This window comes from Lissotriton vulgaris, chromosome 11 (genome assembly GCF_964263255.1).
Source record: "Lissotriton vulgaris chromosome 11, aLisVul1.2, whole genome shotgun sequence".
In the NCBI taxonomy this organism is placed as follows: domain Eukaryota; kingdom Metazoa; phylum Chordata; class Amphibia; order Caudata; family Salamandridae; genus Lissotriton; species Lissotriton vulgaris.
In genome coordinates this window covers 145,279,170-146,391,856 of record NC_141699.1, presented here as the reverse complement: position 1 = coordinate 146,391,856, position 1,112,687 = coordinate 145,279,170, and the positions used below count along the sequence as shown (strand labels likewise).

At 45.9% G+C, this 1,112,687-nt stretch overlaps 2 protein-coding genes across 14 annotated transcripts in view; both read right to left on the bottom strand.

Annotated features, from left to right (window-relative positions):
- VPS33A (VPS33A core subunit of CORVET and HOPS complexes) overlaps positions 1 to 93,736 on the bottom strand; it is a 164,549-nt gene extending 70,813 nt beyond the window's left edge. Inside the window, exons 1-4 of the mRNA XM_086942966.1 lie at positions 93,613 to 93,736; positions 59,399 to 59,464; positions 57,841 to 57,968; positions 57,403 to 57,592 (exon numbers count right to left, since the gene is read on the bottom strand). Of these exons, the coding sequence (XP_086799092.1) occupies positions 57,403 to 57,592; positions 57,841 to 57,968; positions 59,399 to 59,464; positions 93,613 to 93,714 (486 nt within the window). The 5' untranslated portion in view covers positions 93,715 to 93,736. The remainder of the gene's footprint in view (positions 1 to 57,402; positions 57,593 to 57,840; positions 57,969 to 59,398; positions 59,465 to 93,612) is intronic.
- Positions 93,737 to 137,735: 43,999 nt separating this feature from the next.
- Positions 137,736 to 941,963, bottom strand: CLIP1 (CAP-Gly domain containing linker protein 1). Of its 13 annotated transcripts, none has more exons than XM_086942954.1 (27): positions 941,830 to 941,904; positions 836,459 to 836,632; positions 805,109 to 805,298; positions 777,750 to 778,315; positions 696,941 to 697,065; positions 693,324 to 693,549; positions 656,736 to 656,933; positions 648,665 to 648,768; positions 639,860 to 639,920; positions 627,429 to 627,533; positions 598,775 to 599,719; positions 593,378 to 593,494; positions 585,714 to 585,771; positions 576,193 to 576,276; positions 573,452 to 573,608; positions 498,090 to 498,252; positions 497,751 to 497,966; positions 454,714 to 457,032; positions 450,613 to 450,750; positions 369,861 to 369,967; positions 328,246 to 328,366; positions 300,526 to 300,578; positions 242,800 to 242,917; positions 240,254 to 240,413; positions 195,353 to 195,408; positions 141,472 to 141,590; positions 137,736 to 139,522 (listed from the first exon to the last, which is right to left on the bottom strand). In XM_086942954.1, the coding sequence occupies exons 3-27, from the start codon at positions 805,200 to 805,202 to the stop codon at positions 139,294 to 139,296; spliced, it is 6,639 nt and encodes a 2,212-aa protein (XP_086799080.1). In that variant the 5' UTR covers positions 805,203 to 805,298; positions 836,459 to 836,632; positions 941,830 to 941,904; the 3' UTR covers positions 137,736 to 139,293. The 13 variants fall into 13 exon arrangements, with proteins under 13 accessions (XP_086799080.1, XP_086799079.1, XP_086799084.1 ...); XM_086942965.1 differs by lacking the exon at positions 836,459 to 836,632 and adding an exon at positions 620,171 to 620,197 and having other exon boundaries at positions 137,980 to 139,522; positions 941,830 to 941,940; XM_086942953.1 differs by lacking the exon at positions 836,459 to 836,632 and having other exon boundaries at positions 941,830 to 941,940.
- Between the last annotated feature and the right edge of the window lie 170,724 nt (positions 941,964 to 1,112,687).

Sequence of the window (1,112,687 nt, the reverse complement as noted above, 5' to 3'; positions counted from 1 at the left end):
CCTAATTCCTTAATGATTTCTGCTTTTTGCTACAGCAAAACTGGGGAGGGAATTAAAACCAAAATTGGAACGAAGTTAACTATGAAACCATGCTTTCTTTGTGCAAATTGAGACATTAATTGAGCCGCTATTGAGAGGGTTATCATTGCATTTGAAGAGACCACCCTTGCATGAACAGAAGGACTCCCGCAATCAATAGCTTAAAGAATTTTAGTACACAAAACATTGTTCAAAGCCATAATGATTGAGAAAACAATATATATATATATATACACACACACACACATATGTGTGTGTGAGTGTATATATATGTGTTTGTGCATATACATATGTGTGTGTGTGGGTGTGTGTGTGTACACACACACAGAATCACATGTGATAGACTACAAAAACAACTGTGCTGTTATGAGACAGTTTACATTCTGTAGGAAATGCCCTCTTTCATTATGTTATAAACTATTACATTGTTTCATAAAGTGCAAAATATTTGCCACTGACTGGCCTCCCATTTCTTCATTTCAAATTTTGTGCAGATCACTGAAGCAGACCCTGTTAATAGAGACGAAATAAAAGTAGAATTGCCCAGCTTAATTCCTTAATGATTTCTGCTTTTTGCTACAGCAAAACTGGGGAGGGAATTAAAACCAAAATTGGAACGAAGTTAACTATGAAACCATGCTTTGTTTGTGTAGATCCATTCAGTTGTTTTTTTAGATTTCTGCACTTTAAAAACGTGCTGCGCGGAATTCAAAGGATCAGTGATCCAGGCAGCCTTCAGAGAGAGCAATTCCAACTTCAATGAATCAGATTAGCTAGAAGAGCTACTTATCCTACCAAATATTTTGAGCGCATAGACTGGAGATGAGTATAAAGGTGAGTATAATTTGCTTGGATGATGTGCCTTAAATGTTTTGCAACAAGGCACCCTTGGTGGCTCATGCGGCATTAAGGAGGAAAGAGTAGCACATTCTGGGTCCAAAGACTGTGGGCAGAAGGCAGAAGGGTAAAATGTGTCCTCAGAATAAATAAACATTTCTCGTAGAAGCATTCATAGACCTTATAAGTAGGACAGCAAGCCCCACTATGCACTTTTGTGGCTATATAAGAATGACCGCAAAGATCATGAAATGATGACAATTACAGGATGTACTCTTGGGAAGTGGACCTGGAAGTATGCCTGTTAAACAAGCCCCAAGTGTCTCTAGTTAGGGAGTGTTTCCTGGAAATCTTCTGCGAAGCCAGCAATTCCTGGAATAACTTCTAGGAAGCAGGCTGCTTCCCTGAAGTGATCACAATAGTTTTACAAATGATATAGTAGTGCATAGCCGCCATCTAGCAATGGGGTTTGGTCAGTCACAGATGGCATGGGTTGGGCTGCAAACAATATATTACAAGCAGGTACTGAACACAGGAAATAACAAGCATTTACAATGCAATGGTCTCAGCATTATTAAAGGTAGAGCTATTGGCATTGCTCATGACTTTTTTTTTTTTAAATCATAAATAAATGGCATTGTCATTTACATTGCCAATAGCTTAATCGTTAAATAAATGGCATAGCTTAATCGCTCGTAAATGCATGACCTATTGCATTTACACCCACAGAGCCACACACACAAAGCCACCCACACACACATACAAAGCCCCCTACACAGAGCCACCCTCACACAGACCGAGCCCCCCACACAGAGCCGCCTACAAAAAAAGCTATCCACACAGAGCCAAAAACACACAAAGAGCCACAGAGACACACAGCCACACACACACACAGAGCCCCACACACACCACACAGAACCCCCCCACACAGAGCCCCCCCTACACGCAGAGCCCCCCCACACACAGAGCCCCCCCACACACAGAGCCCCCCCACACACAGAGCCCCCAACACACAGAGCTCAACACACACAGAGCCCCCCCACACACACAGAGCCCCCCACACATACAGAGCCCCCCACACATACAGAGCCCCCCACACACAGCCCCTCCCACACACAGCCCCCCCCACACACAGCCCACACACACCCAGAGCCACACACACACACCCAGAGCCACACACACACACCCAGAGCCACACACACACACCCAGAGCCACACACACCCAGAGCCACACAGACCCAGAGCCACACACACCCAGAGCCACACACACCCAGAGCCACACACACCCAGAGCCACACCCACACCCACACCCAGAGCCACACACACACCCAGAGCCACACACACACACCCAGAGCCACACACACACACCCAGAGCCACACACACACACACCCAGAGCCACACACACACCCAGAGCCACACACAGAGCCACACACACAGAGCCACACACACATAGAGCCACACACACACGCGAGAGCAAGCACAGCGAGGGGGCAGGAGAGCAAGCACAGCCAGGGGGCAGGGGAGCAAGCACATAACAGATGCTGAATCCGCAGCTATTCAGTGGAAGAGCGCAACATACAACAAGCAGGGAAACAGAGGCGCGAAAACGGCGGGCACAATCACCGGGTCACGAGCAGGGAAACAGAGGCACGAAAACGGCGGGCACAATCACCGGGTCACGAGCAGGGAAACAGAGGCACGAAAACAGCGGGCACAATCACCGGATCACAATTTGGCTCAGGAACCAAAAATCTCAAAATAAAAAACAGACAAGTCTCTAACACAGATTAGATTGAATTTGACGTATGACATGCACAAAAACTCAAGACCAGTCACCTATTAAGCGATCCATCAGAATTCCAAAACGACAAAAAAAGCAGGTACAACTCAAACGTTTTGGATGAAAACAAAAAGGCCCTATATCACCCCCAGTGTAGCAACCAGAATTGGTAACAGATAATGCAGCTCACACTCAGTTGAGATGACCAGTAAGTTTGCAACATCTGACCATTTATCCCACTCAATACACTGCACCAGTCCTAGCAGCACAACAGAACATGACTACCACATTCTTTACTTCTTCAGGCCGGGGAAAGGTTGCTGACCCACACCACATCCACCCAAAATTATCAGTCCTGCAAACCCTCAATCACGTTTATTAATGTACCGAGATTCTACAAAAAGACAGGAAGCAGAGTATGCTGTAATACATAAAACGGAGTCCTGCAAGACACTGGTTTACAGTATTGAAAATCAATGTATCAGTAAGGACAGTCACTGCATCTACCAGTACCTTCTACTGCAAAACCACAGAAAAACATAGCGTGACAGTAAACAAGCATTTATGCATACTTCACACCATGGTAAGAAAGCATGCATTCACACATACACTCGTGCACACACACAGCCGTCCATGCAGTTATGCAGACACACACAAACACCATAGTTAGAAAACACGCATTCACACAGACACCCATGGACACACACACACAGCCGTCCATGCGTTTATGCAAACTCACGTCATGGTAAGAAAGCATGCATTCACACTTGCACCCATGCGCACACACATACAGCGGCATGCACGCACTTACACACACACACATACACATCCATCTGTTTCTGCATACACACACACCATGGTAAGAGAGCATGCATTCACACATGTACCCGTGCATACACACATACAGCGGCACACACGCACTTACACACACACATTCATCCGTTTCTACATACACACATACCCCATACGCATGCAGGTCTGCCGCGGCGAAGAGCCAGCGAGAGAGCCACAGTCCAATCACTTGAAGTCCCCAGAGAGCGAACCAGGGGAGTATTGTAGTCCAATCCAGGTGCAGCGTGGGTGAGACAGGGCACCTCACAGGGCGGTACCTGAAGCCGACGGCCCCTGCACGAAATCAGCAGGCAAGCAGGTCCTCTCAGCAGGGAGACCACAGTGTGCCCTCGTGGCGTGTTGCCGCAGGTCAGGTTGCCGTTCTGCCACATCCGGTGGGTGCCCTCCAACTCCACCCCCGCCGCAGCAATGTTCACAGCTCCTGTGTATTCCGCTATCAATCTGGGCCGCCTTCAGGACTGAGGTTGTGTGTCCCCGGGGTCATGCAGGGCGCAGGTCATTGAACCACAGCAGCATCGCAATCCACTCGCCGCAGCCGCCTGTGACCTTCCACCGCTCTGACCACCAGCCACCTTCAGTTGGGCCTACGGGGGCCCGCCATCAGTCCAGGGGGGCACCCAGGTCCGGCGTGGAGCCCCCGCAACACCACAGCGCCAGAAGGCGAGACTCCGGCCTTGTCCCGTCTCCCGACACCCAGTCAGCAGAGCGCCAGCTCCTACACTTGTGGTCAGGCAAGTGCAGCAAGCTGCATAGGTCCAGGCCTCCCCGCTGCGCATCCGCACCCTGACCGCAGGGGGAACAACTCCTCTGGGTCCTGACTCCGGGGGGGCGGGATCCCAACACCAGGACGGCCTTGCCTTCCCTCCAAGCTCCACTGGCAACATCCGTGCGCCACTCGCTGCTCGGCCGCAGGCCCACTTCAATGCTCCCCGCCATCTGCAGGGAGATCATCATCACAGCAGCAGCTGGAGCGTGCCTCCCTCAAGTCCATCCTGCATCGGGGTGCGCAAGGGTAGCGGGCACAGCCACCGGGTTCTTTCAATAAGCGGATAAAGACCGGATTACTGGAGATGAGAAGCAGAGTGCTAGGGAGTCGCGTCCATCATGTCTAGCTTAGCCACGGCCCCCCTTGATTCTTGTACTTTTTTCCATTGAAAGGCTTATTTTGTTTCATCTTGTCCTCTTTTCTGTTTACATTTACATGAAGCTCTGTATATTTCTATCTTCCGTCCATGTTCGCCTCGGACTCTCTCGATGCTCTTCTTTTTTCCAGCTGGCTGTGTCATCCCGTGGTGCAAGGCCGGACGCGGTCGGGCAGAAATGGCTGTCGCAAAGCTCCGAAATTTTCGGAATCGGGGGCGTGTTTTTAGGTTTGAGTGACGGATGACTACACAGATAAAAAGAACCTAAAAAACACGCCCTGAATTAGAAAAAGACTGGGCTTAAAGGGAGTGACGCCCCTCTCCTCCAATGGCTGGCTAGCATTTACGAGGCCAGCCAATGGAGAAGAGGGGCGGGTTCAAGCCCCCTACACCAAGAAACATAAAATCTTCGGAGCTCCGCCCACTGCTTACGCAGTGCGACGGAGTCCTCGACCTAAAAAACACTGTGGCAAAATGGGCAATGGTAGAACGAGTTGAAGGCCTATTCAGGTGGCTTGCCTTTCGCCCTTTTGCTACCTCCGCACAGCAGGCGACAGTGGGTTCTAGGCTTCGGGGGTGCTGATCCAATTATCTTTGAAATAGACGGTCACAAAACATCTGCATGAAAACAAACTTCTACTTTAGAATAAACTGTTCTACTTGAAGCAGTGAAGGTGTAATAATATAGCATAATAATAGAGTTTGGGGATGTTAACACGAGGCTGACTTGAGACAACTCATGTGCAAGGAAACAAAGCTGGAAGACAAGATTTGAGGAAGGGACTACAAGTGCCAACGTTTTAGAAAAATATTAACAGGTACGTTCAGGGAAGTTCATAGTGGAATTGTACTGAACATAGTTTAAAACCTATAAACGGACGTGTAAACAGGATTCTTCTAGAAGTTGCCTCGGTATAAGGTTGCGAGTCTGAAGTGGTGAAAAGAATAGATAGCAGCCACAACATGGCGGTTTGCCTGTTGAGCCTCCAAGACCATCATGATAGAATAGATTCTGGCAGAAATATATGCGAACAAACAGTCTAGTCATTGAGCTACGATGAATGTAAGACTGTCTATACAAATTCAAATAAGAGTTAAGCCAGGATATTAGTTTGAACACCATCATTTACCTCAAAATCATGCTTGGGGTAAAGTTGGAAATTATACCATACATGACACCACCTACAAAATGGTGGAAAACTCCCTCAGAAAGTAAAACCAAATAAGCATATTGTAAAAGGAAGAGGATTTCTCAATAGGTAATAAAACGTAGGGTGATAGCAAGAGGTCTAAAATAAGTCAATTAAGCAGGGAGAGATTAGGTGGGCAATTGACAACGTAAGAAATGCTTTCAGATAATCTACTGTACAGAAACAGTAGAGCCAGATTTAAATTTCGGAAAACTCGATTGAAGCAGCAGGAGAGATACAATAAAATTGATTCATAGCGAATAGGGGTTCCGGTTATTCCGTGAGGAATGTGTCTCCACCAATGCACATAGACTCCTTTTGAATGTACATATAAAAGCCCAAATCAAGCGTGGTAGAGACAGTCAAAATGTCATAGAATTATATTAAATAAATAGCTACTTAACTTACTTATATCCATTATGCTATTGCTCCCTCATAGCCATAAAAAGAAGGCAAGGCCATCGGTTCAGACCAGATTATCCCAGACATAGTGAAAGCAGAGAAGGTCATGGTGACATCACTGTCAACCCCCCTTCATGAAAGAAAGCCATTTTAAAAACACTCTTCAAAAAGAATGCTGCTCCTATGAGTATAATAAAGGGATGAAGTGTGATTGAAAGAACACATGCACTTAAAATCTATTTATTGTGGTGTCAGTTTGAGAGGGTGTGGGGAATGAGTGTCGTCTATGTGGGAAGGGGTTTGGTGGTGTGCTTAAGGAGTACTGGAATGTATTTCTTGTGCTGCTTTGTGAAGTAGAATGAAGTACAGTTATACCTAGGCATGCATGCGGGCTTGCCTACTATCCCAGAGATGTTAATCTTTCGGTCTTGCTTGGATTTGAGTGGCGGGGTGCAACAAAAATGATATTTCATTGAGGTGTTGTCAGAAAAGATTTGTTGTTTACCTTCCTCTATTCTAGTTTGTAGCAGCCACCTAGCAATGTATTTGAGAAAATTGCAGTACACAACTTGCTCAATTCTTCTGTCCACTGTACTTGGTTTGTTTCAGTTCGCTACTTTATCGTATTTTTGTTTAAATGAGGGCAAACCAGCCATCAAAAATGAGTGCTCCTGAGAATCGACCTACATGTGACAAAGGGAAAACCCTACGACTCTTGTGGATGTCAGCAAACACCATAGAGGTTCTGAGGGGTCCTCTCCGGATTAACAGTGGGAAAAGAAAACACAGGAGCATGCACTGGATACATGCTGTTAATATATTAATTCACAAGGATGTCATTTTGTTTATATGTTTATTTGCTAGAAAATGTTGTATTAATGAATGAATCACTATTATGCTTTACGATAGGATGTTTATCGTTTTTAAGCTATTTATGTGTGTATTTTATTCGATCTAATTTTATTGTATATTTTTATAGCACTAGTTGACGTAATAAAGTTATTTTGAATTGACACTGGATACATGCAACCATGGCAGCTGATGTACATAGTCCATCCAGTAAAGAGATGATCAACCCTGCCCTAGATGCAGGCACCCATCGTCAACCATCTGAAGAGGCCGCCGGAGAGACATGGAAGAGTAACACAGAGGCATGCACAGAAGAAACACAGCCATTGCAATGGTCTGGAGAGACTATCCAGGAGCCACTGAGTGTGTGGGCATGCATGTGCCACAGACTCTGGAGTAACAGAGGGTGAATAGACAGGCATGCACTGCTTACAAGCAGCCCCGGCAGTGTTAAAGCGGATTTATTAATAAAGATTCATGTTCATTTTTCTATGTTTAAGTTAGCACCAGTAGGACGGGAAACCAGTTAACCGGGTCCCTGCTCTGGTTGCAATGACAGCTAAAGAAAGGTGGCTTTTTGAAAACTGCACTGCATACATGACTTTCTCTCTCTTTCTGTGCATTTACTTTTTTCATGAAGTAGACTAAATGTCATCTATTCCATTGTGTTGTTTATTTCCAATGTGTCAAATAACGTGCTTCGAAGGAAGCCTGCCCGAGAGGTTGATGTAATGTTGTACAGGTTCAAGGCAGATGCTGCTTGCTGGTTTAACTGTGCTTCTATTCATTTTTAAAAGTTCATTTTTCAATCATGTAATATCATTTTCCCTTGTATGTAAGATAAAGGTGACAACTTGTAATTCAGAATTTGGGTGCTTTGGGAGTAACACGACCTCGATCCACTTAATTGGCCATTTGAGTAGAACACGCAGACAGACTCTGGTAGCAGAGCATGAATACAGTTACTGGCAAAGAGGATGGTCTGCAAAGTACACCGAATTTGGTGCAACTTTCAACTGAAATCTGCGAAACCAAAATGGTCAGAATTGGGGCATCATGGATTTGTGTGGAGCCAGCAGTACCCAACACATAGAGACTGTGGGAAGTTGCATTATGGAGATATCAATAGGGCTTTTGTGAGTTGCATTGTTTTCCGCGAGTGAGGTGGATTGTGACAGGGTACCTGGGTGGATTGGAGCGAGTTATTTGTTATGTGGCACGTGTAAATCTTGGTGTTATGTCAATGGTGTTTTGTATGGCGCATGTGTTAAAATCGGACTTGAAATTTCTGCATTATAATGATTTGCGTAAATTGATGAAGTTGTTTTAAATTGTGCTTTTGATGAAAATACTGTTACTTTATGCGAATTACATTCAAAAGGTTTGGATTTATATACAAGGTTAACCGATTTATGGAAATCCAAGCTCAAGGTAAAATATTAAGGTTGTCTGTTGAAAAGGTGTGTGGTGTCACGTCAAGTAATAGGTTAAAGACTGATAGATTAAAGTTCTATGAAGTCCTTAATAGTATAGCTGCGTTTCAACTAATCAGGGTAGGTGTAGTTAATTTCTGTGTGAACAGGAAATAGACACGCTGACCCAAAGGGCGGTTACTGCTAGTTGTGAACCTATCTTTGAGTGATGGAAAGCACCTTAAGTGCTGAGATATTCCGGTATTTAATGGTGAATTTGATTTTCAAGCTCGAATCCTGATAGGCAAAAAGGTAAAAAGGTATTTGTTTTTGTGTTTTGATGTTCAAGTCTCGGTTTGCAATTATATTGCAAATGGTTGAATTAGTATTGTGAGGTAGGTTGAATGGGTTCCTTTATATGGATATAGTAATCATTTGAAGTGAAAATAATTGATAATTTGAGGGATGCTATGTTTGAGATAAAGCTGCAGCCTAGTCTTGCACAGTTTGAAGCCTTGAATGAGTGGGCTTGCATGGCAATGGAGAGAGCACATAAGACAATGCTAAAAGAACAGACAAGAAAGGCTGTCAACCATTCGATGGAAGTAAAATTGTGTTTATGGAAAAAAGCATGAACACTGGAACTTTTATAAACATTAGGTGCCTTCCCAGTGATTACTGAAGAATAGGACAAAAGAAAACTAAAGATGACAATAATAAAGACAGAAAAGAATTAGAGCGATTCCGAGGGAGAGAATGAGATGATGGACATATTGACTAACACGAGACCACCTCCGTATAATGATGCTCATCTTCAAGAACAGGTGCAGGATATAGGAGTAGGGGAGCAGAGTATTGAGAAGTACGAGGCTGTGCCTAGTTTGTCTTCACATACTGAAACAATAAAGGTAGTGAGAAACAACACTTTTCACCTCTAAGGAAATTCGGTAATAATGGCAGAAACAGGAGTTGATAGAGACACATTTTTAAAAGAATAATAAAGATGAAATGACTTATTTGAGTGCAGAAGCAGAAAAAATGTATTCATCAAGCACTTTGAAACTTCAGGAATTGGCTAAAGGATTGAGTAGAGACCCAGCAAAAGTGAATTAATGAGTTATATAAGATAGTAATGGATGAAAGTAAATTAATGAACCATAATCCCAAAACATTGCAAGATACTCTCATGGAATTATTAGAGACAATTATAACATGGGAGGATATAACAAATATTTAACAGGAATGGATAAAGCCACTTGATAAGCCGAAGGTATCAAAAAAGAGTAGAACAATTAAAAAATGAGACATTGATGGTGGCTCTGGCTCAAAGTTTTTCCAAAAAAGTAGTCATGGTCAAGGTGATTTTCAGGCCTCTGGACCTGGTTTTGGTATTGGTTCTGGACCTGGTTTTGGATCTGATCGTGGTGTTGATGCTTGTGCTAGTGTTGGTGTGCAATGTGTCAATGCACAAGTCAATGGTGAGCAAGTTTCAAATGGTGGTCCTTATGGTAGAGGTAAAGGGTTTTGTTAAGAACATGCCTATCTGTGGAAAGACTAGCAACTGGAAACGAAATTGCAGGTTTAATCGAAATAAGTTTCGGAATATATTTCAAATGACTGCTCAAATGCAGCAGTGCATGAATAAGATGTCACAGAATGGGATGGTACAATCAGCTCCGCCCCCCCCCCCCCCCCACTTGCTGACTTGTATGCAGAATCCATCGCAGCTCAATGAGAATATGCCTTTATCTCTATTTATGCTGAGTAATATGCAAGGTTTCCAACACAGTTTCAGATTTCAGCAAAGACCTTCAGTGATTAATGAGGATGTTCCACATTTTGTAGTGTTACTTGTAGTTTATACCGGACCGAGTTCAGCAGAATTACTTTGACGGGGGCTGGGGTAGATGAGCAGGACTGAATGTTTTGTGCAGTCTTAGACGGATACCAGAATGGCCCTTTTGTCGAAGGTAAAGTGAATGGCCATCCAGTATAATTTCTGATTGGAACATGTGCCACCTGCTCCATATTTAAACCTGTAGAGGTTCCTAACCTATTGAAGTGAAGACTAAGTTGTAAGAATGGCAAATAAACAACTGACTAATAGGTAGCCTGCTAATGTCCCTGTAAAAATGGATCCAATCACAAATAATCATTAGTTTATAAATCTGTCAGACAAGTCCAGTTACTCTTTTGTGACAGAACTTGCTATGCAAATTTAAGTGTGTCATTTACTGCACACCATATAGAGTCATGAGTGAGACAAAGAATGAGGACTCACATTTTGAAGTAAAATCAGAAGAGTCAAGAGTTAAATGTTCTTTGTCTTTACAGTGGAAGACTTACCTCCAGGATTAAGACATACTGTGAACAAGGAGGTTTGGGATCTTTCAGGACAAGAGAATGGATTGAACAAAAATGCAGGGCCAGTGCAAAGTACTGTGAAACCGGTTGCAGAATATCCCCCTACTCCTCAGAACGAGCTTACTTGTGAAGCAGAGGAGAGGATTGCACCGGCTATTGATAATATGATTGAACAGGGCATTTTAAAACAAGGGTTAGGGATCCCACGTAACCTTCCGATCATGGGAATAAAGAAGCCTAGAGGAAAATGGGTGACAGTACAGGAACTATGCAAAATTACCGACATAGTGATTCCTTACTGTCCCATTGTACAGAATCGTGCAGAGATACTGATCCACATTTCAGTAGAGGCTCAGTGGTTTACTGTGATAGACGTGTGTTAAGCATTTTACTCAGTTCATCTTTGTGAGGGTAGTCAATAGCGCTTTGCATTCAGATTCAGTTTTGGTTTGGTGGAGGATCCAACAGCGCTATAAGGAAAATCAGTCAGTGTTCTCCACACTCTTGAAGCATATGGACATTCTAAATTTGCACTGTGACTCAGTGCTAGTTCAGTACACAGGCGATATGCTAGTTGCAGCTAAAATAAAAGATTGCTGTAAACTTGAAACAGTCGCTTTGCTAAATCACTTGGCCGAAATAGGTATAAAGTGCCCCCAGCTAAATTACAGTACTGTCAGGAAGAAGTTATTTGGGATACCACATTGAGAAAACAGTACAGAAGGTGTCCAAAGAACGTATTTCTGCAATTCTTAAAATGAACCCACCAAGAACGTAGAGAGGAGTGAGGATGTTTTTAGGGATGATGGACTACTGTCGTCAGTGGATTCTAAACTTTTTCCTGATTGTAAAGCCTTTACAGAGACTGACTAGCAGTGATGTGAGGTGCCTTGGGACAAAGAATGTTCCTGGCGCACAAACACAGTTTCTGTAGTGTTACTGTTCTAGGAATGTCAAAATACAAGAAATATTTTATTGATTCGGTTATGGAAGAGAAGAATGTACACTTAGAATTATAGAGAGGGAAAGCAGTCACTAGCGTAATTTTTGCTACACCAGTTGCAGTGGCCACTGCACTTCCTGGGTGCATGAAAAGTGTCGCAGCTGCTTCCCTAGCAATTGTGCAGAGTGGAACGATTATGGTGGGACACACACTTATTGTGCTAGTTCCATATTCAGTTGAGATCTTGCGTGCTCATACTTATAATCTTACAAATAGTAGTTTGACTAACTATGAGCCAGTAATACTGGCAGCAGAAGACATTTCAATTAAACACTGGAATACCCAAAACCCTGCAACACCTATGTCATTGCCAAGGAGGAAGTTGACAAAAAGACTGATAAAGGGACCATGATTGTATTGATGTGACAGGGTTGCGTACCAAACCAAGACAAGATATTGAAGATGTACCACTTGAATTGGCCGATTGGATTCTCTTGTGAAAGCATCGTACTTGTGTAAGGTAACTTCAGTACAAGGGCAGAATTAATTACAATAACAAGAACATGCTGCATAGGCAATGAACCAAATCTTACAATCCATACAGGTAGCCAGTACATGATTTGGGGCAGTAATGGTCACAAATCGGTTTCTTGTCATCCTCTGGTAGAAGTGAGCTACGAATTCTAGCTTTGTTAGAAGCATTGCAGATTCCAAAGAAAGTTGTTGAATGTACTGCATAAGAGCGGAGATGACGGTTTCAGCAGGAAACAATTTTGCTGATCAAGTAGCAAAGTACTGTGGTCTTGTGTCTGGAACATTGGGAATAAATTAAACATCAGAACGTGAAACGGAAAATATCAAATCGTTTTTTGTCTATGTCAGCTCAGTCACTTTATGAGCTGAGCAAATCGGCAGACCGAGGTGCCAAAGGATGAAAAGATGACAAAAAGCAGGTCATTCAAAAGATGTAAATTAAGTCTGGATATCCTCAGACAAAAGATTTCTTTTGCTTGATTCACTGTTGTTAAGAAGGGTAAGGCATCTTCATAACCCTACACGTGGGACGTGATGATATGTAGTCATTGTTTAAAAAAATATTGGTTCAACCTAAATTTTAGGAAAGTCTAAGACACATGATGTCAAAGATCTGTTATTTGTCAACAACCTAACATTGGGAAAGGTGAAAACATCTTTTTGAGTCATACAGGGAATTCAGAAGGACCTTTCAAAAGATTAAAAATAGATTTTGTAGAAATGCCATCATGTAATAATTTGAGATATATTTTGATAGTTGTTTGTCTGTTTAGTAGGTAGGTTTAAGCCTAACCAACCAGGAGATGCGATTCACTCGCTGTAGCCAAGTTGGGGGAGTTAATTACTTGATTCGGTCTTCCAACTTCTATCGAATCATATAGGGTAATTAATATTAAGAATGAGATTTGGAAAATTCTTCGCATGGCACTGAAGATGGAGCTAAAGTTCCATAGTGGATATTACCCAGAAGCATCAGGAGTTGTAGAAAGAGCCAGTAGTACCCAAAAACCAAAGCTGCAAAGGAGTGCACATCACTGAAATGGCCAGATGCAATTCCCTTTGTTTATTAAGTATGAGAAGCACGCCAACAAGACTGCAGGCTGGGGTCCTCATGAGGTTCTGATGGGCAGAGCCATGAGGATTCTTGTTATTCCTAGATCTAATATGCTCCATCTTTCACCAGGTGAATTTGGCTACATCTTCAGCAAGTGAAGAACCATGCCAAGACAGAGAGCCTGGAGACTGGGTGAAAGTGAGAAAGCATATCAGGAAGAACTCACTCTAACCTCAATGGAAGGGGTCTTAGAAAACACTTTTAGTGAAGAACACTGCTGTGAAGTGTGGCAGTTTGCCACAGTAGGTCTACACAGCTCACACAAAGAGTGAAGCCTGCAGACATGGTGACACAAACCACACATTTACAAAGTCAGGTTAAAGTTTGCTATATGGATCTATCGAGGAGGAGAACAGAGTTTAAGAACAAGAAAAAGTACAAAAACTGAAAAAACTATTTTCAAAAAATTCAAACTTTGAAAATCCTTAGAGCACTTCAAGCTGTTTCAGTAGCAATCTGTGCAAAAAATGAGGCAGATGAAAAGCCATATGAAATTAATCTAGCTGAAGCCGATTGGCCTGAAGGTGTGAGAGAAGGAGTGATGCCAACAGCAACATATCTGAAAGGTGAAGATTCGGAAACTAACAAGATCGGATGATCAACCAGTGTAAAAGTGACAAACAAGAAGTACACAGCAGCTGAATGGATATATTTTCCAAAGACTGAAACAGAAGAAAGGGACACAGACCCGAGAGATTATCTATTTCTGATGAAAAAAACATCCATGAATAGTCTTGAATTGAGAAGGATGGTCCTTTACACTCAATAAGTTCCTGACTAAGTAATAAACCAATTTTTAAACCTCCGAAAAGATTTTTTATTTTTTTGTAAACATGCCTGTATATCTCTTGGAATAGATTTTTCATTTTTGATTGAATTTTGAAGAATATATGGAAGATAGCTTTTTTTTTTTTTTTTTTTTGGTAGACCTTTATTGCACATTATGAATAAACACAGCGGAGCGCCTACAACCCACTGGCAGGGCCGGCCGCAATCAGTGCACCATACAGTCACAGTGGATCTCAGTAATACAGATCTTTGGTACAATTGCAGTCCCAGACTGAGCTCCTGTAGGCACCATATATGTTCCAATTGCAGTGGTCAGAGCACACGTTGATGTCGGCCGTTCAGCCCTCATGTGATCTCGGTCTCATTTTCTGATTTTGTAGAACAAAGTCAACTGACTAACAATCCCAACACCCTCCCACCCCTCCCACTCCTGGTCTTAGTGAGCCTTACTATGTGGACATATACAACTCTCAAGGTTGAGCTGGTGCAGACAACGGCCCAGGGGGCGTGGCCATCGTAGGTAGCTTATTGCAAGTCTTACATCGTATACTCGGATCACAGCTGGGCAGCATAAGACGGTCTGGCCTGTTCTATCTATCATAGCAAATGTCCAGTACACCTAAAGCTCTACAGCACGAGCACAGTGCACAACGCAGCCATCTCCACCGCTTTCAAACAACATTCAATCCGATACATGATCATGTTCCTGCAATTCAACAATCGTATTCCTTTCGCTATCTGAGTCTTCTAGAGATAAGACATACAGTGTGAATGGAGCCCATATGTCTCGCGGGCGAGACCTCTCCGGCAGATCCTCATAATAACAGTGCAGTTGGTCTCTGCAGTAAGCCATATCCTTCAGCCATAGTTGCACGTCTGGTGCCCTCCTTCCCCCCCATCCCATAGCGACTCTCCTCTTGGCTAATTGGAGCGCCAGTACCACTAGTCGTCGTGATTGTGCTGCCACCCCAGAGGCTATACCCAACAGACAGAGCCGCACATCAAGGTTAACCTCAACTGAAGTCATAACCGTCAGACACTCAGTAACCGCCTTCCAAAAAGCATACACTCGCGGGCAACCCCAGGCAAGATGTACAAAGTCAGCATCCTCCACACCGCATCTCACGCAACGCGCAGCAGTACGAAGCCCATACCTCACTAGTTGTATCGGTGTGTAGTACCATTGATGCAGAAATTTATAATGCAAGAGACGGAAGTTTCCATTTATCACATATCCTCCCGTCATGTTGCAACACTCATGCCATTCGTCATCAGTAAGAGGGTCAGGAAGACTTCTATCCCATCGTGCTCTGGCCTGGTCCGCCCCCCCTCCTTCATCCTCCTGCGCAGCCTTGTATAATTTAGAGACCAATTTAGCCCTGTCCTTAGCTGTGTAGAGCAACTGCAATGCCCCAAGTGTCGGAGGCTCCTCTGGGTATGTTGGATACAAATCCTTTATCGCAGCCCTCAGTCGGGCATAAATAAAAGTAGGCATGCACGTGTTAGTCGATCCAGCCGTCATAGCCTGCAAAGAAAGAAACGACGCCCCAGGAAAAAGGTCCCCCATGGATTGCAATCCGGCTTCCCTCAAGACTTGCAACCCTCCGATCTCACCAGTGACGGAAATATCAGAGTGGTAGAGTAACGGCATAGCCGGCGCATATAACGGCAGGCGAGCCGCCCTTCGACCAAGGTGTTCCCAAGCTGTCGCCGTAATCCTCACTGTGTCTATCTCTCCCTTCTCAAAAACCGAGTGTTTGTTAACGACCATGGCCCTCAGCGGATACGGCAGAACCGCACTCGCCTCAAGTGCCACGTGCGGGGTGTATGGCGGTGCATTCAACCAATAACTCGCAAAATGCGCCTGTGCGCAGAGATAATACAGCCTCATGTCCGGCAGGGCGAACCCCCCCAGCGCATACGGCTTGGTCAGCACCTCCCAAGTCACTCTTGGTTTCTTGCCAGCCCACGTGAGAGTTATCAGGAGCGATCTGATCCTCGCAAAAAAATGTGACTTCAATAGAATAGGAATATTAATGAAAAGGTAGAGAAATTTGGGTAACACCACCATTTTGATTAAGGATATGCGGTCCGCTAGAGTTAACGGGAGTCGAGTCCAGCGCGCTACCTGATCCTCTAGGCTAGAGACGGCAACGCCATAGTTGGCCCGGATAACCTCCCGGCAGTCCCTGTGCACCCAGACCCCCAGATACCGAACTGACTCTGTTGCCCACTCCAGGGGGAATTCCAGCTGGGTCTGGCGGGTTGCCTCCGTGAGTGGCAGCACCACAGATTTGTCCCAATTTATAGTGAGACCAGAGTGTCTACCAAACTTAATGAATTCGCGTAGGATGTTCTCCAGGTGGAGAGCCGGTTCTCTAACATACAGGACCATGTCATCCGCGTACATTGACACCGCCAGAGCTCGAAGCGGGAACTTCAATGCAGCATCAGCATACCGTTGACGCAAAATACAGGCCAGTGGTTCCATCATGATGGCAAACAGTAACGGAGACAGAGGGCACCCCTGTCTCGTACCCCTCTGTATCTGGAACGAGGAAGATACGTGGCCGTTGACCCTGACTCTTGCCGTGGGCGCAGTATATAAGAGGGCGATGAGTGATGTGAAAAAGAACGGTACCCCCATACGGTGCAGGACAGCCATCATGTATTTCCAAGCCACCGAATCGAAGGCCTTAGCCGCGTCGAGCATGACCGCAGCTGCAGGCAGTTCTGGTTTAAGCAGGTGCAGTACGGCGAAAAGTGTCCTCAAATTATGTGTAGTGGATCTGAGTGGAATGAAACCCGATTGGTCCGGTAAGACCATGACAGGCAGCAGCAACCGTAACCGTGTGGCCAGTACTTTTGCAATAATCTTCACATCAGTGTTCATAAGTGAAAGGGGGCGATATGAGTCACACTTATCTGGCGGCTTACCCGGTTTAGGTAGCGCTACCAGCAGTGCCTCCCTCATGGTTGCCGGCAATTGTCCGCAGTCAAACGCTTCCTCCAACACCTGTGCTAGGTGCGGGATCAGTAAATCCGCATATGTTTTATAAAATTCGGAGGGTAAGCCATCCGTACCAGCCGCTTTACCACTAGGGAGGGCCGCTATCGCATCCCTGAATTCGGCCTCAGTGACGTGATGCATAAGGAACTCCTGCTGCCCCCTAGACAGCCACACCAAGGCTACATCTTCCAAATATTGATTCACTTCTTCCTCATCTGCTGTGTCCCTACGTGCATAGAGCTGCTCGTAATGTTTGGCGAAGCAGGTCAGTATACCCTCCGTGCTAGTAACCACATTCCCCTGATCCACAATTTCCTGCACTGTGCAGTGCCGCGCCCATGGCTCCCTGATCCGATCTGCCAGGCCCTTGCCTGGTCTGCCCCCTTCGCCATAATACCTAGCTGTGACTTTCTTAGAGAGGAATTTTACCTCCTGCTCTGCCAGATCGTTATATTCGTCCACCTTCGTTCGAATGTCAGCAAGGACCGTGCCATCCACCCCCTCCTCTAACTGCCGCTCCAGAATCCGTAACTCTCTTTCTAACCTGTTCATGGAGCCCCTAATGGACGTGAGGACCCCTGACCTCAGCCCAATGCACGCGCCCCTCACCGTCACCTTGAAGGCCTCCCAGACCGTACCCATTTTGTCTACAGACCCCACGTTGTCAGTAAAAAACTCCTCAATTATCTGCCTCAGTCTCTCAGACAGCACCTGATCCGTCAGCACCCCAGAGGAAAGTCGCCAGGCGAAAGGGGGGGGGACATGAAATGGGAGCTGCAGCACCAGTGTGACGGGCGCATGATCAGAGATAGTACGAGGTAGATGGTCAGCACTCACCACCCACCCACTGACATCTCGTGTCGTAAGCCAGTAGTCCAATCGCGACCATGTATCGTGTGCCGAGGTGTAGCAGGTGCCCTCCCGCTTATTCGGGTTACGTAGTCTCCATACATCCAGCAGACGCAACCCATCCATGCCCTCGCACACCGCATCCACCGCCTTCTTACGCACAGGAGTCCTGTCTTGTTTCCTATCTAGGTCTGGATCCAGAGTGACGTTCCAATCCCCCCCACAAATGATAGCTGAAGGTGCAAGTGAATATATCTTGTTCCAGAGAGTTACATAAAACTCAGGGTCATCCACATTTGGTCCATAAACATTGAGCAGAGTTATCAGCGTGCCACATAATTTACCCTGTACTATGATGTATCTACCGTTCAGGTCAATGTCTTCATGCATAAGTTCAAATGGAACATTTCTCTTTATCAGGATCATCACCCCTCTTGCATAGGAAGAGTAGCTCGTAGCCAGCCTCACCCCCGCCCATTGTTTGCCCACCTTTTCGGCCGCCTTACCCTGAAGGTGCGTTTCCTGTAGGAATGCCACCTGTACGCCATGTCTATTCAGAAAGGCAAGCATCTGTCTAGTCTTTTGCGGCCTATTGAGTCCCCGCACATTCCAAGTAATGCATTTAATCTTACCCCCCCTCTCCATAACACCAATCCCTCAATCCACCCTCCACGCAATAGGCTTTCCCCGGCGTCCATATCAGAGGCCCATCCACAGACACCATCAGCACATAAAGGACGTAGGACCTTCCACTACAGAAACCGCTCCAGTACCAGAACATCCAAGCATAGTCCAATAGCAACACAGAGCTCACTTCCCTGACCAGGAAAAAGAACATTCCCCCAACATCCCCCAGAAACCCAACCCCCATCCCTCCACCCACTTCAGCGTACCCAAAATGCCAAAGCAATCCCATTGTCCCCCCTACCCCAAACCCCAACAATACCAACAGCTGCGTGTGGGGATCTCCCGTCCTGGGGGGCGTAGTGGCACTCCACTCACGCCAGGTATGGACGAGAGCGTAGACCTAACATTCAGAACTACATCCCCATACCTGCAATCCTATTCCGTGAATAAAACAGTATCAGACAATCGAGTATCCCCCGGCACAATGTTAGAGTTGCTCCAGCACGGGCCCTCAGCAAACATATCAGAACTCTTAGGCAAAGGGGGGCGCCGCATGCGCACCGCAGCACGTGCACCCCACTCACAACCCCAGTGGTCCGCAGCCCGGCCTAGCCGTGCTCACACAGGTGAAATGACCTATAACGGGTCAGTGCCGCACAATCCACAGAGTCCCCAGCAGTTAGCATGCCCCCCCATCCACATTGTACGCAGCCGCTGAGCAGGGCAAAGCAGACCCCAGTGGACCCCAAGCCCTAGCAGCTATAACAGCCCAAGCGAAAGTGGAGGTGGCAGATCGCAGTGACTCGCAGCAAGGCCCCCACCACAGGCAACTGTACAGTTTCAGATCAGGCGGCTTCTTCCTGCCCGCCATCATCGCCGTCCCGACGGTCCCTCGGCCCTTTAGCTCTCCTTTTCAGTTGCTTGGCGTAGTCCATGGCCGCCTTCGGGGAGGAAAATATCTTGTTGTCCGCAGGGGGCCCGATCCGCAGGCGTGCCGGGTAGAGCATGGCATATGCTACGTCCTCAGTTCGCAGCATCTGCTTCACCGCAGTAAATTCTTTTCGAGCCGTCTGCACCGCCATGGTGAAGTCAGGGTAGAACTCGAGTTTGTTGCCCTGGTACTCGATAGCCCCTTTTTCCCTCGCAAGCCGAAGAATGGTATCACGGTCTCTATAGTTGAGTATCCTGGCTACTATCGGGCGCGGTGGTGCTCCAGGCGGAGGCCGCTTGGCTAGAGAGCGATGGGCCCGCTCCACTATAAAGACTCTGGACAGCTGATCAGCCCCGAATATATCAATAATCATACGTTCCATGAAGTCTTCCATGCGCCCCACATTCGTGGATTCCGGCAGGCCCGTGACCCTTACATTGTTCCTTCTGGACCTCCCTTCCAACTCCTCGTTCTTGGCCTGTATGACCGCCAATACCCTCTCCATGCTGAACACCTTAGAAGAGACTGTGGCCAGACCATCTTCCGTGGCAGAAACTCTCTGTTCTACCTCCCCCATGCGTTCGTTTTGGCGGTCGAATTGCGCCGCCATGTGATCGAGGCGGTGGTTGACAGATTCCATGGTTCCTTCAATTGATTGCAAGGTCTTTTGCATGGCAACCAGGGTGGATTCCAAGTTTGGGGTGCCCCCCACAGCTCCCCCCTGATCAGGGTCAGCAGGAGCCTGTGAAGATGTGTGCGCAGTTTTTTTATTCGCTTCAAATGTTATTTTTGGCTGATTCCTGTCCGGCCTGCCCATGGTGGCGGGTAGCTCAGCTCAAGAAGAGATTCCAATCAGAGACGCAGCAACGTCAGGCTATGCTCACAGGTCGGGTCCAGAGCACTACCCCGTGCTATTTCCAGCCTCGTCCCGTGCACTTCAGTGTAGCACTAGCAGGCCAACCGCCCGCCGTGTAAGGAATCAGATGCACACCTCGTCGCAATTTCAGGCTCTCCGCAGTTTTATTAGTTACACCCAGCACAGTTGCGGATGGAGTTTAGCAGAGTCCCACTATCGCGTGTACACACTGTACAGTCCGTGGCTTCGTTGCATAAGGCTCCCCCTTAAAGCCAAAGACCTCCGATCTGGATGTCCGCTTCTTGCAATGGCGGACGCACTGTAGGTCACCAGTCCGTCAATGCAGCTCGGGGTCCCAACGGTTCCGATTTTACCAGGGACTCTCCACCGCTACATCCCAGGGCAATAAGCGCACCCTCAGGGTCGCAGTCCTGCCAGGTCCGCTCAACGCAGCTCCTCCGCCCCTCCCCCGCCAGCCCTAGGTCGCGCGGCGCGGCCTAACCATGCCCGGCGCCACCTCCGCAGCCCCGGGCTTGCGTAGTGCCCCGCCCCACTCACCAGCGCCGGCAGGCCGGGTCCAGGCCGCTCCGCAGCTGCTCTGGCGTCTCTCCGCTACCTGGCACCTCCTCCGACTCGTCTCCGCAGGCCGCCGACTCCACGCCTCCGGGACAGCTCAAGCAGGAGGCAACGGTGTCCTCAAGTCGGGCGGCAGCAGGGCATCTCCTCCACGAGGTCGCCAGACCGCACTGGCGCGATCGCGGTGCAGAGCGTCCCGGCTCCCAGGGGCTCAAACAGTTACCACTGGCTCCGGAAAAAAGCGTCGCAGTCGACCCCCGATGTCAGCGGGGTACTCTCGGCGTCTTTGCAGGGTGCAGGCATGTGGAATGAAAGGATAAATGGGCGAATATTGCTAGGTCTGGACAGAGCCTCACGCAAGTGCGGCCATCTTGTCCGGCGCCCTCTAGCGCCCCCATGGAAGATAGCTTTGTGTTTACGTTGAACTTATGAACTGAACTCCTAAATTATATTCCTGTGTCTACATATACAGATTAATTTTAAGAACGTAAGATACATTTTTTAAGAGCTTGTTTTGAATTTTCCATCTTAAGAGATTTAGGGTCATATGTATCAAAAAGTATTTTTCGCGATTCTCAAATAGCGATTTTTTGCGAATCGCTATTTGAGAATCGCAAAATGCTATGTATGTAGGATTTGCAATACATTTTGCGAATCCTACAGATTCCTTAATTGCGAATCTCAAATTGCGATTCGCAATTAAGGAATACCTCTCCATTCGTTCCTATGGGCCTAAAGGCCCATGGGAATGAATGGGAAGACATTCTCAATTTGCGATTAGCAATTAGCGAATCGCAAATTGAGAATGCAATTTCAAGGGTGCAGGGGTGTCAAAAGGACACCCTGTTGCACCCCTGACATAAGCATCGGTGCACATGTGGCGCACATACATGCCCTAAGGGCATGTGTGTGCTTCACATAGCACTTTGAAAAATGCTTAAAAGTTCATTTTTCAAAGAAATCGCAAATTCCCACCAACTTGAAGTTGGTGGTCATTTGCAATTCCTTAAGGCCAAATTGCACTTTTTGGTGCTTCTTACATTGCATTTAAGGAATCGCAAAATTTGCGATTCCTTAAATGCAATTGCAAAATAAGGAATCACAAATTTTACAATTCCTTATTTTGCACGCAGATTTGCCTCATACATACCATTTGGCAAAATTGCGATTGCAAACGTCGAAATTCTGCGAATTTGGGCGTTTGCGAATGCAATTCTGCTGGATACATATGGCCCTTAGTGCCCGATTTATATGTTGGCAGAAAAGGTACACTATTGTTGTTCCGCCAACATGAAGGTCCACTCGCCTCGTCCAACATGAAGGTCCACTCGCCTCGTTTAGAGGAGGAAGGACCTTCAGTGTACAGATGGAAGAAACTAAACCATCTCCGTTGCCTGCACCCACCTCCAACTACCCGACAGAGTAACGGCCGGAGATTTAGCCATGTGTCCATCTGCTGTATTTATATTGGGCAGATACAAGGCCCAGTTTACACTACCCGTCACTGCCAGGTACAATGTTCCCATGGCAAGGGAGTAATAATGTTTTTTAAAGAAAATCCCTTTGGAATTTTCTTTCATACAACAAAATAAAGAGTTACAAGCTTGAGGTACAGGACTGTCATGTTAATGGAGCTGTCCGTCAAACTTACAAAGCAATTCGAGGAACAGTCATGACTGAGTCCTAGACTTAGAATGAATCAAAAGAAGAAAGGAGAGATTGTATGATGTGTAAGAAACATGATGAATGGGAAATGTGTGAGATGATTAGAATGAATGAGTGTAGGTATACTTAGCAGAGATTATATGTTGGGCAATTCCTCCTAATGGTGTGGCTTTGAATGATGTGAAAATTAGAAAGTTGTTTAAGTTAGTGGATCAGTAAGCTGCTAATAACTGAAGGGGCTGTAACTAGAATTAATGAAGAGATGATAGCAATTCATGCAATGGTTATCCAAAATAGTATGGCTTTGTAGATTTTGGCTTGCAAAAGAAGGAGGTGTGTGACGTGTATTAATAGGTTCAGCAGTAGGGTTATGGACGTCACTTGCGGGTCTAACCGCTGTGACCACTGTCACTTTGCTTTTGACCCCTGGCTGTCAGCAAATCACATTTGTTGGTTTAGCCTGTTCGTTTCCTCTTGCATTCTGAGAGTTAGATAGGCTGCACTGTGCACTTCCATTGTTGGCATGCCAACAGGTCACAGGTTCATAAACTATGCTTGATTTGGAAAATCTTGTGCTGGGGGGCGAGCTGCGCTACTTTGCTTCTCTATAAAGTTCACATGGGGGCGTGGCCAGGATGAGCTGCGTCCATTGGCACTGCATGCAGTCACACAGCTTTCACAGTGACTGCCAGTCCACACAGGCTCATCTTTCATTGGATCATCTGAGGAGAACCATGGCCAGCCTGAGAGTTGGAACAGCATGTCCTCTCTGCACTCTACCACAGTGGCCCACGCGGACCAGCATAGGCTTTCCTTTTAAAAAGCAGGAAGGCCGTGGGGTTGAAACAGAGGGGGGCGACTCGCATTTACATTTAAAATATACTGTGACCTCAGCTGAATTCACATCTAATGAAGTAACCATATTTTCCCACTAAAATGCTGAAAACAAACATTTTTTTTAAAAAAGGACTCCTGTTCTATCCGTCTTTAGACCATCTAAAATATGTCCTTTAAAGCTCTTACACTGATTCCATTCCTCAACAATCTTACTACATTTAGAATAATGCAAATTTTTCTTTTTGTTCGAGTGCATCTCTAGCTACAACATAATTGTCTTGAAATGTACACATTTTTCCTTCTATTCCTTCTAAATGGCTTCTAGGTTTCCTCTTTTTGATATTTTATGGTTACTTTAGTCAAGCATTTCAATGGTTCTCTAATGTTGGATGTTCAACGGAATATCACATGAGCACAGTATCACAGAACAGAGTGCAGCAAAAATGCTCCATTATTAAACACTACTCTACAAATTGCAATGTACAATTCTTGGAAATATATGCCAGATCCCCAAAGTACAATTTTAAAACATTGCCAAAGAACTAAAACCCCCACTTCTACATTTCAGCATTAGCACACTCTGCGAATGCATGCCAAGTGAAAGGGTGCATGAACTGTGTGCACCTTTTGGGAGCTTTGCCAACAAGTGGTCTGTAAATACTGTAAAGGAAGTCCAGTTAGTGTAATTTAAATCAATTCCACGGAAATGTTGCTAAAAAGAATAGTACTTTGCAAATCGACCTCAGAAAGAGGATAACGTGCCATATTTACACGGGAATGTAAACCGTAATGTGCAAGATGTACAATAAACTCTGCAGCACGGGATTAACCCGCAGAGCAATCTCAAGAATGCTGCTTCAAAGCACTGTAATTAGCAGGACGATTATCACAACTCATTGTTGGTACTCTCGACTTCAGAATCATCATGGGCTTAGCTAAGCTTCATTTGGGACAGCTGCAGATTGTAAAATAATCTCCACAGATATGCAAATCTGCAGCAGTTGATTAACCCACTGAACAAGGTTATCAGCTTAGATGGAATAATAAAAGAAATGTAAAGGATGTGTTTTAGGAACCCCAAACCTGTGCCATGTAATGTTAAAACAGCGAGAACCAATGAAGGCAACATACTTCAAAACATAGGACTTCAAATAGTGCACAGCCCTTTATCAATCAGCCAGTGCCCAATTCCATCCAACATTCTCCAAAACCAAAACTGTAGCCCGACAGCACTGCTTCATGAAATAGCAGATCACAATGGATAAACGCGTTCTTAGTTTGCTGAGCAGTGTAGCACTGCTGGAAAATGTAAGAATCTGGCCCATGTTCTTCAAAGTGTGCCCAACACAAAGCGATCTTAAATTGGGTACATACCTATTTTGTATCATCTGTACTTTGGGGGCCACCAGTCTCTGCAAAGCATTTCTATAATGCTAAGTGTAAATACGTGAAATGTGCATAGGGATATAGAGTCCCCTGGAAGAGTTAATTTGCATGAAAGTGAGCCTAGTACAAAGGACCGCCAGGGCATGCATGTGTGATGCACTCACCTGTGTGCAACAATAGGCATTAGAGCACAGCTATAAGACCATGAAGGAGATGAAATGATGCTTCATCTCCCTGATGGGGTTTTTCATCAGGAAACAGAGAGCACCCCCTGTTCAAAAGCTATGCGCTGGATTAAACCATTGTACATTATCACTTTAGACCACAAGCTACTGCGGAAAAGGCAGTGTATGCGTAGAAGCATCTACATGCCATAGTTTGCACCACATGCACCTACACTTGTAATAAGGCCCTGCATTTTCAATGGAAGCATTGCCATTAATTGTTCTTAAGCCTTTTACTATGGGGAATTTTAAATGTTTATGAAAAATGGAAGAGAAAAAGAAATACTCCGTGACTGAATTGCACAACATACAACTAGGAAAACAGGGATCAACACCAGCTTCCACACTTGACCAAGTTTGTGTAATTCTAGGCAAATAACCTTGTTTTTCCGAGTCTTCTTTTCTCTTTCTCATTTGAGAACGTTCAACGTGCACTGTACAAAAATATTTCTTGTAACATACCTTAACATTTAACATTGCTCCAGTATACCCGCATAGGCCATATATACGAGTATGCATGACAGCTGGCCGTTGGCAGTGGTGAAAGGGACAGGCATTTTCCTATATATATACTAAATGACACAATACATTTTGTAATCAAATTGAGGAAGGACTTTTCATGTTTTAAAGCCACTAATTAGCATATTTATGAAATCTCAGACAATGACACCGCAACACCTTAGGGCAAATGTCACAGGAAATCGCATTACATGTAATGGTGCCTGGATCACAGGAAAGATCCATTTTGTATTAGGACACAGTTATCATTATGTTATACGAATGTAATGACATAAATGAATTTGATGTGTTGGGATATGAAACCAGCAATGCTAGGAAGCACGGTTAGTCTCCAAGTAGTATTTCCTAATACTCCAAGCAGCAACGTGCTGTATAGTGCAGTCTCAACCCTTCAGGACGGACAAGCAGTATCAGTACACTAGATGGTAAATTGCAGCAGAACACGTGTCAACACTTTGGATACAACTTGCAGGGCCGTTTGCCTCCTCTTGGTTTTGGCCTGGCCAATCACCAACTTGCTCCCCAGTCCGCCTCTTAATATGATGACCAATCATCAGCAGTACCACAGCTCGTTGTGGAAGAGGCCAGCATCCGGTCTATGGACATGTAAATAAGATGTACTGCTTGCAGAGCACTGCCATTCTCCTTGGATTCCTGGTAGTCCCACAAAAAATTGTCCCTCCGCACTGCACAGAGCCCTGTATCCACAACCCAGGGACATGCAAACAACATCTATCATGCTGCCTAGCACGAGAGGCCACCTCCTGAATTCATGTCGACAAGCAAAACTTCCTATGTACAGAGTCTTTTACTCTTCAATACTGTCAAGCAACATAGGTACAACAACCATTTATTGTGGCTGTGAGTTTCCTGTTAAGAGAGATGTGAACAGTGCCATCTGCACCGTCAGTTAGTTTCCTTTTTGACTTCATACCTGTGACAGACACACATATACTATGCCAGGGATGCACACTTCTATCTGTAGAACAAATGAATCATGGTAAACCTCAGAACTAAGGAGCAGTGGCTCCTGGGCTGGGGAAGGATGTAGGGCAGGTCATGCAAAATAAGGCTGCTGGGCGAACATGGCCTGCATTAAGCAGAAACGTGACCTGCATCCCAAGACTGAGCCTTCATTACATGACACACTTAGTTTCTAAAACAATAGCACAGTGAACTCGTGCCGAGTATTCTATGGCCTAGACCTTTCCGTTATATAGCACCTGTATTTGATATTGCGCGATTTCAACTTCGCTATTTTCATTTGTTGAACCCTATTTAAAAGGTTCCTACAGCGCGCTACATTATCTCAGACTTGTATCTAAAGATCCTGTTAGGTACTTACACTATATGTGGGAGCATTTCAATAGGAATTTAAATAAAGTACGTTTGTGTATAGATTTTTTCATTTGTATCTGCTAGAGATTTGCCATCCACTTTGTGTGAAGTAACTAGCCAAAGGTCAAACGTGTCACTTCCATTGATGGCACAAGGGCAAAGGTCAAGTGACGTCACGTCCGGTGATGCAACTAGAAGAGGTTTCAAGGTCACATCATATTACTTCCTGTGATGTCACCAGGAAACGTTCAGTGACATCAACGGGATGGGGGCGGGGGTCAAAGGGCATGTGACATCACTTCCGCTATCCCTGTCATTGTGGGGAATCAGTATCCAGGAGTATTGTACATATGTTTCTGATAACAACACACTAATTCTTGATTATATTAATAATAGAACTAATATTTAGCATGAAGCTAAAACTTTGGCGGAGACCAGTACTTGGGAAGTGATTGGTTCATGGTTTTGTACGATTGGAAACGGAATTGCAAGTATTGGGGCACAGTTTGGTGATGTGGATGGTGGTTTATTTAAAAGAATACGAACCACAATTATTAAAACTATTCTAAGTCTAATTGGTGCATTTCTTCAATCAAATCTCCTTTTTTTGTTCGTTGAATGTGACCAGAAAAAGGAAAAGAGAAGATTAAGAACCAGACGAGATCCTACGAAGAATAAAGAAGATGCAAAAAGAAATGAGTGACATATTGTAAAGTAGTGTAGAGTGGTTAGTGATGATTAAAAAAATCATTAGGAAATGTTGGAGTAGATTTATTAATGACGAATGATGTTCATTTTTGTGTTTTTAAGTAGGCTTTAAAACTAATTTACTCTTCTTTTCCGATTGCTCTGACAGTTCAAAAGAAAAGTCATGGCTTTTGAAAAGTTGCGATACAAATGGGGATGATGGACGGAGCGTTTGAGCAAATCAAACACTCACCCCCAGTCAACTGATCTGGGTTTAATCCATCACCATTCTTTAGCTCACTCAGCCACTCAAGTCCATATGCAAATCAGTCTGACCCTGTGCCTCATGAGAACAGTCCAGCTCGAACTGCCAAGCCATGTCTTCCCTGGACCGGAAACAAGCATCCTGGGACCTGTTTCGGATTCATAATCCTCATCAGCCAGGCTAGCTTGAATCCAGTGGCCAAGTGAGCAAGGGACTCACGTCTGAGCATACCCTGGCAACTTAGGGCGAACAAAGCAATACCAAAGGGGATGATGGACTGAGCGTTTGAGCAAATCAAACACTCACCCCCAGTCAACTGATCTGGGTTTAATCCATCACCATTCTTTAGCTCACTCAGCCACCCCAGTTCAGACATGGCCATATGCAAATCAGTCTGACCCTGTGCCTCATGGGAACAGTCCAGCCCGAACTGCCAAGCGATGCCTTCCCTGGACCGGAAACAAGCATCCTGGGACCGGTTTCGGATTCATAATCCACATCAGCCAGGCTATCTTGAATCCAGTGGCCAAGTGAGCAAGGGACTCACGTCTGAGCATACCCTGCCAACTTAGGGCGAACAAAGCAATACCAAAGGGGATGATGGACTGAGCGTTTGAGCAAATCAAACACTCACCCCCAGTCAACTGATCTGGGTTTAATCCATCACCATTCTTTAGCTCACTCAGCCACCCAAGTTCAGACATGGCCATATGCAAAACAGTCTGACCCTGTGCCTCATGGGAACAGTCCAGCCCGAACTGCCAAGCCATGTCTTCCCTGGACCGGAAACAAGCATCCTGGGACCGGTTTCAGATTCATAATCCTCATCAGCCAGGCTATCTTGAATCCAGTGGCCAAGGTCCTAGGATGCTTGTTTCCGTTCCAGGGAAGACATGGCTTGGCAGTTCGGGCTGGACTGTTCCCATAAGGCAGAGGGGCAAATGATTTGCATATGGCCATGTCTGAACTGGGGTGGTGGAGTGTGCTAAAGAATGGTGGTGGATTAAACCCAGATCAGTTGACTGGGGGTGAGTGTTTGATTTGCTCAAACGCTCCATCCATCATCCCCTTTGGTATCGTTTTGAAAAGTTGCATCACATGCATGATTTTCTCTCTCCTTTTGTGGGTTTTCTCTTTTCATTAATTAGATGAAAATGTGATCCGTTCTGTGGTGGAAGCCTGCAGGAGACTTTCATGTAATGTTGCAAACTTTCAAGGCTGCTACTATCTGCTGGTTTAACTGTAATACTATGAATTTGTAACAGTTCATTGTTCAATCACGTAATGTTTTTTCCGCCTGTATGTAGGGTAAAGGGGACGACCTATTATTCATAATGTGGGTGGCCTTTAGAGTAGCCTGTTTTACATAACATCATTTCTGCAATACTGATTGGTTTAGTGTCATGTAACTTTATTAGTCCATGCTACCACCTCATGTTATGTTGAGGGCATGAGTCTTTGGTCTTGTGAACTAAGAAAAGTGTCTTTATTCTTACTTAGTAGACTCAATGAGGGATTGTGATACGATTTATACTGGTGGTTGACTTTGTTATCCTCATGCTTAATATGAATTATTGAAATGCCAGATTAATCTTTTTGCTTTTGGTAGGGATTCTTAATTCTAACTTGACCATCGTGGTTTGGACCTTAAATCTTGACTTGTATTGGTTGTCTTTATTTGCCTAGGGCCCTCTTCCTTTGAGACTCACATATACTGGATATTTCTAATCAGCTTTCTGAATAGAAGGTGCAAGCAGCAGTCAGAGCCAATCAATCAGCATTTGTAAAGTGCAACACGGTCAACCTGGGGGTATCTGGGCGCCGGATCCACCCAGGAAAAAGCAGCCTTGGCCTGGATAGAGGCAGCCATTGTAAATGACCTGAAGAGTCCACTGGGATGTGGTGAAAGAGTTACCCACAGGCACGCACAGAAGAATCCGAGTCAACGTAAACTGTATTTAAAGACTGACTGTCCAGAAGCCAAAGATAAGCAACTAACAAACATGCACTGGATACAGACATTTCGCCCCCAAAAGTCACTATCAACCATGCAGGCCCACTAACAAATTAAAAGACACAAACCAACGAAGGAAGGAGACAGACAAATTAAGTGGTTCAGAAATCAACAAGACTATGCCCTAAAGCTCAGCTCCTGCAAGTCACACTGAGGGGTTTATCATATCCAATTAAGAGTGACAGGGAGAATGCAGCAATTGCTTTATAGAATAAGCCCTCAACTGAGTCCACCCAGAATCAGGGCAACCTCTTTTTTTTTTTTTTTTTTAAATTTTTATTGGAGTTCATGGTGCAATGAAAAAGTACATAATTAACCACAAGCAAGGTATGATAACATCTGATACAATTACATGATCACTCGAATAAAGCATCCAGAAACACATTATTTGTCGTGGGGATAAAATGAAGATCTATCAATAAATATAACAATATAACAATACAATACTTTTCAAGTTCTTATTCTGTCCTCCAGCCATTTCTTAACCGGGGCCCATAATCGTCTTCCCATCTCTCGTTTTTTAACACCTTTAAATTCATAGAGACACGACTCAATATTATAAATACCCAAAAATCTGGACACCCACATTTGAAAAGAGGGGGCTGTAACATCCTTCCATCCGGCCGAGATTAAGATTCTAAGCACAGCGACCGACATAAAATCCAAAGCAGCCTCATCCTCTGTTGAAACCAGTTTTGAATCTGAGCCAAATAACATCAGTGTTGGGGATAGATCGATCTTATGACCTAGCAGCCCCTCCCAAAATATTGTTATTCCATCCAGGACAGGGGCCAATCGCACACATGTAAAAAACATATGTAATAAATCTGCTTGCCCTTTATTGCATCTCGGGCAACAATCATCATTCCTAACACCCCATGCAAATAGTTTGGCCGGTGTATAATACAGATTAAAAACTGTTTTAAAATGTTGTGCCCGTAGGTTGGACGCCCGAAAGATCTTTTTATTTAACGATAATGCTAGGTCCAAATTTACGTCCGGGTTTCCCAGTTTAATTGCCCAGTCACTTTCTACTTTTCCTACATCATCTTGTAATCTGGATGCCAGCATATTATAGACCTCTTTTATCTTCCTACCTCCTCTTCCAATGCCCTCAACCACAGGGAAGTCTACCAGGGGTTTAAGTTTTGGCCTACAAGCCTGTATGATACCCGAGATTTGGCTATGTATAAGCCACTGATTTTCAGGTAGGCCATATCTTCTTTGCATGTCCTCGAACCCACCTATCTTGTCTCCTATCATTAGGTCTCCAATAATCTTCACCCCTAAACCCTTCCAAATTTGTAGGTTCCCATCATTCTTTAACTGAGGAAAAAGACTCGAATTTTCCAAAAGAAGAGAAGGATTAATTTTAGGTACATGAAAGAATTTTAAGATTGATTTCCATACGTGCCATGCCCCCAGTGGAGTCTTAAATCGTGCCTTCCTATGGAACCTATATTCCAATTCCGTCAACAATAGGCCTGTTGCTTTCTCCCCCATCAGTAATTTAAAGATTGGAGGGGGACCCTGGCTATCTGCGATAATCGCGCCAGTGTTGCGTTGAAACAGAATTGACATATGGATCAGGAGACAAGCCCAGTGGTACAATCTCAAGTTCGGGAGTGCCATCCCACCCCTTTCCAACAGGAGGGACATGAGGGTCGTTGATCGTCTAACCTTACCATACTGCCATATAAACCTAATAAAGGTAGACTCTAATTTCTTCAAAATTTTCTCCCCAATATATAGGGGAATGGCTCTAAATAAATACAACACCCTAGGAAACATCGACATTTTTAATACATTTACCCTCCCAACCAGAGAGAGATGAAGAACGTCCATCCTTTTCAGATCTGTCTCTATGGATTTAATAAGGGGGGGGGTAGTTTTCCTCCACTATCTTACACACTAAAGCATTAATCTTTACCCCTAGATATATGGCAGAATCGACATACCTTAAGTCGGGTCTTGGTATATTCCTGGAACAGATTATCTGTGTTTTGGATTCATTCAAAAGATATCCAGAGCCTTGACCAAAAACTTTAGCCATCTGTACAGAATCAGGGCAACCTCAATGTACAGTGCTAGCCTAATATATGGGGTCCATCCAGAAGGGGCGGATAGTAACTTGGAGGCATTCTCTGTATAAAAATAGTCAGAAGCAACCTGGTGGGAATCAACATAGCAGGTATCTGGCCCATTAGATTATTAGTGTAGTTTCTTTTCTTTTTCCTTCAGGTAGATGAGGCTTCCCCAAGCCTATCTGGTTTATTGGGGTGGAATTATTATTTTATTTATTGAGCATTTCCATATCACATATCATATACATCAGCATATATCCACCAGGAATTGGAAAGTAGCACTCATTAAACTATCAAACAGTGCAAAAAAACCATAGCAAAAAGTCCCCTCATCCTCTCTAAGAACACTGGAACAAAAAAAATAAACCACAGGTACCCTTGTGATCAGTGGCTAACATACATATCTAAAGCTCTACCCCCACCCCGTTCCCCCCATGCATAGTCAGTCTGCAATTATGCACAGTCGACCCTTTTCAACTGCCAGATTACTCATCCGTTTGTTCGACATTGGCCAATAGGTATTCCCGTAGAGGAGCCCAGATGTCTTTGGGGCGAGAGGACACAGGCAGTTCTTCGGCATATAGTTGCAATTGCTCCCGGCAGTAAACCAGGTCCTTAATCCACAGGTCAGGCTTTGGGTGTATCTTACTATCCCATGTAAACACCTTCCCTACCTCAGCTGGGAAGACCCTGGTCTCTACCCTAGTGTTTTCTAAAATTGACTACGGGAATGCTCTTTTTCTTAACTCTCAGAAACTCGTTTTATCTAAGCTGCAGTCCATACAGAATGCGGCTGCTAGAATTCTTCTTGACATCCCTCGCCGCCAGCCTACTACTCCTGCCATTCGTCATCTTCATTGGCTAAGAGTAGAGGGCCGCATTAAATTCAAGCCCCTCTGCATTGCCTATAAGGCAGTGCATGGCGTTGGACCCAAGTTTCTGACCGAAGCATTTCAGTTGTACACCCCTAAAAGGCAGTTGAGATCTGCCAACATCTGCCTCCTGCCGGTACCTCACACAAGAACAGCAACCTGGGGAGACAGACGTTTCCTGGTTGCTGCGCCTAAGCTTTGGAACCTTTTACCACTCACTATCAAAACTGCCCCCAATTTGATGAGCTTCTGTAGGCTCCTAAAGACATGGTTGTTCAACCAGTGAGCTTGCTGTTCGGTCCCTCTGGCCTCCACATGCGCCGAGACACCTTCGGGTATTTGTATGCGCAATAAAAATATCGTAAATAAATAATCCGCCGTTTCGCCAATAACAAAGCTACCCTCACAAAATGCCCCACTATCCCTTTTAAACCCGGTACATAGCCCAATAGACATTCTAAGGGCATACAATGAACTGTCTGCCCTGTCATTATGTGTATTCGATTGACAACCTCCTCCCAGTATTGGTTCACCTTTCTGCAGCTCCATGCCAAGTGAAGAAAGTCAGCATCTTCCTGGCCACACCTTCTACAACGACTCGACTCCCGCATTCCCATTTTGTGGAGCTTAGCTGGTGTGTGATAAACCTGATGTATGAATTTTATATGAATGATTCGTAAATTGCTGTTGGATGTCAGCCTACCCGTTAACATACAAATATGTCCCCAAATTTCGTCTGTGATCAGGGGTCCAACACCTCATTCCAGTGATCCATGCTTCTGTCTGCCCCATAAACCGTGTCCCCCTGCACTGTCTTATATAATTTCATAAGCAGCTTCTTTCTAGAGGGAGCCACCAACACCATCTGCAGCGCTTGTAGCGTTTCTGGTTCATCAGGAAAGCAGGGGTAGCGATCCTTCACAGCTCGTTTAAGCCTGTAGCAGGTGAATAGAAAGAGCGGCGTGGGATTTTGTATATAATTCAAGTCGGTCCCTGAAATATATTTATCCTCCACGTACAGATCACCCATGAGCAGGAGGCCAGCCCCCCTAAGGGCCGTAGTAGCACCCGATTCACTCGCCACCGAGAACGCAGTTTGCCCCTCAATGGGTAAGCAAGGAGCATATAGAGGGAGTTTATGAGCTCGCCTCCCAATCTCTTGCCATGCCTGTATAGTAACGTCCAGGGGATTGATCTCCGATTTGTGAGTATGTCTATTTGAATGCGTGATTATGCTTTTCTGCTGAACAGGGTGTGCATCACCCTCCTCCACCGCCACATGGGGGATAAAGTTATGGGATCGAAACCAGAAATAAGCATATTGCGCCTATCTGCACAAATAATGAACATAAAGGTAAGGTGCATTAACCCCCCCTTCTCATAGGTCAACGTCGCCCAGCTAATCCGCTGCTGTTTATTCCCCCAAACTAGCCGTAGGAGTTGCGACTGGACTGTCTTTAAGAAGTGTTTTGACAATTTGATGGGAATGTTACAAAAAAAGTATAAACATTTTGTGAGGATGATCATCTTTATGACCGCAATGCGATCTGCTAACGAAAGGGGCAGGCAGGCCCAGCGATCAATCTGCTGTACCAGTGCCGTATATGCACGCCCGTAATTTTCTCTAATCACGACCTCGGGATCCCGATGTATCCAGACCCCAAGATACTTAACCGGGTCCGCTGCCCACACCAGCGGATACTCCACCAGAGGTGGGGACGTAGCAGTTGTCAAGGGGACAAGCACAGATTTTTACCAATTTATCTGAAGGCCGGAGAATAGACCGAATGTAATGTATTCCCGTATGATCGGGGATAAGAAACGTTATGGTTCGCGGATATAAAGGACCATGTCGTCCGCGTAGAGAGAGTTTCCGACCGGCCTATTAAAATTCAGCGCTGCTGCTATGTGAGACTGTCTGATCTTGCATGCTAAGGGCTCCAGCACTATAGCGAAAAGAAAAGGGGACAGGGGGCAACCCTGTTGAGTCCCCCGTGCGATAGCGATCGGATCTCAAGTAAGTAAACCCCCCCCACCCGCACCCTCGCAGAAGTATCCGTATATAGGACCTGAATCCAGCAAATAAAAACCAGGGGGAACCACATTCTTGCTAGAATGTAAAACATGTACTTCAATTCTATAGAATCGAGCGCTTTTGCAGCGTCTAAAGGAACCGCTGTGGCCTGTAGTGTTGGGTTAAGCACGTGGAACATTGCAAATATTGTGCGAAGATTAAGGGAGGTAGACCGCTCCTGAATAAAGCCAGATTGATCTGGAAGCCTGAGATGTGGCATCAACGGCTGTAGTTTAGTGGCAAGGATTTTCACTAGGATTTTCGTATCCAAGTTAATCAAAGACAACAGGCGGTAAGAATCGCACCGAGTCGGGGGTTTGTCGCTTTTCAATAAGGTGATGATCAGCGCTTGTCGCAGGGATGGAGGAAGATAACCCGTATCGTGGGCCTCCGCACACATTTCCAACATATCTGGTATCAGAATGTCGGCAAACGATTTATAAAAACTCCACCGTCAGACCATCAGGGCCCAGAGCTTTATTATTCAGGAGCGAAAAAATAGCCTCCTTAACGTCCTCTTCCTCTATGGGCAGACTCAGGTATTTCCTATGCACATCCGACAACCACGCACAAGCGGTGTCCCCCAGATACTCATCCATAACCGCCTCAGGCATACCCCCGAGACGTATATATAGACTCATAGAATGATCGAAACTGTTCCACAATATCATGCTGCATAAGGTGCACCTCCACAGAGTCATCCACTATCTGGTCAACCGGAGGGTTATCCGCTCTATCTTGCAACCTAGCAGCCAGAAACTTGCCCAATCTACCACCCTCTCCATAGGCCCTGGCCACATAACACCCAGACAAATATTTCACCTCTGAGGCCGCTACAGTTTTGTATTCTGTCACATACTCCTGAATGCGTGCCAGCGTGGCAAACAATGGCGCCCTTTCATATTGAGTCTCTAAGTCCCGTATCCGCTCTGTAAGTTTACTCAACAGTCCTCTAAGATCTCGAAGTATGCCCGCAGAAGTACTGATGCACACCCCCCTGATCGTTGCCTTAAAAGGCTTCCCAAAGGGTCACCTGGCTGTCAACTGAGCCCTTATTCAAGTCAAAAAATTGGTCAATGGCGGTACGAATAGTCTCGACATAGACTGGATCAGTCAAGGCATCTGCCCTAAAGCGCCACGTGAACGGGCGGTGTGGGTTGGCAGGTATAACCATGTCAAGGACCACCAGATTATGGTCCGATAAGGTTCTCTGGAGCATTTGCACTCTCTGCACCCACCCGTTTGCTTCTCTACTTAATAACCAGTAGTCCAACCTTGACCAGCTATTAAAGGCAGGTGTAATGTGTGTACCCTCCCTGAAACCTACATCACGGCTCATCGATCAAATCCATCTCATTCATGAAATCTCGGATGCACTGCGCAACCTTAACCATGAGCCCCGCAGCAGGGTTCGATTTATCCACAAGTGGGTTAAGGTGTGTATTTAGGTCGCCCCACATATGATCTCCGCCTCAGGCCATGCGCGCAACATCCCAAATAACTTCAAATAGGGCGTCGTATAGTCGACCACAGGCCCATATATATTTATGATTGTGACCCGCACCATTCCTAGCTTGCCATGTACCATGGCCCAGCTACCTTCTGTATCCACACGTCTCTATAGGCTGAAAGGAAACCCCCTTCTTGATAAGGATAAGGACCCCCCTCGAATAGGTAGAGTTGGAGGAGGCTAACCTGTACGTTGCCCATCGACGCGCTAAGTTACCCTCCATGAGTTTACTCAGATGAGTCACTTGCAGGAGAGCAATCTGCACCCCATGTCGATCTAGCTGAGCCAGCACCTGCCTTGTCTTTTTAGGCGTGTTCAAGCCACGCACATTTCAAGTTATGCATTTGTATAGTGTTCCCTTCATTTATAGAGAGAGCAATAAGTACAGCACATTATCTTAATGCAGCAAGACATGCATAAAAGCCACTGTAATAAAACATTACACCGCCAATCGTAATACCTGTGCCTGAACTAAAAAGAAAAACATCCCCGGCCTCCCCCCTCCCAATTCAGCAGCCCAAGATTGCCTAAGACCTGACCCACAAACATTACCCTTCCCAACAAGAACATCTTAGTAAAATACAAGTGGTGGGGATCACCCATCGGGAAACATAGTGGCAGAATCCACTCCCAGTTCACATAGGGAGGGGGCCGCCAACAAATCCAATCATCCCATCACTTAGGCCATCCAGTGTTTTCCACAAATGAAATAAACGGCCAAAACATTAAAGCTGGTCAAGTAAGATATGAAATAAGGAGGTCTCGTCCACCACAACCACATGGCTATTTATGATCCACTGACCATCATGTATAGCAATGCCCCTCAGCATGCGTCCAAGGTCAGCAAGTCTAGTTGTCCCAGTCTTAAGAGCATGCGACGCTAGTGGGCATAGGCACACACCTATGAAACCTCCCTATCTCCCTGCCAGACCCACCAAGCAACACCATGCAGGAACACACACAAGTATGCGTCCCAGACCCTCTTACTGCTCAATCCTCAAAGTCAGAGGTGTGGTCTGGTGGTTTCCGTCGCCGACTCAGAGTCTTGACATGCTCCATTGCCTGTTTTGGTGTCGTGAATATTTTGCCGCCATCCGCCTCGCAGATGCGCAGCCAAGCAGGATACAACATGGCATAAGGAATTTGTTCCTTGATCAGTGCCTTCTTAACATTCTGGAACTCCTTTCAGGCCGCCTGAACACCTGCCGTAAAATCCGGTTAGAACGACAACAAGTTGTTTTGATAGGTTATCAGACCCTTTTGTCGAGTAACTCTCAGGATAGTGTCCCGATCTCTAAAATGTAGCAATTGTGCAATGATAGGCCTCGGTGGGGCGCCAAGCGGTGGTCTTGCTGCCAAAGACCGGTGCGCTCTCTCAACTGCAAAGAGAGGTGAGAGCCCGTCAGGGCCACAGATGTCCCGTATCATTGCCTCCATGTGGTCCTCTAGGCGTCCCACATTTATCGATTCAGGAAGGCCCAAAACGCGAATCTTGTTGCGTCTTGAGTGCGCTTCGATATCCTCATTTTTAGCCTGTATCACTGCCAATATCTTCGTGATGTCTGACGTCTTCGTTGCGACCTGCTGCAACCCCTCCTCTGTGTCTGCAATGCGCTGCTCTGCCTCTCTGAGTCTCGCGGCTTGCTTATCAAGCTTTGCAGAGAAATGATCCATCCTGTCATTCAGAGCTTCTATCTTCCCATCAATAGCCTGTAAACTGGCCTGTATGGCAGCCAACGATTTTTCCACTGCCGTGGGACCCTGTGATGCCACCTCTAGCTCCGAATCTGATGCTGCATTTTGCGAAGACTTGCTCCCTTTACGCAATTCAAAATTGAGGCGCGGTTGGTTATTCTCCGGCTTACCCATAGTGCACCTCCTACAGCACAGGTACGGATCACCGGAGATCAGACTGCAGCGAGCGTATGTCTCCCCTCCTTAACAGATGTAGCTTTACAAAGTCCCAGTGCACCGTTGCGCCGAATGTCGTGTTCCTCAATGTCGTGATCAGTCATACAACTCAGCCAGACAGCAGGCAACCCCTCCCAAAAACAGCCACTGAGCTACTCACGATAGTACTGTACCAGAGTCCTCCAGAACAGACAAAGCCAGCAGCCTCTCCTTCCAGGACAGTAATCGCTTAAATTCCAAGCCGGTCTGGTACCCAATGCAGACAGTATATCAAACAAGCATAGTATTTCGGTGATTCAGGTCCCAGGGGTCGCAAGCAAGAAGCGCGTCCCTTCCTCAGAACAACGCACCTCTTTACATCAGGCTGTCAGTAGGGACCTCAGCCCCCTCATCCTCCCGCTGCACAACCCTCAGTCCCCGCAGCAATGCCGATCGCGGGAGTGCCAGCCGGCCACTCAGCCCGGCGACCAATCCCCGCTAGGAGAAGTAAGTGCAGACAGGCACTCGGCGCCCCCCAAGCGCGCTCCAACACTGTTCACAGGGAGGGCGGGGTGGAATCATGGGCAGCCGCAATCCACAGCATACCGATCCAGCGCTGATGCAGTGCCCAGTCCCGCGGACCTTCACACGGCCTGCACTGAAGCACGGAGCCAGGCGCTCAAGTGGCCTCAGAGCCCGCAGCCACCTTGTAGGTCTCACGCACCACCTTCCGCTGTAATCTGCGTTACAGACCTCAATTCGGACACAGCATGGCACAGTCTTTCCGCGAGGGAGTTCCTCCGTGTCCAGGATCGTCCAGGGACCAGCTGCGACAAGTCCTCAGCTGTGTAGAAGGCCTACACCCATAGGCTGCTTCTAGTCACACCGCCGCTATTTTGTCAGCATTGGAACGCATCTCTTCTTCCCGGGCAGTTCCCAGCCGCCGTTCTGCTTGCAAAACACTTCATTCAAACGGCCATATTACTGAGAGCACAATCCCACCAGTGGCTATAACGGATTGCCCAGTGGGGACAGGATTACTGCAGGATTTCGTTCACCGGCCGGCAGAGCAGCACTACAGTGCAACCATCTTGCCGAGCACCAAGCCACGCCCCAGATTATTAGTGTAGTTAGTTGGATTTTCTTTTGAAAGGAAGGAAGGAACAGCTGGTCCTTGCCAAAAGAGGCTCCGTCGCTGCGGGACGTCTCGTATGCTTTTAATGTCGCTCCGGCGCTTCTGCAATGCGTCACAGCCCTTCCCTGGGCTGGCAAGGAAGGAACAGTTGGTCTGGGCTGAAAGAGGCTGCATACAATATCGCTATATGCGGATGATGCACTCCTATACTTTACACAGACAGAGAAGTCTGTGCCGAGGCTGCCGCCAGAGAACTTTGGGTTTGAAAGTAAACCCGGACAGGTCCTTAGCTTTCCCACTTGCCATGGTGATTTCCTAAGAATTAGGGCCGAGTTATAGTAAGTCCCTGCGGAGATGGTCAGACTGAGTTACGAGTGCCAAGATGCCTGTTAGGTGATAGTGGGCTTTAGGAATACAATAAATAAATAAATAAATAAATAAATAAATAAATAATGATCGCTAGCAGGCCAGGGGACTGACTGAGATGGGAGCTAGACAAGTTCCGCTATTTGGGAATACAGATTGAGAAAACAGAAGAGAAACAATACATCTATACCATGAGGCGGGCGCTGGCAGGCCCGCTGGCTTCGGTGGAGTTTTGGAATAAGCTGCCACTGACTGTAGTCGGTAGGATCATGACTGCAAAAATGGTGGTTCTTCCTAGGTGCCTCTATGTACTGCAGAACAAGCAATGTGAGATAAGACGAGACACGTTCAAACAGCTGAATAGGGTGCTAATCACCCTCATATGGGCTGGAAAACTAGCAGACTTAGGCTTAGTGTACTTAAACTGGACATGGGTGAGGAAGGGCTGGGCCTCCCATATATGGAATTGTATTACTTGGTGGCACAGCTTCAGCACGCAGCTAACTGGTGCGCTGGGGGGCAAAAACTGGGAGAAGCAGTTACGAGCAGGGGACAGGCTGGAACAGCAGCTGCTGAAGTGCCTAATGGCGGTTCACGGCTTGACGACTGTAGCCGTTATGTGGTTCAGCAAGTAGAGCAGACTTAGGAGATAGCTATAAAACTTGTGATACATACACTATACTTTTCTAGGCAGCTGCCGCTCCAGTGGCTAAGACCCTTCATTAATATACATACCAGCATGGCTATGGCGGCATGGAGGGAGGGAGGTTACGACACACTTAGGGATTTGTACTAGGGGGGACCACTGTATTACGTTGCAAGAAGCTCAAGAGTGTTTTGGAGTGCGTCCAGGGCAGTTTATGCAATTTAGTAAGCTCATAAAAACAGCTAGTGAAATCTGGAGAAGTTTTCCTGATACACCGAAAATGTTGCACAGGTTAGGTGTGATTTTGGATATGGCGGTCCTCCAGACATCTGGTGTCCTGTTGCACACATCTCTAAAGTAGGATAGGTAGAGTAGGGAGTTTCCAGTGAGGCAAAAGTGGGAGGTCACTCAGAGACTTTGACATACAAGGAGTGGGGTGAAGCGTGCACTGGTGCAGAGAGTGTCCAGTAATTCCCGCTTTAAAGTAGCGCACTTCTGTGTGACACGCCGTGCATGCCTCTAGCCAGAGCGACTGAGTGCCATATACCCGGAGAGGTCCGATTCATGTCCCAGGTGTGGAATGGGGGTGGGGATGTTGACTTTTTACATCTACTATGGGGTTGTGTAAATACAGAAGCATGCTAGAGACAGTGAGCTGCCTCAGGACAATCACACGCATACACATAGAGGTCAGCGCTAAACGTATTTCTATATCCTAAGAACGTAAAGATACTGCGTGCTGGCATTACTCAGTTTTGGTCCTGGCAAAGAGGAGGGTAGCTATTTGATGGTTCTCTCCTGCGGGCCCCATCCAGCACATGTGGACTGCAGATAGAGTCGAATGGGCTATAGAACAGGAGAGGCAAATGAGAGTGGTCAGGCCTGACGATAAGCTAGAAGAGGACTGTCAGGCATGGGCTGAAATGATACATGAACTGTCTACACTAAGGAGATCCAGACCTCACTGGCCATGCCCGCAGCCACACCCCCAGACGCTGCTGGGGGTGAGGGAGAACCCAGATAAATTGAAGACACCCTAGGACAAATGTGGAAAGGGGAGCCCTCGCCCTAACCCCTCTGCAGGTGTACATGCTAAACCATTGCATTGTACAAATTGGAAACGTGATTACCCTAATTGCATATGTATAATGTTAACTTGTGTACTGAAAAAGTGAAAAATAAATATGGTTTACAAAAAATGTTGATGTGCTGAATTTAGGGGATGTGGGGGCAGCAGTACACAAGTAGCCAAACAGACATTGCGCACCAAACTAATTTAACACAATACAAGTAACAATGACTAGTGGAGTCCTGAATAAAACATGAATAGCTACGTGAAAGTCTTATAAAATCAGTGTTCGAAGTGCATTAAAAGAAGCATGGGAACTATGAGGATGCATGCAATGGGAGCAGGGTCAGTGAGCGTGAGGTCAAAGATGTGGCTAAGAAACCAAAATATTCTGTACTTTTTTTGGTCTTTCGCCGTTGGGTAGCTAAATATAAAATAACGCGCAGCTTAAAAAATACATTTAGAAAGTTGGTACTCAGTGGGAAATGCACTACATTAAGAATGTTTAACAATGATTCTGGTGCTGTTAGACCTGTCGGCAGACTTCGACACGGTATCACATGATATTCTTCTCGGTCGTCTGCAGGAGGTGGGGATATGTAAATGTGTACAGGAATTTATATAGCGCAAATCACCGAGCGGTTTCTAAGCGCTTGCTTAGGGAACCCGTCCTGGTATTCCCCTGTGAGATAACCCCAGCAGGGTATCCGCAAGGTGAAAGCCAGGCATCCCGCCGCGAGGGGCCGTTGTGGAGATTAAGCAAGCTATTGCCCAGAGTCGCAGAGTGTGAACCCGTGAATCGAGTAGGCACCGGAGCGAGAATTGTCGAGTCCATGGACATTTTAGGACTCAAGACCCCGCCGAGCCGGGAATTAAACCCTGGTCCCGGGCTGACCTCTGCTTCCAGGTCTGCCTCCTCTAATCAGTGAGCCACACTTCTCTGGGCTCTGTCCTTGTTTAAGAGTTTTCGCTCAGGCCGCTCACAAAGTGTCAGTTTGGGCTCCCATCGTTCCATCTCTAGGGAACTCACCAAGGGGGTTCCACAGGACTCATGCCTAAGCCCCACATTATTTAATGTGTATGTGGCCCCCTTGGCTGACATTGTGAGAGCATATGGATTCATTCCAGTGTCGCATGCTGACGACACTCAGCTGCTGTTTCCATTCCAGACCCTTACTCCTGCTACCAAACACGCTTTTGCTGAAGGAATGAGAGCAGTGTCTGAATGGATGGCCTCCAATTGGCTACAATGTAATGTGGGCAAGACCGAGGTCATGCCTTTTGGGGAGGCCCCCCTCCTATGGTCACCGGGCTGGTGGCCTTTGGACTTGGGACCAGTGCCCTGTCCTAAACAGGCAGTGAAGAATCTATGTATGCGACTGGACCAGGGATTATTGCTTAAAGAACACGCGAATCAGGTGACAGGATCCTTTTTCGGGTAATTGGACTCCTGAAACGCGTATTTCCGTTCTTGACAGACATTTACAGAAAGACCATTGTCCCGGCCCTTGTAGTCAGTCGGTTAGACTATTGTAATGGTCTTTTTTTATCTGCTAATGAGGACGTGCTTAGCAGTCTGCAAGTTGCCCAAAATACTGCGGGAAGGCTGGTCCTTAATGTCCCGCCTAGAACTCCCTCTCGCCCTCTTCTGGAAAAACTCCACTGGCTGCCCATCCACCAGCGGGTTAAATTCAAAATTTGTTGTGTCATACATAAAAGCCTCTCTGGCATAGGCCCTCAATATCTGGTCGAAAAATTCAGCACATATAAACCTGGACGGCTCCTTCGATCCAGCAACCAATTATTGCTACAGGTTCCCTTAATCAGAAAGGCAAGGCAGGGTGGCCGTGCACTTTCGTATATGGGCCCTACCCTCTGGAACAAACTTCCCTTCAGTCTGAGACAAACTGCTAACCATTCTGTCTTTAGGAAAACACTAAAAACACACTTGTTTCTGACGGCATAAACCGTCGTGCCTCCCTAAAGCCCTTTTTATGAAGTTATGGAGAACCAAGCGCGGAGATACCCCTCAGGGGGTCGAATCCTGCGCTATATAAGCATATAAATAAATAAATAAAACCTCTACTAGTTAATACACTGAAGAGGTCTGTGTGCAACAGTCACATATTTGAATCATGGTGGTTGCATTGGAGAACAGTGACAGCCTGTGACAAAGCACTATGGATAAGTAAGCCATTATTTTTGACTTGCCTTACACACAAAAATAAGGAAGACTGCCACAAAATTAGCAAAAAGGTTTACAATAAAATGATGCTTCCAAAAAATAGATTTATGTAATACTCAGATTGTTCTTAATGCAGTTGTTTTACATGAATGTCCCTTCAACATCTCATCGGGGTAGAAGGCGCTATATAAATACAATTAAAAGCACGCACTTCACAGCTCAGTTGTTAACTCTTTGTACTACTACTCAACTAAAGAACAAATAACTTGATTTAATCAATTAAATCCAGCATAGGCTCTCATGCATCCTTTACATTTGCAGATCATTGCTTGCATTTGCAGACTAACTAGAAGGGCACATTTACATTTCTTTCAAGCACCCTGGCGAGAAGGTCTGTTTAGCTGTCGGCTACGATTTCATAGCACAGGAGACTCACTGAATGACACTTCAGCTAAAGCATTTTAAACTATTGGAAGTCAAATTCCGGGACAGTTGTAATTTTACAAAAATTAGGGGGAACAGTTTCTCGTAAAAAAAACAAGTATGGGCACATCGTGCCAATCCGATCCCACCCACTTCAACCTCTGCATAAATAATGGTAATTTCTGCTGACCCACAGCGATTTCTCATGGACAAAACAGCAGGTGCACATACAATCAGCATCATACAACGTGGTCTAGTGTTACCACTTGACCTTAATATCTGGCAAGTAGAGACTGTGGCCCTTTAGAGAAAACAGAAGATTTCATAACATGCAAGTAAACCAGTACAGCCAGTCATGTCATGTCAGAGTAAATTTACCCCAGTCCTGCTGACATTTTTGCATGGTCCCTGTCTGACTCTGCCTAAAAAACTGAAAACCAGTGGAACATTTCTGAGCAAATGTTTTTATGCATTTTATGTATGATTTATATAGTGTCACCATTCTACACCAGGCTAGTTCGCATTAATACAACAAGGAGAGCATATGCTAAAATCATATATCAAAACTACACTTCGATGGTTTACTTGAAGCAGCTTTAGTTCAATTTCGTTCCTTTTGGTTTTGTCGCCCTGAGTGGGAAGGGTATGCCCAGACGTGGGTCCCATGCTCACTGCGCCACGGGACTCAAGCTAGCCTAGCTGATGAGGAGTGATGCCCCGAAACCGGTCCAAGGATGCTTGTTTCCGGTACAGGGAGGACCTGGCTTGGTTGTTCCCAAGAGGATCAGGGTTAAGACTGATCTGAATATGACTGGGTCCAAACTGGGGTGGTGTGGTGATCAAAAGAACGATGGATTAAACCCAGATCTTTGTGACTGGGGAGTGAATGAATGTATTGTTCAGCATTCCGTCCATCATTTGTTCTTTTTGCTTTTGTCGCCCTAAGTGGGAAGGGTATGCCCAAATGTGGGTCCCGTGCTCACTGCACAACTGGATTCAAGCTAGCCTGGCTGATGAGGGGCGATGCCCTGAAACCCGTCCTGGGATGCCTGTTTGCAGTCCAGGGAGGACCTGGCTTGACAGTTAAATCTGGAATGTTCCCATGAGGAACAGGGTTGAGACTGATTTGCATATGGCTGGGTCCAACCTGGGGTGGCGTGGTGTGAAAAAGAACGATGGATTAACCCAGATCTTTGTGACTAGGGGTGAATTTTTGCATTGTTCAGCATTCCATCCATCATTTGTTCCTTTTGCTTCCGGTTCATTTAACCGTCATTTGTTTTATGGTGCATTTAGCCAATACCTAGGTTCTCCTAATTTTGGCAGATCAGGAAACCAGGACACACAAAGGTAAAGGGATTTACTCCCGACTTCATAAAGTGGTGGAAAATGGCATAAACTCAAGCCAGGTCACAGGCACCCACTTAAGTCACTCAACCACATCACCTACCAAGTAGAGAGGCTTGGGTTGCCTATCAACAAAGAAAATGGAAGTCTCTACACCCAGTCAACTAATAATTAATATGCTATACATGTGAGAGACATGCAGTGCTTTATATCTTTTACAGATATTGGACTAAATGCAACTGTGATTCACAATGTAGAAATGGAATGCGGCCCCCTACGCAAAGAGCCAAACTCACTCTGCACCTACGGAACACCATGATAAGCAATGAGGCAGGAATGAATAAACACGATTGAAGCATGAGCAGGCCAAGGATCCTCCTGAGAAGACACGGTCCCGGAGGACTTCAGAAGTGGTACATGTTTCAGAAAAAATGCACCCCTTTCCTGAACATTGTGCCTTGAAGCACAATCTGTAAACGTTACTTCCTGCTTCTCTCTTCTGCAGACGTCTGACAACATTGTAACCCTACTGCTCCCCTTGGTGTGGTTTAGTAACTACTGAAGAGTTTTCAAAGTTGCAGTGAGGGGAGCCTTGCCTTTCCCTTGCACCTGTGGCTCTACACCAAAGGGCGGGGTATGTGTTCCTTTTCTACGTTAGCTCTTTTGTATCCTCTTATCGGGGTTCCATTAGTCCCTTTTAAGTTCAGCCATGGGAAAATGCAGTCAGCCTTATTGCCAAGGGAAATGACGGGGTCCACATTCTTCTCGGCGGGGTTCCTTTCACTCCTTCTCCAACACAGCCCAGTGCCCATGAAAGGCTGACAGGGCTGAGGCAGAGCCAGTAACACATTCTTGTCTGACAAGTAGCCATATCAGCCTTTCCATATAATTCCGATCAGCCTCTGCATAAAAGGCGAGTGAGCATATCTAGGTTGGGCTTTTATCATTTTACTCAGTTCTACATAGTGGCGTGTCAGCATGCAGCATCAGGAGGCTCTACATGAAGAGCATGGGCTAAGAGGAATGATAGATCAGAGGCAGCTTTGAATCACGGCAGGGCACTCACAACTGTACAGCCTTCCAAGTTGGGGGAAAACAGTACAATTAATTAGGTAACAATAAAACTCTTCTTTCCAGCGTAAAGTACAGCTGGAATAGCACTCAGCAAAGATCATTAGTACTTCGCTCATTTACAAATACAAACCTCAATGTCTGAATCATAAGAAACAGCTTTGATTTTACCATAGTGCAGGTGTTATTTTCTGTTGAATTATGTTTATATATTTTGTGTGAATGTCTGCATAAAAACAGACTTACGGTTTGAAAAGTATGGTTGTGCTTGCATGTGACTATATATTTGTAATGGTCTTTATTTAAACGTAATATGCCAATCTGGTATACTCTTAAGGTAACAAATGATTTGCTGTTAACCGTGGGCAGAAAAGCTTCTGAGCAAGGTAGACTGTTCATAGATCCGATATTTTTATATCGAGTGTCTTTTCGAGTGGAGATGAAGAAATGTTCACGGTTGTGGTCCTCAGACTAGCTGTCCAGCCCTAAAGGGGTGAATTCAAGAATATGGTCACTTCCATTTCTTGCACCTGGGAGAGAACCATTCCCCCTCTTCACATTAGCTTTGCAGGTCCATCACCGCCGTCTGTAGACTAAGACTGCGTCGCTTGCCAGTTCCCTGTTACTAAATGCCATTGATCGTTGTGGTATTCTTGAAGGGCTGCAAACTGAAATCTGGTGTGTGGAAGATACAATGCTCCAGTGCCAGTCAAGGGATGCACACTATTTGCCAGCACGGTAAGCTTATTGCAGAATAGTGGACATCTTAGAATAAGGTATGAGAATCTCATGTGCAAACATACTAATTACCTGCCTATGTCCAATCCGGTCACCAGAAAACGCAGTCTTTTAAAGGAAATCAGGAGAGATTTTTCCCAATACTGATAAATGCTAAAAATTATAAATGCTAAAAATTCTGGGGAAAGATATCCTGTATGCAGAGAGAATTTCTGGCACTTTCGAGGGTATCTATTCTTGCATACAACTACAGAAGTGGAAGGTGCGTTGGTTTTCCTAAACTGCCGCAGCATTAAGAGAAGGCACTTGAACAGAATTTCAGGTCTTAAGAATTTCCAGTGTGTACACGTCATGCTAGCAGATATAAATATAACCCCCCCAGAGATGCAACGTTCATAGATCTTAAGCCTGCTGTCAGGATTGGTTTATGAACAGGAATTATCCAGAATAAATACACCTTCCAAGTACTTTCCTGGGAGATCTCTCCATTCTTGTATTGCTGCACAAGTGGACAGCTTTCTATTGTACTACATATAGGTGATGATAATAAAGTTTAAAACACAGTACTTAAGGTAGCAAGGCGCAAGTTCTCCTTTATGCCTAGTAAATAAGCATCCATTGTTAAGCTCCTCCAAACCTGAAGGAACAATGGCATTCTCCATCCTACGGGGGTGCAGAACTGCTGGTATAGGAATGGAACCCAGAGTGACCTGGATGCATTCACAGAGGCAAACACCACGTGCAGAAGCATTAAAATAGGCTCCAGCATGGCAGGCGAAATGAGAAACAGAATATGAAGCCAGTAAAAAGGCCTGTTCTGTAGAAAACAGGCATTGGCAAAGCAGATATATCAGGTCTTGGGTGGCAGCCTATTGACTTCGTCAAAGCTTGTTTTGTAATATTTTCTAAATCTTTGTTATAAAACCATTAAATAAACAGCCACCATAGAATGCATACATGTGTGTAATGCGCAGGCGGCTGTCGTTGAATGTTTTTGTAATAAAGCTTTACAGTTAAACAACAATCAAAGATGGCCATTGTGTGTTGCACATGGATGGGCACCCCCAAGGCAGATGTTTTTTTTTGGTCAAAATCTGTTTATTGAATGTTATTTCACAGATTACAAACATTGTATAAACAGACTCAAGAACCATAGTGCGTTCAGGCTTTCTCGTCGGGTGCACGTACCAGTCCTTAGATAGCTAAAAAAAAAATCACACACTTTCATATTACATTGGTGAACAGCTCCTGTATCGTACAAGGCAGATGTTTTTGACTGTTTTTATAATAAAGTTTTATAAAACACATTCAAAGATGGCAGTCATTGTCAAAATGAAAAAAATGTTCTTCTAAAAGCACATAATGTCCCACAAGTCCCTGGCATTAAAGTGGGCGTTCCGTGTAGGTGCCAACATTGTACTTTGACAGAATGCAGTCACTTCACACAGAACTCAACAATTGCTGAAGTGGGCTGTATGCTGTGGTGGGTAGGAGCAAAATGTGAATGACAGTAAGGCACACCAAAAGTTTGAAAAGTGTTTGTTAAAAGTCTGTATATATTTCCTACTGGAGCGCCAGTATGCAGTTATCGTTAGGACCTAGTTTCCATAGGAAAAGCCTTTTTAGTTTTGCTAATAACTTAGGCACCTTTTGACAATTGTCATGAAATGTTAAAAACTAATACACCTATTACTTCAGCTGCTGTCTGGAAAGTGTTGGGGTGATTTGTCAAGTGGGGGCCAAGAAAACGTGGGGTCCCAAAATGCTTTTCCCCCATGCAATTTCTCATAGGAATTTTGAACATGACTACAGCCCGAACCGAATGGAATGATAACGAATTTGGCAGAAAGCTAGTTCTTGGTTGCAGAAGGAGTGCTCTTGGTTTTTTGTAATTTGGTGCAAATCCGTTCAGTAGTTTTTGGTTATTAAAGGAAAAAGTAATACAGCTATCTAGGGACGCAAACCCTCCGTGGATCCAACAGGTCTCAAAATGAGATCTGATTGGCTGCCACCACTTCAACCAGGAAGTGGTGGATGTCATCTTAGGACTCGGCTGAGTCCCAAGAAAAGAAAATGCACAAAAAAAAAAAAACAACATAAGATGGCAGGGTAGGAATACCCTGGCCCCTAGGCCTGGTGATGGGGTCCCACAGGGACTCTGCCAGGGGCCCAATTCTTTTTTTCTTCTTCAATTTTGATTCTAACTCGGAGGATCTGCAAATCTGTGGAAAAATGTAGAGAGAAAAAAACCCAAGTATGGTCTACTGCACTTGCTTTTCTCCAGAAATTAAACAATAGGTTACTGGGTCGTTCAAGTTATGTTCAGCACTTATAGTTAGAATTATGTTAAAAAACTGTAATTCATGCCTTAAGGTAACTATAACTCACACCCTTGCCATGCACTGCTAATTACCCCACATATGATATCACTTATGACATCACAGATAACATCAGTGCAACATGTGCTGTAAAATTATTGAGGAGATAACGGTGCATTGTGGGGGCGCGACTTACAGTTATATTAAGGCACGAGTTAAAGTTTCTTGACATAATTCTAACTAGAAATGCTGAATTTCTATTGTTTTGTGCGTGTAAATTCTGAACTGAAGTACAGCGTACCTGACACCCTTTTTTTTTTGGGTGAATATAGATGTACACACCTACACATTAAAATCAGATAGTCTTGGCTAATGCCAGACCTAAAAGCCAACACATCACTACTAGTACAAATAAAAGGGAAGATAAACATGGCAAGTAGGAGCTAACAACTTGAATTACTGACAAGAATCAAAAGAATGCTCGCTAAAGGAAGATGAATAACTTGACACGAGTTTACCCTTTGAAAGATAGATAGACAGGAAGACAGATACAGTGAGAATATATGAAGAGAGATAGGCAGAAAGAGGGGCAAAATGCTAGGCAGATAGAAAAAGTTAGATGAAAAGATAAAAGGTGTAGTTATAAGCTAGGTAGACAGACAGGCAAGTGGACATAAGTGTTTTGTTAGAATAAAATACATGTAACTGCACATGCAAAACCACTAGAAGTACATTTTAAACATTCGTAAGGCAGTCTTAAGGAAAGGTGAGGTAGATTGCAAATGCCTGTATTACCAAGTTAGATACCATTCATAAACATTAGCCTTCAGCACATTTATAAAGAAATTAGTTTAATAAAGAATCAAGTAGGAACCACCACATAGTGTGTAGAGAAACATGAGTGCATATATCATAAGTAAAAAAGAAAAAGCCTGTCACCATGGACCCAATGGAGTTTGTTCGGAAAAATTTGACACCACCCATGGAGCGGCTTAAGCAGGATGTTAAATTCTGGGCGGGGCTACCCTTAACGTTGCTGGGCAAGGCAGCACTTTATAAAATGATGTCGCTGCCGCGTTTCCTGTACGTCCTGGAAAATACGCCATACCCGGTGGCACCAGGATACTACAAGCAAGTGTCGGCGTTGGTGGCTGGCCTCCTGTGGAGTAACCACCCGGCATGCATTGCACAGGCTAAAATGCACAGGGGATGGTATGATGGGGGGATTGTGTTGCCGAATTTGAAACTATATTATTGGGCGGTGCAGTTGAAACCCATAAACCAATGGATTCATGCTCCCCAAGATGACCCAGCATTTAGGTCGGATAGAGCGCAACTGGGCACCAACAGTTTACTGGCTCCTCTATACGACCAGAGCGTAGTGCGCAAACTGGTGGGGCCCACGAGACTTACCGCAGCACTGTGGCACACGACGCTGGCGGCACTAGGATGGAAAGGACGAATAACCAAACTCACTCCATTATTGGACTCACGGGCCCTAGGAAGCCTAAGACATAGCAAAGGCTTCTCCCGCTGGGACAACATAGGTATATCCAGGGTGGGAGACTAATGGGAAAAAGGCACGGTAATCCCCTTTGCCCAGCTACGACAGCAATACGAGCTGGGATCCAGGGAATCGTTCCGTTATGTTCAGATTCAACACGCTCTGGTTAAGGCCATCCCTCCTGAGGCAGAGGTACCAGAGGCTTCCCCGCTTGAGGATCGCCTCCTTACGGACTTCATGCCGGAAAGTGCAACCTCCCTCACATTCCGTAAGCTGATTAACAACTTGCCAGACCCCACAGTAAAATTGAAAGACAAAAAATGGGAGGGAGACATAGGAGCAATGGATGAAAACGAGTGGAATGAGGCACTGGCATCGCCCAAGGAGGTAGGCATCTCGGATAAATTCCGGCTCGTACAGCTTAAAATTATACACAGAGTATACTATACGAGAACGACACTGCACCTAATACAACGTGCACAACACCCATACTGTCTTCGTGGCTGTGGGGAGGAGGGAACATTCTTCCACATTATATGGGACTGCCCACGCATTCAAGAATATGGGAGGCAAATAATGCGCACAGTATCTCAGACTGTGGGGACTTTCCTGGTCCCTGAGCCACGAAAGTGCCTGTTAAATGTATGGGAACACAACGATTTGTCCAGATATGGCCAACAATGGTCTACACTGGGAATGATGATAGCCAAACGTGATATAGCGCAGAAATGGGGGGCGGTGGAGGGGCCAACGCTGACACAATGGTGTATGAACATGGACAGGGTGATAACGGAAAGAGCAGTGTACACTAGTAGGGCATGTCCGAGAAAATGGAATAAGATTTGGACCCCATGGAATGTGTTCAGGGGGGAGATTTGTGAACCCTTACAGGAAGAAGACCCAATGACATCAGATGAAGAGGGAGAGGACGAATAGCAGGAGTTCGGAGGTGGGAAGGAGGGGGAAGCGTACCGGACAAAACACACACCAAAAGAAATGGTGAAGATGCTTACCAGAGGGAACACAAAATGTTGAAAGAAACACACTTCAATGTAAAAAGAACTCCCTGGGTTTCAAAGGCAACTCCGAATACTCAGTGCCGCGTCTGCCAGTGTGCTTTTAATTTTTGGGAATGTGTTGTGATCTTACCCTCAACCTTTGCAACTATCCGAACAGTTATGAACAATTATGAAGATGAGATGATGCACAACATTCTATTTACGCTTTGTCCCACCTATGCCTTTCAATTACCGTGCCAAGGAACACTTCAGATCTTATAAGGGAGCCGTTTATTTATAGAGATGGTCCTACCAGAAGCAGTGGCTCAGACTGCGGCAGCAATCTTCTTTTGTGGTCCCTTTCACTGGCTCTCTATTATTTCCCTTTTTTGTAACAGAGTAACTCGTCTGAGCCACGTGGTTAAACCGACCACAAAAGGCACAAACAAGCCAATTAAACTGAGTCACAGATGAGTGGCAGAGTGGGCTAAAGAACGGTGATGGATTAAATCCAGATCTGTTGACTGGGTGTGAGTGTTTGATTGGTTCAGATGCATCGTCCATCACCACCCCCTTTTGTACTACAGATGTATAGATGGGCTGTAGAACACTAACATGCATTCTGTTGTGCAAAACCAAAATCACAATGCAAACAAATGATGGACGGAATGCTTAATAAATCATACATTCACTCCCATTCAAGAGATCTAGGTTAATTCCATCGGGTTGGACTGTTCACAGAGGGGGCAGGGTCAAGACTGATTTTCATGTGGCTGGGTTTAAATTGAAATTGCATGGGGAACAAAAAAACGATGGATTTAGGTCTAGATGTCTGAACTGGGGTGAATGTTTGACATTGTTCAACATTCTGTCCATTAATTGGTCTTATTGCATTTGTCACCCATAGTGGGACGGGTATGCCTAGACAAGGGCCCTGTGCTCTCCATGCCACTGGAGTCAAGCTAGCCTGGCTGATGAGGGGTGAAACTCCGAAATCGGTCCCAACATGCTGGTTTCCGGTCCAGGGAGGCCCTAGCCTGGCAGTTCAGGCTGATCTGTTACCAGGGGGAGCAGGGTCAAGACTGATTTGCATATGGCTGGGTTTAAACTGGAATAACATGGGAAGCAAAAAATGACGGAATGTTCGACATTGTTCAATATTTCATTTTTTCCATCAATTGCTCTTGTTGCATTTGTCAAAAATAGGCACAGTGTTATATTTATTTGTATAAACCACTAATCACATGTGAGGGTATCCAGGTGCTTTGCAGGTGGGTAGGCAGATGTCTCCCTAGTGAGTTACTTCGAAGAGCCTGGTCTTCAGCTTTTTGTTGAACTTAAGAAGTGATGAGGAGCCTCTGATGTGATGTCGGAGGTCATTCCAGGCTTTGGGGGGAGATGTAAGAGAAAGTGCAGCCTCTGGCTTTGGTTTTGTGGATGCCGGGTATGTGTAATAGTGAGACTCAGATTGAGAGGTGACTAGGAGGTAGGTGGGAGAGTACGCATCTTTTGAGGTATGCTGGACCAACGTCATAGTGCTTTGTATGTTTGAGTGAGACGTTTCAAGTGAGCATGTTTGTGTATGGGGAGTCAGTTAAGTTCTCTGAGGTGTCGGGTGATGTGTGTGAGGTGAGGAACGTTGAGGAGGAGTCTTGCTGTGTCTTGTGTTTGCTGGTAATCAGGGCCTGTGTAACCATTTTCCAGGTATTCTCTGGTAGCCACTTGAATGCCTTTCGCAGCATCCTCAGGGTGTAGAAGCAGATGTAGGTCACCGAGTTTACCTGGGATGTCATATCGAGCCCGTTGTTGAGGATAATTTCTAAATTTCTATCGTGGGTGGGGGTAGGTCTGTGGCCATGGTCTCCTGACCACTTGGTAGAGGCCCGAGCTGAGGTTTTTCCTTCCGAAGATCACCACTTTTGTTTTGTATGTACGGAGTTTGAGGCAGTTGGATTTCATTCAGGTGCCTAAGAGGATGTGCAAGTGGCAAAGTTGTTTTTTGTTGTGAGGGTCCTGTCTGGCAGGGAGAGTACCAGTCTAGTGTCCTTTGCATAGGAAAGTATGTTGCTGCTGTGTGATCTGATGAGGTCAGCCTGCGGGGTCATGTAGCCATTGAATAAGGTCAGGCTGAAGAAGGATCCTTGGGAGACACTACAGATGAGGTTCTTGGCTTCCGACGTGCAAGATGGCATATTTCATTTTTGTACACTCTACCTATAAAGATGGAGCACATCCAGTTGAAGGTGGATCCTTGGATGCCAGTTTCATATAGTCTTCTGATCAGAGTGGAGTAGAAGAAAATGTGGTAAAGGCCACTTAAAGATCGAGTTGTATGACCGCTGCTCTTTTTCCATGGTCGAGGATCAACCTGATGTCTTCTATTGCTGCAATGATGGCTGTCTTGGTGCTGAGGTTGGGCTGGAAACCTTATTACATGGTGTCTAGGTGTTGGTGTGTGTTTAGGTAGTGAGTGAGTTACTTGGTGATGGCTTTCTCCACAACCTTGGCTGGGTAGGGTAGAAGGGAGATCAAAATGTAGTTTGCTAGAAGAGTGGGGTCTGTTGAAGGTTTCTTTAGCAGTGTGTTGATCATTGTGTGTTTCCAGACATCCAGGAATGTTGCAGTGGTGATGGAATCGTTAAGGATGTGGGTGATTGGGGAGGCACCCATAAAGTAGATGTGTGGAGAGCAGGAGTCTGTGACCCAGAGTGGATGATCCTCATGATGTTGGTCGTTTCTTCGGTGGTGATTATTTCCCAGGGAGTTTCCATGGTTATTTGAGGGTAGGCTGGAGGTGAGGGTGCAAGAGCTTGGTTGAAGGTCTACATTTTTGTAGATGGTTTTGATTTTGATTGCTGAAGAATTCCGAGAGGTTGGCGCAAAGTTTGAGGTGAAAGCTGGGGAGTCTTTGATGATCATGAGAATTTCTTTACAGTTGTTGGGGCTGTCGCCTCTGCTAGGGCCGCTTTCTTGGTTTTTCTGATGAGCTGATACTAGCATATAAGTGCTGCTTTGTAAGCCTCCTTATTGTTTTCATGGTAGTTTGTTTTCCATCTTCTTTTCAACAGTTTACAGTGATGTTTGGTTGCACGGAGTTCCTCAGTCTACCAACTAACCTGCTTCTTGGTCCTTCTTTGTGTATTGTCTTTTTGGGAGGTGGGTAGGGTGGTGAGTCGGCGCATTTTGTGATCCACTCATCGAGCTGTTTGATGTCGCTGTTTAGGTTGTCTGTGGAGCTGGGCTGGGTTTGGCACAGGGCATTTGGCCAGTTGAATTCCAAGATACTGCTCCAACTGCGTCTGGCCAAGCTTGTGGTGGTGGGTTTTGATTGACGAGGTATGCCGATTTGGAAGTGGATGATGGCATGATCAGTCCAGGCGAGAGGTGTGGTTGGGGTGTTTAGGATGTTGTTGAAAGTAGCAAAAATAGGGTCGAGGGTGTATCCGGCTCAGTGTGTGAGACAGTGAATGTGTCAGTCCAAGGTTTAGTAGGCTTTCAAGGAATGCAGTAGAGTTGGCGTTTTTGCTGTTTTGGAAGACAGTGGAACTTGAAGTCTTCTAGTAGAATGTAGTAGTGAGTCGATGTGGGGGGGGGGATGAACTCTGAGATCTTGTTGGTGAAAATAGCCCATTGTCCTGGTAGTCGGCAGACAAAGATTTCGTTCAGGGTATAGATTTCGCAGATTCGTAATCTGAAATGTAGGTGCGCCATGTAAGGGGTTGGGTTTTCTGAGGTTGTGGTGCAGTTGATGGTTTCTATAAACATAATCGCAATTCCTTCTCTTGGTTTTTATAGGTTGTCCTCCCGCACAAACTTGTATCCTGTGTATCCTGTCGGGCTGGCTCGGGCGATGTTGGTTTCCTACTCAGTGGTCAGCCATGTTTCTGTAAGGAAGAGGAGGACATGGGAGTCGTTGTCCAGGATGTACAACATTTCCATGGCAAGTTTGGTGAGTGAGTGGGTGTTGAGGAGCATGTCTGATAGTTTGTATTGGGGTTTGTGTTTATAGGTGGGAGCAAGAGATTTGCTGTTTGTAGTTTGTGTGGAAGGTGTGGTTGTGGTGGGTGGGATGCTGCACACAAAGTGGCAGTGGGTACAAGTGAAAGTTCCTTCTGTGTAGTGCGGTGCAGCTGCAGCATGGGGATGGGCGTCCCGGGTCAGGAGATCGGAGGAAAGTCGCAGAATAGCTTGGGGAAGTTATAAAATACAAACTTCAAATTTACAAAAACATGAAAGAAAATAAAATAAAAAATTGTAGATCTGCCAGTGGTACATGGAGACAGTTTTGGGAGCACACTCAGCAGGTTTAAAATGATCTGCTAATTATAAATCCGAAATGACAAACAGATCTGCTGTAAAAATTATACTTTGAGCCCTTTTTCGAAAAGAAGATGGAAGACAGATGGCCTTTATGCTCACTTCAGAATAAGCAGTGTGATACTGTAAAAACTAAGAAGGAATACGATCCTCTTCACCCCCTTTGAACACTAGAAGTAGGCAACCGCAACAACAGCTGAGGCAAAGTACTCAAAATATGCACGTTTAAGATTAAAGCATTATACAGTTTTAGTCTGAAACTCTACATCTTTGTAATAAAGATATACATTTGGTTTAAACAAGCCCTCGCCCACATTGACTTATTTTTGATTACTGAAAAACGGACTAATTTCAGATAGTAAAACCAAAAAATAGATGAACTAAGTTTGCCTAAACACACATGCTCTATATTATTTTCCATAGACAGATCATGTACGTTTTACTTGTCTGTTTCTGAGGACTGAGCGACTAAGACTATTCCTGTTAAAGACACAAATACTGCCAAAATGAATCATTTGCAAAGAAAACATTTAAGTGAAAGGAGCTGAAACCCCAAAACACTCATTACAATGAAAATGGGCATTTCAAGACCAAATGAGGATAACAAGTAGTGAGAAAAGAAAACCTTTTCCCAGCACAAAGTTTCAAAGAAAATCCTGGAAGCTTCCTGTGGAAAATAACTCAATATTCGGAGTACAGTCTCTATTTCAAAATGCATAGCTCAGAATGAGGAGGTAACCACGCACACAACATCAGTATTAACCACATACAACATTACTGCCCATCTCTCAGTAATTTCAAGAAGTGCGATAACAGCACCTACCTTGAAAGCATTTTCTGACTCCATGGATAAGAGGTCTCCATCAAATGGAATTAAATCAAGACTGTACTCCTCTCTATGAGTGAAGGAACTCAAGACCCCTCTATCGTCGAGTCTTTGCTCACAGAGCAAGCTTCGGCGTGGCACAAACAAGATGTGGAACTCCCTTGGAGGAGAACGACTACGATCCTCGCTGCAAAATGAGTAATGCATAATATTGAATACAGTTCATAGGGCTTTGTTTAACTCAATGAACCACTGATTCACTCAATGGCAAGCATGCAAAATTACAATAGGGTTGTAGTGCATGCAAATCATGGGTCACACAATATGTGGTGTAACTCAAGATTCAGCAGTTTGAGCTGAGGGCTACCTGCACACATAAAAGGATCCATAGTAAGTACAAAAAAGCAGAGGGATACAAAGAAGCACAGACCCTACCTCAGCACATTTTCGGCAATGATATCCATTAAGTCCAATCTCGGCCTGACAAAAAATATGATGTTTTTGATATCAGCGGCAGGCAGCCGACCAGCCTTAAGGGTGAACATCTTTTCCACTTCATGTTCCTTGGAGAGAAATGAAACAGTGAAACACAAACATGTGTACTAATGGATTGAGGTAGATATGGCAGCATCTTGAAAAGCCAACAACTCAACTATTCTACTCCAAGCAATGCTCTGCTTTGTAAGCCTTTTAGCAGGGGGACAAGTAAAAACAAAACATCAATCCAAAAAAGTGTTGACTCGCCCATTAAACTTTGTGCAAGGCATTCCATACCTAAAGTTAAAAAAATTACTCTATAAGTTACATACTCAAATCCCTGTGCTGTCAGTTCTTGGGACCATGGGTTCAGCAACATTGTATACAGCATGGGCCAGAGGAAAAACATACATGTTTGCAATCATAAAGATTGTTCCTACTAGATTATCAGAAAATTACATGTTAGCAATTTACTGCATACATTTTTAAGTGTAAAGACGAGTTTAGTTTTTTTAACCACAACTTATATTAATTGGGAGTATGGGCCTCATAGTTAAGAGGCACCTTTTTTGTTGGCATGAGTTGGTATTTTGATGGTGAAAACTACTCCTCTATGCCTATATAATGACTGGAAACTAGCGTGTCACAAGGTTTTACTAGCAAAACAATGTGCAGAGCCTACAGATTCAGGCAATTTTTAAATGAGAAGGGCCTAATGACAATTACATCAAATGGGAGGTATCATATCAGAATCAGGGCTAGCTTCCAATAAGGGATTTGGGCAAGGCATGAGGCAGAGTCTGCTATGGTAGATATTTGTGAAGAGTTGCCATCTACTCAAATAAGGGGTAGTTAGATTATTTGTTTCTTTTAAATCTACAAGCAGCATTTGAGACAGTTTACTATAAAGTCTGAAGAAGCACGAATCAAGCGTAGCCATCTTATAGCTGACCCATTTTAGGTCTTTACAGTAAGTTCATGCAAATTTACATCAAAGAGTGGAGCTGACATATGTTTCCATGGGAACCCACACAATCACTAGTCATTAGCCCACTTGAAAGCAAACCTATTCTTCAACCTGGATGTTTTGGCTTAGGAATGTGTGTATTCCAGTCCCTGCATATGAGAAGACAAAACAAAACTTGGAGACCCTTATCCTGAAATAGACTCTAAGATCTTACTACATGTAATGAGAGGGTACCCTTGACAGATCCAAATACAAATGTGAGAATGTAGGGCATTTTATTGTCAACAGGACAATTGTGACTTATTGAAAGTACAGACACTTAGCCAATATGATTCTCTTTACGTTTATGATCCTGTTTTCCTGGCTCTCCTAAAGGGGTGTGGTAGAGAGAGTTCATCAGTAGTGATGGAAGCATATCGCTACCAAATTAACTTTCACACCTGCAATAGCATGAAGTCTGTACTATAAAAGAAAACAAACGTTAAATTATAACACATTAGTCTTATCGCCTGAAGCAAAATAAAATACATCAATTAAGTGATTTATTACCTTCAAAAGTGAATACTGAGCAATTAATCCAAATGGTCCGGTCAAGTACTCATCCCAAACTATTGCCTGCAGAAGGAAATAAAGACAGTCCATGTCACAAGCCAATCATCAGAGCTGGATACAGCACAGAAAATACATGACAAATCAAAGTTTAAGGAGACATTGCCCCAAAAGAGTGACACTGTGTGTATTTGTTTTCGTTGGTACACTCTAAATTTAGCAAAATCAATTAACAGCAGCGTAAATAAAATAACAAATATGGCATCATTTTGCCAAAACGGGTTAAGAAGGTGGATAGGAATGCAAAGCAAGTACGAGCTAGTAGCAATGGGAGGTACATATAATTTAACTAGAAAGCTACCCAATGCCCTTGGCACTTGTTGGCACCTTATGATATTGAAAAAATAAATACAAAAGACGCAGCCAAGCAATGAGATGACTATAAATAGATACAGACGATCAAGAGTAGCAATGAGATATCCATTTAAACACAGAAATCAATGCGAAGCTATGCAATATCCCGACCTAAATACACTCAAGATGGTACAGGAATAACGTGTACATGCAGATATACATAGTGATACCTAAATACTGATGTTACAGCTCCCTACTGAATTGTCCATATGTATACATAGGAACATCAAAGATACACCTCTTGATATCCAAATAGGAAGTTACGGATGTGATCACAAGAATAGAAAGCAAACAGGATTCCAAATTTCCTTCACAGTAGTAGAATTGTGTGCTTCCTTTATCTCCTCAGTCTCTTCTGAGAAGGATGTAGGTGTAGGACATTAAAATGCTTCCAAATACCACACCATTTTTACCACGCACATTTTTACTGCGCATAGAATGTCTATTAATGGTAAGTATAATTAAGGTTAGTGTTAAAAATATATATTTCATATTTTTGGGAGAGACCCTACAACCCCCCCTTTTTTAATTATCCTTAACACCCAATACCTTTACCATCCCTAAACCCTAAAAAGGCACTTACCACCCAATACCCTTACCCACCCCTAAGCCCTAAAATACATTCACCTCCCTATACCCCTCCCCATACCTAAACCCCTCCCCAAACATAAACTTTAAAACCCCTACCCAAACCTAAGGTAGCTAGTTATAGTTCGGGCCTTGTTTCCATTAGAAAGCGTTTTTTGTTTTGATAACACCTTTGGCACTGTTTGAGGAATCTTCCAGAAATTTTCAAACCTAGTTTGCCACTCACTTCAGCTGCTGTTTGAAACATTTTGGGGTGATTCATCAAGCTGGGGCCAAGAAAAATGAGGGTCCCAAAATTAGTTTTACCCATGCAATTTCCTATTGGGATTCTGCACACTACTACAGTCTGAACCACTGAATGGAATTATACAAAATTTGGTAGAAAGGCAGCTCTTGGTCTTTTGAAATTTGGTGTAAATCCTTTCAGTAGTTTTGGAGTTATTTAAGAAAAAAGAAATATAGACCTCTAGGGACGCGAATCTTCCATGGAGCCAACAGATCTTATGATGAGATGATGAATGGCTGAAAACACTTCAACCAGCAAGTGTTGGCAGCTATTTTAGGACTCGGACTAAGCCAAGTCCCAAAAAAAAGTGAAAAACAAAAAGAAGAGAAGGGGACAAGTTAGGAATACACTGACACCCTAGTCCTGGTGGTGGGGTCCCACATGTACTCATTTGGAGCCAGAAACATTTTCTTTAAAAAATTTTGCAGCAAAAATCGCAGCGATTCCGCAAATCTGTCAGATAAAAAATAAAAAAAACAATTGCGGTCTCCTGCGCTGGTTTATACTTCAGCCCCCAGGTGGGCCAGGTCCGGTGGGCAAATGTAAAGATGTATACTGGGGAGTGGGGATCACGCGTACCCCTGCCCCTGGCCATTTACAGCCCGGACACCACCACCTCCCCGGGGCAAGGTCTATTTACAAAGGGGCGGGGAGCCGCAAGGCCCCCTCCCACAAAGTTTTCGGTCCCGGGGTCAACCTGCGCAATTTCTATAGAGGGGGGCCTCTCATGGTGGCATTAGTGGCCCTGGGGACCGTCACCCATCAGGGTGGCCTCCCTATGTCCTGAGGGGCCCACCCTCGGGACACATATGATTGCGATGGTGGGTACCAGGGGGTTGGCTGCAGGGCATGGCCAGAAGCCAGGTCCAGCAGATGACCCACCTCTGCGCACGGCCTAAGGCTACTATAACTCCATAGAAGGTAACTATAACTCTCACCCTCGCCATACACTGCTACTGACCTCAAATATTACATCAGTAATGACATCTTCTATGAAATCATTCAGAATATAACTGCCACATTTGCAACACAATTATTGATGAGAAAACTGTGCATGGTGGGGGTGTGACTTATATTTACCTTAGGGCACGAGTTATAGTTTCTTTACTGTGCATGGAAAATGTATTTACTATACTATAAGCATAAATGTGTGTGAACACACACACACACACACACACACACACACACACACACACGACCCCTCCCCCCATGCATGGTAAAGGATATGCGTGGTGAAAAATGCATGGTAAAGGTAACTGCATGGTAATTTCTGCTTTGGTAAAGGCAGCTTCTCTTCGGAGTCATAATACGGTAATGTTGTGATCACAAGAAATCCCACTTGGCCTGGGGGTTAACACAGCCCTCTGATGCCAGTGGGGGTTCCTCAACCATTCAAGCGGACCCCATTTAGCTCAAGGCCAATGAATACCTGTGAGATACAGGAGACCCAGAGGCCTTTATTTACGTTCTAGAGGGGACCAAATCATTTTGTGTTACAGCACTTGCCTTGTATGGGAAGCTACTGACCTGCCCTCTATCTTGTCTGAAATTTACAAGGTAATATAACCTGTGCCTGAAGCCTTTTTAGAGACAACTGACCACACAATTTGGTTTGCTTCACCTTAGCATGGGTATATGTGTGGCACCTGACCCAATCAAAACACCTAAACCCTCGAATGGAGAGCAAATTAATTTTGGGCTCATGGTTCAATGGGAGTGCAGCTGAGGGGGGAGCTCTTCAAGGTAGATAAGAACAAGCAGAAGGTGGGCTCTGAGTGGACGGGAGGGGGTTATGGTTTCCACAAACAAAAAACTATTCAACTCTGATCAGAAGAAAAAGTGTTGGGATTTACAATTATATAACCTACTAGGAGCTGTCAAAACTAAATATCAACAGTCATTCGAAAAGACATACTAATTGGCTTGGGCTTCGAAAAATAATCTAGAGGGTCAATTAACAGAGGGACAATAGTTGTTTTATTTTTCAGCCCAAATGAAGACCTTGTGTGTCTTTCTGATAATAAAGCCTATCACTGAAAAAACACAGGTTTCAGGAATGTTATAGTTAGAAATTAGCAAATTAGCAATTAAAAAACTTTAGAAAAAACAAAAGGTTAGAGAGACGTTACAGTTAGTCTGACATTTCACTAGTACAAAACCACAGAAATTCATCTGTTAGAGTTAGCTGAGCTAACTGCAACTCGCGCCCCCGCAATGCACTGCTTATGCCCACACAAATTACATCACTCAGTTTTGTCCTCGGGGACCCCATCCCTCGGGATGTCTTGGAGGGGCACCGCGTGGCCCCCGTCCTGAGGCCGATACAGCCCCGGGATCCCATCCCCCGGGGCATGGCCACATCCTTAGGGACCGCGGGGGAGCCCCAAGGCTCCCCCGGTCCCTACCGGCTCCCCGCCTCCTGCTTGAGCCGGCATTGCTTTTGGGCAGAGGGAGCTGCAAACATGCAGCTACATTTGCCCAAAAGCAATTCTGCTTCGCTTCATTGAAGTGAGAGCCTTTTTCATGCTCTCGCTTCCATAAAGCGAAGCAGAGTTTTCTATGGCATGGCAGGAGGAGTGCTCCCACCAAGCAATAGCAAACAGCAATGTCCTGGGGTGGGGGGGGTGGCGGGGGGGGAGGGGCCTGACACCCTGGGACATTGCTGGAGCCGGCCTGGGGGGAATTGGGGTCCACAGGGCCATTTATGGCTATAGGAGGGGGGCCACGCGGCCCCCATCTCTTCTTGGAAATAGCCAGGAGGTGGTGGTCCCCTGAGGTTGTGTGGGAGGTTAGAGCCCCTCCACCATTTATTTTTTAAGATAGCCCCGGGGAGGTGGTGGTCCCTTAGGTAGCGGGGTGCCGCATGGCCCCCCACATTTAACAACATTAGCCCCAAGGAGGTGGGGGTCCCTGGGGCTGCATGGTGGGGCAGGAGCTCCCCTCCCACACATTAATTTAAAATAATAAAGCCTCGAGGAGGTGGAGAAAACATAAAATGCTTTTTTGGCCATGGGTGTCCCTGTGGGGCCCCTTGAGCAGGACTAGGGGTCAGGGTGTTTCTAAAATGCCACCTTTTCTTAAATTCTTACGTTTTTTTACCTTTTTTCTTGTGACTCGGTTCAATTGAGTCACAAAATGGCTGCCAACACTTTCTGCTTTGAAGTGTAGACAGCCAATAAGATCACAGGCTCGAGATCGGGAGGGTTCGCTGATCCTCCTAAGCCAGTGGTTCCCAATCTGTGCGCCGCGGCACCCCAGTGCGCCGTCAAAGCTAGTCTGGGGTGCCGCACACCAAGTACACAGTTTGGGAATGTACATGAATTTGGCTGTTAATCATGTCTTTCTAAAGCACAGAGCTCTAGTTTCACTCCCTCAGCTGAAAAACATTTCAGTCCTCAGTTTGCAGTTAAAATGTCAAAGCCAAGTTATTTACGATGCTCATGGCGTAATTGCCTCCAGTTATCCCTGAAAAAAATTAATTAATGCACAAATACAGGTTTCATGACAAGTTATTTACATAGGCTATCTGAAGTGTTCATAATTCATAAAAGGGAGGCATGATATCAGCAGTATTCAATGAAGGTTGATGTTCGAGTTCATTGATATTGCAGAAAAAGTAGTGAATATTCTGATGTTTATTTCTCAAAAACGAAATTAACATTTCCATAAGCAACTGTCACAGATCAGAAGTAGAAGACCGAAAGCAAATGGAATTGGTTAGAAGTAGAAGTTCAAACTCAAAGGTCAGAAACTAAAGTGCAAAAACATAGGACAAAGGTCAGAACAAATGCCCATAAATAAACTAATGTTAAAGATGAAACAGAACGTGCAGTCCTAAACCAAAAGAATCAAATTCCAAAAATGTGGCCAAACCAAGGTGACAGGAAAAACAGTGGTAAAGACTGTGTGTGGTGGGACAGACCTGGGAGGGACGCATCTGGGAGCCCAGGGAGGAGCTGGCACAGCACTGATGTCATTGTCATCATGGAGCTGAGAGAGAGGCTCGGGCAGCATGCTCCCGTCATCTCAGAGCCCAGAAAGATGCTGAGAGTACATTGTTCAGAACTAGGAGCAGCTGGTGGTGCATCAATGGGAGCCCTCAGCTCTGAGCCCCGAGCTCTCCTGACAGGTACCGGCCCTCCCCATGGGGCATGCACAAACCGTCAGAAGGCATGATGACACTCACAGGAGGCCAGAATACATTGTCAGGAGGCAACGACACACAGGCAGTAGGCAAAAACAGACTGAGGCAGGGCTCGACAAATCCACGCGCCCCCTCGTATTTGCGAGGGAGAATTGAGGAGGACATGCTATTTTTAGGTCCTACTCGCCCTTTCTGGCGAGTAGGAAGACAAACTAACTTTTGTCCTCTGTCTTTGAAAACGGAGCAAAAGTGACAAGATAAGATTTAAAGGAATTTTTATTGCTCACAAAGGCAATGAGCAATAAAGATGCCTTTAAATCGTGTTATCTTGTCACTTTTGCTCCGTTTTCAGAGACGGGGGTCAAGTGGGTTGCAGTTAGGCCAAGGGGATTTTTCAAGGTACTAGACCTACAGGACTAGTACCATTTTTCGGATTTTTCAAGCCCTGTGATGGCATGAGGACAGAGATAAGATGCAAGAACACACAGACAGAAGACATGAGACAGACAGCATGCATGAGAATGCAAAGTCTGGAGGTAGGAAGGAGCAGACAGGAGATGTCCACAAAACACACTCCTAAAGAGGACAGAGTGAAAACGGAGAAAGCCAGACAAGGGTTTACCTGGGGTCATCAGACTGGAGGCAATAATGTGCAAAAAAAAAAAAAATAGACAGCAGATGCAGTCTTCTCTATCAATGCACTGAGGGTCTGAAATAACATTCCTGTATCTGTCAGGGTCCCACAAACCCTGCTAAGGAATGACCTGTCCTAAAGACACACCTCTTCAAAGAGCACTACATAACAATGCAGTAACAGTTCACTTCTCCAACAACCCAGTGTCCCTCCAATCAGTTGTTGATACTGCATGGGGCTCGGTAGTGGAGTGGATAGGATTGCATCCATGATTCTAATACCTTTATCGGCTTCATCCCAATTATTTTCAGGGAGAAAATGAAAATACTCCTAAGGTTTGGCTTATATCCCCCAACCGTCGCACAAAAAAGTAACAGAATTGGGAGCCGCGGACAATGCCCAATAGGTCAAGGGAGCCGCAGGTCGAAAAAGTTTGAGAACCAATATCCTAAGCCGTATTTGTATATCTGAGAAATGTTTACATTGTTTGGGGGTGGAGCTTGCCCTGCTGGAAAATGGACGCTCCGATCTAGACCTCCGCCACATACTACACTAATTCGACATGAACCCTGTTACTCCCTGCCTAAGAACTCACTCCGTCCGGGGCTGTAATTCTATGGCAGGACCGGAGGCTTCTGATTATGCTTTCTCATTTCTTTACTGCACAAAACAGCAGCCAATGAAAATGAAACTACAAATGTAAAAAACAACATTTCCCATGAGGCTTTGAACCACGCCTCTAAGTAACCAATCACAATGGCAATAAGCATATAAAGTATAGAGACACTAATCTGGCCTCCTCTTTCTTTGCTGCTCCGCAGCCCAAATAAGTGCTCTACACTTTATATGCTTATTCTAACTGACTCATGGCCTATGCCTAATGGATCGCCTTAGCGCGTTGTACTGTTGTAATACGCTATGATTGCCTGTTTTATGCTTTGATATCTGCATTGCTTTGTGACTGTTCACTACATTGTGCCTACGATCGCGAGCTGTTTGCCGATTTATTTTGTGCCTTTATTGCCCCGTTCTGACCTTAGATTGGGACCGGAGCTTCCCGCTCCGCGTCCCGACTCCTTCTGTGGCGCGTGTTGCGTCCGTAGGCCCCCCACTCTCTTCCTTCTCTCGCTGCTTCAGCGGCTGCTTGGTTCGCGGTCCGCGATAGTGAGGGGTTTAGCCCCCCCCCTCGGGGAAGGAGACGCACGCCGGAGCCCGGTAAGGCCCTGCGTGCGCCTCTCACGTCTTGCGCGCGTCGGTGTGCGCGCGCAGATCTCGGAAGGTGCCTGCTTGACGCTCTGCCCCCGGCTGAAGTGGGGATCTACGCAGCATTGGCCAGGAGCCGAGGGCGATTTATAGAAGTTATTAGCAGCGTTTTTTCACTGCTTTGTGCACCGGAGCTTCCCTGCAATTAACCTATGCCTCCCAGTGAGTGAGGAGGCATAACATAATTTTTGGAAACCCTTTCTATTCTCCGGACAGGGTTACTCCCTCCATTAGTCCTAGATTCGGACTTTATACTTCATTCTACCTAGTATTTCCGGCTCCTGCGCCTGGCACTCCCCAGTATTGACGCCCTCGCCTGGGCTAGTACCTGAGCTTCCCTCTGGGGACTGGAGTGGGAATTGCAGATTCCTTTGTAAATATGGCAGACAATGAATACTGCGATGAGGAGGGTAGAAGAATCCATGGAAGATATTATTGATAAAAAGTTGGATGCTAAATTGGACAAAGCCCTTTCGTCGGCCCTCCTTCCCTTGGCCAAGAAATTGGAATTATTAGTCCCTGGTAAGCCTCTTTCCCTTCCTAACAAGGAATCCTCTCGCCCCCCCCCCCCCTTAGAAGGTGGCCCTTGACCCGGCCTGGCCCCATGCCCAGTCTTATGAAAAGATTTATAAATCTAAAGAATCCCTTTCTGCTGACAAGGTTCTGACCTCCTGCCGCCCCCCCCCCTCTCCCCCTCCCAATGACACCACTACTGATACTGGCACCGATACAGATTCTTCGGATGCCGCTCCCCGCAAACGTACTAAGAAGCGTAAACATTCCTCCCCGGTCACTCCCTCTCCCTTCTCTTTTGACCCGACAGACATTGTCCACCCCAGGTCCTCAGATTGGGTCCCTCCCCCTGCTGTGGCGGAATACCTGGAGGCCCACCTCCGGAAAGGTTTTGATAAAGAAGTAAGATCCCGCCTTAAGTCCGAGTGCCCCCGCCCCGATATACCTCACAAAGTGGCAGTTACCCCGGACATCGACCCCTCCATGACCACTTTTCTAAAGAAATATAAAAAAGACCCCAAGAAAGGGATTGATCGCGCGCTCAGAGCGTGCCAAGATAAGGTTCTTGACCTTTCGGGGCCTTTGGCCAAGATCCTGGAGTTGGCTCTGCAGGCCCAAGAGACTGGTGATGCCATTCACCCGGAAGTTTTAGCGGGTTGGGCTCAACGAGCCATTTGCATGCTGGGAAACGCAAACTGCGCTCTTGCCTCGGAAAGACGGAAATCGGTCCTGCTACAGATCGATCCTCAACTGGTGGAGTTGGCTTCTTCTGAGCCTGGTCCTTTGGCGAAAGGACAGTTGTTTGGGGACAACTTTGTTAAAGACATTGCAAAATTTGTCAATACTTTTGCTTCACTGGATAAGTCTCAAGCCTCCTTGAAGAGGGTGTTACATCAGGTCTCTAATAGGGCCGGACGTGGCAGAGGACGCTCGACCGGCCGCTATTCAAATTCCAGTCCTCAAAGAGGGTACACCGCTAGACGTGGCAGAGGGTACACGCAGGAACCGGACCAAGCCGGTTTTTACCCGTCAAGATCCCGCGGCTTCAGGGTCAACAGAGGCTACAAAAACTTCGATAATCAATCCTCTGGTAAGTCTCTCGTTTCCTTTGGTCCCGCTAGGGGGAAGGTTGCGTCATTTTGTCATGAATTGGACGAGCCTCACTGCAGATGCTTGGGTCCTTCAGACCGTCCAGGGCTACGAGATAGAGATGGTGGACTGCCCCTTGCAGCCTTTTCCCCCTCAACCTCTCCTTTTTCCCCGTCTCGAGCAGAGTTTTATAGACTCAGAACTAGACGAACTTTTGGCAAAACAGGCCATTGCTGTAGGACCCTTCATTCCAGAGGGCTTCTGCAGCAACGTCTTTCTTGTGCAAAAGAAGGGAGGCGGTCAACGCCTTGTCTTAAATCTGAGGGATTTCAACCCCTTTGTTACTTATCGCCACTTCAAGATGGAGGGTATCCATCTCTTACGAGACCTTCTGTTGGAAAACGACTGGCTGGTCCGATTGGATCTCAAAGATGCCTATCTGACAGTCCCCATCTCATCAAAGATTTTTGCAATTCCCTTGGAAAGGGCGTTGGTTTCGTTACAAAGTACTTCCCTTCGGTCTGTCTTCAGCCCCCTGGGTATACACCAAACTGCTCCAGCCTGTGATCTCTCGCCTTCGAGAGATGGGAGTGCGTCTTATTGTCTACCTAGACGACATGCTACTCCTGGCCCAGGACCAGTCCATCCTTCTCACTCACCTGGAATGGACAACGTCCTTGCTGCAGAATTTGGGATTCGTGATCAATACCAAGAAATCGGTGATGATACCGAGTCAGCAGATGGAATTCCTGGGCTTCCTGATAGACTCTGTTTCAGCTCAACTACTCCTTCCCCTTCAAAAGATCAGGTCCATCAAGAGAGATATCATCCACCTTGACCAAGGAGAAGATTTCCTTGCGGGTGCTGGCGCGGATTGTGGGCCTTCTGGCCTCGTCGATCCAAGCCATCTTTCCCGGTCCCTTGCACTACAGTGCCCTGCAGAGATTAAAAATCTTTTATCTTCAGAGGAATTTTCACTACGATCATTTAATTCCTCTTTCCCCCAAGGCTCGGGAGGAACTTCAGTGGTGGCTGGATCACATGTCTGCCTGGAATGGCCGAGCTATCTTCGGCGCGGCCCCAGATGTGGTGGTCGAATCGGACGCCAGGCAATGGGGCTGGGGCGCTCGCTGTGGAGAATATACCACAGGAGGACGGTGGTCAGCAGACGAACTCTCACTTCACATCAACTGTCTAGAGTTGTTGGCAGGGTCTTTTGCCATCAGGTCTATCTCACTGCTGAAGAGCAACTGTTGTATACTCCTTCGGATGGACAATGTCTCCGCGGTGAGATACATCAACCGATTAGGAGGGACGAGATCCCGAATGCTGGTCCACATTGCGAGGGAATTTTGGCACTTCTGCCTGGATCACAAGATCTCTGTGGTGGAGGAATACCTTCCGGGGAAATTCAATTTATTTATTTATTTATTTATAAAATTTCTAAAGCGCACAAATACCTTCCGGTGTCTCGGCGCTAGAGTTCGCTAAGATTGCAAAGGGTTCCTACAAAACTTACTGGTTAAAGAGCCACGTTTTAAGATGTTTCCGAAATATAAGTAAGGAGGAGCTTAATTTAATATGAGGGGGAAGCTTGTTCCACAATTTGGAAGCAGCAACTACGAAGCGTTTGTCTCCCCATGTTGCTTTCATAGTGCGTGGGATGTTAAGCAGCTGAGATGCCGCAGAGCGTAAGGATCGAGTGGGTTTGTAGACACTAATGGATTTTTTTAAGAAGTCTGGTCCAGTATTGTTCAGTGTTTTGTAAATAATGCACAAGGCCTTGAACTTTGTGCGGCATCTGATCGGCAACCAGTGTAGTTGGCGAATGCTGGGAGATATGGATGAGAATTTGGGTGTGCAGGTTAGGATTCTTGCAGCAGCGTTTTGCACCAGCTGTAGTTTGTTCAGGACTTGCTCCTGTGCATTCAGCAATAGGCCGTTGCAATAATCAACCTTTGACAGGACTAGCGTGGACATTAAGGTTTTACCTGCGTTTGGGGGTAGGAAAGGAAGTAATTTCTTTACCATTCTCAAGGTGTAAAAGGACGCTGAGACTACTGCGTTAGCATGGCTGACAAAGGTTAGCCTATTGTCAAATAGGACTCCAAGATTCCTAACTTTTGACACCGGAAGGGGAGGATCGCCCAGCTCTGATGGCCACCAGACTGGGGACCAAGACGGGGTCAGTTCACCAAATAGCATGACCTCCGTCTTGTCGGAGTTTAGTTTTAAGCAATTCTGGTCCATCCAGGTGCTGATCGCTCTCATTCCTTCCTGAAAGTTAGCGGCCACTGCTGCTCCGTTTTTATGAATAGCCAGGACTAATTGAGTGTCATCGGCGTATGATGTTAATCCAATGCCAAATGACTTAATCACCCTCGCTAAGTCCGACACATAGATGTTAAAAAGCGTCGGACTTAGCGAGGAGCCCTGAGGAACTCCACAAGGCAAAGTGAAATCAGGCGAGTAATAACTCCCCATTTTCACAGACTGTTCTCTGTCCGATAGAAAGGATGCCAGAAGAGCCTTGGCTTTGCCTTGGATGCCCATGGCAGCGACACGGTCGATCAAGATGTTGTGATCGACCGTGTCGAAAGCTGCAGACAGATCTAAAAGTATGAGGATCGCTGTACCGCCTTGGTCCATAATTATTCTGACCTCCTCGGCTGCTTTTATCAAGGCGGTCTCGGTACCGTCACCCTTTCTAAACCCAAATTGGGTATCATCTAGCAGCTCGTTTTTGTAAATAAAGCTTGATAGTTGTAAATTAATTGCCTTCTCGAAAACCTTAGATGGATAGGGGAGCGAGGCAATAGGTCGATAGCTTTTTAACTCTGCAGATTTTAGGGTAGTCACCTGTCAGGAACATCGCATTGCAGATATTAGTAAGCACCGGGGCTGTCTGATCGGATACTAGTTTAAGGATGCGCGGGGGCATGGGTCCGTGGGTGATCCTGATTTGACAGTGTTCATAATTTCCTCCATGGAGGCCTGAGAGAGTGAAGAGAATGCTTCCAGAGTTGGCCCGGTGGATATATGGGGAGCAACTGGGCCAGCTGTGGCAGCAGAGGTTTTTTTAGTGAAATTATCAAAAATATCTGTAACCTTTCCTTTGAAAAATTCCGCAACTTCGTTGCAGAAAGCTTGAGATGGTTCTATGGAATCGGGAACCGGAGGGTTCGATAATTTTTTTACCACCTGGAATAGCTGTTTGCTCGAGTTTTGAGCGGATTCTATTTGTGTGGTGTAGAAATTACATTTTTCCTTAATGATAAGTTTTTTGTAGCTATGCAAAGCTATCTTGTATCTCTCTCTATCGTTATTGTCGTAATTCCTACGCCAACGCCTCTCTAGGTTACGGCATCGTTGTCTCTCGAGCCTTAGTAGTTCTGAGAACCATGGAGCAGAAGGTTTATTACGGTTAGGCTGCAGTTTTTTGACAGGTGCCACATAATCTACTGCATTATTCAACCAGCGCACATAGTTATTAGATGCTTCATATGGGTCATTTGAGTCTTTGAGTTTTGTGGATTTAAGTATATTTTTAAAAACAGGGTAGTCAATATTTTTCCAGTCACGACATTTGATCGGAGAGCGTAAAATGGGCATACAGTTTTTGCGGTTCCTAACTAGTATAGAAAATTTCACTGCCGAGTGGTCAGTCCATGTGAGTGGAATCACAGTAGGTTGATTCATGAGTGAATTGTTTGTAAATAGCCCGTCCAAGGTGTGACCAGCTTGATGAGGGGCTGAGGAGACTCGTTGTTCTAGACCCGCAGCCAGAAAATCAGAGATAATCCTAATGGAATCTTTGTCTGCATGATTTTCTAGATGAAAGTTAAAATCACCCAGTATTGTATATTCTGTATTAGCGGCTACTGGTTCTAACAGAAGATTAAGTGCTTCCAAAAAAGATGTTCGCGAGGTGGGTGGTCGGTAAAGTAGGGTTCCTTTAAAGGTTTGAGTAGGAGAAAGAATGAAGGTGAAACCTAAGGCTTCCATAGAATCATGATTCAATGGTTCAGTTTTAAAACTAAGCTGGCGCGATGTAGAATAGCTAGACCACCTCCTCTTTTTCCAGAGGATCTATCTAATCGGGTCACATGATAGCCATCCGGGGTGGCTATATTGAAATCTGGGCCAGATGCTAAATCTGCCCAGGTCTCTGTAATGAACAGGATGTCTAGGTTTTGAATAGCTATAAGTTCGGCCACCTCTTCCCTGTGTTTTACGAGGGAGCGGGCATTTATAAGGGCACAGTGTATATGTTTTTCTGCAATTAACGGAATCATAGGGGCAGCTAGATTAGAGTGAGGTGAAGTTGTTTTAAAAGCGCAGTTTGGACATGGGTTAGTAGGCAAATTGCGCAATGAGTCTGCATTAAAAAGGGAGCATCGTTTGTCATTGAATGCCTTACCTATGCTCAGAAGCTGTGCTCGAGAGTACGTAATTACCTTCAGTGTATAGTGGGAGTTATAAGGGTCGGGGTATCTGGCGCACAGCGCGGTCCCAGCGCGGACTGGCGCAGACTGGCACCCCTTTGGCACGGCTTTGGCGCGGTGTCGGCGCTCCCGCTGCGCTCGACCGCTGCGCTTCCAAGTGGCCATTTTTATACTCTAAGCCCCGCCCCCAGCTGGAACGCTAACTCCGTTCTGCTCGGGGAGGCGGCTCTGGAATTCTAAAGCTCACCCTGCCCTCCACACAAACGGCACGAATCCGCGATGGAACGGGGCTAGGGATACAGATACAGAATGACGGTAATTTTCTACATGTAATGTTAAAAAACGTTAAGGAAACAATTATTATTCAATTGTGTCCGAGGCTAAAATACAGAAATGCAAAATGCAATTTTAAAATAGCGATACACAGTGCTTCACAGCGTGCAGAGGAGGAGCCCCTCGCAATCTGCACGAGCTCGATAAACAGGTGGCGGATTGGAATTCCCGATTTCTTCGAGACTTCAGCGATTGGAGACTCCATCCATCGCTGTTCTCTCAGATAATGACTATGCGAGGCCCATGCCAGATAGACCTGTTTGCCTCTCGCCTCAATGCCCATCTTCCCCTATTTTACAGTTGGAGACCGGACCCAATGGCGATGGGGACAGACGCTTTCCTTCACCATTGGGGCAACAGAGGAATTATGCGTTTCCACCATTTGTGCTGATTCCGAGAGTGCCGGCGTTGATACGCCGACAGAGGGCGACAGTTGTGTTGGTGACCCCATTCTGGTCGACTCAGTCGTGGTTTCCCACGCTGTTGGAGTTGTTAGTAGATCTCCCCTTCCGGCTCCCAGTCTTCCCGACGCTTCTGCAGGACCCAGTGGGAGCTTGCCACCCATTGGTCCTGCAGAACCAATTGACCTTGATGGTGTGGACGCTCTCCGGAGACATGAATGCCTTGCTGGCCTTTCACAAGAGGCTTCCGGCTTTATGCAGCAAGCGTGGGCTCCTTCCACCCGGAAACGATACTCTGCATCTTGGAAGAAGTGGGTGGGTTGGTGCCTTTCAAAACAGGTGGATCCCGTGGGATCAAATGTGACAGATGTACTTAGTTTCCTATCTGAACGTGCAACCTCAGGCCTGGCTTACAGGTCGGTTAATAATTTCAGGTCTGCAATCTCTGCTGGTCATGACCACATTGACGGTAAGCCTGTGGGGATGCATCCCCTGGTTTGTAAGTTGCTTAAAGGTGTACGCGTGGCCAACCCTCCTCGGCCCAGGTATTCCACAATGTGGGATGTTACTAAGGTGCTTAATTTGTTGGAATCCTGGCCCAATAATGGTGATTTGTCTTTAAAACAGCTCTCTGCCAAGCTTACCATGCTGTTATGCCTCATTTCATGTCGTAGGGTTTCAGATGTTAGGGCTTTAGATTTGGCTGGTAGGATGTCTTCTCCTCAAGGTGTCTCCTTTGTCATTACACGGCGTACTAAGACCATGTCACGCTCAGTAGAGTACCCTGCCTTTCCACATAACAGCAAGCTATGTGTTTTGCAGTGTCTCAAATGTTATGAAGAACGTACTATGGCACACAGGATTGATCCGTTGGGGCAGTTGTTGATCTCTGTTCAAAAGCCCTTCAGGCCAGTCGCTGCAGCTACCTTAGCCAGATGGGTTAGATGGATCATGTCGGAAGCCGGCATTGATGTTTCTGCTTATGGTGCTCATTCAGCTAGAGGTGCGATGGCTTCTAAAGCCTATTTACTGGGTTCCCGCTTGGAGGATATCCTGAAAGCGGCTGATCGGTCTTCAGATTTGATGTTTAAAGTGTTTTATTATAAACCTATTCCTCATGTTTCTGATGCTGTGATTGATGAGCTTTAATTGTTGAGCTTTGAACCAGCATAATCAGAAGCCTCCGGTCCTGCCACAGAATACAAACTTTTCTAGCTATCGCGACAAGAATTTTAGATTCTATTAAGGACACGGAGGTGAGGATTATCCCACCCGTTGGGACAGTTATATAACTGTTTTGTTGTTATTACGTGATATTGTTTAACAACTTTGTACCCACCCTCTGAGAAATGTTGGTTGTGGGTGTTTTTTCTCAAACTTTCTTTTCTGTTTCAGGAAATGACTCCAACAAGAGTTAATTGCCTCCTGTGGATTTGGCTGCTATCCCTTCCTGTTGGAGGATGATGCCTTATAGTTCTGGATTTCTCCGTTGAGAATTGCTGATGGAACTGTTTCTCTCCGTTGAGAGCTAAGACTTTTGTTCACTGTAACAAGACTGTTCGCGCAAAGAAAGAGGAGGCCAGATTAGTGTCTCTATACTTTATATGCTTATTGCCATTGTGATTGGTTACTGTAAGAGAGGCGTGGTTCAAAGCCTCATGGGAAATGTTGTTTTTTACATTTGTAGTTTCATTTTCATTGGCTGCTGTTTTGTGCAGTAAAGAAATGAGAAAGCATAATCCTCGCCTCCGTGTCCTTAATAGAATCTAAAATTCTTGTTGCGATAGCTAGAAAATTTTGTATTCTCTCCACTACTTTCTGCTGCGTCACTGAAACACGCGAGCGACACGGTGCGGCCTACTGCCCGGGCACTCGTGGGAGGAGACTGCTGACTGTCCTGTCCCCTGTGCTGTGACTGAGGTGCTGTGGCCGGCGGCTTCGGTCTGACCCGTGACTGCTGGCTGCCCCATTGATCTGGCTGCCGATCCGTGCTGGTCCCCCCCCCCCCCCCCCCCCCCGGGGATTTGAGGATTGTGGCGCTCCTATCTGGGAGTAGGCTGAGGCGATCTGGTTGTCGGCCGCGTCAGCACCTGGGGAACGGCGCGGCCGCTGCTGCTCTGCCGCGACCTGGTGTGCCCGGAATTGTAGGCGGCGGGGGCCGTTGCAGAGGTAGGGCGTCCTGCGCTGGGCTGCAGGGGAATCAACCTAGTGCCTGCTCCCCGTGATGCTGTACATCTCATCCTGCAACTAGACTCCTTTTCTACAGCTCGCTTTGGCCTTGATTCGGGGGGCTGCCAGAAGCGTGGACTCTCTTTCTCTTGCGGGCGCGGCCCGGCCCTGCATCTGTGCCCCCCCGAGACTGGGGTGTGTATCACTCTGTTCCAGGAGCTTCCTTCATGCCTGGCACTGGGACGGTTGGTGGGTGCCACATTTCCTAGTTTGGCGATTGCTGTCCCCTGGTGCTGCTGACTGCATAATAATATCTACCTTCACATCTGCATGGCCCATGCCCTACATTGCCCTCCCACCCTGGTTAGATCACCGGAGAGTTTGCTACTGATCCTCCTCTCCTCGTTGTGGATTCCCCATCATCACTACCGACCTAGTTCTGTGGCCTCCTCCGGTCGCCGCCATGTGGCCGGGCCCAGTGTGCTCTTCTGGAGTGCGGATATAGTGATGGGGAAGCCTGACAAGTCCCAACCTAAGCTCACCTTTGAGCACCATAAGTCCCGGCGCCTTGAAGATGCAGCAGATAATATGCTTCCCACCTCGGTGGCCCCTGCTGACGATCCAGTGAGTGATATCAAGCAGATCATTGCGACCATGCAGAAGGGGCTCACAGCCATTGACTCTAAGATCGATACGCTGGCCTACAGAAAGGACAGGATGTCCGAAAGGGTCGATAAACATTCAGAACGTATAAACATGGCGGAGCGCCGCATAGCGGAAGTGGAGGAGGCCCAGACAAACGCTGATAGCATACGCAAGTGGGTTGAGCGCACATTGGCTGTACTGCAGGATCTGGCTGAGGACTTGGAGGCCCGCTCGCGTCACAGTAATCTCCGCATTACAGGCCTGGCGGAATCTACGGCGACCGGAAACATGGAAATATTTGTTGAAAAGCTCTTGACCACCCATCGAGGAGCAGACACCTTTTCCCACTTTTTTGTCGTTGAGAGCACATCGATCGCTTGGCCCTCACCCTCAGCCGGGTGCCCCGCCTCGGTCTATAATAGCTAAACTGCTAAACTATCGGGACAGGGATGCTGCACTGCGTAAGGCACGAGAACTGGGTACTTGGCAATATGAAGGCTTTTCTCCCTGTTCCCGGACTGCACCCTCAGGGTACGGGAAGCCAGGTGGCAATTCATCCCCTTGAAGTACGGGACCAGCACATTGAGTACGCTATGCTATATACAGCGCGTCTCAAGGTTTTATTTGATGGTAAGCCCAGGGTATATTTCACCCACAGTATTTGCAGAAAGCGTTCCAAGACTGGGAGAAAGCTGGCAAACGTGCGAAGGGCAGGACTGACTCTCCCATATTGCATGAGGCACCTGGCAGTCTCAACGGCAATAACAAATACTGTTGTCATTCTCTAAATGCAAGACTGCTTTGTAGGTTCCTTTGAAATAGCTCTGCACAGTCCTAATGTTATCAATGCATCCCCTTTATGGCTTGCGAGTTGGCCACTATGTCTTGTTATCAAAGATGTTGCGTGCTCACTCTAGGTCAGTTTACTTTTAACAATTCCATTTCCTGCCTTTGGTCCGGCCCCTGGACTGAGGGGTCAGGAGTTTGATATTATATTTTGCAGAGGTGTATGCTTAGTATGCTACAGATGACAACATGGCACAGTTTTTTAAAATTTTTTTATGTGCTATTGACATACTGTCTTTGTCAGGCAACTAGGAAGCTTCCCTATATTCTGCATGCGGTGCTATGGCGGGGGCTTTGTACTGCTGGGTAACATCTGCCCCACTGCGTCAACTGCTGTTTCACTTCTTGTTTGTGACATTTTAGATGCATCATGGTCCTTTTGTTCCTCAAGGTTCTTGGGTGGGTGGCTTGCCACTGCAAAGTTGGGGAGTGCAGGGCGTGGATGGGGGGAGGCCCTGTTTCAGGGACTTATTTTATTATTTTTTTGCCTTTTTTTATGAGTCACGCAAACAAATGGTGTCTCTATGGTCGGAGCAGTGATTGGTGGGGCGGCGGGTGTGGAATACATTGTGTGCAATTGTTGTAGACATGAATGAACCTTGAACTGGGACCAGATTGCCCATAAGTGAGACCCTTATGACATGGAATGTCCGAGGTTTAAATGACCATCGCAAGGTGAGGTAAATGATCGCTTATCTGAAGCGTAAGGAGGTTGATGTGGCACTGCTTCAAGAGACGCACCTGCGCCCGGGCTCTGCGCTCCTCACTGGTAGAAGGTTAGCAGGGGTTTAACATGCAGCTTGTTTCACTTTCCATTCTAGGGGTGTTTTGACTTGGCTAAACCCTAAGGCAGGTTTCAAATTAGAACCATTAATGGCAGACTCGGCAGGCTGATGTGTTATGTCCCGATGTCTTAGTCCAAGGTGGGAATTCTTGGTTGTTAACTCATACGGTCCAAACTATGATGATCCAGGGTTTTATCGCTCCCTCTTTGCACTGTTAAAAGTTCACTGTGCTCTCCCGATATGTGTGATTTTCAAGCTAATCAGTAATTAAATAAAACAATTGTATTTATCCTGGAGGAAAACAAGAACAAATACATACATACATACATACAAAGCTAGGAATTACATAACTACACATACAAATGTGACAAAACACAGCCGTACAAATATCTAGAGATACATAACACAGTCCAACTATAAATAGACTGTGAGCTTTTTATTTCTTATTAGTTGACAATCAAAGTTGGATGCGTAACTAAAAAGAAAAGAAAACGTGCAGAAGCATTTTCTAAAAGCAAAATGCAAGGGGGTTGGGGTAAAAAAAGCAACAGGACAGCAGAAGCAACATAGGATGGATTATGAAAACAAAACAGGGAGGGCGATAGGCGTAAGCAACACCATGATAGGTGGGAGGGAGGCAAAAGCAACATGGAGGGTGGGAGGAACAGGGAAGTGATAAAGGGGCTAGGGAAAGCCTTAGAGAGAGCACGGGTGGGGATAATGAACAACACGGACAGTGAAGGAGGACACGGGTAGGGGAAAGCAGCATGGAGGTCGTGGGGAGGCGCACATGACGTACGTAACAAAGAGGTGTAGGAAGGGAGAAACACTGGTGTGACAGAAAGCAGCACCAGAGTAAGGAGAAAGAAGTACACTAGGGAGACAGCTTAAAAACACATGCACTCTCATGGATTTCTTAACATAAAAGAAAACAAGCATTTGCAATGCAATAGGTCTCACATTTGCAAGTGTTTGAGCTATGGAAATTGTAAATGACAATGTCTTATTTATGTGTTTAGAAAACCTGCACACGGTGTGTAAACGCACACTTTGAACTTATAGTCCTTGCTTACGAGAAGCAAGGTTGGCAGTAAAGCAGGTGCAAATGCGAAACCTATTGCATGTGAGAGCACTTTGAAATATGTGAGGTTCGGTTTGTGCTATACAAGCACGCTTCTTGTGTCTGACTTAGACTATAATGTTGCTTCATGTAAGAATATAGGCCACATAGAGGTGCACAATGACAACTGACTTGTCTCTTAACTCACTAATGGCATTGTCAAGTATTGGGGAGGGGGCATGAGTATTTTTAGGTTCATGCAAAAAAACATTTAATAATTGCCTCACCAATGCAATAATAAGATCTGATGTTCTAAGTTAAAACGCTCACTTTTTTAAAACTTGAGTCATCATATTTTTATATGCGGTTGGCTGCACAGTTTATGTGCAAACATTTTCATGGCTCAGCTTGCGCACAGATACTAGAGCCAAGCCAGTCCCTCAGCTCGTCCCTCGTTAATTTGTTGGTTCGCCCACCTCTTGAATCCAAAGCCTCCTATGCTTGATATGTGTATAGCAATGTGGATGCTGTGGTTGCATGCAAGTGTACGTGCACAGTGCCAGCATTACCACAGTCCCACCCCCCCCAGCCTCCCCAAGTTTTACCACTCGCCCTCCACCTCCTCAATCTCCTTGTGTGTGTGTCTTCTCAGCCTGTTGAGTTAACTCAATAAAACCAGCGACCGCTTAATTGAAACCAGCGGCAAAATATCATATGATTCTTTTCCAATGGGTTCCACAAGATAAATCTGAACTGGGGAACTGAAATTTACACAAGCAATGGGTAAAAACATTGCATAGTTCTTGCGAAGAAAACTGTGAACACCGCGAAACAGACAAATAAAGGCTAACTCGCTCTTAAAGACAGATACTAATGCATTTCGACATTCATATTGAAAAGCCATCCTGTGCCTTACATCCCAGGATGAGGAAATACAGTGCGGTTTTGAAATATTTGCTGCAGGAGGGTGATACATTGGGGTAAAGGTATGATAACTGCTTTGGGAGTTAAACAGCAGTCCCAGAGCATAGTAACTAGAGATTTGTATATTATGTCCTGCCAATAAACTGTTCTTCACATTATGCAGTTTCTTCTATTCAAAGTAGCATTTTAAAAGGAAAAGAACACTTGCTGTTTTATGCAAAGTCTGCTTAGCCTTACGGATATGTCAAATGTAAATCGTTCTAAAATGTCAGATTTTTCTTGTGTGCATAGCAAAGCGAAAAAAATCACAATATCTGTGAAATTGTAATTTCTTGCCATATAATTTTTAGAAGAAAGAAAAATATTGCTCACTTCTATGAGCAACAGCTTTTTTACACTTACTTTTTGTGTGTCTTCAGTTTTTTTAACAGAAAAATATGCAGTCAATGAGCCTGTTTTAACCTCCAGAAACTACACTTAGCCTGTCTATGGTGTGGTCAAGTGCCAGGTGCTGGCTTCAATTTGTTACAGCTTACTAAGTTCACACAAATGAAATCAGCAGGGGGGGAAGGCAACGGCGATTAGAATATCCAAGACTGCGCCCTGGAATTCCAGGCTAGAAAAGAAATTAAAAAGATGCAAAAGTTTAAAATAATACATTATGAAGATTACAGCAGAAATTCCGTACACACATGCATAGAAGAAGGGAGGAGTGAGGAGAATGAAAAAGTACTTTTGTCCATGTGGTCAACAAGGCTGGCTGCTTGCAAGAGGTCCTATGCATGGTGCCTCCTCGCCTTGCATGCCGCCTGCTGTGAATGCCCCCTGAGTTGTTATTCCCAAAGTTTCTGCCCCCGCTCTGGGTTCAGATGCCTGCCGTATTTACATCCTGATGCTACATTAGCATGACAAAAGTTTCAGATGAAGTGAGAAGGATCAAGTAAAGTAAACAAACCTGCAGCTGCTGTCTACGCTGGTAAAAAAAATAAAAAATAAATAAAGCAGTTGTGGGAGAGCATGTCCTGCCTGCCAGAAGTCATTTAAGAAAATACTGCCAAAGACTGTAAATAAAACATACTGAGTTACAACACTAGCAAGAGGGCCAGTTCCCATGGGAGGTAACAACTGTAGACAGGAAGGGACTAAGGAGGGACGAACAAGCCAGTTAGCAAAACAAAGGCCAGCGTTTACAAAGGACAGTGACAGTAGCCAATTAAAAGGCTGGGCAGAGAGTAGGTGGAGTTTACAGTCCATACCTGAAAACAGCAGATCTCAAAGAGACAGCGCAAGCGCTGCTTTAGCGAGACCTAAAAAGTAGTGCTTGAAAAGCAAGCAATGGAATCCTCGATGGCAGTCAAACAGGTAAAGTCGCCTACATGAAGGGACAAACAAAAGATTGACAAGCTGCAACATGAATAAGAAACTGGCATGAGAGTGATAGAAAACTAACCAATAGCATGCAAAGATCGGGCTCCAAGTCATGGGCCTAGGAACTGTGGGGGACGTGGGGGACATATCCCCCCCAGATTTTGCAGTGGGGGGGGGGACAAGGGTGGGGGTGACGAGGGGACAAAAGAATTTCCCCTCTCCCTTCTGTTATGCACAGGGCCATTAGCGCGCGAAAGCGCTACCTAATGGCCCTGTACTTGACGTGTGATTCACCTGCCTGCAGTCAAAGAGGCCACCCGCCCTCTGCCCATTGTTATTCTGCAGTAAGGCTTGGCCAGTCTGGGAAGGGCAGAGAAGGAAAAAAACTCGTCTCTTTTCAGTCATTCCCAGAGAAGGCAAGGGCAGTGTCCGCTTCTCCTGCTCAGCCTCTGGTAGCTTCCCCCCCCCCTCTCTCTCCTTATTCCTCCATCTCTTTCTGTTGCTGTCTCTGACTGTGTGCGGATTTCAAAAGAAAGCTGTTACATACGCTCTCTTGCCTCTCATTTTCTTTATTTGTTCCCCCGTGAAATGGATCCAAAAATGAGCAGAACACTTTAGCTGGAAATGTCCTAATTTTCTGACAGGGTTCTATTCCAAAGTACAACCTTGGGACGGAGAGAACAAAGTATAAAAATAAGAAAAATTATAACTAAATAAAGCAATACAGAGTGGTCCGCAGACAGGCCAGATTGTTATTTACACCCATGCACCTTAGCGCTGCTTTAAAGAGTTTTCCAGTGAAGCTCTACTTTCTATTTATCTTCTTTCTTTGTACAACATTGTTTTCCCAGGGTGGGGAAGTGCACCATTCATAAAGGGACTGCAATACCTGGTTGAGGGGTGGACTGGAAAATGCTTAATATGAGCGTTTTCAACTGTTTTAATTATTTAGCCTATCAAATGTGTACCACAGCTCAGTGGCGTAACGAAACATGAGGGGGCCCCCCTGCAAAATACATGGAGTGGGGCCCCCCACTCTCCGAACCCAGTATGGAGCTTGCAGGCCAGGTGTCCACCGCCTGTGCACAGTGCCGGAGGCCCCCCTGGAGCTCCCCCACCCACACTGTGGAGGCTACAGGGGCTATTGTTACCCCACTGCTTATTGCCAAGGTTTCTAGAAAACCGAACTCTGTGTTCCAGAGTTATCTAGAAAATGCTAATTTGCATAGTAAAAAAGAGCCTAATCGGAGTGTAGTAACCCTTATGACCCTGGGTACTGGTGCCACTGTTCCTGCTGCTCTAATGATAGCTATGTCCTCTATTTTAGATGACTGAAGTGATGTGGCATAGGTTATTAAACTGGGAATGTAGAGGGTTGCTTTTGCAGGTTTACAAGTGCAAATCTGAGAAACGTTTGCTTGAGAGGTGCCTTCTTAACTTGCTGATTGTTTACCCTTTTACAATTTTGGATCCCAAACCTTTGTGTATTTTCTGCTTTGTTCCAAGTACTCGCGAAGGAAAGTGCCCATGAGCTGAAAGCACTCCTACCGGTTGCATCCAACCTGACTCTCCTGGATTCTTTCTTGTTCTGGGCTACCTTAGCAGTCAGACACTTACAACCCAGTTAATGTTTGTCAGCAGTGCATTGCAATTCCATCACCTGACTTTAAAGATCCAGTCTTTCTTTGAAGAAGAAGGTAGCTGAGCAGGATATCTAAATACCCACAAAACTTTATGTCACAACTACATTCCCACAATCCTTTCTTCTATTGCTGCAATCTTTAAATGTGATTTTTAATAATTAGGCTGACTTTTACTTACATTGTAACATATTCCACGTGTTTTGTTTATATTTAAAATAAGCACTGTACCTTTCAAAGGTTTATCTTTTTTCCTGGGATGACAAGCACTAACCTTCTTTTGTAAAATAAAGAAATAATAAGAATACAACATTTATAAAGCGCCTGGTTACTCCATTTGGAGTATTCCTGCGCTAGAAATTAATTCTCCAGTATAGAGCCAAAATGCATAGTCTACCCACCCTAAATTTGGTTAAAAAGCCAAGTCTTAAGTTTTTACGAAAGACTAATCCTGAGCATTCCTGTCTCAGATCCAGAGGCATGGTGTTCCACATTTTTGAAGCCAAAAAACTAAAGGAACATCCTTCCATGGGCGTTTTTTTCACGATGGGGATTATGGTGAACGCGGCTCCTGCAGACTCAAGACTTCTTCTGGATCGATAAGTCTTCCCCAGAGAATATAGGTAATAAGGTCCTTTATAATTCAAGATTGTATGGCAGAAGCACGTGGCTTTAAAGGACACTCTGTTGCTTAGTGGGATCTAGTGTAGTTTAGCAAGGGTTGGTCTCATGGAGAAGCGTCTCATGATGTTCAGCAGCAAACTTGCTGCTGAATTCTGCACCACCTGGAGCTTTTTCAACCTCCCTTGTGTGGCTCCGAGATATAACACATTACATTAGTCCAGTCTGGACATGGCCAGGACTACTGTTTTCCTGGTAGCTTCACACGGAGAAGGCCCCTGATCTTCTTCAATGTTTTTAGGATATCAACACATTTCACCGCGAGGCTGGCTCTCTGGCTGTCAAATGATAGATTTTGTCAAACCATACGCCTAGGTCCTTCATTTTCGGCTAGGGAACCGGTACTGGTCCAAGTGTGTCTGGCCAAAGACTGTCAAAACTCTGAATCTGACATATGTTTACAGTTTCTGTGTCAGTGAAATGCCCTGCATGCCCTCCTCAGCAGCCTGGAGAAGCACAGCCTGGAAAGAACATCCCAGATGCTGCAAGGAGTACACACTGTTTGGCTCCAGCACACCTCAAAGACTAGCTCCTGGAGTGGTGTGATAAGTGAACCATGCCACCTCCATGTAAGTTGACAACAAAACCCCAGCACAGTTGGAAGGAGCACCTCTGTCTGGTGTGTTTGGGCAGTGGTGGTACCGATGGAGAGGTACTACGCCTCCTGGAGCTTGCCCATCCCTGATGACATGCTATCAATTATGGCGACAGAAAATCCAGCCACCAATTGACTGCACTTTGGGCTGTGAATGACATTTCCAACTAACCAATGACTGTAGGTGGCAAGTCAATTGCCCCAGTGGGCACCATTGCACCAAGAGTGCTTACAGTATTTTAAGATTTGCTTCCATTATACCACAGAAAGCATTAGGGAGGAGACCATAGTGCCAGTATCCTCACATAATGTTCAGAATTGCCATCAATATGCATAATTAGATTTGCCCCCATCATTCATTATTTGTATATGTTTGAATATGCACATCCCTCAATAATCCTTAATGCGAGCTCAGAGTTTCATCATCACTCAGTAATCCTAACTGCATACCCATATTTGCACCATCGCCCAGTAGTAATCAGTACATACTGATGTTATCACAGTCATTTAGAAATGTCGACTGAATGGCCTCATTTTTAATATCACTCCAATTCTATTTTATGCATGGATTTAAATTATCACTTAGAAAGCTTGTGCGTGATCAGTTTTGCAGTTTCGCTGAGAAATATTGACTGAATGCACACTTTTCAGGGAACTGAGATCTTTACTCACTGCCATAAGCATTCAGCTCAAGCCTGGGCTTCAGCCGTCTGATTCTACCAGTGCAAGTTACTAAGGGACCATTTAAGTGTCACTCGTAACCCCCTAACACCTCTGCATCCAGAGTTACTGGTATCCTGGGTATTGGTAGCTTGGGAGAGGGATAGAGGGTGGGATTTATGTATTATGCTTTATTTCTTAATCGTCTGAGCTCCGACACACAGTTAAATCTTAAAACATATAAATGAAAACATTTACACATCACCTTGACCACTTTTCTTGTCTGTTTCTAATTGGCAGCAATCTGTACATTACTGTTGCACGTTACTCTGCTTGCGCCGTGTTAGTCTTGGTAAATGAATGCTTTTAAATTGAATGTACCCTTTCATTGTTCTCTTTCCAATGTGTTTTCATTATCATGATTATGAATTATGGAAAGTTATTTTGTCTATTCGTCATCCTTCAAGGGTTCTGTCGACATATACTATTCCTACAACAAAGTGATGGTGTTTAAATCGAATCATTTATCCTGGTGAAATATATGCAATGTACATTTCACAACTGAAACAGTAATACCTGATGCAGTGTGAAACTATATGTTACTTCAAAAGGAGTACTAAAGTGGTGCATAGGTATGTAGTGAGCTGAGTTGAGATAGAGTTGGGTGAGCCATTGAAAGCTTCAGCCTGCCTCGAGCTTGAAGCCTGGATCTGGCTCAACTTGAGATCCCTTTGCAACCTTGAGCCCATAACGAGCCGAGCCTTCATGTGCCTTCTGCCTGCCACCATCGCTCTACCTTTATGGACAAAAAGGTGAAAATAGAACCTTAACGTTTGATAAAAAGGAGAGACAAGTAGATACCCATTCAGTGAATGATTTGTACAAAGTGGAACCGGAACACTTGGATTCATTGCGGCTTTCCCGTAACTAAATTGTGTGATCTTAGGCAGATATTTCTTTTTACTTGCTTTTTCCTCACTATTGCATATATAAAAACGTGAAAACTGTCTTGCCTCTTAGTTCATTAATAGCACTATTGCCAGGGTGGGGGCGGGGGCAGAAATGGGTATAAATTCAAGTTAAAAGCTATCATTTTGATAAGTACGTCTCAGACAGTGTTTTCATGTGATTTATAATGTTGCAGCTTCCACTTGTTCAAGAAGTATGATTTACTTGGCAAATGGGTTTGTGTCTCGGCTCGTGCACGGGCTCTAAGAACCACCCAGACCCTTGGCTCGTCTGTGTCTTGGCTCGCACTGTTAATTTGTTGGATCACTCACCTCTTAGTCGTGGATTTGTCTACCTACCTTCCATGAGATCATTCATAAGTTATTGTCCGTTTACTCCCTCCAAGTTCCATGTTTAACTTTCCAATGATGTGTTCCAAGGGAATAGTCCCGTTGTTTCCCAATGCCAAAGGACTGGGCGTGCGCTCCAGCCTTTCGTGGGTGACCTTAGGCCCGACTGACGTGAGCAGTGGTTGTCTGTTCCATGCCCTGAATACATTCTATGACGTTTATCACAAACAACATTGTTTCTTTAATTATGGACATAATGAAACTTCGAGTAGGAGAAAGGTAACGGATATATTTATATGTAGAATGTGTAGAACTCTGTCATGGAGGGCCACCTCTCATAGCTGCCAAGGTTTCGAGTTGCTATGTGTGACATTTTCTGAATTTCAGTGTGATTAGGAGTGACATTTCAATGACTATGAGTAATACTATCTCGAGAGCAAAATAAAGCAATAAATAAGATGGAAATATATAAATATCTGAATTTACAGCTATTTGAACAACAAGAAAAAGATTTTTAAACTGCTGCAAAGCACCACTAGAAATTAGAGGGCACTAGTGCCCTTGTAATCTGATCGTACTGTAAAGCTGGGCAGGACGGCTCCCCAGCTGTAGAGATCTTGTTTTATTTGGCTCCAGGCGCCAGCCATGGCGCTATAATGAGGCAAATTGCATGCAGCCTAGTCGATTAGTAAGGCACCCCCTCCCTCCCGATGCTGTTACACTACTGCAGTATTGTGTACTTACGTGTCATTGCTGAAGGAGAGAGACACTGCTTGGTTCCCAATATTTCCTAGAATTTATGAGATTGTAGGCAGCCCAGAATTAATCCAATTTTATAGGTGCAAGCGTAACTATATACCTGGCAGACATGGACGTGAGAGAGCCGTCTATGCTGAAATAAGTGTAAAGGCGTGCAGCGGTAAAAATCAAGTCATTTAAGGCGCTTGTACTGCAACTCCTGCTGCTTGCGACGGCGCTCAGTTGGACAGTCTAGCCATTGATGGGCGATAACCTAAGTGACCCTGAGTGAGTGTGGGGCTCTCACCAAGCAAGCTAATTCTGGCACCCATCTGATACCTTTGAAATTCCCGCCTATCCGGACCTGCAACCTGGCTACATAGAGATGCTAATAAATAATTGGACTCTGCAAGGATTGTGTTAATTCAAGGTGATGTGGAGGGTAATTTTTAACAACGTCTTGCTAGGGTGGACACTTTAAACTTCAAGAAACCCTTTGTTGCCTGTCCCACAGCATGGCCGTGTGAACCCAGCACGTCCCCAGAGTGACTAAATTAAGTAATCACTTACTGCGCCCGGGCACTGCTTCAAAAGTGCTCACCAGCTGCACAGTCCGTGAGTGGTGTGCTCGCCTGCTCTCCACTCCATCGCAGCTGCCACGGTCCCGTGAGTCGAGAGCCCGGCCCCAGTCGTCGGTAATCGCAATGTTGATTCATTTCATTTCAATTTTAACCATGGTGGTGCGAGCGGAACTACCATTTGCAGCACGGAAACTTTGCTGCCTGACTCCTGCTGCGCCACCAGCGCCAGCAGGACGTGACGTATCACGGCTATCCAAAGTCGGCTGCTGACACTGGGACCGGGTGCAAATCAAACATTGTAGCACAATCACTGCTCAGACAGCCAGCCACAGCATGCCTGAGCAGCGCTTTTCCACACTACAGCTTTACGTTACAGGCTAGCGTTGGAATTAGCAACGCTATGTTTTCCGGGGACAGGCAAAAATGCCAATGCATTTCAGTTAGAATTCCTCATTTGCTGTCAGGCCAGGGTAAAGTGTTGAGGGGGCCCCCTGGAGCTCGGGCCCCCCCGCACTGCGTGGGCTGCGGGGGCCTTTCTTACGCCCCTGCCACAGCTCTGTGTTGAGGGATTTGGTCTTTTTTAAACCAAGCTGCTTATATTTTATAATGATATAAGCAATGGAGATTGAAACAGCCCTTCCTAGTCCTGTAGTCATGTCCAGAACTTTTCAGGCAAAATCACTTACTGATTTCTGAATAATGAGTTTAACCACATCCGTGCGGGTAAGATTTACCGCCGGTGCTGAGCCCTAACGAAAACGGGCGTGGTCATGACGGAACGGTTCCGTCATGAGCACAGCTCAACCGATGCTCATGACGGAACCGTTCTGTCATGAGCATCGAAGGGGTTAAAACATTTAAGGTAACCTTGTTGATCCTGCTTACATTTCACATGCTTTGCTCAACCTTGCATTCAGTGTTTGCTTTTTATAGGGTGTTGTTACTTTTTTTCAGGCAGCATTTTACTCTTGTCCAATGCATAATTTGAATTGAGTCTCAACACAATTCGGTTGTAGCTGAAGGCAGTGCCAGTTTAACCCAGTGGGGCAGTATGGTGTTCAGTGGGGGACAGGATGTGGCACTCTGGCCAGAGCTGCCAAATTTGGAGCCCCATTTTCAGCCTTCATACCAGTCCACCTGTCCACACTCTTGACAGAGCTCATTCCGATGCTACACCTTAGAAGGCCCGATAGACCTTAGAAGCCCTGGTGTCTTAGCTCCAGCAGGTTGACCCTAACGGTGGCAAGTGTGGGTTAACCTTGAAGGCCTGTCCACCACAATCCATGCAGCTCATCTCCAGTCTTGCTAGCAGGCATACGAAGAAGCACACACTAGAGCCACAGTGACTCTGTCACTGAGGTCATAAGACCCTTGAGGCCAGTCCACCTTGTCATTGGTACCTCCATTGGACTTTTTCAGCACTAGTAGTGCAACTTACCAGGGGTTGGTAATGTTGGATTTGCATGCACATTAAACTCAGGGGGTGATTATAATGGTGGTGGGACTGCCACATCACCGCATCGTTGACAGTCCCACCACCATTGATGACTGTATTACTGCCCGCCATATTCCAATGGCGGGCGGTTCCCTGGCACTCGGAGAGACCGATCGCCACGCACACTTCTCTCTTCCATAGGGAAGGGAGAAGGCTAGGATCCTTGTGTCTTGCAGAAAGGAGAGAAAAGGGTGTATCTGCTCTTCAGGAAGGATATACAATGCAGAAAGGGCTGGAATAGCCACTCTGGCATTTACTTTGTGGGCTGCAAGCTAATGATGCCTAATTTAAGTTGGTGTCTGCAGGTGAGGTGAACTGTATTCTTTGTTAGAGACCGGTACATTATTTAAACCATCAGACTGTAAAACTGAACAAGAGAAAGGCATCAAGAGTTGTTGGCAGGAGGAGGAAGGGAAATTTGGAAAACAGAGAATAAGGAGAAAGCAAAGATGAGAAAGAACCTGGAAGAGTGAGATAATGTGGAGGGAGAGTATGTTGGTGGATAAAGGAGGCAAGAGATGAAATCAGACAGACTGCCTTGGTATTCAACAACCCAGCTCCGACACAGATTCCCTCACTCAGAAGCATTCAATTAGTTATATAGCGCCACTCATACCAGTGCAGGGTATCAACACTTTACATCATTCACTCTACACAGAGGCAGTCAATCATAGGTGTGTAAATCTGAGTATAGGAAATGTTAAATAAAACTGCAGGGTGTAGAAGTCACATGTGAGCCATACTTGTAGACAGTATTGTTTAAGAGTGCTTGGTCTGGATGTTGGAAAGTGGGTTAATAGTAGGGCCAAATGTATATCTGTCCCCGGCAATAAGGACACTACCTCAATATATAGCTCCATACCAGTCTTTGAAAATTATTCTCATGCTCAACCCTTGCTAGCTTGGCTGTTAGCAGGTATGTAAAGCATTTAAAAACACCAATTCAGTAAATACTTAAGACAACACAATAAAAATCCAACACCAATTTATAAAATTAAAAAATATTTTTTTCTTTAAAATGAAAAAAATCCAATGCAGGTAAACGGGAATATGATTTATAACATTTATTGCACGATATAGCACATAGAAACATATATCCCCTTTTGGTACATCTAGTTTCAGACAGACCACGATGAAGCCCTGCAGGGGCTACTCCTTGCGGTAGGTCTCGGTCAAAGTTTTTACCTTCTGACTTAGAAACTTTTCTGGAGCTTTTCTTCACGGGGTACGTCGAAGCTTTCAGCCACCACTGATTCGGTGAGGGTTCGCCAGCTTACCTTGCAACAAACTCCCGGTCAAACTTATGGAAGTCCAACCTGCGGAGCTTTCCAGAAGTACGAGTTACGGATGCAGGCTGGCACACAGTTGATGGTGGGTGGCTTGGCTCTCCTGGTTGGCCAGGTCACCTTTTCTAAGTTCAGAATTAGAAATGTTTGCAGAGCTTTTTCTTGCAGGGTCCCTCAATGCTTTTCACTAGGCCAGATTCGGTGAGGGTTCGCCAGCTTGGGTTTCTACCTACGCCAGATCAAACTCTGGAAGTCGGACCCCTGGAGCTTTTCAGCCGGAAGAACCTGGGCGGCAGGCCAACTCATGGTTGATGGTTGTCGGCTTGGCTGGTCAGAGTGAGTCGGTCCACTTATAGAGCTTTTTACCAAAGTTGCTCCAAACCTCTGGAACTTCTTCCTGAAGTTTTCCAAAGGGTCTCAAAGTGTCCAAAACTTACTGCACGGGTCTGGAATCTCCAAGATGGTCCTTGAAATGGACTTCAGTTACCACAATCCACTTGGACAAAACCCTTTCAAATTCACTGGTAGTTCTCCAGGCTGGGGATTCTTGGTGGGCCAGGTTAGTTCTGTTAACCTTCAGCTTGCAGGGAGTCCACTCTTTAGTCCTTTTGAAGCAAGGTAGTCCATAGGACTGTAATTCCAGATTGTGCAACAGGCATAATCTTCAGTCCAGAGCCTGGTTGGTTTAAATCAAACTCCTCAGCAGGGACCCTTCTTCTCCCAAGTTTGAAGCAGCATCATCTGGGAGGCTTTGCCCCTTTCAGATACTTATTCCAAGTTCTCTGGGTCAAGAAGGAGGACACTCCTGTCCAATGAGGTGCAGGGCAATGCTCCAGGGTATGACCACATCCTCTAAAGTGGAGCATTATTTTCCCAAAGAGAGCATCATTTCTCCAAAATTTATAATGGCTGATTTTCCAGCAGAGGGAGCAGAACTAATTCAACCAGCCTACAGGATTGCTTCATATACCTAGGTCCACTCCCCTTACATCTGGGAATTCCTCCTTAATCCCCCCATCCGGCTGTGGGAGAGGTGTAAATGAAAGTGATTTTTCCAGCTTGTCTCCTTCTCTTGAAGAGCATTGTTTACTACCACTCCCCCTGGCTCTGGCGTTCCTATGCCCAGCAACCTCTACTCTCAGACAGGCCACCTAACTCCAGGGGTCATTTATCACCTCTTCAAACAGCCAGTCCAATCCATTTACCTCTGACAAATCAAGGCAAGGCACTAGAGGGCTGAATTGTGGCTTGCAGACAAGAAAATCTTATAACTTCTTGTCTGTAAATTTTAGAATAAATTCAACAATATCACATTGTTGCATTTATCATTAACATTCTTCTGAGTCCTTTAATCCTAGTTGTATGGCTTTCCTTTCTCCAGTTATTAACTAATAACCTCTTGCAATGTTAACCTATGGGCTGGGGATCTGCAATGGAAAAATTAACTGGCCAATTTCTCCAATACCAGGGCCTGTATAAGGATCCTCCTTATACCTACAGGACCCCCACCCCTAGAATACATAGGAAAGACTTTAGGGGTTCTGATTATATCAAAATATTGCAGATCCTCACTTCACAGTGCTACTAGCACAAAAGCCGATTTTGGGAAGCACTATACTACAATGTAGGCAGTGAAATGTGCAATTTCACTAAACCCAGGGCATATAACATTCATTTTATAAGGGCCCTCCTTGTAGATACCTGACCTCTAACCCCTAGGACACCTAGGGGAACCCCTGGGGATACCTAGAATGCCCCAACATTGTAGTTTATCAATTTGTAAGTGCCCTAAACCCAAAAGTCAAGATTGGGCACAATTTGCATTTTAAAAGCAGTCCTCCAACACGGGTCTGCTTTTAAACTGACCTCAGGCTACAGCAGTGCACACATGCAAGAGCAGGAAGGGGTGCTGGCCTCTAAACCACTATGCCCTAATATATACTAGGGACTTAAAGGTAGTTTCAATCCCCATGCCCTATTATGTACTAGGGCCATATAGGAGAGGTCATGTCAATCATGGAGGTACCCTAACCCATAGTGCACCCTAGTGTATGTAGGTGTTTTTACTGTATTTGTAAGTGTCTCTTTCAACATAGCACTGGCCCTGGGCCTGGTTAGTCAGAGGCTAGGGTCAGTCGTAGTCAGGTACCACCAGTACCAGTCAGCAAAAAGTTGGTGAGTGCCCAGGGCACAGATGGCTTTGCAACACTAGAGAAGCACAAACCCAGAATTTAAAACATAACACCATGGTTGGGGGTTCTCTTTAATAATCAGAATTGATTTCCATCCTAATGAACCCATTTTCAAACTTTAGGATAATGAAAGACTGGGTAAAAATCATAACGTTCTAATCTATACCTTGCAGTTTTCACGCAGCTCTTTGATGAAACTGTTCACTGTTCAGTGTTAGGATTTTAACTTATAAACTGCAAATAGAAAAAGAATCTCTCAGACAAAAGCAGTAACTCACTGACCTATTTACATCATATGCATTTTGTGATCTGCGTGGTACACGATCTTTGTAGCTGGCATATTACCCCACTGTGGCTACCTTACCACGAGTCAAAACTTCCAGTACTCAGACCTCTGATCTCTCTCAATAATGATCAATAATCACCGAAGTTATCTTCACATTTTTATTGTTGCCTGAAATTTTCTGGAGACCAGGAATGCAGCAGCAGGTACTTTTCAAGCCATAATGCACTTGCAACCATGACGCCCTCACCCGAAGTCAGCATCCTTTTTTGCTTGGTGCATGAAGATGCAAGATTCATATACATTTTTTTAAACATTTGGTCTGATTACTATGTGAATATAAACAACAATAAAGCATACATGCAAACTGTGACTACATGCCTGCTTTTTTCAATATTGCACTTCAAAACGATGCGAATGTATTTGTTTAACGGGTGGTGATTTGTATAGGGTCAATGGAGAATCCACAAGGTTGTCCCCCCCCCCCCCCGAATTTTAGTGTCTCCTACGCCCCTGCTCCAAGTCCCACTAAGTTCTTGGCAAGCCACAATGTGCTTCGCAGTAGGCATAACCTACAGATACACCGAACTCATACCAGGAAGGTGTTACGCTATAACTCACAAAAACTAAAGACTGAGCCCAGAATGGCCAAATACACACAAGCAAAGCAAAAATACAGAAAAACTAACACAAATCATACTTATAAGGATATAAAGAATGCACCCCCAAAGTGAGATATCCACAATTCACAAAACACATGGCAATGCAACAAATAGCCTGTCACAGGCAGTCCAAACTATATCTACATTAGAAGTGTTGTCAAATAGGGGGAGGAGTTTAGTGCCCGCCGCCCCTTACCTTTGTCCCCGCGCACTTGTCTAGAAACTCCCTCAGCTCTCTGCGCACAGCCTCCCGAAGAACATTGAGATTCACTCTACCGTTGGACAGATGAACCGCCATCTCCCACAGACCAAGGAAATGACAGGTCAGGTGACCCGAACGTCACATGACTCTTCTGGGCGAACTGGTGCGCTGGGAAGAAGTAGCGTGTAGATAATGGCCCAACGCGGCGGCCATGTTAGACCGCCACGGGATGGGTAAAATATATCTTCAAACACTAAAAAAGCTTTCAACAGCTTTTGTTTTTCGTTAATGTACGTAAATATTTTCATTCATGTATGCATGTTACAGATACCAATGTCTTTTTAGTTTCCTATTTCTGCTTCACTTTGAAAGTCTGTGATGCTTTGTCTTGTTTTGCTTTAGGAGAATTAAGGTGTGATTTCCTAATTATCGCTTTGAAAATGTCACCATTTGTTGATGACTACCTACGTATTGTTCAAGGAGAAGTGGTGCGTGTTTGTTAACAAGCTCTTATTTTAATTCAAGCTATTTTCAAAGAGAGGGAAGAGTAACAACCACTAACAAGGCAAATGGATGGGTGGCATTTAATATTTTCAGCTCAATCGCAGCTAATAATAGACAAACGTAGGGATGGTTCATAAATTAAGCATCTGCTAATATTATTGTTGCGTAGGAGGAGCAGTACACCCTGATAAGGTTAAGAGTTTATTTCAGATGGTTGACATCATACTTTTCAGCCTCGTTGACGGTGTGTTTGTGTGATTTTGGTGGGTGATCCCTGGGCTCCCGGCTCAGATGGATTGACGGCTGCGTTCTACAATACCTATGCCGATTTACTAGTCCCCCAATTCCTGTCCTTATATGAGGAAGCTCAGGAGTCCAGGATATTTCGTCCCACAATGAGAGAAGCAATAATATTGTCATTGCTTTAATCTGGGAAACCTCAGAATAAAGAGACTCGTACCGCCCCCTCTCACTGCTAAACATTGACACCAAAATCTATGCTAAACTCCTTGCTAACAGACTGCAACCCCTGCTCCCTGTGATCGCCAGGCCTGACCAATCTTGTTTTATTCTTGGGAGGTCCACGGCACACAACCTATGCACCATTTTTTTGGCAGTGCTTCACTACCTCAATCCTCAATTCCCAGCTTTGGCAGCACTTCTGGGACGCCACCAAGGCTTTCGATTCACTCGAATGGAAATACTTATTCATTATACTAGCAAGACTGGAATTTAGCCCGACCTACATAAACCAGATAAAACTACTCCATTCATCTCCCACTGCCAAACTTAGATAAAATGGCTTGCTCTCCCCAACTATCTATCACCCGAGGGACGAGACAGGGATGCCCTCTGTCCCCCTTCCTTTTTGCTATTGCCATGGAGCTGCTGGCTCCGACACTTAGACAACACCATGCGGCCAGGGGACTAGGATTCACTACCCGAGATATCATTGTCTTGCTTTACGCGAATGACATAACTCTATATATTAACAACTCTGTGGACAACTTGAACCTAGTGCTGCGTGAGATACTAAGATTTGGGGGACTGTCTGGCATACAGATTAACTGGGCAAAATCGTTCCTGTTCCCATTAACGTCATGTGCCCGGCCTCATCAACTAGATTACCCCCTTCAATGGGCTGCCAGTCCTGTGAGGTATTTGGGGATATGGCTGAGCCAGAATCTGCAAGAACTCTGGGATGAAAATGATGGCAAAGTAGTGACAAGTGACATGGTTACAGAACAAAACCAGACATGGTCTAGACTACTGCTCTCACTGGCAGGGTGTATAGCAATTGCCAAAATGATAGTCCTGCCTAAATTTTTATATCTGTTCATAAATCTCCCCCTCCCACTTACACAGGCCTTTTTCAAAACAATGCGTTCCCTAATGGTATCCTTGGTGGGGGCCGGAAAACAAGCTAGAGTGTCGTGGGAACTTATGACCCTCCACTTGACGCAAGGAGGCTTAAGTGCGCCAGATACCCCTCTGTATGCCTACTGCGCGCAAGCATAATTTTTACATCACTGGGTTCACCCCACTCCATTCCAGCCGCATGAGGTGGTGGAGGCTGAGGAGGCACTGGAAAGAGGGATCTGCGGAGCCCAAAACAACAATGGCATGCCAATACGTGGTGATGACGGCGGGGACCTTTAAGGCGGTCACATGCCTCTATTCCAGAATGCTAAATGAGGGACTACAACCGCTGGACATGTTGCGACTAAAATGGGAGGCAGGCATAGGGAAGCCCTTGCCCGAGATTACATGGGGGCAAATTCTTTGCAGAGCGTGGAAAGGGACTAGGAATGCACAGTTCCAGCTAGTACACTTCTTCATATTACACAGGTCATACTTAACACCGGGTAAGATACTGAAATATTTCAAGTACAAGATGCAGCGTGTCCTAGATGTGCAAAGGAGGGAGTGGAGCTGGAACAGATGCTATGGGAATGTCCAAAATAAGCGAATTATTGGGAGGAAGTGGGAGACCTGTTGACTGCAGTTACGGGCCGGCAACTAGAGTTTGATATAACCACGTGCCTGCTGCATTGGTTTCCCCCACACATCCAAAATGAAGGTGACCAGTAAATTCTTGGACTTGGGGTTATTATTAGTGAAAAGGGAAATAACAGTGCACTGGAAGTCGAAGGAGGGCCCCAACAGTAAGAGGTGGCAGGCGGAACTCAGTAAATGGGCCAGTAGTGAGAGTGCTATTAGATTCCAACAGGCACGACGCTCGAACAATGAGAAAGCACTAGACACGGCGAGGGCATGGGAGATGATGGTACAGGCACTGCTTGCTCAGCGGATGGAGGAAGGCGAATAGAGAGCGTTGTTAATGAAGGAGACCCTGTACATGACAGACCTGGTAGCGATTGAGCTGCGGATGGGTGTTGAGAAGTGGCTTGTATTCTGCACGGCATGTAACACACACCAGTGGCGGGGGAGGGGGGCAGAATTAGGCGGGGTTAAGAGATGTTAGTAAGTGGTTGGATCTGCACAGTGACGAGAGTGAGAAGTATGAGTAGTTGTCAGTGCCAACATTGAGTTGAAGAACTGATGCAATAGCTAAGTACGTATATGATGATATACAGGAAAGTTCTGGATATTGACTTGAGATATACTGACAATGTTTGCACTGTATTTTGCACTATGTTGCATTGTAACCAATAAAATATGTTTACAAAAATAAAAATGAGGTGGTGGAGGCTGATAGAGCTGTGCCAACTCCGCTCCCTGTGGCGTTATAACAAACATACAAACGCCCCAGAGACGAAATAGATACAGTTGAGACGTTGCAATGGGGTTGGGAAAGCTTGTGGAAAATAGCGAAGCTGGAGATTTTGTATGCCCCCTCGATGGCATTGGCCCCCAGCTACCACAGTTAAGAGGACAAAGGGAACATAACTCTGGCTAATAGACTAGATATGAATATATTTGCAGAGCTGTATCCAGGTGACAACTTTCGACCCCCTCCCACTGTGGAACAGGGCGCAATATCTAATTTCCCTGAACTGTTTTTATATTACCGTGTGAGAGCATCATGTCGCCGGCTACATGCCATATTTCCCAACCCGCCACCCACAGTGCACGCCCTTGAGCAAATACTGGCTGTGCAATCTCATCACACGGTTATACAGTGCTACATTTCCAGTGGCAGAACCCAAAGCACTACAGGTCTGTAACGCTGAAATAAACCACCACTCTCAGATGAGCAATGGAAATTCTGTCGTGGCCAACGAAGGATGTTATCCCTAATAACAAATTACGCTTGATACATTCCAAATACTTGCATAGATTTTACAGAACCCCTTCCCAGCTGCACCGCATGGGCCTGAGGCCAAATGCTGACTGCTGGAGATGTGGGGCGGAGTCAGCAAATTTCTTGCATGTAGCTTGGGAATGACCCCCTAGGGAAATACTGGGTAGACATATTTAATGCTTTAGAGGCTGTCCTGGGTGTATCAACGGTACCCACCCTGTTGATAGGGCTATTGGGGTATGGGAGTTGATGAGGATTATGAATCCGAAACCAGTCCCAGGATTCTTGTTTCCGGTCCAGGGAAGACATGGCTTGGCAGTTTGGGCTGGACTTTTCCCATGAGGCACAGGGTCAGACTGATTTCAATATGGCCATGTCTGAACTGGGGTGGTGGAGTGATCTAAAGAATGGTGATGGATTAAACCCAGATCAGTTGACTGGGGGTGAGTGTTTGATTTGCTCAAACGCTCCGTCCATCATCCCCTTTGGTATCGCTCTCTTCCTCATGCCCCTCATCAGTGGCCATGAGCAAGCTCATGTCAGCCCTGTTAACAAAAGGCTTTCTGCGGTTCACATTAAGTATCCTGTAGGGACTTCTAGGAGTACCTAGGTCAACTAAGTAGGTGACCTCACCTTTTTTCTCAAGGATGGTATAGGTGCCACTCCACTTGTCTTGGAGAGCTGCTGGATCCACAGGCTTCAACACCCCACAGTTTCTATCCTGGCTGGAAAACAGTCAGTATAGCCTTTTGTTCAAGCCAGGCTTTCTGAAGCTCCTGGCTGGCCTCAAGGTTTTTGCTGGCCTTCTCCATGTACTCGACCATACATGAATTCAGGCTAAAGACATATCAACAATATCTTGATTAGGATGTTTGAGAGGCTGCTCCCAGCCTTCCTTACCCAGACACAATGGACCGCTAACTGGATCTCCAAACTGAAGTTCAAATGGGCTGTAGTCCACCCCCTTCTGAGGAACCTCTCTGCAGGCAAAGAGAAGGCAGGGTAGTAAGAAATCCCATTTTCGCCTAAGCTTTTCTGGGAGTCCCATAATCATACCCCTGAGGTTTTGTTGAACCTTTCAACAAGCCCACTGCACTGTGGATGGTAGGGTGTGGTAAACTTGCAGTTTACTCCACACTCTTTCCACATGACAGTAATATGACTAGACATGAAGTTTATACATCTGCCTGTCAAGACCTCCTGAGGAAACCCCACTCTGGAAAAGACTCCCAAAAGGGCCCTAGCCACTACAGGAGCTGTAGTGGTCCTACGTGGAATAGCCTATGGATACCTAGTAGCAGGGTCCACCACCACTAGGATGTAACTGTGTCGGATGCTGTTGATGGGGGGGTTAAAGGACCAACAATGTCTATCCCTACCCCCTCAAAGGGGACCCCAACCACTGGAAGTGGATTTCAAGGGGGTTTGTAGTGCCACCTGACTTACCACTAGCTTGGCAAGTGACACAGGAGCAACAACACTCCTTTGGGTCTTCAGACATGTGGGGCCAGTGAAAATAAGGGACAAGCCTGTCCCAAGTCTTGCTTTGCCCATGATTTCCTGCAAGGGGAATGTCCTGTGCTATGGATGAGCTTCTGAGGTATTACTAACCTCATGGTGGCACCAGGCTTGGGGTCTCTACACTCAGAGAACAGAAGCCCATCTTCACAATAGATCCTATGGGACCCACTGACATTCTGTGCTTCCTCAGCAGCAGCTTGCTGTCTGAGCTGTTGGAGAGGGGCCAGATTACTGCTCCAAACTCATATCTGCCCTGGAAGGGCCCTCTGGCCCCAAGAACTCTGCCTAGTCAGGCCTAAGTCCCCCTGGGACAGTTCCTTCACAGGAGCTGAAGTCATCTTCCTCAGGAGACTGACTCTCACTGGGAATTTGGGAGGAGGATATTTCCTTACCCTTCCTGCTCCTTCTCTTCGGAGCCAGCTTGTCCATTTCTCCAGGATCCAGTACTCCCTCAGTAACTAGTTGTTTAGCATTGTGACACTGGCCCCTGTCTCCCTGTAAGCCATAGCTTCTTGACCATTGATCAAAGGCTGTTATCTGTACTTGCCAAAGTTATTGGGACTTAGAAGTAAAGTGGCAAGGTTCCCGCTACTGTCACAAGCAAGGACAGCCTGAGTGGGTGTTCTGACTAGGCTAGAACCCAGTTCAAAACTCAAGGTTAACCCTACTAATCCCTTGGGGGTTGTACTACTACTTGTACTGGTGCTAGGGGGGTTAGTTGCCTTAGGCGCAGTAGTAGTGCCTTGGAGTTAACTTTAGTACAATTGGCATCCCTTGGCCTATGGCCTTTCTTCTTACACAGGTAACACCAAGGTGCAGGTTTTGTGGACCTTGTGAAGACTCCTTTTTGTCTTTACCATTCCCCCCTTCTCTTGGGCTTTCCCATGAGCTCTCTGCTTAACCCTGGTTTGGCCTAATTTATCTGCCTTCTTTCCCAATTCTTGGGGAGAGGTCAGATCAGAGTCCACCAGGTACTAGTGCAGTTGCTGTATTTGACAATTATTAAGGATGTGCTCCTTCATCAACAAATTGTACAATCTCTTATAGTCTTGCACCTTGCTTCCATGAAGCCAGCCTTCCAGAGGCCTTACTAGCATTGTCTATAAAATCAACCCAGTCTTGGGTGTGTGCCTTCTGTGTGTCCCTAAACCTATCCCTGTTCTGTTCAGTGGTTAAACCAAACCCAAGAGTAATTATCTGTATCTTCCCCCCTATCAGTGAGGAGTTTGTCTCTACCTTTGTTAGCAAAGGAGAGACACAGGATAGCTGCCCACTGCCCTTGGGGACCTTCTGAACCTTACAGGCCCTCTCCAAGGCAGTGATCCATTCATGGATATAATCCCCCTCAGGAGTGACTATCCTGCTCAGGTTCCTAGTATCAAAGGAAGTTTCCCTGACTGAAGGTACACTAGTGATGCCACCGTGGGACTCTAATCCCAAATTCTTCCTAGCCCTCTGGACTTCAAGGGCCAATTGCTCTTGCTTGAGCTTGAACTTGGCTCTCTCAAGTTTGAGTTGGTAGTACTCTCCCCCCTACAAGGAGTCCTCCCTCTTTCTAGAAATGGAGGTCCCTATGGAAGTGTCTGAGGTGTTGGAATTGACAGAGGAGGACCTAGCCCTCCCCTGTACTCTTTGCACCCTCCCAGGAAGAATAAAGGGTGACCTACTTCTAGGGACTACCTCTGTACCATCTGTACTCTTCCCTGGGGGATCAGACTTCACCAGTGTGGAGCCATCAGACTCCTCCTGGTCATGGTCAGAATTAAGGTCACGAGTGGGAACGAACCCCTCCTGACCCATCTTCTGGAGTATCCCCAACTACTTTGTCCTGCCCTTCTATCAGAGCCACTCTTCTGAACTCTAGGGCTTTCTTTAGGGAGATGTCTGGCCCAAAGTCCCCTGAAACTCTTTTCAGCTACAATGCTTTCCATAACAATTGAGCTGTTAAGGGCGTCAAGGGGAAGAGGGAATGGGAAGAGAGAAAGAAACAAAAAGAACACTGCAAGGGTCCTCAGTACAACGCGTGCCTTCTGGATAAACTAGGACACTCGGTACAGGTTCTCTGCCTGTGGCATTGAAATATAAGGGTACACACCTTTTAGATAGATGGAATAATATCAATAACAATTATGTCACTTTGATTGCTTTACAAAAAAACTATTCCGATAAATCTTTCAGAAACAGAGAAAACAATAACTAAGATACATGCCTAATTCCTTGTTCTTTAAATATTGAAATATTCACAGGAGAAGTCTTTTGGGAAAACAGATTTTTGTTTATTTTCCCAAGCTTTTTAGTGCACTGTGTTAAAGCAAGAACAACATAAATTACCAAACAGTACTTGTAATTCTCTATGACATTTTGTTATTTGCATTCTGAACTAGTTTTATCTTAAAGGAGATTTATACGAGGAAAAATGTTCCAAACAAATGAATTCTAAATGAAGCTTTTTATAATTCGTAGTCCAAGATTTATGCACTTGCAGGCACATGCATCAACCATTTTCACAAGCGCAAACAGTGTGATTCACAAAAAACGTCAATGCAAGAACCAATTTAGAATCGCGATTTCGCTACTAGGAGGCGCAAATTACCATCAAGTTGAACTTGATGGTAATTTGCAAAAACTTTGAAAAGTGTTTAGTAGAGTCTAAAAGGAGGGACTGTTGAACGGTAAAAAAATGTATTACAATAAGTTAGCCTCTACTCCTGTTCCATTTTGCCTACCAGCCCCCATTTTGTTTCTGTGGGGCCTCGTTTTGCAAAGTCAGAAGTTACGTGTTCACTGAAAGCTGGTTCAATCAATCAATTATATCATTTGTAAAGCGCACTAATCCGTGAGGGTCTCAAGGCGCTGGGGTGGGGAATGCTGCCACTGCTCGAAAAACCGGTCTTGAGGAGTTTTTTGAAGGTCAACAGGTCTTGGGTCTGCCGTAGGTGGGTGGGGAGGGTGTTCCAGGTTGTACTGATAATACTTGCGTGCTACAGTAAGGAGCCCTGCCCTGCGAAGGGCCAAAGTGAACAGATGCTTTATCTGTTAGCCCACTAATACCTGTAAGCTCACTTGCCTATCTACAAAAATGACGTGGGTAGGGGTTTATCAGGATTCAACAGTTTAGCATGTAAGCATTATACAAAGGGGCTGTGTAAGCATTATGTAACAATGACAAATGGGTTTCAGTGCTGGTCTTACTGTTCCAAAAATGTATAAATACTAGGTTTGAAACCATGCTAGTCATCATCATCATCATCATCATCATCTTTATTCGATCATATTAGAAATGACCATAAAAGCACATGTAATAAATACATTATTAAAAATGTTGTTACAAGAAAATTATCATTAAGATTCCAAAATTTTTCTTCATGATCCTAGAATAAGATGAGAATACATTAAAAAACATAATAAAAGAGGCAATTCGTTTCTCGAATATTAATTCATTAAAATTTACAATCAGCTTAATGGGCTAAATGTCAACCCCTTCCTTTTCTTTATACAGGCCCATAAGAATGTTGGTACAGAGTAGCAAACGACGGGGTTGGGTAGTGTTTTTAGATAAAATAAAGCTACCCGGCACTGCTTATGTCCCATTTTCTTTACAATTGGCTTTAAGTATGCCTTCCTTTCGCTCTTATAGAGCCCACAAAATAGGACTATATGCAATTTGGATTGTGGTGATAAATTATCACACGGGTACATGATTAAGTTGGAATGGTTATATGTTTTTTCTGGATAACCAAGCATTAAGGGAATTAAATAAGTGCGGAATCTTACCAGTATAAATCTATGGCGTGCACTGTTTATGTTGGCTAAATAGGAAAAGTCTCCCACCATAGGCTGTGGGTTACAGTGATAAACCTGTACTGTGGATTTCTCCTGATGATATTCCCTGTGCTTGTGTTCAGCCTTTAACATAAACATGCAGATAACTTTCGGTTTAGACACCTTCTTACATGCCAGGGGGTCTTTAAAAAGTTTGTGGTGCCCTACCTCTTTTAAGACTGACTGCACGTAACTTAGCCACTTTGACCTTTTACAGTTATCCATCGCTATACAGTTCCTTATTACCATTTGAGCCAATGGTACTTTATCTCTCCTCCATATAGAGTGCCATAGGAGGAGCGGGGCTAGATGTATATATTCTGATATATAGGGGAGGGCCAATTCCGTATGTAAAATACCATTTGCAAAAGAAGGGGGGAGACCCACTACTGATTTCAAAAATGTATTTTCTATAATTTTCAGTGGTGTATATGTAACTGTGCCCCATACCCCAGCACCGTAGGTCACTGCTGCTTTTACTCTGGCCTGGTATATGCTTTTTAATGGCAATAGGGGTTTGGCACCCAATTTCTTTGTAAAGGTTTTTATGGCTCTACTACCTACCACACTGCTGCGCTCGCGCTGTACCAGCGCTGTGTTTTTTAAAGCTCTCCTCGTTTTGTATTTCGGTTTGTATTTCGTTTAACTTACCCTTGCTTTTAAATCTGTTGCCTGTAGCTCACGCCCCTCTCTCCCCTCACAGCATTTAAAAAGTGCACTTTGTGCCTTCAAAGCACCACCACTTTGGTGGGTCCGGGTCCTGGGGGTCAACTTTGGGCGCCATATTTGATTGGGGCATCTCATCCGGCGGCCGGCGCCATCTTTGAGCGGACTCGCGTGCTAAGGGATGACTGGAGCGCCTATTTAAGGCGGTCCTTTGTGTGGCGGTGGTCTCTACTACCTACCACACTGCTGCGCTCGCACTATACCAGCGCTGTGTTTTTTAAAGCTCTCCTCGTTTTGTATTTCGGTTTGTATTTCGTTTAACTTACCCTTGCTTTTAAATCTGTTGCCTGTAGCTCGCGCCCCTCTCTCCCCTCACAGCATTTAAAAAGTGCACTTTGTGCCTTCAAAGCACCACCACTTTGGTGGGTCCGGGTCCTGGGGGTCAACTTTGGGCGCCATATTTGATTGGGGCATCTCATCCGGCGGCGGGCGCCATCTTTGAGCGGACTCGCGCGCTAAGGGATGACTGGAGCGCCTATTTAAGGTGGTCCTTTGTGTGGCGGTGGTCTCTACTACCTACCACACTGCTGCGCTCGCGCTGTACCAGCGCTGTGTTTTTTAAAGCTCTCCTCGTTTTGTATTTCGGTTTGTATTTCGTTTAACTTACCCTTGCTTTTAAATCTGTTGCCTGTAGCTCGCGCCCCTCTCTCCCCTCACAGCATTTAAAAAGTGCACTTTGTGCCTTCAAAGCACCACCACTTTGGTGGGTCCGGGTCCTGGGGGTCAACTTTGGGCGCCATATTTGATTGGGGCATCTCATCCGGCGGCGGCCATCTTTGAGCGGACTCGCGCGCTAAGGGTTGACTGGAGCGCCTATTTAAAGTCGCTCCCCTACGCGCAGCGGGACGCGCAGGTGGACGCCTTCGCTTAGCCTGAGTCGTGCCGGAGTCCTGCCCGTCAGCGTCCCGGAGGCGCCGGGGCGGCGGTGGACGACAGCCCGGTCAGGCAAGGGTGAGGGCGAGGGTGAGGATGATCAGTTACACCTCGGCGACGCTGCGTGCTATGCAGACTTATTCCTGCTCTTGTCGCTCGGTCTTTCCGGGGCGTTTCAAGGGTAAACGGCGCTGCCCGGGCTGCGGCTGGTCGCCCATTTGGACACCGGTCAACGTCCATAGGCCTGCCGAGGCTCGTGCTAAACATCTATGCCTGCTGCTCAATACGAGGTCACTAGGCTGCCATGCCCTGCACTTATATGATCTTCTTGTGAGGGAAAATCCCTTGTGTCTTCTCCTAACCGAAACCTGGCTGGGAGAAGCGTCTAATCAGGACATTTTCTCTGCCATTCCTCCGGCCTACAACATCTTCCGGCAGGACAGAGTGAAGGGTAGGGGTGGTGGAGTAGCTGTGGTGGTGAAGAAGAACGTTTCCTGCTCAGTTCTCCCTCTGAATCCCATTGGGGGCTCGGAGTCCCTTGCTTTTACGCTCAGACTGTCCCCGGTCCAAGCGCTCAAGGGGCTGCTGGTCTACAGGTCGTCAGGACCTTTGGGTTCCTTCTTGGAGGACCTGCAGATAGCGATCTCCGAGTTGGCGCTGACTACACAGCATTGTGTAGTGGCAGGCGACTTCAATTTCCATCTTGACGTGACAGGGGACCCGGACGCTATTAAACTGCTGGACATTACATCTCCGCTGGGCCTCGCACCGTTTGTGTCGGGTCCTACGCATGAGAAAGGGCACACCCTTGATCAAGTGTTCTCGTCAGTCCCGATTGCTGATGTCGAAACCATGCCGGTGCTCTGGACGGATCATAGGCTGATTAGGTTTTCCGTGTTGGAGAATGGGTGGCCGGATAACAGCGCCCCCATGTTGCCTAGACCAGCCTCGAGAGCGTTGCACAGAGTGACGCCTGATATGTTGGAGCAGGCGCTTACGGAACATCCTTGCCACCTCTCGGGGGATCCGGAAAGAGACACTGAGGCTCTGCAGCTGTGGCTGACTGAAAGGCTGGACGATCTTGCCCCAAAGGCAGCTCCTCGGTCCACGGTATTACGGCAATCTGCGCCGTGGTTTACGGAGGCGCTGCGTGTGGCTCGCAGCCAATGCAAGGTTGCTGAGCGGGCCTGGCGCCTTCAGTACGATGGGGAGGCCAAACTTGCCTACAGGGCGGCTGTGAAGGCCTATCACCGGGACATCCTAGGTGCCAAGAAAGAATACCTTGCTAGGAGGATTGAGGCGGCGGCAAACTCCTGTAAGGAGATCTTCTCCGTGCTGAAGGAGTTCACGACCCCCAGCTCCCACTCACCCCCGCCAGTATCATCGGATGCGTGGGCGTGTGATCTAGCCAGTTTTTTTACCAACAAGATCAAGGCGATTCAAGTCTCCTTCTTGGAGAGCTCGGAGGAGGATGGCTGCGGCCCCGAGGCCGGACATGGGTCATCGTCCACGCCTGTCTCAGTACTGTCAGATTTTCCTGCCGTCTCTAGCGAGGCATCTCGGGTGCTGCTGGCCAGCCTCAAATCAAGCTCGCCACTTGACCCCTGCCCTGCCAAATTTTTGGCTGGGATGGCGGCGGTGGTGAATCCCCTGGTTAATCCCATCCTCAATGCCTCCTTGAGGGAGGGGAGTGTCCCTCGCACCTGGAAAAGGGCGATGGTAATCCCCCTCCTGAAAAAGCCTGGTCTTGATGCCGAGGTTTTGGCCAACTATAGGCCAATTTCACTTCTCCCAGCTCTGGCCAAGATCACTGAGAAACATGTCCATGGCGTCTTGTCGAGCTTTTTGAAACCAACAATTTGCTCCATCCTTCCCAATCCGGATTCCGTCCTAATTTTAGCACGGAAACGGCGTTGTTGGAGGTCTCGGAGATCATCAGGGAGACCCTGGATGTTGGTGGCAAGGCCATGTTAGTCATGTTGGACCTGTCGGCGGCCTTTGACACCGTCCCCCATGAGGCGCTCCTCGCCAGGCTCTATGACATCGGCATTAGGGGGACGGTGCTCAAATGGTTTACATCTTTCCTTGAAGGCCGCCGCCAGACGATCTGGGTTTCCCAGAGCTCCGCCGAGATGCCGCCATTGGGAGTCGGGGTTCCACAGGGTTCTGTGTTGAGCTCGTCGCTGTTTAACATCTTTATGTCCCCTTTGGCGGCGGCGGTGGAGGCTTATGGGGCCCAGATCGTGTCCTACGCCGACGACACGCAACTCCTCTTCACATGCGGTAAAGACCAGGCATTAGATGGAGAGAGTATCCGGGGCTGTCTGGGAATGGTCTTCGACTGGTTCCAGCGGAACAGTCAGAAAGCCAATTCCAGTAAGTCAGAGGTCCTATTCTTTGGCTGTGTCACCGACCCCGAGTGGCGGCAATGGTGGCCGTCTGACATGTGTCCTCCCGCACAGTCATCATTGGTCGCCAAAAATCTTGGTGTCAAGCTGGACAACAAGCTTTCATTGAGAGCGCATGTCCTTGGTCTGGCCGGCACCTGTTTCGGCATTTTGAAGATGCTCCGCAAGTTCCTTCCATTGCTGTCTGCGGAGCATAGGCGGATTACTGTGCAGGCGCTCATTGGATCCAGGTTGGATTACGCCAACGCCCTCTTTCTTGGCCTCCCTGATTATCTGGTCCAGCGCCTGCAGGTGGCACAAAACTCTGCTGCCCGTGCCATTTTTGGCCTGCATAGGCGAGCACGAGCTTCTGGGCTGCTGCAGACGCTCCACTGGTTGCCCATCGGAAGCGGATTATGTTTAAATCCCTGATGTTGATGCACAAAGCATTGTTTGGCTCAGGGGCTGGGTACCTACAGCGCAGGTTGGCCTTTTATCGCCCAGCCCGCTCACTGCGGTCCGAATCTCTCTTCACTGCCGTGGCTCCGCGTGTGAGGAAGGCCCGCACGGGGGGGGCGCTCTTTCAGCTTCAAGGCACCCCAGTTGTGGAATTCTCTTCCACTGGCGCTACGCAGCACCTCCAATCTGCTTCAGTTCAGGAAGAGCCTGAAGACTTGGCTTTTTAATCTCTAGTTTCTTTCTGGTGGGCTTTTTTCTTTTTCTTGTATCTGTTTTTTCTTGTTATGTTATTCTACACTGAGCTGCCTGTGGAAAGCGCCGGGACACTCTTTTAGAGTAGCCGTGCGCTATATAAACTTATTATAACATAACATAACATAACCCCTCTCCATCACCAACCTCCTTCCTTCCATCAATTTGCCCATGACAAGTCTTGGTGGAAAAGAATACCCAGGTAGGGAAAAGAGTCTACAACCTCAATTTTCCCTGTGTCTGCGCTAAAATGTGGGACTTTGTCTCTTTTAGCGCTACCAGCTATGATTATAAAGGACTTTGCTTGATTTACTTTTAGGCTTAATATATACTACTATTATAAAGAGAGAGCTGAAACCTTTGAGGCGGGTAAACTCAAGAAGTACAGCACCAATCACAACACCGAATACAGCATTGGAAAGGGGAGTTGCAGCAGATGGACAAAGGCTATACAGGTGGCCACCATATACATTAGAAACGTCAAAGAACCTTAGGGGTAAAGTAGTCCCTTGTGGGCGTGGGCGTTGGCGTGTCGGGGACGTGTTCGTGGGCGTGTCAAACTACACACATTTTACTTTGTGGCCGTAACCGTTGTCAGAGGGGCGTGGGCGCGTCAAACTACACACTCATAGGGCCGTGGGCGTGTCGGGGGCGTGGTCGTAGCCGTGTCAAAGTACACACATTATACTTTGTGAGAGGGGCCTACCTCAACAGCGTTCTCAGAGGGGCGTGCCACAAATTTTATAACAAAAAAATGGCTGCGTCATTCAGTAGCGCGCCTTTCCAGTCACGAGTTATAATCACTTCTGACACGTCCGTATAGAAGACACAAGGTGCGCTGCATTCATGCACATTGCCATTCAGGCGGCGTTAATAACATATGTTGCGAAGCAATCTTTGTGAGCATAAGCGTTACCGATCTCAATGGGATAAACGCAGGCGTCTCAGAATGCACACGCCCACACCTCTCAGAATGCACACGCCCACACACAACGCTGAACAGCACGCACACCTCACGACGTGCACGAACGCTAATCTCACTGTGATGAGATTAGCGTTCGTGCACGTCGTGAGGTGTGCTTGCCCTTCAGCGTTGTTGTGTGTGGGCGTGTGCATTCTAAGACGCCTGCTGCATTGGAAAGCGGTGGGGTAGCGTTCGGTAAGGTTTGCCATCTTTCGGGTAAATCTTTTTTATACCCAGACAACGTCAGGACGGGCAGCTAATGAGTCCATAAAAGACACACACTGTTATAAGCTTTTGTAGCCCAACCCCTGTTCTTGCAATTAAAATAGCGTTGTCTGCATAAGTATTGGTAAAATTTGGTTTTCGAAGATGGGAACGTCCCTAGTGGCCACTGTAAGTGCCTTCTCAACTCCATTTGTGTATACGGAGAAGACGAAGGGGGCCAATACACAGCCCTGTCTTACTCCTTTGGAAATTTTGAAATGGCGTGTACAGTCACCAGTTTTAGTATAGTGCACTGACGCTGTAGCATTTACATAAGATTGCCCTATATAATTTAAAATAGCCCGTTCAACCCTCATCGACTCCATTATGTCCCATAATTTATCATGGACCATTCAGTTGAACGCCGCGCTGAGGTCCATGAATGCCATATATAGTTTGCCATCTTTCATCCTTGTATATTTTTCAATCGTCAATGCTAAATTCAGGCATTGGTTTATGGTACCCCTTCCCTGCTGAATGCCATTCTGGGCCTGCATCAAGATCTTATTATCTCTAGCCCAACTCTCTAAATTAGAGAGGAGGAGGCGGCCAATAAGCTTTGATGTTGTGTCCAGTAGGGATATTGGTCTATAGTTTTTTGGGGCAGCTCTATCCCCTTTTTTATAGATGGGCACTATAACCCCCGAAGAACACGAGGGGAGAGGGGCTGTTTGGGCTATGCTATTTAGGGCATTGGTTAGGAGTGGTATCCACAGGTCAGGGTTAGTTTGAAAGAAGTCGATTGGGACCCCATCTGGACCTGGGGCCTTGCCCGAGCTACATGAACTCAGCGCCACCTGTACTTCATTAAGTGATAAGAATATTGGTGTATGATGCGTTTCCAATGTTGTCGCTTTATGATTATTAGTATTGGGATTTAATGCAAAAATGTTCTCATAATGAGTTAACCATGACTCCTCATCAACATTGACATCCGTTGTGGGATCGTTTGGGGTTTTAAAATATGGTGTGTTAACTAACTTCCAAAATTCGCAGCTGTTACCAGAACAGGCTGCTTTTTCCAGGTCAGCCCATAGGGCATCTCTGAGTTCTTTACCTCTTGCTTTCCTTGCAGAATTATATGAAGCCTGGAGCATTCTCATTTGAGCAGGGTTCCTGGGGTTAACTTTCAAGGCTAACGTCAGGGCCTTTCTAGTTTTTTTGCATGGTGAGTTAAACCATTCCTTGCCATCTCCACTCTTTTTGGTTTTTATTTTTGTTAGGGCTAGTTTTATTTTTATTAGGATATTACAAAAGGCAGGCACGACTGTCCCTGCTTCTAATTCTGAATCTAGGCATAGTTGGATATCTTCTTGTGCGTTTGATATGAGTTCAGGGACCAGCTTAGTTACGTCAATGTTGGCCCATTTGAGCTAAATCCCGTTTTTCCTAGAAACATTTGGCGTTCCAATATTTCTGCAAGGTTGACCCCCGGATATGCGTACCTTCAACTCCATTGAGACCATAGCATAGTCACTAAAAATCGTAAAAGAATTACAAATCCTCTTGTCTCTCTCTGCTAAAGGAGCAGTCTTTAGTATATAGTCTATCGTAGACTCCACCCCATTTCTTAGGAAGGAGCCCAGCAAGGGGTTTGGGTCTGAAATTATTTCTAGGTTTAACGAGCTCATTAACTTGTTTAATCCATTTCCATATTCGCTATGTGTAAAGTGATGAATGGGGTTTCCGCTCATATCCTCTAAGCTGCACACTGGCAAATTTTCATAATTGCAAGGGTGTATATTGAAATCACCTAACCATATGATGTCAATGTTAGGGTTCTTATTCTAAGTTACAATTTCTTTAAACATTTTTTAACTTCCCCCACAATCATGTGCATCGATGGGCCAAATCTATTATTATAGACGTTTATCAGGACCCATACCCCTTCCTGATATATCTCCAAAATCAAAACGTTTAAATTTATGTTGGGCTGTAGATTCATCTTTACCTTTATTGGTACGTCCTTTTTAATCAGAGTCAAAATACCCCCTCTGCCCTTCCTGCTAGTCTGTTCCCTCTCAGACACTTGCTTGTAGTGTCTGTTCGACAGACTCTCTCATGAGATGTAATAAACTTGTGTTTTGTTCCACTCCAGGGTCGATCCTCATTTTGTGAACCCGTAGACAAACGGTGTCCCTGCACCAGTGAGACTGATAGGAATCTCACTTCTACAGTTGGTGCCGGCAACGTGGGACCCCATTGAAGGACACAGCTGGACCAGAAAGGAGGTTGTTTTGACAGGACACAAACACTAAGGGGCGCCCCGCAGACTGAGACTTGCTCTCCCAGCCAAGTTGATTTTTAGCTTATCAACCTGACCTTCGTGGTGGCTGTGAGTCTCAACTGTGGCTCTTTGGTTCGCATTTTGGAGGTGATCTATTGATCAGAGAATCGGCAGGTGGGAGTTGGAGTACTGCGATTAGGTAGGATCAAATTGGTTGTCTTTTTTGGGTCTTATGTTAGTAAAAAGGTCACTTGCAAATGTTTTTGACCGGTAGTGTGAGAATTTCTTTTCAACTTTTGGTTTTGGTACTCTTAACACTATTGTTAAGAAGTATCTGGTAAACATGCCTGTTTTGAGCACTATGTAGTTGTTGCTACAGAAATAGTATTTTGGAAGAAAGACAACCAGTGCCTCTAGAAGGCACTCTGAATTATGAAATGTACATTAAATACAGTATTTCTTCCATACTGTTTAGCACACTGTGGAACAAATATACGAAGCGAGATGCCAGTTTACAGTGGCCACTTAAATGGTACCTTTGATTTAAAGAAACTGCAATATGTAGAAGAGCAGCTCTTTAAGAGAAAAAGTAGGCAGAGTATGTTTGATGCCGTAGGGTTATGGGGAAAACAAATTAAACAGAAACAGATTAAAGAAGAAAAGGATAGGAAGAAATTTGAAGAACGACTATTGTATAGAACATTAAAGAATTACAAATAAAAGCACAAGAAGAGAGTATAGAAAGTGATGAGAGAAGGGTTAGACTTTAAATGCAAAAAGTATATATGGCCAGGTCACTCCTTGGTTGCCTGAAGGCCAGCAACTGCCATTTCAATCAGACAATCAGCAGGACTTGCACTGGATCATAAATTGACGGTTTTTGTTCCCCATTCAGTTGATGTATTATTGAATCAGACTAAGCACTTTGTTAGCACTACACATTACACTGAAACGCTGCCTGACCTTCAATCCAGCTACTTTGTTGCCATTGCCCTCTGAGCAGTTTAGTGATATACATGACTGTATTTTTACCACTGAAGAACAAACAAAGACCCATCTACATACAATTCACCCTGAACACCAGGCAGGGGCATGTCAGTCATGTCCACTGGACATGACTGACATGCCCCTGCCTGATGTTCAGGGTGAATTGTATGTAGATGGGTCTTGTTTTAAGCTACCCGATGGCACCACGACTGCAGCTTATGCTACTACCACACTGCATACAATTGTGGAGACAGCATGGAGAGTTAGTTCAAAATTTGCTGACTGCATTAACACTACCAAAGCGAGTGACTATTGTTAAGTGTAGTGCACACCAGAAAGTAGTAGATGATGTTAATTATCAGATTCATGATGAAGATGTACATTTTAAAATGACCCAACAAGAGGCAGAAATGACAGTTGAAAAACTACATTATGATTTGAAAGAAATAATAAACAAAGAAGTATGGGAGTTCACAGAGAAAGATGTCAGATTAATAAAACACGCAGAACATGTCTTATTCAAATAAGAACCAGATGACGTGTTCAAGAACACCATCAGTTGCAGACATTTTACTAATAATTGCAGTAAAGGATTTTTGATGGAATTGATTGGAAATTTATGTAACTTTCTGATCACAGGTTCACAGAAACTAAACGAAAAGAACAGAATAATGCAGGAGAGTAGCAGTATAACTTTTCTAGGTTGTCTTATGGTACCGAATCCAGCCAATATATTTTTTCACATTCCATGTGCTGAAGAATGACTTATTGTTATTGATTTTTGTCAAGTTCATGCCACAGTGCTATTGCATGAGAATAGTCAGGAATACTGTCAAAAAGAAGATGAATGTCTGGGACACATAATTTGAAAAGGAGCTAGAAAGGTGTCACCAGAGAGAGGGAAAATAATTCACCAGATGAATCCACCTCAAATTCAGAAAGAAGTCAGGATGTTTTTAGGAAATGGTTGGCTGCTGTAGTGAGTGGTTACCAAACCTTTCCCTAGTGGCTAAGCCTTTATTGAAGCTGACACACAACGATGTGTCTGATCTGCTTCCATTGGACAACAATTGCACAAAATAATTCCTATAGTTGAAAGAGAAAAAGTGTCGCACCCCGGCACTAGGAGTGCAAGTTTATTTGAAAGAAAATACACCAATTTGCAGTGAGAGGGAGGGCTGCGCTCTCTCGGTCCCTGTTCATAAACATGAATGTGTTCAAAAGTCTGACCTATTTCCCCATGACCCTTGACCCCAATGTCACAGAAATGCCCAGCTGCCTGAATTTAGTAGCTATGGTAAATGTCAGTCACAAGAAATGTCTGAATTCAAATGTATTGAGCTTACAGCCAACAAATGGAATTGTTCGTAATGAAACTGAATGTCTAGATGTCATGAATCTATGCGTAAAGCCAAGGTTAGATTTTAAGCATGAACGTCTGATTGAGCCCAACAATGTCCATAACTGCTCAAATGGGAGTCATTATTGTCATGGGAGAGACAAATGCTAAGTCAATTGTACAATATTGTGTCCTGTTAGCATATACATTCAATGGAATTTTCACAGGTGACTATAAAAAGGATACTGTTTATTAAATGCTGATGTTAATGTCTTATAGAACTAAGGACAGATGCAGGTGGCCTATTACGGTCGGTAACGGCCTAAATCGGGCATTACGACCGGTAATAGACTTATCTTATGTAGGGGCATCTTTACCGATTCGGTAAATAACGAATCAGTATTTTCCGATTTGGTATTTACCGAATCGGTAAATAAAATGTAGGAAGCACTTCAAACAGTGCTTCTGGGCTTAAAGGATTCGTTATTTACCATCAACTATTAGTTGGTGGTAAATCATGAATTCCTATGTAAATGCAAATATGTGCATTTACACCTGTGCCATGTGACAGACATACATGTCCTTAGGGCATGTATGTGTGCATAGCACGAAAAAATACTCCAGTGGACCACCTGGTGGTCAGTTGAGTAATATATAAAAACTGTACCTGTGATCTAGAGAATAATAGGTAGGAGGGACACGACTAGTGTTACTATAAGGATGTGTCTAGCACAACCATGTATGTGGAGGAAAGAACTAGCTTGTTTATATTACCCTCACACACCCTAGTGGTGTCATGCTTCATCATCGGGTCACCCCGACCCCTACAAGTCGGGGTGGGCTCGACCACAGTGTTGGGAAGCTCTTCTGATATATTCAAGGAGGGGGCTTTACATAAGATAAAATCACCCAGATAGATCCCCGGTGTCCCTTTATTATGGGGTCTATCTGAGAAGTTAAAAATACTGTATAAAGATTATTTATACAATTGGGTCATATCAGGGTATTATGGTCCTAAGACCCTAGTGCCATGTATGTGTGCCACATGTGCACACAAGCCTTAATCAGGGGTGCAACAGGGTGTCAAAGTGACACCCTGCCACTCTTGACTTTTTCCCAATTTTACCGATTCATTAGTTACAGATTCGGTAAATACCGAATCTTAACGATTCAGTATTTTTTACAGATTTTTTTAGCTACAAAGCATTTACCGATTCGTAAATACTGAATCGGTAAAATTCGGTATTTACGAATCGGTAAATACTATTTACCTACATGAGGCCCTAAAAGAGGTACAAGAAATGTTTTAGAATCAGAACAGAATATGAGAAAAATGACAACTGTATAGTAGCAAATGTGTTACTGCAAAAACTGATGCCAAGGTATAGATTGCCAGTTTCTCTGAAATCAAATCATAAGGAGGTCTGAAGGATGATGTGCGCAGAACCACAGATTGGACAAAGATTTGATTGTACGTATCTGCCTGAAGTTTCAAGCACAATAAAGCAACACAAAGACAGCACAGAGTTACACTTTGCAAAAGACTGTGTTTCAGCATCACTGAAGTGGCTTGAATATGTATATGCAAATGCACTACTGAAAAACCCTGATGAAAAGACTAGCCGTTGCTGTGAAGGTCTGGCTGATGTGGAGCGTGCAGTTTCTCACCGGATTGCAGCGACTACACAAGATCTGCATAATGGCTGGTGCCAAAACTTTGATCTGAAGGATGTTGTGAAATAGAAAGGCCTGTTCCAAATGATCCTGGCAAAGACTGCTGTGAAATGTGGTGGCCTTCCAAATTGGGTGTATGCCTCTCACACACTATGGTCCCGTGTCCCCTTGATAAAACAGCTCCTCTTCAAGAAAAGATGACTGCAGTGGTCAAAAGCTAACAGAAGAGGGTCAGTCAAGTTGTAAGGGAACAGACACAGTCTGAAGCAGTACTAGAGCAAACTGCACTGGAAAAGCAAAAAGTGAAAACTGATTTAGATGAAAGCAGTGTTAAAGAGGTGAATGAGTCAGGTGCAGCCTCTGAATGAAAAATTTATGCTGTGGGCCTACGGGTGGAGGAAGAAAGAAGCTGGCTGAAAGGGTATCCAAAATGTCTGCAGTGGTCCCTTGAAAAATCATTTGCGCCTATAGCTGAAACGCCTGAAATTGATCAAAGTGAAAATAAAAATGAAACGCTTGGATTGGAAAAGTGAAAAGGATTTATGGTGCTCTGTCAGAGTTTCTCAGCACCTGAGTGGTCTAATTGCATGGAAAAAGTACAGGATGCCACATTGAATGAACTGTGTAATGCAAAGTGTGAACTGTATGAGCCACCCTGATGGCAAGCTGATAACAAAGAGTCAAGAAATGCTGAAATAAATAACAGAACTGTCAAGAGCTGAAGAGAAAAGAATCTTTGAATGGAAATAAGATTTGTGGTGCAGAAAACTGCTGATTCTATCCGTGTACATTACTTTGCTTTGCCCAGGGTTGGAAATAGAATCTGAACTTTGCACCAGTTGGCCCAGAAATAGTTCTTGAAAAAAAAGCAACATATTTAACGATCCTTCAGGGGATGAACTTGTGGACGATCTTTTCTTGAATACTTGCTATATTGACTTTCTTTTTCATTACTACGGTTTTATTGAACTGCAAGTTTTCAACAATTTTATTTTTGTTATAGCTTGGATTTTGATTGAGGTGAAAATTAGTTTAGTTTAGTTTTTAAATTTATAATGTGCAACAGCAACCCAACAAGGGTTTCCCGGCGCGAAGGCAGGTCAAGGCGTGATAGACAGAGCGTGTTCTATTTATCAAACAACCAAGTTTTTAGCGACTTGCGGAAATTGATATAGTTTGTCTCATTGCGGAGAGCGATGGGAAGGGAATTCCAAAGTGAGGGCCCTAAGTGTGAGAAGGATTTGCCGCCCATCCGGGCTAATTTAAATTTCGGGATGACAAACCTTCCTTGAGTGGCTGATCGAAGATTGCGAGAAGGAATATATGGCTTAGCCAGGGCAAGCAGGTAGCTGGGAGCACTTCTGGATTTAATTTTGTGCATATAGGTAAGAGGTTTGAATTTTATTCGACTCTCGATTTTCAGCTAGTGTAATTTGCGTCGATGAGTTGAGATAGGCAAGGTCTTGGGGAATCCACATAGGAGCCTAACTGCGGCATTCTGAGCCATCTGCAGTCTGTGAATTATCGATTTGTTTGATCCCACATAGAGCACATTTCAGTAGTCAAGCCTTGATGTAATTAAGGCATTGACTACGTTTTTTTCTGGTCGCTTCTGGTAGCATCCAACACATTTTTCGCCGCCATTTAATGATGGTGAAGCAGATGGCTGCGACTTTGATTGATTGGGGATGCATACTAAGGTCTTTCTGTTTTCCTAACACCAGTACCTCTGTTTTCTCTCCATTTAATTTCAGAAAAATATTTTGCATCCATGATACTATGTTATTTAGGTCAGTCTTCTTTAGAGTAGAGGGGGTGGCTGTGTTATGAGCAGATAGGGAAAAAATTATTTGAGAATCATCGGCATAGGAAAACATGGATAATCCAGATTTCTCAGACAATCAAAATGCTATTTGATTGTTTCAAATGTTTGCTTTCTTTCTGAAATCCCCCATTGACTGATATATGCATTTGACATAAACTATAGACATTTTTGAAAAAGAACAATTGTGTGCAGCGTTTTTAGGAGACAATATAGTTAAAGACATTGTTGATTTTTGAATGCCAAACATGGAGGAAGAACGCCCGGATATTCAACACCCTGTGTCGAGAGAGACTAAACATAAATGGACATTAATTTATTTGGCAGCAAGTTTATCTAGTGTTATTGAGTATTTGCGTAATAGCTTGGTTCCTACATGTGAAATGTCCTATGCATACACCTGTATGCCCAATACCTACACTTGAACATTATTTTACTCTTTCACTGTTAGATGAAAAACATAGGTTTTCTTACCAGAACAATTCATGTATTCAAATGTTGCATTATACGCATAGTATTGCTAATATTTTTGATTGTTGGGTTTGTGGATTGTTACCTGCACACCAGGAAAAAGGGAGAATGCCTCTCATACAACTCCCATTCTTGGTTTGGAGTTTTATGGGCAGCACATGTAATAAGATTTTTACCTTTGATATAGGAGGTCTTAATAAAGAGCTAAATATAGCATGTTATCCAGATGATGATGGAAAATACTCAGATTTAGAAGTGGAGGAATATGATGGTCATGGCGATATCATAAAGTATGTTTTTTTTTGTATCATAAAGTATGTTAATTTGTTCTCTTTAATGCTTTCTGTACTCATGAAGTTTTATGTATCTGGAATATATATTTTTTATTATTTAATTAGACAAAAAGTGTTTAGTAGAGTCTAAAAGGAGGGTCTGTTGAACAGTAAAAAATGTATTCTGTTAAGTTAGCCTCTACTCCTCTTCCATTTTGTCTACCAGACGCCATTTTGTATTTCGGTGGGGCCTCTTTTTGCAAAGTCAGAAGTTACGTGTTCACTGAAAGCTGGTTGTACTGATAATACTTGCATGCCACAGTAAGGAGTCCTGCCCTTCCGAAGGGCCAAAGTGAACAGATGCTTTATCTGTTAGTCCATCAACGCCTGTAACCTCCCTTTCCTATCTACAAAAATGACGTGGGTAAGGGTTTATCAGGATTCAACCGTTTAGCATGTAAGCATTATACAAAGGGGTTGTATAAGGGGTTGTGTACGCATTATGTAACATTGACAAATGGGTTTCAGTGCTGGTCTTCCTGTAACATAAATTTATAAATACTAATTTTGAAACTATGCTAGTCAGTTCCCTCAGACACTTGTAGTGTCTGTATGACAGACTCTCTCAAGAGATGTAATAAACCTGTGTTTTGTTCCACTCCAGTGTCGATCCTCATTTTGTGAACCCATAGGGTGTCCCTGCACCAGTGAGACTGATACGAATCTCACTTCTACACATTTTTCAAAGTTGCAGGTTACACACACACATGCCCTTGGGGCATGTGTCTGCACAAAATGTGTGCACAGAGCAATTTCAGTGGTGCAACAGGGTGTCCTTTTGACACCCTTGAAATTGCATGCGCAATTTGCGAGTACCTATTGGTACTCTCAAATTGCGCATGCAATCTCCCATTCATTCCAAGATCAATTCAAATGCTGTAGAAAATGGCACGCTGATTTTCTATATTTGGAAGGGGTGCTTGACCGTTTCCACATAATGACGCGCACTATGATCCCTTGTACATCTCTTGCATGTTTACTAAACTATGTCCCCCCCAACTGAAAGATACTCTGTGCAGGTTTGTGAGAGTTGCCCTCTTACTCGCCAGATGCCGCACTTTGTTCACGTGGGACAGTACATTTGCTCCAAAGTTGGAAGGGTGGATGAAGGACATGGTATATTGTAAGGAAAATTTGGAAATGTATGCGGAAGAACTGCCTATAACCTCCAGACCGAAAGATATTTGGGGACCGCTCAAACAATTCCTAGCAATTCCAACCCCTGCTGCTGATGATTGACTTTATAAACCAACAATGCTGCTATGAACAATGTTGTATGATTGCACTCGCTGTGTTATGATTGTAAGGCTTATGCATTGTCTGTGTTGTACACTCTGATCACCGATGATTCACTCAATACCATATGGGGGGTATTGTGGTGTAACGTTTTATGAGTGATGCAGGCCATTTTAAGTGAATTCTAGCTTTGTAGGGTAGCCAGTTGAGCGCCTTCAGGTGTGGCGAGATATGGTAAAATTTCCTAAATCCTGCTAGGAGTCTTGCTGCTGCGTTGAGACCGGCTTTTAAAGGGGCTGTTGAGATTTTGGGAAGCCCCGAGAGGGTGGTACACCCGTACTTCAACCTCAATATGAATAAAACCAGAACTGCAGTTTTGAGGTCAGGGTTCTCAATAAATGGTTTAATTTTTCTGAGATAGCGGAGGTGGAAGTGGGCATTTTCCGCCAACAGGTTGATGTGTGTTTGCATATTAAGGTTCTTATCCAGTGTGATTTCAAGCGATTTGGCGGAGTCTACCAGAATCGGAGTGCAATTTAGAGCAATGATCATCTTGGTTCATTCCTTTATCACTGGGGAGTTTTTTGGAGGGGAGATTAACAGAAATTTTGTTTTTTGCAAGTTTAGCTTGAGGAAGTTGGTCGTTAGCCAGTGGACAGTCTTTTCAAGAGCTTGATTCATCATCTTGATCTCTGCGATGGAAGTGACCTTGATATAAAGTTGAGTGTCATCCGCGTACATGTGGAAGGTGATATTCGCTTGCTGTAGTAGTTTGGTTAGTGGTTCGACATAAAGGTTGAATAGTGCGGCGGATAAAGTTGAGCCTTGTGGTACTCCAAGTAGGTTAGGGGAAGAGGGAGAGAGCTTTTTATTCACCATGAACGTTTGCCTTCTGTTTTCCAGAAAGGAATTGAACCCTTGAAGGACTGTGCCAGATAGTCCCATCCTGATTTCCAGTCTTTATAGAATTTTGTCGCGATTGATAGTGTTGAAAGCTAAGGAGAGGTCGAGCAAGACTAGTAGACAGGTTTCATTACGGTCGAGAGCGAGTAGGGTGTCATCGACAATATGAAGGAAGAATTGCTGTTTCTGTGCTATGACAGGGTCTGAAACCCGATTGGTAGTCGTTCAGTAGTTTGAAATTTGTGATGTGTTGGTTTAATTGTTGCTGAATAAATTTTTCCAAGATCTTGGCTAGCATGGGAATGTTGGTTATAGGTCAGTAAGTTATTAGGGTTGGTAGGGTTTTCGGGTTTTTTTTCAGTATAGGGGTGACGTGACCAATTTTTAGGCAATCCGGGATGTGACCTTGCGAGAGCGAAGCGTTGATGATTTTGGTCCATAGAGGGCAGACGATATGGTAGATGTGGGGTATGCAGTTTGGAAGGAGAGGGTCATTGAAATGATTATTGGGTTTGGCGGTTGCTAAGGTTTTAGGAATATCACTTACATTGTAAAGTTTGAAGGTAGACCAGTGAGGGTTATTTTTAGGCAAAGGTAGATCAAGTTGGATAGGATTTTCCACTTGTGAGTTCATTAGGGTAGCTGAGTTGATTGCTGCCGTCTTGAGCTTGTGTTGGAGGGAATTTGTTTTAGCTGTGAAGAATGAAGAGAATTCCTCACTACTTAGCTGTGATTTTGAGTTCATGAGTGTGGTTTTGGCCAATTTGTCGATTGTTGTTTTAGCATTTCGAAGAGTTTCTTCTGTCTATATTTGGCATAGTCTAGTTCCGATTTGAAGAAGTCTTTTTTGATTGTAGAATACTTTTGTTATAGGAGTTACTAGAATTTCTTAGGAGTTTTAGTTAGAGGTAGTAGCGATGTTGTCTTCATTTCCGTTCAGTTAGTCTCAGTTTACGTCTCTCTTCATTCAGGGCTCCGTTGAACCAAGGGTTTTTGTCTTTGACCGGTATTCTTTTGAGTTTTGGTGGGGCTTCTTGGTCAAATAATTTGGTCATCGTGGAGTTGTAGTGATCAGTGAGGTCACTGATGTCTGACATGTTATTGGGAGGAGTTCATACTTTCTCACAGTGGGGAGCTAGATTGTTCCAGTTGAGGTTTTTTGTTTCTCTTATCCAGTGTCTGGGCTTGATTTGCTGCGAGTAAGTTTTCATTTTAGCGGAGGGAATTTGGAAGGTGAGAATGTTGTCTGACCAGTCACAAGGGGTGATTGAGATAGATTCCACCATTTTTCCTTTGGGGATGACTCAGTCAAGTGTAGCACCTTTGGAATGGGTGGGCTTTGAGACAGCTTGGATCAGGGTGTGGTCTACTAGGAAGATTTTGATACCGTTTACCTGCTTGTCCAAGAGGTCTTCCCAGTGGAGATTGAAGTCGCCAAGGAATATGTCATTGGAGCGAGGGGTCAAGTTAGTTGTAATGATTTCCATAAGTTGGTCTGTGAATACAGCGTTCTTCCCTAGGGTATGATAAAGTATATGTTGCTTGTATGGATGGTTATCAGGAGATTTTATGGCGATCCCGAGGTATTCACACAAATCCTGGGTAGCGATGTAGTATCATTGTATGCAGGTGATGCCTCTGCCCTTTTTGTGAGGACTGTCTAGTCTAATGATGTTGTAGTTAAGGGGGACTAGAAGGTCTAGGCATGGGGAGGGTGATTCCATGAGCCAAGTTTCCGTTAGGATGGTTACGTTAACTTTCAGGTTCAGAATGAGGTCGGCGATGACGGAGGCATGTTTTAAGGCTGAGCAGCAGTTTAATAGGAGGCAGGATATCTGGTTTGATGCATTCTCTAATGAAGGGTCTAGATTATCAGCAGATGGGGTTATTCTTTGAAGGTTAATAGGGTTTTTCTTTCTCTGATTTGGTGAGGATGTTCTGTTGGGTTGATGGGGACTGGGTGAATAGAGAATTCTTCCTTATTGGTGAGGGGACAAGTGGAGGATTTGTGGTTGTTGCTTCTTGTGATGGTGCTAGGTAAGGGTGTCTGTGGGTTGAGTTCTAAGACAGGTGAGTTGTTGTTGCTTCTTTCGAGGGTTGTAGGTAAAGGTGTCGGTCTCTGAGATGCCGGAGAGATAGAGATAGAGGAAGTAGTTTGGTCCAGGTGGACAATGGATGGAGTGTCGCTTGGGTTTTTAATGTGGAAAAGTATTTGTCGAATTGTTCTAGGTCCTTATTGGCTACTTGTATAAGAACAGTGCCATTTTTGTAGGAAGTTATGTTCAGGGTGGCTTTAAGGTTTTGTGAGCGTGAGTTGTAATCCTGGTTCCGTAGGGAATATTTTTCTTGTCATGGATGATTAATAGCTTGGAAAAGGAAGTTTGCCATTTAGCCATTATTCTGGTAAAAAATATAAGGTAATTGAATATTATACCTTTCTTTGCGTTGAAGGAGGGGTCAATGAATATAGTTTTTTTTTTCCTAAGGAGGTTGTGTTTGAAGGTTTTGGACGCTTTTGTAGAAAGATTGGGGGTATAGAATAGAATAGGCGTAGTTTCCTGCGTGTTTTTCATAGACGGTCCAGCCATGATGTGGTTTTCTTTGTTCTGGGTGGAGGGACCGGTTCATACTCCTTTTGAAGAAGAGCTGCAAATATGTGTTTCAAAGGGAGAGATATGGGAACAAAGGGAGAGATATGGGAACAAAGCAGACCAGTGTAGGAGAGAATGTATTTTAGAGGGATTTAGAGAAGAAGAGGAAAGCTACATAGACTAGCTGCATGGTCCAAGTATGGAAAAGACGTTTCAAGATGGCTGCCATTTTGCATGTTGCAACCGAGGATTGTAGGTCTTTATAGACTCAGGGGAGTAGTCCTCTGTTTCTTTTTACTACTGTTGGCTTGGGCTTTTGTACCATAAGGCAGGGGGGAAATGGCCCAGGCTGATTTAAGATGGCTGCCTGTTTGTAGGCGACCCCCAGGTGGTTATTCTACTTTTTGTTTGCTTAACTGTTTTTTGTAAGCTCCTAGCATTTTAGGTTTGTTTGATCTGGCAGGATCAGAAAGGCCCTCTGGCGTCATCCCTAACCGCAATCCCTTATTTTCAGTCTCAGACTGCAGTTACTTCTAGCTGCAACAGCGCCAGTCTAGGGAGGGATCGACGCGCTCCCGCAGCCGTGGATGCAACCACCGGCTGACCAGGACCTTGCAGGAGGAGAGCGGGCAATTCCAACAAAGCCTCTAGAGGGCTCTGCGGCTCGGATGTGGCCGGCCCGTCGATAAGAAGAGCTCCGCGGCAAGCGTGCGTTGCCGCCAGTCAAAGTGAGGAGAGAGGACGGAAAGAAAGAGGGGGAGCACTGGGCCTGGTGATTTTGACAGCCGACTGCCCCCAATTCGGCTCCCTCTTGAAGGACAATGGCAGCACAGCAAGAGGTGCAAACAGTCTCCCTAGCTCAGCAGCAACGTGTGCAGCTGCCAGGCCCCTCGAATCTGCGCAGGGAAACGGGGACTCACCGCACATCCATGGCTGTTTCTTCGGACTTGTATTTCTTGTCTCCGCGCCCGTGCCCGTGTTGAGAGTGCGGCCGTCCGGTCCCCCGTGCACTCCTGCAGGTGGGAAAACAGTCAGCAGCTCCCAGCAGCGGCGGTGCCCTCCGGAACAGGAGGAAGGTAGTAGCGGCGGTGCCTTCCGGGGCGGGTGCTGGTGGGGCGGTGAGGAGCTGCACAGGGTCACGCCCGAGTCCAGTGTCGTCCTCGGAGAGAGATCGTCGAGCTGGGTGTCGGATCGCTCTACGTGACCATCGGTCGGGATAGGAGAGTTGGGGTCCGGATGTGAGTTAGTTGGGGACTAGTGCGGTGGAAGAGAGTTTGGGATTCTGAGTTAAAGGACATTTAAGCTCTTTAAAGCAATCTCCAACCTCGGGAAATCCATCTTCGAGCTCCTATTCCTCCAGCGGCCACCTTGATGTGCCTTGAGTCCCTGCCAATCAGGTTCCCAGGGCCTGTGTTCTTCCCCAAGACTGTACCTTTGTACCCACAATTGACATTTCTCTGGACTCAGGTAATCTTGTAAAAGGTACCAAGGGCACTGTGATCAGGGAAGGCCTCTAAGGGCTGCAGCACCTATTCTGGCACCCTTTCAGGTCTTGTACCTTAACACCCACCCACTGCCATTGCAGGCTGCATGTTTCGGTGCAGAGAAAAGTGAAGAGTCGCCTGCAACCCACTGCCTAAGGCCTAGGTAAGTCACCCCTCTAGCAGGGTGCCTAGCCCTAAGGTAAGGGTACAGTGGCCTGAGCCCTGTACCCCTAAATTGTCTAAGCCCATTCTTAGAAACTGTAAGTGTAGTAAATCTATAGAGTATATGGTCTGGCAGTTGGTCTTTACAAACTGCACAGCTCCATAATGGCTTTACTAAAAACTGGGAAGTTTGGTAGCCACCTTCTCAGCACATTAAACCCACATTGATGCCAGTGTCAGATTGAATGTAAAATGCACCCAGAGGGATCTTAGAGATGCCTGCTGAACATCGACCAGACCATGTGTGGTTCCTGAATGGCTTCCCACCATTTGCCACCACCAGACAGGATTCTGGACCCCTTGGTAGAGCCTCCGCTCTCTGGGTCCAGAAACAAAGGCCATCCTGGGCAGAGGTGTCATGCCTCCTCCCTCAGGATGGGCTGGGTCCACGAAAGGGGAAGCTTCAAAGGCCTGCCACCTTTGGAAGCTGACCCTGCCTTTGGCTGCCCCCAGCAACTGGCTCCCACTGGTTCTAGCCCCCCAGATTCGGTAGAAGAATCGGAAGGAAAAGCAAGCTGGGAAGAGCGGTTTGTCCACCTTTGCCAACCCCATCCCTCAGGAGGGGGAGGAGAGGTGAAACACACATCTACATCTCCTCCATCTTGAATATGGAAGAACTCAGCCAATTAGGGAGAAGCTCATGGCCCCACCCACTGGAGGGTGGCATAACAGGGGGGTGTACCCACCACAAGGAAGGGATCCATTTTTCCCGACCAGCACACCCCTTAAACACCCTAAATTTAGTATTTAGGGGCAACCCTGAACCTTGCCTCCTCTAATTCGAGGAAGAAAGAAGAAGGACTGAAGAGCCGTGCTGACTCAGGAAGAAGAAGAGGACACCAACTGCTTAGGCCCCAGTCCTACCGGTCAGTCCCATCTACGACCTGCCTACAGCAAGAACCCTGGCGAGTCCAGCAGCCAGAAACCTCCAGAGCGCGGAGGACCTGCCCTGCAACCCTCTTACAGACTCTGTCTCCCGTGAGCACCGGATTTGCTCAAGCAAAACATTTGGATTCCAGCAACTCAGCTATTCATCACCATTCTGCACCCAATGAGTTTGAGTCACCCAACACTACAAGGAGGTCTCCCCAACGATCCTGACCTGGGATCTGGGGATCACCGACCTCCCTCTAGCTTTGAGGCAACGCTTGAAGCCTCAACCTGAAGAGTTCCCCCGATTGGGATCGGAGCTGGTAAGAAAACACCTCTGCACCTGATGCCCCACGGCTGTGGGTGGCACTACCAACGATGCACAGGCATCCCCCAAGAACCCAATTTGCCTCTCCAGCCAGTAGTTGCTTTCAGGAAGTCTCTCTGCCCGAGCCTACAGCCACTTCGCACAACCAAAGGTCTCCATTTAAACACACAGGGTCCAGACGTCCTTTTTGCACCCTGCACCCAGCCGTCCCATTGCCGCTGGTGGTGTGGCTCCAGTGTTGGTTATTGGCCCCTGCAGTGCTGACCTTATTCCCAGGAGCATTGCATTCCCAATCGAGTGGCCTGCTCATCAACAGTCCCTAACCGAAGGCCCCCTTAGCCCCATTGGCTAACACTGGGCCCTTGCACTCTGCACCCGGCCGCCCCAGTGCAGCTGGTGGTGCAACTTGAGCGCCCATCTAGACCTTGGTCCTAACCCCCCAAAACTCCTGCTCGTAAGTTGTGTACTTACCTGTGAAACCACTAACACTTTTCTCCTATAGGAACCCATGTTAAGAGATTTTGGGCCTAAAATGTTGTAAGTGTTGAACTGATGTTTGTATGGAGAAAAGAGAATTAAACAGTAAATGTATGAAACTTCTTACTTACCTTGTATTTTGAAATCCTAAGGTGTGGTATTTAGGCATACAACCCCCAGTACTCAAAGTAATCCTAAAGTAACTAAAAGTAATCTAAAAGTAATTACTGTGTAATTTAGACTGTTCTCAAAGCATATACAAACCTGTGACGATTACAACTTTAATCACAACTACATTTCCTTGAACAGCCTTGCATTTGAGAGTATATTTTGCTTACCTGTGCCAAGTCCTGCTTGGCTCTAAAATAAGGTGTATAACAAGGAAATACCCGCACTATTGTCGTTGGTTCTAAAATAAAACATAAGTATACATTTTTTTTGTGTGTAATCAGTCCTTGATTGAGCGAATACAATAACTGCTTAACACACGCTCTGGATAAGCCTAAATGCTCCCCCACACTACCACAAAGAAAGCTGTTAGTACTTAACTAATTTAGCCTCTGCTAAACCTCTGGGGACTCCCTGGACTCAGTGCATACTATACCTCATTTTGGTATTGTATATACAGAGCAAGCTTCCTACTTTGGTGGCAGCGTTGGAATGTAAACCCTTGCAATTATTGGACTAATAGTCAACCTCTGATCACATGACAAGAATCAAAAAAATGTCTTTAGTACAACTAATTTTTTTGAATTGACTAATTTTTCCACATTTCTAATAGTCTTCTTAGGGCCTTGTGTTAAGTCCCTGAAGCATTTTCTTTAGAGAAAGTAAGTCACTGAAGTTAAGGGGGGAAGTATCTAGAACTGCCAGTGTAGGTCTTCCAAAAAGAAACCCACTTTATAAATATAATGAGCAATCCAAGGAATATGGCTGAGTAGCTCGGTCTCACCCCTTACTCCAATCTACAGGTTAGAGAGTTAAGGCTTCTCTGTAAAGATAAACAAATAAGAACTGGGTCCAACCCTACCAGGGTACAACTCCAGGAGTTCCTGGCAAGGCCTGTAAGGGACCACCCCAAAGAAGGTGAAGACCTTCAAGAGAAGGGGGGAAGTAGTGAGGATGATGAAGTCCTAGACCAACCTCCTCAACTACTTAGGGAGGAAAGGAACCTTGTGTCCTACCCTCCACATCCAAGAGGTACATAGTCTAGCTCTTACAGAGGTAGGGCCAACTCCTTACCAGACAGTGAGGACAACTTTACTGAGGAGGATCTCCTTTTTAGTAAGGATGACCAAAAGACTAGACCTAGGGACTAGGCTCCTAGCTCTAACTAAAGAGAGAAAGCTGAGATGGGCCTATGACCCATCAATGGTAGCAGCTATTTAAAAAGTTTAGAAAAAGACGGATCCTATGATCCTAAAATCCCCAAAGGGATTGTCCCTAAATTTGAGGATAGTGATGACATCACCAAGTGGTTCACAGCCTTTGAGAGGCTTGTGATGCCAGAAAAATTAGGAAATCTCACTGGGGAGTACTCCTGTGGGAACTGTTCTCTGGTAAGCGCAGAGACCGACTTATAACCCTTAGTGGGGCAGAAGCAGAGTCCTATAAACTCATGAAGGGCACCCTGATTGAGGGATTTGGACTCCCTACTGAGGAGTACATAATTAAATTCAGGGGGGGGATCAAACATCTCAGAGTCAGTCCTGGGTGGATGTTTGTAGACTGCTCAGTAAAAACATTAGGTGGCTGGTTGACTGGAAGTAAAGTGCAGGAATATGAAGGACTTTATTTTTTTTTTAAAAAAGGAACGAAAAGTTGCATCCGCATCTGGTAGACCTATGTCCAATTTCTCCCCAAGAATTGGGAAAGAAGGCAAACCACTGGGTCAAGACAAGGGTAACCAAGACAACCACTGGGAGTGACCAAAAGAAAGGGGTCACGAAGTGTCCCCAGGGGAAAGAGGGTGAGAAACCCAAAGATAAAATACAAGAGTCTTCTAAAGGCCCCCAAAATCCTGCTCAGGGGGGTGGGTCAAATAACTCTTCCCAGCCCACTAGTGAGTACAAGGGGAACATTTGTGATCCTGCAAAGGCCTGGTGTTTTACTGTGACAAGAAGGGACACTGAACTGGAGATGTTGCCTGTCCCAACAAACCAGCTCCTTGTCCCGCAACAGTTCCTACTGGTATGTAAATTCTCCAGATGGGATCAATAGTGTGCCCAGAGCAAATCATGGTTCACACTGAGGCTATTTTAGTCTCTGAAGGGGAAGGAGAGTTAGCCACTTTGGCTGTCCAGCCCCCTAATTTTAAGAAGTGCCTGCAGTGCTCCTTAGTGAATGCGACTTGATAGAAGCCCTGAGGGATACAGGGGCCAGTGTCTCTATGGTGAGCAATACACTGGTTTCCCCAGAGTAATACCTAACTGGAAAAACCTATCCAGTTACCAATGCTGACAGGGTCACCACTAACAATGCCATGGCTATTGTGATATTAGACTGGGGAGAAGGGGTGGGGGCGGGGATGTTTCTTGACCTGATACAGGTCTCTCCAAAGCTCACAGCCACCTATTTGCTTGGAAATGATCTGGAAACCTCACCACGGGCTGAGATAGAAAGAAAGACACATACAGCCATGCTGCAGATCCCGGAGACAGTGTGTGTAAAGACAAGAGCACAATGCCTAGCACAGGGTGTAAAAAGGATTGGAGCCTGAAATGATTGCCCCAACCTCCCTAGAGGAAAGGTAGGAAGACTGGTGATACAGCTTCTGCACAGCAAAAAGATCAAGACCTATCTCCTCAGGGAGAGGACTTGCCAGCCCCAGAGGGCACTGAGCCCATGGAGCCTGAACCTTATGAGATAGAGCTCTTGGGCCCAGGGGGACCATCTAGGGAACAGCTGTGCCTTGGGCAGCAGGTATGCCCCACTCTTGAGGCCTGAGGCAGCGAGCTGCTGCACAGGAGCAGGGAGATGTCAGCTCCTCCCACAAAGTCTATTGGGAGGAAGGACTCTGTACACAGAAGCCAGAGCCCCCAAACCTGGAACCACTAGGAGAGTTGTAATGCTTCAGTTGTATAGGGAGTTCCTACTCACTTTAGAATATGGCATCCCCCTAGCTGGGCATATGGGCCAGACCGAAATTTGGGAAAGATTGGTCACCCACTTTTATTGGCCCCAGATGTCCCAAAAAGTTAAGGAGTTTGTAAGCTCCTGTGTAACCTGTCAAGCCAGTGACAAAACAGGAAGACACCCAAAGGCCCCCCCCACTTCTACTACCAGTGGTTGGGGGACCCTTTGAGAGGGTAGGAGTGGATATAGCGGGTCTACCTGAACCTCTCCCGGCCACAGAGAACACATTAATACCAGTATTAGTGGATTATGCTACTAGGTATCCTGAAGCTATTCCTTTTAGGACTACTAAAGCCCCTGGGTAGCCAAGGCCCTCATTGGTGTCTTCATCAGGGTAGGGTTTCCCAAGGAGGTAGTATTAGACAGAGGTACCAACTTCATGTCTGCATACTTAAAGCACATGTGTGATGAGTGTGGAGTGATCTATAGGTTCACAAAACCTTACCACCAACAAACCATTGGGCTTGTTGAAAGATTTAACAAGACATTGAAAGGCATGATAATAAGACTCCCTGAAAAACTCAAAAGGAGATGGGATGGTCTGTCGCTCTGCCTGCTTTCGCCTATAGAGAGTTGCCTCAGAAGGCAGTTGGGTTTTCACACTTTGAACTTGTTTGGCCACCCTGTAAGGGGACCACTCTCACTTGTGAGGGAAGGATGGGAAAGACCCTATCATGTACCAAAGCAAGATGTGGTGGACTATGTACTAGGCCTTTGTTCCAGGATGGCAGAGTACATGCACAAAGCATCCAAACACCTCGAGGACTGCTAGGAGCTCCAGAAGCTCGGTTATGCCCTAAAAGTTGCACGGGTAGAATTCCAACCAGGGCAACCAGTGTGGGGTTTGGAGCCAGTGGCACCAAGGGCCCTCTAGGACAAATGGCCTATACCCTATCCTGGGTAGAAAAGTGGGGTCACCTACTTGGTAGACCTGGGCACTAACATATCCCCCCAAAAGGGTGATACATGTGAACCACCTCAAACTCTATCGTGACAGAGCTGATGTAACGCTTCTGATGGTTACTGATTAGGATCAGGAGACAGAGTGAATCTCTTCCCGACCACCTCTCTTACAGCCCCCAAGATGAGTCAATGTATGGAGTTGTCTACTCAGACACCCTCTCTGCCCAACAGCAAGCTGATTGCAGACAGGTTCTGCAACAGTATGCACAGCTCTGTTCCTTGATCCCTGGTCAGATACCCTGGTGTACCCATGATTTGGACACTGGAGACAGCTTTGCTGCCTGTAAAAACAAAAATCTATCACCAGTCTGACCAAGTCAAGGAAAACATCAAAGCTGAAGTCAACAAGTTGCTAGAGTTGGGGATGATTGAGGCTTCTGAGAGTACCTAGTCCCCAAACCTCATTCACTGGGTGGAAAGAGATAATTGAGGCTTTTTGTGGACTACAGAGGCCTCAATACTGACACCAAGACAGATGCACACCCCATCTCCAGGGTTGATGAATTTATAGATAAGTGGGGTCTGCCAAATACTTAAGTACCTTTGACTTAACTGCAGAGTACTGGCAGGTTGGCATGCCTTCCTGGAGCAAAAGAAAAGACAGCATTCTCCACACCTGATGGGCACTTCCAGTTTACTGGGATGGCCTTTATGTCTAAAGAAGCCCCTGCCACCTTTCAAAGGTTGGCAAATCAAGTGCTTGCTGGGTTAACAGGCTGGACCAAATGAGACTCAGCAGGATCTCAAAGAATTGCTTTACAACACATGAAGTCTGCCCCAGCCCTCCTGAAGTGCAAGGAACAGGAAAAACATTCAGGATGATAGAACATTTGTGTGAGCGACCTGAAGGTCAGTGCAGATGCCCTTACTAGGCATTTTTCACTGTGTACATGAGCTCCACTTAGTTGGGGTAAGAGCATGCTTAGGTAAAACATGACTGGGTGCACCGAGTTGGCACGAAATAACCCATACATGACGAAAAGGCAGAAATGTCCATGCTAAATGTTCTATTTTACAGAGAAGAAGGAAGCACTCAGGGCAGCTTGTGCAGTGAATGATTCCATCTTCCAAGACTATTTGTGTACTTCTTCAGGACATCTCAACAGCCACACTCCAGATGAAATTATTATTTAAAATAACAGACAAGCTTCAGGAAGAGCAGATTCTGTATAGATTGACATTCCCTTTTTGTATAACATTTGAAAAAGATGATAAAGCCGACCTTTTATGCAGACATGTGGGAGTTGCCGGTATTTCTGAATATTCAACTGGAGGAGAGTGCTGAGGAACAGGAGTACGAAGAAATGAGTGCCACAGTGTCTGGGGAAGCTGGCCTGAGTCTAGTGAGGATTTGGGAGAAGTTGCACTGAGAAAGGATGAGAGTATCAAAGAGGTGGCCAGATCAATGAGTGAATAATGTGCCATATGATATTCTACTCCTATAGTTTGGGAAATAGAGAATATCTGAGAGGCTGTTACAATTTTGAAAGACAGGTGGCTGATGAGGGGTGTGGGGCTATTACACAGCTATGAAATGTAGCTTTGAATAAGATAAACACTGGGTGTGGACAGGAACATCACATCCCCATGATTAGCCTGAGGTGTGGAGGTGTTGTATTTCTATCTAGGACCCTAATTCGATATTCCCGATTCATGCCCTTATGTGGTTATAATTAATAATATCCTTATAAAGGCATAAGAATCATATCCATATTTACTAATAGCCCATGCAGACCAAAGCACGGCAAAGGCTACTCCCATAGACTCCTAGAAAGCACAACACGTTCTTAAAACAAACCAAGCCTCCAGCAGCCCGGGAAAAACCCCTGCTCTTGTTTTGATTTGCACAAGAACTCCTAGAGTCCAGAAAGAACTGTTAGTTCTTAGTGACGTCTTATATCCAACCTTACGTCAAACCCGGCACCTTTCAGGTATAAATATACCAATGTTGGCTTAAGGAAACGCACGGTGGTTGGGAGCAGAGCGACGTTCTACTTGCCCGGCAGCCCAGCTGTTATGAGAGCCGACGGAAACCGCCCCTCCCCTTGACGCACTGAGAGAGACGCTGTCTTTTTCTCCAGCCGAGAAAATCCAGCTCCGGTGTTCCCAAGTCACCCTCGCGGGTTGCTGGGAGATCGAGTCCTGAGAAGCGAGATACAAGACCTCCTTCATTCTATACCCAAGGTACGGAGCTGATTACAACCTTAGAGAGAATTCTTGATTCCGATACTTGGCAAAACTTAACTTAAAACTGCAACTTACTTACTCCTTCCAACGTATTAGGCTTAGGTCAGGTACACCGGAGTAGGCGTATCTTAGAAGCACCGGTTGAGTCAGTCAATGTTTTTATGTATGTATATATTTTATCCATTTTAAAGTATCATATGGCTAAGAAACCGTATCAATGCTTTTACAGTATTATTTCATAATACTACTTTTACTGTACGCACTTTACTTTACAATAAGTATTGCAATTGTGGCAATTCATTTCTCTTGCATGAGAAAGAAGACTGCTCAATAAAATAACACCTTTTATTGAAAACACCCGTCTCTCTATTTCTCTGCAATCTGGTGGATCTAACATTGCACGACTGACTGAGTGAAATGGCTGTCTATTGTTTCACACGACTCTGAAGATACACTTTTTATTCTGGGGGAGCAAAGTTGTCATGTTCATGCGGTTGTCAGAAGCTAATCCTTTCTTGTCTAAATCAGGACGGGTAATCCTTTCCTGAACATTCGAGAAAGTTTCTAGTGACCTCTGAGCTAGCTGGCAACACTAATTAAGTCTAACATAGTCAGTAGAGACCTAGATGACCTCAGTCCTACGTCTACACTGCTGTTTATGTTATTCCAATGCACAGAGCCTGTTGGAAATATAGGAACTACACTACAGAGGTCCCATTAAAGGGTTCAGCTATCGCTCTGGGAGCATCCTGCAGCTATGCTCTGAGTATACACCATACTGAAATTATTTTGCATGTTTCCAGTACCTTTCTTTGTTGTAGTTTTTGTTTTGGAGGTTGGAGAGGCATGGGTGCACGAGGGGTGCTTTGGTTGGCTCCAAAGGGGGGTAAAAGTGTTGGGAGGTATATTTTAGGAAAAGCACACTAGATGCAGGTAGTAGACGGTAGGGCTAGAAATCCCATTATTAGTTCTTTCTTATGGTTAATTTGTTCTCGGTGAATATAAAAGGTCTTAACTCGCTCTCAAAAAGAACACTAAAATGAAAATATGTTGAAGAGAATAGGCCCAAAATACTTCGGCTACAGTAAACATAACTGAGACCCTTGTAGATCAGGATAGAATGCATTTTACTCATCATCTATCACTAAAAACAATGGAGAGACCATCTTTCTTCAACATGGTTTCAACGTTATTTAAAATGTTAGATGCTAGGAGAGACAAGGAAATTAGGGCTATGATGTTAGGAGGTAATCTGTTGGGCTCTCATTGATTATGACCACATTGTAGTCCCAAATACGGAATGGGAGACCTGCCTACTTGTTTTTTGTTGAGGAAAACAGTGCTACAGGGGAGTCCAAAGATTGATAGATAGGTTGACTCCAAGGGGTCTAGCAAACCTCAAGGCTACACTAGGATATTTGGATTTAAGGGGCATCCTAAGAGACCACAACATTGAGGGAAAGAAATTCATTATCTGTTCACATAGCCACGGGGCATTTACACAGACTACATCCTGCTTAGAAACAGTTTAGTCTGGCAAGTTATCAACTACTATTCCTCAAAAAGTGATAATTAAAGACCACTATATGTATAAATAGTATTAGTAGGGGGAGATTTAAAAGTTTTCTGGGATGGGAGCATAATAAATAGATTGTACTTCACAGAGCAGTCAACTGTCAGCAAGTAAAAACTGAGAATGGTGGAGGATTTGGGACTGGTCAACGTGTGTAGGCACCTGCATATTGAAAAGATAATACTCTTACTCCATAGTTCACAGGACTTATACAAGGATAGATTACATATTTGTTGCTTACAAGTTATTGGGGAGGTTTCTGAAAGTACAAATAGTAGATATGACAATTATTATTAAAGTGGAGATACTGGAGGACCCAAAAGGTCTATAAGGAGGTAGAGGCTTCGGGGGTATTTTCTTAGAGATCCTGGGTATATGGTCAGAATAAAGACCAAATAAGGGAATTCTTAGATTTGCAAAAAGTAAATGACACCCATTTAGCCCCTAAATAGAAGGCAATAAAGCACATGTTAGGGGCACATTGACTGTACTGGAAGCCTTTACTAATACATTGTTGAATCGAGACCAACAAGATACTGAGTTGAGGGAGTCACAAGAAATAAACACCATGTGCACCTCAGTGGCGAGAGCACAGAATATTAACCAACTAATGGGCCTATTGACCATTCTGCAAACTAACTAGTGGAACACCCTTATTCGAAGCTAAAACAAACACTATACCAAAAATAATACAGCAGAAAAAGGTTTAGCCTTACAGTTAAAAGACAAAGTAGGTCATACATTAGGAGACAGTGACTGACGAGAGGGGAACACTAGAGGCCTTCAGAAACCTTTACCTGTTGCTATGCAGTAGGGGACAAGACTGTAAAGTTGAGGGAGAACCTTTTCTTTACAAACCACTACAGTAGATCAGAAAGAATGTATTGATAGTCCTATTGAATCTACGGAGGTAGGGAAGCTCTGTGAACGCTGTTTAGAGAAATGCTGATCTCCCTATGTATAGCACTCTTTATAATACCTTTAGGAACAAGGGATGACTCCTTCCATGGCAGAGCCGACCATTAGACTTATCCGAAAACCATGGCAAGATCAAAAGGAATGCAAATCCAACTGACCAATTGTCTTTATCTTTGGCACCTAGGAATATTCTGCAGTTGAGGGGTCTCTGGTTATCACTATCCATCAGAAAGCGGGCCTGACATACCAGGTATTTGGCGTGTCCCCAAGAGGCTGGAAGGGTGGGGGCCGGTTTGCAGTGCCGGGGGCCGGTTTTGCAGCAGTGCTGCGATATCAGCCCCCAGTAACAAAAGCAGCAGTGCTTCCCACTTTTGCTCCCCCCTCACCCGGGGGCTGGTCTCACAAAATTGCCAGGGTGCTTTGAGTTCCCAGTCCAGCCCTGATTTGAAAGAAAACAGCGTCAAACCTTGTGCGACTGTCTTCCTGCAAAGTCTTGCAAGAGACAAGTTCTTGCAACTGAGTTCCTGCACAAGCCCAGAAAAATGGTCATGGAGCACAAGGAAGCATACTTCTTGTAGCATCCTGTAATATCTTCTCCTAAACTCATTTACTCACTTAGATGTCCTTAAGAGACAAGATGGATTAGACTTTATCAAGAGTATTCTTTGGGGTCAGAGATGAGACAGCCCTTCAAGGGTCTGATATTCAGAAGGATGTCAGGATGGGTTACAGGAAGGGGAGTTGGTTTCGATCTTTATAACCATGAGGTGCTTTTTATGAGAAATTGGCAATAATATGTGCACTAATGGTGTATTATGGTATCCTGAATAATTTTTTGAAATATGTGCCGGAAATAATAATTGTACAAAACAAAAAAGTCAAGAAAGCAGCAAAAACTCTATAAAAAAATGTAAACAAATTCAAATTTAGTGTAAAAAAGATAATAGGACATTTGAAACTGCTAAATCATTAAGAGTTTAAGAAAGGTAATGTCCCTGAAGCCGAAAAATAGAAATTTAGTTTGAGGCATCTAGAGGATTCAACTGTTAATTTAGCTTTTGTATAGTGCATGCTCGTGGTAGCCATTTCAAAGGTCAACAAACAAATGCATCCAGACACTAAGACCAACAAACATATAACCTTCACTGCACAAAGACCAACAATAAGTCGTACCTATGTACAGTAATGGGAATTGGGTGTCGTGCATCAGAGAAGGTAACAATCAAAATGTCCACCATCCTTTACAGGTAAAAAACTAGAGGAACACCTCCTCTTACAGTTAAAGCACCTTAGCGAGTGCTGCACATAGGAACGGATATACATCATATGTAGCTCCTTTTTAAATCACATTTCACACATAGGTCCTGAAGAAAGTCAGATTTAATACGAGGCCTGGCTGAAACTAGTTGACCACACGGGATGTGGGAGACCATAAGTCTCACCAACCACATCCACTAGCCTTACTTTTAATACTGCCAAGTGTCCACAAATAAATTACCCTCGGGATACAGGGACTCTTAGGACAGTTTTTAAACCTCACTCTGAACACCATCACTGCACACTCACTAAACACCAACTGCTCCGCTGTAAAAAGTCGTCGCAGCACACCTGAGGCACACTCGTTGCCTCGGGTGGGGCTCGATGATGAAGCATGCCACCAACTAGGTTGGTGGATGAGGGCCTTCATATAAACTAATATGTTTTTCTGACACACACTACATGAGCAGCACCAGTATAGCTAGTTCTTTTGATTGTTATCTATAGCCCACGGGGAAGTGAACTAGCTACCTTAGTTCCTCTCTCTCCCTCTTGATATTTATCGTGCATCAGAGAAGCACAGGATGATTTGTAACCAAAATGATGAGTGTAATACAGTAAAGGAGCAGAAGGTGATGTGTACAAGGCAGTGTGCATTTTGGACACACATGGTGTTGTGAATCAGTAAGAAGGAAGTAATGTACAAAGCAGGCACACTATGTGTAGCAGACGCCAGTTCTGTTTATTTTGGCCTGAAGCATTTTGGAGGCTATTTTCAGGCCATACGCATTATTGATAGTATTTTCCAAGACCTGGGCAACATAGTAGGCAGGGTGGCTGGAAATGTACTTTTTATGACAGTTTGACTTGTTTTGGCAGCTTGAAAGCTGTCTTGGTCTTTGCTGTGTCCGGCATAGTGAACAAAAAGATTTGTGCCCTAAGAAACATTTTCTGCATTTTCATTTACTGTGACTATTTGAAATGTTTATAAACTTCTAAAGTGGTAGATATCCCATCGAATATCTCTTGTGGCCACTATAAAGCACAGTCACTCCTTGACCTGTTCTGCTGGCTCTGAAGTGCAAGTTTATGAACAGAAAAACAGGTTTAAATTTAAGAGAGAATAAAGAGAAAAACATATGGTAAATTTTTCTCTGAACAAAATGAGATGAGAGATACCTGAGAGGAGCCCAGGCGAAAGAAGCAGCATCACAAAAATACTATTGTATTATTTTACACATTATCCACTGATACGTTCCAAATGCAAAATTACAATGATCTTTTATTTCCCATTCAGATCACAGGAGGGCATTTAGTTTAGAGGTCTAGTTGCTTTCTTTGCAACAAAAGGGATCCTAATCTTTATGTTTGTGCTGGACCAAAAAGACTTGGTATTCAATGTGTGTCACCGTCTTTTTGAGCATCATATTTTAATTACACATAATTAAAATGTTTCAATGTAAATATCTAATACAAACACAATAATCTTATCTATTTAATCAAAGGGGCATTTCCTGTACTCAATAAAACACTAGTAAATCACTTTAAAGCTGTGAAGAAATACAACTGTCTTTCTATCCCATGACTCAATAAGATACGTTCACTTATGTTTCAAAATAGCTTTACATCCTGGGATTTTGGCTATTTTAATGTTGATCAAATGCATACAGAAACTGCCCAAAAAAAATACAACATAGCCAACTTTTTTTTCTTCAAGAGTTGCATTAAAGAACACACATTTTCAGAGGAGGTATGTTCTTCTGACATGCACTCAAAGTTGATACACAGGATTAAAAAACCGCTGTTACATCCATAACCAGAGATACAGAAACAATGAGGTTTCCATGACCAGGGATACAGAAAGAGGTTTATGTGACATTTTCCTTTCTTCTGCACAGTTCAATTCTTTTCCCAGAAAAGGATAACAGCAAATGTGATGGAGCCTTTCATAATTATTGTCCTACTGAAGTAAATACTAAAAGTGATCCCCATTGCAAAAACTGCCCCAACCTAAATTGCAAAAACTGTAAAACAAATCTCAACATCACCATGTTTGCCGCCATGAAAATACCAAAAACAAATGCTCAAAGATAATAATTTATTAAAGTAGATACAATACACTCATTTGACCAAATAATACTGCTTTCCAAGTTATCCTTCCCACAACAGGTCTATAACTATAATACATTCATTCCCAAAATTTAGAATTATTACAAGAAGAAAATCTTCAGGTTCAAGTACTCAATTTTCTTGAGAAAAATACATCAAAGACATATATACAGTTTTATGTATGAGTTGGACTCACAAACTTTGTACAAGAAACATGGAAATAATACAATATTTTAATTGCTAGTTTGTACATATGCTAGAACACATTTGAATAAACGCTTTAAACCATCAGAAATACACCTTTTGTTTGGTTTCTTCTATTTTAGGCTTATCAAATGCTCCAGCTTAGAAAATCTACAATTACAACTGCAGTATTTTCTGACATTCAAATAGAACATTCGCAAGGGGGAAAGGGTATCAACGAAAAAACTGCTTGAATACCACTTTCTTCAATTCAGTTATGAATACCTGCTACAGGATACATTGATGGTGGGAGAATTTTTTTACAGAAAACAAACTGGGAAAAATCTCCCAACATTGAGGTTTTAAAAAGTTGACTTGCTGAATAGAAAACAACACACGTTGTTGTTCTGGGTATATAGTGGTTCTCCACATTCAGGATAATGTTTAAAATTGTTTATTACATTTAAAAACTCGAAAGTGAAGACTTCTATCACCTCTTTTCCAAAATATAACTTTATTTATATAAACACTACATAGAAACCAAAATAACGCAGAGAGGGATATCACATAAATGGTAGTTAGTGTATGCAGCACCCAGATATTAAAAAAGCCCCCTCAAACATACTATTGCACTTGCTTGTATTTGAACCTGTTTTGCAACTCTCCAATGTGTGTTGATGTCATGTTATTACACATTAACACCAAACCTGAACAGAAAAAACACATTTGTGTGGTTTATCACTCTTTCTGTGCCAAATGTGAAAACCCTTAGTGAATGGGGGACCAGTGGGATATTTAAGTAGTGCACAATTTGTGCTTGGTAAAATAAAACAAATCTAGTGAATAATGAATGTGCAACATTTCTCTATTCCTTCCAGTGTCAAAAGCTTAAGAACGTTTAATGTACAAATGAAGTTATTAAATACTGTAGTGCAAATATGAAAATAATTAACAGCATCATTTTTAAGAGCTTAAATTAGATAAAAATGAAACCGGGTTCCATCTGGCAAAGTCCTGTTGTCCTGTAGGCAAACGCGGTTATAAGAGGGTAATTGATTACCCTGATGGTTAGATTTCAGAAAGCAGCAGGGACGAAAGGAGTAACCCGTCACCTAATATAATAAGTAATTTCTTCTGGTAGCCATATTTTAATGTCAAGTATTTCAAGCACAGATTACATCAATGTATTTATTCTTTTTTTTCATGGAAATATTATTACAATCCCTAAGTATATATGAAGGATTTTAAAAATATAGCAGTTGCTGTTCCTGCAGGCTGCACACTCCATCACTGGTGTTTCCCGTCCAAAGTGCTGAAAATAGCTTCCTTTTTTAAAGATATTATACTGTATTAGAAGGTCTCATCATCATTGCAGTTGCTTGACCAGTGCCCAAACACCTCACATATGTCACAATAGGGGCGCTCTTCGTTTTTACTGCCATGATATGTAGTATGGGGAGGAGAATCAGGCGTTTGTGTCTGCGTTGGACAATCCTCTGTGTCGTGGAGATCAAAACAGTCACAGATATCACAGAAAAGGCGCGGCGGTGGTTTCTTCTTTGTCTGGGTTCCATTTACGCTAGAACAAAAAGTAAATTTGAATAAGTCCTACACAGCTTAAACTGAGTAGAAAGTATCTTCAGCCATCATTTCAGGTAAGTTGCTTTCCTTCAATGTCCGATGATACAGTTCTAACCTGTTGCCTTACAACAACTCCTTCTTAGAATTCGATAAGTGTGTGAATGGAGCTCTCTAGTCTCTGAAGCTAACTGAGCAGCACATTACTTGAAGGTTCACCATATAGTGCTAAATTCTCACTCAGCCAGATCTTTGCATGACACATTGGCAACCTATTCTTTTGTTTCCCTTACCTCTGGCCTTTACCACTCTAAGTTTGGGTTCTTATGATCATGATACCCTCATGTGATTTTGCTATTAGTACAGTTCATTAAAACTAGAGTGCTGCTGTGTGAACCACATTTGTATAATAAAGCACCCTGCAGAGAGAAATGTTCTATTTTACTTAAGTTGCTATACTTTTGTAAATATATGGCCTCTTAACATCTTTTATTTTACATACAGGTGCAACGCTAGTCACTAGAACTATGCAGCTTGGTTTATGCAATTACTTATTTAAACAATTATTTATTGATTGTCATCATTCAGACTACAAGGTTTTTGATTTCACAGACCTTTGGAAATATAGCTGCAACAACTGTGAAGGAGTTCTGTAACCAAAAGTTTTCAGCACTACTACCATCTTGGGAAAGTGATTTTAGAATATGTAGAATATACTGGATTCACCAACGGAGGTGAAATTAAGAACAGGAGAGGTTGGACTATTTACAAATGCACAGGCATATAGAACTATCAGCTTCACCTACAGAACATATGCCATAATGAGAATTCACTATCAACTAGGGCCAGCCATTTTAAGCCCCTTCACTTTATTGGGTTCAACCTGACTATATCGAATGCAATTTATGAAAATAGGGCATGTGGGCCTTACAGCTCCTTGATAACCCAGTCTAGCTCCCACATGTTATTTACTGTAGGAAATACACACAGGGTAAGGGGCAGCTCATACCGCGCTTCACTCCCATTGTGCCCTCGTCCTCCAAAGCTGTTTGAAGATCTCTCATGATTCCAGACCAAATTAAGAATCTTGGGGTAACTTAGGATGGAGGCAGGAACATAAACTCCATATTGATAAAAATCAATGATTTCTTGTTGAATATTGACAACTGCAACGGATATCATGCTTTCTAGCCGCAGAAACTCAAACTACCAGAAAAAGTGCTTCCTAATTTTGAATGAGATAAGAGAAATGTCCTACTTTGTGACCGTCCTCAAACACAATTACCCTGATTACAATGGGTATAAATTGCTGCAGTTTGCCTGGTATATGGGCTCCATAGGATGTACTATGTTTCCCACTTTCTGAAACAAGCTACCATTGTCTGGTTATCAGAAGGGGTTCCTGCGTGCCTTTTAGAAAGCCTCTAATAGTTGTGTTTCATTTAAATCAACTCTTCGTGTGGCTGCCCCTATGGTCATCATTTATGCCATTGCCTAGAATATTTTTTTTGTAGGCAATGAGCATATAGCCCTTTCTGTGATCTGTTACAGTACAACACTGTTCAAATATGTGACAGAAAAATACATTCAATCAGGCATCTTGCATTGCAAATATTTTGTAGCTAATTTCCGTGCAAGTGTGGTACATCCTTACATTATACACATGATGAATCCCATACCACAGCTATATTGAGAACCTTTCTCAAACATAAATCAAATGCACTTGTATTAAATCCAGCTCAAAGCAGCACCAGTTCAGTGATTCAAACACATTAGCTTGTTATCAGTTTAATTTCTTTACATGTATTCATGCTGTTTCCAAAGTAGTCTTGGACTTGACTTTATCACTATCATGCAGTTTTCTTTCTAGCTATGAATATGAAACATATTACTAGGAATCAGCTTGTCTATGAAAACAGGTAAAGCAGAGTGTTGTTTCTAATTAAATACCTGTCATAGTTATCCACGTCGTTGCCATTCAGAGAGGCTTCAGCTATTGCTTCAAGCTTCTTTTTCAGGTCATCATTCTTCTGTTGGAGATCAACTATTACAGAATTGAGGAACTCAATCTAAAAAAGGGAACGAAAAGAAGTCATTTAGACCGTACACTAAGGTTTGTATATGTGCAAACAGCAAAACACACAAGATGATATGTGCAAACTCTAGCAATCCAAGAGAGTATGTCATGAGTGAAGTGTGCATTCAAGATACTTGGGAAAATGTAGTCACAAATTTCACACCTGGGAGTTTTGAGGTCACTTGCTACTCCCACTAACAGAAAATAGCGTTTTAGCTTGCAAATTGTGTGGAGAAACTGGCAGAACAAACCTTACCCTAGCCCCCGGAGACACATTTTGCAAGTGAAAAGCATGTGTAATTTCTTCAGGGAAAAGTGCTCAGACTGAAGGAAAACATTCAGAAATTAGTTTGCAACCACCCATTATTTACAATTATTACCCCACTGTTATTCCCAACATCATGGTGCTCTATCACCACAGTCAGTATGTTTTGCACCTTGTGCTACTGTTAATTCTGGGTATAGTATTACCCCACCATTTTAACACTAGACTGCCTCCTCTAGGTATCCATACTGCCAGATCTAGTTTGGAGGTGCAAACCAATATCATACTAGGACATCTCAAGAGCAAGATGAATAACAAGGCTTTTTGACTATTAGAGGATTTCAGTGAATTCAAGCAAAAAACGCATAAGATTTCAGATTGTTTCTTAATGTTAGTTCAATGGAATAATCTTCAAGCAGCAACATTTGAATCTAGCTGCATAGTTCAATACCACCTGCACTAGCAATGTCACCCAGCTCTATTCATCATTTTATCAAAAAGGAGCACCAGAAATAAAAGTACTCCTCTTCTAGAGAAACGGGGAACCCGATTCGTCCCGCTTGTTTTCCCGTACTGCTGTATTTTGTCACAAACTGAGATCAGAAGCTTCTACCACCAGTCCCATCCTTAGCTTTACAAGTCATAGTTGATCCAAAATGGACATACGGCTTATGTGGGTTCTCAAATACCACCATGTGTTTAAAAAAAGCATATACCTTGTAACAGAATAGATTTGCCTGGCTTTTGTCACACAAAGAAACAGGAAGGGAAACACACATACCCACTCAAGCCTTCCAATACATTATGCCACTGTCCAATCCCTCTTTTTCAGCAACAGGGACGTAGTTCCTTTGGGTGAAAGAGGTTTACATGTGCGTATTTCCTCACTTATCTTTATGTTCAGAGTTTCAAGTTGTGTAGAAACGGAGAAAGGATACTATAATAACTTCATAATAGGAGAAAAAAACAATGCCATGTACCTCAGGAAGTAAAGATATTAGTTTATTAGAATGGCTTCATTCATTTAGGCTGCTCATAGATTCCTGTGAATTGTTAGTCCATGGCGTATGTTTAAATGTAAATGTAAATGTAGTATACTTGTAAAGCGCACAGCTGCCCCAGCAACGGGGCGTCCCGGCGCTGTATAACGCTGTGGAACCCTTCCTGGCTCTCCCTGTGAGATTCCCCTCCTGGGCACCCACAAGGTGAAGCCAGGCATCCCAGTGTTGTAGGGGACGTTGTGGAGATTAAGCAAGCTATTGCCCAGAGTTGCAGAGTGGGACCCATGATTAGAGTAGGCGCCGAGGCGAGAATTATCGAGTCCGCGGACATTGAGCCCAAGACACTGCCGCGTCGGGACTTGAACCCTGGTCCCAGGCCTGATCTCTGCTTCAGAGTCTGCCGCTCTAACCAGTGAGCCACACTTCTCAATAAATGTTACTAATGTTGAAGTCTAAGAACACTTTCTCTGTCCTGTTTTTAAAAACGGTTTAATAATTATATGTCACCAAAGTAAGTGTACGGATGTCAAAACAATAAAAATGGCAAATATAGATAACACAGATTAATACCGACAAACACTTCGAGCCTGATTTAGATTTTGGCGGACGGGTTAAAGCGTCACAACGGTGATGGATATCCCATCCGCCGAAATATAAATTCCATTATATTCTATAGGATTTATATTTCGGCGGACGAGATAGCAGTCACCATTGTGACGGAGTAACCCGTCCACCAAGATCTAAATCAGGCCCTTAGTCTGCAATTGTGGCTTAAACCGGTCAGTTACATTTGCAGGTTTAGTAGCATATCTCCTGTGCATCCACCTGTTACTGGCTTTATGGACAGTACAGTTCAACTATACCAAAGAAACAGTAGCACTTCCTAGAAGGAAATCACTCAAACCAGAGAAATTGAGTCAAATGTCTGCGGACCCTGTGTAAACTCTCCACTCAAGTAATCAAGGAACAAGTTACATATGTAGTTGTCAAAAATATTACAAACTGACACTTTGATTCTTTCTTGTCAATACTTTCATATATGTTGGGCCATTAAAAAACAATTGAGATTTTAATGCAGGTGCTCCAATAAGTACCCAAGCTGCTGTTTACCAGTTGGTAATAAATGGGTTATTTGATTTCTTATTCAAAATGACATAGTGCAGCTGCTAATAGCACCCATATCCATGGACTGACCACTTAGCCACTTCCATTTTACTGCTTACCGGCCTATCGCTAACATAATATAACACGTGTATTCAACGAACCAAGGTCAACTCAAAGGAAAAGAACAAACCTTCTGGTGCTTCAAAGATTTCTCCATAGGCAACCAAATGCTTGAACTCATTTCTCACCCTATCAATTCCAACGCCAACACCCTTCTAGACAACTTACAACAATTGTTTGGAATCCTATGCGAACACCCATGCCCCAATTACAACACACATTTGCAAACCAAAGCCTTTAGTACATTGGTACGCTAAAGACCTTGATAACAATAGACAATCCATCAGCAGGCAGGAAAGAAAGTGGGAGAAAAACAGAACTCCCAAGGACCACAAGATACTGAAGTTCCTCTGCTTATCAAATCAGTCAAAAAATGCACAATACCAACACCATCACTTAACCCCTTCCCTGCTCATGACGAGCTCAGCTCGTCATGCAGTACACTGGTCGTGTGCTTATGACGAGCTGAGCTCGTCATGAACAATGGGAAAAGAGTAGACTCAGCACAGGAGGAAAATCTCCCTAGCAGCGATGGTGTTAAGCCACCAACAGAAGCAAAATACTGTTAAAGACAGTCAAGCACTGCATTAATCTGCTGCCGGACCCACCTATTCCGTACTGCACAGAAACGTGCAATGCCACCAACCTCTTCTTCTGTGTAAAAAATACAGAAGATCCAAAAACATCAAACCTGCTTCATCTCTTACACCCGCCACTTCCCAACGAATCTCGCAAAGGCCAGCTTTCAAAGCCCTATCTCTCCCAGAGTTCGCCGACATACTCAACTCCCGCAAAGCCACTTCTTATAAAGATGATGTTTCACCATTATCCTTCATCAAAGTCTCTCTGGTGCTGCTCTCTCATCCCAACTTAACAATGTCAGTGTCTTCCATCACATAAGGCATCTTGCAAGAAGCTTTCAACACGGGCTAGATTTCCCAACTACTAAAGAAACCTAGAGTAGACCCTGATGACCTCATCAACTACAGGTCCATGATGTCTCACCATTATCCTTCATCAAAGTCTCTCTGGTGCTGCTCTTTCATCCCAACTTAACAATGTCAGTGCCTTCCATCACATAAGGCACTTTGCCAGAAGCTTTCAACACAGGCTAGATTTTCCCACTACTAAAGAAACCTAGAGTAGACCCCGATGACCTCATCAACTACCGGTCCATCATTCACCTTTCATTCATTGGCAAGATAATTGAAAAAGCAGCCTATGTTCTGCTACAAGATCAGATCAATGCTTACAATCTCCACCACTACTACTACCAGTCTGGCTTGAGAATGGAAACATGGAAACCTCTACCTTACACATCGTAGACTATGCTCCCTTGACCACTGATGAAGATGACTCATGAAGCTGCTAGACCAATTGGCTGCCTTTGACTCAGTTGACCATCCCACCCTCAAACGGACCATGGAGTCTCGAATGGAATTCACTAATAATGTCTTTCACTGGTTTTCCTCCTACCTTCCCAACTGACGCATGTTTATTTACATGGCGACCTCCAGGTCGCAAAAGCACCCTATTAGATTTGGAGTCCCCAAGTTCAATAATGAACCCTGTCATCTTCAAACTTGGTGCTTGACTCACCGATAGCAGCATCAATATTCACCAATATGCAGAGGATACACAACTCTATTAGAAAGTCTCCTCTGCTTCAAACACCTAACTGCTCTAACACTACTTGCCAATAAAAACAGAATAAATAGTGCATCTTCCTAAGACTCAAGATGGCGCTGGTGTGAGCCAGGGCAGCCTAGAATCTGGTCTGATTGTAGCAGCTCCCCCTAGGAAAGCATAATAAAGTAGGTTACAATATCTTCCTGTGTGCTAAGAATGTCAAGGGGAAGGGTTGGGAGGAAGAATATTCAACCTGGGCTTTTTGCCACTACGCCTCCCAGACTTTAGAAATAGAAAGAAGCCCGGGGTACAGGGCAAGAATTCCCTTTACATCACTTTACCATAAAGAAACCAGATGATCCCTGCATATTGGAGAGGATAAAGCACAGTCTGCATTGACAGCCAGTGTGTTCTGAGAGACTGTGCTCGGCATGCTGCTAAGCACCTTAACCACCCTATTGTCTCTGTACTCACAGTAGCCCAGAGGGGTGCTCTATGAACTAGTCAGGGAACTGGGCAAAGATGGTAGTGACGGGACCACCATATTTAACTTTGGTCAAGAGATGTCAAAAGCAGGCTTCTTATTCAATTTTTTGGTGAATGCCATGATTTCCAGAACGCAGAAGTAGCGAAGCTGTATGACCAGGCATCTCCAAGATGGTGAGTTGTCTATATAATGTTAACAAGGATGAAATGGACAGGGTTTTTTCCTGTGATGTGAATTCCTGTTGCTGCACTATAAATGGATTCATTTCCAAGTGCTGAATGTGTCACTATACATTTATATGATTATTTTTGTCCATGTTCTTTGACTCTTGTTACTATTTTAGCCTCTACTGTTTGTTTCTGGCTGTTTTGACCATATTCCAGATTTCTATACTGGGATTCTGCTAGGCTCTATTCTCCTTCTTTATGTCAGGAGGAGTTTGGTGGCTTGCCGATTTCTCCAGCACTAAACTCCATCTTCAATTCAAAGCTACAAGATTGCCAAAGAGTGTTTTCCTCTTTATGAGGGCTTTCTCTTAGCTGGGACACACTTGAAGCAACAGTTTACATCTTTTAAGCATATTCTGTACAGGGAGTCACCAAAGCTACTGGGAGAAGTCACCCTTTTTGGGGCAATCATGAAGAAAACTGTCAGAAGCTGGCCTGGTATATGGTGTCCACTAATGTAAGTGGGGACTTTGCAGTAGTCCAGATAACCCTTATGGTGATTTAAGAGGTCTTAGACACTCTTAGAAAGCTCTCCAAGTGGTCACTGTGGACAGCAGCCTCCAGGCTTAGTTCAGAAGGAGTGTAAAGCAGCTTGTTTAACCAGAATGCAATCTTATAGTTTATATTAAGTGAATGAGGATCACACAAGGTATTTATAAAAATAGGAATTTATTATAATATACTCTCTCATGGTTATATATCTCCTACCCGGAGATAATCACAATGCACACAATACTTTGCAAAGAAGCACAGTAAATAGCATGGAATACACAGAGGACCCCTGGGAGGGACCAAACCATATACTAAGAAAGTGGTACAAGAACCACGACACGGGTCAAGACAAGGCGAGAGGACGTAGAAGTGCTGGGGACCCTACAAACCACCCAAGGTGAGGAGATAGGGACCGCACAGAGAGGGTGTGTAGTGTGGTAACAACTGTGTGCTCCGTACAATTCTATGTTCAAATCGCGGTTGGATTCTTAAAGATTAAGGCCCCTTCCTAGTGGAACCTTAAGAAAACCTGTGGAAGACAGAAGGTTAGAGCGCCACCCCACCCGTGAATACCCTAATACCCATGTTACCTACACCAGGGAAGCCTGGTGCATATGTGTGAAGTGGTGTCGGAAACGGCAGTCGAACCCAGTGGAGGACTTCAGGAAAGTGTCGCTACTGAAGTGTCTGGTGATATCCGAAGGTGGATTCTAGGTGAGAGGTACCTGCAAGCAGAGGGGACAGAGTCTATGCCACTCAGGAGTGACTAGGAGACTTGGAAGACGAATGCCCTCCGATGTTGGGTGTTGTAGGATGGATGGCGATGACCTTGACTCTGCAGTTGGGAGGGCCCAGGCGACACTGAGGTAGACCAGGAGCCGTGCACAAGCTGTCCCATGTCGGATGTCGATTGCTGAGGGGTCGATGTCCGGCAGGAGCACCAACAAGGCTTGACCAATGCAACCCACACAGATGTTAAAGAAGGTGTAAGTCGGGACCAGCAAGGTCCAGGGGTTACACAAAAAGCAGGGGAGTCAGGACAGGCCCGATCAATTAGGGGAGCTCAAAAGAAACAAAGGTGACCCTCAAATGGACCCACAGGCCAGAGGCACTGAAGTCGCGAGAGGACCTCAAGCAACTAACCAAAAGATGCAGGCCACGATGCACAACTACCTCTGGAGATGCTCGAGGCTGGGGCTACTTGGAGCCCAAAGACCTTCTTGGAAGGAAGCCAACACGCCTTTGCAACTGCAAGTTGACAAGGTGCACAGGGGTTCGGTTATTGCAACGCCCCCTAGGGATACTGGCCTCAAACTTAGTGAGAGGGTAGGGCAGGCCTCTGGAGCTGTGGAAAACCACCACCTGTGTGGGGAACCTTATGGAGTTAGGATCAGCAGACCGGTCAACTTAGTTGCAGTGCCTGCGAATGCAGGGGAGTGACTCCTTCACTCTAAGGGAGATTCCTTTAGGTGTCTTTGATGCCCACAGGTCTTGGAAGGTTCCTGTATGGTGCACAGGCACTGACGATGCAGCAGACAGGAAGGGAGACGAAGTTGAGCCCAAACGAAGTCCAGAGTACCCAGATGGTAAAAGTTGATGTGGTGGCTGATCTGACTCTTGTCCCATGACGAATCTGGGGATCCACCCACAGGTAAGCCCTTAAGTACCCTTAGGAAAGGATTGGGACAATTGGGGGATCCTCCCAGCGGAGGGTCTGGACAGGGGGGAGGTTAATCCTAAGTCCTTTGTCCAGTTTCGCACCAGAGCAGGAGCCAACGGGTCCCAGGACTGGTTTGAAATGGACTATGCACAGGAACACTAAATGTGCCCTTCATGCTGACTTAATGGCGCTGGCATGCTCACCCACCCGGTCCAATACACAAAATCCTGTCTGGGAGGTGGTCACACCTCCCTGTGACAGGAAGCCTATTGTTCTGCCTTCCCCTGCTCGAGCTTGGCTCAGCAGCAGGAGGGCAGAAATGTGTCTCTGGTCGGCAGCAACCATTTTCTGCTGTCTGGGTCAAGAAGGCTGGTACAGGGAGCACTAAGAGCCTAACAGAGGGCTCTTCTAGTGCTTGAATTCATACCTCCTACATCAGTTACGGTGTGGAGGAATGATTCCAACATGTCTGATACCAAATATGATAGGATTCGTTGCAGCAGTTTTCGAGATGGTCATTGCGTAATTACATGGTGCCCCCCTATCCCCCTATTTAGTATATGGCTGCTTCCCTTACAACCTGGGAGAATGGACTCCGTAGGCTGTAGGGGTGTCCTGCTCATGCAGGGGGACTTCACACTAAGAAGCAAGCACCCTGCCTTCAGGATTGATAAAGCCTACTATAGGGGTGAATCATAGGTTTTAAGTGCAGTGACCCTAGATATAAGAATCCTTTATCTTTAGTAAGTGGTGCTAGCACCAACTTACACAGGCTGCAATGTTCCATTTTGAATAGTCTCCTATAGGTGGCATAATGCAAGCTTCAGCTCATGGGGGACCTCTGCTTTTCCCTTTGCTCTGGGTACCTTAGTACCATATACTAGGGACTAATAAGGGAACCCCAGTATCCAATTTGGGATGTAACTAAGTACTGAACATACACATTTAAGAGAGAAAGCAGATAAGAGTGGGGTCCTGGCCTACTTTGACAGGGTGAGACTCTTCCGGATGGGGAGGGTCGCCGACACTAATTGCTTACGATGCCAGCACCAGACAGGCGATTTCTTCCACATCATTTGGGGGTGCACAGTGATACAGGAATATTGGGACGAGGTCTTCAGTGAATTGGGTGCGATACTGGAGGTGGAGGTGCCTAAGGACCCCAAACTGGCGCTTTTGGGCATGTCAACGGAGGTGGACATCCCACGTCACCTACTCCTTTTCCTGCTGTTGGCTCTGGTAGTCGCAAAAAGAGACATAGCGAGATTAGGGGGGGCGCCTGGGAAACCTAACCTGGAGGACTGGAGAAGGGGATTAGATATGTACATGGCAGCTGAACGAGTTACCTATAAAGCTAGATGGTGCCCACAAAAATTCAGAAAAATATGGGCCAAATGGAGGCACTACCATGGGTTGGAATAGGAGGTCAAGACCGATCAGGATTGGAGGGCGGGATGTCGGGTGGGTCATCGGGGTGGTGCGTCTGTTGCTGATACCAGTATAGCTACTTCCAGAGGGTCCGGGCCACGGGATTGATTATATCCAATGTCGCACAACTTAGAGGGCCGAGGGGGACTCGGGGGTCGGGGGGGTGGTGGAGAAGGGGTCACGCTGCTTGGGGGGGGAGGAGGAGGGCGGGAAGGGGGGCTTCACAATGAGGTCTCTCAGTTGATGACTTTACTTGCAGTTGATGGGGGGTGGGGGGAGTTTGGGGTGAAAATGCAAAATAAGTTCACCATGATGAATATGATGTATCTGAATATTAAAAAGTTGCGTAATGACGGGGAGAGCGGAATGTTGACGCTCCCCCGCCATGTCTTGTTTCTTGCACTTATGATTCGTCCGATGCAACAATAAAAAGAATTTTCAAAAAAAAAAAAAGAGTGGGGTCCTGGTTAGCAGGATCCCAGTCAGACTAGTCAGTAACAGCTTAGCAACAGGCAAATAGTCGGGGTAACCACGCAGAAGGGCTCTACCTTCCTACAATGACTCAACAGATCTTTTCAGCATCCAGCCCATAACGGGTAGCAAAGCTGGGGACGTGGATGCAGGAACATAAAGATGAGTTGCAAGCCCAGGCAGAATGTATACATTGCACTGAGCCATCCATATTCCACCTGGAAAAACAAGTAAAGCAGCTGGAGAATATGGAGGGTGGGGGTGGGAGAAGCAGAAAGCTCAGAATCATATGAAGTCCAAAACCTCTGAGGAAGTCAAGTGCAGATTCAATCCTAGTGTAGTACTTTCAGTAACAATTACTACTGGTGTGTAAAAAAGCAAAAAAGGTTGAGCTGCTTGCTTCGCATATCAGATGAAAAGAATCCCAGTGTCTTGTTTACTTTAACTGCCATGACTTGGATGTTTTAATGTGACAAGTACTGTCAGCCTACAGCCACGCCCCATTAGACTAGTGGCACCGAAAGGACTTTAACTGTATTTCAGATGAGGCTGAATGATCTTCTTCTCCTCCTTGAATCAGTTACTGAATGCCACTTGCTGAGCTGTCACTAGAAGCATGCCTCCATGAATGCACATTAATACTACAGCCAAGCACTCAGAACGTGTAACCCACCAACTGTTTCCAATGTAGTCTGCACTGTTTGTTTAGTTTAACAAAATATTTCAACAATTCTTTAAACTGGTCATATATGTGATCACAGAAAGAAGGTACAGTCATAGAAGAAGGCTCCCATAGAGTGAGAGTGTGCCACAAGACACTTGGCACTGCGTGATCTTAACGCCAATCTTACAGATGCATAGACCTTCTTTCCTAAAGTATCCAACCTCTTCGACTTTCAGTCAATCAGTACTATAGGTAAAGTGCTCTAATTCACTTCTGTTGATGAAGACTGAACCACTAAGTTCTTTGGTGTTGGATGTGCTGACAGTGGGCCAAATGAAGCCGGACTTTTCTGAGGAGCAGCATGTTTTGCCACTGCTACAATCTACTGCAGGTTATTCACACTGCCATCACTGTTTCTAACTATGCCTCATTAACCCGTTGACCGCGGCTGGAATTCCGCTGCGGTGCGGGTGATTTATGACTGGGTGTGGTCAAGACGGCCCCCGGCCGTCCTCTGTACACGCCTACCGTGAAGGGGTTAAAGGGCAAAAGAGTTTCCATAACTTACTTGCCTGCTAAATGTATGTAAACAAATTAAACCTGTGCTACTCTTAATAATAGCTAATATTCTGTACCACAGCTATTTTCCGAACTGGCGAAGAAGACACATTATCAGAAGTCATATAGTTCCCAGTAACTGTAAAGTTCTGGTGCTGTATCGAGACCACTGGCATGTCCACAAATATGCCTTCATTCATATGAGGAGGGAACAAATTCTCTGCCACTCTATAACCATCATTTTGGTCTGAATTTGGCTATCTGAACCCTAAAGTATCAGAATCAAAAATGTCAGAGAATTTGTAAACTTCTTGAGACATCAAACTAGGCCTTTCAGAAAACTCAAACTCCACATGGCTCCTGGAGTTGATCTCAGCTTCACTCCCAATACTGGGTTCACAGAATCCGAAGAATAACACTTAACTTACTTTATACTTAGATGGCAACAACGCCTCGTTTCAACTTTCATTTAAGAACTGCCCGCATTTGACGATTGCACATAGATGGATGGTAGCTCACTCAATTTGATTTCAGACAAAACAGAGTTGTTGGTATTTGTGAACTCATTTACCTGTAACACAATTGGTTATCTACTGCATTAGGCCCTCAATTTGTTCCTGTGACTTTGGCTTTGAACTTGGGCATTATCTTGGACTCCCAGCTTTCCTTAGGGGAACATATCTATAAGTTCAGTACCATCTGCTTTTTGGAGCTTCACTGATTTCTGATAGTTACACCCAACTCACACAAACAGTGTTACAGGCTCTGAAACTAACTCAACTGGAATACTACAATTCGCTATATTTAAGTTTCAGTGTTTATCTCATGACAAATCTGAATTCAGAATGTAATGCAGCGACCTTGGACTAAGTAGGCATGCAAGGATCTACACTCATATTCAGTAACTCAACTGGAATACTACAATTCGCTATATTTAAGTTACAGTGTTTATCTCCTGACAAATCTGAATTCAGAATGTAATGCAGCGACCTTGGACTAAGTAGGCATGCAAGGATCTACACTCATGTTAACTTTCTTCACTAGCTACCAATGTTCACTTTAATCAGCTGTACATCATTGGTCAGTTCCAGTGTCAGGACACACCGTACATGGCTTAATAGTGCACTGTATAGACTTAAATTAGTTAACCAGTCTCTAACCAGCAGCTGGTCGGTGAAGAGTGACTTGATGCCCTGATTTTGGGCAGATTCACCTTTATTTTTCAGCTACTTCTTTTATCCCCGGGTTCTCCAGAAGCTGAGATCAAAAGAGTGTCAAAATATTCTAGTGGCCCCTCACTGGACTAGTGGGGCCTGATCCATTGATATGTTACAGCCGGCAGTGGCACCTCACGTTTTCTTCCTTCCATTTTGGGACAACATGTTGCAAAGAAGCAGTGACAGGTTCAACATCCTTGAGCTCAGACCTGCTTCATCAGCAGTAAGCTTACTGACACCTGAAGTTATCCCCCTTGAAAACTCTATAAACATTTCTCAAGTGTCTCTCCAGGCGCTGGCCTAATTGCTAAAGTTTTGCCAGAGGCACATTGCTAAGAAGTTTAGTCCCATGTCTTGCTACTGGCACAATATATTCTGTTTCCCACATCCAAAATCATCTACTATCTAGATGGGTGCCTATTGTTCCCATTTATCTGCTATTGCATAGACATTCCAGAACTGTGTGGTACTTTGAAGGGATTTTTTAAGAGCTTTAAATGTGCCAGCTTGAAAATTGAATTTAGTGTTATCTATTTCACATTTTGATTCTGTTGCTGCCAGTGACTTTCAACTGGTGTCTTGCATTAGTCACTTCTACGAGCTTGTGTTTATTTTCGGTTTGCCGATGTACAGACCTACAGTGAGACTGTTGTCTGTTAGACACTTCCTCCTTTCTTTTTGATATCTAATACCATCATGTTATGAGGACTCTCACACTTCATTTGGATTGAACAAAAAATGTTTACAAAATCAAGACCGGCCCATTGTCGCTTGTTTTGATTCACCTCTCTAGGGCCATCCATGCCGATTTGTTTTTCTCATATTTCTTGCAATAGTGCAAGGTTATAGGTATTATGTGTATGCCAAAGTATTACGGGTCATTGCAGCTTTAGTGTTCATCCATTTACCACTTTATTTGCAAACCTACCTATTGAGTGAAAAATGTAATATAAGTTGTGGGCCCAAGGTAAAAGGTGATTGGATGGACATTTCATGTCTAAGTGCCCAGCAAATGAAAATAGAAATAGAAAGCAGCCATGAGAAATGAACTGTATACCATTAACAAGAATCAAGTCATGGATGTTATGTTATGTTAAAAAGATTTCTACCGCGCACGGTCACCAGTCGGTTTCATGGCGCTCATAGACAAAAGCAGGGAGGATAGGCAGTGAGGATTATTCGTAAGCTAGCGGGAAGAGATGCGTTTTAAGAAGTTTACGAAAGCAGGTGTAATTGGGGCAAAGTCGTATAGTTGTGGGGAGGGAGTTCCAGGTTGAGGGGGCAAGAAAGGAGAAGCAGGAGCCACCATGTTTTTTCCGTTTGAACCTGGGGACGGTTAGAAGGTTGTGGGTAGAAGACTGGAGATTCCTCGGAGGAATGTGACGCTTGAGGCTGAGGGAAGTGAAGGCTGGGGTAAGGGCAAGGAGTGACTTAAAAACAGCACAGCCCAGTTTAAAAATGCATCGAGAGGTACTGGGAGCCAATGCAGTCTCCTCAGCAGGGGCGAGACGTGTTGGTGCTTAGGCTGTTGAAAGACCAGTCTGGCCGCCTGGTTTTGTACCAGCTGAAGCCGATGAAGATGGTAGGCAGGGATCCCCACATACAGGTGATATCAGATCATGGTTGGATACACAGTTATGTAACTTTGCTACAGTATCCTTTTGGCTGCACCTCACCATGTCTCCTTTATCAGTTCTGGATGTTCATAAATGATCAATGGAGTCTGGAAGCAGGGGATCATCCCAGTGACTTTATACTCCTAGTCCCAAATTGCTCCTTTCCCGTATGACTCTACCACCAGTCCAACTGTCTGTGTCAGTTACATATGGTGAAAAAAGGGACTGAGGAGGGATCCTGCAATTGTGTGCATCAACTGCAAGTAAGAAGATGCTTAGCTCCAGCAAGTGTGTGCCTTGGCTGCAGGACAACAGATGCTTAAACTGTCAGTTGCAAGGTAAGGGGAGGGAGATTAGGGATAACTGTACTACTATTTTCGGAGCTGCTGGTTCGTTTATCCTACAAAATCCTCAGCAATGGAGAATATGTACTGCTGAACGGTAGAGTAAACTATAGAGAGCATAATTTGTTAACTAGCACATTCAAAATATTTAGTCTGTTGAAATAAAGGCAGAGACCCAAGGTCGGTTGGTTTTAACTCTGGCTCCTACTGCCCCAATTTGCTTTTTAAATTACAAATGGAAGTAAACACATGAAAAGCAAGAAATCATTGTGCTGATGTTTACAGTGTCCTTTTGTTCACATGAAGACTAGTAGTCCATCTCTCTCCCTTGATCTCTGACCACAATCGATGGAAGTTTGTTAAAAGATTTTAATAGGAACAGATAATAGGCTATACTTAACTAAAAATGTTTCTGAAAGTGAAGATTTCGGGAACTCTGCATTCAGGTTCACCCCTTCTTGGTGTCACCTTTGTCTGCTTCCATTGCGCTGCCCCATCATTGCCTTACCATGGGTAGCAAATTGAAGTAATGAATAATCTAGTTTTTAGGTACTCCATACTTCCTCACAGATGCACAACGTGTTTGAACACGTTGCTATAGTTAGGCCATAATTACTAATCATACTTTCCAGTGCACAATCCTCCCACAGCTTTTTTTGCCATTTGCTAGACAGAAGAGAACCAATTCCAGTTCTAGAGAAGCTGCAGCTGACTAATAAACCTTCTCTTGGAGCTGCAGTGGATCAGGTACACGCCTCTAAAGAGGCTATGGCGGCTAGGTTTGCCAAGCAGCAGCCCTCTGGCATGCCTTTAGGAGCTGATCTTGCTTAGAACACATATTCGGCCTTGGTCGTATTCAGCATAAAGTCAACTGCTTCAGTCTGGACTTCGGGTCTAAAGAACATGTTGGTGTTTACCACTTGGGATTCAGTGACACCAATTTCTGGAGTTTAGTTGAAATAGACTTCTGGAGCGATGTTGAGGTTTCTGAAATGATGCCTAGTTTGATGTGTGAAGAAGCTTACAAATTCTCTTACAACAACTGTGGATCAGATTCTGATACTTTAGGGTTCAGTTAGCCAAATGTTGACCAAACCGATAGTTATAGGTAAAGAATTTGTAGCATTCTCCTCATATGGATGAAGGTGTATTTTTGACATGGCAGTGGTCTAGATACATCACTAAAACTTTACAGTTACTGAGGACGGTGTGACATCTGATAACGATAGAATGGAAAAGCAACTGTACCTAAAGAACCAGTAACAGAATTGCAGGCACTGGAAATTGCTTGAAACGTTGTAAGTGTCTGGGAAAGCTGTGTCAATGACTATTTAAACTTTGATTAGGGAGGACAGGCATTGTTTGGCGACGTTTGTCCATTTCCTCCATGACATGGCTAAATCCACCGTTTCTTGAGGCTCACCAGGTCTGCGGTGCAGGTGTATACAATAGTAAACAGTTTTAGCCTGTATATGCATCTCAGACGTCAGTGGTTAACTTTGTCGATGGGCCAGGTTTCATTAGGCCTGCCAATCACTTTTGAACGCATTTTGATCAGAGGCCAGACCCTCAGACGTAGACCCACTTAAGACCTCAGAAAGAGCAAATGATTTACCACTTCAGAAACGTCATAGTACTAAAGTGTGCATTGTATCATATTAAGCACTATCATCTTTATACCAAGGGAACCCAAAGGGGGTGCTAGTTAAAATGAGGCTGCTTTGGCACCTCATTGACTAAGCGGATCACATAATCACAAACTGAAGAGCCACCCAAGTTTCCTTTTAACTGGGAGTTCTAGACCAATTAAAAAGATGTTGCTTTACTTACTTTACTTTGCGTCCCAACAACAAAGTCAAGGAGAGACTGTGGTGGTTAAAACTGAAAAGAAAGAGCCCCTGACAATGCGATTCTCCAGAACCGAAGCAAAAAGGTCATTGCTCTAGGAATGTGGGTGGAGTGGACTGATAGTCCAAACTTAGCAAATAGATATCTGGGAGGGTAACTCTAGCATGCATAGTTGTCCTGCGAGCTTGTAACCAAGTCCCACTGAAAAACCTTTGATGCTGAATGAAGGCTATAAATGAGTGGGTTCATAAAAAAATACACTGTACCGGAAAAAATGAACAAGATGTCAATACTCATGGGGACAGAAAGAATTAACTAGAGAGGGCAGCTAGCAGCAGTTTGAAAAGGTGGGGTGGTGGGTGCTGGTAGACACGGACAAAGATAGACACAGGCTTTGGTTCTGTTCCCTGCTTTTACTTGACACCTCAGGACACTGGACATGGGACAACACTGAACATAGGGGATGTTCTAATGTTATACATATCTTTCCTCACACCTCAGTTTAAAGTTCTAAGCAGAATCTCACATAGTAGGGGGCGTGGCTTGCGCGCCGGCGATAGAGGACGTCTCTCCCGTGAGCTCCGTCTCGGACAACCCGCGGATGCCGTGAGAAATCGTCAAACCGCCTTTCGGACGGTTTTTCTTACCAGATTTCAGTGTCGGAAGGTGGGGGCTCCATTATGCAGCGCTTTCCCGACCGACAAGAGTGCATTTTCAAGGACTAATTTCGATGGTAATTATCTCTTCACTTCGCACTACGAACGGCCGCCATTTTGTATGCCGCCGGTTCGTATGTTCTATCAGCGCTGTTACTGCTCTCTCCCCTTTCGCTCTGGCGCTAGCTTGGCTCTGTTACCACGTATGATCCTACGACTTTGATGAGTTGCTGTGGACTCTTTTTTTTTCACTTTTGATGATGTTCCCGCTTTCAAGTTAAATGCGCAGTTCTTTTTATGTGGTGGAACGACCGCCATTTTGTGCCTCTGGATGCCTAGCTTTCTACTATTGATATGCTCAAGGAATGTGATGGATACCTCAACGCTACTTCAAGTTTCTTGTTCTTCTGACCTCTAATGACCATCGGTCTCCTCCATTGCCTTAATGCACTATCTATACTTACCTGTGAATGTTTTGGCGCTTTCTTCCCTCTAATCTGACATTCCATACTGCCTTGTTGGTCTATCATAGTGTCAAGACTTTGATTTAGTGGATGCCTCTTGTTTGTCCTCGTGTGGCTGTCACCTCATCCTCGCACTGATTAATAGTGTGTCACTGGACAACTCCTTTCTTTTCCTCAGTATCCCATTTTTTGCCACAGGGTGTGCTCCTATCACATTTGGGCATCCACATTCTACTTCATATTCTACAGCATTATTGGGCATAGCTCCCTTTTGTCATCCTGCATCATGGCAAATGTCTCTACTTCGCCGAAGTTATCGCAAACAGGAACAAAACCTAAAAGACCAAAAAATGACCCACCCTCCCCCATTAACTCTTCAACTAATCCTGTTCTGGACTCCATCCTTGAGGAGGTGCGTGGTCTCCAACCCTTTATGACTGCTACCAACGCTAAACTTCAGCAGATCGAGGAGCGCTGGGTGGTTATGGAAAATAAGGTTTTGAACTTAGAACAACGTGTCAGCGATGTCCAAGATCTCTCAACTCGAATTCCACTTTTGGAACAAGAAATCCACAAACTCAAATTACACACCGAAGATTTGGAAAATAGAAATAGACGCAACAACCTACGCGTTTATGGTGTTCCGGAAAATTTGGAGGGGTCCGATATGGTCTCTTTTATGAGGAAACTTCTTCAGGAACTTTTGGAACTCTCCCCATCGACTCATCCTCTCAATATCCAGAGAGCGCATCGTCTTGGTCGTCTCAATTCCAACGCAACCAAACCACGTGGAATCATCATGTTATTCTTGGAGTTCACAGAGCTCATGGCTGTTCTGAAAGCCGCCAGGGCCAAACGTCGTCTCCAGTGGTCTGGTCACAACATCTTCATTTCCCAAGACCTCTCTTCTGCTACCAATGCTAGACGTAAGGAATTCCTGAACCTTCGTCCCACGATGAGACAACTCAACATTCAGTATGGAATTCTTCATCCCTGCTTCTGCAAGATCACACACAATGGGCGTACCAAGTCTTATGATGACCCCCAGAAACTTCGAGACTTTTTGATGAGTGTCTCACCTTCCACCATGGACACTGCCAGCTAATGCCTTTTCGTCTTTCAATGTTTTTCCTTTTCTAAATTACTACTCCACTCCATCTAATTTCTCTTAACTTATCTCCCTTTTCTATTTTGTTTTTGACTCTTTTCTCACATCCTTGTGCTTATCTTCTCTCATATGTCCGTATCTGGTTTGCTCGTGGGTCATGTCCTCTCTCTGGTGTACCCGCGTCTCACATGTTTTGGTTACTGCTCTCTTCTCAGGTCAAGCCTTTGTGCCTTGCCCTGTTCTCTAATTCTATCTCCTTCTTTATGTATCTTTCCTCTGTCTTTCTCTTCTCTCTCTTTCCTCGCTTCCTTCTTCTCAAGCTCCCTCTGCTGTTTTCTTTACTTCTCCGTTTCTTCTTTTCTTGCTGCTTGACTCTTCTTTCCCTTCTTGAAATGAGCGTTCTCCTACTCCAAGGTTTAACTGTTATTTTTTGTCTTCCCTTATGTAGTGATCTCCTTGCTGTGTGTTGCCTCAACTCTTCGCCCATTCTTCCCTCCTTCCGACATGTGTAATTTTGTCTCTTGGAATGTTCGTGGTCTTGGTCATCCTGTCAAGCGTCAGAAGGTATTGTCTCACTTAACCAAATTTCATTCACAGGTTGTCTTTCTTCAGGAAACTCATTGCTCGGACATTGACTCCCTTAAACTAAAGAGACAATGGGTGGGTCAGGTTGTGTTTTCTCCTGCGGTCAACAAAAAAGGAGGGGTCGCTATATTATTTCACAAGGCTTTAAATGCACAAATTATCTCCTCTCAAAATGATGATGAAGGTCGTTGGGCAATGGCAAAGCTTGTTATTCACAACAAGACGATGGTCCTATTGAATATTTATGGCCCTGTTCGTCCAGACCCCAAATTTTGGAAAGACATTAAATTGCTTATTGCATCCATTGACTGTCCTAACTTTATCGTTGCTGGTGATTTTAACCAATGGTTGGACCCTTTTTCAGATCGCTTGTCTTCGAGTAAATTTCAACCTGATAAAACCCATAAGGCTTTTCAATCTGCCATTGCCTCTCGTCCTCTATATGACTCGTGGAAAGTGTGTAATCCTGATTTACTGGAATATACTTTTTTTTCTAATGTCCACCATACACGTTCAAGGATTGATTATATTATGATTAGTAAGTCTCTTCTTCCCTCCCTTCAAAAATCTGTTATTGGCTCTATTTTTATTTCTGATCATGCACCAGTTTATACTACCCTGGATCTATCCATTAGTCCCTCTAATTTTAGTCGTTGGAAATTTAACTCTTTTCTTTTATCTGATGCCACTTTTATGAAAAAATTTACTGAGTTTTTTAATGAATATTTTTCCTTAAATGACCCTGCTGATACCTCCATTCCTAATACTTGGGATGCTTTTAAGGCTTCTTTTCGTGCTTTTACGATTTCCTATGTTTCTGCCAAAAAGAAGCTTAACAAGCAAAAATATGAAGACCAACTTAAACATATTAAAACACTTGAACATACTTATTTCTCTTCCAAATCCCCATCTGCCCTTCAGGACTTGATTCATGCCAAAACAGATCTTAATAAAATTATAACTAATGAAGCTTGTCATACCCTCCTTAAAATAAAATCTAAATATCATGGGGGTCAGAACAAAGCAGGTAAAATGTTGGCCAATTACTTGAAAATCAAATCTGAACGCAAAGCTGTCGGTCCAATTTTTAATGACTCACTCAACAAGCTGGTCACCTCTGATGAAGACATTGCTGAAGTTTTTCACAACTACTATCAAGCCTTATATACAGATGACACTCATCCTTCTGACGCTAACTTAACAACTTTTTTTGAAGGCCTTCCCTCCCCCCCAGCCCTTCCTGTTGAATTTTCACACCTAGAACGTGAAATTACTCTTCAAGAGATTACCTCAGCTATTCATTCCCTTAAGAAATCAAAAGCTCCTGGTCCTGATGGCCTACCAATTGAATTTTACTCCTCCTTTCATTCGTTTTTTGCTCCCAAACTCCTTCAATTATTTAATTCTTTTATTTTTGAGGCTAAGGCCTCTGGGTCATTTTTGGATGCCCTCATTGTCATCATCCCGAAACCCGATAAGGATCATTCCCAATGTAAAAATTTCCGCCCCATATCCTTAATTAATTATGACTGTAAAATTTTTGCTAAAATTCTTGCCTCTCGCCTTGATTCCATTATCCCTCGCTTAATCAACACAGACCAGGTGGGGTTTGTTAAGGGCAGACTTGCTGCAGATAATGCCCGTCTTTTTTCCAATGTCCTCTCTCACAGTAAAAATGTCAAAACCCCATTAGCAGCCCTATCCCTAGATGCTGAAAAAGCTTTTGATCGTATTAATTGGCAGTACATGTTTCGAACCCTTTCTTGGTTTGGTTTTGGTCCAAATTTTATAGCGTTAGTCAAACTCCTTTATTCCTCCCCTCGTGCCAGCATTTTTGTTAACAATCAATTTTCCAGATTCTTTTCTTTAACAAGAGGCACAAGACAAGGCTGTCCCCTTTCTCCTTTATTGTTTATCTTATGCCTTGAACCCTTTTTACAACGTATTCGTTCCAACCCCCATATTACTGGTTTAAAATTCTCCTCTGTCGAAACTAAACTCTCAGCGTACGCTGATGATGTCCTCATCTACATGTCCAATCCCGAATCATCCCTCCCACCCTTTTTAGATGAAGTTCAGTTATATTCCTCAATATCAGGTTATAAGCTCAATTTATCCAAAACAGAAGTGCTTCCCCTTAACTCTTTGTGTTTTCAATATATGTTTAATAATACTGACTTTGCATGGTGTCCTTCTACAATTAAGTACCTCGGCATATGGTTTTCTTCCTCCCTAAAAGATACCCTTAAAATAACTTTTGACTCGTTAATTAAGAAAATTCAATCCCTTCTGCAGATTTGGTCTCCCCTATTTCTTTCTTGGTGGGGTAGATTAGACACCATCAAAATGATGATTACCCCTCATGTTTTATATACAGTCTCTATGCTCCCCTTCAAAATCCCTAAATCCTATTTTTCTCGTATCAATTCTATATGCACAAAATTTTTGTGGAATAATAAACATCCCCGCATTGGGTTACATAAGCTGGTTCGTCCTAAAAATGAAGGTGGTGTTCGTTTCCCTGATTTTGGCTCTTATCATTCTGCCTTCCTTATCAAACAATCCTTCTCCTTGGCATATGATTTCCTTGATACTCCTGTTCCTAAGTGGGTGCTCCTGGAACGCTCTTTTTTAAAAGATTTCTCATTTCAACATGTTCCTTTCATGTCAAATTGTACCTTTATATCCAAATATCCTATTCTGAAATACTGCCAATCTACCTTACAAAATATTTTTTCCTCTTCCCTTTCCCCTCTACAATGTTTTTTATCATCTGTAGTTTGGTACAACAAATTTCTTAGATATAAAGGTAAATCATTCTACTTTAAACACTGGAAAGAAAAGGATATAATGTTTGTACATCAATTTTTTCTTGACTCTACTCTTCTTTCTTTTGTAGATTTACAAACTAGATTTAACTTACCCTCTTCTTTTCTTGCTGAATATTCTATTATAATCTCTGCTATTCAATCTTACTTATCCTCTTTATCTTCTTCCTCTGCTTCTTTTTCCTCTTTCACTCCTGTCACTCCACTTTACCCTCTCTTTTCTACCCAACAACCTAAAGCTGCTCTTGTATATTCACTTTTACTATCTAATTGTTCTGCTCGATCTAAGTCTACAGTAGAGACTGCTTGGGAAACTGATCTTGATGTCTCTTTTGACACTGCATTGTGGGATCGTTTATGGTCTAGACTTTTCAAAGTTTCTGTTGCTGCACGCATTACCCAATCCTTACTTTTTATGTACCACAGAGTTGTTATTACCCCGGTTACTATACATAAATTTTCTCCAACCTCCTCTCCTTTATGTTGGTCCTGTTCCAAAGTTCCTGGTACTCTACATCACCAACTTTACCATTGTTCCCCAGTTTTATCTTTTTGGACTGATGTTTGGAATATATGTATGAAAATGTTATCTCTTTCTTCACAATTGTCTTTTATACACATATTTTTAGGTTCTTTATCTGATGATATTGATATTGATACACCCTCTTCTGCTAAGTTGTTAGACCTTTTTATTGCACTTGCATTTAAAGTTATTTTATCGTGTTGGAAAGATAATTCGAAACTCTCGGTCCACACATGGTGGAATTATATATGTGACGAACATAGAATTTCTATAGCCTCTTCTACCTCTATTCCTTTGAAAATTAAATCTGACTTATTATGGCTTCCCTTTACTTCCTATCTCTCTTCCAATCCTTCTCCCTTACCGCGTGCTCCTTGTCCCTCATGATCCCTTATTTCTACTTCCTTTTTCCCCTCTCTCTCTCCTCTTTCCCTGTCTTCTGCTTTCCTCCTTTTCTTTTTTCCTTTACACTCCTTTCCTTTCTTCTTTCTCCTTTCTATCTTTTCATACCTTTCTTTTCTCTATATAAATTCCTATAGATTGATGTCTTTTAATTATTATTATATTCATATGTACTTTTTCCTAATTTTTCATGACATGTTTCTTGTATCACTTTTTAATGCTTAATAAAAATTTCTTAAACAAAAAAAAAAAGAATCTCACATAGTAGTCCAATTAATGATCTATTAAATGTAATTCAGGACTGATGGCTAAAGTGTAAGACTAAGTGAGTAGAAATAGGTTACGTACAAAGAAAAATTCAAGGTGTGCAAGCAAAGTTGAATACGAGTTCAAGCTGTCCTCCCCTTCGGATTATAGCGATTATAGTGCACATTAATCAGATTTTGTTTAGAAATACATTAGGTGCACTAGATCCCAATAAATAAGCAGCAGAATGGGATGCTTCAAAGAGAAATTGACAGTCTGTACAACATTTTTAAATTTAGTCAGAGTGGGAGTATTAATAAAAATCTCAGAGCTCAGGATCAAAAGATTCCGCTACAGTTTTATGGAAGACGATGGCTGAAGTGTATGTGACAAAGGTTCATTCCATTGCAACTAAAGCAAGTTGGAAAGGATCCACTGAAAAATCAGGTCATAGTCTTCTCTCAATATGCCATCTTTGTTACTTTAATAGAATATACAAAACCTTTAAAACAAGTATATAGTCTAGCAATAGCATTTATAATAACAGCTTCACAAACTGAAATTACGGTTGTACAGCTGTCAGATTTTCCTCATTTTATAAAGAATGCGATATAATACTGAAAAATATGTATTGCTGGAAGAATTGTTTTTTGGCCAGCTATACTGAATTGAACATGTTCTTAATAGAAATGTGTTAAATTATTTCTAAATTATAATTCAAATGCAAATATTTAACCTTAAGGAAGTTTAATATGGAGAAAAATCCTTCTGTGCTTCTCTCACATTTATTTTTAATATAAATGTGGTAACACACTGACATTTGCTTTTCCAATTTGAATGTTACCCAAGATGCATTATGACAAGCTGACATCCGTAATTATTATATTAAGCATTTAACAATAAAGAATAAAAGATTAGGAAGCAGACACAAACCATATCCTGATTGGAAGATAAAATTGCCCGGAGCAGGTATGAAAAGAGCGAAAGGAAAAAGAAATAAAGTTAGTTAAGAGGCTGTAGCAATAAAAGCATGCTCTATATATGAATAATTTACATTCAGATAAGACTAATAACAAAGCAAAACAATCCACATCACAAATAATTAATAGGTATATATATTGTGTGATACACTAATGTCATGGCACAATGCTGTTTGATGTGTTTGCCACATAAATCATGTACATAATAATGACAGCATAATCCTTTAGGGTCGATTAGTTAAAGAAACGCTTCAATTGAAACATTTTAAATATTGGGACTTATACGGTCTTTGTTGATGTCCTCTTTCTGAAGCTGTGAACATCACTCAAGGTTTGTACCGTCTTTGCTTCACTGTCAAGCCACAGTTTTGTTGTATTTTAAGAAGGACAAAGCATGAACTATGTAGGGTACAACCCCATGGTAGATTGCCCTGTTTCTTTGAGGGCACAATTTAGGGAATTCTATTTTAGGTATGCTGTTTTGGGTCTTACTTTTACCAGCTCTAGTTTCCCTGCAGAACAGTCTTCTGCAACAACTCACTTGTATCCAAGGTATCCTCCTGTAATGTTCCTAAGTGTTGTGTTAATTGTTTTATTGATAATTGCTGGCATAGCTTAAGAATCAACTTTTACCACTGATGCATGGTTTAGTATGAAATGCATTATGAACTACACTTATTTATTTATTATTGGTTTAGGTTAGGCAATGTCGGACAAGTCAAACCTCAAGCTGCAAAGGCATCTAATGAAGTTGTCATAGTTTTTTTTAACTAAACAAATCCCATTACTGCTTTTAAAGTAATGTCCCTAAACATAATAGCATTGTGTGAATGTCAATAATTCTAACACGGGTGTTAGGGCACAGGGTAGTTTGTCCAGCAATTTGGGAGGGATGGGGAGTGGGGGTGGGGGAGGGGGGGACAAAACAAGCAGAACTTTCATGTTTATTTGTACAAAACACACACACTCGCTTCAAAAAGATGACCTCTTGAGAATGTATAAACATGTGAGGCAACAAGTAAGTGACACCCAGTGTAGTTCATTCCAGTTCCAATTGCTCATGGCTAAGAAATCCCAACACCCTGAGTAAGTTAATTAGCCAATTACAAGAACAAGAATCTCTTGATAAATTACTATATGATATCTGACCCCCTCCCCCAACTCACCGTGCGTCACTCAAAGCTCATCATTGTGGATCACTGTAGATTTCCACACTTGCTGAAAATGTTTGAGGGCTTTTTTGCCAGTCACATGGGTATTGGGCAGTACTTCGTTTGTATAAAAAAAATGATGAGCCAGGGCCATTACAGCTTGCACCACCCATTTCCCCCCACTAACTAGTGCTGCACATTGACGGTACCCTCAAAACTAACCATCAAACTCATATAAGTGTGACAATTCAGACTTTAAATATACATTAAAAATGACTAATTCATGCCCCCCAAGCTATTCTTATAGCTTTGGGTGGCAGTTATTACTGATTCTTATGTATATCTGATTATAAAACAACTGTTATTGTGCTTCTCTCAAAAAAGAGAAAAACAGCGCCACCGTGTGATAGTTGTTATAAGAGCCGATGTTGACAATGTGCCGGTGCTGAGCAATGGGAAACACCGACTCAAATTAAGCAGTAAGGGCAATGTGAAGGGGGGGCTGTTCCTTTTGTACTTTTAGGTCTGATGTGAGAGCAATCAGTTTTAATGGAGTGGGGCATACTTACATGACCAGGATTAAGTGGAATGCACATTCACAGCTGACCAGTCATGCACCTTAGGGAGCGTGCAACTCTGCAACACATACACAGAGAAGTTTCTGGGGCTGTGCGGGGCAGGCAAAGTGAACTATGGTGACAGTGCCTTGTCACTTCACTAAGGAGACAGGAAAATGTTTTAAATTCAACCAATCAATCATTTGTAAAGCACAATACATACCCGCAAGGGTCTCAAGGCGCTGGGGGGGCGCTACTGATCGAACAGCCAGGTCTTGATCCTCCTGAAAGTCAGCAGGTCTTGGGTCTGTTGAAGGCTCAGTGGGAGGGTGTTCCAAGTCTTGGCGGCGAGGTGGGAGAAGGATCTCCCACCGGTGGTTTTCTTCAGATTCGTGGGACGGTGGCGAGTGTGAGGTCGGCGGAGCGTAGCTGGCGGTTGGGGATGTAGAAGGAGGGCCGTCTGTTGAGGTAGGCTGGGCCGGTCTTGTGGATTGCCTTGTGTGCATGGGTGAGGAGCTTGAAGGATATCCTCTTGTTGACGGGGAGCCAGTGCAGGTTTCTCAGGTGGGGGGTGATGTGGCTGTGGCGTGGTACGTCGAGGATCAGTCGTGCTGAGGCGTTTTGGATGCGTTGTAGTCGTTTGATGAGCTTGGTCGGGGCTCCCGTGTAGAGGGTGTTTCCGTAGTCGAGTCTGCTGCTGACGAGGGCCTGGGTGACTGTCTTTCTTGTATCTGTCGGGATCCATCTGTAGATCTTGCAGAGCATGCGGAGGGTGTTGAAGCAGGAGGAGGAGACGGCGTTGACTTACTTGGTCATTGAGAGCGTTGAGTCGAGGATGATTCCGAGGTTGCGTGCATGATCGGTAGGTGTACGGGCTGACCCCAGTGCCGTCGGCCACCAGGAGTCGTCCCAGGCTGAAGGGTTGGAGCCGAGGATGAGGACCTATGTCTTGTCAAGATGGATCTGTAGATACGTTTGTATGTTGACGCTACGGTGGATTTCTGGTCCTAGGATTAATGAATCCACAAATATGTGGATGGCAATGGACTCAGATGCAAGCATCAGCCTAAGATTAAGGATGCTAGTTATCATGAGGACTCAATCTGATGATACCACAGAGGTCATGTCAGAGAAAAACAAAAAAATTATGGATGGAGTGCTAGAATTAAATTCAGCAACATACAGTTTACTTGTATTCGGTAATGCTCTTTCTAATGATTGCTCTATCTAAATGCAGATTCCTCACCTTTACAATATTACCCAGGCATTAGACTGGATCTGGAAACTTTTCAGCAATAAACCTGCATACTGTTTGGTGGCGCTGTGCATCTCTGCACCACCACGAAAATGACAGAGCACATAAGCGCCATTGTTGCTTGTTGACGCCAGTTCCTTTCTTTCTTCTCCTTCTGACTTGGATCCAGAGCTTTGCGCCAAATTTCACCAGTTTTCCGACAACTACTGAGGAAGGAAATCATCTGTCCCCTACTAAACTGCAGCTTTCAAACCATGCTGTGACGTTTCAAAATAGATGTCCATCACAGACTCGCACAAGGGGCGTCTCTGATGTTTGGGCTCGGAGCACCTCTCTTAAGCCGTGTGACAAGTGTGCCTCATGAACCTGAAGGGGATTCCGGGACTGAGAAGCGAAGCTGTATGTCGCTGAATACTAGAAGTAGTCGCGGACCTCGTGTAAGCCCCCCAGCAAGAGAAGAGTGTGGACCGCTTTAGTGAATGGTCAACTTCACAGCAGGGGAGGAAGAGTTAGAGGAGAGCTGTGTCTTCAGATGTGAATTCCCACTGCCACTGCCATGACCTCTTCCCTGAAAGATCTGGGTCTGCTGTTGCAGCACAGATTGCGGACAGATTTTCTGTGCTGTTGGTGCACCTGGTTGGCAGGAATTAAGAATCCCAAGGATTGTACTGTGATTAGACTGTCTTTCAATTGTTTAAGCATCAAATCAGCCTCCACATAATCATAAGTTATCAAAGAGCATGTCCATCAAGATTCTTGGACATCTCCTGAAAGCCAGGTGATCTGATCCAGGAGTGAGGGGCCTTCTAAGCACTTCACTGTTGCCATTAGTTCTACTGAAACATGCTGCATTGGAGTCTAATGCCGAATGCAAGACATAATTCACCAAATCTTGGCCATCATGCATTCTTTGAGCCAGTGAGGCTCTGATGTCTTTCAAACAGCTGACAAGATCTTTCTGGCCATGTCCCAACAAGAATGAGTGTACCTGCCCAGAAGGCAAACTGTGTTCAAGGATCGTAAGGCTAAACTGTCTGAGGAGAACATTCTGTTTCCAAAGGCATGAATATGTTTCAACTCCTATCCGAAGAGTTGGTTGGAGAGGCAATAGGAGTGACTTTGCCCGTCAATGCCTATACCACCAGGAGCGGCTCATCTCAGGGAAAAGAGGCTGGGGGGTTGGGGAGGGGGCTGAAAGGGGGGACGAGGGAGACAAATGTAAAAAATAAAACAGAACTTACCTGCTGCCCTCCACCATCGCTTCGTGCTCGTCTGCGCCTCTCCTCCAAAGGCACAGACTCCCAGCCTGCCCTGTGGCCGATCCTGAAGCAGCTTCAGAATTGGCCTGAGCGCCCTCGATTTTCGCTCCAGGACAGACTGGGAGTCTGAGCCTGGTTTCTCAAACTTTTACTGCGCATGACGTTTGGCCAGCCTATGTGCAGTGAAGGGAGTGCACATACCATTCCCCTCAGTGCCTGTTGTCACTGAGGCCCTGCCCCCAAGACTCAGCACAAGGAAAATAAAAAGGGCTAAAACCCGTTTTATTATCGTTTAATGTCAGAAGTATACAATAACAGCACAACTTCACCCTCTTAATTCTGAAGCATGCGAGCTTCCATCCCAAACCTCCACAGCAGCATTTACATCTCAATAGTTGGCCATCACACCACAGTGATCCTAACTAGCCGATATCTGCATCATTCGCAGGGGCAGCATTTGCCCAATTGTCTTCATATCCATTGTCTTCAGACATACGGATCAAGTATGCCTGGTATGGTCCCCATATGTCACGTGGCCGGTTGCATGTTGGCATGAGGGCATTGTAAGCATCCGATTGAGTGTTGCAATAAGCCATGTCAGAATGCTAGTCCAGCCTCGTCGGTAAAGGGCCTTTCATCCATCGTATAGCAATTCTTTGTCTCACCAGTAAGAGACTCAGCGCTACTAGTCGCCAAGACTACTTCGGCACATCACAGTCATAACCCAACAGCACCCCCAGGGGCGTCTCAGGTAATGAAGCCAAGGATTAGAGTCCTGTTGCATATTGACTAGCTACGTTTTTATAATTTTCAGTGCGATGAAAGCAGGGAGCATGCCATTGATTTTTCAGAGATTGGAGTCAGGTCGGTGGCTGACATTGATGCTGTTAAAGAAGTTACTGGTGTGAAACCAGGGAGGAAATGTGCATCAGTACAGTCCAGGAACGAGTCAAGGAGGATGAGTTGGAGCCAAGGGAAGGAAGTCTTTCAGAACAAGCTGGCGTGCCAGAGGCAATAGTTTGCTGAAAATGGTGATGCATCCACTGGCAAGGAACAAGCAGAAGTTGAAATTCCAACTAGAGGAGAGGGATGCATTAAATCCAGCAGGCGTCTGTTGAAGGCCTTGTTCTACAAGTAGAAAGACATCCCATGCTTTTTCAGCAACACCCTCAAAGCCTTGTAGGTCTCCTCCTGCACTCTCATCTCAGCCACATAGCGTGAAAAAGACATGGAATCATCAACGTAGCATGCAAATGAATTGATGTTTTTTGAGAATGCAGAGTACAGGAATTTCAATCATTTGATCTTGCTCAAGCTTCTGATAAAGAACTTCTTGGGAGCCAGGACTCCAAGGAGAGAGAACGGTGTGCAAAAGGCAGCTCCCCAGCAACCAGTTTCATAGGACAGGAGGTCTTTCCATTTGAGAGACAGACTTTCCCCTTCTAAAGTAGATGGAGTAGTTTTGAGAACCAGACCGCGAAAGGGAGGCCTGATCCATGAGCACCCCAGATCCCTGACCTTCTGAAGGAGGCCCAAGATTAGAAGAGCTGGAGGGAAGGCATAAAAGGACTACATCATCCAATTCAACAACAGATCACCCCCGTGACTCGGGCTCTGCCTTCAAACAAGAGGCAAACTAGTCCTACAGGTGCGCTGAATAGGGTGATGGCACCAGCCCTTAAAGATAGGGGTTGAAAACCTCCTGGAAAATTTGCAACTTATATTTTCAGTGGCAATGCCTGATGTAAAGCTATAATCAATCCCCAGAAAGTGGATGACTGTAATATACATGCTATATTGTAAGGCCCATTGCCACAGGCTCTCTATCAGCAGGTAGATCTATGGTGATTTTGGTGCTCTCATGTTTCCTTATACAGAAGAGGTCTAAGTTAATTATTCCTAATCAGACCTGTCCTACAAGGGAATAGTGAAGTTGCCCACTGTGCATCTTCTTAGGAGTGAGTACATGGTAACCATGAGCTCAAGTCCGAGCAGGCAGAAGGGGTATTTCACCAAATGGTATGGCGCATGTGCCCCCTACTGGAGGCTGAAATAAGGGATGCGCTTAGACAGGCATGCTAATGAGGACCAATGACTCGAGGTCGAAACACAGTCAACTACAGATGTATATGGACCCCACCTTTTGACTCCAAGCTTAAGAAATAATTGAAGGAGTCACAAGTCATACATCTTTTTATTCTCGTATGTGATGAACTTGTCACTTACATGCACCTCTTTTCACATATATATATATATATATATATATATATATATATATATATACACACTTTTAGCAAAATAATCTCTTACGATTGGATCCCCGGATTGCTTGAGATGTGGCAGAGAAGTAGGCACTTTCCTTCATACTGTATGGGCGTGTGCTGGGCTGCAGAGGTTTTGGTCTGGTGTGTGGGACTGCCTGTCTGAGGTTCTGGGTTGGGAGCTCCCCCGCTCGTCCCCACTGGGTCTTCTTCATGTTATGGAACAGGTAGGGGGAAACATTTATAAAAGGCATCTGCTATTACTGGGTCTTATTGTGGCCAAGAGAGACATTGCCCGTGCCTGGAAGGACCCTAGGGCCCCTCTGGTAGGAGTGTGGAAAAGGGGGTTAGACTTTTACATGGGCCTGGAACGCCCGATCTTCGCAGCTAGGGGCTGCCCCCGGAAACATTATAAAATCTGGAAGCGATGGGCGGATTATCGTGGACTATGGCTGGAGCCGCCGCCACCTGATCGGCCTGTGGAGGAACTCTTGGATGCTGGGCCCGGGCCATAAGGCATACACACAAAACGCTTCTTCTTGCCTTTGTACTTGAATGTTGTTTTGACGCTGTGCCAGGGGTGGGGGGGGGGGGGGGGGGGGGGGGTTCTGGGCTGGGGTTGTGGGAGGGCGGAGGAAGGGGGGGAGTTGGTTGCATTTCTTTATATTGAACTGTTGACCGTATTGCTTTCCTGTGATTGCCAATATGATGCTCACAGCTCCTCTGATTTCCGGGGTGCTGTGCTTGTTATGCAATTTGTCAACACCAAAATAAGAATCTGTTCTGAAAAAAAAATAATAATCTCTTACAAGAAATTATATATACACACACGATTGCATTGAAGATCATTCTCCGACAAATCACAATTCATAAATAGAATTTGTTACTGATCATCTGAAAAAAATATATATATATATCGCATATATATAGGTGTGATTTGTACATCTATTTGTGGATTAACACTATCTTCCCCCAAAAATATATGTTCTGGTTACAGACAAGAAACTACAGTGAACCATTTTTCTTTTGATATACTGTAGTGCCCGAGGTTCCTGGAATAACAGATTGGGTTCACCCTTGATTTTTTGTATAATAGACAAGGGCTCCAGCTTGGTAATCTGTGGGATATCCCATCCTAGGACCTCTGATAGGCAAGTGGTCACACGCCTCCAAAACCTCAGTAAAGACGTACACTGCCATACGTATGAAGGTGCCCTCAGCAGCCCCACAACGCAAGCAATGGGGAGAGGCAATACGCCCAGCAAGCCAAAGCCTATACCTTGTGAAGTAGATCTGATGAAGATATTTAAATTGAATAAGTCTCAAGCGTGCCGTGAACACCGCACGGCGTGGGGACTCCAACGCTTTCACCCAATTATCCTCATCCAATGGGCCAAGAGCCATCGGCCACGCTACTCTAGTTTATTTAGTGTATTGGGGCTGTTATTCTGAATTTTGTGATATATTTTAGGTATTTTATGGTCTCCCAACTCCCCCATAAAGACCTTAGATTCCACTGGGTTGAAGTTGGGTATGTCTGCATGCTGTGTTAGATATGGAGAGAAGGCATGCCGGAACTGGCTGTACCAGGTATAACATTCTTATCCACACTCCACCTTAACTAGCACAGATCTGCTGTGATAAGTGAGCAATATCATTTTCTCCTCCCATTCACTGTCAACATAGGACAGAGGGCATATACCTAAATGCTGACCCTTGTTGGAGTGATCCACAGTGAGAATGTTCACTAGTATCCAGATGACTAGCTGATCCTCTGGATGACTGACTTATTCATCACATCAGTTATTTCTAGATGTTCAATGGATGTACATGGTTCCATAAAAATAAATGTTCTTTATAAATTATGAGGTCTCCTTAAACACTGGTATAGAGACTGCTTATCAAGTGGGTGAAGCATCACAAGTTTATCTGCTATTATCCAGTTTCGGCACCCACAGTCAATTGGCTGAGGCTATATGCATGTGGAATGCATGGTGGTTGTCCTTGAGGGTGTTTGTGCATCAAAGCTGATAAATCACCATCTCTGAGACAGAGTGTCATCTTCAGAGAATTACCCGTGTTCGGTCTCAATGGTGGAGGAAACAAAATAAAACTTGTCAAAAACAGTTCTCTTGGACCATAGACCAAAAATCTCTCCAGGTTTGGCAAACAGATGCCAATTTGAATAGTTCAAATATTGGATCTTCAAGTGACTCAGTTTGAGGGTCACTAATGCAAGTTGTCCAATCAATCAATTTAAGAAAAACAGTGTTCATTGCGATAGGTCTTTGCCAGATCATGCAGACTGACAAAGAAACCCTGAGAGACACTGGGTAAACACTGAAGGGCGTAAAAAATTTACAGGGGAAAACCACGTGTTGGTAAACTGGAGGATCTGGAGCAGGTCATGTGTGTAGGGTAGAAATAGCATCTCGTATTATGAAGGGAACAAAACGTATTGACAAGAAAAATGTTGCAGCAGCCTATCTGTGCAGAAAGTTCCCATCATCTATGCAAAACTATTTGAGTGGATCATGGCCAAACTGTTAACAAACGGGTCCATCCAGTTTAGGGCTTAACCTTATCACTTTCCAGGAGAAAATGTAGATACCACTGTTTTACTCCCTTTGATTTTCCTTCTTGCTTTTGAGAAGGAGCAGAGGTTCGATTTTCTATTGTTGCCACACCCTTCAGGACTCTACCAGATTCTCCCTCAAATGTATATGACAATTTGGGTTTTGGCCTCTGTATAGAAGAAAAAGATGTCTGTTGTTTTGGTGTTTATGCACTGCTGGCCATGCATGCTTTTTTTCCGATTTCATTTCGTTCTTCTCCAACTCACATGCCTCCATTGTTAGACCATCTAGAGGTCATGTAAGACCATGATAGTATCAATGTACACCATATTTTGAGGACAAGATGGATGGTATGCCAGAGTATGCCCTGCCTTAATGATTCCTGCTTTTTGAGGAAAGAAAGATTTTGGGACAACACTCTGGGAAGCTTCTATGCAATGACTATAGGTTGTGGTTAAGGCTTTTAAGGACATATTGGCATGACATATCGATCGCTCAGCCCCTGAGGCAGGATTTACTGCATAGTTGTGAGATTGCCCAGTTCCTTCCTTCAAGAATCTTTCACTGGCTCTGCATGTGTTGCAAGGTCCACCTTTTGAACCTCTGTAGTCGGTAAACTTGATGTTTTCACCTGAATAAACTATTTCCCTATTCATCATTACATCAGCAGAGAAATGGAGCTCTCCTGTTGGTGTCCCAAAGTATTCACCTGACCAGCTCATTTCGGGCCCGAGTCGCCTTTTATTTCAAAGCCATCAACTGAGTGTTGTGCCACAAGTTAGATGTTAATTGCGTTTGGGCTAGTATGTGCAATGATCAGGACAATTCTTGAAATCAAATTTGTTTTTCTATGTGGAGCCAGAGAGGCCTGAAACGCAATCAAAGCTGTGTTGTGCAGATGAGCGTGTCTTGAGACTGCCAATGCACAACTGTCCAGAAGACAATCTCCTGAAGGTGTTCTGTGGGTGGGCCATAAAAAAAATATGAGTCAGCCCTGAGGTAAAGGTCTGCTTCTGAACAGCAAGTACTGGATCTGCCCAACATCTATAATGCTGCTATATGGGCATTTCTCCACATGTTGTTGCAGCATTATAGGATAATGTTGGGGATAGGAGAGGCTGTTACACCACAATCCTCTGTGACAGAATGGATAATATTTATGTTATTAAGAAATATTAGTGTATCAGAATTATTGCATAACCATATGCTTTGTTTTTTGGGGTTAAGTATTTTGACTATTCTCATTTGATTACAGACTGTGACAAGGGAAAATCGTGTTCTAACTACTTATAAGTAATCTTCAATATAATGAGTTTTTAATCACAATGCTTGTGTTCCTTAGTTAAAACTCGCTTCACCCCATTCCCAAAGCCCCTACTTCTGGCATCCAATTGCTATTAACCGAGTGGTTTGGCTTGTAACTGGATAGAGAGTTTGATGGGTTGATGGTGAGGCAACAGTGAAATTGATTGTATGACTTAACAACTACTGCCTGAACCACGACTTCTGGAACAACGAAGGCTAAACCATGACCATTACTTAACCACTACATTTTAAACCACTACTCCCTAAACCACGAAAAAATTTGATTTAATGCCATTTTGTTTAAATCAAAGCAACACTTCCATCTCCTGTCAAACTGGTAATTTTAATGTAAACTAATTTCTTCAACAACCTTTGCTGTTTTTTTTAAACTATTTTGTTTTTAATCTTTATGTATATTTCTATCTTTATATATATTTTTTAATCGTATTAGTGAGGGAAGTCCCCCCCCCCCCCCATCTACCCTTTTAAACGTTTTCCTAGCATGCTCCGGTGTTCTAAAAGTCGTGGTTCCATCCTTCGTTGTTCCGTCGTTCGTGGATGTTACCTTCGTGGTTCAGCCCTCTTCGTTGTTCCAGTAAGTCGTTGTTTATACATCGTGGTTAAGGATGTTTTCCAGTGAAATTATATCCCCAGAAAAGAAGGAGCTCTATACCGCCATACTCTTTAAGGGCTTTGTTGCGGAATAGTAGGCATTGAAATTATTAGCATCTAATGGGGCATTACGGACAAGACGGAAGTCCTCATCCTCGGCCCATCCATCTCCGCCTGGGACGACTCCTGAGGGCCCCCTGCCCTGGGCCCCCCACCCAAGCCCACGGACCACGCACGCAACCTGGGCTTCATCCTTGACTCCTCCCTCACGATGGCCAGACAAGTCAACGCTGTGACTTCCTCCTGCTTCAACACCCTCCGCATGCACTGTAAAATCTTCCGCTGGATCCCCACTAGAACCAGGAAAACGGTCACCCAGGCCCTGGTCACCAGCTGTCTGGACTACGGGAACGCCCTCTACGCTGGGACTACTGCCAAACTACAGAAAAGACTCCAGCGCATCTAGAACGCATCAGCACGACTCGTCCGGGACATCCCCCGACACAGCCGCATCTCCCCCCACCTGAGAGACCTGCACTGGCTTCCAGTCAGCAAAAGGATCACGTTCAGACTCCTCACCCACGCACACAAGGCTCTCCACGACTCAGGCCCCGAATACCTCAACAACCGCCTCTCGTTCTGAACGCCAACCAGCCAGCTCCGCTCGCCCTCGCCACTGTCCCACGGACCCGCAGAGTCACCACTGGAGGAAGATCCTTCTCCTACCTGGCGGCAAAGACTTGGAACACCCTCCCCACCCACCTGCGACTCACCCAGGACCATCTCTTCTTCAGGCAGCACCTCAAGACCTGGCTTTCCGAGCAGTAGCGCCCCCCTACCCCCCTTCCCAGCGCCTTGAGACCCTAGCCGGTGAGTAGCGCGCTCTATAAATGTTATTGATTGATTACACAGTATCTAAGAGTAATCTCAAAATTCTTCCCTATTTTGTTTCATACAATAGACAAACTGCATTGATAGCTGCGTAGGCACTAAATGTCACTGCAGAGACAACTGACACTCAATCCTCCTGGAGAGGTTGGAGAGAATAGGTGTGAAGTGACGGGCATTACAGTGGCTACAGTCCTACCTTACAGGGAGAGAACAGACAGTCACCATGGCACCTTTCACATCCTGTAAATCACCTATCGCCTACGGAGTCCCTAAGGGTTCTGCCATCAGCCCGTCCTTTTTAATGTCTATCTGCAGCCGCTTTTCCCCATTATCAAGTCGTTCAGGGTTGACTTGGTCAACTACGCAGACGATACGCAGCTGTCTTTCTCCTTGGAAAGAAAACAGGCAGTCTCCATGGATCGCTTCCAAAAGTGTATGCGCCAGACTGCAATTTGACTGCAGAGGAACTCTTTGCAGTTCAACGGAGGGAAGACGGAGGTGCTATACTCTGCAGCGGCGAGGCTGTCCTCATATATCCCGACGGAGTTTAGGCTTACCCCCCAGGAGGATCCACTGATTCCGGCCAATACGGTACGGAATCTTGAGGTTCTAATAGACAAGAACCTACAGATGGAGTCTCAGGCAACTAAGACAGCTAGCGTGTGTTTTGGCCTGCTGCGTCTGCCTCGCCGGATAGTACCAATGCTACCAAAGGATATGCGCTCCTTGGTAGTAAGCAGCACAGTGATGAGCAGGCTGGACTATTGCAACTCCTTGTATCTAGGGGCTCCTCAGTACATCTTTCAGTGGCTGCAAAGAGTCCAGTCTGCTGCAGCAAAACTAGTGCTGAACCTGTGGCGTAGCGCGTCATCTACGCGTGCTTTGAGAGAGCTCCATTGGTTACCAATCAAGGAAAGGGTCCTCTTTAAATCACTCTGTCAGGTGTAAGAGCAGCACACGGAACAAGCTCAATCCCTTTACAAGAAAGGTTCTCTTGGTACCTTCTGTCAGGCTCCATGCTGCAGGATCCGTTTCATAAGCTCCTCGACGAGCATTAACAAAAGAACACAGGTAACGCGTTTTAATCCCGCGCTCCCTGTAACTTACAGAGAATTGAATTATGTCCCAAAAGTCCGCTCACTCACTGAAGCTGCCTCCAGCCGGTACCATCGAGAATCCCAGAACGCTGGTTTCAGTCCCCGCCACAGAGACGCCCTGGAATCCAATCGCTACCCGGGAAACTCCGAGTCAGCCGGCAGCAGTCTGAAAGGCGGGCTGATTATCAAAACAAAGGCGTGGCTTCCTCACACACCGATAGCACACAGAATGAGCAACTATCGTTCCCCCAGGAAACGAACAGGGAAAACGCATGCAGAAAACCAGAGACTAGGATTCAAAACGACTGTTAGCACAAAATCACGAACATTGGTAGATGGTCCCGCCCCTCCATAAATAGTGCCACTCCCACCTCCAGGACTTCTGGGTGATGTAGTCATTAACTTTTTAGGTAGGCGCCTTGGCAATTCCTGACAGTATGTCCCCGTCCCTAGTGCCTCCTAGGACCGGGCTTTGCAGGATACCGCCTGTGGAAAGTCCGCACAGCTCCAGGAGCATGCACATCAGAACAAACCTCCCAAGAATCGTCCTCAGCGGTGTAACCTTTCCACTACACCAAGTACATAAGCACACCCCTGCGCCACTTAGAGTCACGGATGCACTTGACCTCATATTCCATTCCCCCATCACATAACACCGGAGGAGGGGCCGCCCTGCGAGATGTAAGAGCGGGTTTCAACAACTGCACATGAAACACAGGGTGTATCCGCAGCGAACCCGGCAGCCTCAGTTTGTACGTCACGGGATTCACCTGTTTCACTACGGGATAAGGGCCAATGTACCTGGGGTGGAAAACACTGCGCAGCTTAAACCGAATGTTCTTGGTTGACAGCCACACCTTGTCACCCACCACATACTGACGACTCTCCACCCTGCGACGATCCTCCCACTTCTTGTATACCTCCTTGGCTTTGTTCAAATGCACTTGCACCCCCTTGTGAACCTTCCTCAGCAATAAGACCTTTTCCTTAACAGAAGGTTGATTGTGGAGATCGGCAGGAATATCAACAGGCAATGTGTTTGCATCATATCCAAAATTAGCTTTGAAGGGAGACATCCCAGTGGAGCTATGCCACGCATTATTATAGGCCAGCTCAGCCATCCACAACAGTTCCATCCAGGACTCATGAGCTTCCTTAGAGAAACATCTCAAGTACTTCTTCAAAGTTTGATTCAGACGTTCTGTCTGCCCGGTTTGTGGGTGGAAACTGGTGGACAGATTAGATTCAATGTTCAGGGCTCGACACCACATGCGCCAGAATCGAGCAATGAATTGAGGCCCCCTATCTGAAACAATAACTCTTGGTAGCCCATGCAAACGAACAATGTTACTGGCCAGCAGTTGAGCAGTTTGGCTCGCATTGGGAAGGTTTTTACAAGGGATGAAGTGTCCCATTTTGGTGAGGCTGTCCACTACCACCAAAACTGCCGAGAAACCCTGATCAAGCGGAAGACCTGACACAAAGTCCAAACTAATGTTCTGCCAAGGTTGATTGGGAGTAGGCATAGGAATAAGCTTCCCCGCTTTTCTTGTGGTTACTCCTTTGGCTCTCGCACAGATTTCACACCGAGCCACCCACAAAGTAACATCCTTGATCAGAGTAGCCCACCAAAAATGTCTTTGGACGATATCGATGGTCTTACGGATACCAGGATGTCCTGCTAGAACCCCCTCATGACACCAGCTGAACGCCTTTTTCTGCAAAGGGACAGAGGGCAAGAACAACATATCTTGAAAGAATGGCAGCCCGTCTCTCACCTTCCTATCAATGGTGCCATGCGCCCAGGTCCTCCAGCCTCCAGGATATTGATGACTCTTTACGTCATCCAAGAAAGTTTCAGCCCTCACCACACATAGAACTTTCCCTGTAGGAATGATGGCCAGTTTATCTTCCTCTCCCGCCGTAATTGGCAGTGTCTGTCGGGACAAGGCATCAGCCTTTCGGTTTTCAGACCCAGGGCGGAAAGTGACCACAAAGTTGTACTCAGCAAAAAAGAGCATCCATCTCATTTGCCGTTGAGTTAGGTGCCTTGCCGAGGACATATATTGCAGGTTTCTATGATCCGTGTATATCGTGATGGTATGAAGAGCACCCCAAAGATATTGCCTCCACTCTTGAAATGCCCTCTTTATAGACAAAAGTTCCTTTTCTGCTACAGTGTAGTTGAGTTCAGCCGAACTCAACTTCTTTGACAGATAGGCCACGGGGTGCAATTGCCCCGTACTGACATCCCTCTGAGACAACACCGCCCCTATTGCTTCATCCGAAGCATCAGCCTCTATCACAAAGGGATGTTCCAAATTAGGATGTGACAGAACCGGGGCAGTAGTGAATGAATTCTTGAGAGTTTGGAAAGCCTCTCCGGCCTCCAGTGTCCACCCAAAAGGTGTTCCCTTCCTCAAGAGCCTCGTAATGGGCACTGCAATTTGTGAAAAATGCAAGATAAAGCGACGATAGTAGTTCACGCAGCCCAAAAAACTCTGGACTTCTCCCACATTTTTCGGAACTGGCCAGTCCCAAACTGCTTTTACCTTGCGCTCTGACATTTGCAGACCCTGTGGGCTGAGCATCACTCCCAAAAACTCCACACTGTACACCCCAAACTCGCATTTGCTGAGTTTCACAAACAAACTGTGCTCTTTCAATTTAGCCAGTACTTTGCATACTTGTTCCACATGTTTGTCTTCCTCCATAGAGTACACCAAGATGTCGTCAATGTAGACAACTACAAACAGATCAATATATTCCTTCAAGACATAATTAATAAGGAACTGAAAAGCCGCAGGGGCGTTACACAGCCCAAACGGCATGACCAGATATTCATACAGTCCGTACCGCGTCTTGAATGCCGTCTTCCACTCATCCCCCTCACGAACCCTGACCAAGTGATAGGCACCTCGCAAGTCCAAGCGAGTATAGATCACAGCTTCCCTCACTTGGTCAATCAAAACTGTAATGAGGGTGAGAGGGTATCGGTTACGAATGGTGTTTTTATTCAAGACGCGGTAGTCCACACAGGCTCTCAGGTCACCATGGGCTTTCGCTATAAAGAAAAGGGGAGATGCTGCAGGGGAACGGGATGGTCTTATAAACCCTATGCTTACATAATGGTCGATATATTCCTTTAAGTGTGTGGTTTCAGGTACCGACAAGGCATACACTCTACATGTTGGAATAGTAGCACCTTCAACCAAGTCTATCGGGCAGTCATATTCTCTATGTGGTGGTAGTATTTCTGCTCTACTTTCGCTAAACACATCCTGAAAAGCTTCATATTGTTTCGGAAGAGCCACCTCTTTCTCTGCTGCTGTAGCCACCATGAACTGACACGCTAACACCGCTACAGGTGAAGATGCATAAGGCACCAGATGTTCCTGACAATACCCAGACAAAAAATGCACCGTTCGGGTTTTCCAGTCAATAGAAGGGTTGTGGTACGTAAACCAAGGCATCCCCAATATGATCTCATATTTAGGAGCATCTATAATGTTCAACTCTATCTTTTCCACATGTCTCCCTTCTGACACTTCTATAGATAACACCACCTCGGCTGTTTTCTCAGTTATTAGACCTGATTTTATGGACTGTCCATCAACTGCCAAAACCTCCTCTGGATTGTCTCTAGGTACTCTAGGTATAGCCAAACGAGACACCAACCCATTGTTGATAAAATTACCTGTAGCTCCTGAGTCCAACATAACCATTACTTGATGGATTTTCTGCTCACACTCTAAGGACATAGTAAGAACCAAGTGTGACTCAGTCTCTCCTATCCCATGTGAAGATAGGGAAGTGAGTTTCCAATCAGGTGTCTCTATCTCTCTAGGTGAGGGCACCAACGAGTTGTCTGTCTCCCTAGCTGTAGTGGAAACAGCCACTCTCTTATTCTTGTTCCAACTAGTGGCAGTCTTGGGCTTGGAAGGGCACTCTCGTACATAGTGCCCTTTTTTACCACAGTACATACAAAGGCCTTGTACTCTTCTACTTTCTCTTTCATCTTTAGACATAGGGGGTCTGATAGCTCCTATCTCCATCGGTTCCGAACCAGCCTCCGCTGTACCCATAGCCCTAGGAGGGAAACTCACAGTACGGTTATAACCCTTGTCCCATTTTCTCCTGTCTCCACTCCGCTCAGTCAGTCTACCATCCAGCCTTAAAACCAGATTCACCATGTCTACACACGTAGTGGGTTGGGGGTCTATCTGCACCACCACATCTTTTAGTTCATCCCTTAACCCCTGATAAAACAAAGACATTCTCTTTCCTTCTGGCCACTCTGCTTCAGCCACCATACGATTAAACGTTGTTAGATATGTTATCAAGTCACTTCTGCCTTGGCGCAAGGTTAACAACTCTTTATCTGTGCTAAAGTTAGTGGCCCTTCGATCAAACACTTTTTCAAATTCATCCCTGAATGCTGTCCAATTAGACAATATAGCATCATCTCTCTTTATCAGGGGTACCGCCCAATTGGCAGCGTCCCCAGTGCCTAATTTGTAAAATATGAAGTGCAGGTGCTCAAATCTTTGTCGGAGGCCACACCCACTTTTTCTGGCCCCACCCACTTCCTTCATTGGCTCCACCCACTTTCTCTATTAGCTCCAACCACTTCCTCAACTGGCACTGCAAAAAGACAGATGAATTTCAGCAAGGGAGCCTTATTCATAGTAAGGTTTGATAGGAGGTTCCCCTACTACTTCTACTTCTACTTCTAGGTACATCCAGGTTAGTGTCCGGCACTCAATATTTTATCAGCCTCAAATCACACATGCAGTCTGTCTCAAAAAAACATTACTGTCTAGCTGTAGGCAGGCTAGACAAGCACAATGTTCGGATAATACAGCGCTCTAAATGGGATTTTACAGCCACAAGAAACTCACTAAAAGAGATATCACAGAAGTATTCCTCCTTAGTCCTGAAGCAGCACCCAGGCGGTGTAAAATGCACTGAGTGCATTTGGCTCAAGTAATTAACTCTACATCATGAGAAACTGCAGTTAAACATACCTAATGAAGAATTTGCACAAGTCATCCACAGCCACAGCCTGTGCCTGTCCCTCCCTGAGCTGAAGATTCTTAAGATAAGAACCTCTCTCCCAGTACTGCTCTCTCCACAAGCCCAGGCTGTCCCGGAATATTCCTAGCATAGGAGCATCTTTCCATAGCCCCAGCCTGTCGCCTGCTGTCCCTGTTCTAGGAACCTCTCTCCACAGTCCCATGCTGCCTCTTTTGTTGAAGCATTGTCTGCTAAGAGCCTCTCTTCTACTTTAGACCCTCTGGAGCCTTCTGCACCCCTCCGAGGACCCTCCTGCTCGCTGCCAGAAGTTTGAGGCAAACCTCTATGGCCAGGGCCGGTGCCAGCACTTCTTCCCTTGGCCTGCTGCCTGAGTTACCACCAGCTGGGCCACGGGGCTCAGCCTGGTAAGGGCTGGCCTCAGCCGCCATGAATCTTTCAACAGGAGCCTGGGAAGTGGGAACAGACACCGCTGCAGGGAGCGCGTTCTCTCCAACTACGCCACCGCTCTCTGACCCCGGAGTCTCTTACTGTCTGTGACTGTGACCTAAGACCCCTCTGTGGCACCTTAGCTGCCCTCACCCACACACTGTGGCTTGGGCGGTCCGGCCGGCCGGCAGGAACACACACCGGCTGGACTGGCTGGCTGTACTGTCTTTGCTCAGTGAACTGGTTTTATAAGATTAGGCAGCCTGGTGCACTGCTGCTGTTTGCTACCACACTCATTGCTGCCAATGTTTCAGATTGATATGTGTGACATTTTCGTAATTTCTGTGCAATTATGAGTATCATTTCAAGGACTATGAGTGACACTTTCTCATGAGCAAAATCAAGCAATGAAGACGAGGGAATCATATAGATAGCAGAAATTACACCCATTTGAGTATAGCTGGTAATGTTTCAGATTGCTTATGTGTGACATTTTCATACATTCAGTGGATTTATGAGTCATTCAATGACTAAATGTGTGGCACTTTCTTGCGACCAAAATCATGCAATGAAGTCAATAGAAATAAACAAATATCAGAAATCCCACTCATTTGAGCAACAAGAAATTCGAACTCTGCAGCAGGTGCTTTTAAAGCGATTATTTAATTTCTAAAAATCAGCACCCTCCACCACAAACTCTGCTTCAGTTGCGGCTGAACCACATGTAACAAAGGGATCTCTGTGACAAAAGCTGCAACCCACTGAGCTATCCTAATATAATACAGTTCAATACAATATGCTAGTAGACTTTCTTTGCTGTAAGCATATTAACCCTCTGGGCTACCTAATGGTTAAAGTAAAAACTGAAACTGCCACTAGATAAAACTCTGACCTCTCTCCAGCAGGAACAACATTAATGACCAGTCTGCCTCATCTCTGACATAGCAAGTCTCTCTGCACTGGGAAGATAAAGGTTGTACCATATGTCATTAGTAGCAGATTAATGTCTCTGCAGTGCAAAGAGCAATTATAGACGAGCTTGCAGCGTTCTCAATAGTATTGTCCGGACACCGATCCTCCTGCAAGGAGAAAGTACTAACAAAGTATGAATCCTCTACCCTTGCTTGCCCCTGACAACATTTCGATAATGAAAGCAATACATACCATACGCTGCGCACTATAGCAGGCACAATTAATCTCACCAGAGGAGCAGTAATAAGGATCACTATTTTTGAATAGTAGCTTGCTGCTCACTAGTCACGGCATGATGTTACTTATTTATGTTGCAGAGCGTGAATTTCTGTAACACTTTAACAGCTTATAGCTGCAGACTCGCTCCAATCCGTGCCTGAAGCAAGTCAGTCAGTGAAAAATAATTATTCACACTCTGGCCTGGGCCTCGGCTCCCCACAGGTCTGGCAACGTGAATGAGGCCCTGCTCACCACAGACAGTCAGCAGTGCACACGAGGACTATTCAACACAGACTGAGTCCCACGCCGCTTCTGCCTCACCTTCTCTTCTCCGGACGTGACAGCAGCACTAACGATCCGGATTATCCCAGGCCCCCAAGGTGTGCTACAAACAGTACTGCTGATGATTGATGCCTATGCCTGCCTGCAGTGCACACAGCGGCAGCTTCAGGGCAGGGCACACAGCGCTAGCGACGCGCCTGCGGCTGGCCTCCAGCTTCATCTCCCACCTGGGCTCCCACCTATCATTCCCAGGCCAATCTTCATGATAACCAACCAATCAACAATGAATTAATTTTTAAAAAACGTAATCCTGTGCCTGCGGCCCCCGCCGCCCCCAGCCAGGTCCTGCCCAGTGCCAGCCCTGCCTGCCTCGCCTCACCTGCCTGCGGAAGCGCAGCTCTGCTCATCATGAGGATTATTTATTTCGGCCGCCGCCGGCCTACCCCCAGGGCAGCAGGCCATCTTGTCCAGGCACTGCTCGTAGCAGTGGTAGGTAGACCAATCAGGATGATTTTAAAAACCTGACTGGCCACCACCAGAAAATTAATTAATCACTGTAAGGGCGCCAGGCCCTGCCTCGCGAGTCGCGCCTCGCCCTCACCTGCTGAGCGCTCCCAACTCCGAGTCCAGCAACTTTGGGCGGCGAATACCAGATACTGGGCGAGGGCCAGGGAGAGGTGCGGGTATGCTGGGGCGGGCAGAGAAAATGCGCGTGCAATGCATTCAATTGCATGCAATCTGCGCAGTGCGCACGCGTCGCTTCCTCTGGCGCGCACAGCCCCAACCCCCGCAGCAAAGCCCTGCCCAGTGCCCTGCCCTGGCCCCTGCAACAACACTAAACAGTGTCCCGCCCACTGGGGCCCTGATCCGCGCCGCGGCCGGGAACTCTTGAAGAGAGAGACTGAGAGTAAACTGGGAGCAGCAGGCACGTGACGTCACCGACACAGCAGTAAGTACTGCCAGTGCATGCATCATCGAAGTGAATCAACAAGTTTGGCACAACACTGACAGCAGTAGCACAGCAGCGCCACGCTCTCTGTCCAAGATCAACCAAGATGGCCGCCTGGTAGGAGCTCCTCGAAGGAGCTCCCCGTGCTTGGGATCCCTTAAGTGGGTATATCCCTGTTAGCAGCAGCCATCGACCTCCCCAGGAACAGGAATCTTGTTCTGGACACCGCTGCGACCCGCCAGCTTCACAACGTCCGTGGAGGAACGCGCTGGGATAGCGGAACAACAACAAGGCGGAGTGAGGCTCGGGTCGGTCGCAAGAGACACCCGATTTCCTCCACAGCCGGGGACAGAACAGAACGCGCACACCGGAGTGTCCCCTCCCTCCTCCGAACGGAAGGCAGACACGGAGATCGGGAGCCAGGGAGACACCTCAGCGGACACCCCAGGACCGAAGAGGGCAACAACAACAACCTCGGAACATCCCCCTGCCTGCTGCTGAGGACGCCGGTCGGTGCACTTGCACCGGCATCGACAAGAGATCACCGAGAGCAGCGAGGAGCCAGCCGACAACGGAGCCCCCCCCACCCCCTCTGCAACACCGCCGCAGCAGAGGAATCACACCGGGGCAGAGGGCACCAGGAACAAAGCGGAGCATCGGACCCCAGGACGCAGCCAGGAACAGAACACACACCGGAGTGTCTCCTCCCACCCCCGAACTGAACTGAAGCGGGGTTCGGGAACCAAGGATACACCTCAGAGGACACCCCAGGACCGAAGGGGCTGAGGCAACAACATCAACAACATCGGATCAAGACAACGGAGCCCCCTCACCCCTTGCACCACCGCCACAGTAGAGGAATGAGAGCGGGGCAGCGGACACCAGGGCGAAGGCAGGAGAAGCACCGGACACGGCCCCGACGGCAGAAAAGGCAGCACCGGGTCACGGCGACCCCCCCCCCCCCCCCCCCCCCCCCCCCTCTCACACCGCAGCAGAGGAGCACGAGCGGTCGGGAGAGCAGGGAGGGACGTTGATGGCACACACGACGGGGGTCACTAGATCACGAAGCGGAGCCGTGAGAGCTAACACAGCTCACAATCATAAGGAGCAAACTAGGACCAGTCACATACACCCACGAAGGGGTAGGAAGTCAACCATGGATTTCTTTAATGCTTCTGTCTAACTCTGCTGGTAAGAGGGATTGAATCACAAAACTCAGGTATTTACTTTTCCCTCCCACCGACTCTCTTTTTGAAAAGCCTAACTCACTGAAAAACTCTATTCCTCTGTACAAAATGGCGGGGGCCATAAAACTGTAACAATAAATCCCCCATACCTTCTATCTTCCACGCGCCCCTTCAGCTCAACTCCCCCACATAGAGATAAGACTCCCAGCCAGACTTGAGCTCTGGTTGCTTGAACAGGAAGTGGAATCTCTTCCCCGGTGCTCAGAGCATAGCAGCAAAAAGAGGACTATTCTCTCTTACTCCCAGCCTGCTCAGCAACAAACAAAGGACTACTTGCCTGATCTGAACTATTTGGCGGCCATCTTAGTCTAGTCTCCAGCCTCTATGGGATTATAGTATTGTAGACTAGTATAACAGAATGCCGGCCTATGCCTATATATTATTATACTCTCACTATAGTTTTATTACTTGTTTAGACCTGATTACTACCTCATATATGAAAGAATGCCTACCTATTATTATATTGGTGCAATATTGCCATTTTAGCCTTATCTGAATGTATGTACTACACAGATTGCTACCTCATACAGGAAAGTGCGTTTGCCAACACTGCATTAGTACGCTCTAGCTCTACTCTAAACATCTGTATTACTCAGATTACTACCTTACTTAGGCAAGAGTGTTTACACATCATTGCAGTACCACACCTATATCGGTGTTTTGAACACCTGTACGCACAGACTATTACCTCGTATCTTGGAGCCCTCACGAGTACCACTTTCACTTGTATTCTGAACATTGGTAAATGCACAGATCTCTACCTCACACTAGTTGAACCGACAATCAGTGTCACCCTCGATTTTTGAATTTAGAGTTTTGTAAATTGTGTATCTGGATCCTCTCCAATATCAATATTATCAACTATAGTGTAGTGCACTCACCCATTGTACCCCACCCTTATATTTTATCAGTATTATGCCTATTATTACACCTTGTACCTTACTAATTACCGTATGTATTTGCCCTACTGCTCACTCTCATAGCCGGGAAAGGCTGGCTGAGTACTAGTGTCACTTTTTATAACATCTTGCTTACTGTGACTTATCATTGTGTTTCCAACTGTTTGCGCCCGTTTCTGCAAGCTTGTCTTTCTGCACTTTGGTACTATTATAGGCCACTACTGCATCCTCCCATACCCACCTAATCCTGCAACGCATCATGGACCCCATCGGCAAACATACATACAAAATCATTTATCCACCATCACTCACCAAAAAAGCCGCCAAACGCTTTAAACACAACTTCCTTAGGTCACACTCGGAAAAGCCCTTCGCTGACACCTACTTCTCACCGGTTAATGGATCCCTGCACACCGATATCATCTTCCACACCACACGCAGAGCTCAATGGAGAAAAGCGTTCTTCACCCTACTCACCGTCTCCTCGACTAGAAAATCCGCACACAGCCAAACTCTCTCCATCTCCCCGTCCCGGGTCTTTCCAGGCAGAGCCACCATCACTATTTACAATACCGGGATTGTCCTATTACAATCCACAGACAAGAACCTGGAACTGCTAGACAACATGTTCCCCACCTTCAAAGAACACCTCTCCAAGTCACGGACAAACACGCATATCTACCCCAATTCCACCAACCATGACCTCTCAGCTGCATACTTCTCAATCAGGGACACACCTACCACCCCTGACCTCCCATCCCCCACCCACAACCACACTAACCCAACTCAGCACCCCATCTCAGACATAGATCGCTCCCCCTCATACGCCGCCCGTTCCACCAACGTCCGGACCTCCACACATACCCTCAACACACCTTCCACACCTACAGCGGGCATTAACACCTCGCTCGGCGCGGACAGCACAATCCCCACACTTAACACTCCCAACTTATTCCAGCACCAGAATCACACGCATTCTGACAATTCCCCCCTTTTATCCCCCCCCATTCTCAGTCCTCACTACCCACCAATCTACTGCGCAGAACGTACTCCCTCTCTTAATTTAACGCCCCTTCCCATTAACAGGATCATCTCCACTCACACTCCCCCTCCTACTCTCAGCCCCTACTATCCTCCTTCCAACACAGCTACCAGTCTCCCAGCCTACACGCTGTCCCCCACGCCTACCACCAATGCCCCCGCCCATAACATCAATTTCCTCCCTATCCCATCCACTCCCCAACAGTCCAGAACCTCTCACCTCCCTAACCCTATCCCACGCTCCAACACAACGCAGACCTGCCTGAACACCAGCCCTCCCCCTCGCCTGCACACGAGCTCCCTGGCCAGCCAATCACCCCTGACTGCCACCCTCACCCCCACCACCTACCTTACGATGGAACTCATCATGGCCACCCTCACTCAGATCAAAGAAGACATCCAGGACATCAAAGAACGACTCTCCACATGTCCTACACACCACCCAGCCACCTCCACCCCCCATCCCAGCCTACCTCCTTCCCCCCCGGCGGTCCCCCACCCTCACCACGCCCCACACCAGGCTTCAAACCCTGCTCATAGGCGCAGCAATTCCCGTAGTCCTCAGCATCGCCCCTGCAACGCCTCACACGTCCACACCTCCCCGCCAAATGTGTCCCCCACCTCTCAGGCCAACTCTCGCACTCAGCTATGCCCCAAGCTGACATCAATCCCAGCTCTTAATCGCAACAATCGCCCTCGCCGCACCCACAACTCTTCTTCTGACCTCGACACACTCACCCTTCTCCGCTCCTATGAACCAGCCCCCCAAACTCACACAAGCACCCCACACCGCAACATTCCCACGATACACCCAAATCCCCTTAGACCACCCACATCAAACAGCAGAGCCTCCATCCCCACTAACCTTAGAGAAGTCCCTCTCTCGCTAGAACAATCTAACACCCTCTACACACCCCGCATCAAATGCGCGCTTCTCAACTGCAGATCGGCGACGAAACACTCAGCAGCCATTGCTGAACTCCTCTTATCGCAGGACCTAGACCTAATCATCTTGACTGAAACGTGGCTAACTGAATCCTCGACACCCATAATGGACATTCTGGTTCCTCCCAACTTCCACATTATTAGGCACGACAGAACAGGCCAAATAGGTGGCGGAATCGCATGCATATACAAAAACAACCTCTCTGTTCAGAAAGTCAATTCCACATCCTTGCCATCCCCAACATCCTGTGAATACATCTGCCTCAACATCATCAGTGAGGGCAAACCGATATGCACCCTGCACAGCATATACCACCCACCCAGGGACAACCTCACCTTCTCCCAACAAATCATGGATATGATCTCAACCAATTCCGGTCGCCAGCTCACCCAAATATACCTTGGTGACTTCAACCTCCACTGGAATGACAGCAGCGACGCAGTGGTAAACAGTCTAAAAAATTTCCTCGATGCCCTGAACCTCACCCAAATATGCAACAGTCCGACCCATGAGAAAGGCTCCATCATCGACCTGATCATCTCCAAGGAGCAATCTATCCAACTTGAATCCATCCAACCTTGTGACTGGTCGGATCACCACATTATCACATTCTTTATCAACGAAAAAATCAAAGTCAACCCGGTGCAGCTCTCCAAGCCCAAGGTCTGGAAAAGAAACACGAAAAAGCTCAACCCTGGCTCTCTGCCCCCTAACAGCTGCAATCTCCTACTCCCTCCTGCAAGCGCCTCGGACGTCCAAACCTTGACTGACCACTATCTCAACACTATGACTTCGATAATCAATGAGGCTGCACCTATGCAACTAAAAAGAGTCGCCACTAAAATCTCCAAACCATGGTACGACGGGAGTCTCAACGAAGATAGAAGAGACATGCGAATGGCAGAACGGGCCTGGAGATCAGCCCCCTCTGCAGTGCACCTAAAAGAGTTGAAGAAGAAGAGAAACGCCTACTTCAGGAAAATAAAACGCTCAAAATCGGACTTCTTCCGCCTCCAACTTAACCAAGCAAAGAACCGCCCGAGAAAACTGTTTGAGCTAATCAAATCACAATCCAAAGAGCCACCACAACCACTCAACACTGGGAGTGTGGTACCCTCATGTGAAGACTTCGCTGCCTTCTTTACCCAAAAAACCGACAAAATAAAAAGCGATCTCCTCACTGACGCAAGCCTCTACTCCAAACCCAAATGCCCAGCACCCGTTGAACCAAAAAACAATGCGACATGGTCAACCTTTGACACATATTCGGAAGAAGAAATTGGCAAATTACTTAGCACCCTGAAACCTTCCAATCACCTCACGGACCCCCTCCCTGCCTTCGCAGTAAAAGACTTTGCCCCACTGATTCTCCCTCTCTGGACTAAAATCATCAACAGCTCTCTCCAACAAGGAAGCATACCTGACTCCCTCAAAGTTGGTCAGGTCACACCTCTACTAAAGAAACCAACAGCCGACCCCGCGGATCTCAACAACTACCGTCCCATCACCAATATCCCCACTCTCGCCAAACTGCTGGAAAAATGTGCACAACTACAATTGACTAAACACATTGAACAATTCGATCTCCTCAACCCTCACCAATCAGGTTTCCGAGCAGGACACAGCACAGAAACGGCTATGACTCACATAATTGACGACGCACTTCAAATGCTAGACCAAAATGATACCTGCCTCCTCATCCTTCTCGATCTCTCCTCCGCATTCGACACCGTTAAACATGAGAATCTAACAGAACTACTAAACAAAAGAATGGGCTTATCTGGAACTGTCCTCAAATGGTTCACTTCCTTTCTCCGCAACAGGACGCAGAAATTCAAGAGCAACAACCTGATGTCCACGCCAGTACCTGTAACGCTAGGCGTCCCCCAAGGATCTTCTCTATCCCCAACCTTGTTCAACCTAGTCATGGAACCGCTCACCACTCTGCTACAAGAATCCAATGTACACTTTCACATGTATGCCGATGACACCCAACTCTACCTCAAACTGCAATCTCCCAATGACATCCTGCTCCTGAACTCAACGATCAGATGCACCCAATCCTGGCTTGCCGACAATCACCTCAAACTCAATGCCCTGAAAACAGAGTTCCTTCTGATCGCACCTCCATCGAAGATAACCACCACTCAACATTGGCTTAAACTCCTAACCGCACTCAATGTCCAACCCACCATCGTGGAATCAGCAAAATCTTTAGGCATAACACTCGACACCAATCTCAACATGCAGCAACATGTCAGCAAAGCTACTAAGGGAGCGAACTTCCAGATCAATACTTTGAGGAAACTTAAACCCTACCTCCCAGCCAAAGACTTCCAAACAGCGGTGCAAACACTAGTCATCCCACGAATTGAATACGGCATCACCTCCCTCTGCGGACTCCCACTAACTACAACTGCACCACTAAAAGCATCTCTAAATGCTGCAGCGAGACTTATCACGGGGTCAAAAAAGCACTCCCACATCACCCCTGACTTGAAATCCTTGAATTGGTTGCCGTTTGAAGCCAGAATACATTTGAAAATAGCCTGCATGACACACAAGGCTGTACACCTAAACTCACCCGGCTACCTTGCTCAGAAATTGACAATCTCTGGGGGAACCAGAAACACGAGAGGCGCAAACAATCTTCTGTTGAAACCTCGAAGATTCCGGAAGGAGAAAACATACAAGCGCTCTTTCTCAGGAATGGCGCCTAGGATTTGGAACTCACTCCCTCCCGAAACCAGGCTTCTCTCTTCCACTACACTCTTCAAAAAAGAAGTAAAAGCTATCCTCATGGCTAAATTCACCTGTACTACTATCTCGAACCCTATCAACACCCTGCGATGATCTTTATTACTTGCTTGACCACTTATCTATTTGTACGAGCTGTCTTATCACCCACTTGACTGCTTTGCAGCCACCCAATTGTATTATTTGTATTGTATGATCTACTGATTTACGTATTTGACTTTGTTCCCTCATGTTCCCTTCTGTACTCTGTGAACTATCGACCTACCTATTTGACTGTGTTCCCTCATGTGCTCTTCTATGTAAAGCGCTCTGATATCTGCAAAGATCTTGTTCGCGCTATATAAAACTCTGAAAATAAATAAATAAATAAATAAAGTGTGTGCCAGAGTCACCAGTCAGTGCGCAGTGACACGCACGAGTCACGACTTTAAAAAAATTAAATTCTAAGGCAGGAGGACAGGTGCACTTAATGCCGTGTGATAGACCCGGCCCCCATAATTAAGTGCCGGTGCTGAGCACCGGCAGGCTCCGGCTCAAATTAAGCCCTGAGCGTCCCCCACTAAATAGGAGATAGCAAACGCCACCCTTGAGTGGTTAGTGGGGAAAGAAGCTGGTTTGCATGAGAAGTGAAGCATCACCTGAGTCAAGAACACCTGTGTTTTACGCGGATCACCCGCATACCTTTCTGGGGTAGCCAAAGGAATAGGGGGGGGGAACAGTGACCTGTATTTGAGATGGACTTGCGGAAAAAGGATTCTTTGATAACTGCTCTACCTTATCCTTGAGCGCCGCTGTTTCTGCCTTAGAAGACGCCAGCTCCTGTTGAACTAGAACCAGAGCATGCAACACATCCTCCAAGGTGGCCTTATGTACAACAACCGGACCAGGCAGAATGCAATTCGTGGGTTCGTGATTCTGTCAGGCTCCACGCTGCAGGATCCGTTTCATAAGCTCCTCGAAGAGCATTAACAAAAGAACACAGGTAATGCGTTTTAATCCCACGCTCCCTGTAACTTACAGAGAATTGAATTATGTCCCAAAAGTCCGCTCACTCACTGAAGCTGCCTCCAGCCGGTACCATCGAGAAGCCCAGAACGCTGGTTTCAGTCCCCGCCACAGAGACGCCCTGGAATCCAATCGCTACCCGGGAAACTCCGAGTCAGCCGGCAGCAGTCTGAAAGGCGGGCTGATTATCAAAACAAAGGCACGGCTTCCTCACACGCCGATAGCACACAGAATGAGCAACTATCGTTCCCCCAGGAAACGAACAGGGAAAACGCATGCAGAAAACCAGAGACTAGGATTCAAAACGACTGTTAGCACAAAATCACGAACATTGGTAGATGGTCCCGCCCCTCCATAAATAGTGCCACTCCCACCTCCAGGACTTCTGGGTGATGTAGTCATTAACTTTTTAGGTAGGCGCCTTGGCAATTCCTGACACCTTCTGCGGAGACAGCTTCGGTCTTCTGGTGCTAGCTTATTAGCAACCACGAAATTTAAATGCTCGCAGATGGGAGTGAGGGCCTTCAGTGTGGTAGGAGCTCAGCTGTGGAATGAGCTGCTGCAGAGGATCAGACAGGCTACCTCGCTTATTGAATTCAGGAAGGCGCCTGAAAACCTGGCTTTTCCCGAAAGTCTTATCAGTACGCTTCTACCTCTGACTAGTACGCTCCGTGCTCTCTCATCATCACGCTGATTGAGTGTTATTATATCTGAGCGCCAGGATACCCGTAGGGTGGCAGCCGCGCTTTATAAGCACAGATGCAATACAAAACAATACTGTGATATAGGTATCATTTTCCACTTTGATAATCACACCAGGTATCATCTCATCAGCAGCACCAGCATCCAAGCAATTAATTCTGTACGGGTAAATTCTAAGCACATATGGCAGCCTTGTCCAATACCATAGTTATTCTGGAAAAAGGTGTTCAATAGCATCAAAAACATTCTATGGTATACATTATCAAGGAATGACTAACTGATAATGCTGCAGTGAATGAATAAATATCCGAAGCAAATGAGATGTAACAATGGTCATTTGTCATGGCACTGAACTACTACAGCATAATTTGTGATAGCTGCTCTGTAGAAATAACCTGCTAAGGTAGCAACAGAAAGTATGAGAGACGTGTTCTCAAACTGTGAAACAGACCACACATTCAGTCCAAAACAAGCACAGACCATTTGTCTTAACATAACAACCAGTAATTGCTTCTGCATTGCAAGGAAATGCAGAAATATCATGCCCCATCAGACGATGAGAGCTAAACCCTTTGAACTGAAGAAGTTTTCTTATTTATTCACAAATGGATGGTGTTAGGGGCTAACTGATACCAAGGAATGGGGAGGAAAGTTCACTGATTTTTTAAATACACACTCTTTTCCAAAGTGCGAGGACTCAAATGTTGACACCTATCATTTGCAGGTAGAGCTAATAAATTATTGACCAGACTTGTCTGAATGGGGGATTTTGTTTGTAAAATGTAGGCATTTTTATGTGAAAATACTAATGCAAGTATTGTACAATTCAAGCTCTTCTTTGCTGCCCTTTTCTGAATTCCATTTGATGCTATGTAATTGAATTGTGGTCATTATAAATATATCAAAGAATATGTAATTTGCGGTTGTGAATATTAACAATAAACAATCAATTTTAAACACAAGTAAAAAAATGCAAAAACAATACAATCAATATAGCAACAACGTAGTAACAGCAGTTTCCTAGGGTGCTTTAAAAGCATAAATCATTAGGCATGTTGCATTTATAGGCTTAGCCTTATGTTAATTACTAAACAAGGAGCACATCATGTCTCCAGATTTTAAGAGTCCAATCGGTTGAGGTCTATTCCAGAGCCAAACAATGGATTCTGTTGCTTTCTCCTGTGCCATAACGAACTTGTAAGGATAAGGTTCTCTCACTTAACAAAACCTTTTGATCATCGTGAGGCAACTAGCTATGGTTATCTATTCGCCCCTTGATGACTCTTCTTCACTACATTCATACAACTACAGCAGTAGAGGTGTAGGTTATAAAAAAATTCTAATTCAATCGAGGATCATCTCAAAAGACATTTTAAATTATGTACCTGACTATCCACTGATGACTTCTCTTCTTGTAGCTGGCTATTGAAAACAGCATCACCTATAAAAAAAGGTGCAACATATTAGGACATGCACATATGTGAGCATTCAAAACATATTTGAAGGCACAATGTGGTCTCATATTGCTTATTCAATGATCCAATAATACTTCTCCTTAAACTGGGCTACCATATTCTATCACAGCAATTTATAACAATGCATTTGGTTGGTCATAAGCAACAAATAAAGAGACATACCACAATATCTAGTATTCAATAATGGTGCTATGAGATCCAACAACAAAGCTAAACCACAGCATGGTCATATCATGCAGATTATACATTAAACTCCTAGTTTATGGCATTTACTTTTAACCTGTTTCCATTTACTAACATTTACTTTTACTCATCTTATCCCCAATCATCTATAATAGGAAAATAAATTACTTACCTGTAACTGTAGTTCTCCAGTATTGGTATCTTTCATAGATTCACATGCTTGAATCATTCTCCGTCGTCGAAGTGAGAGTCTCGCGGTATTATAGCAAAGCAATGATATTAGTAGCATAGGCCACAATGGCACTATGCCAATTAATTTTTAAAAAAGGACCAAACTTAATCTACAACCAATCAGGCGACAGCACTCTCAAGAACCTTCCCAACAGAGGCTAGCTCCCTCAGATTTTCAAGCACAAGAAGGAATAAATATAATCCCAAAAGTAAAAGGGAGCCTCTAGGAGAGGAGGTTGGGTCGCATGTGAATCTAAAATATTGGAGAACTACAGTTACAGGAAAGTAACTTCTTTTCTTTTCCAGTATTGGATCTTTCATAGATTCACTTGTTTGAATCAGAGTAGCTAGCAGTAACAAATACATATTCGCATATCATAACAATGCAAATATAGCCAGTACTTGTACAAGCATAATAAAAGTAATACCATAACCATAGCGGATGGTGGAGAAGTGTGGCTCAATGGTTAGAGCTGCAGACCCTGATGCAGAGGTCTAGCCGGGGACCAGGGTTCAATTCCCGCCTCGGCGGATCTTGGGCTCAAAAATTCCACGGACCTGATAATTCTCGCCTTGGTGCCTATTCCAATCATGGAGTCCCACTCTGCAACTCTGGGCAATAGCTTGCTTAATCTCCACAATGGCCCCCACAATGCTAAGGATGCCTGGCCTCCACCTTGGGGGTGCCCAGGAGTGGACGCCTCACAGGGAAAGCCAGGATGGGTTCCACAGTGGTATTCGTACAAGCGCCTTGAGACCCTTGCGGGTGAGTAGTGCGCTATACAAGTATCAATTTACATTTCCAATTCCAAAAATTCTTTATTTCGGTCGTATAGACCATAAAAGATGCAGTGCAACATTACAGACATTAAAATACATTATTTATAAAATACATTTGAATAAAATCCGCTCTCCCTGCGAGGGGTAATTTAAAATTACATAAAACAAAGTTCAGGGGGCTTCAGTGGATCTTTTCTTTCTGATCAACCATATGGCCATAAGAAATTTTGAAACAGCAAATACAATGTGACCCAGGGTGCTAGTTTTCAAAATCCTGTATGCCTGTGCATACTCTCTGAACCCCAAGTTCTTACATAGCGGCGCTATCCAATATTTTCTGGGCCTTTGGTATGCAGGGCACACAAACAAGATGTGGGGGTCATCTTCCACATGGTTGTTACAGCAGGGACATAATTTATTGCCCCCATTTTTTCCACTTGCACGTGTATGAGTTAATAGGGAGCGTGCCAAGCCTCCATTGAACGTACAGTTTCCTTGCCAGGATGGGAAAGATAAAATCCATAAAAGGTTCAAAAACATATGAATTTTTGGATTCTAAGAAACGCAAAGTTAAGGTGCCGCTATTTTGAGCGTCCATCAGGTGAGCAAGGGACCTGGCTTTATAGATTTGTGCCAGGGCTTTGCGCGAGATTGATTGACAGCCTCGCGCGGGGTCCTCCCACAGGTCACGGAGATTGATGGCAGACAGTTCATTTTCCACAAAAGTGAGCCAGGGGATTTTGCCACTGCGGTTTAGGCTCATGACATGGGTAAGATCCTCCCTATAATGATGAAGTCCGTCCGTAGACCAGAGCCTGTGCCAGAACTTCACTGGTTTTGACACAAGCTCCTCTGCAATAGGGGGGAGACCCATGTCCATTCTCAGAGGCTGGAGTGGCGTGGAGCTTGGAAGGGCTAGAAGGCGCCGTAGAAAACTGTTTTCAACCATTGATAAGTCCTTCACCGCTTTATGCCCCCATAATTCGCTGCCATACATGGCCGCAGCCTTGGCCTGGGTCTTGTAAGTTTCGAGGGCCGGGCTTATAGGCTTGAAGGAAGAAGAATTAGCCACTTTCAGGATTGCACCCGACAGTTGGGACAATTTGGCCCTGGATCGTACTATCTGGCGGTCCCATGACAGATTTTCCTGCAATGTTACCCCCAGATATACGAAGGTAGACACCCTCTCAAGGGTGGCGGTCCCCAAGGTGGGATTGGGCCTGGTTTTGGTTGGGGGGTTGAAGATCATGAACTTGGTCTTTTCTGTGTTCACTTCCAACCCATGCTGGTGACAGAAAAGACCAAATCCATCCAAGATCCTCTGAATCCCCATGGGGGATTTTGAAAGGAGGAGGGTGTCGTCGGCAAACATAATTGCCGGTACCCTCCTACCTGCCAGACAGGGGGCATCGTTATCCTTAACGTTTTCCAGGTGTGAGATGACGTTATTGATGAATAAACAAAACAGGGTCGGAGCCAGGACACAACCCTGCCTCACGCCTCGACGGACTGGAAACCTGGATGAAAGTTTGCCATCTCTCCCACACCTGACTTGTGCATAGTTGTTTTCATGCAGCCTGGCTAGGATGTTAAGTAACTGGGGGGGAATTCCTAGCTTTTCCAACACCTCCCACAGTTTCCTGCGCGGGACTAGGTCAAAGGTTGACCTCAGATCCACGAAGACCATGTACAATCTCCCCCCCTCGATCCTCACCGTCTTCCAGTAGAGGAGAACGAGGCAGAAGATCTGGTCCATGGTCGACGTGTTTTTCCTGAAGCCAGCCTGCAGGGGACTCATGATGTCTTTTTCCTCCACCCAGTCCAACAGGTGGTTCAAAATGAGGCGCGCAAAAAGCTTTTGGGGGACATCTATCAGGCTAATAGGCCTATAGTTTGCCGGGCTCAAAGGGGACCCCTTCTTGTAAATCGGAACTATTTCAGCCCCTAGCCAAGAGGAGGGGACCGCCATACCTCCCAATATAGCATTAAAAAGAACAAGAAGGTACGGGCCCCAGATGTCAGGGTGGTATCTGAACAAATCGCCAGGCAACTTATCCAGCCCTGGTGCCTTCCCCAGCGCTAAGCGTTCCAGAGCTAACTTCACCTCCCCCAAGGAGAATTCCAGGGACACATTCGGGGGGCAGGGGAACTCCAGCACCATCCCTTCAGGCCAAAGAGTAGATTCTTCATATAATGTCCCAAAATGGGCCTCCCAAACAGAAGGGGCAATGTTGGGTTCTACTGCAGGTAACAGATCCCCTGTCCCGTTATTTACCAGTGCCCAAAATTTTCTGGAGTATTTGGCTTCGAGGGCTTCAGTGAGTTCGTGCCAGTGGTTCCAGTCCCACTCTGCCCTTGCGTTGGCCAATGCTAGCTTGTACCCCTTCCTGAGGGCTGCAACCTTCCCCTTATCGCTGCCCTCTTTAATTGCGGCAAGTAGCTCAGACTTGGTTTTCCTACAGGTAGAGGTGTACCAAGTCGGGGCGCGAGTCTTTTTCCTTCTGTTTGGCAGCGCCAGATTGAAGACATCTGCGAGGTCCCTCACTAAAGCCTGGTGAATACCATATAGTCTCTCATTATAATCAGAAGGTCTTGGTTGATTAATGAGAGCGTCCACCTCCTCGAACCTGGGGAGTGCTATGCCATAGAGGTTATTTATAGCTTCTTCTTTGTCGACTAGCTTCCCCCATTTCACCCGGCGCCTACTTGTAGTGAGTAGTAAGTCTTCCTGATCGGCTCCCGAATCGATGGTTGGCCGCCCTACAGCTGGGGCAGGGTGATGAATCTCCAACAGAAGGGAATTATGGCCACTGTCTGTCCTCGGGATCACTCTAAAATCTTGAACTTTGGGCCACAGGGAAATATCTATAAATATGTAGTCCAACCTTGACTCCTGGCCCTTTCTGTTAAAAGTGCACACCGAAGGAGTGTCAGAAGGGGTACGTCCGTTACACGCCCTCTTACATTTACATTACATGGTGGGCGAAAAATGCATTAAAAAAAAGGTTTACCTTTCTGAAATGGATGTCGCAAGACAGCCTGTCCCACTTCCATATCAGCTTTGTCTGTAGCATCCATGCAATAATGCTGGGTAAAGGTATGCATGGTGGAACATGTGGCTGCTCTGCAGGTTTGCTGAATTGGAACACCAGCAAATAACGCTGTGGACATAGAAACAGCTCTTGTTGAATGAGCCTTCACTCTAGTAGAATAGGTTCGTCCTGCAGCGTTATGGCAGAATTGAATGGTTGTTGCAATCCGTCTTGCAATAGAAGATTTAGAGACTGGTAGTCCTTTATTCAAATTGCCAGATTTTTGAAAATGTTTTGTTCTGTGTAAATAAAACTTAATGCACTTTTTAACATCCACATTATATAGAGATCTCTCCGCAATAGTTTGTGGGTTTGGAAAGAATGTCCTTAGTACAATAGGTTCGTTGAGATGGAAATCCGAAGGTACTTTAGGTATAAATTTAGGGTTAGTCCTTACTATAAATTTGTCTTTTTTTGAATTGCTTAAACGGTTGGTTTATAGCGAATGCTTGCAATTCATTAACTCTTCTTGCTGATGTTAGTGCTAGTAACAGAGCAGTCGTCCATAACAAATATTTCAACTGTGTTTTGTGTATTGGTTCAAAAGGGCCTTTCATTAACTGCATCAACTGACTTAATACCATGTTTAGATGCCAAGATGGAAGAGGCTCTTTCACCGGCAGAAAAACTCTAAAGAGTCCCTTGAGGAGCTGTTAAATTAATCTTGCAGACTATAGAGATGATGAATTCCTCGATATACTAAAGCGAGAAATTACTGCCAAGTGCACTTTTATTGATGAATGTGAAAGGCCAACCTTGGCTAACTGAAGAAGATAAGGTAAAATCTGTACTGGCGTTGCGAGAAATGGATATAATTCTTTTTCTTGAACCAAAATACAGAAGTACTTCTACTTAAATTGGTATGACTTATTTGTGGATTCTGTTTGCTCTTTAGAGAGTATTTCTCTGCAGTCTTTGGGAATAACTAATGGTCCGAGCTGATGGTAGTCAGGATCCAGACCAACAAGTGAAGAGAAGTTGGGTTGGGATGAAGTATTTGGCCCTTGGAGCCTGATACTTCTTTTTCTCTCAGAACAACAACAACATTCCTCTGATATCTACCCAGACATTAAATTCTGAGAGAAAAAGAAGCACCAGAATTGCCGGGGATAATATGGAGCAATTAGGATTTCTCTACATGGTTCTCTCTTCATTTTCTTGAGAACCCTTGGTAACTGACCAATTGCGGGAAAAGTGTAAGCACATTTTCGACCAACCGATCAAAAAGGCATTTCCCCAGGATCCTCTCTAGGGATGCCAGCTTGCGTAATATTGTAATTTCTTGTTTGTCTTGGTCGCAAAAAGATAGAGTTTCGGTGTGCCCCTCCGACGGAAAATGTCCTGGAGAAACTGAGAATCGAGTTCCCACTCATGACAAGTTTGTTTAGGTAGTGCATGCTGGTGGTATTGTCCGTACGTATGGATAAGGACATACGAGGCTGCAATTTTGGAGAGGAATGACAACAGCGCCAGAGCTATGGCCTTCAGTTCTAGACGATTTATTTGCATTATTTTTTCAGAGGTTGTCCATTTGTCACTGACTGATAGCTCTTAAAGGTGAGTGTCCCATGCCTACAGGGACACATCTGTGGTGATAACAAGACCTGTTGCTTGAGAGAGAAACGTAATACCTTGAGAAATATTGGGTGATAACCCCAACAATGATAAAAGCTATATAGAGTTGGATGGTATCAGTATCACATCGTCGAATAAGCCCAGAACTGGAAGCCACAGTTTGTCTAACTGCTCCTGTAGGGGACACATATAAAGTTTGCTTGTTGGTATCAGAGGAATGCAGGAGGAGCACATTTCCAGAAATTACTTGTATAGTAGGACAGAAACTGACTTTCCTTTGCAAAGTCTTTGGGCCAGTATCCTGTCCTGCCGTTCTGGAGAGACAAAAGCCTTGTTTGACCGGGTGTCTAAGACTGCTCCTAGAAACATTAATGATGTTCTTGGTTCGAGAGTTGATTTCTGCAGATTTGGTTTGAGACCCAATTGTTTGAATAACGAAAGGCATAGAGCAGTGCTTGCTGTGGCTTGTTGGAATGCTGGAGATTTTATTCGCCAATTGTCTAAATACAGAAAGACCTCAATTCCGTTTAGTCTCAGACGTGCTGTCACCGGGGCCATGCACTTGGTGAATATTCTTGGAGCTGATCGTAGTCCAAAGGGGAGCACTCTGAACTGAAAGTGAGTGCCAGCTACCTCAAAATGAAGGTATCTCCGATGGCTGTGATACATTGGGACGTGAAAGTATGCGTCTTGAAGGTCAAAAGCGGTCATGTAATCCCCATGGTTAAGAAGGTGTAAGATATCTTGCAGGATGACCATCCAGAAAGACAATTTTTTGGGGTATTTGTTCAACTTACGAAGATCCAAGACTGGGCGCCAGTCTCTTGATTTGTTCCTGATAAGTGATAAACAGGAATAGAAGCCAGTGCCCTGCTGAGGCTTTGGAACCTTCTCCATCACCTCTTTCTGCAACATGATAGCGACTTCTTTCAATAGTTGTTTCAGATGGCGAGCAAACGTCTGTCTTGAAGGCACATTCTGTGGTTTGCTGATGAATTCGAAGGTATGCCTTTGATCTATGATGTCTAGGACCCACTTGTCTGGTGTTATGCTGGACCACTGGTGAATATAATGAGGAGTACGCCCTCCTAGTTGATTCTTGGAATTTGGGGAAGGTAGCCGGCGGAAAGATCATTGTATTCTGTTAACATCTTGTCCCATGGTAGGCTGTTTTCCTCTGGCTGGTTGATTGTAAACCGCTGCAAATGGCTGCCTGCACTGCTGCACATATTCCTGCCTATATAGCCCTTGGTAAGGCTGATATTGTTGCCTAAAATTCTGGAATCCTCCTCTGTAAGAGTAGGAACCTTTTCCTCTGGCTCCTCAAAAGGGTTGTTTGCAAAACTGCAATGTTCACAAGGCCTTGGCAGTGTCAGTATCCGCCTTAATGGATTGCAGAGCTTCATTAATATGTTATCAAATCAATGCTTCTCCGTCATATGGCATATCCAGGATTTTCATCTGGACTTCTGGTCTAAATGTCGCTTTCAGCCAGCCCTGCCCAGAGAGAACAGCTGCTCCAGATAGTTGCCAGAAACTTGTAGAAGATATATTAGTGTTTTATCCAGACAAAAACAGTGTTTCTGGTTGAAGTGCCATCCAAAAAGTTGTCTTCGACTATATCGTCGACAGTGTTGTCATCAACAGGAGCTCCGTCGACACTAGTTTCTTTCAGTCTACATGTAACAATGGTCGTCCACGCTGTCGGGGATAACGTTATTATCAATGGCGATGACGCCGTAGTGATTGTAGATGTCAACGTCGTCTATGTAGTCGACAAGAGCATCGTCGAAGGAATAAAAGATATAGAAATCTTTATTTTTTCAACAAGAGTAGATCCTGTTGTCAACAAGAGGGATTTTTGAAGACCTTTTGCCAGGTATACATTTTTCAGATGGCTTAGAAGGCTCAGAAGAAACCTTTAAGTTAGGTCTACAATGAGATTTCTCCTGATATTCCTTAGAATCACCAGGTGTCTCATGGTGTATTTTCTTGAGGGCCTTTTTAGGGTTTTCAGAAGGCTCTTTATCAGAGGACCTACCCCTTTTTAGCGATTTGCCAGATGTAAGAGAATCATCACTATCTGCCTAAGACACAAGTATGTCTTTAGATTTAATCCTCTGTAGCCACAACAGAAGTCTTCCCTCTCTCTACTTGAGGGTCTTCTGTGAGAAAGTGCGTCATATTTTACAGCCTTTGACTGTGTGATCAGGATAGATGCATTAAATGAGCTTTTTATGAGGATCATCAATATAAAGTCTCTTTTTGCAACAGGTGTTGCGTGGCCTGAATAATCCCTTCTTAGAATGGTCTGACATGGTTAGAATGTCCCAAAGAAATATAGAAAGATGTATATATCTGACCTGAAGAGAAGTTTCTTGAAATCAGAAGGTTTGAAGAATAACTGAGCAGAGCTCACGGAGACTCCCTTCAAACGATATGCGGTAGAAAATCCAAGGGAGCTAGCCTCTGTGGGGAAGGTCCTGGAGAGTGCTGTTGCCTGATAGTTGTAGATTAAGTCTGGTCTTTTTTTTTTTTGTTTAAAAGGTCACATATAGGCTAATAAATTCATTGCCTAGTGCCATTGTGGCCTATGCTACTAATATGATTGATTTGATATAATACCGTGGGACTCCCACTTCGACGACGAAGAATGATTCAAGCATGTGAATCTATGATATATCCAATATTCGAGAATCTTGAATTCTGTAAAATGCAACTAGTATATTTAGACATTATTCAAACTATAAATATGCACACTTATGCAGATGCCTGTTGGTTTTAGTACAAAATACAACTAAAACAATGCACAACTAAAAGCATTGTCGAACACCCGTACACAAACACAGCTATTTAAGGACATTTCTTTCCTTTCCTTAAATCCCCTTGCTGCTTATTTTCACACATTTTGACCTGGTAGTTATGACTGAAATCATATGAAGTCACCCTAAAGAAGACCGATTTCTTGTATATTTCCATTTAAAAAATACTTACACAGAAAACATGCATAAACATAAGTAAAAACGGAAATCTGGGAGCTTTTCTGGTAATCAAGAAAAGGTGCGTTGTTAAGTCCGCCGGTAAATTCCCATTTTAGAAAGTCCCAATTTGGCTAGATGATGATCACATGCATTCAAAGGATCTGAGAACTAACACTACTGTTAAATATTTCTTCTTGTATGTTTAAGCCTCAATATATCTCACAATTACGAATTATACTAAAGCAGTAACCTATGAAGAGAGGGAGAATGCTTGCAAAATTTGATTATAGCCTCAAATAGCTATAGATTCTGAAGCTTGCTCTTGAAATACATGAAAAAACGTTAGGTACATGCTTTGCTGCTTAACACTACAAAAGTGTGACTGAGGAAGGCAAAGTAGCATCTTTCGGTTGGCAGTATCCACTCCAAGTCCTTCACTTCTGACGCCCTAACTAATGGTAAGAAAGAGCAGCATGTATATTAGGTAAAGTTTAATATATTGAAAGAAAATTAGGTAAATCAGTTTTTCACTGTTAACACAGGGTGTGTGACAGAGAGCACAGCAAAATAAAAGCTCCTGACTTTAGCCCTAGACAAAAATGGTGCAAACTGATTGAGTTTTCAGAGAAGCGTGGACTGTATGTTGAACAAGTTTTGGAGCTGCTCGCAGATGCAGAACGGGCTTGCATGCCCACTATTCACCAAGGGTGCTATTTACAGTGCACATACAAACTCGGTAATACTGGAAGTTAGTACATTAGCTGCAGACAAGACATATCAGAAACATGGAGCTGTGAAGTTACGAGCTCCTATCCTAACTCAGAGGGTCTAGTTCAGTGGAAGTTTGCAAAAGAATGAGTGATGGTGCCCAAAGTTACGCTCAAAAGTCCGCGGCCGACGGCACTATTCCATTTCGGTGCTACAAATACCAAAGCTGCATAGTAATTAATTCCCCTCATGCCTCTTTAATCCACTTCCCGCACTGCTGCCCCATTATCTCTCTCTTACCGGTCCCTGCATTCTCCATTTGTGATGGTTTTCGGTCTTTCTCTTCCACCTTTCCTGTGCGGGTTTTTCCCCCTCTTGCTCAATATCCGATGAGGAAAAATAGGAGCCGGTTCCCCAAAAATTATAGCACTGGCCTCATTATGAGTTCCAAGTTAATCTCCATCGTGCTGGTATAGGAGTTAAAGTCCTCGTTGGGATTACAATTAACGTGAGAACACCACACTTTCTGAGATTTTCATTCAGACTCCTGCATGTTGTTCCCCATGAGACCATAATCAGCGTATCACTCTTCTCCCTGAAATCCCCCCTGACCACAGTATCAGTGAAGAGGGGCGGTGATTCAAGAGGGGAAAACAAACTTGGGCCAGATGCCAACCACTCATAATAGGCCAAACAGTCATGGAATTAGTACATGCACAGTAAATAGCATGGACAGACAGCTCAGCATGCACACAAATGGTCATGTACAGGGCCAATGAATGACTTATTAATAATGCAGCAAACCGACTGTGGGATAAAACTGCAGAATAACCTATTAGAAGTTCAGTGAAACCCATGATGTCCCAAACAATTTATTTATTTACATTTTTTTATACAGCACGAACATGAACCCTGGGCTTATCATAGAGCTTTACAATTTAGTGATCATGAAAAGTACATGAAGTAGTAACAATAAACCAACAGATCAAAATACAATCATAACAGACTAATAGTAAAGAAGGGTGAGGAGAGTGTCCTAGAGAGTGCCTGGAAAATGGGGTAATACAGCAGACATTTATCAGTAGCTCTTTAACTTCCTTTTGTCTGTTGACTGTTTGTCGAGCCATGTGGTGATTAATTCCTGCAGAATATAGATAGAATCGTACAAGACTTTTGTTCTAATGGTGCCAATCTTATCTGTTCATGAGATTCATGGTGCAACATACCGTCCGAAAGATGGTCTAGTGGACTTTTGTGGCCGTTCAGAGACCGAAACATTGACGCAATAACATCCTCTTTGGTATACATTGAGTGATTTCATGAACAAAATAATTAATGCAAATGTTTAATTATTTATAATGTATGGCTCAAGTGATGTACAATCCATACTAAGTGTCTAACAAAAGGATGTCGCAAAGCTACTATTAGTTTCACAACTGATGTAGTAGTGTTTTTGTTGCTGTACATGGAAACAATGTGAATGTATTGTCATGGTTTTAAGAGATTTTTGTATGACTTTTGTGATTAATTCAAACTATAAATATGAAAAGTGATAATATATACCTTTTTTAAGAATTACCCTGATTGGTGAATAATTTGTTCGCATATGTGAAAGTTGGATATTGAATTGATTACGTGACTGAACCCTCAAGGAACACTGTTTAATTGTTATTGATGATACCCAGTCCCTTGGGGAATATTGGGTTCCCCTATTTGTGTTACAAATTATTAATAATGCAGCAAACCGACTGTGGGATAAAACTGCAGTATAACCAATTAGAAATTCAGTGAAACCCATGATGTCTCAAACAACGTACTTATTTAAAATAAATTATGTAGCACGAACATGAACCCTGGGGGTATCAGAGAGCTTTACAATTTAGTGATCACGAAAAGTACATGAAGTAGTAACAACAAACCAACAGATCAAAATACAATCATAACAGTCAACTAGTAAAGAAGAGTTAGGACAGTGTCCTTGTGTGCCTGGAAAGTGGGGTAATACAGCAGACATTTGTTTATCAGTAGCTCTTTAACTTCCTTTTGAAAGATGTCGCTGAGGTATTCAGTCTGATTTCACAGGGCTGGGAGTTGCAGATTCTCGTGGCAATACCTGAGAAAGCTCGATTGTAAGTTTCCTTTTTAAGGAATATCTGTGGCTTCATCAGTAAGGTGCTGACACTTCTAGAGGATCTAGAGTCACCAGAGAGCTCAAGTTTTTGTGTGCGGTATATCAGGGTGTTGAAGCGGTAATGCTTTATGGGTCATGCAGGAAATTCTTTGTTGTGTCCTTGTTTCAAGTGGAAGCCAGTGTAGGCGTTATAAGGTTGTTTCTTTTAGAACCTATGATGAGCTTTGTGACAGAGTTAATGAAATCATTTACTTGACTGTAAAATATAGATTGTTCCATTTACCCTAGCAGAACCACAGGAAAAAAAACCTCAGGTGGTTGCATTTTCTTCCCAATGGAAAACTTACAACGTTGCTTGCAGAATTTTGGAGCAAACTTCTTTGCTCTATTCTTTCCACTGCCACTTAAGAACAACAAACTAAGGATCAGACAGAAACAGACTAGAGTTGGTGAGGACAAACTTTCCCGGTTCAGGCCCATCTTGAATACTTCGTGTGAGAAAGCACAAATACAGTGTTTCTTGTAGCAGTCCACCATGCCTTACTTTTCTGTATTTGAATGGACCACTCTAGAATAATGCCTTCCTGAGGCAGTATTATACCTGAGAGGCGCATCCTCCTTCATTTCGCCAGGTGCACCTTTTAAAAGGTGCGCCTGGCGCAATGAAAGAAAAGGCGCCCTATTATGATGAATGTGCAGCCCCCAGGGCAGCGCATTTATGTAAACAAGCATTGGCATAGCCAATAGGTCTCGCCTTTGGGGTTTTATAAGTGTTTAGGCAGAGCTATTGACTTTGCCAATGTGTTTAAGCTGTGCTCTAGAAGTGTGGCTGCTGAGCAGCATGCTGAAAAGTTGTAATAAAAAAGTGCCAGAAGCATTTTTGTTACCTTTTATATGACCAAGAAGGCATTATGTCCAACAGAACTACCATATTAAAAAATGTATGTACAATAAAAACTTTCCTCATTTTTCTTTTGCTCTTGCAATGCTGGCAACTTGTTTTGTCTATTCGAATGGGTGTTTGTTAAAGTTTTTTTGAGGGGGCATAAACAATTGGAGGTCGAAGGTTGTGAACTAGTACCTGTATTATAACACTAGCAGCGGCCAGACGCTAGGGGAGAATCAACAGATGGCAGATTCCGAGAGCAGGCTGAGGTGGTAGTGGTGGTGGTGACTGGTGCTGAGACGATGCTGAGGTGTTTTGAATGAAACTTAGGTCTTGCTGAGTGATGATGATGTGGTGGTGTACTATTGCAAAGGCAATGCTGAGTGTTACTGATGTGGTGTTGAGTGATGCTGTGATGGTGCTGCTGAGTGATGCTGTGATGGTGCTGCTGAGTGATGCTGTGATGGTGCTGCTGAGTGATGCTGTGATGGTGCTGCTGAGTGATGCTGTGATGGTGCTGCTGAGTGATGCTGTGATGGTGCTGCTGAGTGATGCTGTGATGGTGCTGCATGATGCTGTGATGGTGCTGCTGAGTGATGCTGTGATGGTGCTGCTGAGTGATGCTGTGATGGTGCTGCTGAGTGATGCTGTGATGGTGCTGCTGCGTGATGCTGTGATGGTGCTGCTGCGTGATGCTGTGATGGTGCTGCTGAGTGATGCTGTGATGGTGCTGCTGAGTGATGCTGTGATGGTGCTGCTGTGATGGTGCTGCTGTGATGGTGGTGCTGTGTTGGCCGTGAGTGGTGCTGTGTTGGCCGTGAGTGGTGCTGTGTTGGCCGTGAGTGGTGCTGTGTTGGCCGTGAGTGGTGCTGTGTTGGCCGTGAGTGGTGCTGTGTTGGCCGTGAGTGGTGCTGTGTTGGCCGTGAGTGGTGCTGTGTTGGCCGTGAGTGGTGCTGTGTTGGCCGTGAGTGGTGCTGTGTTGGCCGTGAGTGGTGCTGTGTTGGCCGTGAGTGGTGCTGTGTTGGCCGTGAGTGGTGCTGTGTTGGCCGTGAGTGGTGCTGTGTTGGCCGTGAGTGGTGCTGTGTTGGCCGTGAGTGGTGCTGTGTTGGCCGTGAGTGGTGCTGTGTTGGCCGTGAGTGGTGCTGTGTTGGCCGTGAGTGGTGCTGTGTTGGCCGTGAGTGGTGCTGTGTTGGCCGTGAGTGATGCTGTGTAGGCCGTGAGTGATGCTGTGTAGGCCGTGAGTGATGCTGTGTAGGCCGTGAGTGATGCTGTGTAGGCCGTGAGTGATGCTGTGTAGGTCGTGAGTGATGCTGTGCTGGCCCGAGTGATGCTGTGGTGGCCCGAGTGATGCTGTGGTGGCCCTTGAGTGATGCTGTGTTGGCCCTTGAGTGATGCTGTACTGGCCCTTGAGTGATGCTGTACTGGCCCTTGAGTGATGCTGTACTGGCCCTTGAGTGATGCTGTGTTGGCCCTTGAGTGATGCTGTGTTGGCCCTTGAGTGATGCTGTGTTGGCCCTTGAGTGATGTTGTGTTGGCCCGTGAGTGATGCTGTGTTGGCCCGTGATTGATGCTGTGTTGGTCGTGATTGATGCTGTGTTGGCCGTGAGTGAGGCTGTGTTGGCACCGAGTGATGCTTTGGTGGCACCGAGTGATGCTGTGGTGGCACCGAGTGATGCTGTGGTGGCACCGAGTGATGCTGTGGTGGCCCCGAGTGATGCTGTCGTGGCCCCGAGTGATGCTGTCGTGGCCCCGAGTGATGCGGTCGTGGCCCCGAGTGATGCGGTCGTGGCCCCGAGTGATGCGGTCGTGGCCCCGAGTGATGCGGTCGTGGCCCCGAGTGATGCGGTCGTGGCCCCGAGTGATGCGGTCGTGGCCCCGAGTGATGCGGTCGTGGCCCCGAGTGATGCGGTCGTGGCCCCGAGTGATGCGGTCGTGGCCCCGAGTGATGCGGTCGTGGCCCCGAGTGATGCGGTCGTGGCCCCGAGTGATGCGGTCGTGGCCCCGAGTGATGCGGTCGTGGCCCCGAGTGATGCGGTCGTGTCCCCGAGTGATGCTGTGCTGGTCCCGAGTGATGCTGTGCTGGTCCCGAGTGATGCTGTGCGTGGTGCTGTGTTGGCCGTGAGTGGTGCTGTGTTGGCCGTGAGTGGTGCTGTGTTGGCCGTGAGTGGTGCTGTGTTGGCCGTGAGTGGTGCTGTGTTGGCCGTGAGTGGTGCTGTGTTGGCCGTGAGTGATGCTGTGTAGGCCGTGAGTGATGCTGTGTAGGCCGTGAGTGATGCTGTGTAGGCCGTGAGTGATGCTGTGTTGGCCGTGATTGATGCTGTGTTGGCCGTGAGTGATGCTGTGTTGGCCGTGAGTGATGCTGTGTTGGCCGTGAGTGATGCTGTGTTGGCCCTTGAGTGATGCTGTGTTGGCCCTTGAGGGATACTGGGTTGGCCCTTGAGGGATACTGGGTTGGCCCTTGAGTGATGCTGTGCTGGCTCAGAGTGATGCTGTGCTGGCTCAGAGTAATGCTGTGCTGGCTCAGAGTGATGCTGTGCTGGCTCAGAGTGATGCTGTGCTGGCTCAGAGTGATGCTGTGCTGGCTCAGAGTGATGCTGTGCTGGCTCAGAGTGATGCTGTGCTGGCTCAGAGTGATGCTGTGCTGGCTCAGAGTGATGCTGTGCTGGCTCAGAGTGATGCTGTGCTGGCTCAGAGTGATGCTGTGCTGGCTCAGAGTGATGCTGTGCTGGCCCCGAGTGATGCTGTGGTGGCCCGAGTGATGCTGTGGTGGCCCTTGAGTGATGCTGTGTTGGCCCTTGAGTGATGCTGTGTTGGCCCTTGAGTGATGCTGTGTTGGCCCTTGAGTGATGCTGTGTTGGCCCTTGAGTGATGCTGTGTTGGCCCTTGAGTGATGCTGTACTGGCCTCCAGTGATGCTGTGCTGGCCTCCAGTGATGCTGTGCTGGCCCCCAGTGATGCTGTGCTGGCCCCCAGTGATGCTGTGCTGGCCCCGAGTGATGCTGTGCTGGCCCCGAGTGATGCTGTGCTGGCCCCGAGTGATGCTGTGCTGGCCCCGAGGGATGCTGTGCTGGCCCCGAGGGATGCTGTGCTGGCCCCGAGGGATGCTGTGCTGGCCCCGAGGGATGCTGTGCTGGCCCCGAGGGATGCTGTGCTGGCCCCGAGGGATGCTTTGCTGGCCCCGAGGGATGCTTTGCTGGCCCGAGTGATGCTTTGCTGGCCCCGAGTGATGATGTGCTGGCCCCGAGTGATGATGTGCTGGCCCCGAGTGATGCTGTGCTGGCCCGAGTGATGCTGTGCTGGCCCCGAGTGATGCTGTGCTGGCCCCGAGTGATGCTGTGCTGGCCCCGAGTGATGCTGTGCTGGCCCCGAGTGATGCTGTGCTGGCCCCGAGTGATGCTGTGCTGGCCCCGAGTGATGCTGTGCTGGCCCCGAGTGATGCTGTGCTAGCCCCGAGTGATGCTGTGCTAGCCCCGAGTGATGCTGTGCTAGCCCCGAGTGATGCTGTGCTAGCCCCGAGTGATGCTGTGCTGGTCCCGAGTGATGCTGTGCTGGCCCGAGTGATGGTGTGGTGGTGGTGTGGTGGTAGAGGGGTAGAGGGGGTAGAGGGGTGGTAGAAGGGTAGAAGAGGGGTAGTAGAAGGGTAGAAGAGGTGTAGTAGAAGGGTAGAGGGGTAGTAGAAGGGTAGTAGAAGGGCAGAGGGGTAATAGAAGGGTATAGGAGAAGTAGAGAGGTAGGGGGTTAGTAGAGGGGTAGAAGAGGGATAACAATGATAAAAGAGGGGTAGAAAAGGGTTAGTAGCGGTGTGGAAGGGTAGAAGAGGGGTAGAAGGGGGTAGAGGGGTAGAAGAGGGGTAGAAGGGTTAAGGGGTAGAAGAGAGGTAGAGGGGTAGAAGAGAGGTAGAGTAGAGGTAGGGGGGTAGAAGAGAGGAAGAGGGGTAGAAGAGAGGTAGTGTAGAGGTAGAGGGGTAGAAGAAAGGTAAAGGAGAAGAGAGGTAGAAGAATAGAAGAGTGGTAGGGTGGTAGAAGAGAGGTAGAGGGGTAGAAGAGAGGTAGAGTAGAGGTAGAGGGGTAGAAGCGTGGTAGAGGGGTAGAAAAGTAGAAGCGAGGTAGAGGGGTAGAAGAGTGGTAGCGGGGTAGAAGAGAGAGGGGTAGAAGAGAGGTAGGTAGAGTAGAGGTAGAGGGGTAGAAGAGAGGTAGAGGGGTAGAAGAGAGTTAGGGATATATAGGCAAATGACAAGGAAGCTAACAACTTCAGGAATGTGAAAAAAAAACTCGTGTATCTTGAAAGCTGATGAAGAGGGGTAGAAGAGGGGTAGAGGGGGGTACAGGGGTAGAAGAGGGGTAGAAGAGAGGTAGAGGGGTAGAAGAGAGGTAGAGTAGAGGTATGTTATGTTATGTTAAAGATTTCTTGTGGTTTCAAGGCGCTTCTCCGAGGGGACTGGGTCAGGTGTCAAAATGTTACTAGTATGCCTGTTGGAATAGCCAAGTTTTCAGCAGTTTACGGAAACTCATGAGATTTGGGCAGGATCTGATCTCCAGAGGCAGATAGTTCCAGAATTTGGGGCCTAAGACGGCGAACCTAACCCCTCCAGTGCGTTTGAGTCTGAAGGAAGGAGTATTCAGAAGGTGCATGTGGGCGGAGCATAGATTATGGGTGGGAACGTATCTGTTGATCTTGCTGTTGATGAATTTTGAACCCTTGGTGCTTAGGGATTTGAATATCATGCAGCCTACCTTGAACGCGCTTCTCTTGGCCACTGGGAGCCAGTGTAGTTTCTTGAGGAGGGGGGTAATATGTTGACGCTCGTTTTCTTGATAGATCAGTCTAGCCGCCTGGTTTTGAACCATTTGGAGGCGGTGAGTAAGATAGGCCGGGATGCCAAGGTAGATGGAGTTGACGTAATCAATGTGTGATAACCATGGCAATTACTGCATGTGTTTTTGCTTTCTGGCTGAGGAATCTACTGATTTTTCTTATTTTCCTGAGTTGAAAGCAGCAAGTGGAAATTACAGAACCGATTTGATTTTTCAGGGTGAGTTAGTTATTAATTATGATTCCTAGAGTTTTAGCAGATTCAGAGGGGGTGGGTGGCTGACCAAGCTCTTTAGGCCAGAAGATAGATCTCCAAGCGTTCTGTGCGCCTCCTGTGAGGATCACTTCCGTTTTATCCGGGTTCAGTTTGAGGTGGTTGTTGTTCGTCTAGTCGCGGATGAACAGCATGGTTTCCCGGAAATTCCGGATGGTCTCAGGGGAGTCGTTGATTGGTAGTATTAGTTGGAAGTCATCTGCATAGTTGAAGGTTTGGACTTTCCTTTCTTTTAGTGCATGAACTAGGGGGAGAAGGTATAGATTGAACAGGTGTGGGGAAAGGGACGAGCCCTGGGGAACGCCACACGTGTTCTTAATCTTAGTGGTTGTAAAGTTTCCCAGGCGGACAGCTTGATAACGGTTGGTGAGAAAGGAGTTAATCCATTCCAGGGCCGAGCCTTGGAATCCTGCGTCTCTGACACAGTGGATCAAGATGTTATAGTCGACCGTGTCAAACGCGGCAGAGAGATCCAATAGTACCAGCGCCTGAGGGGTGTCTCCATCTGCTTCCTGTCTCAGGGAATCCAGAACTGCCAATACCACTGATTCGGTGGAATGGGCTGGACGGAAACCTGCTTGGTGAGGATCCAAGTAGTCTGATTGTTCAAGAAATGTGGAGAGGCTTTTTGCTACGTGGGCTTCAAGAATTTTGGCTAGATAGGGGAGCAGTGAGATGGGGCGGTAATTGGAAAGAGTCCCTGGATCTGCTCCTGGTTTCTTCAGGAGGGGGATGACCTACGCCTCTTTGAAGGCTTCCGGTACGTAGCCCTGAATTAATGATTTGTTAAGGAGGGTTATGGCTGGTTCAGGGCAGGCCGTAAAAGCTTCTTTTAGGATCCACGGGGGGCAGCAGTCTCTGGGTGAGCCAGATTTTACTTTAAGAGTTCAGAGAGGGACTCTTGATTTATCATTGGGAATTGATCTAGTTTTTGTTCATTTCTGGGTTTGTTGTGGCAGTTGAGCTTTGTGCCCATGGGGATGCTAGCTTTTATAATACTGATTTTCTCAATAAAGAAGTTGTTCAGGGAGTCACATAGGGATTGCGATGGTTTGATTTTTAATGTGACTCGATCGGGATTGGATAAGTTGTTGATTATAGAGAAAATATCTTTAGATTGGTTTTTGGAAGTGATGATTTTGTGTGAGAAGTATTCAGCCTTTGTGGCCAAGATCAACCTTTTATAAGTTATACCGGTAGTTAGGTAACTGGTTTTATTGTCAGGCGAGTATTTATTTCTCCATTTCCTTTCTGCTTGACGCACTGTCAGTTTTGCTTTTTTAAGTTGATCGGAGAACCATTTCTGGGCTTCGTGACGCCGTGCTCGTTGTATTGTCCTTAGCGGGGCATGTTTATTACTGGCTGCTAAGAGCCAGTCCGTCAAGGTTTCCTCATTTTCGTGTATGGAGGGTTGGTCACTGGGGATTGAATTGGCCAGGGTTTCAATGAATTGGGCTTTATCAATGGTGTTCCAGCTCCTGACGTATCTAGATTTAGGAAGGGGTATATTGTGTTTCGTGAGGTTATATATGTGAAATTTTATGAGGTAGTGGTCGGACCAGATGCAATGGGAGACATCTGGATCTGTCAGCGTTAGATTAGATGACCACAACTGGTCTAGAGTATGTCCTTTGATGTGAGTGGCGGAGGTTATGTGCTGATGGAGGTTTAATCCGGTAAGGAGGTCAGTTAATTCTACTGAGTGTGGCCCCCCTGCTGGGTCATTAGCCCAGTAGTTGAAGTCACCAATGAGTAGTATCTTGGCGTGATTAGTTGTGACGTGTGTCATCTGTTCACTAAGAAGCTGTGCAAAGTGAGGCATGCTCTGAGGTGGCCTGTAGAGTATGACACAGACTAATGGGGCGGAGGCGGATTCTAGTTTGTTCACTAGATTGTCTACTTGCAGTAGGTCAAGGGGGGTAAGAGCAGAGAATTTGTGGTCTTGATGTATTATGGCTGCTACTCCTCCTCCAATTTTTCCCTGGGGGCGATTTGCTTGGAGGATGCAGTAGCCGCTCGGTAAGGCAGCTAAGATATCAGGGGCGGAATCTTGTGTTAGCCAGGTTTCTGGAAGCAGAAGGATATCTGGCTTTTCGGTCGATAGTAGGTTGTGTATTTCCAATTGGTGTTTGACCATGGATCGGGTATTTAAATAGATGACTGTTAGGGGTTGTTCCTTCCTTGTAGCTTACCTGTTTGGTCTTTTCTGCAAGTGCGTGTCGTAATGAACTTCAGGGAAGGAAGATCTTTCTGCCAATAAATTGTTTGTGGTTATATTGGCTAAACAGCCCTGGTCTATTTGTAATTCTTTAGAGTAGAGTAATTTTAGATCATCTGTGGAGTAGGTGATGAATTGGGTATATTGGCGTGCCCCTTGCCCCGATCAGCCGCGGACAGGCGCAGACAGGCCACAGACGGGCCATCGGCGCGCCCGCTGCGCTCCCGCGTTGTTGGTAGCATTTATATCCTTTAGTCAGCTCCAGCCCCTCCCACTCTCCGCTGATTGGCGCTCGTGGCGTTTCGACCAGGAACAGAGTGAGCCGGTTTGACGGAGGTGTCGGCGCTGAGATTTTCCTCAAATTTAAAACAAGTGAGTGCAACAGAGTAAATTGTGACTTAGCAATTCAAGGCAACAATTTTAAAAATATCAGGCTTCGCGATATGGGCAGGCAGTAGCCCTTTCAGAGTGGCTGTCCCTGCGCTGCTAGCGATATTTATGTCCTTTAGTCAGCCCCAGCCCCTCCCACTCTCCGCTGATTGGCGCTCGTGGCGTTTCGACCAGGAAGCGAGTGAGCCGGTTTGACGGCGGTGTCGGCGCTGAGATTTTCCTCAATTTTAAAACAAGTGTGTGCAACAGAGTAAATTGTGACGCAGCAATTCAAGGCAACAATTTTAAAAATATCAGGCATCGCGATATGGGCAGGCAGTAGCCCTTTCAGAGTGGCTGTCCCTGCGCTGCTAGCGATATTTATGTCCTTTAGTCAGCCCCAGCCCCTCCCACTCTCCGCTGATTGGCGCTCGCGACGTTTCGACCAGGAAGCGAGTGAGCCTGTTTGACGGCAGTGTCGGCGCTGAGATTTTCCTCAATTTTAAAACAAGTGAGTGCAACAGAGTAAATTGTGACTTAGCAATTCAAGGCAACAATTTTAAAAATATCAGGCTTCGCCATAAGGGCAGGCAGTAGCCCTTTCAGAGGGGTAGATGTTGTGGTGGCGCAGATTGTTGTGGCGGTAGATGTTGTGGTGGCGCAGAGTGATGCTGTGGTGGTGCAGAGTGATGCTGTGGTGGTGCAGAGTGATGCTGTGGTGGCGCTGGTGTGATGCTGTGGTGGAGCTGGGGTGATGCTGTGGTGGCGCTGGGGTGATGCTGTGGTGGCGCTGGTGTGATGCTGTGGTGGCGCTGGTGTGATGCTGCGGTAGCCCTGGTGAGATGCTGCGGTGGCGCAGAGTGATGCTGTGGTGGTGCAGAGTGATGCTGTGGTGCTGCTGAGTGATGCTGCCGTGACACAGTGCCTTTGCTAGTTACAGTGGGTAGAAGAGGGGTAGAAGGGGTAGAAGAGGGATAGAGGGGTATAAGAGGGGTAGAGGGGCAGTAGAAGGGTAGAAGGGGGTAGAGTAGAGGGGTAGTAGAGTGGTAGAAGGGTATAAGAGGGATAGAGGGGTAGAAGGGGGTAGAGGGGTAGAAGGGGGGTAGAGGGGTATAAGAGGGTAGAGGAGAAGAGGAGGGGTAGAGGGGTAGAAGAGGGGTAGAGGAGGAGGGGTAGAAGAGGATAGAGGGGGTGAAGAAGAGGGGTAGAGGAGTAGAAGAGGGGTAGAGGGTTAGTAGAAGGGTAGAGGGATAGTAGAAGGGCAGAGGGGTGGTAGAGGGGTAGAAGAGGGATAAAAGGATAGAAGAGGGGTAGAGGGCAGTAGCAGTGTAGAAGGGTAGAAGAGGGGTAGAAGAATAGAAGAGGGGTAGAAGGGTTGAGGGGTGGTAGAGGGGTAGAAGAGAGGTAGAGGGGTAGAAGAGAGGTAGAGTAGAGGTAGAGGGGTAGAAGAGAGGTAGAGGGGTAGAAGAGAGGAAAAGGGGCAGAAGAGAGGTAGTGTAGAGGTAGAGGGGTGGAAGAGAGGTAGAAGAGTGGTAGAAGAGTAGAAGAGTGGTAGAGGGGTAGAAGAGAGGTAGAGGGGTAGAAGAGAGGTAGAGGGGTAGAAGAGACGTAGAGTAGAGGTAGAGGGGTGGTAGAGGGGTAGAAGAGGAGAAGCGAGGTAGAGGGGTAGAAGAGCAGAAGAGAGGTAGAGGGGTAGAAGAGAGGTAGGGATATATAGGCAAATGACAAGGAAGCTATCAACTTCAGGAATGTGAAAGAAAACTCTTGTATCTTGAAAGCTGATGACCCATGACGAGAGAGGAAAGCCAGATGGCGCCTCTGCTCGTAAGCGCGTGCCCGCGCGCGTAACCGCAAGCTCTAGGCCACAGCGGAAGCACTTTCTGAAGCCCACTTACTAAAAGTCTCGCCAGAGCGACGCATGAGCTGGCTCCGGCGAGACCTAAAGAACGGAGCAGCTGCTTTGCATCCACTCCGTTTTTTACAATGTAGGTGGCAACCCGCCTGCACTTTTAGAGGGGATTAGAGATCCATTTGCAAGGGGACATCTGTGGGTGTCCATGGGATCCCCTTTTCCCCTCTCCAGAGAGCTACCATCAGAGGGCACACTAATAGTGCACCTCCTGAGAGCTTCTTTGCCTCTGCGTCCTCATCTGTAATACGGCCATGGCACAGAGGCAAAGGGATTCCTTCATTTGTATGGGGCCACACCCCCATGCAAATGAGGGAAAGCCCTATTGAGGAAGTGATGGAGCTAAATGTGCACCAGCGTTGTCAGTATTACAGAAAAGGACGTACAAGCGCCAGTGGCCCCTTCTGTAAAACCCGAATGCTCCGGGGCGACGAAAGCGGGGCGCAAATGCCCGATGTGCCCCTGGGGCACTTGCATAATACTGCCCCTGGTGTCCAATATGCATTATGTACAAGATAATTCTATTGACTTGGACAAGAAGGATCCGTCTTAGTTATCCAGTAACCTATGACCCTCCAAAAAGGCCAACATTAAGTGCAAGATAGTGAGGCCTTCTCATTTTCTACCCCTGGGGAAGTATTATACAAGTGCCCCGGGGGCGCAACGGGCGTCTGCAACCGTTTTGCGAGCCCCAGTGGCACTTTGTTATTACAGAAAGGGGCCACAGACGCTTGTGCGACCTCTTTCTATAATACAGATATCTTCAGAGGGGGTTACCTCATTTGCATGGGGGCTTGCCCCATGCAAATGAGGGAATTCCTTTGCCTCTTTGCCCGCGTTGTATTAAAGACATGGGCACACAGGCAAAGACGCTCTCAGGAGGTGCACTGTCAATACACTACCAGGTTGGTGCCCAATGGAGGGGGGAAAGGGGTTCCATGGACCTCCCCAGACATCCACTTGCAGGCGGGTGTAGTCACTAACTGCACCCGCCTGCAAGGAGATCTCTAATCCGCCTACATAGAGTTGCCGCCTGCACTGTGAATACATGGAGCGGCTTTAAATCAGCCACTCTGACTGAGCCTTATGTGTAATAAGGCCCCTGATCTGCTTTGGTGCTCCAGGCTGTAGCACTATGCACATTTCAAGTCTGCAAGCAGAAGAATTACTTGTGCAGAGAGTTTATATCAGTAAACTTTACAAGGTAAGACTGTCATGATTGGGATGGTGGCAGAACAGGTACTAAGATCGCCAAATGAATTTATGTAATGTGAGAATACAGTATCATCATAGATTGGGTGCAAATCTACAGATTTATATGGGGCAAGACGTTATTTTTTTTCCACTGCTGTCATGCTCGTGGGGTGGAGGAGAGGGAAGGGAAGGGAGGCTATTCCCCTGCCTAGTGTGTGCAGTGTCCTTGGAAGTGGCTGAGAATGATGCCTTTGTCTCCTTTTCTTTCTACTACTTTCTAATGTGCACCCATCTATAATGGGGTGCAATGCCATCACTCAAGTTGACTACTAATGACTGGCTACTGAAAAAAACCATGTGGGCTCATCCAGAATAAGACTGACATTTCCAACTCAGCAATAGCTGAATGGGGCTGACCTCCTCTTCCACTTTATGTATGCAAACTGGGAGCTGAACCAGAATGTGAATAGTAAATGTGTTTATTGTGACAAGTCTAAATAACATAAAAAGCACTAAAGCATCCAGTTGTGATCAATTAAAACCATTTTTCCTCAATAGCCTTGATAAAAGTTCCAACAGGCATGCACACTCTAAAAGTGACGGAACGCTTATGACAATATTATAATAATTATTCTTATTCAACAGTTGTTTTAAGGGTTTTTTATGTTGTTGAAACAATTGACAGAGCAAAAAAGTGTCTGAGTTAACACATCTGTTCTTCTCAGTGCAGGCATATGTTAGCCTTTCAGGCTTGTTAGGACATTTCTCTCTCTTTAACTGATAGCTTAACTGCCTCAACTACATTAACAAAATAATGGGGTTTATGAATGTAAAGTATAGCCTGATACGCCATGGGAAATTCTGTTTCTGACCAAAGATTTTTGTGGCTGAAGCATTATCTGGTAAAATATCAAATCTGCCCTTGCTTATTATTTTTTACCAATATGAAGTAATTTACAGGAAATCTCTGAACGAAAGTATATCTTTTTTAATTTGTTTTATTAGGTTTTCATAGGACAGACATACACCATATACATTCCTTTTGATAGTAGCCATTTGGTGGGTACATGAACTTTGAGCTGTGTCACTGCCCTAGGGGACATTTTGCTTAGACCTTAGCATCTTTTTAAACATTTTAAAACTTTTACTCACATTTGTATATATTTGAATTTGTTTGCACTTTTAATTGCAGATTCCGCTTGTGGCTTGATCTCTGGGCCAGCTGCTTCCTGGTGTGACGCTGTCTGGTGGCCAATGACAGCAGAGGGGAAGGAGTCAAGGCTGATATCGGCTATTAAATTCCGGCTGCAGCGCTGGAGCACGCAGTTGGTGCGCCAAAGCCAAGCCCGTCTGCAACTATCCGCAGAAGTCAGGGGCCAGTTATTATGCCCATAAAATCTCCTACTCCCCGGAGGAGATAAAACAGCTTCACTCATATAAATACATACCCAATCCCTCTACCCTGCTCCAGCCTGGTCACACACGGGATCATGGCTACTAGAACATCCTTTCCGGAACTAGTGTGCCCTATTCATGGGGCAGGACCTCTCCAACTACTAGAAGGAAATGGAGCCCGAAAGATATCAGTTCAGATCTAAACATCCGCTCCATGATAAAAACTCAGCTAGATATAATCCAGCTATTAAAGCTTGAGCAGCCTGATATCCTGCTCTCTCAGGATTCCTCACCTGACATTTTGGCCGCCCTACCTGGGGACTATCACATTCTCCAAGCCAACCACCCCTAGGGGAAAGTGGGTGCAGGAGTAGCCGTTATAATACGCCATGATTGGAAATGCTCTACTTTAATGCCATTGGACCTACCATCAGTAAAAATTGAACTTAATGCCCCCTGATTCTTGTTCTACTTTACAGGCCCGCTCATATCATGCCCTCATTTCCACAGATATACTGGGTGAGCAGGTATCTCATTTAACAACTAGTCACGCTAAAATTATGCTGATTGGCGATTTCAACTACTGGGCCGACACCTCTGGCAGCCCTCAATCTACCGAACTAGCCGAGCTACTTATAGGGCTAAATTTTATTCAACAGGTGTCCTCTGCCACTCACATCAAAGGGCACACACTCGATCAGGTCTGGACAACTAATCTCACCACGTCTGCCATGTTGGTCACACCCTGTACCTGGTCAGATCACTATCTAATTAAATTCACTATCAACAATATTACCATGACCAAAACCCCAAGCCCTGTTGGGGGAACTACAAGGAACTGGAATAAAGTTGATAAAACGCAACTCCACACTCAAGCCAACTCAGTGGCACCTAATCTCCCCTCTATCAACCACAGCGCTGGAAGCCTTACTACATGGCTTTTAGATGCCAGCAACAAGCATGCTCCCCTTAGGAAAACTCACCTTATCCGTCGCCACGAAGCCCATGGATGGTTCTCTGCTGCCTTAAAAGCCCAAAAATTAGCGCTTAGGCAACTTGAGAGAAAGTGGAGACACAATTACCTATCTGAGGACAAACAGTCCTACGTAGACGCTATGAAAACCTACAAAAAACTATTTTGACGAACAAAGCTGCCTACTTCTCCTCTGAAAACCTGATCGCTACTAACAGGTCTAAGGAGATTTTTTCAATTGTCAATGAGCTATCTAATCCTGACCGAGTCACAATCAAACCTACTCCTTACCAAATCCTTTGTAACTCCCTGAACTCATTTTTTATTGACAAAATTGCAAAAATCAAGGCTAGCATTCCGGCATTCTCTATGTCAGAGGCTGGCCCTATTACAGCAAAAAATCCCAGTACCTTTAATCATTTTCTGACTATTAGCAACCAGACCCTCGTGGATATCCTCTCTAAAGTCAGATCAGGTTCACCAAGTGACTGCTGCCCTCCCAGCATTTTAAGAGATATTCACTGCTTTGCCCAGTCCTGCTATATCTCTCCTAAATGAATCACTGTCCTAGGGCCTTGCCCCTGAAACCTTCAAGGAGGCAATTGTTGTCCCTCGTCTGAAGAAACCAGGGGCAGACCCTCAAACTATGACAAATTATCGTCCAATTTCTCTTCTCCCATACATGGCCAAAGTCTTGGAAGCATACGCCATTAGATGCCTCTCTGGATTCTTAGAAGAGTCTGGATATCTTGATCCTCATCAAGCAGGGTTTCGCCCTGCACACTCCACTGAGACCGTAATACTAACAGTATTGGACACCCTCCGCAGGGATGCCGATTAAGGACTCCCCGCAGGCCCTTATCCACCTTGATAGCTCCGCGGCCTTTAACACAGTTGAACACGGTATACAGGTAGACCGTGTAGTAGACGCAGGGATCCAGGTGTCTGCCCTGGGCTGGATCCGCTACTTCTTGGGAAATCGCTCCCAGTCGGTTTGCATTGCCCAGCATACAGTGCCCAAAATAAGAACCACATGTGGTGTTCCGCAGGGTTCCTCACTTCCCCCTTCTATTTAACATATACCTCCTTTACCCTGGCTGATCCCTTGCACTCGCTTCCAGCAGTACATACTTTGCTCCAGTTCTATGAGCAAGCTTCGGGGCTTAAAATTAACCACACAAAATCTTGAGCCCTTAACCTTAAAACTCCGGTTGATGAGATTGCGACCCTGCTAGCCCTTGTCCCCTATCAATGGGCGACCAGTTCTGTACGCTACCTCGGCCTTAATTTAACGCCAGATCTAGCTACCTGGACCCAAGCTAATTGGCAAGAATATAAAAACTCAGTTATCGCTGATCTGCGGGCGTGGAAAGCCCTGTCACTCTCTTGGTTAATGCTCCCGAGGGAAAAGGGGGACTCGCCAGCCCTAATCTGCTGGAGTACTATTGGGCGTCTCACCTTCGCTTTATACCGGAATGGATGGCGTGGGAAAGAGATTAAGTGTGGTCCCACATGGACAGAGCGGCCACTTGTCGCCCTCTCTCGGATCATGCATGGTTGCCCCGGGAAGCGCGTCATCGTAGCGCATACATGGCAGTTCCTACTAAAACGGTGCTTGAGGTATGGGATTAAGTGGCGGTCCGTAGAGGCCTCACTACCTTCCCGTCTCCGCATACTCCAATCGCTCACAACCCGAAGTTCCCTCCTGCATATCGCCCGTCCTACTTTGCGAACTGGACAGATAAGGACTGCAGACGATACGCGACTTAATCGGGTAAAACCTTAAAACGTTTGCCCAGTGTAAACAAGAATTTCGGCTAACTGAAAAGGATAGGTTTCAATATATTCAACTTCTGCATTGGTTACAGGGGTCTTCTCTATCGCAGGCGGCTACGCGACCTTTTACGCCGTTTGAACGACTAGCACACACCTTTAGCTCCTCCAAGGGGTTAATATCTCCTATATACCAGCTCCTCCAACACTCGCACCGTTTGGACCTCCATCCATACCAGACAGTGGCAATCCATATCGGATGCTGACATCACTGCCTCCCAGTGGGCACGCACTTGGCGTGGCATTCCAAAAACTTTCCATAGCATCCCCCAACAGGAATCCGCTTACAAGGTGATGACTCAGTGGTACTACACTCCATCTCGACTTCAAAAGATGTTTCCCAATGCATCTTCCCTGTGTTGTTGCTGTACACAAGCGGTCAGGGATTTCCTTCCCCCTCTCCTTGCTACGTACTGGAAAGAAGTCCTTAGCCATATTAAGCGGGTGTTAAGATACCCGTTACCTGAGAGTCCGCTCATTCTCATTCTGGGTCTTAAGTCAGTGAACCTGCGAGCAATGACCTGCGAGATCGGCACCTCAGTCTCCACATGCTGGGAGCTGCGAAGCAGACTGTCGCATTATACTGGAAGAAACCAGAAACGCCTTCCATTAATGTATGGTTCACTCGCTTGTGGCACACAGTGGCAATGGAGCGACTCATGGCGCACCTACAGCTGCGGGAAACCAAATTCACAAAGCTGTGGAAGCCGCTGGTTGATCACTTGGGACGTCTGGAAAATGCTAGACTGCAACCGCCAAGACTTTGAGCCCTACAGCTCTTTGACGACGCAGTACTCCCCACCGACCCGGAGGGTTTTTGGAACCCCGCTGGCTAGTCACACCCCGCAATGCCCCAAGGTATGCCTCAAAATTTAGACACCTCCCTTCTTGGCGCGCTGGTCAATGCTGTCATCCTTGACCCACCTCCCCAAGTGCTCTCAGAGCTAATGTTGGCTATTGCTAGAGTAGTGGTCCCCAGTGGTGTGAGCAGACTCGTAAGATATTTCAAGGCATTCCTTATCCCCCCACCATCCACTGTCCCATCTTTCCCATCCCTCTCTTTGTCTATGCATCCTGGTTATGTCCTTGTTCACCTTTTTCTTTTTTTTCTTCTCATATCTTTTATTCATAATTTCAAGCATATGAATACATTACTGCATCGTATCTCAATCTAGGCATGTCTAATAGAAAAAGAATGCTAAATTGCTAGATGGTGTTTTTGCCCTGTAGCATCATGCCACCAATACTCAACAATGGAGGCTCTACGGTGCCAGTCATAGACGTGAGTGCAGCTGTTGCAGTTGTATACCACTGGTAAGGTAAGACAAGAATATGCAAGGGGGGGGCCCACAGACAGCCTAGGCTTGCCACGCTAACACTGATTGGGACAGTAAGGGGCGCATGAGCTCTTGCTATCATTTCCCTCTTTGTGATGCATTGAAATGTCTGCACAGTATTGCACTAAATATCATGATGTATTTACGTTTTTTGCTCTTCCCTGTGAATATCAATAAAATCTTTTGAAATACAAAAACTCAATAAAAAACAAATCACAGTAACTTATACCTCCTCCCACTGATCCGGGCTCTGAGAGAGAAGGAAGTCTGCACCTTCAATTATGCTGATGACTTCCAGCTAATTTTCTCCATCAGCAACTTCCCCGACTCGGCCAGCCATTTTCAGACAACTATGCTATTCATCCGCGGGTGGATGAATAGTAATCACCTAAAACTCAACCCGGATGAAACAGAGTTAGTCCTAACCGGGGGCACTTACAACCCATGGGGCTCACACTTTTGGCCAAAGGAGCTGGGCCAACCCACCACATCTGCCTCGGCTAAAAGCCTCGGGTGACAATAAATCAAGATTTCACTATGAAGTCCCAAATCGGGTCAGTGATATCCACATGTTTCTTCAAGTTGAGGAAAATAAAAAACATTAGAAGATATCTTACCCAGGATGCCTTGATCCAGGTGGTGCTTGCCATGGTTATGTCCCATGTTGACTATGCCAACCCGCTATATTATGGCATCCCACTTTATCTGATCAAACGTTTGCAATTGGTTCAGAGCCAGCAGCAAGACTGATCTTGCAACAGCCTAGACATCATCATTTCACCCCCTGATGAGGAAACTGCACTGGCTCCCCATCTCACAGCGCTGTGCCTTCAAGGTATGCGGTCTCAACTTCAAATCCCTGAATGGGAGGAGCCCGAAATTCCTGGACAGCCTTCTCCGTAGGCACATACCCAAGCGCAACTTGCACCCGGCCCATAAGCACCTCGTGTCTGTCCCCGACTTCAAACTAAAGCGCCTGGTTTGCTGTTCCAGCTCCCAGACTGTGGAACTCTCTCCTCCACACCCACGAAATCCGATCTTGCAACAACCTCCTAAGCTTCAGGAGGCTCCTCAATACCTGGCTATTTAGACAAACTTATGAGTAACTTCCTAGGATCAGGCATCTCTCAGAGTAGCGCCATGAAACCAGCCCGGTGTACGCACGCTTTACAAAACCATTTAACACAACATTGAGTGTACAGTAAAGCAGAATTAATTGGAATAGATCCACATTTCCGTCTGCAGCATACATATATTGCTACTGTGTGTATTTGTGTCTTGGACATTAATCACTGGTGCTCATGGAAGCTCTGCGGCACCCGAGTTCATGTAACATGTCAGCCCTGTTAACTCTCACTGTAGTGGTCTGTGAACAGTGGAGGTGGGTAATATAATAGGGACAAATAAAAACATAACAGGTGATTATGTGATAATAAACCGGAGTGTTCCCTGGTCCCCCTACCTAGTGTGTCCTCTGCACTGTCGCACATAAAAGTGGAGTCTGATATGTGTCTGAGGGGCAGTACTGGGTAACGCACATTAATGTCCGCCTCTTACTTTCTTGAATCTGCACTCTTTGCAGCCACTGCCCTCCTCATCTGATGTGTACTCCTATGCAGTGCCGTTAGTCGAAGGTGAAGCCTCTGTGTTGGTATTGTGTATGTTTTGCAGCTCGGCTAACACCAGGACCCAGCTTGCGGCGATGAAATACGGTAGATCTTAATTGGTAAACAGTTGAAATAGGTTTAACCTTTTTTTCTGAAACACCTTCATTTCAGATTGAAGCAAATCATTCCAACACAGTTGAGCAATTGAGTAAGACCCACTGTTGGATAGTTTATTAGTAAACTTAACTCTTGACATGTACGCTTCCACATTAAGTATTCTGACCTCAAACTCGAATAAAAGCCTCTGCTGAAATAGCCTTTTGGCATAGTTAACAGCTTTTTAAAAATATCTTGTGTAATTTTTTGTTGAAATGAATGTTAGATTCTGTGATTAAGGTTGATGTTTCATAAAATAGGACTAGAGAGATTTTTGTCAGAGATGGTAGATTAAATCAGCACAACCCATTGGTGGTAATTAAGGGGCTCCTTGTAGAGTGGAACAAAATTTGAGCTCTAGATATTTTTTACTTTTATGTACCTTTTTACTGCCCAGGACACATGGGTAACCAATCTTTTTTCTTTTTTAAACAAAACGGCATGATTTGAGTTGTGGTCAAATTGTATCTACATTTTCCAGCTATAATAGACTGCTAAGGCTTTTAAGTGGTGATGTAGACCAATAAGGTCCATCATGACCAACTTAACAGGGAATCCGGCAATCGCTGGAGGTTTTCCTTTGACTTTGAAAATGATGAGTAGAAATAAGTCTAAAAGTTGGGGGGCTAAAACACAACTTTGTCTTAAACCATTTTTAATTTCAACCTTCTCAGAACCCTCTCCCAAAGGGTCTAACTGTACTTCAACCGTCTCAGAAACATTTCCCAAAGGCTCTAGCTGTTCCAGAGCTATGATTTACTGTGCAGACATGAAATAGCCAACAGCCCAGCTGGAATTCCAAAGCAATGAAGCTACTCCTCCAGTAATTTTTGGTCTACACGATCAAAACATGCATGGATATCCACAAAACATGCTAACACATTTCCTTCAGAATAGAAATTTAGGTGCAATGTAGCTCAAGGCAAAATTTGACCAGCTCTAAAATTGACTGGTTCCAAAGGGATAAGGTTGTGCTAAGTTCCCATGTCGCTCCGGTATAATCTTTGCAAATATCTGAGAAGTACAATTCAAAAGTGAATTACGCCTTCAAGATTGCAGATCATCTGGGCTACCCTTCCTTTTATAGATGGGTTAGATCAGAGTTCCTTTTCAACTGTGGGCAGTTCCCTTGTAGCAATCACATGTAAAAGTACTGGTTAGCTGTAAATACAATGTATGGGATGCCTCCTGGGCGCAGAACTTTGCTCCAGCAACTGTGGTTATTAAGACATCTTATTCAATGTGATTTTATGTTCATACTTAAATATTTATGACGAAAGGTCCGCGAGATAACTAAAGCTTTAATTAGCCCAGAGACAAAAAAATACAAAAAAAGGCGTTCTAGCCTTCTTACTTGAGTAGGTTTAGTTTTTCATTTCAGAAATCTTTAAAAACCTAGAAAATGTTTCATTTAGATGAGCATTTGTTTACATGATTTTTCTGATACTTACCAAAAGTTATTCCAGCATCTTGCACATAAATGTAAAGATATTAGTTGTCAGCACCTCTATCACAGGGCGGCCAGGCAGGAGTTAAAGGGCCCAACTGTGCTGGTTGAGGTCTTTTACTTCTGATGTTACAGGGCCCGACCTACTGTGGGTCCCGAGTAACTAAAGTACTGCCCATTTAAGGACTTGACTCACAGTGGTAGCATTGATTGAGCAGTCCAGGGCATTTCCAGAGGGAGATAGATGTGAGGCATAGACAGGTACCAGATTCAAAGAAGAAAAAGTAACCATAATAAAAAGATTTTCCAGTCAAATGCTTGCTTTTATGAAAAAGAAAGTAGTATTTTAATATAAACATACAATGCAGAGACGCAATGCATGAATAATAACCGCATTCTCGTAACATCGCCCAGCGCGGTATTCCTGTGTCGATCCATAACTTTCTAGCTAGGCTGGTTATTCCCCATTTGATACTGGAGATGACTCCAAGATGCAGGCTACACTAAATCCCATGCATCAAAGTCTAAGTTTGGACTTAAGAATTAACTTCAACAGTACTGTGCACTAATGATAAATTCTTTTATTTTATAGTTAATAAAAACCGTTACAATGTGAAATGCAATCTTGTTTTAAAATATTTAGAAAAAAACATTATTATACAGGTGTTAAAAACAGCCGTCGATTAAAATTGTAAAAAAACTGTGATACTGTTAGTTTAGAAAAATTGATTCACTAATCGGAGATACAGTTTTGAGAATCCTAAACATTCAAGGTGCTATTAGATCATTACAAACATTTTTGTTTGTTTTTTTCGAAATTAATAACATATTTAATCATTCGACAAATAAATTGTGGGTCTACTGAGTCCATCACTTGTAGAATCGCTGAGCGGCATGTACGGATTCCTTTTTCTTTAAATTTTGCCTTTAGTAAGCTCCGACGTTCACTGTCCATTGCAGGGCAAATGCAGATCAAGTGAATAAAGTCTAGTATAGCAGCACCACATAGATCACACTCCTTGGGGCCCAGTTGCTTCCAGCCGGGTTGATCGGCGTTTGTTGGTAGTTTACTCATACGTAGTTTTAAATATTTTTGTTTAAGGTGTGATGGAAAGGTGAGACCTAGATAGGTTGCAGGTGCCGGCTTTTTATAAGATTGCAGTATCATCCAAGCGTGTGAGCGTTGTCTCAGAGTTAGTTTGTCGTCAATCAACGAGTGCATGTTGGCTGCCTTTTTTACTGCCTGCTTAAATATGGAAGCAGGTAGCTTCTTTTGCCATAGCGGTGCCAATTCAGTAATTTTCAAAGAAGAGTTTAGATACTTCGCATACTGGGAACTAGGATTCCTTTGCATGGCTTCCCAGATTGCAAGGTTGATTTCTATCTCGCGGTTCAACCAGATGCTATACCAAAATTTTACTGTCTCGTATTTTTTGTGCAATATTTGAGTCTGCAGGCCGAATTCAAGTGGAACTTGTGCTGGTGAAGCGTCACATGGTAAGCTAAATACCCGTTTATACACTCTTGTTTGAATTCTATCCAAAAGCAGAGCGCTTCGTCCGCAATGTACCACACTGCCGTAAGCTATTGTTGGAAGTAGCTTGGCTTTGATGACCATTAAGAGAGGAGTAAACAACGGACCGTTCAGCTGTTTAGATAGGCTGCTGAATGCGTGTAATAGGGCTGCTCCTTTCTTCTCAATGGCTTCAAAGTGCGCGGAAAAGGTGAGCCGTCTGTCCAGGTATATTCCCAGGTATTTATAGCTTTCCACTGTTTCCAAATTCTTATTATCGAGCGTGAAGTTAGTTGGTTTTATACGGCCATGGGTTATAGACATGACCTTTGTTTTTTTAATATTTATTTCCATGAGATTCTGTCTGGTGTATTCGGCTAGCTCTTGAATAAGGTGTTGCAGTCCTATTTTAGTCTGGCTAAGGAGAACAACGTCGTCGGCATAGGAGAGGTGCGTGACTGGCAGTGGTCCTAGCCGTGGGGGGGTGTGAGTTTATCCTGTCTAGCCTTGGTGTTAGATCGGCCATGAATAAATTAAACAGATATGGGGCCAAGACGCAGCCTTGCTTTAATCCTTCGTACGTACTGATCCTTCGCGCTAGCCGATGGTCGTTCGCAATCTTGACCTGCATCCAGGTGTTGCTGTATAGTTCCATTATTGGATTCAAGATTCCATCCGGCAGGCCCTGTTCCTTAAGTTTAGACCAAAGTAGTTGCCGGCTAACACAGTTGAAGGCCGCCTTGAAATCCACGAAACATAGGTACAACGCTTGATGATTTTGCAGGCTTTTTTCAGCTAACAGGCTTACGGCTACGGCATTTGCCATGGTGCCTATGCCACGGCGAAACCCTGACTGGTTTACTGGGATTTTGTTGTTATCATCAGACCATTTAGTAAGGTCAGTTAACATCAGGGAGGCATAGTACTTAGCTTCTGCGTCGATGAGCACTATCAGGCGGTAGTTTGCTGGATTTTTTCGATCGCCGCCTTTATATATTGCGTTGATAATCACCCCTCTCCAGCTTTCCGGAATCCGACAGGAAATATTTATCGTCAGGAACAGTTTGTTAAGGGCAGTAGCCCAGAAATGGGGGTCTTCCTTATAGATTGCCTGGGGGACGCCATTCGAACATGGTGCACTATCTTGTCTGCTTTTCTTTATTATTTGTAGTATTTCTACTTCCTCGTATGTTCGTGGCATGTGGTCTAATCCCTTCTGTTTATTATTCGAGAATGTGCACTAAGTTCTTGCAAGTCCTCAACATGCCCAACATGCCCACTAGCCTCGAAAAATCTTACCTGATGTTTGCTGTGAAGTGCGGGAGGACCAAGACACTTCCCAGAGGGCTCTCGTCTCCTGATGCAGAGTATCTGCACCTCTTGTGGTCTCTCCCCAATGATGCGTTTGGCCTCCTTTAGTCGAGCGGCATCAGTCGGATGTCCTCCTATGCGGCTTCTCACAATCAGTAAGGATTCCTCATTGCAGCCTGGACACGATATTCCAGGGGATGGCCTTGCCTTTATGATGATCCCCTCCTGGTGCATGGGGATCACCCATTTCCTTCATTTAAGGTTGGCAGCTCATGGTGGAGACCCCTCATGGCTTACAGCGGTTGCCGATTGGATCTGTACAAGGGCAACAGCCCTTACTTCACATTGGCCCCCAACTGGCACATGGGGGTTGCTGGCTGGCTCTGCACAAGTGAGACAGCCTTTACTTTGTGGTGGCCCCCACTTGTCATACAGTTTGACAAATGGTTCTGCACAAGGACGACAGCCTTTATTTCCTAGTGGTCCCCAGCTGGCACATGTGGGCAGTTCACTGGTTCGGCACAAAGACTATGTCCTTACTTGATGTTGGCCCCCTCTTGGCACACAGGGGTCACATGTTATCTCAACCGGACCGAGCTCCTCAAACTTCACTCACCAAGATCCAGCCAAAATTATCCTCACTGGGCCTTCCTCCGTTCAGGCACTCTTCTGAGGGTCCACTGGTCTTGAAAGGCAGGCAGAAGACTGGTGCTCCAGGCTCAGGGCAAGTGGTCTTGACTTCCTAGGTGATGTCCTCCCACCAAACAGGGTAGACTAATAGAACTTGGTGCCAGCAGCTAGCAGTCCTAGCGATCTCTGTGGTTGAAAAGTGCTGTTAAACGAAGTGTGGGATTCATGCTCCCATCTTTATATGCCAAATCTAGACACAAAAGAAAACATGTTACTTACCTGTAACTGTAGTTCTCCAGTATTGGAAGCTTTCATAGATTCACATGCCTGAATCATTCCCCGTCGTCGAGGCGGGAGTCTCCGGTACATAAAAATGCTTAGTAGTATAGCAAACTGAAAAGAGGCCTAGGCCCATTTTCCTTTTGCAACCCATAGCCTTTGTTATGTAAAAAGGCCCAACCTTTTCCCTGAACCAATCAGAGCTCCTCACCCTCTAGAACACTCCTGAGAGAATCTTTTGCCTCTCATATTTTCGCGCACTTGTGCATAAACAACACTTTTTGTGCTAAATCCAAGGTGAGCCTCTCAGGGGAGGAGGGTGGGTGCATGTGAATCTATGAAAGCTTCCAATACTGGAGAACTACAGTTACAGGTAAGTAACTTGTTTTCTTACTCCAGTATTGGAAATTTCATAGATTCACATGCCTGAATCAGAATAGCGAGCAGTGATATCACAAGGCACATTTGTCTCTTACATTTTCTCATTATGCAACGTATTAAGAATATAATCAAGCATAGCAAAATACAATAAATGTGTCTTTGCAAACAAGAGAAAAGGATGGAGGAATGAAAAGAAAAAATTCTCACCGTCACTGGATGATATTTATCAGCACAGCTTCCCCCACCGCCGCCTCCAAGCAGTAGTGCCTGGAGAAGGTGTGTGTAGATGCCCAGGTCGCTGCTCTGCAGATATCCTGGATTGGCACTCCTCCAAATAACGCAGTGGATGTGGACATTGCTCTCGTCGAATGGGCATGAACTCGTGTGCCTAGAGGTTTTCCAGCAACATGATGACAGTAGACAATCGCACTAAAAATCCACCTGGCAATCCCTCGTTTTGATAAAGGGAAACCTTTCCTGGATGCACTGAAAACGCCGAAGAGCTGTGAAGATTTGCGAAAAGTCTTAGTCTCTTTTAAATAGAATTTGAGGCATCTTTGAACGTCTAGCGAATGCAAAACTCTGTCCGCTGGGGTTGTTGGTTGAGGAAAGACACGTTTTAAACCAATGGTTCATTCAAATTAAAGTCAGTTGGCACTTTAGGAATAAATTTAGGATTAGTCCTAAGAATCCGTCTGTCTTCTTTAAACTGTAGAAAAGGATCTTGAATCGTTAGAGCTTGCAGCTCTCCTACTCTTCTCGCTTAAGTTAGAACAATGAGAAACGCCACCTTCCATGATAGGAACTTAAGGTCCGCCCTGTGGATAGGCTCGAAAGGATGCTTCATCAATTGTGACAACACTATGTTGAGATTCCAGAGCGGTGGAGGAGGCTTTATTGGAGGAAAAACTCTCAATAATCCCTTCATAAACTGTTTGATGATCCTTGATGACCATAAGGAGGGACCTGAGGCAGACCTCCTCTAACGGGATATTGCAGCTAAATGCACCTTTAGAGATGCATGAGCTAATCCAGACTTAGCTAACAGTAAGATGTATGTTATAATTTCATGAGGTGCCGCAGTCATAGGATGGATCTTATTCCGTTGACACCAGAGACAAAATCTCTTCCACTTCATCTTGTAGGTTTTGTTTGTGCTATCCGCCCTAGCCTTAGAGAGGATGTTTCTACATTCTGTTGAAATATTCAGGTGTCGAAACTCACAGTGCTCAGGAGAAAGGCTTCAAAGCGCAAGGATTTCGGGTCCGGATGGAGCACTTGTACCTGGGACATAGTCAGAAGTGATGGCATCGATTGGAGGCGGATTGTTTGACTCTCCGACAGTAGCAGAAGCTCCGTGAACCAGTGTTGCCTGGGCCACCATGTGGCTATCAGGATGAGCCTGCATGGTTCTTTCTTGATCTTCGCAATCACTCGCTGCAGGAGGGGAATCAGAGGAAAAGCGTAGGCAAAGACGCCGGACCATGCCATCGAAAAAGCATTCCCCGAAGACCTCCACTGGGGGAGCCAGCTTGCAAAGAACCGGCATTTCTTGTTCTCCCTTGTGGCAAAAAGGTCCACTGTTGGTTTCCCCCATGTTCTGAAAACATTGTCCAGGACTCCTAGGGACAACTCCCACTCGTGGCAGGATGATTTGAGCCTGCTGAGGGTATCTGCTTTGGTGTTCTGATGTCCTGGGAGATGTTCTGCTGACATGGATATCCCTTGCTGTAGAGCCCATTCTCATATTTTTTGGGCTTCCTGATCGATCTTGTTCCTCCCTGTTTGTTAAGGTAGTGCATCGCAGTAGTGTTGTCCGTTCTTATCAACACCGACAAACCTTTTATCCTTGGCAGGAAAGCCAGCAATACAAAGCGTCCTGCGCTGAGTTCTAGCAGGTTTTTGTGTAATTGCGGTTTGTGTAACTTCCAACGACCGCTGACTTGAAGGTCCTGAAGAAATGCTCCCCACCCTTCTAGGGACGCATCTGTTGTCACTACCAATGGGGCTGGGGCTGGTGCTGCGAGGAACGAGAGCCCTTGAGAGACATTTAGTTGTTGTGTCCACCATGTTGCTGCCTTTCTCATGACCGGTGTCACTTGGATCACATCTTCGAAGGATCCCTACGCTTGAAGCCATTGAAGGTCGAGTTGCTCTTGCAACAGGCGCATTCTGAGTCTGCAGTGAGGTACGAGGGGAATGCAAGATGACATTATCCCCAGTAATGATTTGTACCTGCGTACTGAAAGATACTTTCTTTTTTGAAACTCCTGGAAGTGAGACACAATCTTTAGCTGTCTTCCTTTGGAGGGAAATGCCTTGTTTCTCTCTGTGTCCTAAATTGCTCCCAGAAAAGTGATTAGTTTATTTGGATGAAAGGAGAATTTCTCCTTGTGTAGAGTCAATCACAGCCTGGTTAACACATCTATGCAAGCCCTTGTTAACGCTCTGGCTAGTGCTTCCGATGGTGCCTTTACTAACCAGTCGTCTAGGTAAGGAAAAACTTGATGTTTCTGTTTCCTTAAGACAGCCGCAACTTGAGCCAGGCATTTTGTGAACACTCTTGGGGCTGATTTCAGGCCGAATGGCAGGACCTTGAATTGGTAATGTTCTCCGGCTACCATGAACCGAAGGTACTGCCTGTGGGAAGGATGGATGGGGACGTGAAAGTACGCATCCTGCAGGTCTAAGGTAGTCATATGATCCCCCGGGTTCAATAGTAGAAGTATGTCCTGAAGAGAAACCATCCTGAAAGATTGCTTCTTGAGATAGGTGTTCAGTGATCTGAGATCCATAATAGGACCCCATTTGAGGATGTTTTTTCTGACTTATTGCTCCCTTTCGGAGCATTGTCCGAATCTCCCTCCGGATTTGATGCAAATGGTTGACCTTGTGATGCATTGGTGGCCTACAAGGGGGTGTTTGTAAAAATTCTAGAGTGTGGCCTTATTGAATAATGTTGAGGATCCACTGGTCCGTAGTTAATTCCTGTCAATTTTGAAGAAAATGAGCGATCTTTCCCCCAGGGGAACATATGATCCCAGTAGAATCGGTGTAGCCGGAACTTGAAGGTTGTCATTGTCGTCGGGCGTTGTCGCTCCCCTGGCGACCTCCTCTACCTCTTGGAGTGGATTTGGTATAACCTCCAGATTGTCGCTGTGTGTACTGCTGATGGTAGGGCTGAGAAGAGGTGGTATAAGAGGAATATCTCCGCTTCTGGCACACGGTCAATATATGGTGACAGGTCGCACCACATTTGCCTGTCGTATCTTCCTAGGATGGCAAGGGCATTCGCAGCCTTCACTAGCAGAGCTGACATCGAGGAGAATCTTTTACCCACATTGTCCAGCCTCCTTCCCTCTCTGTCTGGGGGCGCCGTGATCGGAGCCGACAGATTTCTCGACTTCTGCAGCACCGCTTGTGTAATAACCGGGTCCGGTTTGGGGTGACCCAAAAGAGAAGCCGGAGCATCTGCAGGCGCTTTATATTTTTTATCCAGTCTTGCAAGCACTGGAGTTACTGTAGCCGGTGATTCCATCACCTTTAGGCCTTCTTCCTAAATATGACTTACGATTGGCAAGGACCGAACAGACCTACGATGTGCTTCTTTAAAATCATATAGGAAACACTCAGCTTTATCCTCCACCATGGAAAGTGCAAATCTTTTAGTGGCCTTTTCCATCAGGTTATGAAAACCACCAATGTTCTCTGGTGGGGAATCCATAGGTTTTGGTGAGGGTGACGAAGGTGGAGGAATGAGGTAATTGTCCCACTCCTTACTAGGATAAGTAATCTCCCCCTCTTCCTGATCATCATCAGTAGTGTCAGGATCCTGCTGAGGTCTTGGTGGCGGAGATTTAGGGAGAGGTTCTGGCAAGTTCTCCCGCCTACGCACTGGCGTACTCGTTACGGAGCGTGATCGAGGTGTAATCTCAGGAATTTCCTTAGAGGCGTGAGGTGTAGGATATCTTTTCTTATAATCCTCAAGCATGAATTGAAGATCCTTTAATAAAGAAGATGGTACACTTGTCATCTCCTCACGTTGTTCCTGGTGGTGGTGTTGGGGATGATCCTGAAATTCTTCATACTCATCCTGCGAGTCCTCTTCCTGGTATTTTACCCTTAGCTGGGATGAGCTACTAGCGTATCCAAAAGGACCACCATCATCTTCATTCTCTGAATCTTCCTCCTCTAGAAGATGAGATGGAACTAATGGCGACACCTTGCTTGGAGATGTAATTTCCGGCGTAATTGTTGTTTTCCAAGCCAAAAAATGCTTTCCAGGGGTTTTTTCCCTAGTCAACGAGATCGTCGTCGCCGCAATCATAATTGTCGATGCTACCGTCGACGTTGCAGTCACCGTCATAGTCGTGGACGGTCCCGTGGTTGTCGCAGTCATCAACGTTCCCGTCGGCAATGCAAGTGTAGTCCAGGTCGTCGTCAGTGCCATCGTCGTCGAATGACTGGTCGTCGACACCTTCGTCAACGGTGGAAGTGTTGACGGCGATACAGCTTTAGATACAGCTTTTTCCACAGATGCCGTCTTCATCGACGATGATGATGTAATTTTCCTTGTCGACGACACAGATTTTTTCTCCTTCTCCTCAGAAGGTGTAGAAGATAATTTCTTGATGGTAATTTTGACTCTGGGAGGAGATTTTGAAGGTTCTGAGGTAACCTTCTTCACTTGTTTCGCCTCTGAAACAGAACCCTTCTTCTCCTTAGTTTTGTCTGAAGGAGATTTTGAGGGACTGCATCCTGAAGACCCTGGAGTGATCTTCTTTGGGGCCTTCTAAGGTCTCTCACCTGAGGTATGAGCCTGAGGAGATCCGCTCCTTTTTGAGATCTCCTAGACGAAGAGGACTCCTCCTCACTAACACTTAAGAGGATCTTCTTCCCGGATTTAACCTTCTGAAGCCCGAGTAGTAGTCTTCCCTCACGATCTCTCAAGGTGTTATTTGAGAAGGTTCGACATACCTTACAATCCTGTGCTTGATGGTCTGGATAGAGGCAGTATATGCAGTCTTTATGAGGGTCATCTGTATAAAGCCTGATCTCAGAGCAGGTGGCACAAGCTCTAAATAATCCTTTTTCCCCTTGTCAGCCATGGTAGGAGAATAAGGAACTTCAAATATGGAAAAACTGGAAAAAGAGAGAACTCAAATCCCAGTCAAAGAGAGTATAATTGAAGAGTTTGAGCAAAGCTCAAAGGAGACTCCCTAGCACAACATGCAGTAGAAATTCTGAGGGTCAAAATGTTCTCTCAGAAATGTTCTAGAGGTTGAGGAGCTCTGATTGGTTCAGGGAAAAGTTTGCGCCTTTTTACATAACAAAGGCTATGGGTTGCAAAAGGAAAATAGGCCTAGGCCTCTTTTCAGTTTGCTATACTACTAAGCATGGCTTTTTTATGTACCGGAGACTCCCGTCTCGATGACGGGGAATGATTCAGGCATGTGAATCTATGAAAGTTCCAATACTGAAGTAAGTTAGTGTTTCCTTTGAAATTAGGGTTGAAGGGGTCAGCTCCTTTAAGTGCTCTATCATATGTACTGTCCTTTGTCAAAGGACAGTCTGCTACAGCACGAGTGGCTCCAATTCTGACTGAACCACAATACAGTCAAAGGGATTAACTCGGGATTAAACTTGGCTGTCAGCCTCCACTGAAATGTGCCTCATTAAGTTCAAAGGCCTAAGCCTTCCTCGCTATCAAGACTCCTTGGTCCACTAGAATCAAAGAGACCTTTTATGATGTTCTGCGCCTGTTCCTCCAGTGTGTGTTCCCACCCCATCCCTCAGGAATGTCAGCAATACACATCTGTCTGGGCATTGTAGTCATCATCTCTCCTACCCCCTGCATTCCTTGCATTTCGATAATGGAACTCTCATGTCTCCATGTTATGTATCATGCACAGGCATCACGAGCTGTCCAGCATTGCACACATTCCAGGCAGGCCAAGGGTGAGCTAAGTACACACAATTGAACCTTAATTGGGAGGGCCAGTAGGCACTACTCCTGTGATGCATATAAAAAGTCCTGTTCACACTACTGATCACTATGAAACCTAAAATGGATATGCTGCTACCTCCGTGCTCATGCCACATAACTCCAGGTGTGGGTAGCAGCCCTCTACCTCTCAGAGGGTAGCATTGGTGATCTTTTCTCAGTCTAAAATGGCTACCTTACCATGAGACAAGCCTAATCCATGGCACATATGATATTGAAAAGGACACTTCCAAGGGTCCCTTTGCACCACAGGTCTCCCAAGCCCCCCCGAAATCCACCATTTCTAGGTTTCCAGCCATGGATTCTACAACCCTTGGGCAGCTTATAAATAAAACCAAGTCAGGCTCCCCTGCAGACCCGTGCCCCCCCTCGGAATTTTTAGTTTGGCGCTCCCTGTTCTAGAGGATCATATCATCTCCCTCTTAAACAACTCGCTAGACACCAGCCCTTTACCAGCTAGTTTTAATGAGGCGCGTGTCAAGCCCCTGATAAAAAAGCCGGGGGCGGACCCGGCTATTCTGAAAAACTATAGGCCAATATCCCAGCTGCCTTTTCTGTCCAAGATTTTGGAACAACATGTGCTAAAGTCCCTGTCTTCGTTCCTGGAGTCACACCATCTACTCCAGGAGCGTCAAGCGGGGTTCCGCGCACATCACAGCACCGAGTTAGTAATGCTCTCGGTGCTGGATGAGCTCAGAGGCATGGCTGACAGTAAAAAAACAAGTGCCCTGTTACTTTTAGATCTTTCAGCGGCGTTTGATACTGTCAGCCATACCCTGCTTCTGGACAGACTGGCCGCTTTCGGGATAAAGGATCTAGCATTTCAATGGCTAAAATCCTTTCTGTCGGGGAGGACACAGAGGATTCAACTAGTGGATTGTATATCTGAGGTGGGTGTTCTTGAGTGCGGAGTCCCGCAGGGCTCTGCATTATCACCACTCTTATTCAACCTTTATTTACAACCACTGATAGACTCCCTGGCAAGCATGGGCTGCAGAATTTTTAACTATGCCGATGATACTCAGCTGTTGCGGAGTATTGAGAACACAGCATCTGCTCAGACCCAGGCCCAGAACATACTTAGATATACGGTGAGCTGGATGACGGCAAACTTGCTGAAAATAAATCACGAAAAAACGGAGGTCCTGGTGGTTTCAACTGCTGCCTCGCCCTGGGGTGATTTGTTTTGGCCCCAAGAGCTTGGCCCCACCCCGAAACCATGCTCCAATGTAAAAAGCCTTGGTATTAAGATCGACCATGAGCTGACAATGGCTAGCCAGATATCCTCTGTTGTCGGGACCTGTACTAACCTAATCAGGCAGCTGCGCAAGCTTGTACCCCTACTTTCCCTAAATATGCTCCGGACCATTGTCTCGGCAACAATAATTTCAAGGATTGATTATGGGAACGCGCTCTACCTAGGTTTGCCAAAAACTTTGATCAACCGCCTACAGGTTATTTTGAACGATGCAGCGCGATTAATCTTTAGATCACCTAGACAGACCAATGCCACCCCATTACTGCACAGGCTACATTGGCTCCCCATAAAGCAAAGGGTGGAATTTAAAAGTCTATGCATCGCCCATAAGGAAATCTATGGGCATGCGCCTGCCTATATAAAAGAACGGCTTGAGGTCTATAACCCCAAACGAGCGCTGAGGTCTTCCAACTCCCAATTGCTGTCTTGTCCGCATTTCAAAATGGCAACTAAGGGAGGGAGATCCTTTTCTGTCCAAGTCCCACAGATGTGGAACAAACCTTCGGAGCTCCTCCGCAAAGAAAATAATCTTCTCCACTTTAGATAGTCACTGAAAAGGCTTTTGTTTAGGGAAGCTTTCTGTTCCATTTGAGTAATGTTGTTATATCTGTACCTTCTGTTCACTTACTCAGCTGTTGTTACTGCTTCTGTCATGAGCGCCTAGAGACCTGACTGTGATTTGACGCTATACAAACCTCAGATAACAATAACAATAACAACGCACACATGATCTGTGTCTGCCCATTACCAAAAAGCATTACCAGGACTCCATATATATATGTGGCCAGGCACTCAGGGCAGGGGTGAATGTCTGTCACCAAGCAGAGGACGTCTTTGTCCCTACATTCGTGATTTATTAATATTAAAATAGATTTTATACTAGAAACATATTAGATGCATAGAAATTTTATAGAATGATAAAGATCTACTATGTCTCCCGGAGATGATCTAGTAAGTTCTGAGAGTGGGTGGGATTCTTCACGGGCTACCCCATTTAAAATCCTTTGAACCATTCACACTTTAATTGTGGTTTTTAGTGCTCTCTGTCTTGTATGATTTTAAACATATGCTTTCACAGGAAAAGGATTTATTACTGACACTCGGAATGGTTCTCTTCATGCTCTGTATTACTTCTAAGCAAGTCCCATTCTCAGTATCTGCACAGTGCCATAGTTGGCTACAGGTGTATTTTCCTTCTGGAAACTAAACCACTGTGATATTGAACATGAACGGTTACTGTGCTTCCTTAAATGACTGCTTCAAAACAGAAAACCATCAACACTTTTCTGAGTTTGAAGTTCACTTTTGCTGGTTAAGTGCAATGTCAAACAAACATTATGTTTACCTGAGGAATTTGTTACATTGTAAAGCTGTCGCTTAAGTTCATTAAGTTCCTGCTCCAAACTCAGCACCTTCTTCTGCAACTTCATCTTATCAGACTCCAACGATTCAACGACAGACTGCAAAGATTTAGCTGAGGCATTTTCTCCCCGGAGCTCTGCGATCTGAAATCATTTCAAGCAAAGTCATACTCTGGTCTTTAAGCATCACAATCTTATCGAGGAGAATCACCACCATAAACCCCCATCTCATTTATTTGCAAGCATATTGAATTTACAACCACCAATGCTGGATTTATTAGGCATTTGCATCTGCTGAAGTTCACATTCGGATTAGTTGCTCTCTGTTCAGCACAGTTTCAAATACTCTCAAAGTTTAAAATGTGGGTCCTGGTGGGATTTAGGGCCTTCAGCAGTTTGTGATGGGCAAAAGAACCTTACAATCTAAAGGTTGTTTGTTTGAATTTGATCCCAGACAATAATAGTAGAATGACATCACCTATTTATATGTCTTCTCTGACATGTGAGATCAGTTGGCAAACTCAGTAGTTCCCAGGGGAAGGGATCCACTTTACCAGAATCACAACTAGCACGCTAGTTGATGGTGGAGTCGAGAACAAACAAGGCTGAAAACTAAAATTCCTCTCCTACACTGAGCCTGGACAAAGTTTGTTAGCAACAATCAGCAACATGCATGGCACTGGACATATCATTCTACAGAGCAACACTATTTCTTCCCATGTTTTGTATTCTCGACTGATTTTCATGTAATATTAGTAACACACTACAAATTGAATAACCTTTAGATGCCTGTGTGATTTTACATTCTTTTACAGTTAATTCTAATCATCAAAAAAAGCTCAAGGTGAAATAGCTGTTGTTGACAACATTATGCCTGAATCAAAAAACGTTTACCAACTACAATTCACAATGACACTCGGCCAAAAAGGCGTACCTTTACTATGGTTGCATTGTACATGATTCACAAAAGTGGCGTTGAACGTTATGCATGTAAGCATCTGTGGAAGATGTATGCAATGCACATGCTGAAGGACATTCATAGCTTATTTTCATTGAGTGAGAGTCATAGAACTCCAGACACAATAATCCTGGAGTAAGCCTCACTCACTAACATAAACAAATATATATTTTTGGTTGCCACACTTACTAATATTATAGGAATATTTTAAGATGGATGACAACAATGGGAGTTCCCAAGGAAGTCAGGTGAGTAGTCAGGGAAGTGCAATACAAATTAGATTACCAACCACACAGTATTTTCAGCCGTAAACCTATATTCGAAACACCCGAATACCTGATTTACACATGCAAGGAATTCATTAAAAAAACCTTGCCAAGTGTAAACTGACTTACTACTGTGAATTTTTCCTCAAGTACCGAAAATCCCGAGAGGTAACTCCCTTGCAAGGGGTGGGACATAAGCTTTACAATGTGGTGTTTGCCTTCTAAGTTTGTGAACACCCACAAACATGTACGTTTGTTAAAATTCACAAACTCCTATCAGACTCCTTCCAATCAAGAGCTGGAGTAACTCACCTTCCAGGATTGGAAAGGGAACAGATCATCCTCACATTTAGAGTGAGTGTAGGGGAGGGGCTTTCTCCCACAGGGAAACGTTTTCCCCATGGAGGGGAAAAAGAAAAAGAATGCACATTTGCACAACGGACTTGTACTGAAATCATCACTCTGTAAATGTAATCACAGGGGTAATAGGAGAAGTCACATGATATTCCTAGTAGTGTGCCTGGAAACCTGTGCCTTCCAGAGCTGTACGGGGGTACTTCTGGGAGGGTTTGTTAATTGGACGGGGGCATGAACTCCCCACACATGTACTTTTTACATGAATCGTTCCCAAAGTTTTTTAGGGATTCAAAAATATTATACAATGCACACCCCATCTTCAGTCACACCTCTATATGTTCAGGGTAGGATGGTAAAAAAACAACGGTATTCAAGGTGGAGGAAAAAAATCAAGTGCTTTTAAAATGGTAACAGACTGGCATGATTTTCCTAACCCTACGCCTACAACAATGTATGTGATGCATTTAGTATTCAGCAACTGGTTTAGAGAAACAGAGCAAAACAGTGATGTGCATGTCTTCTATAAGCAAATGGGAAAACATTTAACCTAGAGGATGAAGGGAATGTATGGGAAAATCTTATATATTGCAAGCTATGCAAATGTACTGCTATAAAGTAGGCAAGGCTTTTAATGTTTGACCTTTGTGAACGTGCAGCATAAATATGTCTGTAGAGAACACACACTCCTTTTCAGAGAGGCATGCTAATATATTTAGCTGGAGAGGGAATGGAGTCTCAAAGAAACATTCTACATTTTCAATAAGATCAAACATTCCTCTACCTTTTGCTTCCTAGATTCCTGAACCTAGTCTGTGAGTTTCAGTTTTAGTGTTCTTGATAGTCAATTCTCCTTTTAACAGAAACCGCATTACTTTCTAAGACATTTGCACCGCCCCATTATGCTACAAAAATACAATAAACAAAAAAATCAAGGAATACAAATCTTTACCTCATTTCTGAGTTTGTCAAGCTCTTGATCTTTTTCTGTGATTAAGGCACTAGTGAGACTAATGGATTTCTGCAAAGAAAGTTTTTCTTCATCAAACTGTTTTTGCAAGTCCGATTCTCTGTATGAAAAAATACCAAGTTTGAAAAATCAAAACAAGTATCTGAGAAAAGATCCTAAACATGTGCAAAAGGTAAGCCGAAAATATTTTGGGTTAAAAACTGCAATGCACATATTTTTATCATAATTAAGTGCTCAGTATTTAATTTGAAATGTATTATAAATTCAATGTTTAACTTCAACAAAAACAAAAAAAGAAAAGTTTACCTACGTATACACATGCCAGAATCTGCATACCATTGTATCCATTTGAACTTAAAGAAATATGTTAATATCTTTAGAGGATGCAGAAGTAGAAAACATGTTGCACAGAATGATCTGAAAAGCTTCACATCAGTTTGAATTAGTTACGTTCTCTAAAGCGACATAAAGTGCATGCAAAGCTTTCAAATACCACTGGCATGCAAAGTATTGTTCACATTGCTGGAAATATCAGGTGGCTCTCTTGAAATTCATTGGAAAAGTTATTATCAACTTCATAACAACCACAACTGTAAAAGTTTTGGAGAAAGGTCATTCATTTGACCAATATATGTGCTTAAATCATCTCTGTGAATATAAACATTCTAGAGGCATCCAGTTACTCAATTGCAGTCAAGAGCTTCATGCAATCAACCAAAATATGTCTTGAGAATTAAGATCCAGGATAACAGAGACTAATATTTTTTCTACGGAACACTTTGGCTAGTCCTCACTGTGAAGACTGGCAACTCGCGTGCCTCCCCCTTATTGAAAGAAAATCTGTTTTGTCAAAAATCTAAGTGTTGCCAAAATATATTGAAATAAGTCCATGCCTTTCTGACTCGGATTCCTAGAGCAATCCATAGGATGCAAAATAATTTAATTTTATTAGTCTTTGTTGAGCACAAGTCTTGAAACTTTTTATTTCATTTTCTCAGTATGCAATTTTCTGCCTACTGAAAGCTGTTTTTATGTCATGCTGCGTTTTCCTAGTCTTATTTAGGGATTTTTTAAAACTTTATTTTAGTTATATATATATATATATATATATATATATATATATATATATATATATATATATATATATATATATATATATATATATAACCATGATATATATCATGGTTACAACAATATGGGCTTACTTTAAATAGTCCCCAAGTCTTACTATGCAAGGATTCTTGGGGTAATTTAGCACAGACCTCTGACTTCCTCATGGTTGAGGCTGCTGGCATAACCCTGAGTTGTTTCGAACAACAGGCAGGTCTTGCCTTGGGTGAGCCAGTTCCCGATGTGCATATTCCACTCCTCAGGTAACAAGACGGGACCAACATGGGTGGTGGCAATAGCACTGGTTAGGTGGGGGGTGATGGTGAAAGCACCAGTTTGTCCCCAAGACACTAGTAATCATGGTGGTGTTAGCTCAGTGCTTGCTTCTGACAGCAGAATGAGCTACCAAAGCTATGTGCTTTAAACTCACATGTTCTCTTGTTGGTCCGCAGCTTGTCTTTAGTACTCTTCAACTTGAGTGGCTCTTATGGTTTGACATCATCTAAATGAGTTTTCCTTGGTGATGGGGTGGACTACAAGGCTTTTTGAGAGCAAATCACCTCCTCAGATTCTCGCTGTGGGTTTTTGAATTTTAGTTGGATACTGAAGTTTGTGGAACGTCATAAGCACCATTCCTAAGCACAGGTAAACTGGCAAAATATGTCAAAGCAGTACCTCCAGGTGATTGGAGAAAACTGGTCTGAAGTGCCTGCCTTAGAAAAAGTCACAACAAACAGCAGAGCAGGCTCAACATTTTATGGTCTTAAAAAACATAAGCACAGATCGTGTTAAATGGTATCAATTACATTATGAATAGTCATTGTTCAAGTTTTTTTGTATTTGCTTGCTGATGTCTAGCCTATGCACTTGGCTCACAAATGATTGCTTGCCCCACTAGATCTGCTAGGTTAGATATGGACAAAGAGTTCCATAAAGGTTTGCTGTGGCTTATTGCTGCAGTGGTCAGAGGGAGCAGTATCTTTCTGGAGTTTTGCCATTCCTTACAAGAATAGACAGATAACGATCATTAAGTAAGAGAGTTGGAGGATGCAGACGTTTAACACAATACTAATTATTTTTAAAATACACCTATTACTATTTTGTAGTCTTGTATTAGGCAACAAGATTGTTAAGATTTTGACCTTGCCCACATACACTGAGCACACGCCTTCCCAAGGAGGAGGTTGATATTGACAGAAGGTAAGTGAAAATAATAACTTTACAAAATCTTATGTAGATGCACAGCACACCACCTTTCTGGAAGCTAGAATTAATTTAATTTAACTAAATTATTGGTGCAGAAAGAAAGAGAGCTAATATATCCAGCACATGAGAGACAATACTTGAATAAATGAATTCCAGCATGGATAACACAACTGCAAAAAAGTGATCTTCAAGCTTAGCATGATATGGCAATCTGGAATCGAAAGTAATAAGTGGAGAAACTGGGTTTCAATTAACTAGCTTTGAACCATCGTACAGATTTCTTTTGTAAGTTTAAATCATTTTCTTCTAATCATGAGCTACTGAATATAAAATATTTTTAAAAGTTGTGTTATGTGCAAATGATACATTTTTCGCACCCTATTGCTATCTTAGCTTAACCTTTAAACAGGTTTAATGTAAAGTACATTATTTAGATCAACAAACAAACTACACAATGTATTTCAAATGTTAATTCAACTAACCAGCCACAGCCGAGGGTGGCCCTGCTAGCCAACATCGTCAGATCCCATGGTATCAATATAATTTCCTACACAGATGATGCCACACTCATCCTCTCACTCACCGACGACCCCACCATCACTAGAACCAACTTTCACAGATGCATGACAAATGTTGCTGACTGGATGAAGAACTGCCTGCAGCTGAACACAAACAAGATGGAAGTACTGATTTTTGACAACAGCAACACCTGGAACGACTCCTGGTGGCCATCAGACCTAGGATCCACAACCACTCGCTTCAACGACGCCGGAAACCTCAGACTCATCATTGACAACAAAACGCCGCTGTCTCCTCTGCCTGCTCCCTCACTCTGCCGATTCTATGTCAGATCTTTAAGAGGCTATCCATACACACGAGATGCACCATGACACAAGCCTTCATCACCAGCCAAATGGACTACGGCAATGCTCTCGAAGTAGGAATCGCTGCACACCTCCTACAGAGACTTCCGACCATACAGAACGCCGCAGCCAGACTTCTCCTCTGGCTTCCTCGATGAATCCACAACACACCCCATCTCAGGAAACTCTACCAGCTCCCCATACAAAAGAGATGCCAATTCAAGCTGCAGACCTGCACACTCAAGGCTTTACACAATCAAGGACCCGCCTACATTAACCACCACCTGAACTTCCACCAAACATCGAGAAGACTTTGCTCCACCCCACCTTTCACTTGCCGATACTCGCAGCATATACCAGATCAGAATTGGAGGATACTCCCTCTCCCACATTGCAGCAAAGTCTTGGAACAGCCTCCCCATGCACTTCCGGACCATCACCTCACTTCTAAAATTCTTGAATGGGCCTCGAAACGTGGCTGTTTGAATCAGCCTCCAGGACCAGCAAGCGCCTAGATACCCTATCAGGTGATTAGCAGCGCTTTATAAATCCTGCTTGATTGATACTAGGATGTTTTAATGTTCTCAAATTTCCCATAGTTTTATTACAAGTCAGCATCATTTTTTCTTTGACTAAAAATAAAAGAGACTAAAACACTGGTTACAAAGTACACACTCCAGTAAAATACTTGTGAACAATTAATGTTTTTCAGTCTGTTGTGAATGACTTTATGGGAGCGGTGTGACAATTAGACTGTTGTAGCCTCACTCAGTAGGTCTTTTACAACAATTTTAGTGACTGAGAGCATTAAAGTAGCTAACAAGATCAAAGACTCTAGGGTGTCCATCCAACCATGCTTAAACACATGCATAAAGGACATGCACAACTCTTGCCTCCGAAATCACAGATATGCTAAATGTGTCCCTCCACAGGATAAATCTTCTGAAACAGGCAACTATACCCACACTCTGGAAAAAGCTAATGGCATGCTTTGAGTTATTAGTTGTTTTTGGTCATTTTCAAGTCCTTCTAGGCCATCTTACTGTGCAGGAATTCAAGACAACTACAGCGGTACGTGAGGCACACCTTCTGCACCATCATTAATCGGAGATTAGGTCTGTGAAAGGTACCAACACTATATTATGTTATATTTATATGTAAAGTGCACCATCACCTGGGAGGATATCCTGGGTCTGAGCAGGTGTGTGTGTGTGTGTGTGTCTAGCCCTGCCTATGGTAGGTTGGTTAACTGAAAAAACAGGTCTGAAATTTCTTGCAGAATTCAAGGAGAGAAGAGAAGAGGAGGCTCTGATGTGGAGTGGGAGATCGTTCCACACTTTAGAAGTGATATAAGCCAACACCTGTTCTTCTGAAGTCGCTCGCTGTATGCGTGGAATGTGTGCAAATAAGGGTTCTGAAAAGTGGGATTGTATGGTGGAATTTGATGCGACTGTTCAGGTAGGTTGGACCTGAGTTGTGTGGTTCCTTGAATGTGTGTATGAGGAGATTGAATTGGGCGTGTTTGTGTATCAGGAGCCATTGTAGTTCCCTGAGGTGTGGTGTGATATGAGTTCTGTGTGAGGGCTTGAGGTTGAGTCTGGCTGTCGAGTTCTGGATGGTTTCTGGTCTTCTTGGTGATTAGCAGCTTAGAGGGTCTTCCCATAGTCCAACCTTTGGTGACTAGGTCATGAGTGGCAGTTTTTCTAGTGTTGCTTGGGAGCCATTTGATGATCATCCTCTGCATCTTTAGGGTGTGGGAGCAGGGAGCAGTGACAGTGTTGACTTGTTTGGTCATGTCCAGTTTGTTGTTGAAGATTATTCTGAGGTTCTGTGTGTACTGTGGGTCCGAGGTCTCTGGCCACCAGCTGGAGTCCCATCATCAGGTGTTTTTGATGATGATAACTATGTCTGTTTTATCGATGTTGAGACCCTGCCATAAGCTGCAGAGAGGTCCATGAGAATGAGGACTTTAGTATCTCATCTATCAAGTCATGCGGGTGTTGTGTGTGGCAGCGATGAGTGCTGTCCCTTCTCTGTAGTTGGGCCTAAATCAGAACATCGTGGTGTTAAGAAACTGGTGGTTGCTGAGGTGGTTGGTGAGGCATAGGTTGATTTGTTTCTCCAAGACCTTTGCAGGTATGGTAGAAATTAGATGGGTCTGTGGTTAAAAACTATGGCTGGTTTCTTGAGCAGTGGCAGGACGTTGCCATGATTTCATGTGACCGGGTATGTGGCTGCATCAAAGGAGGAATTGAGGATGGGTATTAGTGCTTCGCTGATTGGTAGGAGTCCTTTAATGAAGGCGTGTTGGGGCATGGGTCGAATGAAGCCCCCAAATGCATGGCCTTCATGGTAGCAGTGATTTAGATGGTGATGATGGCAGGCCTCGAGGTCAGCGTTCATTCATCAGCCGTGATTAGACAGGTGCAAATGTGATGGGGTCCAGCTGAGGGTCGAAGAAGCCCTACATGGAGGTGATTTTGTTGCAGAAGATTTCTGAGAGCTTATTGCAAGGGCCTGGTGAGGGGATGATGTTGGTAAAGGCGGCTGGAGGCGTTGTAAAATCTTTGATGCTGGTGAAGATATCATTGGTGCTGTTTAGAGCAGGAGTTGTTGTGATCTGCAAGAGTTGTGTGCTTGGTGTTCCATATCTGCTGGTCATATAATCTTAGGGCTTATTAGAATATGTCTTTATCTGCGGTGTCTTCACTTGTTCTCCATATGTGCTCTAGCTGATTGCAGGGGTGTTACGTCAGCCTGAAATCCGCTGTGTACCAGCTGGCCTGTTTCCCTTGGGTTTCGATTTAAGGGAGCAAGGGTGTCATCACATGGGGTGGTCCAGCTATTGAGCATTTTGATGCTCAGAGAGGGCAGAAGCTCACTTCTCTTGTGAGATTCTTTTCCAGCTGTGGTAGGTGTTTGTGGTGGAAGGTTTGTAGTGGTGTGGGATGGGCATGCTGAAACTGACAAGGGTGTGGTCAGCTTAGGTCACAGTTGCTGCTTGTTGACTGTGATGTTGCTGATGGAGGAGAAAATCGGGTCCGATAGGTGTGTGGATGTTATCAGTAACGTGCTGGGAAGACTACGTTTTCCGCGGTTGTTTAGAAGAGTAGAGTATGGGTCAGTGGGGTCTCTAGGTGAAGCTTTAGGTCTGCGAGAATGATAATGATGAAGGTACTAGTGGTGATAATGTGTATATAAGTCTGTGATGCTGCTGATGAAATTGGTGTGGGGTCCTGGTGATCTGTATACGAGGGTTCCGCCCAGGGAGAAGTTGGCTGTTACGCGAATCTTCAACATGAGGCATTCCATATAGTAGGTGGGGAAATCTGTGGTGCAGCTGATGGCATCTTTGAATATGATGGTGACTCCACCTATGGGCTTGTGCTGACAGTCTTCTCTAATAATCTTGTAGCCGATTGGGATGAATGAAGTGCTGTCTCGTGATCAGGTTGGGTTTAGTCATGTTTCCATGAAAAAGAACAGGTCTGGAACGTAGTCAGATCTCCGTGGCATGTTTGGCGAACCAGCGGGCGTCAATTATCATGCATGTTAGTGTGGTGTGTTGTTTGGGTTGTGCTTGGTCTGTGTGAGCATAAGCGGTTGCTGGTTTGTGTGAGCGAGTGGGGTGCTAGATGCTGTTGCAGTGGGGTGGTGGTTGTAGCGTGTGGAAGAGTGCATACAAACTTACAGGAGGGGAGCGTGAACTATAATTATGAATTTTAGCGATAACCACCTATTACAAGACTTCAGAGACCAAGGTGTTAAAACATGCCTTTCTTATATCCATAAAATCCTAGCACCACACATATGCCATTACAAATGTAGTGGTTGCTCTGCCTGCTCCCAAACGTCAAACATCAAAGTATTTACACATGGCATTAATAAACAAACATTGAGAACCTTCCCCAATTGTAAAGTCCACAAAATGTGCTAGGGCACACCACATGCCTAAGTGACTTGCTCTACGCAGGACAACCCAGAGCTGAACACACAGGATCACACAACACAAAAATATTGACATCACATGGATCGTCACTGAGAAAGTTCCTCTGCAAGAGGTGAGGCCTCATCTAGAAAGAACACAGACGTAACTGCAACTTAAACTTAGTAAACAAGAGACTGAAAAATATGATAAATTGACAGGCGTGCGACTACTTTATAACACATACATTTTATTTCATCCTACTGCACCCGCACACAGCATACATCCTCTCATAGACCGATTACTGAGAGACAAACATACAGATGACACAGACGTGCTGCAAACAGCTACCCCTATTGCATAGACTGGTATGAGGGAATCATTAATGAAGAGATAAACTGCTGTTCATGCATACCTTATATCATATATGCCTTAGTTTTCTCATGGATAACTTTTCCAAATAATTTCATACATATATACATTTGAGTGTTTTGGATTGTGACCAAACAATTGGAAAGTCGTGTGTGAAACTATGACAGTTACTACATGTACCCATTGATAGATTAGCTATTTACTATGACAGTTACTACATGTACCCATTGATAGATTAGCTATTTACTATGTGCACTGAAGAATTTAATCCATGCGCTAATTTTCTTGAAATTATTTGTTCTTCTGACCCTGCTCTAACCTGTCTACGCCTAATCAGGCTGTATTATTCTTTTTACATTCTTGCAGACTGGCTAGTTGATTTGACAGCAATCGCTTCCTCTGATTCCAGCCTTAACTAATCATTTTTCTAGAAAATTAATTACATCCATTCTCCTAGAATTCCATGGAGCCTTCCCTTTATTTTATGTCATTTTTTAGTTTGTGTAAGATATCCTTCCTCTTTTTGTATTTGTGTCTCTCATTAAGCATGACAATATGAATGAGCGGGTGCTGCACTCTGAATAGTCCAACTCAAACCTTATAAACCAATATGTGTGCTGTGTCTGGATTAGTGCCTGCACACTATGACTATAGACTGTATGTGGCCTGGTGCCAAAAGGCCACCAGGGCTCCAACACGCACAACAAAAATTAAGTACTCCTTTTGTCAACATATATGAAAATCACTTCATCCAGTATTTGTCATGTGAAATTTATAGCATCACAGTTATCATATGCAATTGATCAATGAATCATTAAACATCCTCAAGATTTATATTTCCATCAAAAAAATGTACACATATATATACAAAATTATTAGAAACAGTACAATAACACCCAATGCATTTCGGGGCGAAGCCCCTTCGTCAGGGGTCTGTTAAAGAAAAGAAAAGAGAGGAAAAGAAAACGTATTACTCTTGATGCCAGGGAGAACGAATTTAAGTGTGTTGAGGATCTTAGTAACGCAAGGCTTACCTTGTTATTGTAATTTATCTAATGTCACTAAATGATATAGGACATTTATCTGATCTGCATCTGTGAAAGGTAATGAATAATCACTAGCTTGTAGGTTGTCAAATGGTTACAAAAGAATGCTGTTTCGCTTCAACCTAGTTGATATAAGAGGCTCACCTGATACTTGCTGTCAGTAGCCTTAATCCGGTAAATCTAGAATATGCAAATAGGTGAACTTCTTAGTGTCTCATAACGAAAGGAATTATTCAAACAGTGCTCACAACTAATAAGTTTTTTGAAGTAAAAAATAATGATTTACCTGTAGGGTACTTTGTTTATACTCGACTCCACTCCTACACTCTTTAAATTGAAGTTGCCTGTAAAACAGTAAAGCCGATGTATGGGCTTTAGATTTCTATAAGGGAAAGCATTTTCTTTGCGTTACTTAGTCTGGGTTAAGCGCAACCGCTTACCTGCGGGTTCGAAAGTTGAGCTAATCCCGCTAGGATTTGTAAATTGAATTCGGCGACCCTGCGTGAAAAGAAGGTTACACGCTGAGGTTACTCAAGCTGTCGTGCGGGCAAGATGTCCAGCCATTGAGTATTTGTAACGGTAATTAAAACTCTTACCAGTTTCAAGCTTTGCAGTTCAGAAAAAGAGTTCCCGCGTCCGCGTTTCGTTCGAAACAGCGTAATACAAACAAAGTCCCTTTATGATGTTCTGTCGCGAATCCGACATAGAAATAAGACTTTAAGGAAATATGTCGGCCATTTATAAATGGTGTTTGCCGAAGTGGCAGAAAAGAAACGTAAATAACCTTACTAGTCCGGGGTCTCTCATACGGACCAAAACAAAATCATGCCAAAGCTGGCGAGTTTACAAAGTGTGAAAGAAAGAAGATGAAAATGAACAATGTAGTTTACATTAAGCAGTGAATGCATAACATTGGCTACCTATTTACAATCTAAGTAGGTAGAAGGTAGAATGAAGAAACTTTTTTTTAAACGTTACGATAAACATGAAAACATTATCTGCCTATTTTATAATATACGCTTTTGAGTGCTAGTACTATTGTGGTACTAAGCTAAGATTGTGCCTCACTTTTCAGTGTGATTAGCGTGGATGCATGTAAACGCTGGTTTAATTCACGTCTAACCAAATACTCTAATTGTTTAAGTTGTTGTGTAGTTGATCCCCCTTGAACATCAAAAGTTTTTGTCTCCTTTTGGCACCAGGCCACATACAGTCTATAGTCATAGTGTGCAGGCACTAATCCAGACACAGCACACATATTGGTTTATAAGGTTTGAGTTGGACTATTCAGAGTGCAGCACCCGCTCATTCATATTGTCATGCTTAATGAGAGACACAAATACAAAAAGAGGAAGGATATCTTACACAAACTAAAAAATGACATAAAATAAAGTAAAGAGTGCAGCACCCGCTCATTCATATTGTCATTTTTGTACACTGCAACACGGGAGCTAGCACCATCTCACAATGTCATTTGAATCCATAGCCGGAATCACGGACAACAGAGCTAACACTAAAGGATATTCAGCGGAAGAAGCCACACAAATATACAAACTAATCAAGGAGACAAAAACTTTTGATGTTCAAGGGGGATCAACTACACAACAACTTAAACAATTAGAGTATTTGGTTAGACGTGAATTAAACCAGCGTTTACATGCATCCACGCTAATCACACTGAAAAGTGAGGCACAATCTTAGCTTAGTACCACAATAGTACTAGCACTCAAAAGCGTATATTATAAAATAGGCAGATAATGTTTTCATGTTTATCGTAACGTTTAAAAAAAAGTTTCTTCATTCTACCTTCTACCTACTTAGATTGTAAATAGGTAGCCAATGTTATGCATTCACTGCTTAATGTAAACTACATTGTTCATTTTCATCTTCTTTCTTTCACACTTTGTAAACTCGCCAGCTTTGGCATGATTTTGTTTTGGTCCGTATGAGAGACCCCGGACTAGTAAGGTTATTTACGTTTCTTTTCTGCCACTTCGGCAAACACCATTTATAAATGGCCGACATATTTCCTTAAAGTCTTATTTCTATGTCGGATTCGCGACAGAACATCATAAAGGGACTTTGTTTGTATTACGCTGTTTCGAACGAAACGCGGACGCGGGAACTCTTTTTCTGAACTGCAAAGCTTGAAACTGGTAAGAGTTTTAATTACCGTTACAAATACTCAATGGCTGGACATCTTGCCCGCACGACAGCTTGAGTAACCTCAGCGTGTAACCTTCTTTTCACGCAGGGTCGCCGAATTCAATTTACAAATCCTAGCGGGATTAGCTCAACTTTCGAACCTGCAGGTAAGCGGTTGCGCTTAACCCAGACTAAGTAACGCAAAGAAAATGCTTTCCCTTATAGAAATCTAAAGCCCATACATCGGCTTTACTGTTTTACAGGCAACTTCAATTTAAAGAGTGTAGGAGTGGGGTCGAGTATAAACAAAGTACCCTACAGGTAAATCATTATTTTTTACTTCAAAAAACTTATTAGTTGTGAGCACTGTTTGAATAATTCCTTTCGTTATGAGACACTAAGAAGTTCACCTATTTGCATATTCTAGATTTACCGGATTAAGGCTACTGACAGCAAGTATCAGGTGAGCCTCTTATATCAACTAGGTTGAAGCGAAACAGCATTCTTTTGTAACCATTTGACAACCTACAAGCTAGTGATTATTCATTACCTTTCACAGATGCAGATCAGATAAATGTCCTATATCATTTAGTGACATTAGATAAATTACAATAACAAGGTAAGCCTTGCGTTACTAAGATCCTCAACACACTTAAATTCGTTCTCCCTGGCATCAAGAGTAATACGTTTTCTTTTCCTCTCTTTTCTTTTCTTTAACAGACCCCTGACGAAGGGGCTTCGCCCCGAAATGCATTGGGTGTTATTGTACTGTTTCTAATAATTTTGTATATATATGTGTACATTTTTTTGATGGAAATATAAATCTTGAGGATGTTTAATGATTCATTGATCAATTGCATATGATAACTGTGATGCTATAAATTTCACATGACAAATACTGGATGAAGTGATTTTCATATATGTTGACAAAAGGAGTACTTAATTTTTGTTGTGCGTGTTGGAGCCCTGGTGGCCTTTTGGCACCAGGCCACATACAGTCTCATTAAGCATGGCCTTATTATTTGAGTCAGTCTTCTGCTTGTTTTTCAGGCACTACTTATTTCTTTTTGGTTGAGCATGCGTTTTCCAGCTGTCTTTCTTGTGTACTTCTCTTCCCCCTTTTGCCGGACTCTACATATATTCATACAAATACATATACACATGGTGCTTCTCCCCTTCCCGTTGTGTATTTCTTGCCCCAACCGCCATGTTGCTTCCACCTTCCATGTTGCTTCCATCAACCTGCACTCTCTTTGGGGGTTCTGCTCCACCCGTACCACGTTATTTTTCCCATTTGCTTTGTTTGTTAAAAAATACATTTTAAAAGCTTTTGTGCTTTTTAAAATGTATTTACCGATTTAAATGTTTCACTATTTTCATTAAAAAAATTAAAAGCACCAGCGTTAAAATTACATAGCTGCAGTGTCAAAGCGCATTTTTCTTTGGGTTCCGTTTTAGGCATGCTGCACGGAATCTCTAAAAACCTCTGGCAAAGCCAGAAGACCCAAACGAGAAACCTACTGGCTTGGCTAATGCTATTCTGTCACTGTTCGGGCCCAGCTCGAGCACACCGATATTTCTTGTTGTAGTTTGCACACATATACGGATTATTATTTACAGAGGGCTTGCATATAATACCACCATTGTGAACTTGATGTATGTGCTGCTGACTCAGCCTGAGAAGTCCAAGGCCCATGTACGGTCAATATGCATTTTCATTCGGTGGAAGAGGGAAAATGTTCTAGAGAAAAGAATCTTCCTCTGAGCATGTGTAGCCTTTCATAGTAATCTTTGCGAATCAAGGTTCTTTTGCCGCTAGATCTAGACCGAGCATGATATTTGAATTATATTTGTGGAAGGAACTGGGCAAACATAAAGGGCACAACCTACGCTAGGCTGTAATGCATATAGTCCTAATGAGAGATTTTAACTTGAACAACAGGTCTTAACGGGGAAAGAAGAGATTATTACAACGTCTTTACTGCATTCCCTGGAAAGTAACTGCAATTTGCACTTACTGGAGCCAGCTGTCTAGATAGAAAGCCTGAATACAGGAGCAAGAATGACAGATATTTAAAAAACACATTTTGAAAGCGAGAATGCTTCTTGTTGTGATGGAAAACCACACAGACTAAAATTAAAATAATTGGGCAAGCAATGACCGCAACTCCTACGGATGTGCTAGTTCTCAGCAGAACGGTGCTGTAGAAACCCTCACTGGAAGTAACAATCCAACAGGAATACTATTCTCTTAGATATGCGTTTATTTCCCCTTTTTTTCTGAGGTGTACAATTCTACAAATCTGATAAATCCTATGACATATCAGACTATGGATTTGGATGTCATTTGGGTTGGTATTATTGACGATGACCAGGGAAGATAAGGATGGGGAAAAACATAGGAGTGGAGAGGAAGGTTACATGGGTCTGGCAACCATTCGTGAGTTCAATCTCCTTCTAAACTAAAAGACCATAGGGCTCTGCTTCAGGTCACAAGAAAAATAATGCACTCCTACAAACTGGGATTATTTATGGCACTACTGCAACTGAAATGTACAAGGACTTGTGGGGGAAGTGAGGTGGTCAAACCACGAACTGGACAAAAAGATTAAGGGCCTGATTACAAGTTTGGTGGATGAGATACTCCGTCAAAAACGTGACAGATATTCTGTCCGCCTTATTACAAGTTCCAAAGGATATAAAGGAATTGTAATTTGGTGGACGCGATATCCGTCATGTTTGTGATGGAGTAACCCTGTCTACCAAACTTGTAACCAGGCCCTAAGTCACTAAGACAGAGGGGCCTTCTATTGTCACATCCAAGTGGAAGTGGCTACTGAAGAACAACCCTTAGGTAATGATGGTCTAAAGCACAAAATACTATGAGTCTCAAGAGAAGGCTTTTATAAAAGTAAAATACGTTGTCACCAAAGTGAAGGAGGAGGAAGTGACAACAGATGCCAGAAGCTACTGCTGCTGTTGTTTGTGGCACAGTGCTCTCCCGTGAGTTCCCGTGACCTGCGCCTCCCAACGCGACAGGACCCGCGAGTTTCTTCTAGTGCGGCTGGAGCCGCGAATTGCTTACCAATGCGGCAGGACCCGCAGGGCATTACTGAGCGTGGCAGAGAGCAGCGAGTTCCCTCCCAGTGCGGCGGGAGCCGCGAATTGCTTTCTTGTGCGGCAGGAGCTGGGAGAGCCTTCCAACGCAGCAGGACCCGCAGGGCATTGCTGAGCGCGGCGGAGACCCGCGAGTTGCCTTACAGGGTGGCGGGAGCCGCAAATTGCTTTCCTGTGCGGCAGGAGCCGAGAGTTACCTTCCTGCTTGGTGCAGATTCCTTGACAGGTGCCGCAGAGACCGAGTGGGCCGTGTGGGCTTCTCATTGCGGCTAGGCCGTAAAAAGATTGCCGAGTGTGGCAGAAAACCATGAGTTGCCTTCTTACCCGGCAGGAGTTGCAATTCATTTTGACAGCAGCAGAGCAGAGCAAGGATGTTGTGAAGACGCTGTGAGGAGCTGCTCGGGCTGCGAGGAGAGACTGAGTACAGCAGAGCAGAGCAAGGATGTCGTGAAGACGCTGTGAGGAGCTGCTCGGGCTGCGAGGAGAGACTGTGAGTACAGGAGACGGTGATCTATGTGAACAAGGGAGTGGCAGTGGATGAAGTCTGGCATCTGCCTCTAATCATATCTAAGTGGCCATCTGTATTTACTATAGTGCCTATCAAGGCCCCAGTTGTGGCTTAAGCCTAATCTGGAAACAGGCTTTAATTACCAGGATGCTTGAGCAGCAGGAATAACCAGCGATAATAGCAGTTCAGTAATCAACTAACTAATGATTAATGACTAGTATCTGTGAAGATTGTATAACTGCATAAGAAGCTGTGAGTTAGGGAGTGGAAACTTTGCGCTAGGTTCGATGTTGCATGAGTGGCGCATTGGTGCTTTGGAACTAAACCTCCCTGGCTGTGTTGGCTGTTATTGGCCAAGGGTATTTTTCTAACGTTGGATCTTGTCGGCTCAGCAAGGAGTGGAAAAAATGGGGACCCCTACATTCTATTCAGTTTGCTATTCGTAGGGAATACATAAACACATTTAGGGAAAAAGACAATATATAGCAAACCAATGATAACTATATCGCCCTTATATCGACCTCATTTCAAATGCTATGTAGTGAATGATAATAATTCGCTGAGACAGTAATGTATCAAAATTATTTGATTATTTTATTTCTATTTGTTTACTTTTTGTATTTTTTTGGAAAAACTCTTTATCATTTTTATCTCACTTCGTTTATAAAAAACATATGTAATTCGTATAAGTTAACATTCAATAACATATAATACACATACTGACAAAAACAAAACAATATCAAAAAAGGTGCAAAAAGCGTGCTATACGATATGCTCAGTCGGTGGAAAATTTTGAAGAAGGCAATACGGTAGAATGGAACACAACGCGTTTCGGCCAAAGGGCCTTCGTCAGGTGACCGTCATTCGTATATTACATATAGACTGGTGTACAACATAAACTTCAACTTATTTTGATGAAGCGTATGGTATAATTTTCCCTAACTCAATTCGATTCTCTTTAGTATCTGTAGAGTATTGTCGAAATATATACAAAACACTGATATTCTTTCTTTTAGTACCCCTTGTTGTCTATGGATATGCACATAATTGATTTAAAAGGGGTTGAAGGTCATAGGGAATTCAGTATGTATTCTTCTCAGGTATGCATCCATGTGCTGACCTCAGTTCAAGTGCCGGAAAGCAAATCTTTTGCGCAGTGAATCTATCATCCTTTGTTTACCCTTTTTATTTAAGACTTCTATTTTACATCGTCATTTGGGAGGATCCATGTATATCTTTTATTTCCTTAAACTAGTAGAGAAAGTCGTGGCCTTTCTTGTTAATCTGGCATGGAAGTGTAACCCAGCAGACCCCATCATACGAAGAATCGACATCGGATTGAAGAATCTATATCCATGCCAGAATTCCCTATGACCGTCAACCCCTTTTAAATCAATTATGTGCATATCAATAGACAACAGGGGGTACTAAAAGAAAGAATATCAGTGTTTTGTATATATTTCGACAATACTCTACAGATACTAAAGAGAATCGAATTGAGTTTGGGAAAATTATACCATACGCTTCATCAAAATAAGTTGAAGTTTATGTTGTACACCAGTCTATTTGTAATATACGAATGACGGTCACCTGACGAAGGCCCTTTGGCCGAAACGCGTTGTGTTCCATTCTACCGCATTGCCTTCTTCAAAATTTTCCACCGACTGAACATATCGTATAGCACGCTTTTTGCACCTTTTTTGATATTGTTTTGTTTTTGTCAGTATGTGTATTATATGTTATTGAATGTTAACTTATACGAATTACATATGTTTTTTATAAACTAAGTGAGATAAAAATGATAAAGAGTTTTTCCAAAAAAATACAAAAAGTAAACAAATAGAAATAAAATAATCAAATAATTTTGATACATTACTGTCTCAGCGAATTATTATCATTCACTACATAGCATTTGAAATGAGGTCGATATAAGGGCGATATAATTATCATTGGTTTGCTATATATTGTCTTTTTCCCTAAATCGGCTCAGCAAGGAGTGCACTACTGTCTAGTGCTACGACCCAGCTGGATCAAAAAAGCTGTCACCAAAGTGCACAAAATGATGCACAAGCGTCTGGAGGTTTGTAAACTGCGGTTTTGCTTGATTCAAGCAAAATGAGGAAACCCTATAAATTTATTGTTGCATGCAAAACGATTTAGTACCCTTAGCAGGTAGTTTTCTAGTAGGGTTTTGTCACACATCAAGATCTTTTCATGTATGTTCTTTCAATCTTTGGTTTTCGGGCAATTACTCAACTCTACATGCTATGAAGAGACCGTCGCGTCTTCATGTGCCAGTCTTCGGGATAGTACATTTACTGTGGTTTTTGTATCCTGGAATCACCCACTGTGATGTCATCCATGCTTCTTGTAGTGCCAAAATGTCAACTTCTTTTAAATAGTTAATTACCTCAGTGTCCCCTAATGTTTGGGATATGCTAGTGACATTCAATGATAATTTTGAGTTTTTGTTCCCCAGTCATGACAGGAATTGCTTCTCTCTTCTGGGATCTTTTCTAGTCAGTCTTTCTGGGGGTTTGTTGTGCTTATGAGCTTAGTTGTTCTGGGTTGGAGAGGGGAGTTCCGTCATTTGAAGGTACAGAAGAGATTTTTTCTTGGGAACTGTCATGGTGTTTTTCTTTGGCTGTCTCTTGCATATCATTTCCTTTTGCTTTGATGCGCTGGACTTTGGGAGTATAATTACAAAAATCAGGCACAGCTGAGGGATTTACTTAACTGCTGTATGAGGAGCCTGGTTTACAGGATTTTAACTTGGATGGTGTTATTTCCGATCTTTGCTGGTGTAAGCTAGTTTTGATTGTTAGATCACTAATATAGTTTTAAGTTTGACTTCACTCCAGGGGCCAGTTTAACACTTGGTCCTATTTCCCCGCTGCTTCAAGTCTGAGATGAACCAATTATTATTCTACATTCTGAAAAGGGATAGTCAAGGGATCAGATTTTCGTGTGCATACTATTAGGCTTGAGGTTCCTGTGATGACAAAAATTGAATCATAACTGGTCTCTGGGGTGGTAGCATATCACTTGAGGTGGTGAAGGTCTTCCTTTTTCACAGTTTGTTAGTTAACCATTTACATGCTTTGGTTTTTATAGAAATTCTTCCTTTACTTCAGCTAAGTCTAAGGACCTTATGAAATATTAGGTTCTTTTCATCACTAGTAACTTTGTAATAGAATACTATGTAAGGTTTGCAGACATATGAGATTCTTTGTTTCAAAAAGCGGCATTCCCTTTGCCATTCATGGTTGCTTGTTAAATGTTTCTGGCTGTCTCGAGACGAAGTTGTGGAATTATATTCATCCTGGTAGATATTTTGGAAATCTGTTGAAGGGATGTCACTCCTGATCATAGAATTGCTGACTCATTATGTTCAACATATTTGTCAATTCTGTGTAAGGACAGGTCTTGGAACTCTGTTCCTGAAGGAAGAGTAGGATTTATAGCGCACTAGAAGTCATTCAGAGTGATTTTTGGGGTGTTTCTTTGTGGTGTGGTTTTTGGGATTAATTGATTTTCGTTTTGATTTACATTTTCTTGCTATGCCATTAGTTCCCTTTTCCTAGTTTGCTTCTCAAGTGCAGTTAGTTTGGGGAGCGATTGTCTATTAGGGACGGTTTCTCTTTTACTGTATTAGCCTTGCCTCCTTCTTTGTAATGGAGATTATACTTAGGCCTCCACTTTGTTATTAAGGTGCTTAGTGTAGAGAGAAAGACTCATTTAGAAATTATTTTTATTTGTAAAAGAGATGAGAAAATACTGCGAAGAATTCTGGGATGTTGTTTTATAGAACTAGCTACACTTTTCTGTCAGTAGTAGAATAGTGAATGTGCATCAAAAAGTAAAACCTTTATAAGACCACTGAGTTCAGCAGACAGCTCAAGTGCTAAGTGTTTTTCAAGGAAAATAAAATAAAGTTTAACAATCAAACTAATAAATGGTAGGGTTAAATGCTACCAGCAGATCAGCAATAGTAGTTTTAAGATCTAATAAATAGGGTCATGTTATGGAATTACCCACTGGTGAAACCAATAGCGAGTAAGGTTTGAAAAGAAAACACAAAGCTGTAAAAGGTTTTGCATGAGAGGCAATTCACGTCTCTTTTTGGTATAAAAAGCAAAAGATTCAGACGCGCATGGAGACCATGTTCAGTTGATGTGCATTATTAAAATTGTTCATTCCTAAACAAACTACACTTCGTTTGATCTGTTTTTCCATATTACCCAGATTCTTCACTTATCACAAAAGAGAGATTCATTAATGAAGCAAGTACCTTAAAGTGCTACTTGGCAAGCTTTAAAAAATGCAAGATAACAAGAACCACGTTAGAACCATGAAAGAGAAATGCAAAATACAATACGGAAGGGAACTGTATCAAAAGTTGTTTGTATCAAAAAAAAAAAAAAAAGGAAACTTCTTGTGAAAACTACAAAACAAAAGCAGGACACTGAGGGAACAAATGCAGCCAAAATATGTACAATGCTGTACTAACAAAAATAGTTATTTATTGTAACGTGGATAGACTTTTTTTAGTCTTACCATTAAGACACACAGATATAGAAAAGGAAGCAAGAGTGGAAAGGGAAAGAAAGGGGTGAAATGAGCATTGATAAGCAGCGCAAGCTCAAAGACAGTCAGACAGTTAGCATCCACAAGACTCAATGCATAAAAGATGAAGGGAATAACCCAGCTAGGCGGCTACTCTCAATATGTCACTTTCACTGTACTTGCCAATAGGAACTCTGGTTATTTGACATATTTAGTGAAAAGTCTTTAAAATGCCTTGATCAGATTTATTGTACATTTATTTTCAAGACTTTTCACGTGTACATCTCATACAGAAATTTTACATAAAGCATCCTAAGATTTTTGAAAACTTTAGCAATTTTTAAATTTGTCATGCGGTTGACTTCGCAGAAACAAGCACTGGATTAACAACGGTATTAGTCACACCTCATTGCTATGCCACAAAACAATTTTAAATAGATTTCTTTTCTTTAAATATTTTGTGCATGCAAAAAGCCCACCAGGGTGAACATGAAGACTGGAAACTGCCTTGAAAGTTTTAATGTTCAGGTGACAGTATGACGCCCATCCATGAGTACCCTGGCTCTGTCTCTGTCAGTAGTTCCTGGGGATCACTCTTCAGTTCACATACTGAAAGTTACCAACATGTACCACTGCTGACAGCAGTTGAGTTGGAAAGGTTGGGGATGAGGGGTCTATCTCAATAAAAGGATTGGGAGTACAGTAGTTGGTATATAGGTGGGCTTCTCTTTAATACATCTTGCATCCAGCTCTCCTCTTTTCCCATTTGAGAGAGCAGGTTCTCCATCAGGGAACAGGATATGTGCAGTTTCATACCTAAACTAAGGGGCAACGTGTAAATCACCTGTATGTCGGTATCTTATAGGAAGAATCAGATTTCGAACAGTATCCTGCAAATCACAGACTATCAAAGATGTGAACATTTCATGGCAGTCAGTCAGATTTGTTCAAACGTGGTCCAAATACCAAGGTATAGAAATGTGTAAAGATCAAGAGTAGAACACACAAATCCTTCTCCCAGATGGCTAAAAGCTTTCTCAAGCAAAACAAACCTTCATCTGAGGAGATACTTGAGGGAGAGCAAGTGCAGAGGAAAATGCTTGAAACAAGGATAACTTCTGCACACAGTATGTGCATGAAACCACGATATGCAACAAAAAAAACCACATACAGCACACAGTGCTGCTTACAAATTAAATGTGGTAAAAAAAACCATCAGGAACGTAAAACAAAACAGAAAAGCTTGTGTAAAATAGCTGGCAGCCATTGACTTCACAAACCTAAATTAGAGCTTCAAAACTTGGCACAAAATGAACCTAAAGAGAGACGTCATCATGGCTAAGTGGTATTAAGGCATAAAAAGTCATACAGGAAAAGCATTTATCCTGGCTTGAATATAAAAGATGGTACATAATTTTCATTGTGAGCAAAAGTCAAAAATCCCAGTGGCAAATACAACGTGTTACAGAAACAGGAAAAGGAGAAAAGAAGTCCTCCAACTAATGGCGTCTCCATGGTTTTGAGCAAACTTGTTCTTCAGAGCCTGGAAAAATGTCAGTGGTAAAAATCTGAGAAAGAACACAAAAGTATAGTCCTCAGGCATCCTTACATGTTTTTATTGCGTTCTACCAAAAGCTTGACGAGAATAGCACAGTTCCGGAGAGGCCTAATTGGAGGTTGGCGGACAAAGCTTGTCATCAAAGCGTATCTGGAGTACCACTGACTATAAAATGCACTTGTAATACGGCAGACGGGACATCACGTTTCCGACAGACTACCCTGACTGACAAACTCAAAGTAAGCTCCACAGTGTTCCTCACGTGACTGTGAATTATGAGATGAAAACTAAGGAACTAGCTATCAGTGCACAGACTATGTATTAGTACACTATCACCTGATTATAATCACGGTGTATGATCATCCTAATAAATGTGCTGTACTTAATTTACCTTGAGAAGGAAAGTGCCACAACACAAGATGACGTAACCATATGCAAAGTCTGCACTCTTGAGTTTTCATTAGCGCCTGTTACTTCCAACCCCTGAAAGGCTGGCTTACTTGAAACTATATATATTAGAAAAGATTTTAGGCCTGACCGCATACTTTACAGTATGCCTTAAATGTGTTAATTACGTTATTTTCCAATTTAGTTTGGAAAAGGTGTTGCACCCCTAAAGGGTTGGGCCAATTCCTCCTCATATGTACTAATAGTAAAAGTGCTTGAAACTATGGTCATGCCAGGGGTCATTGGACTTCTTTTCCTGTTCCAGACATTCTGTTGGATCACAGGTATGTCATAGTTTTATGTGCACTTAACCGAGAATTCAAACGCGGTTTTCATAAGTTAAGTTCTACACAGTGAAATAATGTATATTCATGCAACACATCTTTTCGTGGCAGGACACCATCTCTTTTCAAGCATTCAAAATAATTTGCTTGTATGGCGACCTCACTTTGTTCCTCAACTGAGCGTGTGAAAGTAAGCACCACACTTCTCGGAAAAGAAAAGTAAAAACTGCAAATGAGCTACGAAAAAGTGAATGGCAGGCAGGATGCACAAACATAGTCAGCAGAGGGACTTGGCCAACCATCATGGCAATGCTGACATGTTCCGGCTCTGCTCCGTGCCCCGCAATCAAGGGCTCCACGGTAAGCCAAATGTCACCAGACACGTTTGCTACTTAGGCGTGAGGTGTGCAGTAGCCTGAGGACACCTTCCAGACCGAGATGACAGGCTAGACGAGCGGCACTCCAGATGAAATCTGGGTCGCAAAGAAGACTACATGGAGCTGACAAGATGGTAGACGAGCCAGCTGCGGCTTGATCAGTCCGGACGGCTCAAGCCTTCTCTGATCGTTGGTGATGGCAAGCGCTTGCTTCTGGACACGCTGTGTCGTCCAGCCTCTGAGTGGCAACGGATCTAGAGGAGAACCGGACCTGGGATTCTTCTGGCCCTGAGCTCCATCTGCAGGTGAGCTGCCCAATCTGGCGTGGCCACAGCAGAAAGAAGCCCTCCGCTGGCACCACAATCCAGGTGGGATTGTGCACACAAACTTGCGTGGGTGGGAGACCCTGGGATCCCCTCTCTGACTCATCATTGGGCCTTGCGAGTGGCGCACCGGGGTGGCGGGGGGGGGGTGAATTCATCAGTTACCTGAAGCTGCCTGACTTTAAGTTGGCACCCAGTGAGCCCGCAACAAGCCAAGTTGCCCCCACATGTGGCTGATTCTGTGGAGGGAGATGACCTGAGGGGTTCTGGCACCGGAATGGACGTTGCCATGCCCCGAGATTGATTTGGATGTATAATAGAAGGTGGAAGGGTGTCAGAGTAGGGGTGCTTTGAATATTGTCACATCGATCTTATCAGATGGGTCTTTGAGGCCCTGTTACAAGCTCCTGGCTGATCATTTGCAGCTCCCCCTGGTCCAGATTGCGACAACCTAGCTGAGTGCCTCTGCTGACCGGGGGCTGCGCTGACCGAGGCCCCCAGCATATGCCTCCGAAAAAGGCTCGGAACAACAGTCTCCAGTTATTTTCCACCAACTGACTCCCAGGAGGAGAGGGAGGTGGAAGCCCACACAGAGGGTACTATGACGCTTACCAGGGAGGCCCTTCTGGTGACACTGCGGGAGTTTAAGGAGCTTAGGGAGGACATCAAGGCGGACATTGGCCCCTCATTCGCGGAATTCCGAACGGAGGTAGGGTCGAATCTAGTCTCGATTCAGGCTGATATGGACTTGGTGAGTACTGGCACTCTGGATCTGGAAACTAAATGCCAGGAACTCCAAGGGCAATTGAAGCCCCTGGAAGAGGGATCTTCCAACCTGATCATCCAGCTGCAACCTGCCTTACTAAAATGCAAAGACTTGGAGAATCGCTCCTGCAGAGACAACATAAGAGTGAGGGGCCTGGAAGAGGGCAGCGAGGGACCAGATTTGGAGACTTTCATGGCGAGCCTCTGCTCCAGTGTCCTGGGAGATGATTGCTCAGAGGTTAGGCTGGAACGGGTCCAGAGGGTGGGCCAGCGTCTTCCAGGTGAAATCAAGCATCCAAGAGACAGCCTAGCCAAATGCAGCTTTTTTAAAACGAAGGAAATTGTTCTATGGAAAGCTAGAAACAGTGACTTCTTTCCTTTCGGGGGCTACGTGCTTGCTTTTCCAGGATGTAGCTCAAGCCACATTGGCCCGCAGGGAAGAGTTTCGACCGGTCACAGTGGCGCTGAAGGAGCGCCAGGTCAAATATAGATGGACCTAACCTTTTGGCTTTCCTTCCCGTTCGGCAACAAACAATGTCACTTCACTGACGTAGCGGGAGCAGCAGCTTTGATCGGCTTAGAAATGCGTCTATCACAACATACCACAACTTCTGTGCGGGAGCATGAGGGTAAGCCGTTAGGGCAGTGCTCGCCATGACCCTGGCAGACACCCAATAAGGGAGGCAAGACGTCTAAATGCTAAAGGACACTGGCTCTCTGCTTTAAGACTCTTTGTCAGTGTGGTTGGTCTCCCCATGCCTTCTGGACATTCAGGGATTTCGCCCTTGTGTGGGTGCCATACTACAGTTGGATTTCTGCCCCAGAGTCATGGGGTATAAGACAGTGATACACTGGGGACCTCCTTTTTCATGTGCCCTTGATCTCGCCGCCCACTCTAGTCCGGGTGAAGAAAGTCATATGAAGACTGGTGTCCAGCTATTCATCCACTCAGGGACCCAGGCGCGGTTCTGGATTCACCCCTGGAGTCACCAATAGTGCAGTTTTTACATTGCTTTGGGGACTTCATAGTTGGAAGTGTTTTTCATGTTTCGTTGTTTTGTTCTTACCATGATGCTTGTCAAGTAGCTCTGCAGACCAGTTTGGGGGGAGGCGGAAAGGGACGGCGGGTTGGGCACAGGGGTGGGGGTGCCAGGATATGATCTGGGATATCCCTATTCTCATATGCAGACGATTCTCAGATTATTTTTTCTCTTTCCTCACAAAACACAAATGTTCCTTCCGCTCTCCAAATGGGTCTAAATAAAATCGCATCATGGATGCAACTTAATTTCCTCAAATAAATGGAGAGAAAACTGAGGTCCTTGTATTTGGCAAAAACAAGGATCTTTGGGGCCCCCAACATTGGCCCTGTGAAATGGGCGCTCTCCCCCTACCTTCCCCTCAAGTCCAAAACCTGGGAATTACTATAGACGGCTCACTTAACATGCATTCGCAAACAGTTAAAGTAGCTGCGACATGTTTCGCCATCCTCAAATGGTAAAAAAAAAATCTGCTCGATGTTACCCGAGTCCCCCCAGAAAACCGTGGTAAATGCCTTAATCACATCAAGGCTGGACTATGGAAATGTGTTGTACTTGGGCTCTAACAAAGCCGTAGTCCATAGACTACAGATGGTGCAAAATTCAGCGGTCAGGTTCCTATGTGGGGTTCCGAGGGTCACCTCCATTTCCGCCCATCAATGAAAATTGCACTGGCTCAGGGTGGAAAACCGAGTAAAGTTCAAAGCCCTGAGCTATATGCACAAAATCAAAACAGGTCATGCTCCACAATATCTTCAATCCCTGGTCTGTCCCTACTTTCACTCTCGAAACTTTCGCTCCTCCACTCAGGGGGGTTCATCATTCCTAAAATCAAATTAGCTCGGATGGGAGGAAGGTCCTTTTCCTATCTTGGTCCCTTATTATGGAATGCACTGCCCACAGCATTACGTAACAAAACTGACTATGTTCAATTCCGCAAATACTTAAAGACGTGGCTCTTTGACAAATAACTTGCCAACAGGTCTTCATCTACATCTTGAATCTACTTTTTGTGCTGGAAAACCCTTTTTGGGTAGCCGTTGCGCATTTATAAATTCAAATATTAAATAAATAAATATGATGGGAGATATATGAACCAGGAGATGGAATCCCCTCAATCGATCTAATGTCACTCAACGGTATATCTTGGAACGTTACAAGAGAATGCTTATGGAAATTCTTAGGGGACCATCAGGTCCGTATAGTGGCATTGAAGGAAACTCACCTAAACATAGGCGAGGACCTCCGACTGCGACACAAATCCTATCCACTGAAATTCTGGTCCTCTGCTACTACCAAACAAAACGGAGTCGCTCTCCTATTCCACTTCTCGACACAGGACAAAAATGGGAGATTCCTTGTGGTTAAAAGGGTTCCGCTCGGTCGCCCATGCACTATTGCCACGATATATGCACCTAACTCTGGACAGTCAGAATTTCTCCTCACTTTTCTTACAAATTTAATGAGGGATTTCAGTCTCATTTGGGATCCTACTGTGGACACTACCCATCTACATAGATCAGTGGCAGGAGTCTTTACTAAGACTCTCAAATCTTCACTAGAGCGGCTGGGGTTGACAGACATATGGAGGGCCCTAAACCCCTCGACACATGATTTTTCCTTTTTTTCCCACTCCCCTACTCCAGGATTGACCACATATTTCTTAGCCAGGTATTCCCTCAGGCGATACAGAGTGCTCACTTGCATCGCATATGCCTTTCAGATCACGCACCCCTGGAAATTTTGGTAAACCTCCCCTGCACCTCACTCTAAACTTATGAGATAGTACTTCCCCAATATACTCATTAGGGATCGGCTTCTACTTGATGAACTGAGGAAGACGATCAAAGACTTCCTCGCCAACAATGACCCTGCAGACACTTCCCACCTGATTAACTAGGATGCTTTTAACGCGATTATACTGGGCAAATGTATTGCCCTAGCTACCACTTTGCGGAAGCAACAACATATGGAGTGGTTGTCTATGGAGAGGGAATTGAGGGATGATGAGCAATCACACAAGGATGCCCATCTGTAAAGACTTTAAGGAAAGTAACATTACTAAAAGGGAGGCTCCAGGCAATCTATACTAACAGGGCAGAAAAGAACCTTTTGCACCTCCAGGCTATGATGGCACCGATAAAATTGGGTCCTGGCTTGTGTGACAGCTTCGAGCCAAACAGGTGAAGCAGTACATAAGAGATAGTCAACGAGTTGGGCACCACACACCATAGTGAGAAGGGGAAAGTGTGTGTCTTCTGCAAATTCTGTAACGCACTTTATACAGCAGACCCCCTTGTAGAGAAGGTCCAAGTCCACTATTTGGAATCACTGGACCTCCTGCAGGTCTCCCCCACCACCAATGAAGAGCTAAGTCAGCCTATCTCGAGGGAAGAGGTCCAGAAGGTGATAGAAGGCCCCGGACCCTGATGGCTTCAGCGCCCAGTTCTAGCGAACGTTTGCCGCCGAGCTGACTCCCGATTTAACGGCTCTCTTTAATGAGATAGCGACCTCTCATCAGGTATCCCAGTCAATGGGGGAAGAGTTAATTACTTTGATCCCAAAGCAGGGAAAAGTCCCCAATTGTGTACTTCGTATAGGCCTATTGCGCTTTTGAACCTAGACGCTAAATTTTATTACAAGATACTGGCCAGCAGATTGGAATAGATTCTTCCAGACTTGATCCATCAGACAAATCTAGTTTCATCAAGGGCCGCCAGACTTTGATAACTTGCGTAGGATAGTACACCTAATTGACAAAGTTAAGCAGATGCATATCCCGGCGGCCTTGCTCTCATGGACACAGAAGTCCTTTGACCGGGTTGACTGGCCCTTCTTGATGAGCACTCCAAGGTGTTTGGTGTTTCGCGATACCTTCCTGGGCATTGTCAACAGCCTAAACTCAGAATCTTTCAATTTATCAAGAGGCACATGACATGGTTGCACCCCTTCACCCCTGCTACTTGTGCTCTGCATTAAACCACTTGCTGTGCTTATCAGGGCCAACAGAGGAATCCATGGGGTTAGGTTTGGTCCAGATGAGCACAAAATTTCCTTGTTTGAGGGTGATTTTTAGCTGCCCATAACAGATCTTAGCTCCTCGCTGCCGGCTATACAAGCCAAACTCAATAGCTTTAAGGAAGTGGCGGGTTTCAAGGTCAACCTTTCAAAAGCCTTCCTCTGAACCTCTCAATGCCCGCAGAGATGATAGCCGGCATCACGGAGGTCACACCTTTCAGTTGTGTCCACAAAGAAATCACTTCCATGGGCAGTAAAATTAACCCTAATCCTGCAGATCTCTATAAAGCAAACTCCCCAACCTTCCTACAGCAACTTAAATCAGACTTTAAAAAATGGGGTTCCGCGTACTTTACCTGGATCTGTGGAATAAACGCGATGAAGATGAATGTGTTGCCACTGCTTCTTTACTTATTTGAAGGCCTACCGATTACGGTAGATGGGGAGCTGTACGCCGAGTTAAAGGGGTTGATGACAAAATGTATCTGGCAGGGTCGCAGGGCCCACTTATCTCAACAACTACTGACCAGACCGTCCCTTCCAGATTTCCTTCTCTAATATAGAGCAGCCCAGCTCAGTGTCCTGGTTGAACGGTTCCTTAAAGCCTCAGACAAACACTGGCTCCACATGGAAAGGTTAGTAGTGGGTAGAGCCATACGGGACCTGCCTTGGAAACCGAAACAAGATAGGACAAGGAATGTCTACCTCAGCATCCCTACAGCCACTACCCTTAAAGCATGGGAGATAGTGACTAAATCTCTGCCCCTGTCGACCTTCCCTTCCCCATACACCCCTATTCATTTAAATCCCCCCCGTGGTGCTGGAGGGTCCCTTTGACAGATGGAGGGAGGGTGGTTGCCTGATGTTGCATGAGATGTTTGTGAGAAGGGAACTACGCTCCATTGCAAACTGTGCCACTATTTTTAAACTACCACCCAAAGAGAAATACCATTACTTCCAGCTAAAACATAGGGTGCAGCAACCTCAGATTTGTGTAGTCCGAAGGCACAGATAAGGGCTGCATCTTGTTTTTCTACTCTCTCCTTCTCACGGGGGTCCCTCCTGAGAAAGGTTTTGGGAAGCCCTCCTGCAGACCCCTTTAACAGAAATAATGGAGTTCTCTATATTAAGATTTCGCCAAATTCTATGTTCCTAAGGGAAACCCACTACAAGATCATGTACGACACCACCAAAATCTACAGACTCTTTTTCTGAACACTTCAGACAGATATTGGCGGGGATGTGGGCTCCTACGCGACTTATGCCATATATGGTGGGACTGCCCCGCCATTCAACCTTTCTGGAAGGAAATTCTCTCCCAGATCAAAAGGATTCTGGGATACCCAATACCAGACTCCCCAGAACATGTCCTTTTGGGGGTACATGACCCCAGTTTGAAACATCAGGCCCAGGGGGACAGTTCCATCCTGTGACTATGCCTGGGGGTAGCCAAAATGGCAGTAGCAGCAGCATGGAAGAAACAGGAGGCCCCCTCTCTTTCTCAATGGCATACCCGGCTGTGGCGAGCTCTGACCCTTAAGCATAAGACTGCTCATATGGCGGACTTCCACAAAGGGTTTGATTATATTTGGAGTCTGTTGGCTGAATACCTTTCAAAAGGGTTGCCACTCTTAACCTATGGCCCTAGAGTGCAGTCCCTTCATATCTTTCAAAAATAGTTAGCTTGGACCCAGCTATGATCCCCCCAGGGGCCATCGTCATCTAGGCCTCCGCAACCCCTCCTACTGTGCTATTCTCCCATCTTCCCTTGTCCGGATGCAGTGGGCCCCTCCGGCCTTCCCTTGCATGGGCCCACCGGCTTCACAATCTCCTCAATACTCTATGGTCATATGCAATAAGTACCACAGGATTGTTCAGTTGTTTTTCATTTTGTTTATTTCATTGTTTCTCACTTATACTGTATAGGTACATCAAGAGATATGTAGACTGTGCGACGTATGCAATTTGATAATGGGGAAGTTGTACCTGAATATATAAAGGGTAATGCTGCGAACTTGTGGGAAAGGTGTGTTTTCTCTTTAGATATCTAACGGTCTTGGCTTGAGGGAGAGCTTTGTTGAGCCTCATAAGTTGTCAGTTTTTGAAAAAAAACCAAACAGATTTTGACCAACAAATAGTCAGCACTCTAAAGAAGTAAAGTGCAGATGCATAAACTAGAACAAGGAACACACTACACTTCTACCAGAGTCCCCTACCTTTCCAAAGAAAGGACCCTCATAGTCATGGTGTTCTAGCTTTAAAAAAAAAGAAGAGAACCACTAACGATTGAAAAGGAATTGCCTAAGTTCAATTGCAATTTAAAAGGTAAAAAAGAAAATGTAAAAATTTAATTGAAAATTAAGTTGAGCCAATTTAGATACTTCTAGCCAATCTTGGGTGCGCTGGGTTGGAATGGGTGTCTTGTGTTAACTGCTATATGATAAAGGGTAAGGACGCAGGTGTCAGGCTACAGTGTTGAAAAACTTTGCCTACAGGGACTACAGCAGACTTGTTGATTTGTGGAGTATTCAAAATGGTGGGACCAGATAGACAATGAACTAATGTTGATGAGGAAGACTCGATCCCTTGTAAAATACGAGATTGAGATCCAATAACCAAATTTGACAAGCTATGGAAGAACTACCAAAACTAGAGAGTACTAGGAAACATCATCCATTGTTACAGCATTTTCGAACAAGTATGGGTCACAGGCAGAGAAGAAAATACATATACAGCAACATCCCCTACCAGTGAGCGTGAACAGCCTGCCTGCAAAGCTTAATCATTCCAATTTAATAGTAGCTTTGGTGCCTGGGGTTTCCACCTGCAAAAACATCTGTTTTTTCTGCTCTTATTGTTCCCTCCATTCGTCCTTATTCTGTGCTTCCCTGACGTAGATACCAGGTACATGAATGCAGACTTCATTGCAGACTATTTGTCACTAACTTTCTTTCTGATTATTTCCTGCTGGAATCATACCCAGTTTTCAGTTTCAATGATCTCCTTTCATTTCTGTTTTGTTGAACTAATTGATCAATGTGCTATGAGCTGTCGCCCTGCCTTTCTGACTGACAAGCATCATTCCTGAGAGACCTACCTCAGCCACTATAGCTCCATCACGTGATAGCAGATATTGGATTCTGCCATCCCCTCTACTGCCTATTGGTCCCTTCCACATCTATAGTGCCCTACCCTTACCAACATGCCGGATCCAGGCATGTCCGCAACTGGGGAAAATTCCTACACCCTAAACTACCCCCCTAAACTCTCCAAAACCGCCGCTAAATCATTCAAGCACGCCACCCTAAAAAGACACCCTAAGACGCGGATATCTGACCTGCACTAAAGCGCTGACATCGGCACACTCATTAATGACCTCAACTTCTATTCTAGAAGAAACGCCTCCTGGCGCAAAACCCTTGCGCACCTTCTCAATATTCGTTAATCACGAACATTCCTTATGGCACCAAGCTCACAATAGCACCCTCCCCTACCTTGTAAGCTGACCTCACCATCACCCTCTATAAAAACTGCATCGTTCTACTCCAAGCCTCTACCAATAACATCAACAAATTCGCAGACCTTTTCCCCTCCTCAGAAATCATGTCCATGACTCTGTTTGGGTAACTAACACCCGCTCCAAAGACCCGCCGTCCTACCAGCCTAACATACCTAGCCACTCACATACCAACCTCCCGAGGGCCTCTTTCTCTGGTGATCCTATCCCCCCAACACGTCTCCTGTCCCTGGCTACAGAATCTCCCCTACACCTTTGATCTCCCCCCACCTAGCGTCACCCACTGACGAGGAGTCTGATACACTCCCAAAGACCACTGTATCCGATAGAGCTAGCCCTTAACGTTATAGTTCGTCCTCCAGCACCACTAACAAAACCGCCCCTAGACCTCCGACTTCCTCCCCGCCAGTCATCCACCACAACAGCGAGCTTGGTACTCCTTCAAAGACCCTGGAGTCTGCTCAAGCCAATCTATCTCCCCTTCCACCACTACATGCCCCCCGGACTGCTCCTGAACCTTGGAACCCCTGCCTTCTAGCAACCCCCGCTTATAGTGATCTCAAAACTCTGCACTCCAGAGCGGTTAAACTCACCCAGAGCATTCATAGTTCCATTCAGTACCTCATGAACCTCCTTCACTTTGCCAGGCTCTCCCTTGCTAGCTTCAAGCCACCTCATACCTCCCCCCAACCAATCACCGAAACTCCCAAGCAACCACTCCTTCTACCTCTGAGACATCTTCGTCCGCACAAACAACCTTGCCTCCTCTCAGAGGAGGATTCCCAAGCTCTCGCACTCTCTTACAACTCTCCCACCGCCACCTCTAACCCCCCTAGACCTCACGGGTAACAAAATCCTAGCCATCCTCCAAGACCACAGCTCCGTCCACTAGATATAAATCCTAAACACCCCATCAGCAAGGTCACCATCTACCCCAACAGGCCAGCTACCCTCCATAACAGAAGTGTGGTAAAAAGCAACCTCGCGCCTGTATCTCTGTCCATCCAGACTCCTGACACTCGGCAAGACCCCCACCTAGCTGGTCTCTTAATCAACTGCCGTTCAGCAGTCAAGCATGCCTCTGATATCGCTGACCTCATCCTGAACAAAAACCTAGACCTAGCTATACTAACTGAATCCTGGCTCAATGAATACTCTTCTCCCTGCCTGGACTTATTAGTCCCTCCCAACTACACCATCGCCAGGCTGGACAGACATTCCAACAAGAAAGGAGGAGGCATTGCCTGCATCTACCGATCCTCCCTGCTTGTCACAGAACTCTTGGCGAACTCCACTGACTCCTGCGAATACCTCGCACTCTCCATTTACAGCAACTCATTACACCTTTGTAACTTGCATATTTTTTACCACCCTCCAGGTTCTAACGACTCTTTCACTGATCCCCTCTTGGAAATCATCACAACTAAAATTTCCTCCAATGCCACAGAGATTTTCCTGGGTGATTTCAACCTGCACTGGAATGACACCAAAGATCCCCATGTCAACGCCATCTAAGACCTCATAACGGACCAAGCCCTAACTCCAGCATGCTCTCTACCAACCCACTCTAAAGGGGCCATCCTTGACTGGATCATTTCTAAGGAATCCTCAGTCAAGCTCATCTCCATAGACCCATCTGACTGGTCTGACCATCACTCCATCTCTTTTACTTTAACCGGGGCCCACAAGACAAAGACGTTGCAACTGGTAATTCTCAAACGCAGGACCAGAGACACCAAGAACCTTGACCTTATGGAACTAGAGGCTCACTGCAAATCTGACCCCCCCCCCCTCGCACATTTCCTCGGTCAGCGACCTCAGTGAACATTACGTTTCACCCATCTCAAACATTCTGGACGACCTTGCCCCTCTAAAACTAAAAAGAACACAAATCAAGGACAGAAACAACCCCTGGTTCACTAGCTCCCTCAACATGGAGAGAAGATCCCTACGGCAATCGGAAAGACTCTGGAGACAACACCCCTCGGCAACGCATCTAAAACTTCTCCGCCAGGTGAGAAACACCTACAACAAGCACATCCTCAATTCAAAAAAAGAATACTTCAGAACGGAAATGGGGAACGCCAAGAATAGACCTCGCAAGCTCTTTGAACTGGTCAAACTCTAATCTAATAAACTGGCTAAAACACCAAAAGAATTCCCTAAATCCCTAATATCGTCAGAGGAATTCTCCTCTTTCTTCGCTGATAAAACCACGGCATTAGGAATTGAACTAAGTACCGCCACTTACACCCATCCCCCTCCTGACCTGCCCCCTTTTTCTGCACCATCCCCACTGGCCCCACCTAAAAACCAAGCCCGTTGGACTGACTTCGAATTCTATAACGAAGATTCCATCTCCAAAATCCTTTCTACCTTAAACCCAAATAACCACTTTAATGACCCGCTACCCTCAAACTTCTTCGCTGCCGCCTCCCAATCCATCGTACCCTGATGGACTGCAATAACCATTGCCTCTCTCCAGCAGGGTTCGATTCCAGACCCTTTGAAAGCCGGCCAAGTCCTCCCTATTCTGAAAAAAACATCACTGGATCCAGCCTCCCCTGACAGTTTCAGACCTATCTCCAATATCCCGCTGTTAGCCAAAGTACTGGAGAAGTGTGTACAACAGCAACTAAGTCAGCACATCAACAACTTCCACCTACTTGACGACTTCCAATCAGGATTCAGACCAGGGCACAGCACTGAAACTACTATGCTCCACATTGTGGAAGATGCCCCTCAAGCCCTAGACCAAGGCAAAACCTGCCTTCTAATCCCCCTTGATCTATCCTCCGCCTTTGACACGGTCAACCATGAAAAACTACTTGAACGTCTCAAACTCAGGATGGGTCTGGATGGCGTGGTCCTAGAATGGTTCAGGTCCTTCCTTCACAACAGCTCCCAGAGATTCCTGATCAACAGCAATCTATCTGCACCCTTCCCGGTCACGGTTGGAGTCCCCCAAGGTGCAACCCTGTCCCCCCACCCTCTTTAATCTTTACTTAGAGCCACTCACTGAAGTTCTTCATACCGCCAACATCTCCTACCATATGTATGCGGACGATACCCAAATTTACATCAATATCTCTTTGCTCAAGGAGATCCTCTCCCTAAATGAGACCCTGAAACTGACTGTCCAATGGCTTGCCAATAACCAACTCAAACTTAACGCAAAGAAAACTGAATTTCTCCTAATCTCCCCTTCAAAAGCCAATCCGGAGATTCAGATGTGGATCAAGGCCATCACAGCCCTGAACTGCCCACCGACTGTTGTGGACTCTGCCAAATCCCTGGGCATAACCCACGACTGTAACCTGAACATGCGAGATCACATTAACTCAATGGCTAAATCTGCCAGATTGCACCTGAGCTACCTTTGGAGGCGGAAACCTTTCATAGACGCTCCAGACTTAAAAATGGCAGTACAAGAACTAGTCATCTCCAGACTGGAACATGGTTGTTCCACCCTTACAGGATTACCCAAGATCTCCTTAGCACCCCTAAAAGCTTGTCTCAACACTGCTGCAAGACTATTCACAGGTACCAGGAAATTTGACCACATCTCCCGGCACATGAAAGCGCTGAACTGGCTCCCTTTAGAGGCCAGAATCCAGCTGAAACTGGCATGCACTACACATAATGCTCTTTACACAAACCCCCCTGCTTATCTAGCACGGAAACTAGTGGTATCTGGAGGAAGCAGGAACTCCCGATCCGCTAGCAACTTCTTACTCCAACCTGCCTTCTTTCAGTAAAAAAAGAACCTACAATAGGCCCTTCACCGCAGCAGTACCAAGAATATGTAACTCTTTCCCATCCGATATCAGAAGAATCCCTTCTCTAGCACGTTCAAAAAAGAGGCCAAAACCTTTCTCATGGGTAAATTTCTCATCTAAGGCCTGCCCTCATCCACCACTTTGGAACAGATGAATCTAAGTCTATTGCTTCTCACCCAGATCACCATTCTCTCCCCCGAGAATTCTTGGGACCTTTGTTTTTACTGTCACTAACAGTGATTTGAACCTTTTCCTGAATCCCCCTCTCTCCCTTTGTTCTTAGCCCCACACCACTATCCATCCTATCTGTTGATTATGTATTTTTCTGCACTTTAAACTTTTGTTTACCATTGTACCTTGTAAAGCGCTCTGATACCCTCACGGGTCAAGTTTGTGCTGTATAAAACACAAAAATAAAATAATAAATAAAATAAGCGTCCCTTGCAGACTATGGAGGGTACCAAACGCCTGCTGTAAACATAATGTTGACTAAAAGTGGTTTTCAAGGGTCCTGCTCCTATTCACATGGGTCTTGGTGGACGTCTCCAGAGAGTCTGTCTAAATTTACTTCAGTCCCAAGAGATGGGAAACAAGAAAGATCAAGTCATGGTAGACAAGAGTCCCAGAATTACCATGGATAACCAGGAATATAGTATTGTCTGCGCACACCAGGACAAATGAAAGTAATTACATTGAGGCATACAACAGTACACTTTTTGGAGATGGGTGGATGTGTAAAGCTGTTCTCAAATGGTACATTGCTTAAACTGTTTTAAGGCACATTTAAGTTGCTTTTACATGTAACAATGGTAGAATGGTGTTTCTTTTTAATAAAGATAACGATAATTGGATTGATGATTCGATAGTCAGGAAGGTAGATTTGTATTTCCCTTGTGAAGTCTGGCAGGAGGATGGGCATGCATGCACAAGGCCAACAATCAACCTCTAATGGCTTACTTGCAGCTTATTTTGATTTAACATTCTCTCTTCAAGGAGAAGAGAAATTCTGTTTATTTCTGCTGCAGTTGATTATAAGGCGAGTCTTCATATTATCTTCTTTTGTAAATAAAAGACATTGATTCTAAAATGCTGAAAGTGTTATTCTCCAAGAGTGTTCATAGAGTATGATTAATAGCCTGGGCGATCTTCAACCAGGACATATAGAGAAGAACATTTGGTCAGGTGATTTAAATAACTGGAAACTTGAAAAGGAGCAACATTTAACGGGCTGGTCTACAAAGCCCACAAAAGACTTGAGATCAAGCTCCTAAAGTTCTCATACTCTCAAATAAATCCACTGGTTCCTGCTGTGTTCATGACATACAAGACCTGGCAGTTGAGACCAGGACCCCACCGTGCCTGGTGGCCAAGATAAAGACCTTTAGGAAATTCAAGAAAAAGATGATGTGGTGGCAAACATTCTCTGGCAATTCCATTACAGATCTGCAAGGATCTATCTCTTCTCCAATTCCAAGAAAGAGCTCAAGACCCATCTCTTCAAGCGATATCGTGTTACAGTATGGACCTTAGTTTGGCCTTTTGTCAGCCCTATGCAAAAAAAAAACTTCTTGCTTAGTATCTCCCCCAGTTTCACACTCAGTTCCTCCTCTTCCACATATTTTATCAGAACTTCCACACCCAGATTTTGACATTTCGAGCACATTCTACAAAAAGAATGGATATTACGTCATCCCTTTTTGCAGTAGTCTTCTTAAAGGAGATATGTAAAGCAGCAACGTGGAGATCCACATGTGTGCATGAAGAACAAGGTACTTACCTTTGGCAACCCCTTATCAAGTAAAGACACTATTTAGTAGCAGATTCCTTACCTTAGCATTATCCCCAGGGGTCAGACTGAATCTGGAAAATCTTGAAGCAGTACCGCTGCGTGCTGGTCGATGGCATCGAATGGTTCTGTGTTGGTGTTGCAGGCGTTATCATTGCCAGATGATGGTCGCGGTACATGGGTATTTGTCACCCCAGCACATTGAAATCAGTTTCTTTTTGGGACTATTTCTACAGCAGAAACATGTAATCATGCCAGACAGCTGATTTAACCAGTGTACAGTTACTAAGGGCTTGCGAGGACCTTTTTGGTTAAAAACACCAGTTTGAAGAACAGCGAGGATGGGCCGGTCAGTAAGGAGTCTGCGGCTAGCTAGTGTCTCTACCATATAAGGCGTTACAGAAGGTAAGTAACATGTTCATCAGATGGAGACGTCTAGCCGCAGATGCCTTACTTTAGAATAGACACCAAAGCAATACCATGGTGGAGGTGGGTCTGCAAACTGGGTCAGATCAAAAAGTCCAGGTGTACCGAACGGGCAAAGTGTCCGGACCTTACTGTCTAGGTAGTTGTGTTTTGTAATGTTGTGACAAGGATGCCCACATAGCAGCCTCACAGATATACAGGAGAAAGACTTGGTGAGCTAATGCAGTAGACACAGCTTTGGCGTGGGTGGAGTGAGCCCGCAAACCCTCCGTGGATTGTTTCCTATTGAATGTGTCACAGATATTAATTCAGAGCACTATCCTTCTGGAGATTACCAGTTTCTGCACTGCCTTCCCTTTCTTTGTTCCAGTAAACCTTACTAAGATTGGATTGTCCACCCTATGTTCTTTGCTAGATCTACACAGAAGGACAGTGCCCTCTTAGGGTCCAGGCGGTGGAGTCGCTCTTCCTCCTGGGAGGGATGAGGTAGTGCAAAGAAAGTCAGCAATGTGATGTTTTGGCTGTCGTGAAAGGGTGTCACAACCTTCAGTAGAAAATAGGCACAGGTTTGGAGAATCAGTTTGTTCAGGAAAAAGCTGGTGTATGGAGGTTGAACAACTCGCTTACCCTTTTGGACGATGTTGTGGTAACAAAGAAAACGGTCATGAGTGTCAGGAATCTGAGAGAACAATTATGAATGGGTTCAAAAGGGGGACACAGCAGGTAGGTCAAAACCAATTTAAGGTTCCATTGGGGCATAATGAGTGGTGCGGGAAGAAATATATGCTGCTCACCTTTATAATAAAAAAAAAAACATATGACTTAAACAGGGAGGGTAGATCCGGCAACTGCAAAAAAGCTGATGGCTGAACGATACCTATTTACAGTGCCCAGAACAAGGTCTTGTTGGGCTAAGTACAAAGCAAACTACAACACTATGCTATGGACTGGGGCAAAGAAAGTGGGTTGTGTTTCCGAATGCACCAAAACACAAATGTGTTCCAATGGCAGACTTATACAGTTTTTGTTAATGGGCACCTAGCTGCAGTTGGAATAGGCTCTAGAGTCATGGTCTGGTTCCAGGCACCCTCAGCAAACCAGGTAGGGGTCATCAGAGAAATTGGTCTATGGCATGCTGCACAGGGTTTATTACTCACAGGTTTGTTAAGGGACATCATAAGAACACCGGGGGCAAAAACATCGAACAAAGTTGACAAAATGTTGTAACAAAGTGGTAAAAAAACAACGGGTCACTCTTCAGGATCCGCGCTGTCGGCGCAGGAAGAAAGGAACTGATGTCAGTAAACTTGTGTGGAACCTAAGTAGGTACCGAGCACGTTGCATCCATCGCAGTAATGCCTACAATGCGGAGCCTTTCAACGCCAGCTACTGGAGCGCAGGGGTGCTGCTCAAGATTTTTGGGATTCAGTCGTATAATTACAGAATATTCTAAGTTAAGGAATCTGCAGCTAGAGTCTCTATTAGACTGTATTGAAATGAAGTTCAGGATGCAAACAGAGGTTGGAATGACTGCTTCGGAGTCTCTTTGCACAATTTCTGATTTACCTGCTTACTACTGCTTTGATAGTATGCATTCAAATATATTAATCTATGAAAAACACAATGCTAAAGAAGAAAAAGTTACCTATTACAGCAGTCCTTCAGGATGGGTATTTTTCACAGATTCATATATGACCCACCCTGTATCCTTTTCTAATGTGACTTTTATACTTAGATATCGATACTGACATATTCGGAAAATCTGGCAATTCAGGCCTCTGGTGAGTAGAAACGTGAGAATATTCCCTCTGACTGTCCAAAGCTTGAGCCATGTAATGAGGTTGATAGGATATATATGGTCTATGGAGGTTTCCAATGTTCATTAGCGTTTAGGTACACTGCTCTAATAATATCGCATACAGAGGCTTTGCTATTCGACAAAAGGAAATATTCATGAAGTATTTAGGCACCAAGAACTGAAAGCTACGTCTACTAACTCGATCTCTAAGATGATGGATTTGACCAAAGAAAATGTCATTTGGTATAAGAGAATGGTGCTTTGACGCCAAGGATTACTTATAAGTGTGTGTGCGCGCAGAGAGAAGTGTCCCTAATAAAAGAGGAAACGTGTGGAAATAGAAGCGCTGGCCTTCAGACTGGTTGGGAAAAGCTTGGTGACCGCTCCCTGTATGAAAACTCTTTTCACTAGATGCAGAGAGTTGTGTGAAGAAATAAATCCCTGAGTCTCCTTTGGTACTTATATAGTGACAGTTTCCCAGTGATCTTAGATTCATTCCATTGCATAGCTTTATGGATCTCATTTCTGTGGGTTGGATTAGCACAACACATGCTGTCTATTCACCAAGGAACACAATAAAATGCCAATCCATATCCCATCGCTCTGCGCTTCAACAGATTTATATGACGTTGCTTGCTTTTGAATGCTCACAGCAGCTATCTCATGTGATTCAGATGGTGACTAATGCACAGACGACACACTAACAACCTCTCAAAGCAAATTACTGTACTTTAAACAGCAATTCCTTATTCTGAGTCCATTAGACCTCGTCCTGATATATGGCTTCGGGCACAAAGATCAAGTCTATCCACTCGTAAGCACTGTGCCTATTGAGAGGGGGCAAAAGGGTGTAGTCCCACCTGAAAAAGACCTTCATTAGATCAAACAAGACAACTGCATTAAAGGTGCTTGTATAATGTAACACTTCTGCGATTGGAGCCAGCACTCCTCATAATCCAAAATAAATGTCATATTTGTCAATGGCTTAGAATTGAAATTATAGTTGTATATACACACGATTTTCACTTCAGAAAGGAGGATTCGCAACGTTGATTTAAATATACTAAAGGTGTGGGCTGTGGTTATCTATTAGGCAAAACCCCTAAATAGCCCTATGAATACATCAGCAGCGCTTGCCTTTTCATGTATGGGTTTTAGTTCATGCAGCAATCACATGGCTGAGATCCTTAAGGCTTATATCCTGCTCTTCTTAAGAAACGTTTTAGGTTTACCTTTTTTAAGGCTTGCTTTTCATGATGTACGTTGCATCAATTATTAGTGTCATTATATATTTATTTGGTGGCCGGGCATTGCAATCCATCTGCAGTGACCAAGGGTGGGCGTTTCAAAACTAAAACCAGATTCCGAAATAAACCCTTTGGTATAAATACAGCCCCAAGTCAAGCTGCATCCCTGAGGGCAGTGATACTGTTTAGCTCAATTTCAGTCCAATTACAACTAATTACTCGCTCAGCAGGGCAATTCCTTTGACCTTTATTGAGTCTGCGGGAGGGTGCTAGTGACTGCGTCATTCCGGCAGGTTGGAAATGCTTTACCACTGACAACAGACACGGCTGTGTTCACATAAAAGATATTTTCTTTGAATTTGTTGAATGCTGAGGTACTATAGGAATGTGTACCTTAAAGCTACCGCAGCTACAGCCTGAACAACGTGCATAGGTTGAACAAGAAAAAGCAAAACTAACTTTAGAAAAATAAGTTTTAATATTAGTGTTATGAAAAAATACAAGAAATGCATATTCAAGACTGATATCAAAAGGCTTTTCTTAGGCTCTCATCTACCTACACTTGTGTTAAGCTTTATTTTTCAATTACTTAAAATCGATACAATATACTATTTTTACAATAAAATACCTACAATCTCGTTGTCTGTTTGATCTGCTAACAAATTCATTAAAATGGCAGTCGCTAAACTGGCAGTCTTTCCTCAAAGAAGAAAGGAAAGTTCAGCAGACATTTCTACAGCCACTTTGGAAGTTAATGATTTGCAAACACAAGGTTGCCCTTCTACAGCGATGAATGATCTCTGCACACTATATATACACAATGCACAGTAATGCTTTGATAGGAATATTGGTTATGTTGTATTCACCACCAATAAAGAAAAAATAGACCACATACTCGAGAATGGAGGTGATTGTTATGTCGGGATAATAGAGACAGTGGTGATGCTTATCCGCCAAAATGAACCGCATTACTAGTGATGTAGGACTGCTGTGGAATCACAGAACATGTATACTGTTTATGGAACTTTAACCGCATCGCTGCGGCGGTTATTTTTACGCTACGCAGCTTTTTTCTAAAAGCCGCGTTAGATGACGAGCTCAGCTCGTCATCCGCACACGCCCCCGTGGCTGATGACGAGCTGAGCTCGTCATCAGCATCGAAGGGGTTAAAGAAGTTGGGATGGACCTGCTGGAGGGAGGAATGCAAAGAGATGGAAGGGAGATTCGAAGATCTGACGAGTGATAGTATGGACACATTAGTATAGCTGATCTTGGAGCCGATCAAGAACTACTCTCTAGAGCAGAGACCACAGGGTGGGAGAAAAACTTAATTTCTAAGCACTACATCTTTATAAGTAGGTCTCAAGTTACTCAAGCTAGGCGTGGTATAAGACAGGAGCTGCCAACCTTCCACAAATAAAGATATGAATGTTAGAGGTTTGATGGATGCACAGGCACCTCCGTATGGCATCATGGGGAATGTTAGGATACTTTATCACTCTGTAAACGTGTTGTAGGTGTGTTTATGTTTGATACTGTACAGTATTAACATGTATATTTAAGAGTATGTAAGCACTGGTGCCAAAGCAAACTAGCTCGTCTGGTAATTCACTAATGCATGCCAATCCCCCTCCATTTTCCGTACATATAACGATTCTCACAGCATTATACACAAACTGTGTGAACCCTTCACTCACAGCAACATTAAGATACCATAACCGTCATTACGATTTAAGCGATCAAGCTCTGATCATCTATGTGGCAATACTCCATGGCTCCTCTTCCACATATCCTCTAACAGCCATCCTCACTCGCACTACCCCTTCCAGCTCTAAAGATTCTGCCTCATTTCCTTTCTTCTTCTGGACGAACCACAGGGGAGTAGAAGGGAAGTCACCAGCTTTTGGAGACAGGCTGAAACCTCATCATTCTAATACATTATTTGAGTTAAAGTTGGAATCCATACTCTCCACAAGTATGAATTAAAATGATCTGATACATTTTTTATTTATTTATTTGAGTTTTATATAGCGCTGGCGAGACCCGGAAGTGTCAGAGCGCTTTACATAAGGTTCCACAAAATTACATCAATTACAAGATTACATCAGTTACAAGAGAACATTTTAAGAGCTTAGAAGGGTGAGGAGGTGGGGTAGGGTGTAGGAGGGAGAGAGGAAGGAGATAGGATGGATGGAGAGACTAAGGAAGAGTCTGTCCAAAGTCTGACTGGATAGGTGACAGCCGAGGGGGGAAGTGCACAGCCCATCTCCTCTATAGCTAACAGGTAGCTCCATCGGGCTTCAGTTAAGCGGCTAGGTCGGAGAAAACAATTAGAGAGCAAAGAGGAGGGATAACGGGAGCATAAAGTAGAAAGTGGGTGAAGTAAAGGGGAATGAGGGAAAGTATGACAGAGAGACGAAGTAAGGTCTGCCCAAAGTCCGGCTGGGTAGGTGATGGGCGAAGGGGTAGTCCGCAGCCCATCTCCTCTATAGCTATCAAGTAGCTCCACCGGGCTTCGGTCAAAAAGCTAGGTCTCCACAGTCAGAGCCAGGTTCACAGATTCGGTGTCCTGAAGGGTAGGCCGGATGGGGGATGTATACGAGGTCTGGACGACGTTTGTTTTTTTCTCAAGGAGTAGCACAACGTGGTAGGGAACACTGTGGCAGTCATCTTGGGGTCAGGCAGTCCCTATGATTTTAAAGAAGTGATCCAAGTTCCCACAGGAAGGAGATCAGCTCCGCTACTGCCCGCGAGGATAGCACCTCAATTAGAGATGCGCCCCCAGCCATCAGCTAATCCAGGCTGTTGGTAAAGGATCACCTTTTTTGGGTGGCATAAGGGCACCTCAAAGGACTCCCCCCAGCCAACACAGGTTGATTCCCCTCAATGAATTGCTGCAATGCGCGGAGTCGTTTTATGTTGCCGACCATCCCCTGACCTAAGGTTTGGGCTATAGAGTCCTGTAATGACTGCAGGCTGTGCACATCATCGAGTTGGTACACTCACTGGAGGGGGAGGGGTAGTGTGCTCACTTAGCCAAGAGATAGTGTGGAAGTTAAGGACACTATAGGACTATATGGTTGTGCGTCCACCTTCATTCCCAGTATTTTGCAGTGCACCTTCAACTGGTTCTCCACTGTATCTCGTGTTACTTCCCAGACGCCATCTTGGAGTCAGGCAAAGGTTCCCATCAGACTGTCACTGCTCCCCCAACTTTGCATGCACTGCTCCAAAGTAGAATGCCATCTGGGCGCCTATATGGAGGGATTAAAGCACAAGTTACTACTTGTGTAACGATATATCTGTAAGAGACATTAGTTAGTGATAGATTCCTTACCGTAGAATAGCCCCAGGCGTCAGACTGGATCCGGAATTTTTTGCGTAGCAATACCCCTGCGCGTCGGTAGGCGTCGTCCGCGGCTCCGCGTCCGTCGTCGGCGCCGGAATGGCGTCGTCAGAGTACTTAGACGCCGCCCATGCGCGCTGACGTCAGTTCTGATACACAGCTTTTCCGCGCCAGATACCCAGAGCCATGATAGAACCAACACTGGTGCCATGAAACTAGGGCCCTGAAAGGGGATGACCGTAACCCTAGATATTGGTTCGCAGAACGGGGAGGATGGGTGGGTCGGAAAGGAATCTATCACTAACTAATGTCTCTTACAGATATATCGTTACACAAGTAGTAACTTGTGCATCTGAAAGAGACACGTTAGTGATAGATTCCTTACCTTAGAATAGATACCCCAGCAATACCAACCCCGGTGGTGGGTCTGCGAACCAATAATCACACCAGAAAGTCCTGGAGGACGGAACGGCCAAAGAAGCCATCCCTCCGGACTTGGCTGTCCAGGCAGTAGTGTTGTGCAAACGTGTGCAGCGAGGCCCACGTAGCTGCCTGGCAAATGTCCTGCAAGGGCACTCCTCGGCCCAGGGCAGTTGTAGTCGCCGTGGCCCGAGTAGAATGAGCCTGCAATCCAACAGGGGGCTCCTTTTTGGCCAAGGAGTAACATGCCTGGATACACAAGATGATCCACTGCGAGATGGTCCGCTTGTGCACTGCCTTTCCCTTCTTAGCGCCCACGTAACCAACAAAGAGTTGGTCATCCACCCGGAAGTGGCATGTGCGATCCAGATAAAAAGAGAGCGCACGTTTTGGGTCCAAACGTTACAGCCTCTCTTCCTCTTTCGAGGGATGCGGAGGCGGAAAAAAGGTGGGCAAGGTAATGGACTGCACGATGTGGAAGGCCGTGACAACCTTGGGCAGGAAAGAGGGTCTCGTCCGCAACATAACCTTGTCCGGATGGACAGAGAGGAAAGGAGGTGCCGAAGAAAGAGCCTGGAGCTCATTCACTCTCCTGGCAGAGGTGATGGCCACCAGGAAAGAAGTCTTCAAAGTAAGAAGACGGAGAGGACAGTTATGTAGCGGCTCAAAGGGAGCACACATAAGATAAGTAAGTACAAGATTCAAGTCCCACTGGGGCATCACAAAGGGAACAGGAGGGAACATGTGTGTGATGCCCTTCAAAAACCTATTTACAATGGGGGACTTGAACAAGGAAGGCTGATCAGGTAGCCGTAAGAAGGCGGAAAGGGCAGAAAGGTACCCCTTGATAGTGCCCAGAGCAGAGTCCTGCTGGGCAAGAGAAAGAAGAAAGAGGAGAACTTTAGAAAGGGGTGCAGAGAGAGGGTCCACAGCCTTTGCTGTGCACCATGCCACAAATCTGTTTCACCTGCAGGCCTATACCGACTTTGTGGAGAGACGCCTGGCTGCCAGAATGACATCACAGACTTCGGGAGGCAAGTCAAATGGCCACACCTGCCGCCGCTCAATCTCCAAGCTTGTAGGTGGAGACTGGACAGGTTCGGGTGCAGAACCGTCCCCTGCTGCTGCGACAGAAGGTCCTCCTGAAGAGGCAGACGAATCGGGGGATCGACTGACATGCTGAGTAGCTCGGGATACCAGTATCTTCGTGCCCAGTCCGGAGCCGCAAGAATAACCTGGGCCCGGTCGCGCCTGATCTTCTTCAGCACTCTGGGCAGAAGTGGTATAGGCGGAAAGGTGTACAATAGACCGCAGCTCCACTCGCGCCGAAAAGCGTCTCCGAGCGAGTGCCGCCTTGGAAATTCCAACGCGCAGAACTGATGACATTGCGCGTTCTCTTCTGTGGCGAATAGATCTAACCAAGGCTCTCCCCCCTGCTGAAAGAGGCCTTGCGCCACGTCCAAGTTCAGACGCCATTCGTGATCCATCATGCAACGACGGCTGAGTTCGCCGCCCTGGCGTTCAGAGAACCTGCCAGGTGTTGAACCACCAGGGTCACGCCCTGACGTTCCAGCCACTGCCAGAGGCGGAGAGCCTCCTGGCATAGGGTCCATGACTCCACCCTGCCCTGTTTGTTGCAGTACCACATGGCGGAGGTGTTGTCCGTGAACACCTGCACTACACTCCCCCGGACAGAGGGGAGGAATGCCTTCAGTCCTAGACGAATCACCCGCAGCTCCAAAAGGTTGATATGGAGCCGGGACTCCGCTGGAGACCAGAGGCCTCTGATCTCCGCCTCTCCCATGCGGCCTCCCCAGCCCTGGAGGGACGGGTCCGTCACAACCACGTGCTCTGGGTGGGGTAGGGAGAGGGATCTGCCACTGACCCAATCGCGGTCCGTGAGCCACCACTGCAACTGTCTTGCAGTGCCCTCCGAGATCAAGACATGATCGGACAAGTTGCCCTGATGCTGGGCCCACTGAAACTTTAGGTCCCACTGCAGAGCCTGCATCCGCCACCGGGCGTGATGCACCAGAAGGATGCAGGAGGCCAACAGCCCCAGAAGCCGCAGCGTCAACCTGACCGAGACTCGGGATAAAGGCTGAAAGATTGGAATCAAAGCCTAAATATCCCGAACCCGCTGTTTGGGTGGATAAACCCGGAACTGCGCCGAGTCTAGAACCGCTCCGATGAAGAGGAGCTGGTAACGCCGGTGGGCCGGCAGGACGGGGATGTGAAAATAAGCGTCCTGCAAGTCCAACGCTACCAGCCAGTCTCCAGGGTCCAGGGCAGCAAAGACCTGAGCGAAGTCAGCATCTTGAACTTCTCCTTCCGGAGGAAGCCGTTGACGTTCCGTAGGTCCAAGATAGGGCGTAGGCCCCCTTTGCCCTTCTTGGGTACCAGAAAGTAGTGGGAGTAACAACCACACCCTACTTCTGGCCCAGGAACGCGCTCGATGGCCCCTTGGCCAAGAGGGCCCTGACTTCCTCTTGCAGAAGTTGCAAGTGAACCCCCGACACGCGGTGGAATTGCGGTGGCATGGCTGGAGGGGTCGCCTCGAAGGGGAGGGAGTAGCCCCTTCGGACGATCTGCAGCACCCACCTGTCCGACGTGACAGTGCGCCAGTGTAAGAGGTGATGGCGAACCCTGCCTCCCACTGGCGTCACATGGGCCTGAAAACTCGGACTAGGAAGGTTTTGAGGCAGGTGCTGCGGAGGGAGGTGAGGACTGGCCTCGCCGTTGTCCCCGACCGCCGCCACGGCGGTTTCCACGGCCGCCACCGCGCTATTGAACATTCTGCGGTGCGTGGCTGGCAGCACGTGTGGGGGCGCCCCTTCCGTGGCCACGAAAGGAGGGAAAGGCACCAGATTGCTGGCGTGTGGCCGAGAGGCCCAAGGACTTGGCCGTAGCCCTGGAGTCCTTAAAACGCTCAAGCCCATGGTCTGCCTTGTCGCCAAAGAGGCGACGGCCATCGAACGGCATGTCCAGAAGTGTGGCCTGGACATCGGCCGAAAAGTTGGCGGACCTCAACCAGGCGTGACGTCGAACCTCCACTGTTGTTGCCATCGCCCTGCCCAGTGAGTCCATGGTATCTAGCCCACACCGAATGGAATATCGCGCTGCATCTCGGCCCTCCACAAGGGTTTGGGCGAGTTTAGCCCGGACCTCCTCCGGACATTGTGGTAGCACGTCCGCGTCCCACAGGGTGTGGGTGTAGCGGCCCAAGAGACAGGCGGTACTGACAGACCGCAGCCCCAAACTCAGGGACGAGAACACTTTCTTCCCGAATTGTTCATATCTCGGAGCCGTCGGGAATGCGGTCTGGGAAGTGGAGGCCTGGATAACCAGGCTCTCGGGGGTGGGATGGGTGGACAAAAAGCAAGGGTCGCCCGGGGCCGGGCGGTAGCATCTGGCCACGTTCCTATCAACAGGCGGACCTGTGGCGGGCTTGGACTAAGTGCCCACAAGAACGTCACACAAGGCCTCATTGAACGGCAGCAGGGGCTCACTGGAGCTTGTCTGCGGTTTGAGGACCTCAGTGAGGAGGTTAGTCCTCACGGCCGCGACGGGGAGCTCAAGGTGTAAGGCCTTGGCTGCCCTCGTCAACACTACACTGTAAGTAGACCCCTCCTCCGTAGCCACGGTGGGAGGGGAGAAGAATCCAGTGTCTGGCGAAGTGTCAATACCACTCGCCTCCCCAAACTCATATGCCCAGTCCCCTTGAGACTGGCACTCCAATGCCAGAAGGTCTTCAGACCCCTCCCAGTCACCCTCGTCACCAGTCTCCTGTAAAACAGGGGCAACAGACGGGGCTTCCTCATGGAAATAAAAATCTCCAAAGGCCGTCGGAAGCGGCGCCGTTCCGGTGCCAGAGTCGGACCGAAAGGAAGATTGTAGACAGCGTCCACAGCGGGCGCCGGGGATGACACCCGCGGGGCCGGCCCCGGTGAGGTCGTGAGGTCGACCGGCGACGACCCGGATCCGGAAGCGGATCGGGTGAGGTCCTGCGGCGCCGGGACCGAAGTCGCCGGCGACGCCGGGGGCCGAAGCACCAGACGGCGTCGGGCCGAAGCACCCGACCCGCTAGGGTCTCCAGCCGGGACCGTTGGGCCCGGAGGCGCCACGGAACGCAGCTGAGGAGGGAGGGACCTCATGGCCATGAGATACTGCTCGATCTCCTCCGGCGACGCGCCGTTTGCGACTCCGTCAGAGCCTCGTGGGTGGTGTCACCCAAACCCCCGGCCGCATTGTGCGAGCGTCGGGTTGGGTCGGAGGAACAATGACGTCTCTCCGACCTCTCATGCCTCTTACCTGAGGACTTGGATCCTGACGACCGATGTCCACTCCCGGAGCTGCGATGACTCCGACCCCACGACCGGTCCCTCGACCTCCCGTGGGACCGGGACCTGGAACGGCGCTGGCCGACTGCCGGAGCTCGAGCCGCTTGCGGGACCGCTCCCGCCTAGCTTTAGACGTTAGGGCCCAGCAGTCGGAGCAGGTGCCGTCGTGGTGGTCGAGGCCTAAACACTTCAGGCACTGGCGATGGGGGTCGGTAACCGACATCAGTCGGTCGCACTTCGAGCAGGGTTTAAACCCGGGTATCCCTACCGGCACCGATAGAGTCAAAGACTCGAGTAAAGAAATGATCAAAAAGATCAGTTTAGTCAAAAAATTACTAGGGGTAATGCTTCTCCGGATCTGCGCTAGCTGGCGCAGAAAAAAGAAGAACTGACGTCAGCGCGCATGGTTGGCGTCTAAGTACTCCGACGACGTCATTCCGGCGCTAACGACGCCGATGACGGACGCCGAGCCGCGGACGAGGCCTACCGACGCGCAGGGTGTGACGAGGGGGACCCGGACTCGGGTCCTCCAGGCTTGCCTATTCATGTGTCCCCTCTCTTTGAACAGCACACAGACTCCTGGAAGACCACAGACGGGGACGGCTACCAACCCTTGCTGATCTCGGAGGACCCGTGTTTCTTTAATTTGGCGGACCCGGACCTGGGACCCGCCCTCCGGACATCGGTAAAACCCAGCCCTGCATACACACAGGTGTGTGTTGTACCCGGAGGTGGAGGAGAGTGGCGACAGGAGAGCGAGGACGGAGCGGAGTGGAGGAAGAGCAAGGACGGAGCGGAATGGAGGAAGAGCGAGGACGGAGCGGAGTGGAGGAAGAGCGAGGACGGAGCAGAGTGGAGAAAGAGCGTGGACGGAGCGGAGCGGAGGAAGAGCGAGGACGGAGAGGAGTGGAGGGAGATCGAGGAGCGGAAATCAAAGGGGAGAGACCAGGCGGACGAGGAGCCGAGAACTCCGGAGAAAGACCTGAGGAGGAGCGAGACTGCAGAGACACGCCAGGAGGCCGACGTGAAGGCGCATCGCCCAGCCACGCTTCCCGGGAAGTGTGGCTAGGACAGGTACGGTCTCGTTTCCTGGGTTGGGCGGGACGTAAGCGGGACAAGCCCCCTTGACCGGTTTGGTCATACTGTGCACGAATCACCCCCCCCTCCCCTCACTTCACCTCACAAGTAGCGGGGTAGTTAGAGTGCACGTGTGCCTCCTCACCCCCCCTTCCCTACCTCAGTTATACAGGACAGCCGACTAATACTGGTTTCCGTTTTCTTTTCTTTCTGCTGTCATATACCGGCCCTCGCGCAACAACGGCGGAAGCCCGGACCACACCTCCCAGACGACACCGGGAGTTGAGACGGGGGGAATCATACGAGAGGCAACGCAGGACGCTGCCAATCCTCTACCATACTATCGAGTTCTTGTTCAGAAAAGAAGGCTTTACAAATCAATAAAACCTGCCCTACCTACAACCCCGTTGTCCGTGGATTTATTCGGCAATCCCCCTGAATCCCCACAAGTGGTGGAGAATGCGGGCATAACGGAGGGAGCCATCAGGGACACAACGATGGAGGAAATGTTACAGGCTCTCGTTAAAGGTCAGGAGCAGTTGGGATGGGCCGTAGAACAGCAGCTCGCCGCCGCCCAGCTAGACAGAGACACATTTAGGAAAACCGTGGTGGCACAGCTCGAGGGGATGCACCACACAGTCGACCCAGCCAGTAATCCAGTGAGGGAGAGTCGACCACCAGCCACCCCAGCTGGTATTTCCCTACAGAAATACGTTACCGGGGAAGATCCAGACGCATTTCTAAAAAACTTTGAGAGGGTGGCGCTGGCTTGTGGATGGCCCCTGAAGAAATGGCCGTTTTTTCTTGCTCCCCTGTTAACCGGAGAGGCACAGGCTGCCTACCAGGTCGCCAATGGTAACGGACAGACCCCCTATGGACAGATAAAAGTAATCATCCTAGACCACTTGGGATTGGACGCGGAGGCATACAGGGTGCGCTTCCGCAAAGAAAGAGGTCAAGCCGGGGATAACCCGAAAACGTTGTTTTTTCGATTAAAGACAGCCGCAGACAAGTGGCTCACCCCTACATCCAGTACGAAAGAGGAGATCATGGACAAAATCTATTTGGAGCAGTTTCTCGAGGCCCTACCCTATGGGACCCAGAGGTGGCTCAGACAGCACTCCAACCTGTCGACCACCCAAGCCATGGAAATGGCTGCCACATTTGTCCGAGCGCAACCCCGCCTACACACAACCAAACATGAGAAACCGGCCAGGCCCGCGTTCAGACCTGATCGCAGACCGCGAGCCCCCCCTGGGCTACCCGTTCCACGACCAGTGACGTCAGAAACACCCCCATTCCGTGGTCCTCAGTGCTTCGACTGAGGAATGTGGGGACACATCGCACGCCTCTGCCCCCAAAAACGCTCCCAAGAAGAACCCATGGACGTCAGCTATTTACCCAAGGCCGTCATGTATTCCACGGAGCTCGGCGGAGCCTATCACGTGAGTGTTACGGTCAACGGTACTGTGGTCAGGGCCCTCCTGGACTCGGGCTGTAAACAGTCAGTAATACAGGGTTGTTTTGTGGAGCCCCTTCAGGTAATGCCAGACTCCCTAGTGTTTATTAAATGTGTGCATGGGGACGTCAAGGGTTATCCAGTTGCGTATATCCCCATTGAAGTGGAGGGAAGAAGTACTTTGGTTGTGAAGGTGGGGGTCCTGAACACCCTTCCCGAGAATCTTATATTAGGGACTGACAACCCCCACTTCCTTGATCTATTTGAGGGGCGGCTTCAACAGAATAGGGTAAACGACGCTACAGCTATCCCTGCCCTGACCTCCCCTGATCCCTGGGAGGGAGATAGGAGTTTTCGGTTCGCCCAGGCCAACAACGCCACCTTATTCAATGCCTGGGAACAAGCCCACAGCGATCAGGACAATCCACAACCCCGATATCCCCGCTTCCTGATTAAAGAAGACCTCCTGTATAGACAAGCAAAACAGGATGATCCTATGCAGCTGATTGTGCCATCGTGTTTCCGTGAACAAATCATGTTTTACGCACACACCCACTTGTTGGCGGGCCATATCGGGAGCGAAAAGACCACCCAGAACGTGCTAAGAAACTTCTATTGGCCTGGAATGTACCAGGATATCAAATCCTACTGTCAGACATGCGACCTATGTCAAAGAAAAAACACCCAGAGACTCCCAGCAGTTCCTCTACAACCTCTCCCCGTAATTGGAACCCCCTTTAAGAGGGTCGGAATGGACCTCATCGGCCCTCTACCACAGACAAGGAAGGGATACCAATACGCTTTGGTAATCGTGGATTACGCCACACGCTTCCCAGAGGCGTTCCCCCTGAAAGCCCCCACCTCCAGGAACATTGCGGATAAGTTCCTGTAACTATTCTCAAAGGTGGGGTTTCCCAAAGAAATCCTTACTGACCAGGGGACCCTGTTCATGTCGAGGGTCATGAAATAAGTGTGCCTCCTACTCGGACTCCACCAGATAAAAACGTCGGTATACCATCCCCAGACCGATGGCCTTGTGGAGCGCTATAACGGGACCCTGAAGTCCGTGCTGAAGAAGATGCTAACCGTGAACGGAAGCGATTGGGACCTATTACTTCCCTTGGCCCTATACGTGATCCGAGGCCAAAAGCAAAGCAGTTTAGGCTGCTCATCATTTGAGATGTTGTACGGGAGACAACCCCGGAGCCTCTTGGACATGACCAAAGAGGTGTGGGAGGCAGAAACAACTGGAGAAACACGATCCCTGTTAGAATACAGCCAAAACTTGAAGAACAAACTGGGGAAGATACGCGAGCTGGCCTTTGCTCATCTGGAAGACAGTCAAAGAAAGCAACAAACCCATTACGACAAGGGGAAAAAGTGGAGACATCTCCTCATTGGCGATTGGGCTCTCGTACTACTACCCTCCCCCACTAAGAAATTCCAGAATGAGTGGCAAGGCCCGTACAAAGTCATAGAAACGATAGGGAAGACCACTTATCGATTGCAACTGGGCGGGAGGAAATCCCAGATCTTTCATATCAACCTTCTAAAGAAGTGGTTGGGAACACCACCCGTGTCATCCAACCTCACTATTCCTGTGGGAAACATCCCGGAGACCACACTGGGTGAATTGGTGGTCAATGACAAGTTGTATCGGAGCGAGCAAGAGGGACAACAAAAGATTCTAGGACCATTCGAGCCAATCTTTTCCAACCTTCCGGGTATAACCCGTCTGGCCGAACACCGGATAGAGACCCCTGCGGGCGTCACCATCAAGCAACGTCCATACCAGATCCCGGCAGCCAAGAGGGAAGCCATAAGGAAAGAAGTGGACGAAATGATTAGACTGGGAGTGATCCGCCCATCTAGAAGCGAGTGGTCCTCGCCCATAGTGATGGTGCCCAAACTGACGGAAGCAGCAGATTCTGTATGGACTTCAGGGCGTTAAACACAGTATCCTCCTTTGACGCGTATCCTATTCCCCGGATTGATGAGCTCATCGAGAAACTAGGGGACGCAAAATATATCAGTACCCTAGACCTGACCAAGGGATACTGGCAGGTACCGTTAAGGGAGGAGGATCGAAAGAAGACAGCCTTCGCTACCCCAGACGGACTTTATGAGTTCAACCTTCCAGAGGCTGATGAATGAGGTTTAACGGGGACACCAGGGATATAGCTCGGCTTATCTCGACAATATCATTATCTTCAGTCCGTCCTGGGAGGAACACCTTTACCACCTGCAGGTCATCCTACAACAACTACGGGGTGCCGGACTACATGTCAATGCCAAGAAATCCAGGATTGGGTTCCAAAAAGTCAAGTATCTTGCTGGGACACGGAGCCTTAGAACCCCAGATCGAGAAAGTGAGAGCCATCGCCGACACCATTTCCCAAAAACACGAAAGACATGAGAGCTTTCTTGGGGCTAGTAGGCTACTATCGGAGATTTATCCCCTCGTTTTCGGATGTGGCAGCCCCCTTGACGGATACTTTGAAGAAGCATCCCAAGAGACACGACTTTCTCAAACCATCGCTGGCAATGTGGAAGGCCTTCCAGACGTTTAAGAAAGCCATCACGACAAGCCCAGTGCTTACGTCCCCGGATTTCACGAAACCCTTTATACTGCACACAGACGCCTCCGACTTTGGGATTGGGGCCGTATTGTCACAGGACACTGGGGTAGGGGGTGAAAGACCCATCCTCTACATCAGCCGCAAGTTGTTCCCCAGGGAGGTGAAATATGCTACAATTGAAAAAGAGTGTCTCGCCATACGGTGGGCTGTAGACAAACTGCGCTATTACCTGGAGGGGCATCTGTTTATTCTGTATACTGACCACGCCCCTCTGTTATGGATGAGTAGGAACATCTCTAACAACCCCAGGGTTATGAGATGGTTCCTTGCCCTGTAGCCCTTTAGATTCCAAGTCCGCCACAGAAAAGGGAAGGACAATGTCAACGCGGACTTTCTGTCCAGGTTCCCTCTCCCCGATCGGGAGAATCCTAGGGGGGAGGTGTGTGACGAGGGGGACCCGAACTCGGGTCCTCCAGGCTTGCCTATTCATGTGTCCCCTCTCTTTGAACAGCACACAGACTCCTGGAAGACCACAGACTGGGACGGCTACCAACCCTTGCTGATCTCGTAGGACCCGTATTTCTTTAATTGGGCGGACCCGGACCTGGGACCCGCCCTCCGGACATCGGTAAAACCCAGCCCTGCATACACACAGGTGTGTGTTACACCCGGAGGTGGAGGAGAGTGGCGACAGGAGAGCGAGGACGGAGCGGAGTGGAGGAAGAGCGAGGACGGAGCGGAGTGGAGGAAGAGCGAGGACGGAGCGGAGTGGAGGAAGAGCGAGGACGGAGCGGAGTGGAAAAAGAGCGAGGACGGAGCTGAGTGGAGGAAGAGCGAGGACGGAGCAGAGTGGAGGAAGAGCGTGGACGGAGCGGAGTGGAGGAAGAGCGAGGACGGAGAGGAGTGGAGGGAGATCGAGGAGCGGAAATCAAAGGGGAGAGACCAGGCGGACCGAGGAGCCGAGAACACCGGAGAAAGACCTGAAGAGGAGCGAGACTGCAGCGACACGCCAGGAGGCCGACGTGAAGGCGCATCGCCCAGCCACGCTTCCCGGGAAGTGTGGCTAGGACAGGTACGGTCTCATTTCCTGGGTTGGGCGGGACGTAAGCGGGACAAGCCCCCTTGACCGGTTTGGTCATACTGTGCACGAATCACCCCCCCCCCCCCTCCCCTCACAAGTAGCGGGTAGTTAGAGTGCACGTGTGCCTCCTCACCCCCCCTTCCCTACCTCAGTTATACAGGACAGCCGACTAATACAGGTTTCCGTTTTCTTTCCTTTCTGCTGTCATATACCGGCCCTCGCGCAACAACGGCGGAAGCCCGGACCACACCTCCCAGACGACACCGGGAGTTGAGACGGCGGGGAATCATACGAGAGGCAACGGAGGATGCTGCCAATCCTCTACCATAATATCGAGTCCCTGTTCAGAAAAGGAGGCTTTACAAATCAATAAAACCTGCCCTACCTACAACCCCGTTATCCGTGGATTTATTCGGCAATCCCCCTGAATCCCCACACAGGGGTATTGCTACGCAAAAATTTCCAGATCCAGTCTGACGCCTGGGGATATTCAAAGGTAAGGAATCTATCACTAACGTGTCTCTTTCAGATATGATCTGATACATGGAGGAATTAAAAGAAATGTGACCATGAGCTATACTGGGACATGGTGTCAAAGACAGGACATGTCCAGGTGGCTGCACCCATATGCAAAACCTTTCTAGGTTTTTTCAAGTATGATATTTTAAACCGTTGGGAGGCATATGAGAGAGTAAGTAAGTGTAATCAGAGCCAACGAATGCCAGCTCTAACCTTAGTTTGACCATTCTTTAATCACACTCTTTTGAAATGTGAGATATAAGTCTTTTCCTAGATCCAATCATTATGAATGTTAAGGCTGCTCTTCTAGTGCTGCACAATTTGACTTGATGCTTTCTAGCCTTTCAAGAATGACCTTCATGGAGTCCACTACGGACTTCTCACCCTTTATCAGGCTTAATGTATTCGTTGGTCAGTATTCCTAGAAGCTTCCTCTTCTGCACTGACTAACAGGATTGAGAAATGTCAACATTTTATTTCCTTCTTTTAATAATCTGTGAAGAACCACAGGTGTTGGCTCTCTGGAATTCTGGCACACTGTTAAAGCTTTATTTTCCACAGTACTCCCAGCTTTGCATATTTTGTGTGTCATAACCTTCTGTTTGGCACAGTCTCTTCCTCTCTTTTCCAACATTAAACAATGTGCTATCCCTGGGATGGATGAGTACTGCCGGTATCTCATCAGACTGGGTGCAGGGGATAGTGTTGCAATGTTGCAGATTATCCCTTTGCATGTAAAAACATTCTGCTATGCTCTTGAAGTGGCGCATTCACTTTCTTCCACGGAAATTGGCAGACAGATGTTCTTCAAATGACTGTGACGTTAATTACTGATTTGTCAGAGAAGGCTAGAAACTGCTGTGGCACCAGACCACCCTCCCAAATCAGCCAGCCCCATGGACACCCGCCTCCCAAATTTAGAGTTCCCTGGACACACCACACTGGTGTTGCATTTACATCAAAAAGTTTCCATCAACACAACAGGAGTACCTTTGGCAAAAACGTAATGCCAGATGAGCACCTGGTCATGTCAGCCACAAAGCCATGATTTTTTATTACATAAACAAACCCACCAGTTGTCATGACATGATTGCATGGTAGATCCGGGCAGGAAAGATCCACATCGGGTGACTGCTCTCAATAAAGTATGCCTTATGAAGCCTTAAAGCTAGCGGATGGGTGGCCGGCTAAGGGTTTGCGTGATGGAGCTGGCACAGGGAACTGTGAGTGTGGTGGAATGTTGATTTATGGCAGTTGTCCCTTTCTGTCATAATCCTAATGAGTCCCTGTGTTAGGTCACAGAGTTACTGTCAGTCTGCCTAAAGACCTCAGAAGGCTACATCCATCTTGGGGTTTAGCAGATTCTCCCTCCCCTCTTAGCATGATCCCTTACAATGCAAGAGAATTTCTAATATAAGTTCACCATTAAGCTACTTTATAGTGTGGTTAAGTGCATTCTTTGGGTTTATGAAACAGCATGCACCGCTGGGAATGAAATCTGGGGATGAGAAGGAACTAGGTCATGGGAAGGAACAGAAGCCCACGGAGTCTCAAAATACTTACTTGTTTAGCTCCTTATTATTATGGCAGTGTCAATTTCCCTGTTGCAGCTTAAGAAACCCGATCTACTCATACAGCTTCTCATGCACTCTCGCATGAAAAGGATTTTTTTTTTATTTCTGTTTATTGGCATAAACATCAAAACAAAGCAACAAAGAAAAAAAATGAGTGCCATACACTTCCATATATTGATAGATATAGTTAGATATAATGAGCCATCATCCCGCAACGTTGTGTATACCTCCTGTCCTGTACCCCTCCCCACACCCCCATCCAACAATTACTGGTAAAACTGGTTGATCAACAGACAATAAATCAAAGGAAAATGAAGGGGAAACTTGATTTCAGAAATAAAACAGGTTGGCATTATATCACATGGGTGGGACAAAGTCCCAACACATGACTGTTTAAAGCGGGGGTGGTGAACATGATCATCCCTATCAATTCCATATCCAAATAACTATTCCTTGCTTTGCGCACTCTCGTCTCCTCTTGACCCCACTGTATCACAGAACCAGACGAGTCTTTGTTATGGATGTCCTCTATTTCAAGGGGAAAAGAACTACAGTGATGTAAAGGAGATCGGATTCCAGCACAACTGCTTGCTAACTCTCAGTCGGATTAACCTTCCTCTGACATGGGGAGCAGACATTGTGTTTCAAAAATCTAAAAGTTTTTCAGTACAATACTTTGTGAGAAATGTTCTTCGCAGATGGCTTTTAACAATTTATATTACATTACTGTTTAAGTAAGCATCTAAACATCAATCAGAAAAAAATGTAGTAATAATAAACATAGGCCAGTAGGGAAAAATTGCAACTAGGGTAAACAATCACCAAAAAGGAGGGTGCTGCACTGGTTAAAAAATATGTTACCTATCCGTAGCTACATGTTTTTTTTAGCATTGGTATCTTTCCCATGTTTGAATGAACCCTTAACGTCAGGATGGGAACCTTTGGTGATCAATGTCAACACAGCAGTATTCCAAAAGAACCAACCCACATTGGAAAAGCCATCTCTCTTTATGACCTGAAGTCCAGCCAATCAGGTGAATGGACTCAGTGCTGTGCTCCTATCCCCCTTAAGGTACTTCTTTGCCAAATGTCTTTGCAGTTGAAATATTTCTTCTTGGAAGATTTGGCCCTACTGAAGGAAAAACACAAAGTATCTGGACCAGACACCCAACCTCAAAAGGAAGCACAAGACCCATCTTCTTCAGAATAGGGAGTTAGATGTACCACCAGAGACAGAAAATAGTGGGCAGTATACTGAAATAAAACTCTGAAGAAGAACAGAGATAATTCCCACCCATTGGGCAGACATGTGGAAGAAAATCTGACAGTTGGTACCTCTGTTGAAGGTCGGATCTCTTGGAGGCATTTTGTCTGATTGGCTAGGCTTTAGGTCATTAAATGAAGTGAATGGACTACTGGTAGTCTATAGGTTTCTTTCAATTGGTTTTTAATGTTGGTGTCTCTACTGGGACATCTCTGGTTTAATACTGATTACTAAGCCTCATGTCAGGGAATAAGTCAAGCATGTGAATCTATGAACGATCAAATACTGGAGAAATAAACAAACAGAAAAACAATGCAAAACTACCAATGGATCAGAAGGCAAATGTATGGTAGAACACAAATCCATACTTTCATAAACAGAGAGGTAGACAAGCCTACAGATGGATAGACACACTGATAAATTAATGAGATACTACAGCCCTAGAAATATAGCACTCCACATAAGGGTTTGCTTTGAGTGGATGATACATAAATACCTTTGGTACAAGAATAAAAACAAATATAGCAACTACACACAGTGGAATACATAAGTGTTTCAGGTTAGAATCGGTAACAAACAAATAGTTCACCACCTGTCTGAATAGTAGAGAAAATACTGTGCCACCTTTTTTTGCAATGTATGATTAATCATTCTTTATTGTTTGTGTATTGGAAACATAATATGCAAACTGAAACAAGTTCTAATAAATATTAGACGTAAAACATTTTGGGACCTTGCCACTCATTATCTTCTGATTGTGCCCAGCTCGCCTAGTCATTATGTATTGTGCAAGTTTTAAAAAAACGGTTGGTTAAAATAAACTTACCTCTTTTTCATTTCTAGCAGCTGATTGTTGAGTACAGATCGTTCTCCTTCAAGCTAAGTGTAAAATGAAAAGATTGCATAATTATCTAAAGGGTAAATTAAACCACAGATTTGCTCATTTCAATATGTGAAGAACCATTGTACAGTACACTTTTAAAAACTCAACTTTTAAAATAAAACAATAGGGAAATGCCCTGTATTATAACAGCACAACAAAAGACATTATCTGCCTATCTTTTCATGGCCATCAACATTTTTGTGAGTTTTGAAAATATAATTTGTAAATTTAGCAAGAATAATTACCACAAATTCTTCAAAGTGCGGACTTAGATTTTGAAAGGCAGCCTACATGAATAAATCTGTTTTTTCACACGTGAGATGGTCTAACTCCAACATTCCTGCAAGTGTACGCGGCCTGGAAAAACGTACGAAAATGGACCAATGCAAGATCAAAATAAAAGTAAATATCCCTGTTCTTTGCAATAGAGATTTTTTTTTTTCATCATCCATTTTTCTCATTTTAAATACACTGAATTCATCAACGCTTTAGCACTGTATTCACATTCACTAAAGGACACACTTTGCAGATCACCTCTCTGAGGTGCTATTTAAAAGCACAAAAGGTCTCCAAATAGGAAGTCTTCAAAAGCATACCTGGAGAATAAAGGAATGTTCACAATGATGTTTTAACTACAGAAGTTATCTTCAATTGCACAGAGCAAATTGCAAACATCTGTCAGCTAGCAAATGTTGTAACTGATAGTGAAAATCCTACCAAAAGCAGAAAGTAGAGTGGTAGTGAAGGAAAAGTAGCTAAGGATAGTGTGGGCCACCAGCTCTTCAATGAACGTGAAATGTGATCAACCTCCCTCCATGAAAGGTGAAGGCTGTAATCAACTAAAACATTCAAATAGACAGTGGCAGGGTACATAAGCAGGGGAGGGATGCTAAGAAGTCTTGGTACAAGAGGTCATTGTGCCAGGTTCAAATAAACTAGTTCTTAATATCGTAAGGCTTTGTGACCATTGAAAAGAGGTAGATGTGGCCTTTTCTTTGAAACATTTCTGCATTCCCTTTTAGTACTGTTGTTTTGCATGCTATCTCAGCTAGCATAACAAGTGTCTTCAATGGAAAAGAACATTACAGTACTAGATGCTGAAAAGAACTGCAGGTAAAAATGGAAGTTCTCTGCGGACCTGAAAAACTGACTGTATTCGGTGGAATGATGAGACAGCCTTCTCATGGTGACCCATAAGGGATTCATGATGGAGCTACCCAGGAATCAATGTGAAGGCGGCAGCCCATCTGATGGGAGCTGTTGGACAAGACACTGGCTGGGCAGAAAAGAAGTATCAAGGTAAAGCACACTTCATATGTTTTAAGGCATGGGTAGTTGAAGTAATAAGCCCAGAATCACAGGATGTTTAGCGGAGGCTGGGATTTAAACTTGGTTCTCCAGTTCCAAGGTCAGCAGCTCTAGCCGCATCACCTCCCCTTTAACATAGCACATAGAGAACAATACAAAATCAGAAGACTTACAAAAAAAGTCACAAAATGTGCACGAAAGGCCCTGCTGCCAAGAACCAATCCATCAATGGTGTGGCAGGTGCAGTGACCCTGGGGCCCAGTAGTCTGAGAGGCCCACTGTGCCCTAATAATTGCTGTATTTTACTCCAAACTGGAACAGAGGGCTAATTTTTTTCCTTGCACGTCAAGCTTCTAACCCCTTCTGCCCCACCACTAAAATGAGGTTTCAAGGGGGGGGATGTTTGGCAAACGTGGCTGGCCGGTGGGAACCAGAACTGGAGAGCCCATAGACAAGCGTTCACTGAGTCAATGAGACACAGGAAAATGGGATGCAAACACCAGAAACACTGCCCTGTTAGCAACTGAAAGTGCTACACACTCTACATTTAAGAGTCACTTGCAATAATGACTTACTATATAAATGTTGCTTCCCTATCCAACACTGTTCTCCCGCAACCAGTGGCTGTGCCACATGGAGACCAAAGAAAAAATTATGCGGTTTTAGGCAAGGAGGGAAGGCAATGTTCATACTCTTTAATCTGTGATTTCTCTCTTGACGGGGAAGTAATTAGTGTTTGTTTCCTCTCCCTCCCTTCCTTCCTTCCTTGCTCACGCCGTCTATTCCCATCCTAATTTGCATCTGGGGTAACAGAGATAATTAGAAGCCAGTTAATTATAGATTTCTGTACTACAAATAGGGAACCTGATACCAAGGCACAGCTACTTTCAAATGTTAAATGGTTATACATGTATTTGGGAATTCTATGGAATATACAATTGTGCTTTAAGTGGTATATAAATTGATCCAAAAGCAGTAACAAGTGTTCGCATTACACCAAGTTGGTCACAATAACTACTAATTTCTATCAAGAAAGCGATCGGTCTTTGAAAAGACCTTTTGTGAATGAGAGGAAAGGTGGCAATGGTTGAAAAGGTTTCATCCTTTCTGTCCATTTTATTGTAGTTCAAAGCTCTTGATTTCCTTGGTTGCGACTCCTGCTTGCGGTTTTGGCATTGGTAAATCTGCAGTTTGTCTAGCTGTATGTGTTTGGTAAGGAAACCCTTTAGTAATGTTTAGTAATGTTTACTTCATTTGAGTATCGCTAGCCTGCTTGAATGTGTTTTTTTAACGGTTGTAATAATTGTACCATATTTAGCGTATCTATTCTTGTATTTCAAATTCATGTTTGGATTTGTGCAAGATCTGTACTGTGTTATCTTGTCTGCGACTGATTTTGTTTTTACAGTCTAGTGGGATATCTTTGGTGCGTTGTGTGTCTGCGCAGAGTAGGTGCAGTTGATCCTCCATCTAGCTTTCTGTGGCAAGTGACAGGTATCTTTTTGGAATATAAAGTTAACTCTGAGGCTTGTATTGATAGTTTTTTCCAGATCATTACGTCAGTAGTTCTATTTACTGTTTGATACGTCTACAGTTTGTTGAGTTCTAAATAGACACGCTGTTGTTTATTGTTGTCTTATTTGTTGTGTTAAGTTTCATTAGAAAGCAGTATGGCTGCCTGCAGACTGACTGCCCAGCATGTTGTTAGTTTGCTATTTGAATGCACCTCTAACATGGCTCTGACTCTGCATCTGAGGCAGAGGACCAAGTTGAAGATTCTGGCAGTGAATGTTCTATCCGAGAGGAATCATCTGATGATGAATCCACTATTAGTGCTGATGAGGTGCCTCATTTGAAGGAGAACACTGCCATTAGTGCAGCAAGAGCAAGCTGGATTGCAGCAAGGGACTGGAAGGCTTCCCATTGGAAATGCTGAAGCCCGGGTTGCCCCTAACATGGTCCCGCCTGTTTTATATGTCTTTAGTGGTGTTACAGAGTTTAGAGTAAAAACAGAGAACTTTTTGCCCATCAATTTCTTCCAACTTTTACTGGTGATGTGTTTTAGACACTAATATTTAGCAGACTAATTTGTATGCAGAACAGTTTTTGAGGGATTACAGTACAGACTTAAGACCCGCTCTAAAGCTATCCAGTGGACTCCCACATATCTCCATGAGATTAAGATGCTCTGAGGTTTAACAATGATGAGAAAATTACTCCACACTCAACTTATTCAAATGTACAAGCTAAAAATAAACACATGGTACAGATCAGTGTCGGAGGATAAGCAAAAAGAATAGACTTTAATGCAGAATGTGACCAAATCTTTTATTATTTTATTCTTCTGGTGATAAATCCATTTAGTTGTAGCCACAAGAGCTATCTAAATAGAAAGCCAACACGTTTCATCCCCTTGGGACTACTTCAGGGCTAGCAACTTAGCGATGTTGCAGAATTTTGTACATGTTTTGTCTATTACCACGACTATAGCATATTAATATCGGACAGGTCTTCCATAAAGGAGAATAGTTGTGAAGAAAAGGTCTTTGAGCTCTAGATGCCGCCCCATCGTAATCAATCTGTTTCCCTGCAGTAAACTATCACGTTTTCCCAGACCGCGTAGTCTTCAGAGCACTCTTGGCAATAATGCTGTCAAGTATTATTATACCAGAGCCTTGGGAATAGACAAGAAATATACAAAATTCAAACATACAAATTTCAGTCAAGACTCAGAGGATTGCAGTACTGAAATTGTATTACTCCATTTAGAGATGACGCACTTTGCATTCCTGGCTCACTTGTAGAACTATGGGCTAGGGTTCCCACTACCTCAATCTACATTGAAAAGATAACAACATAAAGCACTCAGAGGCACAATTCTCACAGCTGTAAATTATAATCAGTAGCAGGTGTAATAGGTCTGCAGGAGCACCAGCCAGTTAGTTATGAGAAAAGTCCTGCAATGGGCTAACTAGAGAAGCTCTCTAGTGGGAGCCTTCCATCCCTCCCTCCTTTCCTCCTCCCCCTTTTTTTGGTGTCTGCTTCCTTTCTCCCCCATTGAGTTGGTTAGTGAGGCAATCACCTAAGTCCACCCAGTGTCATTCGCTCCTTCCTAGTAGTCAACGTTCTCTAAGGAAGCAATGGGGGCGACAGTCAGTGCAGGTGCAGCACTTCTTTCCATCACCCGGTGCCCCCCACCCCCTCTGCACCCAGGCACCATCACCTCTGGCCTCACCCCTGTGCAGGTCAGGCAGTATTGTGTCCCAAGTACATGCGTTCTCTAGGGGCCTCTTGCCCTGACACGTCTACCTGAGTGTTGCACTTCCCTCCCAGTCCGCCCAGCGCAGAAAATCCACCCTCATGAAGGCAACCCATGGTACCACAGCATATTTTTAGTGCACCGTAATTTGGCAAGTATTGGGGCCAATTTGATGAAACTGGTTGTGATTTTGTGTTCAACATGCTGGGGATAAAGGCCCAGTAAACAGAACCAGGGTGAGGGGATCAGGGGACGGTTGGTAGCCTCTGCCAAGAGGCGCACCATCTCATGAGCACAATTCCACATTATATGGAGGAGCTCACCATTAACAGCATGACAGCGCTGTCACGCAGGTGAAGCTAGTGGAAAATAGATGCTAAGTTTCTGGGGCGTGAGGAATGCACAGTGTAAAACATGATATTGTATGAGTTTGACAGGCATTGAGGGAGATTTTGGGTGCAACCTCCTATATTTTAGTTCAGACACAGTCAGTCATAGTTAAGTTCAAATCCGCTTACCACCTTTCGCGCAGCGTTGTAAGGGGGGAATGGACATCCACACACAGTTCCCCATACATCTTTGAAACCAGACTTCTTGCATTAGTGGCATCACATAGGAATTGACAGCTGTGAAGCAGCTCCAGTTCTGTCTCTTGCTTACCCCAAATCCTACATGCTGTTGCAGCTAGGGTTTCGTACAATAGAAACTGCCCCACAGAGAGGTTGAATTCTACGCATAAATCTTCAAAGGGTCACAACACGCCATCCTCATAAAGTGCGCCAACTGTACCTAAGCCTGCTACCGCCCATTTCGGCAGGAGACCCCCAATCTCCTATCTGATCTGCGTGATGAGAGCTTGAAGCTGGAGACCCAGGGAATAAGGGCCCAGCTGCCGCGACCGACGGAGCACCCTCGTCCAGCAGGTGCGATGTAACAATAGGTCATGTTGTCCTGCAGAGAGCGCCTGCCTGGGATTAAGCAAAAGGTTCAACAACAGGGTCTGGTCAGGGGATTCCGTAACCTTAGCATCCCCGAGCCACCCCCCCCCCCCCCGAACCTAACCCATACATCACTGAAATTGCAGCGCCAAAAGAGTAGGATTCAAAGTTGGGTTTAGTTTCCCCCATCTGTGGTTTCCCGCTGCAACTTAGCCAATGCCATACGGTGCCAGCCCATGTTCCATATCAAGTCGATCAGAATCGAGTCTATTTCCCAAAACGTAGATTGCGGTTCCATTATTGGGACAACTGCAATAATTGTACAAGAGGAGAGGCAATGCCACCGATAGGGGCAAAGTCTTCAAAATACCCACACTCACCTCAAAAGCCGTCACCACCATACCCACATTGCCCTCCAGGAGTTCAGGGAGTGTCTGATAGAGATTGCATCGATGTTTGCTACCAACGCATGTCACCCAGAGGTTCGCTTCTGACCCCAAGTATTGGAAACAGACTAGTTTTGAGACAGTTCACGCAAAGGCCAGAAGCCGCCTCAAACTCCAAGAGACGCACATAAAGACAAAGTATCATGTCACCAGCACAGAGCGAGACGTAATGGGGCGACTCCACGAGTCTAAACCCCAGCATTGGGGGTGCCGCTAAGGGCACTGCATACCAGAGGCTTGACTGCAATAGCAAAAAGCAGGGAAGACGATGCCTGATGGGTGGCCCTTCCCACTCTACATTGTCAGGAGATCGTTCGTCCTGTTTGAATCCAAGCCACAGGGCTCTCGTATAGAAAAAAAGTCTAGTCTACAAAGCAGTGTCCCAGCCCCATATGGGGCATAACAGTATGTAGGAAATCCCAGTCCAGACTATCAACAGCTTTTTCAATATACCACAAACATGAAAGTCATCAAACCAGTAAGGTCGGCCTGTCTTTCAAAATCATGATAGTCGGACGAGAGAAGGCATATGGCGGGGTGATGATGGTGCTCACTGCAAAGCAGCAGGTGGTTCCGGGAGTACCCAGCCGTCGGAAGTGAAAGAACACACCAGGATGGGACGGATGTGGAATACCTGCTGGGAGGTCCTGCAATCTGCAGTCTTACTTCATCGGCATTAGGCCACACACCTAATGTCTAAAGGTTCTTATGAGAAGCTATCCCTCGTGAAGAACAAGAGAACCACCATGAACGGAAGTGGAAGCTACAACACAGATACAACAGTAACAAATCAGAGTTCCAAACCCTATCCATCTGATTCATCCATAATAATGTTACTTCCCCCAGCCTGATAAGACTTGCTCTGAACACTGGAAGCTAGACAATGTCCTAGCACAATAAGCACAATACAGGTTCTAGTCACCTCAATTTTTACCACACCTGGTAATTGAGGGAAACTATGCAGGCTGGTGCCCCTTGCATAATGGCATGGAGCAAACTGGGTTAAAAAGTGCACCCGGGCCTGTTTCACTCACCAGAACTCCTATTACGGAACCATTCCTAGCTTACTCTGACCTGTAAAGAGAAATCATTACATACTTTAAGAAAGCTTAATCTGAGAAAACTAAGGGATTGGTTCCCTGGAGGCAGTTTCATACGAATTTTGGCAGCAATGAATATGATTTTTCTATTCTATACTCTCGCAAGGCATGCAGAGCTGCATTCAATACCTTCAATTTAAAACCTTCTTAATACTCACTGCCACGTCCCACAAATGGTTGGTCTCACATAAATATATAATACCATGCAGAGAGAGGCATCGATTCTTATGCCAACCTTGTGTGCCAGATGGAACAATGAGGCAAATGGTCAAGACTGATTTGCATATAGCTGGGTCTGAACTGATGTGGCGATGTGAGCTAAAGAATGATGATGGATTCAACCTAGATCTGTGACTGGGGGTGAGTGTCTGAAAGGTGTCAGCGCTCCGTCCATCATCTCCTTGTGTTTGCTTTGTTTGCCCTAAGTTGGCAGGATATGCCCAGATGTGTCCCTTGCTCACTTTGCCACTCGATTCAAGCTAGCCTGGCTGATGAGGGTGTTACCCCGAAACCGGTCCCAGGATGCTTGTTTCCGGTTTAGGGAAGACCTGGCTTGGCAGTTAGGGCTGGATTCTTCCCATGAGGCACAGGGTCAAGTCTGATTTGGATATAGCTGAGTCTGAACTGAGGTGGCGAAGTGAGCTAAAGAATGATGATAGATTCAAACCAGATCTGTGACTGGGGGTGGGTGTCTGAAAAGTTTCAGCACTCAGTCTATCATCTCCTTGAGTTTGCTCAGATGGAACAGACACATTCTGAAGCAGAATGGTAATTTTGTTGATAGCAGACTGTCATCATTAACTTCAAGTTCTTGCAAAGGATTTACCATACATTGTCTAGTCTGATGAAGTGCAGTCTTAGACAAAATGTGTCATGACTAAAATGTAAGCCCTGGTCGCTGACTTCTTGCATCTAGCATGGAGTTGACCTGGGATCCAAACTTACAGGCAAACAATCAGTTTGTTGATAACTAGCATGCTGGAACATCACAATAACCTAGATCCACACATTTCTACTGGGGCAGCTCAGGGATGCCCCTGCTTTTATCAAAGTAAAGCACTGGGTTGGATACTCAGTATTGTGTTGCTAGGGGATTGGCCTATGCAGAGTTTTCTCAATCCCACACTAACCTACCAGGGAAGCCTGTGACTGCTCACCATTGATACTACTGAGAGTCAATTACTAAACGGCTTGTACTTGACACAGTTTGCAGAGAAATAACAGAATGGGCCTTGGGGCATCCAATGCAAACAACCTATCCTCACGGTTGAGGCCCAGTAGTCCCTGCTTGCCCCATGGGCCCCCCAAAAGGAGTCTGAAAATGCATGTTTTATTCCTTTGTTACCTATCATTTGTTTTGATGCAGTTGATTAGACTTGTTAAATTCAGGCAAAAAAAAAGAAAAAAAGGTAAGACTATAGTCTTTCGTCCAACAGGCAAGTCCATGTCAATATAAGTAACTTACCTCTGTCTGAGACTGGAGTGTTTATATCTGCAGAAAGGATATTGAAGCAGGAGCATGCACCACTTTTCTCTGCTTTGGTCCAACAATTATAGTTAAAGTAAAACAGTTTGATTAGCGCGATATGAAACACGCATACAGCTGCCTATAGGAAGGGAAAAGGAGGGGGATTCCTCGTCTCTTGACAGGCCCTCCATGATCACTGGAGGGTAGGGGTAGGCAGGGAGAGGTCATTTTTAGGTCTCGTGTGGGCGGAACAGCAAAGCTGCCACACCTCTGCAAGAGACATTGTTAGAAAAAGGGTACTGTAAGCCCCGCCCCTCCTTTTCATTGGGTAGCGTCAGCATTTATGGTAAACGCTGGCTTCCCAATGGCCGCCCTTCCGCTTTTCGTACTGCCCCATTGGACACGATAGCCTGCTTTGTGGCTGCCGTAAAGACTTTTCTTATCTGCTTGCTTATTTTAACAAGCAGATAAGAAAATTCTTCGGTACAGCCCTGAAGTAGGCACGGAGCGCGGAGGCGCACGGGGCCATGGGGAGGACATAGGGATCGGCAGACTCTGTGTTTTTCTGCCGAGGAAGCAGCTTGTTCATTTTCGCATCCCGCTTTCACTTTAAGGCGCGATGCAAAAATAAACACGTTGCTGTTTGTGTCTCGGCTGCGCTTGTTTTTTTTAGTATCCAAATGTACAGAGCATGAAATAACATCTTGCAAGTAGTGAATGGAAAATCTGGGATTTCCCAGGTGTGATTAAATACTTAGTTTTTCTCTGTGCGGTGCCAGCTGCCTGCCGTTCTCACGGGTTCCCCAGAGTCCACCCACAGGCCTAGATCGCCATTGGGGGTCCTGCGCCTTCCAGGCCAGGCGACGTCTCCAGAGAGACTCAATTTAATGCCCGGCCCGGTGCCCCGTGCCAGCAGGCGATGACTGTTGCTGCCACTCTCGTTCACGCTGCAAGGCTTGGGGAGCAGGGATTAACCCTTGCCTTCTTGGTCCAGGTGCATTGAACACACTCGCTGCTGTGGCTTTCAGCTCCGCCTGGAGGAATTGATTTGAGGTTCAAGAGGGACAATGCGGAGTCTGGGGTTTAACCCCCTTACTGCTGAGAGCCCTGTGCCCTGTTATGCGGGTGACTGTGCTCACAGCAAGTTGGCACAAAGTTCTACCTGCTCGGTCGCTTATATTCGCCTGGAGTTAAAATTTGTTATTGACAAAGGTGATTGTGCTTGACCAAGGCATATTTAACCCTACCTCCCACTGCTTGGGGCTCTGCTCCCTAGCCCTCGTGTTCCCTGTGCCTCCCCCCGTTCCTGTAGCTTTTCTGTTACAAGTCACTCGTTCAGTGGGTGCCTAGATTGTCAACACTTAAAGAAATCTGAAATGACAAAACAAACAAGTACGAACAGTATTTTTGCATGTTTCGAGAGACTGATCTGGGCCCGGTAAAGGGTGGGTCAGAGCAACCTCCTTGCCTGGATCTGTTTAAATATAGCACAGTGTTGTGCAATGTGCCGGGGGTGGGGTTGCTGTTCGGAGGCAGATATAGGCTAGGTGCTTGGCTGGCCCTGTCACTTTGAGATTACTGCTGGGGCCTGGAGTGAGGGCTTCACCATCTCTAAGGGTCCATTTTCTGGTGATTGTTTTTAACTGAGGCAGGTCTGTGTGTTTTCTAACTGAGGCATTTCTGTGTGTTTTTTTAACTGAGGCAGGTCTGTGTGTTTTTTAACAGAGGCAGGTCTGTGTGTTTTTTAACTGAGGCAGGTCTGTGTGTATTTTAACTGAGGTTGGTCTGTGCCTCCCATAATGAACCCTCTGAATGAACAGGACAATACACCTAACAGCAAAGTACAGATGAGTACAGAGTATCCTGCACATTGTAGCCATAGGGGGTTTCTGTTGGGTACAGAACAACAACGTACTGCAAGTGATTTGGGAGTTGAATCCTTTGTACCCCGTGCAACTTCGCCCCAGTGCAACTATACCTTGCTGCACTAATTCAGACTTGGTGGGGAAGGGCTTCTCAGGGCTATAGCTTGCATATCACTCACATTTTCAAACAAGTTAGCTGTCTCTATCAGAAAAAAGTTCCTACAGCTTCTCCCTTCCTCCTTTGTTTTCTAATTATTTTTTTGCAGCAACTATGCCTCCAGCCTAAAAAACAGCAAAGAACATGAGCCCCCAATGTCCTTTTTTAAAGTCGGGCATAATTGTGATGCAGTGGGCCCTTCAAACCTCCCCACCCTAGTTTTGCTGATAGCTTCTGTCTTGGGAAACTGCTGTCCCTCTGCCTTTGTTGAAAGCTTGGGCTCCCATCTTGACGCATCCCCCTCCCTGCTATTCTCTAACTCCCACACTAGGGTGTTGCCTCAGCTTTAGTTTTCCCCTCACATTGACAGTTGATCCATGGCACAGACCTACACTGGCACTGCAAGTGTGCAGTGAGCCATTATGCAAGCAAGGAAGGACAGTAAAAAAGCCATACTTGGGTTTTAGTTAACCTCTCATTGCACTGGGCCCTGGGGTCACTGCACCTCCAAGATACCTGCAACTCTTCGAAGCACGCTGTCTGCTCTGCCTTGTCCACGGGATATCACACCCAGACCTGAGGCACAAAGCAGGTTTTTTGCCTGTCTGTGTAAGAAAAACATACCCACACATCTCACTTCCCAGATGCTTGGGCCCTGTTCCGTACACAGTCAAGCTGATCTGGGCCCCAATACAAGTAAGGAAAATGCCCACCACCCCCTTACCCTTTTTGGTAGTAAGAGAGACAGGAAAAGTGCAGAGCATTGATCAGTGACCTTTTTATTCACCTTACTGCTTATCAATTAGATTCTCAGAGGACCCAGTAAGGAATCCTCCAATTAACAGGACAGTAGCCATCGCACATGATAAAAATGCACATAAATGGACCTTGGGATGAGGCAGGGCGCTACATTGGGACCCTGTCACTCTCATCCATTAGATAGCAGTGATGTTCTGCCAGTTGATTACTGGTTGCAGTATGTATTAGACCAGGATGAATTGCTGTGCTTAGGAACTGGCAATTATGAATGTTATGAATGTGCCATCAGGAAACTACCAATATGTGCACTAGATGACAATCTGGTAGCAATCTGTGGTTACTGATGGAAGGGGCCAGTGGCACAGTGGAGGAAGATGAGGCAACCAGGCACAGGACACGAGGCTAAAAGGTATGCAGTTCAAGCACAGAGGGGTTTGTTTAATGAAGGGGCACTGTTTATGTGCAGGTTGGGCCAGAACTCATGTGCACATCTATGCAAGTTATTAGTTTATACACCTAAGAGAAATCCCAAAAATCTACATTTACCTTGATATTTCAGGAGTTAATATTATGGACACATACCTGTAGGTCGATATTCATGAGCTTAATATTGTAACAAACCATCGAAAGATTAAGGATGCCAGCCAGCTAAGAGCATGCATAGGTGTTTTAGTCTCTCGTTGGAAATAAACAATCCTAACTCCTAATTTTTTGGTGTAGATATTTAAGCCCTTACGTGCGCCGGACGGCCAGGAGCCGTCTGACGTCACGGTGGGCGTGTGCGCAGGACAGCTCCCGGCCATCCTAGCAACCACCCACGGAAGGAAGCGCTGGCGCTCCCCCTTGGGACGCCCATGTACTTGCCCCCACCGGACAAGGCAGGGGAATCCCTTCCCCAGCCTCCCCCTGCTACGTCATCAATGACGTCAGAGGGGCGCTGACGTCATTAGAGGATTCCAGACGTGCTGGAAGCCATTGCTTCCAGCGCGCTGGAGCGAAGAGGAGGTGAGTTTCTCCTCGTGGGAGGGAGGGATTTAAACGAAAGCGACATTGGGGGAAAGGAAAGGGTTTTCCTTTCCCCGATGCCTCTTTTGTGCATTCCTGCAGCACGATCGAGCGATCGTGCAACAGGAGTGCCCACTAGACCCAGGGATTTAATTTTTTTTAAATGGGCAATTGATTTACTGTTTGGTTGATCGGCCCCTTAGGCAAGGGTCGCTCCCTTTATGGAGGCATTATTTATTTGAAGATTTCGCCATCATTTTTTTTTTAAAGTGACCCACTGGACCACCAGGGAATACTCTGTGGGGAGTGGTGGCCCTTGGGCAAGGGTCACTCCCCGTTGGGGGCTATGTGTTTGGTTGTCTGCCCCCATGGAGGGGGACTGATCTCGCTTTTTTTTTAAATCTAGGGCCCACTATGCCACCAGGGATTTTTTGGGGGGAGGGTTTCCCCTTGGGCAAGGGTCGCTTGCCTTTGGGGGCTGTTTCTCGCCATATTTGGTCTTCTAGAGCACCAGGGATTCGTTTGTGGGGAGTGGCCCCTTGGGCAAGGGTCGCTGCCCTTTGGGGAGCATTCATTTGCCCGTTTCTGCACCCCTGGGGGGCAGCTCAGCATTTTTTTTTGTATGGCCACTAGGCCACCAGGGATATATTTGTGGGGAGAGGGACCCTGGACAAGGGTCGCTTCCCTTTGGGGAGCCTTAATTTGGCTGTTTCGGCCCCCATGAGGGGCAGATTGGCAGATTTATTTTTTTGCATGGTCACTATGCCACCAGGGTTATTTTTAGGTTTCGCCTGGCATCCACTGCAGAGCAGTGACCGCGCAGGCGAAATCTTATGTTTAGCAGTACGGGGCTTTGTCCCGCCTCTCTCTTCCGTTGGCTAGCTCCATAAATGGAGGCTAGCCATTGGAAGAGAGATCTGTCAGTTATTCTCCGAGCAGATTCGTGGGCGTTCCGTAGATTTTTTCTCTCTCCGCTCCTCTTAGAACGTCATGCGGCAGTGGGCGGATGTTTTTTTTCCCCGTCATGTTTTGGTCTTTTTCGAAGTGTCTTTTGCAGGAGTGGGCTGCGAGATTTAAGTTGCCAGGAAGTACTTTCCATTTGCGATCAGGTAAGCAGCATTTTGTTATAATTTTCTTATCACTTTGTACGTCTACCCCGTCTCATGTCGTCTCCCTGTTTGTTTTACATCTTTGCGTGTCTCGTTGCTTTCGTCTCTGTTTTTTTTTCTAGGTCTGGTGTCTCCGTGTATTGTTGTCCGTGGCTCGTGGCTGTCGTCTTTGTTTTCTGTCTGTTTTCCGTTTCCCGCTGTCCGCGGGACCGTACCCCCCGCCCGTCCATGTGCCTGTGCCCGCCGTCTTCCCTTTTTGGAGCCCCAAGCTCGCATCCAGCTCGCTCTCTGAGATCATGGTTCCATTGCAGGCTGGGAGAAGCCCCTCCGGATTTTGGGGGGCCCGTGGGCTATGAAGGAGCTGCCTTAACCGAGTTGCTTCGCTCCTTTTTTTTCTTGCTTTCTGCCTTTTGATTGTGCCCATTCCCGCCCCCTCTCCTGCTGTCCGTGTGCCCGTTCCCGCCCCCCTCCCGCTGTCCGTGTGCCCGTTAACCCGCCCCCCTCCCGTTGTCCGTGTGCCTGTTCCCATAGGACTTTTTAAAAAAATTATTTGTGTTGTAATTTGGTTCCCTAAGGCTGCTTCCTTAGCACCTTAGCTACTTCGCAAATATCCCTCCCCAGTGCTGCGCTGTCCATTGGAACTAGTGCTGAATGGACGTCCAATGGTCGTGCGCAGCACTGGGGAGGTAGCGCTCGTGACGACCGTTGGCTCTCAGCAGAGCTTAAGAGGTTAAGTCGCTTCTTGAAAGCTCCGACGTTACCGCCCCCACTCCCGCTGTCCGTGTGCCCGTTCCCATAGGACTTTAAAAAAAATTATTTGTGTTGCAATTTGGTTCCCTAAGGCTGCTTCCTTAAGTCGAATTATTTGTGTTGTAATTTGGTTCCCTAAGGCTGCTTCCTTAAGTCGCCTTGTGAAAGCTCCAACGTTCCCGCCCCCCTCCCGCTGTCCGTGTGCCCGTCAACCCACCCCCCCTCCCGCTGTCCGTGTGCCCGTTCCCATAGGACTTTTAAAAAAAATTATTTGTGTTGTAATTTGGTTCCCTGAGGCTGCTTCCTTAAGTCGCCTCGTGAAAGCTCCAAACCTGGTGGCTTAGGAAAGGCATTGAAGCAGTGGGTGGCCAGGATACCTCCATTGCCTGGCTCCAGCTTCTTTTAGGTAATCTTGATAGATTTACCTGAAATCAGGTCAGAAATCTTTCAGACTGACCTCAGCACATGGACAATGAGCGAGCAGACCAGGGTGTGAGGCCGGTGGGAGAGCTCACCTGGCAGAGAAAGTAGAGATGCATTAGACAAGGTGAATGGGTTGATGAATCCCTGCCCCCGGCGTCCTTCGGGTGGAACGGTATGTAATTAGCCGGTGTCGGCTCTGAACATGAGGTGGTGTGTATAGGCTGCGAGGTTGAAATAGGCGCCGCTCTTGTTTCTGCTGGTTTGTCCATTCGAGCAGGAAAATTAGTCTTAGTTGGATACACGGTTCACTTTCAGATCTCTTTCGGAATTCTGTTTTTTTAAACAACGATAACTTTGTTGAAATCTGAAAGGTAGGGGTAACACTATCTCACTTAAACTCACCTTCATTAACTAGAACAGTAATTGCGTGCAATTGTAGGTTAGTTAGCACTTTCTTTTGTATAGTTTTGCACTTTTTAAATGTAGCGCCTGGATACCCTCACGGGTGACGATAAGCGCTTTACAAACATACAGATTGATTGATTGTGCTTTATGTGGCTGCGGGCACCAGTGTATTACCCAGTCTCTAGTGTGAGAAGGTGGGAGAGGCCCCTGTTGGTAAGAAGCTTCCCTTCCATCACGTGCTCTGGCTGTATATGACCCATTCGAAGGGTGGCCTCGCATGATCTCACTTGCTGGTCGCATTCCTCAAACAGGAAGGGTGAAGTGCAGTGCAGGTGAAACATTAACTCTGTACCTTCCACCCAGGGAGGCGGAGACGGGTGTGATGTCTCTTGCACTTACACAATGTGATAAACATCTGGTGATCTGATTGCGGTCATGGCGTCAGTGCTATGGAGGTTTGAAATGGTGCAATAGAGTTTTGCACAACATACGTCATGAGTGCAATTTTCGCACCGGAAGGTAGTGTGAATATCATTCTCATACTCGCTGGCCGCTACTAATGTCTGTGCACAATTACCCAGCACCGGAACCATTTACCAGATTTGACCCCTGCTAGGCATACTGTGAAGGACGAGCAAATTCCACCTGAGCAATATGAGTCATAAAGTATTCAGATAAGATAATTTAGTAAATATGAGCGCAGGTAAAGGTGCTTTACCGCGTTGCTCTCTGCCCTCGCAGGTGCCCTCAGCTCTAAATCCTCTGCCATCTGATCTCACCCCGGGCCCTCACTCACTTCTTACCCCTGTACTCTCAGCTCTTACCTGTGCCCTCAGCTCTTACCCCTGTGCCTTCAGCTCTTACCCCTGTGCCCTCAGCTCTTACCCCTGAGCCCTCAGCAATTACCCCTGTGCCCTCAGCAATTACCCCTGTGCCCTCAGCTCTTACATCTCTGCCCTCAGCTCTTACCCTGCCCTGTGCCCTCAGCTCTTCCTAGGCCCTCACTTCTGACTCCTGTGCCCTCAGCTCTTACCTGTGCCCTCAGCTCTTACCCCTCTGCCCTCAGCTCTTACCCTGCCCTGTGCCCTCCGCTCTTCCTAGGCCCTCGCTTCTGACTCCTGTACCCTCAGCTCTTACCTGTGCCCTCAGCTCTTACCCCTGTGCCCTCAGCTCTCACCCCTCTGCCCTCAGCTCTTACCCCTGTGCCCTCTGCCCTCACCCGTGCCCTCAGCTATGACACCTGTGCCCTGTGTCCCTCGCCGGTGACCATGTCCAGCATGGCGGGGGAGATCGTGGGCTTCCTGCTGGCCCTGTCGGGCTGGGTGCTGGTCTGCTCCACGCTGCCCACCGACTACTAGAAGGTGTCGAGCATCGACGGCACGGTCATCACCATGGCCACCTTCTGGTCCAACTTGTGGAAGACCTGCATCACCGACTCCACCGGCATCTCAAACTGCAAGGACTTCCCGTCCATGCTGGCCCTGGAGGGTGCGTCCCGACGGGGGAGGGGGGCTATGTGTGTCTGTGTATGTGGCTCTGTGTATGTGTGTGTGTGGCTCTGTGTGTGTGTGTGTGGCTCTTTGTGTGGCTCTGTAGGTATGTATGTGTGTGGGACTCTGTGTGGGTCTGTGTGTTTGTGTGTGGCATTTGCGAGAGATTAAGCTATTGGCATTGTAAATGACAGTGCCATTTATTTATCTGTTTTCAAAACCAACACATAACATTTTTTAAAAAACAAAACAAAACAACACATACATAAAAATGATGTCATTTACAATGCCAATAGCTTTAACTTTTTCAAAGGCGAAACTGTTGCATTGTAAATACTTGTTTTGTTATGTTGGGGAGCGGCCCCTTGGACAAGGGAAGTTTCCTTTATAGGAGGATGATTGTGGACATTTCATTTGGGTGGCAAATTAGCAGTATGTTTTTGAGGCCCATCTGTCTATTACATTTTTGTGTTGGGGGTGAACATTTTATTTATACTCTTAGGCCCACCTACCCCTTTGCTTAGCTGGTGGATTGTGTGTGGACTGGTGCATTATTTGCATATGTGATTGTAATATTTTTTTCTCCTTTTTATTCTAGTGTAAAGATTCTGATTCCTGTTTGCAGTTTTCAGCAGTGGTTGTTCTGCAGTTTTGCGTATTTGCATTTTTTGGGTAAGAATTATTTTTTTGTATTTACCCCAAATTAGTATTATTGTCATGCATGAATGAATTTTTTTGTTAGTGATGTCATAATGGAAGCATATTTAGTTAGTGGTTTGAGCATGAAATTCTTTGCGATGTGTTTTGCATGGTCTTATGTGTAATTTTCTTTTCTTTTTCGTGGGATATTCTCGATCCTTAGTGTGTCTGTGCGGCGTAGGTGGTGGCGAGTCTAGCTGCTTCTGGCAAGTGAGTGGTATAGTGTTGGAGTATAAAGGTCTTAGTGATAAAGCTACATTTTGTTTATTTCTTTTTTTACAAAGGGTTTGTTGTTGTTAACTTGTTTGACAAGTTACCTTTATTAATAAGCATTATGGCTAGCCGTAGAATTACTGCTCAGCATGTGGTTGGTATGCTTCTTGAATCTTCCTCTGAGCAGGATTATGACACTGACAGTGCGTCTGAGGGAGAGGAGGGAGGGGAATATTCAGGCAGTGAGTTTTCTCTCCACATGGAATCATCTCAGTGCAGATGAAGCTACTCTCAGTGCGGATGAAGTGCCTGTTTTAGAGGGGGGACATTGATGTGCCGATGGTGCAACAAGAGACATCGGTATTGCAGCCTGAGGCTGCAAGGCTTCCTACTGGAAGTGCTGGACTCTGGGTTGATCCAAACATGGTGCAGCCGGTGTAGCCTGCCTATAGTGTGGATGCAGAGTGTAGAGTGGATGGTGATTTTTTTTTGCCTATACAGTTTTTTCAGTTGTTTATGGATGATGTATTTTTGGCTGAGATTGTTGAGCAGACTAATTTGTATGCTGAACAGTTTTTGAGGGACAACAGTGCCAGACTTAGGCCCCACTCTAGAGCTGGACCTAAGGTGAGGTCTAGAGGTGGACTTCTGGAAGAGATGAAGAAGTTTTTGGGTTTTACTTTTTTGATGGGCTTGACAAGGAAGCCATCCATGGCTTCATATTAGTCTACCAGTCCCTTGATGGCAACGGCCATATTTCCTGCAATTATGAGTCATGATCGGTATTTACTTTTGCTTCGGATGCTGGATTTTGTTGATAACACTATGGCATTGCCACAAGATAACCCTGACTGTGACTATCTTTTTAAGATTCGGCTTGTTCTTGATCACTTTGTAGATCGATTTCCAAAGATGTATACTCCAGGGAAAGAAATAGCTCTTGAGGAGTCTTTGGGGCTGTTCAAGGGCCGTTTGGTTTTTAGGCAGTACATTCCCAGCAAGAGGGCACATTATGGAATTAAGCTGTATATGTTGTCTGAGAGTAGGACAGGATATGTCTGTAATTTCCAGGTGTACACTGGTAGGAATTCCACTATTGAACCTCCTGTTTGTCCGTCCACTTTTGGAGATTCAGAGAAAATTGTGTGAGATCTTGCTAGAGGACTGTTTAACAGAGGCCACCATTTGTACCTTGATAATTTCTACACTGCTGAGCAATTGTTTAAGGAATTGTTCAAAGTGGACACTTTTGCTTGTGGCACAACCCGCTCCAACCGTAAAGGTTATCCAAAAGAGCTTGTTTGCAAAAAACTTCAGAGGGGACAGTGCAGTTCCTTGCGTGGTGATGAACTACTAGCTGTGAAATTTCTGGACAGCAGGGATGTGTACATGCTGACTACCATCCATGATGAGAGTACTTCACCAGTGGCTGTTTGGGGTCAGATTGCTGAAGTGCGCAAACCTGTGTGCATTTTAGACTACAATTAGTACATGTGTGGTGTTGAAAGAGTAGATCAGAGGTTGGAACCTTACAATGCTATTCGTATGTCTTACATTTGGTATTAGAAGTTGTCCATCCCTCTCTTCAATTTAGCACCTTTCAATGCTTTTGTTGTGTACAAGGAGTGCTCTCCAGCGTCACAGTTGACTTTTGATCAGTTTCAGGAGTCTGTGATAGGCATCCTTGTTGTTGTGGAATAGGCAAGTGTTCCTGGAGTTGGAATGGTGGAGGATGTGGCTAGATTGAAAGATCGCCACTTTGCTGATTTAATTCGTCCCACCCCCAAAAAAACCAATCCCTGTAAGAGATGTAGAGTTTGCTTGCGAAGAGGTGTGCGGAAGGAGAGTCGTATGCACTGTGCCAATTGTCCTAATCCTGGCTGTGTGTGCCCACATGTTTTAGATTGTATCACACTCAAACGAGGTTTTGGGACCAACGGTGAGTCTAATAGTGTACTGCCTGGTCTGTATGCTTTTATATAGTTGTTCAGTTTAATGTTTGGCAATAGATTTATGTCTTTAGTTACTGCTGTTTTTTTGTAGTAATAGCTCTGTATTTAGTTGAAATTTGGTTGTGTTTTCTTTCTTGTTTAAAAAAAAATTATGATTGTGTGTGTGGAGTGGTGCTTGGCTGGTGGTTTGCATGGACTGGCGCTTGGCTGGAGGTGAGTGGACTGGCGCTTGGCTGGCGGTGTGTGTGGATTGGGGCTTGGCTGGCGGTGTGTGTGATTGGTGCTTGGATGGCGGTGTGTGTGGTTTGGCGCTTGGCTGGCAGTGTGCCTGGACTGGCGCTTGGCTCGCGGTGTGCGTGGACTTGTGCTTGGCTGGTGGTGAGTGGACTGGCGCTTGGCTGGCGGTGTGCGTGGATTGGAGCTTGGCTGGCGGTGTGCGTCGATTGGAGCTTGGCTGGCGGTGTGCATGGACTGGCGCTTGGCTGGTGGTGTGCGTGGACCGGCACTTGGCTGGCGGTGTGCGTGGACTGGCACTTGGCTGACGGTGTGCGTGGACTGGCACTTGGCTGACGGTGTGTGAGTAGTAGCTTGCTGCTAGTCACTACACACACTGCTAGCTAAACGCCACTCCACATAATCTGTGAGCTGGTGTGGTTGCTGGGTCAGGAATGTGGGGATGTGCAAGTGATGGGCCGTAGAATGGCACTGTCTGCTGGTGTGAGTGTTGTAATGTGCTGGGCCCGCAGCTGGCGGTGTGAATAGTTTAGTATGTGTCACATGTATGAAAGGTGTATGAATGGCCTGTAAAGCGATTGGCGCCTTGCCGTGGCGTTACAGCTCACGAGCTGTGAGTCAATGGTTCAGTTTCTCGTCCTTTCAATTATTAACAGTGCATTTCATTTTTGTGAAATCTCTGATTAATACAACTGTATATACTGAACCATCACTCACTGTCGTGCAAAATCCAACCAGTATGTCTGTGTGCTTGAAGAATAGGAGGTTGTTCAGAAATATTTGGCTTTTCTTTCTTTCTCAAGCAGGGTGTATCTTGTCCCTTTTTGTGACTTTGTAATGTGTTGGTTTCGTGCCTGGTAGTGTGAATGGTCTTATGTGTATCACGTATGAAAGGTGCATGAATGGCCTGTAAAGCGGTTAAGGCCTTGGGGTAGCTTTACAGCTCACGATCTGCGAGTAACTGTTTCACTTTTTTGACCTTTCAATTATTGACAATGCATTATATTTTTGTGAAATCTCTTGTTAATAAAATTTTATATACTGAACAATCACTCGCCCTCGTGCCAAATCCAACCAGTATGTGTGTGTGCTTGAGGTATAGATGGCTATGCAGTAATCTTTGTCTTTTTAGTCTCTCTGCCAAGGTGTACATTTAAATTTGCAGGTTTCTAACGCGCTAGAATCGACTCTCGAAGGAGTATCTCTGCGCAATAGACCGCTGGGGAACCCGTCCTGGCTTTCCCTGTGAGATGGTCCCTACTGGGTATCTCCAAGGTGAAACCAGGCATCCCCTGCGTATGTGGGGGGCCGTTGTGGAGATGATTCAGAAAAGGGGGTGGTGATGGACATAGTATCTGAATTAAGCAGAACACTCGTACCCAGTCAACAGATCAGGGCTTGATCCATCACCGTTTTTTAGCTCACTGCACCATCCCAGCTCAGAACCTGGCTATATGCAAATTACTCTGTCCCTGGCCCAGTGCGTCATGGGAACAGGGCAGACCAAACTACCAAGCCAATTCTTTTACTGGAAAGTAAACAAGCTTCCGGGGACCGGTTTCTGGCATTACAGCCGTCTTCGGCCCGGCTTGCTTGAATCCTGATGGTGCAGTGAGCAAGGGACTCATGTCTGAGCATACCCTTCCACGCTTGTGGTGGACAAAACGATTCAGAAAAGGGGGTGGTGATGGACAGAGTATCTGAATTAAGCAGAACACTCGTACCCAGTCAACAGATCAGGGCTTGATCCATCACCGTTTTTTAGCTCACTGCACCATCCCAGCTCAGTCTGTCCTGTTCCCATGATGCACTGGGCCAGGGACAGACTAATTTGCATGTAGCCAGGTTCTGAGCTGGGATGGTGCAGTGAGCTAAAAAACGGTGATGGATCAAGCCCTGATCTGTTGACTGGGTAGGAGTATTCTGCTTAGTTCAGATGCTCTGTCCATCACCACCCACTTTTCTGAATCGTTTTGTCCACCACAAGCGTGGAAGGGTATGCTCAGATGTGAGTCCCTTGCTCACTGCACCATCAGGATTCAAGCAAGCCGGGCCGAAGACGGCTGTAATGCCAGAAACCGGCCCCCGGAAGCTTGTTTCCTTTCCAGTAAAAGAATTGGCTTGGTAGTTTGGTCTGCCCTGTTCCCATGATGCACTGGGCCAGGGACAGACTAATTTGCATGTAGCCAGGTTCTGAGCTGGGATAGTGCAGTGAGCTAAAAAACGGTGATGGATCAAGCCCTGATCTGTTGACTGGGTAGGAGTATTCTGCTTAGTTCAGATGCTCTGTCCATCACCAGCCCCTTTTCTGAATCGTTGTGGAGATGAGGCAAGCTAATGCCCAGAGTTGCCGAGTGTGATCTCTGGTTAGAGTAGGCACCCAGGTGAGAATTATCGAGTCCGCTGACCCTGGTCCACGACCCTGCCGCGTCAGGAATTGAACCCTGGTCCTGGGCCGTCCTCTGCTCTCGGGTCTGCTGCCTCTAACCAGTGAGCCACACCACTCCACATTCCATCTAAGAATAACCTACCAACTGTAGTTATTGTGGTAAACTAAACACCCATGGGAGTACATGGTGAGGTCTCTCTTGTGGATCCCAACAAGTTATCTTACCCACAATGCCCTGTAAACGTCAAAATGTGTGTCACATTTTCCTTGCATTATTGTGCCAAAATGTTCACACTGCAAAAAGAAACAACAAACTTCCAACCACCCAGCGTTCCCCCGGGCCTCCCGCTAAAAATGGTGCCTCACTTGTGTAGGAGGCCCAAGTACCTGCGACAGGCAAGGGCCCAAAACGTATTGAGGCAACATTAAAATTGCCTATCACAAAATGACCTGGTTTTGCAAGGGGGTCACCTGGTTTTGTGCCCCCCTGCTCGGTAGCCATCTAGAGAAACCTACCAAACCCACACATTTCTGAAAAATAGACACCCGGGGGATTCCAGAGAGGTATGGCTTGCATGGATCCGCTAACGTTTTCTTACCCAGAATCCCCTGCAAACCTCAAATTTAGCTGGAAAAAAAATCACTTTTTTCACACATTTTTGTGTGGGAAAGTTGTGGCATCACTGGGCTGACACAAATGTCCTACCACCCAGCGTTCTCCCAGGTCTCCTGATAATAATGGTGCCTCACTCGTGTGGGAGGCCCAAGTACCCATGAGAGGCCAATTTCTCCTATATTGAACTGTTAGTTTCTATGAAAAAACCTTGAAGGATGTACACAAATGACCCCTTGTTGAATTCAGAATTTTGCCTACTTTTCTAAAATGTATGGCAGGATCCATTATTGCTCTCATACCCATTTCTACCATTAACTGGAAGGAGGTTGAAAGCACAAAAATAGCAAAAAATAGGCTTTGTCCCAGAAAATTCCCAAAACTGTGTAAAAAATGTTGTTTTTCTGACAACAGTCTGCTTGTCCCTGAAGGCTTGGAAATGGTGATTTCAGCACCACAACCCCTTTTTTTATACCATTTTCAGGGAAAAAAACTGAAGCTTTCATCTGGAGCCCTTTTTCCAAGTTTTCAACAAAGAAAAAGCTGTATTTTGGCTAATTTATTGCTCCCCTCCAAGGGAATCCACAAACCCTGGGTACCTTTAGAATCCCCATGATGTTGGAAAAAAGGACGCAAATTTGGCGTGGATACCTTATGTGGTTAAAAAGTTACAGAGGCCTAAGCGCAAACTACCCCAAATAGCCAAAAAAAGCCTTAGCACAGGGGGGAGGAGGGAGTGGGGGAGGGGTGGGGGAGGCCTATCAGCAAAGGGGTTAACACTCTATAAAAACATATATCTGATTCTGTCTAGCCTAAGGAGTGCAGTAACTGATTGTGGATCTTGTTACTACTGAGTGACCGATAAGGAGATCGACCAAGTGATTGTCCATAGATTTTATCTTTCTCTTGGGCTTCTTTGTAAAGAAAAGTGTTAGCAAGACCAGAATATTTCGGTGCAGGGCCATTGGATATGGATAGGTCTGTCCTAACAACGGTGCCTTCCTTTGGCAAGAATCTATTGAGTTCCCAGTACTCCATTCTTTGAGATAACAATGCAGTGACCATAGAGAAACCTTTCGAAAAATATATTTTCTGAGTCTGCACACTCGAAGATTCGATCTGCATGCAATGAGCCACATTTCTCCAGACTATCTGGCCTGGTGTTTTTTGGGTAACATGGAGTTTCTTTGCTTTCAAAATTCAGAAAACTCAATAATTCCACGAGTCTGGGGGCAAGCAGGTCACTATTCACTGCTAGATAGATCTGGAAAGGCAAGTTAAGGATATGTATGTTTTTCCTCTTATATGTCTATATGTTGTTGAAATAAAAGGGACTGAAGCTTTAAATGTGTCTAAAGGATAATATGGGGGTGCCGTGATTATGCACAGTTGGTAACCAGTACTATGTTTACTCATGCTCGTCTGGAATCCCCATACTCCGTGGACACAAGTAGAAAATTTTAAAAAGTTACCCTTTTCCACAGTCAAGCACTAATTCAATGGAGGCTGAGAGGAAATGTAAACTTTTTCGAAAATCAATAAAATTCTAACAAAGCATTCTCATGCTGAATATTATGCACCAGCTTCCAGACAGGCAATCATAGCAACTGAGATCCAAAACCGAACCGAAGAGCCAGGTCTCGATGGGGTTTATATGTACAGAATTAGAAAATACACAACTTGTCTAGCTTCTTCAATGGTCACATTATTCTCCAAAGAAAAAGAGAACTAGAGCAAGCAGAGTGTTCAAAAGCATAGCTTGATGCTGAGAGTGGGAAGCAGCTATTATTTATACGTGGAAGCCAAAACCCTTCTTACAAATAAGTGTGCCTGGCATCCACATATTCAGGTGAACGTACAAGTGGGTTGCCCCTTAGCCACAGCATTAAAAAAAACAAAAAACAAAAAAAACGAATTTTATAGTTTGGCAAAAATTCTGAAACTTGTTTTTCTGTGGGGTCTACTAGCACGCTAATTATTGGCATAGGTGGGTTTTTCAACCCACCAATTCCTTCGAGCTTTCAGCTGTTGAAAATATGTTTTGGGGAGAATGCAGTTTTTGTGATTTAATTACGCTGGAACCAATATATACCAGTTTCTGCATAAGAAGTTTGGTATGATGGCAACCTGTAACTGGTGAAAAGCAATTTACAATAATGCATTTTTTTATTACATGATTTTTATTCAGTCCACAGTTCGGCTACAGTAGCTTATTTCCCAAGCCTTTCCATCAGAATTGGAAACTGTAGTTAAGGAGTTCTGACCCTGCAGCCAATTAAAATGGCTGGCTTCCCCCACACCTTTCTACAAAGCTTTGAATTGGAGATCTGGTATCCAAACTCAGGAGAAGTGTGACATTTCAGAACCAGAATTATCCACAGAATTAACTGCACTCTCTGTCCTCACAGTGGGACGAGCAACACCCCCCCCCCCCCCCCCCCCATCAATTCCAAGTCTGCATATGTGAATCGGCAGATGCAATGCGATCAGCATCCGAAATCCAAATAGTCTCATTTTGGACGCGCACAATCTAAAGTACTGCGCTTCCAAGCCTTCAGCATGTCACCCTTTAGGGGCTGAATCAAATGTATTGGGAAGGACGCGAGGCTCTGAAATGACGCCCAAGAAAAACAAATCATTTTTGCTCATGTACAGGGGAAATGTACTTTTACAAAGTACCACGGAAGAGTATCGAGACAAGTTGGGTAACAAAAGCTTTCCAGTTTCAATCATTGGTGGGATTTGCTTCCCCATCAAGTAATTCATAAGGAAATGAATAGGAGTTGTTTTTTTTGTTTTGCAAATGCTTGATGTTTGTGAAAAATCCATTGCTTTTCTTATTTCATGTTTTCAGTTTCTTGTGGTTAAGTATGTCACGTGCATATTTTCCGGAGTATTTTTCTCTATTCCGAGTGACTGGAAATCAGTGTATGCACTTTTTCCTCATGTACAACTTCATTAATTTTGTAAAGCTCTTTAGAAAAAAGCGCAATTGAGTCTTTATTAAATGAATAAATGCCTAACGCTACATCTCACAACGCCCTCCAGAAATGTTTTACATAATATAGTGTGAAGTAATAAGGATTACGGGACATTGATTTGTGTTAACATTCTTTGAAAGGTATCCCCTACGGGCCACCAGAAATGCTTTGTTTGAGCACGATATTTTATGTTTCATATATTTTTCTTAAAAATGAATCAAAGTAATTTAAGTGTGCAATTGTATCCACATTTCTGTACATAATATAACGTAAAATCCACTGTAGATGTTTTTTGCTTCCAAAATGTTCTATTTTATGAGAGAAAATATAAAGTTTGTCAATTGAAGTCAGTGCCAGATTAAATAAGACTGTCAATCAAAGAAACACTCTCTTCGACAGTCACCGACCACTGGTGCATTTCTTCTCACCAGAGCAGTGCACGAGGGAGTTATGATCCCATGCAACCTCGAGGATATGGGCACCGAGAAAGGCTGAAAACCTATTGAACAAAAGCCCGTGGCACGTGACGTTAAGGGTCGATCCCACCGGCTCCGCTCCAGCGAGCAGCTGGAAGCAGACCTGTCACTCCTGGCAGGTAAGTGCACACCCCCTCTGAGAGCTTTTGTTCCTTCCGCCCACGCACACGTCTCCGCACAGAGCAGCATGAATGTAGCAGGCCGACAACGCCGCTAACAGAGCACCCGCTACGCCGCGGAGCCGATGACTTTCATTCAGAAGCAAGCGCTCGTGAAATGGAGGCGCTCATTCCACAACCCGGGCGCCAATTACTCACTCAAGTGGATGCGTGGTTTGTTTGAAGCCTCACATCGTCTACATCCATACCCGCCACCCCATGAAATGGCTCCTTACGGCTCTCCACAAAAAAAGGTGTATTCCGGATCACTTCCTAAAATACACCGCGAAACCACAACAAAAACACTGGCTGCAATGACTGAGCTCTTCTTTAAAAGCTCGCAGGGCCGTTTGAATGTACCAGAGTGAGACCCTCATCAAGGTCACAGAAAGAGTTGTCACCGAATTTTGCGGAAATAGATGGGGTTGCCATAGAGACCGCCCGGTACAGCAGGAGCACACATTTCAAACTGTATCAGAAAAGCATCGCCACTTAAAGGGGAAACAAGCATCTCGAAAGCAATCTCCACGCAGGGCTATTTTTAGCTCCACCGAGTGTAAGCCGGGGCCCATCGAGGCTCTGTGACACCTGCCCGGGCTGGCGACCTGCGCTCCCCTCCAGATAAAACCCGTACACTTTATTCTAGGACTGTTTAATCCCCAAAAGAACCAGACGGGTTACAAAGGAAAAGCTTTCACGCCACAACCAACAACACAATTTAATCTGTACAGTACAGCAATAAAAGATGCCGTACAAACTAATAACATTAAATGAACTCCTGAAAAGTGTGGGCTGTCTATATACAGATAATAAAAAGTACATAACTGAATTTACTCGCATATGCTTTAGGAAGGATATTTTGAAATGATGAAAAAATGCATGTATATATCTTTAAAAAATGATAACTGCGAAAGGTAATGAAGTGTGCTCCACTTTGCAAATACATCAGCTGCGGGTGTTTTTTTTATTTCACTCATTAACAGCAGGCAGGGTAGCCACTGCTGGCGAGGCTTTCACAGACACGTTATTTGAGATCAACCCCACATGGTGGCTATCCTCGCTGCCACATATGCATGCAAGGACACACACTCAAACAACCTGTACAGAGTGCAATGAAAAGGTTGTATAAATGCTCAACTAAATGCTCGCAGCTGTACTGTTTTTTCTGGAAAACAACTAGTTACGGGTGATTCATCTCCGTCCCACATGAGATTGTCTTCCACCACACACCCAGCATCCTGCTCTCCACAGGCTGACCATGCAGTAGTTCTGAGAGCTATTTTAAATCATCCTCCCAGTATTTTAAACTTCTGATATTGCCACACACAAGACAGGATCGATTCATAAGAATTATTGTCAAATCACATCTCCAATCCTGGTTTCCATTCCAAGTACATGGATGGCTGTAGGAGCACACATGTTGCTTCCAGCATCCTAACTCGCCAGAGCGCGCCGCAGACACCCACCTTTTGGTTACTCGCGACTTCGTCCCTGCTGCGACCCAGCTCGTCAGCAAGTTTCACGTTCTCCTCTTGAAGTGCTGCGAGCTCCTGGGATTTCTGAGCAGCTGCCAGCATCAGGTCTTCCCTGCGAATACAGTGAGTGCATGGTTACTATAGAAACACGACAGGGAAGAAAAACTGGGGGAGAGAATTAGCTTCACAGCTCAAGAAAAGATATCTAGGCCATGTGATTAATATGTTCCACGGTGTAGTGAGGAAAACTTGGCAAAAAGATGAAAATGGACAAAAGTGAACAATTAATGTGTCTAAAAAGGTATCATGCCTTCCCTTGTGTACTCATGGTGAATGCCTAAGAGGAATTACGTCTTCTGATGATGGAAACAAACCTTATTTTTGACCAGAAGCAACAAAACAAAAAAATGTAAACTCAATGTTAAGTTAAATCTAACTCACAATGCTCACGAGGGTTACTGAGTTTTTCTGGATGGCAAACTGGATTATGATCAAAATTGAGGTCTTGATGTTGGGGGACTCTTCCTGCTTGTCCCCCCTTCTTGGTGGCCTCAACTGTAAGGCACTTGCCACTTGCCCAATTCTACCAATACGCGCTCGCATCCTGGGAGTCAGTCTGCCAGCAGCAGTCTGAGCAGCAGGGACACTTAGATGCATGGGCAGTGCTGGATCCTTGACACCAGTCTGACTACAGCATGGCACCATGCGTCAGACACACATGACCGATAGACAACCCAGAAACAGGGTACCCTCCATTAACGGAATAGCGATTCAGATTATAGCCTTAGGCCTCACGTATCTGCATGGAATGGATGCATAGTTAGGCAAGGATACGTAACTTAACCATTGTAAATACCACAGACCCAGTTGGTCTCAAGCATTAGCCAAAACATGTTGGCTCAGACACACTAGGGTTAATAGAGACTAAAAGTCCATAAAAACCATATAACACTTTTTATCCATACCGTAGTACCCTATATGCCGTGCGGTATTTTTAACTTGTCCCTGTTTGCCTGGTTCCCTGCTTATCCGGTAAGGCATTATCTAATAACTCCCATCTTTTTGGTAGAGTCCGGCATAGTGGTACCAACCTACTAGGGTGTAGATAGGCGGCAATGATGAAGCATGTCACGATAAAGTGAGTGTGGCGTCTATTTCAATATGTTTGGATATCTTGGCAGGCATAGAAAGCAAAGTCCACTTCGAACTTCATCCAACTCCTTTTTCTTCTTCCTCGCCCAGCTGTCTGACTGCGAGAATAGTGATTATTTGGGAGCATGCAACTGGGTATGTAATCTCTTGCTTTCCTTTTGTGAGAATAATGAGGAAAAATAAGTGCCAGTCCCAAACAATGGGTGTTGGTGGGTTCCACCGGCCGGAAAAATTAGTGCCTGTGGACCCCATAGGCAATATCAGACCCAAATTAGAAATGTCTCGCTCTATAAATTAAATTAAAATAGAATAGGTAGAGTATCACAGCACAGACTTAAAGGTTTAAAAAAAGCACACAACACTTTGAGCTTGTATTTGTAGGGACGCCTAACGTTTCGAGGTAGCGTGTCTATCAAAAGATTCTCCAGTCGTCGTTAGGACACCCTCTTTGTAATGGAGAGGGAAGGTTGAAGGCCCAGTCAAAGTTCTGTATATTGAACATCAGACATCTTGTAACAGTAACCCACAGACCGGTTCAGTACTGAGCTCTCTTTTCTAATATGTATTTTGATTTCCATGCCAGCACACAGCCATGTGCTGAACTCGGCATGGCAGGTGACTAGAAGGTTAGAGACAATGTTCCATTTTTAAGTAATGTGTGTCCATAAACGCACTGGTGTACCGGTCTCAGATGCAGCTTGAATGGGGTATGGACAGGGAAACTGGAATTTTGCGATTGTGCAACTTGTGGTGTTTTTCACACAATTATGGATTTTCAGCATTTGCCACACAATCCATCCTCTGCTGCATAATGTGCAGATTCTAACTAAAAACATTGCTTCTATCTCAAGAGGTCCAAAAGTTCCTAAAAATGCAGCGATACGTGTTGCTGTGCAGTGGAAGGGCCTTCACAAAGATTTACTGGCCACCTTTCTGTATTTTATTGCTACCTTTGGGTGCTAAACTGGTTCTGATAAGGTGCAACATATGCCCTAACAGTTTTGACAAGTGTAAAAATGAGAAAATAATATAGTACTACAATAACAAAATTTGCCTCGTGCCGCATAATTTGTCTTTTCTTGTCACACAATTTAGTCAACCTTGCGTCATAATTTGGCCCTCCCTGGCCGCATAATTCCAGTGTCCTGGGCACAGCTTGGAGTTGAATGTGTTGTATTAAGGAAAGGAAATACACTTCAATGACTCTCTAATGCCTCTAAGTACTTTATAATCGTACTGACCCAACATCAATTGCAGTAAATCAAGGGATTTAGCTTTGTCACTTAAGCCAAGACCAAAGACAAACTTTTCATGGTAAGGCAGTTAACTAGATAAACGAATACATTTTGATATTCACAGCCTTGCATTTTCTACTGCCCATTGTAAAGGGAGGGAGAGAAGCACAAATAAACAAGGATTGAACCCCACTGCCCTTTTAACCCAGGTGTTTAGGATCTTTCAATTCTGGCTAAAACAGACACCTTACGGGAAGGCTGTTCTGACACTGGCATACACCAGTGGGAAGTGGGGGACTTCCTTATTATAAATATAGCAACAGCAAAAATAGTCTTAAACAAATATTTTTCTTTTGATTGTATAACTCATATTGCATAAACACGAGGATATTAATCATATTGCAGGAGCAAGGGTGCGTTTCGGTTCACGAGGGGAGTGCTCGCCAAGATTTTCTATCAAGAGGGGGGTGAGAAGGGGGCATTTTAGCCCCCCTACTCTTCTCCCTCTACATAAATGCGATTGGCGACCACCTTAAGAGCTTTCAATATGATTACCTCTTAGTCCAGGGCCGCCCCGTCCCCATCCTTTTATATGCGGACGATGCCGCGATTATGTCCCGGACCAGCTTGGGCCTACAAAGGGCTGTCTCAAAGTTTACACTTTTTATGAGGGAAAAGGGACTTCAGGTTAATATTTCAAAAACCTTTTCCATGTCTTGTCGACAAGGCACAAAGAAAATACCCTGCCCTATTTTTATAGAAGGCAGAAAGATAGAGACAATAGATCAATTTCCCTATCTTGGAATCTCTTTTCACAGGAAATGCTCCTGGCAAACTGCAATCAAAGCCAGAAGATTAGCATTTTCTAAAGCGATTGGAGCATTGCAGAATTTTGCCATTAAAATTGGGGGTAGACCCGTTAAGGAGTTGATTGTTATTTATAAGGCAAAATGTGTTGCAACGGCCATCTATGGTTCCGGTATCTGGGGGATTGATTCACCAACTTCTATTCAACAAACTGAAAATCGCTTCCTCCGATACCTCCTGGGGGTTCCTAAATCAACACCTAACTACTTTATACACATTGAACTAGGCCTCTCCTATATCTCTGACATTATACTGACTGAGCCCATTCTGTTATGGCATAAGCTATGGCTAACCCCAGAGACAATAGTATTAGAACAGAGCCACCCAATAATCCCACCGGGACTGGGTAATGTAAATTATATAAGCTAAATGTCCAAGTAGGAATCATTCACAATATAAATTTATACTTTCAACAGTGTCATAACAATGATCACTAAATTGAAGAGGGTAACCAAAGGGTTTCAGCAACAGCAGACAATAAATAGTATCAAAAATATATATTTATTATTTGCTTTTCAATTATAAACTTTTTTTGTTTTACAGTTTTTCAAGAAAAGAGTCCGGCAACATTAAACCACCAAAATATTATCTCAAGAATCATATGGTGGCATATAAACACCTTTACCACATAGTGTGGACACACTGAAGGACCACATGCACGTTATTATATATGCAGCCTAATTCACAAATTATATATTCAAGTGAATTATACAGTATCGTCGTTATCTGGCAGCCGCCACAAGTTCAAAAGGCGGCCTAGATAATCCATGGAACTGACGTCCTGGCGCCTAACGTTATATACGTCAGACGCGGAAATGGAAGGCTTCCGCGTTCACTCACGGAGAAGACACACGGACTCTTGAGAGCCGGCGTCTTTTGAACTTGTGGCGGCTGCCAGATAACGACCTGTGAGGCGTTTTTGTTGACTTTGCAAGCACTATTTAATACACAGATACCCCTGTGCAACTTCTTTTGTCCTGAAGATGGTCCTCCGGATCTTTATGGCCTACTTGGACCGAAACGTCGACGCCTAACACCTTTTATACAACCATACTGTATAATTCACTTGAATTTATAATTTGTGAATTAGGCTGCATATATAATAACGTGCATGTGGTCCTTCAGTGTGTCCACACTATGTGGTAAAGGTGTTTATATGCCACCATATGATTCTTGAGATAATATTTTGGTGGTTTAATGTTGCCGGACTCTTTTCTTGAAAAACTGTAAAACAAAAAAAGTTTATAATTGAAAAGCAAATAATAAATATATATTTTTGATACTATTTATTGTCTGCTGTTGCTGAAACCCTTTGGTTACCCTCTTCAATTTAGTGATCATTGTTATGACACTGTTGAAAGTATAAATTTATATTGTGAATGATTCCTACTTGGACATTTAGCTTATATAACCCCAGAGACAGCCTTTAATCGTAATACCATATCTGACTGTCTACAACTTGATGGTGTAAAGCGTATTAAATGGCAGCGCGTGGTGGAAAAAATGCTGAACGATATTGGTCACCCTGAGTTTTTAAAAAATCCAACTAGCATGGAAACAATATCAAGGAAAGTGTTACCTAAAATGGCTATGGACCATCTTGCGAACAAAAGATGGACTACTGAAAAAGTGAAAAAATCAGTCCTAGCCTACCAACAAATTATAACGGAACAAGGTCTGCAACTGTACCTAGTTAGTGACACTAATTCCTACGCCAGAATACTTCTCTCAAGGTTCAGATTAGGCTCTTTTTTTCCGTTTAATTACATTTCCAAATTGTAATGACTGGTCGAGAGAAATGCTTCCATGTCCCTGTGATGATCTTGTTCCTCAATCTAATCTGCACTGCACTTTATTTTGTAAGTTTTATCAGGTTCCTAGAAAGATCCTTCTTAAACCAATTCTTAGGGAGTGGGGTCTCCAATCATGTAGAGATGCGTTCATTAGACTACAAAGGTTGGAAACCTTGGAAGTGATCTATATTTTAGCTAAATTTCTGAAACTTTTGGTAAAAATTAGGAATTCGATGTAAATATATAAACTGTTTATATGGTTTATGGTTTTTTAAGAAACTTTTAAAACTCACAAGATTTTAAGGATAAAATGTTTATAACTTTGATTGAATATATATGTGTAAATGAACTTTTGACATCTCCCCTGTTTCTTCTAAAAGGATAATGTACTGGCTTTTTCTGACTAATATTTGTTTTGTGCATCTATTCCTTTTTTTAACGAATGTATGCTTTTATGATATCAAAGTTTGTATCGAAAAAAGCTTTTTTTGAATTTGAATTTAATCATATTGTAGGTTACACAGTGTTTACGGCCAGTCTTAATACCTGCTTCAAATTTAGTCAGGCTTCAAGTCTTTTCTTCAGTCCTTTATATTTGGAGGAAGGGGAATTCAATCTCTGGGAGCGTTTCTCCTCTCACATCTTCCTTAATCTGTAGGATTATAATACGTTCCTACCCCTATTTATTTTTTCTAGACTGGATTCTCCTTTCAAATTCCTGACATTTTATTAGAATTTTGTGAGTATGCTTTCTTCATAAGAAAATAAGTTACTTAGCTGTAACTATAGTTATCCTGTATTGGTATCTTTCATAGATTCACATGCTTGAATCATTCCCCGTCGTCGAGGTGGGAGTCCCACAGTACCATAATGAAGCAGTGCATAACATTATCTTAGCCTATAATAGGAATGAAAAAATCACTTTAATAACCTATCCATATCCTTTAAAAGGAATCAAACAGGCAGCAGCACCCCCTAGAACACTCCCTACAAAGGTTAAGTCCCTCAGCTTTTCAAGCACTAGTGTGAAAAGTAATCCCATTGCAATAAGGGGAGCCTCTAAGGGGAGGCGGGTGGGTTGCATGTGAATCGAAGAAAGATAACAATACTGGAGAACTACAGTTACAGGTAAGTAATTTCTTTTCTTCTCCAGTATTGGTTCTTTCATAGATTCACTTGGATGTATGACATCACAACGCATGCTTTTACCACGCATGCTTTTACATCACAAGTTTTACAACGCATGCCTTTACAACGATTAGTGTTGAGGGGTGCTGGATAGTGAATAGTTTAATTTACTATTCCAACTCCAGTCCCCGTGGATAGTAGGGAAGGTGTTTGATAGTAAATTAAATCTATTCCCTATCCTAGAGCGCCCCCAGCGCAATGCAATGTAATGGTTTGCGATGTAAAAGCACTGCGTGGTAAAAGTTGCGTTGTAAAGGATGTTTCCCATTCACGTGCTTGAATCAGAATAACAAGCACTTACAATATTTGTACAATCTTTATGCTAATAGCGCGAATGGCGGGTATTATTCATATATATCCACAAAAAATGCCATTGCCCAAATCTGGAAATAGTAGCACTTATTGTAAATTCACACAGGATGCAGAAGCTCGCTGTTCCCCCGACACGTTTCGGTGGAATGCCTTGTTCACAGGTACGTTACAACTAAGCCAAGTCCCAGGTGTTTAAATACTAATATGACACGCTTGTGTGCTCTTGTACTACCTTTCCTAACATGCAGTTAATCTTAGCAGTTGTTATGTTTCATATAGGGACCCCAATATAGGCACAAGTAGCAACTCAACCTTTATCCTATTTCTCCCCTACCATTACACTACATAACAGTTCCTGGGATTGACCTTTTACCTAGTTACAGTTCTTCTTCCAGGATGTGGGGTTTTCCCTGAAAAACTAGCCTCATCCATTATGCCTGAGGATTTTTGGAAACTCAGCAGGACTATCATCTCCTGCATGATTATGTATAAGGGTCATTCCTTCCATCATCCTAAGTCCGACATGACACAGCAAGATAGAACCCAGAGGGTATCACTTTGGGTATATAAACACCATATCTTGCTGAGAGAGGCAGGCAGAGGAGAAAAGGACTTCCATGCTGACACAAGATGCTGAGGTTCCTGCACACAGACCCTTCAGCTCACCGTGGTCTGACATCCCTCGCCGGGTGTCCATCTCGAGACCAAGGCAGGGTCCTACAGTCTCTCACTTCTGTTAATGAGGTTGATTTTATCCTAGATGGATTCTTGGCTCTACACCTACATACATGCTAGGTACACTTAGGTATCTAGTTGGGATCGCATCGTAGGAGTATGCATTTTACGGTCATGTATTTTTACCTGCATGTATTCATTGTTTTAGCACTGAGGTAGAAATGTACCATCCTTTCACTCTGTTGATGCTTATAAGCATTTATATGTTACTGTCTTATGGTTGTTTCAGCACACCTATTTTACTGTAGAATGAAGCAGGTTCAATAAATGCTTATTGAGAAATGTCCCCACTGTTTATTCTGTGCATCTCTCTGTGACAAAGTGAGCACGAGTGACTGAGCGAAACATAATGCATGGTTTCCACGATCCCTGATGGGACAGAGTTGTCATGTTCGATAGTTGTCAAGAACTATTCTCTCCTTGGTAAGAGGGGTTTCTAGTGGCACTGTGAGCTAGCTGGTATACAGGCTAACATACCTGGTGGGGGTGTCTAGAATCAGTCTGGACACCAATCCTACAGTGCACGCTGTCTAAACGTGCATATCTTATACAGCTTTAAAGGAACTACACGGCATGGCACTGCCAGCGTTGGTTTGGTACTTTTTTAACGGTCAAATCTGAGTAGTTCAGTCGTGCGATTCTCAGAGACCCCTACTCACATTTCCCCAGAGAGGTCTGGAGTGGGATGGGAACTATCCACCACAGCTGAGTCTGCATATCCTACGTATTGGCTGTACATTTATCAAGCTTGAAGGACAAACAGTTCCTATTTTGCATTAAACCTTATCTCAGTTTCCTTAACATTTTTTCCTTCTTCAAAATAATGGCGAACGAAGGCGCTGCTGTGCAAGCATAACGCGCTGCAGCTAGGGAGGAAGAATAAGGAGGGGAAATCAAACATTTCAGAAAATGTTAGAATTGCCCTTAATCCAAAACCAGCAGACTATGGAGTCACAGCTAGGGGTGGGACAGTAACATTCGTGACTGAGGCACACAAATCATATAGAACAGAGGTATTCTATTCATGAGTTAAATTCCCACAAGCAGACGCACAATCACATACATTTCATTCTTACTTTGAAGATGAAACATCAAATGAATACTGTCCGTATGAGGACATTGAAGTTCTGCTCACCTACCAGGAGCACATAAACTGGTTCAAAGGCGCCCTCCCACATACAAAAGAAAAAGTGAGACTCTGTTTGGTCAGAAGAGATGGAGCAACTTGGCGATTCCTAACTGCCTACCCGGCACATCCAGGGATCTACAAATAAAATAACACCATAAACGCTACACATAATTATGAGTATAATGACCACTAAACGTGAGCAAATGCCATTCTGGATAGCTCAGAAAACAACACAGCTAGAGGCAGTATTTCCTCAGACAAGCCCTCAAGCAAAACACATAATACTACCAATCTGCTTGCCAATGGGGATAGCTCCCCAGATAGAGGATTCTACCACTTGGGGCACAGTTTTCACTGCCATATATACCAGAAATCATGGTATCCTTTGTTAGCAGTAATACCAGATGTATTAAGACAAATACAGAATGAGTATGTAGCAGAACCTGCTCTGAACTTAGGGATGAAATTATTAGGTAATTTTGTCCAAGTATCAGCGATCATACTAGCTAACATTAAGAGGAATGCTGCAGCAGCAGTGGCAATACGCCAACGCCTAAGGGATTTTCCTCCTTTACAACAGGAACGTGAATTACCTAAATTTATTAAAGACACCTGTGCTTAGGTAGAAATAGTTTGGGAGCTAGAGCAACAAAACGTCAAATGAACGGTGGTCCTAAAAAGAATAACAAAAAGCAGGCACCTGATTCTACCAAGAAGAAATGGGATAATAACAATATAAATCAAAAGTATAGAGAGAATAGCTCATAATCCAGGGTGCATCTCGTCAAGAGGAGCCCTCTGAAAGGAGGTACAACCTTAGGAATCGTGATAACATTAAAAAACCTGACAGGTATCAGGCTACTGATACACAATCCTCTCATTCCTTTCACGGTTCATCAAAAAACTCCGAGAGGAAAGGACGGTCAGAACACAGACAAGAAAAGCGTACGAAGTACAGAGACACGCCACGCACTTCAGACTATACTTCCAAAAAAGAAGAGAAGCTAAAATAAAAACCTCAATTTAAAAAGAAGGAAGTAGCAGGTCTCAAAGTAAGACATGCCCAGAATTCTGAAGACTCAACTTCTGAACAGGGAATGGTCTCTAACGATGCTAGACAGCACAGCAGACTTAACAATAGCCCGCCAGAACCTGATGGAATTTCTGCTGACAGCGGAGTTGAATGAGCATATTACAGTGAAAACACCTGATACAAGGGTAAGTGTCCCACATAGGTCACATGAAATAACACTCCAAATGGAGGGGGGACAACCCAAGAAAAATTAACGTCTGACTTTTGGCTATGACATTCTTTTAGTTGTAAAAAATTGGCCGCCTGAAATTGTTATGGAATGCCCAAAGGGAGAAACAGTAATTTTACCGGCTTTTTCCGACCTTGTTCCAATATACTTAAAACACACATTCGCGCAGTAGTGGGCGGTAGCACTTGCTCAAACCTATTTCTCAACCATATTAGGTGGGATGCGGAGTCACATCACCATGTAATCCCAGTAAAAACAACTCCACAGAGACAGTACCCAATAAAATAAGAAGAAAAAAAACAGGTCAGGGAGATCTTAGATCAACTTGAATTCCAAGGTGTGATTGAAACTTGCACCCCTTCAATGAATAATCCTTTGTTACCCGTAATGAAACCCGATAATTCATACTGTCTAGTTTTAGACATCAGACATCTGAACACACGCACAAAAACATTTGCAGTACAAAAAATGCACAGTGCCGCATTAATGAATAACATTGTGTGGAAAAAAATACAAAACACTAGATATCTCAAATGGAGTTTTCTGCCAAAATATAGTACCTGAAAGCAGGTTTTTCACAGCATTTACAGCTGTAGGTTCGCAGAGTCAATTTGGTCATTCCCCCAAGGTTATACTATAGCCCTGGGTTGTTTTCCGCTACGGTAAAGGAGTTACTTCAGAATTTGGATAAGAAGCATTGTCCTAGGTAGATATTTATGTGATGGATGATGATTTACAGGATCACTTACCAGAGTGAGCAACATCATTTTGGGGTTCGCCTCTTAGGGCTTCAAATGTAACTTTAAAAAATCTAAAATAGCGCACCTCAAGGGCCTATCTTTGGGATGTGAGTTATCAAGTGAAGAGAAAAGCCTTGCAGCTAACTTTTTAGAAAAAGGAGTGCTGCTTCCACCCCCAAAATCCTTGAAAAACTTGCAATCCATATTGTAATTCCTAAATTTTAGATTACACAGGAAAAGTAAAACCTTTCTACGATTTAATAGTGAGAGAAACAGCACTGGCTCAGGGAAAACAAATCATTGTCGTAACTCCGGTACAAGACTTAGAGGCTGCTACAAAGTCAAGCGTTCCTAATGCTAAAGCCTTACACCGAGATGGAAACAATGGGCTAATTCTCTCACTGAAACGGATGTAGAATACAGATACAACCCTAGTCTAAAAACACAAGCATTTCTGCAATATGAACAATAATATGCTCTCCCAAATGAAATAATGCCTCTAGATCAGTATGAATATATTATTCACACAGACAGATCTGCTCAATCAGCCAAAGGAAGTAAACAACTATACAGCGCCGCATGTGCAATTGTAAAAGGTCATATGCAGGACGGTAAGTTCCATTCTAGCGATACGAAGACAGTCTTTAGGAGACTGCACGGCACAGCTGGCAGAACTAAAAGCCCTATTATTGGCACTTATAAATACGGATCGAGAATTCCCCAAACTGATAGTGTGCGATTCTTTTTACTGTGTCCAGTCTTACAATGAATATCTTCACTACTGGAGTCAAAATGGATTTAAAGACTCGAAAGGTTGCACAATTAAGCATAAAATGCTATGGGAACAGGCAGCCGAGTTGAAGAACGAACTACCAGGAGCTCATCTGATACACATGCTGAGTCATCAATGTGATGGCGTTCACGTTGAAGGGAATTCATTGGCCAATGAAGCCGCAAAAGGGGCAGTATGTACTGCTTCCGTAGCTGCAATCGCTTGTTCGAAAACGAGAATAGACGGACAGGTAATGGTAGCTGTCATTGCTTCACGCCAAGACAGCACAGCCTTACTGAAATGTTTTCCACTCAAGTACTCCTACAAGTTAGATGCCAATAACATTCCGTATGCTCAAATTCCAGGAGTGGGGGATAGAGTAATACCAAACATGGATCGCAGATTAGGTTTAATACTAGCTGCACACTAAGGTCTCGGTTCTGCACACGCAGGAGTTACAGCCACAGTTTAATTTCTGAAAGAGCGCTATGGGTGGGCCGGTTTAACTAAACAGACAAAATATTTTGTTTTAAAATGCGCATCTGTCCGCAACCGTGGCACGTCCAGCACACACACCACTATTAATATCAGACAGACAACTCACTTGTGTCTATTTGGACCACTGCGGCCCCCTACAATCAGATGGGGCTTACAAGTACTTCTTGGTGGCAGTGGATTCATGCTCTAGATTACTATGGGTATGGCCTCAGCACACGGCTGACGCTCGAACTGCTTGAAAAGATTTGGGAGTCTTTATAGGGACATACGCAGTTGGCACATTAGACTCCGACGTGGCCCAGTGTTTAGCTCCAGGTCTTACAAGGATGCAATGGGAAGTCTGGATGTTGCACTGCGGTACTCCTCTCCGTACCATTCAGAGGGCAATTCGGTTGTGGAGAGGAAAAACTGGGACCTAAAGCAATCTTTAACAGCGAGAGTATTAGGTTCGGGTGGTAGTTGGGCCAATCACTTATACGGGGTCCAACAAGCACTTAATAACGTGACAAAAATTTATCTAGGAGGTGTCACTCCTTACGAGGTCCTTTTTGGGACAAGAATGTGGGTACCTGATCTCGATAATGAAAGCACAGTACCGGATGAAAAACCATTTGACATCAATAAACGTTTGGCAGTTTTACAAGATCTCAATGAATTCCGGGCACTGCAAAGCAACGTGCAAGTAAAACGCACCACCACTGGGGATGTCAAATGAGTCACAGCAAGACCTGCCTGGATCCCTAAAGTTGGGGATCTGGTCAGAGAAAAGATTAAAGACAAGAAAGAATATGGGCCATCATACAGAAAGTATCCTATCCCCTGGGATCCAAGATAGACAGGTGCTACAATTCATTTAGCTATACACATGGGAATGGTAAATCTCATATCAACCCAGACCCAAGACAAACAAGGGGAAGACAATAAATATCTTAATACTGCCCTCACACACGTTGCAATGTCATGCTTCATCATAGGGCCGCATCATACATCCAGGTGCAGACCAACACTTTGGATGGAGCGCAATGAGTTTTCTTTAATGAAGAACAGTGGTGAGGGTAGGAAAAGCGAGAAAAAGTGACAGCACACACAAAAAAACACATAGAAAAACATGACAACTTAGAGAAGGGAAATGTGTTCCCCATAAAGACGAGCTATGAGATTTACCCTTCCCATGTGTATAGCTACATGAATTGTAGCGCCTGTCTATCTTGGATCCCAGGGGATAGGATACTGTTTGTAATACTTCTCTGTCGAGTGAGATTTATATTGTGGGAAAGGAATCAGAGTAGTCTTAGTCCCTGGTCACTTCCAAATTGTGATTTCCATCATACAGAAAGCCTATACCTGTCCTGGTTGTCGAAGGAACAAGAACAGTACTTCTTCAGCCTCTTGCCGGAAAAAAAGAAAAGAGATTTGTCTCCAATGATCTGATCAAACTACACTATGTGGCTGATGATGAATAGTAGGCCTCCTGGGCTCCTGGGTAGCCCACGCTCTCCTCTCGCTACCTTTAAGGAAGTTTAGACAGAAACACTCATAACATTTGAAGAGTCACCAATACAAAATGGTGGAATTTCCAATAATGAAATGGAATTCGTTCCTCTTGAAACAGAACTTCAAAACACAAATGAAAGACACATTTCAATTCGGCCTAACACCGATGTCTACATCAATATGCCTCTACAAGAGACATCTGCTAGTACAACAAAACTAAAATAGTTCGAACTGCATCTGGCTACTTCATCGACTTTGATACATTCTCTCTGGATCCCAGTGAACCGAAAATAACATCAACTCCAGTTTCCTGTAAGCAACAAATTCGTGACTTGTACTTTTTTCTGACCAAGACTTTCTTAGTATCAACTTGGCTCCTGCTCTGGATAAAACCTGGAATACAGTTTTTTTCAGTACTGGATTGGCCTAGTGATTGTCTTTTGGTTACTAATAAATGGAAACTCCAAAAATGCTCTGCAGTATCAAAAGAGAACTTGATCCTGAAACCTCATACATCATCTCATGGTGAACAGAGGGAAATATACAATGCTGCGTATTGAAAAACAGGGCCAATGACCTTTTACTGTGGCAGAGTTACCATCCACAGAATGATTAATCCATGGCCATAAGACATTACCAGTCACAACTTTCTAGTTTCAGTATTGCCTAGAACAAGGCGGGCAGATATTAGGCGATGGGTAGGGAATTCATCAAGGAATCTTAGGATTGGATTTACAGATTTTGATGCAGGAGTGGGGATATGGAAGTGTTTCTAAGCAGTACAAACTGCGAGAACTCCTTAAGTGGATCTCTCATATGCCAGGACATCATGCTTCAAGGGCCTGTAATGGGTCTGTTGCAAACTTATCCTGTCACTTGAAAGGGTCCCCAGCTGCCGTGATTAATCCGGTGTTCAGGTCGCTATCAAATGGGAAATACTTGATGCTGAATGATCAAGGTTGTTGTGGGATGCTCCCAGGCATCACATATCTTGTCACTGTAAGCTCCAGGGTTACTTGCTGTATGCAAGTATTGTTTCCACCATCCCATACAGTCAGGGAGGCGCCGTTATGGGCTTAGTTGAATGTTTCCTCTATACAGTTTGATGCTCTGAGCCGAATGAAAGACATGCTTTTACAGAAAACCGTGCCCCTGAGATACTGGCACTTGTACGAAATGGTACAACATATCTTTAACATGTCTGATACGATGGGTATAGTACACCTATTTAAGACCATAGGTTCTGGACTGTAAAGCACCTTTCAGACAGTCTTCGGAGTTCTTCCCAACTTCATACACTCCGTATTCGGAAGCATTTAAAACAAAAAAAATCATATCACATGCTTGTGTGCCCTTGTATTACCTTTCCCAACATGCGGTGAAAGATGCTATTGTGGCATAACAGACATAACACTGCTAAGATGAAATATTTAGCACCAGCAGAAAATGAAATGGCATGCACAAGTTGCTTCTGATGAATATTTAGAAAAAAGCTTGTGTATGAATTTGGATATCAAGATTATTTTAGCAGTGAAAGACCCTATTGAGGCATAACAGACATTACACTGCTAAAATTAACTGCATGTTGGGAAAGGTGGTACAAGAGCATACAAGCACGTGATATGATTAGTATTTAAACGCCTGGGACTTGGCTTCGTTGTAACGTACCTGTTAACAAGGCATTCCGCCGAAACGCGTCAGGGGAACAATGTGCTGCTGCAGCCTGTGGGAATTTTCAATAAATGCTACTATTTACCAATCTGGGCTATGGCATTTCTTTTAGTTGATTTAATTACGGGAATCTGTCTACCGTAGCCATGGCCGCCCTGCAGGGTTGGGGGCCTCAGGCGATGGGAGTTTTTGTGAGATATATATATATATATATCTACACACCCACATGCAGTAAGCAAACACATGTAACCAATAAAGGTTCTCCTTATTGAAATAAATAATATAGCAAAGTCTGTCCAAAAACCACATCACTGTGCAGTGCGGATTCCAGGCAATAATGCTATGTGAATGTATGCACATTCTTCCGTGTTACAGCACAACATATCTTCTCCAGTGGCACTCCAAGAAACAATGCAGTGGAGGTATAGACTGCTCTAGTGGAATGCACCTTGACATTAGCTGCCAATCGTTTGTCAACTCTGGAATTAGAGAACTGGATAGCAGCTGCGATCCATCGAGCAACGGTTGCCTTTGTGACTGGGGCACCTTACGATTATTTCCATATGTTACCAACAGTTGATCTGTTTTCCTTAACGGTTTGGTGCGATGCAAATAACATTTCAAACATATTTTGACGTATGTAGGTTTCTTTCCCCTGTTGACTGAGGATTTGGAAAGAAATTCCTTAGTATCACAATCTTAGTAAGATGAAAATTTGAAGGGACCTTGGGAATACATTTCGGATTGGTTCTGAGCATCACAGTCGTTTGTTTGGGTGACATTCAAAGCCCCAGAAATATTGTACTTTTTGATGGAAGAATCGACTATTTCTCGTCATTGACAGTTAGACCTAACTGTTGAACAATGTTAGGCAAGCTTCCATGTCTCTTGACATTTGAAAGGCCGTTGGTGCTTTTATCAGCCAATCGTCAAGCTATGGGAATACCCGATAACCATTTTCTAAGGGAAGCTGCTGCAGGAGCAAGGCATTTTGTAAAGATGCGGAGAGCCGATTTGAAGCCAAATGGGAGACCTTTGAATTGATCGTGGGTCCTGGCTATAGTGAATCTTAGAAACTTGCAATGTTTTGGATGTATGGGGATATGAAAATATGCATCCTGAAAATTCAGGGTTGTCATGTAGTCTCCATGTTTGAGGAGATGCAGGATATCTAGAAGGGTTATCATGCCAAAATATTGCTTCCGTAGATATTTGTTCACTAATGTCAGACCACATTTGCTGGTCGTACTGGCCCAATATGGCCAAAGAATTGGCAGCACGTACTGTGATTCCTGACATTGTGGAGATTCTGTTGCAGAAATTATCCAGGGGTCTCCCATCTCTATGTAGGGAGCGTAGATGGACGTGGAGGAATTTTTGGACCGGCGCTGACAGCCAGGGATATCACTTTAATCTGGCTTTGGCTGCCCTATTAGACAGGCAGGCGAGTCCACTAGCGCCTTATATTTTTTGTCTATTTGCACTAAGATGGCAGCAACAGTCGCTGGATTCTTCTTATTTTTGTTACTTCCTCCGAGATGTAATCCATTATAGGGATTGCTTACACATCTTTTGGCAGACTCTTTGAAATCACAAACAATAGTCAGATTACTTAACTGTCATTGGAGGTTGATACGTTTGCCGCTCCTTCCATCAGGTAATGGAAACCCCAAATGTCTTCTGGTGGACAGTCCACCGGTTGTGCCGCAGGTAGAGATTGAGTGGGATTAAGTAATCTATGTTTTCTATACTGCTCAATATCTATTTCAAACAAGGATAGATAGAACAATATATTTCAACTCACCTTCAGTTCTTGAGCGGGGACTGAAGCCCATTTCAACTGATCAAAAGCAAGCTCAGGCAAACGTTAGAGAGGGGCAAAGTCATTGGTGTAAAATGTAACAAAGGTAAAATCTTGAGAAATATAACAGCGTCAGAGTAGAATAGAATTACAGTGTTGTCATTTGTTACAGGTGCTTCCAGGAGAAATAATAAAAGAAAGAAGATTCCTGGCAAGTAACCACCACCAGTGAAGTCTCTCTTGTTTGTCTTCCACTTCCCCTTTCCCTTCTGGCTGAATTCAGGAGACAGGTGTTTAAGCCACCATCTCAGGTTTTTGGTTAGGGGTGTTGGGGACTAGCGTCTGTTCCTGGAGAGATCGCAATTGGTGTTCTGACAGATTGAAGTGCCAAGAGGCCTCTTTCTGAGGTGCGCAGACATGGCAGAGGGCTTAGATGTTAAAGCATTGGCCACAATCCTAGATAGCATGCAAAAACAATTAAATAATTAATTGGAAGATAATAAGAATCTCAGGCAAGAGATGGAAAGGACAAGTCAAGAAAATTTACAGATAAGATTAAGATTAGATGAGTTGTTAGAAGCAGTTTTAAGTCCTCAACGGGTCAAATTAGTAGTTCTTCTCCCTCTGATATCTCTACCCAAGTAATTCATGCAGTCTCACCCATCATTCCGTTCGCCCCTCCTGAGAGATTTAGTGGGGATCCTAAGAAAGCCCAAATCTTTCTCACGCAATGTTCTTTGCACTTTTTGTGTAGGCCCGTTATATTTGCTAAAGATCAATCAAAGGTGGCTTTCATTCTGTCGTATCTGACTGGTGACGCAGCTGCTTGGTCAATGTCTCTGGTCACGAAGGATGACCCAATTCTGTACAAGTTCGATGAATTTAAAGTGGAGTTTTTGAGAATTTTCGACAGACGTTCAGCATCACAAGCCACAGACAATGAATTATTGGACCTAAAACAGGGCAATCGGGACTTAGTGGCGTATTTGGCCCAATTTAATAAATTGATTGTTGAAACTCAATGGCCGGAAGCAAAAAGAGCTGCCATCTTTTATCGTGGATTAAAAGATGAGCTGAAAGACGCCCTGGCGCAAATACCGAAAAGACCCACAGAGGTATCTGAGCTTATTGACCTGGTATTGCAAATGGATCATAGATTCAATGAACGAAAGAGTGAAAAGAGAAGAGATTTTCGTCCGCTTCAACCTCGTTTAGATCGTATGAAAATTGAAAGTCAAAAGGTATCCGAAAATTCTCAGTCGGAGGAGCCCATGCAGATTGGGTCGATAAGAGGGCCCTTATCTAAAGAAGAAAAAGAGAGGAGAAGACTGGGACATTTGTGTTTGTACTGTGGACAATCGGGCCACTTTGTAAAGGAATGTCCTAAGAAGCCAAAAATGTCACAGCAGGGAAAAGATCGGCTTCACCTGTAGTGGAAGCTGCACAGGTGGAAGCAGAATCAAAGTCAGCTTCAAGTTCTCAACAGATAGTTAATACCCTTCAATCGTCTGCTCCTCATTTAGTAGACTCATTCACCATAGAGTTTCGGAATTATAAATTCAGTGAAGTCACCGTGATGATAGACTCAGGAGCCACGGGCAATTTTTGTGACATCAAGTATGCCCAACGGATTGGAATACAATTCATGCGAAAACCTGTGGTGGAACCTGTGAGAGCGGTGGACGGAACTAATCTGTCATCTGGTCCTATCACTCATGAAATGGAGAAAATTCAATTGACTGGGTTGAGAGGTCATACAGAAATTTTAGTTTTTAACCTCATTTAAGCCCCTCAGTTCCAGCTAATATTAGGACTTCAGTGGTTAACGGAGCACAACCCACGCATTGATTGGGAGAAGAGAACTGTCACAATGGACTCTATTTTTTGTAAAGAAAATTGTTTTTGTGATCTCCTTTCTTCGGTGGAAGACTCTCCAGCTCGAAAGTTGGCCGATCATCCAGCTCTGATATGCTCAATTGAAACTCAGGAGATTCCAGTAGAATATCGAGATCTATCTGCAGTATTTGATAAAAAAGAGGCTGAAAAACTTCCACCACATCGCCCGTACGACTGCAAGATTGATATTGAGCCAGGAGCTGTGCTACCGTGTAGCCGCATCTATGCTCTGACTGAAAATGAGAACAAGTATTTAAAGACTTATCTTGAGCAATATTTGGAGAATGGTTTCATTCGTCCTTCCAAGTCTCCTGTTTCTTCGCCCTTGTTTTTCATCCCAAAAAAGAATGGTGAATTGAGAATCTGTATTGATTATAGGGCTCTCAATCAGGTGACTGTGAAAAATAGATATCCTCTTCCTCTTATTTCAGTACTCTTGGACCAAGTGAAAGATGCCAAAATATATACCAAACTAGATTTGCGAGGGGCTTATCATTTGATTAGAGTACCTGCTGGAGATGAATGGAAGACGGCCTTCCGAACTCGTCATGGATTATTTGAGTATCAAGTGATGCCTTATGGCTTGTGTAATGCCCCTGCAGCATTTCAACATTTTGTAAATGACATCCTACGGGAATTTTTGGACAGAATAGCGGTGGTCTACATTGACGACATTTTAATCTTTTCCAAAAATGTAAAGGAACACATCTCCCATGTAAGATCTGTTTTAATTCGATTGCTGGAGAATCACCTCTATGTTAAATTGGAGAAATGTGCATTCCATGTGGAAGAGGTGGAGTTTCTTGGATTCGTATTATCTCCCAAGGGAGTCAGCATGGATATTTCAAAGGTCAAAGCTGTGCAAGATTGGCCTTCACCTTCGAGTGTGAAAGAAATTCAGAGTTTCATTGGTTTCTCCAATTTCTATCGGAGGTTCATCCCAGACTTTTCTCATAAGGTCAGTCCCATCACTCGATTATTGAGAAAAGGAGTCAAGTTTGTGTGGGACGGGGAAGCGGAAACAGCTTTCCAATTTTTGAAAAAATCCTTCACTCAAGCTCCAATTCTGTTGCATCGAAGACCGGAGGAACCGTTTTTTGTGGAAGCTGACGCTTCAGATGTAGCCATTGGAGGGATTTTATCTCAGCTTCATCCTAACACCGGACAGTTGCACCCAGTGGCTTTTTACTCTCGGAAATTAACTCCTCCGGAATGCAACTATTCCATCTCAGATAAAGAATTGTTAGCAGTGAAAGCAGCCTTTCTTGAGTGGAGACATTATTTGCTTGGCACAGCTCATAAAGTCACTGTATATACTGATCACCGAAATCTACAGTTCTTAAAGTCAGCACGGACATTGACGGCTCGTCAGCTTCGTTGGTCCCTGTTTTTCGCAGATTATAACTTTGTAATCACGTTCCGGCCAGGCATCAGTAATGTGAAAGCTGACGCGCTCTCTAGAATCAATTCCAATTCAGTAGATGTCAATCCAAAAGATCAGACGATAATTCCAAAAGAGAAGATCGTAGCAATTCGATCACTACAGATTTGTCAGAAGGAATTCAGAAGGCTCTATCACAGGAAGAGATGAAGTTGTGGTCAGAAGAAGACTCTGCCAGAGAAATCAGGAAGGGCCTGCCTTATCATCAAAATAGTCTGTATCTTCCCACAAAAGTATTACAGGAAAAAGCTTTGAAATCTTGCCATGATGGAGCTTTAGCTGGTCATAAAGGAATTAAGAAAACCACGGAGTTGGTTGAAAGAAATTTTTGGTGGCCGGAAATGAGATCACAGATACGACAGTATGTTACCACCTGCGAGCGATGCTTGAGAGGCAAATCTGATCGAAGGGTTCCCCAGGGACTATTAATGCCTATAACTACCCCCCCCCCCCTCATCCTTGGCATACAGTGTCCATGGACCTGATAGTGGACCTTCCAGTTAGTCAAGGGTTGAACACTATATTGGTGATGGTGGACACTTTCTCTAAAATGGCCCATTTTGTAGCTTTAAAAGGTATACCTTCAGCTTCTCAGTTAGCTCAAATATTTACCCAGCACATAGTCAGGCTGCATTGCATTCCTCAAGTCCTAGTCACAGACCGAGGGGATCAATTTGTTTCCCACTTTTGAAAGGCCTTCACCAAAAGGTTGGGAATTGATGCTCGTTTCTCCACCAGTTTCCATCCGGAGACTGATGGGCAAACCGAGAGAGTCAACCAAGAGCTTGAACAATATCTACGACTTTATTTAATGAATCAGGAGGAGGGATGGTCAGATTTAGTTTGGTCAGCTGAATTCGCCTATAACAATGCTCAACATTCTTCTACAGGTTTCTCGCCCTTTTATTTAAATTATGGGAGACATCCTAGTTTAACTTTAAGTAGAGAGGAGGCTCCAGTCCCAGCAGTTGAAGAATTTGTAGCAAAGGTGCAAGAATCCTTAAGTCAAGCTAAGGGGAACCTTGAAAAGGCTAAGAAAAGTTATAAGGTTCAGGCTGATAAGAAAAGAAGAGAGAATTCACCCTTCAAATCTGGAGATAGAGTTTGGTTGTCCACTAAACATCTTAGGTTAAAGGAAAACCGTAAGTTTCAACCTAGATTCACTGGGCCCTTTAAGGTAGATAAGATGATCAACCCTGTCTCAGTTAGGATTCATTTGCCATCGTATTTGAGAGTCCATCTGGTCTTTCATGTATCCTTAATTAAAAAAGGTCCACTCCAGTTGAGAATGAAATCCACACCTAAACCCATAGAAGTTGATTCAGTGGACGAGTTTGAGGTACATAGGATTTTAGATTCTAAAATCAGGAAAGGCAAACTACATTATTTGATCAGTTGGAAGGGTTTGGGCTCTGAAGAGAACTCTTGGGAGCCATTTGACAATGTTCATGCTCCTAAACTTATTCGAAAATTTCATCAGTCAAATCCAAACAAACCAAGAATGAAGGGGCGCCTTTTGGTGGGGGGAACTGCCATGACCCCTTCGCTTAGTCCTATATTCAGCAAGGTCAAGAGACGATTCTTCAAAGACAAGATTTCATCCTGTAAATATCCACATTGGTTGCGGCTGATTCCCACCTGGATGACCACTTTGAAGTCCATTCTCAGGGGATTGAGTCTGTCTTCATTCGCCCATGCAGTGTGATTGCGAGAAGACGTGGGTTCTCGTTCTAGTCTTTTTGGTGCGAGACCTTTAACGTCTATCCAGCGCACGTGCGCCCTGGTAACTGCACACTTCAACGGAAAGAAACGGCGGAGAGAGTAGCGATTCCTCAGCGCGCATAAGTTTTAGCGTTTTACACTTAGTGCGCGTCTTCAGAGTTTCAGAGCAGCAGTATCCTAGGAAAGTATTCAGAGTTTTTCTTGCGTTTCCACCGGGAGCGTGTGGTAACTTATTTTTTCCCCAATTCTTCTTCAGTGTTCATTCGGCTTCGTGAAGAAGCTACTAGAAGACTTTGTGAAGAAGGAGTTGGGTATTTGAGAGACTCGAGTGTTATTTGGAGGAACGCCCTCTGCGAAGAGAGGGTTTCCATTCTTCAGAACCAAGTAAGGATTTAAGTTACATGTTCGAAGCCAGCGCTACCTCATTAATTCTGTTAGGAGACTTCCAGTGTTGGCAGAAGTCGGTGCGCTTCACAACCTTCAAAAGACTGTATGTGAACTTGTTGGACCTAGATTACCCAAGCCTACATATGGTAGCTTGGCACAGTAGTGGTCTACAGCTAACTCAAGGCGTTGGCTAAGTACTTACAAGTCTCACTCACAGTAACACAGTGATGAACCACTAAAATAAAGACACAACACCTCTGTTTGGAAAAATACCGTTACCTTTTATAAAAATAATATGTCTCTTTGGATTCAAGTTATACAAGATACAACATTAGTTTCTTTCAGGAGTAACCATTACACTTTTGCTTTGAGAAATTACTTTTCACTCTTCCTGCTGTGGAAAAAGGTCAGTAAACCACATTCTTTTGTCAAAGATTCAGTAATGAATAAAGGTAACTCTTTGGATGGTTAAGAGAATCTCATTAGCTTCACACTCTGTGGGGTTACTTTACATTAATTCACAATGTCACAATACTTCACCAATAAAGCTTACAGAAAGGAAGATGCAGTCTGACAGTGCAACACGTTTTTAAAGGATCATTAACAGGTACATTACCCCACAGCTCTTAAGCACTGCTCAACTCAACAGCAAGACCTGGTTATAGATCTTCACAGCACTACCAACCCGTAATGTGACTAAAAGGGGAGACACAACAATATTAGCCAGGTTCCTCTCGCTCTAATTTAAAGGCACAAATGACTAATAGGAGATCTACTTCTCCAATTTACCAAGAAACTGCAAGGGTTTTTCCCCAGGAACCCTGTAGTTCCCTACACCGCTTCCTCCTCTTTCCTTCAGTTACTTATGGGATACTTTAGTTAGGATTAGGCTGGACACTAGCCCGTTTTCTCCACTTAGGCTTCCTTGTGCAGTTCAGTCTATGTCCTAGTTGCAGCCCCAACGACTTGTCTCCTTCCCCCGGTGCTGCTGCCTCCCGTCCCCACACTACCCGGCTTACTTGTAGGATTCTGGGTGTGATGCGAGTGCTCTCCCCACTCGCGCTGAAGCCTGGCAGCAGTCGGCGGTTGGGAAAGGTCGAGGGAGGTTTCCCTGGCCCCCAGGCTCCTTACTGTGACGTCCGCTGTGGCGCTTCTGCCTCCTCAGGATGGGGGAACGGCTACCTGAAGCTCCGACGCGATCGGCTCTCCTCAGTCGGCACTGCTCAGCTGGGCATGCGCGGTCGCGCTCACTCTCCTTCCGCTTCTGCGCGCTGGCTCCCAGGGAGGACGTCGTTCTCCACGGAGACGCTGCTCTGTCTTCTCTGGGCCTGCTCGATCCTAGGCCCCTCCTGCCTCCACAGAAGCGTTTACACGCTGGACATGCGCGGAAGCGCCTACCTCCTCACTTGACGCGGCTGGTGCCCCCGGGGTCCCGATGCCGATCGGAGCAGCGCCGCTGCTTCCCCCCAGACACTTCTCACTTTGGCCTCACAGGAAGGATGTCCACACACGGCGCCCTCGCTCCTCAGGTCGCCAGGGTGCCACAGACACCCGCCTTCACTTCAGCTGCTCCACAACACCGGTAAGCACAGCGCTGGATAGGGGCAGCCAGGAATATCTTCAGTTAAGGGTATCCTGAGAGGATTTAATGGGGTTCCAAGATAGGAGAGACTGCTTCCTCAAGTAGCACGATTTCTTTGTCAGCAGTTGTTGTCTTGAGAGAGGGATCGGTCAAAGGCTGAAGGGGGAACAATCTTCTGAAGTAACTGTCAGCCTCAGTAACCAACTAGCTGCTCTCAGTGTGTCCACCTCCTCTCACCACTGCCTCACTCCTCTACTCTGGGGTCAGCACCAAAATGGCTGCTGGTCACTGGCCTTATATAGGGTGGCCTGAGACCTGCAGAAGTCTCTAGTTAATTCCAGAAAGTTCCCTAATGTTACCCTATGGACCTGTCCTCCAGTAGTGTCCGTTATGGCAGTTGGTGGACACCATTTTAGATCTCTGGAGATCCCTAGATTTTCAAGGGGGATGACTAGGCCTCACAAGTTATGAGGGAAAAATGGCGTCATCGCCAAGGAACACCTAACCCCCTGACAGCATTAAAAATTCCTGATGGACATATGTAAAAATAAAAATAGAAACTCTGGGAGGCTATGGGGGACAAAAATAAATCATGGTGGTTAGAGTCTTCCCAGAAGCGGACAGGTCTAACACGCGTCCCCCCCAGCTGAAAGTGGGGAGAACTACCCAACCCCTTGGGAGTCCTCGTCACTAAGGCGGAAATACCTGGATAGACCGTCTGCGTTGGCATGGTCCGCCCCAGGTCGGTGTTCCACCCTAAAGTCCATTCCCTGTAGGGAGATGGACCACCTTAGCAACTTGGGATTCTCCCCCTTCATTTGCATCAGCCAACGAAGGGGGCGATGGTCAGTCTGAACTAGGAAGTGCGAACCAAACAGGTATGGTCGCAGCTTCATCAGAGCCCAAACCACCGCAAAGGCTTCTCTCTCAATTGTACTCCACCTCCTTTCCCTGGGGAGTAGTCTCCTGGACAGGAAGACCACGGGTTGATCCAAGCCCTCATCATTTAGCTGCGATAACACTGCCCCAATGCCATGTTCTGACGCATCTGTTTGGACAATGAATTCTCTAGCAAAATCAGGGGCCTTGAGAATGGGAGCGGAAAACAATGCTTGTTTCAAGGTCATGAAGGCTCGCTGGCAAGCCTCCGTCCAGACTACCCGTCGGGGTTGCTTCTTGGAAGTAAGCTCAGTGAGGGGGGCCACGATAGTGCCATACCCCTTCACGAAGCGACAGTAGTATCCAGTGAGGCCCAGGAAGGCTCGGACCTCTGTTTGAGTCTTGGGGGGCTCCCAGGCGATGATAGCCTCAATCTTTGCCTGGAGGGGCTGCACCGTCCCTCTGCCCACCAAGTGACCTAGGTACACCACCGACCCCTGTCCGATCTGACACTTGCTGGCCTTGATTGTCAATCCAGCCTGTTGCAGGGCATGAAGAACAGCTTGCAGATGCTGCAAATGGTCCTCCCAGCTGCTACTGAAGACAGCAATGTCGTCCAGGTATGCAGCAGAAAAAGCTTCCATTCCAGAAAGGACCCTGTTCACCAGCCGCTGAAAAGTGGCAGGGGCATTCTTGAGCCCAAAGGGCATCACACGAAATTGGTAGTGTCCCTCAGGTGTAGAGAAGGCTGACCTTTCCTTCGCCTCCTCGGTAAGGGAAATCTGCCAGTACCCTGAAGTTAGGTCAAAGGTACTTAAGTATTGAGCAGCTCCCAGCCGGTTAATAAGCTCATCCGCCCGTGGGATAGGATGTGCATCAGTTTTGGTCACTGAGTTCAAGCCTCGGTAGTCCACACAGAATCTCAATTCAGGTGTGGTGCCTGGTGGGGCAGCCTTTGGTACCAAAACCACCGGGCTAGACCAAGGGCTTCCAGAAGGTTCAATCACTCCCAGCTCCAGCATCTTGGCGACTTCACTCTTGATGCTAGCCTTCACCTTGTCCGACAGCCGGTAGATTTTAGACTTCACAGGTGGGCTGTCTCCTGTGTCCACGCCATGGGTACACAGGTGGGTCCTACCCGGGACAAGGGAGAACAGAGAAGAGAATTGCTCCAGTATCTGGCGGCAATCACTCTGCTGTTCAGGAGTTAGGGATGGCGAGAGAATTACTCCCTCCACCGACCCATCCTTTTCTTGGGACGAGAGAAGATCAGGGAGAAGTTCGCTTTCTTCTTCCTCTGCTCCATCGGTTACCATCATTAAGACAACCGCGGGCCTCTCATGATGTGGCTTGAGGCGATTGGCATGCAGCACCCTGTGGGGCTGCCTCGGGGCCTTAAGATCCACCAAGTAGGTGGACTTCCCCTTCTTTTCCAACACCTCAAAGGGGCCTGTCCAACGGTCCTGGAGGGCATTTAGCTCTCCAGGTTCCATCACCCACACCTTCTGTCCAGGCTCCAGTTCCACTGGGTGAGCGTTGTGGTCATACCACTCTTTCATAACTGCTTGGCTGGCCTCCAAGTTGTCTGAAGCTTGCTTCCACAACTTAGCCATTTGGCTTCGGAAGGCCAGCATGTAGCTCACCACGTCCTGGGGAAGCTTCCTGGGAGTCCGTTCCCATCCATCTTTCACCAGGCTGAGAGGTCCTCGTACAGGGTGCCCGTACAAAAGTTCAAAGGGGCTGAAGCCCACTCCCTTTTGTGGCACTTCCCTGTAAGAAAACAAGAGACAGGGTAGGAGGATGTCCCATTTCCTCCGCAGGCTCTCAGGTAGACTCCGTATCATACCTTTCAAGGTTTTGTTAAACCTTTCCACAAGACCATTGGTTTGTGGGTGATAAGGAGTGGTAAACCGATAGGTAACTCCGCACTCCTTCCACATAGCCCGCATGTAGGCTGAAAGGAAGTTAGTCCCCCTGTCGGACACAACCTCCTTGGGGAAACCCACTCGGGTAAAGATCCCCATCAGGGCCCTTGCCACCACAGGTGCAGTGATGGTCCTCAGAGGTATTGCCTCTGGGTACCGTGTGGCATGATCCACCAAAACCAGTATGAACCGGTGACCAGCTGAAGTTGGTGGATCCAATGGCCCTACAATGTCGATGCCCACCCTCTCAAAGGGGGTGCTAACGACAGGTAGTGGTTCCAGGGGAGCTTTAAGCTTCACTCCTGTTTTCCCACTAGCTTGGCAGGACACACACGTCCGACAATATGTATCAGACGCCACTTTCATTCGAGGCCAGTAGAAGTGGGGGACAAGCCGGGCAAAGGTCTTGTCCTGTCCTAGATGTCCTGCCAATGGTATCTCATGAGCCAGTTCCAGTAGAAAGGCTCTAAAGCATTGAGGGACCACCAAGGCTCTGGCTGAACCGTGGCCAGGTGCCTTGGGCTCACTGTAGAGGAGTCCATCCTCCCAGTAAATCCGGTAGCTCCCTTCAATGTTTCCCGCTGCCTGGGCGTTGGCCTGTTGCCGCAGCCCCTCGAGAGTAGGACACTCTTTCTGAGCTTCACAGAATTCTTCCCGGGAAGGACCTCCCTCCACATGCCATTCAGTTGGGATGGGTAGGTTTTCCAGGGAAGCAACATTCTCCCCTGTGGACTCCAGATCCACCTCCGCAGGTGGTCCAGCTGTCTCACGAGGTGGAGACGTCGAGGCAGGGTCCTCCGGCCTCTTGTCCTTTTCCTCTCTGGCAGCCGGCTGGGCCATTGTTCCAGGCTCCAGCGTAAGCAAACTTCCCCTTCGGGCAGTCGCCGACCTTGTGCTGACACAAGTCCAGTCAGGGGGTCCCAGCATCGCAGAGTGAGTCTGGTACTCCACCCTCCTCCAAGCATTGTGCTCCATATCATTCCCTAACAGGCAGTCAACAGGCACGGCAGGGCTTACGGCAACTCGAAGTGGACCTGCAACCCCTCCCCACTCAAAGGGAACCTCAGCCACGGGGTAGTGGCCCAATCTGCCGTCAGCCATTACGGCGGGATGGAGTACATCTGGGATGACCTGCTCTGGAGACACCAGCTGACTCCTTACCATAGTCATGCTGGCTCCTGTGTCTCTCAGAGCCTCCCCTCTACGGCCATTGATGGTGACCCACTGCTCATACTTAGTAGTGTTAGAGGGCAGCTGGGTCTTGGGAACCATCTCTTTATCTCCCAGGGACACTAAGGTGACACCCGCCCGCTTCCCCCCATTAACCAAAGGCATCTCCTCCCCGAGCACTACACTAGTGATTCCCGGGGCTTTTCCTCCAGTGGGAGGGGGTGGTCTTTTTGGGCATCTCACATCTCCTTTATAGTGTCCCACACCACCACACTCAAAACAATGAACAACCCTTGGCTGCTGGCTTTGGCCAGGGGTAGGGTTGCGAGGGGGGTTACTCTTGGGGATGAATCCTCTGCCCCTTCCTTGCGAAGTATTTTGTGGCCCTTTTGAGAACTCCCTCTTAGTTTCCCCTCCCTCTTTCTTCTGGGGGGCGCCCTGTCCTTGCTTCTGGGAATTCCCTCCAGTCCCCTTAGTCGACACCCGGGTACTAACCCAGATGTCCGCCTCCTCAGCAAGCTTCCTGGGGCTGGTCAGCTTGCTGTCCACCAGATGCTGTCTTAGTTCGGGAAGACACTTCTCGAGTAGGTGTTCCTTGAGTATGAGGTCATATAGTCCCTCATAGTCTCCTACTTCGCTGCCTCTTACCCAACCCTCCAGGGCCTTCCTGGAGTAGTCCAAGAAATCTACCCAGTTTTGTGTGCCCAGCTTGTAGCTGCCCCGGAACTTTTGCCTATATTTCTCAGGGGTCAACCCAAACTTCTTGAGCAGCGCTGATTTCATAGCCGGATAGTAGGTCTGTTCACTCTGGTCAAGGGCCAACAAAGTATCCCTGCCAGTGGGGGGCATGTATTTGTATAACCCACCTCCCCAGTGGACTTCCAGAATCCCATGGGCCCTCAGCGAGACCTCGTAGGCGGCTAGCCATTTAGCAATGTCGTCACTGGGTACATAACAAGCCATAATATCTTTTGGTAGGTACGGTCTAGGTTCCCTGGTGTTGGTCTGGATATCGCTGCCACCATTCTCTGGTTTGGGGGTACGTAAGTTTAGGGCTTGCAAATCCATCTCCTTGATGGTCCGCTCATGCTCCAACCTCTTTTCCTCCCTCACCATGTCCATCCTGGCTAGTTCTATTCTCATCCTCCTCTCCTCCCTCCTATCTTCTAACTCGGCGTCGGTCAGGCCCCTCTCTGAGACACTACTGCCCACTCTGGAAGGCGTCCTAGGGCCTGTTAAAAGGTTCCCCCCTCCCGCCTGGTACAGTGTTGCGGTCTCTAGGACAGTGTCCTTGTCACTCTCTTCAGGATCTACCTCCTCCCCGGAATGAGCCTCTACCCATGCCCGGATACTGGTCAGCAGCTCAACTTTTCTGGCGCCTTTCTTGAAAAACACCCCCTGCTGCTGACACCATTCCTTCAATTGGGTCACAGTATAATTGTCTAGCTCTTCCACATTTATCTCCATTTCTATTTGAAGTATACAATGCTACACAGGAGAAATCCACAAAGTGACCTGAGGTCAACCTCCACCCACCGCCAGAAGTAAATTTAGAAAAATCAAAAATGTAAATTAGGAGGGCCGCAGGGAGAAAACTCCAGGTGAGGTCTCGTGGTTGGCACTGCGTTACTAATAAGTGAGTGTAAGTACAAATCCGCTATCCCACCGCTGAAACACCAATTATGTTGGACCTAGATTACCCAAGCCTACATATGGTAGCTTGGCACAGTAGTGGTCTACAGCTAACTCAAGGCGTTGGCTAAGTACTTACAAGTCTCACTCACAGTAACACAGTGATGAACCACTAAAATAAAGACACAACACCTCTGTTTGGAAAAATACCGTTACCTTTTATAAAAATAATATGTCTCTTTGGATTCAAGTTATACAAGATACAACATTAGTTTCTTTCAGGAGTAACCATTACACTTTTGCTTTGAGAAATTACTTTTCACTCTTCCTGCTGTGGAAAAAGGTCAGTAAACCACATTCTTTTGTCAAAGATTCAGTAATGAATAAAGGTAACTCTTTGGATGGTTAAGAGAATCTCATTAGCTTCACACTCTGTGGGGTTACTTTACATTACTTCACAATGTCACAATACTTCACCAATAAAGCTTACAGAAAGGAAGATGCAGTCTGACAGTGCAACACGTTTTTAAAGGATCATTAACAGGTACATTACCCCACAGCTCTTAAGCACTGCTCAACTCAACAGCAAGACCTGGTTATAGATCTTCACAGCACTACCAACCCGTAATGTGACTAAAAGGGGAGACACAACAATATTAGCCAGGTTCCTCTCGCTCTAATTTAAAGGCACAAATGACTAATAGGAGATCTACTTCTCCAATTTACCAAGAAACTGCAAGGGTTTTTCCCCAGGAACCCTGTAGTTCCCTACACCGCTTCCTCCTCTTTCCTCCAGTTACTTATGGGATACTTTAGTTAGGATTAGGCTGGACACTAGCCCGTTTTCTCCACTTAGGCTTCCTTGTGCAGTTCAGTCTATGTCCTAGTTGCAGCCCCACCGACTTGTCTCCTTCCCCCGGTGCTGCTGCCTCCCGTCCCCACACTACCCGGCTTACTTGTAGGATTCTGGGTGTGATGCGAGTGCTCTCCCCACTCGCGCTGAAGCCTGGCAGCAGTCGGCGGTTGGGAAAGGTCGAGGGAGGTTTCCCTGGCCCCCAGGCTCCTTACTGTGACGTCCGCTGTGGCGCTTCTGCCTCCTCAGGATGGGGGAACGGCTACCTGAAGCTCCGACGCGATCGGCTCTCCTCAGTCGGCACTGCTCAGCTGGGCATGCGCGGTCGCGCTCACTCTCCTTCCGCTTCTGCGCGCTGGCTCCCAGGGAGGACGTCGTTCTCCACGGAGACGCTGCTCTGTCTTCTCTGGGCCTGCTCGATCCTAGGCCCCTCCTGCCTCCACAGAAGCGTTTACACGCTGGACATGCGCGGAAGCGCCTACCTCCTCACTTGACGCGGCCGGTGCCCCCGGGGTCCCGATGCCAATCGGAGCAGCGCCGCTGCTTCCCCCCACACACTTCTCACTTTGGCCTCACAGGAAGGATGTCCACACACGGCGCCCTCGCTCCTCAGGTCGCCAGGGTGCCACAGACACCCGCCTTCACTTCAGCTGCTCCACAACACCGGTAAGCACAGCGCTGGATAGGGGCAGCCAGGAATATCTTCAGTTAAGGGTATCCTGAGAGGATTTAATGGGGTTCCAAGATAGGAGAGACTGCTTCCTCAAGTAGCACGATTTCTTTGTCAGCAGTTGTTGTCTTGAGAGAGGGATCGGTCAAAGGCTGAAGGGGGAACAATCTTCTGAAGTAACTGTCAGCCTCAGTGACCAACTAGCTGCTCTCAGTGTGTCCACCTCCTCTCACCACTGCCTCACTCCTCTACTCTGGGGTCAGCACCAAAATGGCTGCTGGTCACTGGCCTTATATAGGGTGGCCTGAGACCTGCAGAAGTCTCTAGTTAATTCCAGAAAGTTCCCTAATGTTACCCTATGGACCTGTCCTCCAGTAGTGTCCGTTATGGCAGTTGGTGGACACCATTTTAGATCTCTGGAGATCCCTAGATTTTCAAGGGGGATGACTAGGCCTCACAAGTTATGAGGGAAAAATGGCGTCATCGCCAAGGAACACCTAACCCCCTGACAGCATTAAAAATTCCTGATGGACATATGTAAAAATAAAAATAGAAACTCTGGGAGGCTAAGGGGGACAAAAATAAATCATGGTGGTTAGAGTCTTCCCAGAAGCGGACAGGTCTAACAGAACTGTTTAAAGACTATACTTCTAAAAGCTACTAGTGCACAGGAAGCACTTAAAAGACTTTTGTGTGAGAATTAGAGACTGAATCTAGTTTATGAGAGACTTGTTTTCTATACTGCTCAATATCTATTTCAAACAAGGATAGAAAGAACAATATATTTCAACTCACCTTCAGTTCTTGAGCGGGGACTGAAGCCCATTTCAACTGATCAAAAGCAAGCTCAGGCAAACGTTAGAGAGGGGCAAAGTCATTGGTGTAAAAGGTAACGAAGGTAAAATCTTGAGAAATATAACAGTGTCAGAGTAGAATAGAATTACAGTGTTGTCATTTGTTACAGGTGCTTCCAGGAGAAATAATAGAAGAAAGAAGATTCCTGGCAAGTAACCACCACCAGTGAAGTCTCTCTTGTTTGTCTTCCACTTCCCCTTTCCCTTCTGGCTGAATTCAGGAGACAGGTGTTTAAGCCACCGTCTCAGGTTTTTGGTTAGGGGGTGTTGGGGACTAGCGTCTGTTCCTGGAGAGATCGCAATTGGTGTTCTGACAGTCGCTGAAGAGGGTATTTTCAACGGCAAGGTCATCATCGTCAAGACTTTTAAAGCAATTTTTGGTTTGGTCATCGACGGTTATGAGGAAGACTTCTCTGGGCATACTCCAGACATGGAAGGAGTGATGGGTTCAGACCTTGCAGTTTGAGAATAATTTTTCTCTTTTCTCCATTTGGGAACTGTCTCTGACAGACTCTTGGTGAATCTTCTTTATTGCCTTTCTAGACTCCTCTGATGTCCCCTGGTCACACGACCTTTCCCTTTTGTGTGACCTTTTCTGAGCGGTGGAAGAGGTGTCACTCACTGTCTTCTTCCTCAGAAAGAGGAGCGCTTTTTGATTTTGGTAGTCAAATAAGAAACCTCCCCTCCCTATCTTTGAGGGTCCTGGTTGAAAAGGTACAACAAATGTTGTAGTATTTTCCCTTTTGTGTAGGGTAGAGGCAGTAGATATACTGCCTGTGTTGGTCTTCAGAATGAAGGTTATTGTTGCCACAGGGCCAGAAAAACCCTTTCTTCTTTTTTTTCTTTTAGCGCGTACTCAACGATAAGAAATCAGGTATCAGAGCACTTTAAATAAGCACCAGTTTCATTACAGATGGACACATTCATTTTTGTTAGGCATGGGGATATTAAGTGAATTGCCCAGAATCACAGGATGTTGAGCGTCGTTGCAGAGACTCTAACCCCGTTCCCCAGCTTCGAGGTCGACCGCTGTAGCCATAAAGCTACATCCTCTCCCCGTTCTTTGATGACTCTGACATGGTAATAGGTATGTTTTTCCAAACTGGTTGAAGGCAACAGAGCAGGATTCAGGGAGACACCCCTCACATGACGTGCAGTAGAAAATCTCAGGGACTCACACTCTGTGGGAAGTGTTTTAGAGGGTGCTGCCGTCTGATTGGCTGGAGTTTGGTTCCTTTTAAAGGATATGGCTAGGTTCTTAAAGTGATTGTTTCTTTGCCATTAAATGCAATAGTAATGTTATGTGCTATGTTAGGAATTAGGCAGTCTTTTCTTTGTTTCCTGTTGTCTGTTTGCCTGACTGCACCAGTGTCCTCTTTCTGTGTTTACCTTTCGGTAGCCTCCGCCCCCTTTTTCTCCTCTCTCCATAACTAGGTGCCCGTGCCATTGATCGGGGCTTGGTTTCTTTCCTGGTTGGAGTTCGTTTGTACACAGAACGCGTTGTGGGGATTTCTCAGTAATCCCGTTGGGTGCGTTCTTTCTTTCCCGGCGTTGCTCCGCGGAGAGCAGAGCTGTGCAGAACGAGGCTTCGTTCTGCGGTCCGGATACCCGTTGCCTGGATCACCCTCCCGTTAATTGGGAGCAACGAGAGACTTGCTCTGCACTTCTGGTCTTGGAGGGTTTACCAAGACTTGGGACATATCATTGATATCTTGTGAGAGATTTTGGAGCTCTTCCTTTATTCCGTGAGAGCTACGGCGGTGCCGATTTCCGGGGTCTTAAGTACCCGTTTTGCATCGTTATGTCAAGTTGGGACATTTTCACGAAGCGTTTGCTTCTAGTGTTTTATTAAGAACGCGCTTTAGTTTTGTGGCCACAAATAGGATCTAGTTAATGCAATATCGGCAATATAAGCTGGCATTACTTATTTTTGGGGTTTTTTGTGTCAGAATCATGACTTTTTCCCCTATTTTGAATTAAACGCTCACTGTTGGGAGTTTGATTGCCAATTCCTGTGGAACTACACTTCATCCATCTCCCTTTTGGAAGTGCCGTCTATGTCACACAGGTAAGGAGAAAGAGGGGATGTGTTGGGCAGTATTAAGGGTAGTGGAGGGGGATACAGGTAGGAGGACACTGGGATTGTGAATGACCTCATGTACTCTTCTCTGTTTCTTGTCTTGTTTATGCTGCAGGTTAGAAGACTTGTCCTAGATTCCAGTACAGAGTGTATCTAGCTGTGACATAGAAAGAGCCTGGGCGTTTCTCTTTCTTTGTTTTGTTTTTCCTACCTTCTTCCTTTGTTCGGTCCGCTGCCACGCTGTTTATCAAGGGCGTGTGGCGTTCCGAGTAGGGGTAGAGGAGTGGTGCCATCCTCGCTTCCGTGGTGTGGGTCCAGTTGGGGAGAAATCCAACAGAAAACCAAGCCCACGAACTTTACGCCACCTGAGCGAGAATGGATGAGGATGGGAATGTTTTAGAGGAGAGGGCCCCTACGATGCAGGAATTGATGGGGGCTGTTAATGCTCTTCAAATCAAAGTGCAGGAACTACAACAGGAGAATCAAGGGCTACGACAGGAAATGAGTGTAGGAAAGAGTAAGGATCCGGTTTGGGGAATGGGAAAATCCTCTGTAGTTCAGCCTGCTACTTTTCATTTCGATAGGAGTACGAGTGCTAGTACTAGTAATCCCCCTTTAACTGTGAACGTGACTACTCCTACCCCTGTCCCGTTGGCCGTCCCGGAGAGGTTTTCTGGCGATTCTAGTAAATACAGTGTGTTTATGAATCAGTGTCATTTACACTTTATGTGTCGTCCTGCTTCATTCCCAAACGACTCCTCTAAAATGGCTTTTGTTATTTCTTATTTGGCGGGAACGGCTGCCTCTTGGGCGGTACCTTTGGTGGACAATGATGATCCGGTTCTGTATAATTATGGAGCTTTCAAGGAGCAGATGCGTTGTTTGTTTGCGAAACATGCGTTTATGCAAGCCAGTGATGCTGAGTTGTTAAAATTGAGACAGGGGAAACAGGATTTATTGACCTATGTGTCTACATTTAATCGTTTAGTATCAGAGACCCACTGGCCCGTTGATAAAAGAACCTCTTTGTTCTATCAAGGGTTGTCAGAAGACTTGAAGGACATTGTTTCGCAGGTGGTGAATCCCCCTGAGGACTGTGTGGAGTTCATTGATCTCGTAGTAAAATTAAACCACCGACTACTGGAAAGGAGAGGTGAGAAAAGCCGCTTTCAGTTATCCAGGGTTGTTCCTGTTAGAAGCGAAGCTAAGAGTACAGGAGAGGGCCGAACACTCCAGAACCTATGGAGATAGGTGGAGTGAGGGGTCCCCTGTCTGCCGAAGAAAAGAGTAGAAGACGTTCAAAGAATCTGTGTCTTTATTGTGGGCAAGGTGGCCACTACGCCAGGGATTGTTCTGTAAAACCATCCTCAATTCCTTCTAAGAAAGTGGTAGCTTGTGTACAACCCCCTGAGGACTCGGTGATAGACAAACTTAATCCATCTTATCAGATTACTGGTATTGTAAAGAGAGTCCTAAACATTTTATGATTACTGTCTGTTTGGTTATATCCAACAGTCATAGGGCTCCTGTATCGGCATTATTGGATTCTGGTGCCACAGGTAATTTCATGGATATTCGGTTAGCTGAACAATTAAAGGTGCCTTGGATCCTGAAGGACCAACCCGAGCCTGTGAGGGCCATAGATGGAACTGAGTTGTCTTCTGGTACTATCACTAAACAGACTGAACCCTTGTGTATGATATGTGACAATGGCCATTCGGAATACCTCGGATTTGATTTGATTGATGCCCCTTCTTTTGGTATTGTGTTGGGGGTGCCTTGGTTGCAGTCACACAATCCTAGGATTGATTGGTTTCGAAGAACTGTGACTCTAGATTCAGTCTATTGTCTGAAAGGTTGTTATAAGGTAGCTACGGATTGGGTTACTCCTTTAACCTGTGCTGTGGGTGATGGGTTGAGGTGTGACGTGCAAAAGATTCCAGAGGCTTATGTAGAGTTTGCCGAGGTGTTTGACAAAGGACGGGCTAGGGATTTGCCTCCACATCGTTCGTTCGATTGTAGAATAGATTTGGTTCCCGGGGCTACTCTGCCATGTTGTCGCATCTATGCCTTGTCCGAACCAGAAGAACTTCATTTGAAGGAGTACATAGATGAGATGTTAGCTAAGGGGTTTATTCGTCCTTCTTCCTCTCCTGCTTCCTCAGCTATCTTCTTCATCCCTAAACGTGAAGGTGGCCTCCGCGCTTGTGTAGATTATAGGGCGCTCAACAAGGGTACAATTAAGAACAAGTATCCTCTTCCCTTAATACCTGTGTTGCTAGATCAACTGAAGCATGCGACGGTTTTTACCAAATTGGATCTCCGAGGGGCATACCATCTCATACGAGTCCGTGAAGGTGATGAATGGAAGACTGCCTTCCGGACTAAGTTCGGTCTGTATGAGTATTGTGTTATGCCCTTCGGATTATGTAATGCTCCGGCTGCTTTTCAGTTCTTCATCAACGAAGTTCTAAGGGAATATTTGGATTTGAGCGTGATCGTCTATATAGACGATATATTGATTTTTTCCTGCACGGAGAAAGAACATGAGATCCACGTGCGCCAGGTCTTACAAACCTTGAAAGATCACCAGTTGTTTGTGAGGCCGGAGAAATGCAGTTTCCATACAGACAAAGTGGAGTTTTTGGGATTTCTGGTGTCTGCTGAGGGTATCAGAATGGATCCACGCAAGATCGAGGCTATAACTTCTTGGCCACCGCCTAAATGTGTAAAAGAGGTGCAGGTATTGCTTGGATTCGCTAATTTCTATCGGAGGTTTATCTCCCATTTCTCCGAGATTGTTGCCCCTATGACTGTCTTATTGAGAAAGGGAGTTCCTTTTGTGTGGTCCTATGTGGCGCAAATGTCGTTAGATCAATTGATCGAACGGTTCACTTCAGCCCCTGTTCTTGTCCATCCTGACCCAGCGTTGCCCTTTTTTGTTGAAGCGGATGCTTCCTTGGGAGCCGTAGGGGGCGTCTTGTCTCAGCGAGATGTAGAGACGGGGTTTATGCATCCTGTAGCTTTCTTTTCAAAGACCTTGTTACCCGCCGAAAGAAACTATACGGTGGCAGAACGTGAACTGTTGGCCATCAAGCTTTCCTTTGAGGAGTGGAGACACCACTTGTGGGGAGCTCGCCATTCTATTACCATTTACACGGACCATAACAATCTGGAATTCTTTAGGTCCGCGCGGGCTTTGACCCCTAGGCAGATGAGGTGGGTTTCATTCTTCAATGAATACGATTTCATGATTACTTACCGGCCTGCCGCTCAGCAGTTGAAATCAGATGCCTTGTCTAGAATACATGTGAAACAGAACGAGTGGGGGACCGATAAAGACATGGGTTCTTTCATTGCACCAGAAAAGATTGTAGGCAGCGTTTCTTTGGATGATTTTTTGACTACAGTAAAAGATAGGTTGAAAAGCATGGATTTGACTCCATGGGATTCTCTTCCTTCCTTTTCCATGAGAGACGGATTGTTGTATCACGATACACAGTTGTTCATTCCTCCTGCATTGAGGGATACCGTGTTGAAATGGTGTCATTCATCGGCTTTAGTAGGTCATCCCGGAATAAATAAAACCAGAGAATTCTGTTTACGTTGGTTTTGGTGGGAGTCATTGCCACATGATGTGCAACAATTCGTGGCGTCTTGCCCTGTATGTGCTGTGAGTAAACCATCCCACTCCAGTCCTTCTGGCCTGTTACAACCTTTACCAGTACCCCCTGCACCTTGGCATACGATTAGTATGGATTTTGTTACAGATTTACCGGAGGAGTCAGGGTGTACTGTGATTTTTGTTGTAGTTGATTCCTTCACAAAAATGGCCCACTTCATCCCTTTACCTAAGCTGCCTACTGCGAAGGAAATGGCTTTAGTCTTTGTGTCATCTATAGTGAGACTGCACGGTTTACCATCTGCCATCGTGTCCGATAGGGGAGCGCAGTTTGTGTCCCGTTTCTGGACCGAGTTATGTGAGGCTTTACAAATGAAAATCTGCTTGTCTTCTGCCTATCATCCTCAGTCCGATGGCCAGACTGAGAGAATCAACCAAACAATGGAACAGTATCTACGTTGTTTGTTAACTTCTTTGACATGTAATTGGGTGATAGCCCTTCCTCTTGCGGAATTAGCATATAATAACAGCGTTCATTCCGCCGTGGGTATGTCCCCCTTTTACTGTTCTATGGGTTTTCATCCCAAGGCCATCCCTATCCAACCTACGGGTCTAGTGCCTGCGGTCGATTCCTTAGGAATAGCTTTGGGCAAGATTTGGGGCATAGCACAGGAACATCTGAAGAAGGCAAAGGAGGACATGAAAAGACAAGCCGACAAACACAGGGTACCTTCCCCCTCTTATGTAGTGGGTGATAGGGTTTGGTTGTCAACAAGGAACTTGAGATTGGAAGGTTCCAGGAAATTACAACCAAGATATGTGGGTCCTTTTCCTATAGCACGAGTGATTAATCCTGTGGCTATGAGGCTGGAGTTGCCTGATGAATATGGTATTCATCCGGTTTTCCACACTTCATTGTTGAAGCCATATAAACACACCGATCAGACCTTGCCCCCTCCCCCTTCAGTGCTAGTGGATGGTGAAGAGGAATACGAGGTTAATGCTATTCTCGATGCTAGGAGGAAAAGGGGGAAGTTGATGTACTTGATTGATTGGAAAGGGTACCCTCCTGAGGAACGGTCCTGGGAACCAGCTACGGGAGTGCATGCCCCTCGTTTAATTAGATTGTTCCACCTCCGTCACCCGACTAAACCCCGTCCTGTTGGGAGGCCTTTGAGGGGAGGTACTGTTAGGAATTAGGCAGTCTTTTCTTTGTTTCCTGTTGTCTGTTTGCCTGACTGCACCAGTGTCCTCTTTCTGTGTTTACCTTTCGGTAGCCTCCGCCCCCTTTTTCTCCTCTCTCCATAACTAGGTGCCCGTGCCATTGATCGGGGCTTGGTTTCTTTCCTGGTTGGAGTTCGTTTGTACACAGAACGCGTTGTGGGGATTTCTCAGTAATCCCGTTGGGTGCGTTCTTTCTTTCCCGGCGTTGCTCCGCGGAGAGCAGAGCTGTGCAGAACGAGGCTTCGTTCTGCGGTCCGGATACCCGTTGCCTGGATCACCCTCCCGCTAATTGGGAGCAACGAGAGACTTGCGCTGCACTTCTGGTCTTGGAGGGTTTACCAAGACTTGGGACATATCATTGATATCTTGTGAAAGATTTTGGAGCTCTTCCTTTATTCCGTGAGAGCTACGGCGGTGCCGATTTCCGGGGTCTTAAGTACCCGTTTTGCATCGTTATGTCAAGTTGGGACATTTTCACGAAGCGTTTGCTTCTAGCGTTTTATTAAGAACGCGCTTTAGTTTTGTGGCCACAAATAGGATCTAGTTAATGCAATATCGGCAATATAAGCTGGCATTACTTATTTTTGGGGTTTTTTGTGTCAGAATCATGACTTTTTCCCCTATTTTGAATTAAACGCTCACTGTTGGGAGTTTGATTGCCAATTCCTGTGGAACTACACTTCATCCATCTCCCTTTTGGAAGTGCCGTCTATGTCACACAGGTAAGGAGAAAGAGGGGATGTGTTGGGCAGTATTAAGGGTAGTGGAGGGGGATACAGGTAGGAGGACACTGGGATTGTGAATGACCTCATGTACTCTTCTCTGTTTCTTGTCTTGTTTATGCTGCAGGTTAGAAGACTTTTCCTAGATTCCAGTACAGAGTGTATCTAGCTGTGACATAGAAAGAGCCTGGGCGTTTCTCTTTCTTTGTTTTGTTTTTCCTACCTTCTTCCTTTGTTCGGTCCGCTGCCACGCTGTTTATCAAGGGCGTGTGGCGTTCCGAGTAGGGGTAGAGGAGTGGGGCCATCCTCGCTTCCGTGGTGTGGGTCCAGTTGGGGAGAAATCCAACATGCTACTTGATTATGGTACAGTGGGACTCCCACTTCGACAACGGTGAATGATTCATGCACATGAATCTATAAAAGAGCCAATACTGGAGCAATAACCTTACCTGCCATCAATCATACATCAACCCATAGTCATACCACAAGTCAAAGCCTAGCGAGGTTTGTGCTCCCAAAAATGCTGCATTCCACATAACACACCTGCCACTTAGTGTATGTGTGTCTGACTTTGGATTGATTCTGTCAAGTGTTCCCTATTGGTCGTTTGCTTCCTCGCAGTGCAGCCCAGTTTATGGAAGATGAGACTCTGTACAGTGTATGGTGGACTTTTGCACAATTTGGTATTGACTTCAGTTAATGTGTTTACAGGATTGATGATTTAACATTTAGAGTGCTGCGAGACCCTGTATGAAAAGGTAAGACTCCTTGTCTTGATGGCACTTTTAAAGTGGCTTTTCGGATACCCTAACCCGTGTATGACAAAATGAGTGATTATTATCTTGCTTACTACAGGATTATTTCCTATCCACTATTGGCACTCTGGTAAGATGGATATATTGCCCCGTAAGCGATGGTGACAACAATTGATGTCTAGGTTTTCCTTGTGCTGTGAAGCTGGTGGTTAGATTACCCGATTCTGCTGATTGCTGTACAGTGTGCCTTGCATATTTTGACACAAACTTTAGCATACTTTTGGATTGTGCTTCTTTATGTTCTTTTGATAAATGTACATAATATATGTATATATATTCATTTATATCTATTAAGAGGACTCCTTAAATTTTTTTTGAGCTTGGTGACTTCCCCACAAGGGGCAGAGGCAACACCAAACATTTTTTATGTTGTAGGGCTGCAAAGAGTGTAGCTGCCCCCCAGCACCATAAAAAAACAAAAAAACAGTAAGCCTCCTGGGTCCTTAAATCCATTAACCCAGGAGAGCTGGAGCTCTATGCTCTGCATGGCATGGGGTCAGGTGCTCATGAGGGGTTGGATGCTGGGCCTAGCCATAGGCTGGGCCCTGTTGCCTACCCCACACAGCATACTGCCAAAGGCATAGTGGAGGCTGTCCGCGGGACCAAAGGCCTTGTGCGGTGTTGGGTTTGTATTCCGTATGGCAATAAAATATTCTTTTACATTAAAAAAAACCTAGAAATTCCATGAATAAAAACAAAGATTAAAGTGAAACTATAGTTAGGAATTGTACTTGTATCTTAGATTAATAAAAACCTTAAAAACGTACTAAGAAAAAAACACAAAGGTTAAAGAAACTTTGTAGTTAGGTGAAAACTTTTGTGACAACGTAACGTTTAAAAAAACCAATGAGATTTACCAGTTATAGTTATTTCACGTAACTATTACTCATGACCTAAGGTAACTATAGCTTTCTCCTTCACCATGCACTGCTAATTACCCCACATATTACATCACTCATGACACGGTCTTTGACATCATTGATAACATGAAATGACAAGACTGTGCTTGTTATTGAAATTAGGTTTTGGTAATGGCAACGGTAAGTACAGCAAGCTGCAACACATTGATGACTTTAAAAAAAACTGAACTGAAAACAAGTTAATGTTTAAGACTTTGTGAACTATGAAGAGTTTGGATGTCTAACGCACCTAACAGTGAACCATTAGACTATCAGATAATAGGAGTTTGGAGTGAGAAAGCAAAACTAGCAACAGGATTATAACTGATTTTGCAGAGCGGGCAGGCAGGCTTTGAGATCTCTCTTAGCTCGATTTACAAAAAAAAGATACATCAAATTGAAAATATATGGAGCCACAGCTAAAGTAAGAAAAATAGATAACACTGTTTACCTAATAACTCCAGAGTGAATAAGAGGACTTTGTAAAGAGCTAAGTTAACTTGCCATATTGGTTGTTGTGTCTATTATTTGAAGAATTATTTACCATTTTACTATTATACTGTACAACCAATATTTCCACTTACATTTCTTTCTTAAACTCCTCTAGTTTCACAGCTTCTAATGCAAGAGACTCTTTTGAGTGGGCCAGGTCTTCTTCATTTTTAGTTCTTTGTTCTCGGAGAGAATCCAACTGAAAAAAAGAACACTGATGTGAGATGTGTGTAATGTGCTCCTTTTATCATAAAGTGCTTTTCGGAAAAACTTTTAGTAAACAGAGTAGTAAATTGAAAAACTTGACACTTCAGTACACCTTTACTGTCTGTTATGAAAATGCAATACCCGCTGTTATCGATTTTTAGGTTGAGCCTAGCAGCGCGCATGAGCTGCTCTGTGAGGTATGTAGTATTTGAACATGGGCTTGGAGCACCAGCTCATGTTAGTGCCCGTTGTAAAGGGTTGCTTTTGTTTGGTGGATATGTTTAGTTAGTCACCGTTTGGTGTTTCAGACCCTCCTAGGCGACTGCCTGTTCCGTTGGTCTCAATTAAAAAAAAAATGTGTTTATTGTCCTTTGTGCACTCTTTTCTTGTTTGCCTCGGCTGCGTAGAAGCTCAGGGACCGCGCGCTTTGTTTCGGATGTGTGAGAAAAGGGATTCCTCTGCAGGGAGCAGCCATGAATGTGGACAACGAGGCTGTCCTGGTGGAACTGGATGAGGTGTCTGAGGACGGGGAAGAGGATGTGGTGGGGGAGTTCGATGAGTTTACATTAGCTATACTGGTGTCTTCAACGATGCACTTTAGCTGAAGAAGGACGTCAGTAGAACTTGGAAAAAGCTGTATATTGTAGCACGCTGCTCTATCATCCCCAGTAGATGTAATTGGAAGTAGTAGCCTGCATGTAGTGTTTGGATTTCTACAGTGACACTAACAGTGTGCCAAACTTTCCAAACCAAAGCAGACACGAGCACTTTAGAATATTCCACAGAGCAGATTATTTTTGTTTCTGTTTTAGTTTTGTTTCTGCGGTATGGTGGAAATGCCGAATGATTTATGGACATGCGCTTCCAGAACACTCATTATGAGAGGTATGGCTTCTAAGGAACAGCCATGGTTTTCACATTTTATCTGCAATGTCTCCTTAGAAAAAATAAAACCATCCATGTAATAGATCAGGGTGTGATACGCCCACTGCAGAGATCTATTTATAATCAAAGATTCATGTCTTTGTTAAAGCTTTCTGCCACATGTTCCAACATAGGTAAAACATCTGAGTGGCTAACTCTCCAAATGGGGCAGAACAATAGCGTGTTACAATGCTGGTTACCATGCTCAGACTTTCATCTTTTCTCAACTGGTAAAATGAGCACGAATGAGTTGATTGTTAGAACAGGTGGCTATTTACAAAGGCACGAAATAGCGAAATCTGCTGCAATTGCACATGCAAAACCAGCTATTGAGGTGTGTTTATAATATTTTGATAACGTTTGTTGATTCCAAATTAAACACTTATTCCTGTAAGTGCATTTCTACCTACAAGCAAGCCGTTGTTTTTTAATCTGTCAACATTTTCATACATGGCAGTCATAATATATGTAAGACCATTGATCTTTATAAACCAAAAGTAAATAATTACAAATCGAGAATACTGTGCCTCAGCCCCGCAGATGGCTGTGTTACCCTGCTATGGAACGTTTGAAGACCATATTTTGGGCTTGAAGCTGGGTTTCTGTTGCAGTGACCCCCTCCCCCACTTTGTGCCAGACTACTGATGCTCTTTGACTTGACATGCCCTGGAGCCCGTATTCTGCCACTCTTAAGAGGCCCTGTACATACATGGGCCTCTTAAGGGTCTCGGTCCCTCTCTGTGTGTGTGTACATATATATATATATATATATATATATAACAGCTAGCCTTTCTCCAGGTAAGGACAAAAGAACGAGATGTCTCCGGGATAAACTGTTGCTGACTTTTATTAGTTCCAGCGCTCTGTGTACAGCAACCTTGAAACGCAAGGCAGACGCGGTTCGCATAAATAGCTTCCTCAGTGCCCGTTTCAAAGTTAAAACAATGTCCTGGGGGTCTGCTGATGTTTAAGCTGATATTGTGGCCACGCCCAGTCAGGTGGTTACTTGCCCCTCCTCCACCTACGGGGTTGCAGAAAGACTAGCTGTCGTGTTTTGCCAGCTTGCAGGTGCTGGCTTTAGCGAGACGCCCTCTCGTTCTGGCAGTATCGTGGAGATATATATATATATATATATATATATATATATATATAACGCGCTCCTGGACGACGTCAGCACACAGGTTGCAGCCGGCGCTACTTCGAGGGGACTACTTATTTTTAAATGTACATTTTTTAAATATAACTGATTTTTTAAATTTATATAGCCTATGTCCATCTGCACACCCTGAGGATTCCAACGATGTATCGGGTGTGTGGATTGGAGCTGTGGTTCCCGAGTTTACCCGCCTCAAAGCCTCAAAGTTCTTTCCTTATAATAGTAGTATAGATATATATATACGCACACCATAATGGCTTTACTGAAAAATGTGAAGTTTGGTATCAAACTTCTCAGCACACTCTGACTGGTATTTGCTATACTCAAGTAATTCAACCTGAAAGCTGTGTGAACTGTACATATAGGTATTTAATTAAGCACTTTTACTGCTATCTCAATATATTTCTTTTCGTTATTTATTTTCACTTTTTACCATGCTTCATAGTTGTATCATTCATTCAGTTTTCATGAGTACATATTGTATTGATTATGATATATACAAATGATTCTCTGACGTATGCAAAGTGAAATTAAATGAACATGTTATACCTACATGACATTTATCATGACCAATGCATTTTGGGACTTTGGGTCCCTTCCCCAGGGGCAATTTATACAGAAACCACAAACTGCTGCCGCATCACGTGTATCGACACACGCGGTGCAGCAGCAGCCACGTTATAAGGTGGAGTGTAAGTGATGTGAAACGGTCACAACAGTATTTTCTGCAGTACGCTTTGGCGTCAAGAAGCGTATTCAGAGAGTCCAGTTGGAGATATTACAGTTAATGTGGTTTTTCAGAAAAAGCAGTTCAAAAGAAAGTCCCAAGACAGACTCTAGCCTGCTGAGGACAAAGAAACCAGACGCCTGGAACCGCCACTGCACCCGATGCCTACGGCCGAAATTCCGGGTGGCCCACCAGTCCCAGCGAGGTCTCCCAGCACTCCAGAGTCCGAGACCACCATGGGTTGACCCCTCCAGGTCTTCCTGACGATGTGTGCAGCCTCAGCAAGGAGACCCCACCTTCCCCCCCCCCCCAAACCGGTAGTGGTCCAGTAAGGTGAAATTCGACCTCAAGACACCCCTGCATCCAGCCGCCCTGCACCCTGAAGAAGAGAACCTGAGGTGTACCTATGCTCCGAGCCCTCCAACTTACCTGCCCAGCTGTTGGTTCCTCCCAGAAGTCCTCCTGGACTGAGCCTTCAGCCAAAATCCCAAACCGGCAACTCCCATCGAAAACAACAGGGCTCCCGACGCCAAAAAACACTCTGCACCAGGCCGCCTCTATGCTGTTGTGGGTGCACCTTGTATGCTAAACTGGATCCCCCCTTGCTCTGAGCTTACGTCCAGGAGTTTTCTCCCACAACCTTGTGGCTTGCTCGTGAGCGGCCACCAACCAGAGGCCCCCTACTCCCTATTGGATAACATTGGGCCTCAGCACTCTGCACCTGGCAGCCCTAGTGCCGCTGAGGGTGTCCTGAGAGTGCATCCTCGACCCTGGTTCTACCCCAGAATACCAAATCCCATAAGCAAGTACTTACCGGTAAACCGATAATGCAATATCATGGGAGGAAATTAAGTTAACTGCTTTTCTTTCTGGGGGAACCCCAGTTCTACCCCAGAATACCAAATCCCATAAGCAAGTATTTACCGGTAAACCGATAATTTCATTTACTCCCATAGGATTGCATTAACTGCATTTCTTGGAGTTGGTTTGTATGGAAACTTGAAAAACTGCAAATGTGCCAAAAGTGAATTACTTACCTTTTGTCTAGGAAATGTCTCATTGTGATATCTAGGCATATCACGCTGATTAGCAAAAGTAACTTAAAAAGTAATTCAGTTATAATCTACAAAGTAACTGAAAAGTAATTCTGGTTGACTTACCTGTAAATCAATTTACTGCATTTGAACCTGCATTCAACTGTAATTAATTGCATAAGTATTGCAAAGTATTATTCACTTACATGCACCAGGCCTGGCTTGGTTCTAGAAATAAAATTACTAAATACTATTTTTATACAAATTTGTCTGAGTTCAGTGTGCGACTTCAATTCCTGCCTGAGTATGTACAATAAATCGTTAACACTACCCTCTGATAAAACCTTACTGCTCGCCCGCATTACCACAAAGAGAGTAAGGTGCTGTCTGCTTTTACCTCTGCCTACCTTTGGGGTTCCACTGGACTCTGTGCACACTATACCTCATTAGGGTATAGTATATACAGTTCCCTCGTCACATATAAACAGAGACCCGTGTAGTGGAAAGAGATGAGGCTACAGAATGTGTCTTGTGAACTTAGAACTGGATATAAAGTGGATTAAAGCACTTTCAAGTTGTTTATAATCATGTGAGTGCCATAATAAATCTAGCTGCTATGAAGAGCAGCTGGAATTTATGCTGAATTAACCAGGGCCTTACACACATTGATGGACTGATCTCCTCAAAAGTGCGGCACAGAGTTTACTATAGTGCTGTAGACACTCCACCAGCATCTGGAGGCGAAAGCAACTGACACTCATTACCATTAAGACAGCCGACTTTTGAGTTGCTCCTCCTGATGGCCTTTATGAAGTAAGCCTCAAATTGAAGGTGATATTAAACTCACTGTTAAAGCAGTCTTTTGAGACAATCTAATGTTGTCTTATGATATTTTGCTGGCGGAGGTTAATTGGCCACCCCCGTTTGTCCTTGCTTCCTCTAGGGGTGAGGATGTGATTCGCCCATGTTTTTCAGAATATGTCCCAGAGGAGGCTAAAAATGCTTACGCTTCAAAGTGGGCCCTAGTATTAGCTCCCACTTTAAATTGCAATCAGCCTGGTTAGGACATGGACTCACAGGTACATGTGATTCCTTTGCATTCTACACCACAGCCCCAACTGCACTATCCAATTAAACATGATGCTAGAGCTTCCATGGGTGATATCTTGACTCAATTGGAAAATCAGGGTGTAATTAAGCCCTGTGTTTCGTCCATAAATAATCCTCTCTTTTCGATATTGAAACTGGACGGTTCCTATCGTATAATAGTCTTAGGCTACAGACACTTGAACAGTCATGTTCGTACCTTTGGGGTACAGAACACACATAGCTCTGCGCTATTAACAATGTTTGAAAGAAATATAAAACTATGTTGGACATATGTTTATTTCAGTCACACATTGGCTCCTGAAATCCACGAGTTGACTGCATTCAGCGCTCTCGGCAATCAAAAAAGATATACACAAATACCTATGGGATATAACCCAGGAGAGTTTGCAGCACACATTGTGTTGATCTTACATGACATTGATCCTGATGGCTTTTCATACATCGATGATCTATACTTGATGGATGATGAAATTAATCTGCCTCTTAACAATGTGGATTGCATTATCACACATTTTGCAACGTTCGGTTACAAATTGAACTTTGCAAAGTTGCATATTACCTTTTTGGCAGTCCTTTTTTTAGGTTATGAGCTCAATAATGAAGGTAGGGGGTTAGCCCCCCACTTTTTGGAGAAATGTGCTCAATTGCAACCTCCATCTATTCTCGAAAAATTGCAATCATTGCTGGGTTTCCTGAATTTTGCCAGGACTTACATTACTGATTATGCCCAGTGTATCAAACCGCTCGCTGAATGTGTTGATACAACCTTCTTTTTCCTGTACCAGTTGGCTTACGGAACATACAGCAGTGCTTGGGTCTTTCCAGTCTGATCTGCTCGCGACTCAATTCTTGTTAACTAAAGACAATGCCACTAATTTGGTCAAAAGGATTTTACCAGGCGCGTTAGGATTCACCTACGTGACTTTCAATGAAGGAGACACAGTTCCCATAGCTTGCAAATCACATTTGTATAACCCTTCTGAAAAGCGTTTTTCTCCGTCGGAAAAAATCATAACAACAGTACAGATGGCGATTCTTAAAGAACGCTCTCTTGCGCAGGGAAAACGCATTTTCATGATTTTGCCGGTTTCCAATTTAGAAGCTTTCACGAAGGCGAGTGTACCAAATTCTAAAGCCTTTCATCCACGTTTGATACAATGAGCTAGTTCTTTGACATCAGCTTATGTAAATTTCATCTTTGATACTTCTTTGTAAACACTGTAGTTTTTACAATATGAATATGTTAATCCTCCTTTATCACTACTCTCTCTTGATGGGTCAGTACAGCCTGCCATTGGTTCTAAACATGCTTATACCGCAGCCTGCGCAATTGTTGCGGGCACAATTGAAGACAGTGATTTTAAATCCTCCTTGGTTTACACACAATCCCTTGGGGATTGCATGTCACAATTGGCTGAGTTACTTGCTTTGGTCCTGGCTCGGGAGTTTGACGATCCTGTGGTGCCTACGCTTTAGTGTGCGATTCCTCTTACTGTGTCCAAACCTTTAATGACACCTTGTTCTTTTGGCAAAAAAATGATTTTTGTGATTCAAAAGGTAACACAATAAAGCATAAAACACTTTTGGTCAGGTTGGCCGTTCTTAAGGAGCATTTACCACTCACACATATTATCCATACATTGGGCCATCAGCGTGTGGGGTGGTAATTCCTTGGCTGATGAGGGGCTAAATCCGAAGTAGCCACATGCTCAGTAGCAGTAGATCTATGACTAAATTTGATGACATTTGGTGGTCAATACCGCTAAAAAGGAGGTAGAGCAGTTTCCTCATGATTCCCTTCACATTACACTTATCACTTAATGCCTGATCAGATTCCATGTGTAACTATTCCCTCAGTTGGTGATTATTTTGAGTCCCAGTGAGGACCGCAGACTTTCTTTAATTGTGGTTGCTCGTGAAGGCATGGCTTCTGCACATGAGGAGTGTCAGCGACATTTTCGCTTTTACAGCAATGTTTTTGGTGGCGTGGCTTATACCAGCAAAAGCGCAAATATGCTTTTTCCTGTGAAATTTATCAACAGATTAAACCTTCTACTGTCCACCACATTCTCAACTTTTCATTTCAAATAAACCATTTGGTTGTATTTATCTTGATCACTGCAGTACTGTAATATCAGATAATGCTTTTTAATATATTTTGTTTGCGCAGGATTCGTGCACTTGTTTCCTTTTGGTTTGGCCGCAATGCAGTGCTGACGTTCGAACTGTTATAAAAGATTTGCATGTCTTTGTAGGGACATTTGCCTGTGGCACCTTCCATTCAGACCAAGGACCAGCTTTTGCCTCTCAGACTTACCGGGATGCGATGTAGTCTGAGGGTGTAGGTGCAATTCTCGTCTCCATATTAGCCTGAGGGAAATTCTGTTGTGGAGCGGATGCATGTTATGTTACGTTATGTCATGTTAAGGTGAGCTTATAGAGCGCTCTGTCACCGTGGGTTTCCTGGCGCTGATCTGGTGCTGGGGGTGGACAGGGGAAGTTAGCCAGATTGTGGGAAGAGCCATGTTTTCAGAGATCTGCGGAGTTGGAAAAGCGAATTGGAGGATTTAAGTGAGGGTGGGAGAGAATTCCAGAATTTAGGGGCCAAATGTGCAAATCTCCGACCTCCGATTCTGCAGAGTTTGAAAGAGGGGACAACCAGGAGGCGGAGGTGAGAGGATCTGAGGTTGCGTGAGGGACAATAGGGACTGATAAGGGATTTCAGGAATGCGGGGCAGGGACCAGTTAGAGATTTGAAGGCAAGGCAGCCGATCTTAAAGGCTACCTTCGAAATGACAGGAAGCCAATGCAAGTTGGTAAGAAGAGGTTTAGTGGATTGCCATTTCGGGATCCCGAAGGCCAATCTCTCCGCTTGGTTCTGGACGATCTGCAGCCTAGAAAGAAGGGCCTTGGGCAGACCGTGATAGAGGGAATTCGAGAAATCCAAGCGGGAGAGGACAAGAGCCATGATGACTTGAATCAGAACTTCGGGAGTCAGGAGATAGGCCACCTTCCTGATCCTGCGCAGCTGGTACATGCAGGAGGAAACCACCGCCCCTATTTGGGATAGCTCGGAGTCAATAATGACCCCGAGACTCTTCACCGAGGCCACAGGGGTGGGAGGAGGGCCTAGCTCTACCGGCCAGAAGTGCGGGCCCCAGTGGATAGAGCTCTTACCAGGGAGAAGGAGCTCTGTCTTCCCGGGATTCAGTTTGAGTTGATTCTGGCTCATCCACTGGAGAGTGTGGGACATAACCGCCTGAAAATTACTGATAGCAGAAGAAGAATTGAGAGGAAAGATGAGTTGCAGGTCGTCAGCGTAGTTAAAGACGGTGACGTCCCACTGCCTCAGAGAAAAGAGAAGAGGTCGAAGATACAGGTTAAAAAGAAGGGGAGATAAAGTATGACTTAAAGTAATCTTTAACTTCGAGGGTATATGGTCCTGATAGGGGCTGGTCGACTCATCTATATGGAGTCCAACATGCACTTAAACATCTCCCTATAAGATCTCTGGGTGGGAGACCACATACAAAATGCTCTTTGGCATTAAAATATTTGTGCCAGACCTTGATGGTCTAGATGTTGTGGCGGCTGCCCCAACGTTTGATGTAGATAATCATTGTGCTATGTTACAGGATCTACAAAAGAATTGTGACACTCTTGCTAAAGCTCAGTTGCCATCATCCATGGATGCAGCAGTGCTGATCCCGGTTTTTGGCTGGCTTCCTAAATTTGGTGATCTGATCCGAGGGAAGGAGGAGAACAAGAAAGGATTTGGTTCATCGTACCGTCCACCGGTTCCATTCCTTGGTTTAAAAGGCAACCGTACTGTGATCTTGCCTCCGCTACCTGGTTAGAAGGAGAATAGTTTTGTTTTCATTGAACATGTCAAGTTACACCTTCTGGCTGATACTCAATAGTGTGCCTACAAGCATTCCGCTGAGGGATGTTTCCCTTCATCCAATAAATTCTGTTTCCCCGGATCCTCCCCAAGTACAGGAAGTGGATATGGAGACTACAATGGATTTATTGCCGGTTTTGCCTTCTACATCTGCAACGGTGGAAAATGAGTATGCTTCTCCATCAGTTGAAATCATAGTTGATATTCCTGAAAGGACCATTTATTCGCCTTCCAATGAAGAGCAGCCCCTATTGTTTCAACTAGGTTCCAGTGGTTACTATATGGACCGTGATAACTTTTCGTCCGATACGTCTTCATTTTCCTCGTCTGTGGCTGAGCCCCCTACACGGATTTATGTTTTCATATCCTGGTTAAAAAGAACTTTCCTGGTCCTGCCATGAACATCGTGTTGTTGATAATGTGAATTGGTTTCATGACAGTTTTTTTCTTTCGCTTCATGGCCACTACTTACCTGAACACTCTGCTGCTGACTTGGTTGACAGAGTTCGGGCCACACATACTTTGTCTCATAAAATGAAAAGAGATGAAGCACTAGTTAACACTTCAGCCTTCCCAGTCGTTGATGGCATCGTTTGGGATAAAGTAGCATTTGATGTACATGGTCCCACAGAAACTTTGCAATTTCCATACGTATTCCGAGTTTCTGTGGGGGATGTCGTGTTACCTGGCATGCACTCCGACAATTGGGATGTCAACGCTGTTTACTCACCGTTTTCTGATTTACAATAATACACTGTGTTGGATACTGAGGATTTACATTTAAATCCCGCAAATTATGCAGAACTATTTTGTTACCAACATTATGACCATCATTTTTTGCACAGGACCAATACTCGGAGACCGTAATTTAGTTGCACTCAATGGGAGCATTGCCCAACACCATTTAAGGGGAGTTCTCTTATACAGAAAAGAAAGTCTACATATTTTACTGGTAATAATATATCAGACCCGAGGTCCTATGTTTACAAATTAAATTTGACCACCCGCAACAAATATATGCTAACCTAAACTAAATTTGTTTATTTGCCATCCTTCGTAACCGAGTTGTCAGCTGAAAGCGTATGATTTTTGGAAGGACGCGATTGATTTAAACTCTATTTGGGGAACGAAGAGTTGGCAGGTCCAGGGTATTCAGTCCTTGCATTTTGCATGTTTAATACCATCTCAGCTAATATTTTTAAATCATACTGTTCAGCAGACTTGCTAAAAATGTAAATACTCCTTCAATTCCGTCCTTGGCTAACTATGGCATGCACATACCAACTATACGCCTGAGGAGTTAACTGCTATGTTTCAAAACGGTACTCTTAATTCATCTAGTATTGACCCTATGGGTGGTTGCAGTGGCCCACGGACACCAATGCTTGCCATTTGCACTTTACCAATACCAGGACAGGGTTCACTCAAAATAGACCTGACCCTCGTTATTCCCAGTCTCATACAGTTACAGCATATTCTGTTGGGAGATTTTGTCAACAATGTTTGGAACACTCTACACTGTCTTCTGTGAAGCAACATCTCTCCTTTTTGTCAGGTGACATTGATCTAGCTGATTTTCTTTTAGCTTCAAAATCCCTTCGCAACATTTTGTATATGATGCATATAATAAATGTTGGCAATTTTCCCAAATGGAAGCCGCAGTTCGCTTACGTCAAATTGATCAGGATAATTTAGAAAAAGTTCTTGCCGTGGTTGATGACAGTATAAACTCTCTGGCTTCTCCTATATATACTTTGGATAATATTGTATCATCTGTTATTGACATTGTTCAAACTGAAGTGTCCACTTTGTATCATAGTCAGAATCAGTTGAATTCTGTTATGCAATTTGGTTTGACATTACACACACTTAAAAATGGGAGAGTTCCATGGGATTACCTTAACGCTTTAGAACTGTTTTTACCAGTTAATTTGACGGATAAACAAAAACGTATGTCAATGAAAGATGTAACATACACTATGTTACACATTGAGAAACTGGAACAGTTAACATTTTCTGTGGCAGAAACTGATTCAGCTGTGTTGTTAATACATGGGGTTATTTCCTTGCCCATCTCACTTTTCCAATTTACGGTTTGTATGAAACACTATCCTGTAAGTAGATATGAACCACTTGGGAGCAGTTTCATTCATGAATTAATGGTCATTACAGTTCGCATTTTGTAGCCAACATGCGGACAAGGATGTTTTCCTTACAGGGGAGGATTGTGATTCTACAGTGGGACACTCCCTTGTCACTAAACAAGTAAAACTTCACAGCATCTGTAATGTTTCATCCCCTAATTAGGCTTGTTTTTTAAAGGGGACACCGGTCCCTGCTATTATTCCCACACTCACTTTGTTTTCTAACTGCAGTTATCTTATCCTAAATACCAATACTGCTACGGCTTACGGGCCAGCATCCCGTATATAGTAACAGTTTCCGAACGTGTTCCATGTTGCAGTAACGCCCTGTTTCCACCCCCACACAAGATTGTAGATAGTTCGCTGTGGCCTTCCATTCCGACTTTGAAAACAGATTTCAATAAGCTAAGCAGACTCAAAGCGCTATTGTGTAAACAAGAAGTAGCTCTCACATCAGCTCGTGAGAACTTTGGGTTGTATGTTGCGAGATTCAGTCACTGCTAAACACAAATCTCCCCCTACATTTTGGAGAATTAATTCACCAAATATTGAATGCGTCTGATACAGGTGGCTTGTCCCACTTTTTTTGAGGTGGTGTGCTCCGGCCTGGTCACCACGTTTCAGACTATTTTTGGAGTAATCCCAGCTTTTACTCATTCTATTTTTTCAGCGTATTCGGAGGGTTTCTCTTGCTGCTCAATAATGGCTGCTCGACCTGTGCTATTACCAAGCAAGGACCAGTTGCACCTGTACCGTGATCAGATGCAGCAGCTTTTTGGTTTGAGGCCATTGGAAGCTCTTAACATCAACTATTGTCTGACTTTCAGTTATGCCTACTTTACCTGTGTGCAACTTTTGTTCTACTGCCTCCGGTGCCCCTTTGAATGGGCCCCGGATGTCTGCCCCTCCGATACGTCACATGCTGCCCTGGATTGTGAACTGTTGATGGGTCTGTTGATGGCCCGTGACCAGGACTGTTCCGTGGGTAGGCGTTTTGTGTACGATCCTACACTTGGACCATCGGCAGGCTTGAGTACCTGTGCTTGCGCACAGCGCCTCTTGGATCGGAGTTTCATCGAAGTTAACGCAGGTTGCTCTGAAATGCTCCTGACTGCCTCTGGATACGAGGAGCATGTTTGCTCATTTGAATTGCTTAATTGCATGGCATACATTTTTAATACTGAAGGTTCTGACAGGTTGTTGGAACTTATGGCATTCCACTGATCCTACATGTTTTTGGCCCAGACGATACGCTGTGAATGGATATCTATTTGAATACGGAGGAACCAATTTCATTTCTCTTTTTTCATTCCTCATTCGGCTTTGATTGGTCAGTCCACCAAGTTTCTAGTTTGGATTTTGACTGGCTCTTTGGCCTTTCACCGAGACGCCTTGCCTATGCTTACCTTTGGTTTTTATTTTAGTCCAGGGCTACCGACCTGACCAAGGGGAGGGTGTTACATGGCCCATGGGGACATTGTTGTCTTGCACACATTACTACACAAATTTATTTTGCAAATGCCTCTTTTGCCCTTTTCACATGAGAACCTATCGCTGTGTTCGTACTCTGCAGGTTCTTGGTCTGTGAGCAAGGTCGATCAACAATGTCCCTTGTTATTCTGCTCTGGTACAGCCCTAGCACTTAGACAAAACGTACTGATGGAGCTGTTGATTGGGAATACGTACTTTGGTCTTATTGTACTACACAAATAGGTAGCACACACTTGGAGAGGGACCATTCCAGGGAGAAGAGCAAGACGGCACCTATGATGATCTACCATCTATAGACTGAGGTAAGGGGTCTGCAAATAACGCCCAGAGATCTTCTACTATATAATCATTATGCTTCAGTCCAAGGGGAGAGAGGTAAGTCTAGGCTACACTGTCTTTTTATAATGACAGTTCCTTTCATGATTTACCGACTAATTGATATGCGTACCATATTTGTGTTATGCATTTTCCTGCTTATTGTGGCACATATACTGCATATTAGAGCAAGTTAGTTAAAATAAATATTTTAAACTTGCTTGTGTCTCTGTCAGATCTTATTGTGGACAAGTACAAGAGTGCGAGGGAAATGGTGTGTCTTGCAAACGCGATTCCTGAGAGAGTCAGGAGGGTTGTGTTCTGGGGGAAAGAAGCTGTGCCCTCTAGCACTCCACTTGGTGACATTCGTGATAATTTTCCAGCGCGGAACAAGCTCCCGGTGCTAAAAATCAGCGTGAAGTACAGAATTCTGCCCCTTTGCGGAACTCTGTGGAATCTCACTGAGTTTTTATGTAACTCTGCAGAGTAAAACTCTGCGAGGTTCGCCAACACGTAATCTTTGTGAGACTACTTGCCGTTCTGTACAGTGTCAGACAAATTTTGGGGTTCCCATGTTTACGTGAATGTAAGAGGATTAAGTTAGAGTTGGCTGCCAACCGTGGAGTGGTATGGTATTAGTATTGGCCAGAAAGGTAATATGCGAATTGATATCACTACGTAATACTTAGGTTAACCATAGGTCCATCCTTCTTAACCTACCTGGATGTAAAAAGCTGTGTGTTGGATGGGTTGGTGCGTATTTGCGGGATGTAAACCATGGATTATACTTAAAAGTGTAATTCTCTTTTGGGGATTCAAAGTGGACAATTACCTTTGTCGCCCCGCAGGGCAGTCTGTGGCTAGCAAATCAACAAACCATAACATTACATTCACTGTGATTGACATTGCATTTGGTGTTCTTGAACTTGGATAATGCAACATTTCTCGCAAACATACTCATGCTCATATCATTCTTCTTCAGTATCAGGGCCCGTTTCATCTTGAGTTTGCGCCAGGAGATACTGACGTAAGGGTTCCCATAAGTCCTTTGGTTTAGATGCTGCAGGGAGCTCCTCAGCATATAATTCGAGATTGTCTTTACAATATACCATGTCCCGGACCCAGTGTTTAAGACGTGGGGTCAGCTTACTTTCCCATGTGATTGCCGTGTGTCGCTTTGCTAATAGCAGAGCAAGCCCCACAAATTTGCCCATTGCTCCCTTCAGATGAGGTACATAGGCTAACAACCAAACTATGGGCGTGCAACCTATTACAGCTCCTGACGTGTTGAATGCAGTCCAGTACATCCTCCCAATATTGAGCCACTGGCGGGCAATACCATGCAAGATGCCAGAAATCTGCGTCTGAGTGACCACATCTCTTACAGGTACTCACGTCCCAAAGACCATATGTATATAGTTTGAGATGTGTGTGGTATACCTGATGAATATATTTGAAGTGTACGAGTCTATAATGGCCATTGGAAGTGAGTTTGCCCGTAAGGGCACAAGATATGTTCCCATTCCAGTGGCGTCAGTGGGGGGTCAGGTCTTTCATTCCAGCGGCTCATACTTCTATCAGTGCCTCTCACTTTCTCCTCTCTCACTGCTCTGTATAGTTTGGTAACCATCTGGCGCCTTGTGGGTGCTACTAGGAGAAGCTGTAGGGCTTTGGATGGAAATGGTTCAGCAGGGAATGCCGCATAATGCATTTTCAAGCGATGCACAGTGATCTGAAATAGCAGGGATTGGTTAGTAATGTGTTGTACATCCTCAGCTGTTATAAAATACCCATAAGGATAAAGGTCCTGGATTCGATACAAGCCAGCCTCTGTGAGTAACATCATCGAGCCCCGTTCCTGTGTCACTGTAAGCGCTGCGTGATGTGCCAATGGCAAAGCCGGGGCATATAGGGGAAGCCTATCTGTGATTCTCCCAATTGCTTGCCAGGCACCTATGGTGACATCTAAGGTGTTAATTTCCAACCTGGGCGTGCCTCGACGTGTGTGTGTTAGCATTCCGACCAGTGGGATGGGGTGTGCATCCCTGTCTTCCACTGCAACGTGGGGTGTAAAAGCATGTGGATGATACCAGTGGTACGCATACTGAGCTTGGGCGCACAGGTAATGTAGGTAAAAATCTGGAGCATTAAATCCCCCTCTGGGGTAATCCAATGTAAGCCTGTTCCAGCCCACTCAAGCTTGTCTACCCCTCCAGATCAGTCTGAGCAACAGGGTTCGCACATTCTTGAAAAATTGGGCAGTCAGCTTGATAGGAATATTACTGAAAAGAACAAAAGAAGCGTGGTAAAATTACCATTTTTATCAGAGCAATACGGTCCGTCAAGGACAGTGGTAGTGCCGACCATCTATCTACTTGTTGCTCTAGATCCAAGCATGCTTTACCATAATTCTCTCTTATGACCACTTCGGGATCCAGATGTACCCACACACCCAAGTATTTGACCAGCTCTGTTGACCACACAAAGGGATATTCCATAGTCGGGGGAGCGGTTATTGCCGTTAATGGTATTACTACCGATTTGTCCAAGTTTATAGTGAGACTGGAGAACAAGCAGAATGTATTCCCGTATCACAGGGGCAAGATACTGCTGCAGTTCTCGAATAAAGAAAAACCAAAGGAAATGATGGACGGAGCATTGACAATACAAGCACTCATCCACAGTCAACTGATCTGGATTTAATCCATCATCGTTCTTTAGCCCACTCTGCCACCCCAGTTCAGACATGGCCATATGCAAATCAGTCTGACCCTGTGCCTCATGGGAACAGTCCAGCCCGAACTGCCAAGCCATGCCTTCCATGGACCGGAAATAAGCTACCGAGGACCGGTTTCTGGCATTTCAGCCGTCTTCAGCCCGGCTTGCTTGAATCCAGTGGCAAAGTGAGCAAGGGACTCACGTCTGAGTATACCCTGCCAACTTATGGCGAACAAAGAAAAACCGAAGGAAATGATGGACGGAGCGTTGACAATACAAGACCTCACCCCCAGTCAACTGATCTGACTGTTCCCATGAGGCACAGGGCCAGACTGATTTGCATATGGCCATGTCTGAACTGGGGTGGCAGAGTGGGTGTGAGAAGTTGGCCTGATAGGTAGTGTTTCCAATTCTGGAACCACTGGTTATCAGTCCAAACAAACCCCAAAGATGTCAGGTTGTAAGTCAACCTTGTAGACAAGCTATCCTAGTGGTAGCATGGACTAAGCAGCCTTAAAGGCTTAACTTAAGAGGTCGTGTTAAGCGAGCTGTTTTACCACATACAATCCTGTAATCAAATGAAAGGACACCACACAAGTATATATTATAAAAATATATGTATTTATTTCTAAATTACTCCCCAGTACTCTTTATGAGGAAAGGGGCACAAGCGTTAAATCAAAAGCACTGTTACACATATAAAGTTGCACGTTTATGGATGAGGGCGGGTGGCCACTCAGACCATATATCAAAAAAGTGGTATAAGTAACACTTTACGAACAATGGTTAGGCCTAGGGCCTAGAGATTCGCTGGGAGCAGTCAGGACAAGCAATGAAGAAGTCGGGAGTAGCCCACAGGAGACGGGTGCAGCACGGAAAGTGCAGCGCGCACCAATGCACTGTCAATGGTGCGTAAAAGTCAATTAAAGTGAATAAAAAGATACTTCCGCTGAACCTAGGAACACAAAACTTTAGACACAGACCCTAGAGGTGTGTACCAGTGTAAAGACACCGGCGTTGCAAAGTTACCTCACCCACAGGCCGTGGGTGCACAGGGTCGAAGTGGCGTCGGGTTCTGTCACGCAGGTTCTGGGTGCTTGGAGCTGTTGCAGCTGCAGGCGCTGTGAAGCAGAAGTGTCCGGTGCGATCCAAGGGTGGATCGATGTAGAAAAGTACCTGAAAGCAGAGGGGACAGAGTCTGGGTCACTCAGCAGTGACCAGGGTGGAACCAGGACGGAACCAGGCAATGTCGGGCGCAATCAGGCGGTTGTCGATAGGCTTCTCTCCGCTGTCACGTGGGCTCTGGGGCATCTGCGACGTCCAGGAGCAGGTCACGATCTGTCCCACGTAGGCTCTCGCCGTCAGCACCGTCGGCTTGAAGATTGTAGCAAACAGCACTTGGCAAAAGCAATCCACGCGGAACCGGGAGATTGCTTATCACTCGAACCAGGAGGGTCAGAGTGGGTGCTCCTTTTCACAGGAGCTGGTGCAGATCTGGAGCAACCAGAAAAGCAAGTCGGATTTCAAAGTTCGTCGGCACAGGGGCCACAAGCCAGCTGGCAAGTGACCGGGCCAACGCGTCGAGCGCACACAAGCAGAAGGGCCCCACGCAGCACTCAGCGAGTGTGGAGGGGTGAGCTTTGGTGCAAGTGGAGCTCGGGGCTGGGGCTTCTCAAACCCCGGTGTACAGCTTCGAGGGTCACTCGTGGGCCGCACGGTCAGCGTCTCGTGGCCTTTTCAAGATGGCGTGCCCCACGCTTCCGGTCGCCTCCACGGGTCTCAGCTCTGCAGGGACTGTGGATCGGGCAGGTAGAAGGCAGGCAAGCTTGATCTCGTCGATCTCTGTCGCTCGAGTTCCGGCGGGAACTGCAACAAAGCAAGGGTCGAGGGCTGGATGGTGCCTGTTTGCACAGGGTGGTCACTCCTTGACCACAAGGGAGATTCTTCAGTCTTCTCACGTCGTGTAGAAAGTCGAAGGGTCCAGATTTCGTTTCTTATGTTTCTTCAGGATGATCTGAGGTCCGTTGGGACTGCTCCCCCTCTTATTCGAATCTAGGGGGTTGGACATCCTGCTAGGTCCCCTCCTATGGGTGGGACCCAGGAAGGGGGTGGTTACACCCCTCTCCTTTGATCCTGGCCGCGCTGGGACAGGGGCTGGGAGGCCCCAGAACCGGTTTGGCCGGATCCTGCAAGGGGCAGCCTTGTGCTCCCCAGGCAGTGTCTGGTTTCATTGAAACCTCCCTACTCCAATCCACTATCTCCTGTCTGGGGTGGTTTGACACCGCCCTGTGACAGGAAACTCTTTGTCCAGGCCTCCTCTGCCGGGTTTCGGTCAGCAGCAGGAGGTCAGACCCGTGTCTGTGGCAGGGGCATCCATTTTGTGGATCTGAGGCTCATTTTAAATCAACCGCGTTTCAGTAAAGTAACATGTCTTCTCCCTCTAGAAGGGTGGAATGCTATCCCCGTCGCCAGAACTGGCGAGGGGATAGTATTCCAATTCGTATGACACCTTACACGACATGTTTTGATAAAGCCAAACCAAAGTTGCTATATAACCGCGAGGATTATAATGCGCTTAAGAGTATATGGTATGGCATTATCCCGGATCAGCTTAGGGAGTTGTTCCCGACAGCTGCAGACAGGCTCAGCTCATGCCAGAGCACCATCTCACATAAAACCACGCACTCTGCCTCCAGGATTGATGAGGCCTTCCATAGGAGTGGCTTACAGGCTATATATGTGTCCAGATATAGGTTTAGATATAGGTATACTATATCTAAGCAAGGGGTGATTACACCCACTTGCCCCAGCTGAGTGTTCAGCCAGTTGTGTCAATTTAAGAACCAGCCAGGGGTGGCAAAAGCTATGCTTCAGCCCCTGGTAGGCCTTGGTGGCACCTATGCCCTGGGCACCTATAGTGCATGGTACAGGGGCTGACAAGGAGTCCATTTCCAATTGTGGTATGTACCTATAGCACATGTATTATGAATTTAGAGAGAGAACAGCAGGCTGGGGGTCTGATTAGCAGGCCCACAGCCTCAGTAAGTCGAAAACCAGTGAAGCAAAAAGCAAAAATTGGGGTGACCATAGGATAGCAGACCCTACTCTCCTACATAACCCCCCCCCAAACGCAGGGACATTAAACTTAACCTTGACCAGATAAGTCTTCATGTTCTAAGTGGAAGTACCTGGAGAGACCATCTGCATTACCATGGTCAGTCCCTGGGCGGTGCTCCACTGTAAAGTCCATCCCCTGTAGGGAAATGGACCACCTGAGCAGTTTGGGATTTTCACCCTTCATCTGATTTAGCCACAAGAGGGGCTTATGGTCTGTCTGAATTAGGAAGTGAGTACCAAACAAGTATGGCCTCAGCTTCTTCAGGGCCCAAACCACAGCAAAGGCCTCCCTCTCAATAGCTGACCAACGTTTCTCCCTGGGGGTCAGCCTTCTGCTAATAAAAGCAATGGGCTGGTCTTGACCATCTTGATTAAGTTGTGAAAGCACAGCTCCCACCCCCAACTCAGAAGCATCTGTCTGTACAATGAACTGTTTGGAGTAGTCAGGACTCTTCAGGATAGGTGCAGAGCACATGGCCTTCTTCAGGTCATCAAATGCCTTTTGACAGCTAACTGTCCACTGAACCTTTTTGGGCATCTTCTTGGATGTCAAGTCATTCAATGGTGTCACAATGGACCCATAGTTCTTTACAAATTTTCTGTAATACCCAGTCAGGCCCAAGAAGGCTCTGACTTGTGTCTGGGTAGTTGGAGGAGTCCAGTCCTGTATGGTCTGGATCTTGCTCTCCAGTGGTTGAACTTGACCCCCACCTACTAGGTGGCCCAAGTACACAACCTTGCTCTGCCCTATCTGGCACTTAGTAGCCTTGATAGTCAGGCCTGCCTTTTGCAGGGCCTCCAGAACCTTCTTCAGGTGGATCAGGTGATCCTCCCAGGTGGAGCTAAAGACAGCAATATCATCTAGATATGCTGCGCAAAAGTCATCCAACCCAGCAAGGACTTGGTTCACCAACCTTTGGAAAGTGGCAGGTGCATTCTTCAAACCAAAGGGCATTACCACAAACTGATAATGTCCACTAGGGGTAGAGAATGCTGTTTTGGCTTTTGACTCTTCAGCTAGTCTGATTTGCCAGTAGCCAGCTGTCAAATCAAATGTGCTCAGAAACTTGGCAGAAGCCAATTTATCAATGAGCTCATCTGCTCTTGGAATGGGATGAGCATCTGTCCTAGTGACAGCATTGAGACCTCTGTAGTCCACACAAAACCTCATTTCTCTCTTCCCATCTTTGGTATGAGGTTTTGGCACAAGGACCACTGGGCTAGCCCATGGGCTCTCTGATGGCTCAATCACTCCAAGCTCCAACATCTTTTGCACCTCAGCCTTTATACAATCCCTGACATGGTCAGGTTGCCTGTAGATCTTATTCTTCACAGGCAGATTGTCACCAGTATCCACCTCATGGGTGCACCAGTTAGTCTGACTGGGTGTGAGTGAAAACAAGTGTCTGTGGGCCTGCAACACCTGTCTGCAGTCCACCTGTTGCTGCTCAGTGAGGCTGCCTGCCAAGGCTACTCCATCAACTGAACCATCATCAGGGTTCTGGGAAAGCAGGTCTGGGAGAGGGTCACTCTCTTCCTCCTGTTCCCCATCTGTGGCCATGAGGAGACTCATGTCCTCCCTGTCAACAAATGCTTTCAAACGATTGACATGGAGCACCCTGTGGGGGCTCCTAGGGGTGCCAAAGTCAACCAGGTAGGTGACTTCTCCCTTCTTTTCAATGATAGGGTAGGGTCCAGTCCATTGGTCCTGGAGAGCTGCTGGCCCCACTGGGTCCAACACCCACACCTTCTGCCCTGGCTGGTACTCAACCAGAACAGCCTTTTGGTCATGCCAGGCTTTCTGTAATTCCTGACTGGCCTCAAGGTTTTTGGATGCTCTCTCCATGTATTCAGCCATCCTGGAGCGGAGACCAAGTACATAGTCCACAATGTCTAGTTTAGGCTTTTTGAGAGGTAACTCCCATCCTTCCTTCACCAAACTCAATGGACCCCTTACAGGGTGGCCAAACAAAAGTTCAAAAGGGCTGTAGCCAACCCCCTTCTGTGGGACCTCTCTGTAAGCAAAGAGCAAGCAGGGTAAAAGGATGTCCCATTTCCGCCTAAGCTTCTCTGGTAACCCTTTTATCATTCCCTTTAGGGTCTTGTTGAACCTTTCCACAAGCCCATTGCACTGTGGATGGTAGGGTGTGGTAAACTTATAGTTTACTCCACACTCTTTCCACATTGCTTTTAAGTATCCAGACATAAAGTTGGTACCTCTGTCTGAAAGAACCTCCTTTGGAAAGCCCACTCTTGAGAAAACTGCAATGAGGGCTTTTGCCACCACAGGAGCTGTGGTGGTCCTCAGGGGAATTGCTTCTGGGTACCTGGTGGCATGATCCACTACCACCAGTATAAATCTGTGCCCAGATGCTGTTTGAGGATCCATGGGACCCACAATGTCTATTCCAACTCTTTCAAAGGGTACCCCCACCACAGGTAGTGGTATCAGGGGGGCCTTTGTTGTGCCACCTGACTTACCACTGGCTTGGCAAGTGACACAGGAGCGACAAAACTCCTTGACATTTTCTGACATGTGAGGCCAGTGAAAGTGTGGAACAAGCCTGTCCCAAGTCTTATTCTGGCCTAAGTGTCCTGCAAGGGGAATATCATGGGCCAAGGTAAGAAGGAAGCCCCTAAACTTCAAAGGTATAACCAACCTCCTGGTTGTGCCAGGCTTGGGGTCTCTAGCCTCTGAATAAAGGAGTCCTTCATCCCAATACACTTTATGGGTACCTTGAGCATTCCCTGCAGCCTCAGCAGCAGCTTGCTGTCTGAGGGGTTCAAGTGAAGGGCAATCTAATTGGGCCTGCCCCAGGTCTGCCCTTGAGGGTCCCCCTGTCCCCAGAAACTCAACCTGATCAGGTTCAAGCTCCTCTGAGACAGTCTCCTCTTGGACTGCAGAATCAGTTTCCTGTGAAACCTGATCCTCAACCTGGGGCAAGTGGGAAGGCACAGCCTTAACCCTCTTGCTCCTTCTCTTGGGTTGTGGTTGGTCTATTGTTTCAAGATCCACCACTGGTTCAGGAAGGCACTTCTTAGCCTGAGACCTTGTCACTGCAAGGACATGAGCTGAAATCCCTAGCATTTCTGCATGAGTCCTGTACTCCACTTCTGACCAAACTGAGCTTTCAAGATCATTGCCTAACAGACAGTCTACTGGGAGGTCTGCACTCACAACAACTTTCTTTAGGCCATCTACCCCTCCCCAGGAGAAGTTCACAACAGCCACACTATGGGAAGTAGTGGAGTTGCTTGCATTGGTCACTAGGTAACTTTCACCTAGTACAATTTGTCCAGGGTCCACAAAGCCAGGTGCCACCATTGTGACACTGGCACAAGTGTCCCTGTAGGCCTGAGCCAGTTTCTCATTAATTAAGGGAGTCTGCCTATATTTGCCCAGGTTACTGGGGCTTACTGCAGTGGGCAATGATATGTCCACATCATATAGGAGAACTGCCTGTGTGGGGATTCTGACTAGGCCAGATTCCACCTCAGTACCCAGGGTCAACCCTACTAAACCCTTTGGCTGTGTACCACCACTGCTGACTGTACTAGGGGGTGCAGTTGCTTTAGGAGCTGCAGTGGTGGGGACTGGATTTTTCTTAGTGCATTCACTGCCCCAGTGTGAAACTGATTTGCAGGTATTACACCAAGGTTTCTTTGGGCCATCATTCTTCTTTTTCTTGTTTCCATTTTGGGAACCCCCCTCCTTATTGCTAGTTTGGGGGCCTGAAGACTTCTGGTCCTTTTCTTTATCTTTCTGATTCCCACCCTTCTGGTCTGTTTTCTTCTGGTCACCTTGGTTCTGGTTTTTCTGCTTAATCCTTGTTCTGACCCATTTGTCTGCCTTCTTTCCCAATTCTTGGGGAGAGGTCAAATCAGAGTCAACAAGGTATTGATGCAACAGCTGGTTCTGACAGTTATTAAGGATCTGTTCTCTCATCATAAGATTGTACAATCCTGTATAGTCTGAAACTTTACTTCCCTGCAGCCAACCCTCCAGAGCCTTAGTGGCACAATCTACAAAATCAGTCCAGTCCTGAGTCTGTGCTTTTTGGGTGTCTCTGAACAACAACCTGTATTGCTCAGTGGTTAGGCCAAACCCTTCAATAAGAGCACTCTTCAGAACAGAGTAGTTTTTGGCATCCTCAGGTCTAACAGTGAGGAGCCTGTCCCTCCCTTTCTCAGAAAAGGAGTACCATAAAATTGCTGCCCACTGATCCTCAGGGACCTGCTGTACCATGCAGGCCCTCTCAAGAGCAGTCATCCATTTGTGGATATCATCCCCTTCCTTGTAGGGGGGCACAATTTTTGTCAGGTTTCTATTGTCATAGGCCCTGTCTTTTTCTTTAGGAACTTTGCTGCCACCAGTGGCATCTAAGCCACTTATTTTCTGTTCCCTAGCCAAGGTAAGTTTAGCTTGAGCTAAGGTCAGTTTAGCTTGAGCCAGAGCTACCTCCTCCCTCTCTATCTGGAGTTGGACAGCCCTCATCCTGGCCCTATGCTCTTTTCTCTGGGAGGAAGTCATTCCTCTTTGAGATTCTCTTGAGGCACTAGAAAGGTGAGAGTCCCTTGACAGAGATCTCTCCCTTCTATTACCTGGGAGAATGTGGTTATGAGATCTGGAGTGGTGCTGGCCCCCTCCATTCCCATGTAGGTCCAAGTTGGCCTGGTTAAGCCTGGCAACCTGTACCTGGTTTCCCCCCTGATCCTGATCTTCAGGCTCATCTATATCAGAGCCGTCTTCTGGGTCTTCCTCTTCCTCCTCTATTCCTTCTTGAAGATCCTCATTCTCAGGGGAGTTTATCCCTTCCTCTGTTTCTAAGGGAGTCTGACTCACCTTGTCTAGGTCATCCTTTTCTAGGAGAGCTATTAGGGAAGGAATGGTAGGGCCTCTGCCCTTTTTTAGCCCCCTGGCTGTGCACAAGGCACTCAGGTCTTTGTGGCTAAGGTTGTCATATCTGGATGTTGTCCCTATAGGATCAACTATTACAGGGGCAGAGCCTGAGGCTCTATCTGTATCAGACATGACTGCTAGTGAGGTGTAAGTGGTGCACTTACCTACACTAAGTGGTTTCCTACTGTACCTTGCTAGTGAGTTGTAGTCAGGGTGTGCTAATCCCTTTAATCTACAACTACTAAGTTCAGTAGAACTTAATATGCTAAGCTTTTGATTTATATGTACCTATAGGTACTTGATGTGATCTTTCAATTTGATAAAGATTGCAATGGTAAAACAAACAGCAAGCTCAAATCCGCACCGCTGCACACCAATGTGAGAAGTTGGCCTGATAGGTAGTGTTTCCAATTCTGGAACCACTGGTTATCAGTCCAAACAAACCCCAAAGATGTCAGGTTGTAAGTCAACCTTGTAGACAAGCTATCCTAGTGGTAGCATGGACTAAGCAGCCTTAAAGGCTTAACTTAAGAGGTCGTGTTAAGCGAGCTGTTTTACCACATACAATCCTGTAATCAAATGAAAGGACACCACACAAGTATATATTATAAAAATATATGTATTTATTTCTAAATTACTCCCCAGTACTCTTTATGAGGAAAGGGGCACAAGCGTTAAATCAAAAGCACTGTTACACATATAAAGTTGCACGTTTATGGATGAGGGCGGGTGGCCACTCAGACCATATATCAAAAAAGTGGTATAAGTAACACTTTACGAACAATGGTTAGGCCTAGGGCCTAGAGATTCGCTGGGAGCAGTCAGGACAAGCAATGAAGAAGTCGGGAGTAGCCCACAGGAGACGGGTGCAGCACGGAAAGTGCAGCGCGCACCAATGCACTGTCAATGGTGCGTAAAAGTCAATTAAAGTGAATAAAAAGATACTTCCGCTGAACCTAGGAACACAAAACTTTAGACACAGACCCTAGAGGTGTGTACCAGTGTAAAGACACCGGCGTTGCAAAGTTACCTCACCCACAGGCCGTGGGTGCACAGGGTCGAAGTGGCGTCGGGTTCTGTCACGCAGGTTCTGGGTGCTTGGAGCTGTTGCAGCTGCAGGCGCTGTGAAGCAGAAGTGTCCGGTGCGATCCAAGGGTGGATCGATGTAGAAAAGTACCTGAAAGCAGAGGGGACAGAGTCTGGGTCACTCAGCAGTGACCAGGGTGGAACCAGGACGGAACCAGGCAATGTCGGGCGCAATCAGGCGGTTGTCGATAGGCTTCTCTCCGCTGTCACGTGGGCTCTGGGGCATCTGCGACGTCCAGGAGCAGGTCACGATCTGTCCCACGTAGGCTCTCGCCGTCAGCACCGTCGGCTTGAAGATTGTAGCAAACAGCACTTGGCAAAAGCAATCCACGCGGAACCGGGAGATTGCTTATCACTCGAACCAGGAGGGTCAGAGTGGGTGCTCCTTTTCACAGGAGCTGGTGCAGATCTGGAGCAACCAGAAAAGCAAGTCGGATTTCAAAGTTCGTCGGCACAGGGGCCACAAGCCAGCTGGCAAGTGACCGGGCCAACGCGTCGAGCGCACACAAGCAGAAGGGCCCCACGCAGCACTCAGCGAGTGTGGAGGGGTGAGCTTTGGTGCAAGTGGAGCTCGGGGCTGGGGCTTCTCAAACCCCGGTGTACAGCTTCGAGGGTCACTCGTGGGCCGCACGGTCAGCGTCTCGTGGCCTTTTCAAGATGGCGTGCCCCACGCTTCCGGTCGCCTCCACGGGTCTCAGCTCTGCAGGGACTGTGGATCGGGCAGGTAGAAGGCAGGCAAGCTTGATCTCGTCGATCTCTGTCGCTCGAGTTCCGGCGGGAACTGCAACAAAGCAAGGGTCGAGGGCTGGATGGTGCCTGTTTGCACAGGGTGGTCACTCCTTGACCACAAGGGAGATTCTTCAGTCTTCTCACGTCGTGTAGAAAGTCGAAGGGTCCAGATTTCGTTTCTTATGTTTCTTCAGGATGATCTGAGGTCCGTTGGGACTGCTCCCCCTCTTATTCGAATCTAGGGGGTTGGACATCCTGCTAGGTCCCCTCCTATGGGTGGGACCCAGGAAGGGGGTGGTTACACCCCTCTCCTTTGATCCTGGCCGCGCTGGGACAGGGGCTGGGAGGCCCCAGAACCGGTTTGGCCGGATCCTGCAAGGGGCAGCCTTGTGCTCCCCAGGCAGTGTCTGGTTTCATTGAAACCTCCCTACTCCAATCCACTATCTCCTGTCTGGGGTGGTTTGACACCGCCCTGTGACAGGAAACTCTTTGTCCAGGCCTCCTCTGCCGGGTTTCGGTCAGCAGCAGGAGGTCAGACCCGTGTCTGTGGCAGGGGCATCCATTTTGTGGATCTGAGGCTCATTTTAAATCAACCGCGTTTCAGTAAAGTAACATGTCTTCTCCCTCTAGAAGGGTGGAATGCTATCCCCGTCGCCAGAACTGGCGAGGGGATAGTATTCCAATTCGTATGACACCTTACACGACATGTTTTGATAAAGCCAAACCAAAGTTGCTATATAACCGCGAGGATTATAATGCGCTTAAGAGTATATGGTATGGCATTATCCCGGATCAGCTTAGGGAGTTGTTCCAGACAGCTGCAGACAGGCTCAGCTCATGCCAGAGCACCATCTCACATAAAACCACGCACTCTGCCTCCAGGATTGATGAGGCCTTCCATAGGAGTGGCTTACAGGCTATATATGTGTCCAGATATAGGTTTAGATATAGGTATACTATATCTAAGCAAGGGGTGATTACACCCACTTGCCCCAGCTGAGTGTTCAGCCAGTTGTGTCAATTTAAGAACCAGCCAGGGGTGGCAAAAGCTATGCTTCAGCCCCTGGTAGGCCTTGGTGGCACCTATGCCCTGGGCACCTATAGTGCATGGTACAGGGGCTGACAAGGAGTCCATTTCCAATTGTGGTATGTACCTATAGCACATGTATTATGAATTTAGAGAGAGAACAGCAGGCTGGGGGTCTGATTAGCAGGCCCACAGCCTCAGTAAGTCGAAAACCAGTGAAGCAAAAAGCAAAAATTGGGGTGACCATAGGATAGCAGACCCTACTCTCCTACAGTGGGCTAAAGAACGGTGATGGATTAAACCCAGATCTGTTGACTGGGTGTGAGTGTTTGATTGGTTCAGATGCTCCGTCCATCACCACCTCCTTTTGTACCACGCGGTTCTCGAATAAACAGCACCATGTCATCAGCGTATAGAGATATGCCAACCGAGCGTTGATGAAAATTTAACGCTGCTTCTCTATGGCACTGTCTGATCACACAAGCCAAGGGTTCGAGTATGATGGCAAATAATAGTGGTGTTAGAGGACATCTTTGTCTAGTGCCTCTTTCAATATGAAAAGGCTTGGAAGTGAGCCCTCCAACTCGCACCCTTGCTGACGGGTACGAATATAGCAGTCGCACCCATCCCAAGAAGACGGGAGGAAGCCCCATTCGAGTAAAAATGCAGAACATGTATGACCATTCAATCAAGTCGAATGCTTTATTCCCGTCAAACATGATTGCCGCAGCGGGGAGGTCCGGGTTCAACACAAGAAACATAGCAAAGATGGTTCTCAAGTTGTAGGACGTGGACCTTTCGGGTATGAAACCAGATTGATCCAGTAGAATCAATTGTGGCATTAACGGCTGGAGTTTGGTAGCAAAGATTTTGGCAAGAATTTTCGCATCCAGGTTAATCAATGAGAGAGGACAATATGAATCACATGTGGATGGAGGTGTGTCTTTTTTGAGCAGAGCTATAACTAGGGCCTGCCGAAGGGAGGGCGGCAGTTTACCAGTCTTGTGCGCCTCCGCATACACTTCGAGCAGGTAAGGTGCCAGCAGAACTACATATACGCTTTATAAAATTCCGCTGACAGGCCATCTGGTCCCGTCGCTTTTTTGTTCGGTAAGGAGAGAATTGTCGCTCTCACATCGGCCTATTCCACAAGTAGGCTAAGATATTCACGCTTGCCCTCTCCCAGCCACGCACGGGCTATGTCAGAGAGATAGTCCTCTAAGGCGTCCTCGTCGAGACTCCCGCGAGAGGTATACATAGATGTGTAGCAGTCCCTAAACTTGTCCACTATGTCCTGGGGCGCAAAATGCTTGCCTCCCTGAGCATCCACTATTTTAGCAATGTGGTGGTGATCAGCCTGAAACTTAAGCTTAAAGGCCAGTTGCCTACCCGGTCTGCCCCCTTCCCCGCATGTCCTGGCGATGTGTCGACGTGATATATAGTTCACCTCCTCCTGTGCCAGCGAGTCATATTCCAGAATCTGCTTGTGTAAGCGGGCTAATGTGGATGCGCATGGTCGGGACGTGTACTCTTTTTCCAAATCCCCCAGTAAGGACTCCAGTTTATATAATTGACCTCTTATATCGCGCAGTATTCCCGCTGTGGTGCTAATGCAGACCCCTTGCACGGTTACTTTAAAGGTCTCCTACAGGGTAGCTGCACGATCAACAGATCCTACATTCAATTCAAAGTATTGCACTATAGTTTTCAGGACAGTGTCTTCATATATAGGGTCCAAGAGGGACTCCGCCGAGAAACGCCAGGTGAATGGACAGCGTGGATTAGTGGGAATGATGAGCGCCAAGCGCGCCCGGTTGTGATCAGACAGTGTGCGAGGCAGAGTCCCAACCTCTGCAACCCAGTCATTGGTTCTTTCGCTCAGTAGCCAATAGTCTAGACGGGACCAGCTGTTGGGGCGTGTCATGTGTACCTTTGCGTGTCTTGGCGTTACGAATGCGGCAGGCACCGAGCAGTCCAAACTCCACCATGGCATCCCTGATACATTGGGCGATTTTTAGTGTGCGAGATGTGTGAGTACTAGATTTATCTTTCGCAGGGTCCAAATGTCTGTTGAGATCACCCCCCAAAGAATGGCCGAATCTGGACAAGTAAATAGCTCAGTGAGCATGCGGTGAAAAACCTGTGGATCATCCGCAACAGGGCCGTATATATTGACAATAGTAATCAATGTCATACCCAGTTTGTCGTGTACCATAGCACACCGTCCCACGTCATCAGTATATATTTTTAGAGGTGTGAAGGGTATACCTTTTTTAACCAGGATTTGAAACCCTCTAGCGTATGGTGAATAAGACGACGCAAGCTTGTACCCAGCCCATATGCGTGTTATCTCAGACTCAATCCTTTTGGTTAGGTGCGTTTCTTGTAGAAGAGCAATTTGAATTCCCTGTCTGTCTAGATAGGCAAACACACGTCTAATCTTTTGAGGGGAGTGGAATCCACGAACATTCTATGTTAGGCATGTACATCTATCACCCATAGCCATATCGATACTGGGTGTGTAGAATGCACTCGGTCATCACAGTGCATGCAAGCCGAGTCCCAGCGAACAATGCAATCACAGAAAAACAATACCAAGGTGAAACTAAAATCCCCCCATCACCCATCCCCCCCTAACCGCATCAATTGAATCCCCTATTACTACCCGTTGTGCCAATCTTAGTTCATCGACCCCCACATCCCCCCCACCCACTTCAGTAACCCCAACCTGCCAAAGCCATTGTGTGCCCCTTCCAAAATTACCAAAAAACAGAACACATTAAACCAACAGTGTTGGGGATCACCCATTGAGGAGCGTAGAGGCACAGTTCCCCTCCCGAGATGTGCGGGAGGTGGGCGGAGACTGAATAAGCAAAGTTCCCGCCCTTAACTTTGGACATTCACTAACTGGCATGTTAGGCACTTCCCCTGGACAATAAGAAAATCTTATCTGCATGGCCGATGTTCAGTTCATCAGTTCAGAAGATGTCAGTTACCAAGGGACAGATCGCAACTCTAGAGCCCAATTCGCCAATGAATGACATGCAGTACATTTGGTTAAGTAACCTCGAGTCCCAGACAAGCGTTGTCAGTGGTCATTCAGATCCTTGTTGTAGTGTAGCAGCATCATCGCTTCCGGGTTGATTGGAGGTATTTCAATGTTTACGTTTGATTGTTTTCGCATAGTCCAGTGCCGATTTTGGAGTTTGAAAGATCTTCCTTTATCCGCCAATGTCAATACACAGCTGCGCAGGATATAACATCGCGTAAGGAATCTTCTCTGCGATGAAGATCTTTTTGGTTGGGAGATATTCCTTTCTCGCCGCCTGCACTGCTGCGGTAAAATCCGGATAAAAGGCAAGGTGATTCCCTTCGTGAACTATATTACCTTTCACCCTAGCCAGACATAAGACTGTGTCGCGATCTCTATAATTAAGCAAGCGTGCTATTATAGGCTGCGGGGAGCTCCCGGCGGCAGCCGAGCGACAAATGTTCTATGTGTTTGTTCCACTATTAGCATCCTTGATAGATTCTCCGCAACAAATATCGACTGTAGTAAAGTTTCAATGTAGAGCTCTAGGCAACCAGTATTGGTGGATTCTGGCAGCCCCGCTATGCTTATGTTGTTACACCTGGATCTGGCCTCCAAATCTTCGTTCTTTGCCTGTATTATGACTAACACCTTTTCCATGGCTAGTGCTTTTTCTGCCATCTGCAGCAGTCCATCTTCAACTTCAGAAATACGGGTTTCCGCTTCCCCTAGTCGCAGCGCAATTTAGTAGACATGTGATCCATTCACGGGTTAAGATTGTCTATTTTGCCGTCAATCGTCTGCAGACTGTTTTGTACAGCTAGTAGCGTTTTCTCGATGGCAGTGAGACTGTCCGAGGGAACAACGACCTCCGAATCCGAGCCCGCCTGTTGTCTGGACTTGCGAGGCTCGAATGTTAATCGGGACTGGTTGAGCTTTGTTTTCCCAATGTTGGTAACGCCAGCCGGCGTGCAACCTCTACTCGTGGGACAAGGTGCGTAAGCAGCTCTTGCACTCAATATCACGGCCTTCGCGGCAATGTATTCCTCCAGTCAGCAGCAGCACGGTCTCAGTGTCACCCCCTGAGCAGAGCCTTGGTATCACTCCACCGGCTGGGCTTCCGTCGCACTTACCGAGGTATTAGATTGGGGTGACCTCCCTGGTCAATACCGTATGTAGTCAGGCCCCCCATAAAGTTACGCAACCATTAGGGGCAAAATCAGGCATCAGTACAGTGTATAAAAGGGCAGGTGGGCTCGTACAGTCCCTGTGACAGTCACACCCAGCACTGGTTCAATTTGCAACGTCAGCCCCGGGCCACGTGCCAACGCTCAAATTAGCTATAGCCTGCCGGGCCTGTGATCGCCATGCATTTAAATTCCATGCACTCCACGCTGTGATTCAAGCGTGGACGTCGGTCTCCCAGCCAGTACACCAGGGTGCCATTAGAATCACCCCCGAACACCCCACCGTAGCTGTGCAGCCGCCCAGCCGGTCGATGAAGGCACTCGTGGTGACAGGGCGTACCCAGGTGCACACCTTGCATCACAATGCGCTGAATTCAGGGCCTCATGAATCTTGAGAGGCACCCCCACCGGGGAGGCCCCTGTTGCAGTAAATATCAGTACGATCTCCTCCGCGAGCTCCTCTAACTGCAGGGACACGCTTGTCGCGCATATAGCAGGCTCTCACCCTCAGGCTGAATGGATCCGGCAGCTACTCACTGCACCGTCTCAAATACTGGCAGGCAGCCAGTATCGTCCGCCAGGGGCACGCAGATGCCAGCGTGGGGCACAATCGCTACATGTAGGCCTCAGCGCAGGGCTCTAGCCAATCTTCGCGCCATCTTGCGAACGCCGGTCCGTGTGTTTTGGCTCCCAAAAAACGATGAAATCCGGCAGCTACAAGGAATCCTCTCTTCTCCTCGTGCGCTGGGGGCCTCACGCAGCACAGTTCCGTTATTTTTGTATACTTTCTGGTACGGGAGCAGCAGAATATTAGGCGAGATTTGCTCCGTCCGGCGGAGCTGCGTTACAACGCGGTCATCTCGCTGTGCGCCCTCTAGCACCGCTCTCTATCCAAGGGTTGTGAGATGATGTAGTTAGTTGAAAACATGGCTGTTTATAAGGTGTCTTCTGAATGATTAAAACCTTGGATGCTAGTGAGTTCCAGGGCTTGGAGGATTTTACTGAGAAAGCAATGCCTCCTATGGATTTCTTCTGGTAAGATGTTAAGATAAACCATGGTGCAAGCCGGGAGCATGGTGTACTGTTTAGTTTGTATTGCAATAATTTAAATTGCAGGTACAGTGGAATTTTTTCTTGAGAATCGCAGTCATGAGTCCTTTTGGGTGAAGTCAGAGAAGAAGTCTTGCAGAGGCATTTTGGAATAGTTGTATCTTATGGATGATGAGTCTTGGTGTGTCAATATACAGGCTGTTGGTACAGTTAAGTCTGGAGATTATGAGGGTGAGGATAGCTTGTAGTTTTTGTAGTATCCAAGGTACAGGAAGATGAGATGCAGTGTTTTCATTGTGTAAAAGGCTCGCTTTGTGACATTGTTGACATGTGGTGTCAACAATAGATCGGAATCTATGGTTACCCATAGGTTTCAATATTCTCTTGATGATGATGATGTAGGGGCCTTGAGTTCCTTGCACCATATTGTGGAAGTTTGGTATTTTGCCGCTGTCCACAGGTCAATCTCTTTGTTTTTGTATTAGTTTCTTACTCATTATTATGTTTATGGCGCAAAGGCCGTTGTCAAGCTTCAAGTTTTAGAGGTCTTCCAGGCCACCCATTTTAGAGTGATCTGCATCTCATCTACACAGTTGTAACTGGTGAAGTTTAATGATTTAATCAAATTTAGAAAAAAAGATTAACTACAGGTTGAATAATAGAGGGGGTGTGATAGGTCCTCGAGGGTGTGGGGAGCAGATGTGAAAGGGGGTAGGTAAACAACACTTTGTCTCTGACATAAGATGCAATACATTTTAGAACATTTTCCCATAGAGATGATGGAGTCTTTGTAGTAGTGTGAAGTGATGGACAGTGTCAAATTCAGTGGATAAATCCAAATAAGATATGGTGGTCACCCGTTCTTGCCCATTGTGAGTTTTAAGGCACGCCAAATGAATATGATGGCTGACTCATTACCTCTGCCTGTTCTGAAGCTGGAGGTTGAGCAATTCTGATCTTTTTAATATTTTTCCTATAAATTATCCACTCGATATAGCCCTGTAGTGTGCTGGGTTAGATGGGTCAATGTTTTTTGGCGCGAAGGAAGGGGTCTATGTAGAAGGCTTTTATCTCAAGTGGGAATAAACCTATTTTCAGGGGTTGTTGAGTAACCTTAAAGATACCTCCCCTACACAGGTTGCAGGATGAAAATCTTGAAAGATATTTGGATGTCCTGGGACTGAAGGTGATCCTGATGGTCTGTTTGTGATGATAATGTTGAGTAAATCTTTTTGAGACGGTTCTGAAAGTATGTAGTGTGGAATATTACTTTTGCTCTAATGTGCTTGGGTTACATGTTTGGGGGTTGGTTCCTTTGTTCTTAAGGTAATTTTCTGTCTTTCCAATTTTTTTGCTCAATTCCATAGGAATTTTGTTACAGAAGGCTTGTGATTGTGTTTTGCTTTGTTTTAGCACTCTCGACTGCGGAATGCTGAGAATCTTGTGGTGTTTATTAGAAGGGCAGTTGGCTTCAGTTACATGTGGGGAGTAATGTTGCATTTTCATGATTCTAATGGCTCTTCTGTAGGCTTTGCTGTAGTGGCATAGTGTGATACGGTTCTTTTCATCTATTGATTTTTTACATGTGCCTTGTAGTATATTTGAATTGTACTTTCATTCTTTTGATATTGTCATTAATTCATGTGGTGTTCTTTTTGTGTTTAATTCTGGTGTAGTCTTTATTGGTACCGATTTTCCAGTGCATTGGAGATGCAGTTGTACAAGGTGCCTATGTCTTGACGTTGCATAATTGGGTCTTTCAAGATGGGAGTTGAGTTGTTTGGAGGTCTAGTTGTTCCCATTGCCTGCATTAGCATTTGTGTTGTCATGGATTGGTATGTTGAGCTTGAAGGTGATGTTGTGCTCACTCCGGCTTGGGAGGGGGGGGTTCTGTAACTGTGGTCTGTCCCAAATGGGCAAATATGACATCCAAAGTATAGCCAGTAGAGCTATTTGGGCCGCAAAAACATTATTGGTGGTTGAAGGCCTCAAGGTTGGTTTATAGCTGTGCTTAGATTCTTCTTGTCAAACCATAGGTTTCAGATACCTAGAATGTATATGTTTGGGTGGGTCAGACTGTACTCTATTCTTAAAATCTAGCAAGGCATCTTTAAAATATGGGTGCACTATATATTAAGAGGAAGGAGTAAGTGATAGTTGGTGTGAGATAACATTTAATCATCAAGGATTTACAGGCATCCATGGTGTAGTTACTGATGTGTTATTTTTTGTGAATTGTTTTGTGGATGACAGCCAGGCGCTTTCTATTTTTGCAAGCATCAATTTTTGTTGATGATGGGAAATTTAGGAGTGATGGCTGTGCAGCATGTGACTGCAAAGTCTTAACTGAACAGTGTTTTTGTAATGAAGGCGAACTTTGTGGTTTCTGAGAGTAGATCAAAAATGTTGAAGCAATTTTAGTTAATGGATCTTTGGTTAAATAGCAAGCACTTTAGTGGCTGTTTATTTCCTCTTGATGTCATGGTGCTTTGAGGGGTATGCATGGTCTAATTATGGGGAGAGAAGCGCACAGAGGATTTTAGTGAGAATGGGTCAGTGGGAGTCAGTGGAGGGAAGGTTGTTTAATCAGTGGACATTTAGGTTTGAGAGGTGTGTGGAGGGGCTTTTGGGAAGGTAGTGGTGCTGTTGTTGCGGTCTTGTCTGCTATTTTAAATGGGGTGTGGAAGGTTCTGGGGAGAAGGTATGATCATGGAACCTGGTGATCATACGTTAGTGCATTCCCTTTATTTTTTTGTTTCTTTTTGGCAAGGGACATTGTGTTTGTCAGGTATTTGGATTATGATTTTACAGTCAATGTTGAGAACCTGCTTCTAGCGTGACTCCAAACATATTATTAGGAAGCATTTGTAATGCCAATAGGTCTGGATTATAAATAAAAGTGCCTCCTCAGTTAATGATTGCTTCAGGCACTCAACATTCACTCTGTCACTCATCCTTGCACTTGTGCATCAATGTATCCAGCCACTGACTCATTATTGTATTCATCCATTAACACAACCACAATAAAACACACACAAACACAACAATGCATGCTGGATAAATTAAAAGAATAAAAATACAAAAAAAATACTGCTGCCTAAACATGGTGGCCACATACTTCCAATAACAAAATTCATTAAATATATCAGTGGGTGTCTTGCAGTGGTGTTGTACACAATGTACCGTGGTTTTGAAATTCCGGCACGGCTACCAAATTAGTGCCAGTGTGTTGGCTAGTGTGAAATTCTTAAAACAATGATTCTGTAGAGCCAATAACATTTGATGAAAATTGCCTGCAAATCTTTTACCCATGGGTTTTTTAAAGAGGGTGAGATTTAATATTACAAAATACAGGTCTGCAGGCTTTAGCACTGGCCAATAACATTCACCCTAAAGGGCAATTGGGATTAACGTGTATTTCATAATGAAATAAATTGGGCATACTGCATTTGTCGTACCTTTTCACTATGTTATTTTAATTTATTACTGCTCCAACCCCAAAGGCTATCTTAGCGCAATACACAGATCAGACCCATTTAATCTGAACTAGTGTTTCCAGTTGAACCAATCTGGAATGTGGCTGATCTCTTTTCTTCGCACAAGGTGAATACTAGGCGTATTAGAATGAAAGTGCTAATATGTTGAGTACTACAGGTATCAGGACAATATAAATTTGCTCCTCAAAGAGCCCAATAATGATTATCAGAGTGCACATCATCTATTTCAACGGTTTACAGAGTCAGTCACCAGCACCAAAACCCTAGCCTACAATGGTAATCCATGGGATTCCATGGAACAAAATACCTGCCTAGAGGTGTTAGTGCAGTGTTAAAACAATTCACCCTTAAAGTCCAATGGCTTTAACATCCGTTTCACGATAATGAATTCAGGCCTAATGGCCTTGCACTGAATTCCATACATTTGAGTAGTAAACAGAACACACCTACTAACCAATACAGGCCTGCCGAAGTGTGCATATGCTGGCAACCATCAAGCATACAGTTATAAAGTTACAAATATCTACAAAATTACAGTTGGCAAAACAATATCCAGCCCTTCTCTACAACAGCCCAGCAATGATTGTCATATACAAAATCATTCACTCGCAAGCATTGCCAGAGGGGGTGACCAACACCAAAACCATTCTTAAGTACCTATTGACTTAACATTGCTTTTCACAACAAGTACGTAAGACCTACGATCTTTTGTTTAACTTATCACTATCAACAGAACAGACCTATTGCCTTAATTAGGGACTTGCCACCATAACCACACAGCCTTGCTATACTGAACATAACATTCAGACAAAGCAAAAAGAGCAAAAGAAGTATTTTTTTCAGTATAAGGTCACCACTCCCGCCCACTCAAATCCTGTAGTCCAGGTAATCAGCATATGGATGGAGCTCAAGCCCTTCTTTCAGTAGTACTATTGAAAGCTCATTTGCTGTTGATTAGTTAAGGTTGGACAACAGCTTTAACATAATGTTTTTTTTAATCTAGTGCTTTGTAGCACACCAATATTTTCCTTAAGTACAATAGGTAAAAATGTTATCAGTAGTCATTGAATGGTACTTAATTTACCAGCCTACAGGATGGAATGACGATTCACCTGGTGTGTCCACCTCATAAAATGTAATCAAGGAACTGGTTTCAAGTCCTAGGTTTTTAACAATTTGTAGCTGGAGTGTTAGTTTACTTAACCCATTGGAAGCATGCTAAAATGACACAGTCTGATTGCATTATCATATGACATGAACGTCCAGGTCTCAAAATAATGTCTGTAATAACAATAAGAGTGAGATGGGAAGCCTAGTATCAGTCCTTGTGGGCTTCAAACTTGTGAAGTCTAGCACTGTGCAATTTGTTAGCAGCAACTATTTTGATTTTTGAGTCATTCTGCTAGTAATAGAATCACATGCTTTCCGAAGTTTATAATTACTGTTTCAGACTTTAACGGTGCACATTTTACCATCCCACATTTAAAGTCCTGTACATAATTAACAAAACATGAAAAATCATATTAAATAGAGTAGAGGCCAAACATACTGACTTGCCAATGCTTGTTTCATTTATGATTTATGTGAAAACTATTAAGGACATTCTAGGAGGAACAGCCAAATGACCCTTTCCTAAATCAGGGTAACCTTAGAACAGTATAGTTTGTAGGTATCCATATTTTTGTTTTGTATCTTGTTCACCAATTAACTGCAATAAAAAATGTTATTGACCTTTTGTTGTTAAAAACAACTCATCGAGAAAATCAAAGACATTCTGACCCCAAGAAACAAAAGGCTATTATAGGAATGAACTAAAAAAAAAGTTTTTTCACAAGTTTGTCAACTTTAAAAAAGAATAATCCGATGTCATATTTTGGCAGTCGCTGGAAAACAGTCAATAAGCAACCACTGGCCCTCTGTGCCTTTAAAATCAACAGCCTTTTAAAGGAAAAACTGAATACAGATTTGAATTAGAAACATTTAAAAGGGCCTGGAGCTAGGGATGCAACTCTGAGTTCAAAACATGCGTTGTGGGTTTATTTTTTCCTCACTTCATCTCTTCTCAATATTCCCAATTCAGGGTGTGATGTCGGTAGGGTCACAACTCCCTAACACATTGAGTCCATTAAAGAGTGAATTCTAACGTACTCTGCTACTCACAGTTCAAACCCTCATCAATCATGCCTCTTCATCTGCGCATTGTCAGAACACGACAATCCTAGATTAACACCTCCGCCTCTACACACTCCGACCGACACAGTCGGACTGAGGCACCCACATGCAACTGCTCAAACCAGTCAAGACTTAGAAGAAAACTGCGCCAAAGCGCTTTACTTCAGTCACTATTAACCCCTCAAGTGGAAAGCTAACCAGATTAAGATTAAATCCCCCCAGTAAGAATGCAATACAAGTTAGGAAGCACATCATAGTTATCCTAAAAGCCCAAATTTAGAATCATATATTGGAATCTCCAAACAAGTCTCACTAGCCAACCCACAAAAAGTGAAGGGAGTAATGTTTGCAATAAGTTTAACCACTAACATTCCAACCCATCATTCTTTAGTCCAGCATGCCAACTCAGTTTGGACCCAGCCATATACTAATCAGTCATGTGTCTACTCCAATAGGGGCAGTCCGGCTCGAACTGCCAGGCTTTTCTTGATCCGGAATACAAGCAACCCAGGACAGAGTTTTTATTTTTTTGGGTCAAAAACTTTTATTAAGTCTCTAAAAGTTTGTGATACATAGTTTTTAAGGGAGTGGTACCTCTCCTCTTAGGGAGAGCAGTCAATTTTAACTATATTCAAATGCACTTCAACATAAACATTCCAAGGGGTAGATATTCAGTATTACTTGCTATGCATGGGTTAGTCAGAGTTTTAAAGGGCCATTAAAAAGAGTACAGTTGAGAAGGAGGGGTTTGTTTACAGTTCTTCCTCCTCCTCACTTTCCTTTTTGTCAATGGCTGTGTAGTCCTTTAGCAGGCTGTGCATCATTCTGCTGCACGCTTCCCTGCACACCACCTCTTCGTTGGTCACTAGGTAGGTCCTGGCGTACAGGAGAATGTCCTTCACACAACAGAGGAGTCTGAAGCAATCCTGGATAGCTCCAACCGTGGGTGTGTCTGTGGAAACAGACCATACAGCATGGACTGGTGCGTTATGTTCTTGTAGGGGATGTGGGCTTCCAGCTCTTGTCTTAAGGCAGCCCGTAGTCTCTGGGTAAAGGGGCAGGCCCAGAAAAGATGGTGTGCCGTTTCCTCTGAGGGACATCCCCTTGGGCAGTTCCTGTGCGTGCATAGCCCCCTGCTGTGCATGAATGACCTCACTGGCAGACCCCCCCTTCACGGCCATCCATGCAATGTCTCTGTTGGTCAAAGTTGGGGAGGATACATTTCCCCACACGTGCGTTGCCGTAGGCAGGTCGCTCACTGGTTCTGTGGTGTCCCGGGTCCTGATGAGTTTGTGGATTGTCGTGTGCTTCCGAAGGCCAAGAGCAACACAGTTCATCCCAAATTCCTCCACAAACTTTTCTACCTCCCTGCAGCACCATGGGTGGTTCCAGTTAAATGTCGCATCGTTCTCCCACTTATCCCACCCCAGGCGTCTCCACACCGGGAGGAGGAAAAAGCGGAACACCTTGTAGGCGGAGTGGTCCTTCTTCACAATGGATAAAGTTATTCAGATGCAGCCACACACAAAGAAGGCCCTGAGTATTGTCGAGATGTCAGGGACTGCCGTCCCCCCTTTGCGGTGCTCCTTGTGCATGACTCTCCTTTTAACCCTGTCCATCTTCGAGTGCCAGACAAAATGGAACACCATGCTGTTTATAGCCTGTGCTAAGTTGGCCAGGAGTGGCCAGGCCTGCGTCACATACTGCAGAACAGGTAGTGCGTCGTTCTTGAGCACCAGAGCCTTACCTTCAATGCTCATGTTCATCAGACTCCAGAGGCCCAGTTTTTGCTTCACCTTGGCCAGGCGTTCATTCCAGCTCTTCGCAACTGCCCCAGGACAGGTATCACCCCGATTTTGGCTTATCAACCAGGTGTAGCCTGGTTCCAATGGCACAGTGAGCACCGGACCCACACCTGGGCATACCATTGCTACTTACGTTGTTACATCAAATGCACAAAAAGGTAGTTGGAGGAATGCTTGCAGTATATCTAATCAGTAGCAATCGCTCGTGGTAGCATTCCAACCCATCGTTTTTTTGCCCACCACCTCATCTCAGTTAGGACCCAGCCTTATGCAAATCCGTCTCAACCCTGCTCCAATAGGATCAGTCCAGCAGGGTCAAGACTGATTTGCATATGGCTGGGTCCAAACTGAGATGGCATAGTGGGCAAATGAACAATGGATTGGAATGCTACCCCGAGAGTTTAGTCAATAGCCTATGTCATCAGGTTCACCCCCTAAAACAGTAGCAGTACTCAAACTATCAAAAATGCCAGTGGGCTCTGTTGATGACACCAATTTCCATTCCATCTTGGTTCCTTTGTAGTTTGAAAAGCTATTGGAATAGGAAGCAACTGCTCAACTGTACCTCTTTGCGGAGATCCTCTTTTGACCAGACTCCAGCAGATAACAGAGACTCCCCATATCTACTAGATGACCCCACCCTGGAAATGCGCGGCTCAGGTATTGTCTCCACCATCCTTCAGTCTCTAACTGTGGCATTCAAAGAACGCTGACAGCACAGGCACGGACGACTAACCGCAGTAACTAGAGACATGCGCCTGCTTCAATCAGTTTGGCAACCAACTGTGTAAATCCAATAGGGCTGCAAAAAAAAACAGCACAGGAACGGACGACTAACTGCAGTAACTAGAGACATGCGCCTGCTTCAATCAGTTCGGCAACCAACTTTGTAAAGCCAATAGGGCTGCAAAAAAAGCTTCTGACAACTTAGAACGATTTAACATTGCCTGCACTAATGTTGCCGTACCTAATACTGCCTTTCACTGAACCCAAACCTATTGACAAACAGGAGCAATTTGGCACGGTCTGCACAAAGGTCGAACTTGTCTACCCAAGGACAGGTTAACATCACGCTCAGGCTTTCTCCAAAAGACCAAGATCCCTGACAATGCTATAACAGACACTTTACAACACCAACCAGCACCTGAGATGGAACAGAACTAGTACCTTGACAATTAAGGTTGGTCTAATACGCACTATTTCAGTATTTAAACATTTACTTCGGGTAAATGCCATCAATGTATTATACAGGTCCCACCTACAAGACCTCAGAGAGATACTGTTTACAGACACATGTAAGGCCATCACAGATTAGCTGCTCTCTTTATGGCACAAAATAAACTTGAAGCACAGCTAGTGTTGAAAAAGGTGGTGTGTTAGCAACAAAGCTCATAGGACAAGCACCACTACAAGCACACCAGGTACCTCAAATCAATAAATTACCTCAAGTAGCTCATTAAAACAACTAGTATGCCAACACCCATAGTTCAATGAAGGCTAGGGTAAGAAACCACCTTCACTGAGGAATTACTTGGTTTGTCTGAGATATTCCAAATGATAGATCAGAGTGTCTTTGTTGTGGGAGACTTCAACCTGTGGGTTGACAATGGCAAAAAGAAACGTGCTCAGCCCATTAGAGAAAATTGTGCTTTTGGGGTTTCAACAAAATGTCAAAGGGGACAGGCACAGCGCAGGATATATATTAGCCTAAATCACCCCCTGATATTCTAATGTGCAATTCAGAAATTAAACCACTAGCGTGGATCTACCACTTTCTAATATCTACCCATGACCTTCAGGAAATTCCACCCACTGATTAAGACAAATCACACAATCTATTTCAGAGATTTGACAAGGGTTACAGAGATAATATGGAACAATGCGCCTTCGTAGACTAACACCACCTTAGTCCAACTCCTGACCTCGCTAAAGAAACCTTTTCAGTGAGATTCACTCTAGCTGCACCATTTTGTAAAGGAGATAGAACATGTTTTAAATGGGCCCGCACATGGTTCAATGCAGAATTGGCAATTTCGAAAAATGCAGGTCATAAGCTAAAAAGTATCTGGCAGAACTAAATCCAGTGTCAACTAAAAGTCCTGAAAGATTTGCATAAGACAAAGAGAAAAAGCAAAGAGAACAGTCAAAAAGAGCCGACAAAACGTGGCCATTTTCTGTGTAAAGGGATAGCAAGGCCAAGCTGTTCTGAGAAGAGAGAGTTTTAGCTATTGAGCAGCCCATTCAACACTTGCCACTTGTGCTGCAGTGTTGGTGCCATGGTTTAAGAGACTTCTTGACCCGATGGTATCCCGGTTTTATACTTTGGCAGGGTTCAAAATAATAACGCTTCAGGAGCCCCTGGCTCTAAATTGGGATGAGTCCCTGTACAAAGAAGATTGTGCTAATCAGTCAGATACTACGGTTTTGGTGAATTTCTTTCAGTCGCCTGAATCGCTACAGTTTTGGTTATCAGTATCCAATGTCGCCGAGTCTGGTATTGACAAAGGTTGCAGCCTCGAGTTCTCCATTTCCTTTGTAGACCAAATGTAGAATGCAAAGTTTTTAGGCAGCTTGTTACAGCCGCACCAAGACAATGGTAATACTGAACTCGTACCATTATCCGGGAGACAGTCTGACAGTCTCCGATTGGAAGAATTGAGCCAAAGGCCTAGCAACGTCCAGACATAAAAAAAAATCTTTTTAAAGAAGCATATGGCAGATATTTAAGACCACATGAAGCAGTGATCGGTGACTGGCCGTCAACGATGAACACTGCCTACCCTTAAATACAGACCTGAATATTCCAGCTGTCCTCGCCGATGCCATGCTTTGTACCATACAAAGTAAAGTGCCAGTACGAGGAGGCACCCTGAAATGGCGGAGAGGCAACATCTGCTGGTGCTGTGGATCACACCATAAAACTTGAACCTATAAAGACCAATGTGTCAAGGATGTAGATAGTAGAGCAAAGCAGCAGAAGCCCATTCATTTATTTATTCAACTTAGTCATACGAATTTCCGATGTTAACTTTAGAAACAATGACTATATCCAAGTTCAAAATCAATCTAGTCGATCTCTTTTTCATTCTGAATTTTACATAAAACTATAAACCACATTTAACAGTAATATACAGCTTTACTTACCTCAGCCTTTGGTTTCTTTCCTAACGCTGCGCAGTCCATTCATTCAATGCTCCCTCCTGCTGCATTAACCACATGCCCTTCATACCATAAATAAGCACTTCCAGTGGGACCGAAGCCTCCAGCCCAGGCGAAGGCTCCGGGAGGCCGCCTGCGTCACATTACGCAACAGATAATCCTTAACCACTTTAATACTATTACAGACCACTAGAGCTTAATCTTAGAACAATCTAGCGAATCAACAGCCTGCTTCACGGGCGGCACTGGGGCCCGCGCGGAGCAGCAGACGCGAGTTCGCATCAAGTGCAGCTGCCTGTTCAGAGCTAAACCATTTGCGGCCTTCATTACGGTCGGTACGAATGTCTCTGAAATTAGACTACACATGGGACGGCAGCAGATTATCCTGGCTCAGGGTTCTCTCTTCTTGGCTGGCTCAGGGTCTCTAAGTAGCACATTTTTACAAAACATAAGCCATGCTGCGACCGGACGACAACAAAAGAATGAACCGGAAACGGAAAATCTGGATTTGCACTTCACCTCGGCCGTCACCATTCTGCGCGTGCACCTACATCTGTGGCGAACGAGATGGGAATGAGCTCACTTAGTAACACTAGTTCTCCCTGAGCTCTTCCCTCAAGAGATCCTCACTCTATAGATGCTAGACAAGTAGTGGCAGCGGCCAGAAGCAGTTAAGTACAAGCATTTGCTATGCAATAGCTGTCAGCTTTTGGCGATGTAAATGACAAGTAGCCCAATTGCGATCACAAATGCAATTTAGGCAGTGTGCTCTGTAGCACACAAAAACCCACACGCAAAATAAGGAATCGCAAAATTTGCAATTCCTTTTTTTGCAAATGCATTTAAGGAATCCCAAATTGCGATTCCTTAAATGCAATGTAGGAAGCACCCAAGTTGGGCCGTTTTGGCTTAAGGAATCGCAAATTACCACCAACTTCAGGTTTATGGTAATTTGCAATTTCTTTGAAAAATGCACTTTTTTGCATTTTTCAAAGTGCCATGTGGCGCACATACATGCCCTTAGCGCATGTATGTGTGCCACATGTGCACACATGTTTATTTCAGAGGTGCAAAAGGGTGTCCTATTGACACCCTTGCAACCTTCAAATTGCATTCTCAATTTGCGATTCTCTAATTGGGAATCGCAAATTGAGAATGTCTTCCCATTCATTCCTATGGGCCTTCTAGCCCATAGGAATGAATGGGAAGGTATTCCTTATTTGCGAATCTCAATTTGCGATTCGCAAATAAGGATTACGTGGGATTCACAAAATATTTTGCTAATCCTACCTACATTGTGTTTTGCGATTCTCTAATTGCGACTCCCTAAAAATCGCAATTTGAGAATTGCAAAACTTATATTACCTAAATATGGCCCCAAGTCTTTTACCTAGAAGTATTGGTTTGGAGTGTAGTGGGTGTATGGGCAGATGCAGCTGCAACACTGTCTAGAGGACTAAGAATGGGGAATTACCGCTAAGAACAGAGACATAGCTACTGCACTGCTTGGAGAACTTAGAGTGGGGGAGACAGGAACCAGGAATGTAAATGTAAATGTATGTATACTTGTAAAGCGCACTATCACCTGACAGGCATCTTGGCGCTGTATACCACTGTGGAACCCGTCCTGGCTTTCCCTGTGAGATGCTCCCTACTGGGGACCCCCAAGGTGAAACCAGGCATCCCAGTGCTTTTGGGCCGTTGTGGAGATTAAGCAAGCTATTGCCCAGAGTTGCAGAGTGGGGACCCATGATTAGAGTAGGCACCGAGGCGAGAATTATCGAGTCCGTGGACAATTGAGCCCAAGACCCTGCCGCGTCGGGAATTGAACCCTGGTCCCGGCCAGACCTCTGCATCAGGGTCTGCCGCTCTAATCATTGAGCCACACTTCTCCACGGGAAGCAATTAGCAGTACTGTCTAGAGGACTAAGAATGAGGAATTACCACGGTAACCAGAGATTTGGCTGTAGCACTGTGTGAAGGACCTAGAATGAGGAATTACTACTGGGGCCAGAGAAGCAGCACTGTCATGAGGATTTGGAAAGGGGTGTTACCACTAGGACTAGAGATGCAGCTGCAGTACTGTCTAGAGGACTTAGAATGAGGAATTACCACAGGGACTGGGAGGCAGCTGCAGCACTGTCTAGAGGACTTGAAATAAGGACTTACCAATGGGACCACAGTAGCAGCTAGCAGCATTGTCTGGAAGACTTAGAATGAGGAATTACAGAAGGGAACAGAGTAGCAGCTAGCAGCACTGTCTAGAGAACTTACAATAAGAAATTACTACTGGGACCAGTGAAGCAGCTAACAGCACTGCCTAAAGGACTTAGAACAAGGAATTACTGACAGGACCAGGGAAGTACCTAGCGGCACTGAGTAAAGGACTGAGAATGAGGAATTTCCACTGTGACCAGAGACACAGCAGCAGCACTGTCTAGAGGACTTAGAATGAGGAATTACCACCAGACCAGAGAAGCACCTAGCAGCACTGCCTAGAGGACTTTCTTATCTTATCTTATGTGAAATTCGTAAAGCGCACTAACGCCGAAGCTTCCTGGCGCTGGTAGACAGAATGAGTAAATGAGGAGGGGGCGAGAGCAGTGGAATTCTAACTAAGGGAGGGGAAGAGGTGAGTTTTTAACAGTTTCCTGAAGATCAGGAGGGAAGAGGAGGATTTGATTGAAAGAGGAAAAAGGTTCCAAAGGACGGGGGCTAGATAGGAAAAACGGTGGCCGCCGAATTTCTTAGTTTTGTTTTTAGGAGAAATTAGCAGATGACGGTGGGCTGAACGGAGGTTGCGTGTTGGGCAGTAAGGGTGGATGAGAGATTTCAGGAACGCTGGGCCAGGGCAGCGAAGGGCTTTAAAGGTGAGGCAAGCCACCTTGAAGGCTGCCCTTTGGTCCACTGGAAGCCAATGAAGGCGGTGGAGCAGAGGCTTGGCCGATTGCCATCTGGGGATTCCATGAATCAGGCGGGCCGCTTGATTCTGGACGATTTGGAGACGGTGTGACAGGAACTGTGGGAGACCATGGTAAATGGAATTAGAAAAGTCCCGGCGGGAGAGCACGAGTGAAATGACAGCTTGGGTGAGTGCCGCACGGGGTAGCAAGTGACGAATTTTACGGATCCTCCGAAGCTGGTACATACAGGAAGAAACCACCGCTCCCACTTGGGCTCTGAGAGATAATTCGGCGTCAATGATTACACCCAAGCTCTTTACTGTTTTTGCAGGGACTGGGGGAGATCCCAACTCTGGAGGCCAGAACTGCGGGCACCAGGGAGCATGACTGAGTCCAGGGAGGAGGAGCTCAGTTTTCTCGGGGTTCAGGTTTAGTTGGTTCTAGTTCATCCAAAGTTGGATGTGAATCATGACTGCGTGGAACGTTGTGACGGCGTGAGGTGAATTGAGTGGGAGAATGATTTGTAAATCGTCGGCGTAGTTGTAAACGGTAATGTCCCATTTCTGCAGAGAGTGGATCAAAGGCCGGAGGTATAGGTTAAATAGAAGCGGTGAAAGGGAGGAACCTTGAGAGACTCCGCAGGACGTGGGGTTTTTTTTTGCAGTGAAGGGTCCCAGGCGGACTGCCTGTGTTCTTCCAGTGAGAAAGGACTTAACCCACTCAAGAGCAGTACCCTGGATGCCTGCCTGTTCGACACGGTGGAGGAGGATGTTATGGTCCACTGTGTCAAACGCGGCCGACAGATCCAGGAGAACGAGGGCCTGGGAGGATCCAACGTCCGCGTTGCTCCTGAGTGTGTCCAGAACTGCCAAGATGACGGCCTCAGTAGAGTGGGCAGGTCTGAAGCCGGCCTGATTAGACACGAGATGACAGAAGGATTCAATAAAATTTGACAGGCACCGGGTGACATGGGCCTCCATTAGTTTTGAGAGGTACGGAAGGAGGGAAATGGGACGATAGTTCGACGGCTCCGCGGGGTCAGCGGCGGGTTTTTTGAGGAGGGGCACGAGAATGGCCTCCTTGAAGGAAGTGGGGAAAATGCCACTGCTAAGTGACCCATTAAGTAGAGGTAGGATGCAGTTAGGCAGATTGAGACATATACTCCGTAGCACTGATGGTGGACAGCAGTCGTTTGGGGAGCCAGATTTCACGCGGGTGGCGAGTTCTGTTAGGGAGATGGGGTCTAAGGCAGCGAAGGTGGTGAAAGTCGAGGGGTTGTTGAGGGAGCTGTCTGGTAAATGTGATAGGGGGAGGGGAGGGATAGACTTTTTAATTTTTGTGATTTTTTCCAGGAAGAAAGAATTGAGGGAGTCGCATGCCTCCTGAGTGGGGGTCTGGGCTGGGAGGGTCCTGTCGTCTGTAGTAAGCTCGTTTAGGACTCTGAACACTTCCTTCGATTTGTTCGCCGCCGACGAGATCCTGTTAGAGAAATGTTCTCTTTTGGCTAGGTTGATGGCTGCTTTATATTCTATACGCGCAGCCAGATAGAGCTGTCTGGCTGAGTCGAAATAATCGCGTCTCCAGGTGCGTTCTGACTGGCGCGTTTTTAATTTCTGAGCCCTGAGGTCGTCAGAGAACCACCTATGGGAGTTACGATGCCTGGTGCGGGGGAATTTAACTAAGGGAGCAAACTGGTCACTGGCCGATTCTAACCATGAACCAATGTCGTGTTCTAGTCCATCGATGTCGTTAGAGGGGTGAAGGGCAGGGCGGGTATCAGCCAGGGCAGTGAGGAAGCCCTGAGAATCGTATGTACTCCATTACCGTGAGAGGCCACCAGCCATCAAGGGGGCAGAAGTCCGACCGGCGACGGTGATGGTGGTGTCAACTAGATTGTGGTCGGACCAGACACAAGGGAGTATGTTAGGCGGAGACGAAGCCAGATTGTAAATCCAGATCTGGTCCAAGATGTGGCCCTTTATGTGGGTGGGTTGAGTGACTTGTTGAATAAGATTCAGACTATTAAGGGTCTCAAAGAGCTCTATAGCATGGGGGCCGGCATTGGTGTCATTGAACCAATAATTTAGGTCGCCAAAAATGGCGAAACTAGGGTGTAGCGTTAGCAGATTAGATAGCTGTTCATTCAGGATAGCGGAGAAGGATGGCATAGGATGAGGAGGCCGGTATAAGAGGAGGAAAGTGAGGGTGCCGGAGTCAGTTTGTACACTGATAAGTAAGTTCTCCACCTCGGGGAGGGGGAGGGAATACGAAGAGATGGAGCTCAGGCGTTTAGATATGATGGCTGCCACCCCGCCCCCGTCAGTAATGAGGAATTACTGACGGGACTAGAGAAGCAGGTAACAGCACAGCCTAGAAGACTAAGAATGAGGAATTACCACTGGGACCAGAGAAACAGCTAGCAGAATGGCCAGGAGGACTTAGACTGAGGAATTACTGACAGGACCAGAAAAGCACCACTGCCTAGAGAACTAAGAATGAGGAATTACCACTGGGAACAGAGACGCAGCTGCAGCACTGCCTAGAGGACTTAAAATGGGGAATTATCACTGTGAGCAGAGACACAGCTGCTACAGCACTGCCTAGAGGACTTAGAATAAGGAATTACAAATGGGAAATTAGTTAGCAGCACTGACTAGAGTACTTAGAACGAGGAATTACCACTGGAACCAGAGAAGCAGCTAGCAGCACTACGTAGAGGACTTAGAATGAGGAATTATCAACGGGACTAGGGAAGCAGCTAGCAACACTGCACAAAAGGTACCATAACAAAGGGAGCAGCCGTTGGAGCCAGGACTGGGAAAAGCCAGCTATGGCAGGCAATGCGATTCAGGTCTGGCAAGAAGACATAGAGGAACTGGAAAAGCTAGGACCCAGGATGGTCAGCAACAGAGGTCAACATTTTAGAGGCCCAGGACTCTAACGAAGAAGAAACTTGGAGGCAGAAGAGGCGGGGACCAGCAGCTTGCTGTTGACGTCATCAGAGTCCTGTGGGTAGAGATGTAAGAGGCTTCCCCTGTCCAAGCTACTGTGACGTTCTGGGCACCCTAGACAAGATTAAGGATAGGGTAGCTTTGCGAACAGAAAGGAACATCAGCTGCATGATACAATTAAAACTTCCCTCCATCTTCAATGCATTAGCACAACTTTTCGGGAATAAACAGCTTGTTTGAGGCATAAGTGCGCTTCACAGCAAAGCTGCAGGGGCTGCGCACCGCTGAGCAGGAAATTAACAAAACAAGTACTGTGCGACTAACCTATGTGGCCCACCGTGAGATAATGCATGTAATCGGGGCAGTCTCCAGGGCGTGACCAAACCAGCTAAAGGAGGGGCAAATGTAAGCTATAAACCAATAAAAATAAAGGACTTTTGAAAAGCACATGAATGAGCCAATCAAAAGCGTTGGGTGTGCTGAATGCCCATAACTAGATACAGTATGCCTCGCAGAACAGTGCATGTGCGCTACTAGGCTCGACCTAAAATGGCCATGGGAACAGACACTCCCTCTATGATCAATTCACACTGTCTTCACAGTGAACACTGGCTAACAGCAGGAGTGGGCAAAGCTTCATGTTGCTGCTGTCTTGTAATTGCAAAGGGGGGACCTCTCGACAAGACTCGTTTGTCCCGCCAGTATGACAAAAATAACTATTGAGCACTAAATAGATATTCCACAGCTCGTGCACTAAATAAAACTGCACTGATACAGACTTACACAGGTGGCACTATGGTGACACACCAGCCTGCACACTGTAAAGTACAATAATCATTCATACATAGCCACCCAGCCCTCGTTCTGTGGCACCCATTCATTATACTTCCTTCATAGCGCTCAAAGGTGACAGGCTTCTTGGTGCTTTCTCCTTATCTGAAGATTATACTAAAGAACAGCAATTGTCATTCTCAGCAGAAACAGCATGTTTTGAGGTATTAGCGGAAAGAACATAAATCGGATACCTAATCAAGAGAACGGCAGGCCTGATATTTCATAGAGCGGTTGGAATTGACTACCAAAGCTTGTCCCAAGAAAAACCTGACCATGCTGACAGCAAAGGAGACAAGGGGTTTCATTTGTGGATAGTGCATTACTCAAAACTATTTACGGTAAAAACAGACTGTAATTTGCCTTGTGAGCTATACAAACCATTTGGATCTTATGCCTTAGCTTTGAGGGAACCAATGCAGATATTTAAGGATGTGGAGATGTGCATTTAATCAATCAATAATCATTTTATCACTAAAAAGCATACAATACATACACACAGATAAACCATAAATACAATATGAAAAATCAAAATGTCAGAGTACAAATATGTTACCAATCATAAAACCAGAAGTTCCTTTGAAAAACCATTAAATTACGCGATCTTATTGCACATGTTAAGAAGGAGGCCACAGCTAGCCATACATAAAGGAAATCCAACTGTTGCAAATAAAGCAGTGCTTCTCTGCACCTACAAAATTTGTGCCTGCGTAAAAGAGGCAATAAATATTGTTGGGTAAAAGGAAAATAACATTTACAAAAGAAAACAAAGTGCAACAAAGTATGCGTAGACACCTCATCAGACGGGCAGATACATACAGCAGAGGAGCCAAATTGACCATGTCGGAAACATAAAACCCATCTGATGAAGCCCAATCTAAACCAGGAAAACAACATAGGCTCCCAGGATCCTGGGACCAAGTTCAAAGATCGAGCTATCCCCAGCGTGGTTTGTACAAGGCAGTATTCCTTAATGGATGGCTTCATTAAGTCTCTGCTCTGGCTTTGGGTCCTTCTATTGGACAGAAAACAATCCGGTATCCACCCATTGTCCTTCTTGCATATGTCGGTGGGATTCCCAAAAATAGAAAGGCAACTTAGAGCAGCACTTGTGACCGTGATATATTTATGCCACATAATTCTACTCCCATAAGAGAAAGAGAGACAGTCTAAAATGATCTCCTTGTTTAGGCTACCCTACTTGAAAGACAATCTTAAGCACAAAAGCAGCAGTGGGGCACGCTTGATCAAATCCTCCACATAGTGTATAACCAATTCTTTGTCGCAAGCATTGTGCGAAGTTCTCAAGGGGAACCCCCAGCATATGCTAGCAAACTTTATTTTCCTCTGTTTGGATACAACCCACATCTCTATAACTCCATACCCCTGCTCCATAAAATAAAATGGGAGGGAATACATTTCCTTTTATGGATCTCGATTATGGGTTTAATGGGCTTTTTTCCTATAGGGGAAATCAGGGAGAAGATCGTACCAATTGCATGTAAAAAAAGGTTTTCCTGTTGGTAACGCATGGTGACCATGTACAAGAACTATCAAACATCAAATCAAGATATAGGAACCGACTCACTTTCTCAATAAACATATCGTTGATGCTCATACAACAAGTTTTTGGTGCCACAGACCATAATAAATGAATAGCGAAAGTGCCAAGCACATCGGAATCCAAGGAAATGCCCTCAAGTGGATCGCCTTCTTCCTCACTGGAAGAACCCAGAGACTACAGCTGCCACCTTTCACCTCGGAACCCAAGGACATCATCTACAAGGCTTGTCCTTCAGCCCCACACTTTTCAACATCTACATGACTCCCTTGGCCAAAATAGTCCGATCCCACTGAATGAACACCATATGCTACGCAGACAACACATAGCTGATCCTCTATCTGAAGACTCCTCTACCACGAAAGCCAAGTTCTGCAGCTGCATGACAGCCATCGCCAACTGGATGACAGACAACTGTTGAAAGCTCAATGCAGACAAAATGGAAGTGCTGATCTTTGGGAACAACACCACTCTGTGGAACAACAGCTGGTTGCCTCCAGAACTCAGACCGACACCCACACCGACAGACCACACATACTAACTTGACATCATCCTGGTCAGCAAACTCACCATGAAAAACCAGATACACACAGTTTCTTCCTCCTGCTTCTTAACTCTTCGCATCCTCCATACGATCTTCAAATGGCCCCCTATGAACACCAGACAAACCTTCACTCATGCCCTAGTCACCAGTTGGCTGGACTACGACAATGCACTCTACACAGAAATCATCACACACCTCCCAAAGAGACTGCAGACAATATAACTTTATGGCCAGACTCATCCTTGACCTCCCCAAAAGGACCACCATCATCCCCACTTATAGAAGCTCCACTCGTTCCCCATTCAGAAGAGATGTGAATTCAAGAGGCTGATTCATACCTACAAAGCCCTTCACAATCAAGGACCAGCATACCTCAACCACTGAATGAAATTCCATCAACACTCCAGGCTCATGTGCTCCACCTCCATCACTCCCACATCCTTGGAACAGCAGTAGAGGACGTATCTTTCTCCTACCTCATGGTGACATCCTGGAACGACCTCCCCCTTCATCTGCGGACCTCATCCTCTCTGCTGGAATTGAGCAAAGGACTCAAGACTTGGCTGTTTGACTGAACCCCTTAGCAGTTATGCTCTCAGTGCCTGAATGCTCCTACGGGTGATTAGCCTCGCTATATAAATCCGTTTTTTGGTTTGATTTGGAGCAGCAAGCTAAGGCCATCAGCAGTCCTGACTAGCAACATAGCATCATCTGCATACTGAAGCGCTGGAATTGATTTTTATTTTCCATTGGTACATCTAACCTAAGGTTCACAAGAGAGGATACAAAGCCATTTACATAGAGCAAAAACAAGATAGGTGCCAACACACAACCCTGTCGGACACCCCACTTTACTGAGAAGAAACGGTACACACTGCCCTTGTTCTTCGTATCTCACTGAGGAAACCAAGTTTGAATGCAGGGATCTCATAAAGGTCACCATGTACCCTTCAAGACCAACTGTAGTTACAATATCGCACAGTTTTGATCTATTTAGACAATCGAAAACACTGGGTTTCTTCCTTCAATGGTAGACGGAGGGAACTGTGTTTAGCAAACTTAAATTTAGACATTGCGCTATTGTTCGGAGCCCTTTCCTGAACCCATTCTGGGCCTGTGAGAAAATGTTATTTTGAGTGGACCAGTGAAGCAGTTGATCCAGAACAATTCTCCCAATAATCTTAACAATTGCGTCTAGAAGGGATATTGGGCAGTAGCATTTTGGATGAGTTTCCCTTTTTAAAAACAAGCACAATTATGGATGAGCGCCAAGAGGTTGGTATGCCAACCTTACATGCCAAGTTAATAACATTTGTGAGCAGAAGGGCCCAGAACCCAGTGTCTTCCTTATATAGGTCCATGGGGATCCTATCAGGCCCAGGGCTTTTTCACAAGGGCTGTTGAAGATGGCTTCAAACACCTCCCCAGAGGAGTATGAAATATTTAGTGCAAGACAATCACCGTTTTGTCATCCCGGATTATAATCATGGATACAATACATTTTACGAAAGTGATGCATCCACTCCTCAGGGCCACTATGCACACGGATTCTGTTAGATGTACTACATGAAGGTAGGCCAGCATCTACTGCCTTCCAAAAGGCTTCTTGAGCATCTTTAGTTTGACAGACATACACCAATAATTTCCATTATTTAAACTGCAAGTCAATCTTTCTCTTTTTTAGCAACAGTGTGTAGTCCTTCCTGCAGGCTCTTATTGCTTCCTTATCTCTGGGGCTGTGCTTCAATTCCCTTCTAAGAGTATTATTAGCTACTTTATATGCCTTGTCGAACCAGAACTTGTCATGATCCAGCTTATTGCCTACAGGTCTGGTGAGCAGGGCCCCAATATTAGAATTTAGCTCCCCAAAACTACAACATGGCCATTTTCCTCATGGACCAGAATTAATCTGACCCTCGCATACAGCCATGTTTTAGACAGGATTTGTGGCATGTTTACAGAATACCAAACTAGCCTGCGCCCAGTGGCTTTAGTAGAAATGGGCTGCTTGTGGTCAGCTACAGGCTTCAGACCTTTCTTGGGGATTCTTATCACAATTGTTATGGAGTTATGATCACTACATAGACTGGGAAGGATTCCCCCATTACAAACAAAGGTATGCATGCTTCTAGACATATAAATATAGTTGATTAAAGCACAAAACCCCCTACGAGTTTATCTTGGAACTCCATAAAGCCTTGTGTTTTTCATGGCATTCTTTAGATCATATGGCGCTAAATAAATAAGCAAAACGCACTCCCTGGAGACCATATAAGAGTCAAGCATATATTCACATTAGAAAGAAGAAAAAATAGAGGGCAACAAAGATGGCAAAGTCCCAGTTTAGCATTAAAGTCATGAGCCAGTAAATGGTAAATCAAAACATGTGCTTCTATTGACCCCTTTGTTTATAAAAAATCAAATAAACAATAAATGTTTTGATTATTCTTAGCAGGAAAGTAATTATGATAAAACGTAATTACTTAATTAAGACCAAACCAAATGGCTAACTGCCAATCATACAGATTGCCAGCCACACACTTACTTAAATCCTCTATTTTTGAGGGAACAAACCATAAGAGACTTCCTGGTTCGTACGGGTATATCACTCAAACCCTTTTATTATTTATTTGTTTTTTGTCTTTTTTTTAAGTATTGATGTATGAAAGGGACACCTTATCGTTTTGTACACCTTATATAGAATTATTTACAATTCGCGATTATTTACAACACAAACACATACACATAACTAGTTGTATTATACAAAGTGAATTGCTCTGATATATATACACTCAAATATTCATACTACGAAGAAAAAATCATCCGTAATTCCATAAAGACCAGAGTCAAAAGTATAAACTTGATGACAATCATAAATTAAAGAACAACAGTTGAATGTAAGCAGTTCAAAAAAGGAAAAATAGACTTCAAATTAATTCATTCAGTCCATTCAACCAATAAATGGCTAATCTTTTTACGCCAACGCGTTTCGAATCCAGTATGTCAACTCTACGGATTCTCATCAGGGCTCTGTCTTAATACGGGATATCTGTTGAACCAGCAGCCGCCGGTCAAGGGTAGGGTATTAGTTCTGACTGAGTTTCTTTTCTTTTCGGGATCTTACTGGATCATGCTCGAGATCCTACGTTTCCACCAAATGGGAGTTAATTTTCAGTCTTGTATTACAGCCTGCTCTGAGGGATTCCTCGCTTGGGCTGTTCGTGTTCTAATCGGTTGCAGCGGTAAACGCTTTCTAACCATGTAGGCACCGCTTCCCTCAGTCCTTATTATTTGCGCTCGCTTTCCTTGAACAAGCTGTGACTCGGCATCTAGCTCTCATTCACTTAGTTTGGCAGCCAATCCCGAAAAGAAAAGAAACTGAATGACTGAATGAATTAATTTGAAGTCTATTTTTCCTTTTGTTCCCTCAAAAATAGAGGATTTAAGTAAGTGTGTGGCTGGCAATCTGTGTCCTTAGTTATATTAATGGTCCAGCTAGCCCCACGTCCCAGGACCTGACTCCCCCATTCTTTAACTGCCAATCATGGCGGCCGCACTATAGAGGAGATCTACGACCTGACCCAATTATCTAGCAAAAATCTGCGAAGCTGGGGGGCATCCAGTACGCAAACCTCCCCCACCGTGCATAAAAATAGAAGAGGCATGGAACAAGCAGTGCAAAATCGTACGGCGCCATTAGAGACAAGAGAACAGCCGAAATGCTAGGGGCGATAACAACGCACACTCTCGGCCCCGGCGCACTAACTGAGAGGCCTACGCTGTCCCGTGGGGCTGAGAGCTGCTGCCCCGACGGGCTTGGAAGTGCATGGCAATAACACTGGAGACCTGTGCAGCCATACTGCCTGATCGCCCGTGAGGTACGAAACACGACCCGCACCAACAAACGCAGCAGCTTCTCTGACTGTAGCAGCCTACCAACCCCCACCCGGCTGGCTGTGTTGTGGATTCTGCATTGGGGCCAAGGATGATTTATAGGGGACCGCGGCTTTGAATTGCTGCACTGGAGCGGCTTTCCTGCCCACGCTGTGCTCAGTCTGCGGGAATGTGCCAGTGGTCCCCGTCTGACATGCCCGCTGATCTGTGATACCGAGCAGAGAAAAATATACCCCCCTCTGATCTGCCGGGGGGCTCCTGGCTGGACAGTGGATCCTGGGGCACTGACCTGCTTGGTGGTGAGTCAAATGCACAGAAGTGCTTGCTGTTCTGTGCAGAGCTCCTGCGATTGAGCCTCCCTTGGCCCTTGGGCGGCCTTTCCCTCAACCCAGGTCATGCCATTGAACTGCCTCGGCGGCATGACGCACAGGCTGCCTGGAGGCCTAGTGACTCACAAAAATACATTCCTTCCACAACAGCCTGATGCAAGGGGTCCCCTCCCTCCACAACTAGCCGTGGTGATGGATACCCTGAAAGGCCGTGCCCGGACCCTTCGGCCCACCAGTGCATCTGCCTTAGCCAGCTGCTTAACGCCCATGCACTTGATCCTGACCTTGCCACCCCCAGAAACTGTAAACAGAGTCTGGCACGGCCAGCAGCTGGGCCGTGACTAGATCTGGTGGCGGCCTTCAGGGTCCCCTCATCCAATGGTACTATAACCTCTGATCTTTCTATTGTGTGAGGAAGGACTGGGCCCATCCGGTATCGTAACATGGGACCCACAAAGGGAAGGACACCAGAGATGGCTTCTGCTGGCACGCAGTTGCAGGAGGACATGGACAATACCATTCAAACACCCTCAATGAGCTGCATTCCACCAACCAACATGGAAACTGCTCCGGACAAGTTGGACCTCATCTTGCAAGAGGTGAGGGAGTCCCAGAAGGTAACTGAGCAACCAATAGGTTCTCTGACCACCAGCTTTACGTTCCTCAAGGCTGATCATGATAAGCTGGCCTCTACAGTGAAGAACAATAAACTACCCCTGACTGAACTGCTGCTGCAACACAAGGACCATGCAGAGCAACTATCACAGCTGCAGTGGCAGGTGGCCAGCCTTCAGGACAGGGTAGATGACGCCGAAGGCAGGGCACGGAGGAATGATGTTCGAATAATAGGTGTGCCAGAGCGCTCCGAGGGACCTAACGCCACCCGATTTGTAGAACAATGGCTGCTAGAGCATGTAGCTCCTGAGGGCCTGTCCGATTTCTTCTGCGTTGAGCGGGCACACAGAATCTCTACAGGAAGACCCATGGTGGGCGCTCCTCCGCACCGAATGATAGCCCGTATATTCAACTATAGGGACCGTGACACTCTGCTCCAAATGGCCAGGAAGAAATCCCCTATACAATACCAAAATCACCGGATTTCACTATACCTGGACTATACAGTCCTGGTTCAGCACCAAAGAGCCTCTTACCAAACACTTAAAAAGAAACTCAGAGCCCTGGACCTCAAATACACTCTATTATTCCCGGCCCGAAGATCATACACGATCAAAAGACACACTTCTTTGACAGCTCGGAGGCCGCAGGAGACTGGCTGGAGGATACTTTACACGCTCAATTACTGGAGAGTTCGTCGCAGACCACAAGCCGGGAACTACGGACGACAGCAGAGAAAGGAACACAGCGCACCAAATCAACTCACAAAACCAACACAGAGCCCTTTGCAAGAGCAAGCCTTGTAGGGCAGAGAGTCGGCACTAGCAGCGGCGATTGCCTATCAGAGACTGTGAACCCACCCTCATCGCCGGAGTCCTCAGAGGACACTACTATGCACTCAGACTAAGAGAACAGTCTTGCTTTGTTTCCCTCTATCACTCCACAGACGTAAATGACCTACTGGGTTGATGAGGGCCTTCTCCGGGGGTGCCCAATTGATATAGATTTGTCTTAAAATTCACGTGGAGATGCAAGGTACTGTATATATCTTCACCTTCCCCCCAGCTTCTCTAAACCCTTAGTAAAGGATCATGGTCCAGTCACTCATGTAGTTGCACACAACCCTGTGCGTTATGCAAGGCGTAGGAAGCACCCCCCTGTAGCGAAAGCATACCTCAATCAAAAGAATGTTCAAACAAATGTGTATATTGTTTGGACCTGCATAGTTTTTGGGCTGGACCGAGTATTGGGTGTTAAAATGGGTCTTTGGGTTTCTGGCTTACCCCCCACTGCACTTCACACATTACCTGTCTCACAACTCTGGGCATATTTAAGAGCTGAAAATATAAACATATGGCCATGCTGGGAAAGTATGTTATAGTCACCTGGAACATCAGATGGACGTGATCAGTACACAAGCGCCACAGGATTCATGCCCAATTGAATAGGTGAAAGGCACAGTTCGTCCTGCTACAGGGGTCCCACCTCAAAGGATCCGAGGCGGTTAAACACTGCAAAAAATGGAGAGGCCAGGTGTTCGCCACATCATATTCAGCATTTGCGAGGGGAGCAGCTATATGGGTCAGACACAGGGTCCAGTTTGTGGCCCTAGAGCATCGCACTGATGCACAGAGCTGTTAGGTCATGTTTCTTGGCACACTAGACGGGGCACACATAGTGATAGGCAGCATATATGCTCCGAACTACGATCAGGACACATTTTTAACAAGCCTCAACTCAGTGCTGGCAGACTGGATGGGGTACCCATGGGTAATGGGGGGAGATTATAACACAGTCTTAGATGTTCAGATGGAACACTCTCATCCCTGGCCAGAGAGCAGTCTCTATAAGGCATGCAGAGGCCTTATACGGGAGGGCGGCAGGCTGATCGTTGGGAGATGTCTGGCACCTGAAAAATCCAAATAGCTGCAAATATTCCTTCTACTCCCTGCCCCACCAACAACACATGGATAGATATGATACTCTAATCCCTCCCCATTGCAGCCCAAGTGTCCCACACCACATATCTGGGGAAGACCTTCTCCGATCACAACCTGCTAGAGACCACGTTATCCTGGGGAAGAATCCCACATCTGCCCCTACCTGGAGATTGTGACCGCAGAAGCTGGAAGATGCTGTTTTTAATGACACTATGGCGTCGGCTATCCCTAATTACTTCAATGAGAATGCTAATTCGGCATCCTCATGCCTCAGAGTGGGACGCATTCGAAACAGTGATTAGGGGCGTTGCTATCGGTGCCACAGTGGTGGCCAGACAGGAGATCCACAATAATCTTAAAATGGTAAAAGGCACTCTAAACAAACTAGAGCAGGAAGCGGTCAGTGATCCCTTGAAAAAAGAGGCAATGAAGGAGGTGTGTATAAAACACGCTGAACTCCGGGAGCGACTCCAAGCAATAGATTATCAATCATTTACCCAGCACAAACACGTGGAGGCAGATAAATCTGTAGCACTTCTGGCACGATTATTGCGAGATACACCCCCTCCCACCCCTATTCACGAGGTAGCCCTGTTGGATGGAACCACAGTGACCAAATCTGGCCTTTTGTGAATATTACGAGGTACTATACCGTGCCCCTAGTGACTCAGCGGAGGAGCCCATGGCAGCCTTCCTGAGCAGCCTAGACTACTCCAACCTCACACGTGCAGCCCAGAAAGACCTGTCCAGTCCTATTACCAAGGATGAAATTAAGGCAGCCATCTGAGAACTTCCACGTAATAAGGCTCCAGGTCTTGATGGCCTGACAGCGAAGTTCTTTGATACCTTCTCGGATAAACTAATCCCCACCTGGAACGCCTATACCAAATAGCTCAGGATACCGGTAATCTCCCTCTCTCCACCTCTTGTCATCTTCCTCCCTAAGCCGAGTGGAGATCCAATGGATATGTCGGGCTACCGCCCACTATCGCTTTTAGCTACAGAAAACGAATCTTAAGCAAAATCTTGGCCCGCCGGCTGCTCCCCTACTTGCCACAACTGATCCACAATGATAAGTGTGGCTCCATCCCAGCCCGTAGTAGCTACCTGAACATCAGACGCCTCCACTATGTTATGGAGGCTACCCCATATCACTTTCAAGGTGCTGGATGCATCTCTCTTAATTTGCGCCAGGCTTTCAATACCCTTAATTGGGAGTACATGATAAAGGCTATGGACAAGTTTGGTGTCCCACCGGGATACATGAGCTTGGTCAAGCTGCTATACAAGGTCCCTACGGCACGAGTCTGCTCTGGATCCCATATCTCACGACCCTATCCAGTGGGCAGAGGCACACAACAGGGCTGCCCCCTGTCACCACTGTTGTTCGTGCTGGCACTCAAACCCCTGGCAATCAGACTCCGGAGGGAAGCAAAAACAAGAGGGATCCGGTTAGGCAACTCAATGCACGTCTTGTCAGCATATGCAGATGATCTTATCTTATACACTCATCACTTGACAGGTGATTTAGAGGCCATGCCTCATATTTTTAAACAGTTCAAACGTATTTCGGGCCTAAGTATAAATGAGAAGAAATCCCATACGTTCTTTCACCCTGGAGAGCGCCCTGAACCGTTACGTTTGGACAGCTCTCCCTCTTAGTTGCTCCAAACCATTTCAAATACCTGGGTATCAAAATATATAGGACTCCACAGGATTTATTAGAGGGCAATTTGATGTGGGCAGATATCCTTCAGGGTCTCGTTGCCCCTCTCAGGGATGGGCAGAATAGCCATCTCTAAGATGGTCGTACTCCTGCGCCTGTTGTACTTTTTCACAAATTTTCCATTACTATTTCCTGCCTCCATTTTTTAAAACACTGGATTCACTCCTGTTGGATCTCATCTGGGGAACAGGAAGCAGAAGGGTGGGACTACCTAAACTGCAGCTGAGGCCAGACAAAGTGCCGGATTTTCACGCCTCCTGCTTTGCAAGTCAGGTGCAATGGTTGTCTTATTAGCTTGCGGGGCACAATTGGCACGAACTTTGCTATATGCTCCAATCCCTGAATCGGGGCACCCTGAACACCTTGCTACTACCGCAGAGCAGGATACCTCCTGACTCCCCCCTGTTGTTACAAATAGCGCTTACTTATTGGAAAAAGGCCTTAAAATACACCAAGCAATGCCTCCGTAAGCCCCTAACACTCCCTTACTTGGAATTCCCACTACAACTCTGAAGTATTCTTTGTTGGTCTCGGGAAAGGGTTTCCAGAGGGGGGGGAGCTGTTTGCGGACAGCGCCTTGATGGATCACGAAAATTGTACTCAGGAACAAGGAGTCATTATGGCCTGGACAGAAGTGATTATACTGTCTGGCTCACAGTGCCTGGGTTTCTGGGTTAGTTTGTTTCACTTAAGTGCAGGACCTACTCCAAGAATCTCTGTACAGTTTCCACATTGATAATATTCTCCCACACTGCCGCTGAAGCGTCCGCTAAAGCGGTGTCTATACTGGAGAGAACATGACCTTTAGGTAGGGTCTCTCTCTGTAACTAGGCACCCATAGATAATTCATTCTTATCAGCAGACAGCAAGAGTATCAAGGAGAGATAATACAAGCCAGAGCATACAAAGTAGCTGAAAAGGGGGATCCACAGGGCAAAAAGGAAAAATAATAAAAAAATCGTATGAGGTGGCCCAGTCCAGCCTCTTCCTGGCGATGACAGGCGAAGAGAGACCCGCCCCATGTCAGCGTGGAGCCCTGCTCCTTTCCCCGCATCCACCGGCAGGGATCCTTGGAACTTGGGAGTATACATCAACAGAGTTTGCTTCCTCTGTGCATTCATCAAGATGATCCTGCCACCAGCCCAGCTGCAGAACCGTGATGCATGGAAATTGCAGGATTTTAATGAAGATCTGAAGGTTTTGACCGTCTGGACCAGTAGTAATATACACTGAATACGATCCTCACAGCTCTTATTTAATGATGTATCATAGCATTCACGTAAATTGTCAGGGTCTGCAATTCAAAAGCAACGGCTGCCTTTAAATAGTATCTTGTTTGGAAAGGGCACAGTTCTGCAGAATCATGTTTATCTGTAGCGCTGGATAATATCTTGTTGTACTTCGTGCTTATGTGACAAATCCTCTATGGGGGTTCTGTTTCATCAGCCGTGCCAAAAGCTTCGTCCGAGTACGAAAAAAAAAAAAACCCTGACAATTTACGTGAATGCTATGATACATCATTAAATAAGAGCTGTGAGGATCGTATTCAGTGTATATTTTGTTACATGTATGTGCGAAAGACGGTCACCTTATGAAGGCAGATTGCCGAAACGCGCGTAGTCAAAACCACTGCTTTGCCTACTTTAAAAGAATATTGACCGGTTTTAGTGTGATTTCTTTAGGTCTATGTGTTGTGTATATATATGTGTTTTTCTATACGTGATCTCTGAACTAATAATATTTGGATGATGAGCTAAAAACCAAAAAAAGGAAAAAATGTCTATAAAAGAAATCTGAAACAAAATATCATTATGAAATAAAAAATGTTTTTTATATACAACTAAACTCTGATCTCATATGTAATTCATAGTCGCAATTTTTTGGTTTACTTTCAAAGGAGAGATTTGTCAGTTATTAATTGAGTGTTTTGCTATAGTTTTTCATTTTTCCAGTCATTGTCAAGGTAAACAACAGAAAAGGATTCCTGTTATTGAGCCATATCAAGAATTCCTCAGCGGAGGCCTTGTCTCCTTTTGCAAATCACAATCACAACACCGATGTATCTCCTCGGAATTCTGATGTGACTGAAAAACAGATTCTCCCGTGTGTAGATGTTTTCCTCCTCAAAAGAGGACAAATACAGGTATTCCAAACTAGGGGCAAAAGAACTCCCAATGGACGTACCATGGACCAGCAGGTAAAAGGTGTTGTACTGGAAGTAGTCCTTGGTCAGGGCTATTTCTGCTAGGCACATAATGAATGATCTCGGTGTTTGATTACTCCAATCCTCCGCAAAGAGGATATTCTCCACCACTCTAAGGGTTTCCCTCGGAGGTATATTTGTGCATAGTGACTCAATATAGAGTCTGATCATATTTCATTGTCTGGATCGAATTGAGTATCCTTGATCAAATTCCAATACTTCTCTGGTGTCCTACAGGTACGCTGGCATTCTCTCAAAAATAGGGTGATGGCAGAAGTCACAAAATTGCAAGGGGGGTTCCAACATGGAGTCTATTCCCAAGACGATGGGTTGTCCAGGAGGTCGTCTGGTCTGCTTATGTACTTTTGGCAAAGTGTAAAAGTACAGGATCTTCAGTGTCTGTTTACACAGGAAGGCTGCCTTTTTTGGCTGATCCAGTTGTTTGTGATGGCTTCTTGTACATGGATTCTGATTTCTTTCATCAGATCTTCTGTGGGATCCATCGCTAGTACAACATAATTCCTTCTCTCATTTAAAAGGCGTAGGCATTCTATGTTGTAAGCCTTCTTTCCCTGAATAACAATTGCCCCGCCTTTATCAGCAGGTTTTATTACTATTCGGGGATGGTCTCTTAGTTCCTCAACGTTTTCTTTTCAGAGGACGTCAGGTTGCTAAAATTCCTATTCTCGTTATTCTTTGTGATTGATCAATATCCCTCAGTAATGCTTGTTCAAAGACCTCAACTTCCGGGGTAACTGGCCCAATGGACTTTGGCCTAAATCTTTTGTCCCCCTGTGTGGTCCTTCCTTCTTCCTTCCCCTGTCTCTGGTTAGTACCTTGCATTAGTAAAGATACTCACACTTAGAGAGGGTTTTATAACTTTATTTAAATGTTGCCTGTTGAACTTCAGTGGGGTGCTTATTTAATTTCAATAGAAGCTGTAGATTTAAGATCACTTTAAAATGGCTTGGGTCTTGGCTGTGAATCATGTAAGTAACCATTCTCCCCATGGTACGCCAGAAAAACTTACGATGCACCGTTTTGGGTAAAGCTAAATTGATCATTTTGTTGAACTGTATGCAACAAAGTACACAATGCCGTCCAGCTTTTTAACCATCTGTAATAATTTGCTTTAACTAGCAAAGAAGACATGCAGTATATTTATTTTTCAGTCTCTGCTGTAGCCACTGCTAGGAGCTGACCACAGACACCAAAAACAATCTTAAGTTTGTGGGTGTTTATACATTTCTTTAAAACCATTTCTAACTGTACAAAAGATGAACAGTTGTCTTGGTAATTATCACTAACTAACACAGGATGTACAATGACTGACATTGGTTTAAAAGGTACCTTACACCTGATGTACGATTGAGAAAACCCTGGTAAAAGTAACATGGTGATGGAAGGATTCAGTCACAAAAAGGTAACTAACTGCAAATGTAACTCACATTTCCAAGTAGAAAATAAAATGGCAAAAAGTAGGCAGCAATTTTTGTCTCGTAACACGTCTTCTTATATTATAGATGGACATGAGTATCAAATTGATAGTTACATTCACAATTGTTCATAATTCCTTTCAAAAAGTGAGATTTGTTACATTATATAAAAGTAGACTTTTACAATGTAGGCTGGTTTTTAAAAAACACACGCCAAAAGAATATGGCTTATAGTCAAGCATCGCAAAGCTCTTTTCTTCGGGATGATTCTTCCATTTAACATAATTAACCTGTGGAGACAAACCACAGCGAAGGGACAAACGTCTCTCCAGCAGGCAGCCATTCAGTAAAAGTAGATCTCCCAGATATGAGATGTCAAAGAAGTGCTTAATTTGGAACAGAATAAGCTCCAAGCTCAGCAGTCCGCAGTCGGCACTAACAAAGGACCGGGTGCCGAGTATCAAGTCTGTGTAGCCTTGCTTCCACATCATTTCTCTTCAGTGCCCCTTTAAGCTCATTTGTGCAGGTTCTTTTTCACCCCACTCTCCCCCTTTGTCACGGTTTGTCCTTCTTTACCCTTTTTGGGATTTTCCTCTCTCTTGCTCTGGGTCAAAGTCTGTACAGAAAAAATAAATGCTGGTTCCCATAAATGAGTACAGGTGAGCCCCACCTGCAACCACCGGCTCAAATTAAGCACTGCAATCTCCTAAAACAAAGGCTCTTTGGTCACACCTACTAGACGGCTCTTAGTCAAGAAGACACTGCGAGCTCAGTCTGAGGGACCAGGAAATATCTGCATCATTGGTTTGGGTAAGGTACATTCCTCCTGGCCTCAATGTTGCTTTGATCAGGTTGAAGGTTTTACTGCTATCAAGAAGTTCTCAATTAAGAGCTCTTGCTAAGCTCATCCCACCTAGCGATCCCTGCTATCATTAACTGTTCAAAAATCTGCTGCAGAAACAAACCACCCTCTGCTACTGAAAACTGCCCAGGGGAAGTCGCTGAAGTAGTCTCACACTGATGAATGAGCCATTGAAGACACCATTTCCAACCTCCACATTTCCATCCCTTTCAAGTGTTTTTCATTCAGAAGTCATGGAACTCCACCCAGCCAGTGCCTGCACCCTCCACTAACTTAAAAGGTTTTTGGGGTAGGTATTTCTTTTTTTTTACCTGGTCCCTAAATCCTCCACACCCTTCTCTGTCACGACTGTCTTTCCTTATACTTGGTAACTAAACTTTGTGGGAAAGGGTGGTGAAAAGTGCTTTACCTTGATCCTGACATCTCCAGAGGATAAAAAGGTGCACCATGTGAAGCGGAAGAAGCCCTGTGGGGAAACTAGGAAACTTATTTAAAGTGTTAATCACTAAACATCACTTGTGGTTACAGTGGCAGTAGCGAATATAAACCTGAGGTCCTGAAGAAAGCTGGGGAATTGCCCCGTAAGCAGAAACATGTCGACCGATTCTCACAAACGCCATAGGGTAGTACAATTTTCTTACCCGGCGTTGTTTTTAACTATTGACACACTGACTCCAGTATGCACCTTCTCTCTGGGGCAGCGTAGCCATTTTTAATTCACCACAATATCTTAGAGCACTGCACTTTACTCAGTCCACTTCATGACAAACTATCATGGCTGGATCATTGACATTCGTTTCCACTACAGCACTATATGGCTGAGTGTGGGAATGACTGATCAATAAGCCCCACATGACGTAAAATCCACCGACAGGGTGGTCTGATGGGACTTTATCCTAGCCTTGTGTGTCTAACAACTTCCAACAACATTCATACACATGCGCATCTTACTGTTTCAGAGTTAGTGTCATAGTGACACACCATCCCAAGACCTGGTCTGCTCTTGTTGTTGTTTCGTACTTGAGTAAGGGAATGAGTTGACAGGTCTATAAATATTCCCTTTGACCCTCCCCCCAATTGTGTTTTTTGATTATTATGAGCAACTGCGTAGTTGCGGGTCTATTAATTGATGGCAAACATTGTTTGTATCGTCCCTTAGCTCACCCAACCTAATTGAGTGTGGTGTTTCTCTGCCCTGCTAGCCGCATCCATATCCTCTCTCCATTGTAACCTGAACTGGTGCACATCCCATGGATATGTGCCATAATTTTATGATAACAACTCAGTAGACACAAATAGCTGATACTAGGCTCAGTGTCCTCATACCACTGAGTGACTTCGAATAACCTCATTCCTTTAGTCTACTCTGATCTTGACTCTTGTAATTGAGCCACTGATTCATTCAGGGTTCCCCCACTTTGAGCACCCGGTTACGTCGGGTTTGTGGATAAGATGCCCATTGTACATTTAATTAGAGTGCAGATACTGTTGATCTCCTCGATCGAGTGCGCACCTCTTCACGGTGATAAGAAATCAGATTAGATATAATAGACCATTCAGATCACTTGACTGAGGATGTGTCTTATGGCCGGCTATATACGCCAGACACATGTTTGATATTCAATTACAGAACCCTTCCTTATGGTTTCGGTATTGGGCGCAAGACACAGGGAATAGTGTTCCCCGCTCTGGCTATGCGCGCTAGCTCTGGGCAAGACAGTAAACTGTGCGCATCATTCCGTCTGATTTTTGATGCACACAGGATCCAATATTTTTTACATCCACTTGTTCCCACTAGATTTCAAAGAAGAATATCTAGGATGTAATCAACGTTTAACTAACATTCGCCAGCAGTTCAGGACCTGTCTGCGCATGCGCCGCGGGACAGTGTTTTCTTTCCGCGCATGCCCTGTTCTTTTCCGTGTTAATCACCACTCGTTGGTGGTTATTTAAAGGCTCTAAACGCGCCTAGGAGCACCTCCACATCCGCTTGGTGTCTTGACAGGGGTACCGACGGACAGGTGAGCGTCCTTCCAGACCGACTGCATCACAGTTAGCTTCTTTGGAATAAGCAAGAAGTTTGAGTCTAGACTTTCTTTTTAAGTATCTATCTGGCATATTTTCTAACTACTCATTAGTAGTAGGTTAGGAAACCTATCTCAGCCATCATGGGAACCGGTGCATTTGGTTCACCGAGTTGGTCCCTTCTGGGCCAATATTTTGTTCCCTAGGTTTAAATTTAGAATAGAGGTTACAAATAAGCATCTAACTAAGCATTTAGAGAGGTCACTAACAAGTATTTATATTAAGCCTTGTCTTACTATGGAACCCATAAACCAACTCTTTAATACCTAGGGGTGTCTTTGAGGGTTCACATAGGGTTATGTGACACTGCGTATTTTGCAGCATGTGCATTATGTAAGGGTGCATCGAGGTGGATGTGTGTGGGCTTGTGTTTGGCATGTGGGCACCTATCACACGTTCGTTGGGTTAATAGTGTAGTAGCAATTGGCTAAGATACAGTAGAGTTGTGTACTCACTTTATCTCTTTTCTACACTGCAGAGCGGGGCCTCATGCTCCCGAGCGGGTGCCGGGTGAGGTGAGGCCTTCACCCACATAAAGCTGGGTGAGTATCACCGGGAGGAAATGCCTCCTAGTGATTGAGCTAGTATGCTCGAGTTTATATATGCAGAATGTAAAATTAATTCATGCTTGTGTTGTCCTATGCGCATACCCTGCATTCAGGCAGCTGTGTGTCTGTTATTTAATGTTGTTGTGCAACAACGAAAATTCTTTTCTGTTTTGATAGGAAGAAGATATATTTTTCCTCCGCCAGTGGACGTTTAAGCGTTTCAGTTCCTGGTAGATATGTATTTGTTCTGTCTACTAGGAAACTTATTTAAAGTGTTAATCACTAAACATCACTTGTGGTTACAGTGGCAGTAGCGAATATAAACCTGAGGTCCTGAAGAAAGCTGGGGAATTGCCCCGTAAGCAGAAACATGTCGACCGATTCTCACAAACGCCATAGGGTAGTACAATTTTCTTACCCGGCGTTGTTTTTAACTATTGACACACTGACTCCAGTATGCACCTTCTCTCTGGGGCAGCGTAGCCATTTTTAATTCACCACAATATCTTAGAGCACTGCACTTTACTCAGTCCACTTCATGACAAACTATCATGGCTGGATCATTGACATTCGTTTCCACTACAGCACTATATGGCTGAGTGTGGGAATGACTGATCAATAAGCCCCACATGACGTAAAATCCACCGACAGGGTGGTCTGATGGGACTTTATCCTAGCCTTGTGTGTCTAACAACTTCCAACAACATTCATACACATGCGCATCTTACTGTTTCAGAGTTAGTGTCATAGTGACACACCATCCCAAGACCTGGTCTGCTCTTGTTGTTGTTTCGTACTTGAGTAAGGGAATGAGTTGACAGGTCTATAAATATTCCCTTTGACCCTCCCCCCAATTGTTTTTTGATTATTATGAGCAACTGCGTAGTTGCGGGTCTATTAATTGATGGCAAACATTGTTTGTATCGTCCCTTAGCTCACCCAACCTAATTGAGTGTGGTGTTTCTCTGCCCTGCTAGCCGCATCCATATCCTCTCTCCATTGTAACCTGAACTGGTGCACATCCCATGGATATGTGCCATAATTTTATGATAACAACTCAGTAGACACAAATAGCTGATACTAGGCTCAGTGTCCTCATACCACTGAGTGACTTCGAATAACCTCATTCCTTTAGTCTACTCTGATCTTGACTCTTGTAATTGAGCCACTGATTCATTCAGGGTTCCCCCACTTTGAGCACCCGGTTACGTCGGGTTTGTGGATAAGATGCCCATTGTACATTTAATTAGAGTGCAGATACTGTTGATCTCCTCGATCGAGTGCGCACCTCTTCACGGTGATAAGAAATCAGATTAGATATAATAGACCATTCAGATCACTTGACTGAGGATGTGTCTTATGGCCGGCTATATACGCCAGACACATGTTTGATATTCAATTACAGAACCCTTCCTTATGGTTTCGGTATTGGGCGCAAGACACAGGGAATAGTGTTCCCCGCTCTGGCTATGCGCGCTAGCTCTGGGCAAGACAGTAAACTGTGCGCATCATTCCGTCTGATTTTTGATGCACACAGGATCCAATATTTTTTACATCCACTTGTTCCCACTAGATTTCAAAGAAGAATATCTAGGATGTAATCAACGTTTAACTAACATTCGCCAGCAGTTCAGGACCTGTCTGCGCATGCGCCGCGGGACAGTGTTTTCTTTCCGCGCATGCCCTGTTCTTTTCCGTGTTAATCACCACTCGTTGGTGGTTATTTAAAGGCTCTAAACGCGCCTAGGAGCACCTCCACATCCGCTTGGTGTCTTGACAGGGGTACCGACGGACAGGTGAGCGTCCTTCCAGACCGACTGCATCACAGTTAGCTTCTTTGGAATAAGCAAGAAGTTTGAGTCTAGACTTTCTTTTTAAGTATCTATCTGGCATATTTTCTAACTACTCATTAGTAGTAGGTTAGGAAACCTATCTCAGCCATCATGGGAACCGGTGCATTTGGTTCACCGAGTTGGTCCCTTCTGGGCCAATATTTTGTTCCCTAGGTTTAAATTTAGAATAGAGGTTACAAATAAGCATCTAACTAAGCATTTAGAGAGGTCACTAACAAGTATTTATATTAAGCCTTGTCTTACTATGGAACCCATAAACCAACTCTTTAATACCTAGGGGTGTCTTTGAGGGTTCACATAGGGTTATGTGACACTGCGTATTTTGCAGCATGTGCATTATGTAAGGGTGCATCGAGGTGGATGTGTGTGGGCTTGTGTTTGGCATGTGGGCACCTATCACACGTTCGTTGGGTTAATAGTGTAGTAGCAATTGGCTAAGATACAGTAGAGTTGTGTACTCACTTTATCTCTTTTCTACACTGCAGAGCGGGGCCTCATGCTCCCGAGCGGGTGCCGGGTGAGGTGAGGCCTTCACCCACATAAAGCTGGGTGAGTATCACCGGGAGGAAATGCCTCCTAGTGATTGAGCTAGTATGCTCGAGTTTATATATGCAGAATGTAAAATTAATTCATGCTTGTGTTGTCCTATGCGCATACCCTGCATTCAGGCAGCTGTGTGTCTGTTATTTAATGTTGTTGTGCAACAACGAAAATTCTTTTCTGTTTTGATAGGAAGAAGATATATTTTTCCTCCGCCAGTGGACGTTTAAGCGTTTCAGTTCCTGGTAGATATGTATTTGTTCTGTCTACTAGGAAACTTATTTAAAGTGTTAATCACTAAACATCACTTGTGGTTACAGTGGCAGTAGCGAATATAAACCTGAGGTCCTGAAGAAAGCTGGGGAATTGCCCCGTAAGCAGAAACATGTCGACCGATTCTCACAAACGCCATAGGGTAGTACAATTTTCTTACCCGGCGTTGTTTTTAACTATTGACACACTGACTCCAGTATGCACCTTCTCTCTGGGGCAGCGTAGCCATTTTTAATTCACCACAATATCTTAGAGCACTGCACTTTACTCAGTCCACTTCATGACAAACTATCATGGCTGGATCATTGACATTCGTTTCCACTACAGCACTATATGGCTGAGTGTGGGAATGACTGATCAATAAGCCCCACATGACGTAAAATCCACCGACAGGGTGGTCTGATGGGACTTTATCCTAGCCTTGTGTGTCTAACAACTTCCAACAACATTCATACACATGCGCATCTTACTGTTTCAGAGTTAGTGTCATAGTGACACACCATCCCAAGACCTGGTCTGCTCTTGTTGTTGTTTCGTACTTGAGTAAGGGAATGAGTTGACAGGTCTATAAATATTCCCTTTGACCCTCCCCCCAATTGTGTTTTTTGATTATTATGAGCAACTGCGTAGTTGCGGGTCTATTAATTGATGGCAAACATTGTTTGTATCGTCCCTTAGCTCACCCAACCTAATTGAGTGTGGTGTTTCTCTGCCCTGCTAGCCGCATCCATATCCTCTCTCCATTGTAACCTGAACTGGTGCACATCCCATGGATATGTGCCATAATTTTATGATAACAACTCAGTAGACACAAATAGCTGATACTAGGCTCAGTGTCCTCATACCACTGAGTGACTTCGAATAACCTCATTCCTTTAGTCTACTCTGATCTTGACTCTTGTAATTGAGCCACTGATTCATTCAGGGTTCCCCCACTTTGAGCACCCGGTTACGTCGGGTTTGTGGATAAGATGCCCATTGTACATTTAATTAGAGTGCAGATACTGTTGATCTCCTCGATCGAGTGCGCACCTCTTCACGGTGATAAGAAATCAGATTAGATATAATAGACCATTCAGATCACTTGACTGAGGATGTGTCTTATGGCCGGCTATATACGCCAGACACATGTTTGATATTCAATTACAGAACCCTTCCTTATGGTTTCGGTATTGGGCGCAAGACACAGGGAATAGTGTTCCCCGCTCTGGCTATGCGCGCTAGCTCTGGGCAAGACAGTAAACTGTGCGCATCATTCCGTCTGATTTTTGATGCACACAGGATCCAATATTTTTTACATCCACTTGTTCCCACTAGATTTCAAAGAAGAATATCTAGGATGTAATCAACGTTTAACTAACATTCGCCAGCAGTTCAGGACCTGTCTGCGCATGCGCCGCGGGACAGTGTTTTCTTTCCGCGCATGCCCTGTTCTTTTCCGTGTTAATCACCACTCGTTGGTGGTTATTTAAAGGCTCTAAACGCGCCTAGGAGCACCTCCACATCCGCTTGGTGTCTTGACAGGGGTACCGACGGACAGGTGAGCGTCCTTCCAGACCGACTGCATCACAGTTAGCTTCTTTGGAATAAGCAAGAAGTTTGAGTCTAGACTTTCTTTTTAAGTATCTATCTGGCATATTTTCTAACTACTCATTAGTAGTAGGTTAGGAAACCTATCTCAGCCATCATGGGAACCGGTGCATTTGGTTCACCGAGTTGGTCCCTTCTGGGCCAATATTTTGTTCCCTAGGTTTAAATTTAGAATAGAGGTTACAAATAAGCATCTAACTAAGCATTTAGAGAGGTCACTAACAAGTATTTATATTAAGCCTTGTCTTACTATGGAACCCATAAACCAACTCTTTAATACCTAGGGGTGTCTTTGAGGGTTCACATAGGGTTATGTGACACTGCGTATTTTGCAGCATGTGCATTATGTAAGGGTGCATCGAGGTGGATGTGTGTGGGCTTGTGTTTGGCATGTGGGCACCTATCACACGTTCGTTGGGTTAATAGTGTAGTAGCAATTGGCTAAGATACAGTAGAGTTGTGTACTCACTTTATCTCTTTTCTACACTGCAGAGCGGGGCCTCATGCTCCCGAGCGGGTGCCGGGTGAGGTGAGGCCTTCACCCACATAAAGCTGGGTGAGTATCACCGGGAGGAAATGCCTCCTAGTGATTGAGCTAGTATGCTCGAGTTTATATATGCAGAATGTAAAATTAATTCATGCTTGTGTTGTCCTATGCGCATACCCTGCATTCAGGCAGCTGTGTGTCTGTTATTTAATGTTGTTGTGCAACAACGAAAATTCTTTTCTGTTTTGATAGGAAGAAGATATATTTTTCCTCCGCCAGTGGACGTTTAAGCGTTTCAGTTCCTGGTAGATATGTATTTGTTCTGTCTACTAGGAAACTTATTTAAAGTGTTAATCACTAAACATCACTTGTGGTTACAGTGGCAGTAGCGAATATAAACCTGAGGTCCTGAAGAAAGCTGGGGAATTGCCCCGTAAGCAGAAACATGTCGACCGATTCTCACAAACGCCATAGGGTAGTACAATTTTCTTACCCGGCGTTGTTTTTAACTATTGACACACTGACTCCAGTATGCACCTTCTCTCTGGGGCAGCGTAGCCATTTTTAATTCACCACAATATCTTAGAGCACTGCACTTTACTCAGTCCACTTCATGACAAACTATCATGGCTGGATCATTGACATTCGTTTCCACTACAGCACTATATGGCTGAGTGTGGGAATGACTGATCAATAAGCCCCACATGACGTAAAATCCACCGACAGGGTGGTCTGATGGGACTTTATCCTAGCCTTGTGTGTCTAACAACTTCCAACAACATTCATACACATGCGCATCTTACTGTTTCAGAGTTAGTGTCATAGTGACACACCATCCCAAGACCTGGTCTGCTCTTGTTGTTGTTTCGTACTTGAGTAAGGGAATGAGTTGACAGGTCTATAAATATTCCCTTTGACCCTCCCCCCAATTGTGTTTTTTGATTATTATGAGCAACTGCGTAGTTGCGGGTCTATTAATTGATGGCAAACATTGTTTGTATCGTCCCTTAGCTCACCCAACCTAATTGAGTGTGGTGTTTCTCTGCCCTGCTAGCCGCATCCATATCCTCTCTCCATTGTAACCTGAACTGGTGCACATCCCATGGATATGTGCCATAATTTTATGATAACAACTCAGTAGACACAAATAGCTGATACTAGGCTCAGTGTCCTCATACCACTGAGTGACTTCGAATAACCTCATTCCTTTAGTCTACTCTGATCTTGACTCTTGTAATTGAGCCACTGATTCATTCAGGGTTCCCCCACTTTGAGCACCCGGTTACGTCGGGTTTGTGGATAAGATGCCCATTGTACATTTAATTAGAGTGCAGATACTGTTGATCTCCTCGATCGAGTGCGCACCTCTTCACGGTGATAAGAAATCAGATTAGATATAATAGACCATTCAGATCACTTGACTGAGGATGTGTCTTATGGCCGGCTATATACGCCAGACACATGTTTGATATTCAATTACAGAACCCTTCCTTATGGTTTCGGTATTGGGCGCAAGACACAGGGAATAGTGTTCCCCGCTCTGGCTATGCGCGCTAGCTCTGGGCAAGACAGTAAACTGTGCGCATCATTCCGTCTGATTTTTGATGCACACAGGATCCAATATTTTTTACATCCACTTGTTCCCACTAGATTTCAAAGAAGAATATCTAGGATGTAATCAACGTTTAACTAACATTCGCCAGCAGTTCAGGACCTGTCTGCGCATGCGCCGCGGGACAGTGTTTTCTTTCCGCGCATGCCCTGTTCTTTTCCGTGTTAATCACCACTCGTTGGTGGTTATTTAAAGGCTCTAAACGCGCCTAGGAGCACCTCCACATCCGCTTGGTGTCTTGACAGGGGTACCGACGGACAGGTGAGCGTCCTTCCAGACCGACTGCATCACAGTTAGCTTCTTTGGAATAAGCAAGAAGTTTGAGTCTAGACTTTCTTTTTAAGTATCTATCTGGCATATTTTCTAACTACTCATTAGTAGTAGGTTAGGAAACCTATCTCAGCCATCATGGGAACCGGTGCATTTGGTTCACCGAGTTGGTCCCTTCTGGGCCAATATTTTGTTCCCTAGGTTTAAATTTAGAATAGAGGTTACAAATAAGCATCTAACTAAGCATTTAGAGAGGTCACTAACAAGTATTTATATTAAGCCTTGTCTTACTATGGAACCCATAAACCAACTCTTTAATACCTAGGGGTGTCTTTGAGGGTTCACATAGGGTTATGTGACACTGCGTATTTTGCAGCATGTGCATTATGTAAGGGTGCATCGAGGTGGATGTGTGTGGGCTTGTGTTTGGCATGTGGGCACCTATCACACGTTCGTTGGGTTAATAGTGTAGTAGCAATTGGCTAAGATACAGTAGAGTTGTGTACTCACTTTATCTCTTTTCTACACTGCAGAGCGGGGCCTCATGCTCCCGAGCGGGTGCCGGGTGAGGTGAGGCCTTCACCCACATAAAGCTGGGTGAGTATCACCGGGAGGAAATGCCTCCTAGTGATTGAGCTAGTATGCTCGAGTTTATATATGCAGAATGTAAAATTAATTCATGCTTGTGTTGTCCTATGCGCATACCCTGCATTCAGGCAGCTGTGTGTCTGTTATTTAATGTTGTTGTGCAACAACGAAAATTCTTTTCTGTTTTGATAGGAAGAAGATATATTTTTCCTCCGCCAGTGGACGTTTAAGCGTTTCAGTTCCTGGTAGATATGTATTTGTTCTGTCTACTAGGAAACTTATTTAAAGTGTTAATCACTAAACATCACTTGTGGTTACAGTGGCAGTAGCGAATATAAACCTGAGGTCCTGAAGAAAGCTGGGGAATTGCCCCGTAAGCAGAAACATGTCGACCGATTCTCACAAACGCCATAGGGTAGTACAATTTTCTTACCCGGCGTTGTTTTTAACTATTGACACACTGACTCCAGTATGCACCTTCTCTCTGGGGCAGCGTAGCCATTTTTAATTCACCACAATATCTTAGAGCACTGCACTTTACTCAGTCCACTTCATGACAAACTATCATGGCTGGATCATTGACATTCGTTTCCACTACAGCACTATATGGCTGAGTGTGGGAATGACTGATCAATAAGCCCCACATGACGTAAAATCCACCGACAGGGTGGTCTGATGGGACTTTATCCTAGCCTTGTGTGTCTAACAACTTCCAACAACATTCATACACATGCGCATCTTACTGTTTCAGAGTTAGTGTCATAGTGACACACCATCCCAAGACCTGGTCTGCTCTTGTTGTTGTTTCGAAACTAGGAGACAGCCATCAAGCATGTAAAGGTCTCCAGGCTTTTACAAGATTTGGCAGGTGAGGGAAGGGTTCTGAAATGTGACTTTCCGTCTAATCATGAAGATGCATCAAGAAGCTCACACAAGAAGAATTGCAGAGATCCCAAACGCAATCAGATAATAAAGTGTTTTAGATGTAAGGCAGCTACATGGTCTACAGCACACACATTTACCAAACATCATTATGTGGATTTTTTAGCACTTTAACAAGCTAATTTAGGACAAGCAGTGCTAAAAACACCTTATCAAACTACAGCAACACCCACTTGTTAGCCACCACTTTGGGTTAATACTGCTATACAATCTATGAAAAGCATGTATATATAGAGCACAAATGCCTCGAACAGATGATGTTACTTACCCTGTAAGCATCTGTTCTTGGCATGTAGATTCACTTGAACCCTCCCTCCTCCCCACACTATCACCGAAAGAAGGAGTCACCTTACCTTGTGACTAGGAAAGACTTCTTCAAAGAAAAAAACCTCTGGACCCAACACTAGATGGCAGGAGTATGCGAAGCATGTGTATCTACAGCACACATGCATGAACATATTGCTGCATACAGGGATGACGCATATAAACTGTGACACAATGGCCTTACCAAGCTGTTTCCTTGCTCTTCAAGCAGAAAGAAATTATTGTTGTATGTGCGCAGAAGACCCACTGCTGTGATACTAAAAAATAGGACTGAGTTATCCTGGGTCAACCAAAAGTTCAAGTTGAAAACCATTTTCAGAATAAAGTGCAGGAGAGTGCCATCCCTGGTTAACTACTGTGTGTCACTACTTGCTCAGATAGGGACAGATATTTTATAGACTGTACAGCATCGGGGTCTCCAATGAGTAGCTTATGAGCTACCAGCAACAAGTTCCAGAAAGGAGCCCAACGAAAACCGATTGAGCCCAGTCGAAACCAAGTGAGCCCAACCCTGCATTTAATTCAGAAGTTGTGGAGCTGAGCACCATCACCTCCTGCACATTGCAGAAGGAAGGACCACTAGGCTTGAGGCAGGCTGACTGGCAACCAGCCAGAGAGTGAGTGAGTGAGAAATGAGAAAGAGACAACTCGGGAACTCCGACCCAACATATCCAAATGCTATACAGAAGGAACCAAATCCTCAAACAGTCACATTGTGTGAGTACAGAATAGAAACAGAAAAAAGCGAGTGATAGCGGTATGGAGCAGCTCTAATATGCATCTGCTAGATCAGAGTGCCAAGGTGCCAAGTAGAGATGAAGCATAGACAAGCAACTGTCCACCTTCCTGCAGAAGGATGAGTCTGAGGAATGCCCACATACAGCTATGTGCGTGTATACATTCATTACTTATGTGTGAATAATCAGTGTGGTGAATTCTCCCTGAAAGGCAGTGCCTACACCCCCTGGCAGCAATACGTGGAACTAATAGTGGCATCTAGTGGCCCTCCTGGCATACAAGAGTCACTTCTGGCACAATAGTGGATATTGCTGACATCGTATTGGCCACAAGAGGCATAAAAGTGACCATGGTACACTAATGTTTACCCTTGACATATTTAGGCTATTGTTGGCTTAACTGTGGCTACTGCTGACATAATAGTGCTATCTTTGATGTATTGTGATAATCCTTGACCTGAGCATGTCCACCCCCGACCTAGGCCTTCCACCCAACATAATGATGGCCATTTTTCACATACAGTGGCCATCCCTTTCAATGTGGTGTCAGGTACTGGAATGAAGGCAACCATTAATCACATCCCATAGGAATAACTGCGAGCACTCCTGGCCTAATGTTGGCTATCATACACATACTGTGGTCATCTGTGGCCTAATCATGGCCACCCTAAGCTCTATGATACCCATTTTTATGACTGTGGGCATTCTTACCATTAAGGTGACCTTCGCTTGCATAATGCTGACCTTGATATAATAATATCAAGGTCAGCATTGTGAGTGTACCCTTACAAGTAAGTTTACCCTTACATTAAGTTTACATTGTAAGTGTACCCTTACAAGCAAACACCACAACAAGCGATATTCCACACTGTGAAGACTTCTCTGCTTTCTTCAAGCTAAAGACCGATAACTTAAGAAGTGATCTACTCATTGATGTAAGCCGATACTCCAGCCACATCAGCATGACCACCACTCAACCTAAAAACAACGCATCATGGTCGTCCTTTCACACCTACTCTGAAGAAACAATCCACAAACTGCTCGGCACCTTGAAGCCCTCTAATCACTTCACAGACCCCCTACCTGCCAATGCTGTAAAAGACTTCACCCCCTGCTCCTCCCACTCGGGACTAAAATCATTAACAGCTCCCTTCAGCAAGGACTCATCCCAGACTCCCTCAAGGTGGGGCAAGTCACGCCTATACTCAAGAAACCTACAGCTGACCCGGCTGATCTACACAATTACCGCCCTATCACTAATATCCCCACCCTGGCCAAACTGCTGGAAAAATGCGTACAACTCCAGCTGACAAAACACATTGATCAGTTTGACCTCCTCAACCCTCATCAATCAGGCTTCCGAGCGAAACACAGCACGGAAACGGCTATGACGCACATAATTGATGACGCCCTCCAAATCCTTGATCGCAATGATTCCTGCCTCCTCATCCTTCTTGATCTCTCCTCAGCATTTGATACTGTCAAACATGAGAACCTACTGGAGCTGTTAAATACCAGAATGGGTGTATCTGGGACTGTTCTCAAATGGTTCACTTCCTTCCTACATAACCGGTCTCAGAAGTTCAAGATCAACAACGTGCTGTCCTCAGCTGTACCTGCAACTTTAGGCGTCCCACAAGGATCTTCCCTATCCCCCACATTGTTCAACCTCGTCATGGAACCACTCACCACCGTGCTGCAAGCATCTAATGTACACTTCCATATGTACGCCGATGACACTCAACTGTACCTCAAACTACAATCCCCGGAAGACATCAAACTTCTGAATTCCACACTCAGAAACACACAATCATGGTTGGCCGATAATCACCTCAAACTAAACGCTCTGAAGACTGAGTTCCTTCTGATCTCACCTCCTGCGAAAATCGCCATCACCCAAACCTGGCTCAATCACCTAACTGCCCTCAATGTCCAACCCACTATTGTGGAATCCGCGAAATCCTTAGGCATCACGCTTGACGCCAACCTCAATATGCAGCAGCACATTAGCAAAGCAACTAAAGGAGCTAATTTCCAAATCAACACTCTGAGGAAACCTAAACCCTTCTTCCCAGCTAAGGACTGACAAACTGCTGTACAAGCCCTAGTCATCCCTCGCATAGACTACGGAATCGTGGCCCTCAGCGGACTCCCCCTTTCAACAACCGCTCCCCTAAGAGCCTCCTTGAACACTGCCGCGAGACTCATCACTGGTTCTAGAAAACATTCGCATATATCCCCTGACTTGAGATCCCTGAACTGGCTGCCTGTTGAAGCCAGAATACAGCTGAAAATTGCCTGTATGACACACTCGGCCGTACACCACAAGTCACCCAAGTACCTCACTCAAAAGCTGACTATATCTGGAGGCTCGAGATCCAATAGAAGCACAAAAAATCTCCTCCTGAAACCTCGAAGATTCCGGAAGGAAAAAACATGCAAACGCTCCTTCTCAGGAATGGCACCCAGGATCTGGAATGCACTCCCTCCTGAAACAAGACTTATATCCTCCACTGCATTTTTTAAGAAGGAGGTCAAAGCCATCCTTATGGCCAAGTTCACCTGAACTCTATAATTGCTGGATCAAAGACTTTGCACCGTTTGTGTATTATTGGTTACCTGATCGTTTATTGGTATTATATTGTTACATGTTTGCTATCCTATTTTTGCTACTCACTCACTATCGACTACTATATTGTACCCAATAGTTGGTTTTATCACCCTTCTGTTGCCCCTACCTCTTGTTTATGTAAAGCGCTCCGATATCTGCAAAGATCTTGTTCGCGCTATATAAAACTTTGAATAAATAAATAAATAAATAAATAGCTAACCTTGGTGTACACTGGGCAACTTTGGCATTATGGTGGCCAATCCCAGCATGGACATGTGAGGTAGAATTTGTCTATGTGAGGCAAACGTATATGTGAGTACTTGATGAAAATAACACAGTAATATTTGAGGACCAAATTCATATTTAGCAAAAATAAAAACTGGTATGTTGAAGTGAAAAAGTGTTTCTTACAGAAAAGGTGTTTTTTTTCTGGGAAATTCGGAAGGTTTCCCTAGAATTAAAGACCTGTATTTGATAGATACATTTATGTTTTCAGCTGCGTATACGCTGATGTTGTTCGACAAAAAGCTTGCATGTCCAAAACGCACTTAAAGGGGACACTTAAATGACAACTTATACTAATCTCAGCAGGGCCGGACTGGGAACACAACGCAGCCCCGCCAATTTTACAGGGTCAGACACCCAGGGGACAGTGTGAAGCACTGCTGCTTTTGTTACTGGGGACTGATATTGCAACACTGCTGCAAAACCAGCCCCCAATAACAAAACCGGCCCCCCACCACAGCAAAACCAACCCACACCCTTCCAGCCTCTTGGGGAAACGCCTGATGCCCGCTATGGCAGTCCAGCCCTGGAGCTGGGGAGACTAGCTGGCGATGTTATTCCATTGATGCAAGAGGGCACTTGCTAAAATGACATTTAATTACTCGTGTTATGGCATTTCCTGCTCAGAATGTTTTTTTTTAATACCATGAATGCTTGCAATCATGTGTGGGAAGTCACTATCGGTAATCCTGAAGGAAGGCCATTGCTATAGTAATGTTGTTTGATGTAGTAACGACTGTCCTATTGATTATATTTGTTAGCAGGTGAAGGTATGTTGGTACGAAGTTGTTCATTACAGGAGAATTCATGGCTTGGGCTCATGTCACTCAATGACTGCTTCAGTTTTAATGACGAAGAATACACAGATGCTATGCCCTTTGTGAATGGCCTAGAGTCCAAGTAAAGATACCCTGGAAGAGTCTTGACCGAGCAGTGAAATAGTCTAACCAGATATCTTAGGTGGTGCTTGTGACAGGGATAGATAGGGACAAGAAATAATTTACTGTTGATATGAAAATACCAGGTCAATTCCAGGCATACACAATGGCAATTCAAAAATAAATTGGGATTCCTGTTTGCACATAATATAACGACAGACATTGTAGATGTTTTTGTAACATTGTCTAAAACACAATGGCAAAAACGTATCAACCTTCATAGATTCATATTCTAAATTGCAGGAGTTCTTTTTGAGGTAGAGGAGTTAAAACATTGGATTAGCCTTGACTATGATCGGGTCAGTGTTTTCTGACCCTTGAGCAAACTTCTGTTTTTGCATTGTATTGAAAATAAGTGAGGCCAGCGACCTTGTAGCAAAGATTGGTTAAGATCAACTGTCCCGTTCAGCTAGTGCCGCACTGCCCCTGTGTGGACAGACAACGAAACAGGATGTTTTCACATGTTTCACACTATTTACTTGCTGCCTGCATTTTTAATGGTTAAATATAATTAAATGGTAATGGCATCTGGATTACTATGATACACTTGGGACACACAGGAATTTGCTAACTGGAGATTGGGGCGTTATATATCTCCATCACACGTACATTATGTCTTTGCTTAATCGTTTTGTTTGAAATAATCAAGACTCACTGGTCTTTTTCTTGGGCTCTGTAATAAACTATTTCATGGTATGGCAAGCAATACATTGGTTGAAAGCATCCATTGTGAGGTGGATTAGAAAAGGCAGCCTTCAATCATCTTCTACTCTACCCCTAGCAGCACCTCCATCAACGTTTTTCACTGCATCCGGTGATAAAAGCAATGCTCATGGTTTACCCATAAAAATGAAAACAAAACAAATGATTTCCACTTACTTCATTCTGCAGCTTTTGGTTTAACTTTCTTGAGACCTCCAGCGAGGCAAGGGTTTCAGATTTTTCTTTCAGAAGGTCCTCTTTCTCCCTGGACACCAGTTCCGCCAACTGCATGGCATCTTCTGCTGTCTTAAAAGCCTAAATGGAAAACAAGGCTTCAAAATGCGTCCATTCGTCATATTACATATTAGCAGCATGTCAAGTGTTGTGCTGGTTCCCATAATCAGATTGTGTGTCTTACTGACTTTGTTCGAGCAACTTCGACAAAGTGAAGCAGCTCAGTGTATGCAGAGATCTCCACACTAGGAAATACCCCATTTCTGCTTTAAAAAGAAACAGCTGTTTTGCGTGTGACATCAACTCAGAATCCGCAGAATGAATATACAACACAAAAACACAGTGCCCAAATACCCCTAAGGGTGACAGAGTTGCGCTTTATAAATGCTGATTGATTGTATGAAATTGTGCAGAAGTTAGAAATAAGGCGCATTAATTATGCCCTTTCAATGCTGTCACTTGGTACTTTTCTTGAAAAATCTTTGCCCATGTTGCCTGGGAATAGAACAATTAAAACTGCAAGAAACACCTGTAAAAAGCAGACATTTTAGAAAAACAATCATCACATTTTAAAAAGACAGTGAATGGCCTACAACAGACTTGACCCGAGGACAAAGACATTTTGAACATTCATTCTGATTAGGTGCAAAAGAGAATTATATAGAGTTAAAATGCAACAAAAACGTGGTGTAAACAAATATTCAGTGGGAATAAAATGGAAGCAAACTTTGCAAAGACGGTATTGCCACATAGCCAGTACAATGTGCACAACCAGGGTGCTCTGTGTATTAATATCACATTTAGAAATTAATGTAAAAAATTATTGTGTAACCTCAAAAGTGTAATGTGTTGCCCTGATAACAAAGTCAGTGAGGTAGTACCTAAATTCTCTGTTCATATCAGGACATGTACTCAGACGATACTAGCTACGCGCTACGCACCCCCACCCTCTTTTCGCCAGGAGTTGTACCGTGTGGTTGTTGCACTGCCCTACTAATACAGGAGCACAGCATGTGAACTGCTGGTGACTGAAAGGGGACACCAAAGATCACAGTGAGATGGTCAAGATATGTAGTTGGTCACAGATGTAACAGGCTCTACTCGATTAGCATTTTTTGCCTTCAGATTGCCTCAAGACATTTTCCAGAAAACGAAAGGTGGACAAGGCCCGAGTCAAGCAAATAGAATTTTTTGTTCACGGTAATTATTGTCTTTTGAACTGATAGAGACAAGTCTTACCATAAATATGTGCACCCTGCTAACCTTTGGGAAATGGGTGACCTGTATGAAGAAATACATAAGAAGACACCTACACTATAGTCAAAAAGTGGTGCTGTGTGAAAAGAAAAGGATCTTTGAATAGGCAGCCAGCGAATTTTTTTTACTGACCATGCTGCACAGAAGTGTTAGGAAAAACAGAGATCATGTAAAAAGAAAAGGATCTTTGACAAGGCAGCCTGCACATTTTTTTACTGACCATGCTGCCCAGGAGTGTTAGGAAAAACAGAGATCAGGGGGAACTTCACCATTATGTTAGGCAACAATAGAGGTAAAATATTCATTCGACATCCTGAGAACAAAGTAAGGGACGTACAATACATAAATAAAACTACTCAAAGAAACAGATTAAGGCCAAGAAAAACAAATTGTTCTACTAGTAACATACTCAATGTTGCAACTTCTCAACAGAGATAAAAGAGTAACTGCCTGACGTTACCGGAGACAAAATCATTTGATTGAGGTGCTCACCCTTAAAGTGCTAACATGTCATTGGAAGTAGTCATTTCAGACATCGCCATCAAAATAAAAGCGGATACACAACCAGAGGGGCAGTGCTAAGGTTCCAGCTCAGAAGGAATTATTCGGTGAAGGTTTGCCTGGCCATCAAGTAAACACTTCACTTATCTTTGTTTAAACTTCATATACGACAATTAGATGGCAAGTCAAGCTTAAAGTGAGGTTAGAACCAAACATATATATCATTACTCAATAAGGTATCCAATTTTCCATGTCAGTGGGCCAGCTTGGTATTTGGCAAATTCATTTTTGGAAACTGGAGTTCCTTCCGTCAAACAGTTATGTATCCTAGACAATGTGTCTCCTTTTAACTAATACAGCAAAAAAAGAAAGGAACATAACTGCTCTCTGCAGTAAGATGCATATTGCCAAAGAAATATAGCAACACAGACACTATATGGGCTAAATGAGAAAAGCAAAGCAAAAGCAGCCCCTTCAAATCTAGTCCAGCATGCAGGTTGGTTAATCAAAATCGTTTTAGACAAATGGACCTCGAATGAGCTCAAAGATGGATGGACATACAGCGTACCAGAGTCACAACTATTCAGAAAGATTAAGTTAAGCTAAAGGTACTGACAATTAAAAGATTTCAGACTTATACAGAGACAAGTTTGACAGTCGTATGCGAAGCATCCTGGCAAGGTCTAAGAATATTCTTCTCTTTGATGATAGGGTTGTTTGAAATTCACATCCAGCTAAATGAAGGGGGGAGTGTCAATCAGCAAAAGCTTAGGTAAACACCTAGGTACAAATGTTAGCAAAAGTACCTGCTGAGTTCAACACAAACTAGATAAGGTGGGTGGTCCTTCTAAAAATATGGGAGGCATTCTGGAAAACCTACATGGTTGTCTACAGTAGGATAGTAGTATTTTGATTTCTGTTACAGAACACATCTGGAGTGAAATCTCTTTTTGTCTCTGAAATGTACACCATGTAGAACACAAGATGCCATATTAATATGGGCTGATGCCAACAGTAAGGTGCTCACTGACAGTAAATGGATGATTCTAGTAAAACTGTATTTTCACAATTCCGGCAAAGGCACTGGTCAATCTTTGCCATCCTATCGATGGAAAACATAATTTAGCAAAAGCTTTCAAATGAAGACTGTACAACCAAAAAATCAGACAACAAATCACACATTCTTCTTAAAGTCTAAAATGAAAAAGCAGTGGTGGAATCTAAGAACAATGTTTAAAAAGAGAAAACAAAACCTAAACAAACCTAAACAATGAAAAACATCTACTGATCCACTCAAGTTAATAAAGCACCTGGAGTTTTTTGTTCTTAGAGAATTTACATCCGACACCAGTAGAAACAAAATGTTTTAATCACAAACCTTTGCTCAACCTACAAAAAGAACTCAGTGATACGTTTGAAATCAACTACTAAATTTTAAGTCATGATAACAAAGCATGCCAGCATTCTTTGTCTTTAAAACAGTTACAAAAAAGAACTGGTCTTGCAAAAATGAAGGTTTTTATAAACGATTTAAGAACTGAGGTATGTACAGGACAAGACGAAAAAAGAACATTTACCGAAGTATTTTTGCTTGTAGTTAAACATAAAAGGGGGGGGGGACAACAGTACATAGAAGAATACTATTATGGGACTGTAACAAGTAACTTATTTCAGAATAGCACAAAGGAAAAAAAAATGCTTGTTTTGAGACAGAGCCTCTGAGCAGATATATGCTTTGGCACATCAGGCCAGGTGCGATCCCGCAGAGAATGTTTGGAGGCTCTTGGTTCTACTACTAGAAAAGAGAGACTCTGCTTTTCATGGAGGTTGACATAAATGGTCCTAACCATATGGAAGGAATGAATAGGTTTAGCCAGTAACAGATTAACTTGTTCTTTTATGAGTACATGTTTCCTGAGTTCTTCTCATGATAGAGAATTTAGGTAGCAGAGGTTTGCAAATTCAATAGATATTAACAGTTACAATTTACAATAAATTAACAGTTTAAGACTATACTTCAATCGAAAATGCTTTGCAAAGTGCTTGCTTCCAATTATTTCAAAGACAGGGTCTCGATATACCAATGATTAAAAATATAACCAACACTAAAAGTGAACAGAAAATGTGTTAGTGTCAACGTCATTCCAATGCATAACTTAGTAGCTGAGAAATTGAAAAGCACTACAAAGGGCTAATTGTGCAAATTAAAGTGCAGGTACCAAAATTATGTGGAAGTTAGTGTTCAGTGTTAGTAACTAAACTTGGTTCACTTAAAATTTTCAATACCTCAATCCTTTTGGTTGATGTAGAGGTTTGAAGAGCCTCAAGTTCTTTCAAGTTCAACGTAAGTTCTTCCTTTTCTTTCCGTAATCCCTGATGCACTTTCTGCAACTCAAACAGTTCTGCTGAGATTTCATTTCGGTTTCTAGTAACAAGATTTACGTCTATTAAGAGCTTAGCATTATTTTCTGAAAGCACTGACTTTTCAACCCGAATCTCTTCATTTTCACGCACTAAATCCTCCCTAGCAGTGAGTAAATCTTCTTTTTCTTTAAGTAAAATATTTCTCTCTTCTGCAGTCACCTCATGTTTTCTACGGAGATCCTCAAGGATCTTGGATAGAGAATAGTGACTATCCTGAAGTTCTGAATTCAATTGGATCAATGAAGCAGTCTCGCATTTCGTTTCCTCAATACTGGATGTTAGGACACTGTTTTCACCCAATATTATCTGCTTTTCTTTGACTATGTTTTCCAGCTCACATTCTTGTTTTTCTTTTTCCAATAACAGTGTTTTTCTTTCTGTAAGTAGGTTTTGATTTTGTTCTGTTAGTTCTTTAATTTGTTCTTCAAGTTCTTTAGCTTGTGCTGCCAGCTGTTCCTTTTCTTTAACTGCAAGATCAAATAGATTTTGGAGGTCTGTGTACTTCTGCAACAGACTACTATGTTCGCTTTGAAGACCTTGTGTTTGTTTAACAAGATTTTGCTGCAAGGTTTGAAAATGGTCATTTAGATTTATATACTTTTCTTGTAAATTGACATAGTCTTTGGTCATTAGTTCTTTTTCGGAACAGTATTTCAATGAATCACTAATCAATGTTTCATTTTCTCTTAATAAAGTACTATGTTCTAACTCTAAAGATGCTTTGGCACTTTGAATATCACCTAGAAGGACAGAAAGACTCTGCTTGGAAGCAAGCAATCTGTCATGTTCTTTAGTGGTCTCTTCTAGTTCACAAGTTAGGTCTTGAATATTCTTTAAAAGCTCATCCTTCTCCTGAGCCAAGACTGACTTTGTTGAGATTTCCTGCAAGTTTTGTGCTTTAAGATCATTTATTTCATTTAAAAGAAAATCTTTATCAGCAATGAGCTCAGCACATTTTGCTTCAAAATGTTCCTTCTCTTTGAAGACAGCTTCACATTCCTTTTCTAGATCTGATAACTTCCGACTTGCTATTTTTTTCAATTCTATGAGAGAATTTATTTCATCCTTTAATATGTTCTGAGCAAGGGCTGCCTCTTCAAAAGACAGTTGAAGTTTTTCTGTAATATTTTTATTTTCTTTGAGAAGATCTTCTTTTTCAACCAAAAGCTTTCGCTCAGACGAGAGAAGTATTTCTTTCTCCTCGACCAGCTGAACCCGTTCAAGATCTGTTAGTGTTCTACTTGCCTTAATTTCTTCAAGAAGTTGAGAAAGACTATTCTTAGAAGTTTGAAGCTCCACATTATCCTGTATGGACCGTTCAAGTTTATTCTTAATAGCATCAAATTCTGAATGTAAAGCACAGTTTTTTATATTTAATGCTTGTATCTCATTTTGAGATGTTTCTAGTTCATCTTTTAAATCTGCCTGTTTCAAAAACATTTCATTCTCTAGGTCCACATGTTTTTGTAGCAGGTCATCTCTTTCACCTCTTAGAGCTGCAGCTTTACTGTCAAGCTCAAGGTGCTTTTCAAGCAGGGCTTTTTTCTCTTCTGTAAGAGCAGCTATTTCATTGACAAGTTTGTTTTGGTTATTTGCTAATTCCTCAGAAGAAGAGGTCAGCATTTGAATAATTTCATCTTTTTCTTTAGCTAGGGTATGTTTTTCATCAGCAATCTTTGCCTGATAAACCAGTAGTTCCTGCTTCTCCTTTTGGTATTTTGCACATTCAGCAGCCAAAGCACTATTACTATTTTGAATTTCTTCTGAGCTTGCATTCAAAGTTGTCAGGGAAGTTTGTAAGTCTTCATTCTCCCAGTTAACTTTTAACAGTTCTTGTTTTGTATTTTCGATTTCAAGGAGCAGTTTTTCTTTCTCAGCAATTAATGCCTCTTTATCGATCTTTACTTGTTGTATTTCATTGTCAGAGACGAGTTTTGATTTTAAAATGTTCTCATTCTGTGAAATGAGTTCCTCATTGATCGACTGCAGCTGAGTCTTTTCTTGGTGTAACAAAGTAATCTGTGATTCCACCTCTGTAATTTTTGACAACATTGAATCTTTTTCTAATTTTAAAGCATGTCCCTCTTCTGCCAAAAGTTCTTTCTCAGATTTCAAACCCCTCATCTCTTCTGATATTAGCTCAATCTCTTTTGTGGCTGATGCTAACACACAGGTTAAAGACTAAAGAAAAGTTGGGAAGAATGGAACAAAATGAAGTCAAGCAGGCAAATGAAATAGTGTGGATTAAGCATAAGTGTGCTAAAGCTTTTAAATAAAACATGTATATATTGACACACAAGTTTATGACTATTCAAAACTCAACCAAATGTAATGAGTAATCTACTATTACAAACAAATAGATGTAAAATCATATTTATGAATATTTTCAATAATTAAAATATTGCACATGGTCTTTTAGCTTGCTTCAAGACAAAGATCCATTGTATACCTGATCCCTTAGGTAAATTATTGTATTTTTCATTACCAAAAATTAAATTGGTGCACATAATGGAAATCGCAGGACAGCCAAATGTAAACCCAAATTTTTATATGGTCTCTTCTGTAGTTCTGTAAAGAAACCACTGTCTCTCCACCCTCTTCAATCCACTCCTGAACGAGGATAACCTGTTTATTAAACCTCTGAAGATGTAATTGACATTAGTTATGGGAAAGGAGAATTAACACAACAGTGTTTTTTCCTTAACTGGAATCTTACGCTTCACTCTTACTCAGACACTCACCTGGTGCCAGCCACACAAACTCCCTGGTAGGTCACCATTGCACATCATACATAGATGTACCACCATTAGTATACCTGCCCATTCGACAGGCCAACATGTATACCTGCCCATTCGACAGGCCAACATTCTTGAGCTGGTAAAGTGCAAATCCTGATGATTGACCAGGCACCAATATATTTCGGTCTCGCTGATCATCTGGGATCTTCAACCAGTTTTCCCCAATTAGCAAAAAAGCTCTTTGAGTATTCTGCTGTCTTGTAGACTAGTTTCACTGTTATGAAGTGGGCCCTTAATGGGGTGAAAGTTTCTTCTACATGCTGTCCCAATTTTTCAAGCGAGACTCATCTTCCTTGAATTCCTGTAATTTCACTTCTGACACCAAATGAAAATTGCACCAAACTCATTGCCAACACAACTACAAAGGAAGAAAAGGTGCACAATCCAAGGAGGGAGTAAACGCTTCTGCCTTTAAATGTTTCTTTGTGACTGCTAGAAAAACTGAGATATAAACAGAAGAGTGGCGATAATGGGCTTCAAGCCTCCTTATGAGGCCCCTCAGCAGGAAATGTTTACTAAACAAAACCTACTTTCCATCCACAATTTCCACTGTGAAATACACCCCATAACTTGGACAAGGCAAATATGTGCAGCTTTCTACTCTTTCAATCCTAAGCGTGTGAAATACCTCATTTATGAAAATATTTGTCATAGTGCATAATTTCAGTGTGTCAATTTATACAAGGAACATACTGCATAAAATTGAAGCTAAATATTAAGCATAAGTCAAAGGCATAAGAATTTTCAGCAGGCAACATAAAAGTAAGAAACTAAATTATTTTAAGTAGATGTGAAATATGTTCTTATCAAGCAAAACTCCTTTGCAATAGAACAGCAGGAAGAGCTGATGTTCCTGTCTTTTTCGTAGGTCAGTACTGCTGAATACACTTTATTTCCATTAAAGAATTATTTATTTGATTTTAAAAGTTTTATAGAGCGCCAACATGACCCCTGGGGGTATCAGAGCGCTTTACAATTTAGCGATCATGAAAGGTACAGGAAGTAGTAACAATTAGCCAACAAACCAAAATACAATCATAACAGTCAAATAGTAAACAAGGGTGAGGAAAGCGTGTCCTAGAGTGCTTGGGATGCGGGGGTTACGTGGCAGAAATTTGTTTATAAGTAGCACTTTACTTCCTTTTGAAAGATCTTGTTGAGGAATTCAGTCTGATGCCACGGGGCAGGGAATATCAAATTCTTGTGGCGATACCCGAGAAAGCTTGATTGTAAGTTTTCTTTTCATGGAATTTCTGTGGCTTCATCAGTAAGGTGCTGGCACTTCTAGAGGATCTAGAGCCACCACAGAGCTCAAGTTTTTGTGCATGGTATATTGGGGTGTTGAAGTGTAAGGCTTTATGGGTCATGCAGGCAACTGTTTGCTGCATCCTTGCTTCATATGGGAGCCAGTTTAGGAATTTCAGCTCAGGCGTGATATGGGTGTTTCTTTTAGAACCTATGATGAGCCTTGCACGAGAGTTAAGAGAAGCTTTAGTAGAGCCATGTTAGATCTAGGCAGGCCACAGAGGGTTGAACTACACACCAGTTGTACATTTGAAAGGATAATAACCTGCCTGAGTATACAACTGACCCATATACGTGTGTAACAGAAACTCAAAAGCAAACATCTTTATTACATTTTTTGCATTTAGTTTGGATACAAATAGAAACATCACATATGACACTTTGCCTTTGGAGAAAGAGCACACTTTCCACATGTTCTATAATGCAAAACCTATTTTCATGCCACAAATTTTCATGATCCTCTGATTTAATCTTTTGTCTGCGGATATCAAAAAAACTATTTATAGAGAAGCTATATTTTGAAAAACCCTCTAGCCTTCATTGAAGCCTTCAGGCATTGCTAGCCCCAATGTGTATTTTTACTTCAAAACATTTTCACCCAGAAAATTCTGTTAGTGCATCAAAACACTAACCATTGATTGCATTCCCTCTCTCATGTGGATCCAGAAAGACCAGAGTGGGTCATCTTCATTACTATGCCTCATATAAAAGTTACAACACTGATTAGCACTCGACCCACAAATGACTACTTTAGAAGTTGTACCACGGATCATTTTAGCATCAAAATATACAATTTGCAATGAAATTTGCACTGGTTAATATTAAGACACTTCAGAAAAAAATGTTATTCATCTCTTTCTGACTTAACATTTTCAATTGTCAAATTAAGAGACAAATTGTCTGTATTAGATATGTTGTATGACTTATAAATCAAGAAATACTAACTAAAAGTGCATAATAAAATAAACAGATGAAACAAGAGCCTACAAGTAACTGGTGCATCTTTCCTAAAGTAAATGTTACTTACCTTTGGTAACAAATCTTTCTGGAGGATAAATCATCTAGCTGCAGATTCCTCACCTTTTGAACCTTCTCCAGGCTTTAGACTGGATCTGAAAAGTTGAAACAGCCTTCCTGCACCACTATGCGACACCTTAACTTTGGGAACCACCCCAGATATAATATCATAAAGCCATTCATGGCACCATCCAGGCGCACCAATAAGTAATTTGTTCTTCTGAGGGGTATTTTTACCTGCAAATTCCTCATCCCTTAAATAAATACCCAAACAGCACCATCCAGGCGATTGGTATGAGAAGATGGTCAAACCAAGAACTGCAACACTGTATGACAAAATGGCCTTCTCTGCAGAATTTGGAGTCAAGCCAGTAACGCCTTTAGAAAGCTAGGAACAAGCCTTAAGCTGAAGCATAGCAAATGTCCAACATTTGAAAGCATCGAGACAGCACTGGAGAGGTAGCCTTAGTGGTGGAACAGACCGTGACGATTTTGAATGCTTCTTTTGGGCAATGGCATAACAGATCTTGCTGCACAGGATAATCAAGTGGGAAATGTTTCACTATATCAAAACTGAAAGCCTAAGAGAATCCAGACAGTGTCACCTTTCCTCCTTCTTTGTGGGATGCAGACGCAGGTAGAAGATGGGCAGGGTGATCAACTGACATTCAGGAAGAAGAAAGCCTTCAATAGCAGAAACAGGTAATGAAACAATTAAGTGAAGAGACTATCGGTAGACAATGCGTGAAACTCACAGACACACAGAGTCTAGGCAATGGTGATCAGAAAGACAGTTTTCATAGTGAGCAAACTCAAAATGCAACTATGAATGGGGTCAGAAGGGTGAATATATATTGTCAGTAAGCACCACAATAAGTTCTCACTGTGGTATCAAGAAACAAATAGATCAATCATATCAGAAATCTTCTAATAGGAGACTTAAAAGCAAAAGGTGACCGGGCAGCCAAAGAAAGGCAGAAATAGTTGACAAATATTCTTTTTAAAAAAGCTCAGATTGCCCTACTCAACCTCAGACATGAGCGGAGGCGCTGGAGGTTTAGATGTAGCATGTGCGCCTGCCCCTGCAAGAGGAATGGAATAGAAGAGCACAGAGACAGGCAAAGCAGATCTGAGGAACCCAACCATTATGACCAGTTTGGCACAGCCAAGATCATCTGTGTATAATCCTGACGTAGCTTCCTTAAATGGTTAGGTGTAAATGCATAGTGGAGATGGAAGTACCAGCTCAGACAGAATACATCTCCTAGAGCTACCTGCAGTGGGAACTGTAGCACACAGTCCTGTGAGAAACGAGTTTTCTTGAGAGTGGCACACAGATCCACCAGAGAACTGCACCATAGGGTGAAGATGGACTGAACTAGCTCTGTGTGGAGACACCACTTTTGGTTGCCGACTGAAATTGTTGGTGCACCACATTCAGGGAGCCCACCAAAAGGTTGATGTTCCGCTAATTGTGAGCTTAGGCCTAAAGCCACAGCTTCAGGGCCTCAATGCATGGTTGTGTGAGCAAATGCCACACTGCTTTTTGGCATACCACATTGTGGTTGTGTTGTCGTTAAGACCTGAACAGACCAACTGCTGATGGAGGGCAGGAAAACCTTGAGGGCCAGGCAGATCACACAAAACTTAGTATGTTTGTATGAGACTTTTGCTCCGGGAGGACAACCAATGGAAGAGGCATCAGTACCAATGCAGTTAAGGGAAGTAGTGTGGCTCACTGGTTAGAGGCGGCAGACCCGAGAGCAGAGGACGGCCCGGGACCAGGGTTCGATTCCCGGTGCGGCAGGTTTCTGGACCAGGGTCAGCGGACTCGATAATTCTCTCGCCTCGGTGCCCACTCTGATCAGCGATCACACTCGGCAACTCTGGGCATTAGCTTGCCTCATCTTCACTAACGGCCCCACCAGACAGCCGGGGATGCCTGGTCTCACCCTGGAGATACCCATTAAGGGACCATCTCTCAGGGAAGCCAGGAAGGGTTTCGCAGCGGTCGAAGCGCCTTGGGACCCTACGGGTAAGTAGTGCGCTATATAAATGCCAATACATACATACATACATACAAGGGCAGAAGGGGTTCTGCATACAAGATGTTCTATCACCATCCTTCACAGCTAGTCTGGAGCCGTCTTTGGAGAAATCCGAGCTGAGCTCGTCATGAGCATAAGAAGGGGTTAATGAAGACAGTTCATTCTCAATGTGTTTTTGACAAAATGAAATCAAAAGTAAATCATTGTTAAAATTACAGAATCGTTTTGAATGCCAAGCTCCTGGTCAATTTGGACAACAGTTTATGAATAACATACAGAATTTAAGAGCAAACTTTCCCTCTTCGAAACAGATATGAATGGAAATAACAATGACACATGCACCCAAAACAATTTACAGCCCTCCAGTCAAGTAACTTTCAGGACACGAAAACAGTTTTTTTAAAGTTACTCATACCAAAAGTAACATTTACTGAATCCCTCTCAAATTTCTAGACCCTCTAATACATATATAGATTTGTGAATAATTTGAGGATACTCCGTTTAAGTTATGCTATTCGGTTTGTTAAATGCTCACTACCTACTTAATTCAAGAAAAACACTTCCAGCTGGTGCCTTTGGTGTGGAATACAGACAATTAAATGGATCATCTTTATCTCTGTCCAAAGTGGGTTAAAGTGCCTTTGAATCTAAGCACCATCAATGCTCTTGTGGCATCAGATCTTCTACATAAACAGACATATATATCACACACAGCTAAAGTAAAAATGGTGCATGCTCCCATACTGAGGTCAGTTGTCGGTATGATAAAGTCAAGTATGGACATAGAAGAAATAATGAAATCAGTGTTGTGCAAAGCACAAGTGTTTTAGGACAAATAATTAACCCTCTATTTGCTAAGTATTCTTGTTTTATTAAATGACCTATGTCCACAACAGAATGATACAATAGGTGTAAGCATAGTGGGACTCTGCTTCACCTTGTTACAGTCCTCCTCTATGAGTTGATCTGATCAGTCTCACTGGGCCCAACATAATAATATCAGGTTCCAGGCTTTGGCAAGTAGCTGGTCCTTCTCGGTGTGACTTCCATATTTTGGTCTCCCAAGAGCAAACGCATAGTTTGTTGGCCTCTTAAGTCAGAGTGTTTCTGACTGGCACAGACTGCTTGCACATTAGCCTAAAGTTGGAAAATGTCTCAGCTTAAAACCCATAGAAACAATTGTTTTGGTCATATATGATGTGTGTCTTTTAACTGTTCTTGACTACAAAAAGGAGACTCCTTTCTTCAAAAGATATTAAGTCTACGAGGTAAAGTTGCATATGGCCATCATAGCAACAAATGTGCTTTCTTGAAAGGATTTCACTTCCTTCAGCATATTTGCGATACTATCTTGCTTCAGAACACTCTGCTTATGTTTCACATTTGTCTTCAAATCATCTCTAGAGGGGGTCAGATAGTCAGGAGGTGGCCACATTTAATCTAAAACTACGGCTGTTGCCAACTTCTGAAGCAATTTACTCAACTTAACAAGGACAGACTCAATGCTTTTCAACACTTAAGCATTCAGACACCTAATAAAATTTAGGAGGGACTTAAGTACCCTTTTAGCACCTGAAATATTTATACCTCACAGGTGCTTTCATCGTGACATCTGAGTGTCCTTGGTGCTGTATAGTAATTCTTACACAGTGTTTTTTCAAACCTACGAATCTGTTCTGCAGCTTCCCCCAACTGCCAAATCTCGGCACCATAAGCATAAGACTACATCATAGACATTTTTCAATCACTGACTTGTTTTAAAATATTGGAATACTCCTGCTTCTTTAGAATTTTCTGAAGCATGAACAGTTCCAGGTTGATTGCCCAAAAGCTAATGACGCTTATAGGTCAACATAAATATAAATATGCCTTTACATCAACATCACCCTTTGATGTGAAATGGGCCTCCTATGGTGAAGTTCAATGAGAATTACTGTTGTCTTGTTCTCAAATATTTTAAGGCTGATGGTAAACTTCCAATCAAAACAATCATCATGATATGATGAGCTTGGAATCTTTCTGCCATCTGCTATAGGGACATAATCAGTCCTGAGCTTAAAGTGGACTAAATACATTAGTATAGACTTTTAAGATAGCCCGGGCAAGCAAACAACTTTGCTTCATCCCTCCACTGATTTTTCCACCCAGTCCCATAATCAGTGCATTCCATCATATCTAATGTCTTGATGTGGGCTATGTAGCTCAGCTAGAGCACTATTTGTTTCTGAAGTATCACGTTCCATACAATCTTGCATGGTATTTGGAAATAAATCTTCAGCTATAGGTCTAGCAACCTGATGGCATGGGACGAGACAATTCCTACCTCCTTTTTGCATATATGAACTAGCACTAGGGGACGCTTCGTAATTTCCTTTGTGCTCACGCAGGGATCTGGTGCTGCTGACTACTCTTCCTGATTGAACGCTACAGCTTGCGGAACCCGCTTCGCGGGTCCCGCTTTGTGGGGGGCCTTGATTGTCATCAGCGAAGCCTGGCCGGGTCTTTAACGCCCTTTGACTCTGGCTGTGACTGTGGGTGATTGTTTGTGCAGGGCTGCGAGCGAGTCGCGGGCGCAGGACTCCAAGTCCCAAGAGCGCCCGCCTGACCCAATTGGCAGCACCTGGGCCGCTCTCCCTGCATGCTCCTCCCCTCTCACACTGACCACATAAATATAGCCTAGAAGTCCCACTGCGCGGGAGCGACCGGGAGAAGACCGGGACAAGGGCGGGACCGTCTGTGGCCGTCAGGGGCTGAAGGAGGCTGGGCTGGGCCCGGTCTCTAACATCTACTCCCTGCTTTATTGTCTCTGCTGTACTGTTTTATTGGTGTAGTAAGTTCTGAGGTACTTTATTTACCTCGACCAGCCATTGACATGTCTAGCTCATTACCTCCTTGCGTTGGAGTTTCGTTCCTTGGGCCTCTCGATAAATATTTCGAGAAGGCAAATAAGGAGATAGATAAAGAACTCCTATTAGCGGAGAAACGTGCGGAGCGTCGTCGCTCTATAGAACATCTAAAAAAAAGCCCTGTCTACCCAACTTGATTTAAATAATACACAAGAAACGGGCAGTACCGGGGGTACGGCCAGAGAGGCAGATATATTTAGTACTGACCAAATTCCTAGTATTTTTCGGGTCCCCAATACTTCCCCCACTCATTCTGCAAACAATAGTGAGGGTAATATTAATAGCCCCCCCATTGCCTCCATCAGTCTTATTGACCTTAACACTCCTGTTGCCCCGAATATAGCCCCTAACCTGCATTCAACCCTTACCAACCGCTCTTTAGACAGCGTTGTTCCATGCGAGAATACCCAGTCACATACTAACTGCGAGACTGGAACTAAGCCTACGAACCCTCAAAGGGCTGTGTGTTCCCCACCAAGGAAAAAAAGGAAAAAGGGTGGTGTTAAAAGAAAAGGCACCAGTCATCAGGTTTCCCCTCCTTCTATAGCAAATCCTACTACCGATCTTGTGGTGCCCCTAGTGACTGAGGTCCCTTTAGGTACTCCTCACTTACCTCCCCTTCCCCAAGATAGCAGTTTTGGGCTCAATAATGTGTATCGAAATTTTCCAGAAACTCCTAAAATCATACATGCTCCCTCTTTTGGAGAGAGTTAGGATCCTGGGGGATAAAATGGATCGCTTTTTGGCAACAGCCGCTACACCACATTCAACGATTCCTAATGTTCAGCTTATTCCACTGCCACAGCCTAGTGCTAATACTGCTGTTCCTAGTAATCCCCACATTAACAACAGTAACACCATTGGTAACACTAACTCTAGTGCTCCCCAAATGCTATCTAAACCCGCCTGCTCCTTAAACCCTGTTAAAGAGAAGCCCATGATGGCTTCAAACAAACCAATCCCACCGGGAAAAAAGCCATCTGTAAATTTCGGGCTTGAAAAGCCTAATAATTCCACCCATAGACTCTCTTTAAATCGTAGGAACACAGTAGACCTCCCTCCTGACTCGGCAAATTTTGTTATCATACTAACGGGTGTGCCCCTGATTTCGGCCCGGGAAGCACTTGCAGTCGTCTGTTAAGGCTCGTGAGGAATCAGCCCATTGTTGGCGCCTCAACCACTCCACGGGGAGATTGATCTCCGTGGCATACCTGCCTGAAACCCAACCCTGCCAGAAACGTAATCACCGTTTAAGCTGCCCATTTAAATTGGGACTATCCGGTTCCTCCGCGGATAACGAATGCCCCCTACTCCCTGCCACCGGCCGGCACCCACTGTGTGCGCCTCGCCCAATGCGGCTATCATGGCTAGGAATGATTAGGCTTTACTCAGTCCTGATGATGATCCCTGTAACTATGTAATGGGATCGAAACGCCGTCGACAACTTCTACACCACATACTCTGTTGTGTATCTGTTACTATATTTCAAGTAATGGTGTAAATGTGAATTCTGTTATTGCTATATGCACAGAAAACAATAGCTTTTGCCTAAAAACCTTTCTCTACCTTCTATCCACTCCGCTAACCATGACAATTTGTAAACGTCTGGGCACAGGCTTGTGCCCATCTCCAAGAAATTTTTGAAGGTATCTCCTAATATTGTGGTTCTAAATTAAATATTAGACCTCTGCCCGGCTGGGCAAGTCAATTTACAATATAGTTTCCATTGTGTCTATATTTACCTTTTGACTATATCCCTCCTTGCATAGGACCGCTGTTGTCTTTACTCATATGTTCCCCGAGGTCCTGTGCTGACTCGATTGGGTGCCCTTGTTGTTTTTTATAACCAGATTTCAAAAGGGAACTTGGAAAATAATGCAAACTTGAAAAATAAAGTAATCTTTTGGCTGAAAACCAATAGACCTCTTCCTGCCCACCTAAATGGGGACATCATCTCAGTTAGAAGATGAAAGTGGGTGGGTCTTCGTCCAAAGGATATAGAGGGTGGCATTGTGATCATAAATTTTAAGGATCACAGAGTTGTTTCTCACATCAGTGATTGGTACTTGGGAAACAATGAGGGAGTTATCTCTACACGGAATCTCAGTTACTTTTACCCTGAGATATTGCTTAGATCCCATGCCCATCCCCGTTCTAAAAAAGAACCTCATTTTCTGAATTGGGCCAACTTCACTCCTTGTTTCCAAGGTCTACCTACAAACCCTGAGACCTTGTTTAGACCTCATGCCCAATCCAGCTATAAAAGTATCACTCACACTCCGAACTGGGCTAACTTTAATCCTCGTTTTTGTGGCCCCCCTATTACACCAAATTTTCCATTTAGTCGCCAGCCCCATAGTTTACATCATAACTCAAACAACCCAGGTAACTACACCCAACCCAATGAGTATTGGAACATCCCGCTGCGTAATCTTTATGAACCCCACTCGGGATTGGGTAATAATGATTGACCGGCTATCCAACCTTTGGTTCTAGAGGCTAATATAGATTGTACGGGTACTACTGTTACCCCAGTTAATGCTCTATGTTATGTTGAAGTTCCAAAGGATAAGTCATCGCTAAGCGAAAATGGGAGTCCTGATTTCCTGAGCGGGACTGGGGACACGAAATTGGTATTAGAATTGGTGTTACAAGCTGATTTAAACACAGAGAATGCTGAAATGGTGATTGGCTCTAAGGGAGGGCTTTCTATCAATATTGATACAAGGAGTGATGATGTTCCCACACATGAAGGACCGAGTTATAGGAGGTCTTTTTATGACAACATAGTCCCTCCTTCACATGATGTAGTTTATTCTTCCCCCAAGGATAACTCTAGAGTTCTGGCGGTCCCATGTGGTACCAAGCTTGGATGTTGGAACATAGCTGGGCTTGAGTCCCGTATGTGTATTCCAGATTGGGTGTATTTTATACAGCAAGGCGATGTATGGTCCTTTCAAGAAACTTGGGCTCTTTCACCAATGTTCCTTGCTGGCTACCTGAATTTCAGTAAACCAGCTATTAAAGGTCCTAAAGGACGAGCTATGGGTGGCCTGACTGTTTGGGTTCGACAGTACGAGGGTGTGATAGTGGAGGAAGTTTCCATTGACAGCCCCGACATACTAATGGTTAGTATTAAATCTACCAGTGGTTTGAATATTCTATTGATTAACATATACGCCAGGGGCATCCAGGGCGGTAGGGTCTCTCCAACCCTCCTCCTTTTGGATGATTTCCTAAGCGGTGCATCTATAGTAGGACACAAGGTTGTTATGAGGGATCTAAATACTTGTTTTGAACCACTGAGTCAGGATGACGGCTTACTCACCGAGGCCGAAGATTTGGTTTGGGGGATTCCCCAGCTTGAGCTAGCCCCGATAAGAAAATGGTCACAAGCTGCTACATTTATTAAAGGGCTGTGCCTGGATCAGGGCTTGCGTGCTCTAAATGGTAGAGTGCGCTCAGATAGGTCGGGGAGACATACCTTTAGTAATGGTAGATTCAGTAGCCGTATTGATTACATATTACTGGACGTTAAGCTGTGGTCTGCTGTAGAGGATATGGAGGTTAAGCCTCGCCCGGAAAGTGATCATGATCCATTGGTGGTGGAACTAAGGGATTCCAGTTTTTCTGGGCCAGTAAAATGTATGACTAATTTAGTTCAGGACGAAGTCGTACTGACCAATGACATAAGAAGGGTACGTTGGCCAAAAATCTCTGATGATGTTGATGCACGCAAAGTGATCAGATCCTTGGTTTCTAACTCACTGGCAGAAATTTCCAAATGTGACTCACAGGAGGTTATTAATGCAACCATTACTGATATTCACACCAGTTTATTTACAGCTTTAAAAAAATTGTTCATAAAGTCTATCTCCAAGCGGGGTAATAGAGGGAAACCGAAAACTTCAAATTGGTTCAATGAAGAGTGTCGACGGACCCATGGAGATCTGTTCAAAGCGTTAAAGCTTAAGAACCATATTCTAATCAGGTCCTGTAGGAAGGCATTTAATGTTGCTAAACGTTCAGCCAAGGCCAATTGGGACAAAGAACGGTGGTCAACACTATCCGAAGCATGTAGCTCTCGGAATATGCAACGTTTTTGGCATTTATTAAAATGGGGTTTATCCCAGGAAGATCGTCCAAGCCCCGCATCGGTTGGTCAACACCAGTGGGTACGTTACTTCGAGGAACAATTTAGGTGCCCTAGTAGAGCACAGGATGATATTATCTGGCCAGTGTCGGCCGATCTACTCGAGTTCACGAGTAGTGAAGTCAAACTTGTCTTGCAATCTATCCCAAGGGGCAAGGCACCTGGTCCTGATTGTATACCAGCTGACCTATTCCAGCAAGACCAGGATTTATGGGTTCCTTATCTAGTCCAATTGGTAAACGCCCTGGCCACTGGTGCAAGGGTTCCCGAGTCCTGGGCGGGGGCTGAAATCCTGCCAATATACAAGAAAGGTGACCGGTCGGTTCCTTCCAACTACCGGCCAATCAGCCTTATAGATGCGGTGCAAAAAATCTCAGCCCGCCTTGCCCTTGGCAGGATTCAGGATTGGATTGATGAGTTCAATATCTTAACCCCACTTCAAGCTGGTTTTAGGTCTCATGTGAGTACCTTAGAGCAGGCCTTTTGTTTCATTCTTCTTTATTGGAAGACGGTCCTTCTAGGTAAAGGTAACCTTTATGCAGCCTTCGTGGACTTAAGGTCTGCATTTGATCTTGTTCCAATGGAAGGGTTGTGGAATTGTCTAGTAGAATTGGGTATGCCAGCTCCCCTTGTACGCCTTCTGGTGAATTTACACGCACAATCTTATGCCCAAGTACGCTGGGGCAAACCAGGGGAGGTCACGGATAGATTTCCAGTTGCTAAAGGTGTAAGGCAAGGGTGTGTACTAGCCCCTACCCTTTTCTCTTTATATATTAATAGGGTCACCAAATACTTTGACAACCACCCCACCGACGCCCCGTCCCTAGCTAGAATGAAAATCCCCTTGCTCATGTTCACCGATGATACTCTTCTAATCTCAAAGACCAGACAGGGTCTCCAACAGGCCCTGATAAGGTTTTAGTTATTCTGCAGCGAACATGAGCTTGAGGTGAATGTCTCTAAGACAAAATTTATGGTACTAAGAGGACACAACCCGATCACAGCAAGGGTTACCATGGGGGGTACATCCTTGGAACAAACTAAGTTGTTTACTTACTTAGGAGTAACATTCAGTGAGACCCTTAGTTGGTCCCACCAGGTTGATCTCATGGCTTTAAAGCACATGCAGATAGGAGGAGCCTTGATTAAAGAGCATAAAGGTTCCTTCACTCGGCCAATTTCGCCATTAGTTAAGATTTATGGATCGAAGGTTCTTCCCTCTGTTTTGTATGGGGCGGAACTATGGGGCTTTAGTAATCTGGATCCCCTGAAAGCAGCCCAAAATAAATTCCTTAGAGTGGCAACTGGTCTCCCACAGTCAACACCACGGATTCTGCTTCTGTATGATCTTGGGTGTCAGCCTGTGGAGGACCAGGCCAGGTTTCGACCACTAGCATTCTGGCGTCGCCTTTGGACAACGCCGGAACTCCAGTTATATGCAAGAGCCTGTTTGGAGGTTAAAGATCTTCCGGGCTCATTTAATATAGGCATGGGGTATGGTGAACTGTGGTCAAATCCCGCATCTGTAACTTTCCTTTCCAAAAAGGATTTGAAATCACACTATTGGGATTGGGTGGTTCAAAACAGACACTCGAGATTGAGTGCCAGTAATCTTACTGGTTTATTTGTTGCCATTAAAGATGCTCCCAAACTTGAAAAATATTGGAATGCCATAACCAAGCCCCTGGACCGTAAATTATTTCATCAATTTAGATGTGGTTCGCTGCCTTTAAGGGAGTTTACTAAAAAGTGGGGCTCTGGTGGGACTGGGCACTGTCCTAAGTGCCCTGGCCAGGGCGAAAGCTTAAACCATTTTATGTTTGCCTGCCCTTTGTATGTCGCCCCTAGAGCTACTTGGTTAAGTCCGGTTTGTAGAAGTCTGGGAACGCGCTCGGCTGTTTATGCCAGTAGAATACTAAAGACAAATTTGTCCCCACTAATTGTAACGGGTGTAGCAAAATATTTAGGATGGGCCTGGATTCTAAGAACCAGGTTCATGAAACTGACCTAGGTGTTTACCTATTATGCTACACTCATCTGTTCTTGTGCAACCCTTTTTGGGCCTGTGATATTGTGGTAATCTAATGTGATTTATTATAATTTTTATATTCATTCAAGCCTGTATAAGTGATTTAATATGGTCTTAGATGTTTTTATACTGTTTCATACCATTTTATTCTCCATATGTATGTTGTGATGTATGTCTTTTATGATGTATTAATCGAATAAAGACTTCTTTGACTTTGACTTTGAACTAGCATGCTATTTGAACAAGAAGCCGTAATGGTGCGCGGTGTGAGGAAGGTCCTAAATGGTCCTTAAAGCACTATCATACACCACCTTTAGATCCTACTCATCTAAGTTTGATTCAACAAACAGAGAAAATGCAATTTTCCCCTGCACTGACTCACATACAGGAAGATGCTGATATTCAAATGGAGCATATACCAATTTATTTGACATAACACCTGGCAAAATTAGTCACATGACCAATGTTTTCAAGAAGAGCTCAAGAGACAACGCTTCTATCATCCCCAGTTGATGGCAAAGGAGAAGAAAATGTGCATTCCGAAGCAAATCTGAACATGCCTTGCCATGCAATGTAAAGGAAATATCGTTCTTCTAACGGTAAGCTTCTGAGTACTGTAGCTAAGAGGTAAACTCAGATTGCGTAGGGTCAGTCTTCACAGTAGGAAACTCACCCATAAAATGGAAACAGCTGAAGGCATAACACAACTGTATTCTTGAAAAGTAAGCAGACAGGGAACACCCCAAGACATATCAATTGTTATATCATGCAATCTCAATTGCACAACAAATGCCCTCATGGTCAGAAGATGGGCAACATGAGAAGTACAAGAGGAGAATTCCCAAAAACTCACTATGAAGTGTCCAAATAAATGACATCTGGATAAAAGAGTTAACTGCTGATGTATCAGCAGAACTGTAGCCAATTTATCTATTTGCAATCAAGAGAAACATATTGCCTTGCCTCCCTTTATGGAATGCGTCTTGGACGAGATTAATCTGACACATTTTAGTGACTCAAGCACTTTATGAACTCTACTAAGGACATGAGTCCTAAATCTTCTCTTTCACATAGCATATTCGAAAGAATAAGAATAGACGATCACTCGCTTGGAGACTCAAATGGGTAAAAAATAAATACAGCAGGTGTCTTCCAATCGAATGCACAGGGAGGATTTATATTCCATTAAGTGGATGACCATCATTTCAGAGAAGAAAAAGAGGTTTCTACTCAGACAACAAAATGCCTGAATTTAGGAGCTCATGGACAAAAGTAATGCTCAATAGTTTGATGGTGCTTGAATTGGACTAGTGTGATTGTCACAATATGTAGAAGTGATGACTGTGGCAGAGTTCTGAATTGGCCTGATCGAGTGTCTCAGACCGGGGTAGTCTAGTGATGTGCGAGGAAGAGAGCGCCTGGGAGCAGAGCCAACTGCAAAGAGGCGTGAGGTGTGCTTGCTGCCCGAATGGACACTGCGGGAATCAGCTGTGAGGAAGGAGGCAGTGCGGTGATCGCTTGGGTATCCTTGAGCTCTGGGGGATTGCTACGACCCGACCGGAGGCTTTAAACAGTGGAGCCTATGGAAATAGCTGAGGCCTGAGGCACCTGTACAGCTTGTGTGGAGCTTGAGGAAACCGCCCAAAGGAGTAAGGGGTGCTTTGTTCCCTACAGTAGACTTCCGCCCCACGGCAGTATATAGGAGGGCATTCAGTGGTCCAGTGCAGATGCCCTAACGCAGTGATTTAATTTGGCATTGGACTTAGTGACTATATGACCCTATCTGGGTTATGGGCCCGCTTACTCTAATCTTTTGGGCCCCCACAAGGTACTTTCCTCCCACTGCTGGTCTGCCAGAATCTGACCTGCTTCCCAGCCCCCTGTTTCCACTCCCCTCCCCCATTCCCTTTATTCCTATTTTGGGGACTTGTTCGTCTGTATTTGACTATGCAACTGTAACTAATGTAACCATGAAAAATCTGTTATTCCTGAGACCTGAGCAACAAGGCTGATGCCCGGTGGAGCTGCTAGACAGCTATAGAGGAGATCGGCACTGGTTCACCCCCTCGGCCGTCACCTACCCAGCCAGATATTGGGCACAGTTCTTCCCCTCTCCCTGCTGTGTCTCCTTCCTCCCCCTCCCGCTGACAAATTCCGTAACAACGTTTTTTTTACCTGTGCTTTACTATGCTCTGGTAACAAACGTAATTTGTAACTTGTAACTCAACGATCTTCACCTATGGGTCTAGCCAGCGCTATCTAAAACTGCTCAAATATATAAAAAAAAAACATAGCATGATTGTATGCCAGCACTAGGAAGCCGAATAGTGTCATATCTCTGCAGATATTGCGCTGTCGTGCTCTCTTCTTCTCATGCAATACAAAGTAGCATTTTTGGCTGCTGAGTTGCATGATTGTATAGAAAAATGGACACCCATTGAGTTCTATTGTTTTGTGTCGGTGAATTGGATTGCTTGCTCACACCCCTACCCTGAGTAGGCCTTGGACTGCTCTGTTTCACCACCCTAGGAGTGTCAAGTACTACAATAGGGTATTTGGCACTCAGTCTGGAGACTATTGTGGATTTAGTTTGGTTTACAAGTCTTTGTAAATACGGGTTTGTACTAAAATACCTGGGTGGATGCAAGGGAACACCACTGCACCATCCATGTAACAGCTCTCTGATGCAAGGTACACATGGCAGTGCTAAGTGCTGCCTTGATTCAACATTTTTCTGCAAATTGGGATTTGCGTGGCTTTGTAAATCCACAAATTAATTTTTCATTAGGGCTGCTCTAAATAAGTGATGCAACTCTGATTCAAAATCTTAGTAAATCTCTGTGCACCTCATCATGATATGGCCCCTGCAGATTTGAAATCAGTGATGTAGCAATGTTGAATCGGCCTGCAATGCAAACAGACAATTGGCAGCCATCCCTGGATTCAGCAGAAAATCTCTTTATAATTGCAGTGCAATAGCCCCTCTAAATCCATACGCCTTGGTACCACTGCACCTGTTGCACCATTTATAGCTATACCCCTGTTAAGGGTGCAGACAAGCTTAGTGGCCTCCCATCCCCCTTGCCAAGGGTTTGTGAATATCTAAAGGCCTGGTACCTCAGGAGTTGTTGCTTGCTCCTGCCATCTGTGCTCATCCCACCGGCAGAACAATTTTTGTGTGAAGAGGTTACAGACCAGTGGTGTTCACCTCAGGTTCCTACTTGATAATCACTTAAGCAGCACTATGCGATAAAGGATCCTCGAAACATGCCACTAGACACTTGCAAATGTAGTTTCCCAAGTTTGGGTAATTTCATCATCCAAGTGAAAAGCTAGCAAGCTGATCTCCCAAAGGAAATGAGGATTTCTTCTGACAAGGAACAAAGTATTATCGCATCTTTTCTACACTCTGTTCTATTACTACTATAAGTGGGAAGATGAACCCTAAGAAAGTCTTGGATAGGGGGGGGGAGCCGATAATTAACTTATTTAAAGAAAGAAGGATGGGTGACGGTGGCAGATTAACCGTTGAAAAGAGAGAATGAATAGGTGGCTGATGGTCAAAGACAGAGAGGATGCAAGGATGCTAACATTTCACCCTCTATCAGCAATTATCCCATGTAATCCAAACCGGAGGAAGACCCATTATTAGAAGAATGTTACTACTGATGTCTACAGAGGGAAAGATTGACCAGCCCTCAATGGATATACAATTGATCAATTTTTCCGTTTCCCTCAAGCTATTAAAGATATCAGGGAGCTGAGCTGTTAAGGCTCCTACTTACTATACGGCACATGAAAATACACCACAATACTCTGGAATTATTCTGTGGCATGTTACAGCAGCTCTTATAATACAATCTGAACCATGCAGGTCTGTCTGATTTTTTTAAGGGAGCTTCTGCCTTTGCTTTTGGCACCACAAAAATAAACACGTCAAGATCAATGCTTTTGTAGGCTGGTCACATTTCAACATTCTGTGTCAAAAGAAGCTTTGCCTTTCCATGTAACAACCAAACAAGGATGAAAATGAGCTTCAAAGACATACTGAGGTGCAAGTGAGAGGGATAAATGTAGTGAACACTTGGAGAACTGTAGCCCTTATAAACCTTAGAAAATTACTAAAGTGAAATGTCCTGATGTAAGGATCTGCAGGTAAATGAAAACACTGACGGATTGCTAGTTTTTTTTTAAAAACCCTCTTTGTCGTTATCCCACTACTTCTGGGGGAGCTTCATTCCACACATGCTGTACTTGTTCTCCTCTGTCCTGGGATTCTGTGCTCCTCCTCACACTTCAGGTCCGGTGCCCGAGCAAGAAGTGGTGTCAGTGACCTGGCTATGGAGCTCTGGGTGACTACCTTCAGGGCCCTAATGTCCCCAGGGCACCAAGGTCATCTGCTGTAAGGTTGCGGCTTAAAAGGGCCATCCAGTGAATGAAGATACAATAGATAGCAAACAAACACACTAGAATTTTCGTCTATTCTTGCTGACTGTTAGTGATACAGGCAGGGGTGACTGATGTCAAAGGCGTGAGGGCCTTCGCCCTTTCATCATGGGTGAGGGGAAAAATAACCAATGCGCTGCTCTACTCAAAGAGCTTATAGGTGCTCTGAAGAAGGATTTTTTGGGTTGGTTGAAGAAAGGGGGTGTAACTGTGTATGTGCCGGACAAGGGTGAATATCACCCTGAAAGCACAAGCCAGGGAAGTGACAGCTCTGTGTAGGCAAGGCCGGTTTTATTGGTGATGCACATGTTTTGATCTTGGGCGCTTAATACTCTGGCCAAGGGTGGGAGTCAGCAAACCTCCATTCATGTACTGAGGCAGGGCAGGAGTAGGTGTCTACCACAGGAATTCAGGTTCCGTCTCTACCACTGCTTGTGTGTCTTTCATTGAATGCCGCGCCCTGAGTGGTGGAGACTGGCAGATTTAACTTTTGACCGTCACAAAAACTTTCTCGAAGACAAGGAAACATTCAGTGCACGGGTTCTGTTGATGAGGTCTTGGAGAAAGCTTCTTTTGGTAATCCATAAGCTGAGCTGACTCACTTGTGTGTGCTCTTGTAACCAGATTTAACTTTTTAACCCCTCCCATGCTCGTGACGGAACCGTTCTGTCACGAGCCTCGGGTGGGCTGTGTTGGTGACAGAACGGTTCCGTCATGGCCCGCTCGCCGCGCCTGCGCGGCGTGAATTCCGCGCCTGCGCTGACGTTCTAAAGAGCGGGCAGGGCCATGACGGAACCGTTCCGTCACAAGAACAGCTCACCCGCGGGCCGTGACGGAGCGGTTCAGTCACCAGCGCGGGACCGCCGCGCGGCCCCGCCTTCCCCTTAGCGCTGCGGCGGAATAGCCGCCGCAGAGAAGAGGTTAAAGAAAACTGTGCCTCAAGTAAATTCACACATGCCTACACTTCATTCTGCTCACTTTAATTAATGAATGTAAACAGTCTGCGACCGCAAAAGCAATTACAGCAAGTTAACTGCTTTTTAAATGCTGTTGCCGAAATGCACTTCAAATGAACAAGTGCCAGTCTCTTATTTTTCTTTTTGTTAGTCCGAAATGTGGTTATGAATGCATGTAAAACCAAAAGCGTAGTGAGGCACTGATTTTCAGTCATAAATGGGAGCTCTCAGCACACACAGCTTGAATTAAAACGCGCAAACAGGTTTTTCATTTAAAGCAGGGCCTAGCTCCAGCCTCAAGTCTGAGGTCTGGCCAGCCCAAAGCCAGGCCTTGTGCTAGTGATGTACCAGCTTCCTGATCCTTGGTAGCTGATTTTGCTGCCCCCTGAGCTCAGAGGGCAAAGGTGACACTATTTTGTGCAGCTGCTTTTAGCGCCCTTCCCAGCTCAGTACCATGTGAATTAATTACTCCAGACACGGAGCTTGGTGTTACACATCTTTATTTCTCAGAGTGCAACCATTAACTGAAAAGTACAGCATCATGAATTTTATTAACCACACAATCGCTTACGTCATTGTTGCAAGGTGGATGTATTATATGATATGGCTGGCGGGCCTTATGTAATACTAACACAATACACAAAGTTGGACCTCGGATTGCCCTTAGCAGCCTTAACTCGGTCCTGGTAGTGTAACACAGAGCAGTCAGGGGTGCTTAGAGGAACATGCGCTAAGTGTTTTACAGTACCAACACTGACAATAAGTAAGTGACTCAATTTGAAAGAAACCTGGTCGCAATTCTTGACACAGAGCACTTCGATTTTCCTGCAGCTTGCAGGCGACTGGTCCCACCAATCCAAGGGTGTCTGCTTCGGTTTCTGGCATCCACTGGAGTCCTACTTGCTATGAGCCACAAGCTTTAGCCACAGTCACATGTCGAACACACAGTTCGAGTATATAGTCTCTTCTTGGCACTTAAGTGTTGTATCTTTGCACGGTGGCAGAATCCAGAACTGAGGTTCTGGTGCCAGGGGAGCATCTTTAAATCCTAGTTTAGGGGGCGTTAAGTACATGAGGGCCAGTGTCCAATGGGCTATTGGTCCCTGTGGCTAACCCACCCCTGGGGTGAAAACATCCAGTGAGTATACATCGCTTTTCTACCCAGAGTCCTCTATTTCAGGATCTGCCATATCAAGGGTGGTGAAAGCCTTTGAGGCTCACTGTCATGATTACTGTAAACACTAGCCATGCTGGGAGGGTGGAGGTGTGACCCCCTTCCTGACGAGAAATTTGTTTCTGCCGTGGCGAAGTGCTAGCTCATCCCACCAGGAGGGCAGACTCCTGTATTGGAGGCGAGGTTCGGGAGAATCTGTCACTGCATCTTACTAAGGGAACTATCTCAGGGTGGCACCCCCGTATATGCCAGCTTACCCCCTACACGAGAATCATGTTGGGGGTGAAAAATCAAGGTGTCTGAAACCAAAACCAGCACAATTCGGTTGTTCCCAGAGGAGGATTCTCCATTAGGGCCCTGGGGCTGTGCCGCCCTGAATTTCCTTTACATTCCTATCCAAATATTAAATAGATCGTATCCTTAAACAAATCCAGGTATTTAGGTCTGGGCTGTCCGTCTTAGGCTGCTTGCCAGCCGCGCTCTGAAGCAGGATACAGAAGCCAGGCAGTAAATCAACTTTCTGAACTGTGACGACAAGCGCAGGGCTTACTGTTCTAAAGCCCTTCATTGCCATTGTGGTCTATGGCAATATCCACTAGAGGCCAGTGACGCTTTCAGCATCATGGTTTCGGGCACTGGAGTTTCCCTCCTGTGAGAGAGCAGTTATCAATCATTCACAGGAAAAAATCCCACCCTTTCCAATTTGTTACACATATTGGACGGTGGATGCAAGCATGTATGTTTTGGTGCCTTGTTCTCGGTAATGGTAAGCGTTAAAATGCTAATATTCTGTTATGTATATTGTGCTGAGACCCCTTGCCACACTATCCTCCCCTACTGTGACACCCCTGGCCATATTTGCACATCACTAGCCCGTTAGAAGTTGAGCTGCTGCATTAGAACCCCTGCGAAATTGATCCAAAATTTGAGCAGGCCAGGGTTCTTGTTCCCTTGTGAAGTTGATCCAAATATACGAGTCAAGCGTGGATTGATTTACGAACAATGTGTTAAAAACGTTAAGGCAATGCATTTCAGCAATTTAGTTCCTCTCTTATTTCAAGTTTTACTTATTCTTGCCTTCCTCAAGAGTTAGCTATTTAATCATGTTGTGTTTTTTTTCTTTCTATTCATACTTTGAGCCGTGCCAGGTGTTTATAAGGGGCTTTGATTGAGAGCTCCGACGCTGACGCAAAAGCAAAGTGCCTATCAGTAGGATGGCCGCTCTGCAGAGCACACAGAACAATTTAAAGCACTATTGGAACCTGTTTTAAAAATTGTTGCGTCACTGAGGGCTCTGGTTTAACAGTTTGACTTACCGCCGCGCTCTGCTCCTCCGATACCCATAGTCCAGTCCGCCAACTCCCCGGCCCACCACGGGTCTTTCCCGGTTGTTGTGGAGGGAGTGAAGGCGGGACAGATCGACTCATTCCGGGTGAAAGGACAGGGGGTGGGAATACTTCTGAAACAGAATTTAGTGGGCTCGTGGGGCGACATGCATTGGATTCGCGCTTGCCTACGTACGGGTGCTACGGAATGACTAAATGTAATTTTGGTATTTTGCACTAATTTTAAAGCACTATTGGAACCCGTTTTTAAAATTGTTCTGTCACTGAGGGCTCTGTTTTAACAGTTTGTGTGTGACTTACCGCAGCGCTCTGCTCCTCCAATACCCATAGTCCAGTCCGCCAACTCCCGGGGTCTTTCCCGGTTGTTGTGGAGGGAGTGAAGGCGGGACAGATCGACTCTTTCCGGGTGAGAGGGGGCGGGAATACTTCTGAAACAGTATTTAGTGGATCCATGAGCACGATGCGCCAGCGGCGCGCCAAAGGCAAGCCCATCTGCGCCCGACCGGGACCAGGGGCCACCCCCCCTGCCCGTAACTTGATCCCACTAAGGTACTCGTACGGAGATCTTACTAATTTAAGGATGAACTGCCAGCAGTACTGTAAACTGTTAAATCTTGAATATCCTTCACCTCCTTGCCCGGGTTGTAATTTTTCTTTTTCCCAATATGGGCAGAGAACACCAGGAGAGACTAGGTTGTATAATAACGCTAATCCACAGAAAAGGGTGATTAAACCTAGAGCCTTCAAATTTCTCAGTACTAACTGCAGATCATTACCGAAACATAAAGAAGACATCCACGACTTATCAAATGATATACAGCCTGATGCCATTTTTCTGACAGAAACTTGGCTTAATGACCGCTCTGGCTCGGACATAGCTATAGCCGAATTACACTATCATTCGTAGAGATGGTAAGAATAAAATCGGGGGAGGTCTTGGTATCATTCTTAAAAAAAGAATTTAGCTGTAAATGGGAAGATCTGCCATTAAATAACTGTGAAGCGGGCCTTTTTAAACTAACGCTTACACCCCAGTACACACTTTCGGGGATGTTGATCTACTGGCCCCCAGGAACCGCAGGAGAATGGGTGGCTGCACTTCCAGATTTTATATCCCCTTATTTATTGGAAGCCTCTACCTTCTCCATCTTAGAAGATTTTAACCTACACCTTGAGGATTTAAACTGCTCGACGAGTTTGAATTTGATATCAGACTTGGAAGCTCTTAATCTGCGCTTATGCAATTCAGGACCCACGCACAAGGCAGGTCACTTGCTTGACCCGTTTTTTTCTAATATTGATAACTTAACGTGTGAGCCTTCGCTGCCTTTACTCTGGTCAGACCATTAGTTGGTTCGTTTTGAAATTATGCTGACAACTTCACAGAGTTCTGACGGCACGGAGGCCACCAAGACCAGAAATTGGAAAAACCTTAACATAGACTGTCTAAATACTCAACTAATTAAATCGATGCTTCATTTTAAAGGCACTAAAGTCACTGATACAACACAATTAATTAATGGCTATTGGAAGCTGTATATACTATTATTCCACTTACAAAGAACAAGCCCAGATCTGGCCACCCCCAGCTTGGTTCTTGGAGCTGCTAAAAACAGAAAAAAGCAGATGCAAGAGACTAGAGAGGCAGTGGAGGAAACAGTATGACATAGTTGGAAAAGAAGCATATAAACAAGACATCAAGGACTATCAACTATCCTGCAAGTTAGCAAAGTCAGATTTCATGAAAAAAAACATTCTGGCTACACAAAATAATCCCAGTCTTCTTTTTAAAGTAGTAAAGGATTTAGCTGGTGCAGCAAACCAACCAGAACCTCCCAAACTGTCTTCTAGTCAATGCAACTTATTAGCGAACTATTTTAATGATAAAATCTCCAAAATTTACGCTGACTTCAGGGGAACCGAGGACTCGAGCCCCTTCTCTACCTTAATGACCTCTAACAGATTCAATGAGCCGAGAGATTCGCCTAGGAACCTGCTCACTAGCTGGAAATTATTGGATCTCGCGTCTTTTACAGAGATTTTAAAAAGCATTAGATTGGGCTCACCTAATGATCCCATCCCGGCTCACATCTTAAAACAACTAGACCCACGCATCTTAAATGTAATCAGAGTGCTGCTCAATACATCACTGAAGGAAGCAGTGGTACCGGACACCTGGAAACACGCCATGGTCCTACCACTACTTAAGAAAGCGAATGGGTATCCAGAGGTCTTATTGAACTTCCGCCCTGTTTCACTTCTATCGATCTTTTCCAAAATGATGGAAAAGCATGTGAACAATCAATTGGCGGAATTTGTTAACACCAACAATCTTCTGCACCCGTCACAATCTGGGTTTAGAGCTGGATATTCAACCGAATCCACTCTCCTGGGAATGACGGAAACTATTCGTCAGAGACTAGACGAGGGTGGTACGGTGGCACTCATTTTATTGGATTTCAGTGCCGCCTTCGATACCATATCTCATGTAACTCTGATCCAGAATCTGGAAAGGAAAGGGGTGAGAAGCTCAGCCCTGAAATGGCTAGAGAGCTTTCTGTCCAATAGGTTGTTTCAAGTGTTTTCTAAAAACAATAACTCGAGCAGTCGGACCTCCCCTTATGGAGTGCCTCAGGGTTCGATCTTAAGCCTGCTGCTTTTTAATATTTACATCAGTCCGCTAGCGGAAATAGCAGAGGAAGCAGGCCTCACAATATTTTCCTATGCGGATGACACTCAGCTGGTCTTCTCCTTATCAGCAGCAGATAAGACTGAGGCGTCTCCCCTTCGTGGTGGTCTTCAAAGGATTGCGGAATGGATGCACGCCAACAAATTGAAACTGAATGGCGATTAAACTGAGCTGCTTATTCTTGGAAACCAAAAAGAGCTCTGGCGTCCTTTACATTGGCCTACTGAAATGGGTCCAACCCCACTACCAGTGCAGTCCGTTCGCAATTTGGGCATTGTGATAGACGATTAACTGTCTATGTGACAAGCTGCAAAAGTTGCCTCTATCTGCTTCGCCATTTAAAATGGCTAAGGAAAATTCTTTGGCAGCTGCCTGAAGGGGCGCAAAAGACAGCAGTCCAGGCCCTCATTGGCTCATTACTGGATTACGGGAACATCCTATATCTAGTTAATAACAAAGAGGTCACTCGGTGGCTGCCAGTCATCCAAAATGCGGCAGCCAGGGTACTTCTTCGCCTCCCCAATCGGACGCACATCTCCGACCATCTTCCCAAATTACACTCGCTCAAGATAGGCAATCGATCTAAACTTAAAGCTCTATGTTTCAAGTTCAGAATTAACATGGGGACGGCTCCCGGTTACTTATGTAAACTGGTTCAAAAATACATTCCAACTCGTAACCTTCGCGCAATGAATCAGGCTAAGTTTGTGGTCCCCAGATTCAAACGAGCGCGAATGGGCGGCCGCTATTTCGCTCAGCTGGCTCCGGCCTCATGGAATTCACTCCCTCTTCCATTACGACTGGAACCGAGCTATATAAAATTCCGAAAAGGCATTAAGACCTGGTTATTCAATCAATAAGCCCTGACTTGATTTAACATCTTAGTGTCCCTTACTAGTTGAGCACAGGCGCCGGGAAACCCTCTGGGTAGCTGTTGCACCATACAAATTCAATAAATAAATTAAATAAATTAAATAAATAAATAAATGGTCAAGTATTCCAGTTGTAATTGCAATTCTGTGAAAATGTGCCTGAAAAGGGTGCACAGATGGCAAAATATTTACCGGGCAAAAGCAAAAGGAAATAAATTGCTTAAATGTGAGTGAGTACAGTGTGTGTTTGGAAGTGGTAAAGTGAGGAAGAAGCGAAGTGCATTCGGGGAAGAGTGAAAAGAGGATGATTAAGAGGAAAGAGGTGGTTGAAGATGTGCAGAGGGACGAGATGTGCAGAGAGAAAGGACATGCATATCTAACATAAAGCACACAGAACTGAAGGCCAAAACTCCATCAGGCCTCAATATTATTGAAATGTCAGATTTGAAACATTTTGAAGGTTAATTATTTTTTTTTTTTTTAAATCTTGATGTTACTCATTTATCCTAAACAGCTAAAAACCATTGACAAAACCAATCGTACTGGCCAGTTTTAGGTGTGTATAAGTTGTGTTACATATCTGGATGCAATTACATCTCAGAGAGAAACCAAAATACCAGTCAGGTAGCACACTATAGGAATCACAGAAATGTATTTTACATGTACGCTTTTGGAGAGCACCCACATTTTTCATCCCACTTAAAGACCTGTGTTCACATATTTCTATATGCCTGTTTGCAATCAGCAGCTGTGGGTCCTTTCCGAAGACAGGTTAGAGCATTTTCTTCCAAAGTGTATGCCGCATCCAGTGCAAGCACACACTTTAAGGCTGAAGATGTCTTGTTGTACAAATTGCACATTACAGTAACTGTTGAACATATTAATGCAGTAAGATATAGGCCAGTTTTTTAAAGTGTTTAATATTTGAAAACTATACGTTCCCACTGCTTTATTAGCCTTGCTTCATCACTAAATTAATTTGCTTTAAAATGCACCATTTACCAATCTTTTTTGTCCATTAAGCCGCCACTATCAAGTTGAGGAGCCCGACCATCTGAGCGATATTGCGGATTCGTCCATTGCTGAGAACCCCCGAATCCTCGGATCGGAGGGTGTAAAAACCACTACCTACGGCAAGCCCCTGGTTCCTGATCTAAGGTCCATGTGCTGCCGGCTTCTGATATAATAAAAAAAGATACCTCTCTCCAGAATCGTGCACCATATAGGAATCTGTTGGAAATAATTTGTTCTTCTTAACAGAGCGTCCTTTCTCGGCATATAGTGAGGTTATCTGCCCGGTGCCTCTTACGTTGCGTCCCGCAGACTGATGGACTAAAACTTCCCTGCCTCTTGGATTCCTGTTTTCTCACCCTCTTTTCCATTCATTGCTTCGCTTTTCGCCCTGAAGAAGGTGTAGCCCCAGCTGGGGGCCACACACCGAAACGTGCGTTGGCATTTTCTGTGAAGGGGAAGCTGGACGGCATCTACCCCTATCCCCTTTGCTATGATGAGCCGTATCACTCGGTCTCAGAAACACCTTGTGGTGTTGATCCATTTTTTGTGCCTGTGTGAATGTGATTAATTGTGTGATTGAGATACGGAGTTGTGTGTTGAGCGGTGACTATTATGAAGGAATGAATGTGTAGTATGAGAGTGGAGTGTGGGATGATATTCTTTGAAATTTTCTGCTTTTGATACTTTTATATGTATTATACTAAACAAGATATCCATTTAAAATATTTGTTAAAAACCAAATAAACTTTATATTTTTGTATTATTTGGCGTGACTGATCTTTCCTGCACTTATATTGCTTTGGTGACAGCGTGCTTATCTAAGGACCCCCATCAGGGGCCTGTTTCATCTACTGGGGCAGGTAGTTTTTGTTGTTAGCACATATTTCTATATGCCTGTTTGCAATCAGCAGCTGTGGGTCCCAAATTGCACATTAGAGTAACCGTTGAACATATTATTGCAGTAAGATATAGGCCAGTTTTTAAAGTATTTAATATTTGAAAACTATACGTTCCCACTGCTTTATAAGCCTTGCTTCATCACTAAATTAATTTGCTTTAAAATGGACCATTTACCAATTTTTTATTTAAAAAATTCTCTGAAGGAGGACCTACCCTGGACCCCATGTTTGTCCATTAAGCTTCCTCGAGTCACTCACTACATAAAAGTCATACCAAACGTTTACGCCACACCACTTTCAAATGTCACCACCAGCCGCCACTGGTTGTTTCATAACGGAACTGGATACCTTGAGTTTTCTCGGTAGCCAGCCCATATTAATCAATGGTCTCTTACAGTAAAACCTTGCTTTAACAGAGTTACTGAAGGGATATTTATGTATAAACATACACATCCACACCTTTAATATAATGCACTCTACCTCCTGGGTCTAGGAGGACAACCTTAAGAGTGACTTACACTTACATATAAAGGCAGTGGTATGGCTTTGCAGCACCAGGTGTCTGCAGTCACTCTCAAGCAGACAGGCTGCTCGAGCAGGGCTGTAACGGCAGTCACACTTTTACTTGGGACACCAATGGTGGCACAAAACAGTGCTGCGTCCTGAAGACCCTTTACCACCCTTGCCCTGCGTACCACTGATACCTTATAATAATATGACATTTATTTAGCGCCTGGTTACACAGAGCTGTGTGTCTCTGCGCTTACTGCAATACAGACTCATCCGGAGGATGATACGGATAGGTAACAGAAGTTAGTGTTTAGGGAAAAGGTGGGTTTTCAGTTTAGCTCTAAATCTCGATTCGGAGGGCTCCATCCGTAGATGGATTGGTAGAGCGTTCCAGGACTTAGTGGCAAGGTAGCGAAAGGATTTTCCACCCATTTTGGCTTTAGAGATGCGAGGTATTTTGAATAGCATCATGCCAGAGGATCTCAGATCTCTAATCGGCCGGTGAATGGTGATGAGGTCTTTGAGGTAGCTGGGGCCTTTATTATGGGCAATGCGATGAGCATAGCAGAGAGATTTGAATATAATTCTTTCTCTGATTGGTAGCCAGTGAAGTTTGGCAAGGGCGTTTTTAATGGAAGTTTTCTTCGGGAGACCGAGCACTAGTCGAGCTGCAGAGTTCTGTATGCATTGTAGTTGGTGCAGTCCCTTCTGATTGAGACCTAAAAGGAGGACATTTCCATAGTCCAAGTGAGGAGAAATCAAGGCGTGAACTATGGTTTTTCTCGCTTCAGTTGGCAGGAGATCTAGTATTTTGCGCAGAATTTTTAGGGTGCTGAAGCCTTTGTTTACGTGAGCTTTACCTGAGAGGTCGGCATCCAGCATGATGCCTAGGTTTTTAACTTTCTCCACTGGCATGGGAAGTTCTCCCAGTTCACTAGGCCACCAAGCCTGGGACCATATCGATGTCGCTTTGCCTACTATTAATACTTCTGTTTTGTCTCCATTTAAACGGAGGCAGTTGTTGTCCATCCAGGTTGCTATCCCTAACATACAGTTGGAGAAATTGTTAGCACGGTCACTGCTGTCTGGAGTTATTTTAAAAATCAACTGAGTGTCGTCAGCATAGCTGACGATGCCCACTCCAAAATTCTCCGCAATGCGTGCCAGGGGTTCTATGTAGATGTTAAATAAAGTAGGGCTCAGGCTAGAGCCCTGTGGAACCCCATGGCATACACTGCGTGACAAAGACTGGAAGGGTGGGCAATGGAGTTGGAATGTCCTGTCAGCTAGGTAAGACTGGAGCCAGGTGAGGGCCAGGTCTCTAACTCCTATGTCTGATAGTCGAGACAGCAGCGTTGAGTGCAGCACGGTATCAAACGCTGCACTTAGGTCCAATAGGACCAACGCTGCTGTCTCTCCCTCGTCTACCAGCTTTCGAATCTGTTCGGTTGAGTACAGAACAGCAGATTCCGTTGAGTGGCCTGATCTAAACCCTGACTGAGAGGGATGGAGGAGGGATTCTTTTTCCAGGAACTCCATAAGTTGTAAGTTGGCCACCTTTTCTATAATTTTGGCACAGAAAGGGAGAAGCGAGATTGGCCTGAGATTTTGAAGCTGAGATATAGGGATATTTGGCTTTTTTTTCAGGGGTATAACTTGGGCAGATTTCCAGTTTTTTAGGACGTGGCCTTCTTGGAAGGATAAGGCGATCATGTTGCTTATTTGATCTAGCAGTATGTTTTCCATGATCGCTTTACATTGTTCCGGGGGGCAGGCGTCCATGGGGGATCCTGAGCCAATTCCATTAATAATTTTTATTAATTCCTGTTTATTAGGGGTCTTGAAATTGGTGAGGAGAGATTTTAAAGAAGTGGATTCTGGGTTGCAATCAGTGTTTGCTATTGTATTATTGTTACTGGAGAATGTAGCATAGATTTTTTTCAACCTTATCCACAAAGAAATCTGCTATCTGCTCGCAAATCTCTGTGGAATAAGTATCTTTGGTATCTAAGCGAGATGGGTTGGTAATTTCTCTATAGATACAAAAGAGCTCCTTCGTAGGGTTTTTAGATTCCACAATTCTGCTTTTTAAATAGGCGCTCTTTTCTGCTCTTACCAATTTTTGATATTTTTTCAGTTCGGTTCTGTTAATTTCTCTGAGTTCCGGAGTGTAGTTTTTTCTCCATTTCCTTTCTATGGATTTGCAAAGGGCCTTAGCAGTTTTAAGTTTTTCCGTAAACCATGGGGCACTTTTGGATTGTCTGGTAGGAGGTTTATTAGTCCATGGAGCAATTTTGTCCAGGGCTTTAGTTATCCAAGATTCATAGTTGTCCCAAACTTCCTGTAGGGAGTTTCCTTTAAGAGGAGGATGATCAGTTAGTTCTTGTGACAGAAGCTCAGTAGTATACTTTTTAAAGTTGCGGCGCCTGTAAGGTGGCAATTTAGCATGGGTGTTGTAGATAGGTTTACTAGCGATCTTAAACGGCACCATACTATGGTCCGACCATATTAATGGGATGGGAGGTAAGCTGTTGATGCGTTCCCAGTTAGCGAAAATGGGGTCGAATAAATGTCCTTGTTGATGCGTGGGCAGAGTGGAGAGGAGTTTAAGATCAACTGAGTTAAAGGCATTCAATAGAAGCTGAGCTTCTTTAGAATGGCTATCCTCTAGATGTATATTGAGGTCGCCAAGGATGATGACATTTTGATGTCTAATGGCTAGCTGGGTTGTGAGATCAATCAGTTGGCTACAGAAGGGCATTGCTGCGCCCGGGGGTCTGTATATAAGTAAGCCAGTGATTGTGGTGGTATGATCTAGTTTAATGGTGAATCTGCCACATTCACTGTCAGTGATTTTAAGTTCAGTTAAGGTGCATTCTAGTTTTTCTTTGCAGATTATTGCTAGGCCACCTCCCCGTTGTTTAGGTCGATCGATTCTAAGGAGGCTATAGTTGTTGGGGATGGCCTCCAAGATATCTGGGGAGGACGCTTCGTCTAGCCATGTTTCTGTAATAAACATGGCGTCAATATCTTCTTTAATCAGCATATCATAGATTTCAATTTTATGTTTAGGCATAGATCTGCAGTTGAGTAGTACTAGATTAAGGAACATCGTATTATTGGAAGTCATCGTTGGTTTGGGAAGAGGTTGATGGCATGAGCTACACTGCTCGGGTAAATAATCTGGGGTAATAGAGTGCAGACAGTTTTGCGGAGGTGACTTACCCAGTTTTAAAAGATCAGATTTGGAATAATAGATGCGAGGTTGTATACTGTTAATAGATTGAGTGGGAGTAGTGGAACATGGCTTGTAGAGTCCAGCCCCGTGCCCCGTTCGGGCGCGGACGGGCGCAGACGGGCTGGACTCTGGCTTGACTCCGGCACGCGATCGGCGCGCCCGCAATGCGCGTCCGCTGCGCTGAGCCATGTACGTATATTTTTATAGCGTCGTCCGAGCAACGTTCCCCAGCGCGCCCTCACTAAGATGGCCGCTGTTCTCGAGCACCGAGTCCCCGCAGATGCCGGCCTTTAGATCGGCCACACCCACAGACAGGAACCGAGCAAGTAAGCTGCCCGAACCAAGGTGAAATGACAAGTCGCTAAAGTACACGCACCTTTTAAGTGACCAGGTGCAAGGCAACGTTAGAAGTGAATGCCAGAGAGAAACGCTAAGGCGTTTTGAAGTTTAGCGCGAGGGAGGGGGAGGACACATAGGTAAATTCTATACGATTCAATGATTTTTAAAAACAGCAGCAAATAAAAATGCACACCTCCCGGCTCAAGCCTCAGGAGAGAAAGCAAGCAGTCTGCAGAAAGGATTCTTGTCCTATTATTATAGCGTCGTCCGAGCGACGTTCCCCAGCGCGCCCTCACTAAGATGGCCGCTGTTCTCGAGCACCGAGTCCCCGCAGATGCCGGCCTTTAGATCGGCCACACCCACAGACAGGAACCGAGCAAGTAAGCTGCCCGAACTAAGGTGAAATGACAAGTCGCTAAAGTACACACACCTTTTAAGTGACCAGGTGCAAGGCAACGTTAGAAGTGAATGCCAGAGAGAAACGCTAAGGCGTTTTGAAGTTTAGCGCGAGGGAGGGGGGAGGACACATAGGTAAATTCTATACGATTCAATTATTTTTAAACACAGCAGCAAATAAAAATGCACACCTCCCGGCTCAAGCCTCAGGAGAGAAAGCAAGCAGTCTGCAGAAAGGATTCTTGTCCTATTTTTATAGCGTCGTCCGAGCGACGTTCCCCAGCGCGCCCTCACTAAGATGGCCGCTTACTAGGGACTTTTAAAGTGGGCAAAGGACCTTGCCAATTGGGAATACCACTTCACATCACTTTTTTGGGGAAAAGAGCACGAGCACAGGCCTGTTAGCAGTTCTAATGGAGGCAAAAAATAGTGGGCATCTGCAAAGAAGACCATTTTCTAACATCACTCGACTACAGAGTCCGTTAGGGACAATAGGGTTCATGCGCTCTATAATACACAAGGCACTACACTGCTGACTATCTCTTCTATCATTAGCTTTATGGTAAAGTGAAAAATGAAATAAGGGTAAAATGTGCATTTGAAGCGATTGCTTGACATGCACTCTATGCATCTTCCTTTTACTACATCCGCAAGTGAAGCAGTGCACTGGGGTTCTCACAGGAGGACTAGGGGACTCTAATGACAATCTCACTCAGATCTAGGTGAAATTATCCTCATATTCTTTACAATAATGACAGTATCCCAGAACAGCCAGAAATATGTATTGTACAAAAAAGCAACAATCACTTTCAATTTAAAGAGCAGAGGGCAACAGGACCAGGAAGCAGCTACTCCTTTAGCCTCTTTGGGTGACACAGAGCAATGCCACATTATCCAGTATTTGTAAAGCGCGAACAATCACCCGAAGGTGTCAAGGCGCTGGGGGCCCTCAGGAAGATTAAGCGAGCTATTGCCCAGAGTCACATGATGCTGGGCTGATCTGCCGCCGGCACCGGGGATCCAACCGTGAGCTCCCGGGTTCCGGAGTCAGTTGCCGGGGCCGCTGCACCACACCTCTTCCACATTTCACAAGCCAGGTTATAGAGATCTTTAAAGAAGCTGAATCACTGCCTTGCTTGGCTTAAAGTAACTAACTTATCACGTTAAAATAAATCACACATTCTTATTCTTTTGTTTTTACAATGCTCTTGATATATGTATCTAATTGTATGCAAATTGTTCAATTTTTTTCAGAAAATGAAACAAAGGCACAGGGTGATTAACTGATTTTGTGGGAATCACTCACTTTGTTAAGCAGGGTACCTGAGATTAGAATGTTAAAACATTAAAATTCCAGATTTCATTCTTCTGATTGTGTACTGCCTTGGGAGGGTTTGTAAGGCACAATTTTTACATGTCACTGAGGGTCAGAAAAGATGATGCAATGAAAGACAACAATTTAAACTTATACGTTTCAGTTTCTTTAGCAAACTGTGCTGTACAGTTACTGTATTTTGCCCTATCTTTTTCAATATTTTTAAGGGGGTACAACCCCTGCCCCAGAAGCCCTGCATGTAAAATGCGACCTACTTGCTCTGTATACTTAGACACAAGCGACTACGCTGCACCGTTTTCAAATTTCACATATAGGACTTCTGATTCTGCCTACCTGCTGGTCGAGTGAGGACTGGTTTGTTGCTGCTGCCTGGGTGCTGCCCTTGAAGACTCACTACTCGCCGGACCCGCTTCGCGGGTCCCGCTTCGCGGCTCCTCTCGTGAGCTGGGACTGAGGAGGAGGGGCTGGGACATTGTGTACTGCTTTGGGGTGTGTGGCTGGTGCAGCAGGGCTGCGAGCGGTGTGTCTAGGGACTCCATCTCCTAGGAGCCCCTGACAGCCTGACCCGTAACACCTGGGCCGCTCTCCCTGCTTGCCCCGCCCCCCATCTAAGGCATCAAAAATCCACGCTTCCAAACCCTCCCTGGGACTCTGATTCTGCCTACCTGCTGGTCGAGTGAGGACTGGTTTGTTGCTGCTGCCTGGGTGCTGCCCTTGAAGACTCACATCTCGCCGGACCCGCTTTGCGGCTCCTCTCGTGAGCTGGGACTGAGAAGGAGGGGCTGGGACATCGTGTACTGCTTTGGGGTGTGTTGCTGGTGCAGCAGGGCTGCGAGCGGTGTGTCTAGGGACTCCATCTCCAAGGAGCCCCTGACAGCCTGACCCGTAACACCTGGGCCGCTCTCCCTGCTTGGTCCGCCCCCCCATCTACGGCATCAAAAATCCACGCTTCCAAACCCTCCCTGGGACTCTGATTCTGCCTACCTGCTGGTCGAGTGAGGACTGGTTTGTTGCTGCTGCCTGGGTGCTGCCCTTGAAGACTCACATCTCGCCGGACCCGCTTCCCGGGTCCCGCTTCGCGGCTCCTCTTGTGAGCTGGGACTGAGGAGGAGGGGCTGGGACATTGAGTACTGCTTTGGGGTGTGTGGCTGGTGCAGCAGGGCTGCGAGCGGTGTGTCTAGGGACTCCATCTCCCAGGAACCCCTGACAGCCTGACCCGTAACACCTGGGCTGCTCTCCCTGCTTGCCCCGCCCACCTCCTGTCACCTCCCCCTATACTTTACAGGCCATAATCTCCGCTGCGCTGGAGCGTCCCGGGAGAAGCCCGGGACAAGGGCGGGACCGTCTGTGGCCGTCTGTGGTCGGGCGAGGTTGAGTTGGGCCACCCCCCCTGGATCTGTTGTATCATACCACTCTGCCACTGGTCTAACTAATCATGTCTCTACGCTCTGGAAAGTTACGAACTGTTCAGTTGCAGACGTCCAAGGGGGTGGTTTCTGGGCCCTTGGACGCCTTTATCTCTAGGGCAACAGGCATATTGGAAAAAGAGATAGCTATGGTTGAAAAAAGGCTCTCCATTGATCTAGTTAGTGGGAAACGTTCTTCGTTAGGTTTACTTGCTACAATACCCAGTCCCGAGGCACCGGCACTGAGTGCTAGTCATCATTTGGTCATAGCGCCGGTGGACGTGCACTGTGAGGCGGGGGGAGGGGAGGGCTTGTCCCTGATCTCCTCCGATATTGATACAAACCCTGGTATTTCACACGGTAGTGGGGCTGAGGATAGTGTGCTTCTTGCTAGTCATTCTTTGCCGGATTTATCCTTTGATGAGGACCCTATGAGAAACTCTTCGCGCAAGAGGAAAAGATGTAAGGGACGCCAGAGGGGAGGTGTCACCAAGATCCCAAAAACAAATGGCTTACCCCAGCCAACCATTACTCCTTAAGTAACATCTAATCCATTCCCTGTCTTGGTTTTAAATGATCCCCTGCGCCCTCCTAACATCCCTTTTGGGTCTTCAGATCCCTGTCCTACGTGTCTTAATAGTGATGATGGCTTGCTGGGTAAAATAGAAGCTTTATTTAAAACCCTTCTACTGCCCGTTCTGGAAAGAGCCAGAGTGATGACCTCAAATTTGGATGCACTCGAGAATCTTGTTAATACCAATACTGGGCTTTTAAAAAAACTAGCTAATCCTCAAAGTGTCCTGGTGAATCCTATTCCCTCGAGTAATCTAAAATCACAGGGAGCAGTGGCTACAGGTGAATTGTCCTCCATAGTATCTGCTAAGCCAGCACCCATCAGGCCTGCCCTAAATAAACCTGAAGGGACGGGGGTAGGGGGAAGATTTATGAATACTGATAACATATCCACATTGGCCACGACTTCACAGGCCCCAATGAAGGCTAGCTCCAAATCTAACCTCATGCGTCAGCCGAGCATCCCTAAGCCACCTGTGGTTACTTCAGCTCAAGCTCAAGCAAGGGGTGACTCCAACACATCCATACAACCCAAAATAAGTAATAGAGTTTTGGGGAGTAGAGTTACCAACTCCTCCATTCACTCCGAGAAGGTCAATAAACGGGGTTCCCCCCGCACAGATCTACCAGCTGAAGCCACCCCATACACGATTGTCCTAACAGGTGTCGCACCCATCAGGGAGGGCCAAACTGAACACTATCGGATCTCAAAAATAAAGTTGTATTTTGGTTAAACAAACATCGTCCCCTCCCTCCCCCCTCTTCCACAGATATACTGAACGTGAGAAGAGTTGATTGGGTGGGCCACTCTACCAAGGACTTAGAAGGGGATTGTATCATTATATCTTTTAAGGACCCCCTGGGTAGTGGATTTTATACGCAGGGAAGCAAGGTTTGGTAGGCTGGGTGATGTGCAGACATTGGGTCTTGGGTATTTTTCTCCCAAACGATCTTGTGAGTTCCCCCCGACCATATGTTTCCAAGAAGACCCATCACAGGATTCCTAGCGGATAGAATACCCTCTACCCCGTACTATCCCACATTGTTTAATCGCTTCGAATCCCTTTCGGGCATGGAGGGTATCGACTGACTTTACCCTGTGGTTGGGAGTGGGAGTGTTTCCAGCATGTATGTTGGTGGGGCTGACGAAGTCTGTAACACGGCACCGAGTATGGGGCGAGGTACAAAGGATTTTGAGAAGGGGACAGCCCCCATTTATAATAAGGATGTTAATCTGGAGGTGGATCCTCAATCCAACAAGTGGGATACTTCAGGTGTGGTTCAATGTGCTCAGAATGTCATCGCATCCCCCAGTCAGGCTGTGTCGCTCAAACTAGCTTCATGGAATATAGCGGGGCTAAAGGGGCGCATGGGTTCTGAGGATTGGCTAGACTTTATTGACATCTTTGATATTTTATTGTTTCAAGAGAGTTGGGCTCATGATCCAATCCACAGGGTTGGGTTTTAAAATGTTTTCAAACCAGCAGTGAAGGGTCAAAAAGGTAGAGCCTCAGGGGGCCTTGTTATCTGGGTCAAACAGTCTATTGGCTATAGACCAGTGGAAATTGAGGTGGATAACCCGGATCTCCTGGGAATTAAATGATGTAAAGAAAATTGTCAAGAGGTTGTAGTTATTAACGTCTATGCCCGAGGCCGCCCTGGAGGGCGTTGTCCAGCTATATTAAATGTATTAGATTCTTACCTCGAAGGGATTGGGAGAGATAAGTTCCTCCTCTTAGCAGGGGACCTTAACTGCACTTTTGAACCTTTGCTCAGTGCGGGGGAGGACCTGGGGTTGGAGGATGATATCGTGTGGAATATCCCGATGCTGTCTCTGAATAATATCAAAAGGGGCACATAGGCGGCCTTACATTGGGCGGGGTTGTGTTTGGACTGGGGTCTGCGAGCAGCCAATGGTCGTACGGCCTCTGACAAGGCCGGTAAACCCACTTTTGACAATGGGGTCAGCAAAAGCAGAATAGACTATATTTTGTTAAAAATTTAATATTGGTCTTTTCTAATCGATATGGAAGTTATGGTTCGCCCCGAAAGCGATCACAACCCATTGTCTGTTCGCTTAGGACTCCAAGGTGTCCCCGGTGGGTCTACATCCACTGCATATCCAACGGGTGATGCCATCTTAACTAATGATAGAAGAAGGCTTAAATGGTCTAGGGTTGTGGAGGATCCCTCCCTCTTAGACGGTATAACGAAGGTAGTTTCGTCGACTCTGAGCGACATTTTGAAATTACCCTCCACCACGGCTGCCACTGACCAGATCTGTGACCTTCATGAACAGTGTTTTAACAAACTTAAGGTCCTTTTAACCCTTCCATTAACTCGAGGAAAGATGAAGGCACAGGGTTGTCAGGAAAAATGGTACAATAAAACTTGCAGAGTCGCGCATAGCGAATTAATTAAAGCAGTTAAATCCAGGATCACAAGTGATATAAAAGAGGCACGGTTGAAGTATAAAAAAGTACAGTGGGAGGTGAAAAAAGAGTGGGATGAGCGCCATTGGTCCGACCTATTAGAGGCGTGTAGCTCCCCCAACCAGGTTACATTTTGGGAAATAGTGAAGTGGGGTAGGAACCCCGATTCACAAATCCCTGTTAATCATGTGTCTGTGGAAGCATGGGTCGAATTCTATTCTAGTCAGTTCTTGGATCCTGACTTAGAATCTCGTGATGACCAAGTTATGTGGGAAACTTCCCAACCCACTCATAACGAAGTGCTAACTTTTACTTCTTTAGAAACTGAGTCTGCACTTCGTTTGGTTCAGTGTGGGAAAGCGCCGGAGATGGATTCCATCCCGGCCGATTTATTTTAAATTAATCCGCAACTCTGGGTTCCGTACATAACTTCGGTAGCCAATGCCATTGCTAAGGGGGCACGGATCCCAGTGTCCTGGAAGGGGGCAGAAATTCTTCCCATCTTCAAAAAAGGGGATCGTTCGGTCCCAGGCAATTATCGCCCCATAAGCCTAATCGATTCCCTACAAAAAATCACTGCCAGGATGGTCCTTGCCAGAGTCCAGGGTTGGATGGAAATGGAAAATATTCTTTCCCCCCTACAGGCCGGCTTTAGATCAGGCACCAGCACCATCGACCAGGTCTTCAGATTCACCCTGATTTACTGGAAGGTGGTGCTGTTGGGCGGCGGATCCATCTATGCCGCCTTTGTAGATCTAAAGTCGGCATTCGATCTTGTGCCAAGGGCTAAACTGTGGGCTGTCCTGAAAAACCTGGGACTGCCGCCGGAATTGCTCGACCTGGTAGTAAGACTACAAGGGGGCAACTTTGCCAGGGTGAGGTGGGGAGGCCAAGGGCAGGTGACGGATTGCTTCCCCGTAACCCGAGGCGTCCGTCAGGGTTGTGTATTGGCACCCATGCTCTTTTTGCTGTTTATTGACCAGGTGGTGAAGTTCTTTCCTGACACCCCCACTGATGCTCCTTCACTGGGTGGGACTAAATTTCCCATGCTCATCTTCGCCGATGACACCCTGCTCCTCTCAAAGACCCGTAGTGGCCTGCAAACTGCACTAAACAGATTTGACGAGTTTTGCAAGGTTAACGACATGAAAATGAATGTGAGCAAAACCAAATTTATGGTTCTAACCAAAAGCCGCCCCATTAAAAGTTCAGTGAGCATGAATGGAGAAAGTCTTGAACAAGTAGAGGTCATGACCTATCTAGGGGTAACCTTGGATCTCCGCCTTAGCTGGAAACCACAGGTTGACACACTTCACCTAAGATTTGCACGCCTTACTGGTTGCCTCTTGCAGGAGCAAAAAAGGTCTCTGACAAAAAGGGTTAAACCCGCTCTTAGGATTTATGATACTAAGGTCAGCTCTGCAATTTTGTACGGGGCCGATCTATGGGGGTATATGAACCTATCGACTCTGGTAAAAGTTCAAAACAAATTCATGCGTAAACTGGTAGGACTTCCCCAATCCACTCCGACCAAACCACTCTGTTTGGACTTGGGTTGCAAACCTATTAATGAGATGGCTTGATATAGGCTAGTAGCTCTGTGGGGACGCATTTGGACGTCCCCAGATTTAAGCCTCTTTGCCAGGGAATTAGAGGAAGTAAGATCAGTTTGGGGGTCCAGCAGCATACCCTGGCTGCGCGAAGTTGAACTAATTTTGGAAGACATGGGTTGTAACCAGTTGTGGGCCTCCACAGGGTCCACTATCTTTCCCTCCAAGCAAGAGTTCAAAGCACTATATTGGGCCTTTGTTCGACAAGAGTCTGTTAATAGTTCAGATGCTACTAGCTTAACAGGTAGATTCCTGTCTCACAAACTGGATCCCTCTTATGAGAATTATTGGAACGTTATTACCAAGTCACTTGATAAAAAGCTGTACCACCAGTTCCGAGTTGGGTCTCTGCCTTTAAGGCCTTTTACCAAGAAGTGGTCCCCTCTTTTAACTGATTCATGCCCGTGGTGTACTCTCCACAAGGAGAGTGCTGGTCATTTTTTATTTGCATGCCCTGCCTATCACGTACCAAGAAACAAATGGATTAGGCCCATCTGCCGCAACCTTAAAGTTCGAGGGAGTGCTGAGGCTTTGTGGGCGCTACGCACCACCACTTCAGAGGCGGTAGTCGTAGGTGTTACCAAATACCTGGGATGGGCATGGGTTATCAGAGCCAGACATTTGCAGGCATCCCGATCTTAACTTTTTTTTTAAATGGGGTTTAAAAACAGGAGGTCTTTATTATATTGTTTAATTCTCTATTAACGATGAAATGTTCTATGTAATTATGATGGTCTTAATTTATTACTTTTTAATGTATGTTTTATACTCTTTTGCCATAAGCTGTCTTTTATGATGTAAAAATCGCAATAAAGACTTTAAAACCTGAAACCTGACTTCCTTAAATATTTCATTTGGCTAATATGCTTTAGGAATAAAGTTCAGAGCAAATTTTCCATTCAAAACATAATATAATGTGTTGTTATCAAATGTATCATTTGAAAGAAATATTCATAATCTGCACAAATATAACATGTCAACATGCTCCACAAAAATGTGTAAGTATCTCCCTGTCACACCTCTAACTGAAACCCTTTCTTCAACTTTTGCAAGTTTCCTGCTACAATAAAACACCATCCCCAAATAATAATAATAAATGGCATTGGTAGAGCGCGCAGCTACTCCAGATGGGATGTCCCGGAGCTGTAGCAGACTGTGAACAAGGTAGAGGAGAGCACAATATTAGTTATTCCAACTAAAAAGCCAGGTTTTTCAAGGCCTTTCTGAATTCCTGAATCATACATAGATGGGGAGGGATGTTATTCCAAGATTTGGTGGTCCCCACCACGAATGTTCTACCTCCCATTCTTGCCTTCGAAAAGCGCGGTATGAAGAGAAAGCGTTTTTGTCATGCTTTTCAAAGACTGGTGACTATTTCACAAAAAGTACAGTAAGTACATTACTTACTTTAGCTTGTTCAGCTTGCTTCTTCAGGTCTTCCAACTGTATCTCATGGTCCGTGTTCTTCTCTTGAGCAGTCTTCAGCATTTCTTCAGTATCGTGCATACTGTGCTTCAGATCTCTGATAGTTGATTCATACTTGGTACTCAATTCAGAAATACGACTTTCATGCAGACTTTCAAGCTCTTTGCTGTGATTTTGAGTCTCCTGTATCTCTTTTGCCTGAAAAACACACCAGTAAAAGTCACATCACCAATTCAAAAGGCTTTGAACCTGCCATAGGATACAACTGGGGATCCAATGCGAAAACTACCAGCTGTGGGTAAAAAATGAATCCTTTCTTACCAGAGCTTCCATTTTGTCCTGCATCTTTTTCAAATGAGACTGCTTATCGATAACCTCTTGCTGGATTTGCTTCTCTATATTTGTCAAGTGCTCAACATTTTGCTGAAGAGTAGTTACTTTCTCAGTTTCCTTTGAAAGATTGCCTCGTAGTTCTTCAATCGACCTGAAAAGAGTTCATAATTTAAACGTTTACTAATGCCCACTTAAACACTGTCCATCTTATGTTGAGGACCGCCGGAGTAATTGCTGCAGAAAATATTTTTCAGGAAAGGCGAATTAAAACCTTGATAGCTCGGAAGCATGATTCTGTATGATGCACTGTGTTGTAGACATCAACCTGATTCTAATTCAATGCCTGACCCTTTATATGTGTCCATCCCATACCTAATGTCTAAAATGCATAGAAGGACAGAAGAAAGCAATCGGAGGTGGCTCTGAATATTCCACTGGAACTCAAAAGTGTGAATGCCTGAAAATGGTGTAACCCAAACTAAGATCCAAATCATACTAGTGTAGAATTGGGGAATTAAGGCCAGGAAAAGCTCACCAGTATTGTAGCACACAATTTCTATTTTTCAATTCTACGTGGAATTTTATCATGCTTCTCTTTATATTAATTCCACAATAGAGAGGGACTAATTATTACCAGTAGAATGACAGACAACATGAGAATTTGAGTAAATTATCTGGTTGGTGGGCCTACCACACAGCTGTCGAGTACAAACACTTGATTTGTGTCTGGCAAAGGACAGGTAAAGAAGATAGGCATAACGCTCATCAGAATAAACTAGTAAAGTAAGTTAAATTAAAAAATATGACCCATGTAATGAACTATTGCTCCCGTTCAACTGAACTAAGACCTCAACTTTTAGCCGCGTGCTGGACTACAATGGACAAACAAAAATACAACGTTCTTTCATCTTAAAGGAAAAGTTAATTACCTTTAATAATGCCTTACCTGGTAGAGACATGAAATAGCTGCAGATTCCTTACTGTAGAATTTCACAGGCATCAGAGTGAATCCAAAAGATTTTTCATAGAACAATACACTTGCGCGGGTAGGTGGCATCAGTCTGCTCTGCGTGACGTCGTCGTCTCCGCCGTTGTGACGTCGCGGTCAGCTATATAGGCGCCACCACAGCATGCTGACGTTAGTTACTTTTCACGAATTTCCACGCCACGGTGTGTTTAGAACAATTAGCGCCCTGAAATGGATGAACACTGACACCAGAAACCTGTCTGCAGTACGAGGAGGATGGGTGGGTCGGTAAGAAATCTGCAGCTAGATCATGTCTCTACCAGATAAGGAGTTATTGTAAGTAAGTAACTTCTCCACCTGAACGAGACATCTAGCCGCTGATCCCTTACCTTAAAATAGATAACCAAGCAATACCATCCCGGAGAAGGGATTGAGGGCAAGTGTAGACCAGGCAGTCCTGCAGGACAGAGCAGCCAAAAAGGCCAGCTCACCAAACTTGGCTGTCCAGGCAGTAGTGCTGGCCAAATGTGTGCAGGGATGCCACGCTGCTGCCTGACAAATGTCAAGGACTGGAACTACACGTTGGAATGGCATGGTAGCAGCCTTAACTCTTAGCTTCAGGCTGCTGCTTTTTAGCCAGAGCATAGCAAATTTTCATACATGGGACGACCCATCGTGAGATAGTCCTCTTCTGCACAGCACAACCTTTCTTTGATCCAACATACCCCACGAACAGTTGGTCATCTACCTGGACCTCTTTTGGGTGCTCAACGTAGAATGACCATGCTCTTTTTGGTTCCAGGCGGTGGAGTTGCTCCTACTCTTTAAATGATTCCGGAGGAGCGTAGAAAATGGAAAAGGCGACTGATTGCCCCACTTGGAATGGGGTTAACACTTTTGATATGAAAGCGGCCCTAGTGTGAAATACAAACTTATCAGGGAAGATTGTCAGGTAAGGAGGCTTAGAGGATAGTCTTCAGTTTGCTCACTCTCCAGGAAGAAGTTATTACCAATAAAAAGACAGTTTTGATGGTAAGTAACATGAGGGGGCAGTTGTGCAGAGGTTCGAACGGAGCACACATCAGGAAGGTGAGAACCAAATTAAGGTCCACATAGGCATGATGAAAGGGGCAGGTGGAAACATATGCCCCTTAAGAAATATATATACAATAGGGGATTTAAATACAGAGGGTAGGTTTGGCAGCCTCAAGAAGGCAGATCGGGTCGGAAGGTACCCTTTGAGAATGCCCAGAGCCGTGCTAGGCTAGGGGTCAAAATGAAAAGAACTTGAGAGTGGGGAGCAGAAAGATCTTTGTGTACAATATTTTACGAATTTGTTCCACCTGCAGGCATATAAGTTCTTGGTAAAGGGATGCCTGGCTGCCAAAATAACGTAACAGACTTCGGGAGGAAGGTCGAATGCTATCAACTGCCACCGCTCAAGCTTCACGCAAGAAGGCATAAAGTTGACAGGTTTGGGTGAAGAATCCCCCCACCCCTCCTGCTGCTGCAACAGAAGATCCTCCAGAAGGGGCAATCTGATCGATACTCATTGGAGAAGCTTGGGATACAAGATTCTCCGTCCCCAGTCCAGAACCACAAGAGTGACTTGGGCCGGGTCGCTCCTGAACTTCTTGAGGACTGTGGGCAGGAGTGGTATGGGCAGAAAGGAAGGTATAAGCGAGGTCTGAGCTCCACTCGAGACTGAAAGCGCCTTGGCAACTCCAATGTGCAAAACTGTTGACTTTGCACTTTCCAGACAGAAGCGAATAGATTTAACCAAGGCTATCCCTGCTGCTGAAATAGACCTTGCGCCACCTCCCAATGGTGACGCCATTCGTGATCCGCTAGGCATCGATGGCTGACTTCGTCCGCCATGCCAGGTGTTGAACCACTAAGGATATGCCCTGCTGTTCTAGCCATGCCCAGAGACACTGGACCTCTTGACAAAGGGTCCACAACCCCAACCTCCCTGTTTGTTTCAGTACCACATGGCGGTAGTGTTGACCGTGAATACTTGAACCAGCTGTCCCTTAATAGAAGGAAGAAAGGCTTTCAATGCCAAACAAATCGCTAATAGCTCTAGCAAGTTGATGTGGAGTCCGGATTCCACCGGAGACCAGAGCCCTCTGATCTCCACCTCTCCCAGATAGCCGCCCCATCCCAGGAATGAGGCAGCTGTGACTTCTGTGTGATCTGGTTGGGAGAGGGATCTACCTGTAGCTCAATCACGGTTGGTCATCCACCACTGCAGGTCCTGCACAGTTCCCTCTGAGATTGCCACCATGTCGGAGAGATTAACCTAAGGATGCACCCACTGAACATTCATGTCCCACTGGAGAGCCTGCAAATGCCCCCTGGCATGTGTCACAAGCAGGATGCATGAGGCCCAGCAGCTTCAGAGTCATCCTCACCAATATCCAGGATCGAGGCTGAAACATCTGTATTCTGGACTTGCTGCTCGGGGGTGTCCAGAACAGCTCCAATGAAAGTGAGTCTCTGAGAGGGTGTCAGGTGTGACTTCGGCACTTTGATAGTGAACCCGAGCAAATGCCAGAGGTGCACTGTAGTCTGGAGGTGTGAGACGACAGCCTGGGGTGAGCCCGCCTTCAACAGTCAATCATCGAGATATAGGAAGACTGGCACCCCAGATCTGCGCAGATGAGCCACAACCACTGCCATCACACCTTGGTGAACTCCAGAGGGGCGCTGGAAAGGCCAAAGGAGAACACTGTGAACTGAAAGTGCTTGTGGCCTACCGTAAACCGCAGGTAGCGCAGATGAGCAGGCAGGAAGGGAATGTGAAAATAGGCATCCTGCAAGTCCAACTCTACCATCCAGTCTTCTGGGTTAAGGGCAGACAAGACCTGAGCCAAAGAGAGCATTTTGAACTTTTACTTTTTGAGGAAGCAGTTGAGGGCTCGAAGATCTAGATTAGAGTGCAGGTGGCCCTTTTCCATCTTTGGGACCAGAAACTAGCGGTAATAACAACCACAGGCTACTTCTTGTGCCAGAACCCTCTCAATAGCTCCCTTGGCCAAGAGAGTCATGACTTCCCCCTGCAGCAAAGTTAGGTGATCCTTAGTCAGCCGGTTGGAGGCCTGGAAGGAAGGGTAGTCTCGAAGGGGAGGGTGTAGCTCCTTCAGACTATCTGAAGAAACAACCTGTCCAACGGGATGTTTCCCAGTGGTGGAGATGATGGCTGATCCTGGCACTAACTGGCCACCCATGATCTTGAAGGGCCGCATTTGGTGGGTTTGCAGAATGAGGTGACAGGGGGGGTTGGTGGACTGACCCGACCTCTGGCCGCCTGACTCACCGAGTAGGAACAAGCCACGTCCCCGGCCGCGCAGAGGTTACGTTGCTAAACTTGCGCAGCTTCGTGGCTTCACCGACGGCAATACAAGGAAGGCAGAAGATAAGATTATCTTGTCCTGACTATCCAAAATTCTATGATTCACTGTCCGGGGGTGCGGAAGGGAACGCAACTTGAGAGGTAGATGCTTGGACCACCAAGCTCTCGGGGGTAGGGTGGGTGTTGAGGAAATTCAGGTCGCCTGGTGCAGGGAGATGGCGGCAGACAATTGTCCTATTCACAGGAGCTCCTACGCTGGGCTTGGACCAGGTTCCCAGTAGGACATCAGTCAAGGCCTCATTGAATGGGAGGAGGGGTTCCGAGGAGGAGACACCCGGCTGCAGGATCTTGGTCAAGATGTTAGTCTTGACTTCCACTGAAGAGAGCTGAAGGTCCAGGATTTTCTTCATAAGTATTCACAATTTCGCTTTATGGACAAACACATTACTTTTTGTTTGTACAGGTATTTTATTTATACAATTTACTTTATAGTTTTTTGTTTTTCATTAATTCATTTCAACACAAAAAAGACAAGTGCTTAGTCATATCTAGGTTATAACAAATTTACAAAAACATTCTAAATCAAAAAAAGTATTACATCACATTAGACATTTTTTTTAAAAACAAACATGACAGAAAAAAAAAAAATACCTCCACTACATACGTATTTTTTGACCAATGCGGTATACACTCAAAATATCGAGTTTTTAATATCGATTTGCATTAATATCGATTAAAAAATATAGAATGGACACAATATCGACTGGACAGAATATAGACTACAAAAATATCGAATAGGATAGCATTAATATCGAATCAAAAATATAGAATGGACATATCAAATGGACAGAATATAGAAAACAAAAATATAGAATGGACAGAATATTGACAACAAAAATATAGAATGGACAGAATATAGACTACAAAAAATAAAGAATGGACAGAATATAGACTTCAAAAATATCGAAAGTGTTTTTATGTTATTATATGTTTGAAAAGTGTAAAATTATTTTATTATTTATATTAATTAATTTTTTTATGGTATTTAATTTTTGCGTAATATAATTCTGTAGCAGGTTGTGGGTTTATAGGGGAATAGGGTGGGAAGTAATTTAATTATAAATAATTAAATATGTTAATTTATTTATTGGTATTTATTTTGAATTAATTGTTAATTATTAATTGGTAATTAATTAAAATATATTTGGTAATTATTTTTAATTAATTAATTGATAATTGTTAATTTTAGTAATTTATTTTCTGCAGCGGGTTGTGGGTTTATAGGGGAATAGGGTGGGAAGTAATTTAATTATAATTAATTAAATATGTTTATTTATTGGAATTTATTTTGAATTAATTGTTAATTAATTGTTAATTAATTAAAATATAATTGGTAATTCATTTTAATTAATTGATTAATTGATAAATGTAATTTTAGTAATTTATTTTCTGCAGCGGGTTGTGGGTTAATAGGGGAATAGGGTGGGAAGTTATTTAATTATAAATGATTAAATATGTTAATTTATTTATTTTGAATTAATTGTTAATTATTAATTGGTAATTAAAATATAATGGGGAAATAATTTTAAATAATTTATTAATTGATAATTGTGTTAATTGTATTAATTTATTTTCTGTAGTGGGATGTGGGTGTATAGGGGAATAGGGTGGGAAATAATTTAATTGTAAGTAATTCAATTTCAAAATTATTTTTTTATCATCGAATTTTTAATTATTTTTTAATTGTTAATAAATTTATTAATTGGCAAATAATTGCTCAAAAAATTCTATGCGGCAGCCTGGCCGCGGAGGGAGCACCATCGCTTGCTGATTTGAAAATCTCGAGCAGCAGGATGAAGCTCGGGCTTCCAAACTTTTGGTTGCATTAGGAGCGCAGGACTCGTCACATTAATACAGCGCGCTGAAGCACGAATGCAGCCTACTTAAGGTATGAATAGAATGCACTATGGATCCAAGACTCTCAACTTAACTGAAAAGGAGAACCACAGATGTATCACAAATGACTACAAATCCCATAATGCTGGTTATGCCGGTGTACTCAACACACGCCTACCTGTGGGTTTGCCAGAATAAAAAGTCAAGAAAACACGTGAAACATATCGAGGGTGCTTTGGAAGCAGCCCCTGAGGAGGGGGGAAACCCCTGAAACGCGTCGGGCATTTTAATTATTGCAGCGTGGCGAAGCGTGCTGAGACAAGAAAGCCCGGTGGGCAGAGCCCTGCAGTGTGCCTCTCGCTTGCTACAGGAAAAATTGCAACAAAAAAAATATATATATATAGATATATATATGGCTGGCAGCGTATGTGAGCAGCTCATCCACCTCATTATAATCGCCACAAAGAGTTCCCTTTTACTGGGGGCTCCGAGCCTGCAGGGCGGGCTCCTCAAACAAACAGAAATGGAAATCCTGTCCAAAGTGATACCTCACGAACAGCCATGGAGCCCAGCACCGTCTGATGCACAAGCTGACTTTTATTTCGTCATAAGCACTGCAGCTGTTAAACACACAGTAATTAGTCCTGACGCGTTTTTAGCGATACTCCGCCTTGTTCACAGTAAACTCCAAGTTGACTTTGGCCCGCAGCATACTAAACACGGGACCCAGAATGCACCAGCAAGGTAATTTCGTTTGTACATAGGAACTTGTGCATTTTGTCAATAGCGTAATATCTTCCCTTTAAACAGTGCATTCTGCCTTTAGCTGGTTGCATGGAAATAAGTTAAGTAAATGTCTCACCATGCTGCAGTGTTACAAATAATTGCTGACGCTGCAGAGTTGCAGGCGAAAGGAAGGCACCTCTCACCTCTCCCTTTCTTACACAACGAACTGCCATGTAGCCTCTGGACGTCCTTTTGCGGCTGGCAGCGTATGTAAGCGGCTCATCCCCCTCATTATAATCGCCACAAAGAGTTCCATTTTACTGGGGGCTCCGAGCCTGCAGGGCGGGCTCCTCAAACAAACAGGAATGGAAATCCTGTCCAAAGTGATACCTCACGAACAGCCATGGAGCCCAACACCGTCTGATGCACAAGCTGACTTTTATTTAGTCATAAGCACTGCAGCTGTTAAACACACAGTAATTAGTCCTGACGCGTTTCAGCGATACTCCGCCTTGTTCACAGGTGGGTGTGTTCACAGTAAACTCCAAGTGGACTTTGGCCCGCAGCATACTAACCACGGGACCCAGAATGCACCAGCAAGGTAATTTCGTTTGTACATAGGAACTTGTGCATTTTGTCAATAGCGTAATATCTTCCCTTTAAACAGTACATTCTGCCTTTAGCTGGTTGCATGGAAATAAGTGTTAGGTAAATGTCTCGCCATGCTGCAGTGTTACAAATAATTGCTGACGCTGCGGAGTTGCAGGAGAAAGGAAGGCACCTCTCACCTTTCCCTTTCTTACACAACGAACTGCCATGTAGCCTCTGGAAGTCCTTTTGCGGCTGGCAGCGCATGTAAGCGGCTCATCCCCCTCATTATAATCGCCACAAAGAGTTCCATTTTACTGGGGGCTCCGAGCCTGCAGGGCGGGCTCCTCAAACAAATAGGAATGGAAATCCTGTCCAAAGTGATACCTCACGAACAGCCATGGAGCCCAACACCGTCTGATGCACAAGCTGACTTTTATTTCGTCATAAGCACTGCAGCAGTTAAACACACAGTAATTAGTCCTGACGCGTTTCAGCGATACTCCGCCTTGTTCACAGGTGGGTGTGTTCACAGTAAACTCCAAGTGGACTTTGGCCCGCAGCATACTAACCACGGGACCCAGAATGCACCAGCAAGGTAATTTCGTTTGTACAATTAATAAATAATTAATATAAATAAAAATATTTATATATATACACATTATATATATATATATATATATCCATACACGAGAGGCAACTCCTTCTGGATCTCCGCGACCCGTGAAAGGTGGCGTGCACGTCGGCGGAGTGAAGCCGACACGTATTATTTTTTCTTGCACAAAAAAGTCTTAAACACGCTCTCAGGGCAAGAACGAGGCGAACACCTGTATACAGGAAGTGCTGTTTAATCCACAACACGTTTCGCCGTGAAGACGGCTTGATCACGTGGAAATATGTTAGAAAGACATTGGTTATATCTATTCAGATCATAGACATGAAAACAGGACTTCTAAACAGCATAAAAGAAACTGAATATAAACCTTGTATCTATACGTAAAATGAAGCGAATGACTGTTTAAATACACGAGGTCACATAATCTAGGTACATTGTATATACTAGACACCACAAATCTATTTAATCATATTGTTGTTTGCATAATTCATAAGACATTACAATGAATGTATGAAATAAAACGGAAACATCCGTGTGTGTGCATCGACTCAAAAAACAATCCTCCAGAGTCAGGCTGGTGTTAATTTAACCAACAGTACGCAACCAGCGTGTTTCACCACTCTCAACCTGTGATCTCGGGGTGAGCCTCAACTCCACCCCTGCTAACGCGTAATGCGTAACGAATGGCAAAATACCCGGGCTGTATAAGGACAGAGTATCCCTAACCGTCCCCACGTGTGGGTATTGAAAACAAGGATAATGGCAAGTGCCCGAGTAAAACAGAGTCCGGGTTGGCAAAGGAAGGCACACTTTGTGTGGTGCATGTAAAATCTCAAGACAACATGGTGATGTGTCAATGTACAGAAGTGCAGTATTCGCAAGTGCTCGAATACATCATAACAGTAATTTACCGTCCTTCAACTTTCAGTCTTTCAAACATGCAAGTGTCCATGTGTTAAGGAGACAGAGAAGGGGAGAGGTCCCATGAGGTGAAGTGCTGGTGAAGTGGGCACCCTCTCTTGCTCCTGAAACAAAACAAATAAATAGAAGGTTAAAAACACGTAGTTGGTGGCATAACGCCATTCCTATGATGTTCAACATAGGACTTAAACAATCATAAGGTATGAAGAAAACGAAGATTGCAGGTTAAACATTGCATATACATATACACTATGTCAAAAAACAATGATCTTAAATCTGTTAATCTTTTAGATGTACGGCTAATTCTTCATCCTGGTTGAGGCCTCCCGGAACCTTACTTTGGAAATCTATGATAAATCTCGACTCCCTCTGACGCCGTTTCAGAACCCTATTGCCCCCCCTCGGATTCTTGGGTATCTGTTCCAAAATTATGAAACTCAGGTATTTGATATTAGAAAAATGTTGTTCTCTGAAATGTCGTGCCACCGGGTATTTTGCGTCAAAACTAGTGATGGCCCTAGTATGCTCCAGAATGCGTTTTTTAGCCATACATGTTGTGCTGCCTATGTACCATTTGTTGCATGTACAAACAATTGCATAGACAACAAATGTGGAACTGCACGTGAGAAAAGACATGATTTTCTTGTTTATCCCATTATAGGTGACTTCTTTGCATGATTTGCTATTGGCACAAGCCTTGCAATGGCCACATGGAAAGAAGCCATCTAGGCCCTGTACGTTCGCCGGAGGATATGTGGTGATATCACTGCTGACTAGCAAGTCCCTAATGCTTTTCCCGCGTCTGTATGTGATGCTGGGTCTTTTGGGTAGTTCCTTGCCAATGACATTGTCGGCGTTGAGTACGTCCCAATTCTTGATTATTATTTTCTTAATGGCTTGGGAGTCAGTACTGTAAGTGAGAATGAGTCTGGTGACATTCTCCTCTTCCTCATCTGTGTTGGGTTTATCACAGATCGTATCGGCCCTTTTGATGGTATTGGCTCTCTCCCTGGCTTTCTTGAGCACCCAATTAGGGTAACCTCTGGCTTTGAATCTGTTCAATATGACCTCGCTTTCTTCCATGTATGCTTTGTCATTGTTGCAGTTGCGCTTGGCACGCAAAAGTTCCCCAAACGGAATACTCCATTTGAGATTTTCAGGATGACTGCTGAAGAGGAGAATGTCACCAGACTCATTCTCACTTACAGTACTGACTCCCAAGCCATTAAGAAAATAATAACCAAGAATTGGGACGTACTCAAAGCCGACAATGTCATTGGCAAGGAACTACCCAAAAGACCCAGCATCACATACAGCCACGGGAAAAGCATTAGGGACTTGCTAGTCCGCAGTGATATCACCACATATCCTCCGGCGAACGTACAGGGCCTAGATGGCTTCTTTCCATGTGGCCATTGCAAGGCTTGTGCCAATAGCAAATCATGCAAAGAAGTCACCTATAATGGGATAAACAAGAAAATCATGTCTTTTCTCACGTGCAGTTCCACATTTGTTGTCTATGCAATTGTTTGTACATGCAACAAATGGTACATAGGCAGCACAACATGTATGGCTAAAAAACGCATTCTGGAGCATACTAGGGCCATCACTAATTTTGACGCAAAATACCCAGTGGCACGACATTTCAGAGAACAACATTTCTCTAATGTCAAATACCTGAGTTTCATAATTTTGGAACAGATACCCGAGAATCCGAGGGGGGGGCAATAGGGTTCTGAAACTGCGTCAGAGGGAGTCGAGATTAATCATAGATTTCCAAAGTAAGGTTCCGGGAGGCCTCAACCAGGATGAAGAATTAGCCGTATATCTAAAAGATTAACAGATTTAAGATCATTGTTTTTTGACATAGTGTATATGTATATGCAATGTTTAACCTGCAATCTTCGTTTTCTTCATACCTTATGATTGTTTAAGTCCTATGTTGAACATCATAGGAATGGCGTTATGCCACCAACTACGTGTTTTTAACCTTCTATTTATTTGTTTCAGGAGCAAGAGAGGGGGCCCACTTCACCAGCACTTCACCTCACGGGACCTCTCCCCTTCTCTGTCTCCTTACCACATGGGCACTTCCATGTTTGAAAGACTGAAAGTTGAAGGACGGTAAATTACTGTTATGATGTATTCGAGCACTTGCGAATACTGCACTTCTGTACATTGACACATCACCATGTTGTCTTGAGATTTTACATGCACCACACAAAGTGTGCCTTCCTTTGCCAACCCGGACTCGGTTTTACTCGGGCACTTGCCATTATCCTTGTTTTCAATACCCACACGTGGGGACGGTTAGGGATACTCTGTCCTTATACAGCCTGGGTATTTTGCCATTCGTTACGCATTACGCGTTAGCAGGGGTGGAGTTGAGGCTCACCCCGAGATCACAGGTTGAGAGTGGTGAAACACGCTGGTTGCGTACTGTTGGTTAAATTAACACCAGCCTGACTCTGGAGGATTGTTTTTTGAGTCTATGCACACACAAGGATGTTTCCGTTTTATTTCATACATTCATTGTAATGTCTTATGAATTATGCAAACAACAACAACAATATGATTAATTAGATTTGTGGTGTCTAGTATATACAATGTACCTAGATTATGTGACCTCATGTATTTAAACAGTCATACGCTTCATTTTACGTATAGATACAAGGTTTATATTCAGTTTCTTTTATGTTGTTTACAAGTCCTGTTTTCATGTCTATGATCTGAATAGATATAACCAATGTCTTTCTAACATATTTCCACGTGATCAAGCTGTCTTCACGGCGAAACGCGTTGTGGATTAAACAGCACTTCCTGTATACCGGTGTTCGCCTCGTTCTTGCCCTGTGAGCGTGTTTAAGACTTTTTTGTGCAAGAAAAAAAAAATATATATATATATATATAAATATTTTTATTTATATTAATTATTTATTAATTGTAATGTTATTTAAGTATTTTAAGTATGTTTAAGTTAGTTATTTTTATTATTTCATTAATTTTAAATTACTTTTAACTATTTAAAAAATGTGATATTTTGACTGTCTATATTTTTTACAACGATATTTTTGATTCAATATTTTTGTACTTATCTGTTTGGAGATAGTAAGTCGATTTTTTGGCATTCTATATTTTTTACTCGATATTTTTGTAGTTCTATATTTTTGCCATCGATATTGTTACAGTTATGTTATGTTATGTTATGTTAAATCAGTCTTTTATAGCGCACAGCTACTCCAAGGAGTGTCCCGGCGCTTTTATTGACAGCCAGAAACAGACAAAACACAACACAGTGAAATAGAAACAGAGCAGTAAGAATAAAAACAGGCCCAGCAATAGAAAAAAAGAGCGCACTAAAGGGCAAAGAGCCATGTTTTGAGGCCCTTCCTAAAAGTCAGTAAATTAGATGTGCTGCGTAATGCCAAAGGCAAAGTATTCCAAAGCTGTGGTGCCCGCAACCTAAAAGAGCGACCTCCAATGCGGGTCTTTTTTACTCGAGGAAGCACAGCAAGGAACAATGATTCAGATCTCAGAGATCGGGCCGGATGGTAAAAGGCAAGCCTCCTTTGGAGATATTTAGCTCCCGAGGCATAAAGAGCCTTGTGAGCCAAGGTCAAGGCCTTAAACACTATCCGCTTCCGGATAGGCAGCCAGTGGAATGACTGCAAAAGGCCAGAGGCTCTAGCTCGCCTGTGAAGGCCAAAAATGGCCCGCGCGGCCGTGTTCTGGACCACCTGCAGACGTTGCAGGAGATACTCCGGCAGGCCAAGGTATAAAACGTAGGAGTAGTCCAATCTTGAACCAATTAAGGCCTGCACCGTAGTCTTCCTATGATCTTCTGAGAGCAGAGGGAGAAACTTCCGGAGCATCCTGAGGAGGCCGAAACAAGTTCCTGTGAGAGCAAGGATCTGAGATCTTAGCGTCAGCCCATTATCAATCTTGATTCCCAAATTCTTTGCTAGCTGGGACGAGCGCGCTGGAGGAAACATATTAGCAGGCCACCATTCATGCCAGTCTGGGTCACATATGCAGCCGAAGAAGAGTACCTCAGATTTATCTGAGTTGCACTTGAGGCTGTTAAGCTGGAACCATTTAAAAACAGCCCCAAGGCACTCACGGATACTCTCCCCATCAAAATCTTCTCCTTTCCCGCATGTAAAGAGGAGCTGGGTGTCGTCGGCATAAGATACGATCTGGGCCCCAAAAGACTCCACCAGTCCCGCCAGAGGGGTCATAAAGATGTTGAAAAGAGTCGGGCTCAGCACGGAGCCCTGTGGGACTCCGACTCCACAAGGCGGCATCACGGCAGAGCTAGGTGAGGCCCAAACCGTTTGTCGACGGCCAGCCAAAACGATCTGAACCAGCTGAGCACCGTCCCCCTCAGACCGATCTCATGAAGTATGGCGAGGAGACCCTCATGGGGGACGGTGTCAAAGGCCGCCGACAAATGGAGCATAACAAGCATCGCTTTGCCTCCCGAGTCCAGCGCCTCTTTGATGGCTTCGAACACCTCCAAAAGCGCCGTCTCGGTGCTTAAATTGGGGCGGAAACCGGATTGAGAGGAGTGTAGCAGATCGTGGGATTCCAAAAAATTGGAAAGCACGATATGCACATGCTTCTCCAAGATCTTAGCCAGTGCAGGGAGGAGAGAGATGGGCCTATAGTTGGCCAGAGCCTCAGGGTCAAGGCCAGGCTTCTTGAGGAGGGGAATAACCATCGCCTGCTTCCAAGCCTGCGGGACCACCCCCCGACTCAAGGAAAGATTAAGAAGCGGGTTTGCCAACGGATTTACGACTGCCGCCATTTTCGCCAGAAATTTGGCCGGGCATGGGTCAAGAGGCGACCCAGATTTAAGATTGGCCATAAGTGCTAATGACGAGGAGACTGAAAATGACGGAAAGTCTGCCAAGACTGGACCCGAAGGGGCCGATGGAGCTGGACCATCCTCGAGGCTGGGAGAAACTTCGGCCACCCTCAAAGGAAAAGACTCTTGGATCAACTTTTTCTTGGTAGTGAAAAAGTTGGCAAGAGCAGAGACCCATGACTCGGAAGGGGCGGCCTGAGTCAATTTAGATCGTGGGGCTGTAAATTCCCTAACAATCGTGAAAATCTCCTTACAAGAATTAGATGCAGCCTCAATCCTCCTAGAAAAATAGCTTTTTTTCTCCAGGAGGATATCCCGGTGGTAAGCTTTAACCGTTGTCCTATAGGCAAGCCTGGCAGCGGAATCGTACTGTGAGCGCCAAGCCCTTTCAGCCACCTTGCACTGCCTTCGAGAGATCGACAGCGCTTCAGTGAACCAAGGGGCAGAAACCCGTTTAGATGTTGATCGGGGGGCCATCACAGGGGCTAGATCATTCAGCCTATCCGTCAGCCACGTCTGCAGAGACTCTAAATCCCTATCCAGATCACCCGTAAAAGGGCAGGGATGGTCCAGAGATGCCTGAACCCGCATCTCTGGAGTCACCCGGTGATAAGCCCTAAGTGCTAGTCCCTGCTCCCTGAGAGCAGTGCACAATGGTTTCTTTGTGTCCGGCACATAAAAATTAGCCAGCCGATGATCTGACCAGAGCACCGGCAAAAGTGCTGTCACCTCTATGGGGGACGTGGAAAAGACCTGAGCCAGGGTATGGCCTTTATCATGTGTTGGTCCAGAGAGGTAGGGGACAAGGCCGAGGGGGGCCGTGATTTCCATCAATTTGATTGTGTCAGGGTCCGATCCCTCATCCATATGGAAATTAAAATCCCCGGCCAATACACAGGGCTCCGCTCTCAGGACCAACGTCGACATTGCCGACTGGAGCTCATCAAAGAAGGATCCGGCCGGACCCGGGGGCCTATAGACTAGAAGCCCTTTAAAGGATTGTTGAGGCGCCAATGTTATAGAGAAGGCAAGGGATTCAGACCCTGTGATGGCATCCATCGGAATAATAGAGCACGCGACGGAATTATTCACCACAAGTGCCACACCCCCACCCCTCCCTTCCGATCTATCTTGCCTGAAGATGTTGTATTCTGGGGGGATTGCTGTGGCGATGTCGAGATTAGACGACTCTCCTAACCATGTCTCTGTCAGCATCAGGCATAACGGCTTTTCAGTGGCAAGGAGATCAAAGATCTCCTGAGCATGTCTGCGAACTGATCTGGTGTTTAAGAGGAGGCAGAGATGCTTCACACTGTCCACTTCCCTGAATGATATAGTGGCCGGGGCACTGCCCGCAAACCAACCACAACCCGGACATTTCCTCTTACCCCTATATCGACCGGGGAAAACTTTATAACAGGCGCAGGAAGTCTTTTGCAGAGACCGGAGCTCCAGTGACGTATAACAAACCATGATGGCGACAGGAGAGAGTATTCCCGTAGAACCAACCCCACCCGCCGCTCCGAATCGCCTCCGGGACGCTGACGGGCGCAGACGGGCAGGACTCTGGCACGACTCCGGCGCAGATCCGGCGCGTCCGCAGTACGCGTCCGCTGCGCGGAGCCGTGACCGTTCTTTTTAAAGCGCTGCTAGAGCGCGTCACCCGCCTGGCCCACACCCAATATGGCCGCCTCTAACCGGAATCCCAGCCCTCGGCTTCGATACTCGGCCGAGGGCGGTCCGGAGGCAGGGAAGTGGGGAAGGCACACAAAGCGCTTAGGAGCGCTGACAAATTCTTTTAAGTGTTTGAAACTCTAGCGCATATTATTCAGGCGCTACCCGTCACACACTGTTAAAAAACAAACGAAGTAAAAGCTAAAATCTCTGGCGCTTTTTAATCAAGCACCACATATCACACGAAGTGCAAATGAAGAATGCAGAATAAATGCTAAAAACGACAAAGTGACAGAGGGAGACCTCCCGGCTTCTGCCTCAGGAGGGAGAAAGTGATACGACCAATGCTATTCAGCTAGCTAAATTAATGATCCTGGACTTTTTTTAAATGTCATTATGAGGTATCTAGGAGTACAGAGGGAAGAACAATTTGTTTTCATTAGAATCAAGTTTATTTCCGAAAGGGGATTATTCCTTATTTCACAGGGTGGAATTTAATTCTTCATTCCTCTGTGCTTTGATCATGTGCCTTCTCACCACCATAGCATATAAAGATCCCTCTTCTGTAGCCACAGCAGGGGGAGAAAGCAGGCCACAATCTGGAAAGGTATCCAGCTCACAGGCCAGGCCCAATTCCTCATACCAGTCCAGTACGTGTTCAGGCTGGTCTTGTAAAGGTCCAGGGACCACTACCAATCTTCTTCCATTCCTAGCTCTTCAAAACAAGGCTGAGGAACAGACTTGGACAAAAGATTGCTGTTGGCGCTGGAATCAGCTACGGGTCATAGGGAATAAGAATGGGGGTGAGGCTAGTGCCACGGAAGGGGGTGGAGGTGGCTGTGGCATCTGGAGTCTCAGCAACGGGACTGACGAACGTCGCAGAGGCGCTACCGGCATCGGTCCAGATCCACCGCCGGATCCATTGGGGGGCATCGGTGCCAGGATCAGAGCAGCCGGCGTGTAACTAGATGGAACCCCCTCAGAGCCTTCAGCGCCCGAAGTCGTGCAGGGAGGGTCTGGTCATCTAAATATGAGGCACATGGCAACATAGAACTCTTTGAGCTGGGCAGCGGTTGTTCCGGCTCCCAGGAAGACAGGGAAGAGCAGAGCCGACCCAGGCGCGGGTTCTGGAGAACAAGGCCTAATGCGCCGAGAATACTCTGTCACGCCGGCTGACGGACATGGAGAAGGTGAAGCACTTCTTGTGTTTCTTACCTGACAGAGTGGGAGGTCGAGGACAAGACTCCTGGAGCGGTGCCCAGACCTTCCTCTTGTCCAGGACCGAGAACGAGACCTCTGGGGAGAACGACGCGGTGATGATCGCCGGGCTGTAAGCAGCTTAAGAAATCGCTCCCTCAAAGCCTTCAGAGCCATTGCCTGAGAGTCGCAGCACAACTTCGAGTCATGGTCATGCTCCAGGCATCAAATGCAAATCAAGTGCAAATCCGTCACTGACATGGCACGCGACGCGCAGTTTGAATCCAGAACTCTTCTTTGACATGTTGAAAAAACCTACACACCAAAATATTGTCGACAAAACATCGAAAAAAGTCTAAAAACTGACAGAAGGTAGCTATATTCACGGATTTGCCCCAGCTAGCACAGAAAGAAAATAATCGACGTCAGAGCTGAGGTGGTATCTATATAAGTGACAAGGACGACACAACAGCGGAAACAATGCTGATGACTTCACGCAGAGCAGCCCAATGCCACCTACTGGCAACGCAAGGGTATTGCTCAATGAAAAATCTTCTGGATCCAGTCTGGGTAATGCTAAGGTAAGGAATCTGCGGCTAGGTGTCTCTATCAGTTGCAAAATTATCTAAACCACAGGTTCTTAACCTTTTGACTGCTGTGGATCCCCACTGAATCGCTATAGAAACTTGGGAACCCCACCAATGCAATTTCTATGATCTGAACCTCAAAATATTATAGATGGATTAGTTACTTACCTGTAATCCTAGTTCTCTTCCAGGGGTATCCTCATCAAAGTCATAAGCATTAGAATATTCCCGCCCATGCGTGGGACCCCGGAAACACTATATTATATGTGCCCCACATATATACATACATATATATATAAAAACAAGCAATTGCAGCCAAATTCACAATAGAGCTGGATTATGCTGTAAAGAATTTCCACCATACATGAAACATATGCATTAGCCTTGCGCTTTTTCACATGCCTTCTGCCCCCAGGGAGGCTGTTGTATTTGTTTGCAGGCTTGCTTGCAGTAGCTGTGCTTTGTTCTTTCCTTCCATGGCTTTGGTGCCATGGTACCTGACACTATTCTGGATGGTGCTGTTCCTCACCATTCGTTTCTGTTTAGCTAATTTTGCATTAGAAACATGAAAAACAACACCAAAGATTGTTTTGAAACTGTTTTAATGCTGAAAAAGCAGTAGAAATTCCTATTATATCCTGAAAGCATAGAAAGCTCCCAGGCTGCATTGCAAACACACAGTCTAAAAAGACTGAAAAGCTAACCTGTAGCTGCATGCTACAAAAAACTGACACCGTGCCTTTAAGGCACTCATGACCCCCAGTATCCCATCATGCCTCATGGGTGACAGTTGGGTCAGTTGTTCTTTTCGGAGACTGAAAAACCATAGAAACAAATAGGTTAACAATATCTCCAAATTAATAAAGATCCTTTGCCCAGGGAGGTGGGAGGGTTGCTTATGACTTTGATGAGGATACCCCTGGAAGAGAACTAGGATTACAGGTAAGTAACTAACCCTTCTCTTCCAGGGGATCCTCATCAATAGTCATAAGCATTAGAATAGAATAGTGAGCCTCACCTTATCTCCCTGCGGGCAAAGGAGTAACAATACAGTAATAACAATACTAAGCCTAGAAACAACTAAGCTCGTACAGGCCGCAGGCTACCCAAATAGATTCCTCAAAGAGGCTTGTCCTACTTGAATATCAGCCCTGGAATCAGATTCTAGACAGTAATGCCTTGTAAAGGTATGAACTGATCTCCAGGTTGCAGCCTTGCAAATCTCTGACATAGGGACATCATGCAGGAAAGCTACTGTGGCCGCCTTCCCCCTAGTAGAGTATGCTTTAGGTGACAAAAGTAAGGGCTTGCCTGCAAGCTGATAAGCCAATTTAATACAGGAGACGATCCATCTGGAGATGGATCTCTTGGCAGCTAGAAAGCCCGTTCTCAGTGGACCATAGTTGATAAACAATTGGTCCGTCTTCCTACTCTCTTTGGTCTTTTCCAAATAAAATTTAAGGACTCTTTTGAGATCTAAAGAGTGCAGCGACCGCTCAGCCGGGGTCGTAGGGTTTGGAAAAAAAGAAGGAAAAGAAATAGACTGATTTATATGAAAATCAGAGACAACCTTAGGTAAAAACAAGCATTTACAATGCAATGGTTTTGCCTTTGTTAAAGTTAGAGCTATTGGCATTGCTCTTGACATTTTTTTTATTTATGTTTTTTTTAACATAAATAAATGGCATTGTCATTTACAATAGCAGGGCAGGGCACAGGGAAGGGGGACGAGGGGGGGCGAAGGAGAGATGCGGGCTCAGGGAAGGGGGGGCGAGGAGAGACGAAGGAGAGCTGCATGCTCTTGTTGTAATGCTTGCATTGATGAGTTGGTGGGTGCATGCATGGATGGGTGTATGGATAGATGCATGGATGGGTGGATGGATAGATGCATATATACAGCCAATCCCTCAACAATTTATGCAATCCACCAACCAACAACCTATCCATGCATCCACCCATACATCCATGCATCATGCATACATCCATCCATCCATCAAGTATTCGATCCACACACTGTGTCCCACTCCGACCCCTCTAAATGTAACTCATTTTTTCTGTATATAGATGACTGTATTCACTAGTATATGCAGTAGACCTTTCTACTCTAGCCTGTTGACCCCACGAACCATAAATGACAGACTGACATTAACCGGAAGCTGCGTCCTACTCAGCTAAAAGTCTGCTGTTGGGAGTCCGTCCCACACCTTTATTCCGCTATTCATGACGTTTCCCTATAAGGTTTACATGTGTATGTTCCGTTCCACAGGGCAGGGTCACAATCTTTTTCAAAAGCGGTAAAACAGTCCATTTAATCTATTTTCCACCTCACACTGGGAACCCATTTACGTTTTTAATTACATTTCTATAGATTGCGATGTTTTAATAATTAAAACACACACAGTAAATAAATATTCCCCCCCCTCATGACCCCTCTACACACACACCCACACACACCTTCTACACTCTCCCCTATCCGGTCAAGTACTTAGATGTAGACAGAACAAAGTATTACAAATACCCAGAGCTAAAAATCAAAAAAATCCCATACAACTTTAACCCTGTCCATTACGTAAAGGAAAGACCACCATCAGGTAAATAAATGGTAAATTGCAGACTCATCACATGGCACCTGGCACCTTTGTGATACCTGAACACAGCTGCCCCTTTATGCGTCCACAAGCACTGAAAACACACAATTTGTTAAAAGTAACCATTATAGTGCGAGACCTCTCACTCTCTCGCTGTCCACCCATGTGTACCCCCCGACTCGTGCCCTGTCAGGACTCGTCTCCAAGAGTATCCCACACATTCCCCCTGCAAACCCTACCAACTACTGATCGTTTTCGCCCCCTGGGCCCTGGTGCAAATATCACCCGCCCCTTTCCCAGTCCTTATCTCCCGTGGGGATCCCACAGAACATCTTCCCCACTTCAGACCCTCTTTCCTCCTCTGAACCCTGCTCCACACACCACCCCAACTGCGCGTCTCCACAACACACCCCTTCCCCTGCCCTCTCCCCCAGTCACACACCTCCCCAGCCAGGCCCCCTCTCCAGCTCTCCGATCTCCCGCGCCCCCTCTTACCCTCGAAGTGGCCCACGTCTTCGTTCGCCCTGCGGGCCTTGGGTTGTTCTGGGTCCTTGTCCGCCATGGCCTCAGTGCTGCCTCCGTCCGAGTCCCGGCTCCACTGCAGGGGGTGTGTGACTGTGAGCAGCTCCAGCAGGGACCGCGCCGCGAGCAATACAGAGCAAGGGAGCCGAGCCTGGGTGACAGTGCTGGGCCCGCCCACCGCTACAGGGGCGTACCTCAACTCTCCTCCTTGCCTCACCACACCCACAGGGGCGTACCTCAACACTCCTGCGTGCCCCCCACACCCACTGCTGCCACGGGTAGCGGGAGGGAGCCTCCCCAGCCCCAAATGAAACAAATCGACTCACCTGCACCTTGCGACGGCGGCAATCTCTTAGGCACTTCTCCGGTCTCCCTCTTTGGCATGGGAGACCGGCAACGTCGACGGCGGCAATCTCTTGGGTACTTCTCCGGTCTCCCTCTTCGGCATGGGAGACCGGCAACGTCCTCCGCTTCTCCCGGGGCTCCCTCCAGGCCACGGGAGCCCCGCGTGGGCCGCCATACTTCTTGCCGTCTTCCTTCTTCCCCCGGGCTGCGGGGGGGGGTGGGCACTTTGGCCGGCCGCGCTAGGATTGGCCGGCCGGCTAGTCACTTCCGGGTCACCGCGGGCAGCGCGGCGGCCCGTCTCTAGCTCAGGCAGGCGGGCGGCGAAGTTTCCCGAGGAGTGGGCTCCCTCGCGGACCAGCAGTGACGTCCACGCAGCTCAACCAATTAGCTAACAGGAGCAGGAAGGCAGGTGCCGGCAATGCCGGACCAGATTCGGGGGCGTTCCCGGCTTTTGGCTGACGTCGCGTGACGTAGCCAAAAGCCAAAAATTCTCGGGAACGCCCCCGAATCTGGTCCGGCATTGACGGACAGGCCCGTCTTCCAATGGCTAGCCTCCATTTATGGAGCTAGCCAATGAAAGACGGAGGCCGTTCCTGTCTCCCGTATATATCTCAATAGGTTTTCGCCTGCGCGAAAAAGATGCGCAGAGCGCATCTTTTCGCCAGGCAAAACCTAATGATGGATGTGCCCTTAAGACTACTCTGTTGTGATGGAAAACAGTGTAGGGTTCTTTTGTACACAGGGATTGTATCTCACTTACTCTGCGCGCTGATGTAATTGCAACTAGAAAAGCGGCCTTCCATGAAAGGTGTTGCAAGGAAGCTCTGTGGGTGGGTTTAAAGGGGGGGGCCATCAACTTAGACAACACATGGTTTAATTCCCACGGAGGAGAAGGGTTTCTAACAGGGGGGTACACTTTCTTCAACCCCTGTAAGAAGTCCTTGACCACCTCCATCTGAAGAAGGAGGGCTGAGTAGGAGACTTCCTATAAGCCATAATGGCCGAGAGGTGCACCCTGATCGAAGCATATTTAAGACCAGATCTTGCTAGGTAAAGCAGGTAAGGCAGAATCGCATCCTCCTGTGCTGATGAGGGATCAAAGTGACGTTCTCTGCACCAAAGAAAAAACCTCTTTCACTTAAATGCATAAGACGTTCTTGTGGAGGGTCGTTTCAGTTCCTTTAAAATGTGCATACAATCAGGTGGCAAATTTAAATGTCCGTATTGTAGGACCTCAGGAGCCATGCTGTTAAGTGCAGTGAGGGAAGGTTGGGATGAAGAATTCTCCCCCCCCATCTTGGTCAGCAGGTCCGGCCTGCAGGGCAGTCTCCTGGGTGGAAGCCCCGACAGCTGTAGAAGGTCCGGGTACCACCACTGCCGAGGCCAGTCCGGGGATACCAGGATCATGGTCATGCTGGATCTGATGAGTTTGGAAACCACCTTCGGAATCAGGGGCAGAGGAGGGAATGCGTAAGCAAATGTCCCTGACCAGTCCATCAAAAGGGCATTCCCCCTTGTCCCTGGACGGTGAAATCTGGACGCGAAGGCGTGGCATTTTGAGTTTTCGTCATCCGCGAACAGATCTATTTCTGGACGACCCCAGCGATGGAAGAGGTCTGCCACCACCTCGTCATGCAGCACCCAGTCTGGCTGATCTTCGAAGTGCCTGCTGAGTGCGTCGGCCTTGATATTTAGCTCTCCTGGGAGATGCACCGCTACTACTGTGAGGTTCCGGGCGAGCAGCCAGTGCCATATGGCTTGTGCCTCCAGAGAGAGAGGACGCGACCGAGTTCCGCCCTGCTTGTTCAGGTATGTGAGAAGTTGGCCCGATATGCAACGTTCGCTATTCTAGCGACCGCTATGTATCGTTCCAACGACCCTTATGGTGTTTGGTTGTAAGTCAACCTATAGACCAGCTATCCTAGTAGCGTGGATACGAGCAGTCTAAGGCTAAAGACTCGAGAGGGCGTGTTAAGCCAGCTGTTTACCACACATGTACCCCTTGAACACCCAGTGAAAGGACACCACACAAGTGTTATGAAAATAAACAGTATATTTATTAAGAATCACAACAGCCCGGTACTCTTTATGAGGACAGGGTACTAAGCACAAACCAAATCTCTTTAGCAAATACTTCAAGTGCACAATTAGAAACAAGTGTCCGAGGACACGGAAAGATTAAGGTCTCGGGCGGACCCGATAAGGCAAGTCGGAAGCGAGGGACTCGGGACCCTAGAGTAAGGAGGCTATGCAGGCACCGAAATGCCGAGTTACCTAGCCACGAGGGCTGCGGCTGCACAAGTCTTACAGGCGTCGGGGTCTTCGCTGACGAGCCAGGAGCCGGAAGAAAGGAGTTGCTGGCCGGCGACCAGTGCTGAATAGTTCGTAGAGATCCAAGCCTGGATCGGAGATTGAAGAAACCTGAAAGCAGAGGGGACCAAGTTCGTACTACTAGCCAGTAGTCAGAGGGTACCAGGAAGGCACCGGTTGGCCGTCACCTCGACCAGGTGAGTGGGCGACGCTAGGCTCTGCAGTCTCACGGACCAGGAGGCGTTGTCGGCGACCACGGCGGAGGTGCGAGCTGTCCCACGAAGGATGATGCTGTCGGCGTCGCTGGGCCCAGGATGGGGCAACAAGCCTTGGCAGTTCTCAGGGCCACGTGGTGGGCCTAAGAGGGCGTCTTGAGTGGACCAGGAGGGTCCGGGGTGCTTCTCGCAAAGATGGAAGCAAGGGCCAGTCTGGAGCAACCAGACCAGCAGTGTTGATTCTCGGATGTCGTCACAGAAGGACACGAGCCAGCGGCTAGTGACCAGACAACGTGCTGAGCAGCGAGCAGAAGGGCCCCACGCAGATCGTGGAGATGCTGGGAGACTGCACTTCGGTGCTGGAGCGGCTCAGGGTCGGGGCTTCTCGGACCCCAGAGCACTCACCAGAGAGTTACCTCGATGGTCGTGCTGGTTTTTAAGAGCGTGCAGGTTCTGATGATGGCCGGTCCCTCGAGGTCTCGTCGCACCCACAGATCACAGCTGAGCTGATGTTGTGGGTAGAGGTCAGAGGTGCCAGGGAAGCCGGTTCTCGTCGAGCTGGGCCGTCGGATTCCTTGAGGAAGGACTTACAGCAAACCGCAGAGTTCTTAGTTGGTGCCCGCTGATGCAGGGTGACTACTCCTTAGTCACAAGGGAGAAATCTTGAGAAGAGTCTTGAATGTCCTTTCGTAGAAAGTAGTTCTTGAATCAAAGATGATCTAATTTGGAAGGGTCCCCGCTCCGGTCTTTATTCTAAAGAAAGGGGTGGGTACATGACTAGGTCCTGCCCTAAGGGTGGGACCAGGAAGGGGGCAGTTACACCCCTCTCCCCTGCCGGACTTTCCCCAGGCCAGGGCTGTCGCCCCTGGAACTGGTTCTAACCGGCAGATGCGTAGTGAGCACCGGGGTGCCACTCCGCAGTCACCTTCACGCAAAAGCCCTACCTACCCAGAATACACAAACCCTGTCTGGGACGGTGCGAACACCGCCCTCGACGGGAAACCCTTTGTCCAAGCGCTCCTCGCTGGAAGGACTCCCAGCAGCAGGAGGTCAGACTCGTGTCTGTGGTGGCAGCATCCATTTTGTGGAGCTGAGGCTTCAGTTAACTTTAACCGGGGTTCACGGTTACGTGCATGTTGTGTCCCTCTAGAGGGGTGGGATGCTAACCTCATCGCCAGAATTGGTGAGAGGGCAGCACCCCGATTCGTATGACACCTTACTCGACATGCCTGGATAACGCGACACCGGAGTTACCGTTATGGTACGCGTTATCATGGAACAGCCATTGGGTCTTGATTCCGCAAACTGCAACCGGGCTCGGCTCGGGCCTGAGCCGAGCTCACACGAGCCCACGCACTCTGCCTTCAGGATGGTTAAGGCCTGCCATAGGAGTGACTGATAGGAACTCGGGTGTCCATTGTATGGTTAGATATAGAGCTACTATACCTAAAGCGAAGGGTGGTTACACGGCTTCGCCCCAGCTGTCGTGCAGCCAGTTGTGTCAAATTTAGGAGGCCAGCCAGGGGAGGCATAATACATGCTTCAGCCCCTGGCGGCCCTGGGTACACCTATGCCCTGCGTTACGGGGTCTGATAAGGTGGCCCAGTACCAATTGGTAAATGCACCTAGGGTACATATCGTAATTTAGAAAGAGAACAGCCAGGCTGTGGGTCTGATTAGCAGGCCCACAGCCAGAGAAAGTCGTAAACCAGTGAAACAAAAGCAAAAAATCTGGGTGATCATGGGATTGCAGACCCTACTCTCCTACATGACCCCCCCCCCCAAACGTCGGAACAATAAGCTAACCTTGACCAGGTGAGTCTTCTTGTTCTAAGTGGAAATATCTGGAGAGCCCATCGGCATTGCCATGATCAGTACCAGGTCGATGTTCCACTGTAAAGTCCATCCCCTGTAGGGAAATGGACCACCTAAGCAGTTTGGGGTTTTCACCCTTCATCTGATTTAGCCACAAGAGGGGCTTATGGTCGGTCTGAATCTTGAAGTGAGTACCAAACAAGTATGGCCTCAGCTTCTTCAGGGCCCAAACCACAGCAAAGGCCTCCCTCTCAATAGCTGACCAATTCTTCTCTCTAGGGGTCAGCCTTCTGCTTATAAAAGCAATGGGCTGGTCTTGACCATCAAAATTCAGTTGAGAAAGAACAGCTCCCACACCCAACTCAGAAGCATCTGTTTGGACAATGAATGGTTTGGAGTAGTCCGGACTCTTGAGGATAGGCGCCGTGCACATGGCCTGCTTTAGGTCATCGAATGCTTTTTGACAGCTCGCTGTCCACTGAACCTTTTTTGGCATTTTCTTACTTGTCAGTTCGTTTAATGGTGTCACAATTGAACCATAGTTCCTGACAAACTTCCTATAGTAACCAGTCAGGCCCAAGAAAGCTCGAACCTGAGTCTGGGTGGTTGGAGGAGCCCAGTCCCTGATCGACTGTATCTTGCTCTCCAGTGGCTGAACCTGACCTCCACCTACAAGGTGGCCCAGGTATACAACCTGTGTCTGCCCTATCTGGCACTTGGTGGCCTTGATAGTGAGACCTGCTGCTTGCAGTGCCTCTAACGTCTTCCGCAGGTGGACCAGGTGATCCTCCCAGGTGGAGCTAAAGACAGCAATATCGTCAAGATACGCCGCACAGAAGTCATCCAGCCCAGTAAGGACTTGATTCACCAACCGTTGGAAGGTGGCAGGTGCATTTTTCAGACCAAAGGGCATCACCACGAACTGGTAATGCCCACCAGGGGTTGAAAATGCGGTTTTAGGCTTGGCGTCCTCAGCTAACCTGATTTGCCAATACCCAGCTGTCAGGTCAAACGTACTTAGGTAGTTGGCCGAAGCCAATCTATCGATAAGCTCGTCTGCCCTTGGTATTGGGTGGGCGTCAGTCTTAGTGACTGCATTGAGACCCCTGTAGTCTACGCAAAACCTCATCTCTCTCTTACCACCCTGGGTGTGAGGTTTCGGCACTAGAACTACGGGACTAGCCCAAGGGCTATCCGAGGGTTCAATGACTCCCAACTCCAACATTTTCTGCACTTCACTTTTGATGCAGTCTCTAACGTGATCAGGCTGCCTGTAGATTTTACTCTTGACTGGCAAGCTGTCACCAGTGTCAACCTCATGGGTGCACCAATCGGTCTGACTGGGTGTTAGAGAAAACATATGCCTGAACGACTGAAGAACCTGTTTACAGTCGCTCTGTTGATGTTCGGAGAGGCTGCCACAAAAGACAACACCATCTACCGAGCCATCGTCAGGATTCTGAGTGAGCAGGTCGGGGAGAGGGTCACTCTCCTCTTCCTGTCCCTCATCCAGGGCCATGAGCAAACTCATGTCCTTCCTGTCGACATATGCTTTTAGCCTGTTGACATGAAGCACCCTGTGGGGGCTCCGGGGAGTTCCCAGGTCGACCAGGTAGGTGACCTCTCCCTTTTTCTCCAGGATGGTGTAGGGCCCGGACCATTTGTCCTTGAGTGCTGCTGGGGCCACTGGCTCCAACACCCACACCTTCTGTCCGGGCTGGTAAACAGTCAAGACAGCCTTTTGGTCATGCCAAGCTTTTTGGAGTTCTTGGCTGGCCTTAAGGTTTTCAGATGCCTTCTCCATGTATTCAGCCATCCGCGAGCGGAGGCCAAGCACATAGTCCACTATGTTGGCTGCAGGCTTTTTGAGAGGTCTCTCCCATCCTTCCTTCACCAAACACAGGGGTCCTCTTACAGGATGCCCGTACAGAAGTTCAAAAGGGCTGTAGCCAACCCCCTTCTGTGGGACTTCTCTGTAGGCGAACAAGAGGCAGGGGATCAGGACGTCCCATCTACGCCGAAGCTTTTCCGGTAGTCCATGAATCATCCCTTTTAGGGTCCTGTTGAATCTCTCAACAAGCCCATTGCATTGTGGATGATAGGGTGTAGTGAACTTGTAGTTAACACCACATTCCTTCCACATAGCAGTTAAGTAGCTCGACATGAAGTTTGCACCTCTGTCGGAGACGACCTCCTTAGGGAAGCCCACTCTGGAGAACACTCCAACTAGGGCTCTTGCCACAACAGGTGCTGTAGTGGTCCTAAGGGGAATAGCTTCAGGATACCTGGTGGCATGATCCACTACCACCAGTATAAACTTGTGCCCTGATGCTGTAGGTGGTTCCATGGGACCGACGATGTCGATCCCCACCCGTTCAAAGGGCACCCCCACCACAGGCATTGGTATAAGGGGGGCCTTTGTCGTGCCACCTGACTTACCACTGGCTTGGCAAGTGACACAGGAGCGGCAAAACTCCTTGGTATCCTCGTTCATGTGAGGCCAGTGAAAGTGTGAGACAAGCCTGTCCCACGTTTTCGTCTGGCCTAAGTGACCTGCTAAGGGAATCTCGTGGGCCAAGGTAAGTAGGAAACCACGCTGAGACAAGGGTACAACCAGCCTCCTGGTCATGCCAGGCTTGGGGTCTCTTGACTCAGTGTACAGGAGTCCATCTTCCCAGTATACCTTGTGGGTACCTGTGGCGTTCCCAGCAGCCTCAGCAGCAGCCTGCTGTCTGAGGGGTTCAAGAGAAGGGCAGTCTAACTGGTCCTTCCCCAGGTCTTCCCTTGAGGGTCCCCCTGAACCCAAGAATTCAACTTGATCAAGTTCGAATTCCCTAGGCTCAGTTTCCCTCAATTCCTGTAGGTCAGCCTCCTCTGAGACTTGATCCTCGACCTGGGGCAAGGGGGAAGGCGCAGCCTTAACCCTACTGCTCTTTTTCTTGGGAGGTGTCTGGTCCGTTGTTCCAGGATCCAGCACCTGTTCAGTGGGGCATTTCCTGACCTGTGACCTAGTCACAGCGAACACATGTGCTGGCAAACCTAACATTTCCATGTGAGTCCGGTGCTCCACTTCTGACCATTGTGACGACTCCAAATCATTGCCCAACAAACAATCCACTGGGAGGTCTGGACTAACTACAACCTTCTTGTGGCCAGTTACCCCTCCCCAGGAGAAAGCTACAATTGCCATACTGTGATTGGTAGTGACATTGCTTGCATTGGTCACCAGGAATTCTGTACCTGGCATGATCTGTTCAGGGTCCACAAAGTTAGGCGTCACCATGGTGACGCTGGCACAAGTGTCCCTATAGGCCTGAGCCATCTTTCCATTTATGAAAGGCGTCTGTCGGTATTTGCCCAGAGTATTGGGGCTTACGTCAGGGGATACGTCTGCGTCCCCTGTACTGACAAGGACAGCCTGAGTGAGTGTGCCAACTAAGTTGTCACGCCCCTCAGAACCCAGGGTTAACCCTACTAAACCCTTGGGAGGTGCACTACCACTGCTGACTGTACTAGGGGGCACAGGTGCCTTAGGGGCTGCAGTGGCAGGAGTCTGCCCTCCTCCTTTCTTGGTGCACTCACTAAACCAGTGAGACTTACTTTTACAGTACTGGCACCATCTTTTGGATTGGCCTTCTTTCTTCTTTTGGGGAGCCTGACCCCCACCCTCTTTGGGTTGTTGGGGACCTGTCGAAGACTTCTGGTCATTTTGTTCCCCTTTAGAATCTTTACCCTTCTGGTCTGCTTTCTTCTGACCACCTTGATTCTGGCCCTGGTTCTGCTTAACTCTTGTACGAACCCATCTGTCTGCCTTCTTTCCCAATTCTTGGGGAGAGGTCAGATCCGAGTCGACAAGATGCTGATGCAACAACTGGTTCTGACAATTGTTTAAAATTTGTTCTCTCATCATCAAATTATACAATCCTTGATAATCAGTAACCTTACTGCCCAGCAACCAGCCCTCAAAAGCCTTAGTGGCACAATCGACGAAATCAGACCAATCTTGAGACTGCGTTTTCTGGGTATCCCGGAACAGCACCCTGTACTGCTCAGTGGTTAGGCCGAACCCTTCAACGAGTGTATTTTTCAAGATTTGGTAATTGTTAGCATCCTCCACCCTTGTGGTGAGGAGCTTGTCTCTTCCTTTTCCTTCAAAGGAGAGCCACAAGATAGCTGCCCACTGACTCTGGGGAACACCCTGCACAGTGCAGGCCCTCTCCAAAGCAGTAATCCATTTGTGGATGTCGTCCCCTTGTTTAAAGGGGGGCACTATCTTACCAAGGTGTTTCGTATCGAAACTCTTTTCCCTATTACTAGGTACATTGCTGCCACCAGTGGGGACTACCCCACTTAACTGTTGCTCTCTAGCAAAGGCAAGCCTTTCTTTGGCCAGGGCAAGTTCTTCCCTTTCGATCCTCAGATTAGCTGCCCTTTCCTTAGCTTCGTACACTCTCCTCTGAGGGGACGTCATCCCTCTCTGAGAAGAGTTGTGAGAGCCATTGGTTCGAAGGGATCCGCCAGAGTCTCTTGACAGAGATCGGGCTCGTCCATTCCCAATGTTAAGCTGACCTGATAGTGGCCCCAGGGGTCCCCCAGTACCGCTATCATGTTTGCTTAAGTTGGACCTGCTTAGTCTGACGACTTCTACCTGTCCCTTATCTGCCTCATCCCCAGAGAGATCCTCATCCTCATCCTCCTCCACATCCTCGTTCTCAGTTGCGAGGTGAATGAGGTCAGGATCGTCTCGGGTTCCCTCGAGGGGAGGCATGTCTCCTTCTGGATTAGAAGAGCTACGAAGTTTCTCAGCTCTCCTGGCATCATAAGTCTCCAAGAGACCAATCAGAAAGGACGTTGTGGGGTTAGACCCCTGCTGAATCTTCCTGGAGTGACACAGTCGTCTTAACTCCTTGAAGCTCAGCACAGTATATCCTGAAGGGATGACCTGTGGAGGGTCAACTGACACAAGGGGAGACCCAGAGTTTCCTCCTTTGTCCGACATACTGGTTCTAGTGTGGTGTAAGTGATGCACCTACCTACGCTACGTGTTTACCTACTTTACCCTCGCTAAGAGTTGTAGCCAAGGTGTGCTAAGCCTTGAGGAGCTACAACAGCTGGTTCAGTAGAACTCAGAGTATTCTAAGCTTTTAGTTATATGTACTAACAGTACTTTGTGCGATCTTTCAACAAGATATTCTTAGGATACGTGTGGTAAAACAACAGCAAGCTCAAATCCCAACCGCTGCCCACCAATGTGAGAAGTTGGCCCGATATGCAACGTTCGCTATTCTAGCGACCGCTATGTATCGTTCCAACGACCCTTATGGTGTTTGGTTGTAAGTCAACCTATAGACCAGCTATCCTAGTAGCGTGGATACGAGCAGTCTAAGGCTAAAGACTCGAGAGGGCGTGTTAAGCCAGCTGTTTACCACACATGTACCCCTTGAACACCCAGTGAAAGGACACCACACAAGTGTTATGAAAATAAACAGTATATTTATTAAGAATCACAACAGCCCGGTACTCTTTATGAGGACAGGGTACTAAGCACAAACCAAATCTCTTTAGCAAATACTTCAAGTGCACAATTAGAAACAAGTGTCCGAGGACACGGAAAGATTAAGGTCTCGGGCGGACCCGATAAGGCAAGTCGGAAGCGAGGGACTCGGGACCCTAGAGTAAGGAGGCTATGCAGGCACCGAAATGCCGAGTTACCTAGCCACGAGGGCTGCGGCTGCACAAGTCTTACAGGCGTCGGGGTCTTCGCTGACGAGCCAGGAGCCGGAAGAAAGGAGTTGCTGGCCGGCGACCAGTGCTGAATAGTTCGTAGAGATCCAAGCCTGGATCGGAGATTGAAGAAACCTGAAAGCAGAGGGGACCAAGTTCGTACTACTAGCCAGTAGTCAGAGGGTACCAGGAAGGCACCGGTTGGCCGTCACCTCGACCAGGTGAGTGGGCGACGCTAGGCTCTGCAGTCTCACGGACCAGGAGGCGTTGTCGGCGACCACGACGGAGGTGCGAGCTGTCCCACGAAGGATGATGCTGTCGGCGTCGCTGGGCCCAGGATGGGGCAACAAGCCTTGGCAGTTCTCAGGGCCACGTGGTGGGCCTAAGAGGGCGTCTTGAGTGGACCAGGAGGGTCCGGGGTGCTTCTCGCAAAGATGGAAGCAAGGGCCAGTCTGGAGCAACCAGACCAGCAGTGTTGATTCTCGGATGTCGTCACAGAAGGACACGAGCCAGCGGCTAGTGACCAGACAACGTGCTGAGCAGCGAGCAGAAGGGCCCCACGCAGATCGTGGAGATGCTGGGAGACTGCACTTCGGTGCTGGAGCGGCTCAGGGTCGGGGCTTCTCGGACCCCAGAGCACTCACCAGAGAGTTACCTCGATGGTCGTGCTGGTTTTTAAGAGCGTGCAGGTTCTGATGATGGCCGGTCCCTCGAGGTCTCGTCGCACCCACAGATCACAGCTGAGCTGATGTTGTGGGTAGAGGTCAGAGGTGCCAGGGAAGCCGGTTCTCGTCGAGCTGGGCCGTCGGATTCCTTGAGGAAGGACTTACAGCAAACCGCAGAGTTCTTAGTTGGTGCCCGCTGATGCAGGGTGACTACTCCTTAGTCACAAGGGAGAAATCTTGAGAAGAGTCTTGAATGTCCTTTCGTAGAAAGTAGTTCTTGAATCAAAGATGATCTAATTTGGAAGGGTCCCCGCTCCGGTCTTTATTCTAAAGAAAGGGGTGGGTACATGACTAGGTCCTGCCCTAAGGGTGGGACCAGGAAGGGGGCAGTTACACCCCTCTCCCCTGCCGGACTTTCCCCAGGCCAGGGCTGTCGCCCCTGGAACTGGTTCTAACCGGCAGATGCGTAGTGAGCACCGGGGTGCCACTCCGCAGTCACCTTCACGCAAAAGCCCTACCTACCCAGAATACACAAACCCTGTCTGGGACGGTGCGAACACCGCCCTCGACGGGAAACCCTTTGTCCAAGCGCTCCTCGCTGGAAGGACTCCCAGCAGCAGGAGGTCAGACTCGTGTCTGTGGTGGCAGCATCCATTTTGTGGAGCTGAGGCTTCAGTTAACTTTAACCGGGGTTCACGGTTACGTGCATGTCGTGTCCCTCTAGAGGGGTGGGATGCTAACCTCATCGCCAGAATTGGTGAGAGGGCAGCACCCCGATTCGTATGACACCTTACTCGACATGCCTGGATAACGCGACACCGGAGTTACCGTTATGGTACGCGTTATCATGGAACAGCCATTGGGTCTTGATTCCGCAAACTGCAACCGGGCTCGGCTCGGGCCTGAGCCTAGCTCACACGAGCCCACGCACTCTGCCTTCAGGATGGTTAAGGCCTGCCATAGGAGTGACTGATAGGAACTCGGGTGTCCATTGTATGGTTAGATATAGAGCTACTATACCTAAAGCGAAGGGTGGTTACACGGCTTCGCCCCAGCTGTCGTGCAGCCAGTTGTGTCAAATTTAGGAGGCCAGCCAGGGGTGGCATAATACATGCTTCAGCCCCTGGCGGCCCTGGGTACACCTATGCCCTGCGTTACGGGGTCTGATAAGGTGGCCCAGTACCAATTGGTAAATGCACCTAGGGTACATATCGTAATTTAGAAAGAGAACAGCCAGGCTGTGGGTCTGATTAGCAGGCCCACAGCCAGAGAAAGTCGTAAACCAGTGAAATAAAAGCAAAAAATCTGGGTGATCATGGGATTGCAGACCCTACTCTCCTACAAGGTAGAACATGGTCATCGTGTTGTCCGTTTGGATCAGAACGGAGTGTGATTCGAGTGCAGGAAAGAAGGGCTTCAGAGCCAGATGGACTGCTCGAAGCTCCATCATGTTGATATGGTAGGTCTGTTCTTTTGCTGACCACCTTCCTTGAATCTGCAGACACCCCATGTGTGCTCCCCAGCCTTGGAGAGACGCGTCTGTGACTATAGACTGTGTCAGGAGAGGTTGGTGAAAAGGCACTCCCACCAGAAGGTTGCGAGGGTTAGTCCACCATTTGATGGAGGTCTTCGTCACCTGTGAAAGATAGATCCGGTCTTCCCAGAGCCCTGTCGACTGATCCCATTGATCCTCCAGAGCCTGCTGCAAAGGTCGCATCCTCAGCCTGGCGTGAGGAATCAGGAAGATGCAGGACGCCATGGAACCCAGCAGAGACGCTACTTGACGCGCTGTTGGATTCTGGGACTGTAGTAGAACTCTGCACTTCTGCTGCATAGAAAATAGTCTCTCCTCCGAAGAATATGCTTTTCCCAATTTTGTATCCAGAACGGAGCCCAGGAAGTGAATGGATTGGGTTGGTAGTTGTACTGACTTCTTCATGTTGACGTGGAGGCGGAGCCTGTGCAATTGTAGCAGGCAAAGGTGGAAGTCGTTCTCTACCTGTTGAGGAGATGGGCCTTTTAGGAGCAATCGTCTAAGTAGGGATAGACGAAAAGTCCCTTTTTGTGCAGGAAGGCTGCCACCACTGCCATGCATTTGGTGAAGACTCTCGGCGCCGACTTTAGCCCGAAAGGCAGGACCCTGTACTGGTAGTGTTTGCTGCCCACCAGAAACCTAAGAACTTCCGATGTTGCATGGCAATTGGAATGTGGAAGTAGGCATCTTGCAAGTCCATCGAACACATCCAATCTCCTACTTGCAGATGTGGACATATTTGGTGAAGAGCAAGCATGCAGAACTTCTCCTTGACTATGTTCTTGTTCAGAACACGAAGATCCAGGATAGGCCGGACCTTGTTTTCCTGATCCTTTTTGGGGACAAGAAAGTATCTGGAGTAGACTCCTTTTCCCCTTTGTGAGGGAGGCACCTCTTCTGTAGCTCGTTTTTGGAGAAGAGCCTTCACCTCTTTTCGGAGCATATCGAGTTGGTGCAGACGAGATTTCTTTGGGGGAATGTCCTGTTGAGGCGCACGAAACGAAGAGCATATCCATTGTGCCAGATGTTTTGAAACACTTCCTCCCACTGGAGTGGACAACGACGCTAGAGGAAGACAGTGCTCATTGTTTTCCTCCTCTCGTCGAGGTAGAGGACTGCTGGTGACCTCCTCTACCTCGGCTGGTTTTACCACCCCGAAACTGGATCTTGCCCTGGGTCTTGTTTTGGGACCAGTGAGGGGTTTGAACCCTCTGTTGAGCCCCTCTGCCTTTGTTGGTCTTGAAACGGCGTTTAAACTCTTTCTTTTTTTTAAGCCGAATGCCTTGACGGGGTAGAGCTCGGCTTTCATCCGACTCATCTCGTCGGCCGTGTGCTGGCCAAAGAGAGATGTTCCGGTAAACGGGAGGTTCAGAATGCGATGTTGCGCATCGGGCTTGAGGCCTGTCAGGCGCAGCCCCGATGAACGTCTGGCACATACCCCATGGGCATATGTATGTCCCGCCAGTATTGCTCCATCTGCAGCAGTGCTAATTATCTGGTTAGCCACCAGACTTCCTTCCGTCAGGGTCTCCTCGAAGTCTTGTTGGTCCTCCTTAGGCAATTTTGATTTAAAATGCTCCATTGAGTCCCATAAGGCTCTATCGTACCTGCCTAAAAGCGCAGCCACGCTAGAAACCTTCAGCGTCGAAGCAGCAGAACTGCAGACCTTGCGGCCCCACGAGTCTTGCAACTTGCTGTCCTCATCTGGAGGAGTTGAGGAGGAGGGAGAGACTGAGTGGGTTTTCGTGCTGCCGCCACGACTACTGAGTCGGCCGGCGGGTCCGCTTTCACTAAGATCGGGTCAGAGGGTGCAGCCTTATACTTCTTTTGGATGCGAGCCGGCACCGCTTTTACCGATGCTGGAGCCAGGAACACATCATTGACAGGATCCATGATCCCTGGGACCAACGGTAGCACTGGACGAGACCCCGACTTTTGGTGAAGTCTCTCAAAGATCACGGTCGTGGAGACCTGTGGCACAGACAGCTGGATGTTTAATTTCAGTGCACCCCTCTGTAGGACATCATGATAGGTGTTGATATCGTCCACCGGGGAGACCCTAGAGACAGGGATATCAACCAAAGTGGGGGAGTAATCCCGTATGGAAGAGCGGGTAGAGGAGGTAGGAGAAGTAGCTGGTGTTCGAGCTCTCCTTTTGCGAGATCTTCTGGTGGGTACCTCCCGTCTAGGGGAACGATTGCGCCTCCTCTCGTGAGACCTCCCTGAGGGCTCTTCTCGTGCAGGGGAACGGGATGCAGCTAGCCTCACAGGCGATCTTTCTCTGCGCCTGGGAGGGCTGCGACTGTCCACTTCCTCGACCAGTCTTTGCAGAGGAGATCTGTGTACTGGGCTGACATATTCCTGCAGCCGTCTTGTAGCCCCTGAGTCTCGCCAACTGTGCAGAGGCATATTCCATCTGGGGGACAACTGCACACCATCAGTGGGAGGTCTGCGGGCAGGACTTCTAGATCTGCGGGCAGGACTTCTGGATCTTGACGGGGATCTGGAAGAGCCCGAAGAGTGACGGGAGGCTGATTCAGTCACCAGGATCACTGAACCATCCCTGGATCTCATAGCCGAGTGTCCCGCTCGTTCATGGTGTCTCGACGTCCATCTGGACCGTTCATGGTGCCTCGACGTCGAATGCTCTGAAGGCGCATACCTCGACTCCGAGCGATGACGACCTCTCGACATCGACCGGCGCTGCTCCGCCGTCGACGGAGTCCTTTCCTTTGATGCCGACTCTCTCTGTGGCGCCGGTGGATCAGGCAATCTCGACGTCGTATGCCTCAACGGCAAACGGCGTGAGGAATGATGGTCTCTCGACGCCGAGCGGTGTTGTGAGGCCGACGACGGAGCTTCCTCTCTTGACATCGAATGCCTACGTGACGTCGGCAGAGGGGTATTGGTCGCCCTCGACACCGTACGTCGACGCAACGAAGATCTCCTCATCGATGCCGATCGACGCCTGGTTGTCGACGGCGGAGGACTTGGGGCTCTCGACGTCGGTCGCTTAGCCTGCGACGACGGAGGTAAGCCAGCTCTTGACGCCGGACGTCGTGACGACGACGAAGGCGGAGGCTCCTTACCCCTCGACGCCGGTCGTCGCCTGGTTGACGACGGCGGAGGTGTAACGCCCCTCGATGCCGATCGTCGCCGAGTTGACGATGGCGGAGGGTCTGGACATCTCGACGACGACATACCTGATCTTCTAGACGGCGAGCCCGCCGTCGACGGTGATAAACGTCGGTTTTTCGAAGAATGACCACCGGTTGCTCCTTTCTCAGCGCCGATCCGTCTTTGCCTTCTTTTTGCCACAAGAAGGGCATTTGTCAAAAAGGGAAGGCATATCAAGATGAAAATGCCAACCAAAAAGAGAAAACCTACTTGACTAGATGAAAAACGTCGAAGTAAGGTCAAAAATGTAGAAAACAGAGAATTTTCTGTCAGAAACAGAAAAAGAGTGGAGCTGTGAAACCAGGATCCTTCCTGAAGGCGCCGGAAAGAACAACTGACCCCACTGTCACCCCTGAGGCATGATGGGATACTGGGGGTCATGAGTGCCTTAAAGGCACGCTGTCAGTTTTTTGTAGCATGCAGCTACAGGTTAGCTTTTCAGTCTTTTTAGTCTGTGAGTTTGCAATGCAGCCTGGGAGCTTTCTATGCTTTCAGGATATAATAGGAATTTCTACTGCTTTTTCAGCATTAAAACAGTTTCAAAACAATCTTTGGTGTTGTTTTTCATGTTTCTAATGCAAAATTAGCTAAACAGAAACGAATGGTGAGGAACAGCACCATCCAGAATAGTGTCAGGTACCATGGCACCAAAGCCATGGAAGGAAAGAACAAAGCACAGCTACTGCAAGCAAGCCTGCAAACAAATACAACAGCCTCCCTGGGAGCAGAAGGCATGTGAAAAAGCACAAGGCAGACGAAGAAGTCTGCAACCACAGCCCAGAACAGAGAAAGGCATAAAGGCCCACACGGAAGAGGAACAACAATTCACCCCTAAACAACCCCAGCAGGAAGAGACCTCTCCTGAAAAGAGCTAAGGGTCGAGATACAGCCAAGAGACCTCAACCCCAAGGACAGCAGAGTAGTCATAAGTGCAATCAGTGAAAGGAAGAAAAGCACGAGCAGATCCCATACTGGAGACCTGGTACAGGGGCGCAGAAGCACCCATGAAACCATCAACCAATCCCCAGAAGAGAAGAAATAGAGCAAACAACAAGGCTAGCATCCCCCTAGGGAGGGAGTAAGAGAAGGCACCCACCTGGAGGCAGGCGAGTACAGAAGACCATGGAAGGATCCTCGCGAACTGGGAGGAAGGGTGAGTCGTGAAGGAAACTGCAGCTAGAATAGTCTCTACCAGATACATCATTACCAAAGGTAAGTAACTCGTACATCTGATAGAGACTACTAGCCGCAGATTCCTTAACGCAGAATAGATACCCTAGCCATACCGAAGGGAAAGGAGAGTCTACGAGAGGAACTTTCCAGCTCAGGCGAACATAAGATCCCACCAGGGGACAAGTCACAGGGACAGGGATAATAGCCCAGCCCTCCCCAACAGGGGATCGGTCGCAGGGACAGGGGGAAGAGCCCAGTCTCTCCCCCGAGCAGAAGAGAACCTCAGCATCGTGGAAGAACACCAGCCCCATAAGGGATTTGTTTTAATGACAAAAGAGGCAGCCTAGCCCTCACCAAGCATGAGAAAGCAAGGGAAATACGAAAGGAGGTCAGCAGTCAATTTACAAGGGACCTGCACTGGAAGCCCCAGAGGTACAGACAACGCAGATGGGTTCCAAGGAAGAAGAGCAACCCAGAGACTCCAAGGAGAAGGGGTAGAAACGTAGACCAGAGCCCTCCACCAGGAAAACACCCAGTGAAGAGGGCAGCCGAATCCATCACAGCTGGAAGTCAATAGACCAGGCAGAACAACGCCTCAGCAATAAGGCAAGTGGGAGAAGAAAAAACATAGTCCCACAAGGCTCCCGCAAAACAATAAGCAGGGGTGCCAGGCCTCACTCCAAGGCTCCTGGCCGTAGACCAAAGAGCAGGCGGGCGCAGCTGGACGCTGACAAGCGCCACAAAACTAAACGTCCAGACCACATCATCCAGGCGGATGCAGCTGGGTGCCAACAAGCGACCAGCCGAAAGATAAGAGGAGAAACAAGTAGGACGGGCCCAGCCGTCAACACAGGAAAGCATCTCCCCTGGAACACCAGATAGAAGACCAGGCCGAAATGGCGAACAGGAGGGTGAAAACACAGCAGCACAACGCCGAAGATGGCAAACCAAACCAGTCAATCGACGCATCAAATACCTAGAAAGACAGAACTGAAGCTAGCGCCAGCCACACCCAGATAATGACCAAGAAACCGCACCAGCGGAATACAACAACACCAGAAAAGGCAAGAACCCACAAGGAGAGTCCACACCCTCCCAGCGAAAGACAGAGCTATACAATAGCTAAAAAGTACCCCACATGGGGTATGACACGTCCCAATAAAGTTATGGGAACCACTCTTAGGGAAGAAATCCCGTATCAGAGAACAAAACTATAAACTTGCAGCAGAAACCACAGAAGGCTTAGTAAGCAGCCAAAAAGTACACCCTTTCCAAAAAAGAAGCGGGAGGGGCTGAACCAGCAGCCAACAGAAGAGGCGGACCAACCAAGGGAGGGCACAGCAAACCACACAGAAAGTGTAAAGGACACTCCAACCCCAGATTTCAGGAGCAAGTGGGATAACATCCCCCACAAAAACCTGGAGAATCAACAAACCAACCTACTGAGGAGGAGGCGGAGGAGGAGGATGGAGGCTCGCAAGAAGGCGCTGAATGGCGGAGTCTGCATCAGTATTAAACAGAAGGACCATGTCAAAGGCCAGATCAACCAGACGGTCTCTGATATTTTCAGGAAAGATCGCATCACGCAGCCAAGCATGGCGATGGAGAGCCACAGTGGTGGCCATAGCACCGCCGAGATCACCGGCAACATCCAAGCCCGCACGAAGAATAAATGCGGTCAACTCCCTACCATCCAACACATGGCCCCCGCAGATCAGCACGGGCACCTTCATGGGAGACATGAGAAAGAAGAGACTCAACAGAGTACCACAGACTGGAAGTAGCCCTGGTCAACACACACAAAGTGTTAAGCGCCCACAAGGCAGCACTGGAAGAAGCAAAGAAATTACGCCCCCATGAATCCAACCACCGGACCTCCTGAGGCGGAAGAAACAACACTACAGGCAAACACGGAATGGCATTCCGCAGAAGAGAGCCTTGAGTAGAGGGTGGAAGGAAAGACAGACAGGGTCATGCGGAGCAGGGCGGTGGTGATGCAGAAGCGCCTGAGGCACCGGATCGCCCATGCTTCAAAAGAAAGGAACAACTCCCATCCACCAGAGCCCTGGTGGAGAACTTCCCAAAGGTTGTCTGTAGGAAACAGAGTGACAGGATCACCCATCTACAGAATACCAGCGGCTGTGGAAATAGCCCGAACAACTGCAGCACTGGCCTCAGTAGGGTGTCACGGAGGAGAAAGTCACTCCTCTGTAGGCGATGGCTGCAGACGGAGCCGCCCATCCCCAAGATCAGGGGGGGAGCGGCAAGCCCCGGAATAGAGAAGGATCCACAGACGAATGGGGAACCTGAGGGGCCTCAGGGGAAGGCAGAGAGGCGGGTGGAAAAGCCAGCCGCGAGCCACGGAAAGAAGGGTTCGAGGATTTAGGCCATGGGGATGGCCAAGAGCCCTCCCGAGAAGATGCCAGTGAAAAGGCAACAATACGGCGCCCAGTCTCCGGGGGGAACACACCAACAGATGACAGACCTCTGGAGAGGAAGGAACCTCTGGAGACTATTCAAGAACCAGATGCCGGCGTGGCTCAGTGGAGTCCGCCACCGGCGCCTGATCGACGTCGACCGGCGCCTGAGTGGGCATACCAGGCGCCGAGTCGACTCCTGCCACCACATGCTCTCCTGGAGAATGGGGCGGGGTCGTCGCAGAAAGGCGAAGGAGCAGCGCCGAAAAGGGGCCGGCTCGGCCTGAGCCGAGGCAGCCGCCCGCGTTGAGGACTAAGAGGTACTCAGGAAAGCGCCCCAGGTCCCGGGCTCCACCCGTGCCTCCACCGGAGCCGGAGAAGAAGGCTTCTGGCGCCAAAACGGTGCAGGCTCGACATCTGGCGAGGCAGCTGCCTGCTCAGAGGACCGAGGGGCACTCGGGGGCAAGCCCGGAGTCCGGCCGATCTTGTGCGCTGCCACAGGGAGCCCCGTCGGAATTTGTGGCGAGGCAGGGACGCCAGGCGCTGAAGAGGGGAGCCCCGAAGGACCAAACTTCTACGACAGCACTCTCCTACGACCTGAAGCCAAGACCTTCAGTGCCGAAGCCGACGCGGAAGTCCTGTGCGAGGCAAGGGATCCGTGGACGTCTCAGGAGGCGGAGGAAGGGCCAAATTAGCCTGCAGAGCTGTCGCATAAGCTGTCATTTTGGCCCTAGTCGGCTCTGCGCCAGGGAACGGCGGGTAGGAGAGCGAAAGGTGGGGGCGCATGACCCGAAGGGAGCCGGCGCGCACCACGGAAGGAGGACAGGGCATCGGAGACAAACTGAAGGACCTACCCGCCGGTGAGCCACACCCCTGGAGCCGTGGCGAGAGACTATGTCGCAGACGAAACTGGCAACTCCTCGCCTCAGAGGTAGGGGACAGACGCAGGGATGACCTGGACAAACACACCAATAGTAACTTCATCTGACGCTCCCGCCGCGATTTAGGCTTTAGGTGCTGGCTGGCGTTGATGATCTGAGTCGTGGTGCTCATATAGGCACCACATGCAAATCAGGTGAGGGTCCGTCGCCGACATGGGACGTGAACAGGAGGTACACGTCTTGAAGCCCGAAGGCATTCGCACACCATTCCACTATCGCCAAAGCGTGAAAAAGAAGAAAAGGCCTGAAAACAGGCCAGGACACAATCCGGATCCGCGTAGCACGGAGAAAAGAGAAAAAACTGACATAGGTGCGCCAGGGTGGGACTTATGTATCCTCGTTGATGTCACGGACGCGGAAGACGTCAGGGGGGAGTCACATGGTGCCGTCCCCCGAGCGAGCAGAGATGCTGTGGCAGAAAAGTTTTCCGGATCCAGTCTCACGCCTAAGGATAATTCTATGTTAAGGAATCTGCGGCTAGTAGTTTCTATCAGATAAGACACACACTGACTGTTAGAATTGGGGTCTCTGGTTGGGGCAAGTATCCACTTGTGACAAGCAGGGACCCTCTCCTCTAAGTCAGGGCGAAGGATGACCCCTTAGAATTACCCTTGCTCACCCTCTAGGTGCGTGGCGTGAGCAGCTAAGGCTATTCTTCAGGTGTAATGGAGTTAAGCATTTGTAATAACACACACAGTACAATGTACCAATCCCCCCACAAATGGACACCAGGCAGTGAATATATAAAAATACGTTCCTTTATGTAAAAATATATATATAAGCAGATCAGACTTATCACAAGACCAAATATAACGTTTTTTTTAGATTAGGCCACAGATTGTAAATAGGCAAAGCTTTTCTTCTTGGTTCTAGGTTGCAAAAGGTTTCTCTTAGTTCCAGTTACTTTAATCTTGCTTCCTGGGCAGGTTCTAGGGACCTCAGGCCAATCTTAGGCCTTCTGTGCGCTTCGCTCGCTCTCTCCGCTGAAATAGACCGGAGCCCTACCGCGACCCACACATCTAGCGTGAGCAAGCCTTCGCCGAGTACGGCCCTTCCCAGCGGCTCGGGACGTAGGCGCAGGCAGAGCTTGGAGCGAGCCGGGCTGAACAGTGCGGCTCGTGCGGCGGGAGGGTTCTGAGGAGCAGGGCGCTTGTCAGAGGGGCAGGGGGGCAGAGATAGGAGGACGGCAGTGCTACGCTCGCTCCCACTCACCCGCAAGGACTCTCGTGGGGGCGTAGACTTCCTCCTCGAGCGCTCTTGATGCACACAGCCTCGATGACGGGGAAAGAACAAGTTGCGGGCCCCGAGCCCGGTACAGGAATCTTCTGATGAACCTTGCGGTTGCTTGGTGAGAGTCGGCACAGGTTAGTGCGACTCAGGCGATTGGGGGCACTTCTGGATCCTGACGTCAGCGGCGGATGCAATCAGGCAGGCGCGGCCCATGACCCTCAGCACGGCTGTGCGGGGCTCTCCACAGCGGGGGCGGCGCGGCCTGATCAGTCTTGGAGATAGCGAAGCGGGGTCACAGGGCACGGCCCGTGCAGCTGTTGACCCGGCGTTGATCACTATCGTCGGAGACGAATTCCGGCGGGAGGGGTGAGAGCGCTTCAGCGCACTCCAGTAGCAGGCAAGGGGCAGAGGAGCAGGAAGCCTAGCCCGGGGGCAGAGAGCGACTCCGATCGGAGCGAGGCTCTCACAGGGACAAAGGCAGGCAAGCTCCCGAGTGCCACAGCCCTAGGAGGAGCGATGAGGGGCGCAGTCTGGTTCCGGCGGGATGCACACACGGCTCGAATGTCAGGACGAGCAAAAGCACCAAGAACCCACTAGTCCTGGGGTTCAGATAAGGGAGCAAGCTCCAACAAGCCCTTGGAGAATGTTTCAAGCACAAGTCAGCAAAGTCTTTGTAAAGTCTTCTCCTCTCCTTTCTCAGCAAGGCAAGCAGCAGGCCAGTCCTTCCAGCGTCTTCTTCTCCTTCTAGTTGGGCAGAGGTTCCTTGTGGGAAACAGGATTCTGATTTACAAAGAGCAGGGCTACTACTTTTATACAGCATTTCTTTTGTCTTTTCAGGCCAGGGGGGCCTTTGCATAACTTCATTCAGTCTCTGAGCACTTTATGTGGTGTAATCTGGCCTCTGCTTTTAGTGTGAGGGGCAGGCACATCAGACGCTCCACAGGAGGTGGAGCCAGCATTGTGTGGACAGGGGCAGCCAGGAGTACCTTGATGACAGTGCTTTGCCCTTCCTGGGCCAGGTGCCGGCTGAGACATCAGTCGCTCCCCAGGGGGCGGAGCCAGCATTGTGGTGGCAGAGAACAGACCCATTAAGAGTCCAGGGGCACTCCTACTTCCCACTAAGGTGTAATCCTTGCATTCACCACCTGTCATCCCCCAGCCCTGTCACTCACATACCCCAGACAGTCAGATACACATCCAAACAGAGGCGAGCTGAAATGGTTAGGCAAGCAAATGATGCACTGGGCCAGGGACAGACTAATTTGCATATAGCCAGGTTCTGAGCTGGGATAGTGCAGTGAGCTAAATAACGGTGATGGATCAAGCCCTGATCTTTGGACTGGGTAAGAGTGGTCTGCTTAATTCGGACACTCTGTTCATCACCACCCCCTTTTCTGAATAACTTTCTAAAAGTAGCATTTGTAAACATAGGATATTAAAATAAACTTTACTAAAAGATGTATTTTATTATTCTGAGTTCAGGCATACTAAACAGGACTCTCTACCATGTTCCCTGAGCCTGCTGGGATTATAGAGTGTAATAATTCCAGCAGCCCATCTGGCCTAAAGGGAACAGGTAGCCTTACAATAGTGAAAAACTAATTTGGCTGTAATTCACTATTAGGACATGCCACACACATCAGGGCTTGTCCTACCTTACACTTACAATGCACCCTGCCCTAGGGCCGACCATAGGGGTGACTAATATGAAGTTAAGGGAAGGTTTAGAGGCTGGCAAGTGTGTGCACTTGCCCAGCCAGCATGACAGTACCAGACTGCACGCAGGTTCTGCAATGGCAGACCCTAGACACATTTTAAAAGGCTGCTTCTGTGGGTGGCGCAACCAGCGCTGCAGGCCCACTAGCAGTATTGGCATTTACAAGCCCTGGCACTCCTGGTGCACTTTACTGGGGACTGACAGTAAATCCAATGAACCAATCAGGAATATCAATCACAGTTACACTTTACATAGGGAGCACTTGCACTGCGGCACGGATTGGCCGTGGCGCAGTGCCCTGAGCGGCGGACACCAGCAAAAACATCTGAGGCACATCAGCAAAAAGTGGAAGGGAAACTCACGCCAAGGTGCCAGGTCTAACACGTGTCCCCTCCAGCTGAAATGTGGGGAGAACTACCCTTCCCCAGGGAGTTCCTCATCACTAAGGCAGAAAAACCTGGACAGACCGTCAGCATTGGCGTGATCTGTGCCAGGGCGATGTTCCACCGTAAAGTCCATACCCTGTAGGGAGATGGACCACCTCAACAGTTTTGGGTTCTCACCCCTCATTTGCATCAACCATCTGAGGGGCCTGTGGTCTGTCTGAACCCGGAAGTGAGACCCAAACAAGTAGGGTCTTAGCTTCTTCAGTGCCCAGACAACAGCAAATGCTTCTCACTCTGTTGCACTCCACCTACGTTCCCGGGGAAGTAACCTCCTACTGATGAAGGCTACAGGGTGGTCCCAGCCCTCCTCAGTCATCTGTGAGAGAACAGCCCCTACACCATGCTCTGCACTAGAAATTCCTTGGAAAAATCAGGGGCCAAGAGCACGGGCGCCGTGCACATGGCAGTTTTCAGGGTGTCAAAAGCCTTCTGACAGGTGTCAGTCCAGATCACATTCCTGGGCTGCTTCTTAGAAGTCAGATCTGTCAAGGGGGTAATTATAGTTCCATAGCCCTTGACAAACCTCCTGTAGTACCCAGCGAGCCCCCGGAAGGCTCTCACTGCAGTCTGGGTCTTGGGGGGTTCCCAAGCCAGGATGGTCTCAATTTTGGGCTGCAAGGGTGCCACCTTGCCACTCCCCACTTGGTGACCCAAGTACACCACTGAACCCTGCCCAATCTGGCACTTGCTTGCCTTGATTGTGAGGCCTGCTCTGCGCAGCGCCGTCAACACTTCCCAGAGGTGTCGTAGGTGTTCTGGCCAGGTGCCACTGAACACTGCGATGTCATCCAGGTAGGCAGCACTGAACTCACCCAGCCCAACCAACACCTGGTTGACCAACCTCTGAAACGTGGCCTAACCCGGAACTGGAAATGGCCATCTGGTGTGGAGAATGCTGACCTCTCTTTTGCCTCATCGGTCAAGGCGATCTGCCAGTACCCAGACTTTAAGTCTGGGTACTGGCAGATCGCCCCTAGCCGATCAATGAGCTCATCAGCTCTGGGGATAGGGTGCGCGTCAGTCTTCGTGACCGAATTGAGCCCTCTGTAGTCCACACAGAACCGGAGTTCAGGTGTGGCTCCCGGCGCAGCAGCCTTTGGGACCAAGACCACTGGGCTGGACCAAGGACTGCTGGAGGACTCAACCACCCTAAGAGCAAGCATCTTGGAGACCTCCTCCTTGATGCAGGCTCTGACCCTGTCAGTTACTCTGTAGGCCTTATGCCTCAAAGGCAAGCTGTCTCCTGTGTCCACATCATGGACGCACCAATCTGTGACACCAGGAACCAGGGAGAACAGATCTGGAAACTGCCCCAGCAATTGGCGGCAGTCTTCCTGTTGCTCAGGCGTCAGGGTGGGTGAGAGGTTAACTCCATCCACTGACCCATCTTTCTCAGAGGCTACCAAGAGGTCAGGAAGAGGTTCCGACTCCTCCTCCATTCCATCATCAGTTGCCAACAACATGCCCACTTCGGACCTCTTCAAGTGGGGCTTAAGGCGGTTAACATGTAGGACCCTCAAAGGGTTCCTGGGAGACTGCATGTCCACCAAGTAGGTTACTGGACTCTTGCTCTCCACAACCTCAAATGGACCTGTCCACTTATCCTGAAGTGCACAAGGCTCCACTGGGGCCAAGACCCACACCTTTTGTCCAGGCTGAAGCTCTACCAGAGTGGCATTCTGGTCGTACCACCGCTTCATCTCTTCCTGGCTGGCTTCCAGATTTGCCTCAGCAAGTTGCCTGAATCGCCTGGTCTGGTTTCTGAAGGACAGCATGTAACTGTATACATTCAGGGGAGGTTTCCTGGGAGATTGCTCCCAGCCTTCTTTTACCAAACTCAGAGGTCCTCTCACTGGGTGACCATACAGCAGTTCAAAGGGGCTGAACCCTAGGGACTTCTGTGGCACCTCACGGTATGCAAAGAGAAGGCATGGCAAGAGGACGTCCCACTTATGCCTCATTGGACCTTCCAGGCCCATGATCATGCCTTTTAGGGTTCGGTTGAATCTCTCAACCAACCCATTTCCTTGGGGATGGTAAGGGGTGGTGAACTTGTAGGTTACACCACACTCTTGCCAAAGGGATTTCATATACTTGGATATGAAATTGGTCCCCCTGTCACTCACCACCTCTAGAGGGAATCCCACTCGTGAGAAAATTTCCATCAGTGACCGTCCCACCACGGGGGCCGTCACTGTCCTCAGAGGGATGGCTTCAGGGTACCGGGTGGCGTGGTCCACCAAGACCAGGATGAACCTGTTGCCCATGGCTGTCTTGGGGTCCAGAGGCCCAACAATGTCAATACCCACTCGCTGGAATGGCGTACCGACCACGGGGAAGGGTTGCACAGGAGCCTTGTGCTTCCCTCCACTCTTACCACTTGCCTGGCAAGTCTGACAGGTCCTACAGTAAGCATCAGAGTTCTTGTGCATTTGGGGCCAGTAAAAGTGGGTGACAAGCCTGTCATAGGTCTTGTCCGGGGGCGTGGCTTAAGCGCTGATGTAGGTGGAAGCGGGACTCCGGAGCTCCTCCGCGCCCGCCTCTCTCCGACACATATCCTGACCCCCGGCTCGAACCCCGGACCCCCAAGCGCACATAGGAGGGTCTAGGGAGCACAGGGGGTGAACTTGGCGACCCTGGAAGCCCTGTGGCTGCCTGAAACGAACTCTCTACACGAGGTGGAGCGACCGGAGTGGCGAGCACCCAAAATGGCGGCTGTTGTCCCTGCCTGCTCTGCCTGACTGTGAGGCACTAACGGCAGAGGGGAGCGCAGGAGAGCAGAAGGAATCGCCCACATTGCAGCGGAGGCCCCCCAGCGCTGAGGGAGGTAGGGGGCATCGCCTGGCATCGCGGTGATGGAGAGGCCGGAGGGCAACGAAATAGTGAGCTGCCGGACCCCAAGATGGCGCCGCCCGCGTGACGGAGGCTGCCCTGGCTCTACCGGCAGCGGTGATCCGGAGTCCTCGTTACGTGGTGGGTCCGCCCTGCTGCTGAGGCGGAGACCCCGGTGCCCCCCCTGCCTGGGAAGAGCGACGCCTGATTTATCTACAGGCCGGCGGTGAGCGGATTTCAGTGGTGGGACACACGGAGGCGGCAGGGCTTGCCGTTCAATTCGGAGAGGCTCCCGGACTGATTGCAGTGAGGGAACACCTCCTGGCCAGGGGCGGCGGACTACTGGGCGCCCGCGTGCTAGAGGCTGACCTAGGCCTAGCACTCGGAGGCGCGGAAAAGACTGCGACTCCCCGGAGAGGGGGGCTCGCCCTACGTCTGGAGCGGAGACCCTGGTGCCCCCTCTTCCTGGTGGAGCGGAGCCCGCTCCCTGAGTTTGCCGGCGGCCTGATGCCCCGCCTGGTGAGAGGCGCGGAGGCGCGGAGGTACCGAGCGCCTACAGCGGGGCAGGAGTAACGACCAGCGGTGCTTTGAGTCCCTGGGGGTCACAGCAGAGGCAGACAAGTCTTGCAGCTCGGCAGAATGGTGAGAGGAGGCAGAAAGAAGGGCTTTGACGCACTGAAACTGGATGACCCGGGCCATCTCGTGGAGGAGGATGTGCCGGCGCCTGGCCCGGGGAGCTCGACCCGCCCACGAGATCCGTCCTTGGGTGATATTATGCAGGTGATAATAGCGTCGCGGGAAGCTCTTGAAAAGCGGATAGACACCATCGGATCGGACCTGTCCCTCTTGAAGGACGACCACAGGAAGCTGAAGGAGCGAGTGACGACCTCGGAGGTAACCTTGAAAGACCTACCTGGGGATGTGGCTACTCTGCGAGGGGCGCTCCAGGCGTAACAACCTCCGCCTCGTGGGTGTCCCAGAAAAAGCGGAGGGCAAGGATGCGGTCTCCTACTTGGAGGGATGGTTGCGGACTGAGGTGGCTCCGGAAGGACTTTCCCCGTTTTTTGCCCTAGAGCGCGCCCACAGAGTCCCGGCGCGCCTGCCCAAACCAGGAGGTCCGCCGCGGCCGATAGTGATGTGCCTCCTGCACTTCCGAGATTGAGACCACATTCTCCAGAGGGCCAGGGACCTGCCGGACCTGCGAATTGATAACAGCAAGGTCATGGTTTTCCCGGACTTCACCAGAGACGTACAAAGACAACGGGCCTCTTTCATGGCGGTCAAGCGGAAATTGAGGCCGTTGCAGCTGCCCTATGCCACGCTGTTCCCGGCCCGGCTGAGGGTCATCGCTGGAGGGCACACTCACTTTTTTCTCACGCCGCAGGAGGCTTGGAGCTGGCTGGATGCTAGGGGGGAGTCCGGCGCAGATATCCCCCCGGCGACCTCGTCTGGGAGGCGCTCTGCTGAAACGATGCCGACGCGGAGGTCTGGCTCCCCGTCGGGCTGGCAGCAGGAAAGAGCTAAGGCAGTGCTGGAAGTGGTGGCCATCAGCTAGGGGGACGCCAGTCCTTCCAGTAGTGCATCGGAACAGTCGAAGAATAGTGCTCTCAGTCCTGGCTCCAGTAGTGCACACGATCTTTCGGAGATGGACCTACCGGTGGTGACTCCCCAAACAGCGGACGGAATCCTTGGCTGAAGTGGATTGGTGGACACTGGACACGTTTGTAAGGTACTGGGCTGTGAGTTGAGGCTGCCTCCGGACGTTGAGCGGCGAGATGTGGATGCCTCCTGGGACTTGTCACTGCGCTGTGGGGGGGATGAGCCGTGGGGGTCCTCCTGAATGTTCCAGGGGGGAGAGGTGGGGGCGGGGGGCTTCGGGCCTGTTTGGGTCGGCGTCCTGGCCACCCTAGCCCTCTTTTGTTGAGATACACTTAATTTGCTAGAGATTGGATGGGGATTCCACGTTGGTTGTCTGTCCTGGGGAGTGGGAGTTGGGCGGGGGGCTTCGGGCCTGTTTGGGTCGGCGTCCTGGCCACCCTAGCCCTCTTTTGTTGAGATACACTTAATTTGCTAGAGATTGGATGGGGATTCCACGTTGGTTGTCTGTCCTGGGGAGTGGGAGTTGGGGGAGTTTACTTGGTCAGGTTGGGGGGGAGGCTGGGGGTGGGACCTGGGCGTGTCTGGGGGGTCGCTGGGAGAGTGGATGAAGCACGATGGGATTTGCAATGGGACCAGACTTAGGCTACAAATGTCTCACGTGGAATGTAAGAGGGATGCATACCATGCATAGACGTCACAAGATCCACCCCTATCTAGTTAGGCGAGGCATTCACTTCGCCTTCCTCCAGGAAACACACCTATTAGCTAAGGAGGGGAAGGCGCTACAACGGAGGTGGAGGGGGCAGGTCTACCACACTGGTTACTCCGCATATGCTAGGGGGGTGGCCATTTGGATACGGGCGGGGGTACCGTTCCAATGCACGCAGCAACTAATTGACCCAGAGGGGAGGTATGTTATGGTGCGAGGCAAACTGGATGGGAGGGACCTGACATTGGGTTGTCTATATGCCCAGAATGTAGAACAACCTGCCTTTCTCTCCTTGCTGTCCAACAAGCTGGCCCCGTTTTTAGTGGAACCCTTGCTCCTTGGAGGGGACTTTGATAGCGTGACTGACACTGCGCTGGACAGATTGCATCCCCCTCTACCGAATGCACCGGCTGGCAAACTGGCGCTTGCGCGTTCTGCCTGGCAATGCCAATGGGATCTGGTTGACTCGTGGAGAGCTAACCATCCGTCAGATAGGGACTACTCGGTTTTTTCCGCCCTTCATGACTTACACGTCCGCATCGATGCCTTCCTGTGCTCCCAGGACGTGCATGCAGAGGTGTGCCACAGTGAGTATCTTACGCGCACGGTCTCCGATCATAACCCGCTACTTGTGCAACTGCGCTGGTTGCAGCGTCGCCCACGAATCCCTGCCTGGAAGCTGCGCCCAGAGGCGCTGGATGATCAGCTCTTCCGATCCACAATAGCCTCGAACATCGAGGCGTACTTTCAGGTCAATGCGGGCACCGCGGGCTCAGCCGCGATTGAATGGGTCGCCTTCAAATCGGTAGTGCGGGGGCAATGCATTGCGACGGCGTCGGGAGTTAGGAAGACCTTGCTAGAAGACATTACACGGGAGGACGAGAAACTACGGGTGCTGGAGAGAGCAAGGCCTGAGCGACCGGACACTCATGAGGCCCTACTTGAAGCGCGGGAACTGGTGGCGGCGACGGTGGAGCGTCTCCGGTGCTTCGACTACAAGGCCTATCTCACACGCGTGCACTCAGAGCGTGATAAGACGGGAGCTCTTTTGGCCTGGCTGGCCAATCCGGCTCGTCGGAGCTTGGTCATCCTTGAACTCAGAGGTCACTCGGGAGTGGCGCGATTTGACCAGCAGGGTATTAATGAGATATTCTATGATTACTACACGGAGCTTTACCGTAGCAGGGTCCTACCGTCAGTGGACGAATTCCAGGGATTCCTGGAGGGTCTAGATTTGCCGGAGCTGGTGGAGGAGGACGCGAAGCTGCTCAGGAGCAAAATTGAGGAGAGGGAGGTGAGAGTCGCCATCAAGAGTATGGCGAGTTACAAGACGCCGGGCTCCGACGGGCTACCTACGGAATTTTATCTCACCTACGTCGACCTCCTTGCGCCCCGACTGACGTGGCTTTACAATGAGGCGAAACGGCTGGGCAGCCTACCGGTGACCACTGGTGAAGCGCTTATCGTCCCATTATTAAAACCGGGCAAACAGCTGTGGGACAGGGCGGCATATCGTCCATTGTCCATGCTCAATCTGGACTATAAGATTTTGAGTAAAATCTTGGCGTCACGCTTGCTCCCCCATATGTCGACGTTGATCCACGTGGACCAATCCAGCTTTATCCCGACCTGCAACACGGCGCTTAATATACGACGGCTCCTACATGTCTTGGAAGCTGACACCTATGACGGTGATGAGGCGGTGGTGTTCGCAGTTGACATGGAGAAGGCCTTTGACAGCCTGGAATGGCCTTACCTTTTCCATGTCATGCGCACAATGGGACTAGGCGAGGGCTTCGTGGATTGGACGACACTGCTCTACGGGAACGCAACGGCGAGGGTCCGAACTGGAAGAATTATCTCTGAGATGTGTGCGGTGGGTAGGGGCACCCGCCAGGGGTGCCCTCTCTTCCCCCTATTGTTTGCCATAGCGGTCGAACCCCTCGTGGCGCGGGCCCGGCTGGGACAGGTATATCAGGGGCTGGATGTCTATGAACAGGTACACCACATCGCATTGTATGCTGATGACCTGCTTAGCCTTACTGCGCTTAAGCCGAACCCGTCTTTGTTCTCAAGCTGCTGATGTTCTTGGCGGACTCGGCATCCTCTTTGCATGGGGATAAGTCCCTCCTACAATCATTGAGCAGGGTGTCAGGCCTCCGGGTGAACTGGACGAAGTCCTACCTGTTCCCGGCCCGCCCACGCAGAATCTGTCCACAGTCCACGGACAGGGTGACATGGGAGGAGAGGAGTCTTCGCTACCTAGGTACCTCGATCTTCCATGACAAGGCAGACATCCTCGAGGGCAATATTGGATCGGCAATCAGGCTCACTAAGGTGAACTTCGACTTCTGGAGCACGCTCCCATTGTCACTAATGGGGAGGGTGGCGCTCCTTAAGATTGTGACCCTGCCGCGACTGCTCTATTTTTTCAGGACCCTCCCGATCTGGATCCCGGGGAGCTACTTCCGGCGACTGAAGTCGATGGTGATTGGCTATCTGTGGGGGGCGGGCAAGCGCAGGGTGGCGCACAATACACTTCTCCGTACTAGAGCGGAAGGAGGACTAGTGGTGCCAGACTACGAGCTATACTACCTGGCGGCTCAGCTGCAATGGCTGACACAATGGGTCGCGAGAGCCAGGAGAGGGGAAGACGGATCAGGGGAGCCGGCGGAACCGGTTCAGGTGTTATCCCAGATTGTTCTGGGACTCCCGATGGGAGATTTCCACCTCACCCAGGAATTTGCGACGACCCGGAAATGTTGGAATAGATATCTCCGGAGGGGCCGTATTGCAGTCCCGTACACACCTGAGATCCCGCTCAAGCTGTGCGGGGCGCTACCACATGGGGGCTCATGGCACCGATTGGAAAGTTGGGAGCTGCAGGGGCTGACGTCCATGGGAGACCTTTATGAGAATGGAGTGCTGCTGCCTTTTGACCTTTTGAGAGACCGCTTTGATCTGGCGGGGGAGGGACTTCCTCCTTCATGCGGCACGGACGACGGCGATCCGCAAGCATTGGAAGACGGGCATGACGGAACCGCCACTGTCTCTGGGCTGCCAATACGTAGTGATGATGGCGGGGACGGTCAAGGCTGTCACGTGCCTGTATAGGCGCATGGTCTCGGAGGCTATCACCCCACTGCTGTCCCTGAAGGCGAGATGGGAGGCTGACCGGACGACGGAGATCCCTGAGGAGGCGTGGTCTAGCATAGTGGAACGAGCCCGGAACGGGACGCGCAACGCTAGGTTCCAGCTGGTGCACTTTTATGTCCTGCATAGGGTCTAACTGACCCCTGACAAATTGCATAAATATTTCCCGACCCATCCGGCGGCCTGCCCGCGATGCCCTGCGGACTTGGCTGATTTCCAGCACATGTTCTGGTCCTGCCCAGAGTTAAGTTCCTTTTGGCAGGAGGTAGTGGATAACCTAAGGGAGGTTACGGAGAGGGACTTGCAATTCACCATAGCACAATGCATCCTACATTGGTTCCCACACACATCAAAGAACAAAATTACTAGCAAGTTTCTGGACCTGGGTCTACTTTTAGCGAAACGTGCCATAACATCCCAATGGAAGGCGAGTAGGGGCCCCACTGTAGAGAGATGGAAGGCTGAGCTTAAAAAATGGGCCCGGTGTGAGGGGGAGCTCCGTATGCAGTCTGCGCTTCGGGCAGGCAATGACACAGCTCTGGAGAGGGCCAGGGCATGGGAGAGGTTGGTCTTAGACCTCACACTTTTGGACCTGGATGATGAAGACACCCCCGCGCATAGCCCTGCTCCGGCGGAGCCGCCGCCTGGGGTGGTGGTGGCCTAGCCTCCCTCCCTTGTTTCCCTACTTCCTACGTGATGACTGGCAGCTTTTGTTGATTACTCCTGATAGTCTGTTTCGGGTCTGGATTAGTCGGGATGGATGCAAGCTCGCACTGGTGGTACTCTGACACGCCTGGGGGTGTGGGGGGCAGGACTAGGAGAGGGGGATTGGGAGGGATGGGCGGGAGGGGGGATGTTGTTCAGGGATAGAGGGGAGGGGCTATCTGGTTTGCTAAGGAATTACGAAAATGGGGGGGGGTGGGCGGGGGGGGGGAGGGGGGGGGGGGGAGGATGTGAGGACCGAAAAGCAGCCCTGCCATCTTCCAGACAACTGGTTGTCGCTGAGCCATACTGTCTTTTCCAGCTCATGACTTTCTCCGCTATTGCGCCGCTCGACCTCCGGGGTGTGAGCTAAATGGCTGTGTGACACATGCAATGGAGAATCACATATATAATGGACAACGGCTGGAATGGTATATATGATCTGTTTGTACTACCTATTTTGCTGCAATAAAAAGATATTTACAAAAAAAAAAAAAATAGGTCTTGTCCATCCCCAAATGTCCTGCTAAAGGCACATCGTGAGCCAGCCCCAGTAGGAAGGCTCTGAACTTCTGGGGTACCACCAGCACACGGGCTGACCCAGGTTCAGAAGCCTTAGGCTCTGAATACAGGAGGTCATTCTCCCAGTACACATACCCACGAGAGAAGGGCATTCTTTCTGCTCCCTGCAGAATTCCTCCCTGGAGGGGCCTCCTTCTTGCTGCCAATGGGTCAGCTCAGGCAGGTCCCCCAGTTCAGCAATCTGTTCCCCTGTAGGCTCCAGGGCATCCCCCTCAAGGGCTGCTCCCTTCTGGACCGTGGGAAGTTCAGAGGCCGGTTTCCCGCGCCCCCTGCGCCTTCCCTCTAAGGCCGGTTCCTGAGCCTCTCCTTCAGGCCCCAGGATCTCTTGATCACCCCTACTGGCTGCCATGACTGACCGGGTGGTCACGCACGCCCAGTCAGGCAGACCCACCATCCGTAGGTGAGTCGTCTTCTCCACGTTTTCCCAAGGGAAGTCTTCCAAGTCATTCTCTAACAAACAGTCCACAGGCATGGTTTTCCTCACACAGACCTGCAGAGTACCAGAGACCCCCCCACCCACTCGAAGGGAACCTGAGCCATCGGACACTGACTCCCTGAATTATCAGCATTGATAACCCTACAGTAGGCAGGGGTACAACCTGCTCTTGAGACACCAGGTGCTGCCTCACTGCAGTCACGCTGGCTCCTGTATCTCTAAGAGCTTCAGCTTTCTTACCATTGATGGTCACCACCTGCCCATATTTCTTAGTGTTAGAGGGCAGGTAGTTCACAGGAACCATCTCACTGTCTCCTACAGAGACAGGATCTCCACCCCCAGGGATTACTACTTCTTCCCCCAAATTAACACTAGCTACTTGCCGGGGTGGAGCACCAGTGGGTGCTGGTTTACCAAACAGGCGACACTTGGGGTCACTGGCTATGTGCTCCGGGTCACCACATTTGTAACAATTGAAGGGCCCCTTTGGACCAGGCCTACATTTCGGGGCCCCGGTCTGCTTTGGGGGTGGGGGAGGCTGAGAACCTTTCTGCTGGTTCCCTTGGGGATTACTTTGGGGGCCTCGCTGGAACCCTCTTTGTTTACCCCTGTCCCCCCCACTATTCTGCTGGGGACCCTGCCCACCCTTGGGGGAGTCTCCCACTGGACCCTTGTGCTGAGCCAGCGGTCCGCCTCCTCAGCAAGCTTCCTCGGGCTGGACAGCTTGCTATCAATCAGGTGCTGGCGTAGCTCAAGAAAACAGTGATCAGACAAGTGCTCCCAGGCAATTAAATCAAGAAGCCCCTGAAAATCATTTACTTTGCTACCAGTCACCCAACCATCCAGTGCTCTGCAAAAACCAGTCACATACTCCACATATGTACACCCAGGACGCTTTACACTCTCCCTGAACTTCTGTCTATACATTTCAGGGGTAAGCCCATACCGGGTCATTAAGGCCTCTTTCATGCGGGGATAGAACTGCTGTTCTTCAGTGGGCAAATCTAGCAGGGTGTCCCGCCCTTCGCTAAGGAACCTCCCCCACAACCCCGCTCCCCAATCCTTGTCAGGGACCCGGTGGGAGAACATGGCTACCTCATATGCCCTAAACCACTGTCCTATGTCATCCCCCTTAAAGAACTCCTTAACTACATCTTTGGGTATGTACACCCTGGACTCTACCTGCACCGGCGTTGTGCTGCCACCAGAAGGAGTTGTTCCCAAACCTCTCAGCTCCAACTCCCTCAATCTGAGGTCATGTTCCATTTGGCGCTGCTGCGCCTCCATGGCCAATCTTTGCTTGTCCATCTCCATTTGTCCAGCTAACTTTGCCATCTCCATTGCATGTGCCCTGTCTGCTGCCCTGTATGCCAGCTCCTCTGGGGACAGGCCTCTGCTGGGCTCCACAATGCCATCTGGTGGTATGATATCCACCGCATTCTGTGGCTCTCGACTCCTTCCAGGCTCTCAGCGCCTTGATGTATTGGCCTTTCTTTTTGCACCCAGTGTGGGCAACTCTGAACTTAACACAGTAACCTTTCAGCTGCTCCACTGTGTATCCCTCAAGTCCTCTGTGCTCCCAATCCACATCTTCACTTCCAGAATCACAGAGGGTGCTCTTCCAGCAGGTAGTCAGCAAGGCATGGCTTCAACAACAGCAGATGTCTCAACAAAAATAAAAAAAATGGAAACCTGTGGCTGCGTTATCGGTCTGCTCTCACTATGTGGTGATCAGCAATTTACTGTATGTCAACTACAAATGCAAATCCGCAAATCCTCACCGCTGCGTCCATTGTTAGAATTGGGGGTCTCTGGTTGGCGCAAGTATTCATTTGTGATAAGCAGGGACCCTCTAAGTCAGGGCGAAAGATGACCCCTTAGAATTACCCTTGCTCACCCTCTAGGTGCGTGGCGTCAGCAGCCAAGGCTATTCTTCAGGCGTAACTGAGTTAAGCATTTGTAATAACACACACAGTAATATGTACCAATCCCCCCCCACAAATGGACACCAGGCAGTGAATATATAAAAATAAGTTCCTTTATGTAAAAAAATATATATAAGCAGATCAGACTTATCACAAGACCAAATATAACGTTGTTTTTAGATTAGGCCACAGATTGTAAATAGGCAAAGCTTTTCTTCTTGGTTCTAGGTCGCAAAAGGTTTCTTTTCACTTCAAAATGGTTCTCTTAGTTCCAGTTACTTTATTCTTGCTTCCTGGGCAGGTTCTAGGGACCTCAGGCCAATCTTAGGCCTTCTGTGCGCTTCGCAGCGCTTCGCTCGCTCTCTCCGCTGAAATAGACCGGAGCCGCACCGCGACCCACGCATCTAGCGTGAGCAAGCCTTCGCCGCGTACGGCCCTTCCCAGCGGCTCGGGACGTAGGCGCAGGCAGAGCTTGGAGCGAGCCGGGCTGAACAGTGCGGCTCGTGCGGCGGGAGGGTTCTGAGGAGCAGGGCGCTTGTCAGAGGGGCTGGGGGGCAGAGATAGGAGGATGGCAGTGCTACGCTCGCTCCCACTCACCCGCAAGGACTCTCGTGGGGGCGTAGACTTCCTCCTCCAGCGCTCTTGATGCACACAGCCTCGATGACGGGGAAAGAACAAGTTGCGGGCCCCGAGCCCGGTACAGGAATCTTCTGATGAACCTTGCGGTTGCTTGGTGAGAGTGGGCACAGGTTAGTGCGACTCAAGCGATTGGGGGCACTTCTGGATCCTGACGTCAGCGGCGGATGCAATCGGGCAGGCGCGGCCCACGACCCTCAGCACGGCGGTGCGGGGGTCTCCACAGCGGGGGCGGCGTGGCCTGATCAGTCTCGGAGATAGCGAAGCGAGGGCACAGGGCACGGCCCGTGCAGCTGTTGACCCTGCGTTGATCACTATCGTCGGAGACAAATTCCGGCGGGAGGGGTGAGAGCGCTTCAGCGCGCTCCAGTAGCAGGCAAGGGGCAGAGGAGCAGGAAGCCTAGCCCGGGGGCAGAGAGCGACTCCGATCGGAGCGAGGCTCTCACAGGGACAAAGGCAGGCAAGCTCCCGAGTGTCACAGCCCTAGGAGGGGGCGATGAGGGGCGCAGTCTGGTTCCGGCGTGTTGCACACACGGCTCGAATGTCAAGACGAGCAAAAGCACCAAGAACCCACTAGTCCTGGGGTTCAGATCAGGGGGCAAGCTCCAACAAGCTCTTGGAGAATGTTTCAAGCACAAGTCAGCAAAGTCTTTGTAAAGTCTTCTCCTCTCCTTTCTCAGCAAGGCAAGCAGCAGGCCAGTCCTTCCAGCGTCTTCTTCTCCTTCTAGTCGGGCAGAGGTTCCTTGTGGGAAACAGGATTCTGATTTACAAGGAGCAGGGCTCCTACTTTTATACAGCATTTCTTTTGTCTTTTCAGGCCAGGGGGGCCTTTGCATAACTTCATTCAGTCTCTGAGCACTTTATGGGGTGTAATCTGGCCTCTGCTTTCAGTGTGAGGGGCAGGCACATCAGCCGCTCCACAGGAGGTGGAGCCAGCATTGTGTGGACAGGGGCAGCCAGGTGTACCTTGATGACAGTGCTTTCCCCCTCCTGGGCCAGGTGCCGGCTGAGACATCAGTCGCTCCCCAGGGGGCGGAGCCAGCATTGTGGTGGCAGAAAACAGACCCATTAAGAGTCCAGGGGCACTCCTACTTCCCACTAAGGTGTAATCCTTGCATTCACCACCTGTCATCCCCCAGCCCTGTCACTCACATACCCCAGACAGTCAGATACACATCCAAACAGAGGCGGGCTGAAATGGTTAGGCAAGCAAATGCTAACTTTCTAAAAGTAGCATTTGTAAACACAGGATATTAAAATAAACTTTACTAAAAGATGTATTTTATTATTCTGAGATCAGGCATACTAAACAGGACTCTCTACCATGTTCCCTGAGCCTGCTGGGATTATAGAGTGTAATAATTCCAGCAGCCCATCTGGCCTAAAGGGAACAGGTAGCCTTACAATAGTGAAAAACGAATTTGGCTGTAATTCACTATTAGGACATGCCACACACATCAGGGCTTGTCCTACCTACCACTTACAATGCACCCTGCCCTAGGGCCTACCATAGGGGTGACTAATATGAAGTTAAGGGAAGATTTAGAGGCTGGCAAGTGTGTGCACTTGCCCAGCCAGCATGACAGTACCAGACTGCACGCAGGTTCTGCAATGGCAGACCCTAGACACATTTTAAAAGGCTGCTTCTGTGGGTGGCGCAACCAGCGCTGCAGGCCCACTAGCAGTATTGGCATTTACAAGCCCTGGCACTCCTGGTGCACTTTACTGGGGACTGACAGTAAATCCATAGAACCAATCAGGAATATCAATCACAGTTACACTTTACATAGGGAGCACTTGCACTGCGGCACGGATTGGCCGTGGCGCAGTGCCCTGAGCGGCGGACACCAGCAAAAACATCTGAGGCACATCAGCAAAAAGTGGAAGGGAAACTAACGCCAAGGTGCCAGGTCTAACACTGGCAAAACCAAAAGGCTGACCACCAATGTCAGAACTATTGGCCTTGCCGATGCTTATTTATTTTCATGTTTCCCAGAATCTTGTTGAAATTGCCTACACTGATTTTCCATTATGAATAGTTCTTGGAAATACTAGGATGCATCAACACATTTTGCTAAATTTGCTAAATGATATGTCAAAGAAATGGTCCCTAAACTTTCACAGCAGTATAGTGAAACGTTTTTTTTCCTAGTTGCATTTTTTTGTTAACATTTCATTTTGATGGCAAATAACTGTTAATCGTGCTTTCAAGCTCCTGCCAATATCTGCATCTAATCAGAGAGCATTACGGAAGCATTATACGTAGCCATGCATTAAACTTTGCAAATGTGTGTTTTCTGGAACCACTGTCAGTAGACCAGTCCGAGCTTGCATTTCTTTACAGCGCTCACCCTAATGATAAAGGCTTTGCATTAAAGAACCATAAATACAAGTTTGAAAAGCATTACCATATGGACACAAATATCTTAACTGCAGACAATTCCCATCCTTGATATATGTGGTACTGTAAACTAGCAGCTATATAATTTGTGTGCAGGGGGTGTGGCCTACTTGTTCAAAGTACAAAATAAGCACAACAAAATGTTGTCCTTGACAGCAAACAATAGGTCTTGGGCGTCAGGCTATAGGAATTCCACACCCCTCAGTACTACTTTGCTTCAAAGGAGTGGAAGGAAGGCTTTGGGGGTGAGATGGATTGCTAAGAGCTTGAGGTAGTCGATGTGGTTTACCTGTAGATGCGGGCCCACTATACTGTCGTGAAATGTGTTCCCCAGCTGGTATGAGAAGCGTCTGTGGTAATGGTGACTTGTGGAAGGGGCAGAGAAGAAAATAAGTTACTTACTTCTAACTCCGGTTATCCAGTTTTGCTATCTTTCATAGATTCACATGCCTGAATCATTCACTGTCGTCCCGATGGGAGTCCCACGGTAACATAACCAAGCAATATTTAAGCTACAATAGGTTATAATGGCCCTGAGCCATGTTTCAAATAGCCTATCTATGTCCTTTTTAAAAAGGACCACGTGTTCAATGCGGCCAATCAGCTGCTAGCACCTTATAGAACTCTCCTAGCAGAGGCAGTTATCCACAGATTTTCCCAGCACAAGTGAGAAGTTAGTATCTCATAAAACTTTGTAAATATAGCCTCTACAGGGAGGTGGGTGGGTGCATGTGACTATGAAAGATACCAATACTGGATAAATGTAGTTATAGGTAGGTAACTTATTTTCTTATCCAGTATTGGGATATCTTTCATAGATTCACATGCCTGAATCAGAATAGCAAACAGCAACATCCAATATTATCTAGTCTGTTCCGGATGGTAGGAGACGTCTACAGTATAGAGAACCCCAAAATGTAAAACAATATAGAAGATACATTTAAAGATATGCATATGTCACTTTTCTTCCCCTTATTCTTCTGTTATTTTGGATGAAAGAACAAATGTACAGGACATATACGTAAGAAATAATTACATTTTTTCTTATATTCTCGCATTTTCAAGTACAAAGTAGCTACAAGAGACCAGAAAAATAACGTAACTTATAATACACCTTACTCATTTGTAATTCACATAATCATGAATATGTGAGCATATGAAATCACCATGAGAAGAACGACTCCTTCTAAGAGTTAAAAAGAGGCTTACCTTAATGGAGGAGGTGACAAATCACTTCCTGGCCCACAGCTGCATCGGCATCATGGGCAGACTAAAGGCAGTAGTGCAGCATGAATGTAGGAGAGGTCCTCCAGGTTGGAGCACGACAAATGTTTTCCAGAGTGACTCCTGAGAAGAAGGTAGCCGATGTGGCAACAGCTCTGGTGGAGTGAGCTTTCGTTCTTCTTTCCAAAGGTGTGTCAGCTTTGACGTGACAGAACTTTATAGCTGTCGATATCCATCTTGCGATAGTGGCTTTCGTTATTGCAGTCCCTTCTCTGCCTTGACTGTAGGCCACTAATAATGGATCATTTTTCTGAATGTCCTTTGTTCTCCGAGGGTAGAAAATAAGTCAGCGTTCAACATCAAGCATATGTAATGCTTGCTCTCCAGGCATTGATGGTTGCAGGAAGAAAGACCAGCTCATTAAGGTCGAATTGAGTCGGTACTTAAGGAATAAACATAGGATTACTACTTAAAATCACAGGATCTTTTCTTGAACAGTAGAAAGGGCTTCTTGATGGTAAACAATTGAATTTCACTCGCCCTTCTGGCTGAGGTGAGGGCCAGCAAAAGAACTTTCCATGTCAGGAATTTCAATTCAGCTTAATGAATTGGTTCGAACGGTCGTTTCAGAAGTTGTGCAAGGACTAAGTTGAGATTCCATTCCGGGGGAGGTGCTCACACCGGAGGAAAAGTGTGGAAAAGTACCTTCATAAATTGCTTGACCAGGCTTGAGGCACAAAGAGAGGGGCACTGGTAGCTTTTTTATAATGAGAGATGGAGGCTTGGTGCACTTTAACCGAGGTGAAAGATAAACCAGATTTTGTCAAGGAGAGATGTCAAAATCTGCTGCGGGGATGCTTGAAATGGATGGAGGCCATTTCGTTGGCACCAGAAACAAAACCTTTTCCACTTCAACTTGTAAGTTTTGTTGGTACTAGGAGCTCCGGACTTTGAAAGGATGTCTCTACATTTGTGCGACATGTTCATGTCCCCAAATTTCAGGAACTGAGGATTCAGGCATGCAAGTACAGAGACTGTGGGTTCGGATGGCACACCAAACCATTGTCCCTGGTCAGAAGAGAGGGGCGCATCTGCAGAGGTTTGAGCCTGGCTTATGCAAAAATGAAGAAATTCCAGGCACCAGTGTTGCCTAGGCTACCAGGGAGCAATTAGTATTAGTTTGCAACTTTCCAGCTTCATTTTGGTCAACACTCTGGGGATCAATGGAATGGGGGAAAGGAAAAGCGTAGGCATTTATCCCTGACCATTGCATTGAAAAGGCATTGTCCGAAAGCCCGGAAGGGGGAAACTGCTGGCACAGCACTGGTATTTGGCGTTGATGTCTGTAGCAAACAAGTCCAGCGTTGGTTTTCCCCACAGTGCGAATACCCCATCCAGTTTGGATTGGTTGAGTTCACATTCGTGGCATTTGTATATAGCTCTGCTGAGAGCATCTGCTAGTGTATTGTACAAGACTGGAACATGCTCGACCCTGAGAGATATCCTATGCTCTGTTGTCCAGTTCCACAGTTCTTGTGCTTCCTGCGAAAGCATGAGAGATTTGGTTCCCCCTCGTTTATGTAGAACATACTGGTTGTATTGTCCGCATGGACCAGTACAGAGGCGCCTGCTATTCTTGGCAGAAAGGCTTGACAGGACAGGAATATGGCCTTCAGCTCCAGGTTAATATGAATTTGCTTTTGAGAATTGGACCATTTGCCTTGGATTTGGAGTTCTGCAGGTGGCCTCTCCAGCCATCCGTTATCAGGACATAGTCCGGATGTTCTTGCAGAAAAGTGAGGCCTTTCGAAAGCTTTGGTCCTTGACACCACCATTGCTTCGCTGATTTAATGTCCGGGGTTATTCGAATGGTATCTTCAAAGGATCCTGAGGTTTGCAGCCATTGTTTTTGAAGCTCTTCCTGCAGATGTGTCATCTTGAGCCTGGCTAAGGGCAATAGGTCGACTGATGATGAGTAAATTCCTTGGTAGATGTGCTTGCTGTTCGTCCGATAGGAAGGCTTTGCTTTGGATCGTATCCAACCCGGCTCACAGAAAATGTGTTATCTGACCGGGAAAAAATGAAGACTTCTTTCTGTTCACCGTCAACATTAGTTTGCTGAATAGCTGGAGACAAGCATTTGTTGTTCTGGCTGCCTGACTCGCTGTTGATACCTCCAGTAGTCAGTCATCGAAGTAGGATGAGAGAGTAAGGCCGTAGCCACTGGCGCAAGACAATATTCTGGGCGCTGATTTGAGGCCGAAAGTCAGAACCTTGACTTGGTAGTGGGTACAAGCTAACATGAACCTGAGGAATTTTCAGTGATTCCAGAGGATGGGGATATGGAAATATGCGTCTTCCAGATCGAGTGAGGTCATAAAGTGTCCTTTGTTAAGGCGACATTGGTTCTCGGCTAAAGTTACCATCGAACAAGTTACTTACCTTCGGTAACGATATATCTGTAAGAAACATTAGTTAGTGTTAGATTCCTTACCTTAGAATATCCCCAGGCGTCAGTATGGATCCGGAAACTTTTGCGTAGCAGTACCCCTGCGCGTCGGTAGGCGTCGTCTGCAGGCGTCCCCTGCGGCTCCGCGTCCGTCGTCGGCGTCGTGCGCCGTGATGACGTCGCTGGAGTATATAGACGCCGCCTCCGCGCGCTGACGTCAGTTCTTTGTACACAGCTTTTCCGCGCCAGAAAACGCAGAGCCATGAGAGAACCAACACTGGTGCCATTTGAAACTAGGGCCCTGAAAGGGATGTCCTTAACCCTAGGTATCAGTTCGCAGAACGGGGAGGATGGGTGGGTTCGGTAAGGAATCTAACACTAACTAATGTTTCTTACAGATATATCGTTACCGAAGGTAAGTAACTTGTTCATCTGAAAGAAACACGTTAGTGTTAGATTCCTTACCTTAGAATAGATACCCCAGCAATACCAACCCCGGTGGTGGGTCTGCGAACCAATACATTCCTACACCAGAAAGTCCTGGAGGACAGAACGGCCAAAGAAGCCATCCCTCCGGACTTGACTGTCCAGGCAGTAGTGCCTCGCAAAGGTGTGCAGCGAGGCCCATGTAGCAGCCTGGCAAATGTCCTGCAAAGGGACTCCCCGGCCCAGGGCAGTAGTAGCCGCCGTGGCCCGAGTGGAATGGGCCCTCAGCCCAACAGGAGGCTCCTTCCGAGCCAAAGAGTAGCACGCTCTGATGCACAGAACGACCCACCGAGAGATGGTTTGTTTACACACCGCCCGTCCCTTCTTCGCACCCACGTAGCCAACAAACAGTTGGTCATCCACCCGGAACTGGCGTGTGTGATCCGTATAAAATGAAAGCGCACGTTTTGGGTCCAGACGATGGAGCCGCTCTTCATCCTTTGAAGGATGCGGAGGCGGGAAGAAGGAAGGGAGGGTGATGGACTGCCCGATGTGAAAAGCAGAAACTACTTTGGGCAGGAAAGAAGGCCTAGTCCTTAGAACCACCTCGTCAGGATGAATGGACATGAAAGGGGGTTGGACAGAAAGAGCCTGGAGCTCACTCACTCTCCTGGCAGAGGTGATGGCAACCAGGAAAGCCGTCTTTAAAGTCAGGAGATGGAGAGGACAAGAATGAAGGGGCTCAAAGGGAGCACACATCAAAAATGTCAGAACCAGGTTCAAGTCCCACTGAGGCATCACAAACGGAACAGGTGGATACATGTGTGTGATGCCCTTCAAGAATCTCGTTACAATCGGGGACTTGAACAAAGAAGGCTGATCAGGAAGCCTCAGAAAGGCTGAAAGGGCAGAAAGGTAGCCCTTGATAGTGCCCAGAGCAGAGCCCTGCTGGGCAAGAGAAAGAAGAAACAGAAGAACCTCGGAAAGAGGGGCAGAAAGAGGATCCACAGCCTTTGCTGTGCACCATGCCACAAATCTGTTCCACCGACAGGCGTATACCGACTTAGTGGAGGGACGCCTGGCTGCCAGAATTACGTCACAGACTTCAGGAGGCAAGTCAAATGGCCTCAACTGCCGCCGCTCAATCTCCAAGCATGGAGGTGGAGACTGGACAGGTTCGGGTGGAGGACCGTCCCCTGCTGCTGCGACAGAAGGTCCTCCTGAAGGGGCAGGCGGATCGGGGGACCGACTGACATGCTGAGTAGCTCGGGATACCAGTACCTTCGAGCCCAGTCCGGAGCCACAAGGATAACTTGGGCCCGGTCGCGCCTGATCTTCTTCAGCACTCTGGGCAGAAGTGGTATAGGCGGAAAGGCGTATCACAGACCGCAACTCCACTCGCGCCGAAAGGCGTCGCCGTGCGAGTGCCGTCTTGGAAACTCCAACGCGCAGAACTGATGACATTGCGCGTTCTCTTCTGTGGCGAATAGATCTTACCAAGGCTCTCCCCATTGCAGAAAGATGCCTTGCGCCACGTCCGAGTTCAGACGCCATTCGTGATCCATCGAGCACCGACGGCTGAGTTCGTCCGCCCTGGCGTTCAGAGAGCCTGCCAGGTGTTGAACCGTCAAGGTCACGCCCTGACGTTCCAGCCACTGCCAGAGGCGCAGAGCCTCCTGGCAAAGGGTCCACGACCCCACTCCGCCCTGTTTGTTGCAGTACCACATGGCGGTGGTGTTGTCGGTGAACACCTGCACTACACTCCCGTTGACAAAGGGGAGGAATGCCTTCAGTGCTAGACGAATCGCCCGCAGCTCCAACAGGTTGATACGGAGCCGGGACTCCGCCGGAGACCAGATGCCTCTGATCTCTGCCTCTCCCAAGTGGCCACCCCAGCCCTGGAGGGACGCGTCCGTCACGACAACGTGCTCCGGTTGGGGAAGGGAGAGGGATCTGCCCCTGACCCAATCGCGGTCCGTAAGCCACCACTGCAGTTGTCTCGCAGTGCCCTCCGAGATCAAGACGTGGTCGGACAAGTTGCCCTGATGCTGGGCCCACTGAAACTTCAGGTCCCACTGCAGAGCCCGCATCCGCCACCGGGCGTGATGCACCAGAAGGATGCAGGAAGCCATCAGTCCCAGCAGCCGCAGCGTCAACCTGACCGAAACCCGAGATAGCGGCTGAAAGATGGGAATCAAAGCCTGTATATCCCGGACCCGCCGTTCCGGAGGATAAACCCGAAACTGCGCCGAGTCCAGAACCGCTCCGATGAAAAGGAGCTTTTGGGAGGGACACAGGTGTGATTTCGGCACATTGATGGAGAACCCCAGGTCGTGCAAGAGGTCTGCCGTCATCTGAAGGTGGTGGACGACCGTCTGGGGCGAGCCCGCCTTCAACAACCAGTCGTCTAGGTAGGGGAAGACTGAAACCCCCAACCTGCGCAGATGGGCTGCGACCACCGCCATCACCTTTGTGAACACCCGTGGGGCGCTGGTAAGGCCGAAGGGAAGCACGATAAACTGAAAGTGCTCCTGGCCTACCGTGAACCGCAGGTAACGCCGGTGGGCCGGCAGGACGGGGATGTGAAAATAGGCATCCTGCAAGTCCAACGCTACCATCCAGTCTTGTGGGTCTAGAGCAGCCAAGACCTGAGCTAACGTCAACATCTTGAACTTCTCCTTCCGGAGGAAGCCGTTGACGTTCCTTAGATCCAAGATAGGACGTAGGCCCCCCTTGTCCTTCTTGGGTACCAGAAAGTAGTGGGAATAGCAACCACGCCCTACTTCTGGCCCAGGAACGCGCTCGATGGCCCCCTTGGCCAAGAGGGCCGTAACTTCCTCCTGCAGAAGTGTCAAGTGGTCCCCCGACACACGGTGGTTCTGCGGTGGCATGGCTGGAGGAGTGGTCTCGAAGGGGAGGGAGTAGCCCCTTCGGACGAGTTGCAGCACCCACCTGTCCGACGTGATTGTGCGCCAGTGAGCGTGGTGATGGCGAACCCTGCCACCCACTGGCGTCACATGGGGCCGAAAGCACGGACTAGGAGGATTTGGAGGCAGATGCTGCGGGGGGAGGTGTGGTCTGACCCCGCCGTTGACCCCGACCGCCGCCACGGCGGTTTCCACGGCCGCCACCGCGTTGAAAGGATTGTTGCGGTGCGTGGCTGGCAGCACGTGTGGGGGCGCCCCTTCCTTGGCCACGAAAGGAGCGAAACGAACCCGTTTGCTGGCGCTGGGTCGAAAGACCCAAGGACTTGGCCGTGACCCTGGAGTCCTTGAAGCGTTCCAGCGCGTGGTCCGCCTTGTCACCAAAGAGGCGACAGCCATCGAACGGCATGTCCATCAAGGCATTTTGGACATCGGCCGAAAAGTTGGCGGATCTCAGCCAGGCGTGGCGACGAATCGCCACCGTCGTTGACATAGCTCTGCCCAGCGAGTCGGTCGTATCAAGACCACACCGTATTGAATATTTAGCTGCGTCTCGGCCCTCAGCCACAGCCTTGCCGAGCTTCGCCCGCACCTCCATGGGGCATTCTGGCAGCACTTCCGCGACCGTGTCCCACACAGAGTGGGTGTAGCGGCCCAAGAGGCATGCGGTGTTGCAAGACCGCAGTCCCAGACTCAGGGACGAGAAGACCTTCTTGCCATATTGGTCATACCTCTTGGATTCCCGATCGGGCGGGGCCGACGGGAATGCGGACTGGGAGGTAGAGGCCTGGATCACCAGACTCTCGGGAGTGGGATGGGCGGACAGGAATTTGGGGTCGTCCGGACAAGGACGGTGGCGTCTGGCCACGTTCCGATCAACAGGCGAACCTGAAGCGGGCCTGGACCACGTGCCCAACAGAACGTCTGACAAGGCTTCGTTAAACAGCAGCAGAGGCTCCTGTGGGCATGACTGCGGTTTGAAGACCTCAGTGAGGATGTTAGGCCTCACGGCCGCGACGGGGAGCTCAAGGTGTAAGGCCTTGGCAGCCCTCATCAGCACCACTGAGTATGCAGCTCCCTCCACCGACTCCACAGAAGGAGGAGAGACAAAACCAGGGTTAGGAGAATCGTCCAGACCACTGGCATCCCCCAAATCACCTGTCCAGTCCGGGTCATACTGGCACTCGCGTGACAGAGGGTCCTCAGACCCCTCCCAACCTTCCCCGTATTCTTCATCTTCTCCATACTCGGAGTCAACGATGTAGACCGGCTCCTCGGGGTTCACAGGCCCCATCGGCGTCGAACCCGGCGTCGATCGACGCCGGTCCGACTCCGCGTCCGGATTCGGGGAGGGCATGGGGACGGCGCCGCCCGGAGCCGGCGCCGGACCCCCGGCGCCGGCCGAAGCCGGCACAGGAGAACGGGCGCCGCGCGGGGGCGGCGTCGGGGGCAACCCCGATGGAATCGGCGCCGAACCAGCCGGCAGGCCAGCCGGCGTCGACCCCGAAGGCCCTTGCGGCGCCGGGGTCGGAGCCGTCGGCGCACCGGGCCCGGAACACCCGATGGCGTCGAGCCAGGGACACCCGACCCGCCAGGGCCTCCGGACGGCAGCACTGGGCCCGAAGGCGCCGTAGGCCCCGTCGGAGAACTGAGCGCCCTCATGGCCATGAGGAATGCCTCAATCTCCTCAGGCGTCGCACCGTGCCCAGGGACCGGAGGGTATGGGGCAGGCCGCGCCGGCGACTCACGCGGAGCCGCGGAGTTGGGGTCACCCGAACCCCCGGCCGCGTCGCGACGCGAGCGTCGGGGGGAGTCGGGGGTACGATGACGACGCCCCGACTTCTTGTGTTTCTTACCTGATGAGCCCGACGAATGGTGACGACTTCCGGAGCGCTCGGCGCGGCTCCGCGACCGCTCCCTCGAACGCTCCCTGGACCTCCGGCCGGACCGAGACCTCTCCTGACGCGGGGCCGACACCCGGAGCTCAAGCAGCTTGCGGGACCGCTCCCGTCTAGCCTCGTTAGTGAGGGCCCGGCAGTCGACGCAGGCGTCCACGTCGTGGTCGGGGCCCAGGCACCGGAGACAGAGTCGGTGATGGTCCGTGACCGACATCGTGCGGTCACACCCGTCACAATTCTTGAAACCGGGCATCCTACCAGGCACAAAAAGAGTAATAGAGTTGAACAAAGTTGGTCAAAAGACCGGAGTACTGCTCTTCGGATCTGCGCTTGCTGGCGCGGAAAAAAGAAGAACTGACGTCAGCGCGCGGAGGCGGCGTCTATATACTCCAGCGACGTCATCACGGCGCACGACGCCGACGACGGACGCGGAGCCGCAGGGGACGCCTGCAGACGACGCCTACCGACGCGCAGGGGTACTGCTACGCAAAAGTTTCCGGATCCAGACTGACGCCTGGGGATATTCTAAGGTAAGGAATCTAACACTAACGTGTTTCTTTCAGATATGAAAGTTTGCTTTCTCAGGAACTTGTTGAGCTTTCGGAGATCCACTATTGGTCTCCACTCCCCCGATTTCTTCATTATTAATAAAAAACGGGAGTATAAACCTAGACCCCTTTGTAGAGTTGGAACTTTCTTGATTGCACCTTTTTAGAGCATTATCTGTACTTTCTTGTGCAATAAGTGAAGATGAGGGGGAAGGATTCCCTTGGGTGGAGTATTTGGAGGTTTGCTCGTGAACTCCATAGTATGACCAAAGGCGATTAGATCCGAAACCCATTGGTCTGATGTTATGCTCTCCCATTGGGGGTAGAAGTTGCTAATCTGTGCACCCAAAGGGGGATCAATGGGGGAGAAGCTGGTACCATGTGTTGATTTTGGCTTCCTTCCATTGTCTCTTCCTTGGGACAGTGTTCTCTTGCAGCCCCCTTGATGAGAGAAACCAGCTAAGGAAAACGGATGGTAGGTGGAAGGCTGATCGGTCTTTCTGTATTAAACCTGATAGGGCTGGAATTGCTGTTCCCTCTGAAAGCTGCCTCTGTACGCATGAAACCCGCACCATTTTGCTCCTCTGAAAAGGTTTCTTTCAAGACTGTAGGGTTCCTAGTGGCTTTGCTGTGTCCATCTCACAAAAGAGAGAGTTACCCAGAAAACCAGAAAGGACTGGGTGATATAAACAGTAAACAAAAGGATTTCCTTTCTGTGTTTCTCAATTCATTCTCATACTAATAAAACAACCATCTATTTCTATTTCAGTTTTGAATCTGGCTCACTCATACGCTCTGAGTGAGCCAGATTCAAAACTGTGTTGCTGTCTAAATCACCTGATGTACTGATCAATTTTTATTGATGAAAAGAGAAACTGTGTTTTTAATAAAATGAACAAATGAAACCTACTTTGTATTTGAACAATCCCTTAGTTGTGTCATGACAGTTAATAGATGGTCGTTTTATTAGTATGAGAATTAATTGAGCAACACAGAAAGGAAATCCTTTTGTTTACTGTTTGCTGTGTCCATTCCAGTTTTTATGGAGAGCAGCACCTCATCGATGTGCTTGCCGAATAAGGAATCTCCGTCGAAAGCCATATCCAAGATCTTAATTTAGACTTTCGGTCTGAAGGTGGTGGCCTTCAACCATCCTTGGTGCCTCAACACTGGTGCGCTTGCCAGCTGTCCGAAATCTATGTAAGATATATCCATAGCACAGTCAATGGTTTCAGAGGCCTCTCCTTAGCCTTTTAGAAGGATATTCCTCGCCTATTACTTCTTATCTTCAGGGATGAGGTCTAACAAAGATGCCATAACAGACCACATCTGCCGATTGCAATGTCCAATGATAGCCAGAGCGTTGGTCGCCCTGATGGTAACTGCAGCCATGGTGTAAAAGCACTTACCCATGATATCCAGGCTACGCCCCTCCTTATCAGGGGGAGTCGAGATCGGGGTAGCCAGATTTTTGGTTCTTCTCTGCGCTGCCTCTAAAATGATGGACTCCGGCATCGGGTGTCTCATCACGCAAGAAGGGTAGTCCTCAGGGGCTCTGTACTTCTTATCTATTTGAGGGAGCACTAGCGATATCGTGGCCGGCGTCTTCATTATTTTTACTCCCTCCTGACAAATATAATCTATTATGGGGATCATATAAATACATTTCCGTGCCTCCTCTTTAAAATCATACAGAAAGCAATCTGTACACTTTACAGCCATTGGGAGATGGAATCTTTTGAACGTTCTCTCAACCAAGTTGTGGAATCCCCCGATGTCTTCGGGAGGTGAGTCCGCTGGATAATGCTGTGAAGGAGAGGGAGTAGGAATGATATAATCGTCCCATGGATCTGCAGGTGAGTGAGGATCCGGGATTTCTCCTTCCTCTCTCTTCATCTGAAGAAGAGGGGCTTTACTGGTTAGGAGCTTGTATTGAAGGGCATATGCATCGTTGGCTGAAGTAGAGCTGGTGTTCCTGGGGGCTGCAGCTGTGGTGGCTCAATCTGGGCGTCTTGGGGTAGAATCCTCTGCCTATAGTCTGCCAACATGGCATGGAGGTCTTTGATTAGAGATGGTGGCATATGCGCCATTTCTCTAGAACGAGGTTCAGGAGAATATCCATTAGGTTGGTAATGGCGCTGCGGAACTAGATATGGTTGATAACGTTGTTGTTCTTACTCCTACTCATACTCTTCCTCCTGGCATTTCACATGCAATTCGAAGGGCTATGTGCCACCCCATACAATCCATTGTCATACTCATTCTCATTATCTGTCTGCTGGAAGCCCAATAGGTGTGACAGAGGCAGCGGGGAAGTCTTAGACACCCTCGTAATATTCGCAGTTGTTGGCGGTGGTGTCGACTGTACCATCAACACTGGAGAAGGAATATTCATCATCGATGGTGTTGTTTTCGCCAATGTTACAGTCGACGATCCCGTTGTTGACAGTGTCGCCGGTTGATTTGTTGTCAGCAGGCTCACCAATGGAATGGTCGTCGATACCACCTTCTTCATCGATGGGGTCTTCGTCAACGGGAGAGATGTCGACGATGACACTCTTGTTGACCACATGGGTCCCAAAGTGGCAGCCATCGTCGTCGTTCCCTCCGTCGACGAAGCAAACAACGTTATTTTAATACTTGCGGTTGTTGACTATCTAGGTATGGTCATCGTGGATGACTATTTTCTGTCCTTGTCCCTCACTGAATCCATGGAGGAGGCTCTGAGATGTTTTATCTTTGTCAAAGGAGTGGTGGAAACAGATGTTGAAGGCTCTGAGGAGACATTCTGGTGCTTCGCCTTTATAGAGCTCTTACTCTCCTGGAACATTTGAGGTGTTTCATGCCCTCTCCAGAGGTGTCGTCCTGGGATCCGGATCTCTTGTGAGGCCTGGATAAGCCATCACGGTCCTCCTCAGAAGCAGCCTCCCCTCTCTATCCCGCAGAGTTTCAGATGAAAAAGTATAACAGATTTTTCCCTGCCTCAACTCATGAGACAGGTGGAGGTAATAAATACAGTGTTTATGAGGATCATCCACATGAACTCTTCCTGCCACAGGTCTTACATGGGTGGAAAATGCCATTTTTTAATCAAACATTTTGGTGCCAGTTCCAGTAGGAAGGGAAACTGCCTCTGCTAGGAGAGTTCTAGAGGGCGCTAGCAGCTGATTAGCTGCATCAACATTTGGTCTTTTATTAAAAAAGGACATAGTTAGGCTATTTTAAACATGGCTCAGGGCCATTATAGTTTATAATCAAAAGAGAATGAACCACATAGCTTGAAAAAGCCAGGGTCTTTAAGTGTTGTACAAAGGCCCTCTTACACACTAACTATCAAAATCACGATTGTCAAATGACCAGATGGTCTCCCTCCAGGTGGAGTAAGGTTGACTGCCTGGAGAATGGGAAACTCCGGCGGAAAAGAACCCAATAATAAAACCAATCCCCTACCCTTCTCAAGTGGAGAACCAAGATATACCGCTGCCCACGGGTTAGGAGTGTATGAGGGCCTTTGTACAACACTTATAGACCCTGACTTTTTCAGGATACATGGTTCATTCTCTTTTGATTATAAACGATTAAACATGGGAGCAGAATGAATCACTGCTTCTTCCTCCCTTCTCTTGATTTTTTTGATATCAGGGTCATTATAGCCTATGGCATTATTTAAATACTACTTGATTATGTTACCGTGGTACTCCCATCTCGAGAATGGGGAATGATTCAGGCATGTGAATCTATGAAGGATACCCCAATACTGGATAAACAGCCTGTTCTACAACATTTGTTGCTGTTCCACCTTTGGAGAGGGATTAACGCTAGCTTTTACCAACACTAGAGAGTCCATTAGACTAGCACTATTGAGATTACACACAATGCCTACTGCTTTCCACCATATCAATATCTCAGTTGCAAGCCAATGTGGTAAACAATTTCTGCCTTTTGACCTTGTCTATAAAACAAGTCTGGTAAAAAAAATGAAAAAAATTACAAGAGTTGGTTCACAAATAATTAACTAATGATCAAGCAAATCATCAGAAAGACCGTTGAAATGCTTAATGAAGACAAATGTGCCATTTTTAGCACAAGAATGAATATATATGTTGATAGCAATGATTTTGCCATTAGATACGAACGTTTGTGGTGTTTGCATTGGCGGTTCTAAAGTATTTGGTAGGTGCTTCTTTTAGGACATTTTTTGTTTAGCGAAAATTATAGACGCACACTGCAGTAGTTTAAACTTACAGAAGATATTATCTTAACCTTGAAGTCGTCAGTCTAAGAAATCTTTTCCCCTTGAGGCCTTTGTGTGCACATTGATGATTGGATATTTTTTTAATTTTATGTACAGGCTAGGCAAAAATGGTCAGGAGAGCACAATCCTACAATGTAAGTATGTACAACACTAATGCAGTGTAAAGTCTAAACAACAGCAAATCCAAGTAAAGTCAGCAAGTTCTCATAAGGTACAGGACAAATAGATGAATAAAGTTCATATTTTGTATCATCTTTTCCTTTATTGATTCTTAAAAGTGATTTTCCAATTGATAAAACGACAGCCGACACGTGTTTCGTCCGTACTATGAATTAGTACAAGGACTTTTTCAAGGCTAATGAAATAGACTATTGCGGCACGTGTATTGTCAAATCACGTAGAAGACACAGTAAACTTGAAGCTCCAGAAAAACCACAGTCCAAGTTGCCCGATTGGGTAGATCGAAAATGTACAGCTGAATGAGTATCAAGTGGGGTTTCTCACCATTGGTTCTAATATGTAAACAATATGGACTTATCCTGATGAAACCCACGTAAATGACACCACCATAAATGGCTGGTGAGACCAATCAAACTGGGCTCAGTGGTTAGTTAAGTATTTTCCACAATCTGGCAAGAAGAAAATAAATAGAACAAAGTAAATTACCGCACACGTCCTGGTCAAATCATTTCACAAAGTAGCGGTAGCCCAATCCTAGATCACAATATAACTTTAAGGTGTATTGTAACACCAACGTACTAGAAGATCACCTCGAAATTGCATGAGGCGTACTAGAAGATCTGGCACCACTTGATACTGGAGGAGTGCCAGTATCAAGTGTCAAGTATCAAGTGGTGCCAGGTCCATATTGTTTACATATTAGAACCAATGGTGAGAAACCCCACTTGATACTCATTCAGCTGTACATTTTCGATCTACCCAATCGGGCCACTTGGACTGTGGTTTTTCTGGAGCTTCAAGTTTACGGTGTCTTCTACGTGATTTGACAATACACGTGCCGCAATAGTCTATTTCATTAGCCTTGAAAAAGTCCTTGTACTAATTCATAGTACGGACGAAACACGTGTCGGCTGTCGTTTTATCAATTGGAAAATCACTTTTAAGAATCAATAAAGGAAAAGATGATACAAAATATGAACTGTATTCATCTATTTGTCCTGTACCTTATGAGAACTTGCTGACTTTACTTGGATTTGCTGTTGTTTAGACTTTACACTGCATTAGTCTTGTACATACTTACATTGTAGGATTGTGCTCTCCTGATCATTTTTGCCTATATGTTTATTTGTCAATCCTTTGGCTTGACAAGTTGTGTTCCTTCCTGGTAGTGGGGGATATTGGTCCATGTAGTACTCCGTGTTTGATATTGAGAAAGATCCTATTGACTGTCCAGTACTGTTTCTTATTTCACTAATATTAGTGTATGTGCGGTTCTTTTCCAAATCTTTGGAAACACCACTACCGATCTTTGTATATAAGTATGTACAGGCTGATTAAGCTCACATATTGGTTATCTGTAAAGGCATAAAGAGTTGTGAGGTTTCTTTAACAAATCTATGGAGTGAACTCAACCCAAATGTCACTAGACAGCAATTGAAATAGAGTACGAAACAATTACTATAGAATTTTGCTACGCTCCAACATGTGTCCACGTTCATAGCACTACCTTCGTCAATTTTGAGCAGAATCTTCTCCGATTGATTCATTATGATTGTGTACCCATTTGCTTGGTGACTTTAGCACCATTCCCAGTCAGGAAGAGATTACAGAAACGTTTTTAAACAGAGTGGCCTCATTTATGGGGTACTCAAATATCTAAAAATTTAATGGAAGAAGCCCTACACGAAGAAGGCTCTCTTCATGCCATATGTGCAATCGTAGAGCTTTGGCAATTTTCTTGTCTTGGAACCCTGTGCTTTCTGAATTCGGAAAACACTGCACTTTAATGCAGCCACATTGTTTGTAAAGGTTAAATTCTAACTGCCGGGTGGCTATTGATATAAGGTCCTGGTTGAGGTTTAGTAGGTAAGCATGTCTTGCAGGCCTGTATTTATGCTTTGACTGAGTGCAGTGGGTTTTGAATTGGATTTTCTATTTTACTGGTAGAGTGCTTTCAGAGAATATTTTGTGCAGCCTTTTGAAACTTCTAATTCTTTTTGGGTTTTGGGTTGTGGATGCTTTAAAATGTATGTGTCTATTGGCACCTGCATAGACTATGCAACAGTTTTGACCAGCAAACACTTGTTCTCTTGTAAATGCCATCTAACGGTTGGAATGAAAGAGTAGGACAAATTTCCATTGCATCTCATGTGAGAACTTTAAGGTCTAGACTATTGCCTTCATCTAAAAAACAAAATGTTTGTGAGCATAGCAATATAAAGCCAAAATGTCTAACAATTCGGACTGCACCGACATACCTTTCTTTAGCTTGCAATTCATCATTCATCTTAGAAAGCTGGGCAGAACTGTCCCCTGAAGAGGTAATCATTTCAGATATTTGCTTTTCAAGTTTTGCTTTAGATGCATGTAAATGTGTTTCCTTTTCCTCAGCTTCTTTAAGTGAACGCTCCATTTCTAAATGAAAGACAAAAAACCCTTAATTTGCTAAATTTTGTAATATCTCATCTGAAGCACTTCCTACACTATGGAAGGAAAAATGAATTAAATGTCATGAGCGCAATGTCTTTCCTCTGACAAAAACATACCCATTTACAATACATCTCATTGAAATGTAGATAAGATACCAGAAGAGCAGTTTGTGGTTTTCAGTGGACTAAAGTAGTATGAATACTGCATTACAATTAAAGAAGGAAACTACAGGCAAGTACTAAGTGATCACCATACTAAGTGTGACTGAAATTCGCTCACAAATTACTACTACGAATCCATTTGAGAACCATCAATGCAATTCTTATGATTACATTTAAACAGTATATGAATGCAAGTCATAGGCAAGTAGTCAGTCTAATTCCAAATGTGTACAGCAAAATATTTCACAAAGTATGCTTGAACACATTTCTACAAAACAGTTTAAGTCAAAAGGAAACAAGTGAGTTTCTTCTCAATATGTGGCACAACATTCTCTGTAATCTTGTTTCGTACATGGCTTTCAGTATTATTTTTAAAGTGTAAACTTGACACTTCTGTTTACTAGAAAACCAGCTTTTCAGGGCCTTCCTCCATACTATTAGATGGAGGAGCTGATCTCGGATTTCTGAAAACTACACATTATTCCTCATTGGTCCTTTATACTCTTAGGCTATCCTCAGAAGTGGCAGTAGTCCACTCAGATCATTCACTTGGGGAGGGATACCACCCATAGGGAAATACTGCTCACAACTATTACAAGAAACTCAGTGTCTCTGGACTGGGTCCATAGACACAGAGCCTGCTTTCCCCAGGTACAGACCTGTGCCCAAGTGAAGCTGGTGCCAGGATAGGGGCAGCTGGCAAGACCACAGCCTGGCCACCCACATGACCCAGAAAGCACTTGCCCAGGCTGGGGGAAGGGGGGGTATCCCAGGTGCCTAAAGGAGTGCATCCTTGCTTGTAAATTGTGTCTAGTGAGACGCCCAAGCAGGGATCCACTAGAGACATTTTACCTTTTCCAATGCTGCTTTTCCTGTGCTGAAAGATTCTTGGGGCAGATTTATGTCCCCTTACACCAATTAAAGATGAAAGCTGACCACACCATTAGTACTGCCTACTACAACTTTTATCTTGCTGTGACATCAACACACACTTGCCACGTGCATAGACTTTGATATAAGAAAAAGAAATATTTCTGATAACAACAGAAACATTTTCTTTTCCAGTATGGTGGGTGACCCGTTCTCACCCAAAGCACATTGAAGGTAGTGCGGTGGGTTTTAGCTGTCGTCTACCGCATTAAAGATGTTATATGGCCGATCAAGGACTCTGCAAGGAGGAAGTTAGCAACCTGTGGTAACAGATGGTGCTGACTCAGCCACCTCACCCTGGGTCAATTTCTGCTTTAGCAGTTCCCATCTTGATCACAGGTTCATGGTCTTATTCCATATTGATCATTTCCTGGATGCAGACAGGTGGTTCTCAACTAACAGTATGCTTGGCAGAGGGGAAAAAAGTGCTTTATTAAGTCAATTAAAAATTGAAAAAGTAAAAAACATGTCACTTCCAGAAAGGAAAACACTACAGCCTTGCTCAAAGGGAGGAAATGCCAGATACATTTATACCTACATTAAGGACACTAAAGCCAAGGAGCTGACTGTGCACCCAAATACATTGTACACAAGAGGCAGCATTCTCTTACGGAACCTTTTTTTGTGTTTTTCCAGGTAAATCTCAACCAGTTGGGAAAGTAACACGACAGAGTAACGGATATATTTACCACATTTTAAGTGCTATTGTTATTTTTATGAGAAGTTAGTAAAAAGGAAACTTGCACACATGTATAATACTGCTGCAGTTCAGCAGGATTAAGACATTTTATGGTAACTATTGACAGCATGGCTGCTGAACCCTGTAAGTAAGATGGTAAAGTCACCAAGGAGGCCACCATGAGGCCAGCAATGTTTCTCGGCATGGCCATCCAAACGCTGTGTACTATTCAGTGGTTAAAGGATTGTAATGAAACATCCCCTCACCCTTGACCAATTTCTCTCAACTTCGATTTGAGTCAATGTGTGGGCCAACAATAACATATCCTCAATAAATATGACGTTTACAAGTTCTAACTATTGGATGGTTCACTTGAGTTTTCTCCTTCAAACAGTATAATTTTCAAACGATTGGAAACCACTTTAAATTACAGTGTAGTTTATTTAAAAATGAAAAATATCCTGCAGATCTTCTACGTGCTGTTCCACCATTTACTTTGTGTATTCCGAATGTTAAAATGTTTATCAAATCCTATAAATACTCCTACAAAAAAAATAACAGCAATAAACACAAAAGCTGCAAAGTCAGTATAAAGTTTGATTTCGAAGACAATATATTGTGTGTAAATGTTTACACGTAAATAGAGCCGGATGGTACTAAGCTAACAGTTATCAGTTAAAAAATTGCAGAGATGTGTTTCAGCATTAAGACCATTTAACTAAATCAGTTTTAAAGGCAGCTGCTTGTTCAACGTTAACAACGTAGACAAACAACATACTACATAACCATAAAACCTCACCTGAAAACTGAGACTTTAATGCTGCTAATTCAGAGGTAATAAGTGCACATTGTTCATCTTTTCTGCTCAATTGTAAAACAGTTTCTGAAAAAAAAAAAGAATAAAAAGTAATCCATATTAAGCTTTCAAATTATACAGTTATATCACATATTATTGGCGAGTTGTGGTGCTATAATTTGGCACACCGGAAGAAAAGCATTATGAATCTGTTCCAACAAGGTTGCCGTTTAGTGTAACACTACATATCCAAGTAATTGTTTCCATGTTTGTTGAGTCTCGTTTTGTCAAGCAACACCTCAGTAATCATTCATATCACCTCAAAACATTAACTAAGTCTCCTCTTCATGGCTGGTGAAACGCTACTGTAATAAACTTCTATTTCACCATAGTATAACAGCCAGATGTGCAAAAGCCAACTCAAAAGGTGATTAGGAGAATGATCTTGCACCTTATTTGAACAACTGTACAGCAAAATCGACAATTACGTGTAATTGTACATTTTATATCCTATAGATTACTTTTTACATGGACTCATTAGTTTCAAGTACTTTGCAAGCAAGTTCCTATTTAAGATAAAAAGGACAATGAAGACAATGAAACAAACACATTTTAAATTGTCATTGCATGTAGAATTTGAATCTATAATTCCCTTTCTTGAAAAAAAACATTTAAAGCTGAGTTAACAATCAAGTCAAAACTGTTTGCCACTGAATACATCCTACAGTATAATTCCCAAGCTAGTCTAAGAGCTAGGTGCAGCAGTGACCAATCAACTTCATATCATCACTGATTCCTTGACAATGGTGAATTATGTCGGTTGCTGACTCTAGTCTATCAATGCCCTTTGATACCCTCAACTACAAATCGTAATAGAAACTTTGAGACCTCATGAGTTTTGAAGATAATGTCCTGAACAGGTTTGAATTCTAACTCACAAACCAATAGAACACATCAAGGTAGGCAGTATTTGCTCCACAATAATGACTCCAAGAGGTCTTTCAAAGATCCATTTTAGCATCAGCACACAAACCTGATCTATGAAAAACAGGGAGGTAGCATTAAAAATTCTGGTGCATTAAATTACCAACACATGGATGACCGTGACCTTTATTTGTAGGTCTCCTCTCTACCCCCAATATATCTCCTCTAGCTAAAACCTTTTGGATTACAGCACATCACTTTAAATTTGATCCCAACAAAGCAGTTTTTACTGGTCTTTCCTTAACTTTTCACCACCCTTGTTCGAACTAGGCTGCAATTGACATATCTTACAATTCAGACAACCATCACTGAAAGCTATAAGTATCTCTGACATACTCAAACACAAAAACAATATCGTCTAAACACCAAATATCAGTTGAGAATCATCCACGGAATTAAACCCTTTTTACTTGAACAAGAGAAAATTGGGCAATTAAATGGGTCCGCTGTTTATCAATGCTTGTAAGACTTCCAGCTCTAACTTGTAGACACTGAAGTCCATGGCATAGAGAACATTTTACCACCTCAAAATTTCAACAAAGAAAAGAAATTATGCTTTGACTTACCTCCAATTCCTCAACCTAAACGTTTTTCAGAACTTTGGACTTATTAACATCAAGACCTCAAACAACTGAACAGTAGGCCACTCAGATGAAAGCAGGTGAAAAAATCTACATACTTTAGAAGGCTCTGCGCTCCTATCCAATCTTCCCATCTGGTCAATAGCAACATACCCATGTCCATTGCTTGGGGGCAAATGGAGTCCAATAACCTAAACTTGGCTCTGCACCCATTTCCTCTGACTGTACTAATAATCATTTGAATTATTATGATTAAAATCCAAATCAATGTGTGAACAATCTACAAGTGGGTAATCTTTTAGTCCTCATATTTGGTTTTTTTTTTTTACAAATTCTACATATGATTTTTTTTAAATGGCTTTATGTAGTGATGTAGCATTATTTCACTTTTGAGTGGACCAATCCCTTAAACCTATGGCAATTATTTGCCACTGTATAGGAGGAAATGCTAGAATGTGCATGCTGGTTCAAATTACAGAGAGGCATTCACTAAATAATAGCAAACAACATCATTGTTAGCGGAGGTGTAGGACATATTAGGAATATGCTACTTACCAGTATGCATCTGTTCTTGGCATGTAGGGCTGCTGACATTCATATCTGTGCATAGATCGCCGCCTAGTGTTGGGTCCGGATGATTGCACATTGTTGTCCTGGAAGAGTCTTCGAAGTATCACAAGATAGGTGGCTCCTTCCTTGGACTACAGTGCGCATGGGCATCCTCTCCATGCTCAGATTGTTTTTCGCCATTGTGGCAGAGTTGGAGTATAGTACAGTAAGGGATGTCCATGCAAAGAGTGAATGCTACAGCTGCAACAGGCACTGGGGAGGCGGGTGGGCGATATGAATGTCAGCAGCCCTACATGCCAAGAACAGATGCATACTGGTAAGTAGCATATTCCGTTCAAGGCATGTGGGCTGCTGAATTCATATCTGTGCATAGAATGTATAGCAGTATCTCCCCTAGCGGTGGCTGCCTGTGCCAGCTGCAGCAGTCTGAAAGAGAGTTTTGAGAACAGCCTGTCCTACAGCAGCTTGCTGTTTGGAATGAACATCTACACAGTAATGTTTGGTAAATGTATGTATGGTGTTCCATGTGGCTGCTCTGCAAATTTCGTGTAAAGGAATGTTTCCAAGAAAAGCCATGGATGCCCCTAGTTTGCATGTGGAATGCGCCCTAGGGGGAACTGTTAAGGTGCGTTTTGCCTTTAAGTAACATATCTGAATGCACTTAACGATCCATCTGGCTATCCCTGATTTAGAAATAGGGTTGCCTTTGTGTTGTGGTGAGAAAGCAACAAACAATTGTTTTGTTTTTTAAAATGCCTTAGTTCTATCTATATAGTATAGTAGAGCTCTTTTGAAGACGAGAGTATGCAAGGCCCTTTCAGCAACCGTTTGTGGGTTTTGAAAGAACACTGGCAGGTGTATTGTTTGATTTATATGAAAGAGGGATATCACTTTTGCCATGAATTTTGGATTGGTTCTGAGAACTACCCTATTTGCATGTACTTGAATGAATGGCTCCTGAATAGTTAGGGCTTGTAGCTCACTAACTCTTCTAAGTGAAGTGATGGCAATAAGGAAAGCCACTTTCCAAGTAAGAAATTGTAGTTCGCATGAGTGTAGTGGTTCAAAAGGTGGTCCCATAAGTCTGGTTAGAACGATGTTTAAATTCCAGACTGGTGAAGGTGGGTGCCTTGGGGGAATTACTCGTTTAAGTCCCTCCATGAATGCTTTAATTGCTGGGACTCTAAATTGTGAAAGGTGTTGCCTGTTTTGGAGATATGCTGCTAACACAGCTAGATGTATCCTGATGGATGAGTAGGCTAAATTGCAACTTTGTAGGTGCAAGAGATAGCAAATGATGTTTTGTGTGGAAGCATCTAATGGGTTTATGTTGTTGTTTCTGCAGTAAATGACGAATCGTTTCCACTTTGCCGCAGTAGTGGGTCTTCTTGCCTCTTTGATAATATTCATGCAGTAAGGCAAGTTCAGGTATCCAAACTCTAGGATCTCAGGAGCCAGATCGCTAGGTTCAGCTGTTGCGGGTCTGGGTGTTGTATTTCGCCACGATTCTGAATTAGAAGACTGGGTGTTAGTCGCAGTCTTTGATGGGGCACCACTGTGAGCAACTAGGATGAGCGTCAGTGAATGTTGGCGCATTTTGCGTGCCACTAGCGGTATTAGTGGAGCTGGGGGAAAAGCGTACGCAAATTTGCCTGACCAGTTTATCCATATCGCATTGCCCTGCGCCTGCGGATGTGGGAACCTGGCGGCAAAGTATTGGCATTTTGCGTTTTCGCTTGTGGCAAACAGGTCTATCTCCGGTTGTCCCCATTTCCGGAAGAATGGTTGGAGCACATTGGGGTGAATCTCCCATTCGTGCATCTGTTGACTGTGCCTGCTGAGCAGGTCGGCCATCTGATTGTCTTTGCCTGGAAGGTGTTCTGCCATGAGAAACATGTTACTTTGAATGGCCAATTTGCACATGCTTTGAGCCAGATGCGACAGCTGTGGGGAGTATGTTCCTCCTTGTTTCTGGATATAATACATCGGTCATGTTGTCCGTTCGGATCAACACAGTCTTGTTGCATAAGTGTTTTATGAATGCTTTCAGTGCTAGGAAGATTGCCATCAACTCCAGGAGGTTGATGTGCATTTTTTTCTGTTGCATAGTCCATAGTCCCTGAACTGTGTAATGCAAGACATGAGCTCCCCAGCCTTGCAGGGATGCGTCTGCTGTCATCACTATTTGTGGGACAGGCTCTTGGAACAGTCGTCCGTTGCAAAGGTTTTGTGGATTCCACCAATGCAGAGAGTTGTATGCTCGACTGGTCACCAACACTAGGTCTTTTAATTGCCCTTGAGCCTGGTTCAGCTGCCTTGCTAGGCACTCTTGAAGCGGACGCATGTGTAACCTGGCATGAGGGACTATGAATATGCACGAGGCCATCATGCCTATGAGTTGCATAAACACTCGAGCTGGTAATGAGTGTTGGGGTTTGAACCTTTGGATTAAGGTTTGCATTCCGTTTATTCGTGCTGCGTTGGGGTATGCCTTTGCTGCTAGTGTATTTATTGTTGCTCCCAGGTACTGTTGTACGTGGGAGGGTTGCAGGTGGGACTTTGGGTAGTTTAGCGAAAAGCCCAGGCTGTGCAGGAGATGAATGGTGTTTGACATGTGGCTGGCACATTGCTGGGCTGATGGCGCGTGTATTAGCCAATCGTCCAGATATGGGTACACATGAATGTGTTGTCTCCTGAGATGTGCCGCCACTGTTGCCAGGCATTTGGTGAACACCTGTGGAGCTGTTGTTACACCGAATGGTAGGACTTTGAACTGGTAGTGTTGTCCTTGAATTGTAAACCTTAGATACTTTCTGTGAGCAGGGTGTATTGGTATATGAAAGTATGCGTCCTTGAGGTCTAGAGTTGCTAGAAAGTCTCCCTGTTGAAGAAGCGGTAAGACTTGTTGGAGAGTGAGCATATGAAAATGCTCTGACAGAATGTACATGTTGAGGGGCCTGAGGTCTAATATTGGTCTGAGCGAACCGTCCTTTTTCGGAATAAGGAAGTATAGTGAGTATACTCCTGTTCCCTGATGTTGTAGTGGGACTGGTTCTATGGCCACCTTTTGTAGCATACTGATGACCTCTTGCTGCAGTAATGTTATATGTTCCTGCGACATAGGACGGTGTACGGGTGGTATGTTGGGTGGTGTTGACGTGAGTTCTAGGCAAAAGTCATGTTGGATAATTTACCTTACCCACCTGTCTGTAGTGATGTCTAACCAGACTGGCAGGAATTGTTGTAGTCTTCCCCCGACCGGTGTTATATGGTCTGGGGTAGTGCAAAGAAGTCACTGTTTGGTGTTAGTGGAGGATATATTGGCATTTCCTCCACGACCCCTGCCCTTTGTGTTATTCCCTCTGTATCCACCCCTGTTTGTGTTTTTATTGTATGTGGATTGCGTATTTGTTTTGTAAGTGGAGGATTGCTGCGATGTGTTACCTCGCGCCATTCCTCTATAACTGGAACGACGAAAGGAGCCTCTGTGTTGTTGGAACTGAAGGGCTCCCATGGACTTTGCTGTTTCGTTGTCCGTTTTCATTTTGTCCAGAATTGAGTCAACTGCTGGACCAAACAAAAAATCTGGATTTATAGGCTGGTTAAGAATTGTGGCCTGTACTTCGTTTTTAAATCCAGATATGCGAAGCCATGCGTGCCTTCTAAGCAGCACGCTTGTGTTAATGGATCGTGCAGCTGTATCTGCCGCGTCTATAGCACACTTAATGGAGGCATTGGTGATGAGCTTTCCCTCCTGTATAGGTTCATCTGCCTGCTCTTTGAAAGGCTCGGGTAAGTCCTTCTAAAGAATCATAGTGTGCCCTGTCATACCTGGCTAGCAAGGCCTGTGTATTGGCTATTCTCCATGAGTTTGCTGCTTGCGCTGCTACTCTTTTGCCTGATGCTTCTAAAATCTTAGACTCCTTGTCAGGAGGAGGAGCCTCCCCAGTTGTTTAGAATTTGCACGCTTTCGTGCGTTGGACACTACCAATGAGTCTAGAGGCAGTTGTCCCCTGATGTATGTAGGGTCTACTGGTGCAGCCCTATACTTCTCTATTCTAGGGTTGATGACACGTGCCCTAGCAGTGTCTTTGAAAATGTCATTTGGGTGCTTTAGGACGCCCTTTAACATGGGGAGTGTTCTGACACTTCTTTCTGATGTTGCCAGTGTGTCAAATGGAAAGTCCTCTTCTATAGCATCAGAATGCATATCTACATTATGGTAGGTTGCAGCTCTGTCTATTAACGAGTTAAAAGCCACTGTGTCTTCTGTGGGTGATGGCTTAGCTGGGTATACAGTAGGGTCTGTAATGGGTAGAGCCCCCTCATTGTCTGGCTCACCTCCATCCCCCAATGGTTGTGTATTGGGGTCTATATATGGGTTTTGCATATCTCAAAAAAAAACCTCTGCATCCTGATCTTCATCTAGGTTGTAGTCAGAGCGTGCAGGTGAGTGTGGTGTGTATGGAGTAGCAGGCATAGCTGGAGAGATAGGTTGGAAAAGAAAAGGAGAGGTAGCACAGTCTCTTTTCTTTTTTAGGGGAATTTTTGAAACGCCTTCACTTGGCACTGGTCTTTTCTTCCTTGTATAAACAGTCACTTTCCCAGTATTTGGGTCAATATATAGTTTTGACTGATCTTCTGTGGATGGGTCTGGATGGATGATTTCCTCTTCCACAGTCTTTTGCTTTGGAGCCGTAGGTTTTGATCTGTCCTTTTTCGGTTCGATACCTTTACTCGGTTCGACCGCTTTTGTTGCCTGGATTGGTTTTTGAGGTTTGCCGACAGGTTTAATCGGTCTGACGTCTTTTACTGGCTTCACCACTGTTTTCGGACCGAGCGGTTTGGTCGGTTCGATAACCTGTTTAGGGTTTAGAGTTGCGTCTTGAGTTGGCTGTTTTGGCTCGACGTCCCTTTTCGGATCGATGGGCTTTGGCTCGACTGATCTGGTGTGGTCTACTTTTGGTTTCTGTTTCGATTCGATGACCGCCTTGGGCGTAGGCCTTTTTTGTTCGTCGACGCCCTTTTTTCCTTTTTCGACCATTGAATTCGATTTGCTCGAGTCGACGTGCTTTGTCTTTGAGGTCGATTTGATGGCCTTTGGCTTGGAGGTCGATTTGACGGCCTTTGGCTTGGAAGTCGATTTGACGGCCTTTGGCTTCGATATCGAATCGACGGCCTTTGGCTTCGAAGGTGTTGATGGAACGGTAGCCTTCGGCTCGACGCCCTTTGGTTTTATCACCTTTGGTTCGACGACGTTCGGTCCGAAGACTGTCGTGTCGACGAGTTTTGGTTTCGATGGGCCTGGCCTTGGAAAACGTGTCTCAGATGGCTCTTTTTGTATGTTCTTAGCCGGGCGGTATGGCGGGGCTGTAGAACCAGTATATTGGTCTTGGCTAAGGCCAGTTGGCGATGCCTTGACCTGAGTCTCTGATATTGGTTTAGTGTCTATATGGGGCGGTGTACTCACGGTTGGCCCCTTGTCGCCATCGGAGTCGTCTTCCACAGCTCCGATATCTTGGTCGTATTCTTCGACCGACGATTTCTTCGTCGTCGTTGTAATAGTCAGAGTCGTGCTCGGAGAAATGCTCTTCTTCTTGATCCGAGTCTTCAGCGTCAAGCAGTTCTTCTTCGTCATCGAAGATATTCTCAGGCTCTGGTGCCGACCTCTGCATTTCTTGCCTTTGCGCCCGTCGATTCCGAATAGTCTTTTTGGATCGGAACTGGGCACAAGCTAGGCAACTGTCTTCATTGTGATCTGGAGACAAGCATTTGTTGCACACTGGATGTTTATCGGTGTGCGGGAACTTCGAGTTGCACTGTGGGCAGTACTTGAATGGACTTCGTTCCATCGACCGTTGGTCCACGTGGCGTCGAAAAGGCTTAACGGTCAGATTAGACGACCGGAGTGCAAAGTAAAGTTAAAGGATGTTATCGGTACCGATCGCAAACAATACCGACGAAACCGAAGGCCTTTTGGCCTTTTGAAAAGTTTTCCGAACTTGGAGTGCTTGAAAGTGCATCCGAACCCAATGGCGGAAAAAAACAATCTTAGCATGGAGAGGATGCCCATGCGCACTGTAGTCCAAGGGAGGAGCCACCTATCTCGTGATACTTCGAAGACTCTTCCAGGACAACAATGTGCAATCATCCGGACCCAACACTAGGCGGCGATCTATGCACAGATATGAATTCAGCAGCCCACATGCCTCAAACTAATACTTTTTAACAACACATTACTTTTTGCGTATGCTTTGTTGACCACGAATAGTGCAAAGATTTTTGGTGCTGTAAAAAAAGTAGCATTTGCCTCTGGAATACTCACTATCCACAAACAAAAAGGCAATTTTCTAAGCTTTGCTTTGTAATCTGACATCACAAAGCAGTGCCCAAAGGCTGCTGTCTTGCCTTGCTGTATTGATGTGCCTGCAATATTCTGACAGCATAAACCTTACTCCAATGTGCACTCTAGTACAGCACAGAGATTCTTTTAATTACAGCAGAAGCAGCTCACCTAGATGTGCACCGCAAAAAACTATATTAAGTATGTGATTTTAGTTGAAATTAGATCTAGGAAACCAGGAGCGGATTGGGGGTGGGGGGGGGAGTTTAGAACATAGACAAAACACTATGGGCCTGATTTCGATGTCGGGCGGACGACAAAGACTCGGTCCTGGGACCAACCAACACCCAGTCGGCGGTCCCGACCGCCTTATTGGGGTTCAGTCGCAATCCTATATTTCACTATGGGAGCATTGAGGCTGTAAACCAGAGTAATGCATGCTCCAACAGTGAAATGGGAGGTGGGTTCATCCCTGCACCCCATGGCAGGAACCTCAAGGATTCTGCCACAAGGTGCAGGGATCAACAGGGGGCACCATAGGTGCCCCATCAGCCTCCAACAGGAAGCTGTGCACAAAGGGTGCCCTGCTGTGGGCCCTCAAACACACTTTCCGACAGGGTTTCCATGTCGGAAAGAAAGACATGGAAACCATGTCAGAAACAGTGCATTGTAATCTTAAGGGCGGAAAGGCCTCCCCTTGAGATGACTAGCCGGCTTCTGACGGGACAACGGGCTCTCGAGCCTTTCGATGCCAGCCGAAATGACCGGCCGGTTTCCTTTCCGACCGCCTCCATCATAATGAGCCGGTCGGAAAGGAAATAGAGCGGCCCATTATGATGCAGCCCATTCAGGGCCGCATCGTAATCGGGACCCATATGTTTGATTGTATTTTAATTATATTTTGTAACATTGCACACAGTTTAAACATATCTTTATTTTAGGGCATAAGCACAATTACTGGTTTTAATAGCCTCCTAAAGCCAAACCATTCTACAACAAAGCAAAATAAAAAAACTTCTTAGTCATTCGAACAATAAAACCCTTACCTTGCATAGTCAGTTGCAGACACTCTGCATCTTTTGTGGTTTTGGTAAATGTTGTTTTCTAAAACAGAATCAAATTCAAGAGTTAGAATTAAAATTGGGGCCAGGTTAACATTCTGAAACACGAAGAGCTTTAAAGAGGTCAGCAAACAATATCTGAGAGTACACCATGTCTAACAAGTCCACTCAAATCCCTGTTAAAGGATAGATGGTTTAAGCACACAGTAAATATATGAGTGGTTTCCTGGGTGTCACAAATGTCAGCATGAAAAAGGACAGTGTGACTTTCTCGCCTGAAAGTTAAGCTAGACAGTAAACTCACAAACAAGTTCCAAAAAGTTGCAGCGGTGCTGAAACAATTTTTAGAGTGGGGCTGCTGTCATCAATGTTACATAAATTAAGTTGGAGGGTTGGTGAAAACTCCAACCTTCACACAAAGAACAAGTGTAACAAATGTATTCAGTAAGAGATTGAAAGGGGTGTAGTATGTAGTTTGTAGTGCATTTGTAAACATACTAGTGCAAATACATTACTAAAGCATAGAGTGATGTACACTGTCATTTACAGACAGCACACTTTCCATTGCAACAGCCACTACATTTGCACAGGCATATCATTTTTACTTCTAAAACGATATCCCACAAAAACAATAATGTGTGGAAATCAAGTTTCACTGAAGATGTATCAGCCTTTCAAGTCACAATCTCAGTACCTCAGCAAGATTGTCCTATAGATCACTTTACAAAATACCCTCATTTTGCAGTCAAAGAAAGCAGAAACCAATATACACAGTAAAGAATAAGCAGCAATTTGTCAGAAGATGTAGCCTGACTTTTGACCTCAGTCTCTGAAACAAGGCAAATGATAAAACCAAAATATAAAGGAATTTGTAGTGCCCATTCACCCTTTGAACTCCAGCATGGTTATTTTGGGGGGGGGGTGCTGCAACACCACTTCCCTGACTTGCAAAACCTATGCAAAGGTTTAACTGCTACTACAAAAACACAATCTCTGATATTGTTCGGAAATAGAAGAAAAGTTCCATACCTTCGGTTACGCCATATCTGGTAGAGACTATCTAGCCGCAGATTCCGTACTTTAGAATTATACCCAGGCATCAGACTGGATCCAGAAATCCTTGCGCAGTACCCCTGCACGCCGCTTGGTGGCGCCCTTAGGCTTCACATCGTCAGAGCCAGAAGCCATGTGTGTGGTGCACCTCAGCACATTGACATCAGTTTCTTTTTGCAACCTTTCTATGTCAGAAGCACAGAACCACAAAGGATGCTGAGGTACTGGTGGGCAGCACCAAAATACAGAATGGTGACCCTATGCAGAGAATCCATTCACAGTGAGGGGAGGATGGGAGAGTCTGTAAGGACTCTACAGCTACATAATCTCTCTACCAAATAAGGTGTTACTGAAGGTAAGTAACTTGTTCATTTGATAGTGACTTCTAGCTGCAGATTCCTTACCTTACAATAGATACCCAAGTAATACCTACCCGGAGGTGGGTCTGCAAAAAGATTAGACCAAAAGGCCCATCACAACGAACCTGACTATCCAGTCAGGAGTGCTTGGTGAAAGTGTGGAGAGATGCTCACATTGCCGCCTACAAATGTCTAGGATAGGGATCCTGTGAGCTAAAGCTTTAGTAGAATGAGCATGTAAGCCCTCATGGGGTTGCTTACTGGCAAGTGCATAGCGAAATTTTTATGCAGAGAACTATCCATTGTGAGATGGCCCTTTTCTACACAGCTGTCCCCTTCTTCTCCCCAAAGTAGCCAACAAAGAGTTGAATGTCCACCCGGAACTCTTTAGTTCGATAAATGAAGAACAAAGTTTCTTTTGGAGTCAAGTGGTTGAGTCTCTCCTCTTTTTTAGAAGAGTGAGGTGGAGCGAAGGTAGATAGTGATATTTTGACCCACTTGAAAAAGGTACCACCACTTTTGGGGGAAAGGAGGCACGAGTTCTCAGAACCATTTTGTCTGGGTAGAATGTAGTGTACAGAGAGTGCTTATAGTTCGCTGACCATCTTGGCTGATGTTATGGCCACCAGAGAAGGCATTTTGAAGGTGAGTAAATAGAGTGAACAGTTGTAGAGAAGCTCGAAGGGCGCACACATTAAACAGGTCAACATCAGATAGAGATCACACTGGGGCATAATTAATGGTTTGGTGTTGGGGTCCCTGTAGGAAACAAGTCACAACGTGTGACTTGTACAAAGAAAGTTGGTCTGGCACTCATAAGAAAGCTGGAATGACTGAAAGATAGCTTTTGACAATGCCCAGAGCAGAGCCTTCCTGGACCGCAGATAGAATAAACGATAAAACCTGGGATAAAGTTGCAGAAAGAGTCAACATTCTTGGAGCCACAATATGTCACAAATGTGTCCCAATGGCAGGAGTACACCGTCTTGGTGGAGGGATGTCTGACTGCCAAAATGACATTACAAACTTTGGAAGGGAATGTCAAAAGCTGTTGACTGTTGCCGCTCAATCGTGAAGCATGAAGTCAGAGTATGCACAGGTTTGGGTGCAACACCCTGGCCTGCTGCTGCAACAGGAGATTATTCACAAAGGGGAGCCTGATCGGAGGGCTGATGCGCAAGCTCAAGAGCATGGAATACCAAACTCTCTGTACCTAATCTGGAGACACAAGAATGCCTTGGGCCCAGTTGTTCCTGCTTGTTGGACTTGGCCCTTTCCCCCAGAATTTTTCGCTTTTTGCCCCACTAATTTGGGATGTCCCCCCCCATGGTAATAAACCCGTATAGGTCAAGTGTGGTAAGAGTTGCCCTGTTTTAAATTGTAATGTCACGAAATGGTGTGCAGGAAATATTCCCCCATTTTAGAAATGCACCTGACTGAAATGTTCTTCATTAAAAATGGATGCCATGGCCATGGGTTTTGCCACCTGACTGCCGTAGGTCAGCGGTCCAGATTTTATTACCCAGCCACCCCTAGCTTTTGGAGGGAAGCCTGGCACCCAGTTTAGATCAGTTTGCCCCTAACATTCTAGAAGGTTCTGGCACTGACTGGGAGGAGGGTATAAGTAAGGGGATGCGCCACCAGAGACACAGAGAGAACTGGGACAGGAATGTGAGGGGACCTGCTGCAAGGTGTCACCGCCACTTGGACCTGTGTGCTGGGACCTGCACCCCTCCAACCCCCCCCCCTCTACTGTCCTACTGTCCCCAGGGCCCCTGACGAAGGAGGCCCCCCCCTAGGTCTCTGACGCTGTGGGGACCGTGAACCACGCCCGCGCTGCGTGAAAGAAGCCACCTGGAAGTGAGGAGTGTGCACCTGGGGCTGGCTGTGGAACTGTTCGGCCCCTTGCGAGGTGTGCCTGCCAGACGCTGTGCTGCAAAAGCGCTGTTTTGGGGAGGTTGGTGCCCCAAGGAACTGTTAGTGGCTGTGACCTGTGACTGTTGTGGCCCCCGAAGTGCTGCTGGCCCTTTAAGCTCCAGGGCCCTGAGAGCTGTGTGGGCAGAGGGAGGAGCTGTGCGCCGTGAATAGCGCCCTTTTGCTGAGAGGAATAGCGCCGCAGGAGCCTACCCCGCGTTTTGGCGCGCTGATGTGGTGTTTCAAATAATTAATGAAAGGGAGCCCACCCCTTACTGCCGCCGAAAATCACCCCTGCAGCCCGGCGCTGTCGAGGAGGCCCCCCCGCTGTGGTGGGCATCGTTGCGGCAGCCCCCGGTACCAGGAGAGGTCCGCCAAAGTGAAGACAGGGCAGCGATAGGCCCTGAAGCCAACGCGGCCTGCATCTCGTGGCTGGGCCGCCGGTGACGTCACCAGTCGTGTCCCCAGCCCGCCGCGCACGGATTGGACAGAGCGGGCACATCCCCGAGGGCCGCGCAGCGATTGGCTACCGGCCGGGCAGCCTGAAGAGGCCGGAAGAAGCTCCGGCAGAGTTGTGGTGTTGCGGGGCACCCGTGGTGAAGACGGAGCCCCGATTGTGCTGGTACGCCGGAGTGAGGCGGCCTCCTGTGAGAGCCCCGGGTTCCCGTGAAAGAGGAGGGGCCCGGGTGAAGCTGAGGGGCAGAGCGGATCTCGGCGGGGCTCCCGTGGGGAAGAGGGAGCCCCGATTGTGCCAGAAGAGAGAAGCCAGAAGCCTCGAAGTCCCGGGTCCCCGTGAGAGAGGAGGGGCCCGGGTGAAGCAAGAAGCCAGCTGAAGGTGTTTCGCGGGGCTCCCGTAGTGAAGAGGGAGCCCCGTTGGTGAAGACCGGACCGGTCCCCTGCTGAAAGACGCCCGGCGGCCGCCCTGAGAGCCGGGTAAGTCAGGGGCTCATTGGTGACTAGAGGGGAGGTATCGGGCACATGATCAGCGCCCCCCCCCCGTGACTAAACAAACCGACTGGGTCACCTCCCTGCCCCTGCTGGACACTGTCGTCGGGCCCCGTTACCCTGTTGAGCGGAGGAAGGCCTAAGAGGAACTAAGGCCCCTGAACTGGACCTTCACGGTACATGCTGATTGTATTGGGCTCCCAGTGACCCCTGGTTAGGGGAATGCTTTCTGCCAACTAGGCCCCTGTCCTCGAGGTGCCACCTAGGTAGGGGTACAGGTACTGAAGGGCCCCCTGCAATACGGACTGTATTGACACTGCGTAGGCCAAAGTTGTTGTGTGCCCGCAGAAGGAAATGTTGATGGATATCTAAAGGAATGTCATTGCATGTGTTTATTTGAAGAAGTGTTCCCTGTGGTTCCTGCTTATGAGGAATCCTACGCTCCTGTGGTGCATAAAACTAATAATCCGGGGCCAAAAAGGTTGAAGACCAGTGTCACTCAGGCAGTGTTGTTTCCGCCCCGGCTTCACGGGATCTTAGGCCCCTCTAAGGTGATTGTGCTAATGTGATGCCTAAGCTAGAGTGATTAATGCCTCAGGTTAAATGGGATTCAGGCCTGGTCTAACATTGGGGTACCTCCTGTTACTAATGTTACTGATGCCTAGGTATACTGATGTTTTATACCAGATGGTTGATTTTATGCTTTCATGCCCCCCCCCCCCATGCAGGTGAAAGTGTCTTTTTCTACAGGTTGGCGCCCGGAGTGCCCCTATGCTGACCAGGCCATTGTTATGCTCCATGCTAGTGAGGAAACCTGGATGGGCCTTCTAGTACAGGTGTTCCTGCTTGATGTTAATGCTGGGGGATTCCTATTCTTTTTGCAGGAGACGCCAATGCCAGCTATTTTGGGTTATTACCCCTAATGTTTGAGTTTATGTATAATGGGCTTCCACGCCTAGTGTGTTCTTCCCCCATATGGATGTCGCTGACGTCACATGCCAAGTGCTAACCTTTTTATATTTCAGCTGGACAATTTGGACTTATTTACCGTTTCAGCCTTGTTCCCAATTACCTTGTAAATAATCCCCCCTGGGTATATACTGCCCTGGAGCTCGCTAGCGCCCTGTTGTGATTACGGCCTATGTTATGTTTACCTTTGCAGGTTGGAGACAATAGAGAACTTATTATTTTTCCAACTCAAGCTGGTGTGGTGCCTCTTTTGTGGTGTGCCTGGTGTGTCGTATGTGGGTACTGCGTGGATGCTTCACATGTCCTCCGAAGTTTGGCCTGCCCGCTCTGCTCCATGCTACCCCCCCCTGTGGATTTGGCAACCCCATTTCTTACACTGCTATTCTTGAGAACTCTGGGCATGAGCGTTATCAGTGGAAATCTTACAAAAGGCCTGAGCTACACTCGAGATGAAAAGCATCTTCAAGTGAGAGCTGACTGGGAAACTCCAGTGCCCAACAATGATGAAATTGTGCGCTCTGGGTGGTGGCGAACATAGCTAACTAAGGTTCTCCCCAATCTTGGAAGAGATCTTGCACCACCTCCAGATGGAAACGCGATTTGTGATCCGCTAGGCATCAATGGCTGATTTTGTTTGCATTGGCATTCAGAGCCCACAAAGTGTTGAACCACCAGGGAAATACTCTGATATTCCAGCAATGTCCAGAGATGAAAGGCCTCTAGACAGAGAGTCCACAATCCACCCCACCGCTTTGTTACAGTACCACATGTCAGTAGGGTTGTATGCAAACACCTGCACCAGCCTTCCCTTGATCGAAGGAAGAAAAGCTTTCAATGCTAGTCAGATCACCTGTAGTGCAAGTCCGTTGATGTGTAGCCCGGAATACACCAGAGACCAGAGCCTTCTGATATCCACCTCTCCCAGACACATCTGCCACTACAGACAACTCTGGTTGGGAAAGGGAGGGGGTCTGCCCTGACCCAGTCACAGTTCGTTAGCCACCACTGCAATGTTTTGCAGTTCCCTCCAAGATATGGACTAGGTTGGAGAGATTTCCCGAATGCTGCGCCCACTGGAACATCAGGTTCCACTGCAGAGTCCACATATGCAAACGGGTGTGCGTCACCAGCAGGATGCAGGAGATCATGAGACCAAACAGCCTCAGTGTCAGTCTCCCCGAAATCCAGGATACAGGCTGACTTATAATGGGATGAACGTCGGGAGCAGCTTTGAAAGCGGTCCAAACGCCCTTCCGAGCAATCAGAACGCTTAACGACACAGGGTCGTCGGGCAGCAACAAGCTTCAAGGAGCATTCCTGCAGCACCTTGGAATTTATGGTGGGGCAGACGTCACAGGTTTTGGAGTTGTGGTCATGCTCCAAGCACCACAGACAGAGCAGGTGTGGGTCTGCCAAAGACATCTGCCTGTGACAGACACCACAGGGTTTGAAACCAGCTTGTTTCTTAGGGGACATCGTAAGCACACAACAAGAACAGTTCTCAGGAAACATCTTTGACAAAACATAGAAAGAAGTAAAAAACTGACTGGTAGCGACTCTCTCCGTATCAGAGCTGACTGATACATAGCACCCATATAGGCGCTATGCACTTCACTTTTGGCACAGACACAGAGCCAAACTATGCCATCTACTGCCACTCAGTGGTACTGCTAAAAAATTTCCGTATCCAGTCTAACGCCGGGGATAATTCTAAGGTAAGGAATCCGTGGCTAGAAATCTTTATCAGATACTCTAGGCTGAAAAGATGAGAATAACAGCATCCAAAGAGTCTGCCTTGTCTATCTGCTCTTTTCATTGGGGAGGGGTACTGAGAAAACTTATGAATTAGTCCAACTTGTCAGTATCTCATCAGGATTCACAGGTGCTAGCCGAACAAGTACATGTCAAGCAAAAAATATTATCGTACATGTCAATGTTACTGGTTGTTTAAAATGAGTTCAGGCACAGCTTCCGTCCTTCCTGCAGCCTGTTATACTGAGTGAAAATTGGATATAAACTGAACCTCTGATCTATGGAAAAACACTGTAACAATCCCAGATATAAATAATTCTTTCGTCATATCCACCAGTTAAAAATGTGGTTGTACACGGAGAAAGGAGGATATTGACTTCAAACTGAAAAAAACGAACAGGATAGTTCTAACTTTGTTTTTCAAAACTACAAAAAAAAAAGACTTGTGCAGTCAAACACAGCAACATGAAATAATCCACATTCTTGTCTCATGTGCACTATCTCCCTTCCTTACGTTGCCTATAAAACATGTGTTCTTCTGTCCTCTACCCTGCGATGAAATTACATTTGAAAATAATGATTAAGGAATATTTAGGGAGAAAACGTCAAAACAATAACACAAAGTCTCACTTTCAGAAGAAAAAAACATTGACTTACTAAGCTCTGCAGTTCTTTTTCCAATGAATCTTTGATTTCACTCACTGCTTCCATGTTTTTCTCAAGGTTTACAATTTTGTCATCACGCCCTTGTAGTTCTATGGCTAAGTCAGAGGCCTAACAGGGATATTATATGATGTGAACATAAATTACTGAAAAACAGTACCACAGTTAACATATAATAACAAAAAATGATAACATACAATCAAACATTAAAATAAATGAATAAACAAATTAAGTACACAAACTGCATGTTGGAGTTTGACTTTTCATTAGCCATGTCATGGGCTTTGTATTAGACAGTAAACTGGTGTCAGTCATTTGGTTAAGGAAATATCAGAAGAAAAACATCCAAATTGTAGATTCTAAAGTTGTAAACCAATTAAAGTAATCAAGTGCAAGATATATGAGCAACTTTATCAATAATTTCGGTACTTATGCAAAGCACTTGCGGATTTAAATAGTATGGGTTTAACTACAAGAGCCTCTTGATTCCAAATGCGGTTACACCTCACCGGGGAAATGCAATACCATGGGGAACAGTAATTCCCAAGTGTTTTATTTACTGCACTATTACACGTTAGATCCTGTTTTCCACACATTTCAACAGGTCTTTCCAACTGCCGCTTAAGAGGCGATTAGCATTTTAGCATATTAAACAGTTTTCAAAATGAAGGCTTCCATAACATGATGTTACACTTGGTGGAAAGCAATAAATGTCAACCAATACAAGAGAAGGGGAGTTAGATGGTGGACAAGATGCGGTTCGAGTTATACTTTGTTTAAATGTCTGCTTCCTCTGATCTAACTCTTATCCCCAGGCACATTATGCACAAAGGGAAGAGACAAAGCAGGACGGGAAGCGGATTCCCGAAAAGGAGGTTAGAGAAAAAAACAATAAAGAGAAAGGAAAAAGGAATAAAAAGGAAAGAAAAAATAAAATTAGAAAAACCTAGAGTGCAAGAGACAGTTTGTGAGACCAAGAGAAGAAAAGAAAAGGGAGCAGAGTAGACAAGATAGTAGCAAGATATATCACGTAAAGGGGCAGGAAGGCTAACAGGAATAAGGGAATGGAGAAAAATATGATCCAAGGGGAATGCAGCCTGTAAATAAAAACAAGCATTTGCAATGCAATAGGACTCGCATTTACGCGAGACTTATTGCATTGCAAACAGGAGTGCCAGCGGGCAGGGGTTAAGAAGGCACGATCAACGGGAGTGCAGAAGTGGGGGTGGAGGGGAGAAGGCACGGACTGTAGGAGGGGAGGAGAAGGCACGGGCAGTAAGAGAACCTCATTAAAGAAAATAGTGCTCACAATCTAAATAACACATACCGTGCAACACTCAAGGTAAAGGGGCTAGTAGCCAAAGAAGGATACAAATGACGACATGGCCGTCATAAGGAGGGACTAAGAAGCCTATAAACCAATCGGAAAGCAACATTTACGAAAGACAATGGCACGAGCCAATTAAAAACATGGGTGGAGAGTGGGCGGAGCTTCCACTTTATACTCCATTACTGCATGCCTCGCAGAGCAAGCAGCGCATGCACGCTGCCGCTATAGGCTCGACCTAAAAAAGAAGACCAGCCAGAACCAGGGGAAAAAGTAGCTTAACTCAGGGGAATGAGAAGAAGCCAGACCCAAAGGATAAAAGAAGAAGCCAGACCCAAAGGATAAAAGAGGAAGCTAGACCCAAAGGATAAGAGAAAAAGCCAGACTCAAAGGATAAGAGAAGAAGCCAGTCTCAGGACCCGGACCCCAGGGAAAAGAGAAGGAGCCGGACCCCTGGGGAAAGAGAAGGAATCAGACCGTAGGCGAAAGAGAAGGAATCAGAACCCAGGCGAAAGAGAAGGAATCAGAACCCAGGCGAAAGAGAAGGAATCAGACCCCAGGCGAAAGTGAAGGAATCAGACCCCAGACGAAAGAGGAGGAATCAGACCCCAGGCAAAAGAGGAGGAATCAGACCCCAGGCGAAAGAGAAGGAATCAGACCCCAGGCGAAAGAGAAGGAATCAGACCCCAGGCGAAAGAGAAGGAATCAGACCCCAGGTGAAAGAGAAGGAATCAGACCCCAGGCGAAAGAGAAGGAATCAGACCCCAGGCGAAAGAGGAGCTGGACCCCAGGAGAATGAGGAGCTGGACCCCAGGAGAATGAGGAGCTGGACCCCAGGAGAATGAGGAGCTGGACCCCAGGAGAATGAGGAGCTAGACCCCAGGAGAAAGAGAAGGGGGCCCACCCCGGGGGAACTAGAAGGTGGCCCGGCCCGGGGAAACCAGAAGGGGGCCAAGCCCGGGGGAACCAGAAGAGGGCCAAGCCCGGGGGAAACAGATAGAGCCGGGCCCAGGGGATACAGAAGGAGCCGGGCCCAGGGGATACAGCAGGAGCCGGACCCAGGGGATACAGAAGGAGCCGGGCCCAGGGGATACAGAAGGAGCCGGGCCCAGGGGATACAGAAGGAGCCGGGCCCAGGGGATACAGAAGGAGCCGGGCCCAGGGGATACAGAAGGAGCCGGGCCCAGGGGATACAGAAGGAGCCGGGCCCAGGGGATACAGAAGGAGCCGGGCCCAGGGGATACAGAAGGAGCCGGGCCCAGGGGATACAGAAGGAGCCGGGCCCAGGGGATACAGAAGGAGCCGGGCCCAGGGGATACAGAAGGAGCCAGGCCCAGGGGATACAGAAGGAGCCAGGCCCAGGGGATACAGAAGGAGCCGGGCCCAGGGGATACAGAAGGAGCCGGGCCCAGGGGATACAGAGGGAGCCGGGCCCAGGGGATACAGAAGGAGCCGGGCCCAGGGGATACAGAAGGAGCCGGGCCCAGGGGATACAGAAGGAGCCGGGCCCAGGGGATACAGAAGGAGCCGGGCCCAGGGAAAACAGAAGGAGCAGGGCCCAGGGGAAACAGAAGGAGCAGGGCCCAGGGGAAACAGAAGGAGCAGGGCCCAGGGGAGACAGAAGGAGCAGGGACCAGGGGAAACAGAAGGAGCAGGGACCAGGGGAAACAGAAGGAGCAGGGCCCAGGGGAAACAGAAAGGAGCAGGGCCCAGGAGAAACAGAAGGAGCAGGGCCCAGGAGAAACAGAAGGAGCAGGGCCCAGGGGAAACAGAAGGAGCAGGGCCCAGGAGAAACAGAAGGAGCAGAGCCCAGGGGAAACAGAAGGAGCAGAGCCCAGGGGAAACAGAAGGAGCAGAGCCCAGGGAAAACAGAAGGAGCAGGGCCCAGGGGAAACAGAAGGAGCAGGGCCCAGGGGAGACAGAAAGGAGCCCAGGGGATACAGAAGGAGCCGGGCCCAGGGGATACAGAAGGAGCCGGGCCCAGGGGAAACAGAAGGAGCAGGGCCCAGGGGAAACAGAAGGAGCAGGGCCCAGGGGAAACAGAAGGAGCAGGGCCCAGGGGAAACAGAAGGAGCAGGGCCCAGGGGAGACAGAAAGGAGCAGGGCCCAGGGGAAACAGAAGGAGCAGGGCCCAGGGGAAACAGAAGGAGCAGAGCCCAGGGGAAACAGAAGGAGCAGAGCCCAGGGGAAACAGAAGGAGCAGAGCCCAGGGGAAACAGAAGGAGCAGAGCCCAGGGGAAACAGAAGGAGCAAGGCCCAGGTGAAACAGAAGGAGCAAGGCCCAGGTGAAACAGAAGGAGCAGGGCCCAGGGGAAATAGATATAGCCTGGTCCACCGAAAAGAGAAGGACTTTGGCTAAGGGAAAAGAGAAGCTGAAAAGGCCAGGGGAAATGGAACCAACTGGTGCCAACCAGCACAGAAATAGAGGCAGGAGTGAGGAGAGCAGAGACAATGGGTAAAAGAAAACAAAAGAAGGCAGTTTCATGGGAGTGGGGGATAATGCCAAAGCACTAATTTTATGTTCATTCTTGGAGGAGTTTAGATGCCAAGTGACATAGTTGATCAATCAAGAGATCTGACTGTATCTGAGCAAGATGTATTTAACACAGCCTTTTCTAGAGAAATACTATCAACATACCTACTTGCTTCAAATAAATGACATTGCCAGGAGGATCCATTAATCCTGGGGAATGCCTCACATGCAATCAAATCTCTGCAGATTTTTTTCCAAGATTACATAAATCCCTTGAGTCTCTTGTACTGTCATTTCACCTCGGAAACCCCTCAGATCATTCCTACCTTTATGTTCCTATTTCTACCTCTCTTCCTATATGTCAACAGTTCCTCACCCCTTCTCACTGCACTAGGTTTTCCTATATCTTCGACTCTACTGCTGACAACACCGCAGTATCTCTTACCCTTACTTATGCTAGTACTTTTAATCCTATACTCCACATCCTAGCACTTTAACCCCTGCCTATACCAAACTAGCACTACTCCTGCCATGGTGTAGAACATCTGCAACCAATTGTACTATAGTATCTCTGCACATACACACACCCTAATGTCTTATTCCTATCTATACACTTCTTTTATCTTTTGTTTCCTTATACCAGAGTGCCTCTAACCCTACCTGTACCTGTACTCTAGAACCTTAAACCCACTTATACCACAGAACATTCACTGCTCCTTTTTATTAATAACTGTACCCCTGTCTATAACGTGTTGCTACTATTTGTACCCTGCTACCTAATCCACCCTTCCCTATCCATTACACCGCCTATTTTCTCTTACCTGTGGTTTATGCTGGTTGCTTATTCCATTAAGCTGGTGTTTTCTTTGTTAAATTTCCTAATTTGTTTGAAAACATAGCTTTTTCTCATTTTGAATATAGTGTTTAACTAGCATGGTCTGGTCAGGTAGCTGCTATCCATTTTGTTTTTTCCGAGGAATAAGATTGAGAAGATCAATGTAGATTAAATGAAGCAACAGCAAAAAGCAAGATCCAGAGCAAAAGAAAGTACAGGAGCCATAGAGATGGACAAAGCAAAAAACAACAGGCACACAAGGAGCCAAGTCAAAGGAAGTCAGACCATAAATGTCATCAGGTGAGGAGGGCATTGAGTTCTGAAATGATAGTCAAGAGGACAGAAACCAAGACTTTTAGAGAATGGGAATTAGGAGCTTGTGAGAAGCTAAAGTCAGGGATGGTGAAAGTAGCCACATCTGAAAGAAACATAAGCCACCCAATGCAAGGAAGCAGAGTCCGCTAGACAGGAAAAATAAAATCCCAAAGAGGTAACTACGACAAGTTGGAGGAGCAGACATAAGCAATTGTTTGAGCCAAAAGATTAAGGGTTAACTGCTGAAGAACGCAGCCTATTGCAGAAAAAGCAACTGATTTGGACTAAGGGATGCAGTACTGCATATGTTTTTATTCTCCACCATGTTCTTGTAAAACCTATACTACTACTTACAATGGTGTTGGAATGTTTGTGAAAAATCTAATCAATGAAATACAAAAAATAATACAAAACAAAAATAAAATGAAATGATGTACAAACCTTACTACGCTGGGCAAGATTTTCACTTTCAACATTTTTTATCTGCAACTCAGCTGCCTCAAGTTTCTCTCTAAGTTTCTCAGTTTCCAAAATGGCCTCAGAATTGGCTTTCTGCAAAACATCAAGACTTAAAATCTTCTCCTCTGCAGCCTTGATTTGTGACTTACAATCATCAATCACCTTTTCTTGTTTTTGGCATGTACTTTGTAGTGCCTCCAATTCCTTTACCTTAATTTCAGTGTCCTGCATTTTGTTAAGCAGATCTTCCATTTCTATCAAGTGCTGATTTTCTGCTGCATCCAGGCTGGCCTTCAACCTCTCAAGCTCCCTTTCCCTATCTTCTGTCATTTCTAATAGTTTTGCCTTTAGTGCTTCCATTTCTTTCACATGAGATGATGTTTCAGCCTCTTGTTTTGCATTTAAACTCTTGATTTCATTCTGGTGTTCCAATGTAAGAGTTTCAAGCCTAGATTTCAGTTCAACAAATTCAGCAGCCTGAGTGCCAGCACCTTTATTAAAAGACAACTGTAGTTCCTCCATGGATTGTTTATGTGACAATATAGCAGACTCTAGCTTTGACTTCCATAGTTCAGCAACATCAGAGTTGTCCTTGTTTGCCTGCTCAAGCTTTGTTTTTAAGGCCTCGTTATCTTTTACAATCTTCTCTGTGTTGGATTTAAGAGTCATGATCTCCTGTTGATATGATTCCGCAGTTGTTTCAAATTTTCCTTTCAGCAAAGTAACCTCATGCTGATGCTCATTATTCAAAGCCTCAATCTTTTCTTGTAAAGAGTTTATTTCTTGTAACAGCGATAACGAAGTATCAACACTCTCAGGTAGTTTGGTTGACTCAACTCTCTGCCGAAGATCTTCCAGTTCTCTCGCTCGCAAAGCCAAGTCCCTTTCCAGTTCCATAATACGAGACTTTTCGGACACCGTTGCCACCTAGAAGTCACATCATTTGAGAAACAGACACATGGAACTTAAAACACGTACAATACATTAATATACAGAAAATATGTTAGCAAACATATGTTAGCAAACGAACAAATAAACCAAAGCCCCAATGCATGTACAGAGCATCCAAAACAACTATTTGAATCCATCTTGAAGGACTAAGTTCAACAATCTAGGTCTGTCAAATAAAATGTCTTTGCCCATTTATGTAAATATAACAACTAACTGATTTGAACATGTGAAGCAATATCTATGCAGATATGCACCCCACGGTCTATAAAGATCAATATCCTGGAGTATAATGTGTAATTAAAAAGTCAGGTTCCAACTAACAAACATAAATGAGCAACTCAGTACCATTTTAGTGCACCAAATATCTTAAGTACAACAAGTATATACGAAACATTAGTTGAATGACTCCATTTTTTTCCCCTTTGTCAGTAAATTCCTTCAAAATATAAGTACCCTCCATTGATCAATGTTCTTGGTGACTAAAGAGCTATATAATCTTCTTTAAAAAGACACTTCAGTCCTTAAAAGTAACATCTAAGATCTCTATGTACTGCAAAAATTGTATAACGTGGAGAGAAGATTGTATGAATTGGCACCGTAGAAAGTGCAAGTTTCTCTCTTTGACAGGGGACCATTTTCAGGATTATATTAATAGATAACATGACTAGGTCAATGCACTTTACATTATTAACAATTAACAGAGAATGTGGGAATCCTGTAGCTTCTACAAATGCAATAGTCCCTTTATTAGGGAAATGACCAATCAGTCAAATCAAGAATGTTTAACAAATAAATAACTAAAAGTGGTCGAGGGGAGAGGATGTGGCTTAACGGCTAGGGCAGTCAACCTCATAACTGGGGAACCAGGCTGGAGTCTCTGCACCGACGCTAAACATCCTGTGATTCTGGGCAAATAACTTAATCACCCCATACCTAACAAAAATGAATGTGTCCTTGTGTAATGCAACTGGTGCTCATGTAAAGCGCTCTGATACTTCCGGGTCATGTTCGCGCTTTATAAAACTCTGATAGAATGCGTGACCTAGCTCAACCATGACTAAAAATAAATGCTGTTAAATCTGTGCATCACTTCTAACTGAAAAATAAAAATATAGTGTTTCAATACAGCCAAATCTAATGAAACTATTTGGCATTTATCTCGGGCAAACACCAATGTGAATATCACAACTAACAGAAGGTGCTAGAGTTCTGACAACCAAAGGCTCTTCAAATAATTGTTTATTCACACCCATTGTTATGTTTTGACTTTTTCCAGAAGCTTTGGAAAAGTATGTGCAGGTGATAAAAATGTTTACAGTGTTAGAAATCCGATATAATAGTAGGCAGATCAGCCAAAAGCAAAGGGATTTACAAATGAAAGTCACACATCCATATTTTTATGAGCTTATTCCCTCACACATTGTTGCATCACCTGTGAGTTATGTTAAACACAAATTGAACAGCTTCCTAGTATCAGATCTCCTAGTTGCAGAGTTCCAGGTATCACACAACTCGTTTTGTGACTGATTATCCTAAGATCAATGTTCCAGTCAATGATAGATTCTTTAACACAATATGCTAATTCAATTATTAATTGTTAGAGAAATCAATACATCCTACTTAGCCAAAATCAGAGCAATGAAAAGTCCAGAGAGACTGCAATTGAATGCCCACTTTAGCTGCAACCTTAACTTACACAACCAATGCAACAAACAATCTAGTAACACAAAATGGATTGTTTCACCAAAATCAAGAAAATTATATGAAAAAAAATCAATTCAATCATTATAGAAATGTTCACCATATTGTAGAATAATCGGAAAATGCTGCCACTTCTAACAATTCCAACCATTCAAACTGTCCCACTTAACTTATCTTTTGAAGGATGAAGTGTGCATTTTTTAGTCATAAACCTTTAGAATATCTTTTACATTGGGTGCACAGTTGTACAACAATATATTCCAATCCAAAAACTATCTTAACTATCATTTCCCCAAGTCCTCAGCATACATGAAATAGAACAATTTCCAAAAGCTGTCGAGGGAACAATGCCGTCATAAAACTAGCAATTAAAATACCTAAGCAATAGTTTCCACTAAACTTGAATAAGCAAAGAGTTTAGGCAGTTATCGCTCTGAAGAAAAACATCTCCAAATTTTTTCTCAGCTAAGGCGCCTTCACAATACTTGCAATAACTATTGGCCAAAAGCAAAGTGTTCACTAAAAGAACTAAAACAAACTAACTGCTCGCCACTGGCTCCCCGTCAATAAGAGGATTACTTTCCGGCTCCTAACCCACGCACACAAAGCACTCTACGAAATCGGACCCGAATGCCTCAACACACGACTGTCCTTCTACACCCCCTCCCGCCAGCTACGATCCTCCAACCAAGCCCTTGCCACTGTACCTCGCATCAACAAAACCACCATGGGAGGTAGATCCTTCTCCTATCTGGCAGCTAAGACCTGGAACTCACTTCCCACTCACCTTCGCCTTACTCAGAACCACCTAGCATTCAGAAAGCAACTTAAAACGTGGATATTTGACAAGTAATTCCCCACCCTTCTCCAAGCGCCTTGAGACCCTTTGGGTATGTAGCGCGCTATATAAATTTATTGACTTGACTTGACTTGACTAGATAGTTTGAAAGCTTTTCCTGATTTTGATTATGGGTACGGACTAACCAGATTCAAAAGTCTAAGGAGTGAGTAAAGCGTCACCTATGTGTTCACACCAAGCTTACAAGGGTGGCACAACATTTCTGAAGTTCACAACTTTGGCATTAGGGAAAGAAATTACTCATAAATTGTCCTTTGAACACCAAAACATGATAACGTATGGCAAGACAATCCAAGGCAGATGAAAATAAACCAAATAAACTCCAACCTCAAAGCAAGGATTTAATTTCCCCAAAATGTTTTTAAAAAAATTAGATATGCCATTAACTTAAAAGGAAGAAACCTATATAAAACTAACCACGCTGTGCAATAAACAAAAAAGAATATTGGTATGGCTTCTTTCTGGAATCTCACAGAAAGTGAAAGGATTATGTTACATAACCTGTAAGCATCAGTTCCTCGCATGTAGGGCTTTAGGTTCACATGCTTTGCAGACTCCTGCCATTTAGTGTTGCGTCGGGATGCGTGCAAGTGGTTTTCTTCAAAGAAGTCTTTCTAGTCATGAGGTAGTGATTCCTCCTCTTGGGGATTATGCACATGGGCTTTGACTCCATTGTTAAAGATTGTTTTGTCGCAGGAATGTGAGAATGTAGTGTAAAGTAAGTGTAAGTAAAGAGATGTTCATTCATATGAAAAATTAAAGAAACTGCAATGGCCACAGGTATGCGGGGAGGAGGGTGAGGGGCATGTGAATCTATGGCACTACATACCAAGATGCTTACAGGGTAAGTACCACACAATCTTTTAGAGGCATCTGTGGCTGTAGATACACATGCTTTGCATAAACTATATAGCAGTACCCTCCAAAGTGGTGGCTAACCTGTAGGAGTTATAGTTGTTTGAAAGAGTGTACGTTGCACCGCCTGACCTACATTAGCTTGTTGGCGTGCTAAAACATCCACACAATAATGTTTAGTGAAAGTGTGTGGTGTAGACCATGTAGCTGCTTTGCATATATCAGCTAGTGAGTTATTGCCCAGAAAAGCCATAGAAGCCCCTATCTTGCGAGTGGAGTGTGCTCTTGGGGGTGTAAGTAAAGTCCTTTTGGCTTGAACGTAACATGTATGAATGCATTTAACACCCCATCAGGGGTAACAAGCGCTATATAAATACAAACCTTTTTTCCTCTTCTATCCTTCCGAATCCAAAACCCTGACTAACCTATCCACGACTTAAAATGTACTTGTATGTTTCACTATACTAATTCAACACTAATCCTCTCTGGGTCCAGAGTAGCGTGCTACTCGCCGAAAAAAGTGCTTTGATGCCTTGTCAGGGGTAGTATGCGTTATACAAATGCAATTAAAATAAAATACAATACAATCCACCTGGCAATGCCTGATTTGGATATGGGCTTTCCTTTATGAGGGGGCGAGAAAACAACAAAGAGCTTTGCGAAAGCATTTAGTTCTATCACTGTGCTACATAAGGGCTATCTTAACATCAAATGTATGGAGAGCCCTTACTGCAACTGAGTCTGGTTGAGGAAAGAACAATCAACTGATTGATTAAGGTGGGAATGAGAAACCACCATTGGAAGGAATTTTTAGTTGGTGCAAAGAATCAGTTTCTGTGGAACTGGAAGAAAGTTAGTGACTGGAGCTCATTAACACGCCTGAGTGGAGTGATGGGAATTAAAAAAGCGACCTTCCAAGAGAGAAACTGAGGGGAGCAGTTATTTAGTGGTTCAAATGTTGGACTCATAAGTCATGTTAGAACAATGTTTAGATTCCAGGTAGGTTCAGGTGGAATCACTCTCTTAACACCTTCCAGCCCGCTACTGCAGCCAGATGTAACCAAATGAATATGAATGCAAGGCCAGCGAGTTGTAGATGCAAAAGGTAACAATGTTGTGTTTTGTAGCTTTAAATGAAATGAAAGTAACAGACACATCTTTTTCATTTCGCTGGTTAGCATTACTCAAGTGGTAGGCCTGCGAGTTGTTGGAGAATGGTCTTACATTCAGGTGGAAGATTGAGATAACCAACTTCTATGACCTCAGGAGCCAAATCGCTAGGTTGAGTTCCTTGGAATTTGGGTGCTCTATTTCTCCATGGTTTCTGAGAGAGAAGGTCTGGGGTTGAGGGGAAGCTTCTCGTGGGGAACTATTGATAGTTCTAGTTGTGTAGTAAACCAGGGCCTTTGGGCCCATGTGGGAGCCACTAGTATGAGTGTGAGAGATGTTTGCCTGAGCTTCCGAATCAGAAACGGAAGTAGATGGAAAAGGGGGAAGGGGCATAGACAAATGTTATGTTATGTTACTATAGTTTTATATAGCGCAAATCAACACTGGTCTCTAAGCGCTTTTAAAGAAAGGAACACAACAAATAGCCACCGGTAGTCCGCCTGTGACCCAACTGGCGATTTAAATTAGAGATGGTGTCTTTTTGAACAAGTGGGTCTTTAACACCTTTCTGAAGGGCAGTAACACTGGTTCCCCTTGCAAAGTTGCAGGTAGCTCATTCCAGATCTGAGGAAGGAGGACTGACTGAGCTCTACCACCCTTCGATTTAAGGTTGAATTTCAGTGGGGTTAGCTTACAGGCTTTGGAGGAGCGCAAGGCTCTGCCTGGGATGTACTTTCTCAAACGGTCTTTAATATATTTGGGGGCCTCTCCATAGATGGCTTTATGGGCTATATAGAGACATTTAAATTGCACTCCGTGTTCGATGGGCAACCAGTGCAATTTCTGTAGAAGGGGCGTTGCTCGTGTTCTCCTCGGTAGGGAGAAAATAGGCCTGGCTGCATCATTCTGAACCACCTACAATTTCCTAAGGAGCTTCCGAGGGTGGCTCAGATAAAGAGCGTTTCCATAATCCAGCCGAGAGATGACTATGGCGGACACAATGGATTGTAATGTCTGAACAGAGAGAATAGGAACAAGTTTCCGGAGTTGCCCAAGTAGGCCCACACAGGAGCCCACTACCGCGGAGACTTGGGGGGCCATGGACAGATCTGCATCAATTTTTAGTCCTAAGCTTTTTACTACTCTTCCTGGGGTTGGTACCTCCCCAAGTTCGGGGGGCCAGAAAAGCTCACACCAGGGGCTGTATTGGTCAAATATCTCTGACCAACACATTCATGGAGAACTGCCCTAGATAGTGTGTGTGGGAACCTGGAATCGAAATTTGGGCATTTTTGCTAACAGATCAATTTGTGGAAAACCCCACTTGTGGAAGTAAAGGAGAAGAACTCTAGGATGGACTTCTCACTCATGGACTTGTTGCTGCATCCTGCAGACGTAAAAAAATAGTTGTCTGTTCCTGGGAGCTGTTCCGCTAACAGATGAATGTAGAACCCAACGCCAATTGGTCTAAGACAGGCCTGATAACTGTAAAGAATTTGTCCCCCCGTTTTTGTACATAGTACATGGTTTTCATATTGTCTGCCCAGACTAAGAACACCTTAGCGATCAGGTGAAATAGAAACACTTCACTGCTAGGTGAAAAGCTTGAAGCTCTAGACAGTTGATGTGGAAACCCTTGTGTTTGGTGTCACAGAGAACCTGGACTGTGAGATTGCATAAGCGATTACCCCAGCCTCTCAGCGATGAATCCAATGTTGGGATGATGTGGGGAACAGGGTCAAGGAAAGGCCACCCTTTTAACAGGCAGAGAACGAGGAGTGTGACTTTCTATCAACACTAGATCTTCTAACTGACCCTGTGACTGAGACCACTGTTGTGCTAGACATTCCTGCAGCGATGCATGTGTAGCTGTGCATGTGGCACTATAGGGACACATGATGCCATCATACCGAGTATGCGCATGATAGTTTTGTCAACTGTTGATTGACTTGGAAGCATGGTAGTAGGGTTTGGATATTTTTGATTCTTGCTGTATTGGAATAGGCTAATCCCACCTGTGTGTTTAGAATAGCCCCCAAATAAGGATGAACCTGTAAAGGCTGAAGATGAGATTTTTGGACATTGATGGTGAAGCCTAGTTGATTGTTACCTGCTATCACTAATCTTGGGTATTTGCGATGTGCTGGATGTATTGGAATATGAAAGTAAGAGTCCTTTAAGTCTAGGGCTGACAGAAAGTCACCTTGTGGTGAAGTGGGATCACATCTTGGAGAGTGACCATATGGAAATTTTCTGACAGGATGTAATGATTTATGGGCTGTAGATCTAAGATTGGCTGTAAAGATCAGTCATTTTTGGGGATTAGGAAGTACAAGGGGTATACTCTTGACCCATGATGTTGTAGAGGGTTGGGTTCTACAGATCCTTTAAGCAAGACAGCTTGAGCACCCGGTTTGTGTAGTGTCTTGTGTTCCAGAGAGAGCCTGTGAGTATGAGGTGGAATATTTGGAGGTGTGGTAATGAGCTCCAGACAATAGACTAGTTGGATAATATCTAATACCCACTAATCTGATGTTACTGGTTCCGGGAATCCGGGAGGGGGGGGGGGGGTGAATTGGCGATGCACCATTGGTTGGCAGACTGAGCTGCTGCCACCCTTTTACTGGAGCGAAACACACAAGATGATGGACGGAATGTTGCACATTGGCAAAACATTCACCCCCAGTCACAGATCTGGGTTTAATCCACAGTTCAGACATGGCCATATGTAAATCAGTCTTGACCCTGTGCCTCATGGGAACAGTACAGCCCGGATGTTCGAGACAGGCCAGAGGGACAGGGGCTACCGTACTTGTGGATTGTTGACCTGGCAAAATGTACTGCATCTGCATTTCGAGCTTGAGGTCAGTGTTTGAACTGCCTTCAACAAAGAACACATCTAAACGTGATGTCGCCACTTGGAAGAAACTTCCGCTCTCACTTCTGGGGAGGGAGGCATTATTTAAAATGAGGTCACTGCTGGGGGAGGAGCCAAGCTCGACAACGAGATGGCCGCACGTTAGCTCGGCTCCGCCGTCCTACCTGCCTAAATTCTAATATCCTGTCGCTCATCCTGCCCAAAACGGACAACAACTTACATGCAGAGCTTTGCAGTCACTTACCATCCATCCTGGTGGGTCCGGTGCTCGGTGGATCCACAGCGGTGTCCTCCCGGAAAGTGCGGCCTCCCCGGGGTTGAGACCGGGGCCTCGCCCTTAGCGAGTTGCCGGCGAGACGGTGTCGGAGGCGGCCTCGGGTGGAGGTTTGGGGCCGGCCAGAAGATGCCGATGTGCGAAGAGCCCGGAGGCAAATGAACGTGCCTGGGACTACCGTCCGGTGCTCCAGAGGTGGTGTGCGGCAAGTTGTGGGTTGGGGACGCCGTGTTTGATGGCTCCCCCCTTTGTTGCCGTCCGGCCGTACCGGGCTCCTTCGCTCGGTGGCGAAGAGGGATCCTGGCGGAGCGGTGTCGCCGGCGGATCCCCCTCTTTTGTGGTTCCCATTTCAGCGCTGTGGGTGCTGCTTGTGCGCTCGAGGGGGGTCCCGCCGGGGTTCTGCTGTTGAGCTCACCCCTGGAGATGATTCCGAAGAGACGGCGCAATTGTCGCAAAATGGCGGCTGTTGCCATGTCCTGTGCAGGGTCCCGGGATGCAGATTTCTTGCCCTTGTGCTCCGCTTGGGCCTGTACTGGTGAGCTCGAACCCACGATTGGCGACGTCCTGCAAGCATTGAAGACCTGGAGGTCGACCATGGTACGGGACTCCTGTGTGCAGGGGGATGTAATGGCCGCCATTGCTCCCGGGTCAGCTCTTGAGGACGCGGATGGGCCCGGTGAGGTCGTTGATTGTTCCCCGCTTTCTGGTTGGGGTAGCGACGATCCGATACGTGAGCGGGTGGAACCGCTGGTGTACATTGACACTGGTATACACGGCTGCTGTGAACAGTTTCTGCATTGCCCTCGGGAGAGGGGGTTCTATTGGCTGCTTCCGTTGATAGTCCAGCAACTTTTCCACGGCCTTTTCTCATCGCCATGTCCTATGCCCACTGGATCGGCGCACATTGCGACTTTGCCTAAGAAAGGACTAGGATGAACCCGGTTCTTACTTCGGAGGACTGTTAATCGGTGAATGGAGTTATGGACTGCCCTACATTGTGATACTTTGTTGATTCCTTCGTATTTTTAGCACCGCACCTCCGAGACGTCATCAACTGCTCCCTCAACTCTGCAACCTTCCCGGAAAGCTGGAAACATGCCGAACTCAGCGCCCTCCTGAAGAAACCCACAGCTGACCCCACCGAACTCAAAAACTACCGCCCTATCTCACTCCTTCCATTCCCGGCCAAAGTCATCGAGAAAGCGGTCAACAACCAGCTCGCCGCCTTCCTCGAAACCAACAAATCCCTCGACTCCTCACAGTCCGGCTTCCGAGCCAAGCACAGCACTGAAACCGCCCTCATCGCAGCAACAGACGACATTCGAACTCTACTGGACAATGGAGACACAGTCGCCCTCATCCTCCTCGACCTCTCCGCAGCCTTCGACACGGTCTGCCATAGCACCCTTCTACAACGCCTCAGAAATATCGGAATCCAAGGAAAAGCACTGGAATGGATCACCTCGTTCCTCACCGGAAGAACCCAGAGAGTGCGCCTCCCACCATTCAAGTCAGAGGCCACTGAAGTCATCTGCGGCGTACCACAAGGATCTTCACTCAGCCCCACCCTCTTCAACGTATACATGAGCCCCCTCGCGGCCATCGCACGCCAACATAACCTCAACATCATCTCCTACGCTGATGACACTCAACTGATCCTCTCACTCACCAAAGACCCTAACACCGCCAAAACCAACCTACATGAAGGAATGAAAGAAGTAGCCGAATGGATGAAGCATAGCCGTCTGAAACTGAACTCAGACAAAACAGAAGTCCTCATCCTAGGCACCTCCCCTTCCGCCTGGGATGACTCTTGGTGGCCAGAGGCCCTTGGAAAAGCACCCATCCCGACGGACCACGCACGGAACCTGGGCGTCATCCTGGATTCCTCACTCTCGATGAACAGACAAGTCAACGCCGTCTCTTCATCTTGCTTCAACATTCTTCGCATGCTCAAAAAAACATTTCGTTGGATCCCCACCGAAACGAGAAAAACAGTCACCCACGCTCTGATCACGAGCCGTCTGGACTACGGAAACACCCTCTACGCCGGTACCACCGCAAAACTCCAGAAAAAACTCCAACGCATCCAGAATGCTTCAGCCAGGCTTATACTAGACATCCCGCGTAAAGATCACATCTCTGCACACCTGAAAAACCTCCACTGGCTCCCCGTCAATAAAAGGATTACTTTCCGGCTCCTAACCCACGCACACAAAGCGCTCTACGAAATCGGACCCGAATGCCTCAACACAAGACTGTCCTTCTACACCCCCTCCCGCCAGCTACGATCCGCCAACCAAGCCCTTGTCACTGTACCTCGCATCAACAAAACCACCATGGGAGGTAGATCCTTCTCCTATCTGGCAGCTAAGACCTGGAACTCACTTCCCACTCACCTTCGCCTTACTCAGAACCACCTAGCATTCAGAAAGCAACTTAAAACGTGGATATTTGACAAGTAATTCCCCACCCTTCTCCAAGCGCCTTGAGACCCTTTGGGTATGTAGCGCGCTATATAAATTTATTGACTTGACTTGACTTGACTATTTACGTATTACTGAACACTTGCCAGTTTCGTTTTGGGCCACGCTCATGGTTTGTGTGGGCGGGGGGCGGGGGCCGCACCATTTGCTAAATGGTTCCTCTCCCCAGGCTTTTCTTTTTTCTCTCTTTATTTTTCCGTTTCTCTATATTATCTTTTTCTATATTTCGGGTTCATAATTAGGGCGACAGGCACGCTGCTGGGGGGGGTAGGCCATAGCCTGGTGCAGGGTGGGACGGGTGGATTAGGGTCTATTAGGTAGTTCTTTGTTTCTATGGCTCTTTTGTGTCCTTTTCTTGGATCTCCACGACTGTGCGTAACCCCGCGGGGTGCGTTACTGTGAGGGGAGGAATAGGTGTTATATGTAATATGGTACCCATGGCTCTGTTTCTCCTGAATTAATCGATCCGCCCCTAAGCACGTTCGCTATTTGTATTATTGATCGCCATTACCACTGGGGGGCGGGTACAGTAACGTGGAGTCCCCCTACTTCCTTTTCTTTTTAGTACTTTTGTTTTCTTACTTCTTGGGTTGGGATGTATAATGATTGCAACTTATCTGTTTCCCTGATGGTTTTTATTACTGGGGAAAACGCTGTTCAGTTTTTCTCTGGGTACTTGTGGTTGGGCGTGGATACTACCATTGAGGAACTATAAGCGAACCTATGTTTTGCATGCTATGGACCTTTCTGATTATTGCTTTTTGGCTGTACTTCAATGAAACAGTTGGATTGTTCCCCGCCACGTACACCAGGTTACTACCTATACAACCGATCCTTTATTCTTTAATATATAAAATTAACCTCCTTTGATCCTATGTCGAGTGGTTCCAGCTAGTTAATATCATTGACTTACAGCGTTAGGTAATATCGTCTAACCACTCCGTGCCTTTAATTGATAATGGTGCTTTCCAGTTTTGTTCCGTGGCCGGCCCCCGGGTTGTAGGCCCGTATTTGTATGCATCCATTTCTTCAAATAAAGGTTTTCAAAAATTAAAAAAAAAAAATGAGGTCACTGCTGCACTACTTATATGCCCTGCAGAATTCCCTCGACTTAGTCCCAGACAGCTACTTTGATGAGACCGAGACCCTGCAAAGAAACCTGTTGTGGGAGGGAAGGCCTTGTACTGTGCTGCAGAAGTTAGTCCTGGGTTGGTACGGCGGAGTATCGGTCTACCTGACATAAAACGATACTACGGGGCCGCACACCTGGCGGCCATAAACCACTGTGTATATAAACTTGGAGACGATCCTGCATACAGGATGGACAAATGGATACTACCGGGGGGGACGTATTACAGAGCTCTACTCCAGGCCCCAACGGTATCATCTTACGGTCCTGACTAAACATTTGGTGGTTATATGGCATGCGGCTAGCAAGAGCCTGGGGTTGGATGAGAAACTCGCGCTGGCAACTCCCTTGTGGGACTCGGAATGACTGGGCACAACAAAAGGTTTCGGCAAGTGGGATCTGATTGGAATCTCTACTGTCGGAGACCTGTGGGAAAACGGGGAGGTGATGTCGTTCACCGATTTGCAACAAAGCCGCGAACTTGCAGACTCAGAGTACTTCCGGTACCTGCAAGTTAGACACGCACTACAGTTGAATCTACCTAAAGACACCTCCCTATCGGACGCTTCGCCGCTAGAGGACAGACTTTTAGATGGTTATTTACCGGATAGGGTTATATCTTTGACATACAAAAAGCTGGTTAATAACACCCCGTATCCTCTGACACTCCAGAGACAGCGCTGGGAGGGAGACGGGTTGGAGATGGACGTGGAGGAGTGGCAGGAGGCTCTGGCCTCCCTAAAGGAGGTTGCCATCTATTCTAGACTACGTTTGGTCCAATTAAAGATCCTCCACAGGATATATGTTTCCAGACCAACACTGGCCAAAATGGGAAAGATGGATTAGGGTGACTGTAGGCGTGGATGTGGGCTGATTTGTTTATTTATGCATATGGTCACAAGTTCACGAATGTATGAGTCCGGTGTCGGGAGAAGTCATACAGCCGAAGGCTAAAAGATGTCTCTCGAATATTTGGGAGCCCACCGACCTCAACAGTAGAGATAAGAAAACAAGTTACTTACCTGTAACTACAGTTATCCAGTATTGGTATCTTTCATAGATTCACATGCCTGAATCATTCCCCGTCGCTGAGGCTTGAGTCCCACGGTAAAAAAATATATATTTATATATAAAAGCAGTGCCTTAGTAAGAAAATTAGTAGGCTGAAAGAAAATAGGCCCAGAAGGACCAACACTTAGCCTATCTACCTCATTATATGAAAAGACCTACAAAATAGCTCCAACCAATCAGCTGCCAGCACCCTCTAGAACCTTCCCAGCAGAGGCAGTTCTCCTCAGATTTTTTTAGCACAAATGAGAAGTAGGTATCCCACATAGAGAACTGTCTCGCCGGGGAGGAGGGCGGGTGTATATGAATCTATGGAAGATACCAATACTGGATAACTGTAGTTACAGGTAAGTAACTTGTTTTCTTATCCAGTATTGGGGTATCTTTCATAGATTCACATGCCTGAATCAGAATAGCAAGCAGTAAGCCAAATAGTGTTGTTTGCGGACAGTGGGAGACAGAGTGTATATACTCCCATACACATCCGGGAAGGTATTAATAAGGTATACAAAACCCTTTAAAATGAAATACTGATTGTACATAAACATATTTTGCAATAATAGCCATTAATTAACATCTGTTAACATAATAGCCATATATCTACATCTATACATAAATAAATGCAACATCAGAGGCATTATAATTCTAACCTTAATGAGGAAGATGTTGACGAACAGCTTGTACCACCGCTGCATCGTCCTGCAACGCAGACTGTAGGCAGTAGTGTTTCATGAACGTGTGGACATTCTTCCATGTAGCAGCACGACAGATGTTTTCTAATGTAACACCAGCAAATAGTGCCGTAGAAGCCGCCATAGTCCTGATGGAATGCGCTTTGACCTGTCTTTGTAAAGGTTTGTTGGCTTTAACATGGCAAAAATGAATAACAGAAGCAATCCATCTGGCTATAGTTGCCTTCGTTACAGCCTTTCCCAGTGTGGCTTGACCATAGGCAACAAATAATTGATTGGATCGACGGATTTCCTTAGTCTTCTGTAAAAAAAATTTAAGGCAACGCTTGACGTCGAGAGAGTGTAAAGCTCTTTCCGCCGGCGTAACTGGGTCCGGAAAGAAGGTTTTAAGCTTTAAGGGCTGATTCAGATGAAATTGAGACGGTACTGTAGGGATGAATTTGGGATTTGTCTGCAAAATCACATAATCACTAGTGAATTGTAAAAAAGGTTCTGAAATGGTGAAGGCTTGAATTTCACTAACCGTTCGGGTTGAAGTCGGAGCTAATAAAATTGCCACTTTCCAGTTTAAAAATTTGAGCTCAGCCTTGTGAATTGTCTCAAATGGTCATTAACTGAGATAAAACTGTGTTTAATTCCCACTCCGGAAGTGGTGGCCGAATCGGAGGCAAGACTTGAAAAAGTCCTTTAAAATTTTTTTGATAAGTGATGAAGAGCATAGCAAAGGTTTGTTAGAGCTCTTTCGGAATTTGGAAATTGCAGCGAGGTGAACCTTGATAGAGGAGAACACAAGCCCCGCTTTGACCAGAGATAGCAAATAAGGAAGGATATCCTCCGCTGGAGCTTGGATTCATTTGCCTCACACCAATGAGAAATCGTTTCCGCTTAAAGCGATACGTCCTGACTGTACTGTGGGCACGAGATTTAGACAATCCTGAGATATTTTCAGATCTTTAAAATCGAACAAATCTGGAGCCATGCATGCAAGTGCAGCGACTGTGGATCTGGGTGTAGTATTTGACCCTTTTCAACATCGTGAGTGTTGGAAGTAGACGAACAGGGTGTTCCTGTGATAATAGGAGTAGTTCCTGAAACCAATATTGTCTCCGCCAGCGAGGTGCGATCAGGATGAGACTGCAACATTCCCTCTTCATCTTTTGAAGCACTTTCGGTATCAATGGTATTGGGGTAAAAGCGTACGCATAAGTCACTGACCATCGCATGGACAGGGCATTCCCTCTTGATCCCCGTTGAGGGAATCTGCAGGCATAGTAATGGCATTTGCTGTTCTCTCTCGTTGCAAACAGATCTAATGTTGGCTTGCCCCAAACGTGAAAGATCTTCTCCACCTGCTCCAGCTCCCATTCGTGACATCCTGAGAGAGATCTGCTGATAGTGTCGGCCAAAGTGTTCTGAAGCCCCTTGACATGGTCTGCTCTTAGGGTTATACTATGTGCTGTAAACGACTCCCACAGCTCCTGAGCCTCCTGCGATAGGGACAGTGACCTCGTTCCCTCCTGTTTGTTGATGTAATACATGCTGGTCGTATTCTCCGGTCGGACCAGCACTGAGGAGCCCGCAATCCTCGGAAGGAATGCTTGCAGAGAGAGGAAAATGGCCCACAGCTCCAAACTGTTGATGTGTTTTTGTTGGTACTGTTGGGACCATCCTCCATGAATCTGTAAGTCTTGGAGATGACCTTCCCAGCCCTCCATGGATGCGCCCGTAGTTAGAACAAATTCTGGGGGGGGGGGGGTTGCCAAGAATGTGAGGCCCGGAGACAAGTTTGCTTTTTGAGACCACCAATGGAGAGCGTGAATCATGCGCGATGTCACCTTGATGGAGTCGTCAAATGACCCTACGGCTTGATGCCATTGTAGGTGCAATTCTTCTTGCAGAGGTCTCATTCTGATTTGTGCCAAAGAAACCAGGTTTATTGCAGACGAGCACATCCCCAGAAGAGAAGCGAATGTCCGGACAGAAACTGACCTTTTTGAGATTGACTTAGCTAGTTTTTGCTGTCATAGCTGGCGATCTTCTGATAAGAATGCTTCGCACTGTACGGTGTCTAGCATTGCTCCCAGAAAGGGTATCACTTGGATAGGATTTAACTGTCATTTGCTTTCATTGAGATTGAGACCTAAACTTGAAAAGAGATGTAGGCATGTTGCAATAGCCTTTTTCGTAACCTGTACCAAAGGTCCATTAAGCAACCAGTCGTCGAGGTAGGGAAACACATGTATTCCCTGAGACCTCAGAGTTGCAGAAACTGGTGCCAGGCATTTTGTGAAAATCCTTGGTGCTGATTTCAGTCCGAACGGAAGCACCTTGAACTGAAAGTGGACGACAGCCACTGTGAATCGTAGGTATTTGCGATGTTTGGGATGTATAGGGATATGGAAGTATGCGTCTTCCAAGTCCAGAGAAGCCATAAAGTCTCCTTCGTTGAGACAGCTTAACACGTCGGCAAGCGTCACCATTCGAAAACTCTGTTTTTTCAGAAACTTGTTGAGCTTGCGAAGATCGAGAATCGGGCGCCACTCCCCAGATTTTTTCTTTATAAGGAAGAAGCGAGAGTAGAACCCTTATCCTTTCTGCGGCACTGGAACTTTTTTTATCGCATTCTTGCGGAGTATGTTTAAGGCTTCTTTGTAAAGTAAGTGAAGACAAGGGGGAGGGGGAGGGGGAGCCTTGGGCGGGATCGTAGGTGGTTTCTTTGTGAATTCCAAAATGGGACCCTTGTGTACTAGGTCGAGGACCAACTGATCTGACGTGAACTGTTGCTATTGATGAAAGAAGGCTAAGATCTTTGCGCCCACAGGGAGGGAGGGAGGGATGACTGGCGTCCTGCTGGACTCATTGTTTTCTGTTGACGAGAGAAACTACCAGATGAAGCTTGCCTGTATGGTCATTGGTAGTAAGGCTGTTTGTATTGCGACTGGTACTGCCTGTTCTGCTGATTGTGACAACCTCCCCTGGATGAAAAGCCACGACCTCTGGCTCCTCGGAAAGATCCACGTTTGTACTGGAGAGCAGCCAATGATTTGGCAGTATCTATTTCAGTCTTGATAGCCAACAATGCTTCATCTATATGCTTCCCAAATAATGAATCGCCGTCATAGGCCATATCTAGGATTTTGGTTTTCACCTCTGGCCTAAAAGATGTTGCCTTCAGCCATCCCTGGCGTCTAATTACCGCAGCACCTGCAAGCTGCCTGAAGTTTATATTAGCGATGTCTAGAGCGCAGTCAATTTCGGATGCGGCACGTTAACTTTCCAACGCAATTTTTCTTGACTCTTGCCGACGATCTTCCGGGATGAGGTCTATGAACTCTGTCAAATCCGACCACATGTGGCGGTCGTACTGTGCTAAAATTACCAGGGAATATGCTGCTTTAATGGAGGATGCCTTAGTTAGTTAGTGGAAAATGTCTTTCATATCAGATCCAATCGTCTACCATCTTTATCAGGCGGAGTTGAAATTGGTGTGGCCGGATTCTTTGATCTCTTCTGAGCAGCTTGTGATATGATTGAATCCAGGCGTGGATGACCTATAAGTCAAGATGGAGTAGCCGGAGGTCCTCGGTATTTCTTCTAAATCTGCGGAAGAACCGCAAGTATAGTGGCAGGCGTCTTCATGATTTTAAGACCTTCATTCCAGATGTAGTCTATAATTGAAATTGCTCTTGTTATTTTTCTATAATCCTCTTTAAAATCATGCAAGAAACAGTCAGATTGTTCAATAGTGACTGGCAATTGGAATCTTGTTGCAGTCCGTTGCATGATGTTGTGGAAGCCGCCGATAACCTCAGGAAGAGAATCTGATGGCTGAGGAATAGGAGGCGAGGGCATTTGAATGATGTATTCATCCCAGGGATCCCCATCACCAGTGTGTCGGTTAATTCACCCTCTTCAATACCTTCCTCGTCCAAGAATGAAGTATCCTGGTGCCCCTCTGGTGCTGTCCCAGATGGCTGCCTTGGAGAAGTAGGAACCTCCACCGGCGGGAGTGATGCTTGTAGGACGGCCGGTGCGGGAGGCAAAACAGAAATAGTGGTTTCTGAAGGAACCTTTTGCCGATAATCAGCCAACATGGCCTGTAGGTCTTGTATCAAAGAAGGAGGAAGATGACTTGTCTCTCCTTGATGTGAAGCCCTTTTAGGATGCCTTTGATAAGGGATAGAAACATCTTCCTGATAAAAATGCTCTTGGAAATCTTGTTTATCGTCATCATCTTGGCATTTTATTTGTAGTTCTAATTGTCTAGTTGTAGTCTATGCCGAAAGGACCCTCCTCATCTTCCTCATCAGACTCATCATCTTGCACATACGTCTCCAAAATATGTGATGGTAGTAATGGAGAGATATTGCTGTAGTCTTGCCTGTGGTAGGTTTTTAACTGGAAGTGAGTATAGGAAATAGGTGTCGCCTGTGACACTGGAGGAATCGCTGATGACCAACCCTTCGTCAACGGACTTTTTGTCGTCGACGGGGCCGTCTTAGTCGACGGTGTCATAGTCGACGGAATCGTCCACGGCGTCGTCATCGACCGGGTCTTCATCGATGGGGTCGTCGTCGACGGGCTCTTCGCGGACGGTGATGTCGCCGTCGACTGGGTCTTCATCGAAGATGTCTTCGACTGGCTCTTCGTCTGATAGACGATTCCTTCGCCACACTAGATCTCTTTGACGTAGATATTTTAGAAGACACAATAGGTGAGGTAATAGCCATGGTAGACCCCGTAGTTGAAGAAAGAGGAGCAGCAGTGGTCACAGATACCGTATGAGAAAACACCAGAGAAAGGGTCTTGATCTGGGCTTTACTCACAGTTCTGGAGGTAGAAGGCCTTTTGGAAATCTCAGGCCTTGACTGGTCAGAAGTTTCATGAGAGGCTTTGTGGTGCTTCCTCCTTCTGAAGAGGAGCTGTCGTGGGATCTAGCCCTCTTGCTAGATGTTGAAGCCATGTCATCCTCCTCAGCTGACGAGGATTTCAGCCAATCTTCCCTGTCTCTGATGGTTTTAGCAGGAAAGGTACGACATATTCTATAATCCTTAACTACATGGTTAGGATGTAAACAGTAGATGCAGTCCTTGTGCTGATCATCAACATGGACCCTCTTCTTATCACAGGTCCTGCAGCCTCTAAAGAGAGCTTTCTTGTCAGACATCTTGAAGTAAAAAGGATGAAGAAACTGAGTAGGCACTCGGGGAGACTCCCTTCCACAAGACGCGCGGTAAAAATCTGAGGAGAACTGACTCTGCTGGGAAGGTTCTAGAGGATGCTGGCAGCTGATTGGTTGGAGCTATTTTTAAGGTCTTTTCATATAATGAGGTACATAGGCTGCTAAGTGTTGGGCCTTCTGGGCCTATTTTCTTTCAGCCTACTACTTTTCTTACTAAGGCACTGCTTTTGTATATATATTTTTTTACTGTGGGAATCCCGCCCTGGCGACTGGGAACGATTCAGGCATGTGAATCTATGAAAGATACCCCAATAGTGGATAAGATATAGGCTAGGCTGGGCCAAATGATAGCTAAACGGAACATAGCGCAGCTATAGGGAGCAAAAGAGCCACCTAGGGTGGACTCCTGGAAAAACAACATGGACTGGTGCATGTTCAGAGAAAAAACTGTATATGTCTCCCGTGGATGTCCCAGAAAATGGTCCTCCATATGGAACAAATGGAATAACTATCTTGGATGTATCTGTGCTCCCCCCCTTCTGGATCCTGATTCAGACGACCAACTTACGCCTAAGTCTTTGCTGTTACCCGGTGAAATTGTATGCTTGTACCTATGTATGCTCCAGACTCAAGCATGTATGCATTTTCAGTGCCCTGTAATGTCGACATTTTGATGGTAAATAAACAGAAAAAAAACAAAGAACGCATCTTTTTCTGCCACAGATGGTCTGAAGAGTTCTTCCTACTCTTCCTCGACATCTTGTAAATTGTAAATAGATACTTGTATAGCGCACTACTCACCGCAAGGGTCTCAAGGCGCTTGTACGAATACCGCTGTGGAACTCATCCTGGCTTTCCCTGTGAGGCGTCCACTCCTGGGAACCCCCAAGGTGGAGGCCAGGCATCTTTAGCTTTGTGGGGGCCGTTGTGGAGATTAAGCAAGCTATTGCCCAGAGTTGCAGAGTAGGACTCCATGATTGGAATAGGCACAGAGGCGAGAATTATCAGGTCAGTGGAATTTTGAGCCCAAGAACCGCTGAGGCGGGGAATTGAACCCTGGTCCCGGGCTAGACCTCTGCATCAGGGTCTGCTGCTCTAATCATTGAGCCATACTTCTCCACACTTTTTGATGTCCAAAGATGTCAGGAGTGTCTTCAATACTGCTCCGCTGCATTTCACATCAATGTTCCAGAAAGTCCCTAAGAGTCTTTTTCAAGCAGAAAGTTAAGACAGGTTTGCAACCCTCCTCCCTGTGTTCCTGTGACAAACACAGGTTACAGACCTAATGGAGATCGGTCTGGTGGTATTTTGTGTGGCAGTTCAAGCAGAAACAGAAAGGCATCCGTTACATCACCAGCAGGGCATCCTCTAGTGAAACTGGTGTAGACTGTAATGGAAGCCCCTAAGGGCGAAACCCTTGAGGGCCGAGGTTGAAGCGTGCAGATTCAAAGAGTGATAAAGTTTTCTGTATTTCGATACGCAAGATGGAATACTCGAGCGAAAACAATACCAACGAGGGTGAGGATGCGCACAAACTGAACAGAGCACCGTACTGCTCTCGACACAGAGCGCAGGCACACAAGTCCGAACCAGGCAGCAGAAAGAAAACAATGTAACAATTGAGTCGATGGCCACATGCATTAACACCAAGAGGAGGAGTCACTCTACCTCATGACTCGAAAGACTTCTTTGAAGAAAAACAACTTGCAAGTATCCGGACCCAACGCTAGAAGGCAGGAGAATGCAAACCATGTGAAACTACAGCCACACACGCCTAGAACACTTGGTTTACACTGGAAGAGCAACTAAAGTGTGTTAATATTACAAACTTTTTCATTGAATGTTAACTAGAAGAGGGATGCACTAAGTAAAAAGAGTGGTCTCCATCAACTGGGGTCCACAACACAAAAGCGCACATGCAACACAGAGTGTTAGCAGTAATAGATCAAACCTGATGAAACAATAGCTTAGTAGGTATGGCAAAGTATCAATGTATGCCTCTTCTGTTAAACAAGCCAAAAATACAACTTCCACCTTCACCCAACTCAAAACGCCATGCTTGTGAGAACAGATTTTCCATCTTAAATAAAGCAAAGCAACATAAATGTAAACAATTATCTTACCACAGAAATCCGTTCTCAACCAATCCCTCAACTCATCAACCAAGAGTAGGGATCTATAGAGGATACTTACTTTTAAAGTAACAGGTTTTGATTTGGCCTGAAATCAAAAAGAATATTAACAGCAACTAATTTCAAATTCCAAGAGTTCAGAAACTGTGATGCTGTCCTGATGCGGACAAGTGCAACATATTTTAAGTTGCTTTTGTAATTTTTAAATAACCATTTTTTAATAAACCATGTTTACAATTAATAAAACATGTGTTGTAAATAGAAAGGCATTTATATAGACCAATATGTTAAAATGACCGAGAGCACAGCATACTGGCAAAATCTAATTTGAGGCGGAAATCATTGAAGGATATAAATTGGTAAAGTAAAGGAGTCTTCTGGCTAGTAGACACACTGGGTGAACAGTCCATTTGTGTATGTTCATAAGAAGCCTAAAGGTTCATTTGACAGAACAAATGATGGAACCTTCAAGTAGATAGTTCTTTGAATGGTGCTTATATAAAAAGCAAATTTATTGTCAATTGATTTTAGAGAACATGGGGAACAGGCATAAGAAAGTCGCAGGCTTTGAGAAGGGAGAGGGTCACCTTGGCTGGGGGTGGTTATCTACTAAACATGTGGGTGACAAGGCCAATTATATTTATATGCTGGTGGGAGACTTCAATTATGTAGTGTACGGTATATGAGAGTAAGCTTAAGGAGAGGCCACAGCAATACCTGTGCACAGAGAGCGAACCGTCTTGTTTAGTGAGCAGCCAAAAACACAGACATTATGGGCTAAAATTGGACTCTGCCTGTGAGGTAACTTTTGAAGAGGATAGTCTTTAGTTACTTTTGGAGTACATTATGAAGAACAACTCTTTTGAACGATCTAGCTAGCAACAGATCTCAATTCTCAGGTTGCAGCCTAATAACAGTTTTCTTGAGACTGTTCTTTTTGGGGAATTTTTAGATTTCCAAAAATAGTCCTTCTTTGGTGCAGAGTTGACTTGTGGCTTACCTCTGGAGTTTTAGGATTATCTGCAAGGCTTCTTGGGGGTGTAGACTAGAGAGTTTTCACCGATGGGAAAACAATTTGGAAATGCACCATACTTAAATTTGAAGCCAAATTAAGACTAGAGTAATGAGATCATGTATCCCTGCTAAAAATAGAATTGCTTTCAATAGTTAAGTCCATCATGAGAGTATTTCCATCATCTATTCAACAAGAGAATGACTGCTGCTATAAATTATTTTGGGGATTCTTGGCGGATGCTTGTTACCCGATAAAATGTGGCTGAAGCATCTTACGCCTTAAACTTGCTCCTTCATGTAGAATTATTTTGAATGGAGAAATACATATTTTAGGGAGACCAGTTATGAGTGTGTTTCTTTAATACAGCCTAGAAGGGCATAGAGTGTGAACAGGAAGTCATACATCAACCTTCATAATTATATCCTAAATGTAGTGCAGAAGCAAGGGTTTGGATTTCTGCACTTTTTTAAAGGAGGAATGCTAATCTTAATTGAAAGTCTCTTGTGACAGAATATAAATAGCATGGGAAAAAGACCTACATACTTCTATGATTTAGCCTGGATGGAGTAGCTATGGCGCAACTTACAATATAGCCATCAGATCTGCTATTTAGGAGGAGTGTTTTTTTCTATAGTGTGAACTTTACTTAGCAATTGCAGTTGATCCAAGTTCATATACATGGTTTTCCATACCCTCAGACTACAACTTACATTTTAACGTAATTAATTCACCTTCTCAGCATCATCATCAAGTCTATACGATAGGAGGGGGAACTCAAATTGCGATTTAGGCGACCCGGCTTGATCCTTGACCTTAATATATTATATTCCCTCACCAGAAACTTCCTGTTTTACAAATCCCCTGGGATAGGCACTTCATAAAGGCTACATGTGCTGCCTTAAGTCTGATCTAGCTATGTACACTTCAGTTTTTCACTGAAAAATAAGGGGTAAAGCTGTTAAAATCTGGCACTTACATAGCTGGTGTTATTTTAGACAATGTCCAACATTTTTCTATTCTAGACAAGGAGCAACAGAGAGAATGAATATGTTTCCTCATGAGAAGATAAATTCTGAGAAAATCTGGCAGATGACGTCTTCTCATTTGTCCGATATGGCATTCAGGGACCGTGCCAGGGGGATGGCAATCAGGAGGATGTTCTGGTGCTTCAGCAGCCTCCAGTGCCCAGGACTTAATCGCCTCCTGCAACCCCTACACAACCTGCTTGCTTCAGTACCACATGGCAGTAGTGTTGTCCGTGAGAACCTGCACCAGACTCACCTTGATAAATGGCAGGAAAGCCATCCGGTCCAAAAGGATGGCCTTGACCTCCAGTGGGTCGATGTGGAACTGGCCCTCTATTAAAGACCAGATGCCTCTGATCTCCACTGCTCCCAGATAACACCTGCCCCCCAAATCGAGTTGAAATGCACCAGTCACCGCTCTGAGAGGAATGGGAGAGAGGCCTGCTACAGGTCAGCCACCAGTGTAGATATTGGGCAGTATCCTCTGGGATATGGATGGTGCTCGAAAGACCGCCTACATGCTGCTCCAACTGGAATTTTAGGCTCCACTGCAGGGATCACATGTGCCACCTGGTGTAATGGACAAGGAGAAAGCATAAGGCTAAAATACCAAGTAGCTTTCGAATTCCCTTCACAGGGATATGGGCTCAAGCCTGCAGTATCGGGATCACAGCCCAAATGTCTCAGACTTTTTAAAGCAGAGGCAACGCCTTTGGACTTTGGTTTGGTATGGTAAACACCCACGATGTCAGGAGTTCTGCGTTGTCCGGAGGTAGCCCATGAAAGACTACAGCAAGCATACTCTCGGCAACCAGTCACTGAGATACGAGAACATGTGATCTTTGAAGACCACGCTATCACTTTCAGGAAAATTCAAGGAGCACTATGAGGCCAAAGGTGAGCATGGCAAACTAAAAGTGCTCTTGGCCCACTTTGAATCCCAGGCAACGCCTGTGGGAGTGCAGGACATGAACTTGAAAATATGTGTCATGCAAGTCCAAGGTCATCATCTTATCACCTGGGAACAGGGCAGAACTAAACTAAGATCGTGTATTTTGAATTTGACCTTCTTCAAGAAGGCGTTCAGGGATCAAAGGTCCAAAATAGGTCTGATTCAGAAAAGGGGGTGGTGATGAACAGAGTGTCTGAATTAAGCAGACCACTCTTACCCAGTCCAAAGATCAGGGCTTGATCCATCACCGTTATTTAGCTCACTGCACCATCCCAGCTCAGAACCTGGCTATATGCAAATCAGTCTGTCCCTGGCCCAGTGCATCATGGGAACAGGGCTAACTAAACTACCAAGCCAATTCTTCACCAGAAAGGAGACAAGGTTCCGGGGACCGGTTTCTGGCATTTCAGCTGTCGTCGGCCCGGCTTGCTTGAATCCTGATGGTACAGTGAGCAAGGGACTCATGTCTGAGTATACCCTGCCACACCTATAGTGGCCAAAAACGATTCAGAAAAGGGGGTGGTGATGAACAGAGTGTCTGAATTAAGCAGACCACTCTTACCCAGTCCAAAGATCAGGGCTTGATCCATCACCGTTATTTAGCTCACTGTACCATCCCAGCTCAGAACCTGGCTATATGCAAATCAGTCTGTCCCTGGCCCAGTGCATCTTGGGAACAGGGCAGACTAAACTACCAAGCCAATTCTTCACCAGAAAGGAGACAAGCTTCCGGGGACGGATCAAGCCCTGATCTTTGGACTGGGTAAGAGTGGTCTGCTTAATTCAGACACTCTGTTCATCACCACCCCCTTTTCTGAATCATTTTGTCCACCATAAGCGTGGAAGGGTATACTCAGATGTGAGTTCCTTTGCTCATTGCACCATCAGGATTCAAGCAAGCCAGGCCGACGACGGCTGAAATGCCAGAAACCGGTCCCCGGAAGCTTGTTTCCTTCCCAGTATAAGAATTGGCTTGGTAATTTTACAAAAAAAAGAATTGGCTTGGTAGTTTGGTCTGCCCTGTTCCCATGACGCACTGGGCCAGGGACAGACTGATTTGCATGTAGCCAGGTTCTGAGCTGGGATGGTGCAGTGAGCTAAAAAACGGTGATGGATCAAGCCCTGATCTTTGGACTGGGTAAGAGTGGTCTGCTTAATTCAGACACTCTGTTCATTACCACCCCCTTTTCTGAATCAAAATAGGTCTGAGGTCTTAATCCATTTTTTGGGACAAGAAATAGCCTCCACCTTTCTCCAAACCTAGTACTGGGCTACACAGCATACTTGTACAGCAACAAGCATACCTCCTTTGGCAGAAGGTACAGATGTTCCTCAGAAATTCATTCTGGTGCAGGAGGAATATTGGGTTGAGAGGAGAGAAAAGATAGGGCGTAGAACCTTGCAGAATCTGCAAGACCCATCTGTCGGACCTGATGGATCGCTAAGCTGGGAGGAATTGTTGAATCCTGGCCCTCACATGCCTGCCATTGAACATCCGATCTAAGGTCCTCAGTAACTGCCGGAAAGATCTCACTAGCCATATACCAAGGAGCATGTGTATGTTGCTAATAATAAAAAACAGACTATGCTTATGGATCCCAGTGGAAGGCTGGCAGAAGGAAACATTTTCTTGCTCAAAGGCATAAATCCTTTTAGATTCTCTATCCGGAGGATTGCGCAGAAATTATTTAGGACTCCCCTTATTGGAGTAGGGTGCTTGTTAAAAAAATCTGTGCCGCCGGACGCTGGCCTATGTCACCTAACAGGCAGTTAATACAATGATTTCCATTGGGTACTCATCAAAATACCCATAGGGCATCATTAAATGGAAGCACAAGTTCTTATGTGTCTGGTACAGTCTGAACATTTCTTGTAACAACATTTTAATTAGTCTCAATGGAAGGCAGCTGTAATTCTTGTACCTTTACCACCCTCCAAACTACCACTGTCAATAAGGCATTTTCTTCCGTAGGCAGCCTTTGTGACGACTCAAGCTCCATTTAAGGAGAGGTACCAAGCCCACTGGGGGTTTGGAAATTAAGATAAAAGGCATCATCAGTACAATGAGGGGGAATCAAGCTATCTCTTCTCCATCATCCTCATCATCCTCATCATCATCATCTTGGCACAAGATCAGAGTCATAACCAAAAAAGAAACGATCTGCTGATAGATGTGTTGCGGTAGAGGTTTCGGATTTGAGCATGGCTGCATAGTTGGCTGCAAGACTTTAATTTCATACCGCGTGCTCAGGTGTAAATCGGTTTAGGGTCCAACGATCGGTTGCCATCAGTTCATCAACCGGTGCTAGTGCAGTCCGCATCAGTGTTGTGGAACTGCTTTGATCTCGGGCCAGAGTGGAAGTCTGTAGCACAGACAGCAAGGACTCTAGGCCCAGTAACTAGGAAAGGATCCGCTAGGAAAAACCAAATGGAAAGGGGTGCCTGAAGGCACACCAGAGGAAACCGAAAACATGCTGAAGAAGTGCATTATGGCCTTTTTGAAGGCCCTGCTCTAGTACAAGGTCAACAAAGGTCCAGGGAACTCTGGGGGTGTCAGGACCAACTGAGGAATCGGTTCTGTGGGCAGTGACCTTGAGGGAGTGCAACTTTAATCTCAACACCCTCACATTTATTTATTGTAGAGTTTTGTATAGCGCTAGCCAGACCTGAAGGTATCGAAGCGCTTCACAACATGGGCTACTAGTTAAAGCAACATATTTAGGCGGTCATACACTCATTGATTCATCTCTTTGGAGCCACAGACACAGTCTTTGCTTTCATATGCTTGTGCTTGGACTTACCCAAAGATTTTGAGCAGGAAGTGAAGTGGTCGTGGTACAGGCACGGGAAAGGGACAGGGCCTGTACATGGAACAGGAGCAGGATCAGGGTGAGGACAGCAACTACTTCTGGTGTTCGATGATATGATTTTGCCTCTAAGTTTCAAACAGTTTTCAGGTGAATTAGGACGCATCTATCACGCAACTTTAAGTTGTGTACAGAACCTAGGTACCAAGGGCAAATCTCATGCAGGTCTGCGACTAAAATCTACTACCAGAATTTGGGGAACGGCTTGAATCCTGTTTTCGGCGGAACATCATTCCCTAGCACACTGTTCAAAGTGTTGCTTGGAGTCGTCAGAATACCGAAACAGGAGATAGTGAAGAACTAGATCAGAACTAGATTGCGCTGAAAGAAATGACCTGACATCAGCATGTGTGGATCGCTTTTATATGAATCACTGGTCTGTCAGCTGCACAGGAGGGATGTAATCACCATGGAGCCACAAAATGGCATCTATTCTCCAGATCCAGTCTGGCACCTGGGGGATATTCTAAATTGAGGAATATACAGATAAAAGTATCCATCCGAAACAGTTTCTTCAGCAACTGGTATATATTTTATTAGAGTCAGAATGCTAGGGTAAAAGAACCCTCAATGAGATAGAGAAAAGGTGGCAGTTTTGGCCTTTATGTTTTTAAAGGTGCTATCAGAGGCCAAAACAAATGTTCCCATTTTAGTGGTGAGGGAACAGAACTGTTGGTGTAAAAGAACAGGGGATTTCATGAACTATTTACTTCACTGGTTTCTTTCTGCACTGTGTGTTCAGGGCTATATAATGTCCTCTCATAAAAGGTGTTACCATAAACATTATTAAAACCGATGGGAATCACATTCTCTCTGCTGATGTGACTGCTTTAATTAATAACTGGAAGAAGTCTTTAATACTCGAAACTGAAAATTAAGTAATTAAGAAATATGTACCAGTACTAAAGAAAATGTGGTTTCAGACGGGAGCAGTCAGGGAATTCTGTGGTCAATAACTTAGTCACAAAAAAGAATAAGGCTAAAATTAAATTTCCAGGCATGAGCTGATCCTAAACCAAGTTTTCTTGCATTACAATTTGAGAAGCGTCTGATGCTGGAGGATTAGAAAAACCCACCAGGCCATTTCTAAACTGGTGACTGCAGAATTAAGAAGCTCTAAATATCAACATTAACAAAAAGAAGCTAAAAAGAGTGGTGAACAGAAAATAAAATAAAGAATACCTTGCACTTTAGATGAATAATAGCATATCACCTTTTTCAACTAAAGATAACAATTTTCAAAACATTTGTTTCCTTACCTTAAATCTGTAAAGCAGCACATTACAGGGCCTCTACTTAAATGGATGAGGTGTGCTTCTTATGGCTATAAACAATGTCAGCTGTTAGGTCATCTTATTAGTCTGAGTTCTGGTTATGGAAGAACGGTGCTACTAGATATTTTCACTTGAATGTCTCCATAACGAAAAAAACTAGTTCGATCAAATAGTTAAAACCATTACCCTAGTATCTTCTAACTCCCTCTGAAGTTTGTCAGCTTTGGTCTTTTCAAAGAGCAGGCTCTGTTCAAGCTCCTTAATGCGGGCATGCTCCAGTTTGGTCTGCGTCTGTTAGTAAAAAGGGAAAGGAAGAGAACACAACAGTGCCACCATCACATGCCAGCACAAGAGGAGGGAGCCACATGCAGGCCGTGCCGCCAGTACCTTCCACCACTGATGAGCAGAGAAGATGCAGAGGGGAAAAATTAATATGATAATGCAATGGGTGAGGAAGAAGACTAGAAATGGGTAAAGGTTGACATGGTGGAAGGGATAAACAACAACAGGAAGGATGGAGAAAAAGTAGGGAAGATACATGCAGCCAGCGTAAGTTAAGTTTATAAGTAGAATTGTATCAGCACAAATTAAAAACATTAATATTTTAATAGGCTATAAACCCCTTTTTCCTTGCTTACCTGCAGTATACACTGGAAAAATAAGTACATTTGTTGCTTTATACATATGTGTAATTGCAACACAATATATACTGCAAACATCTGGAGATTTATTTTGTTATTGTTTCAATAAGCACACCATAATATTGCCAATCTAATAGTGCATACTAGGTAGTATTTAAATATATATTTTTTAAACTATTCCTTGATCCAACCTATCAAAATGTAGACTACAAATAAATGTAGCCAAAAGTTAACGATAATGAAAATTACACAAATGTTCTAGCTATGTTGTTAAATAACATGGATGTTTGCACATGCTCGTTTTTCGCTTCCTTCCATTTATTCCTAGAACCTTCCAAGGAACACCATAGAAGATTAGAACTTATGTTGCACATGAAAGACCAAACTCCACATTAGAATTTCAGGGAGACATAAATACAAATTGAAAACAGATACAAAACATTTAAACTGATCGAAGAGTAATTAATAGAATTAATTTGAAATTAAACTCTGTATAAGACCAAACTGTTAACTCATTAAAATTTTTGGCCATTGTTATTCAAGGTCACAATCTAAACTGAGGATATATTGGTTCAGAGATTATGAATATTTAACTCTCCTACCCAACGAACATGAATATCCAAAATGAAAGTTGCTCTAAAACTCATACATGGTTGGGAATGAATATCACAAACTGAGGAACAGTTTTTAACATTACTCTTGGAACAAGAATAATAAAAGGAAAGTCACTCGTCCCACTATCACTGAAAGCAATGGTTTTATCATCCAGACGTAGCTAGACATGAAGGTGGGCGATGAGGAAAATGGATACTGGCTGTATAACACAAAACAATTTGTATTACTTGTATGTGATGCAGTGCGCCTGGAAGCACATTCATACCAAGCACTTTAATGTGGTCACAATAAATATTCACAATTATGAAAAAAAGAGAAGATGCTCAATTAAACTGGCTGCTTATATTTGAGAACACCTTTTTAAAATGTTAATTTATAAATGTGCATACGTCACTAATCAATAACCTCACAACTTCAAAGTTATTATTCTTTAAATGTCACCTCTGCTCTATAGCTGAACAAAATGACACCATAAAATTAGTAACAAACTGGGAGTAGAAAACAACTAAAGTGTCATGCAACTAACAAAATTCATCGTAAAAAACTGCATCCTCAACCCCTTTCAATCAGGATTCTACAATAACCACAGCACCAAGACCGCTCCACTCACCGCCACAGAAGAGCATCCGCACCCTCCTTGACCAAGGACATACAGTGGCTCTGATCCTACTCGACCTCTCTGCAGCGTTCGACACAGTCTCCCACTGCACACTCACCGCCAGACTCCACGACGCTGGCTTACAGGGAACCGGCCTTGACTGGCTCTGCTCCTTCCTCACCAGCAGAACCCTAAGAATCTGCCACCCTTCCTCTCCGAACCCGCGGAAATCAACTGCAGAGTACCCCAAGGATCGTCGCTCAGCCCCACGTTCTGCAACATCTACATGGCCCCCCTCGCAGCCATCGTCAGACAGCAGGGACTCAGCATAGTATCCTACGCCAACGACACCCAGCTCATCATCTCACCAAGGACCCCATCACCATCGGACTCAACTTCCAAGAAGGAACGAAAGACGTCACATCCTGGATGAACAGCAGCTGCCTGAAGCTCAACTCGGAGAAGACAGAGGTCCCCCGGCCCCTCTCCCTCTACGCGGGACAACACCTGGTTCCCCACTGCCCTTGGCAGCCCCCCCACCCCCCACAGACCATGTCTGAAACCACAATCATACTTGACTCCTCCCACTCCATGACCCGACAGGTTAACGCTGTCGCCTCCACCTGCTTCAACACCCTCTGCATCCTCAGAAAGACCTTCAAATGGATCCCCCCTCCCGAATCATGGAAGGCCGTCACCCACGCATTCATAACCAGTAAACTGGACTATGAAAACGCCGTCTACACCGGGATCAACAAGTCTCTGCTCCGTAAGCTCCAGACCTCCAGTGGCTCCCCGTTGAAAAGAGAGTAACCTTCAATATATTCACCCAAGTCTACAAATGCTTCCACAACACCAGACCCAATATCTCAACAATAGAATCTCCTTCCATATACACAAGAGGAACCTCTGATCCGCTGACCTCCCTGAACCCCCGCGCATCCGCAGAGCAAGAGTAGGAGAACCTTCTCCTACATTGCGGCCAAGACCTGGAATGAGCTCCCAATCGACATCAGACGTACCCCCACCCTGCACTTCAGGAAGACCCTCAAGACCTGGCTCTTCAACTAACAGGAGCTGCTTCCCCCACACCCCCTGCACCTTGAGACCCTCATGGGTGAGTAGCGCGCTTCAAATTCCCTCATTGATTGATTGATTGATTGATGCAATGAAGCTTAACTGAAATCTTAAATCTCACTTCAAATGATCTTCATTTACTACTGGAAACAGTGCTCAACTGTTCAGAGTTTATGCAAGGCTGCTAATAATAATGAAGTCCATTTTAATTTCACAGGTCAATTAAAATGTGTTCAAATTCAAATTATTTTGTTTGTCACGATTTTAAGAATGACACTTGGGAAATTAACTCCTTAGAGAAACGCTAACTTTTAATCAATAAACACAAAGGAAATGTTTAAGGCTTTAGCTACTATGGCCCAGGTATTAAATGAAATTTGAATTACTGACTTTTCATTAAGTTGCAACATACCAGGAGTCTCTGAAGGTGGGCTCTTCCTACACAATCGAGGAGTGAAAAGCATGAAAGACTGCTGACTAGTTAAACATGTCTTTGCAGCCCAGGTGTGTTCTATTGTCTGCTCAAAGCGTCTTAATGTTCTTAATCTTATCACCAGTTAGGTCAAGAATTAGGTCATGGGGGCGTGGCCAAGATGGCGGCTTGGGTAGACGTGTAATCCGGAGGCTCCCCGTCCTGAGCCCCCAGACCCTACCTAAGCCGCTAGTGACCCGTAAACCGGACCCGGTGAGCTGACCCTGGGAGTAAGGGTTTGCTCCCGAACAGCAGCGCGACCGCCGGCCGACAGCGAGAAGCCGCGGAAAACCCTGACAAGCGGCGCCGGCCCGAGAGGAACGGAGGGCGGCCCGACTCCCGGCCAGTACACGGGACAGAGAGGCCGGCGGTGACCCCACAGCCCCAGCGGAGGGCGCCGGAGCTGCCTTGGGCTCCTCTGGGGGTCCCGCCGTGAGTGAGCGCTGCACCTACGCCCGGGAAGGAACTGAGCGGCCCTCGCAAGCAGGCGCCGGGCTACCCGGCCGGGGGCGCCTGGGAAAGGCCCCGGCTGTGGCCTGGTGACCGGAGGGGAGAGCGGAGCGCCTACGCCCTGTGAGGGGACCAGAAGGTACGGCGGACCCCTACGGCCCGTGGGGGGCTTGAGGAGTGCGTGGGCAGTGGAGGGGGCCAGCCCAGCTCCGTGACCCGAAGAGAGCGAAGGGCGGACAGGGGCACCACGTGACCCGGCGGGTGAGGCCAGGAAAGACCCCGGATGAGGCCTACCCGCCAAACGACCACGAGCCCGGGAAAGCAGAGAGCGGGACGCGGGACCTGGCGGCCTAAGGTGAGCCCTGAGGAAAGTGCGAGGGAGCTGCGCTGCTGGGGGCCCGGGGCGTGAGAGGGAGGCTGTGCCCCACCGTGGCCCCTGGTGGGGGTCCCTTCGGCCTCGGGAGTGACGCTGTATAGACTAATGGAGGACATTGCTGACACTGCCACAAGAGGGGGCCCTTCCTGATGACATCGGGCGCCCTTCACTGGGATACGACGGAGCTGGTCGGCTGGCCCTTGGGTGGCATAGTGTGTAGACGGGGGACCTGCATCCACCCCCAATAATCACAGCGAGGCCTGGGCCGCAGCGATCGGGGTGAGGGGGGCCGGCGGAACTACAGACTAGAGGGGCAACCGCGTGCCACCAGCGGGCCTTGCTCAGCACATCGAGGAGAACCCTCCGGCCCTCAGGGGAGCGGGCAGCGGGGGGTCACCGCGGGCCGGGAACTACTGAAGGGGCCACGGAGAAGTGAGCTGGATTGGGAGCAGTGGCCCACCGAGAGCTGGCCCCCTGGCACTTTCGTAGCCCCAGAAAGACTGGTTGCTCTCCCGGCGAGCAGGCGGGGTCCCGGACGGAGGTGGCTGGAGTGAGGGAAGATGGCGACCAACAGCCGCAAGGGGAACCGCACCATCACGGACCTATTGTCGAAAGGTAATCTCAAACCCGAGAAAAGCCCGGACAAGCAGACTCAAGGGCCCCCAGCTAAGGGCGCGGATCGTGATGGGGGAGAGGCTCCGGCGACTAAAGCATTCATGGAGGCGCTCTTCAACTCCCTCAAGGAGGACATTCAGTCCCTCCGTCAGGACATGGCGGGGGAATACCGAGAGCTCCGCCGCGACGTGGATGACCTGGGGGAACGAGTGGCGGCTAATGAGCTTTCTGGTCAGGCTAGGAGCGAAGAAGTGGAATTCCTCCGTCAAGAGATTGTCCGCCTCAACGATCAGCAGACCGATCTCATACAGAGGACCTAGAGAATCGTTCCAGGCGGAACAACATTAGGGTTCGGAACGTGCCCTCCTCGGCGGAGGAGGGAGATGTTGCAGGCTATCTCCAGGGTCTGTTCCGAGCGATCCTCGAAGTGGGTGACGACTGTGAGATCCGCATCGATAGGGCACATCGGGTGGGCCCGGCCCGTAGATCACCGGGGCCCCCCCCCCGACATCCTGGCTTTTCTGCCCGACTACGCCTTAAAGGAACGCATATTGAAGGTGGCACGCCTCAAACAGCCCTTTCAATACCGGGGCCACGCTCTGGAGCTCTTTCAAGACCTCTCCGTGATCACCTGCAAAAGAGAAGAGCATTCAAGCCCGCCACCTCGTTCCTGCGCAACGAAGGGGTCCAGTATTCCTGGGGACACCCCTTTAGATTGATCTTCCGCTGGAATGGGACCCTTCATCAACTGCGTTCCCTGAAAGACACTTGCTCGGTGCTGGGGATCCCGTATGAGGAGCTTCAACTCAACCAGGGGGGGACTGGAGGCGCACCGCGGTCTCCGGCCACATCCTCTCAAGCAGCGGGCGATGGCTGGCAGAGGGTCAGACGAGGCCGCTCAAGCCCGACCCAAAGACAGTAGAGCTGGAGAAGTCGGCGGCGATTCAAGAAGTCTCCAGAGACACTGGCGCTGGGACATGAGGTCCGGTAAGGGGGGTCTTACTTAGAATCCTGCTGCGCGAGGGATGGGGAGTAGGGCGGGGAGTCTCGAACAGTCGAGCCGCCACTGCCCAACACCCACTACAAGTACTTTTTTGACTGCAGTTCTGAACTGGGAGGCTGGGGCCGGGAGTTCTGGCCCGGACTTTGGACCTCCAGTTGGGGTTGGTTGTTCTGTTCCTTTGTTGGGGGGGGATGGGGGGAGGGGGTTTATAGTGAGGCGCTGTGGCCTGGTGGTTCTCGGGGTCTTCTGATGTCTATGGAGGGGGGGTCGGCCACGGGCCCGAGCCAGTGCGGTATTGCTAGAGTGTCCTCGGAGGGCGATCCCGGAGCCTTTGCTGACCGTTGTGGAGTGTGGAGATGGGACATGGGAGTGATGGAGACGCCCTGGCTGAGGGGGAGGGGGGCCGGGGAGGGCACCTATGGCGGATTGGTCTGGTTCTACCCCTAAATGCCTATAACAATTGGGACATGGAACGTTAAGGGCCTAAACTCCCCGCAGAAGCGCCAGAAAGTATGGAAGTATGTGCTAGACCAACACCTCGATATTGTAGCGCTCCAGGAAACACACCTCCTGAAGACGGAGGATCATCACCTCAAACACAGGAAATACCCGCTTATTTATAGAGCCTCAGCGTCCACCAAGCAGAAAGGGGTAGCGCTGCTGTTTAGTACGGCCGCACAGTTTGAACCTATGTGCACTCAGAGTGACAAAGAAGGGAGGTGGGTCATGGTCAAGGGCCGCTTGAGAGGTAAGGTGTGCACCCTAGTGTCCATTTATGCCCCCAACACCGGCCAAAAGAGTTTCCTGCTCACACTTCTGGGTAAAGTGACAGATTTTGCTGAGGGGCCAGTTTTACTGTTGGGGGACTTCAACCTGGTTTGGCACCCAACACTAGATAGTACACACACTAGGAGGGCTGACATGGGTACATTCCCGGACTCTGTCCAGGCGCGGATGGAAGACATGGGACTCCTAGACAGCTGGCGCGTGGAGCACCCGGACACACAAGACTTTTCATTTTACTCCCATGTACACCACACCTACTCCCGCCTAGATTACATCTTCTTTAGCCAGTCACTTCGGGGTTCCTTACAAGGCGCGAAGATTCTCCCCATCTCTGTCTCGGACCACAGGATGTACACTATCTGCCTGACCTGGCTGGGTTGCGCCCCAAAACCAGCGCGGTGGTACTTTCCTGAAGCACTAGTGCGAGATAAAGAATCGTGCATGCAATTGAGGGGGGCCATCGGGAAGTTCTTCTCCCTCAATGATCCGGGGGAGACCTCGATATATAACACGTGGGACACATTCAAGGCGGTTATTCGGGGTAAATGCATCGCGCTTAACTCGGCCCTCAACAAGCAGCGCGCTACAGAGAGAGAAGGCCTGGAACAGGAGCTCTTGAAGACCAAACAGACATACAAGCAGAACCCCACCAGGCAGACGCAGAGAGCGCTCACAGCCCTTAGAGGTAAAATACGAGCCATATACAACAATAGGGCGGAATTCACCCTCCTTAAATTGCGCAGCCTAGCCTACACACAGGGGGATAAAGTGGGGAAACATCTGGCCAGACAATTAAGGGATAAGCGAGAGAGGGAATACATAGGGGGCATACGGGATAGTGCAGGAGACCTACGACATAGGGATGAGGATAAGGCCGATCTTTTTGGGGAGTTCTATGCATCCCTGTATACTGCTGACCCCCCGGACGTGGACCGGCAGGGCGCCTTCCTGAGGAACCTCCCCGTCCCTCAAGTGTCCCCGGAGTGGAATGACCTCCTCGTGGCCCCTATTACCATGGAGGAAGTTCTGACGGCGATCAAATCCCTGAAGGCTCACAAAGCTCCGGGGACGGACGGGTTCACGGCAACCTTTTATAAGGCCTTCACCACCGAGATAGCACCCCACCTGGTCCGCCTGTTCAATTGCATGGCCACGGAGGGCACGTCAGCGGCCTCCATGTGCGAGGCAACGATCTTGGTCATCCCCAAGCCGGGCAAGGATCCCTCCCTCTGCGCCTCATATAGGCCAATTGCCCTCCTTAACATAGACGCCAAACTTTACTCCTCCATCCTGGCCACGAGACTGGGCGACCTTATGCCCCTTATCATCCACCCCGACCAGTCTGGCTTCATCAAGGGGAGGCAAACCCATGACAACACTAGACGCATCATCCATCTGATTGAGAAGGCCACTAGATTCAAAATCCCTGCGGTGTTGGTCGGTCTGGATGCAGAAAAAGCGTTCGACCGCGTAGATTGGAACTTCCTGTGGTCCACACTGCAGCGGTTTGGATTCTCCCCTCATTTTATTACTATGCTCCAGGCCAACTATAGACACCCGCGCTCTAGGGTCTCAGTCAATGGGGTGCAGTCAGCCCCCTTTGGCCACTCCAGGGGGACGAGGCAGGGGTGCCTCCTGTCCCCGTTACTCTTCGCCCTTAGCATAGAACCCCTAGCTATAGCGATCCGGGAACACCAGTGAATAGAGGGGCTACCCTTTACGGGGGAGACCCACCAAATCTCGCTCTTCGCGGATGATGTCCTACTTTCTCTGTCCAATCCGCTGGGTTCCCTCCCACATGTGCAGGAAGTGCTCGCATCCTTCGAGGGAGTAGCAGGCTTCAGGGTCAACCTGACCAAGTCCTCCATTCTCAACTTGACTCTTTCCCCGACCGAGGCCTCGCAGCTCAGAGCACTGACTCCACTCCACTGGGCGCCTTCTCGTTACAATACTTAGGAGTGCAACTGACTCCCAAGCTCAACCAATTATATTCGGCCAATTACCCCGGACTCATCACCCGACTCCAACGAGATCTCTCTCGCTGGAAACCACTCTTCCTTTCCTGGCTGGGGAGCATACACACCATCAAAATGACCCTCCTACCTAAATTACTCTATCTGTTCCAAGCACTCCCGATAGAGCTGGAGGAGGATTTCTTTGCACGTCTTAAGACCATGCTCCTGAAATTTGTATGGCAGGGGGGAAGGGCACGTTTCTCCTTTTACATGTTAAGGCGCCCGCAGAGTGAGGGGGGGGGCAGGGCTTCCAGACCTTCGTCTCTACTATAAGGCAGCGCAATTACGCATCCTGGTTGAATGGGCACAGATGGAGTCGGAAAAACACTGGCTCCACATGGACCGCAGCGTAGCAGGCAGAACAATCTGGGATCTGGTTTGGCGCTCCAAGAAAGACAGGCCCCTCAATGCGTACCTCAGCACCCCAACACGCACCACTCTCAAAGTGTGGGACACTGTGGCTGGAAGGGAAGGCTGGACGTCCTTTCCGTCACCGCTCACCCGGATACACTTCACCTCGTCCTTTCCTCCGGCACTCCGAGAGGGGCCTTTCGATGCATGGAGGACAGGGGGCTGTCTTGCACTCACGCACCTGTTCCACGACTATGACCCACTTACCTTTGACAACTGCAAGAGGGAATATGGGGTGGGGGACGGGGAGCGGTATCATCATGCACAACTCCTTCATTGGGCCCTAAGTCCGCAGATTCGGGAGGGTGCCACTAGACCCCTCACTGCGCTTGAGTTATTCCTGCTCAAGGCCAAGTCCATGAAGGGGGCAATCTCGACACTATATAAGCTCCTACTCTCTACCGAGACTTCACCACGGCCACGCTATATGTCATGGTGGGAGGGTATGGCACAGCGGGACATTGGGGAGGAGGAATGGAAGCACCTGTGGGCAGATATCTGCCGCTTTAATCGCTCCACGAAATTGAGAGAGGCACACATAAAGGTAATGGCAGACTGGTACCTGTACCCGTCCAGACTGGCCAGGATCTACCCGAGGACATCCGATAGGTGTTGGAGGAAGTGTGGACTTCTGGGCGATTTCCAACACATATGGTGGGACTGCCCCACCATTAGGCCATTCTGGGAGGAGATCCTTGCTCAAGTAAAATCCATTTTAGGGTACCCGATCCCGATCACAATGGCAGAGGCACTTCTCGGCCTTCGGGACCCCCAGTTAGAGCACCAAACTAGGGCAGATAAAAGGATTCTGTGGTTATGTCTGGGGGCGGCTAAACTGGCCATTGCAAAAGCCTGGAAAAAGAAGGAGGCGCCAGCAATGTCCCTGTGGCATTCCTGCCTTTGGCAACTGCTCAGCCTGGAACGGATGTCCGACATTTCCCGGGAGGACTTCAAGAACTTCGAGTTCCGATGGGGACCACTGGTCTCATTCCTTTCTAAGGGCCTCCCTTCTGCGGTATGCCCCTCCACGATCAGGGCCTTACACCTGTTTCAGTTTTAGATATATTACACGGGCCTCAAGGGGGGACGCTACTCTTTAGGGCGCTTTCACCATTGGGGGGGTGGGCGAGGGTGTTGGGGGAAGGGGGAGGGGAGGGTAGTTGGGGTTAAAATGTCCACCTTTAGCGGTCTGGGCGCTATGGGAGCAGGAGCAGGACTAAGGCTCTCACTGATACGGCTAGGAAGGTGTGGCTAGGCAGGTCTGGTCTACGCAGAGGTATTGTGCTTGCCAAGGCGCTGGGGGACTCTCCCGTCTGGACTTTGTTGAGACTCGACCCTGGCAACCTGAGCGATGATTGTTATGGTCTCACTATGCATGACCCAGGGGAGCTCTGGGTCGTGGTTAATGGTTGCCCCCGCACCTGGCTACGCTTTGCATGCAATGCTCCTTGTCTTATGGGCCCCTGCGTGGACATGTTGGCGGTTTGTGCCTTGCATAACTTCTTTCGAATGTGGACAACAATAAAATTTGTTTACAAAAAAAAAAAAGAATTAGGTCAAGAGTTGAAGTTACAATCACTGCCTGTAAATAAACAGCATAGCCAGCCCTACAGCACCATAACCTGTGTTTGATAACAGAGCACACCACTAAGATTTTTCAAGACCAATAACAATACAAAATAAAACAAAACACAAGAGCCTTTAACACATAAATAATGCTTGAAATAACTATCTTTAATAATATCAAATGCCACAGGTCTATATTAAGGTTTTAGTAAGATCTGAAAAATGAAAATCAATCAAGTAAAAGGGAACTTAATGTTCATGATGATTATCTATGCCTCTAGAGATGAAGCTGCCAAACAAAAAGATGTTATACAACAAAATACTGTCTGTGACTTCACTGTTGTCCTGGTCACAAAAAATATGAAGTACTACTACTAAATTATAACTATGTTGTTGAATGATCTAGGTTTGACGTCACTGTTGAAATGCTTCCCTTGAAAGAACTTAAGCAATCTTGGAGTTAAATCTTGATCACATTGAAGGCGCGAGTTTTAAAAGACACTCTACAGTTCATCTCATGCAAAGGTGAAATAAATGAAAGGAAGGAATACACTATAAATACTCTCTGTAGCGAAAAAATGTACAACGCTACCTCTACTGAAATATTACCAGACTATTTCTGTGGATTAAAAGATTTAAAATATTTGGAACTAAGAACACTTTGTAAAACTAAATCAGGCAGAAGTATTCCTGAAAAAGAAAAACAACTAGGTCTAATGTGTGTTCCCATTTCCAAAACCTAAAAGGTATTTTGCATTAGTGATTTAGCATGTTTATTTATTCAAATGATACATGGCAAACATCCATTTCGATTTTCAGTTTTTCTAAATAAAGGGGTTTACAGAGTTAATAAAAACATTCATTTAAACAATTGTTTAACTTGATCTGAAAGCAACATGCAATTATATGTAAATGCATTACAAACCAATTATGCAGTTAGTGGTAAAGTGTATCAATAAGCATTTTGAATAAAAACCATCTGTAGAATAACATTAACGTAGGATGTCTTCACCCTTTCATCTAAGAATTATTCCAAATAAATCTAAAGGATCTTAGTATAAGCACATAACATTTTCATGGAAACACACGAAGCCTGCGTGGATTTTAAACAAAATGATAACACTGAGAACTTCATAAAAAGTGACTTATCAGTGTTGTTTGAGGTCATCTTTAGTTTTTAAGAATGACTGAGATGAGTAACATGGAATTTATACCTAATTAATTGGCGTTACATTGCCAAACATTTATTGGATCTTGAAATATTTTGGCCTTTTATTTGAAGACATCCAACGTCTAGCTTTTAATAATTCTGTGTGATAAAACTGGCAGTTTGAGATCTCATTTCTTTACTAAGCTCTGAGGATCTTAATTTTCACTTTTCATTAAACGAGCAATGAACAAAATATATCAGGTTAAACCCGATGTATTCAATTTTGTTTAGAATCTCAGCAAAGCAAATAATCCTTCTACATGAACACTAACAATCAGCATTCAGTGGTTAATTTTTGCAAAATTTTTGAAAGATGTGGATTTAAGAAAATGTAAGTTTCTGACAATGCCGATCAACATATATATATATAGGTAAAGCATTTCCATTGTGGGCAATGTTTTTAAATGACCTGCCAGTTTTACATTATTTACACATTTTATTACTTTATTGTTTATGAAAGATTTTAAAAAGCAATAGCAAAGCACATTAAAGATCAGTGGAAAGGTTGGAGCTGAACAAAGAATTAATTACTGTGACACCACTGCAACCATCCAGCTTTAGCAGACATGTCCAATGTTCACTCACTGAAGGCTCTTCTTCCTCCTATATCTGCTTATGATACAAGTCCATTGGTTTAGCAGTTGCCTTACACATCAAATGTTTGCCATCCGTATATTATTTTATACTTTATGAACCGTCCTGAAAGCAACCTGCAACTTGGTAATTTTATTGATTTCAAAACAAAATGGGAAATGACATTTACTGAGCCCATTGCTTTTTACCTCTAAATCGCCTTTGGTAATGGACTCTTCCTCAACACGGAACTGTAAGTCTTCAACTCTCCTGCACACAAAAAAAATTATTCAGATTACAAAAATATTGACATTCGCTAAAAGAACCATTATTAGATGGCATACATGACAATACAATACGTTACTGTAACTCAATCCAATTACTCCTCTTACTGCTTACCCTGTTTGGGTAACAGCTCAACTATTTTATGTATTTGTTTTGTAACTTGGATTTTACATTTGAAATGTACCTCTTTCTCCTTCTTTTATTGCCAGCAGATAGAAGGTATTTTTTACCCCAGGAATGCCTAATCAAGCTCAATTCAAACTATTAAACTGAATCAGGAATTTAAAGATCACATTTCAAAATGTTTTCTCTCAGATAGCCTGCGATATACTCCTCTAACCGTAACAGGCTCCTCGGATATTGATATGGCAACTTATTAACTGGTTAAATGATGTGCTAGATCTCATCCCAGCCCCCCTCCCCCCTGCCCACCCTTCCCCCAGTAAAATCACTTAACAAGAATGTCTAAACCTACAGTCCTTTGGTTTTCAACCTCTTTGAAGGAGGAAAAATGTTGCTCTGAAATATGGTGAAAATCCTATAGTTATGATGCAAAAAACAAATTTAAATTAGCCTTAGGAGAATTTTGTAAATCCATGTATAGGGATCAAAGAGAATACATGCCACATTTAACTGTCTAGAATCGTTTATTCGTCTCCGGAGGATATGGAAAACGAAATGTTCTGTCAGCTGAGTTAAGTAACGATTTATCTAAAAATAAATCATGATGAAATTTAAACTATATTTCCAATTTTTTCAGGAGAGAATTCTCCTATTAACTCTATTGATCAGATGTTAGATATTGGACCTAATATATTTACCTTTGATCCTATATCACCTGAAGACTCAGCCAAAAAACTAGACAAATGAAAATCTGGATCTCCTGGTGATCCATGTCCCCCGCAAATTATCAATTTAATTTCCTCCACCATTAATCCAGTGCTAAATAACATTTTGAATAATTTCTTTAAAACTGCTAATGTTTCCTCATGCTGGAAACAGTTTCTACCGCTTTCCCTACAGAAGAAGTCAATGGCTGTTCCTACTATATTAAGTAATTTTAGACTGATTTTCCTTCTACCTGCACCAACTAAGATCCTCCAGAAACTGGCTCATAAGTAGATGATCCATTCCTTGGAATGAAATAATCTTTAACATGATTTCCCAACTAGCTTCCGACTGAGCTATAGTACTGAATTTGCCTTGTTGGAAGCAAGAGAACTTATTAAAGGAAATTTAAACCAGGGTTTCGCAGCCATGGCCGTCTTACTTGACTTATCAGTTGCTTTTGATACCCTTCTTCTGGACAGAGTAAGAAAAATTGGTATTCAAGGACATGTCTATGCTTGTATAAAATCCTTCTTTGAGGATAGATCTCAGCCAGCTTATCTCCCGCCATTTACATCTACTGCCAAACCACTTTCTTATGCAGTTCCGCAGGGCTCAGCTTTGAGCCCTACTTTGTTTAACATATATTTTGAACCATTGGCTAAGTAAAGTCAATCTTAGGGCCATCAAGTAATATCTCACACTCCTGACACTCAAATTCTCATGTCTGTACGTGAAAACAAGGATGAGGCCCTGACCACTTTTAAGCAATGTCTACGAGGAGTAGCCAGGTGGATGAAGAAAGACTTTGCTAGCTATCGTTATGGAAAATTTCAATAATATTAAGGACTCAGAGGCGAGGATTATGCTTTTCGATAGCAGCCATTTTAACTTGAGAAACAAACTACAATTCCCATGAAACACTGGAAATGGAAGAAACAAAAAACATCCAACATTTCCACAATCCTGCAGGTCCAATCGGAAGCCAGCACTCTCCAACTTAGTCCTCTTCCTCTGTCACCAACTCCTCATTTGTCGCGCGAGTCACGCCCCAGCTCTCTTCCGAAGACTCTGATTTTCCATTGTCCATTCCTGAGAACAATGTAATATTAATAATTTGAACTGTACCAGGTTCGTAAGACCATTAAGTTGTCAGACATAACATACCTGCAAAAAATACAGTAGGTAACCAAGAATTCTTACGCAGCAACAATGTTGCCTTCGCATTAATGCAAAGTTGCTATACCGAAGCCAACACTGTAACCACACATCTAAGGCTTAAACCAGAAGCATTGTATCATGTCCAGTAAGTCAAAACCATGACTTACTAGTCACGCAGAGTGTTTTCAGGATGCATAATCCACGGGTGGGAGAATCCTCATCTCCGAGTCCTTAACAGAACTGAAAATTCTGTGAAGATAGCTAGGAATTTTTTCATTCTATGTCCAGACCAGGGGCCATGATTATTCTGGCTCAAAGCTTACTTACCCACTAGCCGAGCCATTTCAGCACCAGCTTAAAATAAAACCTCTTAAAAGTAAAGTCTGAAGACCAGTCAGCCGTGCTCATGATGTCTTCCAATCGAGCCCCCAGAGAAAAAGCTTGAGATGTCATTGCTCAATGGGCAGAATGCGCCCCAAAAATCTACGGTCTATTCCCACTTCCTGCATCACCCAACGCACACCATGGGTTATGGTTGAAGAGGACACTACCTTGTGCGGTTTCCTGAGGGCGATTAGAAATTAGCATTTCTACTGGGGCCGAAACTCTTCTGACATTGACACATAGGCTTTGAAACACTCCGCTACACACAACTTAGGTGATTCTGGAAAACCTGGGTATTCACTCACTCTGGTATTAGACTTTGTACGCCTAGTCACTGTAAATGCGACCCCGGAGGGAGAGAAGGATCTTCCAGTGATGTCAAGAGTATAAACATCCAAAATCCTCCAACAAGACACCAAGCAGAGTAACCTTGCGAGCATCGCAGATAACTCCTTCCTTGAAAGGAACAGATTAGGTTGTCACAAGAGAAACAGGTTTAAAACCCTATATACATCTCAAAGGGCTGAGTAGTGTGGTTCCGGAGGTAAGGATAGCCTGATGCCCCGTAAAAGCCTACAAACAAAAGGTTTCCCAATCAGGACCCCTTCTCACAGGACATGTCCCGCCGAGATGGCTGAGCACAAGGTATTGATAGATCGATACGGCAGACCCTTCTGAGCCGGGTCAGCCAAAAAATGTAAGACTTACACAAAATAGGTGCCACCAGATCGAGGTTCCTTCTCGTACACCAATGATACCACCTGTTCAAAACTGATCTATAGTGTTTGCTTGTGCCTTCAGACCATGCCTTAGACCAGAGGTTCTCAGCTTGTTCCGAAAGGCCTGGAATCAATCATTGTCCCCTGTAATCATCCATGCAATGAGCTGAAGTAAACCTGCAAGGACCATCTTATGTAGATTCCAATATGGATTGAGGAGGAAACAGGGAGAGTGGGATTGAAGAATGCAAAGAAAGTTCCAGAAGAACCAGAAACCAAACTTGAACCCTCCAAATCTGGGTGATCAACACCACCTCTGCCAGCTGGCGTCTGATCTAGGCAAAAGCTCTGGTGATCATCGTGAATGGGGGAAACGCATAGCCCCTCTCAACGTGCCAGTCCTGCAGGAAGGCATCCTTGGAGGTTGCCAGAGGATCCAGCCTGGAGGCAAAGAGATCCACTTAGAAAGGGCCCCCTTTCTTTTGAAGAGGGGCAAATATCTGAGGATGGAGCTTCCAAACACTGGAATCTCTGAAGTGGTGAGACTGCCAATCAGCCACGGTGTTCTCCTGCCCTGAAAGTTATTCGGCCGTGAACAATATCTGATAGTCCAGGCAGAACTGCTAAATCCCGGTTACTAGGCCTAACAGAGCCTTGGACCGAGTGCCTCCCAGATGAATTATGTAACGGACGGCCGAACCATTGTTCATTTCCAAGAGGACACATAACTGCACTCTGTCTCGCATCCGGCAGTGCACTGCAAATCAGCCCACCAGTAGCGCTAGGCACTTGATATACAAACTTTGCTTCTGAGGAGATCACGAGCCACCAGTGGAAAATTCTCTGCAGCGAGCGTCCCAGCCTGATCTGCTGGCACCAGACTATCCAAAGGTCCAGGCGGAGCCAAAAATAGCCACCAACAGATCTCATCTCGGTCGTCCTCTGAAAGGGTTACCATTTGGGAGTACAGCGCCCTTTTCTCGGGTATGTCGCCTTGAGGCACTGAAGGGCATGGTAGAGCAAAGGGCCTGGAAAAATCACATGGATGGATGAGGACAGCAGGCCCACCAAGCGGGTAATGTGTCTGAGAGACAACCTCTGCTTGACCAACATATGCTGCAGTTCGTGCTTGATTTTGGACACTTTCCTCGAAGGAACACTCAAGGTAGCCCCTGTGGAGTCTATGACAAACGCCAAGAACACCGCTATCTGGAATGGGGTCAGGACGGATTTCTTTGCGTTGATAAAGCAGAGTTTTTCCAGAAAGGAAATTGCTAACTAAAGGTGCGCCGACAACTGACGGGGATCCTGCCCCAACAGAAGCATATTGTCCAGGTAGACAATCAGGTGTATGCATCCCTTGGGCCCTGAGATGTTAATAAAACAGTTGGAGAACCTTCAGGAAGCACCACGGGCAGAAGAACTGGAGGAAATGCCTCGGGTCGAAAAATGGGAATAGCTAGGTAAGCATCCTTCAAGTCGAGGCATACTAGCCAGTACCCTAAACGCAAGACATCTCGAGATGGATCCCCTCCTTCTTGAAGTGGCGATAGATCAGCCACTAGAATTTGCATAAATTGATAACCGGCCTTTGTCCCCAATCCAATTTGTCTACCAGAAAAAGGTTGCTTATGAAGTCCTGCGAAGAGATAACTCCTTTTCCGATCAGTGAGGTCACCTCTGCATCCACCAGGGCTACGTTGTCCTGTGAGAACGGCAGAGGCCTGGGCCTTGTACCCTGATAAGGACACCGGCACAAAACTCTATGTGGAAGCCTCAATCTGTTTGTAATACCGATGAATAGTTTGTAAAGGAGTGCCAATTGTGTGAAAAGGTTGCTAGGCAGCCCCTACCTTCAACACTTAAAATGGTTGAACACTCACTGGTATTAGAGGCAGCGTTGTATCCCTTATATCCTCTGCCTCTGGAACCCCGTCCGCGGGTCTTTTGGAAACTTCAGAAGCGAGTCTGATTCTGGTACTGCCCGCGTATGGAGCCTTCCCTCTTACTAACAAACTTCCCCAATTCCTTGATAAAAAGCTCACCAAACAGGCCGCCTTGCACCACTGCCCCAGCCTGTGAATCCGCCAGGTCTCCTAGCGGCCAACACTTGCTGCGCACATTAAGAAAGAGTCTGGGGAAAATAAGTTTTCCAGAGGCTTTGGCATCCTCTGCCATATCCAGGACCCTGGTGAGCAGGCCAAGAGCATCCAGGACATTACCCTGGCATGCCCACTAGGATCTGTCAATGCCCATTTGGGATCCTTTATAAACTTATTTAAGAAGGTAGCCATTGTAGGACCATGTGCTGGGGTCAACACTACCTTGCTCTCCAAGGAGCGGCGTGGGCATTCAGCCTTAAGACAATTTGGGGCGTCCTTAACCAGCGGGGTTCTGCCACATATGCACAACTTTAGGGGAAAGAGACTCCTCCACTGACCGCGGGTGTATGAGCTCCTCAGGGGACAGTATATCAGATCAGTCATCCTGCAGCCCAGGGTCTGCGGCCGGAAGGGTAAAGTAGGGGCGCCATGGTCGCAAAGGGCCAGGCTCTTCGTCTGTGTCCCTGTGGGCATCGTCATCTGGGGCGGTGGTGTATTGGCTGATTCCCCAACAGACTTCCCAGATCCGGAGGCTGGTGGGGCCTGATTCAAGAACGCCTCCCCTGAGGCCCTCGAATGGGTCGTGATCCACCCCCTTCCCCCGGGGATGTTTGACTGGGGTGGGCTCCCCTACATTTAGCTGGAGTGGAGGGAGTGAGTGGACTTTGAAAACTGGGAACCTGAGTGTAGCCCCATTTAGTACACTCCTTAGCAATCTGCTTTATGGGAACCACTGCCTACTCAACAGCGCAGTATATGGAGGCATCCACCACAGCGTAGAACTTGTCATCCCATGGGAAGGCATCTAGGGGATCTTCCCCATAAAATTCACCTCCTTCTCCCTCCATTACAACGTGGGCTCATACCATAGAGGGATACTGAAAGCGGGTTCTCCACTATAATCACAGGTGCCAGCTATCTGGATATAGGTTAGTCAACCCTTACTCAGCGCAGAGCGAGCCGACCAGCAGCAATTTGTAAAAGCTGTACAGAGTGGCAGGTGCTGGAATTAGAAGGCTAAGTGCTAGGCTTTGCCGATTTGGGGTTGGAGTCCAGCAATTCAATAAAAAGCGGAGGCTCCCATTAAGGGGGAGGTCGCAGCCCTGGGGACACCACCCACATGGCTTCAATCATTATGAATATTAATGTTAGGGTGTTGTTACAGGGTGTTAAAGTCCCTGGGTGCATGTCTTCCACTAGGCTTCAGCGCATGCAAACAGTGATACAGCCCCCAGTGGGGCATAATTCAACACAGCAGAGGCTGAGACAGACTGCACGATTTTGGGATTCCAGTAAGAAGAATTCCAAAATCATGCTGAAAACGAGAGAGAAATGGTGCTCCAACAGCGCCCCCTAGGAGTGGGAGGACATCACTGCACGCTGATCCTCTAGGTTGCGTAGGAGCGCAGAGCCTTTCCGCGACAATAAACATGAGCACAGCACAGTAAAGCACAATTACTTAGGAGCAAACAGACCATACAAAATGCCAAGAATAGGAGAAAGGAACTTATTTGGGCTGCGCGCAGCATTGTGGGACTGTTGGATGTCTTTTGTTTCTACTATTCCAAGTGTTTCCTGGAAATGTAGTTTATTTCTCAAGTTAAAATGGCTGCTCTCATTAAAAGTGGAGAAAGATAAAGCATAATCCTTGCCTCCGGTCCTGACATAGAAGTCTAATAATCTTCAACTGAATTCAGATGAAACGGAAATCTTTTTCTTTGGATCAAACTGCCTACCTGACCCAAGTCGATGGTGGCCAGAGGAACTTGGTCCTTTCTTCATGCCTGCTTCCATTGCGAGAAGCTTGAAAATAAAAAGTACCTCCAATCTCTTCTTTCTACCTCAATCTAATACATTCCCTCGCTCAAAAGAATGCTGCATTTAGTCCCAAAAGACATGTGGAACACTATCAGTCACGCTATTGTAACATCTAGATAGGATTATGCTAACAGTTTGTATTTGGGCCTTCCGGCCTATATGATTCAGCAGCTACAGACTGATTTGAAACATTCCTTTTCAGCAATCAATCTCTACTCATTTGAAACTTATGCACTGGCTGTCATTTGTTAAACGTATTAAACTCAAGGCTCTTTCTTTTGTTTTTAGAGCTCTAGCCCTGAAAGGCCCTATTTACTTTAAAAAAGCATCAATATATCATCAATTCAGATCTCTCAGATCCAATAAACCCAGGTTTCTACAACTCACAAAAGTCCATAAAGCCAGAAAAGGTGGCAGATCTTTTTTCCCCACTTCAAAGCTTTGGAATTTCCTCCCCACTAGTATATGCATGGCCCCCTCCAGGTTCATTTTTAAAAAGAGGCTAAAAACGTTTCTTTTTAATTAATCTAGGTCTAGTGCCCCCTTCTCAATGCCTACAGATTTTTCTCTCCTGATAATGCTGGGAAGCTTCTTCTGAAGCAGCTGTGCGCTGTACACATGATCTATTATTATCATATAACTTCTAGGGAGGCACTCTACATATCAAGATCATATCAAGATATAGGCCATAACGTTATTCTACTTCAGTGATAAGGTATAGGGAGGTGACCTTTGACACTATTAAACAGTTTGGGTGCCTCAAAAGTTGAACATATTACAGATGTAGTCTTGTAACATCTCTTGCAGCAAGATACAAACACTGCCTAATTTAAAGTATCTGAGACTAGTAATCAATAGTTGGTCAAAGGATATGCAGGTAAAAAGGTATGATAAACTGTTGGGGGGGGGGGGCATAAAACTATTCAAGAAATAGTACAACCATCGTCTTACTCTTACAAAGAGGAGCAACACAATTAAGATTGCTATCCCGCTTATCTTTAACTTCTTCTCAGCTAATATCTGCTTTATCCTCTAATAAATGTTTTCTCAATTTTAGGGGATGGTCTTATTTCCTGTTGAAGGAGTTCGGGGAGAGAAAGGTGGAGGAAAAGCGGCATGCCACTGCCAGATTTATACCAGGGAACAAATCAGAATTAATGTAGCTATAATGGATAATGTAAAACAGAGATTTGCAGCCCTCTGATTTACAGCAGGCAATCGCATGTACCTTCGGTCCATCAAGCTACAGGAACCCACAAATTGCTCTTCATAGGTTGGGCTTTGTGTATTTCACTGTATGCAGTCTATCCTTGCTGGAAGAATCCACAAAGTTGCACTTAGACAGGGCATTTAATAATGGAACACACATTGTCTTCCCATGAGAAAGAGAGCTACGAGGCAAAGGCAAAAGGGAGATGAAGTACTGAGTCAAGGAAGCAGGCACAGGATATGCTAAGCAGAGCAGGGTTTCATTATTTCATGCTCTCGGAAAATACCCCGAACTGGTTTTAAATTATGTCAAAATGAGAATGAAGGCTGAGGTGATTGGAAACATACTGAGCACTACAGCAAAGAAAATAATAAAGTGAGAAAGGCTTACTATGGCAAGAATATTATAGCAAAACAAAGTTACCTGTGGACGTATAATTGCAAAGTGAAGCAGCATGCAATAAAATAGGTCCTGCCTTGCTAAAAGCAATATTGTAATCTTAGTTACCTTTTTTCCTCTTCTAGTTGGTTGAGCAGCTCCACCTTCTCTCTATCAGCAGCTTCCACCATTGATCGCAGCTGATCCATCTTTGCTTCCATTTCATTGACATACTAGTTGAGATGGAGAATAGATTTGTTTAGAAAGATTTAAAAAGTGACACTCCTGATTTAAAGTTTTATACAGCAAGCAAAAATGCATAGAAATGTTTCAGCATGCTTTCTACAAAATTATATTCTGCAGACGCTTACATTAGCAATGGTATAAAAAAGGCTTGACAAAGAACAAAGTACATAGCCAGTAATCATATCTCTCCCAAAGACAGAAAATATCTAGGGGCCCACACTTGTGAATTCACTAGCTTTCTATAAGAGAGACCATTAAATTCTTGAATAGTTAAAAAAAAAAAATAAGCGTTAATACATGTTTACACCCTTATTATCCTTGGCAAAGACCCACTGGAATCTGATATAGGTCATATACTGGCATTAAGATTCATATAAATCTAAACCAGCTAATCTTAATGCCAAGAGGGTGGCAGTGTTGGGTCAAAGAAATGACTGCCACCCTTGTCCAATTGTTTGGCATTCTAAGTTGATGCTGAAGAGCCGTTTTGGGCCATACGCAAAAAAAGAAAATGCTTGGCGCCTCCCAATCAGGTTTCTTACCCAACCACAGCACCAAGACTGCCCGGATCGCAGCAACAGACGAAATCAGATGCCTCCTCGACTAAGGGGAAAAAGCAGCACTCATCCTCCTAGAACTCTCGGCAGCCTTCTAAACTGTCTCCCACCACACCCTCATCACCGGACTCCACCACATCGGCACCAAGTCGATCGCCTCCTTCCGAACTGCTCAAACTCAGAGGATCCATCTACCTCCCTTTCTCCTCCGTACACAAAAACATCAACTGTGGCATACCCCAGGGTTCCTCCCTCAGCTCCCTCTTAAACAACTACATGATGCCACTAGAAGACATTGTCCGCACCCACAAACTCAACATCATCTCATACGCCGACGATCTGCAGCACAACCTCTCCTTCACAGAAGGCCCAAATCCACCAGAGCCAACTTCCGAAACACCATGTCTGACGTCGCCACTTGGATGAAGTCCAAATACCTAAAGATCAACTCGGACAAAACGGAAGTGCTCATGTTGGGGAATAAACCCTCTCCCTTGGATGACACTTGGTGGCCCACCAAACTCGGCCCCAGACCACACACACAACCTCAGAATCATCCTGGACACCCAACTGTCCAAGAAGCATCAGGTCAATGACGTATCCTCTTCCTGCTTCCATACCCTTCACTGACTTCGCAAGATCTTCAGATGGATTCCCACCTCCACCCAAAAAACAGTCACCCAAGCCCTTGTATCCAGCCGCCTTGAATACAGCAACACACTCTACTCCGAAGCCAAAAAACAGCTCCTCAATCACCTCTAGACTGTCCAGAACACCGCAGCAAGACTCATCCTCAACCTCCTCAGATAGACCAGCACCATCCACCACCTCAAAAGCCTGCACTGGCTTTCCGTCCAGAAAAGATGGCTCTTCACACTCCTGATACACCCCTCCAAAGCCCTCCACAACTCCGGACCCATCTACATCAACCACCACCTGACGCTCCCTCGCCTTGGCTCACATTCCCCGCATTAGTCGGAGCCGATGCCGAGGAGCACACTAACCTCTAGAAGAGAGGGCCTGGAGAGTTCACTGAAACTACAAGTTATCCAACGCTGTAGTCTTATTTGAATCTCGTATTGGAAAAGGCAGCTGCAGAGGAAGTTTCACAATGACATATGGATAAACTGCTACCTGTAGGGTTGAAACCAAGAGAGGTAGCTGGCAAGGCTGAGTGAGGTAGTGTGGCTCATTGGTTAGAGGCGGCAGACCCGAGAGCAGAGGACGGCCCGGGACCAGGGTTCGATTCCCGGCGCGGCAGGTTTCTGGACCAGGGTCAGCGGACTCGATAATTCTCTCGCCTCGGTGCCCACTCTGATCAGCGATCACACTCGGCAACTCTGGGCATTAGCTTGCCTCATCCTCACTAACGGCCCCACCAGACCGCCGGGGATGCCTGGTCTCACCCTGGAGATACCCATTAAGGGACCATCTCTCAGGGAAGCCAGGAAGGGTTTCGCAGCGGTCGAAACGCGGAGATACTCCCCCGGGAGTGATTCTAGCGCTATATAAACACGCAAATTAAATTAAATTAAATTAGTGCTTAAAGGCGACATAGCTTTTACAGGAGGTTCTGTTGTACTGGCTTCTTTTACAGATTCCATATCAACCACCTTAATTGAGCGTTCTGAAGAATCTGGGGGCAAGATTATTTTCCAAGCTGCGTCAAAGATAGTGGAACACTGACAAATGAGCCTTCAATGTTAATGTGTCCCTCAATATCAACCCACAATATTCAGACCCTCTGAACGCTGAAGCAAGGAAACAGTTCAATGTCAACCGATGTTCTGTAGAGCCTGTCTACTTTCTATGCCTTAACATTGACAAGGAACGGAAGTGCTGGTAATCTCGAGATGCTGCCTACTCACCTCCTGAATTGGCATACGCAATGTTCAGAAGTAGAAAGGGGAGAAACTGCCCTTCTCACCTCAGAGGTGAAAGTAGATGGCGCTGAAGAAATCTTTCCAGTTTTGCCTCTTTTAGCTCTGAGACAAACCCACTCTTTATCCCACAGAGGCCTGTATGACATCATTTTACAAATGTTACTGTCCTTGGTGGAATGCATGTCACGGAAATCAAGCACACATACATCATGGTTGCCTTTTTTACACATTTTACCCGCGCGGTCTGGGCACTTGTGGAAAAGTGCAGAATTGATAGCCCAAAGTCTGGAAGGTGAACAACTTTCAAAGAAAATGTACAGCAACACTGTTTGGTTTCTAGACAGAAAATGAAACAAAAAGGCAAAAAATACCTAAAGATACTGGATGGTAGAGAAAGAATCATCTAAATTTGGCGTTTCTAGCCAAAGACCACCTTGAAAAAAGGCAGAAAGTGTTCGGGATCATCGTCAAAGGGCGGAAAAAACTCTGTCTCTTCCCTGCTGGGAATGATGATGGGATAGTGCAGACTTCTGGAATAATTAAAACTGCAGTCACATTTCTACAGCTTAGTTTAGTTAAGCATAAGGGACTTTTTTTTACAATGTAATATGCAGAGGGTCTTTCTGCGAAATGTGTGTTTATGTTACAATTTAGCTGCTCAGATAAAAAAAAATGGTAAACTGAAATTCTTGCCTAATCGGGCATGTTTTACTGGAAACATGTTGTTACAATGTGTTTTGTGATCTCGCATGTGCAGAGATATACTTTTTATGTATATCAGACAGACAAAACAAAATGATTTGTACATCAGAGACTTGCACTGTCGAAACCATGTTGCGAAACATCTGTAGGTGATGATCTCCAAAACATAAAGATTTATAGTGGGTCGGAATCAGAGCTTTAGAGAACAACCAACCATTAGGTCTGTTAAATCTATCCACCAACAGTGCATTGATGTAAAGTCTCTAAGGTGAGACCCCATTTTATTAGGCCCTGACTCCACCTTGGCTAATGGAGGTCGATATCTTCTCACTCTCAAACAATGGCAGTCACCATATTTCCTGGTTTATGCAGAATCTGTCATGTCTGCCATTAGACGCAGATGTTGTCTGACCTTATCTTTCCAAGAACTGTGCAAGTGTCAAGTCTTTCGATTGATGACACAGACACCATACTTAACACAACATTCAGTTGGGTTAAATGTCTACTCTTCACCAGGTCAAGGTTAAATAATAACACATGCAGACATATAACCAAAATAATGTAGTCTGAATTAACTTCCTTTTACCCTATATGTTCATAAGCAAAAGTCTGGGATGCACACCTTGATGTACATAATCTATATCAGACCTTCCTAAACTTTTGTCAGACATTTAAATTTCTGATAAGATTCAGTATATAAGGACTGCCAGTTGACCATTTGTCAGGAGAGGTTCTTTGCCCAGATTATTACCTGAGATTCTAGCAGAGACGGTCTGAGCTACTGCCAGCATCCTTCGCAGATGCTACATCTTGCCTGTAGCTGATAAAGCCAAGTTCCAGAGGGTGACTGACTTCTACCGCAGCATGTGCTTGCCCTTTGAAGGGAACACTGTAAAATTCTGTGCGATTGTTTGAGGCGTACCAAGAAACATTATTGCTGTAGTTTCAAATACTTTTTACACAAAAGGAGCGAGAGAGTGAGATGTTTTACCCTGTAAATAACAGTTTGTGACTCTAACCACGGTGCCCCTGACCCCTTTATGGGATTGTTAGAAACCCAAAAGCAATGCCTTAACCTTAATTAAATATTGAATAGTGTTTTGTGGGACTGCAATAACCGGTCTTCCATATTCATTGCAGGTGCAATAAACCAAGTTCACAGATGGGTGGGTGGGAAGGAACACCTTAAGTTGTAACTCACACAACACCATAAGTGCCACACTGTTACATAATTCAGACCACAAAAACGGGTTGCAAGATGGAACCGACAGGCGTATCTCTTTCAAGTTTCATGAAAATCAGAGTCTTTTGTTGGGGTTGCAAGAGCTTTTTATCTGTACACATTAATATTGAGGCAACGTGATTGTGGCTAAATCAACTTATAATGTTTTGTGCAGTCTCGTCAAAAAACTTTCATCCATATGAAGAAAGTGATGTGAATATAATTGCAGTTACTAAAGTAGATTTTTGTAAAGTAAACACACACACACACACATTAAAAAATAGATTCTCACATTAAAACATTGATTATTAGTAACACAGTGGAGTGAGATAATGTAACCTACAATGTCTTACACATATAGATACACACACACACACACACACACAGCACTGCCTCCAACACCACAATATATGAGAGACAAAAAAAATCTCCATCCTGTATAAGAAGCTCGGCTTGAGTAGAAGTCTTTAAACCTTCTTGTTAATTTGTTAGATATGGAGGTCCCATTGAAGCCAATGCCAGACAGGAGCAGAAAACTGCACATTGAGGCATTGGTTTGAGGCAGTAACATTATACCCTTCTAGGGTCTAGATTATGTAAGGATTTTTCCACCAGAGAAACAGGACCTTCAAAGAAAGCAGAGAAAGATTGTTTTATTGACTTGAATTTAGGAAGGGACATTTGGGATATAATTGTAATATGATTCATATATGACCATTATTGTTAATGCATGCAACTCATTTACACACCTGGCAAATGCAAGAGACAAAATAAAAGCCGCCTTTCATTTAATTTCATTTCTATTGGTCTTACGATAATGTCCAAGGGATGCTTCATTCGTTTTCAAAGAACTGTATAGAATTCTTAAGCAAGGCCACCTTTAGAAATCGGAGAGAATGACCTAAGCAATCTTTGTGAATCCTTTAATAATACTTTCAAAACAATTATGATTTATAAGCTTGCCTCCAAAGTCCAGAAAACTGTTGCCAGGTCTAGTTTTAAAAAGGGTACTCTAGCCAAGATTTGGTCCTAGTGCTGAAAAAGTTGCCCAAGATAATGGGGACTTGATAATAAAGTGTACAGATTTAAGCCAACAGGCACTTTTTGCAGTTCTTGGTATAATACCTTCTTAGTCAGGGCATGCTGGATTTTTTTTTTAAAGATGATGTTATCTGAATATATAAATTCCAGGAGACATGCTGTCAACTGATTAATGGTGGAGTATTTACACCATCCCTCCTTGTGGTGTCTGTAATCAGCCAGATGTTAATGGGACGATATCTGTTTATTTTTGTATTATTAAGGCTAAATTGATGGATCTGAAAAGTAGACATAAGTGTTTACGCACTTTTTGGGTTCAGATAGGCCTCACACGAGAGTTGACTGCATGTGCAATCTTTTTCCAAAACAAACGTTCATTTCGTTTAACATTTTGGGCTAAATACAAGTACTGGAGTTATGGATGCAAAACCTACCATCCTTTTTGACACCTAAGTTATCTAGCTGGGATTCTCATAGAAATTCTTTGAAAGCTCAACCTAGGAGAGATGACAGTCTTTGATGTTAAAGATCACTAGCTACATTTGAGGAACAGTAAGAAAGGCACAGAAGTGACTGCTTGTTTACCAAGAATGAAGAAGAACCTACCAACACAACCACTGTCTGTGCATACGGGTCCTGCATCACAGGTGATATTTTAAAACGTTGGCCTGGCTAACCATCATACTAGTTAAACTGCTGATGGAACATTTGTTTTATACAATGTTTCGGAGTTCTTTCAATATCACCTGATCAAGGCAATAAGTTTGTCCTCGAGATGCACGTTACTATGCACTTCTGCGTACAACTGGTGACAGTGGTCGCAACAGGGGAGGATTGGCAGACCTTGGGTAGGATGTTTCACAATCTCATCAACATGAAGGATGCTAGGGGCTGCGCCCAGTGGCCGAGACTTGGTACTCTTGACTTTTCATACAAAGTATGAAGCATGTCTTCTGTGTGATTTGTGTACTCGTACTCTACATGCAAATCAGGTGGTTCTGGGGGCATCTGGTTCTGGGGGCATCTGCTATCCAAGATAGTCACAAAGTCAGGCATGCCTAGGGTGATGTTTCTACAAATAAGACACACAGAAGTTATGCAGGTTCGCTGCTGCATATTCTGCGAGGCACATGGCTTAACCTAAAGTGTCACTGCATCAGGTACTCTAGTGGAAGAACTAAGATGGAGGGGAAAAAAACAGTTTTAAAAAAGTACAAAAAAAGATTGAAAGCTCCAATTGATGTGGGGCGCAAGGCAGAATGTAAGGAAGTCACAGAGAGGAAGAGAGACAGCCACAGAAGGGGTTTCCAGTCCTACGACTAGCTGGCAGGCTATCCACATAATTGAGAATGAGAAAGACAGGACGCAGAACTAGAACCTCATTATAGGAAATAAGTGACATTCCAATTATCACACGCATTGGCTAGCTGAAGAAGCTGAGGTTATGGCACTGGGCATTTTGTTCAAGTTCACAATTTAGCCACTAAACAGCATATCCTTAAATATTAATACTTGACTCCACAAATTATGATAACTAGCTGGAGGTGTCATGACTTATAGCAACGCATATGAAGAAATGAACCTCAATTATCGGATCCACAATCATGAAACCCTCAAAGCTAATATTTCAGAGAGCATGCAGATCTGTTATTCAAAGAAACACAGCAGAAAGGTGCATTATGGGTAAGGTGCCTCATTCCAGGTATGACAAACTGCAAGGGCAGAGATGACAGGATGTAGGAGGGGGTGATGAGGTGTGGTCTAGTTTAAATGACCTTCACAATCGGTTAGTTTGAGGTACAATTGGGAGCTGGTTATCCTCACAACCCCCGTCGTGAGGCTTCACTGTTCAGCAAAGCTCACCAGTAAATATCACAGTATTTTCCACACCTTTAATCGTACAAGTTAGCTATGCTTCATGTTGATGCAAGGTGAACAAGCAGTGAGAGGCAAAGTCAATAGGTCTGTCTTTACTGTGCTAAAGGACACTGCATGTGTGCATCGTTCTGTCTGCAAGGGTTACAACATTAAAGCCATATATGTTGACTTTGCCAAAGCACATTTTGCATTAAGCAGCCAGATTGTGCTCTTTTATGCATTTGTATGCCCCTATGAAAGTCTGTGTATGCCAATACGTTTATGTACACGTGGGTGTGACTCGCACTGCACTGCCAATGCGGGTGTAACAAAAAAAACATAGCACGCCTTCGTCAAAAAAGAATGAATATTGGCAGGGAAATGGTGTTAAAGATTATTTTGGAATAAGCGGATATGGGAATGATTTCTGGGCTGATCTCTCTAAAATCCGCAGTGCCATGAAGACCCAATCAGAATTCTAGTTGCACTGACGAAGACAAAGTACTTGAAGTTTTCCCACTGCCTTCCCCTTGCAGTGGGGCCTATTGGAAGCATGTGGGGCCGGTCCCCTCCCGTCTCTGGGGGGCACAGTGGAAGCGCATCCGCCTCTCGGCGAGCCACAGCGCAGAGATGCCAAGCCTCAGAAGATGCCACGCTGCAGCGGCGCCACTGGTGGACACGGAAGCCCTTACCTGATCATGTCCGTCCCGTATCACCGCCAGCTCCTGCTCCACTTCTCCAACGTGGCTGGTTGCCTTGGCAACTTCCGCTTTCTCCAGGTCCCTCTCAGCCATCAGTTGTTCGATGTGCTGCTGCTTCTCCTTCAGAGCCTCCTGCAAGGCCGTGGTGCCAGAAATCTTGCGTGCATAGCGGGAGGAAGTTTCAGTGAGCTGCAGAACAAACGGAAGACAAAAATCATTGGCTGTGCCCTGAGACTGACCCGCGTGGGCAGTATGCCGCACGGCCATGCGTTCAGATCGGCTGCGCGGGCCCACAGGAATGACACACAGCGCGGCTACCTTTAGGAAAGCATCACACGCGCCGCGCATACGCGCCCGGGAACCAAAATACCTGCGCATACATGATGGTGTCCCGGTTACCAAGGCAACGAGGAAATGTGCAAGGGCGAAAGCCCAAAATAAACAGAAGTGCGCGAATTACAGCATGTTGATCACACATCAAAAGCACTGGCACGTTCAGCGGAAGAGCGTTGTTTTGATGAGGGAAGGCTGGTTCTTGGCAGATACCTCCACGGAGTGAACAACTCTTTTGGGGACGATGGTCAGGTACCCACAGTTCAGTACCAAGCTTCTCGGAAGGACTAACAATTCCAAAGGGAAATCATTGAGGCCCGTTGTCGCATGGATGCATGTTGAGGCGCATCTTCAAATAAACTATCCACTGCAGCACAAACGTCCTTTGTACTGTTGGCCAGAGATAATATATTCTTGAAATCTACTACAAATTTTGAAAACTGATAGAGCAAGTCCTACTGTGAGTAAGGACGTATCTAAGTACGGTGACCATCTCACCCCAGGTCCTTACGGACACGGTCTCCAATCCCGACCTTTCCTCCTAGAAAACAGCATCATTAGATCGATGGAAGCCAAACAAGGCTGACATCACCAAGAACTCATTAGGATATCAGGAAACTGTGCCCTAATGACCTGGGGGGAGATGGCCACCCTACATTCAACTGAGTAGATCTGACTGAAGTAAAACTGCTCTCTACACTTGTGGTCATACTGTTCACACAGAGGGGCACACTGTTGCCACTTGTGTAAACGTAACCTCTTGCTGCCTCTCTTCCACCGAGCTGGCACTGTTGTTAACAAGCATCACTCAACTCAACAGAACTATCTGTGTAAACTCTACTGCTGGTTATCAGTCCTTCAGTGACGTAGCACTGTTAGTAGGTAACACTCAACGAAACGAAACTATATGTGCAATCTTCGCTGCTTGATACATGTCTTTGACTGGCGCTGCACTGTTAACAGGTATCATTCAACTCCGCAGTACTCTGTGCAATATTGACTTCTGTTATCAGTCCTTTACTGAGGTAGCACTGTCGTTAGCAGGTATCCCTCAACTCAACAGAACTATATGTGTAAACTCGAGTGCTTGTCATCAGCATTTCACTGACGTCGCACTGTTAGTAGGTAACACTCCACTCAACGGACTATTTGTGCAATCTTCACTGCTTGATACATGTCTTTGACTGGCGCTGCACTGTTAACAGGTATCATTCAACTCCGCAGTACTCTGTGCAATATTGACTTCTGTTATCAGTCCTTTACTGAGGTAGCACTGTCGTTAGCAGGTATCCCTCAACTCAACAGAACCATCGGTGTAAACTCTACTGCTTGTTATAGGTCCTTCAGTAACGCAGCACTGTTAGTAGGTAACACTCCACTCAACGGACTATATGTACAATCTTCACTGCTTGATACAGGTCTTTGACTGGAGCTGCACTGTTAACAGGTATCATTCAACTCTGCAGTACTCTGTGCAATATTGACTTCTGTTATCAGTCCTTTAAATGTAGCACGGTCGTTAGCAGGTATCACTCAACTCAACAGAACCGCTTGTGTAACCTTGATTGCTTGTTTTCAGACATTCACTGTTGTAGCACTGTTGTTATTAGTTATTACTCAAACGAACTATTGGTGTAACCTTGATTGCTTGTAATCAGTCCTTCACTGTAATTTCTAGATAGTACTCAACAGAACTATTAGTATAACCTTGACGTGTTATCAGTCCTTCACTGATGTAGCACTGTTAAGAGCTAACACTCAACTCAACAGACTATATGTATAACCTTCACTGCTTGAGATCAGTCTTTCACTGATGTAGAACTGTCAATAACAGGCAGAACTATCTGTGTAATCTTAACTGCTTGTTATCAGCCTTTCACTGAGGTAACACTCACCAGACTATATGTATAACCTTCACTGCTTGAGATCAGTCTTTCACTGATGTAGAACTGTCAATAACAGGCAGAACTATCTGTGTAATCTTAACTGTTGTTATCAGCCTTTCACTGAGGTAACACTCACCAGACTATATGTATAACCTTCACTGCTTGTTATCAGCCTTTCACTGATGTAGCACTGTTAGTAGGTATCACTCAACTCAACAGACTATATGTGCAATCTTCACTGCATGATACAGGTCTTTTACTGGCGCGGCACTGTTAACAGGTATCATTCAACTCCGCAGTACTCCTGTGCAATATTGACTTCTGTTATCAGTCCTTTAAATGTAGCACGGTCGTTAGCAGGTATTACTCAACACAACAGAACTGCATGTATAACCTTGATTGCTTGTTTTCAGACATTCACTGTTGTAGCACTGTTGTTGGTAGTTATTACTCAAACAAACTATTGTGTAACTTTGATTGCTTGTAATCAGTCCTTCACTGACGTAGCACTGTTGTCAGATATTTTTCTCAACAGAACTATATGTATAACCTTCACTGCTTGAGATCAGTCTTTCACTGATGTAGAACTGTCAACAACAGGCAGAACTATCTGTGTAATCTTAACTGCTTGTTATCAGCCTTTCACTGAGGTAACACTCACCAGACTATATGTATAACCTTCACTGCTTGAGATCAGTCTTTCACTGATGTAGAACTGTCAACAACAGGCAGAACTATCTGTGTAATCTTAACTGCTTGTTATCAGCCTTTCACTGAGGTAACACTCACCAGACTATATGTATAACCTTCACTGCTTGAGATCAGTCTTTCACTGATGTAGAACTGTCAACAACAGGCAGAACTATCTGTGTAATCTTAACTGCTTGTTATCAGCCTTTCACTGATGTAGCACTGTTAGTAGGTATCACTCAACTCAACAGACTATATGTACAATCTTCACTGCATGATACAGGTCTTTTACTGGCGCGGCACTGTTAACAGGTATCATTCAACTCCGCAGTACTCCTGTGCAATATTGACTTCTGTTATCAGTCCTTTAAATGTAGCACGGTCGTTAGCAGGTATCACTCAACTCAACAGAACCGCTTGTGTAACCTTGATTGCTTGTTTTCAGACATTCACTGTTGTAGCACTGTTGTTGGTAGGTATTATTTAAACAAACTATTGGTGTAACCTCGATTGCTTGCTATCACTCCTTCGCTGACGTAGGACTGTTAGCAGATATCACTCAACTTAGCGGAGCTATCTGTGTAACCTTGATTGCTTGTAAGCTGTCTTTCACTTAGGTGCCACTATTTGTGTAACACTGACTGCCTGATGTCACAATAACCGGTATCATTCAACTCCACAGAACTACTGTGTAATGACTGCTTGTTTTCAGTCTTTCGCTGACGTAGCGCTGCTGTCTGCAGGTATCACTCAAATAAAGAGAGCTATTTTCGTACACTTGCCTGCTTGATATAAGCCTTTCACTGCAGTGGCAGGGTTAATAACAGCCATCATTCAACTCTGGAGGACTTCTGTACTATATGTATTTTACTGGCGTAGCACTGTTAACAACAGGGATTATTCATCTGGAGAGGGCTTGAAAAAAGCCTAAATGTATAAGAAACAAAACAGCAAGTCCTCCGTACCGCACAATAAAATGTGAGAGGGGAAGGGTATCACTCAATTCAACAGAGCTATCTGTGTATCCTTGACTGCAGGTTGTCAGCTTTTCACTGGAGAGGCAGCTTTAATACCAGCTATCACTCAACTCTGCAGAACGACTGTGTAATCCAGACTGTTACAAGTATTTCACTGAGGTAGCACTGTTGTTAGTAGGTTGTCACTCAACTCAAGAGAACTATATGTGAAACCTTGATCGCTTGTTATCAGTTTTTCACTGATGTAGCAGCACCATTATTGGAAAATAAAACTCAGTTCAAGAGAACTATCTGTGGCACCCAGACTGCTTGCCATCAGTCGTTCATTGAGGTAAAATTGTTAATAACCGAAATCACGCGACTCAGACAAACTATTGGGTAACCCTCAGTGCTTGTTATCAGCATTTAACAGACATCGCACTGTTTATGACATGTTTCATACAACGCAACAAAGCTATTTGTGTTACCCCGACTGACTGTTAGCACGTGGTCAGTGACGCAGGACAGTACATAACAAGTATTGCATAACACAACAGAAATACGTGGGCACCCTTCATTCTTTCTTAACACACTTGCAATGGCGTATTATTGTAATTAACAGGTGTATTACCCATCTGATGAGAACTATTTGGGTAGTCTTAACTACTTGCCATCAGTCTTGCAGTGATATGGCACTCTATATAACAGATATGTTCACGAACTTAATGGAATTTCGTGGTAACATAAACCGCTTGATGCTAGGTTTGCAGCCTGTGCCTTCATGTCGATCATTTATCAGCTGTCATCTGTGTGTTACCATTTACTTTTCGCCTTTTAATGAAACAAGTCTTGGAATTTATGTGAAGGATAATACGATGAGGACAATTGCTTGATGATCTTGTCTAACAGAGCAAATAAGTTACTTATGCCTGGACCAGAGGCGAGGATTACGCTGTATTTTCTTCACTTTTATTTACAGCAGTCAATGCAAGACATATATAAACAGGACTTCCGTTCCCATTAACCACTGAAAAAAAGTGAAACAAAACAGTTCATCCAACCCACAGCCAGGAACCCTCTTGATAGTCCCTAGTCGCCATTGCTGCCTCCTCTTTCTTCATTGCTCCAACAGCCTGAGCTAAGTGCCTTCGGCTTCAGGGCTTCTTTCTTTCATGAACGCATTGGCTTTCTCCTTCCTTCTTACACCTGCGCCTGCTGAGCGTGAGTGAGGCACGGAGGGTGCCGCATACTGTTTTTCTCGCATGTTTCAGCGGGTCTCTACTCTCTACTCCCTGACGGGCGCACTTACTTGTAACTTCATTCAAAGCGCGGCCGGCCGGAAGTCCCTGGGGATTAGGTGAGTTTAAAATCTCCTCAGTCGCCTGCAGTATTATTAGGTCACGCTGGGGTCTGTGTTTCTCAATAAAAAGAAGAGCTCGGGCTCCTAGTGCACACGGTGGGACACAGATTCAACTTACTGACCCAAGATAACTAAGTGAAGGAGTGGTGTCCGAGGATCTGACCTAGAGTGGCCATGTGGATTGTTAAAGTAAGTTGAGAAACTCCCAAATTTTGATTTGCCCTGACCATAAATTGGGAGATGCCCAAGCTTTTTTTTACTCGCCATTATGAGCGACATTGAGGAGAATTATATGAACGAGGACGGCATTACCTACCTCTCCATCAATGATAACGTATGTGAGGTTATCAATGCATTTATCATTAAGGCAGTGTCATAGGTGGTGGCGCAAAACGTTGTTTTAAACCCCTCCCATGGAGGAAAGACCTTTTTGAGACCCAAACCCCTCTACCTATCGGTCACCTGACCAGCCCACTGCAGAAGTGAAGCGCAAACTGGACCATGAACTCCGCGCTGCCCTGGATGCTTCTGTGAGGCTGAAACAGTCCTTTATAGACCACGCTCAGTCTCTGGAGTCAGAACCTTTACCTGTACCCATGCCTTGACCCTGAGGCAGTCATTTAACTCTGAACCTGCAATTGTATGCACTTTGTTTTATTAGCGCCAGGATGCTCCTTCCGGAGCGATAGTTGCGCTCTACAAATAACCAATACAAATACAAATACAACCCGTTGACACAGGGCCTTTTTCCCCCTCCGAACCCCCCTGGATGGGGTGGATTACCCCTCGTGCTCTGCTTTGGAGCCAAACATGGGCAGTATACCATGGCGACCTTCGCCTTCCCCCAAGATGCCCGACGGCTATGCTACTTTGGGGAACATGTCTTATGAGAAACCCTCTGACATGCTCGACCCCAATGAGCTGTTGCACCCCCGCTTTACAGAGTGGGCCCCGGCCGAAAAGGTAGCCACAAACGTGGCTAGGAGGCTTTGGAAGCCCTTTGACAAGGAGGTTTGTTTGCACCTATGGACGAGGAGTGCCCCCGTCCGTCTCTCGATTACAGGGTAACAATAACCCCTGACATTGATGTCCACCTTCCTGGCCAAGTATATTAGAGACCCTAAGAAGGGCATAGATAGATCCTGGCAGGACTGTCAGGATAAACTTCTTGATATATCCGGGCTGCCAACAAGAATCCTTGACATGGTGGAGGAACTTCTTAGGTGACCTGTACTGCTTGTTACCAGGTTTGAAGTCAGCGCCTTCACCTAAATCCTTTATCATGTCATTTGTGTGCTAGCACTCACACCGCTACAGGGCATCAATGTCAGAAACACATTTCATTTATGCCTCTTAAATGAGACAAGCTATGTAACTTATGTGAAGGGTAATTTCTCTACAGGCCTTCACCGTCCCGGTTTTCTAAGTACAACAGCAAAAGGATCAAGAAGTGAGCCTTTGACCGATGAGGCGGGTGAGTCGCATGTGAATTTAACAAAAGATACCAAGGCTGGAGAACTGTAGTTAAAGGTAACTTGTTTCTTGTCCAGTATTGGATCTTTCATGGATACACATAATTGAATTACAATAGCTAGCAGCACATAGTACATTAGAAAGAAGAAAGCAGGCTCACCTTATACAAAGAGTGCACAGAACGGATTGTCCTACTGAAGAATGTGCCACTACATCCTTATCCAGGTAGTAGAGCTTGTTAAACAAATGCCTGCTCTGCAAAGTCGCAGCTAAACAGATGTTGTGCAGAGGTACTCTTGAAAACAAAACGTTGAGGAAAAACCTCTGGTGGAGTGTGCCATCAATTTCCCTTGCTCTCTTTCTTGCTTCCTTGCCTTTTTGTGATCACGCTAAAGAGACCTCAACAGTCTGCTTTTCGAGGGGGCAGCCGTTTACAAGCCGACTGAAGGACATCTGGTCAGTTTGTATTGCATCCATTATTTTATCAAGGTTGAAATTCAAACACCTGCGGACATACAAATAGATCTGTTGCAGTGTAGGTAGCATTTTGAACCGAGAACCACTGGCTCAGTGGAGCTCAGAAGGTACCTTTGGCATAAACTTTGGATTTGGACACAATACCTCCTTATCCTGTGAGAAGTGAAAGAAGGGTTTCTTAATAGCTAGTGCGTACAGGTCACCCATTCTTGAGAAGTGATCAAGGCAAAAAGCAGTGCAATTTTCCAAGAGGGAGACTTCAGCTCCACTTGGTCAATGGATTGAAAATGTGTTTACTTTCGGCATTAAAGAACAGTGTTGAGTTCCTAGGGAACTGGTGGCCGCCTTACTGGAGGGAAAGTTTGAAATAGCTCTTTCGTAAATTGTTTAATAATCCTTTGGAAAGCAAAGACGGTCTAGTAGAAAAATGTCTGCATTTGGAAGCTGCAGGCAGATGGACTTCGACAAAGCATACTAGAAAGTGGATTTGGCAATATGAAAAAAAATATGCCGACAGTTAATGGGCTGCACAGAAATCGGTTTTAGACTTCCTTCAGCAGAAAAGATAAATAAAGTTTTCTACTTTGCACTGAATGTCCTAGAAGTAGATGGTGCACATATGTGTGTCAAAGCATCCCCGAAGTCACGAAGACTTACCAGGTGACCCAACTGATTGTTATGCAGACACCTCAAAATTGTTCTGATTAACGATGTTGGTTTTCACCCAGTCCCAGAGCTGATGGGCGTCCTCTGAAAGGAGCTGAGATTTTGTTCTGCCTTGCTTCAATATATAATCTGTTGAATTAATGTTTTCCATCCAGATCAGGACAGTGCTCTTCAGCAAGCATAGAAAAAATGCTTAAAGAACCAGACCAATTGCCTGAAGCTCAAAGACAATGGCCACTGAACACATCTGTTGGCATTACTACTTTATGATGCAGACTCTAAAAGTTAGGTCTTTTGTAAGACTTCATGATATTTTCCACCAAACCCAAACATGCTTTCAGTGGCAAGGAACCAACACCTTGTCGTCACACGGGGCTAACCCCATCTGTCTGACCAAGAAACATCTCCGATACAGTCTGTGGTTTCAATGAATAGGCAAAGGAATGTAAATAAGCATCCTGGAAGTCAAGGAATGCCAGGAATTGCCCTTCTCCGTATTAGAGAGGGCCTCCTGAAGGGTGACCCTCTGGAATAAATGTGATCTCTGGGTGGTATTTAAGTCCTGAAGATCCACGATGGCTCTCCTGCCACCGATTTTCTTTTTGACCTTGTCAAAGTAGCCTTAATTGTGCGGATACTTGTGCACCTTCTCAATCACCCCTATGAGAAAGGTGATTCATAAAAACTTACTATCAATGTAGTGGTGTCTGCAAACGCTCTAGAGTTGTTCAATGCATTATAATACCTAATACTCTGAAGGGTGTTTCTCCTATTCCACAGGAACATCAAAATGTTTCCCTTCCATTAGATGGAGAGCATGTGGCCAGCAGCAATAGAAAGTCAATTTTGTGTATAGGTCTTTTAGCCACAAGCCTGCCAAGCTCCTCTTTTTCTTCAAGATTGTTGTCACTGAGGTGTGATGAATCCTTAATCATTTTGGGACTGACATATTGACCATATTCTCAGTGCTGAGCCTCCTCTGCAGGACTGTGTTCTCTTGGATCCTCAAAATCCAAAGGGCTTGTAAAATTGTAGCACATGCTGGGAGCATGCTGTGTCCTTACTGTTTTAAACGCCCTCCATTACACCATCTACGTGCTTGCCAAGCATTGTCTGGCCATCAAACAGCCTATCCAGCACTTTCAACTGCACCTCGGAGAGAAACAAAGTGCTGTTCAACCATTGTTTACAAAGAACTGCTGCTCCCACTAGCTGGTTAAAGTATACAGTGGACAATTCCATGGCTGTACCAATAACTGCTGATAAGGCATTCACACTTCACACTGTTGATTCTATTCTCTTTCAGCGAGTTCCATTTGTCTTTTGGAAGGAGAGCTAGAAGATGGGAAATTTCATTCCACTCTAACTCTTTCCCTTGAAGCTGTGATGCATGTGATCATGTAGTAAGATACTGTTGAGGAGACAGCAATAACAGAGTCTGAGCATGGATGGCCAGTGATGCAGGGTTGGGCGATATTCAGTGTACAATATACCAAAATGTGAAAAAAACACAGTAACGGTGGCTATCATCCATAAAAGCTCTACCCACATTCACAAACCCAAGTGAAGGATATAAATAGTGTTTGTGAAGTTTTAGATAATTTCTTAAAATCATACAAGAAACTTGGTTGTTCTGCTCATGTCATGGGAAGGTGAAACTTCTTGGAGATGCAAAAAAAGGGGGGTTGCTGCACTGTTCCTATAGAGAGATAGGGAAGTAGGGGAAGTTTTACCTGGCGTGACCAAGGGTGTTCCAATGATACCCTGGGGCATCCATTATGTTGGATGTAGTTGCCTCACACACCCAGAAGGGTGTCATGCTTCATCATTGGCGGTTGCTCCTCGTCGGGGAGGCGGTGCAACCCCCGACGGGCTCACCTCAAAGAGGGGCTCTTTGGCGGAGATCTTTTTATCCAACAGCCTTATGGTGAGGTGGGGGTGTGTGGGCGGGGTGGTGTACTCTTGTAGTAGGATAATTAAAATGTAGCTAGGGGTACCGGAATTGACTTTATTCTGGGGGTCCCCTGGCTGCAATTAAAAGGTGGGGCTAGCTTGCTAGGTGTCAACGAATTAGGTTGGGTGACCCTAGAAGAGGCTAGAAGTGAATGTGGTCGACATGTTTCTCGCAAAGGGTAAATCATCCGCGATTCTTCAGGACCTTAAGAAAGTGAAAAGTAATAATAACAACAACATGCTAGTGTCATATGTGTTGTGTTTGTTACCTCTGTGGATTCTCCTATGCCTATACATAGAGAAGAGATAAGGAAACAAAAGTTATTATATTCAGTACAGATATGCAAGTCACAACATTGCCAGGGAAAGTGAAAATACTGACATGCTGGTGGTAATGGGAATGATTTAGCACAACCACCGCATGCCTTGTGTATTGAGCGTGCAATGTACAGGGTGAAGAGCACACGCAATAACTGAATCTGTGACAGGGACTGTGATTGGTGAAGGTGATGGCTAAAAACAATGGTTTAAAAATGGTTTAAAAAGCAGCAGTCTTAGAGTGATCGCCTGCCCATAGTGTGTCAAGTAATCGGCAGGTCTCATGTGCAGACACCAGATGAAACAGTAACTGAATGCAAAATCAAACTCACACTGTGACCTGTAATACGTTTAAATATAAACATCCAGTTCCCTACTCACCTACTGGTCATACACTAATGGCCACATGAGGGATCGGCGGGACAGTACATCAGGGATGAGCCCATAGGGTGTGGCTAAAGTAGGGGTAAATAAAGCGCGCCCCTGAATTATTAGAAGCAGGCAAAACAAAACAAAGTGATAGGCATGGAATGAGGGTCTCAATGTCCACCTCCTGCTTAGCGTTATCGCACTCATCTCCAGTCTCCTGTGTCCGCCTGTTGTGACCTACCCATTACCGCCGAGCTCGAGTAGATGTGTGAGCTCGGCGGCAGGGCTTATTTTAAACAACACAAGCAGACCGGCGCGTCAAGACGCCACAGTATCCTCCATTTTATCCCCCCCAAAACCCTACACACCCCCCTTTTTTAGGCAGAGGTTGGGGCAGAGGGCGAGGGCGAAAAAAAAAAAAGAGGGAACGTACCAGAGAAGAGAGTCCAATGGGAGGATACACGCCCCCAAGGGATGGATACGAGGAGCACGAGCCGGTCAGGACCACAGTAAGCCTGGTGGTCAACTTATCTGACCGCCGCCTTACTCAAAGAGAGGAAGAAGTCCTGCAGAAAGGTTTGGGTTTTGTCCCCACACCCAGGATCGATCCATTCCAACAAACTAGGGAACTGAAAGCATTTTTCAGGAAAATAAGGTTGAAAACCTTCTTTGAAGGGAAGCCCAGCGAACCTACGGAACATTCCGGACTCCACAATCCATCAACCTTTACACCTCACAATGGAATGGTCCCCAATGAAGTGTTGACGTTTGAACAAGCAGTACTGAGAGACATCAATAAACTCAACCGGCAAATACCACACTCCAACATCTCTAAGAATGAGTTGGCTGTACTCAAATCACTGGCGGATGACCCCCTAATCACTATCAAACAGGCAGACAAAGGGGGAGCCACAGTTCTAATGAATACTGGGGATTATGAGTTGGAATGCACCAGACAACTCAGCGACCAGAGGTACTATACTCCGATCGCTAATGACCCGACCACACGACTACAGACCAAGATCACAAGCCTGGTCACTAGCGCTGAGTGTGATCAATGGATCACCAGAAAGGAGGCAGACTTCCTTATAAAAAAGGACCCTAGGGTACCATATTTCTATATCTTGCCCAAGATCCATAAAGCCACCAGGCCAGTACCAGGGAGACCAATAGTCTCAGGGATAGACTCTGTATTGGAGCCCCTCTCACAATTTTGTGACAATTTCCTTCAACCCCTTGTGAAAAGCATTCCCTCATTCATTCAAGACACCACGGATGTTCTACGAATACTGGATACAATCCAGGACACAGGAGAGATTGACCTTTTGATTACCCTAGATGTTGAAGCCCTTTATACGAACATCCCCCAGAGGGCCACTCTAGAGGTAATTGAGGAAAGACTGGGTCAAGAGCCTTGGGACTCTAACACTCCCCAGACCTTCATCATGGAATGCGCCACTTTAGCCTTAACGGAAAACTATTTCGAATACAGAGGCAAGTTCTACCACCAGACCCAAGGTACCTCTATGGGCAGTACTTTTGCCCCCTCGGTGGCCTGTCTGTATATGGCTAAATTTGAGGGTTCACATATACACCATGAGTCAAACCCCTTCTGGGATAACATCAAAATGTGGAAACGCTTCATTGATGACATCCTGATCCTGTGGAGAGGCCCTCCGACTTCACATGAAGGTTTTCTGGAATGGGTCAACACACTAAACCCCCACCTACATTTCACCATGGCCTCCTCACCCTATGAAATTGCTTTCCTTGATCTAACTATCAGACTAGAAGCAGGATCCATAAGCACTACCATGTACCGTAAACCCACAGACCGTAACAGCCTACTACACTACAAGAGTCACCATCCGAGGGCTTTACGTACCAACCTGCCCTTTGGCCAATTCTTACGAATTAGGCGCAATTCAGCGCCAGGATGCCCGTTGGGTGATAGCAAGCGCTTTACAAGTGTGTTATACATACATACATACATACAATTGTAGTGCTGTGTCTGATTACAAGAAAGAATCCGCAATCCTCTCTAGGAACCTACTAGACAGGGGCTATCCCAAGAGTGAGGTCCTCAAAGCTAGGAAACGGGCCAGAAATAACAACCGAGAAGCCCTTCTTGAACGGCAGGAAAGAGTCCCGGTTGAGAACCAACCGATCACCTGTGTGACCACATTTACCCCATTGTCCAATAAAATCAGGAACACGATCAAACATCACTGGGGCATACTCAACACAGGAGACATGGTCCTAGAAGAACCAAGGTTCGCCTTCAAGAGATCACAAAATCTGAAAGACATCTTAGTCAGCACCAGACCAAAGATTACGAGGAAAGAAACCCAACTAACCTTATGGCATCTACCCCCCGTGACGGGCCATTACCCTTGTGGCATGTGTGGGGTCTGCAGATATACCTTGACACTTAAGACCATACAACTCTCCGAGACCTTCAAATGGGAGCTCAGACAACACACAAATTGCAACACATCACACTGTATATATATGCTCATGTGCCCGTGTGGCTTACAGTACATAGGGATGACAACCCGTCCCGTCAAGACTCGCATCATTGAACACCGCAGCAATTTTCGCTGCAAGAAGACCCACACAAAAATGTGCAAACATTATGTGGAGTTCAACCATGATGAAGATTCTATGAAGTGGGTAGTTCTAGAATCCAGTTCTAACTGCCCGAAAAAAGCCCTCTTCAACAAGGAACAGAGATGGGTGCATCGATTGTCTTCTGATAAACAGGGTCTCAATGAAGACATTCCCTGGCACTCACTATAAACTTTAGAGTCCCTGCATTTGTTACCGTGGCCACCCACATTCCCGGGTCTTTACATCTGACATAGGTACTCACTACAAGCTTATCCAACTTTATGTCACTCTCGCCCTTATCAGTGCCACTACCCCTATTGACCATGACCTACTGACTACCATCGGTCCCCTACCACATGTGCACTATGGTCCAACTGTATATAGGGACCTAATTCAGTCATCTGAACTTTTCTGTTTAGACAAGCTAGTCTTCGTGCCCCTCACATCATGGCCGCCATATTTTAACACGAATCTGGCCGGGCGGCACCCTCGATAGGCGCATAGACATTTGATAGGCATAAAACCCTACAAACACGGAACTTCCCCCCTGTTCCCCTCCCTCCCCGCCGTGGTTTTGCTCTCTAAAGATCCCTCCAATTGAGGCCCCGCCAAGCAAAACCGGCCGCAATTAACCCGAGACACTAGCGACTACGCTATTATACACCATCTTAAGATGGCCGCCACGAAATCGGCCCCTCACACGTGACCTGACGCGGTGGGCGGTGACGTGTCTTGACGCGCCGGTCTGCTTGTGTTGTTTAAAATAAGCCCTGCCGCCGAGCTCACACATCTACTCGAGCTCGGCGGTAATGGGTAGGTCACAACACGCGGACACAGGTGACTGGAGGGGAGTGCGATAACGCTAAGCAGGAGGTGGACATTGAGACCCTCATTCCATGCCTATCACTTTGTTTTGCCTGCTTCTAATAATTCGGGGGCGCGCTTTATTTACCCCTACTTTAGCCACACCCTATGGGCTCATCCCTGATGTACTGTCCCGCCGATCCCTCATGTGGCCATTAGTGTATGACCAGTAGGTGAGTAGGGAACTGGATGTTTATATTTAAACGTATTACAGGTCACAGTGTGAGTTTGATTTTGCATTCAGTTACTGTTTCATCTGGTGTCTGCACATGAGACCTGCCGATTACTTGACACACTATACAGGCTAAACTTGCCTACAAGGCGGTGTTGAAGGCTTACCATCGGGACATTCTCGGTGCCAAGAAGGTGTATCTGGCTAGGAGGATAGAGGCATCTGCGAACTCCTGCAAGGAGATCTTTAATATTGTGAAGGAGTTTACGATCCCCAGCTCCCATCCGCCCCCTCCAGCTTTGGCGGATGCTTGGGCCTGCGATCTCGCTGGTTTCTTCACAAATAAGATCAAGGCCATCCAGGCCACCTTTGTGGAGGAACCGGATGGAGGGAGTGGTGCGAGGCTGGACCTTGGACTGCCGCAGACTTCGGTGGCAGTGCTGTCCGACTTCCCTACTGTTTCCAGCGAGGCCTCTCTTACGTTGTTGGCCAACCTCAAATCTGGCTCGCCACTTGACCCCTGCCCGGCCAAATTTTTGGCCGGGATGGCGGCAGTGGTGAACCCTTTGGTCAACCCTATCCTTAATGCCTCCCTGAGGGAGGGACGGGTCCCTAGCTCTTGGAAAAGAGCGATGGTGATCCCCCTCCTAAAAAAAACGGGCCTTGACACCGAAGTCTTGGCGAACTACAGGCCTATCTCGCTGTTACCAGCACTAGCGAAGCTTACGGAAAAACATGCTCATGGCGCTCTCTCTGGTTTTTTGGAAGCCAATAATCTGCTCCATCCATCTCAATCGGGCTTCCGACCTAATTTTAGTACGGAAACAGCTTTGATAGAGGTGACTGAGATCATCAGGGAGACTCTGGATGCCGGCGGCAGGGCCATGCTGGTCATGTTAGATCTCTCGGCGGCTTTCGACACCGTCCCCCACAAGGCGCTTTTAACTAGGCTTTATGACATCGGCCTGAGGGGGACGGTGCTGAGGTGGTTTACTTCTTTCCTGGAAGGCCGCCGCCAGACGGTCTGGGTCTCCCAGAGCTCCGCCGAGATGCCGCCATTGGGAGTTGGGGTTCCACAGGGCTCTGTGTTGAGCCCCACATTATTTAACATCTTTATGTCCCCTCTGGCGGCCTTGGTAGAGGCGTATGGGGCCCAGATCGTCTCCTATGCCGACGACACGCAACTCCTCTTCACATGCGGGAAAGATCAAGAGTTTGTGGGAGAGAGAATCCGGGACTGCCTTGCGCTGGTTTTCGACTGGTTCCAGCGGAACGGTCTGAGGGCCAACTCAGGAAAGTCTGAGATTTTATTTTTTGGTTGCGTTGCCGATCCTGAGTGGCAGCATTGGTGGCCGTCCGACATGAGTCCTCCTGCACAGTCCTCAGTGGTGGCCAAAAACTTGGGCGTCAAGCTAGACAATCAACTGTCGCTCCAAACTCACATCCTTGGCCTGGCCGGCACCTGCTACGGATTACTGAAAATGCTCCGCAAATTTTTGCCTTTGTTATCTGAGGAGCACAGGAGGATTACAGTGCAGGCTCTGGTCGGTTCGAGGCTAGATTATGCCAATGCTCTTTTTCTCGGCCTTCCTGATTATCTGGTCCAGCGCCTTCAGGTGGTGCAGAACTCTGCTGCCCGGGCAATCTTTGGTCTAGGGAGACGAGCTCGAGCGTCTGGGTTGCTCCAGTTATGTTATGTTATATATTTCTTATAACGCGCACTGCTAGTCGAGACTGTCCTGGCGCGAGAGAAGTTCAGTGTCAGAAACGAAAGAGATGCCAAGAAAAGACATGTGGATTATATGACTTGCTTGAATAAAAAGGTTTTTAGGTGTTTTTTAAAGTATGTAAGGTTTGTCGTGTGTCTCAGATGGTCAGGGAGACTATTCCATAGCTGGGCGGCTCTAACCGTCATGGATTTTCCCCCCAGACGGGCTCTCTTAAATCTGGGAGTGACCAGATGTCTGAGGGAAGCAGATCTCAATTGACGCGGGGGCTGATAAAAGGCAAACCTGGCACTGAGGTATGGTGGGCATGGACCGTGTAAGGCCTTGAAAGCTAGTGTTAGGATTTTAAAGCGCACTCTGAGGGCAACTGGAAGCCAGTGGAGTTCCGCAAGTTGTCTTCGTACACTATGGCATTTGGGGATGTTGTATAGGAGCCTCACTGTCGCGTTCTGGACTACTTGCAGTTTGCGAAGCAGAAAATCAGGAGCGCCCACATATAATGCGTTGGCGTAATCCAGACGCGAAAGAATGAGTGCTCTAGCCACTGTTTCCTTCGCTTCCTGGGGAAGAAGTGGAAAGAACTTCCGGAGGGTAATAAGGGTACCATAACAGGTTCCCGCCAATCTCGAGATCTGATCTCGAAAGCACAGATCGGCGCCAAACCAGATCCCTAAGTTTTTAACAACTCCGCAATTTCCAGACGGGCACGGCAGTCCAGTGGGCCAGATGGATTCCCTGAATCCCGCTGGGAATTGGCCATACAAGAGAATCTCCGACTTGTCCTCATTGCATTTGAGGGCAGCCTTGGCCAGCCAGGCAAATACTGAGGATAGGCACAATTGGACTCTCATTGTATCGAGGTTGTTCTTGTCCCACGTGAAGAGAAGCTGGGTGTCATCGGCGTAAGCCATTATTTTAGCACCCAGACTCTCTGCAAGATGTACAAGGGGGGTAAGGTATACATTGAAGAGCAGGGGGCTTAGAGTCGACCCTTGGGGGACTCCAGTGTCCACCTTGCTAATCGATGACTGGTAGGGAGGGAGCCAGATTTGTTGTGACCGGTCTGTGAGAAAGGACTTGACCCATTTGAGAGCCGCGCCAGTGATGCCAATGTCCTCTTCATTGGCTCCCCCATTAGGAAGAGGATCCAGTTTAAATCCTTGACCCTGATGCACAAAGCTCTGCATGGTTCAGGAGCGGGATATCTGCAGCGGAGACTGACTTTTTATCGTCCAGCTCGTTCCCTCCGCTCGGAAGCTCTGTGCAGAGCGGTGGTTCCTCGGGTGAGGAAGGCCCGCGCGGGAGGGCGGTCTTTTGGCTACAGAGCCCCCCAGCTTTGGAATCTGCTTCCATTTTCTCTTCGGAGTACTGCTAATTTGCTCCAGTTTAGGAGGGGCCTGAAGACCTGGCTTTTTAACTCCTAGTCTGTTTTTATTGCCCATTGTTTCTGTTCCGTTCTGTTGTTTGTTTTTAGCTGTGTTGTGTTATTTCAATATGAGTTGAGGGTGGAAAGCGTCGGGACACTCCCTGTGAGTAGCTGTACGCTATACAAAAGCTCAATAACATAACATAACATAACATAACATAACATAACTATGGGCAGGCGATCACTCTAAAACTGCTGCTTTTTAAACCATTTTTAAACCATTGTTTTTAGCCATCACCTTCACCAATCACAGTCCCTGTCACAGATTCAGTTATTGCGTGTGCTCTTCACCCTGTACATTGCACGCTCAATACACAAGGCATGCGGTGGTTGTGCTAAATCATTCCCATTACCACCAGCATGTCAGTATTTCACTTTCCCTGGCAATGTTGTGACTTGCATATCTGTACTGAATATAATAACTTTTGTTTCCTTATCTCTTCTCTATGTATAGGCATAGGAGAATCCACAGAGGTAACAAACACAACACATATGACACTAGCATGTTGTTGTTATTATTACTTTTCACTTTCTTAAGGTCCTGAAGAATCGCGGGTGATTTACCCTTTGCGAGAAACATGTCGACCACATTCACTTCTAGCCTCTTCTAGGGTCACCCAACCTAATTCGTGGACACCTAGCAAGCTAGCCCCACCTTTTAATTGCAGCCAGGGGACCCCCAGAATAAAGTCAATTCCGGTACCCCTAGCTACATTTTAATTATCCTACTACAAGAGTACACCACCCCGCCCACACACCCCCACCTCACCATAAGGCTGTTGGATAAAAAGATCTCCGCCAAAGAGCCCCTCTTTGAGGTGAGCCCGTCGGGGGTTGCACCGCCTCCCCGACGAGGAGCAACCGCCAATGATGAAGCATGACACCCTTCTGGGTGTGTGAGGCAACTACATCCAACATAATGGATGCCCCAGGGTATCATTGGAACACCCTTGGTCACGCCAGGTAAAACTTCCCCTACTTCCCTATCTCTCTATAGGAACAGTGCAGCAACCCCCCTTTTTTTGCATCTCCAGTACTTAGTACGGACACTTAGCTGCTGCTGGACCTTCCACCATCCTGAGTGGTAAACAGTGTCCTCTCTCCTCCCTTTTTTTGAAATATAAGGTGAAACTTCTTCGCAGCTTTCTCTGAAGGGCATGAAACTTGGATAAGTAGTCCAGCGGGCCATCAGCCAGAGTAGGTGTCTCCAAAGGGTTGCCTGTTGTGCGAACCTCCTCACAGTGTCTGTAGTTTGAACTTTGTTGCCCTCACTGGCTTCTGATTCAGAGAAATATTCTGTCTGTCCATCCTCCATATCATGAGGAAACTCTGCTCTCAGTTTCGGCGATAATACACATGTTCTCTGGGCTGATGGATACAAATAACTGTGATGCTGTAGGTGAATGTGGTGGCATACGTTGCTGAATGGAGGAGAGGAAGCTGGTGTGAAAACGGAGGCTGCAGAGGTGGAAGTAGGGGTGCCAAATGAGGATATACTATCCAGTAGGAGTGACTGACAGAAGGCATAGGCTGCCATTGGGGCAGGGCTGTAGCCTCCAGTTTTGCAGACAAATCCTCCATCTTTTGCTGGAACGTCAAAGACATCCACAGAAACTTTCACCACCCGTGATTCTCTGGGTTTGTAACTGCCACCAGGACAGTACCATTTGTAAGCGAGTTCATAATCTTCATAACATCCTCAGTCATCATAATAATCTTAATCTCCATGATGACACTCATACAGTGGGGATTCAGACTTAGTCTGGTCCCTGCTTGAAAGGACATCTTCTAAGACTTCTTCATCCTCTGTATCCAAATTATGGGCAAGAAGCTGCTCCAAAAACATAGTGGGCGAATGGTGCTGTGTGAAGCTCAAAGGCACCAAAGCGACTGGGGTACTGCAATGTCGTCAAAATCCAAGTTTCCTGAAACTAATGGAGCTGTATTTGATGCCTGTTGACGAAGTAACTGCCAACAAGCTCATCGACTAGATGACTACCATCAAGGAGGTAGCCAACAACGACATGACCATCTAGGAAGATGTGCTCATCGACTGTGCTTTCACGCACCAAAAGATTTTGCTCGTAGACCGCAGTTTATGAAGGCAAGGCACCAACACATCTGCCACAGTGGTTTTCAACCCATTTTTGCAAGTAAAGAGGCTGATTTCGATTTTGCAGCAGATCATTTTACAAATGCTTCCTTAGTGAACACCTTCAGTATGTCAAATTGTTTCCTCCTCTACATCTTTTTAGCAGAAGTTGCTGGAGGGGCACTTCTCGTATAATCATCTGAGGAAGGGAGATCTCTTGTGTGCTCTTACAAGAATAATGCTATACATCTTCCTCAGTTTTGAAGCAAAAGGCTTACAGATGTTGGATTTGGATGTATTATGTTTTGGATAAAAGTAGTGAATGCATTTAAGATGCAGTTCATTCCATAATTTCTTCAATCTACAAGATGACAAGACTTTGAAAAGAGATTTCTTCTCCTGAGGAGAGTTTGGCATTGTCACTGAAGCCTCAACTGACACAGAAAGCAACATTCCCAACAAAACACTAAGATGTAGTAGGTAAAGCTGGGCCTGTAGGCTCATCCAGTGCCCATGATTCGTCCGTGGTTTAAGCATCAGATATGCACAACTCTGTCCAGGGACACACTCTAACTCGAGCTGCAGTACAGAATTAGAGCTATGGTGGCCTTTAGGGGGAGTGAGAGTGTTACTTGCATTCAACTCATTGACTAAAATTTGGGTGATCTGTAATGAGTGGAATGCACTGTTGAATAAACATTGTTCTAAGACCTATGGCCATTTTAACAAATGTTCACTGCCATTTTGAACTACCAGGGATTTGCAGCCCCACAAAAGGGAATATTTCACACACATGAATTTATGAAAGTTCCAAAGTTGTAGGATACAACTTTAGCCTATTGCCTGTAGATGGGTAAATTATTTTGAATGTGGCTAACAGAGAGCCTGAGGTTCACTCTACAGTCAATATTTAATGCTTTTAATCTGGAGGCTGTATTTCAGGATCCGGCATATATTTTACAGTGTATGAAGCCTGGGGACAACAAATTAACATTTGAAAGAGCTCAACAAAAGTCAAATAACCATTTTATTCTCTGTCGGCTCTTTCATTCATTAGGTTTTAAAACCAGTCTTCTGACTGTAAAGCGGGGATAACAGTTTCAACCTGAGACATCACCACTGTTTGATGTGGAAAGATAAACATTCGCAAATCAAAATTTGAGGCCTTAGATTTGTATTTTACAACAGTTAAGTAAAATATAAAGAAAGGCTTGTGGTTCTAACACATTGGTCTTCTAAGCAGCACTGCAGACTCAAGAACTTCTCTAGAACATTGAAGTAAATACAATATTGTCATTACAGAATAGCTAAGCCAAGAAAAACGAATAATTTCCCCAAATTTAAGTCTACACCGTAATGCCATATTCTGATTTGTCTCAGCACTGAAGAATTCTACGGAATAACTTTATCTTCTCGAAAGGGGACTTGATGTAGAGCAAATCACAGAGTGAAAAACAAAGATGACACAATTGATGCGGTCCAAATTCACTTATCTTTTTTTTGGTTAAGAACTACTATTGAATTTTCTATCACCGGAATGTGCTGGGTTGTACCTTACTGTAGCATTCATATAGCACTTTCCTACCACAGTTGAGGCCCCAAAGCATTTTTGTGAATTGAGTAAGTGTTTTAATGTCCTATATATCAGTATGGATCTATAAACTGTCAAAAAGAGGGAAAACAGGAAGGGGTTAGTGGATCCAGATTTTTTTGTGCACTGTCAAAAAGAATCAACTTTATTAGGCATTTACAGTTCACAACATTTCAAAAATTCATATAATTTTCAATATGTAATACTAGAGAATCTAACACTTGCAAGTAAGTGCCATCAAACTGAAAGCACCGAGAAAAGGAATTGAGACTTTGAAACAGGTTATTAGAAAGTAACATTGAAAAAGAATCCAAGAAGTAGTCACGAGAAAGCATCTCAGAAACAGACATTTTTGAAGCATTGCACCCTCATCCGAAGATTCCTGATAAGCAAAGCAAAACAGGCAATAACGCTTTGGTGCAGAATGTATTAATGAAAAAGTAAGGCCTGATTGATGGAAACACCTTTGTATCACAGGAAGAGTGTTCAAGGTAACTGGTTTAAAAAAAATCGAATGCATGGCAACCAGTACTAGAGAAATATGATGAATGAAACTGCCACCAGTAATGACAATAACTACCACATTTTGAATGTTCTGTAAACGTTGAAGGAGGCAGATCTAAATTCAGCTTTCATAGTCAATTCTAGTGGAGACAACGGCAGAGGCAATAATTCCAGAAGAAAGGCTGGATCAGCAGCAGAAGCAGTCGAACATGTGCTGCACATAACATTCACTTCTTTGGTCATAGTAAGATGTTAAGAAAAAGGCACGACGTTTGATAGTGGATTAGACCAGAGGTTGTAGAATGGCGAAAGAAGCATGGAAATCCATGCTCATACCAGCCTCCCATCAACTCCAAAAGCTCTTCACTGTTAAATTTTGAGCTAAGCTAACTACATCAATCACATTTAATAGTACTTACCATTGAAGTATTACATTTATATGGTTAAACCTACAAAATGTTTTACAGGTTATATTAACAGGAGGGAGCCTCAAGACAAATTAAAAAGTGGAAACCAAAATCTTCCATAAAATGCTCTTAATTTGAAGATATAGTACATAACAACTAATTAATTCACAGGCAGCACATCAACACCACAGCATATGTTTCACTAAGGTGGATGCTTACACTAGTTTAACAAGATTAATAACGTCAAGAGGCTTTTATTGATTCATTCTCCAGGCCACCTATTACAACAAACTTTTCTTCCTTGAAGCCCTCACTGGCCCGTTATTCAGTGGTCAGGACCAAGGATGAAAAGACTGAAACAGGATTGTGAATATCTCAATAAATTGCTTGAAGGAGGAGCAAGGACCCACTGTGAAGCTTGGCATAGGGAGCACCAGTATCTAGTACACGGACGTCTCCAAACCAGCAGAAAGAAACTGTCTAACTGGTTAGAAATGCTGCAGAGTCTGGGTGGTGGCCAACATCCTGTGAATCCTCAAGCAGACCAGGAGGGGTAGGTGTCCTAAATAGTGCCGCTAGTGGCTTTGTCAGACAGTTAACTCTCTTGTTGTCACCTCCATGAAGTAGTGTTTGGATCGGTTTGTCCCCTGCATGCATACAGGTATACACCCCTCAACTCTGTGTCCAACTGCTAGTGTATCTTATATTCAGACTTTTGTCTCTAGCCCTGGCACCATGCTTATCTAGTGTGTATGCAGAGGTCTAGGCTTGTCCCTCACAATGCAAGGTCCACAACCTGTCTTGTGATCTGGAGGGGAGCACGAAGTGTGCCCTCAGAGTGGACTGAGGAGTACTGCGAGTGGAATGTGCTCTGGGTACAGCTTGAAGTGTGTATTTGGCTTTGGAATAACAGACTGCATAAGATGCACTTAATATCCATTGAAATAGGTTTCACTAGCTGAGGCTTTTCAACAGCTTACAAGAGCTGTTTAACTCTCCTAAAAGCTTTGGTTTTATATTGTAATAAGAGCGCTGTTGACACATAACAGGGGGTAAAGCCCTTTCTGAAACCAACTGATGTTGGAAGAAAAAACTGGTACATCCAAATGTTGAGTGACATTGAATGGGATATAGAAAACGAGGGATCTATTACAGTAGTTAAGTGAACTTTTATGGAAGTGTATGCTAGCCCTGGTTTGTATAAGTAGAATAAGTAACAGATAATGCTGTGCATCAAGGTTTCTAAGGGTTGCTTTTGAAGATTCATGTAGTAGTGAGCCCTTGGATTAGGCTCATAGGCCTCCTTAAGAAGTAGTATACATTCACAAGGAAGTTTAAGGAAACTAAGATCTCAGGGACCAAATCACAAGGCTCAGTGCCTAGAGATTAGGATGCTGGAAATGACCTGGATGTTGGCTAAGAAGGTCTGCTTATAGAGGTAGCCATTCGCGTGGATGTATGGACATTTCTAACATCACTCAACGCCATGGTTGTCTCGCTCATGTACGGGCTATTATGATGATCCTATAGCGTGCCAGTCTTATATTCTCACCTGCATCATCAGGGACTGTGTTTGCAGGAACCTGGAGGTGAAGTTTTGGCTATTTATGTTTTTTTGCACAGTGCCAACATATCAACCTTTCGGGGTCTCCCAGAAACTGCAGTTTCATTAAAGTACTTGTGGATTTATTTCTCTTTCATGTGTTTGTTGATGTGTCCTGCTAACAGGTCAGTAAATTTGTTGTCCTTTCCAGGGAAGTATTCTGCCAGGAGAAGGACTTGGTGCTGAACTGCCCAAAGCCAGATCTTCTGCACCAGTTTGTGAGCTGGGTTGACTGTGTGCCTCCTTGCTTTTGGATTTAATACATTGCGGTTATGTTGTCTATTTGAGTAAGTACTGTTTTGTTGCAAATGAGTTTGTAAAATCACACAGTACTAAGTGGACGGCCAATTGCTCCAGGAGACTGATATGCAAATGTTGTTGCCAAGGAGACAATTAGCCCTGCAAATGAGTGGCCCAAATGTGCTCCCCAAATGGAAGGGATGCATCTGTGGTGAAGGCCACCTGCACCTGAGTCAAGAAGAACACGTTACTGCCTTTGAAAATGCTCTTTCTGGTGGATACTTATTTAACTACAGATTCCTCACCTTTTGCAAATTCCACAGGCACCAGACCAGATCCAGAACATCTTTCGCAGTATCTATGTGTGCCAGTAGGTGGTCTTGTGCACCTCCAAGCCGACGTTGTTCCACTTTGGAAGTGGCAAGCGGAGTCGCACGTAAGATCCACCCATGTGCACCGATATCAGTTGCTCTGTGCAGATATCTACAGTTCGGGACCTTTTCAGATGGAAAAGAGTCCAGTTCACAGAATGGGAAGACGGAAGTCTCAGTGAGGAATCCGTGGTTACATAAAGTATCCACCAGAAAGAGTGTTATCAAAGGTAAGTAACTTGTTCTACTGATGCATACATCTAACGCAGATTCCTCACAGTTTGAATAAATAGCAAACCAATACCATCCAGGTTCTGCAAGCCAGACCGTGAAAAGTGCCCCTCTTGACAGACCTGGTTATCCATACAGCAGTGCTTTGTGAACTAATGATGTGATGCCCATGTAGGCAATTATCCAGGAGAGGCACTCCACGTGGCAACGCAGTAGTTGCAGCTTTGGCTATTGTGAAATGAGCCTGTCTGCCTTCTGGAAGCTGCTTCTGGGCCAATATGTAGCAGGTTTTTATACAGAGCATGATCCAACGAGAGATGATTCTATTCTACACTTCCATGCCCTTTTTCGCTCCAGTGAATCCAATAAAGAGTTGATAGTCCACCGACAGGGTTTTGTACAAGCAAAGTAAAACCTGGGAGCGGTTTTAGAATCCAACCGATGGCGCCTTTCCTCCTCCTCAGAGGGATGAGGCAGAGCAAAGAATGGCAGAAGGGTGACGTTTGCCTAGCATGAAAAGGAGTCACTACATTCAGAATAAAGGAGATTAGGGTCCTTATTTTTTCATTTTACAATTTTATATGCCAGTCTTTTACTACAGACAGTAACAGTGGCAGACTTGTCAGAGGTTAGTGTGAGGTTAGGGGCAAAAGCTTACTGCAGGGCTCTCTGGATGCTTCTTCTGTTATGGCCATGTGCAATAAGAAGCACTTGTGTTAAAACAATGTAGTTCAGGGAAAGAGAAAACTCAATGTATGGTGCTACCTAGTGGTCAGGCCATACAAGCTGCCCCAACACTAATCAGGACAGTAGATCGTTTGCAATTACAAAACTATAAATCAATGTTGCTTAAGGAGACCAGGGCCCTAAGAGGCATGGGCATGGAGCATAATGCCCCATCTGCAACTCCCACCCCTTCCTTGGGACGGCTCTGATTTAGTGCGATTCAAACAGAAATCAATAAAAAGTAATGACAATGTACAAGCAACAGATTCCAAAGGCAGAGTTATAATTTGCTGCAGCATATCAAGTCTCAGGCCAGTCAATTTTAGCCCAGAAGATCGTTTCATGGATATGTCATGATAATATCCACGAGCTGCCAGATGCATGGGATCCAATTTAGCCCTAATAATATGGCTAGAGAACTAGAGCATTTTGCTTAATATTACCTGACTAGCACAGAGGGCTTATATCTTCTAATAATGGGTGGTAGTTGCTTTCTTTGAGTTTGCCGCCCACTATATGTAGTCTATTGCTCTCATTTTTTGCAGGAGACAATGAAGAGAATCACAGAGTTCTGGTTGAGAATACATTCTAAGGAAATAAGGGCCTTTCTCTAGAGGCTTACACCTCAAACCTCAAAAGCGTCAAGCAGCTCCATTGGTAGTGGAAGGAAGAAAAGCCTCCAGCGCTGACGCAATAATCCAATACTGACCCGGAACTGGTAAGAGTGGCTGAATGGTGAGCACTGTTGCTGAATGTATCACAGCTCAATGAGGATCTTGTTATAGAGGTGGTCTTGCACATATCATTCATCTGATACACCTCTAGCCAAGACATACTGGAAAGCTGTCGCATGATTAACAGAAATTCACAAAAGAGAAGAGAAAGATATGTCTGCATCAGCAGTCGTATACCAGTTCTGCAAGATTTTCTTTCTATCCAAGATTGTCTACGAGTGTGAGACCTGTATCTTACTGGAAAATGTATTTTCGCAAAGGGACATGCATCCTTGTTTTGTAGGTAAAGATTCTTAAAGCATTTTTTTTTTTACTAGGCAAAGGTTCCACGGGTGCCAGTGATTTCCTCCGCTTGAACTGTATGAGGCGCTTTTCCAATTCACCAACCAGGCTGTTGCATCCTTAGATGTGATGTGCTTTGGCACCTGGCATTTCCTCAGTGATGCATGAATGCAGGCTTCCAGCAAAGAAACTTCAATTCTTATAACCTTCCTCCCAATACCACAGTGAAGAATGTCTCTATGCCAAAGATACTTTCAACAGTCTTCAATGATGTATGCCTCAAAGGCAAAATATGCCTCAACATCAAATAGGTCCTTTATGTTCAGTATATTTGCAATTTTGAGCATGAAACAGCAGTCAAGTAGCTGGGTACCTATTCTTTGATGCCAAACATCTTCCGAGAGAAAGGAGGGAATAGTAATATTGTAGCCGCCAGCACTGTGTTTCCATTTCAACCCATTGGATTGCAAAGGCAGAGAGGTGGCAGGAGTGCATCCACTAGTCTGATCAAAAGCCTATGACCTAGAGCCAGCTTCTGATGAGAAAAACATTAATGAATCTCTAGGCTGCTTCACACTCCGATGCTCTTATGGTCTTTAAAGATAAGGCCGCTCTTTCAGATTGTGTGAATTAGGGAGCAACACTATTCACAGTGTGTGGGGATCCTTTTTAATTTGTACTTCTCTTTGCTCTCAAGAGAGACATTACACAATAAGTGTTTGCCCGGATTGTCCTCCAAACGGAGGTTAACCAACGAGGAATTACACGTCTTTGGGCTTCTACTGCCGGGGCTGGGACTGCGAGACCCAGGGTGCCTAGCGCTATACCATCCGAGCGCACCTGGTGTCTCTTCCCGCCCCCAACTCCCTATTTAGAGAACGCCGACTCCTGCGCACGCGGGACTCAGCCCGGGGCTAAGCCCGGGCAAAGGGTGGGCCGTTTGAGGCCGTTCGAGGACGGGAGAGACCGGGACCGGGCTACCTCCCTTGGTCTGGCATACTCGTGCTTTGACTTTTTGACTCCTAAAGACTGAACTACATACCGCCACAGGATGACTACACTGGAAACTCGCAGCAAAAGCAACTTGGCGGCAGCAGGAGCTGCTAAAGGTACGCTTGAAAACTATTTGGCAAAGGCGGGCTCCCAACTGATTGATGAAATCACGGTGCTAGAAAGGCGTATTTCCCAAGAACTAGATTGGGCGAGGAGATCCTCTATGGGTCCATTGGCACATGCTAAGTCCCCTGTCGATAGAGACTCCAATATACCACCTATTGCCAACACTGATCCTGAAGCTGAGACACACGGTGCTGCAAACTCCTCAGTGAATTTAGACACACCAAACTCGACTTCAATTAGCATCACAAAGGACCTCAGTGACTTTGCGGACATTAGCATGTTACACCCCCCAATGATACAATCACAGCCTAGTCCACAAACCAATACATCCTTAGTTCCACAGGTAATTATTGACAATGACACAGTCTATAATCCGTTGCAGGGGGCAAGGGAGGGGGCAATTCCCAAAAGGAAACCTAACACCAAAAAAGAAGGGAAAACAAAAACAAAAACTCCCAAATTAAATCCCATTCCCGAAGTCAATAGATCCGGCATAACCACTACACAGACTAGGCCTTCTGAGACAATAGAGATAACAGGCCCTGATGTTCTGTTTAGAGAGACCTCAGAGTACTCTATTAATTCCTCAAGTGAGGATATTACGTTAGGTACTCTCATCAGATCCCTACTAAGCCCTCTAGAAGCACGTCTAATTAATATGGAAGCTAGGCTGGTAGCCATAGAAAAATCGACGGTCCAACTAGTTGACAGTTTAAAAGTAGATAGTGGGGGTGGTAGAGGGGCTCCAGAGATTATGAACAAAAGGGAACCACCTATAAATATCAGAAAAGATAAGGGAGTAGTTCCTCTGGCGCAAAAGGCGAAACCAACCACCCCTGTATCCACGTCTTCTCTACCCCAGACCAAGGCACACAATTCCAGCACACCCGCAATTCAACAATCAATACATCCCCCTCCTCAGGCTAACTCCAACAACAATAACGATAACAAACAAGTCCCCAACGACTCACAATTTCAAACTCCGTCAGTAGCCAAGGCACTTGGAAATGTCAGAAAATTTAGAGTGGTCCACCTACCCCCGGAGGCTAGCCCCTATACAGTAATTTTAGTAGGGGTACCAGAGCTGAAAACCACCTTCAGAGAAACAACAGCTTCCCTGAAGAATAAGGTGATCAGCTGGTTATCCATGTACAGACCTCTCCCACTGGGCATAACCGGCGAGGTTCTGATGGTTAGAAGGGTCCCATGGGTAGGCAATTCTAAGAAAACCATCCAGGGGGACTGTGTGCTAATAAATTTTAGAGACCCCAGGGCTGCCACCTATATTTGTGGATGGCACCCGGATGATCAAGAAACCACTATTAAGTCATTACCTCTCTCCTTCTTTTATCCACCATCGACCTATGAAGGAGATATGGAGAGATGGAGCATTCCTATTGAGAGGGGGGACGAGTGGAATCACACCGGGAGAATAAACCCCAATTACCTTAGAACTCAACAGCACGTGTTCCCCACACCAATCTTGGAGGAGGAGGGCTGGGAAACGTATCATGGAAGGGGAGGTGTTTGGGGAGAAAGAAATAGAAGAGAATATCGCCCCAGAGTCCAATATCCAACATTTTTCCCAATATCTGATAGATACAGTGCGCTAGAAATGGTGGATTGACAGGTGAGGCCTCAGGGCAAGGAGTTTTCCCCTTGCCATAAAGAGGGCTCAGATAGTTCCATCACACCTAGCCCCACACACGAGACACCACCAAAGATAGGTCAGGAAAGAGAAGCGACAAACACAAGTGATCCCAAAATGTCCACCACTGATCAACCTAATAGTCATACCGAAAAAAGAGAACCCAGAATAGATGCGATTACACCATCAATCCCTACGCCAAAAGTAAATGACTATATTCCCCCTCTATTACCACCAGTAAATGCCGCCTCACACTTCCTGAAAATACTTTCATGGAATGTGGCAGGTTTGGGAAACAAGTGGGATCAACCAGAATGGTTATCATTCATCGATTCCAAGGATATACGTCTTCTTCAAGAAACCTGGGCGGGGGAAGACCTCCACCCCCATGGTTTCGCATCATTCTATATTCCAGCAAAATGGGGGGGGAAAGGCCGCCCCTCTGGTGGCCTCGCAATATGGGTGGCAACTCATCTGGGAAGCAAAGCTACGCGTCTCCCGCTGCCCTCAGAAGATATTCTAGCGGTGCAGCTCGATTGGTCGAATTCTCGTACACTGGTCTTGATAAATGTTTATTCCAGACCTGTAAATATAGCACGAGAATCGACCACTATCGAGGAACTTTCAGATTTCTTAAATGACTTACCAACAGGGATCCCAATCGTTGTGGGTGGGGACTTTAATTCACAGTTTGAGCCTCTTGCAGGTCTTCTAGATGGCCCTTCACTAGAAGAGGATGCAAGATGGCTAGTCCTTCCAACGGTAGCACCCCGTCAAGAGCATGGACCGCACTTGCACTACAGATTACCGCTCTAACCCTTAAACAAGGAATTAGGGCATGCAACGGTCGTACTAAATCTGATAATCCGAGCAAACACACTTAACAAATTAGGAAGGGAGTCAAGAATAGATTATGTCTTAGTCCAACTGTCATCATGGTAGCGTATAGTTGATTTTAGGGTGCTACCTAGATCTGACAGTGATCATAACACCCTGGAATTGGACTATGTGAATCCTGGGAAGGAGGGGAGGGATCATGCATTGGGGGCGTCAAACCCCAACCCAAGCTTACGCCTTGAGAACAATAGAAAGAGAATCAGATGGGAAAAACTGGCCACCAATAGGGAAAAACTATCATCCCTCTACATAAAAGTAATCCCAATATTAGAAAAAGTTGGGTGCCTTAATGGGGATTTAGCAATTCGGGAAACACAGACAATAATGTGTTCCCTACACGAGGAATTAATTAGGAACTTGGCTATAGCCCTCACTTCCAAGACCCATAACAGAGGAGCTGGCTTTCATCGCTCCACATGGTATAATGCAAGTTGCCGTAAGTCAAAGGGGGACCTCCTCTCTGCTATTAAAGAGGGTAAAAGTAGACCAGAGATACAGTCCAGAAGACGGGCATACAGGAAAATGGTTAATTGTGCCAAGATGGAATGGGACCAGAACAGATGGGAGGAACTTTCTGCCTCCCTAGCTTCAAAGGACTCCCGGAAATTCTGGCGTATAGTAAATAGGGGGTGTGAAGATCTGGCTCCAGCAATAGAACCAAACATTGCCCCAAGTGTTTGGCAAGAACACTTTCAGTCACTTTACACAGAGGAAAATGGGGCCAGATGTTATTCACCTCCTCTAGTCCCAAACCAACCAAGAGCGGAACTTTTCACAGAAAAGGAGGACAGAGCAGTGATCACAGGCCTACCATCGGGCAAAGCCCCAGGTTTGGATGGTCTTCCTGGTGACCTGTTTAAACAGGAGCCCGAGGTTTGGACCCCCTACCTACTGGTATTTTTAATGCTGTTCTGAGGGGCATGGATGTACCTTCAACTTGGCTGGGAGCGGAGGTGGTCCCTATGTTTAAAAAGGGCTTCCCTCTCCTCCCAGCCAACTATAGGCCCATCAGCCTCATAGACGTCTCCCAGAAACTCTTTGGGAGGCTTATATTAGATCGGCTCCAGAGTTGGCTCGAGGAGCACGCCATTTTGAGCCCATATCAGGCAGGTTTTAGAACAGGGATATCAACAACTGACCAAATATTCTGTCTTAACATCATCTATTGGAAGACTGCATTAGTCGAGAAGAGCAGCTTGTACACTGTCTTTGTGGACTTAAGAGCTGCCTTCGACTTGGTTCCCAGATCAAAATTATGGAGAGTCTTGGCAGAGATGGGTGTTCCGGCAGAAATCTTGTCCATCTTAATTAAACTCCACCAGAATAATTTTGCACGTGTCAGGTGTGGAAGGAATGGGGACCTTACAAACAGATTCCCCGTTGACAGAGGGGTTAGACAGGGTTGTGTGCTCGCACCGACCCTGTTCTGCCTCTTTGTGAACGGGGTGAATGCTCACCTGACCAGGATTCCAGATATTGATGCCCCCAAGTTGGATGGCAGCAGGGTGCCCGCCATCATGTTTGCGGATGACACCCTGCTGCTATCCAAATCCCCCACCGGAATACAAAGGGTATTGGATGGATTCCTCGATTTCTGTACAGAACGGGGACTCGAGATCAACGCGCAAAAAACGAAATACATGATCCTAAATCCCACTCACTCAACACGCCCAAATCCCCTGCTTGGCTCGGTCCGCTTGGAGAGGGTCAACACCTTTGAGTACTTGGGGGTAACCATAAACAGAAAATGACTTGGGACACACACAAAACTAAATCTAATTTGAAATTGGTGCAGCTAGTGGGAGGCATATTAAGGATGGTCAAGAATTCCACATACCGTCCACTGAGTCCAATCATCCAAATCTATAAAGCACAGGCCCGGGGGGCAGTTGCATATGGGGGCGAACTCTGGGGTCATACCACTGCCCAGAAGCTGATGCTTACTGAAAACAAATTTATCAGGCAGTTGGCAGCTCTCCCTGCAAGTACGCCACTGCTCCCCCTGAGACTGGATTTGAACGTCAGGCCAATTGACGATGAATTGGGACTCAAGCCATTAACATTTTGACGAAGACTCTGGAGTAGCATTGATCTTATTAAATACAGGACTGAACTCCGGGAGTTTTTAAATACATCAAAAGTTAACTCCATCCCTTGGTTATCCTATATAAAAAGATAATTTGAGACACTTGGCTTACCAGAGTTATGGAATGACCCTGTATATGCATGTCCAAGGATTTCACGGCAAGAACTTTCAAAGGTTTACTACAACTCAAAACTGACTGTTGCCGTGAATAATACGCGGGTGGGCTCTTTGACCAACCTATTCACACAAAACAAAGACTTTTATTTATTTGAGTGCGTTTTGGACGGAATGAACCCACCGCTTGCGAGGAAACTTTTTATGCAGTGGAGGTATGGTACCCTGCCTCTAAGGTCATTCACGAGCTCATGGTCTTCGCCCCCGACCACCGAGCGATGCCCGGGGTGTGCCATTATCAGGAAAATGACTCACATGTGGTATTCTTCTGTGAATCCTATCGAAAAATTAGGAAATATTGGCTTATTCCCCTTCTTAAAAATATGGGCTTCAAAATTTTTTTATCTGCATATAGAATTTTGAAGACTGACTCCTCCTCACCGACTGGTTTCGCAATGGCAAAATTCCTAACGCCAATGTGGCACGCACGCTCTCGCATTATTAAGCTGAATGCAGACTTTTAATCATGTACTACCAAATTTTATCCAACTCATAATTTGACTTATTTAACTGAGACCAATTTTTAATTGCTATTGTGTATTGTAAATATTTTGTTGCTATGATGATTGTTCATCTTTTATGATCGAATTGGTCGAAATAAAGATTTAATGAATAAGTGAAAAGCCTGCAAGTGGCAACAAAATGAAAAGATTGTCTCGAAGAAAAATAAGTCGATGAAACGTAAACACTGAAAGCTTTATAGTTAATATTTGAAGAGTTAAAAATCTGTAGTTTTCCTGCCTGGAAACGTTTTGAAGGGAAGCGCCTAGTGCTCAGAGACACTTCACAGAGTAGTGTAAAATGACTAGGTCACAGTGGAGCAGTGCAGCAGCTGCCTCCCCTGAAGGAACAGAATTTCTTTTCAGCTCTGCTTATGTCGCTCCATGTTGCTGTACGTAAAAGGGAATTACAAATAGTAAAAGTATCCCCGTTTTTCAGTCTAAGGTAATTTTCATTCCGACTGGATTGTTTTTAACCTAATAAATAAATACATATTTAGTCAATGTTGCCTTCATACAGACACATGAAACAATGAGTTTTTTTTTTTAAGTTTTCTTTTTATAAAAGAGCTACTGAATCCTGCACATGGAACAACTTTCAATATTTAGGACTACTAAACGTGTTGTGAAGGAGACTGTCATGTGCTGGAAATATAATACTGTGCCATGCCAACATCACAGAGAATGTAACTCCTGTTTTGCCACCGACGTTTAGCAAATAGATAAAAACGTTTTGCCTTAGTGTCCCATGGAGAAGGCAGACATGTCTATCCCGTTTTGTAATGTAGTAGTGACCCTCACTTGCGGATTTTTTTTCACTGGAGCTAAAGGTTATCTCATTCACAGTGGATACCCATTATATGTAAATTACCCAAAAAAACAAGGCCTAAGTCGAGCTTTTACACCACACAAGTATATAAAAATAGGAGAGCAGTTTTGCTAGGGCATCTCTTCGAACAGGGCTGTTAAGAAAGTGATCCGTGAGAGAGAGGCTCTTAATGTCTTTGGTAATAATAAGATATTGCCTTCTGATGAGGTGGATCTTCTCTTCCTCAGGACAAACACTTTTCAACATTCCTGTGTGAGTGCCCGAGTCAGGACAAAGAAAGGGAAGGTACTTTTGGTCAATGGATATTCTAAGGAATCTGCTTTTAGGCTTAGATGAAAAAAGCATTAGGAATCTCACAGAAAGACATTGACTTATTGACTTAGACCCTTATTACTGGTTGGCTGGAATTAGGTGCAAGGACACAGGGACCCGTAATCTCCGATTCTGGACAGAATTCCTGCACCTCAATCCGGCCACTATGAGCTTATGTCCATGGAATGGAGCCCTACCATCCAACTGAGAATTGCTGGGTTCTTTTCCACAGCCCCCCCCCCCCCCCCCCGCCCAAGGCCCTCCTCCCCAGATTCCAGGGAGGGGTGTTGTGGGTAAATGGGTAGAGTGGGTTGTTTACGTAGAGTGGGAATGCAGGTAGTGGTGAATCCCAGGCCTGACTGGGAGCAGCATTATGTGCTGTCTCTGTGATCAGGCAGGATGCGGGTAGAACCTCATCTGCAGGTTCTGTCTCTCCAGCTTACCAACTGTGGATCTGCAGTCAATAAAACTGGATCCTGTATTTACAGACATGGCAATTTAGAGCCCAGAAAACCTAGACCACTCATTGTCTGGTGTCATTCTTGGAATGAGGGCCTCAGTGTTTACAGACACAATTACGAGGCTACTGTGAATGACTGATGCAGCTTACATGTCTGACTTCTGTAGGTTCGCAGGCTTTAACTCCTGACTCAGAAACCAGACAAAAGTTCTGAACAATGGCTAGAAACTCACCTGTAGAATATCTTCAGCCAAGTTATACAAAAGACACAGGAAAGGGTTGGAAGAAATAACGTAAAATGTTTGGCACCCAGATTCCATATCTCGCAAATAAAAGGAATGGTTGTAAGGATAGTAAGAACCAACATTGTCTTGTGTGGCAACAGCAGGAAGAAGACACAATGTTGCTCTGAGAAATTCTTTGAGATGTGGTAACGACAGGAGACAAAGGAAGCACCTGAGAATAATTCAGCAGGCTGATTGGAAACAATCTAGCATGCTGGCAGGGAAATGCTGGATTTTTGGGCTTAATAGACACTATTTTACAAGGCCCTCAATTCTTAGTGAGAAGACTTTTTTAGAGTCTTAAAAGCACATGGTGTGCATTTAGGTTGGTACCATCGTTGACTTAACACGTCATAGGATCATCTCAAAAGATGAGCAAGTAGGTTGATTTTGATGTTTTTGCTTTACTCAAACTAGATTCCAAGTGTGACATAAAAACACTTTTGAGTAAATTTGGCTCATTCTGCCTTTGGGCTCAAGCTGCACCCTACTGAAGAGGCTCAAATACGCTGAAACTAATCTGAGGTTGGTTGTGTTCCTCCTTTCTGGAGGGGGCTTTGTTTGGCAGGCCAGGATGGTCTGTTCACATGAGGAATAAAGTCAGCACTGATTTGTAAACGTTGGGCGTCAGTCTAGAGTTGCATGGTGCATAAAAAATGATGAACATGAATACAACTCTAGCAATTGCAAGTGGTTGAGATTAATTCAAGCAATCCGCCTACCAATGTTGTTGTTTCTTTCAGCTGACACCTAAGAGACTTTAATGCCTAAAGGTGGGTTCTCTGCTGGACTCCAGTTGTCCCCTCCTGATGAGGCCCAAACTGGCTGAAACAGGTCTGGGTTTGCCTGTATGTCCCTTCTGGGGGTAGCCTCACCTGGCAGTTTGTGACGGCTGTTTCCTTGAGGAACAATGGCAGTACTGATTTGCAGGTAGCAGATGTGTTATAGCATGTGAAAAAAGATAAACTAGAATGTTACCTGACTGATTGCCAGTGGCTGAGATTAAATCAAGCATTCCATTAATCACCTTTTTTTTGTTGCTGTTAACTTTGGGTTGGTGCATCATATAATTAAAAACATTTCTGCACAATTTGCTGGGATCAAATTATTAGTCAACTGCCACAGTTATTAGAAAGGATTCTAAACATGTTCCCAAAACATCAGAGTTCTGACTTCAAATGTAGCTGTTTCAAGACCGAGCTGATAAAAGGGAATTATGCTGCAAACAAAAAGGACAGGGCACCTCCTCACTTGTCATCTGATCAGTTCTCTCCTTTGTACCAATTAATGCTCTTCTTTGAAGCCCCTCACAGCAAGTTTAACCCAATTACCCAGCCCACGTTACTGCAATTAACTTACTATTGTTGTTCAGATATATTTTATAATAAACTACTTATTACATTTTAATTTTAAAAGCACTATCCTATTTTCAGCCCTTTCAATTTCTTGCCTATAATAAAAGTTTGAAACAGGAAACCATCACTCATTCCCTTCTTTGGATCAGGTGGATGGATCTACTCCTATTAGGTTGTATCCAGATCACATTGGAAAGTAAAAACAGGCTTTCTTCAACTGGGCAAGGCATTTCTTCTTTGGTACCCTTCGAACCCCCATCTTACGTTATCTTAGAATGTAGTACAGTTTTTGGCCGACTGAATCTGCCCTCCCAACCTTAACTGAGAATTCTTTTTGTTGTTTTTTAAAGCACTGCCTCGCCGAATCCACAAGTTTAGAAGGCAGGACGCCTGGTTTGGGACAAGGTGAAGTATCCCGGTATGCAGGCTTGCACAGTGCAAGACCAATCAACTCATATCTTCTAATAACAGAGGAAGACTGCGCCAGTACAAACCTGGGTAACCAGCAGTGTCGCCTGTTCTGCCTTGACGGCTCTCCACAGGTTTAAGAGCACACAACTGGAAATGACATGTAAAGTTTTGTCTAAGCATGTTTGTGAGACTGCACCGGGAAGCCCAGTATTGTACCCAGTTTGTTACACCCACATAGAACCATTTATTAGCAATATAAAGCGGAGAAAAGAGTGGGTGTTGCCAAGGGCAGGTGTACTTTGGTTAATTCTACTAACAAAGAATACAAACTATAAGAGAATAAAATAGCAGGTTACACAACGTTTGCTGTGCCTTTTCTTTTACATGTTTGTGTATTACCTGCCTGCATACACAGGTGTAACTGCAGAAGCATGCAAACGTACCAGTCCTGTGCGGCTTGGCTTGCTGCTCACGGATGAGGCCACCGAGCTGAGAGAGCTGAGGGATGAAGCGCTCGGACTGCGCTTCAGGTTGGCCGGGGTGGCAGGCGTGACGGCAAGCTTCCGTACAGTGGGCTTGGCTTTAGCTGGTGTGGTCGACGGAAAGCCAATCTTTGTCACTTTGTGGGCCGGTGCAAACAAACCATACTTCGACTGGCACTGAAAATACCTTTAAAATCACAGTGGCAAAAGTTAGAGAGACCTCAAGTGGCCATTCATCATTATCTGTAGCCGACTGGCCTCTAAATACTTCACAAGCTACTTCTAATCAAAATAAATGTGTTACATTTTCATATCGAAGGGGTTGACTGTCAATTTACGTAGCATTTGGATGCTTTAATTACTTAAATATTATTTTATATTTGTTAAAGGACCAAATACAATTTTTTTTCTCAACTCACAGGGTAAGGCATACATTAGGAATCTTGCATTCCAACTATATATTTCTTCATTTCATTATGACTTACAATGAATGGACATTTTTATTAGCACTGTAGTTATTTAAGCTGGCGCTTTTTACCAAGAACTCTCCAACTGCCCATCTACGATCTCAACATTGTACCCCAATCGTTAATCTACTCAGAGATTGGTAACAGCACACAACATGTATACGGTTCTTTCCTGAATTGCTAGCCTGCGACAGAAGAATAATAATAATAATAATCCACATTTGTAAAGCGTGAATAATCACCCGTAAGGGTCTCTAGGCGCTGGGGGGGGGGGGGGGGGGGGGGGGGGGGTGTCCGTCGGGAAGATTAAGCAAGCTATTGCCCAGAGTCACATGGTGCTGGGCTAACCTGCAGCCGGAGCCGGGGATCGAACCGTGATCCCCAGATTCCAGCGTCAGTCGCCCTGGCCGCTGCGCAACACCTCTCCTACCTAATAGCGGGGTTACAGCTGGTGAAGCAGACTAAGCCTAACACAGTCTCCTTACCAGAAACAGAAGGATCAGCAGTGACTGAACTAATGTTTATGCCCAATAAACATTTACGTGGTCTTAAAAAGCACTTCAAAAGAGAGAAGCCGGAAAATGTTCTTTTAGGGAGTTGCACTTACGCATAGTGATTTCAAATCTGCAGCAGATGCACAGAAACATACTTCAAGGCAAATAACAAACACATGACTATTAGCTGAAATGTGAAAACCTGGCATTCGAGGCACAGAATACCTACTGCACTATCATTCACACATCTGCAGAGTAAGAATATCTTACAAAAAAAATGTCATAGGAACATGTGCAACACGAAATATACGAAATATTCCAGCAAGCTCTCCAATATACTAATATTGTAAGGCCTGCAGGTAACTCGACTGAAGTACAAATCATTTCCTGAGCTCAAATCTGAATTGTAGAGATTATCATTTAGTTGGTCACAAAAGCAAGAACCAATATTCGTTCTGGTACACCACCTTCTACAACAAATGCAGGCTTTACCGAGATCAATTTGTATCTGCTGGTTGCCTTGCTCAAAGTTGGTGTATTGAGCCGCACTGTTAGCATTTTCCAGGTACACCAGTGCAACACACACTAAAAGTCCTGCACCACTGTGTAATCTGACACAAATTTCAGTGTACAAATGCATCCTATTTGGTTTTTCTACAACATCCACATATCGCTGGTAGGTCGATTCTTTCTATCTAGTCCATCATCAGTTGATGCTGTGATGAGAAGTTGCATTTGGGGGCGATCAGGCTCAGAATGGGGATATTGGGGAGGACATTTAGTCAAGATGGTCTGGTCGACTGAGGACAGATTGGGGTCCAAGTCTTGGCAAGTGAAGTCCTGGCCTCCGCAAAGCTCGATACTTTGTTACCACATTCCAGACTCAAACCAATTTGTACACGTGCAAGTAAAGGCCCACCTGCTTCATTTCCAGGGTTAAATCTGGGGGTGGGGTATTTGGGCAGAAGAGAAGGGGTAGTACACAATGGGGTGAACGGGGAGTGGCTCTTGCAGGCAATCCATTCCAAAAATAAGTCGAAATCAGTAATTGGCCTCTATCTTTGCCTCCTGTGTACCATAGGACAGGTGGTTAGCTTCTAACCTTATCTTCATGCTCAGTACTTAGACGTAACCCTAACTATTCCTTTATTGGGCCTACATCTTAAGGTTCAATGACCATCAAACACATACCTGTCTTGCCATCTATCTTTTACTGTCTTAATATGAGATGCTCAAGGTTAGTCCAAGAGCATTCCTAATAATTGTGTTGCCAACAGATTCCTGAGTTCCAGATGATCATTCCCTCCTCTCAGCTCAGACTGAAGGCTCCCCAGTGTTTTAGGCAATTGGCTCCTATTGTTATGTGTTAACGTTCAGGCATTTAGATTCTTGCCGGAGAATCAGAGGTATGCAGATTTTGAAGTATGCTTGGTCCATTGCTCTAAAAGCGCGAGTGTACCACACACAGAATGTTCAATGTGATGCTGCTTGACAGAGGTGCCCAACTGAAAGCTTTTAGAGTTAGTATTGTGCGCCTGAGTCTTCGAGGTTTAGACTCAGTCTAGCCACCTGGTTTTGCATGCACTGACGTCCACTGAGTTCCTGAGGAGACTGAACAACAATATTACAGCAATCCAATTAAGGAGTCACCAGAGATCTAGTTAGCACTATGTAGGTGTTTGTCTTAAGAAATACTAAGGATATTGTTGGAGCTCTTGACCACTTTTATTTTCGTTTAAAAGTGAGCAAGAGTTGAATATGAACGCCAAGCTTTTTACTTTACCTGTTGATCAGGGGCAGGTCCCAAAGCTTGTGGGTATCAAAAGAACTCACAGTGTTGGGTTCACCCAATGGCATGATCTCCATTTTAGATCCATTTAAATAAAGACAATTGTACTAAATCTAGAAGTAAAAGAAAAAGATCAAGGCACTCCGAGGTGGTCTTTGGCTCTAGGTTGATGCAAGACTATGGTTCAAAAGCCAAGTTTTAACAAAACTATATCCAATGCTTGATTATTTTTAAATTGACATTTTTTACTGCATGCATATGACTATATGTTTTGGAAGTAGTATTTTTTCTTTTTCACTACTTCTTTCTTTTAAGTTAAATGTCATAAATTTGCATTAAAAAAATTACACCTGATTCCCAAGGAAAGACTTTTGGCCTTGCCAAAGCTTGTTTTCTGAAATGTTACTATGAGTGTGTTTCGCAATCAGCCTAAATAGGGTTTTGGTGTTACTAGGAAAATAATTATACATAACAAGCCAATTCTTATGAGCATTACCTGTTTTCTCACGCTTGATTACATTTTTAACCCTTGTTTGAGTATTTTGATTTTACCAGCCAAAATATAGGAAATCTGTCACCACAGCTGCTGCTACCGAGAAACACAGATGGAAATATTGGCTATAGACACAGAGTTATTAGTCTGATAACTGGTACTTTTTCGGAGGAGAGCGTGCAGTGCCATGCATAAAGGTTATGTACACGCATGTCACTAAACGATTGTGATCCGAAGTTGGGCAACATCTTACTAAAACAAGCATCATGTCTATATACATTTAGGGAAACCCACTCCATCCAAGAAAGAAGTACTTGACCACAGATAAAACAAACCTCGTTCCAGCCACTGCGCCATCATTCTTCCCAAGCGGTTCATCTAATTCCACGCCACACCACTCGCCCTTGGCAAAGTCAGTCTCCCCTAGAAACCGTATCACTCCAGCTTTGGTACCGGCAACCTAAAGGGAAAAAATAAATATGTAAGAAGAGGGCAACTGATTCCTTATGCCCAGCAGCATTATTACCAAGAAGTAAGAGCACGATTGCATGCTTATACAAAATACACTGCTGAAAGAAAAAGAACTGTCAAAACCCAAGTGCATGTTCTTCTGTGCAATTAAGTTACTCCATGAACCTTAAAATTAAAGAAAAAAGATTCTCAAAATGACTGCAGAAAAGTGTATTAACAAAGCAAACAAAAATCCTTTAGTTCATGTTAAATGCAATAATTTCTCGGGCGTGTTCATCATCTGAGCAACAATTTGCAGATTAAACAATCATTTGCAATGCAATAGGTCTCACATTTACACAAGTGTAAGCTATTGTCGTTGTAAGAGACAATGCCTTTTGTTTATGTTTTAATGAAAACAAAACTAAAAGGCATTGCCATTTGTAATGTCAATAGCTCAAACTTGCGTAAATGCGAGACCTATTGCATTGCAAATGCTTGCTTTTTTTAGATTTCGAATTCCCTAATGGGAACCTCTTTTATTTTGGCAACCAGGCATATTTTCTGTCACAGTCAGACACTGGGCTCCGAATAACAGTGATTATTCTTCTCAATCTGTATTTTTACGGACACAAACTATTCTAATATTGGTAAAACCTTAAAAACAAACACTCCATCACTTGGCTGACCACAAAATAAAAATGTCTGGTTTTGGAAGATGTAGAAACAACGATGAGCCATCTCAGACCGCGCTTAGAGACCTGTTGTACGTGTTTTTGGAAGAGGGTGCGGGTTAGTAAAGCGCCGTGCTTAACACGTAGCACGAAAGAACATAGTTTTCGGCAGTCACAGGGGGCTAGCTGTGATGAAAATCCGCAATCATTCAGTTGAAACTGCTATCAATCACAGGAAGAGTCGCATCCTCCGATCATAGATGGGTCTGAGTTTGAAGGCATGCCAGCTAGGAGGTCGAGCACACCCTCGTTTTATGACAGCATTGTGAGTGGATAAGTACACTGGCAAGATCAGGACCACATATGGGCCGTATTCTCCAGGTTCACTCAAAGGTTAGAGAGTTCTCGGAACAAGGCCACGTGAACCGACTACTTAGACGCGTATTGTCCCTTTCACAATGGCAGCTTTATCTCAAATGTATGTACCCACCGCCTAACAAAAGATGACAATAACGTTGTGCCTTTAAATGAGTGGTGGCAGGAGCTAAAAAGCAAGGGGCATGTCTTCACATGCATTATAGCTCCTCTTTGTCGAAGCACCATTCCAGTAGTTTTCTTAAATTACATATTTGTTTCTTGCAATGGTGTACTTAGCATGTTCAGCCTCGGGGGAAATCAGAAGGCTGGACTGGACATTCAAGATTAGGCTTGGTGTGAAGGCGTAGGCAATCAATTCAAACTGGGGTGTCGATTGGCTATGAGTGTTTGCTTTTTTGTAATAATAGAAGAAAGACAATAAACAATCAATCAAGAATGGAAGCGAAAGGAAGAGGTGGCAGAAATAAAAAGTGAGCATAGCAAAAATATGAGGAAGAAAGAGGAGAGGAAAGAAGCAATGAGAGAAAGTAAGGAGAGATGAAAGAAATGTGGGGAAGAAGGAAATAAACAGAGAAAGTCAATGCAAGAGAAAGAGAAAAGACGTAAGAAAGGGATTGAAGGAGAAAGGGGGGTTGATAGCATGAGAGGGAAAGAAGTAGAAAAGATAATTGAAAAGGAGAGGAAGAAAAAGGACAAGTGAAACAGAGGAGAGCATAAGAGGGAAAAAAAGACATGAGAGAAGGTAGAATACCTTCCAGCCTCCACGTTACACTGAACGGAGGACTGAATCGGTAATAGTGGCACTTACTGTAAGAGCAGTGGCGGTCACGTACGGGTCAGTCCTCAACGGCTGTGACTCCTCGAAGCACACATCCGCAGCCGGCATGCTCGCGGGAGGGTGAGCGGGTGGGGAATAAAAATAAACAAGCAGCATGCGCTGCCCACCCCTCGCGCACACCGGCTTCTTGTGCATGCCCCGCTGCCATGTGTAGGTCAGGCATAGATGCGCAAGACAAAGAAAAAGTCCGAACAGTGCGGCCGAAAACTGTAGTTGGTGGCCGCTGCTTCCGAACTACATGGAAGTCAGTTGGACATCAACAGCCAGTGAAAACAAATGTAACAAAATCGATAACAACACTTAGCAAATTGCAAACTGGCAGGTGAAACTACCAGCTGCTTGCCAACATATAGAGATTACCTTATGTCTCGCTGAGACAGCGCACGCGCTGCCAAGGTGAGACCTAAAAATAGCAATTACGGTTGTCACTGTAGACCACGTTGTTTTATTTATCATTGGCATTAACAAAATAATTAAACAATTCGGCCAAGTTTCTTCCAGATAGGACTGCAGAAAATGCTTCCTTACAGAAAGCTTTTTTGCAGAAAGAAAAAAACAAAACACACTGGGTATCAGAAAAAACGCTTGTTGATCTACTAAATCAAACAGAGGGGCTGGCCTCGTCTACAAGTCACTAGTGCATTACATTCTGCAGTGCAGCAGGGTAAAGAAAGTAACTTATAGAGGCATACAATTTGTTTAAGTGCGCAAAAAGCATTTATCACAAACGGAGTCCTTTCTGTCAACAGATTATCAAAAGCGGTGCGCACAGGCTTGTTTTAGCAAGAAAGGTATAATATATATCAGCTTTGGATTACTCCCCTTCCAAATCTTTAAGTGCCCAAAATGCAAACTAAAGTAATGTACCCGAGATCGTCTGCATAGTAGGAAAACCGCTCAGAGCAGAAAGAAGTTCAGTCGAGACATTCTTTCCAGAAGCTTTCTGATCATTTTAGTTGCGAATGACTGGTATTTTATGATGGTTTAAGATTTCGGCTGTGGTTACTTTGTATGCGCCAGTGTCCCGGGACGGTAAAAGATTACTGTATGGAAGAGCAACCAGGCAAATTCAGTATGGGTGAGGAGAAACAGGCTGCGATTATATGGCTAATCAAAGTCTGGCTCACTTTAATGAAGAATACACAAGCGCTGTCAGTAGGCGCAATGGAATTCAATCCATTACAAAGTAATGTAGTACAAAAAATATGAGCGGCATCTTATAGGGCAAACTATAAAAAGCAGGAGCTGTCAATCTGCAGACCCTGCTTAGGCGTGGTGAGAGCGGCTGTCGAGCTTCTGTGTCTCGTTTACCTTTCTAAAACCCATAAACTCATACAAGGTCGAGACCACTACTTTCACTTTATAGAGTTGTAGGATTTTACTGAGATTCCACCATTGCTGCTCTTGCATTGATGTACAGCTCCCACATTCTGACTCATGACAGACACCTTTTTCCAGTTTGCTTGACCCACAACAATTCATGGCCAAAGCGTTTACTTAAGTACTCCAAGTCGTCTAAAAACTTGAGAGCAGACCCACTAAGTTGAAATGCAGTCTTCAGGTTGACACTTTGGTTAATGACCACACATTTTGTGTTATTAACATTTATGGTAATTTTTGGAGAGTTAAAATAGCATTCACAGAGTTTCAACAGGGTGTGTATTGCCATCTCTGTTCTTGCTAACAGCAAGACAACGTTGGCTAAGAGATGGATTGGTTCAGATCAAGCATGAGCCTTACAACATTGCTTATGTGGAAGTTAAACAGCATAGGTGCCAATACACAACCTTGACAGATACCTACTGGGATTAGGGAGTCAGATGTACTCTTCCCCCATCGTTCCATATTTGACACTGGATGTCATCTTTTAGTAGAGCAGTTGCAGACCTACCAGCAGGTTGTCGGGAATCCCTTGTTGCCTCAAGGTAGACCAAAGGAGAGACCTATTTACCGAGTCAAATGCTGTCCATAGGTCTATAAATGTTGAAAACAAGGCGGAGTTATAGAAGATTTCACATATTTAGCTCATGTGAAGTAGAGCCTCATTGTTTGTTATACTGCCCACTCTTTTTTAGGTCTCACCCTGCGTAGGCTGCACTTGCGTAGTCTCTGCAGTGAGATATTATGTCTTAGAGTAGGGGGCTTGAACCCACCCCTCTTCTCCATCGGCTGGCTTCCTAAACGGAGGCCAGCCATTGGAGGAGAGGGGCGTCTGTCCGTTCAAGCCCCGTGTTTTTGGGATTGAGGGGCGTGTTTTTTTAGGTTCTTTCTCTCCTCTTCCCATTGGCTGGAATTTTACATTCCAGCCAATGGGAAGAGGAGAGAACGAAAAACACGCCCCTCAATCCCAAAAATGACGTGCGTTTCTCCGAGGCATTTCTGCTTGGCCTCGGAGAAAGATGGTTGTGTTCATGGCGTCATCCCCTTCCACCATGGTACCCTGTACACGGACCGGCTGGTGCTGCTGCTCGTCCCCTCCCCCTGCTCTCGGCTTCCTCGGTGCTCCTGTGTCCGGCTGCTGCTCTGGTCTCCTCCCCCTGTCCTCTCCGGCTGGCGCTGTTCGCTCTTCTCCGGCTGGCGCTGTTCGCTCTTCTCCCCCTGCTCGCGCGGGCTCCCCTGGTATCGTTGGCTGGCTGGCTGGCTGGCTGGCTGGCTGGCTGGCTGGCTGGCTGGCTGGCTGGCTGGCTGGCTGCCTGCCTGCCTGCCTGCCTGCCTGCCTGCCTGCCTGCCTGCCTGCCTGCCTGCCTGCCCGCCTGCCCGCCCGCCTGCCCGCCTGCCCGCCTGCCCGCCTGCCTGCCCCCCTGCCCCCCTGCCCCCCTGCCCGCCCGCCTGCCCTTCCTCCCTCCCTCCCTCCCTCCCTCCTGCCTTTCTGCCCTCCCGCCCGCCCTCCATCCCTCCCGCCCGCCCGCCCGCCCTCCCGCCCGCCCTCCCACCCGCCCTCCCGCCCTCCCGCCCTCCCGCCCGCCCTCCCGACCTCCCGCCCTCCCTCCCTTCCTCTCTCCCGGACCCTCCCGCCCTCCCTTCCGGGCCCTCCCTCCCGGACCCTCCCGCCCTCCCTCCCTTCCTCCCTCCCTTCCTCCCTGCTTCATTTAACTTATCCAGCCATTGTGTCGTTCTCACCCTATCTATGTAGATCACATTCGCTTCTTTGTGTGGGCGGACCCTATTAGGCCTCTTTTGAACGGCAGTGGAGCTTGCACGGCAGTAGAGTTGAGTCTTTCGGGATGGCGACGCGCTGCGGTTGAGGCGCTGGACAGTTTTTGACCCCGTGTTTTCTCTTCTTTGGGCGTCGTGGGACCCACCCAGGCTGTCCCCGCCAGTTCTGAGTGGGTCTCGCACCCTCCTCAGACCGATAGAGTGGGCAGTCGGCCTTGCTCAGACCTCAGCAGACTCTCTGCTCGCTGAGCTGCCTGGCAGCGGCGCTCCCCGTGGGATGACGAAGTGTGGGTCATAAACACGTAAACTGCATTTCTATCAGTCCTATAGTGTGCCACCGACCGGTGTTCATTGGACATATGTGTTATTGCCTCCAGACACAGCAACTGGACACCTAAAACAGAGCTGGCGCTGAGTCTCTCCTGGTCGCGGCCCGCAGCTTGAATAACGCAGGTAAGCTCTCCCTCCACCCGTGCCCCCTTGTTGAGTGCTCGCTTTTCTAACCCCTGTTCCCTCGTTGTGCTTGCTTTTCTGCCCCCTGTTCCCTCGTTGTGCTTGCTTTCCTGCCCCCTGTTCCCTCGTTGTGCTTGCTTTCCTGCCCCCTGTTCCCTCGTTGAGCTTGCTTTCCTGCCCACCGTTCCCTCGTTGTGCTTGCTTTCCTGCCCCCTGCTCCCTCGTTGTGCTTGCTTTCCAGACCCCTGTTCCCTCGTTGTGCTTTCTTTTCTGCCCCGTTCCCTCGTTGTGCTTGCTTTTCTGCCCCCTGTTCGCTCGTTGTGCTTGCTTTCCTGCCCCCTGTTCCCTCGTTGTGCTTGCTTTCCTGCCCTCTGTTCGCCGTTGTGCTTGCTTTTTCTGGCCTCTGTTCCTTCGTTGTTGAACGTTTTTTCTGGCCTCTGTTCCCTCGTTGTGAGCGTTTTTTCTGGCCACTGTTCCCTGTGTGTGGCTCTGTGTGTGTGGCTGTGTGTGTGGCTGTGTGTGTGTGGCTGTGTGTTTGGCTGTGTGTGTGTGTGTCTGTGTGTGTGTGTGTGTGTCTGTGTGTGTGTGTCTGTGTGTGTGTGTCTGTGTGTGTGTGTCTGTGTGTGTGGGTGTGTGTGTGTGTGTGTGTGTGTGTGTGTGTGTGTGTGTGCGTGTGTGTGTGGCTCTGTGTGTGCGTGTGTGTGTGGCTCTGTGTGTGTGTGTGTGTGTGTGTGTGTGTGTGTGTGTGTGCGCGTGTGTGTGTGTGTGCGTGTGCGTGTTTGTGGCTCTGTGTGTGTGTGTGTGTGTGGCTCTGTGTGTGTGTGTGTGTGGCTCTGTGTGTGTGTGTGTGTGTGTGTGTGTGTGTGTGTGTGTGGCTCTGTGTGTGTGTGTGTGTGTGTGTGGCTCTGTGTGTGTGTGGCTCTCTGTGTGGGTGGCTCTGTGTGTGTGTGTGTGTGTGGGTGGCTCTGTGTGTGTGTGTGGGTGGCGCTGTGTGTGTGTGGGTGGCGCTGTGTGTGTGGGGGGGGCTCTGTGTGTGTGGGGGGGGCTCTGTGTGTGTGGGGGGGCTCTGTGTGTGGGGGGGGGCTCTGTGTGTGGGGGGGGCTCTGTGTGTGTGGGGGGGCTCTGTGTGTGTGGGGGCTCTGTGTGTGTGGGGGGCTCTGTGTGTGTGGGGGGCTCTGTGTGTGTGGGGGGGGCTCTGTGTGTGTGGGGGGGGCTCTGTCTGGGGGGGGGCTCTGTCTGTGGGGGGGGCTCTGTCTGTGTTGGGGGGCTCTGTCTGTGTGGGGGGCTGTCTGTGTGGGGGGCTGTCTGTGTGGGGGGGCTGTCTGTGTGGGGGGCTCTGTGTGTGGGGGGCTCTGTGTGTAGGTGTGGGGCTCTGTGTGTAGGTGTGGGGCTCTGTGTGTAGGTGTGGGGCTCTGTGTGTATGTGTGGGGCTCTGTGTGTATGTGTGGGGCTCTGTGTGTATGTGTGGGGCTCTGTGTGTATGTGTGTGGGGCTCTGTGTGGGGGGCTCTGTGTGTGTGGGGGGGCTCTGTGTGTGTGGGGGGGGCTCTGTGTGTGTGGGGGGGGGGCTCTGTGTGTGTGTGGGGGGGGCTCTGTGTGTGTGGGGGGGCTCTGTGTGTGTGGGGGGGGCTCTGTCTGTGTGGGGGGCCCTTCTGTGTGGGGGGCTCTGTGTGTGTGGGGGGCTCTGTGTGTGTGGGGGGCTTTGTGTGTGTGGGGGGCTTTGTGTGTGTGGGGGGCTTTGTGTGTGGGGGGCTTTGTGTGTGTGGGGGGGTCTCTGTCTCTGTGTGGGGGGGGCTCTGTCTGTGTGTGTGGGGCTCTGTCTGTGTGTGTGGGGCTCTGTCTGTGTGTGTGGGGCTCTGTCTGTTTGTAGGGGGCTCTGTATGTGTGTGTGGGTGGCTTTGTGTGTGTGGCTCTGTGTGGGTGCAAATGCAATAGGTCTCGCATTTGCAAGCGATTAAGCTATTGGCATTGTAAATGACAATGCCATTTATTTACGTTTTAAAAACCAAAACATAAATAAAAATAATGTCATGAGCAATGCCAATAGCTCTAACTTTAACAATGCCGAGACTATTGAATTGTAAATGCTTGTTCTAAAGCTCGCCTGGAGGTCGGTTAGGCTCTGGTCTCTCTTGAACCAATCTTGAACTCACGAGGAGTAGCTTGCTCTCAATTTGTCCAGCCCAGAGCAAAAGGGAAATTGGACAACAGTTTCCAGTGTCAGATCAGGAACCTTTTCTGAAGATGGGAACTATGATTGTTATTCTCCATTTGTGGGAGCGGTCCAGGAATTTCCAAAAAGCGTTAAAGACTGTTTTAAGAAGAGTGGCACCATAAGGATGCCTTATTTAGGAAGTCTTCTGCTGATTTTGGCTACCATAGAAAAAGCTTTTTTTGCTTTTCCTATAATATTGGCACCATTTGACAAATCTTTACAAAAAAATGTTTCATCCACCTCGGCTCCTTCCTGCAAAGTTTTATGGTGATCAGTCAAGCAGGTGCAGAAAAACGGCATGGGGGCCCAAAAGGCATTATCATCATTCATTTTTCCTACGAAAATATAACCAGCAATACAGCATAAACCTCTGAACACATTTATACCAAATTTGGCACAATGCAAGGTCTTGGTCCAGAAAGAATGATTTTACTGATGTGGTACAAATCCATTTAATAGTTTTTTAAAGAAAATAAGCATCAAAAACGTTGTATACATCACGCCGCAGAGGATCCAATGAGCCATCAGATCTCAAGATGAGATCTGATTGGCTGCCATCACACCACCAATGATGTGTCAGCAGCCATCTAAGGATTAGGGACTCAGTCCCGAGAGATGAAAAAAGGTAGAAAAGGATATAAGGGGGTAGGGATACCCCATCCCCTGTGTTGTGGTTAAATGGATGGGGGCGCGTGCAGCCCCCCTCTTTGAACCCCTTTGAGGCCCCGTGGGCCCCGCCAACTGGGGCCGATTCAAAATGAATGTGGAGGGAGGCATGCAGCCAATAGAGCCTGCAGAGGACCTGGGGTAACTGAGGAAAATGAAATTTTACATGGCCAATGTGTCCCCTGCGTGTACCCCAACGTTTAGTGTATGTGCATGTCACCCATGCATTTTCCCTCTGTGGCCTGAATAATGAGGCCTCTGCATTTACGTCCCACATTAGGATGCCAGTTACCAAGTCTTCCATAAAAGAAACGTTAATTCTGCACGGAGGCCCATGTGGCCCATGTGTTTGCATTGTGCACGTTTAATATATCGAGATGAACCCATTTTGTGGCTCAGCCTGAGCCAGGACCCGAATTAAGGTTTCATGCCTCCAGACACTCTGAGGGCTGCAGCTACGTATCTCTGACCTTTGCATACTTTTGTCTAAGCCGAGAGGGACCCAGCCCGGGGTGCCAAGACAGTATTTTGCACACAGTTATCTGCTTGCTCTACAGAATCACATTCCTGCCTGGTGAAGAAGGTAAACAGAACCCGTCTGCAGAGATAGGGCCTAGCCTTTCTGTCTCCGTTTAAGTGATTTGCAGCGCTCGCTTCCATAGAAAGCTCAAAGCCCCCACGCAAATGAACGAAGAAATATATGCCCACACTGGCTCTTGGTGAAGAGCGACCTTTGCTTCAGATAATACATCCCCGGACATAAGATATCAGATAATACTAGACGTGCTGGTCGTCCTGACACTGAAGGCCTCCCTACTAGACCGAAAGTCAGCTTCCCCCCAGTTACACGTCAATTACACGTCATGACCAAATCGCGCACACAAGTAGGGTGAAGTTCAAGCTGGCCATGCAACCCCCCTCTATGCATCCACCCACCTATGACTCACCTATGACTCCTCACGTGTACGCCCTCATTCACGCCCACATGTTCTTATCTCTCTTTCTCTTGCTCTGCCTGGAGCGCTCCTCCCTATGTACGAGATTGAATGTATAAATATTGTACTCTGTGAATAAAGTTTAGAAGACCCTTCCTGAACTTTAGTGGTGATGGAACCGATTCTCCCCTAACTCGAGTTATTGAAATAAAGCCCTTTTGAATCGGACACCACGGACTCTGCCTCTCATTTAATGCATGACCCTTTGCTTAAGTATAGAAATTATGACAGGGTAATACTTTATTTACCACATAAATCTGGCGCCCGAATAGGGACAAATCCCCTTCCCCACGCGCCGGAGATGTAGGTCCAGCCCTTGCCCCCTTCTACAGCTGTGACGGACTTCAAAGTGCACGCCAGCGGGACTTCCTGCTTATTCCCTCAGGCCCACGGAGGAGACGGACTGCGACCAGGCATCCACACGAGGCGGTGAGGATCGCGGATCATCCAAACCAGAGCCCAACCCGTGAGAGAGCAAGGTCCGAGGTTTCCAGAGGTCCACCTGTTCCGCGGCGCATGCGCAGTATCAAGTTTCCGAGGCCTTCAAGTTCTGCTTCCCGGTGAGTACCCCTATTGGGAACACATAAAGTTCAAGACGGGTTCATTTATATGAACTCGGTAAAGACGTGTCCGTTCACACGAACACGGTAAAGACGGGTTCACGGTAAACGTGGACACGGTAAAGACGTGTCTCTTTAAGAGACTGGTATGGTTGTGCTGTATTCCAGTGCATAAAGTTAACTGTTTTCAAGTACATGTTTAACTCCATGTATCAGTTAATCTGTATCTGTTTTAATGTTTTAGTGTTGTAGTGTGAATGATTGTTTCAGTCAGAGTATTTTTGTGTTTATTGTGTTTTTCATTAAGTTAGTTTCAACATGCCACTGTTTTCGCGAAGGATTTAGAGGAGAAGTACAGATGGCCTATTTCGGGAACGTGGGATTCTGAATGCATTACGAGAGTAGAGGAAGCGCTATGGAAAAGGAAATCAAGACCCTCTCAGAAAGATGCCATTGAGTTATGGCGCAAAGAAGCGCATAGGAGATCAGAGAAAGAATTCCACCAAGCAGAGAGATCTAAACAAGCAGCGGAAAAAGCCAAAGAAAAAGAACTGCGGGAGGAGGGGGAACGGGTCAAGGCAGAACAGGCTGATAGAGAAAGAAATGCCGTAGTTACTGGTATTTATCCCGTCCTTTCAGAAGAACTAGCTAAAGTGACCCCCTCAGAAACACCCCGTAGGTCGCGAACGCCACCACCTGTACCCTATAGAGTACGTAGAATAAAGCCAACAGCATCCGAGGCTTTCATTTCCTCCTATCTAGAGGAGCCCGCACCGGACTACGTAAACGCAGATTTCCCTCCGCCCCCACCAGCAGATCAGCTCGAACAGCTCCAGCAGACCGTGAAAGACGACGTAGGGCCAGGGGCCGTAGGGGGAGGGGGACCGACTGTAGATGAAGCAATCCCACACTGTATATACGATCCAGAACCAGGAAAGGGCTCAATGCTCGTGATTTCACTAAGACTAAGACAGGCCGTCGCCTATTTGGACAAACTACCAGATATGAAAGAACATCTAGATAAAATATACCGTTTCATTAGGACGGGGGAGGGACCCGAGAGTATAGCACAGGCCATGCAAAGCAGAAAGGTAGGGGTTAAGAACAACATCCTCCGTTTTATTATTAACTGCCTGATCAGGGAACAAGACAAAGGAGACGGGGATGTAAAGCCTGGTCTGATAGAATGGAGTGAAACATAGATGCCGGTCGGCATGATAAACAGGGACAGACAGACAGCATGATAAAGAAAATACGAAAGGAAATATTAGCAATACACAGAGCAGAGTCTGACGAGAAGAGTGGGTCATCAACGGAAGAGTTAGAGTTAGAAAACGAGGCGAAGGACAAGATAAATTATGTAGGCAAGGCACAACAGTTTGACAGGCCCAAGTGCCTCGACTACCGTAAACAGGGACCTGCTATAAAAGAAAGATATTCCCTTGAAAATCTATTCCAAGCTACTGAAAAAGCACTGAAACGACGGATAGAGAGCGAGCGATCTCACACCCCACACGAAATGGAATTGGCCCGGTCAGCCACCCAGTGGGTGTCCAATTCTAATATATATAGCAATGATATAGTGGCTCAAACTTTCTTGAGCCTTCCGCCGAACGAACAGCGTTTGGCCGGTATTTACATGGTCCAACATTTAATAACGTATGAGCATCAATATTCTGATCCCGGTCAATTGTATAAATTACTGGACGACATACTTCTAGACAGATGGACAGGCCTGGGTACTGACTTAATTAATGTGATCCTGGATCAACGACATAAGTACTTAAATTCTCTGACCACATGCATGCTTCCCGCCCCACACCACGACAGAAAGCACCTATACATAGACAGACAGAATCCCCCACGAGAGGTACATCCCGTCAAAAATGCAAACAATGAGCTTCAACGAGTGTATGTTTACACCCCCTTAACGAAATTAGAAATACTGGAAATGAAAAAGATGCTGCCCTGCCATGATAAAGACCCGGGTGGGTTTCACCGAGAATTAAAAGACATTCTCCGCATCGGAGATTATACGTACGCTGACATTCTGAAACTATTGAAAGTGCTATTGCTTGCAGGTATTTATGAAAAGCTTAAGGAAAAAGACTGGGAGGTGGGAGAGAAAAAGTTAAGTTGGGCAGAATTGGAAACAGAGGATAAAGACAGAGGCCCGGGGGTTGGTCTTGGAGACAAAGCTAGAGAACTACCTGAACTCCTAATACAGGTTTTTCCGAGACTACTGACTAATAAAAAGGAAGACTGGGATGCTATTTCAGCCTGTAAACAAAAACCAGACGAGGACACAAGTGACTTCTATTCTAGATTCGAGAAATGCTTTGCTATTAATAGTGGCCTTAAGCCCAGTAGCGAATCATATCCACATCTTTTCGTGAGCAAATTAGTAGAGAATTCCTTACCCCAGATCAAGAATAGAGTACTGAAGGTTGAGAGTACTTGGCAAGCAAACAGCCCTTCACAAATGTTGCAGATGCTACAATATCACCAGAACAGGATTAGAGAAGAGCAGGATCAGGAAAAGAGACGCATGAAAGAGACAAAAATGAAGGTGCTGGTTGCCCAAACGGTACCGGCAAATACGAACAAAAATGGCACGACACCTATCAAGGGGAACTGTAATTATTGCAAACAACCAGGTCACTTTGTAAAAGATTGTGCTGTCCTGAAACACAATATAGCTACAGGCAAAACAAAAGAGCGACCACACGTTCCTAGGCAAAATAGCACCCAACAGAGTTCACAACAGACAGTAGCGACTTTTCCACCCCCACCACCGCCTGTTCATGCCACACCACAAATGTATCAGTACACACAGTCAGACTATCCAGAATACCAATCGTACTCATGAAACAGCCTTGAGAGGGAAGTTAGCTTGCCCCTTATTGAGGTTCCTGTAGATCAAGAGGGTCCCTATGTACATAGTTGTGTATTGGGACAGGATAGAAAGTTTCTGATTGACACAGGGGCGAGCAGAACTACCATCAGCCATGACGAGGTTTCAGGGGCACCCCTCTCGGACTCACAGAATGTTTCCCTGGGATTTTCAGGAAAGCCTATTGTTAATGAAGTATCGAAACCAGTCTCCCTGGGGGTTGGTCCATTGTCACGTACCACAGACTTGCTACTTACTAAATCATGTCCAGAAAACTTACTTGGTATAAAGACATTAAAAGAACTAGGAGCAGTTATCTGTTGTTCTCCGGAAGGAGTGCGACTGTTCTTACGCGATTTAAAAGGACATTATGTGTTGACAGATTTTGACCACAGACTCCAGAGTGTGCCACAGCACCTATGGGCACAAGGTCCGACTGACCTAGGTTACATGGACATAACACCACACCGTGTCACTCTCAAAGCTGGAGTAGTACTACCACGTATACGACAATACAGAATACCACCTGAGGCCGAAGTGGCCTTATTGAAAATTGTTGACGAACTCATTGCACAAGGGGTGGTAGTGGAGACTGACTGGAATGTATGTAACTCGCCTGTTATTCCTATCCTTAAACGATCAGACCCTAATGCACCACCAGTTTACAGACTAGTTGTTGACCTTCGAGAATTGAACAAATGTGTAGTTCCACAGTACCCAGTAGTCCCAGACATTTCTTCATTACTGACTGCTATTGATTCCGAAGCAACGTTCTTTACAGTCATTGACTTGAAGAATGCTTTCTTTAGCGTTCCAATTCATCCAGACAGCCAGTATCTCTTCGGATTCAGTTTAAAAGGACGCAGTTTTAAATTTACGAGAGCACCACAAGGTTTTACAGAGAGTCCTAGCATTTACAGTCAAGCATTAAAAAGACAGCTGGACAGTATTAATATGCCTACCAACACTGCACTGCTCCAGTACGTAGACGACATCCTAATTACAGCACGATCAGAAACAGACTGCGAACATGCATCACTGACGGTTTTACACTTTCTGGCAGACAAGGGGCACAAAGTGTCCCCTTCAAAGTTACAATTCTGTGCACAGCAAGTGGTGTACCTTGGACACTTGCTGTCCAAGAGGGGTAGACAGCTGACACAAGAACGTATTCAGTTAATTTCTAACCTTTCACAGCCCAAGACACAAAAGGAAGTACGGGCCTTCATTGGCCTCACTTCATACTGTAGGCAGTGGATTCCCCAGTATGCCTATCTAGCCAAACCACTCATACAGTTGACAACACAGGAGGCAGCGTCTTCGACTGTCCTCCCTTGGACACAAGAACACACCTTGGCATTTGAGGAATTAAAAAGAGCCTTATGTCAAGCGCCAGTTTTAGCGACTCCTTGTTACAGCAAACCCTTTACGCTTTTCGTAACTGAGCGGGATGGAACAGCATTATCTGTCCTCACACAAGATCAAGCAGGAAAACACAAGCCTTGTGCTTATTTTTCTAGTACACTAGACCCAGTGGCCCAGGCTCTGCCTGCGTGCCTGAAATCGGTTGCTGCAACAGCCCTAGCCATAAGACAAAGTGACTCCATAGTGCTGGGACACCCCCTGACTGTACAGGTACCGCATGCAGTGGAAGTTCTCTTGAACAGGACACAAACACAACACTTGACCGTAGCGAGACTGACAGGATATGAACTGACGTTATTTCAGCCACACATACAGATCAGACGATGTAACATTCTCAATCCTGCTACACTTTTGCCCTCAAGTACAGTAGACACCGCACCACATGACTGTGTGGAAATCATGAACATAGTGACGAAACCAAGACAAGACCTGACAGACATTGCACTCACAGACCCTGACCTAACACTCTATGTAGATGGATCATGCATGAGAACGAGTGCAGGAGAGTTAGTGGCAGCATATGCCGTGACCACTGACACTGAAGTCATAGAGACACAAAGAATAGACATACTGTCAGCACAAGCAGCAGAGCTCATCGCTCTGACACAAGCCTGCATAAGAGCTAAGCAGTTGAAAGTGAACATTTATACAGATTCACAGTATGCTTTTGGCGTTGTTCATGACTTTGGAGTATTATGGGGGGAGAGAGGTTTTTTGACCTCTCATGGGGCCAAAATTCAGCACGGCCCGCTTATTCAAGCCCTGTTAGAAGCAATACATTTACCTGCCACCATAGCTATCCTGAAATGCAAAGCACACACCAAAGTTACAGACACCATTTCCCAGGGTAATGACCTGGCAGACCGAACTGCTAAACATACAGCCCAAACACCAACAGACACGACAAAGACAGAGGTACCATTGCTGACAAAAAGTATGACAGTCAGGGATCCTTCTCAAGATGTACTCGACATACAGGCACATGCCACTTCAGATGAAATAAAGAAATGGACTGAACAAGGAGGGGTCCAGACTGACCAAGGTTGGATGACTAAGGGCAAAGCCACATGGTTTCTTCCAGATTCCATGGTACAAGTGATCATAAACACAGCACATAGTCCAGCACACTTGGGAGAGAAGGCAATGATAGACAGCTTACATAATATCTGGTTTAACAAACACCTGCGTGCAGCAGCAAAACAAAAAGTAAGAACATGTATGATCTGTTGCCAGTTCAATCCAGGTAAAGGCATTCCGGTGGAACAAGGCGGGTTTCATCCTCCTGACCACCCTTTTGAGGTCCTCCAGATGGATTATATCCAAATGGACAGATGTAGAGGTTACAAGTATGTCCTGGTAGTTGTGTGTGCACTATCTAGATGGACAGAAGCGTATCCAGTCCCAGATTATACTGCTGTGACAACCGCCAGGCAATTGGTGCGAGAATTCTTCCCTAGATACGGATTGCCCCGTGTCGTGTACTCAGACAATGGTCAGCCTTTTTCTTCTGAATTAATGAAACAAGTGTCACTTCTGTTAGGATATACCTGGAAGTTCCATTGAGTGTGACATCCTGAGGCAGCAGGCCTTGTCGAAAGGCATAATCAGACAATAAAGACGAAATTAGCAAAGATCTGTGCAGAAAAAGGCCTGGATTGGATGGTAGCCTTGCCGGTTGCCCTCTTTTACATGCGTATGGTAGCCCATTCCAGAACAGGCCTATCACCATATGAAGTGGTTTTCGGTAGACCGCCGAATATATGGGGTACGCCTATGCCTAAGAAAATAACTGATGTTGACAGTAACATGCTTACAGATTACCTGGATTCCTTGATGTCTGCACTACTCTCTTGTCGTTCACAGGTTGCCGCCGCCTTCCCTGACAACACCCAGGTCAAGGAGCACGCCATAGTACCAGGAAACCACGTCCTCGTTCGGAACTTTGATCGATCAAGCCCCCTTGAGCCGCGCTGGAAGACGCCGAAATTAATGTTACTTACCACGAGGACAGCCATCAAGGTCGAAGGAAGAAAAGGTTGGCTCCATGCCCATCATTGCAAAAAGTACTTTGGAGATTCTGGAACTTTGGTAAAGACAAAAGACATTACAGACTTTAAGCCCCCTTTGCTAGAAAAGACTCCGCAGCAAGAGTACAGGTCCAAATTACGATCTAGAAAGTCAGACAGCGTTTAATTGTTTAAGTCCACTAGGTGGTGAATCGGTTAGACTAGATTTCTGACATGTATAAGATCGTAGACCAGAATAGTAAAAAGAGCAAAATGAAAGAGAAATACTGCAAGATATTACGAAGTAGATGTATAGTATCACTGATTTTTCTGTCTATTCTGTGCATCACTACAATCTGTATCAGCTTAATACTACATGTTTTCTTTCCTCCTATTGCCTCACATATACACTCTTCCCTTAATGACACTCCATGAACTGTCATATCGACTAGCCCTGTGCACCAATACTTTTATTCGGATGTTGCACCGTTCTCATCAGACCAGCAATGCAACAGATTGCTGGGTATGTGGCCGACTCCCACCTTATCAGAAAACGAAGGGAGTTCTGCCCTTCGTCCCTTTTCCGTTCTCCCACAAAGGTTCGTGCGGAGCATGGTTTGCCTTAATGTCATCATTAGACAGAAAGTCCACAGTTTACAAGGGTGACTGGATATGGGGAAACTTGAATAAAGTAATGAATGAGGTATGTTTTCCAGACGAAGACGGCCTCCCCCAAAGGAAGGGGACCGATCTAGAAAATGAAGAGTACGAGCAAGGAAATGCTTCCCTTAGTTTTATAATGCTAAATGTTCAGCCCATGCAAAATGCGGGTCCACCGATTATTTCAGTCTTACCAGTAAAAGGTGATTTGTGCGTTAGAAAGAAAGGATCAGTACATATGGGACACAGCGAGTGTAATGCTGTAGTAGAGTTTAATGATAAAGGAAAGTCCTCTTTCAAAGCATCTCGCCATACCTATTTCATTTGCGGTCAGACAGCCTATGTACATCTGCCCTGTGTGAGTGGGACATGCTATATAGCGTTCCTGCTGCCACCCGTCTTTCTGGCCCCATCCCATTATCATCGAGATTCACGACTAGAGCATGTTAGACACAGAAGGGCGACCGATTCCTCAGTGATTGATCAGACAGAGACAGCCTGGGAGCAATATACAGATTTCAACAGAGGATTCTTTTTCTTCATAGGTCCCGTCCAAAACAGTAAACTCATACGCAGGTTAACAAGAACTCTAGAAGCAGTAGTGAATGAGACTGCATCTGCCCTGGCGAACTTGACCCAGGAACAGTCTGCCATGAGACTTGTTGTTCTTCAGAACCGTCTTGTTCTTGACGTCATCCTGGCAGATAGGGGCGGGGCTTGTAGAGTGATCGGCTCCAGTTGCTGCGTTTTCATTCCAAATAACGCGCCATCTGTGTACGCAGCAATAACAATGCTCCACAAAATTGCTCATGATATACATCAAGACCCAGGCACATGGACTTGGTCCAGTTGGCTCTGGGGTGTAATATCGGCATGGGGATGGAAAGTGTTGTCGTTCCTAGCAATGATATTGCTTATGATATTCGGCTGCTGTCTCTGTCTGCAGTGTGGCCCGGCCATTTGCGGCCTGTGTGCGACTGCCTGTGTCCCACATCCACGTATACAAAGGATCAAAGATGAACAAATGATGCTGTATGATCAGATATACGGTCTCATGAAAATAGATGTGTCCTGAAGGGTACAGTAGGGGACAAGGAGGGAATGAGGAAAATGAAATTTTACATGGCCAATGTGTCCCCTGCGTGTACCCCAACGTTTAGTGTATGTGCATGTCACCCATGCATTTTCCCTCTGTGGCCTGAATAATGAGGCCTCTGCATTTACGTCCCACATTAGGATGCCCGTTACCAAGTCTTCCATAAAAGAAACGTTAATTCTGCACTGAGGCCCATGTGGCCCATGTGTTTGCATTGTGCACGTTTAATATATCGAGATGAACCCATTTTGTGGCTCAGCCTGAGCCAGGACCCGAATTAAGGTTTCATGCCTCCAGACACTCTGAGGGCTGCAGCTACGTATCTCTGACCTTTGCATACTTTTGTCTAAGCCGAGAGGGACCCAGCCCGGGGTGCCAAGACAGTATTTTGCACACAGTTATCTGCTTGCTCTACAGAATCACATTCCTGCCTGGTGAAGAAGGCAAACAGAACCCGTCTGAAGAGATAGGGCCTAGCCTTTCTGTCTCCGTTTAAGTGATTTGCAGCGCTCGCTTCCATAGAAAGCTCAAAGCCCCCACGCAAATGAACGAAGAAATATATGCCCACACTGGCTCTTGGTGAAGAGCGACCTTTGCTTCAGATAATACATCCCCGGACATAAGATATCAGATAATACTAGACGTGCTGGTCGTCCTGACACTGAAGGCCTCCCTACTAGACCGAAAGTCAGCTTCCCCCCAGTTACACGTCAATTACACGTCATGACCAAGTCGCGCACACAAGTAGGGTGAAGTTCAAGCTGGCCATGCAACCCCCCTCTATGCATCCACCCACCTATGACTCACCTATGACTCCTCACGTGTACGCCCTCATTCACGCCCACATGTTCTTAGCTCTCTTTCTCTTGCTCTGCCTGGAGCGCTCCTCCCTATGTACGAGATTGAATGTATAAATATTGTACTCTGTGAATAAAGTTTAGAAGACCCTTCCTGAACCTTAGTGGTGATGGAACCGATTCTCCCCTAACTCGAGTTATTGAAATAAAGCCCTTTTGAATCGGACACCACGGACTCTGCCTCTCATTTAATGCATGACCCTTTGTTTAAGTATAGAAATTATGACAGGGTAATACTTTATTTACCACATAACCATCACCTGAAGCAAAATTATTTACCAGGGGAGAGGTCATGTGCCCCCCCCACCCAGCCTCGTAAGGACCCAGGGACCCATCCCCTGGGACTGGTTCAAAATATATGTCTAAGTGAACCCATTATCGGGACACAGTTTCCCAGCCCACAAAAGTGCAGGCAGGGAAAAGATGTGCACTCCCACCTGGATGCAGCTGCGAAAATGCTCCTGCTGGGAGGAAGCACACATTTTTTTCCTGCAGGGGAAAAGAGATAATTTCCGACTGGCAGGAGCATAGAAAATACCTAAAGGATCAAGGAGGGTGCGGGCCCACCACCCTTAAAAAAATAAACAATCATGGCCAGGGGATGTGGTTCCAGGAGCTTGTTTGGGAAGGGTGGCTGCACGGCCTGTCCATTAAAAAAATAATATGGATTCGGGGTAGGGTGCATGGACACTCAATAAAAAAAAAAAATGAGTGGCAGGAGGTGCTCATTTATTAATCAGTGTTCCTTGCAAGGAGTACCCTGTAATGCCCTGCAAAAACTTTGATGGTGCTCCTAGAAGAGGTAGGGGCACCCCATAGCATTTTTTATTTGCGCGGGGGGAGTTGCAGACATTGCAGCAGTCCTCCAGTCACTTAAAAAAAGGTATATCATTAAATCCATGATCCCAGAAGAGCTTACTATATTTTTTAAAAGCGCTCCTGGCTGGAGCAATTTGCTCTACAGCTGGAATGCAGAGCCCCCCCTTTCGGTTGATTGGGGTCAGGCAGTGCGTCTAATCCCATTGAGAAAGTCACGATTTGAAATAAACAACATCTAATCACCAAGAGGAGTGCTGCGTTATTATTTTTGTGTGAAATAAACTTGCGAGACTTTGTACTGGTCTCGACGCGGCCACCGACTGGAAAGTGCTCTCTCTGTAACAGGATAGTTGAGGGAGGACAGACAGACAGACACACACAGCCTCGTAAGGCCCCAGGGACCCATCCCCTGGGACTCGTTCAAAATATATGTCCAAGTGAGCCCATTACCGGAACACAGTTTCCCAGCCCACAAAATTGCAGACAGGTAAAAGATGTGCACTCCCACCTGGATGCAGCTGCGAAAATGCTCCTGCTGGGAGGAAGCACACATTTTTTTCCTGCAGGGGAAAAGAGATAGTTTCCGACTGGCAGGAGCATAGTTGAGGACAGACAGACACAGACACAGACACACAGAGACAGACACAAAGACAGACACAGACTCACAGAGACAGAGACACCCCCCCCCCCTAAAAACCCTTACCTTTCTTTACCTCTACTCTCCCTTACCCATTATCTATCCCTTAAAACTACAATGACCCCGTTAAAAAAAATACTTAGCTGTGTGGTAAAGTACAGCAGGGCAAAGTAACAAAAAGGAGCGATGTACTTACCTGTGTGGTAACTTCCTGCAGTGAAAAGTCTGCATACCCAGCGCTCACTGCTTCAGTAAATTGGAAATCTTCATTCAGGCCTAAAGAATGTGGCATTTGAATTGTCTAGGACATATATTTGTGTGTCAAAAAAGACTGTTTGCCATCTGGTGGTCCTCTGGCTGGATTTCAGGGCCAAACTGTCAGATGCCTTATTAGGATGAGGTTCGTTAAAGACGTGAGGTTTTGTAATTAATGGGTCACCATTACTTACAGTTCATTGGAAAGCTCATATTATTGACAAATTGCCAAGACTCCATGCTACTTATCTAGTCAATTAAACTAGCCTGATTATTGCCCCTGAAGTTTTTTTTTTTGCACGACCGTCTAATATTATGCACCTATTAAGAGTGTGAATGCCACATGCTACTATAATTGTGGCAAGTAAACACACATCTTTTGTGCTCTTGTACCCATCCATTACAAGCTCGGGCAGGCCCATGCACTCTCCTTGATAATTAAATCTGGCTCAGTCATAATTTTTTGAGGTTTTGTATAGAAGTCTCCATAGACTGAGATAATTTTCGATTTGCTTTCAAGCTGCTGTAAATTCGCTTTAGTCTGGACTATTGAAGAATCTAGATCCTGGAGTATTTGGAACTTGCTGTTATCTTTGATGGGGAGAGAGACATTAAAATATCAACTACCATGTTGTTGCTATCTAGTGTGGCGTACTTAAGAAGATTCTATAGCATGACTAAATTGTGCACTTATTGCAGGATTAATGGGGAGCTTTATAAGTAATCCACCTTTCAGTCTGCCCTTCCTGCACTTAATAGATGGTATTCAATATGATATAAAATCATTCATTATGTTTTTTTCTATTGCCCATGTTTTCTGGAAGCAACATATATCAAAAGGTTTTATGAAGACGGCCCAATACTTATCTTCAGTTTCTGTTTTAGTATTGCAGTTTTACAACTCAATAGGGAGCTTAACCCTTCTGAATCATTTGGGGCTGCAAGATTCTTTCTTTTTTATGGCTGTTTTTTCTGCAAGTTTGAGAACGCCGAAGCTGGCCAGCTTCCTTCCTTGCTATTTTGCCTACGCTTAGTATGTGCATTATTGGTATTTTTGACTAGAGTCAAGATTACTTTCTCCCTCTTCTGTTGATACATTTGAACCTTAACATTGAATAGGTCATCTCCGATTAATAAGCCATAACATTTTGATACTTGTATACTTTAAGCTAGGCCACATATGAATCTAAAAGCCATCTAAGTATTAAATGCTTACTGTTTGAGTTGTTTCTTTCTCCGATTGTTCAATGTAGGGTTTTTCAACACTCTGTTGATACTACAGTTCATCAGTATTCTGTTTACTGACTCATATTGCTTTTACCAAATCCTGGGTATACTCTATACCATAGTAACACCGTTGACTATATCTTTTCACAATATATTTTCCAGGAACTTTACTGTTAATATATAATTTGAAGATGCACATTCCATATCAGGCAGGTAGACATTTAATTAGCTTCAATATATTCCCCGTTAAGGATGTCATGGCGTCCCCTAGATGAATAAAGTGGTATAAAATGAATGATGTTTGCTTATGCTTTCTTTGTTGTATATTGACTGCTTGTGCTACCATTTGTTATTTTTGATCATTAAGCAAGGTAGTCCCAATTACAGGCCCATGGTATGCATAATGGTCGCCCCCACGCTCCTCTTGCCTCCTGCTCTACGCTGTTCCTGATTTTGCCGCTCACTTCTTTTGCCGCTGACTTCTCCCTGCAGGTGCCCCCAGCCGCCGCTGAGCCGCCCGCCAGCCCGCACTCGATTTTCCCGCTGCTGCTTCCCTGCGGCCCCGCCCCCCGCCAGCTGATTGGATCCCACGCTCCCGCCACCCAGCGGACCCTCCCTCCCGGATCCCTTCTTAAGGGGACCCTGCCACCATCTCGGGAGCGACCACTGCGCCTTCCTAGGCCTGGTCGCCCCCACGCTCCTCTTGCCTCCTGCTCTACGCTGTTCCTGGTTTTGCCGCTCACTTCTTTTGCCGCTGACTTCTCCCTGCAGGCGCCCCAGCCGCCGCTGAGCCGCCCGCCAGCCCGCACACGATTTTCCCGCCGCTGCCTCCCTGCGGCCCGCCCCGCCGCCAGCTGATTGGATCCCACGCTCCCGCCACCCAGCGGACCCTCCCTCCCGGATCCCTTCTTATGACGCCCCCACGCATGCGCAGCGGACGCGTCGATTGTGCGCCGAAGGCGCGCCAAAGGTAAGCCCGTCTGCGCCCGTCCGCGCCTGGACCGCGCCCAGCGCCAGAACCCTGGCCCCCGAGGATGCCAGCCCACCCGCCAGACTTACGACGCCGCTACCCTCAACGCACTCGACACCAGCCGAACCCCCGGCTGCTACTGAGCCACCCCGAGACACACCCACGGACCCTTCACCTGCCACTCCTGCAAGTTCTCCGGCATCCGGACCTGCACTGCACCCGCCAAGCCGACCCCCAGCAGCAACCACCTCAAGTGCATCCTGCTCAACACCCGCTCCATCCACAGACACGCCGTGGAGCTCTGGAACCTCCTCGACTCGACATCTCCAGACGTCGCCTTCCTCACGGAAACATGGTTGAACGCCTCCTCAGCGCCCGACATCGCCATCGCCATCCCGGAGGGCTACAAGATCACCCGGAGGGACCGCGTCATCCAGACGGGAGGAGGCATCGCCATCGCCCACAAGAACACCATCCGCATCACGACCAACACGGACGACACCCTCACAGCCGCCGAACACCTGCACTTCCAGATCCACACCGACCCCAAGACCACCCTCAGAGGCACCCTCATCTACAGACCCCTGGGACCACGAACACAATTCAGCGAAGACATCGCCGACTTCATCAGCCCGCACGCCCTCCCCTCCGCTGACTACATCCTCCTCGGGGACCTCAACTTCCACCTGGAGAACAACAACGACCGCAACACCACCACCCTGCTGGACAACCTCGCCAACCTCGGACTCAAGCAGCTGGTGACCACCCCCACCCACTACGCTGGCCACACGTTTGACCCAGTCTTCTCCTCCAGCAAAGACATCTCATTCAGCCACGCCACCGGACTCCACTGGACGGACCACAGCCGCGTTCACTTCAGCTTCAGAAGGAACACGATCCACCACCACCAGCAACAGGCTCCACGCAGAAGCTGGAACAAGATCACAGCCGACCAGCTCGCTGCATCCCTGAGCCAGAACCCTCCCGCCAGCTCAGCAAACTTCAACCATGCCGCCAACAACCTCTTGAGGTGGATCAGCAACTGCGCAGACGACCTCGCCCCACTGAGGACCTCTCCCAACAGACCCGGCAGCAAGAAAGCATCCTGGTTCACCGACGAACTCAAGAGCTCCAAGAAGAACTGCAGAGCCCTCGAGAAAGCCTGGCACAGAGACCCGACACCAGACAACATGAGCACCCTCAAGCTCGCAACTCGAAAACACCACCAACTGATCCACACCACCAAGAAAACAGCATTCAAGGAACGACTGGACAACAACGCCCACAACAGCAAGGAACTCTTCAACATCGTCAAAGAGCTCTCCAACCCCAGCGCCGGAAACAACGACATCACAAGACCTCTGCAACTCACTCACCTCGTACTTCCACAACAAGATCGCAGACATACACAACAGCTTCAGCACACAGTCGACGCACCCTACGACCGCACCGACGCACCCTACGACCGCAACAGCGCCCCCCACCACCACCCTCCGCGCCTGGACCCCGATCAACACCGAAGAGACCATACGCACGATGAACTCCATCCACTCCGGATCTCCTACCGACCCCTGCCCTCATCACGTCTTCAACAAGGCCGACTCCGTCATCGCACCCCATCTCCGGGACATCATCAACGCCTCCTTTGACACCACAACCTTCCTGGAGAGCTGGAAGCATGCCGAACTCAGCGCCCTCCTAAAGAAACCATCAGCCGACCCCACCGACCTCAAAAACTACCGCCCCAGCTAGTTCCTCCCGTTTCCTGCCAAAGTCATCGAGAAGACCGTCAACAGACAGCTGGCCACCTTCCTCGAGACGAATGGATCCCTCGACCTCTCGCAGTCCGGCTTCCGGGCGAACCACAGTACCGAGACCGCCCTCATCGCAGCCACTAACGACATCCGAGTCCTCCTGGACCTCTCCGCGGTGTTCGACACTGTCTGCCACCGCACCCTAGTGCAACGCCTCAGCAACGTCGGAATCCAAGAGAAGGCACTGGAATGGATCGTCTCCTTCCTCGCCGGAAGGACACAGAGAGTCCGCCTCCCCCCGTTCAGTACAGAAGCCACCGAAGTCATCTGCGGTGTACCACAAGGATCATCACTCAGCCCCACGCTGTTCAACATCTACATGAGCCCCCTTGCGGCCATCGCACGCCAACACAACCTCAACATCATTTCCTACGCCGACGACACCCAGCTGATCCTCTCCCTCACCAACGACCCAGCCACGGCCAGAACCAACCTACACGAAGGGATGAAGGACGTAGCCGAGTGGATGAGGAACAGCCGCCTGAAACTGAACTCAGATAAGACGGAAGTCTTCATCCTGGGATTGCCGCCATCCGCCTGGGACGACTCCTGGTGGCCCCCTGCCCTGGTCAGCGCACCCAAACCAACGGACCCCGCACGCAACCTGGGCTTCATCCTGGACTCCTCCCTCTCCATGACCAGACAAGTCAACGCAGTCTCCTCGTCATGCTTCAACATCCTACGCATGCTACGGAAGATCTTTCGGTGGATCCCCACCGAAACCAGGAAGACGGTCACCCAGGCCCTCGTCACCAGCCGACTGGACTACTGCAACTCCCTCTACGCCGGAACCACTGCAAAACTCCAGAAAAGACTTCAGCGGATTCAGAACGCCTCAGCACGACTCATCCTGGACATCCCCCGACACAGCCGCATCTCCGCACACCCAAGAAACCTGCACTGGCTCCCCGTCAACAAGAGAATCACGTTCCGACTCCTTACCCAGGCACACAAAGCTCTCCACAACCAAGGCCCAAGATACCTCAACGACCGCCTCAACTTCTACACTCCCACCCGCCAGCTTCGATCGACCAGCCACGCCCTCGCCGCCGTCCCCCGCATCCGAAGAGCCACAACGGGAGGAAGATCCTTCTCCTACCTGGCCGCCAAGACGTGGAACTCCCTCCCCACCCACCTCCACCTGACCCAAGACCACCTCGCCTTCAGGAAGCAACTCAAGACCTGGCTGTTCGAGCAGTAGCAGGCCCCCCCTCCACAAGCGCCTTGAGACCCTCTGGGTGAGTAGCGCGCTATACAAATGCTTTGATTGATTGATTGATTGATTGATTGAATGGATGACCGATCTCGTTGTGTTATTTTTGATGAAATTCATCAATCACATACCGAAAAAGATAATAGCTGTACAGTATACAGCATACCATTCAAAATGGCAACCACAATATACTTCAGAAGATATGGATCAAGAAAAAAGTTTAGTGGAAAAAAATTTAACTGCAACATTAAACTGGTCTAGGTAAAGATCTTAGCTGCACCCTAAATTCTACAGTAACATGCCTTTAAAGTAAGCTTTTCACTATAAGCAGTCAGCAACTAGTAGTAGGGAGGCTAAAGGAAGTGAGAATTTTCTAAACTGAGGAGCTATCACTGGGTGGCAAGCAGTGACGAAGAACATTTAAAGGAAGCCCTATATTAAATAACGAATCCTTTTCTCATTTCCTTTAAGAAAGAAGTCAATAACTCCTTATTAAAATATTTCTGCCGGTGTGGGGCGGAGAGGCCATCGGAGTGGGGCCTGGCTGGCAGTGGAGGACGCCTGAACTGGGGGCCCCAGGGGAAGAACAGAACCCCTGGACTCTTGGACTTTCCGCCGCTTGCTGCTGAAGGTACGATCACATTCCTAGCATTGGGGTGGGGGCTGGAGACAGGGGGGAAGCATCCGCTGAGCCCGGTCTACCTGGCCCCCTGTGGAGGACGGGGTAACACCCGGGGGTCAAAGTCCGAGCCGAGGAAGTGAGGCGACTACATTGACGAGGTTCTGTCCTGTAGTGGGGAGGTGCCCTCCGTGGTGTCTCCCAAAAGGGCAAAAGGGGCCGCAATGTCCACCTTGTCACGCAAAGGGAAGCCCGGCAAGGACGGCCAATCCAAGAGCACCCAGCAGCCGGCATCCCCTGGCCGGAGCTCCTCTCCTAGGAAGTCTGATGATGAAGCTCCTGTCACCAAGGCCTTCATGACTGATCTCTTTAAGTCTATTAAGGAGGATATTTCTGACCTCCGAGCGCAGCTGACGTCTGATCTCCGGGAGGTGCGGTTGGACGTGGACGGAATCGGGGAGCGAGTGGCCACGTTGGAAGATCACGATCTCAGCATGGCGAATGACGTCCACCAATTGCAGCAGGACGTGCTAAGGCTCACAGAGCAGAACTTGGACCTACAATCCCACGCAGAAGATTTGGAGAACCGTTCTCGTAGGAACAACATTCGCATACGAGCGGTGCGGTGGGATGGCGAAGCGGGTGACCTGCGTGGCTATGTGCAAGAGCTTTTCATACAGATCCTGGGCGAGGAGGATGTACATGAGATCCAGATGGACAGTGTCCACAGAGTCGGTCTACCGCGGAGGGGCGGAGGGCCGCCCCCTGATATACTAGTCTGTGTGCATGATTTTCAGCTGAAGGAGAGGATCCTCAAGAAGGCGCGAGACATTCCGACTCTGCAGTTCCGTGAGCATCGCCCTCAGCTCTATCAGGACTTGGCGGCAACGACCCTTCAGAAGCGGCGGGAGTTTAGGCCAGTGACGGCCTTTTTGAGAAACCACAACATTCCTTACTCATGGGGCCATCCCTTCTGCATAGTCTTCCGGTGGCAGAATAAGCTGGCGCAGATCCGCTCCCTACAGGTGGCGAAAGAACTTCTGGGCATCGAGGATGAGTCTCCGGCTTCAGGGGCGGGCAGCCCTTCGATGAGGAGGCGGCATCGATCCTCCTCTTGGCATAGAGTGGGGTCGGCGTCGGATCACGGTCGGCCTGACCGAGCATCCAGCCTGCAGGAGAGGGGAGACGCGGTGGCTTCCGTTGCTTCAGCGACATTGATGTCTTTGCAGCAGAGCTCCGGGGCGGCCTGATTTGCGGGCCGATGGCAAGAGGGCGCCGGAGGGGCCCAGGTACTCAGGTTCCGTGGGTATGGTGGTACTTTGTGAGAAGACACCCCGGACCGAGGCCTTGGGAGTCCCGTCAGGGGTCTCCAGTCCCCTTCCCAGTGACTGTTCTGTGCTCTGCACCGACCTGGGACTATCCACTGGGACTGCTAAGTATATTTGTTTGATTTTGGTTTTGGTCTGGGGGGAGGGAGGTGGGTGAGTTGTTGGGGGCTTTTGCGGGGGGGGGGTGGTTGGACTGGGTGGTGGTGGCGTCCGGAATGAGTGTGTAGTATGTTTTTCTCTTTCTACTTCAGAGTTGATTGTGATCTTGGTTGTCAGGCCTCTGGGAGGGACTGTTAGCTGGGTGGAAGTTGTTGCCGGGCTTGAGTCCCCGAGCTCCGGGAGGAGTGCAGTGTTCAGTGGAGGCCCGGTGATAGATGGGGCAAGGGGGGCGGCTTGGCTGCCTCTGGGGAGGTGGGGGAGTGGGAAGGTTGTTGCGTTGAGCAGGCAGGGGTGGGTTCTGATTATCCCCCATGCCGCTTAGTATTGGGACATGGAATGTAAAGGGCCTCAACTCCCCTCAGAAGCGCCAAAAAATATGGAAATATCTCACTGATCACCACTTAGACATTGTGGGGCTCCAAGAGACCCACCTGGCGCGTAAAGATGAGCTCTGACTGCAACATAGGCATTTCCCACTCATCTATAGATCCTCTGCATCTACTAAACATAGAGGGGTGGCACTCCTGTTCCGAGCGTCCCTACACTTCCAACCTTTGGGGATCAACTGTGACAGGGAGGGGCGGTGGCTAATGGTCAAGGGGGTACTTCATGGCATGACCTGTACATTTGTGGTGGTGTATGTTCCCAACTCGGGGCAGAATGCTTTTCTCCGAGACCTGTTGGACATGGCGGGGGACTTTGTTGAGGGACTTGTGGTTCTTATGGGGGATTTTAACATGATTTGGGACAAAGATCTGGACAGCTCACGAGCTCAGAGGGCGGGTGCAGGTGTTTTTTCTACTGAAAATCAGGGTCTGATTGGTGAGCTTGGATTGATTGACTGTTGGAGGTTCCTGCATCCACAAACGCGAGATTACACGTTCTTCTCCCATGTTCATCATTCCTACTCCCGGCTCGATCATATTTTTGTAAGCCAGGCCCTCAGGGGGGATGTCCGGGATGCTAGCGTTTTCCCTCTGTCTGTGTCTGACCATAGCTTGTTGGTGCTAGGGCTACACTGGCCGACCGGAGGGGACGGGGTGAGGAAATGATATTTTCCACCGGCACTTGTCCGGGATGACACCTCCTGCAAGGAACTGCGTAAGGCGATAGGGGAGTTTCTGACTCTCAACCCAGCGTCGGACACCTCCCTCTTTAATACTTGGGATGCATGTAAGGCCTCCTTGCGGGGCACCTGCCTCAGCCTCAACGCCAACCTCAATAGATTAAGGAGGAAGGAGCGAGAGGACCTAGAGGCGGAACTGGCTGCCTTAGAGCAAGCCCACAAAACCAACCCGTCTAGGCTGACTCTTAGGCCACTGACTGCAGTGCGGGGCAAATTGAAGGCCCACTATAACAACCGTGCAGAATTTACCCTCCTTCGGCTTCGGCGTGTCTCCTACTCACAGGGGAATAAAATAGGCAGGCACTTGGCTCGTCAGCTCCGGGATAAAAGGGAGAGGGATTATGTTGGTGGCATTTTGGACTCCTCTGGGTCGTTACACCATAGAGATGTAGATAAGGCAAATCTCTTCGGCCATTTCTATGAGGCACTTTATAAGGGTGACTCCCTAAATCAAGCGGCTCAGGATCGCTTTCTGGCTGACCTTCCCATCCCACGGGTGTCGAAAGAGTGGAATGAACTCATCGCTGCCCCCATCTCTAGAACAGAGGTGTTGGAGGCTATTAGGGACCTGAAGCTCCACAAAGCGCCCGGTCCAGATGGCTACACGGCGTTGTTCTACAAATCCTTTGCATCGGAGCTCTGTGATTTTTTGGTACCCCTCTTCAACGAAATGGCAGCCACGGGGCGAACCACGGGCTCCATGGCTGAAGCTATGATTACCGTGATTCCTAAGCCGGGGAAAGACCTGTCTCACTGCTCGTCCTACCGCCCGATAGCTCTACTCAACGTAGAAGCTAAATTATATTCCACTATCATTGCGCGCAGACTCCAGGACCTGATGCCGGCCATCATTCACCCGGATCAATCAGGGTTTATTAAGGGCAGTCAGACGCACGACAATCTGAGAAGGGTTATACACCTCATTGAGAAGGCCACTCGGTTCCGTCTCCCAGCGGTACTGGTGGGGTTAGATGCGGAAAAGGCCTTTGATCGGGTGGACTGGGGTTTCATGTTCCGCACTCTGGAAGCCTTTGGCTTCCCGCACCATTTCATCACCATGATCCGCGCGATCTACAGCGCTCCTTGCTCCAGAGTGGTGATTAATAGACATCGCTCCGCCAGCTTCGCTCACACCCGGGGTACTAGACAAGGCTGCCCTCTTTCACCGCTTCTCTTTGCCTTAAGCATCGAACCTCTGGCCCTTGCGGTGCGTGAGCGGGAGCAGATAAAGGGACTCCCCTTTTCGGGTGAACAGCATAAAATCTCCCTTTTAGTGGACGATGTGTTGCTCTCGGTGGGGGACCCGGCGCAATCTCTGCCACACATTCAAACGCTGCTGTCCGGCTATGAGGAAGTGGCCGGGTTTAAATTTAATTTTGACAAATCGTATATCTTAAACTTGACGCTCCCGACGGCCAAGTTAGAGCGACTGCGCCCGCTTACGCCGTTGGCATGGGCACCAGCCTCCCTGCTCTACCTGGGTGTCCGTCTGACACCCTCTATTGGATCCCTATTCGCAGCAAACTTTCCGCCTATGCTGTCGGCCGTACGCGAAGAACTAGACCGGTGGAAGCCGAAAGACATCTCTTGGCTGGGCAGGGTCCATGCCGTCAAGATGGTCCTCCTTCCTAGGTTTCTGTACCTCTTCCAGGCCCTCCCCATCCCCATAGAGATGGACTTCTTCCGGCGCCTTAAGACTCTTTTGCTGAAATTCATCTGGCAAGGTGGCCGGGCGCGCCTCTCCTTTGCGACTCTGCGGCACCCACGGGAGGAGGGAGGAGTTGGTCTCCCGGAAATGCACCTGTACTATAAAGCCGCACAGCTGCGGGTATTGGTGGAATGGTCGCAGCAAGAGTCTGAAAAACACTGGCTGCACATGGACAGGAGTGTGGCCGGGAGGTCGATCTGGGACCTGGCCTCGAAACCCAAAGTAGACAGACCTAGGAATGCCTACATCAGCACGCCCACTGGCACTGTCTTGAAGGTATGGGACACGGTGTCGGGCGATGACCGCTGGACTTCGTTCCCCTCCCCCTTCACTCCTTTGCATTTTAATCCGGCTTTTCCGCCGGCGCTGCAGGAGGGGCCATTTCGGCTTTGGAGAGAGGGAGGTTGTAGGGCCCTTACGTATTTATTCCACGGGCCGGAACCCCTCTCGTTTTCTAACTGCATGCGTGACTATGGCCTTCCACCCACGGAACACTTCCGATATGTCCAGCTGATCCACTGGGCGACCTCGCCCGGACTGAGAGAGGCAGCTACAAGACCGTTCTCGCCCTTCGAGGCCTTTCTTTTACGAACCGCCACGATGAAGGGAACGATTTCCTTTCTATATAAACTCTTGCTAAGTACGGTAGTCTCTACTCGTCTCCGCTACATGGACCACTGGGAAGGCCTTCTGGGTAGGGACATAGCGGAAGGAGAATGGAAAGGTCTCTGGCGCGATATTAGGACTCACAATCACTCAGTGGACCTACGGGATGCCCATTTTAAAACTATGTTCGATTGGTACCTCTACCCCTCGAAACTTCATCGCATATTCCCGGCGACCTCAGACCGCTGCTGGAGGGGCTGTGGCTTGTTGGGAGACTTCGGCCACATCTGGTGGGACTGTCCGGTCATACGGCCCTTTTGGACCGAAATTCTATCTCATATCAAAGACATGTTGGGATATCCGATTCCTGATTCCCTGTCCTTTGTCATCTTGGGCCTACAGGATCCGTTATTGTGTGGTAAATAAAGTTTACCTATGCGGAATTTCTATGCGGTAAAGTTCAATAAAAATAGCTCAATCAAATGAGAGGCAGAGTCCGTGGCATCTGAGTTTATAAGGGTTTTATTCCATAAAATGGAATTGGTTCGAACCAGGTATCATGTTCCATCACCACGAAGGTTCAGGAAGGGATAGACAATGCTTTATTAACAGAGTACAATATATATAGTAAATGCATACAATGGTGATGGATACAGAAGGCGTAACAGCTGAGAGAAAAGAGATAAGAACACATGTACGTAACAGAAGGCGTGCACGAGGGCGTACACGGAGGTGTGTGCTAGAAACGTCACATGAGAGTGTCACAGGTGGGTGGATCCATAGAGGAATCCTGCAGTGTCAGCAGAAATATATGGCAGAGATGCGCGCGCAGCAGCATGACGTGTGATTGACGTGGAACTGGAGGGTGAAGGGGACTTGACATTTAGCACTATACGTGGAGACAGAAGTCTGGCGTGTCAGAACAACCTAAACCCAAATCATATCTAATATCTTGTGTTTGAGGAACTGTATTATCTAGAAGGAAAGGTCTCTCGGGCAGAGGCTATTCTATACTGACTGCTAGTGCATGCATATGTGACTACGTGTAATGCGAGGGGCCATGAGCCTACCATGGTAACGGGAGCAATGAATTACTTGCACGGAGACAGAAAAGCCGGGCCCTTTGCTCTGCAGCTGGGGAGATGTTTTCCTAAATCACTAGACAGGAATGTATTTTCGAGGAGCGGAGCAGATAACTAGAAGGCAAAATACAGTCTTGGCAGGCAAACAGGCCGAGCCGGGCACCGCTCGCCGCGCAGGGAGTAGGGTAAGGGTCATGGATGCAGATCCAGGCTGCAGCTTTCAGAGGCAGAAGGCAGAAAGGGCTCAATGGCAGAAATCAGGGCCTAGCTCGCCAGAGCCAGGAAAACGTGAAAATGCACCATGTAAAGACGGTGGCACGGCATACTTAGGAACTGAATTTTCGACCCATTCATGGTGGGTCTGAAAGAGGACATGTTAACGTTGGACGCAAATGTATTTGCGTCTTCATAGCGGGTTGTGGAGGGAACATACATGTACTTGAAGCACGTACATGGAGCCGTTGGGGTCTACGTTAGGGGACACAATTGACCATAAAAATTCATATTACCTCATTCCCTCCTTGTCCCCTACGGACCCTTCATGATATATCAATCTTCATTAGTCCATCAATTTGTTCATATAACATCATTTGCTCTTCCTTTTTCTGGCGGGATTTAGAACGTGGACTTGAATGGGGAATACATGATGTGGCACACAAGCCGCAAATCGCTGGCCCACACTGTAAACATAGGCAACAACTGAACACTATGAGAAGGGCTATTCCGAGGAAGGATAGGACTTTCCATCCCCAGGCTGATAACACGCTCCAGAACCAACCGGACCAAGTCCAGGTGCCTGGATTCTGGTGTATCTGACTTGCAATCTTGTGGAGACGGGTTATGGCTCTATATACTGATGGTGCGTTTTCTGGAATGAAAACACAGCAACTCGATCCGATGACTCTACAAGCTCCGCCCCTATCGGCCAGGATGACGTCAAGAACAAGACTATTCTGAAGGACAACAATCCGCATAGCAGACTGCTCCTCTGTTAAGTTGCCCAGGGCGGAAGTAGTTTCATTCACTACTGCTTCGAGGGTTCTGGTTAATTTACGTATCAGTTTACTATTAAACACAGCACCTAAATAGGGAAAGAAACCTTTATTGAAGTCTGTATACTGCTCCCATGCTGTTTCAGTATAGTCGACAATCGGGAGATCTCTCTTGGGTCTATTGTGTACTAGATGGGAGTCCCTATGATAATCAGGAGGGGCTAGGAAAACAGGTGGCAGAAGGAATGCAATGTAACAAGTACCATCCCAATCTAGAGGTAAGCGTATATATGCTGTATGACCACAAATGAAATAGGAATGACGGGAAGCTTTGAATGTAGACTTGCCTTTATCACTGAATTCGATCACAGTAGTACATTTACTATGACCTAGGTGTACTGAACCATTCTTTCTGACACATAATTCACCTTTGACTGGTAATACTGACATAGCGGGCAAGACTGGTTCGGCTTCGGACTGGACATTCAGAATCATGAGGTTGAGTGTAAAATTACCTAATCCATATACTTCGTTTTCTAGATCGGTCCCTGTCCTTTGGGGAAGACCCTCCTTGTCAGGGAAACATACTTTATGCAAAACTGTGTTCAGATTTCCCCATACCCAATTGCCCTGGTAAACTACGGAATCAGAATCTAAAGAATTTATTAAACTAAACCATGCACCACAGGAACCATTATGTGTGAACGGGTACGGAAAGAGGGGCAGAACTCCCTTGTACTTCTGATAGGGAGGGAGTCGGCCACATATCCAACAATCGGTAGCATTGAGGGTCGGATGGGAATGATGTAACATACTAATGAATGTATTGTTGCGCAGCGCAAGTCGGTAAGATAACTCGTGCGGGGGCAATTCACTGAAAGTATGCTCGGCAGTGTTATTTGAAGAAGAATGTGCACGTGTGAAAATAGGAAAGTACATGTGTAATAATATGCTTGCAGCAATAATCATAAGACTCAGAAAAAACATGATCAATAATGTCACAATGCAGTGACTGCGGAGAGATTTACAATATTCATGTTTCTTGATCTGTTTCTGTCTATCTCTCTCTCTCTATTGGGGTCTAACTGGTACATGTCAGGAACTTGTCTAACCGATTCACCTAGGGGAGGACTTAAACAATTAAACTGTCTGACTTGCTAGACCTCAACTTCATACGAAATTCTTGGGAAGGAGTTTTCTCTACCAGAGGGAGTTTAGTATCAGTCTCTGGAAGGGGGCAGGGCTGGGAGTCTGGTTTTGGCGGCAGTCCATAGTGTCTTTTTACATGACTCGAGTGGAGCCAGCCCTTGCGGCCCTCCACCTTCACTGCTGTCCTTGTTGTTAATAACACAAGCTTCGGCTCCTGCCAACGGGGCTCCAGCGGACTCCTCCTGTCGAAATTCCGTACAAGCACCAGATCCCCAGGGACGATCTCGTGTGGCTTCACCTCGGTGTTGTCGGGAAAGGCTGCAGCTACCTGTGAACGACATGATTGTAGTGCAGACATCAAGGAGGCAAGGTAATCTGTCAGCATATTACAGTCAACATCTGTGATCTTACGAGGCAGAGGCGTCCCCCACATATTCGGTGGCCTACCAAAGACCACCTCATACGGGGATAGCCCTGTTCTTGAATGTGCTATCATTCTCATGTAAAAGAGTGCAACTGGTAAAGCTACTATCCAGTCAACGCCTTTCTCTCTACATATCTTGGCAAGACGTGTTTTCAGGGTCTGATTATGTCTCTCTACGAGACCTGCTGCCTCGGGATGTCGGACACAGTGGAACTTCCACTGATAACCTAGCAGGAGTGATACCTGCTTCATGAGCTCGGACGAGAATGGCTGACCATTATCTGAGTACACGACACGGGGCAAACCATACCTGGGGAAAAATTCACGTACCAGCTGCTTGGCAGTGGTCGGAGCAGTGTAATCTGGGACTGGATATGCTTCTGTCCAACGGGAAAGTGCACATACAACTACGAGGACATATTTGAATCCTCGACAACGTTCCATCTGGATATAATCCATCTGGAGGACTTCAAAAGGGTGATCGGGAGGATGAAATCCACCTTGCTCTACGGCAGGGGTACTCATAGTATGGCCCGCGGGCCAGTGGCGGCCCGGCAAGCCTTCCCTGGCGGCCCGCGGACCCCCGAGACATCATACCTGTGTTTCCCGAGTTTTTTTTTTTAAGTGTCTGCAGCAGCGCGAGAGACTCTTGCTGCTTTGTGGGGGCTGCCGGCCGGGCGATCCTAGGAATGGTCAGAGTAAAGCTGCAGGGGCCTAAGGAGAGGTGAAATACAAAGGCATCATTAACATGCAAATGGTCTTTTAATGACCTGTGAAGTGCTCGGGTGCGGCTGTGTGTGTGTGCCCCGGCTGGCGCACAGGCAGGGTGAGGTGACAGAGGGAGTGGGAGGGAAAGGGAGGGGGAGGGGGACGGAGAGGGAGAGAGAGAGTGAGAGGAAGGAAGTGAGTGAGTGAGAGGGAGGGAGGGAAGGAGTGAGAGGGAGGGAGGGAAGGAGTGAGAGGGAGGGAGTGAGTGAGTGAGTGAGAGGGAGTGAGAGTGAGAGGGAGTGAGGGAGAGGGAGTGAGGGAGAGGGAGTGAGGGAGAGGGAGCGAGTGACTGAGAGGGAGTGAGTGACTGAGAGGGAGTGAGTGACAGAGGGAGTGAGAGAGAATGCGTAAATGAGTGGGAGTGTGGGAGTGAGTGAGTGGGAGTGAGTGAGTGGGAGTGAGAGGGAGAGTGTGAGAGGGAGAGAGAGAGGGGTTGAGAGGGAGTGAGTGAGGGAGAGGGAGTTAGTGAGGGAGAGGGAGTGAGTGAGGGAGAGGGAGTGAGTGAGGGAGAGGGAGTTAGTGGGAGTGAGTAAATGAGTTGAGTGAGTGAGAGGGAGTGAGTGAGCTGGAGTGAGTGAGAGGGATGAAGTGAGTGAGAGGGATGGAGTGAGTGGGAGGGAGGGAGTGGGAGGGAGGGAGGGAGTGAGTGGGAGGGAGTGGGAGGGAGTGAGTGAGAGGGAGTGAGTGGGAGAGAGTGAGAGGAAGTGAGTGGGAGGGAGTGAGTGAGAGGGAAGGAGTGAATGAGAGAGAGTGAGTGAGTGAGAGGGAGGGAGTGAATGAGAGGGAGTGAGTGAGTGAGAGGGAGTGAGTGAGTGAGTGAGAGGGAGGGAGTGGGAGGGAGGGAGTGGGAGGGAGGGAGTGAGAGGGAGGGAGTGAGAGGGAGGGAGGGAGTGAGAGGGAGGGAGGGAGAGAGAGAGAGGGAGGGAGAGAGAGAGAGGGAGGGAGAGGGAGGGAGTGAGAGAGTGACAGAGAGTGAGAGTGAGTGATAATGAGTGGGAGGGAGTGAATGAGTGAGAGTGAGAGGGAGTGAGTGAGAGGGAGTGAGTGAGAGAGAATGAGTAAATGAGTGGGAGTGAGTGAGTGAGAGGGAGGGAGGGAGTGAGTGAGAGGGATGGAGTGAGTGAGAGGGATGGAGTGAGTGAGAGGGATGGAGTGAGTGAGAGGGATGGAGTGAGTGAGAGGGATGGAGTGAGTGAGAGGGAGTGAGTGAGTGAGAGGGAGTGAGTGAGTGAGAGGGATGGAGTGAGTGAGAGGGATGGAGTGAGTGAGAGGGATGCAGTGAGTGAGAGGGATGGAGTGAGTGAGAGGGATGGAGTGAGTGAGAGGGATGGAGTGAGTGAGAGGGAGGGAGTGAGTGAGAGGGATGGAGTGAGTGAGAGGGATGGAGTGAGTGAGAGGGATGGAGTGAGTGAGAGGGATGGAGTGAGTGAGAGGGATGGAGTGAGTGAGAGGGATGCAGTGAGTGAGAGGGATGCAGTGAGTGAGAGGGATGGAGTGAGTGAGAGGGATGGAGTGAGTGAGAGGGATGGAGTGAGTGAGAGGGAGGGAGTGAGTGAGGGATGGAGTGAGTGGGAGGGAGGGAGGGAGTGAGTGGGAGTGAGTGAGTGAGTGGGAGTGAGTGAGTGAGTGAGTGAGTGAGTGAGTGAGTGAGTGAGTGAGTGAGTGAGTGAGTGAGAGGGAGGGAGGGAGTGAGAGTGAGTGAGAGTGAGAGGGAGGGAGTGAATGGGAGGGAGTGAGAGGGAGGGAGTGAGCGAGTGAGATAGAGGGAGAGAGTGAGAGTGAATGAGTGGGAGAGGGAGGGAGACGGAGTGAGTGAGACGGAGAAGGAGTGAGACGGACAGGGAGGGAGAGGGAGTGAGATGGAGACAGAGAGGGATGGAAAGGGAGGGAGTGAGAGGGAGGGAAAGGGAAGGAGACGGAGAGGGAGGGAAAGGGGGTGAGACAGAGATTGAGTGAGAGGGAGGGAAAGGGAGGGGGATGGAGAGGGAGTGAGAGAGAGGGAGTGAGAGAGAGGGAGTGAGACAGTCGGAGTGAGACAGAGGAAGACAGGAGAGAGGGAGGGTGAGAGGGAGAGAGAGCTAGAGAGAGGGAGGGAGACCGAGAGAGATGTGTGTATGCCGGGACGGCTCAGTGGACGAAGGCGTCCGCTGCAGGGACCTATGATCAACCTCATGGTCAGTTTTATGTTGTTGCTCTAGCCCTCCCCTCCCCCACTGACACTGCCCCCCCACCGATGCGGCCCTCGGACACAAACCAAACTGTAAATTTGGCCCCGAGAGAAAGTTTGTGAGTACCCATGCTCTACGGGAATGCCTTTACCTGGGTTGAACTGACAACAGATCATGCAAGTACGCACTTTCTGTTTTGCTGCTGCTCGTAAATGCTTATTGAACCAAAGGTTTTGAATACTGTCTAACATGGCTTTTTCTCCTAAATGTGCAGGACTATGTACTGTGTTCATGATAACTTGAACCATTGAGTCGGGGAGAAACCATGTGGCTTTCCCCTTCGTCATCCATCCCTGTTCTGTCTGGATCCCTCCTAGTTCAGTCCATTTCTTGATTTCGTCTGGTGTAGCATGTGTCTGTATATCAATTACATCTAGGGCGGGATCCCTAACTGTCATGCAATGTGTCGGTGTCGGAACTATTGTCTTTGTCGGGTCAGTTGCGTGAGTCTGAGTCTGAGCTGTATGCTTGGCTGTTCGATCTGCCAGGTCGTTACCCTGGGAAATGGTATCTGTAACTTTCGTATGTGCTTTGCACTTCATGATGGATATGGCTGTAGGCAGATGTATTGCTTCTAACAGAGCTTGGATGAGGGGACCGTGCTGGATCTTGGCTCCGTGAGAGGTCAAGAAACCTCTCTCTCGCCAGAGTACACCGAAGTCGTGTACGACTCCGAACGCATAACGGGAATCTGTGTATATGTTAACTTTCTTATTCTTTGCTTGTATACAGGCTTGAGTCAGAGCGATGAGCTCTGCTGCTTGGGCTGACAGGGTGTCAATACGATTCGTTTCTATGACTTCAGTTTCTGTCGTTACTGCATATGCGGCCACTAACTCTCCTGTACTTGTTCTCATACATGAACCATCCACATAAAGTGTCAGGTCTGGATCTGGTAATGCAATGTCTGTCAAGTCTTGTCTGGGTTTCGTCGTAATGGTAATGACTTCAACACAATCATGTGCCAAAGGGTCTGTCTCACTTAGTGGCAAAAGTGTAGCTGGATTCAATGTATTGCAACGTCTGATTTCTATGTGTGGCTGAAACAATGTCAATTCATAACCTGTCAGTCGTGCTATAGTCAAGTGTTGAGTCTGTGTCCTGTTTAAAAGAACTTCCACGGAATGTGGAACTTGTACTGTCAATTGGTGTCCTAACACTATGGAATCACTTTGTCTGATTGCTAGAGCTGTTGCTGCCACAGATTTCAAGCACGCAGGCAGAGCCTGGGCTACTGGATCTAATGTACTAGAAAAATAAGCACACGGTTTGTGTGAACCTGCTTGATCCTGGGTGAGTACTGACAATGCAGTACCTTCGCGTTCTGTGACAAAAAGTGTAAAAGGTTTACTGTAACATGGTGTCGCTAAAACAGGTGCTTGACATAGGGCTTTCTTCAGATCGTCAAAAGCATGTGTATGTTCCTGAGTCCAAGGGAGGACAGTCGATGTCGCTGCCTCCTGGGTTGTCAACTGTATGAGTGGCTTGGCTAGAAATGCATACTGAGGAATCCATTGTCTACAGTAAGAAGTGAGGCCTATAAAGGCCCGTACCTCCTTTTGTGTCTTGGGTTGTGACATTTACAATTAACTGAATACGGTCAGGTGTTAGCTGTCTCCCCCCTTTGGACAGCAAGTGCCCAAGGTATACCACTTGCTGAACACAGAATTGCAGCTTCGAAGGAGACACCTTGTGTCCCTTGTCAGCCAGGAAATACAAAACTGTCAGTGATGCTTGTTCACATTCTGGTTCACTACGGGCGGTGATCAATAGATCATCGACGTACTGAAGTAGGGCAGTGTTGTCAGGCATGTGAATACTGTCAAGTTGTCTTTTCAATGCTTGGCTATAGATGCTGGGGCTTTCTGTGAATCCTTGAGGTGCACGTGCAAATTTGAAGCTTCGGCCATTTAAACAGAATCCGAAAAGATATTGGCTTTCCGGATCAATAGGTACACTAAAGAAGGCGTTCTTCAGATCAATTACAGTAAAGAACGTTGCCTCTGAATCAATAGCTGTCAATAATGAAGAGATGTCTGGAACCACAGGGTACTGCGGTACAATGCATTTATTCAATTCTCGTAAATCGATCACTAATCGATAAACTGGAGGGGTATTCGGATCAGTGCGTTTAAGAATCGGAATGATAGGGGAATTACATAGATTCGAGTCGGTTTCTACAACCACTCCTTGTGCAATGAGCTCGTCAATGATTTTCAGTAAAGCCACTACAGCATCTGGGGGTAACTTGTATTGTCGGATTCGTGGTAAAACAACACCTTGTTTCAGTGTAACTCGGTATGGTGTAATGTGCATACAACCTACATCAGTGGGGCCTTGTGCCCATAAATGTGCAGGAACATTCTGTAATCTGGAATCAATATCTCTCAACACATAGTGACCCTTAAAGTCACGCAAAAACAATCTCACTCCTTCCGGAGAACAACAAATTACAGCTCCTAGAGCTTTCAGTGTCTTGATACCTAATAAGTTTTCTGGACATGATTTCGTGAGCAATAAATCTGTAGTGCGGGACAACGGACCAACTGAAAGGGGAACTGGTTTCGATACTTCATTTACAATAGGCTTTCCTGAAAATCCAAGGGAAACATTCTGTGAGCCTGAGAGGGGTGCCCCTGGAACCTCGTCGTGACTGATTGTTGTCCTGCTTGCCCCTGTGTCAATCAAAAACTTTCTATCCTTTCCTGATACCTGACTATGTACATAAGGACCCTCTTGATCTACAGGAACCTCAATAAGAGGCAAGCCAACCTCCCTCTCTAGGCTGTTTCATGTGTATCGCTGGTAATCGGGATAATCAGTTTGAGCATATTGGTACATCTGCTGTGTTGCATGTTGGGTTGCGGCAATCGGTTGTGGCACCGCTACGGTCTGTACTGTCTGTTGTGGAGCATGCATAGGCTGTACATTCTGTGTAACGTGTTGTTGGGCCTGGTCCTGTCTAGGAGGACGCGGTCTCTCTTTAGTTTTACCTGTAGATATATTGTGTTTCAAAACTGCACAATCGTTTACATAGTGACCTGGCTGTTTACAATAGTTGCATGTCCCTTTAACAGGAGCTGCCGAATTATTGGACTGTGTCAGGCCCTTTTTCTGACCGTCAGCTGGAACTGACTGAGCAACGAGCATTTTCATTTTCGTGTCTTTCATACGTCTTTGTTCGTGATCATGTTCTTCCCTTATTCTGTTCTGGTGGTACTGTAACATCTGTAGCATTTGGGAAGGCGTGTTTGCTTGCCATGTGCTCTCGACTTTCAATACACGGTTCTTAACTTGGGGCAATGAATTCTCGACTAATTTGGATACAAAAAGGTGTGGGTATGACTCGCTACTTGCTTTCAGGCCACTATTAATAATGAAACATTTCTCAAATCGGGAATAAAAATCACTAGTGTCTTCATCGGGTTTCTGTTTGCAGGCTGAGATTGCATCCCAATCCTCCTTTTTAGTTGCCAACAACCTTGGCAATACTTGCACTAATAATCCTGGTAGTGCTTTAGTATGGTCCCCAAGACCTAAACCTGGGGTTCGGCCAGTTTCTTCTGTTTCTAGCAAAGCCCAATTAATCTTTTTGTCTCCTACCTCCCATTCTTTTTCCTTGAGTTTCTCGTAAATACCGGCAAGTAATAGTACTTTCAATATTTTCATAATGTCGGGATAGGTATAATCACCCATGAGTAACATGTCTTTTAGTTCACGATGGAAACCTGCTGGGTCTTTATCATGACTAGGCACTATTTTCTTCATTTCTAACAATTCCATTTTAGTTAAGGGTGTGTATACAAATACACGTTCTAGTGAATCATCTGGCTTCCTGATCGGGTGTACTTCTCGCAAGGGATTCTGTCTGTCTATGTAGAACATTTTTCTTTCTGGGGGTGGAGCTGAAACAAACTGTGGATTCAGGAAGGCACTATATCTGTGTCGATGTTCTAAAATTACTTTAATTAAATCGGTACCCAGGCCTCTCCATTTATTCATGAGTAACTCTACTAATACATCAGGTAGGGGACCTGGATCAGAATGTTGGCTCTTATACAACGTAAGGAGGTGCTGTATCATGTACATACCAGCTAGTCGCTGTTCGTCTGGAGAAAGATTCAAAAATGTTTGCGCTAATGCGTCATCATTATATCTATCGGAATTGTCAGCCCATTGTACTGCTGACCTGGCTAATTCTTGTTCATCCATGGAATTGAGTACATGGTACCCCATTCGTTCTTGAAGTATTTTATCGGTAGCCTGAAATAGATGTTCAGGAGTCTTCGGATTTGACATAGCAGAGTGAAAAAGTCTCTTGCTTTCTGGACGTAACGTTTTATTAAAAGATCTACCCTTTCCTACATATGCTACCGTACCTATGTCTTCTTCTAACTCATCCTCCTCTGAGGATTTATTCTTGTTATTATCTGCTTCACTTTCAGCTTTCTCTCTTTCATGAAATACTGTTATTTCTTTACGGATTTTTCTGTACATGGCCTCTATACATTTCTGTCTATCATGTTTTCCGTCTGCAATATTCTGACCCCATGTAGTTAGTACCTCCATCTCTTCTTTATTTACACCAGGCCGGTCTCGTTCTCTTATGAAACAGTTTATGAGGAATCTTAAAATCATACTTTGAATGTCTACTTTCTGATGTGTCATGGCCTCGTGAATACATTCCTGACCCTCCCCAGTCTGAACAAAACGATATATCCGGTCTAGATAATTTTGCATTCCTGGAAATAGAACTAAAAAGTTTGCAGCCCGTCTTATACGTATTGAGGCTAATATCATGCAACCGTCTTTGCCTGGTATTGGATCATATCTACAGTCTGTAAGATACTCTTTAAGCTTTTCAATTGTGACTGGTTTCGGGGTACGTTGCATTGCTAGTTCTCTAATAGTTAATCGCTGTACTGGTGGCGGGGTACGGTAACCTCCTGATGCACCTCCTGAGGCGGAGGCTTGAGCATCACCTGTCTGTAGGGTCAGTGCTTGCTGTAACTGGGTTGGAACCTGGACCGTGCCAGACCCAAAAGGATTAAGCGGATTAATAGGGGGTGCATGAAGTGGTGCAGGAGGGGTCTGCGGTTGCGGACCTGGGGGCAGGCGATCAGCGGGTGGTACAGGTGCAGGTGGGACATTGGTATATTCGGGAGCTACATCGTCTAAATAGGAAGAAAGAAAAATATCTGCTGCGGTCTTGTGACAGAATTTAGTCGGAACCAATGGAGGGGGCAGATCTTTCAGTATTTCCGGGGTCGCCTTAGGCAGGCCCTCGGCCAGTACTGGATATAATCCTGTCATAATTGCGTTGCTCTGTCTTTCGTGTTGTTCTATTCTGACTCTCTGTCCTTCTTCTAGTAATTCCTTTTCTTTAGCTTTTTCAGAATCCTCTCTACTTTTCTCTGCTTTTCTGAGTGATTTCTCTGTCCGTCTGTGTGATTCTTTACGCCATAGTTCAATGGCATCTTTCTGTGACTGTCTGGCTTTCTTTTTCCATAATGCTTCCTCTACTCTCATGATGCACTCGGCATCCCATGTCCCTGTAACGAGCCATTTCTGATTCTCTGCTAAGTCCTTAGTGTAGTCCACCCACAAGTCGAGATATAATACGGCATCTAAGCCGTGCTTGTGGTACATAAAATATCCGGGAGTGTCCCTGGGTGGGATGGGAACAGCTTCCTCGAGTATCCCTTTCCTAGTTCCTATCTGACGTAGCTTAGAAAACAGTGGCATTCTGAACCTTGATACTTGATACTTGATACTTACTCAGACTTGGACACAACTAATACAATAAACACAGTAATGAAGATCAAACATCACTCATACCACGACATTAAAACACATTAAAACATTTCGGAACGGACAATAACTTGATAGCTGGATACTTGATATACTGCTAAACAGTACAGATACACTGCTAAAACAGTGCAGACCGGGTCTGTGTACCCAAACCCGTCTTGACCGGACACAAATTAATGCACCCGTCTAGATGCGTCCCCAGCAACGGTACTCACCGGGAAGCACGGAACGGAAGGCCTCGGAAACTCGACACTGGACTGGACCGGACTCGACTCGACTCGTGACGTAAGTACTTCGGAACTGGTGGGCCTCTGAACGCCTCGGACCTTGCTCTCTCGGCTGGGCTCTGGTCGGGATCCTCCGCACTCCTCACCGCCTCGTCTGGGTGTCGATCGCAGTCTCAGTCACCTCCGTTGGCCTGAGGGAGATACAGGAAATCCTGCGGGTACGCGTAGTTGTCCGTCACGGCTGTGGCAGGGGGCTAGGCCTGCAACGCACCGCCGGCGCGTAAGGTGGGGGAGGGGTCCCTGTTCGGGCGCCAAATTATGTGGTAAATAAAGTTTACCTTTGCGGAATTTCTATGCGGTAAAGTTCAATAAAAATAGCTCAATCAAATGAGAGGCAGAGTCCGTGGCATCTGAGTTTATAAGGGTTTTATTCCATAAAATGGAATTGGTTCGAACCAGGTATCATGTTCCATCACCACGAAGGTTCAGGAAGGGATAGACAATGCTTTATTAACAGAGTACAATATATATAGTAAATGCATACAATGGTGATGGATACAGAAGGCGTAACAGCTGAGAGAAAAGAGATAAGAACACATGTACGTAACAGAAGGCGTGCACGAGGGCGTACACGGAGGTGTGTGCTAGAAACGTCACATGAGAGTGTCACAGGTGGGTGGATCCATAGAGGAATCCTGCAGTGTCAGCAGAAATATATGGCAGAGATGCGCGCGCAGCAGCATGACGTGTGATTGACGTGGAACTGGAGGGTGAAGGGGACTTGACATTTAGCACTATACGTGGAGACAGAAGTCTGGCGTGTCAGAACAACCTAAACCCAAATCATATCTAATATCTTGTGTTTGAGGAACTGTATTATCTAGAAGGAAAGGTCTCTCGGGCAGAGGCTATTCTATACTGACTGCTAGTGCATGCATATGTGACTACGTGTAATGCGAGGGGCCATGAGCCTACCATGGTAACGGGAGCAATGAATTACTTGCACGGAGACAGAAAAGCCGGGCCCTTTGCTCTGCAGCTGGGGAGATGTTTTCCTAAATCACTAGACAGGAATGTATTTTCGAGGAGCGGAGCAGATAACTAGAAGGCAAAATACAGTCTTGGCAGGCAAACAGGCCGAGCCGGGCACCGCTCGCCGCGCAGGGAGTAGGGTAAGGGTCATGGATGCAGATCCAGGCTGCAGCTTTCAGAGGCAGAAGGCAGAAAGGGCTCAATGGCAGAAATCAGGGCCTAGCTCGCCAGAGCCAGGAAAACGTGAAAATGCACCATGTAAAGACGGTGGCACGGCATACTTAGGAACTGAATTTTCGACCCATTCATGGTGGGTCTGAAAGAGGACATGTTAACGTTGGACGCAAATGTATTTGCGTCTTCATAGCGGGTTGTGGAGGGAACATACATGTACTTGAAGCATGTACATGGAGCCGTTGGGGTCTACGTTAGGGGACACAATTGACCCTAAAAATTCATATTACCTTCGTCATATGGAACATCAGACGAAGGCGGACAGACAAATTTTATGGCTTTGTCTGGGAGCGGCTAAGCTTACACTGGCTGCGGCCTGGAAGAAACCGGCACGAAACGGTCATTATGGCACGTGAAGCTGTGGAGGTTGATGAGCATGGAGAGAATGGCGGACATCTTCTTGGGCAACTTTAAGAACTTTATGTTTCGGTGGGGTCCATTGGTCCGGTTTTTATCGCGAGGTTTGCCATCTGCGGTCTGCCCATCAGCCCAAGGAGCCCTTCACCTTTTCCAGATTTAATTAATTGGGCTGCGTGAGTATGTGACTGAGAGCGAGAGTGTATGTTGGTGCCACCACCTGTGGGGAGGGGGGGTAACGGGGGGTGGGATGGGGGTAAAGTTGGGGGGGGGGGGGGTTATGTACTTGTTGCGGCACTACATAGCTAACGGAGGATTTTGCCTACCCGGGGGCTTCCGAGATACTTGGTATTGCTGGATTGACTTTCCTCTTAGAGGAGGCAGCTGAGGCATTGGGAAATGACAGACTATAAGTCCCTTGGCCGTCACTGGCTCTCCTGGCCTCCGGAACTGCCCGGATAGCCGTGGCCCATCGCTGCTAATGCTTATGTCTGAGATTCTTACCAAGCCCTGCATATGTGATACGGCAATATTGCCGCCTGTTTTTTCTCTGTCTTTTCTCCCTCTCTATGTTTCCTTCTTTTCAAATAAAATAAAAACAACTTTTAAAAAATATTTCTGCCCTAGAGCCCAAGATCCTAATACCCGCAGTCCCACGACTATTTAGCACAGGCTACTTAGTACGTTCATCCTAGCAGTACTGACACTCTCCTCCCTCCCCCCCCCCCCCCACCATTTTCTTAACATTTCCTGGTACTTGCAGTTGTCTGAATAATGATACTACGTTAGTATTAGTGACAGATACTTAATTTGTAGTGAATTTGATATTACAATATCTACTACTATTCAATTGTAAAGTACTCATATATACCCAAGGGTCACGTTCGGGCTAAATAAGACTATTAAAATTTTTTAAAATTGGCAGTCATGCTATTTCTTCATATGAGACTGCATGCATATGGAAATGTTACAATTACATTTTTCTTTATTTAAGCGGATGATTATTTTCAGCAAAAATGTTGCCAAATGTGCTTTACAGTCTTACATAACCACTCAAAATTGGTTTGTTACAATTTTTCCAAACAGCTGTAGTTTAAAAGGTAAAGCAAGTAATGGCTTGCCCAGGCATCATTTAATACTTTTTGGGGGGAATTGTTCCCTTAGGTTTTACAATGTACTCTGGGATCTGCAGATAAACAGGATTATTCAGTGGTTAGCAATATTATTGAAGCTCACTTGAAATAACCAAAACAGCTGCAGTCAGAACTCAGGCTTGTGGAGTAGAGGAAGTGGATTAGTTCGAGGTTGTCAGGAACAGTTAACTGGGATCAGGATTCCATAAAATGGTGTAAAGCCAAAATACTGATCACAACACAACCAAAATCGTCCTAAAACGTGCAAAATGAAAACATTAATTACACAATTTCCAGTTCTTTAAACGAAAATAGATAGTATCTTAATTCATTCACTGCTAACTTTAGAACAAATGTCTAAAATATTAAACAGGAAAGCCTCCATCTTATTTTTGTAGACCTAAAATCTGCTTTCGACATGGTACCAAAGGTGAAACTAAGGGCAATTTTAACTGATCGGGAGTGCCAGAGTATCTGTGCCAGCAGCTAAAACGCCTACATGAGGGTCATTTTGCTAGAATTAGACATGGCAAAAACAGCAAGCTGACAGCCCACTGCCCGTAGAGAGAGGTGTCCGCCAGGGCTGCATTCTCGCACCCACACTTTTCTCCCTTTTCATTAATGGCCTAATAGACTCATTGATTGCAGGGAAGAACATCAACGCCTCTAGGATGGCGCAGCATAAAATCCCAGCCCTGATGTTTGCAGATGATAAGCTATTATATGGGAATTCAGAGGACTCTCTTGACAACTTTAGTGCCTTCTGCAAGCATCGGGAACTGGAGATTAACCTGCAAAAAGTACATGGCCTTTAATGTAGGTAACTACACCAGCCCCAATCCGTGCTTGGATGGTAAACCCCGGGAAGGGTAACCATCTTGGAGTACTGGGGAATGACACTAACACAAAAGATGAATTGGGGTGCCCAAATTGACAAAGCAGTGCTGAAACTAACCTAAACAACGGGGGGTATCTTAAAATTATATAGGAGTTGCACAGAAAAAATGGTCAGCCCACTGGTGGAAATTTATAAAGTCCAGGTCAGGAGTGCTGCTCTTTATGGAGCAGAACTATGGGGACACTGCGCTATGGGCTCACTAGTTCGCACAGAGAATTCTTTCATTAGACATCTTATGGGCCTCCCCACTAGCACACCCCTAACACCGCTCCGTCTGGATCTCGGGGTTAGACCCATCGCAGATGAGGTTACTGTCAGACCCCTTCTCTATTGGCGCCGCCTCTGGAACACTCCAGAATTGGCTGCATGTAGGGACGAATTGATTGATGTGATGGGTCTCCGAGGTTCAGGGAAGATACCATGGCTGGACCACATTAGGAGCACATCTGAGGGTTTGGGTAGGGGTTATTTATGGAGTTTAGCTTAAGAAACCTCCCAAATGACCTCTAGAAAGACCCTGGTAGAGAGCTATAGGCAGCATAAGCTCAAAGAGCTTGAACAAGGGTCACCCGTGGGATGCCTGACGGCGGACTTCCTGGGAGCAAAAAACAGGTACAGCCTAGAACCGATGTTGGACGACATCTAGCCACTCCTCACCAAAAAGCTGAATTTACAATTTCGACATGGAGTCCTCCCGCTGCGCTCTTTCACTAGAAAATAGGAGGGAGCTATTAACAGGGGATGTCCAGCATGTAACATCTCTGATGAAACAGAACCCCATGTATTATTTTTTTTGTAAGGGCTATAGGATGGCTAGGTCACGCTGGTTACTCCAATTCTGTAGGAACCTGGGGTCCAGGCACTGTAGCGAAGTGTATAGGCTGTTGAAATTTGACACACAAATGCATATCGTTTTCTCCATTTCACAGTTCCTATTCACTATGTGGTGCACCCGTAAGGCCATCTTAAAAAGGATAGCACAACAGAATGACATTGTAGGAACTGTATACTGTCTCCAACAATGTACTTCCCTGGACCCAATTTGCCCAAATGCTGGAATGGTTATACTAGAACTGGATTACTGCTCTTCTTATGTCACATTGTAATCTGTGTCAATTTTATGATTTGATTGTATCAAATTGGGCGCTTTTATGATGCTTTTATGGCCTTGTGTGCTGAAATAAAGTTTTAATGAAATGAAATAAACAGCACAGTTATGAATCAAATATCGAAAGAACAATATGACCATTTGCATGTGGGTGACTTAAGCAAACCAAGAACTTTAAGATACACCCTACTGTGTGATTTACAGGCGTTTTGCAGCAAATGTTTGATACTGTAAAATGCTAGTGTGGTTCAGAAACAGACAGTGATAACTTGGAAAGAAGTCAGAAAAATCAGAGTTTGCCACAACCATTTCATCCATCATGTTGAGGAAACCAAAACTGAGGATACTTGGGAAAATAAAGTGGTTAAATATGTTCGATCATGATAAAGTAAACAGTATATTGGTGAAGCAACAATCAGCCAAAGCGGGCGAGGGGATAGACAAAGTTGCCAACAGCTTGACAGGCAATGTGGCCTGCAGCTTAGTCAACAGGGTGCATTACACCAGGGATTTGTGATTTACCCCTCTGGGAAGTGAGTATTTTTATAGGCTGTCCAAATATCAAAGAAATCCGTAACACCTGCCTGATAGCGAGATTCATACTCATCTTGACACGAAAGTTTGTCACAGACGGAAAAAAAAATCCAAGTTGTGACCATTGACAGTAGAGGGCAACAAACAGCAAGCTCAACTGGCCTGCCCATTTCCTGGCAGCTTGCCAGTTGAGCATTTTGCCAATCCGGCTACCCAGGCTTCTGTCTCAACAGCTTGGGTCTGGTTGTGCTATTGCACAGAATAAACAGAAGCTAGCATCACACTCATCTACCTATTCTCCCTTGGCATCCTTGCTGAAATGGAACCTCAAACCTTCTTCATATGACAGCAGCTGCTGAGGTCAAAGTGCATCAGACGCCTACACCTGACCAACTGTATGAATCATGTTTTGCTGTGAAAGATAGTATGGGGTGGAGGAAGGAAGATTTATTTTCACCTTTCTCTGTGGAACAGCTTCTTTTTCTGCACTTTTTTCCAAGGATGTTCTCTTCCCACCCCGGAAAAAAGTTTTACATTTGCCTTGTCAGGAGTGACATCTATGTATATCCACAAATTATTAAGATTATGGATATACAACCACTCAAAAGCCATTCGTGCCCCAGGACACCCACTTTCTGCAGTATATGTACTCACTTTAAAATCAATGAATGAGTAAACACTTTTCCAAGTGCAAAACCACTTTTAGCATGTGTAACCTAATGTACTCCTAAACAGAATTGGGTGTCCAAATTAGTATGGTATGCCATACTAATTTGGACACCCAATGATAATGCCATAACGCGTATGCGGGGCGGAGAACCAATATACACCGCACTATTGACACAGCGTTTATGAGGGTGTTTCCAACTGTCATATGGATACTTCGTTACATATATTGCGTTAAGTTAGCATGAGTGTATTACATGTTTAAACAGCCATTTTTCCTTCGGCTTCAGTTTTGCACACAACACCTACTTGTTGTTGTCGCTTTCACCCTAGAAGCGGTGAGGTGATTTATTTGAGAATAATATGTTATTACTATGCTATCAGCTTTGCCTGGTACACTTGGTACAACTGTCTGCACACTGAGAGCTGCACACTCTAAGAATAACCTAACACAAGGTTGCTGGGAGGCCTGATCCTCGCACCACATTAGACATAACACAAATAATGTTGATGCCAACATTTTGGGCTCTACGCGGGTTTAAGATAGAGTTACACGGAATGAACGTACACACTTGGTGCTGCGCATGAAGAGAGCTGGTAGCTGTTGATGTGATCTACTCCTACTGACATTTAGAGGTATGGGTCCGCCCTGCTAAAGCCCGAATAAGACCGTCTTAGATATAAAATAATATGCTAAATAGGGTGCGCGAAATATAGGTGATATAGATTTCTATAGATTTTGCATTGTAACATGCTATCACCTTTTGCTTACTATGGATTAGTTACTATGCTGCTAACTCTGATTTTTATAATCTGCATTTTGGTATTATACAAGATACTGCGGTTGAGAACCTTGCATTGAATAATAAATATTTCAAACTTGCACGTGTGTTCTTTGACTCTCAGTTTTGGTTTGAAATGATTATATAACGAAAGAGTGTTCATGTGTTCCACGATTCCTGAGGTATTCTAAAGATCATGTTCTGGTTTGTCTAAGACATGGATCATTTCATAATGATCCATGAGACACTGTAGCTAGCTAGGTAAGGGGATTTCTGACACTGAGATGAGTTTTGGATCATCCTAACTCACTGAGGTTCTAGATCTCTATGCACAGTTCTGTGGGAGAACGGAAACCCTGCTACATGGCGCCCGTACGTTGTTGGCCTTATATCATGACACTCGAGTAGTATATCATTCAAACCTTGACACCTTCATTCCCGTTTCCGGTAAACGGTGGTGTCGGAAAAACCTACCTATTTTTTAAATAGGTCTTTTCAAGCTTGAATTCTTCTAAAAACGGTTTCTTTGAATTACTACCCAGTTGTGCTACAAAGTGTTCTTTGTCTTTTTTCTCTTCCTGTGCTACCATGGCCGTGGACATACCGCAGCATAGCCGCATCGCGGTTCGCGACCACTTGCGGGCATATAATGTCCCTGTGGAAGGCTTGGCTGTGGTTCTAGTGGTGAGTGCGGAACATGCGTACCCGTACGACTTGTTTTATTCCTGGGTGACATTTCCGGAAGTGGACGCTAATTCGGGTGTCTTCCATTCATACACTGCCTCGGCTGTACCGGCGGCTTATGCTCCGTACAGGGCAGCACGGAGTTTGGTTTGGTGGCGCCCTACCCCATTCCTTGACGGCTCCGAGGTTAGGTCCTTTGTCCATTCCGGGCACAAATTGGCCCGCTTTGGGTGGATTTACTCCTCACCCTAATCGCGCTACTTGTAATGTGGCTGACCTGCGGCGTCTTCATGAAGTCGCGGTTGGAGTGATTAGGGCGCTTGTTCATTACATTGGTCGTAATGTTCATGGCGCAGCCCCCGCAGGTGCGCAGCTTCGAGCAGAACAGGCTGGTTTGAAAATCAGTCCTGTCATGGTGAATTCCGTTATGGGCAAGAAGCCCCAGGATAAAGATGATTTTCCTTACTGGCTTGCCGAGAAATTCGACCAGCTGGAGGCTGTGTTTCCTAATACGACTCCGGGTGAAAAACACCGGATTCTTACGCTCAGTTTACCGAAAGATTTAGCCCCTGAACTTGCTGACTGTGAAACGTGGGGTAAGACTTTTGCAGCGGTTTACTCGAGGTGCTATGGCACCCCGTCTGTATCAAACCTTTCTGCGGTCCTTAAACGTGTTCAGGATGATCACGGACCAGAGTCGGCGGTTGAATTAGGTATGCGCCTGAGTGGCTCGTTTGAGACTGTTTGCGGTCTTATCCTTGCAAATGTCAAGGGGGATGCAGTGAACTTTCAGGTGGCCAATGCTCTGGCGTTAATTCCCGATGCTGATAAACCCCGTCAGTTAGCAAGGATTATTGTGGCGGCTTATAAAATGGTTGGCCGCACTTCTAAGGGTGTAAAGGCTTTTTCTGAAAAGGAGAAGAAACAGCCCCAGGGACAGACTTCGGAATCGGGCGGACAACCCAAGTCCAAAAAACAAAATTGGTCAAAAAAGCAGAATCAGGGTAAGCAACAACAACAGCAGACACAGGTTTCTAGTCCGGCGCCTTCACAACCTGCGCAGTCAGATCGAGTTTATGATTTGCGCGATCGCGCGACGATTAAATCGCCTGAAAGATTTCAGGCTTCTGACCAACGCTCTCCTCGTTCCTTTCAGGACTCATCGGCTCCGTCAACCGGTGGTGGAGGGGGCGGCAGGGGCCGGGGTGGCCAGCAAGGACGTGGTCAGCCCCGCACGCGAAGTGAAGGGGATCAGCGGGACGACTCTACGCCCAAGAGACCGCAGTTTGCCAAGAAGAAGGTCGCAGCCTTAACGGCGCATCGATATGCCCCAGATAGTGAGAACGCGGCTTCGGAATCTGACGTGGGCTCTGACCTTGCTGGACAGCGCGGCGGAGATTACCATAGTGAGAGAGGCCCTCCGTCCACTGTTGAAGGTGACAGCGACTGACACTTATGTTGTGATTGAAACGGCTGATACACATGTTGCTCCCCTGAACGACTTTTTGAAATTGTCCTGTTAATTGAAGGTGACATGCAGCGAACTGTAAAAGGGGTATTTTGGGAAAATCTTTCGTCTACGTATGACATTTTGCTTTCGGAGGCTGACTGGCCCCCACCTTTTGTTCTCGCAGCTCCGCGAGGGGAGGAGGTGATCCTCCCCAGTTTCGCGCACACTGTATCGAGAGTGGAAGCGCTGCATTTTGCAGAAGAGTGGGCTCTGGCGCTTGCGCCGGCTGTGTACCGAAATCAGTGTGGCTGGGATAAATTGTCCCCTAGCCATGAGATTCCTTTACGGTCACAGCCACAGCAACAACCTCAGTATCCCATACGGCGTGAAGCTAAAGCTTCTGTCGCGTCTATCCTTGAACAATTGGAATATCAAGGTGTAATTGAAACGTGTGTGTCACCAATGAATAATCCCCTTTTTACTGTGAACAAGCCGGACGGCTCATATCGTCTGGTTTTGGATTACCGGCATTTGAACTCGCATTGCCGTAACTGTGCAGTACAGAATACTCACGGCTCTGCCCTAGTGAATAGTCTTGAGCGTAAACGGTTCAAAACCACGCTTGACATTTCCAATGGTTTTTATGCACACAGATTAGATGGTCTAAGTTCCCAATGGACCAGTTTTACGTGCGGCGGCGTACAAAAAATGTTTAAACGACTCCCAATGGGCTATAAGAATAGTCCTGGAGTGTTTTCCGCACGCATAGTCTCTCTTTTGGAGAGCTTCGATCCAGTTGCTTGTTCTTATGTGGATGACATTTATCTCACAGACGACGAACTTTGGGAGCATCTGTGTCGAGTAAACAGCATAATTTGTAACTTTGCAGACATGGGTTACAAGTTTAACTTTGCAAAATCACACATTGCGGAGTACACAGTGTTGTTTCTGGGTTATGAACTTAACCACGAAGGAAAGGGGTTGGCTCCTCACTTCCTGGAGAAGTGCGCGCAGTTGCGCTCTCCGACAACGCTGAAAAAATTACAGTCTTTGCTGGGTTTTTTAAATTTCGGGAGGACTTACATTCCGGAATATGCCCAGCGTATCAAGCCTTTGTATGCCTTGATACAACCCTCTTTTTCCAAATCATGCTGGCTGCCTGAGCATTCAGCCATTCTGCAGTCTTTGCAGGCTGATTTGCTCGCTTCTGACTACTTACAGACTCGTGATAACCAAACCAACCTGGTGATAAGAATTATCCCTGGGGCGGTGAGTTTCACGTACCTGACTTTTAATGAAGGAGATACTGTACCTATTGCTTACAAGTCACACTTGTACACTTCGGCTGAACTGCGTTTTTCCACTGTGGAGAAAGTTTTAACGGCTGTGCAGATGGCAATTCTTAAGGAACGTGCCCTGTCGCAGGGAAAGCGCATGTTGGTTGTTACCCCGTGTCCTGCCTTGGAGGCAGTCACGAAAGCCAGTGTACCAAATTCTAAAGCTTTGCACCCTCGTTGGATTCAGTGGGCTACATCCTTGACATCCCAGGATGTCACGTTTATTTTTGACGCCGCTTTACGGTCGCAGGAGTATTTACAGTATGAATTTGTTCATCCGGCTGCTTTAGTGATGCGGCCGTTGGAGGATTTCCATTGTATCATTTACACTGATGGTTCGGCGCAGGTTGCGCATGGCTCTAAACATGCCTACGTTTCCGCTTGCGCCATTGTGGTCGGTGCCATGGTGAACGATGAGTTCAAGTCCAGTGTCGTGCACACGCAAACGCTAGGGGACTGCACCGCACAATTAGCAGAGCTTCGTGCTCTAATGCTCGCATTGGAGTACGCCGATCCAAGTGTGACGACTTTAATCGTAAGTGACTCTTACTACTGTGTCCAGTCTTACAATGAGAACTTGTTCTTTTGGATTCAGAATGATTTTCGTGATTCCAAAGGTAGCACAATAAAACATAAAATGATCTGGGTCCGAGTGGCGGAACTTAAAGAGAAACTTCCGCTCGTGTTTGTGATTCATACTCTCGGCCATCAGCGCGTGGGGGTCCACGCTGTTGGAAATTCGCTTGCTGATGAGGCAGCGAAGTCTGCGGTATCAAAATACTTAGTTGCAGCAGTCACAAGGTCCAAAAGCAAAATAGATGATGACATCTTGGCGGCTGTTGCTGCCACGGAGAAGGGAGGTAAAAATCCTGCGGGGTTCCCTTCGAAGTACACATACCACTTAAGTCCCGATAAGGTTCCTTATGTGAAAATTCCTGAAGTTGGCGAACGTCTAGTTCCCAACTCGGATCGCATGGCTTCTCTGATTACAGCGGCTCATGAAGGTGTGGCGTCTGCGCATGCGGGCGTCTCAGCCACTGTAACTCAGCTACAACAAAGGTTCTGGTGGCGGGGACTGTACAAACAGACGCGCGATTATGTCCTTATGTGTGACATTTGCCAGCAGATTAAGCCTTCTACTGCTGCGCGTCCGCCTCAGACACAGGTGTACATCTCTAATAAACCGCTTGGTTGCGTTTATTTGGATCACTGCGGTCCTTTTTCTTCTGATACTGCGTATAAATACATCTTAGTAGCAGTTGACTCATGCATACGCTTTGTGTGGGTATGGCCGCATCGAAGCGCTGATTCGCGGACTGTCATTAAGGATTTGCGTGTCTTTGTGGGAATCTTTGCCTGTGGTACTTTCCATTCGGACCAGGGTCCGGCTTTCGCCTCTAAGGCGTATAAGGATGCTATGGTTTCGTTGGGAGTCCAAGTCAAGTTTTCAAGTCCCTACAGGCCTGAGGGCAATAGTGTAGTAGAACGAATGAACCGCGACTTAAAGCAATCTTTGACAGCCCGAGTTATAGGCACTGGTAGAAACTGGCTGACCCACCTCTATGGCGTGCAGCGTGCGCTTAATAATCTCCCTAGAAGGTCTCTGGGTGGGCGGACCCCATACGAAATGCTCTTTGGTATCAAGATGTACGTCCCTGACCTCGATGGTGCAGACTGCCAGGCCCAGGCCGCGGCCTTTGACGTAGATGAACATTGCAATGTTTTACAGGATCTACAAAAGACCAGAGACAGTCTTGCTAAGGAACACTTGCCCTCCACGTCGGATGATGCGTTGCAGATCCCGGTAGTTGGCTGGCTACCCCAAGTTGGAGAACTGGTTCGAGAGAAGATCGATAACAAGAAAGAATTTGGTCCCTCATATCGAGCACCGGTTCGAGTTCTTGGAGTGAAGGGCACAAGAACAGTCATTTTACCACCACTTCCAGGTCGTAAAGAAAACAGATTTATTTCTATTGACAATGTCAAGACACACAGGGTGGCCGATTCTTCATAGCATGACACCGGCTGTATCCTGTCCTTCCATGGTGAGGCACTCTGTGCTGGCTATTACATCTGGTGCAGATCAGGAGGTGTCCCTCGAGATGCCTGCTGTATCCGGACCTTTATTAAATACTATTCCTGTTACTAACATTGATGAATTGACCTATGCAGATCCTGCTGATTTATCTAGGTCCGATTTACAAGCTCGTTTGGCTAACCAGTCCAGATTCTCTTTTGACTCTGATTCGGAACTTTCAAAGAAACCATCGACTGTTGCAAAATATGCCACGTTGTTTAAAAAACATTTTCTAATTCCACCTTGGACATACGTTTGGCTGATACTATTTTCATTTTATCTTTTTATGTCAATTGGTTTTGTGTTTTATTTTTTCCGCCTGATCGATGGCCATTATGTGAAAGAAAGAACAGGAATTCGGTACCTTAATGGAACATTGGCCCCTCTTTCCTCCTCACATTCAGCACACAGACTAAAAAGAGACTTAAATACAGTAGAGATTACTGCTTGGCCTGTACTTGATGGGATTGTGTGGGATGCGGTTAGGTTTCAGATACATGGCCCCACAGAAGTTATTAATGTTCCTAATGTGCTTAGAGTAAACATGGGAGATGTGATTAAGCAAGATATTCGTTCTGATGATTGGGATCTTCAGGCCGTAGAAGCATTGTTCTCTGATTTGAAATATTATGCGGCCTTTGATGCTGAGGATTTGTACTTAGATTCTGTCAATTATGGTGATTTGTTTTGTTATCAACATTATGGAAATCATTTCTTACACAAAACAAGTTCCAGGAGGGTTCCTGTGAACTACACACAGTGGGAACATTGTCCTGCTCCTTTACAGGGGAGCTCAAGTACATTTCTGGGAAAATACTCTTATTTTACAGATTTTAATCAATCAAATCCTGAGTCGTTTTATTTTAAAGTGAAACAGAAATTCATGTCCAAAGTTAGACTTACCGATACAAAATTGCTGTATTCGAAGTCCTTTCTAGACAGGTTAGCTATAGATGGCTATGAGTTATGGAAGGAGGCTATTGACCTTAAATCGGTTTGGGGTACCAAAGATTGGCAGGTACAAGGCACTGAGGCTTTGCATCGTGCATGTCTCATCCCGAATCACATGTTGTTTTTAAATTCTACTATTTTCCAAACAACGTGCTTTGGATTGGCTACATCTAAAAAATTAAATACACCTACTATCCCTGATTTGGAAGAATATTCAGGTTGGAGTAATTTCACTACATTGTCCATCAGTGGGATACAAGCACTTTTGCACAATTCCTCATTTAATATTTCCAGTTTTGATTCGGAGGGGTGGCTTTTGTGGCAAAGAAGCTCTGATTCTTGCCAACGTCGTTTTTTGGGTTTGTCTGAGGGTTTTACACACATCAGGCCGGATCCCCGTTTTGAAACAAGTCACGCTGTTACTACTTATTCAGTAGGCAAATTGTGTCAGAACTGGTTACAGCATTCAACTTTGGCTGCAGTTAAACTGCATCTGTCCCAGTTGAATGAGAATATAGAGCTAAATGATTTTATAAAAGGCCCGGCTAGGGGTAGATCTAAACGCTGGCTTTATGCTGTGTACAATGAAATTTGGAAATTTTCACAGATTGAGGCAGCTAAACGCCTGAGAGCTATTGATCAAGCAAATTTGGAAAAAGTGCTTGCAGTGGTCGATAACAGTATTAACATGCTTTCTTCCAGGATTTACACGTTGGATAACATTGTTTCTTCAGTTGTTGATATTGTACATAATGAGGTGTCCACGTTGTACCGTGGTCAAAATCAGTTACGTTCTGTAATGCAGTTTGCATGGACCCTACAGACACTTAAGGCTGGTCGAGTTCCCTGGAACTCATTGAACGTTTCGTCCCTTTTCGCCCCTTTTAATCTGACTGAAAAGCAACGCATGCTTTCAATGCGTGATGCGTCATTTTCTATGTTACATATTGAAAAGCTAGAATCCTTACCTTTCTCTGTTGCTGAAACCACTGCTGCCACGTGGCTTATTCATGGATTGATTACATTACCATTTCCCTTATACAAATTTACTAATTGTATGCGGTATATTGCTATAGGACGATATGAACCACTAGGCAATGCATTCCTCCATGAGGCATGACCATTACCATACACATACAGATGTCTGAAGGATGGAAAAGAGGTGAATCTTAATGGTGAGGAATGCACACAGTCACCTGACCATTCATTAATATGCAGACACATTCAGTTACACGGTTCTTGTAATCAGGACCGACCAAATTTAGCATGTGTTTTAAAAGTCACGCCAGTTCCAGCAGTAGTTCCCACATTTACATTATTGACTAATGGTAGTTATTTGCTTTTAAACAACGAAGTATGTTGTGGGTTATTAATTGGTGTGGCTTATGTGGTAACTGTATCAGAGCGTGTGGTGTGTTGCAAGAATGTTCTATACCCACCCACGCATGGGTCTTCAGATGTCTCCATCTGGCCACGGATTCCAACCTTGGAAGCGAAGTTCAATGGTTTAAGCAGAATAAGGGCCCTTTTGTCTCAAAAACAAGTGACCCTGAGTTCGGCCCGGGAAAATTATGTCCTTCACATAGCTAACACACGCACAGAGGTGCAGGCGCTTTTAAATACTGACTTGCCGTTTCATTTCTGTGAGCTGGTGCACCAGATCTTTAATGCATCTTCCACGACTGGGCTCGCACATTTTTTTAAATTGGTTAGCAGTGGCCTCGTGACTACATTTGAAAAAGTTTTTGGTATCATTCCCACGTTTTTCCATTCTATTTTTTCGAGTTTGTTTGGTGGACTACCTGTTTTACTGGCTGTGGCTGCGGGCATTTTGTTGTTGTTTTTCTTCATAAAACATGGATGCCCGTCCTGCGCAAGAAGCCGTTCAACGCCTCCTGACACTGTGCCGTAATCGGATGCTCAATTACTATGGAACATTGCCGCTTGCAGCATTAAGCACGGCTTATAGATTGTCATTTCGGTTCACCGACTTCACGTGTGTCCAACCTGTGTTTCACTGCCTGAGCTGCGAGTTCGATTGGGCCATTGATTTGTGTCTATGCTTGAGGACTGCTCCTGACGTCGATTTTGATCAGCTAATGCGTCCCGTAGTGGCTCACGAGCTGATTTGTTCTGGCGAAAGAGTTATGGCCTTGGCAGCAATAAATGGAGTACTGGGCCAATGGGAGATCTCTGCGGCGGCGCATGCCTTTCTGACACACAGCGATCTGGTGAACCCACCGAGTTGTCCTCTGACGTTACAGGAGGATCCGATGCTGGAGGAGCACGTATGTTCTTTCCCATTGCTGAATTGGATTGCTGAACTATTTTCGGATGATGGCAGTGATTTCATACTGGAGGCTGTTGCAACTTTCTTTGCATATACTGTCCAATCGTGAGATGCCTGGGAGAAGTGCTTTGTTATGAAATATGACTTTCCCCTTGCTAAATTGGAGGGATGGACTGCGTTCAGATGATGGAGATTTCAATCATATGATGTCGCTGAGAATAACGTCAATGTGGCACATGACTTTGGATATCGGATAAGTGCCTTGTTTTTTTTTCCTTCTCTCTCTCTTACAGACATTTGCATTAATGCGACCTGGTCCTACATTTCATATTTTTGAGACCTGGCGGATAACTTTTGGTTCGAAGGTTTTGCTTTTATTTTTAGATTTGAGGCCACTGTAGGTATTCATACATATTCATTCATACATATTTTTTTAGCTTATTTTAGCTCAAAATTATTGAACTTTGCTTTCATATTATGTATCTGATTTAGTATTGCCTTTTCCCTTATGTTTGACGGTGCTCGGATCAATGGGGGGGTGTCATATGGATACTTCGTTACATATATTGCGTTAAGTTAGCATGAGTGTATTACATGTTTAAACAGCCATTTTTCCTTCGGCTTCAGTTTTGCACACGACACCTACTTGTTGTTGTCGCTTTCATCCTAGAAGCGGTGAGGTGATTTATTTGAGAATAATATGTTATTACTATGCTATCAGCTTTGCCTGGTACACTTGGTACAACTGTCTGCACACTGAGAGCTGCACACTCTAAGAATAACCTAACACAAGGTTGCTGGGAGGCCTGATCCTCGCACCACATTAGACATAACACAAATAATGTTGATGCCAACATTTTGGGCTCTACGCGGGTTTAAGATAGAGTTACACGGAATGAACGTACACACTTGGTGCTGCGCATGAAGAGAGCTGGTAGCTGTTGATGTGATCTACTCCTACTGACATTTAGAGGTATGGGTCCGCCCTGCTAAAGCCCGAATAAGACCTTCTTAGATATAAAATAATATGCTAAATAGGGTGCGCGAAATATAGGTGATCTAGATTTCTATAGATTTTGCATTGTAACATGCTATCACCTTTTGCTTACTATGGATTAGTTACTATGCTGCTAACTCTGATTTTTATAATCTGCATTTTGGTATTATACAAGATACTGCGGTTGAGAACCTTGCATTGAATAATAAATATTTCAAACTTGCACGTGTGTTCTTTGACTCTCAGTTTTGGTTTGAAATGATTATATAACGAAAGAGTGTTCATGTGTTCCACGATTCCTGAGGTATTCTAAAGATCATGTTCTGGTTTGTCTAAGACATGGATCATTTCATAATGATCCATGAGACACTGTAGCTAGCTAGGTAAGGGGATTTCTGACACTGAGATGAGTTTTGGATCATCCTAACTCACTGAGGTTCTAGATCTCTATGCACAGTTCTGTGGGAGAACGGAAACCCTGCTACACAACCAACCTACAGTTTCGTAGTTACTAGTGTCCATTCTCCTACTTGATGATATAGCATATTAGATTGGGGAACAGAATGGACCATTTACCCTCCTCCCTCCCTGTTGATTACTAAAATTACTTGTATGGTGGCAATTTGGAATCTCTCCTACCTTCACCAATAGAGGTAACTGTGAAAGCATGCAGGAAAGCGAATAGTGAGAGATGGAGAAAAGTGACAAAGGAATCACCGCTGTGGATGGGCACCGGCATGGCAAAAGTGACGAGACTACAAGAATTTGTAAAATGCTTACTAAGTGGATTAACAAGAGGGAGAGAAATATGGGGGTCTAATGCCATGCAGTCCATCTCCCAGATATGTGAGACTCATGGGATTAAAATAAATCTCTAATTGCGTCACAAAGAGGAGTAACGTTGAAAACTGAGACAACATACCAGACTACACTCCATTAGAAAATGATCTAACTGGAGAAATGAAATCCAGGTATGTCCTTCAAATACAAAACGCAGATTATGCCTTACATACACATGTAAAACTAAAATCTAAATGGGGAAAGGATGTGGGAATATTGGAGAGGTGTGACTGGCAAGAGGTACTAATGCATCTGTGAGAAAGGACGATTAAAGCCAGCTACACAAGTAGTCATCCCAAAGTCTTACACAGGATATTCTACTCCAGAACACAACTTGATCAGTTTGGCTAAACTGAGTCTAGGTTGTGCTTGCGAAAGTACACATCTACCATATATTTTGGCTGGAGGATGGATGACCGTGTGGGTACAGCTCAAGAGGTACTGCCAAGGTTAGGACTACTGAAGAATGGGATATATGGTGATTTCCCAGGCATAATAAAGATTTCTTTATTTGGCTCTCGTGATGGCAAAATGGGGTATAGCTCAAACCTGGGGCAACCAAGTGATACCTTCACAGGATCAATGGAGCAGGAGTTGGAACTGGTGTATGGAACTGGAGTAGTAGAAGTCCTGATAAATTTGATAAAGTAAGGGGTGCATGGAGATTGCACATGGATCTTATGTGAACACCGACTGAAGTGTTTTACTGCTTTATTGTACAGTTAGCATAACCTCAGGTATTGTTTCTAAGCTGAGCGTAGGAAAGGATAAAATGGCAATTCTTGTGAGAAGACCCAATACTGTCACTGTTTTATTATGATTTGACAGTGTAACTGCTTTAATCCATAGTTTCAAAGTTAAGGTTATAATTCATGCAAGCTAAAGGTAAAAAAAATAATAATAATGGAAAAAGAAATAAATGAAATAGGCTCAAAGCAGATTCTTCAGCGTATGCTTGAGTATACAGAATCAAACCTACGAAACAATAACTGAAATGGATTGCCTGGTTTATTGCAAAAATATAGTGTTCAGTAGTGGGAAAGAGAGGCACACCTTAAAATAAGGCTTTCGAAGGCAGACAAACATAATTTTTGAAAGAACACTGCAAGGAAAAAGGAAGGTGGCTAAATTATGAAGTAAAACAACAAGTTCTATTTGCCACAAGGCGCATGGTTCACTGGTAGGGAAGAAACTTGACAAATGTACAAGATTTTAAAAAAGAGAACTCGTTGCAAGCTGGGATTCTGGGTCAAATTCATACCCTGCGTGCTCATAATTGTATTGTATGGCGAGAATGAGTGTCAGGATACTCTTCTTGGGAAACAGTAGTGCTTTAAAATTATACCCTTCTAGTTCATCACTCATAAACTAATAAAATGGTAATGGAGAAGGAGAAGGATTTTAATGTGTGGAATGGGCTGAGCATGACAAAGTCACACGGAATTAAAATAAATATTAAAACAAGTTTACTGTATTGATCTTTGTAACTAGTCCTTTTCACCATCAGAAAGAGAATTCTGGAACCTTTGCTAATCCTACCAGGTTTTATTTTGGTTACACAGGTCGGATTAATCACAGTGCCAGATACACTACTTTGCTTAATAAGGCACGGTCAAGGAAGGGAACTACTATGTGCCCCATGTCAGGATGAGGTAGAGTAGTTAGAAAAATTGCTTTCATGCCATTTTGCGTCTTGAATTAGTATTTTTGCAGATCAGAGCAAGTGTTTTACTATAGCAGGGGAGTTTTGGCTTCGTAGTTGTTGGTGATGTATTGAAGTAAAAATTGCAGTTAATAATTTTGCTTCCTGAGCAGAACATAGAAAAAAACATATTCTAGTGGTATACGTCTGAATTGCACTACTGACCTAAGATTTGAAGATACAACAGACTTATTTCCTCAAAATTCTTGATTATGTTGCCTGGGGTAAAACACTGATTTGAAAGTTGTTTGGACAGTGGAGGTTAAATAGAAATGCTCTGGAAACATCCCAGATGTACAATGTCTTCTCAGCTGATCCACGATCTAGTCTGGAAACCTAAAAGAAATATTTCCTGATTCAAATAAAATTCCATCAACACTTCCATAATGAAAGTGGAGACCACTGAGAGGATCATCACTATTTTTGTGAAAACATTGCATGGTTTTTTACAGGGTAAAGCCTTAAGATCACTGATTTTTTTCTGATAGATGTGAATGTAACCAGACAGGTCATTTACCAAAATGGGGCATGTAAGGTGGATGTTTCACTGTTTCCAGATTCAAGAGCACAGAGGATATTAAAAAACACGTAGTTCAAAGTACTGCAATAGATCACGAGTGAGTTCTAGTTTTAGCCAAGGGTATCAGTGCCTTGATAAATAATGAACTATAACTTGTGCCAGAGATGAAGGCATCTAAAGGAAGCTTATTTAGACAAAGGTGTTTCTAAAAGCCCTGCATTTACTTTCCACTCTTCTCAGGGATATCCCTGCCGTTACTGGTATAACTTTGAAAGTGGATTAGCCACTAAATGGTGTTTCTGCTGTATTTTCTTAGGAGCTAGGAGGCAAAACCTACAACTCCCCCTACCCACTTAGGCATAGGTAGTAGGCATATGACACCACTCCTATCTCAGCCTATGTAGCTGACATGCAACAACCTGTATTTCATAGGCCCTTCTTTTCAATAAGATCCTGCAAACATAATTTGCTCCAACGGTCTCACGCCTAACACTGACACAGTCCGACATACATGACAGCTTGAAAACTGTCGAACCTTCTCCTCTCCTCAAAACAACACCCACTCGAGGGCGTAGCCAAGATGGCGGCCGAGTGACACGTGCCTGCCTGCCTCTCCGTAAAACCGCCTAGGCCTTCCCCCCCATAAGCCATTTTGTGAGTGTGGAACTGAAAAATACAACAAAATGCCCACACCAAACTAGTTTTCAAATAATTATCTTAAGAACCAAACCAAAAAGTTCGTTTTAGTTTGTCCGGGTACTTCTATTTATACCGTTTTGACTTGTACAATTCTTTTTATAAACTCTTTTCATCGCGTTTGTGAATGAAAAAAGAAACAAATATACATTCAATACTATTTACACTAATATACAACACACTAGCAGCCCGTCCCGACGTTGTCCGGGTATAAAATAGAATGTGTGTAATGTGACACGCTCATTTGCGTGTGCCCCGCTTGAGGGACATCAGTGACCGTCTAACAATTAGAATTGTGTGAGTCTTGAATGATTGTTTCATGCGGTAAACACCCATTATTCCGCAACTTTCTTTCCGCCTACCATCACTCTGCATACTTTCATTACGAAAGTACCATGACTCCGCAATGCCATTATAACGCCTGGCATTACATTTTATGTGCTTTTACCACGCATACATTTACAACGAAATTCGTTGTAAATGTATGAATGGTAAAAGCATGTTTTTTTTAATGTTTGGATAAGGTAAGTATGGGTATAGGAGTTTATGTTTTGGGGTACTGAGGTATATGTTTTGGGGTGTTTGGCTATTTTAAGGGTTCAGATATAGTTTTGGGTTTTGGGGTACAGGGGTATTTTTTAAGGTTCAGGGCTAGGTTTGGGTTTTGGGGTACAGGGTTATTTTTAGGGTTCAGGGGTTGGCTTGGGTTTTGGTGTACAGGGGTATTTTAGGGTTCAGGGATAGGTTTGGGTTTTGGGGTACGGGTTTTTTTAGGTTCAGGGCTAGGTTTTGATTTTAGGGTACAGGGGTGTTTTTAGGGTTCAGGAATAGGTTTGGGTTTTGGGGTACAAGGGTATTTTTAGGGTTCAGGGCTAGATTTGGGTTTTGGGGTACAGGGGTATTTTAGGGTTCAGGGGTAGGTTTGGGTTTTGGGGTACAGGGGTATTTTTAGGGTTCAGGGGTAGGTTTGGGTTTTGAGGTACAGGGGTATTTTAGGGTCCCAGCGTTTGTCACGCACCCAGCGTGCCCCTTGATGCGGCGCAATTTGCGTAATTGGCGCTTCACATGGCATGAAGGGCGGACACAAGGCCCCAGCGTGTCACGCCCCCAGCGTGCCCCTTGATGCGGCGCAATTGCGTAGTTGGTGCTTCACATGGCATGAAGGGCGGACACACGCCCCCAGCGTTTGTCATGCCCCCAGCAGTTTGAGTAACACCTCCAGCACACGCCCACAGCAGAACGCAGACATGCCCACAAGGGTCTACTTTGCTGGCACAGCTTTTTTACCTTTGAAACGTATATGGTGGCTGTCTGCATAGCCTATGTCCTTCTGCTACAACTGCCCTTTCCAACGCTGTATTGGTTGTTTTGATTGGTGCTGTGGTTACTGAGATTACCCGCCTCAAAGGTTTGGGCTCTCTCTTTATAATATTAGTATGGATATGGATATGGATGGATATGGATATGGATATACATAATACATGACATTACTGATAAAAAAGTGAATACAGAACATACATCCTATATACAATACATCTTAGTACATTTGTACTCAAATGAATAAATCAGTGTTCAAAAATAACTTTCAGACAAAGTCAGAGAAGGAGACAACTTCACCAAACGGTGACAACAATAAAGTTTTATTTATTGATTGAATTTTGCCTCTCTTATCCCCAACACACTGCCACCCCCGGGTAGTTCTGTATATCTACCTGCGTGAATTGGGCCAACTATGCCTTCTTGAAACTCGGATATGTCTTTTAGCTGCTTGACTATATCAATGATTACTACAAAAAAGGTTTTTTATTCTGATAAGGCTAGGTGTATTTTATATTCTGTTCAAGATGACCACTCGAACTGACAGAAATAATCGTACCTTAGTTTGTCTGGAGAGCAGCTCAGTTTGTCCATGCCCCTGGGGCTGGTTATTCAATCAATAAATAAAACTTTATTGTTGTTTACACCTATTGCAGATAAGTGACAAAGCCCTGATGAGAATCCAGGAACAAGTTTACTTGGATTCGAAACGCATCGGCAAAACTTAAGGAGGGAATAATATCATTGATTGCGTTAACTAGCGGCTACTAGTTCTAAAATTGGTCACCGTTTGGTGAAGTTGTCTCCTTCTCTCACTTTGTCTGAAAGTTATTTTTGAATACTGATTTATTCATTTGAGTACAAATGTACTAAGATGTATTGTTTGTATTGTATGTAGGATGTGTGTTCTGTATTCACTTTTTTATCAGTAATGTCATGTATTATGTATATGTGTTGTATATTAGTGTAAATAGTATTGAATGTATATATGTTTCTTTTTTCATTCACAAATACGATAAAAAGAGTTTATAAAATTTATTGTACAAAAGGGTATAAATAAAAGTACCCGGACAAACTAAAACAAACTTTTTGGTTTGGGTCTTAAGATAATTATTTGAAAACTAGTTTGGTGTGAGCATTTAGTTGTATTTTTCTGATTAATAAGGTCCAGCTCACTCCATGTCCCAGGACCTAACTCCTTAGCTTCATGAGTGTGGAACTGGGCAGGAAAGGTCACGGAAACGCTGTCCTGCCCGCGCCCGGGAGCGAACTTCTCCCAGAGTGCTGTGTAGCTGGAGCCGCGGTTGCTCGCATAGGGCAACAGCATGAATTTGGGACCCCCTCTATTAGATAATTTTTAGCCAGGGAAAAGAGGGGACAACATCAACAAAAATATAAGACATTCCCACGTGGCCTCACCATAATTTCTTAAACAGTATTACTCAAATGCTTTCAAGAAATTTTCCCTTCGGATCAACATAGATCAAAGTATATTTAGTATTTTTATTCATTTTTTAGCATATATATCAAAATTACTTTTATTATTCATTTTCAATCTTCAATATATAATTTTTTTTATTTGCGTTGATTTAAAAAAAAAACATTTCATACTCATTGTATACATAATTTAGAAGTCAAATATGAAATAAGTTTTCTCTTAAAAAACTAACAGAAGTACCCCGAAAACCACACACTAGTCACCAAACATACACTACTCATTCATACATCTACACACACTTCTTTTGATAATCAGGACAAGCTCTTTTTCTGAAGCTGGGATGACACAGATAGTATAGAAGACTCTTCACGCTCGCAAAGGGCAACCTGCCGGGAGCGAATCGGCCTGGCTGAGTGTGAGCTGTACCCGGACGATAGACGACCCCCTTCTGTTCCGGCGATGGTGAAGAGCATCAGAGCGGGGGATCTGACCCAGAGGCCTGCGTTCGAGCGGCCTGTGTGGATTGAACCAGGCAGCTCCACAAACAGTGGGAAGCGAGTGAGCCGAGCAGTGGAGGGGCTAGATCGGCAGGGACTGCACGCTGCACTAGAACAAGGTTAGTGGCGCCAGAGTCTCCATCCCCAGCCCCCGCTCCACGAAACACGCTGCAAAGGGATTAGTGGAAGCCGGAGTTCCCAGACATCTCCAAGGTCTGAGGCCACGAGCAGCAACTCTAGTCAGACTGAACAGCGAAAGGCCCGACCCCATGACGAAGCCGGGGGGGTGGGGGAGGGGGGGGGGGGGTGGAGTGGGGAATGGGGGTAGGGTAACTCTGCCTGTCAGGAGCCGACGGAGGCCCTGGAGCTGGGAGCTAACCTCTGAGGCCTGCGCTCTGGCTGCTGTTGAAGACGGTAACGCTTTGTGTGAGCTTAAGGCTCGTGGAGTGGAGAAGCCCTCACCTACAGAGGTTAACCGCAGGCCTGCAATACAACCCACATTGATCAGGTGCTGCGGTGCACCAGTTGTAATGAGGCAGGAGCCATAGGATAGCAACCATTATCTCGGACTCAGCTGAATTTAACGGCACGTCAGAGTGAAGTGTAGTTTCATTCGGGATGGCATCCAACAAACCTATGAAAGAGCGGGTAGACAAGGACCTTCTACTCAGTTTGGGCGCTGGGAACTGTGGGACTCTCTCTTCCCCGGCTGGCAATCCTGCAGATGTGGATGCAGCAGTGGCTGAGAGCCCGGTTACACACTCCTTCTTAGAGTTCCTATTTGCCTCCCTGAAAGATGACCTCCAAACCATGAAAAAGGAGATCACACAGGAGCTGCGAGATGTGCAGAGAGATCTGGACTCAGTAGGAGACAGAGTTGATACGCTGGAGTCGCAGGCTACAAGGAGATCGAATAGCTACAACAAGAGGTCATCCGCCTGCAAGACCAACAACCTGATCTCATGGCCCACACAGAGGATCTCGAAATCCGTTCCTGGAGAAATAACAACCGGATATGAGCTGTCCTACAGGGGTCCGAGGGGCAAGACCCTGAATCCGAAACCTTTGGGGAGGAACGCTCCCTGGTCATCACTACATGGGGCCTGGGCGGGACAGGGAGGCGGGATGGACCCTGCTTTCCATGCGGTTGCTTCCCCAGGACTTTAACGATGTTCGCGGTTTCATGTTTTACTGTATATGTTTCATTTTGTGGTTTTGTGGGTTCCCTCCTCCCTCACACGCAAGACCTCCTAACCGAGACTACTCCACTGGGGATGAACCCCGGTTACCCAACAGGCTCACGTGCGCTAGTGAATCTGGCCTTTGTGATGACCACGGCCCTTTAGATATGCTTTGCGCTCTTGTAAATTTCCCCTATGGCTGCGACCCTCCGGATACTCTTGCTAAATGTAAAATGTCTTAATAGCCCAACTAAGAGACGGGCTATCCTGTCAGAAAACACTGATGCACATATTTGAATCTTGCAAGAGACTCACTTGCTGTCTAAAGACACCCATAGACTGCGAGCCAGGGCATTTCCTCACAAGCTATTCTCATCCCACTCTGCCAAAACAGCAGGGGTTGCCATTTTGGTTTCTGCAACTTTCCCTGGTAAAATAGGCCCCAAGCGAGCCGAAATTAAGGGACGGCTGCTGGTGCATACATTTACCTTAGGCCAACATGCGTTCACTATTGCCACAGTATACGCCCCAAACTCCAGACAGGAAGAGTTACTATATGTGGCAGTAAAAGACGTAGCCGAATCCCCGGACAGATCACCGATCATAGGGGGCGACCTCAATCTCATCCTGGACAATGAATTAGATAGATCGACCCAGCGCTACGGCCAGACCGGGGTCCTTACTAAAAGAGGAGGACAGCTGCTACATGATGCAGGACTGTCGGACATTTTGGAGATCCCGACACCCGACGTCCGGAGAATAAATGTCTTATTCCCATCTCCCACAAGACATATGCCAGAATTGATTATATATTGACTAGTGATACAATGTCCCGGCAAATTCAGCAAGTCGAGATACTTCCTTGCTCTCTGTTGGACCATTGAGCAGTGCGCATATCTCTTGCCCACACCTTACTCGCCGGTTGAGGAGGCTGAGGGAGACTGTGTTGGAATGCCCCATGGCTATTCAGAGTATCACAAAGGCTATAGCAGATTACCTGGCCCTCCATGAGATGCCGGACACTCCTATTGCCATTCTATGGGACACATTGAAGGCGGTAATAAGGGGGGAGTTCTTAGCCATACCTATGCATGATAAACTTCAGAGAGAAAAGAGGGACCAACTCTCTGCAGAGGGTGCAGAACTATAGCAAATACACCAAAGAACCAGTGCTCCCAGGGTTTGGAGGCAATTAACAGCAGCAAGGGCTCAGTTAGCGGGTCTAGATATCGATAGAGCAGAGCACGCTGCCTTAAGCCTCCACCATGCATTTTACTCCAAAGGTGACAAATGCGAGAGACTCTTGGCAAACAAATTGAGGGTCCAGCGACAATGATCCACTATTTCAATGGTTATAGATCACTCTGGGCAAAAGCGAGCTACTGATCAAGGCACTGGGGACAGCTCCAGACAATACTATGCATCCTTATACAAAGCGCAGGACCTCCCCGTAGAGGCTCCTACTCAGTACTTACAAGGGGTGACAACTTCCAGGTTGGTTCCTAGTCAGGTGGAGGACCTTGAATCCCCAATTAGGCTAGAGGAAGTTATATCTGCCATATCAAAGCTAAAAGCACTCATCCCAGATACTCCAGCTCTTTCACCCCGTTGCGCATGTAAGGAGGCCTCCAGAATCACTATGGCTGAGCATAGCATTAGGTGCTACAAGAGGAGCCGCTTCATAACTCGGAGCACAATGCCCTACTCCCCCGCTCTCCCTCTGGTGGGTGCTCCTAAAGGACAGGCAACCCTTTCCACGATAGAACTGCAACAGTGGCACCCGGCGGGGATACAGACCCTTGGAGACCTCTACCTTGACGGCGCTCTGCTTCCCTATGCGACCCTGATGGAATTGGATGGACTCCCTGCAGGTCAATTCCTCCTTCATCGGTCCTTCCTGGCCATGCTCACGGTGCTATGGGGTGACCTAACTACTGAACTGCCCACACACCTTAGAAAACAAGTTACTTACCTGTAACTTCATTTATCCAGTATTGGTATCGGTCATAGATTCACATGCTTAGTAGTATCATCATCGCCGACAAGGTGGGAGTCTTGCGGTACCATAAAACATATACATTACAGTCATAATAACATCACATTATAGGCTACAGTAGATAGCAAGTCACTACATTAGCCTATCTTAGTCCTTTTGTAAAAAGAACCAAACTTGGAAACCAACCAATCAGGAAGCAGCCCCCTCTTAGAACCTTCCCCACAGAGAGGCAAACCCTCAGATTCTCGTAGCCCAAGTGACAGTTAGTATGCCATAATGATAAGGTAAGCCTCTACGGGGAGGAGGGTGGGTCGCATGTGAATCTATGAAAGATGCCAATACTGGATAACTGAAGTTACAGGTAAGTAACTCGTTTTATTATCCAGTATTGGGGTATCTTTCATAGATTCACATGCTTAAAATCAGAGTAGCTAGCAGTAAATAATACATAGATGCATAGAGGATGGTTGGTATCATAAGAAAAATCCAAAATACACCACATCAAGCAGGCATATCTGTACTGAAATAACTAGTAAGCCATACATATACGCAACTTTGGTTAGGATTAATTAAGTGTTGTACAATAGCAGAAACAATATATTCCCATCACAAGGCTTACCTTATCTAAAAAGGTTTTGTAGTACTGCTTGTCCAACTGCTGACTCAGCCTCTGTTGCCAGATCCAGGCAATAATGCCGAGTGAAAGTGTGCACACTCTTCCAGGTTGCAGCACAGCAAATCTTATCCAAAGACACACCAGAAAACAGTGCCGTAGATGAGGACACTGCCCTGGTAGAATGTGCTTTAGGCTTATTTGACAACGGATGGCCAGCCTTGGTATGACAGAATTGAATAGTGGATGCAATCCACCTTGAGACAGTAGCTTTTGACACTGCTGATCCTGGCTTGTTACCACCATTAGAAATAAATAATTGTCCAGATTTTCTGATGGATACAGTTCGAGATATGTAAAACTTCAAGCATCTTTTGACATCCAAAGAATGTAAAGACTTTTCTGCCGAGGAAGACTGATTAGGAAAGAAAGTCTGTTTGTTGAGATGAAATGAAGTAGGAGCCTTAGGTATGACCGTGGGATTAGTCCTTAAAAGAACATAATCATTTGCAAATTTCAAATATGGTTGTCTTATAGTGAACACTTGTATTTCACTCACTCGTCGGGAAGAAGTGAGTGCCAAAAGAAGAGCTGTCTTCCATGAGGCATATTTTAAAACTGCTTTATGAATGAGTTCAAATGGATGCTTCATCAGTTGCTGTAGCACCAGATTCAGTCTCCATTCTGGAGGAGGAGCTCTAATAGGTGGAAAAGATCTGAAAAGGCCCTTCAGGAACTGCTTAATGAGACGATTGGAACAAAGTGATGGCGCTCCTGAAGATCGTCTGTATGTAGAAATCGCGGCCAGGTGCAATTTAACAGAAGCAAACAAGAGACCAGACTTAGATAATGACAACAGATAAGGCAGAACCTTATCAGGACAACATTCCAGGGGATGTAAGTTGTTGTTGCTGCACCAGTAACAAAATCTCTTCCATTTTAAGGCATAGGTCCGTAATGTAGAAGGGGCTCTTGCTCTATTCAAAATATGTCTGCAGTCTTGAGGTAAGTCTATATCCTTGAAGTCTGTGAATCCAGAAACCAAGCATGGAGCTGCAGTTGAGCTGGACAAGGATGGAGAATCTGGCCTTCGCTCCTGGACAACAGATTCGGTAGTACTGGAAGACGGAATGGCTTTCACTTGGAGAGAAGGAGAAGTTCTGTGAACCAGTGCTGGTGTGGCCATTTCGGTGCAATTAGAATCATGCAGCATGGTTCCCTTTTGATCTTGCGCAGAAGTCTCGGGATCAGGGGAAACTGAGGGAACGCGCAAGCAAAAATTCCCGTCCACCTCATCATGAAGGAGTTTCCCCAGGAGCCCTTCTACGGTTCCCAACTCGCGAAGAAAAGGCACTTATGATTGTTTCAGGAGGCAAAGAGATCCAGCTTCGGCTTGTCCCACTTCTGAAAGACATTCTCCAGAATCATTTGATTCAGTTCCGATTTGTGGCATGATTTTGTTGTCCTGCTGAGATTGTCTGCCAAGGTGTTCTGGACTCCTGGATGATGTTCCACCTTGATTGCAATATAGTGCAAGAGAAGCCATTTCCAGATGTTTTGAGCTTCTTGGGACAAAATGCAAGATCTGGTACCCCCTTGCTTGTTTAAATAATGCATGAAGTGGTGTTTTCGGTTCTGATGACATCTGTAGAACCCCGGCAGAAAACACTACAGAGCCAGGAAAATGGCTCGAAGTTCTAAAAAGTTAATGTGCATCTTTGCCATTGCTGTAGACCATCTTCCTCTTATGCTGAGGTCCTGAAGATGGGCACCCCAACCTTCTAGGGAGGCATCTGTAGTGAGTATGAAGTCCGGAATCGGAGGCTGAAAACTGAGCCCTACTGAGACATTTCTGGAACACCTCCACCAAGTAACAGTTTCTTTCATAACTGAAGTTACTTGGACTAGGTCTTCGAACGAACCCGAGATCTGGAGCCACTGATTGTCCAGCTCCTCTTGAATTGGTCTCATCTTCAACCGCGCAGGAGGCACTAGCAGAATTACCGATGACAAGATCCCCAGAAAAGATTTGATTAGTCTCACTGAAGCGAACTTTCTTTTTAGGAGATTTGATGCCAGAGAGACAAGGTGAATTATTCTTTCTTTGGACAAGTATGCTTTGTCTTGAAGAGTGTCCAGTTTTGCTCTCCAAAATTGAATTACTTGGGAAGGATAGAGGCTTGACTTCTGGACGTTTAGAGAGAGGCCTAGAGAGTGAAAAACTTGCAGGCATTTTGCTGTTGCGTGAGAAGCCTGACGAAAGGATGGAGCCTTTATCAGCCAGTCGTCAAGATATGGGAATAATTGGATGCTCTGCAGCCTGAGATGAGCTGCTACCGGAGCTAGAAATTTTGTGGAGACTCTCGGAGCTGAGCGTAGGCCAAATGGGAGAACCTTGAATTGGAAATGTGCACCTGCCACAGTAAATCTTAGGAACTTTCGATGTTTGGGATGAATCGGGATGTGGAAATATGCATCCGGAAGATCTAATGTTGTCATTAAGTCTGCATGATCTAGAAGGTGGAGGATTTCCTGGAGTGTTACCATGCAAAAGGATTTTTCCGAAGATATTTGTTTAGCATTCTCAAATCCAAGATAGGCCTCCAATCCCCAGATTTTTTCTTTATCAGAAAAAAGAGAGAACAGAATCCCTTTCCCGTTTGAGAGCGTGGTACCTTTTCTATCGCTCCCTTTGACAACATAGCTTTCACCTCCTGTCTGAGTAGAGCAATATGCAGTGGGTTTTTCTTCAGAGGTGGATGAGGAGGGGGAAATTTGGTAAATTCCAGTGTGTGACCAAATCTTATTATATCCAATACCCACTTGTCTGTGGTGATTTTTCTCCAATTTTTCGAGATATTGGGAAAGCCTCGAGATTTCGCATTCTTGAGGCATATCTGGTGCAGGTGCGATGAGATTGTCTGGCAGAATCTCTTCCCGGAGGTTGACGTTTCCTGCCTTGTTGCCTATAAGCGGCCGCTGGGGGATTTCTATAGGATTGTTGTTGCTGGTATCCGTAACGACCTTGGCCACCCTGTTGCTAGTACTTCTGGTAACTTCCACAAAAGGTGTATGAGCCTCTGCCCCTTGCTCCTTTGAAAAGGAGTTTTTCTACACAGCAAGGTACCAAACGACCTAGCAGTATCGGTGTCCTTTTTTATTTCTTGCAATGCCTCATCGATGTGTTTACCAAATAATAAATCGACGTCAAAGGGCATGTCCAAAATCTTTGTTTGAACTTCAGGGCGAAAGTTAGTGGATTTCAGCCATCCTTGGCATCTAAGGGTAGCTGCTCCTTCGCCCTCCATGAGAATCTTTTTGCTTCTATCTTTTTATCATCAGGCAGATACTCTATATAAGGTGAAATGCCCGACCATAATTGTCGATCATATCTACCTAAAATTGCCAAACAATTCGTAGCTCGAGCAGTTGCGCCAGCCATGGTGGTAAAGCGTTTGCGGATGTTGTCAAGGCGCCTACCAACCTTATAAGGAGGAGCTGTTACTGGGGCAGAGGGATTCCGAGATTTCCTCTACGCCGCCTGAGATATGACGGAATCTGGTCTTGAGTGACCTGAGAGGCAGGCAGGGGCGTCGTCTGGCGCCTTGTATTTTTTGTTAATCCTAGGGAGGATCGCCGGAACTGAAAACGGAGTCTTCATTATTTTCAGCCCTTCCTCCCAGATATGGTCAATTATTGGAATCGAGAGAGTTGATTTTCTGTTCTGGTCTTTAAAATCATACAGAAAACATTCAGTCTTTTGTACTGGCATTGACAGATGGAACCTAGAGGCTGCCCTTTCCATAATAGCATGAAAACTTCTGATGTCCTCAGGAGGTGAGTCAACAACTTGTGGAACTGGCGAAGCTGGCCTTGGTATAAGATATTCGTCCCATTCATCCACAGTAGTGGGCGAGTTTAGTATTTCTCCTTTTTTTGGCCACCGTGTCTCAGTCATCATCCTGATGGAATTGTGGAGGTAAAACCGCCTGGGGCTCTGAGACAGGGGTAGTAGAAGTCACAGGTTGCACTTCTGTAGGTGCAGGTTCTCCTACCGGAACTGCGACTGGTGGAAGACGAGTATTATAATCCTTTAACATTGCTGTTAAGTCTTGAGCAAAGCTGCAGGCATCTGAACCATAGGTTCTTGGTGGAATGATTCTTGAGGCCCTCTTAAAGACTCACAGGGCTCATAAAATTCCTCTTCGTCCTCATCCTCCTGGTATTTTATCCGGAGTTGAGAAGGGTCATGTGCTTGTCCAAATGGATCGTCATTATCAGACTCCTCCAAATAATGGCTAGGAGGTAGAGGTGAAATATGTGACACATCCTGGTAAAATTGCCTAGATGATGTTAATTTGGAGCTTAAAACTGGCGTGATTTGTAAAGGCGGCGGCCTTTTACGCTTTAGCGTAGCTGAAATGTACATAGATGGCGAATCCGAATCTGTAGAAATTGCCAAAATGGATGACACAGTCGACGTTGAAATCATAGATGTCGTCGACGGAAAAGTCATAGTCGACGATGTGGTTGTCGACGTCAAGGTCGTTGTTGTCATCGACGGTGGGCTCGCCGTCAAAGGTGCAATCATCGTCGACGGTAGGCTCGTCGACGGTAGCATCGTCGACGGTGGGCTCGTCGACGGGACTTGTAACATAGTCGACGGCGTACTCGTCGACGAAAGGTGAATCGTCGTCGACGGTGGTGGCATCATCGCCGGGATCACCGACGACGAAGTGGGCATCGAAAGGACCGGTATCGTCGACGGTGATGTAATAATCGTCGACGGCGCCGTCGACGGAGTTCTCGTCGACGATGGAATTTTCTTCGACGGCGCTGAAAGTTCGCTCACCATCTGACAAGATTTTCTCGTCGACGAAGCAGTTTTAGATGTCAACGGAGGCTCAGGAAGGGATTTTGAGGCAGATTGACCAATCTCATAATGAGATTTCTTCAGGGTCTTACTCTGGTGGATCTTCAGACCTATCTCTCTTCTTGGCCAGAGGGGTGGAAGCTTGAGGACTCGCACTGCCTTCAACTCCAGATACCACCTCAGACGAAGCCTTTAACTTCTCCAACCATACCAAAAGACGCCCTTCTCGATCCTTCAAGGTCTTAGCAGGAAAGGTTCTATAGATCCTGCAATGCTTGACTTTGTGTGCTGGGCAGTAGATACATTCCTTATGTGGATCCTCAAAGTGTAATCTCTTCTTCCCACATGAAGAACAGGCCAGGAACAAGCTTTTCTTAGAAGAATCAGACATTTTCTCTCACAAAGAGGTAAAAGTAAGGAAAAACTGAGCAGAGCTCAGGGAGACTTCCTAACACACGAGGTGCGGTAGAAAATCGGAGGGTTTGCCTCTCTTTGGGGAAGGTTCTAAGAGGGTGCTGCTGCCTGATTGGTTGGTTTCCAAGTCTGGTTCTTTTAACAAAAGGACTAAGATAGGCTAATGTAGTGGCTTGCTATCTACTGTAGCCTATAATGTGATGTTATTATGACTGTGATGTATAGGTTTTATTGTACCGCGAGACTCCCACCTCGTCGGCGGGGATGATTCTAAGCATGTGAATCTATGACAGATACTCCAATACTGGATAACTATACAATATTTGCACATAATGGGGCAAGGCAGGCACTTTATGCTGAGGTTCGAAGCTTCGCTGCGCCAACATGCAGCGGCTAATTTAGACCCCCTCAGACACAAATGGGTGGGAGATCTAGGCAGACAATTCTCGGACAAAGAAAGGGGGCAAGTTTTTGCCATCCCAGTTGAGATCCCTAGGAACATGAGATTTAGGCAGATCTAATTTTACATTACACACAGAACGTACTACACACCAGACAAAATCAACAGATACTTTAATCGTACCGATTCTGCCTGTCCCAGGTGCTCTGTTTTAGATGCAGACCTGGTACATATGTTGAGGAGCTGCACCAGCCTTAGCGCATACTGGAGAGAGGTAGCTGAAGCACTGCACAACTGCACTGAAAGGGTGATCCCCTTTGAAGTGCCCACGTATTACTGCAGAAGTTCCACAGAACGCGCAGCACCATGGTTACATCTAGATCCCTAAATCTGGGCAGAATAGCAGCCAAACAGCTAATTACAAAGCGCTGGAAAGCGCCAGACCCACCACACTCCTAAGCTGGGCGGCACTCCACACTCGCATGGGCTAGAGCAGAAGGCATAGCAATTCGCTGTGAAGAAACCATAGGCCTTCGGAAAATACCAATAATCACACATTGGGAAACAATACTTTTGGCACTATCATGCGCACCCGCCAACCCAGCCTGCATTGACACCTGACCCGGATGGGTAGCACCGTGCAAGTGAGGAGGGACCCCCACGACATCCAGAACCACCACTATGGCACAAGACATTGTACACTAATACCTCAGAAATATATCTTGATATGGGAAATGTGGTCCAGATGAAGGGATTAGGGGCAACAAGCAACAAACTAATAAATGCACACTGGCAAGTCGAGATGTTCCAACTCCAGTCCAAGTTCTACCCGCTTCCTTCCCCCCCTCGTTACCAAAAACACAGCTTATTATGGTTCTTCAGGCAGCTCCAGGATCCTGGTGTTGCCCTCTGAAAGCAATATTCGAGTAAACTAGCTAGTAGGACTAGATGCTAAACAGAGGCCCTGGTCTAATGAGATTTACTCACAGCTATCATATCTACATGTCCATTGTATAAATGATTGTAATGCTCTTATTACCAGAATGTATCACAGTATGTGACCTAATGACTATACATGCAATTTATTTAATGCTGATGGCTGTTGTTACTGTTGTAATAAAACAAAAACAATAAAAGAGATTTAAAAAAGAAAATCAAAGCTAATAGCAATCAAATTCCCGGGCCCAGACGGATTCTGGAATCCTAGCACAGAGACTCTCCCCCTGCCTTCCCGGGTTAATTGACCCAGACCAATCAAGTTTTGTCTCGGGTTGTCAGTGCTCCGACGATACCAATGCCTGATACATTTAATAGATAAATCTAAACGCTTCCAAGATGAGCGCATGATACTATCTGTGGACGCCTAGAAGGCGTTCGATAGGGTACACTATCTCAAAGCAACCCTACGTCATTTTGGATTGCCAGACCGATTATATACTGGGTTTTTAGCAGTTACATTAAACCGGTTGCTATAGTCCGGGTGAACAAAGTGATCTCCGCCCCCTTGTCAATACAACAGGGGACAAGGCAGGGGTGTCCTCTTTCGCCACTCTTATTTGCTCTATACATGGAGCCCATTGCCCAAAGAGTGCACGATGACCCCTTAATATCTAGGGTACGATTTGGGGGAGAAGACCACAAAGTTAGTCTCTATGCTGAAGATGTTGTGGCCACCCTTGAACAGCCTGAGCGGTCACTACCAGCCTTGTTGGCTGAGCTTGAGCGCAAATATCAGACTTCAAGGTTAACGTCGGAAATTCCCAAGCTCTTGGCCTGACTCTCAGACCAGCCACGCTGGAGTCACTCCAGCGAGTGTACCACCTACAATGGGCTCAGGACTCTATTTCCTACCTATGTCAACAACTTGCAGCCAGTATACAGAGCACTGTCTCCCTAAACTACACGGCGTTGCTGCAGCAGATCAGAGACTGTCTCCACAAATGGAGACCATACTCACTGTCGTGGCTGGGCAGGATTACAGCAATAAAAATGACAATCTTACCTAAAATCATATATTTATTTCAGGCCCTCCCTATGGCCCCTCCTTCAGGAGTGCTGCGTTCGTTGCAGAAAGACCTAGAGTGTTTCATCTGGCGCGACCAGCGCCCTTGGATGCGTAGAGAACTATGTTAAAGGGCTCCAATCGATGGGGGACGCGTAATTCCGAATTTTTAGGAATACTATTGAGCAGTGCAGCTGAGAGCTTTGGTTGAATGGTCCAGGCCGGAATCCGAGATGCACTGGCTGTTCATGAACAAGGCATTAGCTAGGCAACCGTTATAGGTAGTCCTCTTTCTCACTAAATCCGTCAGACCACGTAACCTGTATCTTTCAGAGGTCACGCATTCCGCTTTATCGTCTTGGGACAGGGTCGCCATCTCACGGGGACTCAAAACATTCCCGTCCCCAATCACGCCCATAGTCAATAACTTCGATTTTACTCTAGGACTTGATACAACCGCCTTTGCTTGGTGGTCAAAAAAAGGTTGCCGTTCAGTAGGACATTTCTTTTACTTGGAAGGGACATTGTCTTTCAATGACCTACATGCGCAGCATAACCTTCAGAACAAAAGCGCTACCCTTCTCAAAAGATTAGGCATTGGGTAATGCAGCCAGAGATATGAAAGGGAGCCGAGAGACCACTCACATCTTTTGAAAAATGATTACTTACGAGACATACAGACACGCGGTTGACAACTGACATTTACAAGTTCATCAGGAGTAGTCCCGACACCGAGAAAACTTCCGGACAACGGAGGTGAGAGGGGGAGCTGGGCAGGGTGTTATACAGCAGGAATGGCTGGATATCTACTACAGGGCCCACTATTCTGCACATAGTGCTGCTAACATAGAAACTGCAACAAAAATAGTAACAACTAGTAATGGACACCCCAGTGGCTCCACAGAGGCAATCCTGCACGTAGCCCCCTATTCTGGAGAGCCTCTGGATCACTGGGCACTCTAACCCACCTTTGTGAGAATGCCCCCAAATCTCAATTTATTGGCAACAGGTACTGGATGATATTGATACCCGTTTTAATACCCAAATACCCCGCTTCCGGTCCTAAATTCTCCTAGGCCTGCCCAATCCTATCACCTTCCCACTTAGATCTCGGAGGGGCAAGCAGATGGCATTGGCACTGGGGGAGGCCTTACAAAATGTCCTATTTCACTGGGGGAAGACCGTATCACCGACCTGTGGGAGCCCTTATTATTGCTGTTAACCTCGGAATTCAGGGAACTCACTTGTCCGAAATATTTAAGACTGGTACGCTTGGCAGACTCACCGCAGAATGCACTTCTGAACAACGCGTCACCTCAGGACTCACAGGAACAGACAATCGGAGCCGGGGTGTGCACTCGAAACACCAATTGTTTATGTCTTGAGCCTTTACTGGGAGGGAGAGGGTAAGACTGGGGGTAGGGGGGTGGATTCGTTATTGTTTTGTTTGTGATCCCTTTGTTTGTGGTCTTAATTTAGCTCTCTGCCTTGCAGATAACACAGCAGGGATTACAGAATGCATTTCAACTCAGTACTTTGTATGTTTATCTTGAAACTAATAAAGAAATATAAACAAAACAAAAAAAACAACACCCACTCTACTCTTAGACATTTTAAGACATTTTATACATGAATAACTTACCAGAACACGATCTCCCATTTTGAGTTCCCGCTCTCCCTTTTTTATGGATCCAGCTTCAGACAGGTTAGATATGGATTCACTTCCTGTTCTTGTTAGATTGCTTATTTGACAGGGGGTGACTGGTTCCTTAGCCACAGGTGATTTGAGAGGAGTAGCTGAATTAAGCGCTGCTGAAGTCGGTGAAGACACCATACTGATAGATGACGCAGATGTTGGCGATGTAGCTCTAGATGCAGATGCTGTCTGGACACCATTAGCTTCCTCATCTGTTAAGGGTTTTCTGGATAACTTTGAAGGCCTAGTAAATATTCCTTTTGAGGGTTCACACTGGAAATAACGCACTCCTGCCACTGAACCATCGTTCTTGCCAATAGATTCGTCCAAAACAATGCCTGCCCATTGCCCTGGAGCAAATTGAGCCTCCCCAATAAATTGAATAAATCCAGGTTTAGTACCATTGACCCAGACACGTTCGCCAACTCTAAAATCATCCACAAAAGCTTCCTGTGTTTCCGAAGATGTTGTGCTTGATGGTCGCTCACCTGCTCCAGCTTTTAAAGATGGCGCTGTATTTGAATAAACATAAGAACAATTACAAACCTGATGCAGAAGGAGAAGGAAAAATCATCTCACAAACCAAACCGTCATACCTTCTTACTTTTGAAATCGTACTCAAAGTAAATGGATGGATAACCAATGTTGTTTCTAGTCATCATTCCAGTTATGAATTACTCTTCCCATTAAAAACATACCAATTTAAACTAAAGTTAAAAATGATTTTATTTACTGAATCTAGTAAGATCTAGTAAAAAAAAGACAAAGTCCTTACTTAGTGTATCGTGTATTTAAAATTATGTAAAACACTTCCACCAGATTCAGGCTGCAGAACCTCTGCACAAGTAATAAAAAACATCATCAACTACATTAAAGTCCATGTTCTACCTCTTCAGTGCCCAGATTCCGTCTCCAGTACACTTATCAAGGGCCCCTTTCTGTCCATTTGCACCATTTGTACATACATTTATATTTATGGTGGGTTAGAATCCTGGATGAAGGGGGCAGGGTGATCATAGGACTAGAGGTGTTAAGTACAGTAGGTACATTAAACCTGATATTTTACCCACCATCCTGTTACTCCAAACGTGTGGGAAATTATAAAGCTCAAACAACTGAATAGAGAGATGGAGCAAGTTCCAATAGGTCGTTAAGGGAGTTATTAGCTGTGTGTACCATCCAAGGGTCTCACACTGATAGAAGAGCTGCTGCCTCACATTAAGGACTCGTGCAATCTTTACGAAGATTGCAGATCCAGGGCATTCACCATCTGGGCACCCATTCGATGGCAGCATTGAAGAGCTTTGTATGCTGTAAATTAATATTTTCTTGTATTATTTCTGTGATTTACAGCCCCCATTCCCCCCCCCCAAAAAAAAACATGCAACTTTTCTAGCTCCTGTCACTACAAAAGGGAAGTGGGTATTATTCTAGGTGACTTTTATAGTCATGTTGATGAGGAATCTATTTTAGCTTAAGATCTGCAATCACCTATTCTTATATCCTGGGGACATCAAACTTTGGTAAGAATGTTCTATCCCTATCCCCTGGTCAAAGATAGCAGTCAACCAAATTAGCATATTTATATTCCTCAGCTGGTAATTCAGTTGATGTGAGAAGTAGTCCTGCTATTATGCTAGACAACATTCATGTGAAATGTACCCCTGAAAAAATGAAACTAGACCGATGGAGCTGAGACCATAATTTGTGGTTTCACAATGACATACTACTCTTAAAGCAAATGATAGATAGATAGATAGATAGATAGATAGATAGATAGATAGATAGATAGATAGATAGATAGATAGATAGATAGATAGATAGATAAAAACAATACCCTTTTAGGCATAGAGTGACACATAAATTATGCAAAAAGAAGCAGAGAACTCCGGGCAGTTCCCAAGTTTAAGTGGAGAGCAGCTCCTGTATACAGCACAATCAACACCAGCTACAGTCTACATTTTCTCACCTCAAATGTCTGCTTAACCTCTCTGAAGAGCTAAAACGATAGTAAAACATGTGTCAGGGGTTGCTTTTTCTTAATTTCAGGTTGGCTGTGTTGGTATTTTACCAATTCAAAGCTGTAATACTGTTCATGGAGTGGTAAAAGGATTTGTCATTTTACAACTCGGCAAGGATAGCGCTGTGCTAATCCTAGGCTAAAAAAAGTTGCTGTACAAATTGCAAAAGACTTTGTCCCTTTCTATCTCGGCATGGATGGCACTGTGCGAATCCTATTCTCAAAGACGTTGATAGAAAAAGGTGAGCAAAATTAGAGTGTTGATGGTGCTCTAACAGGAGCTGATCTCCACCTAAACTAAGGCTAGACAGGTTCGGGTCCCTGCTGCTGCGACATAAGATCCTCCTGAAGAGGCAGTCTGATCGGAGGATCGATTCACATACTGAGTAGCTCTGGATCCCAAACTCTATGAGCCCAGTCCGGGGTCACAAGAATATACTTGGGCCTGGTTGCGCCGGATCTTCTTCAGCACTCTGGGTATAAGTGGTATAGGCGTACAACAGACTGCAACTCCACTCGAGACGAAAAGCGTCACCTACCGAGTGCTGCTTTGGGAATTCCAATGCACAGAACCGCTGACATTGCGCTTTCTCTTCGGTGGCGAATAGATCTAACCAAGTCTCTCCTCACTGCCGAAAGAGACCATGCGCCACGTCCGAGTGAAGGCGCCATTCGTGATCAATCATGCAGCTACCCGCTGAGTTTTTCCGCTCTGGCGTTCAGAGAACCTCACGGGTGTTGAACCACCAGGAAAATGCCCTGATGTTTCAGCCAGGTCCAGAGGCGCATGGCCTCCTGACATAGTGTCCATGACCCCACCCCGCCCTGTTTGTTGCAGCACCACATGGCGGTGGGGTTGTCGGTGAACAACTGCACTACTCTCCCCTTGACAGAGGGAAGGAATGCCTTCAGTGCAAGTCGTATCGCCCGAAGCTCCAGAAGGTTGATGTGGAGCTTGGACTCCGCCGGGGACCAGAGGCCTCTGATCTCCGCCTCTCCCATGTGACCACCCATCCCAGGAGGTACGCATCCGTCAATACTGTGAACTCCTGTTGGGGTTGGGAGAGGGGTCTGCCGTGAGTCACCCTGCAGCTGTTGTGCAGTGCCCTCCGAGATCTGGACGTGATCGGATAGGTTCCCGTGATGCTGAGCCCACTGGAATTCAGGTCCCACTGCAGAGCCCCCATATGCCATCTGGCATGATTGATCAGCAGGATGCAGGAGGCCATGAGGCCCAGCAGCCTCAGGACCACTCTGACCGAAACCGGGGATAAAGGCTGAAAGATTGGAATCAGAGCCTGAATTTCCTGGACTCGCTGTTCGGGAGGATAGACCCGAAACTGCCAGAACAGCTGCATATGAAAGAGGCTTCTGAGAGGGAATCAGGTGCGACTTCGGCACATTGACGGAGAACCCCAGCAAATGCAGGAGGTCGACCGTAGTCAGGAGGTGGGAGACGACTGTCTGGGGCGAGCCCGCCTTCAACATCCAGAAAGTAGTGGGAATAGCAACCACAACCTAATTCTGATGACGGAATGTGCTCGAGGGCAACAACTTTCTGCTGAAGAAGCACCAAGTGATCCCCCGACATGCAGTGGCATTGAGGTGGCGTGGCTGCTGGGGTAGTCTCGAAGGGGAGGGAGTAGCCCCTTCGTACTATTTCTAAAACCCACCTGTCCGATGTGATGGTGCGCCAGTGGGGGAGGTGATTGCGAAGCCTGCCGTCCACTGGCGTCTGATGGGCCTTAAAGTTCGGACTAGGAAGGTTTGGAGGCAGTGGTGGCCGGGGTGGAGGTGGACTGACCAGCCCGCTGGCCCCTTGGTCCGCCACGGCAGAACCCGCGTCTGCAGCCGCGCTGTGGTTGTTGCTGCGCAGGCTTGTGGCTTTGTTGCGAACGCTTCGGGGGCGGCCCTTCCAGTGCAACGGAAGGAGCAAAAAGCAACCCGCTGGGGAGTGCGGGCTGCGGAGAGCCCCAAGGACTTGGCCCTAGCTCGTGAGTCCTTAAACTGCTCCAACGCATGGTATGCTTTGTCACCGAAGAGACGACTGACATCAAAGGGCATGTCCATAAGTGTGTTTTGGACATCCCCGAGAATCCACTGGTCCTCAACCAGGCATGGCGTCGAACCGCCACCGTCATTCCCCCATCAATTTGCCCAGTGAGTCGGCGGTGTGTAGGTCGCAACGAATCATGAACTTAGCTGCGTCTCTCCCCTCTGCAACAGCCTGGGAGAGAGCGGCCCGAAGAACGTCAGAAAGTGCTTTGTTGAAAGGAAGCAGCGGCTCCGCAGAAGTAGCTGCTAGCTGAAGCACTTCCGTCAGGAGGTTAGTCCCGACAGCCACAGTAGGCAGCTCGAGGTGTAGGGCCTCAGCCGCCCTACGCAACACCACGGCATAACTAGCGCCCTTCTCCGTAGCCACGGTAGGAGGAGACAGCATGCCAAGGTCTGGTGAGGTATCCAGACAGCTGGCATCCCCCAACTCGCCTGCCCAGTCCTGTTCAGACTCGAAAGCAGCTGCAAGAGGGTCCTCAGACCCCTCCCAGTCCTCCCCTATCTCCTCAGGATGATGTACAGGCCGAAAATAAGGAGTAGGGACATGGGGATAGAAATCCCCAAGCGGTGTTGAAAACATCATCGAGCGACGCCGGGCTGACTCCGCGTCCATTACAGGGCTGAAACTGGGGCCAATATCGTTCCAAAGAGCGGGGAATGTCAGAAGTGGTGCCGGCAGGGTTGGTGGAGGTGTTACAAGGTCAACCGGAGCCACCAGCGGTGAAAAGCAAGGACCCCCACTCAGGACCGTGGGGCCGAAGGCGCACCGGCGAGACCAGACGACCCAAAGAGCCGATCCATGGCAGACAGGAACTCCTGTATCTGGGCCGGAGTCGCCGACGAACCCAGAAAGGGCGGGTAGGCCGGCGGTGTCTGCATAGGCTCCGCCAGAGCCGCGTGGGAGGCACCACCGACACCCTCCGCCGCGTCGCGCGACCGGCGGAGAAGTCAGAGAACTATGTCGTTTCTTCGACTTCTTGTGCTTCGCCTTACCTGACCGAGAGTGCGAAGACTTTGATCTAGAAGTCCGATAGTGATGACTCTGTGCGCGGTCCCTCAACCTCCCTCGGGACCGGGACCTCGAACGGCGCGGAGCCGACTGCCAGGTTTCCAGCAACTTGCGGGACCGTTCCTGCAAAGTTTTCAGCACCATGGCCCGGCAGTCGGGGCATTACTTGGGGTCGGGGTCGCGCCCCAGGCAGAAAAGACACACTCGGTGCGGGTCCGTCACCGACATCATACTGTGACAGTCCTCACAGGGCTTACAACCGTGCATCCTAACTGCACCTTAACAGTTGAAGACTCGATGAAAAATGGAGACAAAAAGCCTCAAAAAGTCAGTCAAAAATTGACTGGGGGTTCCTGCTCTTCCCGGATCTGCGCTTGCTGGCACGGAAAAAGAAAGAACGGACGTCAGCGCGTGCGGGTGGCGTCTTAGTAGAGCCCGCGACGTCATCTTGGCAACCACAACACCAGCGATGGACGCGGAGCCGCACAAAAACTTTCTGGATCCAGTCTGAAGCCTGGGAGTAATTCGAAGGTAAGGAATCTATCACTATGTGCTTCTTTAAGATATAACGATGCAGCTGTTGTTTGGACAACGTACTTTGGTTTTATTAGAATACACGAATAGGTAGTACACACTTGGAGAGGGACCTATTGAGGGAGAAGAGCAAGACAGCACCTATGACGTAGATCTACTCTCTATAGGCTAAGCTATGGGGTCAGCTGACAATGCCCAGATATTTTCTAACATATAATAATACTGCTTCTTAGCAAGGGGAGGGAGGTTAGGCTCAAGTCAAGTCAAGTCAAGTCAGAGAATTTATATAGCGCACTACATACCCAGAGGGTCTCAAGGCGCTTAGGAAGGGGAGGAGGATTACTTGTCAAATATCCACGTTTTAAGTTGCTTTCTGAATGCTAGGTGGTTCTGGGTAAGGCGAAGGTAAGTGGGGAGTGAGTTCCATGTTTTAGCAGCCAGGTATGAGAAGGATCTGCCTCCCATGGTGGTCTTGTTGATGCGAGGTACAGTGGCGAGGGCTTGGCTGGAAGAACGTAGTTGGCGGGAGGGGGTGTAGAAGGACAGTCGTGAGTTGAGGCATTCTGGTCCGATGTCGTAGAGTGATTTGTGTGCGTGGGTTAGCAGTCGGAAAGTGATTCTCTTATTGACGGGTAGCCAGTGGAGGTCTTTCAGGTGACCAGAGATGTGTTCGTTGCACGGGATGTCTAATATGATCCTGGCTGAGGCGTTTTGGATTCGTTGGAGTTTCTTCTGAAGTTTAGCGGTAGTACCTGCGTAGAGGGTGTTTGCGTAGTCCAGTCGGCTCGTGACCAGAGCATGGGTGACTGTTTTCCTGGTTTCGGTGGGGATCCAGCGAAATGTTTTTTTGAGCATGCGAAGAATGTTGAAGCAGGATGAGGATACGGCGCTGACTTGTCTGTTCATTGAGAGTGAAGAATCCAGGATGACGCCTAGGTTCCGTGCGTGGTCTGTCGGGATGGGTGCTTTTCCAAGGGCTTCCGGCCACCAAGAGTCGTCCCATGCAGAGGGGGATGTACCTAAGATGAGGACTTCTGTTTTATCTGAGTTCAGTTTCAGACGGCTGTGTTTCATCCATTCGGCAACTTCTTTCATTCCTTCGTGTAGGTTAGTTTTGGCGGTGCTGGGGTCATTGGTGAGAGAAAGGATTAGTTGAGTGTCATCCGCGTAGGAGATGATGTTGAGGTTGTGTTGGCGGGCGATGGCCGCGAGGGGGCTCATGTATACGTTGAAGAGGGTGGGGCTGAGTGAGGATCCTTGTGGTACGCCACAGATGACTTCAGTGGCCTCGGACTTGAATGGTGGAAGGCGGACTCTCTGGGTTCTTCCGGTGAGGAACGAGGTGATCCATTCAAGTGCTTTTCCTTGTATTCCGATGTTACTGAGGCGTTGTAAAAGGGTGCTGTGGCAGACTGTGTCGAATGCTGCAGAGAGGTCGAGGAGGATGAGGACGACTGTGTCTCCATTGTCCAGTAGAGTTCGAATGTCGTCTGTTGCTGCGATGAGGGCGGTCTCAGTGCTGTGTTTTGCTCGGAAGCCGGACTGAGAGGAGTTGAGGGATTTGTTGGCTTCGAGGAAAGCGGCGAGCTGGTTGTTGACAGCTTTCTCGATTACTTTGGCCGGGAATGGAAGGAGCGAAATGGGGCGGTAATTTTTGAGTTCGGTGGGGTCCGCTGTGGGTTTTTTCAGAAGGGCGGTGAGTTCAGCGTGTTTCCAGTTTTCCGGGAAGGTGGCGGAGTTGAAGGAGCAGTTGATGACGTCTCGGAGGTGCGGTGCTATGACGGAGTCAGCTTTGTTGAAGATGTGGTGAGGACATGGGTCTGTGGGGGATCCTGAGTGGATGGAGTTCATCAGGCGGATGGTGTCCTCAGTGGAGATTGGGTTCCAGTCGTTAAGGGTGTTCGCGGGGGGAGAATGTTCAGCATATGGTTGGGTGGGTTGGTCTCCGGGTTGGTTGTCGAAGCTGTTGTGGATGTCTGCAATCTTGTTGTGGAAGAATGAGGCTAGGGAGTCGCAGAGGGCTTGAGAGGGGGTGATGTCGTTGGAGTTGGCCGAGGGATTGGAAAATTCCTTGACGATGTTGAAAAGTTCCTTGCTGTTGTGGGCGTTGTTGTCAAGTCGATCCTTGAATGCTGTTTTCTTGGCCTTTCGGATTAGTTGGTGGTGAGTGCGGGTGGCGTTTTTGAAGGCGTCCTTGGTGCTAGTGGTTGGGTCTTTTTTCCAGGCCTTTTCAAGGGAGCGGCAGAGTTTCTTGGACTTCTTAAGATCATCGTTGAACCATGAGGCCTTCTTGTTGCCAGGTTTGCTTTGACGTTTTTTCAGTGGTGCTAGGGTGTCGGCGGTGTTGGATAACCATAGGGTGAGGTTGGCGGCGGCTTGGTTTGGGTTAGAAGAGTGGGCTGGGGTGTTTAGAAGGAGCGATGAGGAGATCTGGTCGGTGGTGATTTTGTTCCAGTTTCTTTGCAGAGTTGGTTGGAGGTGGTTGGTGGGTTTTGGCTTGTTGTAGGTGAAGTGAACGCAGCTGTGGTCAGTCCAGAGGAGATCCGTAGTGTGGCTGAAGGAGACATGATTGCTGGAGGTGAAGATGGGGTCGAGTGTGTGACCTGCGATGTGGGTGGGGGAAGTGACCAGTTGTTTGAGTCCGAGGTTGGCGAGGTTGTCCAAGAGGGTGGTGGTGTTGCGGTCGTTGATCTTTTCGAGGTGAAAGTTGAGGTCTCCCAGAAGGATGTAGTCTTTGGAGGGGAGCGCGTGTGGAGTGATGAAGTCCGTGATGTCTTCACTGAATTTTGCGCGGGGTCCTGGTGGTCTGTAGAGGAGGGTGCCTCTGAGTGTGGTCTTGGGGTCGATGTGGATCTGGAAGTGAAGGTGTTCGGAGTTGGCGAGGTTGGCGTCAGAGCTGGTTGATATGCGGATTGATTTCTTATGGACGATAGCGATTCCTCCTCCTGTGTGGCCGGTGCGGTCTTTGCGAGTGATCTTATAGTCTTCAGGGATGGCAATGGTGATGTCTGGGGCGGAGGAAGCGTTCATCCATGTTTCCGTTAGGAAGGCGATGTCTGGAGAGATGGTGTCTAGTAGATTCCATAGGTCAATGGCGTGTCTGTGGACCGAGCGGGTGTTGAGAAGGATGCATTGTAGGTGGTTGGGGTCGGGAATCTGTGGTGTGGTCGTAGCGGAGATGTTGTCGTTGCCGCTGAATTTGCAGGAGTAGCAGGAGAAAGGTCCATGGGTGTGTCCAGGAGCTGCTTGGACGCAGTTGGGGGCGCGACCGGGGTTAAGGGCTAGGAGGGTGGTGGCATCGTAGGTAATGCGGGAGGGCTGGGCAATGCGGGGGACAGGGGGTCTGGCGCTGGGCGCGGTCCAGGCGCGGACGGGCGTAGACGGGCTTACCTTTGGCGCACCTTCGGCGCGAAAGGGGCGCGGTCGCTGCGCGTAAACGCTGCACGCGGGAGCAACTGTCATATATGGAAAGTGGAGGGGGAGGGGCGAGGGCGGCTCAGCTGGGAGGCGGGGCGGGCAACGTAGGAGGACAATAACAACAAAATGGAGGCGGAGGGGTCAGCACGGCAAGAGCGCCTGGGGGAGAACGCGACTACAGCAAGGAATAAGCGCTAGCAATTGTGATATGCTAATAAGCAAAGCGGCAGTCAGAGGCAAATAGCAGTTAAAAGATTATAACCAGTTTCCGTGAAAATGCGCTGCACAATGATATCAGAAACGGCAATAAGGTTGCGCTGGCGGTTTAACAATGCTAATACAAATAAGCGCTGCACAATGATATCAGAAACGGCAATAAGGTTGCGCTGGCGGTTTAACAATGCTAATACAAATAAGCAAAGCGGCAGTCAAAAGGTAATAGGTTGCAAGCAGTTTCAAATGCGCTGCACAACGATACCACAACGATACCACAGGGGAGCGACCACTCGGCACCTTAGTGCCTTCATGATATATGGACTAGCTGCTGTGCTGACTGCATTTTGTACTATGCATTTTCCTGCTCATTGTTGCACTTATACTGCATGTTAGGGCACATTAGTTAAAATAAATATTGTAAACTGTTTTGTGTCTCTGTGGACGAGTACAAGGGTGAGAGCGAAAGTGTGTGTCTTGTTACAGCAATTCCTGAGAGATCTGGGAGCGTTGTGTTCTGGGGTGTCTAATCATTAGTTTCACTGTGAGTGAGTAGGAGAGCAAGTGAGACACTATAGCTAGTCGGTCCTGGGCTCATAGGTACTAAGGTGGTAGGATAACTCAGTCCCTATACACCAAGGTCCTATAATACTTGCATAGTTCTGTGTTTGTGCAAAAACCCTGCAACATGGCGCCACCAACGTTTGGTCTGGTACTTTTTTACGAGACCCCCGAGTAGCGATTGAGCTTGTCCATATCACCCTCTCACCAGTTCTCGAAGACGTCCGGGGTGGGTGGGCTTAGCCTCCTATATTTGTCTATTTATAGGTATTTCGAGCTTGAATTTGAAAAGGTTTTTGACCCCGTTTTGCACGGCCGTTTTGTTAGTTGCTTTCTTTATAAACATGGCACAACTAGTCGCTATTGCGGCTCCTAACTGTGCGGCGGTAACAGCACACTTAACTGAACATGGAGTTCCTAATGCAGGTGCTACGTTTATTTTTGTGGTCGAAGCGGACCCAGCTTACCGCTTCGAGGATTTCTATTCTTGGGTAAGATTTCCAGCAGTGGATGGGAATGATAATTTGTTTCATGAATATACAAGAGTGGCTTCTCCGGTGGCTTATGCATTAATTGAAGTTCCGTTGACGTCTTGGGAGTATACTATTTGGTTTAATGGCACCCTTCCTCACCCTGTCTCTGTTGTTCATATGGGCCCCTTATCTATCAATGGGGCCACTTGGTCGGTTTTGGCTGGTTTTACAACACATCCCAATTATCTCAATGTCAAGGTCGCAGAGCTACATCTGTTATATACACAGTTGCTTCATATGTTAAATGTGTTAAATGTCGTATACTTGTAAAGCGCACAGCTGCCCCAGCAAAGGGGCGTCCCGGCGCTGTATACCACTGGGGAACCCATCCTGGCTTTCCCTGTGAGATGGTCCCTCCTGGGCATCTCCAAGGTGAAGACAAGCAACGGCTGATGGGGCCGTTAGTAGAGATTAAGCAAGCTATTGCCCAGAGTTGCTAAGTGGGACCCATGGTTGGAGTAGGCACCGAGGCGAGAATTATCGAGTCCGCTGACCATGGCCCAAGACCCTGCCGCGTCGGGAATCGAACCCTGGTCCCAGGCCGACCTCTGCTTCCGGGTCTGCCGCCTCTAACCAGTGAGCCACACCACTCCACATTCACAGAAGTGTCATACGGTTATGTCACGTGCACTGCAAACAGCTCCAGCCGGAACTGTTTGCAGTGCATGTGACATAACCACTCCACATTCACAGAAGTGTCATACGGTTATGTCATGTGCACTGCAAACAGTTCCGGCTGGAGCTGTTCCTCCACCACCAGGACACGGTGGTAGACTGGTGATTAGTCCGTCATGATTAACTCAGTGATGGGCAAACGTCCTAAAAATCGGGATGACTGGCCAATTTGATTGCACAAAAATGTGAGCAGCTTGAGGCTCTTTTTCCACACATGACTCCTGTTGAAAAACACAGGATCCTTACAAAGGGTTTGCAGAGTGGTCTGATTCCTCTTTAGCGGACTGCAGCACCTGGGGGACGGTGTTTGCTTCAGTGTATACATTGTGCTTTGGCACCTCCTCCATAAGCGTTCTACTAAACATTCTAAAAAAGGTACAGGATGAACACGGGGCTGGTCTAGCCCTGGATTTGGGAATAAAGTTAGTGAGAATGTTCCCTATTGTCTCTGATATGATTCAGGCCAATATTAAGGGTGAGGCAGTTTACTTACAAGTCCGTCAACAAATAGTGGCAGAAGTTGATCGCCAGTGACAGTTACCGATTATTATTGCCGATGTGTTTACATCTTTAGGTCGCAATAGCTTGGGGATTCAACCGTTTACTCAGCCACAAGTGAGATTCCCCCCTCTTGAAAAGGAGGGTCATCCAGTCTTCCCTAAGAAGGTTTGGAACAAGATTGAGCAGCAGCAACAACAGAAGCCTGGGTCACTTGCAGGTTCGCCTCCAGCCAACGCTTCTTAGTGTAGCTATGAATTGTGTGACCGCTCAAAAATGAAAGACAGCTGAGAGGTTCCAGGTTCCTGATCCTCGTTCTGCTCGTTCCTTTCAGGAATCATCAGATTAACGATTCAGCGGAGGTGGGAGTCATGATCGCAGGCAAGGCGAGTCTACGCAAGCCAGGATTGACCCACAGCACCAGTTTGATGTAAAAGTCAAGCAGTAACCACCTCAATATCGTGCCCCATTTCAGAAGAATAAAGTTTCCGCTTTGACTGCAAAGTATGCCTCAGAGAACCTTGCTCCTCGACAAATGTTGGGCGGTAACCCTCCTCGACAGCGCAGCGAAGGTTAAGATAGTGCCGCAAACACTCCACCGGCGTCTGGAGGTGAAAGCAACGGACACTTTCATTACTGTAGAAGCAGCGGATACACGCATAGCTCCTCCCGATAGGCTTTATGAAGTAAGCCTCCAAATTGAAGGTGATATTAAACGCCCAATAAAAGCAGTCTTTTGGGAAAATCTTACTTCTTCATATGATATCCTATCAGCGGTGGTTGATTGGCCTCCCCCTTTTGTCCTACATTCCTCCAGAGGGGAAGATGTTATTCTACCCAGTTATTCACAATACGTACCTGATGATGATAAAATGGCTTATGCCAAATGCGGGGGGAGCAATGCTGCACTCTTGCACATGTTCTGGGACTGCCCCAAGATATAGAGTTTCTGGAGAGAGGTTACACAGGTGGTATCGGAGGTAACAGAGAAAGAGGTGCAAGTAAACACAGGATACTGTCTCTTACACTGGTTCCCTCACACCTCCAGATTAAAGTTACAAGTAAGTTTCAAGATCTGGCCCTCCGGCTAGCCAAACGAGAAATTACTAGGAACTGGAACGCCCAGGGAGGACCCAGGGTGGAACGGTAGAAGAAGGAATTCACTAAATGGGCGGCATATGAGGGAGCGGTAAGATTGAGTGAGGCAAGACGAGGCAAGGGATCCCTAGATAAAGTCAAAGCATGGGAAGCGCTAGTGGAGCTACTGAAACACCCATCCAACAAAGCTAAAGAGGAAGGTCAGGAAGGGACCGGGGAGGGAGAAGGAAATCAAATATGAATGCAACGACAATGCACCAATACAAACTGCATTAGTCAGTTAACTATCAAATATATGGAATGAGCAGGAACAGGGCAAGATCCATCAACGCACATCATGCTAAGTGCTAAGGCACCTGGGAGAGGGGCGGGGGTGGAGGGATGGGGAGGGAGTTGGGTAGTTAATTGCTTGTTTTCTTACAAGAACTGGAAGAGGTGTCGCAGGTGGACAGGACTAACAAGGCTAATAACTATGTATGGAAAATAAGTGGGTCAGCTGAACTGGGTGTACCAGATGCTGTAACAATACAAGGCTGTACGGATATATTTATACAATGCTGTTCATTACTATATCTGACAAAGATGTAGCTGCCCTGGAAACACTGTAAACCTGAAGAGCCTGTAATGCTTTAATGTGTAAACTGTGACGCAAAAAGATATGAAAGAATTGCTTAGTAAAATTTGTTTTAAAAAAAAAAATTAAATGGCTTATACCTCGAAATGTGAATTATCCTTAGCTTTGATGTTATATCGTAATCAGGCGGGTTGGGACAAGAATTCTCCAGTTCATGTGATTTCTTTACGCTGTACACCTCAGCCCCAAGCGCAGTATCCCATTAAATGTGAGGCGAAAGCATCAGTGAGTGACATTTTGACTCAATTGGGAAATCAGGGAGTAATTGAACACTGCGTTTCATCTATGAATAATCCTTTTTTTCCCCGATATTGAAACCGGATGGTTCATATTGTATAGTTTTAGATTACAGACATTTAAACAGTCATGTTCGTACCTTTGGGGTTCAGAACACATGTAGTTCTGCGTAAGTTAACAACCTTGTTCGAAAAAAGTACATAACCAATTTGGGTATTTCCAATGGATTTTTCAGCCACTCTTTGGTTCCTGGTCTCACCCGTACCTGCTTGAGAAGCAATCACGAAGGCTAGTGTCCGGAATTCCAAAGCCTTGCATCCACGTTGGATACAATGGCTAGTTCTTTGACATAAGCTGATGTCAACTTTATCTTTGACCCTTCTTTGCAAACACAGGAGTTTCATTAATATGAACATGTTCATCCTCCTCCTTCATGACTAGTCCCCCTTGATCAGCACAAATGCATTATTTACACTGATGGATCAGCGCAGCCAGCCATTGGTTCTAAACATTCTTATTCTGCAGCCTGCGCGATTGTGGCAGGTAGGATTGTTGATGGGGATTTTAAATCCTCCTTGGTGCACACACAATCTCTTGGAGATTGCATGGCTCATGCTTTGGTTTTGGCTCTTGAATTTTCTGAAACGGATGTTCCTACACTTGTAGTGTGTGATTCGTTTTACTGTGTACAATTCTTCAATGACAATTTGCTTTTCTGGACACAAAATGATTTTCATGATTCTAAAGGCAGTGTAATTAAGCATAAAACGCTTTGGGTCCGAGTGGCCGCTCTTAAGGAACGTTTGCCAGTCACACATGTTATCCATACATTGGCCCATAAACGTGTGGGAAAACACACTGTTGGGAATTCACTGGCTGATGAGGCAGTCAAATCTGCAGTAGCCACTTATTCAGTAGCAGCAGTCACTAAGTCTGCGACTAAAACTGATGATGATATTCTTTCGGCTATAGCTGCAACAAAGGAGGGAACAGAGTTAACCCAGAGTTTCCCATCATGTTAAACATACCACTTGTCATCTGATCAAATTCCATTTTCAACTATTCCATCTGTTGGTGATTGTCTGATTCCCAACGAGGTCCGCAGACTTTCTTTGGTCATAGCCGCATACAAAAAGGGGTTGCTTCTGCACATGCCGGTGTGACGGTGACTATTCCCCTTTTACAGCAACATTTTTGGTGGCGTGGTTTATACTCAAAGGCATGTAAATATGATCTTTCCTGTGACATTTGTCAACAGATTAAGCCTTCAACAGTTTCACGTCCACCCCACACTCAGCTGTACATTTCAAATCAACCGTTTGGTTGTATTTATCTTGAGCACCTGAACTACTGATAATGCTTTTAAGTATATCTTAGTTGCAGTAGATTAAGGCACTAGATTCCTTTGGGTTTGGCCGCAACGTAGTGCTGACGCTCGAACGGTTATAAAAAGATTTGCGTGTCTTTGTAGGGACATTTTCCATTCTGACCAAGGTCTCTAAGGCTTACCGGGATGCGATGAAGTCTCTGGGGGTGCAGGTGCAATTCTCGTCTCCATATCGGTCTGAGGGCAATTCTGTTGTGGAGCGGATGAACCGTGACTTAAAGCAATCCTTAACAGCAAGAGTATTGGGTACTGGTCAGGGCTGGTTGACTCATCTATATGGAGTTCAACGTGCACTTAATCTCCCAAGAAGATCTCTGGTTGGGCTGACCCCATACGAATTGCTCTTTGGCATTAAAATGTTTGTCCCAGACCTTGATGGTCTAGACGTTTTGGCAGCTCTGCAATCTTTGAAATAGATAACCATTGTGTTATGTTACAGGATCTACAAAAGGCTCGTGATTCACAAGTGAAAGCCCATTTGTCCTCTTCCAAGGATGCAGCAGTGCTGATTCTAGTTTCTGGCTGGCTTCCTAAAATTGGAGATCTGATCTGAGAGACGGTGGAGAACAAAAAAGAATTTGGTCCATCATACTGTGCACCGGTCACAGTCCTTGGTTTGAAAGGCACCCGCCCTGTGATTCTGCTTCCACTACCTGGTCGCAAAGAAAATGTCAATTCTCTGAGGTTGCACTGTTGGGTTAAGTTCTGTTTGGAATACTTTTAAAGTTGCTGCTGGAAGTGGCAATATAGGTTTAATGCATAATACTAGGCTCCTGTCTTGCCATAAAATCATTACATTTCAATCAAGCATGTCAAGCTACACCATATGGCCGATGCTGAATAGTATGCCTATAAGCATTCCATGCCGGGATATTTCACTGAATCTGTTGGCTTCAGTTTCCTTGACGTCTCCCCAACAAATGGAGGGGGCGATGGAATCTTCAATTGATTTGTTGCCTGTATTACCTTCTACATCCACAACTGTGGATAGTGAGTATACTTCTCCTCCATTTGTTATAATTGACATTCTTTTTTTTATTTTTTATAAATTTTTTATTGCAGAGACACAAAAAAGAGTTGCGGCATTCAATCAGTAGTCCAGCTGGTTATCATTGCGGTACTGAATACAATCAAAAGGGTTTCACACTGCCATTTAGCCCATATCCCGAAGGCCGAGCGGTGAATGTCATCATTGTGATTGAATGCATCTAATCATCACGTAGGGTATCTGCTTTTACAGTTCCCCCCCCCCCTTTTTAATAAACTTTAATAAACCCCCCCCCCCCCCAACACTCCCATGTAATATGAACAAACAAAGCAGTCGATTTTCAGCAGCATAAACACACCCTTTTCCATCCCTGCCCACTGCACGTCCAAAACAGAGCTTGTCATAGTGTCGCTCATTTCCGCAGAAACCCCCCCTTTCACAACCCCCCATCCAACCCATGGTACTGTCGCCATTTGTTCCATACTTTTCTAAATTTTTTCGGGCACCCCCTTGCTTTATACGTTACTCTCTCCGCTGCCATGTACAGGTCTAGCCCTCTCCTCCACTCCTCTAATCCCGGCGGTTTCGGTGCCCCCCAATATTTTGCAATATCTCTTTTAGCCACCACTAGTGCCAGCACTAAGAAGATAAGAAGTGGGCGTGGCAAATCTACTTCGTTGGTCATACCCAACAGTGCCAGTTTAGGTTCACACTGAAGCGGGATCCCCAAGACCTCCCCCAGTTCTGTAAAGAGGTGTTTCCAATACGTCTGAATCTTGTCGCATGACCATATAGTGTGGAGAAAATCCCCCTCCTGTTGGCATCCCCTAAGGCAATGTGCGTCGTCTACCTTTCCCATTCTATGAAGTCTTAGTCTGTCATAATATGTTCTGTGAAGCACGTTGAATTGAATGAGGCGTAGTCTGGATTTGATTGCTACTTCCCGGGGATGCATGAGCACAATCTCCCAATCTAGGTCCTCCATTACTCCCAACTCCCCTTCCCATGTGTGTTGTAACTTCATCAGGTCCCCGAGCATGTTGTTAGTCAGGGTCTTGTAGGTTAGGGAGACCGCTTTTCCCGGGATCCTCTCCTGAAGGAGCCGTCCCTCCAAAGGTGCGTACTCTGGGATATCATTAAGTGGGATTTTCTGTGCTCGCCGCTCATGTCGTAGTTGGGTGTATTTGAAGAGTTGGGAATGGTGTAGCCCAAATTCAGTCTTGAATGATTTCAACTCCCCTTTGGCAATGATATCCCCTATTGTGGAGATGCCGATGTCGTCCCAGCCCCGGAAACCACGCAGCTTGCGGAGTTCTGTCAGCCACTGGCAGTGCCACAGTGGCGTCTGCCGAGTCGGCTTCCTGTCCCAACCCATGCGTCTCGTTGCCCTGATCCAGGCGTTGAGCGTGAGGATGGTGGCGGGCAACAGCGGTGCCCGTCTAAAACCTCTGTATATATAGTACAATAGATTTTGGGATGACAACTTCAGCCTTTCCAGGGCATAAGTCGGGTGGTCTGCCGGGGCATGTAACCAGTCATTAATCGGCGTCATGTGTTCTGCCCAATAGTATGCTTCTAGATTAGGTAGTGAAATCCCCCCACTATATTGATGCCTTTGGAGTGTAGTCAGCGCCACTCTAGGTTGTTTACCCAACCACAGAAAAGACCTCAGGTCAGAGTGAATTTTGGCAAGTACCAAGGCTGGAAGTGGATTGTATTAGTTTTGCAGTGCGTAAAGGAATTTTGGTAGTATGATCATCTTGTACATCGCAGCTCGACCCAGGAGTGTGAGTAGGAGCTGCCTCCAACGGTCCATGTCCACCACCGCGCCCAAGATTATCCGTTCCAGGTTCTTTCGGAACAATAGATTCTTGTCTAATGTAATGTATATCCCAAGGTATTGAAAGCCTTCATTGGTAGTCAATAGCTGGTCAGGCAGCCCTATCCATCCTCCCACTCCCCCCGGGTCATAGAGCATTGACTTGTGCCAGTTAATGGTGTGTCCCGCCCATCTGCCATAATTTCCTAGCTCTCTGAATAATTCCGGTACTGTCGTCTCAGGTTTCGTAATATACAGAAGGACACCGTCTGCATAGAGCGATATTTTCTCTTGTACGAGGTCCATTTCCGTCCTTTGAAAGCCTGAGATGCCCTCATTCTGGCGTATCCTGGCTGCCAGGACCTCAATAGTGAGTGTGAAGAGGAGGTGAGACAGGGGGCAACCCTGGCGGGTCCCCCTTCGGATCGGGAATTCCCGGGATAGCCTTCCATTGACCCGCACTCTGGCACTCGGAGTAGTGTAGAGGAGCTGCATCCATTTCTGAAAGTTAGGACCAAACCCAAATTTGCTGAGCACCGCACTGAGAAATGGCCAATGTACTGCATCGAAGGCCTTTTCGGCGTCAAGGGAGAGAAACCAATGCGGCTCATCTCGGCCCTTCACTTCCTGGAGCCAATTGTGGGTACGCCTCAGATTTAGCTTGGTGGTCCTGTCCGGTAAAAAACCGGATTGGTCCAGATGTATAAGGTTCACAATTACTGACCTCAAGCGCCGCGCTAGGATGGTTGCCAAAATCTTAACCTCTGTATTGAAGAGGGAAATGTGACGGTAGGATGCACAATCTTCCTTTGGTTTACCATCTTTGTATATCGGGACAATCGTGGCCATGGAGAGGTCTGGGGGGAGCCGTCCTGCCCGATAGGCCCCGGTGAAAAGCCCCTTCAGATGCCTGCCCAGAAGGTCCGCCGTACATTTAAAGAACTCGGCAGGAAAACCGTTTGGGCCCGGAGTTTTCCCTGGTTTCAGTTGAGCTATAGCTTCAGATATATCGTCAGCTGTAATATCAGTTTCCAAGACCCGAAGGTCCTCTGGAGACACTGTGGGCAGGTCCACCTGCGCCATGTAGAGGCCTGCTTCCTCGCATGTTCCTAAATCTCTAGCAGCATAGAAAAGTTCATAGTGGGAGGCGAATGTGTCAGCAATTGCCACATCCAAGGTAACAAGCACCCCCCTCCGTGTTCCTTATGGCCTCTACCCATCTGGCCGCCTGTTCCCTACGACTGAGCCACGCCAGGAGCTTGCCTGATTTGTCGCCCACGTCGTAGAGACGATGTAGGGTGGCCAGGGACTGGGTCTTTGCCTCATTAGTGACCAGCTCTCTATAGTGTCTTTGGGCATCTAGTAATTTCCTAAGAGTTCCATTGTCTTTTTGGCCTTGGTATTCCGTTTCCCATGTTAAAATATTCTGTTCTACGGCAGTGACCTCAGCATGGAGCTTACGGCGTTCTTCCCCCTTTCTACTTCGCAGTCTGTCCCGTAGGACTGGCTTCATGGCCTTCCAAAAGGTGACCTCCGAATCCACTGTTCCTTCATTTTCTGCCACATAGACCTTGATGTCCGTCCTCAAACCGCGCCGAATAGCTGGGTTTTGAAGGTCTCAGGCCGCAAGGCGCCAGGATGCTCCCGAAGAGCCCTGGACGTGGCCCATCTGTATCCATAATGGCGAGTGGTCCGATATCCCTCTAGCCTTGTACTCCGCTGTGTCAGTCACCTTCAAATATTGCCTGGACATGAATACGTAGTCTAACCTCGAGAAAACCTTATGTGCTCCTGAGTAGTAGGAGTAAGCACACCGTGTAGGGTGTAGCCACCTCCAGATGTCCGTAAGACCCAATGTGTCAATCTTGGTGGCTAAGGCTGTCCGTGTCCCTCCTCTATCTGCCGCCCCTGAACGGTCCAATCCAATATCCATCACATCATTGAAATCACCCCCCATGACCTGGATGGTGTCTGCCGTGTCCAGGAGAATGCTAACAAGAGCCTTAAGTGTACGTATCTGTAGCTTAGGTGGTGCACAGACTGAGATTATTGTGTAAGTAGATCTATTCCATACCCCCTGAACACCCACGTAGGTCCCCAGTGGGTCTACCCAGGTGCGTTAAATTGCGAATGGGGAAGATTTTTTGACAATGACCGCCACTCCCCTGGAGTCGGATGTGTATCCCGCATGCGCCAATACCCTGAATCGACCCCTGGCTATGAAGGTGCATTGCGTACCCTTAAGATGTGTTTCCTGGAGTAGGGTAATATCCGGATCTACTCTTTTAAGGTAGGAGTTCACTAGCCCTCTTTTGACTTTGGAGCCCAGTCCGTTCACGTTCCATGTCAAGATACTAACTCCCCTATTGTCAATTTGCTGCGTCGTTAGTGTACTAGCCATTCGTGGATGTGAAATGTCATTGAGGCTGAATTTCGTTGTGGAAATGCAGTGTGAAACTTTAAGGGGTACAACTGCTTCTTCTCGATTGCTGCCTCTGCCCCCCAACTCCCCCCTCCCCGTCCCCAGCCCAAACCAACATGAAAACCCCCTCTCCCCTCCCCCACCCCACCTCCCTCCCATTCCAGTCCCATCCAATCGAAAGACAGAACTGTCCGTAGGAGAAGGTTTGTCGCCCTCCCACACATCCCTCCCTTGGAGCTCTCCTAATACCCTCCCTCCACTACCAGGTCAGGAGAGTGATTCGAAACACAAACTTATATAAAACAGTGAACGTAAATAACAAAAGGGCGTGTCAACTTGCATGCTTCCCATCACTGAGCTGCATACTCAATAGCCCGATCTGTTCTTGTTCAAGATCTGGAGTCCTGAGTCTCTGATTCAGGCGCGCTGTGTTGCTCCGACATGTCCTGCTCCAACACTCGGATCGCATCCACCAACGGGTGGATAGATTGACCCTCCTCTTCCCTTTCCTCCCGCCAGAGGTGCGGCTTTCAAGTTCATCGTCTTCGTCTCCCTCTGAGCGAGCATTAGTTCGTAGACAGGTGAATCTCGATCCCGCCTCAGCCCCCGCTCTCGGTGAGGCCGATCTTCCTTTCCGTATGCCTCCCGAGCCGCGGCCCCGATAAGGTGTTGCCGGGTTTTGTCTCTTCGCTCTCCTGGAGTTCGTCCTCCGTGTCTTGGGCAATTCCCACATGGGCCCATTCCACAAAGATCTAACTAGCTCCTCTCGTCCGGCGGCCTCCCTGCTGTTGAGAATTGGGCGTTCCTCCAGCCACTGCCAGGCATCCTCTGGATGGGTCGAAGAAGAGTGATTGTTCCTTGTAGAGCACCTTGAGTTTTGCCGGGAAGAGTAACATGTAGAAGATCTTCAGGTTTTCACAGTGTCAAAAAGAGCAGCGTTGCTTCTGCACCTCCTGACTGTAGTCTGGAAAGATCATGATGTGTGCGTTTTCTAGAAAGATCTCCCCCATTTTCCTCGCTTCTCGGAGGATCGCGGTCTCGCCCCCTCCGGTGGTTTAGCCAGGAGGGCCCTGTGCGCTCTCTCAATAATAAAGCAAGGTGAAAATTGTATCGCCGGGAAGGTCTCTATCAGCCAGGAGCGAAGGAAGGTCACCATATCGGTCTTCTCATATTCCTTCCCTAAAACCGACAAAACGCAGGTTGTTGCGTCTCGCTCGGTTTTCAGCGTCATCAACCTTCCATAGGAGTTGGTGGTGTGACGCCTTGAGCTCCGCCATGTCTTTTCTCAAGGTCGTAATCGAGTCCTCGGCCTCTCCCATCCGTGCCTCCGCAGAAGTCACACTGTCGGATAAATTTCAGAAGTCCTGCCTCAGCAATGTCACTTCGGATCCCACTTCGCCTATCTTGACCTCCAGGGCCGCTCGTGATTCCTGGATATCGGCTCGGGACGCCTGAATGGCCCCCATCAGAAGATCTGTGTCGGAGCGCACACCGGATGCGGTCGAGAGGGGTTCCACCACCTGTCTAGGCACGGCAAAATTGTCCATGGGCCCTTGTTTAGGTGCTTTGGGTATGGGGTCTTTCTTCCCCATGACGTGCAGGGTATATGGTTCAAACACGCGGGGCAAGCAATAGTTCACCCTATCTCACGGGCACTAGTCGCGCCTTAATGGGCCGGCCGTCTTCTCTGAAGCTTACTCGGAGTCTTAGGGGTCTGCGAGTCTCTCACTGGTGTTTACACAAGTCTCCCCCAGCTCCTTTTCTCACCTTGCCGTGCTCGGGTCGTCGGTGGGTTGCACCCGGTAGGTTAGTCTGCCCAGCGTCCTCCTGCGGGCGTCTCTCCTCATCGCTCCCTTCCCTCCACGCCCCGGCGCGGCTCGTAAAGACCCCCGCTGTCTTGGGTAGCCAGGGGTAGCGAGGGGGAGGCCGTTGGATCGGACTCTGTTAGTGGAGGGGGTGCAGGCAGTGTCTGTGTCCCAGCAGTCGGCGTCCGGCGCTCGGTGCTGTGCTCGAGGTGACACCTCCCTTGTCCGCAGCCCTAGAGCGACAGGGTCGTCCGATCACCCTCCCGGATGCCCGACTGCAAGTAACTTTTCCTGCTACCGGGCGGCGAGGGCACCGCAGGGATCGGGGTCGGGATCAGGGCCTCCACCTCCCTAGCTCGCAGTTCCGGCGGCAATCTTTATGTCGCTGCAGATCCCAATAGCAGACCCTCGATAAGTCTATAGGGGCTCCTTCTCAGGCTCCTTCCCTGGTAAGGCCGTCGCCTTTGCTCCGCTGCTGCTCACCTCACTGGCCCCAAGGGGCGAAGGCTCGATGGTCTCACTGCACCCTCCCATACATCGCGGGAGCTCCCGCCGCCATCTTGGATAGGGTTCGAACAACCTCGGATCTTCCGATTTCGTGGATCGAAGGTGTCCTAGCCTGGGTGCTCGCCACCCCTAGGGCGTCGCTCTCCGCGCTCACTGCTGAAACCCACCGCCGGGTCCGGAGGCCGAGTTGCAGATTTCTCGGCGATGTTCATGCGCTGCGGCCGCCATCTTGCCTCCGGCCGGGCGCACTGATCCGCTTCAAGAAAGTAGGCTGATTAGTTGTCCCCTGCCGGTAGGTCGGTCGGCGCTTGCCTCCGCTGGTTCACAACGTGTCCCCGCCTTTTCTCAGGTATTTTGATGGCTATTTGGGGTTCAGGAATGTCGGATTTACAGCAGCTCGCCGGGAGCTCCGGCGCCGCACGTCTTAGCTCGCCATGGTGTTGGCCACGCCCCCTATAATTGACATTCTTGAACGTACAATTCATTCACCTTCCAATGAAGAACAGCCACCGTTGTTTCAGCAGGGGTCTAGAGGTTACTACATGGATTGTACTAGCTTTTTTTCTGATGCGTCTTCCTTGTCATCCTGGGTGGCAGAGCCCCCTACACACACCAGTCTTTTCTTCTCCTGGTTCAAAAAGACTTACCTGGCCTGCCCTGGACATGCGTCTGGATGGTGCTGACAATGGTGTTCCTCTTAGTGACTGTATTTTTCCTGTTGATTAATGGCCATTACTTACCTGAACGCTCGGCTGTGAACTTGGTTAACTGAGTTCTGGCCCCTCACACTTCATCTCATAAGATGAAACAAGATCAAGCCCTAGTTAATATTTCAGCATTCCCAATTACAGATGGTATAGTTCGGGATTAAGTACCATTCGATATCCATGGCCGACCGAGACTTTCAACATTCCATACATATTCTGTGTTTCTTTAGGAGATGTGGTTTTGTCTGGAATACATTCTGATGACTGGGATGTTAACGCTGTTTATTCATTGTTTTCAGATTTAAAATATTATACTGCTTTTGACAGTGAAGATTTGTATTTGAATTCTGCAAATTACAACTATTTGTTCTGTTTCCAACATTATGACCATAATTTTTTACACAAAACGAATACTCCAAGACCATTTTTAATTATACCCAGTGGGAACATTGCCCAACCCCGATGCCGGGGAGCTAACAAACCCAACGGAGTAAATTTGTGTATTTCACCGGTTAGAATCTTCCTGACCATGTGTCCTATTTTTATAAATTGAACATACCTACCAAAACCAAATTTATGCTGATCCATACAAAATTGTTCTACTTCTTGTCCTTCTTAACTGATTTGTCTGTGAAAGGTTATAATTACTGGAAGGACACACGGATTTAAAATCCATTTGGGAAACCAAAGATTGGCAGGCGCAGGGGTACTGAATCATTGCATTGCACGTGTCTCGTGCCGTCTCAGCTCCTGTTTTTGAATGAAACTTTTGGTTTAGCCACAGCTAAAAATCTAAATTATCTCTCTGTTTCATCATTGGCTGCTTATGACATGTGGCAAACATACACCAACTACACAATTGAGGAATTAACGGTCATGTTTCAGAATGGCAAACTCAACTCTTCCAATATTGACCCTTTGGGATGGTTATTGTGGCCAACGAACACTAATGCATGTCAATTGCACTTTCTGAATACTACAAAAGGGTTTACAAAAAGTAGGCCTGATCCTGGTTTTCCATATTCCCATACTGTTACCGCATATTCTGTAGGTAAATTATGTCAACAATGGTTAGATCATTCCATGTTGACATCTGTGAAACAACATCTTTTTCTATAATCTGGTGACATTGATCTTGCTGATTTTCTGTTAGGTTAAAAGTCCCCCTCGAACAAAACGTTTTGTTTATGTGGCATATAATTAATTGTGGAAGCTAATGCAGATGAAAGCTGCGGTGTGCCTGAAAAATTCTTGCAGTTGTTTATAACAGCATTAATACACGGTCTGCTCGTGTATATATACTTTGGATAACATTGTCTCATCATTAATTATTCAACATGAAGTGTCTGTTTTATACCATGGTCAAAATCAGTTACGTTCTGTAATGCAATTTGGTTGGACCTTGCAAACACTAAAAAGTGGTAAAGTTCCATGGGATTATCTGAAGGCACCCGCATTATTTTTACCATTTAATTTGACAGATATACAAAAGTTAATGTTGATGAAAGACGCAACATATATATGATATTACATATTGAAAAACTAGACCAGTTACTGTTTTCTGTGGCAGAGACTGATTTAGCTGTGTCGTTAATACATGGGGTTATTTAACTGCCTATCTCTCTTTTCCAGTGTATGGCCTGCATGAAACACTATCCAGTTGGTAGATATAAGCCCCACAGGAAAAGCTATATTCATGAATAATGGTCCCTGCCTTTCACATTTCGGTGTCAGGGAGCAGATAGGGAGGATTTCCTTATAGGGGAGGGTTGTGATTCTACAGTAGGACATTCCCTAGTCTGTAAACAAGTACACCTTCACAGTGCCTGCAACTTTACCGCCCCTAATTTATATTGTTTTTTTAAGGGGACCCCGGTTCCAGCTATTATTCCCGCACTGACTTTGCTTTCTAACTGCAGTTATCTTATTTTAAACAATCACAACAGCTGCAGCTTGGATTGCAGGCATCCCTTATATAGTAAGAGTTACATGTTGCAGCAATGTCCTGTTTCCACCCCGCATGGGATTGTAGACAGTTCGCTTTGGCCTTCTATTCCTACTTTGAAAACAGATTTCAATAAGCTAAGCAGACTCAAAGCGCTATTGTTTCAACAAAAAAGTGGCTCTTACATCAGCTTGTGTGACCTTCGAATTGCAGGCAGCAAGAACTGCAAGTGAGATTCAGTCATTGCTAAACACGAATCTCTCACTCCATTTTGGACAATTAATTCACCAATTATTTAATGCGTCTGATACAGAGGGCCTTGCCCACTTTCTTAAACTTATGAGATTCGGACTGGTCACCTCCTTCCAGATTATTTTTGGAGTAATACCCGCTTTTATTTTTCTAGCGCCTTCCGAAGGTTTCCTCTGGTACTCCTGCTGATTTACAGCATACTTGTACTTCTACTGTAGCTCCACAATCGCTGCTCAATCTGAGGAGCTGCCAAACCCGGTTCAATGCCTTTAAAGGTACTTAACATCGACTATTAGCTGACCTTCCGTTATGCCTATTTTACCTGCATGCAACCTGTGGTCCACTGCCTCAGGTGCCCTTTTCAATGGGCCCTGGATGTCTGCCTCTCCAATACAACACACGCTGCCCTGGACTATGAACTGTTAATGGGTCTGTTGAAGGCCCAGGAATGTCCCATGGGTAGGCGCCTGGGATGCGATCCCCTACTTGGGCCAACTGCAAACTTGAGTACCTGTGCTCAGGCACAGCGCCCCTTGGATCGGAGTTTCTTCAAAGTTCACGCAGATTGCCCTGATTTGCTCCTAACGGCCTTTGGATATGAGGAGCATGTATGCTCGTTCGACTTACTTAATTGGATGGCATATTTTTTTTACTATGGAAGATTCAGACAACATACTGGAGTTTATGGCATTCCGCTTTTCCTGCAACATTTCAGCCTCTGAAGATTCGCTATTAATGGAAAGGCGCAGCAAAAAAGGAAACCGACGTTGCCATGCCAGGGTGGGCGCTAAATGGCAACAATGACGTCATTTAACCCCACTTTCGGCGTCGATACCAAGGTCACAACCCTTACTGGCGACATGGGAGCTGTGAAGTTTGAAGTTCCCAGACCCAGTCTGGTATTATTGTACAAATGAGGAATCTGCAGGTAGAAGCATTCATCAGAAAGTCGATAGTTAAATGCAAGATCCTCAAGACTGTGAAAAAAAAAAAAGCATTTTATGGATACGTTCAAAACAACTTAAATAACAAAAAAGGGCTGGAATCTTACTTGTGGATTGGGACACAATCACCTAGTATCAAATAGCTCTGAGAAACGCATATTGAGGAAGATATAAACATCAGGTAGCCCCCTAGGATGTGCTTAATTTGTAAATGAAAGACAGCCGGTTCCCAAAGCTCTGCTCCTGTGGTACATCACAATGCAGTCCCTTTATCTCACTCTTGCTGCTCCCCGCTATCTCCCTTTGTGCCTGTTCGTTTATCTTCCTCCTCCTTTCCCGTTTGCATTTTTCTTCCTTTTGCTCACAATCAATCTCTGCTGAAGAAAAATAAGTGCTGGTCCCCAATCATGGTATCTTATTGATGCTCACCATCTAGGAAGAGCTTGGCTTCTGTTTTGTGTTTCAGTATTTTGATATTAGGAGAGGTTGCTACATTGTGATTTACATTTCTATCAGAAATATTCAAATAAATGTTTAGCTGGTTACCTTTGTTGCTAGCTCAAAGCACAGTGCATTAAATAGACAATACATATGTACCTTTAGGAGAATCAAGGCATCCCTTCATGTTATTTCGGAAAATTTGCAGTGACGTTATTTGTGAACTAATGTCCTGGAAAACTGATCAACTGAAAGCAAGTTTCTTACAGTCCACTGGCGGTAAGATCAACCATGTCAGTAAAAAATATCTTTATTGCAGGAAAATCCCTTGAGTCTTGTGCACTAAAACAAACTACACATTACAAACACTTAAAATGTGACATCTTGGGTCAAGATTGCTCAATACCTGTGTACTGGTCAGACCGAAAAAGAAGCAAGCCTCATCAATTTCAAATTGGTAATGAGACAGAACAGTATTAATAAGGAAACAAAGATGATCCAAAAACACAACACAGTAAATAAATGTGTTTCATAAAATGGCTGGCACTGTTCTACTTTAAGACTTTAGGTAAGAAACCAAAAGAAAGCACAGGCAAGTCTCTCTTACCACTAGTAACCGCTGCAGTTGCTTTGGGGGCTGGTATTGCTGGCTTGCCTATTTTCGAAGGAGCCTTAATTCCACTTTGTTTTACCGTACTCATCTTTTTATAGATGTTTGCTTATTTCGACAGCGGTAACTATGTTTTTCAAACCATTGATGGTACAGTTTGTCTTGCTATTCGAAGCCAAAGTGGAACCTACAAAATAAACATAGACAAAGAACACGAGTTACTTAAAAATAACCATCCATTTTCTAAAACTAGTTTTTATGACAGAAATAGAAGCGGCACACCAAAATTAACAGAGGGCAAAACTACAAGGGCAGACTCTCAAAAGGCATACAACAGTTTATCTCGTTTCTGAACAATGCTAAAAAGTTGAAAAATAAGAGGCAACCCAATCACTTACAAGACTCTTATTACAAATGTTATCCTAGTGTTTCTCATGTCAGCGCATGGGGGTTCAGCGCATGTATAATGATTGAGAGCAATATTTGAGAAAACGGAGGAGGGACCAAAGAGGGGAGAAGTTTGGAGTTCAATTAAAACAAGCGAAAGCGGGGGGGGGGGGGATTAGGGGAAGGGGACCATATTCATACATGTCACAGAATATTAGCATGGACTGGCTCTTGGTCCCAGGAGCTGCCAGGGTCCAGAAATACTTCCTAGAGCTTGAAGGGTACCTAGGACTACGGGCTGGATCGTGGACACTGTTACGTCATTTAGATTCACTGTATAAACAGCAAACAATACCTAAAGTGGTCTTTAAAGGTCAAAGATGAGTAAATCCGCCTCTATGTATAAGCAGGGAGACGGTCAAACGCGGACTAAGGAGGTACCAGAGCAAGCCCCTATTTGTACATGCAGTTTACTTCCTGGATTCTAATGAAGTAATCTACCCAGGAGGTGGAGGGCAGCTGGATGTCCCTTTTCAAGAGCAGTGACTTTTTTGTAAAGATCCATCATCCACTTTGAATGGTAAACCTATTATACTTCTAATGAATATGCTTAAAACTGCAGAACTCTCCTCCAAGAGTTGTACTGCTGTACTCTGCTTAATACGACTGCTCTCAGTAGCTCACCGTCACTGTGGCCAGCACAGGTCTTGGTCCCCACTTCCAAGTGGTAGACCCAAGATGGCCCTTTTACGTTGATTAGGTACTGGCCACTTTTCAACTCGTCTTTACTTCACGATGAAAAACTAGACAAAAGAAAGACATCTGTAAGGCTCACATTAGTATGGGCCAATCAGCATGAGCTCTTCCGTATGCTGTAGCGGTTGGAAGAAGGGTGCCCAACATTGTGTCATGAGAAACAGATCCATGGCACATTTGCAGGATAGCCACGAGATAAATTTACCTACGAGAAATCGCAGTAGTTATCATCTATACAGTAGGTGGTTACCGTGAAAATCTGCAGTGGGTCACAGGCCTGGTTACCAAACGTTGGAAGCCCAAATGCTCAGAGATCCAGAACCCGAGATTCCACAGCACTGAATGGAAAATCTAATGGTAAGGCACCGATTTGTTATTACCAAGCCACTATAAGTGCCGCCTAATGATACAGAGCCAAACTTATAACTGAGTTTAAAATGCATTCCAGTCCCCTGACACCTTAAGTAAAAATAACGAACAAGTAATTACAATAGCTACTGTACTGCAATGCTCATCAATACCGTTTTAAAGCAATGCTAAACAAAATGCATGTTTCTTTTCTCTGGCATTTTAACTGGAAGTGTGACAGTGTGCAAGACGAAGGCATTCTATTTACAAATGTAATTGAATTCTTCATGCATTATTAATGCACTGCCAGGCAGAATCCATGTTTCTCAATGCGCTTGGAAACAGAAGAGGTAGTATCGAGTAGTATGCCTTGTGGCCAAAGTCTGAAAGCCGCAGTGTTAATGTGCGAGCTGAAGGTCACAGATGTCACATTCAAGCAATGGTCATAAAACCAAGCCAACAACTTCTCCACAACGTGCCTCGAGCAAATATAAGTGTATGGGGCGAGGGAACGCTAAGGAAGCGGTTTATGTACAAGAATAACAGGAAAAGTAGACCAGTGTTACGAAGGTCTTGTAAATAAAAGGCACTAACACCAATAACCAAAAGAAAACTTTAGGCACATCTTTCACATTTCAACCGATTTTCATTGCAAAAACATGGCAATCTATTCAATATATGTCTTCAAATTGCATGCCTTTACTCTAGAACCATTTAAACCCCCTGCATAGTTCATGAAGTACTTTCTCTGCTCTGGTTTGATTGAGCGAGAAGGTGTCAGCAGAAGTATGGTACCAGTACTATAACATACATATGGCATGAGTGACCTTTAGCTTTGCCCCAGAAATGATTATACGCTCACTCACCACATGCCATCCTACGATTGCAAATGTATGAAGGGCTATTTTACATCCAAAAAGTATGATCAGTAAATCCATTTTCCTCCACCAAATAAGCTTTTTTAATTTTTAATAAACACATCATATCCCACGATGTATGAAGGTTCTCTCACACTTAGACATTTTCACATAGAAAAAAAACAGGACTAAAAATTAAGACACGGGGACCTTCAATATAACCCTGCTTTTGTTTTTCTGCAAAATTAAGATCCACAGAGCACTTCAAATGTCTGGCCGAATAGGCTAGTGCATACAAAAACAGTATTCACAAATGTGCACTTATGCTTACTTCTGTTTGTAGGCACTACAACATTAAAGCCACACTGTTTGTCGTTATCAGTGCTTGATGTTTATTTGTGGCATACAAATATAGGAAAATATATTTTATAAATCATTAATTATATATTGACTATTGTAGACATATATGTTAGATTTCAGCTTAAATATATGTATATTTTATTAATAATGTTATACATTCAAAAAAACATAAGACTGCAACATATTTAAATACAAAGGTATACTGTTCTAATGGGTCATATTCATTTTCTTTTAACAAAAAACATGCAAAACACTTGCAAAATGCATAATATTTTTGGCCAAAGCAACTGGGGACACCTACTACTCCAATCACCACAATAAAAAACCTGGGAGTGTTGTTCCACCATCTACTATAATTTGTTCATCAAATACAGAAAGCCTGGTCAACATCTTCTCCTGCCTGTGAAGATGTTTGGCCAAGTGACTGGGGCTTGTGGCTTCTCTAATCTGGCCTACTGCAATCAACTTGGGCATACCTAACTACTGTATTATAAAGTTACACCGTCTGCAAAACATAGCAGTGAGAATAATGATGGGACTAAGAAAAGTAGATCACGTCTCACATCCCAGACACCATCTAACCTGGCTGACCATAGGAAAGAAGGTGATTTTTAAGGCAGCTGGCCATGGTCACAGAACTTATTATAAAACTGGCCTCATTTTCTCATGGAGATGGTTATCCTCCACCATCCGGTTAGGCCCTTCCACTCAAATGCTGCTCTCTTGCTTAAAGTGCCTGTGAGTGAAAAGGCACATGCAAGTAGAAGAGAGCTTCCAGTGACTGGGCCTTCGCCTCGAGAATGGACTTCCTCTGGATATTTATACAATTCAGAGCTTTGCTACGTTTAGAAAGGCACTACATTCATTTCTGGACTCAAATTAGACGAACAAATGCCCATTGAAATTGTTACAGGTTTGTGATGTGTTAAATTCTTTATTTTTTTACTGTTCCTAGAGCTAAGATGCTTAGGTGGGTGTTCAATAAATATATTAACAATAATAATAAGAACAACAACAATAATAATAATTTCACGCTGTCTAGGTAAATAAAACATTAACCTTGCCATTGCCCCAGTTGTTTACTACAAATAAAACAATAAAGACGCAGCAATAAATTCAATATAGCTACTGCAATAAATGAAACCAGGCAAAATAGGTGCAAGCAGACACGAATCCGTTAATATTAACCTGCAGCAAGACAGATGCAGTCTTGGACTAGTCTAGGGTCCTTCTCCCTGAAGAAACCAAGTGATCTATTCTCCAAAATGACGGACAAGAAAGATTCTAAAGGCATATTAAACAAAGACTGGGCTTAAGAAAACCAAGCAAAATCCTCCCAATCCTACGTCACCATTCACGACTCAGCAATAAAAGAAAAAGCACATCACAACCCACGTTCAGACATTATTCTAAAAAAGTTAAATGCTGTTCACCGAATAGCACAATATACTAAAACAAACGTAACTGTAAAGAGAAATAGTTGACATGAGAAAAGATTTCAAGACGTTGACACTGGATCACTGAATATAAAACTAGAATCCTCAAACTAGAGGATAACAACAATCACCTGCATACATCTGACCCCTCACTACCTGAACTTTAGACACTTTCCACAGTTACACACAAGTGCATAGTTTGGATGGGGGAGAGAACCTCGCTTGTCCTGGGGAGTTTTTTTTTAGCAAAGTTATAAGTTGGGGACACTGCAGGCCATCAGAAATAAAGATAGAGACAGCTAGTAATGATTATACTCGCAAAAGCTATCTGCTGGGGGATTCCGGACTGGGAGTCGAAGGGGGGGGGGGCGGGGGACAAGGAAAATGAACAAAGATGAAGGATAGAATAACGTATAACCTTAATAGACGCAGGATGCATATCACCATGCTACAGGAGACACATACTCTGCCTTCAGAAGGGGCTGCCCTACACCGGAGATGGAGGTGTCAGTCCTATTACACCTCGTTCTCAGCATTCACGCGGGAGGTGTTAGTCTGGATAAGGGCGGGGGTCCCTTTTCAACAGACAGGACACAAAGTCGACCCGGAGGTTAGGTACATCATAGTCACAGGAAGACTGGACAGACAAGACGTGATCTTAATTAACCTCTTGGCTTCCTGGAGAAGATGACTGGGATCTTTGCACCTTACATGACCAGCTCAGTTATTGTGGGGGGTGATTTTAACTGTGTGGCGGACCCGGACCTTGACTGCTCTCATCCTCCGCTCCGTGATTCCCCTGTGTATATAGTAGCCAGGGGCTTTCGGGACTGGCAGACCTGGTGGGGACTGGTGGACACCTGGAGGTGCACACACCCACTAGATAGAGAATCCTCTCACTTCTCACATGAGCACAAACTTCATGTAGGACTGGACATGCATGCAATGATGCGAGTAGCAGATTATCTGACGCACGCGATATCAGACCATAATCCCGTCCTCATAAGGATGCAGTGGGGAGCACAACTCCAGACCAACCCTACATGGCGACTCAAGCCAGTGGCGCTTCAGGACCAAGTATTCCACCACGAGCTCAGGGAACACATTATCTCCTACTTTGATGACAACGCCCACTCCACGGACTCTAGACTGACGGAATGGGAAGCCTTCAAGGCTGCCATAAGGGGAAGGTGTTTGGCAACATCAATTGGGGTATGGCGGACATTAACTACGGACATAGAAAAAGCAGATTGCACATCGAGGATGCTGGAGAGGAGACGCCCAAGCATCCGGCGCTCTGACAGGAGCTCCTGGAGGCAAACGAGGAAGTAGCAGCTCAGGAGGAGTGCCTGAGATGCTTTGATTATAAAAACTACATGGATCCGACCCATGAGGAGGGGGACAGGGCGGGCAGACTGCTGGTCTACCCTTCCTGCAAAGGGAATAACATCATAGAGTTATCCGACACAGACGGCCGCCCCCATTACAATCAGATGGAAATAAATACTAGGTTCCTAGACTACTATAAACAGTTGTATAAGAGCTCTGGGCCCCAAGGGGATGAGGCGATACAAGATTACATTGAGGGGATTCCCCTTCACATGATAACTGAGGAAGACTCAGAATAACTGGCAGCTGATATTACAGAGCACGAGATTAGGGTAGCTATTAAAGGCCTGGCGAAAGGTAAAATCCCAGGAACAGATGGCCTACCCACACAATTCTACGGCACCTATGTAGAGGTACAAAAGGGGGTGGTGATGGATGGAGCATCTGAACCAATCAACCACTCACACCCAGTCAACAGATATGGGTTTAATCCATCACCGTTCTTTAGCCCACTCTGCCACCCCAGTTCAAACATGGTCATATGCAAATCAGTCTGACCCTGTGCCTCATGGGAACAGTCCAGCCCGAACTGCCAAGCCATGCCTTCCCTGGACCGGAAACAAGCTTCCTAGGACCGGTTTCTGGCATTACAGCCGTCTTCAGCCAGGCTTGCTTGAATCCAGTGGCAAAGTGAGCAAGGGACTCACGTCTGAGCATACCCTGCCAACTTATGGCGAACAAAGCGGTACAAAAGGGGGTGGTGATGGACGGAGCATCTGAACCAATCAAACACTCCCACCCAGTCAACAGATATGGATTTAATCCATCACTGTTCTTTAGCCCACTCTGCAACCCCAGTTCAGACATGGCCATATGCAAATCGGTCTGACCCTGTGCCTCATGGGAACAGTCCAGAGCGAACTGCCAAGCCATGCCTTCCCTGGACCGTACACAAGCTTCCTAGGACCGGTTTCTGGCATTACAGCAGTCTTCAGCCTGGCTTGCTTGAATCCAGTGGCAAAGTGAGCAGGGACTCACGTCTGAGCATACCCTGCCAACTTATGCAGGAACTAAAGTTATCCCTGTCGGTCTGCCTTGATCGGAGTGGCAGAGTGGTTTCGTGGTCGCCTGCGAGTTTGGCTGCTGATTGATTGAGCAGACCGACAGGGATAACTTTAGTTCCTGCAATTGGAGTTATGTTTAAGAAGCATTGATTGATCAGGACCCCAGCTATTGGAGTGCCTCACTCACAATTGTTTAAGGTTGGAATTTCTACAAGTTATTGAATTCCCTCACGATTGGTCGTCCGTCAGACTAGAAAGTGTACGCTAAACTAACTCCTGTCCTGAAGATGACCGCGCAGTTTATATGCGGTTGAAACGCCGTCGACGCATTTTGTGGCCGTAATTTACAAAGGACACTTTATTTTGTCTATGTTGGTCCTTTTTTGTAAAAAGAATGTTTGTCTGTTAGCCACCAGTTTGGCATGTGGATTGCATGTTTTTTGTTTTGCCAACTCTTTTTTGAGGGTTACTGTCCCCTTGTATTTTGTATTTTTTATGACAGATGTGTATATGAATAAATTATAATTGTTTTTGTAAATTTGTTAAAGTAGTTATAGGCTTCTTCTTTTTTTTCCCCTTTCTTTATTTAGCGCTTAACCCTAATGTTTAGTGTTTAAATGTTAAGTGTAACTCCTTGCTAACCTGAACCCTTTTTAAGTGCAACAACATATTCCCAAGTTAGGCCCATGTAGCGATGCAGCTTGTTTCTTACATTGTCCATGCTAATTCATTTTTTAGCTTTGATCATTTGCATATATTTGCGTGCACAACTATGTTGGATTAGTTTCCCTGAAACTAAACTTGTTTATACAGTACAAATGTCATCACTATTTTCATCCATGGGGCGATAGGACTATCTACATATCCATAACATCACTAATCTATACGCACATCGCAAGGCTGCTTTCTATTATAAAAGATAGGCATCCCGATAGATTAGGAGAGAAGGCCCTTCCGTTGACACCGAGGTCCTTGAATGCTGAGAAATCACCACACAGCAGTCTGACATCTTGTGAGGGATGTCCTGTTCATGACCAAGATTGGGTCCTTCACTCTATCCCATCAGGTTTTGGGGTTGGATCGTCCCTTGGGGAGATTCTTGGCTTTACACCTACACACACTCTAGGTACACTCTAGGTACACTTAGAGTCGGGTCTGCATCGTATGAGTATGCCCGATGACTGCCTTGTTTTATATGCCTTCATATATACAATGTTTTAGTACCATGGTACAACTCTACCTACTACTTCTGCTTTTGATTACGTTTTTCTGCTTCTATATACTAATTATTGCAGCACACGTATTTCATGCAAGAATAACATCGGTTCAATAAATATTATTGAAAACGTCCCACTGTTTATTCTCTCTATATATCTTTTAGAGCAAGTGAGCACGAGTGACTTAGCAAAAGGTTCTGTACTGTTTTCACAATCCCTGAGGGATCAGGGTAGTTATGTTCAGTGGTTGCCAAAAGCTTCGCTGCCTCGTAGTTTGGGGGGGTGTTTACGGTGGCACTGTGGACAAGCTGGTCTATAGGCCAACATATCCTGCGGGGTGTCCAGAAACAATCTAGACAAGGGGTCTCCAACCTTTCCACTAATAAGAGCTACTTTTGTTCTACCAAAATCATCCTGCGCTACAAAAATGATTTGTGATGTACACTTAAGACAAGAGTACATTAATGGCCCCTATGCAAGGTTATCAGCCGTGATCTCCTCAGTACAGGATTGCCAGCAGTAATGGAAAAAAGGGAATATTGTTAGTAATAAGTCTTTCAATGCTGTATGATTTATCATTCAAATAACTGCTTTAAATTGTTTTTTGAAATTGTGTACAGAAAATGCATACATTTTCGTCTCAAATACACACTTTTCAATTATGGCATACAAATATTCGAACAAGCAAAAGTTTCTAATTTTCTACGCTGGACAGCACACCGGAGAGCTACTCACAGGTTATTGGAGAGCTACCAGTAGCTCATGAGCTACTGGTTGGATGAGCTACTGGTAGGAGAACCTCTAGACACCAGGCCCTTGGTTTATGTTGTCCAAACAATGCGCAGATCCTACAGATTGGTAGGAACTACACCACAATAGTATTTCACTTTAGTTAGATTGCTTCACTGCTGTCTTGCTTCCCTTTTCTCTTTGACTAAGCTAACATTCTTTAGGATAATTCTTTGGCCCCCCTACCTTAGTGTTCTATTACCTATGGCGATCATATGTACAGCCCCAAGGGTTTAGTTTCCGTCAGTACAGTGTTTGCAACAACACAGTGAAATATCCCTGAATCACTGGATGACAGTACGCAAATATGTCAGTCTCCCAAAATCTCGTCCTCATACCAGATACCTCAAACAAGACAGGCACACCTCAGTTCTGCTGTTATATGTACAGTATATCTCTGATCAAACATTTGAAAGGATTATCATACATGTTTCAATGAATTTGATAGTCAGTCCACTACTGGTCAAAAATCACACCTGCCGTTTGAACCTGGATCCCACAGAGTTAAATATCTTAAAGGAGACAATTCAACTATTTCTCAAGGAGAACTTGCATCATTGTAAAGTTATAGGTAATCCTGAGGGTTGTCATAAAAGTCACATTATGTGAAATTATTATAAACTCAATAGCCTCTAAAAATAAGGTAATAATGGAAAACTTGAAAACCTTGAGAAAGAAATATATATAAAATGTTTAAAGCTGAACAATGGCACACCAAAAAGGCATCCCACATTCACACACTGAGAAATCTAAAATACAAAAGAAGATTATAAACAAAAGTGCCCAGGCAGAGCAAATAGCGAAAAGGTTGCACCAAATAAAGCATGCAAAATGCTACAGACATTTTGAAAAGAATAATTAATTTCCAACTGCAGTCAAAGTTACATTAGGCACCCTCCGCTCAAACAGAAAATTAATGCAATCATTTCCAGATCATATCATGCAAGCCTCTATGCTACAAACTCTCAAATCAACGTAGAGAAGGTGTATCAGCATTCCTATAGAAAATCAAAGTCAATAAACTTACGGAGGGGACAGAGAATATCTTAATTAACTAATTGAATGTTACCAAGAGATTGACATGTTTGTTGTACAATATATATATATATATATATATATATATATATGCAAAAAAGGAGAGAACTCTGGGTCTCAAGTTTAGGTGGAAAGCAGCTCCTGTTAGAACACCTTTTTTGCATATTCTATGCGTCACCCTATGCCTGAAAAGGTTTTATTTTGATAGATCTATATCGACAAAAAAAGTTTTCAGATATAATCATTGACCCTCCTTGAAAAGTTGCAACACCAGTTTGTGAAAAAAGGAAGCATCTCTGGTACAGGACTTGAAGCATCCATAAAAATTATACCAAGAGAGGGCAAAGATCACACCCAAACAAAAAACTTTAGACCCCTCTTGCTTAAAAATAAAGAAGCCAAATTAATGTGAAAATCTTAAGCGGAGGGGTTCGAGAACATTATCACCAAATTAATTCACCAATCACATTCGAGTTTAGTTAAAGGTAGAATGACAAATAACAACCACATATTTTGCTATATTATCGAACTGACCACACCTATCCCTTTACCAGTAGCTGCCTTTGCCATAGATGTAAAACTGCCTGTGACAATCTCCAACTGCACAACTACAGCTTTTAGAATTAGGTAATGACTTCATAAAAAGGGTGAAGGCTCTCTACACCTGCCTGCTGTCAAGAGTTAGAAATTCTTGGATAATATGGCGTTTGTTCCATCTTTGTAGGGAACTTGCCATGGTTGCCTCTTTCACCCTTACTATTTTTACTGGTCATTGACATAAACAAGCGGCTATCACTGGTATTAATTTCAAATCATTCACATTGAAAACCGCAGCCAATACTGATGTGGAGTTTTCATGGCCGATGTGAACAAATCTACCCAGATCCTTTTAAACATAATACATGAATACTTAAAAGGCCTCAGACTGCTACCAGACTAGACAAAACTGAATCACTTCCACTTAACTTATTATGCAGCTCTGATTCAGTAAAAAAGCTTTCACTACAATAGCAACCAAAATTCATGAAATACCAAGGTATCTGGTTCTAGGACTGACAGTCTGAACATGTGAACCATGTTGGCCAAAAATTAAAGATCTCCTGGAAACCTCATCACCCATGAATGCATGCATCTTGGGTGGGGAAGGCTTGAAACTGTAAAAATGATAATCACAGCAGTTGTCAACTTCCTCTCTAGCTGGCTTCCAAACAGACTCTCACCCACATCACATTCTTTTCCTACCTGAATAATGCCTGTGCCACATTTCACTGGAAAATAAAGAAAGCCCGAATTTCAATCAAAAAGTTCAACACAGAATACTATTTTAACGGATGTAAGCCCCTCCTACCCCCTTTCCCAAATTGATACAACTACCAGTAATTCTTTCTAGCAAGCAAGGTGTCCTGTGGAGCCATAAACCCTCTTCAAGCCAACCGGTGTGGCTTCATATTGAAAAGAATCATGTTCACCCACTTCACACTGTTTTTTCTCACTATGAACACACTTGCTCTAAATCAATCCAAAGATACTATACTCGACACAGCCACCACCCTACTCTAGGTTTAGAAAAAACTAGGCAAGCACATCTCTAAATCCAATATACAGACGCCTTGGCATAACAGGAAAATTAAGATCAATAATGAAACTATTATCTGCCCTGCTTGACTGGATGAATACATTGAGATTGGTGATGTCCTTGGTACAAGAACACGATATAGGAATGAGTCAAGGTAGACAAATGATTGTGAAACGACTCCCCAGGATTGAAGCTGATGGGTGCTCTAGACACTCTTGATAGTATTAATATAAAGGGCAGTCAGGGTGAATATTGAGAGATTATACACGTTCCTTTCTTTAGTGTAATGTTGTTGGGAAGGGGCGATAAAGAGTTTGGAGGCTGACCGTTTCGAGTTCGCTGTGCAGGGAGGCAGGGTGGGGTGGGGGAGGGCTGTTCAGTTTGAGAAAGGAGGGACTTAAGTGGGAGTGGGGGGAGTTGAAGGTTGTATTATCTTGAACGATGACAGAGGAAAGCAAGAACCTGGGAGGTACAATGTATATAGGTCCGCGCAGATGTAGGTAGGCTTGTTACCAACTGATCTGGGGCGAAAGTAATGAGCGAAAATGATAAGACGGACTAACCCGGAGTTTCTTCTCCTCAACTGGAACGTAAATGATCTGGGCAACAAGACAAAAAGAAGAGTAGTGTTACAATTTATTAAACGACACTCGTCCGGAGTGGTACTCCTTCAAGAAACACATCTAATGGGAAACACTTGTAGGGCACTGGATCGGCGGGGATATAAAATGGTGGCACACGCAGGATTCACAGCAAACTCTAGGAGGGGTGGGAATTTTACTAAAGAGTCAACTACCAATGAAGGTGCAGTGCTCCTGGGTTATTATTATTATTATTATGTTTATTATATAGCGCCTGAATCGACCCCCGAAGGGGTATCTCCGCGCTTGCCTTGGGAACCCGTCCTGGCTTTTCCCTGTGAGATAGCCCCTACAGGGCATCCCCAAGGTGAAAGCCAGGCATCCCGCCGCATGGGGCCGTTGTGGAGATTAAGCAAGCTTAATGCCCAGAGTTGCAGAGTGTGAACCCATGATTAGGTCAGGCACCGAAGCGAGAATTATCGAGTCCATGGACATTTGAGCTCAAGACCCTGCCGCGTCGGGAATTGAACCCTGGTCCCGGGTCTGACCTCTGCTTCAGGGTTTTGATCCCCTAAGCCAATATGCTGCCCTCTCACGGACGTGGGAGGGGGAAACGATCAACATACTGTCAGTTTATAAACCCCCCGCCTCACACAAGACCACACTGCTAGATCTTGGTAAACTTCTACTAGAGCTTCCACCCGGAGAACTCCATATAGGGGGATACTTTAACATGACTATATGCGATTTGTTGGACCGTTTGCCCCCAAGACTCACCGAACCTTCCCCCACCCATTTGACAGATTTCTGTATGGAAATGGGTATAATAGACATATGGGGTACTCAAAAGTCCACAACCCAGAAATTCAGATTTCACTCAAGAGCACACGGGAGCCTCTCTCGGATCGATCTTCTGTTCACTTTGGCTCACCGTCTGCAGCGATTCCATGAGGTGCAGCAGCTAGCGCAAAGGATATCTGACCATTTCCCCATATGGGCCATATATAGGGTTGACAAACAGGGACCCAGTAAAGGAATTACGTCTAATCCATGGTATTGGAGGGTCCCACATATTAGAGAGGGGCTGACAAAAGTTACGGACAACTTCTTTAAAGAAAACGAGAGCTCTGTAAATTCCACCCAAACTCTGGGAAGCCTATAAAACCATAATCAAGGGTGAAGCCTTGTCATTGACTGTTGGACACAAAAAACAAACTAGGCTAGAGGTCGAAAAAAATTGAACAGGACATCTTAGGGATAGAGGCTCAGCTTGATACAAACCTCACAGCGGACGTGAGGCATGACCTGAATTTTAAAAAGCAGACATATAGAGACCTGACCACAGCTGCGGCAAGACTTAGTTACAGCGTGACTCAAAACTGCATTTACGAAACTGGAGACAAGGCAGGAAAACTGATAGCGTTACTTGCCAAGAGTGAAAAGGCAAGCAGATGGGTCACTGAAATCACTCCTGGTGAGGGAGTGGAATCAGTCACGGACTCCCAAGATATAGCAAATGCATTTTCTGACTATTACGAACAATTATATGCCCGTAAGTATGGCAACAGAGGGCACAGCTCAGGAACTCCTCAAAGACCTACATCTCCCCACCCTCAATATGGAAGATAGAGACCAAATGGAGGCTGACCCAAAAACAGACAAAGTAGCCCAGGCAATCCGAAAGATAGCTTCAGGTAAATCCATGAGGTCTGCAGGACTCCCCATAGAATTATATAGTAGCACAACAGAGCTGATCACATCCCACTTATTGAAAATGTATATAGAGAGCCAGGAAATGAGGAGACTCCCCAGAGACCAAAGTCTGACATCTATAGTAGTCACTCACAAAGAGGGCAAGCCATCTGAGAACTGCTCCTCTTACAGGCCCATCTCCCTCCTTAATGCCGAAGTCAAAATATTAGCGTAGCTTTTAGCCCTGCGACTGATCCAAATAATCAATAAATTAGTCCATCTAGATTAATCTGGCTTCATGCCCGACAGGAGCATGGCCCTAAATCTGCGACGTTCACAGGGAGTACCCGGTCAGGTCTGTTCATTCCAAGAAGATGCTGCAATTCTGTCACTCAATGCCTGTATGGTATTCGACACGGCCGAGTGACCATACCTTTTAGTTGTGTTGGAATGCCTGGGCTTTGGCCCCAAGTTACTATCCTGGGTACAGCTACTGTGCACTGAACCACTGGCCAGAGTAGTTGTGAACGCAAAAACCTCTAGGCAATTTCCATTGAAGCAAGAGACCAGTCAGGGCTGTCCCCTCTTCACCCTGTTCTTTGCTTTGGTCCTGGAACCATTGGCGATTTGGGTCCAAGCAGACCCCTTGATAACGCGACCTCCTGCGATGGACAGATGAGTGGGAAGACAGAATATCCCTTTATGCAGATTATATTTTGCTATAAGTGGCATCCCCACGTGCCTCCCTAAGTCGGATATGGGATATATTTACATCTTTTTGGAATTACTTGGGGTACACCATTAATATGTCTAAATCAGTGCTGTTTGTCTTTAGAAGGGAAGACCTGAGACAGTCTCAAGGTAATGAACTGAAAGTGACTGGGATGGCGTCCGATATTTGGGGATCTTAGTCACCACTGACATGGAGGCCTTTACCGATCACAACCTTCAGGGCCCCCTGACGTGCCTTAGGAGAGATGTCAGTCATTGGAGGACCCTGCCTCTCTCCGCATTGGGTTGCGGGCTCTATTTAAAATTATGGCACTGCTCAGGTTTGTATACGTGCTACAAAATATGCCATTCTTGGTCCCCGATGTATACTTTCATGCAATTGAATCTGAGCTGAGGACCTTGCTGTGGAATGGGAAGGCTCCTCGTATAGTGCTTACAAAACGATCCCGTGACTGGTATGCCGGGGGCATAGCACTATCAGATATTCACAAATACTACCAAGCGGCACAGCTGGCCACGATCAACCAATGGATGCATTGTCCCCGAGGAGATCCAGGATACACCATGGATCGCCAATTGTTGCAACCACACAGCTACAAATGAGCACTTTACACTCCTTCTACACATACAACTCTCAAGGAACCAACAGCACTGATGGTCCAAATACGGCATAGGACCCTCAAAACACTAGGTTGAGAGGGGAAAAAAAATCACACAATCCACATCCTTGTGGGATTCCAATAAATTGGGTAATTTGAGACTTAAGCCCGGGTTTAATAAATGGGACATGATTGGTATTTTCAGGGTTGGAGATCTCTGGAAAGGAGGCAAAGAAATATTGTTTCCAGAATTACAACAAGAATACAGTCTAGCTAGGATGGAAAGTTTTAGATACCTCCAGGTTCGACATGCCATAACGACAGCTGTTCCTAAAGACGAGGCTCTCTCTGAAGCATCCCCTTTGGAAGCTAGGTTACTCAATGACAATATGACGCACAAAGCGATCTCACTAACATATTAAAAATTGATCAACAATACGCCACACACTGCTCCGGCTCCGTCAGCAATGGGAGGCGGATATAGGGGAAGTAGATGAGGAAGGCTGGCGAAAAGCCATATCCTTAGCTAGGGAGGTTGCGTCCTGGGCACGATTTCGCCTGGTGCAACTTAAGAACTTACACAGACAGGTCCTATATGTCGTGCAGCACGGTTGTAAAGATGGGGAGGAGACTGACCTCGGTATGTCTGAGGAGGTGTGGGAGAGAGGGTACATCTCATAATCTGAGATTGTCCAGAGAAACAGAAGTATTAGACATAAGTGTTGTCCTGTATAAATAATGTAACGGGAGGGAGCGTTCCCCTCTCGGAGAGGAGATGTCTATTGAATGTGTGGGAATCCTCAGATTTGGGCCGGATGGAGCAAATATGGATCCCACTGGGGCTTATGGTGGCCAAGAGGAATATTGTGAGATTGTGAGGGTCAGAGTTGCCACCAAAGTTTAAGAACTGGAAACAATATATGGACTGGTGTATGATGGCGGAAAAGGTAATTTATGAAGGCCGTGGGTGTCCACAGAAGTGGGGGAAAGTTTGGGCCAGTTGGAACAAATATAGAAATGGCCTTTGTACTAAACTGGGAGGGGGAGGGGGAGGGGGGGGAGTGACCTGTGATACGAGCCATGGGTGGGAGAGTGGACAGAAGAGAAGATGCAGACGCAAATCTGTAATATTCCCAGAATATCAAATGATGGGAATCGAAATAAGGAAACTCTAATCACCTTGCATATGTGTAATAACCCAACACTGCGGAGTATGTTGTATATATGCTGTCTAATTAGACTAATTAGACCTATTGTTGGTTAATTTTAAACAGACTCACATTACGTTCAGCAGGAGCCCTAACCTGATATTACCAGAAGGAAAAATCAAAAGGCTTGACAAAGGATATAGTCCTTAAGTACAGCATATGCTTTCAAAGGAGACACTCATTTTCTAAATCCTGGGGCAATGATGAAAGTGATGCCACAGCTCCCTAACCAAGATTCAGAGAAATCTTGGCATGGAAAACCTTGGCAGGTACTGAAAAGTGGCCAAGATTAAATAGAAAAGCAGGAGCACATTTCAAGATGAGAAAATTAACAACAGCTATTGGGATTTCTATATATAGTTTTTACACGAGGATAGCAAACAAGTATCCAGTTCACCTCCACCCAACCTAATGTGGTTGATGCTAGCCAAAGCTCCTGAAGGTCCCATTCATGTTGTACGTTTACTCAGAGGGCACCTTTTTGGAATATTGACTAAAAGTAAGAGCCATGCAATGAAGTATTTTCTTTCTTGTTGACTATTCAATGATATAGCCTAAAGGAGTGTCATTATTCGCATAAATGGGTATTTGTGGCTGTTAACTTCTGCCTTGAATTAATAACGGGCTATGATAGCTAAGGGGGTTAATAAACGTCATGTATCGCAATGGTTGTATGCTCATGCCCCCATTAAATGCTTGATCTTTTTCAGGTTGATAAACTAAGACGTGATAGAGACATCACTCAACTTGCTTACACTGCAGGAAAATGCTATGATTTTTGGTCATCATAACTATGTAAAAAAAGGTTATTATATTTCTGACCTCCAGAGTCTACTTGGTTTTCACTAACAGTGATGCACAAGATATTCCATCAGGTGCAGAACAACTTGTAGGAAATCATCCTTACACATGAACGACTCCTGCAAAGACAGTATTCTGTACATGGGCAAATCATAATGTTCATATGTAGTGCTTGAAATTTTACGATGGTGATATTTTGTGTCTGGGATTATTCCAGTATGCTATCAACCCAGTTGTGTTGTTTTGTTCCTATGAATATTGCATTACGAATGTTGTGTGCATTTGGTAATCCCAGTAGTGACATGTAGTGTATGCGGCTGTTTAATTTTGATGTGCATGTCGGATCTTCCTGTGGCAGTGTTTTGCTCCTTGGAGCATTACATTGTTGATGTTTCGTTCATATGCAAGTTGTCATATTGCCGATATTGTGTCTGGGAACATTACATTGAAGATATGTTTGCTTTTGATATATTGTGTCTGAGATCGCCACAAAGGTGGTATCTTGTGCCTGATGTACCCACCCCTGTGATGTATGCCTGGGGGCTCTTACTTAGTTATGGTGAATATTTTGAGTCTTTCCACAACAGTTACCAGACCTTAAACTGAACTGTAAGCCTACCCAGCGCCTAATATGAACCTCAACTTCACTTAAGCCAAACACTGCCCCTTATCTAATGCACACATAACAAAACCCCTTAAGCGGACATTTGGTCTGGTACTTACTACTTTCAATGTTGAAACATTATCAGAAATGGTCATTTCAGTTCTGATTGAATCATCTATATAATGGTACATCAATGTGATGGATTCTGAAAAGCTGTGACCCGTATCATTTAAAAAGGAAGGAAACGCGCTACTAATGAACAAGCTCTTGCTCTAAGGCTTATGTACTTTAGTAGCTTACCACATTAGCCCGCATTTGCTGTACCCATGTAAAGTATTGGACGTCTATGATCATGTATATTTTGTGGGCGGCCTCATCTTGGGACCCACCACACCCTGTTTCGCACTTGATTTTGTTGGTGTATTGCGGTTTCTTCCTTCCTTACCACTTCTAAAGCGCTCCCATACCCTCTTGGGTCATGTTGACGCAACATATAATTTTATAAATAAATAATAAATACATATGTTTATGGGAAGCCCCGGCCTGCATATGTATTAACACTTCATTGAGCGGTTTATGTTCTCCATATAGTGAAAGGGTTAATACAAGGGTAAGCACGAGATTTCAGTCTTTAATTAACAGGATAAAGCAGACTCCTTCAAATGAGTGTTCTTTTAAACAATTTTTTTCCCCGTACAACATGTGGCATAAAGCATTAACCGTCAGTTTACACTGATGACAATCATTTTAGAAGTTCTACATCTACACACCTCTAGTCCATTGTGGCAATATCAAAAGGCGTGTAATGAGAATCCATATTGCTCAAGGAAAAATAGAAAAGAAAACTATTTCCTATTCAATTCTTGCATGCCTGAACATCTAGAGATCGGTTAGCAATATACCGTATCACAATGCATGTTGATATAGCTGTCAGTAAGTGGCTAGAGAGAGGTTTTCTTTTACAACTGGCATTGCCAGTGGGTTCATTCTCCTCATAAAAATCTCCATTCCGGTATGACACAATGTGTAGGGGTATCTGGTGTCCGATCATATTCTAACACGTTTTTAAATGTAAGCATGGAGGTTGCATATTAAAAATGTTTACTGAACCTAAGTTGATTAGCAATCTGTCTTCAAGCAGAAAATATTAGAACATATGACACGGGTAACTACTATATAATACTACATAATGATTGTATAAATGATCCAGGCTCATACCGTGTATGGGGAATGAAATACACACTTCTAAACGTCTCTTTTTATAAGCTTAATAGAAAGTGGGGAAGGATGCTTTTTGAAATGAGAAGGATTAAGGAATTTAATATGAAATGAGAGGAAATGAGAATGATTAAGTATTCATTAGCTATATTACTTCAAAGCCAAAACAAGGGGCATAAAACTGAAGAAGAGTCACTGTTGTACTGCCTCACTGAGGTCGAAACCTCCAAAACGTTACAAGCTGATGGGTACCACCACACCTGTGCACATAGGTAACATTCATTTGGAGGTGGGCAAGGGTGGTTCCTCTATGTGTGGCACTAGGACCGACCCTCCTATATTTGTTGCCCCGCTGTCCCCCGTATTACAAAATGTAAAATAATATTAAATAGGTAAAAGATTTCGCCCTCCCCCCATGGGAGCAGCGTTTGGATTGGCTTTAGAGACCTTAGTAGACCTACTCTAGAAGTGAGACGGCGCAGGCCAATCACTATAGGACTTTAATATGAAGCCATGCAGTGATTTGGAAAAGACTGTTGCAAGGGCAAGGCCTGACGAACAAGTTACTTACCTTCGGTAACGATATATCTGTAAGAAACAGTAGTTAGTATTAGATTCCTTACCTTAGAATATCCCCAGGCGTCAGACTGGATCCGGAAATTTTTCCGTAGCAATACCCCTGCACGTCGTTAGGCGTCGTCTCCGGCTCCGCGTCAGTCGTCGGCGTCGTCTGCGCCGGAATGACGTCGTCGGAGTACTTAGACGCCGCCCATGCGCGCTGACGTCAGTTCTTAGCCACAGCTTTTCCGCGCAAGATACGCAGAGCCATGCTAGAACCAACACTGGTGCCAAGAAACTAGGGCCCTGAAAGGGGAATAACCTTAACCCTAGGTATCAGTTCGCAGACCGGGGAGGATGGGTGGGGCAGTAAGGAATCTAATACTAACTACTGTTTCTTACAGATATATCGTTACCGAAGGTAAGTAACTTGTTCATCTGAAAGAAACACGTTAGTATTAGATTCCTTACCTTAGAATAGATACCCCAGCAATACCAACCCCGGTGGTGGGTCTGCGAACCAATATTCACACCAGGAAGTCCTGGAGGACGGAACGGCCAAAGAAGACATCCCTCCGGACTTGACTGTCCAGGCAGTAGTGCCTCGCAAAGGTGTGCAGCGAGGCCCACGTAGCCGCCTGGCAAATGTCCTGCACAGGGACTCCCCCGACCCAGGGCAGTAGTAGCCGCCGTGGCCCGAGTGGAATGGGCCCTCAGCCCAACTGGAGGCTCCTTTCTAGCCAAAGAGTAGCACGCCTTGATGCATAAGAAAGACGACCCACTGAGAGATGGTCCGTTTATGCACCGCCCGTCCCTTCTTCGCACCCACGTAGCCAACAAAGAGTTGGTCGTCCACCCGGAACTGGCGTGTGCGATCCACATAGAATGAAAGCGCACGTTTTGGGTCCAGACGATGGAGCCGCTCTTCATCCTTTGAGGGATGCGGAGGCGGGAAGAAGGAGGGTAAGGTGATGGACTGCCCGATGTGGAAAGCAGAGACTACCTTGGGCAGGAAAGATGGTTTGGTACGCAACACCACTTTGTCCGGATGCACAGACAGGAAGGGAGGTTTGCAAGATAGAGCCTGGAGCTCACTCACCCTCCTGGCAGAGGTGATGGCAACCAGGAAAGCTGTCTTCAAGGTGAGAAGACTGAGAGGACAAGAGTGAAGTGGCTCAAAGGGAGCGCACATCAGGAAAGTAAGAACTAGGTTCAAGTCCCACTGAGGCATCACAAAAGGGACAGGTGGAAACATGTGTGTGATGCCCTTCAGAAAACGAGTTACTATAGGGGACTTGAACAAAGAAAGTTGATCAGGCAGCCTTAGGAAGGCCGAAAGGGCAGAAAGGTAACCCTTGAGAGTGCCCAGAGCAGAGCCCTGCTGGGCAAGAGAAAGAAGGAAGAGAAGAACTTCAGAAAGAGGGGCAGAAAGGGGATCCACAGCCTTTGCTGTGCACCATGCCACATATTTGTTCCACCGGCAGGCGTATACCGACTTAGTGGAGGGACGCCTGGCTGCCAGAATAACATTACAAACTTCAGGAGGCAAGTCAAATGGCCTCAACTGCCGCCGCTCAATCTCCAAGCATGGAGTTGGAGACTGGACAGGTTCGGGTGGAGGACCGTCCCCTGTTGCTGCGACAGAAGGTCCTCCTGAAGAGGCAGACGGATCGGGGGACCGACTGACATGTTGAGTAGCTAGGGATACCAGAACCTTCGAGCCCAGTCCGGAGCCACAAGGATGACCTGGGCCCGGTTGCGCCTGATCTTCTTCAGCACTCTGGGCAGAAGTGGTATAGGCGGAAAGGCGTATAAAAGACCGCAACTCCACTCGCGACGAAACGAGTCGCCGAGCGAGTGCCGCCTTGGAAATTCCAACGAGCAGAATTGACGACATTGCGCGTTCTCTTCAGTGGCGAATAGATCTAACCAAGGCTCTCCCCACTGCAGAAAGATGCCTTGCGCCATGTCCGAGTTCAGACGCCATTCGTGATCCATCGAGCACCGTCGGCTGAGTTTGTCCGCCCTGGCGTTCAGAGAACCCGCCAGGTGGTGAACCACCAGGGTCACGCACTGATGTTCCAGCCACTGCCAGAGCCGCAGAGCCTCTTGACAGAGAGTCCAGGACCCCACACCGCCCTGTTTGTTGCAGTACCACATGGCGGTGGTGTTGTCTGTGAACACCTGCACTACACTCCCCCGGACAGAGGGGAGGAATGCCTTCAGTGCTAGACGAATCGCCCTCAGCTCCAGAAGGTTGATATGGAGCTGGGACTCCGCCGGAGACCAGAGGCCTCTGATCTCCGCCTCTCCCATGTGGCCTCCCCAGCCCTGAAGGGACGCGTCTGTCACAACTACGTGCTCCGGTTGGGGAAGGGAGAGGGATCTGCTGTTGACCCAATCGCGGTCCGTGAGCCACCACTGCAACTGTCTCGCAGCGCACTCCGAGATCAGGACATGGTCGGACAGGTTGCCTTGATGCTGGGCCCACTGAAACTTCAGGTCCCACTGCAGAGCCCGCATCCGCCACCGGGCGTGATGCACCAGAAGGATGCAGGAAGCCAACAGCCCCAGGAGCCGCAGCGTCAACTTGACCGAAACCCGGGATAACGGCTGGAAGATGGGAACCAGAGCCTGAATATCCCTGCCTCGCTGCTCGGGAGGATAAACCTGAAACTGCGCCGAGTCCAGAACAGCTCCGATGAACAGGAGCTTTTGGGAGGGGCACAGGTGTGATTTCGGCACGTTGATGGAAAACCCCAGCAGGTGCAGGAGATCCGCCGTAATCTAGAGGTGGCTGACGACTGTTTGGGGCGAGCCCGCCTTCAACAACCAGTCGTCAAGGTAGGGGAAGACTGAAACTCCTAACCTGCGCAGATTAGCTGCGACCACCGCCATCACTTTCGTGAACACCCGTGGGGCGCTGGTAAGGCCAAAGGGGAGCACGGTGAATTGAAAGTGCTCGAGGCCTACCGTGAACCGCAGGTAACGTCGGTGGGCCGGCAGGACGGGGATGTGAAAGTAGGCGTCCTGCAAGTCCAACGCCACCATCAAGTCTTGGGGGTCTAGGGCAGCCAAGACCTGAGCTAAAGTCAACATTTTGAACTTCTCCTTCCGGAGGAAGCCGTTGACGCTCCGTAGGTCCAAAATAGGGCGTAGGCCCCCTTTGCCCTTTTTGGGTACCAGAAAGTAGTGGGAGTAGCAACCACACCCTACTTCTGGCCCAGGAACGCGCTGGATGGCCCCCTTGGCCAAGAGGGCCGTAACTTCCTCCTGCAGAAGTTGCAAGTGGTCCCCCGACACGCGGTGGTACTGCGGTGGCATGGCTGGAGGGGTCGTCTTGAAGGGGAGTGAGTAGCCCCTCTGGACGTTTTGCAGCACCCACCTGTCCGATGTGACTGTACGCCAGTGGAAGAGGTAATGGCGGACCCTGCCCCCCATTGGCGTCACATGGGCCTAAAAACTCGGACGAGGAAGGTTTGGAGGCGGGTGCTGCGGGAGCTGGTGCGGACTGGCCTCGCCTTGGACCCCGACCGCCTCCCCGGCAGTTCTCACGGCTGCCACCGCGCTGGACATTCTGCTGCGGCGTGTGGCTGACGGTCCGTGTGGGGGCGCCCCTTCCTTGGCCACGAAAGGAGCAAAAGGCACCCATTTGCTTGGCCGTAGCCCTGGAGTCCTTAAAGCGCTCAAGCTCGTGGTCTGCCTGGTCGCCAAACAGGCATGTCCAGAAGTGTGGCCTGGACATCGGCCGAATAATTGGCGCACCGTAGCCAGGCGTGGCGTCTGACCGCCACTGTCGTGGCCATCGATCTGCCTAGCGTATCTGTGGTATCCAGTCCGCACCGGATAGAGTACCGTGCCGCATCTCGACCCTCCACTAGGGCTTGGGCGAGTTTAGCCCTGACCTCCTCAGGGCATTGTGGCAGCACGTCCGCAACCGTGTCCCACAGGGTGTGGGTGTAGCGGCCCAAGAGGCATGCGGTGTTGACTGACCGCAGTCCCAGACTAAGGGACGAGAACACCTTTTTGCCAAAATTGTTCAAACCTCTTGGATTCCCTGTTGGGAGGGGCCGACGGGAACGCGGTCTGGGAGTTAGAGGCCTGGATAACCAGGTTCTCGGGGTTGGGTGGGTCGACAGAAAGCTTGGGTCACCCGGAGCCGGGCAGTAGCGTCTGGCCACGTTCCTGTCCACAGGCTGTCCTGAGGCGGGCTTGGACCAGGTGCCCAGCAGAACGTCACATAAGGCCTCATTGAACGGCAGCAGAGGCTCGACCGAGCTTGACTGTGGTTTGAGGACCTCGGTGAGGAGATTAGTCCTCACTGCCGCTGAGGGGAGCGTAAGGTTTAAGGCCTTAGCCGCCCGCATCAGCACTACGCTATAGGCTGCCCCCTCCTCCGTAGCCACGGTTGGAGGGGAGACAAAACCAGTGTCCGGAGAGAGATCCAGGCCGCTGGCTTCCCCAAGCTCCTCTGTCCAGTCTGCTTGGTCCTGACACTCCCGTGTCAGAGGGTCCTCAGACCCCTCCCAGTCCTCTTCGTCACCCAATGCCTGGTAGCCAGGATCAATAATCGGGCCCGTTCATTTAAGTAGAAGGTACCCAGAGCCGTCTCGTACGGTGCCCAACGGGGCCGTGTCGATGGCTGAACGGGATCGACAGAAGAACTGGGGCCGGCGTCGACCGAAGTCGGCACCGGTGGTGACACCCTTGGGGGGCGGCGCCGGTGAGGTCGTAAGGTCGACCGGCGTCGACCCGGATCCGGAGCCGGATCCGGCCGGGGCCTGCTGTGCCGGGACCGAAGTCCGTCTGCGGCATTGGTGCCGAAGCACGCGACCCGCCAGGCCCCGGAGCCGAACCCAGTGGGCCCGAAGGCGCCGTGGGGTCCGGTGGAGAAGAGAGCGACCTCATGGCCATGAGGTACCGCTCGATCTCCGCCGGCGTCGCATCCTGTTCAGGGACCCGAAGGTGTGGGGCAGGATGCGGCGCTAGCGACTTCTGCGGAGCCGCGTGGGTGGTGCCATCCAAAACCCCGGCCGCGTCGGGCGAGCGTCGGGGGCGGTCGGAGGAGCGATGACGCCACTCCCACCTCTCATGCCTCTTACCTGAGGAGGAACCAGAAGACAGATGCCGACTTCCGGAGCTGCGAGGGCTCCGTCCCCGCGACCGATCCCTCGACCTCCCATGGGACCGGGACCTCGAATGGCGCGGGCCGACTGCCGGAGCTCGAGCCACTTGCGGGACCGCTCCCGCCTAGCCTTCGACGTCAGAGCTCGACAGTCGGAACAGGAACGGTCGTCGTGGTCGAGGCCTAGGCACTGCAGACACCGGCGATGGGGGTCGGTACTCGACATCAGTCGACTACACTTCGAGCAGGGTTTGAACCCGTGCATCCCTAACGGCACCTGGGAAGTCGAGAACGACTTGAAGATCAAAAATTATCAAAAAGGTTTTAGTCAAAAAGTGACTAAGGGGTAGAGCTTCTCCGGATCTGCGCTAGCTGGCGTGGAAAAAAGAAGAACTGACGTCAGCGCGCATGGGCGGCGTCTAAGTACTCCGACGACGTCATTCCGGCGCAGACGACACGGACGCGGAGCCGGAGACGACGCCTAATGACGTGCAGGGGTATTGCTACGCAAAAATTTCCGGATCCAGTCTGACGCCTGGGGATATTCTAAGGTAAGGAATCTAATACTAACGTGTTTCTTTCAGATAGAGTATATTTATTCATGTTTCTCCCCTCCATGTCGTGTCCCACGTAAAAGCGGAGCGTAGCAGTAAGTACTTCATCTCACCTGGTGTGGTCACTATTTTTTTCGCAACATTCTCTGCACTGGACTTATCAAAAACATTGAATTTATGGAACTGTGATAGCAATAGTAAAATGAAAGGAAAGACCTTGCTTTTGTTTTGCTGTTGCTGGTGAGGACTGAACATTGCTGGGGCATAGCCTGAAGCCCGTTCTCCTCCCCGCCGAGCCCGCATTGCAGCACACGGTCTCCCCCAGCCGCCGCAGCTCCTCACCACCAGAGCGCGGCCGCAGTCGGGGGGACCGAGTGGGACTACAACGCCCAGGTGCCTTTGCGGCCGGAAGCCGCCAACATCCACGCCAGGAGGCGCATAAAATCACGGACATCCCCCGCGTCGCGGGATCGCGCGCGGGTCGCGCCGGGCCCTCCCGTCCGAGGACGGAAGAGGCCGTGCTGGGCCACCCCCCTTGGATGTAGAAGAGTTCAAGACCCCTGTTGCCTGTTGGTCTGAGAAACATTACTGAAAGTAAGACAATTAGACTATTAGTCATCTTGGACTGAGCACGGGGAATTTATAAAATCTTATGTGGTATGGTCAACGGTTATTGCCTGGGTGTTTTGATTTGCTAGGGTAGTGTGTATTGAGGGAAAACGGGGTAGTCCTCGCACATTAGTATTAATATTAGCCTCCCTATTTATAGCATGGTTAGTTGTATGAAAACCGGCTCATCAAAAGTTAAATCGCACAATACCCCTACTACCGAGGCTACATTGCCGGAGCCTAATTTATCGCTCCCACGGAACGCACAGCTCACCGCGATTGACATCATGCTGCGGAAAGTTATTGGGGCAGTTTCTAGCAAGATCGAGCTGGATTTACTGGAGGCGGGTGGAGGTTGATTTTATTCAATATTTATAACACGGGGCTAGCAATAGGAAATAATTCCCCGATACAGGAATTAGACCAAAGACTCAGTCAGGAGCTAGCTCGCAAGAAAGGGGTTGTAGAACCTTCTGTTCTAGTGATGGGCGATTTAAATTGCCATTTATGCCCAAACTTGTTCCCATTGACTAGTGATTAGTCATCTTGCTCGATCGAGAAGGGTTCACGCTTCGAACACACTGTAGAGGAAACAGCCCTTAGTAAGCTTCTAAAATTTCATGCTCTGGAACACACGATAGACATGGTCAGCTTGGAGGAAGATGGGTCTTTGACCCCTACCTTTAAAGGTAGAGGTTGCTCCTTTTACATAGATTATATTGTGGTTTTCAGGTTTTTTAGAAACTGTATTAGCTCTGTTAGGATAGATTGGAGCATATTCAGTGATCACAACCCCTTGGCTGTAGTACTTATAGATAGAGGTAGACCCAAGAGGTGTTTACACCCGGACATCGAACTGAGAGCTATGGACCAGGGTAGACAACTGAGGTGGGTTAAAATCAATAGTAAAGTTTTTTTACAAATCATTAATGGATAAAGGAAAAAACTTGATCGAGAAGTACCTAGATCTAGAGATAGTAGGCAGCCCCTTGGTAAGGGCATTTCGGTCAGTGACTAGCCTGGTCGAAAACCTATTAAAGGCAAAGGGCCCTGGGGGAAATATCTCCCAACCAAGATGGTTTGATAACAAATGCTCATGTGCCCTGAGAGACCTAAAATCTAGCTTGAAATCTAAGCCGAGGGATAAACTAAGGATAGCTCACTGTAGACAGATATACAAAAATGCCCTAAAACAAAGGAAGTCTTCTCTTCAAGCTGAAGCGTGGGCTGATTTAAGGGAGGCTGGAGAAAAAAGAGATCAGACAGCATTCTGGAGAATAATTAATAGGCCATGCTTTCAGGACAGTACCACCCCGGATATAGGAACAAATATCCTACCCGACCAGTGGGTGTCTCATTTTGAGGGTCTTTATAATCATGAGCTGGTAGGAGATGGAGGGGGGGGCGTAGCATGGACGTTGAATTCTCACTGGAAGAAATTACCAGGGGGATCCAGGGCCTGTCTCGTAATAAAGCCCCAGGCCCTGACGGTACACCACCCGACCTATATCTAAGCAATGTTGACTTATGGGCCCCCATCTTAACAAGGGTTTTAAATGTGGCGGTCAAGTCTGAACTACCTCGCTCATGGTCCACCGGAATAATTGTCACTATTTTCAAGAAGGGTAATAGGGACAACCCTCAATGTTATAGACCCATCTCACTGATCGATGTCTCTGCCAAAATCCTGGGTCGGGTCATCCTTGAACGGTTAATTGACTGGACTGAAGAACATAGCATTATTGTAGATACCCAGTATGGTTTTAGAGCAGGAAGGTCCACTAGTGACCAATGTTTAAACCTTTATATGCTGGTGGCTAAATACACCAAAGCCAGCAATGAAGCCATATATATGGGGTTTATGGATTTAGCGGCTGCATTTGACCATGTGAACAGGAGCAAGTTGTGGGCCATGATGAGTGAGATGGGCATTGACCCAGGTTTGATCAGTATTCTTAGGGAGTTACATCGGGAAACTACCGCAAACGTGCGCTATAATAGGGATGGGGGGAATACTGAATCTTTCCCGTGCACCAGTGGAGTGAGACAAGGGTGCATTCTTGCCCCTTTCCTTTTCTCGCTCTACATTAACAATCTAGAGAGGTCGCTGATTGCCCTAAACTCAGACTGTCCGAAAGCAGGCTCGCGCCATATACCGGTGCTTTTGTACGCGGATGACGCGGTCCTGCTCGCTCGCACCCCGAGGGGTCTGCAGTGTCTGATTGAGGAATTCACTCATTTTATGGACACCCTAGATTTATCAGTGAATCCGAGTAAGTCATTCGTGAGGCTGGCAGGCACGAATCCCTGTAAGAAATATGTATATAAGATAGGGTCCCACACCCTAGAGAAGGTGCAGTCTTTCTCTTATCTTGGGCTGCTTTTTGACAGGGCACTGAAATTTAAATCTCTGGTAGATGAGCGGTAGACACCTCCTAAGTCTTTCATTTAAAACGCCGTATTAAAGCCATCTATAGCTGATCCATCTTCAATTCCCTCAACTGCCATGCCTGGCCGATGTCCTCAATCTGAGAGGAAACATTATCAGGAGATTCATTATTTTTGCAGGTCATTAGACATACTGTAAACAAGGATAATAGTTATGAATAAAGTAATTAACATTACTTTAACAGTTTCTTAGAAAGTGCTCTTTGCAGAGAGATGCTTAAGATTACTGCACTCCTCGCTCAATGAGATAGGAGCTACAATGTTTACGTCAAATTGACATCATGCAAATGGGAATTCAGGAAGCATGCAGCAGGTCCCTAGAATGCATGCAGTCATCTCCCCCTGATGCTGGCATGTTACTCTGACAAAGAGGAAACTGCCCACTACGGACAGCTTCTCCTTCATGGTCCTAAAGCACTGATGCATATCTTTAGAATTAGAAAAGGGGTGGAGGCCCATTTCACACTATCTAGTATTCGTTGCAAATCATAAGAAGCCTCAACTTGGACAATGCTACTCACTAACCCAGGAGTGAATTACAATTTACATTTAGTATAATATGAGTGCGGTTTTAGCTGTAGGAAAGTCTGCAATTCTGTGCATTGCAGGCATTGTTACTGATGAAACCAATAGTATGTCAGGCGCCCAGTGTACTGCCATTCAATTCAATTCAAATAACTTTATTTCGATTCCACAAGGAAATCATAAAAGTATACATCAATTTAAAAACAAAACAATTAATCTACCATAAAATCACAATACATGTTTGCAGGATTCTAAAATAAAACCATAGTACAGTTTAAAACTAAATACCATGAACATTCAATATCTATTTCTGATCATCAGAGCTGATCTAATAAAATTCAGTACAGCATTACAGGTGTTTGCAGTTGACAGAGATAACAAGAATTCATAGGCTTCTTTGTAATAGCACGTTCCAAGAGATAATAATAATGGTCTGATAAAGGTGTTTCTTGGGACCTTATACAAAGTACAAAAGAGAAAAAGGTGGAGAGTATTTTGCGAAACCTTATTATTACAAGGGCAACAAGGTAACTTCTCCCACCAACCCCCCTGCTTTGGAAAAGCAAAGAGGAAGTGTAAAGTGCCAAGGCGAAATCTTGTAAGATAAAAGCGCCATTGCGTGTTCATGATATATGACAGATAAAAGGGTTGAACTAGCCTTCCCCGTACCCGTGATACATAATCATTTGTCTTTAAAGAACCCAGTTTAACACTATAGGCATTTTTAATAACTTCCTTAGCATCCTTACTAAGCATGTCAGGATTTATAAACATATTTCCCAGCCCTATCTTATAGAAGGTCTCCCTGACATATCGTAGCCATGGGATTTCCCTGTAATGCTCGAGTTTAAGGCAATCTTGAAGGATATCTTTGGTTAATTTCAGTTCATTAGATTGCCAAACTTTAGACCATAATATTAAAGGTGCAACGTGAATAATATCGCTTACAAACTCAATTCCAACCTCTCCGTGGCAGAATATGTTAGATGTGCCCGATGGGACAGATAGTAAGCGTTTTAGAAACCTATTCTCCATAATCTGTATTTTTTCACACTTTTGTGACCCCCAAACACCAGCACCATAGGTCAGAGCAGAAACACATTTAGCTTTATATAAAGATGTTATTTCAGCTATACGTCGTTGTCCTAATTTACTAGCAAAGCGAAAGAGAGCTTCAGTTGACTGTGTAACCTTTTGAACCCTGGCTGACCACAAAGGTTCCCAGTTCAATTTTTAATTAAAAAGGTTTCCCAGATAATTGAAGTTATCAACTTTCTCTATATTGGAGTTCCTCACCCTGTATTTGCGAATATTTACATTTTTCGAGCCGCAAGTCATGGCAAAAGATTTAGTAAAGTTGACCCCTAGATCTAATTTTCTCATAAACATATCGAAAGCATTCAGACAGATCTGCATGCTATTGGGAGTAAGGGCCATTAGGACAGTGTCATCTGCATATGACAACATTGGAATTCTTTTACCGTTTATCTTCGGAAAATCAGCACCAGTTTCTAATAGAAAGCCCTCTAGACCATTCGTATAAACCAAAAATAGAAAAGGGGCTAAAATACATCCCTGTCGGACGCCTTCGGTGGATAATATAGGTCTTGTTTTCTCTCCTCCAGGGCCATATCTAATTCCGACCATTGTGGCAGTGTGCAACCTGCGGAGCAAAGTAACCAAAGGCTCCTCGAACCCCATAGAGTCCATCATACGCCACAATTTATCCCTGCTCAAATGCACTGGACAAGTCCATAAATGCCAAGTGAATAGAACTATTCTTTGCACCCATGTACTTGCCCATGATCAGTGCTAGATTCAAGCACTGCTCAGTAGTTCCTTTCCCCCTCCTAAAACCATATCGGGATTCTACAATAACCCCCGCCGACTCTGCCCACGATTCCAGACGCGCCAATATTACCCTACCCATTAACTTGCATGATGCGTCAATTAATGATATTGGTCTATAGCAACGTGGGTCAGACTTATCACCCTTTTTGAAAATAGGCACCAAAACTGCCTCTTTCCAGGAGGTCGGAATGGGCCCCAGCACTAATGCCTTAAAAACATTCAGAAGTAATGGGGACCAGACCTTCAGATTATGTTTAAAAAGGTCTAAGGGTACTGCATGAGGGCCAGGGGCCTTTAAAGCCGCCCCCTTAGTCAAAGCCAGCTCCACTTCCGAGAGCGTTAATGAGTCACTAAGTATCTTTGCTGATTCCATGTTAACATTACAATATTCATCCTTGCCCGTGGTAGCAGTCTGTAGTTTCTCCTTGGTATTGAAGATTTTACTATAATGAGCTACCCAGGAGTCTTCAGGTATATGCACTCGAATGGTATTTTCTTCCCCTGTTTTTAAAAAAGGCCTATTTATTATTTCCCAAAAAAGTCTATTATCCCTTAGATCAACCGCTTTATCCAGGTCTTCCCATGTACTGCCATTCAGAAATAGACAGTCTGGGGTCCAAACTTGAGTGCCTGCCTTGCTTTTGGGGGCTTATGAACCCACAACATGTCTCTGAAAAGCAGGGGTCAGTTTGTGGATATCTTTTCGGCAAAAGCAAAGCACTGCCAATAAAGCTATATAAACGTCAAATATGTTCAAATGTAAACACGCCAATATGACAAATAAGTGGGCCATGGACGAACCATTTTCATTTATGTAGTACGAGTGGACACCAATCACCAATACCGGTGGGGCCCTTAGATAATACACAATTGAATCTGTGTCAGGTCAGATAAGCCAGAAGCAGTAACAACAGACACCAGACTAACCAGAAAACATAGCTGGCCTTCTTTAGTTACTTACAACTTGAAATTGGACTGAAACGTGGATGCAGTAAAACAACAGAACCTGAACCAGCCAACTTTTCTTATGGCTCCCCGAAGGAAGTCCATAAACATTGCATAGAAAAAACAATAATTTGGAGGTTTACCTTAAATATTTCACTGCATATGCATTACTGGGTTTGGCTAATTAACCTTCTTGTTCTTCCTTGGAGTCGGCAAAGTTAGGAGCCTACTTCAAAACCACCTTCAAGACAAGAGTCGACTCGGAAGAACAGAAGACAGGAGATCCTTCAATCAAACCTGAGACCATTACTGAAAATCTGCAACAAAAAAAATGCCAAAATTGCAATCTAATCATGCTTCTCAGTTTTCTCACAAAAGGATAAAATACAATATCCCCACATAGACAGAGTAATGTGGCTCTAAGAAACCAGGCAAAATCCAAATAAATTCAGCTGGGATAGAGATTTGACAAACAAAGCACATTCTATTTCAGCCCTTAAAGGGGGTGTTATGAAAGGCTATGCACAATACTGTTGAGGATCCAACAGTTGGGGAGGACTTCCGTGCTTAAAATATGAGGGTTTTCCATTTTTAAACTGTGCCTGTGCATTGGATACCTTCACCCAGCCTTCCTTCCCCTTTCCTCCTTCCTCCTTAACCTATACGCCTTACTTTCTGTCGGCCTCACATTTGAACTTGTGCAAAGTTGAATAGACTACGGGATGAAACAGTAGAGCTTCAGGGATGAGGTTTAAGACCATGCACTTCCTGGACTGATATAATAATAATCCAGATTTGTAAAGCGCACAATCACCCGTAAGGGTCTCTAGGCGCTGGGGGCCGTCGGGAAGATTAAGCGAGCTATTGCCCAGAGTCACATGGTGCTGGGCTAACCTGCCGCCGGGGCCGGGGATTGAACCGTGATCCCAAATTCCGGAGTCAGTCGCCCTAGCCGCGGCGCCACACCTCTTCCTGGTACTGATAGCAAGAGCCATTGGTAAAGCACATCTGCATCAATGAATACCAACCACCCAACCCTCCATCTCCCTCTGATCCGACAGCTATGGTCATTAGGACATGGAAAGGGGCAATGCAAGCAATGGTTTAGAAAGATAAATTAATGCTGGAGACCCCTTTGGGAGACTGAGACCTCCGAGATCTGTGGGTGGTCGAGGAACACAAGAAATGACCTCTTGGGCATTTCCAAGGTGGGGAATGTCTGGCAACAAAATGATATCGTTCTCCAAATTGCAATAACAATAAGACATAACTGGGAATCAGTATCTCTGATGCCTACAGATAAAACCCATCACCAAACACACAGTCCCAAAATGTTACACTACACAGCTTACCAATATTCCCCCATCAGAAAGCGGATAGGAACAAGTGGAAACAAGACCTAGGCAAGCTAGAGCAGAGGGTATTAACTTGATTGCTGTAGACCCCCACCTAATCACTACCAGAATCCAGGGACCCCCAATAAATCATTATTAGAATCCTGGGAACCCCACTGAGTCATTACGGGAAGCTGGGGACCCGGGCCAAAGCATTTTTGATGATTTGAACTGCAAAACAGTGGACAAAAAATATAGAAACAAGCATTCATCAAACAGGTACACAAATGGTGAAATATTTAATATCATTCACAAATATATTTTAAAATAAATAATTTTAATGGGATAGCTGGAGCTTTTCTAAACAGAATTGAGGCCACTCATCATCCATACTATATCTTGTTTGAAGCACTTGAGATGCTCCCACGTATCAATCCAAGGATATTAACTTAATTTGTAGCCGCCAAGTTTACAGTCTGAATCTTAATGTATATATACTTTATTAAAGTGTTAATATTATTTACATTTCTAAGCAGTAGTGGACCCCCTGAGTAGACTTTGGAAACCTTACCACAGGTTAATAACCACTGACCTAGAGGATGACGGTTGGGGGCAGCCTGAAGGTACCCTAAGGAAGTTGGCCATACGGGACAGATTTCTCCCGGTACAACTCAACATACTCAAAAGAGCCTATTTCACTTGAACCAGACTGTCCTGTATGAGTTGAACTGCTACAGATTTTGCATGAGGGACAGAGGGGTACAATTCTACATACCATCTGGGGATACCCTTGGGCCTAGGTCTTTTGGCCTTAGGTATGCCATAGGATGTCTTCAGTGACTAATATGTTTATCTACCATTGACTGCATACTATTGTTCTGATGAATTGTGCGTCAACCTGGATGCTCACTATATTTCCAATGATTACATTTGAAGCATTCACCGAACTGTAGCCTCTGTATCCTTTGTTCAACAAACTTGATTTATCTGCATCTTCGTTCTCATATGATTAAAACTTAATAAAGAATTTTTCTAAAAAATTCTGATCACCCAAAAGAGGATTAGCAGGATGTAATTTGTTTGGAGTGGTGAAAGAAATCCAACTGGTGCTTTGTCTGCTTTATGAAAATAGTCAGATCGAAGCACGACTTCTCTAACCTCTACTTGGGTCACAAAAACACCTAACTGCTGTTGTCTGAGGACTCTCTTAAAGTCAGTAACAGAACAATGACCTAAGCGTAGGTCGTAATCCAAGTAGAGCTCAATTTGGAGTACCAATTGGATCATCAGCAAGTAAAGGAAGCAAGCCTAAACCTTTCCAATACTTCAAGGTCTGCACAGAGTCCATGAACCTTATTCCAGCAGAGTAGCAGATCATGCATATGCCTTTAAGAAAAAGGTGTGGTGTACTTTCAAGGCCATCGTTCTGTTCACCTGCCTAACTAAATAGGATTTTCCATAGGTCCTGTATGGTTTGTACAGCCTTGAAAACAAGGAGAAAACACAAAGAAGACTTAAATAGACAAGAAACTGCCAAGATTGGAGCAACAAAACAGACTGCAAACAAAAGGGACCAGAAAAAATCAAAAACAAATTATAAATACAGAAGCAAAAATCTGAAAAACGACGAGACCTCCTATTCTGTACTCCAGAGCTTGATGCAAAGATCTTCAAAATAGCTCTAGGAAACTTTGTTCTTTCCCGCGATGTAACCTAAGTGCCACCACAACAAGGGGATTTAAGCTGAAACTTTCTCCTGACACTATGCCAGATGGGATGCACAACCACTGTTCATACCAGCTCATACCAAATCACAGATACACACGAAGGACTCCAAACTGCTAGCTACGCAGTAACAGGATACACAAATTGTACCAGGTGCAGTCAGTATTGTAAACGGGTTGAGACAAATCAAAGGCAGGTTAGCAGACAAATGCAGGGTTTCTTGGTTGGGCAGTTGTTTGAAGTCTGTACTAGACAGACCAATTAAAAAGGCCAATGAAGCTTTAAAAGCCATCCCACACCCGAAAGAGGAACCCAAAGGTATGGAATAAACTCAATCTCCACAGCTGGACGAGATCAAGCATTCAAAATTGGAGTAGGAGAGAATTCAACAGCTTGATAGAACCTTAATGACAGCCTTCACTTCACATGAATTCTAGAAGACGTTCAACTCTGTCCCATTAACCGTTGTGCTAACATAAGAGCTGTTCAAATAGTCCCTCATAGCCTGTGGAACAAATGTTTTTATCGCAAGGCAAATAATTCCCACTTTTCTCTTCCAACCAAGGCAAGTCCTGGCTACTCAAAACACAAAGAGGGGATCTACACTGTTTGCAAGCACATTGATTCTTTTGATCCCCAGAAGGGTGAGCACTCATTCGTGTTTAACCTTCCAAAGAGGGAAAACTCTTTCCTAGAACTTAGGTATTTGTCCACACCTTGCTTGATGAAAACCACTAGGCATTGCTGATGTTCTCAACATACCGTCAAGGCCTACTAAGAAAGCTACAACAAAGTAAACAACACTCAAAGGATAGCAGACATATTTTTTTACCTACTTCTTAAAGTCATGCACATTAAAGGAACTCATTCCCTTGATAGAGACCACAGTACAAGAGGACTTTGCTCAGACAATGTCTTATACACCAGCATGTGCACAACACTGCTCAGTCAGCGCTGGTGAGATCATATGAAATATTGTGCGCATCACTATTTAGGCCGATTTATCAGTGAAGACAGAATGGTTGAGCAAGGTAGATACTACTCCTGGTGGGTCACTCACACTTCTCACTAGTCACCTGCTTGTAGAATAAAGAGCATTATACAGGTAGACAGTCCACCTTTCCACCTTGGTGATGGGTCTCAAGGTATCCATGTCTGTTAAAATAAGTTAAAAAAAAGATATAGAACTCTAAGCGTGCCACTAGTACCTTTTACATCAAAAAGCCACAAGCCTCTACGAGTCTTCTGTGGGTGGAGAAGAAAAGTGGACACCGATACACACCGATACTGCTCCTGAGTGCCCAGCAAATTTCAACAGACTGTTTATTCTTTATGGGAGGCTAGCTCATAGGGACATCCTTCTTCCTTGGAGGATATGTGTCATTTGCCCAGCGCCTGGGTTGAGGCAGTGTTTCACTGGTATTTCTAATAAGTAATCCCTGTTGAGCTAGCAGGGGGTATATTAGCACCACGTCAAAGTGTGAGCACAACAAACAAAAGGTTAATGGTGGGTGCAAACCCCTGACTTCTCCGAGATCATTTAAAAGTAAACAGGGCGCTGTGGACATCATGGGAGACGAAACTGAAAGCCTTTGGCACAGATTCTATTTCGTAAGAGCCAGCTGCGGTGATAGGGCACAGGAGGAGGGCCAAAGGAATGCAGAACTGGAATCTTTCCTGTTGGAAAGCCGAGCCAGAGAATGCTGCTTTATATATTTAGTATAGTGGAGCAGAAGATGACAGAAGTTTAACTTCAAAACATTGTTCGAAAAGTTGTTTTACTTTTCATGTGAAGGGTTGTTTCAATCTCAAAAGTTGGTATATTTTGTATGCTACATGGAGAAACATTTCTATCAGCCTCATCACGGCTCGTCGAAGTTCAGCCACTAATAATGACAGCAGTCAACAACATTCCAAACTTCCCACAAGTAACCACCCACATCAAAGACAATGAAGCCGTTTCCCCCCAGGAACCCGCAGACCAAGTGCAGCGCTTGCTTCCACTTAGGAGGATTAACACGAGCACTTCCACAACACACATTTCCAGTCACATCAAACTTAAGTGAATCAAGCAGCATTCATGCCTGCACCGCCTGTACTGAAAGGCTCAATACAACCAAATACGACTGATCAAAACCACATTATTCAGTCACTAGGTAAACACGCTATACCTAAGAAGCAGTTCATACTGGAGCATAGAGGCACTAGTAAGTGAAGGCCATGAGATGCAAAGGAGAAACGTTGAAAAATAAGGGGGATGGGATGTACTTTGGAGAAGCACTCAATATCGAGGTGAAGGGTAACAGGGAGATTTAGCTATATTTCCTCTCCATCCCAACATCTTCTCTCGACTTCATGGCAGGCAAACCTGATGTATTAGGGTTGATAGGTCAGCACTCAGCCAGGACTGCGCATGCACCACGAACTCTGGGTCAATGCTGCTTATCTTCCTTGATAAAATGTGAAGACTGGTGGGGACTCTCTTCCCAAAAGCCTGCCTCTTTCTTCAGGATGTGGTGCTGTCAGGTCAGGTGTCATCGTAGTAATTTTCTCCTTGCACTTCAATTAAGGATAGCAATACAAAAAAATCTTCAAAACGGTATTATACACAAACCTTACAAGGACCCACTGCTCTGGCATTCCAAGTCTCCTGATGAGATTTCACCTCCAGCACCAATATTATAATGCCGAAAATTCACAAGTTTTTCTCTGTGAAATCCCTGTCAGAATCCCCATTAATCCAAATAATTTAAGGGTAACCTGCATCCAGCGAGTCCACATGGAATTTCAGGGCTTTGTGATGCCTGAACATTGTCTTACACTCAAGGTGAGCTACTCACAGAATTCCTGCCCACCAATCCCTTCTTATACAGGAACCAAAACGCTTCTAGTTCTCATTCACCCGACCACCTTCATGACCACCTTATACAAGGAGACCAAGACCCTTCTAAGTCCCACTCACCCACCTCCATGACTTCAGTGGTATGTAGTCCACTGTAGCCTGCTATCATTTCTAAGGACACTGTAGTCTATTGGACTGAAGTCAGGAATCCTTAGCTCTTTCAGCCAAATATATCACTTTTAGATTCTTTACAGCTACTTGCCTGTAAATAACTAGCCAACTTGGGGCCAGATTTAGAGTCTGGGAAACGGGATACTCCGTCCACCAAAGTGACTTTTCGCTAGACTCATCTGGCAGACTGTCAGTAGTTTAGGGGTCCCTTGGAAGAAGTGTATTGCACACCAGCCCTGTTTAGTGTGGACTGTGTGAAGCCCTTTTTTCTGTACGTCACCACCTGGTAAATCCTAGCGGGGGGAGTGGGGGGTAAAAAAACAAGAAATAAAAAATAATCCAATGATCCCCCACTCCCAGGGAAGAACCTCCCTAGCTGTGTGGGTCATTGTTATTTGTTTTTCAATAACAAACAGTTTTATAAGTTTGTTTTGGAAAATCTATAATTTTTGTAAAGCTTGGTGAACTGCAGTCAAAACAAACAGTGGACGTCCAACAAACTTTTTGTATCTTGAAAGAACTGCCATGACAGCAGTTCCTAAGAAGGTATATAGATCAATAGTGGGGCACGGGTGATCTCGAATGTTGGTGGTCAGAAGTCTGGAGAGGTGGCGGACTTAATGTCCTCTACCACCCTGACGGACTGCACTCTGTCAACCAAACTCTAAATCAGACACTTAATTTCCTGCAGGCCTGATGTTTCCTGAACATGTCATGCCATATATTGAAAGATCAAATCAGCCCTACCAGTGCCCACATATTTGTCCATAAGCAGCAAACTCCAAACTGTCATTTATTAAATACTGCTAGATCCTCACCTTGGCTGCTTCCCACACACAGCTGCCATTCAGTTCAGGTATGTGGTCAGTCTGATAATCTATAACCCTTCCAGCTACCCTCCTTACTGTTGGGCTCTAAAGGCCAGCAGATTCTTCCTATTATTGTCTTTTATCTGAAATCTACACACAGCTGCCCCAGTCCTTAAGATTCCCCTCTCAAAACATACAGCTTTTCACAGGGCCCAGGACATAGGAAGGGTATTGGACCTGGTTGCATAGTTTCAAGTTCAACCAAAGATCACCACTTTCAGGTCACAGACAGCCAAAGTTTCACTGTCACGCACTGCTTCTTTACCTGCAACATGTACTGGTGCAAGCCATTATGCCCCCTTCTCACCCGCTCTAGAATACATTGAGATCTATGCTAGGAGTTCTGACTTAAGTTAATGTAATGACACTTTAAAGCTACGCGTGCATTGATACACTTTGTTCTTACCCTACAATAAGATTATTGGACCTGAAAAATATTGGTAGTCCTTTCAGTATAGAACACACTTCACAATATAAAGCAAGCTAAGATATCAGCAACAGAGTATCATGACCTTGGGGAGCTTCTGGCAGGTTTGTTATGATCCTGTAAACAATTGGGAGAGAAAGGGTGGTTAGACCTTAGAGGTCTAGTAGGAAGCTTAAGTATACTTCCGTGTTTGCCGAGAGTGGGCGTGGCGTAGTCACGTGTGGCCCGGTTGCTGGGGTAACTAGTGCTCGAGTCAGACGCCAGGCTTGCGCGGCCTCAGATGGTTGCGCTGCCCTGGGAGCGCTATGAGCCCTGGGATACAATGAAAAATAAAATAAATCATTGTGGGAAAACAAGGAGACGCTCGTCAGCGTAGTGTTGGACCAAAGGTAATTAAAAGTAATGGAGTTTATCAGAAAAAGGGGGAGGGATCCTTACTTGATCCTACAAGGGACAGAATCTTGTAACGGGTCAGTTTTACATGAACTTAAAGTAAATAGATATACTGGTCCTGATGAAAACCTCTACAATCACACGAAGGTTGAAACATGTAGACCTATCCTTTTAACTTCACCTTACGTCTTTTTTTGACACCACAGTCTACCTAACCAGGCAAAGGTGCCACATGTAAATATAATTGTATATATATTTTTACTGGTTGTCCAACCACTCCAGAATAAAGTCTTCGAGTGGGTAGTGTTGAGACAACTTTTAACCACACTTTTTCATATCACATATAAACAAAAATAACCAGCTCCACTGTAATCAGGTGTCGTAGCACACCTGGATGGCACTCGGCTATCAGGGTGGGACCCCGATGATGAAGCATGTCACCAACCAGGTTGGTGAGTAAGGGGTCTTCTAAGGACAAAGGATTGTACCAGATTGGGTCGCAGGGCATGCACCTCAATACCGCAATAAATGTACAGGTATTCAGTACCCCTAGTGGCTACTCCTCCATAGGTTTGTTATGATGTCATATTAAACTGCATCACAATACTGGTGAGCAGGACGAATGTTCTAACAAAGTGATATAAATGGCAGCTTCTTGTCCCACTCGTCAGCTGTTCTACATTCTAGAATCGTTGTTGGACAGGCCCCAGAAGGGGGCTCGCTCCCTCCCCGCACGACAGAGCCAGGGCACCAACTCTCCAGAAGCCACCCACAGGAGCCACCCTTAACCCGTCCCGCACGGGACGCCTGCCCCCGAACAGCTCCATATCACCGGCCTGGGCATTCACCAGCACCATTGCCCGGGCCCAGCCGCCATCTTGGACACTGCACCACGAGGCCGCGTGGCCGCAGCTCGACCCTAACCCTGGGCCTGGCCAGGCCCCGACATCCCGGCACCACCATCCACCCGGGAGGTGAACGGACCACTTGGCAGGTCAATGGGCGGAAGAAGTGTTGATGGCTCTCCCCCGCCAGGTGCCGATCGCCCCCAGCCTCCCCGGGCGCTGGCTCCACCCCCCTGCTGGGTGTCTGGACTCCCTCATCCCGGACCTCCCGACCTCCAAGTGCGAGGGTCCGGACATCAAAGGGCGCCAGACCTATAACTGGGGCAGCTCCAGAGCAGGAAGGCAGTTGTATCCTGGAGTCGAGAGACACCGCGAAGAACTCATCCTTGACGGACTGCTGGCGCTGCCGCAGCCCTGCCTTGTGAACTGTCGTCCTGCCCGCTGGCGCTGCCGCGGCCCTCTGCAACCTTCATCCTCGTCGGGACCTGCTGGCGCTGCCGCGGCCCGTTGTAACTACCATCTTCGTCGGGACCTGCTGGCGCTGCCGCGGACCGTTACCACCTTCGATCTCCTCGGGACCTGCTGGCGCTGCCGCGGCCCGTCCTCCTAGAACGCCGAGCTCGAGGATTGAGAGCTACCCATCATCTCATCGCTACTGCAGATTGGTAACAAGACTGTCCCGCAACCCCCTTTTCCCTACCAAGAGACTAGAATCGAGGGGACCCCTGAGTCCTGACCTCCTTGTACCATTCTACCGTACTTCAAGATTGCTTATAAAGAACGTTAAACCTTATCTTTGTGTGGTGTCCATCTGTGGGGGGGAAGTTACTTGTCTGTGCGATCGCTGGAGACGGCTCTCCCCTTGTCCTCGTCCGACCCTCCAGGTCCCGTCTAACATTGGTGGCCAGCGGCGCGATCCGAATCAACGCGTACCGCACAGAGAGTAACTCACCCCACGACTAAACCACGATGACAACCAAAGAGAGCGGATCCACAGAGAAATTCCAGATGGAAAAATTGGAAGAGTACAGCCATCGAGAGTTAAAACAGTTTTGCATAGAACTAGGCATTGCTACCACCGGTCTGAGCACGAAAGACGACTTCAAGCACGCCATAGAATCTTGGGCGGAAACCGGGGCCGTCAGACCCCGGGACCAAAACGTCGAAGCATCAGAGACCAACACCACTTCTCCCGAAGAACGGAGAGCGGGTCTCTCACAGGAAGAGATCTAAGAAAGAGAAAAAAACAGACTCCACGAATTAGAGTTGGCACGGCTCAAAATGGACGGAGAGCTAAAACTAGCGGAACAAAAACTGAACTTAGAACACTTACGGCTCCGAGAAGAGCGGGAAGAAAAGCAAAGACAAAGAGAACTCGAAGAAAAGAGACTGGCATACGAACACTAGCGCAAGCTAGCTGAAATCGAACTACGAAAACAAAACAAAGAACTAGGGGTGCCCGGGCAACCGCGCACCACGGGCGCTACGGAACAAAAAGTCCACATCCCCAAGGACGTCGTCCGAGAATATTATCGGAACGACGACATACAACAGTGGTTCAAGGCCTATGAGATCGCCATGACCTCCCACCGGATCGATCGAAGTGACTGGGGAGCCGGTCTGTGGGGGAGGTTCGTCAATGAAGGCCGCGATGCCCTGCTACAGCTCCCGGACCATCAGATGACGTCCTATGATCACATGAAGGCCGCCCTCCTCACTCGATATGGACTCACACCCGAGATGTACTGCCAGAGGTTCCGCGACTGCACCCGGATCCCGGGTACAACTTGGGTGGAATATGTGAACTATTTTAGCCGAGCCTTCGAGGGGTGGATCAAGGGTAGCCGAGTCACCACCTACGAGCAACTCTTCAACCTCATTGTATGGGAGCACCTCTCCAACAACTGCTTCGTCGAGCTCAGGCAGCACCTCCTCGACAGTAAACTGACTGACCCTCGGCAGCTCGCCGCTGAGGCTGACCGTTGGGAGAGCACCCGCGTGGCCCGGAGTGGGCCAAGCGAGCAGAACCGAAACAACCAAGGTCATCATCGTCCCCGAGGAGGAGGAGGAGGCCAGGGCCGGGGCATAGATGCCGCCCCAGCAGCTCCCTTCAACAACACCCCGCCCTCGGCTGGGCGGGGGAACCCCCCGATGCGCCCAGGGTTCCGAGCCAATGTCACGTGCCATCGGTTCCAGCGGGTCGGACACTATGCCAACGACCCGAACTGCCCCAAGAACTAGACTCCCGGGCCCCGCCAGGTTGCGGCCGCCGCCCTAGGAGAAGAACAAACTTTCGAAGAGCATGAAGAATACGACCAGGAGCAGCCCGAGTGGGAACCTGCCGCCATGGTCCTGGCTTGCCTAGGGGGAAGAGACATGGTCCCGCGGGTCCCCCTACCCGCAAACACCAGAAAATACAGCCAGTGGGTGAACATCAACGGACGCAAGGCCGAAGCCCTGCGTGACACCGGAGCCAGTGTGACGGCCGTCCGCTGTCACCTGGTGACCCCAGAACAAATCCTGCCAAACGTCCTTTGCCCTGTCCGATCAGCTGACAATTCTGAGAGCCTATGTTGGATGGCCTGTGTCCCCTTTGAATGGGGAGGAGTGTCCGGCATGCTGAAAGTGACTGTCCGCGATGATGCCCCCGTGGACTGCCTCCTGGGAAACGATCTCGAGAGTTCCCCGTGGGCGGCCGTTGAGAGAAGAGAGCACCTGGGGATGCTGGGCCTCCCAGACTGGGCGTGCGTAACAACCCGGTCCATGGCCGCCCGTGCCATCCCCAGACCCGAAGAGCCCGAATGGCCAGCGCCTCCTCCCCCGATCACTCCAGAGGATGACGCCGGCCGCCCTGACCCCCCAGAACAAGCACCGGAAGAGCCCGCTCAGCCTCAGGACCTTCCAGACCTGGCTCAGTGGCGTCAAGAGGGGGGGCCCACCCAAGAACAATTTCGGCAGGAGCAAAAGACCTGTCCCTCCCTGGAGGGACTCCGACAGCAAGCCCTCGCCCAGAGCGCGGGAGACGCCGCAGGGGCGCACTGGGTCTACTGGGACAACGACCTATTGTACAGCGAGCAAAGAATTGCAGAATTGGGGGCCAGTCGGGTACTGGTGGTACCCCTCAGTTTCAGAGACTTCCTTTTAAACTTGGCCCACGATGTCCCCCTGGCTGGGCACTTGGGGCAAGATAAAACCTACAACCGCCTGGTGACACACTTTTACTGGCCCAAGATGCGAAATGACGTTTCCAACCACTGCCGGGCCTGCCCCACCTGCCAGGCCAGCGGCAAGAGCGGCCGAAAACTCAAGGCCCCCCTGCAACCATTCCCCGTTGTCACCACCCCGTTCGAACGAGTGGGAATAGACATTGTGGGGCCCCTGGACCCCCGAACAGCACAAGGGCACCGATTCATCCTGGTCCTGGTGGACCACGCCACCCGTTATCCCGAGGCCATTCCCCTTCGAACAGTGACAGCACCAGTGGTAGGCCGAGCCTTGATGGGGATCTTCTCCCGAGTGGGCTTCCCCCGGGAGGTCGTCAGTGACCGGGGCACGAACTTTATTTCGAAGTATATGAAATCCCTCTGGCAGCAGTGCGGGGTCACCTACCGTTTCACAACCCCCTATCACCCGCAAGGAAACGGACTGGTCGAGCGGTTCAACCGCACCCTCAAGGGAATGATTATGGGGCTGGAAGAGCCCCTACGCCGCCAGTGGGATGTGCTACTACCGTGCCTCCTCTTCACCTACCGAGAAATCCCCCAGAAGTCCCTCGGTTTCAGCCCTTTCGAGCTCCTGTACGGGCACCCCGTTTGAGGGCCCCTCAGCCTAGTGAAAGAAGAATGGGAGATGGCCCCCCTGAAAACCCCTCCGGATGTCTACAAATACCTCCTGACCCTCCGCAACCAGACCAGGCGATTCAGGGAGATCGCTAAAGCCCACCTAGAGGCCAGTCAGGAGGACATGAAGAAATGGTACGATCAACATGCCTCCTCCATTGAGTTTGAACCTGGTCAGCAGGTGTGGGTGATGTCCCCCACCGAACCTTGTGCCTTGCAAGATAAATGGACAGGACCCTTCAAGGTGGTCGAACGCAAGAGCCCCGTCACCTATCTCATCGACATGGAGTCCCCCCGAAACCCCCTCCGGGTCCTCCACGCCAACAGACTCAAACCACACTTTGTGCGCTCGGAGCTCAGCCTCCTGATGGCTACAGACAGTGGGGCGGAAGAAGACTCCGAGCCCCTCCCTGACCTACTGAGGACCCGTGAGAGAGATGGTTCCGTGGATGGGGTCCGACTCTCCGATGCCCTGACCCCGGAGCCGCGCCAAGACTGTCGGACCCTCCTGCTGCAGTTTGCGGACCTGTTTTCCCTCACCCCCGGGGTCACCCCCTGGTGCCTTCACGACGTGGATACTGGGGACAGTCCCCCTATCCGACACCGGGCCTCCGAGTCCCGGACCGGGTGCGCGCCTGCATCCAAGAAGAGGTGCCCAAAATGCTCGCACTCGGGGTCATCGAGCCCTCAGACAGTCCCTGGGCCAGCCCGGTCGTACTGGTACCCAAAGCAGCCGCCCCGGGCACCACCCCCGAGCTCCGGTTCTGCGTTGACTATCGGGGTCTGAATGCTGTCACCCGGACCGACGCTCATCCTATCCCCCGAGCAGATGTACTGGTCGACCGCATGGGGGCTGCCCGCTACCTAAGCATCTTCGACCTGACAGCGGGCTACTGGCAGACCGGCCTCACCCCCAGGGCCCAAGAACGATCCGCTTTCTCCACCCCGGATGGGCACTACCAGTTCACTGTGATGCCCTTCGGTATGAAAAACGCTCCAGCCACTTTTCAGAGACTTGTGAACCAGGTATTGGCGGGCCTCGAAGACTTCAGCGCCGCCTACCTGGACGATATCGCAGTATAAAGCCGCCACTGGCCCGACCACCTCTGCCACCTCCGAGAGGTCCTACAGGCCCTTCAGCGAGCTGGCCTCACCATCAAGGCCAGCAAATGCCAAATCGGCCAAGGGTCCGTAACCTACCTTGGACACCAGGTGGGGAGCGGTCTGGTGGCCCCTCTCCAACTCAAGATCGCTGCTATTCAGTCCTGGCAGCCCCCCGTCACCCAAACCAAGGTACGAGCCTTCTTGGGGCTCACCGGATAATACCGGAGGTTTGTGAAGGACTATGGCAGCATTGTGGGGCCCCTCACGGAACTCACATCCAAAAAGCATCCCAAAACGGTCAACTGGACCCCAGACTGTCAAGCGGCCTTCGAGAAGTTGAAGGCCGCCATGTGCACCGCCCCGGTGCTCCAGGCACCCGACTACAGCCGTGAGTTTATAGTCCAGACCGATGCCTCGGACCATGGCATTGGGGCCGTCCTCTCGCAGCTCAACTCCGAGGGGGTCGATCAGCCAGTGGCCTTCATCAGCCGATGCCTACTGGCTCGAGAACAGCGCTGGAGTACCATCGAGCGGGAGGCCTTCGCCGTGGTGTGGGCCCTCAAGAAACTCCGGCCCTACCTCTTCGGTACCCACTTTCGGGTGCAAACAGATCATCGCCCCCTGCAATGGTTAATGCAGATGCGGGGGGAGAATCCCAAGCTGCTGGGATGGTCCATCTCCCTGCAAGGGATGGACTTCACTGTGGAGCATCGCCCTGGTCAGGATCACGCCAATGCGGATGGCCTGTCACGCTTTTTCCGCCTCGACGGAGAGAGTCCCCAAGAGGATGGGTGACTCTCCCCGCCTTCAGCTGGGGGGGACGCATGTTGGACAGGCCCCAGAAGGGGGCTCGCTCCCTCCCCGCACGACAGAGCCAGGGCACCAACTCTCCAGAAGCCACCCACAGGAGCCACCCTTAACCCGTCCCGCACGGGACGCCTGCCCCCGAACAGCTCCATATCACTGGCCTGGGCATTCACCAGCACCATTGCCCGGGCCCAGCCGCCATCTTGGACACTGCACCACGAGGCCGCGTGGCCGCAGCTCGACCCTAACCCTGGGCCTGGCCAGGCCCCGACATCCCGGCACCACCATCCACCCGGGAGGTGAACGGACCACTTGGCAGGTCAATGGGAGGAAGAAGTGTCGATGGCTCTCCCCCGCCAGGTGCCGATCGCCCCCAGCCTCCCCAGGCGCTGGCTCCACCCCCCTGCTGGGTGTCTGGACTCCCTCATCCCGGACCTCCCGACCTCCAAGTGCGAGGGTCCGGACATCAAAGGGCGCCAGACCTATAACTGGGGCAGCTCCAGAGCAGGAAGGCAGTTGTATCCTGGAGTCGAGAGACACCGCGAAGAACTCATCCTTGACGGACTGCTGGCGCTGCCGCAGCCCTGCCTTGTGAACTGTCGTCCTGCCCGCTGGCGCTGCCGCGGCCCTCTGCAACCTTCATCCTCGTCGGGACCTGCTGGCGCTGCCGCGGCCCGTTGTAACTACCATCTTCGTCGGGACCTGCTGGCGCTGCCGCGGACCGTTACCACCTTCGATCTCCTCGGGACCTGCTGGCTCTGCCGCGGCCCGTCCTCCTAGAACGCCGAGCTCGAGGATTGAGAGCTACCCATCATCTCATCGCTACTGCAGATTGGTAACAAGACTGTCCCGCTACCCCCTTTTCCCTTCCAAGAGACTAGAATCGAGGGGACCCCTGAGTCCTGACCTCCTTGTACCATTCTACCGTACTTCAAGATTGCTTATAAAGAACGTTAAACCTTATCTTTGTGTGGTGTCCATCTGTGGGGGGGAAGTTACTTGTCTGTGCGATCGCTGGAGACGGCTCTCCCCGGAGACCTCTCCCCTTGTCCTCGGCCGACCCTCCAGGTCCCGTCTAACAATCGTTTTTAAGTTAGTGCTGGAACTGTAGGTCAGTTGCAAGTAGAAGTGGGCAGTAATGAGAAGGTTCCTTGTGATCAGGTCTACATGAATAAAGAAGCATTTCCACACAAACTGGAGACTTTATTGGAGAAACATTACACACATTATCTTCAGTCTCTACAGAGAGCCCTTAGAGTTCTACTCATCAAAATGCTGATCTTACACAACTCGACTTAAAAGTATCTGTCCTTCCAGAAATCGAATGCCTCAAACTCTTACTGCCTTTCATCCAGACCTGCATATTCAGCCCCTTCCTGAAGTTCGCACTTGGCCAGACACAATTCCTGTTATTTACCAAGAACAACAAGCAATAAATAAAACTTGGCTCAATTACATGATCCTTGGCAGCTTCAAACCCAAACTTCCACCCAAAGCTAATCACATAGATTCACTCTGTTAAACAACCACACCCACAAGGAACACCCTGCAAAGGAAACAAAAGGTGGGGTGGTACCAGCTCTCTCTATTAAAGAAAGTAAAACCATTCCTCCCTAAAAGCAACTTTAGAAATACTATCTACGCTCTCACACTCTTACATCTGGATGGTGGTGGAAACGCCCTGCTATAGGGCAACACTGACTATGCAATAGCCCCACCTTAGGTACACCCTACATGCTGCAACATGACTCATCCATGGCCTGAAGAAAAATTGTCAAATTATTCTCCATCCTGATGGAACTCCACTGGCTCCCCTTGCTGGCCCGCAGCATTTTAAAAACCAGCTGCAACCTTTACAAAACCAACATGTCCAGTACCTCTGCCTAACAAGCTCTTCATCTCTGGTGGCTCTCGACACACAGGCAGAACAAGATTAGACTGGAGACAAAGAAGTGTAGAACAGAAAAAAAAAGCCATTTTCATCTATACACCCAGAATCTAGAACACCTGTGTCCATTAGAACCACCCCAACCCTGTTCTAATTAAATAAATAGTTGAAGATGCACTTTAAAGAACAATACATTTTGATGCAGTAACAGTAAATTATTCTGCTCCCAGAGCCCAGCTACATTTCTAATCAATGAATCAATTGTATCCTTGCCTTTAACCCTGTACAGCATTCCACTGAGTTTTGGGAAGGTTTGCGCTTTTCGAATAACTCATACCTACATAAATACTTTTGTTTCAGCGTTATTAAAACTTCAGTCTAGAATGCATCCTCTCTTTATTCATCTGGTACCTTCCAAAACTAATTCAAAGATAACCAATGGATTCAATTTGTTAAAAGATATCATAGTCTCTTAAATATTCATATCACAAAGCCATCTGTGCCAAAACACAGGTGAATGCGCTTTACTTATTTGCAAAACTATTTTTGACACTATTCACAAATGTGCCAGTAAATTCAATGCCACCCACACCCTGTCAGAAGACTAGCACAGCACCTTTTCCTAAAGACCCTCCAATTTGATGTTCTACTTGCATAAGACTTGTTAGGTTAGGGACATTAGTGCAGAAACAACTTCCTGTTGCTTAAGCAGTTTCCAAACAAAAAGCATTGAAAAATAATTTTTGTAGTCTCAATGATGCCCTGCAGGTGTGCCTGGTTGTAACGGAATTCAAAAGTGAGAAAGAGACCATTTTCTAAGTTCCTAAACGTGCCATGTAACTTTACAGTACAGGATTATGAAAATCAGAGAATAACTGCATCCAAGCTTGGCCTTCCAAGTAATTAAACAAGAATCAAAAGGTAGTAAATGCTCAGTACCTATATGTCAACTAAATCATAGAAATTGTAATGTAGTATCAAAGTGATCCCATTTTCGTCAGATAAGGAAATATAGAAACAGCAAGTCATTTGTCAGTATTCACACAATGTTGTCAAGTTGAGAAGTCTGATTTAGAAACCACGCCTCCTGGTTCCAAATACAGACACACACCTATAGTTGCAACCACAGCAAAGAGTTCAGGGAACGCCCAAAGTCTACTATGCATTCTCACTTGGTCAACAATGAACAAATGCCCAGCCCTGACGAGATTATGGACAATTGGGAGGGCAGATGGCAAATTAAATCTTTTTTAAATTCAGCTTAAATTCAGTTCAATAGTCAATACAATATAAAGCTTCTAATGTAGGCTATGAAGTACAAATTAATTTATATGCACTGGGCAACTTTAACTCAGATAAAGGTTTGGAAAATGTTTTTTTTAATTGGTGTGTATATACACAAACAATTACTGGTTTCAGAGAGCTCTGAGGAACCGGCAAGCAGAGCCCGAATTGCATCAGACAGAGAGCCAGGCTGCGGCTGGTGCTTCACTGAGCATTGAGCAAGCAGAGCTCGTCTCTGAAACTGGGATACACCTAGGTACAGTCAGAGACCCAAACCCCAAGTGCAAACAAATGAACATCTAAGTCTAAACCGAAATACTACGGGAGACATTAGACAACCGCCGCCACCGCCGAGAGTCAAACGAGGGCAGAAAAGGCAACAAGTAATCACCGCCGCCACCGCCAAGAGTCAAAAAGGCATCGGACTCCGCGCCGCCGCTCCGGGGGACTACAACTCCCGGCAGGCCTCGCGGCGGCGCGTGCAGAGTGACGCGGGTCGCGCCCAGAGAGCGCCAACAGAGCCATAAAGCTCGGAGAACCCCGGCGGAGCGGGGGAGACATTAGACAACCGCTGCCACCGCCGAGAGTCAAACGAGGGCAGAGAAGGCAACAAGTAATCACCGCCGCCACCGCCAAGAGTCAAAAAGGCATCGGACTCCGCGCCGCCGCTCCGGGGGATTACAACTCCCGGCAGGCCTCGCGGCGGCGCGTGCAGAGTGACGCGGGTCGCGCCCAGAGAGCGCCAACAGAGCCATAAAGCTCGGAGAACCCCGGCGGAGCGGGGGAGACATTAGACAACCGCCGCCACCGCCGAGAGTCAAACGAGGACAGAGAAGGCAACAAGTAATCACCGCCGCCACCGCCAAGAGTCAAAAAGGCATCGGACTCCGCGCCGCCGCTCCGGGGGACTACAACTCCCGGCAGGCCTCGCGGCGGCGCGTGCAGCGTGACGCGGGTCGCGCCCAGAGAGCGCCAACAGAGCCATAAAGCTCGGAGAACACCGGCGGAGCGGGGGAGACATTAGACAACCGCCGCCACCACCAAGAGTCAAACGAGGGCAGAGAAGGCAACAAGTAATCACCGCCGCCACCGCCAAGAGTCAAAAAGGCATCGGACTCCGTGCCGCCGCTCCGGGGGACTACAACTCCCGGCAGGCCTCGCGGCGGCGCGTGCAGAGTGACGCGGGTCGCGCCCAGAGAGCGCCAACAGAGCCATAAAGCTCGGAGAACCCCCGCGTCGCGGGACGCCCGGGGCGAAGCCCGGGCAAAGGGCGGGCCCTCTACGGCCCTCATCGGCACGAGTAGGCCGGCTAGGCCACCTCCCTAAAATCCTTCATTGTGCACCAGGGATTTGTTCCTGTCAGCTCATCGTGAGTGGTGGTGTTACTGTCGCTGGTTGACCGCCTTCTAAGTCCTAGTTATCCAGACGGGGGTCGGTAAGCAGACTGTATAGCTGTTATCGAATCGCCCAGGAGCTCGGGAAAAGGAGGGGGCCTTTCGCGGATAAGTTGATAGCAGATAAACACACCTACGAATCAGGAAACGAGTCCGCTGGACATCTGCACAAGACGTTGAAGTAAGACTTTTGTTTTAACTTTGAGAGTAATACCTTGTTATTTTATTGAGCTGTGGGCGTAAGACTATCGCACACCTTTGTATAATTATGACTAAAAGAAATCTTCACATGGCATCTGTAACACCAAAGAACACCATGGAAAACTACCTTGTCCAAGTGGTTAGCAAAATAAACAGTGAGCGCAGACAATCGTTGGGTCTGTCTCAATCACCTATCCTCCCTCCCATGAGCCCACCCACTTCCTCGCAAACTAATGAGTCTCTGCTATTAGACTCTAACAATGATGCCCATGCAACAGCTTCCCTAGTAAATGTCAATATTGATGCCAGTACAGTCAATGTGGCGGACATTGAGCCACATGCGGATAATGACTCAGATGCACAGGTTGTCATTGAGGTTGAAGAAAATGATGAAAAAGAAGATGTGGAGGACGAACCACCTGTAAAGCAGTCCTCAAGGGCAGTTAGAGCCTGTCGCAGATTGCAAAGTAAACGTGGGGGGGCACGTTCAGGAAAAAACAAGGTTACATCACCGCTAAAGTCAAAAAGTACTTGCCAGAACAATGAGGAGAACAATCTGAGGGAAACATTGGATGAGGACCTAATGTCTAGAATAGCGGAGCTGTTAGAAATAAAAATTCAGACAATCATTAAGCCACTTATCAGCAAGATTGATAAACTCTCTGCAGAGATAAAGAAACTGGGAGGTACACAAAATGTATTAGTAGATGCGATAGGCAATGTTTTAAGTAATGTCAATAAAGACCGTGACTGCCCAAAGGAAGATAATGAATCCGGGGTAACATCAGATGCTACCCCACTAGGCCCAATTCCTCTAGAATGCCCACAAACTGGCCATATTACCAATGACTTGCCATTAGAAGCCCCAACTGTTCAACTAATTGATCTACCACATGTCACAGTGCCCCCTAGTTTTGAAGAAAATTCAACACAATTTGTAGTTGAAGCAGCACCGCTGGTGTTAGTGCTAACCAATACACCAACCCTATCACCGGGCCAAACCGAGTCAGCCTCGTCACTAAAAAGCAAGGCACTATACTGGCTGTCAAATAACATGCGGATAGCACAGGGGGGTGAACAACGGCTGGCTGACGAAATTAAAATGGCAAGGAGGGTTGGATGGATAGGAAATAAGCAAAAAAAATGGAAGGGCGACTGTGTGATATTAAACTTCTCAACCCCAGCTGCTCTTCCCGATATTCTATCAAATATCCTTCCACCACAAAAAAGAAGAAGTTCTATAATCCCCCTTACATTAGAATTTTTCTATAATGAGTCACAAAAAGCTACAATCATAAGCCCCTGAAGCCAGCTTGGTTAGCGAGAGATAATGGATGGGGTGGGGGACTGTCAGCGTTTGACACAAACTATGCTCCCAAAAACAGGGCAGGACCATGGCAAATCAACCAACACAATACTCCTCGTCATACTACCCCAGGGCAAAACTGGAACCAAATGGGCAGACCAGGGCTTGGTATATTAGCTAACAACTGTGGGCCCTTAGGTAATGGCAATTATAATGGAGGATGGCCAGGCATGCAGCAGAATGTATTGTATCCTAATACCCCAGCACCCATAGGCAATGTCAACTATAATGGAGGATGGCTAGGTACTCACCAGAATCCACCCTTTCCTATTACCCCTGCACCTAGATGGAATGCTCCTGTAAATGGTTGGGGCTTTGGGGCCCCATCTTATAACTGGGGAGTCAGCACCTCAAATAGGTTTGAGGCCCTAGCTGGCTTAGCTGATTGCGATTGACTTGATGGAGGGGCTTCGACAATGTCATGTAGCATAAATCACATATACCCTGGTTTGCATCTTGAAGTTGAACCAAAGCAGATTGCACTTGTTAAAACTTCTCAACAGCCACTGCATTTTGCTGACACAATGGCACGAACACTGCATTCAGATATAATTGGGTCAACTACACCACACCAGGTAACAGAGAAACTAGGTGCTCTAGGAAGTACAAAAATCATTTGTTGGAACATTGCAGGTCTGAAAAAAAATCTTTCAGATCCGTCCTGGCATGATTATCTGGCTAGTGGGGATTTAATTATGTTCCAGGAAACCTGGGGGCTCGAGAACTACTTTAAGGTTGATTATAGATCTTTTTTCATCCCCGCAGTAAATACAAATGGGGGAAGACCCTCTGGCGGCCTAACAATCTGGGTGAAAATTACAGGAGGCCTGTCCTTTAAGCAAATTGATACAAATAATCCCGACCTCTTATTACTTGAGTTAAAAAACACTAAGGGTTGTAGCATTTACGTGATCAATATTTATAGTAGACCACACCGATCATGTAAAGAATCAACAGTTGTAACCCACCTGAGTAATATTGTGGCGGGGTTTGATCAAAATGCAAAAGTGATTATAGGTGGTGATTTTAATAGAGGTTTTGAACCCATAATAGGTCTAGAAGACATCTATAAGGAGGAGGACAGCGCCAAAAATATCCCCTTAGTTGACACGAATTATAAAGCACCTTGTACAGTGAGTGCCTTACAACTATTGAATCTGACTATAGAATCAGGCCTGCGTGCCTGCAATGGGCGGTTGCCATCAGACTGCCCTAGCAAACCAACATTTACCAGAGGGGCAAATTCCAGCCATCTAGATTATTTGCTAGTCTCTCTGAATTTGTGGCCCATGACCATCGACCTAATGGTGGATGATCGCACGGAAAGCGACCACTATCCTTTGACCTTATCTGTCCAGACTCAGATTTTTAAAACCCTTGACAAAAGCGTTAATAGTACAGTCTCCTTGCCACAGGACCCTCTAGTGGCAAATAACCGTAGATCCCTGAAGTGGCCAGTGGTATTAGACAACACAAAAATCATTAGTCAAATCTATAATGTATTTGTGAGGCATATGTCTTCTCTCTTAGGAAATAGTACTGTCATCCAAAATCCTTGTCTGACAGAATCCCATGAACATCTAATCAACCAACTTGGCGAGATCCTGACTAGGGCGGTAAAAAGATCACATAACGCCCAAAAAAGTAAACAAACTGGGATCACCTGGTATAACCAGGATTGCCGGAAAGCCAAAACAGACCTAATTACAGCGGTCAGGGGAGATTCAGCGGATATTGTGAGAACTAAGAGAGCCCAGTATAAAAGAACTTTATTAAAGGCCAAAAAAGAGTGGGAAGATAGGGTTTGGTCAGATTTGTTGGACGCATGTAAGTGCAAAGATCAGACCTCTTTCTGGAGCCTCATTGCTAGAGGCACCAGGGGGGCGACTGAATGCAAAGACAAATTTTTAGAGGAGAAAACATGGGTCGAGCATTTTACTTCGTTATATTCTTGTGAAAGCTCAGGCGAGAGTGAAGGTTGGGATAGTTTGCAGGCTCCTTTGGCAGCACATGACACACCCCTTGTCTTCTCCTTAACAGAAACAATTTTAGCAATCAAGGCAGTCAAGTCAGGGAAAGCGCCAGGCCCTGACAGAATACCAGGTGATCTTTGGAAACACGAAAATTACATTTGGGCTCCTTATATCAATTTATTATCTAATGATATTGCCCAAGGAGCTCCTGTTCCGGAAACCTGGAAGGGGGCGGAGATTGTAACACTGTTCAAGAAGGGTGATAGGTCAAATCCTTCGCACTATCGGCCTATCAGCCTAATTGACGTGTTGCAAAAAAAAATTGCCCGACAAGTTCTTGGTCGGCTCTCCTCTTGGATTGAAGAGCACTCTATTTATACAAAATACCAGGCAGGTTTTAGATGCAAGATAAGCACTGTAGACCAGGTTTTTAGATTTTTATGTTTAGTCTGGAAATATACGATTATAAGGAGTTCCCATATATACGTGGCTTTTGTTGATTTGAAGGCAGCTTTCGATATGGTTCTAAGGGCAGCCCTATGGAAGACACTAAACAAAATGGGTGTCCCTGGGAATATCCTTCAAATTTTAATCAGACTCCACGAGAATAACTACGCACGAGTTAGATGGGGACCGAATGGAGAAGTCAGTGAGAAAATAAAAATAGCAAAAGGGGTAAGGCAAGGGTGCGTAATGGCACCTACCTTATTCTCTTTATACGTCAATGACATCCCCGATACTCTTTTGGGCTGCGAGCATGACTCTCCCAAATTGAGCGGGCAAGCCGTTCCGGCATTATTGTTTGCAGACGACACAATTTTAATTTCACAGACACCCAGGGGGCTCCAAAACCTTTTAAATACATTCAGTCTGTATTGCCACGACAAGGAATTAGAAATTAATTCCTCAAAAACAAAAGTTATGACAATCAACCCCCACAAAGGTTTTAACAAGGTTTTTAAGATAAACAATGAACCTATTGAAGAAGTCCCCAATTTTAAATACCTGGGTATTATTTTAGACAGCCACGTTACATGGAAAACACAACTGGAGAACTCAAAATTAAGGCTGACCCAAAACCAGGGTCCGATTCTAAAGAAGCATAAGAATAGCCATTTCAAAGCAGTCTCACCAGCCATTGAATTATTTAAATATAAAGTGCAATCATCTTCACTTTATGGTGCGGATCTTTGGGCCTATGCTTTAAAGGATACTTTTCGAGTGAGGGAAAACTCCTTCATTAGGCAACTTTTAGGGATACCTGGGTCAACACCACTGACACCCGTATTATGGGATCTTAACTTCCGACGTACTGACGACTATGCTTCTCTTCGTCCGCTGCTCTATCTATTGGGTCCGTTTATGGTCCGTTGAAGAGCTGGCTGATTATAGAGAAGCATTGAAAGAGATATTGGCTATAAGGAATACCACGCACTTGCCATGGTTAGAGTACGTCAAAAAATGGTTTGAAAAACTAGGGTTAAGCGGCTTCTGGTTTGACCCCGATTCCCTCACAAACAGCTCAAAAAAGATCTTGAAGCAAAGGGACTGGGACTATATTAGAGATTCAGTGTTATCAAATCCCAGAACAGGGACTCTAACCTCGAAATTTTTTGAAATCAAAATGAATATGCAATTAGAGCCCCTTATGGATGAAATTTACCCTCCACTGGCTAAAAGCCTATATTTAAAGTTCCGGTATAGTATTCTGCAACTAAAAGAAAGGACAACTAGCTGGAACTGTAATAAGGGGTTGACCGGGGCCGCTGGCTCTGATATATGTGAGTTTTGCGAGATGGGGATGAAAGAGGATGAGTCCCATGTTTTATTTATATGCCCAGCATACCTTAAAGCCAGGAAAAAATGGCTTAAGCCAATCTGTAAAAGGTTAGGCCTCAGACAAATTAAGGTTGGACTTAGAATATTTAAAGGAGACACTGCACAACCGATTGTGTTCAGCCTAAGTCGTTTTCTCCTATGTGTAGCCTTGATCAGGAGGATGAAAAATCAAAAAACCTAATGAAATAGGCCACTTCACCATGTTATTGAGTCATCTGTTCGCTGCTAAAGTGCTGCTTGCTCCACTGTTCTGGTGTATATCATTTTAACAAAAACAGACGTCTAATTTATTGTTTTATTATTCTGTATATTTATCTAGTGTTCTGTATACTAGAGGGACCGATCAAGATCTAGCCAACCCCAATGTAGATGATTTGGAAAATGAATTGAATTTTATGCATTTTATGCAAAGGAGATGTGATGATATTTTTACCCACTGCTATTTTATTATTATGTACTGTGATATGATGTATTATGATTTAATGTATTGCATCTTACAAGGTTTTTCAAACCGAATAAAGATTGAAATGAAATGAACACAATTCAGACACTAGCTATCCTACAATAGCAGCAGTGAATAAAAGAAGGCCATGTTCAGGTTTACTTTATGCCTAATTCCATATCAAGCACTGCTCATGCCAGTGATAACATTTAGGCAGCTGCCCTAGGAGTAGATTTTTCCCTTCTAAATGCTATCCTAAAAGTTAATTATATAAAGGTTGAAGCCCGAAGCAAAGTAGAAAGTTGTGTGCCTCACCATATTTTGCAGCAGTAATTGGGTACCTGCTCACATGTAATGGGATACATTCAGAACACACCAATGAGTGTGTGTGTGAGGGGAGCGAGAGTATATATATTTATAGTCCAACAAAACACCAATCCTTAACTTCCATGCGGTGAGATGGCCTGCACGAACTCCTTGTTACTTGTGCTAATAGTATTTATTTTACTCTCATGTCATGACGCGGTTCGGCCGGAGAAACCGACCTTGATCACAAAGACTGCTGATCGGTGAGGCTTTTTAAAATATTTTTTTCTCTCTTTCCCAACTGTGTCACATGATCCCAAACATAGAGAAAAGACTATTGGCAAGCTTATACACGATCTTTCTAAAAAAAACAATATTTCATCTTGTTTTTTACATATTTAAAATATCAATCACCACTTAAATAATGTACTTCACAATTACCTTAATTTCATAAACCTTGGGGTCATGACTGTTCGCAAACTCGGAAATAAAATCGTAAACTGCATTTCATGCTCATTGTAAACATAGGTTACCATAGCAAGTTCAATAACTCTATACTATATATAAATAAATAGACATATAAATATATCACAAAAAACGGTAATCTAAAAATCCTTACACGAGGTATCTCTCAAAATGCATTACTGAATGTATCACAATTTTCATTTGTTATATCTGCATGAATGCACAATTAAATACTTTGCAAAACTAGTCCTTGTTTTATCACTTTTCCAACAATATTATAGTAATACGGTTTAACATTTATCCAAGTTCCCATTATCTGTTTTAGATCTAAGATCGTCTATGAACGTATAAGATGTCTTTTCTTCTTACTACCTCCTAAAGTGCATTGTGCTATAATAACTCGCTATGTGCAAAAATTGCTGAAAGAAAGTGCATTGTGCTATACAGTACATTAAGCATGCAAATTTGCTTACATATGATATACACATCTGTACAATCATTTTTATGGGGATTTTTAATAATATTTTATATGTTTTTTTAATGAAAGGATTTTATATATCTTTTCGCTGTGTTCTCCTCCCGAACCGGCACAGCACAAAGTCTCAGCATTTGGGTATTGTTGTGAAACTTTCAAATTGGTGTGAATGCAGTTGTTAAAAATCTATTGGCACAAATACGAACAAAAAATTAAACGACCAACACGTTTCGGGTGACGCCACGCACACCAAATCACCACCCAAGGACTCTGCTATTGGTTACAGCCACTAAGTGTAGAAGGTGAGTAATGTGCTTTGAAGGACATGTTCCTGCCAATTTGAACCCCAAAGCAACAGAAAGTCTGCTACAGAGCACGGACTGAGTAACTGCGCACAGTGTAGTAATGTACATCTATGGATTACTATCCATTTCCATTTTGCTGGTGAGGTACCAAGAGTCTCTGTAAAATAAGGCACACTGCTAAGATTAAAATATCTGAAGGCTATTTAAACCTGCAGGTGTAGGTTCAGGTCCCCATGGAAAAAAGATGGGCTTCACAGGGTGCAGGAGTAACAGGCTCAGAAAGGGTCAGAGAAGGTGACAGTGCTCTAATTGAGACCTTGGGAAGCCTGGACATCTTCCTCCAGAGGCCCTGCTGATCCCAACATGGAAATATAAAACGAACAATCCTACATGCCTGTCAGTAAACATAGCCAGAAATCACATCCACATTTACATCTCAAGTGCTTCATTTATGTACAGAAAATTGATAATGTAGAGAAGTTATTATCAAGGAAATCGAAGCATCATACTGGTTTGCTTAAGTGGTGCTTACTAAGAAACTGAACGGTACCATAAGACCAAGTGTAGACAAAAGGCTCTGAATGATGGTATTTGGATTGCTTAAATTCAGTCACCCAATATCGATGAGATGCTGATGACTTGCAAGGGTGCCATGATGCATATCAATCTTGATTTGTTGTAAGGGTATTATCATATTACAATACAAGGAAACTCCCAGGTGCGAACACCATTTGTAACAACAAAAGGAGCATACAGGTACAAGCACATACCTTTTTCGATTTAGTGCCAGCTGTGTTTCAAAGTGCCAACTGTGTTAGAGGTTAGCAAATGTCATATATTTTGTAGATGATATTTGCAACTGACAAAAGAGAGCATGGCCTTGTGTTTGATACGTTTTTCAAGGATCAGAAGAAAACTGAGCGTGAGGAGTGTGTATTATTTGGGATATCATAAATATAAGGAGGGAGTAGCTCCCAAGGAGAGTTAAATCAAAATCAATGTTGATGAATTCAGTCTTTCAGAAGAAGAATATCTATTCAAAATGCAGAGCCATGTTCGAGGACTGAAAATCTGCGTAAACTCATTAGAAAATCAAATACATTTATTTGGAATGAGTGCTGTGCTGATAGTGTCTTTGTAAAAGACACTGCCTCAGCACCAGCACTAAAGCCATTTGATAATGGTTGCGACACCAGAACAGTCACCCATCGATGGCAGCAACAATTGTTTTAGAGCTGTAGTGACTATTGCAGGAAGAGGAGCTGAACTTTAAACTACTGAAAAAGGCACAGGTTTACTGAAGGAGAGTTTCTGCTTTGGGCAACCGGCAATATTTGTTGGAAACAAGCTTCAAGGTGAGGACTGATCATAAACTTTTAATGGACCTACTTACCATGACAGGAGTGTGAAAGGTAAGTAACTTCTAAGATTGCTTGGGGCACAGGAGGCCATAGGAATTTATATTTCAATTGGAATATGTGTCTGAGAATACGACAGATCATGGCAAACTGTCTTTCTAGAGCACATGAGGATTCAGCTAGTGAAAAAAATTAAGGATGATGGATGTGTGCTGCCAGTAAAAAGGAAGCGTCAGTGTGGAACTGGCGTCCTCGGTTGTATAATAAAAAATAAAAATAAAGGTCTGAGAAGAAAAGTGTGGGGGAGGAGTATTTACCCTACTTTGCGGAGGCAAATACGTAAATTGCATAATAATTTGTTAAAGGGGGAGTGTTAGCAGTGCCAGTAGGATTTAGGTGAGAATGTTTTAACATTAGACCAAAAGATTTGTTAGCTATGGAGGTCAGATACTGACACGAGTGAAATACATGCTGCTTTAATAAACTCTGAGTATCTGCAGCAATAAGTAACAAAATACGGAGATTTTCCCTTTAAAAAAATGCAGAGAGCCCTAAAAGTCCAAGAAAGAAAATTTCGGGTCCACTTTCCACTTTAGGGGGCTACCCAAGTATGACATAGTTGCAAAAACAAAGTTGTATTCGCGCTGGCCAAAAATAGATTTTGTGTCGCATATCAACACCAAGGAGTTGACAGAGAAGTTAGAAGAATTGTATGTAGGTGATGGGTTCCCACAGGGGTTATTGATGGTTAGCAAATTCTAATTTGTGTCTCTGGAGACGAGAATTTCTTTGTGCAGAGGCTCCACACACATGCTTAGACAAGTTTCCTATTCTCCTAAGCAACCGGCTTGTGGAACATAGGGGCGCGCATTGATAGAATGTTTATAGTTTGCTTTTCTCCCTCAGACAATGCTGTATGCAAAATACTATGCCTTATCGCACTACACCACCCTGGAATGAGAAGGGAACACCCCATGAGATGAGGGAAAAGAAGAATTTGTCCTTACTTAAACAGGGCTATATGATGGCAAAACGGGAAAAGAAAGTAGGAGCGTACAAAGTAATCCTGAAGAAGTAAGATTAAAGTGGGAGAAAGGGTGAGAGTGAGACTGTTACTGTTGGTGACAAAAGGACTGTCAAGTGGATCAAAACCACGCTGGTGTGGGCAGGATGGAGTGGTGTGGGACTGAGTGACGACAATGTGTGAAAAAGCAGAACGGGTGTGCATGTGACAGACTGTCTCTTGCAAATGGGTAAGGAAAGAAGACGCCAAAAGGTATAGTCGATTGTTTTACTTTGTAACTTGTAAATATGTCTTATTATTATGATTTTAAAGGAAGGTAAAACCGTCAGTGTGTTTAGTACTTAATGTGTGAACTGTGGCATCATGTTGGCAAGACGGTCCTTGGAATTTTAAGCAAGTACCCAAGACTGTCAATTGGTGGTTGGCTCCCTACCTCCCTGGACATTACATCGTGAGCTAGAACAAATATGCTCTCCCTTATTCCTGATGAAGACCCATTGTTCCATCACCCGTTTTAACAATAGTAATAACTCCGTCTTTAACTCTCTTTTTGGTTTCAGTCTCCTTAAGTCTGGATACGGTCTTGTACACTTGGACAAAGGAAGTTTGCCTTCACCTGTCCTTTCATAAATCCTAAACATGCCAGTGATGGTAGAATACATCAATAGTAATATGAAGATGTACATATTTTATAATATGTTTACGTCTTTTACACGGCTAATACAGGGTACGCATGTTTTATCCTTTCATGTTTACAATTAAGAGTAAGCTGCTTTCTTGACAGAGAATCAGGCTGAATAAGAAAGAAACACAAACCAATGACAGCAGAAGGTAGAAGGATCAAAAGTATATGTGGAGGCACATGGGTGTCAATGTGTTAGGAGGGCACATGGAAGTCAGGAGAGCATGCGCACGGTACATGGGGCCAGTAATCTGTGAGAAGTGAGTGGATTTCCTTGTTGTCTATCCACTGTGTAACTAACTTTCATCTTAGGTGGATCCGTAAACTTTTCTCCCACCCCACCTTACCTACAGCTAGGTAGGATCCAGCACCCCACCATAAATGCCAGTGGACGGAGAACCTTGCCAAAGTGACCACTGACAATCCTTCTCCAACAAAAGGTTAGGCTCAGGAGTAAGAGGTCACAATATAGCACTCACTTGCACACCCCATGAACCTAATACTCCTACAGGTGCGTAGAATACAATGACACCTGAGAGCACATGCGTACTTTTGCAGACCTGGGGAAGACTCTGAAGGCAGAAATGCTGTTTGTGGAAGGGAGTCTCCTGAAAGCAATAACATGCTCACACTGGACTAATTTTAATTTATAATGTATAGTAATCAGTGAACCTCATCATGCTACAAAAGCGTGGTAAGCAGGCATTCAAACACTACAGATACCAACAACAAGTAACACACTACAGGGAGGACGTGCAAGGCCGCTGTTGGTTGAAGGTAGGAATCAAAGATGTGCTTTGAAAATAGGATTTGGCAATATCAATCATTTTGGCCCTCATGTAATGAAAAAGCTATTTCAGGCTTCAGCAAAAAATACAGCGAACACATAACAGATACAAAATTGGCATTTAAAAAGTAGCAGGTAGCACATGCGTATCAGGAGTGCAGGCTCCCTCAACACACAGACCAGGCACAGCACAGGCAGCAGCAAACTTCACTCTCAATCAATCAATCAATCAATCAAGAAATTTGTATAGCGCGCTAATCACCCGGAGGACAAGCAGTGCATGGGCATCAGAAGTGCAAGCGTCTGTCCACACACAGAACTAACTGCACTTGGGCATCAGCAGTGCAAGCTTCTGTCCACACACAGAACAGGCAGTGCTTGAACAACAGCAGCACTAGCTCCCCCCCAAACAACCAACAGGCAGATCATGGTTATCAGCAGTGTAAGCATCCCCCCATACAAGACACATCCATCATGGGCATCAGAAGTGCACGCTTCTGTCTACACAAAGAACTAACAGCAACGTGGGCATCAGAAGTGCAATTTTTTGTCCATACACAAAACATGCAGTGCTTGAGCAACAGCAGTGCAAGCTCCTACCCCACAAAGAACCGTCAGATCCTGTGCAACCATCCTCATACAGAGCACATCCATCATTGGCAGCAGCAGTGCAAGCTTCTCTTACTGTGTGTATGTGATTGTGTGAGTGATGGAATGAGTGTGTGGCGCTGGAAGGGAGTATGTGAGAGCTTATACAATTGTGTGCATGCCAGATGATGTCACAGTGAGCAGGGGAATTCCATGAATCCCCCAGGCCCAGGGGTTTGAAGAAACAACGGGAATCCTTTGGGTTAACATCTATGGAGTCCAAAAGCATTCCACAATGAAAAGTGTGATTCCTTGAGCCTCAGGGGAATGAGGAGGACTGGGCAACTGCAGCTCGCAGCTGGTAGGTGAAACTGCCATCCTAAACAGGATAGCACAGGGCAGCACTATCAAAAGGCATTTACCTCAACACATGCAAGTACTTAAAGTGTATTATTTATTTGTTTATGGTTTTTATAGAGACAACTACTGCCAAAAAAAGCATTATTGCGGTAAGAGAATATACTATTTTAATTGAAGTAATCCCTAGAATATCCAACTTTTAAACTTTATGCTGGAAAATCAGCTGCTAGATGCCATGCAAATTGGCTTTTGGAGTGGACACAGTATGGAGTCAGCTCTAATCAAGTCCACAGACGAAATCATAAAGGCACTCGATGCTGGGGGAAATGCTGCATTAGTAATGTTAGATCTCTACGCAGCATTTGATATGGTCCATCATGACCTTCTGATGGATCATCTAGCCACAATCGGTATATGGAGAACAGCACTGACCCTGCTGTGATCTTTTCTCGCAGATAGAAACAAGTGGTCGCCTTGGATTAATTTGTTTTAGAGTCTTTTTCACTCCCATGTGGGGTCCCACAGGGATCTGCGCTCAGCCCTACACTTTTTAATGTGTGTCTTCTCATGCCTCCATGATAACACCATTTGGTTTTCACTTGCTTCATATGCCAGTGACACAATTGCGGTGTCTCTTTACAACCAGGAGACAAATACATGAAACTGATTTTGCAACTGTATTTGGGCCATCAGTACCTGGATGAGCAATAATTACCTGAAATTGAATTCAAGAAAAACAGAAGTTATTCTCTTAGGAAATAAAACTTCCTTCTGCCCATGCCGGTGAAGAAAGCCAAAAACCTGGGCATACAAATGAACAACAAACTCTCCTTTGGAGACCAGTTAAGTGCAGTCACTGCTTCTACCTTTTTTACTCGAAGGTTGGTCAAAAATATTCTTAGATTCATTCCATTTCAGGTGCAAAAACAGTTTTGACCTCACTGGTTTTGTCAATATTAGATTACTGCAATAGACTGTATTAAAATATAAAGCAACACCTTATAAAACTAAAAAGGCTGCAAAATTCTACAGCCAGACTTCTACTTGGCTAACCCAAATTTAAGTCAGTTTCAGCTGAAATTCATGAATTGCACTGGCTCCCGGTGAGGCATTGCATCAAATTTAAGGCATTGTGTACAGCCTTTAAAGCCTGCCACAACACAGACCCATATCACCTTAGGAAGAATCTTAAATGATACGAACCAAACAGAACACTTCGCTCAATGGGAGCTAAAACCTTAGTGGTTTCCAAATTCAAGAGAACCAACTGGGGAGGCAGAACTCACTACCTTTCCATATCAAATCTTCCCCCAATATGCTCACCTTCAGAAAGGAATTGAAAATCTAACATTTAGGGCCTGGTCTCAGACCGTTATTGTTCAATCGGAGTAGCGCTGGACACCTCCAGGTATCCGAGTGCTTTACAAATTTATCTAACATAACATAATATAATAATATTACTGATTACCACTAAGATTGATTTTGTGTAGCTTTGTCTCCGGTGGACGTCCTGAAAATCTAAAAAGGCTTTGACCCTTGTAGACTAGCAATGGACAGCCGCCATTAGGAACTGAAAGTAATGAGGCCACCCCATGGCTCTCAGAAACCACTGATGCAGGGGTGAGACTATGGCAGATCACAAGTCATAATCGTCTTTATTATTGCATATATTGTGATGGTGGTACCAACAATTATGAAGAGGATGAGAACCATAATGTTTGCTGGTTAGAAACTCCTGTGCCCAAGAGGAGGTTTACGCCAACAACTTCCAGTTTTGGACGGTCTAACTTATTTTGTTTGAGTAAGATTCTTAAACTGTTTAGTACACCAAACCTCCAGGTTCGTAAAAATGCCATTCATGAGAGTAAAACCTCATTCCTGATTTAAGGCCTCACAATTGGTAGATTTTTATCTTCACAAATGGAGTTTCCTCGCTCGAAAATTTCACCAATATGGTGGAGTTTCAGAGTGAAGAAATACAGATGAGGAGACTGGTCTGCAGGTGAGCATAGGAGGAATTCTTGTGAATTAAGTTTTCTTTAATTCTGCTACGACGTTGGACAACTCATCTGAGCTGTAGGGAGCTTTAGTCGGAGGAGGATGGGTCTACCCGTGTTGTGAGCGACGTATAGTACAACAGTACAGTACGAGTTGTTTTAATGCGGTGAGTGCGTGTCACAAACACTAGAGGGGTTTCAGCAAAGTCAAGACGAGCTGCCAAATAGCACAGAAGCGGAAAGAATTTTTCCTGTAAAAATCAAAGGCTTTGCATGGATGTCACGTTGAATTAGTGGTACAAGGTCCGTCTGATCAGCACTGAATGAAGGAAGTGCGCGGGGGTTGTTTGTGTATTTACATGAGAGGAGATTTGATGCTATCAGAGAACATTGGTACAGACATATACAAGACCCGTGTTCACGCTTCACTAGGCAAAGGGCAATGCATGCAAAGCATTACACACACTGCACGAGAATAGAACCTGTTCAGTGAAAGATATTTCAGGGTTATCAACTGTCGTAAGTTTATCTGCATCAAATGATCTTGTTAAATAAAATATTAGGCCTGGAAGATCAGACAGGAAGCATTTGAATTCACCAAGGCTATACGTTGAATGCAGGAAATGAAGCAGTCTACAATGAGAGGGAGGGAGGTGCGCAAGTGCCTATGAACAGCGCAGCCCTATGTTTCAAATATGAATGTTCTGTTTCTCGCTTATAAACTGCAGCCGTGAGGCTGCTTCAAAGAGCTGGGGCCGAAAACCTAGATCAGGAAAGAGAAAGTACAGTCAGAGCGAGAAACGAGAGTGAGGTGGATTAGAAATAAGCACCGTGAATAGAATGATTTTCCGAACATCTTTGAAACACACCAGCAGGTAAGTAGTGAAGCTTTACGGGTAGCAATATAGGTGAGAAAACGTACATAGGAAGGAGAGATGGCCTAGGGACTAGTGACTTGTACAATGCTCAGTAGAGGTAGCAGTAGACTATGCTAATGGTCTTTTTTCAATATATAACAGTTAAAATAACTGGGGATTTGGCGCAAGATTCAAGTGGGTGAATGGAGGGTGCAAAGGGGAAGAGTGCAGGATGAAAGGGGGTGCTGAGTGCCAGAGGGAAGTGAGGGTGCATTTGGCAAGGAAGAGTGCAAGGTGCTATGAAGGGCAAAGTGGAAGTGCTGGCTGTGCGTGTGTGTGAGCGGTCGTGGTGTGTAAGATAAGGAGCTGATTAGAAGGGGAGCACAGAACAGACACAACACAACTACCAAAATTGAGGGAGGATGCAGCATAGCGAGCCACATGTGCAGTCCCTTGGGGCCCGATGGGACCAAGCAGCTTTACATGAAAGGGAAGAGAATAACCAGAGGACAGGAGGGAGGAAGGCTTGGCAGAAAAAGGTGACTACCATGAAACAGAAGAAAGGAGGACGTGATGTCTAATAAAACAAAGGGAAGGCCAGAGAACAGAGGGTGTGAGTTTAAACAGAGAAAGATTTATGACAAGTGTGATAAGGATAAAAGAGTGAAGCGAGAACAGCACAACAGACTCGTGGACCTGGTGCTGAGGAGGCAGAAGAGATACAAGGAGGAACAGAAAGCAGACAAGATCAGACTGAGAATCCTACCACTCTGGCATTTCAGTTTAGACGGTAACCATGAGGGATGCTTTCAGAACAGGATGGGCATCCATTAACCAAACATGCCCCCAGTCAGACATGGGTATGCTCAGACGTGAGTCTCATGCTCTCCACACCACTGGAGTCAAGCTATCCTGGCTGAAGACGGATGATAGCCAGAAACTGGTCCTAGGATGCTTGATTCCGGTCCAGGAAAGACATGGCTTGGCAGTTCGGGCTGGACTGTTCCCATGTGGCACAGGGTCAAGGCTGATTTGCATATGGCCATGTCTGAACTGGGGTGGTGTGGAGTGCAAAAAAACGATGGATTTAGGCCCAGATCTCTGTACTGGGGTGAATGTATGACATTGGTCTGCATTCTGTCCATCGACTGTTGTTTTTCCCATTCTAGACACATACTCCTGCACTGTGGGGCTAGTTTGAACACTTTTTTTGTGTCATAACAGTTTATTGTTGACCGCAGATGCAGATCTGGCACCGCCAGGGGCACCAGAAAGACACCGTAATTATTAATAATACTGATATCAACATTTTCATGATTACAGTTATACCATTTCTGACATATGAATGTTCAAATACAACTGTTTACAACACACAAACGTGCCATATTAAGCTTACGGAAGAAATCAAGAAATCTAAGATACATAGATCTAGGCCCTTCAATGAAAAGACAATTATACTGACAATCTGGGTCCCGGTACAAAACAGTCATGTCTGCAGTCCTTCAATATCAGAAGCTGGAGGAATAGGTTCCAGGTAAAGCCCTCTGTAGTCTGCCCACCTCTTCCATATTTTAAGATGTTTCTGGGGGCATCTCCTCGCCTTAAAAAAAAACGATATTTCCAGACCCATAGAAAAATCTAGGCCCTTTTTCCAGATTGCAACAGTAGCCAAAGACTCATCCTTCCACGCCCTGGCAATATCACGTTTAGCTAGTGTGAGGCCTAGAAATAATAAGTGATGCTTGTATCGGTTGCCACCCAGTCCCTCAGTAATGTGGAGCATAGTCAGGCGTGGTGAAAGTGGGATATCCCACGCTGGGACCTCCGAGAGGCAAGTGGTCACCCCGCTTCAAAACCTCAGCAGAGACTTACACTGCTATATCATATGTATGACGGTACCCTGCGCCGCCCCACAACGCAGACTATGGGGGGAGGCAACAAGTCCAGCACGCCAAAGCCTATATCTAGTAAAGTAGACCCGGTGAAGGTATTTAAATTGAATATGTCTCAAGCGTGCCGCTATCTGTTTGACATTTTTTTGCCAGGGCTGTTTTTAGTTTCCAATTCAGCCAATAAAGTGGAGGAGAGTGAAAAGACTAAAGGGTAAAAGAGGGAATTTTGTAAAGACCAGGGTGTGGCACTACACATTGCATAGTCACACACCTGGCCTTACGAGGTGCCTCTCTGTGCCTTGGTGTCCATGCCTGCAGCGTGGAGTGCCACTACGATGTGCTTGCTGCTCATGTGCTGTACTTTAGCTATAGCTTTGGCTCCCTCCACTTCACCGTAGATCACCGACTTTCATCATGGTGTTGCTTTTTTGCCTGCCTTCTGTGCAAGACTACCCCCCCCCACCCCCGCATCAGTGTTCTTTCTCATACTTTAGTGAAAAGGGAAACAAAGCAGTAGAGACTGCACCCTTCTCTTGTTTATGCTTCTGAGAGACAAACCCATAGGCGATCGAGGCAGGACCGAAACCTTTAAACGGTGGGATGCCCCTGAAAGCCCAAAGCCAGAGGATAGAGACTTACGTAAAAGAAAGCAGTCGCAAAATGTTAATGGGAGTGGAACAGGCTTAATGGCAATGTTAAGGCAAAGATTTAAATGAAGTAAAGCCACCACGGTTAAAGCAGACAGGACAAACTAGGGAGAGTAGAGAACTTTATTATGTTTTAACAATTTTTTTAACAGATTTTATTTGTGAAAATAGCACATATGACGCAGATCTCTGTACCCCAGAGACAACTGCCGCACGTAAAATACAAAAATTGACTTTGACATTTTACATATTTAAAGACAGGAGAATATAAAAAGCAATACAAATAAAATCAAACCCTCCAAACAACCAACCCACCCCGGTGCACTAACAAATGTGTTTAATGGTCTTTAAACAATTTATACTTCAGAACGACTGAGGCACGTAGTATAGGCATATCAAAACATCACGTGGTTACAAATAACGAGACACACATTTGTAACACATTTAACAATACACAACTAAGTATATTCCTTCTTGAGTTGTACGTCCCGATCATTTCTTTTAAATCCAAAATGGGTTTGCATGGACCCCAGATTCTGGATGGTTTATGAATTCATCCCCTTGCAAGGTGCACTAGTTTACCAAGAATGGTACAGGTGTCCACTGTTTTTCTAATGGCGGTTTGGGTGTATGCTTTCACCTCCACCAGAATGCACAAGGCCATATTTTAAATTTGAAAAGTAGGATCGGTAATAATACATTGAAGATTTTTTTCATAAAAGTAGAGAATCATAACACATGCAATATGAAACCCTCATATTCCCTGCAACCAGGCTGCTGCTTTCTTTCTATACAGCCAGCAACACTGCCTGAAAACCCTTTAGTTGATCTTCCCTACTACTGTCGGGACCTACTTAAACAGTGAGTGTATACAGCCCTTCATCAGTTCATGCAGCTGATCCCTTTCTAGAATCCTGGATGATCCGCTTTAATACCCACCCTCATTGTAAATTATTGTAAATATTTTTTGTCTGGACATTGTCAATATGGACTGTCCTCCCCATTGCTTATGTGTAGATAAATTCATTTATGTACCTATGAAAGGACTGTCATCCCCTGAGATAGGACCTCCATTGTTTATTTGGATTGTTGTAATATTGTTGATAAATTCATTTATGTACTTAGGTCGATTTTTTTTTTTTTTTTAAATCAATGGTCATCAAATATCTATTGATGATATGTATTTTGCGAGGTCTATTTAATCAGTCAGCACAGATACCCTGACCTATGTAGGCAAAAAGTTTAATCCCCTTCAATATCCGATGACGCTCCATTTTGTTAACTATCTGGAATACGATGTTACCTATTCCTATAGGTCTGATCTTCATGACACGATCACGTCACTCCGTGACGTGTACGTTGCGTTCTGTCAAGAACTATCAGACGCATCCATAAATTCCTTACCTCTACCCACATGCGTGAAACGTAGTCAGTGACCGACGTCCGCGGCTGCAGGGAGGACGCGCGAACACTTTGCTGTGTGCATGGACTCCTTGCTTTGCTTTACCTGGCTTATCCGTAGTTTTTTAGAGTCTTTGAACATACTCTTTGCTTGTCTTTAAGCCTAGTGATTCCTATCCAGGCTATCACTAAAATAGGCAAGACGCTGAAGAACGCCCTCGTTCTAACACGCACTTAGACGCTTGAGTCGGTTTTGGTATTATGCTATTGACTATGGATTAACACTTGCATTTTTCATAGGGGCTACTGCTTTTTGCAATTAACTATTCTACCCATGGGAGTCATTAACTTTGATACTTACCGGCGCTCACATTGCTTGTACTAGTATGCCTTAGTCTTATATTTAATCAGATTACACAATGTTCTGTTCCGGATTTCACATTACTCGGACCACGGGTTCTAAGCTGCATGACTCTGCGTATCGTAATTAATTTTGCTCTGATGACTACCGGCTTTCACTTGATTCGGACGACGGGTTTTTAGCTGCATGACTCAGCGTATCCTAATTAAATTCGGTCTTATGCTAACCGGCTCTCACATCGCTCGGACTACGAGTCTTTAGCTGCATGACTCAGCATATTGTGATTGATTACACATAGTGGTTAACAGTAATTTCGATTTTCATATTGCTCGGACCACGGGTATATAGTGATGGTATCGGTCTCTTCACATAATACCACACTAAAAAGGCTTACTTTTCCCATCCTAGATTATGTTCTGGCTCACGAATTCTGGTTAAACCACACTGGCACCCCATTAACTCAAACTTAAGCCAACCAAAAGGTAGACTCTGCCTCCTCTAAAGTAATAAGGCATTCTAGTTTAGTCTTAACACTTCCTTTCTTAACGAAAATTCACTTTAATTACAGAATCCAACTGGATGGTGGATTCAATGACTGCCTTTAGGCCTACAAGTGAAATTCAACATCACTATATCTGGTAGGTCAGCTTGACCAACTATTAAATAATTACTTCTTCCTTTGAAACACACCCCATGTAATCTTCGACTCATGTTGCCCACATATAGGCTGTCCACACCCCGGTCCTGAAGAAGACCTGTTGTGACGTTGGTTCATTAACGCACGTTCTTGGGTCAAAACGTCAACGCCTCCTCGCAACCAATAGGAGTAGTTTCTGTCCTGTAACTCCAGTTCTGTAGTAGGGGTATCTCTGTTATAGTCATAATCTAGTGAATAGTCCCGCCCATGTGCGTGGACCCCGGCAATCAAAAATAATCTCTTAAGGTGTCAAAATAATGCAGAAACTGCAAAGACACTTAAGAGAGAATTTAAAGACAAATAATGCAGCCTATATCCACAGGCTACACTGTCCAGTACTTCAACTAGAATTTCCACCAAAAAAACACCACACACAACACAGCCTGCAGTTTCCACCATAGAGAAACTTGCCTCCCCCAGTCAAAGACTCTGGAATGATAGAGAGGAAGGTAGGGACAGACAAGCCCCATAGGCTGCCATTATGTGGCTTAAATAGGATACTGTGCCTTTAAGAGAACTTTCCAGAACTTCTCCCAGTATCCCAGAATGCATAGCAGGTCCCTCTTACTTCAGTTCTTTTTGAAGGCGAAGCACGCCAGACCTGTCGCATTCTTGTATGATGAAACAATCTCCACCGGGGAGGAGGGCGGGCGCTTATGACTATAACAGAGATACCCCTACTACAGAACTGGAGTTACAGGACAGAAACTACTCCTTCTGTAGTAGGGGATCTCTGTGTATAGTCATAATCTAGTGAATAGAATGGCAAGCCCATCCCCACACCAAAGCGGCGGTGGAGAATAATACATAACGCCACTACTGTGCGAACAAATTCCGCAGCGAAGCCTGTCCAACCTGAGCGTCTGCCCTGGCGTCAGTGTCCAGGCAGTAATGCTTAGCAAAGGTATGAACCGACTTCCAAGTGGCTGCCTTGCATATTTCAGCAAACGGCACATTACGGAGCAGAGCCGTCGTGGCAGCTTTGCCCCTGGTGGAATGAGCCTTAGGCTTACCCCCTAAGGTCTTATTAGCTTTCTGATAACACAATTGTATGCAGGACACAATCCACCTAGAGATGGACTGCTTAGAGGTCGCAAGACCCGTCCTGACCGATCCATAATTGACAAACAACTGGTCAGACCTACGAATATCTTTGGTTTTATCCAGATAAAATTTCAAGACCCTCCTCACATCCAGGGAATGGAGAGACCTCTCCGCTGGGGATGAAGGGTTCTGAAAAAACGTAGGCAAAGTTATAGTCTGGTTGATATGAAAATCAGAAATAACCTTGGGAAGAAATTTAGGGTGAGTACGCATAACAACCTTAGCAGCATGAAATACAGTATAAGGTTCATTACAACACAACGCCTGAATTTCACTCACCCTGCGGGCCGATGTAATGGCCACGAGGAACGCCGCCTTCCAGGACAGGTGCTGCAACGAAGCCTTATGAATAGGCTCAAAAGGCTCCTTCATCAATCTGGACAGCACCACATTCAATTCCCACGAAGGCGAAGGAAGCCTGACAGGAGGGAATACTTTCTTCAAACCTTCCAGAAAGTCTTTGATCACAGGGATCTGGAAAAAGGAAGTCTGTGAAGGGCATTTCCTGTAGGCAGTCAATGCAGCAAGATGTACCTTAATGGAATGGACATTAAGGCCAGACTGCGCCAAATGTAAAAGATAAGGAAGGATGACATCTTCCTTGCAGGTAGTAGGATCATGGTTCTTAGAATGGCACCATATACAAAACCTCTTCCACTTGTAAGCATATGAAGTCCGAGTGGAAGGTCTCTTAGACTCCTTCAGTATGTCCATGCAATCATCGGGCAGATTCAGATGGCCATATTGCACTATCTCAGGAGCCATGCCGCCAAACTCAAAGACGAGAGGTTGGGGTGTAACATCCGTCCCCCGAACTTCGTGAGAAGGTCCGGCCTGCACGGCAACCGAATGTGAGGAAGGAGAGACCGGTGAAGTAGGTCCGTGAACCACCACTGCCTGGGCCACTCCGGGGCGATGAGTATCATCCGAGTCCTGGATCGGGCCAGCTTGATGAGCACCGCCGGAATCAGGGGAATGGGAGGAAAGGCGTACAGAAAGCTGTTCGTCCAGTTGATCCACAACGCATTCCCCAGCGTCCCCTGTTGGAAGTACCTGGAGGCGAAGTCTCTGCACTTGCTGTTTTCGGCGGTGGCGAACAAATCTACGTCTGGAGTTCCCCACCTTGCGAAGACTTCTCCTAGTACTTCGTCGTTTATGACCCATTCGTGGTTTTCCTGAAGCAGCCTGCTCAGTGTGTCTGCCTGAACATTCTGCACACCTGGCAGATGGGTGGCCGTTATCGACAGTCCTCTGGCTAGAAGCCAGTGCCAGATCGTCTGCGCCTCCTGAGACAGGGTGCGCGATCTCGAGCCCCCCTGCTTGTTGAGGTAATACATCGTGGTGGTATTGTCCGTCTGTACAAGCAGAGAGTTGGTCTGGAAGGACGGAAGAAAGGCCTTCAGCGCCAAGTGAACAGCCCTGAGTTCCAGGAAATTGATGTGATACGTGGCCTCCATCGGTGACCACGTGCCTTGAATCTGTAGAGTCCCGGAGTGCGCTCCCCATCCCAGAAGAGACGCATCCGTCACGACAGTCTGCTTGGGTATGTCCTTGTGAAAGGGAACCCCTTTTAGGAGATTCTCCGCCGAACACCACCACTTCAGAGACTGAAGAGCATGCAGCGACAGCCGAATCCTGTCGTCCCAAGATCCTTTCCTCTGATCCCACTGGTCCTCCAAGCACTCCTGCAACGGTCTCATGTGCAGCCGTGCGTGTGGCGTCAGGAAGATACAAGAGGCCATCGATCCCAGTAGAGAAGACACCGTCCTCACTGTTGTAGATGGAGTCGTCATAAGAGCCTGAGCCTTTCGAAGGAGTGATAATCGTCGCTCTTCCGAAGGAGACACGCTTGCTGACAGCGTATTGATGGAGGCTCCCAAGTACTGTATGCATTGGACCGGAGTCGGGACAGACTTGGCCATGTTGATGTGCAGCCCCAACTTGTTCAAGAGAACGCACGTCTTCTGGAAGTGTGCTCGCGCTTCCGAGAAGGAGGATGCCTTGATCAACCAATCGTCCAGGTACGGGTAGACGAACACCTTGTTCTTCCTCAGGTGTGCTGCTACCACCGCCATGCACTTCGAGAACGTTCTCGGCGCAGACTTCAGTCCGAATGGGAGTACTGTGTATTGATAGTGATTGGTGCCGACTTGGAACCGCAGGAACTTCCTGTGTTTGTGTGCAATGGGCACATGGAAGTAAGCATCCTGTAGGTCTATAGCGCAAAGCCAGTCCCCCTGTTGCAACTGAGGGTAAATCTGATGCAACGACAGCATGCGGAACTTTTCTCTGCGAATCCATTTGTTTGCCTGTCGCAAATCCAGAATGGGCCTGAACTCGTTCTTGTCCTTCTTGCGAACCAGGAAGAACCGGGAGTACAGACCTCTTCCTCTCTGAGACCGAGGTACGTCTTCTATCGCCCGTTTCCTCAACAGGATATCCGCTTCCGCCTGAAGCTCGCGCAGCTGAAACTGCGAGCTGACCGGGGGAATAGCTGGAGGAGGGCTGGTGAACCGAAGACTGTATCCATTGCAAACAATATTCAGCACCCACTTGTCCTGAGTAATTTTTCTCCACTCTGCCAGAAAAAGTTGGATGCTTCCCCCTACCGGAGTGGGTAACGGATCCGGGGGAAGTAAGTTCCTAGGGCCTAGGCCCCGCCTGGCCCTTGGGCGCCGGAGCCGATTGCTGGCCTCCCCTGCCCCTCTGCCGCTTCTGGAACGGCTTCCGGAACTGCTGCTGCTGCTGGGAGTGTCCTGAGGCCTGTCCTCGACCTCGGCCCTGTCCGCCGAACCGCCGTTGGAAGGGGCGGTACTGCTTCTTGGTCTCTTTGGGCTTTTCCAGGCCCACAGCCGTCAGCGTTTCGGCCTCCGCCTTCATGCGGGCCATTTCATCATCGGCATGTTTCCCGAAGAGGGTCTCACCGGAAAACGGCAGATTGGCCACCCTCTGCTGTGCGTCCGGTTTCAGGGACGTAAGCCGGAGCCATGCGTGACGCCGCTGGTTGATCCCGTGGCAAAATCCGTGAGCCGCCAACAGGGAAGAGTCCGCAGCCGCGCTGATTATCTGGTTGGCCACCAGCATCCCCTCACTCAGGACTTCCGTGAAGTCTTCACGCTGCTCCCGGGGCAAATGCTCCGCAAAGCGCTCAAGGGAGTCCCAGAGGGCGCGGTCGTAGCGACCCAACAAAGCCGTGGCACTCGCTGCTTTCATGGAGGTCGCGGAAGTACCACAAACTTTCCTTCCTGCCGAGTCCATCCATCTCGATTCCTTGTCCGGGGGAACCGTGGAGGTCGGGGTGGTGGCATGCTGCTTGCGGGCCGCCGTGACGATGACGGAGTCAGGTGGAGGCTCGGCCCTCAAGAAGGCCGGATCCGATTCGGGAGCTCGGTACTTCTTAAGTAATCTCGAAGGGGCCGCCCTCGTCACAGCCGGGGTGAGAAACAGAGCCATAGCAGGTTCTTCCAGGCCCGGCACCAGGGGCAGGAGAGGACGAGACAGATGCCTCTGATGCAGCGTCTCGAAGATGACCGATGTCTTCGGTGTAGGCACCGTCAGGGAGATGCCGAGCTTCGCTGCGCCCCGCAACAGTACGTCCTGAAAGGCCACCAGGTCATCTATCGGGGACACTCTGGTGTCCGGAGACCCCGATAGGGTAGGTGAATAATCCCTGGTCCCAGAGGACCTCGTGTGAGAGCGAGACTCGCGCCTCCTATGGCGGTGCCTCGATCTCGTGGATGATCTGTGCCTCGATCTGTCCTTCCGCCCAGAGCGAGAGCGAGACCTGCCAGCCCGCGGGCGCTCCTTCGGTTTGCGCGGAGGGGTCTTCCTTGGCTCATCACGAGGCGTCTTCGGTTCCTCCCGGGGTTTCGGTTTCGGAGTCCCCTTGGGAGGAGCAGGCAGGGACGGCAGGGAAGTGGACCTCGGAGGAGGAACCTTCGGCTGCGGTGCGGGCCCATGCGGAGGGACCGGAGGTGGAGGAGTGTCCCCTGAAGGCAGTGGTGGTTTGGGCGGAGGGTCCTCCTTAGGCACGGGGGGAGGAGTCGGAGTCCTGGGCCGGGACGGAGTGTACACTTCCGAGTACACCGAGCCCGGTGTCCCTCCAGGCGAGGGGCGCGGAGATCCATCCCCATCCGCAGGCGACCTCTTCCTCTTGCGACCACCGCTGGAAGCAGCGTGACTCCTGGGACTAGAGTCCCTTTTCCGCCGTTTTGGAGCGGGTGACCTGCTCCCCGACGCTGACCGCTGTCTGCTGGACGCAGAACGACGCTTCTCCGGCGTCGAATGACGTCTCCTGGACTCCGGCGTCGAGCGCCGTCTCCTCGGCGTCGACCGCCTCCTCCTCGGCGTCGAACGCCGACTCCTCGACGTCGACCTTCGGCGTCCTCTCGACGTCGGGCGGTCCGCCCTCGACGACGAGCGCCGCCGTCGCCTTGATGTTCCCGACGTCGAGGAGCCCCTCGACGTCGATCGGCGGCGTCGCCGCGACGGAGATCGACGGTGTCGCCTCGACGACGACCGACGGTGTCGCCTCGACGGCGAGCGTCGGCGCCGCCTCGACGGCGAGCGTCGATGTACGTCACTGTGCCTTCGGCGTCGGTATGACCTCGACGTCGACGAAGACGATGACGTCGACGGCGGCCTCGACGGCGGTTTCTCCTTCGCCGTCGAGCCGTCGCGCCGTCTCGACCCGGAGCCCCGGGGAGAAGGGGAGCACGCCGTCGTCATCCCTCTCGACGCCGTCGTCGATGCCATCGACGCCGACGGAGAATGGGATCGTTGGCTGGACTTCCTGCCCCTGGGGAGCCCCCCAGGGGCCTCAGCAGAGGCAGAGGGATCCCTCCCAGGCTGCCCAGACCCACCTGCAGCACGTTGGCGCCTATCCTCCAGGCCAGCCAGCCTGATCTTCAATCTGTCCCTGAGGGTCCTAGCAGAAAGTTGCTGGCAGATAACACACTCCTCAGGGCCATGATCTTCTGGAAGGCACACGATGCAGACATCATGGGGGTCGCTTTTGGCCTTCTTCCTCTCACATGCTGGGCACTTGACAAAAAGGCCAGGCATTTCGGAGCCCCAAAACGCCTAAAAACAGCACAAAAGTGAGAAGAGAACACCAAGCAGTAACAGCAACACTTTTAAAAGTTAAAAGTGCAAAAACGAATTCAATAAACCCTTGTAAAAGGGAGAGCTCAATGCCAGGGTCCTGTAAGCAGGAGCCGGAAAAAAGAACTGAAGTAAGAGGGACCTGCTATGCATTCTGGGATACTGGGAGAAGTTCTGGAAAGTTCTCTTAAAGGCACAGTATCCTATTTAAGCCACATAATGGCAGCCTATGGGGCTTGTCTGTCCCTACCTTCCTCTCTATCATTCCAGAGTCTTTGACTGGGGGAGGCAAGTTTCTCTATGGTGGAAACTGCAGGCTGTGTTGTGTGTGGTGTTTTTTTGGTGGAAATTCTAGTTGAAGTACTGGACAGTGTAGCCTGTGGATATAGGCTGCATTATTTGTCTTTAAATTCTCTCTTAAGTGTCTTTGCAGTTTCTGCATTATTTTGACACCTTAAGAGATTATTTTTGATTGCCGGGGTCCACGCACATGGGCGGGACTATTCACTAGATTATGACTATACACAGAGATCCCCTACTACAGAACCTACGTTCTCCTCCCCCTAATAAAGAAAAATGACCTAGATGAGAGCTTTTGGAGATGTATCTGTGTAGGGACAGATGTCAATTGATTCATACATCTTATATATTGTTTTTAAATGCTCACACTGTATATATTGTATTCACTTTACCACTTTCAATCAATCAATCAGGGGGTTTATAAAGCGCGCTACTCACCCGTGAGGGGCTCAAGGCGCTGGGAGGTGGGGGAGGCGGCTCTGGATCAGTCGGAGAGCCAGGCCTTGATGTCCTTCTTGAACGTGTGTAGGGTCGGGGAGCGTCTGATGCTCACAGGGAGCTCGTTTCAGGTTTTGGCTGCGATGTAGGAGAAGGCTCCCCCGCCTGTCCTGTGTCTGCAGATGCGGGGGACTTCTGCCAGGGCGAGGTCGGCGGAGAGGAGGTTCCTCTTGCGTACATGTAAGGATACTCTTGAGTTGAGGTTTTTAGGTCCGATGTTGTGGAGGGATTTGTAGGCATGGGTAAGGAGTTTGAAGGTGACCCTCTTCTCGACAGGGAGCCAATGGAGGCCTCCTAGGCGTTTGGTCATGTGCTCATGGCGCTGTGTCCCGAGGACGAGTATGGCTGCAGCATTCTGGATGGTCTGGAGTCTATGCAGGAGAGTTTTGTTGATTCCAGCATAGAGAGCATTGCCGTAGTCATTGTCACTTTATGACCACTTATTCACTAATGAGTAACGTATTTGTCTTTTCAATTATGAACATGTTTTTGTGACAGCCTCGCATATACAAAAAAGAAAAATTATAATATACAAATCTTGAAAATAACTTACTTGGTGTGTTTCGTTTTACCTATTTATGAAGGAATGCTAACAGAACCGTTTGTAGTATATTTTTTTAATACCCGCCCAGCAACTCCACTCGCCTACCATCTGGACCCTGCTCACACTTTTTCGCTGCTGAGTGGTCACTGCTCACACAGTGTCTGTCCCCGGCAGCTCTTTTTCCCTTGCCACAGAGCAACTGCTACTGCTTAGTGTGCCTTGTTTCTTATGCCAGCTACACACAAATATTGGCAGAGCCTGTGGGTGTTGCTTAAAAGCCACAACGTGGACAGCCCAATTGCTTTGTCCGTATAATTCATCCTTAGTTAACTTATGTCATATTGATTAAGGTGCATTATGCTATGAAAATGCTCTGTTTAGCCTATCCTGTTTCAGGTTTAAACCTAGAATAACTGGAAAAACTCAATTAAAAGGAAAACAGTCCTCATCAGTGTAAACATAGAACACACTGATAAACACATGTGCAGCCACAAACTAAAATGCCATTACAAATAATGTAAGTGAGAGAGAACAGGTCATTTAAAATTCTTTCTGAATGCGCCCACACTGCAACTTTGTGATACAAGACAACAGCAAGAAAGAGTGGTCTAAGATTATTCTGCTTGAGTTTTGTTGTTTAGAAACATCACTAAAATATGGTTTCTTATTCCTTTGGTTTGCTCCAGTTCTGTGTGCCAGGATTAAAGGTTCAGGGTTTAGAAGCTTAGATTTTGGTCCGATCAAATTATTTTATACTCAGCAGAAAATTTGGGAACATTAAAATCATATTTGATTTTTTGTTAGGGTTTAGTTCTTTCACTGATTGGTGAAATGGCCGGTTTGTATGAATTTTGGCTTGTGCACTATCACATTTGCCCACAAACACAAAATGGGCAAATGCTTGGTACATCAGCCCTGTTTTCTAGCAAGTTAGTATTGATATAAGGTCACCTGCCAAACACTCCAACCTTTAAACATTCAACGCAAGGTGCAGTGGTGACTGGTACCTTTGAAAAGAAAGCTGTCAGCATGCAAATGGGTTGGGTGAAAACGTGATACAATAGTATCCAAATGCCAACAAAATTACCTGCAAGGCATTTAATTGCTACATGCGATACCTTCAGCTCATCTAGCTTTTTACCCAACTGCACAATACTACTAGGTTTTTTGAGCCCATAGTTACCATGAAAAATGTCAAGTCCGAGAATACAATGTGATGTCGAAAAGGTTGGGACTGACAAAGTGAGCCATTATGCTTTGGGACACTTGGCATCTATGAATATCCACACAAGAGCAGACCCACCTTGATGTACTTAGGCAAAGAGTACAGAAAAGTAGTGGCGAGCATACCTAAATCATCCAACGTCAGGTGCCTTAAAATGCAGGGCTAAAAATTTCATCTAGTTTAAATCAAACTTTTAAAGGCTTCACAAGGTACTCTGCTGTTGGCAGGAGTCATCACCCCTCAAAAGCCATAATATTCAGTAAGGTATGCATCAATGATCTCCAACTATGTATCACAATTTGTTTATTACAGCATTTGATTACAGCACTCATACTTTTTTAATACATTAACAGTCCTGTAAATGACAAAGTGAGTGGGAGAGGTAATGACATGAATAAGTAATTAAAGCGAGAGAACAATATACATACTTTCTATACTTAAAACAATTTAACATAAGTCCATTAGAGACACTGCCAATTGGAAGACACTACACGACCTGCATCACGACTCCTTTAAATTAAATATGTACTTTATAACACTCACTACAAGAAACAACAGTTTTTGTCTATTTTGGGGGCTTTGCAGCGATTTAAAACAGATGCAGGATGATTTCAATAAGTGTGGAAACTATCCCTGATTCTATAAAAAATAACCCTTGAAAAGAGGACAGCCAAGTTATGTTTGAAAAAAGTTAAATCTGGTTGCTGCGTGGGTTATCAAGGAATATCCAACACCACCAAAAAGGGAATAAAACAGATCAATTGCTCACTGCTCTAGCCACTAGAGTTTTAGCATATTTATGTTTGTTACTCTGGTGATTAATGTAGCATACTATGACTGTGATCTAATGGAATGGAAGCATGGGTCTGGTGGCTTAGTGGACTAATGCGTCCGTAGCAGGGGCCGGAATTTGACCTCATAGTCACAGGTTCAAATCCTGGTATGTCCACTCAGCCTTTCATCCTTCTAAGGTCGATAAAATGAGTAGTACCATTGAGGTGGGTAACAATAAACAGCTGTTATTCAGCACCAAGATACTCTTCTGGCTGAGCATGCGCTTTACAAATACAGGTTGTTATTTGTATTGACCTACCTTTAAGTTACACGCTTCAGTGTTTATGTAAGTGGGGCTCAACTTCATCCATATAGGATAATCTGCAGATTGACTGCCATTTATATGGGACACCTAATCTCAAATTGCCTGCATGGGCCATAATAGCTACTACATATAATTTTATAGAAAATCGAGTTGCAGATGGAATCTCTGCGAGACCTACCTAACAAGTGCTGTATAGGAGCATGAAATGTGGAGGCTGTTGGAACATCAACCCTCCTCTAAATAGTCTACTTCCCAAGGACTAAAGGTAAGTAATGAAAAAATCAAAAAACCCCAGGCCAACTAAAATCTCTAGCCACTGATCTGAAGACGTTCCCATATTTAGACCATTCAATATTTATTTACAAAATGATCGGTCCACTTGTAAATTAAAGGTGCCAAGATGATTGACAATAGGCCTAATTTACATAGCTCGCAAAACAACTTGGACGCACAAGTTGCTTTTTACTGTATTCCAGTATACAAGGTGCACAATGGTACTAAGGCAGCATGATGTTAGCAACATCTCAGGGTGCTGACTGGGCTGGACATAGAGTGAGAATTGTCAGTTACCCAAAATGAAGTCACTGGCATGGTGATAAAATGTCGCTGACCTTAAGGGTGCATGAATCAGACCACACAAGCTAGAGGGGTTTTTGGGAGGTTTTCCGTTCATAGCTTCAGGTACACTTCAAAGGGTTTACAAAAATAGCACAATGTGGTTGCAAGAATCTTTTCATTGAACCGACGATCAGGGCTTATGAATAATTTAACAACACAGCAATAGATTTTGGGATCCACTTAAACACAGTCTTAAATTACGTAGGCTGTCAATACGGAGGCACACAGGTTTATTTCTGCAAAAAGTACCAAGTTGAGCTAAGTTCCCCACAACAATGTGACCGGTGGGATGCAGCTAGAGGAATAGATAGGCCTTGTTGAAAGCTATGAACACGCCTCTACTGGTTCTCAATAAGGAAACAGTACTTCATGGGCTAGCTTTTTGCCTACTCGGCAATAATGAAGAACCCCAACTACTTTTGCACCTCATGATGAGGACTGTCTATCGTATACAGGAAATGAAAGAAAAGAAACATAATTTGCTCAAGAAAAAGTAAGTAAAATGATGAATACAGTAAAGTATTTTTAACTCAACATGTAAGATAAAGACATGGTAAAGAGTTCCTATGGAGGACACAAGAGTTTGAGCAGGTACCAGATTCAATTCAAAGAAATATTGTGGTATGCAGCTCACTAACAGTGGCTAGAAAATAAGAAAATACAATTAAAAGAAAAATACTGTATTGTAGTTGACTAAAATAGACTACAAAAAGGCTATATATTACTAAAGACTGGGTATATAATGGTTTGAGTTATTCGTGATCCTTAGGATCAGAAGAGAAGATTAGTTAAATTAGTGATTTGTGGAGACAAGTGCCTCCATGAGACAAAAGAAGGAAACTGTGTTTTCTTTTACATACAGAAGAGTAGGAGGTTGACTCTAAGCCCATGCAGTACTTGTCCACAGAGTGAGATCCAGATAGACATAAGGAAGAGTACCCAGAGTGCTAAATAAGAAAGAAAAAAACTCAAAGAAATCAGTTTCATAAGTCAATCAAAATGCCAAAATCCATCATCTGTACCGAATGCCCATGATTCAAGCGTGAAGGGTTAACTGGTTGATAAAATAAAGAAAACTTGACAGAATTGCCTCGATATTCTTACGCCATTAGCTAAGCTAGTCAACATGGCAGAAGAGGCCTACACATATGGGATGCTGCTGTGTATGCTGCTGCTAAATAGCTGCCTTCAGCAAGTGTTTTGCCTGCTTGAAAATGCAAATGAGTTAATGTCAGCAGAGCTATGCAGAGGCATCCAGCTAAAGATAGATTCTTAGCTAACAAGGCCATCAAGTGAAGAGGATGACGCTGGGGCACAAGGGACTCTTTTTAGAAGTGATTTAACATGGAACACAAATATATATGTGGGAGCCTTCATTGAAACGGTTGAGAAAGATATGAAAAGGGCTTTCCAAAGGAATGTCTTTGCAAGGGTCAGGTGAGAACACACACACAAGAGAAAGCAACATGGAGAGCGGGAGGAGAGAAAAGCACATGAGGAATACAGCGGGAAAACCCATGCACTCCCATGCAATACTTAAGCCAAAAAGAAAATAGTAGTATCTCTCTAAAACGGAGCAATGGAAGTACACAAGTAAAGGGGATATGCTCCAGGGGAGGGACAGACACAAGCTAGACAAGGCAAGCCAATGAATAAGATGCAAGCGCATGAAAGTGACAAAAAAGGAGGCAGAGGTTAGCAATGGTTGGGCTGTGAACCCACGTTAAGTTCTTAGTAAGCTGACAATAGGTGTTTAGCACCCAGACAGCGCAAGTTCGACCTAAAAAACTAACAAGACAAAACCCTTCAATGCTTGAACTCTACCAATTTACCAACATGTATTTCCTTACAGATGCATTATAAGCAGGGGACTGGTGAGCATCTGTTTCTAAAGGCTCCTATTTGTTGACGCCGACTTTTCCATACTGTTAACAATACTGACACGTTTTTATATGCAGCATCTTGCTTCACATCTGTTGTAAGCACTGAAAATGACAAAAAGTTAATATTACCCAATTTATGGCACTTAATCTAAATTTGGTGAAGTGTGGCTCAATGGTTAGAGCGACAGACCCTGATGCAGAGGTCTAGCCCGGGACCAGGGTTCAATTCCCCGCCTCGGCGGTTCTTGGGCTCGAAATTCCACGGACCTGATAATTCCCGCCTCGGTGCCTATTCCAATCATGGAGTCCCACCCTGCAACTCTGGGCAATAGCTTGCTTAATCTCCACAACGGCCCCCACAACGCAAAGGATGCATGGGGGTGCCCAGGAGTGGACGCCTCACAGGGAAAGCCAGGATGGGTTCCACAGTGGTGTTCGTACAAGCCCCTTGAGACCCTTGCGGGCGAGTAGTGCGCTATACAAGTATCAATTTACAATTTACAATTTCGGAATTCTCTGCGTTCCAGTGGATAAATACATATTTCCCATTTCAAGTTTCATATCTGTTGAACATTGGTCTGCCAGCTAAAGAGATGAAGGGGTGGCATGGCTATGAAAGCTGTACAAGGCATACATGACTTGTAATCAAATGAAGACTTTCTGAAGTGGGTGGGAATAAAATTAAGACTATATTACAGACAAATGGGCTAACATTACCTCTTACTTTGCATTGAACCTTGCCCATACCAAACTTCAGTGTCTGTCTTTGCAGCGTGAACGAGCATAAGACATTCAGAAGACTACCTTCAGGTTTCAATCACTATTTGTACGCTCTACTTTAGAAAACAAAAGGACCGGCTTTATTAGCGGGGCACGTAGCTCATACAGTGAGTGTGTTTCGGAAACGTTTTTGCTATTTAAAGTTATATACCAAGCTACTGCATTCGTTTAATTACTATAATTTCTGTACTACTGAGAGATACTATTTCTATCATATGTCAGCTGAGTGGCTGTGTAACTGTCTGGTTCTGTGTGTGAGTGGCTGTATGGGTCTGTGAGTGTCTGTATCTGTGAATAAGTGGGAGTAGCTGCCTGGGTGAGTGAGTGGCTGTTTGGGTGAGTGAAAGGCTGGGTGAGTGAGTGGTTGTATGTGTGAGTGGCTGTGTGGTTGTATGTGTGAGTGGCTGTATGGCTGTGGGAGTGGCTTTATGGTGGTGTGGCTCACTGGTTAGAGGCAGCAGACCCGGGAGCAGAGGACGGCCCGGGACCAGGGTTCAATTCCCGATGCGGCAGGGTCGTGGACCAGGGTCAGTGGACTCGATAATTCTCACCTCGGTGCCTACTCTAACCAGGGATCACACTCAGCAACTCTGGGCATTAGCTTGCCTCATCTCCACAATGGCCCCCCACATACGCCGGGGATGCCTGGTTTCACCTTGGAGATATCCAGTAGGGACCATCTCACAGGGAAAGCCAGGACGGGTTCCCCAGCGGTCTATTGCGCAGAGATACTCCTTCGGGAGTCAATTCTAGCGCGTTAGAAACCCACAACTAATTAATTAATGGTTGTGTGAGTGGCTGTATGGTTGTCTGAGTGGCTGTATGGTTGTGTGAGTGGCTGTATGGGTGGGTGAGTGAGTGGATGTATGGCTGTATGGGTGAGTGAGTTGATGTATGGCTGTATGTGTGGGTGAGTGGATGTATGGCTGTATGGGTGGGTGAGTGGCTGTATGGGTGGGTGTATGGGTGGGTGAGTGGCTGTATGGGTGGGTAGGTGAGTGGCTGTATGGGTGGGTAGGTGAGTGGCTGTGTGGGTGGGTAGGTGAGTGGCTCTGTGGGTGAGTGAGTGGCTGTGTGGGTGAGCGAGTGGCTGTATGTGTGGGTGAGTGGCTGTATGGGTGGGCGAGTGAGTGGCTGTATGGGTGGGCGAGTGCATGTATGGGTGGCTCTATGGGTAGGTAAATAGGTATGTGAGTGCCTGTATCAGTGACTGAGGGGGGTTGTGTGACTGGCATTATGGGTGAGTGACTGGTGTGTTTAAGTGGGTGTATGTATGTGTGAGTGAGTGGGTGTGTGAGGGCATGCATTGCACATTAGGTGTCTGTGTGAGTGGCTGAATAGGTGAGTGAGTGGGCTTGAGAGGGATTGAATGGATGTGTGAAAGGGTATGTAAATGGCTGTATGTGTGCGTGAATAGCTCTGTAAGTAACTGTATGGGTGAGAGTGTCTGTGTGAGTAGGTGTATGAGTGAGGGAGGGTGTGTGTGTGTGTGTCTGTGTGAGTAGGTGTATGAGTGAGGGAGGGTGTGTGTGTGTGTGTGTGTGTGTGTGTGTGTGTGTGTGTGTGTGTGTGTGTGTGTGTGTGTGTGTGTGTGTGTGTGTGTGTGTGTGTGTGTGTGTGTGTGTGTGTGTGTGTGTGTGTGTGTGTGTGTGTGTGTGTGTGTGTGTGTGTGTGTGTGTGTGTGTGTGTGTGTGTGTGTGTGTGTGTGTGTGTGTGTGTGTGTGTGTGTGTGTGTGTGTGTGTGTGTGTGTGTGTGTGTGTGTGTGTGTGTGTGTGTGTGTGTGTGTGTGTGTGTGTGTGTGTGTGTGTGTGTGTGTGTGTGTGTGTGTGTGTGTGTGTGTGTGTGTGTGTGTGTGTGTGTGTGTGTGTGTGTGTGTGTGTGTGTGTGTGTGTGTGTGTGTGTGTGTGTGTGTGTGTGTGTGTGTGTGTGTGTGTGTGTGTGTGTGTGTGTGTGTGTGTGTGTGTGTGTGTGTGTGTTAGTTGCTGTATGGGTATGTAAGTGGTTGTGTGAGTGGGTTCACGAGAGGTTCTATGGGGTGTTAGTGGTTCTTTTTCTGATGTCATCAGTTATGTCACTTGAGATGTCATCAGTGATGTAGGTCACTGACCAGGTCATGAGTGATGTAATATGTGAGGTCATAAGAATGCATTACTACGGAGTAAATTATAGTTAGCTCATATTATTATAACTGCTGAATTTCACTGGTTTTGTACCAGTGAAACCAGAGTCTCACTAGAACGTCCCTGTAACCTTTATTTTTTCATTGAATTTCTAAGCTTTTTACATTTTTATTTCCGAACTGTAACTAGTAACCTTTGACAGTAGGTGAGTGCATGAGGGTCTCAGTAGGTCTGTAAGTGTACGTGAGAGTGGTTCTGTCAGTGGGTGCATGAGTGCCTGAGAGTGGCTGCATAAGTGTCTCATTGGGTGTGTGAGAGGGTGCATGAGCCTCTGACTCCTCTGACTGGGTCTGTGAGTGGGTGCATGAGCCTGAATGAATCTATGAGTGGGTGCATGAGTCTCTGAGTGGGTCTGAATGAGTGTGCGAGTCTCTGAATAGGTGTGTGAGTCTCTGAGTAGGTATGTGAGTGAGAGCATGGGTCTCTGAGTGTGTGACTGCCTGAGTGGGTTACCTGCTGAGCTGTGAAGTGTGTGCTTTTTAAAGAGGCGTAACACAGACGAAGGGGCTATAGGGGTCTGTATTACGTTCCTAACTATTCTCCACTATTCCAACCAAGATCGAATTTCGAGGCTCTCTGGTTACAGATGCACACTTCTGCAGTGCATTAATTAATAGAGGTTTCATAAAGTAAGATAGTACATTTCCCGCTGATTAATTTGCATGTATTTTACATATAAGCTGTGTTTTTATATATGTACATCACAGAAGGTGAAAGACCGAGAAAAGGGTGGATTTTTTTTTGCCACATCTTTGACCCCGCCCCATTCAGCACAGCATCAGAGTTCCCTTACTGTTTTAATGCACTTCGACCATTGGTAGGGGTTCTGTGCGGCCCCCTCTCCGGGCTGATTCAGGTCTGAGACCCCATCTTTGCCTTCATGTAATAGGGGAGGAGGACTGCTTGGCCCCCTCCCCAGAGGGATTACAGCCCAAGGACACCCATCCCCCAGAGACCGGCCATGTCACCTGGGTGACTTTGGAATCCAGTGTGCACGATAGGGACAAGGGGGAGCCTCAAGGCCCTAATGGTCCCAGTCAGCTTCCTACCTCCTGCAGGAGCCTGCATTGCTGCTGCACAGAGAGAGCTGCTGGAAAGGCAGATCCCTCTATGCGAGAACAATCGTTCCATCTCTTTCCCTGCCCACAGAGATGAAACCCCCGCTTTCAGCAGGTGGAAGCCTTTTGACAGCTCCCGCCCACTGGAACTGGAGTATTTGCTTTTTCTTGATGGGAGCGGTCAAAGCTCCCGACAAGCAAAAGCAAACAGCCACGTCCCATTGGTTGGTACCCTAGACATCAACAGGAGACGGCCTCGGTGGGGGTGTCCACCCAGGACCATGTATGGTTTCAGGAGGGGGGCCATGAGCCCTCCCCTCCATCTGTTTACACAAGCTGGCATGGGGAGGTGGTGATCCCAGGTGCCAGGAACTGCCAGGGAGGGGGGCTGTGCAGCCCCACTCCCATTCTTGCAAAAGATACTTGGCCCTGGGGAGCTGGTGGTCCCAGGGGCTCAATGAGCCTTAGGATGAAGACACCATAAGGTACCCTCTTTTTTTTAAAAAAAAAGGACCCCCAGACTTGGCCTACCCGTAGACACATTTCAAAACAAATGTGAGAGCCTGCGCTATATTTACTTTCCCCCACAGATTTGCGACTCCATGGCATTTCTAGAGCAAAAAATGTTTTAAAAAAAAGAAAAATGCTTTTTACCCTGGTGCGGTTCCTCTGGGACACCATGACCAGAGCTATGGGGTCAGGGTATTCCAACCCTGCTCACTTTTCTTTTTTTTAAAAAAAAAATTGTGGACCATGGCTGCCAACTCTTCCTGGTTGAAGTGTTGGCAGTCAATTAGATTTGAGCAAGGGGACTATCGGATTCTCAGATGATCCGTGTCCATTTATATACAAATTTGGTTTTCTTTTAATAACTCTAAATCTACTGAAAGGATTTACATCAAATAACTAAAAGGACTCTTTGTGGACCAAGAGCTACATAACTGCAAAATTTGGTGCAATTGTGTCCAGTGTTTCGGGCTGTAGTCGTGTTAAAAATCCCCATGAAAATTAACTATGGAAAAACACTTTTTTCACTAACTCCTTTTTATCAGCCCTGGCTTGACGGATTGTCCTGAAACTTTCCATGCATAACTAGTATCACCTGGGCACTTTTGCTTGAAAAATGTTGTGAAGATTCGTCAAGCGAGCCAAAGATATAGGCAAGATTTAGGAAGCATGGTCCTAACTAGAACTACCTACCGGTGACTGCCAATAGGCATATATATGTTTGTTTTTAAAATCTGCCCCAATCAAATCCAACTCCACACGAGTCGAGGAAACTGCTGCACTGCCAGGTAACGAGTTCCTTGCTTTTTTTTATGTTTCACCCTGGGGTGCGGACAGGAGTTCTGATTGGCCACAGAGCTTTATTTCCCAAATCACAAGTGCCAAAAACAATTTTTATGGGGAGAGGGGCCATGCGGTCCCCTTATTTGAGCCTGAAGAGGTCCAAGGAGTCCACTCCCGGGCCCAAGATAGGGAAAATGGGGAGGGGAGGGGGGGGCACACAGCCATTCTCCCAGGCAGTCCACCTAGGGGCTGAAAATGGGGAGGGGGAGTTACGCAGTCATGCGAGGCGGGGAGCTGCATTTACATATGGTAATTTAGTATTACTGTAAAATTAAAAAGAGCTAGAAATTAACTGTGAAAAAAACTAAAATTAACGTAAAGATATAGTTAGATGAATTTGTCAGTGACAACATTAACGTTTTAAACAAAAACAAAGAAATTTGGCAGTTATAGTTAGCAGTGTTACCTATATGTTGCGCCATTGCCATGCACTGCTTATAACCTCGCATATGACATCACTTAAACCATGTTCTATGACATAATTTATGACATCGCTGCTGACATCATCCAACGAGTGTGCAAGTTTGTTTTACAGTTCACAGTGGCAGGTAACTACCATATTATTCATAGGCAGGGCATGGCACGGCACAAGTTATAGTTAGCAAGAATTTTTGTGTTTTCTTTTAGTGCAAAACTTCAATGTTATCACGGAGTAATTTGGCTAACTGTAACAGTACTTTGATCCCGATCGACTGGTGTTATTGGATTTTGACTGGTCGTGATAGGTAGCTGCATCCGTACTGAAACAATTAGGCATTCTGAGTATGGGCGACCTTTTTCAGGATGGAGTCGCACATAAGTGGGAAGACTTGATAATAGAGGAGCGAATACCCCCTAACACCCACCCCAGAGCAATACCACTTTCATAGAGCTAGGCATGCGCTGCGAGAGCTCCTTGGGGAGGATCTAGTGGAACCCATGGAGCTTCCGTCACTCTCCTGCATTCTGCGTCCCATTCCTCCTGCTAAAATAGTTACAGTCATATATAACCTGACGCCGGGGAACAGATGTAGAATAAGTCCAGAGAGGACTGGTAGAGCGACCTAGACATGATAATATATGACAACACCTGGCAATATTGCTGTGAACTGACTAATCACATCTCACTTAAGATATTTAAAATCAATTGGACGATTTTTACTGTTAACAGGGTTTATTATACCCCAGAGAGGTTGAAGCGTTATGGCCTACGAAAGTCAGCTGCTTGCCCTCGCTGTGGGGGAAGAGTGGGCGGGGTTTCTGCATGTTGCCTGGCTGTGCCCGCAGAGTGCTGGCTTCTGGGACGAGGTCTTTCGCATGATAAACAAGATCACAAGCCAGGCGCTGACACCAGACCCTCTCCTTGCCCTCCTAGGTTACAGTAAGAACATATGCAAACAATCCAGAAGACTGGTGGATATGGGTCTACATCTCACTAAACGTAGGGTTTCCATGAGCTGGAGTACTAGCCCAGTCCGGACTATGGCTGAATGGGAGAAGGACATGCTCTATAGCAACACCTAATTGGATACTCATAGTGAGCTCCTCCCCACACAGAGTCGACCCAAGAGTTTCTGGGGACTATATCAACAATATCTGGTGGGGAAAGAAATTGGTGAGCCTGAGGGAAGCTAGGACTACTATGAGTTGATATAAGGCTGGCCCTTCTGAATATGGGCAGGCACTAGAAGTTGTGCGGGAGAGTTGTTTGAGTCAACCCAATATGAATGTATACACATGAGTTCTGCATTGTATTGCCAGCTAATTGCTTATACCAAGCCGGACTGGCCCTGGCGGGCACCGGGCCTTTCCCCGGTGGGCCGCCAAGGTGGAGGCCGGTTTTTGGCCCCTGGGGGCCGTTATTACCGGGTGTCTTCTATATCAGCCCCCTGTAACAAAATCAGCCGAAACCGGCCCTAACACACAGCTCGGCCGCACCCCTCTCCCCTTCCCCTCCCAGGGGGGCCGGCCGAGAAGTTTGTCAGGGCCGGTTTCTGTTCCAGTCCGGCCCTGGCTCATACCACTGTTAATAGTATTCACTCTGTTTGGCATATAAGACTGTATCATATGACAATACCGCTGACATGCTCAGTTACAGCCAATGTAATTATGTACTGTAATGGGTAACTGCATTTACTTGCAAAACTTTAGCCCCTTCGCTGCGGCGGAAATTCCGCCGCAGCGCCAAGGGGGCGGGGGCCAAGCGGCGCTCGCATGCTCGTGACGGAGCTGCTCCGTCACGAGCCGCAGTTGAGCTGTGCTCATGACGGAGCGGTTCCGTCATGGCCCCGCCCGCTCAATGGAACGTCCAGCGCAGGCGCGAAATTCGCGCCGAGCGGGCCATGACGGAACCGCTCCGTCATGAGCACAGCTCAACCGAGGCTCATGACGGAGCAGCTCCGTCATGAGCATAGAAGGGGTTAAATAAAGCAACAACAAAAAATACCCAAATATTGTAAACAAAAATATGGAAACATTAAATAATATCACCACAATAAAAAACATAGCAAAATAACAAAAAAACGATAATGTTACATATATCTTATTCTTAAAGACTTTGCTGTAAAAATGGGAAAGGCTTTGTCCATTTCTAGCTTGGCATGGATGGCACTGTGCTAATCCTATGCTTAAAAACCCGGCTAGAAAAACAGACATTTGAAGTGAACAGATTCAGTGTGATATTGTAGACTGCTCCATATAAAGGAGCTACTCTCTGCCTAATCTTGGGAACTACCCAGAGTTCCCTGCTTGTTGTTTTGCATAATGTATGCAAAACAGGATGCATCATTTATGTAGCACTCTAAGCCTGATACACACACACACACAATCCAGATTGCCTTACAAGTAGTTATTTTTAAAATCCTTTTTGCGTCTGGGTAGAAAACGTACAGGTTTGGACAACCAATCAGAATGTTTCCTAGCAAGCAATACAGTACTGGTGCAGTCCACTCAGGAACTATGCAATGCTGCCAGTCCCTGGCCCCCTCGGCACTTTCCCGATTACTTTCACCTTGAATGTGTTCTAATGTGGAGAAAGATCCCTGGCCTTGAACCGCAGTGAAGGTGCCTTGGTGTCTGGCAGAGCTGCGAGTGGGGCTCTTTCCATTTCTTGGTCACGCTCCAGCACGTCAAGCTCTTTTATCTTGCGTTTTTTATTTGCCCCTCACCTTACTGATCCTCCACGAGACAAAGAAGTCCTCCACAATTCCATGCACAGTTCCAAATATGTCGGGTTGCACATTTAAATCCCGGAGAACCACTGTGCCGCGGTCAGACCCTCCTTTTTCCCTGTGAACGTTGCTAGTGCCTTTCTTTTGGGGAAGAACAGCTTTATATTACATGCCCCCTGGCCTGGCTCCATTGGGCTCTGGCACTTACAGCTCACACGTGGGGCCAATGACTGTTTCGCTATTGTTCTTATTTCTTCTCTAGTGTATTAACAACATAGTGAAAGTCTGCTACTCTGTTGAGAGATCCAATCCAGTCGGGTCCGGAGACTTTCAGCCTGACTTTCAGCCTGGTTGCATTTTTGGGCGGTTCAGCTCATCCTAGTGGGAAGAAGGAAACATCCTGCTTCTGAGGCTGCTGCCTTTTCTTAGTCACACACCGGATGTGCTTCATAAGAAATGTTGGCAACGCATCCACGACAGTCAGGAAGTCAAAAGGCAAACACAGGGGTTTCCTAAATTCGGTTTAATTATCCAGCACGTTTATTGCTAAGAATAAAAACATACGGCAGAAAAAGAGTGTTCGGTTTATCAAGCGAGATCAGTAGCTTGCAAAGTTAAGTTATTTATAGTTCCAGTTCCATCCTGAAAACATTTTGAAGTAACCGAATACTTCATAAGCAGTCACTGGAAGGAAGGAGCAAGTTGTTATGTGTTCTGCAGATGATGCTCACGTTTCCATGTACCTTTCTACATTCAACATACAAAGGCAAATCGTACCCGCTAAAACTGTCCTTTCTGTCACTTTAGGATGACAGCGAGGCTCAGCTGTTTACTTGCAGCACATTGATGTGCTCATGAACGTATGAGCGGCAAACAACATTAAAAAAAACTCTGGTGAGGCTGAATGGTATCACAGCATATTAAACGATGGCAACGCCAACAGGTCTGCCTTTAGTCTAGTGCAAACAGGCGCAACATACAGGCTGGCTGCAGACACAGCACAACTTATGTAGAGTAAATAGAGCACACAGCCTAACAGGCACCAGCGCAAAAGAGTGCCACTTTAATCACTGGCTTCTCCCTTCCACAGAGGAAATGAATGCCTAAGTCTCCATGGCCATCCACTCTTTAATACCTTCAAAATAGTAACCATTAACTACCAGGGCGGTCGGATAGTTCCGGCCATCCTTGGTCTTTTAGTTTACGGTCATACCTAATTACACAGCTCTTCAATTCAGTCCCTGCATCTCTTGTGATTAAATATTACACTCATATCCGAAGCCATCAACGGAAGCTAAAAACATTTGCTTTAGTTTTAGTTAATTTTCTGTAAAAATCGGAACATGTATTCAATGTTTATGATGATGACACTTGGACTTATTTTAGAATTCTAGTTTTCAAAGGAGTTTCCTATTTTGACGTTTTGCCACACTGTGTATGGAAATGCAAACTTTGAAAGCATGAATTGCTTTAGTTCACTTGCCCCTCAAACATTTACTAACTCAGATATACATTAGTCAACAAAAGTGAATTCCATATACAACTTCGGCCCTTTTTGCTCACTTCCATAGGTTCATAACGGTGTAATTCTCATATAAAGACCCTTATGAGACAAGGGAGACAGCAGGAGTTAGTGGCTAGTCATTGGCAAAAACAATGGCTTATTTCAGGGATGCCACAGAAAGTACAGACCATGAACACAGGTGACCCGGCATTAGCTGTACTGCCTGTTACTTTGTGCATTTCATTGGCGTCTCTGGAAGACGGCATTGTTTTCACCATCGATTAACAGCAGAGATGCAGAACTGAATAGAAGAGCTGCAAGCTCCGATGAAAATGTTGAATGCCACACTAGCACCATACACATATCATGCAGGACAATTACATACCTGTCTTGACACAGCAATTATAATGCCAACAATTTCATATATCAGAGTTTCTTCTTTTTAAATCTCCTATAGAAATGGCATGCCAATTTAGCACGACTGCCACAAGACAGACATTGTCCGGCGGGGAGATGAATAGGTGTCCAGGTGCAGTTTTCCTGATCTAGAAATAATTTCACAGGGAAACTCCGCCCCCCCGCCCCCTCGAGTCCATGAAGCGTAACTCTGCTTCTATCAAAATACAATACGTGGCATAGTGATCGTATGTATAAACCACTCATGCTTTATTAGTTGCAGCGTTTCTTGCTTTAATATTTAATTTCCACATTTAGGTTTAATAGGAGTGGCAAACACAGGGCTGGTCCCTGTGTGTTCCTGATGAAGAGCTAAGGGTAGGCTCGAAACATGTTGATCTTACACTGAACTCCTACCCATTACAGTTAGGTTTTTCCGTGTAACACCCCCTTTTAGATATACCAACCTAGGAGCGATAATAAAGTATTTAAGCCCACTAGCAAGGTATTTTTAATCACTTTCACCCACTCCCACCACACTCTGCACTACACAAAGTCTTCCAGTATAAGTACTCCTACGTATTCTCCGCAAGTCGTAGCACACCCCAGTTCTCTAGAACTGGGATGGCCCCAATGATGAAGCATGTCACCGGGGGAAACCCTGGTGAGTGAGGGGACTCAAGAAAGACATTTTTCTTTCCTGAAGGCAATCTCTGATTATTATCTATTGATTGGGAGCCTCTTCCTCTGATTAGGTCCTTAAACCCATGACCTCGGGTTTTCTTTGTCTGCATAATTAAGGAGGGCTGACCTAGCTGGATACCCTCTACCTCCCTCTCCTTCTGTGTATCGTTATTGTAGTCAAACACAATGATTTTTATTTCTTTTGGTGTAACATAATTAGGGAATGAGACCAAAAAAAAAAGATTCTTTCACAAACATAGTAAGATATATTAAGCATGAATATAGTATAGAATCAAGCTCGTCTACTGAATTAAACCTTTCTTTTACATTCATACCATGACCTAATGAAAGTATCTAAAACTTTGCAATCATTGTCCCTCAGTACAATTAATGTAGAATACATTGAATCCTGAAATCGGTTATGAATCACTCAGTCGAGTTATGACATCACTACTTTTCAGTAATAAGAAAATGACATCACTCGTGCACTACAATAATTTATTATAAATGGGCTGTGACAACAAAATGCATCATACTAGAGGCAGCAGTCCCTTACACAATTGAAAAGAACACCGGTTTCCCAGTCCTTTTTTCATTTAATTTAAAATGTAGTTTCCAACTGACAAAGAGACACAGATAGCCATATTAACAGGAATATATCTGAATGTCTAAACCATAGTGCCGATTTTAATAATGTCACAACAAAAGGCATAATTTGTTTTATTTTTACATCATACATTCTATATTTATGCAACATATCTACATACAGAAAACTGTTTATTCATGCTTGAAATAGGCCAAACATTGATCAAGGCCTTGGAAGGGAGTGTAAGGGCAACCAAGTGCTAGAAGTATTCAAATAAGTCCTACCTACACAAAGGAGGTCTGTGAGCTAAGAATGGAACATGGACTTCAGCCACGTTCCAAAAAATTGCTCACGGAGCTCACTGCTGATTTAGAAAACCGCTATAATGTGTGGTAGAGGGTACTTTATCCCAGAGATATTACTACAACAAATAAACAATGATCTATCAGAGTAGGTTGTTTCACCTGATAGGCCAACAGAAAGCAATATCCTGTAAGATCCAAGAAAAGAAACACTAATAAGACTGAAGCTTTATGGGTCGTCAGGAACAATCTTTTATGCTCCAATTTAAATAACCTTCCATCGTGAACTAGCGTCCACAACGAATATGTCAAAAATAGTTGTGTGTGTGGGAGGGGGGTGACAGTAGATGGCGTGAAAGAGGCAGAAGGTGATGATTAAGCAAATTTCCACGCAAACATATCAAACATATTTTGGGCCCATTTCCTGCTCTTTCAGCCGCCTCTATCTATGTTATTATCCACTGCAAGTCTCATTTTGTCGGTTCATACAAGACCATTAGCAATATAAAACAGGGGTTTGGGCCAATACACCAATTAGGAACCAAAGGTAACATTGTAAACTTAAGGTCCACTGTGGACTCATTTTTAGATAACAAATCAATCTGTAGATGCATAATCAATCCAGAAACGAAAAGCAACAGCTGCTAAAACATATTGGACCAAAAAATCAGACAATTGAGATATTCAATAAATGTATTATTATATTTACTATACAAGTATGACATAGTGTTTCTAGAATTTAAGTGCAGTGATCACTCAGTGCAACAAGCATGAAAACTGTGATATGTGTACATAAAATACCAAAGTGACTCGACTCCCAAAACTTCGCATTGGAGTCAGTGTGTGAGTCTTTGTTTTGTCTACAGTTGACAGCGTCAATTCACTCATATTGCCTATAGGTTCGATAATATTAAATGCTACAAACGCCTAGATTGTTAATTTCTTGAGTTGTTTTTCTATCTTCTCTAGGCAGGGCTATGATGTGTGTGGTTTGCCCCTGATATAACTAGTTAGCCTGTGGCTATAGAGTTGGTGTAATATCAGTTGTTGTTGCCAATATGTTTTGCTATGGGCAGTATGTGGCCTCATTGTTGCCACTGCTGCACTGAGTGTATATAAGGTACGTAACGCAATACTGTATATTGGTGAATGTATACTCTGTAGCTACTTAATTGCCTCTGAACATGCGACCACCTTCACACTGACTGCAACTAATATGCATAACTTTATGATGTACATTTAATCTCCATTGCTATAGCTAAGTATTTTTCCAATAAGGCCACTTCCATAGCCAGTGCACGCTGCAGCTCTGACAACAAATAAATCTAGTGTGTTTATTTATTGTTTGTGGCTTAAATCGAGAATTCTTCCCAATAAGGCCATTCCTATACCTTATACAGGGTGTGGCCTTGATGAGGTCTCGCCGATCAGTCTGGCATTGCCAACACATAACACCTTCCACACCCTGGACACATGCTCCCTCCCACTGCTAAATGAGACGTGCTCACCATTCTGCCTGTTGCCATCAGTAACAGCAATCAGTGAGCCTCTCCTGGCAATTACAAATCATAATTTTTTTGAACATTCGATTTTCTAGCCATTTATTGTTTCTCTTTGTTTGGAAATTCTTACTTGTAAATAATTTGGTAACTTCAGTGAGCTGGTTGCTCTCTAATTAAACTCATCGCATGTACACCTTCTCGCCATCAGAAACTATATTTCTCCTGTCCAAAAGAGTGAGAGGTAAGGTTTTAGCTGTGTAAATATTTTGTTCATATCCCTTCAGCTAACCACTTCTCCTATTGTTTTAATATAGGATCACCGCGCTATTCCTCCAATTATAAGCATAGCATGTTAAGCCTATAATTGACCTCTCTCACTCGACATTTCGTCATCCCGACACCTACTTTCTGCCTATTCCCTATTCAGAATCATCTTTATAACAAAACAATTGATTCAGTCTCCTATTCGGGGTGAGCAACCTACTTCTATCACTCCCCCTTTGTATTGACAATTAATTACCTATAACCCTTGCTTCCATGCAGGCTTCGTGCCAACGTGTAGCTCTGCACATTTTTCACCCCAGTAAGTTTTTCTTTACTCCAGTCCTGATTGACTAACCTCCCACCCTTTACATTATACAATATTAATACATGTGTTATTCTTTTCCTAGACAGCAGTGCTCCTCACTGTTCCCTTGTCCTGATGAAGATCTCTAAGTTACCATAGAAGTCAAAACACTGTCGATTGTAGACAAACACATAAATTAGCTGACCCCAATTACATAAAAACGTCCAGGACTTAAGACTTATTTGTCTTTTATGAATACACACATCCCTGTTTTCACATTTGTTGTACTGTGCAATCAGTGAGCAGAGCACTTACATTCTAGAAACACTATTGCATACCTGCATAGCAAACATTATGAACGTACAAAATACCTGAATGGTTTGGGCATTTTAAATTGTTTTAACAAACGTTTTTTTCTTTTTGGGGTGGATTTAGCTTCACAAATTGTTGAATGTTCTCTCAAAATGAGTCCACAATGAACAATTGTTTTATTTACACGATCATAAGCTCTAGCTGTGGAATTCCACCTTCCTATTAACCGCTGCAGGGAGCCAATCAAGAGTACAGGGGTAACATTCCTCACAAAAGAAAATGCACTGAGAGGCATTATTGTGGTTACAATTTTAATATATAGGCGTTTCCCCTTGCCAAAATATGCACAAGGGGCAATGATAACACCTGGCTTTGATTTACAAGGTGCCATTATTCACTTCATATATTATCCATGTAGAGGTCAGATTTCTTTCGCATAGTTTTCTAAATGCAACCCAGCTAACCATTTACCCTATCAAGATCAGTGTATAATTTATATATATATATATATACACACATCAACAGTAGTTTTCCACCACACCGCCACCGCGATAGTAGAGACCACGCAAATCCAAACGTATTTCTTCAGCGAAGATATTTATTTTAGTAGAGTCACTTAATCTGACGCATTTCGGGCATCCGCCCTTGCTCACAGATCGTCAGGCAATGAACCATCCACCATTTAAATACATTTTTTTCTCATAATTTTTTCACAGTTTTTTTCACAACACCCATGTGATAATGTAAAGCAAGGATAAACTACTGGCTGTGAACATACAAGTCTGTCTTCTGAATTATCATGGTTATTACTTCTGATGTCAAATAACAATGGTGAAAAACATGATTGTTATGTATTTAATCCATAATTCATTTGGTCCCCTGAGTATATGTTTAAAAGCGTAAAATGTGCTGAAAATTCATATGGATATAAAAGCATAAATGCATTGACCAAGTAAAGTTACTGTGTGGAATAGTGCAAATGTTGCATGTGCAAAAATACGCCATTGGTTGTATTTGTGCAAATCCTGCAATAAAGTGCAAAAGTGAGAAATGTGCAAATTACGCACAAGTATATATATTCAGGAACAATGTGCAAATTGGCAAATGTAAACGTTAATCCTCACAATTGTACTAGGAAGTACCACAGTAACATTGTAAATGTATCTGCATATACGGTCAATATTATGAAATCTTTATAAAATGCAGGAAAATGAGAGAATAAAAGCCCAAATCCAGCTTCTAATATCAGACACATTAAAAATGCAACATATTTAAGAACTCAGGATTCTAATAGAAAAAGAACCACAACACAGAAGGTAATATAAACAAAAGAGCCAAAATCGTATGAACTTCTCAACATGTCTATGTCCAAATTTTGAAAAGTGTCTAAACAAAATACATACTAACAGGTGAAAATAGAAGAAATCATGTAGTAAGAAAATGGTGAAATGTAAAGGCAAAATTCAAGATTACATAGGCAAAGAGGGGACTGGGCATAACACTCAGCCCAAAAGTTTTCTTCCAAAAGTAGCTAAGTTGGTCAATTTATAGATATATAAAAACACATGTAAATCCTCTGTAGTATTCAAACCGTTAGGGAATCTGCTCTCTAGTTCTAGAATCATGTGAGATTCAAGTTTTCTGAGCATTTTGTCTCTATCTCCTCCTCTGCGTGGCTTGGGAACTGAGGCGATGACATAGTAGCTAAGGCACTGTAAGTTATTGCTATGTCTGGCTTTGAAGTGCCTAGCCACCGGATATGTGCCATCGTTATTAACAATTGCCCGCAGGTGCTGGAGAATCCTGACATGCACCTGTAGCCTAGTACTGCCAACATATCTAAGGCCACAGGTGCATGTCAGGACATAGACCGCAAATTCGGTTTTACAGGTGAATGAGCCCTTGATGTTAATCATATTTGGGCTCAACAGTGTAGAGTATTGGGTCGTGTTAATCCCAAATTTACATGCCCTGCAACTGGAGCAACGTTTAAATCCCGGCTGGGATTTTAACCATTCTTCTTTTCTAGCAAGCTCAGGAAAGTCACGACTTATTTGAGTTTTTAAGGAAGGTCCCAACGATAAGTAATGGTGGGGCCATCTGGAAGTCTAGGTGACAGGACTAGGTCAGTTTTTAGGATAGGCCATCTTTGCTTCATTATAGACCTGATCTTTCTTTCCTGCTTGCTAAAGCTGGTGATGAATCTAGGAGCTTGGTCATCCATATCTGAAACAGCTTCTGAGGGAGTGCTCTCAATGGTCGGAAGCAAAGATTCACGGGTTCTAGCAGGAAGAGGAAGACTGGAATGAGGCACTGACAGGCCCCGGAGGAGCGGCCATCTCTGTCCGCCTGAGACTGATTCAGTTTAAATACTTGCACAGGGTATATTTCACTCGGCGGAGGCTGTGGCAGGCGGGCCTCATTTAATTCCCAATCTGTACTAGGTGTGGATGTGAGGAGGGTACTTTCTTTCACACAGTGTGGAGTTGTGGCCACTTAGACAGGTTCTGGAATGGGGTATGGAATGTCCTGGATGAGGTCCTAGGATGGGTGCTTCCCCGCACGCCGAGCCTGGGACTACTACATGTGTTGGATGGAGTGGGGGGTAACCTCTACAAGAGACATTTGTTGTTACTGGGTCTCACAATTGCCAAAAGAGATATAGCGAAGGCATGGAAGGATCCAAGGGCTCCGACGGTAGTGGCGTGGAAGAGGGGGCTTGATTTCTGTATGGGGATGGAGAAGCCCATATTTCTTGCCCGGGGCTGCCCTCGGAAACATTATAAAATCTGGAAATGCTGGGCTGATTTCAGGGGCATCTGGCTGAGCCTCCGCTGGAACAGGACCCAGTACTGGGTGCTTGAGCGTGCTGTGCCAGTGGCTATGTGTACACAAATTGTTGACATTGTATGGAACCGTGCCGGGGGTGAGGGATCCGGGAGGGGTGGGAGGGGTGTGTGGGGGGGCCGGAAGGAAGGTGGTTAATTGAATTCTTTTTTTTACTTTTATTTGATGTAAAAGACATGATGGATTGCAATGCGTTATGTACATTCAAATGGTTGGCAGTTGCCTCTGGGGAACAGAGCTCTGCGATTTCAATGTGATCTATCAATAAAATTTGTTAAAAAAAATAAAAAAAAGACCAGAAGTAATCACAAGTTTTGCCAGCAGTTTCAGTCTACTGCACAAATGCTCCTTGGAAAATGAAACTAGATTAAAAATTCCTATTACTTGAAACAATGGACTTTTGGGTTAGTTATTCTATGGCGAACATGATGTTGAGTGCTAAAACCGTTGCAATAGCCCCCCTTGTTCGAATGGAAACTAATTGCTTTATTTTATCCCCCCTAGCCGCCCCAATAAGTATGGTGGGTGCCCCAAGTGGGCACCCATCTGAAAGTGATAAGGGCCCCAGGGAATGGGGTCCTATGGGCCGAGAACGGCTTAGCGAGGGGGTCCTGTGGCCCCTCTCCCCATTAAAGCAGTTGCCCTGGAGGATGGGGTCCTCAGGGCCTAACTAAGGTCGGGGAGGGGGGGCCGCGCAACCCCTCTCGCCTTTCAATAACATAAGGCCCTGGGGATGGGGTCCTCAGGGCCAATCAAGGCTCAGGTAGGGAGGCCATGTGCCCCCACTCCCCTTTAAAATTAAAAAAAAGGGTCCTGGGATGGTGTCCCCTGGGACCAACAAGATTTGGGGAAAGGGGTCAAACAGCCCCCTTCCCTTTCATTAAAAAAGGCCCTGGGGATAGGGTCCCCAGGGACTAAGAAGGATCGAAGAGGGGAGTCATGTGACATCCCCTCCCCTTTAATTTAAGTAGTGGGGATTCGGGTCCGTATGGTCTAATAAGGCTCTGGGAGTTTGGCAAGAGCAGGGAGGGGTGGGGGGATTTTGCGTATGCTTATTTGGTCTTATTGCCACTGTATTCATACTGCCTGTAAAATGACTAATGCCTAGCACCATTATTGCTTGTATCCTTTGAAACCACAATAAAGATCATTAAAGAAAATTAAAGCCGGGGTGGTGGGGGGCAGGTGGACCCCTCCCCTTTAAAAGACTTGGGGTCTTGCGAGCAACACCCCTGCTGAGGGTTGGCTTTACTTATAGTGTTAAAATATTACTTTACGTTTTAAAAAAAACAAACTAGAAATTCACTGGAAAAAACAAAGGTTAAAGAAACGTTATGGTTAGGTATGATAAAAAGCTTTTTGTTTAAACCTTTGAAATCCACCTAAAAAAACAAAGGTTAAAGAAACGTTCTAGTTAGGTGAAAATGTCAGGGACAACATTAATGTTTACCCCTAAAAGCTTATGACTTCACATATTACATCATAAATGACATGTTCTATGACATCGTTTATGACATCACTGATTACATCTCAAATGGCATCACTAATAACATCATCCAAGCATCTTTTGTAGATATTGGTCTCTAAACAGGTATAGCATTAGGGCAATGAAAGTAAGTGCAAAATAGCTCAGAATAATATGAAGCATCATTACTGCTACATGCAACCTCCATAGGTACAGCAGGTGTGTGGTATGTGCAACACTGACCCTATAACATACACTTCATGGGTAGCGGAGTTCATGTTGACTAGGAACCACAGATGAAAGGATAACCTATTCTGCACACAGTGTTCAATCTGTATACATCTGTTCAGGGAAAACCAAGGTCCTCCAGATACTGGAGCCCTGTAACATAACTTATACCCTTCTACGGAAAGCCTTTACTTGTATGAAACCCCAGACAGTCCCTGATTGAGAATTGAAGAGGATATATGTAGAAAAGTGGGTCCTGTTAACACGGTTTACTCTATGGAGAGTTTTTACTCTGTACCACACTGTTTGTAGACAGTGAAACTCTCATGAGAATTATACCACAGAATATTAAAATGAATCTACTAAGAACAGTGTACACTCAATGCAAAAACAAGTCCAAAGAAAAATTATTTACTTAAAATAAGTCCAAAGGTGATAAAGGTCATACTACCTGCAGCCTTCATACTGTAATGAAAAGTTTACAGATAGCCCCTCTTCTGAAGCAAATATACAGTGGTTAGTACCTGGTGCACACAATCTTCTATGTTAGGTAGAAATTGTTATACTGAGACGATTCAGTCTAATAACTCAAGACTGCTTACAATACTAAATATGTAGTATGTGGAATCTTTGCTCTGCTGGAAACTTTCTACAGTACCAAAGAACATGTGTGAAAAAATAATGAACATAAGTCATCAACAGTCATCTGCAGACTTTTTCAATACAAAGATTATAACATGTTCAATACCTCTACACACCTATGATGCATTAGGAGCAAATGTGTTTTGTAAACACATACACCCATTAGCTGGACCCAGACTGAACAAAAAAACGTAGAAAAGTAATATGGGAGTTACCCGCCACTCTGTAAGCTATAAAACAAATTAGCACACTCTTGGATTATGTCATCAGTGAGGTCATCAATGATGTCAGACCATATCATGAGTGAAGTCATAGAACATGTCATGAGATGTAATATGAGAGGTCATAAGCAGCGCATGGAGTGGGCGCAAGGTATAGTTAGCTCTGCTGACTATAATTGGTGAATTTCTGTGTTTTCTTTTAAGTTCAAAATGTTAAACATATTCACCTAACTATAACATTATATATATAGATATATATTACATAGAGGAAACAATGTGATCAAAGAACTCTAGAGAGTTGTTAAAACTTGTTTCAAAGATACAGTCCATCATTTCTGAATGGTCCAGATAGCTCACAGATGCTTGATCTGAACATCTGTCTTATATATATAAATTGCTCAGCAGATTTAGAGGCTGTGGAAGGGTGCATTGTGTATGACATCACCACGCAAGTCTTCCCCACGCATGGCAAGTTTATTTAAGGTAAGTAAAACACATCTATAGATGTTTAAATCGAGCAACTTATGAGATAATACCTGGAGCATTCAGAAATGAGGACCTGTCCTTTGAAACAAGTGTTAATAACTCTCTAGAGTTATTTGATAGAATTGTTTCCTCTATGTTTAACCATGCCTTCTTGTTTCCCCTTTTTAAACTTGAGAAACATTTTATAAAGACAGTTTAATTTTTAACATGTCCTATATGTATCCGTTCTAGTCTGCTGATACTTCTTTAACACTTAAGGAACAGAGCGGAGTTTACTTAAGCGTTTGTTATCTAACACTGTAAATGAGTGTTTTTCCTTTTGTTTTTAATATTTAATGACATTAAATCTAATGTAAAACTAGAGTACTTGCATAACAATTTGGTTTTTACGAAGCAGGGTTGCAAATACTTTAACTAGGTTGATACAATAAACTTTTTGTTTTTTAAGTATACAAGTAGCAGCTACCAGAACACGTTTGCAAAAAGAAAGGCTTAATACTTTTAAGTGGTTTGGGTAAATGGCCACTCCCTTCATAATCCAAAACTCAGAATTTCTGAAAGAAAGAAAAATGATCAGTGCTCACAGCAATATAGTCAACAGGAGTATCTGTTAAGCCATAAACATCATTTCAACTTGCAGAAAATCATATTTAAAATACTCATTTGCAATACAAAACACGTTTTCTGGAGTACCCTTGCTAGAAGTGCTATCTTCACACTTGTTGCAGTGCTCCAAAGAAACATGATTGTACATGATTATTATATTTTGCCAGAAGATCTAACTAGTTTTTGGAATTTCATCACAGGGTCATATGGCCTCAAACACATACTCAAGAATATGCTCCACACTGGAATCATTGGATTATTTTAGACAAAATGATCTCCTACTAACTGCTTAATGCAAAAGAAGATCAATGGAGCGATAGTCCATTTTAAAGAGTTTTTTTTTAGTCTGGCATCAGACAGCTTCAGCTGTCTGTTCCCATGAGCTAATGTAACCCATACAGCGGCATTGGGATGTAAGAAGCGTCTAGCTACACACAGTAGCAATGACTTAGCATTACAGCTTTCTTATAACAAAGTACTTTCTACAAGTTAACACAGAAGTAGCAAAGTGCCACCATGTGGCCCACTTTGTATAAAAAAGTATATATTCAATGCAAGCCAGGATCAGTGCATTTGCTCATTTTGGTTTAAATTCCTACCATACCCGATGGACAACAGTCTTGGTACTTCTCTGTATTAACGGAAATTGTTATAAAATCTTTCAGAAATTTGGGCTCAATTTATTCGTGCCTCATGGAGAGAGCAAAACCGAAGTCATCTGACAAATCACAACATTGGTTTGGGGTCCCAAAGCCACTTAGAGAAAGCAGGCAATCAAATATTGTGCAGATGTCATTTGAACCCACTATTCTTATTGATCGGATTTGAATCTTCTCTATTATGAAAATTATCTTTTAAAAACATCATGGCATTTTTAATATTCAGTTCATTTGGTGATTTAGCTTTTCTTCAGATATTTCAACTTGACTGAGCATCTTTTTTGCTGTGAGCAAAAGAACAGGTTTGTCCTCACCATAAGCATCATAATAAAATGCTACTGAAATTCTATCCTGACTTGTTAGGGTTGTTAGCACAGGGATAGCATCAAATATTCTTAACTATGTACTTCAATTTAGATTAAATACTCTGTCCCTTCATTAACTATATTCTGCAGAGTCTTGGTCAGTCATTTTGTGAATAATTCCTTTCTCGCAATGAAAACCACAGCAAGTAACAGTTATAAAGTCTTCTGGTATTCTTAAATAATTGCCTGTTGCCGTAATGTTTCTTGGCATCCTAGGTAACCTTCGACTTCTTGCACAGACTTCTTGTATTTCCTGGCTTTTAAATTGCTGGGGTTTTTTTTGTTCGATTTACTAGTGTGTCGTGCCAGGAGTGTTCATCTTCATGGTTTGTCGGTTTAAATTATTTAAAAGGTTTTTTTCATGCAGTTCCTCACTTCTTTTCTTACAATCACCATATTCAATTGATGGTTCGTAATGCGTAAATGATTGAACCAAGAAATAGGAGGTAAGTAACTGCACAATAAGGAACATTTGTAATACATGTCGTATATTTCCTCCTTTACTAAGGAAGTTAACCTTAGTGCAGCTCCATCTGATTGCATTCTATTGTAGCTGGAGCATGAAGCTACTACATTTACAGAACCCTCATTATTTAAAATATTCACAATCTTCCTCAATGAAATTGTATGTGCTGATTGCTCTCCTGATACAAGAATTGAGGGTTTAACATACCTTGTTTTATTTTCAGCAACACTGTGTTGGTCACTGAAGTTGGAGTACAGTTGTCCCTCTATTCTATAAACTCTTCAACCCCCTGAGGGCAGCACACAATTTCAGAACTATTTAAGTCACTTAAAGTCAATGGTTTTGCATTAAGTTATTGCTAACTGTAGCTAGACCAGTATGAGATCTGAATGGATGGGGTGAGGTACCCTGGAGTCTGACAAATTAGGGGTGAACAAGAGAACACTGCCTATTTCAGTCTTATGGAGGCTTTCAATGGGGGGAAACAGGTTTGCTCAATCAGGGAGTAGGAAAAAGTATCTGCCACTAAAGCAGCAGGTGCATTTACCTCTAGTTTAGCATAGGTTTTAATAACGATGGCTTTAATGAAGACTGCTGGAGCAAGACTTGTTTCTAACTGGTCCACAAGCCCTGTCATTTCTGACTGCTCTGATTGACAAATTGTTACCCCAAGAACAGATTATTTTGATTTAGAAAAAAGAGCTTTTCTCAGTGTTCCCAATGGCAAAATCATATTAATGATTACAAATATATTTTACTCATTCCACAAGATTTCTCAAACTATAAATAATGCAAAAGAAAATCAAGCAGCATCCTTTGCCTTCGTCCCTCTGTGCACTCTGCAGAGCACACCGTGTCACCATGCGGCACTTTGAAACAACAAGGGTGTTGATAAGTAAGGATGTAGTCAAAATCAACCCATTAAGGTGAAGTGAAAGGTGGAAATGCCTCCCTACATTTGTCAAGCCTAGTTAAATAAAGTTCAATGTTAAATTCTTTCTAAACAGCAATCAACTGCACTCTTTTCCTCAAAGTGCTATGAGCAGGAAAATGTACAGTGGTAAAGTAAGTCCATTAAAGAGTGTAATATTGACACGTCATTTTACAACACTTAGAAATGGCAATAGAGTGGTATGAAGGGCTATCTATAAACAAGTTGTCATTCTGAAGGACAGTTTCAGGGCACAATATTTGTGAGAAGCATTAGTGTTATGATTATCAATGATATTGCGCTATGTAATTACTACAATGCAATAAAATATAATAGGGCACAAACCGTAAGGTTATACATGTCACAGAAGACAAGAATTAAGTAATTAATACAAGGTTAAAAGTGGAATAAAAATAAAGATTTAGTAAAAGTATGAAACAAGGTGCTATAAATACTACATGATAAGAGATGAAAATTAATGTATGATTGGAATTTCAATTTGGTACTCTACTGAAGAGGTTTCTAAGATTATTCTGTTATATATGATGTGTTACTGACCCACGATAAAAATTACTGTATGATTGGAATTTCAAGTTGGTAGTCTACTGAAGAGATTTCCAGGAATATTCGTTATATTTATGATGTGTCAATGACCCCTGAAAAATGGCCACACCTTGATATTTGCTCTTGCATTCACAACTAATGCACTTGTAATAATGCACAGTCTTAATTACACTCCAGATCTGCGTGCATCCATGAAGTGTGAAACTCCAAAGGAACGCAGCCTAAGAAGTAATATTAAGTTTCAAAAAATGAGCGAAACCCTTTCAAATCTCCTACAGCTGCAAAGGTTTACGTCCATTTCAGGACACTAGGAAAGAAGTCTTCTGAGAACATTGACCAAGAGAAAGAAAGAGGAGTTGAGGTGAAGGCAGAGAGAGAAAGCGATCAGAAAGGGAGGAGTGAACGAAAAAAAGAGAATGGATTGATGGAAAGAGGGCAAAAGTGCAAGTAGACAAAGGAAGAAGGATGCTTTGAGCATTTTTGCCAGAGCTGCTTTTAGTTCACCAAATCGACCCTGGAAGGAAGGCAATCCTCCAACAGTGCATCACTCCTTAAATAACTGTTGACAAACCATCTGGTCTCTGCCTTTCGCCGCAGCTCAATCTTGCGCCCAACATTGTTCAGTTTGTATATGGCCCCTCTTGCTCTCCGCGCCGAGAAAATACAATGCCAAAATAGTGTCGTAGGCGGACGACACTCAACTGTTGTTCACATGCGAGAAGGGTGCCGAGTTCAAAGGCAATAGGATCAACACCTGCCTCTCAGATGTATTTTCTTGGCTTAGACTTAACCAACTGAAGTGTAACTCTGAAAAGTCAGAGATTATTTTCTTCGGCTCATGAACGTGTGAAGCAATGCACACTTGGTGGCCATAAGACGTCTCCCCCCTCGTCTTCAGTTACCATTGTGGAAAATTTGGGGGTCAAATTGGATGCGGCTCTCTCTATGAAGGCTCAAGTCCAATGTGTGGCATGGACATGTTTTGGGGTGATGAGAATGTTGAGGAACTTTCTCCCCCTGCTCCCAGTCTCTTACAGGAAAACAGTGGTCCAGACACTGGTGGTTTTGAGACTGGACTATGTAAACTCCTTGTACTTGGGCCTCCCTGATTACTTACTTGGCTGCTTGCAGGTGATCCAGAATGACATGACCCATCTACTGTCTTCTTTACATTGGTTTCCTGTGCGGAAAATAATTCATTTTAAAGCGCTAGTCTTGGTCTTCAAAGCTTTTCATAAGATTGGAGCCCCCTACCTTAGGGAAAGATTTCAATCCTATATACCTCAACGTACCTTGAGTTCCTCTTCTCAGCTTCTGACCTCTACTTCGAAAGACCTGCTCTCCTGGGTAGGAGAAGATCCTTTCAAGTGGTGGCCCATCGGCTATGGAATAGCCTACACCTCTCTCTTAGAAAGGTACCGGATCTCCTTACTTTCAGGAGGAAATTAAAAACATGGCTTTTCCAACATTAGGATCTGACCGATTTCAGCTGTGGGGTGATATTCCTTATTGCCGTTATGTTGTCTTTTTTTCCTAGTGGCGGGAAACTCTTGGGAGTAGCCGCGCACTTTATAAATACCAACGATAACATAACAATTGCTAATCTCCAGGTGGGTATAGCTGTGGCATTCGATTCATTAGTCACCACCCTAGGGCTCTTAAAGACAATCTGCCCTTTGGACAATTTCTTCGTATTAGTAGAAATTGTAGCTCCATTGCAGACTACAAGACTGAAGCACAACAGTTCCAACTTGAGACAAAGGGGTTATCCTGACCGTCAGATCAGAAATTCTCTCAAGAGGGCTAGGAATAACTCATGTGAGGCTCTATTACAACCTAACCACAGGGAACAAACAGACACCTTGACTTGTGTGACGTCCTTCACATCAAATTCGACACGCATCAAAGGCATCATCAAAAAACACTGGGAGATCTTGAGTACAGGTGACCTAAATATCCATACACCACGATTTTCCTTTAAGCGCACACAGAACCTCAAGGGCATTCTTTTACACACCCTCCAGTTACAGGGCATTACCCGTGTGTCACCTGTTAAGTGTGTCACCAAACAGTAGTGACCAAGGAGGTCACTTTTTCTAATACGTTGACCTGGAGAATGCTGAGACACACGAATTGTAACACAACACACTACATCTATTTATTTACCTGTCCTTGTAACAAGAGATATGTGGGGATGACCCTTAGACCAGTAAACAGTTTGAGAACGGTCTATAGTCAAGTAAAGGTAGAGAAACCATAAAACACTATATGAGACAATCACCATTCATTATTATGGTAGTAGCGTCCAGTAGTAAGTAAATTCACCACCGAAAAGAACAATGGAATTAAATTATTTCCTTTATTTATTCTGAAATTAGTATAAATATTTTATCTTTTTTTAACACTTTTGTTATATATGTGTACATCTTTTTTCATTTTATAAATTAATTTATCATATGACTGATTTACAGTTCATAAACATAAGAATTTAAAAACATTTACAAACAAACATTAGGTATAAGACAAAAGAAATAGTGTAGGCAATATGGCAAGGTAGTTCACTAACGAAGTTCACACACACGAAGTAGTGTGGCTCACTGGTTCGAGGCGGCAGACCCGAGAGCAGAGGACGGCCCGGGACCAGGGTTCGAATCCCGGCGCGGCAGGTTTCTGGACCAGGGTCAGCGGACTCGATAATTCTCTCGCCTCGGTGCCCACTCTGATCAGCGATCACACTCGGCAACTCTGGGCATTAGCTTGCCTCATCTTCACTAACGGCCCCACCAGACCGCCGGGGATGCCTGGTCTCACCCTGGAGATACCCATTAAGGGACCATCTCTCAGGGAAGCCAGGAAGGGTTTTGCAGCGGTCGAAGCGCCTTGGGACCCTCCGGGTAAGTCGTGCGCTATATAAATGCCTATACATTTACATTAACTAATGTTTTTAAATTCTTATGTTTATGAACTGTAAATCAGTCATATGATAAATGAATATATAAAATGAAAAAAGATATATACATATATAACAAAAGTGTTACAAAAAGATAAAATATTTATACTAATTTCAGAATAAATAAAGGAAATAATTTAATTCCATTGTTCTTTTGGGTGGTGAATTTACTTACTACTGGACGCTACTACCATAATAATTAATGGCGATTGTCTCATATAGTGTTTTATGTTTTCTGTACCTTTACTCTACTATAGACCGTTCTCAAACTGATTCGTTTCCCTATGTATAGCAAGTACATTACTATTAGTATTTAGGGGTCCCCTTTTTCCAAAGTCCTTAGACCAGTAAAAACATGAATAACAGAGCATAAAAGTAACATCAGATGTCAGAGGGTTACAACAAAGATGTACACTCACTACAAGGAACACAGGCATACCCCAGATTCATTATGATGGCTGGTGTTGGAAACCCACCCCAGGATAACGCAAAGGGCATTATTCAGGATAGAACAGAGATGGGTTCACTGCCTCGGTTCGGACCGGGACGGCTTAAACGGTGAAATCCTGCGGTCCTCCTAAACGAACAGATGAGCCCCATTGCTCATACTTTGCCAATGCAGTCCATTACCAGAAAGCAACACACAATAACCAGTTTAGCTGTTGTAGGTTCCAGCAACCCCACTAACTTGCCCACCTTGGACATCGTATAAGCTACTTTGGCTGACAAAACTCATACACCTGAGCATGCCACAGATGACACGGGGCTATGCAACAGATACACGTTAGCCGACTTAGCCATAATAATGGAAAGTGGAAGTACTGGTGACTTGCTGCAATACCCTTGAGCAGGAGTGAGGGAACACTTCAATATGGCCGCCGACTCCCACTTCCAGTCACTGCATAGTAAGAGTTTTGTTATGTGCGGGATTTTAATGAACGCCCAGTTCTTGTGTATGTACTAGTATTTTGCACGGCCTTACGCCTTGTGTCAAGTACACTGTTTCATGTCACTTACACCCGATCTGCAGTGCCAACGTGATCAGCCTGGATCGCACTGATGCAAGATTAGTAGTGACGTGGTGCCATTACAAGATGGCCGCCTGGCCCGATGAGAAGCTTCCGCTCAGAGGACAGATCATTAATTTGATCATGTGCCTTCGCAAGTGACGACTACCCGGAAGCCAGCCCAGCCCCGCTGGCTAGTATTTTAGCGCAAGTCTATGAAGGCGCAGTACTCCCCGGTTCAAACAGCAAGGGGCTGGTTTTCAAGCCCACTCCGGTAACATACTAATCGCGAGTAAATAGATATGGGTGTTTGCCATGATTTCTGTACCTTGTAGGCTTAAAGGGATGAGCCTATGGGAGGGTTGACCATACTATCTGGGTAACCATCAGACTGTTCACCTCTGTCTAGGCTAGTATCTGGGGAAAGAATTGCGTGCATTTGGCCCTGAGACACTAGCCACTGGCTGGACTCCACCCTTGGAGTTGACACCCACGCTAGAACTGGTCTTAAGAGCACTAACAAGCATATCACTTTTGGCGCTTCTAGTTGTAGCGGAAGCCCTGGTCCACTCGTAGATGTGTTTTTAATGATCAACTCCCCAGGTGCCTTTTATCAGACATGTTGACAATATCAGACAATGGTGAATAGGCAGCTCTCCATTACCTATCTAAACCATGTGCTGATGTTCACGGCTCTTTATGTTGTTTGTGCAATTTTGTCACCCGCAGGACGCCAGATCTAGGTGCCCCGGTACTGCTCCGAACACGGACTGGAGCAGGTGGTAACACTAAGTTAGGTGAGTGCCACCCCTTCCTAAGGCGAACAACTTGCCTGTGATTGTATACCTTACCTTAATGTATATTTCCCAATGTGCAATAGCTGCACAAGGTCCTTAGGTTTTCTGTTTTTAGTTTAATTTTTTGTTGTAGTTTTATACGTGCTTGCTTTTAATCTCACAATTCAGAAAAGTTATTTAACCTACACGGGGGCCATTAATTGATACTCCCCCCCCCTGCGATCACATCAATAGTCTGTATGACCCGTCACTGAGCGAGAGAGAGAGTTGTTTATTGGAATACTGGAGAGAGGACTGAGTACTCTTCATTGAAACTGTTGTGGTTACCTTTTATATTTCTCTCAGGTTACCCAACATACATGGAGAGACTGTTCCCATAGTACTTTACGTGGTAGGTAGCATCCGTTCCCACCACATTGTGTAGATACGTTTTTTTTTTCACACTAGGTCTTGAAGAATTGCCATGGATCCCTAGAAGTGCGAGGCATGAAACATGTTGACCATCAGAGACGAGCATAGCTGAGCTGAACCCTGACGTCAGTAGGCTGCCACTTTTTGTTTTTAATCAGGTGGATAGCCAGCCTGAATAAAGTCATATTTGGACTATCCAACTTGTTTTAAAATCACTTCTACTCACTCAAATCTACACCACTAGGCCCCTCACACGCACCACACCATAAGGCCAGAAACAAAATATCTCTGCTATAGAGCCCCTTTATGGGTGCCAGTCGGGTATTGCAGCGCCGACCCGACGAGGTGCAGGTCCATATGATGAAGCATGACATCTAGCTTGCTGGGTGTGTGAGCACCCTAGTTCCGACAAGAGGAATCCCCTTCCTCTTTTGTTTTGTCTCCTCTGTTCTCGCTCTCTCTCTCGCTTACTGTCCACCCCGAGGAACTGCAGACCCCTTTCTCCTATTCTTTGTTACTAACATCATCGTGTTTTGTGCGAACACCTGTTTATTTTCAACAGTGGTGTGCTTGACAGTGGTAACACACAACACTTCTTTGTGCATATTTCTAATGTTGGACACGACAACCGTAAGTGGAAAAACAGGTCCGTAAAGGTGCCAGCATGAACTACTGACGTCAGTTATGGAACACTTTTTTTTGTTGATTTACTGGCATTGGCTGGCATGCCTCCGTTTCTGGCGTCAAGTGTCCAGTACTGACCCGCCCTCTTGGTGCTTGTGGTGCATTGGGTGGGACGGAGCATGCCGCGCCCTACTTTGAATCCGTTTGTAAAGCGCACGTCCAGAGATCATGTATAGTACAGCGCCGATAATGAAAAGTAGGATGTGCGGCTTGTGCGCTGTAAAAAAGCACATCCTCATCTCGTGTCTTTCAAGGCACCATGAAATGCGTGAGGTTTGGACGTGTGCTGTCCAAAAACACATCCTGATCTCCTATGCGTTTAAAGATGTCTCGGAATACACGAGCTTACAGTCCGCGCTATACAAAAAGTTTTCATTATGTAGAGTGCCTAACCTGATCTCAGGTACTTCAAGGCGCCTTGAAATACACACGGGTGAGGTGATTTCAAGGTCTCTTTTGGGAGAGCTCGCATCGCGAGCTTATGGGCAGATGTAGGGAGAGAGGTAGACTTACCTCACCAGCAGTACTGCTGGTGAGAAGAGGGTGAGGCACGCTGCTGGGCACTGCTGGCATGTGGCCTATCCTTCGTCTTCAGTGCTCCTGTCCACTCGGATAGCCTGGTCAGTGCAGGCACGTTTGAAGCTCTGAAACTACTGTCAACAAACGCACGCAACACAGCAGAGACATGTGCAGTGTATATGTATACATGTAACCCGACATAGGAGCATCATGATTTGTGGTGTCAGGCTGCCTGACTCAGGCACATGCTCGCGAGCTGGTCCCCTTCATGTGCCTCTCACACAGGCTGCCTTCTGCTCTCCACACTTTCCCAAGTCGTCTCAGGGTGTGGTGGGGGATGCCTGCTGACCCTACCCCACCCCGGGATGACATGTAAAGGCTGTGGGTTGTGAGGAAGCATCAGACCTGGAGTCAGAGCGGGGTGTATGACATGCAGGCCCGGGATTGCAAAAACAACAGGTGATGGACCGAATGAGGATCAATGTCACACATTCAACCCAGTCAAAAGATCTGGGTCCTAATCCATCGTTTTTTTGCACTCCACACCACCCTGGGTTAGACAATGGCGATATGCAAATCAGCTCTGACCCTGTGCCCCATGGGAACAGTCCAGTCCGAACTACAAAAGCCATGTCCTTCCCAGAACGGAATCAAGCATCCGAGGACCGGACCGGTTTCGAGGTAACACCTCTCATCAGCCCGGCTAGCTTGACTCCAGTGGTGTGGAGTGCCTGGGACCCACGTCTGGGCATCCCCAGTACACTTATAGCGAGTTTGCAAAAACAACAGGTGATGGACCGAATGAGGATCAATGTCACACATTCAACCCAGTCAAAAGATCTGGGTCCTAATCCATCGTTTTTTTGCACTCCACACCACCCTGGGTTAGACAATGGCGATATGCAAATCAGCTCTGACCCTGTGCCCCATGGGAACAGTCCAGTCCGAACTACAAAAGCCATGTCCTTCCCAGAACGGAATCAAGCATCCGAGGACCGGACCGGTTTCGAGGTAACACCTCTCATCAGCCCGGCTAGCTTGACTCCAGTGGTGTGGAGTGCCTGGGACCCACGTCTGGGCATCCCCAGTACACTTATAGCGAGTTTGCAAAAACAACAGGTGATGGACCGAATGAGGATCAATGTCACACATTCAACCCAGTCAAAAGATCTGGGTCCTAATCCATCGTTTTTTTGCACTCCACACCACCCTGGGTTAGACAATGGCGATATGCAAATCAGCTCTGACCCTGTGCCCCATGGGAACAGTCCAGTCCGAACTACAAAAGCCATGTCCTTCCCAGAACGGAATCAAGCATCCGAGGACCGGACCGGTTTCGAGGTAACACCTCTCATCAGCCCGGCTAGCTTGACTCCAGTGGTGTGGAGTGCCTGGGACCCACGTCTGGGCATCCCCAGTACACTTATAGCGAGTTTGCAAAAACAACAGGTGATGGACCGAATGAGGATCAATGTCACACATTCAACCCAGTCAAAAGATCTGGGTCCTAATCCATCGTTTTTTTGCACTCCACACCACCCTGGGTTAGACAATGGCGATATGCAAATCAGCTCTGACCCTGTGCCCCATGGGAACAGTCCAGTCCGAACTACAAAAGCCATGTCCTTCCCAGAACGGAATCAAGCATCCGAGGACCGGACCGGTTTCGAGGTAACACCTCTCATCAGCCCGGCTAGCTTGACTCCAGTGGTGTGGAGTGCCTGGGACCCACGTCTGGGCATCCCCAGTACACTTATAGCGAGTTTGCAAAAACAACAGGTGATGGACCGAATGAGGATCAATGTCACACATTCAACCCAGTCAAAAGATCTGGGTCCTAATCCATCGTTTTTTTGCACTCCACACCACCCTGGGTTAGACAATGGCGATATGCAAATCAGCTCTGACCCTGTGCCCCATGGGAACAGTCCAGTCCGAACTACAAAAGCCATGTCCTTCCCAGAACGGAATCAAGCATCCGAGGACCGGTTTCGAGGTAACACCTCTCATCAGCCCGGCTAGCTTGACTCCAGTGGTGTGGAGTGCCTGGGACCCACGTCTGGGCATCCCCAGTACACTTCTAGCGAGTTTGCAAAAACAACAGGTGATGGACCGAATGAGGATCAATGTCACACATTCAACCCAGTCAAAGGATCTGGGTCCTAATCCATCGTTTTTTTGCACTCCACACCACCCTGGGTTAGACAATGGCGATATGCAAATCAGCTCTGACCCTGTGCCCCATGGGAACAGTCCAGTCCGAACTACAAAAGCCATGTCCTTCCCAGAACGGAATCAAGCATCCGAGGACCGGACCGGTTTCGAGGTAACACCTCTCATCAGCCCGGCTAGCTTGACTCCAGTGGTGTGGAGTGCCTGGGACCCACGTCTGGGCATCCCCAGTACACTTATAGCGAGTTTGCAAAAACAACAGGTGATGGACCGAATGAGGATCAATGTCACACATTCAACCCAGTCAAAAGATCTGGGTCCTAATCCATCGTTTTTTTGCACTCCACACCACCCTGGGTTAGACAATGGCGATATGCAAATCAGCTCTGACCCTGTGCCCCATGGGAACAGTCCAGTCCGAACTACAAAAGCCATGTCCTTCCCAGAACGGAATCAAGCATCCGAGGACCGGACCGGTTTCGAGGTAACACCTCTCATCAGCCCGGCTAGCTTGACTCCAGTGGTGTGGAGTGCCTGGGACCCACGTCTGGGCATCCCCAGTACACTTATAGCGAGTTTGCAAAAACAACAGGTGATGGACCGAATGAGGATCAATGTCACACATTCAACCCAGTCAAAAGATCTGGGTCCTAATCCATCGTTTTTTTGCACTCCACACCACCCTGGGTTAGACAATGGCGATATGCAAATCAGCTCTGACCCTGTGCCCCATGGGAACAGTCCAGTCCGAACTACAAAAGCCATGTCCTTCCCAGAACGGAATCAAGCATCCGAGGACCGGATCGGTTTCGAGGTAACACCTCTCATCAGCCCGGCTAGCTTGACTCCAGTGGTGTGGAGTGCCTGGGACCCACGTCTGGGCATCCCCAGTACACTTATAGCGAGTTTGCAAAAACAACAGGTGATGGACCGAATGAGGATCAATGTCACACATTCAACCCAGTCAAAAGATCTGGGTCCTAATCCATCGTTTTTTTGCACTCCACACCACCCTGGGTTAGACAATGGCGATATGCAAATCAGCTCTGACCCTGTGCCCCATGGGAACAGTCCAGTCCGAACTACAAAAGCCATGTCCTTCCCAGAACGGAATCAATGATGAGAGGTGTTACCTCGAAACCGGTCCGGTCCTCGGATGCTTGATTCCGTTCTGGGAAGGACATGGCTTTTGTAGTTCGGACTGGACTGTTCCCATGGGGCAACAGGGTCAGAGCTGATTTGCATATCGCCATTGTCTAACCCAGGGTGGTGTGGAGTGCAAAAAAACGATGGATTTGGGCCCAGATCTTTTGACTGGGGGAATGTGTGACATTGATCCACATTCGGTCCATCACTTGTTGTTTATGCAGGCCCGGGAGGCACAGGGCTGTTGCACTAAGAGCCGGGGCTGCTTTAAAATGTGACCGATGCATCTCATTAAACGTTTGTCCACTAGGACCCCGCGAATTACAGGCCAGACCCGGCACAAGGTCAGCGCTGTGTCTACCTAAACAAACCCCAAACAAATAAATCAAAGATAGCAGGCACATATGCCACTAAAAACTGCCTGGATGCCAGCCAGGCACAGGTCATCTTTTAACAGAAATGATGTATATGGTAATTGCTATTAGCAGGCATCATCCACAATGTTCCTAAAAGTGAAAGGGCGGAGCCCTGACGCTCATATTTAGCCGCCAGCTCAGCACTAATTCCCGAATAAAACTATGTACACATGCAAACTTTATTTGAGGCTACTTGTATGGCTCAAAGAAAGCTCCATGATTATATGCAACTAAAATACACACAGAAGCCCGTAAGGAAGACTGGCGATTGTTTGCTCTCGTAATATAAGGTGCAGAAACAAATTGCAACTTGAAAAAAAATATTTTGGCAAATGATTGTGCAACATTAGACACCGTTTCTCTGAGACATCACTATTCGAAAATAATGAAAAATGGACACAGTGTAAAACCATTATGGGCGACATGAACATAAATGAGATCACAAAAGTGCACTTACAGGTATATGTACCTACACTATTGAACATTTACGACTTTCAGGAATTGCCAAGAGCGTATTCGTACGGTTTCCAGGCCTACTTCAGCAAATAGCAAACTTTTGTAAACTCAATTTTTGCATGAGTGAATATGCACCAGCATATATTTGCTCATGCAAAATTATGCTTAGCGATTGGAAATTCACACTCCCTACACCCCCATTTTCCCACCCTCAAAAACGTTTAAATACCCTTAAATACAATTTTAAAAATCTACGATTGTGGTTGTGCACAAACTCACAGCGCATTCCAACTCTAGAGCTGCTGCTTCTCAACCACATATAAACTCCTGTGTGCGGCTTTGCGAAAAGATGGCAAAATCAGAGCTTTGCTACATAAAATACAAACACTGATATAATACGGTTCGACATGATCAGAGAAGTTACTATGAGTTTTGCTAACGAGAGCACTGCCATATTTGTCACCTCAGTGCATGGCACCAAAAAGGTCATGGGGATTTTTTTTTTTTTAACAACACAAGAACAGTTCTGAAGCATCTCGTCACCTGGACAAGTACATATTTTATTTAATTCCAAACTCCTGTATTTATGAAAGTTAACAAAACGAATCCATTGATAAATATTATCCAGCCAGTAATCACAGAACTTGAAACAGGACTAGGAATCAGTTCAGACTCTGTAGACAGTCACCAGGCTTGTCTAAAGTCCAAGTCCGTGGTTAGTCCTTGGGGTGCCAATCTGTGCAGACTATCAGTAACTCCATGAGATAAACATTCATACATCTACAGGAGTACATGGCGATCAGTGGTGACCTGTAGCATGTGCTGTCTGCCAATGGACCAAAAGCGGACAACACTAGTCTAGAACTAATCTCAATGTGCTCATGGAGACTGAATTACAAACCACTTTTGGGCATTACAGAGCAATAAGACACAAGCTGAAAGACTCCTGAGGATGTAATTCACTAGGATACATGTTATATTATTCAGAAATGAATGTTTATTGTATTTTATTATGCACAACTTTACCTTTAAGAGGGAGTAGAGCATTGCATGTATGTCTACTGGTAATAATACAACCAGTCAGAAACACTGCATGGCCTCTACTGACTGCACTTGCAGTGGGCAAGTCTCTGTTTTCTCTTAACACAGCTCAAACTTTTAAAAGTTTCGGCCACTCATTCCTCCGTGGGCTTTCCGTTTATCCATCCAGTGCATTTTACACTCCAGCGACATGGATTTATACACTGGTGCCATACTGCTGACATTTAGCTTAAACGTATCCTCTAAATGAATGAGGAGTGGTTCTAGATTGCGGAGGTACCTCCTACAGTGGGTCTTGTAACAGTGAGGACCCCATCTTCGAGGCATTGAAAGTTATCAGATTAATTTTTTTCGCACCTAGTTTCTTTACGCTCCCCTTTCAATTTTGCTTTAACTTTTTTTTGTAAGAATTTTTTTTTCTTATCTCTCAAAAGGATGTGTTAAAAAGATTCTGTATCAGCTGTAAATAAGGCAGAAAGGAATACTGATATTAATGGAGGAAAAGAAGAAAGAAAAGTAATGGATAGTTTCGACCATACAAGTAATTATTAATTAAATAAATTGGGGATAAGTGTATTTTTAATAAATACATCTGACCTTACAGATAATTTGAAAGAGTGAAAGTCCCTCCAAATGTAATTTTCATTTGGTCTCCAGTCCGCCTCTCCAGATGGCTTCTTCTGAGATTGGTTTCACACGGTCATTTCCTCCTTTAGTAATCGGTTTCTGGCTCCCTGGCTTTGTCTTTTTTAGGTCGAACCTAGAGCAGCGCATGCGCTGCTTGCTCGACATTTAGTAAGGGCTAAAAAAAGTGCTACCAGATGCTGCCATGGCCGGCCTAAATCTTGAGTGCATGTGCTAGGGCGCGGGCATTGCTTGCTTCTCTCTGCTTTTCAATTCCATCCCCCCCTTGGGTGCCTCCATCTGTGCTTCCAATTCCACCACAGATGCTAGCATCCACTCCCCCACCCCCACCCCCCGCCCCGCCATCCCCGCGCACACCAGCTTGCACCCCCCCTCACTTTTACTTTTGTCGCTGGCATCGGACTTCAAGCCTCAAGGCTGGCTGACCGAGCAGATGATCTCCCCCATCGGTTTGGTCTCTCCCTACTCAGAGGGGAGCTTACAAATACAGCTACAAGCCAACTAGATGCTCTCCCCCGTCGGTTTGGTCTTTCACATAAGCCCCGTAGGGGGAGACCAAACCGACAGGGGAGACCATCTAGTTAGCTTGTAGCTGTATTTGTATGCTCCCCTCCGAGTAGGGGGAGACCAAACTGACGGGGGAGATCTATCCTTTCACCCCTTCAGGATTCCTGCTCCTTTCTTCCTTCTGAAGCTCTTACTCTGTTCCCCCTTTGATTTCATGTTTATATTTCCTCCCCAGCTTCTTTAATTCCCCCTCTCTCTGCTCTCCTTGGGTTGCTCTTATGTTCCTCTGTTACTCCCATGTTACCGCACATAACTACACACACACAACCACACACACACACAACCACACACGCACAACCAAACTTGCACAACTACACACCCACACATACACACAAACCACACACAACCACACCCACAAACACAACCACATACCCACAACCACACACACACACACAACCACACACCCACCGGCCACTTACTGCCTATCAGCTTCCTCTCAGCCAGGCAGCGCGATCGTGATCAGTTTCACTTTCACGGCTGCGTTCGCCGTGAAAGTGTTCACGTTTCTAGTTTTATTCAGCATTCACTCTTGTTTCCTAGTGCTTGACAATCCAATCTCTACAATATTTAAGCAACCTGCACGTCTCCTGTCAACCATACCACTCCATGCATTTTCTCCGATCCACACCAATATCAGTAGTACAGACAAAAGGTAACCAGGTTTCTTATCCTTCCTTCAAGCAATAACCAGAATGCTAAACTGCATTCGTGCCCCACTTAGTTTTAAACAGCAAACAGTTATTCTAAATGGTTTGTTTCACAGAGGTTGTGTCTTAGGAGAAGGGCAGTGGCACTTGCATGGCACTATACTCTAGTGTGTCCAAAAGAGTTGTTTAAAAGAAAACGTTTTAAGAAAAATTGACTCTTTTAAAAATTCTGATTCCACCAGAATCAGAGTCCTCCACCACACCCTTTTTTTTTGGCTGTCAGCTGTGAAAAGAAGACCAATATTGCCCCCATTTTTATTCTGTAACCTCGGTTCAATACAGGGGTGCTCTTTAGGGCTCGCCCCTCACGATGCACTGCGCAGCAGTGTTCGCGCAGGCGAGCCCTTTTTATCCGGGGTTTTAAAACGGACCCTGGAATCGCACACGCTCATCGTGTGAGATTCCTTTTGGGTTCCGCTATTGGGCTTTGTGTGAGTGTGTTTTTTTTAACAGAGCACCCAATAGGCCAAAGGCGGGCGCATTGCTCCGCCCATGGCCTATCGGTGTCTGTTACGCGTACCAAAGCCCATATCTTTTCAATTATCATGCCCAGACACGGGCGTGATAATTGAAAACATATGCCTCGCAGTGGCGCGCGCAACACACGCGGGTGTGTTTTTTTTTTTACAATAGCAATCGCGAAATTGAAGTGCTGCTTGTTTTCGCTTCTGTCTAGTCCCGACGTCTAATTGAAGCGCTTGTTTGTGTTTTCCCGTGCTCTCGGCAGGATGCTAATCTTGAGTTGTATTGGAAATAACTTGCTGCCGTTAGAAGTCACCGATGACCCTCCCACACTAGTCTCCCAAATGAACTTCCCCGAGCATGCCATGAAAGAGCTGGGAGTCTTCATGAGCTCATCATTGAGGATTGGCTTTTCTCCCCGCAGATCCATCTTCTGCTCACTATTCATAGTTCTTGCATCCGGTTACTTAGCAGGCTCCCAAGGGCAGGGCCCCAACGATGCTGTGTTCTCTGTGCTTCATTTTTCTCAAGGCTTTTTTTCTTTTGTGTCGTGTACACGCACTGCAGTTTGTTTTTAATACTGGAAAGGTTTCATTGTTCTGGCTTGCTATATGTGGCACGGTGTCCATATTTCTATTGAATAGGTATAATGGTGGATTGGTGGTTATAGGAAAGGCTTTGGAGTTACTGTATCTTGGCAGTTTTCCAAATATTGTTCCTTTTTGATAAGGATGCATATCTAAAACACAGTTTACATCTTAGATTAGTAAACGTGTAATTTAGGATACTGATGGCTAATGTTTGATTATAAAAACAGTTGTGGCTTGTAGATTCTTTGTCCGCATCGGATTTGCAAATTTCTTGATTTTAGCGTTTTCCTTTTACTAAGTGCATGACAAAGATACTGAATTGTAGCAGAATGAGCCCTAGCAGCTGCCTCAATGGTACCTTGTAGAAACGCAGGCGGGTATTTTGCTGGGTACCAAGTCTGCACTGTGTGTGCTTGAGAACAACAGTTAGACTCACAGCCACTGCAGCAGCAGAGTTATGTATTTATGGTTCAGACTAAATGGAGTAACCGGTTGTGCAATTTTCATTGTCAGTAATATTTTCTACAGCTGAGCACCATAACTATCTGTAGAAAAAATGGGAGGCTCCTACTGAACAACATACAAACGCACACACAAACACACACACACACACACACAACCAGCCCTGGCTGCCCCAAAACTGGGCGGGCTGCGCCTACAGACAATGCAATATGCCAATGATATCATCATCATGGACCATACGAAAACAGGATTGCAAAGATCGCGCACCGCTCTCAATAAATATAATACAAAGAACCATCTTGTGATGAATATCAAAAACCAAAATTTTGATCTTTGGGAGCTATAAAAAGAAAAATCTTACCTGGAGAGCAGGGGGATCACAAATAACGACTTGCACCAGCTACAACTACCTAGGAGTTTGGTTCAACGCCAGGGTAAACCAAGCAGTACACCTTGGACACTTAAGGTCCAAGGGTATGAGGATAATCCTTAGCCTTAGGCGCCTGAATCGTCATTTGCACAGTCCCTCAGCCGAACCAATCCTAAGGGTGCTGCGGGCCAAACTATTACCTGCAGTGACCTACGGACACTTGGCCTTTCCCGGGAAAATGGACGCATTTCTGGGAAACCTACAAATAAAAGCTTATAAGAAAATCTTCACCGTTCCGCAGCATGTGAGGAGGTCGAGGATGAGAATCGAGCTGGGCCCGACATGCGCAAACCTCTATTGCCTGGGCGACCTAATCAAATACTATATACACACCTTACGAGCACCAGGACAATCTTTGAAAGAGCAACTACAAGCTGTGTTTAAAGACGAACACTCCCCTTGGCACAAACAGTTGCACCTTGCTATCTCTACACTAAAGATTGAACCAACCTCTCGCATTAACCCAACTATTCCTCTGCTAACATGGAAAAAAACAATAACAAAACAAATCATCTCAGTTTCATTTCAGACCGACATTGCCGGGCTATCTAAAAACGAACTTTTTACTGCCTTGAACGAATCATATATCAAGGGAAAACCTCAAATATACTTCAACTACTCCCTCAACCCCCAGACTTGTAACAAAATATTATACATGAGGCTGCTAGCCCTACCAATCTTTGGCTTTAACCCCCACTGGGCTCGGTGGAATGAGCAGCCCATTTGCAGGTTTTGTAACTATAAACATGAGTCCTGGCTCCACCTGCTTTGCTGTTGCCCATTCTTTGCCACCGATCGACGTCGCCTACTGATCCCCGTCTTCCGGGAACAATCACTGAGACACTATAGCGAAGCATCGACTTTGTGTTTTAGTAACAATTCAGCCCAGGCATTAGCAAGAGCTGGGAAGTTTGTCAATATCATTTTAACTGCACTGCATAAACGCCCAGCATTAAGAACCTGATCATGTTTTTACATATTTAAAAATTTTAATCTAACATGCATTGCTCTGTTTGTACATTACGGTTCTTATTAACTGTATAATAAAGATAAGATAAGACACACACAACCACACCGTCAATTCACACTTTCACCAGGCACAAACATCATCAGTCGTCAGTGCACGCTTTCACCAGGCACACACACCACCAGCCGTCAGTGCACACTTCTACCAGACACACACACCATCAGCCATCAGTTCACAATTTCTACAGGCACACACACCACCAGCCATCAGTGCACACATCAATTGTTAACGCATCCACAATTAACTATTGTAGCAATTGCAGTATGGCGCATTTTACTTTTAAACATATTCAACTAAAGTGCAGCATGCCACCATTGCTACAAAAATAAATACACATTTTTTTAGCCTACAATTTATAGACTTTTGTTGCAATTGGTGTTGCAATATTTAGCAATGACAATAGCTCAAGCTTAATTAATGCAAGACCTATTGCATTGCAAATGCTTGTGGCGATGTTAGGCTTGGTGGTTGGGGCCCTTGCATCTTTGCAGGTGGGCTCTTTAGGTCATGCTGGTGATTGTAGGGGCCTGGATGCCTCCCTTCTGGCTGGAGTTGTTGGTCTTCTGTTCCAAGTGTGTGGTCCGCCAAGGTGAGGTCTCAGGTCTGTCTATTATGGCTCTCCTGACCTTTTTGTTCCTGCAGTCTGCTGCTGGGAGGTCTTGCTCTTCCTGCCTGTGTCTCAGCATGCTCATTTAACGACCACCAGGGACAGGAGGGGTACTGTCCCTATCAGTCAAGTTGGACTGTCTGCAGTGGGATCGTCTGGTGGGATATTCATTTGCACCACCCCATACCGTTCTTCTTCCACGCTTGTTGATCCAGGTGGTGGGAGCTGGCCGCATGGGGGCGAGAGCTTCTGTCCTGTCCATGGCAGGTGGATCTTGCGTTGCTTGCCCTATTTTCTCCCTGATGTTTTCTGCTCAAGGAGGATGCACTAGTGTTTGCCTCCACTTGCCGGTTTGGAGTCTGTGTGTGTTGATTTTGTATTTCTGGGGTCTTCTGTTGCTGTCTCCTCTTTTGGTCAGGCCACTCAAAGTCCAACCACTGGGCTTGTTTACTTGTCCTTGGGTTCCCTTAGGGCAGTGGTGGTGGACATCAGCAGTCGTTGCCTCTTGCTTCTTCTATTTCGCCAATGTTTCCAGTTTCTACCTGATGGGTTTTTTCCTTCAGGCTTGCCCTTCACCATTGTGACTGCTATAGGCGGCTATGGGGCGTTTGGGGCTCCTTGGTATTCTTTTGACAATCGCCGGGGTCTGGTACCACCCTGGTTCCAGTGTTTTTTGATCATCACCCTCAGCCTTCTCAGTTTGTTCGGCCTGGGCTCTTCCTTGGTTTTCTGGGCTTTACGTTACTCCTTTATGTTTTGGGCCTCTCCATTTCGCACATTTCTGCTCTCTCACACTGGCTATGTTCATTCTGCTGGCTGTTGCCTCGGTGTGGAGGTTTGGCGATAAGGGGGCTCTTTCTTTTGGGCTCCGTTCCTGCAGTTTCTTGCCAAGCAGAAGGTTTTATGTCTGGGACCCGCTTTCTGTTCCCGGAATGCACTTATTTTCAGTTCCATCCAGTGGTTCTTTTACCTGTTTTCTGTCCAGTTCCATGGTCTCGTCTGCTGTCCCTGGTCCTCTGGAGAGCTTTACTGTTTTTTCTGGTGTGGGTGGTACCCTTCCAGTGGGACTCCTCTCTGTTTGTCCTCTTAGGTCCTCTATTTCCTTGTCCTTTTCATGGTTTAATGTTCCTTCCCCTTTGGGGGTTCTAGGTCGGTTGCTTCGAGCTTCTTCGGCTGTCCTTGATTATTGTCTTGACAGCCTTTTGTCAGGGGGCCCTTGGGTGTCCCCCTCTCCCTTTCTCGCACTTTCCCAGCGAGTCAGTGGCCCAGCTGTAGTGGTTATATTTAGGTCTGTGGTTCGGTCCACAGGGAAATGCCAGTTACTTACGTTTTCCTCCTTCAGTAAGTTGTTTCTACTCTGTGCACAATTGTCATGGCTTTCTTGGCATGGGTACATCTCACATTGTTAGGAATCTAAGCTAGAGGGACGAGGGGTTATTGCTTTGATCACTTACCGGTAATTGCATAACTCAGAGTCCTTCTCTTGCTTAGATTTCTACATTCCTCCTTCCTGGCCCTGTGTATCCATGCAGTGTGTTCTGGGTTTGTTAACGAAGCAGGAGGTGAGAGGGGTTGAGATTTTCTGCATGGAAAAGGGTCAGGAGGGGCAAAAGACCTCACATTGTTAGGAATCCAATTGAGAATAGGATTCTCAGTAATGCAGTTACCGATAAGTAACCGAAGCAGAAACAGCAAAATAGAAGAATCAGAATCGGTGAATATTCTTCAGTCTGATGTAACAGTTAAATATTCAAACAAAACATACGATATTTCAAGGTCAAAAATGGCACACACTGCCATGTGCTTTTTCGCATATTTGTTTTAGTCAATGGCATTACTTTTTCATCTTACCGTAAATATACATTTTATGGAATTCCACATACTATTAGTACATGCTAAAGCTAAAATCTGCTGAGCTTCAGATACATGAAGAAACAATCAGGGGGACAGGACCCGGGCTAGGAAGGCAAAGCCGGACCAGATCGGGGCCCTGGTAGAACGCCCTCCGGAGGCGGGCGCACTCCCCCCTGCCACCTATTAGCATGCCGGCTGGGCCAGAATTGGCCCAGTCAATGAAGTGAGCCCCCCTCCTAATCAGGGGGCGAGTAGGGTAGCGATGGGGGGATAAGAAGGGGCCAACAGCTCGAAACAAATCACATTTCATCCCCGCATCCACAGTGCAGGAAGAAGAAAGGAATCCCACCCACCCACACCTAAGAACACAGGCGTTGAAACCGTGAGGGAAAGAGGGTAGCGGAACAAACACAAGGAAGTCAGTAGAAAGAGAAAATTAATGGAAGGCTCTCACAGTGTCCTTGGGATGCCTCATGGCAGGGGCACTGAGGGAGCCAAAGGGCGGCGTGCCGCCATAGAGAGAGTAAATTTGATGCTCCCGCAGGACCTTTGGGATGCCTTGTGGTAGGGGTTACCAAGGGAGAAGATGGGAAGGACTTGGCCTCAGGAAAGGTAGAGTACGTGCTCAAGTAAGGTCCTTGGGATGCCGCACGGCAGGGACCCCTGGGAGAAGGGAGGGCCCACAAAAGGGTCACAGGGCGAGCGGGACAGCACTTGCAGCCCGGGCAGGTCCAGACGGACACCCTCCAAATTGGTAGCAAGCTGAAGCGTAGACATGTGAATCGGAGACCCATAGAAAGGGGGGCTACTCTCCTCCCAGGAAAGTGAGGAGGCTGGGTCCGTCATGCAAGAGAAAGTATTGCAATGAACAATAGATAAAAGAATTAGAGCATGGACATCCAATGGGTGTATGACCATGAACGTTTTAAATGTATAAAATTGTATATGTGTTAAAATTGTATGTGATGAATAAAACTGCGACCTTTTCAGGCACCAAAGAAAGTTGTCAGTGGTGATTTAAGGTAAAAGCGCGCAGGTAGTGGAAACAATGTGGGGAGCAAGGCGAGATGACTCGACGCCTGGAGGGGGTTTAATTGTGTATTTCTGTTTACCAAAATTAGACAAGTTAAGTCCAGGCTGATCTCGGACAATAGCCTTATTTTTCAAATAGAGACTCCTTTGATATGTCAATCCTGCTAGCACACGTGCTGAATTACTTTAGCAAGTGTGCATAAAATTGATTGACAAGATTTCACAATTTAAAACGACAAGATCGTACTGATTGAAAGACAACCTAAAACCATGAGCATTATTACTTCTTTTAGTTCAATGCTTGCATATTTGAGGGTGGAATGGGTGTTTTCAAGCAATGTGTTTCAAGGGTACAGAAGTACCTTTCATGTGTGTGTCAACATCAACAAGCACTGGCGTTACCAACAGGTCTCGCAGTAGGAAAGTTGGAGCTATTACAATTGCAAATAAAAATGCCTTTTATTTTTGTTTTCATTTTAAAAACATAAAGGGCTTTGTCATTTACAAAACCAATAGCTCCAACTTTCCTACTACGAGACCTATTGGCAACGCCAGTGCAAGTTTTATTTATGTGTTCGTTTTGAAAATAGCAAAATTAATAGCTTTGTCAGTTACAATGTCAATAGTTTTAACTTTCGCAAATGTGACACCTATAGCATTTGTAATGCAATGTGTGTTGTATTTACGTGACTTAGATGTATTGATATTACAAATAACAATGGCTTTTAATTTTGTAAATAATTAATACTTAAATAAAAGTTATTGTAATTTATAATGGCAATAGCTTAAACGTTTGTAAATAACTTTTGTGAAGATTATGTTCAGTGTATTTTATTGTGACGAAAATCCAAGAACATTGCATTTGCACCTACACACACACAGAGCCACACACACACATATAGATGTGGTGGTGGTGGATCTGGGGGATATGGTGGTGATGGTGGATGTGGTGGTGATGGTGGTGGATGTGGGAGTGGATGTGGTGGTGGATGTGGTGGTTGTGGATGTGGTGGCTGTGGTGGATGTGGTGGATGTGGTGGTGGTGGATGTGGTGGTGGATGCGGTGGTGGTGGAAGTGGTGGTGGATGTGGTGGTGGATGTGGTGGTGGATGTGGTGGTGGATGTGGTGGTGGTGAATGTGGTGGTGGTGGATGTGGATGCGGTGGATGTGGTGGTGGATGTGCCGGTGGATGTCATGGTGGATGTGGAGGTGATGGTGGATGTGATGATGGATGTGGTGGTGGTGGATGCGGTGATGGATGTAGTGGTGGTGGGTGTGGTGGATGTGGTGGTGGTGGGTGTGGTGGATGTGGTGGTGGTGGGTGTGGTGGATGTGGTGGTGGTGGGTGTGGTGGATGTGGCGGTGGATGTGGATGTGGCGGTGGTGGTGGTGGATGTGGTGATTGTGGTGATGGTGGATGTGGTGGTGGATGATGTGGTGGTGGATGCGGTGGTGGTGGTGGATGCAGTGGTGGTGGTGGATGTAGTGTTGGTGGGTGTGGTGGATGTGGTGGTGGTGGGTGTAGTGGATGTGGTGGTGGATGTGGCGGGTGCAGGGGCTGGCTGGCCAATAAGTAGCAATAAATTTCCTCTTGCTGAATAACCACATTAAGTCACTGTTACTGCCTATTCCTTTACACTATGTCATACAATACTTTTCAAGCTTCTGCGCGTCGATGGCACACTGAAATGTTTCTGCTCGACAAATGAGGTCTACACTGCGAGGCTTTGCATCCCACGGCGGAGATTCCGAACGAAAGTGTCAAGTGAACCGCATAAACGAAAGCAGCCTGTGCAACTCTTGACGAAGGATTGCTTGCTTTCAAGGGAGCAATAAAACCTCCAAGTTGGAGTGACTGTTGTGAAACCCCTCACTCCGGACCCTCACGTGATTTCGTTTTCAATACGTGGGTGGTGAATAATAAATATTCCTGCAGCCTGCAAGTCCAAATTATATTGATACTTTAAAGTAAAATTGTAATTTACACTGGAAAAAAGTAGTAAAGTAAAGAAACGGGGTTCTGTGAGTCCTTGACGAAATTATGAACATTGGCCTGCCATTCCAGCTCTAGTCTTTGAGATGCGAAATAGCAAAAGCTTTGTTTCACGGAGCGATCCGCCAAGGCCAGCATCCTTACACAGTGTCAAATCAGAGTTTACATTTTTTTTTTTTTTTTTTAACCTGCGCGCATTGTAGGTCACGAGACCTAAAAGGAATTGCATGAACAGCGAGTCTAATATCCATGGTCTTTCCCTGGACCTTATCATTATAGGTACAGCCATGTGGTCACATAAACGATAAAACCTTTACATTACATTAGTTTGCTCTAATCTCTAGACCAATTCTAGATTAACGTGAAGTAAAGCAAGGTGAAATTTTCAGCATGTAAAAGAGTGACAAAATCGCTAACTGGTCTGGGTTTTGTTTAAAAATGCATGTTTGTTTGTGCCCAAAAAAAATAATGTGTGCTTTTTGCAGGAATGTATCTATAAGGTGACAACACTTGCGAAACGCTGTGACTGTAGACGATAAAAGTAACATTATAGGTATTCAGTGGCAACCTAAAAGTCAGGAAATTGCTAAATAAAGCACTTCAACTGACACTATTTTGACAGCATGATCCTTATACATCTTGTAAAATTAAAGGACTTCTGTTGTGGGATGCAATTCAAAAACTTCAAAAATGCGGCAAAAAAATGATCTGCAAAGTATGCTATTTAATAACTAATATCCATGACTCTTTCAATAAAGTTAAAGGGTTTGGGGGGGGGGGGGTTAAATATCAAAGAGGGAAGTGTACAGAAATAAACTAAAACAGTGCATTCTTCATGATGGCCCACAGATTCCCCGAACCAAATAAAAACGTCCAGACTATTGCAAGGCCTTTTTTTTTCATAGAGTCTGGTGGACGCAGAACACCTGCCAAAAAATGGGAATGTCCAGTTCATCCTCTAGATTGTACACTTGGCTATGAATTCTTAATAGAGAAAAGAGGACATTTGCCAAGTTTTATTTTTACAGGTGCCCTGCATCCAACAAACTCGTCTAATAATACCCAGAAGTCCAAACCTTATCAAACATTACAGGCCTCTCGAATGTAAAAGAAAGCCCTGCATTGGTCCCAGACACTCTCTTTCAATTTCTCTACGCGGCTGGTATATTAAACATCGATAAAAAATAAAAATGAATATTTCACAACAGTTCGCCCACTGGTTCGTGAAATGAATTCATCTTTATTTCGACAGAACAGGGTTGTTTGCTTTGTTACATAAACGGACTTCGTTTCCCCTCGGACAGCTTCTAGACAGGATAAACTTAAGCCAAGGAAACGAAGACAACATATTTAAATAGCAAAGCAGAGTCAGAATAGGGAAGGGACTCGGGGATGATGTGTAGCTATGTTTGGCAATCCTACTCATTGCATCACTCCTGCCGAATGAAAAATAAGTGGCAATAATACGCGAGTACAGCACAAACAACAATCACTACTAGACACGCAACAAACTAGTTCCGAGAAAGAAGGGCTGTTTCCCACTCTATATAAAGGCAGTAGCTTCTGGCACAACACAAGCCCCTGTGAATTGGCAACATCTGGGTGTCATCTGACCATGCTGGCAGCCTTCCAGCAAGGCAGCGCAGGAAACTCAATGAGGGAAAGCTAGAAGATATTCAAGCAGGGAGCTGAAAGGCTCCTGCATCTGCGGGATAACCACACGAAATCATCAGAAAAGCTCAGGGTGAAGAAAAGAGAGAGCTCGGTCTTGGCGAGCAATCATCGCGGATTAACTAGATTACAAGGATTAGCCAAGCCTTCTCTTTTCTCGCACCAGAATCCGCCTCAACGGGTCAACAGGAACTTTTCCTTCTCGGTTATTGCCTCCTTGGTGTTGGGCCTCAGGCCCCGTGACCAACTTTCACAGTACAGAAATACATTTTGGGAAAAGGTGGACACCTAACAGAGGGTTTATACCGCTCGAAGCGTTACGTCATGTAGGAGATTGTTGAGGCGTCACGCATGAAAACATTTACCTTCTATAACAGCACTACTTAACATGATATAATAAGGGAATAGTTTGTTTTAGAGAATGTTAATTACAAAATATTTGCACTATACAATGAAAATAATGTCAAAGAAGCTCTTTATTTATAGCTGTTGTCTTACATGCCACGGGCTTTAGGGCGCCAATCCCTGTAGTATTTGAAACCACAAACAAGGTACACGCTCTACAAATCTTACAAAGTAAAGTAAGATATGTACACGCCATCACTTGGGGCCAATACAATTTAGAAGAATAAATGTCTGGCGGATGGGGGACTCACTTATAGTTTAACTTTCCATTATTGCTAAGAATTTTTTTTGTTGGGGGGGTGGTGGGGGGGGGGGGGCTTTTCGTGCAAAATCTTATTTGCAAATGCAGTGCGCTCCTATATAAATTAAAATGAGTCTATACTTTATAAATGTAAATAAACTTCACGGAAACACAGCACATGCACAGCTAGTAGCAGTGCAAGCTTCTCTTTTACAGACCCAATGTATAGAGTAGCAGAGTACTGGTGCCAGCTATCCACACTCGCACAAACAGGTACAGCAGCAGAGGTACACGTTTCCTCGACTCAGAAAGAACATATACTACACAGACCGCATCAATTCAAACTATCATTGGCCACGATCACCTAAAAATGCTCATATGCACCGACCTTAAAATGCTCATGAAAATAGACAGATAGGAAGCATGAGGAATAAAGAGCGCGGGGGAGGGGAGTACAGCTAGCAGAAAAAGAATGTCGTGTTATCAATAAACTAGTCATTGGTAAGACCCCTTCTGCTTTACTCCACCCAGGTCTGAAGAACCCCTGGTACTTTATCCTCCTACGCATGTTCCTCTCTCTGGTACTGTATTGAGTTCTGAAGCTCACATCGACCGCGATAGGGCTAGTTCTGGAATATGTCCAGATCTGGCATACTGTGCCCAGATCTAAGGGCTAGCTCTGAGATGCTGTGCCCAGCTCAGGAGGCTACCTCTAAAGCACTGTCTTCAGATTAGAGGTAGAGCAGAGGCCTTGAGGCCGCATACGAGTACTGTGCTTAGTTCATATGCTCGCATCTGTAGTGATGTGTACAGTTTTGATATGTGTCGGGATATGTGGTGCAAGCTCAGGTGGTTACCTCTTGTGTACGGTGTTCCATTCTGACGTAATACATGCACTTCAGGAGGCTATCTCTAGAGTACTGTACCCACTTCTGTAGGTCAGAACTCAACTATTATGTTGTAAATGCTGTAGATTATGGCTGCCATGGAAGGGGAAGTACCGCAGTTTCTGTACTTAGCACCTCTCATCCCTACACCCGTGTAGGTCCAGGAAGCCACTCAGAACATTTTGCAATCAATCTACCACGTTTTACACACACTGCTCCTTTCCACACAGCAAAATGAAAATGTTACTGGCAATTAAAACAGTGCAATGTAAAAGACCCTCTACTTAGTTCAGATATCACTCAAACGCTAAAACAGCTTACTCGTTATTTTTAATGGAAAAAGAGGCGCAAAAGGCATGAGTGCAGCTGACCAGTCCACAAAACGCGTGAAGGAGCAATCTCTGACTACCACTAATGTCAGTGAGAGTGGAAGCAATGGAGGACGAATGGAAGTCGTTGGTGGAGAAGAAGCTGGAAAACTGTAGACACAAGCAATTTGAGGGCCGATGCCACGAATGGATGGATAGACCTACGTCAAAAACAGTTATGCAAGGAGGTAAAAAATAGACTTAAATTGGCGATGTTCTCGTGTATAATGAATGCCAACTTGCTGCTTCCAGACGAGCACTTATGTGAATAAAACCGCAGTGCGTCATGATTACAGTGATGGGAAGGGACAAGATGGGATATGTTTATTTTTCCTTGTATTTTATTAAAAAGTGATGTTGAAATTCTAGGTTCTGCAAATCATTTGCATTTTTTTCATGGATTCGTTTTATATCGTTATGATAGTTTGTAGTGTGGCAGACCTAAGCGGAGATCTAACTCAATAACAATAAAAATGTAGTTGATTTGCACCTTTTCATTGTGCGGAGCACTGGAGGCATTTCTGGCCTGAAAGTTGTGTGGATGACTAACTTTACGAGTCAAATAAAAACAATACCCAAACGTGCATGAGCAATCTGAAAGTCATCGCTTCCTTAAAATGCTCACTTTATACAAAACCAAAACAAATTGTGACCGTTAGAAACATGTGGATCTGTATTGTATAATTAATTACGTTATCTGATCCTCGGTGCACCTAATGGATTCGAGTAACACAAAGGTACTCCATAAAAAAAACCTTGGTCATAAGCACAATAACATATGCACCATATTACATGTCACTTTGAATTGTTTTGTCTATTTTGTTCACCACCGCATCATTATGGTTGCTTGATAAACATGGAATCTTAACCTTTTCAATATTAAGCCCTGCAACACGAGTTATTTAACTTCCGGTGAAGAGGACCACTGTTTAGTAGGCAAACGATAACAAATGAATGTAAACAGAGACTGATTTGTTATGACACCTCCGAATAATTTACTGAGCGGTTTATGCTTACCAAAATAATGTGGTACTGCTACCATGCGTCAGAATCTATAGATTAATTGTTCACGATCAGAAGTAGAAAAACATTTGTACTGCAGATTGTTAACTACCTATGCTATGCATAAATTACTCTGTGCTATTGGTGTACAGCATGTTTTTATTAGAAAGACATAGAAAAGAGGGAAGGGACATTGTTTAGTCATTAAATATGGTAACTGCTCAGAGTATCCGGCTAGTACATTGTGGACTGAGAGGCTCCTGGTTACTGTTGCCATAAGAAAATTGTCATCTGGTGAAGAACAAGAGGATTGGGGAGGGGGCTAGAACAGGGATACATGGGGGTCCAACGATAGTGTAGCAAGGAAGGGCACACATTGCTAGGGTGCACGCTGAAAAGTGCACTGGATTGGCGTAGGAATGACTGGAGGAAACTGCTACAGCACTCGAGGGACGGGGCATTATGATGAGGTAGAGAAAAAGAAGGCAGTGGAATACTATGGGCTGCTTTTAGGCATATTGCTGGTGTTGGATGAGGGGAGTGCAACTGGACATATGAAAATAAGGGGGTACTGTTTTCACTGTCCCTTATTGGAAAGATAATCCAGGACTGAAATATGTATCTGGTGATAAAAGCACCGATCTGGCCACAGACCAAGAAGGAATGGGCCTCTGCTACTATAGAAAGGAAATTCCATGACCCTGGATAATGCTGCCCACAATCAAGGGAGGGGGGCAGAATAATACACAGAGGAAGGAGGCATGGGAATCGAAAATGGTACTGGAATGTCAACGTGCTCTGTGATGGTATGTGGAGGACATGGCATTGTATTGGTGTAGTAGAACTGGTGCCGACATGGAACAGAACCTATGACGAAGTGTGTTGCTATATTGAGAATATGTCATTGTTTTGGTATGAGTGTTGGCAGGGATCTAAGCAGTGTTAATAATATTTTAATCTGAAAAAGACAGGTGTTACAGGGTATCTGTTGGTTAGGGCCAATTTACTTGGGTAGACAATTCTGGTTCAGGCAATGGTGGTAAAATGTGGTTCTCAGAGGAGGATCGTTGCTGGTATATGGACTGTCCTGATAAGAGGAAGGCACTGCAGATACAGCTGGTGTAATTCTATCTTCAGTAAAAACGAGGGAGAGAGACCCCTTGTGGCCCAGGGGAATGGGGTACTTTTAAACAGTAAAGTGAACAGCTTCCCTTGGGTAAGTAACTGTATAGGGATGCCCAAAAATTTGATCTTGGAGCCAAAGCTTCACAAAGCAAAAGCATAAACAATAAAAACAGTTGTATATAAAATGTAGAAATGTATTCAAACATACAATAAAAACGTATTAAAAATCATTGTCGTTACATAAAAAACGACCCTTTGCATTGATTAAAAGAAAGGAACATCAACTCATTCACAATTTATGCATGTCAACAAATATCTGTGCTGAAAAAGGCAATTAATTCAACTTTCTATGATACATAGAAAGTTGATTTAATTGCCTTTTTCAGCACAGATATTTGTTGACATGCATAAATTGTGAATGAGTTGATGTTCCTTTCTTTTAATCAATGCAAAGGGTCGTTTTTTATGTAATGACAATGATTTTTAATACGTTTTTATTGTATGTTTGAATACATTTCTACATTTTATATACAACTGTTGTTATTGTCTATGCTTTTGCTTTGTGAAGCTTTGTGTCCAAGATCAAATTTTTGGGCATTCCTATACAGTTACTTACCCAAGGGAAGCTGTTTACTTTACTGTAATTCTATCTTCAGACATAGCAGGAAGATTCGGGGATCTCTACTAGCCTAAAAGGAGCACTATGCCAGTACAAAGAGAACCTAGCATCATGCAAGTGTAAAAAGGTCAGGTCACTAGGCTGGTGCAAAGGTGCCACTGACTAGAATGGGAAATCAGGAAACAACGCGTTGGTTGGTACATGTGCTAATATAGTGTAGCACAAGTAACCCTGACATAGGAATCGCAGTGAAAAACTGCTAATATGTAGATGCTCCAAGGACTGATAGTATAATACATGCATCTGTTCGAGGAGGTAGACTGTGAGATTCTTTGTAAGAAAAGCAAGGACACACCGTCAGATTAATGAGGCCCAAGCATAGTGTAACTATAAAGATGTCTGTGAACTGTGCAGATATAGTTGCTACTGAGGCAGAGGTCTGGTCTGTGGAAAAAGGTCCTTGTGGTGACATAAGGAAGTCCAATCCTTACTAACACAGGGCGGTAGCAGTGGGACTATGGGCGAGGGAGATGCTGCAGTAGCCCCATAACTCTTGAAAAGAGTATAAATGGAGAAAGAACAGGAATGGGACGTTCATATGCAACATTTGTTGTATTTTCAAATACAGACTGCCACACATATTCCCTATACTTCAGAGAGTTGATGTTATCAGCCAGCACCGCCACTCTAAAAATTGCACCAGCAACATGGACACTGGTACCATGCTCATACAGAGCTGCTTCAAGTACTGGTATACAATAGGGTTCTCTTAAAAAAAACAGGATTGTCCAGGCACCGCTGCTGGAATGGGGAGCAGGTGCACTGAGTTGGTTCAAAAAGGCCATGGCGACTATGCTAGTACATAGCGTGGTAGTATAATGTGCTTCCAAATTAAAAAAAAAAGATCTGGGAAGCATCTACTGGTGCAAGACCCGTGAGGCCTAGTGTAATGTTAAAACATTTTACAAGGAAGGTTAGAGGATTTCCGCTTGGTGTGTCAGCTCAGTGGACCAAAGCATCCATTCCACGTACCTTTTGTAGGTCATAGACACTGGTTCAATTCTATAACGTTGCAATCCTATAGAATAGGCGGAGGCTATTGGGATTTCTGCTGGTATAAGGAGCATGGGACACCATGATGAAACATGGAAGTCACAGACCCTGGTAAAAACGTTTTCATCTGATACGGAAGCATGATTCTGTGATCTCTGTTGGCAAAAGACGAGGGGGCTCCGTGCCGGTTCAAGGATGCCAAGGTACTGCCGGTATGATGCAGTCATGTGACAGAAGAAAAAGAATCGGCTGTCTCTGCTGAAACGGGGAACTCTGGGAGCAATCTGCGGGTAGAAGACTGAAGGATCTGTATCTCCACTGATAATAAGATGCCAGGGCAGAGAGTAAGGGCGATCGGAGGCAGCGTACGTGTACACCGCTTGTCTCCATGACAAGAAGGAGGCCAGAAGGACCAGTGGGCAATTGAAAGTGGATGGAACTGTGCTGGTATCATTCACATTCTTTGGGAAGGAGGCTCCTCGGGAGACTTGGGGTGACATATGGAGTGCTATGCACGTACTGGAAGAATCGGGTGTAAGGATCGGGTAGGGGCATGACGCTGCCCCTACAATGAATCTCGGCCTTGGGTTGTGTGCAGCCCTACACAGCCGCTCCCTGAAACGGGAGTAAATGTCATGCAATGTATGCGATCCAAGGAGGCCTGGGGGGCACTGTGTAGGTTTACCGAGGCCCCCAGGGCGCTGGACAACGAGAGAGGTTATGAGCTCGCATGGGGGCACTGTGCAGGTATAGGAAGGCCGGAAGTACTGTACTCATATGTGTAATTACATACATATGCAGCGTGGCACTACGCTCGTTTAAGACTGGCCTGGGAGCTGGCGGTCAAGGGTAATAACCTGTCTGAGGCCCAGAGCTGTCAGAGGCACGTGAGCCCCCACGGGGGGGAGGGTCATCTCACAGGACCCCGCCAACAGACGCTAAAGACTAGATAGCCCCCCCACCCCCTGTCACCGGCTCCCTGCGCCTCCTGCTTACCGTTGGTGCCCGGGCTGCGACTCCGCCGGGCTCTACTCCTCCTCCACCCGCCGCCTCTCCCTACCCTGAGCCAGCGCTCAGACTGTCTCCAGGAGTGACGGTACGCCCCGCCCCCTGGCACCAGGCTCCGCCCACACCTCAGGCTGACGGCGGAGGGGCTGGCTCTCCGTGTCGTCATCGCGGCATTCCACAAGGCAGCGCGCGAAAGGCCATCTAGGCAGAATAGACATTAGAAACAAAAGAAGGACTGAAAGTGAAACCAGCTTCAGCTAGACGACGGACAACTGCAACACTATCAGTTGTTATGAGAAAACATTCGACCAGAAGTTAGCCGCTAACGTTTAAACAGCAGCTTTCAAATACTGCAGATGACTGTTATCAATACATTATATGTAAATCTTAAAGAATTTGTTACAACTACATTACTTTGACATGGGTCAAGCTGGCGGTACCCCACGAGGCTGACGTCAAACGCTTTAAGGGGGCTTATCACTAGTGTTGTTTTACTTGAAGATAATAGACGTTTGCAATGAGGGTTAGATCGGTGTATTTTAATATTATAATATTTATTTTATTTAATATTACACCGATTTGAAACTAGTAAGGCTTGCGGGTAACTTTATCAAGGAAAAACAAACTAAACACAGTCTCTACAGTACATTACTAAACACTTAAATGCTAACATCAATATTAAGGTTTCTAGAACACATGCTATTATTACAATTCTATTTCAGGACAGGAGGCTCTTATTATGCTATTCTCATTTCTTTATTAGAAATGCCCAGCAGCCAATAAAACAAGTAAACAAGCATTGGAAATGCAATAGGTCTCGCACCATTAGAGTTAGTGCTTTTAGAATTGTTTATGGTTTTTTTTTGTAAATGTTTAGCATTTTTGTTTCCTGTAGCCAATGCAAATGAATTACAAATAAAAAAAGCCATAAACATTTCTAAAAGCTCTAACTGAAATGGTCTGAGACTTATTGCACTGTGTGAGGGTGAGGTGGTGAGGGTGAGTGAGGGTGAGCGTGAGGGTGGGTGAGGGTGAGTGAGGGTGAGGTGTTGAGGGTGAGTGAGGGTGAGTGAGGGTGAGGGGTTGAGGGTGAGTGAGAGTGAGGGTGAGTGAGGGTGAGGGTGAGTGAGGGTGAGGGTGAGGTGTTGAGGGTGAGTGAGGGTGAGGGCGAGTGAGGTGTTGAGGGTGAGTGAGGGTGAGGGTGAGTTAGGGTGAGTTGTTGAGGGTGAGTGAGGGTGAGGGGGAGTAGTTGAGGCTGAGTGAGGGTGAGTGAGAGTGAGGGTGAGTGAGGAGTTGAGGGTGCACGTTTGAGGGTGAGGATGTGTTTTTTTTTAAAATTGCGAAAATAAGTGCTTTGGTAGCATTCTGCTCTTCTACAGGGAGCACATCACAACACAAGAAAACTAGTTCGCTGCAGTGCCAGGAACGAATGTAGCACCGCACAGTTCTCTTTGAGAACCACAAATATGTTTTTATTTATTATTCGTTTTTAATATTGGCCAGGTCTTGGCTGGTCTCACAATGTTTCATAAAAACCATGGCAAAGCAAAATGGGCAGTGGCAAAGCTAAAAGACTGCTAGCCAATTCCAGACAGATCAGCATAGCCAATGCTTGTTTTTTTAGCATCGCTTTTCTGTCTGTTTACTTTATCAGTCGGGGATCGTATGGGCAACGGTAGAACACTTTTTAAAAGGGTTATTCATGTTTCAAGTATGAACTGATGGGAAAAATATTAGCTGTAGGTGATTTACCTATTTTTAACAGCTCCAACATTACTGGTGATGTGTGGCGGAAGCTGGCCAAGTGGGAAGCCTACTCGTCAGTCAAAGCCAGCCTCTAACTTGAGTTGTAGGAGGGATGCTTTTTAGGAGTCCTTTTACAATGAACTTCCTCTGCCCTCTCTGCTGTCCACGGTGCTCTGAAGGCCAGTCTCCCCGCAACGCACATACAGGAACCGGAGCACAGAAGAAGTGGAGGAGAATTTGCCAGTTTCTAATAAAGCAGGCTTAGATCCTCGCTGCCCGTGCTTGGATTATCAACAGGGCGAGGACAATAAAGTGGAGAAAAAAAAAGGAGGGAAAGTACTCGGCTGGAAAAAGATGCCCAGATCAAGCAGACGCTGACGAACAAACACCCTGTTTGGAGAAATGCGACACGGCGGGAAGGGGAGGGGGCGGAGCGGGTAAAATAAACAAGACGGAGGGAAGAGGGGGGAGGAGAAATGCGACACGGCGGGAAGGGGAGGGGGCGGAGCGGGTAAAATAAACAAGACGGAGGGAAGAGAGGGGAGGGGGGAGGAGAAATGCGACACGGCGGGAAGGGGAGGGGGCGGAGCGGGTAAAACAAGACGGACGTGCACGCGCTTTTAAGCTCAATGCGCATGCGCATTGAGCTTAAAAGTCACGGGCACTGCAAGGAATCGCCACGATTCCTTGCAGTGGATAAAGAGTGGATAAGCCCCCATAGTCTCGCTTGCTCGATGCGCATGCGCATCGACAGGCGAGACCTAAAAACTACAATACTGTTGCGTTCAGTATACTAGTGTCCACTACTAGACACCGTACCCAATGTGCTCACCTGTGTCCCGCGAGGACACCGTACCAGCTGATAACTGTCAGATCTGACAGTTACTAGCTGATCGCCGAACTGACTGCAGTGTCGCTCCGACATATGTAGGAGCATGCGTGCTGGCTATTAATAAAAGGAATTACTTATACCTAATGTTTGTGATTCTTAACAATACTGGCTACGATAGCCAGCACAGAACCCACAAAAAAAATAAAAAGAAAGAAGAAGTATGAGAAGCGGTCATTAAAGCCATCTCAATATTGTGGAGAAAACGGAATTGCAGTAAAACAGGAAGAAAAAAAAACGGGCACAGAGGAGAAGGCGTTTGAATAGAACAACCGGTAAATCAGCAATGGAAATTTGAGAAACAATAAAAATTTTAAAAAACAACGAGGAAAATGTGAGTAACTGGCTCATTCTTCATGAACTGTGTGTTAAACATTATAGCAACTGGACAGCAAATTGAAAAACTTAACCATCTTTGGGTTATATACCGTAAATGACGATTGTTGTGTGAGGAGAAATCGAGATAGCTAAAGAATTCACCTCATCGAAAGGAAAATCGAACTTTGGTCAGGCAGATCGACAGGAAATGTCTCGTTGTGTCAAATGCTTGCCTAAAGTTGGAAAATAAAATTATTTGTGAAGAAAATGGTACCTGAAGTGAATTTTGCCAACTGTTAAACCAACGGCAGAACCAAACCGTCGTTCACAACTGATCACCGGCATCGCTGTGGAGGACGACGACGAGCTAATACGTCATTGCGTCAGTACGCAACTGACGCTGGCGGCTATCTTAGGTGGAGTAAGAAAGTAAAAATTGAACGGCGGAGTAGTCACTAAGGAACAGACAAGAAACGATCGTAAGGAAAACAAAGACGAAGACAACGCGCACACGCGTTACTCAACTACCGGGCAATTACAATTAAGTCACAGAAGATCTACCAGAAAACCAAACGGTAAATCCATTGTAAAAGAAATGAAATGTTAGGTTGACATGTCAGAGGCACACAATAATACAATCAACATCATATCAACAGAAGTGTAACGAAAAGAAATACATAGACACCAAGCATTTTAACACAGTCTAGCTGAGCATAATAACTGAGCATTTCACCTCATAGTCGCCTGCAGCTTAAACATCCATCATTAACGACTTGGCCACAGGTTGTATATGGAACCTCTCACCCCCGAACCTTTTTTGAGAGCAGGTAAAGAACCTGTGTTAAAGTGGGAAGAGTGGAGGGAATATTTCCTCAACTACATTTCCACACTTGAGGAAGATGCTGAGTTAAAACCTGAGAAAAAATTCAAAATGCTGATGCACAACTTAGGAGCAGGAGGAATAAAAGTGTATAATTCTATTAACAAGGCTATAAGGGGAGAGAATGAAGGCGATGCTTTCACCAACGCAATTGATAATTTAAATGCCTATTACAAACCGACAGTCTGTGTGGGAGGGGACAGGTATACATTTTTTCATAGGAAACAAGGAAAGGAAGAATCAATAGATGATTACGTGTCTGCTCTCAAAAACCTAGCAATAAACTGTCGCTTTGGAGATCTGCACGATGAACTAATAAGAGACCAAATCGTGATGCAAGGTTCAAACGAAAGCATTCAAGACAACCTGTGGTCGAAGGGCGAGTATCCACTGCAGAATGTAATAGATATAGTGAGGAAGGCTGAGCTCACGGGTCGATGCGCAAAAGCTGTGCTAAAGGAAGAGAAGGAAAAGAAAGAAGCTGAGCATGTCAACAAAGTGTCTGACCAAAGGAGTTGGAAGGTCAGCAAGCAATATGTGAAGAAGAAAGACACAGCACAATCTTACAGAAAGAATGAGACACGGCGTAGAGGATATTGTTACCGGTGCCTAAGCACAAATCACATGGCATATGACTTTAAATGTCCTGCACGAGAGGTTAAGTGCACATTCTGTGGTCTAATTGGACATTTTAACAAGGCATGCAATAGGAAAAGACCCCAACGTGTGAAAGCAGTAGAAGATGTGGAAGATGAGGATGAAGATGAGGAAGATGATGATATCAATATGTACATTCTCAACATTGACGATGAGCAAGAAAAGGACAATGGAACCAAATGCAGGGCAAAAACAAGGAAACCGGTATGTACAATGACAATTGGCGGAGTGGAAATAAACATTGTAGCAGATTCAGGTTCTCCCTATACCATAGTGAACAAAGAAGTCTGGGAAACCAAGTTCAAAGGGAAAATTGGAGATAGACTTTATAAACCAGACATTACAATACAATCATTTAATCGTGAACTTATAGAAGTTTGTGGATGTAGAAGTCTAAAGTTTGTATACAAAGGTAGGGAAGCCGAATGCAAGCTCTATGTTTCTAAAGTAGGACCATCCGTACTTGAATGGATGGACCAAGGAAGTCTAGGGATTAAACTCGACCCTAACAGCAGTGAACCTGTACTAAGTCTGTTTGACACAGACAACTATGCAAGTCAAATACTAGAAAAGTATCCTAATGTGTTCAGTGGAAATGTGGGAATACTTAAGGGATACCAGCATTAAATAAAATTGAAACCAATCTCCACACCTACAGTGCACAAAGCAAGAAACATACCTTTTGCAATAAGGGATGAAGTCAGAAATCAGCTGGACAAGTTACTTATTGATGGAATAATAGAGAAGGTGGAGGCGTCAGAGTGGGTCGCACCACTCGTCGTGGCCAAACGCTCCGATGGGAAGCTTAGACTCTGCATTGGCCTTCGAGATTTAAAGCAAAATATCGTGGTGGAACAGTACCCACTCCCCAAAATAAATGAAATGCTGTCAACCACCAAGGGTGTAAAATGGTTCACCACAATTGACCTAAAATCAGCATACCACCAAGTGCAATTACACCGTGAGAGCAAGTCATTAACCACCTTTGTGACACCTTTTGGATGTTTCAGGTTCACCCGCGTTCCTTTCGGTTTAGCCTATGCAGCTGCAATGTTCCAAAGATTAATGAATGACATATTTAAAGGTGTCACAGGAATATTGTTGTTCCAGGACGATAACCTGGTAATGGGGAAAACAAGAGAGACAGATGACGGTCGAGTGGAGCAAGTACTAGACATATTGAATACAAAAGGGTTAACAGCAGAGCATTCGAAATGCAAGTTTGCAAGCAATTCTGTAAATTATCTGGGACATCAAATAACTGGTGAAGGCATCAGTCCAAAAAACGAACTAATTCAAGCTATTAAGGACTCACCTGTACCCGCCAATAAGGATGAAGTGAGGTCATTCCTCGGATTGGTGGAGTACTACGCAAAGTTCATCAGGAACTTTTCTACAAAAACCTACACTCTAAGGCAGCTATTGAAACTAAAAAACAAATTTGTTTGGACTGAGGAGTGTGAACAAACTTTCCAAGACCTAAAACGTGATATGTGCAAAACACTACCCTTACAAGGATTTGATCCCACTCTCCAAAACTACGTGACAACTGACGCAAGTAACAAGGGGATTGGAGCCGTCCTAACACAGAAGGATGAAAGAGGGGCGGAATACACAATTGCGTTTGCGTCACGTTCCCTAACTTCAGCTGAATACAAATTTTCAGTGATCGAGCGTGAGGCGTTAGCTTGTGTCTGGGCCCTCGAGCACTTTAGACAATACATCTGGGGTAGGAAAGTGAATCTTTGCACGGATCACAAACCCTTAACAAAGGTGCTCACTACAAAAGGGTTACATACAGCATCACCACGTCTAGCAAGGATTTCAATGCGTCTATTCGATTACATATATGACATAAAGTATGTTCGAGGAGTGAAGAACGTGGTTGCTGACTTTTTAAGCAGAATGCCACTAGATTCCAAAGGCGACAATGAAACAAATGAAATGGATGATTCATGCATAGCGAATTTGTGGGAATGTTCTAATGGCATAACTAAAGACGAATGGTTGGAAGAACAAGGCAAGGATAAAAACTTAGGAATAATAGTACAAATGATCAAAGAATGTTGGACAAGCAAGGGAAAATTAAACAAACAGATTAAACCTTTCTGGGAAGTGAAGGATGAATTATCAATGGAGGACGGACTACTGATGAGAAGTGGGAGATATGTACCTCCAACAGTGATCAGAGAGAAAATCTTGGAAATATGCCATGAAGGTCACCTGGGCATCACTAAAAGCAAAAGCAGAGTAAAAAGCATGTATTGGTGGCTGGGTGTTAGCCTGGACGTTGAAAGGAAAGTTAGGAACTGCAAGTTATGTATTGGACTCTGACAAGACACAAGTAACTTTCAAACCACCTCTGCACCAAATTCAATGCCCATCCATGCCATGGGAAAGGATTGGCATTGACATAATGGGACCAGTTCTTGATGAAAATGAACAAAAATACATAGTCGTCATTATTGATCACTACACTGAGTCGCCTGAAATACGAATCACCAAGAAGGCAGACTCACAGCACGTAGTCCAATTCCTAGAGGACACCTTCACACGCGAGTGACTACCAAAACGAGTGGTGAGTGACAATGGTGTCCAATTCACTTCGGAATTATTTAAAGAATACATGATGAAGCACAACATTGAGCACAAAACTACTTCACTCTACCACCCGTCTGGAAACGTAGCCGTGGAGAGATTTAATAGGGTCATCAAAGGTATCATTCAGAAAGCCAATTCCAACCATCTCGACTGGAAGAAAGAAATAATGAAAACAGTATGGGCTTACAGGATAACGCCATGTGAATCTACAGGGCACAGCCCATTTGAACTCATGCGCGGGCGAACTCCACTCACGAAGGACAATGTGGGCTGGGTCAAAGCTGCTCACAGAGTACATTGGTCTTCTAAGATGGTGAAGGAAAGACTAACTCAAGCTCAATCCAAAAGCAAGAGTTTATACAACAACAAGCACGGATGTAAGGATGTGGTGGTCAAGGCTGGGGATGTCGTAAAGGTGAAGAAAAATAGACACATCGGCAAGGGTCAGGAAAGATACACCGAACCCCTTACGGTGCGAGAAGTGTATTGTAATTCGGTGCGTCTCAGTGACGGGAAGGTCTGGCACTTCTCTGCACTGTCTGCCCACAAACACCCAGTAGATGGAACAGAGAAGGACACACCATTAGGATCTGCAGAAGGGCAACCCGGAATGCAGGAGAGTGGTCCAGCTAAGCAATATTTTTCGGACACTGAATCTGACTATGAGTTCCCAGCACCCACGAGGGTAAGGAGTGATAACAGTATGCACGGAAACACCCAACCTGAGGACCGTTTGACTGTTTTGACCAGACCGGCAGTTGCAAGGCGCAAGTTACCTGCAATCCCGGCAAGTGCGCTTGCACAACCTATTGACAGAAGCAGGGCTGGCAGACTGTTGGGATCTCCTGCCAAACTTAAGGACTATATTTGCGGATATCGAGCCTTACGCTCCTCCCTGTTTCTAGTTTAGTTAATTTCTCCCTAAAGGAGGAGGATGTGTTATATTCAGTATACTAGTGTCCACTACTGAACACCGTACCCAATGTGCTCACCTGTGTCCCTGCGAGGACACCGTACCAGCGGTGAGGTCACCAGCTGATAACTATCAGATCTGACAGTTACCAGCTGATCGCCGAACTTACTGCAGTGTCGCTCCGACGTATGTAGGAGCATGCGTGCTGGCTATTAATAAAAGGAATTACTTATACCTAATGTTTGTGATTCTGAACAAATACCCATGAACACTAGGGTAACCACCATAGAGACCACAGTATATAAGGTCCTGAAGAGTGTCTCACTTCCTCTTTCTTTGCTGCTCCGCAGCCAATTAAGTGCATTTCTCTTACCTTTTGCATATTTTGCTGTATTTCACTGTATTTCACTGTTTGAACTTTGGCGCTTTCCTCGCGCTCTGTGTCGCGCTCCTGCGCTTGTGTGCTTGCTTCATTGCAGCTGTTTTCTGTGTCGTTCTCGTCGCGCGGTTGGGGAGCGTGTGTCACCTCCCTTGGGTCCGGGCGCGTTGTGCCCGTGTCCGTTGCATTGTGGAGTGAGAGTTCGGGGGTTTGAGGGCTCGCGCGATTGTGCGCAAGTTCCTCTCTTTGATTCTAAAGGCAGCCGGTGTCCGCGCATGCGCGGTTGGTATTTCCGGTGCTCTCTGTCTCCTCAGGGCGTCGGAGCTTGTTGAAGGACGGCTCTAGCAGCGTTTACGCCTACGGCCTTGGAATTAACCCCTTGCTGACGCCGGTTGCTGACTAAAGGCTTCCGATTGTATAATACTTGCATAGGCCCTGCCTAGAGTGCTTTTTCTTGACAACAAGCCCTCCGTCCACCTTCAAATAATTTTTGAAGCAGGTTTCTGCTGGTTATTTGGCTTGCTGTGGGATTTTTGCCACTCCCCCTGACTTTTGCCTTTGGCATACATTGATTTCAGTCATCTATTGGGCATATTCTTCACTACCTGTAAATTAAGAGTGAATATTATTATGAGGATGACTGTTACTATAAGGACGACGCCTCTGAGTCACTGAAACAGGATTTGGTAGAGGTTCTGGACCAAGGTGTGCAGCACTCCGTCAATAAGGCCCTGGTTCGCGCCATTACGCCTCTAAAGCGTCATTTAACCCAATATGCACAGCAGCAGGGTTGGGTGACTGCTGCACGTAAGTCCTCGGCGTCCCCGAATAACCCTCATGCCTTTGATTTTCAGAGGTTGGCGAAGTCCCTGTCATCTGTCACGTCCAAATCCACTGCAAATACCACTGATACCGATGACCCGCATTCCTCCTCGTCCTCTGACCACACAGATCCTCCTCCGAGCAAGAAGAACTGTAAGGAGCATTTTGTAGATGCCCCCACTCATCCACCTGTTTTTACTTTTGACCCCTCGGACATTGTCCACCCACACTCGACTGCTTGGTTCCCGTCCCCGGCAGTGGCGGAGTATGTTCAGCAACACATACGTCAGCCTTTTGAGAACGAGGTCCGTGCGCGACTCCGTTCGGAGTGCCCTAGGCCGGATCTCGCGGACCACCTGGCAGAAACAACTGAGGTGGATCCCACGATGGTTACTTATCTTCACAAATTTGCTAAGGATCCGAAGAAGAGTCTGGACCGTTCTTGGCGCTCGTGTCAAGACAAGGTTCTTGATTTACTGGGCCCACTAACTAAAATTTTAGATCTGGGCTTTATGGCCAAGGAGTCGTCAGCGTCAGTGGATCCCGATGAGCTTATTGAGTGGGCTCAAAGGGAGATTTGCCAACTAGGCAACGCCAACTGCGCTATTTCTAGCGAAAGGCGCCGATCCATACTCCTTAAGCTTGACCCAAAGCTGGCGGAGCTTTCCACATCAGAATCTGGTCCAGCTGCTCAGGATTTGCTATTTGGTCAACCGTTTTTGAAAGAACTGACTCAGTTTGTCTCCACCTTCAGTGGTTTGGATAAGGCTCAGGCCTCGTTGCGACAGGCGTTCCCTCCGGTTTTCAGCAAGGCCAGACGAAATAGGGGACGCTCGTTCGGCCGTGATTCCCAACAACCCAACCAGAGAGGGTATCAGTCCCACAGAGGCGGACAACAAAATTCTGGTTATTCCCAAAGGTCCAATTTCTATCCCTCTAGAAAAGGCAGGGGTCAGTACAAGAAGGGACGTTCCGGCGGAGCCTCCGGTGGATACCAGGATTCCGCAACTTCAGGTGAGCCTGATTCCTGCTTGCAGTGTGGTTCTGGGGGGCAGGATACGATTTTTTCTAGACAATTGGCGGCTGATCTCAAATGATGCTTGGGTGTGGAGACGGTCCAAGGGTACAAAATAGAGTTGTATGTAATGTAAAATGGCTCTTCTATAGCGCTTTCTATCACTCCAAGGAGCATCTTGGCGCTTGATACCAACCCAGAGTGGAAAAGGTGGTTAGCTGGAGCAATTCCCAAGAACAAATTCTTTACACTAAAGCTCTACAGGCAGCATCGGTAAGCGTGAAGACCCAGGTCTTCAAGATTTTCCTGAAAAGAGATTCTGATGAAATTTGCCGGAGTGAAGGAGGCAGTTTGTTCCATGCTCTGGAACCTAGCACCACAAGGGATTTTCCACCTTTAGTGGCGGCTAGTCTGAATTTTGGGACAACTAGCAGATTCAGGTTAGAGGATCTCAGATTCCGGATGGGGAGGTGGCGTTTGAAATTTTTTGAGAGATACCTGGGTCCATGTGCATGATAGGCTCTGAAAGTAATGATCAAGATTTTAAATAGGATACGTTTGTGACTGGGAAGCCAGTGGAGGGCATGTAGTGCGGCTGAAGCGGATGATTTCCTGGGCCAGCCCAGGACCAGGCGGGCGGTGGCATGCTGGACCATCTGCAGCCTGTGGAGCATGGACTTATTACCAACCCCAACGTCAAACCCACCCTCCCTCTCCTCTCTGCTTTTCCCAACGGGATCAAGAGTTAATTTCCGAGGAACTGAAGTCACTTTTCTTGAAGGAGGCGATTGTTCCAACCGTGCCACATCCACAGGGGTTCGCCAGTATGGTTTTTCTAGTGGAAAAGAAGGGCGGCGGCTCCCGCTTCTCAACCTGAAGGAGTTCAACGTAGGGGTGGTTTACAGACACTTCTAGATGGAAGGGATCCATCTGTTACGGGACCTTCTACGAGAGAAGGACTGGATGGTTCGTCTGGACCTCAAGGACGCCTACTTGTCCGTCCCCATCTTTCGTCCTCATCGGCGTTTCCTCCAGTTCCATTGGCAGAGGACATGGTACGAGTATCAAGTTCTCCCATTCGGCCTCTCGTCGGCACCGTGGTGCTTCACGAAACTTCTGAGGCCAGTCGTCAAGTCCTTACGCAGTCGGGGTGTTCGTCTGATCATTTATTTGGAAGACATCCTCCTTCTGGCGGATTGTCCGCTCCAGTTATTGACTCACCTAGAATGGTCCATAGAACTCTTGCAGTCCCTAGGCTTTCTGGCGAACGTTCAGAAATCCGTCTTGAGCCCGACTCAGGAGATAGACTTCTTGGGCTTCTGAGTCAACTCTCTTTCATGTCAACTTCTATTACCCAATCAGAAGATTCAGTATATCAAGAGGGAGTTAGCTTCAGTTATTGCGAAGCCGACTGTGTCATTGAGGTCGTTAGCACGAGTTGTCGGTCTGTTGGCTTCTTCCATTCAAACGATCTTCCTGGCCCCTCTGCATTACAGAGCTTTGCAGCGCCTGAAGATACATCATCTCCAAAAAGGCCTCCGATATTCAGACCAGATTCCTCTCTCGGAGGGGGCGAGGTGGGAGATGCAATGGTGGTTGGATCACATGGATGCTTGGAATGGTCGAGCCCTGTTCAGCTCCTCGCTGGAGATAGTGATCGAGTCGGATGCCAACGGTAGGGTTGGGGGGCCCAGTGCGGCCCAGTCTCGATGGGGGGTCGATGGTCTCCCCAGGAGCTATCCCTCCACATCAACTGTCTGGAACTCCTGGCAGGATCCTTTCCGATTCACTGCATCTCACCCCTTCAGTCCAACTGCTGTATAGTTCTCCACATGGACAACGTATCAGCAGTCCGCTATATCAACAAACTGGGCGGGACTCGGTCGAGGTTACTGACGGAGATTGCCAAAGACTTTTGGCATTTTTGTCTGCAACGGAGGATCACCGTTATTGCAGAGTATCTCCCCGGCCACAACAATCAAATTGCGGATTGGAATTCGAGACATCTGAGGGACTTCAGAGATTGGAGACTCCATCCCGGCGTGTTCCGCCACTTTCTCCGGACATGGGGCCAGTGTCAGATAGATCTGTTTGCCTCTCACCTCAACACCCAACTCCCGCTGTTCTTTAATTGGAGACCGGATCCGGAAAGCCCTCGCCATGGATGCCTTTCTGCAACCGTGGCCGTCGACTCTGTGTTATGCCTTTCCCCCTTTCATGATGATTCCTAGAGTGCTGGCGTACGCGAAGCGTTATCACTCGGAGCTAATCCTGATTGCTCCTCTGTGGAGAGCTCAAGCGTGGTTTCCGGTTCTCTTAGAGATGACTTGTGCGATGCCGCTCCTTCTTCCCCAGAAGTGGAATCTCCTGCTAGATCCTCTTCACAATCCGCATCCCCTGATTCTGTCAGGGTCTCTCCTTCTGTTGGCGTGTCGGATTTCGGGGAACGTTGGTCGGTTCCAGGCCTTTCAGCAGACGCTTCCAAATTCATTATTGACGCCTGGTCCCCCAGTACCCACAAACGCTACAGGGGATCTTGGAAGCGTTGGTGTGACTTGTGTGTTCAATGGAAGGTTGATCCCACTTCAGCAGATGTCTCTGTAATGGTTACTTTTTTGGCCTTCCTTGCTTCGTCTGGTTTGGCCTATCGCACGGTGAACAATTTCCGTTCGGATATAATAAATAGTAAGTGTAGTACTGTTTCTTAAAAAAGTATGGAGAAACGCATAATATGAGAGGAAGCTATAAGAAATAATACCAAACAGACCATTCCAAGATGGCGCAACCACTGGTAACATCATCGCCGAGTCTGCGCAAGCGCGAAACCCAGGTGAAAACAATTCTCCGATTAAACTCCACATAAATAGGAGACGCCAGGATCCCCTTGTCAGAAGGAGAAAAGAACGAGGCAGACACGCGACTGAGCAACCCGCGAGGTAAGGAGGGGAATAGGACATAGACTCCTTAATTAGACGATCCCCGTTTGTTTAAAGAAACGGACGGTAGTTAGGAAACTGAGGTAGCATACAATAGCTTGATCATAATGCCCATACTAGATCCCCTAGAATAGTGCGTGGGGATAGTTAAACATCCTAATGTATGAGTAATTCTACTGCCATCAGAATAGCCCAGATTCCTCAGAGGGCGGGAGAGGAGTATTTCGTGATCTTGTATAAAAGGCAAGTCAGGAATAATAACTAATAGTTAAATGTAACGGTAAGAAAAATACCGGTTACGGAATATCCCCTGAGTCATCCTATTCAGAGGAGGGCAGTTTAATAATTAGGTAATAATGAGAAATGAGATAAGGTAGATTAATCGAAATAAGGCACGAATACCAACACGTCTATTTAAATTTAACTTTACAGAACATATCCAGTTCACAGACGGAGCCAATAGCGTCATATGCCCGTTCAAGAAGGGTTTTATAAAATTTTAAGGTAAGATGCACCAACGACGAAACCAGATCATTTAATCTGTTAAAAAGAGAGGGGCAATAATTCTAACACTGCTCTATGTTTAATATAGATACTAATACAAGTGATCTAAAGACTTGAAAAACAGAGAAGAGGTTTGATATTTTTTGACCCCAACAGACGTAATAAGGTAAATTGACTGTACCAACAATTAAATAATAAAAGCGTTAATGAATAGGCTATAGACCCTGACAAGGTGTGTCATATCCTGTAGGATCAACCTTACCCTAAACTTGTGAAGCCCGGAAAGGGTAACCCACAGAACCATCCACGCAAGCTCCTTTGCCCGTCTCCCTTGGGGTAAGAATGTGTAGCAATGATTGATTGTGTGAGTGAGCGTGACACCACGTATAATCCTAGTGATTTCCACACCAAATAAGAGACGGAGGGAACAACTAGATTAAGAGTGGATTCCTAGAATTAAATGCATGAACTACCAAAGGGACATAAACATGTCTAGAAGTACTAAAGAAAGTTTACTGCCTAGAAGTTGCATGTTTTTGGGTAAATCACAGGATCCTAGACATACAACAATGGGAACTAGACAGACAAATGAAAGTAATAAGAAGGAATGGTACAGGATAAACTAACAGAGTCTGTAAAAGGTACACTGACAGAGACCGTAGTAACATCTGAATGTAGAAGATAAGAAATGTAGATGAAATTGTAGCAATAAGAACTATGCTATTATAGTGATATGTTGCTTTTTTTCCATATAATCCCACAGAGAGGGCGAATAATACATATTATTCAGTGAAGCTGGTGACCCCTAATTAGAGAAGTCCTGAAGAAGGTGCTACAGTATCGTTTTGTTGTCTGCACCGAAACGCGTCAACGCATTTTGTTCTAAATATTGAATCCAAACAGGGTCAAGTGAGCAACTGATAGACATGTACTAATGCTACTGTTGACGTCACCCTTGCATTTATGAATGACCTTTGGATCAGATATCGGAAGTGGTAAAGTCAGCAATAGGCCACAATGAATAGAGGGGGTTGTTTTTAAGAGAAAGTCTGTATTTTTGCTTTGTATTTTTTAACTGTGCTTTAATGAATTATATGCCTGCAAAGTTGTTGTGTTTATGATTCTCCTTTATTTAGGATTATATTTAATTTTTTATATATTGGTTATATGTAATGAACTATTATGATCGTTTTTATCTTATTTTCAAAGATTGTTCTTTGAAATTTTAACTTGTCATTGTGTGTATAATTCTTTTTATATTCTCATTAAAATAAGATTGTGAACGTTCAATATTTTGGTGTGGAAATTGACTTTTTGGCTAATATAGAGTGATTTTATAGTTTTCCCTGTGTTTCGAGTTGGCATGTATGAACTGTGCACGCTAGGATAGTATTAACTTTAGATGAATGTGTACCCAGGGATTTCCCTTTGACTGATGGTCACGGTACCCTGTTCCCTGGTGTAAGTGGGGTACTCTCTCTCTAGATATTAATACTGTGTCCATTACTTATCCTTCTTTCCCCACCCATCCCAACCTTTGTGATGTTCAATGTCTCAAGGATTACGAAGTAAGTACTGCTTCTTTACGTTCCGATTTGCAGGGCCAGTTGTTGATTGCTTTGCAGAAACCTTTTCGCCCCGTTATCCCGGCTACTTTGGCTCGGTGGGTACGATGGCTCATGGCGGAAGCAGGTAGTGATGTGTCTGTGTTTGGGGCACATTCAGCTCGAGGGGCAATGGCTTCTAAAGCTTTCTCGATGGGTGTCACCTTGTTTGAAATTATGAAGACCGCTGATTGGTCTTCTGATTCTGTTTTTAAAACGTTTCATTATAAACCTATTGCTCATGTTGCTTCTGTAGTGGTGGATCAGCTTTGAACAAGCATAATCGGAGCCTCCTGTCCTGAAATAGAATTCAAAATTTGCAAACATACGTGACAAGAATTTTCAATTCTATTAAGGACAAGGAGGCGAGGATTATCCCACCCAGTTTTGTATGCATTTATTACTGCTTTAAACATGTTGAATTTCTATTTTCTGTTGACTTTATGCAATTGCCTTGTTTTTCTACCCCCCCTTCTGTTTATGCTCCTTTTGCACGGGATGTGTGTTACGGCTCTATGTCTCTTTTCAGGATCTGATCCCAAGTAAAGGATTTCGAAGACGCCTGGTTTTCCGGCCTGCTCTTTCGGGGACTGTGGATCCAGTGTTCTTCAGTTGTTTACTTCCTGGATTTTTTCTTGGTCGTCCTGGATTGGCGATGGTGTTTTCCTTGATTGACTTTCCATGTTGGATTTCTGGTTTTCTTAAACTGTTTTCTCACCAAAGAAAGAGGAAGTGAGACACTCTTCAGGACCTTATATACTGTGGTCTCTATGGTGGTTACCCTAGTGTTCATGGGATTTGTAGTTTTTTAATTGTTTTATTGGCTGCTGGGCATTTCTAATAAAGAAATGAGAATAGCATAATCCTTGCCTCCTTGTCCTTAATAGAATTGAAAATTCTTGTCACGTATGTTTGCCAATTTTGAATTTTATTTTCCAAAGAGTAAAAACACATTCAACACCTTACATTTATAAACCAGTTTTCACCTAAATTTCCTTTAATTTACTTAATATAATTATCTTAAAGATTTTAATATACATCTAAATAAGTTCTGAAAAATTAAAAACGTTTATAGCAGATAATTTCATTTTGAGCAAAAATAAAAAGAGGGCGCGTAGCATCCGAAGATATTGTTTCAAAATCATAAAAGGGAGTATAAGTAATGTTTCCGTACCTCAGATAATGCCAGAAAGAAACAAGCATTTGCAATGCAATAGGTATCGCATTTACGCAAGTTTAAGCTATTGGCATTGCAAATGACAATGCCTAATATTTATGTTTCAAAAAGCAAAACAAAAAAAAGGCATTGCCATTTACAATGCCAATAGCTCAAACTCGCATAAATGGAGACCTATTGCATTGCAAATGCTTGTTTTATTATGTCTTGGAAAGGTAGCAACCCTACTTCCCATGAGGAACCCTTGAGACTGCGCGCTCCCGACACGAAGCGGATCCCAACTAGATCTTAGAGTGAGGCAAAGAAGAATCTCATTGGAGTGGAAAGGATGTGCTGCTTACCGCTCCATTCAGTCTGCCTGGACAGAAGGATTTCACTCTCCTCTGACTTAGTCGCCTCGTCATCTCTGTCGCCCGCCATGCACTGATTCCGTCTGGGCTCGACTGGTTGACGTGTCCTATTTTTCAAGGTGGGAACTTCTGGGCATTTGGCCTTCACCTCTTTCGGCTCACCCCTCTTACCCATGACCAACTTACTCCTACGCCAGACTCGAAGTCTAGCTGTGGGAGCGACTGGGGAAAAAATGAAATAGTGTGCGAAATCTTGAGATGTGCGGAGTGTGAGACCTCTGAGATATGTTTGCTGCAGTTTCCATCTCCGCTCTACAATAGCAAAATAAATGTGCAGCCATTGAGCAGCAAGGGGAGCGGAGAAGAAAAGAGGGAGACAGCGGTGAAGTAAGACAGTGCAGCAGAGAAGGTGTAGGAAATGGCATATATTTAAAGATAGGGGTGGCTAATCGTAGCTGATTGGATCTATCTACAGGGAGAAGGTGTTAATGATGAAGGGAGAGAAAAAAAGAGATGTGTGACAGACCTACACAGTAAGCATCCTAAATCGAGATTCAGTTATACAAAGAGAACAGAGATGGAAAGAGATACATACACACATAAACCGGAAAGATGCTGCAGAAGAGGTGACCCTCCCAGCATAAAGAGCATTTGCTTTTGGGCATAGGGGCTTCATGCTGAATATTTGGCAATAAGAAAATGGGTTATCCGTTGTTTTACATATGGGACATTCTGTGTCTTTCTGTGTGTCTGTGCAGCACCAAGAAGCGCCTATGCACAACACAAGAGCCCACTTTAGTCACTCGGGGGGTTCAGTGACACGACGAGTCCTCGAGGCGAGCACAGGCACTGGACACTGCTTTGGTGGGAAAGAAGCGCAGAACACAAGCCAGCTTGGAGGCTGTCAGAGAGACACCAATGCTTGTTTAAAACTGTGGTTTGTTCGGAATCTGCAAGAGCTGCGACATATACGTGCAAACCCGCACTCTAGACCACTAAATGGAAAGGCGAATAGTTGTGCAGACCCCACAAATTAAGCAACTGATTAGACACATAAACAAGGAGTGTGACAGAAGGCAGAGAGATTGTTGTAATACAGCCGATCACCACATCCTTCTGTTGCATGCCCTTGTCTGTCAATCACATTGCCAGTGTGACCTAGGGCATGACACTAGTTAGTTATAGAGAGTTGATGTATAGCATTCCACTGGAAACCCATAGGAGGCAATTTGGTCCCCCGCCCCACCCCCCCATTCAAACATAGCGCTATGAGTCAGTGGTTCAAAGAGCAAAACTGTTCATGTTTGTTGGGAGAGCATCGACTGCACAGTCAGATCACACACGCACAGTTCTTTTCATTTGCCAGAAGAAATGCCACGCAAAACTTCTTGCAATCCGAGGCAGGGGCACAATTGAGAGAGCACCGCCAGCCCACTTCATAGGAGAGCAACCACAAATCCCTCTATCCTACTTCCTGTAAAGAATTGCAATATTGAGCTTTGCACAACTTTAAAAACAAGCAGTGTTGGGTACGCCTGACAGCCTTTGCATGCGCGCCGAGGCGTGTCACAGCGTCCGATGGTAGGCAATGACGCGGACCAAGCGGGTGCACACGAGGTGGCAGAAGGCAGGGAAGGGGGAAAATAATGCAATTTCATTGTTTCTGCCATCAGGAAGTGCATGTAATACTTAAACAAGCTGGCTCCATGGAGTTGACGGGGGGAGGTAAACTGAAAGCTCGCGATGCACGCGCTGCCAGCTTCCGGGGACAGGAGATGTGCACCCGGACGTGTCCATACGCGTGCACATTTGTCCGCGTGTGCCGTCTCCTGTCTCACTTCGGCACAGACAGTGGCAACAATAGAGTTTTGCAAGGCGATGCAGCGCATGCACTGTGTTCGCTAGCAAGACCTAAAAAAGTACAAGATCTAAATCTTGAATATCCCCATTACATAACCTACAAAAACACTCCCCTGTTTTTTAATTTTACCATGCACCTGTTATAATCCTTAAAAGGTGCAAAGTTAATCTCATGAATAAAATAATTATTTGCATCCCATGACCTAAGTTCCATTCTACATTAGGTTCTGCCACTTTTTCTTTACAAGTTAATATCAAGAAACATATTTTTACTAATATATGACTTTATATCTCTTTGCATACCAAGAGCTGGGCAACATTTTTTAATAAACCTCTTTAATTCCACTTTTGACATTTTTATAAACCATATTTGTCAAATTAAAAAAATTGTAAAACAAATAATATATTTTTGCCAAGTGTAAAAAATAAAATATTTTCTTTAATAATCTCTGCAGCAAATAATTCACGCAGAAGGCCAAGACCCTACCTTAAAAATGCTACCATTCCAAATGCATAAAAACTGGCCAACCTAGTTCTAATCTGATAGCATAAATTAGTGTAGATGTGCTTAGCTTTCTAAGTATTCTCCCTTCCACTAAAACGTAATGCCCAGTTCTTAATAAAAATTGATTGTGCTGCATATAGTACGGTAGGGGGAAATTTGTATCTGAATCAATAAAAGATGATTAAAATGTTTTTGCTTGTGTGCATTCTAAAAACTTCGTAGTCCATTTGAATGAGTCATTGGTCACTGTGTAACATTGGCTAAGTATTCTTTATCAGCAAGCCATGAACTAAAAATCTCCCCAAGATATATGTAGTTTTTTTCGTGCAGAGCATCCTTCCCTACTGTCCACCGAACATTTGGGACATTCAGACTATTTCTTTTTTTTGGTCGAATTAAAAAAAAACTACTTTTATTGAGCTGTTGCTCAGCATACAGCGAATATTGTGGTCGAGTCGGTCCTACAGTGTACACGTGAAAAAGAGCAGATAATAGCATGAACATGAAGGCAACTGTTATCATGAGCAGTCTCTTTACATTATACAGAGATTTCAGTCCTGCCCAAGTGGAACTCAGAAATGTCAAGTTTCCTCCCCCTTTTATTCTGCCTATTTGTACCCTTACGCAACAAAAGTATACTTTTTGCTATATCTGTACAAACACAAGCATGTGCTTCTCTCGAATGTCTTTTTGGGCAGAGTACCTATTCTTGTTTAATTGCACTTTTTATATTTTAACAGAAAAAAATGCTCCCAGTGTTTTAGTTATTTGACTACATACCATTTCTGTTGATTGCATCCTCTTTTATCTATACATGCCAATCGACCCGATTTCAGACGGGAGCCAAAAATGACTTTATTTTGTCTGTCTCTCACCTAAAATTGCCTCTTCTTCAATATAATTCAATGGGGGAAATACATTCTCCAGATTATCTTTACTAAATCTCCCACTATGCTCTTCTAAAATGTTGGCACGTATATATATCATTTATTCAAGTGACGTGCAACATGATAAGCCCACATCAGCAATGTGCAGAGAAGAGCAGGTGACCACTCTGTAATGAGAATGCTTTGATTTAATTTTGTACGAAAACTATAAAAAATATTTCTATTTTGAAGACATGTGCATGGCGGGAGCACCTGGCATTGATGGCCTTACTCTGGCCCTCTATAAGACCTACCAAGAATTGCTTATACCACCTCTAGTAACACTTTATGAGGAGATGGTGGAGGATGATGAGATGCCACTCTCACTGAGGTAAGCTTTAATTGTAACCCTCTTGAAGCCAGGAAAACCACCTAATAATTGCTCTTCTTACAGGCCCTTGTCAATGTTAAATGATGACACCAAGCTAGTTGCCAAACTCCTGGCGAATAGGCTGGCTCCAATTGTTCCAGAGGTGGTTCGCCCGGAGCAGGCAGGATTTGTGCCAGGACGCAGTTTAACATATAACCTTAGAATGCTGTTTGGTGTTATGCAGTAAGTTGACACAGCAATGCAAGTTGACCCGGAAGTGAGGGCTGCAGCATTCTTTTTAGATGCCGAAAAGGCGTTCGACTCCATAGAGTGGGAATTTATGAGAGCTGTTCTTCGGTGAATTGATGTGTTTGATGTGTTTCTTCATCTGGTTACAGTGTTATACACAGCCCCGGTGGCCAGGGTTTGGGTGGGCAATTACAAGAAAGCAATACAAAAACTTGATTTTATTGTTGACCCTTAGGTAAAATTGTCATTATTCTTAATATGGTGTATGGCACTGATGAAAATGGTAGTTCTCCCCAGATTTCTGTTTCTATTCCAGAACATTACAATGCTTCTACCACAGTCTTTGTTTGTCACAATGCAGTCCTTGATGATTAAGTTAGCTTGGGCCAATAAACAGCCAAGGGTTAAATGGGATTTCTTCACCTTGCCTATCGACATGGGGGGGGGGGTTGAATGCTCCTGAACTAGAGCTATACTATAAAGCAGCAGAGGGCTCACATGCTCATTCTTGGCTTCATGGCCCACACGGCCTGCCACATTTGCATATAGAGAGGGATGCTGTAGATCCTCTCACCCAGCCTCAAACAATTTTTCCACAACCCGGTGATATGTCATAGTACATTTGACTCATTAAACTCCACAATCCATGCTTGGCGAAGTTTATTGGTGCAATAGTCTGGCTCCTTCATGTACTCCCCACATGGACTGTTGGAGTAGTGCTCATGGTTCCCGATGGGGAGGGAGAGACGTGTAATACAAGCCTTACACACATTAGGAATAACCAATATTTAACTTGAAACAGATGGTTAATGAAAAGTAAAATAAATAAGGCTGAACACATTGCTACAGTCTTCTGAAGATACGCTGTTCCACGTGAGGGTAGTTCCTCGTGCAGAACTGTACCCAATGAACAGCTACCCTGCTTGACTCAATACTATGTCAGGACGGGAGGCAGGGGCGGCTCCTCAATTAGGGTGGTGGAGCGTCGCCGAAAGCAGAAGGGTTTGGTTGGAGGCGGGCGGGTGGGCGGATCTATTGGAGGGCAAGGGAGGAGTGGCTTGCCCAATGCTGCGGGCCCTCTGGGGTCAACTAAACCAGTCATGTGCACTCTCCCTGTTCTCCGTGTAGGCTGCGTGCATGGAGAAAATGGCCTCCCATAGGTGCCCAGCTGGGCGCCGTCCACACCAATCACAACGCTGCCATTGCAGTGTTGTGATCAGCTTGGGGAAGTGGAGGGAGGCTACCAGCTTCCTGTTCAATGGGACCTGGCCAGGAGCTGAGACGGTGAGGGACCCAGGAAGGTAAGTTTATTATTATTTGTTTTTAATTAAATTCCCCATGCATGAACCCTGGCGTGACCCCACCCAGTCCCCCACCACCCACGAGTCATGCCGGCCGCGACTGATAGGAGGTTCAGCAGCCAATTAAAACTGTAAAAACATAGAACTACATTTCCCATAAGCCTATCAACCAAGCAGCAAAAACACAGTTGATGGACAGAATGCAGAACAATGTCTTACATTCACCCCAGTACAAAGATCTGGGCCTAAATCCATCGTTTTTTTGCACTCCACACCACCCTAGTTCAGACAATGGCTATATGCAAATCAGTCTTGACCCTGTGCCTCATGGGAACAGTCCAGCCCGAACTACCAAGCCATGTCTTTCTTAGACCGGAATCAAGCATCCAAGGACCGGTTTCTGGCTATCAGCTTTCTTCAGCCCGGATAGCCTGACTCCAGTGATGTGGAGAGCCTATCCACCTCATCTAAGACTTCCTTCCAATAGGCCGACAGCACCGGGCACTCCCAGAGAATGTGCGTGAGGGTGCCCTCCTGTCCGCAGCCGCGCCAGCAACCTTTATCGCCGAGTTTGCGCATCTCATAGAGCCGCTCCGGGGTGTAGTACCAATAGGTGGACACTTTAGTGAAGGTTTCCGTCAGCCCAGTGTGGTACGCAGAGTGCCTCGCCCGATACGCAATCTTGTTCCACTCCTTGTGACTCAGGGTCCTGCCCAGTTCCCTGTGCCAGCGCTCTCTCCCCGGATTATGGTAATGAAACGGCGGGGGTTGGAGAAATGTATACAAATCAGTGATGAGCTTGGCGTCCGAGGTCCGGGTTACCAACCATCGCTCGTAGGGCGTAATCGAACGGGCAGCGACGTCACGCACTGGGGGTTGAAGAGCCCAGTGGCGGACTTGCATGTAACGCAGTCTGTCCCCCTCCGTCAGGCCAAACTCCTGTCGGAGCTGCTGGAAGGGGAGCACGCTCTCCGGCCCGTAGATCTGGAAAAGCGCCCTGCAACCCGCGCTCACCCAGTGGGAAAAGGCTCCGGGCTCCAGACCCGGGGTAAAGTCCGGATTGCCAGCAATGGGAGTGAACGGCGATGGAAAAGTGGTGAGCTCACGCAGCTCACACACCGCGTCCCACACTCTTAGCGGGACCCGGGTGATAAAAGAGGCGTAGAGATTAGGCGGGCGGTGAGTGCGCCGCAGGAACGGGACCTCCTGGAGGGTACGGCCTGCAACTGCCTGGTCTTGAAAGAGCCAGTGTTTGTCCGATTCCCACCGGCTCCACTCCACCAAATACCGGAGCTGCGCCGCCTGAAAGTACTTCCGGAGGTCCGGGACTCCGAGACCCCCGCCTCCGGGGCAAGCATGGAGAGGACCCGCTTCATCCGAGGTTTACGGCCCTGCCACACAAAGCGGGAGATGTCTGCCTGCGTCTGCCGTATCCAACCCACGGGGGGCTGGAGAGGCAGAGCGCGGAAAAGATACAGGATCTGAGGCAGTATCGTCATCTTCACCGCCGCGATACGGCCCAACCACGAGAGTAAGCCCTTGTTCCATCGGCCGAGTTCCTCTTTGATCTTCTTGCCCAGAGAGGAATAGTTAGCTGCGACCATGGCAGGCAGGGAGGGAGCAAGCAAAATTCCCAGGTAAGGCACTGTGGAGGAGGACCACTGCAGAGGAAAGAGACTCTGAAGGTCCCGCCTGGTGTCGGCAGAGAGCGACACATCCAGTGCAGCCGACTTAGTCAAATTCATTTTAAAGCCCGCCACACGGGCAAAAGCGTCCAGTTCCTGGACGCAGGCAGGGAGCGACCGCTTGACAGTGTGCGTGTATTGCCCCATCCTCACCCCAATAGCGTCCGGGTTATCGCGAATCCTCTGTGCAAACGGCTCCATATAAAGGGCAAAGAGGAGCGGCGAGAGGGGGCAACCCTGTCTCGTGCCGCGCTCAATGGCAAAGCTGTTGGAGCTGTGTCCATTGACACGCACTGACGCTGATGGTCTCCTATAGCAGTTAAAGACCATAGTGCGGAACTTCTCGCCGATCCCCAGTTTCCCAAGGACCAGCTCGAGATATGGCCAATGAACCCTATCAAAGGCCTTCTCCGCGTCGACCGATAGCAGCATCCGCTCCCCCGGGACGCGTGAGGCCTTTTCCAGCACGTGCGTCACCCTCTTTGTGTTGTCGACCGTCTGCCTACCGGGTACAAAACCGGCCTGGTCCGCCTCCACCAAACCTGGTAAGTGTAGACCCAATCTGGCCGCCAAGATTCCGGTGTAAAGCTTGAGGTCCACATTTAGGAGCGAGATGGGCCGGTACGAGCCGCACAGGGTCCGGTCCTTCCCAGGCTTGGGGATAACCGACACAGTCGCTGAGAGAAGGTCCGGTGGGATGGCTCCCGGCTCGGAGAAGGAGTTGAACAAGCGAGCCAGTAGAGGCGCGACAGTGGGACAGAAGGTCTTGTAAAACAAGGCCGTATAGCCATCCGGGCCCGGGGCTTTACCATGCTTTAGCCGTGCAATCGCGGAGATGACCTCCTCCACGTGAATGTCCCTCTCTAGGTGGTCCGCCTGGGAGGGGTCCAGGGCCGGGAGGGTCACGGATTCCAAATAGGCCTCAGCCTCTCCCGGTGGGGAAGGCTCTGCAGCGTACAGTGCCTCGTAAAAGGAACGAAAGGTATCTGCCACCTCCGCGTCACCGGAAACCGGGATCCCATCCACTCCCACCAGCTCCTTCACCACATTGCGTTGCTGCGCAGCCCTGAGCCTATGGGCCAGGAGCTTACCGCACCTGTCTCCGCCGGTGTAAAAGGCATGCTTCAGGCGCAGCGCGGCATATTCCGCCCGATCTAGATCCAACGCAGAGAGGAGTTTCCGTGCCGCCTTCAGCTGCTTCCAGACACGAGGAGCCCCTGTTCGGCGGTGAACCTGCTCAAGCTCCCGAACCTGCGCTGTCAGTTCCTCCCTCTTGCGTTGGCGTTCCCTGTTTTCCGCCGAGGAAATGGAAATAAACTCCCCTCTGACGACCGCTTTCAAAGCCGCCCACTGCGTTGCCAGGGACGTGGCAGAGTTGTTATTGTGGGTTAGGTAGTCCTGGATGACCTCCTCCACTCGCTTCACAACCGATTTCTTATGGAGAAGCGTGTCCCGAAGCCGCCACATCCCCCTAGAGGGGGGGGCCGCCGGCCAAGCAAAGATCCCGGAAACCGGTGCGTGATCGGACAGGGACAAGACCCCGATATCTGCCGCTGTGGCGGCCGAACGAAGCGGTCCGCTCACCAAGAGGTAATCCAACCGTGAATACGTGCGGTGCGCGTGGGAGAAATAGGAGTAGTCCCTATCGGTGGGGTGCAGGACTCGCCAGAGGTCATGCAGGTCCATTTCCGCAAGCTGGTCCTGTACCGCCCTAGAAAGCTCCCCTGTCTGCGGAAAGCGCTGGGCAGACCTATCCAGGGTGGAGTCGAAGACCATATTCAGGTCTCCCCCCAAGATGATATGGCGATCGGGCGAGGCAGTAACGTCCACCAACACTGATTCCAGGAAGCGATCCTGGTGGTCATTCGGGCTGTATACCGAACCAACCGTAAAGGTAACACCTCCCAACCGCATGCGATACACTAGAAGCCTCCCCTTCTGCTCAGCGTGTTTATGCAACACCTCCCCCCTGAAGGAGCTAGCTAAAAGAATGGCCACCCCAGCAGTCTTAGTCGCAGCAGAGGAAAAGAGTTGCGTGGGGAACTTGGCTGAGCGCAACCTATGGCAATCTTTGGAAAGTAAATGGGTTTCCTGCAGGAGGCAGATATCCGCCTGCGACCCCTCCAACAGGGAAAGGACCGCCCTACGCTTCACGGGGTTATTCAGACCCTTAACATTAAGGGTCACTACTTTCAGGGGCGGCATCGCCTCCAGGGAAACAACGCGCTATGCAGCGAGCGAGGGATCAGCGGAGGGGGCGCGCGGGGCAGGGGTGCAGGGAAGGCCAGAGGCAGCATCGCACATGGTCGGACAGCTTCGGACGGGACCCCCCCCACACCAAACCAACAGTGAAACCCCCCCAGAACCAACCCATAGCAACCAACCAAAACAAAAAACAGGAAACAACACCCCATAGTCTCAGTCTAGCCCAGGTGGGCGAGTCTGCAGAAAACAGTCAAGTGGACGTCCAGCCACACGCCTCCCCCCTCACCCCCCCAGCCCCCAGCCCCAGTCCAGCATCGTTAAAGCTAAGAGTCTCTCCCCCCGGAGAAAAGTTAGGCCGTTAGGGCCACACCAGTAGATTCAGGCAAGTTCCTGGCCGCAGTCCTCAGGGCCTCCTCCATGTCTGCCCTGATGGTGGGCGAGTCTGGACGACTCGCCGTCGCTGACGATTGGCGCCTCCTCGATCTCCGTCGGCCCCGCCGTTCGGGGCGCCGCCATGCGGGTGTAGCCCCTTCCTCCTCCGTAGCAGTAAGGCCCAGTACTCCACAGACATCTTGTAAAGAGCGCAGCTGATGCAGCACCCCATTCCATCGAAAGATAAGACGGAAGGGGTGACCCCAGGAATAGGCTGTCTCATGCTCTCGCAGAAAGTCCGTAGCGATGCGGAAAGACCTGCGCTTCTGCAGTGTGATGGCGGACAGGTCCTGATAGAGCGCCACAGGTCTTTCTCGGAAGGTCAGCGGTTGCTTCCTGCGGGCCTCCGTCATGATGCGCTCTTTTAGGGGGAAATCCGGCAGGAATGCCAGGATATCAGGCGGGGGTGCAGATGACTGGCGCTGGCGGCCCACCCTGTGTGCTCTGTCAATGCGGATCGGGAAATCCGCTCCTTCCTCCAAGATGTCGCGGAACAGGTCCTGCAGATAGGCCACTAGGTCCGTACCTTCATCCGCGGATGGAACCCCTCGCACCCGGATGTTATTCCGCCTGGACCTGTTCTCGAGGTCCTCCGAGTGGGCCTGGAGCTCGACACATTGCTCCCGAAGGCGGAGGACGTCCTGCTGGAGATGAGTTATCTCTTCATCGCGACGTTGGGCCGCCGTCTCCACAGTATCGACCCGCTCACCCAGGCCTTCGACTTCCCTGCGCACCTCCCGGACCTCTCCAGCCACTTCGGTCTTAAGAGTTTGAAATTCCTCCTTGAGGGAGCTGAATAAGTCCTCCATGAAGGACCTCGTGACTGGTGGCTCGCCCACGGTTGCGTCTGTTGATGCCCGGGAGGCCCCCGGGGACGGCTGCGCCCTGTCGCGTAGTTGCTGGGACCTGCCGAGCATTTCCGGCAAAGTGCGATCTCCTCGTGCCGCGCCACGTCTCCCAGTCATCTTGGCCCCCGGTGAAGCCTAGGGTCAGTTGCTGTAGGCGAGCGCCACCGCTCGCGGGCACCAGACGCGAGGCCCTCGTCGGGGACAAGGGTAGTGCGTCACAGGCGACAAAATGGCGGCTCGGGCCTGGGCAAGACGACCCCCGGGCCAGCAGGGCAGGCAGCAACGTCCAAAGTGCAGGCCTCCAGCCTCGTACTCCCAGGGGGGGCAGCAGATGAGTCGGTACCAGGACGAGCCGAGGCACCCGTGTGAGAAGGGCGCGGGCAAGGGCCACTGGGCTTAGCTACACAAAGACAAGATGGCGGGAGGGTGGAACCCAAGAAGGCAGCCTGGGCCAGCAAGTCCGTGGGCAACCCTCAAACAGCAACGGGTCCGGAAAGTGCGAAACCGATGTCTCCCTTCACCACCAGTTGATTTGCCCGGCTCGGGCACTGCTCGAACTCCGCCATCCAGTGCCTCCAGGCGCGGAGTTCGCAAGTCAGCACTCCTCGAAACCCAGAGTAGGGGGAAGATCGCCGGCGCAAGGCAGGGGTTCGTCGCCCAGCAATGGTGCTTGCCACCAGGGCACCGGCCAGGAAGCCTCCACACTCCGCGGAGTCCGTCTAGTCCGCTCCCCCGGGATCTCCGGCTTCCAGCCTTTCAGCACTCGGCCCAGCCGAGGCGCGCGGACAGCGCCGCAATACGCTCCGCCTCCCGGCTCTTCACCTCGGGGCGACCCGGGCTCCACTCCTCGGAGCGGTCTCCGATTAAACTTTTCGGGGACTTCCCCCGGGGCCACAGAAGTCAAAGTGGTCTCAAAATGTGCCCCACGAACTCCGGCACAGTTCTCTCACCCGCAGTGCAGCCGCGGGGGGAGAGAAGCGCAGGAATCGGGGCTCGGGCTGAGCTGGGTCGGTGGAGCTACGGGAGGAAGCGTCCGCTCACCCCGCCATCTTGGCCACGCCCCCGTTCACTACCTCTTAAAGCAGCTTTCCCTCTCTGTTGGCATGTAATCTGCAGCACCGGGACACCCCCTTTGGGGGTAGCTGTGCGCTTTATAAGCTTCTTAAATAATAAAATAAATAATAATAATACCACATCTTTCTATGAAAATGGTTTTGTCACTGTGTCACTGTGTGTTCAGAAACTACTCTTTTAGAAAGTGGCTGAGTTTTGTATTTTAAGCATTTCTGTGTGTCCCTGCTGAGTGTTGATTGACTGTCTGGATCTGAGAGGTGAGAGGAGATGGCAGAGGTCTTGACCCAGGGAGGGGTTTATTTTTATTTCTATTTAATTTCTTGTATAGCGCAAGAATAGACTCCTTACGGAGTATCTCCGCGCTTTGCTCGTTTTAGATGTACTTATAGAGGAGTTGTAGTGATTGAGCTGAGGACTGGTAGGCAGAACGGTCCAATCATATTTCTAGGAACAGTATAGTTTTTAGCTTTTTTCTGAAAGCGAGATGGTTGGAAATTTGTCTTAAACTGAGGGGCAGGTTGTTCCATAGGGTGGGCCCCACCAAAGAGAAGGCACGGCCGCCCTGCCTGGTTTTTTTTACAAGAGGGGTTTTTATCAGCAATTGATTACTTGAACGTAGGGATCTATCTGGTTTGTAGGGGTGTAGTGTTTGACTCAGATATTTGGGGCCATTCCCGGGTGGGCACTTGTGGACGGTGCAGCAGATTTTAAATTTAACACGTTGCCGTATTGGGAGCCAGTGAAGTTTTTTTAGTAAGGGCTTGGAGGGGGTTCTTGGGGGAGCATTCAGAATCAATCTTGCCGCCGTGTTCTGTACCACCTGTAAACGGTTTATGGCATCCTCATTGGCTTGTATCAGGAGCCTGTTACAGTAGTCAAGGCGACTTATTACCATGGTCTGTACAAGGGTCTTTCTGTAATTGTCCGGGAGATAGGGGAAGATTCGTCTTAACAGTCCAATGGTATGGAAACATGCCCCCGCAACCACGTTCACATGTTCTTTTAAAGTTAGATTTTGATCTAACTTCACCCCTAAGTTCTTTACTGTTGATTTTGGGGAAGGTACCGGACCTAGATCCAGGGGCCACCACTCAGGGGACCACAGTATAGAGGCGTTTCCAAAGAGCATTAGTTCCGTCTTGCTGACGTTGCATTGGAGGCGGTTGGAAGCCATCCAATTGGAAATAGCCCGCATTCCTTCGGCGAAATTTTCCCTAACATTAGCGCTGAGGGAATGGAAAGGGTAGAGGAGTTGGGTGTCGTCAGCGTAAGACACCGGGGTGAATCCATATTTCCTCACAATCTCAGCGAGGGGGGCCACATACACATTGTACAATGTGGGGCTTAGGCATGAGCCCTGTGGCACCCCCTTTGTAAGCACCCTTGTGGAGGATCGGTAGGGTCCCAGGCTGACGGATTGTGAGCGCCCGGACAGGAAACTCTCCAACCAAGAAAGGGCCTGACCTCCAATGCCCACTCCCTTTAGACGGCTTATGAGGATCTTGTGAGACACAGTATCAAAGGTGGCCGAGATTGAGATTTTGAGGGTTGAGATGGCACCAGGCTGCCCTGCATATGGAGAGTAGGGGGAGGAGAAGCCTGGTAGGTGAAAAGATCTGGGCTGGTGCTATAAACCAATTGACCCATCTCCTGCTGAGTGATTAAGGATCCAGACCCCAGTATCAAAGGGAGAAAGGTGACACTGGGAGGGAGACACCCAGAACTGATTTAGGGAGGGGCCAGGGACCCCTGAGCACAACGGACTTCAAAGACATTAAGGGGTATAACAATGAGAGCGGAAATCTCTGAACGTTGGAATGAAACACAAAAGGACTCAGACTGAAAAGGCTTAGACCCATTTCGTGGTCAAGAAGAAGCTCTGCTAAGGAAGACGCAACTGAAGAGATTGCTGGGTAAAGACCAACCCTTGCTTCATGATCTGGGGCTGGTCTGCAGTTTTGCTAACTAAGGAAGAGGCTGTTGAGACTGTGCTTGGAGGCGCTAGGTCCCCCTGCTTGATGGAGACTGTGCTTTGGGCTGAGTCTTGTAACCCCAAGGGCCAGAGTTGAGCTCGCTCCCTGTTTGGAAACACAGGAACATAAAAGTTTTGGGAGAAGTTTCAAGCGACGTGGAGGGCGCGTGTTGTGGCAGCTTTAGATGACAAGGTATAGACCTCTAGACAATCCGCTGGACTGGGGTCAGGTGTGCCCTGTGATCTTGGACACATGAAGGAGGAGTTAGTCTAGGACTCTCTGGGTGCGTGTTGTGGTTCACAAGACGCACAGGTGAAGTGAGGCTCGGACACGCTGGGTGCGTGTCGTGGTGCACCGCAGGTGCTGGTGATGAGTGCCTGGTCGGCGTGTGCACCGAGGTCGAGTGAGTCTCGGACGCGCAGGGTGCGTGTCGTGATGTACAGGAAACGGCGATGAGGAGCGCCTGACCAACGTGTGCATCGGAAGTGGAGTGAGTCTCGGATGCGCAGGGTGAGTGTCGGGGTGCATCGAAGGCGTTGGTGAGGAGCGCCTGGTTATCGAGTGCACTGGAGGAGAAGTGAGGCTCGGACACGGTGAGCATGTCGTGGTGCAGCCAAAGGCGTTGGTGAAGAGTGCCTGGATATCGGGGCACCGGAGTAAGTCTCAGTAAAGCCGTGTCCTTTGGTGCAACCTCGGACTGTGGGGGTGATCGGCTGATCATCGTGTGCACCGGAAGAAAGTGAGTCTCTGCAGTGCGGTGTGAGTGTCTTGATGCCAACTGAGACCGCAGGAAGGAGTTCATGGTGAGTGGCGCTCGGATTCAACGTAGAGTCCCATAAGGGTTGTGAGCGTGGCTTCGTGCCAGAAGAGACCTGGAGGGGTCGGTGGTGACCGTGCACCCGGAGTAAAAGTAACCTCAGGAGCGTGGGGTACGTTGCCCCGCGGCCACCTGAGACCTTCCTCACAGTCGCAGCCCGGACCGGCATCCCCGGAGGAGCTGAGCTACCAGGCCGAGCTGCTGAGGCCCGCTGAGAGAGTTCTGCACTGAAGGCCCAGTTTGAGGAAGGAGGAGAGGAGAGTGGGGTTGCGTCCCCAGGTAACGTGGATTACTACTTACCTCTCATTCCTTCTGACAACGTGAGCCTTTGCTTCGGCTGAGAGTAGGGCCCGTACTGACGAAAGGGGTGGCAGTATAGGGGCCAAAGTAAGAAGCTGTACTCTGTGTCATTGTTGAACCGTGTGGAAGGCAACTGTTATCGAAGAGGCTGATTGTCGTAATACACATTGCCAATATTGCTGCTAACTAACTGCCGGACTGTCTTATGACGCCTGACATTAATATTGCCTAACGAAGTACTCGATTGTAGAGCTACGCATTGCATTATTTCTCCCTTGCCAAGTACAGGAGTGTAGCGGCCCGCATTGCATTATTTCTTCATTACAAAGTACATGATTGTAGTTATGCATTGCATTATTTCTTAATGGCAAAGTGCATGATTGTAGCGGCCCGCATTGCATTATTTCTTCATTGCAACGTATGTGATTGGGGTGTGACGCATAGCATTATTCCTTCATTGTGCAGTACATGAATGTAGCGGTATGCATTGCATTATTTCACCATTGCAGTTACCAGGGTGTATCATTACGCACTGTATTATTTCTCCTGTGCCCAGCACAGGATTGTATCATTACACAGAGCATTATTGTTTGTCTATCGCACATGTGTGATTCTAGCATTGCGACCAGCCTAGCATTTTGAAAGCAGTGGTTGGGATTTTAACCTACCAGCCAGCTGGAACGAATATTACCCTTTATTCTATGTTGGCTTATGTATTGTGTGGTCTGATCATATATCTTTTTGTATAAAGTTATACTCATTTTTTATCAAACTCGTGTGGAGACCATCTGTGGTGTCACCAGGTGGTTGCTGTGGGCATGGTTGCACATACAGAAAACTTGTGCCTTGGAGATAGGCATTGCTGCTCGTGCCAAGCTACTAAGGGGGCGAGCAGGGCTATCTCGAACGGTGTCCTTATTTGGCCTAACGTTGAGTGGGGAGCCCCAGGTCATGCACTTGGTGACAGTAGTGCGGGCTGGGACTCCAGCTTCCAACACTCCACTATGGATCAATCTGGCTCTTCTCAAGACCCACTAGAGCCCTACACTGCAGAGGAGGTTATATTGGGGGAACGACAAGCTGAGGACCTTAATACCTCCGTCCAACACTCAGTTAACAAAGCCCTGCTACTAGCCTTCCAACCCATTACTTGACATTTATGCCTTTTTGCTGAACGAGTCCTCAAATCTCCACCCCTATTCCGGCTGATCTCCCCCTCTGGGCCCCTCCAAAGAATCACCACCCCAGGGAGATAAATGTCCCCACTCCATCGCCTTCGCACGTCTCTCCCATTCATTCATGATGGATCGCATGTATAGCTCCCATTCGGAGCCCAATTCCCCACCCACCTCTGGCCGTTCCGCTACCTAAAAGGATGATGACTCCCCACCTTACGACCCATCACACTCACTTTCTTCTGATGTCGGCCCTGTCTCCTTCAAGAAACGACAGGCTTCTCTGCCCTCCAATCCTTTCCAGGACCATTCTCAGGTAAATAATCAAAGTTGATGAATAAACACTGGGTGAGTTAGGGCGCTCACAGTTTTGTTCTAATAAGAAGGGGCTTCATATTTGTCGCGGTGCTCTAAAGGAAGGAGGAATCATCCTGCCTCTCTGAATTCGATCTTTACGATCATTGTAACAACACATGCATAATCCTCAGGCACATGCTAAATCATATCACAGTTTATGCGAACAATGAATGCACAATGGGTTAAAGGCCGGTTTTAATTCCCGCCCGCCAGAGTGAATACGGACAGCGCCGCCTATAGACGCTGGATGAATCTTCATATCATACTCGCTTTCAGGATATAAAGGACATATAGATTGTTCTGGAGGGGTAATGGATCCGGGACTTGGAGTGACGGATTGAGAGGCACAAAATCTCAAGTTTCATAGGGTACGGAAAAGGGAAACAGTGAGGGCACATATTGGATTGCCAGGAAGGTATTAAAACCGACCTTAAGGATTAACTTGATAAATGTTACAAAGGAAGACAGCCCTGAAGAAGTCATGGAGAACTCTCTAGACGACGAAACACGTGTTGGCTGGGCAAAAGAAGAAAATAAAATAAAGATAACAAAGAAGAACCATTGTGCATTATTTGTTTGCAGAAATTGTTATATGATTTAGCGTGTGCCTGGGGATCATGCATGTAACATTCTCAGGTAGATCTCATGGAGTTTGAACCTGATGAAATTGTCCACCCCAGGGCTAGTGACTGGACCCCCTTGCCCTGCAACGGATTTAACAAAGAGATGTGTGAGAGACTCCACACTGAATGTCCTCACCTTGTTTTGCAAGACAAGGTGTTAGATACCCCAGAGATAGATGCAAATTTGGACCCTTTTCTTAGAAAGTTTGTGATAGACTCCATGAAGGGCATTAACAGGGCCTAGCAGTCATGCCAAGACCATTTATTTAACATCACTGGGCCTTTGGCAAACATTTTGGAACTGACAATCGATGCAAAGGAGTCTGGTGTCTCTATTAACTCAGAGGTCCTGGCCGGTTTGGCCCAACACACCATTTGTCAGGTCAGCAATGCTAACTGCGGTATCTCTTCAGAATGTAGGAAGTCCATTCAAATGCAAATTGATCTGAAACTCTCGGAGCTGGCCTCAGCTCAGGCCGGCCCTGTACTTTCACTGCTCTTGATAAGGCTCAGTCTTCACTGAAGAAGATATTCCACATGGGCCTTAAAGCAAGGGCCAGGTGTTGCCAAGGCTACTCACATCAGAAAACTACAAAGGGGTGGCTCTAATCAGTATGGCTGAGCCGGTATCTAGAACAACAAAATGAGGATGCCAGTACTGATACACATGAATACTTATTAAAACGCTAAACCTGAAGTAAGATTCAAGGCTTGGAGCTGCTTAGTAGCTTTTATTATTTGCTTAATGTTATCAAAAAACGAATTGGTTCAAAAGTAAACAATATTACATGCTAGGTACAAAATTAAGGGAAGAAACAATCTTTCATTATGTCAGACATATCACAAGCATACAACAATCAACCATTCAGGAACAATGGGGAGAATAAGAAGTGATATATTTACAGTGAACAATATTTACAGTGAACACAAAGATGCTGGAAAAGGCCACAGTCTGCAATATATTTCGAAAAGTTTTAACTGAAAAATTATTTACATAAAAATGTACATTCCTAATCAAAATTTGAATAATCACAGTTTTTTTGGTGGGATAAAGTGACAAAATAAACACGGTAATGTACAACGGATGATAAGCAGCAGAGCAATTCAGATAGACTTATCACCCACGCAGACTTGAGAGTGGTAATGGGCCTACGCGTTTCGAATCCTGCTGGTCTAAGAGGATTCTCATCAGGGCCTTTGATTCAAGAAGAGGAGCAAATGCATTCAAATATAGCTTTTCACAGCATCAAGGCTGGGGAATGATTTGTACCTGCTGAGATAAACACAGACGTGCTGTACCTGAGGCGGTGATCGCTTGGAGGGGCAATGGTGATACCCAATATTCTAGAGCCTCTATCTTTTAGATCGCTGTCGCCATTAGGGTAGAAGTAGATTAATTTCGTGCCCGGCAGAGGTAAACACGTAGTGTGGCAATATGATGTAACCAACACTAGACTTAGAAGTACCGTGGTTTAGTGACGAAGGGCGTAGTCCGCCAGACGCGGCTACCAGCGTTCAAACAAGGTGCTCACCAGAGTGCAACCGCTTCGTTTCGCTGTCGCCAAAAGTTCCCTGATTGAAGCTTTTAAATAACAAATCACTCCCCCGCTGCGTGCTTTACAGCACTGACGGACCGCCGAATTGTTTGAACGCTGGTAGCCGCGTCTGGCGGACTACGCCCTTCGTCACTAAACCACGGTACTTCTAAGTCTAGTGTTGGTTACATCATATTGCCACACTACGTGTTTACCTCTGCCGGGCACGAAATTAATCTACTTCTACCCTAATGGCGACAGCGATCTAAAAGATAGAGGCTCTAGAATATTGGGTATCACCATTGCCCCTCCAAGCGATCACCGCCTCAGGTACAGCACGTCTGTGTTTATCTCAGCAGGTACTAATCATTCCCCAGCCTTGATGCTGTGAAAAGCTATATTTGAATGCATTTGCTCCTCTTCTTGAATCAAAGGCCCTGATGAGAATCCTCTTGGACCAGCAGGATTCGAAACGCGTAGGCCCATTACCACTCTCAAGTCTGCGTGGGTGATAAGTCTATCTGAATTGCTCTGCTGCTTATCATCCGTTGTACATTACCGTGTTTATTTTGTCACTTTATCCCACCAAAAAAACTGTGATTATTCAAATTTTGATTAGGAATGTACATTTTTATGTAAATAATTTTTCAGTTAAAACTTTTCGAAATATATTGCAGACTGTGGCCTTTTCCAGCATCTTTGTGTTCACTGTAAATATTGTTCACTGTAAATATATCACTTCTTATTCTCCCCATTGTTCCTGAATGGTTGATTGTTGTATGCTTGTGATATGTCTGACATAATGAAAGATTGTTTCTTCCCTTAATTTTGTACCTAGCATGTAATATTGTTTACTTTTGAACCAATTCGTTTTTTGATAACATTAAGCAAATAATAAAAGCTACTAAGCAGCTCCAAGCCTTGAATCTTACTTCAGGTTTAGCGTTTTAATAAGTATTCATGTGTATCAGTACTGGCATCCTCAAGGCTACTCACATGGCCTATCCTTCCTACGAGGTCGCCAGAGAGCCTATGATGTCCGTCACAATTTCTCCTTGCAGGACTCTGGCAGTGGTCTCTTCTTCTACCCACTTGTTCTTGCTTCCGCAGGACCAGACATGACAGGGGTGGCCGTTGCGCTCGCGCCTTTAGCGGATCACAGCTGTCACTCTCAGGTAGACTGATTTTACCTGCAGAGGTTTCCTTGGGAGGGTCGAATATGCTATTTCCTTCACAACTGGGCTCAGCTTACTCAGGGCACCTGGATTCTCAACACTTTTTATGGGATCCCCTTACAACAAGTTCCCCCCACCCTCTGTCTTTTTCCCTTCCAGACCAGGCAGTCAAAGATGAAGAGATCTGAGATTTGCTGAAGAAAGGGGCCATCTTCCCTGCTCGACATCTCCCAAGAGGGTTTTGCAGTACCATTTCTGTGGTCCTGATACGGGGGGCGGCAACAGACTGGTTTTGAACCTCATTGAGTTCACCTGTTGAGTTTGCCACCACCACTTAAAGATGGAGAGCATTTACTTACTCTACTCAGGGATTTACTCAGAGAGGGCGGCTGTATGGTCTAGCTGAAACTGAAGGATGCCTAACAGAGGGTGCCGGTTTACTCCCCTCACCAATGGCTCCTCTAATATCAGTGGCAGAAATGCTGTTTCGCATATTCAGCTCTTCCCTTTGGGCTATCTTCCACGTTGATGTAGTTTCTTTGTGCTTCAGAGTTTAAATCGTCATTTATCTGGACGATCTCAAATACTAGCCCAAGAGAGAGAGCTCCTCTTTGTGCATCTAGAGTTGAGGGTCTCTCTACTTCAGCAGTTGGGGTTCCTCCTAAATGTGGGGGAATCCATGCTGACTCCCTCAAGTTCAGTGATGATGGCACTACAACTTTTGCCCTCTCAAAAAGTCTGTGATGTCAAACAGGAACAGAGATCCCAGCTGTCCAAGATGTTGGTCTCCTTACAACAGATTACTAGAATAGTGGCGCTTCTTGCCTCCTCCATTCAAGCCACCTTGATAAGCCAACTGCACTACCTAGCTCCACAACGCCTCACAATTCACCACCTCCAGAGAGGGTTGTCCCACTCGGATCTGGTTCCCCTGACCAAGGAGACCAGGGATGAGATAAAGTGGTTGCTACATCACAGGGAGGTCTGAAACAGCTGAGCGATCTTCGGTTCCAAGCCAGAGATCCTCATCGAGTCAGATGCGAGCAGATGGGAATGGGAGGTCCATTGTGGTTCGATTTCCGCGGGTGTCCTTTGGTCAGAGGAGGAACATGCCTCAAAATCAACTTCCTGGAAATTCTGGCTGGGTCATTTGCTATCAAGGCTCTCTCCCCTCAGGAATTCTCAGGGTGCATTCTTCTCTTGTGAATGGACAATTTTTCAGCCGTCCATTATTTCAACAAACTGGGGGCTCAAGGTCTCGGATGTTAGCAGAGATTGTCAAACATTTTTGTATTTTTTGCCTGCAGCGCAAGATTGAAGTAATAGAGTTTTATTTCATAGTCTGGAATTTTCTTCCAGACCATATCTATTCCATGACACTAAATACCATGTTTTTCCTCTTCTTTTTTTTACAGTCAAAAATAGCTTGTACCTCCTATTATTTGTGATCCTCAAATAGAATGGGAGGGGGTTTGGGTTTCACTTGTGATTTAGCTGGTTTGAGTAAGGAAGTGTGAAACACTGGATGTATTGCCATAGTAATTTCAATATAAACAATATTGGTTTGATTCTTGCTACAATTTCAAAAGGTCCTATGAAGCATGGATGACACTTATATAGTTGTTTGAAATGTATGTTCTTCGTAGATAACCAGACCTTGTCTCCTGGCTGATAGTTAGGACCTGGTATCCTCTTTCTATTCGGCAAAGTGTTTTTGTATGTTTTGGGCCTTGATTACATTAGTACGTAGTTGTAGTAAAAGGAGTTTCATTGACTGTATCTGTGCTGCCACCTGTAGTAACAGATTCTGTTTGTAGTGATAAAAGGTGTCAAATGAGGATGGAAACCATGATTGGCATAGAACGGGGACATATTGGTTGAAGCATGAGTGTGATTGTTATAAGCAAATTCTGCTTCCCACAGTAGAGCAACCCAGGAACTGTGCTTCTGTGACAGATAACAGCATAAGTATTGTTTTAAACACTGATTTACACATTCCGTTTATCCATCGGACTCCGAGGGAAAACTGGTGAATAGATTACTTCTTATTTTCAATGCGTTACTCCAGGCTTTCCACAATCGTGCTGTGAATTGTGTCCACGATCTGAAGTAATAGTGCAAGGTAGTCCGTCGAAGCGTACCACATGTTGGAGCATGAGCTCTACAAGTATAGAAGCTGTAGGCAGTGCTGGACACGCTACAAAACGAGCCATTTACGATAGTCGATCCACTATGACCAATATGGTAGTTTTCTTTGATCTTTTGGTAGGTAGCATAATAAATTCAATCTGAAGTAATAGTGCAAGGTAGTCCGTCGAAGCGTACCACATGTTGGAGCATGAGCTCTACAAGTATAGAAGCTGTAGGCAGTGCTGGACACGCTACAAAACGAGCCATTTACGATAGTCGATCCACTATGACCAATATGGTAGTTTTCTTTGATCTTTTGGTAGGTAGCATAATAAATTCAATGGAAATGTCTTCCCATATTTGGTTTGGGGTTGATAAAAGCAGTATTTGTCCCCTTTTTTGGAAATGGTCATTTTTAGCTCATATACATATCTCACAATTTTGTATGAATGCAAGGGCATTGTTTCTCCCTTGTAGGCCACCAGAAATGTCATTTGAGTCATTCAGAGTGTTTATCGACCAGGATGACCTGCTAATGGTTGTTCATGACACCATTTTAACACTTGACATCGTAATCTCCTAGTAGGGACATACAGAAAGTTTTCCTGGAAAGGTAATGCTGCCAAAATGGATCTTTTTGTCTCATTGTTGCCATTCTATTATTTTGCTCAACAGCATATGTTTTCTGATTGTATCTAGGAACTTATCAGATATGTAGCCCATACTATTTGATTTGATGATATTAAAGGGGGTGGAGTTGGTTTGGTAATAGAAGACGTGACAGAGTGTCAGCTTTGTTATTAGTCACTCCCGGCCGATAAGTGAAAATGAAGTCGAATTCGAGAAAAAGCAATGTCCATAACTGATGAGGTGTTAAGGCATGGACACATTGTAAAACCTGCAAGTTTCTGTGGTCCATGTAGACTGTGATTAGGTGTTTTGCTCCTAGAAGGTAGTGTCGCCATTCGTTGAATGCAGGACGAATAGCCAAGAGTTCTTTTTCAGCTAAGGTATAATGTCATTCTGCTGGTAATAGTTTCTTGGAAAGATATGCCACCGGATGTAAATAAGTCATACTTAGGTCCTCCTGAGACTAGACAACTCCAATCGCTATATCTGAAGCATTAGCTTCAACAATGAATGGTTAAGTAACATCCAGATGTTTTAATACTGGTGGTGACATAAAAGCGTGTTTGAGAATCTGAAACACTTTGTTGGAAGTAAGAGTCCATTTGTATCGTGCTCCTTTTCGTAATAAGTGTGTAAAAGGAGTGGCTTTAGCTGAAAACTGGTTAATGAAACATCTGTAAAAATGAGCAGATCCCAGAAACCTTTGGATGTCTTTGACTGAGGTTGGTTTAGGGCAGTCTTGGATTGCTTATACTTTTCAATCTGCCATAGTAGTTCCCTGAGGTGAGAGTATTAATCCCAGAAATTCTACGGTTGACGTATGAAATTCACATTTGGATAGTTTACAGTATAAATCATGCTGGTGCAAGGTACTGAGAATTATTGTTACATGTGTCTCGTTCCGACTGTGATATAGAGAAAATCAAAATATCATCAATATAAACGATGACAAACCTATCCAGATATTCGTGGAGGACCACGTTAACCAAAAACTGGAATTCCGTTGGGGCATTGCATAGACCAAACAGCATAACGCAGTTTTCGAAGAGACAATATCGGGTTCTAAATGCTGTTTTCCACTCTTCCATTGAACAAATACATACAAGATGATAAGCACCTCTTAGGTCCAGATTAGTGTATATGGTGGCTGTCCTGACTTGATCGAGGAGCAATGGTATAAGTGGTAAAGGATACCTGTTTTTTATGGCAATAGCATTTAATGCTCTATAGTGGATACACATGCTCATCTCCCCGTTAGCCTAAGGGACAAAGAAGAGAGGCGACGCAGCCAGGAATTTGGCGGGACGAATGAAACCGTTCATTAAATACTTATCTAAATATTCCCTAAGATGTTGGTTTTCTCGTTCAGTCAATGCATAGAGTCTTCCACATGGTATTTTTGCATCGGAAATCAGATCAATCTCACAATCTTAAGCAAGGTGCAGTGGCAGTGTTTCCGCATGGCTTTCACTGAAAACATCACAATACACTTCATATGCAGGAGGTAATACAGTGTCCTGTTCAGCTGCGGTAGCTATAGTGTGATTATAAGGTTGCTTATTACAATTGTCTGTGGCATGTTCTATTGCACTTGCTATGAAATGAGAAGGAGTTTCTTAATTACAATGATTTTGGGCTGTACATTCTTGTTTACATTCCTCAAAATTAAACTAGATGCTCCTTTTAATCCAATCTATGGTGGGATTGTGGTAGGTTAACCAAGGCATGCCAAGGATTACCCAAATTACAGTGCATCAATGAGATCAAAACATTTAGATTCAGTGTGAACTTGGTCTTGTGTTTGACAAGACATAGCAATTGTTATAGTTGCATGGGTTATTGATCCTGAGGTTAACAAGGTTCCGTCCACTGCTCTGACTGTTTCTGTTTTTTTCTTGGATTGCATGGTAATTTTGAACTGTGTGCAAAACTTGGAATCAATAAAATTGCCTGTGGCATCAGAGTCTACCATCACTACCACCCGTTCTGTTATATCTGCCTATTGAAATACTACATTCAATGATAAGTGAGGCACAGCTAATTGTAGAGTATTTGCTACTGATTGTTCAGGAGATACAAGATGTCTGCTTGGGAAGTTTCCTGCTTGTTCCTTGAGTAACTTAGTTTCCCTGTTTTATGGTCAGTTCCATATCTGTTGTAGCTCCAAAGCTTTTCGGCCTTACTGAGCACTCCATGTCAAAGTGTCCCTTTTTGCCACAGTAAATACAGAGACCACTTTTGTGTCTCTGTTCTTTCTGTTCCGTAGCAAGGAGTTTTCGTGGGCCGCCTATATCCATGGGTTCCGACATATTTGTCTTAAAGGAGAAACTTTTTCCTGTGGTCTGTATGATGAACGAAATTCAGGTTATTTCTTTTTTCCTTTTCGATCTGAAAGACGCTGATCCAGCCCTAGGGTAAGAGTGATCAGCTCATCGCAACTGCGAGGTTGTGGACCAGTAGAAGCTAAAAGATCTTTACGTTCATCCTTTAGTCCTTGATAGAATAGGGCGGCTCTTTTCTCCACTGGCCAATTTGTTTCCGCTATAAGTCTGGTAAACTGTGTTAAATAGTGTAATAAATCCTTATTTCCCTATGAAGCTCTAGTAATTCACGATCTGCTGACCCAGTAATAGTTCTACAGTCGAATATTAATTCAAACTCGGCTTTGAAGTTTCCCCAATTATACAGTAAGGGTCATCGAAATTCACCAATGGTACCGCCCACATGGCAGCATCCCCACTTAAATATGAGATAAGGAATGCTATACGAGATTGATAGTTTAGTAATGCATTAGGTCGTACCATGAAATGTAGCTATATTTGTGTTAGAAATGTTTGAAACTTTGTTGGATCCCCAGCAAAGCATTCTGGAGAAGCTAAAGGCACTACAGGGGGAATTTTATTTTTATTTTTGTAAATGTTGTTTATTGGTTCCAGTCAGCATCAAAATTCAGCATCACTTACAATATATCACAGACATGTACAGCACAATGTTACATCACATAGTATACAGTCTTGATCTTCTGGTGTTTTTCACCCTGTATCTGGGGGGAATACATTATCATCAGCTTCACTAATATTTACCCATCTTGCCTCTAGATATCTTATAAGACGTACTGGTATTACAATTTGTGCGTTTCCTTTGTAAATTTCTTATTCACATTTTAAAGCATTACCTCTAGTTCTCTCGCCCTTAAGAAGCCGCTGAAAATCGTCATTTTTACTACTATCACTTTAGTCAACATGGTATTTCCTCATCTGTCTGCGTGGTTTGGAGATAGTGCATCAGAAGTTCCTAATAATCCCTGGGTCTGGCCGCTTGTGGTAATTCTTCCGCATAGATCTCTAAGGTGTCTCTACAATAGGATATGTCCTTGAGCCAATCTTTGAATCTAGGGAGGCGCTTACTGCCCCACCTGATGGCAACTCTGCACTTTGCAAGTAGTAGTGCAACAGCTAAGAATTTCCTCCTTTTTGTAGGTGTTATCTTATATATACACAGTAGGCATGTCAGAGGTGCATTTGGAATCTTTTTGGATAACATGATTGTGAGTGCTCCCGTAACCTCCTCCCAATATTTATGTATTTGAGGGCAGGCCCATGCCCTATGTAAGAAGTCTGCATTCAAAGCCTCGCACCTATAGCACTTGTTATTTGGGTGAAGGCCATATTTGTGTAGTTGAGTCGGGGTATAGTAGAATTGATGCAAAAATTTGAAGTGCCCTATACGTAAATTGCAGTTCGGTGTCATTAGTTGCAACTGCATGCAACTATAGTCCCAATCTTGCTCACTTATAGTGTCTCCTAGTGTCTTTTCCCATTTATTCAGTGATCTGTTCACTATCCCTCCCTGCTCTAGCTGCGATGTGTTGTATAAGTGGGTGATCAGTTTCCGGCAGTTAGGCGCCAGTAGTAGGGCCTGTAAGGCTTGCAATTTGGGTGGTTCATCTGGGTATGTGGCGAATAGTTCTTTTATCGCCGTCTGCAATTGCATATGGGCAAACTGTTTCATTGGTGTATGGTGTATACTCAGTGATGGGTCCTCCCTCTGGATAAATCTACCATGTGGGAATATATCTGCCATAGTATTTAATTTCATCTCTTCTGCAGCTGGAGCATACCCTTTTCCTGTGTAACAGATAGTTTCGGGTGGTGAGCAAGTGGAAGTGTTGGTGCGTAAACGGGAAGTTTCTCGGCTCGGCGCCCCAGCATGTACCATGCTCTTGAGGAGCACTGAACTGTTTGAAATCTTTTATTGTGGGTAAAGGATCTGGGATCTGATATGTATGCCGTCAGGGATGACGGATACATACTGTCCCTCTCCACCGCCACGTGTGCAATATAGGCGTGTGGTTGCAACCAGTAATGAGCGTGTTGTGCCTGAGCGCAGTAATAGTATAATTGGAGAGCTGGCGCCCCAAACCCGCCTTTGTTGTATGGTTTTGTCAAAATATCCCAGCGTATTCAAGCCTGTTTTCCAGCCCACGTTAGCTTCTGCATTGCTGACCTTAATTTTGAGAATAGTGCCTGTGTTAACCAAATTAGAATATTGCTAAATAATTTTAAGAATTTTGGTAGAACTATCATTTTTTGTCAAGCTATACGATCTGCTAGTGATAGGGGCATCCGTATCCATCTGTCTATTTGGTCATCCAATTTAGCCATTCCTCTACCATAATTTTCTCTCACCACCAATTCCGGATCTCTATGTACCCATATGCCCAAGTATTTTACCGGATCTGTTTGCCACTTCAAAGGATAGTCCAGGCTCGGCTGTGTTGTGGCTGGTGTAAGCGGTATAACCACCGACTTAATCCCAATTGATCCTCAAACCTGAGTATCGCTCAAATCGAACATATTGTCTTATTAGTGTATTTAAGTGAGTATTCGGGTATCGAGTGAATAGCACCATATCATCTGCATAGAGTGAAATGGCGAGGGGGCGGATATGGAATTGCAGTGCCGCCTCCGAGTGCGATTGTCTAATCTTACAGGCCAAAGGTTCTTGTAGCAGCATGAATAAAATAGGAGAGAGCGGACATCCCTGTCTCGTCCCTGTACCTATGCATATAGGGTCTGATGTCTGTCCATTAATCCTGACTCTGGCGCTGGGACTGGTATATAATATCTCTATCCTTTTAAAAAATATCACTGTGAACATATACACCCATTCAACGGAATCAAAGGCTTTTGCTGCGTCTAGGAGGGCTGCCGCTGCTGGTATGTCGGGGTCTAAGTGGTGATATAAAGCAAAAATGGTACAAAGGTTGTCAGTAGTGGATCTGTTGGGTACGAACCCATACTGGTCTGGCAATACCAGTTTCTCCTGTAGGAGCTGAATTCTGGTTGCGATTATTTTTGCTAAAATCTTCACATCTATATATATATATTTTTTTAAAATTTTTGAAAACCTTTATTGTGCATAAAGAAAGAACAAATACGGGCCCACAACCGTCAGGCCGGCCACGATACATTGGGAGCACAAGTGCAAGCAATACGGTTCCCCAGCGGCATCAGGAGACATAGCAACTATCAGTGGACATAACACAGAACGGAACATGTCGCCGAGGAGAAGGAGCATTGAAGGTTAATTTTTTAAATTTTTTCGGTCAGAATAAAGGCAGTGAAGAATAAGAACGAAGGAGAATTGAGTCCGTACATGAGCTTCACGACATGAGCAGGCAGCATCATCAATGGAAACAACAATGGAATTTAACCCCCCGGGAATATGGCGGTGCAGAGGAAAACAACAAGAGCATCAGTTAGCATTTACGCCCCACCCACAGCGCCACCCACTCCCTGCTAACCCCTATCGCGGACCCAGAACAGAAACAAGATTAAGAAAGCGCAGAAAATAGAAAAAATAAGGCCCATAGAAACGAAATGAGGAAAACCAAATCTAACCCCCCACCCTACACCAATGCGGAGGCTACGGCCTACCCCCCCCCCCGGCAATGTGTCTGTCGCCCATTAAGGAACCCGAAATATAGACCAAGAAAGAGGGAAGAGAGAAGGAAGATGAAAGAAAGGAAAAAGGAATTTTAACACTTGAAATATAGGGAGGAAGAAAGAGTAAACTATTCTACCACTCCCAAAGAAAAGGGGGACGCGGGGAGGAGCCCGCCCATTATCGAGCCTCCCGGACTCTCCAGCCCTGTGCAACTCCTACGCCGTGCGGAGCAATAAATTCGAAGGCATACAGTCAAAAAAGGAACAGAAGTAGTCACATCCAGGTTACCGAGTCAGCACATGTGATGGAGCAAGGATTCGCACGTAAAGCGCCTTGCTCGTATACAAAACCCTTGTCTAAACTGCATAATAATATTAACCTCCTTATTCGTCATTTATAAAGTGTTTTTCCCAACACGCGGGTGTCCCCAGGATGCTTGCTTGTTTGCCTTTTCTCGTACTAAACGAAGCTTGCACTAAAATGGCTGCTTTGCCGAAATTCAGTCTGCGCATGCGTCGGTCATACCCATGTGATGTGACGCACTCGCATTCTGGAGGGATTCTGTGCTCATGCGCACTGATGCAAACATGGCCGCTTGTCTCTCACCACGCTCTCCGCTTGCTGCTGCTGCTTTAGCCTATCTGTCTTTTCGCACTAATCCATAATGCTATAGTCATTATAAAGTAAGGGTTGGTTAGATTTTATCATGGTATACAGTGCGATCATTTTTATGTGTGATTTTAATTTGTTCTCGCTTACTTTTCATGTACCGCGTCTTTGTGGGCTGGGGCATACATGAGCGACGCCATGCTGAGGCTCCTCTGAACCCTGTCAGCTGACCAGGGAAAGTCCTAACTGCGCAGAAGCTGAAACCAGCCAGCTGGCTCCTGAAGCCAAATGCGCCTGAGAACCCAGCACAAGATGTGGACAATCACCTTGAAAATGAACAGACTTTGTTGCGATGTCCTGTGCGCTCATATTTTCTATTGTATTCTATGGATGGGAACGTGAACCTGAGGGGCGGACAAGAAAATTTAAATTTCTTGATGGGAAAGTTGAATTCTAGGAGGTGGTAATGACCGCGCCACCTCTCCTGACCAATCACAATGTGGGAAACTGTCACTTGCAACATTGGTGGGTGGTCTAGGGGTCCCCAAAACAGTATAATTGCCCTAGTTTAGCTTAGGAAAATTGTCCGACTTGTCCGAGTAGCAGACCTGTCACTGACCCTACGATCTCAATAGGTGTTCATTCTGAAAGTGCTGCGGAGCACTTTGTCCATACTTTCCACAAATCTCCTAAAGGGTTGGAAAATCCTAAGTGCTGGCGAAGCACTTTGCTGGGGAATTCGAAAAACCAATCGGGGTTTCTGGCGGATTACTTGCAGGAGGGGGTAACGCAGGCGTTGCTGTCCGAAGCTGTGGGTGTTGGTCGTACCTTGGGAGGCCCAGTCCTTTGACCTGAACCTGAGGGGTATCCTGTCCTTACTGTCCGCGAGCTGTACCTGCTCGCATTCTGGCATTCCTTTTCTGAGGGTCCCTGTCCCCGTCTTCCCAACTGACCCGTGGCCAGGGTTGGTCTTCAATCTGAACTAGGTAATTATTGATTGTGGGTTTGCGTATCTCTATCTCTCTCTTTCTCCCTCTTTCTTGTCTGATCTATTAAAGCATTCTTACCTGGGATATTGCTCTATTGCCGTGGAAATATCAAATATATGTGTCTGATTTTAGTTGGTTCCTTCTCTCCCCCACTCCTTTAGGAGTTCATTGATTTTATAAAAGTAATAAGCATGTTCCCATTTTTCCCCTTCCTTTAGTGGATTGCAGTGAACTTAGCAAGAATAGTTTAAACACTTAGGTTAAGTACATGTTCTAGGTCTCATCCACATCCTATGTTCTAGTATAAAATTGCAGTGACTAGTTTTTTTCCTAAACCCCTACCTTTAGTCTTCCCATATATCCTAATGGTCATATTTTTGGTGCAAAGTTACCTGTTGGTGTTGATTTTAATGTTTGATATATTACTCTGTGTATCGCTTATTATCTTGGCATCTTCTCTTTGAATTCTTATATAAAGTTTTAAACTTCATCAGGTGTCTGTGGTCATTTTACAGAATTGTGGAAAGTATTTTACTGATTATAAAAAAGTATTTGATATTAGGCCTGTCTACTATTTTCCCTGATAGCTCTAGGTCCGTCGTAAGAATTGTGCCTGTGGTAAGTCGGGTACATGGTAAGCAGAGGTAAATCCAAACTTTGATTACTCTTAGCAGCGTGCAGGAGGAGAAATCCTCACCCAGTTCACCCAAACAAATTAGTGTGGTAATAAAGGTTTTGCACGCCAAGGGCCCAGTGCGTGTAAAGAATTGGTAACTCGGGTGACCCGGGGGAACTGCGCGCTCTAGCAGTAATTTTCTGGCAGCCAGAGGATGGTTTGGACTAGTTAGATTAGGTAGACAGGATAGGTCATAAACAAACCGTGAAGAGTAAAGTGTGCTGCTGATTTTCTACTGTATTGATTCAAAATTTTGAAATGTTTTAAGGATTTATATGTAAATGTATATGATTTTTGCATTGCTGCTATAAATGTTATATTAACCAGTGTTTGTGAAAGTTCAGTGTAGTCCGAATCCCCGGGGAAGTATTGTAGCTAACGGTGAGTAGAATCCGGTTAGCTGTTGAAGTCACTAGGGTTTGAATCATTAGTGCAGGGTTAAAGGAGTAACTGGAAGCACTAATTAGGTCCTTTTTGTTTTAGAGTGAATGATAGCTACGAGTCCTTTATAAAACTTTCATTGCGATATCACCTAGTAAGGGTCGCATACGGAAGGAGTAGTAGGGTCTCTGAGGCTTGTCTGGTAAGTAAAATAGTTCGCTGGTGAAATCCTGGCTCAGTACATATCCCCGACTAAGGTGGATGAGTCAGAAGAATAACGGGTTCTATGTTACTAGTGTGAAGGGACAGGCAAAGAAGTCTATCCAGAGTGAATGAAAAGTAGACAGAAGTGGTTTACTAGTAGCGAAAGAAAAGTCTTTTCTCTCTTTAGAACACTCAGACATAGTGGCAAATGTTGTGTGTTGTTAACTAAAACGTGCACTCGCACTTTAGAGAGAGTAAAAAGTTTCCGTTACCTTGTGAAGGAGGGAGTCAGTCGGAGAGCTGCTCTGACGTCACTCCGTGCCGCGCTGGTATTGGTCAAAACAGCGGGTGGGTAGTGGAGCTGAATTTGTAAAGGAGGGGTGAGTGCCGAAGCGTGAGACTCTGTCTTGCGAAAAGGCCGCGCACCCATTGGTTAACAGTATTTGTATTTTCTGACCTGATTGGGTGGTGCGAAATAAAAGTCGCGCTAGCATTGGAAGCACAAAGGTAAACAAAATTAATCCAGCCGAGCTAGAAGCAAGTCTGGAGAGTTGTATGTGGTATCCAGACTTCATACCAAATCCCAAGTACCTAGGATTTCATAAGGAGCAGATTTTACGAGGTAGACCGCACATGATGTATGGAATAAAGAGAAAACTGTCATTCTCCGATAAAGTAAAGAATTTTTTCAAAACTGACAAGCCCATTAGAACGAGGGAAGGCGTACTCATTCCCCCGCCAAATACCCCTGCTTCATTCATGTTGTTCGATAAAGGGTATCACACTTGTGTCTGGTTAGAAAACTGGGCAAAGTATACTGTAGATGACGGAGTCCTAGCATTCCCTGTTGAAGGTACATTTAATGGTCGGATCCTGTTTAACCTAAGGACCCGCATGAATGAATTACACCCTAGACCTAGGTTGACCCAGTACGAAGCTTTGGAGGAATGGGAGATTGAGGCTGCAGAGCGAGATAAACCCAGGATGGATAAGGGAGTGAGTAAATGGTATCCCAGGCTTCCAACGCCAACCAAAGAGCAGAAAATGAAACAGTGGAGGCAATCTATGTTAACTGAAGGGCTGTTCCCTATGATGGGGGTATCAGAAGAGAAGAGAGGAAAATGTAAAGAAAAGACCCATCACCTAGCACCTATGGGGGACATAGAAGATGAACACCTGGAAGATTTGTTAATGAAGAATCCACCTCCCTATGTTGCAGAATTAGAACCGGTGCATTCTCAAAATCCCTTTACAAATTATCCCAGAAGTAGGAGGGACAGTGATACAGACGGAACAGCTACAGGCAGTAAAACCAGTGAAAGGGATGGGTTTTGCAGACCTAAATCCACAGTCCCAAATTATCAGCCATTCGGAGAAAGTCCACCTCGATTGGTTGCTCCGACTGCCCCGAGTATTTATCCGTCCTTAGTACCCCAGGTATTGCATGGCAATTCTGCAGAAAGGGGGTTGCAGGAAAAAGAGAAAGAAGCCCTGACTAAACAGCGAGAGGATTTAGTTCGAACCATTGCCCAGATGCATCCCCATCCTGATTCCTTGACTATTCCAGTAACTATTGGTCCTGCTATTCCACTGTATAGAAATGACCTGACTAGTCCCCATCCTCCTGTTATCACCCCAATACTGTCTACTCCTAGCATCCCGACCCCGAGGAAGGAAGTGTTCATAGATGAGGATCAGGAAAGTGAATGTGAATCTGTGGTTCTGATGGATCTGCCCATTAGGGAATCACGGGCTAGTATAACAGGGACAAGAAGTCAGCCCAGACCAAAAGAGGTGGTGATTGAAAGTGCAACTGGGGTTAGGAGTGCCACTTTAGTTTCCCCTGAAGAATTGGACAGATGGACAAAGGAGCTAGAGAAGGAGACTACTCCCCAACCTAAAGCATTGGAAATATATAAATTAAGAATAGAAATAGAAGAAATGATGGCTGGGAACGTAGGAGTTGAGCGCCTAAGCTCGTATAATGAAGAAGAGTTACTGTTCATCAGTAAAAGTCTTACCCGGAGTGCTAGGGTGCTCCATGAAAAGATAATGGATACCGCCACAGAAATGGGAATTGATGTTAGTCGCTCCAAAATTCTTCAGAAACCCTACAGAGTGGACTTTTCAGACAAGGATTTAGAAAGCCTGAATGTGATGGGAAAACAGATCCAAGTAAGAGAATTGTTGAAAGTCCTGCAGAAATGGGGCGAAGTGGGGAAATGGAGAACCAGGTGGGCAAAGAAAAAGGAAGGCAGCAGGGCTGGGTCAATAACTTCAGAATTCGTATTAAAGGAAGTAACCCCAACAGAAAAATTGTGCCCCATGAGAGAGGTCCCGGGAGGAAAATATGTCCATGTCCCTTGGTCCAGACAAGACATTGTGTCGTTTACAAACGACTTCCCGAAATTACGTGAGAAACCAGTGGACTGGTACAGACAGGTAGAACGTTTCATAAAAGTTCAGAAATGTCTGCTGAAAGACCTGGATGGGTTTTTCGACATTGTGGTCCCGGTAGATCTGTGGACGGAATGTAAGATAGAAATTGATTGGCCTAATGATGAATATCCCAGAGATGAGAAAACGGGAGCCCCTTCACCGGAGGTAATGAGGAAATATGACCAGGTCATACAGTACCTTAAGAAAAAGGTGCCAGCAAAAGAGACAGATTGGACCCGAATAGATAGAACCACCCAAGAACGTGATGAAACGGTGCATTCATTTTATGAAAGGTTACTGCAGGTATTTAAAACTTACAGTGGTATCGATAATGTAGACATGAAAGACATGACCCATTTCAGCTACAGATTTGTGCTAGGATTGAGGCCTGAAATCTCGCAATGGATTCGAGACAACAAAATCAGTTGGCAGGGAAAGCTCATAGATGATGTCCTGAAGTATGCAAAATACTGCGAAGATGAAATCGAAAATAAAAAGAAAGCCCTCAAGGAGAAAGTCATGTGGGCACAGGTGAAATTAGCTGAACAGCAAGAAAAACAGTTAAGTAAATTGACTTCTGATAATGATGTTCAGAAAGCCACTACTGGGGGGGGGGAAAGCCCAGACCTAAAATGAGTCGGGAAGAAGCCATGAAAAAGTTTCCGTGCCATGGGTGCGGCCAGATGGGGCATTGGCGAGACGAGTGTCCACACCTACAGGCCGGTAATGCCCCTGTAAATGGTTTAAATCCACAGGTGCCGAAAGAGGGGACAAGAAAAACCCAGCAACAGGTAAAATTACCTCCAGTACCTCGTGCTCCTAGACAGAATTTTAAAGGTCAGGGTCAGCAGAATGAGAGGGCGGAAGTATGGGAGGTTGAGAGTGAAAGAAACGCAATCATTCCACAGTACTTGCTAAATGATACTTTCCTTTGTGAAGATCAAGATTGACGGGGCCTGAGAGGGGAGGATGAGGAGTGCGTACTTGGCGCCTCCTTACCGGTAGACCAGACTGGACCATACATTGAAGGAAAGGTTGAAGGAAAAGACGTCACCTTTCTGTTGGACACTGGTGCTACCAGATCTACTGTAAGAACAGTGGATGTTCCTAACCTACCCCTCTCGGGAGAAGCAATACAAGTAGTGGGCGTCTCAAATCAGATAATAAGTACCCCTGTAACTGAACCAATGGAAATTTCTATAGGAAATTTCAAGGAAATGCACAGATTTGTGGTCTGTGATTCCAGTCCTGTAAACCTGCTAGGACGTGATTTGTTGTGCAAGATGCGATGTACCATTTTCTGCACACCAAATGGCGTAGAAATTCAGACCCCCGATGAAGATGGCCTGTACAAACTGATGTTGGTCAGACAAGATGCTGATATCAAGCCTTTGACAATTGAGGATTTACCTGAAGAACTCCAGTTAAGAGTAGTACCAGAAGTGTGGGATTTCACAGGAAAAGATGTAGGCCTGATGGCAAATGTGGACCCAGTGAAAATAGCAATAAAAACAAATGCTGTGTACCCCAAAACCAGACAGTACAAAATGAGTGCAGAAGTAAAAGCAGGAGTGGCGACCGAAATTACCAGGCTGCTCGAAGCCGAAATAATAGAAAAAGTGATGAGCAGCCCCTGTAATTCGCCTATCATTGGGATCAAAAAGCCTAGTGGAAAGTACCGGGTGGTGCAAGATTTGCGCAAGGTAAACCAAATTGTTGTGCCTTGCTGTCCTATTGTGCCCAACCCTGCAGTAATTCTATATCAGATTCCCTGGAATGCAGAATGGTTCACTGTTATTGACCTATGCCACGCTTTCTTTTCCATCCCATTGCATCCAGAAAGCAAATTCCTTTTCAGTTTTGAATTTGACAGCCATATCTATGTCTGGAATCGTGTCCCCCAGGGGTACACCGAAAGTCCTTCAATCTTCAACCAGATACTGAAAAAGTGCCTTGAATCCCTAGTGCTGCCAAGAGAGTCCGTTTTGGTACAGTACATAGATGACCTGTTAGTGGCATCTAAAACCCAGACTGACTGTGTCACTGACACAATTGCCTTGCTGAATCACTTAGGAAAAGGAGGACATAAAGTGTCGCCTGACAAACTACAATTCTGTAAAAACTCAGTAAAGTATCTGGGGCACCAGATAGAAAAAGGAATCAGGAAGGTCACTACCGAAAGGATCAAAATAATTAAAGCAATGGAACTGCCCAGAACACAGAAAGAGGTGAGAATGTTCTTGGGAGTTGTGGGTTACTGCAGACAATGGATTGTAGGATTTGCGGCTCTAGCCCGACCCCTGATAAATATGACAAAGAAAGGGGTAGAAGACCCCGTCCACTGGGACAGTGTAAGCATGAATGCTTGGGTGACTCTAAGAAACTGTCTATGTACCGCACCTGCATTGGGTATGCCTGAGTACACTAAGCCCTTTGAGCTGTTTTGTGACACGAGAGAGAATTGTGCTCTTTCAGTCCTGACCCAGGAGCACGGATTAGTCAGAAGACCAGTAGCCTACTTTTCGGCCACCCTAGATCCGGTGGCTGCTGGATTGCCTGGATGCTTAAAAGCCGTTGCTGCTACTTGCGTCAGTCTGGAACAGAGTGAGAACATTGTCATGGGACATCCCGTCACTGTCTATGTTCCTCATTCTGTTGTCATCCTACTGACTAGAACTAAGACCCAGTACCTCACACCTAGTCGGCTGACTAAGTATGAGAGAATTTTGATTGGTGCTGAAAATGTAACTATCTCCCGGTGCAATGTCCTAAACCCTGCGACACTGTTACCTATCCCTCTGGATGTAGAATCTGATGAGGACGGGGAACATAATTGCATCGATCTAACTGAATATAGCACAAAACCCCGTCCAGACATCCGTGAAATAGCGCTACTTGACGGGGATAAAACAATGTTCGTGGATGGCTCGTGTTTGAGACATGAGAGTGGGAGTCTGAGTGCTGCCTATGCTGTGGTTACACTGACAGGAACCATCGAAGCATCTTACATGCGCGAGGTGAAATCTGCACAAGTGGCAGAGCTCATCGCATTAACCAGAGCCTGTAAGAGGGGTAAGAACAAGAGAATAACTGTTTATACAGACAGCCAGTATTGTTTCGGGGTCGTTCATGACTTCGGCCAATTGTGGCTCCAAAGAGAATTCATGACTTCCTCAGGCACACCTATCAGAAATGGGAAGGTGGTGCATGACTTACTGGAAGCTATCCAATTACCCAAAGAATTGGCTGTGGTCAAGTGTGCGGCTCACAGATCTGGGAATGATGATGTGACTGCCGGTAATAGGTACGCTGACCAAATTGCACAGTTTTGTGCCCGACACCATATGTCCCTACAAATTGCACTGTGGGATGGAACCAGCTGCCAACTTATGTTGTTTGAGAATGTGTCAACGTGGGAAGAGTTAAAGGAGTTGCAACAAGCCACAGACAGGCAAGAAAAGAGCAGGTGGGCGGCAAATGGATGCGAGTTGCGAGAAGATGGTGTGGTGGTAAATCCGAATGGGGTGCCTGTACTGCCTGATAGCTTGATCGACCCCATGATCAGAATGATACATGAGCCAACACATATGGGAAGAGACGCGATGTGTCGGGTGTTTGAACAGGTGTTCTGTAATTCAAAGTTCAGGAACCAGGCGGAAAGGCTTTGCCAGAGGTGCCTAGTGTGTCAGCAATTCAATGCAGGAAAAAAGACTGTAGTGGAACAGAGCACTATTGGAAAGGCAGTAGGTCCCTTCGTTAGAATGCAGGCAGACTTCATAACCATGCCCAAATGCAAAGGATATAGATATATCTTAGTCATAGTTTGTCTATTCTCCAGGTGGGTGGAAGCATATCCAGCTAAGAAAAATGACGCTATCACCACAGCCAAACTATTGCTCAGGGAGTTGATACCTAGGTATGGGATCCCAGAGACAATCGAAACGGACCAAGGTGGGCATTTTGCCAACGATGTATTGGAAGAACTCTGTAAAGCTTTCAAAATGAAGCAAAGATTGCACTGTGCCTACCATCCAGAGGCTTCTGGGGTAGTGGAACAAATAAATGGCACCCTGAAGTCCAGATTGGGAAAGATGTGTGATTCCACAAAAATGAACTGGATAGAGGCTTTACCCCTTGTGCTGATGAGTTTGAGAAGTATCCCGAACCGAAAGACTGGCCTGAGTCCCCATGAAGTGTTGATGGGAAGAGTGATGCGCCAGGCATGGGTACCCGGACACAAACTGCTAAGCATTTCTGATGATATGGTGCTAGAATACTGCAAGCAGCTGGGTGACCAAGTGCGTTCTCTCTCTCAGCAGATTGGAGAGACAGAAGACGAGTGGCCAAAGACTCCAGCACATAAACTGCAACCAGGAGATTGGGTGGTGTTAAAGAAACACACCCGGAGCAGTTGCCTGAAGCCAAGGTGGGGAAAGCCACGACAAGTGATCCTCGTCACTACCACTGCTCTGAAGTGCGCTGGTGTACCGAAGTGGATCCACGCCAGCCACACAAAGCGGGTATCTGGAGAAAACGCGACTGGAGCTGAAGGCAGCGCAGCCGAAGAGGCTTCCGAGGAAGAGAGTCCGGAGCTAGCTGACATCGAACTGCCGAGCACAAGTCGAGACGTTGAATGGTATCCCGCCGACGAACCGGTTCATGATCCAATACGAACCCGGAAATATTCTTACTTAGACAGTGAGTGGGATAGTCCAGGTGAGTCAGAAATAGAAGAAGAAGGTCAGGTCAACGAAAGCCACAACACACCTGATCAGGACGTAGGCCAAGTAGGGTCAGATCAGGACATCGAAACTCCTCCTGAAACTCCTGAGAGTGGAGAGGGACAGTTAGAAATCAGAGCTGACGTTCATGCAGAAGAAAACGAAGAGATCGAAGAGCATGAACAGGAACAGATAGAACTAGATCAAAGTGCTCAGACAACGGAAACAACAGTAACCAGAAATAAAAAGAAAGTGCGATTTGAATCTGAGCAGGGACAGATTAGGGACCAGGCAGAAGAAGTAGATGAAAGACCTGGAACAAGTCAGACAGGCAGGGAAACAGAAGTGCCACATCAAAGAGTAAAAAGAGTGCACGAAGAAGGCCAAGTTTCCTCAACAACTGGGAGGCACGGAGGCAGAAGTGCACCCCGATACGTCAAGAGACTGAGGCTCAGACTAAAGACAGTCGAAGAAAACCAGAAAGACAGAAAAAGGGCTCAAAGTGAAAGAAATGCAGCCCAAGGCAAATCGCTAAGAAAGAGCGACAGAATAAAGAAACAGAACCGACTGTATCGGAGCCCTGAGTGGACGTACTTTGTGTTGGAGGAAATTGACGAGCCACACCACAGTGGCAACAGTGACGAAGAGTCCATTGCTGATCGGAGTTCGGACGAAGACCCTCCTTGAGAGAGCCCTGAAGTGAGCCTGTGGTGCAAAGAAACGAAGAGGGGTAGCAAAAGCCACCTGTAAGCTAAATATGTCTGATCCGAATGTCTCTGGGAGATCCAGGTGTGGGTGTCTCAAAACATGTTGTAAAATATGTTTGTGTAGTGTAGCCATGTTAATAGTAATGTGGATAGGACTAACAGTTTTTCTACCTTTTATGATAAGTAAAAATCCTAACTTGTCCCCTACTGAACCCGAAGCAGTAGACGTAGGGGTTGTACAGACTGCAGAAACACCACGAAGCCTAGAAAGACGCGACAAACGAGTAGGACTGACACACACACGACCTAAATTAGAAGCACCAGATGAGGATGGACTCCATTTTCACAAAATGAAAAACAGGACGCATCTAAATGTTTTTGCTAACTTGTTAGTGCATTATGTAGAAGCAATGGAAATAGAGGACTGTTATGTCTGCATGAAGCTACCAACCTCAGTGGCTGAAGGCGTGACATACCACCATCTACCTTTGACCTATGGAATCTCCTGTAGTATATTAGCTAGCTTGTTCTATAGAAGCACCTTGCAGTACTATTATTCAAATGATGACGTAGTATTTTCTGAACTTCCTGTTAGAGGACACTTGAACCGTGTACATACTACAAGTGACGTGACCCGCTATATGGGAGAATATTTCCTGACTATAGGTAACATAGATTTAGATCAAGCAAGAGAAGATAATCTGACCTGTTCACTGCAAGAGCAGGAAAAGATGTTTATAAAGATGGCAGACAGAAGGAGAGAAAAGTTTCAGAAGAAGGCAAATGACGAGAAGGATAGAATCCCTAGGTGGGCTGAGCACATGGATAACACCTCGGAAGGCGAAGCTAGTCCTGCCTTGTTGCTGGATTTTGAAAGAAAGGGGAAACTTTGTATCCATAGGGAAAAGACAGAGTACTATAACAATGTATTCATCGGTTCCAGCGAGTGTGAACATAATTACAAGGTAATTGGAGGTTGGGGTTTCAAAAATGGGTCAGAACCTGTGTTTCCCGGAATATATTATATATGTGGGAACAAGGCTTATTTCAAATTGCCGGATCACTGGTATGGAAGCTGCTACTTTGGCATTGTTTTCCCGAAAATATACCATGTGAATAATGCAGCTGGAAGCGATGAAGAAACTAATGGCTTAGTGCGTAGTAGACGTGAAAGTGTAGGTGAAATTATAGGTGATATTTTTAGTGCACTGATACCTGGAATGGGGGTAGTTCTGAACACCCATAGAATCTGCAAATTGTCTACAGTAGTGGACCGGTTATCAACGGACACTGCTGCTGGTTTCCTGCTGGTCAATACTGAAATGGTTGCGATCAGATCAATGGTTTTACAAAACCGTCTTGCCCTTGACACCTTATTAGCAAAAGAGGGCGGGGTCTGTAGAATGCTGAAAGCGCAACATTGTTGCACTTACATTCCTGATAAAAGTATCGAATTAAAACAATATGTAAAGAACATAACTAATTTGGAAAAGGAACTCAAACCATTGGAGGTTGACAGTGCCTGGACGAGACTGACTGGAGGTCTCTCCTCTATAGGTAGTTGGTTTACTAACTTAGGTAAAAATCTTCTGTGGAAAATACTGATGCCAATAGTTATAATAGGTGTAATTGTGTTGATCATTTTTATCTGCTGCAAATGCCAAAAGTGCAAAAAGAGATATACAGTAAATCAGAGGGGGGTGAAAAGAAACATTGATGAACTAGAACTAGAAGAGCTAAAGAGTGCAATTTACAAAAAGGCGAAAAATCACCACTCTCATAGGGAAGCTGAAAGAAAACTAAACAATAAGTTTATTGAAATTGAAATGGACGATGTGGATGAATGAGAAAAGTTGGCATCTGTTTCCTTCATGTAGTGATGATAGTAAATATCATCAAAGAGGGGATTGATGGAGCAAGGATTCGCACGTAAAGCGCCTTGCTCGTATACAAAACCCTTGTCTAAACTGCATAATAATATTAACCTCCTTATTCGTCATTTATAAAGTGTTTTTCCCAACACGCGGGTGTCCCCAGGATGCTTGCTTGTTTGCCTTTTCTCGTACTAAACGAAGCTTGCACTAAAATGGCTGCTTTGCCGAAATTCAGTCTGCGCATGCGTCGGTCATACCCATGTGATGTGACGCACTCGCATTCTGGAGGGATTCTGTGCTCATGCGCACTGATGCAAACATGGCCGCTTGTCTCTCACCACGCTCTCCGCTTGCTGCTGCTGCTTTAGCCTATCTGTCTTTTCGCACTAATCCATAATGCTATAGTCATTATAAAGTAAGGGTTGGTTAGATTTTATCATGGTATACAGTGCGATCATTTTTATGTGTGATTTTAATTTGTTCTCGCTTACTTTTCATGTACCGCGTCTTTGTGGGCTGGGGCATACATGAGCGACGCCATGCTGAGGCTCCTCTGAACCCTGTCAGCTGACCAGGGAAAGTCCTAACTGCGCAGAAGCTGAAACCAGCCAGCTGGCTCCTGAAGCCAAATGCGCCTGAGAACCCAGCACAAGATGTGGACAATCACCTTGAAAATGAACAGACTTTGTTGCGATGTCCTGTGCGCTCATATTTTCTATTGTATTCTATGGATGGGAACGTGAACCTGAGGGGCGGACAAGAAAATTTAAATTTCTTGATGGGAAAGTTGAATTCTAGGAGGTGGTAATGACCGCGCCACCTCTCCTGACCAATCACAATGTGGGAAACTGTCACTTGCAACATTGGTGGGTGGTCTAGGGGTCCCCAAAACAGTATAATTGCCCTAGTTTAGCTTAGGAAAATTGTCCGACTTGTCCGAGTAGCAGACCTGTCACTGACCCTACGATCTCAATAGGTGTTCATTCTGAAAGTGCTGCGGAGCACTTTGTCCATACTTTCCACAAATCTCCTAAAGGGTTGGAAAATCCTAAGTGCTGGCGAAGCACTTTGCTGGGGAATTCGAAAAACCAATCGGGGTTTCTGGCGGATTACTTGCAGGAGGGGGTAACGCAGGCGTTGCTGTCCGAAGCTGTGGGTGTTGGTCGTACCTTGGGAGGCCCAGTCCTTTGACCTGAACCTGAGGGGTATCCTGTCCTTACTGTCCGCGAGCTGTACCTGCTCGCATTCTGGCATTCCTTTTCTGAGGGTCCCTGTCCCCGTCTTCCCAACTGACCCGTGGCCAGGGTTGGTCTTCAATCTGAACTAGGTAATTATTGATTGTGGGTTTGCGTATCTCTATCTCTCTCTTTCTCCCTCTTTCTTGTCTGATCTATTAAAGCATTCTTACCTGTGATATTGCTCTATTGCCGTGGAAATATCAAATATATGTGTCTGATTTTAGTTGGTTCCTTCTCTCCCCCACTCCTTTAGGAGTTCATTGATTTTATAAAAGTAATAAGCATGTTCCCATTTTTCCCCTTCCTTTAGTGGATTGCAGTGAACTTAGCAAGAATAGTTTAAACACTTAGGTTAAGTACATGTTCTAGGTCTCATCCACATCCTATGTTCTAGTATAAAATTGCAGTGACTAGTTTTTTTCCTAAACCCCTACCTTTAGTCTTCCCATATATCCTAATGGTCATATTTTTGGTGCAAAGTTACCTGTTGGTGTTGATTTTAATGTTTGATATATTACTCTGTGTATCGCTTATTATCTTGGCATCTTCTCTTTGAATTCTTATATAAAGTTTTAAACTTCATCAGGTGTCTGTGGTCATTTTACAGAATTGTGGAAAGTATTTTACTGATTATAAAAAAGTATTTGATATTAGGCCTGTCTACTATTTTCCCTGATAGCTCTAGGTCCGTCGTAAGAATTGTGCCTGTGGTAAGTCGGGTACATGGTAAGCAGAGGTAAATCCAAACTTTGATTACTCTTAGCAGCGTGCAGGAGGAGAAATCCTCACCCAGTTCACCCAAACAAATTAGTGTGGTAATAAAGGTTTTGCACGCCAAGGGCCCAGTGCGTGTAAAGAATTGGTAACTCGGGTGACCCGGGGGAACTGCGCGCTCTAGCACATGAACCATCACCCCATCAGTAAGATATACAGCAGGACATGCACACCTCCACCCCACATAAGAATTTGCCACAATCAACAACAATAACAGGATAAATTGCGAGGAGGCACAGCTTCAATACACGCCGATGGGGCGTTCCAGACCGAATCCCCACCAGACAGAGCAGCAAAATCCATCACCCATAAGCCCCTAGCCCTGACCAGACCGCGGATGACCCCTCCACCATGACACCCGGCAGAAGTTCGCCTCAGATGGAACAAAGAAACAAGATGGCCCCCCTAAGTAGTACAAAAGCAGAGAGGAGCAAAATGGACGCCACCGAGCAAAAACAGTTCTCCTGTCCCCATGTAATCTCATCTGCAGAGCAGTCAGGCATCGCAGAGCATGTAGGAGAGCCTGTAGATCACAATGCACACGGATAGCCAGTTGAGGCGCCGACTGCGCCGTAGACAAAGGCTGCAATGTCATGGAGGAAGTCTTCGACACAAGCAAAGAGGGAAACACTGTAGCGTTGCCAAAGGAACTATCCACCATTCTTGTAGCCGGCAACATTGTATCCCAGGTAGAACTCCGTGGAGGCGGAGCGGCATAGCGAGGGGAACAGGTCGGTGGCAGAAGCGCCGCTGGATGAGTCACAGTATCAAGCTTCCCACACAGTATTCGAAAGTTCGTACACATCTCAGCCCTCAAATCGGCAAGCGCCATCAAGACAGTACTGTAGGACACGTCAGGGGAATGTACCACCCTGACCGCAGTTTCAGGCGCGGTTCGCCATCCAACAGACCGGTCCAGTGTCCGTTCGGCGTCACACTCCTGGGTCACCCTGTAGGGGAACATCGCTTCCATGACGCCCGCCAGCACTGTCACACGCACGGACAAGCCAAGATTGTGCAAGCGAAATCCTTGAGGGAAACAGGGTCCCCGGCCACCGGTTAAAAGCCTCCCCAGGCAAACTCCGGGCGGGGGCACAACAAGAGGTAGGCTCCGTCAGTCAGCTGCACACCAGTGCGGGGGGGGGCACGGCGCAACTCACCTGGGCACCCCTCAAAGCGAAGCGATAGCGTAGCACCAGTCAGTCAGGAGTAAGTCTTCGCAGAGAGGGCCAGGAAGCAGCGTCGCGCAGCACGCAGTAAGGCAGATCACCGGCCTCCCCCCAGCTCGGCAGGGTTACGGTGCTGCAGCAAGCGCCATCTTAGCGGGGCCGCCCGGGTCTCAGCTCCAGGGCCAGGGGCGGTCGCCAGCGCAAATCGGCCGGTTCTCGGGCTGAAAGTCTGGTAGGATTCCCCAAGAGACAGCAACAACCTCGGCGTCCTTCCGCCGTCTTCCCACTATCGCGTAGAGCCCGGATAGAAGGCAGGATTTATCGGTGGGAAACAAATGCACGGAGAGCCGGGAGACTACACGTCCGTCTCCGTCGCCATCTTGGCTCCTCCCCTTCACATCTATATTTATTAAAGATAGTGGTCGGTACGAGTCACACTTTGTGGGGTCTTTGTCTGGTTTAGGAAGCGTTACCAAGAGGGCCTCCCTCAGGGAAGCGAGTAGTCGGCCTTCCTCGTTCGCTTCTTCATACATTTCGGTCAGATACGGTGTCAGCAAATCACTATAAACTTTGTAAAATTCATCAGGGAGCCCGTCCAAGCCAGGTGCTTTATTATTTGGGAGGGAATTTATAGCATCTACGATTTCCTCCTTAGTGATATGGTGGCTCAGGAATTTTCAGTGCGTGTCGGATAGCCAGACTATGGCAATATCCTGTAAATATTGATTTATGTCTGGCGAGGTGGCAGTTATTTTCGTGCCATAGAGTTCGCCAAAATAGTTTTTGAAGTGATCCAAAATAGATGAGGTATCATATAAAGTGTGGTTATTGTCATCTAGCATCTGTGTTATGTAAGACGCTGTTGGCGCTGGTTTATGTTACTGAACAAGGCACGTCCAGGTCTGCCTCCTTCTCCATACATTTGCGCAGTGAATCTGCACGATTTATATTTTACTTCATCAACTGCGTATTGCTGATAATCATCCATTTTACCTCTAATTTTTGCTAACAGTGCAGGCTTTTGTGTTATTATATGCTCTTCCTCTAGTTGTGCAATGTGTCTTTCAATCATGGCCAATTGTTGCTGGATATCCTTCAAAATACCAGCATGTTTGTTGATGCAGTGCCCTCTTATTGTGACCTTAAACGCTTCCCACAATGATCCTGAATTGTCCACTGACCCTGAGTTAAAGTCAAAATAGTCTGTTATTGGTTGTGGTAGCTCACTTCGATACACAGGGTCCAGAAGTGCACTACTCTGCAGCCTCCACGTGAATTGTCTAGGTACATGGGTGGGGACAGCCAGCGGAAGGAGGACTGGTGAGTGGTCTGATAATGTTTTGGGTAAATGTTCGATCGCCTTTGTCCACGTGCATGCATTTCGGGTGGTTAGCCAATAGTCAATTCTAGACCATGTGTTGTGCTTCGTGGACATGCAGGTGCCCTCCTTACGGCTAACATGTCTCATTTGCCATATATCTGTCATATCCCAGGCGTCCATACCCTCACTCAATGCTCTAGCAGCTTGTTTGCCATACCTCTCATTACCTGTTGACCTATCCAGGGCCGGGTCCAGGCACGTGTTGAAATCTCCTCCCCAAATGACAGTCGCGTTGGGCAACTCACTAAGTTTGGACCAAATGGTTGCATAAAAACTGGGGTCATCAGTGTTAGGGCCATATGATGTCACTACTGTCAGTGTTGTGCCCCCAAAATTGCCATGTACAATTACGTACCGGCCTTGTTCATCTTTGATAGTAGTCAGTGGTTGGAAGGGAGTGACGCGCCTCACTACAAACATCACCCCTCTAGCGTACGTGGAGAAAGAGGACGCCACACGATATGTCGCCCATCTCATGCCCACTCTAGCTTCCGTGTAAGAAGTAAGGTGTGTCTCTTGTATGCAGGCAACGTTGACCCCATGTCTATCTAGGTATGTCAGTACTCTACGTATCTTCTGCGGATTCTGAAGTCCACGGACAGTCCACGTCATGAACATCAGTTTACGGGTATTTGAGTTACTATCAGCCATTTCGGTACTTTTCCCAGTTTAGATCCCCCACCCCTTTAAATACCATGTATCAGTGTAGAATAGTGATTGATCGCTTATTCAATGCTGACTGGACTTTTTTTTCCTTACCCATCCCCCTCCCACCACCCACTCCGCCCTTCCCCTTGCAGCAGAGTCAAACCCAGAACAATACTCCCTGTTGCCCATCATCCCTGCCCACTCCCCAAGAACAAAAAAAATCAAAACAAACATTGAATAACTGTTGTGGTTCACACTAAGGTGTCAGAGCTGCCGTCCCATTTCTTGTGGAACTATTTCCACATGGGTAAACGCCCTACCAACTTATATATAAGACACTCAAACTGGTATTTCACATTTACGAATAATTTTGGTGGGTCCCCCAGCTGAGAACGAGTTTAGTTACAGGAGACCAGTAGCCTAAGGTCTAACCAACAGAGTTGCACTTAATAAAAAAATTAGTGTTGCAGGTCGAATACAAACAAAGTATTATCTGGTCCTCGGTGCCAGTTCAGTCTTGCGGTTCATTGCTCGGCCAGGAGTGCGCAATCCTCACGACTGACAGCCGGTTTGTGCGTCAGTATCCAGGGCAGTCACCTCAATGTTCTCGTCGGGTATGAATGTGACCTGGGATCAACAGGAGAGGGTGGTCGCTCTTTGCCCATTGCATCACATTGTAGTTCGGGCTTCACTTAGACCCTGGCTCTGGAAGACATAATCAAGTGTAGTTGCTGTGGAGGTTGCCAGCAATGCATCTTAACGTTCTGTGTTTTTTGTTTTTAATCTTGCAATAAGAATCTATGCTCTTGCTTCTTATCTTGGTAGACATGCTGTGCATTCAGTTTGCCCAGGAGCCATACATTCTTTAGGAGTGAATTATACAATAATTATCTCTAATGATTCCCTCATGCTATACTTCCAATCACCTGCACTGACAGTGTTGCAGTCTTAAAACAAATGTGGACAGCAATCGCTTACAACAGACATTGCATTCATAACTCTTTGTGCACAGCCTAAAGAAAACATGGGCAACCAAGCATTGCAAACCAGTCAAGGGCTGTGTGAGGTTTTTAATGTCCCTCTGCTATGTTTTCATCCTTCTACACATATAGAGATATATGAACAATATAATGCTTGTGTGATCTTGACAATTAACCATACTGACTTAACATTTCGAACATTCTGTGGAGAAGTCAGAGACATGTATGTATATAATCATTCCTGAGATTCTGTTACTGTGGAGCATTACTACTGTTCTTCAATAAGATTAAGGAGTGCCTTTTATATACAGAATGTTATAGGACCAGAGCACACCTTTCTTTTTACAGGTAACTTAATACATGTACATGTCAAATACATATTTGCCAAATATAATACTGTAATTGTGGACACTGTAGTACTGTGCAGCTGCCGTAGCATGTTAATTTCCCACCATTTCCCCATGTGTTACAGCTTGACATATGGCAAAGAAGCTCTTTATACTTGTATTATTTGATCATTGTACATCCAATGTGGTGGATTGTTCACCCTGTTCTCCTCTTGACGATATCCTCCTTGTATCTGTTTGTCTTTTCTGTTGTAGAAACTTCAATACTTCCTGAGGGTTGTTGTAGATCCGAGTCTTCCCATCATCTGTGATTCTGAGTCTGGCAGGATACAGCATGGCATATTGTATGTTTAAGTCTCTTAGCTTTTGTTTCAGTACGCCAAACCTCTTCCTTGCTTCCTGTACAGGCGCCGTGAAGTCTGGGTAGAGGGAGATATCCATTCCTTCATGATTCAGTTTACCCATATCTCTGGCCTTCCTAAGTGCTGCATCTCTGTAGTTTAATATTCTTGCTATTATGGGGCCCGGTCTTGATCCGGACGGTGGTTTTAAGCGCTAGGGATCTGTGTTCTCTCTCGACTATGAAGATGTCCACAATTACAGTATTATATTTGGCAAATATGTATTTGACATGTACATGTATTAAGTTACCTGTAAAAAGAAAGGTGTGCTCTGGTCCTATAACATTCTGTATATAAAAGGCACTCCTTAATCTTATTGAAGAACAGTAGTAATGTTCCCAAGTAACAGAGTCTCAGGAATGATTATATACATACATGTCTCTGACTTCTCCACAGAATGTTCGAAATGTTAAGTCAGAGTGGTTAATTGTCAAGATCACACAAGCATTATATTGTTCATATATCTCTATATGTGTAGAAGGATGAAAACATAGCAGAGGGACATTAAAAACCTCACACAGCCCTTGACTGGTTTGCAATGCTTGGTTGCCCATGTTTTCTTTAGGCTGTGCACAAAGAGTTATGAATGCAATGTCTGTTGTAAGCGATTGCTGTCCACATTTGTTTTAAGACTGCAACACTGTCAGTGCAGGTGATTGGAAGTATAGCATGAGGGAATCATTAGAGATAATTATTGTATAATTCACTCCTAAAGAATGTATGGCTCCTGGGCAAACTGAATGCACAGCATGTCTACCAAGATAAGAAGCAAGAGCATAGATTCTTATTGCAAGATTAAAAACAAAAAACACAGAACGTTAAGATGCATTGCTGGCAACCTCCACAGCAACTACACTTGATTATGTCTTCCTGAGCCAGGGTCTAAGGGAAGCCCAAACTACAATGTGATGCAATGGGCAAAGAGCGACCACCCTCTCCTGTTGATGCCGCTGACCCTATCAGCTGGAAATCGCACCCACTACCCGCATCAGGAAGAACAAAAGGAGATGAACATTTTAAACACCTGCGGAGGATTAAATGGTCATCCATCTCGACAGGGAAATTTGAGGGATATAAGAGAAAATGGGATGGCAGGGCAACAGAGCAGCCGAAGCAGGACATTTCCAAGAGCTGGCCATGATGCATGGTCCTGGAGCTGTGTACCTCTTGCAACGGGACAGCCCGAACAATACCAGAAGAGCAACCAAACACATGCTGCAGTGCCACAGATAAAAAAAAAAGCAGGCGGAAATTAGGGTCAACAACAAGGGCCAACAACAAACCAAAAAGCATCATCTAAAAGAGCAGCTAACTATAGCAGCAAAAAAGCAGAAGCAGCTGGTATGAGAGTATAAGACAAAAAGACACGAGGCTGAGTGGATCAAAATCTTTGACCTAATTGCAGCCAATAAACACCAATAATTCTGGCTGCACTTTAACACCTTATGCCATGGGAGAGGCAAAAGGGTAAACTCGGTGCCTGAAGAAACATAGATCGAACATGTTACGTCTCTTTATACAGATCCCAAAAACAAATCCTCCTTAGACAATCTATTGTCCACATACAACGCAGTGGAAGTAGATGGAGCTGGACCAGCAGCACCCACGGTTCTCGCAGCATTGAACGATCAGGCGGTCAACAAGGTCTTGAAGACAATCAGAAAGGACGGCACCCGTGGCCTCAATGGACTCCTTGGGTCATTATTTAGAGAAGACATGGAGTCCTGGGCAACAGCGCTGGCTATATGAAGATGACGCATGGAAGGGCTCCCTCATGCAGCTCATCTTTACGGAGGGTGATAACACGACCCCAAAAACTACAGTCTTATAGCGCTGCTGAACATTGAGGGGAAAGCCTACACTAGTATACTTCTTCAGGAGCTAGCCAACTGGGCCTCCGCTGAGGACTTGCTGCCCTTTTATAGGATTTTGAGCGCGAGGAGCAACAGTGGACAAACACCATTGCCCTCTTTTATCAAGCCGATCAGGCTGTCACTCATGACAATCTACCCGTTTTCGCTTGTTCCATCAACTACTTGGCGGTATTTGGCACAGTACTCCAGCACATCCTCTGGCAAAAATATCAGAAATTAATGCGGGCCATCATGTCACTCCATACCAAGACATGGGTGAGAGTCAAGCTCTCGGTGGATACAGTAACAGCAAAAATTACCACCAACCGGGGGTTAAAACAAGGGTACATGCTCGCTCCAATCTTATTGAACCTAGATACAGCTGATTTGGGCTTGATATAATCCCATGCCAACCTAGCTACCCTGAGGATTGGAGTCAATATTCACCTCATGCAAAATGCAGACAACCTCGTCCTTTTAGATCATATGAAGATGGGGCTACAGAAAGCATTGAGCACCCTGAATGTTTGCAATATAAGGAACAGACTCATGGCCAACGCTAACAAAACTAAAATTGTGAAAAGGGTCATAAAATGGAGGCTGGGGTCACAGAGGCTCAACTGTGGACAAAACTGCAACTATTTTGGGGTTTGGTTGAGCGAAACGGGCAAACCAACCATGCTTCTACAAAAGATGAAGGCCAAAGGAACGATGGTCACACATGCTCTCAGCAAGTTAAATAACACCCTTGACAGTCCAGCAACCATAGCCATCACGAAGGTGCTCAGGGTGAACTACCTGCCATTGGTAAACTACGCACAACAAACCTTCTCGGGTATGCTGGCTGCTGAACTTGATAAACTCCGATGCACGGGGTACAAGAAAGTATTTCAGCTGTCACCCTACACAAGATACACTTTGATTAGACTCAAATTCGGCTTCCTTAATCAAAAACTTGAATGCATGGCCTCTAGGACAAATATTTTTATCAGACAACTGCTGCAGCCGAGACTACGATGAAGGCAGCAATTAAGTCAATCATTGAAAGCAAGAGCAATCCCTGGTCAACTAACCTTAAAGCCCCAGTGGATACCCTGCACCTCACAGTGGAGAACTGGACTCCAGAAACCACTAATTACACAGCCATCAAATCGGCAATAAATGGCAACTGCAACTCTGCTCATGGAAAATGGCCACCAAAATACAACATGTGAGGGACCTACACGCCTCCCTAATGGCACCACAAATAAACTAGGTAAGCAAACCACATCTTTACCAGGCATTGGGAAAACATGGTTTGAAAACACATTCTGTAGGCAAGACTGGTGTCAATTCCAAATCAAGAAACTGATTGTGCGACTACAGAAAGTATTCGCTGGCTCAAATATTTTGTTGCTCGGCACTGTAAATCGCCCGTCGCACACTCTTGAGCCCTATTTTTCTACAGCAGGGCACACGGTCGGTAATAGAGGTTCAAAACTTCTTATCCTCCCTGGAAACAGTGGTGTAGATAGCCAAACTTGGAAAATGTATATACCAAGCCCGTCTGTTGTTGAAGGGCAGGCTGCCAGAGGCCCCCGTCCAATGGCCAGCTCTCACCTTACTTCTAGCAAAGAGCAGTCAAGTGCACAATTGACCCCAGCTACATCATCCTCAGGGCACTGGGCTGCTCACTGGAACACTTTGATCCTTGCACTTGAAAACGTTTGTGCTTTAAAATACCCTGTGTTGCTGCATTGAAAAGCGTTACTCTTTACCCACCAGTTCATGAACTAACTGATCTTAAAAAATAAATAACAATAATAACCTGTTTACTGCTCTAAGAAGTTTCATCTTCTAAATAATTTTTGTAATGAATCAACTTATCTCAAATATATTTTTATATTGAATATGGTCTTATTGTACCCTTTTTTAACATTTGTAATGGCTTTAATTATTGATTCAAAATAGTAATAATTAATTCACCTCCACAGCAACCAACATTGCTTTAAAGACAGACAACCCAGGGTTAATGAAGGAGGACCTCGAAATCTGTCTGCAGGACCTGCAGAAAGGACTGGAAGTCAGATCTGCATCAAGAAAAGGAAGTAGTTAAGAAAACTTTGACTGAAGTGATGACCATGTTGCAACAAGATATTGATCTATTGGGGTCCAGAGTGGCTGAAGTAGAAGATGCAGTGCCGGGAATAACCACCAAATAAAATAATCAGACAGAAATATATACATGCTGGAGGCAGAGGTAGATGCACTTCAATTAAAATGCAAGGTCTTAGAAAATAGGGTTAGAAGAGACAATATCAGAATCAGAAACATGACTGAGGATGCAGAGCGCACAGATAACCTGCACATGACGGCAGGTGAATCGGTGGGCAATGAACAACGTACAGGGTGGGCCCCTGGAGGATAAACGTTTCCTCTTACTCACATAATGAGGAGATATTAAACCAAACACTTTTCATATAAGACAAACAGGTTTTACCTTTCTCAATTTATGCTGGGAAAAAAGGAGACAGACTGATTGAGGATATTCCTAACTGTAAATGCATACAATATAACTGAACTTTCCCTTGTGGAATATATATTTCCAAGTAAGGGTCATGAATCACCATGTGTATTCAAGGCAGGAAGAATTTGTAGCACTGGACTTGTTGATGCAAGTTTCAAGTCAAGAGAATGTGAAAATCGATTGCCACCCAATGACCGTAGACAGAGGCTTCACTCTAAAAGATGAGGGCCGCTTGAAGAAAATGGTCAGGGATTGATCAGGAACTCTACAGGCCACTCAAGACACTCCAGTTAAGTAAACATTTGAGTTTCCTTCCCAATGGGGCCACGCTATGCACCATTGAAAGAACAACTGAGACTACAGCGGAAGGTAAAATGACAAATTGGGGCAAGGAGTGCATTTCAAAATGGTACCTTCAAAGGAAGCCACAGTAAGATACCTGCATGCCTTCCCTGCCTGCAGCTCACTAAGGGGCAGATTTACAAGCCCTTTGCACCACTTTTGCGTCACTTTTAACATGGGGAAAGTGAAGCAAAAGTGGCGAAAGGGGCTTGTAAATCTGCTCCTAAGTTATCAGTTTCAAACAGGTTGATATCAGGTAAAGTAGTGCCTAGAAAAGACCAGAGTGACACTAGAGCCAGGAACTTTCCTCAACAAGAGCTGTGGATTCTGAGCTCGATGGAAGGCTGGTCAATCAATCAATCAGGGTCTGTATAGTGCCGCTAATCACCTGAGAGGGTATCCAGGTGCTTGCAGGTCCTGGAAGGCTCAATCGAACAGCCAGGTTTTGATGGCCTTTTGGTAATCCGGAAGTGAGGTGATGGTCCGTAGCTGTATGTGGAGGCTGTTCCAGGCCTTTGCTGCGATGTAGGAGAAGGAGCGTCCTCCCGTCCCGATTTGGAAGATGCAGGGAGTGTGGGCAAGTGATAGGGTGGTGGAGCATAGTCTTCTAGATGGCGGTTGATGTAGGCAGGTCATTGGTTGTGTAGAGCATTTTGCGTGGGTCAGTAGCTCGAATTGACACCTCTTCTGTACAGGGAGCCAGAGTTGCCTGAGGTGGGTTGTCAAGTGAGTTCAACGTGGGAGGTCAAGGATGAGTCTGGCTGATGTGTTTTATGTGGTTTGAAGTCTTTGTAGGAGGTGTTCGGCAATTTCTACATAGAGAGCGTGGCCGTAGTCCAGTCCCCTACTGATTAGGGCCTGTGTCATGGTGCATCTCGTGTGTAGGTGTAGCCACTTGAAGCTCTTAGGTAGTATACGAAGGGTGAGGAAGCAGGCAGAGGCAACAGCGTTTGTCCATGATTTCATGGTGAACTTGTTATTGAAGATGATTCTGAGTTTCCTGGAGTGGTCAACGGGTATGGGTCCTGGGTTAGATGGCCACCAGGAGTTGTTTCATGTGTTGTTGTTGTTGCCAAAGATCAGGACTTCCGCTTTGTCCATGTTCAGCTTCAGGTAGTTGTTCTTCATCCTTTCGGCTGCGCTTGTCATGCATCTGTAGAAGCTGGTCTTTGAATGGGGTGTATTATGGTGTTTAGGGGTGTAGGAAATGAGTGGATGGGGGTTTAACTGGAGGAACACGCTGGCATGTGGTAACGGGAGGGAGACTAATCACATTGACTGCCTAGCTTTATGCATTAATATTTCATATTCCGAAGCTTAATGTGAAGGGGCTTAATTCACCTTCTATGAGGATGAGCATTCACAATTTTCTGGCATCTCATGAGGCACATATTGTGATACTGCAGGAGACCCATTTGTATAAGGGCAGTGCGTAAATTGTTTGGTGTGAATTATGGTAAGAAGCCCCCAGCCGGTACTGTTAAATGTTGGGTGCAGAATATTAAAGCTGCATAATTTTGATTCCACTTCATTCATCTTTCATCCACCACTACATACTCCCTGCCCTTTATCTCACTCTTTCATGTACTTTTTAATTGCATCTTTCTTTATGTCACTGTTTTTTTAGCTTTCTCTCTTTTGCTTTGGTCATATTCTGTTGAGGGAAAATAAGTGTTCTTTCCTTCTTTTTGTGTTTTTCTCTCTCTAGCTTTGGGTCAAAGCCTGATGACAAGAAATAAGTGCCAGTCCATAAAACATGAGTGCTGGTTGGGTCCTCTGTCAACCATCAGTTTAAATTAGGCACTTCATAGTTGTGATTCAGGGAGATCTAGGTTCAGTTTATAAGCCATCCGTTTGACGCATAAGTACCAACTTAAACCTAGGGAGTGGCCATACAGATCTCACAATACTTTAACTTTAAGATGTTGGAAATGCTGTAAAATATGGAGAGGCGCAACATGGCGCATTTTTACACTGCTGGCACGTCACAAAAAGTGACGCACCAGCAGCGCAAAAGTGATACAAGGGCCCATAAAGAAGCCCCAAAGTGTGCAAAGTGAGGTAAATAATCTAACAAGTATTCATCCGGAGTTTATCAGCATGTGGTGGGAACATTTTCCAGGCTATGCCAGAAACAAGTAAAAACAAGAAAATGGTTCCTATCACATAAATACAATGCAAGAAGATTATACGAAATTGAAAGCTCTTGGAAGCCGGTCTATCCATTTGGGCTTCAGCGAAGACGAGTCAGCTTACTTGACCAGGCACAAGTCCTACAATCCAATAGCAACAAAGGAGCAATGTCCACATTTAAACTAGAAGCCAGTCACAATCAAGGATCATCTGCCCATTTACACTGGAATCCAATCATAAGTAACATTTTCCCATCGTCAAGCCAATCACAAACAAGAAATATTTTCATGGCTAAACCTGGAGCTTAAACCAACGTTTACTCTGGGTGTTCTTCAAAGGTATCCAAACTAAAACACAAATGAAGATAACTGTGCTTCTTGTTAAGGCCTGGTATTGTCTGCAAAGGGAGTACTGTGTCACATAGAGCACAGAAGCATAGCTCCTCTCCTCAACAACACCTGTACCCTCTCCATGCAAAATCTAAACGATTATAAACATGCAGTACCATAGCAAGGATGACAGGGGCCATGGTGCAGGCAAGAAAAAGGTCCCCTTTGACTGCTGTTTGGGTAGTAAAATATAGCAATGTCAGGGTTCAATGGGCCCGTCAGAGCTCTTGGCCCAGTGCCACTGCACCAGCTGCACCAATGGTAGCTATGCACCTGTCTGCAAATGTCACTCCATTGTGCACCATTCATACAATTTCAACCCACACAACACCATTAAACCCTTACACTGACCCACCTCACAGAGCATACAAAGTACATATACTTTGACTTACTACGCAATCATGCATGCAGCAGATGTAGGAAATCAAGGCACCAGGATTTTAATGCCATCTTTCTTAAACATCCTGGGTGTGCTGATCTGGCATACGGTGACCAAGCAAATGAAACAGAACAAGCATCGTTACTGCCCACTGATCATTGTGACCAGGCACACTTGAGAAGCAACCAACCTCAAAATCCTACAGCTTCTCTTCAGTGGCGTTCTCCTATCAGCCAAAAAGCCCATACAACTCCACACCACTTACTTTTTACTCATCACCAGTACATTCTTCAACAACAAGACATATGCCTCATCCCGGCAGCCTCAACCAGCTACATGAACATCTTTCAAGGCAAATTCGACCTCCAAGGCAATGCATCCACCAAGACTATGACCATTATTCCCTTCAACATGATAGCCAATTGCAGACATTCTCTCCACTCAATAAATGCCACTACACTCAATGCCATTCTACAGCACTCTACTCCACACCACTCCTCTCTATTCTACCCCACTCTACACCACTCTACTCCACGCCACTCTATGCCACTGTATGCCACCCCACTCTATGCCACCTTAAATGAAGACACTCTATTTTACACCACTCTAATCTCTGCGACACTCCCTTTCCATGCTACTTCACCTCACTCTGTGCCACTCCACTCTGCACCACTCTGTTCCATGCCACTGCACACTATGCCACTCTGCTCTACTCCACTCTATTCTATGCCACCTTACTCTACGCCACTCCACTCTTCATTACTCTGGGTCATTCCAGTCCACTCCACTCAGTGCCACTCTATGCCACTCTACTCCACTCTACACCACTAAACTCTACACCACCCCACTCTAGGTCATTCCAGTCCACTCTACTCAATGCCACTCTACTCTACGGCACTTCACTCTGCACCACTAAACTATACACCACACCACTCCGCTGTACACCACACCACTCTACTCTACCCCACCCCACTCTACATCTCACCACTCTACTCTACAACATTCTACTACACTCTATGCTATATCCTCTATGCCACAGTACGCTATTCTGCTCTATGCCACTCCACACCAATCTAATATATGCTGCTCTATTCCATCCCAGTCTATGCCACTTTACCCCACTCCATGCCACTCGCTCCACGCAATGCCACTCTACGCCACTCCACTACACACCACTACACTTTATGCCGCTCTACTCTGTCACTCCACACAATGGCACTAGACCTTATGCCACTCTCTGCTATGCCACTCTACGCTATGCCACTGAACAACACTCCATTCCACTCTATGCCACTCCATGCCACTCTATTCTACTCCACACAATGCCACTCACAGCACTCTACGCCACTCCACTTTGTTATGCCACTCTGCCACACCACTCCACTCTATGCCACTCCACTCTATGCCACTCCATGCTTCGCCACTCCACTCCATGCTACTCCACTCTAAGCTACTCCACTCTACGCTACTCCAGCATCCACTGGATCACCTTCAGGTACACTGGTGAAAGAAGCTTGGAAGTACATCTCTTTGTGCATGCTCTGATTGACTGAGAGATATCAGAGTGCAGCATTGCGCATGATCATAATTATAAGAGCATAGCACGCCACGTGGTCCTGGATTCCTGTTGCCAAAAAACAAGCCTTGCCCCTGATATTTGGCTTCTGCTGTCAGTCAGAAGACAGTGATGTCTGAGTACTGCCTCAGGAGCAAACAGGCAGAGGGTAGACTTTGATGGTCAGTAAACAAACGTGAAGTTACTTAGCACGGAGTGCTAGAAATTTTAAAAAATGAATTCGATTTGGAGGGGTTTTGGAACATTTTATGATAAAAATGTGGTATTACAGGTAACGTGTACACATGTGCTAGCAAATGTCGTCATTATTGGTTATTACAGCAGGAGAAGAGCCAATCATTCTTCTGAATCTCCGGGAAACAGGGCAGGATTTTAGAGGACAAGGGGGTGCTCTTCAGATGAAGATGCAGATAGAGAGGAAAACTGACTACCTGTTATATATGTAACATGTACTTTGCAGGGGGGGGGCCCTCAAGTTTCATTACGCCACTGGAACTGGTGCACGGTTTTGTGCTGTCACTGTACCAGAAGCCCACACACAGCCCGGAGGGATTACTTATACCATCGATAGAGACTGGTAACCGAGCCCACACTTCAATTGTGGCTTAGTCATAAATAAGGAAGCATTATGAACGCAGAGTGCAATTGACAACTATTAATGCCAATCAACATGTGGGCAGAAGTATCTGCACTCGTCCCCTTACCCCAAACAGGTAAACACCCCTTTGCCCCTATCTGCTTCACATGCCAGTAGAAATGATAATGCAGCTACAAAGGCCTCCACATTAATGCTCTATTTGGCTGACTCAATTTTAGCATTTTATACAGGGCGCTAACAGATATTGGTATTATCTGAGTGAAACTCCTTTTATCGACCTTTAAGAATAAAATGTAGAGTCGAGCATGCTGAAATTTGAGATTTTAACTTCCATGTGGCCGGTCAGGCACTCAGCTCACTTGTTGATCTCAACATTGTAGTCGACCAGGGCAAACTCGACTTTTCCAGATTTCTCTGATTGACAGCTGACCTGCCTTGCTGGGCTTGCACGGGGATCCAATAGGGACTAGGTAGCACATGGTGCTTTGAATGCATGCTTGTAAGCCATGGCCCCACAGGAACATAGAGGGGGTGTGGAGGGGGGTGACGCACAGAGGGAGGCAGGAAGTGTTTTCTTTAGGGAAGCAGATGCACTGCAGATGTGATAACGGATGATGGAGGGGCCCAGTAACAAGCTGCACGGGCCACTTGTGTGTGAGGAAAACATTTAGGAGCCTGTTCACAAAAGTATTAATGAGTACCGGAAGCAGTACTACAGGTGTGGTCTTTTATGTACTCCTACATGCCTATAAACGCCTACTTCCTAATAGTAAAGGTGGAAACAGGCACAGGCCTTCCTAATTGTACCAATTGGATATGAATTGGCCCTGAATAATCCCATTTTATTTCAAATCAAATCAAAAAGTCTTTTATTCGATTAATCATTTTGATAATCATAAAAAGTACACAAATTGTTTAAAACACATCATCATAAATATAAGGCACATTATTGTTATTACAATACATTATTACAGTACAAATTAAAATAAATGAATAATTGAAAAAGAAATACATTGGGGTTCGCAAAACGTGATAAATACAGATATACAGATGTTCAAGTAGGGATCAGTTCTATAGCTTTGCGAGTTGATAGACTTAATTTCAAAAACATAGCTAAGTTTTTTGCCACATATTGAGTATCAAGCTGTTGTAGCGCTAGAAACGCCGGGCGACAGGTCCTCAACCCCATCTGGCGCAGCACTGGTAAAACCCAGCGCCTACGTATTTCAGTGTAATAGTGGCAAAACAATACTGTATGCATGGTTGATTGCGAGGATACTTTATCACAAGGACATTTCCCCAGATCATGAGTCCAGGTTGACATTTTTGGGAAAGAAACCAAACGAAAAAACAAATTAAATCGGAACCTGGTTAGTAAATACCTTTCGTGATTAGTTATGTAATATGTGAGGTAAGGCTGTATGCATGGAGACACTTGAACCATCAGAATATGTGCATTAGATTGCTTGGAAACTTCACCAGACAAGCGCAATTCCCTTAAATGACTGAGACATTGATTTTTCAAGGATTTTCTGCTTATCCCACTGATAGAAGATGGCTCGATAATATACTCAGTGAGATCCAGATCTTTCAGGAAGTTAACCACGTACGCCAACCACGGGATGTTTTTCCAGGCTGACAACTCTAAACATTCAGAGATCAGGGCACGTGTAAGATGACATTGTGGTTTGGACCAAACACGATGCCACAAGAGTACAGGTTGGCATTTGATGTAATCTACCAAATAGTCAATCCCGAGCTCGATATGACATCCATAAGTGGGGGCACTCTGTGGGAGGGCCAGCAGATATTTGGTAAAGACATTTTGAACTTTTTGCAGTTCCATAACATTAGCATAACCCCATACCCCAGCTCCATATGTGGCGATACTCTGACATTTGGCTTGGAAGATCTTAAGCAGCGCTGATGGAGTTGGTTTACCCAGTTTTCTGGAAAATGAAACAAGGGCAGAGGTAGCTCGTTGAAAGAGTAATTTTCTAGTTACCAATGCCCTTTTCCATGTCAGATGGTCGTCTATTAAGATACCCAAATAGGGGTATTCCCTCACACGTTCCAGTTTGGTGAGCTCGATACAGAGATGTTTGGAGCTTTTTACCTTGGGCCCGGAGTGCATGACAAAGGTCTTGGTCTTGTTCACCTTTAGCCCAAGCGAAAGCATGTAGGTACAATATTTGTCCAGCTGTTTCTGGAGCTGTACTAGGGTCCTAGCAAAAAGTACGGAGTCGTCAGCGTAAAGTAACGCTGGAATAGGGCGATGATTAATGGTAGGTAGATCCTGACTCCCTTCTAGCATGGCTTCTTCCAAACCATTAGTGTATAAGTTAAACAGGAAGGGAGCCAGGACACAGCCCTGCCGTACTCCACGAGTTACTGGAAAGGAGGATGTTAACTCTCCGCCCCTACCATATCTTACGCAAGCCGAAGCATCTGTATAAAGCTCGCGCAAAAATTTGATGAGGGGAGGATCAACACCCAACTCCTCCAGAATGGACCACAGCTTGACGTGAATTACGCAGTCAAACGCCGCACTAAGGTCGACGTAGACCATGAATAGGTTGCCCCGTTTTACTCCCACATATTTCCCAATAAGAAGGGTGAGATTCAGGGCCTGTTCGACAGTACCCAGTCCCTCCCGGAATCCATATTGGAGGTCAGTAATGATGTTCTTTTCTGCCGCCCAGTCCTGTAAACGTTCCAGAATTAGGCGACCCGCGACCTTACCCAATGAATCCAGGAGGGAAATGGGTCTGTAGCAGGCAGGGTTGTTTCTTTCACCCTTCTTAAAAATTGGAAGGAGTATCGAGGAAGACCAAGAATCCAGAAGGCCGATGTTTAAGACTGCGGCCATCAGCTGCGTGATGACTGGGGACCATAGTTCCAAGTTACATATAAATATGTCGAGCGGTGCACCATCCGGGCCCGGCGCTTTACCTGTTTTAGAGGAAGAAAGTGCACTTATAACCTCTCCGAGGGTAAAATGAAGATCAATTGGATAGACCCTTTTTGCTGGGGAGTCGGTTATTGAGGTGGATTGTGCAGAGTGTTCCGGGGGTTGATCGCTAAAGATCTTGGAAAAGTGAGACACCCACTCGTCGGCAGTCACGGCCACATCCAGGTGTTGGTGTGAGCTAGCCTCCAGCAGGAATGGGGATTTAACAATCTGCCAGAACTGAATGCTGTCCTTACTCTGGCAGCTCTCATGTAATTGGGCCCACAGTTTATTTTTATGATCTTTTTTGCAGCTCGTTTGGGCCTGCTTGTATTCTGTTCTTAATTTAGCTACAGTATCTTTATCTCTATTTGGGTTATGAAGCTCTTTTTTTAAAGCGGTTAGGGCTTTCCGACAAGCCGTGTTGAACCATCGAGGCTCGGAGTGATTACCTGGATTGGGCTTTCGGGTTAATACCTTCTGGATGGTATTGAGGATTTCTCCAAAGCTAGTAATAATCTGCTCATGGGAGGAGTCCTCATCGAGACAGGTGGAAATCCAGGGGAGAGCCTTAGCTATGACCTTACTTGAGGTAACTGATGGGTCAACACTTGACCATTTCACAGAGTAACCATTTGTTTTATCCATAGTCAGTGCTTTTTGGGTCAGCAAACTCTTCTTCGGTGTATTGGGAGCAGTCGTAGGTAACTTGATCTTAATACTGTTAGGAAAATGATCGCCGGCTATTTCTGAGCCAGTAGTAAATTGGTGAAGCGTACCCATTACAGGATAAGAACATAGTATAAAATCTATGGTGCTACGACAGCCCCTGCCATGAAAGGTAGGTCTAAATTCCACAGGTGGGTTTACGAGTTCATTTGCGAACATCACATCTAGGGACATTAGGCTATCATTAAAAGAGTCTCCTACAAGGGTGTGGGTAAAGTGGGTCAACGGGGAATCATGTTCATCTAAGAGGCCACAGACAGTTTTCTTATAGTTAGGGCACAATTGTACATTAAAATCCCCTCCCCATATTACATTGCTCATAGCTAATGGATACTTAACACGTTGTTCAGTTATATACAAAGAAATATCAGACACAGTCTTTGCACATTCTGCTGGTGTTAAATTGTTGTAAAAGTTTATAAGAGTGTAAGATGTACCATTTTTAAAAGTGAGCAAAATAATTTGATAATTTGGTGTAGTACGTAGAGTTATGGTTTTCTTTGCTGCTAAAGTGTTAGAAATATAAACCACAAGGCCCCCCATGGGTCTACCGTGTGTTGTTGGACTGGCTGGGGAGTGAAGTGTTATGTATCCTTGTATATGCAGTGGGTTAATTGTCCAGGTCTCTTGCAGGCAAATTATCTGATGCGTGATAACAAAGTCTAACCAAGGTGCCAGTACAATCTTGGATCGGAGACCTGCAACGTTCCAGAATATTATTGAAACTAGGTGGAACGACGGGGTTTCAGTACCATACGCTGGGCATCCTATATGCGAAGGAGTCTTAGTTATTGCGCAAGGATCGAAATTTGGAGAGAGAGACAGGATGTCACCTTGCGTGTTACATATGATAGCGGGACTAGGCTGAATATCAGCGCTTTGACAGAGGTTTATATCATCTGTGACACTTGTAGTTATTGTGGTTAATGGTGACTTTATTTGAGTCGATGGACTTGGAAGTTGGAAAGAACTTACAGGCGACAAGGATGGAGGGCTGGAGGGGGATATATTCCTGTCTTCCAAGACGGTGGAGGGTGGTGGTCAATCCACCATTTCTAGGCAGTCAAACCTATTATAAGTAGGGACGCCCCCCCAATCTAGGTATGGCATGTTATCTCTACCTCCTTGTCCTGCCCAGTTTGACCAATCCGAGTTACTATTCCAGTTGCCTACCTGGGTCCAGTTCCACTCGGGACTTGGTTGCATGGGTTTAGCTGGGGGATAGAAAAAGGCTAGTCTTTTGGTGCCGATTCCCTCAGGGGATGTTTGGGGACCCCAAGAGGAGATCAACTCGACAGTTTGGGGATCCTCAAAGTTTATGATTATGCAATCTCCTGGGATCGTTTTTCGCTCCCTCCCAATCCACGGGACTCTGCGTACCGAAACAATTCTGTTATTGGAATATGGAGGAAGTGGGCGATTCAGTGACAACCAGTGGATTATTTTGTTTTTTAGGGACCATCCCGGTTCTTCAGAATTGGTGCGCAAAACTGGGACCCCGGTCATAATGATAATGTACGGGGTCGCTTCTGGGGGAAGATGGGCAGGCCGGGCTCCGTTGCGTCTTGTGTTATAAGGGACGTTTTTTGGAGCTGGGGTTTTTGTCGAGGATTTTGCCGGGGTTGTTGTGGTTATTGTGACGGGTTGGCCCTTTGCTACAGAAGGAGCAGGACGTGAAGAGATGGAAGTGTTTTTAGCTGCGATATTAGTTGGTATTTGCTGCGCTAGTTTGCTAGGTGATTTGGTGGAATTCTGGTGAACCACCGCTGTAGTGGTCGCCACTTTCTGTGGTTTGGATGTTTGCAGAGAGTTGGTTTTACCTGCATTTTTAGGTTTTAAATTTTGAGGTTGTGGCACTGGGAGTGAGGGTGTTGGAATTATGGTCAAACTTTTCTGAACATTTAAGTCATTTGTTAATAAGGCTAGAGATTTTAGAATTTTCGAAAGTATTAGCTCAATGGGTTTCAGATGTAACTTGATTAAAGCCTCTATGGACACCAAAGAGAAGGTCTCATGTATACTGGGAGTCAGTCCGCTATGTAAATTGCCACTTGGGATTTGGTTAAGTGTGTCTGACGAAAGATTTATTATTTCAGGCGCTGTGGTAAGCGTTGACTGTTGAAACAATGCTGGGTAAGATGGGGATAAAGCTGAAGGAAGGGGGTGATCTGAGGGGGGTATCAGGGGATCCTGTTGTATAATGACATTATTGTGGGAGGTTTTTTTTGCTCCCTTTTTCACTTTCCTCTTTTTCGGAATGGCCCCCTCCCTCTGACCCCTTGCATTTAAGGAGGGAGAAGAAGGAGAATCCACCTCGGGAGGGATAGTAAAAAGAAGTGGAGTTCTCTCGAGTGACGGGGGAGTATGTGGTGCAGAAGAGGGTGAAATGTGAGTAGTGGAGAGATCGATGGATACTGATAAATCCACTATTCCAGGGACCGTATGAGTCTCCGGTTGTAAACCAGCGTCTACAGAGCGTTGCGGAGTTTTGGCTGCCGCCAGTAGTCCCAGAGAGGAGCGTCTGGCTGCGGCCAAATCCTGGGAGACTCTCCTTTCAAGTAAAAGAACACCTTGATTTATGGCATCGTTTGCTTTAGCAATAAATTGATCTATAGGCCCTTTGACCTGTGCAGCATGGGTAGGCTTGGTGTTTCTAGTAAGCCTAGGTGACATGATACGAAATTAATAAGTATAGCGCTAGGGTAATTAACCGGGAGGTCGGGGTTTACAATACAAGTACAACAATAACAGCACAGAGGATACGCTATCAAGGGGGTGGCCCAGTCCAGTCTTACCCGGTCTTGAACGGGCTTAAACGGGCCCGCCCTTGGCCCGGGCTTCACCCGGCGCCCTCCCGCGCGCTCCCGCACGTATAGCTCCTTTTATGATGATGGGGAGAGTTTATGGGCGGGGCCAGCAGGGAGAGCAGCCCAGGTGTTGCGAATAGGGCTCACAGGGACTCCTGGTAAGGCGAGTCCCTGCTTCCAAGCTCGCAGCCCTGCCGGCAGCTCCTCACGCCCAAGATGACAGCTCCTCTCCCAGGAATGGCACAGACTCCAAGTGCGGCGCTGCGGGACCCGCGTAGCGGGTCCGGCGAGGTTTCTCTCACACACGACGGAAGTCAAAGGGGCAGCAGGTCAATACAAATCAGCAGCAGGAATGGCCAGAAAACAACAGGCTTGAGGATCCCGTGAAGGCAAGTTCCTCTCCCGCTTTTCACTCCGTGGGCGGGTGGGCGGGGCCAGCAGGGAGAGCAGCCCAGGTGTTGCGAATAGGGCTCGCAGGGACTCCTGGTAAGGCGAGTCCCTGCTTCCAAGCTCGCAGCCCTGCCGGCAGCTCCTCACGCCCAAGATGACAGCTCCTCTCCCAGGAATGGCACAGACTCCAAGTGCGGCGCTGCGGGACCCGCGTAGCGGGTCCGGCGAGGTTTCTCACACACACGACGGAAGTCAAAGGGGCAGCAGGTCAATACAAATCAGCAGCAGGAATGGCCAGAAAACAACAGGCTTGAGGATCCCGTGAAGGCAAGTTCCTCTCCCGCTTTTCACTCCGTGGGCGGGTGGGCGGGGCCAGCAGGGAGAGCAGCCCAGGTGTTGCGAATAGGGCTCGCAGGGACTCCTGGTAAGGCGAGTCCCTGCTTCCAAGCTCGCAGCCCTGCCGGCAGCTCCTCACGCCCAAGATGACAGCTCCTCTCCCAGGAATGGCACAGACTCCAAGTGCGGCGCTGCGGGACCCGCGTAGCGGGTCCGGCGAGGTTTCTCTCACACACGACGGAAGTCAAAGGGGCAGCAGGTCAATACAAATCAGCAGCAGGAATGGCCAGAAAACAACAGGCTTGAGGATCCCATTTTATTTACATTTTAGATTTTTGGGGCCACTTCGCAAACGCACGGAACAGTACCACAAGTACTACAAGAGTACTGCTTTACATACTCCTAAATGCATTTGTGTACCATGTAGGCAGGAAAAAGGCAAATATGCAAATAGCCCTAGTCCTCAAGAAAGTCTGATGCACGCAATATTTCCATCCCATCATGAGATTTTCATTTTTTATGTCTTCTTTATTTTAAGAAGCGTTCTGCTGCGTCATCTATTTTTCTGAGATTTCACATAAAGGGATAGGGCGCATGGGAATAGTTCGTTTTCCTCTGCAGAGATCTCAGAGGGGTTTCAGATGTTCAGAGATTTCCACGAACATTTCAGGAGAACGGAAAAAGCACATTTTCCTAACTGAATTTGTCAGAAAACGGAATGCCGGGAAAAATCCTGAAGTGATAAATCAGAAATGTGCTATTTTCTTACACAATTATACATTCTCTATCCATCAATATCAACATTTTTCAATGCATCAAAAAATGTAAAAGAAGAAAAGACTAAATTAACCAACTTTCGCAAATGTTATTTATTTTTAAAATGCAGCTTATATGCAAAAATTCCAACCAAGGCTTACTGATAAAGATTGTTTATCCCCTATTCCACCATGAGAAAGGCAAGCCCACTAAACCTCACCTTACCCTAATGTATGCAACATTGGTAGCACCACAGTATAGAATTTACCACAATGTTGGCTGTTACCACTGCACAGATTATTGAATCAATGTTCCTTTCCTATTCTTTATGCTGCATGACAGAAAGTGTTCTGATGTGATGGGGAGGCCCATAAACCAAGAGAACTTGGATCATCTAAAAATCAATGGTTAAACAATCATTGGCAAGTGTCATAAATTTGGAGTTGGCCGCTAGCCCGGTCTCAAAAACAACATATTGCCTTAGTTGTCTCTGGCACTGCAGGGAACTACTTTGCGCCAGGATATAATTCTTGTGAAAGAGCAGAATTCCATCAAACACAGTGAAGTTAGCTAATAACTGAAGTGGGCTGACCCATCCCTTATGCTGTCTGCTGCAGTGGGTGGAAGACAAAATAGAATGACACATCAGACCAATGGATAAAGAAGGCTGGCTAAAAGCCAGTATAAGTATATCAACCATTCAATTTTGGGGAAATCAACAGGTCTTGGCTAACTCCAGACCTAATCTGGGGTTTCTTCAGAATTAACTCTTGAAACAAAATGCAAAACTGATGTTCTGGATTATCTGAAGGAATATATTTCCAATGCTCTGTGTAAGTGTAAGTCAGAGCTAGTGTCACGCTGGGATAGTGTAGCCCCTCTCCCAAAGCTATACATTTGTACTGAGTTAATACGGAAGGAGCACCTTTTTATTGTCTATTACATGGCACAAAATGAAATGATACTTGGTGTTTACGTTGTTAAACTTAACAGAGGACCCAACTGCGCTCCTTTGGGAGAATTTAAAACTCATGTCGGGAACTTTCACTACGAACACTGGTAAGATGGTTGAACTCGGACTTAGCGTTTTTTGCCGAGAGCACGTTGAGTTTTATAATGCATGCATCCCGTACTAAGGTATCCACGCGTTTATTCGATTGCCGATTATGAGTCATTTACTCGGATTCTAACGCACATGATACGGACACACATTTAACTCCTCAGACTATCCCAGCAATATATTTGCTCGTTTTTAACGCATTTGCACTATAAGTCACCTCTTGCAAATCATTGTAGGCACAATTAATTTTTTTGGATTTATTTCATCACGTCATGCACTTTAACTTAGATTTCAATCACCCACACTAACCACATACCGTTGATTACATCACGGGAGAATTCAAAAACGTATATTATTGTTTTATTTACTTTTACCAGAGACGAGAGTATCTTACCTGACACACGTTATTTACCAGCTATTTATGCATGTTTATAGCACACGCATGTACTCAGTTACCCTCTAACTTACACCAACAGACCTACTTCCTGGTCATTGATACCATCTTTCTACGTTTTACTTTTTATCACAGAGTATACACATTTCCCCTGATGAAGTGCCCCAGGCACGAAATGCATTGGGTCTCTGAAATGTATTTTTTAATATTTGTTTGGACTTCACATACTGCAACAAGGATGAAGCACCTATTTTGAAAAAGAAAATAACATTTGGAAACATTAAGCTGTGATGTAACAGCGAAATAGATGAACGATTTGCGAAGATTGAATAAATAGAGTTTGACTCAATCATTCGGATGCACATTTGTATATATTGAACTAACAAAATGAAATGACACACCCAAGCCAATCATGTCGCACACCATCGCCATGATACATCCCATTCGCCCCGTTCATCTGTGCCTGAAGTTTCCACTACAAGCAATTCCTCAAGGTACCTTTTTCTTTGTTTTCCTATATTGCAGAGTGTCACATATCCTGGAGCCTCTAGGTGCTTAGTATGATATCTAACTGCAGTTATTGGTGGATGGGTCATTTTGGAAACCAGTCAGGTCTTAAGAAGTTTCCTGAACCTGAAAAGGTTAAGTTCAGATATCAGGGGTCGGGGTAAGGAGCTCCACAGTTTGGCTACTTGAATTTGGAAAGCTCTGTCACCCCAGTTTTCACGACTGCATTTTTTTAACCACACAATCGCAATTGTTGGAGGATCTCAGATAACTTGATGGAGACTCTTTTGCAAACTTCTTAGTAAAGCAAATAGTTTTTGTTTCCAAAGAAGATTTTATGGAGAATGAAGGCTGATTTAGATGTAATTATTTTCATGCCTGGGAGCCAGTGTAGTTGTTTTAGGTATCCAGTAGTATAACAATTAAGATCCCCTACTCAGTCATGTGGCTTGAACTATCAGCACATTAACCATTACCTGGCGTGATTCCTACTCGCCACAAAAACAGCATCTGATCCACTCTCTTTTGGCAAGCCCTAAGTATTTTTGTATCATCCACATACGGGCAACCCAGTACTCCTTGGAACCTGGGTAAATTATAACAGAAAACAAGGTTCTGGGAGAATTAATGCTTTTACATGAGATGAACACATATGAACAATGTGTACCGTCCTCCTCAGCCCGCTAGCATGCAAATGATCATGCCACACACGGAGCTCTATAGTGCACGTCTTTATTCTTCAGAGTGCAACCGTTAACTGAACAAACTGCGTTACAAACACAGCCACACCCATCCGATTACACCATACTTGTAAGGAGTCTGTGGAGGGTGAGTAGAGTCTTCACGCACATAAACACAGGACACAACATCATTGAGCTTTGTTAGGCAAATACAAGAGTTTACGTAGGATGCAACCATCTGGGATACATAAACATATTCAGCTGCAGTGGAGTAACATAAACCCCAGCAGCCTCCACAGTGCGGGGGGCGGGCGAGCTCCAGGGGACCCCCTCAGCAAAGGTGGTAGGTGGTGGGTCGGAGGGGGGGCCCTCAAGTTTGGTTACAACACTGTTCAGCTCGTTGAACACACTCATCTTCAGTGCAGATCTGTCTGTCTGTCTGCAGAACGTGATGGCTTATGTTTAAGATTGACATGTGTATGGGTGGTTCATGGCTGTTCTGGGATCTACCGTGTTTTAATACCAGCCATATATATATAGCACGGAACGAGTGAGCATAACTAATCCGACCCTCTGAAGAAGGTATGGGGGGATATAGGGAGACTCCCTTTCAAGAATGTTTCCAAAGATTGGACCCTGACGATTCATTTTACGGCACACAATACCATTCGTTTTGGGTAAAGTCTGCATAGCGTTTGCAGACAGTTCTGAAGAAAAACTCATTCAATATTTCAATATGTCATGGTCCAATAGCAAGGAACATTATTATTACTGCAGCATCAAATCATGGCTGTGGCTATAAGAACATTAAGGATGGCTCTTGCAATGTTGCTTATCGGACTAGATCTATCCAGCCCTGAAAACAGCTTCCTGTCCCCAAAAAGAAGGCTTTGTCCTGTATCCATCATGGCAGGACTATGGTCGGTATGTGAAGCCGCCATGCAATCTCGACAGATGGTTCTATCTGGCTGCTAACGTGATGGGTGGTCAAGCACCAGGAAGTGTGTCTGATCCTTCTGTCACTTGCCTTCAGGCCCTGGTGTGGACTCACCATCACTGTGGGCTCACTTTGCATATCCGGAGGAGAGTGAGGTCATGGTGGTGCTGCACCTCCCCTGTGCTTCAGCTTTGGCACACTCATTTGTTCCTATTGAAGCCAATTAGAGCGGTGGTTGGGAGGAAGCCGCCATTGTGGCTGGCACATGTAATTGTGTGTGAAGGCACGTGGGCACTGCTGGCATCGGGGGTGATAGATACCATGTTGTAGGTGCAACGTCAGAGTTGTGCAGATAGGCGATGCTGTGAATCTGGCTACTGTCAACAGCTCATGTAGTCCTTTCACAGTTTCCACAGCACCACCTGAATGCAATGTTGACGAGCCTTGTACGCTGTCATATCCTCCCACTGCTTGGAACATGCTAGATATACCGAAAACCATATGTATCTAAACACAATAGTAGTTTAAGTCCCATTGTACCCATACCAATATATTACACAAACCACCATTGCACAGGGAATGAAGACAATACATTACATTGAGAGCTCGTTCACCGCTGTAAGAACTAAGACAAGTCACTGATACATGGTATGGTAAAGGAATACATTACAACTCCTGCTTGCATCTCCACCCAAGGCACATGCATCAGTGAGCCTCATGAGTGTGACGCAAGAGCCCCACAGTGCTGGCAGGCTGTATTTAGCTTGGGAGGTTCACACACATGTTCCAGGCAGTGTCATTCGTGTTATTTTTAGAGCATGAAGAAATCCAAAGAAAGAGGTAAACACAATGAGCTCATCCGTGGACCATTGAAGGCTCGGAAGGGGTAAGCAGCCCTGCACACTGCACGGAAGCTCGAGAGGGCCCACCTAGCACGGGAATTTAAAGCCAACTGGACCGAACACAGCTTCTTGAGTGAAAAAAGCAGCTCTCGACACTTCCACAGGGGTACCAAAAGCCTCTATGGGAAGAATACATTTGAAAGCTATAAACCCTTTGCTTTATAGAGCACACTCATGCACTTAAAATAAAACTGTGAGAGGCAGAGAGGAAAGAGGATCCTTAATATAGGCCGTGGCCGAGACAGAGAAGCCTTATCACTGAGAGTGTAACACAGTCTGAATACACCTCGAGGGAGGGAAGAGTGCCAAGTCTGATGTCATTATCTGTGGGACCTCTGAGCCGAGCTAAGGCAAGACACAAGACCATCACACATCTGTAACCCAAGCAAGACGCTCAGGTTGTACAATTGCTCCCACCTCCATAGGTTGCATATTTTAGCTGCACCAAGTAAACTCTCTCTCTGTCTCTTTCAGCTACCTTTCCTTATTGGTCATGGGTTTCCTTTTGGCTCAATGCCCCCTCTTCCTGCCATATTTCATCAGTGGAGCCATCCTTAAGGCTCCTCACTTCGAGCTATGGCCCGGGGCCATCATGCGGAGATACAGGGTTTCTGCAGAAGAGATCTTATTCTTCACCCCTCTTGCCTGACTTCAGAGAGGTTAAAGTACCAGGAATGGTGTCTCATGGAGCATGCAGGGATGTTTTGCTCTCCGGTCATAGGTCGTTGATAAAAGGAGGATCAACTGGGGCTGCCATTAATCCAGCGTTGCTTGCAGTTTGTCTTCTAGGACTGAAGCGCAGGGTAGGAACAGTGCAAGGATTTTCAGTGCTTCTAGAAATATAGCATTTTGCAGTTGGAGGGCTCCTTTTTCCATAAAAAAAGCAATAGTTTTTAAGTTCTTTTTTTCTCTCGTCTGGATGTGGCATTCTAAAGCTGCTGCTGCCAAACCTTGCATTATGCAAACACCAGGCAAGACCCTGAAGCGTAATAACATTTAACTCTCCAATTGAGAGAGAGAGAGAGAAGAAAAAGAGAGAGAAGAAAGAAGACGAGCTCAAAGTTTTTGATGGAATAATGACCAGTACAGAGCATTACTCCTAGTAGAAAAAAGGTGGACATATGGAATCTTCCTCTCCCAGGGTAACCAGTATTTTCACATAAGATTATTATGCATGAGATGTTTGTAAATGGAACTCATTTATATGTGTGAAGGGTTATCATGAAAATGTGGCATGGATCTGGCTCTCCTGCACACCAGGATCTGAAATACAAGTACCGCATGGATGTGAGCGCTTGTAAAAACTAACATGGAAGAACCCCACTGGGCCATTTAACAAAAGCTCTAAAGGTTTAGTCACACAAACATTAATTACCAAAATTACACTCTGAACAACAATATTGTTGAGTATTAAGGTGATATTTGGGAAAGTATGTTGTTAAGCAGATTGTAGAGCGCCCTATCACTCGTTATCCTGGTGTTGAGCAGGTGTGAGTATAGACACAGCCAGGGCCTAGTGGGACTACTCGAAAAGCCAGGTCTTCAGCTTGTTGCAGCATTCAACTAGTGAAGAGGAGGCGCTTATGTGTAGCTGCAGGTAATTCCATGCTTTCGGAGCAATGTAGAAGTCTCGACTGCCCGAACTGGTTTTCCATATGAGTGGTAGAGCAGCGCAATTTATGGTCCACCCGTACACGTCACAGAAGCGCAAATCTTATGTGTACTTGACATTATGCACTGTATGTCTAATTTTATTAATGTGAAGTGGAGCATTTAAGTGTACTACTGAAGTGCATTCACTGTCGAAAACTACAGACCCATAAAACGTCTACCCATTCATTTTTGGCTTAACCATAACAACAAGACGGTTTCATTTATATTTACACTTATATCTCAAGTCATTTTACATGTATTTGAAACTATATTGCATATGTAACTGTGAAATCATTTATTCACTTTGCAGTTAATTCTTAAGTTATACGTGCATCTGTAGGCCTAAGGAAGCAGCCTGGATAGGCGCCAAGAACACATGGGGAAAAGCTGAGGAAGAGACACTACGGGAGGAAGAATTGAAGGGAATCCGCAAACATCCTATTTCCTTAGAATGGGCACAATTAATGCATGTACTGTTTGTTTTTATGTTGTACTTTTATGGATTTTATTAAATTCGAATAAAGGTCTTTTGAATTGAATTGAATTGCATGAATTTACACAGGCAACGAACCCACTGGAGACACCCGCGGCCTCACAGTCCCAGACCCAGCCGGCTGCTCCGGCCCCCCTACTTCAGAGGCGTCACGACAAAGTCCGCCACCCCGGGCCCAATCAGGAGTGGTGCCCACACAGAGTGGTCACACCTCGACAGAGTAAGGATCACCACAAAGACTCGAGCCCTCAGCCCCCTCCGCCCCGCGCACGCTACCGCTTCTCCACACCTCACCGAAGCAGGAATCCAGGGATAAGAGAAATCCCACCAAAGCACAGTTGGAAAACTCCCACTCCCCTTTAGTTCCTCGCTCCCTATGGTTTGCTCCAACGGTTAGAAAAGTTAGCAAGTTCAAACTGAAGGGGTACCCCCCGCCAGAGATTTATTGGGAACGCATATAGACAAGGTTGACACGGCAACACCAAGGGATACACATCATGACGACCCCGTCAGGTAAACACAGAGCAACAGATTACACGTAAATGAGACGCAGGGTCGCTATTGCGCTAAGAGGGAAGTATCACTTTCCCCCGACGGGTCTTTATTATAAGGTGTACAACACTGACGCTGCAGGAACTTGATGTATGTAACAATGGACCAAACAGTTCAAAAACGGTCGGACAACACAATGCTCATGTATGGGAATGTATACCTGCTTCTTATTGTTATTGTGTCTTCACAGCATTGCAGTAATGTACTGAATTATAACTGTCATAATAAATGCAAAAACCCAATAAACAAATTTAAACAAAAAAAAAAGTTATACGTGCATCTGTAATCATGTATTCAAAGCGATCATTGTAATGCTTGACTAAAGTTAGCTTGACTAAAGGCTTTAATTTTTAAACACATGTTGCTTGCTCTGTGTGTTCCTTCTTTTGCAGGTGCGTTCTCGTGATTTCATAGCTAGAGAAAGGAGTATTGTTCAAATATTGATAGTGAGGCCTGAGAGAGGAAATCTTGGCTGGAGCGTGAAGAGCTCATGAGCTGAAGAAACGTCCCATTCATTGTGTATCAGGAACAGAGGGATACTCAAGGTTACCATGACTGCCTAAGTTCTGTGGGATGCGAAAGCCTGGTAACGTTGCCATTGCACAACATGGAGTTCAACACCATTGATCCATGGAGGGGTGGGGAGAGAAATATGGCTGATGTTGGAGTATCTGTGTGTTTTCATTAATGTATACACTGTTAGAGTTTAGAGCGGATCCCTTTGGATTTCGAGAGGTGCAGACCTTGTTACTTCCTTTCTTCTTGCAAGTGTATGCCTTTATGCTATACACTCGTTCCTTTAGAAGACTTGTATTGAAATCTTCATTATGTTGACACCTTTCCTGAATTTCTTCAAAACCTTTCCCTATGACAAGAACACAAGATAGATTTCGGAATCCATACTTTTTTAAGAAGGGGAAGCAGAGTTTCTTACAGGATCACCAATTTCTATTTCTTGGTATCTATACGGTGCTGACTGCATTTATTGTATGCTTAATATTATCAAGTCAGTATCTGATTCAACGCCTTAATTTGCATGTTATAATTTTTTACTTTTAAAAAATGGTCTTGATTTGTGTATTTACTGAAATGATTATTAACCTGTAATAAACCCACTTAACTATAGCTACAGTTTCCTGGTTCTTATTGTGTAGCCATATGGGCTAGATTAACTTTGAATAGTTTTATTACATTTTGACTCCTTTCTGCCTCTAAGTCAACCAGGAAGATTTATCAGATGAGAAATGGTAACCACTTTCCAGCGCACTCCAATGGGATTTGTGCAAGTAGGAGTCCAGATGAGCGGAGATATCTGAAAGGTTTGTGCATGCAGATGCGATTGTCGAAGTATGCTGTGCCAGTGTTATGTAGTCCCTTGAACTTGTAGGTGAGGAGTTTGAATTGTGCTTGTTTGTGAATGGGGATGGGGATGTGAATGGGTTTGTGAATGGGGAGGCAGTGGAGCTCCTTCAGGTGTGGTGTGATGTGAGTGGCGGCGTGGGAGGTTGAGAGTAATTGTGGCCTCTGAGTTCTGAATGGTCTGCAGCCTTCTACGTTTGTTGTTGATCCTGGCATAGAGGGTATTTCCGTAGTCCAGCTTGTTTGTGACCAGTACGTGTGTGGTGGTTTTCTGGGTGCTAATTGGGTGCCATCTGAAAATCGTACTCAGCATCTTCAGTGTGTGCAAGCATGAGGCAGTGACAACATTGACTTGGTTGGTCATGTCAAGTTTGGTGGTGATGATGATCCTGAGGTTGTTGGTGTGAGTGGTGGTGGTGGATGTCGGACCTAGCTCTGTTGGGGAGCAAGTGGAGTTCCATAGGGATGTGCTCTTCCCGAAGATAATAATTTTGGTATTTTTGGTATTCAGCTTTAGACAGTTTGTCTTTATCCAGAGGACGATTTAAATCATGCAGGCATTTAATTTGATCCGGGTACTGGGCTTCTCGTCCATGAGGGATAGAATGAGTTGCTTGTCATCAGCATTGGCGAGGACATTGATATTGTGAGAGCGGATGATGCTGGCTAGAGGGATCATGTATGCATTGAAGAGGGTTGAGCTCAGGGAGGATCCTTGTGGAACTCCGCAGATGAGGTTGCAGGCATCCGAGGTGTACAGTGCCAGGCTGACTGACTGGGTCCTTTCAGTCAGGAAGGAGTAGATCCATCAGAGTGTGTGTCCTTCGATTCCAATGTTGTGTAGGTGTTGGATGAGGTTGGGTGGGAGACTGTGTCAAATGCTGCAGAGAGGTCCAAGAGGATGAGGGCCACTGTATCTCCTCTGTCCAGAGTCAGGTGAATGTCATTCGTGGTGGCGAGGAGTTGGTGGTGGTTGAGATATTTGGTAAGATGTCTGTTGATGATTTTCTCTAAGACCTTGATTGGGAATGGTAGCAAGGAGATTGGTCTGCAGCTGGCGAGTGTTGAAGAGTCGGCAGAGGGTTTCCTCAGAAATGGGAGGACAGTTGCATGTTTATAAACAGGCCATGTGGTTAGCATTGGTTCTTTGGTTAGGATTAGGAGGAGTTTGGCGAGGTCTGATGGGCCGGTTGCGGGTTGAAGTATCAGTATCAGATCACGTAGTTTTGTGAGTACATTTTAAAGCCTTTTGTGCCTGAAATGAATTTTTTTCCTGACGAATCTGCAAACAGTAAGTGGAGAAACATGGCAACATTTTAAAAGACTTTCCGGGCAGCGGCAGCGGACAAAGTAGGTTGCTGGAGGCGAGTCGTTACCAGCGAATGGCTGTAGCGTGAAGAGAGCCTCCCCCGCTTAGCCCACTGATGACAGCACCATAGTATTGTGCTATTTTTTTGGGCCCCTGGAAAAACTAGGGTGCAGAAACCGAACATTTCCGGTATTTTTTTACAAAATTCAATTTTTCACATATTATATATCCACTGGTTGGACGCGCCTTAGCAAGCGCGGACCACCAGGGATACTCACGTTATTGGTCCTGAAGAAAGCTGCATGAATTAATAGAGACAGCTGAAACATGTTGACCTGCTTTTGAAGGGATATAAGTGGTCAAAAATATTACCACTAGCAATATCCCACACACTGTTTTTAATAATATTAGCAGACCACCAAATAAAGTTGTTTTTGGTACAACTAATATTTTTTAATATCTCACTATCACCTGCACTTAAACACATACTTATCAAGTTCATTTCACAATAACCTGCTCCTCTGTAAATCAGGCGTTGAAGCACACTGGAGGGACATTCGGTTCCTCCAGTGGGAACCCCATGATGAAGCATGTCACCACTAGGGTGAGTGAAGGTTCTTCTTAAATAAATATGAGTTATTGTTTTTCCTTTTGTATGTGTATTCACCCTTTTTCCCTATGTTGGTTCCAATATCGCCTTGTCACTGTTGGTGGAAGGTTTTTTCCTATGGTGTGCCTGGCTCTATTTCTTTGCCCACAGCACCATCAAGTCACTCCTTAGTTGTTTGTAACATTTTAAAAGTGTCTTTAATTATAATGCATATTTTGATTTGCATGTACATGTGCAGTCACACCATGAATAAAATGTAATTAGTAAAATTGTGTGACACAATTTTTAGGTGGACTGGAGGCTGATTCACTGATTACAATAGAACCTTATAGCCTCAGTACGATTAATGATGAGTATAGCTCTGGCTACTGAGTATAACGCAGCAATACCACCCGTCACTGGATAAGCAGGGGCAGGTATAGGAGTAAGAATTAAGGGCATGAATAGTAACACTCTCTAGGATAACTAATGTTCTTTTTCATCCTTCTAAGCATCGTACACCAAGACCAGGCTAATAAACGTGTAACCTTCACTAACACTCACTCTGTGCCAAAAGGATATGGTATAAATAGGAGGCATTTTATTATATGGCTACTCACACAACTGAAATGTATTGTTTATGTGATAAAGAGGGGGCATGAGGTAATTGCTTTAAAAATCAAATCAGGAAAAGCTATTTATAAGATTTCAGGGTGCCAACAATGACTCATGGTACCACAATGTATACTGGCCACACCATTTACAATATGTTATGGCAGACAGCGCAGTCGTACAGATACTACTTATAAAATACCTTTGTGAATAGCAAACAATGCATGTGTTTCTGTGTGTGCATTATTATCTTATTTTTACGCTGAATTAAGTGAAAAGCCTTGGGGGCAGCCGTGGTGTTTTTGTGGGAGGTCTGAAGGGCGGATAGGGACTCATTATTGCAGTCTGGAGTAGGACTTCCTCAATAAAAGCATCCCCTGTAGTTGGCAGAGAACACACTCCATGTGCTCCTTTGCACTCCTCGCAGCCCATCTACTCTTGGGCCTCACACTCAGGGGGTTAATATCCTCACTATGAAATATGTTTTTTCTGCATTAAGAGAAAGCAATGAGGAAACTGAAAGCCAGATGCAGGGGAACATTTCACACACAAAAGCCCTGTTTCCAATCCTGGCTGAGGGTCACCAATAAGAAAACCACGTGGGTGTGTGATAACAGCCTCATCCATCACAGGTAATGTACATGGGGGAAACTTAGTTAAATCTGGGATGCAAGGGTGTCAATGTAACGCTTCCTGGTATTTACACACAGTTGAAATAAGACAATGTTCCCATTCACAATGAATACCCTGACAAACAACTGTTGTGTAAATCACAGTTATCCAAAACATATACTGAAAATGGCTTTGTAAGTCACCCAAAGTGTTACCCTTTCCTTTAAGTCAATGATGTACATACCTGGCTGAGCAGGCACCAGATGATGAATCCATGGATGAAGGAACTCTGGAGTTGAAACGCATCACTCCACCAGGTGTTGACCCACATCTTCAACCCACGAGTCAAGGCAGGTAGAGGTCAGACCACAAACACCACATTGTGGAACACATCCAAAAATATCTTACACCTGTGCCAACTACCCTTGTCATTAGCATGCACGAGCAAAATGTTACCCGGCTAAAATGATCTCCTTTTGAAATATCGAAGTTATGTGTATAGAAGCAATTTCTTTTTTAAATCAATTTCACTAGGTGGTGTTTAGGTGACATGACATCAGCATTCACTGGTGCATACAGCGGGTTAAAAAACATGTATAATCAGGGTAGATGGGTCATAGATTAGGCAATGCCTAGAATGGCAAATAGTCCCACCCCCTCCAACATGCCAATATAGGCGTGTAGATAGATGACACTCTAGGGCAGTGCATGACTTAGCTGCTGTGATGGCCATTTTCGGAAGATGCACAGGCTCAATTTGACAATTTAAGGCAGCAGCATCTGTGACACGTGACCCTCTTTTTGCTTAACTTAATTCTTCCTGCACAATCTACCAGGGCTCTGTCACAGTCACTCAAAGGGGCTGTTCATCATTGTCATCTGTCTCTGTCCCCCATCGTCCTCCAGCAAACGTTCAATGGCGCCACCCATTGCTATGTTGTGTAATATGATGCATGGAGCTATGATGTGGCAGCCCTTTGAATGCACCATAATTTATTCTTCATGATCCCACATGTCTGCTTCACCCCAGTCCAGCACCGCTTTACCTATGCTGCCTTTCGAAGGAGGCATACAGATACGGTGTAAGGATTCGCCCACATATTTCGCATGGGGTGATCTATGTCGAGATGTTTGCACATGTATGTCGAAGGAGCCACTGCTGGCAAACGCTGATGTATTACTCTATTCCTGAAGATGTAGGCGCCATGTTTGCCTTGATATTTTCCACTACATCTGTAATGATATACCTTGCATCACAAGTGACCTGCACACCCTGGAAGTGATAGCTGTTTTTATTTTTTAACATAGGCTATGTGGAGCTGGTGCACGGGCATGGCAAAATATGGATGCCATCAATGGGTACAATCATATCAGGCAAGAGTGCAATGTTGTAGACCATAACCTTTACACTATGGGCTAGATGTACAGCGCTTTGTTCTGCTTGCAAACGGCCCAATTTGCAGAGTCAAGCCATTTGTGACCAGAAAAAAACCTATTACCGAATCGCAAATAGGGTTTGCGAGTCACTATTAGGAAGGGGCGTGTTAAGGGCGTCCCTTCCTAATAGAGAGTCATTGGTACGGAGGAATGTTTTACGATCAGGAATGCGATCGCAAAACATTTCCAGTTACCACCAACTTCAAGGTGGTGCTAACCCATTCGCAAATGCGAAGGGGCCCCCAAAGTTATGTTATGTTATGTTATGTTATGTTATAATGGCTTTTGTAGAGCGCGCGGCTACTCAAAAAGAGTGTCCCGGCGCTTTTAAAAGGAGGGCTGCAGACTGCTAACATAACACATTAAAAGAGAAAGTATCACAGATATACAAAACAGAACAAGAATAAAGGCCTACTGGGTGAACAACCAGGTTTTAAGGCCTTTTCTAAAAGCTAACAAGCTGGTGGCTCCCCGGAGTGTAAGAGGCAGAGAGTTCCACAGCAGTGGCGCCAGTAGTCCTTTACCTTTGTGAATGTGTGTGCCCACATTATTTAAGAACAGGCAGTGGACCCACAGACAACTGCCTACGCTTAAAAAAATGAAAAGAGAGTTTTTAATTTTTATTTTTGAAATGCATCTCGTTTTCCTTTAAAAAACGGACTGTATTTTTTTTAAACTGCTTTATTTAAAAAGTAATCACAGACATAGTGTTCTTCGGATCCGAGCAGGCCACCATCCCTGTGAGTGCAGGCCATTCCCAATGGGTCGCAAAGTGAGACCTACCTCCTGAATATCAATGAGATAGGTCTATTTGCAGCACACTGGGAATCGCGAAATGTGTCCAATTGTACATGTGTGTTTGCGATTTCCTGATTGCAAATCGCAACAATTTGCAGTTAAGAAATCGCAAACTGACTTTGATGTACATCTGGCCCTATAACTCTACCGGTGTGCAGGCTTTGACTTTTGTGACCCTGACCTTGCTGAGTTGTTGCAGTGAACAGTACACCCTTGTCATGACAACCATGCTGCCTGACCTGGGGGAAGGCCCTGACATCAGGGAAGGTGTGTTTAGCAATAACTTATGATTTAAAAGCACCTGCTGCAGACTTTCTTGTGCGTCCAGTTTTCAGGCAACAGTAAAACTGTCAAGATAACTCTTGTGATGAATGTTTTGCTAGAGAGAGAGTTCTGGGTATTGTCCAGTGGCAGTTTTGACTCTCCATTAAAGTAGTGCAGGTGGTTAATACGCCTGCTGCAAAGAACGCATACCATGCAGATCAGAGATCTGTATTTTATGTGGATATTTGGGTTGACCACTGCGTTTGTCATAGAGATCCTTTTGTTAACACAGTTCATAATATACAACCCTAATACAGAACAGTGACTGTTATGAATTGTCATCTAAGAGCTGCATGCAAACTGCATAAAATAGGTTAGGAGGTTATGTTTTATTTCTTCATAACCTAGTCCTCATGTGGCTATAAAGGGTTTGTTTGGGTAGATATGTATTCTTATTAGTAAAGCCAGTCTTGACCAGCACTTTAAAACAAACTAAATGAATGTGAGCAAGGGCTGTGGAGATGAGGAGCAGTTTTGGTGAGCAATAGCTAGGGAATTCGAGGAGGAAGTCATGGGTGGGGCGAGGGTGTAATAGTGGTGGAGACGGGGCAGAACCCAAAAAGTTTGTTGCGGAGGGCGCCACCAACGCTAAGGCTGACCCTGATGACAACTGTACTCAGGGCCAGTGAATGCAGTGCTGTAAGCACTTGCATGTACTGGAAGCACCTTATTCTCTGTTTACTTGTCTTCCAGAATTGGCTGTCTCTCATAAGCTATAAAACCCTAGTTCTCCTGTGCATACCTTCCTCAGTCTCATGCAATGAGGTACGCCTTTCCCTGTATCTTCTCCCTTCTTCTCTCCCTGGGCTCATTCTCAACATCCTGCAGTTAGTTGCAAGCATCTTACCAACATGTGAGGTGCACCCATTGTGGTTGGCCATGATGCATTTAGCGATTTGTTTTAATAATTAATAATGTTTGCACCTGGTTTGCGCTTTTGCAAGTTAATTTCTGTCTAGTTTTCCTCTTGTTTTAGCGAAATTCAACTTTTTTGGATTTTTTGTGTCAGTTTAAGTAAATTAAGTCAATAGCGGCTGCTAATTACTTTGTATTTTTGGAAAGAGACTTGCAGTAAAATCATATGCTAGCATTTTACTGCATCTACATTTCACACTGCAATTTCTCTATTTATTGCAAATCTAGTTTGCATGGTATTAAATGGCTTTTCAACGCGTTACGAAACCCTAATACCTGTGTGTGTGCCAGGTCCGCTCCATGGAAACCGCTGTAACCTTATCGTCTAAAGTAAACGTTATCGTTTCAGTGACCCTTCTCCACCATCCACGCCTCGATGCATTCCCTAGGAGTTTGTAATATCTCATTTAAGGCCCCCGAGTTTCCTGAATTTATTCAGTGGCCCTCTGCTTTCATGCACAATACGATTGGGGGTTCCAATCTTTTAGCTGACTTGAGCTGTGGATTGCAAACTACATACAGGTTATTTCACTCTCCTGTATAATTCTGCTTACAATAAACAGGCACTCACTGAGATGTTTTAAGTCATCGACAAAGTGGGAAATTGCCCAGGGCCCCTGTCTTCCTAGGGCCCCCTGAGGAAGCAAACTTTCTCTCTAGCTCACTTCTTTGTGTTTTCGTAGCTCATCTTTAACATGTTAGGCAACATAGGGCTTGAATTAACAAAAGGTGGGCAATAAAATTCAAAGTTGTCTCAAACAAGTTCCCCCAAAATATTTCTTGCTTGGGGTCACCAAAATCTTTAGGATGACACAGCTTAGCTTCCTGCTCTTGTTCAGTCTGCAGGGAAGATGGGGACAGTGCCAAGGAGTGAAACAAAGATGCTAGTCTGCAGCTCACATGTGATTCCCCGCCACGGTGCTCCAGCAGGAGGCGGGAACTCTTGGAATGTGGTTTCGCCCTAGGCCAGCCCAGTGATAAACAGAGAACAGCATTTCCAACGCCCTCCTGCACCTGCACTGCCCAGGCTCGGTGCTTCACTCTATCGCTCTCTGTGTTTGTGTGTGTCTGGACCATGCATCAGTCTTGTATTTGCACATGTTTGTTTTGTATTCTGTAGTGTTTTTACTGTTATCTGCATGTTGCTGTATGGTTATGAGGTGTTTATAATTTCCAGTATTGCTTTGTCATTGTCAAAATTTAACTTTCCAGTCTTCTGTTCTGTCTCGAGCTTGCTCACGAGACCAAGTTCTAGAGTTGTGTTTACTTCTTACCGGAAGTTGGCCTTCTGCGAGTGGTCCTCTCTCTCTGCTGCTGGGAACATTATCTTTCAATAAAGTTGCTTTCCTGACCCTGTAAGGATCACTCGCCTTACTTCATTTTGGCGATGGGCGATGAAGAAGTGTAATCTTGATCCCATCTGAAGATAAGGTAGAAGTGCACCATACTCACGAATAGGCAACACTCAAATACACTCTGTCGTGACTAATGTCCTAATAGGAGTGCGATATATATCAAAGATGTTTTGTTTTAAACATGCATTTATAATCTGATTAATATAGTTAAGGAAAAAATTACCGATTAACGCAACAGGGGAACATAACATGAAATTACGTGTTGTGAAATACTTAGAATGTATACAACTTATGTTAATGTTTATACGCATAATTTGAATCAATTAAGTGCAGGCACATTTAAACTGAGACTTTATAATTCAATGCATTTATTTTCTTGAAGAAAAAAACACATATTCTGTAGCCCTGTAAACATGTTAACTTAACAAAACTAGGCCTCGAGAAGAAATGAGTTCAGTGCTGCTCACATTAAGATTTGAAATGTAATTCACATTTAGCCTTCATTATGGAATGTATGTTGCTGAGCTGTTTCGATTGCAGGTGAATAAGCTTCATTATTAAAATAAAGAAGTCTTGTGTTAATAGACAGCAAAGAGAAAGAAATTTCCCAAGTTGGAGCCACATGAGAGTGCTACATCGACTGCAAACAATATTATGTGCTGTGTTTAGTTAGGGAGAGAGTCCATCTTGGGTTTCCTTAGGGAGAAGACATAAGTTACTGCTTGAGTGGCTTTTAGCTACTTGACCCATTATCTGGGCTTTCTTTTGAAGATTCTGATGTCTGACACCTTTCTTTTTTTCTAATTTTATTATGGCATTATTCAAATTTTTTAGTTTAGGGTTGCCCTTTAAGACAGGGCAGTAAACGAATGGGGAGAGAATATGGCCTAAAGGCTAGGGCGGTCGACCTCGGAGTTGCTGAACTGGGTTCAAGTTTCAGCAGGGACACTCAACATTCTGTGATTCTGGGTAAATCACTTAATCTCCACGTGCCTAACAAAAATGAATGTGTCCGTCTGTAACATAAATGGTGCTCATGGAAAGTGCTCTAATACCTCTGGGTCTAGTTGGCGCTATATAAAACTCCAAAACAACAACAACAAAGTCAGGTTACTCGTACTTATCAAAGAGAATCATATGTTGCAATTTAATCTTCAATTCTTCTTTCTGATTATCTGTGTCATTATCTTAGAGTTAGTAATTTGCTTTGTACTATATAGGCTTCATCTCTTAAGGAGATTTGAACTTACTCTGAACTTTTTGTATTTTATACAATTTATATGATTATATTGAGACTAATTATAGTAACTTGATTCTGAACTTATAACTCAATAAATCAATACTTATAGAGTGCTACTAATCACCCAGTAAATTAAACTAAACTCAGATCAAAGAGTCAAGTGGATTAATGTGTGGCCACATTGGTTACACTACTAAAATATGTGACCACATTATTATTTTTCTATTATTAAAGGAAGCTGGTGAAGCGCCTGGTTACGCCCACCGGCGTGTCCCCGCGCTTAAGTGGGAGATCCTAGAGCCCCATACCCAAACAAAAATGCCCAGGCCCATTAGTGAAGGAACAAGTATGTTTTAAGCTCTCTTCTGAACCTGGTCTCAGAAGGTTATAACCGAAGCTCAAGAGGAAGTTTATTCCCGCTCCTGCCTCCAAGAGCCGAAATGATCTGCCACCCATTCGGGCTCTCGTGACTTTAGGGATCACCATCAGGCCAGTCCCAGTGGATCTAAGGGACCGGACGGGCCTGTAGACAGTGATGAGATTCTGCAGGTACCTAGGCCCAATGCCTTGAGTGATGCGGTGGCACGTACAGAGGATATTGGTTACACGGTACTGAAATTATACAGGTGGTTTGATTCCTTTCAGCGCTCACTCTACTAGAAAGACCTATCCCCTCTGGATAGGTATGTGTAAACGGGCCTGAACTTTAACAGTAACCTGCCCCCAGCTGTGCGTGTCACAGCGGATTTCAGACCTGTAGCTTCCATCTATCCTTCAGGTCTCTTCAGCATCGTGTTGCTGCAGACTCACACTAATCTTCACCTAACCCAGCAGGATGCCGCTCCTCCAAGCTGTGTCTTGAGTCAACCGTCCTTCAATTGCCTCAGATTGGGTACTCCTTATGCAACATTGGGGATCCCTTATGTCACTGTTTTGTAGTGAAGGCGGGGCCTTGTGTGCGCACATTGCTATGTTAGCATAAGCTTATTAGAAGTTTAAACACCATTTTATCCTGTTGCTGCTTTTGCACACAACACTGCATATAACTGTTGTTGTAACTAAGGCTTCATGAATGTCTTCACATGAGAATGGCCTGTTTTCAACATCCCTAGACTTACATCGCGACCTTAGTCTGCACAGTGAGTGCTAAGGCCTCCAAGGTTGTCATAACAATGTTAGCTGTTGTTCGGGCTGATTGGCTCACGTTTTAGACACAACATACTCGCAGCTGCAGCTACCTGAAATTCTGGCGCCTTTAATATTGCAATGTAGACATGATTTCAGGCACTTGGAGAAAATCATTTTCCCAGAGAGAAAGAGCTTTTGCAGATCCTGAAGTGATTCATCTCTGCTGATCTTGGAGGAATGGGGTCCCCTATTCAGGCCTAAGAGACCTTCTATATTTTATAAAACATAGTTCCTAGCAAGGAAGGGTGGCATACTAGGTACTAAAGGACCTGTTTCCACTATCATTATAATATGATTTCTCCTTTTGTATATATGGAATTGTAACAATGCTTATCGTATTATTTCTAATCATATGTCTGCTTGTGTTAGCAAAATCACTGCATCTTAGAGCACGTCGTTAAAATAAACATTTTAACCTTTTCTGTGTTTTTTTTACTCCTGTTTTGGACTAGTATGAGAATAACAAATGAAAGAGTGTTCTTGATTCCCACCATTCCTGAGAGTAACCTAAGTCCCATGTTCTGGGTTGTCTAATCATTGGTACCTGTGCTGTAGGACGAAGAGCTAATGAGGCACTGATGCTAGTCGGTTAGGGGTTCTAGGTACTGAGGTGAGTTTTTTGTCCACCACAATTCACTGAGGTCCTGGGTCTCTGTGCACAGTTCTGTGTATGAGCAGAATCCCTGCAAAATGGCGCACCTAACATAGTGGTCTTATTTTGAGACTCTCGAGTAGTGCTTATATCAGCCCACGACCCCCTCACTATTGTTTCCGGTTGACAGTGGTGACGGATTAACCTATCTATAGTTAAATAGGTTTTCCAAGCTTGATAACAGTTTGCCGCAACCTCCTACGTAGGTAAGCAACTCTACCGTCATGAGAAATTTGGTGCCCACGTCCTCTATGTGCCGCCTTTTTTGTTATCCTTCTGTACACTTTAACACTGAACCTTTGGAGCACGCTATTGTTGTGAGCCACCCAGAACTGAAATCTCCTGCATTTTCTTTTGTTTGTTTTCTCTTATCAGCAGTCTTCCTCCTTCAGCCTGCGTTCATTTTGCTGTCTTATCTTTGTTTGTTGTACAAGTATTTCCCACTTTGTGCCTTTATTTAATACTTGGAAATGTACTATTATTTTTGTTTCTATCTCATTATGTAGCACCTCACTTACTTCAAAACCCTGGGGTTCAACCAATAAAAATGGATTAAGTGGCTATGTTTTTTTTAAACAATTTAATAATAGCCATAGATGCTAATGCATTTACTGCTGCAACAAAGAAAGTTTTACAATTGAACGCCACAGGTGCTGAGGCGCAAAACATTTTTGACCATCTACCTGAAGTACATGCGCCACAAGGTATCGAGGAGTATGATGAATTTTGTGTAAAATTAGACAGACTGATGTTGCATTTTACTGTGGAACCAAATGTGGTTATGGAACGTTACATTTTTATTCCAGACCTTGGTTACGCACTGAGTCTATTGAATGTTATGTTCTGGCACTTCATATTTTAGCGACAACTTGTGAGTCTGGTAATATAACTGAACAGTACACGCACAATCAAGTGATCATGCATTTCAAATTCAAGAGCAGTTGCTCAGACATAAAAATCCCACATTCACTGAAGTTGTTGAGGTGGCCCAAGGTATTGAGAGATCTGAAAGATCATTTAAGGTCCTTAATGATGAAAAATAGAGTCACCTTGAGGTTGCTCTTGTGCGCAACAGAAATAAGTTCAACAAGGTGAACATTGGTAAGTCCAATGTAAACAAATCCAAAAGCTTGACATGTAATTCAGGAATTCGTTTTAATAAAGCTGCCTGCTCAGCAGTCTCAAGAGAATGCTTTAAATGTGGGAAGATGGGACCCTTTTCTAATGATTGCTAGTCTCAATGCAATGTTAATACCATTTTGGAGAGTAAAATGGACCAACTACAAGGCACCCAGAAAAAGAAAATATGGTTTTGGATTATAGTGTGACGACGATGCCCTCTCTATGTCTGCTGACGCTGACCCTTGTAAACCACCTAACCATGAAGTTGTAATTGATGGAGTCAAAACTGTAATGTTGGTGGACTCTGGGTCACCTTTTTCATTAATTTCTCTTGCATTTTTCAAGGTACACTGGAAAAACAGAATTTTAGAAAAAAAATGATGCTTATAGCTATGGGAAGTCGGTGGCCAAATAGCTAGTGCGGTCTCCCTCGAAGCTGGTAAACTGGGTTCGAGTCTCGGCAGGGACGCTCCACATCCAGTGAGTCTGGGCAAATCACTTAGGGGCAGATTTACAGGAAAGTGACCCAGTGTGTGCCGCAATCCATTTGGCTGTGCCGCACTGAATCAATTTCAAAGCACAGGGATGCAACATATTTACGACAATATGTTGCAACTCTGTGCTTCCCCCGACGCTGGCACACAAACTGCTGCCATGCGCCGACACAAGCACCCTTGCACCATGGTGCAAAGATGCCTGCATCATGCTGATGATTGCTTATGGGCAGGAAGAGTTCCCTTCCTGCCCATAAACAATCAGAAATGGTGTTTTACAACTTCTGTGTGTGCTGCATTAGCACACATAGAACTTGCAAACGTCATTGTTTTAATGATTGTTTATTTGCAGAAAGGAAGCCTTCCTGCACATAAACAGTCACCAGAGGAGATTTCCTCTTTCTATGTGTGCTGTAGAATACAGCACACATAGAAAGAGGAAAACAATGAGGAGAAATTAATACATTTATCCTCGGTGTGCCTCCTACGCCTCTCCTGGGAGGCTTAGTATTCAGATGCATTTCCACATTTACGATTTCTTTTAAATCTGGAAATGTGTCAGTTTCCATGGGTGTTGCATGGGAATGCCCACAGCAACACCCATGGAACGCCCCTTTCACGCAAAGTGCTGTGTGCAAAGGGGCCATATTTACAGGGACAAGAAAAGTCACTCAGGGTAGCTTTTCCTGAAGTTGTAAATATAGGGCAAAAAAACACGCAGCCAGTGCGTCACAAAAAGTGATGCACCTATGGCGCGAGGGGCTTGTAAATCTGGCCCGTAATCTCCCCATACCTAACAAAATGAATGTGCCCATCTGTAACACAACTGGTGCTCATGTAAAGCGCTCTTTTACCTTTGGGTAGAGTTAGCACTATATAAACTCCCCCAAAAACATTCTGGGTTACTTTGTGTCTTCCCTTTCATTTTCCTCCTCCACCATTTTGGGGAAAATATATGTTGCCAAGAATGGTCAACGTGTGTTAGATTGGAGGCACCAAGGAACCCTAGTACTCATACTGTATCCGTCATCTGATATTCTTGTTTATTGTATGACTACTCAACAAGGTATTGGCTGTGCTATTTCTCAGTACATGGATGTTTTTAAAAAAGAGTTGAGGTTGGTAAGGAATTTTCCCTAGAGATTAAGCTTAAAGCTGGAGCATTCCCCGATAGACATAAACTTAGAGATGTACCACTCAGTACCAGGAAAGAGACCAGTTCATTATTACAGCAGTTGCGAATAGAGGGTGTGATTAAACCAGTTGATTCCTCTGAGTGGATTTCTTATACTGTGTTAGTAAAAAAATCTGGCTCATTGAGGTTATGTGCTGATTTGAGGTCTCTTAACAAACAAATTATTGTAGCTTGTCATCCCCTTTCTAAAATTCAAGAACTTTTAGCACAACTGGAGAAAGCAAGATTCTTTACTACGTTAGACCTTAAATCCATATATCACCAGATTGAATTGGAAGAAGGATGCAGACATTTGACTACATTTATCACTCCTGATGTAGCTTTTAGGTATGTATGGATGCTATTTGGTAGGGTGTCAGCTGCATCTGTCATCCAAAAACTCATGTTTATGCTATTTATAGGTCTGGACGGTGTTATGGCGTTTCAAGGCGACATCTTGGTTTATGCTGACACTGTTGAATTGCATAATCCAAGATTGTTAAAAGTGTTGCAAGTTTTGCAAGATTAGTGTATGACTTTAAAAATGGAAAAATGTGTGTTTCTTACTCAGGACGTTGAGTATGTGGGTCATGTTAGTTCTACAAGAGTTATCTCTCCTAAACAAAGTTTGCTCCAAGCTATTGAGTTGTTACGTACACCTGCAGATAAAGATTCATTAGGATCCTATTTGGGGCTGTGTGAATTTTACTCTAGGTTCCTAAACACATTTTCTCACATAGCCTTGTCCTTGAGAAACCTGCTTAAGAAGGGAGATACATTTATTTTGACAGAGGACATCAAATTGCTTTCGATAAGCTCAAATATTCTAGTGTTAATGCCTTGCCATTGTTTTCTTTCAATCAAAAGCTAAGTTGTGTCCTGTATGCTGATGCCAGTGCTGAAGGCCTTGGAGCAGTATTTAATCACAAATATCAAGGGGCGGAGAGCACTGTTGCATTTGCTTCAAGACCTCGATCTTGCTCTGAATCTAGATATTCCACAATTGAATGGGAGGCTGTTGAACATTTAAAAAAAGTATATGTGGGGCAAAGCGTTTACTATTAAAACTGATAAGAAACCCCTGTTAGCGTTACTCAATAGCAATGGCAGCAATGGTACCAACAAAGCTTCTTCTTGCTTAATCAGAATCTTGTCTGAATGTATGAATATAACTTACATGCTGATTACATTTCAGGGCCCTGCAATGTCATTGCTGATTGTTTATCCAGATTGCCTAATTTGGCTGCGGAAAGTTACTCAGAAGTTATTGTATAATGTGTGGTTACATCTATAGAAGATATTTCACCTTTGTGTGGTTGGGGGGTTTCAAAAGAATGCTGGATGGAAAGTTTCAAGTCTGATGAAGAATTGAAGAAAGTCATAAAGTTCACCAATAAGGGGTGGCATCATGAGAAACTCCTGACATCAGTCATGCAAATTTTGTGGAAAGTCAGAGATTCAATTTCTGTTACATAGGACGTTGTCTTGAAGGAGGAGTGTGTTATTCTTCCAAAGGATATTCGCCATACCACTATTAAGTTGACCCATACAGGATATTTTAGTGAGACCCTTACCAAGAATTGGGTTAGAGAAACATTTGGTGGCCTTACATGGATTCTCAAATTTCTGGATTTGTTAAGTAATGTTCCATCTGTCTTAATTCTGCCAAATGCCTGGTCGCCAATAAAATGGATTCTGTTCGCTCTGATTTTCCTGAGAGGCCCTGAGATAAGTTCGCTTCAGACATTTTGGGCGTTATGATAGTTTTTCTTGGTGTAAGGTGTATGCTTTTTTCTTATTGATTATTTTTCCAGATGAGCTGAGATCAAATGGGTATCTCAGCCCACCATTGACACCACTACCAGTGTCATTCATTCATTCATTCATTCATTCATTCATTCATGCATTCATTCATGCATTCATTCATAATCTTTATTTCGGTACATTAGAAGCATAAAAGATACATAAAAACAATCAATTAACATAATTTAAACAATCCAAATAGAAGTACAAGCAAGCAGTTTATGCAAAAGAAGCTCGGAATGTGGGGTATCGGATCCTTACATCCTTTAAAACATAATTATTAAATAAATGCATTAAAAAGGCATCAAGAATAAAAGAAAGGAAGAAATATGTTATTCTGATTTAAAACCCAGTCAAAAAAATTCTAATATTATTAAAACATTAAACAATTGAGATATATGCACTTAATAGTTCAGAGAACAGTGCAAATAGTAATATCATCTTATTGGGACAACTTTATTATTTTGATCAATTCTAGCGCAATAAGAACGTTTCACTAGAGTTTTAGGCCCATTTTTGCCCGCAAAAAATTGATTGCTAGCAAAAATCTCCTAATGCCAAAGACAATGACCTGTGTAGTATCAGTTTTGAAAATCCTTTCTGCCTCTTTGTGTGATCTCACGCCTAAATTTAAACAATTGTGGGTTGATTCATTTTTTCCTAGCTACAGAGTAGGCAGAACAAAAGAAAAGGATATGAGACTCATCGTCTTTGGCTTTGCCTGAGCATAAAGTACATAAATCATCTATCTTTTCAGTTGTGTTTATATTCAATACACCATATCTATATTTCATATATAATGTTTTAGCAAGTGGGGGATATACCTCATTCAAAAACTGCTCGAAGTAAGCTCTATCCTTAAACAGAAGGAACTTACTCGTTAGGGTTCCACCTGTTTGTTCATTTAACACACTGTATTCGATATATGCCCAAAAAGTAATTTTCAATGCCTTTTTCGAGTCTCAGGTTAATGTGGATGGGTCGTCCCAAAACTGCGATAGGCCAATCCTTTTCAGCCATAGACAAACATGGCATGTCATTTAATACTGTTATTCTGGTCCAATTCCATTATTTCTTTTAAGCCGGCCTTATAATCTAACAATCTCCGGTGTTGACCAAAGTCTTACCCAAAATGTCAAAGGTCTTAAAATTGCTTAATGATCTGTGCGTTTCATGTTCAAGTCGAGAATAATTGGTATTAGTGGTGTACGTACAGGCAACATTACCAACGCTCTATAAAATTTGTTTTCACCAACCTTGAAATTCTTTTTGCATGATGGTCCCCATAGTTCAGCCCCATATAACGCAGCAGATTGGGCTTTATACTTAAATACCTCTAATGCTGGGGAAACAGCCTTGGTAAGACTATTCCCATGCCTTTTCATGATTGGTAGAGTATTTTGTGTTAGAGTAATCTTACTTTTCTCTATTTGGGTCTTCCATGATAATTTAGTGTCCAATGAAACACCCAAATAACTGACATTCTGTACGTATTCCAACTTTTGGCCATTTAGGACCAGGTTTTCCCGAAAGTTTTTGTGAGGATTTATGGCCATATAGTTGGTCTTATTAGTATTGATCTGAAGGCCTTTATTGTTGCAATATGGTTGGAACGAGTTTATTAAACATTGTAGTCCCTTGGGCGTTTGAGATATTAATATGGTATCGTCAGCGAAAAGGAGAGCTGGTATCTGTTCTCCCCTTAATTTTGGTGCATCATTTTTACAACCCTTCAAAAATGAAGAAATATCGTTGATGAATAATGAAAATAACGTGGGTGCCAATACACAACCTTGGCGAACCCCCCTATTTATGGGGATTAGTCCTGTTAGTTCACCCCTAAGGCCCCACCTGACCGTGGCGTAGTTATTTTCATGTAACCTTATAATCTGTTCCAAAAGGTTGACTGGCAACCCTTGGCATCTCAATGACTCCCACAGCAAATCTCGAGGAATAAAATCAAACGCAGCCTTAAGATCTACAAAGGCTACGTATAAGTGCCCCTTTCTTATATTTACATACTTCCAACATAGGCAACAAAATCTGAAGACCTGGTCTATGGTGCTTGTTTTGGTTCTAAACCCTGCTTGTGCTTTCCTCAATCCATGTGTTCATACAATTTAAAATGTGCCTTGCATAAATCTTTAGTAAAATATCAATTAAACTAATTGGACGATAGTTTACTGGATCGTACCTATCGCCCTTTTTAAAAATGTAAAAGATTTCCCCCCCCCCCCCTTCTGGAAGTTCAGCACCTGCTGCTACAGCATTACATAAATAGTTAATGTAGGGTCCCCAGACACTGGTTTCATGTTTAAATAAATTTCCCGGGATTTTGTCCAGGCCGGACGCTTTCCCATTTTTAACTAAATTGATAGCCAATATTATTTCATTTCAAGCAAAGTCTAGCTTGTCTTCACTTGGACTAATTAATGGCCCATCATTTGGTGGAACCCTACCATTCTCTGGTGCCGCATATAACTTAGTAAAATGCTCAACCCAAGTGGCTGCATTAATATAAACATCTTTTGCTTCTTCCCCTGTTTTATTTCCTTTGGCTACAAGCCTCCAGAAGCCCAGTTGATCCTTTTTCTCAGCAGCTATAAGCAAGTCTGACCAATTTTCATCCTCCCATGATGTTTTAGCCTTCTCTTGGATTTTCCTATACTTGAGTCTAGCTTCTGTTATGTTAAGCGAGATGTTGTTGTTTATGGCAGTCTTGGCTTTATGGCAATCCTTGTTATACCAGGGTTCCCCTTCCATCATCAGATTTTTTGTATCTCCACCAATCTTATTTGGCATTTTATTTACCAACTGAACTAATACTGTAAGGAATTGCTTGTGTACATCTAAAAATGCATTTCCCCCAATGGTATAGTCATATATCTATCGAAGGTATTGGCAAGTACATTATAAATATTTGCCAATACTGCGCCATGCCCCAATATATGTGTCCATTTTAGAGAGCGGCGATTATTGCTAACTATAACATCATCAGGGCTTGCATGAACTATCTCATTACTCTTAGTTCTACATGGGAAAAAATCGATTATGAAACAACAACTGGAGCGGACGATAATCACTCTCTATTCTTCGCAATATTTTTAAGTCTACTACATATGGCCAAATGTCAAATGATACCATTATATAATCAATTTTACTCTGGGAATTACCTCTGCAGAATGTGTGGGCCTTTGGTGTGTCTGATGGTAACCGTCCGTTACATGCTCTCAAACTGTGCCCAGCCGCTAGCCTCATGATCTGAACCGCTAGCACATTGCAAGGTACCGGATTAATATTATCAATTGTAGGGCTGTTATTGGCGCTGTCTTCATCTTCAAAAATATTACCAATTCCTATAATAGGTTATATTTACGGTTCAGGTCACCACCTATTATTATGCTTGTTTTTGCATCTAATAAATTTAAGATAGAGTCCATTTGTTCTATTATCAATGACTCTTTTGAAGCTAGGCCAGGTCTGTTATAAATATTATATAGGTTCAACACCTTTTTATCCCTTGTTATTATTTTTATTCAGAGTATGTTGTGTGAGTTTATACACAATTGGCTAACTCTGATGTTAAGGGTTACTTTCACCCATATTACTAGGCCCCCGAGGGTCTCCCTCTTACTGATGGGGCTGCATCTACATAAAATGTTTTGTACCCTACTCTATGTGGGACCTTTAGTGCCCAAGTCTCCTGCAGGAGGCAAATATCGCTTGTTTCAATATATTCGCTCCATTCTGGATCACTAGCATTCCTTCCAAGTCCCGCTATGTTCCATGAAATCAATCTTAATTCCGACATGTTATTAACCCTTGTGCCTATCTTAAGTTCATCTGTTGACTTATGACTTGTATTGGCGGTCTCCTTCACTAATGGGATCTCTTCCACCTCCCTCAATATGACGATTTGAACCCCCGAAGCATTCCCACCATCATCAAGCTCTTTTTCCTTTTTCGAGTTATCGTGGAGCTCAATAATTGGGGCAATAATTTTCTCCTCTGACTCCCTCTCTTTGGGTTTTGCGGATGTTTTCTCCCCTGGGACACCTGTGGTTTGTGGTCAATCACCAGCCTCCAAGGATGATACTTCTTGGCAACTGTTGAAAGTAAAGGGGAATAAGATGTTATCATGATTGTAATTTATTTTCGCACTGCCAGGTCTATAAAAATAACCCAAAGGTAGGGCATGGATACAAGTACTCTGACACCATTGACACCACTACCAGTTTCTAAGTTAATGTTTCATCAGAGAATGTCTGCCGTCTCGTATTGTTACTGATAATGGTAAAAAGTTCAGGACAAAGGGATTTTTAATTTTAAGACGTCTCTTTTTTGCCTAACATGAATGATTTTGTTGTAAGGTTTAATTGAAATAAGTTGATGCTGTGCAGGTTAGGTTAACATTATAAAGGGGGGAGATGTGTTGTATTTCCATCTGTCTGTCTGTCTCTTTCCATTCTTTTGTTATGTCTCGTGCTTGCTCATGAGAGCAGGTTCTAGAATTATTTTTACTTCTTACCTGCAGTTGGAAGTTGGTCGCTCTGCTGAGTGGTCCTCTCTCTGCTGCTGGAGACATTATGTTCCAATAAAGTTGCTTTCCTGCAAGCCTCTCGTGCCTTCCTTCAATCACCGTCCATCTTCCTCGTCACTTTCTTTTCTCTGCAACATGTACCGTCAACCCAGAGTCAGACCACTGACTATCTTTACAAGAGCAGTTGTTGGATTTTGTACAAGAAAAAGGATTTCTGAAGCTTCAGAAAGACAAAGAGAACAGCAACTGTTTGGCATCAGTAATGCAAGCTTCCCTGACAGACAGAATAGACACACAATATACCGAAGTCTCCTAATCAATGTATTCGCTTGCTGGTAGATGGATCTGTGGACTAGGTGTCTGGTGGGGTGGTGACATTTTGGGGTGTTCCCTGGGATGGGCATCATTTGCAGCAAAGAAGCATGAACCCCTGAACCATGGATTGATTTATTTATGCATTTTTATATAACATGGACATTACTCAAAAGCGCTAGAGCGCTCTACAATGAACAAGGTTTGTTGCAAAGATACATTGTTACAAAGATACATTATTACAAAGACATACGATTACAAGTCATACAAATGGCTCAGATTATATTTTCTGGAGATGTATGTAAATTACTGGAGGTAGCAGCATTCCCAAACTGAGTAGTTAAGACCATGATAAGGGTCATTGTTGAGACTACACAAAAGTGTCTTTGGAATAGGAGGGCTTTCAATTCTGATTTGAAGACAGTCATTAAAGTGGTTGTGCATAGGTTCTGAGGTAAGGAGTTTCATATTCTAGACGAGTTTCCTGAGAATGATTGTGCCATGAGTCATTCCTTTTGAAAGGTTAGAGGTTCAAGTAGCAGTGTTTCAGCATTTTACAATGGTCTGGTGCACCAGGAGATCTTGCGTGGAGTGGACATATGTAGGACCTTGAGTGTCATACAAGCAGCCCTATATAAGGCCCCAGTTTCAATGGGCAGCCAATGGAGAATACGCAGAATTGGTGTGATCTGATCATTTCTTTTGGCCCAGTAAACAAAGCATGCTGCCAAATGTAAGATAGATTTAAGAGGGGAGAGACGGGTATTGGGGAGACTGGTAGGGAGAGAGTTGCAGTAGTCAAGCCTTGAGAGCACCAGGGAATGTACCAGAGTTTTCAAATATTGCTCTAGAATGAAGCAGCAGAATCCCTAGAAAAGGCGTTGTTGCTATTGCACATTTTTGGCCCTGGTGTTGATTTGCAGTTGAAGATGTTATCTTCTATCTAAGATGATTCCTAGGGATTTAGCACTGTCAACAATGGTGGGTTTACTGTTTAGGATTTTTAGTGTACGGATGTTCTTGTTTAGACCCAAACCTCCTTCCACTGCCATGGCAATTAGGTCTGAGGCCTGAGAGCTTGGTGGGGTAGTTTCCGTAGAATTTTCACACCAAAGGAGCACGTCTCCGGCAATCATGGATGTTCTTGTTTAGTCCCAATACTTCTAGCCTTGTCAAACACCAAATCTGGGAAGGGAAACACATGGGATAAATCCTAAGCATTGTAAACTTGGTAGCTTACAGATGTAGGTAAACCTTTCAAATTTTAAAAGTATGTGTCTTATCCTTTTCTTCTGCTTGTCAGCATTTTAGAGGGCAGCCCACAGATTTAGACTTTGGCAGTCAGAGGTAAATCTGTTGGTATGGTGGAGTATTTTACTCCCACCATATCGAGGGTCCCAGCAGACATCTTTTATAATTGACAGGACCCACCATCACGGCAGTTCCTTTCAATGTATTAAAAGTTTGATGGATGGTACCGCTAAAACGATGATTTTGTCTGTCAAACTTTTAACATGCTTTTGTATTTTCAAAAACAAAATCCCAAAGCAGAATTTTGTTTTTGAAAATACAAAACTGTCTCCCATGTTCTGGGGGGCATTTTGAGGGTTTTCACTGCCCATCACAGCCAGGTTTTACATGGCAGAATAGAACAATAAAAACTGGACATTCGACCGCCCTCTCTCTGACAGCCCTTAATCCGTCGGGCCAATGGAAGAGTATGTGGACGACAGAGATGGAGTAGTTTCCGTCACTAACATACTTAAAGTCGGCCTAGCAGTAAGTCAGATGGGCGTACCATCAGTTTGGCAGAGAGGGTACTCTGGGGCATTTTATCAAGGGGGTTTATCTCTGCTTTTTTGTCTTTAAAAGCCAAGAAAGCGGAGATAAAATTATCACCCTTTCACCTAGCTGTCGCTAACACCAGTTAGCGACAGCTAGTAGGAGATAGCGACCATCTTGGGCCCCACTTTGCATATCAGAGAAATGTATCACTAATGACATGCAAAGTGGGCGTGCCAAGATGTTAGCGACTGGAAACAGTTGCTAACATCGCTATCTCCTATTACCAACTTTTGGAGATATTCGCTCTAAGCGCGAATATCTCCAAACGCTAACACCTGCCCTGAGCAGTTCTTAGCCATGTTATCCAATGGGAGGTGGATAACATGGCTAAGAGCATTAGCTTGGTAATGCATGAATATCGCCGACTTTTCAGCGATATTCATGCATTGCGGCCGTTCTTTATCGCATTTGCGATAAACCTTGGTAATACCGAGGTTTATCTGCGATAAAAATCCCTGCAGGTCAGCGATAAATTTTTGTCTCTAACCAAGCAATAGCGATAATTATCGCTATTGCTTGGTAATATGCCCCTCTGTCACTGTTGCGACAGAGCATCCTCGCAACCAAACTCTAAATTAGTCCTGCAGTGTCAAATTAGGTTTGGTGTGATGGAAATAGGGAGGCAAAATACCAATAGTTCCAGATTTGGCAGAACAGCTGTATTGTTTGGGATTTAGATGAATGGGGCTTGAAGTGAAATAGCACAACTAATGTATATTGCACCATTCTTTGTATTTGTACTCTTTAATAGAGAGAATTAGAGCGTGTTCTTTGTGGGTATCTGTTTATTTATTTCCTTTAGGGTTGTGGATCCTTCTTGTCCTCTAGCTTCTTCCTCCAAACAAACCTTAGATGTTAGAGTTTCTTGGAATGTTTGGGGTTCTTGGGTTACTGTGGTTGCTCCCATTTTTCGGATTGTCCATGTTGTGCTGACCTTCCTCGTTCCCCCCTCAATTCAGGACACGCTGTGGCCTGTTCCTCTGAGGTGAAAAAGTGACGTCCACTCCAGTGTCACGTTTCATTCTCTGTACTTCCTTTTTAATTCTTGCTAGTAGCGCAATCGCTATTTCCCTATTTCCTCCTATTAGACAGTTCACAACACTGGACAATAACTGAGTTTCAGGACCTGCTGCCAGATTCATGTAGTGAAATTGCGCACGCAATCGCTGCGAAAATGCAATTCCGGGCGCAATTTACGTAATCGGCATTCAACATCACAATAGCGAATTCGCTAACACATAATAGCGAATTCGCAATAAAAATCGCAGAATCCCGGTAGGCGAGCATTAGCGAATCGGAAAATGCGACAAACCACGGATTCTGCAAAATAAATTGCGAATTCACTATATAATCGCAATCGGCATTCATAAAAAATCGCTAATAGCGAAAACCCCAAAAATCGCTGTTTGCGCCGCGCAAATTAAGGACAACTCAAAGCAGGTGGTAACCATAAAAGCCATGAAAAAATTACATTTGAAAAACCGTTGGCCAATCAGCAACAGGTTCAGGCCTGACCAATCACACATAAGGACTTTCAGCAGCAGCATTTGGAGTGCCACAATGCCAGGAATGTACATGGTGATGAGGCGTCGAAGGCTACAGCGAGCAGCACAGAGGAGACGCAGGATCCAGGACAGGATTTTCCTCCAGCGGGTCACCTTGCTGGGCCAAACCAGAGAGCAGATATATGCAAAATATAGGCTGAATGGGGAAATGATAATGCAGCTAATACAGGACCTTGACCCCCTGATGCAGCACCCAACAAGCCGTACCAATGCGGTGCCTACACATGTGCAGGTATTGTGTAGCCTGCACCTCCTGGCCTCCGGGAGTTTCCAGGGGATAGTACCAGCTGCTGGGGGGATATCCCAGCCCACCATGTCACGCTGCCTCCACACTTTCGTTGACGCCATGCTTACCCAGCTACACCGTCACATCAAATTTCCCACGAGCCAACAGGAATTGGACTTGACCAAGCTACAATTCTACAATGTAGCCAATTTTCCTCATGTACTTGGATGCATAGACTGTACCCACGTCGCCATCTGCCCACCAGCTTCCACAGAGTATATGTTCCGCAATAGAAAGTCTTACCACTCCCTGAATATACAGATGGCCTGCAATGCTAAGTCATACATCACTGACATTGTGGCCCAGTACCCAGGGAGTACCCATGACTCCTTCATATTCCGGCACAGCGGCCTCCACTCACGACTGGTCAGGGGAGAGTTTGGGGAAGGACACCTACTTGGTAAGTGCACTTTGTCGACAATGTCACATTGCTATGAAGTAACTGCGCAGCACAGCCAATCACCATCTGCTCCTCTCATTCAGGTGACAGTGGCTACGCCCTCCGTGAATACCTCCTGACCCCTTACTTCAACCCTGCCACACCCCAGCAACGGCGTTACAATGCTGCACACATACGGACAAGGAATTGCATAGAAAGGACATTTGGCCTGCTCAAGAGCAGGTTCCGCATACTGCACAAGACAGGTGGGGCCATGTATTACAGTCCAGCAGTGTGCTGCCGCATTGTGGCTGTCTGCGCAATACTACATAACATGGCAACCAAGCGCCGTATACCTGTCGACATCTCTGGCAGTGAATCTGAAGGGGACGACCGGCCACCTCCACATGTACGTCATGCCCGCGGAGAAGATCCTGCGGAAGGATACAGGCGCCGCAACCACATCACTACAAACGGTTTCTAGTGCACACATACCACTATCACAACACTGCACCCATGCATGACGAATGAAATAATGACATGAGTGTGTATGAAGTTTGACCTTTCTTCTTTAATGTTACGTCACAATAAATAGGCCTTCAAGTAACAAATTGTCTGATGGGGAGTGTATTGCTCCATACCTCCCCATGCTGGGGTAGGGGGTTTGCAGGGGTCGACTGCATGGCCTCCCTCATAGTTTTACAGTCCTCAGCGATGTTGTCGACGAGACGCCCCAAGTCGTCTCTCCGCATCCTGAGGGACGGTGTTGGCCCTACTGTAGTAGAGTAGGGTCTGCAATCCTATGATCACCCAGATTTTTTGCTTTTGTTTCACTGGTTTACGACTTTCTCTGGCTGTGGGCCTGCCAATCAGACCCACAGCCTAGCTGTTCTCTCGCTAAATTGACATGTGTACCTTAGGTGCATTACCCAATTGGAACTGGGCCACCTTGTCAGACCCTGAAACTCAGGGCATCGGTGTACCCAGGGCCTACCAGGGGCTGAAGCATGTATTATGCCACCCCTGGATGGCCATCTAAATCTGACACAACTGGCTGCACGACAGCTGGGGCAAGGTGGCGTACTCGCCCTTTGCTTTAGATATAGTATCCATATATCTAACCCTAAAATGGACACCCGAATTCCTATCAGTCACTCCTATGGCAGGCCTTGACAATCCTGAAGGCAGAGTGCGTGGAATCGTGTGAATTGGGCTCTGGCACGAGCCGAGCCCGGTTGCAGCTTGCGGAACCAAGACCCAATGGCTGTTCCATGATAACGCGTACCATATCGCTAACTTCGGTATTGCGTTATCAAGACATGTTGAGTAAGGTGTCATACGAATCGGGATACTGACCCCTCACCAATGCTGGCGACGGGGTTAGCATTCCACCCTTCTAGAGGGACACGACATGTACGTAACTGTGAACCCTGGTTAAAGTTAACTGAAGCCTCAGCTCCACAAAATGGATGCTCCCACCACAGACACGAGTCTGACCTCCTGCTGCTGGGAGTCCTTCCAGCGAGGAGAGCTTGGACAAAGGGTTTCCTGTCCGGGGCGGTGCTCGCACCATCCCAGACAGGGTTTTGTGTATCCTGGGTAGGCAGGGCTTTACAGGAAGGTGACTGCGGAGTGGCACCCCGGTGCTCACTACGCATCTGCCGGCTAGAACCAGTTCCAGGGGCACACCAGCCCCTGGCCTGGGGAAAGTCCGGCATGGGAGAGGGGTGTAACCACCCCCCTTCCTGGTCCCACCCCTAGGGCAGGACCTAGTCATGTACCCACCCCTTTCTTTAGGATAAAGGCAGGAGCGGGGACCCTTCCAAATTAGATCATCTTTGAATCAAGAATACTTTCTACGAAAGGAACTCTCGACTCTTCTCAAGATTTCTCCCTTGTGGCTAAGGAGTAGTCACCCTGCATCCGCAGGCACCATCTAAGAACTCTGCGGTTTGCTGCAAGTCCTTCCTCAGGAATCCGACTGCCCAGCTCGACGAGAACCGGCTTCCCTGGCACCTCTGACCTCTACCCACATCGTCAGCTCAGCTGAGATCTGTGGGTGCGACGAGACCTCGAGGGACCGGCCATCATCAGAACCTGCACGATTTCTTAAACCAGCACGACCGCTGAGGGATCCTCTGGTGAGTGCTTTGGGGTCCGAGAAGCCCCGACCCTGAGCAGCTCCAGCACCGAAGTGCAGCCTCCCAGCATCTCCACGATCTGCGTGGGGCCCTTCTGCTTGTGCCGCTCAACACGTTGTCTGGTTACTAGCCACTGGCTTGTGACCTTCTCGACGACGCCCGACAACCAACGCTGCTGGTCTGGTTGCTCCAGACTGGCCTTTGCTCCCTTCTGAGAGAGGAGCACCTCGGATCCTCCTGGTCCACTCAAGACGCCATTTTAGGCCCACCACGTGGCCCTGAATTTGCCAAGGCTTGTTGCCCCAATCCTGGGCCCAGCGACGCCGACAGCATCAACCTTCGTGGGACAGCTCGCACCTCCATCCTGGTCGCCGACAACGCCTCCTGGTCCGTGAGACTGCAGAGCCTAGCGTCGCCCACTCACCTAGTCGAGGTGACGATCATCCGGTGCCCTCCAGGTACCCTCTGACTACTGGCTAGTAGTTACGAACTTGGTCCCCTCTGCTTTCAGGTGTCATCCATCTCTGATCCAGGCTTGGATCTCTACGAACTATCTCCACTGGTCGCCGGCCAGCAACTCCTTCCTTCCGGCTCCTGGTTCGTCAGCGAGGACTCCCGACGTCTGTAAAGACTTGTGCAGCCGCAGCCCCTGGGCTAGGTAACTTCGGCACTTCGGTGCCCGCATAGCCTCCTTATCTAAGGGTCCCGAGTCCCCATCGCTTCCGACTTACCTTATCGGGTCCGCCCGAGACACTAAACTTTCCGTGCCCTCGGGCACTTGTATTGATTGTGCACTTGAAGCATTTTCCTAAGAGTTTTGTTGTGTGCTTAGTACCCTGTCCTCATTAAGAGTACAGGGCTGTTGTGATTCTAATAAATACACTGTTTATTTTCATAACACTTGTGTGGTGTCCTTTCACTTGGTGTTCAAGGGGTATGTGATGGTATAACAGCTGGCTTAACACGCCCTCTAGAGTTTAGCCCGAAGACTGCTCGTATCCACGCTACTAGAATAGCTGGTCTAAGGTTGACTTACAACCAATCACCATAAGGGTCGTTTGGACTGATGCATAGTGATCACTAGAATAGTGAGCACTGCATATCAGGCCAACTTCTCACACCTACTTCCTGATGTTGGCCTGCTGCTGCGGCGAGGTGCAGGCAACGGTGGTAAGGAGGCACTGCTACTGGTCGACGCAGCCTCACTTGCGTCGTCACCCCCCTCTGCTTCTTCCTGGCCAGTGGCCTGTCTGCCAAGCACAGCTGCAGTGAGTAGGTCGAGTGACCTGGCCACATCCTGGCAACACTGCACCATTTGGGCCTGCATAGCAAGTGACCGTCGTGCCAGCTGAGATGTGGCGTGGCCAACAACATGATTAGACCTAGTGTAGGCCGATAGGCGGGCCAGTAGTTGGCGGTGGCGTCGACGGGTCATGTCCTGCTGGGATACAAGCAGCTGGTTGTTCTGTCTCACAGCTGCTGTCATCTGGGCAATATGTTGTCCGTTTGCCTGCATCTGTGCAAGCATTGCTGCCATGTGGCGTGCCTGCGTGCGATGCACTGCCAGCATGCGGCGTTCAATGACCAGGCCTGGGTCGGGTGTTTCTAGTGCCCTGCCGGTGCTTGCTGGGCCCTGGCGCTGCTGGCGCCTCTGTGCGCTGGTCTGTGACCTGCCACCAGGTGTGTGCCTCGTCTGCCTCCGAGGCGCTGGTGGTGGAGCCTGTACCACTGCTGTGGCGGCACGAGGTGGTGGTTGTGTTGGTGGTGGTGGCTGCACTGCAGAGGCTGCAGGGATGGCCTTGTCGGCACTGGGTGTTGGTGCTGTAGGTGGTGCTGGCTGCACTGCAGTGGCTGCAGGGGTGGCCCTGTCGGCACGGGGTGTTGGTGCTGTGGGTGGTGCTGGCTGCACTGCTGGTTGCTGTGATGTGCCAGGTTGTTGGGAGGACTGTCCCTCACCCTCAGTGTCCTCCGGGCTCTCAGCGATGTGTAGCGCATCGCTGTCCGTGCTGGCTTGATCACCTGCACCTGTAATGTGAAAGGGTGCATGATTAATGTGATGTGTCTTGCGCAGGAAATGTTAACACATGCACCCAGCCTTGCTTTCCCTGACTGGGTTTTGGTTAGACTTAGCAATGAGTGCTCTGGCACTGTTGGGCTGACTGCGGGCTCATGATTACACTACAAGTACCACAATGCAATTGGGCTTTTTTGGTGAGCTTGGTCTGCATATTTGGGGATGTCATGTTGCTAGTTCAGGACGTAAGGGCATTGTTAGGGGACTGGGTCGCAGTCGCATGGCACTTACCTTGACTTTGTTGTTGGCTGGGTCGAGAGGAGTCCAGCTGAAGGACCCCCACGCAGGCTGCTGGCGCTATGGTCACCTCGATCCGGTTCTCCAATGGGGTGTTAGGTGTGGCTAATGCTTCCCCTCCACCGGTGTCCAGTTGTTCCCCAAGCCTCAAAGCAATCCGCTCCTTGGAACGTCCTCTCAGGTCATACCAGCGCTTTTTGATATCGTCAATGGAGCGCTGGGTGACACCGACAGAATTGACCTTGGCGCGGATGCGCTGCCAGATCCTGCGCTTCTCGGGCTCTGGCACCCTCCAAGAGTCTTTCCCAAACAGCTTGCCATAGTCCTTGCACACCCCCTCAATTACATGCTCCAATTCAGCTTCAGGAAATTTCATTTTCCTCTTCCTCTCCTGCCCACTGCTCCCTGCTGCATCCTGGGACATCTTTCTAAACTTTCCTTCAGGCTGGGGTGCTGCAGGGTCTTGCTTTTAGAGCTCCTCACTTTCCTGCTGCCACTCCCTGGCTCTGTGTTCTGTTTGTGGGTGTGGTGAGCCTACTTCCTGGTTGTGATGTCATCAGTGGGCTCGAAATGCGACTTCCCGTTTTTGCGATCTCGCAGTTAGCGAGATCGCAAATTGCGATATCGCAATTTCGGCATGGGAAAATGACGAAACTGCGATTATTTAGCGATTGCGGCTAGATCGCAATCGCCAATTGCGATCGATTGCGAATCGCTATTTTTCCTCGCATTTTATCATGAATGCCATTTTGCGACTCTCAAATAGCGATTCGCTATTTTTCGCTATTTGCTTATCGCAAAATGGTAGCTTCATGAATCTGGCTGCATATCTTAATCATTTGTTTATTATTTAATATATTGAAATTAATTAAATATTTAATTCAAAATCAAGTTAACAGTGCTGTAGCATTTTTAAGTTTGTGCTATACTTAAAATATATAACATTAAGTTACATTAATATTTAATATACACATATTTGCAATAATTTTTCTTAAAGTTTAGTACACTTTTAAAAAAAATGTCCTATTCTTCATCACAGGGAGACTTCTACAGTTTTGTGAAAAGTAGCTAAAAGTAACTTTACACTCTTAAATTTGGCTCCAATCCCTGTTTCAGGGAGTGGAGATATGCAATATAGTAAATTTACATTCAGAAAGGTGAATAGTTCAAAGTAGTGAATGTACACATGTAAATTCAATCATGTGTAAATTTACTTTTGTGAATAGGCCTCAAAGGCTGTGGCCACTCAGCATTTTGCGTTACATCTGACAAGCCGTCAGGATGCCCATGTGATCCCTCTTGCAACAAAAGACCAAGATACATAAGTGATCAATGACACCTTCACTTACTATACTATAAAACAGCAATGCTGTGGTTTGAAGTACTATAAGAAGAGCAAGATATTTTTTATAATTAACAGGCACCATGTTGGTGCTACCAAATTTGCCTCTTATAATCTCATATCTGAGGTCATGGCTTTGAAAAAGCGTCATCTGCTTAAAATGAGTTCAAAAACTGAAGGAAAGAGTATTTATTGTATAGGGCTGCTCACGTGGGTGCAAAATCAGAATTAATTAGTGTTGGAACCAAAGCAGACGAGTATGCTGGTGTGAGATTAGGGCAGAGAGGGAAGAGAGCTCTGCAAACTCCACTGAGGGAGCACATCACAACAGCTCAAAGCCCCACTATTCCTTCCAAATTTAAAATCTTTGCCTGGTCCACATGGCTTTGCAGGTCTGTTCCTAGCAGCAAGTCCAAATTATACACTCCATACCTCCCGACCAGAGACCTATGGTGGTTTCACATCTTCGCCTCACTTTGCTGCTGACGAGATACATATAGCTAGCGGGATGTTATCAATACTTTCAAGGCTCCTACCTTGGAACTCACTCTCTTTCCGTCTTTGCCTTCAGGTAGACCTCAGGAAATTCCAGAACCATCAAAGGCCAGTCTCTATTGGTAAGGCTTGGCTCTAGAATAACTAACGACTACACCTGTAGTCATTCTCTGTTCACTTGTTTCTCCTCCTCCCTTATTGCAAGTATACCCCAGCTGCCCTAGTGCTCAACAAAAACAATATGCATTATTGTAAATTATAGTTTTTATATAACACTAGCAGCCCATCCCGACGTTGTCCGGGTATGAAATAGAATGTGTGTAATGTGACACGCTCATTCGCGTGTGCCCCCGCTTGAGGGCCATCGGTGACCGTCTAACAATTAGAATTGTGTGAGTCTTGAATGATTGTTTCACGCGGTAAACACCCATTATTCCGCAACTTTCTTTCCGCATACCATCACTCCGCATACTTTCATTACGAAAGTACAATGACTCCGCAATGCCATTATAACGCATGGCATTACATTTTATGTGCTTTTACCACGCATACATTTACAACGAAATTCGTTGTAAATGTATGAATGGTAAAAGCATGTTTTCTTTTTAATGTTTGGATAAGGTAAGTATGGGTATAGGGGGTTTATGTTTTGGGATACTGAGGTATATGTTTTGGGGTGTTTGGGTATTTTAAGGGTCCAGATATAGTTTTGGGGTACAGGGGTATTTTTAGGGTTCAGGGCTAGGTTTGGGTTTTGGGGTACAGGGGTATTTTTAGGGTTCAGGGGTTGGTTTGGGTTTTGGTGTACAGGGGTATTTTAGGGTTCAGGGATCGGTTTGGGTTTTGGGGTACAGGGTTTTTTAGGTTCAGGGCTAGGTTTGGTTTTGGGGTATGGGGTATTTTTAGGGTTCAGGGATAGGTTTGGGTTTTGGGGTACATGGGTATTTTTAGGGTTCAGGGCTATGTTTGGGTTTTGGGGTACAGGGGTATTTTAGGGTTCAGGGCTATGTTTGGGTTTTGGGGTAGAGTGGTATTTTAGGGTTCAGGGCTAGGTTTGGGTTTTGGGGTACAGGGGTATTTTTAGGGTTATGGGGTAGGTTTGGGTTTTGGGGTACAGGTTTTATTTAGATTCAGGGCTAGATTTGGTTTTGGGGTACAGGGGTGTTTTTAGGGTTCAGGGATAGGTTTGGGTTTTGGGGTACAAGGGTATTTTAGGGTTCAGGGCTAGGTTAGGGTTTTGGGGTACAGGGGTATTTTAGGGTTCAGGGGTAGGTTTGGGTTTTGGGGTATTTTAGGGTTCAGGGGTATTTTAGGGTTCAGGGGTAGGTTTGGGTTTTGGGGTACAGGGGTATTTTTAGGGTTCAGAGGTAGGTTTGGGTTTTGGGGTACAGGGGTATTTTAGGGCCCCAGCGTTTGTCACCCACCCAGCGTGCCCCTTGATGCGGCGCAGTTGCATAATTGGCGATTCACATGGCATGAAGGGTGGACACACGACCCCAGCATGTCACGCCCCCAGCGTGTCACGCCCCCAGCGTGCCCCTTGATGCGGCGCAATTGCGTAATTGGCGCTTCACATGGCATGAAGGACGGACACACGCCCCCAGCGTTTGTCACGCCCCAGCAGACGCCCCCAGCAGTTTGAGTAACACCTCCAGCACACGCCCACAGCAGAACGCAGACACGCCCACAAGGGACTACTTTGCTGGTGCGGTTCTTTTACCTTTTAAATGTATATGGTGGCTGTCTGCATAGCCTATGTCCTCTTGCTGCAACTGCCCTTTCCAACGCTGTATTGGGTGTTTTGATTGGTGCTGTGGTTACTGAGATTACCCGCCTCAAAGGTTTGGGCTCCCTCTTTATAATATTAGTATGGAAGTACTACCTAAGCCATGGAGACTCTGAGTGATAATAATATATGTGTTGAATGAAGGTTGTTTGTTGTTTTTAGATCTGGTGTATGAGTACAAATAAAAAACAGGTTATTCACTATGACCAAAGTTGTTTTCCTACATTAGTGCAGCGCTCTGGTTTATGATTTCACAGAGTGACGTAGCAGTAACTGCTTTTAGAGTCCTTGGCTCGTCGTCAAATGTCCCAGCTCCCCAGCAGACCAGTCTGTCTGCCTGTGTTTGCCTGCAGTGGGTGCTGGCTGTGCCTCGTGGCCAGCAGACAGATGCTAAAGTTAGCAAGCAGAGTGACTGGTCGAAGCATTCGCCCAGAGTGACGTCAACGTTTCCAATACACCTCAGCGCATAGGCAGGGCAGGGCAGCAGTCCAGGGAGACTGGGCTGGCAGGGCGGGACATGCTGTCCCCGGATGTGCTCAATCTTAATCCAGCTGCCACGCACTTGGCACCCTGTGGGTTCCATTGTTTGTTTATGGATTCGGCTTTCATCTTGCTGCTTATTACGCGCACTAATGGCCCTGGCGGGATACATCTTTTACATCCACCCTCATTATATTGCATGAGCTGCTCCACGCTGTAATGCACACCCTATAATATGCAAAGAGGCAGAAATGGGCATTTATTTTTAATGCTACCAAGGAAAATCCGACAAAAGCATTGGAAACTGATCTGAATTAATACACACAAGTGAAGCTGCTGTGAGAGACCCAAGAAACCATTCAGTTTGTGGTACACACTATAAAAGTTATCATCATTAATATAATTATAATAGCAACAATGGTAATCAGACTAATGATTCTACTACAACTAATAATAATAAACATCATACACAACATGGGGCTAGAAAACTAGCACTGAATGTGGGATTTATATCAAATGCAGGCAGATCAGACGGTCAGAGACAGAATGCAAACAGATCAGTAACACAGAATGCAGCAGGTTAAAGATGCTTTCTATGGGCAAAGCAGAAATACAGCATGTGGCAGAACAGAGATACAAAGTGTGGGCAGAGAGAGATACATCATGTGGCCTGGGCCAGTACTGGCCTGGGTACTCTGTGCTACTAACATGGCTCCTTTCCAGGCAGGATTGAGAGCCAAGGCGGGGAAGGAGGAGAGCAGCTGGTGCAGGTACTGAAGGCCAGAACCGCCCCCTGCTCAGATAGCGCCCTGGGCGGAAAGAAGTTTGCCACACTCCCTGCAGGTAGTGAATAAAATGAGACAGCAGGGTGCCCATTTTGTGTTCGCAGGTCAGTCACACATCAAAGCAGTGACTGGCCTTTTAGCTTGATTACCCCAGTGCCAAGTTGATGGTGGTGCAGAGGTGGCCGGTGTTGGTGGGTGGCCACAGGGGGTGAGGGCAGGGGCAGATGCAGCAAGTAAAATAAAACCAATCTGAATCCTTTCCAGTGACGTGCATTCCCTGCATTCGCTGCCGATGTTTGGTAAGGTCAATCGGCAAAAGAGCCAGGAACCCACCTGTATTCTACTAAGGAAATTGGTTAAGAAGGACAGCATCAAACACATCGATGACTCTAGACGGAACCATTTAAACATTATTACCTTTTCGGAACATCAAAGGATTTCGAGTCATTGGTCAAGTTATCCCCACCATTCGCTCGCATGACGTGATTGAATGCCGCATTCTCCTCTTAGGATCCCTTTGGAATTAGGAATAACCCTTATTATTTGCTATTTTTTGCTCGGATGTTGATAGGACACATCTTAGTCCTGGAGAAGACCCCTGTGATGTTTCTTCATTAACACATACATCCTGGGTCGAAACGTCAACACTCAATAACATCACGTCCTGAGTCACTACACCCTTGAAATCAGTGTGAAGGACTCACAGGGTGGAGATTGAACCATATATGTAACAATTGGACGGATTGTCCAAGTAACTTTCTGTTGTAGTTTTGATTTGTGTACAAGTTATTTGCTGTATGTGTGTATATATGTGTGTGTGTATATATATATATATATATATATATATATATATATATATATATATATGACACCAACTTCCTTCGAGGATACCTTTGCGAACAAAGAGCGAAAGAACCGAACCCAAGCTCCATTTTTTTTTTTTTTTATTTTTTTTTTGGAAAACCTTTATTTGTAGAAAAAGTACACCGCTATTCAGCCATACATCCCGGAGGCCTGGCAGCATCGAGGTAGCAGTTAAAACCGTGTACCGAACGGTATGCAGAAGAAATCAGGTTTAATTTTCAAATATAACAAAACATAAGAATAAATAAACCAAGAAACAAGAAAAGTTGCAAAGAATAAGAGAAAAAGGTGAGAGGAATAAGAGAAAGAAAGGAAAGAAAGAAAGATGTAGGCTGAGGACGGATTACAGACAATGGACTTGCAGCACGGGGAGAGGTCAAGGGCTACACACCCTAGGCAGCTCACAATACTAGTAGCAACAGTGGGTTGCGTGGGGAGTAATACAACAGGATAATCAGTATGGAACCACGGGTAAGGGGCACTACGGGGATAGCTGGACATCAGAGTCTATCTCCACAGGGGGCGCGCAAATATCGCCTCGATACGAGTTCCAAGCACCCCACACAGACCTCCACATTCTGGGTTTGCCCCTGGCCACGTACACCGTTTTCTCACGCAGCATGCACCAGTCCATGTTGGTTTCCCACAAACTAAGCGAGGGAGGAGCAGGCGCGCCCCACTTCTGTGCGATGTCTCTCTTAGCTACCATGTTGCCCAGAGTGACCCAACGGGTCTGGGCAACACTGTAGTCATTTGGGCCCCAAATGTTGAGTAGGCAGCGCCGGGCCTCCGCCGGTAAAGCCACACCAGTCAACTCCTTCATCACATCGTGCACACGTACCCAGTACCGGGCGACTTCAGGGCATTCCCATATAATGTGCATGAAGGTCGCAATCATACCACATCCTCTCCGGCACGTACCATCCAATGAGAGCCCCATATGCATAAGTCTGGGGCCCGTGACATACACTCTGTGCAATATCTTCAGCTGGACAAGGCGGAGCCGCGCCGATATGGCCACCTCCCGGGGGGAGGAGACCGCCGACTGCCACTCCTCATCGTCCATCTCTATGCCATCATTCACCCAGAGCTCCCTCAATCGCACCAGTAGGTCAGCACGCACATTAATGAGCTTCTTGTATGTCAGGGAAATAGCGCTGTCCGGCATATGGCCGTCCAGCACCCGATCTTCCAGGGGCGATGATTCGGGAACCGTCTCCCCCTCCGAAATGTGGGAAGAGAGGGCATGCCTAAGCTGAGCATATCGGAAGTATTCCGTTGCCCCCAGTTGGTACTCAGACTGTAATGCCTCAAATGACTTTACCCTTCCCCCAGCCATCATGTCCCCAACCTTAGATATACCAATAATATCCCACCTGTCAAAGCCCTTTGTATGCCACAGCTTCCCCAACATGTCTGAATCATACAGTGGAGTGGCCATGGTAACCTTATCCTGCCAGCCCAGAGTTTTAGTGACCGCCCGCCATAGATGCACTACCGTTTTGGTGGGACCTGTCAACTTCCGATCCAGAGACCTGGAGTATAGCGCTCTATAGTAATTCCCGTCACACATGAGCCACCGATCCATGGCGTAGCCCGGGTTGGTTGCCGGGCCATAGAGGCCATGATTGATCGCCGCGAGTTGAGACGCCCAGTAGTAACGCCGTATATCAGGCAAGGCGATGCCACCATCATAGCACGGTATGGTCAGTTTCACCAGCGAGATCCGCGGTCTACCATCCCACAACAACGCTCGCTGCAAGGATTCGATCTCCCCAAAATATTTAGCCGGTACAGGGTCCTGGGTATTCTGTAGTGCATAAAGGAAGCGTTGCAACGCCATCATTTTGAACAGCGCTGCCCTGCCCATCAGGGAGATCGGTAGTTTTTTCCAGCCCTTCACGTCTCGGCGCAGCCGCGCCAGAGGCGGTAGCAAGTTATGCGAGTACCGGGCTCGGGAGTCCCGCGGCACGTAAATACCCAAGTACCGAAAACCCTGTTGGGCTACCTGTATTGAGCATCCACGGGGGAGGCGCGGAGTGTCTCCACACAGCGTGTACAGTGAGGACTTGGACCAGTTGATAACCAGGCCCGAGTGGGCACCAAAGGTACCCAGCAGGTCGAAAACCACTATGAGCGAGCGGCAGGGGGAGGTTAGGTATAGGAGGATATCGTCCGCGTAGAGCGACACCCGGTCCTCGAATCCTGGAGACCACGTTATCCCAGTGATATCAGGGTGTGTCCTGATCCACGCCGCCAGAGGCTCAAGTGCCAAGGCGAACAAGAGCGGTGAAAGTGAGCATCCCTGCCTAGTGCCTCTGTGCAGTGCAAAGGAGGCTGACAACCGACCATTAACCGCCACGTTAGCCAGCGGCGCCGAGTACAGGAGCCGGACCCAGCCGATGTAAGAAGGTCCAAACCCCAACTTGGCTAGTACAGCCCATAAGTAGTTCCACTCCAACGAGTCGAAAGCCATAGTGGCGTCAAGCGAAGCGAGAACTGTGGGTTCACTAAGTAGGTGAGCTCGTGCCATAACCGCGTGAAGCCGTCTCAGGTTGAGCGCCGTATTGCGGTGTGGTATGAATCCAGACTGGTCCGGATGAACCAAGTCCGAGATCACCCCCACCAGCCGGTTGGCTAATAATTTGGCCAGAATCTTGGGTTCGGCGTTCAAGAGTGAGATGGGTCGGTACGACCGGCAAAGATCACGTGGTTTCCCCTCCTTATGTATCACCACAATGGTGGCGAGTCGTTGGTCGAGCGGGAGCTCACCGGCTTCGCGGGCCTCAAGAAACATATCTAGCAAGGGTGCGGCAAGCGTGTCGGCCTTGAGTTTATACAGCTCAACAGGAATGCCGTTGGGCCCCGGCGCCTTGCCGGAGCGCAGCGATCGGATCGCCAATGCCACTTCATCTACGGTCAAGTCCCGATCCATGTCCTCCCGCTCGATATCTGAGAGGCAGGGAAGCTCAATGTCTTCCAGAAGGGAAGCCGAAGCAGATTCTGGTAAGGGATTTGCAGATGTGTAAACCGCCTCAAAGTACTCCGCAAAGGACCCAACTATGGCAGCCGGGTCTGTCAGAGACAGTCCGTCAGCACTCAGTATCTCTGGGACTACCCGGGACGCGAGCTCACGTCTGTCCAGCCAAGCCAAAAGCTTGCCGGCTTTGTCTCCCGAGTCATAGATCCTGCCCTGTTGTTCCCTGCTCAAGGCCTTCGCCGCGTCAGTGGCAGTAGCTCGGAGTTCAGACTGTTTAAGGGAGAGGGCTTGCAGTAGCTCGGGAGACGGGCCCAGTGCTAGCTGAGAATTTAAGTCGGCGAGGTCGGACTCCAGCCGCACCACGTCCTCGTCCCGCCGTCGGCGGGCCTCCGCGATCAGAGAAAAGGCCTCGCCGCGAAGCACAGTTTTAAAGGCCTCCCAGAGGGAAACAGCGGAGTCAACCGAGCCAGTGTTCTCGGCAAAGTACCGTTCCATAGCTTTAGCCAGGAGCGCCCTGGTCTTTGGGTCCCGGAAGTACCACGGGTTAATAGGAGCCACTCGCGAGGTCGCGGGTATCTGAAAATCGAAGGAAACCCAAACCGGGGAATGATCCGAAATGCCCCTAGCTAAGAGACGGGCGGTGGAAACAGACTGTGCCTGGGCCGCCGGAGTGAGGACGTAGTCTATCCGAGACAGGCTGCCATGGGCACCCGATAGAAAGGTGTACTGCCGCTGGGCAGGGTGTAGTAAACGCCAGCAATCAACCATCCCCATGGAGCTCAGGAAATCTGGGAGCCAGGACTGTGAGGCACGTAGGTCTCTGGATGGGAAGCGGTCCAAGTCCCCCGAAACTACTGAATTGAAGTCACCACCCACGATTAACAAACCCTCGGGGAGACCTAAGATGGCGCCACCCAGATCTCGAAAAGTAGTCTCCTGCAGCCCCGGGGGAACATAAACTGAAACCAAAACTAACGTGCGTCCTTCCCATTTGCCCACCACCGCCACATATCGGCCCCTCTCATCAACAAGTGTAGACTCCACCTCCATCGGGAGGGACATGCGCACCATGATGCCCACCCCTCTGGATCCCGAGGAGAACCCCGAATGTGCCACCATTTTGAACCCCCGTCTATTCAACGCTTTACACGTGTGCCCCACAAGATGGGTTTCCTGCAGGAAAACAACATCCGGCGAACAACGTTTGAGCAACTGCAATACAATCCCCCTTTTAATTCGGTCCCCTAACCCGTTCACGTTCCAACTCAACAAGTTAAGAGATTTACCCCCCATCATCAAGGACGTTCCGCCCCCTCCCCCCCACCCGTAATGGCGCCCACAATGGTATCACATCATTCCAATGAAACCTCAGCCAGAACAAAGAATGAAACATGAAAAGAAATAGAAAAAACACACCCCAACTACCCACCACCCTGCACCCCTGCATTAGACTAAAAGCCACCCCAACTAGCAGTGTGCCTGTCGCCCCTTAACTAATCTACAAGAAGCCCGCAGAGGAGAAAGGAGGCATCCTATTCCCCCCCGTCATCCCCCATATTAGTAACAAAATATTCAAACCAATAGCAGCAATGTCTTAAGCCGATACCCTTTGCGGCCACCCAACTTTCAGAGAGTCAAAAGTCTGGGCAATCATTCCTGTGAGTCCGCTCCACCGGTGGTCTCCTCCGTCTGGTCAGCCGGGTCTGGTCGTTCTTGGGGCAGGGTATCAAGCCAGTGCCCTGCCGCATCCGGGAATTCGAAGAACAAGGTCCGGTGATTATGTTCGATGCGGAGTTTGGCCGATAGAGCATAGAGTAGCGCAGGCCCAAGTCTCTTAGTCTCCTTTTTACCCCAGCAAAGCTCTGGCGTCGCTTCTGTACCGCCTGGGTAAAGTCTGGGAAGAAGTTTACATCCGAGTTCTGGAAGCGCAGCGTGCCTGCGGTCCTCGATGCCTGCAGGATAGCGTCCCTGTCTCTGTAGTTGAAAAGTCTTGCAATGATAGGGCGAGGGGAAGCGCCCGACTTAGGCGGCCCACCCGGTATCCTGTGAGCCCTCTCCACCGAGAAGAACTTACTTAGGCCCCCCGGTGCCAAGTTCTTAACCACTAGGTCCTCAACAAAGAGTTCGGCTGAGTCCTCCTCGGCCTTCTCCGGTACCCCGGTGATGCGGACATTTTGGCATCGCGCACGACCCTCAAATTCGTCCAGTCGGCGCGCCAGCAGACCATTCGCCATCTTCAAGTCCCGTACCTCGGTCTGGATGTCGGACACATCAGTGACCAGGCTCGATGTCTTGAGATCCAGTGATTTCACCCGGTCATTTGTCTTTCCGAGGTCGGTCCTGATGAGGTTCAACTCGATCTTCAGAGAGTCGACCTTGCTGGACAATGCCTCGTGGAGAGTGTGCATCTCCGTCTTCACCCCAGTTATCGCACCCATCACATCTCGGAGCGTAATCTCGGAGTCGTCCGGGGATTCGTCCCTTATCGGGTCCTTAGTGCGGCCCGCCAGTCCCGGTGATCCCTTAGACTGGGAAAATCGCTCCGGAATGGTGGATTGGGACTGGTTCGGTTTCCTGCTGACTCTCTGAGCCTTGCCTTCGTCCAAGTCTCCTTTGCCCGCCATGTTGGCACGCCCGGGCAGGGTGGTCAGGAGGGGTGAAGAAGCCTTGTGGCGTGCGCCCAGTATGCGCGATGGAGACTCCGAGGTCCGCCACTGAGGGCGCTTAGCAGTAGAAGTCAGTTACCAGTGGCAGTCGCCGGGGAGACGAAGCGTAGGCAGGGAGGCACCGTATGAAGACACTGCTGTACCCCTCGACGTTCGCCAATGACGCGGGCGGAGCCTCCAGGGTTCCGTCGAGCTAACTAAGGCCAGGAATGCCGGATTTCCATTTTGAAAGCGGGTGCCGCCTCAGGACCGGCTCAGCGATAGATTCCCACAATCGTGGGACAGGATGGGTGGCAGGATTATTGCGGAGGATCGGGAGGTCTTCGGAGCTCCGAGCTCACGCGGCCATCTTGGTTGCCCGCGAAGCTCCTCCCCCCCAAGCTCCATTTTTGCATGTGAAATGGATTTATTCAGTCATAAATCGGCAGTCCTGCCCGACGCGTTTCTGAGTCCAGCTCCTTGGTCACGGGTCATTATTTTGTTCTTTCAATAAAGTATATATGAAAAAAACCTAAGTGTGGACATCACAGAAAATCAACATAAATATAGGACTACTGCACCACATCAGAAGGTAAGGAAACGTGGGCGCCATTTTGTAGTATTACATTTCTTTATCCAAAGCATAGTTTGTATCAGTCTCATATTGGTTAAATGTGATTACAATTCATTGTATAGAATTGGTTTAGGCAAATAATATGACCAGATGTAAATTGATATACTTTACATTAGGAATTCAATTTTTAGAAAATTGTCCTATTTCTAATTAATTAATTGGTGGTCAAAAGTAATTTATATACATTTGTCAATTCTGCCCCAGTGGGCTATTTACATAACCAAGTATACTTAGTAACAGAATAAGAAATATTCAGTACAATTCTGCCCCAGTGGGCTATTGTGTATGGCAATACTGGCTTCCTCAATAAAGTCCATTTTACAGATGCTGGTGTCTCCGTCTCCTATGATAAAATATACATATACGTACAGTGAGATCATGGTTTTCTTAAAAAAAGAAAATTTCATACTAAACAAATAAAATCAATACAGGCTACTTTGGTTTATACAGCATTTAATATATTATCCTAGATGGACCGCAAGCTCTTCGTCCTTATTCAATCCTACTGGAAACTTTGTTTCATATTTGATGATCATTTTGGATTCCCTGCGTCTAAGTTCTTTCAGGCGATTCCCCCCTCTTTCATCCTTTGCAACTCGGTCCAATGCACAAAATTTAAGGAGATCAACATTTTTATTATGCTTCTCCTTAAAATGCCGAGCTAGCGGGTATTGTTTATCCTCGTTAACGATGGCTCGTCTATGCTCTAGGACCCTCTTCTTGACTTTGTGTATAGTACTGCCTATATAAATCTTTGGGCAGGGGCAGATCAGGGCATATACACAATATTCCGATTTGCATGATAGATGTTTGTCTATCACAAAAGGTTTATGATGTGTCGACAGTTCAATTTGTTTCATATTGTTGCTATACTTTACAGGCTCTGCAAGTATAGAACCCTTTAATTGGTGGTTTGTTCTGCTTGTCTTGCACCTCACTGCTACACAACAGATCACCTAGAGCTTTACATTTGCGATAGGTGATTTCGGGATTATCGCCTATCCATTTCTTTAAGGTATTATCAGTTAATAACACACTCCAGAACTTTTTCAAACAGCGCCGCACCTCCCAAGCTTGGCTGCTAAACGTTGTAATGAAACGTAATGGAGCGTTGGCATCTACTTCCTCTCCTCTGTCTACTAGCAATTCTTTTCTGTCTACCAGTAGGATTTTCTTACATGCCTCTTTCACAATCTTGTCAGGGTACCCTCTTTCCTTAAACCGTATGGACATGACCTCCATCTCTTCTAGTGTGTATATAGATATATATATATATATACATATATATATATATATCTATATATATATATATATATATATATAGATATATATATATATATGTATCTCTCTCTCTCTCTCTCTCTCTCTCTCTCTCTATATATATATATATCTATATATATATATATATATATATATATATATATGTAGAATTTCGCCACCAGCAACTGCTTTTGATATTGCAAAATGACGATGAGCAGACCTGTGGTGCCTGGTGCAAGATAAAAGTGCTTTTATTGTGCCCAGCAAATCCGCCATAACGCTTTTCACTTCTCAACGAAGCTTGATCACATGACATATATATATATATATTGCACCACCACATTATATTTTGTGCTATTCGGTTTTCTCTTTTGTCCTATGATTACACTGTACAACACTGTACAACAGCCATGTAGTCCATGCAACATTTAATGGATATATAAAGTTTAAAATATATTTACAGCGTTTACTTGTCTGGTGTGTCCTGACTGGTCTGTAGTATTTTTGAGCTTTAAATGATTAATTGTGATTCGTTTTCCTTAATACTAAGCAGTTGTTGGACCCGACAGAACACATTGTAGTAATTATCATATGTACCCATGTTCTGAGGGACACTGGGCTGACCCATTATATTTTACGGTAATCTGTATCATTGGCACAAAGTGAGTGAGGTGCTGCTGTCTGTAGGACTTTAATTCTCCATACGCCTCTCTGAAGATCAGTACCCTGGGCCTGGGCCCAGCACACTAACGTCAAAAGCCGGCCCTGTCAAGGGGCATACAGTACCAGTGGTTTTAGCAGACGCAGCATGGTCTGGGAAACAGACTCAGCCTGCCCTGAGCGGCGCAGGATTGCTAAACAAAAGAGAGGAGCTCGAAGTAGGGTATGTGGGCAGGTACATGGGGAGGAGCAAGTGGCGATCAACAGAGAACACGGAAAGGCAGTGCTTAATTTGTAGAAGAATAAGTCCCTGGGGCCAAAGTGTTTTTCAGAAGCCCACGGCCCAAGCTATTGAATGTTGGGGTGTCAAATTACAACGCTGCAAAGTCTTCATTCTACCTCATGTCCCATTCTTCAGCCACCAGACACTCCATGCCTTTTTATCGCACTCATGCAGGCTCCTCCTGTCTCCGTTTGTCACACTTTTTCTTTCTCTTCCACCGTCTTTTGGCCTACTGCGTCTTTTTAGGTCGAGTTTACTCGAACCTATTGCTGTACATCCAAAAGCTGACTTTTTATGAGGAGGATTCTCAACAGTTCACGTGAAATCACGTGACCACAAGCTCCTTCGTGCACAAGCTTGCATTTCCCCACAGGCTTCCCCCTGCCAGCAGCATTTGCCACATCAAAGGCTTCAGCTGCCCCGCCCCCCACCATCACTTATTCACGGCCGCGCCTCACATTTCCCCACAGGCTTCCCCCTGCCAGCAGCATTTGCCACATCAAAGGCTTCAGCTGCCCCGCCCCCCGCCGTCACTTATTCACAGCTGCAGGCCGTGCCTTGTTTTTATTTACTGTGATGTCAGCTTCACTTGAAGGCAGGCACACGCTTTATTTTTATTGCCGTGCGGAGCCAATGCTTGTTTAGCATTGGTATTACCAGGAAACGCTGTCTGACGTGAACAGCGAATCATTTGTTTGTTAAATGCCCCTTTTCTTAAACTGTACCAAACAAGTACACTTACAATTCGAGTCGGTCAAGCACACCCGACAGCCATTGACTGCTCTCCAGCCATGTGTTAGTCACTGGCACACTCTAGCGAACAGCCCATCCCCGCCCCAAGTGCCCGGCCGAGGAGGAAGGCTGCCAGCTCTGCTGGCCGCCGCACCGCCCTGCAAGCATCTCTCGAGGTGCATAGCCCGCCGTTTCTCGGGGAGTGGAACAAATGGATGCTTTCTCAGCCCGGGGAAAACCTTCCAAGCCTCTGCTCGTTAGGCTTTCCGCTTCATTAGGGCAGGTCTCCCAGCTCCCTTCAGCATCAGCCTCTCCCACCTGAGGTCTTGCCTGCTGTGGCCTTCCACACCAGGACTTTCTCGATTACCGACAGCTAAATCTGTTAATGTGCATACTGACGTAATCCTTCGCCGGCCTCGTCTCATTGCTACACTTCACTGAAGCCAAAGTATTTACATTGTGCACTAATCCCCTGAGCCAGAGGAGCTCCCGGGATCCCCGTGTTTGTTTTACACAGAATTTCTACTTCACGAGCAGCTAATCTACCGATGATGGTCTAACGTAACCATTCCTAAGTAGATTGCATTTCAATGGGCTTCACATAAAGTCGTTTTTATTTTGTATTTGTAACCATGCACCTCTTAAACATTGAATGTGCTTGTCGAGTGGGTAAATTAACCGAACAAGTCAGAAGTTAGTTTTCTTGCTTTTACAAAGTTTTCCTGGTTAGTCGAGAAAACTGCATGCTGAATGGAAGAGAAGAAAATGTAGCCGATTATGCCATTTCAGTTTTTGCATGTTATTTTCCATTATTTAAATGAGCATAAATTTGTGATACGATTTAATCAATGACTTTTATAGTGTCACATATTTTACCCAGATTCCGCCATCACTGCTGTTTGCTGGTTCACCCACTCCAGTTTTGGTTAAACGCCGCTACGGAATGCTACGGAAAATATACCTGCTAAAAATAGGCTGTAAACGTGCAACTTTAATTGGATGGACTGCTAAACTCTATAAAGAAACGGGTGAACTGTGACCTATCTAAAGCAGCAGCTGCATGCTTAACTGCAAGGACGCTGGCCCAAAAGCCCAGGGTTTTCAGTGACCGCCAAACCCCATCTGTTTCTTTTCTTGCTCGCATTCGGACACATGGCACCCTTGCTACACCACCGGCCTCAGGCTACTGCAGATTTACTCTATTCCCTGTAGCAGGATTTTGCACTGACAACTGTGGTTCCGGAAGCTAGCCTAATGATGGATATCATCTTTGTAACATTTATTTATTTTGAGCAACCTAACCTATGTGTTCCCCTGGTTGCCACATACGCCCCCTACTTCATGTGTATGCGCCCAACATACTTTTGGCTTCCTTATGTGCCTTATCCAGAGTTCGGATTTCCCCAAGCATGAGATGCAGATTTAACCACCATTTCCTTCCGGAACTGAGCGGGTTTAAAGTACCTTTTGGTGCTGGGTTCTTTTACAGGGGTGGCCCGTCAACTAGTCCAGTTTGAAGAGAAAGGGGGGCTTGTGGTGGTGTCATGACAGACACAGGACGCAAGCACCATTGACGGCCTCCACCATGTCGGTGCTGTGGCATATTGTGACATGTTTGGTTGGCCTTTGCGTTTTACCTTCTACATTTTTGTGAAGGAATGGGACAGAGACACTAAAATCTCTGGAGTTGCACTTCCGCTAGGCCTCACACCCCATCCCCATATGTTCGTTCCCTCCCTCTCGCTCGTTCTGGCTTTGCAGGACAGTGGGTAAAACAGTGATTTTCAAAGTATGGCCCAATGGCTCTTGTGGCCCTTCTGACCTCTACATGTGGCCTCCTGGTGACCAGCATCACTGGGCTGCTGTTTTCTTGAGAGAGCACTAACGTTCAGGAAGTTGTTTACTAAAACTTTCAATGTAATCAATGCACAATAAAGTCCACAAAGACTAATTTCTATATTCTTTCTTTATTCTTGGCTAAAGATACAACAGAAAGTTAACGCATGTTGTCCCTTCTGACTGTGGAACTTTTTCATTCATCACATTGAACTTCTGATGCACTAATTCCTTGTCCATGTGAGTTTTTACCTACAGTCATGTAGCAATCAAGCCGCATTTGCTCCACATATAGCGTGAGGTCAGTCACGAACATCTAATATCGTTTTTTGTGCAATTTGGTTGCAATTGACCTGGTGCCACCTGCTGCACCACTGGTAGCAACGTCACTTTACCTGTTACTTGTCTCTCAATTCCACAGTTTTTTTCTCATGACACACGTACACAACTTTTTCATATTTTCATTAAAAAGCACGGAAGCCCATCCTTGGGCACGCTTTAACCAGGCAGACACACACCGCCAGCTGCCAATGCACGTTTTAACAGGCACACTCTTCCAGCTGTCAGTGCACACTTTCACCAGGCATACACAACACCAGCTATATTTGCATGCTTCCACCAGGCACACACACCACCAGCCATCAGTGCACGCTTCTAGCAGGCAAACACACCACCATCTGACCCGCCTAATTGTTAGACAACTATTTTATTATGTATTGTCTTTTACACACTTTTGTTAGGCTGATCTATTTTAGTACACATTATGCTGCAATCTAGCGTTTATAAGTTTTTTTCTGGCACACCTTTACCCCAAAGCCTCTCAGTGAAAGGTGTGAACTCTAGCACTGCCACGCTCGCGAATGCCTTACAGTTCAATTACATTCAACACCACGCACTCAACACCACACACTCAACACCACCACACCCACACCCACATACAACCAAACACACAACCACACATACAAACACACACACAACAAACACACACACAACTACACTGAAAACCAAACAGTCAGTACACACTTTCACCATTCACAGACACCTTCACTCATCGGTACACGCTTTCACCACACACAAACACCAACAGCCATCAGTGCGCGCTTTCACCGGACACAGACACCACCAGCCGTCAGTGCACGCTTCCACCTGGCACACACCAACAGACATAGTATACACTTTCACCAGGCACACACACACCAGCTGTTACTGCACGCTTTCACCAGGCATACTCACACCACCAGCCGTCAGTGCACAATTTCACCATTCACACACACACCACCAGATGTCAGTGCACGCTTTCACCAGCCACAAACACACCACCAAACATCAGTGCACCCTTTCACCAGGCAAACACCACCAGCCGTTAGTGCACGCTTTCAAAAGGTACACACACCACGAGCTGTCAGTGCACGCCCTCACTCTATCTATCTATCTATCTATCTATCTATCTATCTATCTATCTATCTATCTATCTATCTATCTATCTATCTATCTATCTATCTATCTATCTATCTATCTATCTATCTATCTATCTATTATCTGTCTATCTATCGCCCTCACTCTATCAATCGAAATATCTATCGCCCTCACTGTCTATCACCCTCACTCTATCTATCTATCTCCCTCACTCTATCTATCGCCCTCATTCTATCTATCGCCCTCACTCTATCTATCGCCCTCACTCTATCTATCGCCCTCACTCTATCTATCGCCCCCACTCTATCTATCGCCCTCACTCTATCTATCGCCCTCACTCTATCTATCGCCCTTACTCTATCTATCGCCCTCACTCTATCTATCTCCTTCACTCTATCGCCCTCACTCTACCTATCTATCGCCCTCACTCTACCTATCTATCGCCCTCACTCTACCTATCGCCCTCACTCTATTGCTCTATCTATCGCCCTCTCTCTAGCTATCGCCCTCACTCTATCGCTCTATCTATCGCCCTCCCTCTAGCTATCGCCCTCCCTCTATCGCTCTATCTATCGCCCTCCCTTTATCGCTCTATCTATCGCCCTCCCTCTATCGCTCTATCTATCGCCCTCCCTTTATCCATCGCCTCACTCTTCACTCAGCACCACCACAGCATCACTCAGGGGCACCACAACATTACTGTGCTCTACCACAGCATCACTGAACGCCACAGCATCACTCGTCGCCACCACAACATCACTCTGCCCCACCACAGCATCAATCTGTACAACGATTCAGCAACAACTGGTTCAAATATGTTCTCGCAATGTTTAAGCTTTATTACAAATGTCACAAAAAGATGTTAATATTTCACTTCTGTTCTTGTATTTTCGTCACAATAAAATACACTGAACATAATCTTCACAAAAGTTATTTACAAAAGTTTAAGCTATTGCTATTATAAATTACAATAACTTTTAAGTATTAATTATTTTAAAAAATAAAAGCCATTGTTATTTGTAACATCAATACATCAAAGTCACGTAAATACTACACATATTGCATTACAAATGCTATAGGTGTCACATTTGCGAAAGTTAAAACTATTGGCATTGTAAATGACAAAGCTATTAATTTTGCTATTTTCAAAACCAACACATAAAGGAAAAAATTGTCATTTACAATACCAATAGCTCTAACTTTCCTAATGCGAGACCTATTGCATTGCAAATGCTTGTTTCTCTTTTACTCTGTGTCAATGTCTGATGAGGAAAAATGAGTACCTGTCCCCAAACATGAGTGCCGGTGAGCCATACCTGCAACCACCTGCACGAATTAAACACAGTGGCAGTGGCACTCAGTGCCTAGAGAAACGGAGAAGAGACCACAGAGCCAATGCAGATTTCTGATGATTGATCCAGTATTGGAGGTTGTGAATAGCACGTAACGTAGTAATGTTCTATATGCCATGAGCAGGTGAGCAGTGATCAATGTACAACGAGCCGTGAGTACTGGGCAGTGTGGACAGGGTCAGAATGATCATTTGTCCTATTGGGCCCTTCTGGAGTTATTGGAGGCCAGTATTTTTTTAATGCCTGGGGATGCTGTTGTCGCTTTTGTCTCTTCAACCAGCTCCACCAGGTCAGTTACAGCAGCGACAGTGGGAGCATAATGAGAACAAGCATTTGCAATGCAATAGGTCTCGCAATTATGAGAGTTTGAGCTATTGACATTGTAAATGACAAAGACAATGACTTTCATTTATGTGTTGATTTTAAAACAGATAAATAAAAGGCATTGGTATTTACTATACCAATAGCTTAAACTCTCGCCAATGCGTGACCTATTGCATTGCAAATGCGTTTGGAACCTGTGCTATAAAGATTTTTTATTAAACGCTAGGAGAGAGCGTGTCCTGCCTGCAACGGCAGGCGGGACAAAGCTATTTAAGAAAATAGTGCTTGGAGGCTTTAATTAAAGCCTACTGAGAAACAACACACGTAACAGGGGGTTCCTCATCGGAGGTTACAAAATATGACAGGGTGGTACTAAGGAGGGACTACTAAGCCTAGCGACAAAAAAAGTGCCACAGTTTAAAGAGGACAATGACACAAGTCAATGACAAATATGGGCGGAAAGTGGGAGAAGCTTCAAGTCCATACCTGAATACTGCATGCCTCGCAGAGCAGCGTATGTGCTGCCCAGGCGCGACCTAAAAAAGAGAGAGAAAGAGGAAGAGAGTCAAACAGAGAGTGGTGAGGGAAAAGAGAGAGAGAAGAGAAAAAAGGGGAAGGAGAGGAAAATGAGGGAAAGGGGGGAGGGAGAGCGAGATGGAAAGAGGAGAGGGGGGTAGTGCACGTTTTTGCCAGGGATCTTTTGATTCCCAGTTCGTCCCTGGGGCACACCAGCTTGTATGCAATGCACCAAATGCAGTGTGCAACGGACAATGAAAAATGTGCAACAAGCAATTCGCTGTACACCATTAGCAACTTAGATTTCACAATGAACAGTGTGAACAGCCAATATTTACTACTGCACAGTGAGAAGTGTGTATACTATACAAAAAGCAGTTGGCAGAAAGAAGGGTGGACTGTGCACTAAGCTGTGTAAAGTTACGATTTAAGACAGAATTTGCCTTTGTGAATAGGGCCCTTAATCTTTGTGTCAAACCTTTGCTGAACTTGTGTTTAGGTCTCCTTTTCAGAAGGTTTGAGAGGACACAGGGTAATGTAACCATCAACAGCGGGCAGTGCTGTTGTGGGATGGGTCAAAAAGTCTCCTTACAAAACAGGCTGCTAATCCGAATGTTTATACTCAAACAAAAGCTGTTACCACTTACCTTAACGTCATATCTTAGGTTCTCGAACATGAAAGAAGCATTAAACCCGTGTACAGCCTTAAAGAATCCTATTGATATTTTTATTTGTACAGTGCAGCAACTACAATGGTTATGCCTAGTAAAGAGGTGAACAAGGCAACAAGAGGTAAACCCCATTACACAGTTACAGTACCACACAGATGTTTTTTTTCCTCTCGTCAGGGCGTCGTTCTTCTTCAGATACATTAATCGTCACCTTCCACAACACCCTATTTATTCATCAGTCGTTAACAACAAACTTGGCAATAAGTGCACAAGCTATCCCATTGACCTTTTACCTGTGAAGAGAAAAGGTAACGTTAGTCAAACACATACAATAAATAACTACATTTACTACACCTGTCTTCATTCGCCTTCTCCTCTCCCGTCACCGACCGGTTCCTGGGTTAAAGAAAAAAAGGACAAAGCAGGTTAGTGGCTCCTCTGGGCACCTCCCCCCCAGGTAAGAGTTGGGGGACCCATTTGGGTCCTCAGTCGTCGTGGTAGTCTTCATCTGATCCGGCCAGTGCTGTGTAGTCACGCAGTAGGCTGTGGATCATCTTTCGGCACACCAGGTTCGATGTCTCCTGCTTCCCTACTACGAGGCGGTTTCTGGAATACAGAAGACCATCTTTAAAACAGCACAGGGGGGAGGCGTGGCCAAGGACGTCAAGATGGCGGTCGCACTTTAAGTGTGCTCCTGACCCCCCCATCCGTCCTTCATCCACAGCTGGCGGTCATCATCGAGGGCTAAAGTGGGGCCCCCAGTACTTGCCTGGCTGCGCTGCATCTCCCGGTGCTGCTGCGGCTCCCCGGGGAGGTCTCCTGCTGCCTCTGCCGCCCTTGGTCCTGCCGGCTGCGCACCTGACAAAATGGTGGCTCCCAGGGGATAGACGCGGCGGCCCTCACCGCGACTGGCGCTGCTCGAGCCTTGCCCCCCCCCCCCCCTCCGGTCACATTCTGCCTCCTGTGACCCGGGCGGACTGCGGTGGCGGCTCGTTCAGCCCGACACTGACGCAGCTCCTTGGGGCATCTTTGCCGCCCAGCTGACTCGAGCCTTCCTATTCCACCGGTTCCTGATGGGGAGTGGCGGGCTCTGGAGCGCGGCCCGCCCGAGCGCCTGAGACTGTGGGGCACTTCGGGGGGGGCCTCGACACCCGTCTTCGGCCCGTTGATACTTGGGACCGCCGAGACTTTGCTGCGGAGAGTGAGCTGCATCCTTCCACCGGGTCCCACCCCCCTAGAGCCTGCCGCTTGCCGCGTGGGGCTGCGGCCTGAGGATCCGAGGCTAAGATTGGAAGCTGGGGCCTACTCCGTGGCCCTGGTGGTGGTGCTGCGCTGGTGGGGCTCCCCCCCTGGCGTCTGGATTGGCGGTGCTGCCCCGAGGGGCCTGGCCTGGACCCAAGCAGGTGAGGAGCGGCTTGGTCGGGTGGGAGGGGACCTGGGCCGGGGGGGCCCTCCTTCGTTCCTGCCTGCAGGCCGCCTGGTGGGCCGCCACACTGAAGCCCGAGTGCCACACGGGCGGCGACTGCCACTCCCTCGCTCTACTGCGAACCGGTCCCCCTACTCGCCCTACACCTGGTCCTGGCCCCCTGCTCTTCACTGCTGCGGCACCTGCTTGCACCTGACGGTCTGAGACTGTGTTTCAGACGGGTGTCCGCCCACTGGGCCCCCGACCTGCGGCCCTGTAGGCCTGCATCTTGTGTCCGCGCCTGCTGTCCTGCATCTGGGGCACTGTGGCGCCACCGGGGCCTGCAGACCGCTGCTATCCCTCACTGCGGTGATGTCGCGTCTCACGCTCGGATACCCCGCCACCCCTAGCGGACCTGGAGGCCCTGAGGTGCCTTACTCCTTTGCTGCCTTCGTGGACCATCTTCCCGGGGCTCTGCGGCGGAGGGAGACTTGCGGCGGCCCTGACCGCTTCCCTGGACTCTGCATGCCCTGCTGCTGCCCCCAACGAGGACCATCTGGACACCCAGTGCCATGGGGCTGCGTCGGCGGGATTCCGTTCTACCCCCCCGCGCCTGGACTGGGCCCAGCACCTTGGGACATTGCGGCTGGGACGCACCCCCCTGGGTTGTTTCCCTCCACTTAGGAACACTGCAGATCTCCCCTGATCGCTCTCCCTGCACGTTGACCCTCTGTGTTTCTTCCGCCCATGCTGAGAGATGTCCCTGAAGCTCTGCTGTGGACATCTGGCTCTGCCTTTGCCGCCCCGAACACCGGATACCTAGGCCCTCCATGGGACCGTGCGGCAAAGCCCCCTGGATTGAGCGCCTGCCACCGCGGCGCCCCCTCCCGGCCCCGGGCCACTTGGAGGAGCCATGGTCAGGGGAAAGAACATACAGCCCGCGGTCCCCTCCTCCCAACTACGTATGGACCAATTCACCAGGACGGATCATGGCCCCGGTACCGGACCCCCCCGGCCCTCCGGAGCGGAGGGGGGGGACTTGTCGACAATCCTCCAGGCTATTAGCGCCTCCCAAACATCGGTGGAGACCAACATTGGGGAGGTACGTGTTGACGTCGCCGTGCTCCGGCAGGACCTCAGAAATGCCACGGCACGCATCACTGAAGCCGAGTCCTGTATATCCACGACGGAGGATGACCTGGCCACTCTCAAGACCCAAGTGGCCCGCCTTCAAACCCTGACGTCTGATCTCCATCATAGGGCAGAGGATGCGGAAAACCGGGCCCGACGGAACAACCTACGCCTCCTAGGCTTTCCGGAGGGGGTGGAGAAGGGCCCAGTGGCTGACTTCTTGGAGGCCTGGTTCTGCTCCTGGATGCCGGGGGAGAAACTTTCTCCCTGGTTTGCCATAGAGCGGGCCAATTTGCTCCTTGGCGCCCAAACCCCTCCCTGGAGGCCCTGCCCGACCCTTCATCCTCCGCATCTTTAACTTCCGGTACCGGGACGCCATCTTGGGTGCCAGAGACCTAGGTCCTATCTGATCTTGAGGCATTTCATTTAGTCCAACTGGTTGAATCCCCGACTCACATTGGCGGACACCTGCTGGATCCTTTTCTGACTAACATCTCCTCTAACATCAAAGTGCTTCTGCCCAAGCCTATGGCCTGGACTGATCACCACCTGATAGAAATCCATATTGCCGTTGACATCCCCTTAGCCAACAACAACGTGCCTAAGACTCTTAAGCGTCCTTGGAGAAACCTGAACTTAGAGCACTTTCACCATCTGCTGCTGCAGCACCATCCTCAACCTCCTGAGGAAGTTTCCCGGGGCTATGACGACTTTTGCAAGTGGCTAGAGCACTCTTTGGATACCCTCATACCAGCTAGGTGGAGCAAAGCTAAATCTGGTTCCCCCAGTCCTTGGTATAATGAGTCCCTTAGGGCACTAAAGGCATCTTGTAAAAAAGCAGAACGTGCCTGGCGCAGAAACTATGATACTGATCTTAAAGCAACCTATAGATCTTGCATCAGGATGTATCATAAGGCCATATGTTCAGCCAGGGCTGCTTTTTACTCACAAGAAATAAAAAGCAGCACGAATCCAACTAAAACCATTTTTAGGGTATGTAAGGATCTCACTAACAAAAGAACCGCCTCCACGTTCACTGCTTCTATGACGCATTGTGAAGATCTGGCCACATTTTTCGTCGAAAAAGTGGAGGCCATATATAGGTCGTTTACCACGCCTTTTGTCAGTGAAATTACCAGCTCTCCTCCGGTCTCTAAACCCTTATTAGTCATTCCAGGTCCCACCCAAGAGGAGTTCCTAAATCTGACGGTTAAAGTTAAATCAGGCTCTCCGGAGGACCCGATGAGACCCATGCAATTTCGTGAGTTCGCAGACTGCTGTTTTCCGGCGATGCAGAACTTAATAAGTCTTTCCTTTAGAACTGGTAGTGTTCCCACTGCTTGGAAGCGGGCCACTATTTTACCAATCCTAAAAAAAACGTCTCTTGACCCCTCCAAATCTGAGCACTACCGTCCTATTTCCCTCCTTCCTTGGATGGCTAAAATAGCTGAAGCTCACGCCAATAAGATCTTATCCCTCCACCTGCAAGAAGCAAACATACTGGATAACTCCCAGAATGGGTTTCGAGCCGGTCATAGTACCGAGACTGCTCTCTTGGCGGTGGTGGAACACATCAGGTATATACTTGACCAAGGTCAGACGGCGGCACTGATCCTACTGGATCTAAGTGCCGCGTTTGACACGGTCTCCCACCACATCCTTCTATACCGCCTCGCTGAGGCTGGAGTCGGAGAACAGGCGCTTGAATGGTTTCGATCATTTCTTATGGGTCGAACCTTCGAAGTTTCTACTCCTCCCTACATCTCCGCCCCTCGCCCCATTCTGCAGGGAGTGCCACAGGGCTCGGCCCTCAGCCCCACCCTTTTTAACTTGTATGTTGCTCCGCTGGCGCAGGTAGCTGCTAGCTTTGGGCTTACAATAGTGTCATACGCCGATGACACACAATTGGCGGTGTCACTCAATGGCGATTCTAATATGAACGCCCCTACCTTTCAGGCAGCCCTCAAAGCGGTCGCCGGCTGGATGGCGAACAATCGCCTACAACTCAATGCCACCAAGACGGAGGTTATTCTCTTCGGTAGAGACAGCGAGCTCTGGGGAGACCAATGGTGGCCTCCTGAATTGGGTCCTGTTCCTACTCCTGTAACCGAAGTCAGAAACTTGGGCGTCTGGCTCGACAATCAATTGTCTTTTATTCCCCACACTAAACGTGTTGCAGGAACCTGCTTCGGCGCTCTACAAAGCCTACGGCCTATTTTTAAATTCTTTGACGCGGACACCAGGCAGATCATAGTCCAAGCTCTGGTGTTGACCAGATTGGACTATGCCAGTTCTCTGTTGCTGGGTATCAACCAAGCTGAGCTTGCCCGTCTTCAGCGGGTACAAAATTCGGCGGCTAGGATGCTGGTCGGCCTCCCCAAATTTGTTTCAGCTCGTAGCACTATCCGCGACCTTCACTGGCTCTCAGTAGGCCAAAGAATTAAGTTCAAGGCTTTGTGCCTCACTTTTAAAATTCTTAATTTGGCCTCCCCCCCCATTCTCTCCCAGACCATCCTCCACTATGTCCCTGCTAGAGCTCTTCGGTCTGCAGGGTCTAATTTGGCCATTGTTCCTCGTTTTAAAAAGTCCAGAATGGGTGGACGCTCTTTCTCGTGATGGCGGCTTCACTATGGAACTCTTTGCCTGCTTCACTTCGTTCCATCCATGACTTGTTGCAGTTCAGGAAACAATTAAAAACCCACTTATTTTCTGCTGTATAGCACTGTGCTTTGGTCATTACTGTTGTGTTATGTCTTCCATCTCCAAAAGCGCCGGGACGCCTCTTGGCTGCGGCATCTGCGCGCTATACAAAAGTTAATAACATAACATAACATAACATTCCAGAACTCCACGATTATGGTCTTCCCCGACTATTCGAGAGACATCCAGTCCCAAAGGAAATCCTATGATGCTGTCAAACAAAAGCTCAGGGCGCTGGGTCTGCGATACAGCCTCCTGTTCCCCGCACGGCTCAAGGTCCTCTTCCAGGACAAATCCTACTTTTTCGATACCCCGCAGGCCGCCTGGACTTGGCTCACGGAGGAACGTCCCCTTCTCCGGGGCGGATGCCTTCCCCCTCCCGAGGATCCGGCGCCCGCCCCACCCGTGAGGGGCCTAAGCTGCGGCTGCGCCGGACCGGGTCCCGCAGACGGGGCCACCGATGTCAAGATGCCTCTTACTCGCCTGAAGGGACTGGGCGGCGGTCGCCTCCTCCCCCCCAAGACCGTAGCTCTCCCCCGGCGGTGGGGCCCTCCACTGCCACCACTACGGATGTACCCCTGGTCTCGGACATGTGCCAGCGTAAATTCAGGTCCGACTCGGACGTGTCCGGCAGCCCGGTGATCCAGGACTCTCCACAGGAGGCAGAGGCCTGAACCTGGCTTTGTGATATGTTGCTGCCTGAGGTCGTCCTGTGCGGCAGAGATGCGGGGAACGCTCGCCCATGTCTTACTGGATGCCCAGGGGGCGGACGACCTGGTGGAGGTCAAACCCGCGATTGGCGATATGTCTCACTCACGATTTCCTTCCCCTTCACTCCCTTCTTCTTCCTCCCTATTCTTTTTCTTCCTACGTCTGTGTCTTTCTCCTATCCTCGTCTTTCTATCCTGCTATCTTGGATGCTCATGCAGATATTTGTCGATGTATTGGATTGTTATTTGACCTTAGATGTTTACGGCTGTTGTTATTCATCCGACAATACGGAGGGGGGTCCTCCCTTGATTGACACTGGATTAGTGCCACTGCCACTGCTCCCAACTAATCGTTTCAGTTTAGTTTCCATCCTCTACTGAGGGATTTTCTTTTGGGGTGTTGTATTTATGGGCGACAGATGCTTCCTGTTATGAAGTGTAGGGTGGGGGGTGTTGGGGGGGGGTTAGGAGGGGGGCCGTTGTCTCCCCTGTAGTTAATGGTTCTGAGCGCCTTTGGTCTGTTTTTCAGGTTGGTATTGTGCAGCCGCTCTTCGGCTTCCATAACTGCCGCTCACGAGCGGCTGGTAGCAGCTCTCCCTACTACTGTCCTATGGTGGGCACGCTCTGTCCGACATTCACTTATGGCACACCGATGCTCTGGCAACCCTGGGTTCCCCTTGGGCCATCAAAGGAGCGGTCAGCGGACTGCCGCCCTCCCTTCCCTATGTCCCTCCGATGCCCCAGACGCTGGGGCTCTATAGATCTGTGCGGTGCACCCTGTTCCCTGGTCCCGGGGCGGTGTGCTGGGTCCTACCCCCACGGCACGCTCCCCTGCTACCCCCTCACAATTTTTTTAATCTACTACTCTAAGTGCACCTACGACTCATAAAAAATCACAAGATGCACTTTTACAGAGTTATTCAGACCCGAACCCAGACCTAATAAATATTTCCATCTGGTTTTCCGGGCCTTTTTAAGATCCCCTATCACTGGCTCACTACTGTTGCAACCTTGGGTAAGAACCTGATAACTCAATGACCTAATGATTATGCACACACGTGACATGTACAGCGGAGAATCAAGATATACCGCTTGAATACCATCATACCCATCACGTGCATGAGGGTCTTTTACTTTGGGACGTCCGGCCGTAACTCCTGCAGACCTAAGGTTGTACAGGACATGTGATCCTTTCTCTCTTGATTAGTATACATATTTTTGGAAACTGAAAGGATCCTCCTTTCCACCTCCCCCCCTTCTCATTAGAAGGTACTTTCTGAATAGGCCCCTCCACGTTCTCTCCTGTAACGTTAATGGTCTCCTTGACTGCATCAAGTGCACGGCGGTCCTCCGAGCAGCGCATCGCCTCTTTACGGAAGTTCTCCTTCTCCAGGAGACCCACCTCTTGGGCACCCAATGTCACTTCCTAGCTCGCTATGGATTTGCGACGGCCTGGCATTCCGGCTTCCAGCGCGGGTCCCGGGGGGCGGCGATTCTGCTGCAGAGAGGTCTCCCCTTTACCCTGACTAAAGCCTACAACGATCCGCAGGGCGATATGTTGCGGTCTCGAGCATAATGGAAGGTTGCCCCCTGAACATCCTGAATGTCTATGTCCCACCCGCCCTCCAGTCCCCGACGCTGTGCTCCCTCACACATATCCTTTCCGATTTCACACCCGGCCTTACCATGGTTGGTGGCGACTTTAACGCTGTAATGCAGCCGGGACGGGATACATCGGGTCCCCCGTCGGTAACCTGTTCCTCATCCGCAGCGGCCCTCTCGAGTTGGGCATCTGCACTGGGGCTCTGTGTTGACTGGCGGGTGTGGAACCCGCGTAAGAAACAATACACTCATACTTCGGCCTCCCAACACACCCATTCCCGCATAGACCTTCTCCTCCTCCCGGCCACGGACTGCCACTTCATTTCCAAGGTGGCTACCTTGTCAAGAGGGCTTTCGGATCATTCCCCGGTTTCCCTTCACGTGGGCTCTGCCCCGGGGGGACCCCGTGCGGTGTGGCGCCTCAATGCATGGTTTTTGCAAGATCAAGCTCAGGTGGAGGAATTGGGGCAGGAACTTATCCATTATTTCGCCATCAATGAGGGTTCCGTCCCGTCGCCGGGGACCATATGGGAGGCCGGCAAAGCAGTGATCCGTGGAGAGGCGAGGGGACTGGTCCACGCCAAGCGAGCGGATAGGCTGGTCTGGCTTGCGGACTTGGAGTCCCGAGCAGCCCAACTCGAGGCTGAACTGGCTGCGAGCGGTCGAGAGGATCCCACCTGGCAATTAACACTGATCCGGGAGGAGATTCGCCAGGTCTCGCTCGACTCGGCCCAGCAGCCGTGGCGCTCGTCGGTAGCGCGGATCTATGGCTGGGGTGATAAAAATGGTAAACTCCTTCACAACTTGGTGTCCACCCTAAGATCCACTGCGTCATTCCGGAGATTCGTGCACCGGATGGCACCCTCCGGGTGACTTCCGGGGGCCGTTGCGGGAACCTTCGCCAATTTTTACACTGGCCTTTATGCAGCGCGCCCTCCGGAGGCGCTTTTAACCACCCTTCTAGACGGCGCTGGCGTCCGCCCGCCCTCCCTCGCTCCAGAAGAGTCCTTAGAGCGACCTTTCTCGCAGGAGGAAGTCTTGGAGGCTATCCCTCTTCTGAACCGGGGCAAAACGCCTGGCCCCGACGGATTCCCTCAGGAGTTCTATGAGGCTTTTAGAGATACTCTGGCCCCCCAGCTGCTGCGTCTCTTCCACCATCTGATAGAAAAAGGTGCCTTCCCTCCCGAGTCGGATTTGGCCACAATTGTGGTCATTCCTAAGACCCACCCGCCCTCGGTGAACTGTGCGGACTTCTGCCCCTTCTCACTCATCAATACCGAAATCAAGCTCTTCGCCACATTACTGGCCCAGAGGCTTAAGCCCTTCCTCCAAGATCTTGTCCTTCCGGATCAATGTGGTTTCTTGCCGGCCAGAGGAACCCGTCACTGTATCCGTCACCTTCATCTGGCCTTGGCCCATCGATCCCGCCTTTCTCCCTATTTGGCCCTTCTCTTTTTTGACTTCGAGAAAGCCTTTGACACGGTAGGCTGGGAGTATCTACAGGACGTGCTGAGGGAAATGAGCTTTGGCCCGCGTTTCCGCAGCTATATTGGGGTCCTCTATGCGAACCCCAGGGCCCGAGTACTTGTCAACGGGACGCGTTCCCTGGCGTTCCCGATTCGTAGAGGAACACGCCAGGTGTGTCCCCTATCATAACTTCTTTTCGTGCTGGCGATGGAGCCCCTGGCAACGCTCATCCGGCATGATCGCCTCATCCAGGGGTGAGCCTGGAATGAGAGTCACATAGATAAGATCGCCCTCTACACAGATGATGTGCTTCTGTACTTTGCAGATCCAGCGACCTCAGGTCCCAGATGTCTGCAACTCCTCCTGGACTTTGAGCGAGTCTCCTGCCTCCTACTTAATGTGGCCAAATCCACCCTGGTCCCATTGCACCCCTCCCGGGAATGTTTCGACTGGCAGTCGTCCATCCCCCTTCGTCACCACTCGGTCAAATATCTGGGGATATGGGTGACTCTCCTGCTGTAGTTGGAATGGGCACTGAACATCGCCCCCCTGGTGACACGAATGAGATCGGACCTGAAGAAATGGCACTCCCTTCCCCTTAATCCCTTGGGGCGGAGTGCGCTATTTAAAATGATGATTCTTCTCCGATTCCTTTATACCCTACAGAACACCTCTATTCCGCTCCCCCGTGCCTGGTTTCGGGAGCTGGACGGAACCCTCTCCAGGTTCCTCTGGGGCGGCGGGCGACCGCGGATCTCCCTTGCACACAGCCGCATCCCGCCTAACGACGAAGGCCTAGGGGTGACTCATCTCTACCTCTACTATCTCGCCACTAAACTGATAGTTATCCATGACTGGTATGCGGTGCCTGGTCCGACCCGGCATACCGGGTGGAATTGGAGGTGACGGACTTCCCTCAAATCAAGGCGTTCCTCTACGGCTGCCCGATTCCGCAAACCCTGGCCCCTATTACCAGAGCGGTCTTGCTGGCTTGGCGTACTGCCCTGTATCACACGGGATGGGACCGCAAACTTACCCGCCAAACGCCTCTCTGGCATGGGAACTGGCTCCGGGAGGTGTCATCTCTGGGCGAGTTCCGACGCTGGGATCTCATTGGGGTATCGGTGCTCGGGATGTATGGGTGGGAGACCATATTTGAGCCTTTGCTGACCTACAGCAGCGCCATGCCCTCCCCCACGCTCAACACTTCCGCTACCTTCAGCTGCACCACGCCCTCCATGCACACCTCCCCGCAGCAACTACCCTCCCAGAATTTAGCCCCCTGGAGGCCCAGGTGATGATGGGAGATCTGGGGAGGGGGGAGTGTCCCGAATATACCGTGCCCTAGTCAATAACAGCCCTGCGTCCCTTGACCACCTGCGTGCCCGATGGGAAGAGTGGGTGGGTCCCCTGGAAGAGGCCGACTGGAGGGATGCTTTGATGGCCCCACGCACCCTGACGACTTCCTCCAAGTTGCGGCTGAAACAGATATATTACCTACACACTTCCTACCTCACCCCAGAGAGACTTTTTTGAGCCCGCTTGAGTCTCACCGGACTGCCCTAGATGTGGGCACTCCCCGTCCGATTTTTTTCACATGGTATGGACCTGCCCGGGGCTGGAGAGGTTTTGGAGGGGATGGAGAGAGAGTTAAAGCAGGCCTTGGGGTGGGAGGTCCCACATGACCCACTTCGGTTGCTCCTGGGGATATTTGACGGCCTGGATGGCACTAGATCAGACAACGCCTGCTGGGGACGGCGGTGGCCGTGGCTAAGCAGGACATAGCACGTCACTGGCTGCGAGACTAAGTTCCCACGGTGAAGGGCTGGAAGAGAGGGGTGGACTGGTGCGGGCCCAAGAGGAGGCTCTCTGCGAATCCTGGGGTTCGCCGGAACAGATCTCCAGAATTTGGGGGAAGTGGTACAACCAGCTGCCACTGTAATCCCTGATCATTGCTTTGTTTTCTGCCCAATCCAAATGTATGTGATGTCGGACGGAATTGTTATAAACCCTTTGTTTTTTTTGTTTTTTTATATTTGTTTTTATTGTTGCATCAAGTAAACATAATCAGCAGTTCAATCATTGAGAGGTGCGGCGTCAACATTCTATCAGAATCGCAACATTTTCTTTTTTTAAATTAAACAACAAACACCATTCAGGTGTATAGCTTGGTCTTACAGAAGCATGTTAAGTATACATCATCATTCTAGTTATGTCAGGCCAGCGGGCCAGTTTCACCACCACAGGTAATCTTACCATCTTCTACGCCAGAAGGGCGTGGGAGGACCTAAGCAGCCCGCACCCATACCATCCTGTCCCTCCCGCACTTCCACTTTTACTCTACATCATCCTCCTCCTCTGAACTATCTACGTCTTCCTCTTCCGGTAGCGGTTCACAAGGTTCCCCCCTGTAGGCGTTCCATGGCAGCCATATTTTTATCCATTTACGTGGATTAGCCCTCTGCTGATATACCGCCCGCTCCACCACCATGAGCATATCCATATTTCTGCACCATTGTGTCAAAGTCGGCGTCTCTGACGCCCCCCATTTTTGCGCTATATCTCGCTTCGCTAGCATCATCCCTATAACCACCCATTGCCTCCCTTGTGGTGTCAGGTTGGTCGGGCCCCACACATTTAGCAGACAAATTCTAGGATCAGGAGTGAACGGGAGTTGTAGCGTCTGGGCAACCGTGCGTGCCACTCGCTTCCAGTAATCTATTATGTTCGGACAGGACCACAGGGTATGGAACAGCGTTCCCTCCTCCCCACAGTTTCATAAACAATACGGGTGATCTGCCCTTTGGAATTTGTGTAGGGTGGTGCGTGTGTAGTACACTCGGTGTAGTATCTTGAATTGTATCAGTCGGAATCTTGCTGAAATTCCCGCTTCTCTAGGCGATGCCATTGCGGCATTCCAGTTTGCCTCATCCAGGTCACCAACATCATCCTCCCATTTCTCTTTCAATTTCTGTAATGGGTCAGGCAGGTTATTCACTAATTTGCGATATGTGAGGGATGTAGCGCTAGCTTCCATGTAGTCAGTGAGTAGTCGGTCTTCTAAAGGGGCCGATTCCGGGACCTTAGTACCCGGTGTCAGTGCAGCCAGTAATGCATGTCTAATCTGTATGTATCGATATGTCTCAGTGGTGCTCAGCTCATACTGTTCTCTCAGAGTTCAAACGGAACCACCCCATCTCTTGTCCACAGATCACCCACTGTGGAGATCCCCTTAGTGTCCCAGTGGTCAAATCCTTTACTACGTCTCAAGTTTCCCAGTGACCTAGAATCCCACAAGGGTGTAAGCTGTGTAATCACCCCCCCCCCCCCACTTCAGACGAGATTGAGCTTTATGCCACAATGTTACAGTGTGCTTAGTCGGGCCGATCAATTTTGCCGTCAGGCCTCTGTTATAAAGCGGGGCCAGAAGTGTATTAATGCCAAGCTGCCGTCTGTCCGCTAAGTATGCCGGGTCCTCCTGCGGTGCATGCAACCATTGGTTAATCACCTTGAGGTGCGCCGCCCAGTAGTACAACTCCAGGTTTGGGAGCGCAATCCCCCCACTGTACCAATCTCTAATCAGTTTAATCTGCGCTACCCTCGCCGGTCTATCACCCCACAACAGGCCTGACAGTTGCCCCGCTATCTGTTTGAAAAAGGAAGGCGGGACCAGTGCCGGCGTATTTTCCAAAACATAGAGGAACCGGGGCAGCGCCATCATTTTGAAAAGCGCCGCTCGGCCCAATAACGTCAGCGGGAGTGTCTTCCAGTGGCGCACGTCCGCTTTCAATCTATCGAGCAGTGGCCTTAGATTCATATCCTGAAAGGTCACGTGATCTCGTGTGATCTGAATCCCTAGGTATCTAAAGGAAACGGCCTCTACCATCAAGGGGCAGTCCACCTCCAGACGTGGCGGGGTCCCACGCAGCACGAAGAGCACCGATTTCATCCAGTTAATCTTGTATCCTGAGGCAATTCCCTGCCGCTCACACAATGCCAGTAATACTGGAATCCCCTCTACCGGGTTCGCTAGGTATATTAGCATATCATCTGCATATAATGACACTCTGTCCTCCCAGCCATCACCCCAGGTAATGCCCCGCAGCAGCGGCGTGGTCCTAATGATAGTTGCCAAGGGCTCCAGTACCAGGGCGAACAGTAGCGGTGAGAGTGGGCAGCCTTGTCTCGTGCCCCTTGCTAATGGAATGACTCTCGAGATGTGTCTGTTTGCTGTCACTCGCGCCATAGGATTCTTATAGAGTAGCCTGATCCACGCTATGAATTTTGGGCCGAAGCCCATATGTTGTAGGACTGCAAAGAGGTACCGCCACTCCACCAAATCGAACGCCATTTTGGCGTCCAATGAGAGGATTGCTGCATCGGTAGTCAACAACGGAGCCCTTGCCATAACACCATGCAGGTGCCTGAGATTCAGTGCCGTACTTCTGTGCGGCATAAATCCCGATTGGTCCGGATGAATGAGGTGACTAAGGTGAGGCAACAGCCTGTTGGCTAATAATTTCGCCAGGATTTTGCTTTCGGCATTGAGGAGGGAAATCGGCCGATAGGAGCCGCAGTCCTCAGGGGGCTTGCCAGGTTTCGGGATCGCCACAATGGTAGCCATGCACTGGTCAGGTGGCAGGTGACCTCGTTCTAAGCTGTCTATGTACATGTTGAGTAGCGGTGTCGTGAGCGTTTCCGACATGTTTTTGTACCATTCAATTATAAACCCTTTGTTGTATGTTATTGATTTTCTCCATTTGTGCCTATTGATTGCTGAGCGGCTGCCAATGAATTGTCTTTGTTGTTTTAAAAATGCCAATAAAATTGATTATCAAAAAAAAACAGCACAGGGGTCCCCAGCAGTCATGGAGGTCACCCAGTAAATGTGTCCCTGGATACAGACCATACATCACAGAGTCACCAGGTCCTGTGCGTATGCGTACTCCCAGAAGAGAATGCCGTCTCGTCCGCGGGGCACCCTCTGGGGCAGGACTTGTATCAATTGAGTTGGCTTGCATGCATGAAGGTTCTCACTGGAAGTCCACCTTGGATGGCCATCCAAGTGATGTCCTTGCACTGATTGGTCAGGCGCTTCGATGCGTTCCTCACACGTGGTCTGCTGTGGCAGAGGGGAGTTTTTTAAAAGACAGTGGCCCTTAGACAAGAGAGATTTAAGGAAAATGAATATAAACCAAATGGAAATACATTTTTAAAGAAGTGTCCAGCCGGACAATTTATTATCTTGATAGAAATAATCACAAAACAATAAACCACATAGTGTGATGGAAGCGGGACACCAGCCGATGTCCGCTTAACACACTAGGGGAACACAAACAAGGGGGAAAGTAGTAGGCAATAACAGGTCATTTGTATATTGTAAATCATAAAGCAGATAATCCACAACATACACATATGCTTGAAAAATGTGTATCAACTATGCATTTAGTGCATTTAGGTCGACGACGTTTCGAACCTTGAACAATATCGGTTCATCCTCAGGACAAAGAATAATTGCCTAAAGAGTTAACATTTACAGTTGTCCCCACTATGTGGGAATCAATATGCCATACCATAACAGGAAAAATAAGAAGAGAAGGGAAACATAAAAGAATAAAACATGTCAGTAAATCCATGTTACAGCTGCGTGTACAGTGCAAGACTCATACCATGCCAAGGTGTCAGCGGCAACGGAGTGTGATGCATGCTGGATACAGGCAGTGTGCTGGAAAGTGGGTGCAAAGTGGATGGCGCAACGTCCCAATAGTGACAAATAATAACTCTGGCTGGCTAAGGAGGACTAGAGTGGACCGCTAATACGCAATTGTGCAGATGGACAGTGTCATAAATTGTGGCCGTGATGGAAGGCTATCAAGGAGTGTGGCGGTGCGAACCGGTACTACCAGGAGTGTGGTAATGAGGGACAGTGCGCAAAAAACAAGAGTTGTAGTGGCAAAAAGTGGCTTACCAGTGGTGTGAGGCTGAAGGGAGTTCAGCCCGAAATTAAATATAAATTGTAAAACTGTATTCTAAATGGGGGTGGGGGGGGGGGGGGGGGGGGGGGGGGCGAATGAAAATCAGTGAAACCGATCTAATGACCATTCAGTAAGGTGCCATAGTAATGGGCGAAAAACCTTACCAATGGGAGAATCCGGGAATAGACTCAAATGAATCTGTGAGGAAAGGGGAAGGGTTTTATATGATGTCAATGAGCAGTTAAAACGGCAGAGGGGAGGGCACCAATTGGTTCGCTGATGTCCCTTGCACGTATCTGGCATTGAACAATCTTCTGGATCTATGTGCCAGGGTAGCAGCCTCCAGTACGAATTCCTTGATGAACTTCTCTATCGCTTTGTAGAACCACAGGGTCTCCCAGTTGTAAGGGACGGCGCTCACCCACTCTGCTCATCTGAGGCTCCCCCACTTCGGCAACAAGAAGAAGCGTGCCATCGGAAAGGCGACATGGCTTTCATCATCAGTCCTCAGAGGGCTCCTCACGCAGTGGCACATGAAGATTCCCCTCAGGGCGGTGGCGATGTCTGGCACTCTCTTGCCTTCCTTGTCAGGGGTCTTGAACTTGAGCGCCTTCTTCACTCTGTCCTTGTCAGGGGTCTTGAACTTGAGCGCCTTCTTCACTCTGTCCATCTTCGAGCTCCAGACGAAGTAGATCAGTCTCATGATGGCCTTGGCTGTACGGGTCTGCAAAGGCCACACTTGAGCGACGTACTGGAGTACTGGGAGGGTCTCGTTCCGCACGACCAAAGACTTCCCTTCGATCGTCAGCTTCCGGAGGCTCCAGAGAACCAGCTTCTGCCTCGTTTTCCCCAGATGCTTTCTGCATTGCAATTTTAATCCGCTGCTTCTGCGTAGTGATTTTAATCTACAGCTCCTACCGAGTCAAGCCAGCCCTCCTAATCCACCAGACACTCTTGCTGATTTCAGAGGCAGATAATCGTGTCCTACTCACATTGGCATTGCTGGTGATAGTGTTGCAGTACGCAACCCGGAATCAAACCTGTGAAGAAGACGGAACCTGAGGCAAAGCTCAAAGAGACGCAATACCTACTTTACTGCCCAGTGCATGCTATTTCTGCAAAATCACTTCCTGCTCATGCCAGGACCCTAAATAGTGCCCCAAAGAAAAGGCCAAACATGAGGAAAAGCAAAGAGGCGCTGACAAAACATCACAGACTGCAAAGCATTGACAACTTATTTCCTACAGGACCAGAAGAGAGACGCCAAGCATCTGCTCTATTAAAAAATAAAGGATAGTGGTAAGTGGGGTGGGTAATGGTTCTAAAGCAGGTGGAAAAAGTATTAATTAAGTTTGCAACCCTCCCATCTAATATATTAGCACTTTCATGTGAAATATTAAAACTTAATTCTAAGCCTGTAAACTGTTGTTTAAGCTCTGTTGTACATTTATAATAATAACATGCCACCTATGGTCATGACAGGAGATGAGACTAGACTCAGTGTGTTTTTTCCCTCAACAGCAGAGCCCCACTCACATGTAACCTCCAAATTTCTAAAATTTTCCAAAGCGGTAGTTAGTAATCACAATATAGATCAGAGAGTAAATCAGAGAGTAAATAAATGTGATCAACAAGATGGGGGACTCATCAATACCCAAGGACAAAGAGATGTAGATCCTGTTTACACACCAATTAGAGGGGATAATGAACCTGTTGTCAATCAAAGTGAATCCCTTAAGGAGGATTGTATTGACCCCACAAACTGGGTAAGAGTGTTTTAACATGACCAAGTGCAAAGGAGTACTGGCTACACAGTAAAAAAAACTAAGACGAAGTACTCTCCCAAATTCAATACTAGAATCTAATAATGAACCCCCCCAACTAGGAAGACACCATAAAAGAGTGAGATTTTGAATGTGTTTAGTATATTTGAGGTATAAGAAAGCCCACCGACCCTGCAGATAGATAGGGAGAGGAAATGGATTAACCAAACAGTGCTGTTTCTGTTCAAACCAGTGGTTGAAGTGGGGAAAAAAAGTTAGGGACCTGTGGGCGAAGAATCAGAGGGCGGGAGTAACCCGAGGATTGGATCAGTGGGCGAAGTCAGGTGCGGGCAGAATGCATAAAACAACCCAATTTTTAGTATTTGGTATTTCCCTGACCAGTTACAGATTATTATGTTATTAATTCGGTCCATGGATATACATGATTATTTAAGGTTTAATATGAGTTATTGACTTTAAAATACATTCACAAACTGCTATATGTTTCCAATCACAGAATGTCCCAAATACGCTTAAAAGTGGAAGCACAGGCCATTTATCTCGAGCCATGGAATTTCTGTCATCAGCACTTCTCCCTTGGTCCACAAGAGCAGCTCAAACATAAATGGCAAAATATCCTAGTTTGCAAATGTTTTATATATAATAATGGCTCTGCCATGTTTGCCACATAATACAACATCTGCTGCTTAATCTGACAGTTTTAACTAATAAATTGTTTGTAGCTCAAACAGATCAAAAGATACAAAACAATTTGACTTGTGTTGCTGTGAATGAGACGGCCCTGTGCAAAGGTTGACTGATCAACTTTCTCACTGGTGCATTTGTATGTTACACTGTTACTAATAAGGCAAAATATTTACAAAGACTGTTAGCACGTGTAAAAATATCAAAATAATAAAGTATCAGAAAATATACTGCATTTTGCTGCAGCCTTTTTTTTGCTGAATAATTTAATAAACACAGCGGCATAATATTGTCCTCCTTCGCTGCATAATTTCAGTGGCCCCAAATCAGGCAGCACATGATAAAAGTGCTAGTGCATGAAGCAGAGAGACTGTGAAGTTTGTGAACTTTAGTTTGGTGTGCATGTACATCCTGCATAGAAGATCACTGGTGAGTTCCAGCTACTACTGCTGAAACAAGGCAAATGGGTGAGGTGGACTGGCCTCAAGGGCAGGAACGGCTTTAGCACTGGTGGGGCCCTGTGCAATAATATTTGTTGGTGCCCCTCAAATGACCACCTCTGCCACGGATTCCCTCACTACCACCTTTTAACAGTGCCCCTCAAGTCTTGAAAACCACACTCTCTCGCAGATGCATTAAGTTTGATTTACACCGCTACTCATACCAGTGTTGGGTGTCAGAGCACTTTACATCACACACATTACACAGAGACAATCAATTATCTGTGTGTAAATCACTGTATGGGAAATGTTACATAAGACAAAGGACTTCAAGGTGTAGGAGTGAAATGACAACCATACTAGAAGGCAATATAGTTTAATAGTGATGGGTCTGGAGAAACACAAACTCAGAATTTAAAACGTAATACATGGTTGGGGGTTCTCTTTAATAATCAGAATTGATTTCCATCTGAATTAACACTTTTTGCAACATTAGGATAATCAAAGACTGGGGTAAAAACCATAACGCTCTAATTTATACCTTGCAGTTTGCATGCAGCTCTTAGATGATAGTTAATAGCTCACTGTTCTATGCAAGGGTTTTAACTTATAAACTGCAAGTAACCAAAGGATCTCTCTGACAAAAGCAGTAACCTATTTACATCATGTGCATTTTGTGATCTGCATGGTACATGTTCTTGCCCTACCTTTCCATGAGTCATAACTTCCACTAGGCAAAACTCCGATCTCTTTCTATGAAGAACATTAATCACCGGAGTTATCATGACATTTTTATTGTTGCCAAAAATTGCTGGAGGCCAGGAAGGCGGCAGCAAATGCTTTTAAAACCATAATATACTTGCAAACAAGACGCCCTCACCCACAGTCAGTGCCCGGTGCATTCGCACCGCTCTAGAGTCAGCCCTTCTCAAGGGTCCTGCGACCTCAGTGACATAGTCACTGTTGCTTTATGGTGTGGTGCTTCATAGGCCAACCCTCAAAACTGGAGGTGATCTTCAGTATGGATTGTGGTGGACAGGCCTTTAAGGTTAACCCACACTTGCCACATCTAGGGGCCACCTGTTGGTGCTTAGACACCCGGGCTACTAAGGTCTTGCGAGGTCTTCTAAGGTCTAGCATGGGAATGTGATCCCTCGGTACAGTGATCTGGGGGAGTGGTCATGAAGGCTGAACCTGGTTACCCCGTTCCAAATCCGGCAACCCCATCCTCCCCCCCACTGAACACCAAACTACCCCACTGAGAGAAACTCACACTGCCTTCAACTACAACCCAATTGTACCCTTCTATAAACACCTGCATACTACTCAATTCAAATTGTGCACTGGACAAGAGCAATATGCTGCGTAAAAAAAAAAAAGTAACAACATCCTGTAAAAAGCATACCCTCATAAGATTAATTAAAGCATTTGAAATGTAAGCAGGAACTACATGGTTACCTTAAAGCTTTTACACTCACTATTCAGAAATCAGTGAGTGCTTTTGCCTGAAAAGTTAAGGACATGACTACAGGGCACGGAAGGGACCTATTTCAATGTCCATTGCATATATCCTAACAAAACGTAAGCAGTATGGTTGAAAAAACCACATCCGGGAACACAGTGCCGCGATGCACATTTTATTTTCCAACCCATCCTTCAATCCAGCATTACAGTACCTCCAGGATTGGTGCACTTCTCCACCCTGGAAAACAATGCTGTTCAAACAAAGGCAAGAAAACAAAAGTAGCGCTTAACTGGCAAACTCTGTAAAGTGTTCCTAATGGTTGTATGACTCAATAACTACTGCCTCAAGCACAACTGCCTGAACCACAACCTCCTTTTCCACGAAAGTTTTTACAACGATCTAATCGTTACAACTACTTCTTTAAGTACGACTTCCTTTACAACAAACTTGTTTTGTGGGGGGGAAATCCCCCCAACCCCCCCTTTGTTTTGCTTGATTTGATATTTTTTTCGTCATAATTATAAAACAAAATTTTACAACGCATTTTTAAGATTATACTTTTAATATTAATTTTATGTATTAATAAAAATAATCTTTTTAATAATTGTCCTACCTATGACGCCAGTTTGGGTTCATTCAAAACGATGCAAATGTTTTTTTTGTTTTCTTTTCCTTTCGTCGGAGATATTTTGTGATTGGGCAGTGTTGAGTGACGTATCACTCCAACAAAGCCCAATCTTATTGAGCTTTGAGGGATGGTAGGTGGAAGACAGCGGAGAGAAGTGACGTGGCCGGCAAGTCGTGGTTCCGGACGTCGTGGTTCCGGCTTTCGTTGTTGAGCAGTCTTCATTGTTCTCCCCTCGTAGTTCAGGTGAGTTGTTAAAGAATCGTGGTTTAGGATGTTTCCCGTCCCTAATGTGTTTGGGTGTGAATAAAATCAATCAGGGCACTTTACGACCACTATTTATTTTTCATATTTTGAACTTTTTATTCCCAAGACTGCACTTTGGAATTGAAAAATGTAGCAAAAAGATGACATTTCCAGCAAAAGTGTTTTTTCTTTTTTTTGGTCCATTTCACAGGGGAACAAATAAACCAAAGGAGGAAAAAGAGGATGAGAACCGTTTCTTGAAGTCACAGTTTTCAGTAAGTGAGGAGGAGCTAGACAGAAAGAGAGGGAAGAAGAGGAAGAAAGAGAGGGGGCAGCTGCCAGCTGCAAAGCAGGAAAAGTGAACACTGTCCTTGTATTCTCTGGGCAAAAGACAAAGTCCTTTGCCTTCTCTGCCCACCCGCCTGTCCCCGAACACTGAGCCTTAGCTATAGGCCTTGGATATTTCTAACATCCTGGGACACATTGTCAAAATAAAAAATAGGTAAACGGAATCAATTGAATTAAAGAAGTAGGGGCATGCCGTAGCCTGCCGATCCTGCCCACTTCAACCAGTGGTTCAAAGTGGGAGCTTGACACTCTGGGGTATGTATGTATGTATGGGATTTGTAGAGCGCAGGAACACCCCCGTAGGGGTATCTTTGCGCTATCGTAGCAGGAAAGTCAGATGAACATGAGCAGACAGGTTTAAGCTCTAAATAATGCTGTTTTCAGGAGTTTCCTGAAGCGGAGCAGATTGGAGCATATGCGCAGGTCCTCGAGCAAGGAGTTCCAAAATTTCGAGGCTAGATGGACAACAGTTTTGCCTCCTGTTCTAAACTTCTTAAACCGGGGGACCACCAGCAACCCTTTACCTTCCGATCTAAGATGGCGATTCGGACAGTAGACTTTGAATTTGTCTGACAGGGAGCTGGGGCTCGCACCATATAAAGCTTTATGGGTGAGGCAGCAAAGCTTAAAATTAATTCTCTGGCGGATAGGGAGCCAGTGGAGTTGTTGTAATAATGGTCCTGAAGAGGTGCGAGGTGGTTTTTGTAGGACCAGGCGAACCGCCACATTTTGTACAATCTGCAGTCTGTTTAGTAGGGACTCATTTGCAGATGCCAGCAGAACTTACAATAATCTAAGCAGCCAATAATCAAAGCCTGAATCAGGGTGCTTCGTACAGTGAGCTGCAACCAGCGGAACACTCTGCGCAAAAGGCTTAGGGTATGGTAGCAAGTCCCTGCCGTAGTCATCACTTGGTCCTTCATGGATAACACTACATCTAAGCGTACTCCCAGGTTTTTTGCCACCAAAGTAGTAGAGGGGGCCGTACTCAATGTTGCAGGCCACCACCTAGGGGACCAGAAACTCTGGGCTGACCCAAACAACAAGATTTCTGTCTTGGACGCATTTAGTTGTAGACAGTGGATCGTAATCGACTCTGATATAGCTAACATGCCCTTAGCAAAACGCTGACCAATAGAGTCAGAGTCCTTATCAAAGGACAGGAGCAGTTGGGTATCGTCAGCGTAAGAAAAAGGAGTGAAACCGTACTCCCTAATAACCTTGGCAAGGGGGGCCACACAGATATTAAACAAAGTTGGGCTCAAACAAGAGCCCTAGAGCACCCCCTTAGTAAGTTTCAAGGTTTGGGAACGGAATGGACCCAGGTTGATGGTCTGAGTGCGTTGGTCTAGGAAACTGACAAGCCAATTCAGTGCTTGTCCCTGCAGATGGCCTCCTTTAGTTGAAAAATCAATTTCTGATGAGAGACTCATCAACAGGGGGGGGTGAAATGGGGCGATAATTTGAGAGCACATCAGCAGGCAGTTGATCTTTCTTCTTAATAGGTAGTACTTAAGCAAACTTCCAATAAAGAGGCAGAATACCTTCGATTAAAGAAGAGTTCAAAAGCTCAGTAATTGGGGTGGCTAGAAGAGTTGCAAGCAGAGCATATTTGTGTGCTGGCAGCACATCTAGAGGAGAGACGGATTTCGCAGTACTAAGCATGGCTTCCACCTGAGAGATCTGAATACCTTTAAAACAATCCAGGCCTACAGCTGAATCCCTAACCATTTGAGAACTAGAGCCAGTGGGCTCAGCTTGACCGGGGTCATGAGGAAATTGATTATAAATCAAATTAATTTTATCCTCAAGGGGCACAGCTATGTTGTCACACAGTCCCTGAGAGGGGATAGTCTGTTGTGCGCAGGCTTTGGGCTTAGTGAAGGAGTTAAGGCCTTATATAGTTCCTTTATCGGGTTTTCTGCCTGGTTCAGTTTTAATATAACATGATTTTTCCATGCTATTTTTAAATTCATGTGATAAGCAGCGAGTGCCAGTTTGAAGTTGAATCTTTCACTATCTAGCTGTGATTTGTGCCAGCTTTTTTCCAAGCACATAACATCTGGATTTTTCCATCCGTAACTCTGCAGTGTACCAATGTTCACTTTTTCCAGAGATTTATTAAGTTGATGTTTTAACAGAGACAGTGTATGAATTACTGTACTAATAATATCGTTAAAGACCCTCAACTTCATAGTAATGTGTTAATTGAATATCGGGGTGTATATAGTTTGCTAAAAGAGTCATATGTGACTTTATACCATCGTCTTTGAAGGGCCATCTGGCCGCCTCCAGCCGATTGCTGTTTTGAGGCTGCTAGTAATCTGAAAAGGAATCAAAAATGATCCGACCACATCAGTGGGCAAGGAGGATCCGCACTTATGAGAGGGGAATTAGTGAATATAATATCCAGGGTATGACCTGCCAAATGTGAGGGGCCAGTATTAATCTTTCCCAGGCCCAAAGTGGCCATGTCAGCTAAGAAGCTAGCAGCTTCAGTGTTCTCTTTGTCCTCACTGTGGATATTAAAATATCCTAAAAGCAGAAAGTGATTGGAGGCAATAATGTGAGGGGCAATTTTCGCAATTAATTTTTAATTAAAATCTTTAAGTGGCTCCGGAGGGCGATATAAAAGCGCCCCGTTAAAGTTTCTTGATGTGACAGCTCCACTTTGAATATACACATTTCCATCAGAATATCTGAGACAGAGTAAATAATAGTGGCTTTCAGCTCTTCTTTGAAAATTATGGCAACTCCGCCGCCCACTTTCCCTACTCTATCCAGTCTAAGATTCCGATAGTTCTCAGGGAGAGCAAGGTAAATATCAAGCTTGGAGGTTGCTGTCAACCAGGTCTCTGTTAAGAAACCAAGGTGTATAGCCAGCCCACGAAACTAAAGAAAAGAACAGGCAGACCAACATAGTATCAGCCTACGTAATAGCCACAGATATACTACAAGGTAAAGCTCACAATTTAAAAAAGCCAAGGGCGTCTTTACCAAAATACTCTTCTCAGCAGACTAAGCTTAACCCAGTCCTTGGCAGAAAACAGTCTGAAGTGACGTAGGGGTAACTCTAGAAGAAATGTGTGATATCCTGCTCAAACCGAGCTCAAACGACGTCCCCAATGGACCAAAAAAGCGAACATCTGAGCCCAAGTCTGCCCAAGTCTACCCACCTCTAACCCATATTCAGTTTTGACAAGTGCTGATGAACATTTTTACTCTTTGTAGGAGATTTCAGAAGATTCAGTGATATCAGAATCTGACAAAGAAATTGGAAAGGATACTCTGAGGTTTAATTCTTTGTCTGAAACTGAGGTCGAAGAAGACATTGTAAATAAAGGAATCAATGCTCCTCAGGATTGATTTTGACTTTTTGCTGCCATACATGTGAGGCAAAAGCACAGACCACCTGATCCAGAGATCAGCATTGAACAGTATCAGTAGGCAATCCGCACTTTATAGTGCTTGGTGATTTCAATCTTCATGTGGAAAACCCTTTATACTCTCAGGCTACTCATCTATTAGAAATCACTACAGGGTCTGAACTTAAATCAATTAGTGCAGGGCCCGACTCATGTAGCGGGCCATACTCTTGATTTAATTTTTTCTAATCATCCTGGTATCATAGTACACTCCTCTCTCCCCCTCAACTGGTCAGACCATTACTTTCTCCCTTTTGACCTAATGCTTCCCTCGGTACCCAGCCCTGTTGCACTCGGCAGGGAGTACGGGAGAAAATGGCACAAAGTCACCTGTACTGCCTTGGATCCCTTATTCTCCTACCATCTGGACCCACTGTCTAATGATATTGATGAAAGTGTGGCCAAACTCAATTCCTCTCTGTTGCTTGCCATTGACACCATTGCACCCTTACAACCTATTACCTCCGCAAGATCCCGACCATCTGCTCCTTGGTTCTCTCCTGCCCTGCGTGAGGAAAAGGGCCGCTGTAAAAAATTAGAACACAAATGGCGGCAAACTTATGATTCCGAGGCTAAAATTATTTACAAGACTGCTCTAAAAAACTTCTTGAAACTAAAACGGTCCACGATGAGAGACTTTTTTTCCTTACAAATCAAGAACGCAGATAACTCTTCAAAAACTCTTTTCAATATTGTCAAGGACTCTGTTAATCCCCCCGCTATGGTGCCTCAGAATTCCTCTAGCCAGGCCTTACGTAATGGTCTGTCTGACTACTTTCAAGATAAAATCATCAACATTACGTCTTCTTTCTCTTCTGATTTGACTCCCCCGATTCCAAGTGACAGGGAACCTGAGAAAGTGTCATTGGTGTCCTTCAAAGAGTTAACTATTGAGTCCGCACTGAATTTGTTTGCCGAGTGCAAATCTGGCTCCCCTTTAGACCCGGTCCCTGCTAAGGTTATGGGTAACCTGGCTCCCCTACTGGTCAGTTTTGGAAAAGGTGATAGACAGAGTTTCTGAATGATGCAGAATACTGCTACCCAGTCAAGAGATCAGGGCTTGATCCATCACCGTTTTTTAGCTCACTGCACCATCCCAGCTCAGAACCTGGCTATATGCAAATTAGTCTGTTCCTGTCCCAGTGCATGATGGGAACAGGGCAAACCAAACTACCAAGCCAATTCTTATACTGGGAAGGAGACAAGCTACCTGGGACCGGTTTCTGGCATTTCAGCCGTCGTCGGCCCGGATTGCTTGAATCCTGATGGTGCAATGAGCTAGGGACTCACGTCTGAGTATACCCTCCCACACTTAGAGTGGATAAAATCAATTTTTGAAAAGGTGATGGACAGAGTTTCTGAATGATGCATCCAGTTTCGCCAGTTTTCACCATTGCCTTGGCAACATATGTTCCTGGATGACCTCCAATCATTTTAGGCTTAACACGGATAAGACGGAGGTCTTATTTTTTAATCAGAAAACTACGCTGCCTGCTAGTCTGTGGTGGCCGACTGTGCTTAATCCTCCTCCCACTCCAGTCCAAACTGTACGTAATCTGGGCTTTCAATTTGATAACGCTCTTTCCTGTAAAGCTCAAATCAACAAGGTCACATCAGCTTGCTTCGGGAAACTACGTATGATCAGAAAGATCTTTCCGTACCTTCCTCTGGATGCCCGTAGAACCATCATCCACGCCCTGATCACTTCACATTTGGATTATGCCAACAGTCTCTATGGCGGTGCCCCCTTGTACCAAATTGAGCGTCTGCAGATCGTTCAGAATGCGGCGGCGAGACTGATTGGCAACATCCCCTATCGTCAGTCGGTCGCATCCTATTGTAAGAAGCTACATTTGTTTCCCATCGCCCGTCGCATTCAGTTCAAAATGCTGACTCTTGCTTTTCGGGCCCTTAATGGTTCGGGCCTGGGATACTTGAGAAAGAGACTTGTACTATCCCAATCGGTCAGATCCTTGAAGTCGAACAACCTGCGACTCTTGATTGTCCCTCGCTTTCGCCGTTCCAGAATGGGCGGTAGAGCGTTCGGTGTAATGACCGCTAAACTCTGGAACAGCCTCCCACTGGACCTTAGGTTTATTTCCTCTGAATCTCTTTTTCGTAGTAAATTGAAAACTTGGTTGTTCTCCATCTCTTAAAGTGTTTCCCTTTTCCAAGTCTGCAGTCTACAGCGCCGGGACACCCCCTTTGGGGGTAGCCGAGCGCTTTACAAGCTTCATAAATAAATAATAAAATCCATAATTGCTGGCACTTTATGTAGGGTATAAAAGCAGTACAAGAAGAAAAAAATCAAATTGGAATAGCCACAGATAGTAGGAATTGAGAAATAAAAAAAAATTGCTGATATAAACCGAAATTTAGTACAGATGAACCAACAAATCTCAGAAATAGAAGAATACCAGAAATGGAAGCAGTAGCAAGTACAGCAGCTAAAAAACAGTCAGATGAACAGATGATGGGGATCAACAAGAAGTTAGAAATTGGAGAATTTGGAGAATCAACAACAGTGTTCAAATGTGTAATTCTTTGCCATTCCAGAAGGCACAGAGGGCTCTGATTCTGACTTTTGTAAAGAACCTGTTGGCCAAAATTAATCCACAACAAAAAAGAATTGAACTTCAATAATGGGGTACAAAAAGCTCTCAAAATAAATGTCATTTAAGCTCTGCAGGATCTCAGATAAACCAAGACCAATGCTGCTGAATCTCCTAAGCTTCTCACGTGCATCAATTCTTATATCTAACTGATAATCCAAAGAATCCCATAAATCGTGACAATATGTCAATCTTCCTTCATCCCGATTGCTTCAAAAGTACGTTAGAAATGAGATAGCATTTATAGTTGATAGACCAATTTGTAGAAGTTGGCACAGTAGTAAAAATATTGTCTTTCAAGAAATAATTGACTATTTTCAATTTGAGTATGTGACAATGAGCCATCTGAAAGAAACACAACTATTCAAGCCACAATGCAAGAATCAGAATATGTGTTTCTCTGCTATATAGTGACACAGAATAATCCTAAATTTATAACAGAGATTCTCACAAATAGCTAACTATGCTAAGATCACTGATCGGATTCAGGAGCCATGGGGCAAAAGACAGAGGGGAATCCCTGTACAGTCCTAGAATGGCAGTACTGGTGAACAGTACAAGATTAGGCAATTTTTGGATGAGGTTTCTGAGGTAGACCCCTCTCTACTGCCGGGAGTAGACTGTTCACAAAGCCCAAATAGATGAGGTCTTCCACACACTAGGGAAGGAGAAGGAAGCTCTGGAGTGGGAGAGAGGGAAGGTTCCCAGGGATACAGGGTGGTGAGATAACGGATTGCAAGGGACAACAACAAACAAAGGATCAAGACAAAAAGGTAAAATCATAAAAGCTATGTAAAAGAAACAAGTGGACGAATCCTGACATTGGTATATTGCAACCTAGCAAAGTAGCAATTATAATTTGTAACAGGGTTGACCAAATTGTTAAATCACAAGGAGACGCTAGTGGAGAATGGCACTGCCCATCTACAAGTCAAGATCATGTCCCTAACTGTATTTGCACTCTATAGTCTAAATGCAGATCCTACATCTCTAGATCAACTAACATTACAGCTTTTCAACTGGGAGGAGTTTATGACAGTATGTGGTGAATTTAATTGTATTTAGGATGTTGAACTGTTTACCTCAAATAGGAGGTGACGCAGAGTATTGGGTGCATCACTACTATGGTCCTCCCCATTGGACAATGGGCTAACGCATGCCCGATGTTGATTCCTTAAAATCACTTTCCTCAACTCAAACCGAGAGGTAAATTACAGATACTTGTGAGCTCTAATCTTTTCCACAGGAGGCTGGTATTGGATTTGACACTATATCCATCCAAAGCCTCGATCACTTAGGGGTGCATTTATCATATATACCCTTGTATACAAAGGGGGTTTGAGGTTGGTCAGGGTGGAAAGGTCAAACGGGGTTACAACGTTTTAAGCTTTGAAAAAGTCAATACGACGAAAAACATGTCGGCAGTCCTCTATTTATCTACGTGTCAAAGGACCAACAGGCTATATATGAATACTGTCTACATATGGACCTTTTCTGAAATTTGTGCTGTGTAACTTGTGCTGTTTTGGAACGTAATTCTAATTAAAATAGATCTGCAACAGTAAGGGATCAAAACCAGTTCATTGTTGTGCTCTGAATTGTAAAATAAAATCTATATATATGTGAAATTTCGGTTTTCGTATATTAACATACATTACTATCGTGGCATAGTATGTATTCATCTGATCACACTGCATTTAATTCTATATTGTACTTAAAAACTTAATGGAGGTGCTGATTTATTGTTACTACCACTGACATCTTGTGTCTTATCTGAATGTCCTTAACTTTATTTGCATTATACAGTCTGAATGCAGTTCCTACATCTCTTGATCAACTAACATTACACCTTTTCAACTGGGAGGAGTCCATGACAGTATATAGCGAATGCAATTGCATTTAGGATGTTCAACTGGATACCTCAAAAAGGAGGCATCATGGAAGGGTGTAAAACAGTAAAGGCAATAGGCTATCTTATATATTCATTAAACCTAGTACATGCTTGGCGGCGTAAGCTTCCTCAGCTGAATAGTATACATTCAATTCTGCTCCACATGATCAATATTAAAGAGTTGTTTTTCTAGTTCCTCTAATATGGGCAGAGAATTGTGAAATGGCCAAACCAAATACTACAGTATTCGACCCTTCAATATTTTCTTGGTCTGTGGGTGACGGATCTCTACAGTCCCAACCTTGGCTTGGACCTTAAACTGCTCATTATTATATTTAAACTAATACATTTCTTATTTGGTTACATAAATTAAGATTGTTCCACATCAAAACTTATGATGAATTCATATATATATATATATATATATATATATATATATATATATATATATATATATATATATATATATATATATATATATATATATATATATATATATATATATATATATATATATATATATATATATATATATATATATATATATATATCCTGGGGTCGGATCCTGCATATCGACTTGAACTGGGACATCTTTGCTTCTCTCAGATCCAGGCAAGACGGGCCCTCGGGCCCTATCAGTTGTCACTCGTACACCTTTCCTAGCATGGCGATCGGCACTGTGGCACATTCACTGGGACAACAGACTCACACTACAAACTCCACTATGGCACGGTACTTGGTTGCGAGATGTGGGGGCTCTGATGGGCTTTCAGGCATGGGATCTAATAGGCATCACCTACCTAGGAGAAGTCTGGAAGGGAGCACACGTGTCCTCCTTTCAGGACTTACAACGCACACACCCCTTACGTTCTTTAAATATCTCCAGCTATGACACGCCCTTGCCTCACACATCCCTAACCAAGAGTCATTTCCAAAGTTCAGCCTGTTGGATGCCAAAATTCTCATGGGTGGCCAGGGGAAGGGAGGGCTAGCACAAATACACCAATCCCTGATAAACAACACTCCATCCAAGCTAGACCCTCTTAGAACCAGATGGGAAAGATGGATAGTTTCTCTAGAGGAGAAGATTGGAGGGACACTCTTATGGCCCCCAGAACTCTCACCATATCTGCCAGATATCGCCTTATACAGATATATTATCTCCACTGCGCATATCTTACACCGGCACGACTGCACAGAGCTGGACTTCTCTCAGCCCCGCAATGTCCAAGTTGTGAAGATAAACCAGCCGTCTTCTTTCATATGGTCTGGTCCTGCACAGTCATATCTAAATATTGGGCATCAATCCCCGCTGAATTAAGCGGCATATTGGGGTGGGAGGTTCCCCTTAGTCCGCTTGCTCTACTTCTGGGGATGAGGGAGGGAATGGACAGCTCCCGAGCTGACAAATTGTTTCTAGGAACAGCCATGTTGTTTGCTAAAAGAGACATTGCAATGCCCTGGAAGGACCCAAAGTCTCCTTCTGTCACGAAATGGCAGAAGGGGATAGATTGGTGTTCTATCCAAGAAAAAGTGGTTTACGAGGTAAGAGGGTGCCCGAACAAATATGACCCAATATGGGGAAAATGGACAGGACTTTTGG

Coding starts and splice junctions, on each gene's coding strand:
- CLIP1 (XM_086942965.1), bottom strand. CDS start 805,202: ATGAGTACGGTAAAACAAAGTGGAATTAAGGCTCCTTCGAAAATAGGC. Junction 369,968..450,612: donor ACCAAAAGCTGCAGAATGAA/GTAAGTGGAAAT, acceptor TCTTTTTTTCAG/TTGGATTCTCTCCGAGAACA. Junction 300,579..328,245: donor AAGTCGCGAGTAACCAAAAG/GTGGGTGTCTGC, acceptor TTTTACACTTAG/CTTGAAGGAGAACGATCTGT.